Consider the following 1,153,433-nt stretch of genomic DNA (forward strand, 5'->3'; position numbering starts at 1 on the left):
ACTCACGAGAATAAATGCACGAGAATAAACGACTGCTACGAAAGTGGAATCATGTCAGAAGGCTTAATACAATGCAGAACCATCTCCATACCTAATACAGGAAAGGTAATTGACTCCATCAGTTATAAACAATATCATTTTTATCAAGTTCATCCAGAATACTCATTAATATAGTCTAGTTAAGAGCCTTATACTGGGGAAGACCAATCTGGTCGGCATAGGAACATGGGAAGCAACTTTGGCCTTGTGCATGCTACTGGAAAGAAGGGTGGATATAAATAGAAGAATTTATCTTACCTTCATTAAGTTATATAAAGTTTTCGACAATGTAAATTTGGAGCTAATCTTCAGAGACATGAAAAATAGGACTTAATTAGAAGGATACAAGAGTGAGTAATCAACTGTAACAGAAATAAAGCGCAAAAAGGAACATCTTTAAGGTAGAGGAAGAAGCCAGTATTAGAAAACAGACAAAGATGTCCCATATCTCCATGTTTCTTTAATGAGTTCAATAAGGAAGCTGTTCAGATCGAAAGGAGAAATCAAAGGGAATAAAAGCCATTGGTGAAAGGACACAGTGTATCAAATTTTTCTGATGACATCCTGATAGTTGGGGATTCCGAAAAAGAAATAAATAGAATGCTGCAAGCCCCATCAAACATTCTCATATTGTGGTAATTAAAAGTGAACAAACGGAAAGCATAAGCAATAGTAGTACGGAAAAACGTGGGAGAAATTAAAACCAACATGGAAATTCATGACGATAAAATTGATCAACTGTGGTATAATCACCGAGGACAACAGATGCTTAACGGAAGTGAAGAGTAAGATTGCATTGACAAAATAGGCATGAGATTAAAATACCAGCAAACATATGAAAATTGATGGCAGAAAATCTTTTGCAATATAAATTGCATGGAGTACATCAAACTACATAAGTGAAAGTTGGACTCTGGATAAAGCGAAAAGGAATCAACTCGAAGCTGCTGAAATGTGAATATGGTGGAAAGTGACAAGAACGAGCTGGACAGAAAGAAAAGCCAACTTGGAATTCTTAAGCGAAGTAAACGAAGGGAGAAGATTCTTAAAGGAAATGGAAAAGAGCAAATAAAAATTTATTGAACATGTCATCAGACAATATATTTTCATCAGTAACGTTTATGAAAGGAAACTGTTGGCAAAGAGAGGAAGAGGGCGATCTAGGGTGGAGTATTTAGAAGATTTCGAGAAGACGATAGTATGTGACAATTACATGGAAATGAAACGGACAGACAATGACAGAAGCGAATGGCTGCATAGACAAGGCATTAGCCTTTAAAATATGTATGAATGAACCGTAGCCACTGCCCTGAAATTCTTCGACGTTGTTGAGATTGCAATCTGCCACTGAGATGTTTCAAGGCGTCCGAATTTTCTTCTCTTTCAGAACAGGGTCTAAATGGCGCCTTGGTGGCATTACATTGTGCACTTCATCAAGAGATACATGCTGCTCGTGTAGAAAGTGGAATCACGATTGAGACATCATAAGTTTAATGTATTGCTTTTTGCTATATTCGAATCAGATAACGTGTTCTAAAGAGTATTTTTACACACAAAGGATGCAGTTATGGTTTGCAGGGAAACTGCCACTGCCATTCATAAAGAGTTCTCATCCTTACGAGTTTAATTTTCTTCATTTTTACACACCACTTTAGTTGCCAACACCTGCTGTAATCCACTGTTTCACAAATTGTCCACTGGTTACTCTGCAGTGATGCCGGGTTTTTGGTACTGTAACTACTTTAATTCTCAGAAACTCTTTGCACGTTTTCGACACTAACACAGTAAATAGAACAACATTTATTGTATAGACAGTCGTAGTATGTAAAGTTATTTATGTTTCACGCTATTTCTCTTAAATTCCCTTCCTATTGATCAGATTGTACGCCCAATCAAGTTTTCAAAACAGCTAATACCAGAAGATGCGCAGTACGAAAAACTAACCAAAGCTTTCGCTGGGGTACGACGATAGAGGGATACAAATAGCACCCTAGCTTATTTGCTTCAGTAATTTAAAAAAAGATTGAGACAAGTGTTAAGATTGTATTTTATGGCAACTATCACCGCGTAGGGAAGCTCTTATAGCGATAGTTCATCCTGCCGTAGATCAAAATTTTACATGGAATTTTACATGGTATTACTCTGAAAACAATATTTCAGTGCATTAAACATTTTTATTTTACCTCGGTGTCATTGTAAAAGTCACAGTTGTCCTATAGAACAACAGTAACAAAAAATATTAAATACTGGGATTGTTCTTCAGATTTTGACAGCGCTGCCGGTCTCTGAACGTAGGACCAGTTCTCTTGCCCTTCGTTACTTCAGTTTTGGCTGCCATTGGTAAGGAAACCAGTCGTAAAAATCGAATTTAAGAGGTGCGGTGTAAACTACCCAATTATCAGACCAGGTTTAGAATCTCTGCAGTTTCCTTAATCACTTCAAGCGAATCTAAGATGAATTCTTTCAGTGAGCTAATGCTCCGAGGACATGGACGTCGAATGATGTGAAACTTGAACCTGCTTCCTTTCATGATATTCCATATCTTATTGCCAGTCTATACAATGAACCTCAATTTATAGACGCAAATAAAGAGTACAAGCAAACCGCAACTGCTTGACATCTTCCTGAACGTAAGAATATCATTTTTCATAATCCAGCTTGTAAGGTGTCTGTATGAGGAGAAATGTGCTACTGTACGAATTATCAAATGAAGTAAACATGCTACGTAGATTGTTTTTGATTAGCTCTAGAGAACCTTCGTGCGACAGCACGAATTATAAACTGAAATACCCAAAAACAGTTTTCCTGGATTTTATGATACATGATTAGTTTTTTTTCGATTTGGCTATGTTATTGTCGAGGGGCCAACCAAACGCTTTTATCGCAATTACTTATGAAAACTAGTCACAGGAGTTAAAAAAAGATATGTATGTGCAGGATTATACGGCGATAAATAATTAATGTTCACAACTCGCAATAATGTTGATTAACTATTACACAGTTTGTTACTGTCTTTGTAGCACTGAATTACAGTAGTAATTGTTTAACACTGAATCAAAGTAGCGACCGTGCTAGAGCTTAACGAAAATCAAAGCAATATCTCACGTGGAATTAACGCGTAAATTCCGGTAAAACCTCGGAAATATTTCAATGTTCATTCAGCTTATGTATTCAAATTAAAGTTCCACCAGCCACATTAGTTAACCAAATAAAACCATAAGCCCAAATCACTCTCGCAGTTAATTACGGAAATGTTAGAGTTTTGTTCTGTTCATCTAACATGAATTATTCTGAGTCCACAAGCTAGCTCACTCGCTGAAATATTTAGAAGCATTCGTCGCCGACGCACGTGTAAAAACACAAGTCCACGAGCTAACGCTGATTAATTTTCCGGACACTACTGAGACACGACTAACTAGTCGCTCATGCATAAGCTTTCACAGTGCTAGTTCTGACAAACGTCTGACACGTATGACTGGCAAATGACGAATGACCAAGTTCAAAATGGCTGCCAGTTTTGAGCACTCGTACTGTAGCTAGTTAATTCAAGACCCTTCCGTCTTCTGGTCCATACTTATAAACTATTGATTTTACAATACAGATGAGTATGATCCATCAGTTAGCATGTAAATTTTCTGAGCTTATCACTGTTGTCTTTGGTTTTCTGATAACTTAATTAGTTTGTTCAATATTTGGTATTTTGCTAGCGCAAGCGCTACTTTAAGCTGTCTTGTTAACAAATAAAACTAATGCATTTAAACACTATGCTACCACAACTTTCATTGTTTTTTATTAGTTTGGTGAAAATTCCCCTTTTTTACGCACAAAGTACATATTCTATACTGTAACTCAAAATATATAACTTTTTTTATCTACTGTTATACAGGGTGATTCAAAAAGAATACCACAACTTTAAAAATGTGTATTTAATGAAAGAAACATAATATAACCTTCTGTTATACATCATTACAAAGAGTATTTAAAAAGGTTTTTTTCACTCAAAAACAAGTTCAGAGATGTTCAATATGGCCCCCTCCAGACACTCGAGCAATATCAACCCGATACTCCAACTCGTTCCACACTCTCTGTAGCATATCAGGCGTAACAGTTTGGATAGCTGCTGTTATTTCTCGTTTCAAATCATCAATGATGGCTGGGAGAGGTGGCCAAAACACCATATCCTTAACAAACCCCCATAAGAAAAAATCGCAGGGGGTAAGATCAGGGCTTCTTGGAGGCCAAGATCAGGGCTTCTTGGAGGCCAGTGATGAAGTGCTCTGTCACGGGCTGTCTGGCAGCCGATCCATCGCCTCGGGTAGTTGACGTTCAGGTAGTTACGGACAGATAAGTGCCAATGTGGTGGCGCTCCATCCTGCTGAAATATGAATTGTTGTGCTTCTTGTTCGATTTTCCTGGGCTGCGAACAAATGCTTGCTGGATGCGTGCTACATTTTCATCACTCGTTCTCGGCCGTCCAGAACTTTTCCCTTTGCACAAACACCCATTCTCTGTAAACTGTTTATACCAACGTTTAATATACCACCTATCAGGAGGTTTAACATCATACTTTGTTCGAAATACACGCTGAACAACTGTCGTCGATTCACTTCTGCCGTACTCAATAACACAAAAAGCTTTCTGTTGAGCGGTCGCCATCTTAGCATCAACTGACGCTGACGCCTAGTCAACAGCGCCTCAAGCGAACAAATGTTCAACTAAATGAAACTTTATAGCTCCCTTAATTCGCCGACAGATAGTGCTTAGCTTTGCCTTTTGTCGTTGCAGAGTTTTAAATTCCTAAAGTTGTGGTATTCTTTTTGAATCACCCTGTATTCTGCTGTAACTGCATGAACCCCCAACTGTGGACACTTAATTTATAAAAATCGCACAAAATGTTGTAGAGGTACTAATTTTCGAAATTCATTTTAATTATAAGACCTTTGATATTTGATAACTTAAAACCTACTTTCTTGATTGAGGGCTTGTTTTGACACAGGCACTCATCTTATTTTTCTCTTTTAACGATGTTACCGGATTTTCTGTAACTGTTATGGGCCAGATCTGATTGAATTTATGTTTGTATAATGTCTATGACAGCCACTCAGTTCAACCATGGCGGTTACTCCTTCCATACATTCCGCCAGTAACTACCATGTCCCAGGTTTTCCCAATCCACTTGTCGAGCTCCGAGTTTTCCTCCTCCCTTCCTACAGACATGGTGTTTCTCATAGTCTCAGTGTCCACTAATCACTGAGACTGAAAGCTGGCGCCATCCATTGGTGATGTTGTGACACTTGCGCCACGCCTCCTTGGCTGTCAAAACATTCGCTTGCTTGGCTGCAACTGGTTTTCTCCCGTCACAACAGAAAGCACGTGCGTGGCCGCGTCTGCTTTACGAAGCTAGCGTTCGCTTGTATAGGGATGAATCCCAGTAAGAGGCAATATTTTGTGTAATCCTTTTCACACTGAGTCTTCTCCTGAGCTCATGGATGGAGGCGTTCTCTTTTGGTTACCAGAGTTAGTGTTACCGGTAGATGACGTCACTTACTTGCTTTCTTGCTTCTGGTCGGACACGCGTTTTTGTCTTCGGCTTGTGCTGTTTGCAGTGATAGTGTGGAGCCTTGTTTTCCGATGCCATTTTCTCCATCTAGGGGTATACTGAGTGACGCAGTGTATTTGCATTAGTTTCCATTACAAATATATAAGTGGCTTGCTTAGGGAAGATTTTTCATTTTGCTAGTCATAATGCAGAAATTAAGTTCATGGTTACGAGAACATTGTTTGGTCACTTATTTAGTGGTTATCATACATGGACTCAAGAATTCTTTATATCACTGTTAACCCTTTTCTATGTGCCTAATTCCATGATAAGATTTGTTTTAAAAAGATTTAAACTATCTGTGTACCTTTCTGTTTCATTCTTATGTCAGCGGTGATATAGCGACTATTTATCGTCTCTTACTGTAAATATCGATATCGCCATCCTGACCAGCAGAAACAGTTAACTTCTTTGAGTCTGATTTCGGTTCGGTCCTTCGACCATAGATACTAGTAGACTGGCCTTGCTGTGCAGAAGCTATAGGACTGGTGTGGCTCCAACATAAACCACGTGACTGTTGGCAAAACGTGGCGGGATTTCAAATCAGCGGTCTGCCATCCGATGTTTGTATCGTATTTTACCCACATTTCTCAATTGACTGCCAAACGGTTCCAACAAAAATTACTTTTTTATTTGCGAAAAATCATGTCAGAACTACATATGACCTGGATTTGTTCACAGTACCATTTATACTGTCTAACAAATACATCGAACGCCCCTCTGGTGGGCAGCGGGACGAAATAGCTATAAACTGTCAATCAAAGTAAAATGTTGCTAAAATTCTTTTAAACAATAAGAGTGGGCTCGTGACAAAATTTTAAACATTGGATTCGCCGCGTTTTGAGTTCTAGTCACTTATAAAAGAAAATGGAATATGGGAATTATGTCAACTATAGGTGCTAAAATTGTCGACTTTAGGAGCAGGTTCATTTTAGAGTATCAATTTTAAGTTCACTTCAAAGGTTCAGTTCCTACTATTTTCACAAAAGTTTAAACTACCAGTTTAAAAAAAAATATTTTAGATGAAAGGTGAGACTTTGAAGTTTCAGAAAATAATTTTGGAGCCTACATTTATTTAATAGTATTAGAAGTTAGAAAAAAATTCTCTTCATGTGTCGACTATAGGTGCTCTTACCTTATTATAACCTCACTTGTATACACAAAAAGGCGCGTATGTGCAGATGGCTTAAAGTTTTTCCGTTTCAGGGTCTGTATCCAAACCTGCCTTCGGTTTTCATCCTTAGGGAACCTATGAGTAGGAACGAGAAACAGTTATACTTCTGTAAACGAATTATCACAGATACTTTCCAAAATATAATATGAGTCTGACTTTACAGGCATCACTTTCAACACTTTAATTTACGCGATACTCTATTTCAAGCGTAATAAACATATAAAAGTCATGTCAGCAGATTTCAATAAACGCATCTGCACTATCATAGAAACACTTACACGTGAAATGTAATGACATTTCCCCCTAGGGATATGGCAGCAAGAGAGGGGAAGAAAACCAATGTGCACTCCGTGTGCATACCGGGGAGAGTCGTTCCAGATGTGGAAAGGGTCCTTCCAGATGCCATGAAGGGTACAGGGTGCACCCATCTGCAGGTGGTCGCTCATGTCGGCACCAATGATGTGTGTCCAAGGAATAGAAAAGCAACTGGAATCACTCAACAGAGGAAAGTCCACTGGATCTGACGGGATACCAATTCGATTCTACACAGAGTACGTGAAAGAACTTGCCCCCTTCTAACAGCCGTGTACCGCAAGTCTCTAGAGGAACGGAAGGTTCCAAATGATTGGAAAGGAGCACAGGTAGTCCCAGTCTTCAAGAAGGGTCGTCGAGCAGATGCGCAAAACTATAGACCTATATCTCTGACGTCTATCTGTTGTAGAATTTTAGAACATGTTTTTTGCTCGCGTATCATGTCGTTTCTCAAACCCAGAATCTACTCTGTAGGAATCAACATGGATTCCGGAAACAGCGATCGTGTGAGACCCAACTCGCTTTATTTGTTCATGAGACCCAGAAAATATTAGATACAGGCTCCCAGGTAGATGCTATTTTCCTTGACTTCCGGAAGGCGTTCGATACAGTTCCGCACTGTCGCCTGATAAACAAAGTAAGAGCCTACGGAATATCAGACCAGCTGTGTGGCTGGATTGAAGAGTTTTTAGCAAACAGAACACAGCATGTTGTTATCAATGGAGAGACGTCTTGAGACGTTAAAGTAACCTCTGGCCTGCCACAGGGAAGTGTTATGGGACCATTGATTTTCACAATATATATAAATGACCTAGTAGATAGTGTCGGAAGTTCCATGCGGCTTTCCGCGGATGATGCTGTAGTATACAGAGAAGTTGCAGCATTAGAAAATTGTAGCGAAATGCAGGAAGATCTGCAGCGGATAGGCACTTGGTGCAGGGAGTGGCAACTGACCCTTAACATAGAGAAATGTAATGTATTGCGAATACATAGAAAGAACGATCCTTTATTGTATGATTATATGATAGCGGAACAAACACTGGTAGCAGTTACTTCTGTAAAATATCTGGGAGTATGCGTGCGGAACGATCTGAAGTGGAATGATCATATAAAATTAATTGTTGGTAAGTCGGGTACCAGGTTGAGATTCATTGGGAGAGTCCTTAGAAAATGTAGTCCATCAACAAAGGAGGTGGCTTACAAAACACTCGTTCGACCTATACTTGAGTATTGCTCATCAGTGTGGGATCCGTATCAGATCGGGTTGACGGAGGAGATAGAGAAGATCCAAAGAAGAGCGGCGCGTTTCGTCACAGGGTTATTTGGTAACCGTGATAGCGTTACGGAGATGTTTAACAAACTCAAGTGGCATACTCTGCAAGAGAGGCGCTCTGCATCGCGGTGTAGCTTGCTCGCCAGGTTTCGAGAGGGTGCGTTTCTGGATGAGGTATTTAATATATTGCTTCCCCTACTTATACCTCCCGGGGAGATCACGAATCTAAAATTAGAGAGATGCGAGCGCGCACGGAGGCTTTCAGACAGTCGTTCTTCCCGCGAACCATACGCGACTGAAACAGAAAAGGGAGGTAATGACAGTGGCACGTAAAGTGCCCTACGCCACACACCGTTGGGTGGCTTGCAGAGTATAAATGTAGTTGTAGATGTAGAAAACGCTGAGTACAGCCATAAGCGTAACACGAAACAACCATGTTTTGCCAACATTCACGTGACTTTAGCCCAGAGGTGTTGGAGCCACGAAAATGACGTCAGGGCCAGTCTATTACATTTATGGTCGAAGGTTCGCTCTGTACCTCCGATTTGAGTGTCACTTGCCTGAGCAGCACGTACAGTAACATCTTTGACTCTGATTCCAGTTCGCTCTGTACCTCCAATTTGAGTGTCAAGGTGTATTGTCTACTCAGCGGATAAAGTATGGAATTGTCTACTCAGTGCCGGCGTAGATTATTGTTTATACGCACCTACCAGTACTACACTTCCTATATGTCCATGGGAATGTTGCCGACAACGGCAAAAAGACGCCCGCAGCTCTCGTTGAAAATGCATCTGACATACGTTAACTATGAGTTTTCTGAGCTGAGTTTAACTTTAGATTGAAATAAATTTTGATGCACTTTAGTCTGAAATTCCACATTTCTGTTTGATGCCTGGTAACGTACTTACCTCAACCGTTCTTAAACATATTACACGGTTGTGTGATTTGAAGCATGCTCACATACATTGCACCTTGCGTAATTTATTTAATACGGCTTTACATAACTGCGCTTTGCAAAAGCAACGTAATTAAATTTCGGATCAGTGTGCAGGAAAGAGATATAATACAGGTCTCGTGGCGAAGCAGAACAGATTTTCGTTGCCGTTGTTGCACAGGTGAAAATTTATATCAGAGCCATGACAAAACATTTTGTGGGTTTAGGGAACTGTCGACATTCATTTGTTTCTGTATTAATTACGATTAGTGCCAGTAACTGTTCTGTTTGTTGTACACATCATTTAGTATCAAAGTCTCGACTGTCGAAGGTTATCTGTCACTCATGCAAGGTGACACCCCTTAGTACACGTTATAATGTTGTCGTTAGAAATTTCTGTACCGTTCTACATTCATAGTGTTGCACAGAAACAGTCCTTCAGAAATTAGCGCAGTCATTACGCAAGAGCATTGCGAAGTTACACACGGAAGTTATATACTAAGAAGCGCAAACGTACATGTTACATAATTAGAAGTTTAAATCGAGAAGGTTACACAAACGTAGGTTACTCATAACAGGTTATATACCAAAGTTATTCATTAGAAGTTCAAGCACAAACGTTTCGTAAGCAGAAGTACAAATACAATAGATTACGCAGCAATCACCTTTAGTAGCTCAAACCTCTTTGGGACTTCTGAATAAGATGATTACAGTAGCGGGAAATGTTGGCTGACCCTCTATCAGATTTGTCTCGTTCATTTATTCGTGCACCTGTCTGACTTCCGCATCTGTCTTAGAGGCACAATACATAAGCGTTTCAAACGTGAAATGATACAAATACTGACTCCAGAGTTGGAGAAAAGATAGCGAGTAAGACTTCATTCTCACTTCGCTAAATACAAATTGTAGCGGTAAGAATCTGGCAGTTACAACGGTAAGAACATTACATGGGACGGAGAAAAAGCGTGAGAGGCAGAAAATATGGGGGAAGGGGAGGGTTGACTCTTTCGCATCTTCAGCCCAGCGGGTTCAAACAACTGACTTCACGTTTCACTTGTGATGCTTTCAATTTTTGCAGTGCCTTCCAATGTCGGGGAGGATACTCATCAGACGGTCAGGGAGAATGAGAAAAGCTCCAGTACTGCCCACTGCCTTGGGTCAGTGTGGGGTTCCTTCAATGCTCCCGACTTCAGCTCGTGGTCTAGTGGCTAGCGTTCCTGTCTCTGGATCACCGGGTCCCGGTTCGATTCCCGGCCGGCTTAGGAATTTTCTTTGCCCGGGGACTGGGTGTTTGTTGTGTCATCATTTCATCATCATTCGTGAAAGTGGAACGATTGGACTGTGTAAAGATTGGGAATCTGTACAGGCGCTGATAACCGCACAATTGAGGGCCCCCACCATTGAGCGCCCCTCAAACCGAACAAATATCATCATCAACGCTCTCCTCCTCCAGTCTGAGAAGGAATATTTCAGTTATGGATTTCTCGACGTCTATGTTGTGGAGGATGGAGTTCAACTGAGAATGGAGACAGTTGGGGGACGGGCGTGGCCTTAAACAAGGAACCATCCCAACATTCGCCTCAAATGAACTCGGGAAAGCGTGGAAATTCTAAAGTGGAAAGGAGGGACAAAGATTTCAACCCCCATCCTACAAAATGCTGTAGCCCATTGTACAGGTCACGACACCATCATGATGAGCTAGGGGATCTACCAGCATTTCATTTATCGATTCTACATCAACATCTACACTCTGCAAACCACTATGAAGAGCATGGCAGAGGGTAAGTCCCATTGTACCAGTTATTAGGGCTTTTTTCTGTTCCATTCACGTATAGAACTGGGTAAAAATGACTAAACACTCTGTGCCCGCTGTAATTAATGTGTTCTTGTCCTCGCGATGACTGTGGAAGCCATATGTAGAGGCTGCAGTATATTCGTAGAGTCGTCATTTAAAGCCTGTTCTTGAATCTCAGTACGTAGGCTTTCTGGAAATAGTTTACATCTGTCTTCAGGAGTCCAGTTATTGATATGGATATTCTTGGGAATGCAACAAGCTCTGAACATCGCAACAGACGCTGATGAGGAAATTGAATAGGATACGATTGTTTGGTCCTTTTTTGGATGCACACAAATTGCAAAGACAACCCGTCAAAGTATATTAACGCTGATTAAAGCTGCAAAAATTCGCCAAAACGCAAACATGGATACATATCCAGGTACTCGTTCCCCTCAGCAAGAGAAGCAGTTATTAATTATTAGGATGACAATTCGATGAGCGAGATTGTACTCATGGTTCGCCAAAAGGAGAGAACGAATCTAAGTAAATATTCACTTCAAACAAGAGCAAAAATCATTAATTCTCTTTGTTGATAGTTTAAGTAAACGTGAAGATTACCCATATCAAAAAGCGAAATGTTTAACGGATCCTGACCACAGCTGAAAGTTATACCAAGCGTGTTCCGGAGAGTGCGATCCACTCACCAAGTCGTCACCAGGAACGGTGTCTTGTGTAAACCTAGATTCCCTTGCTATTCGCCGTCGAATGGTGCATCTTTACAGAGTGGGGGGTGCCGTACCAATCGCAAAAACCGCCAGTGAATCGCCATGCGTTTTCCTAATCGGGAGGACAAAATTTTGAACAGACAGAGGTCGTTGGTAAAGTTCCACGTGTTTTGCATGATGGCTTGCTTGACCAATCGTACAGTCGCATCCGCCGAAAAAAAAAAAAAAAAAAGGCGGGACGTTCGTTGGCCACAAGCCACGTTTGAACAAAATTCAACGGAGAGCTCCCAAGACCCTACTAAGAGGAGTAATAAAAAGTAATCTGACCACTAATGGTACATGTGCACATACAGTTACTCGCACATCACACGCCTCAGAGCTTATTCATGGTGGAGATTACGGAAAAGGGGCAAATGCGCTTGCTGATGTGAAACACAAAAAAGTGATACATAAAAATGGATAAGATTGCAGTTCTGTCAATACAGAAATATTATAACAAAACAAGTAAATAGAAGACCAGTCCGCCAGTCTAATTCAGAGAAGCTAGGTATTACAAATGATAATCTCATGAAAGAGGGCTAAAACAGGCCTTTTCAGACTGACTGCTTGTCTCTGTCCCACGCCCGAAGTCTGTCCTGTTCTCGCAGTTCTGCTGCATGAAATATGTTGGGAGCAGAAAAGTTGTTAAACATCCTTCCTCGAATACCGGTTCTCTCGATTTACTCAGTAGATGTTCACGAGTAAAACACCTTCCTTCCAAAAACTAAAATTTAATGCGTACCAGGGGTCACTGTCATAAATACGATTACCAGACGTGCCTGTCATGTGGCTTATATCGGTCTGTTACGATCCAAGCAACGCGTCTCTCCATTCCTTAGATTTCTTCGGTCACACCTACTCCATTAGGATTCCAGCCACTGCGTACTTATTCTAGGAATGGTTGCAGTAACGTCTTGTACAAGCGATCTTAAGAGATGGATTGCAATGAGAATTGTATTTACGTTCCCATTCTAAAGCGTGAGCTTGATTTCGCATTACTTTGCAGTGTCCTCCCAGGAATTTAAAATGAGATGACGATAACTAGAAGCTAGCCACTAATCTTGTCTTGATAACAAGTTCCCCTCTCTGGCTGATTCTTTGCGCGAAACTTCTTTCCCTCCTGGAATGTCAGATGTTTGAGCTTACTAAGTGCTCTAAGATTTAGCAGCAAGGAAAGAAGATAAAATTATTTTCTTGTAAAATAACTACACCAAGCTGTTAAAAGCTTTTTTTTCCTTTTTTACTACATTTCAACCGGTTTCGACCCTAGGGGTCATCGTCTGGCTGAACCTGAATACGATACACAAACAAGAGCATACAATTTTTTACTAAGGGACAAGAGAAAATACATAATGCAATATAACGATCGATAAAAAAAATAAGCACTTTTAAAATGTTTATGGTGAATAGCGTATGTTAATAGTTTTGAAAAGTTTCATGCGGTTATTTTGTAAGAAAATGTCTTTTATACAATTTTGCCGAACAATTTCAAGAATAGTTATAGTTAGTTAGTTACTTGTTCCATAGATAATTTGAACGATTCTTTATCGAACCGATGTGAAACGAGTCAGTTTACAGGAAACGTATACAGGATTGGTGTTAACTTTAATGAACACGTAACTTCTTAGCCTTACTCATCCAGTTTTACTTAAAAACAGCTCTTTTTTTCAGGCTACCAGTTTTTAAATAGAAATTCACCCATGAAATAGAAAAAGTTCTCCAGGAAAAATGATTTTTATTTAGATTTATAACTTGCTTTTCACTACCTGTCATAAGTTTTAAGCTACTGGGAAAATGATAAAAGAAATTGTTACTGCGTTTTGAGCTCCTTTCTGAGCCACAGACAGCTTCAATAATGAGTAATAAATTTTACTTTTTCCTCTAGTGTTAGAGGTACGGATATCACCGGTCTTCTCAAATTCTGATGGATTATTTATAATCAATTTCTTTAGCGAACACATGTATTCCGCCGGAGCAGTTAAAATCCCTGACTCCTTGAAGAGGTAACAAAATGATGACGCTGCTGAGCACCAAATACCATACTGGAAATTAAATGTATACGCAACTACGAATATGACTAGACTTCAGCTGCACGCTGGATTAGTGACAATCAGAATTTGTTCTGGGACAGGACGCGAGCGGTTCTATTAACCACTTCAGCTGTCCAGGCACGCCTCCAGGACCAACTCAAACTTGTGTATCTGACTGTGTGTCTACGTCCTGCTCTCGCAAGGTTTCTGAGATCCCCACACAAGAAGAGACTTACGTTATTATTGTTGTGGCCTTGTCTAGGCAAGAAATAATATATGCAGTGTCTGTGTAGTACGTTGTACTACGTAATATCCTTCAGACATACACGCATGTTTGAATGACATAGAAAAGTACATCTTACAACATGGACACTGCAATTACTACATATTACATTTACTGCTCGCTTTTGTGGAATCAATACTTTCTTATTGAGTGGCAAAATACCCCAAAAATCATTCCATAAGACTGGATTGATTGGAAACATGCAAAATAGCTGTGCCAGGAAATTCATTGTTTGTTTGCAAGACTAGCAGTTACACGAAGAGTATAAGTATCTAATATTAATTGTTTATGAGAAGCTCAGTAATATGCTAAGTCCAGTCCAAGTATTCATCAAAATACACGCCCAGAAATTTGGAGCACACCACATTATTTACTGACTCCTGTTCATGTACTGCCTCAGTTCCTTAGTATGCCTGTTTCTTGTACAGAACCGAATATAATGTGTTTTCTCAAAATTTAGGGAGAGTACGTTTAACCAATTAACAGTTATTTGAATAATGTCATCAACAGTCTCTTGTGAGCCTTTCTCTCTAATGGGATGTATTGTAAAACTAGTGTCATCTATAAAATGGATCAATTATGATCGTTGAATGTCAAGGGGGAGATAAAGTTTTCAAATGGCTCTGAGCACTATGGGACTTAACACCTGAGGTCATCAGACCCCTAGAAATTAGAACTGCTTAAACCTAACTAACCTAAGGACATCACACACATCCATACCCGAGGCAGGATTCGAACCTGCGACCGTAGCGGTCGCGCGGTTCCAGACTGAAGCGCCTAGAACCGCTCGGCCACACCGACCGGCCGATAGAAGTTTAACTTACCCTCGACGACTACAGTAAAAATGAATGCCAAGTCATTACAAACGATCCACTTGCTCGGACTAGGGTGGGAAATCGGCTGTGTCCTTTTCAGAGGAACCATTCCGAGTTTTGCCTCAAGTGATAGATGAGAACAATAGATAACTTATGTCCTAAGGGCTGAAAGATGACTGTTGAACTTCCGTTGTCCCGGAAGCGAGTCCATTGCGTTAACCACCATCGCACCCAGCAATCTGATCAGTACACTGACGTGACGAGAGTCACGTGATAGCGATATGCATGTATACATGTCACGCTAGTATTGGTTATACAAGGTATTAAAGGAAAGCGCAATGACAGAGCTGTCATCTGTATTCAGTTGATTCATGTGGAAAAGTTTTCGACGTGATTATGACAGCACGACGGGAATTAACAGACGTTGAACGCGGAATGGTAGTTGAAGCTAGGCGCATGGCACATTACATTTTGTTAGCCGTTAGGGAATTCAGTATTCCGAGATCAACATTGTCAAGAGTGTGCCGAGAATACAATACTTCAGGCATTATCCTCTCACCAGGGAAAATGCAGTTGCTGATTTCCACTCTTAACGGCGTACAGCAGCGGTATTTGCGTAGAGTTGTCAGTGCTAACAGACAAGCAATACTGCATAAATAACCACAGAAATCAATGTGGGTAGTACAATGAACGTTTGCATTATGACACTGCTGCGAAATCTGGCGTTAATAGGCTAAGGCAGCAGGTGACTAACGCGAGGGCCTTTGCTAACAGTACGATATCGCTTGCAGCGACCCTCCTGTGCTCGTAACAACATCGGTTCGACCCTATACGACTGGAAAACCATCGCCCGGTCGGATGAATCCCGATTTCAGTTGGTAAGAACTCATGGCAGGGTTCGAGCATGGCGCAGACCCCACGAAACCATGAATCCAAGATTCAACGAGACATTGTACAAGCTGGTGGTGGCTCCGTTGTAACCTCCCAACAGTTAAAATATGTATAACATTCACATTTAGTGTAACCTCCCAACAGTTTACTTTACCATAACCTCGCAATAGTTTATTATTCCGTAACCTCGCAATAATAACGTGACTAATCTCTCAATAAAAAATGTGACTCATATATAACCTTTCAATAATTAACTGACTGTGAATCTAAACTGGTAAATTTGGACGTCAGCAGTGCTGCGTCATGGCCCTGAAAGATCATACTGAATAAATTGAAAATTCTTACCTCAATGAAGTCGCCGGATAACGTGTATATATCTGCTCCTGTATGAAAACTTTCTGGCACAGTCCAGTGCAATGCTGGCCGCTAGATTTGTCATGTATAGGAAGAAACAACAGATTTTTCTTTACGATAATCGGGATGACCATTGCAGAAATTAGTAAATTCTTTAAATTCAGATGAATGATTCTCAAACGGTTAATTTTATAAGAAAGAGTATTATTAAAAGATTTTTTGAAATATTTACATGGGACTTGATATAACAATAGTACAAATTTACTTGTAGCAAACTACATATGCGCGAGGCCGCTTTTACCTTATACTAGATCGCTCAGGCACCGCCATCGCTCCCCACGACCGGCCCAGCCAGCTCCATACACACGACTGCTAGCTACTACTTACTCCTACTGCTGACACCGCTCTAACTGCAGCCAACACTGCTCTCTGGTCTGAGATTCTCTTATAGCTTACATATCGCAGGCAGCGCGTGAGCAATCCATCGAAATTACATCTGCTCGAGTGCGCTAGCAATAAATTCCTTAGTCATGGACCTCTTACATAGTCATGGACCTCTTACATTACCCTCCACTGGCGGGGGGGGGGGGGGGGGGGGGATTCGGCAGCGATGGTGAGTCAAATGGACTTGCCATGAGCAAAAATTTTTTCTATAATCTATTTGGTTTACTAAGTCTACAGTCACAGAGTACACACACACACACACACACATATATATATATATATATATATATATATATATATATATATATACTCCTGGAAATTCAAATAAGAACACCGTGAATTCATTGTCCCAGGAAGGGGAAACTTTATTGACACATTCCTGGGGTCAGATACATCACATGATCACACTGACAGAACCACATGCACATAGACACAGGCAACAGAGCATGCACAATGTCGGCACTAGTACAGTGTATATCCACCTTTCGCAGCAATGCAGGCTGCTATTCTCCCATGGAGACGATCGTAGAGATGCTGGATGTAGTCCTGTGGAACGGCTTGCCATGCCATTTCCACCTGGCGCCTCAGTTGGACCAGCGTTCGTGCTGGACGTGCAGACCGCGTGAGACGACGCTTCATCCAGTCCCAAACATGCTCAATGGGGGACAGATCCGGAGATCTTGCTGGCCAGGGTAGTTGACTTACACCTTCTAGAGCACGTTGGGTGGCACGGGATACATGCGGACGTGCATTGTCCTATTGGAACAGCAAGTTCCCTTGCCGGTCTAGGAATGGTAGAACGATGGGTTCGATGACGGTTTGGATGTACCGTGCACTATTCAGTGTCCCCTCGACGATCACCAGTGGTGTACGGCCAGTGTAGGAGATTGCTCCCCACACCATGATGCCGGGTGTAGGCCCTGTGTGCCTCCGTCGTATGCAGTCCTGATTGTGGCGCTCACCTGCACGGCGCCAAACACGCATACGGCCATCATTGGCACCAAGGCAGAAGCGACTCTCATCGCTGAAGACACGTCTCCATTCGTCCCTCCATTCACGCCTGTCGCGACACCACTGGAGGCGGGCTGCACGATGTTGGGGCGTGAGCGGAAGACGGCCTAACGGTGTGCGGGACCGTAGCCCAGCTTCATGGAGACGGTTGCGAATGGTCCTGGCCGATACCCTAGGAGCAACAGTGTCCCTAATTTGCTGGGAAGTGGCGGTGCGGTCCCCTACGGCACTGCGTAGGATCCTACGGTCTTGGCGTGCATCCGTGCGTCGCTGCGGTCCGGTCCCAGGTCGACGGGCACGTGCACCTTCCGCCGACCACTGGTGACAACATCGAAGTACTGTGGAGACCTCACGCCCCACGTGTTGAGCAATTCGGCGGTACGTCCACCCGGCCTCCCGCATGCCCACTATACGCCCTCGCTCAAAGTCCGTCAACTGCACATACGGTTCACGTCCACACTGTCGCGGCATGCTACCAGTGTTAAAGACTGCGATGGAGCTCCGTATGCCACGGCAAACTGGCTGACACTGACGGCGGCGGTGCACAAATGCTGCGCAGCTAGCGCCATTCGACGGCCAACACCGCGGTTCCTGGTGTGTCCGCTGTGCCGTGCGTGTGATCATTGCTTGTACAGCCCTCTCGCAGTGTCCGGAGCAAGTATGGTGGGTCTGACACACCGGTGTCAATGTGTTCTTTTTTCCATTTCCAGTAGTGTATTTGGTTTATGTGATAATTTCACTTAAGGCTGCTCCGGAAAGTACTGTCAGGTCTTTCACGGTAGTTACTGTTTCCAGCGATATTTCGTCAATAGTGTAATCAAACAGCTAAAAAATGTGCTACGAGATACTTATGGGTGAGTGGTATCTATCTCGGGGTAGTACGAATTCAGCAGTGGTCGATTGCTTGTACAGCCCTCTCCGGAGCAAGTATGGTGGGTCTGACACACCGGTGTGAATGTGTTCTTTTTTCCATTTCCAGGAGTATATATATATATATATATATATATATATATATATATATATATATATATATATATATATATATATATAAAACATTATTGATAAATAATGTAAGTACAGAACGCATTAAGAAATGAAATAGAGTGCACATGCACTGCATAAGTCGTTATCATTTTACAAGGATTTAAATGTACTGAGAAATGAAATAAGGTGCACACGCACTGTATAAGTTTTTAGCATTTTACAAGAATTTAAATGCACTGAATAAGTCTTTAGCATTTTACAAGAATTTAAATGCACTGAATAAGTCTTTATCATCTTTACATGAACTGATCACATTAAGAGATGAGATAAAGGGCATACATACTGTAAAATCTTTAGCATTTTATAAGAACTAGGAAAGGAATGGGAAGGATAGCATCATGGTTGTAGCACAGAGGGCTGCACATAGCTGCACTAAAAGTCCATATCTTTCTACAGAAGCATAACACCAAGTGAGACAATCTGAAGTTCTCTTCCCTGAAGTATTTATCAGTGTAGCCAAGATACTGAAATGTTGTATTAATATTGTATGTTATCATTTTGGTAGTACAGTAGGTACACCAAACAGTAGGACCATAATGACATCTCCTTCGGTCAGAGTGGTGGACAGCTTGATGTCAGCACCATACTCTTACATCAACGTAGAATTAGTGCAAAAACCACAGAGTGCTCCATGATCACGAGGATGGATAGGGCATACGGATATTGCAGTAATTGGTGGTAATTAGAAGGTGAAGGATACATTAACTCTTATGCTAGTCATCATTCAGAATTACAATAGTGTATCAACCGATTTGAATAATTATTGGCACTCATTGGCTAGACACAAAGCATTTGTGTAATATGTATGGAGTATTACGAAACATCATTCATAAGTCATCTCATTACAGTAATTATTGGCATTCATTGGCCAGTTACAAAACATTTATGTAGTATGTATGGAGTATTACAAAACATCATTCATAAGTCATCTCATTACAGTAATTATTGGCATAACATTTATAGAGTATAACAAAACATTATTAAGAAGTCATGTTATTGCAGTAATTATTGGCACTCATTGGCCAGTTACAAAGCATTTATTATACATTATTCAGCAGTCATCATTCAAAACAGAAGTTATTGCGTGTAGGCGCTCAAGCTGCTAGTGTTTACATATAATATCATGCAAGTGACCTAAGACATATTTAAAATGTAAGACATTGGAACTAGTACCCAAGGTGTTTAGTCCAATATACATAGACATAATGAAATTAATACATCAGAAAAATCTGCATTATATTTAGGACTAGAAATATATCTTAAACTGGTAGCATTATTTAGTTGTATTATGGTAGTAGTTAGGACTAGTAATAACATTTTTTTTGTGATAGCAGTGCATTGCATTGGGATCGATAGTCAATTGTTGGGGCATGAAAATATTTGCTTTTGACTTATTGCTGGAAATAAGGATTAATAATGTCATTCAGAATGAGTCAGCTCTAGCAAGGAAATGAAACGAGTATATGTGATCGATACCCACAACTGGGTAAAAAATGCAAGTATTAGAACAGGTTTAATAACTAAGTGCTTGTAGCATATTAATATCACAAAAAGCTTCTCCTGGAAAAAATACAAAGTGGATTATTGAGCTGAAAGAACAAATGTATATTATGCTGACAAGTAGTAAACTTCGAATTGACAGGTAATGAAACGTGTACTTAATATGTATGTACTCTAGCTGTCTTTCCCAAAACATTCAGTCATTATACTATGCGACATATGACATACTGTCAAAAAGAACTGCAACAAATACTTAAATACCTACATAGCATTTCTAACTTCATCATTATCATCATCTGCAAAGAAAAACTTCATTATTCATATTACCATATTCTGCATATAACTATTCATCACCATTTATTATCATCAGCAAAAAATAGACACCTCATTATTCATATTACCATTTTCTTCAGATGACTAGTCATCATCATTCATTAGTTCATATATTAGAGAGTTTCTTACTTCTAGCATATTTCATCACTAAAATTAACATGTGTAGTTTTGTCCGACAGCTTGTCACAATCGCCTCATATTCTGAAAGAAAAATAATTAGTCAAGACTGCTATCATACAGCGTGTATAGTATATTCTTGTTAATGATTGTTGATTCTGATCCATTTACTCTTCATGACAAGGTATTGCATTTTCTTTCGTTCATTCCGATGGTGAAATTCCCATTTCATAGTAAACCACTGTGGTTTGTTTAATTTATTTCTTTTACACGTTACTGCTTTCTGAAAATGATGGATATGGATTAAGATCTTGCATTTAAATTATATACCCATTAAACGAAAACTTGTTTCTAGTGATATGACTAAGCATACAGCATAGCATGACAAAAAATGTATTAGGTCAAAACCGTAGACAATTTTCAAGTGCAAAAATGTACACACAGTATCATAATGTGGTAGCAAAAAATGCAGAATAGTCAAGATATTGAGATATCATAAGGCAAAAATGTCAAAGTCAATTGGTGTTCGTTACATCTTAAAGATTTCATAGTGCATACAGAGAAAAATTTTACTTTCGATAGGAAAACCATCATATATACATAAAAAATGGAAAAATGTGCACGGTCTGATATATAAAATGACAAGAAAAGCGACCTACTAACCTTCCCTTTCCGGGCACTTGCCAAGAAAAAATATGATCAGCATCAGTAAGTAGTCACATAGATATAAAGTGCATAAGTGGTCACATAAACATCAGGAAACGGCATTACAGTATGATAAATCATAAAGCGTGTTTATTCAATAAAGGGTTTCATATTGGAAACATGGTGATTGCCCTTGCTTTTTCTGGTTCTCAACGTTTCGACATGTACTACATTGGGGTGAGGAATGCTGCGAATTCTATATGGACCTGCGTATAGAAGCTCAAATTTACTGCATCTACTGTTTCCTCTGTTGGATAAATAGTGTGTGTGTACTAATATCTTCTGTCCAATGTGAAAGTCACGAAGTGTACAGACCTGTTTTTGCTGTCTTCTCCGGCGCTCTGCGGCACGTTTGATGTTGTTGAGCGCAAATCAATTATTTCATGGTGGCGTAGTCGACGAGATGTAGGAAAAGATACTAATTGTTTAATTTTGTTAGGTGGCTCAACATTCTTCAATATAACAGTCGGAGACAGCATAGTAGATTCATTTGGTATCGAGTTAATTACATCCTGGAATGAGAGTATGTGTGTATCCCAATCAATATATCTTTTATGGCAGTATATTCTACATAGTTTACCAATTTCTTTCATTGGTCGTTCAGAAGGGTTCGAAGAAGCATGATACCTGGATATATAGATTGGAGAAATGTTTCTAGCTCTTAACATATATGTCCATATCGCAGATCGAAATTGTGGTCTATTGTCGGACATTACTTTCAATACATGCCCTTACATTGAATAAATGTTTTACAAATCCATTCGAAATAGATTTAGCAGTAGCTTTGCGTAACGGAGTAAAGGTAACAAATTTCGAAGTGACTTCAACACCGACAAAGATGTAACAAAAACCTCTGTTAGATCTGGGAATCGGACCAAAAATGTCTACAGCGGCCATGTGTATCAATTTAATGGCTACGATACGATGTAACGGAGGAATATGTGAAGTCGTGTCTGATTTAGCTTTCTGGCAGATTTTACATGACGCTAAAACTCGTCGAATACATTTCTCCGTGTTGGCAAAATAACAGTTCTGTCTCTGTATCAGGAAACATTTTCTCGCTCCATAATGTGCGTAACTTAAGTGAGTATACCAAATTAATTTGTTAACAAGTTCATCAGGAATACATAATAACCAGTGGTTGCTGTCAGGGTGAGAGCGGCGAAACAGAATGTTCTTGCGTACAGTGTAATGGTTTTTAATGGTAACGTTATTCCTATCTTGCCAAAGCTGTTTAATTTCTTTCCATACGTTGTCTTTGTTGTGCTCTTGTGCTATGTCTCGTAATGACGACGAAATGAAATTTTCAAATGCAACTTGTTGAATATACATGACGCTAAAATTTTCTTGGCAGAAGTTGGTTGCGATGTCTTGCTGATTGTTGCTGAGCAGAGAACGGGATAGTTCGTCTGCTACAATGTTTTGTGTACCGGGAATGTGAACAATTGTAAAATTAAATTCCTGTAAATAGAGCTTCCATCTGCTAAACCTGTCGTGTGTAAATTTAGCTGAAAGTAAAAACTGTATAGCTCTATGATCTGTATAAACGGTAGTACGTCTTCCATAAAGAAAATGCCTAAATCTCGTAAATGCCCATACAACACATAATGTTTCAAGTTCTATAAGAGAATAATTGCGTTCAGCAGGTGACAGAATTCGACTTGCAAAGGCGATGTTTTTAATTACTGTAGTACCGTCTTCTTCAATTTCCTGAAAAATGTGGACGCCTAAAGCGGTGTTAGAACTGTCGGTGGCAATAGAAAAATTTCTCTTAAGATCAGGGTTTGATAAAAGTGGTGCGTTCAACAAAGCTTGATTTAAATTAACAAATTCAGACTGTGCTTGGCTATCCCAGGACCAAATAGCGTTTTTACCCGTCAATTGGCATAATCTAGGAGTGTCTAAAGCAGAGTAATGAATAAATTTACGGAAAAAGTTAATTAATCACAGAAAGCTGCGTAGTTGTTTCTTCGTCGTTCGAACAGTGATGTCACGTAAAGCTTGAAGTTTTTCCGGGTCAGGCGCAACGCCTTCTGCTGAAATTACATGTCCAAGAAATTTTATAGAAGTTTTGCCAAGGTGCGATTTGCTAAGGTTAATTGTGAGTCCTCGTGCACGAAAAGTTTGCCACAGTTGTTCCAGAATCAAATTATGTTCAGACCAGTTAGCTTCTGCAATAAGTATGTCGTCTACATACGTTGTGATTCTGTCTTTAAGTTCTGTCGGAAGTATAGTATAATATTCAAATCGCGAATGAATGCTGCTGAAGAGATTGTTAGACCGAATGGTAATTTGCAAAATTGATAACAATCACCAAAACAGAGAAATGATGTGTGCTTTCTGCAGTTCGGATGGAGCTGAATTTGCCAAAAACTCTATTTCAAATCAAATGTGTAATAAGTAGCAGTACCATGCAATTTCTGTAGAAGTTCTAGTGTCTGTGGGTGATCTGTTTCATTATTAATAATGTCGTTGACATGACGCGAATCAAGTACGAGGCGAAGTGATCCATCCTTTTTCTTAACAATGTGGATCGGGTTTATGTACGACTAACTGCCGGTTCAATAATACCTTGGTCCCGCATAGCTTGCAATTGTTTCTTATCTTGTTCTCTGTGAATATATGGAATGGGATTATGTTTGGCTTTAGATGTGACATGCTGTTTAACTTGAAATTCATACATGAAACCGGATATAGTACCAGGAATGTTGTCAAAAACTGGAGCTTGCTGTAAAAGAATTTTGCGTAGCTGACTACGTTCGTCAGCTGTATTTGCACTGCTCTGTTTTACCTTATCTGAAATCATTTGTATAACGTCATAGTCGGCTTCGTCTGGTGTATTGTAGTTGTGTACATACGTATCAGTGAACAATGTGGAATGACAGTCTATGTTACCCGATGTAGAAATGACCTCTGTAGGATTAATTGCTTGTTCTGCTGCAGATAAGGCGTGCTGAAATTCTAATGCCAGTTATACCTTTTCATCCTTTAACATTAAATAAGAATTTTGAAAGTCAATAATTGAGTCATGTTGTACCAAAAAATTCGTACCTAAAATAACGTCTGTTTTCAATAAGGGAACAATCCAAAAATTTGAGTAGAACATACGACCCGCAATACAAAATGATAAGTGTGTCTGTAATTTTACATCTACCCCTTTACCAGATACTGCTCCTTTTACTTCAGTTTTGACTAATGGTAACGTAGGATAGGTGTTGTCTTTGTTACATTCGTTGAACGTTTCTTGATTTATAACTGACATAAGTGATCCAGAATCGATTACTGCTGAAAATGTGGATGATCCAATATTTACTTCAAATATAGGGCGGGAAATGGTTTTCTTAATAACTGGTTTTTCATGCAAAAGTGTGTCTCGGAAGTCATCAAAAGTTATAACATTTTCGTGAACAAGATTCTGTGTGTCAAAAGTATTCCTTACGTTGCTGGAAGATGCAACCTGTACTGTAGCTAGTCATATTCTTTCTTACGTGCTGTTATTTGCTGGAGGATGCTGTGGCATTTCGACTACTTGTACTGTTCTGTTATTTCGTCCTGACGTATTAGGTTCGTGATAATACTGACTGTCTGGTTCCTTCATTATTGACGCGACATGTTCCGACACAATGAACGCTGCCCAGTTTGACACACCGTGTTTGCAAAATTTACACAGTGAACAGATAAATGTTTCAAACGAAGACGAACCATGTACGCAAAATATGTCAGATTTATTTGATTCCGATGTAGTGACCAAGAGTGCACATCCTATTATCAAATCTTTTCCTGAATCAGACAATGTCAAAATGGTTACACGAAACGTGACACATGGAGATACACCATCACACAGCACAGAGAAAAGAGTCGCTAATTTTGGCTTGGATCAAGTTATGGTAGTATTGCTACAACTTAATGAAAAACAAAACAACAATTATAGGCAACTTAATGAAAATCTCAAACAGTCGAATGAAAAACAAGACACCAATTATAAGCAACTTAATGAAAATCTTAAACAGTTGAATGAAAAACACGACAACCTTAATGAATCGAGTGAACATCTTAGTGAACAGAACAAACAACTTAGTGAACAGATTACAGCCGTTGCCGTGCAATGTCATGAACTAAAGAACAATTACGTGAGGAAATTAAGGCTTGTGCTAGGAACAGTAGTGAAGAAATTAGATCAGTTTGCACAAGAAAAGTAATACACATGCTGCTACAACAAAATTACTTAGAGATGAAATTAGTGCAGTTGCTAAACAATGTTCAGAAAACGCAACACAGTTACGCGACGAGTTTAAATTAATGTCAGCAGAACTTTCACGCACTCTGGATGCGAAAGTCGACAAGAAATTTGAACAACAGAACAGCCAAATGAATGAACGCTTTAATCACCACCTACAAAACAGTGAAATGCGTTACCGCAAAGTCAGAGGAATAGAACAAAGTAAAGAAACAAGTCATGGAAACGATTACTGCACAGAGACAGGAAGTTAAGCGTAAGTTGTTTACGAAAGCAAAAACAGACGTAGACAGCAACATTGCTACAGGATCAGCGAAATCAATACTATCAAACAGTTGAACACGGAATTGTATCATGACATCTCCGACCTTAAAACAAAAACAGACACACACACACACACACACACACACACACACACACAGTAGACTTTCAGACAGTGACCAGCAGACGAACAATTGGAAATAATACAGGATCCCGATGTCATTAAAGCAGACGTTAAGAAATTAAACGAAACCACACGTACAATGCAAAAACAAATTAATGCTTGTGACACTAAAAATAACGATCAGCTAAAAGCACTGACTGAAAAAAATTGATGAATTGGCCAGTCGTATTGACGTTATCGAAAATAACGATGACACCAAATCAGACGATACGTCACCAATTTCGTTCAATCAAACACCCGAATTCCAAAACATACAGCAGACAGTCAGTGAGATAGGTTCGTCCTGTAATACATTACGTACAAAATTGTCGTCTTTACAGCAAGAAGTGACGGAGATGAAAAATGTTTCAGCCTCTAACACGACACAGCATACGCCACATTCCGAACATTTCTCAAACTCACACAGCCATTTTAATTTAGGTAATTTACAGAGAGTACGTGACTTAGATTCCGAACAGTCACAGACAAACAGATTATCATACAATCTTGAACCTGTTCAGACATTCAGAGACGATAATTTTGATTATAAGCACTTTCTGTCCGTGAGAAAATTTAAAGTATTTAAGAATGACAGAACACAGATTCACGCTTTGGACTGGATACAACAATTTAGCTTTGCTTTTCCACCAACTTGGCCCGTAACACACAAACCTGAATTTATTTGCAGTTTTTTGGAAGGCGAACCAGCAACTCGTATGAGACCGATCGCGAGACAATGTTATTCGGTAGAAGAATTTCAGAATGCTTTTTTGTCAGCGTATTGGTCGAAGACGACACAGCGCGGAATCAAGGATCAGTTAATTAGCTTACCGAATTATGAGAACTCAAATTTTCCCACTGTCACACTAATTTTTGAACACATGGTACAACAGAACCAATATTTATGTGAGCCGTACAGTGAATCAGCACTTATCCAATTATGTATTTCAAAATTACCACGATCGTTAAAAGTATCGCTTTTAGCAGGACAGAAGAAAGAAAATATTTCGGCATTTAGAGATCTGTTACAGTTACAGCTTTTGTAAGTTCAGCAATCAGATTATTCCTTCATAAACAAAAATTTTTCACATCATAACCAAGGCCAACAAGCACACAGTAATTACGATCAGCCACGCTATTTTAATAGCAAAGGTGATAGACGCTCTAGGAATGACAACCACCAGAACTTTAATAACAGACAAAAATTTAATTATCAGTATCATCAAAATTATCAGCAACAGCAAACACATTTTGGTAACAATAGAGGTTTTTACCCAAAACAACAACAAAACCAGCCGGTTATCATACCTAACCAACAATGTGGTCTGCAAGGTCAACCAAGCTTTACTGTTTCGCCGCCTCCGCGTATAGCGTCGGCTCCGCACAATAGTAACGTACAGCATCAAGCAAATCACCATGTACGGAAGACATCATTTCAATTCCTATCGCAACGCGACGTATAGTAATGACTATCGTGACAGACGTAAAAGTAACTGTGTCGCGTTTTCTGAACATTGTTTAGCAACTGCACTAATTTCATCTAAGTAATTTTGTTGTGGCTGCATGTGTATTACTTAATTCTTGTGCAAACTGATCTAATTTCTTCACTACTGCTCCTAGCACAAGCCTTAATTTCCTCACGTAATTGTTCTTTAGTTCATGACATTGCACGGCAACGGCTGTAATCTGTTCACTAAGTTGTTTGTTCTGTTCACTAAGATGTTCACTCGATTCATTAAGGTTGTCGTGTTTTTCATTCAACTGTTTAAGATTTTCATTAAGTTGCTTATAATTGGTGTCTTGTTTTTCATTCGACTGTTTGAGATTTTCATTAAGTTGCCTATAATTGTTGTTTTGTTTTTCATTAAGTTGTAGCAATACTACCATAACTTGACCCAAGCCAAAATTAGCGACTCTTTTCTCTGTGCTGTGTGCTGGTGTATCTGCATGTGTCACGTTTTGTGTAACCATTTTGACACTGTCTGATTCAGGAAAAGATTTGATAATAGGATGTGCACTCTTGGTCACTACATCTGAATCAGATAAATCTGATATATTTTGCGTACATGGTTCATCTTCGTTTGAAACATTTATCTGTTCACTGTGTAAATTTTGCAAACACGGTGTGTCAAACTGGGCAGTGTTCATTGTGTCGGAACTTGTCGTGTCAACAATTGTCGTTAAATTTAGTGTGGACCTAATTGAATTTGTTTGTTCATTATTTGAAATAAAATCATTACTGGTGGTCGGCACCCACTGATTGTCTGAAATTGGAAGATTATCATTAATACACTGAGTGTCGCTAGTATTATCAGTCAAATTATTCAAGTCGGCTTTTCCCTCATTACGGATCGCGATGTACTGTTGGCAGTTCTTCGCGGCATTTTCACAATCCAAAAGTAGGCACAAAATCAAAGACAAAGCAAAATGGTACAAATACAATAACAACAAAGAGCAATAAATTGCCGATGATCTGTGAATGAAAGAGTGACAAATTAGTAAATGCGTTGGGCCAGATGCAAACTACATTTAACATTAGGTAGATAAGAACAGATATATATATAACTGACGACTTCTCAGGAATTCACAAACAAAATACGATCTTGGCCGGTTGTTGACAAGTGTAACCTCCCAACAGTAAAAATAACATGTATAACATTCACATTTAGTGTAACCTCCCAACAATTTACTTTTCCATAACCTCGCAATAGTTTATTATTCCGTAACATCGTAATAATAACGTGACTAATCTCCCAATAAAAAATGTGGCTCATATGTAACCTTTCAATAATTAACTGACTGTGAATCTAAACTGGTAAATCTGGACGTCAGCAGTGCTGCGTCATGGCCCTGAAAGATCATACTGAATAAATTGAAAATTCTTACCTCAATGAAGTCGCCGGATAACGTGTATATATCTGCTCCTGTATGAAAACTTTCTGTCACAGCCCAGTGCAATGCTGGCCGCTAGATTTGTCATGTATAGGAAGAAACAACTGATTTTTCTTTACGATAATCGGGATGACCATTGCAGAAATTAGTAAATTCTTTAAATTCAGATGAATGATTCTCAAACGGTTAATTTTATTAAAAAAGATTATTATTAAAAGATTTTTTGAAACATTTACATGGTACTTGATATAACAATAGTACAAATTTACTTGTAGCAAACTACATATGCGCGAGGCCGCTTTTACCTTATACTACATCGCTCAGGCACCGCCATCGCCCCCCACGACCGGCCCAGCCAACTCCATACACACGACTGCTAGCTACTACTTACTCCTACTGCTGACACCGCTCTTACTGCAGCCAACACTGCTCTCTGGTCTGAGATTCTCTTATAGCTTACATATCGCAGGCAGCGCGTGAGCAATCCATCGAAATTACATCTGCTCGAGTGCGCTAGCAATAAATTCCTTAGTCATGGACCATGGCTCTGTTTATATGGAATGGTCATACTGAACCGATTATTGACTGGAAACGGTTATGTTTGGCTCCTTGGAGATGGTTTGCAACCACTCATGAACTTCATGTTCCCAAACAACGATATACATCTACATCTACGTGATTACTCTGCTATTCACAATAAAGTGCCTGGCAGAGGGTTCAATGAACCACCTACAAGCTGTCTCTCAACTGTTCCACTGTCGAACGGCACGCGGGAAAAACTAGCACTTAAATTTTTCTGTGCGAGCCCTTATTTCTCTTATTTTATCGTGATGATCATTTCCCCCTATGTAGGTGGGTTCCAACAGAATGTTTTCGCAATGGGAGTAGAAAACTGGTGATTGAAATTTCATAAGAAGATCCCGTCGCAAAGGAAATCTCCTTTGTTTTAATGACTGCCACTCCAGTTCACATATCATGTCTGTGACACTATCTCCCCTATTTCGCGATAATACAAAACGAGCTACCCTTCTTCGTACATTTTCGATGTCATCCATCAGTCCCACCTAAGGCGGATCGCACACCGCACAGCAATACTCCAGGATAGGGCGGAGAAGCATAGTGTAAGCAGTCTCTTTAGTAGACCTGTTGCACCTTCTACTTGTTCTGCCAATGAATCGCAGTCTTTGGTTTGCTCTTCCCACAATATTATCTATGTGATCGTTCCATTTTAGGTTATTTGTAATTGTAATCCCTAAGTATTTAGTTGAATTTGCAGCCCTCAGATTGTGTGACTTATCGCGTAATCAAATTTTAGCTGATTTCTTTTATTACTCATGTGAATAACTTAATACTTTTCTTTATTCGGGGTCAATTGCCACTTTTCGCACCATACATTTTATTTAGATATCTTATCTAAATCATTTTGCAAGTCGTTTTGATCATCTGATGACTTTACAAGTCGGTAAATGACAGCATCATCTGCAAACAATCTAATACTGCTACTCAGATTGTCTCCTATGTCGTTAATATAGATCAGGAACATTAGAGGGCCTACAACACTTCCTTGGGGAACGCCGGATATTACTTCTGTTTTACTCTATGACTTTCCCTCTATTACTACGAACTGTGACCTTTCTGACAGGAAATCGCGAATCCAGTCGCACAACTGAGGCGATACTCCGTAGGCACGCAGTTTGGTTAGAAGACGCTTGTGAGGAACAGTGTCGAAAGCCTTCTGGAAATCTGAAAATGTGGAATCAATTTGACATCCCCTGTAGACAGCACTTATTACTTCATGGGTATAAAGAGCTAGTTGTGTTTCACAAAAACGCCGTTTTCTGAATCCGTGCTGACTATATGTCAATAAATCGTTTTCTTCGAGGTATTTCACAATGTTCGAATGCAGTATATATTCTAAAACCCTACTGCAAATCGACGTTTTTATATAGGCCTGTAATCCAGCGGGTTACTCCTACTTCCCTTTTTCGGGTCTTGGTGTGACTTGGGCAATTTTCCAGTCTTTAGGTACGGATCTTTCTGTGAGCGAGTGGTTGTATATAACTGCTAAATATGGAGCCAATTTATCAGCATACTCTGAGAGGAACCTGACTGGTATACAATCTGGACCGGAGGATATCTAGTTCTATGTTTCTGATATTGGCAGTTGTTCTTGATTGGAATTCAGGTATATTTACTTCGTCTTCTTTGGTGAAGGAGTTTAATAACTCTGTTTTAGTGGCCCTGTCATGAGTGAGTTCACGTATGAAATATTTATGGAAGACAATGGGCCATGTCACCGGGACATAGTTGTCTGCGATTGGTTTGAAGATTGTGGACAATTCGATCGAATGGTTTGGCCAACCAGATCGCCCGACAAGAATCCCGTAGAGCATTTATGGTGCAACGTCCCTTAGAAAAATTAATGAATTACTGTGCTGATAAACCTCTTACATTATTTGATTTTAAAACAGCTGAGCAGAACTGAACGTACTCAGACATTTCGCTCTTTACCTATTCTGATCAACACTAAACTGACACACAATATTTTTAGCGCAACGCAATCTGACTTTCAATAATCTCTATAAAAGAATGGCCCTGACTAACATTAACCTGTACCTTTCATGAATCACTTACCTCACAAAAATCTTCGTTACTCAAAGTAATGCAATACAGCGATCGGCACTACTGCCAGCTAAATATAAGATTCGAACTACTGAAGGCACTAACTACTGATAGGCATAGTTAGCAAATGAAAGATTTTGATAGAGAACAAACAACATATTTACCTCAATAGTGTTCAAAAGTCATAATATATATAGCAGTTCATGGCATCCAATCTTACAAATTTACTGCCTCCGATGGACACACGTCATCATCCGCTCTCAAAAGTCCACCATTACTCTCCCCACATCCATCACTGCTGGCGGCTCGCCTCCAACTTCGCAACGCTACGCGCTGTTAACAGCCAACTGCCCAACACTACAATAGAGAATATTACAACAATCCTAACACCCATAGACGGCACACAGCACAGCCAGTGATTTTCATACAGAGCGCTACATGGCGTTACCAACATAAAAACCTAAACAGCCTACTTACATAGCCCCGATGCTCCCCACAAAAAATTTTACAAATTTTTCATAATTACAATAGCAAAGATATCAAATGCACACACTTATTGATACAATGTTGGTCAAAAGCTAAAATTTTCTCACAGTCCATAAAGACAGTCCCGATCATTCATCACAGTAAAATTGCAGTGTTTTTTTTTCTCAAATTCTGAGCAGTAAAAGAAAATGCACACGGGAGTAGCTGGCTGTTAACAGCGCGTAGCGTTGCGCAGTTGGAGGTGAGCCGCCAGCAGTGATGGATGAGGGGAGAGAAATGGCGGAGTTTTGAGAGCGGATGATGACGTGTGTCCATCGGAGGCACTAAATTTGTAAGAGTGGATGCCATGAACTGCTATATATATTATGACTTTTGAACACTATCGAGGTAAATATATTGTTTGTTCGCTATCAAAATCTTTCATTTGCTAACTATGCCTATCAGTAGTTAGTGCCTTCAGTAGTTTGAATCTTTTATTTAGCTGGCAGTAGTGGCGCTCGCTGTATTGCAGTAGTTCGAGTAACGAAGATGTTTGTGAGGTAAGTGATTCATGAAAGGTACAGGTTAATGTTAGTCAGGGCCATTCTTTTGTAGGGATGATTGAAAGTCAGATTGCGTTGCGCTAAAAACATTGTGTGTCAGTTTAGTGTTGATCAGAATAGGTAAAAAGCGAAAAGTCTGAGTACGTTCAGTTCTGCTCAGCTGTTTGAAAATCAAATAATGTAAGAGGTTTATCAGCACAGTAATTCATTAATTTTTCTAAGGGGACGTTTCAATGGGATGTAATGGAGCGGTCAGTTCGTGCACAAAATCCAGAACCGGCAACACTTTCGCCGTTAGGGGCGACCATAGAGGCAGCATGGCTCAATCTTTCTGCGAGGGACTTCCAACAGTTTGTTGAGTCCGTGCCGTGTCGAGCTGCTGCAATACGCCGGGAAAATGCAGGTCCGACACATCACTAGGAGGCATCCCCCGACTTTTGCCACCCCAGTGTGAGACGGACACTGGTGGCGTTGGTGAGTGATTGTGATTCCACTCGGCCGTGTGTCCAGCCTGCCGAGAGCGTGGCAAACAATTGGCGCCAAGCGTCGCTCTCGGAGAGAACTCGTTCTTCCACTCGGGCGCGCGGCCTTCCAGCGGGTGCTCGCCGCCGCCGCCCGCCCTCGCGCTCGCACGTGTCCCCTTCCAGCGGCTCCAGCGGCGGCCGGCGGCGCACGCAGACGGCAGACCGCGCCGCCCTGACTCGGCGGCCGCAGCATCCCGCGTCCAGAAGCAGCTACCCGCACACTCGCTATGGACGCCGGCAGGAAGCGCACGCGCGCCAACCCGCGCAAGACGGCCAACCCGCTGTCCGTGCTCTGCTTCTGGTAAGTCGCCGGCCACCGGCTACCCGTCAGCCGCTCCTCGCAGCTCTCGCCGGTACTGCGCAAATTTCACGCACTACCCGAGACGTGCACTGCGGCGCCGTTGCCACCTGAACTATAGACGTTCAACTGTACCATCCGCATTCATGTGAAGCACTTATTTCATAGCCATACTACGACAAAGGCGTCTGAGGTAAAATGGTTTCGGAATTCTTCAGATGTCTCTATTACCCGTGCGTGTGAAGTTACCAGCGCTGAACGAAATGAACACAGTGGAAGAAAAAATAGAGACCGTCCTTATCTTGTCTCAAAGCTACTGAACTAACTTCGATACTAATAAGTAGAGGATTCGGGAATATCTTGTTAGTATTTAATAGCCTCTTTTTTACATCGTTACTCTCCTACAAATCAATAATCAGTAACTGAAATAAAATTAAGAATAAGTAGTATCAAAAACCATTTGCAAAACAAAAACATTTGCAAATGCAAATTATTGACAGCTTACACAAATTATCAATTTCAAGACAAGAAAAACTGATAAGACGTTAAACAAACTAGGTGCCTTTGCAAATATCACGTATTCCGTGGTAGAACTTCTTCCGTACGAGCTACTCCTTAACTGTCCACGCGTTACGTAACTACTTCTAAAAGTGTTCTGTAACTTGCTTACCAAAAAACTCTGTAACTGAAAATGAACTATATCCTCCAAATAGCTTTAACATATAATACAGCACTTAAATATGCAGAACTCGTAATATTTACAAGCGCTGCACACAACACAACCACATCAGCCGCAACAACAAAAACAGTAGATAATGCCGGGAACTATTTACGGCGGTCCCCATGTGATTCTAAAGTCACCCATTAGATTGAAACACGGTCCAGGAAACATCATGTGTCCCTACGTACAGTGTCCTCCAGGTACAACACTCTCCCCTACAATATAATCGAGTGGGCAGCAAAATACAGTGTGACTTCCACCTCGGTTTTGACACGTGTGCCGCTTCTCGCATCTGTTCCGTGACATCTCAAATTACTTTGGCTTTGTTAGTGGACGTTACGTTCACAAAATTGCACCAGAGCAACAATGCATAATTACCAGTGATTTTGGCAGCTAAAAGCTGCGAACATTCGAGCATTGCAGAAACTTTTTCCATCGTACATTGTTGTGCAGTTGGTAAAGACCAGTCTTACATTCGGGAAGAGCAGGGTCCTGATCGCGTTCGGCAATTTTGATGAAGTTTTTCGTGCTTCCACAAAGCCGTTTCAGACTGATGCTGGAGTCCTTCGTTGATTTACTCATGTATCCTAGTTCATAATCGACTGCTTTTTCTCTTCTCTTTCCTTTATTTCCCCTTTCCCTATTAAGTTATCTTTCCCACGTGCTAGCCCTGTTTTCTATGTCTTGATGATTGAAGAACTTCGCACTAGTGTTCGTAGCAGATACAGAATCAATTCTCCATTTATATTGCGTACTGAGGGAAAAGAATTAAATGAAATGTCATCATACTACCAGAAACCATTTGAAACAAAATTGGCAGTGAAGAAATTTAGTGATTAGCGAATGCTGTAGCAATTCATAAATTGATCGCTAGTATCATCTGAAATATCTCCCATTTTCCTACAAAAATCTGCCAGATTACATCGATATGCTTTTTAAAGACTGTACTTGCTCTAAGCGCTTCTCTGTGGTGGAAATCCCTCGGATGGTTCGAAGTATATGCTCGTATTAAGAGCGCCGCCTTACACATACGGGTGTTTCTCTTTATGCCACGCAATGACCTCAGATACCTGCGATAGAGGCGCCTCATCTACTGGAAAGATTGCGAAGGTCTGGTTACAAAAACTCCGACAGACATTTCCTATACTGCTTGTTAAAATAGATTCCTTTGAGTTTTGGCAAGACTCTTCCGAATTTAAAAACACTTCCAGAGACTATGTCGACTGGCAATCAAGCTCACTAGCGAGTGGCTGATTTATTCGAGTGGCTGATTTATTTATGACTGTCCTACATTGTTACCTACATCCTAAAGCGTAAAAGTTGTTACACTTGTAGCTTGGAAGTAACAAAGGCGCGTTTCGTTCGAAAACTCGAACACTATTACATAATTGTTAAGCAGGTCTTTATTTATCTCTTTTCAATATTTATTTTTCCTATTTTCTTATGTTACTGGGAGTTCAATACCGTTTTGCTCTCCTTTGGCGAGACAGATAGAGATAGAACACTGTAGATGAATAACATACATAAATGGCAACAGTGGAAAAGCAAGGCTTGCATTCTGCCGTGCTATGGTACCTTAAATGACTTGAAGCTAGCCGATTTTGCGCGTGTAGCATCGTACTAGTATTAACAACAACTCTTGTTAATTCACGTCCATAATCTTTAGCAGCATATGGAATGTTAATCTTTTTAACAATTGCTGTATCAACGAATTGGAAATGTCCTCTATATATTAATTACAAAGACAGGCATACACTATTAATGTATTAACTATCACCACTCACGCCCACTTGCTTAAGTGACTTCACAGATGCAACGAACCAAAGGCGCGGAAATATTATAGAACCCGTGATAAAATCGAAATGAAGTTTCATAGTAGACACAGCCGACAGTTAAATGAGATCCGACATTATCGACTCAAAACATGCCTCCCTCAAATTGGATTACAAGATGAAAAACTTTAAAACCCTTTAATATGCGTCAAAAATGAATTTTATTTTCCCAGTCATCGTAAAAGAAATAAAATGTCTCAAATAATTATTATAATAATTATTTTGCGTATGCTTTACATTACGTAATTTTATCCTTTGTCTTATATTACGTAATCCATTTTCTGTAATGTCTCACATTTACAGTTCAGAACATCAAAAACTTGTAAATCAACTTGAATTGAGTGTAAAATTGCAATAAGCCTGAAACAAATAATAATTATTTTCTTACTTGTAAAGGAACCCAGAATTTCAGTTATTCTACGCTGTTTAAAACATACTGTACTTTTGTCTATGTACACAAAAACTGATTACTACTTGAATTTCGGAGAGTTCATTGAAGCAAGGAACATATCCTATTCGTCATAGTCTCATTGCTTTGCAGTTTCAGTACCGCATTTCTCTTCGCCTAAAAGCTCGGCGCCCGTAAAAGGTTGAACGCAAAGTGCTTCACATTAGTTTTTATTGAAGCATGCCTTCCAATACTAATCTAATCGTTCTCAATCTTTATGCCTTTGTGTAGGTAGTATCACGCGAAGTTGCTTCGTTACACAACACACCAGCGCGAACCAATAGTCTTAAACGGTTGCGTAAGCACCTGCCAGATCCTTTACGTAAAAATGAAGAAAGCAACTGAGAATTCTGTACCATTCTGCACACTCAGATCCTTATTGGTCTGTTTCGTAAGACTACTTGCTATTCTGCTATAAACTAGTAGTGCCTAGGTATATGAAGCAAAATTCTTTCATGTTATTTTTTTCACGCTGATTCAGCGTCTGTCCTGTTTGTATCAGGAGCAGTTAACAAAAATTTTAGGAGAAGAACACTTTCTATAAGTTAAGTGTGTGTTCACATTGATTGTAGGCTTTCATTGTGCCTCTCGTATAATAAAAAAAAAAGCATGGACTACACAATTTGCACAATGCTTGGAAGAAATATTAATAATAATAAACAACGATATATTCAAGAACAATATGATTAATAAAATCAATAACTGCTGACTTACTGCTGGAAGAGTTGTCAAAACTTCATGTATTTCTTTTATATTTACTGTAACAGTCTCAGCTGCAATGAGTCACACTTGATAACTAGGTTTGCTCAAATGACAGAAGCCACGGAACGTTGTCACAGATGCACTTTAGCGCTGTTCATTTCATTTTGGAACTTATGACTACGTTCTTTTTAAAGAATTTTGACCTTTCATAACTCGTGTTTTACACATCAGAAAATTATCATCAAAGGTGACAAACTAGTAATTAAACGTGACTAATAATTACAGCTGAGACTACTACAATAAATATATTAATAATTATTAGTATCAGTCGAAAAAATAATAGTAATAACATAAAAGCGGCAGTGAATGGAAATAAAGGAGAACGAAAGTAGGATTATCAGATACGGGGATAGTGGTCAGACTGAAAGCCATGTGGAAGAATGAAAGATAGTAAACAGCAGAGGGAAGAAGAAAATTTCGGAGTCTTGAGTGTTTTATTCAGTACGGTGTTTAACGCAACATAAATTTGCTTCTGAACGAACGTACATGCGTAAACTGTTCATTGCCAGATGTCGCAAGTATATACAGGACGAGGTTCGTGTGGTAGGGGATAGTGTAGCCAGGAATACATGACGCTTCCTGATCGGTGTTTCAATCTGGTGACTGATTTTAGCATCACATGAAGGACATGTTTTGTGAGACATGAGATTTTGTTTTTTGCAGCGTTTGTAAATATCACGAGTTCTACACAGTTCAGTGCTGTAATTATTAAATCTATTTGGAGGATATGTTTAAGTCTTCAGTTACAGAGTTTTGTGGTAACTGAAATTATGTATTTTTAAAACCAGTTACATAATACGTAAATGCTTAAGCCATACGTCGTGCACCATCTTGTACCTTAAAACGGAAGATGATCTTCTACCATGGAACACGTGAGGAACACGTGATATCTGCGAATGAACCTAATTTCTTGAATGTCTTAACAATTTTCCCTGTTTTCAAAATGGAAATTTGTGTCAGTTGACAAATGCTTCTATTTCAGTTTATTTAATTGGTTTTTGATGGTACTTCTTCAGTTGATTTCACTTAATGATTATTGGTGTGTAGTGGATCAGTAACGTAACACACAGATTATTAAGTACCGTATTAACAAGATTTTTCTCGATTGCAGTGCTTTTTAATCTCAATAAAAAAAATTTAAAATTCTTCTGGGTCTGCAGCATTATATATATGTCTTGTAAGGACATTATGTGTACATTAAGCCAAAACGCTGCTTTGTGTAACAGTTGTTATTATTGTGGTTTTATTTTCATTGGCTATAGGCCTATTTCGGCTCAAAGGCCACTTTCAAGCACTCTGCAACATTTAGATCGTATATCTGTGAGTTTACGTAATAAATAATTATTTTTTACATTTGGCGTAAGACTTATTTCGATATTAAGTTGTTGATTTTCAGTTTTTACATGCTTAAATAACGTAGATGGGTTTGTGTCACTGTTTCTGGTATGTTCTCGGTATCTAATTTGGAAATTGCTGCTTGTTTGGCCTATATATTTGTTCCTAGACACAAGATCATGTTGTACCTTGGAATAGTTTGCCACATTTGGAAAATGTATTTTTCCCGGACTAATTTTTGTATTTCAGAAATAGACTGCAGCACACTTAAAGCAAATGCTATCATTTAGAAATGGAATAAGAAGATATATAAAACTTCTGTTCAGGACTGGCTAGAGACAAAAGTCATAAAACAAAAACGGATGACAAAAGACCAAGTGTACCAAGAACCGAGGTCAAAGTTTAAAACGTACGCAGAAACTGAAATACATATTTATATAATACTGTAATAATTATATCGTGATGCCGATACTAGAGAAGTGATTGACAGGCACAATAAGGATGAAATAGCTTCCACCTTCAGCTCTTCTGCAAAAGGACCTCTGTATTTTGACACGGCGTGGGCAGCGGACGTTGCCTGCACTTGCCGCTTTAGGCAGACCCGCTGCCATGCTTACGTAACTGCTGGCGTGAAAGGTGAGCTGCAGTTTAACGATTCCGTACGCTGCATCACTGACTCACAACGTGTTCCTGCCAGCTGAAGCTCGAAATCTCTTCATTCTAGTTTGTTGTAATTTCAAACGAGGCTCCTACAAACTTATATTTCATTTTCGTCTGTGCTTCGCTAGTTCTCTGAGGGGGAAGCGCGCATTACCACTGACGACGGTCTTGGACGGCTTTGGAAGCTGTGTTACGTAACGTATATTCCAAGTTCTTATGGAGTGAGCAAGGGGAAAAACTGAAACGTAAACTGAGACAACTGTTCGTTGAATCGAAACACCAGCTTTTCGGCCGTAATCAAAAATTCTGTCGTTCTCAATTACAGACATTAAGTGTGACCAAGTTAGTACTTTGTTTGTTTGCTTAAAAAGCAGGTCGGGTGGTCAGAAGCGGCGAAGGTCAATCAATTTGTCAACAGCGTTACACTTCTTGCCAATTTATTCATTTAGTTACGTAATTACAGTTACATAGGACAAAACTCGTGGGAGAAGAACATTGAATATTTCCAACGAAACAGGCTTTCTTATAGATATTCGTGCAAGAACCTGCAATAACTTGCAGTTTTTCGTTCAATTTATCATCATCATGCTGCATCTCAAAACATCGACCAGTTGAAGTGACGCATTAGTTAATCAGTGGATCATATTCACGAGGTATGGGATACACGTTCCCCCAATCACAGCTTAATTTAAACTTTTCAGAACCACTGGCTACAATTATGTGCATTAAATTTTGCTTGATTTAGCTACAAGAAAAATATTTTTCATCGATGGAAACCTGATGCACACGTTTGTAAATTTTTCGTTTTTTCGTAGTGAACAAGTGCTACCACCTGTTGTGCATCAATGTAAAAATATCAGTAAGTGAATATAGTACTGCTCAGCACCTTGTGTTCATCAGAAAACATTTTATCGTTTTTTTTACATGGTAATTATTGAATCATCAGTTTATTTATAACACCACTGATTACTTCAAAATTAATTATTTTAATCCATAAAAATTATATTTTGAAACATAGATACATTTATATGCACAAATATTACTTGTAAAAGCATTAAAACATCATCTATGAGCATGAGAGCTTAAAAAAGAGTTTCCACCCTACAGCAATATTTTGGTCTGAAAAGCTTAAGTTTTCCTGGATTTTCATAAATCACTGAAGGCGGTATTAAGATGTATTCCTCAACCAGGCACTGCCTTTTGTTTTCGTCACTTGTTCAGTCCAATATCGGCCGCCTTAAACTCTGCACTTCTGCGCTTCTTTTTCGTAACTTCGTGATGATCCGTAACATCTGCAGAAATGAAGCGATCTCCAAATGAGAGGGAGAGTGGTAATTTCTGCCACGTATATTTCTTAACATCTTGAGAAAAACGTGTAATTTGCAAACTGTTATACTTTCGAAGTTTAAATTCGGCGAATTAATTGTCATTCGTGATCTCCTTAAGTAGCCAGCTTATTCGACGATCTGAAGCCGTTGTCAGTTTTGAAACTCAAACGGAAGGGAACAGTGAAAAAATACTTTGTAGCGTTTTTATAGCACGTACATCTTTCGTAATTAATAATATAATGCTCTGTTTTATCCTTTGAATTATCGATGTGAGAACGTAAGTGGTTACACAAGTTGAGGCATTATGGTGATAGTCCTTTTCTTTTTTTTTACACAAAATCAGTGTTGTGGTTCTTTTCTGCAGGTTTTTGTTCACACATTTCGTCATCCACATCTGTATTCACATGTTGAATCACTTTGCTGTTTTCAATCACATGTCTATAGTAGTGCATACTAGTATCCTTTACCCATTGCGCTCGAAAACGGTTCACCAACGTTTTCTGAACGTCAATCACCTTTGCCTCTGCAACAGGAATGCTAATTGGCAATGGGTTTAGGTGCACAGAAGACCCTGTTTTGGATTTCATTAGGAAATGGATGCCGAGGTTCTTTCCTCGCGTTGCCTGGGCTATGCTTTGTATCAGTTTCCGTGCTCTTCATCTTGGCTGTCAACACACGCAGTACTCAGAACTACAACTCACAAAACATTGTTTGGTGCTTGCTCTAACACCCTAGAAGCAAGGCAGTGACAGTGGCGTGATCTGGCACGAAACATTATGACTAGTGCGTACACGATGCAGATTTTGAAACGGGAAAAAAATGGAATAGTTCTGTTCACGTTGTAGGGTTTGAAACTCGTTAATACTGGTTTGTTTCCTTTAATAATAATAATAGTCTTATCGCAGCCTCCCCGGTGATCTTTGGGGTCAATGCGTGACCAGGGAAAAATCATCTTAATAGTGGTAGCTGTTCGTTCCCACAGCCTAGTAGATTTATTGTATAGATCATTATAGTTAGTACCCTCCGCCACACACCGTTGGGTGGCCTGCGGAGTATAAATGTAGATGTAGAATGTAGTTTTCTCTGTTATCATTGACGAGAAGGTCACTATTGAGAAGGAAAAGTGTGGAAGCAGTTGTAGACACTTACAGTCTCTCCATATGAAGTGTGAGGCTTGCGATGAGGGTAGCGTGGTCCCCTTCAGAGAGGAACAGATGGGATAATACGTATGACCAAAGGAGAATAAAATCTAACAGACTAAATATAAATATATACGGCATAGCTGTGACAAAATTCAGGAAACACACACACACACACACACACACACACACACACACACACACACACCTGCATTTTACTTGGTCGTGCTGTCGGTATCCCCACACGAAATCAGTTTAATATTCTCACTCGACGGACGTATCGCCATTAACAACAAAGGAAACGCTAACCAAACGATTTGGTACGTACCTTCCCCCAGCCCTAGAAATTATGCGATGTATGTTCCTTGTGCCACAAATATTGTGGTCACTTCACCTTCAAGAGCCAAAGAGTCATGACAATTTAGTGGCTCTGGCCACAAAAGTGAATTACTCGTTTCTGCTACTTTCGTGTAGAAGACCAATTAGCAGAGTTAATAATTAAGGTTTTGAGGCGAATTACCTTTCGCCCCAAAGTACTTGCTTTTCTCTCAATTTACACGACGACGACGAACTCGTAATGGCTGTATACCCGAAAACAGCCACTGCTGCTGCCCGAAGGCCAGACGAGGCGTGATTCAGACAGCAAAGACGGATTACAATTCCGCACACGTCTACGGCTGCTAGTACGCTCGTGAACCGTCCGTTGCTGTCCGCTCGCTTCAGGAGCGATGCTAACTGGGACAGCAGATTGCTGTGTTTCTCAACAGAAATGCCGCTTCGCTGACTCGCCGCAGATGCACCACCGGTGCGCTTCTGACGTACAAGGTACGGAAAGGCCTTCAGCGTAAGCGACCTGTGTTAATTAGTACGTGCAACAGCAAAAGCAAGTTCAGTGCTGTTTTTACAGACAGTGGCGTTCACAGTCCACCCCTCTCCGGCCTCTTACGTAGAACATGCCCGAACAATTATTTACCATTTGAAGTACCTGTGCGGCTGGTCCCGGCGGAGGTTAGAGTCCTTCAAATGGTTCAAATGGCTCTGAGCACTATGGGACTCAACATCTTAGGTCATAAGTCCCCTAGAACTTAGAACTACTTAAACCTAACTAACCTAAGGACATCACACACACCCCTGCCCGAGGCAGGATTCGAACCTGCGACCGTAGCAGTCCCGCGGTTCCGGACTGCAGCGCCAGAACCGCTAGACCACCGCGGCCGGCTGTTAGAGTCCTCCCTCGGGCATGGGTGTGTGTGTTTGTCCTTAGGATAGTTTAGGTTAAATAGTGTGTAACCTTAACAGTCAAGTCCCATAAGATTTCACACACTTTTTTTTTAAGTACGCACGATTAATACGCTTAAAGATGTCAGCACAAGGTTTTCGACTAGTTTAGCTATGTGACGTGAGGCGTGATTAATACTAGTAGTTTTTCTATCTACCTAATGATTCCATTTACTGGGATAATATCGGTTTGAAGCGTTCTCGGTAAATTCTCCAAAAGAAGATTACTGTGATACAGTGATTTCTAATGCTTGTTGTGAAATGTTTTGTAAAAATATCCTGAACAGAGTAAAAATTGTACGAACAAATGAAACGCAGTTTCAGTCCCGTTAGTCGATATTTATCTGGCCATGAGCTGCTGTATGTCGCAGCCTTGGCTTTCGCCGTCAACGCCTCGCTTGAATATTACTTCGAAGTACAATCCAAACATGACATGCAGGACGTCACTGAACTCATATTTTCAATAGCAAATGAATATTAAAAATAAAAAGAATTCATAGCCTCATAACAAAACGAAATATCACTGGTGATAAGAATTACGACTTCTGAGTTTTCAAAAATGTAATATTAAGACTAAATATAGCTTTTCTCACTGGTTCATCCAGACTTGTCTAAAACCATGTCTCCATCACCGAATCATGTCTCTAGAGCAGAGTTTCCCGAACTGTGAAATCTCACGGTTGACAAAAATTTCAACTTTTGACTTTTATGGTATTCCGCGGGAAGTTAATAAGTGTTCGGCGGAAAACTGTTAATAACATGCCTGTTTTTTCTGACATTTTGACGATACTAATTACCTTTTTAAATTTTATTATGATTTCTGTCTTATTAATTTTAATTTAAAACTGAAGCAATCACTGCATAAAATACATTTTTCTCATTTCTAAAATTTTTATTAACGTTCAAAAAAAAAAAAAAAAGACAAGGTGAGCTATCAGTGTAACAGGATTCTCAAAGTGTTCCGTCAGAGGTTGGGAATCTCTTCTCTAGAGTCTAGAACGACCAAAACTACTGCAAGTCCGAAAATGGTGGGTCTCACTCTGAAATGTTGTTGGTGTGACTGGTTGCTCCTTTTGTAGACTAGAATCGTGGTGTGGGCTCTGTATGTTACGCCATACCTCTGGAACGCTAGGAACAATTTCCATCACATTTGTAACTTACTACCTACGCAAAAGAGAGTGACGGAGAACTATGGAAGTAAGACATCCGTAGTATCCACCGGAGTGTGATATTTAGTTCACCTCTGACAGAAACAACGGCTCTAAAACACCTGTGTATCGAATAGAAATGACTGGATGACAGATGCAGGTACATAAGTGCATACAGGTACATGAGAGCCATGTGCTTCAACAATCGCAATGGGTGGGAAGCGATGGCGCAACAATCATTCGGTAACTTCGTCTCAGGGTAGCACTTGCACCCTACTTCCCCAACTATTTGTTGGATGTATTCTAATCTTTGTCTTGCCCCTCAGTTTTTACCCTCTGCAGTTCCCTACAATACCATGGAAGTTATTACATGATGTCTTAACGCATGTTCTATCATCGTGTCTCTTATTCTTATCAGTGTTTTCCATATGTTCCTTCCTTCGTCGATTCGGCGGAGACCCTACCTTATCTTACCAATCCATTTGATTTTCAAAATTCTTCTGTAGCGCCACATTCGAACGCTTTGATTCTCTTCTATGTCGTTTTTGTACATTCTCAGAAATTTCTTCCTCAAATTAATGCAAATGTTTGATATCAGTAGATTGCTCTTGGCCAGAAATGTCTTCTTTGCCTGTGTTAGTCTGCTTTTTATTCCTCCTTGCTTCGTCCGTCTTGGGTAATTTTGCTTCGAGGATAGTATAATTCCTTAACTTCTCTACTTCGCGATCCTCAATTTTGATGTTAAGTTGCTCGCTATTTTTATTTCTCCCACATATCAGTACCTTTGCCTTCTTTCGGTTTACTATCAGTTCATATTCTGTGCTCAATGAACTGTTCATTCCATTCAGCGGATTCTGTAATTCTTCTTCATTCTGGACTCGCATTCGGGAGGACGACGTTTCAGACCCTTGTCCGGCCATGTTGATTTAGGTTTTCCGTGATTTCCCTAAATCGCTTCAGGAAAATACTGGGATGGTTCCTTTGAATGCGACCGATGACCTCTCTGTTAGGTCCCCTCTTCCATATCAACCAACCAACCAATCTTATTCACACTCAGAGAGGGTAACAACGTCATCAGTGTATCCCATCACTGAAATCCTTCCACACTGAATTTTAATCCTACTCTCGAACCTTTCTTTTGCGGGAAGTGGCAACCAAACGACTATTCGAGTTGGTGTGTAGAATCTATGAGACTGGCGACGTAACAGCAAACTTTCGGAAAGATATCATCCACAAAATGCCGAAGATAGCAAGGCCAGCTAAGTGCGAGAACTAAAGCACAATCAGCTTAACAGCTCATGCATCCAAGCTGCTGTCAAGAATAATATGCAGAAGAATGGAAAAGAATATTGATTATCAGTCAGATGACATCAATTTGGATTTTGGAAAGATATAGGCAGCAGAGAGGCAGTTCTTGCGTTGCGCTTGATAACGGAAGCAAGACTGAAGAAATATCAAGACCCGTTCATAGGATTTTTCGACCCACAGAAAGGGTTTGACACTGTGACTTAGTGCAAGATGTACGAAATTTTAAGAAAAATGGGAGTAATCTTTGGGGAAACACAGGCAAAATACAATATGAATCAGAACCAAGAGGGAACAATAAGGTTGAAAGACAACGAACGAAGTGCTGGCATTAAAAAGTATATAAGACAGAAGTGTAGTCTTTCGCCTCTACTGTCCAATCTATGCGTCGAGGAAGCAACGACGGAAATAAAAGAAAGGAATTAAAAGAAAGGTAACGCTTTACCGGATTTTTGCAATGGGGGAGAGATCTACAGAACTTACTGGCCAGGGCAACAGTCAAACACGTTCTGTGTCGAGACACGTCAGAACAGTAGGTAGTCTTACGTTATCTTGTTGGGACATAATGTTACAGAGACTTCGAAGCTAGCGAACAGTCACGGCCTGAACAGGTCGGAAATGTAGCGCCTGCTTTCCAGATTAGCAGCTGGTCGAACCACAGGTGATCGTATTGTGTAACCAATGAATCTGTGCAGGCCAGTCCATTACAGGGATGTTATTGTCGCGTAACCACTCCGCCACAGGCCGTGCATTATGAAAAGGTGCTCGATCGTGTTGAAAGATGACGTTAACCGGGCATTCGTCATACCCGCACTCTGCCATTGATTCGTCACCACACACGTTTTTCCACTGTTCAATCGTCCAATGTTTACGCTCCTTACACCAATCGAGGCGTCGTTTAGCATTTACCGGCGTAATGTGTCGCTTATGAGCAACCGCTCGACCACGAAATCCAAGTTTTCTCACCTCCCGCCTAACTGTCATAGTTCTTGCAGTGGATCCTGATGCAGGTAGGAATTCCTGTGTGATGGTCTGGATATATGTCTACCTATTACACATTACAATCCTCTTCAATCGTCGGCGGTCTGTGTCAGTCAACAGACGAGGTCGGCCTGTACGCTTTTGTGCTGTAAGTGTCCCTTCACGTATCCACTTCGCTATCAGTGGACGTAGGGATGTTTAGGAGTGTGGAAATCTCGCGCACAGACGTATGATACATAGACACCCAATCACCTGACCACGTTCGAAGTCTGTGAGTTCCGCTGAGCGCCCCATTCTGCTCTCTCACGATGTGGCTGGTTCAAATGGCTCTGAGCACTATGGGACTTAACATCTGAGGTCATGAGTCCCCTAGAACTTAGAACTACTTAAAACTAACTAACCTAAGGACAGCACACACACACCCATGCTCGAGGCAGGATTCGAACCTGCGACCGTAGCGGTCGCGCGGCTCCAGACTGTAGCGCCTAGAACCGTTCGGCCACTACGGCCGGTCTCTCTCACGATGTCTAATGACTACTGAGGTCGCTGATTTCGAGTACCTGGCAGTAGGTGGCAGCACAGTGCACCTAATATGAAAAAAGTGTGTTTTTGGGGTGTCCGGATACTTTTGATCACATAGTGTACATGTAAACACTGAGCTATCTGCGTACACTTGAACTTCGTCATTTTGTAAGCGACGTAATTGTGTTTGAAATGAAAGTTCTGGCAGCTGTATGAGTTGTGGCAGGGTTAACGCTTGTTTACATGAAATCGCTGCATAAGGCCAAAACTAAAATAATAAGAAACGTGTTTGGCTTCGTGAATGGATAAAGAAAGGGCCTCAGCTCGGTTACTCAGCGACCTTGCTGAACGAAATTGGCTAGAAGACGTGGAAGTTATTTCAATAATCTGTTCTACAATTTGTGAATGGGAAGCACTATTGTGACGTTTTGAATAAATTAACCTTGAATGAACAATTCATCTTTCCAGATTTCTGTACCCTTTTCTTCTCTCAACTATTTTCCTCGAAAAAGAATCGGCCAACTTGAACTTTCAGTCTCGTAGACGTGGCTGTTCCTGGCCTGTATTTTTCTTAATTCATTTGTATATGTACTCCTAACTGAACGAATATTGCTCTAAAGATTAGATATTTTGTACCAATCCATGTTCAGATCGCGTGCGACACCCTCGAGCTGGGCAGCACGTCGCTGGTCGCTTTCGTAGCCAACATCATTAAAATCCCACAAACACCTATGAATAGCGTCGATACCCAAAAAGCGAACAATTTGCTCCCTTCCCCGCATCGTGTTCCTGTTTTTTCTAACTCTGTCCACACACGTGATCTCAATGTTCATGCAACTAAGTAGAAACAAGCCGAAAATGTTTAGTTTCGCCAACGAGTTGCCCAAATGCGCAGTGGCCGGTAGCACAGTTGCAAGCAACTTTATGTCGTCGTCGAAGCTAGGGTTAATGTTTCAGCTGTCCTACAGAGTTGCCGCTCACTTGAGTACAGATCACGGTGCATTCGCGTAATTGTGTGAAACAGTCGAAACCGACGTTCTTTGGGATGCTGTTCAACATTAGCTTGAACTGATCGTTCGCGTGAATTTCTGCACGTTGTCGTTTTGTAGTAGCTTCATAATCACAAGTACCGTCATCCGTTAAGAGTTCTTGCTCTTCATTCAAGTCGCGACAGGTGACCGCGTGTCGCTGTTTTCGCTCAGGAGTCAAGTAGTGCTAGACAAACTTTGCGACCACTTTTCTCTTCTTTAAAACATTCTGGAGAATGTCTTGAATATTTGATGTAGAGATGTTGCTCAATTACCACGTGTGACACACCAGTGTTGACACTCTACGATCGTACGTTCACTACTTGACACTGTTGCTCACAACTGAATGGTCAAATGCCTGCCTGTTGTTTACAACAGTTAGTTCAAGCTGCTCTCGTAGTTCCCAGGCTGACGTAGCTTATACTCCAGAAATAGAATCTGTCTCGGAAGCTTTTGGACGGACGGTGTAGAATGTAGATGATGTTACACGAACTTACCTCGTGCGGTTGCGCTGAGTGCTATCATTTGCGTGTCCAAGAATGTAGTACACTTTAGACGAAAATTTCACGCTCTTTGCATGCCACTTCCATGTTGTCGCTATTTCAATGCCAAACAACATACACTACTGGCCATTAAAATTGCTACACCACGAAGATGACGTGCTTCAGACGCAAAATTTAACCGACAGGAAGAAGATGCTGTGATATGCAAATGATTAGCTTTTCAGAGCATTCACACAAGGTTGGCGCTAGTGGCGACACCTACAAAGTGCTGACATGAGGAAAGTTTCCAACCGATTTGTCATACACAAACAGTAGTTGACCGACGATGCCTGGTGAAACGTTACTGTGATGCCTCGTGTAAGGAGGAGAAATGCGTACCATCACGTTTCCGACTTTGATAAAGGCCGGATTGTAGCCTATCGCGATTGCGGTTTATCTCTCACCAACTGGAAACGTCTGGTCAATGGTGGTCGAGCAACTGGCTCGCCACAATACGCCAGTCACTACTCTTAATGAACTGTGGTATTGTGTTGAAGCTGCATGGGCCGCTGTACCTGTACATGCCATCCAAACTCTGTTTGACTCAATGCCCAGGCGTATCGAGGCCGTTACTACGGCCAGAGGTGGTTGTTCTGGGTACTGATTTCTCAGGATCTATGCACCCAAATTGCGCGAAAATTTAATCACATGTCAGTTGTAGTATAATATTATTGTCCAATGAATACCCGTGTATCATCTGCGTTTCTTCTTGGTGTAGCAATTTTAATGGCCAGTAGCGTATTTGTCCAAACGTTTTAGCGGAGAGGAAACAAGAATTCCTGGAAATCACACATTATGAAAAAGAAATCAATTGTTTGAAAGAAATTGGGTAATTAAGAAAATATATACATTTAAGGAAAATCACACAATGCATTTTTCTTCATATTTTTATAGCCAAACAGAGGATGGGGAATAGACAAATGGTGTATGAAACTGATCACCGTGAAGTCTTGGCAAAAGAAGATTTACTTGCTTGAAAATAATCAGTGTAATTAAGAAAACTTTATTAATGATACGAGGGAAAACTGAAATATTTCACAAATAGCTGCTATTAGTTATGTAAATGAAGTGTCAAAATACATCAAACAAAGCATAGGTTGAAACATCTCTGCTTTCTCTTGATCTATAAGATCTTAATATAAATACAATAACGGTCTATTTTTAAATACGCTGTATTATATTTCGAACTGTCTGAACAAAACTTGAAAATAAAAAGAATTTTAAAAAATGGTTATGATTTTTGTGGAATGATTTATTCAAAAATAAAAAAGAAAGTGTCAAGGACATTGCCGCAGTGGTGACACCGGTTCCCGTCAGATCACCGAAGTTCAGGGCTGTCGGGCTGAGCTAGCACTTGGATGGGTGACCGTTTGTGTCGGCCAATCGCAGTTGGAAAGCTGCGTGCGCTCATCCCTTGTGAGGTCAGTTGAGGAGCTACTTACTAAGAAGTAGCGGCTCCGGTCACGACAACTGGCAGCGGCCACGAGAGCAGCGTGTGTGTGTCCGCATGACCCTCCACATCTGCGTCCAGTGCGCCTATCGGCTGAGGATGACACGGCGATCGGTCGGCGCCATTGGCCGTTGCGCAGGCTGTTCGGACGGAGTTCAAAAAATAAAGCACATTATTGAATGATACTCGAAATCATGTACAATAAATGAGGTGCCTACTGAGTGTTTAAAGCTCAGTGTTTAACTTACAATCTCAGAATTTTAAACAGTGCACGAGGATGTTTCTCTGGTGGAATTTCACTCAGTTACGTCGCTAAGGTATGATCACATCAGCTGCTGTACATTGCTATGATCGTTCAGTAACACGTCAAATGTTTCTCTAATATATTTTGTTCCTTACTTTTAGAGAAATCCTTTCACAAAACGTTTCACAAACTTTTCAATATTTTTTTCTTTTTTCTTGGGGTAGCAAGCCTCACACATGATGTACACTCGTCATGTATTTAAATTTATTACATGTTATTTGCCATATTCCATTTCAGTCACCACATCGTTAAGATGAGCCGATACGTTATCTCTTTACGAATAAAGTAAATTTTGTTGCAGTATTTTGACTGAAGCAAGACATTAAAGTTGGAATACAACGTTCTGTAGATCGGTCGGCGCCATTGAACCAGGACAGGAAAGGAAATCGAAAACGTAATTTTCAAAGCAACCATCTCGAAATTCTTTTAACTCCTGAAGAGCAACCTCACAAAAAGTAAACCTGGATGGCCGGACTGTCATTGGAACCCTGTTTCTCCCAATGAGAGTCAGTTTTGAGAGGTCAGAGAACGAGGGCCCATGGGTAATTTCTGTGTGCCACTTAACCGTGTCGAGGACGCCCGCGTTCACATCGTCGGATTGTTGTCTGTCGGTGACAATATGGCGCCTACGGTGCGGTACTCTACACAGGAGCATAGCTAATGTTTCTCACATTCGATCTAGCTAAGCCGGCCAAACTGTTTCGAAAACTTTAGGAACGCCCAGAGTTAAACTGATATCGCTTCTTTACTCATTTCATAAGTTCCGGTAGACATGCAGGTGCCAGGAGAAGCGTTTCTTGCGACTCTCAACCAAGGGGCCACTGTATCCTTTTTATACACCAATCTGGTCGCTAGCTTTCGAAACACAAGGGATTGAAACTGTGGGTCACAGCCACCTGCTTCACTGCGTTCCGAGCGTATTGCCAGTGCTTGTTAAAAGCCTTAGGATGTACTGGCGCAAGCGAGACGGGGGGCCTACGACACTTCACAAAGAGCTACTGTACTTTATTGTTACCCCTGCTCGAGGCATGCCACACACGCTTTCCAGAAGAAGGTGTTATGAGGGGGAAAGGACCCTGAAGAACCACGAGGAACTACGCTGCGCCGGCCGGTGTGGCCGAGCGGTTCTAGGCGCTACAGTATGGGACCGCGTGACTGCTACGGTCGTAGGTTCGAATCCTGCCTCGGAAATGGCTGTGTATGATGTCCTTAGGTTAGTTACCTTTAAGTAGTTCTAAGTTCTAGGGGACTGATGACCTCAGAAGGTAAGTCTCTTAGTGCTCAGAGCCATTTGAAACATTTGAACTACGCCACCCATGGCTTCACTCGGGACGTTCCGGGCAGTTTGCTGTAAATTTAGAATATAACACCTTACCGGTTAGCAGCAAAAATTTAGCTGATGCATAGACCCAAGCGCTGGTTTCCAGTATGTCTAAAATATTGGGTCAGCAGATTGGCTAGAGAGACAGCTCGATAGCAAAATGGGGACGTCAGGAAGACTTGTTCAGAACTAAGTCCTTTCATAGGATGACATCGCAAACTCGGAAACTGCTGATTGTAAGTTCGTTTGAGCGTTTGCGGGCTCATGTGCACGCGCAGAGCTGAAGTCGCGTATGAGCAGCACCATCTCTCACATGTGGCTACCTGAAGCATGGCTGTTAGCTGTATGATAAGTAGTAGCAAGTATCCAGATGCTAAACGGAGAAATTTTTCTGACACACCCAAGCTGCCAGATTCGCGTGTGCGCAGATCAGTCTGAGTTTTAGTGGGTGGAAGATTACAGCTCTCACGTCAAAAGGAAACAAAACTTGCTTCTGTGGCTCGGAGCTATGAAGTGAAATAAAATACATTCACATAACCATGGAGGACTAAAATGTGTTATTAGTTTAGTTTTCTGATCTTATTTTATTTTCGCGGCCGGCCGGTGTGGCCGAGCTGTTCTAGGCGCTTCAGTCTGGAATCGCGCGACCGCTACGGTCGCAGGTTCGAATCCTGCTTCGGGCATGGATGTGAGTGATGTCCTTAGGTTAGTTAGGTTTAAGTAGTTCTAAGTTCTAGGGGACTGATGACCTCCGCTGTTACGTCCCATAGTGCTCAGAGCACTATTTTTTTTTTTTTTTTTCGCGTTGTTAGCAATCAAGCATTAATCGTCTTGTAGAACAATGAAATTATTTTTGTCGGTTTGCCAAAGAAATTTGGTTTTTATTAATCTGTTCCCCAGAGGTAGTCAATGTATTTGAAACAAAGTGTTTCATTCCACACTCTAGGCTAATTTTAACTGTTCACTCAATTACAAGCGCACACTTTGATTTTCTGGAATGTATGGCACTATACGATAATAAAGAACCAAACATGAGGTAACTGATATAAAAATAAAATTGACACCCCGAGAACCGCACTGAAAAGGTTAATACCAACTACTTCATCGTACGAAGTTGCGATGCTCCTGGAGTATTCCCTGATGTCTCTTTCTTTTATGGCGTAATGTAACATCTCTTAATGCTGTATGCGTACGAACATATGAAAACGTTCGCTTAAAGATGACTATTCAGGCAAATTTGGTCAGTAGTACTGAACAAAATATTTTGCTTCAAATATATTGACAACTTTAAAAGAATTATACAGATCTGCTCTCCGTGAAGCACAATGTTCTTCGATCACAAAACACTTGTCTTGTTACTTATCTAGGCTTGACGTTATTTCCTAATTTATGTTGCTTACGTCTTAAATTTACAGAATGCTACTCTTTGATACATTACAGGCTGGCAGCACACCCTGTTTTATCATTTAAACTCCCCATATGTCTTTATATTTATTCCTAGAGTAAATATAATTTGTCAATTATATTTTTTCTTAGTCTCACAGATTATCTTCCTAATATTTGATATAGTTTGAAATAGTCATGAAATAACTTATTGCCCTTAGTTGTGGTGTATACAAGGAACAGTTTTCTTCAGTAAATTAGTAATCCTTCTTGCTAACTTTTTGCAGTGTTGTGTAGTTGTAAACCCAACTGGAAATGCTACATAGCAGTGCTGCAGAGTACGAATAGAAAAATCTATGTCACAGTCACAACATAGCAAAGTATTAGGATACTTTAAGCTGTAGAATCTAGTTTTGAAGTGAATATAATGCCAAGAACTGCTTGCATTCGCTATCTTTCTAGGATATGATAAAATAATTGCTCTAAGTACAATAAGTCCATATGCCCCCTCAGAATAACAACAATAACATGCCGCAGAGATGCATATGGGCAGTTGATGAGCCAGCACGCATGAAATTGCGAACAGAAATGCGACAAAAAGCGTGTGAGCAGAGAAAACATCAAGCAACGTCATCGTAGTTGCTCATGCGCAGTAACGCTTGTTTCCTGGCGCTCTCTGGCAACTGCTCAAATAAACCTCTGCTTACGGCCATGCCATTGGGCTTTGTAAAAACATCTGATGGGTGCACTGAAAGGCGTACAGACCAAACCGACGTCTCAAGCACCGCAAGGCCATTCCTAAGTTTGAGCCTTGTTAGTTTCTGTATTGAGAAGCCTACTGCCCTACTACCTGTCACTTGAGCTACATACATCCTTCTAGTTCTTATTTCTTTCACACATCATTACTCTCTCACACATATAGTAGGAGGGTCATGGAAAGGAGCAGGTAGTATGACCCAGCATGACGTTTATTGAAATAAAACACTGGTTTGTTTCATCCTATGTCCAAAAGTTAGGGTATGCAAATAAGGATATAAAAATAAAGTCTGATGTTACGTCAACAGCAACTTGCTATTACCTAATAATTCATTATCTATCCGCAATCGTTATTAATGTTGCTCACAAATGAGTCTCGTCAGTGAAGCGTACTATTAGTACCGCTTCAAAGGATATAACTGATACCCCTCGCCACCCCTCTCCAGTGCAAACTACACTCATGCTCATAATGGCTCTGAGCACTATGGGACTTAACAGCTATGGTCATCAGTCCCCTAGAACTTAGAACTACTTAAACCCAACTAACCTAAGGACAGCACACAACACCCAGCCATCACGAGGCAGAGAAAATCCCTGACCCCGCCGGGAATCGAACCCGGGAACCCGGGCGTGGGAGGCGAGAACGCTACCGCACGACCACGAGATGCGGGCGCATGCTGATAAACTGAGGATAATTGCACAATGTGGTGCCACACAACGTGATACTATACAAAACTGGCGCTAATAGCATAGGCACATAGGAAACACACACGACACAGATCTGTAAGTCCACGGCATTTGTGATAAGTTGAGAAAATCATCCCGCAACACATGTGCTACAAAACGCCCACTATTTCCTGCGCGTGTACCCGTCATCAGTATGGGATATGATCACCATGCACACGTACACAGGCCGCACAACGGGTTGGCATGCTCTGGATCAGGTGGTCGAGCAGCTGCTGGGGTATAGCATCCCATTCTTGCACCAGTGCCTATCGGAGCTTCTGAAGTGTCGTAGGGATTTGAAGACGTGCAGCGATACGTCGACCGGGAGCTTCCCAGACGTGCTCGATGGGTTTTAGGTCTGGAGAACAGGCAGGCCACTCCATTCGCCTGATATCTTCTGTTTCAAGGTACTCCTCCACGATGGCAGCTCGGTAGGGCCCGTGCGTTATCATCCATCAGGAGGAAGGTGGGACCCACTGTACCCCTGAAAAGGCAGACTCACTGGTGCAAAATGACATTCCGATACACCTGACCTGCTACAGTTCCTCTGTGAAAGATATGTATGGGTGTATGTGCACCAATCATAATCCCACCCCACACCATCAACCCACGACCTCTATACAGGTCCCTGTGAAGGACATTAAGGGATTGGCGTCTAGATCCTGGTTCACGCCAGATGAAAACCCGGCGAGAATCACTGTTCAGACTATACCTGGACTCTTCCGTGAGCATAACCTAGGATCACTGTTCCAATGACCATGTACTGTGTTCTTGACACTAGGCTTTACGGGCTCTCCTGTGACGAGGGGTCAGTGGAATGCGCCTTGCAGGTCTCCAGGCGAATAAACCATGTCTGTTCAGTCGTCTGTAGACTGTGTGTTTGGAGACAACTGTTCCAGTGGCTGCGGTAAGATCCCGAGAAAGGCTACATGCAGCACTCCGTGGCCGTCAGCGGGCATTGATGGTGAGATATCGGTCTTCTTGTGGTGTTGTACACTGTGGACGTCCCGTACTGTAGCGCCTGGACACGTTTCCTGCTTGCTGGAATCGTTGCCATAATGTTGAGATCACACTTTGTGGCACACGGAGGGCCCGTGCTACGACCTGCTGTGTTTGACCAGCCTCCAGTCGCCCTAGTATACTACCCCTCTTAACGTCATCAGTATGTGTTCTTTGAGCCATTTGCAACATACAGTCACCATTAGCACGTCTGAAAACGTCTGCACACTTACTTGCTGCCCCGTACTCTGACACGCACCAACACACCTCTGCGTATGTGGACTGCTGCCAGTGCCGCAGTGCCACGACCGCAGGTGATTTCAACACATCCCTATTACGAGTCCAGTGCCCCAATGGCTGCGACAAGTGGTTCCGTTCTCACTTTCATACAGTATTCATAGGAGATCGCTGAATAAGCACCTTTGGGTCTGGTACTGTCTGCGGTTGCAAGCGAAGCGAACGCCAGATGACTATGAGAAACGGCGATCTCAAAACTGAATTGTTTACTTTTGAGTGCTTCCTCGCAACAACAGTAATTGATCACAGAGCAGTGTGTGATTTTTTTCGAATGTTTCACAAACATACATTTGTCCGATCTACAGGATATCTTATGATAATAAAGTCCTTACAGGTGATCAGCCGAGTGGTGGCAACAATACCTCAACTCCGCAAAGGAGATGTTATCATTGGAATACCTCGAGAAAGTCTGTACCACATATCTTACGTTTACTAAATTTTGACGGCTGTGCAGCAATATGTGTAAAATGATTATTAAAAAAATGGAATCTAGTACGGTAAAGACTAAGTAGCTAGATGGTACAGTTGTTTAGAAATGCTACCGTCTGAGAACAGTATTTAGACATTCAAATTATTCAGCAATTGTAAACGTTCCTGCTTACCGATCTGCTACGAGATACTGAGAACCGTGGCGTTAGATGTTACGTCATCACATTCCATACAGTTGGAGAAAAAATGCAATGGCTCCGAAGGATAACATTGCCAGACAACAGGGATTGCCTTTTATCTGAACGTTGCACGACTACTGTCGCACTAGATACTTGCAGCGCTGACGTAAGTACGATAAAATAAATTTAAGTTTGTAACACAAGTGCAGAAATTGAAAAAGAAGTGATTGTCAGAAGGCTCACTCAGCATATAGGAAAGTCAAAACAACCTTCGGTGAAATTAAAATCAAGGGCGGTAACGTTAAGAGTGCAATGGGAAATCCACGATTAAATGCAGAGGAGAGAGCGGGCAGGTCCAAAGGCTTTATTGAAGACCCCTGTGAGGGGGGGACTTGTCCCATGACGTGACAGATGAAGAAACAGGAGCCTATAGGGAAGACATAAGGATCCAATATTAGAGTCAAAATTTAAAAGAGGTTTGGAGGACTTAAGATCGAATAAGGCATCGGAATTTCTAAAATCATTAGGGAAAGTGGCAACCAAACGACTTTTTATATTGGTGTGTAGAATGTATGAGTCTGGCGATACACTATCAGACTTTTGGAGAAACATCACCCACACAATTCCGAAGACTGCAAGAGCCGAAAACAGTGAGAATTATCGCACAATCAGCGTAACAGCTCATGCGTCCAAATTGCTCACAAGATTAATATACAGAAGAATGGAAAAGAAGACTAAGGCTCTGTTAGATAACAGTCAGTTTGGCTTTAGGAAAGATAAAGACACCAGAGATGCAGTTATGACGTTGCGGTTGATATGGTATCAAGATTGAAAAAGCTCAAGACACGCATTTGTCGACCTGGAAATACCGTTCGATAATGTAAAATGGTGCAAGATGTTTTAAATTGTAATGGGGTAAGCTATAGGGAAAGACGGCTAATATACAGGATGGTCCATTGATCGTGACCGGGCAAAATATCTCACGAAATAAGCGTCAAACGAAAGACCTACAAAGAACGAAACTTGTCTAGCTTGAAGGGGGAAACCAGATGGCGCTATGGTTGGCCCCGTAGTTGGTGCTGTCATAGGTCAAACGGGTATCAACTGCGTTTTTTTAAAATAGGAATCCCCATTTTTATTACATATTCGTGTAGTACGTAAAGAAATATGAATGTTTTAGTTGGACCACTTTTTTCGTTTTGTGATAGATGGCGCTGTAATAGTATGGCTCACAATTTTAGACAAACAGTTGGTAACAGGTAGGTTTTTTAAATTAAAATTCAGAACGTAGGTGCGTTTGAACATTTTATTTTGGTTGTTCCAACGTGATACGTGTACCTTTGTGAACTTATCACTACTGAGGACGCATGCTGTTATAGCGTGATTACCTGTAAATACCACATTAATGCAATAAATGCTCAAATTGATGTCCGTCAACCTCAATGCATTTGGCAATACGTGTAACGACATTCCTCTGAACAGCAAGTAGTTCGCCTTCCGTAATGTTCGCACATACATTGACAATGCGCTGACGCATGTTGTGAGGCGTTGTCGGTGGACCACGATAGCAAATATCCTTCAACTTTCCCCACAGAAAGAAATCCGGGGACGTAAGATACGGTTAACGTGCGGGCCATGGTATGGTGCTTCGACGACCAATCCGCCTGTCATGAAATATGCTATTCAGTACCGCTTCAACCGCATGCGAGCTATGTGCCGGACATCCGTCATGTTGGAAGTACATCGCCATTCTGTCATGCAGTGAAACATCTTGTAGTAACATCGGTAGAGCATTACGTAGCAAATCTGCATACATTGCACCATTTAGATTGCCATCGATAAAATGGGGGCCAATTATCCTTCCTCCTATAATGCTGCACCATACACTAACCCGCCAACGTCGATGATGTTCCACTTGTCGCAGCCATCATGGATTTTCTGTTGCCCAATAGTGCATATTATGCCGTTTTACGTTGCCGCTGTTGGTGAATGACGCCTCGTCGCTAAACAGAACGCATGCAAAAAGTTTGTCATCGTCCCGTAATTTCTCTTGTGCCCAGTGGCAGAACTGTACACCACGTTCAAAGTCGTCGCCATGCAATTCCTGGTGCATAGAAATATGGTACGGTTGCAATCGATGTTGATTCTCAACACCGACGTTTTTGAGATTCCCGATTCTCACGCAATTTGGTCTGCTACTGATGTGCGGATTAGCCGCGACAGCAGCGAAAACACCTACTTGGGCATCATCATTTGTTGCAGGTCGTGTTTGACGTTTCACATGTGGCTGAAAACTTTCCGTTTCCTTAAATAACGTAACTATCCGGCGAACGGTCCGGACACTTGGATGATGTCGTCCAGGATACCGAGCAGCATACATAGCACCCGCCCGTTGGGCATTCTGATGACAATAGCCATACATCAACACGATATCGACCTTTTCCGCAATTGGTAAACGGTCCATTTTAACACGGGTAATGTATGACGAAGCAAATACCGTCTGCACTGGCGGAATGTTGCGTGATACCAAGTACTTATGCGTTTGCGACTATTATAGCGCCATCTATCAAAAAGCGAAAAAAGTGGTCCGACTAAAACATTCATATTTCTTTACGTACTACACGAATATGTAATAAAAATTGGGGTTCCTATTTTAAAAAACGCAGTTGATATCCGTTTGACCTATGGCAGCGCCATCTAGCGGGCCAACCATAGCGCCATCTGCTTTCCCCCTTCAAGCTAGACGAGTTTCGTTCTTTGTAGTTTTTTCGTTTGATGCTTATTTCGTGAGATATTTGGCCCGGTCACTATCAATTGACCACCCTGTATAGTATGTACAAGAACCAAGAGGGAACAATAAGAGTGGAAGACCAAGAAGAAGTGCTCGGACTGAAAAGGGTGTAAGACAGCGATGCAGTCTTTCGCCCCCCCCCCCCCCCCTATATTTAACTATACATCGAAGGAGCAGTGACGGACGTAAAAGAAAGATTCAAGAGCGGGAGTAAAATTCGGGGTTTGGGTTGTTTGGGGAAGGAGACCAGACAGCGAGGTCATCGGTCTCATCGGATTGGGGAAGGATGGGGAAGGAAGTCGGCCGTGCCCTTTGAGAGGAACCATCCCGGCATTCGCCTGGAGTGATTAAGGGGAATCACGGAAAACCTAAATCAGGATGGCCGGACGCGGGATTGAACCGTCGTCCTCCCGAATGCGAGTCCAGTGTATAACAAATTTCGGGGTGAATGGATATCAATGTGAAGATTCACTGCTGACATTTCAATCCCCCGTGAAAGTGAAGAAGAATTACAGAGGCTGTTGAATAGATGAGCAGTTTAACAAGTACAGATTTTGAACTGAGAATGAATCGAAGAAAGCGAAAGTAACAAGATGCAGCAGAAATGAGAACTACAAGAGGCTTAACATCAGAATTTTGGATCACAAAGTAGACGAGGTCTAGGCCGCAAAATAGCCCACGATAGTCGAGCATGGAGGACATAAAAATCAGACTAGCGCCGCCAAATAGATCATTCCTGCTCAGAGAGATCTACTGGTAGGCCTTAATCTGAGGAAAAGTTTCTGAGAATTTACGTTTATAGCGCAGCGTTGTGTGGCAGTGAGTATGAACTATGGGAAAAACCGGAACACAAGAGAATCTAAGCATTTGAGAAGTGGTAGTACAGACGAATGTTGAAAATCGGGTGAACTAATAAGGTAAGGAATCAGGTTCTCCGCAGAGTCGACGAGGAAAGGAATTTATGGGAGACACAGACAAGATTAAGGGACAGGACGATAGGGCCTCATAAGACATCATGGAGTAACTTCCCTAGTACAAGAGGGACCTGAAGAGATTAAAGACTGTAGGGGGAAACAGAGATTGGAATACATCCAGCAGATAATTAGTGACGTCGGTTTCAAGTACCACTCTTCAGACGAAAAGGTCGGCACAGGAGAGGAATTTGTGGCAGGTCGCGTCAAACCAGTCAGAAGACTAATGACTGAGAAAAAAAACTTAAATTAAAAAAAATAAAAATGTGCGAGGACAGAAAAAGGAAGAGCAGTTTACACAATGGACGGAGGGGAAACGGCGAAGGTGTACTCTTATAACATAATCCATCATAACACAGTCTTTACAGTGTCACTGCGTCAAATTGGAACTGACTGACAGGATAATATAGAAGAAATCTAATGGCAAGATACGCGGTTAAACAGCGATGCTAACGATTATTATAGCAGCTATAATGACGCCATTAACCACGATAATAAAGTAGAAGTGAAAAGGAAAATGCAGGTAATAATCTGTTACACTAGATAGTTAAAAAGATGCAAATTATGAGAAACATAATTACTTTTCTTAATTAGCACTGAGATCCGGCTTACTACTCGCTCTGTCGTGATAAGCCGTGTGTCTCACACACGGACTGCACTGACAGTCTTAGGGATTATTCCACAAAATTCTGGAAAAGATGTCCATAATAAGCTCGCATGATACTTCGATCTAGAGTTTTCTACACACATATATAACACGTTACGTCAAGATCACCCAATAATTACAATGTTCACATTACCGGTTTCGGCGATTGATTTCCAATTTCAGACGTGATTAATCCACTAACAGCATCGTTGTGATATAAAGAGTGATTCAGCGATTATGTTACAATCTTTCAAACTTAAACTCAGGCGAAACATCATCGCGCTTTGGCCTTACGTCGCACAAATAGTTTCCAAGTGGACATTCATCCGCCAGATCCATATTCACTGAAGCGTCAAAGAAACTGGTATAGGCATACCTATTCAAATACAGAGGTCTGTAAACAGGCAGAATACGGCGCCGCGGTCGGCAACGCCTATGTAAGACAACAAGTGTCTGGCGCAATTGTTAGATCGGTGACTGTTGCTACAATAGCAGGTATGAAGATTTATATGACTTTGAACGTGGTGTTATAGTCGGCGCTCGAGCGATGGGACACAGAATCTCGGAGGTAGCGATGAAGTGAATTTCCCTTACCACCTTTTCATGAGTATACCGTGAATATCAGGAATCCGGTAAAACATCAAATCTCCGACATCTCTCCAGCCGAAAAAGGATCCTGCAAGAGCGGGAGCAACGACGACTGAAGAGAATCGTTCAACGTGACACAAGTGCAACCCTTCCACAGACTGCTGCAGATTTCAATGCTGGGCCTTCAACAAGTGTCAGTGTGCGAAACATTCAACGAAACATATCGATATGGCTTTCGAAGCCGAAGGCCCACTCGTGTACCCTTGATGACAGCACGACACAAAGCTTTACGCCTCTCATGGGCCGATCAACACCGACATTGGACTGTTAATGACCGGAAACATGTTGCCTCGTCGGACGAGTCCCGTTACAAATTGTATCGAGCGGATGGAGACAACCTCATGAATCCGTGGATGCAGCATGTCATCAGGGAACTGTTCAAACTGGTGGAGGATCTGCAATGGTGTGGGGCAAGTGCAGTTGGAGTGATATGGGACTCATGATACGTCTAGATACGACTCTGACAGGGAACACGTTCGTATGCATCCTGTCTGATCACCTGCGTGCATTCGTGTCCATTGTGCCTTCCGACGGATTTTGGCACTTCCAACAGAACAATGCGTCACTCCACGCGTCCAGAAATGCCACAGAGTGGCTCCAGGGACACTCTTCAGAGTTTAAACCCTTCTGCTGACCACCAAACTCCCCAGACATGAACATTGTTGAGCATGTCTGGGGGTGCTTTGCTGCGTGCTGCTCAAAAGAGATCTTCACTTCCTCGAATTCTTACGAATTTATGGCAGGGGAGTCCATTACACATCGTGTTGCGGCACTTGTGCGTGCTCGCGGGTGCCCTATACGATATTATGCAGGTGTTCCAGTTTCTTTAGCTCTGCAGTGTATAAGCTGACGCACAGCTCCAGTCGTCAGTTAGACAGTACCTCAGGACAATAACTTAACACAGGAATCAGTCGCCGCCAAACTGGACTTTATACAAGTGATATTAGTCACTGTTCACTGGATTTAGGACCACACCAATGTCTAAAGGCAGACCAGTCCAAGTGAACATTGATTTATATAGACACGCGCCATGTTCATATTCCAGTTAAGCATGGAAGAACTTTATGTCAATACATCATTGTAATCTGTGTTGCCTTCTACTTTTAGCAGTCCTGTTGCCTAAACTTATATGATCATGTGACAAATCTGCGCAGTTGCTGCGTGCAAGCGAGTCACCTTAATATAACAGCCTTTATTCTGTGGTATGGGGCTCTCTTGCAGCCACATTTATGAGTGCGATACCAAGTACATTTACTGAATACAACAGGTGCATTATAACGGCTTCCTTCGAAACACAGCGTGTTCATGAACATGTAAAATGTATTTCTCTGCTTGTAATTATTTCCTGTTTAAGCATAATTTTTTCAGCGATGTTTTCTTTTTTGTAATTTAATTTTTGGTACAAATAGATTATTGTGACTATATCTGACGACCGTCGCGTACGGAAGAATGACTATCAATAATGAAGCATTTCAGTCGTGAAAACCCTCGTGTTAGAGAGACTCCTTTATACAAAGAGTAATCGTAAAGCTTTAGTAAGTAAAGTTACGTAACTATTTTTTATTTGTCTGCAGGTGCATTTCAAATCTATAGTTCCGGTACACATTAAACTTCGCGCAGCACAGAAGCATAACAGGAGGCTGGACGCGCCAAACCAGAATGACGCAGCCCTCCTTCAGTTTATCAGTGAGCTGTGCAATTTTGTTTGTGACGCCTCTGGCGCCGTGCTACTGTACTGCGGTTCGGGGATTTGAGTGTGTGCCAGGACTGCAGACATACGGTGTACCAGCAAATATACAAATAATTAATATCATAGCTTCATTCTTTGAAGGTGATACTTAAAGTTTTATGATTAGTCTCGCAGTGACTGAAGAGAATTACTTTTGTTTCTAAAGATACCGAGCTTTCATTCGTATGATGGAAGACAGTATGGATACAGCTCCCTGTGGTATACTTACAAATGTCAGTTCTTGATAGCAATATTACTTTGAACAATAATTTGTAATGTTGCTAATGAATACTTGTTCTTTGGAGAAAAAGAAAAAAAACAAGAAATGTTATCGTCTTTGGCACGGTCTTTGCTCAAGTTAATCCGGAGTATCTGTTTACGAGTGGTTACTATCCGTTACGACGGTCCGCAGTGGTAATCTAACGTTTTCTTTCGACCTTTTTGTTTCTCCTCACTGTTTATTAATACACTGCAAGTGCTCGCTGCGGTTTACCTTTCGGCAATTTTACACATTGTGGTTTTGCGTTGCCTGAATGTCGCCGAAGTTGTTTACGCCACAAGCGTAGTTCCATGAACATCACTGGTCCCGCAAGCTTCTCACAGAAGTCTTGGTGATACACTCAGCTGCTTTTGCTGTCGTTGTGTTGTTTTGGCATTATTGTTATAATCCATCTCGTAATGTTACCACAGAGTGGTTTCATCGGCATACTGTACCGTCCCTCGGCATCTCCAAAACTATTTTTCTTCCATACAAAGTATCCTGATGGCTCTTTGTGACACCAACACTTTCACAACATTTCTCTACATCAGTTTAGTGTTTGGTACTCGTATGACAACTATAATAAACCACTAGCAATTTCGAACTGCAGGTTAATTTAATTTTTATTATTTATGTTAATATTATAGATACTTATTTACTTAAGCTGCAAGAACTTTCAACGTCTGTTCATTCTTACTCCTTTGTGACATTCACTGTTTTTACTCGTAATATAGTGGTTGCTAAGCAGATTTAGTGCTGATTCCCTCTACTGGTTCACGATCTTTTTCAGTTGTAACGTTTAATTCGTAATATATTCTTTTGTTTCATCTTTCTGCGTTGGCGTGGAATCTATTTTTCATTTCATTTTATTACTTCCAGAAACGGTGTTATGTCTTTCTCATGTCAAATACATAAAGTTATGTCGGCACCAGACCTCCGCTTGTGACCCCACCATACAATCGAATTCTTATCTCGTTCTCTCTTCCAATCCTGCTCCTCTCTCCGTACAAACTAGAGACAAGTGGAGATAATACACAACAACATTGCATCGTTTCCAATTCCTCTGCTACCTCTCACTGTCATTCTTAGTTTTGCCTTTTGGTTTTCCTGTATGTTGTTTAATGCTTGCGACATAAAAATCCGCAATAAAAAAAGGGTTCAAACGGCTCTAAGCACAATAGGGCTTAACATCTGAGGTCATCAGTCTCCTAGAATTAGAACTACTTAAATCTAACTAACCTAAGGACACCACACACATCCATGCCCGAGGCAGGATTCGAACCAGCGACCGTAGCAGCAGCGCGGTTCCGGACTGAAGCGCCTAGAACCGCTCGGCCACAGTGACCGGCTCGCAGTTCCAACTATCTGAAATAAAGAACGTATGTGTTTACAATCTATAAAACATCATATTAGCATAAATGACCTGTGACTCCGTCTCAGTTCTCATAATTCATGTCATATTGCGAAGTGACTCTCCACTGACGAGATTCTGCCAGTTCCCTTTTCCAGTCCCTCATTAACAATCACTTTCAATATCTTCCGCATATTAGCAAAACTTTGTCTTATATGTTGAAAACTCCATTGCGCGTCGTTTTTGCGTCTTCTTGGATCTCCTTTAATTCAGGTTTCGCATGCTCACTACAAAAAAGAAATTAGTTCATTACAAATTATGTAGAAACTAAGTCAAATGCTGCTTTAGATAAATAATTAAAAATTTGTACTGCCATAAAATGGGCGTTTCGTATCCTGACCACAGTTTTGCTTTACTTGTTAGTACTAGAATATCGTCTTCCTCATGGAACATCATGGGTTCCGGAAATATTTATTTCACAAACTCAGTTTACCTTACACATACAAGCACTACGTGCTCAGTGCCATTGATAAAAGGAAGGAAGGAAGATTAGGGCCATCAAGCCCTTTGTTACATCGGACCAGAGTTTCGCCCATGCAGTATCATTTTTACGTGACAGTTACCTAGCAACTAACGATTTTAATATGACAGTCAGTATTAAAATGATTGAGTGTCTGTAGTGACAATATGAGAATATAACACAGAGTACGAACGAATGGCCGGCCGGAGTGGCCGAGCGGTTCTAGGCGCTACAGTCTGGAACCGCGCGACCGCTACGGTCGCAGGTTCGAATCCTACCTCGGGCATGGATGTGTGTGATGTCCTCAGGTTAGTTAGGTTTAACTAGTTCTAAGTTCTAGGGGACTGATGAGCCAATAATTCGGTCAAATGTAATTCAACAGTGAAGAGAAATTAGTTATTTCGGCAGTAGTCTCACAAAACTACCACGTGTAAACCAGCGGCACTGCATTCTGCAAAGGTTTAGCAGTATGTCTGAATGCCGGAGTTGCTACGGTACGAGAAGGTGAGAGGAATAATTAACTTGAGCGAATGGCGTCGAAGCGATGGGGAGCATGTCAGATTAGAGGCAATTCAAAGTGACGCCGTTCGTTCTTCTGCTGTCCATAGATTGTATTAACAGTAGCTAACCACATTGTACTGTTGGGATGCAAAATACTCAGCCAGAAAGTGCAAGAACGAATGCATTTGGCAGCATACTCAGCGGAAGGACGGTTGGCTCGAGCTCCCGGATACTCATCAGATGTGCGCTGGTATTCGCAGTTCTATGCTGCGCTGGCAGCTGAGTTGCAAGGAGGAAGGGAGCCTCACAGTCAACGAAGCACTTCGTTTGTTGTGCTGTCTTGGTGTTCTGGATAATAATAGACTCCTTATCGTCGTTATATGTGCTATACCAACTGGCACATCAATTTAGAACCTACAAAATATGTTTTACCTCGTAACAGGAATTCTTGTTCCAGAATCGATCATTGTTTTTATTTATCTACACTGTTTCATGAATTTCAAACTACGGCTAAGTTCCATTAAATTCGTTCTGTAACTTCAAAATATCTTGTCTAGCTGCTATATAATATTTATTTACGATCCGGATGCGTTTCACATTTCATTTTAAAGACGCTTTCAGTCGATTTCTTCTAGAAAATAGAGATTTGTTTTTACCTATAGTTTTGAGGCAGTTTACACCATAATTTTTTCGTGAATGAAATGTTACGTACCGTTACTCATCCGTATTGCCAAAATCTGGTCGAGTGCTAAAAAGAACTGGTTAAACTTCGGTTACACGATAAATCAGTCTAATCTAAAAGCCGTAAATTCAAATAAATACCTAGGTATCACAATTACGAACAATTTAAACTGGAAGGAACACACAGAAAATGTTGTGGGGAAGGCTAACCAAAGACTGCGTTTCATTGGCAGGACACTTAGAAAATGTAACAGACCTACTAAGGAGACTACCTACACTACGCTTGTCTGTCCTCTTTTAGAATACTGTTGCGCTGTGTGGGCTCCTTACCAGATAGGACTTACGCAGTACATCGAAAAAGTTTAAAGGAAGGCAGCACGTTTTGTATTATCGCGCAATATGGGAGAGAGTGTCACAGAAATGATACAGGATTTGGGATGGACATCATTAAAAGAAAGGCGTTTTTCGTTGCGACGGAATCTTCTCACGACATTCCAATCACCAACTTTCTACTCCGAATGCGAAAATATTTTGTTGGCACCGACTTACATAGGGAGGAACGATCACAAACATAAAATAAGGGAAATCAGAGCTCGTGCGGAAAGATATAGGTGTTCACTCTTCCCGCGCGATATTCGAGATTGGAATAATAGAGAATTGTGAAGGTGGTTTGATGATCCCTCTGCCAGGCACTTAAATACGATTTGCAGAGTATCCATGTAGATGTAGATATATGTAGATGTAGATTACACTTTTGAAAAATCGGCACATAATCCTTTCAAGATCCTTTGGTTTTGTAGTTTTCATAGCTCGTTTTTCGCTCCCCCTAACTATGGAAAAGTTATGGACCATGTTAGACGTTCCCTTAGAAAAATTGTACATGACTGTGCTTAAACTGACACACAATATTTTTTAGCGCAACGGAATCTGACTTAATAATCCCTACAAAAGAATGGCCCTGACTAACATGAACCTATACGTTTCACAAATCACTTACCTAACAAAAATCTTCATTACTCGAACTACTGCGATACAGCGAGCGCCACTACTGCCAGCTGAATAAAAGATTCTAACTACTGAAGGCACTAACTACTGATAGGCATAGTTAGCAAATGAAAGATTTTGATAGAGAACAAACAATGTACCGTATTTACTCGAATCTAAGCCGCACTCGAATCTAAGCCGCACCTGAAAAATGAGACTCGAAATAAAGGGAAAAAAAAATTCCCGAATCTAAGCCGCACCTGAAATTTGAGACTTGAAATTCAAGGGGAGAGAAAAGTTTTAGGCCACACCTCCAAATTGAAACAAAGTTGTTCCATTGTAATATGAGACACAATTTAGGTCGAATGAATGACGATACAGCTACAGTAGTTTGGATCGAGTCGTAAGCTTAGCAGTTAAGCTTTACCACGTAGCCATTGCTATGCGTCAGGCGCTCCGTCCGTATTTATACGGGTGCCCTTCCTTTTTCACGTGCTTCGTCTGGTTTGAATCGATTGCTTATTTTGCTTTGATCTGATAAGTGCCGTTTTCTTTGTTATAGGTGTTTGCGTCACTCTTAAGCTGAAAATGCATTACTGCACTGTGTCATGCATTGTTTGTCGCATTCTGATAGTGCGTGTTTACGGCCTGTCGCGGCTCGCGGCATGGCTTGCTTTTGTGCGCGCTACCACCGCTTACAATTAAAAAAAAAAAGAGAGGAATCGTCTCATTAGCGAAACAATGGCAAGAGACTGCTATTTGTTGTTACTTACACTGCTGCTTTCTTTGATAATGATCAAGAAGAATCAAATAATAGACTGCGTATGATAGAACATGTTCTGAACAAGAGTTAGGCGAAAATTTTTCTCCGTTTGAAAATCTTTGCGGCCGCTTCTTTATTACATCAAATTCTGCACAGAAATTAGAGTCATCTTAGATTTAAAATTCTAGTCATTTGCCGTGCTTCATTTCTGACTGTATCACTATTAGGCATAAGACTAATACGAATATAAACATGACACGATACGTATATTCTTCCGTGTTTGCTGTTGTCTCACTCTAGTTTCGTAGTTTATTAGGCAGAAAGGATTTAAATGAGATAGCAGCAAACACGAAAGAATACATGGCAAAATGTTTATATTCGTATTATTCTTATGGTGAAGAGAATACTGTATGTGATTCAAATTTCATCAGGTTCCTATTAGCAACCATCTCTTCTCACAGATAGGAAAAAATTGAGAACGTAGAGTTGGCCATATTGACAAACATCCCAAACAGTCTTGCCAGTCAGATTTTCGTAGTACACTGAAATTCTGCTACATTCGAAGATGAACAATACGGAATTTGTATTTACTTCGTTGGATAATGTATGAAAGTGCAGTGGTCGAAACTCGCGGCGGAGAAAAAAAAGCTCGTCTTCCACTTTTTTTAAAAAAATTTATTTACTGACGCAGAGGTTTTGGCGCCAGTGTTTATCTTTGTGCCTACAAAGCATGCCCGCGTAGCGCTACATATATTCGACGGCAGAAGTTAGTTGTCGCGGCACGTACCAACATTTTTCATAACTTCCGCTTGCTTTGCACTCGATTCTAAGCCGCAGGCGGTTTTTTGGATTACGAAAACCGGAAAAAAAGTGCGGCTTAGATTCGAGTAAATACGGTATTTACCTTAATAGTGTTCAAAAGTCATAATATATACAGCAGTTCATGACATCCAGTCTTACAAATGTATTGTCTCTGATGGACACACGTCCAGATCATCGGCTCTCAAATTTCCGCCATCTGTCTCCCCACATCCACCACTGCTGGCGGCTCACCTCCAACTGCACAACGCTACGCGCTGTTAACATCCAGCTGCCCAACACTACAATGGCAGACAACAATGCAAACTAGCCACAGACTGCACACAGCACAGCCAGTGATTTTCATACAGAGCGCTACGTGGCGTTACCAATAAGAAAACCTAAACAGCCTACTTACACATGTAAAGTATCTTGGAATCTAAGTCAAAGCTGTGTAAGATTAATAGAAATTTATTTACTCTACTGACTGACAAAAATCATTATAAAAATTAACAGAGGACAAAGTTCTCTAAACGTCAAACCAAACTGCACAATAACGCTAACACAGTGAGGTGGTACCAAAAAGTGTGGAAGACAGTATGAATAAAGTGCAACAAGATCTGCTATTCTGGGACAGCTCGCAAAATCAAAGTTAAAATTACAACAAATGCCACAAATTACAACCAACGTAATCAACAAGTTTCATGGCAAAATGAGAACATACCAATTTTTGAGTTCTACAGCAGTTGCAACACATACATTTCTCCAAAATCAGCGAACCGTGCACCCATCAGCATCAAACGTCGGCTGGGGGACGGGTGATCCTCAGAGAAGGCGGTGATCGAATGACCGAGAACCATCTCTCTCCAGAACTCTCTACTTTCAAAACAAACTATTTGGAGGGAATGACTCAATGCTGTTGCCAATGTAATAGAGGAGAACATCGCTTATTTCATTACAAAATGAGGAACGCTGCAGAAACTTCCCACACTTTCCGTGCAAAAATGCACCTTAACTAACAGGCGGTTGGAACCGGTATGGAGCAGTGTCCCAACGATTGGTCGGCTTCTTCATGCCAAGTATGCTCAGTTCGATTGGGTACACGAAATTTTGAAGGGAAAGAAACAGACTTTTCCACACTGGTTGGGTGTCAACTCAGTGTCTCATCCTTTGATTTCCGAACACCATAAGCAAGAATGTCATGCTTCAGTTATTCCCTGGGAATAGTAGTTGCTCCTTCACCTCACGGCTAGAAGGGCCGCTGACCCTGCTGACAAAAGCACGGAGCAGACCGAAGCCTTAATTTTGCGGATACTCCCCGACTCCCAAGGTACTCTAGCCCTTCGTAATGAGACTCAGCAGTTGCAGAGAGGACCCGAGACCACACCGGAAGAACGCCTTCCCAATGAGAAACAAATAAAGCTGTCCTCCTAGAAAATGTGCCCAGTAAACTCTATATAAAATTAGCCCCAAAGTGGTGGCAGAAATGGATCATTATCATTTAGCACTATGTCACCATAGTGGCACAATATCTTTATGAGTTTTCTTTGGTTTACGGAAAATAATGCCATACACTAACCAATAACAATACTGCACTATTCGTGAAAATTTCTATAGTGTGCTCACATAAAAGCAAAATTCTGTCAACAATGAGAAATAGCCTAACACTTCGTTCTCGTTTTCCTTTTTTGGCAATATTAGAGTTCTTATGCTAGAAAATAGTGGGTTACTGACTAAGATTTTTTGAATATGTATTTCAATTATCATTAACCTGGATACATAACACATACCTAACAAATTAGCACCATATTATATGCAATAACATGCCAGTGATCATCGACGTTCTTTTCCAGTACACTGAGTCATTGTCCATAGATTAATCTCAAAGTTTGTCATTATAGACTTCTTGCACAATGTTACTGACAATAGGGATTTACGCTGAAGAAAAAAAATGTTTCGTTTAAAATTTGAAAGAGTTGTACTCTCTGATTTAACACATAGAGTACATTCCGATATATCTACACAAAAGCTAGTTTAATTATTGCGTCCGCTTATATAAAACAGAAAAATTGAAAGTAACATTCCTTGAGGCACTGCACTGGTCTGGTTTGTAAATCAAATAAAATTATTTGTACGATATTGCGAATTGTATCTTATTGCAAGTATATTTCAAACTATCTTCCCCGTCTATTACTGCGCCAAGATATAGCATCTAGAATTTCGGTTTTCAGTGTTGGAAATAGTTTAAAACCAATGCGGCATGAAATATAACGTTTGTATTGTCCGTCCAGTTGCCTGGGCAGTCATTACTCCACGGCCTTTGAGCTCGGCGCCATGCCGTGCCAATGTCGCGCCCTACTGCAGAGACATTGCCTTCTTAGACAAGCTGCAAGTAATATCAAGTACCAGTTCCGTGCAAGGCCGCACGGAATGCGGATAACCTTACACAGTACGATAGCGCCGTGTTTCACGTGCAAGACGTTTCTAGACCACACTTTATGGCGAAAACAATCCTTACCGTGGACGAAATGTAGTATTGCAATGCCTTTCGGATGCAGCTAATTGTTTCTTTTTAGTAGTTTTCGTGGAAGCAGTTACATATTGCAAACATCTGCAATAGCCTGGCTCCCCAGCTAAATTTCTTACACAGTCGTCTCTTCGTTAATGATTGTTGTACATCGTCACATTTGCTTTCCTTCCTTTAGTGTCTATCAACTCGCCATTTCTTTCATGTGAGCTACTACTCAGAAACAAAGAATAGTCTCGTTTCACTTCTTTATCTCCAATAAGACTGTTCCATTCTTATACGCTCTCATAATTACTTTCCCACTCCTACATATAAGGTCAGTCTCATTACCGTCTGTGAAACTGCAGGGTGTCCATAATTAAAGTTCCATTTTCAAAACTCTGTAGAAAGAGAACCATTGCTCAGAATGATATCAAATTTGTGCAGCATATGATTGACGTGGGGGGGAAACATCACGAAAAAAGCCTAAAATTTTACCAATAGACGGCCGCTGTAAGCATCTTAACGTAAACAGGGACTGCTACAAAAGACAGGTCAATTGCAGTACGACGGCTATGGTCTGAGCTGCACATTACACCATCTGTACTGCTCAATGTGCATGACAATTTCGGCAGTCCACAGTTGTGGCACTGTTTCTTACGTATACCCAATCACTAAGGCAAGGTCGTACCACATCGGATGGGAAAAATCGGTTTTAAATTGTCCTGAGGCGAAAAACCACATAAAGCAAAATGACATCGGTTTTCAATTGCCCTGGGTCAAAAACCGCATAAAAAACGAAATAACATTGGTTTTTAACTGTCCTGACGCTAACAATCGCATAATAAACCGAACCGCACAATAACCCTGGGTTCGGTGTGGGGCGGCGGAGGGGTGAAGTGGACTGCGGTAGTCGTCGTGGGGCTGTGGACCACTGCGTCTGCGGCGGGGACGGAGCCTCTCCGTCGTTTCGAGAACCCCGGTTAACATACAGTACCTCCAGATGGGGTCGCGTCAAGGAAATTTTTTAGACCTGCGTTCGTTTTATGGCAGCACTCGGATCTTGTAAAGGAGCTTGTACAGAAAGTTCGCGGAGCATAGCGTAATAAAAATCCATCGTGCGGCACCTCCACGTCATCTGCGTCCTTCCGTATGCAATCAAGCCTCACCGCAATACAGGTTTAACACATTCCAGCCACCATCATCACGTCGACTGGTATGTCTGATGGCGTCGTCCACACACGTGCCTAGTGTCTTTGACTAAGCAATGCCGATCACGTTCCCTGAGGTATGCTATACTCAGTTCCCAAGAACTGTGACTCCTCTACATCCATTGACGACGTAGGGAGACTGTGCACGTGTATGCTTTATGATCTGAGAAGGCGAGAGGCCGTAATTCCGCATCGAGGATGGTGGAGTCGAGACTACGTGTGGCGTAAATTCGATCGAGGTGACTTGCAGAATGACTTGTAACATATAGTACAGCCGCGTCTCCCATGTATTGGTTAGATTCATGTCCTGTGCCAGTTGCCGCAGCTTCTGGCTTGAATTATAACGTGTGTACTGGTCCTGTGGTGCGAGAAAGCAGTTGAAGTTGCCCTCGAGTAAGAAATGTTCATAGCGGCCTAAGAATAGTGGCGCTATCTCCTCTGCGTGAAATCGGAGGTGATCGCTCCTTCTGTCGGACTTTGACGGGATATAGATATTTATGATCTGTACTCCCAGCACTATTAGAGCAAGTCCTCGCTCTGACGGCAGGTACTCCACGACCTCAGCTACTATGCCTTCGCGTATAAGTATCGCTGTTCCGATGCCGCCCTGTACATTGGGTGTAATGTATGTATCGCACCCACACAGGTCGGGAAACTCTACTTCCTGCAGAAGGATGACATGACGTCCGTCGCACGCAGTATGTGCCGTAGTAATCGCAACTTGACTGGCGTTCTAAGGGTATTAATCTTAACAGAGGCTGTTCGATATGCCTGTTGCTGCTGCTCGGTGCGTGAAGAGCACATGAATGCTTATGTTGCTGCTGTAATAGTTCGGCGACATTCACCATAAACGATGTGAATGTCAATACCTTTACGTGCAAGTTATCTTATAGCTACAACATCAGAACACAGACTGATGGGATTCAAGCACACTGGTAAACAGAAGAAACATAACTGAGTTACGTTTTTGCCTACACTTGATATAAAAGTACTGACGTTTGTGGAACCTTTTCTCCAGATGGAGATTTGGAGCTTGTACTGGGGTTCATCTCGGTATCCTGTAGAACCTGACCCCTAAGATCTGGAGTACACACAGTCCACTGCCTCCCTACACGTTCGTCTATCTGTAAGGTCCCATGAGCACACACAACGGCCCAAAGAGGATTTGAAATATTGTGTGACGTGGTCGCTGTTTCTGAGGGTACTCCTTTTGGTATAGCCGTGATCGTCTCTACCGTTTCCATCTGCTTAGCTGTACACAAGCACATCTCGGTCTGTTCCAGACATGAATACCGGATCATTCTGTTGGTTACAATACGGTGCGTCAATCGCACAGCCTGCAACACACAAGGAACACAGTGTTCATGGTCAGAGGAACTGCCATTCGTCAGCGTTATCTACTGTGGCAACGATACATTTCCAGACACATTTTCTTAGTACCTTTTCTCCTATATTTCCAGTCAGGAATTCGTCCCTGCAGTTTGTTGGTTTTATTAATGTTCACACTGAATACACAGTTTGTTTCAGATAAAGTTTATGCTTTTGTAACTTGCAAAATAATAGGTGACGGGAATACTTATTGAGATAGGTCCACATTAGAAACGTCACACCTTTTGCGGGTTTATGAATATACTTATTTATTTTTCAGAGAGGCACAGCAACGAGAAACAATTTTTAAATAGAAAACTTGTTTTTTTTGTCTATCATGTAGCTGATTTGTTGAAACCATCCGTATACGAGTCCATTTAGATTACTTTATCACGTTTAGTTTTGGAGCTAGAAACTTTCTAAGTGTTAGTGGTGCATGCAACATGCAATTCGTAATACTTAGCTGTGTGCTGATGAATCTTCAAGTAGAGGTTATTATTGTTGTTGTTGTGGTCTTCAGTTTGAAGACTGGTTTGATGCAGCTCTCTGTGCTACTGTATTCTGTGTGAACCTCTTTACCTCCAAATAACCACTGCAACATACATCCTCCTGAATCTGCTTACTGTGTTCATCTCTTGGCCTCCCCCTACGATTTTTACCCCCACACTTTCCTCCAATACTAAGTTGCTGATCACTTTATGCCTCAGAATGTGTCCTATCAACCGACCCCTTCGTTAGGTCAAGTTGTGCCACAAATTTCTTGTCTCCCCAATTCTATTCAGGACCTCCTCATTAGCTAAGTGATCTAGCCATCTAATCTTCAACATTCTTCAGTAGCACCACATTTCGAAAGCTTCTATTTTCTTTTTGTCTAAACTACTTACCGTTCATGTTTCAGTTCCATACATGGCTACACTCCATACAAGCACATTCAGAAAAGTTTTTAACTCTTAAATCTATATTCGATGTTAACAAATTTATCTTCTTCAGAAAACCTTTTCTTGCCATTGCCAGTTTATATTTTATATCGTCTACTTCGGCCATCATCAGTTAATTTGCTGCCCAAATAGCGAAACTCATCTACTACTACAAGTGTTTCGTTCCCTATTCTAATGCACTTGGCATCAAATTTAATTCGACTACATTCAAAAAAAAAAAAAAATGGTTCAAATGGCTCTGAGCACTATGGGACTTGACATCTGAGGTCATCAGTCCCCTAGAACGTAGAACTACTTAAACCTAACTAACCTAAGGACATCACACACATCCATGCCCGAGGCAGGATTCGAACCTGCCCAGACACCGACGTCGAATAAATGTGGCATATTCATCTAGCGAGTACGTCGACGTGTTGTTCATGCTCGGCGAATACTGATTCGATGCCAATGAAGCATACCTAGCGTATGCCACGAGATATCCTGGTAGAAGAGCTCCGACAGCCGATTCCTTCTTCCGTGCTGAACAACGACTTCGTTGAACAAGTAGTTTGAGAAAGCACGGCTTAAAAGACGAAGACCAGCAAAAAGTGAGGAGATGGAGGTATTTGTTTTAGCTGTAATACTCCACGGTCCTCATGTTAGATTACGAGATGTTGCTGCACTTACCGGTATCTGTGTGACGTATAGTATGAGGTCACAGGGGTTCCCCAGTACCACCTGTCAACGACACAGGAGCTGCATGTCTCAACGACTTCAATTGGAGAGTTACTTTCTGCGAATAGGCCATGCTTAATTTCACTCTGGACACCCTTCAAAGTCTGCAGGTTTCGTGGCCGTTGTCACTGAATTAATTATGAAGAGTGAAGAGTAATCAAACTTTTAGGAGAAGTTCTTGTCTCGCTATACATAGGTAACGTCTCGACTGGCTGACTCACTAACTGACTTTTCATCGCCCAGCCCAAAGCACTAAGAATAGAAACTAGAAATTTGCAAACGGTGTTGATCGTATACTGCTGGCATCGTTTAAGAAGGGATTGTTTGAATTTCCACTTCTAAGGGAGTGGAATAGGAGATGAAATGCTTTTTACAAAAATGTTGCTATTCCTATTAAGCCAATTTTGAAGTTAGAAGTACCAAAATTAGCATTTGATTTCTCAGCCAGAAATAAAAATAAAAGAAACATGTTTCAGGGTTTTTGGAAATTCATCCACTTGTGAGGTAAAATAATTGATGATTTTTTAAAAATAAATCATTTTTTATTTTAAAGCTACATCTATGAAAATTGGTGTTTGACTTCTCGATTGGAAATTAAAAAAAGACGTGTTGCAGTGTTTTTGGGTGGTGTGTGCTGTCCTTAGGTTAGTTAGGTTTAAGTAGTTCTAAGTTCTAGGGGACTGATGACCATAGCTGTTAAGTCCCATAGTGCTCAGAGCCATTTTGAACCATTTGAAGTGTTTTTGGAAATTCGACCACCTAAGGGATTGAAATAGGACACAAAATTTTTATGAGATTATTTCATTATGAAGCAGTTTCATAGGTAAATCTATGAAAATTTGTATTTGGCTTCTCTGATAGAAATACATGTTTCATTGTTTTTGGAAATTCGACCCCTGAGGGGGGGATGAAAATTTTTAAGAAAAAATTTCGTTAAATTAAAAAAATTTAAAGATATATCTATGAAAATTAATATTTCACTTCTCCGTTACATGTAAAGAAATATGTGTTAGAGGTTGAGAGTTTCTGTGGAAATATCACCGCAAGAACGTAAAAGGCATGATTAACAAAACCTTGGACCCTAGCAGCCAGAATCGCTTTTTGGACAGAAGTACTTCGGAAAAGACCTTACTTGTGTGGCCTTAATTAGCGTGATCAACATTTCGCTTAAGAAAAAAAAGAAAGGTCTATGAATACCTTGCAGTCTACGCAACTGAATTCTTGGAGAACATCAATACTGAATAGAAAGAGATGGTGGTGCCGGCTGGTGTGGCCGAGCGGTTCTAGGCGCTTCAGTCCGGAACCTCGCTGCTGCTACGGTCGCAGGTTCGAATCCTGCCTCGAGCATGGATATATGTGAGGTCCTTAGGTTAGTTAGGTTTAAGTAATTCTAAGTTCTAGGGTACTGATGACCTCTGATGTTAAGTTCCATAGTGCTCAGAGCCATTTGAACCATTTTTGAAGAGGGGGTGGTATAAAAATATATATTACAACAGTAAGAAACGTCATACAATTCTCGAACCCGTTTCACAGTTTCACGGTGAACGTTGGTGGGTTTTGCTGGTATAGTTTCTCACCAAAATATCTATAAGGAAGCTATAAGAGAACTGGCCTCCGTAGCCGCCGTCGCTACTACACACTTGTGAGGCGACGTTTGGCTCGGAGGCGGTGGAAGAAATTTTCACCCCTTGCATGGGGAGGCGAAAAGTTGCCGATCTGATCACCAGACTTTGCGCCAATATACTGGAATAAATTCCAAACCTCTACGCAGGCGTCTTATGAAGTGAGGATGGTCACACCGTTGATGGTGATACGTCCGTCGCATGGTGACGACCTCTGTGGAGCAGGCCATGAGCCGGCACTGGATTTTACTCTCTCTCTTCCCTGGTCATCTTACGAAACAAACAAACTTGACACCACACTATATACATGCCCTTCACAGTCATCTTCACGCATCAGATATACTTAAGACAACTCTTTCTCATACACTGCGCGGAAAGGGACCATTTAGCCCAGAGTAAAAAAACTGAACCGCCTGCTAAACCCGCTGGGCAGAACAGGTAATAGCATTGCGGAAAGGGCCAAAGGCTGAGGTCAGTTTCTCCTTATAATTGGCATTTATTGTAATTTAATAACCTTTACAACAAAGCGGCACATAGCCGGATCTTTACCGAATGCAACTCTTTCACGGCTGAAGGCCTCCAACAAGAAATCTTAACAAGATAAAAATCCAATTAAGATAGCAATAAATAGTTTAAAGAAGCAACATATGCAAGGTGCAATACCAAAGGCTGAGGGCCACAATTATACTTCAAAATTTTAAAATATACTACCATAATCTTTAAAGACAGAAGGCCGCAATGTTTAAGCTTGAAAGATAATTTTAAAAATTAATTTTGCAAAATTTTAAGAAAACAGAAACAGATACCCATATGCCTAAAATTTAAAGTAGCTGAGAACAGATAATTAAACACCGGTGGCACTTTTTTTTTGCGGTTGGTCTGGGCGGACGTCACAAGATATCCGTTCAAGTAGATCGTTGATTCTTTGAGTCAGTTTTTTTTTATTACAGAGAGCACACAGCCCTCCTTTTTTTAATCTCATTTTGTTCGCTTTCGTTCGTTGCATCTGCTCGGGGCGGACGTCGTAAGACATCCGTTTAAGTTCGTTGTTCATCCATTAACTCAGTTTTTTTATTAGAGAGGGCTGCTAACCCTCTGACCGTACACGCTGAGCTACCGTGCCGGCGTGGCACTCAGAAAGCCTCCAGGGAGGTCGATCTGCCCTAGTTCACTTAGGCGAGACAGGTGGTGAGCCCAACTATACTTGATCCGTCGAAACCCAGCCAAGGGACAGCGACGGACCGACCGACACAACGACTTGCTTCCCATCAATCGGTACATGTGAACTCAAACAGAAAAGGTTACCAACGTGATGATCCACAATGGAGTGTATATTAGCTGTCAAAACCTTGGGTAATTGAAAGCACTACTCAACCTTGACGTACTGGGTCAGTGAGCCACGATCGGGGATCTACACACGCGCTCCGACACTGTGCAGGGACCGGCAGCGAAACCAGCCGAGCGCGCCACCAACCGACCGACTCGTCTCAGAACGCCGATAACATCTCAAATGGTCATCAGTGGAAATAACACCAACTACTCACACAACCTGACAAACACTTGCACAAAGGCGTGAACGATACGCAACAATAGCTAAACACACACGAAGACAAATCGGGAGTCGGTGCACACACACACACACACACACACACACACACACACACACACACACACACACACACACACACAGCCGACTCACGAACGATCGGCGAGCCCAAACGCGTCGTCCTGTAGGACGACCGACCGACGACCCAGCAAGACTGTGGCCCGTCTCAGGTGATGCGTGGCGGCAGTGGTCAGGCGAACCATGTCGACGCAGGCCTCGCAGCTGCTCCAACCCGACTGCCCTAGTGCCACATTGCCACTCCGCGACTAGCAGGTCCGGACTGCGTTCCAGAAGCGTTCCAACTGACTGGCAGACCCGAAGTCGCGACCCGAACTCCCGACACGAACTGCTCTACGACAGACAACGACCGGGAAGTAATAGTAGTCAAGCAAAGATACTACGAGAGAGGATATATCGATACGCCTTGCTATCGCCGCTCACGGTCAGGCAAAGCAGCAACTCAGTGACAGTAGTAATTTAAATTAACGTAGTGAGGTGTAAGTACGTTAAAAAGAGAGTGTAAAATACATGATGGCAGGAACACGAGCCACGCACGGATCAAAAATGTTTTCCGATAAGCGGCCCTCTGTATTCCAACTAGCAACGCTTTACGAATTATTTTTTTTTTCTTTTGCTATATGAACGTCGCTTGACAAGAAGAAGGGACCGGTTGGTAGGACATGTTCTGAAGCATCAAGGGATCACAAATTTAGCATTGGAGGGCAGCGTGGAGGGTAAAAATTGTAGAGGGAGACCAATAGATGAGTACACAAAGCAGATTCAGAAGGATGTAGGTTGCAGTAAGTACTAGGAGATGAAGAACCTTGCACAGGATAGAGTAGCATGGAGAGCTGCATCAAACCAGTCTCAGGACTGAAGACCACAACAACAACAATATGAACGTCGTGATGTCTCAAAATGTTCAAATGTGTGTGAAATTTTATGGGACTTAACTATTAAGGTCATCAGTCCCTAAGCTTACACAATACTTAACCTAAACTACCCTAAGGACAAACACACACACCTATGCCCGAGGGAGGACTTGCACCTCCGCCGGGACCGTGATGTCTGCAACAAATCACAAGTATTATGGTAATCGCAACCAGTTTATCTCAATAACTAATGTACGTATTGTTATTCGACTCCTTTTTCGAGAATACAAATTGCTTCTTATTCTACCTAAAGTATTAATTAAATGAGCACGAAAATAATAAATGCAATGTAATTTCAGGTCCTCCAGGGTCGCTGAGCATTACTCTGGATTATTAATTAAAGACATTAAAGGTGTTACACAGCACTATAATCGTTTCGTTGAGCGATTCAGTAGCACTGCATTTTCATGCTACATTTTCTGAGCTTCACTGACAGCCGCGGCGTCTGTTCCAGTTGGACGCTGCCTGTGTTCCGCGAAGGCTACACCCGTGATCTGGAGGTAGAGGATTTGTGCGACCCGCTGGACCAAGACTATTCTGCACCCCTTGGTGACAGCTTAGAAAAGTGAGTACGCTGCCTTGGCCTTTGGAAAGGCTATCCAGCAACTATATTCTGTGTTCCTCGCTCTTACCTTTATCTGTCTCAGGTGTTATTAATCATTTACTGTTGAATGAACTTCATTAATTTATCTACTGCAGGTACTTTCATTAACAAGAAATTCTGTGCATTTTTCCAACACACTGTTGATTTTTGAAGCTCTTGTTATCGTTTTCACGCATAGAGAGAAATAAAGAGTTTTTATAAATTCGGTTTCTTTAAAACTCCAAGTAGTCTTCTTTCCTTCTGCTACCCAGCTGTTTAACCACCTACATGCTACATCCAGAATGTCTTGCTTTATTTCTTCAAATGCATCCTGCATGACTAGTAACAGTAGAGTCAGTAGATGGTGAATATGTTTCACGCGAGAGCTACTGTGCGTTCTTACGTCCTTAAATCCCGCGTTTGCGACACACATAGCCGTCTTCTGACTGTGGAACACGTTTGTGATTTCACAAAATTGACTGTATTTTACACTATTTCTTACTTCAGAGTACTGTGTGTGGATTATTTTAGTTCGCAGAGGTAACTTCCCCTAATATCCAGTATGTAGAAATTCTTCAAGGATGGCGTGTGCTTTACTTATGCGAAGACGGTGATGCGCATTCTGTTAATTTCATGCGTCAAAGATCGTGTTTTTCGACTGTAATGGCAGCTGATTTGGAACAACAGAGAAAGAATAGTTAACGCAGTCGTTCGAACATAGAACATCGGATAAGAGTTAATTGCCTTATTTACGTTTGTCACAACACTAATGACTGTCTCATTGTCCCGTAAGGCGTATTTTATCCTTGGAGAGATTATCAGGTGTCTATCGTCTAACTTCTGTTATATGTCTTGTAACTTCACATAATTGCATAAAACGGCTTGAGGTACCTATTATAAATCCATATTTATATTGAGAGTCTGCTTCTTTTCTCTTCTTGTCGCTATAAAGTCTTAAAGACGTTAAATCTAATAAGATTACATGCAACAAGCATCACAGACCTTTCAGCCTGTTCTCGGAGATATTTATTAAAAGTCCCATCAACTACTCCCAATGGAAAGAATTTTTTATATTTAAAAATGGATGTTCCTCTGTACAAATGCATACTGTACTACATGTATAATATTAGATCCTTATATCTGTCAGCAACGGAACAGTAATATAATGCAGAACAAATTTCTGCGGAAGCGTTGAGAAACTGAGAGCATGGGACAACAGGCTATACACGATTAGATGATGTTTTTAGACCCCGGACTTCGAGTCTTTATTCCCTATAGCATGTTACATTTTTAGGCAGGCCGTTCAAGTTTTAACTTTACGTATCTACTGTTCCAGAGAATGGGACAAGAAACCCAACCTGTGGATAGCGATTGCAAAATGCTTCTACAAGGATTACATCCGGCTTGGAGTCATGGTCTTCATCTTCGACTGCGTCTTAAGGTACGTCAACTGCGTCCCTCACGGGCACTGCATACATTTTAACTACTCAAAATTCAGATCTAATTTAAGCATACTTTCTGTGCATAGCAAAGTTGACACAGTATAGATTAAACGGACACTGATGACTTTATTTGACTCAGAACCTTAGAATTCAGAAAATATAGGTACGAAAAAGACAGTTTTTTGTCAATAAACAGTTAATTCCTCTTATTTCCCTACTTGAGGCATCTCTCTCGGTATCTCGTCCCCGTTGCCGAGATGACCAAATGGCAGTGATTCAACAGGCTCTGACATTAAACGAACATTTTAAAATTTGTGCTTTTTAGATTACGTATAGACCTCGCTCCTTAATATCTTATGTAGAGAGGCTTAGTAATGACGATTTGTTCCTTGTAGAGGTGTCTAACCTACATGGAACCTGTAGTGCTTCTACACGATTATCTGTTTTCCAATCTCTTTTTTAATTCCTAATTTCACCTAAACCAACAGGAACAAAACATCGCCGTTACCAAACACTCATGGCAATGATCTTCCCTTTGTGGCCTCTGACGTTTTCTCGGCGTGAATGAGAGATAGTATTTATTGGGTGTCTTGCCGGTGCGACTATTCCATTCCGTGCATACTCTGGAGTATGTCTGACTCCAGTACTCTATAAAAGCGTTACGGAGCCTTGCTGGTCGAATGCAACGGCGTCTCTCCGATGTTTGTACTTCAGTCAATGTTATTAGGAGAGTAGTTCCAATAACATGATTGGGCTTATTAAATTTTACAACCGTAAGAAATACTATCCGACTACTGGAAACACATTTAGTGGAATATTTATCTTTTGCATATTGCGACGGCATATTGCCACATCCACAAAAGGCGGTCCGCCCAGCGAGCTTGTTGCACATGCACAGAGAAATGAAAAATAATTGCAACAGGGAGCCCCTTTTTGATTTCTATCGCAATGAAATACCTGTGTAGTAAGCTGGATGTATTTTCATTGAACCACCTAAAGTAGATTAGAGGTACGCCAGTAACACTACCCTCTCCCCCTGACCCCTGATTCTTTTTAAAGAGCCAGTCTCCCGTGTATAAAACTACTTCAAGCGTCTAATTGCTTCAGAAATGAGTTAATGTGTTAAATATTTGACAATTACAAGTTTAGAAATGGTTTGAAATTTTGTAAAAAGTTTGTTGGAACTCACTAAGTGCTCTCATTATGAAACGCTGCATGGTTTATTCTGTGCACTCCGTTTTAAGCAAAAGCTAATTTTTCAGTATCTCAGTGTTAATGACGTCATATCTCCTGAACTATGTGTCGTACAGTTATTTATTTTTGTAGGTACATTCAGTGATATATGTAAATATGCCGGCCGGTGTGGCCGTGCGGTTAAAGGCGCTTCAGTCTGGAACCGCGTGACCGCTACGGTCGCAGGTTCGAATCCTGCCTCGGGCATGGATGTGTGTGATGTCCTTAGGTTAGTTAGGTTTAATTAGTTCTAAGTTCTAGGCGACTGATGACCTCAGAAGTTAAGTCGCATAGTGCTCAGAGCCATATATGTAAATACCGTCTGGAAAAATGTCTTAAGAATAGAGTTAGTAGTAAAAAAGCAATAAATTAAAACATCATGCATAATGCTGAAGTTTCACTGCATGAACAGTGAAAATATAGTAAACGATAAACTTTCGTTCTTTCGCAGTTTTGGGCGGGGGGTGGAGGGGGGGATGGTGGGGCGGGGGATAACGAGAAAATATTTCGTTAAAGTTTATAATTATGTGTAACCTTCATTAGAATTCTCAAATACTGGATTAATATAATCTGCGTAGTTTCCGCGCTGTGAGCTACACCGCATCAAAACATACACTGAAGTGATGCAAAGTCATAGAAGAGCGATATGCAATTATACAGATGGGGGCAGTACGGCGTGCACAACGTACAAAGGGGCAGTGCATTGGCGGAGCTGTCATTTGCACTCAGGTGATTCTTGTGAAAAGGTTTCCGACGTGGTTATGGCCGCACGAGGGAATTTGAAAGACGCTGAACGCGGAATGGTGGTTGCAGCTAGACGCATGGGATATTTAATTTCAAAAATCGTTAGGGAATTCAATGTTCCGCAGATCGGCGGTGTTAAGAGTGTGTCGGGAATACGAAATTTCAGGCGTTACCTCTCACCACGGTTAACGTGGTGGATGACGGCCTTCGCTTAACGACCGAGGGAAGTGGGGTTTGCGTAGAGTTGATATTGCTATGCTAACAGGCAAGCAACACTGCGTGAAATAACTGCAGAAATCAATGTGGGACGTATTACGAACGTATCCGTTAGGACAGTGGGGCGAAATCTGGCGTTAAGCGGCTGTGGCAGCAGACTAAGAACGCGAGTGCCTTTGCTAACAGCACGACATCGCCGCAGCGCCTCTCCTGGGCTCGTGACCGTATCCTTTGGACCCTATATCCCCCGGAAAAACTGTGATCTGGTTAAATGAATCCCGATTTCAGTTGGTAAGAGCTGGTGGTAAGGTTCAAGTGTGGCGCAGCCCCACAAAGTCATGGACCCAAGTTGTCAGTAAGGCACTCTGCAAACTAGTGGTGGCTCCATAACGGTGTGTGAGCTGTGTTTACTTGGAATGAACTGGATCTTCTGGTCCAACTGAAACAATCATTGACTGGAGATAGATAATAGTGGGCTACTTGGAGACAATTTGCAGCCATTCAGGGACTTCATGTTCCAAAACAACGATATCATGTCACTGGGGCACGATTGTTCGCTGTTGGTTTGAAGAACATTTTGGACAACTCGAGCGAATGATTTGGCCACCCAGATCGCCCGGCATGAAACTCATCGAACATTTAGGGGGCAGAATCGAGAGGTCATTTCGTGAACAATATCCTGCACCGGAAACATTTTCGCAATTATGGACGGCTATAGAGGCAGCATTTCTGAATATTTCTGCAAGGCATTTCGTACGACTTCTTAGTCCCTGCCACGTCGAGTAGTTGAACTACGCCGGGCGAAAGGAGATCCGACACTATATTAGGAGATATACGACGACTTTTATCAACTGAGGTTCACAAATGCAGGCACTCCGTAAGAGGAATATGAGAGTAGTTACGTGTGTCGAGGTCCGCTGTTAACTGTGATCTGGACATGTTATAGAACTATCAAACTGAAATTATCATAGCTAAGAAACTGATACGGCATTCACAACAGTGTACTGTACGACTGATCGTCTGGTCAACCATTGCAAAGATCTTCTGGTTCACGTCATCTGTACTTAAATCCGCGCTCCCCAAGTCACTGTACGATACTGGAGGGAGCACGCTCTAGCAGAATCATTTGCTCGCCTCCCTATTCCATTTGTAGATGGCGCGCAGGAAGAAAGGATACTGGTACCACACTCAATAACACGAATTTCTAAAATATTGCCCTCAAGTTTGAGGAAGTAATATGTTGCTTCGCATTGAGAAATGTATCATCGGAAATTTGAGACTAAGATTCTATATGATGAATGCGCTTTGCCTGTAGCCTCCCCAGGTGGTAAAGACCTGGCTACCGTACGTCCCAACCAACGTATCATCGTGATCTGTCGTCTCTCTCCCTGACGTTTACTGAGCTTTCTGACTAAACAAGCCCACGACGAGGCGTGATGCTCCTGTTTTAATCTTCTCTACCTCTTCCGTTAAACCTGCTTGGTAAAGAACCCATGCCGACGAAGTATGCTCAGGATTTAGAAAAACGAGCGCCTTAAAAGCGACCGTCCGCGCGTCAAAATTTCGCTTCATTATTATTATTGCGATGGATCTCAGTCTGGTGTCTGGTTTCCCCATACTTAATTTCAAGCGGTCGTTCCGCCTTGAATCGTGTCAGTCAGTTATTCATAGACACGTGCCAAGTGTGATTCATTTCAAGGACTGATCGCTGTTGGTCTGATCATACGATGTCGGCACTTTTTGTTTACTGATGCACTTTACGTTACTTATGCTGAATAAGTACATGAGAGGTATAGGGCTCATAAATCACGTAACGGCGAATAACTGTTGTTAGAGGCAAAATTTTCCCTGACGCTTCCCGGTGACGATTGGCGTCTTTTATATCCGATACTCACCCTTAAGGATTTCTCGTTGAAAATCACTTTGCAATTTCCTGGAGTAGGTAGTAGGCAGATACAGCACAACTGGTCACTAGATCCTATCAGTTCGGTTAAGTCTCATCCTTCCTTTGGCGAATTCAATTAAACAACGGCTAGGTCGCGTAGCGTCGCCTGGGAGCATCAGCGACCATCAATTCTATATTCTGAGAGGTGGTAGTAAGGACTAAAACAAGAAAAAAAAGTGCCTCGTATTCACTCTAGGACAAAAAAAACGACGCACCACGAAAGAATTATCCGAATGGGACAGAAATCGGTATATGTCATGTACATGTACAGAAAAAACAAACGATTACTATTTTAGAGAAAATTCATAATTTATTCAAGAGAAGGAGTTCACAAATTGAGCAAGTCCACCTCTGGCACTTAAACAAGCAGTTATTCGGCTTGACAATGATTGACAGAGTTGTTCGATGTTCTCCTGAGGGCGATCGTGCCAAATTCTGCCCAACTGGCGCGTTAGATCGCCAAATTCCCGAGTTGTTTGGCGGGCCTTGCCCAAAATGCTCCAAAAGTTGTCCATTAGGGAGAAATCCGGCGATATTAGTAGTCAAGGCAGGGTTTGGCTTTGGCAAGCTCGAAAACAAGTAGCAGAAACTCTCGCCGTGTGCGGGCGAGCGTTATCTTGTTAAAATGTAAGCACAGGATGCCTCGCCATGAAGAGGAATAAAACGGGGCGTTGAATATTGTCCACGTGTCGCTGTGATGTAAGAATAAGTCATGGTGCACAGTTCCTCGTAACTCTTTTTTTTTGTCTTGTCTTGCGGTTTATACCGGCTCTAAGATGCATACCTTGAGTGCTATGACCACTTGTTCGCCTTTGCTATAATGAGACACGTCGCCTCTGCTGCAAGCTCTATCTTGTTACGAACGACTAACAGAATGCAGTTAACAAGTGACATAACAAATTAGAACATGTTATTCTTTTACTGTGCAAAAGCACTACTTATGACGTAATCTGCTTCATATTAAATACTACCTGTACGTGTGATCCATCGCTAAAGGAGATTTGCTGTTTCCTATGAGGAATAAGCAAAGAAGGGAAAGAAGAGGGGTGGAAGGAGTATATAGAGGGTCTATGCAAGGGGGATGTACTTGAGGACAATATTATGGAAATGGAAGAGGATGTAGATGTAGAGTCGAAACAAGGCCCCGGGAGTAGACAACATTCCATTAGAACTACTGACGGCCGTGGGAGAGCCAGTCCTGACAAAACTCTACCATCTGGTGAGCAAGATGTATGAGACAGGCGAAATACCCTCAGACTTCAAGAAGAATATAATAATTCCAATCCCAAAGACAGCAGGTGTTGGCAGATGTGAAAATTACCGAACTATCAGTTTAATAAGTCACAGCTGCAAACTACTAACGCGAATTCTTTACAGACTAATGGAAAAACTGGTAGAAGCCGACCTCGGGGAAGATCAGTTTGGATTCCATAGAAATGTTGGAACACGTGAGGCAACACTGACCTTACGACTTATCTTAGAAGAAAGATTAAGGAAAGGCAAACCTACGTTTCTAGCATTTGTAGACTTAGAGAAAGCTTTTGACAAGGTTGACTGGAATACTCTCTTTCAAATTCTTAAGGTGGCAGGGGTAAAATACAGGGAGCGAAAGGCTATTTACAATTTGTACAGAAACCAGATGGCAGTTATAAGAGTTGAGGGGCATGAAAGGGAAGCAGTGGTTGGGAAGGGAGTGAGACAGGGTTGTAGCCTCTCCCCGATGTTATTCAATCTGTATATTGAGCAAGCAGTGAAGGAAACAAAAAAAATTCGGATTAGGTATTAAAATCCATGGAGAAGAAATAAAAACTTTGAGGTTTGCCGATGACATTGAAATTCTATCAGAGACAGCAAAGGACTTGGAAGAGCAGTTGAACGGAATGGACAGTGTCTTGAAAGGAGGATATAAGATGAACATCAACAAAAGCAAAACGAGGATAATGGAATGTAGTCGAATTAAGTCAGGTGATGCTGAGGGAATTAGATTAGGAAATGAGACACTTAAACTAGTAAAGGAGTTTTGCTATTTGGGGAGCAAAATGACTGATGATGGTCGAAGTAGACGAAGATGTAAAATGTAGACTGGCAATGGCAAGGAAAGCGTTTCTGAAGGAGAGAAATTTGTTAACATCGAGTATAGATTTAAGTGTCAGGAAGTCGTTTCTGAAAGTATTTGTATGGAGTGTAGCCATGTATGGAAGTGAAACATGGACGATAAATAGTTTGGACAAGAAGAGAATAGAAGCTTTCGAAATGTGGTGCTACAGAATAATGCTGAAGATTAGACGGGTAGATTACATAACTAATGATGAAGTATTGAATAGAATTGGGGAGAAGAGGAGTTTGTGGCACAACTTGACAAGAAGAGGGTTCAAATGGTTCAAATGGCTCCGAGCACTATGGGACTCAACATCTTAGGTCATAAGTCCCCTAGAACTTAGGACTACTTAAACCTAACTAACCTAAGGACATCACACACACCCATGCCCGAGGCAGGATTCGAACCTGCGACCGTAGCAGTCCCGCGGTTCCGCAAGAAGAAGGGATCGGTTGGTAGGACATTCTCTGAGGCATCAAGGGATCACAAACTTAGCATTGGAGGGCAGCGAGAAGGGTAAAAATCGTAGAGGGAGACCAAGAGATGAATACACTAAGCAGATTCAGAAGGAGTGGGTCGCAGTAAGTACTGGTAGATGAAGAAGCTTGCACAGGATAGGGTAGCATGGAGAGCTGCATCAAACCAGTCTCAGGACTGAAGACCACAACAACAACAACATGAGGAATAACAGGCTTCAACTATGCTGGTAAGTACAAAGACCAACTGTAGTGTAAAAGCATTTCGAAAACATATTAAAACACAAACTGGTTTCATTAATACTAACGTATGCACTGCACTTACCCAGAACTGTGAATACGGTTTACGGCAACAGCACTAAGAGATGTTTACTGTATGCTGTATCCACGGACACGTGGAGGAAAGTGTCATTTGATTACTGCGTTCTGTAGGTCGTTCGTAACGGAAAAGACATTGCAGTAGAAGACATGTGTTTCACAGTAGTAACGACGAGCAAGTCCTCACAGCTCTTAAGGCATGCATTTTAAAGGCTATGGTTACTTGACTTTTTGTCTTGATTTCAAATTATGTAACATGTTTTTCGACACGCTATATACAAGGGCGTGCTGAAAAGTAATGCCTCTTAACTTTTTATGTGAAACCTCGTAAAGCTTTTGAAATAAAACCAACATTATTAACATTCCGTATATTTATTCTTCACGTCTACATATTTATTTCCTCCGATAGTCACCCTGACGACAAATACGTTTCTCCCAACGAAAGACCTGTTTGTAGATATCGTCGCAGTAGATATCTGCTTGCACCGCCTAATCACTATTCAAGTGAAGTCCCCGAAGGTGTTCTTTAAATGTTGGACACAGACGAAAATTATATCGGATCAACTCTGGACTGTATGGAGGTTGATCGATGACAGTGAAGCCAAGATGTCGAATTGTTGCAGAGGTCGCAGCGCTCGTGTGTGGTCTGGCATTGTCATGCTGAAGGAGATGGAGCCCCATACGTGGACGAACTCTCCGAATTCGAAGCTCGATTACAGCACTCTGTCCCTCACGCGTATACATAGTTACACTACTGGCCATTAAAATTGCTACACCAAGAAGAAATGCAGATGATAAACGGGTATTCATTGGACAAATATATTATACTAGAACTGACATGTGATTACATTTTCACGCAATTTGGGTGCATAGATCCTGAGAAATCAGTACCCAGAACAACCACCTCTGGCTGTAATAACGGCCTTGATACGCCTGGACATTGAGTGAAACAGAGCTTGGATGGCGTGTACAGGTAAAGCTGCCCATGCAGCTCCAACACGACACCACAGTTCATCAAGAGTAGTGTCTGGCGTATTGTGACGAGCCAGATACTCGGCCACCATTGACCAGACGTTTTCAGTTGGTGAGAGATCTGGATAATGTGCTGGCCAGGGGAGTAGTCGAACATTTTCTGTATCCAGAAAGGCCCGTGCAGGACCTGCAACATGCGGTCGTGTATTATCGTGCTGAAATTTAGGGTTTCGCAAGGATCGAATGAGGGGTAGAGTCACAGGCCGTAACACTTCTGAAATGTTACGTCCACTGTTCCAAGTGCCGCCAATGGGAACAAGAGGTGACCGAGACGTGTAACAAATGGCACCCCATGTCAACACGCCGGGTGATACCCCAGTATGGCGATGACGAATACACGCTTCCAATGTGCGTTCACCGTGATGTCGCCAAACACGGATGCGACCATCATGATGCTGTAAATACAACCTGTATTTATCCGAAAAAATAACGTTTTGCCATTGGTGCATCCAGTTCGTCGTTGAGTACACCATCGCAGGCGCTCCTGTCTGTGATGCAGCGTCAAGGGTAACCGCAGCCGCGGTCTCCGGGCTGATAGTCCATGCTGCTGCAAACGTCGTCGAACTGTTCGTGTCCCTATCTGATGACTCAGGGATCGAGACTTGGCTGCACGATCCGTTACAGCTAAGCGGATAAGATGCCTGTCATCTCGACTGCTAGTGATACGAGGCCGTTGGGATCCAGCACGGCGTTCCGTATTACCCTCCTGAACCCACAGATTCCATATTCTGCTAACAGTCATTGGATCTCGACCAACGCGAGCAGTAATGTCGCGATACGATAAACAGCAATCGCGATAGGCTACAATCCGACCTTTATCAAAGTCGGAAACGTGATGATACGCATTTCTCCTCCTTACACGAGGCATCACAACAACGTTTCACCAGGCAACGCCGGTCAACTGTTGTTTGTATATGAGAAATCAGTTGGAACCTATCCTCATGTCAACACGTTGTAGGTGTCGCCACCGACGCCAACCTCGTGTAAATGCTCTGAAAAGCTAATCATTTGCATATCACAGCATCTTCTTCCTGTCGGTTAAATTTCGCGTCTGTAGCACGTCATCTTCGTGGTGTAGCAATTTTAATGGCCAGTAGTGTATATTACACGCTGGCCTGTTACACGCTACAATACGGACGCAGAGGGCCGCAACTTCCGTCAGCGAAACGGGGAAGTCGTGCGAGTAATATGCATGCGAAACGTGTGTAATTCGGAAATGTGGCCAAGCCGTACAAGTATTTCAGTCCGGCAGCGCTCAGTACAATTTCATATGCTAACTAGCTGAGAAAGTCGACGTTCTTCGGGTCAGGATATGTTACATGAGAGAGGGCACGAGTATCATTCTAGATGCGAGATTCATGCAGACTTACATCTCATTAAGGATATTATAAATACAGTTACCATGTTTGTAAAGTGGTTTGGTCTCCGTGCTTGGCTGTGAGCGAGTGTGGTGGACAAAAATCCGCCTAATATGGGGCAATAAATACTCCTAGACAAAGCTAAATAATACATGACTTACGTACTTTACCGTATTTGTGAAAATGTTTTAATTGTTTCATTCACGATGCAACGTAATGGTAGTGTACCGTGGTGGGTGGATGTGAGTGATCATGGTTGCCAGATACCTCAGTATAGTGCATAATGTGGAACACTTAGTTAGAAAAAGCTGTATTCTCCGTGACTTTTGAACTTTACCGCATTTGTGAATATACTCGCTTATACGATCCTCACCCTGTTCCATCCATACTGGCGGTAACATTACGTTGCGCTGACAAAGTTAACCATGTGTAACACTATGGGGCCCATTCTGGTTTAGTAATACTGGCTTAACGTGATAATAGTTAAATGAAGCTGGAGTGGAATGGAGTACATGATTATATAGCCTCGATGACAGCTTTCACTCTCGCAGGCATACTTTCAGTCAGGTGCTGGAAAGTTTCTTGGGGAATGATAGTCCATTCTTCACGGAAAGTTGCACTGAGGAGAGGTATCGATGTCGGTCGGTGAGGCCTGGTACGAAACTGGCGTTCCTAAACATCCCAAAGGTGATCTGTAGGAGTCAGGTGAGGACTCTGTGCAGGCCAGTCCATTACAGAGATGTTATTATCGCGTAACTACTCCGCCACAGGCCGTGCATTATGAACAGGTGCTCGATCGTTTTGAAAGATTCAATCGCCATCCCCGAATTGCTCTTCAACAGTGGGAAACAAGAAGGTGCTCAAAACATCAATGCAGGCCTGTGCTGTGGTAGTGCCACGCAAAAAACAAGGGATGCAAGCCCCGTACATGCAAAACACGACCACATAATAACAGCGCCGTCTCCGAATTTTACTGTTGGCACTACACACACGCTGGCAGATAACATACACCGGGCATTCGCCATACCAAAATACCCTGCCATCGGATCGCCACATTGTGTACCGTGATTCGCCACTCCACACAACGTTTTTTACCTGTTCAATCGTCCAATGTTTACGCTCCTTACACCAAGTAAAGCGTCGTTTGGCATTTACCGGCGTTATGTGTGGCTTATGAGCGGCCGCTTGACCATGAAATCGAAGTTTTCTCACCTCCTGCCTAACTGTCACAGTACTTGCAGTGGACCTGATGCAGTTTGGAATTCCTGCGTGATGGTCTGGATAGATGTCTGCTTATTACATATCACGACCCTCTTCAACCGTTGGCGGTCTGTGTCAGTCAACAGACGACGTCGGCCTATACGCTTTTGTGCTGCACGTGTCCCTTCACGTTTCCACGTCACTATCACATCGGAAATAGTGGATCTAGGGATGTTCAGTAGCGTGGAAATCTTGCGTACAGACGTATGACACAAGAGACACACCATCACCTGACCACGTTCGAAGTCCGTGAGTTCCGCGGAGCACCCCATACTGCTCTCTCACGATGTCTAATGACTATTGAGGTCGCTGATATGGAGTACCTGTTAGTAGGTGGCAGCATAATGCACTTAATATGAAAAACGTATTTTTTTGGGGATGTGCAGATACTTTTGATCACATAGTATGTACCTTGTTTTCACAATACCTCCTGGTAGACTATACTTGCAATGGTTGACGAAAATGTGCTAAATTATGAAAAGGATTACACTAACGAAGAATAAGTGAAATGTTTATCCCAAATCTCTGTAGTATACCATTCGATTATTCATTTGTTATTTACGAGTATTTTTAGCTTTGAGTCTATCTGAATTTTTTCTTTGTATCTCTGTTGACCGTCGGTAAAGTGTGATTGATGAAAACACGTTGAAAGATTAAAACTGATGGATTTGACATTACACGTTGTTATTAAAGTCCGAATAACGAAACCGCTCTAAGATTGTATTATGTAGGACGAATGGAACAATAAATGCATTTTCACATGTATGGTAAAGTTTTTAAGTCACGGAGTAATGCTGTTCCGAAGAGCATTTATTGCTCCCCAATTTCGCAAATTTTTGTTTGTCACACTCACCCACTGCCACGGACCGCGTCCAAACTCACATACTAACAGCATGAGACCAGGAGCTATCTACCACCACAAGCAGGACTGGATGGCAGTGAGTGGTCACGGAGAAAAGTCTCTCAGTACGTACACACCACAGACTGGCAGTACCGTATACAGTATCATTGGTGTCACTGAAGCCAGCACGTTAGTACAGCAATATGGCGGCGAGCGTAAAGGACGAGCAAACAGCTGTTTCTTTACTGATGAAACAGTCGTAGGAAGCCGGGATAAACTGATATACACTCCTGGAAACGGAAAAAAGAACACATTGACACCGGTGTGTCAGACCCACCATACTTGCTCCGGACACTGCGAGAGGGCTGTACAAGCAATGATCACACGCACGGCACAGCGGACACACCAGGAACCGCGGTGTTGGCCGTCGAATGGCGCTAGCTGCGCAGCATTTGTGCACCGCCGCCGTCAGTGTCAGCCAGTTTGCCGTGGCATATGGAGCTCCATCGCAGTCTTTAACACTGGTAGCATGCCGCGACAGCGTGGACGTGAACCGTATGTGCAGTTGACGGACTTTGAGCGAGGGCGTATAGTGGGCATGCGGGAGGCCGGGTGGACGTACCGCCGAATTGCTCAACACGTGGGGCGTGACGTCTCCACAGTACATCGATGTTGTCGCCAGTGGTCGGCGGAAGGTGCACGTGCCCGTCGACCTGGGACCGGACCGCAGCGACGCACGGATGCACGCCAAGACCGTAGGATCCTACGCAGTGCCGTAGGGGACCGCACCGCCACTTCCCAGAAAATTAGGGACACTGTTGCTCCTGGGGTATCGGCGAGGACCATTCGCAACCGTCTTCATGAAGCTGGGCTACGGTCCCGCACACCGTTAGGCCGTCTTCCGCTCACGCCCCAACATCGTGCAGCCCGCCTCCAGTGGTGTCGCGACAGGCGTGAATGGAGGGACGAATGGAGACGTGTCGTCTTCAGCGATGAGAGTCGCTTCTGCCTTGGTGCCAATGATGGTCGTATGTATGTTTGGCGCCGTGCAGGTGAGCGCCACAATCAGGACTGCATACGACCGAGGCACACAGGGCCAACACCCGGCATCATGGTGTGGGGAGCGATCTCCTACACTGGCCGTACACCACTGGTGATCGTCGAGGGGACACTGAATAGTGCACGGTACATCCAAACCGTCATCGAACCCATCGTTCTACCATTCCTAGACCGGCAAGGGAACTTGCTGTTCCAACAGGACAATGCACGTCCGCATGTATCCCGTGCCACCCAACGTGCTCTAGAAGGTGTAAGTCAACTACCCTGGCCAGCAAGATCTCCGGATCTGCCCCCATTGAGCATGTTTGGGACTGGATGAAGCGTCGTCTCACGCGGTCTGCACGTCCAGCACGAACGCTGGTCCAACTGAGGCGCCAGGTGGAAATGGCATGGCAAGCCGTTCCACAGGACTACATCCAGCATCTCTACGATCGTCTCCATGGGAGAATAGCAGCCTGCATTGCTGCGAAAGGTGGATATACACTGTACTAGTGCCGACATTGTGCATGCTCTGTTGCCTGTGTCTATGTGCCTGTGGTTCTGTCAGTGTGATCATGTGATGTATCTGACCCCAGGAATGTGTCAATAAAGTTTCCCCTTCCTGGGACAATGAATTCACGGTGTTCTTATTTCAATTTCCAGGAGTGTAACTATGCTACCTTTAGCGTTTTGACAAAATGGTTAATACTTGCGTCGTGTTTGGCTGTAATTTCTCTTACAGCGGACGGCAGATACAAGAAAAGGAACATGTCATAATGCAAGAATAACTAGAAACATCTTACGTATTTTTGTTTTTGTGCTACATGCAATCCTAAATAATTAGATTAAAGATTGTCTTATCTGAAATACCGTTAGTGATTCAATATGTACATTTTAGGGGTTTTTGTAAATCTAGTATTAACATACGTAGGCCGGCCGCGGTGGCCGTGCGGTTCTGGCGCTGCAGTCCGGAACCGCGGGACTGCTACGGTCTTAGGTTCGAATCCTGTCTCGGGCATGGGTGTGTGTGATGTCCTTAGGTTAGTTAGGTTTAAGTAGTTCTAAGTTCTAGGGGACATATGACCGAAGATGTTGAGTCCCATAGTGCTCAGAGCCATTTGAACCATTGAACATACGTAGTTTAATGATGTGTTTTTAACCATTTTGATCAACTTTCGCTTTTCTTCGATTAGTGTGCTCGTTATAAAAGTCCTCTTATAAGTAGAGCGTGGTACTTTTTGGTAATAACAAGTGATTTTATTCGTTTGAGTGTTCTTACAAAGACTACGGTTGCTTTAATCGCGTGTACATGTAACTTGATTTTCTTCTGATAACTCAACACTGCAATGTATGTGTTAACCTCAACTAGTGCACAAATATTTGCTCCACTGCATTACTTGATTAGACCACTTCATAAAGGTTATATCGTCATGTGGTATCAAAAAGTCGTAGTAGTACTGTGTACAAACTTGCTGACACCGCCATCTTACCTCACCAAACGTCAGTCTTCAGTAAAATATGAATCTCTGCCAGTCTGGTAATGTATGTATGTGGTACACACCAAGACTTTTATACAGAGATATAGTTTTTTTGAGCCGGGTGGTTAGAATTAAAGTGCAGCTACCTTCGACCATAGATACTAGTAGACTGGCCTTGCTGTGCAGAAGCTATGGGGCTAGTGTGGCTCCAACATAAACCACGTGACTGTTGGCAAAACGTGGCGGGATTTCAAATCAGCGGTCTGCCATCCTATGTTTGTATCGGATTTTCCCCACATTTCTCAATTGACTGCCAAACGCTTCCAACAAAAACTACTTTTTTATTTGTGAAAAATTATGCCAGAACTACATTTGACCTGGATTTGTTCAAAGTACCATTTATAAAATCTAACAAATACATCGAACGCCACTCTGGTGGGCAGCGGGACGAAATTACTATAAACTATCCATTATAGTAAAAAGTCGTTAAAATTCTTTTAAACAGTAAGAGTGGGCTCGTGTCAAAATTTTAAACATTGTATTCGCCACGTTTCGAGCTTTAGTCACTTATAAAAGCAAATGGGCTATGGGAATTATGTCAACTTTAGGTGTCAAAATTGTTTACTTTAGGAGCAGGTCCATTTTATAGTATCAATTTTAAGTGCACTTCAAAGGTTCAGTTCCCACTATTTTTACAAAAGTTTAAACTATCAGTTAAAAAAATGATATTTTAGATGAAAGGTGGGACTTTGCAGTTTCAGAAAATAATTTTGGAGCCTAGGTTTAAAAATGACAGACACTGTAAATACAAATTATAGATATACATTGTAAATAATAACTAACCTATCAAAACACTTGTCCGCGAAGTGCTTCGAGCAAAGGCGCGTATGTGCAAACGACTTAAAGTTTTTCCGTTTCAGGGCCTGTATCCAAAGCTGCCTTCAGTTTTCATCCTTACGGAACCTATGTGTAGCAACGAGAAACGATTATACTTACTTCTGTAACCGAATTATCACAGATACTTTCCAAAATGTAATATCAGTCTGACTTTACAGGCATCACTTTCATCACTTTAATTTACGTGATACTCTATTTCAAGTGTAAAAAACATATAAAAGTCACTTCAGCAGATTTCAATAAACGCATCTGCACTATCTTAGACACACTTACACGTGAATTGTAATGCCATTTCCCCGACAAAACGTTGAGTACAGCCATAAGCGCAACACGAAACAACCATGTTTTGCCAACATTCACTTGACTTCAGCCCAGAGATGTTGGAGCCACGAAAATGACGTCAGGGCCAGTCTATTATATTTATGGTCGAAGGCAGCTACTCACAAGTATCCAGTCTGGGTTGTTATTATCGCGTGGAAGCGAAACTTGATAGATGTTCTAATGCGTTAATGCTGAACCGATTTACGCTGGAAACAAATTGGTTGCAATTTTGGCCACCAGGTGCAAATCTAGCGCTGTGAATTCAAGAAAGACGTACAGAAATGTTTCCTTATGTAATGAATTAGAAACGGGACGTGAGAGGAATAGATCAAACAAGTGAGAGAGGCATAATGTTGATTTTATTATTAACCGCCGCTTACATAATCTGTTCAATATGAACACAAGAGAGGTCGAAGAGCTGCTGGATTCGTGAAACGACTTGGTCAACCGTTGCTCGCAGCAGTTCCGTTGGAAACTGAGCAACGTGTTCCTGTATATTGGCCTTCAGAAGAGGCACAGACCGAACGCGTCCCTGGTGAACGGGTTCTTTTAGATACCCCCAGAGCCAGAAGTCAGATCCATTTAGGTCAGGTGGTCTTGCAGGCCATTCATCTGGAAAATGTCAGAAGATAATACTTTCTGGTAGGTTGCATTAAGCAGTTCTTTCAGTGGGAGAGTGACGTGAGGTGTTACGTCATACTGTTTTCAAACAGTAGTTTCCAAAGCAGTAATCACATGTTGCACAAGGAGGTCTCGAAAACGCGCAGCCGTCATGGCACACTTGACAGGCAATGTGAGTGTAATTTCTTCAAAGAACAACGGATCGAGAGTAAAAATGCTTGGGAATCCACACCACAGTCACATATGAGGAGTGCAATGGCTCTTCGTGCATAACACGCGATTTAAGAGTACCCCGAATTCTGCAATTCTGTGTATTCACTCCATCCTCTAATGTAAAATGTGCCTCGCCACAACCATAGAATAATACCTGGCCACATTTCAATTTTCGATTCGTGCCAGAAACCAAAAGTAAATTCAAGGTATTCGCTGTGAACGACGCAGTTCCAGTTCCGCATAGTCTGGATCCTGTACAGTTATCGGTGTAAAACAGACTGCAAAAACTTTCAGTACTGTTGATTATGGGATGGACAATTCTCGTTGCACTGCACGGGCCCTAGCACTACGTGGGGCATGTGCTGTATGGACAGTTACACCAACAGCGACCTCTTCAATATAACTTCCACCGGGATAGGACGTTTCCTCTTGCAGGTTCCACACCAAGCTCACCAGTGTTTCCGAATTTCATTATCACCTTCTTTAAATCATCTGATGACACTGGGCCTCTCCCCAGACCTATCAGTCAGCGACGCTCTCTCAATTGCAGCACTGAAATTGCTTCCGTTCGCATAAAACAGTTATCTTTTCGATAGACATACTGTTCATTCGTGCTATGGCTTGTCAAAGGACAGTGTGAATTGCATATCGTTATACAAACAGTGTACAGTGCCAGAATTGCACCTGGGACTGAGCGAGGTGGCGCAGTGGTTAGCACACTGGACTCGCATTCGGGAGGACGACGGTTCAATCCCGTCTCCGGCCATCCTGATTTAGGTTTTCCGTGATTTCCCTAAATCGCTTCAGGCAAATGCCGGGATGGTTCCTTTGAAAGGGCACGGCCGATTTCCTTCCCCATCCTTCCCTCACCCGAGCTTGCGCTCCGTCTCTAATGACCTCGTTGTCGACGGGACGTTAAACACTAATATCCTGCTCCTGCTCCTGCACCTGGTGGCCACAATTGGAACTAATTTGCTTTTGAGCTTAAGTCGGTCCCGTGTTAACGCTTTAGGATATCTACCAAGTTCCACTGCCATACGATAATTGCGGCCCACACAGGACGTCCCTGTGTAGCTGCACTTTCATTATACTCACCCAGTATAAAGTGGAGCGTGTCTAATACGGAAACTAACTAACCTATGGACATCACACATATCCATGCCCGAGGCAGGATTCGAACCTGCGACCGTAGCAGCCGCGCGGTTCCAGACTGAAGCGCCTAGAACCGCTCGGCCATACCGGCCGGCAAAGAAATGTACTGCCTGCGTTATTTTCTGCCAGTTTCAGTTTATTTGCAGTACTCTAAGTGACAGTATGATGTCGAATATAAAGTATACGAGGTACGTCCACAAAGTAAGTTCCGTTTGGTTATATAAAACAAACGTGTACAGATACAGAAAAAATATTTATTGTAAAAAAATCTACAACTAACTACTTTTCTATATAGCTTCCGAAATTTTGTAGGCACTTGTCATAGCGTGGCACCAGTTTTTGTATGTCTTCTTCATAGGAGGTTGCCGCCTATGTATTCAACAATGTGATAACATGTTCTTTCAGCTCGTCATCATCATTGAAGTGTTGACCACCATGGACAGATTTTAGGTGTAAGAAGAGATTAAAGTCGCTAGGAGCGCTGTCCGGGCTGTACGGAGGATGATTAAACGCGTCCCAGTGAAATTCCCGTAAGAGTTGTTTGGTCACATTTGCCGTGTGAGGTCGGGCATTATCGTGGAAAAAAACAACACTTTTTGACAATAATCCTCGGCGCTCGTTCTTTATTGCGCGGCGCAATTTCTTAATGGCCTCGCAGTAACCATGTGCATTGATAGTTTGGCCTCCTGGTAAGAAATCAATCAGCAAAATGCCTTTTCTGTCCCAAAAAACGGTGCACATGACTTTTCGAGGTGTCAAGATTTGTTTAGGCTTAACCCTCGTTGGGGATGAAGTGTGGCTCAATTCCATTGATTGCCGTTTTGTTTCAGGGGTGTCGTACGATACCAAAGTTTCATCCCCCGTGACTATCTAAGAAAGATACCATCGCCTTCTTCATTGTTGCGTGTCAAAAACAGAAGTGCACTGCCCATCCGTTGTTTTTTGTATTGTTCAGTAAGAATTTTGGGTACCCAACGTGAGCAAAGTTTTCGAAATTTGTTTTTCAGTAAAAATTTCATGAATTAGTGACCGGGAGATTCGCGGAATTTTCATAGCCAGGGCACTAAGTGTAAACTTACGATTGTGCTTAATCTTCTCTTCAATTGTGTGAACCAGTTCATCAGTAACCACAGGTGGGCGTCCACTTCGTTCTTCATCGTGCACTTGATCACGTCCTTCATTGAAGAGTCTGATCCATGTTGTAACCATTGAATCACTCATAGCATTTTGTCCGTAAACCTCGTAGCTTTGCCGATGACTTTCCTTTGGTTTAACTTTCTTTGCATTTGGAAAACGAATCACAGATCTGATTTCACACGCAGCGGCATTTTCAATTACAGCTGACATTATAAAGAAGCACTACAAAGCACACGTCGGCAGCAGCGATCTCCTTGAGTCAGAGTTAACTGCCGCGCATGCTCGGAACTGCGATCATAGCGCTGCCGGGGATAGAAATAGAAACGGAACTTACTTTGTGGACGACCCTCGTATATTGTTAACACTTAATGAAAAGATTAAAGTGATCGAGGCGAATGGGAAATAATGTTGTGTTTGAAATGCGGTAAATCATAAATTTATGAAACTATAGGAAACAAGGATAAGATACGGGATGAATGGGTTAAAGGGAATGAGCAAATGAAAGGAAAGGCGAGGAAGACGGGAAATGATGAAATAAACGAGATAGTGTGGGAATGGTTCGTAAGTGCGCGGCCAAAAAGCTTTCCTTTGTCTGGACGCATGTTGCAGATTGAGGCCCTGAAAGTCGCTAATGAGCTTGGGAATGCGGAGTTTATTGCATCTACAAGATGGCTGGACAGTTTCAAAGCTAGACACAACATTTTGTGGAATGAAGTAGATGAGGAAGTTAAGGATGTGCAGGAAAATTTAGCAACGGAATGTAAGACAATACTGCGGAGCCTAAATACGAATTATGATCCGGAAGACATGTTCAAAGCCTGTGAAATGTGACTGTTTTATCGCTCACTTCCTTCAAAATCTCTAGCAATTCGAAGTGAAAAGTGCATCGGCAAAGAAATATCCCAGGAAAAACTCACAATACTGCCGTGTGGAAAAGTGTAAAGTGAAATAGAGAAGCTATTGACTATTAGAAAGACAGAAAAAAACAGTTGTTTCAAAAACAAAAGTCGGTAGGCTTCCAGTCACAAGCTGAAATAATAAAAAGGCGTGGTTGGTGAGTGGTATTACGGAACAGTGACTGGGCTATTTCAATGCCAAAATGAAAAAAAGGAATTCCAGAAGTTCTCTTTTCCTAGACAATGCAATCGCCCACCCGAAAGTATCAAATATGTAATTGGATTAGTTCCCGCCGGTTGCAACCAGCCTCACATGGAGCGCGGGATTATTTACACATTCAAGTCCCATTACAGGAGATTTTTCATACAGTCTCTTATTCTTAGTGTTGAAGAAGTCTAAAGTGCAATTGCTCATGCAAACCCAGTTTTTACGGTATCTTGAATGCAGTAAAGAAGACTGGACTAGCAGTAAGGGGAATAAAGCCCGAAACGGTCACTAAGTGCTCCAAAAAAGCGAGGTTTGCAAGTGATGAACAAGGCGCTTCTGTACTCATCAAAACTGAAGAAAATGCAGCAGCAATTGCTGAATTATTTCAAAACAAAACATTTTAAGTGGTCGAAATGACTGTAGTCAAAGTGATGTCTTTCTATCAACTCACTCTACTTTTACTTTAGCAACAGATCTAACAGAAATCCGCAACGCAGAAGATGATGAGAACTCCGGACACTGCAAGAGGGCTGTACGAGCAATGATCACACGCACGGCACAGCGGACACACCAGGAACCGCGGTGTTGGCCGTCGAATGGCGCTAGCTGCGCAGCATTTGTGCACCGCCGCCGTCAGTGTCAGCCAGTTTGCCGTGGCATACGGAGCTCCATCGCAGTCTTTAACACTGGTAGCATGCCGCGACAGCGTGGACGTGAACCGTATGTGCAGTTGACGGACTTTGAGCGAGGGCGTATAGTGGGCATGCGGGAGGCCGGGTGGACGTATCGCCGAATTGCTCAACACGTGGGGCGTGACGTCTCCACAGTACATCGATGTTGTCGCCAGTGGTCGGCGGAAGGTGCACGTGCCCGTCGACCTGGGACCGGACCGCAGCGACGCACGGATGCACGCCAAGACCGTAGGATCCTACGCAGTGCCGTAGGGGACCGCACCGCCACTTCCCAGAAAATTAGGGACACTGTTGCTCCTGGGGTATCGGCGAGGACCATTCGCAACCGTCTCCATGAAGCTGGGCTACGGGCCCGCACACCGTTAGGCCGTCTTCCGCTCACGCCCCAACATCGTGCAGCCCGCCTCCAGTGGTGTCGCGACAGGCGTGAATGGAGGGACGAATGGAGACGTGTCGTCTTCAGCGATGAGAGTCGCTTCTGCCTTGGTGCCAATGATGGTCGTATGCGTGTTTGGCGCCGTGCAGGTGAGCGCCACAATCAGGACTGCATACGACCGAGGCACACAGGGCCAACACCCGGCATCATGGTGTGGGGAGCGATCTCCTACACTGGCCGTACACCACTGGTGATCGTCGAGGGGACACTGAATAGTGCACGGTACATCCAAACCGTCATCGAACCCATCGTTCTACCATTCCTAGACCGGCAAGGGAACTTGCTGTTCCAACAGGACAATGCACGTCCGCATGTATCCCGTGCCACCCAACGTGCTCTAGAAGGTGCAAGTCAACTGCCCTGGCCAGCAAGATCTCCGGATCTGCCCCCATTGAGCATGTTTGGGACTGGATGAAGCGTCGTCTCACGCGGTCTGCACGTCCAGCACGAACGCTGGTCCAGCTGAGGCGCCAGGTGGAAATGGCATGGCAAGCCGTTCCACAGGACTACATCCAGCATCTCTACGATCGTCTCCATGGGAGAATAGCAGCCTGCATTGCTGCGAAAGGTGGATATACACTGTACTAGTGCCGACATTGTGCATGCTCTGTTGCCTGTGTCTATGTGCCTGTGGTTCTGTCAGTGTGATCATGTAATGTATCTGACCCCAGGAATGTGTCAATAAAGTTTCCCCTTCCTGGGACAATGAATTCACGGTGTTCTTATTTCAATTTCCAGGAGTGTATTACATGCGTAAACGATGTTATGCAATTTGTAGGGCCCACACACTCTCCAAAGCTGTTGGAACTACGGTACAGTGCAAAACTGCGTAGAAACAATACATCTGAACAGGAAATTCAGATTTCCCTCTTTGATATGTGGCGAAAAAATAAAATGAAAAGCAAATAAACACTGGCACCATATGTATACACCACAACAGACGAATTTACCGTTACAGTAAAAATATAGACATACCGTATTATGTATCAATTATTGTAATTAGTATAATACTCTAGTATTGTATTGTGCAATATACAGGAAGTGAACATCTAGCGTACAGAAGTAAAGATACGTAAATACATGCATAATTAAAAAGTTATACTTTTTTGCATGATGCTAGACAATTTTTATATAGCCTAATGTGTTTTGTTTAGAATAGAAATTTGTTCAATTTGGAAAATTGTTTTAGTATCAAGTGATTCCGTTTTCAACGAGTTTTACTTACGCATACGTTGCCCTGTGATCGTGTCTTGATTGCATGTCGACGATGTGTTACTGTGTCTGACACCTCTCCGAAGTCTTAAGAGTCTGGCTCTTCACCTTTGGATCCAAGTTGTTTTTTTTTTTCCTCCGTGTCTGTGCGGATTATGTGAGATAATCTTGTTCTCCTCCTAGAAGATCAAAATGTTTGAGGTTAGAATGCGTTCTAGGACCCCACAACAGAAGAACGCCAGCGATATTAATCTGTAATCTGTGTGCACCTGACCTTTTACCCACTTTGTGAGCAGGGGTGACATGCAAATTTTTTTTCCAATTTATTCGCTGTGCAAGAGATTGTCGATAAATATGAGCTAGGAAAGGCACTGATTCCGCAACGTAGTCAATGTAAAGCCAAACTGCAATTCCGTCAGGGTCTGGTGCCTTCTTCACTCTGAATATTTTTGAATGTTCAGGGGCCTGATATCCACAGTTCTCGTTTTTTAGTCTCTGCAGCGGCAGACTTGGTATACTGTTATCTTCATTCCTAAATATACCCGTCACAGTTTTCGTACGGCTCTCTATGGCCAGGAGCGAGATAATGCATGAAACTCTTGATCAGAGTTACGTCGTGCCTGGCTTTCAGAAAGAGCTTACAAAGTGCGAGTTAAAGCCTGATGTTCTAGAGCCGCTTCCAGTTTCGCCTCCCGATCTTCACTGAATTCTTGAGACCGCGTAGTCCTCTGTCTTTTAGCCTTTCTAGTGTATTGAGCAGCACACAGCCATTTCCTAGCGATTTTTACTCGTAACTAAATCAAAATATAATAAGTAGGCACACAAATCACATAGCAGACTCAATAAATTCGTCTTTCCTAGCCAAGAAGTCAAATATAAGAAAACCTATGGCAAGAAGCAAAGCGATTTAGTTAAGTGTTTAAAACAAAAAACGATATCAGTAAATCTGTATAGGCTATCGTAACCAAGTAAAGTCAGTATTAGTTTCTATTCGTAAAGGTAAGACTGCAGCTCTTAATTCTGTCGCTGACGTGAACTTCAGAAAATACTTACGTCGCTTAAGTAAAAAGAAAAACAAATGTGCCATCTATTGGTTCTTTCTTGTACTAAGAAACCAACAGTGACATATATTGTTTCTTCCGTTTACTACACCGAACTGCTAAGCTGAACTGACTACTAAAACTTGAAATTAAGAGATATTTTTTTCTGTGAGCCGATTTCGATGAAGGAAAGCCTATACGTCGCCCGAAACTACGCTAAAGTTATCCATGAAAACCCCATGAAAATTTGCCAAGTAGTTCTAGAGATTAGCATGTTCAGACAGACAAAGATTTTAAAAATCGTCGTATTGTATTTTGTTGCGCTCCCTGCATAATCCACAATTTGTTTTTAGCAAACATTTTCAGTGCACAGACACGAAAGTTGTACAGTTTTGTTATTGGTATATAGATGCTAATGGAACTCAGTACGTCCTATTGGGCGGCGAATGCTGAACTGAAACGAAACTTACACCGTGTGTGCTCCATAGAAGCACAGTACATCCACTAATCTTCTTAATGTAAGTAAACAGTTCGTCAAATGAGGTCATTAGCATTATTACATTCTTAGCTTACGAAGTTACTGTCTACAGGAAAATACACGATTATTCATGAAACGACTGTTGGAATAACTATGGATTTCCCATAGTCTCCGGCAGTGGCCAAATTCTTTATGGAGCAGGCTGAGCAACATGCATTAAATTTGGCTCCATTTCGTCCGTCTTCATTTTATCGTTATTTTGACGATACGTTTGTGGTGTAGCCACATGGCTGCTCTTGAGCAGTTTCTTGAAAACATGAATAGCACGCATCCAAGCATCTAGTTCACTGTCGAAGCCGACAGAGAAGGAATGTGGCCATTTTAATCTTTTGTGCAACGAAATCTGATGGGTCTCTCGGCCACTCTGTGTACAGCAGACTGATGCAAATGGTTCATATCCCAGCGCACAGAGTTTCCACCATCCAGTCCAGAAGAGATCGGCTTTAAATACATTGATGTACAGAGCTACAACTGGTTCTGACGAGGACCATTTTGATTCCTAAATTAACCATCCAAAGTATGTTTTCCGAAAGAACGGTTACGGTTATAAGAATCAACGGTAACAAATGTAACCCGACCAGCGGATATAATCTTAGCAGTGCATGCAAGCAAGCAGTAGACGCTGAACAAAAATAGAGAAATTGTGTACGCTCCTACAGGAGATGTGGCGCCACGAGTGCTTACGTAATTGCTAACCAATCTCAAGCCCTCTACGAGATATATACAGCACAGTAGCAGTACCCATGACAGTCAGTTGCTCTTGATGAAGAAAATGATGGTAATGGTCGAAAGCTTGTGGTTTTATCCAAAGCTGAAGGGAAGGACTTCGTTCTGAAACGCAGGAAGACATCGACAAAATTTACACTTTCTGTAATGAATGGCAGCTTTCTTTAAACGTGCATAATTGGAAAACAACACTGACAAGAAAGAGAAATACCTCTATAGCATCCAACTGCGTGATGATTGGTAAATATGTAAGCCTATGACATTCTTTATTTACAAATACAGATACTTTCCATTTCTGAAGAGAAATTTGTTAACATCGTGGATAGATTTAAGTGTCAGGAAGTCATTTTTGAAAATATTTGTATGGAGTGTAGCCATGTATGGAAGTGAAACATGGACGATAAATAGTTTGGACAAGAACAGAATAGAAGCTTTCGAAATGTGGTGCTACAGAAGAATGCTGAAGATTAGATGGGTAGATCCCATAACTAATGAGGAGGTATTGAATAGAATTGGGGAGAAGAGGAGTTTGTGGCACAACTTGACATGAAGAAGGGACCGGTTGGTAGGACGTGCTCTGAGGCATCAAAGGATCACCAGTTTAGTATTGGAGGGCAGCGTGGAGCGTAAAAATCGTAGAGGGAGACCAAGAGATGAATACACTAAGCAGATTCAGAAGGATGTAGGTTGCAGTAAGTACTGGGAGATGAAGTAGCTTGCACAGTATAGAGTAGCATGGAGAGCTGCATCAGACCAGTCTCAAGACGGAAGACCACAACAACAACAATATGAGACCATAAGAAAGGCTGAACGGTATAGAAAGCTCCTTTCAGTTGTTGTGTTGGAGGAAAGTCCTTAGAATTCCACGGACTGCAAAAAGAACGAATAGGTCAGTATTACAGCAAAAAAAAACCATATCGCTCCTTGGAAAGTGTGGTACTGAAATGGAAACTGATCAACTGTAGATAGGGCACATCATGAGAAGAAAAGATTCGCTGGAAAAGACTTTAATGTTGGAGAAGATCGAAGACACAAGGAGAAGCGGGCGACAAATGATGAGACGGATCGATGGCATCACAGACGCAATGCATTCCAATCTGCAAACTATTTGGGAGATTGTACAGGGCGAAAGAAATTGGCGTGGAATCACGGAGAGTCGTAATCGACTAATCAATTAGAGAGAGAGATTGGGGAGGGGAGGGGGGAGAGAGAGAGACTAAAAAACGAAATTGAATGGGACAAACACTAAAATCTGTAGTACGTCACTCTAAAATTTTGAAGGCTTCGATTTGTTGGAAGGGTTCTGTCAAAACGCAATGCATCTGCAAATGAAATCACATATAAAACGGTAGTGCGATTGATTCTATGGCACTGCTCCAGCTCGTGGATTGATTCTCTAGTAGGCACAACAATAGACATCGAATGAACGCAGAGATTCATTGCTAAGATCGTAACAGGTCAGCATTGCCCCTAGGAAAGTATCTGCAGGCAACTTAAATGACAATCTTCGTAAGACCGGCGATGTTGTTCATGGGAAAGCCGGTTCAGTATATTTACAGGATCGGTATTTGAGGACAACTGTGTCACAGTTCTGCTGCTACTATCACGTATCTCTCGTATGGATGATGACAATAAAGTAAGAGAGATTAGGATGCGTTCCTGTTGACACTGTTGTGTTCTTCAGTCCAAAGACTGATTTGGTGTAAATGTCCAAAGTAGTCTACCCTGTGCAAGCCTCTCCATCTCTGCTAAGTACTGAAATCTGTTTCCATTGGAAGTTGCCACCTGCAGTCAAGCCTTCGTCTCCCTCTTCAAGTTTTACCGCACACAGTTGCCTCCAACACTAAAGTGACAATTTATTGGTGCGTGAGGATGTGTCCTGTCAACCGATCCTTTCGTTTAGTCAAGTCGCCTCACAAATTTCTAACCTCCCTAATTTGAGTCAATACCTCGTTATTAGTCATCGGATCTACCCATCTAACTTTCAGCCTTCTTCTGTAGCAAAAGATTTCAAAATCTTCTCTTCTCTTCTTGCCTGTACTGCAGATCGTCCACGTTTCACTTTCGTATATGTCTCCATTACAGACAAATGATTTCCTTTTTTTCTTTTTCTTGCGCCTTTGTTCCGCATCTGCGCAAGGTCGGCATGCTTATTATCGTATGTCGCACGTTTAGTTTAAAAGCTGGCCACACGCCCTTTCAGTCCCCAAACCGTTACCTCCACACTGTCCCCCCCCCCCCCCCCCTCCCCCAGGCACAGAATATAATTATGTACCTCAACTGTCTGCCTGCAGTGCAATTGATGAGGAAGTGACGAAATTTTTCTGAGTGTTTGCTTATCTTGTACATGAGGTCGTACTAGGGTACAGCCCGGTATTCAACTAGTGGGATGTGGGAACTGCCTAACATCATATCCAGGGCTGGCCGGCACACCGACCCTCGTCGTTAACCCATCGGTTGCATTCGATCAGGGGCTGGCGCACCTCCCCGCCCGGAAGCGGCGTTTTGACACACTCGGCTACCCCGACAAGCATGACACTTCAATTTATATTTGGTGTTAATAAATTTCTGCTTCCTTCGGAAATGCTTTTCTTTAACGCCTGTTTACAGTTCATATCCTCTCTACTTCGTTGATCGTTATTTTTCTGCTCAGTCGCGCGGGGTAACCAAGTGGTCTTGGGAGGCTTGTCACGGTCCGTGCGGCTCTCCCCGTCGGAGATTCGAGTCCTCCCTCGGGCATGGGTGTGTGTGTTGTCTCTAGCGTAAGTTAGTTTAAGTTAGATTAAGTACTGCGAAAGCTTAAGGACCGATGACCTCAGCAGTTTGGTGCCATACGACCTTACCACAATTTTTTTCCAAAATTTTGCTGCTCAAGCACCAAAACTCACCAACTAGTATCCCAGTCTCATTTCGTTGATTTATTTTCGATTGCACAGTCTTATTTAATTCGACTATACTTCATTACTCTTGATTTACTGTTTCGCGCTCATCCTATAACCTTCTTTCAAGATGCCATCCATTCCAATCAAGCGATGATCAAAGTTATTTTGTCTCCTTTCACAATATTACAATTTCATCTGCAAATATTATAGGGTGCATACAGAGGTGAATTGATAATCATTTTTCCCTCACTCAATACGTGAATGAAATAGTACATAAAATTGTAACAAAATAGGCTTTTCCTAGTCTTGTACAACGGGTTGAGAAATCTATGTGTAAATGTGGATATATTTTCGGTTGTATATGGGGCGATAAGAAAGCTTCCATTCGAGGGCTGTACAGTCCGGAATCGGTAGGCCAATCAGGCGAAATTGCCGCGAGCACTGAGGCAAGCATCCAACCGGCGGACCAGGATGAAGATACTCATTTGGTAAAACACCTTACCCTGCTGTCTGAAAAAGTCGTAGCTGCCTGCTGTGCATTAACGTCCGACAGAAATCGTCGATCATTGAAGACCGTTTACAAGGTACCGAAGGCGTGATAATAACGTGGGAAGATATCTAGATTATAGGCTGGTGCTTCAGCGCCTTCCCCTTGAATTGGCTTAACTTCTGCATTACAAAATTTGCGATGTGGTGAGGTGCGTTATTGAACTGGATTGTACTATTGAATGCGTGAATTTCTAAGGGACCTAATTGCTGAGGTCATCGGTCCCTAGACTTACACACTACTTAAACTAATTTATGCTAAGAACAACACACCCACCCATGCCCGAGGGAGGACTCTAACCTCCGACGGGAGGGGCCGTACAATTCGTGACATGGCAAGTCTAACCGTGCACCCACTCCGCGCGGCTGACGTGCGTTATCATGAAGCATCAGCACCAATTGGAGCACAGTACCATAACGATGGTTTTCCGACGGGCACGTTTCCCCATACACATTCTTCATTCTCTGATAGATGCCTACGGGTGTCTGTCCTCCGGTTGCTAAGAAAAGAACAAAAGCACTTTGGTCCTATTTGGCCATATTTAGTAATAACCTCGTCGTAGTTCCCGTTTCCGCATTTCATGCACGCACGTCGGAAAGCCATGAATGCCTCACTGATCCCTGATCTACATGGCGACGCTTATATAGGCGGATTGGGGTCGCGCTGACACTGCAGCAACGCCCACAAAAAGAAACGGTTTGATCACTGCTTATCCATTTTGAGTGCCTATAGGCATACAAACACATTTTTTGGTTGGTCGATTTGGGGGGAGGGGAACAAACAGCGAAGTCGTCGGTCCCATCGGATGACGAAAGGATGGGGAAGGAAATCGGCCGTGCCCTTTCGAAGGAACCATCTCGGCATTTACCTGAAACGATTTAGGGAAATCACGGAAAACCTATATCAGGATGGCCGGGAGAGAGTTTGAACCGTCGTCCTTCCGAATGCGTGTCCAGTGTGCTAACCACTTCACTATCTCGCGCATCTCGCTCGGTACTTGGTGATGGCCTTCTACAGCGTACGTATCAGCTGTATGTCGCCAGAGGACAAGGAAGAAAAAATTAAAGAGATACATACTCCTACAAAGTCTTACCCCCGGTCGTTCTTCCCGCGAAGAATTCGCAGCTGGAACAGGAAAATGATGAATTACTGTAGTAGAAAAATAGCACGCGCCACATACCCAAGGTGATTCACGGAGTATAGCTGCAGTGAAGGTGAGTAGATATTTGGCCAAAATACAGTGGAACCATGATTTTCTACAGTATTAATTTCTTTTACAAGACATTTGCATCTCCCTTAGTAAAAAAAAAATTCTAAAAATCGATGTGTTACACAATTTTGGTATCAGTTTCCACATGGAGCTCAATCTTACAAAACAGTTATTCAGATTTCTCAGCAGTATATACAAGATTGAAGAATTGTTTCAGAGTCTGCCTTGTGACAACAAGTAGACACTAAAAGCGGTGTGAAACTTTCTGGCTAACCAAAACTGTGCGGCTAACCGGTACTCAGACCTGCGACATTTCGCGCGCAAGTGATTTACCGACTGGGCTATCCACTCACGACTTACGATCCGCCCTCGCAGCTTTATTTCCTCCAATACCTCTTCCGCTGCCTTCAGAGAGGTTCTACATACACTACTGGCTATTAAAATTGCTACACTAAGAAGAAATGCGGATGATAAACGGGTATTCCTTGGACACATATATTATACTGGAACTGACATGTGATTACATTTTCACGCAATTTGGGTGCATAGATCCTGAGAAATCACTACGCAGAACAACCACCTCTGGCCGTAATAACGGCCTTTATACGCCTGGACATTGAGTCAAACAGCGCTTGGATGGTGTGTACAGGTACAACTGCCCATGCAGCTTCAACACGATACCACAGTTCTTGAAGAGTAGTGACTGACGTATTGTGACGAGCCAGTTGCTCGGCCACCATTGACCAGACGTTTTGAATTGGTGAGAGATCGGGAGGATGTGCTGGTCAGAGCAGCAGTCGAACACTTTCTGTATCCAGAAAGACCCCTACAGGACCTGCAACATGCGGTCGTGCATTATCCAGCTGAAATGTAGGGTTTCGCAGGGATCTAATGAAGGGTAGAGCCACGGGTCGTAACACATCTGAAATGTAACATCCATTGTTCCAAGTGCTATCAATGCGAACAAGAGGTGACCGAGACGTGGAACCAGTGGCACCCCATACCATCACGCCGGGTGATACGCCAGTATGGCGATGACGAATACACACTTCCAATGTGCGTTCACCGCGATGTAGCAAAACACGGATGCGACCATCATGATGCTGTAAACAGAACCTGGATTCATCCGAAAAAATGCCGTTTTGCCATTCGTGCACCGAGGTTCGTCGTTGAGTACACCATCGCAGGCGCTCCTGTCTGTGATACAGGGTCAAGGGTAATCGCAGCCATGGTCTCCGAGCTGACAGTCCATGCTGCTGCAAGCGCCGTCGAACTGTTCGTGCAGATGGTTGTTGTGTTGCAAACGTCCCCATGTGTTGACTCAGGGATCGAGACGTGGCTGCACGATCCGTTACAGCCATGCGGATAAGATGCCTGTCATCTCGACTGCTAGTGATACGAGGCCGTTGGGATCCAGCACGGCGTTCCGTATTACCCTCCTGAACCCACCGATTCCATTTTCTGCTAATAGTCATCGGATTTCGACCAACACGAGCAGCAATGTCGCGATACGATAAACCGCAATCGCGATAGGCTACAATCCGAACTTTATCAAAGTCGGAAACGTGATGATACGCATTTTCCTCCTTACACGAGGCATCACAACAACGTTTCACCAGGCAACGCCGGTCAACTGTTATTTGTGTACGAGAAATCGGTTGGAAACTTTCCTCGTGTCAGCACGTTGTAGGTGTCGCCACCGGCGCCAACCTTGTGTGAATGCTCTGAAAAGCTGATCATTTGCATATCACAGCATCTTCTTCCTGTCGGTTAAATTTCGCGTCTGTAACACGTCATCTTCGTGGTGTAGCAATTTTAATGGCCAGTAGTGTACTTTGCGCGAATGCGTACTCGAATAGCTCAGTTGACAGAGCACTTTCCGCTGAAACGCAAGTGTCCCAGGTTCGAGTCCCGGTGCGGCAGACAGTTTTAATCGCCCAGGAAGTTATAAATCTCCGCTGCAGAGTGAAAATTCTATGTGGTGAGTGAGAGCGGTGTCGGTGTGGCAGGATAATGCAGCCGGTGCTGCTGGGGTACCTGCTGGACTACTTCACGCCGCCGCGCACCATGAGCAAGCACGTGGCGGCGCTGTACGCGGGCGGCGTCGTCGCGGCCACCGGCCTCAGCGCGCTGCTCTTCAACCACTACATGCTGGACGCGCTGCGCACCGGCATGCGCGTGCGCACCGCCTGCTGCTCGCTCATCTACAGGAAGGTGAGCCCGCTGCGCCGCGCTCTTCTCTGATTCTGTGCCTCTCTTCCATCACCTAGCGGTTGGCCGCGCACGCGAGTTGCTAGCGATCACAGCAACACGGCGCTGAATCCGACCTTGCCCTTATGTCTTACACCGAGGGAGGGGCGGGGGGTGGGGGGGTAGACGAAATTATATGGCATGCTGATTCTATTTATAGACGCGGCCATCGGAGCACAAAAAGGCTCCTGTTTAATGAAAGAGTCTGACTGAAAAGTGAAGTACCAGTTGGCTCAATCTACCTTCTTCACCATCTTTAATTTGTTTTTTTGCAGAAATATTGCATGCGGACACATTTAACATGCGCCTCACCTGTCACCCCCACAAGCTGCCCTAATTGTAACTCGCTCACACCCACTAGTCCATCGCTGTAAGTCTCACATGTCCATCCACTCCCAACTGCCCATTGTCTCAAGCTCACTCCGCCCTACTGGTTTTCATTACCTCTGTGTTACTCTCCAGCTTATCACGGTCTCCTGTCTCATAGCCACAGTGACCGTAGTTCTGTCCTGCTACTAGTGTCTGTTCTCACTGTCACTGTCTCCTCCTGCTCTCTCGTACTCTTATTATAGTGAAGAGCCAAGGGAACTGCTACACTTGCCTAATATCGTGTAGGCCCACGGCGAGCACGCATAAGTGCCGCAACACGACTAATGTCTGAAGTAGTGCTGAAGGGAATCGATACCATGAATCCTACCGAGCGAGGTGGCGCAGTGGTTAGCACACTGGACTCGCATTCGGGAGGACGGCGGTTCAATCCCGTCTCCGGCCATCCTGATTTAGGTTTTCCGTGATTTCCCTAAATCGCTTCAGGCAAATGCCGGGATGGTTCCTTTGAAAGGGCACGGCCGATTTCCTACCCCATCCTTCCCTCACCCGAGCTTGCGCTCCGTCTCTAATGACCTCGTTGTCGATGGGACGTTAAACACTAATCTCCTCCTCCTCCTCCTCCTCCATGAATCCTGCAGCGCTGTCCATAAATCTGTAAGAGTACGCGGGGGTGGAGATCTCTTCTGAACAGTACGTTGCAAGGCACCCAGATATCCTCATTGTTCATGCCTGGAGAGTTTGGTGGCCAGCGGAAACGCTTAAGCGCCGAAGAGCCTGGAGTCACTCTGTAGCAATTCTGGACGTGTGTGGCGTCGTATTGCCCTGCTGGAATTACCCAAGTCCGTTGGAATCCACAATGGACATGAATGGATGCAGGTGACAGACAAGATGCTTACGTACTTGTCACCTGTCACAGTCGTATCTAGACGTATCAGGAGTCCCGTATCACTCCAACTGCACACGCCCTACATCATTACTGAGCCTCCACCAGCTTGATCAGTCACCTGCTGACATGCAGGATCTATGGCTTCATGAGGTTGTCTTTATACCCATACACGTCCATCCGCTCGATACAATTTGAAACTGGACTCATCCGACCAGGCAACAACATATTTCCATTCATCAACAGTCCAGTGACGGTATTGACGGGCCCAGGCGAGGCGTAAAGCTTTATGTCGTGCCGTCATCAGGGGTATACGAGTGGGCTTTAGACTCCGAAAGCCCATATCGATGAGGTTTCGTTGAATGGTTCGCACGCTGACACTTGTTGATGGCCCAGCACTGAAATCTGCAGCAATTTGCGGAAGCGTTGCACTTCTGTCACGTTGATCGATTCTCTTCAGTCGTCGTTGGTCCCGTTCTTGCAGGATCTTTCTCCGGCCTCAGCGATGACGAAAATTTGATGTTTTATCGGATTCCTGATATTCACGGTAGTCTCGTGAAATGGTCGTACGAGAATATCCCCGCCTCATCGGTGCCTCGGAAATGCTGTGTCCCATCGCTCGTGTGCCGACTGTTAAACCACGTTCAAACTCGCTTAAATCTTGTAACTACGAAGGCTTTCCCTGCGTAATAATTGATAATATTCTTCTCGGGTATGCAGCCGGATCATAACGTCTTCATGACACAATATCTCCACGGTCCAACTGGCCGCCATCTTCAGGTGAGAGTGCTGGTGCACGATCTCGCCGGAACTGACTTCCCAGCGCAAGCGGCGGCGCCTATATAGGCCGCAGAAGACCCATAACGCGGGCGCGAGAAGGTGCCGTAACTGCCCTCTAGCGCAGTAAACATACCGCACCGCCAGTGATGGAAACAGGCGAAATCGAGATATCGCTGTCAAAAATTTAAAAAAAAATATTTTATTTTATTCCGACGATCGAAACACAGACAGTTGTTTTTTAACGTCAGATAACACAGGGTCGCAAGTCTTACTTAAAAGATAACGCTTGTCTCTATTAATAAGATTGTCAGATAAACGAATCTCTGTGGATTCTTTTAAAACACAGTCCCAATAGCGAGATGCAGGAGCAACCATTTGTGTCTCGTCATATAGCATTCTGTGTCCCTCGGTAAGACAGTGCTCCGCCACTGCAGATTTCCCAGGTTGAAGCAGCCGTGTGTGCCGCTGATGCTCAACACATCGATTCTGAACGGACCGGATTGTCTGACCAATATAAGCCAAGCCTTCCCACAGTGGAAAGGGATCTTGTACACACCGGGCTTCCTCAAACCCAAGTCATCCGTTATAGAGCCAAGAAGTGCTCTAATCTTGGATGGCGGACGAAAAATACTTTTGATATGATATCTTTTCAGAATTCTTCCTATCTTCGAGGAAATGCTCCCAGCAAAAGGCAGAAAAGCCACCGATTTCCAGGTATCTTCTGGTGGTTCAGGCGAAGGTCCAAACCGGAAAGCACGACGGATCTGTTTATCTGTATAGCCATTCTGCTTGAACACAACCTTAAGATGGTCCAATTCTTGTGTCAAGCTTTCTTCATTTGAAATGGCATAAGCTCTTCTCGCCAACGTCCGCAGGACCCCCGTACGCTGGAACGATGGATGACAGCTAGAAGCATGCAGGTAACGGTCAGTGTGCATTTTTTTTTTTTTTTTTTTTGTCATCAGCCTACTGACTGGTTTCATGCGGCCCGCCACGAATTCCTTTCCTGTGCTAACCTCTTCATCTCAGAGTAGCACTTGCAGCCTACGTCCTCAATTATTTGCTTGACGTATTCCAATCTCTGTCTTCCTCTACAGTTTTTGCCCTCTACAGCTCCCTCTAGTACCATGGAAGTCATTCCCTCATGTCTTAGCATCCATCGTTAATCTCGCAGCGAGTGATGCCATGGAGATGACCTGTTTTGTTTTTCTTCCTGTTTGGCAGCCGACAAGGAAGGGGTTTAAATTTACCTTTCCTCGCGTTTATCAGGCATGCAATAGCACGAGCTTATGCAACTCACTGGTGATGGCACAAAAAAATCTTTTCTCATTTTTCTTGATGCATTTCTGCCCCCTTGGATCCTATGGCGTCCATCCTTCTCAGTTCTGATGGGGAGCACGGGAAATTCGTGGTCACTTTGCCCCCCACCTCCACTCCCTTTTTCGTAAAAAAATAGAGAAGTGCTAGAGTGTTTGGCTGGAAACTGAAATGTAGTGTCGAATCCCGACTGGGTCCCCTTTTTTACATTCTGCTTAGCATGCAGATCTCATTGATGTGGAGATTCGCCAGAAACGAAACGTGGTTCCGATTCCACGTTACACTGTAGCTCCCATTTTCCCAGTTGGATAACTGGTTAGGAACGTACAAGTGGCCTAAGTGACATCCAGTTGATTCCGATTGTTTCACGTGGTTCCGATTCCACGTTACACTGTAGCTCCCATTTTCCCAGTTGGATAACTGGTTAGGAACGTACAAGTGGCCTAAGTGACATCCAGTTGATTCCGATTGTTTCACGACAACTAGAAAGAGATGCAAGTCCAGTCGCGAAAGTTATATGAAAGTGATGATATCCATCTACTTCCAAATTGTGCACCGACGAGTGGTAGTTGTCTACTCACATGCTCTGCAGTAGCGTCGCAAGTGTTTGGGAGTTTATAACTTGAGTAGTGTTTCTGGCTTGATGTGTAGGACATGGTGGTTGTCTCGTCTCGTCCTTCGTTTTATGTGTGTCTGACTGCGATGTAGTCCGCTCCTGTTGTTTGTCATGGCGTCCAAGCGTTCATTTTATAAGCCATTGCCTAAAGTGCAGACCGGATCTTTCGAAATCCACGACTGATTAGATGATACTTTTCATGTTACATCGGACCAAGTGGATATCTCCTCTTTTGGCAATGAGATTTATGTGCTCTTGATTAAATTCGTGGATCCGCTTCAAGTAGACTAATACGAATTAAAGCATCGTATCCAGGCTTCCTTCCGGCGTAGAGGTGGTTTGAACACTATGATGCTCCTTGCAGATGTGGTCATTAAATATGTCAATGTTCAAATATTCAGTCTTCTTCCGGAGGTGCAGAATTTACCATAAGGAAGTTTGGCGCAATGCAGTGACGCGAGAGGAATTTGCTGTGAACGCTGGTGAAGTCAACACAGGCTCGAATGTTATAGCGTTATAAGTTCGATAGAAATGCAAATCAAAAAGAACATTCCGTCTCATTTGCAGGTTTGTGGATATTCTATTCATAATACGTACAGTGGTCATGTGGTGACGTGTTTTCTGTACACCGAAAGTGGAAATCTTCGAATCAAATGCCTGCGGTGAGTTTTTGCTTTACAGTCTTCCTCGGAACAGCGCGGTAAATTAGGGATTATTATTATTGGTAATGAACTTGGAGCTACATTTTCCCTCGTTTCTGGTGATCATCCAAAAGTTTCCACTATCTCTGCGATTGCTTTTACACCGTTGTAATCAAAGCCTGACCCCGTACCTGCTACCGCTCGCACGTTGGCGCAAACGATTCGTAATAAATAATCGGCGCCGCAATGAGGATGGTGATGATTTAGTTGCTCCTTCTCCTGTCCCATCTTCCCCTGAGCCGTGTTTGTCTGTTACTCCTATAATTGGCGTAGTACCATACAGCTCTGGCGCTCTGGAGATCGGGGAGGGAGTCTCTGGTACTCCTGCTTCTCCTATGGAGCCGCCCCGGAGCTAGTGTGTATCGAAATCGGCTTCTTCGCAGCCACTACCACAAATACAATCAGTAATACAGCAGCGCCCTCGTGTTCCTCTGTCTGCTCTCAACGACGGGGATCGTGATTTGTTGCCTACTGTCACTCCCGTTGCAGAAATTGTTATCCAAGAGTTGTCTCCCGCTGTCTCTGAGATCCACACTGATTGCCTCCTTTAGAGAGTAGGCATGCCGTGCATAGTGACTCTTCTGTGAGGCAGGCCTCTAACCCTGGGAAGTCACAGATTGTTATGAAAGAGGTACAAAATCCGCCTGCGCTGCCGACTGCAGTGGCTATTACGCCTCGCAACCGGCGTAAATAACGTGTACAGCAGGGGCGTGCAGCAGCTCGGAAAACAACGAATTGTAAAGATTCAGTTGCCGCCTGTACTAGCCACTCGCTCTCGGATTCGTCACTGGGCTCCACGCTGGACTGTGGCGAGCGACTGGTGGAGTAGTCATGCTGCTCTGTCGCTGATTATGTGGTTTATCTTTTGAATTATGGAATGATTTCTAAGACATATGCACCAGCCACATCAAATGGTAACCGAGTGGAATCAGAGATGCGCCTAGCTTCGCTGTGTCAGTTTGTGCCGAAATCGTGTTCCTGCAATAGGTTCTAAGTTGGGCAACAAAATTAAAAGTATTACTTTTGCGAAACCACATAATTGTCTCCACTGCGGTGCGTTTGAAATTTGGGTCAAAGGCGCCTGGAACCTTTACAATCTTCCTCTGAAATGGTGCAAGATCATGGCACCTTGCGACACCATCTTCGTGCTCGACGATACTTGAAACAGCAGTGTCGGCACGTGTGAAAATAGGCCACAGCTCGGAAGTTCATGTAAGCTGTAAGGTGGATTAATGATGTCACATTGGTACCAAATTTCACGACAATTTTGACCAGCGTCACAGTGGACGTGTTACACGTTGAGAAGGTCGTCACAGCTCCTCATACCCACATTTCACCCCTTTTTTGACCTCTCTGCGATGGAGGTTAGAACCGCGACACTCAGCACTGAAGTCATGCGGTTTTCTTCGGTGACCGACGAAAACACTCCGGACACACTGCTTATCAGAATCGACAAAAGAAGGTCTCAGGGAGTGGCAGAAAGGGCGTCAATGAAACCACGCCTTCTCACACATTTCGAGATCGAAAATGACAGTTCGCAGTGCGATGATCAACACGAAAACGTTCTTCGCAACTTTTAACACTGCTGACGCCCTTGGACGTTTCAAACCTTCTCTTAGGACATCGTGGGGCTGCTTCCCCATTGAACGTGATGGTGCCCCCTTGGGGCGCAGCGCGACCGCAGTTTTTGCTCTCGCGTACAGGTTGGAACGACTAGGGACCGTTCAAAACCATTCGTCGAAATTTGACAGTGATCCGAAGCAGCAAAGATTACTTACGCTTTATCAACCCTCCTGTTTTCCGCCCTCGTGTGGCGTGATCATGCAGCATGCGGGAGTGAAACATTAACGCGTGCATGGATAAAGTGGCAAAGGCTCCCTCTAAGATACCTCAGTTCGGCAACAACCTCGGTGCCACGCAACTTCGTTAACGGTTGGTTGATTGAGTGGGGGGAGGGATCAAAGAGCGAGGCCAATGGCCCCATCGGATTTGGGAAGGATGGTAAAGGAAGTCAGCCGTACCCTTTCAAAGGAGTCACCTCGGGATTTTCCTGAAGCGATTTAGGGAAATCATGAAAACCTAAATCAGAATGGCCACACATAGGTTTGAACCGTTACCCTCCCGAAAGCGAATCGAGTGTCAACTTTATTGAGCTCGTTACAAATATTCCTATGAGAAAATTTGACACTAAATCAAACTGGCGGCTGCTCTTGCGCCCGAGGATATGCAAACCACACCCAAGGGGTACCGTAGGGGTTGTCTAACCTGCAGGCGCTAGAACAGCCGCCAGGCTGATTTTGTATAGAAATTTCTGAAGGAACATTTCTAAAGTGATCAACAAAGATGCGTGGGTGGCACCAAACGTGTTGCCGAACTAGAAGGTCTGAGAGGGACAATTTACCGTTTGATTCAATCACTTGTTAATGTTGCAATCAAATATGTTCGTGCCACAGGAGAGCAGGAAGAAGGAGGTGTGAAAAAGCACAAGTAACAGTTGCTGCTTCGGATCATGTTCAGACTTCGTCGAACGATTTTTAATGGTGCCTAGTGGTTCCAACCGGTACAGGAGAGCAAAAATTGTGGTCGCACTGCACTCTAAATGGGTGTGTTAACGTTCAAAGGGGGTGCAGCTCCACAATGTCATTAGAGAAGGGTTGGAACGACCGAGGGCGTCAGCAGTGTCAAAGGTTGTCAGGAACGTCTTCCCGTTGCTCATCACACTGCAAACTGTCATTTTAGACCGCGAAATGCGTGGAATCAACGCCCAGGGTAGGGATGGTCTCATTGATGCCCTTCATGCTACCCCCTGAGACCTTTTCGTGTCGATTTTGAGCGACGGTGTGTTTGAAATGTTTTCGACGGCCACCCATAAGAAAACGGTGTTTTCAACGTTGGGTATCGCGGTTCGCACCTCAATAGCAACGACGTCGAAAGAAGGACTGAAATATGTGCGTGAGGGACTGTGATAACCTTCTAATCGTATGACATGTCCACGGTGGCGTTGGTTAGAATTCTAGTGAAGTTCGGCGTCAAAATTACATCATTACTCCACCTTATGACTCGCATGATCTCAAAATCTATGGTCTATTTTTCAAATGTGTCGACACATTGCTGTCTGAAATAGCGCCGAGCCCGAGGGTGATGTCGCAGGGCGCCAAGCTTCATTACAGAGGAAGGTTGTAAAGGTTGTAGGCATCTTTGAACCAAATTTCAAACTTAGGCCTCGCAGTTAGAGGCAATTACGGAGTTCACTGTGGGACCAGACTGCTGAGATCATCGGCCCCTAAGCTTACACACTACTTAGTCTAACTTAAAACTGACTAAGGCTAAGGACAGCACACACACCCACGCCCGAGGGAGGACTCCAACCTCCGACGGGGGAACCGCGCGAACAGTGACAAGGCGCCTCAAATCGTGCGACGGAGTTTCGAAAAAGTGATCGTTAATTCTGTTGAACAATGTATTTACCAGTTTCCCTTTCTCTGAATCTCTAGCTGTTCGTAATGTGGTGCCTGAATTGTCGACAGGAACTTCCTTAGTCTTTCGGGAAGGCATTCTCATTGCTGAGGTAGAGGTGCTTGAGTCTGATAGAGGCATAGGCTATAGACCTTCTGACCTCACCTTGGATGTGTTATGTGCCCCGTCTGGTTCTGGTCCCACAGTGGAACGTTCGCTTTTTTATAAGGAGATTATTTATCTGTAAGATATGAGTCCTCGGCGTCTATTGCTGGGTGGTGATTTTAACCGTGTTCTGTGTCCCGTTGATCGGTCTCCCCATTTTAATTATTGTCGATATTTAAACGAGTTGATGTCTGCAATGCACTTGAAACATATCTTGGAGTGTAAACATCTAATGTTGGTCAAATTTACGCATTTCTTTGTGACTTCTAGTAGCAGGATTGACCGTATTCATGCAGTCGACGGGATACCTGCTAGCTTTTCTGATTACTGTGCCTTGGCCGCTAACTCTACAGCTTGATCGGCAACCTGTGAAACTATTCCGTTCTTATTGGATGTTATGTGTTTCTCACTTGGCAGATCCTTCTCTCGATGATGTGATACACCATGAGTGGGAGCGTTGTCTTCGACCCGCTGGGAGGCACTCTGTCACTCTGGAATGGTAAACAGCCCTAGCTAAACCGAAGCTCCGTCAATCTTTGATCACTTATTGTGCTGCGGGGGATTTCGGAGAACTCAAGAATGTTATTATTCTCTCTTGCGCTACTTGTATGACTTTGCGGATCGCGCCCCTCTGCAGACTGCAGATGTAAAAGGCATTAAAGCGAAGTTGTTACATTGGACCGGCGACAGATGGAAGGGCTGCGGATGCGATATCCAAACCATGATCACTAGTGGCGAAGGAACTTACTGCATTATACCATCTCGTTCGGCGTCAAGCTTGGTGTTGCAGCTCTTGCGTTACCCCCCTTAAAGCAGTTCACAGTCATCAGCTGACGGCGGAAGCGGACGTAGTTCACGCCTTACATCAGTACTATGAATGTCTACGATGTGAAAGCACGTAGCGACTTTCCCTTCGACCCAGAAATTCGGACCCTTTCTACGCTGCTCGTGGCCGGACAGAGCACCGAATTTATGGCCACCCTTCGACCGGATGACGTATATGATCTCACAAATCGTTAGGTAAGGATGGGCACCCAAGGAATTTTACGTGCTTTTTTTGCCCTTTATGGGCGTGATATTTGTGTCCATGTTGAACGAGGTGATGAAGTGAGGGTGGGGGGAGGGGTGGGTGGGTGGAGTTGGGCTTGATCCATTCAAGGTGAGGAAAACTGTATTGATACCTAGACATCCTGTTGAAAATTTTCGTTTCGTCCTCTCCCGTTACTGCGTTTTCATTATAAGACAGTGGCAAGGGCGGCTAATCACATGATGTGTGCCTTGCTGGGGACTGTCATCGGCCATTGTCAGAGTCGCCTGCCCGGTCGCTATAATCTTACCCCTGTGAACAAATGCCGTGATGTTTCGGTTGCTGCCGTTGCTTCTGTCCATTGTGCTTTTGCCTTTATGGATATCGATAAGGCTTTCAATCGTGCATTCCTGCTTCGGATTTTGGAGATGATCGGGCTGACTGTCGAGGCTCGTATGGTGTTATTGAACTTGTTCGCGGGCATTGCAGCCTCGGTAATTGTCAATGAGCACTTAACGCTCCCGCAGGGGAGCTCGCTCTCGATGTCTTTGTTTGTCTTATCTCTAGAGCCACTGCTTCGAAAGGTTGCACCCAGCTTCAGGGATTGACACTTTCTGAAAGGACTCTCTCTGTTCGCGCGTGCGCTGATGATGCTTTGCTTTTACTCCGTCAACGTGCTGAGATACCTCTGCTGAAGGCGGTCAACGATCATCATTGCTGCGCCTCGTGAGCACGAATGAACGAGGGAAAAAGTAAACTTATTAATTTACGCGGTGTTTCGATGGAACAGTAATTATATGGGTCACAGCTGTAGATCGACACACATCATTGAAGGTTGATACTGATCGTTGTCCGCTCCATATGGCGACTGTAATTGGAAAACAGTTACTGACAGGATCCAGGAGGCAATACTGGAACCTGAACGACGCTGTCGTACCTTTCTTCAGAAGGAAAAAATTTTGGATACGTATGTGCTATGCAAGGCATAGTACATCGCGGAACTTTTCCCGCTTCCCTCCATGGTATCCAAAGAACTAAAACAGTTGTCCGGACATCTTTTAAGGAAACGTCATAGCTTCAGATTATGATATGAGATAGTGACGAAGCCTCGTTCTCCCGGCGGACTGAGCCTTTCTGGCATTTAAAGAAAGGCGTCCGTCTTATATGTTCAGTGCACTTCATTGACGATCACTGAGGAGTGATATACTTTTACGTCTTGGCTGTTCCCCTTAGCACGTCCAGCGAGTGTTGATCCCCTCTTGACGGTGGGTATTGTATTGTGTATTATACCGGGGACCTAGAAACGGCGGAGAGGCTTCGTCCCGCCATAGCCCTCAGTGGTACACGACCCCAAAACAGGCCACAGCAGTCCACCCACCCCAGCGCCGCCCCACACCGAACCCAGCGTTATTGTGCCGTTCGGCCCCCAGTGGACCCCCATGGGAACGTCTTACACCAGACGAGTGCAACCCCAAATGTTTGCGTGGTAGAGTAATTATGGTGTACGCGAAAGTGGAGACAGAGCTTGCGCAGCAATCGCCGCCATAGTGTAACTGAGGTGGAATAAGGGGAACCAGCCAGCATTCGTCGAGGCAGATGGAAAACCACCTTACAAATCATCCGAAGGCTGGCCAGCACACCGGATCTCGACACTAATCCGCCGGGCGGATTCGTGCCAGGAACCGACACGCCTTCCCGCTCGGGAAGCAGCGCGTTAGACCGAGCGGCTAGCCGCGCGGGCTCTCTTGACGGTGGTCGCCTGAGTTTTAAACTGCGACACGTTCGAGAGTTCCACCTAGCTGTAAACTAGTTGGGGGCTGGCATATTGCAAAGGCCGGTGCTACGAACAAAATTTTTTTTGGTCCGCTGGGAAGGGATTCCTTGGTCCAATCCCGGTGAACTATTTTCACCGCAATTCTCCCGTAGAAGTGTGTGGACCAACATCAGCCTTCCGGTTCTATTAATGGCATCGACCTCCTAGTGGTACAGAGTAGTCTAGGATTCGATTTCCACCAACGAGCGTCTATACCGTATCGGGATTAGTGACGCAGATGAGTAGGTGTGCGTCCTTAGATAAAAAATTGTTAAGGCTTTCGTGGCCACTTGTTGACAAACTGCCTATTGGCTTCTGTCTCGGGTTCTTCGGCCGACGTTCATCTAATGATTTTTCTGACGTTTCGCCAGCACGAGTGGCTGGCATTGTCAAAGCTTCACCCTCCATTGCCGGTGGTGAACTGGAGGCGAGCTCGCGGCCGCAGACTATATGTACCTGGCGCGCCAACGTCCGAGGGCTTCTCCGCGGTCATTTCCGGTGCGGTTCTCCTCTTGCTACCTGTGACGGTCGTTCGCTGCAGTACGGGAAGCCAGGATCCGTTTACCTTAAGGCTTTCCTCTTTCTTGTTGAAACTGTTCGCGTGTTTTTGGATTTCTACAGCTTCTCTGAACAAGCGCGTGTAATAGTGCTTCTCTACACCCAGAACTTCCGTGTCGGCGAATTTTATTATGTGGTCGGTCTCTTTCAGTGCGTGCTCTGCCACGGCCGATTTCTCCACCTGCCCCAACCTGCAATGTCGCTTATGCTCTTTGATCCTGGTGTTAATGGATCGTCCAGTCATTCCGACATAAACTTTTCCGCATGTGCAAGGTATACGGTATATTCCCGACATTGCAAGTGGGTCTCTTTTCTCCTTCGCCGATCTAAGACACTCTTTGATCTTCCTTGTCGGTTTGAAAATCGTCTTTACGCCGTGTTTGCGCAATATACGGCCGATTCTGTCCGCCACTCTGGGAACGTATGGCAGAAGGGCCGTATTCGACATTTCTTTTTCTGATTCCTTACTTCGCCGAGTGTTTGGCTCTGTTACACTTCTAATGTAATTTGTGGAGTGCCCATTGCTCCTCAGAACAGTTTCCTGGTGTTGCATTTCTCGTTTGAGGTGTTGAGGCTCACATATTCGTCCTGCTCTCGTTACGAGCGTACTAATCATGCCTCTTTTCTGGCTCGGGTGGTGGTTTGACAGTTTGTGCAGGTATCGGTCCGTGTGTGTCGGTTCCCTTGTGACCAGCACATCTAGAAATGTCAGTTTCTTGTCCTTTTCTACTTCCATGGTAAATGTTATGTTGGCATGGAGGCTGTTCAAGTGTCTCAGGAATTCACCGAGCTGTTCTTCACCATGGCTCCACACCACGAAAGTATCATCGACGTACCTGTACCACACCTTAGGTTTGCAAGTCGCCGAGTCCAGTGCCTGTGCTTCGAATTGTTCCATGAAGAAGTTGGCCACCACTGGACTGAGAGGACTACCCATGGCGACGCCTTCCAGCTGTTCGTAGAAATCGCCATTCCACGTGAAATAGCTCGTGGTGAGACATGCATGGAAGAGCTTTTTGATGTCTTGCGGGAACATGGAACCGATGTGCTCCAGAGCGTCGCTGAGTGGCACTTTCGTAAATAACGAAACAACATCAAAACTGACCAGGATGTCGTTTGGCGCAAGTGTCAGTTTCTTCAGCTTCTCAATGAAATGTCCTGAGTCCTTAATGTATGTGTCGGTCTTTCCCACGTGTGGCTGGAGCAGAGGGGCCAAGTGTTTCGCTAGTTTATACGTTGGTGAGCCAGGAGCGCTAACGATCGGTCTCAGTGGAACGTTGTTCTTATGGATCTTGGGTAATCCATACAGCCGAGGTGGTAGGGCTTCTGTGTTGAACAGGTTTCTCTGTATGTCCGCCGGCAGAGACGACGCCTTGATTAATCGATTCGTATTCCGAGTGATACGCTGCGTCGGATCTGCGCTTAGTTTTCGGTACGTCGTCGGATCTAACAGGTCTCGGATCTTTTGCTCATAATCTTCGGTCTTCATTACGACGGTCGCATTCCCCTTATCTGCAGCCAGTACCTATATACTCTTGTCGGCGTTGAGATTCTTAATGGCTTGTACCTCTTCTTTCTTCAGGTTGCAAGCTGGTGGTTTTGCTCGGCGCAGTATCCTGGCTGTTTCAGTGCGTATTTCCTCTGCCCTTTCACAAGGAAGGGTCCGAATGGCTGCTTCGGTGTTGGCAATGATGTCCTCCATAGGTATAGTTCTCGGGATGATAGCGAAATTCCCTCCTTTTTGAAGAACAGACACTTCCTCTTCGGTCAATTGTCGTTCAGTGAGGTTGACCACTGTGTGTGACATGTCGGGAATCGCCTTGTCGGTCTGCTTCCGGCATCTTTCAAACTTTTTCTTTTGACGCTCGGTGCAGCGCTCGAGTTCGTTCTGCATGCTCCTGTGAGTGATGCTGTCGATCTTGTCCCAGTCGTCTCGATGCATTCTGCTACTTAGTTGATAGAAAATGTCCAGAAGTTCATGGTCCGTTCTTGCCAAGTCCGTGTTGTATGTATTCGCTCACGAAGAAAAGCTCGTTCCATTCTGCCGTAGATACGATGTGCTTGGGCGGTGGTGAATAGGCGCTCGCATCTCAAGAACTTCAGTGTAGCACATTCATCTCGGCACCGTGACAGAAAGGCGAGAGAGGACATCAGTCGCGCTTTCTTCTTCCGTCGTTGGTCAAGGCGTCGGTACAATCTGCAAATCTCCTCCCCGTAGAGGCGTAATACAAAATTGTTAAGGCTTTCGTGGCCACTTGTTGACAAACTGCCTATTGGCTTCTGTCTCGGGTTCTTCGGCCGACGTTCATCTAATGATTTTTCTGACGTTTCGCCAGCACGAGTGGCTGGCATTGTCAAAGCTTCACCCTCCATTGCCAGTGGTGAACTGGAGGAGAGCTCGCGGCCGCAGACTATATGTACCTGGCGCGCCAACGTCCGAGGGCTTCTCCGCGGTCATTTCCGGTGCGGTTCTCCTCTTGCTACCTGCGACGGTCGTTCGCTACAGCACGGCAAGCCAGGATCCGTTTACCTTAAGGCTTTCCTCTTTCCGCGGAGAAGCCCTCGGACGTTGGCGCGCCAGGTACATATAGTCTGCGGCCGCGAGCTCGCCTCCAGTTCACCACCGGCAATGGAGGGTGAAGCTTTCACAATGCCAGGCACTCGTGCTGGCGAAACGTCAGAAAAATCATTAGATGAACGTCCCTAGATACTCTGCAGTTCCAGTTTACTTGTCACGGCCAGCTAGCTAACTGGTCTTGGCTCGGGAAGTAACTGGCTTTCCTAGTCGTCTGTTGAATCTGAATTTTCCACTGACATACCTTTGCGGTCGGCTACTTCTTTTTTTCCGAGGGCAAAGACTAAAATGTTCAAATGTGTGTGAATTCCTAATGGCCCACACTGCTTAGGTCATCGGTCCCTAGACTTACACACTACTTAAACTAACTTGTGCTAAGAACAACACACACACCCATGCCCGAGGGATGACTGGTACCTCCGGCGGAAGGGGCCGCAAAGACTAATACGGTCATGTGGTTGGTTACTCACTTTGTAACTTTTGTCGTTGTTATGAAGGTGATCACCATATGGCTTTTCGCCAGTTTATCTTTACGGCTTACTGGACCTGCGCGCAACTGCCACGATTTCGGGAACCGTTTGCCAACAGACACTGAATAATTCTGGCAGTAGCTGCTGGCCTCATTGCGCTTTTGTTTTCTTGTATCTGTGTTTGCTATTTATTCTTTCCTTTCGCGCTGTTGGTATTGTTTTTAGGGAAAAAAGAGGCATCTGAGGGAGCAACTCAGTAACAGGGGAGAGAGGGGAGGGGGGAGGGGGAACGTCATGGCCAGGCCTCGGATTCCACCCCTGCCCACTTTGTCTCCGCCAGCCTGAAGCTCTGAAGCTGACTGTGCCTACTACTGACTGCTGTTAGCACAATGTATTTCCTGTTTTGCAAGAGTACTCAAGTACTTCTGTTGTACTTCTTCTAATTAATTCCTTCATGTCCAAGTTTATTTTCTTTATTTCAGTGTAAGTCATCTGTACATGTAGAGCCGGCCGCGGTGGCCGTGCGGTTCTGGGCGCTGCAGTCCGGAACCGCGGGACTGCTGCGGTCGCAGGTTCAAATCCTGCCTCGGGCATGTATGTGTGTGATGTCCCTAGGTTAGTTAGGTTTAAGTAGTTCTAAGTTCTAGGGGACTGATGACCTAAGATGTTAAGTCCCATAGTGCTCAGAGCCATTTTTTTTTTTTTGTACATGTAGAACACTCAGTAGAGTACTTTTACGGATTTAAAAAAAAAAAACAGAAAGAAACCGAAAAGTTGTAGGATCGAATTCCGGCTGGGTCACTTTTTTGTATTCTACCTTTCAACCTAGCATTCACCTCTCGATGATGTGGAGATTCGCCAGAATCGGAACGTGGCTCGGATTCACGTTACACTGTGGTTCCCCTTTTTCCGGTTAGATAACTGGTTAGGGACATGCAAGTAGTTTAAGTGATATCCCTTTGATTCCAATAGTTTCAGAACAACTACATAGCTGCGAGTCGAATCGCGAAGGTTATATGAAAATGAAGATATTCACTTACTTAACGTTGTTCTCCGAATTTTATTCGAGGCCCCCAAATAAAATACGCTACGGAACGAACCACAAGAGGGCTGAAAATATCATTCTCGTGTTTCGACGGTTACTTGGAAGTTGTCGGTCAGTTTTTCTACTCACACGTTCCACGAAGTACATTATCCACCTCTGTCAGTAGCCCAGTCGTAAGGGGTTACATTTTAAGGATAGAGCTACGTTTTAAGGAAGCTCTTTCATACGAACCACTTCATCCTTGTTTATTACTTTTATCGTGGTCACTTGAGCACCTAAGTAAGAGCACGAAGTGGCAGTTAGAGAGAAAATTGATAATGTTTGGATAATTTAATTCAAGAGAAACACGTAAAATAAAAGGTCAGGGTAGATGTTACCTACCACAGATTGCTCAATACGCATATATTAAAAAGCTGTCGCTGTTAGCTGCCCCTTCGTTGGACTACAAATAGCAGAGCTTGCTAATGACACGGCCTACTTGACCATCTAGGCAATATCAGACAACTGCAAGAACAACTCAACGCCACTGCGACCTGGTGCAAGATCAACAAACTACAGTTTAACCTGGCTAAGACGACTGCCACTTACTTCAGTAAGAAACGCCCGCACTGAGACTGAGTGGACAAGACATTCCATGAAGTACGAGTACTAAGGCACGGACTTAGGAGTTACCCTGGACAAACAATTCTTCCTCCGTAAACATAGATCTTAGAAACAAAGCCACTGGAATGGCTAAAAAATTTTTCCACTTTTTTAAACCTCGGACTTAAGCACTACGAACAAATTACGACTGTATAAATACACACTCCTTTCAAAAATGCTGTACGGCAGCTCTGTTTGGGGTATGAATAGCCAAACTCAGATCAGTCACCTAGTGGTACAAAATATGAATCTTCGATGGATACTTGGTGCTGGCGTTACACCAGGGTAGCTGATCTACATAACGAACTCCACACGAACAGGGTAAATGAAGTGATCAGGCAGCGGTCGACGAAATTACATAAGAAAGCAGACAACTTGAGAGGCTCGGTGTATCGTGTACGAACATTAGGGTGGACAATGCCGTTTCCTTGGTACCGTTATGAAGTACCACCATCATTAGCACAATGAAAATATGAACTGATACACTAGGTAGAGGTCTCTTACGAACGAACGCAAAGGCTCTGATAAGTTAACCTCAAAAGTTTAACAAATAAATAAAGTGAACACACATCCCTACTTGACACCAAGGAGTATAGATCGTCGTTGACTGTGGGACTTCATTCTACAAGGCGACATTTTTTTTTTTTTTTTTTTTTTTAATGAGAGATGTTGTCCCTACGTCTTATAGAAAGATATGCCTCCAAACGTCGTACACACTACATGGAATGCACGTCTTGTGTTTTAAAAGCTTATTCAATGACAAATCTAAATAAGTAATTACCTCAGACGTGTTACAGACAGTTGGCGTCACAGTAACACTGTCAATTTTTTTAGTTCAAGCAGCGTTTAAATAGTATAATATAAATGTTGAAAACTGAATGTAAATGTTGAAACTGAAGAAATATTACGGACAGTTACTGTCACAGTAAAACTGTCAATTTTTTTTAGTGTAAACAGCGTCTAAACAGTATAATCAGGACATAAATAAAATAAATTATGCTATTATAATTAAACTTCATGTTTTATAAGACTTTTTTAGTCAGAGACAGAACATGACAGAAAGTCCTTTTGTCGCCCTGCCGTGCTCATTGTAAACGTTTTCGCCTTTCCTTTACGTGTGTTTAGCGGCCAAGGAGTTACAAGGCGGTCGCCTTGTCTTGAACTTTCCAGTGACAAGACTTGTTTCTCGTTCTTTCAGAACCTGTTCACCACTTCTGAGATGCTCACGTGTGCACCGGATGAACCGGTCAGAATTCGCAAGGCCCTTTTTTTGCTTTTTTTGTTTTTTCTTCCTTTTTTGTCAAGAGTCGAAAAGTCGACCTTAGAGGCCCCACTATGTGTAGCGAACAGATGATCGTCTGAGGAGATTCATAAATTAAATTAATTTCATTTACTGTCTTCCAAATAATTCAGTTTGTCCGATTAAATCCGGACATTTCACACTGCACTTTTGAATAGGTTTATCGGCTTTATGACCATTGCAGTGAAGTTCGTTAAATACATTTCAGGTCAGAGAACTCATACTACGATAAAGAATGGGCTTCGTTGCCAGCAGGAAAAAGGTATGGTGCCTCACTTAAAAAATCATATTCGACTGCAAGATGTCTTGTGCCAATGGAATAAAATATCATACACAGTCCAGTCACAAAAATGTTACCAGCTGTCAAAAGTCTGAATAACCACCTTTTGCGGCGCAGGGACTTAACTGCTAAGGTCATCAGTCCCTAAGCTTACACACTACTTAACCTAAATTATCCTAAGGACAAACACACACACCCACGCCCGAGGGAGGACTCGAACCTCCGCCGGGACCAGCCGCACTGTCCATGACTGTAGCGCCTTAGACCGCTCGGCTAATCCCGCGTGGCATTTAGAGTCAACTGCCTCTTTTCGCACCATGTAGAAATCTTGTCTAAATCGTTTTGCAGTTTGTTTTCATCAGTGGTGACTTTACAAGACGGTAAATGTCAGTGTCATCTGCAAAGAATCTAAGAGTGGTATTCATATTGTCTCCAAAAATCGTGTATGTAGATCAGCAACTTCCTTGAGAAATGTCAGATATTCCTTCTGTTTTACTAAATTACTTTCCATCACTTATTATGAACTGTGATCTTTCTGACAGGAAATCACGAATCCAGTCATAGGCACGCAATTTAATTCTACATCTACATCTACATGGATACTCTTCGAATCTCATTTAAGTGCCTGACAGAGTGTTCATCGAACCACCTTCACAATTCTCTATTATTCCAATCTCGTATAGCGCGTGGGAAGAACGAACGCACACCTATATCTTTCCGTACTGGATCTGATTTCCCTTATTTTATCATGGAGATCATTTCTCCGTATGTAGGTCGCTGTCAACAAAATATTTTCGCATCTCCTATTTCGCGATAAAAGTCGCCTGTGAGGAACGGTGTCAAAAGCCTTCTGGAAATTTGAAAATATGGAATCAATTTGACATGTTCTGTCAACAGCACTCATTACTTCGTGAGTATAAAGAGGTAGTTGTGTTTCACAAGAGCTGTATTTTCTGAATTCGTGTGGGCTGTTTGTCAGTAAATCGTTTCCTTCGAGATAACTGACAATGTTGTATGTATTGTTCCAAGATCCTAAAGCAAATCAACGTTAGCGATACGGGTCAGTAATTCAGCGGGTTACTCTTATTTCCTTTCTTGGGTATTCATGTGACTTGGGCAGTTTTCCAGTCTTTAGGTACAGGTCTTTCGTCGAGCGAACGGTTGTATATGATTACTACACATGGAGCTATTGTATCAGCATACTCTGAGAGGAACCTAACTGGTGTACAATCAGCTGTTTTGCCACTCTGAGGATATCTACTAGTAAGTCCCTCATGCTTCTTGGTAGCGGCGTACAAGGCTGCGGTGCGTCGCCGTGGACCGGATTGGGGCGTCTGGCGAGGTGTCCGGACCGGCGGGCTGAGCCCGCACCTGTTGGAGAGGTCAGTCGCTCAACAGAGACGAACGAGCGTGCCGGGCAGAGCCGGGGGCGAGGGCCTCCAGAACTGGTCAGCCGGACCTCAGTACGGGCTGCGCTGGGGCCAACGAAATAACCAGATACAGGGGCCCGGACGCTTACGTCACAGCACGTGACACTGCATGTCTTACAAGTTGCAGCAACTGTCTCCAGCGGGGAGCGAGTTGTTATTTCAGCCCAGTTTAATGCTTGGCGGCTGCACGTTTAAATTCGCTCGCTCTCGCTATAATTTATGTCAAAGTTAAGGATTTTATTTTCATTGACGTCACAAGTTAGTTATGCAGCCCGTATTTCCTGTGTACCCTGGGTCTGCACGGGGTGTCGAACCTGTGGAACCGGATAGACAGCGATCTCAGTGTTGGCTGAGAAAGGGCCTTCTGCATGTCGAGAGGAGCACTACCCCGACTGCTTTTAGGAGCTGATAAGCTCACGCTGGTGGTTTAATGGTTGATACAATGCACTGTACGGCGTGCGAGTAGTACACTGGGTTTGACTGGTAGCCACCAAATCTGCTCGGAAGTCGGCAGTTGTACAACAAGCTGTTGTTCTTTAGTGGTGTCACACAGTAGTGCGGGTGTGTGCGGTGTAATCGAGGGCAGTTCTACTAGTTAACTGCATGCTGTGAGTGTGTTTCAGTACCAAAGTGTTTTGTTCCAACTACGTCGTGATCGTGACTGCATAGAATTCATCTTGTTACTTATTCTATGTGAATAATCAGTTGTTCGTATTACTGCATAAGATTTTGTTAAGATATATGCGTAGGCAGTTTGTTAGACACTTGTATGTAGAGTGCTGTGGTAGCTATCTGACGACGGTAGTAGTAGTAGTAGTAGTAGTAGCCAATATGTAGACTGAAAATTGTTTTACCATTTTATGTTTTACTGCTGAAACCTCAACGAACTGTTTTAAATCTATAGCCTATAAGTGCAAATGCTAACGTGTAAGTGAAAACGAAAAAAATGTGTCCTATTTCAGGTCACCCAATGAAGCTGCCTTGTAACCAGGGCGAAACGTGTCTGGATGCACAAAATAAATATAAAAAAACTTGATGTGCAGCATGCAAAAGCGTTTATCTTTTTAGCTTCGGTAATTTACATTTTTTTATTAATTTCGTGGAGCCGAAGTTAAGGATCTTTACGGGCTATAGAAGTATTTTGTTTTTGTGAAAGAGCATTTCTATTCTGTTGTAAAATAAAATAAATGTTAATTTGAGCCTCACGTCTGCACAACCCCCAACCCGAACCTCACTCCACCTAAAGCCTTAGCTAGAGCTGAGATACAGTCCATGCTGAATACTTTCGTAATATTTGAACTGAATTTTTGCTCAGATTGTCCAAAAACTGATAATTACTCTACATTTGAACGCATCAATTCGTGTGATATCCGCAATATTTTCGACCAGCACACTCTCTGCTCCCTGAAGGCTGCCGAACGTAGTACAAGCACTGAATGGATGAAAATAAAAGACGATTGTCCTCCTACCGTACTCTTGTGTCTTAATCCTCCGAAATAATGACTCGCACCTTCGATTAAGAACAGTATGAATCCCATCTACCGATTATCTGCAAAAATAAGACACTCTCTAAGTTGCGTTCAACATTAATTATGGCTTTGTAGGCCTATAGTACATACTGTACTATTGAAAAATGGCAGAAATTACATCATTCAGAGACGTATTTATATGAAGGAGTAAACAGAATACGGATGTCATCGAAAATGGTTCAAGTGGTTCAAATGGCTCTGAGCACTATGGAACTTAACATCTGAGGTCATCAGTCCCCTAGAACTTAGAACTACTTAAACATAACCAACCTAAGGACATCACACACATCCATGCCCGAGGCAGGATTCGAACCTGTTACCGTAGCGGTCGCGTGGTTACAGACTGAAGCGCCTAGAACCGCTCGGCCAGTCCGACCGGCACGGATGTCATCGAATGCCGCTCACTGTGATGAAAGAAATGCTCTTGCCGCCGTGTCGCAGCGTGTCCGATCACTACCGGCACTTACACACATGTCTACAGTTAAGGAAATAAATGTTTATGCGTTAATACCGCCAACGCCGAGCGCCTTGAACCCAGTCAATCAGTTTTCGCGCATCGTGACTTCGCCAGATGTGGGACACAAGAGTGTTGCTATCAAAAAAGTCTCGGTGACCCTGCGAGTTGAGAGGTTAGAATTCAGGAAAGCTTTTACTGCAGTAATACACTCTAAGACAAAAAAAGAGACACACCATGAAGGAATTACCCGAATAGGGTGTAAATCCGTAATTATGATGTACATGTACAGACGAACAAATCATTACAATTTCATAATTGGATGATTTATTCAAGAGAAAGAGCTTCACAAATTGAGTAAGTGAATTACGTGTTGGTCCACCTCTGGTCCTTATGCAAGTAGTTATTCGGCTTGGCATTAATTGATAATGTTGCTGGATGTTCTCCTTATGACCATTATGTTAAATTCTGTCCACTTGGCACTGATACGCTCCCAGACCCTCCCACTACTTTACACACAACACACCACGGACAACAGCGCATTCAGTGGGCTGTTTAAATGGCAGAAAGGCATACTGAGCAGAGTCGCTGATTGCAACGGGGTAGGTTGGGCTAGAATAAAACGTCGAAGAGATTGGGTGGGTAAGACACATACGTGCGCGCCAAAAAGACACACATGTCCGTCCAAAAATAAATGTACATTAAATGTGTCCTATCTCGAAAACCATTCGGAACACGGTATATGCCGATATGAGGTATTTTGTTTCAAATTATTGTTCTAGTGATATCCCTGAATACTGGCAATTGCTCCTGGGACACCATTGCCACTCAGCATACAATTCCAGTTCACTAAAATTAATAATGTATTAACAACAAATATGCAGATTAGAATTACGGACAAACAAGCATATTTTTGCTAAACGAGTATCCTCACTTAATTAATTATGGTCTCACGGAGCGTTGATTGCCACTGTTTCCTGTCTACTCCGAGCTAAGCACGCTTCTCAAACACCGAAAGGAATCATATTATCAACATTAACCGAATTCATTGGTGCTTGACAGAACCTGACACTGGTATTAAAAAATAAACCATTTCCTAAGGTTCTCCAACAATAACATCAGGGAAATGTTTCCATTTTAGTATTTTTTATTTTAGTACTAAAGTTGTTTGCAATTTCAGTACCTACATGCACCTGACAGTTGTTCTAATATCTCACGGAACATCATGTAAGATGTAACATGATAACAGGAAACGCAGTCAGTCTTAAGTAGATTGAAAAGTATGTACCCGCAGCCATACATTACCCTTCTCCATTGACAAAATCGGCAGCACGCCAATCATCCTCTTGACATCCAGCATATCTGCTTATTTCTCAGATTTCGACATGTCTGTAAGTTTTTTCGAATAAATTAGGAGTTTCCACATATGTGAAATATTTGGAAAATCGTAGCCGAACTGTCAACTTTCGCCCCAACTTAGAGCTAGATATCAGTCTGTCACCACAACGTATATTCCAAAAATTAATATAGACGCAAAACATGTATAGTTAGTGTTCTGTTCGCTTTCTGTCTGCATGTGTATGATGTCACATACCACAACGCTATTACCTTACGGTTCAAAGCCAACGCCGAGTATCGGTAGGTTCAGTTGGGACATGTGTGTTTCAGTCGCTGCGCCTGAGCCGCACCGCTATGGGAGAGACAGCGGCTGGCCAAGTGGTCAACCTGCTGTCCAACGACGTCAGTAGGTTCGACCTGCTGTCCGTCTTCATGCACACCATGTGGGTTGCCCCCATCACCGGCCTCATTTGCGCCTACTTCATCTACGTCGAGATCGGTGCTGCTGCTTTTGTCGGGATAGCAATCGTGTTCATCGTGGTACCTACGCAAGGTAAGCAGGAGAATTTCAAGATCTAATAAGAATTTTTGAACTTGGTGTGTCCATTTATTTATTTCTTTGGTACTGCTATAAATTAAATCTTCAGCCTCAACATTTAACGCAGGTTGTTTAACATACTACTACAGTGTAATAGTGGCAAATATTACAGCATGGATTCATACAATCGTTATACCTTCGATACAGCTAGAATAATCTATGGTAAGAACCCACAACCTAAGCCCTTAAAAGTAAATATCAGGATTTTGTAACTCTATCTGATCTAATCCGGACTCCTAATATTGGACACTAAGACGGAGTTTGTTCATCCTTCGCGTTCATGATTGCTTGAACTCTGCTGCGGACACTTTCAGTGAGGTGTCTGCCGAAACTATAGATGTGGTGAGAGCGAAAACCACAGAAAATAGTGAAATTCTACGCTGGGATATGAAGCGAAGTCGACTTTGTAACTCATCCCAAAGATGTCCCACTGGGTTCATGCCGGAAATGTGGACACGTCAGTCCATTTCAGGCATGTTATTATCCACAAACCATTGCCTCACTGATTCTGCTGTATAACATGAAGTATTATCAAGCTCACACAATCGTCGTCTCCGAACGGTTTCTCCACCGTATGCAGTACACAATGCCGTAAAATTTTTTCATATCCTTCCGCAGTCAGGGGCTCACATCTATGCACATGATGGCACATAACTTTCTCCAGGCATTCGTCAAACTCAAATCCTTCTATTGGAATGCCACGGGGTAAAGCGTGATTAATCACACCAAATCACTCGTTTTCAATCATCTGGTTCTCCAGTGGTGTCGCTCTTTGCAACACCTTAAGCACCTCTTGGCAGTGATTGCAGATACGTGTGACTTATGGGGAGCTGCTTCACCACTGCACCCAATTCTTTCTAACTTCCTACGCGCGATCATTATGCTAGCTGGATTGCTGACCGGACGTTTAACGCACTGTCCGTCAGCACTTGCGGTCTGCCTGGTCTCCGTTTAGCTGTAGTTGTTTCTTCGCGCTTCCACTTCATAATTACATCACCAACAGTCGACTTGGGCAGCTCTGCCGGCCGGAGTGGCCGTGCGGTTCTAGGCGCTTCAGTCTGGAACCGAGCGACCGCTACGGTCGCAGGTTCGAATCCTGCCTCGGGCATGGATGTGTGTGATATCCTTAGGTTAGTTAGGTTTAGTTAGTTCTAAGTTCTAAGCGACTGATGACCTCAGAAGTTAAGTCCCATAGTGCTCAGAGCCATTTGAACCATTTGGGCAGTTCTTGGAAGGGGTGAAATGTCCCTGATGGACTTGTTACTCAGGTGACACCACATGACGGGTCCATGTTCGAAGTCAAGGAGCTCTCCTGAATGATCCATCCTGCTGTTATTGCTACTCTAATAACAATATCTGTAGCTTCTGCTGGTGCTCAATTCCACATTGCATAGGAGTGTCCGAATAATTTTTATGACATAGTTTATGTACAAATTATGACCTAGTATTCATGGAGGAGCTGGTCTTCCGACACTTCGCAGCAATATTTAACTATTCAAGGAATACGAGGTATAACTATTCATCGTAATTGCAGAATATATTGCTACAAGCGGACTACACTCTGCCCCCTCTTCCCCAGTTACACTCACAAAAAATTGCCTTGTATTAGTCGTTTGTCTCCGATCTTTCTTAGAGTTTTGACTATCCGCATTGTTCGACAGGTCACATATTGATCTTCTCATTACTGTTAGTGGTATTTCTCCAACTGCAGCAGTCGTTAAAACTTGATAGTCTGTAATCCCTAGTGACCTGAAAGCCGCTCAGGCTACTTTGCAGATTTCCTCCGTAAAGGTACAATTTTAAAATTATTAGTAAATGCGTGTGAGTGCCACTGAAGGTTTTCCTGAACTGTGTGGTTGTTAGTGGGACCCTCTGCATTCTATTCACGGATATGTTAGTTTCGCACCTCTCCATAATCATGTCACAGGAGAGCGTGAAGCAGTGTCACTCAAAAAGAGTAAGTATCCTTTTTCTGCTTCTGTACATGAGAGCGAAAATTGCGGTCACGCTGCACTCCTAAGAGGTGCGATCACTTTCTTGGGATGCAGCCCCACAGTGTCTGCAGAGGGAGTTGAATCATCTGACGGTGCCAGCGGTATCACAGATTGAGAAGAAAGTCTTCCCGTTGCGCATCGCACCACGAAATTTGTTGCAATCAACGTCCCTAGGGAAGGGGTGGGTTCATTGACGCCCTTTGTGGCACCCCCTGAGGCCTTTTCATTTCCATTCTGAGCGGCGTTATGTTTGGAATGCTTTCCTTGGCCAGCCATAAGAAAACTGTTTGATTTCAAATCTTAGCTCGCGGTTCTGATCTACATCGCAGAGGCGTCGAAAGAAGGTGTGAAGTGTGGGCAAGAGGGGCTGTGACGACCTGCCTATCGTGTGACACGTCAACGGTAGCGCTGAGCAGAACTGCTGTGAATTTGGTGTCAGTTCCCATTAATCCACTTTTACACGTCACATGAACTTCTGAGCTGTAGCCTTCTTTCCGTATGTGTCGACACCTTGCTGTGTGAAGCGTTTTCGAGCCCGAGGCCGACGTCGCAGGGCGCCATGCTTTTGCACCTTCGCAGAGGAAGTTTGAAAGCACCTTTGAGCCAAAGTTTCAAACTTATGCGCCGAAGTGGGAGACAATTACGGAATTTCGAACAAGTGAGTTTTTAATTCTGTAGTGCAGTGTAGTTGCAACGCCAACATTTTATCACTTGAAACTCAGTAATTAAGATGAAAGAAACAAACACGACCATTAACAACGTCGCGTCAGCACAAACTTAAATAACGCTTCGCAGCTGCACAAGCCGAAATACACGGTACAGTAATTAGAACAACGAGTGCCAACTACGTACGTGTGAAATTTCAAACATAAATAGCCAGGTGCAATGTGTCGTGATTTTCATTAATGCGCATCTGAATTCAGAGCCGATAAATATGGGAAATAGTCCATAGTAACAGTTTCCATGACTGAACAGTTCAAGTATAGTTGAAACAAACTACTGTTGTTTGATGCGCAAATTAAAAAGAAAACTTGTTACGTAAGACTTTCCAATTAAATGGGTATATTAGGCACTGTTTCTCAGGACATTTATTCCATAATAACATTTTTCATCAGTAATATATGTGTCTTTCAAATGAACGGTTAAGTTCGAATTATGTTATTCGTTAGAGCATCAAGCGGCTGCCGCATATGCTATGGACTATGCTGTATACACCATCAGTTCTTACGTACACTTCCTGCCTAAATTGAATACATTGTTCACATTCAATAAATTATGTTGTGATGTGACTATCAATCCACAGTTGTCCGTTTATGTCCTAACCTTATTAATTTTACGTAAATACGCAAGATACGGATCATTTTCTTAAAAGAAAATAAGATCAGCTCTTTGAAGTGGTTCATATAATGTGCTTAGTCTTTCGCGGACGCTTCGGAAAAACCCATGAACCCGCCGTGCTGTACTTGTCACGTCCTAGTCACGTTGCTGTTCGGCAAGCATCCGCTGATTTGTTTTTTGGTGCTCGGTCAGCTAAGCCTCGTGCCTTTGCTAGGTTCCTCTGCGTAACCAGTGACAGGCTCCTAGATACCAAACTTTCATGTCTATGGGGGGAAATATCCAGAAAAGGATGGGGCGCTGTAATGACGACTTTTTATGTGCCTCTGCCCTGACTTAATTTATCTTCACCCTGCTTTCAGGAGCAGCAGGTGGAGAGCAGAATGCGGGCTCATTAGGCACTTATATGACATCATCATATGTATTCATCCTTTGTAATTCATGGGGAACGCGAGAAACACCCGGCTGCTCTTACTGTAGTGTTAGATGGAGTTTATTTTGCTCGATATCATTTCCTTGGCATAGATTGGAAGTAGTGCCGCAGTGGTCAAGACATACCATCGGGAATGTGTTCTAATCCGCGTAGGGGCCATCCACATTTAGGCTATCCATGCTTCCTCTCAATCGCCTCAGACAAATGTCGGGAAGATTCCTTTGGAAATCACACGGCTGATTTCGTGATTCATCTTCCCCTAATCCGAGTTTATGCCCAGTCTCTAATCAACTCGTCGCCGACGGCTGTAAATCTTCTTTCCTTTTTCATCCAAACACATTAATTATCAATAGTACTTGCTCTACTACACTTCAGCACATCTGCTCCATTAGTAGCACACCACCTGATAAAAAGTGAAGCATCCAGAAGACATGGTCGGATGTCAATGTAACTTCGTACACGTACACATCCTAGGCGGGTATGTAAACGAGTAGAGTTGCAATTCTCTGTGACAGGTAGATCGGCCACCGGAGCGCATTAGCGTTTTCCGTATTTAGTGTTGTTACAGGGCTTGGTACAGTATATAAGGGGCGGCATCAGACGGTGAGTGATCACTGTGAAGGACACGGAGATGCTGCGTACTCATGCGAGACACCGTTATCGCCAACTGGCAGAATTTGAAAGAGGTCTCATTGTTGAGGTCCATTTGGCTGGCTGGTCGAATCGTGCAGCGAATTGACGCATGGTGCAGGGAATGGCAATTCAATCTCAATGTAGACAAGTGTAATGTGCTGCGAATACATAGAAAGATAGATCCCTTATCATTTAGCTACAAAATAGCAGGTCAGCAACTGGAAGCAGTTAATTCCATAAATTATCTGGGAGTACGCATTAGGAGTGATTTAAAATGGAATGATCATATAAAGTTGATCGTCGGTAAAGCAGATGCCAGACTGAGATTCATTGGAAGAATCCTAAGGAAATGCAATCCGAAAACAAAGGAAGTAGGTTACAGTACACTAGTTCGCCCACTGCTTGAATACTGCTCAGCGGTGTGGGATCCGTACCAGATAGGGTTGATAGAAGAGATAGAGAAGATCCAACGGAGAGCCGCGTGCTTCGTTACAGGATCATTTAGTAATCGCGAAAGCGTTACGGAGATGATAGATAAACTCCAGTGGAAGACTCTACAGGAGAGACGCTCAGTAGCTCGGTACGGGCTTTTGTTAAAGTTTCGAGAACATACCTTCACCGAAGAGTGCAGCAGTATATTGCTCCCTCCTACGTATATCTCGCGAAGAGACCATGAGGATAAAATCAGAGAGATTAGAGCCCACACAGAAGCATACCGACAATCCTTCTTTCCACGAGCAATACGAGACTGGAATAGAAGGGAGAACCGATAGAGGTACTCAGGGTACCCTCCGCCACACACCGTCAGGTGGCTTGCGGAGTATGGATGTAGATGTAGATGTAGATGCATTATCCTCATTTGTGGACCATTTGGATGTGACAGTGGCATGACATTAAGACTGCATGCGAACGTGAAGGAAGGCATACTCTCATCAAGATTCCGGGCGACCACGTCTGACTACTACAGATTAGGACTACCATATTGTGCACCAATCAAATTAAAACGTCTTCACACCAGCGTCTGCGCTCTGAAAACAACTAGTGTTCTCCATGTACATTCTGTGTCATCCCGCACCATTGGCTGGGGACTATCAGCAGACGGGCTGGGGAATTACCATCCCAGCGTAGGCTATGGCTACCACCACAATACAGACCGCGAAGTTCGAAGTGCTGCCGTGACCAGGAAGCAAGGACAGAAGACGAACGGCTTCGCGTTGTGTTCAGCGATAAATCGTGGCCCATCACTACCCCGGATGACCATCGTCGGCGAATATCGAGGCGATCTGGGGAGAGGTCCCATTCTTCTAGTGTTTCGAAGAGACACAGCCGTGCTGCTCCAAGTGTCACGGTGTGGGAAGCCATCGGGATAGAGTATGACTTCAGGTCACAGCTGGTAGTGATTGAGGGAACTGTGACAACTCAACGGTACGTCGCGGACATCCTGTGTCTTCCTGTCTTATCTCTCATGCAACAGGATCGTGGTGCCATTTTTCGGCAGAACAGCGCCCGTCCACACATGCCACGTGCTTCTGTGAACTGTCTGCTTGACACTGAGGTACTCTTGTGGCCAGCAAGATCGTTGGAACTGTCCCCAACAGAACAAGTGTGCGATCAGCTTGGGGGTCAATCCAATACCGGTTCCACTATCCAGGATATCAGGAACCAGTTACAACAGTTGTGGTCCAGCGTGCCCTCGGAGATGCAACGGGTTTATGACACCATTCCCAAACGAATTAAAGCACGCATCCGGGCTGGAAGGGGTACAACGTCCGACAGATACGTGGTCTCATAATGCCAAATTCTTGACAAATTTGATTCGATTTTCTAATCACTGAAATAACCTCAGATAACCTCTCAACCTGCGAAGTCTCGTTTCGTGCTCTCCTCCGCTTCTGCCTGCTTCACTTTTTTTTGTCAGGCAGTGTGCATTAATAACACATTAATTTGGAGAACAATACTACCTAAGTAGACGCTACTAGCCAGGCCTCCACGCGACTGGTAAAACCATTAAAAATATTGAAGGCCAAAAGGTAGTTATAAGAGCATTACCGTTAGAATTATTGGTATCGTATATAATTTGCACAAGGAGAGATACAGTTAAGGCTGAAAAGGAAAAGAAATTGGTCCTATTTATGCGCACTGGTCTGTAGACACACTATATGTCGTTGTGCAAATGGAAATCAATTTCACGGTAACTGACTACCGATGTTTAACTATCCTGGAGCATTGTTTTTCGAAGGTACAAAGTCAAGTTTGTCTTCATGTGAAAAACACGTTTATATCACTCGTCATTCCCATACTCTACAGGAGAGAGGGAAATTTTGCTTCCAACAGAACGGCGTATCAACTAGATGTAAGAATTTCGTTCGTTCACAATCTTCCACGATACCCTACTGTATAAGACGAGTAAGCGCGACTGAGATCCTCCACCTTTTTCAGATTTGGCATTGCTGGTCTCATACGTGCATGGGAATCCTATAAGATGTTACGCGACACATATCACCGACTACGCCGGCACACGTTCTGCAAACTGTTGAAATGTTCTGTGCAGGAACTGCAGCTGGTGTTTTGACAAAATAATGTTGCTCAAGCAACATTCTTCCGTAATCAGAAGTACCTGTACCCTGCTGGTAGTATTTTTATGCAACTGTAGTAACTGTGAAATTCGAACGCCCTCGTCATGTTTTAGTATTCACACAGTTTTTACTCTTCCTGAACTCTGTACCCATTTTGAGAGTGCCTACGTGTTTTCTCTTGTATGGCCGAGTGTTAAAATGCTTCAAATACTAAAATAGATGAAATAAAAGCAGTATCCCTGGTACTTTCTCAAACAAATTTGCCACGGATTTTTATGCATTATTGTTATGGTAATCCTTCAAAACCAACCTTTCTTCATGCCCATTTCCTTTACTACATGAATCACGGCATCATCTCCTGTGCACCATCTTAAGGATCCATAATGGTCTGCTTTTCTTGCAAATAGGTTAAAGGACCATTGAAATCATGTACAGACATTTGTGTTGTTGCTTGTGGTCCAAAATTTAACAACGTCGCCATCCTGATGTTTCTGTGCATTGAAACCCAGTTACTCGTATACATGTTCCTTCTGCGTGGTTTCTAAAGTCATTTATCCAAACACCACTTCTCTCTTGGAATCCAGCGAACAAATTCCCTGGCTCATTTACAAGCCATTCGATTGGCTACATATCCCTCCCATTCTCTTTATTTTCATTGCAGTCGTCAGATCCGTGATGTTATTTTCACACGTTTCGATTTTTTAGCCACTAGTGTTCTCGCGTTTCACGACCCTGCCGTAACTCCATAACTTCAGTACGAGATATGATACATCTAGCTTCTTCGCTGTACCTATTCATAACACTAAATCTTTCTCCGTCTCCTTCTCTCTTTCAGTTATACGACTCAGGAACAAACTACCCACTCCATTAACCTGCATCTGATCCATAACCGCGCTGTGTAGGGATGAAGAGTAAAGCTTTACTTAACTTCTCATGTGATTAATATCTCATGGTTGGGATTCACAGTCATATAATATTTCTTAAAAGACATCATAGTTGCCGTTAACTGTATAAAATATTTATTGTTACTATTGCAATTTCGGCCTTATAGCCTTTTTCAAGTAACATTGCAAAGTTACATTCTGTCAGAATATAATACTATCTGACATGAGTACATGTGGTCGTCAAAATGCAGCCTTTTGACTGAGAGAGTCCCACAAGATCCGATGAGTACGACACTTATTACATCGTAATATGTTGTTAAATATATACTTAACTGTCGATGTTATCATCGCTCTAATAATCTATCACACATACAAGTTCAGGTGCACTGACAAATTAAGAAATTAAAGCTTTACTTATTATCATCGGCGTATGTTTCCTCCCGGCAGATGTCAACTGTTCTTTCTGTCCAGCTGCGAACGAATATTTAATAATAATAATAGTAATAATAATACAGTTTTCCTGATCCCTATTTATTTCACTTTTTCCTTTTCATCTCATTTGCAAACTTTAATCCATTATTTCTCTTTTCCCCGGACTAGTCATCGACCTTCTCTCTGTAACAGGTCCCTTCCGTACTGTCCCTTCCGTACTACGGCCGTGAATTTCTACTAGTGTGTCATTACTTGCACTCGACAGGAATGTTATGTCATGAGAAAATTATTAATCTCATTGTTAATAAGACACACATTACTGTACTACCTATTTTGTTACTATAAATTAAATGTACTAAGCATGTCTGATTAAATGTAAGGCAGAGTCTGAAGAACCCAGTTCTGCCATGTAACGCAAATTAATAATAAGTTTGCTCTTTCTTAGTTCCCCTGTCTCTTCTTAGTAATATCCGATTTGCGTCTCTCAACTGTTTGCTAAACAAGACTCAGATTTTGAATCGTCCATGGAGTACACACAACACGTATTTCCTGATTGACACATCAGAAGCTTAGTTCAAAAATGGCTCTGAGCACTATGCGACTTAACTTCTGAGGCATCAGTCCCCTAGAACTTACAACTACTTAAACCTAACTAACCTAAGGTCATCACATATATCCATGCCCGAGGCAGGATTCGAACCTGCGGCCGTAGCAGTCGCGCGGCTCCAAAATGTAGCGCCTAGAACCGCTCGACCAGGAAGCTTAGTTTTGAAACTCCTATTTCAATTACCGAATGCACACCAGGCTGTTCCGCTGTCTCTTCTTAGTAATGTCAGATTTGCATCTGTCAGTTGTTCGCTCAACAACACTCAGATTTTGAATCGTCCGTGACCCAATACACGCAGCAAATACTTCATGATTGGACGTATTGAGATCTTGGTTTTGAAACCCTATTTAATTACCAAGAACACTCCAGGCCGTTTTTACTGTTATGTTTCTTTCTTCAGTTGTCCATTTAGTCATTGTCTTCAGCTGCCCGAATGCAAAAAGATCATCAACTGGGTCCATAGCTACATTCTGTAAACTGCTACTCTTTTCTTTTCGACGTGTTCATTGAACATTATTTTAGTCTTATTACAACAAAATTTCACATCTACTGTCCAACTTGCTCTATTAAGTTCTTCCATTCGCTGGCTGAAACCTATCTGCTCACGGTAACCGGTAAAAAATCAACGAATGTGATCCACTTAGGCTTCATTAATCGGTATTCCTTCTTCATTCTCCCAGTTTAACAATCTGAAAAACTCTCTTTGTAAGTGCCGGGTACAGTTAAAGCTTATGGAGACTCGACTCATATTAGTTGATAGTTTCACGATAAACAGACATATGGCAGCTCCATCTCTAATTTCAGGTTCTCACTAATGACAACTTTGTCAAGTTGTATGCATGTAAACAGTGGTACGTGCCAAAACATGGCTGCTAGTAACAGTAACGTGTGCAGTGTTCCGTCCCTTTCCAACGTTAACGTGAATTTGCGTGACAGAGTAATAGCACAAACTATAAGAGTCGACCTTAACATTGTGCTGAATCATGTATTCATTTTTTAAGTTGTTATACTTCATTATTTCAAAAATTCGTATTGCCAATCTAACTATCATAAACTGAAACGACGCAGACCTTTAAAATTTTTATTTTTGAGAGGTTTCACATCAATCTTTCATTACCTCGCTATAAACAGTATTGCTGTGACCTTCTGTTATTGTATTAGCTCATATTGCAATGAAGCTCTTACTGCATATGCCCCAACTAACATTTACTGAATAACGTATATTCATCTGTTGCATTTCAGGTTGCTTTTTAAAAAAACATTGTTAAATATTACGCTTTAGTAGTATATCTTCTTTTATTTTAATTTTAGTTGTGTGACTTTCAGCGTACATGGGGAAACTGTCGTCTCACTACCGTGAACAGACGGCAGAGAAAACAGATAAGAGAGTGCGTCTTACAGAGGAGGTTATTTCTGGCATGCAAGTTATAAAAATGTATGCCTGGGAGAAACCTTTCGCCAATCTTATAGAGATGGCAAGAAAGTGAGTATTTCTTTACATTTGTAAGTAGTGTTCCATAATGTAACTGTCCTTAGCAACTAAGATGTTCATTGTTATATGAATGCAGCATCTTTCTTTTAAATTAATAACAAAATTTTGCTGTCGTATCAGCTGGCTTATATGTGGATTTAATGAAGTTAATGCTATACTGCAAGTATGCGTTGTAATCTGTAGCTACAATTGCGTCACAGGCTTCAGAAATAAGCCCTGCGGAGCAGAACAAATTTTTGAAAATGAAAGTTATTTTATTTATATGTAACATCCTCAATGTAAAGTTTTATGCTCCCAGATATTCACTATTTCATATGTCAACTTTATATACTCCTTCTACTCTTTCTTGTCAACCTAGATAATCGTCACTTCCTTAAGCGATGTTAGTGGACGAAAAAGGTTTTCTGGATTTTTATAGGATTATCTTGCTGTCCGCTATTTCGGTCTCCTGCCGTTTTTAAGCTACTGCCTGTGTTTCCAGAAGATAATCGTCGACAGAGCCACGTTACTTCCCGCATGGATTTTTCACAACTATTCAGCTTTCCTGCCAAAGTTTCTTGTATTAAATTTATGCTACTGTCTCGATAACATCATATTCCCTTAAACCACATAGATTTTATTTTTGTTTTGGGAGAGAACTCTGTAACCTTCACACATCATGAGTTTGTAACTTTCGGAACGCTGCGAACTTCTGTCTGGCGAGGCAGTTAAAGTATTTACGTGACATGTCGTAATATAGTGTTCACTAATACTGACGTGAAGAACCAAATTTGTTATGAAATTTCGCACTCATAGTTCGCATTTATTTCCATCTTACCTCCTTATACAAAATAAATAACAAAAGGATTAATTTGTTTACCGAAAAATCGAAAATATATTTCGTTCTAGCGCATACGTCAAGTTGTCCACAACTTTACATACGTATCACAATAAGAGCTTAAAACATTGGTCCGAATGTGGACCCGGACACACACCTTTCATCGAGTTCGTGTTCCTGTCTCTCACATGATTTTAAGCTGTCAGGAAGGTTCACAGCCGTTGTCGTTCAGATGCAGATAGAAAGTTTCACGTTGGAAGTTTAACATCGCGTCGATAGTGATGTCTTCAGAGAAGGTGACGAACTCAGTTTCACAATAAACTGGACAGAAATCAGCCATTGATTTGGAGACATAGGGAAAATATGGATCTCTAATTAAGTATGGACATACTAGGATTTTGATGAGGCTAGCGTCACAATCAAGTGAGGTTATTGCTCTGGGCGATTCAGAGATAGTATAAGTATGTGACATGGAAGATGTCAAAAGTGTAACGTCGCCTTCTGTCCTATGGTCTTACAGATAATGGTATACACGCCGGTAAAAAAATAGCATTCATTTCAGAATAGCTACTGAAAAAGGACCATGACATTTGAGACAGTCAACGTACACTATGTGATCAAAAGTATCCGGACATCCCCAAAAACATACGTTTTTCATATTAGGTACATCGTGTTGCCACCTGCTGCCATGTAATCCATATCAGCGACCTCAGTAGTCATTAGACATCGTGAGAGAGCAGAATGGGATGCTCCGCGGAACTCACTGACTTCGAACGTAGTCGGGTGATTGAGTGTCACTTGTGTCATATGCCTGTACGCAAGATTTCCACACTCTTAAATATTCCTAGGTTCACTGTTTCCGATGTGTGAATGAAGTGGAAACGTCAAGGGACACGTACAGCACAAAAGCGTACAGGCCGACCTCGTCTGCTCACTGACAGAGACGGCCGACAGTTGAAGAGGGTCGTAGTAGGCAGACATGTATCCAGACCATCACACAGGAATTCCAAACTGCATCAGGATCCACTGCAAGTACTATGAAATTTAGGCTGCAGGTGAGAAAACTTGAATTTCATGGTCGAGCGGCTGCTCATGAGCCACACATCACGCCGGTAAATGCCAAACGACGCTTTACTTGGTGTAAGGAGCGTAAACATTGGACGATTGAACAGGTAAAAAACTTTGTGTGGAGTGACGAATCACGGTACGCAATGTGGCGATCCGATGGCAGGGTATTGGTATGGCGAATGCCCGGTGAACGTCATCTGCCAGAGTGTGTAGTGCCGACAGTAAAATTCGGTGGCAGTGGTGTTATAGTGTGGTCGTGTTTTATATGGAGGGGGCTTGCATCCCTTGTTGTTTTGCGTGACACTACCACAGCACAGGCCTACAATGATTTGAGCGCCTTCTTGCTTCCCAATGTTGAAGAGCAATTCGGGGATGGCGATTGCATCTTTCAAAACGATCGAGCACCTGTTCGTAATGCACGGCCTGTGGCGGAGTGGTTACACAATAATAACAACTCTGTAATGGATTGGTCTGCGCAGAGTCCTGACCTGTGTCCTATAGAACACCTTTGTGATGTTTGGGAACGCCGACTTCGTGCCAGGCCTCACCGACCGAGGTCGATACCTCTCCTCAGTGCAGCACTGCGTGAAGAATGGGCTACCATTCCTAAGAAACCTTCCAGCACCCGATTGAACGTATGCCTGTGAGTGTGGAAGCTATCATCAAGAATAAGGGTGGGCCAACACCATATTGAATTCTATCATTACAGAATGGAGGGCGCCACGAACCTGTAAATCATTTTCAGCCAGGTGTACAGATACTTTTGAGCACACAGTGTACGTCCCAATTAGTGGCTAAAAATCAATTCAGAAATTAAACCATAGAAAATCATACACCATGCACACCCTTGTATCTGCCGTGCTTTAATACCAGCATCAAAGCCTTTTGACGGGTGTAATAAGATCAAGCACTATGCATTCTGAAACTGAAAATTATACATATTCTGATTTCTAGCTGAAATCAAGCATTGATTTTAGGCATGGGCGACCTGTTATTTTCATATTACGTATGTAGCAACATATTTTCTGCGAAATAATGAATACTTGGATTATATTTTTAACATTCAGCCAGGTAAAAACATAATCAACAAAGTTGTAACCATTTTATCTGCGTTTATTTCTGTATATAATTTTTACAACCGCCAGAACTACCATTTATTAAACGAATTCCGCTTCTTCAGTAAGCAGGACTGGAAGACAACGTATCAGTTTGCTAGTAATCTGAAAAATACGTGTAAAATACAGAAACAGTTTGGAGAGCAGAAGAAGACCACATGGGAAAAGTTGATCACTAACAAAAATGTTGTAGTGAGTCGTATAATATTACCATTTTATCGCCTCAAAATCTTCGTCATACATATAAGTTTTAGATCTGAGGATCAACATAAATGCTCCTTGTAGTGAGTATTCATGCAGATTAACAAAAATTTGCTACAATGGTCTACAAATGTATACGCCAGCACAGCTACTGATGTTGTACTCTGTGTTGCGTACTATTATTGTCCTTATAATAGTGGCTCTTATTCAGCTACACTAGCGCTCATGCTTTATATGCAAGCCAAACCGAAATCTAGCAATAAAGTTTCAGATGGAATAATACCGTAGGTTTAAGCGATTTAAATTTGTACATTACAATTTTCTTTACAGTCATATCGTAATAAATACAGGTACAATGCATTTACATTTCATTGTCCGATGCGGATAAACCTTCATGTCTATTTGTCTGAAATGGAGGTTTTTATTCTTTCTCTTACGTGCCAAACATGAGAAAAATTAAAAATTGGCGGCACATGATCTTTCTTTAGTTTTCTTCCGACAACAGAGACCTCGATTTGAAACATTCAAGCAACAAATGTTTGCTGCACAGCGTGGAAGGTTTTTTTTTTTTTTTCGTTGAAAATGTTTCCCTTTTAAGGCAGAGTTTGAAACATTCCTTCGCCCTCACCAGTGGGAAAACTGTTACTGGTGTTAATGGTTACGTAAGAAGAGGTTCGTTTCGTGAACAAAAATTAAACGCATAGTAATTAATGTTTAACGAACTTTCGCACGAACGTTTACGAGACTAGTGTATAAACTGTGACCTTTATCAGTAAATTCGCAACCTTTTTGCACAAATGCACATTTTTAAATAGAGGACGACATGCATCTCTTCGGTAATAATACCACTCCTAAGTTTCAGCCTATAATTTAAAGCGTTATCGCGAAAATTTTCGCATTTTTTAAAAAAATCTTGCATACAGAAAGAAATACAGTAATCGGCTCCTTTGTTTCACCGAAAAGATATAGGTTTTATGAAGACCCGAGTTTCATCCGTTACACCACAAACATATTGCCATACACATATGCACGTTACAGTCATTCAAAAAATGGTTCAGTTGGCTCTAAGCACTACGGGACTTAACATCTGAGGTCATCAGTCCCCTAGACTTAAAACTACTTAAACCTAAATAACCTAAGGACGTCACACACATCCATGCCCGAGGCATGATTCGAACCTGAGACCGAAGCAGCAGCGCGGTTCCGGACTGAAGGGCCTAGAACCGCTCTTCCACAGCGGCCGGTTACAGTGGTTCATTCGCGAAGCGGTCCACTACCAAAGCTGGGGTCGCACGCCTGCATGGTGTGCAGCCGGTTCGAATCCTGACAGTGGATGAAATCTTCACTGCAGGTATTTGGGTGGCGAGGGGAGGAGAGGTGATGGATGAAAGGTCCTGGTCACCAGACTTTGCTGCATTGTTCTGAACTAAATTCCATCACACTTCCATTGTGTCCCCTGTAGTGAGGGCATATGACACTGTTAACAGTGATCCGTGTGTCGGATGGGGACGAAAAGTGCGGCGGCCCTTTTGGGGCTATTCGGGAGGAATAGGCTTATATGCCGGTTCCGTATGACATCCTCTCCCTTCTCTCATCATCACACAACAAAATCATTACACCACTGCAGTCACCTACACGCAACAGAGTGATGAGACGGCTCTCATACACAGAGTGGAAAAACCACTTTGTGCACGGAAGAAGAAAATCCTTTCCTCAGGGTCTCCCATCAAACAATGCTATGCTTTTTTTTCTTTCTTTCTTTCTCTACTCCGCACTACTCCATCTTCCCTACAGCGAAACATAACACGTCGTATGCAGGTCAGAGGAAGGTAACGGAAAGCCACTACTACTAAAACCTCGGTGAAGGCAGCGGTGTGTGATTCCCGTGTTGTTTCCGCCGCTCATTAATGAGTGCGTGACCCGCAGAAAAAGTTCTTATCTGGCAGCAAAAGGACGATTTTTCTCCCATGACGTACATCGGTCTCTTAACGCTCACCATTCCGCTTGCTCGTGTTATAGAATTCTGTTTCACTTGAGGGTACTTCTTCTCCAACACAACGTTATTCAGCTGCTATATAAAGCACATAATGTGTCGATGTACTGAAGGACGGCATCTCTGCCATTTCAAACTGTCAAACTGATAGCAAGTACGGCTTCGCCTAGCTTAATGCCACATATTTAACATAATTTCAGTGTTAACAGGAATCAGTATTTGACTGTCAACTGCCTCATTTCTTTAGCTAGGCAAGATTTTGGTTCGCTTAACAATTCGCTTACCGCAAAGGCATCACTCAGTCACTCCTTGAGTACTGCAACATCTTGATTTTATTTAGAAATGGAAATGGAAATGAAGTCCCATGCTTCCTGACAGAGCGTAGGGGAACGATGCGGGAGACCCGCATCGCCGTACTAGGCAAGGTCCTACTGGAGGTGGTTTGCCGTTGCCTTCCTCAGACCGTAATGGGAATGAATGATGATGATGAAGCGACACAACAACACCCAGTCATGTCGGGGCAGGTGGAAAACCCTGACCCCACCGGGAATCGAACCCGGGACCCTGTGCTCGGGAAACGAGAACGCTACCGCGAGACCAGGAGCTGCGGACCATTTAGAAATATTTCGTAAAAATTTAGGTGTGCCACGCCGCGCAGTTAGAAAAACGTTTCAAGTGTAAATTATGTTTTCAAACTATCTGACACTGAAACTGTGTACCAAACCAACAGCCGAAACCATTGCCTTAACTTTCATCTGCAATACTAATCGGCAAACACGAACCCGCCTCATAGCTTCAATTTTCTCCTTTCCGAACACCACAGATGCTCTTCTGCGTACCTTTTTGGACTACCGTTTACGAAAAACAAGCATATCCTATGCTGGTTTAGCCACAGTGGTTGTTTTCTGAATATTCATTTCACTGTATGGTGGATTATATTTCGTCTTCATACTTCCTGACAGTGTTCAACAGTTACAGTTTCAGAACAACATATAAGAGGCAGTAGAATGAAATACCGTTCGCGGATATTCTGTTCGTCTCATCACTCGATCGTACCAAATTTCAGTTATGGAAAAACTGTTCTAAATGTTCAAAAACAAACCGAAGCCAGTGCTGAAGGATACACTCAAGAATTCTAGTATACCGTACCCTCTGGATCCGTTAAATGTTCGCCACTGAAATAATAATACACTCACGTATGAAACACAGCCACATACACACTTCTTCCTTTTCTTGTGCCTTTGTCCCGCATCGGTGCAGGGTCAGCATGGGTATTAATGGATTTGGCACGGTTAGTTTAAGGAGGGGCCAAATGCCCTCCGTGTCGCCACCCCGTTACCCGTGGAACGGAAACGTGTACCACAAGCGTCGGCGCCAAGTGTTCATGTGAATGTGAGCGAAAGTTTTTTAAATGTTCGCTAGTGGTATAATCAAGGCAGGACTTGGGTGCCAGCCTAGTATTCACCTATTGTGATGCGGGAAACCGCAGCCACACAAACACACACACTCACACACACACACACACACACACACACACACACATAAAAAAAGGTTTCCGTCTTCGCACCTATTCATCCAGCTCAGCAAGTTGTTAGAGGATGCGTAGTTTCAGAGGTGTGGTCGATTGTTAAATTTTATGTGATTACTCTCTTTAGCAGATTTGTACCACACTACCAAACACGGAGTGATTCATTTAATCCGACGACGATGTTTGAGGCGGGACTCGAATCCGCTGTCTCTGCTTTCGAGACAGCAACACTGCCCCGAGGCCACAGACGCCAGCGACTAGTCGCTTAACCGCTTCTATTAACCAACCCACTGACATTACCGCAAGCAGTTTTCTCTCTTTTTCATTTCGGTACCGTCACTTACACTCCTGGAAATGGAAAAAAGAACACATTGACACCGGTGTGTCAGACCCACCATACTTGCTCCGGACACTGCGAGAGGGCTGTACAAGCAATGATCACACGCACGGCACAGCGGACACACCAGGAACCGCGGTGTTGGCCGTCGAATGGCGCCAGCTGCGCAGCATTTGTGCACCGCCGCCGTCAGTGTCAGCCAGTTTGCCGTGGCATACGGAGCTCCATCGCAGTCTTTAACACTGGTAGCATGCCGCGACAGCGTGGACGTGAACCGTATGTGCAGTTGACGGACTTTGAGCGAGGGCGTATAGTGGGCATGCGGGAGGCCGGGTGGACGTACCGCCGAATTGCTCAACACGTGGGGCGTGAGGTCTCCACAGTACATCGATGTTGTCGCCAGTGGTCGGCGGAAGGTGCACGTGCCCGTCGACCTGGGACCGGACCGCAGCGACCAACGGATGCACGTCAAGACCGTAGGATCCTACGCAGTGCCGTAGGGGACCGCACCGCCACTTCCCAGCAAATTAGGGACACTGTTGCTCCTGGGGTATCGGCGAGGACCATTCGCAACCGTCTCCATGAAGCTGGGCTACGGTCCCGCACACCGTTAGGCCGTCTTCCGCTCACGCCCCAACATCGTGCAGCCCGCCTCCAGTGGTGTCGCGACAGGCGTGAATGGAGGGACGAATGGAGACGTGTCGTCTTCAGCGATGAGAGTCGCTTCTGCCTTGGTGCCAATGATGGTCGTTTGCGTGTTTGGCGCCGTGCAGGTGAGCGCCACAATCAGGACTGCATACGACCGAGGCACACAGGGCCAACACCCGGCATCATGGTGTGGGGAGCGATCTCCTACACTGGCCGTACACCACTGGTGATCGTCGAGGGGACACTGAATAGTGCACGGTACATCCAAATCGTCATCGAACCCATCGTTCTACCATTCCTAGACCGGCAAGGGAACTTGCTGTTCCAACAGGACAATGCACGTCCGCATGTATCCCGTGCCACCCAACGTGCTCTAGAAGGTGTAAGTCAACTACCCTGGCCAGCAAGATCTCCGGATCTGTCCCCCATTGAGCATGTTTGGGACTGGATGAAGCGTCGTCTCACGCGGTCTGCACGTCCAGCACGAACGCTGGTCCAACTGAGGCGCCAGGTGGAAATGGCATGGCAAGCCGTTCCACAGGACTACATCCAGCATCTCTACGATCGTCTCCATGGGAGAATAGCAGCCTGCATTGCTGCGAAAGGTGGATATACACTGTACTAGTGCCGACATTGTGCATGCTCTGTTGCCTGTGTCTATGTGCCTGTGGTTCTGTCAGTGTGATCATGTGATGTATCTGACCCCAGGAATGTGTCAATAAAGTTTCCCCTTCCTGGGACAATGAATTCACGGTGTTCTTATTTCAATTTCCAGGAGTGTATCTCTGCTAACCGTAAATTGTCGCTGTCAGTGACCAAGTCGTATTCATCTTTGTGGACACCGTCACTAATACACCCTTATGCCGTAGCGCTCCAACGGAAGACGTCCAGTTCCATTACCGGTGATGGAAAAAGTATGATCAGTATTTTCCTGGCAGGAGGAGGATAAGTGAGAGTGTACAGTGGGTCAACTCAATGGTTAAGGTACTGTCCATCCCCAGGCGCGTAAAATGAGATTCAAACTTCATTATAGCTATCCTGCTTACCTTAATCGTTTGAGGCGACATTGTGCATGCACTGTTGCCTGTGTCTATGTGCCTGTGGTTCTGTCAGTGTGATCATGTGATGTATCTGACCCCAGGAATGTGTCAATAAAGTTTCCCCTTCCTGGGACAATGAATTCACGGTGTTCTTATTTCAATTTCCAGGAGTGTATCTCTGCTAACCGTAAATTGTCGCTGTCAGTGACCAATTTCATCTCTCATCTTTATCCAATCTCAAAATTGACGACTCCTTGAACCATATAATCTTGCTTCCAAACGGTGAGACCAATTTCATCTCTCATCTTTATCCGATCTCAAAATTGACGACTCCTTGAACCATATAATCTTGCTTCCAAATTTTTCCGTAGTACTTCATAGGCAGGTCACGTCACGTAGTTGACACTGATCCCGTTCGTAGTGTCGGAAACTCGGATTTAGCAGCAAGCCCTACATATACTATTTCGGGGAGAACGCGATAGTGTGGTGAAACATCTTAGTTCAGAAGAAGTCTAGAAACACTATCTGTAAATATTTACATGTTACCTCTGTTTAAAACAATGTGTAATCGTGGCTTTTTGTCAAATATTTCCGTATTGTCCAACCACAACTAACACGAATGACTCAAGAAAATCAAGAAGTTCAGGCCTTAGCATGAAAACTCGCTCCTCCTGCCGGATGATCCTTGAATAAAATGAACTGAGCATCCAGCAATGTTAATGTGGTAACAGGTGTCGTTCGCTCTCTTCTCATAGCATCTTGTAATCTCTACACGTATAGCCTATCGTGTTACTGGACGAGTTATCTTACACTGACCGCGAAGCACGTGGACCTTCCATGTCGCTAGCACGAAGTTTCAGCCCATTCCCTTTGTTTACTCATTGCTGCTTCCACCTATTACAAAACTACAACAGTTCTCTGCACGAGACTCATCAGTCATCCAGGAATCAGATTTTAATCGGCAGTCTAGACCCAGGCTAAAAATGGATCCCATTTCAATATTTTACCATGATTCTTTATAGCCCAGGATGATATAGCACAATACTCTTGATTCTAACAGACAAATAGGCTGAGAGAGTACCTTCCCGTGCCAGGACTTCCAAATCCTCTATGACTTTGCAACATAACTCACATGTTTTAGCGGAGAACAGGAGTATCACAATTCAGTTTATTCATGTGAAAGGACCGATGAAAGACCCAAATGAAACGCACAATTCGCTGCTTAGTGACGCATAGATCCCGATTTCCTTCGTTGAGATGCAAACAGATATCGTCGTAAATAGAAGTTTAAAAAAAGGAAAGAAAAAGCTGACTGATAGTCATAAAACAGCGCTGAACTCAAGACAAGGTGGACTGACGTCATTGTTGACAAGCAGGTGCCACACGTACGAAATGATTACGCATTTTAAGATTTGAAGGACCAACATTTATGGCGCTACACACACACACACACACACATATATATATATATATATATATATATATATATATATATATATATATATATATATATATATATATACGGCGTCGGATCCCATGGTAGTGGATAGATGTTACGGCAGGTCCCGGATGATGTAGTTCTGTTAGACTCTATCCCATGCTGCTTGGACCTGAGCTCACAGTTCCCGCAGATTCGTCGGTAGAGGTGCGGTCTTGATTGCATGTTCCTTGGCATCCCGCACATTCTCCAGTGGGAAGAGATCTGGCGATGGCAATCCACAGTTGAAATGTAAGGTATGAAGGTGGCAGCAGTATAAGGACTCACGTTATCCTGGTGAAATATGGCAGTGGCGTGAGCGTTCACGAATGACGGAACCACCGGTCATCAGTCCCCTAGAACTTAGAACTACTTAAACCGAACTAACCTAAGGACATCACACACATCCATGCCCGAGGCAGGATTCGAACCTGCGACTGGAGCGGTCGCGCGGTTCCAGACTGAAGTGCCTAGAACCGCTCAGCCACAACGACCGGCAGCGCTGTTGGCAGCCGGGGTGCTCTCAACCCTTGTGAGGTAAACTGAGGAGATACTTGACTGAGAAGTGGCGCCTCCGGTCACGAAAACTGACAACGGTCAGTAGAGCGGTATGCTGACCACATGCCCATTCATATCCGCATCCAGTGACATCCCTATGCTGAAGGATGACACGGTGGCCGGTCGGTACCGATGGTCCTTCCAAGGGCTATTCGGACGGAGTCTAGTTTAGTTCACATCAACCGATGGACACATATCATGGCCCCACTCACGCTCCCCGAATGCGCTGCCGACCGTCCAATAGTACTCACTGACACTGGTGACGGAGTGCAACACACCCACCCGGTCTGCCGTTGATTGGTCGCATCCTTCTGTGTTCATTTCTTTTTAAGACGATCAATATACATATTACACAACACGGCTTCTCTGTTAACGTTCGAGCTCTGCTCTCAAGAAACGTAAGAATAGACTACTTCTTCCACTCTACTGGATACTAAGCAGCAACACGGAAGATCTACTGTGCTTTGCTGTTAGTACCACATAACTTGCCCTAGGCCACGAACGGCTATACTTGTAGACATCACAATACGCACGAAGAAAACACTCGTCATTTAATTTCATTAAAGGATCATTCGCTAGGAGGAATGTGCTTGCATGCTACTGTCTGAAGAATTTCATTTCCTTCCGTCACGGAAGAGCCACGATTTCAGTCTAACAGATAGCGTTTCAATAGCTCTTCCGAGCCAAAATGAACGTGTCACGGTTTCACCACATTATCCCTCCCCCTCCACGTCAATAGTCTCTGAACGCACAGGACATGTTCCTCCCAATCCATTTCGTTCTGTGCCTCTTTCATATTTCTAATTCTGCCCTTTTGTAGTTGCCCTCTCTGCTAGAAACCTTTCGCAGATCTGAGGAACTTCACTTCTGAGATTTTCCGTTGTCTAAGACATTTCTGTCAGGTCCCAAAATTCTGCTCCGTGTGGCAAAGCGGGAATTAGAATTTTCACTGTCATCATTTACCGTTTATCGTTCGTTCGGTTCGTTTTCCAGTGACTAAGATTTCTACAGTATACTGTATGGACACTTTTAGAAAGTTGCCAGTATTTTGCAAAATTACCTGAATAAATTTGTTCTAAGAATTTCCCCTAGCATTATAAACACAATGTTCAACATGATGCACAGTGTGGTGTTTTCTTGCGGTGCCGAAGGCATCCATCATGCTAACGAGTTCTTTGTCGCACGTCTGTTTCGTTACCCCATCATTCAAAGAAATGTATAAGCAATAATTTTCGAGATCTTTGTGGCCTTTCTAGAGCGCTGCGACTAGTTCTCCAGTTCCGATACAGTTGTGTTTCTTTCATCTTTTTTTGTGAGATGAGGGAGGGGGGATGTTCAAAATGTGTTTTCTCATTGGTGTCTCAATTTGGGGGACCGTGTCGACAGGTACCCTCCCTCCCTATCCCACAAATACAACTCACCGACTATATCTACATCTTCATCTGTCATTTACATAGACACTCCGTAAGCCACTGTACGGTGCTTGGCGGAGGGTATCTGCCACCACTACTAGTCATTTCCTTCCCTGCTCAACTCGCAAACGGAGCGAGGGAAAAGCAGCTGTCTATATGCCTCCATACGAAACTAATTTCTCGCATCTTATCTTCGTGATCCTTAAGCGAAATGTGAGTTGGAAGCAGTCAGCTTCAAATTCCGGTTCCCTAAATTTTCTCAGTAGTCTTCTGCGAGAAGACTCCATGGATTCCTACAGCAAAATGTCGACACGCGCGAGAAAAGGCCACATCCCTTATGAGCTTTAAGGTGGGATAATGTTGTCACATTGGCACTAAATTTCACCACCATTCTGCCCAACACCACTGTGGACATGTCACGCGATGCGAAGGTCATCACACCCCCTCTTACCAACATTTCACTCCTTCTTTTGACGTCTCTGCGACGGAGGTCAGAACCGCGACACCCGGTTTTGAAATCACGCGATTTTCTTATGAGTGGTCTAGGGAACCATTCCACACACACTGCCGCACAGAAGCGGCACGGTACGCCCTCAGGAAGCGGCATAAAGGGCGCCAGTGAAACAACACCTTCCCTTGAGGCGTTGATACCCATACACTTCACCGTCGAAAACGATAGTTTGCGGTGCGATGAACAACAGTACGGTGTTCTCGACTACGTTCGACATCGATGCCGCACCATTGGCGTTTCAGCCCTTGTCTAAGGACATCGTGGGGCCGCAACCCACTGAACGTGACATGGCCTCTTCGGAGTGTAGTGCGACCGCAGTTTTTGCTGTGGAATACAGGGTGGAACTACCAGGATCCGTTCGAAAGCATTCGGTGAAATTTGAAAGTGATCCGAAGCAGCACAGAGGTTTATGCTTTTTCAGCGCTTCTGTTTCACTCACTCCTTTGGCGTGATCAAGGGTGGGGGGTGGAGGTTACTACATTATCAAGAACCCCCAGCTCGGCGACACCGTCAAGGCCACCCACGTACCTTTACCGAGCACTTTAAATGTGTATTAGTCGTAGACAAGCTCCTGAATGTAGGCAACCCCACCTAAAGGTCGTTAGGACAGCTGTGAGACTAAGTTGGTGTAGAAGTTTCTCACACATAGCCGCGCGGGATTAGCCGAGCGGTCTTTGGCGCTGCAGTCATGGGCTGTGCGGCTGGTCCCGGCGGATGTTCGAGTCCTCCCTCGGGCATGGGTGTGTGTGTGTTTGTCCTTAGGATAATTTCGGTTAAGTAGTGTGTAAGCTTAGGGACTGATGACCTTAACAGTTAAGTCCCATAAGATTTCACACACACATTTCTCCTCACACGTACATTCTTAAGTGCTCAACAAATGTGCAGATACTGCCAAACTGGGACCCTTTGCCATATCATTCACGCACATGATAATGTAGCACTCCCCCATGGTCACGCCACAGGAGGGCCGAAATGGAAAGCTAAAAAGCATAAATCCCTTGGCTGCTTCGGTCACGATAAAATTTCGTCAGATGGTGTTGAAAGGTCGCTAATGGTACCAGCCTATACACGAGAGCAAAAAGTGCGATTGCGACTAGCATAAACGAGAGGAAAAAGTGCTATTGTGTTGCGCCCCAAAGGGGTCAGATTACGTTGAATGGGACTGCTGCCCCACGATGTCCTTAGAATAGGGTTCATATGCCCACGGGGCGGCAGCAGAGTCAGACGTAGTCACGAATGTCGTCCTGTTTCTTATCTCACTGTAAACCGTCGCTTTCGATGGTGAAATGTGTGGAAATCAACACACCAAGGGAAAGTGTTGTTTCATTGATGTCGTTTATGCCACAATCTGAGGTCTTTTTGTGTCGATTCTGAGCGAGATTATGTTTGAAATGTTTTCCTCGGCCATCCATAAGAAAATCGCGTGATTTCAAAGGTGGGTGCCTCGGTTCTGACCTCGATAGCAGAGGCGTCTAATGGAGGGGTAAAATTTGGTAAAGAGGAGGTAAGACGACCTTCCCATCGTGTGACAGGACCACTGTGGCACTGAGCAGAATTGCGATGAAATTTGGCGTCACTGTGTCGTCATTAACCCGCCTCATATCTCACATGAACTTCTGAGCTGTGGCCTTTCTCTCTCAGGTGTCGACACCTTACTGTTTGAAGCGTCGCTGAGACAGAGGGTGACGTCGCAGGGCGCCACGGTTTTACACTGCTAAAGATTTTAGGCATCTTTGTGACAAATTACAAACTTATGCATCGCAATGGGAGACAAATACGGTGTTTGCTAAAAGTGAACCTTTAATTTTGTTGCGGTGTGTAGATAATTCATCCATCACAGGAATCGATAATCTCAGCGATTTTTGCCTTTTAGCGATGCCGATACTGGCAAGAAACCGGCGCTAGGAATTTCAAGACCATATCAAAATCTCTAGAGTAGTTACTGAGACTAGCGCGGATATTCATAAAGAATCGAGCAGTTTATATGTGTAGAGAGGAAAAATTTTATAAAATATTTTTATTTACTTACTAAAACATGACTGCAACTTACGTTTTATGTTTGCATGCAGTGATATTTTTCTGTTACGGTTCTGAGGATGATGAATGCAATCTAAGTTCTACTAGCAAAAATATAGGTTTTATGTGATATAATTACAACTTAACAACTTTCGGAGGTTTTTTCCATTACTTATACTGTGAAACCTGTCTTCTTGCCAAATGTCATGATTGTAGGTCAATGTGAAGTACCCTGTAGATCCGTGCGGCCTAACGCACTGCTTTCCGGGCGGGAAGGCGTGCCGGTCCCCGGCACGTATCCTCCTGGCGGATTAGTGTCGAGGTCCGGTGTGCCGGACAGTCTGTGGATGGTTTTTAAGGCGGGATTCCATTGGCGAATGGTGGCTGGTTCCCCTTATTCCGCCTCAGATACGCTAAGTCTCCACGTACGCGTACACAATAATTACTCTACCACCCAAACATTGGGGCTGTACTCGTCTGGTGTGAGACGTTCCCAGGGGATCCACTGGGGGCCGAACCGCACAATAACCCTGGGTTCGGCGTGGGGCGGCTGTGGGGTGAGTGGACTGCTGTAGCCTGTAGTGGGGTTGTGTACCACTGACGGCCACGGAAGGGACGAAGCCCCTCCGTCGTTTCTAGGTCCCCAGTTCAATATAATACAATACCATACGATACCCTGTAGAATCTGATGAGTGAATTTGTGAGTACCAAAATACGTGACATATTTGGCCACATCTTTTAATTTCATTGAATTATATCCTTAAACGTTTTAGGCGCCAAGTGACCGTAGATCGTAGAATGTGACGTAAATTTCAACTTGATGCGTCTACCCTTTCCTGAGAAAATGAGGTTTAAATAGACTGACAAACAGTCGGATAACAATTGACAAAGAAGTTTTTTGGTGTCGTATAGTTACAAATCAACAATTTTCGGATTTTTACGTTTACCTGTACCGTAAAAACTTGCTTCTGGTTCTAGGTCATCGGGAAGTACCGTATAGGTACAATGAGTCAGTTTGCGAGTATCAAAATGACATACACGTCGGTATCTTTTGATTTCATTGACTTAGAAGCTTCAGTGTTTTAACACCACCAAGGGAATGCACAGCTTCGTACATGACATAAATGTGAATTTGGTAAACCTACCCGTTACTCGAAGAAAGATACCTTAAAAGACGGACAGGCACCGAACGACGGACGGACAACAAAGCGATCCGGGTTCCAATTTTACCGACTGAGGCACAGCATCCTAAAAGAAGTGGCTGTCTTGTCTTGCCTTACTGTTCTCCCTGTGCTTTATCTTACCGGTTCTACCTGCGTAATCGTGGACTGTCAACTGCGTCAGAGTTGTTCTTGGTAGCAGAAGGTATTGACAGCCAGCGAATGGCAGAGTATACCTGACCGGAATATTTTCTGCAGACGCCCAGGCCGTATCTCACCCACGTGTAGTTGCCCTCGGGAAGTAACTCAAGTGTTTCTTATACAATGAAGCGCCAAAGAAACAGGTATAGGCATGTGTAATCAAATACAGAGATACATGAACAGGCAGAATACGGCGCTGAGGTCGACGACGCCTGTATAAGACAACAAGTGACTGGCGAAATTGTTAGATCAGTTATAGCTGCTGCAATGGCAGGTTATCAAGATTTAAGTGAGTTTGAGCATGATGTTATAGTCGGCGCCCGACCAATGGGACACAGCATCTCCGCGGTAGCGATGAATTAGGGATTTTCCCGTACGACCATTTCACGAGTGTACCATGAATATCAAGAATCCGGTAAAACATCACATCTCCGGCATCACTGCGACCGGAAAAAGATCCTGCAAAAACGGGACCAACGACAACTGAAGAAAATCGTTCAACGTGACAGAAGTGCGACCCCTCCGCAAATTGCTGCAGATTTCAGGGCTGGGCTATCAACAAGTGTCAGCGCGCGAGTCGTTCAACGAAACTTCATCGATATGGGCTTTCGGAGCCGAAGGCCCACTCCCATACCCTTGATGACTGCACAACACAAAGCTTTACGCCTCACAAGGGCCCGTCGTCACCGACATTGCACTGTTGATGACTGGAAACATGTTGCCTGGTCGGACGAGTCTCGTTTCAAATTTTATCGAGCGGATGGAAGTGCACGGGTATGGAGACAACCTCATGAATCCATGGACCCTGCTCGTCAGCAGGGGCTGTTCAAGGAGCTGGAGACTCTGTAATGACGTGTAATGCAATTGAAGTGATAGGAACCCCTCATACGTCTAGATACGACTCTGACAGGTGGCACGTATGTAAGCATCCTGCCTGATCACCTGCATCTATTCATGTCCATTGTGCGTTCCGACAGGCTTGGGCAGTTTCAACAGGACAATGTGACAGCCCACATGTCCCGAATAGTTACAGAGTGAGTCCAGGAACACTCTTCTGAGTTTAATCACTTCCGCTGCCCACCAAACTCTCCAGACATAAACATTATTGAGCACATCTAGGATGCCTTCCAATGTGCTGTACAGAAGAGATCTCCGCTCCCTCGTACTCTTACGGATTTATAGACAGCTCTGAAGGATTCGTGGTGTCAGTTCGATCCAGTACTACTTCAGACATTAGTCAGATCCATGCCACGTCTGTTGCGGCACTTCTGGATGGGGGGGGGGGGGGGGGGGCTACACGGTATTAAACAGGCGTACCAGTTTCTTTGGCTATTCAGTGTATTAAATATATCTGGTGCTTCTTTTTATATAAATTCTTGCCCGTTTCCAGATCCATAGTTTTCATGCAACTTTATTCTATATAGGTTGGCTGAAAAACTTGGAAATTGATGCAAGTAAAACTGTAAATCGTTTCAGTAAATTGTTCTTTGGGAGGGGGGAATTCACAGGCATGCATCATTTTAATTTCATTAATTTTGCTTTTTTTTCACAGCACTGGATACAATCATCAATTCCAGACGCATCAGTGGGAACAAGACTTTACTCGTGATTTGGCTGTGTACACTGAATTGCTATCTTCACAAGAATGAACAACAAACCGTAGTAAATCTCATGTGAAAACACCTCACCACGAACAAAGGCTTTCATTTGTCATGGAAGGCATTCCTACCAACGCTAACGACACTGATCGTATCAGGAAGTACGGACAAAGCGCCACACACGGTGTGGTCGTTTCTTTGTAGGGGATAACGGAATCTGTTGTACCTCGCTTGTAGTCCGCAGCGCAACCGCACGTTTTGCCTGCAAGACGACACAGTACAGTATTTCGAAAGCAAGGAAAACAAGGTCTCGCTAGTGCTTGCGTAAGGTGGATAAAAAGTAAAAGAAAGAAAGAAGCGAATACCTTATTATGTACTCGTTTGCCGTCGAGGAAGAAGCTGTCTGCAACGAAGAATATTATAGTGGAACTTCTGCGGTCCGTAACAGGAGGCAGTAATAACATCCGCTAGCAACTTCGCAAAGCTTTTCCACCACGATCTGAGCTCTGCACTTCGTTGCGAAAATGATGATAGAGATAACATGTTATTGTGCATGTTATCGTGTAAGTACCATTATATGCTCTCTCCGAATTATAAAATAAGATTGTTAACTGCTGAATATTGGCCTAACGTTTCAGTTTTCTTAAAGATCGTACCCTGAAACATAGTGCTCCTCAAGAGACTACCTACATTTTGTTTACTGAGATTATCGGTATGCATGCGACAGCATTTTTACCAATATGTCCCAAAACGCCGCCCATAGAAACGGAATTTTTCTGGGGCTCAAACCTCGGCTGCTGTTGGTGATGAAAAGGTAGTGTCAAGTGTTTTTGATAGCCCTTGGGCTAGAGACCATTTGTATACCCAAAAGAAGGATCGTCTTAGTGTCACTATCCCACAGTACAGGGTCACACTTCCTCCTGCTCAGGCAAATGAAGCGAATCGGTTGGTTCTTTCTGCATTTGATGCGGTGTACTGTGGCCTTGGTGCGACTTATGGAGGCACTATTAGTTCATGGTTGGTTCCTCGGAAACCTCTAGAAAAAGTTTTTTTTTACTATATTTTCGCCATCACTAACGGACCAAATCCGAGCCGAGGATTCCAAGATGGCTATGCACAGCAAATGGCCGAAATATTGAGGGTGTATTCCTAAGATCCCGATCTCGGACATCCTTGAAAATTTTCTTGTTTTTCTTGAGGTACAGAGGTTCAAAATTACCCTACGCGTACACTTAAAGAATGCACGGAAAAATTAAATAAATCGACTGATGACGAGTACACCCGTACTTAACTCATGATTTCATTAACAAGCGGGTATACCCTTGACTAAATGAATGAATAAAGCATTTGCGTAAAGTCATGGCAGGTTTCTGAGTAAATCCCCAAAAAAGCATTTTCCACCATTTTTTCGCCGTCAGCAGCGGATCAAACCCGCAACCGTGGATACCAAGAGGGCTACGCACAGACAATGGCTGTAATTTTTACAAGATTCCAGTCTCAGACAGCCTTGAAAATATTCTAAATATATTTATCCGTTTCCGAGATAACTGGAAATTTGTGGTAAGATCTTATGGGACCAAACTGCTGAGGTCATCGGTCCCTAAGCTTACGCACTATTTAATCTAACTTAAATTAACTTACTCCAAGGACAACACATACCCATGCCCGAGGGAGGACTCGAACCACCGACGGGGGAAGCTACGCGGACCGTGACAAGGTGCCCAAGACCGCGCGGTTTCCGAGATACACAGCTTCAAAGTGACCCTACCTCTCCATTAAAATACGCAAGTAGAATGCGGTGTGAGGCGATAACGTGGTTTATAAAGTGACGCAGTACGGAGAAATATGCTGTAAAGTGTCTCCGTTATTACTAGACGTGTTCTGCGAACTCCACATTGTAGTAGTGAAGCACGTGCAAAATTTTTGTACACATAAAATCCTGTCTGAGACGTGAAATAAGTTTTGCGTAATTTCAGTTTCAGCTAAATTAACTATCAAAATTTTACTGACCCATCAAGTTCTTTTCATGTGAGTGGCAGATCCTGCTGTGCCAGGAAAAAGAAGAGAACCAGCGGAGAAATGCTCCTACCGCACCACAAAAACGGCAAATATACTGCTCTCCATTAAAACACTCTGATTGCAAAGTGAGGTACCAGCTGCTTAGCTCTACCTTTCTCAGCAAAAATATTGGCATGCGAATGTATGTTTTTATGCTGGGAGAGAAGGAGCAGTAGCAGCTGTTGACATGTTGTTTAAATTCATTTTCTGTGAACAGAATAATATGGAGCTGTAATTTTGTATGAAACTATAAATCAGCGAACTCAAAAATTTTGAAAATGTAATGTGAGGCGTCATGTGCGGTATGTCGATAAGTGGATAGAAAGAAGCATCAAGAAGGAGTCGGGAGGTAGAACAACAAGGTGATTGTTGTGCTGTGTGAGTGCTAGTGCGCATTGTGTCCGTGGCGGATGTAAAAATTACAGTTAGATGTTGATATGTTTAGTGATTTCGATATGTACTCCGGACAAGGAATTGCTTATTAGTCACAACTATTACTCGGCGCATTAATCTTAAAAACTATGACGTGCAGATCGGTAAGCTTCGTGAACGCTGTAAGTGCACTGTTTTGATTGTAGACAGCACAGTGCATACTGCGTGCAGTGAAATTAAACAAAAATGTAATAACACATTTTCATGTCGTGAACTAATATTACGAACAATCTGAACCGAGAGCGTACGGTGTTCCAACCGCTGCAAGACAGCTGTGATTGTACGGTGACTTTTCAGCACAACACGGATTATTTAGTGCATACCGCAGACTATCAGTTCAAATTACAAACATATTTACGTTATTTTTTATTGTGGACAGTTGTATTATGAAATGTGCAGAGCTGCGATCGAACTGAAACCCATAAATCTGAAACTGTGACTAGTAACGGCTATCAAACATTATGACGTCGAGACACGTCACGCGTTAATTGAATGAAGCGTGTCTTGCATTCTTCGCTGCGTGTAGGTGCGCTAAATGAGATAATGCTACAACCATCACGCGTTCCAGCTGCGTAGCCAATATGTGGCTACGAACAAGACGACGATAATTAATGGACGTCGCCGACTGGCCGACAGCACGAGCTAAGTGGAGACTGACTTTGAAAAACATTGATAATAAGCTCCATTCTCGTGAATTATATTTCTAAATAATGCTGTAAGGACTTCTTGCAAGTGTTATTTTCTCACTGTCATTGATTTTACGTAACTGCAAATTACCACACTGAACTGCAGATGTTTTTCGTATCAGTAACATTCAGAATTATACTACAGGCCCCAAACGTTAATTCTGCAAACCAATTAACTTATTGCAAACAACTGCTGTTACTAAAAATGATACCAGAGTTATTCAGCTATGTGTGTGTGTGGTGTGTGTGTGTGTGTGTGTGTGTGTGTGTGTGTGTGTGTGTGTTATTTTCTGGTATTATTTTTTATTTGCAAATTTTTTGCGCTAATTCTCGTATTGATTGTTGTGAATCGAGCAGTGGTGCTGTTTCCGCATTACGTTAGCAAACAGCAGCCGACCACGATTTGTCCAGTGTGTGTGGTAAAATATTTTGCTTCGCTGAAACTCTTTGATTTGGACTGAAGGTGAATGCTCATTATGCTACAGGTTTATGACCCTTGCTTGCGTGGATGAGCGTAATATTCAGTTAATCCTGGAAAGAATAAAATATTCTTGGCTTCAGTCACCAGTCATAGACCTACAAGTGGGAAATCTGGGGAGGTATCAGGGTTCCTCCATTCTAATTAGGTGAACACGGTCATATCTAGTTAGATTAATATCCGAAGGGGTCCTGTTTCGTCACACATGGCCAAATTTTGTGCGAAAACTGACTCACTTTCATCACATACGTCGACAATATACAGAACATTAACACGGCATTATACGGCTGTTATTGAACCATGTAGCGAGAGGACACTGTTGTAACAGTGACCGTCCCAAACCACGTCCCTACTGCCACAACCGCTGACGCGACACAAATCACGCTAAGGACGCTGGCACAGGCCGTCAGCCCACGTGGGGGACTACTTCGTTGAATAGGGCAATGAAATATTATTCATAGTGTAAAAACTGTGCCACACTATCAATGCATATGTTGTCAAAAATATTTTCTTTAGATCAATTATTGTGAAAATCATGAAGAATTATTTTTAAAGAATATTATGACATACATCACTTTTGCTCCTTTATTTTCGCTTACAGTCCTAAGGGAATAATCAGTTAGATGAAGCCACTGGCTTTGCTACAGCCATTGTGTTGGTTCTGTTGCCGGTACTGTCAAACTTTAAATTGCCAGTGAAGTCTGTTTTAGGTGTGTTAACAGTTGTAAAAGATACAGTTTTTTGTTTCTTGACTTATTAATTACACTGCAGAACTGTTGAAGTTGTATACATAATTTTATTGTGTGTCTTTGTGCGTTTCGTGTTTATTGTTCTACTAACGTGTCTTACAGTGTATGATAGAAACTTTCTGAAATGACTTTTGCAGGCACTAACAAAGATCTCAGTGTACCCCAAAACACAGTGTAACTTGACGTTTTTCTTATTTTCAGATGAGAAAGAAAGATAAGAAAAAGGAAAAAAATCGTAGAATCAACGGGATTTCAAATCCTAAACCTTTAGCTTAATATCCTTGATCGTAGCCGATTGGGCTACTGAGACACCTTTATAAATAAACGATTAATGAGTTATTTATCAAACAGATACTGCACTGCTCCTTGGGAACAAACACTAGATATCGAAGTCTCTACAAGTACTATAAACGGCGTCATTCTTTGAGTTACGAATAATTTATTCGTGAATAAATTTGTCTGACTAATCTCCTTATTCGAATATTTTTTTGTAAATGTAGACCTCACTCTATTAATTTTATATCTCGTTCGTCTATTTTACATTCTTTGTTTGGCTATGAAAATTTGGATTTTTTTAAATCTCAAAACACTAACTAAGATCTTCTTAATTGGCCCAATTATTCTTAAGCTTTCGAATATTGTTGGCCAAATGTTTTGAGTGCATCGAGAACAGGACTTACTGGAAATAACACAATGTATTTTTGTCCGAATTTTTCATAGACAAGCTGTGACGAATGTGACTTACACCTGTCACGAAATTTTGCCATATGTGACGAAAAATAACTACCCTCCTCTCCTCAAATATTAATCTTTCAAGCTGAATTAACAGTCTGTAGTATGCACCAAACAATCCGTACTGTACACAAACGTCATCGTACAAGCACAGCAATCTCGAGGCGGACAGCACGCCGTACATTTCAGGCAAAAGTACGTTCTCAGTTAAAAGTTCTTAATATCAGTCCCTGAGAGGGAAAAGCGTTATCATATTTCTGTTTAATTTCACAGTCCGCGGTATGCACTAAACAGTCTGTGCGGTCTCCAGTCAAAACAGTGTATTCAGGTAGATTTGCGGTTACCACATAACAGTTTTTAAGATTAATGGGCCGAGTAGTAGTTCCGACTAATTAGATTAGATTAGTACTTGTTCCATAGAACATGAATACGACACTTCGTAATGATGTGGAACGTGTCAGGTTAATAACAGGTGTCTATACAAGATATTACATTACACAAAAATTACATGACACTTAATATTTTTAACTTTTTGTGGGAGTTGGGGAAATTACCCACTTATAATATCCAAAAATTCATCTAATGAGTAGAAGGAGTTCCCATTAAGAAATTATTTTAATTTCCTTTTAAATGCTATATGGCTATCTGTCAGACTTTTGATGCTATTGGGTAAGTGACCAAAGACTTTTGTGGCAGCATAATTTACCCCCTTCTGAGTCAAAGTTATATTTAACCCTGAGCAGTGAAGATCATCCTTTCTCCTAGTGTTGTAGCAATGAACACTGCTATTACTTTTGAATTCGTTTGATTGTTAATAACAAATTTCATAATTGAATATATATATATATATTGTGAGGCTACATTGAAGATCTCTAGCTCTTTAAATAAGTGTCTGCAGGATGATCTTGGTTGAGGTCCAGCAATTATTCTGATTACACGCTTTTGTGCAATGAACACTCTTTTACTCAATGATGAGTTACCCCAGAATATGATGCCATAGGAAAGCAGAGAATGAAAATAGTCATGGTAAGCTAATTTACTCAGATGAATATCGCCAAAATTTGCAATGACCCTAATAGCATAAGTAGCTGAACTCAAACGTTTCAACAGATCCTCAGTGTGTTTTTTCCAGTTCAACCCCTCATCAATGCATACACCTAGAAATTTTGAATATACTACCTTAGCTACCAATTTCTGATCGAAGTCTATATTTATCAATAGTGTCATTCCATTTACTGTGTGGAACTGTATGTACATACTGTGTTTTGTCAAAGTTTAATGAGAGCCCATTTGCAGAGAACCACTTAATGATTTTCTGAAAAACATCGTTTACAATTTCACCAGTTAATTCTTGTCTGTTGGGTGTGATAGCTCATCAGCAAAAAGTACCAGCTTTGCATCTTTGTGAATATAGAATGGCAAGTCGTTAATATATATTAAGAACAGCAGAGGGCCTAAGACCGAACCTTGTGGCACCCCATTCTTGATTGTTCCCCAGTTTGAGAAATCACCAGTGTTTTGCATATTATGTGAATTGCTTATTTCAACTTTCTGCACTCTTCCAGTTAGGTATGATTTAAACCATTTGAGCGCTGTCCCATTCATACCACAGTACTTGAGCTTATCTAGAAGTATTCCATGATTTACACAATCAAAAGCCTTTGGGAGATCACAATAAATCCCAACAGGTGACTTCCGATTACTCAGAGCATTTAATATTTCATTAGTGAAAGTATATATAGCATTTTCCGTCGAAAAACCCTTCTGGAAACCAAACTTGACACTTTGATAAAACTTTATTTTTACAAAGGTGTGAAGCTACTTTACAATACATTACTTTTTCAAGAATTTTGGATAAGGCTGTCTGAAGAGAGATTGGGCGATAGTTGTTGACATCAGACGTATCCCCTTTTTATGCAGTAGTTTAACAATGGCATACTTCAGTCTATCTGGGAAAATACCCTGCTTCAGAGAGCTATTACATATGCGGCTAAGAATTCCACTTATCTCTTGGGAACAAGCTAATAAGCAACGAGACACGCAAGTTTATTAATTCCGTGTCCGTGGTATACACCGAAATCACAAAGCGTATCACCGTCCAAACTTATTTTTACGTTGGCCATGGACACAATACACACTAGCACTCTTGCGGGACAACCATCACCTCGTTGTTCTTGCTCCAGACGCGTTGCTCACGCTTTTCTCTCTCGACCTATCAATATGTTTCTATGTTGCTCAATACATCTCGCTTCACACTACACTTTCAAAATTTCTAAGTACATGGAAAATGAATTTAAACAAAATGTTAATAAATGAGAAAACATGTAGCAAACATGTAGCAGCAGAACAAATGAAAACACAAATTATATTCATGACGACTGCGCGACGTAAACAGAAATATGGTTGGACAAAGAAATAAATTTATAGCGCTCTTCCGGAAATAACTCTTTCAATCTATTATGAAAATAACACAGAAAAAAAGGAAAAAGAAACCACAGGAAACAGAAAAAAAATCTCTATCATACTGTAGTGTGACGTTCTCTCGAACCTCATATGATAAAAGTCTAAAACACAACTTAAGTCTGTTGTCTGTGTACTGCTTGTATTCCTGTAAGCTTAAAATACTACTGTCATCTTTTTAGCATATATAAAATTACACGTAAATTGTGTTTACAATAGATAGACAATAAGAATTACCTTTTCATGTCTTCTAATTATTCTACCAAAAGTACAAATAAGTGACACAGTCTAAGAACGAATGTCATCTACCCTGCACTGGCGTACAACAAAACATAATACAATTGATACTTTGTACGGAACCTTGCTAATCACGTTTTGGCTCTTATTGTGATTAGTCCTTTAGCTACAAGTGTTGTGGAATTAATGCTTGTTATTTTGTGTTATGATACACGCGGTCTCTCAAATTATTCCTTATTACTGACCTTCCCCAATAAATTGAAAATTACAGATTTTTACAGATTCCAATTCTATTTACAACATTAAATAAGTCTTTTGCTATCCTTCCTATTTTATTCTTCAATTTGCATCTTGTAGACGAATTCGGAGAAAAAAATTGAACTATTAGTACATTAACACTCATCATGCTACGAAAAATCATGAAAAATCATCTGCTTTAGTTGGCTTTGCAAACTAAAAAATAATAAAACCTCCATATTTGAGTTTAAAAATAAAATTACGTACTTTTTGCACCTCGATTCATTTTCTCTGGACACAGTTAGTTGGAAGATACATCCATGTACGGACAAATTTACAATGCCCTGTCTTATTTGCATTTACCAGTTGCCATCCTGTTGAAATTACTACTCCTGTACGTCTTTTCTAGGGTTCATTTAACTAACCCTTCTTCAATCTCTCTTGATGCACACCATTACAATAATCATCCCATCCAACATTTTTTGCTGATCCAACAAAACATATTATCCAATTACTTCCACTCCTTTACTGAATCCATTCACTCCCTCTGCCTACACTACAGCAAAGTCCCTTGCAACTTCGAACTATGATATTTCCTTTTGTTCCTCTTATCTTATCTTTCTCTTCTTGGCATGACACAGCCAATAGATCGCGAATGATTTTAATTGTTGCATACATTAAAAGCGAAGATCTCAAGCCATGCAATAAGACCACAGGTACGGCATGTATCAAAATATTGAGGTGACTTAAGTCATGGGATAAAGATATGTCTATCTACAGATGGCGGCAGTATCGCTTACTGTCATTTCTACGTAGGTGATTCATGTGAAAAGATTTCCAACGTGATTATGGCCGCGCGACGGGAATTAACAGACTTTGAACGCAATATGTCAGTTGGAGCTACACGCATGGGACATTCAATTTCGGGAATAGTTAAGGAATTCAGTATTCGAGATTCACAGTTTCAAGGGTGTGTCGAAAACACCAAATTTCAGGTATTACCTCTCACCACAGACAACACAGTGGCCGACGGCCTTCACTTGACGACCGAGAGCAGCAGCGTTTGCACAGAGTTATCAGTGCTGCCAGACTAACAACACTGCGTGATATAACAGCAGAAATCAATATGGGATGTACGACGAATGTATCCGTTAGTAGTGCGGCGAAATTTGTCGTTAATGGGCTATGACAACAGACGACCGACTCGAGTGCCTTTCTAACAGCATAACATCGCCTGCAGCGCCTGTCCTTGGTTCGTGACCATATTGGCTGGACCTAGACGACTGATAATCCTTGGCCTTGTCATATGAGTCCCCATTTCAGTTGGTAAGAGCTGGTGGTAGGTTTCGAGTGTAGCGCGGAACAAATGGCTCTAAGCACTATGGGACTTAATATCTGAGGTCATCAGTCCCCTAGACTTAGGGTTCCGGATGTTACGTTCCATAGTGCTCAGAGCCATATGAACCATTTTTATAGAGGCAGCGTGGCTCAGTATTTCTGCTTCCAAAACTTGTTGACTCCGTGCTACTTCGAGTTGATGCACCACGCTGGGCAAAAGGAAGTCCAACACGATATTAAGAGGCATTCCATGACTTTTTGTCACATCTCTCTCTCTCTCTCTCTCTCTCTGTCTTTCTCTCTCTCGCTCTCTCTCCCTTTCTCTCTCTCGACACACGTTGCTTCATTCATCTACGAACGAAATACTGGAAGTCGGGTTATGTAAGTAAATACACTCCTGGAAATGGAAAAAAGAACACATTGACACCGGTGTGTCAGACCCACCATACTTGCTCCGGACACTGCGAGAGGGCTGTACAAGCAATGATCACACGCACGGCACAGCGGACACACCAGGAACCGCGGTGTTGGCCGTCGAATGGCGCTAGCTGCGCAGCATTTGTGCACCGCCGCCGTCAGTGTCAGCCAGTTTGCCGTGGCATACGGAGCTCCATCGCAGTCTTTAACACTGGTAGCATGCCGCGACAGCGTGGACGTGAACCGTATGTGCAGTTGACGGACTTTGAGCGAGGGCGTATAGTGGGCATGCGGGAGGCCGGGTGGACGTACCGCCGAATTGCTCAACACGTGGGGCGTGAGGTCTCCACAGTACATCGATGTTGTCGCCAGTGGTCGGCGGAAGGTGCACGTGCCCGTCGACCTGGGACCGGACCGCAGCGACGCACGGATGCACGCCAAGACCGTAGGATCCTACGCAGTGCCGTAGGGGACCGCACCGCCACTTCCCAGCAAATTAGGGACACTGTTGCTCCTGGGGTATCGGCGAGGACCATTCGCAACCGTCTCCATGAAGCTGGGCTACGGTCCCGCACACCGTTAGGCCGTCTTCCGCTCACGCCCCAACATCGTGCAGCCCGCCTCCAGTGGTGTCGCGACAGGCGTGAATGGAGGGACGAATGGAGACGTGTCGTCTTCAGCGATGAGAGTCGCTTCTGCCTTGGTGCCAATGATGGTCGTATGCGTGTTTGGCGCCGTGCAGGTGAGCGCCACAATCAGGACTGCATACGACCGAGGCACACAGGGCCAACACCCGGCATCATGGTGTGGGGAGCGATCTCCTACACTGGCCGTACACCACTGGTGATCGTCGAGGGGACACTGAATAGTGCACGGTACATCGAAACCGTCATCGAACCCATCGTTCTACCATTCCTAGACCGGCAAGGGAACTTGCTGTTCCAACAGGACAATGCACGTCCGCATGTATCCCGTGCCACCCAACGTGCTCTAGAAGGTGTAAGTCAACTACCCTGGCCAGCTAGATCTCCGGATCTGTCCTCCATTGAGCATGTTTGGGACTGGATGAAGCGTCGTCTCACGCGGTCTGCACGTCCAGCACGAACGCTGGTCCAACTGAGGCGCCAGGTGGAAATGGCATGGCAAGCCGTTCCACAGGACTACATCCAGCATCTCTACGATCGTCTCCATGGGAGAATAGCAGCCTGCATTGCTGCGAAAGGTGGATATACACTGTACTAGCGCCGACATTGTGCATGCTCTGTTGCCTGTGTCTATGTGCCTGTGGTTCTGTCAGTGTGATCATGTGATGTATCTGACCCCAGGAATGTGTCAATAAAGTTTCCCCTTCCTGGGACAATGAATTCACGGTGTTCTTATTTCAATTTCCAGGAGTGTATATGTGCCAAATACATGGATTTAGCCTGATCTGATTTCTTAACACCTTCTACACTAGCGTGACAAAGATGTACGCGGTAACAGTAGTTTATCCCAGTAAAAACATCGAAAATCACGGAGCACAATGAAGGTCATAATCACAGCGGTAGCCGCCGTATCCTGAATTTGATCATGAAATATTTCAGCCGTGGCTTTTCCGACCGTCAAAGGAAGCCGCAGCACTGCTGGAGTCTGGTCGGAAATACCACGGTGCAAATACTCGTTGGTGTGAACCGTGGACATCTCAACCGGTTTGTAACAGGACCTTCCCTTCTCATTTTCTCCATAGTACATAGGCATGTTTAAATTTTTTTGTTTATAATCTGATTAAAAACGGAAAGATTAAATTACTGTTAGTGAAAAGAGCAGCAATGACATTTGTGTTCTTGCTTGTCACAAATATTGCATGTTTTTTCCCGAAGGTGTGTTTAGGCAGGAATCTAAGAGTACAGCTTAAATTGCTGCTCGTGAAACAAGCGTCAATGACATTTAGTCATGTCGCAAATATTTGGTTGTTGATTTCTGAATATTTCGCGGTTTTGCGAGGATGTCGGTGGTTTCTTGCTGGCTGACAAAACAGTTTTGAGTTGTCAGATACAGATGAACTCTTTCTATGTGAACACACCAATAATGAGACACTCGTGCATATTGTAAGATGCTAAGAAGGGCGACTGTGGCGTACGTAAATTTTGATATGTACTTTTCGTGCATCTGTAGGTGTGTAAGAGAACACTGCTCAGTTCTTTTGGTTGTTACGCGAGTATAGACAAAAGGAACTCTGAGTCTTGTATTGAAAAATACGGAATCCGGTGTTCTTGTGCTACGAGGAGAAAGAAAGACATGCACAAATAACCAAGTGAAACATGACGTTTGGTACCAAGAAAAGAATTTCGTACTTATCAGAGTAGCTGTAAAGCTTATCATTTGTCGAAACAATTGTGAAATATCGATGATAGATTTCTTAGATGTGACAAATGTTTGCAATTTTATGAATGGAGTACATTTAACAATATCAGACAATAGTGGCTGCATTTGCGAGGTGATAGACTCCTGAAACTTATCGGAGTTACTGGTAGACATTTCATAAAGCGCTATGGCGAGCGGTGTTACTCCATGTGAAAGAAAAACTTTGCTGTTGGCAAAAGGCATGAGCTCCAACCTTACTCATTGCATGGCTTCTTCTACCGTGCATGGACTGGAGTGCATGAATGGGTAAATTAGTAGAGTGACACTGTATGTTGTCAACTGTTCATAGTTACTTATTGCTTAAGCTTCCATATTCTTACACAAAAGCGGAGGCGAGATTCCAACACGTCATAGTCTCGTGAATTTGATAAGGCATCGACGGGAAATACTATTTTTGCTCTTACTAAATTATGCTTACAATTTTCTTAAAAAAAAAGTCACTTCAGTTTTACCCAATAGATTATTCATTCATGTAAATTGTACAATTAAACTCTTCCGTTTAATTTCTTTGCGCACTTTCCTATCATCTGTTCACTTCCAAGTCACAGTCTAGGTAGAAGACCTCCCAGACATCTCCGAAGCTTGTTTCCACCATAGCATGTTTGGGTGTCATCAAATCATCTTATACCGTAACAAAATTGTATGGCATCCAATTGCGTATGACAGATGGTGCTCTAGAGCACACCGTGATGAACGTTGTCCACTGCTCGATATGATATTGGTCAATATTGGGCTGACCTTGCCTCTAACATTATTACATTATTTTAATTTGATTAACTTAACCCTGAGTTGGTCCCGTGGGATGTCATATATCCTCTGACTTACATTTTGTCGTATGCGTTGTTTTTCCACATTTCATTTTCTCCTCCCCTCTCGTTCTGTAACCCAGATTGCGACAATGAACAGCCAGTCAATCAGCGGCAACCAAGGAAAATATGAAATTATTCAATTATCGTGTATCTCACACCCCGCCACACAAGTTACCCAGACAGACGACAGTGGTAAACTCTTCATTGTAAGATAAGTGTTTTTTGTACTTCTAAATTTGTATCTGTTAGTTCTACAAATCTGTTGAACAGCGAGTAATAGTAACGCATGAATCACAGGAAATCTGCATACTGAAACTTCTAGAAGACTTTGAAGGCTAAGCTGATGTTGGGTACGAATGTAATGCATGGCCAGACCATTAGAGTGATAGTGATATATAATACGAATCCTGAAAGCAACGCTGAAGCTGAAACTACCTCAAACTCCGAAGAAGAAAATGAAATTTCAGATTTTTTAATAGAAAAAGAAGGAGTTATTAAACGGAGCACGGAAATAGCCTACCACGCAGAAATAACAGAACAAGTGTTTTTAATATCATAAGAATGCATCTACATTGTGTTAGAAATTAAGCAAAACTCCAGTGAATTGTTTCCAACTATTTTGTACTGACGATTTGTTGGGGGTTATGGTCGAAAACACTGCCAGTCTACATCGAAAGTACACTGAAAATGATAAAAATAAAGTAAAAAGAAAAGACCTATCTGAATTAAAATCTTGTATCTGTCCGATGTAGGGTCTACAACTCTACATAGTCAGTGTAAACAAATGAAACAGACTAATATAGGGAAAATGCTAGGTGTCCAGTGACTTAGTGCTTTAGATTTCTTTTTCAGAGTCATTTGTTTGGTCACAAATTAAACAGAAAAAAACCTAAAACTGTAGTAAGCAAACCAGGAAAGTACAGTACTAAAATTTTTGCCTCTAGCCTTCCATTCACGAAACTTAGATATACAGTGCCAAAAAAAAAAAAATCACACACCATTTACATGTTTCCATTTCACTCAAAATTTATTGTTGTGACTTTATGTATGGAGAACGTGAAATGATTACATTTGCAGATCAATAGCACGAGTGGTCTGGGGTATCAGTTGTTGACTCATTCTGAAACACCCACATTAACACATGTTGTACGAGGGTTGGAACTCTAATAGTGGCAGCTACTTATTTACAGCTCCTAAAAAATAGATACGTGTTTCAAAGTTTTACTGACCTTCAGAGTAGTCACCAGCATTGTGTATAACGCATTGCCATCGATGTGGAAGTCGTAGGACACTCTTATCAGTGCCAGTTGTGTTGACAGTTCGAGTGACATGGTCTATTGCCCCGACGGATTTGTGGCAGTCCTGAAGCGAATGCCGTAAAATGTTTCCTTCAGTTCAGAAATCGAGTTGAACTCTCGAGGGCATAAGTCAGGGGACTACAGTAGGTTGGATTGCACTTAGCAGTCCCCATCAGTCAAACAAATCAGTAACAGCTTGCACCGTACGTGCTTGAGCATTGTTCTGCAAAATGATGGTCAGATCCTGCAGAAAGTGTCATCATTTCTGTCTCTAAGCTGGTCGTAGGTTGTGTTCCAAAAATGGACGGCATAGAGACAGAAGTGATGACACCAATGGCACCAATCGAATTGTGCATGTCGATGCTGTGGCGCGAGTGGATGATGGGCTAGTGGTGTGCGTGCCCGTAATCCCACAGCTAATAACCGGTTCGCAACAGTCCATGTTGACACGACTGCGCTCACAAGCTGTCTTACCTGTGCTGTGGTTGTTGTACGATTCGCTAGTGCTGCCCGTTCAATACGACGAACCTGGTGGGCGTGTGTGCTGTGTGGACATCCGGAACCTTGACTACGGATGTGAGAATGATCATGTGACCACTGATCATGGGTGCACCGCTGATGCAGCACGTACAACTTGTGTGGCAGTTCTCCGAAAGGACCATCCTGCCACTCTGAAGATCACAAATTGACCTCTATCAAACTCACTGGGTTGGCTGTGGGAAGCGAGTGTGCGTATCCGTGGCATGGCTGCCTACTTGCGTCACAAGTTTAAACCACACTGAGCCTTCTGGCAGTGACCATTCCCTATTAAAAGGTAGACACAGATGGCATCCTTTAGCTACATCATTACGCTATCAGCACATGTACTGTCGCCCAGGCGGCATATGCCATCATCGGATCAAAATCAACATCGTCTTTCCAAATGTACTTTTTTCCAGTGTATGTGCAGGGAAGCAACCAGGGTCAACTCGATCATTTTGTGAATGCTGCTGGAAACATGTCATGTCAGCTGCCATAGCTGAAACGATGGCATAACGCATAACTAGTTCAGGAAAGAACATAACCGTAGGTAAGTGGATTGCGAGCATATGCGTAGGCAACTGCATCAGATTCGGCGCGCAAGAACGATTTTTCGCTCGGCTAGTCACATTACTTTATCGGTTTGTTACAACATTGCTATATCGGAGTACTTGCTTGGACGATGAAAAAATCGGCCGATAATTAAATCTTCCGCAAGGCACAAAATTATCAGCCGAAGGGGAGATGCCTATATTGTTGGATATAGGGTCGCAGGTGCATTGTTTTTAGTCGGTCAATTGTTGTGCTAAGTATGAGTGTTTCAAAGGGAAGTGCAATTCATTACTGATACGTAAGTGTTGATTTTCGTGGTAGAATGGAGACCCGCGCTTAATGGTAAAAAGTTGAAGAATTACAGCGGCTGCCAATTAAAAAAGAAACTATGACTAGAAATCTCTGAAGCATTGACACAATGTTGATAGAACTAATTTTTGGAGAGAAAATGCAAATAGGCCAACACCACCATTTTGTTAAGCATAACAACTACATATCAACGATATTTATGTATTTATTGATGAATCTCTTTAAAAAATGGTTCAAAGGGCTCTGAGCACTGTGGGACTTAACATCTATGGTCATCAGTCCCCTAGAACTTAGAACTACTTAAACCTAACTAACCTAAGGACATCACACAACACCAAGTCATCATGAGACAGAGAAAAGATGAATCTCTTATTACATGACAGTAGTTTATTCATCCACAGACAATGTACGATCATCTTCGTCAGAAAATATGTAGCGTAATGAAATACTAGTGAGTATAGTAGACAAAACAAGGGTGCATAGTACCCTACACATTGCGACTCAAAATTGCGTGTAGAACTTTGAATAATTACAAAAATGCATGAAAAATTATTTTGAGTGGTATTCAGAGTTGACGTTTGCATAAAAATAAACCAGAGATCGAACACTTTTGTTCAAATTATTCATTAACGTTGAAGCAGGCACCTGATTAAACTACTAGTGACACATGGTACCAGGCCATGAATATGGTTATTTTCCACATATGTATTGCAAACATTCGATTACACTCTGTCTAGAAAGATATCATTGGACAGTATCGAATGACTTCAGTAAGTTAATTCTTATAATACTGCTGTTTCTGTGAAGTCCCATTACGATATTTTCAATGAATTGAGTAATAGCTGATTCCGTTGGACCTACTCTTGACTTCGCAAAAATTGCATTGATTTTCGTGCAAGAGACAGAATTTTTCAAGTTAATTTGTAACTATGTTTCATGACTGTCTCTGTTACTTACGACAATACTGTTTATGCAAGCCAAGTTGACACTGGACGCAGTGCTTGATGGAAGTAACCGTAAACGCATTTCCCATTAGTGGTCTTAGTTTGAGCATTTAGTACAGATAACAATGTTAATGGTCTACAGTTTCCCACTTCATGTATATCGCCCTTTTCATACAATGGTTTTATTTCTGAAAGTTTTAATCGATTTGAATATTCTTTCTGATAATGTATTTCTAATATGTGAGAATGGTTCTGACATGACAGTAGCACACTTAATTATGACAGTATCAGGCATGCAATATACATTTATTTTAGGTTACTAAACATTACAGAAGCTAGTGGTTATTATGGCCATACTGCCATGGAGCAGAACCTTTTAGTGAAGTTAAGTATTCAGAAAAATATTTGTGAATATCATGTGCCTCTGACACTAGACCATATCCTATTGCTACAGAAACTTGATAGTATTGGTATCAGAGGTACATCTACATCTGCATGTATACTCTGCATACCACTGTGAAGTATGTGGCAGAGTGTATGTCCCATTGCACCAGTTATTAGGATTTCTTCCTGTTCCATTCACGTATGAAGTGTGGGAGGAAGTATTGTTTGAATGACTCTGTGTGTGCAGTAATTATTCTAATCTTATCCTCATGATCCCTCTGTGAGTGATGTAGGGGGTTGTAGTATATCCCTCATATATATTTCATCAGTAGAGTTTCCCAGCATAGTTTACTTCTATCTTCAGGCGACTTCCAGTCCAGTTCCTTCAGTATCTCTGTGACACTCTCTCACCGATTAAACAAACCTGTTGCTACTTGTACTGCCCTTCTCTATATTCGTTTCAACATTCCCTGTCAGTCCTGTCTGGTACGTGTCCCATAGACATGAGCAATATTCTAGAACCAGTTGCATTAGTGATTTGTAAGCATTAGCAAACTCCTTTGTAGACTGGGTGCATTTCTATAGTATTCTATCAATAAACTGAAGTCTACCACTTACTTTGAACCTATATGATCATTCCGTTTCGTATCCCTATAAAGTATTACACCCAGGTATTTTTATGAGTTGGCCAATTCCAACAGTGACTCATTGCTATTAGTCATAGGATATTACAATTTTCGATTTGTGAAGTGCCATTCTGAAAATTTAAAACAAGTTGAGAATCTCTGCACCACGTTGAAATCTTATCAAGATCTGACTGAATATTTATGCAGCTTCTTTCAGATAGTATTTCGTTACAGATAACTGCATCATCTGCAGCAAGCTGATTTTACTATTGATATCGTGTGCAAGGTCATTGATATACAATATGAACAGCAAGGATCCCAACACACTTCTTTGGGGCACAACTAGAGTTACTTCTACATCTGATGATGGCTCTCCATCCATGGTAACATGCTGTGTGCCCACTACCAAAAAGTCCTCAATCCAGTCACAAATTTCACTTGATACACCATATGATCATACTTCTGACAATAAGCGTAGGTGCTTTTTGGAAATCAATAAATACTGCATTTACCTGTTTACCTTCATCCAAAGCTTTCAGCGTGTCATGTGAGAAAAGTGTGAGTTGGGTTTCATATGATCAATGTTTCCAAAATTGAGAAGGTCATTCTGGTCATTATATTTGAGCTCATAATATGTTCTAAGATTCTGCAACAAATCAGTGTCAAGGATATTGGATGGTAGTTTTGTGCATTGCTTCTACTGCCCTTCTTGTAGAGGGGTGTGACCTATGCCTTTTTCCAAGAACTGAGCATGGTTTTTTGTTCGAGTGATCTACAATAGATTAAAGTTAGATGAGGGGCTCGCTCAACTGCAAATTCAGTACACAATTTGACAGGGATTCCATTGAGACCTAGCGCTTTGTTCTGTTTTAACTACTTCAGCTGTTTCTCAACACCACCAATACTAATACTTATTTCATTCATCAGGACTAAAATGGGGCAATTCTGGATTTTCCTTTCCAATGCGACATTTGAAAATGGAGTTGGACACTTTAGCTTTTCAGATTTTGCTTTACTACCCTGAATTTCAGTTCTTGTCTCATTCACTAGGAACTGGACACTGCCTTTGATACCACTAACAGTCATTCCCAAGCAACTGGCTTAGATCATATCTTACTGGTCGCAAGCAAGTAGTAGAAAGACAATGAGATATGTTAATAAGTCAATCAGACATTATTATGATTACAAAGATGTAAATTATCCTTTTTTATACATGAAAATTACCTAGCATTAATCAAACAGTGTCGTAGCACTATCCAGTTTGCAGATTACACAAGCCATTTAGTCAGTTGGAAGACACCAGAAATGTTACAGGCAACACTATCCGAGACATTAACTAATGTTGTGAACTGCCAAAACAAACTAATAATAAATAAAGGTATAACAGTAGCGTTAAATTTTCATGATGTTGATAGGAACAGTGAAGAGGATATAAAAATGCAGATATCAAACACAGATATTGCAAGTGTAGTGAATACAAAACTTTTGGGATCTGGCTGCAAGATAACCTTAGATGGCATACTCACATTGATAATATACCATATACTATTTAATAAGAGTGCTTGAAGGACTGTCTAATGATTGTTTATTGTGCTAAATAAATGTAAATATCGTGTGATTAGGGCCTCCCGTCGGGTAGACCGTTCGCCGGGTACAAGTCTTTCTATTTGACACTACTTCGGTGACTTACGTGTCGATGGGGATGAAATGATGCTGATTAGGACAATGCAAAACCCAGTCCCTGAGCGGAGAAAATCTCTGACCCAGCAGGGAGTCGAACCCGGGCTCTTAGGATTGACATTCTGTCGCACTGACCACTCAGCTACCAGGGTGGACTGTTGTGCTAATATACTCTTTATTTTGAAGTTTGGGGCCACTTTCTTGGATACTCATCATCCTGCCTAAAACTCTTCTGGATGCATAAAAGGATAGCGAAAATCATGGCTGGAATAAAAAAAAAAGAACAAACCTTGCAGACCACTATTTAAAATGATGAGGATTCTTCCTCTTCCATGTATTTACATCTTTGAAAGTACACTGTTCATTAAGAAATATGCAATAACAAATCCTAATGTGCTCCTCAAAACTAAAAATGTGCATCAACATGATGCAAGACAGAAAACTAACATGCTCCAAATAAAAACCAATTTGCATCAAAAAAGAACATTACACCTTGGTAAAATTATTTACGATAAGCTTCCAAAAGAAATGAAAGTAATAACTGATCTAAGAAATTTAAAGCTGTATGAAAAGAATGTCTGTTAATGCATTGCTTCTATAGTCTGGAAAAGTTCCTCCAAAACCTTTGAGAGCCTAAAAGAGTTAATGTTACACTTATAAGCCACATTGTTTATCATCTACTAAAACATTGTGCAAATGTGACTATCTGCTTATAGCGTGTAGGCTAAAGACTATAACCATTAATATTATTTTATTCACATTTTCAGTTGTAATTTTCTAGCTAAAATAGTTTAATTATAAGTTAGAGATGAAAAAATGTATTAATTATTGTAAAAATGAAGATATTTGCACTGAATTGTCCAATATCTGATGTTCTGTGCTCTACATGTTAGATGTACTGGACCTAATAAATAAAATAAAATACAATACAGTACGCTTATGGAATACACCATTTTGTTACAGAAGTAACAAAGGACAGTTTTCTGTGGGAATTTTTTCATGATCTTCTCTTTGTTTACCATCAAGGGGTCTTACGAAATTATTATGCATGCAACATATTTTTGTAACGTTTTCACAAAAATCAAGATTTGTATCAAGAGACTGGTTTAATATGCTCCACAATTACTGTGAAGAATGCCTAAAGAACACCACAATTTGTGAGCTCTACATAGTCTGTTAATTAAAACTTATTTCGCATATGGCAAATTCCTTTTTTGAATAAGGCCTTAACTCAAGTTCTCATAAACTAAATTATTCAGTACCAACACACATATATAGCATTGCTGTTCACTGTGTGTCATCTTGTAAACAACTTATATCAGGAATGTTTAAATTGTTTTGTGAAAATAACATCCAAAAATTTGTGTTTTTAAATGTATACAAAAAGGTTGAAGGTATTTCCACAATTCATCACATATATCTCTTATTTATCAGTGAGTGAGTAAGAAAGCATATTGGTCAAACTCAGCAAAGGAAATATTGATCCTTCAGATTTAAGTCAGCAGAAATAGGAAATAAAAAAAACTACAGTGTGGTGGTAGACTGTAAAAATCATACCACCTTCGTGATGCACACTGGATAAATATCACTGAAATTCGCATGTCCCACCTGCTTGAAATTAAAAAAAAGGGGAGGTGTTTTCAATCTCTTCATGTACTTCACTTGTTCTTCATATTGCAGGCATAATTCGAGAAGTTAATAAATTCTTTTCTGTGGATAGTAGTTACTATACTCAAATAGTATCTCGTGGATGATCTATGATGAATAAATTTCTAACTGAAGTGTTTGCTACTGCTTCACCATCTTGCACCATAACCTAACATCATCATTGTATTATGGTATGAAGCTTGTACATGGAATCAGTAGGTTCAATTGATTCCCAATACAGGCCTATTGGTTGTCTGCAGTATGAAATACGAAATACAATGGAAACTGTGAAAATGGGACTGTCATTCCAGAAACAGATGGTTAGGAATCTAATAAAGTTACTGTACTCACAGGAAACTCTTGGTGACACTATTTCATTGAGGTACCATTAAATAAACTGTATAACATTCTGAGTAAAATGTATTTATCAAATCAAGGGCTGCAAAAGTGAGTGAGAATTTAAAAATGTGTATTTAGAACATTTATGTTGCCGTGTCACTATGGCTGGTGTATAATCATTCTGAAGTATTCAGAAAAGACATTCTTTTCCAGGCTGGAGATGATAGTTATCCTGAAAACTTCCTATATTCGAGGTATTTTTATGAGTTTCAATCTATGTACAACTCGGTTGGCCTTGTGTTGTGCATTGGTCACATTTGTACAGCTGGGAAATGAATTGACTGCAAACAAGGTAATTTCTTTTAATGACCAAACTCAGAATCAATGAAGTTACTTAACATAGTTTTTTTATAGACTAGGGAAGAATTTTTTTGTTTTTCTGAAAGTACCTGTACATCATTTGTATTAAATTTATTATATGCATCAAATACATATACATTAAACAAATGTGACTTGTGTTGTCTTTTCAGATATTTGTTGTTCTCACATACTTCAACATTCTTGCACAGTTAATGTCGATGGTTTTTGTAAGAGGAGTGGCAGAATTAGCTGAAGCTGTAGTTTCTGTCAGACGTATTCAGGTAACAAATTAATTTGTTGTGTTCCTCACAGATTTTATTCAGATGTAGAAATATTTGTATAAGCTTGTGTCTGCTTCAATGTTTACTTTAATTGTAAATACAACAAAATAACACAAAACAATGAAATGTCTCTTACTGCTCCACGCATGTGCAACAGGTTGCAGAAAGTTCAACAAATACTATGAACACCACTGTTCCAAGAAATATTTCAAAGGAAAATAAAAATGTTTAGCAGTAGTTGCAGTTGATGTCCATATCCTACAAATACTTGCAAAAATAAATTAAAAAGAAAGGGAATAGGAATTTATTGTGAAACACTTTTCTTGGGAACTGTGGGTTACTTTGCAGAATATATTACATTTTTCACAGACTCCAACTGGGTTGTGTACATCTTACCAGTGAGCCAATACAATTAGTTTTTCCTTTATTAGTCCTCAGTTGCTTTTTCATTGTTTAGTCTTATACTCCGAGTTTAATGGCAAGTATTTACACAGTTAGTTTTACAATCTCAGTTTATATGGTAATATTATCAATAGAAGCACTGCTGATTACCGTAACTCTTGTTATTAATTGTATGAGAGAAATTAGATGTGTGTGAAATGACAAGGTACTTGGGTATAACTACAATATATTTGCCCCGTATATATACAATGAAGAGCCAAAGAAACAGGTACACCTGCCGAATATCGTGTAGGTCCCTTGCGAGCATGCAGATGTGCCGCAATACGACATGGTATGGACTCGACTAATGTTTGAACTAGTGCTGGAGGGAACTGACACCATGAATCCTGCAGGGCTGCCCATAAACCTGTAACAGTACAAGGGGGTGGAGATCTCTCCTGAACAGCACGTTGCAAGGCATCCCAGATATGCTGAATAATGTTCATGTCTGGGGAGTTTGGTGCCCAGCGGAAGTGTTTAAACTCACAAAGGTGCTCCTGGAGCCACTTCCTAGCAGTTCTGGATGTGTGGGATGTTGCATTGTCCTCATGGAATTGCCCAAGTCCTTCAGAATGAGAAATGGACATACGTGGATGCAGGTGATGAGACAGGTTGCTTACATATATGTCGCCTGCAAGAGTCATATCTAGATTTGTCAGAGGTCCCATATCACTCCAACTGTACATTCCCCACACCTTTACAGGGCCTCCACCAGCTTTAACAGTCTCCTCTTGGTATGCAGGGTCCATATTCATAAGGTTGTCTCCATACCTGTACACATCCATCCACTCTATACAATTAGAAACAAGGCTTGTCCAACCATGCCACATGTTTCCAGTCACTGTTGACTGGTCCAGGCAAGGTGTAAAACTTTGTGTCGTGCAGTCATCAAGGCTACACAAGTGGGCCTTCTGCTCCGAAAGCTGATATCAATGATGTTTCGTAGAATGGTTCGCACGCTGACACTTGTTGTAACCCAGCATTGAAATCTGCAGCAATCTTTGGAAGGGTTGCACTTCTGTCACACTGAATGAATCTCTTCAGTCACTCCCGTGCTTGCAGGATTGTTTTCCAGCTGCAGCAATGTTAGAGACTTGATGTTGTATTGGATTCCTGATCCTCACGGTACACTCATGAAATGGTCGTATGGGATAATCCCTACTTCATAGCTACCTCATAGATGATGTGTCCCATCGCTCGCATGCTGACTATAACACCATGTTCAAACTGTCTTAAATCTCGATATTTTGCCATTGTGGCAGCAGCAACCCAAGATAACAACTACACCAGACAGTTGTTGTCCTATGTAGGCATCACTGACCGCAGCGCCTTATTATGCCTGTTTAAATATCTCTGTATTTGAATATGCTTGCCTATACCAGTTCCCTCCAGTTTAGAACTTAAAAGCTTTAAGAATGCTTTAAATGTTCCAAAAATAACTCAAAATCAGCAGATGGATCCCAGTGCATCATGATTATTACTGCGTACTAACCATCACTTCTACATCTACTGCACATGCTTCAGAATGCTAAATGCTGTATAATTGGAAGAAGTATTTTGTATCACTTCTAAGTATGAATGGAATCCCTGGCCTGAGCTTCACTTCCCAGAATTTTTGTGGTCTATGAAGAACTATAAATTTTAACATAGGGTTCTTACTCAAAGAGGGCAAAATGAAGTGAAACAAAGCTACAGAACCATGCTTAATAACTAGACAAGCAAGTTACAATGATGCTGCCATACATCACTGCTAAACAGCTGGGCAGCCTTACAGCACACAAGAATCACATTTGAAATTGATCATATTGCCTGGGATTTATATGTGACCAGTGACTGATCACTGCTATTTGCCCACACGCACCTGTGATATACAAAGTGATCAATTGCTTTTGCGATTGATTGCTGCAGTCTCCTACTCATCTATGGGACCCTTTAAATAGAAGAAACTGGATCAGTCTAAGAGGAACATAATAGAACAAATCTTTGAGTAGAGCTATCAAGAAATGACAATTTCTTTCAAGGGGAATAATCACATGAGGCTTGCCAGGAATGGCACAAGGAAAAATAAGTCACTAAGAAATCTTAAACATGGGTTTGGTGAAGAAATGTGTGGTACGAGAAGTGCAGATGACAAATATAGGATTTTGTAACTACATATAGAGAAGATGAAATATAAATTTAAAAAATCAGAAAATTAAATACAAAGATCAAATAGATAGAGCTAATAAGGAAAGCATGACTGCATGAAGATAAATAGTGTTGAAAGAAAAAATGGAATGTAACATAACAGTACAAGTTGAGATAGATTCTTTATTGTGATTTATAAATTACTATAAAATGTATAGCTGTTCACTAAAATTTTGGGATTGATCCATGTTGGAAAGATCATAAATGATGATGCAGGTACTCCAAATAACTCCAGTAATAAAATTTGTAGTATGATGCTTATTGTTATGGATGCTTCGTGGATCAGAAATCAGTGCTCGTTTTCTTTTATGGGGAGCTTCTTCTGATCAGCCTGAAAAATACTGGTACTTTGGGGAACGGATGGTACAATACTCCTAATTTTTTATTCCATTGGCATGCTTTCAAGATGCACTGTTTTTTAACAGGTGTGCCAATTAATATAAAAATTGGTTAAAGGAAAGGTTGCAGGAAAGCATACAGTCCAAAAGGCATGTTTTAAATTTGGCTTTCTGAAAGTGGTAATCATAAAGAGACCTGAGGACATTTAAAGGCCAGGGTTTTAGTGCGTGAGACAGGGAATTTGAAATTGCCTTGATGAAGCTGATTCACAAAATACAATTTCAGCAAACAGTAGGTTGTGAAATACATATTTTCATTATTTTAATGAAACATGTTTCATTGCTGCTGCAAAGGGAAGAGGGGTCTGTTCATACTAGCAAGTAATATGGATAGAATAATTCATTGTTTAGTAATGTATTAATAAGATTGGTGCTGTACAAACTACGTTTTACTTATATTCCTGTAAAAATTACTGTAAGAAGGTAATATATTACTTAAAGTCCACAGCTGAAATGAGTTATTTGTATGAGAACATTTTTCCTACAAAATATGGGTGGCTAGGCACAATAAAATAATGTGAAAAAATTACACGTGGAGAAAACAGGAAATACAATGGCAGCTAGACTGTTAATGGATATTATATTAGCAAATGTTTAGGCCAAGTGACTTATAGGACTGTATAATGGAAGAGAAAGGTATCCCTTACAGACACATTTCTGAAGGGATAATCTAAGTGAAGATTTCACAAGAAGTGAAGTGAATTAGTTGAAGTGATACATATAAACTGCTGTTCATTCCAGAAATGGAATAATTGGTATCCCCACCAATATATAAGACTACATAGTGGTTTGTATGTATCCACATGACTTTGGTTTCAGAAGAGTCATACTTTGTGATGAAGAAAGGCAGAAGTGTAGTACTCATTGCAACCACAATTATTCAGGCAAGAATTGTATCGTCAGGACACTAGGTTTAAGAAGAATATAGTGAAACTCTATAATAATAGTCAACAGAATGCCACTCTGAAGTGACTGTCACTGGAAAAACTGTTCTTAGCTGTAATATTCTCAAAGGTTCAGTAAAAGATGTGATGTAATTTGGCTCTTAAGCAGCTGGAATTATGGCTTTACTAAAGTATTTCAACGTGGATTTTCTGAAAGAGTCATATAGAAAGCTTGAACTTGAAGTATTACTTGGTTCTTTCAATTTGACAACAGTTATTGAGTTTCCTACTCGGGTGGTACAGGAAAGCAGCACACTGATAGATAACGTTTTCGTAGACCAAGGTAAATTTAGTCAAATAAACACTTTTCCTGTTAAGAATGGTCTGTCTGATCATGATGCAGCCAGTTACAGTACCGTATATGAGATAGCTCCATACAGTAAAGCAGAACAGTCCTCCAAAATAGTGTGTTCTATTAACAATTTAACACCTCAAAATTTTAGGGAAAGCTTGCAGCAGACTGGGATGAGGTGTACAGGGAACATGATGCTGATTTAAAATTTAACCTATTTCATATCTTTGTGAGTATATTTGAAAACAGTTTCCCTAAGAAAACAGTGAAATATAATTGTAAGAAACCACGTAAAAAGCTATGGCTTACTAAAGGGATAAAAATATCTTGTAAACAGAAAAGGGACATGTATCTTATAGCTAGGAGGAGTAATGATCCCAAAACAGTGAAGCATTATAAAAACTACTGCATATTAAGAAAAGTTATTAAAAAGTCCATAAGTATGTGCATTATGTCTGAGATTAGCACATCTGATAATAAAATTAAAACAATTTGGAATATTGTGAAAAGGGAAACAGGGCAACTGGGAGCACAGGAAGACTGTATTTCTATCAAACACAATGAAAATAATAGAGGGAAACATTCCACATGGGAAAAATATATCTAAAAACAAAGATGATGTGACTTACCAAACGAAAGTGCTGGCAGGTCGATAGACACACAAACAAACACAAACATACACACAAAATTCAAGCTTTCGCAACAAACGGCTGCTTCATCAGGAAAGAGGGAAGGAGAGGGAAAGACGAAAGGATGTGGGTTTTAAGGGAGAGGGTAAGGAGTCATTCCAATCCCGGGAGCGGAAAGACTTACCTTAGGGGGAAAAAAGGACAGGTATACACTCGCGCACACACACATATCCATCCGCACATACACAGACACAAGCAGACATTTCAGTCCTCTGAGTGGGGAGGTATCAAGAATGGTCTCCCACAGGGTTCAGTCTTGGGTCCCTTATTGTTCTTAGTATATATTAACGACTTGCCACTCTGTATTCATGAAGATGCAAAGTTAGTTCTTTTTACTGACGATACAAGTATATTAATCACACCCAAGAAGCAAGAATCAGCTGAGGAAATTTTTGAATAATGTATTTCAGAAATTATTAAGTAGTTCTCTGCAATTGGACTCTCACTAAATTTTGAGAAAACACAGTTTATACAATTGTGTACAGTAAATGCCATAACACCATTGATAAATATAGACTATGAACGGAAGTCTGTTGCTAAGGCAGAAATACTCAAAATTTCTGGGTGTGTGCATTGATGATAAATTGAATTGGATGGAACACATCAATGATCTGCTGAAACGGTTAGGTTCAGCTTCTTATGCTATTAGGGTTATTGCAAATTTTGGTGATAAACATATCAGTAAATTAGCCTACTATGTCTATTTTCATTCACTGCTTTCATATGGTGTCATATTTTGGGGCAATTCATCATTAAGAGAGAAAGTATTCATTGCACAAAAGCATGTAATCAGAATAATAGCTGGAGCCCACCCAAGATTACCTTGCAGACATTTATTTAAGGAACTCAGGATATTCACAGTACCTTTGCAATACATATATTCACTTACGAAATTTGTCATTAATAACCCATCCCAATTCAAAAATAACAGCGAAGTGCATAGTTACACCACTAGAAGAAAGGATGATATTCACTATTCTAGATTAAATCTCACTTTGGCACAGAAAGGGGTGAATTATGCTGCTACAAAAATCTGTGGTCATATGGCAAATAGTATTAAAAGTCTGACAGATAGCCAACTAACATTTAAAAGCAAATTAAAAGAATTTCTGAATGACAACTCCTTCTACTCAATAGATCAATTCTTATATATGAAGTGATAACAGAAAATAATTAATTAATTAGTGTAAAGAAAACTTATGTTAAAGTGACACATTCCACATCATTATGAAATGTCATATTTATGATCTATGGAACAAGTATTAATGTATGTATGTATGTATCACCCTTTTTGGACAGCTGATAATGATGAGGCCAAAGGGTATTAGGGATTTCAGTTTATGTGGGATGAGGGAACAGTCTTTGCTCAAACCATAAAGACTTTAAGCGATTTGTTGGTCACTAGTACCTGTGAGGTAGACTCTGTGAGTGCTGTTTAGTCCACATAATTGACAACAGTGGATAATATGAGGTCTACTTATTTCTTTTCTCATTCAACCAGGGATCATCTCATGATAATAAATGACTTGTCATCATAATACAATGAAAATAGATAGAACGGAATATGCATTCACACAGAAAATTATATTTTTATGGGGATAGGGTTGGTGGTTAGCCATGGCCTAACTGAAAGAACTGTCCCAACATTTATCTCAAATGATTTAGGAAACTGGCCGGGCAGAGCAGACTCCCTCCTCCTGAATATAAGATCAGTGCCATAACAACATGACTTGGCTGGTCCCTGCTGTAATCATTCAACAGCATCATTATCTGTAAGAGACTAGTGATGTACTAAATTTCTGAGAATTATGAGTTTTTAATTTATAACATGTACTGTAATAATTGTTTTATAATGACAGAAAGGTAGCAAGTGGAAAAGAATTCACAGTAAATAATGGAGGGTCAAATGATATGAGGATATGGTAAATACACTATGTGATCAAAAGTATCCAGACACCCCCAGAAATGTACGTTTTTCATATTAGGTGCATTTTGCTGCCATCTACTGCCAGGTACTCCATATCAGTGATCTCAGTAGTCATTAGACATCATGAGGGAGCGGAATGGAGCACTCATGGACTTCGAATGTGGTCAGGTGATTGGGTGTCACTTGTGTCATACATCTGTACATGAGATTTCCACACTCCTAAACATCCCTAGGTCCACTGTTTCCGATGTGATAGTGACGTGGAAATGTGAAGGGACATGTACAGCACAAAAGCATTCAGGTCGACCACGTCTGTTGATTGACGGAGACTGTGATGTGATGTGTAATAGGCAGACATCTATCCAGACCATCACACAAGAATTCCAAACTGCATGAGGATCCACTGCAAGTACTATGACATTTAGGCGGGAGGTGAGAAAACTTGGATTTCATGGTCGGGTAGCTGCTCATAAGCCACACATCATGCCGGTAAATGCCAAACAACACTTTACTTGATGTAAGGAGCGTAAACATTGGATGATTGAACAGGTAAAAAATGATGAGTGGACTGATGAATCACGGTACACAATGTGGCGATCCGATGGCAGCATGTTAGTGCCAACAGTAAAATTCGGAGGTGGTGGTGTTATGGTGTGCTCATGTTTTTCATGGAGGGGACTTGCACACCTTATTGTTTGTGTGGCACTATCACTGCACAGGCCTACATTGATGTTTCAAGCAACTTTTAAGCACTTTTGAAGAGCAATTCGGGGATGGTGACTGCATCTTTCAACACGATCAAGCACCTGTTCATGATGGATGACTTGTGGCAGAATGGTTACATGACAATAACATTCCTGTATTAGACTAGTCTGCACAGATTCCTGACCTGAATCCTGTAGAACACCTTTGGGATGTTTTGGAATGCTGACTTCTTGTCAGGCCTCATCGACTGACATCAGTACCTTTCCTCAGTGCAGCAATCCATGAAGAATGAACTACCATTCCCCAAGAAACCTTCCAGCACCTGATTGAATGTATGCCTGTGAGTGGAACTTGTCATCAAGGCTAAAGGTGTGCCAACACCATACTGAATTCCGTGATTACCGATGGAGGGCGCCTCAAAGTTGTAAGTCATTTTCAGCCAGGTGTCCGGATACTTTTGATCACATAGTGTATGGGACATGCTCCCTATTATGGAATTGCAGAGTGGGAGAGAGATCTTTCTAGTTTAATTGCTTAAGAGATGTTATTTTTTCTATTAGGCATTCCTTTTGAATGAAGAATTAATTGAGACAAGAACCTCAACCATTTTGGCTGTAAATAACGTGAATCATGAAAATAACAAAGAGTTAAAGGGAGAGATAGCAGTTAGTTTGGAACACGTCTCTGCTAAATGGACGGAAACTCTCACCAACAATACTCTGGATGATGTAAACTTGAGAGTTTATAAGGGTGAACTGCTTGGAGTTGTGGGCCCTGTTGGATCTGGCAAGGTATGTTGGAATTCTGTGCTTTCAATAACAGTAACAGCTAATGATGTTCTGTCTTTACAATTAAGATAGTGAATCCAGTGAATGATCTAATATCTGGTTTAAGGTCTACTGGTTTATTTTTGCTTCACTGAGTTATAGTACTTTTAATGGCCATATTCCCAACTGTTTGTACTTCATTCACATGCAGTACATACATAGCTGAAGAGTTGTGTACGTATAGTTTTTAGATACCTATTCTGAGATTATGTCCATTGATGACAATGCCATGTATAATTTGTGTAGGAGATGATGATTTCTATTTTGTACTACTCACAAAGATGATGTGTCCACATCTATGGTGTACTTTCGAATGAACACATGCTAGTCTTAACAAAGTTCTTTTGTAAACTAACAACCTTGTGGAAAATTGTGGGAACAACGATTCACAAAAAAGTACAAATTATCTTGGTTGCACAAACTTTGTTGATTCACTAGGAAAACAGTTGCAACACATACTGAGGATACACATTACTTCAAAAACAGAGGTACTTCACATTTTCATTTTCAATCTTAGTCTTCAGCTAATCATGTCATTTCTTCTGGAGAGTGGAGCTCCTGGGACAAATGAATATTCATGCTACATGCCCTGTCTTGGTGCAGACTGGCTATTAAAGGGAAGAAACTGCAAAGATACCTGTGGAGGCTTGTCCAGCAATGGCCTTGTCAGCGGTTGCGTAAGTTGGCATAGATGTTGGGTGTGCATGTTTATCTGGTGACATTGCAGAGTTAACAGCCTGTGTGTGAAGCAAGATAGGCATCAGTTGATGATGGCTGCCCAACTTTCAATGTCATCCATATAAAGCAAATGGTTGAAGGAAACCTGGGTCGTTTTGAAGTTCACATATTTTAGTAACAACAAAGAGAATCTCAAGTTGTATTGTTGTTGTGAAATAGGGTAACAGACTGGATCTACCTGTTTATTTGCTGTGTGATCATCATCACAAGTGTCCTGCACTAAAAGAAGGGGTGATGCCTGCAGGATGTCAAAATGGGAAATAATCGTTCTTTCTTTCCTTCACACCAATGTACTGTCTAAACACCCTCATTGTTGATTCAGAGTTGAGTCTCCGCATGGATGTCAATGTTAAAATTATATCGAAAATCTGCTCCAAGAATTGGTTCAGCGACATCCACAATCAGAAAAGTCTGCTGGAAATTCTTCTAGAAACCCAAACTCACCACCTCAATGCATTGTCAAAAATAGGTATCTTCAAGTTGTTAGTGGCAGTGAGCCAGAAAGCAACAGAAGATTGGTCTTCAGACTTCGCCGGTGGATATAGGCTGATGTCGGATCCCAAGTAGATTAAATATCTTTTGGACACACACACTTTCTGGATGTATAAGTGATGTGGTGTACCAACTTTGTGATCCATGATTTGTCAAGTTGATGTGACAAGAAGAGTCACATGTCCAATAGTAGTAAGGGATTTGTCTTCTTGAGAACAATTGTTATGAGTCAGGAACAATTTTTATGAGCCAATGTCAAATCATGTGATATGGTAGATATTTCAGTTGTTGCAGTGGTACAGTATCATTGCACATTATGATGAGCTGTCATGCCTACACTACCATGTTGGCAATTACACAAAGGTGTACATTCTGAAGCCAACCGTTCAAAGTGGGAATGATACCAACACTGTCATAAGTGTGTGCTGATATCATGGCAAGCACTGGATTGTGCAATAGGCTCAAGAATACTGGGACTTGCTGGAAGTTGCCTGGAGTGTTATTTGCTGCCACAGCATACTTGACCAAAAGAGGCATCTGCTTGATCAACAATGATGCCAATGTTGTGTCCGACACTTCAGCTTCAGAATGAGGTTTTCACTCTGCAGCGGAGTGTGCACTGATATGAAATTTCCTGGCAGATTAAAACTGTGTGCCGGACCGAGACTCGAACTCGGGACCTTTGCCTTTCGTGGGCAAGTATTCTACCATCTGAGCTATCCAAGCACAACTCATGCCCTGTCCTCACAGCTTTACTTGCACCAGTATCTCGTCTCCTACTTTCCATATTTCACAGAAGCTCTACTTCAAACCTTTCGCATGGTGAAGTGAAAAATTTTCCATGTGGCGTAGAAGATACAATGCAGTTTTCGCAAAATTGTCCACAAGCTGCAAATCACATATAGTGTCTGGTACTTGTCCCAAATTTATTGCTACTGTTGGAATGGTAGTCACTTTCTCAGAATTACAAACGACTGTCGTGGTGAAGTGGTGTGTATGATGCTGTCCTCACATTTCATGCGTTTTTTTCATCCGCCATGCCCTCTGTCAAGTCACTACTTGCGAGAACAATAATCCACATAAATGTGTGACCTGTTTTAGTTACACACACATTTTAATGATTCACTAGGAAAATTCATGCAGCACACGGTTAGGGTGCATATTACATGTAGGTGTAAGCTGCATTTTGATATACCACAGACACTGAGATCATTTGAATCCAGAACTGGAGATATTCCACATTTGTGTTTTCTCTTAGTCGTCAACTAATCAAGTTACCACACTTTGTCATTATTAAAATGTTGGTTCAGACTGGAGATAATTTTTCTATTGATTCTGTGCTACTAAATTTTTTCTTTCAGTTTCATTTGTTATTTTTTATGAACTTTCTGAATTTTGTGTTCTAAACACTTTTTTTTATTTATTCTCATGTCCTCCTTATATTTCAAAAACATGTTCTTAATTTTAAATGAAAAAATTAATTAAACCGTCATTTTACCAGAGAAAGTCATTTCCTCACCCATCATCTCAGATGTTGATGGAATTTTGTTTAATTGTTCTACTGATGGAGAAAAATAAATATGACAAGTTTTTAGTATTTTTTATGACTCACTGTTTCATTTTAAAGTTCTTCAACATTTAAAAGTTTTGTTCTTAACATGGCAATGGCACAAAACCCTTGCTAATATTTTGAAAATAAATTACTATTTTTTTATCATCCAAACTATGTGAAATTCCATTGTTATTTACAATATAGTGCAAGGATTGGGAGGTATGAGAAAGATGTATCTTACATTTTTTTTTATTTTATTTAGTAAAAAACACAGTTCACCATTACATTAAATATCACATAAAGGAAAAAGGATAATCCTTAATATCTTTTTTGCAAAATAATTCTCAGGGCATAGAATGTCACTTGCAGTGTGAGGAGTCAAATCTCACTTATAGTCACCTTTTTTACGTGTTGTCATCTTTTGTTGCCTTTTTTAATTTTTGTCACATTTTTTGACCTTTTTGATCTTTTATGAAAAAAATAAGTTACTTATTTTTTTGTCCAGTTACTGTATTCATGATCATTCATTTAGCTTTTTAAAATGTTCACATGATGAAAGTAGATAAAATCTAACCTGTAGAGCATCTACAATTTGGGATAGACTGTACCTTTTTGATCTTTTTTAATTATTTTGCACAGTTGTTATTACTAGAGTCAAATATTCCTCTATTACAACTGCTTCTATTTTTGTGCCATATTCTAACTTTACTGTAGTAATAAAAGTGGTGCTGTGATAGACTGTTCAGTTTTGAAAATAAAGTTTTCGAGTTGTAGAAAATGCAAATTCTGTAGTGACTGGCTTGAAAAGGCAGTCGGTTAGAAAAGAAAAGTATTTGCATGGGGGAAACTGTTAGTGAAAGTGAACTATTTTGCATTGTGTGTTTTTGCTGTATTAATTTTGATAGAAAAGGTTTTCAGGCAATTTTTAACCACTCACTTTTGACAGAACATAGGTGTAACATTGAGATTAAATGTGGATGACATCAATAATACACTCCTGGAAATGGAAAAAAGAACACATTGACACCGGTGTGTCAGACCCACCATACTTGCTCCGGACACTGCGAGAGGGCTGTACAAGCAATGATCACACGCACGGCACAGCGGACACACCAGGAACCACGGTGTTGGCCGTCGAATGGCGCTAGCTGCGCAGCATTTGTGCACCGCCGCCGTCAGTGTCAGCCAGTTTGCCGTGGCATACGGAGCTCCATCGCAGTCTTTAACACTGGTAGCATGCCGCGACAGTGTGGACGTGAACCGTATGTGCAGTTGACGGACTTTGAGCGAGGGCGTATAGTGGGCATGCGGGAGGCCGGGTGGACATACCGCCAAATTGCTCAACACGTGGGGCGTGAGGTCTCCACAGTACATCGATGTTGTCGCCAGTGGTCGGCGGAAGGTGCACGTGCCCGTCGACCTGGGACCGGACCGCAGCAACGCACGGATGCACGCCAAGACCGTAGGATCCTACGCAGTGCCGTAGGGGACCGCACCGCCACTTCCCAGCAAATTAAGGACACTGTTGCTCCTGGGGTATCGGCGAGGACCATTCGCAACCATCTCCATGAAGCTGGGCTACGGTCCCGCACACCGTTAGGCCGTCTTCCGCTCACGCCCCAACATTGTGCAGCTCGCCTCCAGTGGTGTCGCGACAGGCGTGAATGGAGGGATGAATGGAGATGTGTCGTCTTCAGCGATGAGAGTCGCTTCTGCCTTGGTGCCAATGATGGTCGTATGCGTGTTTGGCGCCATGCAGGTGAGCGCCACAATCAGGACTGCATACGACCGAGGCACACAGGGCCAACACACGGCATCATGGTGTGGGGAGCGATCTCCTACACTGGCCGTACATCACTGGTGATCATCGAGGGGACACTGAATAGTGCACGGTACATCCAAACCGTCATCGAACCCATCGTTCTACCATTCCTAGACCGGCAAGGGAACTTGCTGTTCCAACAGGACAATGCACGTCCGCATGTATCCCGTGCCACCCAACGTGCTCTAGAAGGTGTAAGTCAACTACCCTGGCCAGCAAGATCTCCGGATCTGTCCCCCATTGAGCATGTTTGGGACTGGATGAAGCGTCGTCTCACGCGGTCTGCACGTCCAGCACGAACGCTGGTCCAACTGAGGCGCCAGGTGGAAATGGCATGGCAAGCCGTTCCACAGGACTACATCCAGCATCTCTACGATCGTCTCCATGGGAGAATAGCAGCCTGCATTGCTGCGAAAGGTGGATATACACTGTACTAGTGCCGACATTGTGCATGCTCTGTTGCCTGTGTCTATGTGTCTGTGGTTCTGTCAGTGTGATCATGTGATGTATCTGACCCCAGGAATGTGTCAATAAAGTTTCCCCTTCCTGGGACAATGAATTCACGGTGTTCTTATTTCAATTTCCAGGAGTGTATTTAGAACTTTTAGATCAGACACATGCTTTGTTTGTGTGTCAACAATATGTATGTTTAGTACCAAGGATAGTTCTACCATGGCTGAATTTATTTACATTTGCTCTGGATATTTGTAATTATTTTAAGGTCTTTCCTGATAATGTTACAGAACATTTTTCACTTTTGACAAATGAGATAGCTATTCATAAAACTGATGGACTGGTGTCATATTCCTGGAACATATGACAGAAGAAGCATGTTCATAGAATTGATAGAAGAAGCTTGTTCATCATATTGCAGATTGAGTTACAATAAAACGACCATTGTTAAGAAAAAAGAATTACAAACAACCATTACACTTTGGTCAGAGAGTAATTGTTGCATAACAATGTGTCACCTAAGAACATGCTTGTTGGCGAGGCAGATGATGAAATGTTAAATGAGAAATTATGTGAAGTACTTTGTGAAGCCCACTTCTTCCAAAATAACTTCCATCTGGTCTTCACATTCATCCACTGTACTAAGCTTCTCAGTTACTTGCCTGATATCAACTAGACATTCAAGAGGAAGCAGGTAATCCTCAAGCCAAAAATGTTTAAAGTATGTGATCAGATGGGGATCAGATGGACCTAACATCAATAAAAATTATTTAGGCTTTTAGATACTGATGTCCAGGAGATCTGAGGCAGACAACTTATAGCCACCAGAACTTGTAACATTCATACAATGTGTAATGCCTGTGTAAAGGCTTTGGAGTGGTTATGTGAAGAAGCATCCTAATTTGTGGTCAATATATACTATTATTTTGACAGTTGGCCACTTTGCTGAGAAGAATTTAAAGGAATTCAATCTAATTTTAAGATTCCACGTCTTAAGTTTTTGAGGCATACAACCACAAGGTGCTTTACTTTAGGACCTTCAGCCAAGAGTAGTTTGGAACAGTGGGATGGTATTCAGTATTACTTTCTTAAGCATATACCTCTATAAGCGAATTCTGCTACTGTTTAGTCCAAACCCTACAATCCCTCCCATAAAAGCAGAACTTCATTTCATCTGCAGAACTATTCAATAAGTTCACATTCAAAGCCAAACACTTTCAGTTCACAAGTTGCATACAGAAACAGAAAACATACTTTAAACATTTTTGGATTGAGGATTACCTGCTTCCTCTTGAACGACTAGTTGATATCAGACAAGTAACTGAAAAGCTTAGTAAACTGGATGAATGTGAAGAGCTGTGGTTTGTAAAGATTACCCAAAAACATTACATTGCCACTCGCAAACATGTGATGGAAAAGACGTGCTTGTCGAGTGCACCACTGAAAAATCTTATGTTATTAGACCACAAAGAAAGAATAAAGACCATAAGCTGTAGTGGCATGTTACAATTTGCAAAAATAATTACTTACTACACAAGTAGACAGCCCTACAGTTTGAAAAAGATGGCCCATCTTTGGATGACAAAGGTATTGACAATTATTGATAGCACCATATCTCAAAAAGACTTATCATCCATAGATTTAAAAGTATCCAAATGTTTCAAACCTTGTTTAGGCTTCTCTTACTTTGCCCCATGGAAATGTGGACACAGAAAGAAGATATTCCATTCTGAAGCATAAATTAGGAGAAGACAAGACAGCAATGACTGGAAGATTTTTTTAAACAAACAATGGAAACTCTAGGTAGGAATACCAACAATGTAGGAATAGATGGATTGGTAATTACCATTAAAATGACATGTTAAGTTGCAGACAGATTTTTGAAACTCTGTTTTAACTCTGAGGAATGCTTTGGGATCTTATACCATTTTCTCTCCGTGTCCATTGACTTGCAGCACGTTCGGTATGCACATGAAGCACATGCAGATTATGCTGCTTATAAGGAAAAATGTGAAAGGGAAAGAAAAACTGAATTAGAAGAAGAGCAAAAAGAGGAACAAAACCAAAGGCATCATGGAAAGAAGTTTAAAGATCAATCATGTGAAAAAAATCAATTGAGTGTGAGACAGCTGCTCTGAAAGAAAAGAACATTAACTACGTAAGGAGGCACAAGAACTTATCTCTCAAGCTCTCTATCAAAAATTATTTCAAGGGAGCAAAACTGGCCCTGGGTATGCTTGAGGGTGCACAAATCATGAAAGTAGAATAAACTTTGAAAGAAAGGAAGGTGGAAACCATTCAAAAAATCTTGAGAAAAGAAAATCTTGTATGATTACTTTATTTTTTGCTAAGATTTCTGAGAAACAGTGGCTCAATAACATTTTGTTGATCTTCTTCCAGTGTAGAATGTCATTAGACTTAAAAAAATGTGATGTGGATTTTGTCTGTGAATTATGATTACCAATATCAAATTATCAGTACTGAATTACCAATGTACCTTCATACATTAATGAATTTGTATGAAAGAAAAATAATGGCCATACCTCATCCTGGAACAAATAGAGAAACTTAACCCTGTGCTTGGGAAAATGAATTTAACAGGATTTCTGCTCTTTTTTTTCCCCAAACAGATTATATTTTCAATTTTTTTTCTCGGGAACCTGAAGTAAACCACTAAGATTTTAAAGGCACTGAACAAATAAAAGTGATTTGCCATAAAAATGAATCAGAGAGAGATAAAAGCTAAATTTTTGTATGTTTACTTATCTGCATAGGGAAAAGGAATGAACAAAGTTTCATCTAAATCTGGGATGGTGGATGAGGTGGCCTGGATGACTTGACATGGAATGACCTCATTGTCAATCCAGAAAACTGTCTTGACATTCAACAGATTTTTTAAATATTTTTATTTCTTAATTTTTGTTTGTAATGTATATATTACTGCAGTAAATAGACACAATTAAAGTCTGATATTTATTGTAACTAGAATTAATGTATTTCTGTTATAGTTTACTGGCCATGTGCCTAGAAAGTAAATTACTGGAAATGTTTTTCACATCTCCTTTTAGTTTGTTGAAGCAGAAAATTATAAATCAGACAATGAATTACATATAATTGCTGTTGGAACTTTTAGTGCCTTCCTCACAGATGAAGATGGATAGCTTGAGAAAGTTTGGAAAGGAGACCCCAGGTTGAGAGGGATTCATCTGTTGTGAATCAAAGTGAGAGTCAAAATTCATGTTTGTGGTAGATGCTTAATATGTTCTAGTATTTTAATTCAGTTAAGTACATCCAAAACAAATATATTTGTATGTGAGGTGTGTAACATACTGAAAGGATAGGGTTTTTTCAGTAGAGTTCTGTTTAGATGTTACTGCAAAAGAATTCATTACTATTTATATATTTCAGAGTTCTCTTCTGCAAGCGATATTAGGGGAGTTACCTCTAAAGGAGGGATCACTAAATACAACAGGAAAGTTTTCATACGCGTCCCAAGAGCCTTGGGTCTTCGCATCAACAGTGCGCCAGAATATACTGTTTGGTCTTCCTTATGACAAAGTGCGATACAAACAAGTCATACATGCATGTGCCCTGCAACGTGACTTAGAACTTTTACCTCAAGGAGACCTCACAGTGGTTGGAGAAAGAGGAACCTCGCTCTCAGGAGGACAGAAAGCTCGAGTTAATCTGGCCAGGTAAAATGCTTTGCTCTTATAATCGTCTGCTGATGATGAGTATTAAGTTTAAAATGTAACACTGACCTGTATGAAATGAGATACACATACATATGTGGGTGCTTGTGTATACAGGGTGTTACAAAAAGATACAGCCAAACTTTCAGGGAACATTCCTCAGACACAAATAAAGAAAAGATGTTATGTGGACATGTGTCCGGAATCGCTTAATTTCCATGTTAGAGCTCATTTTAGTTTCGTCAGTATGTACTGTACTTCCTCGATTCACTGCCATGATTTCATACGGGATACTCTACCTGTGCTGCTAGAACATGTGCCTTTACAAGTACGACACAACATGTGGTTCATGCACGATGGAGCTCCTGCACATTTCAGTCGAAGTGTTCGTTCGCTTCTCAACAACAGATTCAGTGACCGATGGGTTGGTAGAGGCGGACCAATTCGATGGCCTCCATGCTCTCCTGACCTCAACTCTCTTGACTTTCATTTATGGAGGCATTTAAAAGATCTTGTCTATGCAGCCCCGGTACCAAATGTAGAGACTCTTCGTGCTCGTATTGTGGATGGCTGTGATACAATACATCATTCTCCAGGGCTGCATCAGCGCATCAGGGATGCATGTATCCTCGCTAACGGAGGACATTTTGAGCATTTCCTGTGACAAAGTGTTTGAAGTCATGCTGGTATGTTCTGTTGCTCTGTGTTTCCATTCCATGATTAATGTGATTTGAAGAGAAGTAATAAAATGAGCTCTAACATGGAAAGTAAGCGTTTCCATGCACGTGACCACATAACATATTTTCTTTCTTTGTGTGTGAGGAATGTTTTCGGAAAGTTTGGCCGTACCTTTTTGTAACACCCTGTATATGGAAATTATGGTGAAATTTCAATGCCAAACTTGGTGTACATATGACTTACTGTCTTTACAAAATTTTGATGGGCGTAAGAAACTGTTAAGCGCTACTATGAGTAGGGATGGGAATGGTTTCCTGTGTAAATAAGCATAGCTAATTAATCCCAGGAGCAGTTGTAATGAAATATAAGGCTTTAACTATCAGTTTTGTGTGCACACTGCTTCATAGTTCAAGATGAAGTTTGTGCTTGATTTGGCCACTAGAGGCCATCCAGCTTGTTAATATGACAGCAGTTGTGTGTGCAGCCTCCCAGCTGCACCCATGTCAGAAACAATGTTTATGAAGGTGGGAGTGCAAGGCTCGTCTAGCTACTTGTGTGTTGCTAATTGTAATGTACCTTGCCTTCCATGTGTGTGTACTGTTTGAGCAATAAATTATAGTGTTCTTGGGTTAGAACACATAACATACATAAGACTTACTGTATGGAGGAAAAAATGCTTTGATGTTGTGTGAGTGATTGGGCATGATAATTACTGCATACAAAATATTGGATTTTAATCAAACAAGCTCTCTCTGAAAGGTTTATAATGCTGCTGAACACTCATTTCATTGCATAATTAATTTACGAATTAAAATTACAGCATGTTGTTGAAGTTTGGTAAAATATGCAAGAATTTAACTAGAAAATGGCTTGGTAGAATTTAAGTTGTAGATTTATTAGTGCCAGTCTGAGGAGCCTGTGTTATTAGAGTAACCCATTGTCTAGTATTTGCTGCTTTATGTGGAATGTGCTTCTCTAATGAATTTTCTGTTGACAAATTACTAAGCCATAACTTAGCTTAATGTTGCTAGTATGGACTATTTATTTGTCATACCTATTATTGTAAAATTAGAAATAAGATGTTGCTTTCCTTCTGTAGGTAACATTCCAGGAATGCTGACAGACAAATTTTCTTGATCATTGTTCTATGATGTTGAGTGCAGGAAAACATTTTACTATTATACTTGTTCAATGTGAGGCTCATTTACCTTTTCATTACATTTTTGTTCTTTTTCTCTGCTTTTCTTGCATACAAATAACTAAATTCTGAGATGATTGTGTTGATAAATATTGGTTAGGTTTCCAAATTGTACAATTATGATCTAGAATATTACACAGTAGAAAATGCCTAACTTTCATATGAGCTTCTTTTTGTGTGATTTCCTCAATAGAAGCTAAATTACAAAAATAAGGAAATTGTGACTGATTGTGATTTCTCCTGCTCTTGTAGCAATAAAGCTGTTGTTACCCATATGATGTATTCAGTAACGTGTTTCAGGGCAGTATATCGTGAGGTTGACATATATCTTTTGGATGATCCTCTCTCAGCAGTGGATACCCATGTTGGCAAGCATCTATTTGAAGAATGCATCAGCAAATTCTTACGTAATAAAACCCGAATACTGGTCACACATCAAATTCAAAACCTGCCAGACACCGACCGTGTTATCATCATCAATAATGTAAGTTATAATTAAAAATAACATCAGTATGCCATGGCCATTCATGCCAGCTGCAGACAATACTAATACGTATTTAGTATTTCAGTCATTCCTTTCTAAAGGACATTTATTTGTTAATGTATAAAATGTTATGATTTAGAAATGAATAATATCTCATGTGATGTTTTTAGTGACCCTATCAACCTTTTTCTTCTCCCCCTCCCCTTGCTCCTGCTCCTCTCTCTCTCTCTCTCTCTCTCTCTCTCTCTCTCTCTCTCTCTCTCTCTCTCTTCCTGTCTTTTCATTTTATTTTGCTATTATATGGTGAATTGTACTGAAGTGCATCAAAGTTGCTAGCTCGACATTGCTAAAGTAAGCCTCACCCAGTTATTGTTGGGATTTATCACAAAAGAAGTCAGTGCCATAAAACTGGCTATAATGAAGAAATGGCAGGCATGTAGAAGATGCATGGTAGTCATTGTTTATTGTCAGCAGCATCCTCTTTTAATACATTACTCACCATGAGGTTGGACTGTTTTATAATTATTATTATGCACTGGTTCATACACTCCTGGAAATGGAAAAAAGAACACATTGACACCGGTGTGTCAGACCCACCATACTTGCTCCGGACACTGCGAGAGGGCTGTACAAGCAATGATCACACGCACGGCACAGCGGACATACCAGGAACCGCGGTGTTGGCCGTCGAATGGCGCTAGCTGCGCAGCATTTGTGCACCACCGCCGTCAGTGTCAGCCAGTTTGCCGTGGCATACGGAGCTCCATCGCAGTCTTTAACACTGGTAGCATGCCGCGACAGCGTGGACGTGAACCGTATGTGCAGTTGACGGACTTTGAGCGAGGGCATATAGTGGGCATGGGGGAGGCCGGGTGGACGTACCGCCGAATTGCTCAACACGTGGGGCGTGAGGTCTCCACAGTACATCGATGTTGTCGCCAGTGGTCGGCGGAAGGTGCACGTGCCCGGCGACCTGGGACCGGACCGCAGCAACGCACGGATGCACGCCAAGACCGTAGGATCCTATGCAGTGCCGTAGGGGACCGCACCGCCACTTCCCAGCAAATTAGGGACACTGTTGCTCTTGGGGTATCAGCGAGGACCATTCGCAACCATCTCCATGAAGCTGGGCTACGGTCCCGCACACCGTTAGGCCGTCTTCCGCTCACGCCCCAACATCGTGCAGCCCACCTCCAGTGGTGTCGCGACAGGCGTGAATGGAGGGACGAATGGAGACGTGTCGTCTTCAGCGATGAGAGTCGCTTCTGCCTTGGTGCCAATGATGGTCGTATGCGTGTTTGGCGCCGTGCAGGTGAGCGCCACAATCAGGACTGCATACGACCGAGGCACACAGGGCCAACACCCGGCATCATGGTGTGGGGAGCGATCTCCTACACTGGCCGTACACCACTGGTGATCGTCGAGGGGACACTGAATAGTGCACGGTATATCCAAACCGTCATCGAACCCATCGTTCTACCATTCCTAGACCAGCAAGGGAACTTGCTGTTCCAACAGGACAATGCACGTCCGCATGTATCCCGTGCCACCCAACGTGCTCTAGAAGGTGTAAGTCAACTACCCTGGCCAGCAAGATCTCCGGATCTGTCCCCCATTGAGCATGTTTGGGACTGGATGAAGCGTCATCTCACGCGGTCTGCACGTCCAGCACGAACGCTGGTCCAACTGAGGCGCCAGGTGGAAATGGCATGGCAAGCCGTTCCACAGGACTACATCCAGCATCTCTACGATCGTCTCCATGGGAGAATAGCAGCCTGCATTGCTGCGAAAGGTGGATATACACTGTACTAGTGCCGACATTGTGCATGCTCTGTTGCCTGTGTCTATGTGCCTGTGGTTCTGTCAGTGTGATCATGTGATGTATCTGACCCCAGGAATGTGTCAATAAAGTTTCCCCTTCCTGGGATGATGAATTCACGGTGTTCTTATTTCAATTTCCAGCAGTGTATATTTTTACATGGAACTGAGAATGGTAAAAATTCAGGTAATAAGGTGTCAGTGTGTTAACTATGTTCTGTGAGAAACCAATGAACTGCTCTACATGTGACAAATGCAGCTGTCTTCTGCAGCTACCAACAAAACAAAGGACATAGTTTTGCACCATCTAAGCTCTTTGGAAATGGTCAGTTGCCCAATGTTACCACAGGAACAAACTACACCTATTTCCGTTTGCATGTGACTTTTACTTCATCTGCTGTACTCTTGTATTTGGTCATATCCTCATTGCAGATGTTTTGTAAATTATAAATGTTTGAGTACATTAATGCTTATGAGGGAAGTGGCTTGCTCAGCTTCATTGATCGATGTTTTATGAGGTTGATTGCATAAAGGTGATTTACTCCTTACATTTCTTGCAAACATTTTCTAAGAAAGTACACCTCAATACCAACCCTATTTTCTAAGTGTAACTTGTTAATTGCTTCATATGTTGACCTCCATAGAGGAATCATTATAGGGGTACTAATACGTGACCTTGCAAATTACATTTTGGGACAGCTAAACAAGAAGATTATTCTGATGACTTATTTTTTTATCTTACCTTCTTTAAAGAAAACATAAGGTAACATTCACAGAATTTCTCCACATGAATGAAACAACTCAAAATTGGGTAATAGTTGTTAAAAAATTCAAGCAAGTAATGAAAAATTCATGCAAAAAATAAACTTACATTGTAATATGCTCTTTACATTTAAAGAAAGGGGAGGGGGCCACAAGTACATGCAATCTTCCACTCAAAAACAGAAGTAAAAGCGTATGTAAAAATAATCAAAACTCAAAAGTTTACATTTTTAGAAGAGTGATGTACAAATTTCAAAACTATGCTGAACATTTACAGTCATTCATAAACAAAAACAGAGGAAAAACATAAAAATGATCACAGGATAAGTGGCAAAATAGGTAGGGACCCGAAGATGCAGCTGCAACAAATATTTTATAGCTGTGTCAGATAAATTTACTGTGAGAAAGAAAGCAGGTGAAGTGGGCAAAATTCATAAAATTCAGTAAGAAACCTATCATATTCACTGAAGTAACATAGGAAGAAATTTTAATGATTCAAATTTAGATGATGATACTTTACATTTCATAAGGCTCTGCAGTAGCAGTCTACCAAATCCACTAACACATATATTAAATATTGAAACAGGATAAAATTTTTGCCATATTATTTAAAAGAGAGTACATAATATCCAGTTTTTAACTGTTTCATTCATTCATGTGTTCTGGCCTGTAGATTGCATGAACCTTTTGGGATGTGAAATGAGTCGAATTACACGTCAATTGGCAGAAGCAGTCATTGCAAGCTATTATGGAAAGTATATTAACAATAAACTGCAGCTATTGCTAGTCTACCAACATAGATAATTATGGGACTTACTTCTAAATTACTTTATTGATCACACAGGATTTCACTCTGCATGGTGGTTGATGGGAGTTGCAGAACTAATAAAAGTTGAAGATGGGTTATGACTTTGGACTGATATTCAGTTGTTTTAGGTCTCTGGAAATCTTAGTCTTCAGTACAATGCAGTGTACACTGACAGTGTTATCACCATTCTATGTTCAGTAGCAATGTTCGTTTTGTGTGTGTGTAACTCCTCAAGTCATGTCTTCTTTCACAATCAAAAGTAGATGATATGTTATACTCACTGTTGTCTGCTAACAAAGTCAGTAACAAGGGAAAGATATTTGTGCTGGTCAAGTGCCTTCAATTTCTATTGATCCTACTAGCCCCTAGTAGTCACTGTGCTAGATGCATTCAAGTAGTGTGTGAGTAATATATATTATTAGCAGAAAAGCAACTACCCAGAAAATGCCACTGTTCTTCCTCTTGCTTCTCTTTTTATCTGATGCTTCAAACTATGTACGTATCTAACTTACACAAAAAGCTATCTACTGTCTGTACAATGGTATGTTTGAAGCCTGCTACTTATAGAAGTATTTGTATTAAGTGGGTATTTATGTCCCAAATGCTAAATGTTATATAATAACAGCAGATACAAATTAGGAAACTTTGAGCCAACAGGGTGATTTCCAAGCTTGGTAAAGTCTTTGAAGTAATGGTAACAGAATTGTTGGTTGTTTTTAAAGTATTAAAATAGTACATTCATCACAACATGGGTTCATGGAAGAAAGGGGTGCCTATTGGCAACAACAGATTTTGCTGACCATAATCTGAACTCATTTGATGACAGTCAGAAGAACACAAGAGAAGAATTACGACATTGCAAATTTCTGCATAACAAAAATGAAAAAGATATACAGAAATAAGTAATTACTGTACTCAATAAACAAACACCACAAACCTTAGGAGCTTATATAAATGAGTATACAAATTGTAGCCACTTTCTTTCTAATTTATTCGTTTATATTTAGACAGCAAAGTGTGAATAGCACTAAACAGCATAGTAGCTAATTATTGTTAATACAATACACAGATTAACTTTGTATAATTTTTTGTCTTTGACCCATGCCACATCCCTAAAGGTTCTACTTCTTGATGGAATGTACGGAATATAATGGATGGATGAATGAATAGTGGAGATGACATAGATAACATGCACAAGAAAGTGAGATTTTCCTGCTGCACTCAATGAAAAAGTTTATTAATGAAAAACGTTGAAGACAGTATATAATATGGACTAAAATTCCCATGACTATTATTTATTTTTTCTATGTAGAAGTACACAAACATGTTATATAAAAAGAATTTTCACCATCAAAGTAGATCAGATTGGTGTGCTGCTAAGATAAATGTAAACATCCTTGGAAACATGTTTTTATAAAATTTAAGAATGTGGCAGTGACACCCTCTAAAGAAATCAGATCACATGTCATTGAGAGACAGCGAAACCCACTTTCTGAGTAAGAACATTCATGAACATGCACTGCTAGGAAAGTTAATTACTGATGATAAAATAAAACATCAAAATGGAAATGGGGATGCCAGGTGAAATTGGTAGAATGATTTTTCAGCATAGTATCCAACATGTTAAAGAAAATAAAAGAAATAAAGATCTTTGAAGACTATCTTAAAAGGTATCCAATGGAAAAGTGAGTACTGGCAATCTAACCAAAACTAAGATAAGAATGGCATTCTTTGTGTGTAAGCCCTCTAACACATCTTGCTGTAAATGTGGGTTCTTATAATTATTATTGTAAATATACTTTAAATTCACTGAAATTATGACTCTATGTAGTGTAAAGTGATAAATATGGCATTAATTTTGTGAGGTCGTAAGTACTCTACTGACAACATTTTCCATGTTTCAAAAAGTGTGCCATACCCAACAGTTGGTGCTGAAATGGGCAGAATGTGTTCACAGGCAGGATCTAAATAAACAGACAAATAAGTTTTGTATACCCTGTATTATTCTTGAGTGATATAAATAATTTAATGAAGACATGAAAAGACTCTTTGCAGGTGACACAAATTTATTGGTCATAGCTCAAAACTCATCCATATCCAACATGATCAAAACAGTAGCCAACCAGACTCAGTGGAGGATACATATGGAACATGCAATGTCCCCCCCCCCTTCCCCCCACACCTTTGCGGGGCCACCCACATTGCCACCCACACTGCCTCTGCCAGTCATCTTGCATGCTACTCGTTTGTTTCTTTCATCAGTCGACTTGACTGAATTGAGTTATTGAGTAGTTGTACTTTCCTATGTACCATGCACGTCCATATCATCGGAATTTATATGTTTCTGTCTGGCACAAAAACTGCTAGCACATACCTACAAGAAAAGACTCAACCATTCTGGTGATCTTGATACATTATTCTGTCTGGTGTTCTACTGTTTTCTTGTACAGAGAACCTTCGATACATAGCATTATAAATACAGAAAACTGCAATCATAATGCTGATGCTATGACATACTGGAAAAGAATTGTTTTTATTCCAACACTGGACCATGTTATGACTGACATGAAAGAATGTTTTGTTGAAGAAAATATTTATTATTTAAAATTCAACATATTTTTGCCCTCACAACTACTGAAACATGATGGTAATGATCTGTTACCTAAATTGAATCAGTGCTTAACTGAACTGCCATTCTTTGAAAAGCAAACAAGCATAAACACCCTTAATGATTGTGATTCTGTTATGCAAGCCTTGTCTGTTTGTCCTGGATCTGACTATCCTACTTTTCACATGCTGTACAAAATATTTGCTTGTCTGCCTGCATCTATTGCTACAGTAAAAAGAAGTTTTTCAACACTGCGGTGTATAAAGACATAGCCGAGGTTGACAACAAAGGAGGATCGACATAGCAGCTTACCTCTGTTGAACACTCGTCCTTACATTGATTGTTCTATTGATGACATAATTAACCAATTTTCTAGGAAGAATAGGTGCACAGATTTCATCATTCAAGGAAGAGAACCACAATTGTAACTTTCTTATATCATAAGTTGGCAAATGTCTTGTATATGTGTATAATCAGTTTAAATAAAACTTTCTTAAACTTTGCATGTGACTTGGTTATTTTTTTATTACAGTAAAAGTAAAGGTAGCTCAAGATATCTTTAGCACCCCCTTCTTGAGTTTTTTCTGACCAGACTTATTACGAGATCACAGCAATGGTAGCATGTACCAACTGAAATTGGGGGCATTCGCATGCAAATTCAAAACTGTCCATACATTTGAGAATTCTTTACAAAATTGATGTGAAACACACCATATTTTACTACAAAATACAACTGCAAATGAAATAAACTAGCACCTGTATATGACAGAAAAGCATGCATATGTGTAGTTATTGAGCACTAAGTCTATTCTTTTGTCTTTTTTTTTAAACTGAACAACATTGTAATGTTTCCAAATTAAGTACACTCTGAATCATATTCTTTACTTTGGAGACTATTGCTAATGCACTCAACCTTAGTCTCAGTCATTCTGTTTTTGAAAAGTCTTGATCCTGTTCAGTGTTTAGAAGAATCTGTCAGCCTCAGCAATTGTCATAGATGTCAAGGACACAACTGTCTAAAGTTAGCAGCACATTTCTGTAAACATTGTTGCCATTTATGAATTATGAAATAAACCTCCAGACATTATACACACTAACACAATTTTTAAATATAACAGTTCATGAAATATTTACACATATCCACATAAGGTAAAACTGCCACTGCATCACATGTTACATTTGCTATTTCAGTATTATCAAAATCATATTACAAAATTTCAGACAAACAAAAATGACCTGCTGGTACTAGAGATGGACATTATGAAATCCAGTTTGTAAACTTTATCTCCAGATGGCTAACAGGCTTGATGGAGCCATTTTATATCTGGAGTATTTTTACTAACATAGGGATTCATCCTGATTAGATTTGATTAGATGTATTTTTTGTCCCAGTTGATTTGTAGTGAGGACATCCTCTGGGATGCAGAACACATCAGAAACCAAGAGTACACAATAAATATTTACAAAATAAGAGCAGATATTATGTGTATCCTGAACAGATCCCAAACAAAATTGCCCTTGTGGATGTGGAACTGGTAGAAAAAAAATTAAACGTATTTATATTTAAAAGTATATAAAACTTGTCATCAAATATTAAATGTTCAATACACTTAGATGTATATGATAATATATGATAATTCTTAGGATATTGTAGCCACATGTCATCAAATGAAAATAAAAAAAAAACATTTTACACTACTTTCTTACGATGATCACATTATTGCACAATATTTGTGCAGGAAGCCAGATTATATGCAATATTCACATTATGTGATACTGTAACATACACACATCAGTCAGTTCTGCTAAGAAATTGATCATTGGAATGGAAGGAGTTGGTCACCAATAGACTCCTCTCAAACTGAACTTTATTATTAGTTAAACTTTTTATGGCTGCTGGCATGTTATTGAAAATGTGTAGTGCTGAATAGGGGACACCTTTCTGCTGAATCAAAGTAAGTGCCTTTAAATCCTTGTGAAAGTTATTCCTATTTCTAGTATTGATTCAGTGAACTGAGCTGTTGGTTTGGACGGGGTGGGGGGGGGGGGGGATTTAATGAGAAATTTCATTAAGGAGCAAATATATTGGGAAGCAGTAGCTAGTATCCCCAGTGCCTTTAACAGCTCTCTGCAGGATGTTCTTTAGTTCACACCACAAATAATTCATATTACATGTATCTGGTCTTGGAAAACTGTAGCTTGGCTTGTTGAGTTACCCCAGAAAATACAATTCCTAATGACATTATAAAATGAAAGTAAGCATAATATTTTTTTATCGCCTTTGTGAGGTAACATTCACATAGGAAATAGAGATTTGTTTAGGTGCTTCAGCAGTTCTGTTGCATGCTTTTTCCAGTTAAATTTATTATCAAGCTGTAATCTCAAGAATTTACCAGTGTCAACTTCTTCTATGTGCTTGTATTTATATTTTAGGCATATACTGACAGGAAACCTTTTACACGTTCTGAGCTGCATACAGTATGTTTTTTCAAGGGTTAGTGACAGAGAATTGGCTAGGAACCATTTATTGATAACCATGAAAATTTCATTAGCCAACTTCTCTAAAGCTGTACTTGATTTACTATTTATTGCAATATTTGCATGACCTGCAAACAAAACAAACTTGGCATCTGGTAATGTGAATATGAAAGGTCATTGATACACACTAAAAAAAGTAAGCATCTTAAGATGGAATCTTGATGGACACCATGTTATTGGTTGTTCCCAGTTGGATGGTGCCTGATGATTTAATATATGTTTCATTCCTATTGATACCTTTTCTTTTCTGTCAGAGATATAGAATTTAAACCATTTTGCAACATTTCCTGTCACACCACAATAACCCAATTAACTTCGTAATATACTGTGATTTACACAGTCAAATGTCTTTGACAGATCACAAAATAAGCCAGTAGCCTGTAATTTATTGTGTAACAAATTAACTACATTTTCACTGTTTAACTACATTTTGCAAGTTGTGATTTGGATAATATTTTATTTGTGTTCAGATGGTCAAGAAGATGACTGTATATTATATTCTCTGAAATATTTGAGATTGTGGGCAAAAGTGAAATTGGGTGGAAGTTTGATGGTATTTTTTTAACTATTTTCTTATACAAAGGCTTAACTTCAGCATATTTCAACCGTTCAGGAAATGTTCCACTGATACAAGACTGATTACACAAATAACTTACAATGTCACTAAACTCAGAGACATAGCCACCAGTTTTTGATTTTAAGGATTTTAAGGTGGACATTACTTTCACTGGTGTTGTGATGCTCCACTCATACTATTGTAATCATTTTTAGTGACTTGTCTGAGTTACTCTATGGCAGCACCTACTGAACTCAACACCCCTGTCTTTTCAGTAACATTTATGAAATGTCTATTGAAAAGTTCAGCAACACTGCACACTTTTTTTACCCATGTACCATTTACTCTTAATGCTATGTAAGCCTTTTCATCTCTGGTTCCTCCAGTCTCTTCCTTCACTTTATCCCATATTGTCTTTATTTTATCTGATGTGACTATCCCTTTCTGATAATGCGGTTGCTTTGATATCTGTATTACTATCTTCGATATTTTGCAGCATGTTTGGTAATGATCTATAGAATTTACATCAATGCTGTTTCTGACTGACAGATATAGTTTCCTTTTTGGCTTACAGGATACCTTTATTGCTATAGTAATCTTGTAGATTGTAGGATATACAATATGTGATCTTTTAAAGAATACAAGACTCTTTCTTACTTTTAGTTTGTGTCCATATCTATACTTTCTACCCTATATCCATATTACTGCCCATATTTATGCTGATCTTCTATGTTGCTGCCCATCTTTATTCATAAATATCAATTCAAACACAACTTTTTTTTCAAAATTTCATTTTCTGATGGCAACACAGAGTTGATTTCCTTTGTATCCATCACATTCATACAGATACACCAGCAAGTTGTAAAATAAACCAGCATTTTATACTTCAAGGCAATGCTACTTCAATTTCTTGTTTTTGATTTTGTTCTTATTTGTTTATCCTACAGTGTCTCTCTCTCAACTGAGAGTCATGCCTGACCTTCAAATAGAATCACTGAATAGTGCACTCCTTCTTTTTCATGCGTGAAATTTTCTTCAGTGAAAGATATCCAGAGTCCGAAAGTCTCTCGCCTTCTCCTTGTATGTGTGTATGACACTCCAAGACAGTTGACTTTGTTCCACTTTCTTTCATTACAGAAGTATAATTTCATTTCCGCCATTGCCATCAGATTATATCAGTGAAAAGAATGTGTTATCTAAGGTATTCAAAAATGTTGATTATTTCTCAACAAAACTGCAAATTGTACATCAGAGGTAATAATTTATTTCATGTTTCTGGAAAATGAATGTCATTATTTCCCAAATTGCCTCTTTTTCCTCAAGCAAAATGCATTCCATTCATCTTGGACCTCATATTTTAATCAGTAGATTACGGACCCTCTTTTATCTTATCCAGCGTGTTTCTGGTAGTGCCCCAACAGAAATTTTGTTCTATGCCTGCTTGCCGCATCACCATTACCATCCTCTCAACAAAAAGAAGTTGCAATCGCACTGATACTATCATTCCTCTCTACCCATGGGAGAAGAACACATTTTGAAAACAATAATCAATTCATTGATAGTGTACATACAACAGATTGCTCCATAATTAGTTTCATTCTGTGTCTGCATTTTCTGTAAGCATAGAACCAAATATTTATTGTCATTTTAGGGACGCATTGTGATCCAGAGTACATACGCTTCACTTATTCAAAATCCATCATCTGCTGCTGCACTAGTGTTTATAGAAGATAACAACAATGAGGATCAGCCAGAAGAAGATCAAAATCAAGAGAAGAATTGCAAACAGTTTGTAAGAGGACATAAACAAGCAACCAGAGCATCTATAAGGGTAAGTAAATATTCAGTATACTAATAGAAACTTTTTATGAAGAATCACTGTTATGTACAATATGATTTTATCTAACTGAATCATAAATTCACATGCATGTAATGCAGAAACCTACATTATCTGAGTGCTTAATGCCATTGTTTTTGAAATGCAATAATAAAAATCCTAAATGATCCATGAATTTCATTAGGACAAAGGTGTATGAAAACCAAGCTGAATCATCTCTATGTAAAAAGCAGAGAATTTGGAACTGTTTGAACACTGACAACAAACCAGTTTAAGCCTCTTGATTTCTCGGAATTGAAGGAAGCATCTTGTCAGACACTTCTAAGAATTTTACTCTCTTAGCAAACGAACACAGTGCTTCATTTAACGGTGTAGAGGAAGTGTTTTGCTACAGTGTTATGACTGTGAATGTTAATTACATCACAGTCAGTTTTATTCTAATTGAACATTTTTAGATGACTGAAAATACACTGACAGTCTTTGTAACTAATCTTCACAAAGTGGTAGAAATGTGATGGCAGCATAACTCAAAAATATCTAATTGTAATACATTTTTGAGTAATGACACAGCCACATTTCTCCCACTTTGCTTACCAGAAGACATTTATTTAGAATGAAACCCATTGTGGTGTAAGAAACATTTCTGAAATATTTTTGTGGTGGTTTTTATTAACATTTACACTATTTGGCTGTGGGGCTCAAAATGATTAATAATGTGATGACTGTTTCACAACAATGTCACAAATAATATTTTTATAGATGAAAAGTTACACATCCTAAGAGAGCAAAAGTGAATATCCAGTAGGTTTTGTAATAATGAAATTCAACTACTTATCTAATTGAAATCTGTATTTATACTCTGCATATCATTATAAAATGTGTGGTAGAGTCACATTTGTACTCTTCATGAGGCGAAATTAGAGTGAAGATCCTATAAGGGAAATATGAAATAATTTGAAATATGTCATCCATTTGTTCCAAAACTTCACATAGTTGCAAAAATAGCTCTTTTGATAGTCTAATAAAGACAATATTTTCAATCATTGTTGTTAGAGTAGTAACAAATACATGTATCTTGAACCAGGGTGATATTCTGAACAAATGTGCGCTGATGGTTTTGTCACTGTAAATCACTCTGATTACTGGCAACACCACTCTCCCAACCCAGAAGATCATGGTACACAGCAGTTGTTGTTTGACAAGGAAGATAAATTAATAGCTTTTTAAACCTAATTAAGTTATTTATTTGTCCATATAAATCTCTTTTTCAATACATATATTGTACACAGGATATTGGACAGAAAACCTTTTTAGCTATTGGTTTTTCAAATGTCAAACATACATTATTTAAATTTTTATAACAAATTGGATCTATACAGTTAATAATTACAATTTTTTTAAATACTGTATATTTATAACTTACTTCTACAATTAAAGATACAAATTACATTTTTTCTTTCATAAGATACTGTGAGATTGAATAGTAGCAGTTTTTCAGAAGGTAGGCTGTCACAGATGTTTTAAAGCTCTGTAGTTCAGGAGGAGATTTTGTATGTCTTGGTAATCTGTTGTATAGTTTTGTTCCTGCATGATATACAACTTTTTGACATAAAGTGATGTTACAATGATTAACATGTATGTCACTGTCTGACCTGGTACTGTAATCATAGACACTTTTGTTTTGAGGAAAAAAGTTTTCTTTTCTCAGTAGGCTTTTTTTGACATGCATGACTACTTCCAGTATATAAATGCAGGAAAGGAGTAGGTTCTGTAGATATTTAAAGAAAAACTTTGCATGGTTTTCTGCTGCTCACTTGTTTCATTATTCTCATTTTGTTTCCTGAAAACTATTATGGCCTTGTGTATATTTCCCCAGAAAATGGTACCCTACTTCAGTATTGAATGTACACGATTAAAGTATACAGTCATAATTGTTTCTGCACTAGTATAGTTGCAAAGAATTCTTACTACATAGCTCATTTTTGCTAGTTTTGAATTTAAGGATGTGATATGAGTGCTCCATTTAAGATTTTCCTGGATATGAATCCCAAGAAATTTAGTTTCATTGACAGCACTAATGTTTTCGTTATCTATACATATTACGGGTTAAGCTGCATTTTTATTTTGATCAGTGTGGAAATTCATGAGTACCATTTTTGGGGATTAACTATTAGCCTGTTACTGGCAAATCATTCAGACAATCATTTTGTAATATCTTTTGCAGATGCAGTAAGATTTTCTTCTTTATTCCCTTCAGTCAATAAACTAGTGCCATCTGCAAACGTTACTGGTTCGGGATCCCTAATGTGCAATGGGAAATCATTAATGTACACAAAAATAGAAAGAGAACTAAAATGGAGCCGTGTGGAACACCATGACTTAGTCCACATGGTTCTGAAAGGTGTAACTGGAGTTCATTTCCTTTCCTTTCATGTACTTAATTTCAGTTACCTGAGAGCAATATTCCAAATATGATTTAATCCACTGATTTGGCACACCTCTTACAACATACTCACTTCATGTACACTGAAACCAATCTCCAGAAGAACTGAGACAGCTTCAATGTGAACTTATGTCTTCCATGACACTTATAATTTGTGTGTGACATGATTTTAAAGTATAAGTTCCATACATTTAGACATTATTTTTGTAGTGCCTTTTTGTTGTGAAATGGGAGTAATCTCATTTATTCTGCAAAAACATCAAAAAGGATACAATTTTACACCAATCATATCATAGTCTTATTAAGCCTCAGTAGACATTGCCTTACTTGTGCTTTACATTCCAATTAATTCTGTCAGAAGGTTGTTACCTAAAATATGAGTAAAGATGTATGTACCACTACTTTTGCAGGATATTAATATTGATGAAGTGATATGCAGTTTAACTGGAAACTGAAGGAGATCAAGAGACAATTGCAAGAAGTAGTTCCATATTTATAAGAAACTAGTATTAACAGAATACAAAACTGTATCTTAATACTACAATAACGAAAATTTTATGTTGTAAACAATCAACAGAAGTGAAGAAAAACAACCACTCACTTGCACAGAAGTTTAACAACAGAAGGGACAATGAATGAAATATTTAGAAAAACTGAGAATCACTTCTTGGTAAATGGCCTATTACTTAACTTAGAAAAAGCTAAGTTCATTCAGTTCTGAAAGTGGCACTATATATTGCCATCAATAACAGTAAAGCAAGGGGGTTGGTGGTGTGGAGGGGGTGGGGGGGGGGGGAAGAAGATGTCTAAACACAGAATGTTCAAAATTCCTGCAAGTGTATGTTGATGAGAACTGGAAGTCATTTATTATACCTCTTATGAAATTCTTGAGTTCAGAGATACCTTCTCTGCATGTAATTGCTCACACTTTGTACTTCCATTTATTAATAGCATAAGGGATATTTCTACATGCAGATGCAAATTATTCATTGCACAGGAACATACTGTACGGATAATATCTGCCGTCCATCCTCATACTTCATGTTTGCATCTGCTTAAGGAATTATGCATACTGACAACAGCCTCCTGGTACATTCAGTCTCTGGTTATGTTTGTTGTAAGAACAGGAGCAAAGTATTCAACCAAAAAAATATTTGACAACCACCATTGTGAGGTAAAGGTTGTGGCAAATTATGCATCTTAGAAACAAATCAGAGTTGTTTCTATTTGACAGCTACTGCTCTTTACATGTATTTATGAACAGAATAAATGTCTTATGTGGTTGGCTTACATTATTAAATTTTATAGTTAAATTAAATTAAAGTAAAAATTTAATTAAAATGTAGTCATACTGTCACAAAGGAAATGTATTTTGATCTATGAATTTCAGATAGTGTGTTCATAACCATTTTCTGAAACATTATATATCAAGAAATATGCCATGAAAACATGAAGATAAAAAATGTATATTATTTGTAAACCTACTGGCACATTGCGCAACATACCAAATTGTCATAAATATGATTGATGAAACATGCAAATAAATAACTGTGCATGCAGAATCGAACAACGGAAAATTCAGGATGGAATGCAACAACACAGTGGAACTTCAGTTTTACATTCTGCAGTTTTACATTTTTTGCAATGCTACACCACAAATTCTTTGCCCCTGTGAAAAACCCATAGGAACAATGCTGAAAATTCCCCAATTTTACATTTCTTCCTGGTAATGTTTACCTTGATTCTAAGTTCTTACTCATCACCTTGCTTGATATCGCCCTGTTTTCTTCCTATTGACATTTGATGTGTCTGAACAAGTTACAAGTGGCTCAAAAGACAAATGGTTTGCGCCACAGGTGGTAGTGTAATTAAGGGAATAGTTTAGGCCATTTTGGAGAGAGGAAATGTGAGAAAGTAAATGCTGGCATAAGCCACAATCGGTGTTGCCAACACAACTTTCAACATTTAGCTTCACCATGCAATTATGGTGCAACTACTGCTAGTTTGCCGCAATAATGGAGAAACAGTTGGCACAAAGTGTCCCAGACCAAGCCAATGCCTGACGAAGAGGCACAGCCACCACCATTTCTTGTACCACTTATAACTTAGTCTCATCTTTTTGTACGTATTTCCGATGTGCTATATTCAGCAACAATATCGATTGTTAACATTTTAAATTCAAACACTGAGTCTCAAAGAATATGCTTGGTCATAATCGGGGAAACATAGCCCATTTCTGGCTTGTGAATTCTTATTGGCTGGCAACTTGTTAAGTCACCCAATAGTCAGTGCAGCCACCAGAGCACGCTAACACACATAAAATGAGCTCACCTCCTCGATGTGTGGAGAGTGGGAGTTGCCCTTCAGTGATGAGAGTGCAGGTATGAGTGAAAGCACTTTTTGAAGTGGTGAAGATATACTTTTTGTGCAGATGATGTGATATGACAGAGACGTCACATGGAAACAGAACAACGGTTTTGTGATAGTACTCTTTTAAGACTTCCATGTTCAAATCTATCAATGCAACAACTACTTACCCATGTATATACGTTGCACCTCACACCCCCCACACTGTAGATTGTAAAAATTGGCAGCAATGATAGAGGACGTGAAGCAAACTATAGCACCTAAGCTTTCTTTCCAATTTGCATTTTACACAGTGTACAGAAATTCACTGAGCTGACTTCTAATAAGCTTGTGACGTCATATGGAGAAGTAAACTCATTTGTCATGTCTCTGTTTCTCTCATCAAGCCTAAAATAGCACTTAAACGGTGGTGAGCATATAACAGTAATGGTGGCAAAGTACGTTATTAAGCAGATGTTCGCATTTATGCTTATGGTTTAACCACTTAGCACTGTGATGTTTGAGATTTAATGCAACATGTGCATCAATTTTTACTTTTTTCTGGGTGAGCATAGAGGATGATTTCTCAAAAATGCATGTTTTGAATGTATAATTTGAAGTCATAGCATGTCAGAAAACAGCTCAGTTACCTTGTATATAATTTCAATTTTTTGATGAGTTTTTATGTGACGTTACACATCTGCGCAGATGTTAATTATGTGAAAGGCAACAAGACAAGTTAACTTTAAGTCTAATGCTTATCAAAATGATGACCTTTGATTCATAGTGTATTGTTTTTGCTCAGTCTTCCTGAGATCCTTTTACAAAGTTTATTTCAGGATCCATATTTCTTTTATGGCAGCTATACCTGCTTGTGGCTCATAGCTTTAACAACTTTCTTCTCAAACAGCGTCCTAAATATGGAAAATTTTTCTTTGTAGTTATTCTTCTGGCATTCCCAAAGCTGGGTTTATAGGCCGTAGCACCCTGGCTCAGATACTTCCCAGTGCTCCCCTCTCCTCCCTTACCTACAGTTTATTTTTTTACTTTTGCTGTTTTTATTTTTCTCACTTTTTACACTGCCCTGGAAAATTAAATTTTCATGTTGCAAAAAACTGTAGTCAGTAATGGAATCACTTAAAGGAAACAAGTCATTAATTGCACACTTTTACCTCAATTGGTACCTTCCTTGTTTCATTCAGTAGTTCATTTCATGTTTTGTATACTAATTAGTATCTTCATGCCTCTCACAGTGTTTGATAGATTACTTTTTAAAAATAATATTAGCTAACATGCACAACAGTGACAAATGACAACAAAAGCAGTTTGTACATAAACCAATGCAAAGCACAAGGATACAGCTGTTGTGACCTGTGACATTAACAATAGCCCTCCAACTGTTCTCAGTGATGAACCAGATGCCACTCTAGTGACAGTGCTGCTGGTTGGCCTTTCATGTTTTCAAATAAAATCGAAATTTTTTTACGTGTGATGAAGCCTACTGAAACTAAAAGTGCCAATCAAGGTCCCATAGCACTCCCATTTTTCTCTACATCCTTGCCTGACAGGTCTACCTGGCCTGTGCATAAACTTGGCTCTCAGTACTGCCAAGATCAGCTGTTGATATTTCCTTGTGGCTTCAGGTTTTTCTCTCTTACTTGGTCTATTAGCATACCTAGGTACTTCTTATACTCATTGTCTTCTGTAGGCTTCATGATAATCACTTTGCTCACTGCAGTCTTATCTCTTACAACTGTTTCCTTTTCTCTATTTTTCACCTTTCCCTCTACTTGTACCTCATTTTTGTTTACCATTCTTTTGTCTATTAATAAATGCAGTCAAATAATTATCCATGATTGGTTGGTATCTCTGCATCCATTATATTGAAAGTGATATGTTATAAATAATATATTTCTCTTTATTAAAGAGTGTCTCTTCATACCATGGACCAGCTATTGGTGAGGAAGAGGATGAAGAGGCACCTGATATGATAGAAGCCACAACCAAAGGAGTTGTGAAAACATCACCATACATTGGCTACTTCAGATCAGGAACCAACTACTTTGTCATACTTTTGATGCTCATCTTGTTTGCATTGGCTCAGATACTGGCTAGTGGATCTGACTACTATGTGTCATATTGGTAAGTTTATGTATCCACCAAGTTTATGCTACCTTAAAGAAGGAGATTTAATTATGTGTAATGAACATTAGAAATTAAGTTTCCTTTTTTCATTATTTGTAATTACTGAATTAGTTGTTGGTATTCTTAGTGGATAATGATTTATTGTTGCAAGTTATATACTGATATCATTGACACACACCAAGTAGCATGCAACATCTCCTTTTCTCATGATGATGTGGCTGTGCATTACAGCATGGACTACAACAAGTCAGTGAAAGCATTGGGGAGCAGTTCTGTTCCATGCCTCATGGATATTGGTTAGAGTTGACTCCAAGGCATGCAAATCTTGCTCAGGGCCAAGCCTAATGTACTTGATGGCACTGATGTCAGATGACATGTGCTGCCACAAATTGCTTTCACTGGGTGGTGTAGTGTCATCACAAGTCACCTGCAGGATGTTGTAAGAGAATAAATGGAAGCAAATTACTAGACAGTGAATTCCTGGCTAAGAGACTATGGCAGATATGTCATCTGCCTCATTGTATCCTTTTGATTAAATACTACAGGAGAATACCTCTGCCACATACCTTAATGGTGTCCTGTTGATAAGCAGCCTCATGTGCTTGTGATGTTGTCACACCCTGCAGTAACATATAACTGTGTGTTCTGTGACCTGTCAGTTCAAGCAAATTATGTAAAACCTCCAAGATCGGCAATGTTTTACAGTAGCTCAAAGTTTACTGCAAGTGTCAATGCAAAATGTTTTTAATAGTTTCCTCAATTAAACTCTGTCTTGAAATCTGGCAGAAAATCCAAAGAGATTCTGGTGGTATTTAATGTATACCAGTGACAAGATACAATCAGAACCTTCACTGCATGATGTGAATAATAATTTTATCAATGACAGTGTCACTAAAACACAGTTTCTAAACACGGCTTTTCAAAATTCCTTCACCAATGAAGATGCAATAAATATTCCTGAATTCAATTCAATAACAGCTGGCAATATCAGTAACTTAGAAGTAAACACCCTCAGTGTAACACATATGCATGGACATACTGTTATCTTTTAAATATGTTATTGTGATGCTGCAACTTCAGACTGATGTATATTGATGAAGTAGCTCCATTTTTGGCAAATCATATAAAACAGCTTGCTTGATGAAAGATCTGCACCAGAGAAAGTTGTGTGGTCAGCCATAGCACAATAAATCATTTTGCAATTTATTCTGATTTTCTGGTGACTTTAGTAAACAATAGATGAGTGCATCATCTGCAACCAATCTAAGAGGGCTCCTCGGATTGTCTCCTATGCCATTTGTTAGGAGCAGGAGCAACAGAGGCTCTGTAACAGTTCCTTGGGGAATGTCAGATATTGCTTCAGCCTCACTCAGTGACTTCCCATCATTTACTATGAACTGTGACCTTTCTGACAGGAAATCATGAATGAAGTCATGCAACTGACATGGTGCTCCATAGGAACACAATCTGATTAGAAGCCACAAATGTGAAATGATCTCAAACACATTCTGTAAATCTAGAAATATGGAACTTCAAGTATTCTGCTTATAGCACTAGCACTTCATGTGAATAAAAAGCCAGTTGTGTTTCACAAGAATGGTATTTTCTGAATCTGTGCTATATTGTAGCAAATCATTTTCTTTGAGGCATGTCATAATGTTTGAACACAGTATATGTTCCAAAATACTACTGCAAATCAGTGTCAGTGATTGGGTGTATAATTCAGCAGATTACTTTCAATTGCATACTTTTGTATCAGTACTGTATGTGCAAATTTCCGGTCATTAGGCTTATATGTTTTGTAGAGGATCAGTGAAGTTAGATTCTGGGAGCAGAAAGGAGATGGGTGTGGAGCAGAAAGCAGGTGGAGGTTGAGGCCAGGAGGATGTTTTGGAAGGATATCTCTCATCTACAAGGTCTATGAGAAAAGTAATGAGACAGACAACACTGCAAATGATCTAGCAACATTGTGGTCTTCTACATGTGTAGACCAGTGTGTTCATCCCTTTAAGATGCTCAGTCCAAGTTACAGCTCCGTACAGCCATCACATGATTTTGGAGAGTGACATCAGTGCAGTTCTGTCTTTGTTACGTGTTATTAAAATGGAACAGCAGAATTTAGAGCAACATTATGCCATCACATTTTGTGCAAAACTTGGGAAATCCATGAGTGTGACATTTGAAGAGTTGAAACAGGCCTGTGGGAAACATTCCTTGTCAAGAGCACAAGTTTCCGCTGGCACAAATTATTTTTGGGAGCCTGAGAATATGTTGAAGATGAACCTTGCTCAGGGAGACATACAACTACAAAAACCAGTGAAAATGTCAAACATGTGCATGCTCTTGTGAGGCTGTTCCTTCAGGACAAACTGTCAACCAAGTGTTTTACAAAGATGTCCTTGAAAGGCCCAGGAAAAGGGTGAATCAAGTGAGACAGGACATTGCAGGCAAATGAATGCTGCATCATAACAGTATCTTATGTCACACAGCCACTTCCATCTGGAATTTTTTACCTCAAAAGGCATTTCTGTTCTACAGATAAAAAATCTGTCTGAAGCATATACAAGGTGCGTGAGGAAAGTAATGACTTTTCTCACACAACTTGCATATACTTCAGGAAAGCTTGGAGGGGGGGGGGGGGGGGGGGAGGCGGGTTCAAATGGCATGGGTTGTGAAGAAGCCCCTAAAATTAAGGATGATGTGCTCAGTAGTGTGCCCCACCCCTGGGTGGACATTTCTGTTCTTGGCCACAGTTTGGCCAACGGCCATTTAGTTGGATGCACAGCTTGTTGGTAATAATGTCCACATAAAATGATATAGAGAAATTACAGTAGTGCTGGTGTATGCTATGGCTGCTTTCGGAGGTGATCCTGCCTCCAGTGGGATAGGGTAAGCCTGTCACAAAACTGTGTAAGTTGTGCTTGGTGACTTCATCAGACAGTTCTTGCACCTGGATATTCCTCTTGGATTTGACTCCTGTTGGGGTTGGTGGGAGGGTTATGCATGTGTGATGATATAGCATGGGAAATCTGCCTGTGGACTACGTTTAGGGTATAGTGCCTGTTTGTGAAGGCCATAGTAAGACCTCTGGCATACTGGGCAAGGGAATCCTTGTCAGTGCAGAAGTACTGTCCTTCAGTGACCAGATATATGGAACTGATTTTTTGTATGTAGAAGATGACAGCTGTCAAAATAAGTCCACATGTGTCACATGGATGGGAAGACACTGCATAATAAATAAATAATTTTCCTATATTTAATCTCGCCTAAGACAAAGAGTCCTTGCAGGTAATTCAAGATCTACCAAAGACCATGTTATTCTTCATTTGAATAAAATAATGTCAGAAAAGTACAAATAAGCCACTATAAACAGTCTTTATTGTCATTCTGACATATACACATTTTCATGTAGCAGCTGGAAATCTCAGTTTTTCAGGGAAATGAAAATGCCTATTTTACTTATCTTCAGCTTTTTCTTGGTGTTCTGTTTGGGAAAAGTCTTCAGTTCTTTCTGGTTTCATAGACCATTTTTTCTCCAAATTAGGGTTTCACAATATGTCCTTTTTTGGTCTGCTCTTTCTTATTTTTCATGTATTACCTCTTTTTCTTTTCGAATCTTTTGTTTCTTTAGTTTACCTTCACTTTATTTACATTGCTGTAAACATAAAAGAGATAGTGTTTTAATCTTCAATATTCTAGACAGAGCAGTCAACTGAAAAGTTACTCTTCTCAGGTTACTATGTTGATATATAAGTTCTGCTGTCGTTTTCATCTTATTAACGGTCTGGAATTTTTTTCAATTAAAACAAACATCTTCTACCTTTTGAATTATTTAAAAGATAACTTTTGCACAGCAATAAAAAAAAAACTGCAGTTCACATTACAACAGTAAGAAACAAATACAATCTGTTGAACACTGACTGACAGAAACATGATGCCAAGAAAATATGAGAACAACTTGGATATTTTAGTGCACCTGCATAACCAGAGATATACACTGAACTACTTGCAGAGAAGTCCAAATCTGATCTGTGTCAGTGACTGACGTCTGGTGCATCTTCTATAATATTTATAACCTATGTATGTGCACCAGAAAAATTGTGGAAATCTCCATTGTCATATTAATTATTATACTGACATCCAGTTTTCCTATTAGTGAAAATTTAGACTAAATCATATCTTTTCACTTGTAGAAAAATCCAAGAACAAAAATGGTTTCAAGAGATATGTTAAATAATCACAAATTAATGATCAAAGCTTCCAAAATATTACATATGTTAAACATAGTTTATATTTGGCATGTAAGTGATTTTACATCGAATAAAAATGTTTTTTTGGAGTGAGTTACAAAAGTCGTTTAGACAATGAATAATAAATGTTAGCTGGGAGCAACCAAAGTAAAATTTCATGGTTTATGTGACATGTGCTATATTTTGAACAAATTGAATTATGGAAAGCTACACTGTTGTCTAAAAACATTTGTCTTGGAAATTACATTCCCACACATATTTATCTGTTTGAAAGTGAAACTGAGAGAATGACCAGTTTTCTGGAATATCATGCTTATGAGCTGTAACTTTGAAAAATGTTCTCGTTAATGACAAATAAATAAGCAAAATATTATTGCTGAAAATACTCCAGTGTATTTATTGTGTATTTCAGAGTGAAAATGGCATCAAAAAATTCAAACATAACAGCAGTAGCAAGATGTTCATTTTTATCCAATTGGCCTAATATTGGTATATTATAAGCTGCAAAAATGACTTTTTTAACATATCATTTTATCATTAAGCTTCAAAACTGCTTCTCTCATATTGTGTCTGGCATATAATGTAATGTAAATTATAAAATGTAATTTGTTCCTTTAATTTGAAGGAATTTTCTAATTATAGGAATTCAATCTTGTTGGCAGGACTACTCAGGAAGAAAAAAGGAAACTACATATGTTGCCAGATAATAAAGAATTTTATAATGTGAGTGAAGCTTCTCAGGATGAAATAATTATTCACAGTAATGGAACAGCCCACACAGGAAATCATGATGAACTGCTGACCACAGAAAATTACATCTCCCTGTATGTTGGGATTATTGTTGCTTTGCTTGTGACAGCATTCACACGTTCACTTGCCTTCTACAAAATCTGTGTCACTTGTTCAAAAAACCTTCACAACAAGATGTTCACTAATCTTATGAAGGCCCCAATGAGATTCTTCCATACAAATCCATCAGGTACGTAAAAATAAAAAACACGTAGTAACAACAACAACAACAACAACAACAACAATAATAATAATAATAATAATGAATATATTGTATTGACTACTAAGTAGTACTGTTCCTGACTGCTATTTTCATTATACATTGACTGGCTCTTTTGAGGGACAAACACAAAGTCGTAGTTAGTGACAGGTAAAATGGCTGCCAGGGTGCTTTAATATTGTTAGTGTTTAGTGTTGTTCCCAGGCCTCATAGGGTACATAAGGGTCATGAAGAGTGTCAGATATTGAGTGTTCTCTGTGAAGAATGTGGAGATGCTGTTGTATTTGTGTGAGACAACTCTGTCAACACCGGGTAATATTTGAGTGTGGCCTCATTGTGGATCTCCATGTGACCAGCTGGTTGAATTGTGCAATATCCAGATTTGTGGGTGCATTTTCAGACATGACAGTACCCCGATGTTAGACTGCGTGGGAGTGTAAGGGCATGTACACTTGTCCTGAACGTTGTGGTTGACCATCTCTGATCATCATAAGGGAGTATCACCATATTGTCCACCAAGCATGCTGTAACCCCGTCACATCTGTACCTGCCAAGCAAAGGAGTTGCTGCAACATTCTGTATCATCCTGCACCTCTGATTGGAGATAGGGAGCAGCCAGATAGGGAAATACTATACCACCACAGCTGCATTTGGTGTGGTGTCATGACTGGAAAGTATGGACTGCTGATGAATGGTAACACATTGTGCTCAGTGATGAATCGTAGTTCTGCTCTACTCTATATGACAGTTTCAGTGAGTATAGTGATGACTTGGAGAGAGGTGCCCTTCTTCCATTGTTTTGGGGAGGCTCAGCAGTGTTACTTCTGATGACAGGCTGTTAGGAACCATTGGGTATGGCTTCAGGCCACAGCTTGCAGTGAGTGAGGGAACCCTGATGCCACAACGGTATGTCATGGACCCATTGCCTCCTCATGTGTTACCTCTCTTATGATAGTATTGTGGTGCCATTGCTCAACAGGACAAACCTTGTCCACACAAGGCACATATCTCCTTGAAGCCTCTGTGTGATGTTGAGGTTTCTCCCATAGCCAGCAAGGCCCCCAGATCTGTCCCGTTAGACATCTGTGGGACTAGTTCGGACATTCCTAGGTATCCAGTATCCAGGATATTAAGGACCAGTTAAAAGTGTTGTGTGCCAGCTTGGCTCAGTAGATAATACAAAAGCTTTATGATACCATCCCAACTGTGCATGCATCTAGGCCAGTGGGGATACCTCATATTGGTAAGTGGGTCATCCAGACAAGTTCTTCATAAATTTTACTGAAATAACATCGCTTACCCTTGATCAATGAACATCTACATGGATACTCTGCAAATCACACTTAAGTACCTGGCAGGGGGTTTACTGAACCACCTTCACAATAATTATCTCTTTTTCCAATCTCACCTCAAAGAGTGCGTAGAAAAAATGAACACCTATACCTTTCTGTTTGAGCTCTAATTTCCTTTATTTTATTATGATGATAATTCCTCCCTGTGTAGGTTAGCATCAACAATATATTTTCACATTTGGAGGAGAAAGTTGGTGATTGAAATTCTGTAGGAAGATTCCACTGCAACAAAAAAATGCCTTTGTTTTAATGATGACCACCTCAAATCCTGTATCATGTCAGTGACACTCTTTGCCTATTTCATGATAATACAAAATGTGCTGCTCTTCTCTGAACTTTTGCAATGTACTCTGATAATCTTACCTGGTACAGATCTCAGACTGTGCAGCAGAACTCCAGAAGAGGACAGAAACATAGTGTAGGCAATCTCTTTAGTAGATCTTCTACATTTTCTAAGTGATCTGCCAATAAAAGACAGTCTTTGGTTTGCCTTTCCCACAGCATCTTTATGTGTTCTTTCCAATTTAAGTTGTTTGTAATTGCAATCCCTAGGTATTTACTTGAATTTACAACCTTTAGATTTGACTGATTTATCCTGTAACCAAAATTTAACAGATTCCTTTTAGCACTCCTGTGGATGAGCTCACACTTCTCACTATTTAGGGTCAACTGCCAATTTTTGCACCATACAGATACCTTTTTTAAATGATTTTGCAATTTGTTTTGATCTTCTGATGAGTTTACTAGATTACTAGATGATAAATGACAGCGTCATCTGTGAACAACCTAAGGCAGCTGCTCATATTGTCTCCTAAATCACTTATATAGATAAGGAACAGCAGAGGGCCTATAATGCTACTGTGGGGAATGCCAGAAATCATGCCTGTTTTACTTGAAGACGTTCCATCAGTTACTATGAACTGTGACCTACTTGACAGGAAATCATGAATCCAGCCACATAGCTCAGATAATATTCCATATGCATGCAATTTCAGTACAAGCTGCTTGTGTGGTACAGTGTTAAAAGCCTTCTGTGAATCTGGAATCAATTTGAAATCCCATGTGAAAAGCACTCAGCACTTTGTGTGAGTGAAGAGTTAGGTGTGTTTCACAAGAACAATGTTTTCTAAATCTGTGTTGACTGTGTGTCAATAGACCATTCTGTTTAAGGTAATTCATAATGCTCAAACACAATATATTTTCCAAAGTTCACTCCATATCGACATTAAGTTTCATTTCATTTCCTCTTCCATTTCTGGGTGCTTTGCTTTTTCTTTGTCTGGCAGTGCATATTGTGTTGTAGTTTTGGTAACACATCAATACTGCCAATGACTGTATGAATATCCAGGGAACCCATCAGCTTTCCTTCCATAATACTGCAGTAATTCCCCAGCTTCATTGGACACATGAAAAGAAGGAACAGGAACATACATTCTGTTCATTATAGTAAATATGTTGAGCCATTTCTCCTGTAAAGTAATTTTCTGGTCCATTTATTGCATAAAGGGGTTACACATAGTGTAGTAGTGTAGCAATGAATATTGTCATAAACATGACTAGTATAATTCTTAAAGATATCCTAAGAAATCACAATAATGTTGATTCAAATGTGCAGGTCAGTAGAACACTGTCAGGTGTTGATTCTTTTGATTCTTTGTGGGGTGAGATCAACATAAAGTCAACAGTAAAGTGATTGAGCAGCTTCATGTGGAAACCCAGATAATAAAATTTATACAATGCCGGTTCTATTAAGGTGACACTTCCAAAATGAAGAATGTCTCCAGGAGTTCTCTAACTGGGACTCCAAAGCCCTCTCTTATGTTCCAGTGTAGGCGTTGCATACAATTGGAATTTTCTGGTTCCATGGAGAGAACTGGAGACCATTGGTGTGCCTTCCAGTGACGCAATAGTCCCTTGATCATTGACCTGTAAGAGAGACGTGGGGATATCAGATCCTGTGGATGGATGAGACAGTGCTGCTGATAGCCACAGCTGTGATGGTGTACATCGATGACAACTAATGCAACTGGAGGAGTACTGGCAATGGGAATGTCAGTGGCTGTGGTACGGGTGATGGCTGTCATCAAAGCAGGATGATATTTGGATGTGACAGTGGCAGAGATGTTGTGGCAGTCAAGGACAAACATCAAGCCATTGTGGAACTGTACTAACCTGGTGATGTTGCCATAAATACTCAGTGGCACAAGATGGAATGAATTTTCCTACTCTGAAAAGCTTTGATTGTTCATCACAAAGTTGAACAACATTCAAATACCATTGATTTCAGTTGAATATATTTTCACTTATATTTGTATTAAAGCACACTTCAGCAATTATCATTTCACAAACAACCCTCTTTATATTTTTAACTGTTTGACAGCCAGAATATGATTATTAATGATATTCTGATCAGTCCAGTTTCCTTCAAATGAGTACTAAGACAGCAAGTTTGTTATAAGCCATAATAAGGTCCTTACAATGACAATGTGTCTTATACATATTCTCATATTGGTAAAGTAAAGTTTTATGGTATAAAAAGCTGGGAGACCCTGATGGGTATGTTCAGCTGCCTGAATGGAAATTTGTTTTCCATACTTTGTGGCCAAAGGCAACTTTCTTTCAAAAAGTGTAATGTGTTGTGTGTTGTTTAAGTGTAAATGTTAAATGTAGGTAACTGTAATTCATGTGTGTGTAGTGTGGTGTCATGTATGTGGTGGATGATAATTAGGGCACATACACTACTACTCTCGATACATAGACTACTCAATCTGATGGATGGATCACCATCAGTGTCACAAGCCCTCACTTCATGAGAAACTGGGAAGCAGTTTGAAATTTAATCCAGGACATTGGTATTGAGATTGGTGATTAGGGGCTAGACGCAATCATCCATCCTGTCCCCTCTGCTGTGTAGGCAAAGCAGGAAATTGCCTACACTGCTTGGTGTACATGGAAGGGCACCCATCCAAATACTGGCCATGCTTGACAGTGTCCATCTTCAGTGATCTGATGAGAACTAGTTTATCCACCACAGCATGGCCATTGACATTCTCATGTTGAAGTCAGATGAAAGCTGAATGTAACTGCTTTTTACATTTTGTTCTTTTCTTATTATCAGTCCTTCAGACTGAAATATGATTCAAATTATCTCTAGGCACTATTCTTTTTGCAAATAATGGTGTTGGAAGTATTCCCAGTCATGTAATTTTATTACATAGATGTCACTGTCTTGATTGCCATACACAAAACAGTTTCTTCTTGGTAATTACTTGAAGTGACATAGAGATGCTAGCTGGATGATAGCTAGCCACCAACTTTTATACAGAGATGTTAATGCAGATTCCATCACAGAGATATTATCTGGCTGATAGCTAAGCATGAACTCTCAGAAGTTTACAAAAGACACTGTTCACTGATATTGGCAGACTGTGACACAAAGTAGTGCGAGCAGAGCAAATGTTACTCACTAAATGATGGATTCATTGAACGAGAGATGTATAAACACAGGCATATGGATAATTGATGAAAACCGTAACAATATTTTACATAACAACAACATAAGGGTATCATGCTATTGAGTCACACAATAATTTTCATTAACTGTATGTTAAATAATTGCAAAGTTGCTTCTAAGGTTCTTTGGTGTACCACCGGAAACTGTCATCGAAGGTCTATGATATTTTGGTGAAGCACTGTTCTGCCATCGTCAGGTTGTACTGATGGAATGGGGGGCCTTTAGTGCACTCCTGATATGTATACCTGTGGTTTCAGAGTTCTGGCCTTGCAGGCTCCGTGCCGTGCTCGGTGGTGAGGGGACATGCAGCTGCAGAGCCTATAACACAGCAGGAAGAATACTTTAAACACCCAAGTACCTTCATTGTAAGATTGTCATGTTTTCACTTAATTACTGTTGTTTTAGACTTCACTAACAGATTCATATGCAAGAAACTCACATGCTGTCCCTCTGATTGTCCATGTTGAACCTGAAACTATTTTTAAGTGACTTATTGCTTGCAGACAGCAGCCTCCTCACAAATACTAGTTGTTGATGAGTGTGTCATTCTAGATTTCTCATATAGTCTTTTAACATTCTTTACTGCATCCTTTAGATTTATTTTTCAGTTTGACGTCAAACTCAATAATTGTTTCAGGACGTATACTAAACCGATTCTCAAAAGATATGGGTGCTGTAGATGAGATTCTTCCCAAGTCATTGTTGGAAGCTATTCAGGTCAGTATTTTATGAATAATATTCTTGTGTACTGGCATGATTAAATAAACATAATAAATACGGCATCAGTAAATAACACTAACATTGAGAATGTAAGACTGTTAAAAAACAAACACCAAGTAAAAAAAAGTTTTGCTATAAGAATCTCGAAGTTGTGATTACTTTTCAGTCTATCTTCAGTACAATTTATTTATTTTTTTGCAGTCTATCAAGACCAACTTTTGTAAACTATTCAGAAAGTTAATTAATTTAATATCATTACAGAACATTGACTTACAAATTACAGTTTGGGACAAGAACAAAAAACAATAGTGAGCTTCCTCTGGTTATCTCTGGTACTACCATAGAAAGCAATGAGCTATTGGATTCCCACTCGAGAAAACAGAAGGGGCATTCATTTCGCCAGCTTAGAATTAATTAATCCATGAAGTAAATTGAAGGAGTAGTGCTTATCCTGCAATTATCTACAGTGCTATCAAAGGATACAACAAAGAAATGGATGAGATAGTCATTTGACAAAAGGCAGTGAATAGACAGTGACACTCTGTGTTGTAATATGCTTTACATGTCATTCAGAGAGCATAGGATGTCAAAGTTTATATAGATTCATGGATTCCTCCTTCCCCTCTCTCTGCCCATCTCCTTGTCTTCCCTTTCTCTGTCCATCTCCTACTTTTCCCTCTCTTTCTGTCCATCTCCCCTCCCCCCCCCCCTTTCTCTCTGCATCACCATGTTATCACCCCCACCTCAATAGGAAATTGGTGCTTAATAACTCCACAGTATTTGTTTCCAGATAGCAAATAGTATGTGTACCAAGTTTGAGTGAAATCAATCCAAGGGTTTACAAGGAGCTTTTTACTCCTATGGCTTCACTCGCATATGCACATGTCACATAAATTTAACATATTCCACAAATATTTAACCTATATCGAACTTTGCCCTGTAGTTCTGTTTTCATGTATCTCAGTGTTTATTTACATCATATTTCATGAGCTATGTGTCATACAACATAATTTTGGAGTTACATTTTTCTGTGAAATGTCGGCAAATAGAGTTAATAGTAAAGAAGTAATAAATTAAAATGTCATGCATGATGCATAAATTTTATTGCATGAACAGTGAAAATGTAGTAGGCACTAAACTAATTTACTTTCACCATTTTGTGGGGTTGCCGGCCGGAGTGGCCGAGCGGTTAAAGGCGCTACAGTCTGGAACCGCACGACCGCTACGGTCGCAGGTTCGAATCCTGCCTCGGGCATGGATGTGTGTGATGTCCTTAGGTTAGTTAGGTTTAAGTAGTTCTAAGTTCTAGGGGACTTATGACCACAGCAGTGAGTCCCATAGTGCGCAGAGCCATTTTTTTTTTTTTGTTTTTTGTGGGGTTGTCAGTGAGAAAAAGTTTGAAATTATTTGTAAAATTCGTTGCAAGTCACTAAGTGTTCTCATTCTCAAATACTGGTGAATACAGAGAGAGAGAGAGAGAGAGAGACAGAGAGAGAGAGAGAGAGAGATGATGATGAGACTTACCAAACAAAAGCACTGGCAGGTTGATAGACACACAAACAAACACAAACATACACACAAAATTCTAGCTTTCGCAACCAACGGCTGCTTCGTCAGGAAAGAGGGAAGGAGAGGGAAAGACGAAAAGATGTGGGTTTTAAGGGAGAGGGTAAGGAGTCATTCCAATCCCAGGAGCGGAAAGACTTACCTTAAGGGGAAAAAAGGACGGGTATACACTCGCACACACACACATATCCATCCGCACATACACAGACACAAGCAGACATTCGTAAAGACAAGACTTAACTGATGAAATTGTAAACGATGTTTTTCAGAAAATCATTAAGTGGTTCTCTGCAAATGGGCTCTCATTAAACTTTGACAAAACACAGTATATACAGTTCCACACAGTAAATGGAATGACACCATTAATAAATATTGCCTTCGATCAGAAATTGGTAGCTAAGGTAGAATATTCAAAATTTATAGGTGTATGCATTGATGAGGGGTTGAACTGGAAAAAACACACTGAAGATCTGCTGAGACATTTGTATTCAGCTACTTATGCTATTAGGGTCATTGCAAATTTTGCCAATATACATCTCAGTAAATTAACTTACCATGCCTATTTTCATTCTCTGCTTTCGTATGGCATCATATTCTGGGGTAACTCATCATTGAGTAAAAGAGTATTCATTGCACAAAAGCATGTAATCAGAATAATTGCTGGAGGTCATCCAAGATCATCTTGCAGACACTTATTTAAAGAGCCAGGGATCTTCACTGTAACTTCACAATATATATATATATATATATATATATATATATATATATATATTCACTTATGAAATTTGTTATTAAGAATCTGAACAAATTCAAAAAGTAATAGCAGTGTACATGGCTACAACACTAGGAGAAAGGATGATCTTCACTACTCAAGATTAAATCTAACTTTGGCTCAGAAGGGGTTAAATTATGCTGCCACAAAAGTCTTTGGTCACTCACCTAATAGCATCAAAAGTTTGACAGATAGTCATATAGCATTTAAAAGGAAATTAAAAGAATTTCTGAATGGCAACCCCTTCTACCCATTAGATGAATTTTTGGATATAGTAAGTGAGTAATTTCTCCACCCCCCATCCAAAAAAGAAAGAAAAAATATTAAGTGTCATGTAATATTTTGTATAATGTAAGATCTTGTATAGACTTCTTTTATTAACGTGACACGTTCCACATCATTACAAAGTGTCGTATTCATGATCTATGGAACAAGTACTACTAATCTAATCTGCAACATTTCAAATCATATGCGCTAATACAATCTTTAGTATATATGTAAATACACTTAACAAAAGTAATTTCAGTAAAAATAAATCTTTAAATTACTATAAAATCCAACATTATTCTAAATCCATTACATTAAAAACTGTTAATGCAAGTCTCAAGTAAACAGTAATACCCATTTCTGTTAAATGTGTGGCACTGGTTACTTAGAGCAGTGGTCAACAGACAAATCTGCATTTTATCTGTTAGAAACTGAACAAAACTGTTTCAAGAATGTCACTCAACAATTTTTTCTGCTATTTTATTGAAATTTATTATGCTTATGGGTCTACCCCTATGTGTCACTTCTGACTCCAACTTACTTATTTTTGTTTACTGTTTCAGGCATTGATGCTTGTGGTTGGAACATTGTTTGTATCTGTCTCTGTTAACTGGGTATATCTTATACCCATAATAATTATGGGATGTATATTTTGGTGTGTAAGGAAAGTTTATCTCAAATCTTCCAAGAATCTGAAACGACTGGAAGGAATGAGTAAGTTTAAAACAAAATTGTAAAATATATATCAAAATAGTTTAGATCTGTAGAAAAAGTTTTCATCAAGTTTGTGGAAAATGCTGCCTGTGTCACAGAGCAGCATTTTTCAGTATTTACATGAGAATTGCAACATAGGGAAAATATCATCTGTACAATGCTGCTTGCAAAATATGAATCAGTTTTTAAAATATATTATTATGAATTCCATGACACATTTATCAAATTCCAAGTGTAATCATAAAGTGAAAAAGGAAAGTAAAGTAAAATTTTTAACTATACAATTCAGGTGGAAGTAATTTAAACAAATCTGAGTTACTTGCACACAAAGTGCTGCACAGTAAGGACCAACAGTAAGCTGCTAAACATGTTGAAAGGCTTTAATTTTTCATTATTATCTACAGTATATAGATAGGATACTATTCTCAAGTGACTGGGATTTTCCCCCTGAAGATTCAAAAAGGTTATTATTTTGGTATTCCCTTTATCAATCCAGCAACCAAACAACTGTTACACAGCAAGGAAGTTACAACCATTGCCTTTCTGACTCCTTCACTCTCTTTAGACCCATGAAAAGTTAATTGATCAAATTTTATGGAATCGCTGTGTGTGTGTGTGTGTGTGTGTGTGTGTGTGTGTGTGTGTGTGTTTGAGATTATAAGTCTTAAGCTGTTAAAAGTATGAAGTAGAGAGTGTGAGAACTGTAAAAAGTATTTTGCACTTAACTTATATATTGTCATTTGTTATAAGTTCTTCATCCTCTTGGTACAGTCATCATAGCTTAATGTTCCCTCCATGCTAAATCTGCATATATTAAATCAGTAACACTAGGAATGTATTTTCTTTTCAAAATTGATTTATTTCACAATCTGCAGTTTCCACAATTTAACAGACTTCGTAACAAAAACTGATAACTTCCAACAGTCTTGTGCCAAAATGTGTACTGACCACTTCAGCCAGTTCAGTTACCGTACAACTTTGAGAGCTATTTTTTAATACTTAAAGAAGATGACTGTAATACTGTGGTTCAATACAAGCAACAGCTGAACAAGTCTATTGCAAACATGTGAACATATATTGAAAGGGAACAGCATCTCTGTCTGTACACAAGAGATGCAATAACTAATAATGGAGAGGTCGATGCTAATGAGTTCAGTCAGTTTGTCATACTAACTTCAACTTTGACTCCCTGTCATATGTAATGAGATGGAACAAACACCGTGATATTTTTGATCTTTTTGTGACCATAATGTGGATCCCTAAATGGCCTGAAATAACGTGGATCCCTATATGGCCTGCCATAACATCGAAGTTCCTCCTAGGACAGAAAGTAACTGACTGCAATGATATCATCACATATTTCTTTCACGGAAAGGTTAGATATTTGTTGTTATTGTCATTAACGGTGAGGTATTCGGTGCGCTTAGATTTGCACTGAAGGATGGCAAAAGTGTGTTTTACCATAATGAACTGATTTCTCTGTTTTAAAATATGTGTTTTCTGTTATTAATGATGCATATCTCAACATTGATCATCTTATACATGAATTCATAATGAATCATGTGATATATGGCCATTATGGTATCCTGTATCAATGAAATCCTTAAATGATGGGCAGAAAAGTGCACTAGAATGGTAAGGACATTTTGTCCAATGAGGATGGCTGTACTTCATACTGAAAGCAAAGCAGAGATGATGTTGGGTCCATCGTGCAAATCAATATGATAATCGCTGGCAATAGTGCTGTTTACATGGGCAATCAACAGATCATACCACTTCAGTCCTGCGTTTATTAAGGCTGTTAATGTGGTCGTTAATATTGTGCACCATAACTCATTCAAACCCATGAAATATGTTCACAAATATGTAGACAAAGTTAATAATCCAGCAGTATTTAATGTGATGAAAGGACATATAGTCATAAAGTTTGTTCGATACACTGTATTATAGTGATTTCATTTATGGTGTTCAAGGGATGTAGATTGCAGTAGTTATGCAGAAATGAACAGACTTGCATAAAATATACAAGTGTGAAGCACTGTATCAAACAAGTATTTTTCCTGACACTACTAAAACTGCATGCAGTGTTTGATATGCATAATGATTTAATAGTAGTAGTAGTAATAGTCATAGTCACAGTAGTGCAGTTGAATAACTGTTTCAAGTATTGACATGCCAGAGAAAATACAATCAAAATTATATTTTGTTTTACTAAAATATTAAAAATTAACTAGACTTCTTTCTAATAATTTTTTATTATTTATTCCACTTTTTCATCCAAGTGGGAGGAGAGCGGTTTGGATGATAACGCAACTATCTAAAGAGGGGTGGGAGGGGGTGACAGTACTGGCTGTGAGAGCCGAGATGTGTATGATGTTTAAGGTGAGTTGGCAAGGGGAAGGGGTCAGGCATGGAGGTACTTGCCACAGAGCCCCAGTGACTGTACCTACACCCCATTAGCTATCCTTATGCAAAATTTCAAGTCAAACCATTCTCTTCAAATAACTCTCCCTCCTTTCCCCTCTCCCACAATCTTTCTCTCTCTCTTCATTTTTATGTATTAGGATAGATTAGACAAATGACAAAAAAGATGGAAAAAAGAATAATGCTCTTACTGTTTCTATGTCAAGCTAATAAACAGTTTGTTACAGTACTTGAATGAAACTTTTTACCTAGTTTATTTTTCTTTCTACAGCTAAGAGTCCAGTATTTACACATGTAATAGCAACTCTGCAGGGTCTGACAACAATAAGAGCCTATAATGCTGAGGATATTCTCAAAGAAGAATTTGATAAACATCAGGTAACTCATATTTCCCATCTGACTTTTACTTGGAGAGGTTCTTTACAACTGCAATATATTAAATTAGCTGCAAGTCCACTTGACACAATTCCACATCACAGAAGCATGTTAAGACTAAAATGGAAAATGCTTTAGTTCCCATATTCAGTCCTAAATAGGGGCTGGGAATTTTTCATCATTTTAAAAGCCCCCTCCACCTTGACATAGCCAGCTGTCAAAGTAAGTGCTTCTCTGAGATCATTGGGTGTTACAGACTGCATCTCCTCTTTGACATTTAAAAAATTTGAAACTGTAATGCACATCTGTCAAAATGGTGCTGTTGTAAGATGTCATTGCTGCCTGTGTAGCAGAATGCAGCAGTTGGTTGGTGCCATCACTACTCAGTTGAAGAGATAATAAAAGATGAACTGGTAATTTGAGCAAGTGCAGTTCATCAATAGTGTTTTTGAGTAAACATAGCTCTTTGTTCACAGTAAAAAATCACATTAGATGAAATGTGCAACAGTAATCTGGAATAAGGAACCCTTTAATATATTGTAAGATCACTACACTGGGCAAATTTCTCTCAAGTAAAGCAAATAAAGAAGAATACAATTGCAAAAAATGTGAAAGTCCATTGTGATATGAGATAATAATTCATATCTGTATTAAACTAAATGAACATATTTTTATGAGTGAGGTGGCACAGTAGTTAGCACAGTGAACTCACATTCACGTGGACAATTCTTCCAACTTGCATCCAGACATCCAGATTTACGTTTTCCATGATTCCCTAAGTCGTCCCAGGCAAATGCTGGGATGGTTCCTTTGAATGGGCATGGCCAATTTCCCTCCTCATCCTTGACACAATCTGAGCTTGTGCTCTGTCTTTAATGATCTCAATATCAATGGGATGTTAAACCCAATCTTCTTTCCTCCTTCTATATTTTTACAGTGTATTCAAAACATCAAATTTCATTGTGGAGGTATCATGCATTTGTAATGCTATTTTTTGGTTTATTCAGGAACATATTACTGAAACACAGAAAGTGAAAATCACAAAAATTTATAAAACAACAGGGTACTGAAGAATCTTGAAAACACTACTATTTCACTTCTAGTAACAAGTAGTGCTTCAGGGAGGCCTTGACTCACCTTTCACACAAAGTGCTGAATGATAATAATAATAATGAAAAAGGTAGATTGTTATTCACCACTAGGGATGGAAAAAACTTTTCTTTTCAGAGATTGGATCAGAAATGGTCACTCACTGAAATTAACTAGCATGTTTTCATGACTCACCACTCACCATATACTCACAAAAATAAGTACAAAATTGCCACACTTTCTGGGTCATGACTCACTTAGAGCTGACTAATAGTTTCATCGAACTCCTCCACAATTATAGTGGTAACTGGTTGAGAAATGTTCTTCTTGAACAACCAAAGCTTTCATTTCTGCAATAACCTTCCTGTAGGAGCCCTGAAATGTTTTTTCATCTGTAAATCCTTGCCTTTTGTATTGGGGGTTCAGCAACATTGCCTGAGTATTCAATTTGTTGCTGGAGATAACCCCAAACTGCTCTGATAACCATTTAAGCAAATTATCAACCAATGACTCTGTTTCTTGAGAACATTCTTTACATTTGTCCTTAGAATATTTTAGTTGCTGTTCCATTAATCTTAGCAAGATTTTCAGTTTTGAAAGTGAGACTGTTTTTTACCTCATTGAAAACTTTCAAAATCTGTAAAATCTGTTGCATTATCTACCAATCTGTATCTTTTAAGTTTAAGATGATCATTTAAATTATGGGGCCTTTATTTAAAATAAATCTTTGCAACATTTCGTAAGTATAGTTCCATCTGTTTGGGATATCTTGTTCTACTTTCAGTCTGTTTATTTATTTATCTTTTATTTTTTTTAACTTTATTGCATTTCAGCAAATTCACTTAAAGCAAAGGGGCTCTTCATGAAAAACAAAACAGCTCTTTTGACTTCATCAATGGTTTTCTGTGTGGACTTTGGAATTGTGTGTTGCACAGTGAGATTTAAAGAATGTTCAAAGCATGGAATGTGTAGAAGTTTCAGAAGCATTGCAGCTAATTTCATATTTCACACTTTGTCTATTATTATGGCAGTGATTTTAAAATTGACATTGTATTTGGCGATAACAGACTTTACTTAGTTTGAGATGTTTTCTGCCATGTGTCTGTCTTTCAATTGTGAGTGCTCTGAAATATATGACTTTAGTTCACTCTTTTCATCTATGAAATGTGCAGTGGATGCATAGAAACTAATGCTATTTACACTCAACCATTGATCAGATGTAAGGCAAACTGCCCTCATGGTTGCCAAATCATTTGTAATTGCTTTATCAAATAATTCATGATACAAACTAGGCATTAGAGAGATTAACAATGTTTTTCTATTTGGTAAATTATAATTTGGACAAAACATTGTATAAATTTGATATATTCAACAGTAGGGAAAGATTGGCACTCTCTCCAAATGTATATCTAATTCAATGTAATGTGAGAATCTTTATAATATTAACAAAGTTACTTATTGGCTGTTGTAAATGAAAACCAGTTGGGGGTGAGGGCATCACAAAAGAAAATAATTCAGGACTTGGTTCAGAATCTGATGACACTGATGGGCTGGATACAACTTGAGACTCAGTTTGTCTTTGTGGGAGGATACCTTCACTCAAGGTAGAAGCAGACATCAGTGATGATGGTTCATGAGAAATGATTGCTCAAATTTATGCATCAATTGATGGCAATTCTGATCTTGGCATCCTGACCCACATTGTTCCGGAGGTACTGTAGGATGCTTCGATCTTAGATGTCTCTTCTGGTTTGATAATGAGCCAGAAGGCATGGAAATTATCTGCTGACAGCAGCAGCATTGTCCTTTCTTTTCCATTTTGGTAAAATGGTACCATAACTCACTCGTAATTCTTCTAAGTGAATGCAATATGCTTGACATTTTGTTGTGCAGCACTGAAAAGTATGTTGGAAAAATGTTAATGGAAGAGGCCATACCTATGCAATTTGATACAATTGAAATCTCATCCACTTCTCCCTCTGAAATTAGGAAAATAATAAATTTGCTTAAAAGCAAAAACTCACATGGAATTGATGGCATTTCCAGCAAAATACTAAAAACTTGTTCTCAACAGATAAATAAGATTCTCAGCCACCTGTGTAATAGCTCTCTGGAACGGGGCATTTTCCCTGATAGACTGAAATATGCTATTGTTATACCTTTGCATAAAAAAGGGGATAGATCTGATGTCATCAATTACCATCCAGTCTCCCTTCTAACAGCTTTATCCAAAATTTTTGAGAAAGTAATGTATTCAAGAGTAGCTTTACATATCTGTAAAAATGAAGTACTAATGAAATGTCAGTTTGGTTTCCAGAAAGGTTTTTCAACAGAAAATGCCATATATACTTTCACCAATCAAATTTTGAATGATCTGATAACCAAACACCACACATTGGGATTTTTTGTGATCTCTCAAAGGCTTTTGATTGTGTAAATCATGAAATTCTGCTAGACAAGCTCAAGTATTGCGGCATGAGTGGGACAGTGCACAAATGGTTTAATTCGTACCTAACTGGAAGAGTGCAGAAAGTTGTTAATAACAAATTTCATAAGACAGTATATATACTGAGAAGCTACTGTGAATATCCCTAGATCCTTAAATAAATGTCTGCAGGATGATCTTGGGTGGACTCCAGCTATTATTCTGATTACACGCTTTTGTGCAATAAATACTTTATTCCTCAGTGATGAATTACCCCAAAATATGATGCCATATGCAAGCAATGAGTGAAAATAGGCATAGTTAGCTAATTTACTACGCATAATATGCTGTTACTCATAATATGCAAAGATCAGCACATTCCTCAAACTGGGGAACTATCAAGAATGGGGTTCCACAAGGGTCGGTCTTGGGTCCTTTGTTGTTCTTAATATATATCAATGACTTGACATTTTATATTCATGAAGAGGCAAAGTTAGTTCTCTTTGCTGATGATACAAGTATAGCAATCACACCTGACAAACAAGAATTAACTGATGAAATTGTCAATAATGTCTTTCAGAAAATTACTAAGTGGTTCCTTGTAAATGGACTCTCACTGAATTATGATAAGACACAGTACATACAGTTCTGTACAGTAAATGGTATGATGCCATTAATAAATATAGACCTTAATCAGAAGCATATAGCTAAGACAGAATATTCAAAATTTTTAGATGTGTCCATTGATGAGAGATTAAATTGGAAGAAACACATTGATGATCTGGTGAAACGTTTGAGTTCAGCTACTTATGCAATAAGGGTCTTTGCAAATTTTGGTGATAAACATCTTAGTAAATTAGCTTACTACGCCTACTTTCACTCATTGATTTCATATGGGATCATATTTTGGGGTAATTCATCACTGAGGAATAAAGTATTTATTGCACAAAAGCGTGTAATCAGAATAATAGCTGGAGTCCACCCAAGATCATCCTGCAGACATTTATTTAAGGATCTAGGGATATTCACAGTAGCTTCTCAGTATATATATACTCTCTTATGAAATTTGTTATTAACAACTTAACCCAATTCAAAAGTAATAGCAGTGTGCATAACTACAATACTAGGGGAAAGGATGATCTTCACTATTCAAGATTAAATCTAACTTTGGCACAGAAAGGGATGAATTATACTGCCACTAAAGTCTTTGGTCACTTACCAAATACTATCAAAAGTCTGACAGATAACCAACAAGTATTTAAGAAGAAATTAAAAGAATTTCTGAATGACAACTCCTTCTACTCCATAGAGGAATTTTTAGATATAAATTAAGAAAAAAAAGAAAAAAACCTAACAAAAAAATTATAAAAAAATTTAAAAAAATAATAAATAAAAAAGTTGTTATATTAACTTAATTATGTTGTTAAATTAACTTAATTATGTCATGTATTGGAAAATTTGACTCATTCCACATCATTACGAAATATCGTACTCATGATCCATGGAACTAGTATTAATCTAATCTAATCTAATCATTTCTCATTTATCAACCCTTCATCATATTACTGATTCTACTTGTCATTAACACTACTAACATTAATAGTACTCACTGTCACCACTCTTTTTAATTTATTTATGCTACTATTATGTACAGATTATTTCTGTTCTTAGCAACCCTTGTTTCCCCACCTCCAAAAATGGTTCAATTGGCTCTGAGCACTATGGGACTTAACATCCGAGGTCATGAGTCTCCTAGAACTTAGAACTACTTAAACCTAACTAACCTAAGGACATCACACACATCCATGCCCGAGGCAGGATTCAAACTTGCGACTGTAGTGGTCGCGCGGTTCCCCACCTCCACTTCCCTTGTCACATGACTTCTGCAAAACTAGCTAACCTTGGTCGCACTACCTCCCTTCCATTCCTCCTTCCCCAGTCTGTTCTGCTTACATCCCCCACGTCCTCCCAGCACATTCCCTGTGCTTTTTTATTGTGTGGGAAGACCACCTGAATCCACAGCCACATGTCGTATTTGGTGCCTTCTACAGCTAAACACACAAATTAGATGAACTCCACCGTAAATTTCAAAATTTTGAAAAACTGTCCAAAGACACCATAGAGATAAGAGATGAGGAGACGGATTAGGATCCTCTATGTGCAGTGTAATTAACAGGCTTCTATGTACACTTTTTTTTAGAAAGATGTTGCTAATGAGCTTATATTTAGTTTCCTAAACTGAAAACTGGAGAAACTGATTCATAATTTTTTCAAGATGCCTGGGAGTTGCAGTTGAGTGATGACCCAAAAGACCGGAAAGTGTCGCTTTGACCAGTGGAAAATAATAACTTTAAAGTAAGGTGTTTTTTTGTGAAAATGGGTCTTTGACATTACTGCCAGTTTCATTTCATGAGTAAAAATACATGAAATGGGAAAGAGACATGCAACATCGTTTCATTCACTAGTTTCAAGGCAACAAAACAAGTTTCCTTTTGCTGTAGAAAAAGCAGTGTCCGTACAGTAACAAGTTTCTTCTGAACAGAATTTGAATGAACTGTAAGAAATTGCTATCACTTGCTCCTGCTGCAACCTCTAGAACTTCACTTGAAGAGAGTTCCAAAACAAACTCTTTGAAACATTTCAAGTTACTGATGAGATAGTAAAATCTGAAATTATCTGGGCTGTGAATAGTCATGTCTCATTCGTTAGTAACAAGTTCTGGAAACACCCCAGACATATTCCAGATTATATTTCCTGAGAGCATGATTGCCAGAACAATCCAGTTACGCTAGGATAAGTTGTCACATATAATTACTTATGGACTTGGCACTAGTATCCAAAATATCCTAGATAATGAAGTCAGGGAAATTTCATCTTCAGGGCAGTTCACTGCTGTATACTGGTGAATATCATCATTTTTGGTTTTCGGTGGGTGGCGGCATCACGTGTGAGATGTTATTGGACAGTTTGACGAGGTTGTTACGGAGGGGTGGCTGTATGGTATGTTGCCTGTGCTACCCTGGTGGCTGGCTGGAAAGCAACTCCAATAGGTGATTGGTTGAAGGTATCATATCAGCTGTCTGTTGCATGTACCACTCAGGTTAATGGTCAGTAAGAAAACTCTCATTGGTGATTGGAAAGCAATAGCAGATCAGCAGCTTGTATCCAGGGTGTAGTGTTTTCCTGCAGCCAGGTATTAAGGTTGCATGGCAGTTCTCCCAAGGCCACTGTTTATACTGTTAAACCCAGGTCAAGTGGTGCTGCTGGCTGGTGAACACATACAATCCACTGTGCTGGAATCACTGGCAGCCAGGTTGTAGGTAACTTGTATCCATCCTCCCTCCTCATGTTGTTAGGGCATTTAATTATTTCAATAGCCTATCTTACTTTTTGTTGCTGCATCCACAGCTATTGAGCAAGAGTGCAAAGTTCTTGATAATGAAAGAATGACCACATTCCTGGTGGAGTTCTGCAACAGCTGAATTGTTGTTCCAGTGCAGTCATATGAAACATTCATGCTCTGAAACACATGTGCTAATGGGTCTCCCAGTTTCACCAACATAGACTTTGCTGCATTAACACCTAAGTTCATTGACACCTGCAGTGTAAAGAGCATTCACAAGATTCTTAGTGGGCCTCAACAAATCTTGCTTCTTGCCACCACTCTGAAATATAGGTCTTATTCCTGCATGATGCAGAACCTTGTCTACACTGTTGCTGACTTCTCTCACATAGGATATGTGAGCAACAGGAAGAGTATCTTCTATAACTTTGTTTCATATATGTTGTACCTCATAACTCACTGTATGTCTGTTTTGGTATCTATTTGCACAGAATGTTGTCTTGATATCATTCATTTCCTGTTGTATGTGGTTGGTGTCACTAATCCATTGAGCTCGGGCGTATATAGAACAGTGTCGTTTTGTGCTGGATGAAGGTGTAAATCTGCATTTAGGTATTTGTTGGTGTGCATCAGCTTCCTGTGCAATTTATGGTATAGTTTCCCACTAGCTGTTCTGTAGAGCTCTGTTGGTTGCAAATGTTTGGTGGTATTTGCTACTGTAGGATGTTGATAGTTTCGACTATAGGCACGTTGGTAAACAAAGATTTTATGTCAAAGCTGAACATCCGATCCATAGGGACTACTTGCTGTTTCTGTATAAGCTGGATGAAATATGTTAGCATCCTTAACATAAGACTCTGTATGGCCAACCAGGCTGCGTAATTAGTGGACCATATATTTTGCCAGATAACATGTGGGTGACTCAATTGCATTGACAACCAGTCTCAAAGGACAGCCTTCTTCTGGATCTTAGGTGTTCCATGTATTCTTGGTGGCATTGGAACTTGCAACGTGGGCCCCCTTGCTGTATCAACATCAATTCTAGAACTCTTAAGCATGGCTCACTAATTTTACTGTTAAACAAAGTTGTCCAAAAGGGGAAGAAGCATTTGCTGGTTCATTTGCAGGATTGACAAAATCAGTCTTTATCTACAACATATTTAATATATGTGTTTTTGAATTTTGACACATGTTCTGATTTGCCGTTAAGTTTCCTGGAGAGTCTAAATCGTTTGAATATGTCCCTAATATAATTAAAATTTCAGTGGATGTGCCAAATGTGAACTTCAAGATTTTATAAGATTTGGAAGCATTTCTAATCAATGAAGAAAATAATCAACCACAAATATTTCATTGTAGCTCTGGCTCACTTCATGTAGTGAATGGAGCTTTGAAAACTGCTCATAATAAAAGTGGTTGGACTGTTCATATATTCCATATGGAGATCTGGTACTTTATGAGGGATTTTCCTTCAAGGAGGGCACCTTCTCAAATATCACTGGGTTTTCCAAGTTGTCTCTCAAATATTGTTTTATAAGATGGGGTGGAAATTTTGAATTCATGAAGAGAGCTCTTGAACTTATTCCACATTTGAAGAAGTATGTTTGCTGAAGTACATAAAAGGCTAATGGAAAGTGGAAACTCTGGAAAAATTAAATGCCATTGAGAAAACAATTTCCTTTGTGGAAAACTTGAGTTTCTTGTCTCATTATTAATTGAAATTGAGTAGTTGTTAAAGAAGTATCAGTCAAGTTACTCTTTCTTCCCGTTTTTGTACAAAGATAAGTTCAATTTAATGTATAGTATTGCTACTCTGTGCATAAAAAAACGGTTATGGAAATCACAAAACAAGTTATTATGTAGATACTGGATGTGGTGCCAATACTGCTAGCAAGGGCTACATGGGAAAGGATATTCATATTTTCAGAAACAAGTGTACAGCTATACTGAAAAGTCTGTATATAAGAATTGCTGAGAAGAGTCCTTTGAAATTAAAGATAGTCATAGGTGTCTCATTTTTATCACCTGAAGTTATGCAGAGCTCCAGTTTCAGAAATTCTTGAAAGAGAATTGCACTACAAGAATTTGTGTCAAGAAACATATGACTCCATCAACAGCTGAAGTTGTGAAGAGAGAATATTTTAAATTTGGTGAATGTTCTGAAAAACAACTTTAAAAATTCAGTCCTAAGAATGGTGAACTTGAGTTCATCAAGTTCATGCAGAAGCTGTTATGCATATATAATGGAAATGATTCAGTTGAAAGAGACTTTAATGTTAACTAAGAAGTTTTACTTTAAAACTTAGCAGAAAATACAACTTTTGCAGAAAGAAGTGTTTACAATGCAATAAAATCATTAGGTGCTTAACTTAATAATGAGAAACAACTGAATGTGGACATTACAAAATCAATTACACAAGCTGTGAAGAATGCTTTATCAGAAAGAGCACAAGCCTTAAATATGATGAAAATGATATGGCTAATCTTAAAAAGAACAGGTCAAAATATAAGAGCTCAGAAATAAAAGAAGAATGATTATAGTAAAGTAGAAGAAGAAGCTGAACTTTTAGATGGTAAAATTTCAAATTTAGCTGAGAAACTTAAACACTGAATCTTTTACGATGAAGTTTAACATTTCACATAAATTTTGCACCTTTAAAATTGTTATATTGTCTTAAGGAAAACTATAAGTTTTCACTAAATTACCATGTTAAAACATTTTGTATTTTAATTGAGAATAGTAATGCTCCATCCTGTGTGAGAGTTTAACGTTTTTATAGCATTTGATGAATGGTATACTACAAATCATGCATATTTACATTATTCATGCTGTCATACAGTTTAAATGACGTAAGAATTATTACATTAAGCTTTCAATTAAACCAACTTTCAGGTTCATAAGAAAAAGAGTTTTTGTCATTGTACTACACATATTTTCAAGAGATCTTGAATATAACTAAAAAGGCAATGAAAAATCATGAAAAATCATGAATTTGATTCTCTGAAAATATGTAGACCCCCTGTTCTGGCCTATCCACATCTACAACTCCATCAACAAAGGATGAAATGAGAAAAATTATTATAATCATCATGTGTTGCTTTGAACAGAAGAAAACGAGAACAAGAGAGTACATCAGTGGGATGAATAATAACTTAATACTGATAATTGTATTAACACTGCAAAATGAGACATGATTATAAATGTTTAAAACATCATTCATCTCCTTCTGTTTGAGTAATTATGTTACAACAGCATTGATTTAATTTCATTACTAAAAATAATCATCACATTTAATGTGAACATCTCTATATATGGTCATTCACAAAAGTTTGTTGTTCCTATGCATCTCTTCTACCACAGAAAATGATTGGTATGAAGCACAAAGTTGCTGGTTCTGTTTTCTCACACCTTTCCTCACCTTGTGGCCACCTAAGTTTTCATTCCACCACTCCCAAGTCTCATGTTTATCACCTGAAGGATGCAGAGCTCCATTTTTAGAAATTCTTGAGAGGCAATTGCTTTGGAAGAATTTGTGTCAAAAAGCATATGACTCCATCAACAGCTGGAATTGTGATTCACTCAACAAAATGACCAAGCAAGCATTCACAGGCCACAGATTTATTGACAGTACATGGTGGATTACCCCATGGTAAAACTGAAGGGTAGCTTCTTTGCTTCTTTGTTAGTAATATTATGTCAGTCTGTTGCTGTTGGGTAGTCATCTGCTCCATAGACCTGTTTGACAGATATCAATACAAGTCTATAGTCTTCATGGCTACGACATCTTGTTTTCGACTGCTGCCAAGAACAACAGTCTAAGAGTTGTTGTAATAAGTGTTACTAGAAGCTTAACTTAATTTCTGATATTGTGATAAAATGAACATGAACATCTCATTCAAGCACTTTTACAAAACTTATTACTTCCATATGTTATTTCTGTTATAGTACATTATCAGTGCTTTGTGCCTGACTTGGAAGCAGTGAATATCCCCTCTCTCCCCATCTCTCACACAGCAACACCAATCAGTTTCCTCAGACCCCTGACTCACGCAAAAGCTCAACGGGTGTATAACAGCTATGAGTCTTTATGTACACATTGGATCACCAATGAGTAGTATGTGTATAACATGTAGATTTCCCTTTGAATATTCGAATGCTATCTGAAATATTGCATAAGGTTTAAACTGATAATATATCAGTATAGATTGAAATCTTAAAAATTGAAGTTTTTTTAATAAAGTTAAAGGTTTTTTCCTTGATTTTGAAAATTCCCAGTTTTTTCTAAGTTTTGAAGATTTACTGAAAACACTGTATTAGTGCATATGTGCCATCTTGGAGTTGTCTTAGATGGTCTGTGTACACAGGATGCCTGATTTTAGCATTTTATGAACACACTGATACTTAATACCCCACTTCCACCATGTTTGTTTTGGCACATGTACTGTATGTAGTGTTGCGAACTGTTATCCTGTATCTTTCTATTTGTCCTCTGTTTGTGTTATGGTATCTGTATGTAGTTTAATACTATTTTGTTTGTTATGTGTGTGTATGTGTGTGTCGTTTATTTTATTTATTTTCATTTGTTTATTTATTGGTGTTTTGAAATATTGAGTTATTATATAGTCTGGTTATGTTCTACACTGCTGTTTTCTATTGTTTTAGTATGGTAACTGATGTGATCAATGAGTTGTCACTTTTATTGATTTGGTCAGTTAATATTTTATTCTTCACTGCAGTGGCTGTTTGTATGTTAAAGTTTTTCCATAATTTTAGGAGTTTTCTGTTGTGATTATCATCCCAACAATTTTAATATCCTGTTCTAGCTCAGATGGTTCATGTAGTCCGATGGTTCATGTCCATAGTATGTAGGAATATATGACAATTTAGTCTCATGAAACTTGTGGTACAGAAAGTTTTTTCCCCATCTAATAACAAAAGAAAAAGAAAAACCTGTAATGTAGTAACAAATATGTCATTTTATATAATACGAATGTACCATTGAAGACACTTCACTAAAATAAAGAGAAGTGAAACATGTATGGCACAATACAAACAACCATTCATTTCATTGCATTAGACGAACCACATCAAAAAAGGATGACCATATAGTTGTCAGATTCGAAAGGGAAAACAGAAGAGGTGCCTGCAGTTTGTACTGAAAAAGTCTTCACAGTATGAAAACTGAAGTGGAATTCAATATGCAATGACCAGTTTTCATGAGTATGTTATTGATGACGGAAAAGACTATAATTTTTGAACTCTTTAAATAAATCATCTAAAATCTTTCATTACAATCCTTGTATTGTTAAGTACTGTTAAAAAAATAAACATTCTATTTTTATATAGTTAAAGACACATACAAATTTCATCTTTTTTGTGTTGTTACAGGATCTACACACTTCTTCTTTTTACATGTTCCTCACAACTGCACAAACATTTGGATTTTTACTAGATGTTATGAGCCTTGTTTATATAGCATTTATTGCTTTCAGCTTTCTGTTCCTTGAAGGTGAGTTGTGAATTTGTATATACATGGGTTACTATGAAAACATAGAATGGTAACAGTATTTATTTATTTACTTCCTATGTTATATAGTTTTTGGATGTTAATTTCTTTAACTCTCAATTAGTTAACATTTCTATGAGTCATAATTATGACCTCTTGTTATGATACAGAACAAGTTAGATTTACAATTATAATGCAATTTCTCAGTGAATGCTTATTACATGATTGTCTTAAGTGATTTTTTTGTAATATATCGATTTATACTGTGTTCAGTCTCTCTCTCTCTCTCTCTCTCTCTCTCTCACACACACACACACACACACACACACACACACACACACAAAAAAAAAACACACAATTTTGTTACACAGTCAGAAATTCTTATATGGTGTATAAGATGGTATCAAGCAGATATGATTGTGTTGTTTGTGTGTGAAGTTGATTTTATTATTTGGTATATTTTTACATCACTGCATAGTTGACCAAAGATTTTTAGTGCTGAATATCTTAACTCCTTTCTGTAATTCACTGTGAAGATGACATGTTGAGCTGCAGATAGGCACAATGAAAAGACTATTACACACTTAGATTTTGGGGCAGAGAAGAGTGCTGTCTGACAGAGCTGCAGGGACTAGATGGAGGCATGACAAAGACTGCCATCAGGCAGAGTGGTGGGAGGCTGGGGCAGGAGGAGTGAGTGGGGAAGGGGGGGGGGGAGAGGACGGAAAAGGAAGAGGAGCAGGGAATGGGAAAGACAGGTCGGTGCATTGGCAGATGGTGGCACACAATGAGGGTGAGTAGATGTGTTTAGGGAGAAGGTGACAGCAGGGCAGAGAGGGTGGAAACTGGTGGGTGGATGGTGTGGGGATAGAAGATTACAGCAGGTTGAGGCAGGGATACTTTCAGAAGCAGAAATGTGTTGCAAAGATAACTTCCATCTGTGCGGTTCAGTAAAGCTTGTAGTGGACGGGAGATTCCAGATGGCCTGGGTTATGAAGCAGCCATTACTCAACCTACTGTCACCACACCCTCCACCCAACAGTTTGCACCCTTTCTGTTCTGTCACCTCCTCCCTATTCACATTCCCTCACCCTCATTGTGTGTCACTCTCTGTCAATGGACTCACCCATCTTTCCCCTTCCCTGCTCCTCTGCTTTTCCATTTCTCATTCACCTACCTACTCCCCGCCCCCCTCCCACTGTCCCCATCCCACAGGCCCCCAATGCTGTGCCCATTGGCAGTGATGGCAGTTTCGTCACACTTCCTCCTGTCTGCATGCTCTGCCAGACAGCACTCTTCCTTCCCCCACCCATACCCTGCTATCCTTTCCCCTCCCCTGTCTCCTTCAGATTGCTGCTTTTGTTCAATGTGACAATTGCATTTCAGTCTGCACTGCTGGAGATGACGGTCATGTATGTGTGAGGTGTGTTTGCTTCTGTGAATGAATGTGCATGTGTTTCCTATTCTGAAGAAGGCTTTGGCCAAAAGCTAAATATGTAAAAGTCTCTTTGTTGTGCCTGTCTGCAGCTCATTGTATCATCTTTAAGAAGAGTAGCAATCTATTCTTTTCTTTATATTGTTCCCATTGTTTGATTACTCCTTTCTGTAACACACTAAGGCTGAGTGATGGGTGGAGTAAGTCATTGCTGCTTCTAATATCATGTTAATGAATGTTGTTGTTGTTTTTAATCTGTAATTGAGTGTTACAACACACTTCATAAGGGAAAAATGGCAGAGGACATTTGTGTAAAGATTTTGACAAAGAGGTTCAGGTTTTTCACGGTAGGTGGAGCAGGGAACAGCCTTGCTAAAGACAGATATTACAGTTTGAGGGGTGACCTGGATGAAATTGGAGTAGCAACTACACACATAAGTGTGAGCTTTGTGGAGGTCCTACAGCAACATGGCTAGCCCTAGATTAATACTGGTGTGAGTCATGTTATTGAGTTAAGCAGGCTGCTGCTGACAGAATTAAATCTCATATGAGGGTCATTGTGTAAGTCATGGCAATTTGGTATATCATGCAAACATGTGGCATCACCAACATTTCAGAAAATATATTCAAAAGCCCGTGGCAAACAGTACCAAAATCAGCCAACAGATGGCAACTGCATGGGAGGATGGCTTGGTACCAGCACCTGAAACATTCAGTGTGAGATGTGCCATGCTAGAAGATGAATGTAAGCTGAGTGGAACACTGAGCTTACCTTTCTCCCTGGCAGAAATGCTGCTCAGTGTCATGCGGAACAACAAACAGTTGTAGTTGATAGGTCATCAGCCATGAAGGTCATGCTCATTCTGGCATATGAGAGCCACAATATTTTGCAATGTGACATATATTTATGGCATATCCAGTGGCAAGCAACATCTTCCCCATCATTGGCAACACATTGTGGATGCAATGGGCAACTATTTTGAAGGAAAGTAGTTGATTTTGATTCATTTTTGTTTTATTTTTACTCGTACACAATAACCTTACACAGAGTTTCAGTGCATGTGTTTCATGTCAGCCGCTGCTGTGACCTCCTGTACTGGAACCCTGTATTGTTGGCATGCAGATACACGCTGCTTTACTGGTTCAATGTACATTGTGGAATTCCCATGTTGTCGCATTATTGCAAGATATACCATAGTTACCATGAGTTACAGAATGCCACTCGTATAAGTTCTGGGACTTTTGCTACAATCTGGAGATAGGGACAGGGATGTACTAGACATGACCTGCACCTGAATAAGAAAGAGTGAACAAATGGCTACCATCACACAAAGCAAGATCTTGTGGGTACTGGTGTCAGAAGGGTACCTTTTTTAGATTAGAATCAGAATCCAGGTGTCCTGTTATGAAATAGGTTAAAATAACAGAAGAACCCCACAAAATGCACAGAAAAGTGCATTAAAACATTAGAGGACTGAGTAACAAGATGGAAGAGCTTTTCATCTGTTTGCAAAATTTAGAGAGCTCTGAAATGACTGACATCCTGTGTCTTTCAGAGTACCACATAACCACTGGGTTGGAGAAGTTAAATATACAAGAATACAGTCTAGAATCATACTTATCTAGAATTAATATGGGAAGATGAGGAGTTGATACATATTTGACAGAAGTAGATTTTGTACTGATCAGCACATGGAAGTGAGTGCTTGCGAATTAATATTGAAAGATTGTTCACTTTTAATTGTAGCTGTATATAGCTTCTGAATTGTTCATGATCAATATGAAGTTCTTATTATGCTCTCTGTCAGATAGCAGGAAGCAGTTAAAAGTTGGTGGTGTATTAGGTTGTTGCATTCTTTCATAGCAGTTTTGTTTTGCATGTTGATATTCCATTTGCTATGGATTTATTCATTGATTGAAATTTCTTATTTGTAGTTCACTTTTGCTATCTGAGTTCACATATTGTCATTTTGTCATTTAGAGGTAGTGGGTGAAGCTATGGACACTATAAAATGGAGTGCCAGGTGAATAAATCGGTATGTTTCTGACATATTCTTCTGTTTGAGGTCAATAGAGGGGTGACAACAGCAGAGGCAGCCAACAACATTTGCACCATGTAGGGGAATAATGCCATTGGAAAGAGCATGGCAAGAAAATGGTTTTCTTGTTGTAAGCTGTATCACTTTGACATTAGTGACTGTCCACATTCAGGAGTACCTACAGGATTTGGTGAAGATTGTTTAAACAAATTAATCCACTATGATCCACGTCATTGTACTCAAGAACCAGCAGATGCCATGAACTGTGATCATTTTACCATCATATGACATTTGCATGCCACGGGGAAGGTGCAAAATTCAGGTGTATGGGTACCACATGCCACAGGCCAAAATCACAAGATCAGTGGCTAGCCATATGGGCACCTCTGCTTGCTCATCATCAATTGGCTTATGAACAACACTGACCATTTCTATCCTTAATTGTTACCAGTGATCAGAAATTATGTCTTTATCATAATGTAAGGAAAAGAAAGAAATGGTTGAGCCCAAACAAAGCAGCAGTTTCCCATAGAGAGACCTGTGCACATCCACAAAAGATAATGTTACACGTCTGGTGGAAAAGTGACAGAATGGTGTACTATGAATTGCTTCCCCAAGCTGTAACTACCAGTGCTGACATTTATTGTCAACAACTGGGATGTCCTGCAGATTCAATCCAAGAACAACAACCAGGAATACTGTGTGAAGTAATGTTACTCCATGATAATCCCTGCCCACACTATACTAGACCGACAAAAAGTGTATACAGGAGTTGAGCTGGGAAGTCATTCTGTGCCACCTTATTCATTTGATCCTGCACCCTCAGATTTTCAGCTTTTCTGCTTTCTGTCGAACAGCCTTCAAGGAACTTCCTTTCTGGAAAAAAATACGCTCTGAACATGGCTTAAAGAGTTATTTGCTTCAAAATCACGTGGTTTCAACAACTGCAGAGTCAAGAGTTACCACAGCACTGGCAGACTGTTATAAATAGTGAAGGAGAATATATTATTGATGACTAAAGTCTCTGTTATGTGTATCTATTGTGTTTATAAAATGTATGGGAAAACTCTATGGATCTATGCACCAACTTAATATGTTTTCTAGAGTATTCTGATAGGAAATATGATCTGGAAACATTATTTGGATTCTACAATTCATTGCTGGTAATTAACTTTCTGGCATTGGTGGATAAAGATAATAGGACCCTAATTGATAACATGTTCTTTTATGAAGTTCAGAGCAAGAAAATAGCTTTATGTGTATAACAAATGCTCTTTCTGATCATGACGCACAGTTCGGATAAACAAGATAGTGCCTTGCAGTACTGATACTCCTCAGTGGAAACCAGTTAGAATAATAATGAATGACTCCAGAAAAAGTGTTTTTAAGAATGGTTTACAAGAAGTGACTTGAGATGAATTTTATAGTGAACAAAATGCTGATGTAATATTCAGTCTATTACATGATATGTTCATATCGTATTAGAAAATAGCTTTCTGCATAAGCTAATCAGAAAAGACATTAAAGAGCCAAGTAAAAAACCACACATCACAAGAGGGATTACAGTATCTTCCAAAAAGAAAAGGAAAAGGTATCTGTTGGCTAGAACAAGGTGAGAGCCTGCAGTTGTTGCGAGCTACAAAAACTACTCAAAATTACTAGGAAAACTTATTTAAAAAATCAAGAAACATGCACATTGTGTCAGAAATGGATTTACAGCCCAACAGCTTACATCATAGGATTAAATTCACTATGGTGATCAGACCTTATGGGTTTCTCTGTTGAAAAGTATTTTTGGAAATTTGTCAGAATGAATGAGTTAAACTTTTTGTTTCCACTGTTAAGATGAATTCCAATGCTAAATGACAACATGCATTATTGCTTCAATATAGTGCAGTATTTCTAAAGTGCAAAATATATTGTGATTGGAACTGTGTGTTACATATATGTAGTGCAACACCACTAAAATATAATTCACTCAATTTTTTCTTCTCTAGAATTTCCGCTTTAAAATCCATTTCTTGGTACAGAAAACAAATAATCTGTTATGATGAGACTAGAAAACTGTGCTGTAAACATGTATCACAGTCATCATAATTGAGTTTTTTGGTTTGTCACATATTCCTGCAGGCTCATTGTAATTGTGCAGTTCTCTGATGATGGTATGATTTATTTATGATTTCAGATTTGTTTGGTGGTGGAATGGGTCTGGCATTGACACAAGCCATGAACCTCACAGGCATGATACAGTTTGCAATGCGATTTACAGCAGAAGCAACAAATCAGATGATGTCAGTAGAGCGTGTACTTGAATACCTGCATTTGGAAGAAGAACCAATGCTAGAATCTCCTCCAGGTAATATTACTGAACACATCCTGACCAAAGTAGATGAGTTGCACTGTTTTTTTTTCTTCAGGATTTTATTATGGGAAAAAAACTGTTCTTTATATTTTCTCAGTGATTTATGACACACAACCTAAGCAGAACACTCTTTATCTGTTACTTATATATATAAAGTGAAAACTGCATGCCAAAAGTTCCAACTTCGTATCAGTCTGTGAAGTGTGCATGTCTGGTGCACTTGAAAGAAGCTGAAAGAGCTGGTATAGTGGTTAAGATAATGGGGTCTCATTTGGGAGGAAGGCAGTCAAAATCCCCAACCAGCCACCTAGATTTTGATTTTCCATGATACACGCTGGGATAGTTACAGCAAAAGGATGTGGCCAGTTTCCTTCACCAGTACAATCTTGTGCTTCCCTCCACAGACTTTGTCATCAATAGGACATTAAACCTTACTGTGTCTTCCTTCCTTCAAGTGAAAGAGAAGTGTTCACAGATGGCTGATGTTCTTATTTGAGGTACAGTGCCCAGTAAAAAGTGCTTACTTGTCACTAAACTTCAATGCTTACTATGTAATCCAAGATTAAATGAATTATAACTCAGATATAGCCTTTTGTTTCTGTCTCTTGCTTTCTCCCTCAGAATTTTGTATTATATCACAATTTAATTCATTTGTTCACAAAGAAGTCTAAATGAAGTTTATGCATTCTACTAGAGCAGCTAGACTGGAGAAAGTGAAAATGACATTTTGGACAATCAGTGAAGCTCAAAGCTTTAAGAAGTTAGTAACGCTTGGTCATTGAAAAGGTGCCATGGAGAACAACAGACCAGTGTAGCATAGAATTCAGAAGTGATGAAATATCAAACAATGGAAAATCCAGGATGGAATAAGAACAATATTATGAAAAGAATAGATTGTCATTCACCATATAATGGAGATGTTGAGTCACAGAGAGGCACAACAAAAAGACTGCCAAATGAGTAAGATTTCAATCAAAAGGCCTTCTTTTGAATTAGACAATATACGCACACACATTCGTGCATACACAATTAAGGAATAAATACACCCAGGAAGAACAGTAGATATAATTGAGTACAAATGGTAATCAAAAGGGCAGTAAATAACAAGATGACAGAAAGAGTGAGAAGAATGGCCAACTCAACATGAGAGTTTTCATAACAAGTAATGCGAGGGCAACTAATAATAGAAAGAGTTAATAAGATCTGTTGAAAATAATCTGAGACACATTCATTTTATATCATAAAAGCTATCTGCTTTAATGGGTTTCTTGAGCTACCTTCATGGCTTTAATTTTGACATTTCTGTTCTATTTTCTCTTTTATTTCTTGACTGCTGAAGGATTGTGGCTGTTTTACATTGCTCCTGTAAAGCAAGATAGCACAATGGTCAAGACACTGGACTGGTGTTAAGGAAAAACAGGTTTAAAATAACCATCTGGTGACCCCGCCCCCCCTCTTCGGCCTCCCTTCCTCACCCTTTAAATAAAATGAAGCAAATGTGATGATAATTCCCTCGATGAGAGTACAGTGTGTTTCTTACCCTACCATTGTCCTACCTGAAACTGTAATCTATCTGTAATGAATATGACTGCTATTAGATGTTACACTGTAAGTTTCCTCAACTGCTCCTGTAAACCTACAACACTGTACAGGGTGTTTACAGAAGAGTGTGCAAAAATGTAACATGACATAGAGAATGCTCCACTGAACAGGGAACCTGGGGTCAGTGAAGCCAGCTTAAAGAGATATGGAAGTAAACATGTCTACCGCTTTGTCTAGCACCCAGGATGGTGGATCACTTGGCTCATGGGTCAATGAAGAATGCAGCAAATTGCGTGTCGACATGTGAACTGCAGGACACATGAACACTGACGTTTTGAATGCACATTGCGAATGCTGCATGCATTCTCAATGGAGAGAAGTCTTCCGAAGTAAGAGTGATTTCAGGTGTGCCGCAGGGGAGTGTCGTAGAAAGATTGGAGGGGAAGGTCCTATTCCATGGCCTGTGAAGCCTCCTGACCTGGATCTCCTTGATTATTTCCTACAGGAATATCTAAAGTCACTTGTGTATGGGACCCCAGTGGATATGGAGATGGAATTACTTGCCAGAATTGTAGCTGCCTGTGATGTGATTCAAAAGTAGCTGCCTATGATGTGATTTTAAACACACCAGGGATATTTGTTAAGGTGTGTCAGAATCTTGTGCACTGATGTCATGCTTGCACTGAGGTTGAAGGCTGTCAGTTTCAGCATATTTTGTAAGATGAGTACAAATGATACATTCTGCTGATGGTAATTGCAGTTAATTGTAACTAATGTGAATAAAAAAGTACTCAGCAATGTGATTTCATTCCTATTAACTCCTTAAGCTGCCTTCTCTGACCCCAGGTTCCCTACCTCAAATTATTCAGGGGGGCATCATCTACACTCTGTTAAATTTTTGCACCCTCTTATGGAAATACTCTATCTAAATTGTCAGTAAATTGTGTTGAATATCAGTCCTTTTGTATTTTAAAATATTTTCTTAATTTGCTGAAAAAGTCATTGCTAGTTGAAACTCATTATATTGCTTTAGCTCTTTTGTTTGTGACACTTTGTACCAGTATCCATGGCAAGTTTTCATGCATTCTCACAAATTATTACTTCTTCCTCTTTGCTATGAAATGATTACTGTTTCTTGCCATTAAGATTAGCCAATCTTTGAACTTGATTTTTCTAAGTTCATAGATGCAAAAACTGTAGTATCATGTAGGGACCATCTGAAAAATTTCAAATTTATATGTTTGAAATAAATAAGAAAAGTTTCAAACCTGTACAGAAATGTTATTAGCAGAGTAGTAGAATTTTGTGAAATCTTCACAAACATATTGTTTTATACATTATTGTAAAAACCTAAAGTTTAATTCTTTCAGTGCAAGTCTGCAATTCATTTTTATTTACCATGGAAGGACAGTATTTAACAAGTTACCATCATCCAATTCTTCATTCTTTGTCCAACCAAAATTGTAGAAATTGGTACATAACCTTGACAAGTTTTGTGCTCTTGTGTATGCACACAGTTAATAGCAGCAGAGAATATCAGCAGTATCTAGCATTGTCCATATCAGTATACCACTGCTGTTCATTTAGTATGATGTACAATCACCCATGCTGTAAAATGATACTGAGTTGTCTAAATACACAAAAATCAAGAAAGGCAGCCACTCACTTCCAGATAAGGTGGCAGAAGACTATTTAATCTCATTCATTTGTAATTTTCATCTCTTATTGCTATATGAATTATCACTACCAAACTGTCACTCTCCATAGACTTTGCCACGCTGTCATTGAACAATTAATTTACAACACCATCGCCTGCTGCAACACAAATACAATTTAGATTGTCCCACCCCATTCCCTAGTCTAGACTTCTACTAATCAACATCCTCAACCATCCACTTCCCACCTCCACGCTCTCAGTCTCTGACCTCACTAGTCACTGTCCACCTCAGTGACCCTCTGTTCCAGCATTGTACTCTTTTTCTCTCTCTTTCTTATGACTGTTTACAGCAGAACTTATGAATCCCCATTTCATCACAACTACTGGAAGCCCTCTCTCTCCCCCTCGTCCACTTTCCAAATCTTTCCAACCTCTTCCTTGCACATGATGTTTTCCTCCTTTCCTGCTGACTTTCTCCTTCCATACTATCCTCTACCCCTCCCTGCCAGCCTCCCTCCCAGACACATTTTTGCTGTAGCAGTCAAACACCAGTATTCAGTGTTGCTATAGCAGAGTTTTGTGTGTGTGGTGTGGGGTGGGGGGGGGGAGGGGGGGATGGGTGGTGGTGGGGGGGGGGGGGGGTCATGCACTCACACACTTGGTGGGTGGGGTTGTGTATTAAAACTGGAACACAGCTGGAAGAATATTTGAGTGGTCTAGAAACATTAACTGTTACAAATCTTGATCATGTTATTCATGTGCATGCAGCCTCCACAGCCTGAGACATTAATGATTGTGTTTCAGCAGAATAATTCATACCACAATTAATAGCATGCACATGACCATTATATCAACAGCTGCTGTCTCATAATGGAACATTTGTGCAGCTAAAAACTTGTAGAGGCTCTAGAATTCATCATCGGTTCTACAGAGAAAGTGTATGAGCTGTAGATATGACTGGGAAAGCACTGAAAGACAGTGGCACAGGTTACCCAAAAGATGTATGTAAAAATATGCATACCTGATTAATTTACATAAATCCAACTAATGAAGGAGGTATAATCCTCCAAAATGCATAGTGGGAACATTAATCAATGTGATTGGTTACAATAAAATTTATTTTCTATTGACATTCATAACAATCTTAGTCAAGTCTCATCTATCTGGTGTTTAAACATTGTTTCAGATAACAATAATTTTGGTGACTACAAACGAATGCTAACATTTTGCGTTAGTTTTGCTATTTACCATCTCCAAAACTGAGTCTCTGGGGACTCACCATCTGTGTTTACCCATTATTAAAGTAATATTTTTTTGTAACTATGCTCTTGTTAATTTTGTAATTAGATTCCTATGAATTCTAAATATATATAGAACTGCCTTTTTTTGCAGACAAAAAACCCCCAAATACTTGGCCAGCTAAAGGTGAAATAGAGTTTCGACATGTGTATTTGCGTTATGGACCGCAATCTAATCCAGTTCTTATTGATCTTAATCTTCGTATTAGAGCAGGCGAGAAGGTAACAAAGTAAATACATTCACAAAGAAAAGACAAGCTTACATCTGTATTATATCATCATTTTACTAACCCTTTTATTCCTTTTTACCGATCAGGTAGGAATAGTAGGTCGAACAGGTGCAGGAAAATCATCTCTGATTTCTGCATTGTTCAGGCTAGCCACTGTAGAAGGTGAACTAATCATTGATGGATTAGACACTGCACATGTTGGGCTGAAAGATCTAAGATCACACATGTCTATTATACCACAGGATCCAGTATTGTTTGCTGGAACATTACGTTTTAATCTTGATCCTTTTGATGAATTCTCTGATGATGTGTTGTGGAGAGCTCTTGATGAGGTACTGTATCAGTCATCATGTTTTGATTACTTTCACATAGTAATATTTGTCATAATATAATATATTGAACTAACTTAGATTAGTGCACTAAATTGTGTTTTTTCTCTTATTTTGCTTCTAAAATAGCAATAAAACACCAAATTTCTTCATATACAGTCCAGTGACATTAATGTGACCACCACCTATTTTGACATATACATGCAATATCAAATCCCGTGGATGGTATATAAAGCATGTCCAAAGGGGGGTTGGGGGGGGGGGGGGGGGTGGAGATGTGGGCAAATAAACGATATGTAAAACAGATGCCAAGGGTGGAAGCATTTACAGTATATCTTGCATTTCAAAGTGGCACTATCCAAAAACAGAGCTATGGCAGGTGTTACGCACCACAGGCTGTAGACGACAGGAGTGAATGACAGTTACGGAGATGCACATAGGTAAATAAATGTGCAAATGTTATGATCACCTAAATGAAACAAGGCTATTTAGCAAATGTTGCTTGGTATGTATCTCTGCAGTAGACACCTGGTTCCTGCACCAATGCTGACTGCTTTTCATCAGTGACGAAAGCTGGAATTTGCACACTAGCACCACAATTGGATGTCCAGTGTGTGGGAATAGATGGTCTTTCCAGATGAATCATGCTTTAAGCTCCATCAGACAGATGGCCACTGTTGTGTATGGTGTGAAACATCTGAAAGCAAGGGGTCAGGAATGGACAAGGGTGCATTATGATCTGGGGAATGTGTTTAGTATGCATCTATCCTTGGGAATCATGTCCACATCTATATGCAGTTCATTTTTCATCAGCAAAGTGGAACCTATCAGCAGGACAATGCACTGTGTCACACAGTTCACAGTGTATGTGCAAGGTTTTAAGAGCATCAGAATGAGTTTATCACTTCCTTGGCCAGCAAACTTCCAGGCTATTAAATCAATTGAAAATCTGGTGGACCACCTCGATCGGTCTGTTTGTGGCATGGATCCTTAACTGAGAAACCTAATGCAGCTGGCCACAGCACTGGAGTTGGCAAGGCTCTACATCCATGTCAATATCTTCCAAAACCTCATTGGCTCTCTTCCTCCACGTCTTGCAGCAGTCTGTACTGCAAAAGGTGGTTATTCAGACTTCTGACAGATGGTCACAGTAATGTGACTGGACAATATATTAGTTATTTTACATGATAACAAGTTAAATGAAATTTGTAAGAATATTGACAGAATGGATATTTTATTCATTAATCATACAATAATATAGGTAGAGCTTCGAGAGATGCTAAATGACAGTCTTGGTTTGGACTCACTTGTGATGGACCAGGGAAGCAACTTCAGTGTGGGTCAACGTCAGTTGGTGTGCCTGGCACGTGCAATATTACGAGATAGTCGTGTGTTGATGCTGGATGAAGCCACAGCAAATGTAGATAATTTGTGAGTACATATTACATGCCATTCTAACATAAAATAACAACTCAGTTACAATACACACAAACATAAAACAAAACATTCTGAGTGTTGTAAGGAGATGGCAATTAAATCAATTAATTTTTTTCCCTTTTTTTTTCATGTTGTTCAACAATGTAAAATGAGGGTCATGCATCTTTTTAAAGTAGATGTAATTTGTGTGTTTCACTCAAATGGATAAAACTAAATGCTGCACTGTTATACAGTTCTTTTTCTTTGAAGTGAAACTCATTATGAATACTTACATTCCACACTGATGGTCTACATTATATCAGTTGAAAGAATGTTACACTGTATATGAAAAATTATCTGCAAGAAAACTTGGTGCAGGATGGATGGTAAATTTGTTGAATGTGGATCAAAAGCAAATGTGAACATGAATTTCTCAGTAATACTAAAATGTAGACTTTCACGGCTGGAAATATCATGTCCATTATATTTATCCGGGATGTTATGCCGTGGTCAGTTGATGAATTTTCTGTCAATTCCCAACGTTTTGTCCCCGTCTGCAGAGGACATCTTCAAGGAGGTCTGTAGCTCAATGGAAGGTCCAACACACCCAGTAGCAAGCTAGTGTGTGTGTTGGACCTTCCATCGAGCTACAGACCCCCTTGAAGATGTCCTCCGCAGAAGGGGACGAAACATTGGGAATTGACACAGTATTCATCAACCGACCATGGCATAACTACCCGTATAATTATAATGGACATTTCTCGGTAATGTTAGGTCCATTTTCAAAATTGTGCAAATTTATTACTGTGGATGAGATATGGATCTGCCACTTCATACTAGAACAACAGTCAAAGCAGTGAATGGAAACCACTAGCCCTATACTAAAAAATATGCAGTCAATGACATCTGTCAGAAACAGTTACCTTATAAAGCATTCAGTTGTAACTAACAAATAACATTCATCTACATCTACATCTACATCTACATTTATACTCCGCAAGCCACCCAACGGTGTGTGGCGGAGGGCACTTTACATGCCACTGTCATTACCTCCCTTTCCTGTTCTAGTCGCGTATGGTTCGCGGGAAGAACGACTGTCTGAAAGCCTCCGTGTGCGCTCTAATCTCTCTAATTTTACATTCGTGATCTCCTCGGGAGGTATAAGTAGGGGGAAGCAATATATTCTATACCTCATCCAGAAACGCACCCTCTCGAAACCTGGCGAGCAAACTACACCGCGATGCAGAGCGCCTCTCTTGCAGAGTCTGCACTTGAGTTTGTTAAACATCTCCGTAACGCTATCACGGTTACCAAATAACCCTGTGACGAAACGCGCCACTCTTCTTTGGATCTTCTCTATCTCCTCCGTCAACCCGATCTGGTACGGATCCCACACTGATGAGCAATACTCAAGTATAGGTCAAACGAGTGTTTTGTAAGCCACCTCCTTTGTTGATGGACTACATTTTCTAAGGACTCTCCCAATGAATCTCAACCTGGTACCCGCCTTACCAACAATTAATATTATATGATCATTCCACTTCAAATCGTTCCGCACGCATACTCCCAGATATTTTACAGAAGTAACTGCTACCAGTGTTTGTTCCGCTATCATATAATCATACAATAAAGGATCCTTCTTTCTATGTATTTGCAATACATTACATTTGTCTATGTTAAGGGTCAGTTGCCACTCCCTGCACCAAGTGCCTATCCGCTGCAGATCTTCCTGCATTTTGCTACAATTTTCTAATGCTGCAACTTCTCTATATACTACAGCATCATCCGCGAAAAGCCGCATGGAACTTCTGACACTATCTACTAGGTCATTTATATATATTGTGAAAAGCAATGGTCCCATAACACTCTCCTGTGGCACGCCAGAGGTTACTTTAATGTCTGTAGACGTCTCTCCATTGATAACAACATGCTGTGTTCTGTTTGCTAAAAACTCTTCAATCGAGCCACACAGCTGGTCTGATATTCCGTAGGCTCTTACTTTGTTTATCAGGCAACAGTGCAGAGCTGTATCGAACGCCTTCCTGAAGTCAAGAAAAATAGCATCTACCTGGGAGCCTGTATCTAATATTTTCTGGGTCTCATGAACAAATAAAGCAAGTTGGGTCTCACACGATCGCTGTTTCTGGAATCCATGTTGATTCCTACATAGTAGATTCTGGGTTTCCAAAAACAACGTGATACTCGAGCAACAGTCGGTCTTTTGTGGACCGAATGAACAAAAAAGGGCATAGTAGAGGGCTGGACTACATAAGAAAAAACGGTTTTACCTCATGGCGGTGCACTTGATCACAAATCTGCAATGACAATATGTGATATCTTAAGAACTTCTTGACTGGAAAGGGTTTTGAGTCTGAGAAGAGATCATGGCAACAAAATATACATTATACTCCTTCCACAATTCTACTTGTGAAGTAGAATCTACTCACTGTATATTGTGAACTATCTAGTCACAATCTTTCTGTAGCAGTGTGTCTGCTGATATGAAACCGTAACTATCACAAATATTCCTTTAAGTGAACACTCCTCCGTGGTGTGAGAATTTATCTTCTAGATCCACTCTTGACGCAGTGCTCAATCTATTTTCAACCAGAATGAGTGTTCCACTACTGAGAAGCTTTTATAACTTTTTATAAAAATTGGTAATATGAATAAAGAAAAAGGAAAGGGGGGTTGAAGGTTTCAGTAAGGCTGTATACTGTGTGCAAATAATGCAGCTCCCAGAGTGATGCTTGTGATATATAGAAATAATTATTTGAGACTGGCTTCAGGATGCACTTTTAACACATGTAGGATCACAATACAGATTTTCTGTTAAAAAATTAAAATGCTAGAGGGGCTGCCAACTTTAGAACATTATGCTCTCCATTTGCATTGATTTTCAAAAGATGTAGTATTCCAGATGGGTGCTTCCGTGGTACCTGTAAGTCACCAGAACATTTTAATACAGAAGTTATTGAAAGTAAGCTCTTGCTGTCTGGAATAGAACTGGAGGTTGAGAAATGAATGCACACTAAATTGAGAAGGATTAGCAGCTTCCTGGCTCCTACTATAAAACAGGCTAGCAATGATGTAGCTTGGATCTTTCTGCCCCTACTTGATTTACTCTTGACACCATACTTTATCAGTGAGTATACATGTGTTAAATGGAATCTCCCTTTACCTAGTTCTTACTATTTATATACTTTTTTTGTCTCATTGGACAACTTTAGTTACTCATTTGATGGGCATCTTGTTTGGCCAGTCCATGTTTCATTCCTTCCAAATTGGCAAATATCTTTTCATTCATTCCGATCTTTTCCAGCTTTCCTCATCTGTAAATATACTTTTCACTGTGTTTTTTTTTGTCTTATTTTCTTGTTTTTCTATTTCTTGAGATTTTATGTTTTATTTTCCTGATCACCAAGACTTATCTCTAGTTGCTCCATATACTCTCTGGTTTCCTCAATCTACACTACTTGATCTTTCAAATTCCAGAGTTTCTCTATAATTCCTCTTGTTAATCTTGTTTCTGGTGTGTTCATGATGCATCCAAAAAAGAAATCCTCTTCTTATGCACAGTGTCTGTAATAGGTCCAAGATTACAGTACATCACTTCAGTTGGCACTATTGTACATTGCCCTCCTTTTTTATATTTTCTTCTTTTGATATTTTTTATTTGTACAGATTCTAGATTTTTTTCTCTTCTTTTATGATATTTTGATTCTGTTTTTCTGAGTGACTCTACAAAGAGTTTCACTTGCATATATGACCTCTGAGTGTACCACCATCTTGTAGTGTTTTGATATTGTTTTTATTGAAAGACATTTTCCATTGCATGTATATCATGTTAGCTTTTTGAGCCTTTATCATTCTGTTAGTTCTTTCTTGTCAAGCAGGTTTTTCATTAGTGGGAGTGACAAGTTGATAGTCGACAGGACAATGAAACACTCTCTTCGTGAATGAGGTTCTGAGGCTGAAAACGACAGTGTTTCGTTTCCTGCATTAATGTACGTTTGTATTGTGTTTGTGCGGTATAATAAAACTGATTATTTCTGGTATAAAATCCACACAAGCGTTTTCTTTTATGTAGTTTAATTTCCCCTACACATTCAAGTTCTATGTTATAATTTCTGCTAGATATTTAAACTGTTTCATCTTTTTTTGTGATGCTTACTGTTACGTGGTTTATTACTATTTGGTCTGTTACCATCATCTCAGTCATTTTTAATTATATCTGGCATTCTATATTTGTTTTAAATTTTGTTGGCTTATTATTGGATTCCTGGCTTCTTGCATACTGTTAGCTATTAGTGCTAATTCATCTGTAAATCCTAAGCAATTTGAAGTTATTTCATCTTGCTTAATCCCAATTTGCATTTTATTGAGATTTCCATTGTACCATTCTGTCATCAGGTATGCCAGAGTACAGTTGAAGAGTAGTGGTGTTGGATAATCAACCTGGTGTTTGTGAGGGTTAAGTTTATCATTTTTATTAATTTGAGATAAAGTCTGAAGTTCCTTTGTATGTCCAACACTGAAGATCTGTGGATACAATCGTAAGATTTTTGAAACCTACAAAGGTTATGATTTCTTGTTTTTGTCGTCTTTTGTAGACATCCATTATAAATTTTAAAGTGATAATATGTTCTGAAAATCATCTCCATGGTCTAGATCCTCCTTGGTAGTCTCCCAGTGACTGTACAAAATTCTTGACAAGACTTTTTACATCTACATCTACATGGTTACTCTGCAATTCACACTTTAGTGCCTGGCAGAGGGTTCATTGAATGGTGTGTGGGAAAAAGGAACACCTAAATCTTTCCGTTTGAGCTCTGATTTCTCTTATTTTATTATGATGATCATTTCTTCCTATGTAGGTGGATGTCAACAAAATATTTTCGCATTTGGATGAGAAAGTTGGTGATTGAAATTTCGTAAATAGATCTCGCCGCAAAGAAAACTGCCTTTGTTTCAGTGACTGCCACCCCAACTCGTGTATCATATCAGTTGCCCTCTCACTCCTATTGCGCAATAACAAGAAATGAGCTGTCCTTCTTTGCACTTTGTCGATGTCCCCCATCAATCCTACCAGGTGAGGATCCCATACCGCGCAGCAATACTCCAGGAGAGGATGGACAAGTGTAATGTAGGCTGTCCCTTCAGTGGGTTTGTTGCATCTTCTAAGTGTTCTGCCGACAAAGCGGAGTCTTTGTTTCGCCTTCCCCACAATATTATCTACGCGGTCTTTCCAATTTAAGTTGCTCGTAATTGTAATTCCTAGGCATTTAGTCAAATTGACAGCACTTAGATTTGTGCGATTTATTGTATACCCTAAATTTATAGGATTTCTTTTAGTACCTATGTGGGTGACCTTGCAGTTTTCTTTGGTTAGTGCCAATTGCCACTTTTCGCACCATACAGAAATTGTCTCTAGATCATTTTGTAATTCGAACTGATCATCTGATGATTTTACTAGATGGTAAATTACAGCATCATCTGAAAACGATCTAAGGGGGCTGCTCAGATTATCACCTAGATCATTTATGTAAATCAGGAACAGCAGAGGGCCTATTACACTACCTTGCAGAATGCCAGATATCACATCTGTTCTACTTGATGATTTACCGTCTATCACTATGAACTGTGACCTCTCTGAGAGTAAATCATGAATCCAGTCACACAACTGAGATGATACTCCATATACACACAATTTGATTAATAGTTACTTGTGAGGAATGGTATCAAAAGCCTTCTGGAAATCTAGGAATACGGAATCGATCTTGAGATCCCTTGTCAACAGTGCTCATTACTTCATGGGAATAAAGAGCTAGCTGTGTTGCACAAGAATGATATTTTCTGAATGTTTGTTGGTTATGTATCAATAAGTCATTTTCTTCAAGGTGATTCATAATGTTAGAGTACAGTATATGCTCCAAAATCCTACTGAAAATTGAGGTCAGTGATATGGGTCTGTCATTCAGTAGGTTACTCCTATTTCCTTTCTTGAATATTGGTGTGACCTGTGCTACTTTCCATTCTTTAGGAACAGACCTTTTGTCAAGCGAGCGGTTGTATATGATTGCTAAGAAAGGCTCTGTTGTGTCTGCATACTCTGAAAGGAACCTGATTGGTATACCACTGGACCGGAAGACTTGCCTTTCTTAAGTGATTTCAGTTGTTTCGCAACACCTAAGATATCCATGTGCAGTCCAAGAGGAATCCCTCTGTAGTTATATGGATTTGTGTAATGGTTGTATTGTAGTTGTAGTCCAGTATGGTATTTCTTGATCCAGATTTTCACCATGAGTGGTGTAATGATATCTTCACTGGTTCTACTGCATGCTTCCTGAGTTGCACAAACCTTTAATCTTCTCAACATACTTTGTAGTTCCTGAGCTCTCTCAAAACTTTGTAAACTTCAAAGATTTTTGGTGGGTTTATATTTTCCAGCGGTGTTTTAGTCAGCATTATTCTGTTTGTTAAAGTGATTAAAATTCTTGGCAAAACCTTCAGCTGTCATTTATTTTGCACAGTTTGCTACTAGTTTCAGTCTGTGATCATTATCGAGCTTAGCTGGCATAAACAACAAGAAAGTTATACCACAATTTGAACAAAAGTAATTTAAGTCCACAAAGGTACATAAAAAATTTCTCATAGTAATAACTGTACAAGATAATTTTCGTCAAGAAGCAAGTCCACATTGACAGCTAGTAGAACGCTGTGTTTGTCTGAACTAGTTCAGGGGCATTTGGATAGTGTAGTAGTTTGTTAAATGTTTCTGCTAAAAGTTCTATATTTGCTCTGTTGTAAACTCTTACAGTTTTTATCTTTTAGCGTTAGTATTGGAGGATCATACCTTTGAGGTTGTCTGCTGAATGTTTTGTAGTAATCATGTGGGTTTTTCTCACTGTTTGTTCCTGTCATTAAAATATGTCTTTTTGGTACTGGAATTTAAACCTCATTACTTGTTGGGTTATCTTTCTTTGATTAGTGAACTTCAAGTGTGATTCTTCTGTTTATCAACTCTGATATCTTGGCCAGGTTGCTTTTATCACATTCATCATTCCACCATCAGTTTTTTTTTTCCTTGGGTTTTTTGGGGCTGCTAGTTCAGCTGTTTGTTTCAGTTCATGAATTATTTCCTCTAGATCAGTGGTCACCAAACTTTTTTTCCTTGAGAGCCAATACTGCCTTTGTGGGCAGGCACCTCAGGTTTCATATGTACAGGTGTTATAATTAATTGCAATATACATAAATTAGTATGTTAGGAGCCCCTAATAGACTAGTTATGGTAAGTCTGAGATAAGTTGGCTGTTGACCACCAAATACTGATCATTAAAAGTCAGCACCATTTGAAACACATTGTGTTGACTGTTCTTTGTTTCAGACTGCTGCTAAGCTTGATGACCCCAAAGTTACGACACTGTAATTGTTTGATGAAGTGTTGTTCTGTTGTCTGTAAGACTGAGTAGTTAATTGATTAATAACAGTAGTTATAATGACATTTAAATTCATTAAGCAATATGAGCCACAATGACAAATGTTTTCTAAATGTTTTGAATGTCATTTTCCTCTACTCATTGCATCATATTACAATAGCCCTAATTTAGTTTCATATTCCTTGTTACAAAGATATACTCCATTTGAAGATGACCATGTCTATCATGCACGTTTATGAATCCATGTTATTCCATTTGAAATTTACAACCATAGCAGCAGATCAGTTGCACACACCTGTGAGTAGTCAGTACTTGAAGACCATCAGTAAAACTTTTTGTCTCTGACATCCTCTAATCCTGCAGTGCCCATGCTACCTGGTATTTGTTGCTCTGCCCCTGAGTTAACCAGCCAACATTAGGCCTAGCTAGCTTTTGGGTGAATTCACCTATGTCAGTTAAAATTAAGTGCATCTTACAGTATTATTGTCTCTGTAAGTATCTTTGTTTGTTACTGAGCAGGAAAACTACACTCTTCAGAAGTCAACTCATTAGTTACATCTTTGGATTTTGCTGTTAGTTGCTAGATGCATATTATTATAAAGTATGGCTGAGAACCATGAGCCGCACAGATACTTGGTCTGGGCAGCATGTGGCCTGTGAACCATTACTTGATTTGGGTAGCATGTGGCCTGTGAACCACAGTTTTTCAACCATTGTTCTTGATTTTATATTCCTAGTTCGTTCTTCATATTCCTACCAGTTTGTAAGACTCATAGGTACTCCTCTTTTTGGGGTGAGTTTTTTCTACATCAGTGGGGTGAATTTAATTATTATTGTTAAAAATGAGCTGGATGAAGACTACACAAAGTTCTTAAAGACATTAGCTGTCTGTTCTTTGTGTTCATATTTCTCTTTATTTGTGCTGATTTTCCCCACACTTCAAAACTATTTACCGCAGACTTCTGTAGTTTCTGCATATTAATTTGTCATCATCATCATCATATTATTATTATTATTATATTATTGTTATTAAGAGAATAATTATTCAAAATATTAATTCATAATAATTAATAATTCATAATAATTAATAATAGTAATAATAATAATAATAATAAATCACTCATATAAATACATCGGCTACACCACTGCAATTTCATAACCACTTCTACAACCCTCTAGATCACATAACATCAACAGATATGAAGAAAGTAAATTGGAAAAAGAAAACACTACATGGCAAGCACCCGTTTCATCTAACACAGCCACACATCGATCAAGACGCATCCAACACATGGCTAAGAAAAGGCAATATATACAGTGAGACGGAAGGATTCATGATTGCAATACAGGATCAAACAATAAACACCGGATATTACAGCAAGCATATTATTAAAGACCCTAATACCATAACAGATAAATGCAGACTTTGCAAACAACAAATAGAAACAGTAGATCACATCACAAGTGGATGTACAATACTAGCAAATACAGAATACCCCAGAAGACATGACAATGTAGCAAAAATAATACATCAACAACTCGCCATAAAACATAAACTAATAAAACAACACATTCACACAGACAAGTATGCACCACAAAATGTACTGGAGAATGATGAATACAAATTATACTGGAACAGAACCATTATAACAGATAAAACAACACCACATAACAAACCTGACATCATACTCACCAATAAAAAGAAGAAATTAACACAACTAATCAAAATATCCATACCCAATACAACAAATATACAGAAGAAAACAGGAGAAAAAATTGAAAAATACATCCAACTGGATGAGGAAGCCAAGGACATGTGGCATCAGGATAAAGTTGACATTATACCGATTATACTATCAACTACAGGAGTCATACCACACAATATCCACCAGTACATGAACGCAATACAGCTACATCCAAACGTATATATACAACTACAGAAATCCATAATTATTGATACGTGTTCAATAACCCGAAAGTTCCTAAATACAATGTAACATATACCGTACGGTTAAAAGGAAGTCACGCTTGATGAAGGTCCACGTCACTTTCCATTTTTAACCAGACCTAAGGTCTGAGAAAAATAGAAATAATAATTATAATAATTAATAATAATTATTCAAAATATTAATAAAAATTAATACCAACCAATTATTATCACAATTAAGAATTAAAGTAAAAAAATTAATACTGATGCTATGAATGACATGAGAGTGGTGTTTACTGGTCAACTGGCACAATGGTTGTAGCTAGGATGGTGGTCAACAATGATTGAATCAGTCACATTGTGAATCAGTCAGTCACATTATGTAAAAGTTGAGAACCCGGAAGTAAAAAATACAAAGATTCCGATAGGAGAAAAAAATACTTTTGAAGTTATAGATTGGGAAAGATGTAAGGCATAGAAAATGGAAAAGTAACAGTTGCAAAACCTGGAGATACAACTGTATCTTTAAGTTTATGTCGCTGTCAATCTTCCGTTAGCTGTTTATGCTTCAGTGGCTGGTAATTATATGCTCCCTTGTCATATATATTGGCAGTGTTATTGTTGTTGTTGTTGTGGTCTTCAGTCCTGAGACTGGTTTGATGCAGCTCTCCATGCTACTCTATCCTGTGCAAGCTTCTTCATCTCCCAGTATCTACTGCAACCTACATCCTTCTGAATCTGCTTAGTGTATTCATCTCTTGGTCTCCCTCTACGATTTTTACCCTCCACACTGCCCTCCAATGCATCAGGATAAAGTTGACATTATACCGATTATACTATCAACTACAGGAGTCATACCACACAATATCCACCAGTACATGAACGCAATACAGCTACATCCAAACGTATATATACAACTACAGAAATCCGTAATTATTGATACGTGTTCAATAACCCGAAAGTTCCTAAATACAATGTAACATATACCGTACGGTTAAAAGGAAGTGTTATTATTATTATTATTGTTATTACTACTACTACTACAACCACTACCACTATTGCTATTATGTTGATGTTAAAAGTCTTTTCATTGGTGGTTATGGTACCAGTTTGTTATAATTAAAATGCAGCTACTTATAGTGGTCAACAGTGGGTCATAATTGTCATATGGAAGTGAAACTTGGTAGATGTTCTAATGCATTAATGCAGAACCAGTTTGTACTAGAAAAAATTAATTCCAATTTTGGCCACCAGATGCAAATCTGGTGCTGTGAATGCAAGAACAACATATAGAAAAGTTTCCATATATAATGGACTACAATGGGACATGAATGATTAGTACTGGGGCTGTCAATCATATGATGTGCAGTGCCAGATTTGGATCTGATAGCCAAAATTGGGACTAAAGTTTTTGCAGTGCCAATCAGTTCTGCATTAATACATTAGCATATCTGCCAAGTTTTACTGTTGTATGATAATTACAGCCCACAGAGTAGCTGCAGTTCAATTATCACCCAATACAACAGCTGTATAGTGTACACAGAATAATGTGGCTGGTAGATGCACAGTCAGCAGGGCTAGTGTGGAGAGAGTGATAGTGGTGGGGGTTACATGCTGTAGGGGAAATGCCAAACACTGGAGGGGAAATGCCATTCTAAAATAAAGTCTACACTTACATTTTTTGTAAATATTAAGTGAAGCCTTTCCATGCCCACACTAGCATGGTGACCATCCAAAAAGGTCTACTGTCATCTCTGCTTTGGTTAATATCTAAAAAGAAATGCACTGAAAATGCAACAAAAGCAGTTATTTATTTTCAACTGACTTGTTAATCATTTGAAACTTACAGAGCAGCATCATGAGTGGCAAATTTCAGTGAAACCTACACTTCACTTGTTGGCATCTTAAAATTTGCTTCTTTTGCCAAAACACAACAAAGCTTACACACTGTTACCTTACTAACATGTTGTACAGATGCAATCACAAGAGAATTCTGAAACGGTGGCTTATTAAGTTTATTAAGTAAGGAACTGAGCATCAGCAAGGTCAATAGCTACTGAGAATGCACATCCTCTGTTCAAAAATAAATGTGTAAAGTCTTCTCTTATGTTGTTCCAAAAAGCACAGTGTTTTTTCTTTCACCAGTTTTTGATAGCCCTTAAAAGTTACATTCTTTTGTCAAGAAAGTCTGTAGTTAGTGGAATAATATGGTAGATAATGAAGTTTTGCATAATAATCATATGGCAAAATACTCTCCTTATTTTGTGCTATCATTTGTCAAGATCTTGTTTTAATACCACAATTCATTTATGAAACATTCCGAGGAATGTTGTAGAAATTGCTTTATATTGCTGACATACATGTTCACAAATGTGTGTGCTACAGAAGGTCATTTTTTTTAAGCTGGTGACAGACAGCGACCTCTACCCAAGTCTAAAGAAAAATTCAATATGTTAAATAACTTTCATATGCAATAGCATATAATGTAATATGCCCGAATTGCAAAATCACAGTGATCCCTATTTCTCATTGCAAACTTTTTCAAATTTCACACTCTGTCTTATTTGAATGCAAAGATCACACCTATGATCATTAATAAAATGATGAGAACTTCACCTTGAACCTCATACATAAAGCTGTAAGTTATGCAAACATGAAACTTTTTTCCAAGTAGTTTCTGTAAAATCATTGAGAAAGATTGCAGGGTATGCACCTCGATTCTGTCATCATAGCACATTGTCAGTCAGCTGAAAGGAGGCAAGCAATGTCAGCCTCCCCTTCTGAACAAACAAATGAACTTGCCCAATGCTTTGGATGAAAACTGGTCACTGCACATGTGCTGCTGTATCTTGCATGATGGGTCTTTTTTCTGATGCCTTTAATCCAGTGTCAAATCAATGAAATTTCTCCAGTATTAATTAACATTTAATAAATAAATCACTAGAATGTAATTTTATGTTATTTGTTCTGCAGCACTGACAGCTTGATACAAAGAACTATACGGCTGAGGTTTTCAAAGTGCACTGTTTTGACAGTAGCCCATCGTCTGAATACGATCATGGATTCTGACAAAGTGTTGGTGATGGATGCTGGTCGTGTGGTGGTAAGTGCTTTTCTTTCATTCCTTTTTTTAATGAGTCTGTTGTTTGTAAATTTTGAATCCTCTCTCTGAATGTTATTTCTAACCTGTTAATTTATTTTCAAAAGACATCTGCTTCAAATAAAGTATTTAAATTCTATTTTGAAACAGTAAAAATAAAATCTTTTCATATGCATATTATAAGATTATTCTTCTGTCAAGACATCATGAACTTCATTTATGATTTCTCTTGAAGAAACTAGAGATGGACATTTGGAAAGCACCAAATACACAGTTCTTGATTAGCATTAATCCATCTACATGATGTATCTGTAGTATTAATTGTAGTTGGTTTCGTTACTGTTGCCACTTTATACATCTGTAGATTGATCTTTCAAGAATATTGGACATATCATGGTATTACAGACTAAGAATAAATATCACAGTTAATGTACACAGACATCTTCGTGCTTACAGACCAAATTTGACTAGGATAGACAGCTAGGCAGCCATGGCCTATTACTAAGAACCATCCAGGCATTTGCTTGAAGTCATTTAGAGAAACCACAGAAAACTTAAATCAGGATGGTTGTATAGGGTTTAGTGCCTTCATCCATCTCCCTCCCCAAGTACAAAGTCTTTCCGTTATTGGTACAACAGCCTCATTTGCTTTATCCTTAATGTAATGTTGTTTTGTTTGTATGTGCATGCAAAGGAGTTATTTCATAATGTAAAAGACTAGTGCTACATTGTTTCTCAAAATGAACTGCTGCACATTTTACACTCATTATCAACTGACAGGACCTTGCCTGAAAAACAGTCATCATTCCTCCATAAAGAGAAAGACTTTGAGCTTGGAAAGAGGATCATATGGTGGTATTTCCATTATAGAGCTTTAGTATCAGGTTTTTCAGAAAAACAAGAAAGTTTTTACACTGAAGCACCAAAGAAACTGGTACAAGTATGTGTATTCAAATACAGAGATATGTAAACGGGCAGAATACAGCACTGTGATCAGCAACACCTATATAAGACAACAAGTGTCTGGCACAGTTGTTAGATCGCTTATTGCTGCTACAATGGCAGGTTATCAAGATTTAAGTGAGTTTGAATGTGGTGTTATAATTGGCACATGAACAATGGGACACAGCATCTCCAGGCTAGCAATGAAGTGGTTGATTTTCCCATACGACCATTTCATGACTGTACAATGAATATCAGGGATCCAGTAAAACATTAAATCTCTGGCATCACTGTGGCTGGAAAAAGATCCTGCAAGAACAGGACCACCAATAACTGAAGAGAATCGTTTAATGCGACAGAAGTGCAACCCTTCTGCAAATTATTGCAGATTTCAATGCTGGACCATCAACAAGTGTCAACCTGTGAACCATTCAATGGAACATCATCAACATGGGCTTTCAGAGCCAAAGGCTCACTCGTGTACCCTACGTGACTGCATGACACAAAGCTTTATAAAGCTTTATGTCTTGCCTGGGCCCATCAACGCCAACATTGGGCTATTGATGACTGAAAACATTTTGCCTGGTTGGGTATGGAGGGAACCTCAAAAATCCATGGACCCTGCATGTCACCATGGGACTGTTCAAGCTGGTGGAGGCTCTGTAGTGGTGTGGGGCATGTGCAGTTGGAGTAACACGCATGAGACCCCTGAGTAGATACAACTCTGACAGGTGACATGTATTTAAGCATCCTGTCTGATCACCTGCATCCATTCATGTCCACTGAGCATTCCGACAGTCTTGGGCAATTCCAGCAGGACAATGTGATACCCCACACACCCAGAATTGCTACAGAGTGGCTCCAGGAACACTCTTCTGAGTTTAAACTCCCCAGACATGGACATTATTCAGCATATCTGGGCTGCCTTGCAACATACTGTTCAGAAGAGATCTCCACTCCCTCGTACTCGTACGTATTTATGGACAGCCCAGAAGGACTCATGGTGTCAATAACCTCCAGCACTAGTTCAGACATTATTCGAGCCCATGCCACATCATGTTGTGGCATTTCTGCGTGCTCACGGCAGCCCTACACAGTATTGGGCAGGTGTACCAGTTTCTCTGGCCCTTCAGTGTAATTCAAAAGTGTGTTGTGAAATGTGCAGAGATCTTTAAGTGCTATTTACTTATGTCACCTTTTCTGCCAAACCTGTACAGTGTTTTATCTAAGTAATCTTTCATTGTATAGAATGTAATACTTAACAGATACTTTGTACCTACCTTTTTAAATAATCTTATTTTGGCAATCTCTTTAGGCAATTTATTTTACAATTTTATTCTTTGGTAGAAAATACTGTTATAGCTTTTATGTTTATTCTTTCTTGCTAAGTGTAAGTTCAGTCTAGACCTCCATCCACGGTCATGGACAGAGCAGTTTGTGCAGAAGTATCAAGTTTTGATGTGCATAACTGAATGGTAAATGTACTCGTGTTGTGTTGTTAAAAATTTTCGAAATCTGAACAGATCTTTACAATGATCCCATATCCATTTGTGGTTATTATTCTTATAGATCTTTTCTGTAGTTTGAAAGCTACACTACTGGTGATCTGAATTTAAAATAAAAGTATCTGATGTTTCGACTATGACACACAACTTCTAAATGGTGAATGAAGTCAATCTAAAATTTATAACCATAATGTACGAATAATCCCTGCATAATAAGATTGACCACAATTAATGTACTATTGACACATAACAGGGAGTATGTCATATATTCCACCAAGCTACCAGCCTTAAATCAAATGAATGTCTAAAGGGACTATGAAACTGAAGCTAAAAATTATAAGTTCATCTTGGTTATTACTAGAAGTTTGCTACAGTTTACCAATCACTATATGGAAACTTTGAATGTTTTGTTAATAAATTGGTGTCATTGTTAAACAAATTAATAAAGTGAAATGTAATTTGATAATTTGTGGATACTTTAACATTAATTTTCTTACAAAAATTAACAACAGGTAGGCCATTTTGAACCTCACTACAGTTTAAATGCTGAAGTAAACGCTGCTACCCAAATAACAGACACTCATAAATGAGCTTTAGATCAGTTTCTAGTCAAGGAAAATTTATACAGCATTTCATTAAAGATTTTCAGTGCGGCCTTTAGAGATCATCTAGCTCAAATACTAAGCTTGAAAATAAGAGGCAGTATTGGAAAAAACCATGTGTAAATTCTGTAGTCTGGATACCATAAAATATTTCAACAGCTTACTAAATGAAGAATAGTGGTCTCAGGTTTATAAAATTAATGATCTAAATGAAAAATTTAATACTTTTATTGATCTGTTAACCCATCACTTCCAAAGTGGATTTCCACAGAAAAATGTGACTATTAGATGTAATTCTAGAACAAACAGTTGGATCAATAGGGGAATAAGGGTTTCATCTCAGAAGAAGAGACAACAACATAAAATTTGTAATGAATAATTCCTCATGTGAATAACATGTATATTTTAAAAATATTCCAAAATACTAAGAAAAGTAATAAGATTAGTAAAAATAGTGCATAATGATAAACTCATATATATGATGTAAGATACACTTGGACCTCAGCCACAATCGGACACTGAACTAAACCCAATGGTGACAAGTCATAATTCATGCTGGACCAGGACTCGAACCTGAATTTCTCTCTTTGCATGAGCAGTCCCCTTAACCACTTGGACCATCTGAGCAAGCTTCCCATCCAACGCAAATTCTCAACTTATCTCCCATACATATAATAGTATAAGTGCCTTCTAAGAACAATGACACCATCATTGTGGATGTATACTATGGACGAACTTTTGAGGGAATCAGGTGAAGCTGCAAGCAATGAGGATAATCGACACTGGGCGCTACATGTGCAGAGTGTGACAATTTGAGAATTTTGGGTGGGTGGGAAGCTTGTGGTGATAGCTGTATCATTTAAGGTGATTGCTCATGTAAAGTGGAGAATCTAGGGTTGAGTCCTGGTCTGCCACAAATTTTCACTTGCCACCAATGGATTCATTTAAATGGCCAATTGTGGCTGAGGTCTGAGTTCCTCTTATGTCATGTACAATTTATATATGGCCATGGTCAATTTTGGCTGAGGTCTGAGGTCTATCAAGTATATGTATGGACACTGCATCAAAAATGGTGTTTGACACTACACACATATACATTCTCAAAATGAAGTGAAGCCCATGTGGAGTGTTCTTAAAAAAAAAAAGAAAATGGGGAAAAACAGAGCATCATGTAAAAATATAACACTGCCACAAGAAAGCAAAAAGTAACAAACCCCATAGGAGTGGCAAACACATTTGACAACTTTTTAATTCCCTGGTTTTGTGTAAATTTTTATGTCAAACCATGTGTGACAAATGAGGTTGTTGCCACAGTATCCTGTGAAGACTGTAGGTTATGTTTTCATTGGGGCGAATGTAACAGCGAGGAAATGGGGGTAGATAATGAGGCTCTTCCATGGCAATGTAGGTTATGTAGAAAAGGCAGAAAAATTGCTGAACAGGAGGCAAAAATTTGTGCCCCTAAGGCTGAATTAGAAAGTGTGAATTTGGAATTATGTAGGTTAAGGGAGGAAAAGGAGACAGTGTGCCAGGAAAAGGTAGCAAGCAAAGGGCAGAAAAAGGGAAATTGTTGAAACAACTTTAGAAATTCAGTTAGTAAATCAGTTTGGCTTGCTATCTGAAGAAGTGGAGGAAGGGCATCATCCAGATGTAGTTGAATGTAGGTTGAAGCAGAATATTAATCAATTCAGAATAGGGAAAGAAGAATTCTGCTTCTAGGTAGCAGACATGGAAGGGGCTTTAGGCCAGCAGCATCAGGTGGAATTAGATGCTGGGATCCAGCTTTGTGAAACCAAGTGCCAACCTTAGTCAGGTGACAGAAAACTTAGGTCAGCTATGCAGGGAATTTGAGAAGGAAGACCAGGTAATTATAGTTGGGGTAGCAGGAAATAGCCTGGCTATGAATCCAAGATACAGTATTTGCGAGTAGCCAAACTGGGTACACAAATGTGGGGTTTGTAGAGGTCTTTCAGCACCATGATTGGCCGTGGGTAAACACTGCTGTAAGGCATGTTAACCCTGAGCTGAACAGGATGGTCCAGACACTCGCAAAATCTCACATAAATGTTGTTCCAGTTGATGCTGTTGGAAGGTGGGGATACACTGCACACGGCCTGCACCTATATAGGAAGGGGGAAGATAAGTTAGCTCCTTTATTAGCATATAATGTAAAGGGGGCTACAGTCACACAAGGGATGAGCCCTGTGATTAATGGGACCAGGCAGACAGTTTTTTAGGTTAAAGCCAAAGTCTAGACAGAGAACAATCAAGAAAAATAGAATAAAAGAGCTTCATGCACAGTAAATAGGGATAAAGCTAAGGCTAATATCAATTTCCTTCATCAAAATATCAGGGGAATAAAAAATAAAATAGATGAGCTGTTAGTATGTTCAGATGATCTCAAAAATAAGAATGAGACTGATATACTTCATCTTTCTGAATGTCATTTAACTGTGGGGATGGAAACTGTCAGTATAAATGGGTACAACAGATACAATAGAGCATCTTGCACTTGCGGATCTAGCATGGATAAAGGAGGAGTTGCCATTTATACAAAACAAGAGTATAAATGTAAAACTGTAGAAGTAAGTAAAATTTGTGTCAATCAGCACTTTGAAGTTTGTGAATGTGAACTACAGCTAGGTAATGTAATGTCAGTATTGGCAACAGTATACAGGGCCCCATTAGGAGATTGGGAGCTATTCATAAAAGAGTTTGATTCCCTATTATGCTGCCTATCAGACAAAAAGAAGAAGTTATTAATCTGTGATGATTTCCATACTTTATAAGCAATTCTTTAGATTAGATTAGTTTTTCGTTCCATAGATTCGTGCTGAGGAGATCATCATGGATGTGGAACATGTCAATTTTTTTATTTTTTTTAAACTGAAATAACAATACTAATAGTATGAGTGTATACAATACATCATTTGTTTCGTCTATGGAGTAGAAGCAGTTGGCCACTAGTAAGTCTTTCAGGCTCCTTTTAAACTGATCTTTATTTGTAACTAAATTTTTTATGTTTGCTGTCAAATTATTGAAGATGAGTGTTCCTGAGTAGTGGACCTCTTTTTGAACTAAAGTAAGTGCTTTTAAGTCCTTGTGCATATCATTTTTGTTCCCGGTATTGTATGTATGAACTGAGCTGTTTGTTGGAAAAAGAGATATATTATTTAGGACAAATTTCATTAAGTAGTAAATATACTGAGAGGCAGTAGTTAGTATACCCAGTTCTTTGAAGAGGTTTCTACAGGTCGTCCGTGAATTTGCTCTACAAATTATATGTATTACATGCTTCTGGACTTTGGAAACTTTTGTTTGACTTGAAGAGTTACCCCAAAATATTATACCACATGACATTATGGAATGAAAGTAGGAAAAGTATGCAAGCTTTTTCATTTTTATGTCGCCTATGTCTTCTAACACTCGAATTGCAAATAAAGATTTGTTAAGGCGTTTCTGCAGTTCTGTGGTGTGCTCCTCCCAACTGAATTTATTATCGGATTCTAATAGGAAAAGTGAACTAGAAGTGTTATTAATGGCATATAACTTCAGATCAGTGGTCAAGACAGTAGCACTCTAATAGATAATGTATTTGTACAGCAAGAGAATGTAAAAGTAACACATGCTTTCCCTGCGATAAATGGATTATCAGACCATGATGCACAATTGATTAACATACAAAACCTAGCAAGGTGTACAGTTCAAAAACCATTAAGTAAAAGTGAGGTTGCTCAACCCAGCAGTCAAAGAAAGTGTGCCATTTAAGGGAATGAGGTAGATAATAAAAAATTTAAGCTGAAAAAAAACCTTGATTCCTATGTGCATTTCTAATGCACCTAACACATTTGACAGCATAATGGTTACCATGAAGCTGAGCAGTCTAACACGTAACTAACTAACTAACATGTGTTGCAAATAATCTGGTAAAGTCAGACATAAATAAGAACATACGAATATAAGGTCAATGTACATCTTCACTGTCACACAAGATGAAGTAGGAAAGTAATACGAGGACTAAAAAAATCCAACTCTGCGGGCATTGATAATTCCTCTGCAATAGTCTTAAATAAGAGTACTCTAAACGTAATAAAACTACTTACATACTTATTTAAATGCTTACTTCAACCAGGCACTTCCACTGACTTGTTATCTAAATTAAATCCAATAAATAAAAAGGTGGGAGAGATAATGCAGATATCTACAGGCTCATCAAAACTGTCTTTTGCATTTCAAAACTAACAGATAAAATTAACCCTTAATTGGTATCATACAATTTTGTAAATTAACTGGTATCATGTTGTCTGTTAGAATCCAGAAGTTTCCTATTGTTTTATACAATATTGCCTTAACTTACTAATTGTTCAGGTATTACGTGTGCAAGGTTTCAGAACCAGGTTTTCAAATCTTGTCTGTTACAGTCCCCTACAATCAGTCACTCCTTCTCATGTCTTCTGGTAACTCCCCTTGACCTGTGGTTCTGGGTGACTTTTCTGAACTCTACCCTTTTTCCTAAACCCCACTAGTCCTTTCCCTCCACCTTTCTTTCTTCTCCTTCAACCCTTCTGTCAGAAGATGGTGCCACTGACTCAAAAGCTTACATACATAATTAATGAACAACACAGACATTTGTGTGTGAACTGTACACTAAGCCTGACAGACAAGAAACAGGATTCACCTGGAGTACTTACCTAATGAAAGCTTTTAGCATGATAGATCATAGGATCCTGCTGTCAGAACTTAAAAAGTATGGTATCCAAGGTCTGTCCAGCAGTTGAGTCAGTTCCTTCTTGAACAATCATAAGCAAACAATTAATATCAAACACACTGCCATCCTAAAACTATTTCTGAATACTTGCCAGAGTATAATCTAATTAAATACGGTGTACACAAGTACCAGTAACAGGACCACTTCTGTTCCTTTTATAAATAATTGATCAAAGCTTCAATGTGGATGCCTATAAAATGAACATATTTGCAGATGACAGCACAATTCTGTTAAAATGGTAAAGAAGGAACAGTTGAGGCAATGAACAGTCACAAAACAACTTAGCAACTGGGAACAGAATAATCAGTTTTTAATAAATGGTTGAAAATCCTACCACACTAAAATTTCACAATCCTCCGAGCAAGGACATCCCGTTTCTCTCTGTCAGCAATGAACCAATTGATAACAGTACAGAAACCAACTTCTTCGGGTTATGGCTGCGAACAGTATAAAATGTAATAAGCAAATGGAATATCTTAACACAAAATTGAGCAAGGCCTGCTACTGTATTTGCTCACTAAAATTCTGCTGTGCTGAGAAAACAGTAAAGAGTGCATATCATGCATACTTCCTTTCTCACCTTCCATATGGAGTCACATTTTAATGGAGTCACATTTTAGGAAAACTCAAATGACTATCAGTGAATTCAAACAGAAAAAAAATACCATTAGAATCATATTTGGATGCAAATCTAGAGGCTCCTGTAAAGGTTTGTTTAAGATTTCTGGTATCCCTCCTACACCGTGAATCTATATTACGGAAACCATTACATTCAATAAAATGACAGTTGATTACTTGCTGTAAAAATAAAAGCAAATACTGAGGACAAAAGCTTGGGAAATTTTTAAAATTATTTTTACAGCATCACTGCATTTACTCCATTGAGGAGTATTTAAATGTATAAATCATGTTGTTTAAATATTTATACATAAAAACAAAGATGATGTGACTTTCCAAATGAAAGTGCTGGCAGGTCGACAGACACACAAACAAACACAAACATACACACAAAATTCAAGCTTTCGCAACAAACTGTTGCCTCATCAGGAAAGAGGGAAGGAGAGGGAAAGACGAAAGGATGTGGGTTTTAAGGGAGAGGGTAAGGAGTCATTCCAGTCCCGGGAGCGGAAAGACTTACCTTATGGGGAAAAAAGGACGGGTATACACTCGCACACACACACATATCCATCCAAATATTTAAATGTACAAAATATGTTACATAAATATTTAAATGTATGAAGTGTGTTATTCATAATTTTGAATATGTATCCATAGAAATCATTTTCACTTGTACACATATAAACTAATTTGTCCAACATCTTATGCAGCAGCTGCTTTTGTAGACTTCTTCATCAGTAGCACTACATCCCTTGGTGAGCCTTGGCTTCTTCAACAATCTTCCTCCACATTGCTTGGTTGTTTGCTGCCCTTTTTCCACCCCCAGGCTCCCATAATGGTGAGATTCACTATTACATCATCAATCAGATCTTCTTCTACAGCTCCCTTTTTGTCTAGCTGAATGGATCACACCTTTCATCATTTTCTTTGGAATTCTCCTCTGTCATTTTCTGCACATGCCCTAGCCATCGTATTTGCTGTGATGTCACAAATTTTACTACATCCCTACCTTGTATTAACACTTGTAATTCAGTGTTATGGTGTATTCTCCAGACTTCTTCCTCCCTTATTGGACCATAGATTTTGTGTAGTATTTTCCACTCAAAGGTTCTTAGTGCATTTTTGTCATGCTCTGTCAACATCCATATCTCTGACTCTTATGTGACAACTTGACAGACTAGGGAGTTATATATTAGCAGTTTTGTTTTTCTTGTGACAAGGCTATTTCTGAAAAGTTGCATATTTGCAAAGTAATCTCTGGTTCCTGCTTTCATTCTTTTCTTTATCATCTTTACAATACTGTTGTAGACTACAGGACCAATAAAAATACAATAAAATACATTTTGTGTTTTGTAGAGATTGGTCTCCAATAGTGTACTGCATAAATTAATGGCAGTATAGTGCTGTTACTTCTAATTTACCAAAATCTGTATCTTCACATTGTGACTCACTCCTTATGTACTACTTTTATACAAGATAGCTTCAGACTGGAGTTATGATGTCGAAACTAGACACAAAGAATGAAACATCTATATCAATAATAAAACTGTAAAACCGTTGTGTTTGTCTGTTTGAACAAGTTGATCTCCAAAACCACTAGATAAATTTTCATAGGGTTTTCAAATTTAACTTGAGTGTAGCTTGGTGCAATATAAAGGCTTTATTTAATCAAAATCATGACAATAAAAGAAAAGATACTGTAATTTAAAATTTTATCTAACATCATCTGCTCAGCTTAGTAGTTGAGGTGTTTCATTATTACAGTAGAGTACATCAAAGAACCAGTAGATGGCATTGTTAGTGTTTGTTACCTGATGGCAAATGTATTTTTAGAAGTTTACATCAGTGACAGAATTAAGGTTGCAATCTTGTCTTTATGAATTCAGGCTAATGGTGGATTTACTTGACTAGGATTTATTGATTTTGCTTTGTGTGTTAAAAACTTAATGACATTGCTTGGCTTCTTTTGATAGGTTTTATTTATATTCTTTGCTAGGAAAAATATATTTATTAAGTTGGTTTTTTTATTTGAGTGCCTACTTTGTACATTTTTATTTCATTTCATTTATGAATAAAAATACCTAGAAAACAAGGAAATGGTCAAGTATTTCTAAATACAACAAAAAGACTAAAGGACTGAGAACTATGCAGTCTCAAGAATCCAGTGAACTATTAGCCAGGAGGAACAACATGGCTTATGCTTATTGCATGAGAACAAAGACTTGGTTATCTTGTCAGCTGACAAAGGAAATGCCACCGTTGCTCTGAAAACTGAAGACTATCACCTGAAGGTGCTACATTTATTAGAAGATGACACATACTGGAAGCTTAGTCATGATTTGACACAGGCCATAGTATGAAAGACAGGGAAGTTATTAAAGGAATCTGGTTTACCAGATGAAGTGGTCAAGAAATTAATACCTCTCGCCACCAGACCTTCCAGGCATAAGGGACTGCTGAAGATACATGAGGAACATGCTCCTCATAGGCCCAGTGTTAGTGCAATCAGCTCACTCACCTACAGACTGGCAAAACATCTTGCAGGATTATTAGTGCCAAAACTGTGCTATTGCGAATACCATGTTGTATACTCACAGACATTTGTTGAAATGCTCAAGAAAATGAAAATAGGTTGACACGATGTAATGCTTAGTCTGTAAGTGGTGTCACTTTTTATGAGAGTGCCAGTACAAGACACGCTGGATATTTTAATCCAACAGTTTCCGCCGGAAATCACCAAATTGTTCTGTTATGTTCTAATGACAACATGTTTCTCATACTGCAACAAGTTTTATGAAATGATGGATGGTACAGCAATGAGCTCACCACCATCTCCTGCAGTCATGAATTTCTTCATGGAGCACTTTGAGGAGCAGGCTCTGAACTCCGCAGTATTGTGTCCATCTTGCTTCCTTAGGTATGTCAATGACACCTTCCTGATATAGCCTCATGGTGAAAATACACTGCAGCAATTTGTGGATCACATGAATGGTATCCATCCCAACATTACTTTTACCATCAAGATGGATAAAGAGGGCAAGCTACTGTTCTTAGACATTTTAGCTAAGTGGAAGCCAGGAGGCTGGCTTGGTTGTTAAGTGTACAGAAAACTAATGCACACTGATTGATATTTGAGTGCCAGTAGTTTTCACCACCCTGTACACAAGAGAGTGGTCCTGAAAACGTTAACACACAGAGCCAAAGTTATTTCTGATGATGACCACCTACAGTCAGAATTTCAGCACTTGAGGCACATGTTCAAGGAGAATGGCTGCAACAAAAGAGACGCTGCAAATGCTTTCAGGTGTCACGGAAGAAGGATGCCTTGTAAATCAACAGAAAAAGCCAAGCTGGCAGATTTCCCACCATACTGTGGGACATCAAGCAGCAAGTTAGGATGTGTACTGCATGAACATGGATTGAGACCAGTGTTCTGTCACGCCCCCAAGATAAAAGACATCATGTTGCGCCTTGTTAAAGATGTCATAACTCTTCATGTGCCCAGTGTGTATAGTGTCCCTTTCGAGTGTGGGAGGAGGAGGAGGAGGCGGAGAGAGAGAGAGAGAGAGAGAGAGAGAGAGAGAGAGAGAGAGAGAGAGAGAGAGAGAGAGAGAGAAAGCAAATGCAGAGATTACTCAGTGTTTTGTTGTTTCCTTTTCTCCACACGTCTCTTTCTCCTCTTGAATGAACTACCTAGTAAGCTTAGAAAAAGTATTAGCATCAGTGATTTGGGTTTTCTTTTATCAGCAGTTACTATTGAGACAATCATCTTAGCTTCACAGAGTATGAGTCTTATGGGTCTTCATTTCTGTCTTTCATTATTTGGAATTTTGTTGTTACAGGGTACTGAATTTAATGCACAAGAAAAAAATTAACTTGATTGATTTCCTTTTATATTAAAGCTGTTAAGTTTATAGATATAAATAAGGTATATTTTAAATATCCTTTGCAGGAATTTGGCCACCCATACTCATTGCTCCAGAATAAAGAAGGATATTTTTACAAAATGGTGGAACAGACTGGAAGCTCTATGTCAGAGAAACTTAGGAGTATTGCTGAAGAGGTAAGCACAATGAATTATTCTTTGTTATTTAGAAATTTCCAATTAATTGAGTTTGCAATTTTATGTTTGTAAATGTACATAGTTCTATGAATTAACACAGTTGTTGCATTATTATTGGGTTGGTACATAAGTTTGTAGTGTTTTTCATAAGTTTAATAAATGAACAGATACACATAACAAAGACTTTAGTCATCAATAACATATTTTCCTTCATTATTTACAACTGCTGCCAATGTTGGGGTAACTTTTGAATACTGCAACTGTACAAATCAAGTGGTTTTGAGGTGAAGAAATCATCAAGCCCCTTTGGGAGTGAACTTTCATCCAGAAAGGAAGTTGCTCTTGAAGGTTGCTAAGCAGAGAGCAGAAAAGATCCAAATCTAAGGGTGCAAGATCAGGTGAATAAGATGTGTGTGGAATGACTTCTCAACCCAAGTCCTGAGTAGTCTTTTTTGTCATTCTAGCAGAATGGAGATAGGCATTCTCATGGATTAACATCATTTCATGCAGTCTTCCTGGTCATTGTTCTTGGCTTGCAATTGCAAGACATATCAGCTGTTGACAGTAAATGTCAGCAGTGATGGTTATACTTCAGGGGAGCAACTCATAGTACACCACACCATTGCTGTTCCACCAGATGCATAACATTATCTTTTGTGGACGTGCGCAGATCTTTGTATGGTGGGAGGGGGATTGCTGCTTTGTTTGGGCTCAACAATTCCTTTCTCTTCCTTGTTGTTGTTGTTGTGGTCTTCAGTCCAGAGACTGGTTTGATGCAGATCTCCATGCTACTCTATCCTGTGCAAGCTTCTTCATCTCCCAGTACCTACTGCAACCTACATCCTTCTGAATCTGTTTAATGTATTCATCTCTTGGTCTCTCTCTACAATTTTCACCCTCCACACTGACCTACAATACTAATTGGTGATCCCTTGATGCCTCAAAATATGTCCTATCAAGTGATCCCTTCTTCTAGTCAAGTTGTGCCACAAATTTCTCTTCTCCTCAATTCTATTCAATACCTCCTCATTAGTTATGTGATCTACCCATCTAATCTTCAGCATTCTTGTGTAGCACCGCATTTCTAAAGCTTCTATTCTCTTCATGTCTAAATTATTTATCATCCACATTTCACTTCCATACATGGCTACACTCCATACAAATACTTTCAGAAATGACTTCTTGACACTTAAATCTATACTCGATGTTAACAAATTTCTGTTCTTCAGAAACACTTTCCTTGCCATTGCAAGTCTACATTTTATATCCTCTCTACTTTGACCATCATCAGTTGTTTTGCTCCCAAAATAGCAAAACTCATTTACCACTTTAAGCATCTCTCTTCCTTATTTAATTCCCTTAGCATCAACCGATTAATTCGACTACATTCCATTATCCTTGTTTTGCTTTTGTTGATATCCTTATGATATCATAAAGACATCATTACTCATCACCAGTAACAATACAGGATGGGAATGGTTGGTGTTGTTCATGAGCCAGTTGATGACTAGCAAGCACGCTGACCACCTGCAGATTTTTTTGTCTGCAAATTTTTGAACCATAACCACAGCATGCAAATGCTGCACAATGGGGGAATAATTACAGTTCATGACATTTGATAGTTCTCAAGTGCACTGCTGTGCATCATTGTGGATTAATGCATTTAAATGATTTCATCAAACCCCAAAGGTATTCCTGAACATGGAGAGTCTTTAATTTCAAAACGATCCTCCTTAAAATTAGAAAATCAGTATCTTGCCATGGTCTGTCCATTGGCATTATCCCCATATATGGTGCAAATGTTCCTGGCTGCCTCCACTTCTGTCTCCCCTCTACTGAACTCAAACAGAAGAATATGTTGGAAATGTTCCGATTTTTCCACTTGGCACTCCATTTCCTAGCATCCACAGCTCCACTCCCTGTCTTCAAATAACAAAATGACAGTATGTAAACTAAAATAGCAACAGTCAAATACAAATAAAAATGTCAATCAATAAATAAACCCATAACAACCAGAATACCAACATGCAAAACAAAAATGCTACGAACTTATGTACCAACCTAATACATAAAATAATCTTCATTCTATACTTTATAAGTTTAAATATTCTTCATGACTATATTTCCTGTTTATTTTATCTTAAAATATACTATTGCAATATTTTGTACCTCTAACAACCTGGTGTGGGCATTACTTTCTCTAAAGTACATTGGAAGTCGATACTTATTTTTAAAGTGGTTTATTCTCGGTCGATTCTTGTGAAAACTGTTTCTGAGTAAGCCACTAGTTTGTTACAGTATGCCATAAAATTTTGTAGGAAAACTGCTGTGGTAAAGAGGTATAGGGTTGTGTCACTTGTACACAGTAGCTTTCATTGTATAATGACCAGGAGATACCACCTTGTGGATTTTCTGGATAAATATATATAAATGCTTTGCTGCTGTTAGTGAAGGAAGCAAGACTTTCTCTTTGTGTTTTTGTTAAGACTTATCAACAGCAGTGCAGTGCCTGTTTGGGTTGAAGCTGTTGTCAAACTACACTCCTGGAAATGGAAAAAAGAACACGTTGACACCGGTGTGTCAGACCCACCATACTTGCTCCGGACACTGCGAGAGGTCTGTACAAGCAATGATCACACGCACGGCACAGTGGACACACCAGGAACCGCGGTGTTGGACGTCGAATGGCGCTAGCTGCACAGCATTTGTGCACTGCCGCCGTCAGTGTCAGCCAGTTTGCCGTGGCATACGGAGCTCCATCGCAGTCTTTAACACTGGTAGCATGCCGCGACAGCGTGGACGTGAACCGTATGTGCAGTTGACGGACTTTGAGCGAGGGCGTATAGTGGGCATGCGGGAGGCCGGGTGGACGTACCGCCGAATTGCTCAACATGTGGGGCGTGAGGTCTCCTCAGTACATCGATGTTGTCGCCAGTGGTCGGCGGAAGGTGCACGTGCCCGTCGACCTGGGACCGGACCGCAGCAATGCATGGATGCACGCCAAGACCGTAGGATCCTACGCAGTGCCGTAGGGGACCGCAGCGCCACTTCCCAGCAAATTAGGGACACTGTTGCTCCTGGGGTATCGGCAAGGACCATTCGCAACCGTCTCCATGAAGCTGGGCTACGGTCCCGCACACCGTTAGGCCATCTTCCGCTCACGCCCCAACATCGTGCAGCCCGCCTCCAGTGGTGTCACGACAGGCGTGAATGGAGGGACGAATGGAGACGTGTCGTCTTCAGCGATGAGAGTCGCTTCTGCCTTGGTGCCAATGATGGTCGTATGCGTGTTTGGCGCCGTGCAGGTGAGCGCCACAATCAGGACTGCATACGACCGAGGCACACAGGGCCAACACCCGGCATCATGGTGTGGGGAGCGATCTCCTACACTGGCCGTACACCACTGGTGATCGTCGAGGGGACACTGAATAGTGCACGGTACATCCAAACCGTCATCGAACCCATCGTTCTACCATTCCTAGACCGGCAAGGGAACTTGCTGTTCCAACAGGACAATGCACGTCCGCATGTATCCCATGCCTCCCAACGTGCTCTAGAAGGTGTAAGTCAACTACCCTGGCCAGCAAGATCTCCGGATCTGTCCCCCATTGAGCATGTTTGGGACTGGATGAAGCGTCGTCTCACGCGGTCTGCACGTCCAGCACGAACGCTGGTCCAACTGAGGCGCCAGGTGGAAATGGCATGGCAAGCCGTTCCACAGGACTACATCCAGCATCTCTACGATCGTCTCCATGGGAGAATAGCAGCCTGCATTGCTGCGAAAGGTGGATATACACTGTACTAGTGCCGACATTGTGCATGCTCTGTTGCCTGTGTCTATGTGCCTGTGGTTCTGTCAGTGTGATCATGTGATGTATCTGACCCCAGGAATGTGTCAATAAAGTTTCCCCTTCCTGGGACAATGAATTCACGGTGTTCTTATTTCAATTTCCAAGAGTGTATTTATAAGAGAAACAAGATGCTCAAATCTGTGTAACACTCTGAATGGTAACGAGAGCTCACAGTAATGTAAGTGGGCAGAAAACAAAGCCAATTGCTTGTGGTTGTGGCTTCTGATGATGCCTACTGAAACCTATCACAACATTAATTTGGTCGGAAGATGTAGACATGTACTACATTTTTGCATTTCATGTGTGATTTTTGATACAAACAGTTAATGATAGCTGATCTGCAAACTACATGAGCCATTCACTCCTGCATCAGTATTACTTAATTTTACATTTGATAAAGAGAATGTAGGTTATTATCAAAACTCTGTATTAGAAGCTTGAACTAATACATCAAAGGCAATGGAAAGACGAAGGTTATTGTGGAAGACTTGTGACGTCAACTTGTTACTTTAAAATATGGTCTTACCCACAAAATATATACACATGATGTGGCATTAGCTGCAAGCAGGGAAAATGTGAGTGATTTCTGTTTTAATTCAAGTGGGCTCCACTGTAAACTGAATTATTAAATTCTGTAGATACTCAGATGCAATACCACTACATGCTTAGCCTAATCCCTCAGCACCTGGTGCCTGTTATGCTTTTAAGATTTGCTGCTATTTAGTTTTTCTTTATATTATGCCCTGAAAACTATGACAAGTGAACTTCCTACGTGGTTACTTCCACAGTGCAAAATATCTGTTTCCACATACACAATAAAGGTATAGCTGTCCTGACAGATACAGATGAAGTAATGCTGGCTTTATGAGCTTTTACAAAGAAGGCCATTACAGATTGATCACAAGCTTGGGTTTTACCTGAATGGGGAATCAAACAATCCTTCTAAAAGAAGTATCATATAATTCTCCTCAACAGATTGGAAACTAACAAATATTTCTTTCTCATGAGAAAGTGGGAGAGTTGCCACTCCTTTGAGTACTGGTGTTCTTTTATAGCTGTTAACTGTATTTTGTATTGAAATCAAACATTACAGTTGCCCATCATATTTTAGGTTTAGTCACAAAAACCATTTTTGACTCAATTACGAGTCATTCTCCAGTTATTTACTGCTTATTCCAAGGAAACATTTTTGCTGGAGGTGACAATCAGGCTTGTTGTATAAACTTGCACATCATATATGTGACAATCCTGCATTTCATTTCAGTTTCTATGAAAAACCTATACCTGGGTGGCCTGACAAGGATTCAACCCCTACTTCTTCCTAATTCAAGTCCATTGTATAATTTCCACACCTCTCACTGCAGTCATATCTTTTATATTCAGTTCTTTGCCTCCTTCGTATAACATGTTTTCTTAAGTTAAAGTGACCTAACTCTTCTGCTAAAACAGCTCTTTATTCAGCAAGCTTAAAAAAATTTAGTTCCTCTCCCTCTATGTTTACTTTGCTATACTTCTATAATTTTTGGTGAGTATTCTCACTTTGTTTTACTATGTTTATTTTTCAGTTTTATCTTTAACTTAATGTTCTTCTTTGTAATTAGCCTTTCATTTATTCTTTCAGTGTTACAGTGAGCAGTGTCACCTTTGAGACTACACTGCTGTGAAGTACAACAATAGAACAAAATACCTCAACTTAGGGTCTTCTACTTGGCTCTTATATCTGAATATTGCCAAAGTTTACAGTGAGCTGTTTTAAAGTTCACTGTTATACTTATGTGTTATACACATCCAGTTACTTTAATTCAAACTGCATGGTAGTTTGCTTTAATACTGGAATTTGTACATATGAATAAATGTAAATTAATGTATATATTTACTTTTTGTACAATTTTGTGTTAACTGTAAGTAATTTGTACATAGTGGTAATGTAAAAAGCTAAAATGTCAAATAAAGAGATTGATTTTATAAATGTCTTGCTTTACTTGGAGGTCATGACAAAATTAGAAAAAAGGGAAAGTAAAATATCTGAAACATAGTTACATGTGCCAGAAATTTTGCATTTATCTTATTCAGAAAAGCTGATTGTTCTGCATTCAACAACAGCTTAAGAAATTACTGTGGCCATTTTTACCTGTAATTGGCCTCTTTCTACTCGTTTCTGTAAGTTTTCAATAATTTTTGTTGTTTCAAAACAAAATCTATTTTGTATGAGATGTTTGCTTTGATGTGTGTGATGTATTAAATCAAGTTATTGAAGCATGAGGGCTATATTTTTATACCTGTTGTTGGATTTATTCTAATGTGTCAGACAATTCCTTCAAAGTGAAACTGACAATTAAAATTACCCATATTAAACAACTGAAAATCCAGAATGGAATAATGTCAGTATTTGAAAAATTAGGTAGTTATCCACAGTATAAAGGATATGTTAGTTGAAGACAGGCACAACAAAAAGACTGCTGAATATGTCAGCTTTCAGCCAAAAGGCCCTCTTCTAAAGTAGACAACATACACACATTCATACAAGCACAACTTACATGATCACTTCCTCTGGCCTCTGAGACCATACTCTACCAAATGCGCATTATGGGAGATGTAGTCTGGATTGTGGGGGTAAGGAGGAGGCTAGAGGGGGAGGGATAACGTGGTAGAGATGGAGGATGGAAAAGTGCTGCTTGTGGGAACATGCAGATAAAGTTGGGTAGTTAGATGGGAGGCAGGGGGGTTGGAAAGGAAAGAAGTGGAGGAGGAAGAAAGGACACTGTGGGTGCTTTGGTAGAACAGAAGACTGTATGGTGCTGGCGTACGAGCAGGGAAGGGGATGGGTGGGTGAAAGACAGAGACTAACAAAGATTGAGGCCAGGAGGGTTATGGGAACATAGGATACATATTGCAGCGAGAGTTCACTCCCGTTCAGTTCAGAAAAGCCTGTGTTGGTAGGTAGGATCCAGATGGTGCAGGCTGTGAAGGAGTCATTGGAGTGAAGAACATCGTGTTGGGCAGCATTCTCAACAACTGGGGATCCAGCTGTCTCTTGGTCAGAGTTTGTCAGTGCACATTCCTGCTGACAGACAGGTTGTTGGTTGTCATGCCTATGTAGAACACACCACAGTGGTTCAAGCTAAGCTTGCAGATCACATTACTGCTTCCACAGGTAGCCATGCCTTTGATGGAATAGGTGATACTTGTGACAGGACTGGAATTGGTCATTGTGGGAGGATGTATGGGACATGTCTTGCACTTAGGTCTATTACAGGGATATGAGCAGTAAGGGAAGGCAATGGGAACAGGGGTGGAGTAGATATGGACAAGGATATTGCCTAGGTTTGGTGGATGACAGAATATCACTGTGGAAGGAAGGATAGTGGGTAGTATATTCCTCATTTCAGAGTACTATGGGAGGTAGTCGAAACCCTGGCAAAAATGTGACTCAATTGCTCCAGTCATGGGTGGTACTGAGTCACAAGGGGACTGCTCCTTTGTGGCCATATGGTGGGACTCAGGGAAGTGTTTGTTGGTTGAAGAGATAATTCACAGGAGATCTATTCTTGTACAAGGTTGTGTAACGTAACATATTAAAGGCTTTACTGTACCGAAGTATGCGATACCCTCCAAATTAGTATGAAGTATGAAAAATAGTGGCCAACTTAGGTATTTTGGATCTCCTTAAATAAAAATCACCCAGTGAAACCTATTTGTTCACTAGGAGCGTTTTCACTCAGTATTCACGTAAGCAATCCTATTTTAGACGAAAACCAATGTAATTCTTAATAATTCATGATATTTACTTATTTATGCAAATTAGAGAAGTCAATTGACAAACTTCTAAAAAACGGCCTTTTTGTAACAAAGAATTATTCTGTCAAGTCAACAAATCTGTCTGTCATTTTAATAACATGTTGAATTATGTCACTCGATGCAAATTAATAACTTTTCTGCACAAATTATGATAACAGATGTACATGTGACTTATAAACTATATCTCTTTTTAGTAGTTCTTTGACAATGTTATAAATACAAGCAGCAAGAATGGTCGGGAGGCAGTCGGAATGTCACTTTGGTAAAGTGTGTTTGTGTGTTATTGTTTGAGGTGGATAAACAATGCAAAGAACATGTAACGGAAATACTACTTTGTGTTGTGTCATGGCCTTTGGTGGACAGTGGAATTAAGATGGCCACCAGAGTAATAAATATTTGAAGTTTACATATTTTTTGGTTTCGCTCGTTCTTTATCATCAAAAGCATATAAAAAACACGGGACCTCATGTTTCTAACCCTAGACAACCAGATTTAGAGCCAGCATCAGCATCGAGACACAGCAGCGATCCAGCAAGTAGCAGCGATTACCACAACACAATGCATTTTAATGGCGCCAACCTAACATCAAGTGCTAACAAGCTCCGTAAATGGGAGTGAAATAGTGCGATTATAGCAATTAGCTATATCTATGACCAGGCGACCATTACAAAAGTGGGGGCTCGTCCGGGATCTGTAAGTGCATCGATGATAATAGTGCAGCGATAAATTTCGTAAGTGCTTATCATTCCAAAAAAGTTTATTTGTGCAGTGTGGCAACAGTGAAAATATGTCTAAAATAAATAAATAAATAAAGTGTGTTTGTGCGAATACGCCGCTCGGAAGATTAACGTCTGGATTATGTCAATGGAATTCATCAGTCAAGACTTCAGCTTCGATAAAACCGAATAGAAGTGAAGAAAGCCAACAGGAACACCGATCACGACATCATAGCATAGCTACATATAGCAAGGTATTTTGTTGTTGTTGTCATTTAAAATAATTACTAGTTAACATGTCTCTACCTGAGAGTGATGAGATCGTAGGAAATGTAAAAGTTGAACCAGGGGATGGTGAACAATTAAACTTAACAGAATGGCTAGCAGGGTTTGCAACTCAAATAAGCTCGCAACTTAAACAATCAATTGAACAAGTAAGTTTGGATTTTAAACAATCAAGTGAACAAGTACGTTTGGATGTTAAACAATCAAGTGAACAAGTAAGTTTGAAACTCACGGATAGACTGGATAAGTTAAGTTTGGATTTTGATCTATTAAGTACTCATCTCAATGAGAAGTGCGAGGAAATTAAAACTACCCTCAGTAAGGACACTAGAGAACAGTCGATACACTTCAGAAAAGAATTTCAAGTTAAATTTGAAAGTTTAAATGAAAACATACAAGCTAACACAGACAGCATTGCTGTCATCTACAACAGAGTAGATACTGAAGTTGAAAGATTAGATCAGAAAATAGATAAAACATCAGAAAACCTTAAACATGAATACAACCTGTATACCACTAATGTAGATACAAAAGTAGAAAATATACAAACTAAATATACACAATTGGAGGACGCATTGATGTCCAAACAAACAATTTACAATCAAAATACAATGTATGGGCACATCCAAGTGAAATGCTTTCCTGGTGAAAATCTGCACCCTATTGACTTTATTCACCAATGTAAGGATATGTTTGTTGTAGGAATGTCAGATAACATAAAAATTAAGTTAGTAAAACGGTTTCTAGAAGGGGAGGCCCTATCCTGGGCAAATGAGAATAATGATTCTTGGAATACTTTTGAAGAGTTTGAAGCTAAGTTTATTTGCAAATTTTGGTCACAATCCATACAAGCCAGATTAAAGTCAGAATTTCTAAATGGACCAGTGTATAGAGAGAAAGTAGGGGGAATGCAAAAATTTTGCAGAGAACAATTGAAAAAACTTGCTCACTTGAATAACTCTTTTGATATTATGACACAAATTGATGTTTTAAAAAGAAGGTTACCAGAGAGACTGCAGTGGGAATTGGTCCATTGACCAGACTATTCAATGGAATAGTTCCTGAAATCTGTAGATAGATTAGATAGGGCCTTGGAAAGAGAAAATAACCAAAGTTTTGGCTCTGGCAACAACCAGTATGGGGGGTGGAACAGGAATGTAAATAGAGATTATTATGGGAGGAGAGACTTTGAAAATTCTGGAAATAATGCTCCAAATAGGGGAGATAGGAGATATGAAAATGATTTCAGAAACAATACACAGGAGGGAGGATGGAGGAGAGATAACAGGAATGATAGAAATAGGTATTGGGGAAGAGAACAAGATAGAAGGGGGTTTGTTGAAACTAGTGAACAAAACGACAACTACAAACGGACAGACCGAGAGAACCAGCCGGGAAACGGTGGACAGTCCCACTAGATGTCCGTAGTTTTGGGGCTAGACAATATTATGACAGGACAACACATAACCGAAACTGGAGAAGGAGAAGATACAATGTAAAGAGTAAGTACCATGAAAATACTGATGTTGTTAGAATGAATAAATTAGAATTTAATAAAAGGTTTTGGGATACTATGAGTAAAAGTGATACAGTTAATAAAAACAGTGTTCAAGCACAGGTAGTTAGTGAAAGTGCAGAAGTTGAAGGTATTGCAGAGTTCCATAGTTGGGCTGAAAAAGATACTGGTGTTAATAACAAGTCAGTCACACCACAAATAGAATCTATTTTGGGGGGTTTATTTGATAAGAAGGGGGATGACGAAGTGTTTAATGGAGCCAAAGACTCAATTGCTGAGATTCAGATACATAGGGGGGAAACTGAAGATGGGGTTGTTGTGGAGGAGGAGGAAGAAGTAATAGAGGGACATTTAAATAATGATCCTAAATCAAGTGATGTTATTGATGAGAGTGTGAAGGAAGAAATAAAAGTATTTGTAGAATTGAAAAGTGATTATGTGGGAAAGGTAAGTGATGTGACAAACATGGGTAATAATGAGGTTAATGTAAGTGAAATACAGACTAGGGAATGTGTATCTGACGACAAGCTATTGCCTATTGGGAACTTTGAAACACTAATCTATGAGAATGGTAATAATAATAATATTAAAGAAAATATAAAGGGATGGAAAGTAAATGTGTGTTTTCAAGAAAAAGGGGAAAAGTTTTTAGAAGTTTTGTGGAACAACTATGGAAACTGTATAAACAAAGATGCCTTTTGGAAAGAATTAGCAAAGGTAAGTGCAACCTTGTATCCTACATGGTGGACAAGAATCCGTAGTGGACTTTATAAAAAAAGGGGGTGAAAACAGTAGGTTGTTAAGTGACAACACAGTGTTAAAAGGAACAGATGAAAACAAAGGTTTATGTTTAAATGTCAATGCTTTGCAAACAGAGAGGGATGTGTCTAAGTGTAGGAAAGAGACATTAGACTTAGGAACTAAAGAAATTGAAAATGATCTATTGTTTGAAAATACTGAAATAGACAAAGATGTTGAGCTAGGTTGTCCATATGTAAAAGTAAACATTGACATTTGTCCATTTGAAATAAAAGAAAGCCCACATCCTAATGCGTATAGACTTATCTTTCCCAGATCAAGAAGGTTATTTGGATTAAGAAACATTACTGAATTGAAACCATATAAACATGATTAAGCACATTTCCCTGTTTGAATACAGTTACTTACCCATTTTCCGTAAAGCATGTTATCAGCAAAGATTTTACTGGGTGTGTCAAATAGCAACTACCACTCATCCTACAGACCCTGGAAAAGTTCCAGATCTCTGAGAGAATGTTTTTATATTTTTATTGTCACTATTGAATATTAAATTTTGAGACATCATCTTTACTTGCAATGGGCAAGAAGGTGACAAACATTTATTACTTTCCTTTTGTATTGTTGAATATGGGACATACTTGCACCAAATAAAAGACAATGAAAAAATTGTTGTGCAAGACCCATCATTTGGTTACTATTGTGTTCTTAGGCATAAGATTGTGTACAATTTTCTACAGCTAATCAGATGTTCACCAAGTTTGATGTTTGTATTATGTTGTGACCAATTTAAGTGTCCAATTTTAGTATTAATATGTTCTTGTACTGTCTAGACTATGTGTCTCAATGGGAGACAAGTTTTTTAAATATTTCCTTTTTTTTTAATGCATATTATATTCATACATGTGACTTCTCTAGTGTTTGTGTTTATATATCATGTCCATACTTATAATTATGTTCTTTGTTTTCATTTTTTTTATGTGGCTCAAAAAGAGCAGACAGTTGCAATATTTTCCTATGGACATATGACCTGTCCATCTATGTAATATATTTATGTTCCTTCTATTATCTTGATTAATCTGTGACTCAATGAGAACTGACTTTGAAATAATTTACATATATTTTTTATATATCTTAAAATCACATGTATATAATAGAGGGAAACATTCCACGTGGGAAAAATATATTTAAAAAGAAAGATGATGAGACTTACCAAACAAAAGCGCTGGCAGGTCGATAGACACATAAACAAACACAAACATACACACAAAATCTAGCTTTCGCAACCAACGGTTGCCTCGTCAGGAAAGAGGGAAGGAGAAGGAAAGACAAAAGGATATGGGTTTTAAGGGAGAGGGTAAGGAGTCATTCCAATCCCGGGAGCGGAAAGACTTACCTTAGGGGGAAAAAAGGACAGGTATACACTCGCACACACACACATATCCATCCATACATACAAGACACAAGCAGACATTTGTAAAGGCAAAGAGTTTGAGCAGAGATGTCAGTCGGGACGGAAGTATAGAGGCAAAGATGATGTCGGCGGCAGATTGAAATTAGGAATTAGCGGAGATTGAGGCCTGGCGGATAGCGAGAAGAGAGGATATGCTGAAGGGCAAGTTCCCATCTCCGGAGTTCTGACAGGTTGGTGTTAGTGGGAAGTATCCAGATAACCCGGACGGTGTAACACTGTGCCAAGATGTGCTGGCCGTGCACCAAGGCATGTTTAGCCACAGGGTGATCCTCATTACCAACAAACACTGTCTGCCTGTGTCCATTCATGCGAATGGACAGTTTGTTGCTGGTCATTCCCACATAGAACGCTTCACAGTGTAGGCAGGTCAGTTGGTAAATCACGTGGGTGCTTTCACACGTGGCTCTGCCTTTGATCGTGTACATCTTCCGGGTTACAGGACTGGAATAGGTGGTGGTGGGAGGGTGCATGGGACAGGTTTTACACCGGGGACGGTTACAGGGGTAGGAGCCAGAGGGTAGGGAAGGTGGTTTGGGGATTTCATAGGGATGAACTAAGAGGTTACGAAGGTTGGGTGGACGGCGGAAAGACACTCTTGGTGGAGTGGGGAGGATTTCATGAAGGATGGATCTCATTTCAGGGCAGGATTTGAGGAAGTCGTATCCCTGCTGGAGAGCCACATTCAGAATCTGATCCAGTCCCGGAAAGTATCCTGTCACAAGTGGGGCACTTTTGGGGTTCTTCTGTGGAGGGTTCCGGGTTTGAGGAGATGAGGAAGTGGCTCTGGTTATTTGCTTCTGTACAAGGTCGGGAGGGTAGTTACGGGATGCAAAAGCTGTTTTCAGGTTGTTGGTGTAATGGTTCAAGGATTCCGGACTGGAGCAGATTCGTTTGCCACGAAGACCTAGGCTGTAGGGAAGGGACCGTTTGATGTGGAATGGGTGGCAGCTGTCATAATGGAGGTACTGTTGCTTGTTGGTGGGTTTGATGTGGACGGACGTGTGAAGCTGGCCATTGGACAGGTGGAGGTCAACGTCAAGGAAAGTGGCATGGGATTTAGAGTAGGACCAGGTGAATCCGATGGAACCAAAGGAGTTGAGGTTGGAGAGGAAATTCTGGAGTTCTTCTTCACTGTGAGACCAGATCATGAAAATGTCATCAATAAATCTGTACCAAACTTTGGGTTGGCAGGCCTGGGTAACCAAGAAGGCTTCCTCTAAGCGACCCATGAATAGGTTGGCGTACGAGGGGGCCATCCTGGTACCCATGGCTGTTCCCTTTAATTGTTGGTATGTCTGGCCTTCAAAAGTGAAGAAGTTGTGGGTCAGGATGAAGCTGGCTAAGGTAATGAGGAAAGAGGTTTTAGGTAGGGCGGCAGGTGATCGGCGTGAAAGGAAGTGCTCCATCGCAGCGAGGCCCTGGACATGCGGAATATTTGTGTATAAGGAAGTGGCATCAATGGTTACAAGGATGGTTTCCGGGGGTAACAGACTGGGTAGGGATTCCAGGCGTTCGAGAAAGTGGTTGGTGTCTTTGATGAAGGATGGGAGACTGCATGTAATGGGTTGAAGGTGTTGATCTACGTAGGCAGAGATGCGTTCTGTGGGGGCTTGGTAACCAGCTACAATGGGACGGCCGGGATGATTGGGTTTGTGAATTTTGGGAAGAAGGTAGAAGGTAGGGGTGCGGGGTGTTGGTGGGGTCAGGAGGTTGATGGAGTCAGGTGAAAGGTTTTGTAGGGGGCCTAAGGTTCTGAGGATTCCTTGAAGCTCCACCTGGACATCAGGAATGGGATTACCATGGCAAACTTTGTAAGTGGTGTTGTCTGAAAGCTGACGCAGTCCCTCAGCCACATACTCCCGACGATCAAGTACCACAGTCGTGGAACCCTTGTCCGCCGGAAGAATGACGATGGATTGGTCAGCCTTCAGATCACGCATAGCTTGGGCTTCAGCAGTGGTGATGTTGGGAGTAGGATTGAGGTTTTTTAAGAAGGATTGAGAGGCAAGGCTGGAAGTCAGAAATTCCTGGAAGGTTTGGAGAGGGTGATTTTGAGGAAGAGGAGGTGGGTCCCGCTGTGACGGAGGACGGAACTGTTCCAGGCATGGTTCAATTTGGATAGTATCTTGGGGAGTTGGATCATTAGGAGTAGGATTAGGATCATTTTTCTTCGTGGCAAAGTGATATTTCCAGCAGAGAGTACGGGTGTAGGACAGTAAATCTTTGACAAGGGCTGTTTGGTTAAATCTGGGAGTGGGGCTGAAGGTGAGGCCTTTGGATAGGACAGAGGTTTCGGATTGGGAGAGAGGTTTGGAGGAGAGGTTAACTACTGAATTGGGGTGTTGTGGTTCCAGAGTGTGTTGATTGGAATTTTGAGGTTTTGGAGGGAGTGGAGCTGGAAGTGGGAGATTGAGTAGATGGGAGAGACTGGGTTTGTGTGCAATGAGAGGAGGTTGAGGTTTGCTGGAAAGGTTGTGAAGGGTGAGTGAGTTGCCTTTCCGGAGGTGGGAAACCAGGAGATTGGATAGTTTTTTAAGGTGGAGGGTGGCATGCTTTTCTAATTTGCGGTTGGCCTGTAGGAGGATGCTCTGAACAACCGGTGTGGATGTGGGAGAGGAAAGATTGAGGACTTTTATTAGGGACAGGAGTTGATGGGTGTGTTGATTGGCTGAGTGGATGTGTAGGTGAAGGATTAGGTGGGTGAGGGCAATGGATTGTTCGGTTTGGAACTGGTATAGGGACTGATGGAAAGAAGGGTTGCAGCCAGAGATGGGAACTTTAAGTGTGAGGCCTTTGGGGGTGATGCCAAATGTCAGACAAGCCTGAGAAAATAAAATATGGGAGTGTAATCTGGCTAGGGCGAAGGCATGTTTGCGGAGGGAATGTAAATAAAACTTAATGGGGTCGTTGTGGAGGTGTTGTGAGGGTGACATGGTACTAGAAGGTGGAAAGTGGAACACGAGGCTGAAATGAAAATGAAAATAAATATAAAAATATATAGGGAGAGATAAAGGTGAAACTAGAAAGCAAATGGAGATCTGGTGTGAAAAAAGGCGAAAAAGGGTTGGTTAGAGCTGGGCTATGTTGATCCTGTGGTGAACTTGTGTAGGTAGATAATGATGTGCATAAAGGTTAGTGCCGCCAAAACACGTTAAAGGGTGGAGAAATACGGGAAAATTTCGAAAAAACTACGTGAGGATGTATTAAAAGGGTGGTTTGGTGGTGGCAGATTATGGAAATGAAGCTAACAATTGTCTGATGAAGAAATAATGACGTTAAAACCTGTGGGAAGCGGCTAAAAATGATCGATGATGTGAGAAAAACGGAACTGGAAATAAAGCAAAATATGTTAAAACTAGCCGAAAAGGTTGTTTAATAGCTGAAAGGAACTGTTTGTGAACTGGAAACGGTGGATTTTATAGCAGCGGTAGTGTTGAAAGCGGAAAAAAAAAAATTTTGGTTATGGTTTGGAAGTGGGTTACGTATTATTACGTATTATTGAGTATATATTGGCGGGATAAAAATTGTATACTGGATTACGGTAAAAAAAGGGAGAAGGTGAATAGAAAGTAAAACTGCTGGCAAAAACAGAAGGAGGAAATAAGATGACAGAAAAGACTACGAAATGTAACAGTGACAATAACAATAACAATAACAAAAGTGATTGTTGGGTTCAAATTAATGATATGAATATAATAGAGGGAAACATTCCACGTGGGAAAAATATATTTAAAAAGAAAGATGATGAGACTTACCAAACAAACTTTTGTGTGTATGTTTGTGTTTGTTTATGTGTCTATCGACCTGCCAGCGCTTTTGTTTGGTAAGTCTCATCATCTTTCTTTTTAAATATATTAAAATCACATGTGATATATTTGTGTCTGTTTTTGATCATTTTCCATGTGGCTCACTGGGAGCAAAGATTAACATTTTTTTTTACTTTCATATATTACTAAATATTTTTATTATGCTGTCATACTGAGAGGCATAACACAAAGTGCATTTGAAACAACACAACTAAAATATTTGCAGGAAAAAGTCATTTTGAAACGGTGTAATGGTCATTGCATACATACACATTATGCATAGTAAAACAAAAAAAATTATTAAAGTAGTACTTTTCCAAGTTTTAACAATTTGACACATTTGTCCTAGTTGGCAAATATCATTAACATTCTGTAAATGATATTACCCGAGGGGGGTATTGTAACGGAACATATTAAAGGCTTTACTGTACCGAAGTATGCGATACCCTCCAAATTCAACCAGTTTAATGAGTATTTATGATTATAGCAAAGGTATTGTGTATGTTAACAATGATTGCATAACATGTCTCCATAAAAAGTCAACCCATTAAATTATACTGAATAACTGACCCACACAAAAGTTAATATCACTTGATCACTGATACAGCAAATGTCATCATGTAAAAACACTAAGTTTATCTTAAATAATTAGTATGAAGTATGAAAAATAGTGGCCAACTTAGGTATTTTGGATCTCCTTAAATAAAAATCACCCAGTGAAACCTATTTGTTCACTAGGAGCGTTTTCACTCAGTATTCACGTAAGCAATCCTATTTTAGACGAAAACCAATGTAATTCTTAATAATTCATGTTATTTACTTATTTATGCAAATTAGAGAAGTCAATTGACAAACTTCTAAAAAACGGCCTTTTTGTAACAAAGAATTATTCTGTCAAGTCAACAAATCTGTCTGTCATTTTAATAACATGTTAAATTATGTCACTCGATGCAAATTAATAACTTTTCTGCACAAATTATGATAACAGATGTACATGTGACTTATAAACTATATCTCTTTTTAGTAGTTCTTTGACAATGTTATAAATACAAGCAGCAAGAATGGTCGGGAAGCAGTCGGAATGTCACTTTGGTAAAGTGTGTTTGTGTGTTATTGTTTGAGGTGGATAAACAATGCAAAGAACATGTAACGGAAGTACTACTTTGTGTTGAGTCATGGTCTTTGGTGGACAGTGGAATTAAGATGGCCACCAGAGTAATAAATATTTGAAGTTTACATATTTGTTGGTTTCGCTCATTCTTTATCATCAAAAGCATATAAAAAACACGGGACCTCATGTTTTTAACCCTAGACAACCAGATTTAGAGCCAGCATCAGCATCGAGACACAGCAGCGATCCAGCAAGTAGCAGCGATTACCACAACACAATGCTTTTTAATGGCGCCAACCTAACATCAAGTGCTAACAAGCTCCGTAAATGGGAGTGAAATAGTGCGATTATAGCAATTAGCTATATCTACGACCAGGCGACCATTACAGTTGAAAGTGTGATTTTGGTCTGTGAAGGCCTCAGGAAGACACTTAGTATTTTTGTAGAGTGACTGCTTGTCACTAGAAATGTGACATCTGTGGGTGGCTAAGCTGTATAGTAGGGGTTTCTAGGTGTAGGATGGGTGGCAGTTGTCGAAGTGGAGATATTTGTTTTTAGGTAGTGGCTTCAAACGTGAAGTAATTGTGGGTGAGGGTATAGTTGGTCTTGGTGACCAGAAAGGACTTGTAGGTTTGGAATCAGTTGGGCATTGGAAGAGGTAGTGTTCAATAGCAGCAAGACTGAGGGCATTAGGGATATTAGTGTAAATGGAGTTGACATCAATAGTGATGAGCAGGTTGCTGTGTGGTATATGAAGAGGACCTGTGGAGAATCAGTTGAGGAAACGGTTGCTGTCTTTTATGTGGAAGGGTAATTTACAGCTAATAGGCTGAAGGTATAGTTCTACAAGAGCAGAGATTCTCTCAGTGAGGGGCACAGTAACTGGCTATAATGGGGCATGCTGGGTAGCTGAGTTTATGGAAGTAAGTAAGCATGTAGAAGGTAAGCATGTGGGAAGTGTTAGGAGTGAGGAGAGAGACAGACTCCAGAAAGATGTTCTGGGATGGGGCTAAGGATTTGAGGAGAGATTGGAGATCCTGTTGGTTTTCTGGAATGGGGTCTCTGTGACAGGGGCTGTAAGTGGAAGAATCTGACAGCTGGCGGAGTCCTTCTGCAAGGTAATCCTTGCAGTTTTAGATCACAATGGTGGAGCTTTGTCAGTAGGTAGAATTTTAAGGTCAGGATCAGTTTTTTTGTTGGTGTAATGCAGTTTTTCCCACAGATGTAAGGTTAGCTTACATCTTGAGGGTGAGGGGAATGATGATGAGGCAAGGTTAGAGGTTAGGAAATTCTGGAAAGTTAACAGGGGTGATTTATTTGGGGGCCATGGGTGTTGATCATGATTGGCAGGGCTACCTTTGAATGCATTCATGTGACATACAAGCTTAGCTGAAACCACTATGCTGCATTCCACATGGGCATGACAACCAACAACCTGTTAGTCTACAAGTGGCCACTGACAAACTGTAACTAAGAGGCAGCTGGACCCCTCCAGATGCTGAGCATGCTGCCCAACACAATGTTTTTCATTTCAATAACTGCTTCACAGCCTGTGCCCTCTGTATCCTTCCTGCCAAAACTAGCTTATCTGAACTGTGCAGGTGGGAACTCTCCCTGCAATATATGCTACATTCCCGCAATGCCCCTGGCCTCAACCTTTGGTAGTTCCTATCCTTCACCCACCTATCCCCTTCCTTTCTTCCACTCCAGAACTATACAGCCTTCTGTTCCACCAATGCACCCACAGTCTCCTTTTTCCCCTCCTCTATTTCTCTCCTTATCCCCTCCCCCCCCCCCCCTTCTAACTTTTTGACAGTACGTACGTGCTCCCACAAGCAGCACTTTACCATTCCCCACCTCTACCCTGCTATCTCTACCCATCCCCGCTCTAGCTTCCTCCTTACTCCTATCATCCAGTCCGCTTCTCCCATCATGTGTACTTGCTTGCAGTATGGACTCTGTGGCCAGAGACAATGGTCATGTGTGTGTGAGTTGTCTACTTTAGAAGACTGTCTTTTGGCTAAAAGCTCACATGTTTAGCAGTCTTGTTTTTTGTGCCTGTCTGCAACTCTACATCTCCTCTATATAGTGAGAGTAGTAATCTATTCTTTTCATAACTATCCACATTAGGTTCTTAAAAATTCCTTTTTAGCACATGCCATTTCTTTGTACATGCTTTCATATGCATATTTTATATACTGCATATAATGAATTAGAGCTATTTTTACAGAGTTGAAATCAATAAAGGCTTAATTTGAAGACTGAAATAAGAAGATATGCCTGACAGAAGATATAATACTTTATGAATGGTTTTTATTCTCAGAAAAGTGTGACTGTTATAAATTTATTGCATGGTGAAATGTTGGCTGAGTTGCTTAGACTGTTCTCCACATTCGTTAGTGGGGAGTGTCCGGGGCACATGTCGCATCCTAGATGCATTAATCTTGCACAGGCATGTGATTATCTGTCTGAGTGGGCTTACATAAGCCTTGTTTCTGATAGGGCACCAGTGCAGCTTACTGTTTCAACAGGGCTACAGTTCCAGGTATGGTAATCTCTTTAAAAGTAATCACACAAAGACAAGCAAAAAATCTTCTTTAAATTACCCACTTCATCTACATCTACATCTACGTGATTAATCTGCTATTCATAATAAAGTGCCTGGCAGAGGGCTCAATGAACCACCTTCAAGCTGTCTCTCTACGTTCCACTCTCGAACGGTGCGCGGAAACGAGTACTTAAATTTTTTTGTGGGAGCCTGATTTCTCTTATTTTATCATGATGATCATTTCACCCTATGTAGGTGGGTGCCAACAGAATGTTTTTGCAGTTGGACTAGAAAACTGGTGATTGAAATTTCATGAGAAGATCCCGTCACAACAAAAAAATGGCCTTGTTTTAATGATTGCCACTCCAATTCACATATCATGTCTGTGGCACTGTCTCCCCTATTTTGCGATAATACAAAACAAGCTGCCCTTCTTTGTACGTTTTCAGTGTCATCCATTAGTCCCACCTGATGTGGATCCCACATCACACAGCAATACTCCAGAATAGGGCAAACATGTGTGGTGTAAGCGGTCTCTTTAGAAGACTTGTTGCTCCTTCTAAGTATTCTTCCAGTGAATTGCAGTTTTTGGTTTGCTCCACCCACAATATTATCTATGTGATTGTTCCAATTTAGGTTATTTGTAATTGTAATCTGTAAGTATTTAGTTGAATTTACAGCCTTCAGATTTGTGTGACTTATAGCGTAATCAAAATTTGGTGGATTTCTTTTAGTACTCATGTGAATAACTTCACACTTTTCTTTATTCAGGGTCAATTGCCACTTTTCACACCATACAGATATCTTATCTAAATCATTTTGCAATTTGTTTTGGTCATCTGATAACTTTACAAGACTGTAAATGACAGCATCATCTGCAAACAATCTAAGACGGCTACTCAGATTGTCTCCTATGTCGTTAATATAGATAAGGAACAATAGAGGGCCTGTAACACTGCCTTAGGGAATGCCGGATATTACTTGTGTTTTACTCGATGACTTTCCATCTGTTACTACTAACTGTGACCTTTCTGACAGGAAACCATGAATCCAATCACATAACTGAGGCCGATATTCCATAGGCATGCAGTTTGGTTAGAAGACGCTTGTGAGGAATGGTGTTGAAAGTGTTATATCCTAGCCAGTAATGCCAACCGAGCCCCCTGCCAAAAGGTTGGCAGCATCAAAGTCCGGACGCCGTCTGCATAAGCAGCGCCAGCGATACAGGAAATCGCCGCAAGTCTGCGCGCGCCACCGCTGGCTTCTGGCTTCTTAAGCGCTGGAGTTGCGAGCGCTAGGACAGTTCTGTATTCGCTGCTCAGTTGTATACTCACCACCGATTTGTGTACTTGCTAGTCAGTTGTGTGTTCATCGCAGCAGAGTTGTTGTTTGTTGTCAGCCGATGCTGACCTAGCCGCTCCGACTCGAACTAGACAGATTTCTGTAGACACGGAGTTCACTACTGTGTTTCTGTATCTTCGTTAATAAAGATAAGTACCGACTTTTATTTAATCAGAGTGTTTGGGTTTTCATCTTTCTGTTCACTGTTCCAGCGGACTGGTCAGCCCGCTATTAAAAGTGTGGCGGTGATTTCGTAAGCCGTTTCTACAGCGAAGTGTTTGTCGCTATGAACCCCGCCACAAAAGAAAGCCTTCTGGAAATCTAAAAATATGGAATGAATTTGACATCCCCTGTTGATAGTATTCATTACTTCATGAGTGTAAAGACCTAGCTGTGTTTCACAAGAAGGGTATTTTCTGAATCCTTGCTGACCATTTGTCAATAAATCATTTTCTTCGAGGTACTTCATAATGTTCAAACATAGTATATGTTCCAAAACCATACTGCAAATCGACATTAACAATATGGGCCTGTAATTCAGCAAATTAATCCTACTTCCCTTTTTGAGTTGTGGTGTGACCTGTGCAATTTTCCAGTCTTTAGGTACAGATCTTTCTGTGAATAAGCAGTTGTACATAATTGCTAAATATGGAGCTATTGTATCAGCATACTCTGAGAGGAACCTGACTAGTATACAATCTGGACTGGAGGCCTTGGCTTTATTAAGTGATTTAAGCTGCTTTGTTACACTGAGGGTATCTACTTCTGTGTTTCTCATGTTGGCAGTTGTTCTTGATTGGAATTCAGGAATATCTACTTTGTCTTCTTTGGTGAAGGAGTTTCAGAAAACAGTTTTTAATAACTCTGCTTTAGTGGCACTGTCATCAGTGACTTCACCATTGTTATAGCACAGTGTAGGTATTGATTGCATTTTGCCACTGTTGTGCTTTATGTATGACCAGAATCTCTTTGGGTTTTCTGCTAGATTTTGAGACAGAATTTCGTTGTGGAAATTATTAAAAGCATCTCGCATTGAAGTATGTGCTATATTTCAAACTTCTGCAAAAATTTGCCAGTCTTGGGAATTTTGTGTTCTTTTAAATTTGGCATGATATTTCTGCTGCTTCTGCAACAGCAGTCTGACCCATTTTGTGTACCAAGGGGGATCAGTATCATCACTTATTAATTTGTGTGGTATATATCTCTCAATTGCTGTCAATACTATCTCTTTGAAATCATTCCACAACTTTTCTACACTTACATGATCAGATCAGAATGAGATTTGAGATGTCTATGGTATCTAAACTAGGTAACAGATCAGATTCTGCAGTGAATAATATATTTATTCTTATTAATATAGGTCAAGGTTTATTTGAAAAACTGACACTTTTCTATATTTGTAAGGAATTATGTGGGGCTGCAGTATCACCAAATTCAATAAAGGGGCTGTCCAAATAAGTTTTACATGCTAAATTAGGAAAGCATGCTGTAAGTTCTGAGCCAAAAATTTTTCTACATTATAGGAATGTGGTAATCACCTGCAAAAATATAATACTTCCAGATAATAAAGAACTGTAACAAAAATGTGAAGATGGTACGAGGTGCATTCAAGTTCTAAGGCCTCCGATTTTTTTTTTCTCCGGACTGGAAAGAGATAGAAACATGTGCATTGTTTTAAAATGAGGCCGCGTTCATTGTCAATATGTCCCAGAGATGGCAGCACCGTATGGCAGATGGAATTTTACCGCCAGCGGCGAGAATGAGAACTGTTTTAAATACTTAAAATGGCGACATTTTCCTTACTTGAACAGCGTGCAATCATTCGTTTTCTGAATTTGCGTGGTTGTGAAACCAATTGAAATTCATCGACAGTTGAAGCAGACATGTGGTGATGGAGTTATGGATGTGTCGACAGTGCGTTCGTGGGTGCGACAGTTTAATGAAGGCAGAACATCGTGTGACAACAAACCAAAACAACCTCGGGCTCGCACAAGCCGGTCTGACGACATGATCGAAAAAGTGGAGAGAATTGTTTTGGGGGATCGCCGAATGACTGTTGAACAGATCGCCTCCAGAGTTGGCATTTCTGTGGTTTCTGTGCACACAATCCTGCATGACGACCTGAAAATGCGAAAAGTGTCATCCAGGTGGGTGCCACGAATGCTGACGGACGACCACATGGCTGCCCGTGTGGCATGTTGCCAAGCAATGTTGACGCGCAACGACAGCATGAATGGGACTTTCTTTACATCGGTTGTGATAATGGATGAGACATGGATGCCATTTTTCGATCCAGAAACAAAGCACCAGTCAGCTCAATGGAAGCACACAGATTCACCGCTACCAAAAAAATGTCGGGTAACCGCCAGTGCTGAAAAAATGATGGTGTCCATGTTCTGGGACAGCGAGGGCGTAATCCTTACCCATTGCATTCCAAAGGGCACTACGGTAACAGGTGCATCCTACAAAAATGTTTTGAAGAACAAATTCCTTCCTGCACTGCAACAAAAACGTCCGGGAAGGGCTGCGCGTGTGCTGTTTCACCAAGACAATGCACCCGCACATCGAGCTAACGTTATGCAACAGTTTCTTCGTGATAACAACTTTGAAGTGATTCCTCATGCTCCCTACTCACCTGACCTGGCTCCTAGTGACTTTTGGCTTTTTCCAACAATGAAAGACACTCTCCGTGGCCGCACATTCACCATCTGTGCTGCTATTGCCTCAGCGATTTTCCAGTGGTCAAAACAGACTCCTAAAGAAGTCTTCGCCGCTGCCATGGAATCATGGCGTCAGCGTTGTGAAAAATGTGTACGTTTGCAGGGCGATTACATCAAGAAGTAACACCAGTTTCATCGATTTCGGGTGAGTAGTTAATTAGAAAAAAAATCGGAGGCCTTAGAACTTGAATGCACCTCATAGTACCCCTGAAGTCAGAAATATTATCAAGAGAGTTAACAGTCAGGCAGAAAAGACTGCCTTCTAATTTACTTTTAATGTACACTACTGGCCATTGAAGTAGCAAAACCACGAAGACTGCTTGTGACAGATGCCAAATTAACACAAAGTGTCATACATGCTTGGATATGCAAATGATAAGCATTTCAGTGCAATCCCTCAATTTAAGTAAGAGTAACACCATCTACATTCTGTATACAAGGGAAGATTATGTAGCAAGTTTCTTATTCAGAAATAACATTTTAATGTAGATCATTTGTGAGAAGATCATGTTATGCCATGGATAGAAAGCAGAAATGTGTAGCAGCATGTGTTATAATTCCATAGAGGCAGTATTGTGGTCTATTAAGATTGCTATTTATCAATCCATGATATTACTTTTCAGGTTGGTGGGGGTCTCATGACCGTCATGCAAATACAGAGCACCTAGGTTCAGGGACGCGGGGGGAGGGGGGAGGGGGGTAGGGGGGGGGGCACACTCAATACCATGCAACATCTTAGTGTCACATGACTAGTGCCCAAGAGGACAGCCGTATTTTTCACTCATCTGTTCAGCGATGTACAACCATGTCCCATGCCTTGAGTTAGGAAATAGGCTTGTTTGCAGCAAGGCAACTATCCACATGAACAATGTGATGATGAACTGAGCACCATGGACAGTAAGCATGGTGGCATTGTTGCAACTTCCTCGATGTGACAATAAAGAGAATTGGATTGATAGTGATGCAACTAATGGTAACACTAGACACAGGAGTGAGACCACATTGTCTTTTCAGATGAGTCTTCGTTCTGTGTACACCACCGCAATGTATGTATCTAAGTATTGGAGGCTCCGAGGAGCACATATGTTACTAGGTTGCATTATCATTGTACAAACCCAGTACCTGGCTAGATGGTATGAGTTGCCATTGGCTACACAACATGATCACCTCTGATTTGCATAACTGGTAATTTAGGCAGCAGCCATTATATCTGTAATGTGTTAAGGTCAATTCTGTGCCCTATATTTGAGGTCTTGTGACATTATCTTTCAACCAGATAATGTAGGATCACATGTTGCCTGTGCTATTCTGAGCTATTGCAATAAAGAGGGGTGTTCAAAGATTGATCTGATCAGCACAGTCCCCTGATCTCTCACCTGCTGAAAAAATCTGGTGATATGTTGCCAAGAGAGTGGTAAGTCACCATTTGCCAGCCACTGTGATTGCTGAACTCTGGCACACAACTAAAGCAGCATGGAATTACATACCAATACCTGCCAACCAAGCTCAGTTTGTTTCAATGTCTAGTTGTTTTACTGGGTTATAGTTGCTGTAGCTACCAGAAGTGGCAACATTGTGTACTAAATTTCCCACGCTATCAACCCTCCAAATCAGCTAAAAATTAAATAATGTTTCTTCCAGTTGTACCATATACATACAATTCCATTATTTTCTATTCCTGATGGTGTTTCAGTTTTAATGACCAGCAGCGTATTAACATTAACAGAGAACATTGCAGCAGACATAATTTACTTGTATGCTGCTTAAAGTATCAGTGTTTTAGGTGTAACACAGTGGCATAATGAAAAATAGCAGATGAGATTCAGTTGCCTGTAAAGAAATTAGTCAGTGTACTACTATACACACAAGTGTCAATTGCTCAAAAAAGCATCCTGTTTTGGGAAGAGAATGACCTAATGTCTTTATAAATGAAAAATGATCCCAGGTAACAATGTTTACTGAACATATTTCATATTCTGAAGCATAGGAAGCTTTTTAAGCTTTAACAAAAGCTTTTTAAGCATCTACTTTCGCAGTTAATAACGTTGATTGAAAACACTTCATAAGGCATAACAACTTTTTGGTTGAAAGCAGCAGACACATACCTTACTAGATTTCATTTGTGCATGTAAATAGGAAGATACATCTTGTTACTTCAAAAAGCAAATGCTGATTTTTAACAGTTTTTTGTTTGATAAACGTCAGCCACAGTCCATGTCTGTAAAAGTGCTTTCCCTCAGTGTTCTGCAGTTAGTTTTTCAACCACAATCTTTAGGCTCATGTATAAAGAAATTGTGATCTGTTGAGGAAGTTGTATGAATTCTATTGCTGAGGGAAACAGCAAATGAAATATTTAGAACAAACTTACTGGAAAATTTAAATAAACAATGGAAAATCCTTACTGAAAAATTTGGTCCAAATAATTCCCCAAAATTGTTCCACTTTTCTTCCACATTTATTGAAATGATGGTTCCCTGTGATGTTGCTGTACCATCAGACCTTGACTCACTGTCTAAAGTGCCAGAATATACAAAGAACGTTCATTTACCTCACCAGTAATCCAATTGGTGTCAAATTCCTGCTTTTTAACTATAATCACTTGCTTGGTAGCCACTTTTCCTTTTTCCATTTTAAAATGGCTGGTTACACACTGGCAACACTGCCATCCTCCCCTGCCCCCCCTCCCCCTTGCCCTCCTGCCTCTGAGATCTGTCAGTTACTAAGCAATTTTAATCAGATTATAACATTTTTGAACCTCAACATCAAGAACAAGCATATAAGGCAGCATGTGTGGCTATGTAATGTAGCACAGAAGATGCACATATTTCTTGAACACCATGTCCCAGCACAAACATATTACTGGCTACATGTATGCATTGTGATATTCTTTGAAAATTTCACTTATTAAATTTCCTATGGATGAATGGCAACATATTTCTCCATTGTAGATCACAAAATCTCAGAGTCCTGGATTTCAGCAGAACCAGACATTATGTGGCACTGTGGAACAATGCATAGGAACATTTTTCTTTCGTGCCCATCAGTTTCAGATTTCAAAATACTCTTCCAGAGTCCAACAAGTTAGATTTAGAGAACAGTGACAATGGGTGAAATTTATGTACACCATGATAACAACATCCCCCTGCCATCTACTGAGAAGTTGGAGCACTACACTGTAGCTACTGTTTCAACCATGAAACATTCCCATGAGGTGCTAGAACCATAAAGACTAAATCTGACCAGAAATCAACATGGTAACACCTCTTAGGAGACTTAGTCTAAAAGTTGATCACAAAAGAAGCTTCCTCCAAAGATCAGTCCAGGTATAAAACTTGAAATATTGCTCTCATACATAGAGTTGGAATTCTGTGCTACTGGAAGATTAATAGGTGAATGAAGAATTGCACAGACAACTTCAGTAAAAAGTAAAGTTCACAAGGCAACAGGCAGACAAGGTGATATTCGTTCACCACTTTTGTTAAAAGCGAGTGATGCTATTAAGATCAGGAACAAACTTAGAGGATAACCAACTCAAAATGTTAAACAAAAAAACTGTGATACTATGTGGCACATGGATGACTGTATCTAGATGAGTGTATCTACTGCAGATTGATCTTTGTGATGAAGATAAATGATTATGTGATGCCAAATCACTCCTTGTGAAAAAGGATACAGTGAAGTTTGGCTAATGCAGTGTAAGAAATATGCATATTTTGTTACCAGCATTGTGTTTGTGTGTTGTTTTTGGTGTGTTAATCATGTTTGATGAAATGTGAAATAAAAGGGGCAGACCCAGGATTCAGGATCCAAACACATCAAGAAAGGAAGCCATACGAGGAGCGAGGAGTTGGAAGTGAACTGATCATTTTTTGTGGTAGTTTGGCAATGGCAAACAGTTTTGGCGTCACATTGAATGCTCTGATTGGAGGAAATCAGTTCCAACATATAAAGTGTCAACTAACAAGCAATTATAATTGCATTGTACTCAAGACATGGATGTCATTGGAGAGATCCTAGTGGGGTGAGGGATAAAGACAGAATGAATATCCTTATATCAGTCATTGTGGGACAGAGGTTAAGGCACTGTTGAATGTTAGTATGAGTCTTAAAAAAATTGAGAGGCTCTTGTGGATCTTATAGACAGATCCTCTTACCCATTCCTCCTCTATGAGCAATTTAATTTGGACAATATACTGAAGAGCTCTCTACCAACTGTCTTGAGGTTGATCTGTTGTGAGTCCCTTGTTGTCAGAAGATTTTTTTTTTCCTGACCGTGCTTTGCAGCACTGCACTGTGCCACAATCATTCTCCAACTTCAGTGTCTTTCAGTGGAACAGGCTCACAATTCCAGATGATTTCAACTATTAAGAAACTTACAGCTTTTCTGGTGGTGAGAGAAAAATACCATTGTAATACAAAGGAGAGCAGAAAGAGATTATAGTGAGAGTTAACAAAGTCAATCAATTGCACCACTAAATCAGTGAAAATATGGAAGGCCATAAGAAGGCTTTCAGAAACTGGTGGACGGTTTTGTATCATTCTGAAATGGACAATGGGAATCTCCTGACCAGCCAAGGAGACATTTTCCAGATAATGGCATTATTTATATACTCACTTTATGTTTTTACCTAATACTTCAAAGTATTTATGTAATTTTACACACAGCACTACCAGTTGTCTGTATACTGGCAAAGTCAAAAACAATACACACACATGAGTTAAAAGGTTTACTTATCTTTGTGTCTTGATGAATAAGAAGTCTGCAACACTACTTGTAATATAACACACACAAAAACAAAAAAAGAAACAAAAAACAAAAAAAAGCCCTTAATGGCTAAGTGCAAATAATCGTATATAAACTTCACAATACATAGCAAATGCAATTTACAATAAGCGTCTGTTCACTTATAAGAGTTCACTACACAACTTTCCCTGTCTAAGTCAGCCCCAGACAATGGTCTATAGCTAAGTGGGTAAGACCTGCTCTTCTATCTTCCGAGTAGGCTTCTATCCATTATTTTCAGGTCATTGGTGGATTGTACTCAGCCAACAGTTGACCGAGCCAAAGTTGATATCTTCATCCTCAGCACCACCCATGGCACTGGTGGAACTCACACAAGTGGTGAGTGTCTATGGCACTGGCACCAGCTTGTATCTTTGTGCCAGTGGTGCTTTTGCCCTGGCTGTGTCTTGTTCGACCAACACAGCAAGTAACACAATCAGATTGATCATATAGATCAGAGGTACAAGAAGTATATGACAGATATCAGATCTTACAGAGGGGCTGATGTGGACACAGACCATTACCTACTAATTGGCAAACTACAACTACAGATGTGTTATAAAAGAAAGAACACCATGGTCAAGAGACAGTTTGATGTTCAGAAGCTTAAGGATCCATAGTTGTGTCACAAGATGGTATCAGAATGCTCAACAAATCTGAATTCCTTTCATCAAATCACAGTAATGAAGAAGCATTACTGATCAGTGGGAAGATATAAAGACCAATGTAACTGAAGCAGTGAAGGAAATTCTAGGAGAAAAAAAGCCAACAGGCAAGAAGAAATAGTTCAGCAATAAAAATGTGAACAAGCCATGAAGGTCACAAAGAGAGCTAGGGAAACATGCTGAAAGAATGAATCAGGAACATAAAAATAGAAACAAACAAGATTCTGAGGACAGAGAAAAGCAAATTCATGACCAACATAAGGGATGAAATAGAGAGAGCAAATACAGTATCTGAAACCAGAAAAACGTTTCAGGTGTTGAAGTGTGTGATGAATGGTCAAAGAAATTATAAAGATGGAACTATGCTAACAGACAAGCAAAGAATTCTGGACAGGTGGAGGGAATATTTTGAGCAGTTGGTGAATGCTGCAGATTCTGAAAATTGTTCCTTCCCAGAAGGAACAACTGCAGAGGTGTAGAGGGAGAATAAACTGAAGTAATTCAGCAGGATGTAGATAGAGCAATTAGGAAGGTGAAGAATAATAAGGAACCAGAAGAAGGTAGGAAAATGGGAGAGATTTTGAAGGTAGGAGGTGAAAGACTTAAGAAAGAGTTATACAATCTCGTAACTGAAGTATGGAGAAAGGAGTAGATGTCAGTAGAGTGGAAGACGGCTATCATTATCTCACTGTACTGTAATAAAATGAACTGTACTGATTATAGGGGCTTTTCTCTACTAAGTGTACCATACAAAGTGTTATTATTAATAATTCTTGAAAAGCTGTAGACTTTTGCTGAAAATATTGTTGGAGAGTAACAGGCAGTTTTTTGGACAGGAAGATCAACCATAAATCAAATTTTCACACTGGGACACATCTGGGAGATGTGCTGGGAACCAAACGATTGGTTTCTGGTAATATTTGTTGATTTCTCAATGGTATATGATAGTATAAGATAATGTAAGATTAAGTATGTGTAACATCCTGAGTGAGCTTGGTACACCAAGGAAGTTAATTAATGTTGTGAATGTGTGTACAGCAGAGACAAAAGCAAAGGTGAAATACCAGGTGGAGCTATCAATGGAATTCAACATCAGAACAGGTGTGAAACAAGGTGATGCAATTTCAACATTGCTTTTCAATCTGGATCTGGAGAAAGTAATTCATGAAATGAAAAGAGGAGATAAATGGTTGAAGCTAAATTGAAGGACACAGTTATTGGGATATGCAGACGACACTGCAGCCATAATGGAGTCAGAAGAAGAGATGGCAGAAACCATAGAGAACTTAGCATAGAATGACAGTAAGACTGAGAATTAATACTGAGAAGACTGAAATGATAGCAGTATCCAGAGAAGCCCTTAATAATGCCCCATTTCAGGTTGGAACATGGAATATAACCAGAGAGGAAAATTTTAAATACTTTGGCACCTGGTTCAAATGGCATAATAACCTTAAACAAGAAATTAATCAACATACTGTCAATGGTCTAAGCCTTATTCAGTCTGAAGCAGATAATACAAGGTGGAATACAAAATTTTTGGGCCTGGTGCTACCATCTGGAAAGTAGGAGTAGTAGATCTTTGCACCGCTAGGCAGCAAGAGCTGCATATCTGACGAGTCAGTGTGCAGAGTGGCATTCAGGTGGGAGGACGTGTTGCGTGTCCACAGTGATTTCTGTAATACTCTGTGTTTGGTGTGTAGCAATTTTACAATGGATCCACAAACAGAACAGCATGTGTGTATCATATTCTGTGAAAATCTTGGGAAAAGTGCTATGGAGGCCCTTGCAATGATTCAACAAGTATTTGGGGGACAGAACATGAGCCATATGCGTGTGTTTGAATGGAAGAGCCCGGGCTCTCCAAGATCCAAAAAGCGAGACAGGTGAAGAGCAAAGTGAAGAGCATGATCATCATTTCCTTTGCTACCAAGGGAATTGTGCACAAAGAATTCCTCCCACCCAACCAAACAATGAATTCTGAGTACTACTGTGACATTTTGTGATGGCTCTGTGAAAATGTGTGACGATGACGGCCTGCACTTTGGCATCAAGGGAACTGCCTGCTGCATCATGACAACATGCCCTGTCACACATCCTTGCTCACCAGGACCTTATTGGCAAAAAACAACATGGCGGTTGTACCCCACCCACTGTCCTTGCCAGATTTGGCATCCTGCGACTTTGTGCTATTCCCAGAACTAAAAGTCAAGTTGAAAGGCTGTCAGTTTGACACTCTACAGAGGATTCAAGAAGCATCGCTGGCGGTGATAAACACCCTCAAAGAACAGGACTTCCAGAAAACCTTTGGCCAGTGGCAGAAGTACTGGAACTGATGTGTATGTGCAGATAGGAACTACTTTGAGGGTGATGGTGAAAAGGTAAGGTTTTCAACAGATGACAGCACCAGTCCCGAAAATTTTGGATTGCACTTTGTATCATGAAAAAAATCTCTCAGTTAGGACCAAATTTCAAGCCTTTAATGCAGTGATAGTACCAGTGTATTCATATGGGACATAAATGTCACGCACCACAAAAAAGACAAAGAGAATCAGCTGATCTTTGAATGGAAAACATGAGAAAATTTTTTGGATTAATCTGCAAAGAAAATGCATGGAGACATAGAAAGAACCAGGAACTGTATGACCTAATGAAACAATTGAACATCATGTAGAAAATAAAAGTGCAGAGAATAAGCCTGGCAGGGCACATTGTTAGGCTAAAGCTGTGTTTATTGGTAATCCTGGTTGAACTTGTCCAGTTGGAAGACCAAGGAAGTGATAGGAGGATGAACTGCAGAAGGACTTTCAGCAACTGGATGTCCATGAAAACTGGATCCAAAGTGCATAAGATCACCATCTATGGAGGAACATTGTAAGGTCGGCACATGATCTTCAGGGTCCATGATTGCTGATGTGTATGTATGTATGTATATGTGAAAATTATTCTAATCTAACTAATCAGTACCCACTGGCATCATTTTTTTAATATTATTGGCTCGACTGCATTACAATACTTTGAGCTATTTATAGTCATTACATTATCATGACAGATCCTGTATCATTATGAGATAATCCCTGGATGAATAAATAAACCAAATTAAAAGTCATTTTTATTTGTTTCGAATTGCATAATATGAGTCTTTGTGAGATTAAGAGAAGCTGTTTATTGTGAACCACTTTTATACCTGTTCTGTTATTCTCTTGACTGTGTCTGTCAATAATGCCGGCCACTGTGGTCGAGCGGCTCTAGGCACTTCAGCCCGGAACCACACGGCTGGTACGGTCGCAGGTTCAAATCCTGCCTCGGGCATGAATGTGTGTGATGTCCTTAGGTTAGTTAGGTTTAAGTAGTTCTAAGTCTAGGGGACTGATGACCTCAGATGTTAAGTCTCATAGTGCTTAGAGCCATTTCGTTTTCTGTCATTAATACATTAGGTCCCTTTATCAATACTTTTGTGTCATCAGCATACATTGTTTAAAGAGTCCTCCACTGTCCTTGATAAATAATTTATATAAGCCAAGAACAAGAGTGGGGCCAAGAATCTGTGGGTTTTGATCAACGCTGATGAGTCTCTATTTAGAAATAACCAACATTTACATCAAACATTCTTTATTCATGCACAATCACATGAAAATATAAAACAGCATGCGAAAATAAAACAAAGTCCAAAGTTTTCACTGAGGCTCATTGTATCTGAAAATAGAGCAATCCTTCTTCCAGAATCATTGGCAATTGGTCACCACAGAGCCTTCCCCCACCCCCTCCCTGCTAAAAGGAAGGACACACAAAAGAGAAGGTATAGTCCGCCATCTAGTAAGGAGGATGGACTGGTTGACCTGCATGTACAAACTGGACCAGCACATGAGGTGGCAGTGTCAGGGGAGCAACAAGGAGGGGATGCGTATCTTGGACATCCTATTGGTCCCAAGTTCACTGTTATTCTGGCCATATCTGCCTCATCTGGAACAGGGACTGAGCTGAGGATGGTTACATGTGAATGGGGTGTGGCATCATACAAAGTGCCCCAGCATGAAGGATGAAGAGTTATCGATCTTGGAGCTGTAAGGAAAGCTTGTCATAAGCGCACCTGGAAGTGTTCATAGAAAAGCAAATCTTATCAATGGTAATCATAGGGGCACTATAGGAGAAGGGTGGGGTGAATATTGTAGTTTGGAAGAAACACTAGAATACACAGAGGTAACAGCAGCTGATAGCACTTGCAATGACATAATGTCACATGCAATGTGTGCTTGAACTTGAGGAAGTTGACATCACATATAGAGTCTGAGTGAGGCAAGGGAGGGGGATTGTCACATCCACCCATTGAGGGACTGATGGGTATAGACTCAATGTACACAGGATATGGTTGGTGCACAGGCAGAGGGGTGGTATGTGTGGGTTCGGGGCAACCATGTGACAGTGGAGGACTTGACTTGAGAGGTTGTGGGATGGATTCCTCGATCATCCAAGCTGGTTTAACCCACTGAAGTGAATAATTCTGATGGCAGCTGTTGATAAGAACATCCAACATATTAGCCTCGCATGTCAGTACCTGATGTGGACCAGAGTAAGGTTGCTGTAGTGCCGATTTGACTGTGATCCCACAACATAATAAACTTGCATGAACCCAGGGCCAAGGATGCCAGCTATGTGTGACCAGACATGCTAGTCAAGAGTGGGGAGGTCAGATAGGTCAATGGTTGCAGCACTGTCAACAAACTCAGCTGGGAGGAGTTATGTCTCACCATACGGGACCTCGGCAAGTGATGCTTGAGATCTGCCTTGTAAGCCATGCACATTTGTAGCATAACACAGGGAAGGGCACTGAGCCACTCACCACCATGGCACATGAGGGCCACTTTCAGAATCCTGTGCCAATGCCTGATGAGCCCATTGCTCTGAAGGTGGTACACTGTAGTGCAAAATTCATCCACACCACAGAGGATGCAGAGTTTGTTAAATAACAGTGATTTGAACTGCCTACTCTGATCAGTGGTCATGGATGTAGGGCACTCAAATCTTGCTATCCAGGAAGATAGAAATGCTGGCACTTTGAAATATGCCATAATGCCCCAATATGAACTGCCTCAATACACAGTGTAACACAGTCACTGATGTACAAGATATATCTGAAACCATCAGACACAGGTAACAGCCCAAGAAGGTCAAGGTGCACATGTCAGAAATGGCCTCTTGGAACATAAAATTTGCTTAGGCGGGGGCTGCGTATGTCTGCCGACTTTGCTGTGCTTACATGGCACAAAGGTGCAAGTCCACAGACAGCAGTCCTTCACACCTGCCCATACAGAGCACTCTGTGACAAGCCACGTATTAGCTTTAGTGCCAAGGTGTGAGAGATTATGCAGAGTGGCAAACACTTGGATATGTAAAGCAGCCAGCACAATAGGCTGAGTAATGTCCATGAACGTATCACACCATCATGGCCACACCGAGCCTGTTAGGTTGCAAGAAACTATCTGTAGGAAAGTGGAAGAGGCCTGACATAGGTTTTGGAGAATGATGTCACTGTCCTGTAAGTGGGACAGTTCATCGAAATTAATAGGAGACAAAATAGCATTGACGTGTGACAGATAATCAGCCACCACATTTTCTGAGCCACAGATATACTAGATGTCCATCATGCACTAATAGATGAGATCCATCTGCTGAAACCTGTGTGGGAGAAGATCAGTGGCAGGGCTGTGAACAGAACCTGCAAGGGGACCTTTCTTCAATGCCTGCGTGGAAATATTTGATGGCCTTATACACTGAAAAAAGTTTGTTGTTGAAAGCTGGCCATTTATGGTGAGCTGTAGACAGCTTTTGGAAAAAAGTGGAATGGCTAAGTTGTGTCACCAATGTGCTGTTAAAGAACTGCACCTATTGCAAAATCACTTGCGACCACCATAACAGAGATGCGAGCATCTGGCAAGGGGTGAGCAAGAGTGTTTGCAAGTTATAAAGCTGTTTTGAGATCCTCAAAAGCTTTCATCATACCGTCAAACCACTGTAACCAATGATTACTGAAAGTTTTTTGCCAGTTAATGCATCAGTAAGATGGTCTTGAATAGCTGCCACCATTGGCAGGTTGCACTTGTAAAAATTGATGGCCCTGAAAACCGGTGCAATTTGCGAAAAGTCACTGGGAGTGACAGACCATGAATGCAGTTGACCCAATCTGGAGGAAGATGTACAGGGTGTTTCATAATGAATATATGGGTTTTAAGGTTTTGTATCATTTATTATATTCAGCTTTCAATTATAAATAATACATCAAATGAAGGAGCAACTCAAATTGTTTTTCTTACAAGAGTTCAGCCCGAGCACCATTCGTCACCCATCTAGTCGATAGGCGAGTTCTTTGAAACCTTGACAAGTGTGCAATTGTTGCAACAATGCTGTTTCTAAAGTCAAGAAGATCAGCTGGTAGCGGAGGTACAAACCCACAAAAGTAAAAACCATGTGGCGTCAGATCATGTGTGAACATGGAGGTCACACAAAACAAGCTCTGTCATGTGACGTCTTGTAGTCAGTCCTGTCGTCAGGCACAATCACACACTGGGTTACACCTGTAAGGCAGTGCACCATCTTACTGCCAAATCAAGTTCTGTGATTCAACTTCTTCCAATTGAGGAAAGAGCCATAGTTATAGCACTTCAAGATAAGAAACATCAGTTACAGTTGCTTCACTAAAAAATAAAGGCCCATAAACTTTCTGTCAGAGTATGGCACAAAAAACATTGAATATTGGGGAGTCTCTTTGCAGCTGTATCATCCCATGGGGATCTGCTGATCCCCAGATGCACACACTATTTTTGCTCACATTTCCAATAAGGTGAAATGTCGATAAATCACTGAAGACAATATAACCCAGAAAATCTTTATCCTCACACAGCAACATTTCGTTTCCACAGTTGACAGGTTTGGGGCAACACGTGAAACACTCTCTCTTGTTCAACACATTCTTCAGTCACACATGCACACAAGTATACAAACAAAACTGTTTGAGTTGCTCTTTCATCTGATATATTATTTACAGTTGTAAGTTGAATGTAACAAATGCTACAAAGTTTTAAAACCCATACATTCATTGTGAAACACCCTGTATAACCTCACAGTAGACAGTGTACCCAAGAAAGGTAACAGAGGTGCATTGAAGTTGTGATTTATCTTGATTAACCTTGACTCTGTTACATGCCAGAAATTCCTGTACTAGGCCAAGTGTAGCTCATATTCTTTTTCAGAGGAGGAGAAAAATGAGAATGTCACCTAGATATGCATAGCAGACATGCAATTAAATAGAAACGAGTCTATGAAATGTTTTTGGGGTCATAAGCATGTAACAAAATTCATAAAGGACAAGGGGGTGATCAAGGCTCTTTTTTGGTATGTCACTCTGTTCCATAGGTATTTGTAAATATACCTTGAGACAGTCCAAAATACTGAAAATGTGTGCTCAGATAAGTAGTTGGGTGGAGTCTTGAATGTCTGGGACAGGATACTTGTCTATAGTGGTATGTGCATTGAGACAATGGCAGTCATGGCAGAGGTGTCCTGTGCTATCCTTCAAGGGGATCGACTGTATGGGAGAAAACCGATTACTGTCAGATGGTCAAGCAATGCTTGCCCACAGAAGTTCATCAACTGCAGTCTTAACAAGGTATGGTTTTTGTGGAGGTAGGCGGTGTGCTTTATGTCTTGCTGGGGAGACAGCTGTTGTGACAATTTTATGTGTCATCCGATTTGTAATAGCATTCACTTGTAATGGTGAAGATGACAAGGGGATGTCTTGAGCGGGTTTCAGTAGCACCCAAGAGTCACTAACCTGTTGAGATGGAGTGGTTCAGTTATGCATTGCGAGTGAAAAGGTCGTCAACAGCAGAGCACTCGGATTGGAGCTTAGTAATGGAAGCAGCAAGGCAATTCACCAGACAAGAGCATTCAATGAGAGCTGCATCAGTGTTGTCCGAGGAGGAGGGGGAGCTGAGGGAGTGACTGAACATGGAATACGTGTACCTAAAGCATGGTGCACTACAGGAAGTCAGGCGACAGGCTGAAGTGAATCAGGAAATCAAATTTAAGTACTAGGTCTTTGATTTTGGCCATGTGGAAGGCCCATGTGAGCAGTTCATCAGGAATGAGTTTAATAGGTGACACAAGCATGCCATTGATGTAAAGTATTGATTTATTTTCCATTCGAAGGAAAAGTTTGATTGGTATCACATCTGCTACAGTGAATGAGAGTGGGACAACACTAATGTCACATACAGTGTTGACAAGGAAATGTCAACGTGAACATAAATGCAAGGCTTAAAGACGACCTCGTGGAGTGGAGGATCAGACAGACTGCAACGTCTGTAGGCACGCTTTGTCATCCTCATGAGCTGTGGCACCCACTGTGGCCTGCATGAAGCATTTGGGAATGTACAGGGTGGTTGACAGTTGTGAGCAGTCACTCCAAAAGTTGTATAGAACCAGCATAACAGATATACTGGGTGGAGGGCTGTGCATAGATCAGGTGGGACTACTATGCCTCCCACAGCAGCGGAAGAAGAGAGTGGAAGGGCGTTTCGCACTGACTCAGCTGCAGTTCGTGAAGTTCGGTGAGAAGTGGCTGGTGCTTCCTGTTGCTGGCTGTTAGGTGGTTGCAAGTCATTGTGTTTCTCAAGGTGAGCCCATGCTCGACCTCTACCAGCTGACAGAAAGTATAGGTGCTGGCATACCAACCTTAGTAGCAGATGCTAGTGTACATGAAAGACGCTCAATGAGGAGTGCATGAGCAGAAGCATATTTGTAACACTCAGGTGGGTTTAGCAACAAGATCATGATGGTCATGCAAATGGTTCACCACATAAACAAAACGAGTACCATTGTCTACGATACTGTGTATGTCCAACAAGTTGTCCACCAAGGTAAACTACATCATGGGGTTGTCCATTTGTGTCAGCGACAGCTTTGGAAAGCATCTGAAGGCAGATTGTGCGGCAGAGTCAGTAGGGTGTGGACCATGCGAGTGTTCAAAGTAGCATGCACTGGTGTTGACTATGCAACGGTGACAGACATGATGTTTTGATGAAAGTCTGGGAATTATGTTGGTGCATATGGGAAATACAAAACATTCATTAATAAAGTTAGCACCTTATTTGAAAATTGGTTTCCCCTGAAGGTAACTCAAATTAAGCAGAGGTCTAATAAGAAACCATGGATCACACAAGGGATAAAGATATCATGTGAGACAAAAAGGAAACTCTATCTGATACATAGGGACACCTTTGATAGTAGCATTATAGCTCATTACAAAAATTACTGCAAAATATTGAAGAAGGTTATCCAGATATCTAAACACCTGCATTATGAGAAGAAGATAAATACATCCAGAAATAAAATAAAAACAATATGGGATATAGTTAAGTCAGAGACAGGTAGGACCAGAAATGAGGAGGAACAAATAGCTCTAAAAATAAATGAAACCCTGGTAACAAATGCATGTTGTGTTGCAAACCATTTAAACAAGTATTTTGTCTCTGTTGCTGATAGCAAGGGGTTGTCAGGTTCAGTAAATAATGCAATGGAATATCTGGGACCAGTGCACATGAGCAATCTCAGTAAAATGGGATTGACACTTACTTCACCCAAAGAAATAGAATCCATCATGAAGTCCTTGAAATCAAAGCATTCTAGTGGTTATGATAACATATCAACAAAGTTAATAAAAGAGTGTTCATGTGAGCTAAGTCATATCTTAAGTTATATGTGTAATCAATCACTTGTCAGAGGAACATTCCCGGACTAGCTTAAATATGCTGAAGTTGTACCTCTCCACAAGAAAGGGGACAAAGAAATGTCATCAAATTACTGACCAATCACACTTTGCCAGCTTTTTCAAAAATCTTTGAAAAGGTTATGTTCAAGCGTCTACTTAAGCACCTTAAGTGAAAATAACATACTGTCAAAGTCACAGTTTGAGTTTCTTAAGTGTTCTGATATTCAGAAAGCTATTTACACCTACAGCAAAAATGTCCTTAATTCATTGGACAACAAATCAGAGGCAACTGGCATATTCTGTGACCTGTCAAAGGCATTTGACTGTGTGAATCACAGCATTCTTTTAAGTAAATTAAAATATTATGGCATCACTGGTAGTGCTGCAAAGTGGTTTCAGTCATATCTTACTAACAGAAAACAAAGGGTGTCATTAAGTAACATTTCAGCAGTAGGCAATCAGACATTATCTGACTGGGAAGAAATTACATGTGGTGTTCCCTAAGGTTCCATACTAGGTCTACTACTGTTTCTTGTGTATATTAATGACCTGTCATCTGTTACATTACCAGATGCCAGATGATACAAACATTGCAATAAATAGTAAATCAAATATAAATTTAGAAAGGGCAGATAATCAAATTTTTACTGACATTAATAAGTGGTTCACAGGCAATTCACTTCAAAAAGACCCACTATATGCAGTTCATAACTTCCAAGAGATTTCCTTCTGGTGTGTGTACAAAATATGATGACATGGAAATAGGAGAAGTTGAGAGTGTGAAATTCTTGGCGTTACAACTTCATAAAAAATTCTGTTGGGAGCAACATACTAGCGAACTGCTATAGAGCCTAAACAAGTCTGTGTTGTAATGCAAATGATGTCAGACATAGGAGATATAAATATAAAAAAAACTGGCGTATTTTGCTTATTTTCACTCCATTATGTCATATGGCATCATATTTTGGGGTAACTCCACAAACAGAGAAAAAAGTTTTAGAGTACAGAAGCATATAATAAGAGTAATGAGTAGTGTAAATCCAAGAACATCATGTTGAAACCTATTCAAAGAATTGGGCATATTAACCACAGCTTCTCAGTATATTTATTCCTTAATGAAGTTTGTTGTAAATAATACATCTTTTTTCCAACTAACTGCTTAGCACACAGTATCATACTAGGAATAACAACAATATACATAAAGATTTAAAATCACTTACTCTTGCCCAAAAAGGAGTCCAGTATTCAGCAACGCATATTTTCAATAAGTTACCAGCAAGCATTAAGAGTTTAGTTTCAGACAAGCCACAATTTAAACATAATTTAAAAGAATTTTTAGTGGCCAACTCCTTCTATTCCATCCATGAGTTTCTCAACAAGTGCAGTAGACCATTTTAATGATGCAGCCAAGTAACTTCCTACTGTGTGAATGATGGATGTATGTAAAGCAGATGTAAGTCGTAAGTCTGTAAATAGTGGAAGTTTAATTTTAAATCTTGTACATAATCTGACTTTTCTTAACTGAAGATCACTGAAATGAATAATTTACTTTAATTTTTGACAATACTTGGTTGTAATAGCCAAGAAACTAGCAAATGTCTGAATGATGGATTTAATGAAAGCAGATGTAAGTATTAAACCTGCAAATATTAGAAGTTTAAATTTAATTCATATACATAATTTTACTGTTTGTTGACTGAGGATCATTAAAATTAATGAAACTCAAGTTTTTCTAATTACATTTTTGTAATGTGTTTATCTGACATGTTCGACTCCCAGGAGGATTCCCTCTTTTATGGGTCTATGGCAGGGGCGGCAGGAATCCTACACGTGTGCGGTGCACTTGCACGCGTGCAGTTAACAGGTGTTCTGCGTGCACACAGGGGCAACCTGGCCACCCGCTTACCTCCCCTCCCCACCATACCTTCTGTCCACTCCTTCCTCTGTAATGCGTTTTGTTTTTCTAGCTTGCTTTATTGAATGATGGCATAAGGTTAGCAGGAGTGCTTGAAATAAATCATGGTTTGAAAGAGTTCCTACTAACTACGATACGTTTTATTTAATTATCACAGGTGGAGTTTACAATGCGTTTAATATCTGGAACAAAATTTCTGCATACAGACAAACGCAAACAGTTACGTAAATTTTCATCACTTATGTTTGCTCTTAACCGAGGCTTATTAATTCAGCAAATGGTTTTCCAGCTCTCACTATATTAAGCGCAATTTTATAGCTTGCACGTACCGCTGGGCTATTATTGTTGTCGTCCTGAAAAATTGAAAACAGTGCACCATAAAATGTTAAATCAGTTAGATGAGAGACATGACGAGAGAAAGTCGCAGATCTCTCGTGACAACGGCAACTAGGACAGATGCATCTAATATCGTCAGGTCGCTCTTCTTAAGCTCAGTCAATTTCCCCATCAGCTCAGAATCCGACAATAAATCCTACTGGTCCTTGTGAAATTTGCCGGCCGTGGTGGCCAAGCGGTTAAAGGCGCTACAGTCTGGAACAGCGCGGCCGCTACGGTCGCAGGTTCGAATCCTGCCTCGGGCGTGGATGTGTGTGATGTCCTTAGGTTAGTTAGGTTTAAGTAGTTCTAAGTTCTAGGGGACTGATGACCTTAGCAGTTAAATCCCATAGTGCTCAGAGCCATTTTGAATACTGCCACATATTAAACATTTCGAATTTTCACGTCTTTGCACAAAGAAAAAATGATTCTCCCATTACTTTTTAAAAGATAGCAGATCTCCACGTCTCCGTTTCCTTGATTCACTCTGCATTTTCCGGTTCTTGAAATACAACGTTCACTACGTAGTGGTCGCTTCGCGTAAACGTCCGCGGCTTAGCCTTGTACTACACTGCCGCAACCTGCCGGCTGTCGCCACTGCCCCATTCGACGATTGCACGCGAGCAGCACACGTGCAGCGCTGTGCGCTCACGAGCCGCGTGCAACGTTTGCCCGCCCCTGGTCTATGGAATGAATAATTAATCTAATCTAATCTAATGCCCAGCACTCAAAGGTCATGTGGAGAAGTGGCCTGTATGGCCACACAATGAGCACAGGATGGCCAACATGGAAGAATCATAAAACAAGGTGGATGAAATGAAAGCAGGGATGCCGATGTGTGTTGCCAGAGATCCATCATCTGTGTTATGTGTAGGAGGGGGCAGCACATGACCAAAAGCAAACCCCAATGCAGCAGCATCAAAGGCTGACACATAAGGTGCGAGTGATGCAGCAGAGCCACGGCTGGTACGTCGCCCAAGGTCTGCATGGTGCAATAGATTGGGTAGATTCAGCGATACACTGGTGCAGTTGACTCAAGTTTTCCATTGGCCGGTGCAAAGATGGGCCCATTAAAGGACAGAGTGTGATCGGTGAGAAAGTCGAAGGTGTATGAAGCACGTAATGGCAGACCACACTGGGGAGGGGGAAGCCTTGTATGTGTCCCCTGAAACTGTACAGCCAAGTAGTCTGTAGTGGATTGCGGTAGAAACTCTGCAGAGAGGCAGCCAGAATCACGCGCATCCAGACTGAAGCGCCTAGAACCGCTCGGCCACAGGGGCCGGGCGTTATTAAACCATGGTGTGTCTTTTCCGTCCTTAATCCACTTACTAGGCACAGAATCCTCCAGACCACGATTTACAATGTGCTTAAACTTTGCCCATAATTAATCTACATCCATGTTATTGGAACTAAGTTACGCCAATTCTCTGTCTAAATGAGATGTTAATAACTGCTTATCTTCTCTGTCTAGCAGAAACACTCTCCTAGCCTTCTTGTCTGAGATATTAACTTTCGTAACCATAGTTGCAATAATGACGTCATGATTGCTAATCCCTGTTTCTATACAGACATTGGCGATAAGGTCCAGCCTATTTGTAGATACGAGGTCTAAGGTATTTCCATCGCATTTGGGCTGCCGAACTAGCTGCCGAAGTCAGTTTCCAGATAAGGTGTTCAAAAGCACTTGGCATGTCTGTCTGTCTGCACCCCCTGGAATGAATCCTCGGTAGGTTAAAGTCGCCTCCAACTACTAATGCATGATTTGGGTATTTATACGCTACTGACCATAGTCAGTTTTTGGATGACTCTAGAACTGTCGAAGCACAATCGGGTGGCCGTTAAAAGCATCCAACAATTAGCTTGGTTTCCCCTGGACCTGTTATACGAGACCACATAACTTCACTCTCACTCTCAACTTAGACCTCAATAGTAACAATGTTTTTGTCAACTGCGATGTTTTTCTTATATACATCCCATGACTTGCTAAATATCTTAGAGCTTTCCACTTCGGGTTTCAGCCAGCTCTCGGTTCTGAGAATAATTTGAGCATGAGAACTTTCCCAGATGGTAGTAAATTCGGGAACTTGTTACTAATACTTCGACAATTTACCGATAAAATTTTGACTGTCGAAGTGTTTTTACTCTGAATGTGGTCTCACATCCCTTCATGTGTATTGACTGGCAATTCTTCATGAAAGTACCTCAAACTATCGTGTAGCCTAAAAATCCATCATGTGCACTCCACAAGTACTCTGCTACCCGAGTAGTTGCTTCCTTTGTGTAGCGCACCCCTGATCTATCAAGGGGAGTCCTACAAATCCCAACTGATAAGGTCAGGAAATCTGCAGCCAAGACCGTCACAGAGACGACGAATCCTTTAGTTGAGACCCTCCACTCGGCTCCAAACCAAAGGATTCCGATTCAGAAAATTTATATTATATGAAAGACAAGTTTCCGACGAGTATTTTGACACATATTATGCATGTATAATTATGTAAACTACGAAAAATGCAAGAGGGTCTACTACGGTACTGTTCCCAAACTTAAACCGTCAGAGGTGAGACAACTCAATCATATGCTGAAGACCATGGAGCCCAACTTAGACGACAGACAACTTCTGCGCCTTGGCTGCTATTGGTCATGCAAATTTTTTGCAAAGTGCGACGAGATCACCACGCATTGGTGGAGTGAATTGATTGCCTCAGTTAACATAAACACCTCTTGAATTTAATATAGTTGAGTCAGCATTAGTTCATCCATAACAGTTACAGCGGACTGGCACGGCAGCTGTTTGTGCCTACCGCAACCAATAAGCCAATAATGTAACGCGATTTTGTAAACGTTTCTTTGGCAGTTCCTCAGTGTTGTCAAAGTTCTATAAACAGCTACTGTTCTCACTGCAGCCGTTAGCACTTTGCAGTAGAAAGCCGGCAATAGTGTCGTGAGCTGCCATGGATCTTTTTACGCCGTATCGGCTGTAGTACACTACTAGAATAAGATAGCAGCTGTCAAAAGGAGCATTCGAACCAAGTCTTCGAAACCTGAGCATCTGAGCTTCTCAACACAAGCAGTGGTCTGACTCCAACGAAAGCCTGGAGGAAAAAGTAGTATTCTTTACTACCAACAGTAAGCTGTGCACCGCACCAGAACAACAGACCAGCAGTGAATCTGCAGAAACATCGAAAAAGCTTAAGGGTGGATTCTCCAAACTGCCGAGAGCTACTTTCATTTTCGATGGATCATTGCACAACAAACATAATGATGTGAAACAAGTCATTTGACATTCACATCGCAAATTAGTTTGTAAATATGGCTATTCCTAAAAGAACTGCCGCTCTCCTTGATAACAGTAAATCAACGTAGCTATGAAATGTAGCCTAGTGCTACAAATTCACCCCAAGAACATTACAAAAATAAAAATCTTAAATGCAATTCTAGGCCTACTCTATAATTTATTGGCAAGTGAGCTAACGTATTACATTATTTTACCTTCTCATTGATACTTTTAACTATGGGCATAAAGAAACAGTTTACCCCTATCTGAAAAAAGATTGTCGCTTTTATCTTAGTTGCCTCGAAAGTAAGTTATTTACCATTATGTGAGGCGTCTGTGACTGTTAGTCTAGCTGAATACAGATCAGCAATATATTTTTCGCGCCAAAACATTTTGGGAGTTAAAAAGACAGGTATCTTGCCTGCCTCAGAGCCATAATAAACGTATCTGGCGTACAGGCATTCCATTCGTAAGCCGTGGTACGCTAAGCTGAATCGCTGTTATGAGACGTTTTGGATATATTTCCGTGCAGGACTTATTTTAAATTATCGTTCCATCGGTTTATTCAGTGTTCCAAATTCACAAAAGGCTAGAGACTTCAGTCAAGTGGTCTACAGCTGGTATGGTAATCTTAGAGAAATAATCCGCCGTAAATCGGAATGGATGAGACTGTCGTAATAAGTCCCATTAATTTGCGTGCAGAGCCGAGTTAATCGCAGGGGGCGCGCATTTCCGCCAAACAGCTTCGGCCCCCTGTCATGTGGTCAGGTCCTCTCGCGGAGCGTAACCAGTTACGCCCGCCCACACCGCTTCGCTACAGATATAAATTTCCCAGCGACCGACGCACATGTAACAGGTCCGATGAAATACATCTTAATCACTCGGCAGATCCCACGGGGCGCTTGGCCCGTTCCAGTGGCCTTTCTGCGCAGTCTGCACTTTCACGCCACCGCTAGAGCTGTTTTTCTTTTTCGTCCTCGACAAGAACCGTTGGGATGAGATGGAAAGCTGAAGTAAACGTAGTAGGGATTACCTCGTCACCCCAAGTACTGACTAAATCAACAATCATTTCGAAAGCTTTCTTTTCTCACTCGTGTATGGCCCTTCACACATGTTTTCGAAAGCTCGATAATCACGAAATCAAGTCCAACTTGTTTCGGGGAAGTTAGAATGAAGTTTCTTATGCCTGTCATTGAAGTTTTATTGTTGTATGAACGACTTTTCAGCTGTTAGATAGGCAGCCTACAACTGTGACAATGAACTATGATCCATGAATCATGAGCTAGGCAGCCACTTCGTAATGTAGATCAAAATCAATGAAGAACTCGATATGAAAATCTTACAAGCAATTATTCTCTCAGGAAAGCTTCAACAGCACAGGAATTTGACATTTGAAACAACGAATAGATTCTGACTTTCGCCAAAGCTAAGGATTAATAAAATTTTATAGGTATTGCATATCACAGGTGTCGTTTGATACTGCTGTTCCTCGTTTTCAGTTGTTACTGCCGACAAATCTCAAACTAAATCAGGAGCGTCTGAAGTTTCAATGTTCCTGAGTCAATAACTTTGTAAACATGTAGTGCCCCAAGAACTAATTTTTACATGACATTCACAAAACTGTTCGTATCTTAAATGATTGATTTCATCTGCTTAGTATTTAAAGATAGATTACTTTGACACCTAAATAGTAAACATGTTTCAACATACCTGCAAGTAAAGTTGATATGTATCCTACATACAAATAAATTCCACCTATTAATCAATCTAATTCTAACAACAGTACGTTTCCACTGAAGTTCCAGCCATATTGCAATCTATTTCATTACAAAATATTAAATATGGTACCAGCATGTATAAAAATCCATTTTATAAATATAATAGAGGGCAAGTAATTTAGTATGTTCATGATGTACAATTGACAGCTGCTCTCTGCTTCAATTAATATTTCGTCATTTATTATAAATTTTAAAAAATAACGAAATAATACAAGTTATAAGAAATAACAAACGCGAGAAACTAATATCAACCACAATGAAACAAAGTATGGAGATCTGTGCATGGCCATGTACCAAGAGGAAATGAGCTTGGGGGTCACATGACCAGCAATGGACAGATGTCATCAGCTGTCAAAACGTTCTTCCCGAGTAACCTTGATTGTGCCGGGATGTGATGTGATGGGAAGGGATGTCCAGTCTGGATGCCACCATTTGAAATGCATTACAGAACTTTATGACAGGACAGGACGTGATGTGAAGTGATGGCAAGTGTGAATTGGCCTACAAAGTGCAGGAACATCGTACAAACTTTAAAATCAACTCTGATGTCAACTACAACACTCGTTTGCTTACGAAACTTCACAACTAATCGTGTTAATGTATTTATTGCATTACTTTGATACGTCCTATTTTTCATTATTGATAGGAATAACTGAACCTGAAGATATTTTTTTTTTCCTGAGAGCTACCTGGTTTTCGGTTGTCGGATAATGAGTCTCGCAGGGCAAGTGTTTGCCTAGATGAGCCTGGGAAACCACCTTCCAATTGCTGAGTACTATTTGTTCACAACTTCATGAAACTGAGGTCAGTTCACACTAGACGTCAACGGAATGAGACATCACATCAAGTCACGTCACTTCTATGTCAAGATCTATTCACATCAGACATCATGTCACATAATGTCAATTCACGTAGCCCAATACCGAACAGTGAATGAGAGGTTAAGAGATACCATCTGTGATACAAAAAATCTGAATATAGTATCGTAATCGAGGAGCTAACAATGATAAAATTTAGTAATAGCGAAATCAAACTTCATAAGGTATGTTCTCGATCAGTTTTGAATGCTAAAGTGCTGAAAAGTAAAACAACATTTCAGAACACTGGCATTTATTTTCTAGCGAAAATACATATGTAGAAATACATCAGACAATATTTACACAGAATAAACTCAGCCTATTTACCTCCATCCCCCCCGATGACTGAGTGGTCAGTGCAGTGGTCTGTCATGCCAAGGGGCCGGGGTTCGATTCCGGGCTGGGTCGGAGATTTTCTCCACTCAGGGACTGTGTGCTGTGTTGTCCTCATTATCATTTCATCATAATCAGTGGAAGTCAACGGGAAACTATCACTGGAATCACTTCCTTAGCCACTCATGCCGTGGACCACTCTAAGGAGGCTTCCCCCATGACAAGACCTGCCATAAGGCAGAACACAAAGTTTTATTTACCTCCAGGGCTGGTTTGAGAACATTTTTCCACACAAGCGGCATATTATTTCGCTCCCATTCTTCAACACAAGCGTCATATCATCCCTGCCCCTTCCTTTCCGTTCCACCCTCTTACATTACTTCTTCTTTCCTGGGGAATCCATTAAAAATAAATCCGAATCTGTTGAGCATGGAAATGGGCTGATTTCGCTACTAATTATGGTACAATATGTATCCTATGAGTCCTCGGGCACCCCTCTCAGGCTGATGCCCCAACTTACCACTTGCGTCGATTGGACCTTAAATCGCCCTATTTGTCTTATCCATCATCTTTTTATTCTTACTAGTAAATAAAGCCGTAAATAAAAGTATTTTAATCCTTCAATAGAGCTGACTTTTTCACTCGAAAATGTTATTTAACGAACTGCTTCATCAACTTACGTTCTTATTTACACACAGTGTAAGCGTCAGCTCTGTTCTGTTATTTTGAAATGTACATCATTTTCTGCTTTCAGATATCTGGCCTCGCTTGCAGAAAAAAAATCCAAGTCATGATAGGACATATGCAATTTGTCGCAAAACAATACAAAACTATAAAAATAAATTAAGATTAAGAAGACACAAAATCTGGAAACGCATAGTTCTGGATCAAGGGCAGTCAGTTGACTTCGGCCTTCTGATGTTTGTATCCAGGCACAGCTAACACTGACGATCTAACAATACAGTACCTGTATGTAACCTAGATGTTATGAAGTGACTGTCGTGCTGTGCCATGCCACACCAGTAATAAAATGTGTATTGCTAGAACTGCACGACAAAAGTGCATCTTGTTCCCTTTCACACCACATCTCTCCCCACAGATGCCAAAGTGCTGGGAGTCAGTAGGCAGGTTTTGTTTCCTGTGCTCCCCGCAAACCCCATGTCGATTCTTAACAGGTCAGGACTGAACCACAGTACTCGTTGTGGCTCTAGTTTGTCAGTAGTCGAGAAATCCTTAATGCAGTGAAGGCAGTTAAGGACAAGAATAGCATGATCATACCACTTCCACCAACAAACACAGCAACTGAAAATTTCCAACAAGAAAATGAAACTGAATCACTGACAACAGGTCCAGCACTAGAATCTCCATTTTCCTCAAAAGCAACTGAAATAAATGATTCAACTAGGACAGAAGTTTCCAAAGCAGCTTCAGCAGAAGCAGCTACATACTACGCAACTGCATCATTAACAAGAAAAAAAAAAGACACCTGATGTGCCAGCAGCCAACGACCTTTCATTGGTATTGGCCCTTCTCAGTCTTCAACAGTGAAAGAGGTTTTACCAGCTTCACCATCATCAGTAGAAACAGAAGCAAACAGAAGAAGCACAAGAACCAGGAAACTTACAACTCTGCAGGATTTTTGGTACCCGGCCTCAGTTACAAGACTAACATAAGGCAGATACCTTCAGATACGCCAACTTCCAAGTCTAACTGGCAACAGACTCACTTCCACTGTCATCAACAGAAGAATAACCACGCCACCAGCTCATCTAAAGGATTTTTTAGCATCAGGTCTAAAGGGAAGGATGCCATCAAGATAAGTGAAAACAAATGCCTAACAGTGTTTCACCAAAACATTCAAGCCATAAAGAACAAAGCACAACAACTAGAAGTAGAATTGGTAACTTTTGATAGCCATATTTTGTGTATCACCGAACACTGGTGCAAAGGGGAAGGAAATTGAGCACATTGCATTAGCCTCATATGACCTTGCATGTTACTATAGCAGAATCTCAATGAATGGTGGAGTTTCATGTATCTATGTAAAAAAGATATGTCATTTAAAGTTAGACATGATCTTTTAGATCTAGGTGAGGACAAACATTTTGAACTTTCCACTGTTGAAATAATAGGAGCTGGCATAGCAAAAAAATTAGTCATATTTTGTGTGTACCGCTCTCCCAGTGGAGACATTATATATTCTTCTCAAAACTGAATCAAAGCTTAGACAAAGTTTCTGGACCAAAAGCAAATGTAATTATCTGGGTTGACTTAAACATTAATATGATGAAGCCTGATAAGGCTAGCAACATATATGTGAATATTCTAAGCTGTTATGGAATATCCTCCCTTGTTAATTGTCCAACTAGAATAACGAAAGAATCTTCCTCATCTATAGATCATGTAGCTACAGATATTGATAGTAAAAAATGTCATATTGTTGTCCAAAACCTGGGCCTATCAGACCACCTCTGCCAGATCTTAAAAACTAACATTCATGTAGAAACTCCTCCTAAACTGTGTACATAAAAAAGAATGTTTTCCAAATCAGCCCTGTATGAGTTTAAATCCCAGCTAGAATATGAAGATTGGGGGGAGTCTATGCAGAAACTGATGCGAATCAGAAATTTATCAATTTCATGTCAATCTTTAAACTCAGATTTGAAGAGATGTTTCCCAAAACTCTTTATCAAATTAAAACTACAAAGAGAAATCAATGGGTGACTACAGGTATCAAAAAATCCTCAGAAACTCTTAGATATCTCAGTTCCATAAAAAATAATCAATCTAACCCAGAAGCTCTGCAATTCTACAAAAAGTACAGGAAAATATACAGAAAGGTGCTGCTAGCGGCAAAAAAACTTTCAAACAACAAAATATTACTTCAAGCTGAAAACAAGAGCAAAGCAGCCTGGAACATCGTCAAACCGAAAACATCTAACTCTGCTAAAAAGGACCTCAGTTCGCATATTAAAAACAAAGATGTACCAGTAGGTAACCCTAAAAAATTATATGATTTTGTAAACTCATATTTCAGTAGTATTGCAAAAAAATTACAGCAGAAATTTCCAGATACGTATGATTTACCTACTCAGAACCAGCCAACAAACTCAATGGTGCTCTTGCCAACTACAGAAACGGAAGTGGCACTAGTAGTACACCAACTAAAAAATAAAACTTCAGTAGGACTTGATGAAATCCCAGTCTGCACATTTAAAGAATGTATAGACTCCATAAAGGGCCAATTAACAGACATAATTAATCTTTTGAATCTGTATACTTTCCGGAGTACCTGAAACAAGCAAAAGTTATACCTGACCTTAAAAACGGAGGTGTGGAAAATGCAGAGAACTACAGGCTGATCTCTATAGTGTCTATAATTTCTAAAATAATAGAAATACTAGTCAAAAAGAGACTGCTAAATTATTTGAATAAATATAACCTTCTTTCCAATGACTAATTTGGTTTTAGGCCCAGAAAAGTCACACAATCTGCTATAGCACAGTTCACTAAAGTAATTTTAGAAACACTGGACAAAGGTGGAAATGTTAGTGGTATCTTTTTAGACTTGTTTAAGGCTTTTGATACAGTTGACCACAAAATGTTACTTCATAAATTAGGGCAAATAGGAATAAGAGGTGTGCCAAAGAAGTGGTTCAAATCATAGTTGGAAAACAGAGTTCAACGAGTTGAGGTATCACAAGTTTCAAACAGTTCCCTTGTAAAACACCTGTCTGACCCAGAACATGTGAATATAGGCGTCCCACAGGGAAGTGTATTAGGCCCAATATTGTTTCTTATATACATTAACGATTTCCCACAAAGTATCAGACATGGAGAAAAAATACTTTTTGCTGATGACAGCAACATAGTAATAACAGGTGAAAATCCAACACAACTGTCAGAAAGAGCAAACGAGGCTCCCAATGATGTCCACAACTGGTCATTAAAAATAAAGTAACCCTAAATGTAAACAAAACTAACTATATTAACTTCCAATTGAACAAAAAACACAATGCCACTGGAATAAAAGTTAATAATAATGAATTAGAATGTGTAACAAGTACCAAATTCTTAGGGATGAATGTAGACAGCCAACTGAAATGGACAAACCATGTCAACATTTTGACAAAGAAATTATCCACAGCATGCTACGCTCTTAGAACACTTGCACCGGTATGCAATAATACCTTTCTTAAAATAACATATTACGGATATCTACACTCAGTACTCAGCTATGGGATCATGTTTTGGGGAACAAGTGCTAGTAACATACAAACTGTGTTCAAAGTACAAAAAAGAGCTATAAGGATAATAACAAACAGCAACAACAGGGCCCACTGTCTAGAATTATTTAGAAAGCTAGTCATTCTAACTGTTTCTTGTGAGTATATCTTTCAGAACATAATGTTCATTAAGAAAAATCTCAACATGTATAAAACAAACAGCCTAATACATGACCATCAAACAAGATCTTGTCACCACCTCCACCTAGATAGAAAGAACAAGGCAAAGAAGAAAAAAAGTATATTTTATAATGGGATAAAACTGTATAACAAATTACCACAGGAAATTAAAGAAATAAATGAGCCCCTCACTTTCAGACAAAAGCTTAAAATCTTCTTAGTAAGTAAAAGTTGTTATACTGTAAAAGAATATTTAATATAGATGTAGATTATTAGCAACATATAACATTATCACCAAAATATGATGTAATTATAGATGTGTGTATGACTAGTTATAAAAACTACACAAAATATGAGAAATCTGCTTCATTGTAAATGTAAATGTGTGTTCATGTATTATAAACTGAAGACATCCATACAATATATATTGTTCCACGAATGAATAAATAAATAAATAAATGCAATACCAACTAAATTGTAGAATTCGTAGTTCTAAGAGTGCATGTGATGATGCAGTACACCTCACAGGATTAAGAAGTTGCCAGTTCGTGGAAAGGACATATTTCTGACCTAGAAATCACATAATTTTCGCCTTCTTTTCTGGCACAGAAAATTGTATTTTCTGTATCTCAGTGATGCCTTTTGGCCTTTACAGCCATGTTGTCTTCTTCTTCAGTCTACTGCAATAGCTTTGCCATGTAGCACTAAATGGAGGACTAGTAAGTCATCAGGGGACTTTCTTGTCCACAAATACAAATTGCTGTTGTGCAGCAATGGGAAGGGAGTCCTTGAGCAAACCAGAGATGAATGACAGCATTTATACTGCTGCCACATTTATGTTGTGTTTAAATCGATGTTTCATTGTATTGGATCCATCCTTCTCAGTAGTTCCAGTGTGAACTGTACAATGAAGCAAGCAAGAAAGGTTGAGACTGTGTTCTTAGGACAGTTCTGTAAAATTCTGCATTCATCTTGATTGCAGAACAACTCTGAAACTACTGCCTTACTGAGGATTCAGGATAATTTCCTGTGAACAGCATGACAACTGAAAAACTCCACAGGTGGTGACTAGTAAGTCACAGTATTTCCTGTCGCACTCACCGATGTTAAATCTGTGGCTAACTAGAGTTATGAACAGTCATTACTAGAAATCCGAGTGTGTCCTTAATGAATAAAATGCCTTCACACAGTTAGTTACCTGTGGGGTCAGAGGTAACGAAAGGGCATGGCAAATGCCCCTTCCATCTGCCCCATCCTTGTCCTTGCTGATACCTATGCATAGAATCCTCGTACTTCATGGCAGTGCCTTAATATATCTCACACAAAAACCCATTGCAGACATACAGTAAACTTTAGCATTCAGTTGCTACGATTATCCATTTAAATCTTCTTCAGCTAATTACCACGTCTTCCACTTTCTTGACTTTTTTGTCACAAAATATTCGTTAATGATAGCAGTAGTAAAGTTGAGAACTTCTTCTTATTGTACTTTTCGGCTTCCTTGGAAATCAGTCCTTGATGTATCACAAAAACAACAGAACACCATTAGATCCATATTCAAGACAGTTTGCACTCAGTTCCAGGTGATTTATGCCTTGTGTTAGATCTACAAATCAATAAAAATGTGTATTGCAAGAGATTTGTCTTTAAAAATTGTGATAAATTGCTTCCCTTCAAAAGGAAAGAAGTAGAAATAAACACTATGATTAAGCACAGGTGATGACTTGATACCAATTGAATCTGCTCCATCTTCTGTGATGATGTGTCAATGGAAAAAAGTATTGAGGGATATTCAAAACAAAACTTTCTGACTGTTAATGCTTGTTCCCAAAATCAGATCGCTACAGCTCCCTTACATAGCTGCTCAGTTGCCTTTATTTATGAGGCTGAGTGGTCACCATTCCCATCCTCTCTTAAATGGAAAATTCACATAGCACTCCTAGACACTAATTACTCAGCTAGGGAGAAGCAATTAACAATTTTCCTTCTGCTGTCAAAATAGTGTACAGTTGTGCTCTGTTCATCATACTAGCCAGTAGGCCATGAACAATCTTTAAAAAGGTAAATGTTTTGAAGAAGTCTGTGAAAAGTGTTGTGAACATTAATGATTGCTAGACTATTACTAGCTTTATATCTGCATAACTGAACAAAGCTACATATGTATATGTGCTTGTCTCTTGCTCAGATCTACTATGCGTAAAATGCATGAAAATGTAAGATTATTTGGATAACTGCCAAGAAAACAAGAGCAGCAGTCACAGAGAAAACCTGCAACACTGATGTGGTCTTCCTTCAGTAATGATAATAACAGTACTGATAGTTTACCTCAAACTATGTGTACTGATTAACGATCACAGATGTGATCTGACCATAGTGAAAAGACATTTTCAACTATTGTAGTTAATTATGCAAAACCAGCTATTGATACCATATTCATGGAAACGTCCAATGAAGAAAATTGCACAACAGAACTAGTATTCAATGGCCTCTCAAGCCATAACATGCACTTACTTTTGTTAAATGTTAATATAATCAGGATACAATGTCTACTAAATCTAATTTTAAGAGGTAGCCAGTAAGTCAAAGTTGATTATTTTAAGAAACTCCTCAAAGGCATGAAGTGTAGTGATGTACACAGATCTCATGGTACAAATGAAAAGTGCACCACTTTCATTAATAAATCCCTTACTTATTTGAATGCTGTTTTTCCCCAAAAGTCAGCTGGATTGGGTCAAACTCTACAAAGATGTCCTGGATAACTCAAGAAATGTAAGCGAAAAGAAAATTGTATCTGTCAGTCAGAAACAGCTCTGATGTTTATGCTACAACAAAAGAAATGCATTACAAAGAACAGATAATCACATCAAGTAGCAAAATAAAGAAAATATTGGATAAAGTGAAGGATGTGACTGATAGAACCAGAGATGAAGAGGAGGATACAGCATTCAGAGTAAATGATACACTGGTAACAGATGTGTGCAGTGTTGCAAAACTTTTTAATAATTATTTCATAACTGTTACTAAAAAGATGAGATCATCAGGTTCAGTACATGCTGCCCTGGAATACCTCAGACTAGCCATTACAAATAACTTTAATAATATGAATATGATCCTCACTACAGCAGCAGAGATAACTTTCACCATAAAATCTTCAAAAGTAAAAAAGTCTGGTTGTTATGATAAAATATCAACGAAGTTAATTAACGTGTTTTCTGTGGTGTATGGTAAATTATTAAGTTATTTGTGTAAACAGTCTTTTGTCGGAACGTATTCCAAATGTTTCATCCAGTTTCACATTTAACTGCATTCTCGAAAATTTTAGAAAAGAAGTCATACAATTGGCTTTGTAGCTATCTGACAGCCAATAGTAAATTTTTGAAGTCACAGCCAGGATTTCTAAAGGCTTTGAATACTGAAAAGGCTATTTACATATACAGTGAGACAGTATTTAATTCATCGGACAATCAAATACAAGCTATTAGTATTGTCTGTAATCTCTCGGTCATCTGATTGAGTAAATCACTGTATATTTTTAAGTAAATTACAATATTTGAATGCAACTGCAAATGAAGAAAAATTGTTCAACTCATGTCTCACTGACAGGAAACAAAGTGTGTCAACAAAAAAGTCTTGCACTAAGCATGCTGATAACCTCACTGTTGGATGACCACAGATCACAAATACCATATTAAGTTATCAGACATTGTCCAATTGGAAAGTAAGTGAATGTACCACAAGACTCCATCTTAGGGATCTTACTTTTTCTTGGGTATACCAGTGATCTCTCCTCAGTAATAACAATTAATTTAGAGAGATTCCTTTCAGTTGTACCAATTATTTATTCAAACCATGACCAGTTTCAGGATTTTAAATCCCACCTTCAGGAGTATGAAATTATTGGATTTTGAAACACATAACATGTAGTCGAACCAGTCAGTGCAAGAGCTCTAGATCACTGCATCTTGACTGCCCATCTTCAAGCAGCCGCACAGTGTGACCATCAACTACAACTGAATTGAGTCAGTCGTGGTTAGTGTTCATACTGTGTGGCTGCCCGAAGGTGGACAGTTTCTTCCAGGATGCTGTGATTTAGAGCTCTAGCACTGACTGGTCTGACTGCATTTTATGTGTTACCAAATACAATAATTTCATACATCTGAAGATGGCACCTTAAAAGCCCAAAAATGATCATGTTTTGAATAAATAATTAGTACAACTGAAGGGATCTCTCTAAATTAGTTATCATGCCTCTCAGTTGTGGATGTCCTACATACCAAATCTTTTGTCAGTAACATTACCAGATGCCAAGTTTGTATCACACCAAACTTAAGTCAAAATAATGTAAAATGCATTAGAGTTGCTACTAAAATGGCAAAGCTTGGTAAATCTGAACAGTTCAAGATTGCTCTACAAACTCAGAAATTTAGTGAAATCGAGAAAAATAAGCAAAAACCCAATAAATCAAACAATGGAAAATCCAGGATGGAATGTAACAGTGTTAGGAAGAGGAAAGTTGCTACGCACCATATAGTGGAGATGCTGAGTCTGAGTCGCAGGTAGGCACAACGGAAAGACTGTCACAAATAAGCTTTTGGCCAACAAGGCATTTGTCAAAAACAGATGACAGGCACGCACGCACACACACACACACACACACACACACACACACACACACACACACACACACACACATGACTGCAGTCTCTGATAGCTGGACCTACACCAGGTTTGGTTTCAGCTGCCAGAGACTGCACTCATGTGTGTGTGAGTTGCATTTGTGTGTGTGTGTGTGTGTGTTGTCTATTTTTCACAAAGGCCTTGTTGGCTGAATGCTTATTTGTGACAGCCTTTTTGTTGTGCCTATCTGTGACTCAGCATCTCCGCTATATGGTGAGTAGCAACTTTCCTTTTCATAATATTGTTAGAAACCTAATAAAGATATTCAAACATTAAACAGAACAAAGAAAAAAAATAGACTAATGGCTGGTTGGGCTATGGTAACTAAAGCTGACAAAGGCAATAAGCAAATTGTTATTGGAGAGTGTGATTACACTAACAACACCTTACAATTTTTAATTAAAATGCTACTCGCAAACTGGCTAAGGACCCCACTAGGTGCTACAGACAAAAATTAGAAAGTTAATAGATAACAATAATTTCTAGTTCTTTCCAAAAGAGTAAGTATATCTGGAAGCAATAAACCCACAGCTGGTCATATTGAGAACTCAACCTAAATTACATAAAAAGGGTACTCCAATTCAACCAGCTGCCAATAACATCAACTCCCCAACTTACAAACTAAATAAAGAAAATGAATAAAGATTCACTGTCTAAAAATTAACAAGCTCATGCAATTTTTAATGATGACCGTCCAGAGTTGCAAAGTTTGCACCATTAGACTTAATCAAACTTAAAACTAACATTCCATTTAAAGATAAAATAAATATTATTAAAGCTAATTGTTGAAACACAAAAGGATGAATACTGGAGAATTAGAAACATTTATGGTTTCACTAGAAACTGCATTAGACATTAACTGTTTTTCTTTCAATAATAAGGTATATTGCCAGTAAGATTGGCTGGCTATGGATTATTCTCTTGTTGGGACAGTTGCAGATATATTCCTGAACCATGTTGAATTTAAATTTTTCAAGGAAAATCCTGAAATTAAAGTTGAAGCTATTTACTGCAAAAGATACAATGATGAAACATTAACATTTTACCAAGATTAATAAGATGAAACTGATAAGATTGCACAAATCCTATGTAACATGCATCCTAAGTTACTATTCACAGTAAAATATGAGTATGACATGTTAATTAAGTCCCTGGATTTGAGTATCACAAATTGTGGAGGGTAGGCATCAGTTTAACATTTTCAGAAAGCCTGTAACTACTGATGCTGTTATTAGCACCCAATCATGTGATCACTTTAAATATAAGAAGGCTTTTTTACTACAGTGGTTCATAGAATATTAAAGCTATCTCTGGACCATATTCAGACTGAAAAGAAATTACAATTTTGATACAGATTGCAAGAGAAACAATTACAGTACTGGCAAAGTGGATGCCATTTTTGAATAAGGTGAAATGGAGAACTAAAATAAATCAATTACTGGAAGATCCAAATTTGTCAGTATGGCATACAGGGTGGTCAGAAACAATGCGAAAAGCCTCTAAGGGTGTTGCAGGGTAGGTTGTGCTGTGAAATAATTGTTAAGAAAAAAATGGATACATTGTGCCATTTCTAAGTTAATGAGCCTTGAAGTTAGCAAATCAGGCTGTTTTGCATACAAATTCAATGTCACAAAATGTGTTCATCATTTGGCTTCCTAAAAACAAACAAAAGAGTGATATGAAAAGTGGGCATGGTATGATAGTCAGGATCAAACCTGAACTGTAGGCTGAGCAGTATTGTGCACTGTCATCTATGCTATGAAAACAACTGGCACTAATTGTATCTGGTGAGCCACTTGAATTGATGCACGAAATGGCCTGATTGGATAATTTCAATACTGATTAACTTGGAAATGGAGAAATGTATCACATTTTTTTCTTAGCAATTATTCTTCAACACAATCTACCCTGCAACACCCTTACAAGCTTTGCAGACTGTTTCTGACGGCCCTGTAAATAAGCCACATTTTGCACAAAATATGGCTTGTAGTTAGAAAGAAAAATAATAATATAAGTTATATGACTGCAGATTCTCTACAAAGGAATTAGAAACTTTCTGTAGATAGCCTCTGTAACAAATTTAACTAGTTTGATGTTTACAAAATTATATGTAAATACTCTGATTTGCAATACAAAAGTCATACGGGCCAAAGTTTCAATATCTGGTTCAAAGTACATACCATTCAATGTGTATACAGAAATCCATATTTGGGCAGCACCTGTTAAAGCGTGAGCATTTAGTGGACACCATTAATGACCATATAAAAATTCTGCACTATGCTCCAAAACCAAAACTTCTATTACTCAGTGATCTAGAAGAAATATAAATCTATAGTCATTATAACCATTACAGAAGTTGTCCCCAAGATCTACTGAAGAACAGACTGATTAAAAACAAATCTTGTGCACAGATTATAATGTGTTTCTCCAGTGAGATGCTTTTTGCATATTTTTGTTATTATTATTTTGAGAAGGTACAACTACACAGGAATCCTTGGAAAGCAAGTAGTAATACTATGTTTTAGGCCTAGCAGTGTCTCCTTATTGGCCTAATGCTTAGATTTGGGCACAGAAAATCATTGTTTAGGTACTTCAGAGTTTGTTATGGTTACACGGCAACTTAGTTTCTCTGAAAGTGACTTTTTTAAAAATATTTCTTTCATGTCTTGTAATTAATTGACCACCTTTATTTGAATGTAAAAGTTTTGTACTTAAACCTTATACAACACGGAGCATAAGGTGGAACATGCATTGTTCTACTAGCTGGCCTGCAGGACACACTACCACTAGGATGGCAGTATTAGCGACTGTGTATTCCCATGACAACCAGTGGTGTCCTGTACCATGTATCTTTGCTTCACTGTTTCTATGACCCATGCTATATTCTTTGGCAACATGTACCTGTTGTAATAGTTCTATCTGCTGCACATTTGTTTTAAATGTTTCACATACAGCCTACCTGTGGACTATACTTAACTTTGGATGATGTTGGTATATACAATATGAAATTTTCCTAATTTTATACATGCTGTTTGTGAATTTTACCTCTCATCAGTTTACACTGCCACTCATGCATGAAATGGTGAGCAGAGCTCTCTTTTTACAACCTCTAGCATCCACATTATAGTCAGCAGCTGCTGACTGGTACTTTTGGTACTTACTGCTCATCCATGTATTGCATTTGTGCTTCATTGGGGGTATACAAATAATGTTATTTTTGTAACCATGTTGCCTGTATGTTAGTCTGTAGGGTGAATAGCTATATCATACCATAGCTATATTAATTTCAGAGTAACTGATCTGAAGATAGTCACTTCTGACTGAAATCAGTTACCATAATTAATAAATAAATAGTAGCTGCAATCTACAGTAATGTTTCCTTAAACTGTTAAACACAGTTGGTGTTGTTGAAATATAACTACTAAAGTTTTATGTTTCTTTTGTCTGCAGATACATCATTGTAATAAATATCAAACCACGTATAATTTTAGACATTTCAGTTAATGAAACATTCATTGATATTTATAAATTTTTCAAGGCCAATTCTTTGCCATTAAACTTTTAAAGACACACAACATACAGTTCAGAAATTGTAAGAAAGTTTCCCTCCAGAATACGCCTGAAATATGATGACAAGCAGTTTGAGAGGTTCACAGTTTTAAATTCTTGTGATTACAGCTTGATAATACATTTAATTGGGCAGAGTGTATCCACAGAGTTGCTGAGGTGCCTAAAAAATTCTACATTGACAATGTAGATATGTCAGACATGGATGATATAAAAATAAAAAAGTTAGCACACTTCATTTTCTTTCATTTCATAATGTGATGCAGGATAACTTTTTGGGGTAACTCGTCAAACAAAGCTAAGATTTACTTATTCCAAAATTGTATAGTACAATTTTTTATTTGTTGTGTGAATTCAAAAGCTTCCTGTACAGATCTGTTCAATGAACTGGAGATACTAGCTACTACAGCTTCCTAGTATACTTATTATTTAATGACGTTTGTTGTAAATAATCTCTTTTTCAAAACAATATCTGAGTCCACTGAAACAGAATTAGAATTAAGAAAAATCTGTGGTGTCGACAGTTCGTATTGATGACAAAATTTAATATCTGTGAACTCTAAGTGCTCTGTCGAGCTTCCATCTTAACTTTACTTTAGTCAGTTCTTTGTTATACTTCATTCTGTATGGACGCAGTGTGAAGTGTAAATATATGCTAAATCAGTTACTGTTGGGCCATGTCCAATGCCGCCATTGCTACAAACCGTGCCAAATCCGTTCCGCTCACGTGGTGTTCCAGTTGTGTCTAATTTACATGCACAATTTAGTGTTTCACTTAACATGGACCCCTTACCTCACCTCAGTGGCCCGCCACATGCACCACAGGCATGTTATGCATCAGATAGTTTCCATGCAGGTGGCATTCTCAACCCCCCTGCCCCCTCCCCCCTGCCCACTTGCGGGGGTCCTCGTTTCCGGTCGCTCAACTGCCTGCTGCTCCCACAGCACTGCCTGTGTCTGCCGTATCGGTCTCTCGCCTTGTTCTGGAAGTGGATCATTTCCATCCAGCACTCATCACTCACGGTCCAGTTTCCGGGCCTCCCTCGTGTGCTGTCCATCCTCCCATTTCCACGGTACCGTCTGTGCCTTCAGTGCCATGTTTTCGTGACACACAGTCAACTATGCCAGCTGCCGCTAATAAGGATTCGCTCGCCTGGTTTAAATCCAGGCTTACTGCGCGGGCCACTGACTTAACCTCAGTTCAGACGCTACCCCAGGAGACATCGCAGCTGCCGTCATGACCCCCTCCTGGTTGCCTGCCAAAGCTACTGCCCTTATATAAGGAAAACTTGGCATCATGGTTAGTGCTCGTCAATCATCTGTTCGAGTTACATCATGTGTCTGGTGACAACTCACAGTTTCTCTGCCTCATCACACACCTCCATGACCACTAGGATTTGATTTGTAACCTGCTCCTTTCGCTGCTGCCTGCACCAAAATCCGAGTTTGCGAAGAAGACTATAATGGAACGACTTTCCTGCTTGCCACAAGAGTTAATAATCAAGATTCTATACAAGGAGCATCTGGGGGAACGCACCCCCTCACAACTCTAGCGCTGCAATTGATTGCTCGTGAATGAGCATACCATGCCTGATGCCACGCTATGGGCTGTGTGGTCTGCCAATCTACAAATCCATCTGTTACCACACTTGTTCGAGTTCATCGGCTCTGCATCGCTGACCAGTTGTGTTCGCGGCTGCGGCAACATCAGCCAGCTCATTCCACACCATTTGCCGGCACAGCCCCCCCCCCCTGCATACTGACCTATGGCCAGCAGAGGCACGGCTCACTTCACCGTCACCTCATCTAATTCACCTGCCATCATCGGCTCAGTCTCTCTGCTTTCCAAGCACTCCAGGATCGCCCATGCACCTTACGTACTGGACTATTTACTGGAACAAATCAACGAGGACAAGCCGCCCCCGCTGTTGCAGTCTCGACCCCCTCCTCACCCTGCTCACCCTTTCTGCTAGTACCACAAAGTGTTCGGCGACGACGCCAAGAAGTGCAGGTTACCATGCCAACACCCAAATGCTGACTGCAGGAACTAAGAGACGCCGAGTTCTGTGGGGAACCTAACTGGCGTCCTCTTACATTACACTCTGTTCACTCGTCTGCCCGGCCGAGTGGTCGTCTCTATGTGACTGACATTGCATCAGGTCTAGCTTTTCTGCTCGACACTGTTGCTGACGTATTGATCATAACTACTTTGACGGCTCCACCCGCTTCTTCACAGATGAAGTCACTTCTACGAGCTGCCAACGCTTTGACGTTACCTACCTCAGGCTCAGTAAAGGTTACGGTGACCCCATCTCCTTTTCTACGTTTTCTGTGGATGTTCTACATTGTCGACATCGATGAACTGATCCTCAGTATGGATTTTTTGTCTCATTACGAACTATCTCCGAACGTTGTACTGGGTTCAGTGCTCCACCATCCTACGAATGCTCACATACAATGCACCCTCAACTATGTCCAACACTCTGTTTCCACCACAACGTATGATATCATACGCGAGTGCTCTGCCCTTGTGGGCAACATTGTGACCTGCGTTACCGACCTACTGTTAGAATTCGACTCGGTGACGCAACTCCACCAGGACAATGAGAAGCTGAAACAACGCAGCACATCCACTTACAGCGAGCTTTTCGTGTCTTGTACCTTGCTTCTGCAACTGCAGTCCACGGTGCCGCCACCTAAACAAGATTGCTCAGCTGAGCCTAGCACGAACTCTCACCAGGTTAGCCCACAAACTTTAATTGTGTGTGACGTTCCAACCCCCTCGTCGCGGTCGCCTCATCCAGTGCCGTGTGTTTCAAATAGTGCTGCCAATGAAAGTCGCACATGCGACGCCACCACGCCCACCTCTTGGACAGCTACCGCGCATGTTGATAAACATTCCGCCTCTCTCACTGGCCACATGACCCAGCAGCCATTGTGGCCCCACGTGCGATGCCAGCGCTGCTCTCGCCCACGCAGGTTGTCCACTACAATGTTAACAGCAGACAGTCGCCGCCTGTTCCCCTTCACTCGGTGCTGTGCATGCACCCACCTGCTCCACACAAGTGCACGCCGCACTCCCGTAAGAGACGTGTGACTTTGGTGCTATCTTTCTCCACTCGCGCTAATGGCTATGCCTCGTCATGCCTATTCGCCCGAAGACTCGGCGCCAGGATGTTAACCAATCTCATGCGCAATTCTTACTTTCTTCTGTCTATGATGGAATGACACACAAGATAGTTACCAATTCTGGCCCTCCTATTAGGCATAAGGTCCGACGCCTCATCCGTATCAAGATGCACGCGGCCCGGCAGTAGATTAATGAACTTAGGCGCCAGGTGTTCTGCAACCTTCAGACAGCAACTGGTCTTCACCAATCCAGCTCGTCACCAAACACGACGGATCTTTTTGAATGTGTGGCGATTACAGACGCTTAAACGCTTGTACCATCATGCTGAACATGACTTCACTCATATGTTATCGGGTGCCACAATTTTCAGCGTTATTGACTGTAAACGCACCTATCACCAGATTCCTGTGGAGCTGGAAGCCATTCCTAAGACGGTCATTATCACTCCGTTCGGTTTATTCCAATACCACTTCATGCCGTTCGGCCTAAAGAACGCGGAGCAAATGTGACAAAGTTTCATTGACTCTATCTTGTGGCAGTTCGAAGTTTGCTTTGCTTATCTGGACGATATTCTCGTTTTCAGTAGCTCAGCGGAGGAACATGAAAATCATCTGTCTGCGGTCCTCCAGACCTCAAACTCCAATGGTGTCGAGGACAACAAAGACAAGTTTGAGTTGCGCCAGGCGTCAGTCTCCTTCCTAGGTTATACCATCTCCGCTGACGGAATACAGCCTCCCAAATCTAGTGTGCAAGCTATCACGTCTCTGCCGCCCCCAGCTAGTTACAAAAAGCTATGCTGTTTCCTCGGCACCATCAATTACTATCATCGTCATCTGCCTTCCGTCGCCGCTGTTCAGGCACCCATGATGGACGCGCTATCAGGCAAACAGACTTCCAGTATCAAATCCGTTTCTTGGACTGTTCCGACGGTAGAGGCCTTCAAGGCTCTGAAGACTTCTTTAGCTCACGCTGTGACATTCGCCCTCGCCCACGCTGACCCCTCGGCGGAGTTATTAATCACTATGGCCGCCAGCGACATCGCGGTGAGGGCAATGTTGCAACAACGCAAGGGCGACACAGTTTATCCCTTTCATTTCTTCTCCAAGAAACTATCTACGGCTCAGAGAAAATATTTTGCATTAGATAGAGAGCTCCTTGCTGTTTACGAGGCAATAAAACATTTTCGCTCTGACGTCGAGGGACGTTCGTTTTTCGTCTTCACCGATCACAAACCACTGGCAGAAGCGTTCTGCAACCCACCTGAGGACCCACCCCATCGACGTTACCGCCACTTTGACCTGGTTTCTCAATTCACAACGGACGTCCGTTACATCAAGGGTGCAGATAACGTCGCTGTGGATTTCTTCTCACGGATCAGTGCTGTTTCCCGCATCGTTGATCTTTCCGATCTGGCCTCCCTCCAAGCTTCTGACGAAGATTCTCAGGCTTTGCTACGAGACCCACAAACAATAGTAATTTCACAAAGGTTAATTTCCTGTCGTTTCTGACGAGATGTGGTGTGATTATTTCACCGGCACCCTAAACCCTTTGTTCCCTCCCGGGCTGCGCCGACAGTTTTTCGACGCCCTGCATAACCTAGCCCACCTGGAGGGTTGGAGCCACCACACATCTTGTGTCAGTACGTTTTGTTTGGAAGAATATCAAACAGGGTTGTCAAACCTGGGCACGCAGCTGCGTTGCTTGCCAGTGCAACAAAATCATCCACCACACCTCTCCGCCTCTGGGCAAGTTCGACATTTCTGCAGGACGATTCTGTCACGTTCATATTGATCTGATGAGGCCTCTTCTTCCTTTGGAGGGCCATAGATGTGTCTTATCAACTATCGACCATTTGTCTCACTGGGTCGAGCCTGTCCCTCTCCCTAACATTACTGCCGAGATGGTAGCCAAGGCTTTCATTGGCTTGTGGATCATTCGTTTCGGGTGCCTGACCATTATCACCAACGATCAGGGTCGACAGTTCGAATCCTCCCTTTTCACCATCCTCTGCAATATCTGCAGTATTAAAAAAATACACACTACTGCCAAACACCGACAAAACAATGGGTTGGTGGAGAGATGGCACCGCACCCTGAAGACAGCCCTTCAATGCCATCATTGTCTCTGATCAGAAGATATCCTTGGTCTAAGCTCGACGTATAAACCTGAGCTACAGGAGACCAAATCCGAATTTGTTTACGGTGAGAATCCGGTCCTACCAGGGGAACTTATTCTTCCTCAGGTTAGTGAGGATCTTCCCCCCTCACTAGATTTCATTAGCCGGATGCTACGGCTTATCATCAAACGCGTTTGCACCTGCCCATCAGTCACTCACTGCCCAATACTTATGTTCCCACCCCACTCTTCGACTCCTCCCACGTCATGCTGCATGATGATGCGGTTAGGCAGCCTCTTCAACCTCCTTATCTTGGCCCGTACAAGGTCCTGTGGTGGGGGGACACGAGTTTTCATATCATGATTAAAGACCGCACACAGACAATTCCTCTGCATCGCCTGAAACTGGCTTTCACCGACCCTGAAGGTCTCACACCGCCACAGTCGGACTCTGCAGATGATCCATCCTTGATCAAGAACGAAGACGTACTCCCATAGACCTCACCGCACACCTCTTCCACCAAAGACTGTTCGCCACCATCTACTGGATTCCTGACCTCGTCCCCTGTTTCACCCTGCACAGATTTCATGCCCTCACTTCCAACATCGGAGACACGTACACCTACTATCAGTTTGTCCTGCAGCGTACCACCTTACCGAGTGAACGACGTTTCTATAGTGACGTTCGACTACTGAGGGCTCATTCTTTTGACAGATACCGAGGTCTCGCCATCAGACGGTCCCTTACACGTCAACATTGTACACAACCTCACACTCTCGCATGAGTGTGACCTAGCATCTGTACGTGATTTCATTTCTACGAATGGTTTGATCCACTTAAGGGCCACACACGCCTCCACCACACCATCAGCTGCCCTGCCCGCTTACTCCCAGGCCGACTGCCATCTCATCTGGCCACGGTGGCTGACTGACTATGAAGTGGACCTGTATCTCGCTGCTCTGTCCACTAATGTCAACACCCGCATGCCCTCACCCTTGGACTTCTGTAGTACGTACTGCGGGGGAGGGGGGGGGGTTGGCTGTGTGGCGGCGATAGTTTGGCTCTGAGCGCTATGGGACTTAACATCTGAGGTCATCCGTCCCCTAGAACTTAGAACTACTTAAACCTAAATAACCTAAGGACATCACAAACATCCATGCCCAAGGCAGGATTCGAACCTGCGACCGTAGCACTCACGTGGTTCCGGACTGAAGCGCCTAGGACCGCTCGGCCACCGCGGCCGGCTGGCGATAGTTTGTATCGACCACAAAACTTAGTATCTGTCAACTCCAACTGATCTGTCGAGCCTCCATCTTAACTTTACTTTAGGCAGTTCTTTTTTATACTTCATTCTGTACAGATGCAGTGTCAAGTGTAAATATATTCGAGCTATGACATATATGGGAATTAAGTTTTCTATATCCCAATTACTGATCCCATTCCCATATATCTTCATAAAGTTTAAGTCTCTTATTTTGGTCTAGAAAGTTTCCATTTTTCAAGAATACATATTTTATAAAACATGCTGACAGGCATAAAAGTTTAACTACTTTTGAAATTCAGTTTAAGAAGCGCCTAAAGGATTTTTAGAGGCCATCTCCGTCTACTCCACTGGAAATTTCTTAGTGATTTACTCATATGTATGTATTACCATCAAGAAATGTATTACTTAAAATCGAACTTTCCTACATCTTCAACACAATAATGTGATTGAGGCAAGTAAATGTTATAAAGTGATTTTTCTCTTTGACAGTGAGTGACTACAATAGTTAAGGATTACCATATGCACATCATTGTATTGTACATTTACATCTCTTGTAACAGATTTTTTACTGTCATTTAAAATTAAAATATGTTTAAAAGCTTTTTACCTATTCCACATCAATTATGATCATTTCTGTTGGGATTTGATGTAGTTACAATAGCATATCTTTCTTTCTTTCTTTCTACATATATATAGTGTATAGCCATTAGTTTGCACCTGCAACTCAAATATGCAATCAGACATTGTCATAATTCAATGTAATAGTTATACTGCTTTTTTAACTTTTCCATAAATCATGAATGGGGCATACTGTGCGACAAGGTCTGAGGACTGATTAACAGTCACTTGTCACACTTGTCATAAGGTTCTCATCCACAGCTCTGCTCATACCTTGCCGCCTTTTTACATATCATGTAGTTTATGTTAAACACACTTTAACACCACACACTAATGTGGCTTTTTGCCAGAGAAGAAACAAATCAAGTGGCCTATGTGGACACATTTTATCCTGCCTTCAAAGAAGAAGAACACATCTTGAATGTTTTTGACTAGTTAGTTTATGTTAAACACACCTTAACACCACACACTAATGTGGCTTTTTGCCAGATAAGAAACAAATCAAGTGGCCTATGTGGACACATTTTATCGTGCCTTCAAAGAAGAAGAACACGCCTTGAATGTTTTTGACTAGTTACTCTGTTAGTTTAGTGTTTTTGACAATTTGGATGTTGACAGAGTACAGGTGATGAATGTCATGGCACAGTCATGTGTTATCCGGCCCCATGCACTGAATATAACATTAACATACTAAAAATTAATGAATTTTGCAGACGCATTCAACAAATATGAAAGGAAAGGTCTGAATGTGATCTTGTTTGGGACCAGCAGTGTACATGATTTGATAATTGTTGTGCTCACTTGTTTAAAAATATTTTCTGGTAGATTTTTTTCTGCATTTCAGTATTTCTAAAATAATTGTAAACTTCCTCATCTATGAAAATCAGAATAGGCTCCTTCTATGGTTAGGAACTGTCATTTTGTCCTCTCTAAGCACAAACTAGTCATATTTTGTAGTTTTTCTAAATGATATAATTCCTGAAGAATGGGCCACGAAAATTGATTCAGTTGATAGGGAGTGAGAAGGACAATACAACAACAAGTTGTCACAGTTAGCTCCATTTGTGGAGCTCTTATATTACATTTTGCCTCCAAGTAGAGTCACCAACCATCTCAAAGTAAAAACTATTGTCAATAAAGTATTGTCAGCAACCTTAAACTGATAGACTGAGTGACACCTCATGAACCTATACTGGAAACAGCAGAGGAGCTGCCTAGAATCTGAAGCCCTGGATAGGGAACTGTGATAGGACCACTGTTGTTCTCTATGTATATAAACTGTCTGACAAATAACATGAACAGCAATCAGCAAATCTTGGCTGATGATGCTGTAGTCTGCAAGAAAAAGTCATTGTTGAGTGACTTGCAGGATACAGGAATTAGGCAGATTTCCTTTTGATGTGATGAATGGCAGCTTACACTTAACTTAGAAAAATGTAAGTTAATGCAGATGAGTAGAAAAACAATCCTGTAATGGTCAAATATAGTGTTAGTAAAGTGCTGACTGACACATTCATGTCTGATAAAGTGATATGAAATGTAACAAGCACATAAGGTCAATAGTATGGGAAATGTATGGTCAACTTTGGGTTATTGGGAGATGATAGTTCAACTATAAAAGAGACTACATAAAGAACGCTTGTGCAATTTGTTCTTGAGTACTTCTCAAGTGTTTGGAATCCCCCTCAGGTTGAATTAAAAGACTACATCAAAACAATTCAGAGGCATCTTGCTAAATTTGTTACTGGCAGTTTCGACCAACAAGTGTGTCTTATGGAGTTGCATTGTGCTCTCAAATCCCTGGGGGCAAGATGACACTCTTCTCACAAAACACTACTGAGGAAATTTGGAAAACAGGCATTTACAGCTGACTGCAGAGCAATTCTAGGGTGCAACGTACATTTTGCATAGTAACCGCAAAGACAAGACGTGAGATATTAGAACTTGTACAGAGGCACACAGACCGTTGTTTTTTCCTTGTTCCAGTTGTGAGTGGAACAGGAAAGGGAATGACAAATAGTGGCACAAGGTACCCACCGCCATGTACCATATGGTGACTTGTGCGCTATGTATGGAGCTGTAGATGTAGTCAATCACACACTTTTCTGTTTTTTCAGCATGATAAGGTTAACACTGTTATAAGTATTGGGTGATGTACCGTGTCCTGATTTCAAGATTTTGAAGTAGTATAAACAGGACTGGTAAGGAAGATTGGTACAGCTGATTCATGAAAGTATAGGGGGTGGATGTTGGGCCACACATGGTCAAATACCTGTTGTCATAGGTAGGAAAACTAGGTCTTTTCTAGGACAACAGGTTTCCCTGTCTAAAGAGTATCTCCAGCAGTTCAAAATATACTGAAAAAATCACTCTCAAGACAGATTTTAACACTTCAAATATCACAAATACCAGATGTCACCAAAAAAACAAAAAAAAAACCAATCCATTGGCAAAAATAACATGGGGCATTTTACAGACTTAACATCCATCAAAAAATGCAATTATTGAAAAATAAAATACAACTATTAGAAGTTGAGCTCCAATCTTTGAACTTCACAGTTGTTTGTATTGCTGAACACTGGTGAAGAGACACAGAAATCCAACATGTAGTATTATCATCGTATGAAAGGGCATACTCCTACTGCAGAACTACTTCAAGGGGTGGAGGATCATGCATTTATATCAGAAAAGAAACACAGTTCAAATCAAGACATGACCTCAGTACAGCCTAAGTGAAGACAAACACTTTGAAATATCAGCTACTGAATTAACAGAGCTTGATATCACCAAGAAATTGATCATTTTGTGTGTGTATAGATCTTCCAGTGGTAGTGTGGACACTTTTTTCAATAAGTTAACAGAAGTACTGGATAAAGTCTCAAGTACAAAGGTCAACATAATTCTGTGTGGGGACATTAACATCAGCAGTAATATCATAAATGAATCCAGCAGCACCTTTATAAACATCCTTCAAAGTTTTGGCATGTCCCTATTGGTCAATAGTTCAACAAGGGTTACATCAATGACTGCACCAGTAATTGACCACAAGGCCACAAATATGTGATGTAGCTGTAAAAGATATTGAACTATCAGACCATCTCTGTGAAATAATAACAGTAAAATCAGGCACTGAATCATTCCCTAAACTACAAACCTACAAATGACATCTATCAGAAATGAAAACAAAAGATTTTTTAACTACGAAAACAAAGCTGGGATGAAGTGTATAAGGGAACCAGTGTGAATATGAAATTCTCTAAATTCTCCACATTTAAAATGAACTTTGAAAACACATTTTCAAAAGTATGTTTGTCTATATCATCATCTCACAAAAACAGATGGATAACGGTAGGTATTAAGAAGTCCTCCCAAACACTTAAACACCTCAGTTCCATGAAAAAAATTTGCAATGATCCAGAATTCTTAAATTTCTATCACAGATACAAAAAGATCTATAGGAAGGTGCTGATTGCTGCAAAAAAAGTAATTTAATGAGAAAATAATATATAATGCAGAGAATAAAAGTGAACCAGTCTGGGATGTTATAAAAACATAAACGGGGAGAGGCAAACAATCGCAGAATAACATACTGCTAAGGGAGGGGGATAAGGTAATAAATTATCCACAACACTTACCAAACTATGTAAACCAGAATTTTTCAATTATTGCAGAGAAATTACAGCAAATATCCCCAAAACAAATATAACACCTGTAAATAATGTTGCACTAATACAATGATGTTACTTCCAACCACAGAGAATGAAGTCAATGAAACTGTCCAAAAACTAAAAAATAAAAAGTCAGTAGGCTTAGATGAATTACCAGTGTGTGTACTGAAACAATGCACAGGAATTATACAAGGCCCCTTAACAAATATAATAAATGAATCCTTCACATCAGGGACATTTTTAGAGCTGTTATACCAGGCAAGAGTTGTACCTTTGCTTAAGAAAGGTAATGCAGAAGACCTACAAATTTACCAGCCATTTCCCTGCTGTCAGCATCCTCAAAAATAATAGAAGCAATTATGAAAGACAGATTAATGAATTACCTGAATAAATACCATCTTTTAAGCAAATCACAGTTTGGTTATAAAGTGGCAAAAAGAATACTAGAATTCACAGAAGTTGTACTTGATGCTCTTGACAAAGATGAGTGTGTCACAGGCATATTTTGGATATTTCTAAGGCATTTGATACAGTCGACCACAAACTTTTATTAAATAAATTAGAAGCACCAGGAGTAATAGGGATAGCTAATGACTGCTTTCGATCATACCTAGCAGATAGTGTAGAAAGAGTAGAGGTAACACTTCTTCAAATAGATCTAAAAATTTACTAAAGCACTTATCAGAACCAAAAAATGTTAGTATAGGGGTTCTGCAAGGTAGCATATTAGGACCAATACTATTCCTGATATATATCAATGACTTTCTCACTAATGTTATTCATGGTGAAAAACAAATTCTCTTCGCTGATGACAGCAATATTATAGTCACTGAGAAAACAAGAGAACTTGTTGCCAAGAAAGCAAGTGAAACTCTAAAGGAAGTTTATGATTGGTCAATAAGCAATAAAGTGACATTGAACATAAAGAAAACTAAAGCCATGAATTTCAGTTTAAAGGGGAAAAATGACAATGTTATTTGAAATGTACATGGCACATCTATAGAGTGTGTAACAAATGCAAAATTTCTAGGAATGAATATTGATTCTCAGTTGAAGTGGTGTGAATACACAAATGTACTTGCAAACAGATTGTCATCAGCACGTTATGCCCTTAGTAACCTATCATCAGTGTGTAACATACAGTGTGTTTTCGTTACATATTATTCATATGTACACTCAATTCTTAGCTATGGTATTCTTTTTTGGGGAATGAATGCACAAATATGAACACAATTTTCAAACTCCAGAAAAGAAAAGAGCCATAACAATAATAACCAAAAATACTAGTCGAGCTCATTGTTTATTTATTTATTTAATAATACAATACAATATATACAAGGATATTGGAAATGGTTAGGTCTTTACAAGATAAAATACAGTTTGTATTGCATTCCTAAGGACTAGATATTGAAGTAATTTAGCAAAGAATCATGCCTACAACAAATATTAGAGGCAACATACAAAGTAGAATATTCATAATGTATCTTTATTTTTGTTGTTTGGTTTCTAGATACTCTGTCAGGCTGTAAAATCAATTAAATATGCCTTTAGTTCAGCCTTAAAACTACTTAGTTTGCTTAATGATTTAATATGTTTGGGCAGATTATTGTAAATTTTTATCCCAGTATGTAGAGTGCCTTTTTGGCACAATGATGTTCTCGCCTTTTTCATATGCTTTCTCAGATTTTTGCCTTGTATTGTATGCATTTATATCTTCATTTTTTAATAAGATATCTGGGCGTCTGTCAATATATTGTTTGGTGAAAACTGATGTTTTGTAGATAAAAGTGCAAGAAAGAGGAAGAACTGACAGTTTTTTGATTATGGGTCTGCATGATTTCGTATTGTTTAGCCCTTCAATAATTCTTAATATTCTCCTTTGCATCCTGAAAAGTTTAATATTTGTTGTTGCATTGCTTCAGATTATGTCATATTTAATTACAGAATGTGCATATGAGTAGTATACATTTAACAGGCTGGCTTTGCTGCAGGAAGTTTTTAAGATCCTTATCATATAGCAGGTTTTGCTTGGATTTCTTTGCAAATATTCAATGTGTACATCCTATTTTGTGTTGTTATTGACTTTCAAGAACTCTGTCCCTTAGTTCTATTTGTGTGTTTGGGTGGTGTTTTCCTTTTAGATTATAGAAGTTCAGTGATACTGTCTTTCATTTGTTTATAATTGCCTTGTTATAGCTGAACCACTGTTCTACACTGTTCATTGTTTGGATAGTGGAGCCTTTCAGTTGTTCTTCTCTTTTCCCATTAATAAGGAAGCTTGTATCATCTGCAAACTGGAGGGTAGTTTGGCAATACTTGTTGCACATAAGATCATTGACTTAGAGGAGAAACAGAATGGGTCCTAATACTGATCCTTAAGGGACGCCATATTTCACATCCTGAATAGTAGTAGCTGATTTTGGTGTGGTCAGTATATAGCACTTCAACCACCTGTTTGCGACCACATAGGTATGTCCTGAGCCACTCATTGGATATACCTCTAATTCCTAATTGGTCACACTTCTGCAGTAGGGCATTATGGTCAATGACATCACAAGCTTTGGATAAATCAAGACATATGCCCATCACAAACTCAGTCACATCCAGTTTAGTATAGATTTCATTAAGAAATTCAAATATTGCACTTTCAGTTGATAGCCTTTCCTGAAACCATGCTTTGAGGGAGAGAAAATTTTATTTTTATTTAGGAAATTAGACAATCTCTTATAAAAAAAAATTTCTAAAATTTTTGAAAATATGGGCAGTAGGGGTATTGGTGTATAATATGAAACACCTTCCGGATTTCCTTTTTTGAGCAGTGGTTCCAGTTTTGCTGTTTTTAAGCATGAAAGGAGGTTCCCGATGCCAGTGAGCTGTTGCACAAGGGTGTCAAGGGTCTAGTTAAGGAAAGACAGCCTTTTTTAATAATTGCATCTGGTATTCCATCAATTCCACATGAGTACCCAGTTTTCAAGGTTTTTATAAGGGATAAATTTTCTTCAGTATTTGTGGGTGAAAGGAACAATGATGTAGACACATTTCTCAAGCTATTGGATGATGGAGGTGATATTTTATTGTGTTCTTCCATTCCACTCACCAACTGTTCACTTATATTTGCAAAATATTTGTTGAAGGTACCTGCAATTTGTAAAGATCTGTTCAAAACACTTGGGATTTTAACTGCTCCATGTGAATACATTTACCAGTCAGTGATACACATCAAAAATAAATTGGTAATTACTGCACAAACAGCTCTCTCCATGACCATGCAACAAGAGGTAGACCTAACTTACATCTACCAAGAAAAAATGAACATAAAACTCAAAACAGTATTTTCTACCAAGGAATAAAACTGCACAATAAATTACCAAAAGAGATTAAAAAAACTGCAAAAATACACTTGTTTAAAAAGGCAGCTAGTAAGCACTTGTTATGCAATACATTTTATACATTGAAGGATTACTTAAATAAAACAGAGTATGGGTTTGACAAATATGTTGTACTAATAAATAATAATAATAATAATAATAATTATTATTATTATAAAACATTCCACATAAAAACATCACTTTATGTTTTCTTCCTTCTTTTTTCCTTTCTAGAAATACTCACCCCCAAGCTGTGCACAGCACAGTACTAACACCTCTTCCTCTTTCTGAGCTCAACATTTAAAGAGAAAGAGAGAGAGGGGAGAGAGAGAGAGAGAGAGAGAGAGAGAGAGAGAGAGAGAGAGAGAGTGAAGTGTTATAAAACAATGTGTGTATAGTTCAAAATGGTTCAAATGGCTCTGAGCACTATGGGACTAGACTTCTGAGGTCATCAGTCCCCTAGAACTTAGAACTACTTAAACTGAAGTAAGCTAATGACATCACACACATCCATGCCCGAGGCAGGATTCGAACCGGTGACCATAGCGGTCGCATGGTTTCAGACTGTAGCACCTAGAATGGCTCGGCCACCCCAGCCGGCTGTGTGTATAGTGTGTACAGTGACTGATAGTGAGATATGAGTGAATGGTGTGGCATTACATTATGTAATAAGTTATTTGTAAAAATAGTATTGTATACCAGAAGTAAATCTAATGATTATGTCTAACTAGAAGTCTGTAAATATATGTGTATAACAACTAGCTTATTTTACGTTTGTCTAAACTTTTAAAAGTCCTATATCCTATATCCTTGTACAAAGAGATCTACCGATTAATAAAGCTACTAGTACTACTACTACTACTGCTACTACTACTATTACCACTACTACTACTATATAATGAGAAACATAAAAATTCTTTCCAGAATGAGATTTTCACTCTGCGGTGGAGTGTACGCTGTTATGAAACTTCCTGGCAGAATAAAACTGTGTGCAGGACCGAGACTCGAACTCGGAGCCTTTGCCTTGTGTGGGCAAGTGCTAGAGCACTTGCCCGCGAAAGGCAAAGGTCCTGAGTTCGAGTCCCGATCAGCCACACATTTTTAATTTGCCAGGAAGTTTCATAAAAATTCTTTGATTATCTGATACTTATTAGTATTATGCCCTCTCAACGCTAGACAGTAAAAAAAAGAAAGAACAAAATTTAAATTAATAAATGTTCTCAAAAAATGAGGTCTTATTGTTGGTTTCCAGTTATAATCTCACTCTCCTGAGTCTTAATAAGCTTGTTTTAATCATGTTCATGTTTTCACTAAGCTTAATATATCAAAATTTGAGCATCAAACTGTTGTGCACAGCCTATTACTTGTGACATTTTATATGAAGCTGCTTGAAATGCAACATACGCTTTGCAATTGTGTTGCAACATTTTTAATTCCAAACAGAAAACACACCACAGATCAACAAGTTCTTTTTGTGATTCTTCAATTTCTCCAGGCGTATTTTATGACGAAATAAATCTCAGGTGAACAGCCTGGTATGAGTGTCCATAGGTCACAATATTTTGGTAATCGACACGTTGCCATCATCAGGTGCGCTGATGTACTAACCAGTGGTGGGCCGGCGCCATGTATATATCGTGACAGTGGTTACGTCCATAGCAAGGCGTGGGAACCCGCGATCACCTGGATTAAGAACAAAAAGGATATTTCCCAGAGTGTACCGTCTTAGGGGGAGGAGGGAAGAATAACGAGAGTGGTGCCGGCAGACCCTCCTGAACGAGAAGTCCTAGGACGCAGCGCCCAGACGGCGGGAGAAAGGACGCTGTACCTGGACCGAACGCGGGGTGCGGACCGCACCGACTGATAGGTAGCGCCTGAGGGAGGGGGATTGTCATATATACATGGCGCCGGCCCACCGCCGGTTAGTACATCAGCGCACCTGATGATGGCAATGTGGTCGATTGCCGAAATATTGTGTCCTATGCACACTCATACCAGGCTGTTCACCCGAGATTTATTTCGTCAAGTTCTTTTTGTTGTGTAAATATTAAAGTATATTGTGTTATTTTCTGTAGGTTCAAAGTGTTCTGCATGTTCAGTACTGGGGTCAGTCTTCTCTGTACCTCAGCATTAACTCTCTCACTTCAGTATCGTGAAATAAAATGGAATAGATTTTAAGATATTGCACTGTATTATTACTTTTCACTTTCCAATTACTACTTCAAAAGATACATGCTTAGTGATAGCATAAGCACAATACATAATTGGGGAACTTGCCTCAATGAATAACACAGGCAAGTGAAACTGTAGACTCTGCAGTCCACTTTCTGCCATATAGCAAGAAAAATTGTGGGGAAAAGGCATTGCAACAGTAATAACAAATTGCATTACATTTTGCTGACAATCCAAGGGAGAGAACTAGATATGTCAGGTGATACAGTAGATAAATGTATTGTTTGTACTCTTGAATAAATACTCAAGTTCAGAAGCATCCATCAAAGGAAACTATTGGAAATTACAAAATTGAAAACATGATTGTATTGACAAATTCATAGTTTAGGGTGAATATAATTATCTGCTAGGTGTGGTGTGGGTGTTGATTAGGTGATTGGGGGTGAGCTGTAGTTCTGTAGCCACTCTAGGATCTGCCGCTGGAATCATATAATTAGACACACACACACACACACACACACACACACACACAGACAGAGAGAGAGAGAGAGAGAGAGAGAGAGAGAGAAGGCATTCGCAATGAAACATGCTACATTGAGAGGCTTGATGGTAGTAAATTACTAAGCAAAAAATATTAATTACACTCTGATTTAGGAGGAAGTGTAATGAAAAACTGATGATTGGAAAGACATTTGTTAGTTTATTAAAACGTTTTAATTGATATTTTAATTTGAAAATGGGTTTCTAATGCTGTTTCTCAAACCAGTAGGCTAATACTGACAACAATGTTCACAGTGAATCAGTTCCATATTGCTTTGTGGTTTAAAAGTCGGCAGGACTCTGTGTTACGTAAGACAGGAAACCAAAAGCGCTAGATATAGCGTTCACTGATAAGTTTTCAGTGGCGTGTGCTTGTGAGCTGCAGTTTTTCATTCAAATTATTAATATGCTTTCGGTGAGCAACGGTATTAGTTTCCAACTGATTAAAAGAAACTGAATTCATCCCTTGCTACGTTTAGCTACACTACTTGACCGTCAAAATATAGACACATAATTCGACATATGTTAGTTTCCCGCTTCTCCCAAGCCTGCCAAAGATGTTATTCCAAAGTTCACAGCTATATTTATCTCTGCACACATGTTTCTGGAGTGCGGTCTCTTTCCGCGGTGAGTTCTTTGGCTAACGTGTTGGTGTTTACGTCTGCGTGGTCTGCTATCCCAGACAGTGAGTTGTCTTTAAATGCAACGTTGTATCGTACTGCAATGTGTTGTGTGTGTTATTGTAGTTTTGTCGATGTAATCGTGTGTAACCTTCTTTTACGTGCATAATACACAACTGCGCCCTTTTTATGTCCAGAATTTTTTATAACTTTGTGGAAAGTATCTGAGAAGCTTTAAAAGTCACGTGCGTCTAATAGACTGGAAGATGCAATACTGATGTTGGAATGTTTTAAATAAAAACTCGAACCAAAATCGTCTGCTGGACGTTTCGTTTTAGGAATTGTAAGAAATATGAAGTCCCATAAACAGACCCGTCACTGAACCACTTTCAGACCATTTACTTAAAAGTTTAAAAGTTATTTAAAATATTCTTCACCAAAGTACGAAACTTAGGTTACGTAAGTTTTTGTTTGAAAGAATAGCTACAAACTAAAATGTTTAACTTAACATGTGTGTGTGCACAATAGCACTATGGAAAGTGCAGTCATGCCTCGTTTAGTATCTGCGTGAAGTCCCGCAAATTTGTTGGCAAAACTAATGCTGACGGTATCGTTGTCTTTTGTTAGTAAGTGCAATGAATTTAGTGACTCGCGTAATATGCCTAATGTATGTACCCAGAAGCGTAATTTCTGTTTTATTTCTGCGATCTCTTAGGTTTTGTTGGCGTAATTAATAATGTGCTTTTGGATGTTGTGGCTGCCACTTGTCTGCGATTTCTTATTAAAGTTATATTGCGTCTATGGATAAGTTGGCATGTCTGTTATTGTGCGCTTTTGTCATTTATGCATTTCGCGAACTGTGCGTTTCGCATAGTCGTTGTTGATGCTAGATTTCACCGTAATTAGGTTCATCTAGACACTTGATCTACGTGTAGACTTTCCAATTAATCGATTAAAGAGACAGTGGAGGAAATACGTATATGTCATCTCTTTACTTTCGTTACTGGCATTTCAAGCGTATAATTTATCAACAAAATCATTACAAGTAGCTCATGGTAATGTATTTAGTTACCGGCGTGCCATTTCACTATAAATTTTGATGATAAACATATCAGGAAATTAGCCTATTATGCCTACTTTCATTCAGTGCTTTCATATGGCATATTTTCGGGCAATTCGTCATTAAGAGGGAAAGTAATCGTTGCACAAAAGCGTGTAATCAGAATAATAGCTGGACCCACCCAAGATAACCTTGCAGACATTTATTTAAGGAGCTTGGGATATTCACAGCACCTTTGTAATACATGTATTCAGTTATGAAATTTGTTATTAATAACCCATCCGAATCCAAAAATAACAGTGAAGTGCATAACTACAACACTAGAAGAATGGCTGATCTCAACTATTCTTGGTTAAATCTGACTTTGGCACAGAAAGAGGTGAATTATGCTGCCACAAAAATATCTCGTCATATGCCAAATAGCATTAAAAGTCTGACAGATAGCCAACCAACATTTAAAAGCAAATCAAAAGGATTTTTGAATAATAACTCCTTCAACTCAGTAGATGAATTTTTAGATATGCAGTAGTAAACTAAATATTTTGTGTAAAGAAACCTTAGGTTAAAATGACACATTCCACATCATGATGAGATGTCATATTCATGATCTATAGAACATATTCTACACCCATACGCCGCAAGCCACCTGACGGTGTGTGGTGGAGGGTACCTTGAGTACCTCTATCGGTTCTCCCTTCCATTCCAGTCTCGTATTGCTAGTGGAAGGAAGGATTGTCGGTATGCCTCTGTGTGGGATCTAATCTCTGATTTTATCCTCATGGTCTCTTCGCGAAATATACGTAGGAGGGAGCAATATACTGCTTGGGACTCCTCGGTGAAAGTATGTTCTCGAAACTTCAACAAAAGCCCATACCGAGCTACTGAGCGTCTCTCCTGTAGAGTCTTCCACTGGAGTTTATCTATAATCTCCGTAACGCTTTCGCGATTACCAAATGATCCTATAACGAAGCGCGCTGCTCTCCGTTGGGTCTTCGATCCCTTCTATCAACCCTATCTGGTACGGATCCCACACTGCTGAGCATTATTCAATCAGTGGGCGAACAAGCGTACTGTATTCTACTTCCTTTGTTTTCGATTTGTATTTCCTTAGGATTCTTCCAATGAATCTCAGTGTGGCATTTGCTTTACCGACGATCAACTTTATATGATCATTTCATTTTAAATCACTCCTAATGCGTACTCCCAGATAATTTATGGAACTAAATGCTACCAGTTGCTGACCTGCTATATTGTAGCTAAATGATAAGGGATATTTCTTTCTATGTATTCGTAGCACATTACACTTGAGATTCAATTGCCATTCTCTGCACCAGGCGTCAATTCGCTGCAGATCCTACTGCATTTCAATACAATTTTCCATTGTTACAACCTCTCGATATACCACAGCAATGTAATGTACATTATATAGGACAAGTCAAACAGATGATAAGAAACCACATATACATTCAATATTGCTACATATAGTATACACCACACAGAAGATATATTAAACATGTATTCTTACTCAATCATTCAGTGTACAAAAGTGAAGTTCGTATTGAAAGATGCTTTCCCAGGCGAGTAATCTTGGGGAGACAGTACCTATAGGTATTAGAATCTAGCATTTTGGGTTGTTGATGTGTGTTGTTATTGTTGTCTACAGTCCAAAGACTGATTTATCCAGCTCACTTCACTTATTTATCTGGTGAAAGGCTCTAGACTGTAAATATTACATCAGTCCTTGTTCAAGAAATGCCCAGATTCTTACAAAAGTTTCATGGTGATGCTGGCTTTTACATAACTGGTGAAGTTATGTGTTTAATAATAGAAACAGATGTATGGCATGGTCGACCTTGATAGATGGAGTCATTTCATTTTGTGGCTCAATTATTAGTTTAATGCAGTGTTCACTGGTTTGACAACTTCTTATTCTTCAGCACTTGATGGGCCTTGGCCTTCTCAACAATCCTCCTCCATATCTCTCTGTTCTCAGCTCTTTTCTTCCATCCACAGATTCCCATTTTGGCAAGGTCAGCCAGCACATTGTCCATCCATCTAGCTCTTGGTCTGCCCTTCCTTCTGGTGGAATATACTCTGGCATTCATTATCCATGTTTTGACAACAGCGTTAAAGATATTAGGTTTTCTTCTGTTGCATTCCCAGACATCGACTAGTATAGATCAGTATGTCTGTTATCGTTCGAGAAACCATTCTGATGCTATGTCAGTGTCATTTCTGAATGTCTTTTCAAATTACCGATACTACTAGTATATTACTACTACAGGTTCAACATCTTGAAGTTTAAAGTTCTCATCAGGCCTGTGACTGATGTAACCCGCTACCAATTCCTCTCTCGCACTAACCTCTTCATCTTGGAGTAGCATTTGCACCCTATGTGCTCAGTTTTTTGTTGGGTGTATTTCCATCTCCGTCTTTGCCTACAGTTTTTACTCTCTGTCACTGCCTCTAGAAACCATTCTCTGATGTCTAAACATATATTCCTTTCTTCGCTGATTCTGTTCAGTCTACCTAATGTTAAACATCTTTCTGTAGCACCACAGCTCAAATCCTTTGACCCTCTCCTTTTCCGGTTTTTCACAGTCCATGATTGATTACCATAGAATGCTATGCTCTAAACGTACATTCTCAAGAATTTCTTCCTCTAATTAAGACCTATGTTTTATACTTATAAACTTCTCTTCACCAGAAATGTCCTCTTTGCCTTTGCTAGTCTGCTTATTATGTCGTCATTGCTCCATCCCCACGAAGAAGAATTCTTTAACTTTGTCTACTTCTTATTCACATATATTGGTAAGTGTTTTTGCTAATCTTATGTCTGCTACTCCTCATTACTTTCGTCTTTCTTCAGCTTACTCTCAGTCCAAAGTGTGTGCTCATCGCTTCTTTGATGTATCTTTTGAATGGCAGGGCTGAAAGACAGCATCCCAGTTTCACACTCTTTTTAATCTGAACACTGTATTCTTGGTGTTCCATTCTTGTTGTTTCCTCATACATATCGTACTTATATTAGCCATCTTTCCCTACAGTTTGTTTCCATTTTTCTCGGAATTTGGAACAGCTTGCACTGTTTGACAGTGTTGTGAAATTTTTTCAAGTCAACAAAGCCTGCGAAGTGTCTTGATTTTTCTTAAGTCTTCCTACTGTTATCAAGCACAATGTTGGAACTGCCTCTCTGTTGCCTGTACCTTTTCTAAAGCCAAACTTATTTCATTTTCGATTCTTCTGTATATTGTTCCTTTGAGAAATTTGGTTGTATAGCTGTTACTCTGCGTGATAGTCCTTACATTTATCTGCTCTTGCTATTTTTGGGATTGTATGGATATTTTTACGAAAGTTTGTGGTATATCTCCAGTTTCATAGATTCTAATACCAAATTGAATAGTTGGTTGGTTGCCACTTCCGTAAGTTATTTTAGATTCCAATGGAATGTTACTCATGGGGCCTGCCTTATTTGATCTCAAGTCTTCTAAACGTCAATAAAACCCTGACACCAATACTTGATGTTCTGTGTCTCTCATATCGAATCCCATTTCTGCTGTCATGTCCTCCCCCTTATAGAGGTCTTCAGTCTACGCCTTACAAGACGCAAATGAATTTGACATTGGCTGTGAGTGGACAGTTGATTGAAATCCATGGGGAAAGTTGAAAATTTGTTCTGGACTGGGATTCGAACCTGGGTCTCCTGCTTAGTGGGTAGATGCTCTGAGCACTTAGCCATTGGCGCACATTAGTCCTTGCATCTACACATACCCTAGCACGCCTACCGTCAGACTCAAATTCTCAAAAAATGGTTCAAATGGCTCTGAGCACTAAAGTCCCATCTGAGGTCATCAGTCCCCTAGAACTTAGAACTAATTAAACCTAACTAACCTAAGGACATCACACACATCCATGCCCGAGGCAGGATTCGAACCTGCGACCGTAGCGGTCGCGCGATTATAGACTGAAGCGCCTAGAACCGCTCGGTCACATCGGCCGGCTCAAATTCTCAACTTATCTACACACTACTAATGCAGTGTCCCTTGCCCATTATCCTTATTATTTGCGGCATTTCGCAGATTCCCATAAGAGTTTGAGCCAGGTGTGCATATGCACTGAAGAGGTTGTTGGCCGTCTTGCCGATTTGAGCATTTGCCTCTTAAGCAGGAGATCCAGGTCTGAATACTGGTCCGGCAGAATTTTTCAACTTTCCCCATTGATTTCAGTCACTGTCCTGTGTCAGCTAATCTCTGTAATTTCCTTGTGTCTTCATTCATAATGGCTGCTGGATCGAAATGGTGTATGTTCTTTAGAACATGCCCAAAAGAACAGTCACTTCGTATATACAGGGCGATCATTTTATCTGAAGGCATTAAAGTATCTCGAAGACTACATATCGGATCAAAAAATGTTGTAATTCCAATTTGCCTCGGAGGGGAACATCCATGATACAGTCAAACCTCGATATATCGAACGTCGACATATTCAAGACCTGTCTATATCGAAATTTTTCTTCTTTCCCTTCCCTCGGGAGCCCAAAACATTGATATTTCAAAGAAAACCCGCCATTATATCGAAGTTGTTGGAAGATTCAAGAATGGCATACATTACTTCTATAAATCTAAGTTCAGTTGACAAAAACTCTTTATATCAAAATCTTTCATATGGCATCTCTCTCTGCCGAAGTGCATGCAAATAGGAATCCCAGTCCCTCTCCTCCCTGCATGGATGCATCAGCGAGATCTGCGTCATGCAGTTCCCACGCCCTCTGTGCAGGTGCGATTTCAGGCAGGTTTTTTATTTTATTTTTTTATTGACTGTAAGCTGTAACTGTCAGCTATGGTCTCAAAGCGGAAACGTCTGACAGCCGCTGAAAAGCAAAAGTTCACTAATGAAGTAAAAGCAGGAGTGAATGAAAAGACGTAACTGCAGAGTTTGGGATTCTAGCAAGCACACTGTCTACAATGATCGAGAATGACGACAGCTTCATTAACACAGATAAAGGGACAGATTGGAAACGATAACGAAAGGTTGAGTTTCCAGATTTAGAAGAGTGTTTAGTACAGTTGTTCCGACAACAGAGGTACAATAGTGTGACTATTGGTTGACTTATTTTGAAATAAAAGCCAGATTACTTTGTGGCAGCATGAGATACGATACATTTTGTGCGAGTGATGGGTGGTTAGAAAATTTGAGGAAAAGACACAGTATTGTTTTTCGAAAAGTGAGTGGGGAAAGAGGCAGTATAGATGAAATTTGTGATGAGTAGAAGGTAGATGTGCATAGGACCCTTCAAGATTACAAAGCAGATGATGTATGCAGATGAACTTTGACAGTTTTCACAAATGTCTTCCATACAAAACTCTTGACTTGTCCCGGAGGCAAGCTAAGCAAAGATCGTGTTTCCATTCTGTTAGCAGCAAATATGACTGGCACAGAAAAACACAAACCACTTATGACTGGAAAACATAAGAAACCGCGATGTTTTTCCGGGTGTAAGTCTTCTCTGTGGAACATAGTGCGAACAAGAAAGCACAGATGACTTCAGAAGTGTTTTCCAACTGGTTAAAGGCTGTAGATAGGAAAATGACTACTGAAAAACGAAAAGTTGTGTTGTTTGTGGACAAATGCAGTGTGCACAATGCTATCCCTCCGTTGAATCTGTGACAGTACAATCTTTACCACCTAACACTACGACGAACCTGCAGCCCTTAGAATAAGGAATAAACGCCAAAGAAAAATACAGCTACGAAATGGTCCGAATGACAGTCCGCAATATTGACGATGACAACCCCACAACTGTGATGCTATAGCAGTTTTGCGCCCTAAAACAAAAAAAAAAAAAAAAAAAAAAAAAAAAACTGTGATGCTATGAGAATGCTGGAAAAGCGTAAAGAAACACGAAGGAACAAACGATCGTCAATTGCTACCGAACATGTGGGCTTTCGACGACAGATGAAAATGAGCAGCTGGTGGGTTTAATACTTAAGCACGTAAAATCATAGTTTGATTCTGACACTGGATTATGGTAATTCTGATTAAAGTTTTTATTTTATACAATACTTAAAGGAGACGTCCCGTATCATTATCCTCGAATCCGATTGGACAAAAGTGGCGACTCGTTTTAACGGCGCTCACGTTTGTTTTGAAGATTTCGTGGATATAAACAAAGATGTCGCAGTATCAGGATCGCTGAGAGAAGCCGAAATTGGTGACTCCGTGAAGACAGTAAAGAAAGAATATGGGGACGAAAGCGACAGGGAAAGGAGGAGAGAGACGTCGAAAAAGCCAAATAGGCTTTCGATACAGTCAGGGTGTTCTCAGCCGTCGTAATCATAGTCAATGAAATTTACTCACAGGTGGTCGAAAGTTTAAAGCAAGTCAAAATTACGGACTACTTTTAAAGCCAATGATTTCTGGAAATTTTTATGTATGTACTGCGTATTCTTTTACTGAATATAATTTTCTTACGATGAAAGCACTTTATTTTAAATTAATAAATTGTCTAATTATAAGAAATAAAACAATATGCATAACAATGTGATTACTTTCTTGTACTACCTGCACTAAATACAGGCCCACACCTCAGACAAACGCGAAAAAATCGTGGGTTGTAATTTTTTTCCGGGATCCTCGTTATGTCGAACCCTCGATATATCGGATCTCTAGGAAAGGCAAAATTCATTAGATATATGAGATTTGACTGTACAACGCTGGACCCGCCACCCCCCCTACCCAACTCCGTGCGTGGGTGGTGGTGGGCAGCTTTGAAATCTTCAGTTTTTTAAGTGCGCATTACGATTCTATAGAAAAATCTACATACGTTCTGTCTGAAGCATTTTCTTCGTTTCACCACAGATGGCGCTGTAATCTGTGGAACAGAAATGGGTCCACAATCGTAATTTACGACATGCTACGCAACGGCCCTTCAGTATCTAATGGCATGTGGGGCCCCACGTTCATGCTGCGAGGGTTGAACACGCCAGTATTTCATAACTACTAATTGGACACTCCATTTGCAACGTTGTATTCTTCCGACATGCCGAACAGGGGACTACTCGACGCCCCACTGTGGCCGTGGCTCGAGGCGACTACTCTTCCAGTTAGAGTAAGTGTTCGAACGTAGTACTGCCAACTTCAATACACTTAGTGATTCTCATTTGAAATGACCGTGCGTAGGACAGAAGCTTATCTGCGGGAATGTCAGTACAGGGGTTTCTGATGTCTTCAGGGCTGTTGGCACTTGCTGGTACGCCTTATCTTTTAAAAATGCCCACAGAAAGAAATCCGGCGACCTAGCGGGCCAATTAATAGAGTCAACTCTGCCGATCCACCGACCAGTGTAAACATGGTCTAATACCTCCCGTTCTTCAGTTGCGAAAGGCTCTGGGCAGCCATCTTGCTGAAGCCACATACATAGACGAACGTCCAGGCTAACATCTTGCAGTAGTACAGTTATTTCTTATTCCAAAAGCGTTCGATATTTGCTTCCATTGAGCGTGCCGTCGGTAAAATATGGACCAGTGAGTTTGTTCCGCTGTATGCCACACCATACGTTAACCGACAAAGGACGTTAATGGTCAAATTGCCGTAACCAGAAGGGTTTTATTATCCGAGGGTTGTGGTGCTCTGCCGCTAATACAGCTATTTCATTAGCTTCCCCTATAACACGTTTGCTTCGCTTCCTTTTGCCGATCTGCACGCTGCCATCGTTCACAACCTTGTAAGAGAACGAACGAGAGCGTGCTTTCTCTAGAATATACACTCCTGGAAATGGAAAAAAGAACACATTGACACTGGTGTGTCAGACCCACCATACTTGCTCCGGACACTGCGAGAGGGCTGTACAAGCAATGATCACACGCACGGCACAGCGGACACACCAGGAACCGCGGTGTTGGCCGTCGAATGGCGCTAGCTGCGCAGCATTTGTGCACCGCCGCCGTCAGTGTCAGCCAGTTTGCCGTGGCATACGGAGCGCCATCGCAGTCTTTAACACTGGTAGCATGCCGCGACAGCGTGGACGTGAACCGTATGTGCAGTTGACGGACTTTGAGCGAGGGCGTATAGTGGGCATGCGGGAGGCCGGGTGGACGTACCGCCGAATTGCTCAACACGTGGGGCGTGAGGTCTCCACAGTACATCGATGTTGTCGCCAGTGGTCGGCGGAAGGTGCACGTGCCCGTCGACCTGGGACCGAACCGCAGCGACGCACGGATGCACGCCAAGACCGTAGGATCCTACGCAGTGCCGTAGGGGACCGCACCGCCACTTCCCAGCAAATTAGGGACACTGTTGCTCCTGGGGTATCGGCGAGGACCATTCGCAACCGTCTCCATGAAGCTGGGCTACGGTCCCGCACACCGTTAGGCCGTCTTCCGCTCACGCCCCAACATCGTGCAGCCCGCCTCCAGTGGCGTCGCGACAGGCGTGAATGGAGGGACGAATGGAGACGTGTCGTCTTCAGCGATGAGAGTCGCTTCTGCCTTGGTGCCAATGATGGTCGTATGCGTGTTTGGCGCCGTGCAGGTGAGCGCCACAATCAGGACTGCATACGACCGAGGCACACAGGGCCAACACCCGGCATCATGGTGTGGGGAGCGATCTCCTACACTGGCCGTACACCACTGGTGATCGTCGAGGGGACACTGAATAGTGCACGGTACATCCAAACCGTCATCGAACCCATCGTTCTACCATTCCTAGACCGGCAAGGGAACTTGCTGTTCCAACAGGACAATGCACGTCCGTATGTACCCCGTGCCACCCAACGTGCTCTAGAAGGTGTAAGTCAACTACCCTGGCCAGCAAGATCTCCGGATCTGTCCCCCATTGAGCATGTTTGGGACTGGATGAAGCGTCGTCTCACGCGGTCTGCACGTCCAGCACGAACGCTGGTCCAACTGAGGCGCCAGGTGGAAATGGCATGGCAAGCCGTTCCACAGGACTACATCCAGCATCTCTACGATCGTCTCCATGGGAGAATAGCAGCCTGCATTGCTGCGAAAGGTGAATATATACTGTACTAGTGCCGACATTGTGCATGCTCTGTTGCCTGTGTCTATGTGCCTGTGGTTCTGTCAGTGTGATCATGTGATGTATCTGACCCCAAGAATGTGTCAATAAAGTTTCCCCTTCCTGGGACAATGAATTCACGGTGTTCTTATTTCAATTTCCAGGAGTGTATTATGCACATTAGACAACGGCAGCCTCAACGTTTCTCTTACGCTCTCTGTAAAACAGGATCATTTCAATTTTTTCCTCAGTGGTAGCAATATTCGTCGTCCACTTGAACGTTTGTTCTCTAAATTAAAGGTAGATATGCAGGCAATGAACACTGCGCAAGTATTGAAATGTTTCAAGCCACTACCTGTCCTACCTCTGCACAGTACGTGAGCTTCAGTCGCGGTGTACTGCCAGTTACAATATGTCGTATTTCGCTACGGAGCCATGATGGCTAGTCAAGTAGTCCCCCTGTTCGATATGTTGGAGGAATACATAGTTAGGAATGGGGTTTTCAATTAGAAGTTATGAAATACTAGCCTTTCCTATCCTCGCAGCATGCCACGTGCCATTGGATATTCAAGGGCCATTGAGAAGTTTGTCGTAAATTACCATGTCTATTCCTCCGATTACAGCGACATCTGCGGCGAAACGAAGAAAATGCTTCAGGCAAAACATGTAAATTTTGCCGTAGAATCGTAATCTGCAATAAAAAATGGAGGTTCCCGTTGAAGATTTCAAAGTTGCCACCCACTTACAGGGTGATATTATGCTATATGTCCTCCTCCGCGACAAACAAAGCTGAATTATAACTTTTTTCGATCCAGTGTGTAGTTTTTGAGACAGTTCAATGTCTTCAGTTAAAATGAACACTCTGTATACTCCTTACAGTTATGCTCTCTCTCTCTGTGTTTAACAGCAGAATTCCTGTCGCACTTTTAATGTTGCCCTCCTTGCTTTTAATACAACGCAAGGTTGTTTTGGCTTTTCTATATGCCGAATCAGTCCTTATGACGGCTAGTTCTTTTACGATTTCTTCCCATTTTTCCTGCAACCGCTTTTCTCTTCACTTCCTATTTATTTCATTCCTAAGTGATGAATTGTGTTGCTGTATGCCCGTCATTACTTGAAAGTTTTTGTATTTCCTTCGTTCGTCGATCAACTGAAGTATTTCTTCAGTTACCCAAGATTTCAATGGAGCTGTTTCTCTTGTACCTATATTTGTCCGTCCAACTTTTGTGACTGCCATTTTTAGAGAAGTCCACCCCTCTTCATTTAACAACCTATTAAGGGTCTCGTTATCGAACTATATGTAGTCTCAGAGAACTTTAGACTCATCTCATCATTCCTCAGTACTTCAGTATACCACTACTTTCCTCATTAATACTTACAGATGGCCGGCCGGGGTGGCCGAGCGGTTCTAGGCGCTACAGTCTGGAATCGCGCGACCGCTACGGTCGCAGGTTCGAATCCTGCCTCAGGCATGGGTGTGTGTGATGTCCTTAGGTTAGTTAGGCTTAAGTAGTTCTAAGTTCTAGGGGACTGATGACCTCAGAAGTTAAGTCCCATAGTGCTCAGAGCCATTTTAACTTTCAGATGATTTTCTTAAACTTCAGTCTGTTCTTCTCTTCACCATTACGAAATTGTGATTTGAGTTTACATTTACGTCTGGGTAAGCCTTAGAACCCAGTATCGGATTTCTTAATCTTTGTCTGACGATGATGTAATCATATGGAATCTCTGTACCTCTTCGAAGTATTCCTCCCCTTGTGATTTTTGAACAGTGTTATTACTAGCTGAAATTTACTGCAGAACTCAATTAGTCTCTCTTTCCTCTCTGATCTCTATTACCAAACCCACGCTCTTCTGCTATTCCTCCTCCTACTACTCAGTTCAAATCTGCCATGGTTATTAGATTATCATCTCCGTTTACATACCTAGTTACCCGTTCAATGTCCTCATCCACTTTTTCTGTCTCCTCATATTCTGTTTGTGGCGATATCGTCGAGTGTACCTGAATTATTGTCGTTGCGGTGGTTTGATGTCGATTCTGATAACAACAATCTTATGCTGAATGCAGCAACTCACTCCCTGCCCTACCTTCCTATTCATAACAAATCCTACGTCCCTTCTAATATTTTCTGCTGCTGTTGATATTACCCTATATCCACCTGCCCAGAAATCCTTGTCTTCTTTCCATTTCGCCTTTCCACTGCACCTAGATTGAGCTAGCCTGTACCCAGCCTCTCCTGAACGGGTTCCTGAGGGAAGAAAGGGGACAGTCTGAGGTTAGTACTGCAGGACCAAAAGGGGAGTAGTGCCGCAGACACTCAAGTCTCCGTGTTAGCCAAACACGTATTCACAAGAAAGTAGTGGTACTCTTTGAGAATCGGTGGTGTCATTATATACATATAATGGATAAAAAGTAAGAAAACGGGAACTACAATTACGTGAAACAAACACTCAGACACATATGTAAAGGCAATAATATTCCCAAGGATTACCTGCCAGGTGGAACATAAAACTTATGAAGCCTAGAACTTTGCAGATATCGAAACTTGACGTAATTTGGCCCTGGAGAATATCTATATTGGTAAAATATCTGTAGATCTTTTTTGATTGTGTAATAAGAACTCAATTGTTAATTATTTTGATAAAATACTATGTTAAAATATTTTGTTTTATTTTGTCTTGAAGTCAGTGTACTTTGTAAAACTGAGTCATAAGTTGTAGCCCTTGTTACGAATTGCAAGTTACAGTTAGAGAAAACGTGTGGAGCAATTTATGTGTTCTATAAGTTGATACAGAAAGACGAAGTTCCTGTGACAAGAAATATGTACGAAAATGTGTGTTAACTATATTATATTAAATATTCCTGAATTGTCGCAACTACACCAGTCATTCACTTGGAAAATAATCTCAGTTCCAGCGTTATTAACAAAAGATAATGAACCGGGTGCATCAACAAAACCTATAATTTATTGTAGAAGAGAAGTCCTCTCTTGCAGAAACTGATTACGAAGACGCATGTTAAAGATGATGAGCGTCTTCCTGATTACTGTCTACACATTAAGCATGAAAGATGAGAGTGACTAACTGCCCATAATATTTCACGCTGGATGTCATATAGTAAAATGGTTTTCAGTAGTCTAGGATGAACCTTTGAAAATGCCAGCCACTCGTACTGGCAAAACGTCAGGAAGATCGTTAAACAGCGGCCGAAGATCCCGAAACAGAAGCCAGCAAGCATTACAGTCTTTTGTCCCGCCAGACTTTTGCTTAAAGTACAATGTATTGTGGAGTAATATGTTTGTAGAAAAGTTCAAAACTAAATAGAAAACAGCTGATTTTTTTAAAGAGTCGAACTCCCCTGTAGAAAACAGTTTCAAATTTCTAATTGCTTTGCAAATACGTTAGTGTGTTAAATATTTGACGTTAACCTTGCAAGTGAAAAAAACGTTTAAAAAAGATTTGAAATTACAGTTGCAAGTTTATAAGTGCTCTCAAATTCTGGTTGAACATAATCTGGATATTGTGCACACTGTGAATTATGCTGCCTCAAGACACATACACAGATTCTAACAATAATACTTGTCCTATTCTTCATGAGTAGATTGTGGCGGCATTTAAAATTTTTAAATTTGGTCAGCAATTACGCAATATATTTAAGATCAAAGTTTTGTTGCTCCTGAAAGCTGCTACAGAGTCAACCTGAAACAGGGACTGTGTGATAGCCACTTTCTATAAATGGCTCTAAGCACTATTGGACTTAATATCTGAGGTCATCAGTCCCCTAGACTTAGAACTACTTAAACCTAACTAACCTAAGGACATGACATACATCCATGCCCGAGGCAGGATTCGAACCTGCGACCGTGGCAGCAGCGCGGTTCCGGACTGAAGCGCCTAGAACCGCTCGTCCACAGTGGCCGGTATATATATGCGCTAAGAAGGCCCATGAGCTTTGAACCCAGTACAAACAATTCAGCCAAGATGAGTTACGCAGGGGGGGGGGGGGGGGGATAAAAGTGACCCAAAAATATTTACGATAAGACTTTAAAGAACTTTAAATCCTGTCACAATGTGCTTATGAATGGGTACAATCTTATGTTAAAAGTTTAACACAGCGAGACAAATATAATAGTTAGGAACAGTGTATGTCATGAAAAGCGTAACTCACAGCACGTGGTTATCCGGATTATATCCATCCAGTATTTGAGAGCACTTACTAACTTGCAACTAACTTTATACACAATTTCAAACCTTTTCTAAACTTTTTCTCGTTAATGAAAATCACTGAAGATGCTGGAAATGGCCACCGTTTACGTCGATACAGCGCTGTGCTCGATTCATCAAACTGTGAGACACGCGAAGTAGTTCTGTCTGAACAATAACAGCAGCGTATTCAGTGTTTTGCTGTAGCTCTTCCAATACGTATGGACTGTTTTGAGTACACCTGACTTCTCAGTTTGCCCCACATGTAAAATCACAGAGAGAGACCAGGTGATCCGCGTGGCTAGGAGATCGCATTGATGTTTATTGTTCTCTTCTCACTGAACACCTCGTGCACTCGTGACAAGGTTATCAACTCAGTGTGTGCTGTTGCTGTGCCTTGCTGAAAATTTCCATACAGTCATTCATCTTCTGGGAGTTAATTCACATATGAATTAAACAGATTCAGGACATACCGATTAGCATTAACAACTAAGTGAAAGAATCGTTGAACATTCCGGCCACCAGACATTGTGCACCAAACACCAGTCTTGAGATTACGCAAATGCTCTTCAAGGTTTTGTTAGGGATTTTCCGGCGCAAAATGGTGCATGATTTGTGAGTTCACATATCCTGACAGGCTGTCTCAGGTCTCATCCGAAGAAATAAAAACCTACAGATGTGAAAATCCTGATTCCACCTCACGCAGAAACCACCGGCAGAATGCAACACACAAGACTTCGTTTGGATAATAGCTCAAGCATAACAGTAAATCTGTGAGCGCGCAGATGCAGGTCAGTTTTGATAATGATATTTTCACTCTGCAGCGGAGTGTGCGCTGATATGAAACTTCCTGGCAGATTAAAACCGTGTGCCTGACCGAGACTCGAACTCGGGACCATTGCCTTTCGCGGGCAAGTGCTCCACCAGTTTAGAAGGTAGGAGACGAGGTATTGGCAGAATTGAAGATGTGAGGACGGGTCGCGAGTTGTGCTTGGGTAGCTCAGTTGGTAGTGCACTTGCTCGCGAAAGGCAAAGGTCTCGAATTCGAGTAGCTGTCCGGCACACAGTTTTAATCTGCCAGGAAGTTTTAGTTTTAATAATGTTTGTACATGACACTCTATTAATTCCCAGATAAACGGCGTTGAGATTTTATCAGACTTTGTTCCAAGCTTTCCCCCCATTCGAGCCTGTTTTCTGTGTTGGAATTCTTTTAGAATAGTTACGGTTTATATTCGCTACGGAGCCAGTTTCGCTCCACTTTTCTAGTAAATTTTGCAGACTTTGCTGGATGTTTTACCAAGACACTTCCAGTCTTAAACTCTGGTGCAGACAGGTATGTACACTTTTTCCATGAATTGTGCTTTGCATACCACTCGCCAGTGAACAAACGCTGTTTTATCATGAGCACCATTTTGCATTGCACTCCAGTGGTCACTAACCACGCCTTCTCCTTTGACTCACCCAAATGTAATGACATAGGCGAGTATTCGGGACAGAGTTTGTAGGAGATGCGCATGTGCAGACATGTGATAGCAACCGACTGGTGCATCGAAATCACGGTTTTCAGTATTTTGTGTGATGAACAGTTCTCGTGTTCGTTAACAAAGGCCGGTCCAGTGTCAATCATAAATATTTTCTGGACCAGTTTCATTTTGCTCACCCTGCCGTATAGCGGGCAGTCGGAATGTTTACCTCATACCCTCAGTTTGTAATGGCTTTTACATCGTCCTCTACACGTCTTGAGGAACATTCGATTGGAGAAAATCGCTCTTGTATGGGTCCGTTATTTAGGTCCTTACAGTGAGTTCGGCCAACAGCTCATCTCTTGCCTTCCTTCCCGGGGGTCAGTTGGGAGGACACGGCCCAGGTTACCCAAAACTACCAATTATCGATCCCAGGTTTCTATGCCTAGAGTGGACTGCTCTATTCTACTCATCAGACCTGACCGTTGTGGCAGGGTCATTGGGTAGTCTTGGCCTTTCTCTTGTGGCTCACCTGTGTTCCTATTCAGGGACCTCAGTTGTACGAACGGAGCGCGCTTCATCTTCGGCGCTTGTCCGAACACGTTTAAATTCATTAATCCAAAAGTAAAATGGTCGTCAATGATGGTGCAGAGTACTTGTCAACATTATCCAATTTTGTTTTGATTTGTGCGGCATTCCAGCCATTCAAATGAAAATGTGTAATGACAGCATGAAACTCGGGTTTCTCCGTTTTAAATCGCATTCAACACAGTGACCAATTCAGACGGCTATCAACAATGAACTGTACACTTTACATAGCTGAAATTCTTTATACGGTCCTTGGAATAATCAGGCTTACAAACCATGAGGGCACAACAAAAGTGTTCCATCCTTTCACGGAAATTTACCAGACTTATTATCAAAGCACCCTCGTATTTTGAACATTGGCCTAATCATCTTCGTCAACTGCTGTAAGCAATGGTCCTATGTGCAATTACTACCTATTATCCAAAAATCCTAAACATATCATGTACTGTCATTATAAATATGCAATTATTACTTTTCTTGTAAGAAGGAAAGCTCCAATTTTATCAATTTCTCGAAACGCATTTCATTCGAAAGACAACGAAACGAAGGAATGCTAAAAAAGCAAAAACTATAAATAAAAACAGAAAACTACAATCAGTCGCTACGTTGAAATATTAGTTCATTTCCATAAACAAATTTTCGGACCTTTGAAGGCTCTATTTCAGGTATGCCACATTGAAGTTACGCGCCTATTCCCGTAACGTGATGCAGGGTACGACAATATGACAAGAATATGGAGAAACAAGACTTAAATATATCGCCAAGAGTAATAGTCATAACGCAAGTTGTTCCGAAAAATGAATTCTGTTAAAACCTCCATTGTGATTGGCAACAGGCTTCATATTACTCATTTTTCATTATGAAATCTACCAGCACCCAGCATACGCTGTACAACTTGTGCAAGCTCTTCACTCAAAAATGCTGTGTGACATACTTCGTTCAGAGACAGTTATGTGTTTCTCTATGAATTAAATACAGCATAAGTAAAGCACGTTGGGGGGGGGGGGGGATGAAATGAAAGTTTGCCTGTTGACAGAGTATATGGTGTGATTACAAAATCGAGTCAAAATTACAAAGAACTTGCCACTGCGAGCCCATTTAACAGTATGACGTTGTACCCCGTCTGGTCCGGATGGATGCATTGACACGGTTGAGGCGGACATAATAAAACCGTTGTTTTCTATCTTGAAGCAAGCTGGCCAACAACTCTCGTAAATGGTCTTTGATATCTTGGATAACAGCACTGGCGCAGAGTTGATGACGGAGCTGGTTCCACACATGTCGAGGGCAGGTCTCGGGATTATGCTGGCCACGTGAGTACCACAGCATCATGCAGACAGCTCACAGACTCATGCACCATGTGTGGACAAGCATTGTCCTGTTGAAAAATGACATCACGATACTGTCGCATGAGACGAATCCTAATTTCATAAATGGCTGCTATCAAGTACCCTTCCCTATCCTTACTGCAGTCTGGACTAAATGAGGACGCAGGACGTCCGCGAAACAGCGTTTTACCGTCTCAGTCCCTCGATCACTACCACCGGTGACCTGAAGTCATAGCCGGTAGCTTCTCACACCATGCTGTCTGCAGTAACACTACCGTGCTTCTCCAAAAATTCCTGGCGCGGCTGCTGCAAGTCTGCGACTAGTAGTGCATGATGATACAGAATGTTGCAGCGAGTCAAGGTCTTATCAGAATAGTAATAAGACTCACCAAAAGCTTTATTAGCTACCTCACCAACACGATAGGTACGAAAAGCACTCACATTACGAGAATCGAATCTCTCCAGCCCAGTGGCAGCAGGAGCGCGACTGCCAGTTCTTACAACGGCAACAGAAAGCCAGCCGTCAGCATGACTAAATATATCATTATTAACAAAATTAAAATTACAGCCCACAAATTCCCATGTTCTCAGATGGCAGGCGCAAATGTGAGGGAAATACAATGTGTTTGGTGCACAATATGGCTTTCCTCCCTTGTAATAGTCAGATGTGGTCTAGGCTAATTTTGATGACGAGTACATCTGCCCTCACGTTCTCATGCCATCTTACTGAAGCACCAAAGAAACTGGTATAGGCGTGCGTATTCAAATACAGAGATACGTAAAAAGGCGCAATACGGCGCGACGGTCAGCAACGCCTATATAAGGCAACAAGTGTCTGGCGCATTTGTTAGATTGGCTACTGCTGCTACAATGGGAAGTTATCAAGATTTAAGTGAGTTCGAACGTGTTGTTATAATCGGCGCACGAGCTATGGGACGCAGCATCTCCGAGATAGCGATGAAGTGGGGATTTTCCCGTGCGACCATTTCACGATTGTACCGTGAATATCAGGAATCCCGTAAAACATCAAATCTCCATCTCCGACATCGCTGTGCCCGGAAAAAGATCCTGCAAGAACGGGACCAACTACAACTGAAGAGAATCGTTCAACGTGATAGAAGTGCAACCCTTCCGCAAATTGCTACAGATTTCAGTGCTGGGCCATCAACAAGTGTCGGCGTGCTAACCATTCAACGAAACATCACGGATATGGGATTTCGGAACCTAAGGCCCACTCGTGTACCATTAATGACTGCACGACACAAGCCTTTACGCCTCGCCTAGGCCCGTCATCATCGACATTGGACTCTTGATGACTGGAAACATGTTGCCTGGGTCGGACGAGTCTCGTTTCAAATTGTTTCGAGCGGATTGACGTGTACGGGTACCGAGACAACTTCATGGATCCATGGATGCTGCATGTCAGGAGGAGACTGTTCAATTTGGTGGAGGCTCTGTAATGGTGTGGAGAGTGTGCATTTGGACTGTTATGGGACCCCTGATAGTCTAGATATGATTCTGACAGGTGACGTAAGCATCATGTCTGATTACCTGCATCCATTCATGTCCACTGCGCAATCCGACGGACTTGGGCAATTACAGCAGGACAACGCGACACCACACCAGTCAAGAATTGCTACAGAGTGGCTGCAGGAACACTGTACAGAGTTTAAACACTTCCGCTGGCTACAAAATTCCCCAGACATTATTATTACTGAGCATATCTGGGATGCCTTGCAGCGTGCTGTTAAGAAGAGGTCTCCACCTCCTCGCACTCTTACGGATTTATGGACAGCCCTGCGGGATTCATGGTGTCAGTTCCCTCCAGCATTACTTCAGACCTTAGTCGAGTCCATGCCACGTCGTGTACCGTCACTTCTGCGTGCTTGCGGGAACCCTACACGATGATAGGCAAGTGTACCAGTTTCTTTGGTTCTTCAGCGTAAAAGGAGACTGTCACAGTCGAACACTCCATAAGTCTTGATATTGCACGATTCGACCAGCTGGGCAAATGCAGACCTTCAATGAAGCCCCTGTTCAAACTCTATGCGGTGCTGACAATGCTTTCTCAAATTAGCACGCGACGTCTCCGTGTACTTCACAGTGATCACGCCCCTTATATATCCTACCAGGCCTAGTAACAACAATAAACACGAACGACACTCACGCACTTCGGTGGCCGTCTACCTGTTTCGGACAATTCCTATTATGGGTGGTGTGTTCATGTACAATCCCATTGATATTCGACCGTGTATTGTGGGTACATCACTTCTTTGGTCAGTCTGATGCAACCAGTATTAGTGCAGATACTTCAGTTGGTCGCTGAGAACGGTATACTGAACAACATTGCGTCGGTACTTACGTCATTTGTAGAGTAATAATTTTAGCTATTACAAGTCATATGTTTTTAGGTTGGGTAGTACCTCCTAGTACATGTGGCAAGAGCAAACCGTTAATGCTTATTTTCTCCTGGACAGCAGATCAGGTATTGAAGTGTGGACATGTGGACGCAAAATGGCCAGTCTATACTTATGGAACAGTTAAAACCGTGCAGAAAACATCAGGTAGTAAATTGTGACGTGTCTGTTGGAAGACTGTTTAGTGCAGACAAAAAACAAACAACACACTTATGTACGTTCGTATTAAGGTACCACATATAAAAATATCTGTACTCATAAGTGTTACACCATGTATATATAATTCTGTTCTTACATTAACATGGCATGCAATTATTAATTATTGTCTTATGATAAACATATATCCTCTTTATTCTAACACGGTAATATGTACAAGAGCATTAAAATCATTTTTTGAACAATTGAAGGCTTAGCTACTTAGCTACAGAGCACAAGAACAATTGTCTCGTAGGTAATTTGCTGTTATTTATAGTGACAGTCGTTATATAGGTTCACAGTGAAAAGAGAGTAATCTGCCGTCACCTGGCAAACACATTGGAAACTGCCAGGTGAATATCAACTACAAAGGTGTCCATATTGTCGCAGGGTTGGTTTTTCGATACAGCCCCCAATGTAGCTAATTATCATGGCGATAACTTAAAGTCGTATTATCTGTCTTCTTGTCACGGAGTCACTACCCAGCATCACGTTACGGGAATAAACATGTAACTTCCATATGCTCCATCTGGAGAAGAACCTCAAAAGGTTCGGAAAGTAATTCATGGGAATAGACGAATGTTAAAAAAACCGAGCGATTTCATTTTCAGGGTTATATTTAGAAGATAGTCATTACCAAGCTGCCTGTTTCCCGAAGTCGTTGTTCGGCACGTAAGAACTTAATGGCTGCCGGAGTTCTTCGCCTAGGATATCTCACGGCGACGCCGTGGCTACTTCAGTGGCATCGTGTCGGCACTCGCCGAGCATCAGCAACATGTCAACGTACTCGTTGTTCGTGTATGCCATTTCCATCTCCATCCGATGTCAGTAACTGTGGTATATTGGGCCTCGTTTGTTTGTGTGCTTCGAACTGTCTGGTATACGGCCGTGTGTGGCGACAGTCGGCAGTCTTAACAGCGCATCGAGGAAGCTTCTCGCTCCGTGACACCGGCCACGTTACAACTCGGCCGCACCACATTGAGAAGGCGCATTGCGCTATGCGCAGCGTGTGTGGTATCTGCCCCTGAAACTTTGAAGGGTTGTCGCTCCCAAACTAAAAGTGATAGCAATGTAATTTAAATTGATGTGTACACAGCTGGTGTTACTGGTTCCCAGTGTATGATAGAAACAACTAGTGTTACATTTAAAAAATTGTATCTTTTTGCTGTAACTCTTTGGATAATAACACAATAAACTATGTTCATAGCTCTGCAGACAGCGTAACGTTTCTTATGGTGACCTACCGCAATAAATATTTCCGTCGCCTATTACTTCGTAACTTACAGAGGCAAACACATTTAGTGAAACACTCTGTTTATACCCAAATGCCACTATATGATGCATGGTGGAGGGTACCTTGTACCACTATTAGACATTTCTTTTCCTGAACCAAAAACGACTGTCTATGGGCCTCGCTCCGAATTTTATAATTTCTTTTGTCTTGTCTCGTGGTAGTGGTCATTACGCGAAGTGTATGTTGGCGGCAGTAGAATCTTTTTGCAGTCAGCTGTAAATGCCGGTTCCGTAAATTTTCTCAACAGAGTTTCGGGGAAAGAACGTCGCCTTTTTCCAAGGTTCCCATTTAAGTTCACGAAACATCTCCGTAATACTCGCGTGTTGGTCGAACCAATCGGTAAGACATCTAGCAGGAGGGCTGAATTGCTTCGACGTCTTCCTTTAGTCCGACCTGTTAGTGATGAACTAACACTCGAACGGTATTCAAGAACGAGTCGCACTATTGTTATATACCCAACCTCCTTTATAGCTGAGTTGCCTTTTCCTAAAATTCTCTCAGTAAACTGAAGTTGACCACCTACCTTCCCTACAACTGACCTTAGGTGCTCATTCTATTTCATATCGCTTTTCAAAGTTACGCCTAGATATTTAATCGACCTGATTGTGTAAAGCAGCGTACCACTAACACAGTAATAGAGCATTACATGATTGTTTCTCCTTCTCACCTAAATGTAAATAGAATTTTCCGAATTTAGAGCAAGTTGCCATTAATCACACGAAATTGAAATCTAAGTCATCTCGCGTCTTTCTACAGTTACTCAACGACGACACTATCCCTACACTACAGCGCCATCAGCAAACAGTCGCAGATTACTGCCCATCCTATCTGTCAGGTCATTTATGTACACAGAGAACAATAGGGGGCCTGTCACACTTCCCTGGGGCACTCCTTACGTTACTATGACGAACACTCACTACCGAGGACAACGTACTGGATTCTACACTCCTGGAAATTGAAATAAGAACACCGTGAATTCATTGTCCCAGGAAGGGGAAACTTTATTGACACATTCCTGGGGTCAGATACATCACATGATCACACTGACAGAACCACAGGCACATAGACACAGGCAACAGAGCATGCACAATGTCGGCACTAGTACAGTATATATTCACCTTTCGCAGCAATGCAGGCTGCTATTCTCCCATGGAGACGATCGTAGAGATGCTGGATGTAGTCCTGTGGAACGGCTTGCCATGCCATTTCCACCTGGCGCCTCAGTTGGACCAGCGTTCGTGCTGGACGTGCAGACCGCGTGAGACGACGCTTCATCCAGTCCCAAACATGCTCAATGGGGGACAGATCCGGAGATCTTGCTGGCCAGGGTAGTTGACTTACACCTTCTAGAGCACGTTGGGTGGCACGGGGTACATACGGACGTGCATTGTCCTGTTGGAACAGCAAGTTCCCTTGCCGGTCTAGGAATGGTAGAACGATGGGTTCGATGACGGTTTGGATGTACCGTGCACTATTCAGTGTCCCCTCGACGATCACCAGTGGTGTACGGCCAGTGTAGGAGATCGCTCCCCACACCATGATGCCGGGTGTTGGCCCTGTGTGCCTCGGTCGTATGCAGTCCTGATTGTGGCGCTCACCTGCACGGCGCCAAACACGCATACGACCATCATTGGCACCAAGGCAGAAGCGACTCTCATCGCTGAAGACGACACGTCTCCATTCGTCCCTCCATTCACGCCTGTCGCGACGCCACTGGAGGCGGGCTGCACGATGTTGGGGCGTGAGCGGAAGACGGCCTAACGGTGTGCAGGACCGTAGCCCAGCTTCATGGAGATGGTTGCGAATGGTCCTCGCCGATACCCCAGGAGCAACAGTGTCCCTAATTTGCTGGGAAGTGGCGGTGCGGTCCCCTACGGCACTGCGTAGGATCCTACGGTCTTGGCGTGCATCCGTGCGTCGCTGCGGTCCGGTCCCAGGTCGACGGGCACGTGCACCTTCCGCCGACCACTGGCGACAACATCGATGTACTGTGGAGACCTCACGCCCCACGTGTTGAGCAATTCGGCGGTACGTCCACCCGGCCTCCCGTATGCCCACTATACGCCCTCGCTCAAAGTCCGTCAACTGCACATACGGTTCACGTCCACGCTGTCGCGGCATGCTACCAGACTGCGATGGAGCTCCGTATGCCACGGCAAACTGGCTGACACTGACGGCGGCGGTGCACAAATGCTGCGCAGCTAGCGCCATTCGACGGCCAACACCGCGGTTCCTGGTGTGTCCGCTGTGCCGTGCGTGTGATCATTGCTTGTACAGCCCTCTCGCAGTGTCCGGAGCAAGTATGGTGGGTCTGACACACCGGTGTCAATGTGTTCTTTTTTCCATTTCCAGGAGTGTATTACTTAAACCGCTGTTAAGCCACTTACGTAATTATGTGGGGACCTATTCTGTATGTTCGGACCTTCATTAAAGGCTTGTGTCCATTAGCAAGTAAACTTCCGCAAGTGGCTTACAGAAGCTACTTCTGCAAGTTTTTTGACGTGAAACACTCCCAGCAAATCCATTTCTGTAAGTTTCGTTAACTTGCAAAAGTAGCTTTCGCAACTTAGTGGAAACAGTTTCTTCCTTCTTGCTGCAAGTACGTGCCGAACTTTGTGTGTTCAATAACGTCACGAAAATGTCAGTGTCTAAAAGAGAATGGAGCAAAGGCAGACGGGCGAAAACAAATTTAACGTTGTCTCTTCTGTGGGTCATCAGGCGCATTTTCTCTGGTGTTTCGGCAAATATTTGCAATTTAGTTTTTGCATCGTGTAACTGGATTCAGACCAAACAAATGCTGCTCATGACGTCTTTCATACGACGCCCAAGCGTCGACGAAAAATGATTTTTAATCGGACTGTTACGTTCCCGTTCGATAAAGCAGATCTTTATTGGTCTAGTGCGTCACTCGTTCTACCGATGTGTATTAAAGTGACAGTATAACACAAAGAATAACCACTACTCTAGCAGCGCCTGTGTATGGCTATCGGCCGGCCGAAGTGGCCGTGCGGTTAAAGGCGCTGCAGCCTGGAACCGCAAGACCGCTACGGTCGCAGGTTCGAATCCTGCCTCGGGCATGGATGTTTGTGATGTTACTAGGTTAGTTAGGTTTAACTAGTTCTAAGTTCTAGGGGACTAATGACCTCAGCAGTTGAGTCCCATAGTGCTCAGAACCATTTTTATGGCTATCGCAGTCAGCGCGGGCCACGGTGCTCTCGCTGTTGGATTACTTAGTCTTCGTGTTTTACTGTCTGTGTTTACACGCATCGTTAAAACGAATGTCGTAATAGACTAATTCGGGAACACTCTGTCGAATAGGCAAACAAAATTACACTTTTAAAATCATCTTGTTTGTAACAAGGAACAAACCGACGCTCATCATCGACGCTGGCCATCGCATGAAAGACGTGGTGAGCAGAATTTGTTTGGCTAGACTCCAGCTATACGATGCAAAAACGAAGTCGCATATATCTGCCGCAACACCAGAGAAAATGCACCTGACGACGTTTAGAAGAGACAGCCTGTAAAACAGCAAAGGATATGCGAAATTGATTTACAGATTATCTGGGTTCACAGGAAGGGGAAGTAGAAGGGCACTACAGACATCTTTAAATTTTAGCAGATTATTTAATGTTAGCGTAAACATAAATGCATTACATTTGCAATAAAAGTGATATATATCGTTTGCAAAAATCGAAGAGTAATTAAAAGGGTATCTCTTGGTGGTATACCTTGCCGTATTTTTCTCTCCTGGTTTCGAATATTGGATGTACAGCAGAGGAGATATGTTCGAAATTAGCGTACAACATTCTCAGAAGGTCTTTAATCTGAGCAAAGTCCTCTAATTTTAATCCATTAAATTTCGGGCATGCAGCCGCGCAAATAAAATTTCTTCTACTGATATTTCGGCCGCGTATCGTCCGGCCATCTTCAGATCGAGTCACAAGACTGACTCTGAAGATGGCCGGACGATACGCGGCCGAAATATCAGTAGAAGAAATTTTATTTGCGCGGCTGCATGCCCGAAATTTAATGGATTATTCATTACGCCGCGAGAAGTTGAAAATCCTCTAATTTTATTTCATTCAGTAGTGTTTCTTGATAACTTGAATATGTACGCCTCTGTATCCATTTTTTTCACCCCATCATTCCTTTTTTTCTTAATTTTGTTTTTTTGTCACGGTTTCCTTCAATAATAATAATAATAATAATAATAATGCAGCAGCGGTGGCGGCTGCTCTGTTTTTAACCACAACACTTTAAAATACCACTTGCCTATCACACAACCCAACTCTAGAAAAAACACTTCTGCAGGAACTTGCACAAAGCTCCAGAGACTAACCTGATGTGAACCTGCGCAAGTTTTAGTTGTAACATAAACACCTGAGCAACTGTTTGCAGAATTTATGTGCTAGTGGCCTCACTCCTTAACTATTTCAGTGGGACACCGTGTCGAAGGCTTTCGGGGTGGCCGAGCGGTTCTAGGCGCTACAGTCTGGAACTGCGCGACCGCTACGGTCGCAGGTTCGAATCCTGCCACAGGCATGGATGTGTGTGATGTCCTTAGGTTAGTTATGTTTAAGTAGTTCTAAGTTCTAGGGGACTGATGACCTCAGAAGTTCCATAGTGCTCAGAGCCATTTCAACCATTTTTGAGAGAGGCACCGACGTCACTCTCAACTGGGAACTGAAATAATTCAGTCCCGAAAGTGCAAAATTTGTTACGGACTCGGACTCGAACGCGGATTTCCCGCTTAAAGCCTAGTTTACACGACGACACTAGGTTGCAGGCAACTGCGCTATCAGCCACTGCGCGTGCGCGCAACGCGTCGGTGAGACTAAACACTTCCGGCGTGTTCCAACTTTGGCGACACTAGTTGCATGAGTTTTGAGGTTATGTGTGTTCGTAGACTGTAGACAAACTGAAATATGAAGTGGGGAGCGGAGAATGATGTTCGCTTTTTAGGTATCTGTGCTTTGCATAGGTGTTTGTGGGATTTCACTGATGCTGGTTACAAAAATAAGCAACATATTGCTGCCGCTGAGACCTTCGTGTGCGATCATAATATAGATAGTTTGACAGTATCTGAGCTGCAGGGCAAAATTTATTGAGTTAGGAGCACATATACAACTGAATTAAGAAAAATACAAGCAAGTGAAATTCGATCTGTGGCAATGCTCTCGTCTACAAGACTAAAATCCCATCATTAGACTTCCCCGACTCTCTTTTTTAAGGAATATTGGTGACAGGGGGGAAGGCTACACAAATCAAGAAGCTGCATTCGTTATTCAATATTCATCTATTTAAAACGTCGCACCAATGCTTCCCATTCACATATGTTTGAATTTTGAAATACTGCCACTGTACAGATCTGTCTTCAAGAGCTTAGTTTGGAAACCATTAACTACCTAATGCGGCCAACTTCGAATAATTACTGCTGTTAATGTTAATAATTATTACGGTTAATGTTAATAATTATTGGTGTTAATGAAAAAGCGTCGCCGGCCGGAGTGGCCATGCGGTTCTAGGCGCTACAGTCTGGAGCCGAGCGACCGCTACGGTCGCAGGTTCGAATCCTGCCTCGGGCATGGATGTGTGTGATGTCCTTAGGTTACTTAGGTTTAATTAGTTCTAAGTTCTAGGCGACTGATGACCTCAGAAGTTAAGTCGCATAGTGCTCAGAGCCATTTGAACCATTTTTGAAAAAGCGTCATCACCAACGAAAACTGCATGTTGTAGCATGGCGAGTATTCTCGATTGTAATGCAAGCAATGTGATATGTAATTTCAGTTCTGGCGACAGTGCTTCATGCATTACAATATCTTTATTGCTTATTGCATAATTAACTCTATTTAGAAGAAACATGAACAATTTTGGTGACATTCTAAGATAATTAAAAGAACGTCTTGGGTCTTCCATTATAAATTATTTCAGTAAGGATGCTGAGCAACCGAGCTGACGTCTTTTCTTTATCCAATCACGAATCTAAACATGTTTCTTATTTTTTTCTTATCCAGCGATTCCATGCAACAAGCTTTAACTCCATTCACAACTCGTGCGACGTGCAGCTGACGAAACTTTCATTTCAGACACGACTCAGGAACTCACAAAACGACGAAACTGAAGTGTATACTGGCTTCACCGTGTCTACAGTCAAATATTAAACCACTTGCGTTCAACTCACTCCACGCAACGAGTGGTGCAACCCAGTGTCGTGCAAACTAGGCTTTACGTGAGCAGGGCCGACCATCGCGTGCTGAGCTTCACAAGTGCAGCGTGTGCGGGCGATGAGCGAACCAGGCGCCGCCTGACACTCGGCTTTGTTCGGTCCTCCTCGGAAGTAACCGGAACAGCGCGACGTTTAATTTGGCACTGCGGCGCGGCATGTTTCGGTCGGCAAAACTCAAAGAGTTCGGCAGAATCGTGATGTCATCACTGTTTACCCTTTGCTATTTGTTCGCGGTATGAAGGACGTTCACAGGTCCAGCTGCTGTTTGAACCAAAAGAGGCAGTCGACACAATCCTTTAAAAATGAAAGGGAATGATAGGAGAGAGGGACGGGTACTGCATATTTGCTTTGAAACGACATTACAATACCACGCAGAAAGAGTTTAAGGATTTAGTTGGCAATGAAAGAGCAAAAAATTACAACGATCGACAGATTGTTCTGCATATCAAGAAGCACTTTGGGCAAAATTTGCAGGCATGGACCACGTGAAGAAGTTGGTTGTGCGAATAGTAAAAATCATGAAGTCGCAGACATTGTTCCACTGTCATTTGTAACAGTTTTCAATGGAACTGAACGAATAATATGGAGACTTCATACACGAGGGCTGTTCGGAAAGGCAGGTCCGATCCGTCGTCAAATGAAAATCACAGTGAAAATCAAAAATTCTTTATTCGCAACAGTTATACACCCCTTCCAGCTACCCCTCTAAATAGTCGCCGCTCCGACTTTGACATTTGTGGTGGCGTTGTACAAACTTTCCAGTACCCTCGTCAGAGAAAGCAGCCGGTTGTGCTTTTTGCCTATTCTCTACGCTGGTCTGCTTTTTGATGTTTATGCCAAAACGTTGTCTTCGTAGCCAGCGGTTCATGTGAGCAGAGATGATCAATGGAGGAAGTCAGTTGAGGGCTGTATTGTTGGTGATCAAATACTTCGCATCGAAAACGCTGCAGGAGCGTGTTCATTGCCCCTGCAGAATGCGGTTGAAAATTGTCTTGAAGAAAGAAACGCATGATGTTTATATTATGTGGGCTGCATAGCTTCAGGCGAAATCTCTCACCAGATCCGCATACTTGGCGCAGACACTCTTGTTTTAGGCATTTCTACGTGATCACTTTGCGCTCTTAACTGAAAAGCGACGTGAAGCCATCGACAGGCACACTAAAGACACTGCCCAACTCATCTGTGGAAAGTTCCAGTGGTTTCCATTTCGCGCATAATCCGACCTTACTTTTCGAATACGCCTCGTATTACTGCAGAGTACATTGGTTAAATCAAGAGGCATGCCTGGAACAGCTTTGCGATTTAAAACTCGCTGTTTTTTTTAATTTATAGTGGAAAAAGGAGTGCAGGAACGAAAATTAGAACATCCAGAATGGATTGCAGACTTCTCGTTTTAAATGGCCTTGTTTGCACACTGCTCCCAGTAAGACATTGCAAGGTAACTTCTTTCAGATTTGATGGGGTGTAGTAAATAGTGTTGTACAAGGTACACATTGTGACAAAGAAATCCAGTTCACCAAGCTCTTTGGCATTAAAGAAAATGCGAAGTTTGAAGAATTCGTATTGGCCTTGAAAGAATTACAGGGATAGTTTTATAAAGGTTTTCAGGAGAGTGTCAGTCTTGCATCTGTTTTCAAGCTGTCTCCGAGATCGTTTGCCGTTTCAGTTTAAAGCGCCCCTGTGCACGGGCAAATGTAATTGATTGACCTGCAAGGTAATTCCAGTTTTAATGATAAATCTTTTTAATTTAAAATTGTCTAGGACATCTACATTACTTTCCGCAGGTGGAGTTTCAAAGTCTCCCTAATGAGTTCAAAATGGTTCAAACGGCTCTGAGCACTATGCGACTGAACTTCTGAGGTCATCAGTCGTCTAGAACATAGAGCTAATTAAACCTAACTAACCTAAGGACATAACACACATCCATGCCCGAGGCAGGATTCGAACCTGCGACCGTAGCGGTCGCTCGGCTCCAGACCGCACGGCCACTCCGGCCGGCCCGTAATGAGTGCTACAATATTTCGACACATTTGTTTGAAAGACCTTTTCTCGATTATGGAACTAAATATGTCACTATTACGTGCCAACCTGAATGCGAAACTGTGAAATTTTCTGCGTCTGTTCGTATGCCGACAATTTGTACTAGATAAAAATTATATTGTCTTCATTGCGCCGGAAATGATTAAATAACATGGAAATTTGTTTTGTTTGTGGTCTGTGTTGTTGAAAAACGTGAAATATAAAATAAACTCGTACGCAGTGCGACTGCAGTGCCATTTCAATGCGGCGCGTTTGCTGATTTCCCCTCTCTGCCCCCTATCCTCCCCCCCCTCCCCCCCCCCCACATCCTGTCTTAACGGCTTCAACTGCAAGAGCACGCTTTCTGTCCGCTCCAAATTCTCAGCTAATCGTACACTACTACGTAGCTTACGGGCGCTGCATCAAAAGCTGTATTGAATCTGTCTGCTGCCCTTCATCCATGGTTCACGAGATGTAATGTGAGAAAAGGGCAAGGTGACTTTCGCTCGAGAGAAGCCTTTGAAATCCGTACTGATTTACGGATGGATGCATTTCTGTCTCAAGGGGAAAAAAAATGTTGCATTATAATCGTAGAATAAGCTCAAGAATTCTGTAGCCAACCGATGTTGATTAAGTTTCTAGCTACAGGAAATTGTTTGATGTCGACGCTGCAGACAGACAGAACTCAATGTTGCTCTGGAACAGAGGCTTCCCTAACCGGCGGTAGATGGATACAGGGAGAGAGCTGGAGAGCTGGAGCGCCGTGGCCGGCTGGCTGTCGCTCCAGAGACGGATAGGCGGCGGCGGCCGACACGCACGCCGGAAAATCCGATAGCCGCGTCCCGCTTCATCCGCCCCGACACACATCCATTTCCATTCCCAATGTTTGATTCAACAACTTTCACTCACTCCCGGCAACAACAGTTCTCTCTGATTTACGGCTGCCGCCGGACAGCTTCATTAATCCTTCAGTGCGCACCATGAATAGGCAAACGGTCAACCGTTTCCCGATAAACGAGTAACAGCCCTTTACAGCTTCGATCGACAAGTAGTTCTTATTTCGTCCGCCTGCTGCCACCCAAATGTCCTATTAGAGGTAATTTTAAGCTAAGCCCTATCGAAACTCAAATTTGGTGAATTCCATTTAATAATAAATGGGCAGAAAAATATCGCAACACTAATGTAGAGTTAATGAAATTTCGGGAATACATTTGTCTAGGTAACATATTTAAGTAATTAACATTGCAAGATCACAGGTTAATGTAAGTGCGAGATAAGTCATTGCAAATGTGAAATCCTGTACATCAATAACCGGTGTAACCGCCTGAATGTTGAATGCAAGCATGTGGACGTGCATGCATTGTGTTGTATAGGAGCCGGATGTCAGTTTGTGGGACGCAGTTCCATGTCTGTTGTATTTGGTCAATCGTGGGATGGTTGATTCTGTTTGTTGTTGATGCTGAAGTTATCGTTCGGTGATGCCCATATGTGCTCGATTGGTGATCGAGCAGGCCAAGGCAACATATCCACACTTTGTAGAGTATATTGGATTACAACAGCGGTATGTGAGCGAGCGTTATCCTGTTGGAAATCACCCCTTGGAAAGCTGTTCATGAGTGGCAGCACAACAGGTCGAATCACCAGATTGACATACAATTTTGAAGTCAGGTTGCATGGGATAACCACGGGAGTGCTCCTGCTGTCGTACGAAATCACACCCAAGACCATAACTCCAGGTGTTGGTCCAGTGACTATCACGCAGACAGGTTCTAACCAACACACGGCCATCACTGGCACTGAGGGAGAATCAGTTTTCATCAGAAAACACAACAGCCCTTCATCCTGCCCTCCAGTGAATTCAAAAATAGTGGTGGTTTGGGCTCCGTGGAATGCAAGTTACAGGGCGTCTGTCTCGGAGCTGCTATTACCGAGCGAGGTGGCGCAGTGGTTAGCACACTGGACTCGCATTCGGGAGGACGACGGTTCAATCCCGTCTCCGGCCATCCTGATTTAGGTTTTCCGTGATTTCCCCAAATCGCTTCAGGCAAATGCCGGGATGGTTCCTGTGACAGGGCACGGCCGATTTCCTTCCCCATCCTTTCCTCACCCGAGCTTGCGCTCCGTCTCTAATGACCTCGTTGTCGACGGGACGTTAAACACTAATCTCCTCCTCCTCCTCCGGAGCTGCTATTGAAGTAACCGACTTTTAAGAGTTAGTTGTGTCGCTGTGGTGCCAAATGCCGCTCAAATTAATGCTGCAGATACAATACAATGGGACAGAGCCATACGCCAAACACAATGGTCTTCCCTGTCACCGAGCGACTGGTCCCGGCGGAGGTTCGAGTCCTCCCTCGGGCATGGGTGTGTGTGTTTGTCCTTAGGATAATTTAGGTTAGGTGGTGTGTAAGCTTAGGGACTGATGACCTTAGCAGTTAAGTCCCGTAAGATTTCACACACATTTTTTCACCGAGCGAGGTGGTGCAGTGGTAGCACACTGGGGCCCTATTCTGTATCGTTAATACCGATCGGTGTAGTAGGTTAGTCTCAGTAGTGACGTCATTTTCGGTTCTTTATCGAAATATCCTATTCAGTAAGCTTCTAAGTCCTGTTACTGAACGGTCCTCCCACCGATTTTACGACAATTGTAGCGAGAGGTTTTGGATTTCGGTGTGGCCCTGTCGATTGGTGAGCTGTGCTTTATGTACACCTATAATTTGTTATTTTAGACATATTTAGCGTTTTTAGCTTTGGATTTAGTGATTGTGTTACTAAAGAATCACCAGAGGACGCATCCGGTTAGAAAGTAAGTTCATAATAGACTATTTTCCTTTGTTAGAAATATGGTTAGGTTAAGTTGTTACTGTGAACGATTACATAAAAAAACGTTTTCGGTCAATATTCTCTCAAAATACGTCTTATTTTTATGCAAATAAGGGTTTAAAGATCATTTAATATCAAGACATCGGCTCTGCTTACGTATATTACATGAGTGTGAACTGACGTTACTAGTGACTTCGTGTACTTTTTCCCACAAATGATTTAGGTAGTAATTATCGAAACGTGTTTACATCTTTCAAGTAACAATGGTAAGCAGTTGTGTGATGCCTGATATTGGAAACCTTCCAAACTACACTCCTGGAAATGGAAAAAAGAACACATTGACACCGGTGTGTCAGACCCACCATACTTGCTCCGGACACTGCGAGAGGGCTGTACAAGCAATGATCACACGCAAGGCACAGCGGACACACGAGGAACCGCGGTGTTGGCCGTCGAATGGCGCTAGCTGCGCAGCATTTGTGCACCGCCGCCGTCAGTGTCAGCCAGTTTGCCGTGGCATGCGGAGCTCCATCGCAGTCTTTAACACTGGTAGCATGCCGCGACAGCGTGGACGTGAACCGTATGTGCAGTTGATGGACTTTGAGCGAGGGCGTGTAGTGGGCATGCGGGAGGCCGGGTGGACGTACCGCCGAATTGCTCAACACGTGGGGCGTGAGGTCTCCACAGTACATCGATGTTGTCGCCAGTGGTCGGCGGAAGGTGCACGTGCCCGTCGACCTGGGACCGGACCGCAGCGACGCACGGATGCACGCCAAGACCGTAGGATCCTACGCAGTGCCGTAGGGGACCGCACCGCCACTTCCCAGCAAATTAGGGACACTGTTGCTCCTGGGGTATCGGCGAGGACCATTCGCAACCGTCTCCATGAAGCTGGGCTACGGTCCCGCACACCGTTAGGCCGTCTTCCGCTCACGCCCCAACATCGTGCAGCCCGCCTCCAGTGGTGTCGCGACAGGCGTGAATGGAGGGACGAATGGAGACGTGTCGTCTTCAGCGATTAGAGTCGCTTCTGCCTTGGTGCCAATGATGGTCGTATGCGTGTTTGGCGCCGTGCAGGTGAGCGCCACAATCAGGACTGCATACGACCGAGGCACACAGGGCCAACACCCGGCATCATGGTGTGGGGAGCGATCTCCTACACTGGCCGTACACCACTGGTGATCGTCGAGGGGACACTGAATAGTGCACGGTACATCCAAACCGTCATCGAACCCATCGTTCTACCATTCCTAGACCGGCAAGGGAACTTGCTGTTCCAACAGGACAATGCACGTCCGCATGTATCCCGTGCCACCCAACGTGCTCTAGAAGGTGTAAGTCAACTACCCTTGCCAGCAAGATCTCCGGATCTGTCCCCCATTGAGCATGTTTGGGACTGGATGAAGCGTCGTCTCACGCGGTCTGCACGTCCAGCACGAACGCCGGTCCAACTGAGGCGCCAGGTGGAAATGGCATGGCAAGCCGTTCCACAGGACTACATCCAGCATCTCTACGATCGTCTCCATGGGAGAATAGCAGCCTGCATTGCTGCGAAAGGTGGATATACACTGTACTAGTGCCGACATTGTGCATGCTCTGTTGCCTGTGTCTATGTCAGTGTGATCATGTGATGTATCTGACCCCAGGAATGTGTCAATAAAGTTTCCCCTTCCTGGGACAATGAATTCACGGTGTTCTTCTTTCAATTTCCAGGAGTCTATCACGCATTTATGACTTACGCAGCACCATTTGGCAACGAAGTCAGCCTACGTTCCTACACACGATAGTACGAGAACTGAACCCTGCCTTTCTGTTGTTTGGCGTGGCAAAGTAGATACTGAAGTTATGCGATACTGAAGATCACGGGTTCACGCACGGATGGGAGCAATTTTTTTTTCCTCTTCATGTATGTAACACGTTCTGAGACATTGTTATTCGTGTAAATTAAGATTTTTATGCAATATTCGTTATTACTTACATGTAAGAGCGCACTTCCTTAGTAATGATTTCGTGATTTCTGTTTAAAAAACGAAATTTGACATTGCTGTGCGTGCAACAACCGAGAGTGACCTTTATATTTTTTTTTTGTCTGAAATAATTCACCATTTTTTCCGAACATGTAGCGATTTCCGAGTATGCGGTTAGACAGGAATGTAAGAGCACAACCTTTATATTTTTTCTTGTCAGAAATAATTCACCATTTTTTCCGAATATGTAGCGATTTCCGAGTACGCGGTTAGACATGAATCTAAGAGCACAAATTACTGAGAATGTAACTAGCAGCAGTCATCTTCATAAACTTGCTTGTCACAAGTATTTATCTGCGATCGAATCCTCAACAACAGTAGACAGAGATGGAAGATCTCCGCCGTAATATTTTTAGACTCTAGCACCATATACGAAACATTTTCATTCATGAGATGCAGGAGCTCTTGAAAATGCGTTTTTTCAATTTTGTTTTTAAGGCCCAAATCGTTGACGTATCATATAGGGAAGTGGGCTACTTAATCATTAGGATCTCTAGGAGCGAGTTATATCCACATTCTGTTTATATTCTTATTCTTTGAAACTCTCAAAATCAATTTTTCGGGTGTTTTTATAGATGTATTAGTACAATGTGGTACTACACACTATTCATTACTCATTTTCCGAAACGTAAAATCCAAAACACAACGTCAGTGTGAATGAGAATAAGATGACATAATGCGACAATCTGCAGAATACAGTCAAATACGCTATCGTTATTATACGTGCATGGAAACCTGCGGTCAGGGAAACTGTAAAAATTTCTATGCATTTCAGCTGAGAATCGTGGAAATGTAAACATTGCGCCTGATACTGTTAAGGAGGAGGCAAAAGCGATGAAGGCGGGCACGTCAGCTCGATGGAATGCGGCGTCATGCGTTATAGCAACGTAAACGCTGTGTTCGGTACTTCGAAGAACAGCGCGCCTGTGTCGTCTGCTAGCCGCTTTGTGTTCGTGGCGCTGTGCGCGCTGCACTGCGCATCCGCGGATCTGCGGCCGCTTGCTTTTGATTGGCTTGCGACGCGAACCGACAACAGCGCTTCGGTTCTCTAGACCCGAACGGTATCACTTCCGAAATGCATACTGAATAGTACAAGGGCTCTAATTCGAGTACTAGACCGTTCGGTGCTCTTGAGTACCGAAACGATCGGCGGAAAGATACAGAATAGGCATCCTGGACTCGCATTCGGGAGGACGACGGTTCGAACCCGTCTCCGGCCATCCTGATTTAAGTATTCCGTGATATCCCTAAATCGTTTGAGGCAAATGCGGGGATGGTTCCTTTGAAAGGGCACGGCCGATCTCTTTCCCATTCCCTCGCTAATCCGAGCTTGTGCTCCGTCTCTAATGACCTCGTTGTCGACGGGACGTTAAACACAAATCTCCTCCTCCTCTTCCCTCTCAGTAGTGACAAGTGGCCGTCCGGAATCCAGTTTTCTTGCGACCGATATTCTTACGTTCTCGTAACCACTCCTGCCAGCAGTCATGTTCAGTGACTACATTTCAGCCAAGTCTTCCTGCAGTATCACAGAACGAACATCCAGCTTCTCTTAGCCCTATTAAACGACCTCTTTCAAACTCAGTGAGGTGTCGATAATGGCGTGTTTGTCGCCATAAGGGCATTCCTGACTAACATGAACTCACTACGTCCAATCTCAAAGATAAATATCGTTCACAATCGTTACAGCGCGTATCTAAAGCATACCTGACGTGCATTCTCATAGTGGCGCTACTAGCACCACTCTAATCTTTCAGATTAGAAACAGGTGTACCAACTTTGGTTTGTGCCGCACAACTTGTTCTTGGTCTTGAGATTGTTTTTTCTTCGGTGTATTTTACTATCGTCTCTAAACATCATTCTGGGAAGATAAGTAGCCTGCTAAGCGTGTACATATGCTTGATTAATAATTTTTGACGTCATCTAATATACAACGGGTTACCCACAGGAACACTTGCAGTAGCTTTACAAGAATAAGACCATAGAGCTTCCTTCAACATTAAAGTCTTGTAAGCAATAACATCACGAGGTGGACTACTGTCCAGAGATGTACGCAATGATTTGTCCACAGCAATAGCTGGACTAGCAGAGACGAATATTACCAAACAGTCTTGGATTGCTGGCTGCTATGTAACAGATTTCTTCTTTCCTTTTTAGCTGCATCACTTGATATTTCGCAAAAAAGCAGCCCAGGCCGCAATATTGGTAAATTATTTATTTCTAACTTCAGTAATCGGTTTAGCTCTATACAACAAACTTCAGGCCGGAGGCGCCAGATGACTCTAGGAGCCGGTTCACGGAGATGCTGTGAGCATCAACTGGTACATGTCACTAGCTGGACTGTCAGTTGGTCATCTCACGTCATCTGGAACCTCTGGTCCGAAACCGGTTGAAATAAACAGTTTGTTGCGATTTGGACTTTTTTTTCTGTTAACATATGCGTGATTGTAGTTGTCGAATCTACATCAGACTTAGATCTTCACTTGGGAGATCCAAATCAAAGATCAAAAATGGGGTTTCCCTCTGCGATTTTGGAGAGGAGAAGATGGATGACTCACCTGCTGGACAACACCTTTTGCACTACATAATGCATCGTAGAAGACAACACTGAACGTGACGCCACTAAATAATGATCTAATTTGCTTTGACAGTTGCCCTTACATGTAGTGACATGTTCGAGTATAATGACTTTTCTGGAGACTAGAAATCTACTCTGTAGGAATCAGCTTGGGTCTCGAAAAAAACGATCGTGTGAAAGCCAGCGCGCGCTATTCGTCCACGAGACTCAGAGGGCCATAGACACGGGTTCCCAGGTAGATGCCGTGTTTCTTGACTTCCGCAAGGCGTGTGATACAGTTCCCCACAGTCGTTTAATGAACAAAGTAAGAGCATATGGCTATCAGACCAATTCTGTGATTGGATTGAAAAGTTCCTAGATAACAGAACGCAGTATGTCATTCTCAATGGAGAGAAGTCTTCCGAAGTAAGAGTGATTTCAGGTGTGCCGCAAGGGAGTGTCGTAGGACCGTTGCTATTCACAATATACATAAATGACCTTGTGGATGACATCGGAAGTTCACTGAGGCTTTTTGCAGATGATGCTGTGGTATATCGAGAGGTTGTAACAATGGAAAATTGTACTAAAATGCAGGAGGATCTGCAGCGAATTGACGCGTGGTGCAGGGAATGGCAATTGAATCTCAATGTAGACAAGTGTAATGTGCTGCGAGTACGTAGAAAGAAAGTTTCTTTATCATTTAGCTACAATATAGCAGGTCAGCAACTGGAAGCAGTTAATTCCATAAATTATCTAGGAGTAGGCATTAGGAGTGATTTAAAATGGAATGACCATATAAAATTAATGCTCGGTAAAGCAGATGCCAGACTGAGATTCATTGGAAGAATCCTAAGGAAATGCAATCCGAAAACAAAGGAAGTAGGTTACAGTACGCTTGTTCGCCCACTTGTGAATACTGCTCACCGGTGTGGGATCCGTACTAGATAGATTTGATAGAAGAGATAGAGAAGATCCAACGGAGAGCAGCGCGCTTCGTTACAGGATCATTTAGAAATCGCGAAAGCGTTAAGGAGATGAAAGATAAACTTCAGTGGAAAACACTGCAAGAGAGACGCTCAGTAGCTCGGTACGGGCTTTCGTTGAAGTTTCTAGAACATACCTTCACGTATATCTCGCGAAGAGACCATGATGATAAAATGAGAGAGATTAGAGCCCTCTCAGAGGCATACCGTCAATCTTTCTTTCCGCGTACAATACGAGACTGGAATAGAAGGGAGAACCGATAGAGGTACTCAAGGTACCCTCCGCCATACCCTGTCAGATGGCTTGCGGAGTATGGATGTAGATGTAGATGTAGTTGTAGTGGTAACGTTCGTTCCCAATGTATCCTTACCTGTTTAGTATAATTTGCGCCTCTGTACCACCCTTGAATGATGAAATAGTGAACGCAGCGAAGGATCAAGTAGGCAAAAAGACAAAGCCTTGAAGAAATCGTTGAATAACTCGCGAGATATTGAATTTAACTGACTAAGGAGAACATATAAAAGAGAAACGAAGTATGCAAAAGCGAATACACACGTCTAAGGAGTGCAAAATGGCTACCCGGGAGTGACTCGACACGAAATGCAATGACGTAGAAGCATGTAACGAGGGGAAAGGTGGGTGCCGCCTAAAGGAAATTAGAGAGACCTTTGGACAAAAAGAGAAGCACCTGTCTGAATATCAAGAGCTCACATGAAAAACCAGTACCAAGCAAAAATGGGAAAGACAAGAAATGTATTTGTAGTTGCGAATATGAATCCCCTTCGGCTGTATATGGGGACAACTACAGTGAAAATTCGTGCAGTACAGGGTCTCGAACGCGGATTTCCCGTTTTACGCGAGCGGTCGCCTGAATTGCTTCGTCCGTCCGAGCGCGAATCTTGCTCAGACGCTAACTTCAACGTGTCGTCGTCCATGTGCCAATCTGTACTCGTGCGTTACTTATTTTCCCGTCCAGGAAGGACATTTTTATTGGGAGTCGACGTTCTGGTAATGGCCAATAAATACGAAATGGCAGTGCCTGTGTTATTAAGAAGTACTATGCAATGCGTCATCGGACCTGCTTGCATGTACGTATGTTCGTAAACAACTTGATCGATTTGAACCACTTAGTATCTGGACAGAAGCACTGTGGATGTATGAACCACCTACCTCTACAAAGTGTTGGGAGCGGGGATGAAACAGAAGTGTAACTAATCGCGCGCAAATACTCAAGACTATATTCATCCAGTATTTGAGAATGAGAGGACCTAATGACTTGTATCAAACTTAACACATATTTTCAAATGATTACGAAACTACTTTTCTCTGACACGTCGCACAAAATGATGAAAGGAAAATTTTTATCGCTTACTACATTTTCACTGTTCCTGCAGCAAAACAGCCACACGGGGAACAGTGTTATAATTAATTGTTTGTTTACTTATTAACTCTATTTGTAACACATTTTTGAGACATTATCCACATATACCTCTGAATGTATGTGGAAAATTGTATGATTGTACGACATATAGTGTAGGAGGTAGGACGTCATAAAGACTGAGATGCGTGAAAAACTAGGTTTTCTTAAAACGGAACAGAAATTACTCAGCTTATACTTGTCCAGTGCGTGATAATGAGAGCACTTAGCGACTTACAAGAAACTTTAAAGCTAATTTCTCACATTTTGTAAACATTTTCTCGCGTAGATGTCTTCGTAAAATTTTTAACACATTACCCCATTTACAGTGTAATCAGAAGTTTGAAGCTCTTCCCTAGAAAGAGCTTCAACTCTATAATAGTATGGGGGTTTACTGTTTACTTGCTACGTGCAAAGATCACAGTGGGATTAGGAACCAGCTGCATCCTGTATGGGCGAGAATGGAAAGTAATTCAAAAACATCTGCTTTAATTTCGACCAAATTTGTTAGCTACATGAGAATGAGCTCTGCAACGAGCCAATAATTTTGTCAATGTGTTTTGGGATCTAGGATCAAGCCACGTGGCTAAATAACAAAGATAAGTTTAACATCCCTTCTGGTATTGTGGAAAACAACAGAGAAAATAATTGGCAACCAATGTTGCATAATCGCAATAAAGTCATGAGATGTTCAATTGACTCTTTTATTAGAACATGTTACGCGTTTCGGGATTACACCCATCTTCAGACGTCACAAACTTCAACTCCTTCCTAACCAACTAGGCATACAGCCTTGACAACTCAAAAGTGTCAAATAACATATGACTGCGACACAAGCAGTATACGCTCTAAATGGTTCAAATGGCTCTGAGCGCTATGCGACTTAACTTCTGAGGTCATCAGTCGCCTAGAACTTAGAACTAATTAAACCTAACTAACCTAAGGACATCACACACATCCATGCCCGAGGCAGGATTCGAACCTGCGACCGTAGCGGTCGCTCGGTTCCAGACTGTAACACCTAGAACCGCACAGCCACTCCGGCCGGCAGTATACGCTCTGCTTCAAGACTGCTTGTGTCGCAGTCATATGTTATGACAGTCATATTTGAGTTGTCAAGGCTGTATGCCTAGTTGGTGAGGAAGGAGTTGAAGTTTGTGATATCTGAAGATGGGTGTAATCCCGAAACGCGTAACATGTTCTAATAAAAGAGTCAATAGAACATCTCATGACTTTATTGCGATTCTACAGTATTGGTTGCCAATTATTAACATAAAAATGATCGCAGGCCTCGGACGGGGTTTTATGTCCTGTATATCAAACAACAGAGTTAGCTGCTGGAAAAAGATTAGTACACTTGGTAAGACGACGTCGATTTTGATCTGACGACAACATATGCCAACTCAGGGATAGTAGATGTACAGATAATGGTTTCAGAAAGCCGCAATCTGTATCTACCCTTCAATAGGGAAAGCTCAAACGCGGAAGCTCATAGTGTTGCAAATGTGGGAAGCAAGCAGGCGACCATGTCTTGGAGATGTACTCTTACTTCCTACGGCCAACTGTGCGAGTTTGAAAATGATCAAATTGTGGCCTTCCGAGTGGCGGGATGGTCCTTTCAGAGAACTGCCACACAAGTTGGACGTGATACGTCAGTTGTGCAGTGATGCTGGTATCAGTGGTCACGCAAATGTTCTCCCTCCCGTAAGCAAGATCTTCAGGAGCATCGTATTGCGATGCCAGCAGTAGCAGATCGTACAGCTACCACAGCACAGATAAGAGGGCTTGTGAGCCCAGACGTGTCTCATTAACTATTGTGAACAAATTATTACCAGTGGAACTATGGGCTCACTCACCTGTAGCCCATCTTCCACTCACGCCACAGAATCGATGGGCACGGGTCGACTGGTGCCTTAGAGAATCACCTGATAGATGGATTAGCGCGCCATGGTCTTCAGCAATGAAAGCAGATACTGCCCCTAAGCAAGTAATGTTCGTTTGCATGTACAACGTAGATCTGGTGAGCGCTGTCTCTTACAGTGCATTCGTCAAAGACGCAGGGGCCCCACCCAAGCGTTATGTTCTGGGTTGTGATAAGCTACACTCTGGTTCTCCTTTGGTGTTTCTGGAAGGGAACCTAATCAGTGCTCGGTATGTCCAGAATGTTGTTAGACCTGTCCTTTTGCCGATCTTGCAACAGGAAGGTGATGTGTTTTTCCAATAGGTTAATGCTCGCCCACACACTCCCCGTGAAACTCATTGTGCACTGCAAGAAGTGCGGCGTCTTTCCTGGCCAGCACGATCGCTGACGTATCTCAAGCCGAGCACATGTGGGATATGGTGGGATGAGAAGTGATTCGTGCATCTCGTCAACCAACAACTCTTACAGAACTACGCTAACAGTTGGACCACGTGTGGCATAACATATCTCAGGACTCTATTCACCATCTGTACGATCGACTGGATGCCAGAGTCAGCACATGCATTGCTGCCTGTGGACGCTGCAGCACGTACTAATACGGGTGTTTCAGCATGATCGATACCTAGTTCGTCAAAACCGCTTGTGCTAGTGATGTGTAAATGTAATCATTTTATGTACTACATATGCATTGTTGGAACAATAAATCTTGAGTGAATTGGAAACCTCTAAAAGGATATACTTGTTTTCAGTCAATGTGTGTCACATACGCATATGTTCAACATCTTTTAAGCCCTCAGACCGATTTCAGCCAAACAGGGTACACATATTACTTGCTACCTGGAAAAGAATACTGTGGGGGTAAAAACCATGAACCTCCCATTGGTGTGAGGTGGGTTTGATATCAGAATGATGCACGGAGAAAAGGGAAAGAGTTGTAGGAGGTGTACAGAGATGAGAATGAGGTGACGGAGAGAGCGAGAGGGGGGGGGGCGGACAGAGGGGGAAGGAGGAAATGGACAAATAGATGGGGAAGAGGAGATGGACAGGCAGGGGGGATGAACAGAGAGAGGGGGAACAGGAGGTGTATAGAGAGATGGGAGGAAGAAGTGGACAGAGAGTGAGGGGGAGAAGGAGATGACAGAGAGAGGGAGTGGAGGAGATGAACAGAGAGAGGAGTGATGAGGAGATGGACTAATAGAAGACTGGAATAAATAAATACACGGGCAGCACTGGCTTTCTAAGCTTATGTGTAGAAGACCCACCGTAAAATCAATAGACAGCTGTGTCAATAGTAACAGCTAATATATATATATATATATATATATATATATATATATATATATATATATATATATATATATATATATATAAGGGTTGGAACTTTAATAGTGGAAACTATTTATTTACAGCTTGTACAAAATAGATACGTGTTTCAAAGTTTTATTGACCTTCAAAATAGTCAACAGCGTTGTGTATAACCCGTTGCCAGCGATGTGGAAGTCGTAGGATACTCTTAGCAGTGCCAGTTGTGGTTGACAGTTCGAGCGGCGCGGTCTATTGCCCGACGAATTTGTAGCAGTTCTGAAGCGAATGCCATGAAGTGTTTCCTTCAGTTTAGAAATCGAGTTGAACTTACGAGGGCTTAAATCAGGGGAGTGCAGTTGATGGTATAGCACTCAGCAGCCCAATAAGTCAAAGAAATCAGTGACAGCTTGCACTGTACGTGCTTGAGAATTGTCCTGCAAACTGATGGCCAGGTCCTGCAGAAAGTGTCATCACTTCTGTCTCTATGCTGTCCATTTTTGGGAAACAACTTACGACCAGCTTAGAGACAGAAGTGATGGCACTTTCTGCAGGACCTGACCATCACTTTGCAGGACAATGATCAAGAACGTATAGTGCAAGCTGTTACCGATTTGTTTGACTGATGGGGCTGTTAAATGCTATACCACCTACTGCACTCCCCTGACTTAAGCCCTCGTAAGTTCAGCTCGATTTCTAAACTGAAGCCGGCCGGGGTGGCCGAGCGGTTCTAGGCGCTACAGTCTGGAACCGCGCAACCGCTACGGTCGCAGGTTCGAATCCTGCCTCGGGCATGGATGTGTGTGATGTCCTTAGGTTAGTAAGGTTTAAGTAGTTCTAAGTTCTAGGGGACTGATGACGACCTTAGAAGTTATGTCCCATAGTGCTCAGAGCCATTTGAACCATCTAAACTGAAGGGAACACCTACAGCATTCGCTTCAGAATTGCTACAAATTCGTCGGGCAATAGACCGCGCCGCTCGAACTGTCAACACAACTGGCACTGCTAAGAGTATCCTACGACTTCCACATCGCTAGCGACGAGTTATACACAATACTGGTGACTACTTTGAAACTCAGTAAAACTTTGAAGCACGTATCTGTTTTGTACGAGCTGTAAATAAATAGTTGCCACTATTTATGTACATATAGACAGCCACTGGCAAACAACGCATTAAGTGTCATTCTGCAGCGACAGAGCATCATTGTGCCACACCTAGACGGAGTAGCCGCCACACACGATTTCCTGAGGTGTGCGGTATAGATGAGAATAGGCTGCAATCCCCTCGGTCGACTGTCATTGACGAGGACAGGAAACAAAAAAGCCCCGCGGCGCAGCCCTGAATAATGGATCGTGGCCAGCGCAGGCAGCGCCACTTGGACGCGCGGCCACCACCAGACAACGCAACATCCAGCCGGCCGCGGTCAGTGGCGTGTACATCTCCCGGCGGGCAGCGCGGCCATCTATTTCTAATGCTGTTCTTGTCGCCGGGCGCTCCGAACCGTGTTCCCCACTGACCCACCGCGTCCCCAACCACCGCGGGCACTTTTCCCACTTTCAGGAGCGCGCCGATTCGCGAGTGTCGACACTATTCAGCAACCAATGAAATATTCTCCAGTCAGCGCCAAACATCAAGTAAAAGTCAAGTAAAGGCGTAAATTATTTACTTGTGTGGTGCCATCAGTATTTTATTTACAAGCTTCATCAGCTGTAAACCAGAGTCAAACTACTTTTCAATAATATCCCAAACAATTCCTGTTATAAACCCGATCACGTGGCCAAAGTAGCTAAGGCATGCCTGTACACTGGCGCTCGACTCGGAGATAGCTGGTTTGAATTCTGGTGGGGAAAGAAAGTTTCGTCACCAGTATTTGGCTAGCAAGGAGAGGAGACCCGGAGGCATAAAGTTAGTGACCATCAGACACTGCGTCATTGTCCTGGATTATATTCCAGATCTCTCCACAGTATGTTATGAAGTGTGGGCATGTGACACCGTCGATGGTGATGGATCGTCATCCCTCTGTCTGATGTATACATCAGGCCCGGCGACCAATTGTGATATCATCATCCTACAACACAAACACACCTCTACACTGTACACACTCATTACAGTTTCCTATATTCAGTGAATGCACTTCAGACATAACTCTAACGATTTGCCAAGGAAAGAAAAACCAATCCACTTAAGTGGATGTACGTGCGTCTTTAGGTGGTCCACAACTCAACCACGCCATAGAGTACTCTATTCATTTTATATGGCCGGCCGGGGTGGCCGAGCGGTTCTAGGCGCTACAGTCTGGAACCGCGTGACCGCTAAGGTCGCATGTTCGAATCCTGCTTCGGGCATGGATGTGTGTGATGTCTTTAGGTTAGTTAGGTTTAAGTAGTTCTGAGTTCTAGGGGACTGATAGAAGCTAAGTCCCATAGTGCTCAGAGCCATTTGAACCTTTTATATGTAGTAGACGTGAGCTTAAACTTCTTACTTAATATCATTTGTTAAGTAATCGCCTGATCCCTGCATCAACCAAAACTTGTAGCCATTGTTACACAACCATTTTCAGAAACAATAGCGTAATGTATGGAGATTAATAACGAGAGACACATTTCATCAGATTGTTTAACTGACGCCAAGAAATATGATAAACAGCAACACTAGTGACTGTCGTTAACTGACTAATGTATCCTTACAATTATTTTACTCTTGATTGGGATTTGCGTGCCTTGTAGAAGTGAGATAATGTTGAAACCATTCTGGACGGTGCAGGGACAGGAAGAGCTGGCAACTAACCTTAGAGCCATTTTGCAGAAGGCCTCCCGAGGGGGAGGCGAGGGTCAGTAGCCCACAGTCAGCCTTTTGTAGTGCCACCCGCAACGTCTAGCTGTATGGTCAAATACGTGTAGGACATCCCATGGCGCTAACCTCAGGCGAAAACATTTTACAACCTGGGAGTGAAGTGAGAAGGAATCCTTTTTAGCAGAAGGCACTATTGTGCTCAAATGTAAAAAGTTGACTTTTTCTCTCGAAAGCACTGTCACCAGAGAGAAACATCTCGAAAATGGAATGGGAACTCACAGTTTTAGGCCTTCGGAGACATGAGATACTATTAGTTCTATTGTCTCTATAAAAGAAACAAATGTTTACGCAATGTAAGAATCACAGGGATTGGCCCACTTAAATAACGTACAGGTTAAGCAGAGCAGTTAGGCTGTGGCCATGAAGACCGCCTCATTGGTCACAGAGAGAGTTTGAGAGAGAAAGTGAAGCAACAGTTTTCTGTAAGATAGTAGGAGGAAGTCTATTGGTTAACCAGATAGAGAAGAGCCCAGGGAAGGGGACTAGCGTGTTCTAAGGAGTATTCTTATTGATCAGCGCTCAGCAGATCCAGGGCCCAGCCAATCTGAATTGAAATAAGAAATGCAAATTTGGCAATGCGTGGTGTTCTTGTAGTAAACATTCGAGCAGGCTTCAATTCATCTTGGTCTTCATCTTGAACTACTTCATCTTGTTCAACGACACCGCTGGGCCACTGAGAGCCGCTGGTCTGTCGCAGCCAGAGCTGATGTATCAAGAAACTTAGAGAAATTTTTGGCTGATCTATGCTTTATCGTTGGTTCCGTCAGCTGATTTTACAGGCACTTCAGCCTTCACCTACAACTATTATGAGATCGAGCTGCAGCTGCGAGATGATGTGTAGAGAAAAGAAACTCGTTTCATAACATTTTGATCACTTCAGTCTTCACTTCGAACACTTGTATTTCGTATCAGTGAACAGTCTTCTTTCATCTCCAACAGCAGGTGTTATGTATCCCCTTCTGTAATATTATCTGTTTCCAATTTCTATCATGGCAGTCACTGGGCACTTTGTGACTGCAGTTAATTCACTTGCTCGATTATCAGTATCTTTACTCCCCCCTCACCCCTCTTGTCAGATATGCCTAGGCCTTATTATATGAATATTACGACTGTTTGTGATTTGTTTTGTCAATAATTTATCGGAATAGATCAGAGTAATTGTGATTCGTGTCTCGTTTAGTAGTCACAGGTTTCCTCATTCATTATTTTGGAGGGCATCCCAATTTTTGCGACGCCTGCCAGGCTTACAGTTCATTTAAACCCAGGTCGCCCCACACCATTTCGTCTAAAATAACTCAGCAGACGAAAGGTGATTACATCCAGTGGGATACCTGTATATCCTATACAGATTATGCGACATAACTCGTTCCTCTTCTATCACCAACCTATTTTAGGTCCTTGGTCCGAAGAAATGGTGTTGCAGCGAAGTATCAGAGGCACAGCATACCGACACACTCTGAAACTTTGCCCGCACAGTTGCATATCGTTACACTAGCCACCTACTTTCGTGAACTTCAAGAGATAAAAAACCAAGACGACCGACTAACTGAAACTGCAAGTGGATGCATGTCGCAGAAGATGGTAATGCATTAAAAAATCTAAAGGCGGTGTTTACCCTGCAGTGGATATCACGTGGCTGATGATAATGACGATGACAATGCAGATGACAAAGAAGAACAAATAACTGACTCACTACGGTGTCTATACTATAAGATGTTGCATTTGGAAGACAGAAGCAGCAGCATGTTACAGGAAGGGTATGAAATGTCATGACACATGGTTACGGAGTTACTAATGGTTCAAATGGCTCTGAGCACTATGTGACATAACTTCTGAGGTCATCAGTGGCCTAGAACTTAGAACTAATCAAACTTAGCTAACCTAAGGACATCACACACATCCATGCCCGAGGCAGGATTCGAACCTGCGACCGTAGCGGTCACGCGGTTCCAGACTGAAGCGCGGCCGGCTACGAAGTTACAGCTTGTGGATAATCATATACGTGTAAGGGTCTATGGGTTGCACGCAGCCGTATGGTACGAAATACGCGCTCGCCAGCCGGCCTGTCTGGAATGCTGACAATTTGCTTGGTCAGTACACGTGTGTTCGGCCGGAGTGTGAGGCAGCTCATAAGCCACTGGCTGATGTCCGCAGTGCGCAGTATTAACTAGCGCGGCCTCGGGCGCGAATATGTCTCTTTTATTAGCTCACCATGGAGCCTTTCGATACGACCGCAATTAGCCGGTGTTAGCATGTCGGACACACTGATAAAGGGTGCGCGTAGCGTGCGTGTTTTACAATCACTCTTTGTTAATAAAACTGTTTAAACTTACTTCTCGTGTTCGCGTATTGCCATTCCTCAAGGAGCCACCGCTTACAAATCCTGATAGACTTTTTGCCCAATTATCATTCGGGGCAACAACTAAAACAAACAACTCCCTTATATATGGTCATTGTACATTTCAACAGTCTTACAGGTATTTCCAAAACTGAAGCCCTGCAAGTGTAAGCGAAATCTCATCAAATTTGTTCACACGAGAGACAATAATCAGATTTTTCAACAAAGTGGATATAAAAAAGCTATGTACGTTGATGAACCAAAACATTATGACCAGTCGTGGAAGCAATACGGCAGCGATTCAGCGTGATATGGATTACACAACTTCTTGGTATATTTCCGGAGTTATGTGGCACCTGACGCCTACCCACACGTGTCCATTGACCTCGACGATCCCGTGCCCAATTCATTCGTAACTGATGTTGTGATTAGGTGAACAGGTCGTATATATATATATACCATTCCTAGACCGGCAAGGGAACTTGCTGTTCCAATAGGACAATGCACGTCCGCATGTATCCCGTGCCACCCAACGTGCTCTAGAAGGTGTAAGTCAACTACCCTGGCCAGCAAGATCTCCGGATCTGTCCCCCATTGCGCATGTTTGGGACTGGATGAGGCGTCATCTCACGCGGTCTGCACGTCCAGCACGAACGCTGGTCCAACTGAGGCGCCAGGTGGAAATGGCATGGCAAGCCGTTCCACAGGACTACATCCAGCATCTCTACGATCGTCTCCATGGGAGAATAGCAGCCTGCATTGCTGCGAAAGGTGGATATACACTGTACTAGTGCCGACATTGTGCATGCTCTGTTGCCTGTGTCTATGTGCCTGTGGTTCTGTCAGTGTGATCATGTGATGTATCTGACCCCAGGAATGTGTCAATAAAGTTTCCCCTTCCTGGGACAATGAATTCACGGTGTTCTTATTTCAATTTCCAGGAGTGTATATATATATATATATATATATATATATATATATGGACATCGAGGCAGTGTCCGACTGTGTCCCAGATGTGTTCCCCCAGGTTGAAATCAGATGAATTTGGTGGCCAAGATATCAACGTGAATTTACTACAGTGCAAACCACTGCAGCTCAATTCCAGCTATGTGACAAGAGTTATCCTGCTGGAAGATGACATTGCCGTTGGGCAAGACATCAAGTATGAAATGATGCAGGTTGTTCACAATAATGTTCACAGAATCCGCAGCTGTCGTTGTGCCTTCCCTACTACCGCAGGCCACATGGAAGCCCAAGTTAACGGACATTTTCTGCATAGTACTGCTCCCTCTGGCCTGTATCCGTGGTGTGGTGCATCTTTCAGGCAGACGTTTGCCTCGACGATGGTGTATTTGTAGACTACTATCGACCTGGTGTAACACGAAAGATGACTCATGTGACCAGTCGACACGTGTCCATTGACCTCGACGATCCCGTGCCCAATTCATTCGTAACTGATGTTGTGATTAGGTGAACTTGGGAAAACGTAGGGGTCAACTGCTGGACGCCTATATTCAACAATGCGCGCTGGATGGTCTGCACTGAAACATTTGTGCCTTCACCAGCATTGTACTCTGTCGTTAGATCTGCCACAGAATGCATCTATCCTGCCGTAGATAGCACATAACCCTTTGACCTGTACGCCCTGCAATGAGGGATGAACGTCCAACATCTTGTCGGAAAAACTAAACCTGGGTAGGCGCACAGCAGCTCGAACCACCTTACTCCCGAATGGGGGTCCACTGTGCCGCCTCGCTCGGTAATGTAGTTCATAGCTGACTATTTGTGCTAATCGAAATATTAATATAACGTATTTTTACATATGCTGAATCTGCTGACATGGTGTTCGTTTACAGGGTGTGAATTTTGAAATGGAAGTGATCTTGCTGTATGTCAAGAACATCGAACATCGAATAGTTTTCCAACCACAGAGTACAACAAACGTGAGACAAGCAGAGCTCCCAGTTAACATAGATCATTCTATGGTCGGTAGAATATAGTCCTACGCGAAGCATACAGGGGATTTAAATTCACTTTGGTGTTGGGCTTATGTAAGTGCGGCATACATTGATAAGCCAATACATTATGACCACTGTCCACCGTGACGTTGGAGGCTGCCTGGTGGCGTTGCGGGCACGGTGGTGCGGCGGCAAAAGTATGATGGCGGAGCAGACACGAACGGGGGGATCGCACGAGCGAAGATATGGTCTACAAACGGGAAATCCATTGCGATAAGAAACATTGACAAAGGGTATATTATTCTCACGCGCATCCTGTGAATGGGTGTCTCGGAAAGGGCGAAACTGGTTGAATGTTCACATACTTCTGTCGTGACGCTAATGGTAATTTCTGCGACTGTCCACAGAACGTGGGGTTCGGTGGCTTGCCTGCTCTGTAAAGCAGGAGAAATGATGATCTATGGCATCTCTGCCTAAAGAGTACAATGCTGGTGCACACAGAAGTATTTCGGTGCACATCGTTCATCGTACATTGTTGAATATGGATCTCCGCAGCAGAGTACCCCTACGTGTTTACATGCCGACCCAGCGATATCGTCAGTTATGACTGTAATGGGCGGAGGACCATCGGGATTTGACCGTCGAACAATGGAAATGTGTCGGCTCTTCGCGCGAATCACGTTTCCGGTACCGGTACACTAGGACGACGGTCGTCTCCACAAACGCCGTCATCGAGGTGAACGGCGGCTCGAACTGTGCAGGGCGCCACGGAAGCAGGCTGGTGGGAGCAGCATTGTGCTACGGGAGACGTTGTCCTGCGCTTGCACGGGACCTGTGGTAGTAATCGTCTTAGCTGCGAACCAGCTGCATAGCTTCATGCTTGATGTCTTCCCCGACGGCGATGTCATCTTTCAGCAGTAAAATGGCCATGTCTCGGAGCCAGACTGAGCTACAGTGGTTTGAGGAGCATTATAATGAACCTACGTTGATATCTCAGCGATCAAATTCGTCTGATGTGAATCCTATGGAAAACATCTGGGCCGTTATCGGGCGCCATCACCGCGTAGCAAAGCATCGGCCTGTTTCTTACGCGTACATGATCTGTGCGGAGACGTCTAATGCCACATACGTCCACAAACCTACCAACAAACTGTTGGAGCCTAATTACGCAGAATCAGTTATGTATTTCGTTTCAAAGACGGACAAACAAGCTATTAAGGAGGAGGTCATAATGTTTTGGCTCATGAGTGTATCTTAACCACGTTATGTCTTGTACTATTTCGTCAGCAACGCGACCGACATGTTCATGTACATAATCTCACCCGACGACTTAAATTTCTTCTCTATAATTACTACTTTTCCATTAATTTTAATTTTACCATTAACGAACGAAGCTATATTCGCATGTGGTGACTTAAACAACGGCCGCAAACGGTAACGGTAGTGCGATAAAAATCTACAAACTATTAGAGAGACATCATTTGAGCATCGTACCTACGCAAGTGTCTGAAGCAGTGGGATAAAAGATCGGTTAATTGGGCTTGTTGTCTTATCGAATGGTTTTGTAGGACTCAGATATGAAACCAGAAATTGAGCACCTGCTGCTACTGGAAGAGTGCTAAATGGCTGATCACGTTCTTCCGCCCTTAGAATATATCGTCTAAATCTGTAATTCTTTCACCGGTGGATAGCCAGTACTGTCGGAGTCAATTAACAACTGTAGTCATCAGACCTCACGCAACAGATTCTTTTCTGTGGATATTGATGAACAGCATAATTGATAGAGATAAAGTAAACACAAGAAACGAATTAGTCGCTCGTACTATCAACAGCAATACTACTAACCAAGACACACTTAAAAGAAGGAGGCTATACATAATTCGAAGAGAGCTGACGAGTATCTAGGGATCAGTGTTGTACTTAGAGAAGAGTGTAGGCTGGCTGGCCCCGGATCGAATCCGCCTGGCGGATTAACGACGACGGCCAGTGGGTCGCCCAGCCTGGATGTAGTTTTTAGGCGGTTTTCCAAATCCTACTAGGTGAATACCTTGCTGGTCCCCATGTCCCGCCTCAGTTACACGACTCGCAGACATTTGAAACACATTCACACTATTTCCCGATTTACACTAGACACAGACAGCTGGGGTACACTAATTCCGTCCCGGGGGGTATGGGGTGGCGGCAGGAAGGGCATCCGGCCACCCCTTCCAATAAACCATGCCAACTCCGTAATTAACCCTGCCGACCCTGCGCACAATTCGGGATACAGGCAGTAGCGAAATACGAATTTTCTATAGGTTTTGTTGTAGTTAGATATGAGATTGGTTTAATGCAGCGTTTGTAAACATTTCGAGTTCTATATATTTAAGTGCTGTGTAATATGTCGGAGATATTTAGAATATACTGTTAATTCTTCAGTTACTAGATTTTGTGGTGAGTTAAATGCTATATATCCTTAGAACTATTTACACTGAAGTGACAGAAGTCATGGGATACCTCTTAATATCGTGTTGGACCTCATTTGCCCGGCGTATTGCAGCAACTCGACGTGGCTTGGGCTCAACAAGCCGTTGGAAGTCTTCTGCAGAAACACTGAGCCGTGTTGCCTCTGTAGCCGTCCATAACCGCGAAAGTGTTGCCGCTGACGGACTTTGAGCCCAGTTTGATCCCTCGATTACGACCCACAAATGTTCGCTGGGATTCATTTCGAACGATCCGGGTGGCCTAATCATTCGCTCGAATTGTCCAGAATGTTCCTCAAACCAGTCACAAACAGTTGTGGCCCGGTGACATGGCACATTGTCATCCATAAATTCCATCACTGTTTGCCGGCCGGAGTGGCCGAGCGGTTCTAGGCGCTACAGTCTGGAACCGCGTGGCCGCTACGGTCGCAGGTTCGAATCCTGCTTCGGGCATGGATGTGTGTGATGTCCTTAGGTTAGTTAGGTTTAAGTAGTTCTAAGTTCTAGGGGACTGATGACCTCCGATGTTAAGTCCCATAGTGCTCAGAGCTATTTGAACCATTTTGAACCATCATTGTTTGAAGACAAAATGTCCACGAATGGCTGCTAATGGTCTCCAGGTAGCCGGACATTACCATTTCCAGTCAATGATCCATGTAGACACAGCCCACACCATTATGGAACCACCAATATCGCTGTGTTGCAACTTGGGTCTGTGGTTTCACTGGGTCTGAGCCACACTCGAACCCCACCAACAGCCCTTGCGAATGAAATCGGGCCTCGTCTGACCACGCAATCGGTTTCCAGTCGTCTAGGGCCCAACCGATATGGTCACGAGCCCAGGAGATGCACTGCAGGCAATGTAGTGCTCTTAGCAAAGGCACTCGCATCGATCATCTGCTGCCATAGCCCATTAACGCCGTATTTCGCCGCACTGTCCTAACGGATATGTTCTTCGTAAGTCCCAATTTGGTTTCTGCGTTTACTTCACGCATTGTTGCTTGCCTGTTAGCAACGCCAACTCTAGGCAAACGCCGCTGTTCCTCGTCGTTGCATGAGTGCCATCGGCCACTGCGTTGTGCTTGGTGAGAAGTGATGCCTGAAATTTCGTATTCTCGGCACATTTTTGACACTGTGGATCTCTGAATACTGATTACCCTAACGATTTCCGAAATGGATGGTCACATGCGTCTAGCTCCAGCTACCATGCCGCATCGAAAGTCTGTTAAATCCCTCCGTGCTGCCATAATCACGTCGGAAATCCTTTCAGATCAATCACCTGAATACAAATGACAGCTCCCCAATGCACTGCCCTTTTGGGCATTTTGTACGCGATACTACAACCATCTGTATAGGAGCATATCCGCTGTCTCATGACTTTTATCACTTCCTTGCATATCACACGTTGTCAGTTAAGCTGTATTTCGCCGACCGTACACCATCTTGTCACCTTGGAACGGAAGGACGTCTTTCACCGTGGAACACATGATACTTGCAAATGAACTGAGTTTTTTAAAGTCTTAACAATTTACCTGCCTTGAAAATGGAAATTTGTATGAGCTTCCAATAGCTTTTATTTCAAAATGTTTTTAACTTTTAATTGGTTATTATAAAACTTGTTGTTAATTTGATTTCACGTTCTGATTTTTAGCGTGCAGAAGAGTAGTAATGTAACAGATTGGCGATTAATACAATATTGCCAAGATTTTCTCAGTTGCTGTCTTTCTAAATTTCAATAGAACATTTGTTGATAGTTACGAGACCATGTTGTACTTTGGAAGATGTTTCAACATTTGAAAAATCCTTAATTTTCCGAAGACATTTTTCTAATTTCAGAAAAGGACTACTGCACATAACAGTGAATGCCATCATTTAAAAATGGGATAAGAAAACGTTAGGATTACGGGGCTGGCCAGAGGTGAAAGTCGATATAGTGTACCATGGTTCAACACTACATGTCAGTGGTGGATTTCAGAATTATAAATTTCGGTAAATTATTCATGTATTTTTGTACCAGTAAACTGTTTTAAATGAAACATGCGTTATACTATATATGCCTCTACTAATCAAGTTTTGAACCTTACAGAAGCATTGAATACAGGTAATACTCTGCCACATATGCTGCAACATTTCTGGCGTGATTGTGCCAGTGGCATCTATGATGTTTTGTTGCAGTGTCATAGTATCAAGAACTGCCGTTTTGTCCAAAGTATCTTTCAAATACGCGCAAAGAAAGAGATCTAAGGAGGTAACGTAAGGTGATCTCGGGGGTCATGGGACTGTGTCGTCTCTCCAGTCCCACCTGTTGGGAAAGATTTCGTTAAGAAAATCGCGGACTTCTGGAGCCCAATGAGGGGGAGCGCCATCTTGCTGAGAGATGATAGTGTCTTGCATATCCTACTGGGGTGACGGCATAATTCAGCAGCACGTATAGGTAAACAGATCCACTTTTATTGATTTCAGTGACGAAAATGGGCCAGTCACTCGATCACATATTAACTCACACACCGCCTCTGGACTTTCCCAGACCTGTTCTCGTACAACATGAGGATTTTCTGATCCCCCCGATCTGCACATATTGGCGGTTAAATGAGCCACAAACACGAAACGCAGCTTCATCGGGAAACTACACACGCCCTCATCCAAACAGTTCAGCATGTCCACCGCAAATTGTTCACGTTTTGGACAGTCATCTGGTTGTAATGTCTGAGCAATTTGGACCTTGTATAAATACAATGTATGCGCTTGAAGCTCCCACGAAACTTGTCTAATCGATTTCTGTGGCGACCTCGAGAACGCGATTTGAACTGCCTGCACCGTCTCATCCGAAAGAGACGGTCTGCCGCTGCTTGCCCGTTTCTTAATCGAACCCGTTGCTAAAAAATGTTCCATCCGTGTTATCATTAACTTGGCATGAGCTGCTTTCTTTCCGTAATGGGACACAAACTTTCGCAGCACGGTAATCAGTGATGTGATTTCTGCTAGCCACACGGCACAGTGATTGAGCTTTTTACAGTATAGCTCACACAGTGCTCCTTGTGGCGAAAGTGTTGAATGAGACACAGCTGTACAGAAACTTCACGGGTTCCTCCAGTAGACATGTACCAAAAAGCAAAAGTTACTACCGTAAACATAATTAATATTTAATCTTGAAATCAGGGTAAATATTTATGGACGCCCTGTATTTCTTCGACAGTTTTATTAAATAAAAATTGTTATACTTCGTAATGGATCGACTTTGACCAGTCCTGAAATTTTTGGTTCATAAAATACATCTTTGCAAGAAATACAATTACGATGGAGTGTGGCGTGGTCACAAAGGCAGAACAGCGATTCAGTGTTTCAACATGTAGAATTTGTAACTGTATCATTTGCAAGGTTTTAATATTTTGATTACCAGTTACGATCAATTATGATAATCTTCTGTGTTGGTAAAATGGTGTAGAAATCACAAACTTTTTGGCCACTAGTGACAGCATCAGAAAAGTAAATAAAAAATTGTGCATGACCCGAACGATGGAGGCAGCGTCAGCTCACTGAGCTCACAGTTACGGCTGTGGACCAATGCACAAAGAAGTATACTCCACTGAGTAATTTGTGTGCTCTTGCACAGCTAAAGCAGGTACAGGGTGTTTCAAAAATGACCGGTATATTTGAAACGGCAATAAAAACTAAACGAGCAGCGATAGAAGTACACCGTTTGTTGCAATATGCTTGGGACAACAGTACATTTTCAGGCGGACAAACTTTCGAAATTACAGTAGTTACAATTTTCAACAACAGATGGCGCTGCAGGTGATGTGAAAGATATAGAAGACAACGCAGTCTGTGGGTGCGCCATTCTGTACGTCGTCTTTCTGCTGTAAGCGTGTGCTGTTCACAACGTGCAAGTGTGCTGTAGACAACATGGTTTATTCCTTAGAACAGAGGATTTTTCTGGTGTTGGAATTCCACCGCCTAGAACACAGTGTTGTTGCAAAAAGACGAAGTATTCAACGGAGGTTTAATGTAACCAAAGGACTAAAAAGCGATACAATAAAGGATCTGTTTGAAAAATTTCAACGGACTGGGAACGTGACGGATGAACGTGCTGGAAAGGTAGGGCGACCGCTTACGGCAACCACAGAGGGCAACGCGCAGCTAGTGCAGCAGGTGATCCAACAGCGGCCTCGGGTTTCCGTTCGCCGTGTTGCAGCTGCGGTCCAAATGACGCCAACGTCCACGTATCGTCTCATGCGCCAGAGTTTACACCTCTATCCGTACAAAATTCAAACGCGGCAACCCCTCAGCGCCACTACCATTGCTGCACGAGAGACATTTGCTAACGATATAGTGCACAGGATTGATGACGGCGATATGCATGTGGGCAGCATTTGGTTTACTGACGAAGCTTATTTTTATCTGGACGGCTTCGTCAATAAACAGAACTGGCGCATATGGGGAACCGAAAAGCCCCATGTTGCAGTCCCATCGTCCCTGCATCCTCAAAAAGTACTGGTCTGGGCCGCCATTTCTTCCAAAGGAATCATTGGCCCATTTTCAGATCCGAAACGATCACTGCATCACGCTATCTGGACATTCTTCGTGAATTTGTGGCGGTACAAACTGCCTTAGACGACACTGCGAACACCTCGTGGTTTATGCAAGATGGTGCCCAGCCACATCGCACGGCTGACGTCTTTAATTTCCTGAATGAATATTTCGATGATCGTGTGATTGCTTTGGGCTATCCGAAACATACAGGAGGCGGCGTGGATTGGCCTCCCTATTCGCCAGACATGAACCCATGTGACTTCTTTCTGTGGGGACACTTGGAAGACCAGGTGTACCGCCAGAATCCAGAAACAATTGAACAGCTGAAGCAGTACATCTCATCTGCATGTGAAGCCATAACGCCAGACACGTTGTCAAAGGTTTCGGGTAATTTCATTCAGAGACTACGCCATATTATTGCTACGCATGGTGGATATGTGGAAAATATCGTACTATAGAGTTTCCCAGACCGCAGCGCCATCTGTTGTTGAAAATTGTAACTACTGTAATTTCGAAAGTTTGTCTGCCTGAAAATGTACTGTTGTCCCAAGCATATTGCAACAAACGGTGTATTTCTATCGCTGCTCGTTTAGTTTTTATTGCCGTTTCAAATATACCGGTCATTTTTGAAACACCCTGTATAAATTGGAGTCTATTTTTTTCTATTGTCGCCTCATACAAGAGAAATTCCGTACTATGCTGTTTGCATCCTATGAATGAAACGCTGCTTTCGTCCGTGTCTCGGAGCTTAAATGGCATCGTGTGAAATCACTCTCGGGGGCAGAAGCCACGCACTCTTAGCGACGTGCATCACGCGACGCAAATTACGTGACGTACTGCACCGCGGATTTAGCCGGTAAATTGCACTAGATTAATTCTCTGCTGTACTACAGTATCAGTTCACTCCGAATAAGGGTGGACAGTCCGCGCTTTGACTCGCCAGACAGGCTTCAACTTGTCACTGTTCCAATTAAAAGCCTAACTGCTATGACGAAGATTCCGAGAAGTTACCAGCGGACTGGAATATGGTACGTCGTGATAGTTCATTCACCGCCACCAACCGGCCACTAACGACTCTCGCCGATAATCACCACAAAAGAGGAATACAGTTAGAAGTCAATAGGGAAAGAGTCAGACAAAAACATCACTATTAAATTTTCATGAAATAAATTAGATTTGTTTCAGTTAATTATAGCCAAATCCGTCATTGTTATCCAACACAATCTCTAGCTAGATAATAGTTCCCTGGCCTGCTCTGAAGTGTCTCTCTTTACAAGTCCACACTGATCCATAACACTCGCCGAGAAATAACAGGAAAGTTCCAAAGCCGAATTCCATGCGCCGGCCGGTGTGGCCAAGCGGTTAAAGGCGCTACAGTCTGGAACCGCGTGACCGCTACGGTCACAGGTTCGAATCCTGCCTCGGGCATGGATGTGTGTGATGTCCTTAGGTTAGTTAGGTTTAAGTAGTTCTAAGTTGTAGGGGACTGATGACCTTAGAAGTTAAGTCCCATAGTGCTCGGGGCCTTTTGAACCATTTTTTTGAAATCCATGCCTACGCCTGGGTACGAACTTCGGATTCTGTCTTCCGTCGTGATTGATTAGGAGGGATCACATAAACCCGACGGACATTTATCTACATATATATCTACATCTATACTCCGCAAGCCACCTGACGGTGTGTGGCGGAGGGTACCTTGAGTACCTCTACCGCTTCTCCCTTCTATTCCACTCTCGTATTGTTCGTGAAAAGAAAGATTGTCGATATGACTCTGTGTGGGCTCTAATCTCTCTGATTTTATCCTCATGGTCTCTTCGCGTGGTATACGTAGGAGGGAGCAATATACGGCTTGACTCCTCGGTGAAGGTATGTTCTCGGAACTTCAACAAAAGCCCGTACCGAGCTACTGAGCGTCTCTCTTGCGTAGTCTTCCACTGGTGTCTCTATCATCTCCGTAACGCTTTCGCGATTACTGAATGATCCTGTAACGAAGCGCGCTGCTCTCCGTTGGATCTTCTCTATCTCTTCTATCAACCCTATCTGGTACGGATCCCTCTGGAAAACGTGACGATCAGTCCCTTTATCGATTGCTGATGGACCCACAACCGCACCAACTCTTGCACTTGTCCGACTGGAAACGACGTCCACGCAGGTCTTTATTCAGGTCGCCAAATGTGTGAAAATCACACTGTGAACGGTTCGGGCTGTACGGAGAATGTCGCAGTGTTTCCCATCCAAATCGCAGAACCGTGGCCTTCGTCCAATTCGCAATGTTGGGGCCAGCGTAGTCATGTAACGGGATCATTCCGTCCGGCAGCATTCGTGGACATTCTGACTTCAAGGTGCGTCGCAGTTTCTGTAGAATCATCGTAGCGCTACACGTTGATTGTTGTTTCATGCTCGGGGAACTCGACGAGCAGGTGACCCCTGCAGTCGAAAAAGAAGGGCATCATGACCTTACGTACTTGCCATCATTTCGAGCACGAGAGAGAATGGCAAGACCAACATTAGACGCATCTCCCATCTCCCCCACCAAAGAAATATGAAGCTTGAAACTCCTCTGTGTAAATTAATTTTAAAAGACGTTCGGATTTGTGTGACGTTGCATCTCTGACAATAATAGAATTGTGATTGAGAATAAAAAGAAACAAATTTGAACAGAAACATAATTACTACTCCTACGAATTATAAAGAAATCAATTCTCTACCATCTGACTGCGAGTTTTAAAATATCTTCTAACGTTTCCTAACAACTGTACTGCAGTGCTCCTGAACGCAACAGACAACTTACCTCGTCTGCCGTTGCGACTGCGTGATCAGCAACATGCTAAATTATTTCAGAAAGCAGTACTGTGATCCATGCAGAGTGCAACGCATGGACTAAATGCAACAATTACTGCCATACTTTTATACATAGAAACTGAACGGTCAGGAGGGGTTTGGTCAACTAACCTTAAACGATGTAAAGAAAAATGAAAGATACCAATAAAAAACTTTTATTTTTTATATTCAGAAAATTGATGATTTAAAGGCTGACAAACTTTACACAGTCTTTTAATTATTCCACAATGTCTGTACTCAATAAATACGTTTCTGGCCACAACAAAGATACGAATATGACTCTGAGTCAATCCATACAAAAATCTGACAGAATCCCTCCAGTGCGCAAGCAACCCACAACTACATGCAGCAAAAAGGCAAATTACCAAAAAAATATCAATTAATACCAAAGTCTCCTCCGGCGCTACTAGAACGAGCACGGCAGGCTGCGGGTTCTCCCCACTGCACAATGCGTCCGAACACTTCCGACTCCCCTCCACAAGTGCTCGCTCACTACTACTCGTGATACTAATATCTCAGACTTAGAGTTAGTGTATGCACACAGCAGAATCATAGACGTCCAACTTTTAAGCTGTTCATATGGGCTTCGGTAGGATAATGGTTCAAATGGCTCTGAGCACTATGGGACTCAACATCTGTGGTCATCAGTGCCCTAGAACTACTTAAACCTAACTAACCTAAGGACATCAGACACATCCATGCCCGAGGCAGGATTCGAACATGCGACCGTAGCGGTCACGCGATTCCAGACTGAAGCGCCTAGAATTCGGTAAGATAACTATGACATTCTTTGTCGAGTACAGGCCCTCTGCTCGTCGAGTTTCTCGAACACTGAATCACAATCAACTTTACAGCGCTATGGAGAAAATGCGACGTGCTGTGAAGCAGAACCGCGCAGGAATGCTGTCGGATGGAATGATCATGTTGGCCCCATACTGCCGATCAGGCGAAGGCCACGCTTCAGCGACATGGTTGGGAAGCACTGCAACATCCTCCGTACAGCTCGGTTCGTTCACCGTATGGTTTTCCCGTGTTTGTCGACCTAAAGATAGACGTGTGTGGACGTCGGTTTCAGTCGGACGAGGAAGTGCCAAAAGTGGCTCCGGTTGGGGATCTGTTGACGGCCGACCGCGTTCTGTGAAACAGGAATTGATCATCTCGTCTCCCGGTGATATAAGTGTCTTAACGCGTGTGGTGATTATTTTTGAATGGAACCGCTCCATGGTGTCGTCGTGGCGGGTGTTGGATCTTTATTTGACTGCCCCTCATACACAACGAAAACGCCACTTCCTCCTTATGGGGCACGCGACCTTTCCACCACACGAGGGCTGCTGGTCGACTCCTCGATTTCGCGAGTTCCAAAACCTTCCCAGTAAATTATTTAACATATACGCCTTTCGGCCAGTCAGATTCAGGAGCAGAATTTTGGCACTTTCCTTGACTATCTCCTGCTCCCACTTTACAACACTTCTGAACTTGCTGCTTCCTGTGAAGGACTTTTATAAGTTTCTGTGTAACCGGTGATGGATACAATAACCCTCCTGGGGAAATACTCGACGTTGAACCTACGGCATATGTCCAGACCACTAGGGATAGACCTGTTCACCAACTCTAGGCTGAAGAAAGCCTCCTACCCACAGAAACCGATCTTATCGTAGACGGTGGCCATAGGCACGGCCAGAAAATAAGATGTTACAAGAACGACAGTACGCTATCTTCGTCGCAATAAAGAAATTCCAAAACGAAACAAGCGCTCTGTGAATGAAACCAGAGAATCGGAGAATCTGCGGGCCAGGCCAGTACACGGGGTCAGGAGAGGAAGCTAAGCGTCGTCACTCAGGTCAGATGAGGGCCGCTATCTCTCTCACAAACCAGGGGGGCTGCGACACCGCCGCGCTGCAATTTACAGCCCGCTGCTGGAGCGCTTTTTGCCGTGCGCCCTGGAGACCTTTCTGCTAGTCACACATCTGCTGCCGGATAACGCAGCTGTTACCGTTCACACTCCAGAATGAATATTGTGATACTGTGGTAAACTGGAAGTGCTGTTACATCTAACAGACAGCAAACACAAATTATAGAAAAAAGAAAAATATAAATCCTCTTGCATTATGAATGTTGGTTTTTTAATCCTTGATACTCAAACTCAAGTAAAATATACGATTGCTGTTAATACTATTTCCCGATTCCCGCAACCGCACGGGGTAGCCGTGCGGTCTAAGGCGCCTTGCCACGATTCGCGCGGCTCTCCCCGTTGTAAGGGGTCCGTAGGCCCTTATTATAAGTTTGCACTCGGCACAGGTCGATAGGGCGAACAATCGATTGTGTCGTGTTGCGAGAGCGAGTGTGGAGTTGAGCCAGTGCCATGTTGCGGGTAGAGAAGTGTGGAGGCCAGTTGTAATGCAAGGCCTTGACGACAGAGGGAGTTGCCATCGCCGTGGTTTAACCCCTTTGTACTAGAATAATATCGGGAAGTATTATTACGAAAGTGATTAGTGACATTCTAGTGCCGATATTTCGGTTTCGCGTCTACCGCGCCGGCATCTCTTTGGATTGCAGTGTTGGATTGCAGTGTTGGATTGCATTGATGGATTAGCGTGTGACGATAATGAAAAACGAAGAAGCCTGTGCTGAGATTAGCCGTAATTAGATATGTATGACGAAGGCAGCGGCTGTCTCCTCCTTTTGTGTTTTTGATACGAATATAGGTTCGTGATTAGTGAAACTGTGTTGGTGTTTTTCTTGTTACCAGACATTTCATTATTACATCATTTGAGAAGGAGGAACTGGAAAGTAACAACTTCCGTAGCAGTCAATTCCGATTGCCAGCCCCATTAGGTACACGGTCACATTAATAATAATAACTATTTGGGCTGCTATTCGATCAGATCAGGTCGGCTAAATAAACGGAGGTGTTACACCTTTCGAGTCCTCCCTTGGGCATAGGTGTGTGTGTTGTCCTTAGTGTAAGTTAGTTTAAGTTAGATTAAGTACTGTGTAAGCCTAGGGACCGATGACCTCAGCAGTTTGGTCTCATAGAACTTACTACAAATTTACAAATTTCCGGTTCCCGCTAATTGTCAATATAGGGTATAGAAAATGACTTTTTGTACTTACTCTGTTTTCGATATACGTTTCGAGGCTTTATAACTGTAATTTACTAGTGCATAAACTATAAATTATGATCATATTAACTGATTCTTCCTTCGATTCTTGGTAGAACAACATTATAATAAATGAAAAGCACTATTTTACTTACGTTCTGCGCGATTAATTTATTGTGTTAACCAGTTCCAAAGAAAGCCGGTTTTGACAGATGTGACTATTACACGAAATCTTTACAGAAGAGTGGAAAGTCTGATAGAGGCCGAACTCGGGGAAGATCATTTCGGATTCCAGAAAAATATAGGGATATGCGAGGCAATACTAATCCTACGCCTTATCTTAGAAGATAGGTTAAGGAAAGGAAAACCTAGGTCTATAACATTTGTAGACTCAGAAAAAGGTTTTGACAATGCTCTCAAGGTAGCAGGTGCAAAATACAGGGAGCGAAAGGCTATGTACAACTTGTACAGAAACCTGACGTCAGTTACACTGAAGCGCCAAAGAAACTGGTATAGCCGGCCGTGGTGGCCAAGCGGTTAAAGGCGCTACAGTCTGGAATCGCGCGGCCGCTACGGTCGCAGGTTCGAATCCTGCCTCGGGCATGGATGTGTGTGATGTCCTTAGGTTAGTTAGGTTTAAGTAGTTCTAAGTTCTAGGGGACTGATGACCTTAGAAGTTAAGTCCCATAGTGCTCAGAGCCATTTTTTTGAAACTGGTATAGGCATGCGTATTCAAATACAGAGATATGAAAACAGGCAGAATACAGCGCTGCGGTCGGCAACGCCTGTATAAGACAAATGTCTCGCGCAGTTATTAGATCGGTTACTGCTGCTACAATGGCAAGTAATCGAGATTTAAGTGTTTCAACGCGGTGTTATAGTCGGCGCATGAGCGATGGGCCACAGCATCTCCGTGGTAGCGATGAAGTAGGAATTTTCCCGTACGACCATTTCACGAGTGTACCGTGGATATCAGGTATCCGTAAAACATAAAATCTCCGGCATTGCTGCGGCTGGAAAAAGATCCTGCAAGAACGGGACCAACGAAAACTGAAGAGAATCGTTCAGCGTGACAGAAGTGCAACTCTTCCGCAAATTGCTGCAGTTTTCAATGCTGGGCCTTCAACAAGTGTCAGCGTGCGATCCATTCAACGAAACATCGTCGATTTGGGCTTTCGCAGCTGAAGGCCCACTCGTGTATCCTTAATGACTGCACGACACAAAGCTTTACGCCTGACACCGACATTGGACTCTTGATGATGGAAAACGAGTTTCCTGGTCGGACAAGTCTCGCTTCAAATTGTATCGAGCGGATGGATGTGTACGGGTATGGAGACCGCCTCATGAATCCATGGACGCTGTATGTCAGCAGGGGAGTCTGTGTAAAGATGTGAGGCATATGCAGTTGGAGTGATATGGCACCCTGAGATGTCTACATACGACTCTGACGGGTGACACGTACGTAAGCATCCTGTCTAATCACTTGCATACATTCGTGTCCATTGTGCACTTGTCCGACAACTCTTAACTGGTTGGCACTGTAGATAAACTGCGGGAACTGAAGAGAACAGCTGAACTGGTGAGAAATCGTGGAGTATCGGCATGCAGTCGCTTAAATCATGGACTTGGTGTATGAATATCATCATCTTGTGAACCATTTGGCGAGACATAAAATCAGAGTAGCATATATTCTAATATACAACGACAAAGCACAAGCTCGTAGATGAATGCAGACAAATGCTTCAGCTTCCCTATGATCTGGGACTCTGTCGCTTCGTCTTGTCATCCAAGTCCAAAGGAAAGATCAGAGGGGCGATATGGCTCTAGCATTTTACATAAATGTGTTCACTTCGGTGTCTCAGTTAGGTGAATGAATTTTAGCCCTGTACTGCTTTACAATATATATGTAACTAGAATGAACAGTCATGCAGCTGTCGTAATGTGCGTTATTGCATAACTCGTAACTAGTGTGCACCCTGTGCACCGTGGTACACAAAACAGGTCCGAACTCTGTTGCAGAGGCAACGGAAAAAGCATGCGAAGTTCAGAAGAACGCGAAATCCCGAAGATTGGCTAAAATTTACAGACGCGCGAAATTTGGCACGGACTTCAATGCGAGATGCCTTTAATAGGTTCCACAACGAAACATTGTCTCGAAATTTGGTAGAAAATCCGAAGAAATTCTGGTCGTATGTAAAGTACACAAGCGGCAAGACGCAGTCAATACCTTCGCTACGCAGTGCCGCTGGTACTGTTACCGACGACTGTGCCGCTAAAGCGGAGTTATTGAACGCAGTTTTCCGAAATTCCTTCACCAGGGAAGACGAATGGAATATTCCAGAATTTGAAACACGAACAGCTGTTAGCATGAGTTTCTTAGAAGTAGATACCTTAGGGGTTGCGAAGCAACTCAAATCGCTTGATACGGGCAAGTCTTCAGGTCCAGATTGTATATCTATTAGGTTCCTTTCAGATTACGCTGATACAGTAGCTCCCTACTTAGCACTCATATACAACCGCTCGCTCACCGATAGATCTGTACCTACAGATTGGAAAATTTCGCTGGTCGCACCACTGTTTAAGACGGGTAGTAGGAGTAATCCATCTAACTACAGACCTATATCATTGACGTCGGTTTGCAGTAGGGTTTTGGAGCATATACTGTATTCCAACATTATGAATCACCTCAAAGGGAACGATCTATTGATACGTAATCAGCATGGTTTCAGAAAACATCGTTCTTGTGCAACGCAGCTAGCTCTTTATTCGCACGAAGTAATGGCCGCTATCGACAGGGGATCTCAAGTTGATTCCGTATTTCTAGATTTCCGGAAAGCTTTTGACACCGTTCCTCACAAGCGACTTCTAATCAAGCTGCGGGCCTATGGGGTATCGTCTCAGTTGTGCTACTGGATTCGTGATTTCCTGTCAGGAAGGTCGCAGTTCGTAGTAATAGACGGCAAATCATCGAGTAAAACTGAAGCGATATCAGGTGCTCCCCAAGGAAGCGTCCTGGGACCTCTGCTGTTCCTGATCTATATAAATGACCTGGGTGACAATCTGAGCAGTTCTGTTAGGTTGTTCGCAGATGATGCTGTAATTTACCGTCTAGTAAGGTCATCCGAAGACCAGTATCAGTTGCAAAGCGATTTAGAAAACATTGCTGTATGGTGTGGCAGGTTGCAGTTGACGCTAAATAACGAAAAGTGTGAGGTGATCCACATGAGTTCCAAAAGAAATCCGTTGGAATTCGATTACTCGATAAATAGTACAATTCTCAAGGCTGTCAATTCAACTAAGTACCTGGGAGTTAAAATTACGAACAACTTCAGTTGGAAAAACCACATAGATAATATTGTGGGGAAGGCGAGCCAAATGTTGCGTTTCATTGGCAGGACACTTAGAAGATGCAACAAGTCCACTAAAGAGACAGCTTACACTACACTCGTTCGTCCTCTGTTAGAATATTGCTGCGCGGTGTGGGATCCTTACCAGGTGGGATTGACGGAGGACATGGAAAGGGTGCAAAAAAGGCAGCTCGTTTTGTGTTATCACGTAGTAGGGGAGAGAGTGTGGCAGATATGATACGTGAATTGGGATGGAAGTCATTACAGCAAAGACGTTTTTCGTCGCGGCGAGATCTATTTACGAAATTTCAGTCACCAACTTTCTCTTCCGAATGCGAAAATATTTTGTTGAGCCCAACCTACATAGGTAGGAATGATCATCAAAATAAAATAAGAGAAATCAGAGCTCGAACACAAAGGTTTAGGTGTTCGTTTTTCCCGCGCGCTGTTCGGGAGTGGAATGGTAGAGAGATAGTATGATTGTGGTTCGACGAACCCTCTGCCAAGCACTTAAATGTGAATTGCGGAGTAGTCATGTAGATGTAGATGTAGTCATCAAGTAATAAAGAAAGTTAATATTGCAACTTAGACAGTTTTCTGCAATTTATTACGTAATTTGAAGAATGTGTTCAGTGACATTACCCAAGACGTGTGGATTAACACGCTTTCAAATGATTCGAAGTAATGGAAAAGTACGATACTCTTGACGAGGAATATTTAAAAAAATGTAATACAGAATCATTCATTAAGTACATTATATTAAAGTTAGAAACTATCGTCAAGTTAGTATAAGGTGATAACATTAGAAACTGGGAACTACGCAAAACTTTCTGGGCTAAAAAATCGATGTGAAGATGTTCAAATACAGTCTGAATTTTACTTCGTCTTTTTTCTATAGAAATGAGGAGAGAAGAAATCTTTTAATGGCCCCGTCGGTCAGAAATTCATCTTATTTGCAGCTGAGAAGTATTCTCGTCACTCGGAAGCGACATCGAAATCTTGCGGCGGAAACACTGCAGTTGCGGACAATTTTAAGTTTAGTGCAGACATAAAAGTCAAGTTCGGCGTTTGCAGGAAGTTTCTTGCACTGCGACGCCGTGCTGCGGTATACAGCTAAAAGCTTCCGGCCTCGCAGCCATTGTTATTAGGGTCTTTAGTTCCGAGGCTGTCGTAATAACACCGCTGCGACGTATCGGTAACACGGCTCGGAGCGGTAGCCCGAGAGAACATACAAGCCGCCAACACGTACTGCTGCAGTTTCTCGGCAGTTGCTTATATTACAAAATTAATGCACGAAGACGTGCTGCACTACCAGCTGCATACTGAATACAAGTATTTTCTAAGAAATGTAAACTGTTTACTGTAAATGGGAGTATTTCATAAACCAGCGGGAAAATGCTGCTGTCGTCGCACATCAAAGACGGATACCGGTGTCAGGCAATGAAAGCCTCGTAATTCCATTTTGCTAAATCTTACAGGAGAATCAAAAACGGTTTCTTAAAAAAAATACATAAAGTGAACCAGGTAAAGTTGCTGCATGTGCAACTGTATGGTAGAAGCCCAGTTACTGATACATTAGGGAAATTCATGCACTTTCAAATCTCTATTTGTTAAAGGAGATACTGATCACTGGAACTCAGGGTTTTCACAGACAGACGGAGTTACGAGGTTTTCATTGTCTACCATCGACATGCTCGTCCAAAGATTCTGACAGAGAAGTGGGCAACCAGCTGCCTTAGTCGTCATTCCGCCTTCCTCCGCAAAAATTTTGACATGCGAACATCGTCGCGCTCTTTTAATGCAGAACATTCTACATAATTTTACCCAGTCTCTCTTTGTAGTTAAACCTTTCTACTCAGCAACTCCATCTCACTGCTACTGTCCATATATGTCTCTCTCCCACTGTCTCCTATCTCTCACAGTGGCTTAGAATTCATCCCGCAGTTGAGCGCCCCACAAACCAAACATCATCATCATAGAATTCATCCCACTGCCACTGTCATCTCTCACTCACACTGTCTCCTTTTCTCATTCTTCCCATTAACACTCTCACCGCACCTGGGCAACATAAAAATTCTGGGGTGTCCAATTTATTCTACCCCCCTGTACCCACGTGTTTAAAATTCCAGTCCAAAACTCATTCTCCCTTTTACCTACATGGTAAAGATCGCTGGTGTGGGAGATCCAGACCCCTCCCCCCCCCCCCCCCCCCAAGTCTATGTATGGTCTCCACTCATCTCTCGTTTGCTCCCACTGCTTCTGTCTCCATCCAATTTTCTTTCTCTTTCACTGCTACTCACTTCTACTGACTATCAATATCTCCTTTCTCTTTAGCTCCCACTGCTATTGTCTTCATCGATCTGTCACTGACACTTTCTCTCTCGCACCATTGTCTCCTCTCTCTTTCTTATTGGCACTGCCTCCTCTCTTTTCCACCGTCACAGTCTCTCTGCTACTTTCTTTGAGCAAACAAAAGCATGAATATGTTCCCATGCCAAAAATTTTTGTGAGGGAGGCGGAATGAGGACTAAGGCTGCTGGTCCCCACATTTCTCTTTTTAAATAGCAACAGATTCGCCTTTCTGGTGCTCCAACAGGTGCATTTTTCAGCTGGTTCTCCTCTTTTACCTGGTACAGCAGTGTGTGCGGCTTATACAAAATAAATATGTAGGTTAGTAAACCTTTGCCCCCCCCCACCTCCCCCCATGGATCATGGACCTTGGCGTTGGTGGGGAGGCTTGCGTGTCTCAGTGATACAGATAGCCGTATCGTAGGTGCAACCACAACGGAGAGGTATCTGTTGAGAGGCCAGCCAAACGTGTGGTTCCTGAAAAGAGGCAGCAGCCTTTTCAGTTGTTGCAGGGGCAATAGTCTGGATTATTCACTGATCTGGCCTCTTAACATTAACTAAAACGGCCTTGCTTGCTGGTACTGCGAACGGCTGAAAGCAAGGCGCAACTACAGCCGTAATTTTTCCCGAGGGCATGCAGCTTTACTGCATGGTTAAATGATGATGGCGTCCTCTTGGGTAAAATATTGAGGAGTTAAAATAGTCCCCCATTCGGATCTCCGGGCGGGGACTACTCAAGAGGACGTCGTTATCAGGAGAAAGAAAACTGGCATTCTACAGATCGGAGCGTGGAATGTCAGATCCCTTAATCGGGCAGGTAGGTTAGAAAATTTAAAAAGGAAAATGGATAGGTTAAAGTTAGATATAGTGGGAATTAGTGAAGTTCCGTGGCAAGAGAAACAAGACTTCTGGTCAAGTGAATACAGGGTAATAAATACAAAATCAAATAGGGGTAATTCAGGAGTAGCTTTAATAATGACTAAAACAATAGGAGCGCGTATAAGCTAGTAAGAACAGCATAGTGAACCTTTTACTATTGCCAAGATAGGCACGAAGTCCACGCCTACCAAAGTAGTACAAGACAGTAGCCGACTAGCTCCGCAGATGACGATGAGATTGAAGAAATGTGTGAAGCGATAAAAGAAATTATTCAGATTGTTAAGGCAGACGAAAATTTAATAGTTATGGGGGCTGGAATTCAGTAGTAGGGAAAGGAAGAGAAGGAAAAGTAGTAGATGAATATGGGGTGGGGATAAGGAATGAAAGAGGAAGCCGCCTGGTAGAATCTTGCGCAGAGCGTGACTTCATCATAGCTAACACTTGGTTCAAGAATCATGAAAGAAGGGTGTATCTGGGGAAGAGGACTAGAGACACTGGAAGATTTCAGATACATTATATAATGGTTAGACAGAGATTTACGAACCAGGTTTTAAATTGTAAGACATTTACAGGGGCAGATGTGGGCTCTCACCACAATTTCTTGACTATGAACTGTAGACTAAAACTGAAGAAACTGCAAAAAGGTAGGAATTTAAGGAGATGGGACTTGAATAAACTGAAAGAAACAGAGGCTGTAGAGAATTTCAGAGGGAGCATTAGGGAACGATTGACAAGAACAGGGGAAAGAAATACGGTGGAAGAAGAATGGGTAGCTTTGAGAGGTGAAATAGTGAAAGCAGCAGAGGGTCAAGTAGGCAAAAAATACAAGGGCTAGTAGAAATCCATGGGTAACAGAAGAGATATTCAATTTAATTGATGAAAAGAGAAAATATAACAATGCAGTAAATGAAGCAATCGAAAAGGAATACAAACTTCTCAAAAATGAGATCGATTGGAAGTGCAAAACAGCTAAGCAAGGATGGTTATAGGACAAATGCATGCAGAGGCATATGTCACTAGGGGTAAGATAGATACTGCCTACAGGAAAATAAGGAAAGCTTTGGAGAAAAGAGAACCGCCTGTATGAATATCAAGAGCGCACATGGAAAACCAGTCCTAAGCAAAGAAGGGAAAGCAGAATGGAGTATGTAGAGGGTCTATACAAGGGCGATGTACTTAAGGGCGATATTATGGAAATGGAAGAGGATGTAGATGAAGATGATATGGGAGATATGATATTGCGTGAAGAATTGACAGAGCACTGAAATACCTAAGTCAAAAAAAGGCCCCGAGAGTAGACAACATTCCATTAGAACCACTAATAACCTTGGAGAGCCAGCCATGACGGAACCCTACCATCTGGTGAGCAAGATGTATGAGACAGGTGAAATACCCTCAGATTTTAATCCCAAGGAAAGCAGGTGTCGACAGGTGTGAAAATTACCGAACTATCAGATTAATAAGTCATGGCTGCAAAATACACTCCTGGAAATGGAAAAAAGAACACATTGACACCGGTGTGTCAGACCCACCATACTTGCTCCGGACACTGCGAGAGGGCTGTACAAGCAATGATCACACGCACGGCACAGCGGACACACCAGGAACCGCGGTGTTGGCCGTCGAATGGCGCTAGCTGCGCAGCATTTGTGCACCGCCGCCGTCAGTGTCAGCCAGTTTGCCGTGGCATACGGAGCTCCATCGCAGTCTTTAACACTGGTAGCATGCCGCGACAGCGTGGACGTGAACCGTATGTGCAGTTGACGGACTTTGAGCGAGGGCGTATAGTGGGCATGCGGGAGGCCGGGTGGACGTACCGCCGAATTGCTCAACACGTGGGGCGTGAGGTCTCCACAGTCGCCAGTGGTCGGCGGAAGGTGCACGTGCCCGTCGACCTGGGACCGGACCGCAGCGACGCACGGATGCACGCCAAGACCGTAGGATCCTACGCAGTGCCGTAGGAGACCGCACCGCCACTTCCCAGCAAATTAGGGACACTGTTGCTCCTGGGGTATCGGCGAGGACCATTCGCAACCGTCTCCATGAAGTTGGGCTACGGTCCCGTTAGGCCGTCTTCCGCTCACGCCCCAACATCGTGCAGCCCGCCTCCAGTGGTGTCGCGACAGGCGTGAATGGAGAGACGAATGGAGACGTGTCGTCTTCAGCGATGAGAGTCGCTTCTGCCTTGGTGCCAATGATGGTCGTATGCGTGTTTGGCGCCGTGCAGGTGAGCGCCACAATCAGGACTGCATACGACCGAGGCACACAGGGCCAACACCCGGCATCATGGTGTGGGGAGCGATCTCCTACACTGGCCGTACACCACTGGTGATCGTCGAGGGGACAGTGAATAGTGCACGGTACATCCAAACCGTCATCGAACCCATCGTTCTACCATTCCTAGACCGGCAAGGGAACTTGCTGTTCCAACAGGACAATGCACTTCCGCATGTATCCCGTGCCACCCAACGTGCTCTAGAAGGTGTAAGTCAACTACCCTGGCCAGCAAGATCTCCGGATCTGTCCCCCATTGAGCATGTTTGGGACTGGATGAAGCGTCGTCTCACGCGGTCTGCACGTCCAGTACGAACGCTGGTCCAACTGAGGCGCCAGGTGGAAATGGCATGGCAAGCCGTTCCACAGGACTACATCCAGCATCTCTACGATCGTCTCCATGGGAGAATAGCAGCCTGCATTGCTGCGAAAGGTGGATATACACTGTACTAGTGCCGACATTGTGCATGCTCTGTTGCCTGTGTCTATGTGCCTGTGGTTCTGTCAGTGTGATCATGTGATGTATCTGACCCCAAGAATGTGTCAATAAAGTTTCCCCTTCCTGGGACAATGAATTCACGGTGTTCTTATTTCAATTTCCAGGAGTGTACTTACACGAATTCCTTACAGACGAATGGAAAAATTTGTAGAAGCGGATCTCGGGGAAAATGAGTTTGGATTCCGTAGAGATGTTGGAACATGAGAGGCAATACTGACCCTACGACTTATCTTAGATTAAGGAAAGGCAAACTTATGTGTCTAGTATTTGTAGACTGAGAGAAAGATTTTGATAATGTTGAATGGAAAACTTTCTTTCAAATTCTGAAGGTTACAGGGATAAAAGACAAAGAGCGAAATGCTATTTACAATTTATACAGAAACTAGATAGTTATGAGAGTCGAGGGGCACGAAAGGGAAGCTGTGTTTGAAAAGGGAGTGAGACATGGCTATAGCCTATCCCCGATGTTATTCAATCTGTATACTGAGCAAGCAGTAAAGGAAACAAAAGAAAAATTTGCAGTAGGAATTAAAATCCATGTAGAAGAAATTCTGTCAGAGGTAGCAATGGACCTGGAAGAGCAGTTGAACGGAATGGACAATATGTTGAAAGGAGGATATAAGATGAACATCAACAAAAATAAAACGAGGATAATGGAATGTATTCGAATTAAATCAGGTGATGCTGAGGTAATTAGATTAGGAATTGAGATACATAAGGTAGTAGATTACTTTTGCTATCTGGGGAGTAAAATAACTAATGATGGTCAAAGTAGAGAGAATAGAAAATGTAGACTAGTTCTCGCAAGTGAAGCGTTCCGGAAGAAGAGAAATTTGTTAACATCAAGTATAGATTTAAGTGTCAGGAAGTCTTTTCTGAAAGTATTTGTATGGAGTGTGGCCATGTATAGAACCGAAACGGACGATAAATAGTTTAGACAAGAAGAGAGTAAAAGCTCTCGAAATGTAGTACTACAGAAGAATTCTGAAGATTAGATGGGTAGATCAAGTAACTAATGAGGAGGTGCTGTATATAATTGGGAAGAAGAGGAATTTGTGGCACAACTTGACTAGAAGAAGCGATTGGTTGGTAGGGCACGTTCTGAGGCATCAAGGGATCACCAATTTAGGATTGGAGGAAAGCGTGGGGGGGTAAAATTCTTAGTGTGAGACCAAGAGATGAATATACTAAGCAGATTCAGAAGGATGTAGGTTGCAGTAGTTACTCGGAGATGAAGAAGCTTACACAGGATAGAGTAACATGGAGAGTTGCATCAAACAAGTCTCTGGACTAAAGAGCACAACAACAATGCTTTGGCAGTTTATTTATGTACTTCGACACATATAACAACCAAATAAGTACGCATATATACGGTTAACACAAAATCGTTCAATTTACATTTTTCCTGGATACTTTTCTCATCGATGGCAACTCACCTAAAACGATCAGTGCATGATTTGTATCCTAAAAAAGTGAAAATGTTATTAGAAATATAGTGCTGAATTTGCAGTTTTACATAATTTTTGGCAGTCATTTTAAGTATTCTCGGGCGTATTAAAACGCTTTTTAGCTAATTTTTTTTATCACTGCAGTACTTTTTGGGCGTATTTTTACAGGCGTGAAATGCCCATTATAGAGACACAGCGCGTTATAAAGTTTTTTGGTGTAATAATGCTGTCTTAAAACATTTTTGGTTACATCAGAACCCCTGCGATGCCCCTAGAACCCCTACCATATGTTCACTAATTCAATTGGAAGTACGTTTACGTCTCAGAACGGATATTACGTGCATATGTATATGCATAAGTGCAGTAACTTTGAACTCTCTATTTCGGTAACGGATAAGTATATCGAAAAAAGTTCCAAGCTTCCTAGAGGACATCATCTTAAGAGTATATAATAAAACTTTCTACGATTTTCCATGAATAAAAGTTATAGAAGTGGCCATTCGCACAATTGGTTTATTTGGTAGCCAAAACTCATGGTGTTTCGGTTTATCTTGGTAACGGATACAGTGTTTCGAAAACAGGAAAATGAGGTAAAAATTTGAGCCATTTGCTATGGTAATTTATTTAGATCATTGCGGCCAACTATGTAAAAACTCCAAAAAACCCACTTTGCATTTTTTTTGCATAAGTACGGTAACTTTGAACCTCTCGAGTGGGGTAATGACACCGGAAAAAGTTTCGAAGTTCCCCGAGAATATCATCTTAGAAACATATAGTAAAAATTTCGACAATCTGCCATGAACTGAAATTATAGAAGTGACCATTCTCACAATTGGTGCTTTTTGTACCCAAAAATCATGACTTTTCGGGGTTTTCCCAGGACCCGCCGGTGAACAAGTGGTGCTTTTATGTGTCGTCTAAGGTCCACCTTAGACCACAGTGTAAATCAACCATTTGATTTACTCAATTTTCCTGGGCTGGAGGAAGTGTGTAATGTTTAAATTTTGACCCTGTACTGTGGGATAGCTACAGTACGCCCGTTCTTCCGAAAAATATACAAATGGTCCCTAGGCCAAAGGCTTTCCAAGACCCTTGTCACCTTATGCCAGTGATCAATATAATAATAGTCCTGAGCCCCTGAAAATTCGCATTTTCGAGTGCGTCTTTTTGGAACGTACTAGTTTCTTTGATACTGATAGCACAACAGAAATGACATTCGTACATAGCCAATATACAATTTCAGCCATTTCTTCTAATCTGTGAAGGGTATAAAGTTTCTATGTGAGAGTTCACAGATGGGCCTTGTAAATTTCAATGAAATGGCGGAATGTTTTCAAGCGCCATTGGTGTCATTAACCGCGAATCCCTTTGTTCTTCTGTCAAACTGTAAAACAGATGCAACACGCAGTTGATGGTTTGTAGATGTTTTAAGTGATATGCGTCACATACTTTGTACACATGGATAAAGACGCGCATCGTGCAGTGACAAAACATTTTTGTTTTAAAAAGATGAAATATAGTTCAGACATAGGCGAAATTAGGGAAATTTAATAACTATTCTGACGAGTATTGGAAAACGCATATCACTGCCTCTGGGATGACAGTAGGTAGTGGACCGAAATAGAGTAAAATATACAACGAATCAGTTACTGGGCGTTTCAGCAGCGCACCTTGCTCCTTCCCAGTTAGAAGAATGCTTGAGTTCTAATTGGACACTGTTCGCTGAACAAACCCCGGCGAATCGGACTGCTTCAATCGTATTGGCTATAGGCATGCGGCAGTCGCCGGCCGGAGTGGCCGTGCGGTTCTAGGCGCTTCAGTCTGGAACCGCTTGACCGCTACGGTCGCAGGTTCGAATCCTGCCTCGGGCATGGATGTGTGTGATGTCCTTAGGTTAGTTGGGTTTAAGTAGTTCTAAGTTCTAGGGGACTGATGACCATAGATGTTAAGTCCCGTAGTGCTCAGAGCCATTTGAACCATGCGGCAGTCAGGAAAAAACTGGAGCCGTCTCAACTGCGTGAAAACCAGGCATGATAGATTCGTAACGTTCCTTTGTAAATGGCGGATCACATACAGCCTTGAATGTGACTGTAGTGCAAAGGAGCAAACAGTAGACCACATTATTCACGAATATGCACTACAAAAATTTAAAGGAGACCGGAACCACATCATAAAGGTCTGTCTCAAGGCAATAGCATGTTTAAGGCCCCTGGTCACCGAATTATGCAACCGTGAAATTATTGATGTCTCCAAATGTTCATTTGCTGTATTTTTACTCTAATCTGCTAACGTTATCGTGTGTTTGTTTTGTATCCTATTTTTATGTTTTACACGTGTCGCATGTTTCTGTAGTTTTGTCATGCGATAAATTACACTAAAAGGTAAGAAAGTAAAATACTGGATAAGTATGATCATTAGAACACTGCGGATTTCGCGCGTTGGATACAACCGAATGTAGTTTTTTCGGAATTAACGGTCGATAAATTTCGTGATGTCGTGCTAGGGGACCGTCCACTGTCGCTTTAGGTTTCCTGAGACTTCTGACTTGGTAAGTAGTTCATGTGATCGGGTATATAATATCTTGAATAAAATTCTTAGTCGAAAAATCAACAGTGCGCAATAGCTTCAGCGTTTGTTGGTTCCGGATCAAAAGCACTCGGCGAAGGATATTTGAATACAATGTTTGTAAAATATGAATCATAATCTGAAAGATTTCTCGCGTTGTGCAGTGGTGACTAAAAGCTCGACGTGCATCCACCGTTACACAAAAAAGGCAGAAGTACGGTCGAACAGAGCGCTGGGAGCGAAGTTCCTCGCGACGAAATCCTTGTATGAAGTATTCTCGGTCAACTTGCGATGCCAAATTGGAGTCAAAATTCGAGCGTCGACTATTACTTCCGTCGCCTTTGTAAGGACCAGCTGGTTGTCGTTACTTCCGCTGTGATGGCGAAACTGAAAGTGCTCCGCAAAAGGTGCTGGCGGCATTATCTCGTGACCCACGTGGCGTCATCGTGTCTAAGAATTTGTAAAAAGTGGGCGTGTCCACCAGATGGCGCTTCCGCCATCGCAGGCTGTCTTCGATCACGCGATTGCCATGTGAAATTACATTAGCACGACACCAGCCTGACATTTACGTCTAGTGATGGGATCAGTTTCATTATGATGGATATCCATATCTAGCTCAAGCTATGTTATTTTACTCCCATTTTTTATTTCCCTCGACTGAACTCTTGAATGCCGTGCTAGTAGGGGCCTTTTTTCATTTCGACCCACTGTATTTTCCCGACATGGCACACCAGTGACTTCTTCGTCTTTCCTTGGAAGAAGAAAAAATTGCATGGCTACTACTTCTGGAATGATGACGAGCTGATTCTTGGGGTGAAATGAGATTTCTACGGTCAGAGCCTCCGTCACGTACTCCATCGCTGGGTTTAATGTGTCACATTGAAGGGCGAATACTTAGAGAAGGGGTAACACAATAAGCAAGTTTCATTGTCACAGCCTGTTTTTTTTTTACGTGATGATTAAAATTGTATGATTGCGGCTCGTAGTTGATTATCTTGATACACAGTCATCGGCTTCTGTAGCTCACATGCCAACATAGGCCTCGGACTGTGCTACAGACCAGTCTGTCATCCGAGACTGGATTCCAGAAAGTAACATAGAGGCAAAATTAGCACTCTCAATGTTTTGTTCAGAAAAAAACATTTTAATAGAGCTTGAGACCAAAGTGATTCGTTATCTGAAAATAATTCATTGTCCAACACACTCGCACTAATTTCCAAATGAAATGACCGATTTCGTCCGGCATCGGCCATTCTGAGATCTACATGAGTAATTTGTCAGTAGCCTTTCAGGGGTTTGTATTTTCAGTACGAGAACACCCTCGTGTGCGCTGCCTGACAAAGAAGTGAAGCCCCTAGAAAATTTCGTCGGGTGTCAATGTAGCTTAGTGCGAACACTCTCCATCGGGGAGTATATAAATGATTGTAGTTGCATTTCTCTCTGACTGATAGAATGGCCAGCAGAGTGTATTAGCGACGTTCGTGTTTAGTATTGTTAACAGGCCTGGTACGGTATTTAAGGGAGGTCGACAGCGTCAGATGTTGAGTGAAGGACACGAAGATGCTGTGTACTCATGTGAGACAGCGATATCCACTACTGACAGAGTTTCAAAGGGGCTAATTGTGTACCTCCATTAGGCCCGCTGGTCGAATCGTACCATATCCAGATTTTGGACATTCAGATGTGGCAGTGGCCCTGTGCTGGACTGCATGGGAACTGAAGTCAGGCATACTCGTCATCAAGGTTCCAATCGACCACGTCTGACCACCACAAGGGAAGATCACCGTATTGTGAACCAATAACCCTTTAACACCGGGGACAAGTAGTGGACTTCCCGCAGCATTCATCCATCACCATTGGTCGGGGGTTAGCAGTAGCCGAACTAAGGAATTACTGTCCCATGTGTAGGCTGCCGTTAACACCACTACACAAACGGCTGCGTTTGGAGAGGTGCCCTGACCAGGAGCACAGAATGCTGATGAATGACTTTGTATTGTGTTCAGCAATGAATCGTGGTTTTGGGCTGCTCCATATGACCATCGTCGGCGAGTGTGTCAGCACATAGAGAGAGGTTTCATTCTTCCAGTGTTCTGGAGAGGAACATCGGTGTTACTTCCGTTGTCATCGTGTGGGAAGTCATCGGCTATGACTTCAGGGCAGCTGTGGTACTAATTGACGGACATCCGGCCTCCTCATGTGTTACCTCTCAGCCGACAGTATCGTGATGGCGTTTTTGAACAGGACAACGCTCGTCCACACGTGGTACATGTCTCTGCGAACTGTGTGCGTGGTGTTGGGGTACTCTCGTGTCCAACAAGACCCCCGGATCTGTCCCCAATGAAAAACGTGTGTGGGACCATCTCAGACGTGGACTCTGTCCGTGTGCCGGTATCCAGGATATCAACGGCAAGATAAGACGGGTCATACTGACAAGTTTCATGTAAATTTCACTCTGTTTTCTAATCACTGAAATAAAAGGAAAAAACGTAAGCCCCACGAAGGTTCATTTTCTTTTCTCATCTCTTCTGCGTACTTCACTTTTTTTGTCAGGCGGTATACTCGTATGGTAATTGGCAACGTGGTTTCCACAGTGGGGAGATTGCGTCATGGGATGTATTTCATTATATGAGTCACATTATTTTAGTGTATTTAAATTTTGACGTAGTATGCATCAGTCCTCGTTTAATTTTTTTTATTTGTTTGCCTTATACACCGCGTACTCACATTAGTGTGACCTCTGCCTAAGTTGGACGCCAAAGTGCAAGAACCACTCACAGGCGGCAGGTGGCAGCACTAACAGTGGAGAGTACTTAAAGCGTGTTGGGGTGAGGGAGGGGGGGGGGGGGCGACGGGTGTGGAAAGAGACGGAAAACGGCGCAGTTGTTGTCGTAATGCGGAAACTGAGCGAGTTATCTGATGTATGAAAGTAAGGGCACGACCATTAGATTCAGGACAAGGGTGGAAGCATTTCCGAAACATTTAAGTTTGTATACTGTTCGCGTGCTGCTGTAGTTAAGGTACGCGGTGCATGGCAAAATGGCGCTGTTCAAAACCGGTACCGAGACAACTATGGTGCCAAAGAGGATAGGGTGAACGATGGCTGTGGAGGGTATGTACGGGCAAATAGGCGAGCAACTGACCGCCTCTGAGCAGGCGCCTGATTCATGTACCCATGCTGACTGTTGTTCATTGGCGACGAAGGCTGGAATTTTCACGTCAGTACCGCAACTGGACGTCCATTGAGTGATGACGGGTGGCCTTTTCAGATGAATAACGCCGGGGGCGTGCGCGGTGTGGAACGTCTGAAGACAAACACCTTACAACAGTTGTCAGAAGGGTCCAGGCCGGAGGACATTACCTGGGTGATCTGGTCGTTCTGGAAGGCACAGTATGAATTCATCCTTCGGGACTATCACCACCACTACAAGCAGTATATTTTTTTCCTCGGCACCATGGCGTCTACCAGCAGGACAATGCAACATACCACGCAGCTCGCAGTGTACGTTGCCTGGTTCTAAGAACACTGGTATGACCATACTCCCAGGCCAGCAGACTCCCCGGATTTAAACCAAATCGAGAACCTATGGGACCACCTCGACCGGGCTGTTCCCGTTATTGATCCTCTACCGAGAAACAGTGCAGCTGTCACGGTACTGGAGTTGGCATGGCTGCACATCCCTGTAGGTACCATCCAGAAGCTCACTGCTCCTCTTCCTGTACGTCCACCGATCGAGGTGGCGCAGTGGTTAGCACACTGGACTCGCAATCGGGAGGACGACGGTTCAATCCCGCGTCCGGCCATCCTAATTTAGGTTTTCCGTGATTTCCCTAAATCGCTCCAGGCAAATGCCGGGATGGTTCCTTTGAAAGGGCACGGCCGGCTTCCTTCCCCGTCCTTCCCTAAACCGCTGAGACCGATGACCTAGCAGCTTGGTCTCTTCCCCCAAACAACCCAACCCAAACCTGTACGTCCCGTAGCAATCCGCGCTGCAAAACGTGGTCATTCAGACTTTTGACAGGTGCTCACCATTAACCCTCTGCTGAGCACCTGGGGCCTTTTGAAGAGTAGTTGTAAATCGAGGGGACTGATGACCTCAGATGTTAAGTCCCATAGTGCTTAGAGCCATTTTTGAACCTGCATCCTTTCATGTCCATTGTGCATTCCGACGGACTTGTGTAATTCCAGAGGACACTGCGACACCCCACAGATCCAGAATTGCTTCAGAGTGGCTCGTTGAACACTCTTCTGAGTTTACAGTTACACTGGCCACCAAACTCCGCAGACATGAACATTATTGAGCAGATCTGGGATTTCTTGCAACATGCTGTCCAGAAGAGACCTCCACCCTCTCGTACTCTCACAAATTTATGGACAGCCTTGCCAGGAATCATGGTGTCGATTTCCTCCAGCAGTACCCCAGACATTAGTCGAGTCTATGCCGCATCGTGTTGCGGCACTTCTGCGTGCTCGCGGGGGCCGTACACGATATTAGAGAGGTGTGCCAGTTTCTTTGGCTCTTCAGTGTAAAATGAAATGCCACCTGAATTACCCGGCTTTTGGCGAATTTCACTGATAGTTTTCGGATAAGCTCGGCGTACGGACGTCCGTGTCGTGACGTATTGAGTGGAGAAGCACCTACAATAGGTGGTGACGTGCCGGCAACTGTAGTCGCCAGCCAGCGGCGGTACAAATTATCTGCGCCCTTGCAGGGCCGGGCGCCTCTGCAGCGGGCATAATACATCACAGAGCGACGCCGGCAGCAGGCCTGAGAGGCTCCGTGACCGCCACTCGACCGTGAACCTGATAATGAAAGTCGTTACTGATTTAAAACTGCGCCGCGCCGCGCACCACTCGCTCTATCCGCCCAAAGCACATTTCTCACCCGCGGCCAGAAATTCAGTCACGGCGCCCGGCACAATATTCTGCTCTTCTCTACCCCTGCCGCGCCGCTCACTGCAGTCGCTCATCGGCCTTTTCCGCGGAACTCTCGCCGACACAATCCTCAGATTTATGTGCTGCTGATAGATAGGAGCGGACAGCAACGGACGGGGGACAAAATTAACTGGACTGTTAAAATTTTTTTTAAAAAAGTGAGATACATGTACTGCTGCAACACTCTTTCCCCTGCATCGGTCCCTCGCCGTGAGCAATGTGATATACGTGCTGATGGACGGTTGCTTCCGTTTTCTTTTATGAGCAGAAAACTTTCCACGAGTGCTTACTAGAAACGATAGTTTATCCATAAAGACGGAGCATGAAAACAAAAATTATTTAAATAATTGGTAAGACAAGGTGCTCCTTCTACATCTACATCCATACTCCGCAAGCCACCTGACGGTGTGTGGCGGAGGGTACCTTGAGTACCTCTATCGGTTCTCCCTTCTATTCCAGTCTCGTATTGTTCGTGGAAAGAAGGATCGTCGGTATGCCTCTGTGTGGGTTCTAATCTCTCTGATTTTATCCTCATGGTCTCTTCGCGAGATATACGTAGGAGGGAGCAATATACTGCTTGATTCTTCGGTGAAGGTATGTTCTCGAAACTTTGACAAAAGCCCGTACCGAGCTACTGAGCGTCTCTCCTGCAGAGTCTTCCACTGGAGTTTATCTATCATCTCCGTAACGCTTTCACGATTACTAAATGATCCTGTAACTAAGTGCGCTGCTCTCCGTTGGATCTTCTCTATATCTTCTATCAACCCTATCTGGTACGGATCCCACACTGCTGAGCAGTATTCAAGCAGTGGGCGAACAAGCGTACTGTAACCTACTTCCTTAGAAGGTCGGCCACTGATCCTATGCACTGAGGTGACAAAAATCAATGGTTAAAATGGTTCAAATGGCTCTGAGCACTAAGGGACTCAACTGCTGCGGTCATTAGTCCCCTAGAACTTAGAACTAGTTAAACCTAACTAACCTAAGGACATCACAAACATCCATGCCCGAGGCAGGATTCGAACCTGCGACCGTAGCGGTCTTGCGGTTCCAGACTGCAGCGCCTTTAACCGCACGGCCACTTCGGCCGGCAATCAATGGTTAGCGTTTTGCGAATGTACAGATGGTGGTAGCATAGCTTACAAAAGAGCTCTGCATCTTTTGGGATGGCTATCATTTGTGCTCAGGTGGTTCATATGAAAATGTTTCCGACTTGATTATGACCGCAGGACGAGAATTAACAGCCCTGAACGCGGAGTACCAATTGGACCTAGACACATGGGATATTCTGTTTCGGAAATCCTTAAAGGAATTCAATGTCTGAGATCCACAGTGTCAAGAGCGTGCTGGAAATATTTCAGGCATTGTCTTTCACCACGGACAACGCAGCGGCCAACGGCCTTAACGACCGAAAGCAAAGGTGTTTGTTAGTGCGAACAGACAAGCAACACCGCATGAAATAGCCGCATAAATCAATGTGGGACGTACGACAAATGTGTGCGTTAGGACAGTGCGGCGAACTGTGTCGTTAACAGGCTATGGCAGCAGACGATCGACGTGAGTACATTTGCTAGCAGCAGGACATCACCTGCAGCACATTTCCTGGGCTCGTGACCATATCGGTTGGATCGTAGGCGATTTGAAACCCGTTGCCTGGTCAGATGAACCCCAATTTCAGTTGTAAGAGCTGATGGTAGGGTTCGAGTGTGGCGCAGACCCCACGAAGCCATGGACCCAAGCTGTCAACAAGACACTGTGCAAGATGGTGGTGGCTCCATAATGGTATGGGCTGTGATTACATGGAATAGACTGTGTTGTCTGGTCCAACTGAATCGATCGTGGACTGGAAATGGTTATGTTCGGCCACTTAGAGACCATTTTTAGTCATTCATGGACTTCATGTTCCCCAACAAAGGTGGAAGTTTTATGGGTGACAATGCGCCATCTCAGCGGGCCACAGTACTTCGCGATTGGTTTGAAGAACATTCTGGACATTTCAACCGAATAGTTAGGCCAGTCAGATGGCCTGGCATGAATCCCATTGAACATTTATGGGACGTAATCGAGAGGTCAGTTCGTGCAGAAAATCCTGGGCTGGCAACACTTCAGCAATTATGGACGGCTATAGGGGCGGCATGGCTCAATATTTCTGCAGGTGACTTTCAGCGATTTGTTGACTCCATTCCGCGTAGAGTCGCTGCACTACGTCGGGCAAAAGAAGGTCCGACACGATTTTAGAAACTAACCCATTACTTTTGTTATCTCAGTGTACATTAAAAACCGCGCTAGTTAGAATGAGGATCCTGCGGATACGCACTGAGAAACACGTTAAACGCCTCCTGCCGTGCAAATCACCGAAGTGAAGCAAGCTAACCAAGTCAGTGTCAGAACTCACGTCACTGGAGCGCAAAATAGAGCAACGCGTTAAAATCAAGTTTTGCTTCAAATTAGAGGAAACGGTGACGGAGATGCATGGTATGTTTTTACGGGTGTTCAATGTTGAAGCAGTGAGTGTAATTCGGGGGTATGAGTGGTTTAAACCTTTTGGAGACAAAAGGGAGGTGTCGAGGATAGGCGGTGTTCGGGTCGACCGTCAATAAGCACAATACGGAGCAACATCGAACAAGGGGGCGGATGCTTGCAGATTGTCGGCGGCGCCCCTTTGAGAACGATAGCAGAAGATTTGAATATGAGCAAAGACAGTGTAAGCACTGTTGTTCACGAACATTTGAAAAGGTGAAAGAGCTGTGTTCGGTTTGTGCCGCACTCTCTGACACACGAAGAGAAGCAGACTAGTTTGGAAACGTCTGGACATTTCATCGACGTGTCTGACCGGAATCCACAGTTTTTGGAAACCATCATTACAGAGGTGAGGCCTGATGCTACCAATACGATAAGGATACCGAGGGCCAGGCAGTGGCATTGTGTTCATAGTGTTCCCCACATCCCAAAAGAAGTCGGATGACAGATTAACCCTTGTGGTATCAAGGGGAGGGGGAGGGACGTACTCTGCGCCCACCTTTTGAAAATACTGTAATATACTCAGCTACTGTATGTTATAAAATCTTGAAAAAAGTATTTATAATTTTTATGAAGTCTTCTACCAGATTCCATAAATATTTTAATTTTTTTGGTTACATTTAACCCATAAATTTCATCTCAATAGTAGACGTGAATTTTGACAGTGGATGTGTTGTTTAAATTTTCATGTACAGAACTCTAAACATCGGTATCTCTCTAGAAAGTATGTTGCCAAAGAAAGTTAATAATTAACGAAGTTTATATTTAAAAATTTTTTTCGTGGTGGTCATCAACTAATCAACTACCTCTCCCCTCCCCTCTCCTCCAAGCCAACAACAATTAACAAATTTTCTTTTTTTTAAGGTGGCCTGAAGTACCTCTCACCCCCATGATAAAACATGCTACTGAAAATACGCCGGTATTCCGGGGTTAAGACGATGTTGATCGCCTTTTTCAGCAGTAAGGGTTTGATGCATCATGAGTTTCCATCCGAAGGTCAAACTGTGAAGTTTACGAGGAATTTATAAAAGGGCTGCTGCAATGCATGCCGCTGCGTTCAATCAAAGCTGTACCGTAGTGGACAGTGGAATTTTCTCCACGACAACGGCCATCTGATATGCGTACTTGACTTCGTCGCTCAACGCAAGGTGACTGGTCTTCAGCGCCCTCCTTATTCTCCATATTTGGCTCCGACAGACTTCTTTTTGTTTCCCCGCCTTAAATTAGGACCTGGAAGGTTTACGCTTCGCAGACGTACCTCCGATTCCACAAGATGCGTTTGCAGACTGAATCCAACAGCTCTACAGCCGATGTAAGGACTGTGTTGTAACAAATGGTGATTAATTCGAAGACAAGTAGACGTATTTTGTTTGCAGCTCTTTCATCTTTTAGATTCTGAGGCCATTCACAGGATTTTTCAGACCCGAGCAGCTGTGTACAGAGCTGTGTACCGAGTTCGGTGCACAACTGCTCGCCGCGTTTAGTTCCGGTGCAGCTCTCGCGGCCTACCGAAAAATGATTCAAATGGCTCTGAGCACTATGGAACTTAACATCTGAAGTCATCAGTCCCCTAGAATGTAGAACTACTTAAACCTAACTAACCTAATGACATCACACACAACCATGCCCGTGGCAGGATTCGAACCTGCGACCGTAGCAGTCGCGGCCTACCGACCTCGTCCGCTCAGTGGGGCCTGCTATTTCTCTTCCGCCCAAGTAATGTAGCTTATGACTAGTTACTACGGCGCTACAGTTTTATACTTGACATGGCCAAATTTTGGCATGCAGTAGTTTAGTATCACTCGGTTCTGAAGAAGGCCAAATTATTTTGGCTAAAACCTGGGTAAAGTTTGGTTTCTATTTGCAACTGAGGCTGACGGTTTACATGTTCAGTACATAGAGATCTTGCGCGTCCAGATCTTCTGAAAAAACGCCTCAGAGGAAAAACTCAAGATGTAAATGAGTCTTTAAACAGTTTTGCATGTACCAAGGTGCCCAAATGGTGTCAAGAATGCCTTTAAGACGGTAAAGACGCCATTACCAACGCCTCACTGAGTTTGAACGAGGACGTGTAATAGGGCTATGAGAGAAACTGGATGCACCTTTTGTGATTTTGCAGAAAGACTTGGCACGACTGTAGCCACTGTACCTGTTTGCTGGCAGCGGTAGTCACGAGAATCTACTGTCGAAAGAAGACCGGGCTCCGGACGGCCACGTGGAACTACCGAGAGAGAAGACCATCGCGTTCAGCGTATGGCTCTGGCGCTTCGTACTGCATTTGCAGCAGCAATCTGAGCAGCAGTTGGCTCCACAGTGACACAACGAACTGTTACAAACCGGTAATCCCCAAGGGCAACTCCGAGCGAGACGCCCTGTAGCGTGAGTTCCACTGATCCAAACCACTACCGTTTGCGACTTCATTGGTGTCAAGCGAAAACTAGTTGGAGGGCAGGGTGGAGATCTGCTGAGTTTTCTGATGAAAGGTGTTTTTGCCTCGGTGCCAGTGATGGCCATGTGTTGGTTAGAAGGAGATCAGTTGAGGGTCTGGAACCAACCTGTCTGAGTGCTATACAGACTGGCCCTTCACTTGGAGTTACGATCTGGGATGTGATTTCATATGACAGCAGGAGCACTGTCGTGGTTATCCCACACAACGTGACTCGAAGTTTGTACGTTAGTCTGGTGATTTGACCTGTTGCGCTGTCATTCACGAAGAGCGTTAGAGGGGGTGTTTGCCAGGAGGACAAGGCTCGCCCACATACCGCTGTTGTAACCCCACATGCTCCACGGAGTGTCGACATGTTGCCTTGGCCTGCTCGATCATCAGATGTGTCTCCAGTCGAGCATATATGGGACATCATCGGACGACAACTACAGCTTCATCTACAAACAGCTTTAATCGTCCCTGTATTGACCAACCAAGCGCAACAGGTATGGAACGCCATACAACAGACTGACATCCGGTGCATGTACAAAGCAATGTGTGCACATTGGCGTGGCTTGCATTCAAATTTCTGGCTGTTACACCGGTTATTGATGTACCAGCGTTCACATTTGCGTTGGATTATCTCGCGCTTACATTAACCTGTGATCTTGCAGTGTTAATCACTTAAATGTGTTATCAGACTAATGCATTTCCGAAATTTCATTACTCTACAACAATTATTTTTTGGCGCTGTGATTTTTTTCCATCAGTGTTGACTGCGTTCATCTTGTTTACTTCAAGAATATGGAAGGAACACGGCTACCGTATGACCCTTTGAAAGGAATTACCCTGGCCTCAATCGAATTAAGGAAACCACAGAACACCGAATGCAGTATATTCAGACGGGAATTCGAACCCCAGTCGTGTATAATACTAGTGCAGTCCGTTATCTCCTATGCACCTCATAATTACGACACAACACATTATGTCGAATTCCGCCCATCAATGAACCCTTTGTCTAAACTCATATCTGGGTAAATATTCAATATTTACATGAATGCTCCCTGGAAATCACGAAATGCAGAGTTAATGACAGGATTGCATTATACATTTTACTGCGTCTTACAATAGTCTCGCCTAGAATACACACAACACTTATTTTCTGAAACACATTTTGCGTTAGACAGGGAAATTGTCCATTTCTGGGAAAATTATTAAATCCAAAGACAAGATGTATTTCATAATTCCGTAGCACATGGAAACATTGTCTTGTAAGTTGTACACTCTGCTGCGGTTAATAGGTGATCGGAAAATTTGGTATAATCTAACGACTTCCACTGCATATTTTTCATTTTCGAAAAATGGTTCAAATGGCTCTGAGCACTATGGGACTTAACATCTGTGGTCATCAGTCCTCTAGAACTTAGAACTACTTAAACCTAACTAACCTAAGGACATCACACACATCCATGCCCGAGGCAGGATTCGAACCTGCGACCGGAGCGGTCACGCGGTTCCAGACTGAAGCGCCTAGACCGCACGGCCACACCGGCCGGCCTTCATTTTCGCATCAATCTAAGAATCGTAAAAAATATCACTTATTAAAATGCACTGAGCTACCGTGACGTTGTCTAGTGGATTTTCTTGATAAACCAGAAATTTCGCCCGTATCTGTTGTCAACATCTTCATGGGAGTTGTAGCTTTTATTCACTGCCTTCAGTTGGTCGCTGCCTCTGTCGCGCTTCACAAAGGGTTATGAGGTTATGAAATTGCGGAGCATCCACTTGACCATGGTTTAATGGCCCAGATAATTTTAGAACGTGAAATCAGACTTTTGTATGGTTAGAAGGAAGGTAATTTCAAAGAAAAGATTTAATAATTTTTGTCTTGTACTCCCCTCTCCTTTTCTTCCCTCCTCGAATTTTCGTTATTGCGTAGTCACAAACGGATTCAGTTATTTACAACACCTAACGGGCCCTATGACCAGTTATATAGTATTAGTAGAGAATTACCAAAATATGCTGTGAGCAAAATTTTTCTAGTATATTTTTTTCATTCTTTACAAATTGTATATATTTTATGCAGGCATATCTTATCCCATTTCTCCTAACTACTTCTTGTGAATCAGCAGTGCATCTTTCCATCCTCTTTAATTGTCTAGTGTTGTAATTACATCACAGCAGATCTTTGCCACGCTTCAGTTTTTTTTACAGTATAGGCAAAATAAAACTAGCCCGAAAAAACAAGACAGACACTTAATTGGTACTTGTTAATGAACAGGAGAACTGCCCATCACAGATTATGCTGGAAACCATGATTTTCATGCACCAATCGGTTGCTGTCGCATGTCTGCGCATGTGCATCATCCACATGCCCTGTCTCGACTCCTTCGCTGTACCATTGTGTATATAAGAGAGTGAGAGGAGCAGACGTGTTTAGTCGCCAGCTGAATACAACAGAAAACAGTGATCATGATAAAACAGCACTTATCTATTGCCGAATGTTAGGCAAAGCACAATTCGTGGAAACATGTGCGAACTGTTTGCACGACAGTTTAAAACAATGTTTTGGCTAAGCCTCGAGCAGAGTCTGCAATGGCAAAATTGCGTTTTACTGGCTCTGTGGCGAATAAATCTGTAACTGTCTGAAAAGAGTTCGAACAGCAGAAAACTTCACTTGAGTGAAGGAGAGTCTGGACCAAAGTCTGACGAATCTCAACGCCTGTCCGCGTCGTAACACCATATTCCCACCAAAGTTTTAATAAAGCAAAAATACAGAATATGATCGAGTGTGTGGGTATATTCAACAAGATGGAGCAACACCACGCAACCTTGACAACGTTGTCACGAGAGCATGAGGTGTTCGGCGAGAGGACAATCAGTTGAACCAGTACAGTTTCCTGGCGACCTCGATCGCTTGGTCTCTCTCCCTGTGGGGTAAGTTGAAGACTCAAACGTGCTCAGAATACTCCTCCCATATTGGAAGAGATACAGCAGAATACTGAAAATGCTGTTGCTGCTACTGCACAGGTAGTGCTGCTACCCGTGTCTCACGGTTTGATAAACTGAGCACAGCGCTGTTTCGATGTCAACGCTGGACATGTCCTGCATCTTTTGTAATGTCCATTAACAAGAACAAATACCGCATCAAGTAGCCAGAGCATGAAAGAAAGGAACGTTTCACTACTGTCGACAGCAAAACGTACTATCGTAATAATTTACTGTTTCTATGTTCACTCTAACAAATCAAAGATATAATGGTATGCCTTGTCCTGTCTCATGCCTAATGTTAATATTGTGAACAATTAAACTCTGATAATAATAATAATAATAATAATAATAATAATAATAATAATAATGGTGGTTCAATGTAAACTGACAGGCGTAAATACACTGAGGTGACGAAAGTCATGGAATACCTGTTGATGTTGTGTTGGACCTCTTTTCACGCAGTGTAGTGGAGTAACATGATGTGGCATCGACTCAAAAAGTAGTTACGAGTCCCCTACAGAAATACTGAGCCATGCCTATATAACCGTCCATAATTACGAAAGTGTTGGTTGTGCAGTATTTCCTGCAGGAACTGACCTCTCGATTATGTCCCATAAATGTTCGATGGGATTCATGCCGGGCCATTTGGCTGTCCAACTAATTCTGTTGTCCAGGATGTTCTTCAAATCAGTCACGATCAGTTGTGGCCCGGTGATATGGTGCATTGTCATCCGTAAGAATTCCGTTGTTGTTTGGGAGCATGAAGTCCATGGATGGCTGCAAATCGTCTCTAAGTAGCCAAACATAATCATTTCGAGTCAATGATTGGTTCAGTTGGACCAGAAGACACAGTCCATTCCATGTAATCACAGCCCACACCATTATGGGGCCACCACTAGCTTGGACAGTGCCTTGAGTAGTAGGACAAAGTTCATACCACCCATGTTCCATTGTTGCCAAATTTATTCAAGATGGTGGCGATAGATATGGCGATGTCACAATGATGTCATGTTGGGAAGTTCAAATTTTGGTGGGAAAATAGGTCAATTGGGCTACCTCCACTAACATAACCCCCTACCCTCCCCCTCCTCTTCCCACCAGGATAAGGTGAGAAGTACAGATTTTGGGATAAAAAAGGTCACTTGGGCTACCCTCACTAGCCTAAGTAAATGGTGGAAAGAAGGTCACTTGGGCTACCTTCACTAACCTGAGTCATCTGACCGTCACCTCTTCCTAGGAATTGGTGGGGAAAGAACTCAGCCTGTGCTGGACTACTGGATAGGATGGCCATATGTCTATATTTTGCAGGCAGTCTTTATTTAAACAATTTGAGGCAGTAGCTCCATTCAGTGTGTCCACCATGAGGTCCATAGTCCAACTGACCTAGTAGTACACAGTACTGCCACCAGAGGGCAGTATCATCCCATGGTGGTCTGGGGAAAAATTGCAGCAAAAGGACTCAGCCTGTTCTGGGCAGTTGAAGAGAGGAAGGAGCGTACTTTATTTATATTGAAACGATTTATTTAGGGACAGATTTCACGACATTCATTTATTCCACTAATACAAAACACTCGCTCTAATGTGCTTGGGCTCACAATACACACCCTATAGACCAGCAAACTACTCGTAAATTACCTAAATAATGTAGTACACTGATGTACAGACACGCAAACAACTCGTAAAGTACCGAAATAATGCAGTACACAGCATACAGACCTGCAAACTACTCGTAAATCACCGAAATAATGCGGTACACTGATGGGCACACACGAAAATAACTCGTAAATTATCAAAATAACGCAAGTACAAGGCTCTGCAAACACATTTGCTACGCATAAACAGTCGAAAATAATGCAGTGCACAAACACTCACTGCATGTAAAAAACGACTATCGTCAACTGCAGCGTATCGGAGGCTCCTAGGGCACACATGGAGCTACTGCCTCAAATTGTTTAAATAAAGACTGCCTGCAAAATAAAAACCTATGTCCATCCTATCCAGCAGCCCAGCACAGGCTGAGTCCTGTCCCCACCAATTCCTAGAAAGAGGTTGTGGTCAGATGACGCAGGTTAGTGAAGGTAACTCAAGTGACTTTTTTTCCCACCATTTTCTTAGGTTAGAGGAGGTAGCCCAAGTGACCTTTTTTCTGCCAAAGTTTGAACTTCCTGCCATATTCTGGGGGAAGGAAGGGGGTTATGTTAGTGAATGTAGCCTGAGTGACTTTTTTTCCCAACCTCTTCTTGGGTTAGTGGAGGTAGCCTAAGTGACCTTTTTTCTGCCAAAATTTGAACTTCCCGCCATATTCTGTGGGAGGGAAGGGGCTTATGTTAGTGGAGGTAGCCCAATTGACCTATTGTCCATCCAAAATTTGAACTTCCACCATGACATCATTGAGACATTGCCATATCTATATCTGCCATCTTGAATAAATTTGGCAACAATGGAAAGTGGGGTGGTACAAACTTTGTCCTACCACTAGCCGGCTGGAGTGGCCGTGTGGTTCTAGGTGCTACAGTCTGGAGCTGAGTGACCGCTAAGGTCGCAGGTTCGAATCCTGCCTCGGGCATGGATGTGTGTGATGTCCTTAGGTTAGTTAGGTTTAATTAGTTCTAAGTTCTAGGCGACTGATGACCTCAGAAGTTAAGTCGCATAGTGCTCAGAGCCATTTGAACCATTTTTGTCCTACCACTGCCTTGTTGACGGCTTAGGTCCATGGCTTCGTGGGGTCTGTGCCACACTCGAACCTTACTGTCAGCTCTTAGCAACTGAAAGTGGCCTTATATGACCAGGCAACGGGTTTAGATTCACGTAGGGTCCAACCAATATTGTCATGAGTCCAGGAGAAGCGCTGCAGGCGGTGTCTTGCTGCTAGCAAAGGAACTCACGTCGATCGTCTTCTGCCATAGCCCATTAACGCCAAATTTCACCGCACTGTCCTAACAGATACGTTAGTCATATGTCCCACATTGACTTCTGGGGATATTTGCATGTCTGTTAGCACTGACAAGTCGCTGCTCTCGGTCGTTATGTGTAGTCCGTCGGTCATTGCGTTGGCCGTCATGAGAGGTAATGTCTGAAATTTGGTTTCTCGGCACAATCTTGGCATAGTGGATATCGACATATTGAATTCCCTAACAATTTACGAAATGGACTGTTGTATGCATGTATCTCTAATTACTATTCATCATTTAAAGTCTGTTAACTATCGTTGTGCGACCGTAGTCACGTGAGCCCAAATGACAGCTCCGCAAACGCGCTGCCCTTTTATACCTCGTGTACGCGGTCTGCCGCCATATGTGCGTATCGCTATCCCATGATTCTCATCAAGCCAGTGTATGCTTTCTATTTGAGCTGTAACCAGAATATTATGTAATTAATATTAAAAGACAGTCCTACATCGCAGAAAGCTCTTTATTGTCTCAAAAACGACGGTCTTCACCCGGGTGGGGCATCATCGTGTTATCTGGAAGTACAATCAAAAATGTACATAATTAATAACCAGCGTGGTCCTATCGTGAGTTACTATACTCAACAGCAAAAACTAGAAACATAAATGTGTAAGTGCAACGTGGGTCATCAGTCACAACGGCGAAGAGTAAGGCCACGCCCAAGAACTGTAAACATGGCCCTGGAGCAAATTGCTGGTGGCTGATCTGCACTCACACAGTGTATACATTGAAGCGACTGATAGCGCTAGTTAAGATGACCGTCAATACGTGGCGCCAAATGTAGATAAAAAGCTGTCAATGAAAAATCTTTATAGTAGAGAGAAATAAATTCTAATAAGCGGGCTACAAACACGCTGAATAGGAAATAAGTTGTATAAATATTATTGCAGAATCCTGTCCAATACCTGAAGCATGGGGCTCAAGTATGCGAACCTATTGCAGTGAAATGAAATAGAAAGGAATCAGAACCAAGAAGAAGAATTACGGCGGAGGTGCATAATACTATAAACAGAATGGGGCAGGGGCAGGATGAAGAAAAAGTAAAAAAAAAAGTTCTACAATATCCAAACCTAAGGTACGTAAGAGGGAGCACTTGTCAGAAAAAAAAAATCGTTAAGCATTCCTATAGCCTACTAGGAAGGATGTGTTACTTGATGCCCAGCCTGTCCCCCTGTGCATAACTTTTTTTATTGTGTGGATACTGCTTTTAATTTATAAGGCTTGTTATAGGTTTCTGTTATATTTTATCTTAAGAAAATTTTAGTTTTGTTTTTGCTTTATTTTTATGAAATATTTGAAGTTGGCAGATGTGCCTTATGTGATACTGGGGGTTCCTGTTCATGACAGCAGAAGAATATACTAACTTTAGGATTATAAACTTGTTGTATTTTGGGCTATTCGCAATTACTTTAGTCATTCTGCAAAAAGCAATATGTAAGGTTTTTTACTGTTTTTGAGCGTGACCTTCCTCTTTGCCGCTATGACTGTGGACTCATACTGCACGAGGTAAACCGACGGTTACACTTTTTAAGCAATCCTCTGTACGTTTATTCTTGTAGCGTCTATACCATCTCTTACGGTGTCTTTCGCTTTCGTTTACCGGCTATTTTGGCCATAATTGACAAATCGTTCTTTGCAGCAATCATAACATTTTTTAAATGCTTCCCTGCCCTTTATGCCTCACATATTTACATTTCTTTGTTTCGTTGTTTAGTATAGTAGCTTAGGACAGGACCACACCAGGTTATTTACTATGTCCATTTTTCATTGTACTTCGAGAAAACCTGAATATTTTCTACGTGGGTGAAATGCATCGTTTGTCAGCCAGTGAAGAGATTTCTGCAACCCACAACTGCCTTTTAATACCAATCACAATAGAAGTTTGCTGTATCACCGCGCCACAACGGATTGGAATAAATTTGAATGTGATTTATTTTTGTAATTCACCACTATTTATACTCGAATCAATTCTGAGACCTCATAGTTCCCTTTCATTAACATACTAGCTCTTAACCACGACTTTTCTCGCATATCAGTAGTTTTGTTATGACGAATGATGGTGAGTAAGTAAGCTACTGCTCGTGCAGTAGAATCAGCTGCCCTCACGTGTCTGCTCGTTTGGGTTAAGCATAGTTCTTGATGTGCGCCTCGCTGTCCCCACTCATGCTGTCCCAGTGCACGACGCGTCGGCATCACTACCGAGCACTGCATTCGTAGGAACATACAGATTGTATAAGCACTGTATTCATTACTTCGAATCCTATCAAGCAATAAAACTATTTCCTCAAATATAATAAAGTTCAAAAGCCAAAGAGTAAATAGCTTTTTCAGAGAGCAAATATTTTTCCGTAATCGGCTTAATATTCTTCTAATGAATAAGTATCTTCTGCTACACACTTTCTGAAGTAGCTTGTGTTCTTTGTCATGGCTCAAGCGATCACCATACCAAATTTCATCGAGATCGGTTCAGCTCGTTAGTCGTGAAAACGTATTAGAGTTACTTTCGCATTTATGATATTGGTATAGATGAAAGTTTCAATGACGATATCATTTTCCCCATTATCCAATTTTTATTAAATAAGCATATACGGTGTTCCAACGAGTGCTCAAGGTACCTGCGAAAACCCCCTGCAAGCTCGTCTAGTACTTTTGCAGATTAATGTGCTCAAACAGCCAAAAAGACCGACAAGTCGGATTGAGTGAAACTTTCTTTCGGTGATCCGATTTTGCCTATATATATATATATATATATATATATATATATATATATATATATATAGATGTGATGCGTCAAAAAATGTATACACACTTTGAAGCGTCATAGAAAATTTATTTCCCATTCTACAATGTTAAATTTCTGGAAATGGAAAGTTTACAGTCCAATTGGAAAAATAAATGTACTTTGCAAATGTGATTAATGTTCAAACTGGTGGCCTTCAGCATCAATACATTTCTGAGTACGAGTCACCACTGATTCCGTACATCGTACCAATGTGTCCAGTGAGATTTCTGCGCACACTGCCTGAACCTCAATCCAAAGTACGTCCGGGTTATGTGGTTTACGTTTGTACACCTTATCTTTTACTGTGCCCCATAAGAAGAAATCCAACGGCGTGAGGTCTGGAGAGCGTGCAGGAAACTCGATTGTTCCCCTGCGTCCTATCGACTGGCCTGGCACATTGTGATCCAGGTATGCTCGTACGTCCCTATGGTAGTGCGGCGGGGCGCCATCTTGTTGGAAATAAAACTCATCATTACCGTATAATGCACGAATGGCAGGGAATATGGAGTCAGCAAGCATTGTTAGGTACGTTTCTCCAGTAACAGTACCTTCAAAGCGGAAAGGCCCAATGAGTCCCCTTGCAGACAAACCACACGACACATTTACATCAGGCAAATTCACAGCCTTTTCAACTGTAATGTGAGGATTATCTTCAGCCCATTACACACAATTGTGCCTACTGACAGTTCCATTGGTTTGAATTAGGCTTCATCCGACCAAATTATGCTGCCCATAAATCCCGGTTCACGTCTCACCATCTCCTGAACGCATTCACAAAATTCTAACCTTCGATCTGGATCGTCGTCACTTAGCTGTTGCACCAGCCTTGGAATGTACACACGAAACTTGCCTTTCTTCAGAACGCATAGCACACTACTAGCACATTACTCTCACGTGGCGCTTGCCTTGAAGATTTTTGAGGCGAACGCTGAAACAGTTCCAAGACCACAGTTGTGGAATCATCACTTGTAGCTGTACGAGGTCGCCCTTATCGACCTTTATGCACATCACACACTGTTCCATGAATTTAGAATTTGTCTCGTGAACGTGTAATTGTTAACGTTGAAGGTGGTTCTGTACCATATTCACTTCTCCACTGTCTTCGAACCGTAGCTACATTCTCAAACTTCCAGTACCACTTAATTATCTGCTTCCACGCTTCAAAGCTCAAACGCACGTCCGCCATGTTGCAGTTACTTCCTTGCCACTGCTGCCACCTGTTGAAGAAACATAACATTACTTTCTCACAGATATTTAACCTTGTATGACAGGAAATGAATTGTCTATGACAGTTCAAAATGTGTATACGTTTTAGAGAGAGAGAGAGAGAGAGAGAGAGAGAGAGAGAGAGAGAGAGAGAGAGAAGCGTGCTACAACAGACAAAGACTAAGACACGACAGTTTTACAGATTTGTTATTACTATAGATAGATATTCTCCGGCTCCTGTACCGGTAGTATGTGAAACGTGTATTCCATCGTGTTTTCGAGTCTGGCGAGATTGTCCAAAATTGTACCGGATTTAAATTGACAATCTCCGTCCCTTTTCATTAGATTTTCCGACACTCTTATTACGAAAGACTCCTTCATTACGCTACCCCAGACACCAATTACGCCGGCCCAGAAACTTGGAGCCTCCACGTCGGTACTGCTCTGGTCGTACCCCATTGCATGATTATATCCCAGCCCGTGCTCAGTGAAATTTAATTCGCTTGTATGCTGCAGTTGGGCGTGTCACGGATGTTTCTTGCACGTCTCCTCGACTATTTTAGTACATTTTGAAGCACACTAATAAGGAAGAGTGTGCGCAACTGTTTTTCATAAGTCAAGATCGTCTGAAAGCGTATGAAGCGGGAACATTATTAAAAGAGTCGAAGCCGCAAAATACATAGCAGAGAAGCCGGACATGTGAAACACAAGACGTGATTTACCCTCTATAAATGAAATGAAATCTGCTAGCATAAACATCGTCGTTGTCTGTAATAGGAAAGCGTAGCGAGAAGTCAAGATACTGCTCTATTAGACTGGAGATTCTGTGTGCATCCAAAGCACCAAACCAGACACACAACTTCCGAAAAGGGAACTTGAAAAGTTCGAACGAAGGATTGGTCGGAAGACCTATGGATCAGTTAAAAACGGGATTGGACCTTTACGAATAATGATGAGGTGTGTACAAGATCGAGAAAGCTAACAGGCTTTATCGGGAAACGTTGGATACTGACCCTCCTTCAGTTACGTCCTCTGTATAACAGTAGGCTGACAAAAATATCACAGATAAGTAAGTGAATTGAAATTGAAGGTATTAACAGTTAGGTATTCAAATTATAACGCCGATTTTTTTTTTCTCACAAACTAATCATACGAAAAATGTGAAGTTTGTGTCACTTCTCAACGTAATCTACTGCGCCGATATACATTTTTCACAATGTCGACGCCATGATTCCATAGCCGCTGCGAACGCTTATTGAGGGCTCTAGTTTGACCACTGGAAAAACGATTAAGCAATAGCGACACGGTTTATAAACATTTCAAAGAAAATAACAATTAACAACTAGTGGCCTCAAAGATGACATCAGCGTCAACAGATAACGATGAATGATTGAAAAGAAAGTTTATGTAGGGAATGAAGGATTTGTGGGCAAGTATATTCACACATGGAGGAGCAAAAAGTTTTGCCGGACGAGGAGTCGAAAGCGGATTCCCCGCTTTACGCAGGCGCCGTGTTCGCTTCGGCTTTCTGAGCACGCTTCACGGAAAGACCTAAACTTCCATATGTCCTAGAGGCTGCTTCCCATAGTAGTCGCACACTGACGTGATTCTTGCACAGGAAGAGACTTGTTATTTAGTATTCTCGTCAGATTGCGTTGGTTTGGCATGAAATACATTAGTGCAGTGCCTGTATTTGAAGGTTTCGGTAAAGTTCGCTGCAGTATTCCTTCGTTCAAATCCAGTGGCTCGAAGCACAATGGGACTTAACATCTGAGGTCATCAGTCCCCTAGACGTAGAACTACTTCAACCTAACTAACCTAAGGACATCACACACATCCACGCCCGAGGCAGGATTCGAACCTGCAACTGTAGCGGTCGCGCAGTTCCAGACTGAAGCGCCTAGAACCGCTCGGCCACCAAGGCCAGCTGTTCCTTCGTGCATGCATGCTTTTGTTTCCAGTGAATTGTATAACTGTGATGGCCCCGTATACATTTCCCGAATAAATTTCGTGATTTAATACAGCTTTAAATCGTCAGCGGTGTCTGAAGGAATATTGCATCGAAATTTACAGATACCGTTAAATGTAAAATTATTGAACATGAAACTTGTGAAGATGAAAAGTATGTTACAATTAATTTGTTACGTCAAAATATTAGAAGAGCGTAAATTAAAGTTAATTAATCTCAGAATGATTCAGATGAAGTGCAACTTACAAATAAAATTGATGTATTGTACTACTACGATTATCGTTTTACCACCGAAGGAGGAATACTGATTATTGATGGATATTTCTTAGCATTCAGATGTAGGAAAAGGAGAAATTTCCAGTTCCATAAGGCTGGGAAGTGGGAACACAAGTATAACAATGACGTTATTCTGAGGTGATTACCATTTAGAAGCTTTCGTTATACATAGAGAAATTCATAGGAAGTTAATGGTAATGATTACCATTTCAAACCTGAGGGATTGTTTTCCTTACTTTTTCTTTGAAATCTATACAAAACAGCAGTAATACTTGCTGAGAATTTAAATTAAAAAATAATATTTGCAGTGTTTGTAATGAAAGCAGTGGTAAAATAATCAGATGTTGCTCAGCAGAGTTTTGTCGCATAGTAAACTACTTAAATAATGAACCTCTTCACAATGTTTTTTATTTATTTATTTATTTATTTATTTTTCCACGCATGCTTAAATGTTGTCAAGCATTTTCACGAAAAGAAGATAAAACGATAGTAACGAACTACGAACCGACCTCAATATTGTTTGAATTTTCAAAAGATTTTGGGAATATGTACAATAAAATTTGTAAACAATTAGTAATGGCTCCGAGCACTATGGGACTTAACTTCTGAGCTCATCAGTCCCCTAGAACTTGGAACTACTTAAATCTAACTAACCTAAGGACATCTCACACATCCATGCCCGAGGCAGGATTCGAACATGCGACCGTAGCGATCGCGCGGTTCCAGATGTAGCGCCTAGAACCGCTCGGCCACTCCGGCCAGCCAAACAATTAGTAGTGCTGAAGAACTTTGTCGGTATGAATCTTGAAATTTTTCCGACATACTGACTACTCGGTGTTCGTGAATGCAGCATATCGCTGTTTAGTAAAACACACACACACACTCACACACACACACACACACACACACACACACACACACACACACACACACACACACGCACACACAGTACTTCACCTGGGAACGTGCTTCACATCTTCACAAGACTAACATCGGCTCTCTCGTGTCGTGGCAGTAAGCGACGAGCGTTTCCAGTTGTCAAACGTCATCGAGAACTTCCTCAGTGTTAAATAATTTGGATTTTACAGAAAACTGTCAACTAAACAGCTTATGTTAACCGTGGTACGTATTGAAATGAGGAATTTTTACAAGTTTGTTTATATTGTGACTTAGCTAAGGCTTTTGATTGTATGCACAGTTGCACAGTTAACTGCTAATTATTACAGCAAGATTTTAACCTTACCTACACTAGAGAAAGTAGTGTGTCGCTGTCGTCCATCCCGCTCTGTAATCTCTTTGTGTTCGGAACAGTCATTTATGACGCACCACAAAGTTCTGACTTCTATCCGTTGTTGTTTCAAACCTACATCAGTAACATCTGGTTTGAGTATAACAGGATGCATATTTTGTCCTCTTTTACAGATGAAGCAAATACGGGTATAAATAACAGCACTGTTACGGAAAAGACATCTAGTGAAATGCGAGGTACATTCCTGTCATAACACCTCTAATTTTTTTCTCAGTGCTGGAAACAGGTGGAAACACGCGGTTTGCTTTAAAATACACGTGAACGTGTGAATGGGTGACAAAGACAGCAGCACCGTACACATAACTGTGTCAGCAGCGGGGAAAATTTCATTACAAGGACAGCGTGTAATATTCGTTTTCTCCGTTTGTGTGGTATGACACCTGTTATAAATCGTCACCAGTGAAGTGAGACGTGTGGTGATGGTGTCATGGGTGTGTCTGAAGTGCGTTCTCGGGTGCTACAGTTCAAAGAAGTGCGATAACAAAGCAAGACAATCTCGGCCACGCATCAGCCGGTCTAACGACACGATCGAGCGAGCAGAGAAAGTTGTATTGTTCGATCTCCGAATGAGTGTGGAACACATCGCCTCCAAAACTGTCATTTCCGCGGAATATGTGCTCACAATCCTGCATGAGAAACTGAGGATGCGAGAAGCATGCTCTAGATGGGCGCCACGAATGCTGGTGGACGACCACAAGGATTCTGGCGTGGCATGTTGCCAGGCAGTGTTTACGCGTGATGACGGCGTGAAAGGCGTCTTCGTTTCATCGATTGTTAAGCCTAGTTTACACAACGACGTTGGGTTGCGCCACTGGTTGTGTGGAATGAGTTGCACGCAAGTGGTTTCATATATGACTGTAGACACAGCGACACTAGTATACACTTCAGTTTCGTCGTTTTGTGGGTCCTTGAATCGTGTCTGAAATGAAAGTTTTGGCAGCTGCACGTCGCAGATGTTGTGATGGAGATAAAGCTTGTTGCGTGGAATCGTTTCATAAGAAAAAAAAAAGAAACGTGTTTCGATTCGTGACTGGATGAAGAAAAGACCTCAGCTCGGTTGCTCAGCATCCTTGCTGACATAATTTCTAACGGAAGATTCAAGAAGTTCATTTAATTATCTTAGAATGTCACCAGAACTGTTCACGTTTCTTCTAAATAGAGTTAATAATGCAATAAGGAATAAAGGTACTGAAATGCATGAAGCACTGGCGCCAGAACTGAAATTACATATCATATTGCGTGCAATACAATCGAGAACACTCGGTATGCTATAAGATACGGTTTTAGTTGTTGATGATGCTATTTCATTAGCACCAATAATTATTAACATTGTTGTTGTGGTCTTCAGTCCTGAGACTGGTTTGATGCAGCTCTTCATGCTACTCTACCCTGTGCAAGCTTCTTTATCTCCCAGTACCTACTGCAACCTACATCCTTCTGAATCTGCTTGGTGTATTCATCTCTTGGTCTCCCTCTACGATTTTTACCCTCCTCCACGCTGTCCTACAATACTAAATTGGTGATCCCTTGATGCCTCAGAACATGTCATAGCAACCGATCCCTTCGTCTAGTCAAGTTGTGCAACAAATATCTCTTCTCCCCAATTCTATTCAATACTCCCTCATTAGTTATGTGGTCTGCCCATCTAATCTTCAGCATTCTTCTGTAGCACCACATTTCGAAAGCTTCTATTCTCTTCTTGTCTAAACTATTTATCGTCCATGTTTCACTTCCATACATGGGTACACTCCATACAAATACTTTCAGAAACGACTTCCTGACACTTAAATCTATACTCGATGCTAACAAATTTCTCTTCTTGAGAAACGCTTTCCTTGCCATTGCCAATCTACATTTTATATCCTCTCTACTTCAACCATCATCAGTTATTTTTCTCCCCAAATATCAAAACTCCTTTACTACTTTAGGTGTCTCATTTCCTAATCTAATACCCTCAGCATCACCCGACTTGATTCGACTACATTCCATTATCCTCGTTTTGCTTTTGTTGATGTTCATCTTATATCCTCCTTTCAAGACACTATCCATTCCATTCAACTGCTCTTCCAAGTCCTTTGCTGTCTCAGACAGAATTACAATGTCATCGGCGAACCTCAAAGTTTTTATTTCTTCTCTATGGATTTTAATACCTACTCCGAATTTTTCTTTTGTTTCCTTCACTGCTTGCTCAATATACTGATTGAATAACATTGGGGAGAGGCTACAACCCTGTCTCACTCCCATCCCAACCACTGCTTCCCTTTCGTGTCCCTCAACTCTTATTACTGCCATTTGGTTTCTATACGAATTGTAAATAGCCTTTCGCTCCCTGTATTTTACCCCTGCCACCTTCAGAATTTGAAAGAGAGTATTCCAGTCAACATTGTCAAAAGCTTTCTCTAAGTCGACAAATGCTAGAAACGTAGGTTTGCCTTTCCTTAATCTTTCTTCTAAGATAAGTCGTAAGGTCAGTATTGCCTCACGTGTTCCAGTATTTCTACGGAATCCAAACTGATCTTCCCCGAGATCGGCTTCTACTAGTTTTTCCATTCGTCTGTAAAGAATTCGCGTTAGTATTTTGCAGCCGTGACTTATTAAACTGATAGTTCGGTAATTTTCACATCTGGCCACACCTCCTTTCTTAGGGATTGCAATTATTATATTCCTCTTGAAGTCTGAGGGTATTTCGCCTGTCAAGACTAATAATTATAAACATTAGCAACAATAATTATTCGAAGCAGGTCGCATTAAGAGGAGAATGGTTTACAAACTACTCTGTTGAAGATAGATCTGTAAGCCCTACCGTGGTAATATTTCAAAATTCTAACATATCTGAATGGGGAGCACTGCAGCGACTTTTGAAATAGATGAATATTGAATAAAGAATGCAGCTTCATGAATTTGTATAGCCTTCCCTCCTGTCAAAAAAATTCCTTAACAAAGAGTTGGCCAACTCGAACGATGGTATTTTAGTCTTGCAGACGAGAGCTTTGCCATAGCTATAATTACAGTTGCTTGTATTTTACTTAATTAATTTTATATGTGCTCCTAACTCAATAAATTTTTCCCTGCAGCTCAGATATTGTCAAACCATCTATGTTATAATCGCACATGACGCTCTCAGCGGCAGCAATGTGTTGCTTGTTTTTGTAATCAGCAGTAACGAAATCCCACAAACACCTATGCAAAGCATAGATATCCAAAAAGCGAACATTACTCTCCGTTCCCCACTTCATACTTCAGGTTTGTCTGCACTCCACGAACACGCTTAACTTTAAAACTAGTGTCGCCAAAGTTGGAACACGGCGAAAGTGTTTAGTTTCACCAACGAGTTGCGCAAACGCGCGGCGCGCATGCGCAGTGGCCGTTACCGCAGTTGCCTGCAATCTAGTGTCGTCGTGTAAACTGAGCTTTACAGTGGATGAGACATGGAAGGCGTTTCTCAGTATTGAAACGAAGTGCTAGTAAACTAAATGAAAGCATACACACTCAAGCTTTCGGTAAATGCCAGTGCTGAAAAATGATGGTCATAATGTCCTGGGACAGCTACGGTGTAGTCCTTATTCATTGCGTTCATCGTGACAGGTGCATCCTACCGAACAAGGATTGCGTGGAAAACGACCTGGAAAGGCTGCTCGTGTGCTCTTTCATCAAGACAACGCACTAACGCATGAAGCAAACGCGACGCTTCAGTCGCTAAGAGACAACAATTTGAAGTTATTTCTCATGTTCCGTACTCACTAGACCCGGCTCCTAGCGACTTTTGGCTGTTTTCAACGGTGAAAGACACTGTCCGTGTTCACACGTTCACTAAGGTTGTCGCTATTGCGTCATCAGGTTTTCGGTGATGAAACTAAAGAAGCGTTCGCTGTGGCCGTACAATCATGGCACCGGCACTGTGAAAAATATGTGTCGGTGCAGTAGATTACGTTGAGAAATGACACAAGCATCACAGTTGTCGTATGTTTAGCTTGTAAGAAAGAAATCGGCATTGTAACCTGAATACACTTCGTATTTGAAAATGTCGGCAGAGTCCGAAGCAAATTGATTGTGCTAAATTTTGACAAGGCTTAATACATATGGTTCAGTAATTCTTTTGGAATTCCTGAAGATATAAATGTGATTTATTCATACACTGACATACAAGCAGTAGACTGATGTTGGTTTTTCGGATTACAGGAGGACTACGGCCTGAATGAGAAAAGCCACACCCCGAAGTGCAGCAGTGCAGATACATTTACTGTTGACAGAATTACGGATTTAGGCGATTTAAAACTGAAGAAACTGGTTTATTCTGTTTCCATTGCCTAATGAGCTATAGGTCACCTTTATGAGAAATTTTTCTTATTGCTGCACTGTTCACTGAAAGAACGTAGCACTTTCTTCTGAAAGAGTCCATGTTGCCAAAAACAGATCCCATGATTTAGTTTGTAGTGATAATCCAAAGCATTTATAACCGCCTGCTTAATAGTGCGTTGGTCCACCTTTGGAAAACCAATACAGCAGCGATTCGGCGTGGCATGGCGTCGACAAATTGGGATGTGAGAGGTATGTAATATCAGAGTGTACACACAGGTCATGCATTCGCGTAAATTACGGGTCGGTAGTTTATGGACTCGAAGTTGGCGGTCGATAGTGACCCAGCTATGAACGGTCGGATTCAGATCAAGCGAACTTGGTGGCCAAGACATCAAGTTCACCATCACGCTCCTCAAAGCACTGCAGTACGATTCTGGCGTTGTGACAGGGACTGTTATCATACTGCAAGACACCATCGCTATCATGGAAGATATTAATGATGAAGAGATGCAGCTGGTTCGCAGTAATGTTCTCGTAATCCACAGCTATCGTGGTGCCTTCAGTTACTGCCACATGTATCATGGCAACCCCGGTAAATGTCACTCATACCCTTATACGGCTCCCACCGACCTGCGTCCGTGACACGGTGCATTTGTTCAGCATTCGTTCTCCTGAATGACAACGTATTCGGACGTGACCATCGACGTGGTGTAACAAGAAACGTAATTCATCCGACCAAGCAACACGTGTCCAATCATTCACACTCTCCCCACTGCAGTCGTAATTGACGATGACGTTGCGTCAACACGGGAAGACGTAGAGGTCGCCTGCCGCGAAGCCTCGTGTGTGCTGAAGGGTGTGCTCCGAAACATTTGACCATGCGCCAGCATTGTGCTTTGTGTCATATCTACCAAAGATGTTCGTTTATTCTACTTTACTTAGGCCTGCGACCTCCACATTCTGTGACGAGGCCTGGATATCCAGTATCGAGTGGCGCAGTTGCAATTTCGCCGAACTTCAACCGATTTCCATAGACCTTCACGACAGTGGTACGCGATCAACCGATTAACTTCGCCGTTTCAGGGATACTCGTTCCCAGGCGCCGGGCAGTAACAATCTGCCGTCTGTCAAACTCGCTTATGCCAGTGGATTTCCCATGTGCGGCCCGTATCGTCGCCAGAATGATTCCCCCTTCATCTCTGCTCCACTTATAAACTTTCCTTGTCGCCTCAGGTGTACGCAGTGCCTCCAAACGGTGTTCGGTCTTGCGATGTGCAGTATTCATAATGTTTTGGCTCGTCATTGTATGAATTTAACTACCATTCAGCACGTAAATTTCATGTAGGTAATATAGTGGAGTTTAAGGGTGGGTTAAGGGATTTTTTCTTTCCGTTTCGTTTTATCCGTAAGGATAATTCCGTACGGATTCGCTGCACTCGCATCCGGGAGGACGACGACTCAGACACGCGTCCCGCCATCCTGATTTGGCCTGATGGTTCCTCTGAAAGGGCACGGCCGATTTCCTCCCCCATCCTTCCTTAATCCGAGCTTGTGCTCCCTGTTTAACGACCTCGTTGTCGACAAGACATTAAACATTAATCTCCTCCTCCTCCATAAGGATTCTTAAAAGAAATCTATTAGTTATCATATAGTTGTATATTAGCAGTGTAATATTATAATACTGGTGTCACAAACCTTTTGGGTGAAATTAAAACAGGTGGTACAGGGACAACAATTGATTGTATTGAGACAGAGAACCAGTGGCTGGCCGGCCGCTGTGACCGAGCGGTTCTAGAAGCTTCAGTCAGGAATCACGCGGCTGCTACGGTCTCAGGTTCGAATCCTGCCTCGGGCATGGATGTGTGTGATGTCCTTAGGTTAGTTAGGTTTAAGTAGTTCTAAGTCTAGGGGACTGATGACCACAGATGTTAAGTCCCATAGTGTTTAGAGCCATTTGAACCATTTTGAACCACTGGCTGGAAATGAATATTTATTGTATCTGGACATAAATACCATACATCGCATAACAAAAAAGTTGCTCATGGTAATTGTTCAAAGTGACGACTGCCAGTCTCAGTGCATATACTGCAACGTGTCCAAGCAGTGGAACCAACGAATTTTGAGTCCCGCATTCACTTCTGTCAATGGATTACCGACTGCAATGCTGTAGTGCCGAACTTTGTACAGTTGGTATTGCTCGCGGTTGATGCCTCATTCATCTGTCATTGAGTTTTCAACAGCCGCAACAACCATGTCTGGCTTGAGGACAATCCTCACATCGATGGCCACCGGCAACGATTTTCTGTCAACATGTGGCTTGCCATTCTCCTAGATCACCCAACAGGACCTTGTATGTATGTATTGAGCTGGGGACCTAGAAACGACGGGGAGGCTACGTCCCCGCCGTAGCCCTCAATGGTACACAACCCCACTACAGGCTACAGCAGTTCTCTCACCCCGCCGCCGCCCCACACCAAACCCTGGGTTATTCAACAGGACCTTACTTGCTGCCTCCCCATTTGACTGATCCACGTTACCTTGTGTTCCTCCAGATACGCTGCCACAGTTCGTGGAGACTGTCCCCTTGTCGTCCGCGAAAGGAAGTGGTTTAACACTATGGTGTACCAGCTCATTTCGATGTTAATGTCCGGGAGCACCTTAACAGCACGCAACCTCATCGTTGTATTGAAAGGGGAGGTCCTGTCCCATGACTAGCGCGATCGCCGGACCTCCTACATCTGGACGTTTTCCTCTGGCTACATCAAGGTGTTGGTGTATCGAAGTCCTGCAGAAACGGAAGAAGACCTGCTTGCTGGGGTCCAAGTTGCCTATCTCCTAGGTCAACAGAATCCAGGGACGTCTGAGAGAGTGTGACAGTACTTCATCCGCCGTTGTGACGCATACGTTGAGATTGGCGGTAGTCAATTTGAACAGTTTCTGTGAGCTACGTTGTTGTTATGCGGTGTACGCTGTGTATGTTCATATCACAATAAATATGCCTCTCCGATTATTGATTCCATATGTCAGTATGACATAGAAAGATTAAGGAAAGGCAAACCTACGTTTCTAGCATTTGTAGACTTGGAGAAGGCTTTTGACAATGTTGACTGGAATACTCTTTTTCAAATTCTAAAGGTGGCAGGGGTAAAATACAGAGAGCGAAAGGCTATTTACAATTTGTACAGAAACCAGATGGCAGTTATAAGAGTCGAGGGACATGAAAGAGAAGCAGTGGTTGGGAAGGGAGTAAGACAGGGTTGTAGCCTTTATTCAATCTGTATATTGAGCAAGCAGTAAAGGAAACAAAAGAAAAATTCGGAGTAGGTATTAAAATCCACGGAGAAGAAGTAAAAACTTTGAGGTTCGCCGATGACATTGTAATTCTGTCAGAGACAGCAAAGGACTTGGAAGAGCAGCTGAACGGAATGGATGGTGTCTTGAAAGGAGGATATAAGATGAACATCAACAAAAGCAAAACGAGGATAATGGAATGTATTCGAATTAAGTCGGGTGATGCTGAGGGTATTAGATTAGGAAATGAGACACTTAAAGTAGTAAAGGAGTTTTGCTATTTGGGGAGCAAAATAACTGATGATGGTCGAAGTAGAGAGTATATAAAATGTAGACTGGCAATGGCAAGGAAAGCGTTTCTGAAGAAGAGAAATTTGTTAACATCGAGCATAGATTTAAGTGTCAGGAAGTCATTTCTGAAAGTATTTGTGTGGAGTGTAGCCATGTATGGAAGTGAAACATGGACGGTAAATAGTTTGGACAAGAAGAGAATAGAAGCTTTCGAAATGTGGTGCTACAGGAGAATGCTGAAGATTAGATGGGTAGATTACATAACTAATGAGGAGGTATTGAATAGGATTGGGGAGAAGAGAAGTTTGTGGCACAACTTGACCAGAAGAAGGGATCGGTTGGTAGGACATGTTCTGAGGCATCAAGGGATCACCAATTTAGTATTGGAGGGCAGCGTGGAGGGTAAAAATCGTAGGGGGAGACCAAGAGATGAATACACTAAGCAGATTCAGAAGGATGTAGGTTGCAGTAGGTACTGGGAGATGAAGAAACTTGCACAGGATAGAGTAGCATGGAGAGCTGCATCAAACCAGTCTCAGGACTGAAGACCACAACAACAACAACATGTCACTATAATCGGTTGTGGACCCGCCATCATCAGTTTCAGTTTGACCCAAAAGGTCTGAAACACTCTGTTTTTCTTAAATGTACTAGTAAGTCATACTGTCAGTGTTTGACTTCCATACACATTGGAGAGAGTTCTGGATTTATTAACGTAGAAGTAATGTGAAAGCTGTTGTTCGGCGAAGGCCCGTCGATGTCATTGTGTCGACGTTTCCTAGTGTGAAGTACAGTGGATACCATGTTGCTTTGTAATATTATTGACGATCATCAGCAAGATGTATACAATTTTATCTGCTGATTTGGTACCACAAATTTAGGGGCCGACTGTAGGAACATTTGAAGAGTTGTACATCGAACATCACCTTCGCACCTGATTCAGTCAACAGCATGAGTTATTGAATAGCCGTGCCTGGCGTTAATTGCGATGAGATAGGAGAATATCAGTGTTGCGCTGCAGACTCCAAGCTTCTGAGGTACTTAAATGAGGAGTACATCGTAATAAGATAGTCAGGAAACCCAATAAACAGCGGCGTAGATTTATTGTCCATTAGAGCTTGGTATCCTCCACTTTCTGAGATCTTGCAGACTACCTCTTGCGTCAAAATAGAAAACGCGAAGGGGTTGTTAAGTTTCGCTTGACACAAGCACGGGCGCCGGGAAACGAATAAGCATCAACAGACGCAGCGAACGCCTGGATAACTTCCGGGTCTAAATAGAGGAGGAGGAGGAGGTCGACATCGAGGTCATTAGAGACAGAGCACAAACTCGTATTAGGGAAGGAAATCGACCGTGCCGTTTCAAAGGAACAGTACCGGCGTTTCCCTGATGCGATCTGGGGTAATCACGGAAAACCTAAATCAGGATGGCCGAACGCGGGGTTTAACCGTCGTACTCCCGAATGCGAGTCCAGTGTGCTAACCACTGCGCCACCTCGCTCGGTCCTAAAGCGACGTACGAGGATGGAAAGTCAAGACAATTGAGATGAAATTCTCGTAGTATATCAGTAGCAGACAGATAAAATTGTCGCTAGCAACTCTGGAATAAGACGAAAACTAAGTCGGCAAAATACCAAACGTAAGAATGAAATTAGCAAGACAGCAGGCACAGAAAAATACATTGCGCAGCAACTGCACCGGCAGAAGCTCACATATCAGTTCTGCTCCGCATTATCGCGCTTAGTACAGGGTTATTACAAATGATTGAAGCGATTTCACAGCTCTACAATAACTTTATTATTTGAGATATTTTCACAATGCTTTGCACACACATACAAAAACTCAAAAAGTTTTTTTAGGCATTCACAAATATTCGATATGTGCCCCTTTAGTGATTCGGCAGACATCAAGCCAATAATCAAGTTCCTCTCACACTCGGCGCAGCATGTCCCCATCAATGAGTTCGAAAGCATTGTTGATGCGAGTTCGCAGTTCTGGCACGTTTCTTGGTAGAGGAGGTTTAAACACTGAATCTTTCGCGTCACTATGCGTGAAACTTGCCCGCACGCGTTCAACCGTTTCTTCGCTCACTGCAGGCCGACCCGTTGATTTCCCCTTACAGAGGCATCCAGAGGCTTTATACTGCGCATACCATAGCCGAATGGAGTTAGCAGTTGGTGGATCTTTGTTGAACTTCGTCCTGAAGTGTCGTTGCACTATTATGACTGACTGATGTGAGTGCATTTCAAGCACGACATACGCTTTCTCGGCTCCTGTCGCCATTTTGTCTCACTGCGCTCTCGAGCGCTCTGGCGGCAGAAACCTGAAGTGCGGCTTCAGTCGGACAAAACTTTATGAGTTTTTCTACGTATCTGTTGTGTGTCGTGACCATATGTCAACGAATGAAGCTACAGTGAATTTATGAAATCGCTTCAATCATTTCTAATAGCCCTGTACATAACAATAGTCTACTTTGTTTTTAAATTTATGAAAATAGTTTTAGTGGCGGCGAAGTAAGGGTAATACTTATAAGTGAAAAGGGGAAATATACTCGTAAATTATCTATGGATACCTACAGCTCAAAGCCGACCACTAATATTTAATCGCGAGAAGATGCATCTGCAAGGGAAAAAAATTGGCCATTTGCGAGCAGCACTCGCGCATTGAGGGCTCCGAGCGAACTGAATATACACATTTTTTTCATTTACATAGTAAACTAGTACTCCAAATCAGATTTTATGTTTACTTGCAGTAGTGTTCGTCTGTTATGCTTTTGACGGACGATGAACGCAGTGTATGTTCTAACGGTGAAAATATATTTTTATGTGATATGATTACAATTTATCAATTTAAAATTTTTATTATTTTCGTGTTATATACTCACAACTTAACAATTTTAAGATTTTTTCCTCTAATGATACTATGAAACTTTGTTTCTTGCCAAGTTTCATGATTCTACGTCAACGGCAAGTGCCCTATAAGTTTCGATGAGTGAGTTTTCAGGTATCAAAACATATGACATAAAAGGCCGAATCTTTTGCTTGTATTGACATAGAAGAATGAAATTTTTACACCGTCAAGAAACTATAGACCACCTTACATGGCACGGATTTTAACTTGATACGCCATTGCGTTCAAGAGAGAAAGATACCTTAACAGACAGACAGAGAGATAAAAAGATAACGAAAAAATATTTTCTGGTGATATATAGTTACACATCAACACTTTTCAGATTTTTTGCTTATTGCCAAATTTCATGAGTCTAGGTTAACGCGAAACCCTATGGGTTTTGATGAATGAGTTTTCGAATATCAAAAAATGTGACATAAATGGCCGTACCTCTTAATTGTATTCACTTAAGGCTTAAAATTTTCATACTGCCTACGGACCATAGACGTTACTATGCGACATGAATTTTAACTGGATACGTCTATCCTTTCCTGAGAAAAAAAGGTTGTTAACTGTCGGACAGACAGACAGACAGACTTACAGACGCAAGGGACGGATAACAAAGCGAGCCTATGTGTTCGGTTTTTAGAATTTGAGGCACGGTACTCTAAAACTCACCTTCGTTACCGATTTTGTGTCTACAATTTTTATAATTTACCATACTGATAAATAATGTCGTGTGACTAGGGCCTCCCGTCGGGTAGACCGTTCGCCGGGTGCAAGTCTTTCGATTTGGCACCACTTCGGCGACTTGCGCGTCGATGCGGATGAAATGATGATGATTAGGACAACACAACACCCAGTCCCTGAGCGGAGAAAATCTCCGAACCAGCCGGGAATCGAACCCGGGCCCTTAGGATTGACATTCTGTCACGCTGACCACTCAACTACCGGGGGCGGACACTATACTGATTATTTAGTGTCAAGTTAGCATTATGTTAATTGTTAATGTAAGGCGCAGTCCCTTTAAATATACTTTTGGTGAAGTAATGCGCCAGGCAGCTTATTAATGTTGTGAGAAATGTTCTGTTGTTTCATTTCCTATACTTTAACTATTCTCTACAACTCCAGATAGCAAACTAGGAGAAGGCTGGACTAGTACTGGATGGAATTAACAAAAATTCTGGATAATCCAGCGAAATTACTCTCATTTAATGACTCAAGAATTTGGACACAAGAATTTGTTGAATGGATCTTCCAGTTGTTCCCTTTTCCTGTACCTTGTAGACTAGAAAAGCGTAATTGCCACTCATAAGTTCTTTGATATATGCCGAACTGTAGATCTTCTTGAAAAAACAGAAGTTTTAACAAAGAACATTAAATTTTTCCACATACATTTTATTGTGTGCTGATAAGCTGACTTTTTTTTTAAGATATGTAATTTATAGTTGTAATTTTGAAATGTTTTTGTAATGACCCGTTCTTCGGACAAGTTTTTAATATAAACATGGTCAATGGTGCCTTTATAATAAAGCTAGATAGCTAAAAAAAAAAGGTCACTGCATGCATGTTTGTGAATGCAGCCGACTGATGAATGTCTTTGCTCTGGGATAACTGGTTTCAGAGAAAAGGAACATCAGGCTAGAAAAAAACAAACGTTTTGGGAAATTGAGTTTTAAGTGTTGTTACTGCATATACAGATTCTTTAATACATTGCTGCTATGCACTCGTCATTTACATTCACAGAACTGCATCTCTCATAAATTGTTGTGACAGGGATTTGCAAGCGGCATGCACTAAAGAATGGCATTTCTGAAATTGTGTAGGATAGCTTGGTAAGTTCGTAATAGCACATAATGTTTTCCTCGCTGTTAACCCTTTTCCAACAGTACGCATGCAGTGGATAAATCTTATATTATTTTCATTATATTCACTATTTTCTTTCCCCAGACCTTTTGTTGAAAGATCTGGAGATCGATCTCGGCATTTCCTTGCTCAGAAACAAAAAGACACACTGTAACGTTATTGTTCTAAGAAACAACTGCATGCAAGACAACAAACGATGTAGCTAATATCTGAAAGCAACGGCAATAAATGTTCTTAGGCTTATGAATTCAAAGAAGAGAAGTCACAGAACAACCAGTGGACGTGTATGACTCTGCAAGCTGCCATCTGAACTGACATTTGAGATCTTTGTATATTATGTATTTGGTCTAAAAACATACTTCAAACCATCATAATCACCAATAAAAACAAATTTCATAATTTCATCATTTTCAAGGTATCACCTGCTCATAAGCGATATCGCCGCACATCATGTCATGTCGATGTAATGGGTTTTGAAAAGATCTAAGGCCTTCCACCCACTGGAATGGCAAGCAAATCAATGGCTCTTGGTTGAACAAAGTTGCACAAAGCGGTAGGCCGGTAAAATTTTGTTTGCGCGCAAATGTGTTGTATTCTTTGATGTTGAAATGAATAATCCTGGTCACGTCAAGCCCGCAACCGAGTATATATACATATGTGCTCGTGTAGAGCTTAAATTGATCGTCATCTGACCACTATCGAAACCCTTTATCTACGCTGCGCTACCTGTCACTATTCCACACGCGTGTTTTGTCGCCGGGGCTATGGAAGAGATTCTCTGTTCCATTACATTACTGAAATCAAATTACAGTTCTAGCATAATTAAAAAAAGGTCTCTATTCTTATGAGGTTTACCGTAAACTAGTGTCTTTTCGTAATTAGATTTACTTTTAATTAAATGTTTGCAAGTCTATGGAAAAATGCCAAACTTTACTGGTTCATTAATTTGAGAATAAATGCCATATAAGGCAGACTTAGTGTGGAATATTAAAAGTTCGACGAGTTTTTAAAATTTTGTCTGTTAAATTACCGTTATATCATATTTATTAGAAAAAATGGGAAGCCAACGAAGTCTTCATATCCTGGGATATTACGACGTGGACGACCCATCAGTTGAACACTCTGAAACCATGATAGTAATCAACCTCATCATATCTGGCAATAAGGTAATGTAACTCCTAAGACATCAATGATTCCAAAGTATAGTTCATGTTTCCGTGCGTTTACCATATTGTCTAATGTTTTACATCAGTATTGTAAAGGGAAAAAAAAACTATTGAACGACCTGCGGGCGTCGAGGTCAGTAGAGGCAGAGCACAAATTTGAGTTCGACAAGATGTGCCAGAAAAACAAACGTGTCTATTTCAAAAGAACACTCCCTGAATTCATGTTAAGTGATTTAGAAAATTCGCGCGGAAAAACTGAGCGTAGGTGGGTGGACAAGTTTCTGGATCTCACGCTAATTTCAACATCCGTGCTCTGCAAATCACTGTGGAGTGCATGTCAGAGGCTAGCTCCCATAGTAATACATCTTAGTGTTTGTTCCCATTCCACTGCCGATAGTCTTCGACAGTCTGCCAAGTTAGGTGTTTCCACATCTCATTGACGCTTGGGTCAAGCAAACCTGTGACCATTTGTGCTGCCCTGCTTTGTCCACGCTCAATATCTTTCCTTTGTTTTATTTGATATGATTCCACAAATTTGAGCAATAATCTAGGATGTGTGTCACGAGTGTTTTGTAAACAATCTCGTTTGTAGAATACCAAATTTCCCAGTATCCTACCAGTGGACCGAATTCTGCCACTTGCTTTACCTACGAATGACCGTTCCATTTCACAGCCCTACAGATTTTTGGGTACTTGTATTTATATAAGCTGATTGATTCCAGTTGAGACTCGTTGATACTGTAGTAATAGGATATTAGTTCTCAGCGTTGTATAAAGTGCACAATTATAGATTTCTAAGAATTCCAAACAACTTGTTACTCTTTGCACCACTATGAAACCTAACAAAGCTTTGACTGGATATTTAGGCCGTCTTTTTCAGCTGGTACTTCATTATAAATAACTGCACCATCTGCACAAAGCCTGCCATGTCTTTAATATACAAAATGAACAGCAAGAGTCCCATCACACTTCCAAAGGACGCGCCTGCAGTTACTTCTACATTAGTCGTCGTCTCCTCATCGACGATGTCATGCTGCATCTTCCTTGCTACGAGATCTTCCACCAGGAGGAAGTCAAAGTCATTGGAAGATAGTTTAATAGATGACTTCTGCTACCCTTAGTGCAAATGAGTGTGACCTTTGATTTCTTCGAGCCACCGCGTTAAACCTCCTGGCAGATTAAAACTGGGGACCTGTGCCTATGAAGAACGAAAATTTCATTCTGGAAACATTCCCCAGGCTGTGGCTAAGCCATGTCCCCTTTACATCTTTTTTTCAGGAGAGCTGGTCCTGAAAATTTCCCAGGAGAACTTCTGTGAAGTTTGGAAGGTAGGAGACGAGGTACTACCGTAAGTAAATCTATGAGGACAGATTGTGTGTCGTGCTTGGTTAACTCACTCGGTAGAGAACTCGTCCGTGAAAGGCAAAGGTACCAAGTTCGAATCTCGGTCTAGCACACAGTTTTAATCTGTCAGGAAGTGTCAGCACAGTGACAAAGTGACAATTTCATTGTGGACCCATTACTCATGTTTTAGTTTCGTTTATGTTCATCTCGTAGCTTCGAGGCACTAAGTATTATATTCAGCTGCGTATCCAGTCCTTTGCCGTCTCTTGACATAATCACAGTGTCCTTGGCAAACCTTAAAGTTTTTATTTCGTCTTTATCCAGATTTCTTCTTAATCTCCTCTGCCGCTTGCTTAACATAAGTTTGAATAACATGTCTCACTTCCTTGTGTATTACGACGTCCATTTCACATCCGTAGAATCTTCTAACTGCAGTCTGGTTCCTCTACAAGTTGCTGATAATCTTTCGCTGACTGTATTTCATCAATAACAACTCCACATTTCGAAAGAGAGTATTAAAGTCCATTGAAGTCAACACTGTCAAAAGCTTTTTGTGAAGCTACACATGCTATAGCTGTCCGTTAGCCCTTCTTCCGTCTCTTCTAAAATAAGTCACAGGGCCAGTATTGCCTCGCGTGTTCCTACTTTTCTCCAAGTTGCTGATATAGCGTAACGCACTGGCTCACAGGGCAGGGAGGTGAGCCAGACCAGTATGGAATCTGCGCACATAGGCCAGCCTGAGTGTGGTTTTTAGGCGGTTTCCAACACTCGTTTCGGCAAATTCTGAGCTGGTCCCCAACTGCTGCTTCACAGAATACGATATACAAATAGGTAAAGTGCAATAACGAACAGAACGAAGTTTCCACAATTCGCAGACAAGTTGCGCACACGGCTTCCCTTCCTTAGCTTACCCCGACGACTGTGGCGTAAGGAAGAGCATCCAGCCACAAAATAAAATTTTCCAAATTCTGAAACATCGGACCCCGTACCAGACGGGATAAACGCTACAGAAAAGAAGAAGAAAAATAAGGTCCTACATCTCTTTGGAACCGAAACTGATCTTCTTGGTGATTGGCTTCTAACAGCTTCTCCGTTCGTCAGTAGGTAATTTGTGTCATTATTTTGCAACGATGACTTCTTAAGTAAATGTGCTTGGGTATTTGATATGTTTTCTGTCAGTTAAAGTGTGACTACTGTACTGTAAGTTTACTCTCGAAGATTACTTTTATTCGCAAACTCCGTGTTTTTATTGTAAAGCGACTGTATCAAAACTGGCTTTGTTGCATTTATTTATGCTATCATCTTTCGTCTTAGTATTGGTCGAGAGCCGGCGGGAGGCCATTCACAGCTTTGAGTGTTCGTCCTTGGATGTAAGAGAATTGTTAAATGATATGGAAATCGTTTCATAAAATTTGGCAGTATCATCGGATGTTACACAACGTTACCCTTACTGTTACTTGTACAACAAAAGGTGTTGGGATTCAATTTGTCTGCTTCATGTTTAGTACCAATGACTGCCCGAGAGAATAAACAGCATAATGTAGCTGAGTCTAAATAGGGACCTTGGCTATTTAGAAAAGCTCCCTTCTCCAAAACTGGACCAGATTACTAAGACCAAGAAGCTGTCAGATACTTTGTGTGGGTATTTTAAACCGGTTGTTGTAGTTTTAAGTAATTAAAGCGGTATTGTTTGGAGACTGGACCTGTTATGCGCGGAGCAGAAAGGTTGGGTGGGCGGGGGGGGGGGGGGGGGGGGACTTGGCCTTACTTCTCGCACAATGGAGGTCTCCTTCGCGATTACGAGAGAGCCGCACTGCGGCACAGCTCTGCTAGAATTACTGAATAACACGCAGCAGCAGCCTCTGCAGCAGTTTACCCCCACCTTTGTGATTGTTTTCTGTACATTTTATTGTTATTTACTTCACATAAATAAATTATGTAGCATTTTATGTGATGTTTGTAAAGCACGATGAAGTTTTTGGACGAACATTGTTTCTTAGTCGGTCAGTGCAACGCAATGCAAATTGCATTTTATTTATTTTCGAGATATTACGTCCATTGGGCATTACTCTGGTGTTATCTCTGTTATGAAAAGAAATGCGAGTATTACGTACAATGGAAAAAGTGACAATAACCATGTGGCCGTGTCTCCGGATTGAGGCCGTTAGATCCACGGATCTACGAGAACAGAATAAACACACTAAAGCAGTTTCGACATGTGTTTAATTGCTCGCCGATACGATGTTTCAAGTATTAATTCACTGAAATTAGAGCCACATTGAGTTGAAAATGAGTACACTGTTGCACTTTATGTCGTAAGAGCCGGCCGCGGTGGTCTAGCGGTTCAGGCGCTCAGTCCGGAACCGCGAGACTGCTACGGTCGCAGGTTCGAATCCTGCCTCGGGCATGGATGTGTGTGATGTCCTTAGGTTAGTTAGGTTTAAGTAGTTCTAAGTTCTAGGGGACTGATGACCACAGAAGTTAAGTCCCATGGTGCTCAGAGCCATTTGAACCATTTTTTATGTCGTAAGATACTTCTGAGGTAACAGTGAAAAGTCAAAGTATTATTTTGATTTACCTTAGTGTAGGGCTTGATCTTATGATTTGACAGATAGTTTCCCATTGTCAGTTTTGTTATAGTTTATAAAATAAGAGGGTATCATCGACTTACAGATAGCAATGGTAATGTTAGTGATGACAGTGCCACTAAAGCAGAGTTACTGAACACGGTTTTCCGAAATTGTTCTGCCGAAGAAGACCCAGTAAATATTCCAGAATCCGAATCAAGAACAGCTCCCAGCGCGAGTAACTTAGATATCCTCGGCACAGCGATGCAGATACAACCGCTCGCTCGTAGAAAGATCCGTATCTAAAGAACGGAAAGTTGCACAGGTGACAGCGGTACTGAAGAAAGTAAATGGAAGTAATCCGTTGGCTTACAGAGCCTTATGTAGCAACCCGTATCACTCGCTCTGCCAAGTTAAGTGTCTACGTCTCTGCCACTATTGCTTCGACGAAGTTAAGTTTTAACACTTTTCATCGAGGAAGTGCGAATATTCACATAAAATTTTGTCAAAATCCGTGATCGTCTAGCAGGGTTAGTTGACACAGAGCGAATGGCAGTGAATCGATGCCTAGCAAAAATGAGAGTTTAGCATTTTATTTACCTACAGCTTAGCCTCTTTGATACTTCCACTTCATACTTCGACTCATACGAATTTTTTTGTAAATGTAATTACTCTTGCTTCAAAAGCTAATGTGTTGAAGATTCTTGCCGTTTATGCCTCAGATGTAGCAACAATATTGGGGAAATGGTTTCGTCTGGGTCCGGAAACAGTTTTATTGCTTTTTATGTTTTATTATCACGCCTGCGTGATCTTCCTTTCAGCTACAGGTGTGGAGGGTTATTTGGTATGTTAAGTAATATATATACAGGGTGGTCCATTGATCGTGACCGGGCCAAATATCTCACGAAATAGGCGTCAAACGAAAAAACTACAAAAGCTATGGTTGGCCCGCTAGATGGTGCTGCCATAGGTCAAAACGGATATCACCTGCGTTTAAAAAAAAATAGGAACCCCATTTTTATTATATATTCGTGTAGTACGTAAAGAAATATGAGAGTTTTAGTTGGACCACTTTTTTCGCTTTGTCATACATGGCGCTGTAATAGTCACAAACATATGGCTCACTATTTTAGACGAACAGTTGGTAACAGGTAGGTTTTTAAAATTAAAATACAGAACCTAGGTACGTTTGAACATTTTATTTCGGCTGTTCCCATGTGATAGAAGTACCTTTGTGAGCTTATCATTTCTGAGAACGCATGCTGTTACAGCGTGATTATCTGTAAATACCACATTAATGCAATAAATGCTCAAAATGATGTCCGTCAACCTCAGTGCATTTGACAATACGTGTAACGTCATTCCTCTCAACAGCGAGTAGTTCGCCTTCCGTTATGTTCGCACATGCATTGACAATGCGCTGACACATGTTGTCACGCGTTGTCGGCGGATCACGATAGCAAATATCCTTCAACTTTCCGCACAGAAAGAAAGCAGGGGACGTCAGATCCGGTGAACGTGCGGGCCATGGTATGGTGCTTCGACGACCAAACCACGTGTTATGAAACATGCTATTCAATACCGCTTCAACCGCACGCGAGCTATGTGCCGGACATCCATGATGTTGGAAGTACATCGCCATTCTGTCATGCAGTGAAACATCTTTTAGTAACATCGGTAGAACATCACGTAGGAAATCAGCATACATTGCACCATTTAGATTGCTATTGATAAAGTGGGGGCCAATTATCCTTCCTCCCATAATGCCGCACCATACATTAACCCGCCATTAACTTGTCGCAGACATCGTGGATTTTCCGTTGCCCAATAGTGCATATTATGCTGGTTTACATTACCGCTGTTGGTGAATGACGCTTCGGCGCTAAATAGAGCACGTGCAAAAAAATCTGTCATAGTTCCGTAATTTCTCTTGTGCCCAGTGACAGAAGTGTACACGACTTTCAAATTTGTCGCCATGCAATTCCTGGTGCATAGAAATATGGTAAGGGTGGAATCGATGTCGATGTAGCATTCTCAACACCGACGTTTTTGAGATTCCCGATCCTCGCGCAGTTTGTCTGCTACTGATGTGCGGATTAGCCTCGACAGCAGCTAAAACACCCACTTGGGCCTCATCATTTGTTTCAGGTCGTGGTTGACGTTTCACATGTGGCTGAACACTTCATGTTTTCGTAAATAACATAACTATCCGGCGAACGGTCCGGTCACTTGGATGATGTCGTCCAGGATACCGAGCAGCATACATAGCACACGCCCGTTGGGCATTTTGATCACAACAGCCATACATCAACACGATATCGACCTTTTCCGCAATTGGTAAACGATCCATTTTCACGCGGGTAATGTATCACGAAGCAAATACCGTCCGCACTGGCGGAATGTTACGTGATACCACGTACTTATACGTTTGTGACTATTACAGCGCCATCTACCACAAAGCGAAAAAAAGTGGTCCAACTAAAACATTCATATTTCTTTACGTGCTACACGAATATGTAATAAAAATGGGGGTTCCTATTTAAAAAAAAACACAGGTGATATTCGTTTGGCCTATGGCAGCGCCATCTAGCGGGTCACCATAGCGCCATCTGGTTTCCCCCTTCAAGCTAGACGAGTTTCGTTCTTTGTAGTTTTTTCGTTTGACGTTTATTTCGTGAGATATTTGGCCCGGTCACTATCAATGGACCACCCTGCATATATATATATATATGTATATATATATTACGTACAAGTTTCCTACGTTCCAAGTTCACTAATTTGGCTGTAGGTGTAGCGAACTGAGCTTCACGTTGTTACGTATATATAAGACGTCTTTCTGCGGAAGGTCGGGTCTTCTGGTTTCTACTAGTAAGTTTTTGTTCTTCAAGGGAAACGACATGCTTTAGTAAATATCTATACGTTGCAAGATAATAATAAATAAACTGTCCTGTAATGTACGGTAAATTTTCTACCTCGAATGACCATTAGGAAACTAAAGACAGACAAATTGGCTGTCATATTTTAGTTACTGTCAATTTTTATGGCGCTACATACGCTCCCTACTATAAAAACTATGTTAAAAATCAATACAAAGTATACTATTCGCTTTAATTCGGTATCATATACGGAAATGTAGCTTGCTGGCCGTTTGGCACACTGCATTGCTATGGTTAACGAAAACCAGACGGAGTGTCGTGACTGTTATGTAAGACTGTGGTAAAACCAAATGCTCGTGAATGATGTGTGATTATGTCCGAGGCTGTGTATTTGCATCTGTTCCATGTAGTTTTGATATTACTCTGTTACGTCGCCAATGAGTCTGTGGAGTGCCAATGATAGCAATTCATCCAGAGGCACAGACATGATTTCGGTTGTGGTCTCAGAGAAATGATATATGGGCTACTACTGGTTATGTTACGTGTTACTGATCTTACAGTTAGTGTCAGTTGCAATTGCGTGGATGATGTGGATACTTATGAGGAGATGTTGTACAGTAAAATTGAAGTATTATTACGTTACATTTTGGCGAAACGTCGGCCTAATGTAAAGGCTGGCACCATGCTCTTTACGTAGCGATACGTGGAAGTCAGTCTGCAAATGATGTCATAAATATGCGTGGAAGAGTGAAATGAAATTGACAAAGAGATTCACCTGTAGGTAAATAAAATGCTAAGATCTCATTATTGTCAAGTCTATTACGCTAGGCATCGATTCACTGCCAAGTCTATTATTCATTCGTTCTATGGGATAGCAGAAATCGACTTCCACTGAGATGGAGCACGTCACGTGTTCCTACTACTTGCTCATCAGTGGGAATGAAACGCTACGAAATCCGACGCCATTATTCACTTAAGTACAGCCAGTTAGCATCAACCCTTGTCAGTGGTATGATGACTTTATGCACAGTGCTAGGATTCGGAACCATCATCGCTCTGTTGGTAGTTCTCATTTATTATACTGCCCCTGCCGTAGCTGTCCTTATAGTCTTAGTAACTTCTTTAAACTCTTCTTTGCCATTTGCCTGCGTTTGTAACTTATTAGCCGTCTTCATATCCCTCACTTTTTTTCCTTACCTTGTTCCAGCAGCCGGATTTATTTATTTTTACTTGTCGTATACTCGTTCGTTTCACTCAGCCTGTTTATACTTTTGTTAAGCCCAGTAAAATGAAACTGTCCGTTTCGGAACTGTCTGTTAGTTCAGTGAGTCAACAAATAAGGAGAGTGGGACCTTTTGTCTTTGGAAGAGAGTAATTTCAAAATACCTTAACACTACCTAAGGCCTGTAATAGGTTGTACATCTCGTTAACGACTATGCCATTACATGCGGAGCAGTATCTCGAATTGAGGAAGGGCGGAGAAGGACATCCGGCATGTCCTTTTCAAATTAACCGCCCCAGCTTTCACCTTTACCGGTTTAGGGCGACTCCTGAAATCTAAGACTGGATGGCCAGATGGGGATATGAACTACTGTCTTCCCAAATGCCTTATGATCGTCCCACCTTGTTTGATCAAGAGGCGAGTGTTAGAGGACCATAATTTTTCACAATATATATGTATGACTTAGTAGATAACGTCGAAAGTTAGATAACGTCGAAAGTTGCATAAAGCTTTTCGCTGGTGGAGCTGTTGTATAGAGAGAAGTCGCGGAGCTAGAAGAATTGTAGCGAAATGCACCAAGGTCTGGAGAGGCTCGACGCTTGCAGCAGGGAATGGCAATTGACCGTCGACATAAACAAATGTAATGTAATGCGAATACGTAGACAGAAAGACCTTTAATTGCATGATTACAAAATCGCAGAACAATCACTGGAGGCAGTTACTTCCATAAAATATATAGGTGTATGCATACGGAGCGATTTGAAGTGGAACGACCACAAAAAATACATCGGCGGTAAGGTAGATGCCAGACTGAGATTCACTGGAAGAATCCTCAAGGAATGTAGTCCATCAACAAAGGAAGTACCTCACAAAACACTTGCTCAACCAGTACCTGAATAGTGTTTGTCAAAAAATGGTTCAAATGGCTCTGAGCACTATGGGACTTAACTGCTGAGGTCATCAGTCCCCTAGAACTTAGAACTACTTAAACCTAACTAACCTAAGGACATCACACACATCCATGCTCGAGGCAGGATTCGAACCTGCGACCGTAGCGGTCGCGCGGTTCCAGACTGAAGCGCCTAGTGTTTGTCAATGTGGGTCCGTACGAAATAGATCTGACACAGGGTATAGAGAAGATGCAAAGAAGATCAGCACCTTTCGTTACAGGTTCGTTTAGCAAGAGCGAAAGGGTCGCGGTGATGCCCAGCCATACTCAATGGCAGACGCTGCTAGACAGGCGTTCTGCATCACGTTATGGTCTACCGTTAAACTTCCGCGGGAGTACTGTCCTAGAAGAGGCAACCAGTGTATTGCTTCCTCCTATGTGTATCTTGCGAAAACACCATGAATATAAAATTAGACAGATTCGAGCCCACTCGGAGTCTTATTAGCAATCGTTTCTCCCGCGGACCATACGCGACTGGAACAGGAAAAGGAGGAGGTGGCACTGGTGCACGAAGTACCCTCAACCACGCATCATAAGGCGGCTTGCGGAGCATAGATGTAGATATAGATGCAGATATAAAAAATCTGGGCACAACAAGGAACAGCGAACGTGTACAAAGAAGAGCATCGCCTATGGTCACAGGTTTATTTGGTTGTCGAAAAACTAAAAGAAATGTTATATGGTCTGATCAGGTAACCACACGGGGAGAGAGTGCTGGTGTCTCGCGTAAACTTCGAGATCTGGTTTTCATGAGAAAAGCTGAAAATAGTCTTCAGCCCTCGCTGAGTTAGTTTTTTTTTTTTAAAAAAAGAATAGTCATGTGACGTCTTTTTCTTTGTTGTCGCCTCAGCCTCCTCGCCCAGTGAGGGCAGAGCGGTACAACATCGTAGTTTTCACTCAATAGGTTTTAAATATGTAGAACCAAATTAACATAATTTAAAAGACGAAGTAATCAAATGTTCAAATGTGTGTGAAATCTTATGGGACTTAACTGCTAAGGTCATCAGTTCCTAAGCTTGCACACTACTTAACCTAAATTATCCTAAGGACAAACACACACGCCCATGCCCGAGGGAGGACTCGAACCTCCGACGGGGCCAGCCGCACAATCCATGACTGCAACGCCCTAGACCGCTCGGCTAATCCCGCGCGGCACGAAGTAATCAATTTTTGTAAATGATCAAAAACATTTTGGCATTGTTGGTATTAAAAAACCGTTGAATTTTTCGTTTTAAATTTGAAAAAGATGAAAATAAAAGAAAATGTGGCACAGAAAGGTGAAGACATTAAAATGAAGCAAAGCGTATTTGCTGATAGTTGAAATACTTGTACTAGGAAAGGTAGTTATGACAGAGAAGAGTTGACGTTCTGTTGGGCCACAGCTTAAGGTTATAAACAAAACAGTAGAACGGGCTATAGCTGGAAGATGATAGTAGGCCGAGGGTGGGGATAGGGTACGGCGCAGAGATAGAACGGGGTCATGGGGTGTGGGCGCGGAATGGTGTGAAGAAGAAAGAGAATAGGAAAATATGGAGGGTGACGAGGGGAGTTCTAAAGGGGCGTCAGATAGGGAATGAGAGATTAGAGTTAATAGTGTTGTTGTTGTTGTTGTTGTTGTGATCTTCAGTCCTGAGACTGGTTTGCTGCAGCTCTCCATTCTGCTCTATCCTGTTCAAGCTTCTTCATCTCCCAGTACCTACTGCAACCTACATCCTTCTGAATCTGCTTGGTGTATTCATCTCTTGGTCTCCCTCTACGATTTTTACCCTCCACGCTGCCCTCCAATACTAAATTGGTGATCCCTTGATGCCTCAGAATATGACCTACCAACCGATCCCTTCTTCGAGTCAAGTTGTGCCACAAATTTCTCTTCTCTCCAATTCTATTCAATACCTCCTCATTAGTTATGTAATCTACCCATCTAATCTTCAGCACTCTTCTGTAGCACTACATTTCGAAAGCTTCTATTCTCTTCTTGTCTAAGCTATTTATCGTCAATGTTTCACTTCCATACATGGCTACACTCCACTTTCAGAAACGACTTCCTGACACTTAAATCTATACTCGATGTTAACGAATTTCTCTTCTTCAAAAACGCCGGCCGGAGTGGCCGAGCGATTCTAGGCGCTACAGTCTGGAAACGCGCGACCGCTACGGTCGCAGGTTCGAATCCTCCCTAGGGCATGGATGTGTGTGATGTCCTTAGGTTAGTTAGGTTTAAGTAGTTCTAAGTTCTAGGGGACTGATGACCTTAGAATTTATGTCCCGTAGTGCTCAGAGCCATTTTTTTTCCCTTCAAAAACGCTTTCCTTGCAATAACCAGTCTACATTTTATATCCTCTCTACTTCGACCATCATCAGTTATTTTGCTCCCCAAATATCTAAACTCCTTTACTACTTTAACTGTCTCGTTTCCTAATCTAATTCTCTCAGCATCACGCGACTTAGTTCGACTACATTCCATTATTCTTGTTTCGATTTTGGTGATGTTCATCTTATATCCTCCTTACAACACACTGTCCATTCCGTTCAGCTGCTCTTCCAGGTCCTTTGCTGTCTCTGACAGAATTACAGTGTCATCGGCAAATCTCAAAGTTTTTATTTCTTCTTCATGGATTTTAATTCCTACTTCAAATTTTTCTTTTGTTTCCTGTACTGCTTGCTCAATATACAGATTGAATAACATCGGAGATAGGCTACAACCGTATCTCACTCGCTTTCCAACCACTGCCTCACTTTCATGGCCCACGACTCTTATAACTGCAGTCTGGTTTCTGTACAAATTGTAAATAGCATTTCGTTCCCTTTATTTTACCCCTGCCACCTTCAGAATTTTAAAGAGAGTATTCCAGTCAATATTTCTCCAAGTCTACAAACGCTAGAACCGTAGGTTTGCCTTTCCTTAATCTATTTCCTAAGATAAGTCGTAGGGTCAGTATTGCCTCACGTGTTCCAATATTTCTACGGAATCCAAACTGATCTTCCCCGAGGTCGGCTTCTACTAGTTTTTCCATTCGTCTGTAAAGAATTCGCGTTAGTATTTTGCAGCCGTGAGAGTTAATAGAATGGGTTAATATCGGGACGTCTTTCATTGTTTGGTAGAGAGTATCGGTTCAAGTTTTGTCGGGAAAGTATATGGAGTGCGCGATGGTGTAAGGTGAGTGAGTTGTGTAGGGGCAGGCGCGACACTACGCTTGGATTAGAAATTAGAGGAGAGACAATGGGGTTGTCGGACTCTTGAAACAGCTGGGTCAGAGGCATAAACGCAGCTAGTCTTTCCAATACCGCCCGAGAACGGAGCCCTAAGAAACCTTAGTAGTGTATAGCACACAATAAAAGGCGTCCTCTCCAGCACATTTCACGGTGCTGTGCAGAGTACGGGTGCAGCTGCAGACCCTGCTGGTGGGCACGTCGTAAGCGCCCAGGCCGTGTTGGACGCCTCGCCTTCCGTTGGAGACCGCCGTGTTCTCGGCCCGGCCTGACCCGCTATCATCTGTATCCCTTACGGCGTCCGCGGGCGCGATCTTTTACCGACCTCGGCCGCTCGTTGCGGCCGGGAAATTGCGAGTGAGGGGCCTCCCTGCCCGCGAATAGGGACGAATGAAACCGCGCGCCGGACTGAGTGCCCATTAAAGGCCGCTTCCTGGTTAGTGACGACGCCCTATACGTCTTTATCCTGTCGGCGCCAACGAGGCTGTACAGCGAACTGGCCACATTATTTCATCCAGACCTGTCCCTCGGAACGTATGTTCTAATTTTCTCGGTTATTGCGTCAGATGCGGTTGTTGCGTTTAAACGGAACCACGGAATTTGAAGCCGGCCGCGGTGGTCTAGCGGTTCTGGCACTGCAGTCCGGAACCGCGGGACTGCTACGGTCGCAGGTTCGAATCCTGCCTCGGGCATGGGTGTGTGTGGTGTCCTTAGGTTAGTTAGGTTTAAGTAGTTCTAAGTTCTGGGGGACTTATGACCTAAGATGTTGAGTCCCATAGTGCTCAGAGCCATTTGAACCATTTTGAACGGAATTTGAGATAAAACTAATGCTTTACCGTAATGAAAGAACCGAAACAACATTTTCTCACAGAGGCCACTGGTTTTGGGCGTCGCGAACAGTCAGATTTCTGATGTTTTTGGAGATATGTTCCCAAAAGAAGACATAAGGAGCGATGAAAAAGTTTCCGTTTGGAGGCCATACAGTCCAGAATCGATATGCCAATGAGGCAAAATGACGGTGGGCATTCACTTCATCATCCCACGGATGCGCAGAGTTGAAGATACCCGTTTGGTAAAACATCATATCCTGCTGCGGGAAGAAGTCTGCAACTGCCTGTCGCACATCCTCGTCCGACAGGAATCCTCAACCCTTCACGGCCGTTTTTAAGGGACCGAATTCGTGATAATCGCGTGGGGAGAGATGAAGACGACAGGAGGGGAGCTCGAATGTCTCCCACTTGAGTAAGAGTAACTTCTGCGTAACGACAGTTGCGATATTCGGTCGAATCGCAACCATCACGAAACTTGGCGCACCATACCATAACAGACATTCGACAGACATGCTACCCTATACACATTTTTCATTCTCCGATGGATGTCTACGGTGTTTGTCCTTCGGCAATCAAGAAAAGTTTGTCCTGTTTGGGCGGATTTCGTAATAACGCTGTCATAGTTCACATTTCCGTTTACCATAAACACTTCGGAAAGACACGAATGCTACACTAATCCCTGGCCTACAGTATCCGCAGTCGCAGTACGTTGCACGTACACTGCAGCAGCGGCCATAAACAAAAAGTTTCTGAGCGCCCTTTATTTTATCCACCGCCTTCAAACAGCACAGTGTTTACCTCGCCGCACTTTAGATACTGATTAACTATCTTATGACCCTCCAACGCTGACGTAAGTTATGGCAGTGAAGTGGCGCGTATGTGTCACTCGCTACAGTTGGGTAGCACGACGTGGAGACGTGGTGGAATGGCAGAAATGAGCTACTGTACAGTGACGGAAAAAAATCGCAACATCAGGGAGGAGTTGTGCTGACATAAACGAAAATTGGTAGACATGTTTCTGCTCCTGAAAGATGACATTTATTCAGATTTCGCGCCAGTCGCATAAGAATGGTGCTAGAAGGGCCACTATGAGGATGCAAATCAGGTTTGGTTTGAATACACGCTGTAATGGTCGTCAGCGTTAGTTACCTCTGAGACTGGACGTGGTGAGTTGATGTTAGTGAAGGAAGCGTTTAAGGCGACAAAGACGCCATTATCAACACCTCACTGAGTTACAACGAGGTCGTCAAATGGATCTACAAGAAGCTGCATGCTCCTTCTGCGATACTACAGAAAGACTTGGCGGGAATGTAGCCAATGTACATGATTGCTGGCAGGGGTGTTTACGGGAGTGTACGGTCGCAAGCAGACCGGGCACCCAACTGCCACGTTGCACTGTCGAGAGGGAGGATCATCTTTTTCGGCGTATGATTCTGCTGCATCATACTGGTTTCCGCAACAACAGTTTGAGCAGCAGTTAAGACCACAGTCACAACGGACTGTTACAAATCGGTTACTTTAAGGACAGCTTCGAGCGAGACGCCATGCAGCATGCTTTCCACTGACCCCAAACCACTGTCATTTGCGGGTTAGGTGGTGTTAAGCAAGAGCTCATTGGACGGCAGGGTGAATGTATGTTGCATTTTCTGATGAAAGATGGTTTTGCTTCGCTGCCAATGATGGTCGTGTGTTGGTTAGAAGGAGGCCTGCAAACAACCGGTCTCTGTGCTAGGCACACTCGACCTACACCTGGAGTCATGGTCTGGGATGTGATTTCGTAGCCGGCCGGAGTGGCCAAGCGGGTCCAGGCGCTAGAGTCTGGAACCGCGCGACCGCTACGGTCGCAGGTTCGAATCCTGCCTCGGGCATGGGTGTGTGTGATGTCCTTAGGTTAGTTCGGTTTAAGTAGTTCTAAGTTCTAGGGGACTGATGAGCTCAGACGTTAAGTCTCTTAGTGCTCAGAGCCATTTCCTGATTTCGAATAACATCAGGAGCCCTCTCGTGGTCATCCCACACGCTCTGGCTGCCAATTTGTATGTCTGGTAAATGAAATGATCGTATGGCATTGTTGGCTGGGAGGTTCAAAATGGTTCAAATGGCTCTGAGCACTATGGGACTTAACATCTATGGTCATCAGTCCCCTAGAACTTAGAACTACTTAAACCTAACTAACCTAAGGACATCACACACATCCATGCCCGAGGCAGGATTCGAACCTGCGACCGTAGCAGTCGCGCGGCTCCGGACTGAGCGCCTAGAACCTTTAGACCACCGCGGCCGGCGGCTGGGAGGTCCCATGCGGGTGCGGCCACCAAGTGCAAGTTTTATTTCAGTCGGCGCCACATTGGGAGAGTTGCGGCCGATGATGAGGATGAAATGATGATGAGGACAACAACACCCAGTCCTCGAGCCGAGAAAATCTCCAACCCGGCCGGGAATCGAGCCCGGGCCCAGTGCATGGGAGGCAAGCACGTTACCACCCAGCTAAGAAGGCGGACTTGTCGGTCTGGTGATTCGATCTGTTGTGCTGCCTTTCATGAACAGCGTTCCAGGGCGTATTTTCCAACAGGATAACGGTCGCCCTCATACCGCTGTTGTAACCCAACATGCTGTACAAGGTGTCGACATGTTGCCTTGGCCTTTTCGATCACCGGATCTGCGTACAACATCATCGTCATTCACAAACAGCATTAACCGACCCTTTATTGACCAACCAAGTGCAACAGACATGGAACTACATCCCACAAACTAACATATGGCGCCTGTACAGCACAATGTATGCACGTTTGCATTCTTGCATTCAACATTCTGGCGGTCACGCCGGTTATAAATCTACCAGCATTTCACATTGGCAATGGCGTATCTCGCACTTACATGAACCTTTGATCTTGCGATGTTAATCTTTTATATATGCTATCTGGACAAAAGTATTACCGAAATTTTATTACTGTAAATTAATTATTTCTTCGTATTGCTATATTTTTTCCGTTAATGTATTTTTACACGCCAGTGACAACACCGTGAATGAAGTTGCTGAACTTGTTGGTGCATGAATGTAGATGGTCCAGTGTGTCTACAAGTTATGGTGGACCACTCGTAGCCATGTAAGACTGCTAAGAACAGTGGTCGTGAAAAGATCTCCACTAACTAGGACTGGAGTCTTGTCAATCACAGTCGGATTGAAACTCGACAGAACGCAGGGCCAGCTCAACAAGTTTCCAGCAAACATTCAAAGGCAATTGCGTGCTATGGACATTTCCCGTCGATTATCTCGCAAAGGGCCATTGCCCACAATGGCACTTAAAGCTGTACGTGTAAATCGACCAAACAACACAGAAACTGGACAGTGCCCGGCTGAAGGCGTATAGTGTGGGCTGACAAATCATACTTTTCCTGTTTTCACATGATGTCGAGTGTTCCGTGCTAAAATCTGAAGGTTAGTGAAGAGAGTGAATTTCCTTTTAAAACTGATATTTATTATTTCAGAACAGTTCTGCTATACACTTCTTTTCCAGTATTATGCACCTTAATATTTACGTTGGAGTCAAAATCATTTGTCATGAGAATTAAGAATAATTGTAGAATTAATCAACAATTGCTGTCTCTATAATATATTTACAATAATCATATCTACAACATTTAAAAGACGAAAATATCATAATATCTGTTGAAAAAATAAGCTGTTGTATATAATTATTTACAGAAAACCACCCTCCACATCTTCTGTCAAATCACTGGGAGTCACGTTAGCGCAACTTTATCCTCGACAGCTTTTATACACTGTTGTGCAATTTTCACACACTTGCATTTTCTTCCGTAATCTTGAGCGGAGCCGCATGTAATCAGTAGCAGTACCTTGCCTGGAGCTGTTGTCGTTTCATGTGAATTGGAGAGGAATGAATTTGATTCCCTCCACCCCAGTTTCTAGGATCCAAGCACTTCCCCAACTGTAGCTGGACTGTTTTCGGTGGGTATGGTGGCATACTGCGTCAGTAGCGGTGGCAGACGAGAGAGTGCGACAGCATTGCTTGCCTGACCGACAAGTGCATTGAATTCTGGTATCATTTAAAGTATCATCAAATTTACTCTTTCCTGTTTTTGTGAAAAGAGAGAGAGACAGAGAGACAGACACAGAGAGAGAGAGAAACAGAGAGAGAGAGAAACAGAGAGAGAGAGAGAGAGAGAGAGAGAGAGAGAGAGAGGGAGGGAGGGAGGGGATGAATTTTCCTACTGCTTCTGCAGTGGCCCCAGGAGACAAAGCTGAATCATTGAATATTCGTGAAATGTTATAAAGATGAGGGAACTGGTGGAATAGTTAGAAAGCCTGCATCGTCCCTTCAGCAGACAAGGCTGAAATTGTGTCGCAACCACACACTGAAACAAGAAATAGGATTGACTCCTTGCGATCGTGGACGTGCGAGGAGTTACGTATATTTTTAGAACTGTAACACCTCGTCCTGATGCTGCTTTTAGCTTCCTTCTTAATGGTACTGTTTTTGGCGTCTGGAGCAAGAGCTGTAAGTAGCTTGAGAAGATCAACAGCTTGGCCGACAATAGACAGGAGGTGGTTATGTGTTGTGAGTGTTGGTCATACCATTACTTGGGTTACTCAGGTTACCAACATCACCCACGATATATATGTCAACATTCTCGGTGTTCAAATATTGACTTTTCTTCTATATCTTCATGATGAGATGATTGAGTATGCTGTGGACAATTCCAAGAAGACAACATCCGTGTTCAAAGGGCTATACGCATACATTTTTTGTTTGATGAATACTCAGACACCGTTTCGCACCGCGACTTATCCGTTAAATCAACCCATAGAAAATTTCTGTGGCTGTTTGGGGCAATGGGTGAAACATAGCAGTCGGCATCCTCACAGTTTGGTAGGTCTTTGGGACCAGCCATTGATTGACGGCTTGAGCTGTATACCTAAACAAGCCTTAGTGACTGCCTTAACCAGCAGACTGAGGCTGGAGATGATATTGCACTAAATTATGGGATGAGGTGCTTTTGGCTTATGTTGCAAACGGTGTTATCAGACGAGAAGACGCAGTGGTTGAGACAATGGACTCGCATAGGAAGATCGACATTTCAGATTCCCATTCGGCCATCCAGATTTTGGTATTCCGTACTTTCCACAGTGGCTGTGACAGTCTACTGGGTAGAGCACGAGACCAGCCTTGTAAGTCCCAGGTTCAGTCTCGGATAGGGGCGGGGGTTTTTCCTCGTTCCAGTCCCTCCAGGATGGCCCCAGGATTACTCAAGCTGCTATGAGATGAGTACTTGGGATTTTCCCAAGGGTTGAAACACAGCCATGGAGATGGATCCTCCCCTTCCCCCTCCCCCTCTTAGTGCTTGCAGTCGACCAATAACCACATGCTTTACCTTACCTACGATTTCCATAAGTCAATTAAGGCGTATATCAGGATTATGTCTTTGAAAGGGCACGGCCAGTTTCCTCCCCAATCCTAACTTGTGCTCCGACTCTAATGTCTGCCCCATCGACGTGGCATCAAACCCTAACCATCCTTACTTTCTTCCTTTTACAGTTAAAATTATTTATAGCTTTTGATTTTATACGCACAGACGACGAAGCAGCCTCAAATTAGTACGGAGGTATATCCAGAACAGTGATACTTATTGACAGTGAAAAACAAAACACACACATTACTTGGAAGTTTCAGGAGCAACTGAAGCCTGCTGCATGCTATACTGTCATATACACTCGTGAGCGACTGAGTTAGATACAGTTGCTAGTGTTGGATGTGGGATGTTCAGCGTGTCACGCCAGTTTGGCCTACACGGTAAGGTATGATACAGTGAATTCAGTAGTACACTGGACAGACTACTTAAATGCTACTTTGCCTAGAAAACTTTGACGGATTTTGATGTAGGCCCCGTGTTAGCGATGAGCATTCGTAGTTGTTAGTTGTGCGTGTGCTTGGGACTTTCGAAGGAGAGTGATTCAGTGAAGTGCTAATCTAAACTAATCTAAGACTCCTCACGTTGTTCCAGCAATTCATTTTTCCTGTTTAGCAGAACAGTGTGGTAGCTGGACCTTATCTAACATGGCGACAGTTGCTTCGTAGAGTAGTTTCTGCAGTTCAGTATTGAGCCTCACTGGTTTCGCGCTGGATGCGGTCGTGACAGTCGGTCGGTGCATGGGCTGGACACACTATGTCAGGCTTCTTTTACACTGCAGTGAATGTATATGAGCACAAGCGAACGAGCATTCGCAGACAGTTTGGCAGTGTTCATTACTGTTCAGTTATTCTTGTGAAGACTGGCGGCAACGGCCGAGAACACGCTGCCTTATTGTTTTCTTGATAGGATTATTTTACGTGGCGAGCGCGTTGTTTTCGAGAAAGCAAGCAAAGTGGCGTAGCGAAAGAAGTATGTGGGTGTTTAATTTGTACGTAAGGAGGTAGTGCATTTAACATTGGAATGAAGATCCAGCCTCCCTTCGCATTATCCCAGATCTTTACACAACCGTCAACTGAGTCTTTTCGCTGCCTTCTCATTACAGTTGTGAAGGAAATGTAGAAGTGGAACACTGATTACCAACGATCAATATAACCTGAAGAAAGGCTATAATATCAGCTCTAATTATTACACTGGTGTGCAAAAACTTAAGGTACCCTGAGTCTCACACTCCACCTCTCTGTTAAATAATCCACTTCTTACAAGGAAATAAAGTCCCTCTATGTAACATAGCATGCCTGATATACCAAAAGGCCACTACTAGAAAACCTTCTTTCTTCGATAACTGTAAATGACATAATAAAATACAAAAATGTATTCATAACTTAATTCTCCACTCATATACTCGTTCATTTTCATATGGTTATTATTAGGGCTATATTTTTTCAAGTCTGATCGGCCTCGAAATTTCAGGCACAGCGAAAACCCAGTGCGGCCATGCGCAAATATGTTTCGCAGTGTATCTAGTATGCTCTCAATCATGTCATGTCGCAGTATTCAGTTCTGAGCGCGCAGTGGGCTAGTAAGGATACCTAGAATAGTAAGTGTCTCCCGCCAAGCGTGGATGCCTGCTGAGGCATTTCACCTGAATTCCATGCAGTTCACATATCGTAACTGTCATGTGTTTCCTTCTTCCTGACAATTCTCGGGCGCACACTGCTGGTGCAATGAGGACTCTCCTGCAGCGTTTCCAGTGGGAAGTGTTTGATCGCCCGCCATACAGCCCGGGCATGGTTCCCTCTGATTTTTCACCTCTTTGTTCATACGAACAGCCAGCTATGAGGGCAGCATTTTGGCACAGATAGGGAGTTGCCGACCAGCATAGGGACCTGGCTCTTCTATTATGAGGGTATTGGCAAGTTGCTACAATATGTGGTGGAGCACGCATTCGGATTTAGGTGGTCAAATGATCAACAAGAAATTAACTGCCGAAAACCTGACTCCCGAAAGAGGGTGTACACTGGTGCGTAGAGAAGTGGAGAGGCGATCATAGGAACTCAAAGTACAGCTCGTAGAATTCATGGCATGGGGGAGCGAAAAAGGAGTGTGAACAGAACAAGCGCCGGCGGACAAGAGAGCGTTTCGACTTAACGCAGTCACTTGTGCGTCCGCTCCCGAGGCGCTACATGACTTCTCTTACGCCACCTCATTGGCCCCGCTGAACAACGTTCATTGAAGGCGTCCTTCGTCCAGTAGACTCACTATGAGAGCTCTTAACACGTCAGCATCACACGCAGAAGGCGTGAGGCCGTGGACAGCTGCCCAGGGTCCAAACTAAGTACTCAATAAAGAGATTTTTTTAAAAATTTTCCTATGAATGTATCATGTCTGTCTTCTCAAATTCGGAGGTATCTCCACAAATATCACTATTAATCTTTACTATTTTACGATCATCCCGTTGACTGTACATTGTTTTGGTCTTACTGTAGTTGATATTCAAGCCTACGGTCATACTTGCACTGTTTACTTTGTCCACGCTTTGCTGGATTTCCTCTGAATCATCAACAAACGGATGTCATCATCTAACTGAAGATGGCGCAGGTGATATCCGTTTGTGCTTATTCATTCTTCATCCCAGTTTAATTGTTTGAAGACCCCTTTTTCTGCGTCATTAGTCTTTTGACTGGTTTCATGCTGCCCGTCACGAATTCCTCTGCTGTGCCAACTTCTTCACCTCAGAGCAGCATTTATAACGTACGTCCACAATTACTTCCTGGATGTATTCCAATCTCTGTCTTCCTCTGGAGTTTTTACCTTCTTTTTACCCCTTAGATGGAGACAAAAAATAATTTTGGTGAAATGGAGTCGCATTGCCTGAGTCTTTCTCAATTATAAACTTCACACTCTCCTGGTACAGTCATCATTTCAGCTACAAGAAGCTCTTCTTAGAGCAGCCTATAAGATATCCTAAGAATTTTATGTTGTTTAGTAGTGGAATGGGGTCAGGTCAGCAGATCATCAAAGAAATTAAAAGCCTGTGACACAATTTACTGAAGATGCTTTTAGAAAGTCACCCAGATTGATGCAAAATACTGGTGCAAGAGACGGAGAAACAAAAAATTAAGATCAAAGAATATCACGTAAAAAGGAAATCCAGACACTACTGAATTCTTTCAATAGAGGACTTCACTCGACTTTCACTTTTTGCGATGTGTATCCTTACGCTGAAATCCAGAAGTAATTATATGGGTTTATGGTGAGGCAGCGAACGCACTATATGATTTTTCGCTCTTAAGTATGCATTTACTTGCATTTTTTATGGTTATAGTGGTCCAGTACGATATACAGTATACGGAAAGAGATGTACATCCCAAGAAAATTGTGTATAGATTTTTATTTCTTTCCTGTATACCATGCATTATTAGCAACAATAACGCTTTTCGATCTAAATTATTTTATTCTATGTCTTCTCTATGTCTTGTAGCTTCATGATAGGAATCAGGAAACGAAATTCATAGCACGTAATGTAACACATAAACATACATGTAAATTACCGTTGCATATTTAAAGAATTAATCCCATAATTACTTCTAAAATCTGTGAAGAGAAACATCACTTCCTGTTCGACAAAACTCTTCTGTGGACCGTAGTTAATCGTGTCATTGGTGCATAAACTGCGCGGCGGTAGTTAGAATTAATTATTTACTGGTTTAAGAGTGCTGTATGAATAACTCTGGCCTTTGAGATTTCGGAGCGCCGTTGCAGGGCAAAATGAATGTCAGAGGTACAGGGTCGGCCTCGGGCATAAGTTTTAAGTTCTCAGAATGCCACTACTGTGTATCTATTGTCAGTAATTGCTAAATTAGTGTCAAAGATAATATGCGTGTGCACGTGATGTTAGCTGCTGGCTCAGGACGACAGGTTGTAAGAGACGCAAATATTTGAGAAAAATATCAGAGCTGAAGACAAACGATTCCAAGGCGGTTAACAAGGCCAGAAATATACTTCTGCAAACACGGGTGCGGTATCACTCTGCCATACACCATAATGTGGCTTGCAGAGTATAGACGTAGATTGACCAGTGCGACATAGTGAGAGTCCTGTTTTCAGTAATGCTGGACGAGGCGAATAGTTCACAGAGGTTACTTGTCGCCTTTAAAACATTTAACGGCATTTTAAATTTTTGTCAAAGTTTTTACTGAGTGATTCCACAAATGCCGTTGGTAGGCGCAAGCAGTATGACCGGAGAAATTCCTTTAAGTTTCGGCAGTAAATTTCTGGTTTCAGTAGTGTAGTGTGTTGCAACATGCTAAAAGACCACATACCTTTCGGCAGTAGTGTGTTTTTGGATTTAACGTCATGTCGTAGGCCATTTTACGAGAGACGGAAGAGGTAATCAGTCTGTCCTCTGACGAAAGGGGCGATCTCGACGAGGACTAGTCCATTGTTGTGAGACGAATATTGCCAGCAACAGTACTTAGCCTCTTGGCAGGCCGTCAGCCGATTACGCTTAGAACTGCGCGTAGCCTACCTAATCCCTTGTCTGTAAAGCGTGCAAAGGCAGTAATCAGGTGCTCTAGAGGTGATGCTAAAGCGTCGTCGGCAAAGAGATTTTAACACCAGTACTCTGCAACCCTAAGGCAACAATAAAGAAAAATGGCTATAGCGACCGCCAAATTCTATGTAAATTCGCAACACTACCAACACCCGAGGAGGGTATTCCCACAGTGAAGCGTGGCCCCGTATGTCGGTAGCATCTCCGAGCGCCTTATTCTGCCTGTTTACATATCTCTGTATTTGAATACGTATGCCACCACCTGTTTCTCTGGCGCTTCAGTGTACAAAAACGTCATTTGTTTCCTATTTACCTTAAATATAACACTGAGATGGTCTAAAGGTTTACTTTTCATATATTTAGGTGTCTGTAATAATCGTTTATATGTTTGTGTATATTTTTTTGGTCGCTGTTTGAATTGAATTATACCTGTACTTATTCCTTACGGATAGTTTTCTGAAACTGCACTGTTATCTACCACGATAGACAAGTCGACTAAATCATTACCACCGCGAAATTGCTATCAAAAAACATGATAATGTTTTAGCACGAAAAAAAAATATTTGAAATAATAGACCGTGTTTTTTAGTGTCCAGATAAACAAAAGCGTTTTTTGTCCTCAGAATATGAGCGAATTAGCAGTATATTTATTCATGAATATCTTCACACAACGCATTTAAAACAAATGAAAATCCTTGTTAGATTAAATTTCTTGAATCGTATTTAATACAAAATTCTTCGCTGGTTAAAGTCCATGCAGAAAAAATTACATTTAACACTTATGAATGTGGTTAATAAATTATTCTCTTTAACATACAGTTTTAGCTTTTCAAGTTAAATCGCAGCAGTACTGTAGAGTGTAGCCGCCGAAAACTGTTTCCACTTCGAACAGTATATTGTATTTTTACGCAATTAATAGTGTGCTAAATTCACGCCAGTCTCACGAAAGTATCAAATGGTTCAAATGGCTCTGAGCACTATGCGACTTAACTTCTGAGGTCATGAGTCACCTAGAACTTAGAACTAATTAAACCTAACTAACCTAAGGACATCACACACATCCATGCCCGAGGCAGGATTCGAACCTGCGATCACGAAAGTATCAAAAATGATTAAGGAATGTCGACATGCAAATATAGCAATACTTAATTAGTGGCTGATCGAAATCTATAGATGTACACCGTCAAATATTTTATCCCTCTTTGTTTATACAGGGTGCGGCAGAAACGGTGACCTGCTCTAAATTGCGCGCCATTATTGAACACCGTCATTACCTGCCAAAAGTGGTGTCCTCAAATCTCTGTCAAACCCAGCTGTCCGCATATCTCCGGCATTCCTCCTTATCCCCCCCCCCCCCACCTGCTTCTTCAGATGGACAGCTACTTTATGAGTTCAGCTCTCTCCAGCACATTAATATTTAAGGGGTCATTCAAATACTTTCCGTAATTATAAGTACATGTTGATTCCTGCATTCATTTATTGCTCTCTCTGTATGTAAGTTGCTTTAACTAGCCATTGAAGGTTGATCTCGGCCATATACGAGTATTTACAAATTCTAGTAGAATATTTCCTATTTCTAAGGTACAATCTTTTTTAATTAGTGTTGAATACCAGTCCAGATCGTTGAGTCTCCTAGTTAATTGGTATCCCATGCAGTTGGGAAAGGTGTTGATTGCCTTCCGCAGTCCAGACTGGTGTGCGCTAGCTCTCTATTAAATTCCTGGCAGCTTGCAAATTTTTCCGCCCCAAAAGGTATAGGCAGGTGTTACGGCTTGAAAATCCTGTGCCGAGCTGTTTACGACCGGTTTCCTGGCGATTGCGAAACAGCAGAGAGAGGGCTAAGGGTGAGGAACAAAGCTCATATTGTAACCGATGGGCGCTAACTTAATTTTTCATATGCCCGCCTCTCGCGCTCGAAAAAGTCTCGTGCTGGACGAGCTTCAAGCAGTACACGTCAGATAATGTAGGTTGTTATGATAACAACATGACTGGCCTCTGTAACTGAGAAAGGTATTTCTGTAGACTGCGGGCCGATGGAGCGGGTATTGTTCCAAGTGCGTGGCTCTCCGCTCGTCTCCCGTTCCGCGGAGTCGATCCGCGGGGGCGGAGCGGGGGCGGAGCGGCGCCTCGGCGCGGCCCGCCGCCTCTGGTTACCGCTCTTGTCCGTCGCTAATTAGGCAGCTCTGTCAGCCCATCTCCCGCGGTTACAAAAGGCGGCGCGTGCTGAGGGGAGCCGCTCTGAGGAGCCGCCGCCCCTATTGTGGCGCCGCAGACGCGGCCCCCGGGATTCGTTTCTACCTCTGGCGGCTTAGTCGCCCGCTGTTCGCAGAATTACCAGACACCCACCGCCGCCTCCGGAGCGCTCGCGGATCGTCTCGCGGCTCAGCGGGAGCAGCCGCGCCTCGTATTTCCACAGAAATTAGCTAATTCAGTCGTGATTCGCGCGGCAGACGTTCACCGACACAGTTTCTCTTTCCAAAAAGTGTCTTAGTCATTCATTTGCTCGTCCTGTGTATTGTCGTGGCCGGTTTCAAGGCGAAACTAATGCCGCTAATTGGGCGATCCACAAATAGACCCAGAAATTTGCTTTACGTCTAGGTCCCTGCTTGCACACTGTACTGTTCATATCGGAGGATCCTTAGTGTGTCAGATGGACACAGGTCAAAACGGATTTAGACGGGTTTAGGAAGTATCCAACGTGCTATGCTCAGCTTGCCCTTTCCTCGCACGATATACTGCGAAACATACGAGGGCCACTCCAAGAAAATGCACACAATTTTTTTTTTAAATCCATCTTTTATTCTACATGTCTGAAAGTTCCACAGTGTGTAGATACATCCTTTAGGAACAATATTTTCATTTCTCCACATAATTTCCATCCCTCTCAACTGCCTTACGCCATCTTGGAACCAGCGTTTGTATACCCGCACGGTAAAATTCTAGAACAACCTGTTGGAGCGACTGTTTGGCAGCGTGAACGAGGGAGTCGTCATCTTCAAACGTTGTTCCACGAAGAGAGTCTTTCAGTTTCCCAAAGACATGATAGTCACATGGAGCCAGGTCAGGACTGGAAGGCAGGTGTTTCAGTGTTGTCCATCCGAGTTTTGTGATCGCTTCCATGGTTTTTTGACTGACATGTAGCCGTGCATTGTCGTGCAACAGCAAAATATCCTGCTTTTGCCGATGTGGTCGAACACGACTCACTGTCAGTCGAGCTTGAAGTTTCTTCAGTGTCGTCACATATGCATCAGAATTTATGGTGGTTCCACTTGGCATGATGTCCACATGCAAGAGTCCTTCGGAATCGAAAAACACCGTAGCCATAACTTTTCCAGCAGAAGGTGTGGTTTTGGGTTTTGAATTTTTTTTTCTTGGATGAATTTGCATGATGCCACTCCATTGATTGCCTCTTGTCTCTGGTGGAAAATGATGGAGCCCTGTTTCATCACCTGTCACAGTTCTTCCAAGAAATTCATCTCCACCATTCTCGTACTGCTCCAAAAGTTCGTTGCATACCGTTTTTCTTCTTTCTTTGTGAGCCACTGTCAACATCCTGGGAACCCACCTGGCACAAACCTTTAACACCAACACTTTCAGTATTCTGCAAACACTTCCTTCCCCTATCCCAACGTAGCGTGACAATTCGTTCACTGTGATGCGTCTGTCAGCAGTCAACAATTCTTTAACTCTCTGCACATTGTCTGGAGTGTGTGCAGTACGAGGCCTGCCGCAGCGAGCACACTCTTCAATATTGCCATGCCCGCTTTCATCACGTAACCTGCTTGCCCACCGACTAACTGTACTGCATCTCCATACACCTTTTTTAACCTCTCTATCTAATGGTAAGACAGAGATTTAGGAACCAGGTTTTAAATTGTAAGACATTTCCCGGGGCAGATGTAGACTCTGACCACAATCTATTGGTTATGACCTGTAGATTAAAACTGAAGAAACTGCTAAAAGGTGGGAATTTAAGGAGATCGGACCTGGATAAACTGAAAGAACCAGAGGTTGTACAGAGTTTCAGGGAGAGCATAAGGGAACAATTGACAGGAGTGGGGGAAAGAAATACAGTAGAAGAAGAACGGGTAGCTTTGAGGGATGAAGTACTGAAGGCAGCAGAGCATCAAGTAAGTAAAAAGACGAGGGCTAGTAGAAATCCTTGGGTAACAGAAGATATATTGAATTTAATTGATGAAAGGAGAAAATATAAAAATGCAGTAAATGAAGCAGGCAAAAAGGAATACAAACGTCTTAAAAATGATATCGACAGGAAGTGCAAAATGGCTAAGCAGGGATGGCTAGAGGACAAATGTAAGGATGTAGAGGCTTATCTCACTAGGGGTAAGATAGATACCGCCTACAAGAAGATTAAAGAGACCTTTGGAGATAAGAGAACCACTTGTATGAACATCAAGAGCGCAGATGGAAACCCAGTTCTAAGCAAAGAAGGGAAAGCAGAAAGGTGGAAAGAGTATATAGAAGATCTATACAAGGGCGATGTACTTGAGGACAATACTATGGAAATGGAAGAGGATGTAGATGAATATGAAATGGGAGATACGATACTGCGTGAAGAGTTTGACAGAGCACTGAAAAACCTGAGTCGAAACAAGGCCCCCTGAGTAGACAACATTCCATTGGAACTACTGACGGCCTTGGGAGAGCCAGTCCTGACAAAACTACCATCTGGTGAGCAAGATGTATGAAACAGGCGAAATACCCTCAGACTTCAAGAAGAATATAATAATTCCAATCCCAAAGAAAGCAGGTGTTGACAGATGTGAAAATTACCGAACTATCAGTTTCATAAGTCACGGCTGCAAAATACTAACGCGAATTCTTTAAAGAAGAATGGAAAAACTCGTAGAAGCCGACCTCGGGGAAGATCAATTTGGATTCCGTAGAAATGTTGGAACACGTGAGGCAATACTGACCCTACGACTCATCTTAGAAGCTAGATTAAGGAAGGGCAAACCTACGTTTCTAGCATTTTTAGATTTAGAGAAAGCTTTTGACAATGTTGACTGGAATACTCTCTTTCAAATTCTGAAGGTGGCAGGGGTAAAATACAGGGAGCGAAAGGCTATTTACAATTTGTACAGAAACCAGATGGTAGTTATAAGAATCGAGGGGCATGAAAGGGAAGCACTGTTTGGGAAGGGAGTGGGACAGGGCTGTAGCCTATCCCCAATGTTATTCAATCTGTATATTGAGCAAGCATTAAAATCCATGGAGAAGAAATAAAAACTTGGAGATTCGCCGATGACATTGTAATTCTGTCAGAGACGGCAAAGGACCTGGAAGAGCAGTTGAACGGAATGGATAGTGTCTTGAAAGGAGGATATAAGATGAACACTAACAAAAGCAAAACGAGGATAATGGAATGTAGTCGAATTAAGTTGGGTGATGTTGAGGGAATTAGATTAGGAAATGAGACACTTGAAGTAGTAAAGGAGTTTTGCTATTTGGGGAGCAAAATAACTGATGATGGTCGAAGTAGAGAGGATATAAAATGTAGACTAGCAATGGCAAGGAAAGCGTTTCTGAAGAAGAGAAATTTGTTAACATCGAGTATAGATTTAAGTGTGAGGAAGCCGTTTCTGAAAGTATTTGTATGGAGTGTATGGAAGTGAAACATGGACGATAAATAGTTTCGACAAGAAGAGAAAAGAAGCTTTTGAAATGTGGTGCTACAGAAGAATGCTGAGGATTAGATGGGTAGATCACATAACTAATGAGGAAGTATTGAATAGGATTGGGGAGAAGAGAAGTTTGTGGCACAACTTGACTAGAAGAAGGGATCGATTGGTAGGACATGTTCTGAGACATCAAGGGATCACCAATTTAGTATTGGAGGGCAGCGTGGAGGGTAAAAATCGTAGAGGGAGACCAAGAGATGAATACACTAAGCAGATTCAGAAGGATGTAGGTTGCGGTAGGTACTGGGATATGAAGAGGATTGCACAGGATAGAGTAGTATGGAGAGCTGCATCAAACCAGTCTCAGGACTGAAGACAACAACAACAACAACAACAACAACAATAATAATAATAAACCGAAACCGACATTTCGGCCGAATTGCTACGGCCTTCCTCAGGGCACGACTGGTTTTGCATGGGGTAGGCGCTTTTATTTATTACAGACTATCGATGTCTGACGCCACTGTTGTAAAATTTTTAATTGGCCCTTTAATATGATTGGCTAGTCATGACGTAAGGGAAAAGGAAGGAAAGAGGGTATTCGTGGATGTCCGTGTTGTCAACGATTGGTAGGTGTCCGCCAATCAGCGTTCGGCTTCTGGTCGGCAAGTTTTCCTCCTGGTGTGCGCGGAAGTGGACTGACTGTTGCTCTACAGCTGTTTGTGCAGATAAGTCCGTGTCTCGCGTAGCTTCTGCATGGCGAGCGCTCGCGGCTCGTTGGACTGGGATGGCCGGCAGCCAGGACGCTGGGAGTTTGTAGCCATCGTGAACTAAGTTTGAAAACAAGCGGGAAGCATGTATCTACACACACATGCGGAATGAAAACTGTATTTTTACAAAGTGTGCATTTCTTTTGGAGTAACCCTCGTAGATGAATGACAACAGGCGGATTCCATGTCCCTAGATATTCGGAAAGCGTCACAGTGCAGACTGTTTAAGAAGACCCGAGCATGCGCAGTAACACAGCGTAACAAGACCACCGCTGTTTTCAATACACATCAACGACCTGGCGGATGCGGTGAGCAGCAGTCTACAATTGTTTGATGGTGACGTTCTAGTGTACGGGAAAGCATTGTCTTTCAGTGACAGTATGAGGCTACAGAGTGACTTGTATAGAATTTCTATTTGGTGTGATGAATGGAAATTGCTGTAAATGAGAGAAAATGTCAAGGTAATGCAGGTGAGTAGCAAGAACGACGCTGTAATGTTCGAATGCATCAATAGTGAAGTGCTGCTTCAGAGGGTCACGGCGATTAAATATACAGGGTGATTCGCGAAGGAACGCAAACATTTTAATATGTTATTCTACAAGTAAAACTAAAGAAGAAAGTTCATATAACCATAGGTCTGCCAATGTTTAGTTAGGGAGTTACGGCTAGTAAAAGATTTTGCCTGAAATTTAGCAACTTCTCTAATATGAAGCCATCGCAAAAGTGTACGAGGTTAAAGTAAAGCACGATTTCCATTTATTTTGTTGTTATTGGTCTGGTGAACCCCCCCCCCCCCCCCAAAGAAAAAAGGTCCCAGACGTGTATCTGCAGTGGTTTTCCAGAACATCCAGAGAAGCAAAGATTATTATACAAGTAAATTTGTTTATTATCCATTAAGAATGTAGAAATGTTTGTCATTGTTGGCAACCGTTAGTGATTTGCTTCAGTCGTTTCCTAAACTTGAAACGAGTTAGTTTTCTGTATTGTTCAGTGAAAGAACATAATAACAACAATGCTTTTAAGTTAAACCACTTAGTAAGTGTTGTAGTTTGTAGATTATTTATGATATATGGATGCCTTTTAATTTACGACAGAGGAATACACGGATGTTATGTTTATTTATGGCAAATGTGGTGGTAATACTACGGCTGCAGCTAACGAATATCGTGTACGTTATCCAACTCGGGGTATTTCGAATGCACGGATCATTAGCGTAGTATTTCTAATGTTACAGAAGGCAGGTTCTCTACCTAGCGTTCATAACCAGTTAGAGCGCTCGAGACGTGGAGACGATGATTATGGATTATGTTCAACGTAGCCCAGGTACCAGTATATGACGTATCTCTCAACCATTAGGTATTTCAGAATCTAAGGTATGGCGTACACTGAAGTACAATAATCTGTATCCTTACCATAAACAAAAACTGCATCGTTTACATCTGGGACATCCTGCCCTTCGTTTGGAGTTGTGCAACTGGTTAAATACTAATCGGCAGTTACACAAATATATTTTATTTACTGATGAGGAACTGTTTACTCGAGATAGTGTAAACAATTTACATAACGAGCACTTATGGTCTGAAGCAAACCTACATGCAACAGTGCAGAAATGCCTCGCTTGCTCGAAAATGTTACACTTGCTACGCGATAGAAAATGTATTTTCAACATGACGGTGCGCTTTCACATTTCACCAACGCCTTTACTACACATTTGAATCAACATTTTCCTTAGAAATGGATTGGGGGTGTTGCTACGCGTCCGTGGCCACCCAAATCGCCCGATTTAACACCAATGGATTTTTATGTACGGGGATGGATGAAAGACATACTTTATGAGGACAAAGTCAATGCACGTGAGGCATTACTTGCTCGCATTATGAATGCAATAGACGAAATTAAGAACAACCCTTTTAAACTGAAACGAGCAACAAAATCTTTTCATACACTTGCAGCTAAACGCATTGAACTCAGTAGAGACATTTTTGAACATTTATTGTGAATGTATTGTGAAATTGCATGTACACTGTACAAATTCCTTGACTCTGAACTTTGGTTTTTTTCCGGTTTAAGATGAATGAAAGCAGATTATCTGACACATTCATACAGTTTCAGTTAACGTTATTACCATCATTTTTCTAAAATTAAATTCTCTACAACTTCTGTTGACATCTTTGTGTAATTGTCTGGAATTTAAAAAACAAATTGGGCCAAGTAGTTAATAAATCAAAAATTTTACGAAATTACGTCTTTGCATCTCTGGATGTTCTGGAAAACTATTGCAGATACACGTCTGGAACGTGTTTTATTAAATTCACCAGACCAATAACAACAAAATAAATAGAAATCGTGCTTTACTTGAACCTCATACAGGTTTGCGATGGCTTCATATTAGCGAAGTTGCTAAATTTCGGGCAAAATCTTTTATTAGCCGTAACTTCGTGACTAAACATTTGCGGACGTGTTTCTATGAAATTTTTTCTTTAGTTTTAGTTGTAGAATGACATATTGAAATATTTGCATATCTTCGTGAATCACCCTGTATAGGCGTAACGTAGGAAAGCTGCATGGAATAGAACGAATATGTAAGGTCCAATGTAAGAAAGGGAACTGGTCGACTTCGATTTATTGTGAGAATCATACCACACCTAGAAAGGAGACCGCGTACAGAACACCTGTGCGACCCGTTCTATAGTGCTGCTCTTGTGTTACTGAAATGCTCCGTGAAATGAAACAGGAATCCATGGGGGGGAAAACGAAATTCATGCCTCTAAACACCAGTGAGAAAGTTTAGAGAGTTGTCATAGATGACAGCCTGGAAAATGATCTTACTGCTGCCAACATACATCTCGCATAACGAGCGCGGGGACAAGATGAGAGAAATCGAGACTCGTATGGAAGCATATTGACATTTGTTTTCTACTAGCTACATCTGCGAGTGGAACGGGAAAGGGAATAACTAAAAGCGGCAATGGGTAACGTCAACCTTGCAATGTATGGTGGCTTCCGGAGTATGTGTATGTAGATGCAGATATATCATTTTCACTTCTTCCTTTTCCATTCGTGGCCGTGGTGGTCTATCTGGTAGAGCGCTATACTCCGGCCCTGGAGGTCCTGCGTTCTATCCCAAGCAGGGGGGTGAGGTAATGGGTTCAGTCCCCAGGCGGTCCATTCAGACCGTCATCAAATGAGTACCGGGGATTTTTCCCGGTGTAGAAGTCGACCAGGGCGATGGGCCCGCCACCCTTGCCCTCCTAGTGCCGCGGCACTAGACCTGCAGCCAGGCTAATGACCTGCTCACGGATTTAGGCCTCAGACTTTATCTTTACCTTATCTTACCTTTTCCATTCGCAAATGGTCCAGAATGAAAAATAATGGTACCCTGGTGTATGAGCAGGAATCTTTTAATTTTGGCGTCGTGGTCATTACTCGAGGTTTATGTTGGAGGAATTAATGTATCTTGATGCACTTTGAAACTAGGGTTCTTGAAATTTTGCGGGTAATGAATAACTTCTTTCTAACGATCTTTGAGGATTTATGTGATACTCTCACGCTGACTGAAACCAAAATGCTTCTTTCAATCTCTTTTATCTTTTAGGTTAAACAAACTTGATAACGGTCCTAGACTGACGAACAGTACTCAATAATTGCTGGAACGAGGATTCTGTAAGTGGCATCTTTCGTGTGTGAATCGCGCTTTCTTACGATTCTTCGAATGAATCTGAGTCGTGCATGTAGCTTCAACACTGTTAAATACTCCGAAATGAAGCTCCTGTTGGCCTGCAGGGTGAACCGGAACTCCATCGACAAATTTTCTGAGGTCTTTCAGGGATGCGTTCTGAGTACTTTGATGGAAGGGAACAGTGGTCTCCCGCAGCTCCTTAGAGAGTAGTTACGTTTTGTTTGATTTTTTACCCCCATTTATCTTTGTATCTATATTGCACTAAAAAGTATCTGTACAGCATAGCAGATGTTGACGACTTGAACTGTGAGTCTTATTTGTAAATAAACATGTTCCGTGCGCTCTTAGTACTTGCCGTGGACAACAGTAAAGCTCAATTTACTTTTTGCCCTTAAGCTTGCATTCAGTAATGCCGGTATTATCTCAGCTTTGTTTTACCACCATTGTTAGTTAATTGTACAGTGACAGTGATACACAGCAGTGTGGATAGGTCGTCTGGTTAAGAAATGGCCGATTAGCACCTGGCGTATACGTTCATTGAATGCATTAGAAGATCGGCACAACGATGCTATGCTGAAAAGTCCCCACAGCTGTATAACAGACACCAGTTGGTATTTACTTAGAAGGACGTGGGAAACCGCCTAAAAGCCACATGCAGGCCGGCCGGCATGCCGACCCTCGCCGTTAATCCGCCGGGTGGATTCGATCCGGTGTCGCCGCGTCTTCCCGTGCCCCGGGATCGGAATTTTAACGCATTCTACTGACCTGGTGATTTGTAATCTTCTTAAAGTGAAACTAACGTGGAAGTGTGTCTCTGTCACTTCATTAGGTATGTGACGTGGGATCTCGTACCTCAAAACGAACAATATCACAATATCTATGACCCCTCGAGCACTAGTCGCGTGTCGCCATTGAGACCCTGTACAGCGTTGTGCATGGCCCTGTACCCATCGATCCCTTTTTCGCAGACGCTCGGTGATTGCCGACAAATGCGAGCAGAAATGTCGCGGAACGAGAAACCACAGTCTCGATTGGCAATGATTCTGTCACTGTCGACAGAACGTTTTCCTTCCTACACAGGAACAACCAACATTCAATGGATGTTTCAGAATGAGAAACCCATTACCTAATCTTTGGTTATCCTCCTCAGTCCTGACTTTCTGTTTTATGCATAGAAGGTTTGTATTGGAGCCCAGTGCATTTTTTGTGGAACAAATCAGATTAAAATCTAAATTTAAAAAAAGAACTAGTGTAGTTCCCCAAAATTTTAGAATATGTTCAAAATGAATACTATTTATTTATTTTATTTATTTCTCTGGCGCCATCATGGACCGTGCTAAGTCTTGTTACACTTTCCAGTGACCTTTCATTTCTTTGGAGCCTAGATTTCCTTCATTGTTTGTGAATGGGCTTGCTTGGGCTCCTTCGTCCAAGAGGCACCGGCGTCTTCTGTTAGACTGTTCGTCTCAGTGTAGCTCGTTCCTTGTTGCGGAAGAGATCCTTGTTACAAGCGTCTTCAGGTTGGCTTTGTAGGAGTTGCAGGTCTGCTGTGGTATTTCTAAACCAGGGAATTCTGGTTTTTGGATTTGAATAAAATGTCGAAAACCATGTCAACATAGTTCCGTCAATTTGCTTGAGGTGATCGTAAAGTCGTAGAGTCTTTTGCGGACTGTGTCTGAAACTTTCTGTAGTTTGTCGTAAACTTCCTTGTGGGAACACTCAGAACAGTCAGTGTTAAACACCTCGAAGTTTTGAAAACAGTGTCATTGGAAAAGCGGAAGTGTACTCGTAGGTCGTTGGTGATTGTAGTCCCAGCGCTACATCGAAGAAAGACCTCACTGTATTGTGATGAAATAAACAGTCGCTTATTGGATAGTGTAGGGTATATTAACACACTATACCAAGTTCTAGGCCCATTCTAGTCCAAATTTACTAAAAATTAGCAGAGATTAGATTCATTTCTCGAAGATATGTTGACACTGTCATAAAGTTTTTTTAATAGCATGCTGCCATCTACTGGGAGCATGGAGAAACTAAAAAATGTAACGCCCTCAAAGCACATGGTGTTAAGTACCGGATGGTTGTAAGTAAACTTTCGCTACTTGTGTTAGTCTAGTAGCCGGCCTGAATGGCCGAGCGGTTCTAGGCGCTTCAGTCTAGGCCCGCGCGACCGCTGCGGTCGCAGGTTCGAATCCTGCCTCGCGCATGGATGTGTGTGATGTCCTTAGGTTAGTTACGTTTAAGTATTTCTACGTTCTAGGGGACTGATGACCTCAGATGTTAAGTCCCATAGTGCTCACAGCCATTTGAACCATTTAGTGTAGTAGAAAAACATTATAGGAATGATGTTTAGATTGCGCACTATAGGATTTTTATTGTTTGTAAATTTAGAGTCATGACTTGCCGTTACGTGCCGATACTGGTACGGCGATGTAAGTTGAAACACAAGCTTCAGTCTGCTTTATAGTCAACATTGATCTGGACAAAGTTGGAATTGCTGTTGGGAGAGGCCGACTGTCAATTGCACCACAGATTGTTGAAGAAGTTACTGTTGCCAAAATTGAGAATGGTGGACGCAGTGTGCCATATACAAGCAGTGTCACTACAGCTGGAAACTCTAATTTCTACATATACATTTATACTCCGCAAGCCACCCAACAGTGTGTGGCGGAGGGTACTTCACATGCCGCTGTCATTACCTCCCTTTCCTGTTCCAGTCGCGTATGGTTCGCCGGAAGAACGACTGCCGGAAAGCCTCCGTGCGCGCTCGAATCTCTCTAATTTTACATTCGTGATCTCCTCTGGAGGTATAAGTAGGTGGAAGCAATATATTCGATACCTCATCCAGAAACGCACCCTCTCGAAACCTGGACAGCAAGCTACACCGCGATGCAGAGCGCCTCTCTTGCAGAGTCTGCCACTTGAGTTTGCTAAACATTTCCGTAACGCTATCACGCTTACCAAATAACCCTGTGACGAAACGCGCCGCTCTTCTTTGGATCTTCTCTATCTCCTCTGTGTCAACCCGACCTTGTACGGCTACTATTCGAAAAGTGCTCCGAACAGTTGTGAAATAGTACTTCTAGTGTGATTTCCAGCTGCTATGGATGCAGATGGTCGTTACATTGAGCAACTTTTGTAACCTGGAACGTAAACGTAGTACGGAATTAAAAAATGATACCCTCTCATGGAAATTAAAATGTGCTTTTTTCAGTGATTTATTTATATTTGTCTTCTGCGTGTCCTTACAAATGTTTCCACAAAGTTACATTCTCCTACGAGCACTCGTTTATCATAGTGTCCCTCTCGAGTAGCGAATGTTTAATTATAACCACCCTGTATGTGCCACAAGCAAGCACAGCGAGTTCTGTTCGTTACTTGTGCTAGGGAAAAAAAAACATCTTGGAACCTAGGATGTGGCATAATGTGCTACGTAAGGGCTGAAGAGGCTGTATATAGAATGTAGGTGGCGTGACTCCTATGTACTGTGAACGCTTGCATTGAAATGCTTTAATGCCCTGCGGGGTGTTCATGTTTAGTATTGGTGCAAACACAACTTTGCGAGAACTAGTCCTAAGTGTCTTGAAGTCATCCGGTAGTAGTGTGATTGTGGCTACCGGTACGTAGATGTCTGCTTTTGACCGTGTTGTGTGGAGTGGCCCGCACACACGTGCCCCAACGCGGCCCGCCCCCACTGCTGCCCCGGGCCGGCGCGTCGCATTGCGGCCGCTCCGCCGAAATGTGCGCCAAGGGGGCCGTGCGCTGTGTGTGCTGGAGCCAGTTTGGCCGCGCGTGTCCGCCAACTCAACCACAGCAGAGCGCAGCGCAGCACGCGGTTGCAGACTGCCGTGCTGCACTCGGCCCCGGCTTCTCCACAGTCTACTAGGGATGGGCAAACTCATTCACCTTTATCAACTACACTACTGGCCATTAAACTTGCTTCATCAAGAAGAAATGCAGATGATAAACGGGTATTCATTGGAAAAATACATTATACTAGAACTGACATGTGATTACATTTTCACGCAATTTGAGTGCATAGATCCTGAGAAATCAGTACCCAGAACAACCACCTCTGTCCGTAATAACGGCCTTGATACGCATGCGCATTGACTCAAACAGAGCTTGGATGGCGTGTACAGGTACAGCTGCCCATGCAGCCTCAAAACGATACCACAATTCATCAAGAGTAGTTACTGGCGTATTGTGACGAGCCAGTTGCTCGGCGGCCGTACAGGACCTGCAACATGCGATCGTGCATTATCCTGCTGAAATGTAGGTTTCGCAGGGATCGAATGAAGTGTAGAGCCACGGGTCGTAACATATATGAAATGTAACGTTCACTGTTCAAAGTGCCGACAATGCGAACAAGAGGTGACCGAGATGTGTAACCAATGGCACCCCATACCATCACACTGGGTGATACGCCAGTATGGCGATGACGAATACATGCTTCCAATGTGCGTTCCTCGTGATGTCGCCAAACGCGGATGCGACCATCAAGATGCTGTAAACAGAACGTGGATTCATCCGAAAAAATTACGTTTTGCCATTCGTGCACCCAGGTTCATCATTGAGTACACCATCACAGGCACTCCTATCTGTGATGCAGCTTCAAGGGTAACCACAGCTATGGTCTCCAAGCTGATAGTCCATGCTGCTGCAAATGTCGTCGAACTGTTCGTGCAGATGGTTGTTGTCTTGCAAACGTCCCCATCTGTTGACTCAGGGATCAAGACGTGGCTGCACGATCCATTAGAACCATGCGGATAATATGCTTGTCATCTCGACTGCTAGTGATACGAGGACATTGGGATCCAGCACGGTGTTCCGTGTTACCCTCCTGAACCCACCGATCCCATATTCTGCTAACAGTCATTGGATCTCGACCAACACCAGCAGGAATGTCGCGATACGATGAACCGCAATCGCAATAGGCTACAATACGACCTTTATCAAAGTCGGAGTCATGATGGTACGCATTTCTCCTCCTTACACAAGGCATTACAACAATGTTTCACCAGGCAACGCCGGTCAACTGCTGTTTGTGTATGAGAAATCGGTTCAAAACTTTCCTCATGTCAGCACATTGTAGGTGTTTGCACCGGCGCCAATCTTGTGTGAATGATCTTGCGCAAACACATGGCGGCGCACACAGCCATGCTATAATACCCACCCACCTCCCCAAGAGTCGGAACTCCCGCACCCATCAGAAGAAAGAGATGCTTCAGTAGCTGATAAGAGTTTTTTTTAGGATAAGGAACTTTATTAAGAATGGTAATACAAAATAATATCTCCTTGTACAACTATACTTTGTGAGAACACCACTAATCTTACACCATACATTTAGTCTCTCACTAGCATTGATCTTCGTCCTATTCCTTGTGTACAATGAAAATGGTTTGTCTGTGGTTAGTAAACAAGTACCATAATTAGTGTTTGGCACCCCATACCATCATCCCGGGTGATACGCCAATATGGCGATGACGAATACACGCTTCCAATGTGCGTTCACCGCGATGTCGCCAAACACTGATGCGACCATCATGATGCTATAAACAGAACCTGGATTCATCCGAAAAAATTACGTTTTGCCATTCGTGCACCCAGGTTCGTCGTTGAGTACAACATCGCAGGCGTTCCTGTCTGTGATGCAGCGTCAAGAGTAACCGGAGCCATGGTCTCCGAGCTGATAGTCCATGCTGCTGCAAACGTCGTCGAACTGTACCTGCAGATGGTTGTTATCTTCCAAACGTCCCCATCTGTTGACTCAGGGATCGAGACGTAGCTGCATGATCCGTTACAGCCATGCGGATAAGATCCCTGTCATCTCGACTGCTAGTGATACGAGGCCGTTGGGATCCAGCACGGCGTTCCGTATTACCCTCCTGAACCCACCGATTCCATATTCTACCAACAGTCATTGGTTCTCTACCAACGCGAGCAGCAATGTCGCGATACGATAAACCGCAATCGCGATAGGCTACAATCCGACCTTTATCAAAGTTGGAAACGTGATGGTACGCATTTCTCCTCCTTACACGAAGCACCACAACAACGTTTCACCCGGCAACGCCGGTCAACTGCAGTTTGTGTATGAGAAATCGGTTGGAAACTTTCTTCATGCCAGCACGTTGTAGGTGTCGCCACCGGCGCCAACCTTGTGTGAATGCTCTGAAAAGCTAATCATTTGCATATCACAGCATCTTCTTCCTGTCGGTTAAATTCCGCGTCTGTAGCACGTCATCTTCGTAGTGTAATAATTTTAATGGCCAGTAGTGTAGTTCACTGTTACGCTGTCGTTTTTGGGACTTGTTCGTATCCACTCATTCAGCGCTCCTTTTTTTTTATCTACACCGTCCGTCAAAATGAAACGTCCAGAAGGGGAAAAGGAAACGAAATGAAACTTCACGGGTTGAGAGGGTGTTTAGGGTTACTTCAGTGATTACAAAATGGAAGCAAATTTACAAAAAACTTACCTGTATAACCGCATTTATCAGTATGACGTTGTGCCCTCTCTGGCCTGGAGTCATGCAATGATTTGGTTAAAAAGGATGTGATGAGACCGTAGTATCCTCTCCTGAAGCAAGTTGACCCACAAATGTTGTAAGTACATTACATGTATTCGCAGTTGCGAATAAGGGCAACCATAAGCTGTAGAATGGAATGACGACAGTGAAAATTTGTGCCGGACCAGAATGCATGGTTAACGAAATATGCAAGTTTGTATGAATATGAAGATGGTATCTGTTCTTTCGGACATGTCCGAAGGAACAGATACCAACTTCATATAGTTAAGGCTAACCAGCCATTGACCTTCTTCTCTGCTGGATGCACACGCATTGCCCAAACTCTTACGGGACTCGGTAAGATTGTCTGTCGCGAGTAATGAGTGTAATGGGCAGGGGCACTACGAATGTAGTGTGTGGACATTAAGTTGGGAATGTGGGTCTTACGGGGAGTGTGCAAGGGATAAAGCTCTGCAGTCGCACTATCCTCTGTGCCCTCGGTGGATCAGATGGATAGAGCGTCTGCCATGTAAGCAAGAGATCCCGGGTTCGAGTCCCGGCGGTCGGGGCACACATTTTCAACTGTCCCCGTTGATGTATATCAACGCCTGTCGACAGCTTAGGGTCTTGATTTACTTATCATTACGTATGGAAGTTTGGGTCTTGCCGTAACTCGTGCACGGATAGCCAAATGGTAAGGCGACCGCTCGCGATAAGCAGGAAATCCGGGTTCGTGTCCCGGTCCGACACAAATTTTCGTTATGATCCCATTCTACAGCTTATGATTGTCCTTATTCGCAATTGCGAATACAGTTAATGCATTTCATAACTTCTGCAGTCGCCGCAGTACCTGTTCTTTTGGGCATGCATGCGTGTTCAAAGAAACTTTGCATAGTATCAGAAAAAAATAGGCACTGCAATATAGTGTTGTAAGTGGTCCTTGATATCCTGGCTACTGAGTGTGGAAGGAAGTTGACTCTCGAGCTGGTCCGAAACATGTTCAAAAAATGTTCAAATGTGTGTAAAATCTTATGCTAAGGTTATCAATCCCTAAGCTTACACACTAGTTATCCTAAGGACAAACACACACACCCATGCCCGAGGGAGGACTCGAACCTCCGCCGGCACCAGCCGCACAGTGCATGACTGCAGTGCATGTTCAAAAAATGTTCAAATGTGTGTGAAATCTTATGGGGCTTAACTGCTAAGGTTATCAATCCCTAAGCTTACACACTAGTTATCCTAAGGACAAACACACACACACCCATGCCCGAGGGAGGACTCGAACCTCCGCCGGGACCAGCCGCACAGTGCATGACTGCAGTGCCATAGACCGCTCGGCTAATCCCGTGCGGCAGACATGTTCAATCGGGGATACATATGGTTATCTTGCTGGCCATGGGCTATCGCATAACAGGTAACGCAAGAGATCCGCGATGTACAGTTGTGTCACCACTGTTCCCTCAATCGCTACAGCCGAGATGTGAGGTCACATCCGATAGCTTCCCACACCATGACGACCAGGAGTAATACCGCTCTGCGTCTCCAAAACACAATGAGACCTTCCGGCAGGCGCCACCATAGTCACCGACGATGGTTATCCGGGGTTGTGTAGAACTGTTACTCATCAATGAACACAATGTGACGCCTTTCATCAGCAGTACCATGCTTCCCGCTAACAGCACCACTTCAAATGGAGCCGTTTACGTTGTTTTAACGGGAGGCACCGCATGGGATGGTAATCCGGCTGCTGCAAGTCTCCGATCAGTGGTGGGGGACGACACAGAATGTTGGAGGGAGTCCATGGCAGGCTCATTTGTGAAGAGATTAGGGTATTCTTGACGCACAGTTCGGCGATCCTGCCTCGTTGTAGCCGACCGGAACGTTGAGGATGAATATTCCTGCACTCACATTTCCATGCTGTCCAACATCGGAACACTGTCACATCCAAATGCCCCAAAAAAATTGGGTATTGCACGAGTGGACCAGCAGACCCACAATAGCCCCTTTTCAAACCATGTCAGTTGTCGGTATGCTGTCTCACACGAGTACATGGCATCTCCATGTCTTTCACAGTGATCCTCAGACCCCATATATACCCTACCAGGTTGGCCGTTCGACCTGTCACAGAGAGTTGCAACTCGTAATGACTTGCACACCCGCCAATGGTGTGTACTTGTATTTAGTTACGTTGACAGCCGACCTTGTATTCTAGGTACTTCGCGCTTATTGTCTGGCTGTGTGATTGTGTAATGCTGTATGGGTTTTAAAAATGCCAGCATGGAAAACCATAAGTACTGTACCAGATGAGAAGATACACAGGAGCTCGATGAGAAGGGGAGAAAGCGAGAAAGGGGGGGAGAGGGGCTTTACTACTCATATTGGTTTCGCAGTGAATGGCGAAATAGTTTGCGCGGCGAATGGTTTTCGGTACACTTGCTTCCAGTCAATGTCCATTAGATGGTCTGCTTTCCGCCTTACTTCAGACTGATACTTAATTGATACGCCTGTGAGCGTGGCGGGTCAGAATGCAAGATCGGTTTTGCGAACATAAATTTGCTTCTAGTGCAGCTGCAACGTCCGCCCCCCTCTCTCTACCTTCCACACACCACTGTTTCGCTGACGAACCCATGGCGTATAACAGCTACGTTATTATAGCAGGAATTAAAAAAACAATAAAATGTTTCTATTGAAAACATTTTCTGTCATGACATATACTCCATTCCAATAAAAAGCAAGTACACATAGGCAATAAAATAGTTGTCATTTGAAAAATTTAAATATGTGGATAAATTTAGTATATACGACGCATTACGCTAGGGTAAGAAATTTTCGAGTTTGTAACTGAAAAATCTGGTGACCTGAGTTAACAGAACTGAAATTAATATGGACTCCAGGTAGGCCGACCTGCCTTTTAATTCTTTCAGAGAATTAACAACTGTGACTGAGAAAGTGAGAGAACTGTTTTGGGAAATTTATTTATCTTAATTTTAAAAATTTTTTTACAACTCATATGTCGTTGATATGTATATTTTTTTGTGAAAGTTAAAATGGAAATTGAGTACTTTGTTCTCAAGAACACGGAGTAGCATATCGAAAAGGGAGTCCCTGCGAATCGGAACATTTTACACAGAGGTTAGAGATAAGTTCTAAATTTCAGTTTATCGGGGATAAATGGTAACAAACCGCCTCCAAGCAAAACATTGGGGGCAGGGGGGGTTACGAAAACACTACTAAATTTATGTGCTAAGATTGAACACTGTTGCAGGAAACACTTCACATCTGATATATGGCATATTTTCGGAATAGTGCACATAATTTCAGCACTTTCGTGGTGCTATCCGCTAGAAGCTTCAGGAATCAGCCAAACACATACCGAGTTTGTGAGTAAAGGATACAGGATGAACTCTGGCGTTAGTACAGCATTATGCTACAATATAGTGTACCACATACGAACACAAGTGCTGCGTACTGATTGAGGTGTTCAATGAACTGCCAGCATGGAATGCATGTGAAACAGTGTGATCGTTTTTCCTTTATAGAGACAATTTTCTTAATGATCGGATGCACTCGTAATAAAAATTGGATATCGTGATGATTAATTGTCCGTTAGTAGTAACAACGCATATCAAGCAGAGAAACCTTCAGGGCGAAGCATAATGCAAGAATTTCTGTTGCTTTTGTTTAGTGGCATGTGTTTCATAGTTACTGTGTTATGGGAAAGTATTGTTTGAACACGTTTCCGTGTTGTAAAATTGATTACTTGAGTACTGGAACAAGTTACGGGGTCACTGACGAATATTATAATTTTATAAATAAGCGAAAACTTCTCAATGTTTTTTTAAAAGTAACGTTTAAGAAATTCAGTGATGTCAGAAAGGTAATACATGAAACCAAGGTAGCGGTGAGAAGGCTCGCCAAACTATTTATGACCAGCCTTATAAATTAGGATGTTGTTTCACTATAAGATAATTTGAGCCTGTATTCTTTTAATTGAATACTATATCCAGTAAGCGTTGTAATGAACCCTTATAGATCCCAGCTGTACAGAGTAATGTGAAATCTCCCCTTCGGTTGCAGCTCATGCAGGTACATTACGTAATTGTTTATAAAATGGGTTCTTGATAAGGTTTAAGCATGTTCTAAATTGGTTACTCATAACGTTGATAAGAGATTGCACATGGTTATAACGAAGGAAATTAGTCCTTTCCACTATCAGATTGACAGGACGGTTTGGTGAACTAGTTCTCTCATTAAAAGTGGCTTGTATTACAGGAAAGTTTCATTTACAAGTGCTGTATGCCACACGGAATAATCGCAAAAGGAGCCATGCTAATTTGACAGATCGGAAAGATGCCTCGCAAGATAAGATACCAAGTAGGGGTACTGAAGGCAGAGACAGTAGGCTTCCAGTTTGTCAGGAAGTATATTGATTTTCATAAAAATGGAAGTGAGATGGGGGAACAACATTACAGAAAAGTGTTTACCTCTTTTGTGTGTACAAAAGCTTGGAGGAAAACGTTTTATATGCATTGGTAATGCAATAGCGCGCATTGTAGAAGAATACATCGGCTTAATATTAGTCCATATATTCCAAAGTCACAAACCCAACAGTAAAATTTGAGAAGTGAAAAATAGAGACATTTAATAACAACATGTACGAGATCGTTTGAAGCGCAAATACACTCCTGGAAATGGAAAAAAGAACACATTGACACAGGTGTGTCAGACCCACCATACTTGCTCCGGACACTGCGAGAGGGCTGTACAAGCAATGATCACACGCACGGCACAGCGGACACACCAGGAACCGCGGTGTTGGCCGTCGAATGGCGCTAGCTGCGCAGCATTTGTGCACCGCCGCCGTCAGTGTCAGCCAGTTTGCCGTGGCATACGGAGCTCCGTCGCAGTCTTTAACACTGGTAGCATGCCGCGACAGCGTGGACGTGAACCGTATGTGCAGTTGACGGACTTTGAGCGAGGGCGTATAGTGGGCATGCGGGAGGCCGGGTGGACGTACCGCCGAATTGCTCAACACGTGGGGCGTGAGGTCTCCACAGTACATCGATGTTGTCGCCAGTGGTCGGCGGAAGGTGCACGTGCCCGTCGACCTGGGACCAGACCGCAGCGACGCACGGATGCACGCCAAGACCGTAGGATCCTACGCAGTGCCGTAGGGGACCGCACCGCCACTTCCCAGCAAATTAGGGACACTGTTGCTCCTGGGGTATCGGCGAGGACCATTCGCAACCGTCTCCATGAAGCTGGGCTACGGTCCCGCACACCGTTAGGCCGTCTTCCGCTCACGCCCCAACATCGTGCAGCCCGCCTCCAGTGGTGTCGCGACAGGCGTGAATGGAGGGACGAATGGAGACGTGTCGTCTTCAGCGATGAGAGTCGCTTCTGCCTTGGTGCCAATGATGGTCGTATGCGTGTTTGGCGCCGTGCAGGTGAGCGCCACAATCAGGACTGCATACGACCGAGGCACACAGGGCCAACACCCGGCATCATGGTGTGGGGAGCGATCTCCTACACTGGCCGTACACCACTGGTGATCGTCGAGGGGACACTGAATAGTGCACGGTACATCCAAACCGTCATCGAACCCATCGTTCTACCATTCCTAGACCGGCAAGGGAACTTGCTGTTCCAACAGGACAATGCACGTCCGCATGTATCCCGTGCCACCCAACGTGCTCTAGAAGGTGTAAGTCAACTACCCTGGCCAGCAAGATCTCCGGATCTGTCCCCCATTGAGCATGTTTGGGACTGGATGAAGCGTCGTCTCACGCGCTCTGCACGTCCAGCACGAACGCTGGTCCAACTGAGGCGCCAGGTGGAAATGGCATGGCAAGCCGTTCCACAGGACTACATCCAACATCTCTACGATCGTCTCCATGGGAGAATAGCAGCCTGCATTGCTGCGAAAAGTGGATATACACTGTACTAGTGCCGACATTGTGCATGCTCTGTTGCCTGTGTCTATGTACCTATGGTTCTGTCAGTGTGATCATGTGATGTATCTGACCCCAGGAATGTGTCAATAAAGTTTCCCCTTCCTGGGACAATGAATTCACGGTGTTCTTATTTCAATTTCCAGGAGTGTACTTGTAGGTTCTTTAAGTGAAGTAGCTCTGGAATTAAACAGTGTGAATCGGAGACTATCCTATGCACGTGTTAGAGAATCAAAACTATGAACTGAAGATAACTAGCAAAATTTCAGATGTACGTGGTAAAAACACTCTTTCGAGGCAACGCAGCCTTCTTAATATATCACCATTTTTGTTGCAGCTTTGAGAAGCCGTATTCCTCATGATAATGCGTGTTTTTCTAATGTAGGTGACTGACGCTGCCACGACTAATAATTGCTGTCTGCTGTTGCACGTGCGAGAGAAGAGCCGCTACTGCATTCTCATCCGTTCCCCAGCTATAGGTGAGTGCAATATTACATTATGCCTATACTCTACAAATCACTGCAACAGATCTCACGTTGCGTTATACTGTATATTAAGGGTTCCTCCATTCCATACACTGATATACCTTGTAAAGTATGGTTACTAGTATTCACGGTCTCTTCTAGGTTACCACCGTGGAAAACTGTTCTTGTAATTAACTAAGCTTTCTCAAGATTAACTCAATCGAATAATACATTGTTTCTTGTGCGAAACTACTGCCTTTCTACACAGCTATACAGAGAGAGGAAAAAAATAATAATAAGGGTAAGTGCGAATAGCACTCACGCACCGAGGGTTCCATACAAACTTAACTGTGTGGATGGATAGTTCTTCCATCTCTGGAATCTAGAATTTCAACGGTCTTTGCCTGTTATCGATGCGATACTGGCAAGGTATTAAAATATGTCACATAAATGGCAATATCTTTTGATTGCGTCGATGTAGAAACTTAAATGTTTTCCACCGCCAAGGGACCATGGCCAAAGAGTGCTATATAAATTTCAGCTTCATGTGTCTGCCTGTTCGTGGGAGAAAGGTCTTAACAGACGGACAGACAGGCAGATAGACAGTCGTATAACATGACAAAAAATATTTGTTCCGCGTGATATAATTACAGATAAACAGTCTTATAATTTTTTTCCCTTACTTCTACCGTGGAAAATGTTTCTCGCAAAATTTCATGATTCTAGGTTAATGCGGTGTACCCTATAGGTTTTGATGAGTGAGTTTGCGAATATCAAAATGCATAATTAGTCGAAAGTAAACCTTAACATGTGACGTAAATTTCAATTTCATACTTCTTCCTGTTCCTGAGAAAAAGTGTCTTAACAAACGGACAGGGTCAAATGTCTTTTTTTTCCTTGTGATGTTATTAAAGATAAACGATTTTAGAATCTTTTCCTGTACTTCTACTTTGGAACCTTGCTTCTTGCGAAATTTCGTGAAAATATGTCAACGGGAAGTACCCTATAGATTTTGATGAGTGGGTTTGTATCAAAATATGTGACACGTAAGTGGCCGTATCTTTTAACTTCATTGACATACAAGCGTAAATTTTTTACACCGCCAAGAGAGACCTTAGTATTTGACATAAATTTCTGTTTTATACGTCTACCCGTTCCTGAGAAAAAGGTTTCTGAACCGTCGGACTAACTGACTGACAGACCGACAACAAAGCGAATGTATAAGGGTTCCGTTTTTACCAATCGACGTACGGAACCGTATGAAAAGCCACAAACTAAAATAACCATCATTTGTTTACAGGATCACATAAATAAACACAAGCGAACAAAACTTTGGTGCCGTGGACTTTCCGACCATAACTTTGCAATCAGTAACGTCATGGTGTTTTTGAGTACAGGGTGCTCGACTATTATAGTTTCGAAACAGCACAAGTGAGGAGTGAATTACGAAATGACAAGCTGCTATAGTATGATTTCATCATCATTCCGGTTACGTATAAGTACTGATAAATAGCGTTTCCACAACAAGTGTATCGGGTCATGGTTTGCCAGTACCATGGCCTCCCAGGTTCTGATACTTCAATATGTGCGATATTTTTGTGGGGTTATTTAAAAGGCATGATGTATTACAGCCCTTTAGATAGAGTCGATAAACTCGAGGAACATATTATACGAGGATGAGTCAAATGAAAACCTTAAATTTGTAATAACAAATCGAAATTTCGCTCCGTTATCCTGTAGGTTGGTAAGCGTGCTACAAACAGCGTGCAGAATGGCCTATAGGTGGCAACATAGTGCAGATGCACACATACCGTCGCAGTATTAGTATAAAGATGGCCGCCCCACTTGCGCCTTGCACCAGGGAAGAACAGCGTTCTGTTATTCGCTTTTTGCGTAGTGAAGGTGTGAAACCTATTGAAATTCATCGGCGAATGAAGGTTCAGTAGGATGATGCATGTTTGTCACAGCAGCAACTCTACGAATGGAGTAGGAAGTTCGCAAATGTCATGACTTCAGTGGAAGATGCTTCTCGTCCAGGTAAGGCACGACGAGTTGTGACTCCACAGAACATCGCAGCAGTTGAAGCCATAGTGAAGGAAAACCGCCGAGTAACACTGAATGACATTGTAGCATGTTTACAGATTAGCCATGGGTCAGCACACCACATTGTGCATCATGTGCTCCAGTTTCACAAAGTGTCTGCAAGATGGGTGCCACGGCAGCTGACTCCTGAAATGAGAGAACGGCGTGTTGATGCTTGTGAAGAACTTCTTTGGCGCTTTGAACGAGAAGGTGATAGTTTCCTTGCAATAATCGTTACTGGGGACGAAGCGTGGGTTCATTTCCACCAACTGGAAACGAAGAGAGCGAGCAAGTAATGGCGCCATTCCTCATCACCAAAATCAGAGAAGTTTCGAACAGAACCATCAGCAGGGAAGGTTATGCTGACTCTCTTTTGGGAAGAAAAAGGCATCATTTTGGAGCATTACATGCCTACAGGGACCACTGTCACCAGTGTATCATACACAGATCTCCTAAAAAATCATCTGCAGCCAGCAATCAAATCAAAGCGACGTGGATTGCTGTCAGCAGGTGTCCTTTTCCAACATGACAATGCAAGGCCCCACACTGCCCATAAAACAGTTACAACAATCACAGACCTGCACTTTGGCCGGCCGGGGTTGGCCGAGCGGTTCTAGGCGCTACAGTCTGGAACCGCGTGACCACTACGGCCGCAGGTTCGAATCCTGCTCGGGAATGGATGTGTGTAATGTCTTTAAGTTAGGTTTAAGTAGTTCTAAGTTCTAGGGGACTGATGACCTCAGAAGTTAAGTCCCATAGTGCTCAGAGCCATTTGAACCATTTTGAACCTGCAGTTTGAGTGTCTTCCTCATCCACCATACTCATCAGACCTTGCCCCAAGTGATTTCCATATGTTTGGACCACTCAGAGACGCAATGGGAGGAAAGAAGTTCCGTTCTGATGAAGAGGTACGCCATGAGATGCATGATTGGTTGCGCGGACTACCAAAAGAATTTCTTTCTAAAGGAATTTATGCACTTTGTAAGTGCTGGAGGACTTGCATTGAGCGTGGGGGAGATTATGTCGAAAAGTGATACAGCTTTGTACCACTTCTGCACAATTATTTGACTCACTCTCGTAGATGGTTATCAGTGCATTCTGAAAATGCCTGGATATTTAAATGGTGGAGGCATGCTGAAGCCTTCCTTCACATGAAAGGCGCCAATGTGGAAAACTTACTGTAACTTGTTGTCCCAAGTGCATATCTGATGGTTTGATTCTCGGGGCTGTATTATAAGGCGTTCAAGCACTCAGTCTTAATATATACGATATTGCAGTGCCTGTGTTGCTCAGAATTGTAAAGCAATGTTCTTTCAGACATGCATTCGTGCCCAAAGGAACAGGAACTGCAGCAGGGTTCGAGTCTCAGTCTGGGACAAATTTTTTCATCATTCCATTTTACAGATCATGGTTGTCCATATTCGCAAATTCGAATACATTTCGTGTTCCCTGTTCCTCTGGACATGCATGCCTCTCCGAAGGAACATTACATCGTAATTCTGAACAACAGAGTCATTGCAATATCGTATTTATTCGCCGACACCATGCAAGCGACTTTCAATTAAGATGTCTCCCCTATGCGGGAATAGACGTAATGAATGTACGACTACGGGTTGTAGTCACATGGTTGACGGCATATGGAAGTTTGGGTGTGGCTGTGGAGCGTGCTCGGATAGCCTAGTCGTAAGGCGACCGTTCGCGATAATCGAAAAATACGGGTTCGAGACCATTTTCATTGTCGTCATTCCATTGTACAGTTGATGGTTGTCCATATTTGAACTGGGAAAACATTTTATGTATATCAGTCGTAATACATCGCACTGGGGAAACCATTGGTTTCCATACCTTTGTGTATTAGAGTTTTTAGCTTATTGCTTTGTTCTCTACTCACCACTTTCGTTTGTCCTTACAATAGTCGAACACCTTGTATATGCTAATACAATCGGTGTTCTCACAGAGTATCAATAGAGTTGCATTACAACATAGATGCAGTTTGTTTGAATGATGGCCCCGTGTTGATTATAGTGTTTTGCGTTTATAGTTTTACGTAACTGATTCATACAATGTTGTACAAAATAAATAAAACGATGGCTACGAGTTGAGCTGATACAAATCTAGACAGAGCTAAACTTGTTTCGGGATAGACTACTTAGCTCTCGCTACACTGCCTGGTTATTGCCAAAATACGGAAATTTTATTTGGCATTTGGTGAAGTTAACTGTGCGGTGCCACAACATAAGTGGAAATTGGAAATTTGTGGTAAGGTCTTATGGGACCAAACTGCTGAGGTCATCGGTCCCTAAGCTTTTTTTTTTTTTTTTTTTTTTTTTTTTTTTTTCCCTACGGTCTACTGACTGGTTTGATGCGGCCCGCCACGAATTCCTTTCCTGTGCTAACCTCTTCATCTCAGAGTAGCACTTGCAACCTACGTCCTCAATTATTTGCTTGACATATTCCAATCTCTGTCTTCCTCTACAGTTTTTTCCCTCTACTGCTCCCTCTAGTACCATGGAAGTCATTCCCTCATGTCTTAGCAGATGTCCTATCATCTTGTCCCTTCTCCTTATCAGTGTTTTCCACATATTCCTTTCCTCTCCGATTCTGCATAGAACCTCCTCATTCCTTACCTTATCAGTCCACCTAATTTTCAACATTCGTCTATAGCACCACATGTCAAATGCTTCGATTCTCTTCTGTTCCGGTTTTCCCACAGTCCATGTTTCACTACCATACAATGCTGTACTCCAGACGTACATCCTCAGAAATTTCTTCCTCAAATTAAGGCCGGTATTTGATATTAGTAGACTTTTCTTGGCCAGAAATGCCTTTTTTGCCATTGCGAGTCTGCTTTTGATGTCCTCCTTGCTCCGTCCGTCATTGGTTATTTTACTGCCTAGGTAGCAGAATTCCTTAGCTTCATTGACTTCGTGACCATCAATCCTGATGTTAAGTTTCTCGCTGTTCTCATTTCTACTACTTCTCATTACCTTCGTCTTTTTCCGATTTACTCTCAAACCATACTGTGTACTCATTAGACTGTTCATTCCGTTCAGCAGATCATTTAATTCTTCTTCACTTTCACTCAGGATAGCAATGTCATCAGCGAATCGTATCATTGATATCCTTTCACCTTGTATTTTAATTCCACTCCTGAACCTTCCTTTTATTTCCATCATTGCTTCCTCGATGTACAGATTGAAGAGTAGGGGCGAAAGGTTACAGCCTTGTCTTACACCCTTCGCAATACGAGCACTTCGTTCTTGATCGTCCACTCTTATTATTCCCTCTTGGTTGGTGTACATATTGTATATGACCCGTCTCTCCCTATAGCTTACCCCTACTTTTTTCAGAATCTCGAACAGCTTGCACCATTTCATATTGTCGAACGCTTCTTCCAGGTCGACAAATCCTATGAAAGTGTCTTGGTTTTTCTTTAGCCTTGCTTCCATTATTAGCCGTAACGTCAGAATTGCCTGTCTCGTCCCTTTACTTTTCCTAAAGCCAAACTGATCGTCACCTAGCGCATTCTCAATTTTCTTTTCCATTCTTCTGTATATTATTCTTGTAAGCAGCTTCGATGCATGAGCTGTTAAGCTGATTGTGCGATAATTCTCGCACTTGTCAGCTCTTGCCGTCTTCGGAATTGTGTGGATGATACTTTTCCGAAAGTCAGATGGTATATCGCCAGACTCATATATTCTACACACCAACGTGAATAGTCGTTTTGTTGCCACTTCCCCCAATGATTTTAGAAATTCTGATGGAATGTTATCTATCCCTTCTGCCCTATTTGACCGTAAGTCCTCCAAAGCTCTTTTAAATTCCGATTCTAATACTGGATCCCCTATCTCTTTTAAATCGACCTCTGTTTCTTCTTCTATCACATCAGACAAATCTTCACCCTCATAGAGGCTTTCAATGTATTCTTTCCACCTATCTGCTCTCTCCTCTGCATTTAACAGTGGAATTCCCGTTGCACTCTTAATGTTACCACCGTTGCTTTTAATGTCACCAAAGGTTGTTTTGACTTTCCTGTATGCTGAGTCTGTCCTTCCGACAATCATATCTTTTTCGATGTCTTCACATTTTTCCTGCAGCCATTTCGTCTTAGCTTCCCTGCACTTCCTATTTATTTCATTCCTCAGTGACTTGTATTTCTGTATTCCTGATTTTCCCGGAACATGTTTGTACTTCCTTCTTTCATCAATCAACTGAAGTATTTCTTCTGTTACCCATGGTGTCTTCGCAGCTACCTTCTTTGTACGTATGTTTTCCTTCCCAACTTTTGTGATGGCCCTTATTAGAGATGTCCATTCCTCTTCAACTGTACTGCCTACTGCTCTATTCCTTATTGCTATATCTATAGCGTTAGAGAACTTAAAACGTATCTCGTCATTCCTTAGTACTTCCGTATCCCACTTCTTTGCGTATTGATTCTTCCTGACTAATGTCTTGAACTTTAGCCTACTCTTCATCACTACTATATTGTGATCTGAGTCTATATCTGCTCCCGGGTACGCCTTACAATCCAGTATCTGATTTCGGAATCTCTGTCTGACGATGATGTAATCTAACTGAAATCTTCCCGTATCTCCCGGCCTTTTCCAAGTCTTCTTGTGATTCTTGAACAGGGTATTCGCTATTACTAGCTGAAACTTGTTACAGAACTCAATTAGTCTTTCTACTCTTTCATTCCTTGTCCCAAGCCCATATTCTCCTGTAACCTTTTCTTCTACTCCTTCCCCTACAACTGCATTCCAGTCGCCCATGACTATTAGATTTTTGTCCCCCTTTACATACTGCATTACCCTTTCAATATCCTCATACACTTTCTCTATCTGTTCATCTTCAGCTTGCGACGTCGGCATGTATACCTGAACTATCGTTGTCGGTGTTGGTCTGCTGTCGATTCTGATTAGAACAACCCGGTCACTGAACTGTTCACAGTAACACACCCTGTGCCCTACCTTCCTATTCATAACGAATCCTACACCTGTTATACCATTTTCTGCTGCTGTTGATATTACCCGATACTCGTCTGACCAGAAATCCTTGTCTTCCTTCCACTTCACTTCAGACCCCTACTATATCTAGATTGAGCCTTTGCATTTCCCTTTTCAGATTTTCTAGTTTCCCTACCACGTTCAAGCTTCTGACATTCCACGCCCCGATTCGTAGAACGTTATCCTTTCGTTGATTATTCAATCTTTTTCTCATGGTAACCTCCCCCTTGGCAGTCCCCTCCCGGAGATCCGAATGGGGGACTATTCCGGAATCTTTTGCCAATGGAGAGATCATCATGACACTTCTTCAAATACAGGCCACATGTCCTGTGGATACACGTTACGTGTCTTTAATGCAGTGGTTTCCATTGCCTTCTGCATCCTCATGTCGTTGATCATTGCTGATTCTTCCGCCTTTAGGGGCAATTTCCCACCCCTAGGACAAGAGAGTGCCCTGAACCTCTATCCGCTCCTCCGCCCTCTTTGACAAGGCCGTTGGCAGAATGAGGCTGACTTCTTATGCCGGAAGTCTTCGGCCGCCAATGCTAAGCCTACTCACTACCTAATCTAAACTAACTTACGCTAAGGACAAACACACACACACACACACACACACACACACACACACACACACACGCCCGAAGGAGGACTGGAACCTCCGACGGGGGGAACCTCACGGACCGTGCAAGATGCCCTAGACCGCGCGGCTACCCCGCGCGGCAGCATCAATGGTTCTTCCTTTTTATCATCAATATTGAAGTAATTGAAATGAATGTCAACATAGCTTCGTGAATTGCGTCACAACATTGGTTTTAGATTTTAATGGTCACATTCTCCAACTATCCGTTTAATGGGCTTAGTGTTGCAAAGTAGGAATGATTGTAGCTTTCCGTTCCAGTGCTGCATTTAATGACTAAATACGTTTTATCTTTCTTCACAGCCTCTTTGAACACGGTTTAAGTAAATGTGCAAACTGTAACTTCTTGATGATATGATATACAGTTTTGTTTACCGCTTTGTTAATGTTTTTGACTCCTGCTGAGGAAGGGCAAAATGATAACTAGCTCTTCTTGTGTTGTGCAGGAGCTGTTAGTGGGTACCAAGAGAGACGTAGAATTGTAACGCTCCTGTTCAGAGTGTCAGAAAACGGCCTACATGTACTCATTTCCATAGTACTTCCATCGCTACGACAATAGCCGCTAAGGAAGTTTAAAAAATATTCGCATTTCAGCACATTAACTGAAATCTTCCTCGAGTGCCTTATGTTGTTCATACTGGTTAACAGCAAATGAGAAATTAATGGAAACCTACGTTTACACATTTTCTTAAAGAATCTGCAGGATATTTTGTTATCAAATGGTGACGTAGGTAAAACACTTGTGCGTGATATTGTAGCAGCGGGACTTGTCACTTGAGTTCACTTGGCTGGATTCATCTGGAAATGCCAGAAATCCCCAACGATTTCTCCTTTCAACAACGAAAAAAAAATATATTCCAAAGGAAAACGCGACTGCGGCAGCAAAATATAAACGTATTTGTTTTCGTCGGTCACCTGCACAGCTCGTCACGTCTGAAAACAAATGCAGGCACCAGGTTTGACCTGACCCCGCTTAATACCACGTTGAGGGAGACGGCAATCTGTCCCTAAAACGCTAATGAAAGCTGACGGACTCACACGTTGTGAATGAAATACCTAGTGATTGAGGTAAAGCGGCAGTTTAAAATAACGCCGTCTGCGGTTTAGTAAACACGTTTCGCGCGCCCTTTTCGCACTTGCAGTGGCACTCCGGTGCGCTCAGTGAGGCGTCTGTTGTGGAATTTAATCCATTTGAACATGGCGTTAAAAAAGAAAAGAAAAAAAAAATACCGAGAGGCTCGCAGGCGGAACACAAGCTGTAGCGAAAGTCCTGCAGCTCCCACGCGAGGGCACAATTGATCGTAACTACTGTTTGTTGCAATGGGTCCCGAGAGATGTTTTATTATTGAGTGAATGGTACCGGTCGCCGCTTCACATTTACGACGCGATGCGTTTCAGCGAAATCTGGCCGCAAATTCTCCGTAACTGTTCAAACCGAAACAGTTTAAGCTTCTCTAACACTCGTACAGTCAACAGCTCGAACATTACAAGTAAAATTTCAAAGTTTAGAACGGCGTGTATTGTGTCATCCCCACTCACGTTACTATGACCATCTCCTAGAAGTAAGATCAAGTGTCAAGTAGGTAATAATGTACGTCACAATATACACTTCGACGAAGTACATGTATAACGGAACTGATACGCACAGTGCTCTTGTATCATACAAAAAGCAGTTCTGGTTGAAGTCGCCATGTGTTGCATTAAAAATTCCTACACGTTGTAGCACTGAATCAATCCTGTTCACGAATCCGTATAGAGGCGGCATTTCATGAAGGGATCCGCACATTGAGTCTCTATCTTGCTCGGTGTCCCATTTATTGAAGTTACCCTTGAAGCTTGCAACACCTGTGCGCAGTCTGTTTGACTTCCACGTACACCATCTCACTTCATGACCACGTAACAGTTCTTCAATTTTGATAGTTCGGATGAAATGTGAGCTTCATAGTTCAACCCTGACGTTTCCGGGGTCTGATTGAAGTGGAGCAGAAGACTGAAAGAAACTTTTCTTGACTTCGGACGAGAGTATGGCGGCTGATTTTCATGAAGCAGATGGACTGAGAATTAACAGCTCTTTGCCACTTCACGTTTGATATCAGGCGGGGCTATACCTGCAAACAAATACAACTTCTGCGCCGGCGATGGTTTCAAACAATCTTTGGGTTTCATTCAGGGCAATAGCGACTTTCTTTGCATGAGATGGTTTGTACCACACAGGACAAGCAGAGTGGCAGAGTATTACGGCAGTTGTCCTTACTCTCTGAGCCGCGCGGTCTTGGGCGCCTTGCCACGGTTCGCGCGGCTCCCCCCGTCGGAGGCTCGAGTCCTTCCTCGGGAATGGGTGTGTGTGTTGTCCTTAGCGTAAGCCGGTCGGAGTGGCCTTGCGGTTCTAGGCGCTACAGTCTGGAACCGAGCGACCGCTACGGTCGGAGGTTCGAATCCTGCCTCGGGCATGGATGTGTGTGATGTCCTCAGGTTAGTTAGGTTTAAGTAGTTCTAAGTTCTAGGGGACTGATGACCTCAGCAGTCAAATTCCATAGTACTCAGATCCATTTGAACCATTTTTGACTCATTGTTCAAAATGTCTCTGAGCACTATGGGACTTAACATCTTAGGTCAAAAAATGGCTCTGAGCACTATGGGACTTAACATCTATGGTCATCAGTCCCCTAGAACTTAGAACTATTTAAACCTAACTAACCTAAGGACGTCACACACACCCATGCCCGAGGCAGGATTCGAACCTGCGACCGTAGCAGTCCCGCGGTTCCGGACTGCATCGCCTAGAACTGCACGGCCGCCGCGGCCGGCTGACTCATTGTAAAAGATGATTAGTTACCGTACAAGTCGGGTGTCTGTCACCATGTTCTCCTGTATCCGCAGTCCGTTGTCGGGTTTATCATTCGTTCGATTCCCTTCGTCTTACGTCTTTTGCGCAATATCATTGCAGTTCCGAAACGCCATGTTTGGGTTACAGTTTAACTATCCGACATATGTCATCCGCGAAAGTCTACCAAAGAGCTAGTTCAAAATCCATGTCTGGGTCATGTGGCGAGCTTAAGTGTCAAGGGAATGTAATGATACGTCATGTATCACCTACTGCTGAAAGAACGTTAAACGATGCTCTAGAGTCCATTATGCTGTATATAATACTCACATGGCACTTTATCCCTGTATAAATCTAATGTCAAGCGTGGTTAAAATATTGTTTATGTTTTATGTCACTCTCATATTTCCTTCAAAGCGATAGCAATTTTCAGACACTGTGGTGTACAAAGAAATCAGACTTAGTGTTATTACCAGATGAAATTACTTTACAATCGTCCAGCCATAACTGTGCGTTATTTTATTGCTCTGGGAGATGACTCATCTAAATTACAACATATGAAATATTAGTTCACTTTATTGCATGGATGTGCAAAAAGATTTGGTTAACTCGAAACAATCCTTTGCGCAGGAGTGCTTGACAATTTACACCTTTCACTCAGTATTAACGCGTCACTTTGTGCACTTATTAACAAACTGTTCTCTTGAATACAGTGTCCAACATTTACGAAAGTACATTTCCGTTTGAAACTTGAATAACTATTTAATGTTGCTTGAGGATGTTGACTGCTTCGGGTGAAGTTACGCTTCCAGGCTCGGCTCCATAGTGACCTCTGTGTGAGGACACTACTGTGCTGAGAGACAGGTGTGGTCTTCAGGAGCGCCTCTCTTTCGTTGTTGCGGATTGCAGTGCGACCTGACTAACGTCTGTGGTATCGATGTGCTTTGCCGACTTTGGTATGGCACTGCAATCTCTGCACGATTCCACAGTTAGTGATAATGATACAGAAAAACTTTTGATGTTTATGTTCACAGGTCTTATTATTTGTTAAATGTAAGTGAGTGCGAATTGGTTCAACTATTCGCTGGAATTCGACGAGGATAAGCCCAGAAGTAAGGTCTCCTACTTTTTATAAGACATAGACCTGTTTATTTCTACAGTGGTGTACATCAGTTTACAGCTTGAACATTTAGCTATTTTTCGACAGAATCCCCATTTCTGTCGATGCATTTTTGTAGACGCTGTGGCAGTTTTTGTATGCCCATGTCATACCAGCTCGCCGCCATGCTGTTCAGAAAGTTATGAACCTCTTCTTTGTCCTCATCGTCGGAGCTGAATCGCTGGGACCACAATTAACGCTGACAGGTACTGTGAGACTCTGAAAAAACTCAAACGGGCAATTCAGAGCCGCAGAAGAGGAGTGTTGAGCAAGGGCGTACACATTCTCCATGACAACGCTCGCCCACACATCGCTCGGCAAACCGTTGCTCTCCTGCAATAGTTTCAGTGGAACATAATCACCCACCTGACTTGTCGCCCAGTGACTATCACCTGTTCCCTAGGTTAAAAGAACATTTGGCCGGAAAGCGATTCAGCTCCGACGACGAGGTGAAAGAAGAGGTTCATAACTTTCTGAACAGCATGGCGGCGAGCTGGTATGACATGAACATACAAAAATGGCCACAGCGTCTACAAAAATGCATCGACGGAAGTGGTGATTATGTCGAAAAATAGCTAAAAGTTCAAGCTGTAAACTGATCTAAACCATTGTAGAAATAAACAGGTCTATGAACTTATAAAAAAATAGGAGACCTTACTTTTGGGATTACCCTCGTAAGACTGTGTTCTATACGAAGGTATGGCATCAGACACTACGAAAGCCAAGAAATAACACACTGTATCTGTATAGTGAAATATCACGTTGCAGTGTGATAATGAATTACGTTGCTTTTCCAGAAAGTAACAGACGTTTCGAAGTAAAAAATTAACAATATGGAAAAACAAATTTATTATATATATATTTTAAAAGTACACTCTTAAGCTATTACCTACTTAATTGCCATTCAAAGCGAAGCACTTGTCATTCCGTGGCACAGTTTTTTCAATACCGTCTCTGTAGAAATCTGCAACGTGCCATTGCAACTACTGGTTTATAACTACATGCAGTTCGATATCATTTTCAAAGCGTTGTGTAGCGGACCATGTCTTCATTGCTGGGAAGAGAGGGTGGTCGTTCGATGCCAAATTTGGGCTGTATGGTGGATGATCAAACTCCTCCCATCGGAACCCCGTAGGAGCTCTCGGGTACGTTTGGCCGTGTGCTGTTGTGCTGTCGAGAAAAACAAAAACATTTGCACTACGTTTTCCCAGACGCTTGTTTTGTATCGCTCGCCGCGTCAGTGTATGACATTACCCCTCTGAATTAGCTGTTGTGCCAAGTTCAAGGAAATCGCCGAAAATCACTCCTTAGCGTTCCAAAACTTAATAGCCATGACCTTTCTTACTTACAGCGTTTGCAAACACTTTATTGGTTGTCTTGAGAGAATCTGTGTGTTCCCATTCCATCGACTGCCTGTTTGTTTCACGGTTGCTATGCTTCACCCAAGTCTCGTCCCCAGTTACTATACGATCAATAACCTTGTTACCATTTTTCTCGTAATGTACGAGGAAGGTCAGTGCTTCAACCAGTCTGTGTTTTTTGGGGTCTTACGTTAGGATTTTGGAAACACACGTATCACAGAATTTTTGGTAACCATCTACATCTACATCCATACTCCGCAAGCCACCTGACGGTGTGTGGCGGAGGGTACCCTGAGTACCTCTATCGGTTCTCTCTTCTATTCCAGTCTCGTATTGTTCGTGGAAAGAAGGATTGTCGGTATGCTTCTGTATGGGCTCTAATCTCTCTGATTTTATCCTCATGGTCTCTTCGCGAGATATACGTGGGAGGGAGCAATATACTGCTTGACTCTTCGGTGAAGGTATCTTCCCGAAACTTTAACAAAAGCCCGTACCGAGCTACTGAGCGTCTCTCCTGCAGAGTCTTCCACTGGAGTTTATCTAACATCTGCGTAACGCTTTCGCGATTACTAAATGATCCTGTAACGAAGCGCGCTGCTCTCCGTTGGATCTTCTCTATGTCTTGTATCAACCCTATCTGGTACGGATCCCACACTGCTGAGCAGTATTCAAGCAGTGGGCGAACAAGCGTACTGTAACCTACTTCCTTTGTTTTCGGATTGCATTTCCTTGGGATTCTTCCAATGAATCTCAATCTGGCATCTGCTTTACCGACGATCAACTTTATGTGATCATTCCATTTTAAATCGCTCCTAATGCGTACTCCCAGACAATTTATGGCATTAACTGCGTCCAGTTGCTGACTTGCTATTTTGTAGCTAAATGATAAGGTATCTATCTTTCTATGTATTCGCAGCACATTACACTTGTCTACATTGAGATTCAATTGCCATTCCCTGCACCATGCGTCAATTCGCTGCAGATCCTCCTGCATTTCAGTACAATTTTCCATTGTTACAACCTCTCGATACACCACAGCATCATCTGCAAAAAGCATCAGTGAACTTCCGATGTCATCCACGAGGTCATTTATGTATATTGTGAACAGCAACGGTCCCATGACACTCCCCTGTGGCACACCTGAAATCACACTTACTTCGGAAGACTTCTCTCCATTGAGAATGACATACTGCGTTCTGTTATCTAGGAACTCCTCAATCCAATCACACAATTGGTCTGATAGTCCATATGCTCTTCCTTTGTTCATTAAACGACTGTGGGGAACTGTATCGAAAGCCTTGCGGAAGTCAAGAAACACGGCATCTACCTGTGAACCCGTGTCTATGGCCATCTGAGTCTCGTGGACGAATAGCGAGAGCTGGGTTTCACACGACCGTCTTTTTCGAAACCCATGCTGATTCTTACAGAGTAGATTTCTAGTCCACAGAAAAGTCATTATACTCGAACATAATACGTGTTCCAAACTTCTCCGCCAGAATTTCATTCGCAAAATTCCGTGAAATTTGGGGAAAATATTGCGAAAGTTCTGTAATAGTGGAACAACGATTTTCGCTCGAACATAATACGTGTTCCAAGCTTCTTTGCTAGAATTTCATTCGCAAAATTCCGTGAAATTTGGGGAAAATGTTGCGAAAGTTCTGTAATAGTGGAACAACGATTTTCACTATTTTTGTGGTTGATTTTCATCACCATTTCGTCAGTCAAAGGGCTAGGACTACCACTGCAGTCTTCAACGTGAGCCCTGGTATGGCCATTTTTAAAATCAATGCATCATTGTCTTACTTGGCTTTCACCCATTATTCCTTTACCGTACACATCACAAAGGTCGCGATAAATTTCAAGCGGTTTGCAGTTTTTTGCCAACAAAATCATAATCACAGAACGTACCTCACAAGTGGCGGGATTTTCTATTGCAGCGCTCGTTTTAACACGTCACAGAAAGTAAAGCAGTTGAAAGACAGACCACACGCTACCACCGCTGGATGCGTACTGAGTGCAGGAACGTTATGACACAAAGACGGGGGCTGTAGCACCGCCCACAACGGCGACAGAACGAAACATCTGGTACTTTCTGGATACCCCTTGTAAGTGCGTAGAAAAAGTGTGAAATGAAAATTTATTAAATGGAACAGTGGTGAAATGAAGACGAGGAATCCTATTGTTACCAGAAGGCACAAGTGTACGGGAAGTACGCCAAGTCATTTGTTCGTTAGAATCTTTCCACGTACTGATACACGCGTGCACTACCAAATATGAGTCAGGTGTTGCTTACATTGTCGCACCTAGGAAGACACCTGCGGGCGGAAACTGTATTTTGAAAGAGTGGTAAAGAAGTATTCTTAACAGCGAAGAAAGTTTTATTTAACGAGATTTCCTGCATCAATTACAATATCTGGGACAGGAAAACGTAGCTGAATAACGGCTATGTTGTGGCAGAAGAGTGTTTCTGACATTTGTTTTTTTATGTTTTTCTTTTCTGAGGTTACTAAACTTTAGCTGTGATTCTCGTCGTACGTGATAGTACCCTCTACACATACAAATACTATGCATACGGCTCGTATGTATTGACATCTACGACCAGTGCATGTAAAAAGCAGAATCTGCCTCCCGTTTCTGCTCTCCAATTTTATTAAAATCACGGACTCAGCAGTGTAAATACGTCATTATGCGTAACTTTTAAAATAAATGTATCAAACATTACGGCGTCATTTGGTATTTAAACAGCGCCTAATTGGAAGTATCATCTCATTTGTTTGCAGGTCACAGACACCCGTTGCCGAGAATATTTGCTTTACGTGTTAAAATTTGTTTTGTTCATTCAGGCACCATTTGCATAAATCAACGTATTTTGAATAACAATGGAAAGTGTCCGCGTCCTGTCGATGACTTTCGGTTTGCCGACAGCTTTTTGGAGCGTGAGAAAAGGATTTAAAAAAGAGGAAAAAGGGTAACAAAAACTTCGCTCGATTATGTGCTTGTAATACTATGGCAGGAATTGGGCAGTTCTTGCTGATAGTACGAATGAAGGCTAGCGATCAAATAAGGCGGAAGTGATGGATTATACTCCATGGAAAATATCTACAATAACTGAGGGCAGTGAAAACCAAACGACTATTCAAGTTAGTTTTTACAAACTGAGAGACTCGAGACGTACTGTCAGACTTCCGGTAAAAAATGATTTATACAATCCCGAAGACAGCAAGATCAGATAAGTGCGAGAACTACCGCAGAATCAACTTAACAGCTCAAGCAGCCAGGCTGCTGACGAGGGTAATGTATAGAAGAATGGAAAAGAAAGCTGAGAATCTGTTAGACAACCTGCAGCTTGGTTTAGGAAATGTAAACGTACAAGAAAGATAATGGAAGCAAGACTGATGGGAAATCAAGACTCGTTTATTGGATATGTCGACCTTGACAATGCGAAATGGTGCAAGATGTTTGAAATTTCACTCACTCCTATTTTTCTCGAAATTTCAAACATCTTGCACCATTTCGCATTGTCAAGGTCGACATAAGACTCTTTTATTGGATATGTCGACCTTGACAATGCGAAATGGTGCAAGATGTTTGAAATTTCGAGAAAAATAGGAGTGAGCTATAGGGAAAGACGTACAATATGCAGTATGTACAAAAAACCAAGAGGGAAGAATAATACTGGAACACCAAGAATGAAGTGCTCCGATTAAAAAGGGTGGATGACAAAGGATGTAGTCTGTCGCTGCTATTGTTCGATCTATACACCGAAACGCCATGAGGAAATTAAAGAAAGGGTCAGGAGTGGGACTATAATACTGGAAGAAAGGATATCTATGATGAGATACGCTGATGGCAAGTGCTATCCTCAGTAAAAATGAAGAAGAATTACGGGACTGATTTGTTACGAATATCGGTTGAAAGTGAACCGAAGAAAGAGAGGGTAATGGGGATTAGGAGAAATGAGATAAGCACTAGACGTGGCATTAAAGTTGGTTTTTAGCACTAGGCGTGGCATTAAAGTTGGTGACCATGAAGCAGATGAAGTTAAGGAATTCTGCTACCTAGGAAGCAGAATGACACATGATGAACAAAGCGAGGAAGACGTAAAAAGCTGACTAGCGCAGCCGAAGAGGTCGTTCCTGAGCAAACGAAGTCTAGTAGTGTCGAACATCGGCCTTTACTTCCTTGTATTCGTTAGTTATACTTTTTATCTGCATTTATTTACGTTCCTTGCTGCTGATACAACAGCTTGCCATGTACATAGATATGATTCATTTACTGTAAATTATCAATTGTCAATGCGTTTTTATGATAATCAGATACAATATGTACAGTTTTAGACATGTCACAGCTTTATGCTTGTGTGAAGAAGATACTGACATCTACAAAACCAACAGTAAGTAAATTTCTGTAATACGCCTTTTATACTTAACGTAAATGTATGGCCTTGCTCTAATGATTTATAATAATCATAATTTTGTGGGCTTCTGAAGATGACAGATTAATTTGTTGGTTCAAAAGAATGGTTCAAATGGCTCTGAGCACTATGGGACTTAACATGTATGGTGATCAGTCCCCTATAACTTAGAACTACTTAAACCTAACTAACCTAAGGACATCACACACATCCATGCCCGAGGCAGGATTCGAACCTGCGACCGTAGCGGTCACGCGGTTCCAGACTGAATCGCCTAGAACCGCACGGCCACACCGGCCGGCAATTAATTTGTTGATACCGGTAAAGCGAAATAAACATACCTGTTCAACTAACGACTGAATTTTATTCTGGAAAGTATACTACAGCTGCTGGAAAAGCAACAGGTATGAAAAATTTCTTTTCCAGTGGGTCCGCAGCATATTTTTTTTTATAAGTACCTGTGTACTGGTGCACTATTTGTTTATTTACTTTAGTGATATAAATTACACGACGAGCTCGTTTCGGCGATTTGTCATTATCAAGTGTACGTCTTGGTATGATGTAGTCTATATGGCATGCTGGGGCGTACAGTCAGTTGTCTTTTTGCTGTCGATCACGTTATTTATATGTGTACTTTGTATTAGCGTGATATTTGACAGTTATTTTTTGACATCTGCAGAAAAGTTGCCAAAAAATAACGTTACAAAATCACGCAAAAAATAAAAGTTATAAATAGCGTGATCGTATCATAACAAAAAGGTAACCGACAGGATGTCATATGGACCACGTCATACCAGCAAAGACGTACACTTGATAATGGCAAATCGTTGAAATGAGCTCGTCGTGTAACTTGTATCACAGAAAACTTGTACTTATAGTAAAAGATATGAACAAAATAATAAAATGATAGGTTGTGCGTTAAGGTATCAGGGAATAACTTCCATTGTACTAGAGGGACCTGTAGAGCGTAGAAACTGTACGGGAAAACAGAGATTGGACTATATACAACAAGTAATTGAGGACATTGTGCGCATGTGTTACTTTGAGAGGAATAGGTCGGCACAATAGAGGAATTCATGGCTTGCCGCATCAAACCAGTCAGAAGACTGATGACTTAAAAAAAAAAAAAAAAAAAATACAAGCCTTTGAGGGAACTGAGATAACCAGGTATGTGTTGAAGTTTTTCTTTTAGGTTCCTCTACTCTCCATATCAACAATACTACACTACCTAAGCCCGGATACAGTCATTACTGTATCCGGACTTATGTAGTGTACTATTGTTGATGTGGAGAGAAGAGGAACCTAAAAGAAAAACTTCAACACATTCCTTGTTATCTCAGTTCCCTCAAAGGCGTGTATGCTAGTTAGGTCTATTTAGGTCGCAGCACTGACGCAACCGAAGAATGGGCACGATACGACTCTACTTTTTCTTAGCACACTACAGTACCGAAAAGGAAGTTAGAACGATACGAATTATTTCAAAGGCGAGAGAGCTGGACCTTGCCGCTTGCCTGGTTCTTTGACTAGCTTGCGCGGCAGCCGACGAGCTTATCTCAGTGAAACTGGAAGTTACCTGAAAGAAAGTTCCTCGTGAAATTCATTTTATTTGCTAGCTACGAGTTTATTTCTTCTCGTCGGGTACTTCATAACTTCTCCGTCCCATCATCGCTCTGAGACCCGGTAATGAAGACTTCATTGGCGGACTAAGCAGCTCTTTGCCGTACTCGGTGCATTATTAAACTCGGTATGACAATTGGGCATATTAAAAGACCAGTCGTACGCCTGTTTGATGGCTCGCATCCTAATGTACCTTCCTGGTAGAACACGGAGCAGCGCAATTTATATCATAACTATTTTTCCGATAGTTGCGTCGTTAGAGTAATGGCTACTTCTATAACCTTTTTTCTTGTTTTATTTGCATTCAAGAGCAGTTTCCCCTCCTTGCGAGCCCCTATTACGTTTCCTTCATAGCAGAATTATATATCTCTTCTGTCGATTTCTAGTGAACGCAAATATTTTTTTACATCAAGCTGATGGGTTGTCGTAGGTGACGAATTAACGAACTTAAATCTCATTTGTACCGAGTGTTTTTACCTGAATGTACATTCTAAGTCCAAAAATAAATAAATAAACAAAGTAAAAAGAAAGACGCACCATGGAAGAATTATCCGACCAGGACGGAAATCGGTAGATGTGACATACATGCACAGACAAACAAATGATTACAGACTCAGAAATATCGTGTGGTTTATCTAACAGAAAGAGTTTCACAAGTCGTTGGCATTGGTTGACAGAGTTGTCGGATGTCCTCCTCTGGGATATCGTGCAAAATTGTGTCCAGTTGGCGCGTTTATCATCAAACTCCCGAGCTTGTTGGAGGATCCTGTCCATAATGCTCCAAACTTTCTCAATTGGGAAGAGATCCGGCCAGTTTTCTGACGAATGTAGGGTTTGGTAAGCACGAAGACAAGCAGTAGAAACACTCGCCGTGTGTGGGTGGGCATTATCTTGTTGAAATGTAAGCCCAGGATGGCTTGCCGTGAAGGGCATCAAAACGGAGCGTAGAATATCGTTGACATACCACTGTACTGCAAGTGTACCTCGGATGACAACCAAATGGGTCCTGCTATGTAAAGAAATGGTACCATTGTGTCAGTGTGAATTAAATTGTAGACAGTTTTGCTATTGAGGCCAATCACGTTGGAGAAAGTAGTCGTTATGGAAGCACAGTTACGCGTTAGGGCGTTCAACCAGAGAAGTGTGGAACGGAGAACGACTAGAATTCCTCAGAAGCAGGGGAAGAGCGTAACAACAAGCTCACCTTTAGCTACCAGAGCGATGATCAAGTAGCTTTAGAACTGCCACCGCACTCTGAGTATTCAATCGCGTCTGCGTCAAGAAACGTGCTTCGGTCGTACATCGCCCCCGCTAGGTTTCTGAAGTAAACAAGAAGTACCAACTACCGTATTCGGATGTATAAATCGGAGCGATCCCACAAATGATCCTTCCGGAGCTGCTAAAGTACCGATGCCCGTTGCCGCTTTTACTAATGTCACCATTGTCAGGAAAGCAGCTTATTTTTGTCTCCCTTGACAAGCGCCTTTAGTAATAAGCTAGCTACCAGTGAAGCACTTTAAATTGTATTAAACTGATAAGTTGTAAACCCTTTACCACTCTGCGCTGTATTATTATTTATCAGTCTAATAGTTAAGCCACAAAAATGTGTACATCGACAGCTGCTGCCTTATGTTACTGCCACAAGTGCACGAAATCCACACTCCCGAACGATGTATTCCGATCGTAATTTCTCAAACTATCATAGTTGACTCGTCCCACTTGCAGTGAGAGTTCCGAATGTATTGTTGATGTTCATTGCGGCGTAGTAGTGGAGTCAACCATGCTGAAGTATGTGGACGTAACGATCTTACGTCGTAAAACGTCTACCTCTACATCTGCATATATACTCCGCTATCCACCAAGTGGTGTGTGGAGGAGGGCACTATTTACGCCAAAGTCATATATTCCCCCCCCCCCCCCCCCCCTCTGTTCCACTCGCGGATAGCGCGAGGGATAAACGACTGTCAGTACGAACTCTGATTTCCCTTATCTTTTAATGATGATCATTGCGTGATATGAAAGTTGGTGGTAATAATATATGCTCTACATCCTCGGCGGAGATCGGATTTCGGAATTTAGTGAGCAGCCCCTTCCGTTTAGCGCGTCGTCTATCTGCAACTGTGTCCCACTTCAAACCATCTACGAGATCTGTAATTCTCTCGCGATGGCTAAATGTACCAGTCACGAATCTTCTTTGGACCTTCTCAATCTCTTGAATCAGATCCAACTGATAAGGGTACCATAGAGACGAACAATACTGTAAGACTAGACGAACTAAGGTTTTGTAAGCAATTTCCTTTGTTGAAGCACTGCATCGCTTCAGGATTCTACCAATAAACCGCAATCTAGAGTTCGCCTTGCCTGTTACTTGTGTAATCTGACCGTTCCATTTGAGGCCATTTCGAATAGTCACACCCAGATACTTGACGGATGTTACCACTTCCAAAGACTGGGCATTTATTTTGTACTCGTACATTAATGGCGATTTTCCCATTGTTATGCGCAGTAGGTTACACTTACTAATATTGAGAGATAACTGCCAGTTATTACACCACGCATTTATTTTCTGCAAATCCTCATTGATTCGTTCACAACTTTCGTGTGATACTGCTTTCCTGTAGACTACAGCATCATCGGCAAACAGTCGAATGTCGCTGTCAATACCATCAACCAGATCATTTATGTAAATCGTAAAAAAGCAGCGGACTTAGTACGCTGCCCTGGGGCACACCTGATGTTACGCTTGTTTCTGATGAAGCCTTCCCTTTCAGGACGACATACTTGCCTCTGTCTGTTAGAAAACTTTCTATCCAACCGCATATGTCATCGGATTGACCGTAAGCGCGCACTTTTTGGAGTAAGCGACATTGCGGAACTGAGTCGAACGCCTTTCGAGAGTCGAGCCGGTATCTAGAGCCTGTTGTAGGCTATATCATGCACAAAGAGGGCCAGCCGTGTTTCACATGACTGCTGTTTCCTAAAACCGTGCTGGTTTCTGCAGATCTTCTCAGAGTCTAGAAAGGTCATAATGTCTGAACACAAAATATGTTTCACGATTCTACAGCAGATCGATGTCAGTGTAATTGGCCGGTAATTATGTGCATACGATTTTCTACCCTTTTTATAGATTGCTATGAGCTGGGCCTTCTTCCAGTCCCGTGGAACTTTCCGCTGTTCCAGTGATCTCTGACAGATGATGGATAAGGATGGTGCTATATTTGTAGCATAGTCAACATAAAATCTTACGGGGATACCGTCTGGGCCAGATGCCTTCCTGGCGTCTAAGGATCTTAACTGTTTTACAATCCCAGATGCACTAAACACTATGTGAGGCGTCCTTGGCGTTTGTTCGATAATTGAAACGGGGAATGGTGCTGCAGTCTTCTACCATACACGATCTTTTGAAAGCTAGGTTTAGAATTTCGACCTTCTGTTTATCATCATCCGTTACATTACTGAATTATTTGTAGCGTTCATAGATTTTACGTACGACCAAAATTTTTTGGGGTTATTTTTAGAATCTGCAGATATGCTTTCAAATTCGTTAAAGGAATCTCTCATTGTCCTTCTGACAACTGCTTTCATTTCGCATAATTTCTGTTTGTCAGCGGGGCAGTGACTACGTTTAAAACAATTGTGTAAAATTCTCTGCTTTCTCAGCAACTTCCTAATATGTTGGTTGAACCAAGGAGGATCTTTCCCTCCCCTATATTTTTGCTAGGTACATATTCCTCTAGCACGTGGTGGACAATACCTTTAAATTCCGAACAAAGATACATTTTTTTTTTTATCTTTCACTGACATAAAAGCCACAACGACGTTATGGTCGCTAATACCTTCATCTATGTTAACTTCCTCAAAAAGATATCTAATATGTTCCCATCTCGAGTTGGTTTCCTAACTAATTGCTCAAGGTTGTAAGGTTGTATGTTGAGAGCGCTCCTAGAGTAACTTCAGACGAGTCTTTTTGCTTCTGTCGGTATCATTGTGCAGCCCGCTTACGAAGCTGTTTCCTAGCCCTCGTACTGTGTATGTATTTTGCTATTCACTGGCTATTTGCTGTTCACGGCCCGCACATGCCAACCATGGGAAATATCTGAAATGCATCATACCTTTTACAGCAATTATGTGGGAACAACTATCAACGCGGACAGCCGAGCGCGCTTCAGTCACACGATTCACACTTTCACGTGGTATAACACCAGATGCAGACAAATGGGGTGCACCAAAAACATGTCTCTAATTTTGATCCAAATAGATAATTGGCAGCGGACATGTTAGAAGCTTTTTTTTTTTTTTTTTTTGAAGAAAATTAAATTCTCCACCCCCTATGGCCGAGGTGACTAAAGCATGCTTGTGTCGTGGCGCTCCACCTAACGTAAGTGGTGGGAAAAAGTTTTACCACCAGTCTTGGCCAGTGGGGGGAGGAGAGGTGGGGTCAAAGTTCCTAATCAACAGGCTTTGAGCCAACGTCCGGGTTTAAACACCAAACCGCTGTGCAGTGTCTCATGAAGTGAGGGCACGTGACACTGTTGATGGTTATCCGTCTGTCGGACGGCAACGTTGAGTTTGGCGGCCCCCTTGGTGCATTTCGTGAGGAGTGGGCTATGGACTATGTGCCAGCACTGGAGTTCACCCTCTCCCTGCTCTCATCATTATCATCATCAGCGTCATTATTATGATCATCACATATACATCTACGAGATTACTCTGCTATTCACAATTAAGTGCCTGGCAGAGGGTTCAATCAACCACCTTCAAGCTGTCTCTCTACCGTTCCACTCTCGAACGGCACGCGGGAAAAACGACCACTTAAATTTTTCTGTGCGAGCCCTGATTTCTCATATTTTATCGTTATGATCATTTCTCCCTATGTCGGTGGGCGCCAACAGTAGCAAACGGAGGAGAAAACAGGTGATGGAAATTTCATGAGAAGATCCCGTCGCAACGAAAAACGCCTTTGTTTCAATGATTGCCGCTCCAATTCATGTATCATGTCTGTGGCACTATCTCCCCTATTTCGCTATAATACAAAACGAGCCGCCCTTCTTTGAACTTTTTCGATGTCATCCGTCAGTCCCACCTGATGCGGATCCCACACCGCACAGCAATACTCCAGAATAGGGCGCACAAGTGTAGCGTAAGCAGTCTCTGTAGTAGATCTGTTGCAACTTCTAAGTGTTCTGCCAGTGAATCGCAGTCTTTGGTTTTCTCTACTCACAACATTATCTATGTGGTCGTTTCAATTTAGGTTATTTGTAATTGTAGTCCCTAAGTATTAAGTTGAATTTACAGCCTTCAGATTTGTGTGCCTTATTGCGTATTCGAAATTTAACGGATTCCTTTTAGTACTAATGTGAATAGCTTTACACTTTTCTTTATTCAGGGTCAATTGCCACTTTTCGCACCGTGCAGATACCTTATCTAAATCATTTTGCAATTCATTTTGCTCATCTGATGACTTTACAGGACGGTAAATGACAGCATCATCTGCAAATAATCTAAGACGGCTACTCAGATTGTCTCCTATGTCGTTAATATAGATCAGGAACAATACAAGACCTATAACACTTCCTTGGGGAACGCCTGATATTACTTCTGTTTTACTCGATGACTTTCCGTCTATTACTACGAACTGTGACATTTCTGACAGAAAATAGGCACACAGTTTGGTTAGAAGACGCTTGTGAGGAACGGTGTCGATAGCCTTCTGAAAATCTAAAAATATAAAGTCAATTCGAGATCCCCTGTCGATAGCTCTCTTTACTTCGTGAGTATAAAGAGCTAGTTGTGTTCCGCAAGAAGGATATTTTCTGAATCCGTGCTGAATATGTGTCAGTAAATCGTTTTCTCCGAGGTACTTAATAAAGTTCGAATACAGTATATGTTCCAAAACCCTACTGCAAATCGACGTTAGTGATATGGGCCTGTAATTCAGCAGATTACTCCTATTATTTCTCTTTTTGCGTATTGGTGTGACTGGAGCAACTTTCCAGTCTTTAGGTACGAAACTTTCTGTGAGCGAGGGGTTCTATATAATTGCTAAATATGGAGATAATGCATCTGCAGACTCTGAAAGGAACCTGGCTGGTATACCATCTGGATCGGAAGCCTTGCCTTTATTAAGTGATTTAAGGTGCTTTGCTACACCGAGGATTCACTGGTGTGCTTTATGTATGACCAGAATCTCTTTGGGTTTTCTGCCAGATTTCGAGACAGAATTTCGCAGTGGAAATTATTAAAAGCATCTCGCATTCAAGCACGCGCTATATTTCGAACTTCTTCAAAACTTTACCAATCTTCGGGATTTTGCGTTCTTTTAAATTTGGCATGGTTTTTTCGTCGCTTCTGCAACAGCGATCTGACCCGTTTTGTGTTCCATGGGGGATCAGTACCACCACTTATTAATTTATGTTGTATATATATCAACTGCCGTCGATACTATCTCTCTGAAATCATTCCACATTTTTATACGCTTACGTTATCAGATCCGAAGTGGAGATTGTCTCTTAAAAAGGCGTTAACAGCATTTTATCAGCTTTTTTAAATAGATATAATTTGCGTTTCTTTTTTATGGTTGCGGGTGTTACGGTATTCAGCCTAGCAGCAATTGCCTTGTGGTCGCTAATCTCTGTATTCGTCATGATACTCCCTATTTGTTCCTAAGAGGTAATGTATGCTTTCGCAACTATCTGCGCTTCGAGTAGGCTCATGAACTAATTGTTCAAAATAATTTTCTGAGAAAGCATTCAGTGCAATTTCGGATGACGTTTTATGCCTGCCGCCGGCTTTAAATGTATAATTTTTCCAGCATATCGAGGGTAGACTGAAGTCCCCATTGACTATAGTTGTATGAGTGGGGTACCAATTTGAAATGAGACTCAAGTTTTCTTTGAACTGTTCAGCAACTATGTCTTCTGAGTCGGGGGGGGGGGGGGGGTCGGTAAAACGATCCAATTAATAGTTTAGTCCGATTGTCAAGTATAACCTCTACCCAAACTATTTCGCAGGAATTATCTACTTCAATTTCACTACAAGGCAAACTACTACTGACAGCAATAAATACTCCACCACCAACTGTATTTAATCTATCCTTTCTGAACACTGTTAGATCGTTTGAAAAAATTTCGGCTGAGCTTCTTTGCAGCTTTAGCTACCTTTCTGTACCTATAACCATTTGAGGTTCTGTGCTTTCTGTTAGGGCTTGAAGCTCTGGTTCTTTCCCAACACAGCTACGACAATTTACAACTACATTACCGATCGTTTCTACAACTACCTTACTATGTTTTACCTGCCCCCTTTTAGACGGACTCCCTTCTGTGGTTTCCTGAGACCCTCTAACCTAAAAAACCTCGCAGTCCCTTCCACACAGACCCCGCTACCCGTGTAGCCACTTCCTGTGTTTAGTCGACTCCTGACCTATTAAGAGGATCCCGGAAAGCCACCACCTGATGGCGCAAGTCGAGGAATCTGCAGACTACACGGTCACAGAACTGCCGAGCCTCTGATTCAGACCCTCCACTCGGCTCTGCACCAAAGGACCACAGTCGGTTTTGTCGACGATGCTGCAGATGGTGAGCTCCGCCTTAACCTCGGAAGCAAGACTGGCAGTCTTTACCATTTCCGCTAGCCGCCCGAAACCAGAGAGAATCTCCTCTGATCCAAAGTGACCCACGTCATTGGTACCAACATGGGCCACCACCAACTGCAGTTGGCTGCACCCTGTACTCTTCATGCCATTCGGAAACACCCTTCCCACATCCGGAATGACTCCCCCCAGTATGCACATGGAGTGCACACTAGCTTCCTTCCCCTCCTTGGCAGCCATGTTCCTAAGGGGCCCCATTTCACGTCTAGCATTGGAGCTCCTAACTACCAGCATACCCACCCTCTGTGAATGCCCGGACCTTGCGGGCTGAGAAGCTTCCTCTGGAACAGGGTAGACGACAGCATCCAGCTCAGAGACTTCGTCAGCCACAGACAACGCCCGAAACCTGTTCGTAAAATGAACCGGGGAGGCCCTACAATCGGCCCCACAGAATGTCTTTCGCTGCCTGCCAGACTTTGGAATGTTCTCCCACTCGACCATGGGTGTGGGGTCAACATCAGAGTCGGCAGTACCAGGGGTGGCCACAGCAGTGGACCGACCGGGGGACACGTGGGACGTGCTCGGCGTCCCTTACATCCCCACATATGACTGCCCAAAGTGATGCCCCTTGGTAGCAGCCTCAAGCTGTGTGATGGAAGCTAACACTGCCTGTAGCTGTGAACGAAGGGTCACCAACTCAGCTGGCATCTGTACACAGCATACAACACAAACATTAGACTACACACACACACACACACACAAGAACACACACATACACTTGTAGTATTACAAATACTGTAATGGAGTATGTTGTAAATAAATAAACGAAAATGATTCTAAATGTTACAATGCTCTGCAGCTGGAAAATGCAGTAATATACCAATAGCCACCTCTTGATGTTGCCGTCAATAATTTTCACAAACAGGAATAGTAGAAGGATTTGATATCAATGACAGCATGTAATTAAGCCTAGTACCAGTCATTCAGATTATTAAGAAAGTGATATAATTAACTTTGAGCACTACTAGATATCACTATCTTTGAGCATAGTAGTGAAATTAAAATAGAACAAGAGAGAGACAAAAAGACATGCAACGTGACAATAGCACGAGAGACGAGCACACTCAAATGACGGATAACAGTAAAAAACTAATAAGTGCATATATGAAATTAGCTGGTAGCTGTTTTACGAAGACATACATATAAGATACCTCTCTCCAATGATGTATAAAGGGTTAAACAGAATCCTAAGGTGCCTCTTGTTCTGCCTCTTTCTTCCCTTGTCTCCTTTCTTTTCTGAATGTGCTGTGAACTTAATTCCGTGCTGCATGGCCTCCAAGACTGGCGAGCACAAAAAATACAAAAGCCAAGGAAGTTTTACTGCAATTATTCATAGTCACAGCTCCCTATACGGTATAAAAACGTAAAGCTTGTACAGACACTGACAATCCACGTCTTTCAGCAGTACGACAATATAATGCCAAAATTGCCAATACAAGCGCTTACACGCTCCGCAATTTATTATGCCTGCTACTGGAAAATCAATCACAAACTAGAAAGATAACCATGTTGCCTGGGATCACAGCAGTTGTTTATCAAATTCAAAATTGCAGTGCATAGCTGGTAATCATCATAAAATCCGCAGACCTAAGTTGAGACAGATTCCCAAGCCAAGGCTGCTTCTTCCAAAAGCTTGAGTGGTTGACTGATTTCCAACCGACATCTCGGTGGCAACAACATACACCCCAAGTCAGGCCGCCAACTTCACGCGAAGTTCAACCCACAGGGGTGTCAAGACTTCTAATGCATCACCGGAGCCCGAACTGTATACAGTTCTGCCAACAGGACCTGAGTATGCCGTGCGTGTCCATATATTGCCGCTTGACGCAGCCACCGTGCCCGCTGGCGGGAGGGCGTCCTGGTCAGACACATTTGCTGTGAATGGCTACTATCGATACGGTCCCGATATGGAATGCGCATGGCAAGATACCATAATAGATAGCGGAAATGCACTATGGTACAGGATAGTCCGATAATGACCTTTTTTTTTACGCAGTTCAGACTCTTTCACGCAGATGGTGCTACATTGCAATAGTAACACTTTTTTCTGGATAAATAATTCATAGCAAATTGTCTTAGAGCAGAGGGTCCTCTAATTAATACAAATACTTACGGTATTGCTGTTTGTTGGTGCCTGTGGTCTTCTCACTACACAGAGCTCGATTCTGATTGGTGTACAGGCCGACCTACCCCTCCCCTTCCCTTCATCACCCATTTTCCTTCCCTCCCCTCCCCTTCCCTACCCTCCCCTCCCATCCCTTTCTCCCTCCCCCTCCCTGTGGGGGTTTGACACGTGTCGCCCGCATCTCGTGGTCGTGCGGTAGCGTTCTCGCTTCCCACGCCCGGGTTCCCGGGTTCGATTCCCGGCGGGGTCAGGGATTTTCTCTGCCTCGTGATGGATGGGTGTTGTGTGCTGTCCTTAGGTTAGTTAGGTTTAAGTAGTTCTAAGTTCTAGGGGACTTATGACCACAGCAGTTGAGTCCCATAGTGCTCAGAGCCATTTGAACCATTTTTGTTTGACACGTGTCGCCAGTGATCTTGACTAGGGCATTCACAATTGCGTCGGCTGTAATATGACATAATACGTCATATGAAGGTTTTCTGTTATGCCCACTGTCATATGCTAGTGAGTACATCATTAAGCATCCAGGAGCAAGTCCTCAGGCTATACACTGAGAAATGGGTTGTAAATTGCAATTGAGGATTGAAGATTGATTTAACATGAACTGATGACATGCCTGTGACTCTATTTATTCATTTTTTCTTAATTCGCCCAACTTGATTGCATCATTTTGCCAGTACTATTTTAACGATGTGTGACAGAGTTCTTGTTGAGGACACTGACAAAGCCGAAGGACTTGTCATGTTATTTGAGGCAAAGAGGAGAGGTAATGACTTTTAAAATCGCGAGGTGCTACAAGCCAGATGGCGCCAGTTGGTCCGCGTCGCTTACCCCGGCACACACAGAAGGAGAGGGACAGGCCGGCGCTCGTGGCAGAACTTGGCCAGGCGAGCCGCAAGTTCCGCTGTCAGCGAGATAGCAGCGCTCAAAGTGGGCGGCCGCTCCTCAAATATTTGTCCGCACTCTGGCCGCCTCGCCTCACAAGGGCGCGGCTGCGGTCGCATTGCTAATTAACTGAGCCAACTCCCGCCCAGTAATTACTCTGAGTATGCGACGCTCCACTCACAAGGCTGCCGGCTGGTCACACACCCTGCGGTCCGCTGCTCGCTTGGTCATTACGTTTCGTTCCCCACAAGTCTCGGCGTGTGACAGCCGCTAAGGGTTACCCGCTTCAGCCCCTTACCCGGAAGGTTCGTGTGTGCCTTCTCTTACTTGCTACCGGGATGATATTGGCTAATTTGTGGGCGTGTTCGTGTTTATCCACTTTCTTCACATTTGCTCCATCACGTTGTCTCAGTTTACTACCGTCTGTCCTTGCCGAACGAGGTGGCGTAGCTGTTACAGGCACTGGACTCATGTTCTAGAGAACATAGCTTCATATCGGTTCCCAGCCGTTCTGATTTAGATTTCCAGTAATCTACATCTACATACATACTCCGCAATCCACCATAGGGTGCGTGGCGGAGGATACCTCGTACCACAACTAGCATCTTCTCTCCCTGTTCCACTCCCAAACAGAACGAGGGAAAAATGACTGCCTATATGCCTCTGTACGAGCCCTAATCTCTCTTATCTTATCTTTGTGGTCTTTCCGCGATATGTAAGTTGACGGTAGTAAAATTGCACTCCAGTCAGCCTCAAATGCTGGTTCTCTAAATTTCCTCAGTAGCGATTCACGAAAAGAACTCCTCCTTTCCTCTAGAGACTCCCACCCGAGTTCCTGAAGCATTTCCGTAACACTCGCGTAATGATCAAACCTACCAGTAACAAATCTAGCAGCCCGCCTCTGAACTGCTTCTATGTCCTCCCTCGATCCGACCTGATAGGGATCCCAAACGCTCGAGCAGTACTCAAGAATAGGTCGTATTAGTGTTTTATAAGCGGTCTCCTTTACAGATCAACCACATATTCCCAAAATTCTACCAATGAACCGAAGACGACTATCCGCCTTCCCCACAACTGCCATTACATGCATGTCCCACTTCATATCGCTCTACAATGTTACGCCCAAATATTTAATCGACGTGACTGTGTCAAGCGCTACACTACTAATGGAGTATTCAAACATTACAGGATTCTTTTTCCTATTCATCTGCATTAATTTACAGAGTTAGCTGCCATTCTGTACACCAATCACAAATCCTGTCCAAGTCATCTTGTATCTCCTACAGTCAATCTGCATTCCATTCCGGGCTAGTAACGTTAGAAGAGTGCAGTCACTGCCTTCTTATGGCCGACAACCGTGACGTTCTGTTGGACGTATGGCGTGTATATTTGTCACGACTTCTTGTGAAATATGGTTCAGTCTTTATGTTGCTCTTGTTTAGTTCATCAATGGCTCTTGTTGAGTTTGCAAATGAAAGTGAAATTACTGTCTATTTATGTCAAAGAACAGCAATGGATCCCTGTTTGTATGGTACTCCCAGTCCATACTATACTTGTGATAAATTCGGAGGCTACTCGATGATATCGGTCAACGACCCGTTGAATGGAAAGGAAGGATGACTGGGATTTAAAGTCTCGTGGGTTCGTGTTCGTTCGACACCAAATACAAGCTCACACTGGATAAGTGTAGAAGAGGAAATAAACTTTGGCCTTTTTGCAGGAACCAGTTCATAATTCTTCGTAAGTGATCCAGGGAAACTATTGGAAACCTACGTCTCGCATGCATCGTAGACGACAATAGCCTCGCGTATTACATGGTGCCGTACTCTATTAGTTTGTGGCGTTTAAAGACTCATTTCGGCAAAATGGTTTTTAGATGGATGGAATGGTTGTAAGGTCGACAAGTATCAACTTTTGTGCAGCTTTCCATAACGTGGTTGGCACAATTAAACATGTCGATTTCTCAGAGACTCCATTTGCACTTTTTGTAGTTCGAGATTTGCTTCCCGATGTGATAGTGTTTTAAATGACTGCGCATTGATCTTAACGCATTCGGTAGGTAGATCTTCTGTTGGACTGGGCAATAGTTCACAGTTGTGGTATCTTACGTTTTTTTCATAAGCATGTTGAAACGCCCTGCTTCAATCCGCAGGACAGAACAGGTAGTTGGAATTGTGGAAAGGGACCAAAAGGGGACTCTCAGATACACTCAAACACATATAACTTTATTTAGTTGTCCAAGCGATACAGCAAAAATTTTTGGACTTAGTTATCGGCTGAATAGGCCACACTATCTTATGCCTTAAGGGTACAGCTACTTAAATTAAAAAAAAAGAGAGGCTGAAAGCTATTAACGTAAAATTCAGACTCAAAACAGAATATCTAGAATACAGAAGGCCTCACGTAAGTAAGATCTTAACTTGGCTGAAGTTCACTTCAATTTTAAAGCGGCTAAAGGCCCATTATTTAAAACCCAACTAAAAGCATACAAATTCAAACCATTGGCTATAAGCCATTAAAATACACAATCAAACACCAATAAGAAAAGGCAGTACAGCCAGCGGCGCTCAGAAGTTTCCAGGGGTCGGTCTGCGCTTGAAATATATCCGATCCTCTGGCAACCCAACCAAGAGACAGTCAACGGACCCACCGACAAGACGACTTGCTTTCCACCTGACCAGTACACAAGTAACTCCAAAGCCAAAACGTAAAAGGCGTAGCCGTCCACAACCAAGCATGCATAAGCTGTCAAAACTACACACACGCGTTGGACAGTGATAACACAGTGAGGAAAGAATACTGCCTGAATTTTACGTTAGCGGCCAGGGCAGGTGACCAGAACGCTAACTGCCACAAGGCAGAAAATTCCGCTGGTGCACTTGGGCTTTAAATAATCAAAATAAAGTTCACCGCATGGTGGCCAAACTTTCGCGAACTCGAACACTCGCTGTTGCTCATGGGAATGCCCCCAGCAGCCAACCATGAAAACCAACGGCACAGTGTGAGCAGTCTGGCTTCGGTAATTAAATCACCACTCAACTTTGATGTCCTGGGTCGGTGAGCCACGAACCCCGCAGCAATCGGAACAGCTCCCACACACTCCGACACTGCGTAGAGACCGCCAGCGGGCCCGGCCCACTGCGCCGCGCGGAGATTTCCTGGCAGATCCACACCAACCGACCGATTGCCGTACACCAACTAGCCGGAAACTGTAAGCACCAGACCAAATATAGTACAAGGTGCGAATATCGATACACACCGCTGCTGCCACACGTAGAAAGAGGAAGAATCACGGCATAACCGCAATAACCGCGGGAAACCAAACGCAGAGTAACAGTCAAGGTTTAAACCAACGCAGAAGCCGGGGCCAGCACGGCTCTCATGTGACTTTTCTTATTTTAGAATAGAGCGAGACGGTGCAGTGGTTAAGACAGGACTCTTGTTCGGATGGAGGGAGATCAAATCCCAGTCCGGACATCCAGATTTACATTTTTCGTGCTTTCTCTAAATGTATTGCGGGGGATGTGTGAATGGTCTCTTTTTACGTGGTACAACGAATTTCCTTTCCAGTGAACGGAAAAAAGTTAAATTCACAAATAATCAAAGATTTTAATATTACGTGTGTAAAACTATGCATATTTCCTTGTCACCCGTTATCAGAAACTATGATAGCAAATTTTGTGGAGGGTGATAGTCACACTCAGTTTTCGTAGCCCTGCATTTCAGCCATAGCTGTGTCTTGTGGCTCCATGGGACATCCCTTGAATTATTTTGATACGGAAATCTTGGCGATGAGGAGGTTCATTGAGATTCGATTATCAAGGAATCTTTGGAAATATATATAGCGGAACTACTTGTTGACCAGCTGGGCGGCTTTCAATTGATAAAAAGCATGTGACATGGTCTTTTCTGTGAGTTTTTCGGAATGACAAAATTTTACGCTTCTTGCCACGTTCAGCGACAGGTGAATTTATAAATTTGATCACCGTGCCCTAACTCCTCGGGCGCACAGTTCAGCAGAGAGTGTGAATGCATTGTGACCGTTATGCATGCGCCGGCGCGTCTCAAATGGGGGGAAAAGTAGACGCGGGTGGTTCCCCTGCATGTTACCGGGTGGTTTCCGATGAATGTAAGTCAAATGCCGAAACTGTGAAGTCTATTAGCATCTCACCTGATATTTGGCTGAAAGAAACTTGATACTGATCCTTATCTCGAAAAGTCCGTCTGTCCATTGGAACACAAAATGATTATTGGAAAAAAAGAAGACAGATTACGGTCATACAGCTGAGACATATGCGGATGCGTCACGAAACCAACTACTAGTATAAATGTACCCATCTATATCATTAATCTGTAGTCGTAAAATTCATCTAGAGGTGGCTGCCTGGTTGTCATATGGAAAATTAACGCAAAATGTCTACGTCTACATATATACTCCGCAAACCTGCGATGAGCACCTTGTGCCGTTGTTAATTATTGTCTTTCGCGTACTACTCGCAAACGGTGCGATAGGAAAGCGAGCGTCTAAACGATTCTTTACGCTTCCTGACTTCTTTTGTCTTCGCGGTTGTACGCGATGTGCTGTCTCTGGTAAATGACAATTTTCTAATCTTCCTCAATGGTATTTCCCGAAAAGAAAGGTTCGTCCCTCGAGGAATACACATTTGACTCTATGGAGCATCTCTGTAAGTATCTTGTGTTGATTGGAACTATCAGTAATAAATGTAGTAGAACGCCTCTGAATTGCTCCAGTTTTTTCTGTTAATCCGACCTGGTGGGAATCCGAAACAATCGAGCAGTTCTCAAGAATGGGCCGCACAGATGCTCTGTATACGGTCTCCTTTAACGATAGATTAGACTTTCCTAGAATTATCCCAATAAACCGAGATGTAGCATTTGGCTTTCCTACGACCGAACTTACGTCCTCGATCCACTGCTGGAGCTTTGCAACATATAATAGTGGGGTTTAGTGAAATGCGGTGGCAGAAATAACAGGACTTATGGTCAGGTCGTTACGGGGTTATAAACATAAGATTAAATAGCAGTAATGCAGGGGTGGGCCGAATAATGAATAAGAAAATACGAATGTGGGTAAGCTACTACGAACAGAATAGTGAACGCATTGTCGTAGCCAAGACAGACACAAAGTCGACACTTATTAAAGTAGTATGAGTTCATACGCCAACTACCTCCACAGATTCTGAAGAAACTGAATGAATGTATGATGAGACAAAGAAGACGAAAATTGGTGGTGGGTGACTGGATTAGGTTGTATGAAAATGAAAGGAAGGAAAAATAGTGGGAGAACATGGACTGAGGGAAAGGAATGAAAGTGGAAGCTGCCTGGTAGAATTCTGCACAGAGCATAAATTAATCGTCGCTAACGCCTGATTTAATAATTATGAAAGAAGGTTGTATACGAGGAAGAAACCTGAGGACACCGGATGGTTTCAGACTGATTTTACCCATATTTTAGACTCCAAAACATTTACACTGGCAGATGTAGAGTCTGACATAAGTTAATGGTTATTAAATGTAGATTAAAACTGAATAAATTGCGAAAAGGTAGGAATTTAAGCAGATAGGATCCGGATAAACTGAAACAACTAGAGATTTTTGAATGTTCCAGAGCGAGCGTTTAGCAACTTTGTACTGAAACAGGGGAAAGGAATGCGATAGAAGTGGAATGGGGAACCTTGAGAGATGAAGTAGGGAAGGCAGCAGAGGCCCACATTAGAAGTCATTGGATAACACAGGAGATATTGAATTCAGCTGGAGAAAGGAAGAAACATATAAATGTAACAATTAAACCACGCAATAGCGAAAACAGACATCTAAAAATTAGATTAACGAAAAGCGCAAAGTACTTAAGCAAGAATAGCTAGGGAGCAAATGCTAGATTGTAGAGGCATGCTTAACTAGGGGCAGGCTGGAAGCTGCCTACAAGAAAATTAGAGAGACGTTGGAAGAAAAGAGCAGCAGTTGTGTGAATATCAAAAACCCAGATCGCATGCCAGTACTAAGCAAAGACGGGGAAGCTGAAAGGAGTATATAGACGGTCTGCACAAGGGAGATGAAGCTGGACGCAGTGTTATAGAAATGGAAGTAGATGAAGATAAGATAGGAGGTATGATACTGCAAGTAGAATATGCAAAGCACTGAAAGACTTAAGTAGAGCCTGCCGGCGTGGCCGTGCGGTTCTAAGCGCTTCAGTTTGGAACCGTGTGACCGCTACGGTCGCAGGTTCGAATCCTGCCTCGGGCATGGATGTGTGTGATGTCCTTAGGTTAGTTAGGTTTAAGTAGTTCTAAGTTCTAGGGGACTGATGACCACAGAAGTTAAGTCCCATAGTGCTCAGAGCCATTTGAACCAACTTAAGTAGAAAGAAAGGCTCTAAAGCAGACGAGGTACCCTCAAAGTTATTGACATCCTTAGGAGACCCAACCATGGCAAAATTATTTCACCTGGTGTGCGAAATATCGTCACACTTCAAGAAGAATGTGATAATTCCTATTACAAAGAAGACAGGAGCTGGCAGGTATAAATACTACCAAAACTGTCAGTTGGGTAAATCATGGTTGCAAAATATTGACATGAATTGTTTCCAGAAGAATGGAGGAAACTGATAGAAGCCAACATTGAGGGAGACCAGTTTGGTCCCCGGGAAATACAATGCGATGCAACACTGAGCGTACGACTTATCCTAGAAGAAATTGAGAGATGCAACTTACGTTCATAGCATCTATAGTTTTAGAGAAAGTTTTGACACATGTTGACACTCTTTGAAATTTTGAAGGTAGCAAGGATTAAATGCAGAGAGTGAAAAGTTATTTACAGCTTGTATAGAAACCTGAGTGCATTTATAAGAGTCGAAGGAAGTGAAAGGGAAGCCTTAGTTGGGAAGGTAATGATAAGGTTGTAGCCTATATCCAATGTTATTCAATTTGTACATTGAAGAAGCAGTGAAGCAAACCAAGGAGAGATCTGGAAAAGCATTAAAATTCAGGGAGAAGAAATAAAAACTTCAACGTTTGCTAATGACAGTGTAATTCTGACAGAGACAGAAAAGGAGTTGGAAGAGCAGTTGAATGGAATAGACAGTGCTAACACAGTACGGAATAGTATGGGTAGAAGTTATAAAATTTTATTAAAACTCACTGACATTGCCCCAGGCAAACTCAAGCCATGCCAGAGACAGAGGTGGCAGTAGGAAGCGGGCAGTATGTTACAACCTCAGTCAGATCGACAACACATTACAACACTATCTGCTGAGGAGTACATGCTTTCAGCAGAAGAGAGACTTCGACAGAAGACCAAAGGAAGTGAGATAGGCATATTTGTTAGCTTGTAAGGCATGTTGCAAGGAACCCCGCCTCACTGACAAGACCACACAGCGAGGAACTGACACAGCAGCCTGTTAAGTGGATATAGCAGAATAAGGAGGACACATGCGGTCATTATGAATTAGCCTTATGTCCTAGCCTCACTCTTACTCCCTTTAAACACTCCAGCTCTCCAGCTCTCGTCATGAGTTGATCATTGGGATCGATCCACTTGATTCCATAATTATTATACTATAGTGAATCTATGTCCTAGATACTCCAGCACAGTCTGTAAACTAGCGAAAGATGTACTCGAGATGATGATCTACACCTGGTCTACTTCATGCTGCTCGCTGCCTACCATCTACTGATGGACAAACTGACTGTCTTCCGACAACGCCACATCGCAGGATGCTGCCAGCACACAGAAGCCAGCAACAGAGCCACTTGAGGTTCACGTACCTGTTCAATACATAGGCACCTCCGGGTACTGAAGCCTACCAGGGGTAGGGAGGAGATCAACCAACCACATGACCTCTGACACGAGGTACATCGCAGATGTTTCATCAGGGGTCGTAGTAGAATGTGGAATGGGACTGAGGACGCTCCAACATTTAGCTTTAGACCACGCTGGACAATGGCCGCACCAACTCGCTGGCAAGCCGCCGTGGCACGAGGGTCACTAAAACTCACATGGGCGTGTAGCCGTGGAGTTGACTGGACAAACTACAGTTGGAATCCAAGATGCAGCTGAATAAGCAATAGCCAAGACTGGTACGCATAAACGACGACGTGGAGCCGTTGAGAATAAATGACTGAATTCTAATAATGTTTTATTAGCGTCGTTGATGCTTCACAGGTTCTCAATAGCTATCATGATTTCACGCAGAGGTCTTTCTGCTTGGCCCTCTGGAGAGTTGAAAAATTTTTGTGAGATGAACTTTAACAAAAGCAAAGCAAGGGTAATTGAATATAGTCGAAATTCATTCATGCTCATAAATTAAGCATAATGCTAATATATGGTGAAACAACACTCTGGTGGGCAGTTTACGGGTTTAATTCACCTCGAGGTATGACTATGCGGTGCATTTGACCTGCGGTCGTCGCACGGTGGCGCTGGCAGCAGTCCACATACACAGAGGTGTGTTGGTCCATGTCAGAGTACGGTGCAGCGAGTAAGTGCGCAGACGTTTTCAGACATTCTAATGGTGACTGTGAGTTGAAAACGGTTCAAAGAACACATATCGATGACGTTATGAGGGTACAGTACGGGACGTCCACAGTGTACAGCACCATAAGAAGACGGGTATCTCACCATCAATGCCCGTAGACGGCCACGGAGTACTGCAGGTAGCCTTGCTTGGGACCTTACTGCAGCCACTGGAACGGTTTTCTCCAGACACACAGTCTACAGACGACTGAACAGACATGGTTCATTCGCCTAGAGACCTGCAAGGTGCATTCCACTGACCCCTGGTCAGAGGAGAGCCCGTAAAGCCTGGTGTCAAGAACACAGTACATGGTCATTGGAACAGTGGTCCCAGGTTATGTTCACGGACGAGTCAGAGTATAGTCTCAACAGTGCTTCTCGCCGGGTTCTCACCTGGCGTGAACCAGGAACCAAATACCGGCCCGTTAATGTCCTTGAAAGGGACCTGTATGGAGTCCGTGGTTTGATGGTGTGGGGTGGGATTATGATTGGTGCACGCACACCCCTGCATGTCTTTGACAGAGGTACTGTAACAGGTCAGGTGTATCGGGACGTCATTTTGCACCAGTGTGTCTGCCTTTTCAAGGGTGCAGTGAGTCCCACCTTCCTCCAGATGGATGGTAACGCACGGTCCCACCGAGCTGCCATCGTGGAGGAGTACCATGAAACAGAAGATATTAGACGAATGGAGTGGCCTGCCTGTTCTCCAGACCTAAACCCTATCGAGCACGTCTGGGATGCTCTCGGTCGACGTATCGCTGCAGGTCTTTACACCCCTAGGACACTTCAGGAGCTTCGACAGGCACTGGTGCAAGAATGGGAGGCTATACCACAGCAGCTGCTCGACCACCTGATCCAGAGTATGCCAACCCGTTGTGCGGCCTGTGTACGTGTGCATGGTGATCATATCCCACATTGATGTCGGGGAACATGCGCAGGAAACTGGCGTTTTGTAGCACATGTGTTTAGGGACGGTTTTCTCAACTTATCACCAATACGGTGGACTTACATATCTGTGTCGTGTGTGGTCCCTATACGCCTATGCTATTAGCGCCAGTTTTGTGTAGTGCCACGTTGTGTGACACCACATTCTGCAATTATCCTTAGTTTATGAGCATGAGCGTAACTCTGGCCATGCTGAAGGATTTGGATTAGGAAATGAGACAGTGAAAGTACCAGATGAGTTTTGTTATTTGTTTAGCAAAACTTCTGATGATGGCTGAAATGGAAAGAATATAAATTGGAGACAGTTAGTATCAAGAAAAACATTTCTGAAAAAGGGGAAGTCGTTAACATCTAATAAATATCAGTTTAAGTGTTAGGGAGTCTTTTCTCAAGGTATTTATATGGAGTGTAAACTTGTACGGAAGTGAACCATGGATGATAAGTAATTCAGACAAGAAAAGAATGGAAGTGTTTGAAACGTGGTTCTGCAGAAGAATACTGAAGATCAGATAAGCAGATGGTAAAACAAATGAAGAGGTACTGAATCGAATCAGGGGAAAAAAAAAGAAATTTATGACACAGATTGACTAAGAGAAGAAATCAGCTAGGAAGTGTGCTGAGGCTTCAGAGAATTGTCAGCTTGGTAATGGAAGGAAGTGTGGGGTTAATAGTTGATGGTAGAGACCAAGACTGAAGTACAGTACGCAGGATTATCTGGATGTAGGCTACAGTAATTACACAGAACTGAAGAGGCTTGCAAAGGATAGACTAGCAGGAGAGCTGCATCAAGACCGTAGCCAAAAGGGGGGAGGGGATCTCCAGGGGGTCCAGACCTGCCCTATCACCAGAATGAAATTATTCATGAGCTAGTTGCTGTTTAGTGAAATTGAAACATATTTTGATTTTCAATCATACGATGAGAAAGATTAATCAATATCGACAGCCATCTAGGCCAACGATAGATTTAAACTATTTATACATCCATAGTACTATCGGCTATCGCCCATCTTGTTTGAGCACAGCTATTGTTTTGTTAGTTAGCTTAATTCTTACTTGAATTCTTAGTTGAATTTAATGTAAGCCCTACCGTTTATTGTTTTTGTACTGTATGATGTTGTGATACTTCCTATTTGTGGTTAAGTTTGTAACGAGAAAGAAGAGTAAAATGATTTTCATTCATTCGCTTGCATATGGTAAGTACCCCCCCCCCCCCCCCCCCCCCCCCATGAACCATGGACCTTGCCATTGGTGGGGAGGCTTGCGTGCCTTAACGATACAGATAACCGTACCGTAGGTGCAACCACAACGGAGGGATATCTGTTGAGAGGCCAGACAAACGTGTGGTTCCTGAAGAGGGGCAGCAGCCTTTTCAGTAGTTGCAGGGGCAACAGTCTGGATGATTGACTGATCTGGCCTTGTAACACTAACCAAAATGGCCTTGCTGTTCTGGTACTGCGAACGGCTGAAAGCAAGGGGAAACTACAGCCGTAATTTTTCCCGAGGGCATGCAGCTCTACTGTATGCTTAAATGATGATGGCGTCCTCTTGGGTAAAATATTCCGAAGGTAAAATAGTCCCCCATTCGGATCTCCGGGCGGGGACTACTCAGGAGGACGTCGTTATCAGGAGAAAGAAAACTGGCGTTCTACGGATCGGAGCGTGGAATGTCAGATCCCTTAATCAGGCAGGTAGGTTAGAAAAATTAAAAAGAGAAATGGATAGGTTAAAGTTAGATATAGTGGGAATTAGTGAAGTTCGGTGGCAGGAGGAACAAGACTTCTGGTCAGGTGAATACAGGGTTGTAAATACAAAATCAAATAGGGGTAATGCAGGAGTAGGTTTAATAATGAATAAAAAAATAGGTGTACGGGTAAGCTTCTACAAACAGCATAGTGAACGCATTATTGTGGCCAAGATAGACACGAAGCCCACGCCTACTACAGTAGTACAAGTTTATATGCCAACTAGCTCTGCAGATGACGAAGAAATTGATGAAATGTATGATGAGATAAAAGAAATCATTCAGATAGTGAAGGGAGACGAAAATTTAATAGTCATGGGTGACTGGAATTCATCAGTAGGAAAAGGGAGAGAAGGAAACATAGTAGATGAAAATGGATTGGGGCTAAGAAATGAAAGAGGAAGCCGCCTGGTAGAATTTTGCGCAGAGCATAACTTAATCATAGCTAATACTTGGTTTAAGAATCATGAAAGAAGGTTGTATACATGGAAGAACCCTAGAGATACTAAAAGGTATCAGATAGATTATATAATGGTAAGACAGAGATTTAGGAACCAGGTTTTAAATTGTAAGACATTTCCAGGGGCGGATGTGGACTCTGACCACAATCTATTGGTTATGAACTGTAGATTAAAACTGAAGAAACTGCAAAAAGGTGGGAATTAAAGGAGATGGGACCTGGATAGCTGAAAGAATCAGAGATTGTACAGAGTTTCAGGAAGAGCGTAAGGGAACAATTGACAGGAATGGGGGAAAGAAATACAGTAGAAGAAGAATGGGTAGCTTTGAGGGATGAAATAGTGAAGGCAGCAGAGGATCAAATATGTAAAAAGGCGAGGGCTAGTAGAAACCCTTGGGTAACAGAAGAAATATTGAATTTAATTGATGAAAGGAGAAAATATAAAAATGCAGTAAATGAAGCAGGCAAAAAGGAATACAAACGTCTCAAAAATAATATCGACAGGAAGTGCAAAATGGCTAAGCAGGGATGGCTAGAGGACAAATGTAAGGATGTAGAGGCTTATCTCACTAATATTATGGAAATGGAGGAGAATGTAGATGAAGATGAAATGGGAGATATGATATTGCGTGAAGAGTTTGACAGAGCACTGAAAGGCCCCCGGAGTAGACAACGTTCCATTAGAACTACTGACAACCTTGGGAGAGCCAGTCCTGACAAAACTCTACCATCTGGTGAGCAAGATGTATGAGACCGGTGAAATACCCTCAGGCTTCAAGAAGAATATAATAATCCCAGTCCCAAAGAAAGCAGGTGTTGACAGATGTGAAAATTACCGAACTATTAGTTTAATAAGTCACAGCTGCAAAATACTAACGCGAATTCTTTACAGACGAATGGAAAAACTGGTACAAGCCGACCTCGGGGAAGATCAGTTAGGATTCCGTAGAAATGTTGGAACACGTGAGGCAATACTGACCCTACGACTTATCTTAGAAGAAAGATTAAGGAAAGGCAAACCTACATTTCTAGTATTTGTAGACTTAGAGGAAGCTTTTGACAATGTTGATTGGAATACTCTTTCAAATTATGAAGGTGGCAGGGGTAAAATACAGGGAGCGAAAGGCTATTTACAATTTGTACAGAAAGCAGATGGCAGTTATAAGAGTCGAGGGCTATGAAAGGGAAGCAGTGGTTGGGAAGGGAGTGAGACAGGGTTGTAGCCTATCCCCGATGTTATTCAATCTGTATATTGAGCAAGCGATAAAGGAAAGAAAGGAAAAGTTCGGAGTAGGTATTAAAATCCACGGAGAAGAAATAAAAACTTTGAGGTTCGCCGATGACATTGTAATTCTGTCAGAGACAGCAAAGGACTTGGAAGAGCAGTTGAACGGAATGGACAGTGTCTTGAAAGGAGTGTATAAGATGAACATCAACAAAAGCAAAACGAGGATAATGGAATGTAGTCGAATTAAATCGGGTGATGCTGAGGGAATTAGATTAGGAAATGAGACACTTAAAGTAGTAAAGGAGTTTTGCTATTTGGGGAGCAAAATAACTGATGATGGTCGAAGTAGAGAGGATATAAAATGTAGACTGGCAATGGCAAGGAAAGCGTTTCTGAAGAAGAAAAAATTTTTAACATCAAGTATAGATTTAAATGTCAGGAAGTCGTTTCTGAAAGTATTTGTATGGAGTATGGAAGTGAAACGTGGACGATAAATAGCTTAGACAAGAAGAGAATAGAAGCTTTTGAAATGTGGTGCTACAGAAGAATGCTGAAGATTAGATGGGTAGATCATATAACTAATGAGGAGGTATTGAATAGAATTGGGGAGAAGAGGAGCTTGTGGCACAACTTGACTAGAAGAAGGGATCGGTTGGTAGGACATGTTGTGAGACATCGAGGGATCACCAATTTAGTATTGGAGGGCAGCGTGGAGGGTAAAAATCGTAGAGGGAGACCAAGAGATGAATACACTAAGCAGATTCTGAAGGATGTAGGCTGCAGTAGGTACTGGGAGATGAAGAAGCTTGCACAGGATAGAGTAGCATGGAGAGCTGCATCAAAGTTAAAAGTATTTATGCACTACAATAATAGTCCAGTTACCTATCTACAGCAGATTATTGTCACAATGCTGCGGCGCGGTAAATATCTTTATAAATAACATTTAATTAAAATCAGTGCATAAAAATACACTTGGATTTGCCTGTGTCGTTGATCAACAAAAATATCGCCCAAACGGCGGTGGTTGCTTTGCTTTACATAAAGTTTACTCAATATTGTATCCTTAGTAGGCCAGAGGACAAAATATCGCCCAATGTGGTCGCCTGCGTGGTACTCAATTATGAAAACCAGTTCCGATATTAAATGATGGGGAGTGGTTTGTGGAAAGCGGAAGGGGTATGGTATTACAGCACATTATATATTTCGTTCGTTTCTGAAAGATTTTTTTCACCGGGCTAGTTCAATTCGTGCCGAACCTACTTTCCTCTACATCGGTCCCTCCCTCTTTCGTACAAAATTTATTTTCGCCCTCGCGATACTAATATAACTAAAGTCAGCATTTCCACGCTCAATTAAATCGTAAAGTATGCAGGCATTCATGCACTATCAGATTACTAGACATGCAAAATTAAAGGAAAAACATGCAATGTCAAAATTCAGTCTCTTGTAGTGATTCATTTTATTTTATTTTAAAACTACGTACAACAACCAATTTTCCCAAATTCTTCCCCTGCTTTGGGAAAATCTGCCTGCTGGGCCGCTGAACTAGCAATCCCTGGATTCGGGAGACAATGTGGTTTGAGTGCATCCTCTAATAATCGTGGAAATGGTTTTCTGTGGTTTCCCATTTTCAATTTAGGCAAATGCCGGGGTTGATACCTTACCATAGGCCACAGCTAATTCCGTTTGAATACCTTCTTTTCCTGAAAGATTCCAGTTCCCTAAAGATGCAGCCCCTTTGCTCAAATGAAAAGAGCTACATCGAAGGCGAGCCGAACATCTATTTGGAGACTCCCGGTACTAAAAGCCGTATGATAAATAAATAATAATCGAAGTTCTCTTCACTATGCTCAAGCACTTGTCTACCGGGACGTTCTTTAATGCAGAAAATGATATTTCAGATATTGGAGGAAATGTGAGATGCATACTTAAATGAGGAAATCTGGGAAAGTATAAAGCTGAATAACTCCACATCCTTTGCATTTTCGCCACCAAAAATTATTCTAGATTGTCTGTCGACCAAACATCTCTTCATTTCAAAAGCCCTACCGGTAATAATCACGGTGTCCCAAAAAATTTGCACTCGTCAGTTCGTCAGCTCAAATCTAGACTGAAGGAAGAAGAGTGTAAAATACCCTTGGAGAGTGAAGGGAAATTGGCCATGACTGCTTCTTAGTGGTTTGCTAAAATACAGCTCTCCTAGGTAAGGAGATTACATCTCCACTTTATGAAAACCTGACATCGTTGTCGAATAAAATGACTTATCTTTCTTTATGCAAATTTTAAGAATAAATGAAAAACACAAGGATCTTTAAGGTCCTCTTTAACTAATCAGACCCTCCACCCCACTTTGACGAAGTCCTGGCTACGTCCTTGGCTGCATCAAAGTAGACTTTGGACTGAAGACCGCAACAGTACGTTATAACCCTTCACTTAGATGTTGAATCGCGTGACTGTGTCAGGCAGTGCCCTACTAATACTTTATTCGAACATTAAAGGTTTTTTGCGTATGCATTTGCATTAAATTACATATTTCCACATTTAGGGTGCTGAGGGTATTAGATTAGGAAATGAGACACCTGAAGTAAAGGAGTTTTGCTATTTGGGGAGCAAAATAACTGATTATGGTCGAAGTAGAGAGGGTATAAAATGTAGACTGGCAATGGCAAGGAAAGCGTTTCTGCAGAAGAGAAATTTGTTAACATCGAGTATAGATTTAACTGTCAGGAAGTCGTTTCTGAAAGTATTTGTATGGCGTGTAGCCAAGTATGGAAGTGAAACATGGACGATAAATAGTTTGTACAAGAAGAGAATAGAAGTTTTCGAAATGTGGTTTTACAGAAGAATGCTGAAGATTAGATGGGTAGATCATATAACTAATGAGGAGGTATTGAACAGAATTGGGGAGAAGAGGAGTTTGTGGCACAATTTGACTAGAAGAAGGGCTCGGTTGGTAGGACATGTTCTGAGGCATCAAGTGATGTCCAGTTTAGTATTGGAAGGCAGCGTGGTTGGTAAAAATCATATTGGGAGAAATGGTTCAAATGTCTCTGAGCACTATGGCACTTAACTTCTAAGGTCATCAGTGCCGTAGAACTTAGAACTACTTTAACCTAAGTAACAGACCGTAGCGCTCGCGCGGTTCCAGACTGTAGCGCCTAGAACTGCTCGGCCACCCCGGCCGGCATATAGGGAGACCAAGAGAGGAATACGCTAAACAGATTCAGAAGGATGTAGGTTGCAGTAGGTACTGGGAGATGAAGAAGCTTGCACAGGATAGAGTAGCATGGAGAGCTGCAAGATACCAGTCTCAGGACTGAAGACCACAACAACAACAACATATAAGGACGTCACCTGTCCTTTTTTTCAGTCGCTAAAACTACGCTCCGACGCCCAGGCAATACCCAGTGACGGCAGAATTACTATTTTGGCTGCGACATCACTGAGCTTTCCTCCCTGAACGCCTTTGCACATCATCGGTACTGTGATGCCATTGACTTCATCCACTGTGGTGGCAGCCACGGCCGGCCGGAGTGGGAGAGCGGTTCTAAGCGCTACAGTCTGGAACCGCGCGACCGCTACGGTCGCAGGTTCGAATCCTGCCTCGGGCATGGATGTGTGTGATGTTCTTAGGTTAGTTAGGTCTAAGTAGTTCTAAGTTCTAGGGGACTGATGATCTCACAAGGGAACCTCCCCATCGCACCCCCCTCAGATTTAGCTGTAAGTTGGCACAGTGGATAGGCCTTGAAAAACTGAACACAGATCAGTCGAGAAAACAGGAAAAAGTTGTGCGGAACTAAGAAAAAAATAAGCAAAATATACAAACTTAGTAGTCCCTGCGCAAGATAGGCAACATCAAGGTTAGTATGAGCTCAGGAGCGCCGTGGTCCCGTGGTTAGCGTGAGCACCTGCGAAGCGTGAGGTTCTTCCTGTTATCTTGATTGATCTGTGTTCAGTTTTTCAAGGCCTATCCACTGTGCCAACTTATAACTAAATCTGAGGGGGGTGCGATGGGGAGGTTCCCTTGTCAAAAGTTAAGTGTCATAGTGCTCAGAGCCATTTGAACCATTTTGACAGTCACGGAAGGGGAATGTATTCAGCATGGGGAGCATGTTGCCAGCTCGAACGGCAGCAGCAGCAGCGGCGGAGTTTTCCGCCGCGCCGGCCCGGCTCGTGGCCAATATTTCAGAGCGGCAGGGTGCAGGACGGTGCGTGTGTGCGCTGGCGGGCTGCCTGCCACGGGCAAGGCCTCCGCGCTGCTGACCGGCCGGGCCCTCTGATTTAGGGCGCGCACAGTAGTTTAGCCGCTCGAGCGCCGCCGCCAGGCCACTTGCTGGCGGTCTCGTTGGCCCGACTCCAGTCGCTCAGGCGTTAGCCCTAAACTCTGAAAAATGACCACCGCACATCGCCCACTGGGTGTTACACAAACGCTTCCCAGTCTTTCCTTTTTTTTAAAAATTTTCTTCCGTGCTCAGGTTTCTCGCAGTTGCAGTGGTGTTTATACGAATGTGGCTAACTGGGCACTTCCTTCACCTATACGTTTCAGTCACGCGACGTCCAAAAGTCTGTGAATTTCTTACGGGACGATAAAGTAGCCTACAAAGACAACATCCACTAGAATTTCCTTATGTTACATTTACCTGACCCGCTTAGGGGGGCTAGGACGTCAGACGGGCCGACTTGGAGCAGGAGAGGCACCACAGGACATTTTAATTTCCACTGTCCATACTTTTACAAATAAATTCATAAAATTTTGCCAGCATGACCAGAAAGGATTCAGGTTTCATACTCATAGCAGTGGAAGTTCAAAAAAGTAACAAAATAAATTTTTTTAACATATGAAATTTCATCATTTTTTCACTTACTATTGGCTGCATTTGCACAGCATGCAAACCATACTTAAGGGTGTATGAAACTCTAGAATTTATTTAATTTATGAGAAACTGAATGAGCTGTTACATTTTAAACTTCACGTTTAGAAAAAAAACCTCAAATTTTATAATTAATTATCTCACTTTTTACCACTGTTTTTAATACACTCCTGGAAATGGAAAAAAGAACACATTGACACCGGTGTGTCAGACCCACCATACTTGCTCCGGACACTGCGGGAGGGCTGTACAAGCAATGATCACACGCACGGCACAGCGGACACACCAGGAACCGCGGTGTTGGCCGTCGAATGGCGCTAGCTGCGCAGCATTTGTGCACCGCCGCCGTCAGTGTCAGCCAGTTTGCCGTGGCATACGGAGCTCCATCGCAGTCTTTAACACTGGTAGCATGCCGCGACAGCGTGGACGTGAACCGTATGTGCCGTTGACGGACTTTGAGCGAGGGCGTATAGTGGGCATGCGGGAGGCCAGGTGGACGTACCGCCGAATTGCTCAACACGTGGGGCGTGAGGTCTCCACAGTACATCGATGTTGTCGCCAGTGGTCGGCGGAAGGTGCACGTGCCCGTCGACCTGGGACCGGACCGCAGCGACGCACGGATGCACGCCAAGACCGTAGGATCCTACGCAGTGCCGTAGGGGACCGCACCGCCACTTCCCAGCAAATTAGGGACACTGTTGCTCCTGGGGTATCGGCGAGGACCATTCGCAACCGTCTCCATGAAGCTGGGCTACGGTCCCGCACACCGTTAGGCCGTCTTCCGCTCACGCCCCAACATCGTGCAGCCCGCCTCCAGTGGTGTCGCGACAGGCGTGAATGGAGGGACGAATGGAGACGTGTCGTCTTCAGCGATGAGAGTCGCTTCTGCCTTGGTGCCAATGATGGTCGTATGCGTGTTTGGCGCCGTGCAGGTGAGCGCCACAATCAGGACTGCATACGACCGAGGCACACAGGGCCAACACCCGGCATCATGGTGTGGGGAGCGATCTCCTACACTGGCCGTACACCACTGGTGATCGTCGAGGGGACACTGAATAGTGCACGGTACATCCAAACCGTCATCGAACCCATCGTTCTACCATTCCTAGACCGGCAAGGGAACTTGCTGTTTCAACAGGACAATGCACGTCCGCATGTATCCCGTGCCACCCAACGTGCTCTAGAAGGTGTAAGTCAACTACCCTGGCCAGCAAGATCTCCGGATCTGTCCCCCATTGAGCATGTTTGGGACTGGATGGAGCGTCGTCTCACGCGGTCTGCACGTCCAGCACGAACGTTGGTCCAACTGAGGCGCCAGGTGGAAATGGCATGGCAAGCCGTTCCACAGGACTACATCCAGCATCTCTACGATCGTCTCCATGGGAGAATAGCAGGCTGCATTGCTGCGAAAGGTGGATATACACTGTACTAGTGCCGACATTGTGCATGCTCTGTTGCCTGTGTCTATGTGCCTGTGGTTCTGTCAGTGTGATCATGTGATGTATCTGACCCCAGGGATGTGTCAATAAAGTTTCCCCTTCCTGGGACAATGAATTCACGGTGTTCTTATTTCAATTTCCAGGAGTGTAGATTTGGAAAATTCTAGAGTTTCGTACACCTGTAAGTATGGTTTGTATGCTGTGCAAAATTTATCGAAGAATCTCTCTTACTTATGAAGAAAAGTGTACCTATAGCAACAAATGGAGCCAATAGTAAGTGAAAAAATGATGAAATTTCACATATTAAAAAAATTTATTTTGTTGCTTTTTTGAACTTCCACTGCTATGAGTATGAATCCTAAGTCCTTCCTGGTCATGCTGGAAAAGTTTTATGAATTTATTTGTAAAAGTATAGACAGTGGAAATTAAAATGTCCTGTGGTGCCTCTCCTGCTCCAAGTCAGCCCATCTGACGTCCTACCCCCCTCAAAATACGAGAGGCTTTCGATGAGTAATGCAACATATTTTCCTTCTGTAAGCAGGTTGGCTTTAGGTTGGTTGGTTGGTTGTTTTGGGGAAGGAGACCAGACAGCGTGGTCATCGGTCTCATCGGATTAGGGAAGGATGAGGAAGGAAGTTCGCCGTGCCCTTTAAGAGGAACCATCCCAGCATTTGCCTGGAGTGATTTAGGGAAATCACGGAAAATCTAAATCAGGATGGCCGGACGCGGGATTGAACCGTCGTCCTCCCAAATGCGAGTCCAGTGTCTAACCACTGCGCCACCTCGCTCGGTGGTTGGCTTTATTCAGGATCCCAATACACCATATTTTCCCCCACTCTTTTGGTTACGTACTCTCCGTTCAAAGCGATGACTTATGCCACCTTACTGGCAGGACCACTATGCCCACATTGTATCAACCTACTATTCGACGTAGGAGCCAACGCTTTGCTGCCATGACCATCATCATCCAGTTACTGCTCCCCGCAGGGTGCATCCTTCAGGAGCTTTTGTCACTTATCACCTGGTTTACCTCTGGCAATGAACAACTAAGGTGAAAAGTGCGTAGTTTCACCCCGTGGTTCGGAGTCAACGTTTTAAACGGTGGGTCCTCTTATAACTGTCTTACAACATATCACTAGTGATTTCAGCATACATCAAGGGGTCGGCGTTGAATTCGTGGGCACTGAGTCCGAAATAAGGAAGAATGAACAAAGAAAATCTACAACAAAGGAAATACCAAAATAAAATGAAATTAGTTTTAAGTGACACTGTCGGTGTTTTTATCCGGTGGCCGGTTGCCACTAGAACTCAGAATATCTATTCATATTTGTGCAAATTCCATGTATGTCTTCGGTGGCTATATTTCTCAGCACTGGAACAGTCACTTTTATCTGAACCTGTCAATATCCTTCTCAACGTCAGTGGTACCATTGAAGGGATTCTTCCTCTTCGTTTACTGTGATTCATTTTAGTCATAACGGTAGTCCCTCTATCCTTTATGAAGCTGAAATGATCTTCAGAAAGTATTTTTCCACTGCAGTTTTAATTGTTCTTCAGACTGTTAATATCATCGAGGCTTACAATACCAAGTGTTCGGTACTGCGTACAGTTATCTGCCGACGATTATCTTGTACGACGAGTGCGATTAAACACTTTCAAAAATTCTGTTAATCCTGGACGTTGTCATACTGTAATACCAGGATCATGTCAAAGAAAGCTTAAATGTTGTCGATATGGTTTCCAATCATTCAGCACAGAAACGTTCGTTGTTTAGTGCTTGGATTTCACCTTTCCCAGAAAAATTCTGTCGCCTACATTTACGTAATTTCCTTCGGATAACCCTGAATAAGTGAAATACAAGTTAGTTTAATTTGTTCTAATAGCTGCTGTCTTGACTGGATGATATACGTGCCGAAAAATAATAATATCAGTAGTGATAATTAGAACAATATAATGAAACAGAAGCCTAGATGTTCTTAGAACTTTCCGAAACCAGATAGCAGCGCAGTCCTTTCTGAAATGTCACTAGCGTTGGTGCTAGTTTTTATTTTTGCATCACCACTTTATCTCTGAGTATTAATGCTATAGTTCACCCTGTCAGTAATGCGAGACAAATATTTTGTCCATTCATTTGAGTGTGACTTCTGCTTTGTCAATAATCCGAATTCATTACTTATTCTGCAGCTTCGCTAATGAGAGTTGTCAGTGAACATTAACATTATCTCTCCTTCGCACTTTCACTATTGTTAAGATGAACTTTTAATTCACTCGCTTCATTACTTCTTAAAAATATGCAATAACCAGTAGCTGCACTCCTGAATTACTCTCTTTTCAGTAAGCCCTTAATTTTTTACATCTTCATTGCTATCACTCGTGTTAATGTGGGAATCACTTTCTTTGCAGGTACAATAGCTGTCATATCTTGATACTTTCAAAAATTTTAATTTACAATACACTATTACAGAAATTGTTTATTTACGTCTGCTGTAAGTTATATGCGCTCGTCCTACTTTTTTATGATCGTGTATGTTATCAATGCACAACAGTTATAGTCAGCCAATAATTTGAGCTCTATGAAGAAGTAGTGTCACAAAAACCTGATAAATATCGTATTCTGAGAGGTGTTCTTTTTTTAATTGCTTTCTCCCAGAAATCGTATGTTTGTCAGTGAAAAGGCCTTTTTAATGGACGTCGCTTATATGAATTGGAAATTAATATAGTATTAGGAAATGAAAACTGAACATACTATACCATGTTTTTTCACATATTATACATATTGTACACTATCATAATCACTAGGCTATGTAAATGTGAAAGGATTGTCAGACAGTAACAGTATCTTGAGCTGTCACCGCTAGCTACAACATTGTTCTACATTCGTGTACAGAGACGTGTGGGGAAACTATTTTGGGAGCTAGTATACCACACTACTTCTACCAGTTATAGTGACTGTATAAGGGACGTTGTCGGCCATACCAGACACTGTCGCAGCATATCCCACACATGCTTAACAGATGGTACGATGGTGTGATGGAAAGTAAAGCGTCCGAATTTTTTATCTGAAAAGTCTTAGACGTTTTTTAATTGAAACAAACAATATTAACATTTTACGTATTTATTCTTAATTTCTACATATTTATTTCTCAACAGTCGTCTTGGCGATGAACACATTTCTCCCATTTTCACGTTTTATTGATACTATCACTGTAGAATATATGACTTTGTTGACGGAACCACAACCCCAACTCTGCTTGCACAGTTTCATCACCATAAAAATTAAGTTCTCGAAGGTGTTTTTTTAAGTTTTTGAAACAGATGCAAATCAGATTGGATCACGTTGAGGTTAGCAGCACTGTTGCCTTCATTAGGAACTGAACAACCCAATGTCGCACGTTACTTATGTCGATACAATCATCAGCGTACAAAACTTTCATTATTCTATGGATTTCAATTGGATTACGTTTTCGGCGGTTAGAAACTCGATACAGCACACTATTTCTCACACGCAACGTAGGTAAGTTACATACCACCCTGTTACACGCAACATTTCGGAGCCCTCTAGCGGCGGAAGTTGTAACTTCCGTAAGCAATGCGAGGAAGTTTACTGAGTAACATGCATGACATGTGACTTCTCAATCGATGTCGAGAACAGCATAAAAAGTTCGGAAGCATTACTTTTCACACGCCCTCGTACTTCTGATGACTGTGCTGTACAGGGGAATTTGACGAACGTGGTGGAGAGTTTTTGTATGTCCATCCTTTTAGCAAGAGGTCTCAAGGACGATGGCCGTTACTATCGTGACAAAAAATAAAAAAACACCTACAGCCGTCCTTATGATTTTATTTTATTTTGTCGCTAGCAGTTTTAACGCTTCATTGCGTCATATTCAGGTTGTTTTCATGCGGTACAGGTTGATACGATCCCCATGCATAATCCATCAGTTGCCAACGTTACTGGATTCGCCGATAATGTGTCAGCACTCCAACTGTCAACTGTCAACCCCAGTTAGCAGTTGATGGTAGGAGTGCTGACACATTATCTGCGAATCCAGTAATGCTGGCCAACTGACCCCAGTTGGTAGTTGATGGTTGGAGTACTGATACATTATCTGTGAATCCAGTAATGTTGGCAACTGATGGATTAGTCATGGGGATCGTATCAACCTGCACCGCATCAAAACAGCCTGAATATGACGCAATGAAGCGTTAAAACTGGCAGCAACAAAATAAAATCAAATCACAAGGATGGCTGTAGGTGTTTTTTTATTTTTTGTCATGTTGGAGGGTTGGTTGGTTAACTCGAGCTTACCTCGCAGGTGTTTAAGGAACGGCGACTGAAATAGCTGGATAATGTTCTGAACGTATCTTGCGTAGTTCTGGGTCATTTACAACAAAAATCAAAAGCTTACTGGCTTAATAATCCGTACGACTTAGGTCAGTCTTGTACTCGCATGTCGCTGCAGTTTTTTAATAGTCGAAATAGCTTATTTGATGCCGCAATTTTTTACGTTACGTTCTCAGACTTGATCAGTTTTCATTTTTCACCAGTACAGTACCATAACGAATACAACCGAGCACATCGTATCTGTGCAAGGGAGAATAAGACAGACGTGCATTTGACACACGGGTCACATTGTGCACGTTTTATCCTTAAGTGCAATATGATCAACAAAAGATGTTTTCTGCTTCATGTTTTGCATGTAGGTGATTATTAACGACACTTGTTCGTGGATGTAGTGTCGTTTTGAGCTAACTGATAAAAAATTGTTAAATGAAACAAAATACATCTAGCTGATTTGTTGCTGAGGGGATTTAAATTGAATTTTCTACGCGACTAATATAGCATAAATCCTAATAGATCTTATATTGATTTTTTTTCTACGGGATTTAGTTTAATAAGAACTTATCTCTACTTGTTTAACAGTTTTTCTCCTTCTTCTAAGCAGAAGTACTGAAGTCTCTGACGCACGCTGGCACGCCAAAACATCAGCAAACGTGCTTGATTCTCTCCGAAGGTAAGTCCAAATCGAGTACAGCTAGTTGTTTTAACATTATCCGTCTTTTTAGATTTCCAGAAGGCCTTTGATGTGATTCCTCACAATAGGATTCTAAACAAATTACGTGACCCTGGACTATCGTTGCAATTGTGCGACTGGATGTGTGATTACTTTCTGTCATATAAGTCACTGTTTGTAATAATTGACGAAGTCATCCAGTAATCAGAAGTGATACCTGACGTTCCACAAAGAAGTGTTACAGGCCCCCTGCTGTTCCTAACGTACATAAAGGCTTCAGGAGACAATATGAGCAGCTCTCTTAAATTGTTTCCAGTTGATGTCGTTTTCCACATATAAAAGTCATCAGAAAATCAAAACAATCCGCAAAATGGTTTAGACAAGATATGTGCATGGCGCAAAGAGTAGCAATTGTCACTAAACGAGGAAGTATGTAAGGTCATACACATGAATTGTGAAAGTAATCAATTAAGTTTTGATCACACACTATGTCGTACAAATTTAAGGGCTGTAGATTCCACTAAATACATAGGAATTACAATTATGAACAATTTGATCGGGAATAATCATATAGAAAACTTTGTTCGGAAGCCAGACCGAAGACTGCGTTTTATTATCAGAGCACTTAGAAGACGCAACCGATCTACTAAATAGACTGTCTACACTGCACTTGTCCATCCTCTCCTGGAGTACTCCCGTGCGGTGTGGTATCATTGCCAGATATGACTGACAGAGGATACTGAAAAATATTTAAGAATGGCAGCTCGTTTTGTATTATAGCGAAATGGGTGGGAGATTGCGAAACAGCTAGGAGAGAGAGCTTCGGGAGAGCCAACCGAGACAAAATTATTCCATCTGGTAAACAAAATATATGAGACAGGCGAACTACCCTCGTACTTAACGGAGACTGTAATAATTCCAGTCTGAAAGAATGCGGGTGCTGACAGATGTGAATATTACCGAACTATCAGTTTAATAAGCCATGGTTGCAACATACTAACACGAATTCTTTACAGAAGAATGGGAAAACTGTGAGAAACCGACATAGGGGAACATCAATTTGGATTCCGGAGCAATGTAGCAACACGCGAGGGAATACTGATTCTTAGGTGAAGGAAAGCCAAACCTACATTTATAGAATTTGTAGACTTAGAGAAAGTTTTTGACAGTGTTGAGTGGAATACTGTCTTTGAACTTCTGAAGGTAGCAGGGGTAAACTACAGGGAGCGAAAGGCTGCCGACAACCTGTACAGTAATAGGAAGGCAGTTGTAAAAGTTGATGGACGTGAATGGGAGGTAGTGGATGAAATGGGTGTGAGACAGGGTTGGAGCCTATCCCCGATTTTATTCAATGTGTGCGTTGAAGAAGCAATAAAGAAGCGATAAAGGAAGCGAAAGAAAAATTTGGAGTAGGAATTAAAGTTCAGGGAGAAGAAATAAAAACTTTGAGGTTTGCCTGTGATATTGTACTTCGCAGAGACAGCAAAGGATCTGGAAGAGCAGTTGAAGAGAATGGACAATGTCTTAAAGGAGGGTAAGATGAACATCAGCAAAAGCAAAACAAGGGTAATGGAATGAAAAATTAAATCGGTAATGGTAAGGGAATGGGAGTAGAAAAAAACGAGAGGGGTGCCGCTACTTGTCAGTCAAGCAGCTCCTCAATTGGCCTCGCAAGGGCTGAGTGCACCCTCCCTGCCTACCAACAGCACTCGGCAGGGGCGGACGCTAGCCCATCAAAGTGCTAGTCAGGCCTGGCAGTGCTTGCTTAACTCTGGTGATCTGACGGGAACCGGTGCTATCAGTACGGCAAGACGACATTTGTAAAGTACCTCTTCAACTTTCTACGTAGCAATGGGAGTTTCCTCCCCGGCCCACCTCATAAAATGGAGGCTATAACAACATATTAGTATTTTTTGTTGTTTTTTCTGTGCTGGGAAAATAACTGTTTCTTTTTATAAATATAATGAGCTAATTATTCTCTTTGGCACTGATTATAAAGAAAAGAGTCTTATATGTAAAACAGAATCTATAGTGTTTCAAAATTTAGAAGAATAAGTCGTAATTACGATATTTTTGTGAAGTAATACCTGACATTCTTCTTTTGTTACTTTATTTGTTTCTTTTCTCCTATTGGCCTTGGTGTATCAGTATGTTCCCAAGTGGAAATGTGGGTGAAAAGTGGTTCACATTGCTCTGAGCACTATGGGACTTAACATCTGAGGTCATCAGTCCCCTAGAACTTAGAACCACTTAAACCTAAGCAACCTAAAGACATCACACACATCCATACTCGAGATTCGAACCTGCGATTTAGCGGTCGCGCGGTTCCATACTGAAGCGCCTAGAACCGCTTGGCCACACCGGCCGGCGAAATGTGGGTGAATAGTGTTGTGAACGCAAATAACCGGCTTGGGCGATATCTGTTTAGCCGCCATTGGGCCATCTCACCGAAATAGATAAGATTTGTAGTAATTGCTTAGAATCTGCATATCATGTAATTTAAAAAAGCCTGATTGCCTAGTGGGAATCAAAATTAGCGCATTTGAAATTTTTCAACCTTTCGACGTCGCGAAAATACGAAGCCAAACCAGTTATTCCTCTAACAATATTTCTTGCACATTTAGTATTTCGCATTATTCGTCCATTTAACTGTCAGGGTTTGGAGAGTTGATAGGCGACATTTGTAACTTACTTCTGTGAAGTCCCTAGTAGCAACGGAAGTTTATTCTTGGGCCCACCTGATGAAATGTAGACGAAAAGGGCTCCAGCACGCTGTTAATTTCTGTTATTGGGTCTTGACGTAATTTTGCACGAAAGTGAAGAGTTTTTCTTCACCAGTGTCAAATTTTCACCACTCAGCCTATGCATTGTAGCTTACCGCAATGAAACTGTATGCTGCGCCGAAAGCGGATCTTTGCTTTTTGCTATTACAGTTCTAAGGTCTAACATAGCATCCGCATTTGTTGCGTACATTAGTACAACAATACATAGCTGGGAAAGATCTCTGAGTAAAATGAGCCTCGTGGTATCGAGTGAAAAACTTGTGAGGAATTAATGTTACCCAGAGTGACGACCTTTTGCTAATGCTTCTCTGTAGTAAAAGTAATGCTATTAACTGTGAGCACACTGGACAAAAAATTAGTCACTCTAAGGAGACGTCTAACACTGCCTCTGACCTTGCTGATGGCCGCGATTCGGTGAGGAAGAGAATCTACGAGTATATTCAGATATGCCATTTCCAGCTGAAGCCAATCACTGATGATTAGATTCCTTATAGCGTACCAAATTTAAAGGGATGTTCATTGCTATGTTTTACCTGCTGTTTGAAACTGTCCTACGAATTTTCCATAGGTTTCCATAGCTTTCTTGCAAGATGGGAGTGTCCGCAACATACTCATCAAGATAAGGCCGAGAATGTTGAAATAAGCATCTTGATTCATGTTCACAGTAACCTGAATGCGTAAGCCCCAGCTATGGTGTGGAAAACGCTCCACAAACATCACAGAATCACCTCCGGGCTGAACTACACCATGCACACTGTGGCTCATTTGCAATCAGGCACCGGCACCTTTCATCAGTTGAAACGAAGCAAAATGGCGACTCGTTGGACTACATTACACGCCACCAATCAGCTATTGTCTAGCGTCTGTGTTGTCTTTCCCTCTGAAGTCGTGCAGTTTTATGTGTGCTCACAGCAACGTTCTTTTGTGACTCCAAAAGTCAATTGGACGCAACTCCCTCCCGAATGTTCACTCGAAAATTGGTTCAGATGGGCGATTCCCATTGACAAAGCATGACACTCGTTTCCTTGCCCTGTCGGTTAGGATATTTTTACAAGCACTGTTCTTACTTCATTTTACATAGCTGCGAGTAACACACCATTAGTTGCAGACACCTTAGAAAGTCCACGTTTATACACCAACAAATCGGGTAACTTCTCTCACGGCTTGGTCTCGAACTCGTCCGTACACTGTAGCTGCTTTCTGCCATATTGCCACGTCTCAGGGTCAACCGCTCTTACTGCAGTGATTCCATATAAGTGATTGACATATACACACACAAAGCTTCACTGCCGTGCCTCACGTCAGAGGCGGAGGGTGATATGACTGCCTTGCACTAATTTTGTACCATTTACAGCACACCAAAGAGACCAGTGTGCTCTTTTGAGGGGATTAATTTTTTAATGTATTGTTTTCAGAGTTCTTCCTGGAAATAAATAACATTTACCCAGAAATTTATATTCAAAGATGATAGTCGTGGCAATTCAAATAACCTGAAACAGTGCTGTTGGAGGAATGTCCTCGGAACGTCTGTAGTACAGGGTGCGGCAGAACCAATTAAGCAGTTTCTATAGATCACCGCTGGGACAGTGTTGGGGGTAGGCAGTTGCACGTGGCCTACCTTTGTTCAGTCGTTGACCCCATTTCAGTAGCCAACATGGTCTGGACCGGTGCACATCGTGCCTTTTCCGTTCTCGCTAATTATGAAAACAACAGACCTGTGATCGCTACACAACGAGCTTTTCGGCGACAGTTCAGCATTACACGCAACAATGCCGTTTCCAATGCAAACACAATTCGGTCCTGGGTTCGGCAGTTGGAGGAAACTGGTAGCACACTAAGAATAGATATACAAGGTCGACGCAAATCCGTCAGAACGACAGAAAATGTGTAGCGGGTGAGAACGGCAGTTCAACAATCGTCGCAACGTTCTGCACGACGACATGCTATTGTATTGGGGATTTCAGACCGACGATTGAGAAGGATTCTGCAATGCGATTTGAAGTTCCATTCTTTCAAAATAACGATTGCTCAAGAATTACGCCCAGCAGACTACGCATACCGTCAAAATCTGTGTGAGCAAATGCTTGCTCAGATCCCTCCGAATGCAGCTTTCTTCAGTAGTGACGAGGCATATTTTCATCTTAGTGGGTTCGTGAATAAGCAAAACTTTCGGTACTGGGCTGAAAATAAACCCCGAATTATTCATGAAAGATCGCAACATTCTCCTAAAGTGACAGTGTGATGTGCCATATCACAATCTGGTGTGGTAGGCCCTTAGGAGGTAGGAGCGTCCGTGACAGTGATTCCCACACGTTATATTTCAATGTTGCAAAATTTTCTACCACCCAGAATAGACGAGATTGGTGAAGAATATGGACTGAGTGACTTGTGCTTCCAACAGGATGGAGCTACTGCTCACACAGCTCAAATTGCACTTCATGTTTTGAGTGAAACGTTTCCGGGACGCCTCGTCTCTTTGAGGGGTGATGTCGGGCGGCCTGCGCGGTCACCAGATTTCAGCATTTGTGACTACTTTCTTTGGGGATATCTGAAGGAAAAGGTTTTCAAAAGCCACCCTCACAACCTACCAGAGTTAAAAAAGCGGATTATTGACGAAGTGAATGTCATATCCCACGATATGTGTGCAAGAGCTGCTCGAAACTTGAGGGATCGTCTACAACAATGTATTGGTGCTAACGGCCTCCATCTCGACGACATTATTTTCAAAACTAAATGAATGTAAAATGGTATATTGTTAGGATTCGGGAGAAGAGAAGTTCGTGGCACAACTTGACTAGAAGAAGGGATCGGTCGGTAGGACATGTTCTGAGGCATCAAGGGATCACCAATTTAGTACTGGAGGGCAGCGTGGAGGGTAAAAATCGTAGAGGGAGACCAAGAGATGAATACACTAAGCAGATTCAGAAGGATGTAGGTTGCGGTAGGTACTGGGAGATCAAGAGGCTTGTACAGGATAGAGTAGCATGGAGAGCTGCATCAAACCAGTCTCAGGACTGAAGACCACAACAACAACAACAACAACAACAACAACAACAACAACAACATCCAGATTTACAGTTTATTGCTCAGTCGGTTCTGCCGCACCCTGTATAGTCGGCAATCGAAAAGTTTCCGTTGGAAGGCCGTACTGGGCCCAGAATCGGTGTACCAATCATGCACTGAAGCAGTCATCTCATTAACGCACCAGGTCGAAGATACTCGTTTGGTAAAACACCGTGTCCTGCAGAAGATGTCCGTTTTAGCCCGCTGCATATCCTCATCCGAGAGGGAAAGTCCACCTTTCAGCGCCTCCTGTAATCGACCGAACGCGTGATAACAGCTCTGGGAGAGATCACGACTATAAAGCAGGTGCTCGAGTGTCTCCCAATTGCGATGGCGTAAATTCGGCGTTATATTTGCAATATGGGGACGTGCGTTAACTGGAGCAGCAGCACGCCTTGTCGCACGGAACTTGATGCACTATTCCACAACGCTGGTTTTCGGCAGACTTGCTGCTCCATACACATTCTTCATTCTCCGATGGATATCTGCCGCTGTTTGTCCATTGGCAGCCAAGAAAAGGATAGCAGCATGTTGGTCCTATCTGAACTCTTTGTTTATGCTTCCTCGTCAGAAAAACACGAATGCCACATTAATTCCTTGCCTGTATGTCGGTGCTTACATATCCGCACCGGAATCATGCTACGTTGCATATACGCTGCAGCAAGTCCTCAAACGGAAATTATTTTGACCGCCCAACATATACGAACGACTAACAGAAAAGGCACTCCTGTTTATTATTTGCCAACAGCGTGGATTATTAATGTCAGGATTAACTGCTGTAAGGAAGTTGATCAACCAATCGTTCTCAACCAGTCTTGGAAATCTGACCGAGAGAATCCGCGCGGGGATTTGCACACTGGACGCGCATTCTGGAGGACGATCGTTGTGATTTAGGTTTTACCATTCTGATTTAGGTTTTACACGATTTCCCTAAATGGCTCCTGGCAACTGCTGCGATAGTTCCTTTGAAAGAGTATAGTCGATTTCCTTTCCCATTCTTGAAACATTTCAAGCTTGTGCACTGACTCTAATGATCTCGATGTCGACGTGACGTGACATGACTCTAATAGTTCTTCCTTCCTTTATTCTTGGAAATCTGACTAAACTTCAGTCACGATTCTGGTGTGTAAAGCGTGTGGTTGTCGCTGGTGATGGAATGATGATCTTCGAAACACATAGTGGACCCACAGCTCAGTACAGAAATTTCATTTGAATCTGATGCCATTACATATTATTTTTGTTATTATTATTATTATTATTATTATTATTATTATTGTATGGGAATTTAGTGTACAAAGCATATTAGTAATAGTTAACGAATTAAAAACGATGAATGAGACAGGCGAAATTCCCTCAGACTTCAAGAAGAATATAATAATTCCAATCCCAAAGAAAGCAGGTGTTGACAGATGTGAAAATTACCGAACTATCAGTTTAATAAGTCACAGCTGAAAAATACTAACGCGAATTCTTTACAGACGAATGGAAAAACTGGTACAAGCCGACCTCGGGGAAGATCAGTTTGGATTCCGTAGAAATGTTGGAACACGTGAGGCAATACTGACCCTACGACTCATCTTAGAAAATAGATTAAAGAAAGGCAAACCTACGTTTCTAGCGTTTGTAGACTTAGAGAAAGCTTTTGACAATGTTGACTGGAATACTCTCTTTCAAATTCTGAAGGTGACAGAGGTAAAATACAGGGAGCGAAAGGCTATTTACAATTTGTACAGAAACCAGATGGCAGTTATAAGAGTCGAGAGGCATGAAAGGGAAGCAGTGGTTGGGAAGGGAGTGAGACAGGGTTGTAGCCTCTCCCCGATGCTATTCAGTCTGTATATTGAGCAAGCAGTAAAGGAAACAAAAGAAAAGTTCAGAGTAGGTATTAAAATCCACGGAGAAGAAATAAAAACTTTGAGGTTCGCCGATGACATTGTAATTCTGTCAGAGACAGCAAAGGACTTGGAAGAGCAGTTGAACTGAATGGACATTGTCTTGAAAAGAGGGTATAAGATGAACATCAACAAAAGCAAAACGAGGATAATGGAATGTAGTCGAATTAAGTCGGGTGATGCTGAGGGAATTAGATTAGGAAATGAGACACTTAAAGTAGTAAAGGAGTTTTGCTATTTGGGAGCAAAATAACTGATGATGGTCGAAGTAGAGAGGATATAAAATGTAGACTGGCAATGGCAAGGAAAGCGTTTCTGAAGAAGAATAATTTGTTAACATCGAGTATAGATTTAAATGTCAGGAAGTCGTTTCTGAAAGTATTTGTATGGAGTGTAGCCATGTATGGAAGTGAAACATGGACGATAAATAGCTTAGACAAGAAGAGAATAGAAGCTTTCGAAATGTGGTGCTACAGAAGAATGCTGAAGATTAGATGGGTAGATCACATAACTAATGGTTAAAATGCCTCTGAGCACTATGGGACTCAACTTCTGAGGTCATTAGTCCCCTAGATCTTAGAACTAGTTAAACTTAACTAACCTAAGGACATCACACACATCCATGCCCGAAGCAGGATTCGAACCTGCGACCGTAGCGGTCTCGCGGTTCCAGACTGCAGCGCCTAGAACCGCACGGCCACTTCGGCCGGCACACAACTAACTAATGATGAGGTATTGAATAGAATTGGGGAGAAGAGGAGTTTCTGGCACAACTTGACTAGAAGAAGGGATCGGATGGTAGGACATGTTTTGAGGCATCAAGGGATCACCAATTTAGTACTGGAGGGCAGCGTGGAGGGTAAAAATCATAGAGGGAGACCAAGAGATGAATAACTAAGCAGATTCCGAAGGATGTAGGTTGCAGTAGGTACTGGGAGATGAAGAAGCTTGCACAGGGTAGAGCAGCATAGAGAGCTGCATTAAACCAGTCTCAGGACTGAAGACCACAACAACAACAACGAATTAAATAAATAATATTTATAAATTATAGTTTAATGATAGTCTACAACTTTGCTTGCCCCGTTTTTCTCGAAGTTCGGGTATTTATTGTGAAATACTTACAAGAAATTATGATTCATAGTATTGCCCATCGCTGGCCACTACATTCTCCCATCTTTCGGATAGCATACGAATCCCGTGGCGGAAGAGCTGGGCCTCTTTTTGTGGGGATCCATGAATCAATTCAGCTTTGCACTATGATCGGTAGTGCTGGTCAGCCAGACTGTATGCCACTGATCGAAAAAGGCGGTAGTCAGAGAGAGCAACGTATGGAGAATACGGCGGGCGGGATAGGACTTCTCATTTAAACGTTTCCATGTATAATTCGACTGTTTTTGCGACATGGGGTCGAGCACTGACCTGCTGCAAAATTACCTTTACGTGTCTATCGCTGTATTGTGGCCGTTTGTGTTTCAGTGCTGGGCTCGATCGTATCAGTTGCTTTCGATAATGACGTCCTGTGACTGTCTCCGTCTGTTTCATTAGCTACGAAAACTGTCTCTATTCCACCGCTATGCCGGTCTTCGACATCAAAATCACCCTTTTTAAGGCGTTGAAAACTTTATCTGCACCTTCTTCCACTAATAGTTCCGTCACCATTGGTCTTACCCAGCATTTTAAGAGCCACAGCCGCAGATTTCCATGTTAAAGGAGAAAATTGAAACTTCCCGCAAATGGCGAGAAATGGTTACGTAAGTTGACGTACTTAATCGAGAATAACCTTTTGATGCAATCACAAATCGACTAATACTTTTGTGGCATTATGTTTACAGATGCCTAAGCTTATTGTATTACACCTATGACGAACCACCCGAAACCCACTTGCCGCTATTGCCGTGTACAGGAAAACGGCGGAAGCAAAGTTGACCTAACAATAACGCACAGTTAGTTATTAGCCGCTCTCTGCTCCAGAATGTGCACTCTCTTGCTCTGGGGCATGAAAGGCAGCACAATACTGAAATCACGCCCATTGTCACAATTACGTGTGTGACAGAGCTCTTAGGTCTCGAATCAGATCGATGTTATGGAGTCCTTGGGCATGTCGGTGCAGGCTGTTTTCCAAACTTTCCACTGGGAATGGTTCTGTCGGCATAATTGCTACATTTGGCTTGACTCAATCGGTAAGATTTATTGTCATGACTAGATTTGTGTTTGTTGTGTTGGAATAAGAACTTTGACATGTATAGCCCGTCATATTCTCTTTCTCGCATTCTGCATCCTTGTGTTGGATGTGACGAAGTCTTCTGACCTTTGTCACTTCTTCTAGTTGTGCGCTTTAAAACTTACGTAAACTTTCTGTGAATTACATTTTGTTATGTTCTACGTAAGTGTTTCTTGGCAACCGCTTTCAGTAACTGTAACGCTTTTGTAATTAATTTAAAGTATCTCGCGGTGAGGAACATACTTGATTTTAAATTTTGCTGTAGAACTTTACGTTTATCTCGCTAACTCATATCGCGGCTCTGAAGTACGTCGTAGCTCTGTCATGTTGTTTACAGGACTCGTTTTGCTTACACCACATAAAGTTTCATAAGAAAAGGGTAGTTCAGTAAAGTGACAAAGATTATATCTCGCTGTTAGCAGCCACATTTAATGAAACTGCTGAGCGTCATATTCTCTGCGAACGGCTAAAAGAAAAATCTTAATTTCTTTGAACTTTACACTCATTCCGAACATAGGGCGCGTGCTGCTGGAACGAGTGTTGCGAATACACTTTTTTTTATTGCCGCCATTCTTTTGCGAGGAGACATCTCGCGAGAGGAAATTGCATTCTGTGTTCTGATTTAGGGAGCGTGAATTGAAAAAAATGAGGCAACCTGCAGTGGAGGACGCAATAAGTCATTTCGAAGAATGACATTTTCGAATCGTGCTGCTGTGCAAAACAACTAGTCGTGCAAGCTGCTATTGCGGTCACAAACTTTCTAGTACTAGCTGTTCAGATTTTGTTTCCGGTTCTGAGACTTCCATAATTCACGGTGCCACTTTATTCTGTGAAGGGAGTTCTGGTATGATATATCGTGTGCTGTGCTCCCTGTCTCTTAATGCTTCGAAACTAATTGGTTCTGTCTCGTAAAGTTATCATCAGCATCATCATCATCATTACCGCCGTCAACAACAACAACAACTTCTTCTTCTACTACTACTACTACCGCTAGTAATACTGACAACGTTCGTCCATTGCTGATTGACTGCCTCTTTTAGACTTCACCTTATGAAATCAACTCCAGTTTTACGCATACACCTATGTTGCACATAGTTTCTGGTGTCGTATTCTTCTACTAAGCCCCTGTATTTCTACTAAGCCCAAGGGTAGGTCGTTTCTGATGATGAATCTCTCAGAAACGTTTTCTTAGGCTCTCTTCTGTCAGTTTGCATGGCTGTGCCTCTTAGTCATCTCTATAACGTCCTCATCTCCTTTATTGTATCTTAAACATTTATTTATCTCTGTTTTCTTATTACTCTCAAAATATCTCTCACAGCTTTTGAATGGATGTCGCAATTGCGTAACGTGTATCACTGTTGTAGGTTAAAACCAGTAGCAGCCGTTAAAGAATTACAGTTGCAAGCAAAATGATAATGATGTTTGTGTATGGCAGCGTACACTGAGGTGTTAAGAACCATGGAATAGCATTATCTACGAGGTGCATTCAAGTTCTAAGGCCTCCTCCGATTTTTTTTCTAATTAACTACTCACCCGAAATCGATAAAACTGGCGTTACTTCTGGACGTAATCGCCCTGCAGACGTACACATTTTTCACAACGCTGACGCCATGATTCCATGGCAGCGGCGAAGGCTTCTTTAGGAGTCTATTTTGACCACTGGAAAATAGCTGAGGCAATAGCAGCACGGCTGGTGAATGTGCGGCCACGGAGAGTGTCTTTCATTGTTGGAAAAAGCCAGAAGTCACTAGAAGCCAAGTCAGGTGAGTAGGGAGCATGAGGAATCACTTCAAAGTTGTTATCACGAAGAAACTGTTGCGTAACGTTAGCTCGATGTGCGGGTGCGTTGTCTTGGTGAAACAGCACACGCGCAGCCCTTCCCGGACGTTTTTGTTGCAGTGCAGGAAGGAATTTGTTCTTCAAAACATTTTCGTAGGATACACCTGTTACCGTAGTGCCCTTGGGAACACAATGGGTAAGGATTACGCCCTCGCTGTCTCAGAACATGGACACCATCATTTTTTCAGCACTGGCGGTTACCAGAAATTTTTTTGGTGGCGGTGAATCTGTGTGCTTCCATTGAGCTGACTGGCGCTTTGTTTCTGGATTGAAAAATGGCATCCACGTCTCATCCATTGTCACAACCGACGAAAAGAAAGTCCCATTCATGCTGTCGTTGCGCGTCAACATTGCTTGGCAACATGCCACATGGGCAGCCATGTAGTCTTCCGTCAGCATTCGTGGCACCCACCTGGATGGCACTTTTCGCATTTTCAGGTCGTCATGCAGGATTGTGTGCACAGAACCCACAGAAATGCCAACTCTGGAGGCGATCTGTTCAACAGTCATTCGCCGATCCCCCAAAACAATTCTCTCCACTTTCTCGATCATGTCGTCAGACCGGCTTGTACGAGCCCGAGGTTGTTTCGGTTTGTTGTCACACGATGTTCTGCCTTCATTAAACTGTCGCACCCACGAACGCACTTTCGACACATCCATAACTCCCTCACCACATGTCTCCTTCAACAGTGGATGAATTTAAATTGGTTTCACACCACGCAAATTCAGAAAACGAATGATTGCACGCTGTTCTAGTAAGGAAAACGTCGCCATTTTAAGTATTTAAAACAGTTCTTATTCTCGCCGCTGGCGGTAAAATTCCATTTGCCGTACGGTGCTGCCATCTCTGGGACGTATTGACAATGAACGCGTCCTCATTTTAAAACAATGCGCATGTTTCTATCTCTTTCCAGTCCGGAGAAAAAAAATCGGAGGCCTTAAAACTTGAATGCACCTCGTACATACAAACGTGGCGGTAGCATCGCGTACACGAAGTATAAAAGCGCAGTGCTTTAGGGGGGCTGCCATTTGTACTCATGTGATTCATGTGAAACGGATTCCGACGCGATTATGGTTGCACGACGGGAATTAACATAGTTTCAACGCGAAATGGTAGTTGGAGCTAGACACAGGCAATATTCCGTTTCGGAAATCGTTGTGGAATTCAGTATTCCGGGATCCACAATGTGAAGAGTGTGCTGAGAATACCACCTTTCACCGCAGATAACGCAGTGGTCGACGGTCTTCACTTAACGAGTGAGAGCAGCGGCGTTTGCGAAGAGTTGTCAGTGCTAACGGACAAGCAACGCTGCGTGAAATAACCGCAGATATCAATGTGGAACGTACGAAGAACGTATCCGTTAGGAAAGTGCGGTGATGTTTGGCAGCAGACATCCGACGCGAGTGGCTCTGCTAACAGCATGACATCGCCTGCAGCACCTCTGCTGGGCTCGTGACTATGTCAATTGGACAGCAGACGAGTGGAAAAACGTGGCCTGGTCAGATGAGTCACCATTTCAGTTGGTAGAGCTGATGGCAAGGTTCGAGTGCTGCACAGACCCCACGAAGCCATCGCCCCGAGCTCTAGCAAGGTACCGTGCAACCGGGTGGTGGCTCCGTAATGTTGTGGGCTGTGTTTTCATGGAATGGACTAGGTCCTCTGGCCTAATCGCAGCGGCCATTGATTCGAAATTGTTATGTTCGGTTACTTGGAGACTGAAAATGGTTCAAATGGCTCTGAGCACTATGGGACTTAACTTCTGAGGTCATCAGTCCCCTAGAACTTAGAACTATTTAAACCTAACTAACCTAAGGGCAGCACACACATCCATGCCCGAGGCAGGATTCGAACCTGCGACCGTAGTGGTCGCACGGTTCCAGACTGTAGCGCCTAGAACCGCTCGGCCACCTCGGCCGGCTTACTTGGAGACTATTTGCAACCATTCATTGACTTCATGTTCCAAAACAACCATGGTATTTTTATGGACGACAGTGTACCATGTCACCGGGCCACACCTGTTCGTGATTGGTTTGAAGAACATTCTGGACAAGTCGAGCGAATGATTTGCCCACCGAGATCGACCGACATGAATCCTGTCGAACATTTACGGGACATAAGCGAGAGGTCATTTCGTGCACAAAATTGTGCGCCTGCAACTTTTTCGCAATTATGGACGTCTGTAGAGGCAGAATGGCTCAAGATTTCTGCAGGGTACTTCTGAGTACGTATTGAGTCCATTCCACGTCGAGTTTCTGCACTACGCCACGCAAAAGGATGTCCGACACGATATCAAGAAGTATCACATGACTATTCTCGCCTCAGTGTAAGGACCTAATGATCTCAAAGTCATATTGGTCTGCTGTTTACTTCTTATTGTCCATCCGTTGGTCATTTTTATTTGCCCTAAGTAAATGCTTTTGTTGACTGTTTCAATAACGCCGGATCGATGAAACTACATGAATATTTCATTAACTGTTTGATACAATTAGGAAATAAATGCTGAAATTTTCTGTTGTGTGTACTTCAACACTGTCTTTGTTTGTGGTTGTGACACTAGTAGATAATTCTCAGATCTGCCATTTTAGGTGACCGCCCTAAGATAATACCTGCATTTATAAACAGGTAAAGTAAAGTCTGTGGTGCAAACGATGACTAGGCTATCGGCTTCTCTGCTGGTCGAGTTTTGTCGTTCTTCGCCGCGGCAGTGGGAGGGAAATGGTAGCGGAACCATCGCCCTGGCCGATTTTAGCCCGCGGGAAAGATCCCCAGTAGTCATTGGATAGCATGCTGAATGGTCTTGGGTCCGTCCTGGAAGGATCGGAACGAGGAAAATATCTCTCCTCCTATCCGGGATTGAACCTGGGACTTTCAGGACTGGTACTTTAACGACTAGGCGACCATGGCCACCATCTACATATATGTGCCGGGTGATTCATAAGTACCTATGTGATTTCAGAAGACGAAACCACAAGAAATCCAGGAAATAGACGCATGTCAGTGGATAGAACATGTCTCCAAGTTTTCAACTCGCAGTGCAGGTGATCAGTGTAGGCACGATTGTGACGCGGTAACATCAGTACCATAGTCAAACTAGTGCCTTATATGCGAACTTTCAGCATGCTGGAGTAACTTGGGTCAGCAACTTCTGTTAATCAATAGAACGAAAACCCAATCCAAGTTGCAAATATTTCACTTTTATTTCGATGACTAGTTTCAGATCGAGACTCATTTTAGAGTCAACCTAAAAGTCGAAAATGGCATTTCCGAAGATGTCAACAAAGTGTATAATGTACATTCAGAGTTCCGTAGACTTCCCAACACATCGTGGTCGATATTAGCAACTGCACTGAATACCATTCCTTGGAACTATTCCAAATGAAGTACCAGTAGAGTCCGGAACACGGGATGTATAACATAACCCCATAAAGAAGAAAACGCATGGAATTAAGTCAGGTGACCATGGAATTCACTGAAGAAGAGAAGAGAAGAGTCATGATGGCAAGCGTATTCAATCAAACGGTGAGGCAGTTTAGCCTTGAGATAACCTTGAACGTCTGGAAGAAAGTGTTGTGGACCGTTGTCTTGCTGCAAAATGAAGTGTCCACTGTCTTTCTGTAACTGTGCCATAAGTCATTACTGCAGCATGCCCAGCTTGACGAAACCCGTCACGGTTCTCTCCGTAACGAAAAATGGTGCATAAACTTTTGAAGAGGACATGGCACAAAAAAGTTAACTTCAGGTGAACCACGAATGTGTTCAAAATCTCATGTTGACGTTCTGTGCCCCAAACATGCATGTTCAGACGATTCATCTTTCTAGACATGTGAAACGTGTTTTCGTCACTGGAAAACAGCTTCTGTCGAAAACCCTCTGGCGGCCGAAGTGGCCGAGCGGTTCTAGGCGCTACAGTCTGGAACCGCGCGACCGCTACGGTCGCAGGTTCGAATCCTGCCTCGGGCATGGATGTGTGTGATGTCCTTAGGTTAGTTAGGTTTAAGTAGTTCTAAGTTCTAGGGGACTTACGTCCTCAGAAGTTAAGTCCCATAGTGCTCAGAGCCATTTGAACCACTTGAACATACTCTATGCCAGGGCTGGTCACAGTGTGCTAAATCTCACGTGCATGCCGAGGCTCGACCTGTCTCGGCTTTGCTCGGTTCTTTTCGGAAGTACCCGGTACAGCGCGACATTTCAGTTAGTATTGCGGTGTGGCATTTTCCAGTCAACACACCTCTCTTCAGTTCGGCAGAATCGTGGTGTCAGCCCTGCTTACCTTTCGTGGTATGAAGGACGTTCATAGGTCCAGTGACTGTTTACACAAAAGGAGGTAACACAAGTCTTTAAAAATGAATGGGAATGACAGAAGAGAGGCATGAGAAGTCTCAGTATTTATTAGGCAATTACATAATAGTCGGATGCTGCGAATTTCCTATGAAGCGACGTTATAAAGCCATTCAGGAAGAATTTAGACGTTTAATACAAAATTACAACTGTTATCACTTACAGCAGACGGTACGCCGAATGCGGTTGAAATCGCTCAGTTTTTAAATCGCATGGAGCTATCAGATTGGGAGGCTACTGATTGTTGCCTCTCATCCACTGTTGCAAACAGCCCCCGACAAAAATGAGAATGAGCGTATGCCATTGTTGGCCGGGAGCCCCATCCGGGGAAGTTCGGCCGCCAAGTGCAAGTCTGGTTCAGTCGACGCCACATTGGGCGACTTGCGTGCCTGTAATGAGTATGAAATGATGAGGACGGCACAACACATAGTGCATGAGCGGAGAAAATCTCCAGCCCGGCCGGGATTCGAACTCGGGGCCCCTTGCATGGGAGGCAAGCACGGTTCCATCCAACTAAGCAGGTGGACAGTCCCACACGTTTTCTTTAGGGTTAAGATCGGTTAACACAGTCGATCAGTGATAGGGTGCCTATGGTTCGTCAAAGCATGAACGTATAGTTGCAGCCTTGTTGACATGCCGGTTTTCACGTTTATTGGCGAATGTGTCCATAGCATACTCATCATGACAATGTTGAAGAAAGGACGACACTTGCACACCGAGATTGTTAAATAAACCTCTTGGTTCCTGTTTACGGTATCCTCAATGAGTGGGCCTTGTCATAGTACTAGAAACGCCCCTAAAATATCACAGAAGCTCGTGCAGCCTCAACTGCACCCTCCATGTATTGCGGTTTAAATACCTCAGTGGGCCGTCGGTGTCCTCGATGCTTGATATTATCTGAAAAGACGCAAAATCGAGACTCCGCACAACACGTAGGTTAGCTATTTCATGTTCCATGGATCATTTGCGATGTGGGACGAGTCATTTTACATTCACATCACAAATTAATTGGTAAATATGTCTACATTCTGAACATTGGTAAGTTTTTGCGAAAAAATGCCTTTATTAAATATGCGGATGTGGGTTAGTAATCTTTACCCACCAGCTTTTACACACTGCGTAACATTCTTCTTCGTGGTAAAAGAAGTTGTCAAGGCGAAATTTTTTCACTTTATTTTCAAATTTTACTTTGCTGCCTCTCAGACATTTTGTATCACTGTGTAAGTGATCAAAACTTTTAGTTGCGACATTGTACAAACCTTTCTTTGCTAAAGACAGCCTTAATGAAGAGTAATGAACGTCGTGACATAACGAATGAAAATAAGCAAAATAGCCGGCCGAAGTGGCCGTGCGGTTAAAGGCGCTGCAGTCTGGAACCGCAAGACCGCTACGGTCGCAGGTTCGAATCCTGCCTCGGGCATGGATGTTTGTGATGTCCTTAGGTTAGTTAGGTTTAACTAGTTCTAAGTTCTAGGGGACTAATGACCTCAGAAGTTGAGTCCCATAGTGCTCAGAGCCATTTGAACCATAAGCAAAATATGCCAACACACTGATTGGTCTCACGTCAAAATTTGGAATGTTTCTAGGTGAAATTTTCCCGTACTACGTTGTTTTTAGAGTTCCAAAATATGCTGTCTCTAGTTTAAATTATCATCAGTATTGACACCTAAGAATTTTGAAGTTTCCACACTATTTCTTATTTCCTCGCCATGTGTTACACTTATCATTGGTGTAGTGCCTGTAGATGTACAGAACTGAATATATTGTGTCTTTTTAAGATTGAGGGTGAGGCTATTGGCAGAAAACCAGCCATTGATACTTAAAAGAACCTTGTTTACTATTTCATCTGCTGCTGTATGGAAGCTTGGATTGATTGCTACAGTAGTGTCATCTCAAAAAACAACTAGTTCTGCTTATCGTACGTTAGACGAAAGATCGTTTACATATATGATGAACAATATCGGACCTAATATTACGCGTTGGGAAACTCCATATGTTATTTGTCCTCAGTCAGAATAATGGCCCCTGGACCACATTGGTTGAGTTACTAAGTACAAGTTTCCGCATTCCTTTGGTTAGGTATGACATTATCCGTTGGTTGGCTATACCATCAGTCTCATAGAACTTCAGTTTATCTAGGAGAATATTGTGTCATACAGTCAAATACCTCAGATAGGTCACGGAAAACACCATCCACCGCTATTTTGTTATTTAATGCCTGTAAAATTTGGACAGTGAAAATATAAATATTCTTAATACAGCAACTTTTCTCAAATATAAACTGCGATTTTCTGGGGATATTATTGTTGCTCAGGTTAGATACTATTCTAGAATATATCACCTGCTCGAAAATTTTGAAAAATGATGTCTGCAATGAAACGGGTCAGTTGTTATTGACATCTCTGTTAACACCTTTCTTAAAGACGTGCTTAACAACGGCATATTTCAGTCTCTGTGGAACATTGCCCTGAGTTAGTGATGCCTTAAACTGCATTACATATCATTCAGCTACTGCCCAGTGTCTTTGTTATTGCCAGCTGAAGACGTGTCAGTGCAAACAGTAGTATAGCATGGAGAGCTGCATCAAACCAGTCTTTGGACTGAAGACCACAACAACAACAACAGCAGCAGCAGCAACAACAACAACAACAACAACCTCATAGCAACCTTAGCATGAAGTGAAATGCAGCAATAAACGAAACCAGAAGACCCGTGTGAAACTTTTGCAGTTTTATAGTTAAAATACTGACAAAACGAATGACGCGAAATAATAATCATGTTTTATGATACGTCCTTGTTTATACATTTGCGTATAGATAATTTTGAACAAAAATTTTTACAGAGCATTACAGTATCTCGGTGTAAAAGATATTTGACGTAAGAATGTTACGTTCATGTAAGTTTTGTTTTTATTTTTTTTAGTGGATAAAAAATGTCATTGATTTGGTTACCATTGCATACTGTCCATGAGTAAAGACGGGATTTGGTAAATACTGTCCTGCTCTACGAAGAGTTTGTCCTTGCGACTTGTTTATAGTGATCGCAAATGCCATTTTAATAGGCAACTGTCTCCTTGTCAGTTGAAAAGGCATGCTTGGATCAGATGCTGTTAAGTTTTTTCCGTTGTATTATAACAGTTGTTCCAGTATCAATCAGGTGAGCATAAATTGTAAATAGGTGACACGAGCTGAAATTTTGCACTTTTATATTTCTAAATAATGACAGTATTTGGAATAAGTGTAGTCGTCGGGGTAAGGGTAGTTGTGGGAATGAAGAGGAAACATCTTTAAAAATTAACTGAATGACGTCAAATAATAATATTGGATTTATAATGCATCCTTTTATACACATTTTCCAGCACGTAATTTTGAACTAAATTTTTGTTTACTGTAAGCACGTTAGGTCGTAGTAGCAATAGGTAAATCACATTTCGCCGGCCGCTGCGGCCGAGCGGTTCTAGGCGCTTCACTCCGGACCCGCTCTGCTGTTACTGTCGCAGGTTCGAATCCTGCCTCTGGCATGGATGTGTGTGATGTCCTTAGATTAGTTAGGTTCAAGTAGTTCTAAGTCTCATATGTTAAGTCTCATAGTGCTTAGAACCATTTGAACCATTTTAAATCACATTTCATGGCGACAATGACAAATACGTGATTTCGGAACGTATATTCGTTTAGAAAAGTCAGCTTTTACGACAGGCAGAGATAATGGTGTACCGTAGTGGTCACGGCCATTATCTGTGACAATGCTAGAAAAAATTACCCTCGCACTTAGTGCTTCAAAACAAATAAAATCGTATTTATTATAAGATAATACGAAAATGGAGTCTCTTATTCGTGATTAGTAGGTTAGCTTCGTAAAGTACAGGTATGAGAAGCTGGAGTATTCATGATGCCATTTTTCTTACGATAGTTAAAAAGTCTCTTTTATGTTAAAATTTTCCACAAATAGTAAGTGTTAGTCCAAAATCGGTGTGCAACGTCAGAAACCGGCTAAGAAGCTTTTCTGTCGATTCCTCATTCATCCCTGTACGAGTAGAATGTGTTGACTAAAAAGGAATGTTGACTTGAGAAATAATATGCATGATAAGATAAAATAAAATATGTACATGATGATTAACTGAAACCCTCAGCTGCCGACAGGTGTTGTTGATATACCTCGATGTGGACAGCTGAAAATGTGTGCCCCGACCGGGACTCGAACCCGTGATCTCCTGTTTAAGTGGTAGACGCTCTATCCATCTGAGCAACCGAGGACAGAGATGAATAGCGCGACTGCAGGGACTTATCACTTGCACGCTTCCCGTGAGACTCACATTCCCAACTGTCCACAATTTTGCATATGTAATGTACCTTATAGACATTTGCCCATCCACTCATTACTCGCGCACATCCGTGAGACTCAGATGGATAGAGCGTCTTCCATGTAAGCTGGAAATCCGGGGTTCGAGTCCCGGTCGGGGCACACATTTTCAGCTGTCCACATCGAGGTATCAACAACACCTGTCGGCAACTGAGGGTTTCAGTTAATCATCATTTATTCCAGGGAAAAGCTGCACAGTCATCAACAGTATCTCTTCTTTCGAGAACAGTTACTGTCTTCAAAATATATACAGTGCATGCAAGCGGATGCAGTAATGCTGTAATAATTCACCCGACTTCCATATTAGCTGCCTCATAATAGAATGTAAACTGAATGCTGCTTCTATAGCTTTCTGTTGAATTTTTTGGTAATACTTTATTCTCTATAATCCATCTGATTTCGTCCATGAGGAAAGCACCTGTAGTTATGTCCCAGTACAGATGTAAGAAAACGACCTAAACGTCTTCGAGATGATTGTTGAAGCCTTCGAAGTAACTGTGCGGTCGTAGAGCCACGGCCTGAGTAATTAGATATTCTTGTGTCTGAAACACAGAGGCAGCGAAGCGCCGAGTTAGCGCAGTGAGTTTGGGAGAGCACGGCGGAGCACTTGGCGGTTGCCTGGTAACTGGCAGTGGGGGGGATGCGGCCCGCCCGCGACAGAAGACGCCGACCACAGCTGCTTAAAGCCCCCCTCCGGCCCGTCGTCGCCCGCAGACCTGCTAACCAACTGTTCCCGCCCTTAGTCGGACGCCGAGACGCCAAGACGCCGAGACACAAATAATTGATCCGAGCTGAGAACAAGGCGCGGCCGCCTCTTGTTATCCAAAGTGACGTCATTAATCTCGGCAAGTTTTAATGGCTGCCGCTCAACAGCGCATTGTGCAATCCCGCCGCGGAGCAGTGTCGCGCCAGAAATGCTGGTCGCCTGTTACACGTACTCTAGTGGCGTCCCGCGGCGCGGCACGCTTATTTCCATGTCCTCTGCAACAACAGCGGCCTCCATCGCCTGCGCAAAAAGTATTAGAGACTGGTATTTTTCGCGCACTTCGGAAACAAGAACAGAGGAGTTTCTGGCGGTTAAAATACGAGGTGTGTGAGAAAAATATTTTTAGTGATTTTTTATCTATCGGAGGTTTTACGAGGGTCACTCCAAAAGAAATGCACGCTATTTTTGTAAAAATACAGTTTTCATTCTGCATGTGTGAAAGTTTTACAGTGTGTGGATACATCCTTCCTGCTTGTTTTCAAACTTAGTTCAACCTGTTAGCCGTGAATGGCGCCGTCACAGCATGTCTTCAAGATGGCTGCTACACTTGACGTTCGTCAGAAGCAACGTGCTGTCATAGAATTCCTGTGCTGTGAAAACGAGACAGTGGGAAACATCCACAAGAGGTTGAAAAAGGTGTATGGAGATGCTGCTGTCGATCGCAGTGCAGTTAGTCGGTGGGCAAGCAAGTTATGTGATGAAAGAGGGCACGGCAATTTTGAAGGTTGTCCTCGCAGCAGCAGGCCTCGTACTTCACACACTCCAGACAATGTGCAGAGAATTAACGCATTGATGACTGCTGACAGACGCATCACAGTGAACGCATTGTCACGCTACGTTGGGATAGGGGAAGGAAATGTTTGCAGAATACTGAAAGTGTTGGCGTTAGAAAAGGTTTGTGCCAGGTGGGTTCCCAGGATGTTGACAGTGGCTCACAAAGAAACAAGAAAAACGGTATGTAGCGAACTTTTGAAACCGCACGAGAATGGTGGAGATGAAGTTCTTGGAAGATTTGAGACAGGTGATGAAACATGGCGTCATTATTTTTCACCAGAGACGAAGGGGCAATCAATGGAGTGGCATCATGCAAATCACCCAAGAAAGAAAAAATTCAAAACCACACCTTCATCTGGAGAAGTTATGGCTACGGTGTTTTTCGATTCCGAAGGACTCTTGCTTGTGGACAACATGCCAAGTGGAACCACCATAAATTCTGATGCATATGTGACGACACTGAAGAAATTTCAAGCTCGACTGAGTCGTGTTCGACCACATCGGCAAAAGCAGGATGTTTTGCTCTTGGACGACGATGCACGGCCACATGTCAGTCAAAAAACCATGGAAGCGATCACAAAACTCTGATGGACAACACTGAAACACCCGCCTTACAGTCCTTACCTGGCTCCATGTGACTATCATCTCTTTGGGAAACTGAAAGACTCTCTTCGTGGAATAAGATTTGAAGATGATGGCTCCGTTGTGAACGCTGCCAAACAGTGGCTCCAGCAGGTTGGTCCTGAATTTTACCGTGCGGGTATACAGGCGCTGGTTCCAAGATGGCGTAAGGCAGTTGTGAGGGATGGAAATTGGGTGGAGAAATGAAAGTATTGTTCCTAAAGAATGTCACTGTAAAACTTTCAAACATGTAGAATAAAAGATGGATTAAAAAAATAGTGTGCATTTCTTTTGGAGTGACCCTCGTACTTTTTTCAGTTGCAATTGTCCCCTTCAAAGTAGTTCCCTTCGGAGTCGTTCTGTCTTGGCAGCAGCGGTGAAAGGCTTCCACTGGTATGGCCTTTAGCATGTCGGTCACATTCTTTTGAATGTTCTCAAGAGGCACAAAATGACGTCCTTTTAAGACAATTTTTCAATTTCAGGAAAAGAAAAAGTGACAAGGACTCAGATCAGGTGACTAGGGGGACTGTAGAACAACAGGAAATCCGTTTGAGGTCAAAATTTCCGTGATGGAAGTGGCCTGTGACATAGGGCGTTGTCATGATGCAGCATCCACTTGTCTCTAAGGTCCGGTCACACTCCGTTCTCCCTTTTCCTGAGCCTTGCAATGACATCTTTGTAAAACACTTGGTTGACAGTCTGTCCTGGAGGAATAAATTCTTTATGCACGATATATTATATATATTATCTACTGTCCAAAAAGGAAATCAGCATTGTTTTGATGTTTGATTTGCTCATTAGAGCTTTTTTTCGTCGAGGAGATGTCTCTGTGTGCCACTTCTCACTTTGCCGCTTTGTCTCAGGATTGCACTTAAAAATCCGGGGTTCATCACTTTTGATCACCCGACTGAACCATTAGTGATCATTGTCAGTCCTCTGGAGAAGATCAACATGCACATTTCTCCGATTGTACCTCTGCTGAGTTGTGAGGTTTCTCGGCACAAACCTTTCGCCTGTGCAAACTGTCGGTCAAAATTTATTGTACAGCCAAAATGTTTAACAGGTCATCCAGCATCCTTACTCAAAAACGTCGGTCTGATCTCACAAAAGCACGCACACGTTCGACATTTTCGGCGGTTTCGGAAGTCGAAGGTCTCCCTGTGCGCATTTCATGTTCAGCGTGTTCTCTGCTTTCCAAAAATGATTTTTGCCAGCGAAAAACTTGTGCTCTTGCCAAGAAATGTTCCCGACAGGCCTGTTTAAACTTTTCAAATGTCACGTTCGCGGATTCCCCAAATTTAAGAGAACATTTTATGGCATAACGTTGCTCTACATTCCACCTTTCCATTTTCGTAACACACAACTTCACTGATGGCGCTCTCAGAAATAACTTGATGGCTGTACTGAGCATCTGGAAGGGATGAATACACTGGTCCACACAAGTGGACCAACACGGCGTTGCCACATAGCCCGCAGTGTTCTCAGTCTCATTATTTTTGTCACACACCTCGTATGCCCGTACGTCTCGTCTTCTGTCTGTGTGTCACGAATTCTCGTGCGTAAAGGCAAGTGTTTAGACTGACTCCTAATTTTAAGGTGTGAGATCGAAACGCAACTCCAGTAATGACACACTTCCATGCCGTAACTGATAATTCTAATTGAATCTACATATGCCTGGTCGTGCACGTACTGGGGCTATTTCCACTTCGACAAACTTCAATCTTATCGAAATCGAATAAGTTTTCCATTGTAAGTAACATCACTTGTGACTGGTGTTTGAATGGTACTGGTAAAATTAATAATGCTTGCTGTAGCGCGATTAGTAAAATTTTGTTCAGCAATTCTGTTTTTCTTTTTTTCATCAATACTTTGACTAGTCTGATGAGGTTCCCCACAAATTCCTCTCCTGTGCTAACTTCTTCACGTCAGTTAGCAGTTCCACCGTATGTGGGATGTATTACAATCTCTATCTTCTCGTACAGTTTTTACCCTCTATAGCTTCCTTTAGAACTATTGACGTTATTCCTTGACTCCTAAACACATTTATTATCGTCCTGTCCCTTCTTCTTGTCAGTGTTTTCAGATACTAGTTTCTTCTCACATTCTGCGGAGAACCTCCACATATCTTGTTCACTTAATAAACTTCCGTCTGTAGCACCACATCTCAAAAGTTTTAATTCTCTTCTTTTCCGATTTCTGCATAATCCAAGTTCCACATCCATGTATTGCTGTGCTATAAACGTAAATTCTCCAAAACTTTTTCCTCGACGTTTAATATTAGCATACGTCTTTCGGCCAAAGGTGCTCCATTCGCTTGTGGTAGTCTGTTTCTCCTTGTTTTGTAGTCTGTTTCATTGTTTTGCCGGTTTCACCCTCTACGTGCTCCACAGTTTTGGTGTTTGAAGGGTTACTAATGTCATTTCTCCTATACCTCTGTAGTTTCGTATTTCTGCTGTTTATTGTCAGCTCATATTCTGTGAGCTGAGCTGTTCACTCCGTTCAGTAAAGGTTGTAATTGTTCGTTACTTCCACACAGGATAACAATGTCATCAAAAAATCTAATCACTGATATCCTTTGACACTGAACTGTAATCTCAGTCGTGGAACATCCTTTTATAAGTTTCTTTGCTCTTTCGGTGTAAAGATCGCGGTTACCTCTTTTTGGATCCAGGTACTTCTCGCTAGGTCTTACATTGTCATTTTTGTTCTGTTCGTTCTTGTGTATATTGTATATTCCTCCTTACCTATGGCGTATACCTAATTTCCTAAGGATTTATTAGACTCTGCGCCATTTTACACTGCCTACCGCTTTTTGTAGGTTGAAAAGTCTGAAAGTATCTTGCTTCCACTGTCAAGTGCAACGTCATAACTGCCTCTCTAGTGCCTTGAACTTAACTAAAACCAAATTGATCGTTGTCTACCAGATCCTCGAGTTTTCTTACCCATTCTCTACATCTACATCTACGTGATTACTCTGCTATTCACAATAAAGTGCCTGGCAGAGTGTTCAATGAACCACCTTACAACTGTCTCTACCGTTCCACTCTCGAACGGCACGCGGGAAAAACGAGCACTTATATTTTTCTGTGCGAACCCTGATTTCTCTTATTTTATCGTGATGATCATTTCTCCCTATGTAGATGGATGCCAACAGAATGTTTTCGCAATCGCAGGTGAAAACTGGTGACTGAAATTTCTTGAGAAGATCTCGTCGCAACGAAAAACGCCTTTGTTTTAATGATTGCCACTCCAATTCACATATCTTGCTTGAGAGACACTACCTCCCCTATTTCCCGATAATACAAAACGAGCTGCCCTTCTTTGAACTTTTTCGATGTCATCCGTCTGTCCTTCCTCATGCGGATCCCACACGGCACAGCAGTACTCCAGAATAGGACGGACAAGTGTGGTGTAAGCAGTCTCTTTAGTAGAGCTGTTGCAGCTTCTAAGTGTTCTGCCAATGAATCGCAGTCTTTAGTTTGCTGTATCCACAATATTATCTATGTGGTCGTTCCAATTTAGGTTATTTGTAATTGTAATCCCTAAGTATTAAGTTGAATTTACAGCTTTCAGCTTTGTGTGACTTATCGCGTCATCGAAATTTAGCTGATTTCTTTTAGTACTCATGTGAGTAACTTCACACTTTTCCTTATTCAGGGTCAATTGCCACTTTTCGCACTATACAAATATCTTATCTAAATCATTTTTCAAGTCGTTTTGATCATCTGATGACTTTGCAAGACGGTAAATGACAGCATCACCTGCAAACAATCTAAGACGGTTACTCAGATTGTCCCCTTTGTCGTTAATATAGATCAGGAACAATAGAGGGCCTTTCACACTTCCCTGGGGAACGCCAGATATTACTTCTGTTTTACTCGATGACTTTTCGTCTATTACTACGAACTGTAACCTTTCTGAAAGGGAATCATGAATCCAGTCGTACAACTGAGGCGATATTCCATAGGCACACAGTTTGGTTAGAAGACGCTTCTGAGGAACGGTGTCGAGGGCCTTCTGAAAATCTAAAAATATGGAATGAATTTGACATCACCTGTCGATAGCACTTATTACTTCATGAGTATAAAGAGCTGTTTGTGTTTCACAAGAACGATATTTTCTGTAACCGTGCTATGTGTCAATAAATCGTTTTCTCCGAGGTACTTAATAAAGTTCGAATACAGTATATGTTCCAAAACCCTACTTCAAATCGAAGTTAGTGATATAGGCCTGTAATTCAGCGGATTACTCCTACTTCCCTTTTTGGGTATTGGTGTGACTTGAGCAATTTTCCCGTCTTTAGGTACGGATCTTTCTGTGGTTGTATATAATTGCTAAATATGGGGCTATTTTATCAGCATACTCTGATAGGAACCTGACTGGTATACAATCTGGACCGGAGGCCTTCCCTTTATTAAGTGATTTAAGCTGCTTTGTTACACTGAGGATAGCTACTTCTATGTTTCTCATCTTGGCAGTTGTTCTTGATTGGAATTCAGGAATATCTACTTTGTCTTATTTGGTGGTTTCAGAAAATCGTGTTCAATAACTCTGCTTTAGTGGCACTGTCATCAGTGACTTCACCATTGTTATCGCACAGTGTATGTATTGATTACGTCTTGCCACTGTTGTGCTTTATGGATGACCAGAATCGCTCTGGGTTTTCTGCCAGATTTCGAAACAGAATTTCGTTGTGGAAATTATTAAAAGCATCTCGCATTTACGAACGCGCCATATTTCGAACTTCTATAAAACTTTGCCAGTCTTGGGGATTCTGCGTCCTTTTAAATTTGGCATTCTTTTTTCGTTACTTCTGCAACAACGATCTGACCCGTTTTGTGTACCATGGGGGTTTAGTACTATCACTTATTAATTTATGTGGTATTTATCTCAATTGCTGCCGATACTACCTCTTTGAAAACATTCCACAACTTTTCTGCACTTACATGATCAGATCGGAAGGAGTGAAGACTGTCTCTTAAAAAGGCGTTAAGAGCATTTTTATCAGCTTTTTAAAATAGATATACTTTGCGTTTCTTTTTGATTGTTGTAGGTATTGCGGTATTCAGCCTAGCAGCAACTTCCTTGTGGTCGCTAATCCCTGTATTCGTCACAATACTCACTATTTGTCCAGGATTATTTGTTGCTAAAAGGTCAAGTATGTGCTTAGGTTAGTTAGGTTTAAGTAGTTCTAAGTTCTAGGTGACTGATGACCTCAGATGTTAAGTCCCATAGTGCTTAGAGCCATTTGAACCATTTTTAACTGCGTCATCTGCAACTGGTTCGGCATTCCTCGGTGGTGTGTTGATAGATCCGGGAAACTCAACCTTACTGTACTGGCGTCGTCTGCTGACATGGCTTTGTCGATTAGCTGTTACCGTTTGCTTTTTGCTTCGTGTTTACTTCCCCTGGCAGACATAGTTCCTTGTTTACCGTGACTTGAGAGAGAGTACTCTCTCGTCAAAAATGGCATGTCTCCTCAAAAGGATATCGTGTAGTAATTCTTTGTAGTTAATGCGGTAGTCATCATTTGAGTTCAGCGTTCCTCCCAGTGTACTCAAAAACCAAAGGGATTTCTAGCTTATGTTTGTCTTTCTTGTATGTGCTGTTTTTGGCTGTTGGATCATTAGCACCAAAACATCACGGCGTAAAGACTGTAATGTGACGGTAGTGTCATTCTGTACAGTGTATGAGTGTGTTCCTCTGGAATAGATTTATTAACAGTGACGATGTGTGTGATATACTCTGAAGCGACATGGAATACCTCTTAATATCGTGTGGGACGTCAACTCGATGTGGCATGAACACGAAACGTTGTTGGAAGTCCCGTGCAGAAATATTAAGCAATGCTGCATCTGTAGGCGTCCATAATAGCGAAAGTGTTTCCGGTGTAGGATTTTGTGCAAGGACTGACCTCTCGATTAGGTCCCATCATTGTTCGATGGGATACATATCGGGCGATCTGGGTGGCCAAATCATTCGCTCGAACTGTCCAGAATGTCGTTCAAACCAACCGCAAATAACTGTCGCCCAGTGACTTGGCACATCGTCATCCATAAAAATTCCATCGTTGTTTGGGAACATGAAGTCCATAAACGACTGAAAATGATCTCCAAGTAGCCGAGCACCCAGAGGACCCAGTCCATTCCATGTAAACACCGAACACATTATTATAGAGCAACCACCAGCTTGCACAGTGCCTTGTTGACAACTTGGGTCCGTGGCTTCGGGGGTCTGCGCTACAGTCGAACTCTGGCATCAGCTCTCACTAACTGAAATTGGGACTTATCTGACCAGGCCACGCTTTTCCAGTCGTCTACGGTCTAACCGATAAGGCCACAAGCCCAGAAGAAGCGCTGCAGGCGATGTGCTGTTAGCAAAGGCACTCGCGTCGGCCGTCCGCTGCGATTGCCCATTAACGTCAGATTTCGCCGCACTGTTCTAACGGATACGTTAGTTGCACGCTCCACATTGATTCCTGCGGTTATTTGGCGCAGTGCTGCTTGTCTGTTAGTGCTGGCAACGCTACGCAGACGCCGCTGCTCTCGGTCGTTCAGTTAAGGCCGTCGGCCATTGCGTTGTCCGTGTTGAGAGATAATACCTGAAAATTGGTATTCTCGGCACACTCTTGACACTGTGGATCTCTGACTATTGAATTACCTAACGATTTCCTTAATGGATTGTCCCAAACGTGTAGCTACTACCATTCCGCGTTCAGAGTCCGTTAATTCCCGCCATGCGTCCACAATCACGTCGTACACCCTTTCAAATGAATCACCTCAGTACAGCTGGCAGCTCCGGCAGTGCACTGCCCATTTATACCTTGTGTACGCTATACTATCTCCATCTGTATATAGGGTGGTCCATTGATGGTGACCGGGCCAAATATTTCACGAAATAAGCATCAAACGAAAAAACTACAAAGAACGAAACTCGTCTAGCTTGAAGGGGGAAACCAGATGGCGCTATGGTTGGCCCGCTAAATGACGCTGCCGTAGGTCAAACGAATATCACCTGTGTTTTTTTTTAAATAGGAACCCCCGTTTTTTATTACATATTCGTGTAGTACGTAAAGAAATATGAATGTTTTATTTGGACCACAGTTTTCGCCATGTGATAGATGGCGCTGTAATTGTCACAAACGTATAAGTACTTGGTATCACGTAACATTCCGCCAGTGTGGACGGTATTTCGTTCGTGACACATTACCCGTGTTAAAATGGAACGTTTACCATTTGCGGAAAAGGTCGATATCGTGTTGATGTGTGGCTGTTGTGATCAAAATGCCCAACGGGCGTGTGCTATGTATGCTGCTCGGTATCCTGGACGACATCATCCAAGTGACCGGTCCGTTCGCCGGATAGTTACGTTATTTACGAAAACATGAAGTGTTCAGCCACACGTGAAACGTCAACCACGACCTGCAACAAATGATGATGCCCAAGTAGGTGTTTTAGCTGCTGTCGCGGCTAATCCGCACATCAGTAGCAGACAAATTGCGCGAGAATCGGGAATCTCAAAAACGTGGGTGTTGAGAATGCTACACCAACATCGATTGCACCCGCACCATATTTCTACGCACCAGGAATTGCATGGCGACTACTTTGAACGTCGTGTACAGTTCTGCCACTGGGCACAAGAGAAATTACGGGACGATGACAGATTTTTTTGCACGCGTTGTATTTAGCGACGAAGCGTCATTCACCAACAGCGGTAACATAAACCGGCATAATATGCACTATTGGGCAACGGAAAATCCACGATGGCTGCTACAAGTGGTACATCAGCGACCTGGGCGGGTTAATGTATGGTGCGGCATTATGGGAGGAAGGATAATTGGCCCCCATTTTATCGATGGCAATCTAAATGGTGCAATGTATGCTGATTTGCTACGTAATGTTCTACCGATGTTACTACAAGATTTTTCACTGCATGACAGAATGGCGATGTACTTCCAACATTATGGATGTCCGGCACATAGCTCTCGTGCGGTTGAAGCGGTACTGAATAGCATATTTCATGACAGGTGGATTGGTCGTCGAAGCACCATACCATGGCCCGGACGTTCACCGGATCTGACGTCCGCGGATTTCTTTCTGTGGGGAAAGTTGAAGGATATTTGCTTTTGAGATCCACCGACAACGCTTTATCACATGCGTCAGCGCATTGTCAATGCATGTCCGAACATTACGGAAGGCGAACTACTCGCTGTTGAGAGGAATGTCGTTACGCGTATTGCCAAATGCATTGAGGTTGACGGACATAATTTTGAGCATTTATTGCATTAATGTGGTATTTACAGGTAATCACGCTGTAACAGCATGCGTTCTAAGAAATGATAAGTTCACAAAGGTACATGTATCACATTGGAATAACGAAATAAAATGTTCAAACGTACCTACGTTCTGTATTTTAATTTAAAAAACCTACCTGTTACCAACTGTTCGTCTAAAATTGTGAGCCATATGTTTGTGGCTATTACAGCGCCATCTATCACAAAGAGATTAAAGTGGTCCAACTAATACATTGATATTGCTTTACGTACTACACGAGTATGTAATAAAAATGTGGGTTCCTATTTAAAAAAACGCAGTTGATGTCCGTTTGACCTATAGCAGCGCCATCTTGCGGACCAACAATATCGCCATCTGGTTTCCCGCTTCAAGCTAGACAAGTTTCGTTCTTTGTAGTTTTTTTGTTTGACGCTTATTTCGTGAGATATTTGGCCTGGTCACGATCAATGGACCTCCCTGTATATTCATATCGCTATCCCAAGCCTCTTGGCACATCGGTGTAATTAAAGCACCTACCTACCTTCATTCAGATCTCAATATGCGTCCCACAGTTTAAAATTGCAACAAGTCATGACAATTTGACGTTTCTTGCATGCCCTCTTGATGGTGTTGCTGTAGTAATGGCCAACAGTGTAAAAAAAAAAAAAAAAAAAAAAACGTTGCAAGTAACAGTGTCGTAAGAATCTGGTATTTATAGCAGTACACCAGGAAGCCTGCCTCTTTATTCGAGACCTATATGTGTATTTATCGTGTAACATGTGCACTAGGAACTGGGAGAGCACTTGGCCCAGGGAAGTGGCTGGCTAGCCGCAAGCTGTTTTGCGTCGTGTGCCGGGCCGCTCCTCGGCAAGCTGAGCAGGCGCCGTAGAGCGCCCCTGGGAGTGTCTGCTACCAGTGCTGCATCTGTGAGCCGCTGGATGCTGCGGGCACCACCCTTATTCTAGTAGGCCAGCGCTCTCTGATGGTCCAAGAGCCGTGATTTACACTGGTGGGCCGAGAAGCACAGGCCGCTGAGGGGCCACCGAGGGAAAGTGAAGAACGGTGTAGTAAGGTTGCTTTTGTTATGCTTGTTGTAAAATGTAAACAGCCTGGCTCGCTACTGACTGCATCGAAACTCCGTTTGCAGGTGCTCCTGCGCCGTGACTTGACGTCACATGTTTTGAATACCAGTTGGCCGTTCTCAGTCGCCCTCGTACGCTGCCGCTATCGTCACGTGATGAAACACTGGGACACATCTTCTTCAGAACTGGGATACAATTGTCATTCAGTTCCACGCCTTCCTCTTTCCTGTTCAAATTCCTGGGGTGATTGACAATCTCTATTGCTTATCCTTGTAGCTTTCCATGGTATCTGTTTGTGGCTGCCAGTAATTGCGTCTTGTCAAAATGAATGTGGTGGTCTCCTAGCTGCAAAGCATGTTCCATAACAGCTGATCTGTCAATTTTCCCCCCTTCTGCAATTGCCCTCGAGCTCTTCTAGTTACTTTTTGACCGTTCTGTTTGTAGTAGCCACCTATATCTCCCCACAACTACACGGAATACAATAAATTAGTATATTTTCCAGCGGTTTGCGAACAGCTTAGGCCAATTTTAGATGATCCTTTATCTCCCAGGTGGGTTTGTAGATTACCCGATGATCGATTTTTCAAGATTTTTCCTATGCCGTCAGTAACGTCCTTAATGAAGAGCAGGAAAACTTCCGATTTCACAGGCGCTTGTGCATCGCCATGATTTCTGTGCGGTGGTCTTAACACTCCATTTATCTCGGCGGGGAGGTGTACGTGGTTACTACAATAAGAACGGTCAAAAAATTATTAGAAGAGCACAACGGCAATTCCAGTAGAGGGGAGACTGACAGATCACCTATTGCGACACATGCTTTGCAATCGGGAGACCACCACATTCATTTTGATAGGAGTCAAGTACTGTCAGCACTAGTGGCTACCATGAAAGGCTGTACAAAGAATTCTTAGAGGTTTTTGAACACCTCAGGAATTTAAATAGGAAGGAGTAGGGCGTGGAATTGAATGCCGTATGCTGAAGATGATGTGTACCAGTCTTCCAGCATGGGGCAATAGTAATATCGGACGACTGTAATCGAGAACGGCCAGTTGCGCTCTGGTATTTAAAACATGTGACGTCACGCCACTGCGCGGGTGAATGCGTAAACGTAATTTTCCTGCAGTCAGCAACGAGCGAGGGTGTGCATCGGACACTCAAAGAAGCTACGATTCCCCTTGAAAATATCCTCCGCAGATGGGGACGAAACTTTGGCTTTAAATGTGAAATCCATTCGACCTCGGCATAATAGCCCGGAACATTTGATTAATAGTGAGGATGCTTGTTATCACACTCCGACGCGTTTCTTTTCGAGCTATACCTGCAAATCGCGAAGTGTTCGGCAAATTCACGACGAAATAGCTGCAGGAACAAAGCTGTGCAAACTGATGAAAATACTTGAACGAACATTTATTTTTTTAAATGATGCGTGCGGAAAGTTCTTGACGCATCCGTACTGTTGTGACCAGATCAAGCGTTTTAAATACATCATAATATTACGTGACGAAGACTAGAGAGAGGCCTGGGAGACTTTCGATACCGACTATCACTATGTGCAGTGTGTTCGTTCGCCGGAGAACAATCCGAGGGGCTGAGAACTCAGTGCTCATCTGCTCACACAGTTTAACGGGTAAACTCCACACGAACCGTTGCACTGCATAATTATTTCCAGATTGCTGACGAAGCACTAGAAAGGCGGTCACATCAATGCTAGTCAGGAGGTGGCGTGAAAATAAAAACGCGGCGAGAACATTCTGAAAATTATTTTGGCAGGAGGCGAGACGTTGATCTACGAATAAGACGTGGAAATGAAATTGCAGACCTCACAGTGAGCTCCGAATCAGCTCCATCCAGAATGTTGGTGCTTCACTTAGAAAAGCCTCGAATGCTATCATTCAGTACGGCAATAACACCCGTCTTATATGGTGGCAACAGGCATAAAAAAATTAATTCTTTTAGAAAAATTAATTCTCTTAGTCTTCAATTTGAATAATCTGAGCGATTATATTTGATTTATGCAGCAGGTTCATATACCATCAAAATAAAAGGTAGCCTGAGTAGCGCGTATGAAATTCCCTTCTTCCGGATGGAAATTAGCGTTTGACGTCGTTGGCCGGGAGGCTCCTTGCGGGGCAGGTCCGGCCGCCTTGCTGCAGGTCTTGTTACATTCGACGCCACATTGGGCGACCTGCGCGGGATGGGGATAAAATGATGATGAACACAACACCCAGTCCCTGAGCGTAGAAAATCTCCGACCCAGCCGGGAATCGAACCCGGACACGTAGGACGGCAATCCGTGACGCTGACCACTCAGCTATCGGGGCGGACGGTTTTTCCGGATAAGATCACGAAACTGCACTTTATATTTAATTTAGACGAGATTCAATAATTTAGTGATGAGGATAAATAAATATTTCACAGGTATAGTTTATAGCAATTATCTTTCGCTTTATTGACCTTAAACTTATGTCACTTGGAATGCAGTCCGCATAGGTACACTGCGAAAATAAACTAAACTTTTGACTTGAAACAGTTTTCGAGGCATATACTATTTGATCGATGGAATAAACTTTAATGTTGAAATAAGGCCTAAACGAAATCTGTTGCAGAAGTGATACTTATAAAATGGCGGCTAGGTCTTTTAAATTTTGCCGGCCGGCGTGGCCGAGCGGTTCTAGGCGCTGCAGTCTGGAACCGCGCGACCGCTACGGTCGCAGGTTTGAATCCTGCCTCGGGCATGGATGTGTGTGATGTCCTTAGGTTAGTTAGGTTTAAGTAGTTCTAAGTTCTAGGGGACTGATGACCTCAGTAGTTAAGTCCCATAGTCCTCAGAGCCATTTGAACCATTTTTAAATTTTCTAGTAGTCAGCAAGTAGAAAGAAAATAACTACGGTGATGTTTGAAATACGCACGCAAGCGTGTCTGGAACCTAACCGACTGACAGTTAAACATAAGGAAAACGCTTACAAATGACTCAAATTATATGTTATAAATTGATGTTCAGTAGTATCACAGACGGTAGAAAGCGATCAAATCGCTGTAAGTTCATATAGTTATTGGACAAAAAGAGAAAAAAATTATCAAATATTCTTCCATTTTTAACTAATAAAATATGTAGAAAAAGTACAGAAAACGTATAGTCTGAAATACAGGCAGTGACAGCTGTCTCGGAGTGTGATGATTCGAAGAAAGAGAGTATTTCACTCACTCATGTTAGCGGAACACGATAATGAAGAGCAAACAAAGAAGGCTTAAAACGTAGAAACTAATTTTGAACATAGCAACGACTGTACGAAGGTAAACAATGATTCATCTGAAGCACTTTGTCTAAGAGGTATCACCTCACCAAGAACATTCTACAGCGTCAATATCTGGTTAATTCTCAGGCTCAGCGTTGATTTTTTCTAGTGTTGTACGTTACGCGGAATAACACATCTTTCATCAAGGAGAAATACTCATTTAATATACGAAACTAAGCGTGGATGCTGCAGTACACTTGGTGTTAGAAACAAACACAAAAAAGTATAGAAGTGGAAAACAGCTTTTTGTCTACAGGGAAATGATAATGTATTGTCACGAGCTTTTATACTGCGGTGGTGTGCTACATATGTCAGCACGCGCATTAATTAAAACCGGAGATTCTAAAATCTCCTGAGGCCCAGGGCCGCAACATTATTAATGGCGGACTTGGTATAGTCACATAAATAAGGTGAGCGAATAAAATATTATTCACCCCTTTAAAGAGTACCGAGTCGATATGGAGTGCTGTAGATAATGTGAGCCTCCATCACTGGCGCAAGTCATGGAAGAGAAATGGTGTGTGTATCTACATCTACATCCATACTCCGCAAGCCACCTGACGGTGCGTGGCGGAGGGTACCCTGAGTACCTCTATCGGTTCTCCCTTCTATTCCAGTCCCGTATTGTTCGTGGAAGGAAGGATTGCTGTATGCTTCTGTGTGGGCAATAATCTCTCTGATTTTATCCTCATGGTCTCTTCGCGAGATATACGTAGGAGGGAGCAATATACTGCTGGACTCTTCGGTGAAGGTATGTTCTCGAAACTTTAACAAAAGCCCGTACCGAGCTCCTGAGCGTCTCTCCGGTAGAGTCTTCCACTGGAGTTTGTCTATCATCTCCGTAACGCTTTCGCGATTACTAAATGATCCTGTAACGAAGCGCGCTGCTCTCCGTTGGATCTTCTCTATCTATTCTATCAACCCTATCTGGTACGGATCCCACACCGCTGAGGAGTATTCAAGCAGTGGGCGAACGAGTGTACTGTAACCTACTTCCTTTGTTTTCGGATTGCATTTCCTTAGGATTCTTCCAATGAATCTCAGTCTGGCATCTGCTTTACCGACGATCAACTTTATATGATCATTCCATTTTAAATCACTCCTAATGCGTACTCCTAGATAATTTATGGAATTAACTGCTTCCAGTTGCTGACCTGCTATTTTGTAGCAAAATGATAAGGGATATTTCTTTCTGTGTATTCGCAGCACATTACACTTGTCTACATTGAGATTCAATTGCCATTCCCTGCACCATGCGTCAATTCGCTGCAGATCTTCCTGCATTTCAGTACAATTTTCCATTGTTACAACCTGTCGATACACCACAGCATCATCTGCAAAAAGCCTCAGTGAACTTCCGATGTCATCCACCAGGTCATTTACGTATATTGTGAACAGCAACGGTCCCATGACACTCCCCTGTGGCACACCTGAAATCACACTTACTTCGGAAGACTTCTCTCCATTGAGAATGACATGCTGCGTTCTGTTATCTAGGAACTCCTCAATCCAATCACACATTTGGTCTGATAGTCCATATGCTCTTACTTTGTTCATTAAACGACTATGGGGAACTGTATCGAACGCCTTGCGGAAGTCAAGAAACACGGCATCTACCTGTGAACCCGTGTCTATGGCCCTCTGAGTCTCGTGGACGAATAGCGCGAGCTGGGTTTCACACGACCGTCTTTTTCGAAACCCATGCTGCTTCCTACAGAGTAGATTTCTAGTCTCCAGAAAAGTCATTATACTCGAACATAATACGTGTTCCAAAATTCTACAACTGATCGACGTTAGAGATATAGGTGTATAGTTCTGCACATCTGTTCGACGTCCCTTTTTGAAAACGGGGATGACCTCCGCCCTTTTCCAATCCTTTGGAACGCTACGCTCTTCTAGAGACCTACGGAACACCGCTGCAAAGCCGGCCGAAGTGGCCGAGCGTTTCTAGGCGCTACAGTCTGGAACCGCGCGACCGCTACGGTCGCAGATACGAATCCTGCCTCGGGCATGGATGTGTGTGATGTCCTTCGGTTAGTTAGGTTTAAGTAGTTCTAAGTTCTAGGGGGCTGATGACCTCAGATGTTAAGTCCCATAGTGCTCAGAGCCATTTGAACCATACACCACTGCAAGGAGGGGGGCAAGTTCCTTCGCGTACTCTGTGTAAAATCGAACTGGTATCCCATCAGGTCCAGCGGCCTTCCCTCTTTTGAGCGATTTTAACTGTTTCTCTATCCCTCTGTCGTCTATTTCGATATCTACCATTTTGTCATCTGTGCGACAGTCTAGAGAAGGAACTACAGCGCAGTCTTCCTCTGTGAAACAGCTTTGGAAAAAGACATTTAGTATTTCGGCCTTTAGTCTGTCATCCTCTGTTTCTGTACCATTTTGGTCACAGAGTGTCTGGACATTTTGTTTTGATCCACCTACCACTTTGACATAAGACCAGAATTTCTTAGGAATTTCTGCCAAGTCAGTACATAGAACTTTACTTTCGAATTCATTGAACGCCTCTCGCATAGCCCTCCTCACACTACATTTCGCTTCGCGTAATTTTTGTTTGTCTGCAAGGCTTTGGCTATGTTTGTGTTTGCTGTGAAGTTCCCTTTGCTTCCGCAGCAGTTTTCTAACTCGGTTGTTGTACCACGGTGGCTCTTTTCCATCTCTTACGATCTTGCTTGGCACATACTCATCTAACGCATATTGTACGATGGTTTTGAACTTTGCCCACTGATCCTCAACACTATCTGTACTTGAGACAAAACTTTTGTGTTGAGCCGTCAGGTACTCTGTAATCTGTTTTTTGTCACTTTTGCTAAACAGAAAAATCTTCCTACCTTTTTTAATATTTCTATTTACGGCTGAAATCATCGATGCCGTAACCGCTTTATGATCGCTGATTCCCTGTTCTGCGTTAACTGTTTCAAATAGTTCGGGTCTGTTTGTCACCAGAAGGTTTAATATGTTATCGCCACGAGTCGGTTCTCTGTTTAACTGCTCAAGGTAGTTTTCAGATAAAGCACTTAAAAAAAATTCACTGGATTCTTTGTCCCTGCCACCCATTATGAACGTTTGAGTCTCCCAGTCTATATCCGGCAAATTAAAATCTCCACCCAGAACTATAACATGGTGGGGAAATCTACTCGAAACATTTTCCAAATTATCCTTCAGGTGCTCAGCCACAACAGCTGCTGAGCCAGGGGGCCTATAGAGACATCCAATTACCATGTCTGAGCCGTGACCTTCACCCAAATCATTTCACATTTCGGATCTCCGTCAATTTCCTTCGATACTATTGCACTTCTTATCGCTATAAACACGCCTCCCCCTTCACTGTCCAGCCTGTCTCTGGGGTATACATTCCAATCAGAGGTTAGGATTTCATTACTGTTTACGTCTGGTTTCAGCCAACTTTCTGTCCCTAGTACTATATGGGCGTTATGACCGTTTATTAATGAGAGCAGTTCTGGGACCTTTCTATAGACGCTCCTGCAGTTTACTATTAGCACATTAATATTGTTATTCCCTGTTGCATTTTGCCTACTCCTACCTTGCCGCGTCTCAGGAGGCGTCTTGTCGGGCCTAGGGAGGGAATTCTCTAACCTAAAAAACCCCCATGTGCACTCCACACGTACTCCGCTACCCTTGTAGCCGCTTCCGGCGTGTAGTGCACGCCTGACCTATTCAAGGGGACAAACTGCCTATTGGATTCTGTCTCGGGTTCTTCGGCCGACGTTCATCTAATGATTTTTCTGACGTTTCGCCAGCACGAGTGGCTGGCATTGTCAAAGCTTCACCCTCCATTGCCGGTGGTGAACTGGAGGCGAGCTTGCGGCCGCAGGCGAGCTCGCCTCCAGTTCACCACCGGCAATGGAGGGTGAAGCTTTGACAATGCCAGCCACTCGTGCTGGCGAAACGTCAGAAAAATCATTAGATGAACGTCGGCCGAAGAACCCGAGACAGAAGCCAATAGGCAGTTTGTCAACAAGTGGCCACGAAAGCCTTAACAATTTTGTATTCAGGGGGACCCTACATTTCTCCACCCGATAGCGGAGGTCGAGAAATTTGCACCCCAGATCTCCGCAGAATCGTCTGAGCCTCTGGTTTAAGCCTTCCACTCGGCTCCAAACCAGAGGACCGCGATCGGTTCTGGGAACAATACTACAAATAGTTAGCTCTGATTCCACCCCGCGAGCGAGGCTTTCCGCCTTCACCAGTTCCGCCAACCGCCTGTACGAACTGAGGATGACCTCTGAACCCAGACGGCAGGAGTCATTGGTGCCGACATGAGCAACAATTTGCAGTCGGGTGCACCCAGTGCTCTCTATCGCCGCCGGTATGGCCTCCATCACATCTCGGATGAGACCCCCCGGCAAGCAGACAGAGTGAACACTGGCCTTCTTCCCCGACCATTACGCTATTTCCCTAAGGGGCTCCATCACCCGCCTTACGTTGGAGCTCCCAATAACTAATAAACCCCTCCCCCCGTGTGCCTGCTCGGACCTTGCTGAAGGAGCAGCCACATGTTCACTCACAGGCAGAGCGGGCGATGCCACACGGCCAGCCTCCACATTTACCCTCCGCCTAGTGCGCCGCGAACGCCACTGAACCCGCCACTCCCCTTGGGGAGAGGGTGGCCCAGCCGCGCCCGGTACCCGCGAAGATGTCTCGACAGCAGGGACAGTGGGTGAAGCATGTAACACCTGGAGTGTATCATGCGACGCACCAGACTCCCCACTGCCGCTACACTCCGAGGCAGCAGCCTGAAGACGGCTTACCGCGGCCATCAACACGCTCAGCTGTTCGCGAACAGTGGCCAGCTCCTCCTGCGTCCGTACACAGCCGTCACACATCCTATCCATCCTAAGGAATCAATTTACTGAAGAGAGTTAATAAACTTTTAACTAGACTGCTAATTCACTAAAGGCCGCTGACTATTGACTAAACTGTGATTGCTAGCCAGTTCTTGTAGAAAACAATGAAAATAGCACTACCTGTCTCTGGACTGTATTGAAAACAAACACTAGCACTACTGGCACTATGGTTGACTAAAGGGACTCTGACTGTATTCAAAACAAACACGAAATCTATGGAACACTATTAATAGCACTCGACACATAAAGCTTCCTAAAAGCAAAAACACACGGAAGAAGAAGTGACAAGTAAGAAAAATACAGTTACTACTTAAATTAAGGTAGCTCGCTGCACAGCAGACGTGAAGCAGATGGCGGTTAGGACGGTATGCTAGCGGATTGTTCGGAATCAACTTCAGTACGAGGTGTCAACGTGTTAGAAAGGAGCTATAGGGTTTGGACGTATGCATGACTACACCGTGAATGAAGTGGCCCAATTTGCTACTGTATAAACGAGGATTGTCCAGCATGATACAGAGAATAGTGTGCCACTCACGGCCATGTGACATGGCGTAAGAAAATCCTAAGGGACAGAGGCCGGAATCGAGGGTAACGCGTTGTCAACTGCAGTTGGTTTCAAACCCGACATCAGTTCTGCTATCAGTGAATGCAGGTCCATATCGATCGGTTCCCGAGCGGCCATTGCGAAGGAAAGAGAACCTCATCAGTGGACATTTGGAGTCGGATACCTTACAGAAGTGCGTCGCTCGCAGTGGCACACAAAGCTTCACGTCTTCAGTGGGCCAAACAACACAGAAATTGGAGAGTGTCCGAAGGAGTAGTCCGAGAGGCGAGTCGCGATAGTACTTCTTTTGCAAATGATGCAAGGCATCTTAGAGATGATTCAATGAGGCGTTTAACTTGTAGTAAGTGGAGCATGTAGTTCAGGCCGGAGGTGAGTGTTTATTGTACCTTGGCGTAGCCTCACTCATTCTAATTACCATGAACATTCTCGGGGACCAAGTGTTGCCCTCTCTTCTATAGCTTCATGATCAGTGTGCTCTGGTCACTCCTGTCACCCAGGTTGGCGACAGTCGTGTTACCAAGGCTTTACACTTACGTTCCTGGTTTAACTAATAGTCAGGCAATCTCCACTGGCCCGTTCAGTCATGTGAGGTTAATCACATAGAAAATGTCTACGACTGTTTTGTACACCGGGTGAAAAGTAGTAATCAGTATTCCCCCAGACTGGTAGCTCTACCTGACCTATTCATCAGTGAGTTACTTCAGTTTTATACAGCGAACCTGCGTGGTATCTCCTGGCCATAATTAAATTTTTGTCCTGTGTATTTACTACCTTAGCGCAAATGAGTTGAGACTGCGCACATAATTAAGAAACTATCTCGGTATATCCATCGTTAAATAGAAGGAGAGGACCATAGGCGATAGGAATATTACAATTTTCGACACTGTCGTCAGCTATAATTTCATTATCAATTTATTGGCAACCGGTTTAGGGAATACACATCGTCATCAGGCCATCTAAATATATAGTGGCTGAATTTTCCAGAAAGACATCAGTCAAACAGTCCCACCTGAAAATAACCTATAAGTCTCACATGGTGAGACTGCAAAACACCGGTGTGTGGTTTCTTACTACAACAGCTGATGAGGATACCGGTCATTTTCAGGTGGGACATTCTGCCTAATGTCTCTCCGGAAAATTCAGCCGCTATATACCTACAGGGCCTGTTGATGAAGAAGTGTATCGTCGAATTCGGTTGTTAGTAAATTGATAATGAAATCACAACTGACAGTAGTGCTGGAAACTGTAATAAGAAACTATCTGACGTGACGTATTAGTATGCGACTGTTTCACGACCTTGAGCTGTGTTTTCCGCTTTAACAAGTTCCAAAAAAATGAATTTCCGTAGTGCGAATGGACAATCAGTGTACTGTAGACCTGTAACATTGTTTCGGCGGTATAAAACCGAGTAGGAGGTCTGCACAAAAGAAGCAAGACTAATCCTGCTAATTGGTGTGCGTACCCAGCATTTTCAATTACTGGTAGTTTTGTTCCAAGTAAGACCTATTTTGATGAACATACTTTTCCATTCATCGTTCAGCTGCTGTATGTAATTTTCCATGAAAACCGACGTTTGCTATCCACTCGAGCGCTTAAAAAAAAAAAAATCACTGGTGCGCTTTAGTAACCCGAAAAAAGTAGTTCTTTAGTCATCAGAGAAGTCTCATTTTTGTGCCAGAGTAGCACTCTTTTCATTTATGTAATAGTTATTGTTCATCGGCAAATTTATAGAAAAGGAAATAATGTGTGAACACACTAATAGAACTCTCTCTACTGAGTGAAAACAGATAAGCTATTTGATTTTTACGGCTTTTGTTTTGGAAAGCAAGGAGCGGATGCCTTCTTAGAAGTCGATGTTTCAGCTCGTAATCCTATTATAATTTTTTTTTTTTTGGTGGGAAATGTCTCGTTGTCTGTGAATTATTGATTTCCTAATCATGTTAAGAAGTCTCAGGGCGTCGGCGTCGGCGAGTCGTTATGAAAACAGCAGAAGAGATCTACAGTTATCAATACTTATATAGCCAGAAATATGTTACGAAGTTATGCACGAAGAGAGATTTTTAAATCTAATTCGTGAGATTTCAAAATTACAACAATTAAATTTACGTGAAATTTGGGCAGTGGAATAACGTCGTATACGCTTCGCTGCTTTTCGTTTCTGCAGTGTGCTGTTCATCGTCCTCACACATCTTCAAGTAGGGAGCTTTTTTTTCATTTCACAGTTCGTCGGTTGAATTACGCGTGAAAGATACGAAGTGAAAATAAAATGTGGAACGCAAACCGACATGTATGACTATTCGGCGAGGCAAGATACGTTTCTCAGAATATTACTCATAAGAGTTTTCGGATTGCGACTGTCGCACTATAACAAAACATTTCTGTTGTAGTTTTCGGTCAGTGCACTGAACGATTAAAATGGGTACTGTGCGGAAGCACCACAAACTGACATTAGAGAAGGCGCTTATACATTTAAGGAAAAATAGTAATTTTACCGTTAATAATTCCTTTGTAAAAAAAAGTGTTATAGTTTCATCACACCTGCAAGACAATTTAAGCTCAGGAACAAGAAATGAAGACTTTAAGGTTTGCGGAAGTATCGACGACAATGCAATTCTGTCAGAGACGGCAGGGGACTTTGAAGATCAGTTGAACGGAGTGGATTATGCCTTGTAAAGAGGCTTTAAGATAACCATAAATTAAAGAAAAACAAGAGTAATGAGGAAACTTCGGAAATTAACGTTCTGTCGCTGACAAGGTCATTAGAGACTGATCACAAGCTCTGATATGGGACGGATAATGTAGGAAGTCGGCCGTGCCCTTTCAAAAGTACCATCCCAATATTCGCCTTAAGTAATTTAGAGAAATCATGACAAGCTTCAATCAGGATGGTTAGACGGGGAATGCGAGACTAGTATTTCAACCACTTAGTCATAACGGTCCAGTGACGTTAATGTGACCACTGCCTGTCTTCGACATCAACGTATAATAACCGCTCAAGACGGCTGTTGGCAGCACTAGAAGTGGAGGGTATACACAGCGTGTCGGAGAGACGGAGAAAACGATGCCGTCGTTGTCGTAATGCGGAAGCAGAGAGATTTATCTGACGTCCAAAAGGGCTTGATCACTGGCTTTCGTAACAAGGTTGGAAGCGCTTACGAAACGGCTGAGTTCGGAAACTGCTCGTGTGCTGCCGTGGTTAAAGTGTACTCTGTATGTCAAAATGGCTCTGTCAAAAACCGGGAGCTAGGCAGCTGTGGTGCGCCACGGGCCACAGATGACAGGTGTGAACGACGGCTGTGGAGATGTGTATGGGCGAATACACTTGCAACTGTTGTGCAGCTGACTGCCCAGATGAAGTAAGGGGCTACCAACCGTGTCTCTTCAACAACTGCTCAGCGAATTTTGCGACGTATGGGCCTCCGCAGCATGTGCCTGATTCATGCGCCCATGCTGATTGCTGTTTATTATCGGCTAGAAGGCTGGAATTCGCACGCCAGTACCCCAACTGGACAGCCACTGAGTGACGACATTAGGCCTTTTCAGATGAATCACGTTTTATGCTCCATCAGACAGATGACCGTTGGTGTGTACGGCGTGACCGTCTGAAACCAAACAAGGAGTAGGTCTGGGGAATGTATTCGTGGAATACCCTGGGTGATCTGGTCATTCTGAAAAGCACAGTGGATCAACATAAGTATGCTTCTATCCTGTGGAACCATGTCCACTCCTACATGTAGTTTGACCGAGCGAGGTGGCGCAGTGGTAGGACACTGGACTCGCATTCGGGAGGACGACGGTTCAATGCCGCGTCCGGCCATCCTGATTTAGGTTTTCCGTGATTTCCCTAGACCACTCGAGGCAAATGCCGGGATGGTTCCTTTGAAAGGGCACGGCCGACTTCCTTCCCCATCCTTCCCTAATCCGAGCTTGTGCGTCTCTAATGACCTCGTTGTCGACGGGACGTTAAACACCAATATCCTCCTCCTCCTCCTCCTCCTCCTCCTACATGTAGTTTGTTTTTCCTTCGCTCGATGGCACCTACCAGCAGAACAATGCAACGTCTCACACTACTCACAATGTGCACGCGTGGTTCGAACAGCACCGGCCACCAAACTCCCTAGATCTAAACACAGTCGAGAGTATGTGGGACAGCCACCATCGGGCTGTTCGCATCATGGATCTTGTGCCCGGAAACCTAGCGTAGCTGGCCACGGCATTGGGGTCGGCAAGGCTACACATTCCAGTCGGTACCTTCCAGAAACTCACTGACACTCTTCCTGCGTGTCCCACAGCTGTCTGCGCTGCGAAAGGTGCTTATTCAGATTTTTGACAGGTGGTTACAGTAATGTGACTGGCTAGTGTAAAGTAAGGGTAATGGGAATTAGATTATGAAATAACATGCTGGAGGTACAAAGCAAGTTTGGCTGTATGGTCAGAAAAATAACTGGCGACAACAGTAGTAAAGACGATATAAAATACAGACTGGCAAAAGCAAGAAAAGTTTTCATGAAAACTGGAAATACGTTGACATCTAATACAAATTTAAGTATTATGAAGTCTTATCTGAACAGCCGTTTCTAGATTGTGGGCTTGTGTGGATGTGGCACGTGGTCTGTGACCAGATAAGGATAGAATAACTTCTGAAGTGTACTATGGCATGAGGCTGCTGAAGATTAGATCGGTGGATCGAGTAAATAATGAAGAGTTACTGAATCGAAATAGAGTTTTATGGTACAATGTGACTAAAAGATGGCATAGGTTTATTAGACACGTGTGGAATTATCAAGGAATAGGTAGTTTCGTAATGGATAGAAGATTGGTTGGATAAAAATTGTCGAGGGCTTGTATACAATAAACATGTTAAAATGCTCTTATGTGTAGGGGTCAGTAATTATGCAGTAGTTGTGCAGTGATGAAGATACTTGCACTGGACAAAGAAGCATGGAAAACTGAAAATCAACCATCGTACTAATGATTACAATAACAACAAAATTCAAAGAAACGAGTGTTTAATGTAATTACTGACCTAGGCACTTACACAATGTATTAGTTTGCCGTTGTCTTGACTTCACGTTTGCACACAACTTGGTGTAAATTCATGTGGTCCAGTGTCGTTTACATAGCGCAGATATCTTCGCCGATTTGGATGATTATTGCCCGATTACTCTTTGCTTCTCTTTTTCGTGGAACAGAGATGCTTCTTGGGTATTAAGGTTTTCTTATGTTTTGTTAGGGAACTTTCAACTCTATGTTAAGCTGATTAAGTCTCTCACGTTAGCGACTGTTACATTTAAAACGGGAGCGTTTCAGACTGAAGCTACCAGTCTCTAGTTTGAAACGACTTCGTACGGTGTGTTGTGGACATTTCCGATGTGATTCAGATATAATTAAACGCCCAGTTACATTCATTGGTTCCTGGTAATATAGTAAATACAGGAGGATGAGTATCTTTTGTAGCAACTGTACTACCGAAATAAACTAATGTAAATAATGTCTAGCCTAACTGACGGGACATATTCCGAGGTGTGGAGTCTGCTTGGCAGTTCCATTCTTCTGTACGATATTGTGATGATTGATGTAACCAGCGTAAAAAGCAAGGGTTGCAGATTTGTTGTATGCTCGTCCAATAGCGTCATACAGAATACAAGTTATTACACTTTAATACGATTTAGACCTTCTAAGACTACCTATGTACCGCAAACAGTATGACTGTAGTATGCTGTATGTGTGGAAAACTACTAGGACAGTTGCGTAGCTTTCCAAGACACGTCGACTGGGCGTTGCATCGTATTAAACCGTGAAAATAAGTTATTAACTAACCACCATCTTGGTTGATCAAGATGTCGGAATCGGACACACCATGAACAAGGACTGAAAGTTCAGTTCAAACAATATTTGCGATCCGATACTCAATTTACTAAACTCTCGTCTGCCATCTGATACTTTATAACGAGGAACCGACGTGTTTCGGAGCTCCATCGTCGAGGGAAAAAAAAACACCGTCCGAACAGGCCTTGAAGGCCCGAAGGTAGCGACGACCGGCCGCCGTGTCATCCTCAGCCCTTGCGTCACCGGATGCGGATACGGAGGGGCATGTGGTCAGTGCACTGCTCTCCCGGCCATTTTTAGTTTTCGTGACCGGTGTCGCTGTTTCTCAGTCAAGTAGCTCTTTAGTTGGCCTCAGAAGCCGCTGAGTGCATCCCGCTTGCCAACAGAATTTGGCAGACCCGATCGGTGACCCTTCAAAGTGCTAGCCAAACCCGACAGCTCTTGAAACTTCCTGGCAGATTAAAACTGTGTGCCCGACCGAGACTCGAACTCGGGACCTTTGCCTTTCGCTGGCAAGTGCTCTACCATCTGAGCTACCCAAGCACGACTCACGCCCCGTCCTCACAGCTTTACTTCTGCCAGTACCTCGTCTCCTACCTTCCAAACTTTACTGAAGCTCTCCTGCGACCCTTGCAGAACTAGCAGTCCTGAAAGAAAGGATATTGCTGAGACATGGCTCAGCCACAGCCTCGGGGATGTTTCCAGAATGAGATTTTCACTCGTTGAGCCGTGCTTGGGTAGCTCAGATGGTAGACCGCTTGCCCGCGAAAGACAAAGGTCCCGAGTTCGAGTCTCGGTCCGGCACACAGTTTTAATCTGCCAGGAAGTTTCATATCAGCGCACACTCCGCTGTAGAGTGAAAATCTCATTCTGCCGACAGCTCTTAACTTCGGTGATCCGAGGGAGCCGGTGTTACCACTGCGGCAAGTCCGTTGTCGCCGATGACGATGTTTGGTTTGTGGGGCGCTCAACTGCGCGGTCATCAGCGCCCGTACAGAGTCCCATTTTTGACACAGTCCAATTTTTACAGAATCCAATCTAGCTACTGCCACGAATGATAATGATGATGAAATGATGAGGACAACACAAACACCCAGTTCCCAGCAGAGAAAATCCCCAACTTGGCCGGGAATCGAACCTGGGAACCCGTGATCCAGAGGCAGCAATGGTAGCCGCTAGACCACGAGCGTCGGACTCCGTTGTTGCCCAGGAACAAGCGCGCATTTAAAATAAACGTCATAAGGCTGGTCCCTGATATGGAACTTTGGTATCAATAGCGACGAACTGCCAGCAACAACTCGCACTCTGAATTCCAAATACCAAGTCTAGGAGAATCACTTTCATCAGACGACAAAGAAGATTACGTGAGTCGTTATATTTTACAGAGCAGTGGGATCTTCAATCCCACTGAAAATGGAAGTACGAGGGCTGTTCGTTTTTCCGCAGTGGTCCGATCGGTCGCTAAATGAAAACCACAGTGAAAACCGAAAATATTTTTTTTGCAACATTTAGCTACACTTTCCGAGTTAGACATTTGTCGTAGTTGTAGCAACTTGGCAAACCCCCGCGTCATAGAAGGTACCCGCCTGTGCTTTCCGCCAATTCTCTACGCTGGTCTGCAGCTCCTTGTGTTTGGCAAAATGATATCCTCATAGCCAGTCGTTCATGTGAGCAAAGAGATGAAAATCTCGATGAGCCAAGCCCGGGCTATATGGTGGGTGATCAAACACTTCTCATCAAAAACCCATCTTTGTTGCACCTGCAGTGTGCGGCGGAGCATTGCCAAGAAGGACAATGCTTGTGGCAACACTGCTCTCCGCTTGTCCTGAAATGCCCTTCATAGACGATTTTCTCGAATTACCTATTCCTCTGGCAGAACCAGATCATCGTTTGACAATCGCTTCCTGCCCTGACCGTCTACATCGCCTGTACGTTTTGCTTCAATGTTCCTGCAACATTGCCGCACTTTGCTGCCACGAGTGTCGGTTACGTTATATAGGCGTAATAAAATCAGAGAACCCCTTAGCATGAAGAAATCGAATGACAGCCTGCACATGACACATGGCAGGAAACTATATCGTACTAGACAGCTTTTCGTGCCCACTACACACTCAGAACTGAAAAGTGCGACGTAACGCGATCGAGAGGCATACTCGAGACACTGCACAACACATTTTCGGATTTAATCACGCTACATGTCATACTTGAACAACAAAAAATTTGCCATCGTAGTAGTTACAGTCGTGATAGTGACAGTTTTGAAATCGATATATCAGAGGAACAGCGAGTTCGGCATACGTTTCATATTAGGGAGGATGAAGGTTCAAATTTGTGTCTCGCCATTCTGATTTATGTTTCTCGTGATTGCCATTAATTTCTTGAGCATATTTGAAAGTGCTCATTCGATTTCCTTCGCCGTCCTTTCACAATCCTTGTTTATGGGCTCTAAGACCTCATCATCGTTGGGGCGTTAAGTTCTAATCTTCCTTTTTATTTGTATTCTGCTCATACTTATGACAAATTTCCATTTAACTCCTCATTTTCCATATATTGTACACTCCTGGAAATGGAAAAAAGAACACATTGACACCGGTGTGTCAGACCCACCATACTTGCTCCGGACACTGCGAGAGGGCTGTACAAGCAATGATCACACGCACGGCACAGCGGACACACCAGAAACCGCGGTGTTGGCCGTCGAATGGCGCTAGCTGCGTAGCATTTGTGCACCGCCGCCGTCAGTGTCAGCCAGTTTGCCGTGGCATACGGAGCTCCATCGCAGTCTTTAACACTGGTAGCATGCCGCGACAGCGTGGACGTGAACCGTATGTGCAGTTGACGGACTTTGAGCGAGGGCGTATAGTGAGCGTATAGTGAGGCCGGGTGGACGTACCGCCGAATTGCTCAACACGTGGGGCGTGAGGTCTCCACAGTACATCGATGTTGTCGCCAGTGGTCGGCGGAAGGTGCACGTGCCCGTCGACCTGGGACCGGACCGCAGCGACGCACGGATGCGCGCCAAGACCGTAGGATCCTACGCAGTGCCGTAGGGGACCGCACCGCCACTTCCCAGCAAATTAGGGACACTGTTGCTCCTGGGGTATCGGCGAGGACCATTCGCAACCGTCTCCATGAAGCTGGGCTACGGTCCCGCACACCGTTAGGCCGTCTTCCGCTCACGCCCCAACATCGTGCAGCCCGCCTCCAGTGGTGTCGCGACAGGCGTGAATGGAGGGACGAATGGAGACGTGTCGTCTTCAGCGATGAGAGTCGCTTCTGCCTTGGTGCCAATGATGGTCGTATGCGTGTTTGGCGCCGTGCAGGTGAGCGCCACAATCAGGACTGCATACGACCGAGGCACACAGGGCCAACACCCGGCATCATGGTGTGGGGAGCGATCTCCTACACTGGCCGTACACCACTGGTGATCGTCGAGGGGACACTGAATAGTGCACGGTACATCCAAACCGTCATCGAACCCATCGTTCTACCATTCCTAGACCGGCAAGGGAACTTGCTGTTCCAACAGGACAATGCACGTCCGCATGTATCCCGTGCCACCCAACGTGCTCTAGAAGGTGTAAGTCAACTACCCTGGCCAGAAAGATCTCCGGATCTGTCCCCCATTGAGCATGTTTGGGACTGGATGAAGCGTCGTCTCACGCGGTCTGCACGTCCAGCACGAACGCTGGTCCAACTGAGGCGCCAGGTGGAAATGGCATAGCAAGCCGTTCCACAGGACTACATCCAGCATCTCTACGATCGTCTCCATGGGAGAATAGCAGCCTGCATTGCTGCGAAAGGTGGATATACACTGTACTAGTGCCGACATTGTGCATGCTCTGTTGCCTGTGTCTATGTGCCTGTGGTTCTGTCAGTGTGATCATGTGATGTATCTGACACCAGGAATGTGTCAATAAAGTTTCCCCTTCCTGGGACAATGAATTCACGGTGTTCTTATTTCAATTTCCAGGAGTGTATATAATGCCTTGTTTTGCAATCCGCTTTCCTTTCGTTTTAAGATTAATTGGAACTTTGCTCAAGTTTCAATGCAGAGCAGTAACATGTACTCTTTGGTCCAGGGTGGTACTCCAAATATGCAAAGTATTTGTTTACGCTTCTACAAATAAAAAAAATGCAAATTGATGAATAAATCGCCAAGAGAGTATAATACTGATGCATTTCGTTACTGACCTTGATATAAAAAGAAGAACACGGTTCCAGAACACTGCGACCACAGAATAGTACTTGTGAAAGTAAGTTGACCTGAAGTAAGTGCTAGTTCAGGTAACGTAAGAAAGCAAAGAGAGCTTTCGATGCTTTTCTGAGACTTTTTCCGACACATTACTTCCGTACAAGTCCTCACTTCAGGCACACTCACCTACGAGAATCACCTCAGAGACCATCTCCAAGTGACTTTAGGCGTAACATTTTCTGTCGATGACGTCCCAGAGTAGTGAATCAATAGGCAAGTAGTCTGGAAACGTAAGACAACGTTTAACGTCTTGTCGACAGCGTGGCCATTGGATACGGAGCATTAGCTCTGTTCTCCAACGTTGAAGGAATGAAGTGCTGGTGTCCTGTTTCAACGAACCATTTCAGCAGGCATCGTGAGTGATGTGGGTAAATAATGAGAAACTAAACGAGAATGGGCCGTTTGCACCTGCCCCTCGAAAATTCGAGTCCAATGTTTTAACAACTCCGACATCTCTCTCAGACACTGTGCAGCGAAACTGAGGAGAATATACGGCAAATATTGTGTTTGATGTTTACCTTATTGGATGTAGTATTGGTCAAACATTTTCTTCCGGAAGTCAGCACTATGGATTTGTAGACTCAGATCGAAAGAGCGTAGCAGGTGATACAAACCTGTCAAGCGCCATTCCGACAGTCAAGATTTGGCGTCATATTATACCTAATTTTTGAAACTTATATAATTGTCTTAACTGTAGCCTCATTCGTTTAATGGCACCATCTTGTGGCATTTTTTTTTTTTTTTTTTTTTCTTCACAGAATCTCCAGCTTATTCCTTTCCTAGACTCATCTGTCTTACAGAAAGGAGTGGTCAGACAATTGTCTTCTGTTTTGTTCCTTTCGTTAAGGATGTTGGCCAGTTTTTCTGTGACGCATTGTTCTCCGCTGTCACCCACTTGACTCGTTCCAGGCAGAGTGCACTCCTTTGGCGCTATAGGTTGTTCACCTTCGTAGAGTAGTGGTTTATGCACTGGACTTTTGTTTTGGATGAGGCGAAGGAGAGGCAGGGATGGAGGATGGGTCAGAAATCAAATCCTTCTCCAGCGATTCAAACAGAGATGTCTGGAGCCTCATCAAAGATAAAAAGTCAGTCGTTAGCTGCACAAGAAAACCTTTGTTTGGTTCACTTAACAGATTTCGACAATGTAGACTGTCATCTCTATAAGTGAAATAGGCTGAAATCATTGGTAAAGCCAATGTCAAAATAAGAATCTGACGGTTGTGCCCTACAAGGGATTGGAAAAAGTAAATATATGAAGCAAGTATTTTAGAAGCAGATGTACAAAGATTGCACAGCAGAAGTAAAAAAGGTTTGTTAAAACAGACGTAAAATAGTTAAGCTTAAGAGCTACAACGTAACTTTGCTACAGAGTCAATAAAACAGAGTGACATCTCTAAAAATACATGATACGTGCGATGAGTGCAAACGATTAACTGTCAAATTTCACATCGTACATAGTATGTGCGAGAGAAGTCAACCACCAAACTGATGACATGAAGGGCTTTGAACACGTTTATGTACGAAGTTGGAGCGCTAGTGTTCATACAAACTGTAATATATTCTGCGATAGTTGAAACAAAAGTAAGCTTTAAATCTTATAAAACTATATAAAATCTTTAGCAAAAGACAGTAATCCATGGACCAAGTGCTAAGCAAACAGACATATAAAAATAACGCCATTACTACGTAAAGGGATTAACGAAGGAACGTAAGCTGTTCAGATTTTATCATCATTTAATCGTGGCGCCATGGGCCATTGGAACAACGGCGATACGTTGAACTGATTCAGTATCTTGGAGACGAGGCCGGCTGCTGGACGGGCGTTAGCAGGAAACACAAGTAAGTGAGCTGCAGTCTGGCTTCTGCAGAAGGGGGTGGTCGCCGCTTAGTCGAAGGCATGGCGGGGGCCCCAGCGCGTATTTACAAGTTGACTCGTTGTGCGGAAAAGTGCCTATAGCGTATGTAGATGCTAAGTAAAAGTTGGTGTGTGGGGAAATAAACCTTGGTAGGAGATTATGAACAAAATCTTGTTTCGAATTCTTCATTATGCACAATTTTTTGTCGAAATGAAGCTGTGTCTCTAATGACTACATTGTCGAATGGAAGTTAAGTCTGTTAATCGCAGGACGTACAATGAGGATAGAGAGTTTTATTTTATTAAATTACTTATAATAATGAAGGTGAATAGGTAGTTTGCTCTGTGAATAGAAATTAATGTGCAGGACGTGGAGTGGGGTGGGTGAACATGGGAAGGGAGGTGGCGAAATAAAAGAGCAAAGTAAAGAAAACGAAGTGCTTGGAATAAAGAAAGGGCTTGCCCTGGAGGCGAAGGTGAAGTTTGACTGCCAGTGTAGGAGTTTGGACAAAGAAATGAACGGAATATGAAACGGGAAAGGTGGTATGTGACATTCGTGTGCCTGGTGGCCCATCCCAGTGAGCAGGACCAGCGGCAAAAGACGAGAGCCCTCCGCTCTTGCTGACCGTCCGCAGGACGAGAGAGAGGCGGAACTGTCGCCAAGACCCTGCAGCAACCACACACGCTGGGACTGCTTCCCATGTACCCTTTTGGTTAACAAGTTGGCGTGGGTATGCTAGTTTATTCAGCAAGACGCTGGTAGGGGCGGCGTGACATTGACTACAGCAACTAACAGGAAATGTGGCACGGTGGTAGCTCTGCGATTTCCAGGCAGGTTGGTACTGTTCAAACTGGCGATGGTGGATAATTTGAAAAACTTGGTGGAAAGACAGAGTTGGAAATTAAATTTTTGCATAAAAATCGTAAATATTTCCAGACTGGCTGGTCATCCTGTAATATAACAATATCCGGGAGATACTCCATACAGCTTGTCCGCAGCTCGTGGCCTGCGGTAGCGTTCTCGCTTCCCACGCCCGGCTTCCCGGGTTCGATTCCCGGCGGGGTCAGGGATTTTCTCTGCCTCGTGATGACTGGGTGTTGTGTGATGTCCTTAGGTTAGTTAGGTTTAAGTAGTTCTAAGTTCTAGGGGACTGATGACCATAGATGTTAAGTCCCATAGTGCTCAGAGCCATTTGAACTGTACAGCGTACGTCGTAACTGATTGCGACACGCTGCCGATTCATTCTTCTATCAAGAATAAACAATATCACACCGACGATTAATGTGAAAGGGATGAGTAACGCCTCGTGAAACGTCAGTGTGTGAGAAATGTCAGTGTGTATGATGTATTCTGAGTAGTAGGTTGCGCGTAGGAAATGATGAATTCCCAAATCGATTATAAGTAACGCACTACAGGAAAAAAATAAGTTCAACATAAAGTAGCTTCTGAATGGTAGAACTGAAAGGATCCACCTGATCTGACATGCATCTTTCGAAGTCACATGTCTGTCGTGACGCAGATCAGGACGGTAACTACTAAGGACGGGTTCACACGGAAGAATACCAGGTCCGGTGACAACAACTCCGGGAAGGCCGGCGTCAGAGGAGACGAGTCCGAGGTAGTGATTGGCGGATCGGTGTGTATTATGTTGCGTATCTTGGGTGGACGGCCGCCGAGGTATCGTGTCTGCAGAAGGCCAGCGTCGGACGCGAAGGCTTCGATAGCGACGGCTGGCGGAACGCCATAGCGCAGCTGATGTGTGAGCTCTGATTGATGGGCCGGGAGGGCCAGCGTTAAGCCCGGAGCGTTGGCTTGCGTGCTGCTGCCTGCCTGCTTTGTTTTTGTTTATCGTTATTTCATCCACCCGTGTCTCATATAGCAGGACGGGTGGGCTGTCAGCGGTAAAGGCAACTCGTTTTTCAGCCAACTGACAATAAAAAATTAAATGAGACGAAAAACAAGAAACAGATAGGAGAGATATTTACACTGAATTTAAAACTTTTTAAAGGTGAAAAATGAAATGGAAGTTTTTGGTATACGATAGATGACTTCTTGAAGTGGTAGTTAAAAACAATAATAATAAAAGGTAAAATGAAACACAATAAGCACCCTTACAAACATCTAAAACATGTTTCGAAAGTACTTCCGTGGTAAGAAACTGGAAGGACCTGCAATGGCATAACGAGTCCGTTATTGAAGGGGAAAAAGGTTGGCCGGTGGTGAGGGTAGGGATGTGGTGGTCTAGGGATGGGGGATTGGTGCTTGGCGCCGGTGGTGTAGTAGTGGCTGTTGGGACAGATGAGGAGGTGAAGTGGAGGGTCGAATTGGTGACACTAATACTTGTTGGGAAAAGAAAGGCAGATAAGGAAAAAAGGGGGTAAGGAATGTCGGGAGAGAGGGATATGACGATGATGACGATGATGTTTGGTTGGTAGAGCGCTCAAAATGGTACAAATGGCTCTGAGAACTATTGGACTTAACAGCTATGGTCATCAGTCCCCTAGAACTTAGAACTACTTAAACCTAACTAACCTAAGGACATCACACACATCCATGCCCGAGGCAGGATTCGAACCTGCGACCGTAGCAGTCGCGTGGTTCCGGACTGCGCGCCTAGAACCGCACGGTCACCGGGGCCGGTAGAGCGCTCAACTGCGCGGTCATCAGCGCCCGCACAAAGTCCGAATTTTTACACAGTCCAACTTTTTTCACAGTCCCGTCTACCCACTGTCACAAATGATGATGATGATGGTGGTGATGATGATGATGAAATGATGAGGACAACACAAACATCCAGTCCTCGGGCAGAGAAAATCTCCAACCTGGCTGGGAATCGAACCCCGGACTCCGTGATCTAGAAAAAAAAGTGTGTGAAATCTTATGGGATTTAACTGCTAGGGTCATCAGTCCCTAAGCTTACACACAGCTTAACCTAAATTATCCTAAGGACAAACACACACCCATGCCCGAGGGAGGACTCGAGCCTCCGCCGGGAGCAGCCGCACAGTCCATGACTAGAGCCTCTAAGACCGCTCGGCTAATCCCGCGCGGCCCGTGATCTAGAGGCAGCAAAGATGGCAGAGAGGGAGGTGACTCATGGGGTGGACTTATAGCTGGTAGGATGGATAAGTGTCGGGGCGGAGTTCATGATCTGAGTGGCGGTGATGATTCATATTTCTTTGGGAGAGCTTGTGGACGATGTATAGGTGGAAGATTGGTGGGAGTAGTTGATAAAGGCGCGGCAGCATATGAGGAATGGGAAGTAGAGCGTAAAGGATAGGATTAGGGGTGTCGAGTTTGCGGATGGTGTCGATTGTTCGGAGTGAGGAGAGGCGGGAACTTGATGTGTTGGTAAAGGATCCTTGTTGGGGAAGGTTAACGGATGAACCTGTCTGCGACTGAGCGGCGTTTAAAGGCAGCGGACGGAAGATTGTCGCGCGACGCTCGGCGAGTACTTGACGCGGGCGCAACGTAGTCCAGCGAAGGCAGCGCCGCTGTCGCCCATGAGTTCTCTGCTGGAGAGCGAGGCTGGCAGCTCTAGCGGCGCCTGCTAGAGGTCGTCGTGTCAACAGGCGTATTACGGTTTGTTTACAGTAACGTTTCCGCGGTGTACCAACGATGCTCGACGCATGACAGTCTGCAGTGCAGGAGCGCCTGCGGTAGTGGAGCAGACTACCCGCTCGTCGCGGTCGGTGTGCGGGAAGTGGAAGTGATGGGCGTGTGGCCCGGTATATGGTTATTGCTGAAACAACCGGTTTCCAGTTTTATCTATATTTCACTACGTCAGTTTAACTCGACTGTCAAAATCAGTGTAACTGGTTTCCGAAATAACCGATTTCGGTTTATTATTCCTGTTATTTCCTGTAATAAACGTACAAATAAAAAAAATGAAAAATTTGGCTCTCTCTGTTTCAACATATATAGAGTCAAAATATCAAATTAATTGATAAATAAAAGAAAACCTCATTCGCCCACAATTCACAGCTTTTCTCGAAAAGTGATGAATGGTTGAATACGACAAAAAAATCACCAGTATTCTTCTGCTGATTCTGATGTTTTGAAAATCTGCCAAAAATGATGCTGTAACAGAGTCCATACTATTACTTGCGCATTAGAGTAATCAGTGCTAAAGAGCGAAAACTGAGGTTGAAGAACTCTGTTTTTCGTGTTAATAAGTATGTTCTCAGTGGCTAGAACCAGATTATGGCGTATTACGTACACAAAGGCAGCGTATCAGGTATATTTCTGTTGTATACTGTGAATGAGTTGATGTTAAGTTTTTAATTTGTAACTGTTACCGCAACTTCTTCCCTCTCTTATTGTTTCATAGAAATGACAGATCACAGCTTAATCTTTTAAAGCAAATGGCGTATTGGACTTCATTGCAACATCACTCTCTAAAAGTATTTCCAGGCTATGGCTGGTGCCATTCTGCAGTGCAACAGCAAGAAACTATCGTGTAGACCTCATTGGGTAAAGTCTCGCACACTGCACATGCACGCGTACCTAAATCCAAGGCACATGCTAAAAGTGATGTTATTGTCTCAGCAGTGCTGTACCGATTCTGATACGATGTGTCTTCTGCTGGTTTCTGTCGGCATTGTTGTTAAAATGGTACTCATCGCTTTTCCTATTTGCTAGAAGAACGCAATATTTCAAACTAGTGCGAATGTTACGAATAAAAGTCACTACTTCTTTTAAAACAAGCTTTATTTAAAATCGAAAAAATTTAACACTGCTGTTACGATAATTGGTATTTCGGTTTTTTTACTTGGTTGTTAGCAAAAAATAAAGGGTACCTGTTATAACCGAGACCAAACAAATACAGTGAAATACCGGTTATACAGAACTTAAGTCTGCCGGTGTGGCCGAGCGGTTCCAGGCGCTTCAGTCTGGAACCGCGCGACCTCTACGGTTTTAGATTTAAGTAGTTCTAGGTTTTCTACGGGACTGATGACCTCAGATGTCAAGTCCCACAGTGCTCAGAGCCATTTGACCAGAACAGAACTAAAGTATCGATACCGTTTTAACCGGTCGGTTTTTCCGATCTCTAGTATATGACAGTGTTGTGTACGATTGTTTCAAACTACTTCGGTCACGGAAAAGAAACATTATGGTGCGACGTGAGTCCATTGTCGTCAAGCATAACGGCAGACAGTTTGAAGAAAGATATTACTTGCTGTTGGAAGCACGGTGATTTCCATGCGATTCCTCCCGGAAATATTGGGAATTTACAAGAACAGCGTAAAGGCTAACAATTGTATAATATAGAATGAATGGACATCTGTTGCCATTTTATTCCAAACAAACCGACCTTCAAGGAGAGCCCAAATTAGATGGAAATGGTTATGGATTTCATTGACAGACTGTAACACAAGAACACAAACCCTTGTATGTATCTAAGTATTCCTGCATGAGACAGTCTCTTATACAGTGCCAATGTAATGTATTTAATTAGAACAGATTCGACAGTAAGAATCAGTGCTATAAAAAACGTAAAAAATATATTATTGTCTGTCACTTCTTTTATTACTTCAAACTTCGAGAACTGATCTGTTTTTTTTTTTTTTTATGTGTAGTGTATAGCTCACTTTTCTGATAAGGTAGAAAATAGAAATGTAAATAAAGAAATATTGAAAATGATACTGGACAAGTGGGTGGTGCAAATCGCTTACCGTGTTTACTGGTTTAAATGGCTCTGAGCACTAGGGGACTTAACTTATGAGGTCATCAGTTCCCTAGAACTTAGAACTACTTAAACCTAACTAACCTAAGGACATCACACACATCCATGCCCGAGGCAGGATTCGAACCTGCGACCGTAGCGGAAGCGCGGTTCCAGACTGTAGCGCCTAGAACCGCTCGGCCACCCCGGCCGTGTTTACAGTAACAGTTTCATAGTTCCAATTTAGTTATTTTTTCATGACCCTTCGGCGCCCTCTGTGGTGTTATTGTAATTAAGTAGAACAGTGATTCGACATATGAATAAGTGCAATAGAAAACGTAAAAAAAGTAATTTTACAAAATGCATTACATTGTGCTGTCTGTGAAAGTCATAATTGTTCTGCTACCGGTTTCGGCCCTGAACCATCTTCAACGGTAGAAAACTTATCGCAGATTTAACACACGTCATACACGCTGTCATACAGCACAATTTAATGGATTTTGTAAAATTGTTACGTGCTGTTGAGTAGCGCCAAAACAAGATAAAAAAAGTGTTGGCTATCACGTTACCGAAGAAGGGTGAATAACGTGGAATCTGAGTTCTGAAAAGTACAATACCTTTGCTCTTCACATCCCTAAGGCAGCTCAGTCCCTGGTATCGAATTATAAAGATGACATTAAAAACATGTACACACTTTCACTGTACTTGTCAAGGTGATCTGTCGGTGGCAGCGAAGAAATAACACTCGAAATACGCTAAAATGCGCCGTCCGAAAATCATGTGCCTTGCAGGAGATGCTACTGACAGAATTCTCGTTCTACGCATCCGAATGCTCACTCCATAGATATTTGTAGCCTATAGCGTCCCCGCACATCGCTGTCGGCATCTGTCGGAAACATGCGACGTTGCCAAATGTGAGGCACCGGCGAGGGTGGTGTCTATCAGTGATACCACACTTGTGAATTTGGTGTCGTACTGCTAAATGGACTTTGCTCGAAGAGAGAGCCGTTGTTGATGGTTGGCGTGTCTCGTTGGCACGAGTATACGTCGCCCGGCGTGTTCTCGTTTTCTCGCACACCCGGCGGCGGGCTCAGCTGCTGAGCTCGCCGATTAATCACTCGTCGCTCCGCGGCCGGCGTGCGGCCGCCCTTATCCCCGCATCGTCTCCGAGGCTCAGGCCGGGCGCCCTAAGAAAAAGCGCGCCTCGTCCCGAGACTTATGACGTGCTTGCGGCCGAGGGGACAGGCGGCGGTAATTCCGGCCGGCTAACTGCGCGGCTCTTTCGACTGCGGGCTGCGGGGTCATTACAGATAGCCATCACGCGCGCCGCTGCGCCGCTACACCTAATTCATCGCGTTACTTGCCCGAGCGGGCTGCGCCGGTCCGGACGTGAGCTCATTATACACAGAATTGTACCCGCTACGTGATCGGACCACGGCCTGTTTGTGTGCCGGCTACTGAGCTCTGCTGTTTAAAGGCCGCGGGCGGGGGGACGGGGCGCAGCGGGGGCGTAATCCCTACTGTGTGTGTGTATGTCTCTGTGTGCGCTCCTGCCTCCCGGTATCTTTTTCAATTTGCAGTGGGCCGTTCACTACCCCTCTCGTGGAGGAGGGGCGGTCGCCGAGCCGGGGCACACAACACAAGACGACGCCAGATCTCTACCCTGCTCGTGGGAGCCGAGCCGCCTTTATAATTGCGTCTCGAGAGGATAAAAATCGGACGGCATTAGGCAGTCGTCTGTCTGCCGCTCTTCTCGAACAGATTCCGCCCATTTCTTGTCCGAATCGGCGAACCAGAAGAACAGCAATCCGTAGCTTTAGGACTGAGGGAAAATTTCACTGCATTAAGGAACGCGAAAGATAGGTGGGTAGATAAACCGATACAGAGTTAGCAAGGAAGAAAAAGGGGAACACGACATAAAGTCTGAATTGGATCGAGAGAACAAATACGTAAATTACGTCGATCTGTAGTGCAATTTGCTCGTATAGCGTAACGTGTTCTGTGCTGGCTAGCGAGACTGGGGAATGAGTCACACTCGAACTGACGCCAGCTATATCAGCCAGGGAGAGTGCGGTTTTTAGGCTGTTTTCCATACTCGTTAATGCAAATACCGAGTATGTTCCTGACAGAAACACTGACAAACAAAGCGTTAAAATGTAAATACACACAGACCAAAGCTTGCATCATTCTTAAGCAGATGATCCACATGAGGTTTATACGAAGGATAACTGTCTAGTGTGGATATAAAGAAAACTACTCATATGGATACATATTTTTAAAATGCCACATCATAATAATCCACTGATACATGGCAAGACTAAAGTAGAAGGAAAATTAAATGTTGTCCCATAATTGGAGAGGCTTCCTTTTAACCGTAAAATGCACAATGTAGGCGATTAATTAGTCAAGTATAACCGTCACTTCATCTGCTATTCCCTGTAGGCCACGGTCTATTTAATACCCATTTCCACCCTAAACTTAATATAAATGTCGTGTTGCAGTCTTCTTTTCGAAAACTTTTATTTACCACAATCGCAAGGAAGCATACAATTACTAGTTTCGACCAGTTAAATGGCCATCTTCAGACATGAAAGTATGCACAAGACTACAGGCCGGTATTCATTTGATAAAGAATAGACGAAATTAATTGTTTCGTAATAGTTGCAAGGGTACTTACCACATAATAGAAAGCTGTGTCTCTATCGGTTGTTAAAGCGAGACGCTTTGTAAGTCATGTTTACAGTTCCAAACTGAAAGATGAAATCGAGTAAAATATGTGGAAATAATCCACATTATTGGTAAAATGTTAAGCACAAAAAGATTGTTGGAATACACCTATCTCAAAAATTGTATGTACAATATATGTACGCTACGCACCATTGCATTGTGCGATATAATAGATACATCAGAATGGTGTGAGGCAACATAACGAGCCATCTTGTCTGTTGACATCATCAAAAGAACCTATCCAGCTGACAGCAATCGGCAGATTGACCGTTACTGTGTACACCGTCCTTCGATTCATCGAAGCTGCCACCAGGCTGCAGTTCAGTAAACATGCAGTAGTTTTATAGGGGCTAAAAATCTCTTTGTACATAACTTTTTCTCCACGGATGTGGATAATTTCCGTGTATTTTTGTCTGTTTTATATTCCAGGGTGGAATGGCAAACATGACTGACAAAGCGTCTCGCTTTAATGACTGATTACTTTCTATTATGTGATATGTACTCTGTGGTGTCACCGCCAGACACCACACTTGCTAGGTGGTAGCTTAAATCGGCCGCGGTCCATTAGTACATGTCGGACCCGCGTGTCGCCGCCATCAGTACTTGCAGACCTAGCGCCACCACATGGCAGGTCTAGAAAGACGGACTAGCACTCGCCCCAGTTGTACGGACGACATTGCTAGCGACTAGACGTACGAAGCCTTCCTCTCATTTGCCGAGAGACAGTTAGAATAGCCTTCAGCTAAGTCCATAGCTACGACCTAGCAAGGCGCAGTTAACCATATCTGGAGAGAGTCTTACTTGTATTCACCATAAACGATGTATACCAAAAGGATGGATTAAAGTTAAGTATTCAAGGAGCTGCATTCTTTTCTTATAGCATTAATTAAGTATCCTGTTCCAGAACTCACGCCAGCCGGCGTGTGTGTACGCGTGCCTATCGGTAACCTCACCCTGTGTCTAGACTGTCTTGTTTAGACACAACATACTCTTGCAACTATTGTGGAACCGTTAAGTTCGTCTATTCCTTATGATATGGATATTGGGTAGTGCTCTTCATTATCTGTGACACATTTGCCTATTCAAAGTAGAGAGTAAAGCAAGGAGGACTAGGGCCTAACCTCCCATCGAAGACGAAGTCAGTATAAATAGAGCTCAAGCTACAAGTGGATAAGGATCAAGAAAGAAAGCAGCCCTCTCGTTCTCAAAGACAGCATTCTGACATTTGTCTGTTACGATTTAGGAAAACCGCTATAAAACCTAATCTTGATGACCAGATTTTGAATTGAACCTTGTTTTTCCCATATAGAATCCAGTGTATTAATCATTCGCTGGGTCCCAAGGGACCACACCTTTTCTATATCGATAATTTAATGTTTATTTTAGTGCATAAAATTACAAAAACAGATGTGCATATTGCCTGGAAGCGTGTAAACAAGTTTTACGTCTATTGACTAATTTTCTGAGAATTAATAAGGTAAAACAAGTATTTTCCCATGTATCCTTATAGTTACGATCATTATTCATTTATTTACTTTTTTGATTGAGGAATAGTGTTGGGAAATATGCGTGACTAATTTCTTACTACGATCGAAATGTGGCTGGATTCAACTAGTATTTAATGCACTATGCATGTGTAAACAATTTTCCTGAAGATCGTTAGCTACTCGTACGTACATTTCGAGATCACTCATAACAATGCTCTTTTCATTAAATATAAGCATTTCCCATTCACCTCATCCACTTACCCTAAGTTTTAATCAACAGTCTTTTGGTGTGTTTCCTGTACAGTGTATTAGGATGCAAACTGACTCCATCTGTTTGGTAATATCAGAGAGGGAATAAGTAGCGGAGACACGTTGGACTCTGGGGAGCAATAGTCTACATCTACATTTACATCTACATACATAGTCCACAAGCCACCGTATGGTGCGTGGCGAAGGGTACCCTGTACCACCACTAGGCATTTCGTTTCGCATAAAGAGCGAGGGAAAACGACTGCCTATATGCCTCCGTATGAAACCTGATTTCTCGTATCTTATCTTTGTCGTCCTTACGCGAGATGTATTTGACGGCAGTAGAATCGTTCTGCAGCCAGCTTCAAATGCCGATTCTCTTTATTATCTCAATAGGGTTCCGGGTAAAGAACCGTCGGGCAGCCTCTCCGTAACACTCGCATGTTGACTGAACCTACCGGCAAAAGATCTAGCACCCCCCTCCCCCCCCCCCCCACTCTGAATTGCTTCGATGTCTTCCTTCAATCCGACCCGGCGATACTCATGAACGGATCACTCTAGTCTTCTTTATGCTGTCTCCTTTACAGATGAATCACACTTCCCTAAAATTCTCTCAATAAAAAGAAGTGGACCAATCGTTTACCCCACTACAAGCGTTACATGCTCATTCCATTTCATATATCTCTGCAACGTTAAACCTAGATATTTAATTGACCTGACTGAGCCAACCAGCACACTACGAACATTCTGCGATTATTTTCACTGCTTACATGCACTAAGTTACACTTAGAGCTAGCTGTCATTCATCGCACCAACTAGAAATTTTGTCTAAGTCATGTTGTATCCTCATATAGCTACTCAATGATAGTACCTTCCCATTGACCACAGAGTCATCAGCAAACAGCCGGAGACAGCTGCTCGCCCTTTGGGGATCAGGCCATGTATGTACACAGAGAATAATAGCGCCACTATCACACTTCCCTGGGACACTCTTGAGATACCCTTATCCCTAATGAACACTCGCCGTCGAGGACAATGTACTGGGATATAGTACTGAAAAAGTGTTCGAGCCACTCTCGTACCTTGGAACCTATTCCGTACGCTCGTACGTTCCCAGTGCTTCTTCCTATCGAGAATATGTGTTTATGCCTAATGGTGTAAGATGTGTTCATACACTACTGGCCCTTAAAATTGCTACACCACGAAGATGACGTGCTACAGATGCGAAATTTAACCGACGGGAAGAAGATGCTGTGATATGCAAATGATTAGCTTTTCAGAACATTCACACAAGGTTGGCGCCGATGGCGACACCTACAACGTGCTGACGTGAGGAACGTTTTCAACCGATTTCTCATACATAAACAGCAGCTGACCGGCGTTGCCTGGTGAAACGTTGTTGTGATGCCTCGTGTAAGGAGGAGAAATGCGTACCATCACGTTTCCGACTTTGATAAAGGTCGGATTGTAGCCTATCGCGATTTCGGTTTATCGTATCGCGACATTGCTGCTCGTGTTGGTCGAGATCCAATGACTGTTAGCATAATATGGAATCGGTGGGTTCAGGAGGGTAGTACGGAACGCCATGCTGGATCCCAACGGCGTCGTATCACTAGCAGTCGAGGTGACAGGCATCTTATCCGCATGGCTGTAACGGATCGTGCAGCCACGTCTCGATCCCCGAGTCAACAGATGTGGAGGTTTGCAAGACAACAACAATGTGCACGAACAGTTCGATGACGTTTGCAGCAGCCTGGACTATCAGCTCGGAGACCATGGCTGCGGTTACCCTTGACGCTGCATCACAGACAGGAGCGCCTGCGATGGTGTACTCAACGACGAACCTGGGTGCACGAATGGCAAAACGTCGTTTTTTCGGATGAATCCAGGTTCTGTTTACAGTATCATGATGGTCGCATCCGTGTTTGGCCACATCGCGGTGAACTCACATTAGAAGCATGTATTTGTCATCACCATACTGGCATATCACCCGGCGTGATGGTATGGGGTGCCATTGGTTACACCTCTCGGTCACCTCTTGTTCGCAGTGACTGCACTTTGGACACTGGACGTTACATTTCAGATGTGTTACGACCCGTGGCTCTACCCCTTATACGATCCCTGCGAAACCCTACGTTACAGCAGGATAATGCACGACCCCATGTTGCAGGTCCTGTACGGGTGTTTCTGGATACAGAAAATGTTCGACTGCTGCCCTGGCCAGCATATTCTCCAGATCTCTTACCAATTGAAAATGTCTGGTCAATGGTGGCCGAGCAACTGGCTCGCCACAATACGCCATTCACTACTCTTGATGAACTGTGGTATGTTGAAATTGCATGGGGAGATATACCTGTACACGTCATCCAAGCTCTGTTTGACTCAGTGCCCAGGCGTATCAAGGCCGTTATTACGGCCAGAGGTTGTTGTTCTGGGTACCGATTTATCAGGATCTATGCACCAAAATTGGGTGAAAATGCAATCACATGTCAGGTCTAGTATAATATATTTGTCCAATGAATACCCGTTTATCATCCGCATTTCTTCTTGCTGTAGCAATTTTAATGGCCAGTAGTGTAGTTATTATGAGTTTAGGCAGGGTCGGTACTGACCTTTGTGGTATACATATTAGAGCCTCTGTAAGCCTGAATTTGTGCTGATTTGTGGACAGATGATTTTCCGACTCCAGGAAATTTATTATTTTCTAACTGAGGATATGTTCAAGAATGCTGCAACAGACCGATGTTGCCTTATTGGTCTTTTCTAGCTTTAGTCCACCAGGCTCTGTGCACTGTCAGCACTTTACACTGCGCAGTGAGTGTTGTCATTGTTACATACCGATCATCTATCCGTCGACTGAGAACAAGTAAAATCGTTAGTGCTAATTTCATTTTGTTTCAGTGACAACGATCTATACATGTCTATTTATGGTGATGCCGTTGTGAATCATTAGACCAGGTTAGACTGAGCAGTATGCCCCGTAGTGGAGCTAAGTAACCAAGCAAGGCGGATGTGGTCGATGAGAACTATGTTCTGCCATTGGAGTGGCATGGGAAACATTCATTGAAATGTCATGGGGAACCCCATACTTTAGTGTAGTGGCTGTTAAGCAAACGACGATGACCAGTATCCTACATGTAACATGGTGATTTTTCAACTCTAATACTTCTTTTTTCGTCGTTGAGCATTCATACGCTTGAATAAACAACATAAAGATCTAATTTTTGCAGTCATGTCTAGAGACGCAAACAGCTACAAGAATACCATTGTACCATTTGGGTTTAATACGATTCGAGGGTTTTCAGCCGCTTTGTTTTATTTGGAACATTTTTAGTATGAGAACAAGACAGAAGGGACTTAGGATATTGTTGTCGAGATAGAGCAGAGCGAAGTCCTGTTCCGAATGGGTCTCTGCAAGATAGGCCATTTGCGGTGGTAGCGACGCAACCGCTTGAGTTAACTGCCTCTTCGGAAAGCCATTCCGGCTCCTTTATTTCTGGGAAGCGAACATAAAACGATTTACGTGCCAGTTTCCTGAAGTGGGCAATACGTCAACTTGCAGTTGAAACTCTCAGCGATAACTGTACTTAAGGGAGTATGCACATAACTACTGAATAAATGTTTTTCTTTGTGTTGACTCAAAGCTGCATAAAGAATTTTCAGTTAATCCTGTTTGTTTTTATGGAACTTATAATTTTTGGGAAATATTGCACCTCTCATGTTGAGTGGAAAGAGCAGTTTTAAGCTCATTTGCATCTAATTAATTCTGTCTTGGTGTAATGTGTGCGGAAGGAAACATCGGTCGGCTTCTGATCGAGCATGCAGAATGTCTGGGAAACTAGAGAGGCGGCAGACAGAAGCGGTTCAGATGTGTAGAATGCGATTCGCGTTCTCTGTGTTGACTATAGGCCGCTATGGAAATACAGAGTGCTCTGAAATGTAGATCAGTTCCCGGAACAACCGTCGTCCTCATCTCGAGAAATATCGATAACATAACTCGACGTCCACAATCTCCGCGAGGACTGCAGGATTCCCTGTTTCCTTGCATGTGTGGCGGTGGCCTAGTGTTCCTGCGGCTTATGGTGTATGTCTTGAGAGATGTCTTCCTATTTGAGTCAACTATTACTCTGAAGCTAAAAGAGTGATGCTATTACTTATAGTGAATACATCTCGTAAATACTTGTTTACGGCGCAGAGCCGCCAGTGTGTGATCCTGAGAACACGTATGCGATGATTCGCTTCTTCTTTAGCAACATAGCAACAGTGATAGACAGGACAGTTTCATTTACATTCATTAGACTGATAACAAAATTCAGGCAATAAAATCGGAGCTCACAGTCCGTGAGACACACTACAAAAGGAAATAGTAAATGATTCCTACCTAGTGTGATGGACAGGAGTTGATACAGTTTATCTACTTTTCAAGGAAATATGTGTACCTCGACCTCTTCAAACACTGAGAAAATCGCTGTGGCGTTGCAGCATCATGCTGAAAAATTATGCACTACTCTTGCTTTCTCCAACTGGTGGATCATATGCACTTGAGGTACGTTGTAGGAAACGCCATCTCTAACTGTATAAATAAAGTAATTCCGCGATCAGGCCCAGAGGACCATACGATGCCAACTGGCCGTCATATGATCCCTTGTCAAATGTTGTTATTCGGATGGAAAATGGTGTCGTTCATATATCAATTGCTATCATTTTGATATCATATGGTGTCATTCGCATGTCATATGGTGTCATTAGAATGTCAAATGGTGTCATTTGGATGCCAGATTGAGTCATGTGGACGTCAAATGGAGTCATTCGGATGCGATATGGAGGAGTACGGGCTCAGTACTCCCCTATCCCAGCTGTTTTCTGTTTTCCAGACCTTGGATCAGATGTTTTCGTTAATTCAGTTGGCCTCACGAGTGAGAACTTTTCCAGTCCACCCACGAAGCAAATATCCCTGGCACTAGATTAAGCTGATCCATTATGAATATTTTAGAACCGTGGTTCCGAAATTTTTCTATCTGGTGCCCCGTTTTACTACACCAGAACAATTCATCCCCCCCCCCCTCTACTCTATGTTTTTTTTTTGCTTCTTTCGAAAAACTTTGTTTGACAATGCTCTGTAATCCACACTTTAGTAAAAGAGGATTATCACATGCAGAACAGCACGAAACTATAATGTTTCAAAGGGCTCGTGACAGCATGTTTCTAGTTTCTTCTGAGCTGCCTGTGACTCCCCCCACGACGATGCGCCGCACCCCTCCCCTTAGGATGCGCCATCATTCCCCATCGGTATGGAACCACTGTTTTAGAACTGACTGTGTACTGAATAAAAGTATAGAAAACAGGAGCCAGTCACTTTCTAACTATTTCTTTATTCCCAAATACTAATTTTCGGGCCTTTTCAGGCGTATCTTCAGATAGGGCATACAGAAGTTACAGTTTTATTGTCTTTGCGGGATGCAGGATACTGGATTTCAACACTGTTGCTACTATCCACCAGGTATCATCCGTCTTAATTGGCTATTGGACACACATTAATCTCATCAGCAAACAGTGTAATGTCGCTGTCAATACCATCAACTAGATCGTTTATGCAAGTCGTGTAAAAAGCAGCGGACCTATTACGCTGCCCTGGGGGCTCACCTGAAGTTACGCTTGTTTCTGTTGAAGTCACCACGTTCAGGACGACATACTGCTCCCTGTCTGTTAGAACACTTCCTATCCAACCGCACATGTCAGCGAGTCGACCGTATGCGCGCACTTTTTGGTGGAAGCTACAGTGCGGAACTGAGTCGAACGCCTTTCGAAAGCCGAGAAATATGGCATCAGCCTGGGAGGCGGTATCTAGAGCCTGTTGTATATCATGCACAAAGAGGGCCAGCTGTGTCACGCATGACCGCTGTTTCCTAAAACCGTGCTGGTTTGCGCAGATGAGCTTCTCAGAGTCTAGAAAGGTCATTATGTCTGAACACAAAATATGTTCCATGACTATAGCAACAAATCGATGTCAGTGAAATTGTCCAATAATTATGTGCATCCGATTTTCTACCCTTTTTATAGATTGCTATGACCTGGGCCTTCTTCAAGTCCCGTGGAACTTTCCGCTGTTCCAATGATCTCTGATAGATGATGGGTAGGAATGGCGCTATATTTGTAGCACAGTCAACGTATAATCTTACGGGGATACCGTCTGGGCCAGATGCCTTACTGGCGTCTAAGGATCTTAACGTTTTACAATCCCAGATATGCTAAACACTATGTCAGCCATTCTTGCGTTTGTTCGATAATTTAAAGGGGAAATGGTGCTGCAGTCCTCTATCGTAGACGAGTTTTTGAAAGCTAGAATTTTGGCCTTCTTTTTATCATCATCAGTTGTATTACCCGTACTTTCAGCGAGAGAATGTATTGAATTATTTGTAGCGTTCATAGATTTTACGTATGATCAAAATTTTTTGTTTATTTTTAGAATCTGGAGGTAAAGTATTGCTTTCAAATTCATCAAAAGAATCCCTCATTGTCCTTCTGACAGCTGCTTTCATTTCGCATAATTTCAGTTTGTCAGCGGGGCAGTGACTGCGTCTAAAACGACTGTGCGAAAATTCTCTGTTGTCTCAGCAACTTCCTAATAAGTTTGTTGTACCATGGTGGATCCTTTCCCTCCCCTACATTTTTGCTAGCCACATACATCTCTAGCACATGGTGGACAATACCTTTAAATTCCGACCAAAGATGCTGATTATCTCTGTATCCTGGGGTGAATGCTTGGAGCTGACTTTGAAGATATTCATTAATGACACTTGTTTTTGCTTTCCCAAACAAGAAAACTCTACGCTGTTTCTTTGTTTTTTTTTTTTTTCAACTTCCACTGACATAGAAGCTACAACGACATTATGGTCGCTAATACGTTCTTCTAGATTAACTTCCTCCAAAAGATCAGGTCTGTTTTGTCGCCAAGATATCTAATATGTTTCCATCTCGGGTTGGTTTTCTAACCAGTTGCTCAAACGTGTAATTTTCCCTGTCAATGGATGCCAGATTAAAGTCTCCACCTGAAAATAATGGATAATTTGGATATTTATTTCCTATGTACTCAAGACTTTCTCTGAAACGTTGTGCGACGTTTGTTGCGGATACTGGTGGTCTATAAAAACATCCTAATACAATTGTCAATCCTTGTCTTATTGAAAGCTAAATCCAAACTATTTCACAGTCCGACCCAGTATCGATCTCAACTGCGTTTAAACAGCTTTTAACCGCAATGAACACACCACCTCCCATAGCATCAGTCCTATCCTTCCTAAACAATGTTCAATCAGAGTTCAAAATTTCACTGCTTTTTATGTCTGCTTTCAACCAGCTTTCGGTACCTAATACAATATTGGCATTGCTACTTTTTATTTCGGAGAGTAACTCGGGGATCTTGCTACAGATTCTTCGACAATTTACTGACATTGAGCAAGGGACTTGGAAGAGCAGTTGAACGGAATGGATGGTGTCTTGAAGGGAGGATATAAGATGAACATCAACAAAAGCAAAACGAGGATAATGGAATGTAGTCGAATTAAGTCGGGTGATGCTGAGGGAATTAAGATTAGGAAATGAGACACTTAAAGTAGTAAAGGAGTTTTGCTATCTGGGGAGCAAAATAACCGATGATGGTCGAAGTAGAGAGGATATAAAATGTAGACTGGCAATGGCAAGGAAAGCGTTTCTGAAGAAGAGAAATTTGTTAACATCGAGCATCGATTTAAGTGTCAGGAAGTCATTTCTGAAAGTATTTGTATGGAGTGTAGCCATGTATGGAAGTGAAACGTGGACGATAAATAGTTTGGACAAGAAGACAATAGAAGCTTTCGAAATGTGGTGCTACAGAAGAATGCTGAAGATTAGATGGGTAGATCACATAACTAATGAGGAAGTATTGAATAGGATTGGGGAGAAGAGAAGTTTGTGGCACAACTTGACCAGAAGAAGGGATCGGTTGGTAGGATATGTTCTGAGGCATCAAGGGATCACCAATTTAGTATTGGAAGGCAGCGTGGAGGGTAAAAATCGTAGAGGGAGACCAGGAGATGAATACACTAAGCAGATTCAGAAAGATGTAGGTTGCAGTAGGTACTGGGAGATGAAGAAGCTTGCACAGGATAGAGTAGCATGGAGAGCTGCATCAAACCAGTCTCAGGACTGAAGACCACAACAACAACGAGGTTAAGCATATTTAAATCCTTTGGAATGAACTGTTTAGGCGAACTAACAATTTTTAGAGTTGGCACACCCACATCAGTGACATGGACTGGTAATTTTTCGGGCCAACGGTTTGTTTCGCGTAGGGAGATACCTAATCTAAAAAACTCCCATGTACTGTGCTACCAATGTAGGTGCTTCCTGTGTGTAGAGCACCCCTGATCTATCGGGGGGCGTCCTAAAACTTTCCACTCCATAGCGTAGGTCGAGGAATTTACAACCATTTTCATCACAGAGTCAACGTAGCCTCTGGTTTAGATTCTCCACTCGACTTAAACCAGAGGTCCCCAGTAAACCCTAGGTACGATGTTGCAGATCGTCAGCTTGGCTTCCACTCATCGAGAGATGGAGGCCGCCTGCACCAATTTAGCCAACCGTCGAAAGGACCCAAGGATTTCCTCGGAACTCCGACGACAGGCATCGTTGGTGCCGACATGTGCAACAATCTGCAGCTGGCTGCACCCCGCACGCTCGATAGCCGCCGGAAGAGCCTCTTCCACATCCTGGACAAGGCCCCCGGCAAGCACACCGAGTGAACGTTGGACTTCTTCCCCGCCTTAGCCGCTATGTTCCTGAGGGGCTTCATGACCCGCCTATCATTGGAGCTCCCAATAACTAACAAACCCCTACCCCCACGTGCCTGTCCGGTCCGTGCTGAAGGAGCAACCACTATCCTGCCAGAAGGTACAGTCTGATCCGGCTCAGCCCCCCCCCCAGCATCAGATAGCACACGAATCTATTAGCAAAGTGCATGGAATTTGGCAGGAGCCTGCGTCCCCCATGCAGCCTTCGCCTTGAGGCTCGAGACCTTGACACATTCTGCCACCCACACTGAGGTGAGAGTGGGCTGGCCGGCTCAGTCACACCTGAGGTTGGCTTAACGACAAGCAGCTGTGACATCCCCCCCCCCCCCCCCCCTGCACATCTAGTACAGCAGCGGCTGCCCCAGGCACCCCATCCCCACCGCACCTCAAGGTGGCACTCTAGAGTCTGTTGACTGTGTCCAACAAAGCTTCCAGCTACGTTTGGACTGTGGCGAACTCCTGCATCCTCAGACAACAGACACAGTCCCTATCCATCTAGCTAATAACTGATTTACTGTAAAAATCTTAAGAAAACCTATTGCCACACAAGGTTAACAGCTACACTCTAGTTGGCAGAAAGGACACTCAATAATGAAAATAAAAATTTATGGTAGAAGCTAGATCTGGTGCTTAGTTTCCAGCTAAGGGCTGTTTAGTGAATACTAAAGAATAAGACAGTGACCTACAGTTAACTGCTAGGGGCTGTCTAGTGAATATTATTAACGAATAAAATCAGTGACCTACGGTAAGCTACACCTACTGATTATCCCTTGTATTTGCCATTTAAACAAGCGTTTACGTACACGCAAAAGAGACCTAATAAAACTATAAAAACCGCTACCTTAAATATACCGAGTCTAAATGACACTGATAAACGTACTACTGAGTATTGTACACTGACACTTTAGCTAACAATAAGAGTCCAGAATGTAAAGCATAAATATGAACTCTACTTTATATTAACCGATGGGCTTACAGTACACGATCACTGAAGCCCACAACAAGCTAAGCAATTTAAGCCGAGTTAAGGCGAGTTTTAGCTTTCTGCTAACTAAACCGTATGTAAGAAGGGCTCAGAAGTAGTATTGTAACACTGATTTACTCAGATATTGTAGTGTAATACTAATTTACCACGTATTTTACGTTTGCTTTAAGTGTTAACGATCGCAGGTTGCGCTAATCAAACGTATAGAAGTGAGGTTAGAATTCACTATCAGAGTATCACTATTCCTAATAATACGTATAAAACTGCTACCTTCAATGTATCGAGTCTAAATGACGTGAATACTGAGTATTGCACAAAATGGCTCTGAGCACTATGTGACTTAACAGCTGAGGTCATTAGTCCCCTAGAACTTAGAACTACTTAAACCTAACTAACCTAAGGACGTCACACACATCCATGTCTGAGGCAGGATTCGAACTTGCGGCCGTAGCGGTCACGCGGTTCCAGACTGGAGCGCCTAGAACCGCTCGGCCACTCTGGCCGGCTGTGTATTGTACACCAACTTAAACTGATTAACCCTCGTATTTATAATGTAAACAAACGTTTAGGTACACGTGAAAAATAACCTAATAAAACGTATAAAAACTGCTACCGTCAATGTATCGGGTCTAAATGACACTAATAATCGCAAATACTGAGTGTTGTGCACTGAATTAATTGATAATCCCGCGTATTTAAAGTCAGTAGTGTTAACAAACGTTTGCGGAAAAAGGAAACGTACACCAGGAACATGTTTTCCACACGGTAACAAATTTGAAAATCTGATGAATAAAGTCCGTGAAATTAAAAAATTCCCGTTACTTTTTGATCAAAACTGTATAGTAGTCCTCCCTCGTGAATATATGTCTAGAGGTACTCGTCTCACAAGGAGAAGTCAGTTTAACTCTTATTTAATTTTTTAAATTTTTATATAATTGAAATGATATTTAAATGGACACCCTAGCTGCAAACAGGCGTTGATGAACTTCATTGGGGACATGTTGAAAATGTGTGCCCCGACCGGGACTCGAACCCGGGATCTCCTACTTACGTGGCAGACGCTCTATCCATCTGAGCCACCGCGGGCACAGAGGATAGTGCGTCTGCATGGAGTTATCCCTTGCACGCTCCCCGTGAGATCCACATTCCCAACATGTCCACACCACTACATTCGTAGTGCGCCTAATAGATGTTTGCCCATCATACTCATTACTCGTGGCAGATTAATCTACCAAGTCCCGTACGAGTTCGGGCATAGCGTGTGCGTTCGCACAAGAAGGTCAATTGCCGGGAAGCCATATTTTTTAACTATATCTGTTCCAGAAAGAACAGTTACCGTGGATGACCTTGCAGCTTTTGCTAGAAATGAAATGATAATGAAATGGACACCCTAGCTGCAAACAGGCGTTGATGAACTTCATTGGGGACATGTTGAAAATGTGTGCCCCGACCGGGACTCGAACCCGGGATCTCCTACTTACATGGCAGACGCTCTATCCATCTGTACGTGTCTGCGAAATTTCAGTAGGGGCTCACTGCCACACAAGGTTAACAGCTACACTCTAGTTGGCAGAAAGGACACTCCCTACCGCCTACTTGTAGCCGATTTCACTTAAGACCACACGCACTATCAGGTATTAATTTGCACTTGTCTGCTACTACTTACCCATATGTGTAGTATATGCAGAGTATTTAAATTTGAAGTTCCAAAGTACTAATTTTTACAGATTATATAATTTGTATCCCTGTTTATTTAGTTTAGTTTTATAAAACTTCTGCTGTCCAGATTTTTTCTCCCAATATAATGAAATGATACCTACACGAAACTCAGGCGATCCACATAAAAAATAAAAATGAAAATCGCTAACTTTACTCATTTTCATGCACAGCTCACGCATGACCAAAAATTTGATTATGGCAAAATTGTTTTCACAGAAAAGCACCTTAAGCTTCCTAAGGCAGTTTCTCTGTGTCTCGTACGGATTCATATTTTCCCAGTTAAAGAAAACACTCTGTGTTTGTAGATAACTCGGCTTCTAGGCTGCGTATAAAGTTGAAACATGTACGAGATTTTAAGCCACACCTCCGATAACTGTGAAAACCGTATCCAGTTTCGTGCAGCAGTTTGTGCGTGATGCGTGTACAAACATATGGACAGACAGACAGACAAAGAAACAAACAAAAATTCTAAAAGTTATTGTTTTGGCTTCTATTGCTGTTATAAAGAGCCCTCCTTCTAAGTTTTCTTAAATATCTCGTATGTACAGACATCGGTTAGTTACAATTTTATTATATGTATAGATATAAATAGTATGCATAAATATTCCATTTAGCCTTTGAAAGTTTTGTATAATCGAAATGCGTAAAACAGCTCTAATCAACAAATAGCGTGGCTAAGACAGTTTGAAATTAGAGTCCAGCATGGCTGCTAAAATCGGTTTGTTAATACTGTTGTCGTAGCAATAAAGGAATTAGCAGGAAAAAAAAATCTCTCCGGGCAGCGTTAGAAGAGCACACTGGTCGCTCTCGGGTTCTATAGATGTCCTAGAACTGCTACGAAACGGTTACGTGACTCTCCACTGTCAAGTCATGGCAGTGGAATAGTGGGTATGAGCTAATCGCTTGTATGGAATCAACGATAGACATGAGTCGACGAGGAAACATGACAGAATGTCATATAGGAGCCATCGTGCCTGGTTCTGCTCAAGATCATACTGTGAATGAAGTCTGTCCAAACTGTTGGTGAACCAGCACTGACTGTTCAACAAGTCTACAAGGAGTGGTGCACCATTCGTAACCAAGTAGCACGGCGTTTGAACAATGGTGGTAAAAAGATCGTAGTGGACGGGGAAAGCAGACAAGGGTACGCTGTCAACGGCAACCAGTTTAAAACTCGACAAGAATTACTGCTGTCAGTAAACTCAAGTCCATCTCAACTGGTTTTTGAGCGAAAACTGCGAAGGGAACTACATGCAATAGTCACTTCATCTACATCTGCATTGATCACCCTTAAGAGCCTGGTAGAGGGTTCATCGAGCGACCTTCACATTAATTCTGTTATTTAAATCACGAACAGCGAGCGAAAAAAACGGACACATGTATCTTTCCGTGCGAGCTCTGATTTCCCTTATTTTATTATGATGATCGTTTCTCCCTAAGTACGTCTACGTCAGCAAAATATTTTCGCATTCAGAGAAGAAAGCTGGTGATCGAAATTTCGTGAGAAGATTCCGCCGCAACGAAAACCACCTTTGTTTCAATTATGTCCACCACAAATCCTGTATCATGTTAGTGATACTCTCTCCCGTATTTATCGATAATACAAAACGTGCTACTCTTCTTTGAACTTTCTCGGTGTACACCGTTAATTCTATCTCGTAAGGACTCCACACTGCGCAGCAGTACTCCAAAAGAGGACGGACAAGCCTAGTGTAGGCTGTCTCTTTAATAGATCTGTTGCATCATCTGTGTTCTGCCAATAAAGCGCAGTCTTTGGTTCGCGTTCCCCACAACATTTTCTGTGTATTCTTTCCAAGTTAAGTTGTTCATAATCGTAATTCCTAGGTACTTAGTTGAATTTTTGGCCTTGATATTTGACTGATTTATCCTGTAACCGAAGTTTAACGGATTCCTTTTGGCACTCATGTTGATGACGTCACACATTTCATTATTTTTGATCAATAGGCAATTTTATCACCAAATGTCGTTTCTAAATCGCTTTGCAATTTGTTTCGATCTTTTGATGACTTTACTAGATGATAAACGACAGTGTCATCTGCAACAAAGCCGCGCGGGATAGCCGCGCGGTCGTAGGCGTCTTGTCGCGGTCCGCGCGGTTCCCCCCGTCGGAGGTTCGAGTCCCCCCTCGGGCATGGGTGTGTGTGTCGTCCTTAGCGTAAGTTAGATTAAGTAGTGTGTAAGCTTAGGGACCGATGACCTCAGCAGTTTGGTCCCATAGGAACTTACCACAAATTTCCAAATTCCAAATCTGCAACAACCTAACACGGCTGCTCGGATTGCTTCCTAAATAGTTTATATAGATGAGGAACAATAGAGGGCCTATAACGCTACCCTGGCAGAAGGTACTTGGTACGTGGAGTGATGAATGGCGCACGGCGCACCCTGTCGTCACCCAACCAACTTCGGATCGTCAAGGAAAGGAGACTACCGGTGTGTTGCGCTCCGCCTTGCGGGCCTCTCGCAAGGACTCCGTTGTACTCCGCCGGCTACGCATTGACCACACCTGGCTGACGCACGGTCATTTATTGCACCGCGCGACCCCGCTTCTATGTCGCTGCGGATCAGCATTGACAGTGGTCCACAACTTGTTGGACTGTCCGCTTTTCACTGCGCTCAGACAGCTGTTTGCGCTGCCTGATATGCTCCTTGCTCTTTCAACGGGTGACGCTGCCGCGGTAGGCTAGGTTTTGAGTTTTATTCGAGGTAGGGGCAACAAAACGACTATTCACGTTGGTGTGTAGAATATATGAGTCTGGCGATATACCATCTGACTTTCAGAAAAGCATCATCCACACAATTCCGAAGACGGCAAGAGCTAACAAGTGCGAGAATTATCGCACAATCAGCTTAACAGCTCATGCATCGAAGCTGCTTACAAGAATAATATACAGAAGAATGGAAAAGAAAATTGAGAATGCGCTAGGTGACGATCAGTTTGGCGTTAGGAAAAGTAAAGGGACGAGAGAGGCAATTCTGACGTTACGGCTAATAATGGATGCAAGGCTAAAGAAAAATCAAGACACTTTCATAGGATTTGTTCACCTGGAAAAAGCGTTCGACAATATAAAATGGTGCAAGCTGTTCGAGATTCTGAAAAAAGTAGGGGTAAGCTATAGGGAGAGACGGGTCATATACAATATGTACAACAACCAAGAGGGAATAATAAGAGTGGACGATCAAGAACGAAGTGCTCGTATTAAGAAGGGTGTAAGACAAGGCTGTAGCCTTTCGCCCCTACTCTTCAATCTGTACATCGAGGAAATAAAAGAAAGGTTCAGGAGTGGAATTAAAATACAAGGTGAAAGGATATCAATGATACGATTCTCTGATGACATTGCTATCCTGAGTGAAAGTGAAGAAGAATTAAATGATCTGCTGAACGGAATGAACAGTATAATGAGTACACAGTATGGTTTGAGAGTAAATCGGAGAAAGACGAAGGTAATGAGAAGTACTAGAAATGAGAACAGCGAGAAACTTAACATCAGGATTGATGGTCACGAAGTCAATGAAGTTAAGGAATTCTGCTACCTAGGCAGTAAAATAACCAATGACGGACGGAGCAAGGAGGACATCAAAAGCAGACTCGCTATGGCAAAAAAGGAATTTCTGGCCAAGAGAAGTCTACTAATATCAAATACTGGCCTTAATTTGAGGAAGAAATTTCTGATGTACGTCTGGAGTACAGCATTGCATGGTAGTGAAACATGGTCTGTGGGAAAACCGGAACAGAAGAGAATCGAAGCATTTGAGATGTGGTGCTATAGACGAATGTTGAAAATTAGGTGGACTGATAAGGTAAGGAATGAGGAGGTTCTACGCAGAATCGGAGAGGAAAGAAATATGTGGAAAACACTGATAAGGAGAAGGGACAGGATGATAGGACATCTGCTAAGACATGAGGGAATGACTTCCATGGTACTAGAGGGAGCTGTAGAGGGCAAAAACTGTAGAGGAAGACAGAGATTGGAATACGTCAAGCAAATAATTGAGGACGTAGGTTGCAAGTGCTACTCTGAGATGAAGAGGTTAGCACAGGAAAGGAATTCGTGGCGGGCCGCATCAAACCAGTCAGTAGACTGAGAGCTTGTCTCGTTTTTGTGTTGAGTCTGGTCTTTGGCCTACGGTTTTAGATTGGGGTTTTTAGTGTGTCTCTTGGTGGTTAGCTTTCCCTTTTTTTGTTTCCATGGTCGGTCAACCACTGTAACACTCTGTGTGTTTTCAATTCATCTTTCCTGATCTTTGTGTATGCCTTTCTTGTTCTGTGTCGTCCCTTGTCATCACCGTTGCTTGTTTTTGTTCCTTGTGGGTGTTACATGGTCGTGGAAAAAGGGACCGATGGCCTTTGTAGTCTGGTCCCTTCAACCCCACAAACCAACCAACCAACCAACCAGCTACCCTGGCGAACGCCAGAAATCGCTCTTGTTTTACTCGATGACTTTCCGTCAGTTACTATGAATTGTGACTCCTCTGACAGGAAGTCACGAATCCAGTCATATAACTGATACGATCTTCTGTAAGCATGCAATTTGACTACAATCCACTTGTGAGGCACAGTTTCAAAATCCTTCTGGAAATGTAGACGCCGGCCGTAGTGGCCGAGAGGTTCTAGGTGCTTCAGTCCGGAACCGCACTGCTGCTACGGTCGCTGGTTCGAATCCTGCCTCGGACATGGATGTGTGTGATGTCCTTAGGTTAGTCAGGTTTAAGTAGTTCTAAGGCTAGGGGACTGATGACCTCAGATGTTAAGTCCGATAGTGCTCAGAGCCATTTGAACCATTTTTTTGAAATGTAGAAATACGGAATCAATCTGAATTCCCTTGTAAGTAACCTCTACACATCGTGTGAGTAAAGAGCTAGTTATGTTTCACAAGAACGTTGCTGTTTAAATCCGCGTTGACTGTGTGTCAATAGACCGTTCTCTTCGAGGTAATTCATAATGTATGGAATGGTGTACCTCTTAAAAGCACATCGCACGCAACGACATATAAAGCTGCACGTCATCAATGCGCCGAACAACATAAAAACTGGACTGTAGTGAATCGCCGCGTGCAGTGTGGTCCGAAAGTCGCGATATAGCTTTTCAGGGATCGCTGTACGTAAGCGTCAAGTGCTCCGATGGGTCACCGATGCCTTCAATTCACAGTTATGGAACCTGTAGTTCAGGCGGGAGGTTGATCTTTTATGTACTGTGTGTTTTTCGTAGCATGATTTAGACCGCACCATTAAGGTTAGAGTGTTTATGAACCATGTAGTTTATTTCAGTGTGGTCGATTTTCGGTGAGCAGCTGTTTGCCTGTCTTTTACACATCCAAGACGGGTATGCTGTGACAGCAGCCGTGTCCACAAGACGTGTCGACGTTCCTTTTTTGACGAACTCTCAGGCGTTCTGTCGCTCCTCGACTTGCTCGCTAAATCACCTAATTTGTACCTGCGGTGTCTGTTCTTTTCGACATGTCCGAAATAACAGACACCACACACATAAAAACGGGGGAGGATCGGAAAGTGGCGCACAATAATTGTTTTCTCCAGTGGTATTGCGGCTGGAGTGTTGAAACTTCACGACGATATAGTTTGAGGTTCGTGCTACAGAGAGTATTTTGTTTCAATGTGCAGCTCTAGCAAGAGGGGCCTGAACTAAACAAAAATAGAGCGCATGTTACTGTCGTCAATTTGTGAAGAGCAGCAAAGTGCAGTTCGATATTTGTGGTCCGAAGGACATAAACCGAGTGCAATTCAGAGGAGCATGGGTGGCGTGAGTGGGAATCACTGTGTGGACGGTAGAAATGTCTCCAGGTGGTATGCGTTTTTCCAAGACGGCCGTGTGAACATTAGTGATTAGCCATGCTCCAGGCGGCTGATAAAAGTTGCAACGACGCAGTACGTCGGAGCCAATGCGGCAGCAATTTTGAACGATCGGCGCGTGTAGCTGCAAAACTTATCGCGGCAGTTCATTATTTCCTGTAGTACGATATTTTTCGTCACACTGAAATTTCGTTGAGTTAGTGCTCGCTGGGTGCCTAAGAGCCTGACATACAACAACAAGGGCCAAATTTGGGTGGGAGGTGCTCCACCTTCCACTATACCTCGCACCGTCGGACTTTCATCTGTTTGCTCCCATGAAGAAATTACTGGCCGGCCAGCGATTTGAGACAGATACGGAAGTGAAATCAGTCGACTGCAGATAGCTATACTCCAATCTAACGGAATTCTACCAACAGACCATATTTACACTCCTACCACGATGTGAGATATATGTTGAGGACATTGGTGAGTGCCGGCCGCGGTGGTCTAGCGGTTCTAGGCGCTCAGTCCGGAACCGCGGGACTGATACGGTCGCACGTTCGAATCCTGCCTCGGGCATGGATGTGTGTGATGTCCTTAGGTTAGTTAGGTTTAAGTAGTTCTAAGTTCTAGGGGACTGATGACCACAGATGTTAAGTCCCATAGTGCTCAGAGCCATTTGATTTGACATTGGTGACTATATAGAAAAGCAAGTAAAAATGTAAGTCCATTTGTGATTTTTTTGTTTACTATTAAACTCTTTAGTAGTAAAATTATTGTGCGTTACTTTCCGATCTTCCCTCGTATATGCGCCTTGACCGCAAATGATGACGCCTTCAGTGCGGATGCACTTTTCGTTCGACCTCTTACAGGAATCTGGTGAGGCTGCGAGCCATGAGAATAACGGACAGGGGACGCTTCGTATTTAGTGTGCCGTTTATGGGATTTTGGGCTGAACGGGAAGCGTGTTCGGATAACCACAGTTATTAAGACAACCGCTCACGACAAGCAGGAAGTTCAGGTTTGGGTCCCGGTCTGCCATAAATTTGATTTACGTCAGTGTCCAGTTGCACCTGATTTCTGTTTCGTCATGTCAAATCACTTAATCTTAAAACACAGAAAATATCTAATACAATTTGGAACTGCAGGTGAAACGTAGCGCTCCGTATCCCCTTAATTATGTAGCTCTGTAGGAATTAATCACCAGTGAATGGCTTCAACTGGACAAGTCATTCTTGAAGAAACGGTTAGACTCTCTTCGTTCGCGAACTGAGACCACTATCAAGGTTGGACGCTGCGTTACGTGGTATTAGACTGATGTGCCCTGAGCAGAGTGGTTCTTTTGCCTGGCATGCTTGTTTCGCTGAATACAGTAAGTAAAATAAACAATAATATTTGTTAGATATAAACATAAAGTTTAGGTGAACTAAGGATTCCTCAGCTGGACACTGGTCAGCGGCGCGAACCCGATGTTTCCGTAAACTTCTATGTGCTCCAGAGACCACAGTGTCGCAACTCTGTGTCATATCGATCGGAGGCCTCCGCGCAACTGCCTAAATTGATTGGAAAATTGAGTATGAGTATGACCTGCGTGAGGGGCACAAGAGTATTGAGGCAGTCTTTAGTGTCTAAATACTAGTATGGATTCTGTTGCACGTTAGTTGTGTTAGTCTTGCGCAGATTATCAGGAGGGATTAACCTTCGCGATTCTCTCTCTCTCTCGAAGAGTCAAAATTTTGCGTTCTCAAATCCATAGCATTCCGCCGGATGGGTATACCAGATTCCAAATAGAGAAAAGATTTCTGATGGGAGTAACGACAAAAAAATTGCTCGTTATAATCATGTGCAAGACAACAACAGGGCTGAAAATGCAGTGTAGCACTCGTTGTTTTCAGGACAGAAGAGAAGTCAATTGGAAATTTGCTCTTTTTATGTATCTACATTGAATTGGAACCAGTCACTAAGACGTGATAGGAGTAAAATGACTTCGAAAAGAATTTTCCTCTTTTAGGCAAGTATACTACTGCTGTAATGTTTAACATCCACTTTTTTAAAAATGATGTCGTTACCTGCTCTGAAATAACTGATATAGAGAATGAAGTAACTGATATGTTGAATGAAAACTACCATTTGTTTTCATCTTGAACGCATCTGTTTTCCTTCAGCACATAACGAAAAGTTCCATCTACTCGAAATTAGACCTTACGTACCACATCCTTTGAGTTAGTTTAAATGTCAGATATTAGGAGATAAAGCTGCTTTTGGTATATGATGTTATGCGTGGCAAGTGCGGATTATCAACCGAAAAAGTACAATCGTGCCTCCTCATACACGTGTGTTAACTATTCAGCTTTCATACACTGTGAGGCAGAGAAGAAGGCGACATGGAAACCTCTTAGGCTGGATAAGGCTAAAAAGATGATCTCTAAGACAAAGTAAAAAATGTCTACCGCTATTTCGTCTAACAAGGAGAATTACTTACAAAGAAAAAATTTTAGAACCATTAAAATATTTTAACTTAGTAACTTAAGTGAACCTTAAAATTTAGAAATTAATATTTAGCCTAGCATTTCCCTTAGTTTTGTCGTTCGTGACACCATAGCACTGACAAATAACACACACAGGCAGCTTTGATACTGGCACCTGCTTCTTAAGAATCTCTTTGTCGTGCCAATTTCGTCACCCGTCGTGCATACTTCCCAGTACCTGTGTCGTTCTTCACCTTGTTCAGGCGGTTGCGTGTTGTTGAAAGCACCATATTGGCAGTGAAACTGACCTCAAATACTAACTGCCGTCACAGCACTCAGAATATTATAACACGCATACTGCATTTTGCTGTGGGCTTCCGTCTTCATATGAATTTTTGGTCAGTCCACGGGTAACAATGCTTAGTGACACCCTGTGTATAAGGTCTGCGGTTGCTGCAATTTTGGTAACACGACCACTCTTTACCAGACGATTGGCTTCTCTGATGCATTTTATTCCTACAACCCATGACTGCAATGTTCACTAATAATCTCTACTGAAAGAAACTTCATGCTCTGCCATCTATTTGTGAACAGTGTGGCCTTTATTCTCTGACTGCTATATTTTGATTATTTCAGGATATGTATTTCAGGTGGCAGTTGTTAACGTGGCTACAAGAAACTGCTATAGCAAATAAATGAATAATAGAAACAAAAGAAAGGAGGAGAAATAATGTTCTGTGCTCGTTGTTCTGATGTTTTGAGTAACTGTGTGGAGTGCAACGCGTTCACCAACACAAAAATCATGCAGTTAAACCATTCATATGCTGACAGTTTATGGCGCTTACAAAATTAACCAGGCGTGAAACACACAAAAAAAGCGTCGTTACTCTTCGTTTTATGAGGTACACGCTATTAATTTTCAGAGTACGACGGAAGAACCGCAAAATTTTGTTACATGGTATATACGCATTTATTGCGATACGGCTTTTTCAGAATATTCCATACAAATATAATGTGATGTTTATTGTCTCTCAAGGCGCTGTGGATTCACAGACTGAAATGATAGTCATTCTGTTACATTACGAGATGAATTTCATTTTTCACGAAAAAAATTACCCTGGGTTTCTTGTCTTAGTCAGGACTATTTATCTGAAAACGATATATAAATGACACTAACACAATTTTCTTTTCCGTTGCACGATATAACTTTCATACGTTTTGTACTTGGGAAAAGAAGCGTTTTCCGTAGCTTAGTCCTCTCTTTATGGAATGGAACACTGTGGAATATTGATATTTCATGTCTTTGTCATAATGCAGAGCTGTGTGAATCTCGTAACATATCGCTTTGAGCCACCATTAATCTCGCATACTTGTCTCCACTACGCTGAAATTTCTTTGCGTATTTACCAGAAAAATATCGCAGTATGAATCATTTCCACGAGAGAATACTGGAAGCTGTTTGCTGAGATAACGTCTGGCATGATCCAAGGTGTGCAGAAACAATATACCGTTTAGATTCATATCGTGATACACTCGTAGAGTATAAATATCAGTGGAGTGAGCATTCGGATGTGCAGAATGAGACTTACGTTCGCAAATCTTCTACAGCTCAAGTCATGTGCTTTTGGGACGGTGCACTATATCCCGTATAGCGCTTAGCTTATTTTGAGTGTAATCACATCGCTGCTACAGATAGATCACCTTCAGGAACTTTGTGTACGCCTTTTACAGACATCTTAACAATTTGATACCAGGAACTGAAGTTGGCTTAAAGATGTGAAGAGCAGTGGCATAGTGCTTTTCCGTCGCAGTATCATAGCTCAGATTCCACTTTATTTACGTTTTCTCGGTAATGAGATAGTGACAGCCAACAATGTTTTTTTACGTTTTCTATTGCACTATTCTATTGTTGTAATTATGTTGTTATAATTAATTACGTTACAATGACACTGTAGGTGGTGCCGAAGTGTCACGAATTTAACGACGCATTTCGAACTATGAAATTGTTACAGAAAACACGGTAAACGATTTGTACCGCCTGCTTGTCCATTCCTACGTTAAATTTTTCTTTATGTACGCTTCTGTTTTTTTGTAGACAAGTAAAATACCTGTAACATTTTTTTGCCATCTCATCAGATAAGTAAAGCCATACACTATGCATAAAAAAACAAAAAAAATCAAGATCAATGTTTGAATTTTGAGCTAATAAAAGAAGTGACAGCCAACAATATTTTTTTACGTTTACTGTAGCACTGATTCATATTGTCAAATCTATTCTAATTAATTACGTCACAGTGACATGTATAGAAAACTATTTCCTGCAGAAATACTTAGATACTCAAAAGAGCCTGAGAACCTAATAGACTGAAGGAACTTAATCAGACTGTCATGTAAAAATTTTATCTGCTTGTTAACCCAGCACCGATATGTATACACTGACTGGCGGCTTACTCAAAAGCACTTGCAGATGTATCTAGCACTTGTCTCGTAAACGCATGACCATAAAATCGCAGAAATTATCTCTACACTAGAAGTCTTTATCATACCATGTCTCGATATTTTTCAGCACGTAAAGACATTTGTATATACCTATGCAACGTAACTGATCCTTCTCTCACATACTTCTCTTCACATCCGTGGCAACGACAATATCGTACCATAGCTGTTAGTGAAAGTCAAAAACAGGCGAATACGTGTAATGTACAAAATTAGCTATTACGACAAATTGTAGACAAGCAGCAGCGTCCAAAAATCACTTGACTAGCCCAGTTTGATGTTGAGATCGTGAGCAGTAGGCTATGCTCATCCCGTATGTATATACACTCTATGGATACAGCCAGTGAGCATATCAAAATTCACTTGGTAGCAATCTGAATTTTTACACATTAATCAAGGTGATATTTTGTTGCTCATTATCAGCGAAGACAACATTCTTATTATGAAAGCTCAATAAAATATTTTTATTTTAATTATTGACATACTTCTGAATTGCTGATTTTCTGTCACAGGGGTTAAAGCATCTGACACTCGCTGAGAAGAAAGTGAAGACCAAATCAGATTGACAGCAGGAAGAAGTTACACTGTTCTCCCGACAGCTTTCAGAGGTATGTCGATTTGTGTCTTACACTGCCTGTTCATTAGTTGTGTTTTTTGTCTTGCTTACAACTACTTCTCTGCTCTCCTTCCTGCCCATCCCACTCCCCCGTTCTAGAATCTTATACTAATTAAGTTCGCGATCACGATTTAATTCGGGACCAAGTGCGCCGTTGTACAGAGTGCTTTTTGCAGAGGAGCGATATGACCAGGTGGTTGAGCGGCATAGATACAATATGCTGGTGCGGCAGGTTTAGTCTCACCCCTGAGTGCCTTTATAACGACAGTCTTTGTGCTGACGCGAACGGGAACGACGACTTGCATTCAGTTGCTGATGTTATTACCTGTTTGACGACAGGAAACACTATGACAATGTGCGTTTTCACAACTGACTCTCACTGGGCGGTTTTATCGTTTCTGAGAGTGTTTCTGAACTGTTTGTATATCAATTTTACGGACGACAACTTCTCACAAGTTATAGATTTACGCGCCCTATACTGGTAGCTGGCCATCTTGGTGGCCTGTAATTACGCACGTAAACTATTGCTTGTAGATGGCGTATCATCCGAAACTGACCAGTTGTGTGAAATAAACAAGAATTACGGCGTGTGGCTGAAATGCTGTTGTTTCAGAAATTTTGTGTGGCTGTGGTGCCTGACTGTGAAGAAAAGCAGCTTGCTATGGAGCCCATTAGTACCTTCATCAATGGCGGCAGCCACCATTGTCTGTTGTCAAGTGCGATTCGAGATAACTGCAGTGTGTCTTAACGGTATTTTTAGTATACCATAGCGACAAGTCAGTCTGCACATTTCAGTCATAATCTTTATCTCACAGTGAGTTTCCGCATCGCATCTACTTGTGCCGTTTCACACCTCTACACTTTCACCGAGTTTAATCGAATTCGACACTTAACCCTGTAATCTTTACGTTTGTGGTTTTCCTTGGATTTGCTGAGACCATCAGAATTCAGTAATCCAGCGGCGATCTCAGATGTAATATAATGACCCATCCCCGTGGCTAGCAGCAAGAGTTCCGTAATCATCGTTCATACGATACACAACACGCTCTCTTATCGCATGATGCCTCCAGAGGAGTATCATGGATACACGTAACTCAGTAGGTTCAGTTTTCCAGACGGTGCCAGTCGACACTATTAAAAGAATACGTTTGTATGGAATATGTAAACACATCTGCGACTGACTTGATAAAATCTTTGAGAAGCAAAACGCAGAAAGTTGTTATCGATGGAGAACTGTTGTCAGACATAAGAAATAACAAAACAGAATGAGAATTACACACACGAAAGATTGGTGTTTTATCTACACACCATATTTTTCCACGTAATCTCCATCCCGTTCTATGGCCTTCCTCCAGTGCGAAACAAGGGCTCGTCTTGGTGGCGGAGCCAGAGCTACATTGCATGAATCGCTTCCTCATCGTCCTCAAAATGTCTTCCACAAATGGTGTCCTTTAAAGACCCAAACAAGTGGAAGTTAGAGGGGGCTGGGCCAGGTGTGTCAGGTGTGACAGCCGTGGATGGCCTCCCCGACCGCTGCAAATCGTGGAGTTCCCCCGAACCTCTTTCTGATGACCTCACTCTCCCTGCCCAGCGATTAACTGTACTTCTGTAGACAGCAGATGCTCCATAGACTTTTCACAAGCGTTTGTGAATATTCCCCACAGTTTCTTCCTCTGCAGTGAGAAATTCAATGACGGCACGTTGCTTGTAACGTACACCACCAACAGACGCAAATTTGAGACTGTCCTGCAGCTACGCTATCTGTCGAAGGGACGGAAACTCGGCGCGCTCACTCAGTAGACTTCAAATAACACATACGTAAGGTTTCGCGTTCGTAGCTTTTTTTTCGGCTCAGAAAAAAAATGCGGTGCGTTAGTTTCTGGGTAACCCTCGCACTTCACGAAGTTTCATGGGGTTTACACAGGTAACGTGACCGTAACTTGGGGCAAGGTATAGGCGTTACTTCATCAAAATCGATTCACGAAAAAAACCGTAATTTAAAGTTTTATCTAAAATCGTCGTGTCTGTCTGTTTGAACACGCTAATCTCCAACCCGTGGTCTACGGGTAGCGTCTTTGATTCATAATCAAAACGTCTTCGGCCCCGGGTTCGAATCCCGCCGCTGCTTAAATTTTGTTTAATAATCGGCATTTTCGGCCGAAGACTTCCAGCATAAGAAGTCACCCCTCATTCTGCCAACGGCCTTGTCAAAGAGGGCGGAGGAGCGGACGGAGGTTCTGGGAACTCTCTTGTCCTAGGGTGGGAAACTGCTCCTACAGGCGGAAGAATCAGCAATGATCAACGGCATGAGGATGCAGAAGGCAATGGAAACCACTGCATTAAAGACACGTAACGTGTATCCACAGGACATGTGGCCTGTAATTGAAGAAGTGTCATGATGATCTCTGCATTGGCAAAAGATTCCGGAATAGTCCCCCATTCGGATCTCCGGGAGGGGACTGCCAAAGGGGAGGTTACCGTGAGAAAAAGATTGAATAATCGACGGAAGGATAACATTCTACGAGTCGGGGCGTGGAATGTCAGAAGCTTAAACATAGTAGGGAAACTAGAAAATCTGAAAAGGGAGATGCAAAGGCTCAATCTAAATATAGTAGGGTCAGTGAAGTGAAGTGGAAAGAAGACAAGGATTTCTGGTCAGATGAGTATAGGGTAATATCAACAGCAGCAGAAAATGGTACAGCGCGAGTAGGTTTCGTTATGAATAGGAGGGTAGGGCAGAGAGTGTGTTACTGTGAACAATTCAGTGATGGGTTTGTACTTATCAGAATCGACAGCAAACCAACACCGACAACGATAGTTTAGGTACACATGCCGACGTCGCAAGCTGAAGATGAAGAGATAGAGAAAGTGTATGAGGATACTGAAAGGATAATACAGTAGGTAAAGGGATATGAATATCTAATAGTCGTGGGAGACTGGAATGCAGTTGTAGGGGAAGGAATAGAAGAAAGGGGTACAGGAGAATGTGGGCTTGGGGAAGGAATGAAAGAGGAGAAAGACTAATTGAGTTCTGTAACAAGTTTCAGCTAGTGATAGCGAATACTCTGTTGAAGAATCACAAGAGGAGGAGGTATACTTGGAAAAGGCCGGTTGATACGGGAAGATTTCAGTTAGATTACATCCTCGTCAGACAGAGATTCCGAAATCAGATACTGGATTGTAAGGCGCACCCAGGAGCAGACATAGACTCAGATCACAATATAGTAGTGATGAAGAGTAGGCTGAAGTTTAAGACATTAGCCAGGAAGAGTCAATACACAAACAAGTGAGATACAGAAGTACTAAGAAATGACGAGATTCGCTTGAAGTTCTCTAAGGCTATAGATACAGCAATAAGGAATAGTTCAATAGGCAGTACAGTTGAAGAGGAATGGACATATCTAAAAAGTGCCATCACATAAGTTGGGAAGGAAAACGTAGGTACAAATAAGGTAACTGCGAAGAAACTATGGGTAACAGAAGAACAACTTCAACTAATCGAAGAAAGGACGAAGTACAAAAATGTTCCGGGAAACTCAGGAACAGAGAAATAAAAGTCGCTGAGAGCCGAAATAAATCGGAAGTGCAGGGAAGCTAAGACGAAATGGCTGCAGGAAAAATGAGGACACATCTAAAAAGAAATTATCGTCGTAAGAACAGACTCAGCATTCCACAGTTAAATACAGAAGAGAGAGTGGATAGGTGGAAAGAATACATTGGAAGCCTCAGCGGGGGAGGGAAGATTTGTCTGATGTGATAGAAGAAGAAACAGGAGTCGATTTAGACGAGATAGGGGATCCAGTATTAGAATCAGAATTTAAAAGAGCTTTGGAGAACCTAAGATCAAATAAGGCAGAAGGGATTAATAACATTCCATCAGAATTTCAGAAATCATTGAAGGAAGTGGCAACAAAACGACTATTCACGTTGGTGTGTAGAATATATGAGTCTGTCGACATACCATCTGACTTTCGGAAAAGCATTATCCGCAGAATTCCGAAGACGGCAAGAGCTGACAAATGCAAGAACTACCGCACAATGAACTTAACAGCTCATGCATCCAAGTTGCTTACAAGAATAATATACAGAATAATAGGAAAGAAAATGGAAGAAGCGTAAGATGACGATCTGTCTGGCTTTAGGAAAGGTAAATGCACGAGAGAGGCAATTTTGACGTTGTGGTTAATAATGGAAGCAACACTAAAGATAAATCAGGAGACGTTCATAGGATTTGTCGACCTGGAAAAAGCGTTCGACAATGTAAAATGGTGCAAGGTGTACGACGTTCTGAGAAAAGTAGGGGTAAGCTGTAGCGAGAGACGAGTAATATACAATATGTACAACAGCCAAGAGGGAATAATAAGATTGGACGACCAAGACGAAGTCTTCGTATTAAAAAGGGTGTAAGACAAGTATGCAGCCTTTTTCCATTGTTCAATATTTACATCGAGGAAGCAATGATGGATATAAAAGAAAGGTTCAGGACTGGAATTAAAATTCAAGGTGAAAGGATATCAATGATACGATTCGCTGATGACATTGCTACCCTGAGTGAAAGTGAAGAAGAATTACATGATCTGCTGAACGGAATGAACAGTCCAATGAGTATAGAGTATGGATTGAGAGTAAATCGAACAAATAGGAAAGTAATGAGAGGTAGCAGAAATGAGAACAGCGAGAAACTTAACATCCGGATTGATGGTCACGAAGTAGATGAAGTTAAGGAATTCTGCTACCTCGGCAGTAAAATAACCAAAGACGGACGGAGAAAGGAGGACATCAAAAGAAGACTAGCAATGGAAAATGGGCATTCCTGGCCAAGAGAAGTATACTAATATCAAATATCGCCCTTAATTTGAGGAAGAAATTTCTGTGAATGTACGTCTGGAGTACAGCATTGTATGGTAGTGAAAGATGGACTGTGTAAAAGCCGGAACAGGAGAGAATCGAACCATTTGAGATGTGGTGCTACAGACGAATGTTCAATGTTCCTGAATGGAACAGCAGAAAAAACTAAATGTGCGGTACTTGAGTTCTGTCTTACACACTTTATAGTTATTCGCAGAACATGCAGGGTGTCCCAAAATAAGGAACTAGCGCCGAAGGTAAACATTTAGTTTCCATTGATATAAATAACACATACTTTATAGCAATGATAAAAAATGTTTAAAATGGCGTCCGTCAGTCTGAATGCGTACATTTCAGCGGCGCATAAAATTATCCCGCAATGTCTCAAATTGTTCTGTTGACCGTTACACAGTGTGATAGGCAGAAAAGACCTTGTTAATCAGGTTCTTATCAGCTTCTATTTCGCGGTCATACAGTAACAGTTTTATGTGATCCCAAAGAGAAACCTCTGTAGGAGTGAGATCCGGCGAATGCTCTCACCATGCGACACGATCTTTTTGTCTAATCCGACGATGAGCGTATCAGTTGTGAAGGTGGTCACGAACATTAATTCTGAAATGGTCTGGTGCTCTCTGTCCAAATATTTTGGCCAATATCTCGGACTAACACTAGGTAATGCGTACGAAAGAAACCAGATCTACAAGTTTTCTTGGAACTCTTGTACTCTGTCCACAACCAGATGCAGTTCGCCATGGAAATGGATGAAAAGGGGCCTGCAAGTTCGACAAGCCTTGAGACAGAACCACAATCAACACCTGAAGGGGATAAACCCACAACGACAAAAAAAGTGGCAGGAGTTTAGGGTGACGAAAGATCAAATGAGCGTTTCACCCGCCGGTCGGTACTAAAGCTCTTGTTGGGTCAGTAAAGTATGAAACCTGGCGTCTACCATATACCACGTGGGTGTGGAAAGGCGTACTTCGAACAAACCATTCGCAAGGTTGAAAGAAAGAGCACTGGACTAAGACGGCACACCGATCTCCAATAGCTAACGAAATCAGCAACTGCTGCAAACTGCATAATCTGTAAAGTGAGGCATGAAGCCACAAAAATTTTGAAAACTACGTCCCTCTTTTGTGAGTGTCTCAGTAAAGACAAAGAACATAATCCACAAGAATAATGGATTTAAATTGATTGAAGTGCCGAACGCACGGTCAACATCTGCATTTATAGGGATACTCTGCAAATCACACTCAAGTGTCTGGCAGAGGCTTCCTCGAACCAACTTTACAATAATTCTATATTATTATAACCTCGAACAGCGCGCGGCTAAAACGGGCACCTATACCTTTTCGTGCGAGCTCTGATTTCCCTTATTTTATTAGGATGGTCGTTTGTCTCTATGTAGGTCAGCGTCAACAATGTTTTCGCAATCGGAGAAGAAAGCCGGTGACTGAAATGTTATGAGAAGATTCCGCCACAACGAAAAACGTCTTTGTTTTACTGGTGTCCACCCAAAATCCTTTATCATGTCAGTGACACTCTCTCCCCTATTTCGCGATGATACAAAACGGAATTGATGGCGGGGGAGGGAGCGAGAGAGAGACAAAAACATTTATATGACTCAGGACCTCAGTCAGCAGCAGTTATCTGATGATGACGATGGCACGCTACACTGTCGAAATTTCGTTCTATAATGGGCAAATCAACCGACTGTATGTCTGAGAGACTTTCAAGAAAGGTCACGTTAGGTGACCTTTTACAATTTCCACGAGCTGACGGAGAATCGTTGCTGGTGAACTGAGATGAGCGTGACTTAGTCATTTTCATGACTTTTTTTGCAAAATAAGCGTCTATTAAAGTGGCTGCGCTTTTTTACATTAATGAGTCAACATCCAATAACTGAGAAATTCCACAACGAATGCGTATAAAGCTGTCGCCCAGCCGATACGTACACCGTGTTTCCAAGAGTTTTATCCGATGTCGCAAGACCATAGCACCTACATTAGAGCCAACCAGACATGTGCGGAGCTACTGCACTTGTTCAACTTCCTTATCACAATATGCACACTTACCAGACATGTAAACAGGGAAACAGAACCGTCACCGCTCATGTAGTGTGTGTTTATAAGCACAGATGTCGCCGCTTGGCTTTATCCACTAACTAGGATACACTGTACTCGGAGCACTCTTGTGTTATTTTCACTGTGTGCAATGGAGTCATGGGAAATTATCATCTTATTCCATCGCCCTATCAACAAACGCCGCGGTTCTACAACAAAACATAAAAACAGATGGTGCATACATACGCCGGATTGCTTTTACGCCCACGTTGGGCACCTACATATCCTTCATGGCAAGGGTATCGACCATCTCTCAATAATTAAAGGATACTTTTGAAGCATGTAAGTATATCGTGAACAACCGATTGATATCAAATTTTTGAGGTAACAGTGTGCAGGGTGAGGCACACATAGTAAGTAAGAATTTTAAATTAGAAAAAGAAAGAAATCTGAAACATGATTGTCATTGATATGAGAAACGATAAAGTCAATATCGGGCACAAGAGCACGGAACTTTGTTAAACACAAGCAGCCTCAAAGATTTTCGTCATTTATACTCGATCGAAACCTTCATTTATTCATTTTGCATTATGGAGAAAATTTTTTCACACAAATAAGTATATCCAAATATGGCCATAACTCTCGCAGCTTCGTGATGCAGGCATGGAAATTCTTGCTGTGGAAAGTTTTCGTAGAATTCGTTTGTACTTCGTACTGCAAAGAACTTGTCTCTCAGTCGTATATTGCACTGCAGATCGATCAATCCTATCTGTGGAAGATTCGGACCATGTTCAATTGATACTGGAAAAGGCCCTGCAGAGCAGCGAATGATGGGACACACACTTATAACATTTGCAAATCATGCTCTAAATTTCACAATTATTGACACATATTCTTGAAATCTATTACCTTAGTGGACCAAATAACGGGTAGGGAAATGTGCAGTGTTTTCAGACAATAGTTCCAAAGAGCAAAATCATTTAGTTTTCCCAACACGTCCAAAATAAATTAATTTCACCTTGAAAACTATCGTTTAGGCTTGTCATGTGAGACGTAGCGTGCACGAGAAATGCATACCCAACAAAAGTGTACTAATTTCGGTTATCTCTTTCCCTTCTCATGTAGAAAATGTACTACGACTAAATGTAAATCAAAAAATCTTTTCAGCATTTTACCTCGACTGAGCCAGCGTATTTCCGTATAGTAAGGTACACTATGTGATCAATAGTAACCGGACACCTCCAAAAACATACGTTTCTCAAGGTGCTGCCACCTACTCCATATCAGCGACCTCAGTAGTCATTAAGCACCGTGATAGAGCAGAATGGGGCGCTCCACGGAACTCACGGACTTCGAACATGGTCAGGTGATTGGGTGTCATTTGTGTCATACGTCTGCACGCGAGATTTCCACACTCCTAAACATCCCTAGGTCCACTGTTTCCGATGTGAAAGTGAAGTGGAAACGTGAAGGGATACGTACAGCACAAAAGCTTACAGGCCGATCTCGTCTGTTGACTGACAGAGATTGCCGACAGTTAAAGAGGGTTGTAATGTGTAATAAACAGACATCTATCCAGACCATCACACAGGAATTCCAAACTGCACTGCAAGTACTATGACAGTTAGGCGGCAGTTCAGAAAACTTGGATTTCATGGTCGAGCGGCTGGGTTGTGACGCACGTTCACATGTATGTGAAGACCTAAGGGACCAAACTGCTGAGGTCATCGTTCCCTAGACTTACACACTACTTAAACTAACTTAACCTAACTTATGCTAAGGACAACACATACACCCATGCCCTATGGAGGACTTGAACCTCCGGTGGGAGGGGCCCCGCAATCCGTGACAGGGCGCCTCAAACAGCGCGGCCACTCACAATGTGGCGATCCGATGGCAGGGTGTGGGTATGGCGAATGCCCCGTGAAAGTCATCTGCCAGCGTGTGCAGTGCCAACAGTAAAATTCGGAGGTGGTGATGTTATCTTGTGGTCGAGTTTTTCGTGGAGGGGGCTTGCACGTCTTGTTTTGCGGGGCACTATCACAGCACAGGCCTACATTGATGTTTTGAGCACTTCTTGCTTCCCTCTGTTGAAGAGTAATTTGGGGATCTCGATTTCATCTTTCAACACGATCGAGCACCTGTTCATAATGCACGGCCTGTGGCGGTGTGGTTATACGTCAATAACATCTCTGTAATGGACTGGCCTGTACAGAGTCCTGACCTGTATCCTATAGAACACCTTTGGGATGTTTTGGAACGCGGACTTCGTGCCAGGTCTCACCGACCGACATCGATACCTCTCCTCAGCGCAGTACTCCTTGAAGAATGGGCTGCCATTCCCCAAGCAACCTTCCAGCACCTAACTGAACGTATGCCTGCGAGAGTGGAAGCTGTTATCAAGGCTTATGGTGGGCCAACACTATGCTGAATTGCAGTATTACCGATGGAGGGCGGTACGAACTTGTAAGTCATTTTCAGCCAGGCGTCCGGATGCTTTTGATCACATAGTGTATGTTGCCGTACTCCTCTTCTAATTCCTCCAAGTACTGCCGAAACTGGCAATGCATAAGCTGTTTTCAGATACTTTACAGTATGCAGAACAATCTGCATAACGTTTTGTAACGTTCGTGATTTTGCTCAAAGCGCCTCTCGATGTGGATTGCAGTGAATTCAACACGTCTCTTCTGTGCCGTCCTAGATTATTGCGCATCAGCGCTATGAGCTCTCTGACGGCCCCGCGTTGTCGGTGTTCCATCTGTGGCTACTGAGATTGACTAATTCCAGTGTATACCGACACCATCAATGGTTTGCTCTACAGCTTGGAGTAAATCTACACCTACCCTTTTCGGAGGTACTAAATCCAATACGTCCTCTGGTACATGCAGAGCGTTATCGACACCTCGTAAGTATATCACTACCTGAGCTGTAGCTGGAAGATCTGTTGCTTCATCCAACGCAACAGTCTTTAGCCTCATTTATGCATTGTCTGTGCACATCGCCGACCATAACACGTATACGTCGTATCAGTATTTGGAAATGCCGATTTCTTGAAACATGCTAACGTTCGTTTGACACAGAAGTTGTACATCGTCAGTGAAATAGTCTTTTACAAAATTCCCTTCGGAAAACGATTTCCCGGATCTTGCTGTTCTTAATGTAGTTTTGAAATTTGCTCGCAGTGCAGGTGTACTGTGATAGTCATTCCGGAAAATTGAAAACAGTATGTTGTACATTAAAATACATGGAAATGTAACGCAAGAAACGTGCTAACGTTGGCAAGTTGAAGTGGTAGCGATTATTGTGACTTGAATTATAAACCTGTTGATGTGTCTCATCCATTTTCTTAAGCGCACTTAGTTTGGATTGCCGTTCTTCACTGTTCAGTACACGAAACTTATCTGTATGAAAAGAGTTATAGTGTCGTTCAGTCATGAACTTCACTGGTCGCTATTGTTCTGTGGCACAACAAACACTGAGAGTTTTCACCTACTGCTGTGTTGAAGTTCCCAATCGTGTTTAAAAGACTGAGACACAGATGATGATGATGATGATGATGATGATGTTGTTGTTTGGTTTGTAGGGCGCTCAATTGCGCGTTCATCAGCGCCTGGGCAAAGTCCCAATTTTTTCATAGTCCAAGTTTTTTTACACATTCCAACCTAGCCGCTGTCACGGATGATGATGATGATGATGATGATGATGATGATGAGGAAAACACAAACACCCAATCCACGGGCAGAGAAAATCCCCCACCCGGCCGGGAATCGAACCCCGGAACCCGTGATCCAGAGGCAGCAACGCTAGCCACTAGACCACGAGCACTGAAACGCAGATCTCCTGGGGGTTGTCTTTTTTTTTGGCACATTCGCCAATTTTCTGCACATCTCTCGGAAGGCTACAGTCGTCAGAGGGAAGCTATGCTGGGTGTGCTTCGGTCCTCCTGGTACCGCGTAAACAAGAAAGCGGAACCGACGCCGCTCATTTGGTGTACGTGTCTAGTCACAGGTGTCGCTATTCTGCTTTTCCAGCTGACTTTCACACCTATGCCGCACTTCTTCACGGTCTACAACATTTGGCCGGCTGTGGTTTTCATGAATGAAGTTATAAACTTGGACTGCGAAGTTTTTATTTTCAAATGAACCATTCGATTTTACGTAGATACATCTTTAACAACATGCACATGCCACGTAAGAGTACTTTTACATTTACGTTTAGGATCGAAGTTTGTATTTACCTTTCACAACTGTAAAATGTTACCGCCCCAAGACGCACGAGATACATCCGGTTGATAGTGAAGTTCATCCCATATTTTTATGAACATATCTGGAACTACTGGGTCGTCGCATTCACCCAAGGTTTTTGGAAGGAGACCCTCAACGTTCTCGCCCCCACCTCCATCCCAAAAAAATAAAGAAATCCCACCCCCATCCCCCAAAAAATAAACAAATCGCATACCGTCAGATCAGGTGACCAGTGGTTCATTGCGACATCTGTACGCTCCATACGGTGGATCCATCTTTGAGACTGGCGTATGGAGTCGTAGTTTGGAAGAAAATCACGGTGCATAGTTATTACTGAATTTGATTCAAAATGGCTCTGAGCACTATGGTACTTAACAGCTATGGTCATCAGTCCCCTAGAACTTAGAACTACTTAAACCTAACTAACCTAAGGACATCACACAACACCCAGTCATCACGTTACTGAATTTCTGAGATTCGAAAGGAGAACTCAAGTACCTATTGTTCCTGTGTTATCGCTGCCTCTCTATCTCGACTCGACTCACATTGGCTAATGAACGAGCGAGCAACTCAGCTGCACAACGAATCCCCTACAGGGAACCAGATGAGCCTGCTACTTTCAACAGGCGACAAGGTAAATTCTAGTTTCGATACATAAATTAAAATCGATTCAACGTTACATGCGGAAGATGTAGACTTGTGACATCAGATGAGTCGTTTCGAAACACACTGTGTTTTAAGTAACATGCAGATGGACATTATTGTTCTTTGGGCGTTTGTCAGCTGTGTACAGCTAGTGTGCCAGATCATTATGACCACTGCCCACTGCGAGGCTGAATGCCTCTTTTGGCTGTGACGATTGGGAAATCATTATACCAACGATACGGCCCGAAAATTGGGAAGTCCACTGTCATAAGCGACAGGGGCGGTTGTAATGGTCCGTTACCGGGAAACACGAATCTTCGAAACACTGCAGCTGACGGGCTGTTCCCGTGCTTCTGCCATGAGCATCTATAGTACGATGGGGGAAATGCCATACTTTTTGCTTCTAGATGAATCTGCGACGGGAATTTTGAGATTATAAAAACGAAATAAAGCACACATGTTTTGTAAGATTTCTTCAAACTGATAACCAATGTACATGATAACATCATAACTTTTATGTCGGGTAATAGTTTTTCTGTTTTGCCTATTGGAGTACTAGGGATGTCACCCCGAGACGAAATTAATTTGATACCATCACCAATTGTATTACATATTTTACTGTCAGGTAACGCAAAATAAAAATTTTTATTGCAATTGCCGACCTTTCTACTGTTGATATTTACTGTTCTACAATATATATCTGTTTCGTATATGCATGTCCCTTACAATGAATGCACTGAATGTAGTTTAGTTAGGATCGGCTTTTTCGTAATAGTTTCTTTCACACACAACACAGTTATTATATTCAGCAGTCGATTTTACTTTTCCCTGTTGTTTGTGGGTTGATGGACTTTTTCTTCTCGTGTCAGTCCTTTTCTGTTCCTCTACTTTCAAACTTTGTAGCGTTTTGTGGTCTGTCAACACCACTGAGTTTTCTTCCTCCTTTTCTCTGGCGTTCCCAAAGTTGGTATCGGTGCAATATTTCCAAACGAGGTAGAGATCCCTGCTTTAGCTGCAACACTTGTGTTAGATGTAATTTCTTCGCTTACGGATTCATTAGGACTCTTGGGTTCTGAGTTTCCAGATCCACCAACAACGCTGGTTCCATGAGAATGTTTCTCCGCAATTGCTAGGCATCGTCTGCCTGTACTAAGAAAGGTACTATGAGCGACCATCTTACCCCAAAGAAAATGTGGCGTTTTCCCAGGTATCGGGGTAAATGCAAGTTGAAATACGTATTTCATTATAGCAGCAAACATGAAATATTTCATTATAGCAACAAACATGAAGTAACTGGACACACACATAGTTCAACACAAAGGATACGATTGGTAAAAATCTATAGAAATCACCATTATTGACTTTAAATGTATCTGCGATTATTTTACAGCGTGAATTTTAATACATGCCACAGTCTTTTGGCTCTCAGCGACGAAAAATATCCATTACAACAACACAGTGCAGACGGGTAGGACAGTATTACTCTGTGTGGACGTTTACCAGGGCTTCCATAGGAGCTGTGGAGGTAATGGAAGGCACTATGATAGCTGTGGACAACGTGCACATCATTGCAAACGAACTGCATCCCCTTATTCTTGATATTTTCCTCTACGGTGATACCGTCATCCAATCCACAATCCATAATCGAGCTGCAGTTCTTTGTGGAGCATAATAGTGAACTCACGTTGTTGACTTGATCACCAGATCCGTCTTATCCTAGCTCATTGGGACGCACCTGTGACACGGTCGAGCTCCAGCTTCGCGCCCACGAACGACTCTGAAGTAGACGATATCCAGGCTATAACAAGTTTATTGAATACCCCCGTCCCACACGCACACACACAAAATGTCCAATGTTATGGAAATAAAGGCCAAGAATAAAATAACAAGAATAACACAATAGGTACAAAATAACTGTGGATCACAATAAGGTCGGAGTGCTACTAAGCGCCGAAGACACTGATCGGAAACTAAGTTCACAGGGGAAACGCTGGCGAAATGCTCCGTTCGGTACCGGAGGAGGAGCAGATGAAAGTTTAACGTCCCGTCGACAACGAGGTCATTAGTGACGGAGCGTTCGCTCGGATTAGGGAGGATGGAGAAGGAAAGCGGCAATGCCCTTTCTAAGGAACCATCCCGGCATTCGCCTTAAGCGATATAGAGAAATCACGGAAAATCTAAATGAGGATGCCCGGATGCGGGTTTGAGCCGTCTCTTCCCGAACGCGAGTCCAGTGTGCTAACCACTGTGCTATCCCGTTCGGTCGTTCGTAACTAGACACTGCCTGGAGCCAAATCTGGAATGAGTATTTTTGGACGCAACGTTCGGCGAAGGTCACTGACTGGATGCAAAGTCCGTGTCCTGTAAATCTGAGTCCGAGGATGACGACTCTTCTGGTTTATGTTCAGTAAGAGAGGACTTAGGGGCTGAAGGTCGGAACGTCTAATTCAGAATAACTTCAGTAGTAATTAACAAATTTTGCTGCTTCAGAAACTAACGTCCCTGAATATCAGCCAGTGTGAGAGTCCGGATGAAGAATCGATGATGACTTCTGACAGTGGCGTTTGTCTCTAACGATGGACTTTGAGATCAGTGCTCTTTGATGGGGTGTGTAGCTTGATCATGAGTGACGTCATGATGTAATGGTGTTACTAGTTGACACACGAAAAAATTGTGATGATGAAGGTGCGGTGGTGGTTATGACTATGGACCCCTGTAGAACCGCAGGTAGCGATTAGAAGACAGCAAGGTAGATCAATGGGCCAGGAGAAAATTAGAGGACGGTGTGGGGGGAGCGTTGCAATTAGGGTTTGAAAGAGGGGTGTATCTCGAGACGGATTTTATCGTTGGGGAATGGAAGTTTTTTTAAAATTACGGTGGGAGAGGATGGTTAAGGCATGGGGGGTGCATGGAAGGCGGAATATGGATGTAGTGGCGCAGCGGGGTATCTGGATTGGTGAAGAGTGGTTGGGAAATTGGGCACTGGGATTGGGTTTTGTGACTGATGAACTGTATCCGAAGGTGATCCAGGCAAGCTGGTGCTGTCCTGTTCCCGGCTTATACGGGGTGTGTCATAATTAATGGCGTAAACGTAGACAATTGAAAGTACGCGATACTAGAAGCAAAAAAAGACTCAGTAAACATAGGGCCTAAAACGTATACCTTAAAAGCTACGAGCAGTTTTACATCTTCTATACTGTGAAACATATCTCTTGCACTGCAAGTTCTTTGCTTTCCATATTTTGGGAGGTAGTAGTATGGACCAGAATAAAAAAAAAATGTCCGGAAAACATGTGCTCTAAAACGCATACCTTAAAAGTTATGAACACTTACAAATCAAAGTAGCAAAGATGAACAAGTGTTCATAGCTCTTAAGGAATGCATTTTAGAGCACATGTTTACTGAACTTTTTCTTCTTGTTTTGGCCCATACTACTAGTTCCCAAAATATGGAAACCAAAGAACCTGCAGTAGAAGAGGTTTGTTTCACAGTATCGAAGATGAAAAATTGCTCGTAGCTCTCAAGGTACGCATTTCGACCCTATGTTTGCTGAGACTTTTTTGCTTCTAGTATCGTGCACTTTCAACTGTATGCGTTTACGCCATTAATGATACACCCTGGATAGCTGCCTGCGTCAGAATATTGTTGGAGCTATTTCCCTGTCTCGTAGCGCAGGGACGCGAGTAGGTTCCTTGTTGGCGGCGCCCTGCAGGCACCAGCTTCGCCTCCTGATGACGGGTGTTGACGGCGTCGTGTCGTACTTGCGATATCGAGGCGTGCAGAGGCAGTGCCGGCTACCAGCGTGATACAGCTGCCCGAACGGTTGCCGATGTATTAGGCGAGAACCTCCGGCATGGCAGACTGGTAAGTACAAAAAATTGATGCACCACGAAGATGACGTGCTACAGACGCGAAATTTAACCGAAAGGAAGAAGATGCTGTGATATGCAAATGATTAGCTTTTCAGAGCATTCACACAAGGTTGCCGCCGGTGGCGACACCTACAACGTGCTGACTTGAGGAAAGTTTCCAACCGATTTCTCATACACAAACAGTAGGTGACCGGCGTTGCCACTTGTAAGGAGGAGAAATACGTACCATCACGTTTCCGACTTTGATAAAGTCGGATTGTAGCCTATCACGATTGCGGTTTATCGTATCGTGACATTGCTGCTCGCGTTGGTTGAGGTACAATGACTTTTAGCAGAATATGGAATCGGTGGTTTCAGGAGGGTAATACGGAACGCCGTGCTGGATCCCACCGGCCTCGCATAACTAGCAGTCGAGATGACAGGTTTCTTATCCGCATGCTTGTAACGGATCGTGCAGCCACGTCTCGATACCTGAGTCAGCAGATGGGGACGTTTGCAAGACAATAACCATCTGCACGAACAGGTCGACAACGTTTGCAGCAGCATGCACTATCAGCTCGGAGACCATGTCTGCGGTTACCCTTGACGCTGCATCACAGACAGGACCGCCTGCGATGGTGTACTCAACGACGAACCTGGGTGCACGAATGGCAAAACGTCATTTTTTCATATGAATCCAGGTTCTGTTTACAGCATCATGATGGTCGCATCCGTCTTTTGCGACATCGCGGTTAACGCATATTGGAAGCGTGTATTCGATACTGGCGTATCACCCGACGTGATGGTATGGGGTGCCATTGGTTACACGTCTCGGTCACTCTGGTTCGCATTGACGGCACTTTGAACAGTGGACGTTACATTTCAGATGTGTTACGACCCGTGGCTCTACCCTTCATTCGATCCCTGCGAAACCCTTCATTTCAGCAGGATAATGCACGACCGCATGTTGCAGGTCCTCTACGGGCCTTTCTGGATACAGAAAATGTTCGACTGCTGCCCTGGCCAGCACATTCTCCAGTTCTATCACCAATTGAAAACGTCTGGTCAATGGTGGCCGAGCAACTGGCTCGTCACAATACAGCAGTCACTACTCTTGATGAACTGTGGTACCGTGTTGAAGGTACATGGGCAGCTGTACGTGTACACGCCATCCAAGCTCTGTTTGACTTAATGCCTGGGCGTATCAAGGCCGTTATTACCGCCAGAGTTGGTTGTTCTGGGTACTGATTTATTAGGATGTATGCACCGAAATTGCGTGTAAATGTAATCACATGTCAGTTCTGGTATAATATATTTTTCCAATGAATACCCATTTATCATCTGCATTTCTTCTTGGTATAGCAATTTTAATGGCCAGTAGTGTAATTTACGGGAAATGTGTGACCTGTTGCGTAGAAATCTGGTGCCACATACCTCTGGAAATCTACAAAGTCTTTGTAGGAACCATGTATTGCGTTCCTAAGGTGGCTTATCAAGACTTTACGCATACGGTAATATTGTCTTGGAACATCAATGTATTTCGAGGTGAAAATATGTCGGAACTGATCTGGAACGTGACACACTGGTCTCTCATACGGGACAATCCGAGGTTTATCGCTTAAGGCAAATGACGAAATGATTCTTGTGGAAAAGAACTTGAGCTCTGTTCTAGTGCAGACAAAACGAAAAACCGTAACCTTCCTTTTCTGTTTCTAGCGCTACACGCACGGTGTCGCGCTTCTAGCCTAGCGTAACGGTTGTTCCCGTGACAACGGCACGCAGAGCTGTGCTCGCCAGCAGCGGCGAACAAGCTGCAGGGTGGGGGGCCTCGCCATTCAGCGGAGCGCGCTCGCTCTCGCGGCAGTGGCCCCCGTATTCTGCGCCCGCACACCGGTGGGACGGCGCGCCGCGGCGCGCGGGTCGCTTTCCTATTGTTAGCGCCGCCGCACTTCTGTTTGTCTACGAGTCATATCCTAGCGCACGAAAAATTACACCCACTGCTACAATGGCGCCGTGCAAAAAGCGACAATAGCGGCGGCAAACATTTCTTTCCGGCGCGGCCACCGTTGTGGCGTGCTGCTTGCGGTGCCCGATTACGGCGAATTGTGTGTCACGTACAAGAGAGCGAATGTGGCAGTGTAAGCATTCGCGCGGAGAGTGCAGAGACGGCAGTAAAATGTCCGGATAGTGTGAAAATGCAGTAATTCTAGTGACACGGGTACGGTAACTCATTTTTAAAGGATTAAACTGCGGATTTTATCTCTCTTACGTTACCTGTGGAAAATATCATTTGATTTACTTTCGTACTATTCTGGATGGAATAACAGACTCAGTTTTCCGTGCCATAGACCAACATTTCGTTACATTACATTGTATTCCGTGAACATGAATCCATTGCCCAAGAGGAGATTTTGCTGGGGGGGGGGGGTCTGTTTCTTTTTTTTTATTTTATTTTATTTTTTATTTGGTTCTGATTTTCGGTTTGGACAATGGAAAATTTCTTAACAGTTCAGCAAAACACAACCTAACAACGGCCAGTTTGCTTTACACGGTGGTTCTCCAGTGTCTAATGGTTTTATTTGCCACCCACACAACAAGGGCCTACAACACACTCGAATAGGTAACCTGAAAATAGTCTGAAAGCTTTACCTGCATTCCTCAGTCTACTTGTAGACATGTCTCCACCATCTGCTGAAAAATGCTGCCTCCAGTATGGTAACTGATAGAAAGATATGCTTTTCGAGAAGCAGGTAAAACAGAATCTGGAGCAGGTCCTATCACGTTCCCCAGTTGAATGTCTGACAGTGTTCCAAAGTTCAACTCTACAAATTGAAATAACTGCGGGCCGGTCAGAAGTAAATTTGCTGGTCCTGGAAATCGAAAGTTCCCCCGCTACACTTGCAGCATGGAATCTGAGATATGTTAATCTGCAAATCATTCTTTGTCTACTTATAAAAATATTACTTGCAACACTCAATGTCGTAAACACCTATTAGATACTCACATTTTCGTTTCCACGAAAACACAGTTAAAAGAAAAGTTGAGGCATGCGGTTATGATTTTTATAACGACAGCTACGTACTGACTAGCACGAACTGAGTACACAGACTAATGTTGTAATGTGAGTTCTTAAGGGACCAAACTGCAGAGGTCGTAGGTCCCTAGACTTACACACTACTTAAACTAACCTATGCTAAGAACAACACACACACCCATGCCCGATAGAGGACTCGAACCTCCGGTGGAAGGAGGCGCGCAGTCAGTGACAAGACGCCTCTAACCGCGCGGCCACTCCGCACACCAGTACACAGACTGCTCAGCATAGACTAGCCACACAGACTGCTTGACATAGACTACAAACACCGCCGGAACGATGTGAATATCGCTCGTGGGCGCGTAAGTCAGTCGAAACCCTTATTTTCTCGGAGCAAGCCCTCCACTAGAGGCCAAGAAAGGCTTCTTGCATCGTACAAAAGTCCAAATACCTCTCCCAATTGTGATTCCAACTGAATGCCAATTTATTCCATTGTAGAGGAAGGTTTTCTTGATAAGATGAAATTAATTATAATCCCCTACTTACGTAATGATGAAAGTTGTCGTTCTTCAAACATAACTCTTGCAGATTTTCACATCTGAAACTGGTGCCTGAAAACTTTCTATAATTTGAACTATAAGGGGCGACCAAAAAACTTCCGTTTGAGATCATTGCTGCAGCGTATATGCAACGTAGCGCTGCTCCGATGCGCGTGTGTAAGTACCGACGTGTAGGAAATGGATTAGTGTGGCATTCGTGTCTTTCCGACGTGCGTGCTATAAATGCGGAAACGTGAACTATGACGACGTTGTTACCAAATGTGTCCAAACAGAACTTCGTTTTTTTTTTTTTCTGCCGAAGGACAAACACCCGTAGACATTGATCGGGAACGAAGAATGTGTATGGGGCAGCATATCTGTCGAAATCCACCGTTGTGTACAAAATGCGACAACGGCTGCTGCTGCTTGATCACACAGCACGTCTCCATATCGCAAATGTAATGGAGAAATTACGCCAACTCAAGTGGCAGACGCTCGGGCACCCATCCTATAGTACTGATCTCATTCTATGCAGTTATCACACCTTCGGTTCCTTAAAAGTGTCTTGAAGAGTCGACGATTGCTGTCAGTTGAGGAGTTGCAACCGGCCGTTGCGAACTTGTTCAGGCAGGAGGACACGGTGTTTAAACAAACGGGTATCTTCTACCTAGTGCATCGGTAAGCTGGTTGACGTAATGTTCCGGCGATTTTGCGTGATTGTCATACCAATTCTAGAACGGATACTTTTTGATCACTCCTGATATTATAATAACAAACATGAAAATTGGCGTTGAAATCTGGAATCTCTATGTTATGCAAAATGGTTGTTCATTTGTTTTTTTTACTGGTTTTATATTTTTTCTGTTACCAGCTACCAGACGAATCGATTCCTTCCTCCTTCGTCCGTCTACGTCCGTCCCATTGCAAGATGATATAGTAAGATATGCGGCACTCATACAACATTATCTTAAAATTATTAAGTTAAGATAGGTAACATTTTCTGTGAAACTTCATGACAAATTTTCAAGCAAATCCTTGTACTTGCACAAACAGTGCAAGCAGAATGTCAGCTCGTATGTATTTTTAGATCTGGGAAATTATTTCATGATAAACTTACACAGCAAATATGGTTTATCAGCCCTATTGATGCGTTCGGTCTATTTTGACATTAATGCTTAACAGAAAGCAGTGAATCTAGCTGTGACAATTTAGTTACAAGTGTATTTATGACATGATGAAGTACTCTACGACAACAAGTACAGACATTTATATACATAAGGAATAAAATGATTTGACTTGCACGCAGGAGAAGTTACTTTCTCATAAAGTACTATATTATTATCAGGGGCGCTTAATAAACCAGCAACGGAATTGCAGCGGACTGACTCATCTTCCTAGCGATGGGTCTCTTCTTTCTACGCTACTGAGAGACTTGAGTAGGTAACTGGCATTCTCTTCTCCTATTATCTGAGAAAAAATTATGGAAAACTTAAGACAAAATTTTTACCTGCTAATGATGCTGTTCACTGCGACACCAGTCCTCTGATTATCATATTGCGACCCAACACGACTTCTTCTCTTCATCTTAGAATAGCACTTGCACCGAACATCAATTATTTTCTGGCAGTATTTCAATCTCTGTCTTCCTTTCAATTTTTTTCGCCATTGTAACTCTCTTTAGTATCACACAAATTGTTGCTTGAGGTCTCAACACATGTCGTATCATCCTGTTTTCTCTTTTTGTCGGTGTTCTCCATATCCTCCTTCACCAACGATTCTCATTCCTTACCATATCATCCCACCTAATTTTCAACATTCTTCTACGACACCTTATCCAAAACGCTTCAATTTTCTTCTGTTCCGGTTTTCCCATAGTCCATGATTCTTTACCGTACAGTGCTGTGCCCCGAACGTAAATTCTCAGCTATCTATCCCTCAAATTAAGGAGAATGTTCGATATCAGTCTACATATACTTCATCTCGATTATTACGGTACAATGCACAGTTAAGTTCCTTGCGGATGGTTCATAGAACCGCGTTCAGATTATTTCTCTACCGTTCCACTTTCAAACAGAGCGCATGAAAAACTAAAAAAAAATTGGCTCTAAGCACTATGGGACTTAACATCTGAGGTCATCAGTCCCCTAGACTTAGAACTACTTAAACCTAACCAACCTAAGGACACCACACACATCCATGCCCGAGGCAGGATTCGAACCTGCGACCGTAGCAGCAACACGGTTCCGGACTGAAGCCCCTAGAACCGCTCGGCCACAGCGGCCGGCAAAACTAACACACAAATCTTTCCGTGCGAACTCTAATTTCTCTTACTTTATTACGATAATCATTTCTCCATTTTTAAGTGCGCTTCAGGAAAATATTTTCACATTCGGAAGAGAAAGCTGGTGATTTAAATTTCGTGTGTATCATATCCGTGGCACTTTCTCCTCTACTTCGTGATAATACAAAACGAGCTGCCCTTCTTTGAACTTTTTTTGATGTCTTCCGTCAGTCCTACATGGTAAGGATTTCATTCCGCGTAGCAACGAAGGACAAACGCAATGGAATCAGTCTCTTTAGTAGATCTGTTGTGTCCTCCAAGTGTTCTGCCAATAATACGTAGTTTCTTCTTCGCCTTCCCCTGAACATTATCTATGCCATAGTTCCAATTTAAATTAATCATGATTAGCAATTGTAATCCTACTTATTTATTTGAATTGACAGCCTTTAGATTTCTGTGGTTTATCTCATAACCAAAGCTTAACAGATTGAAAAAGAAATGAAATGATCGTATGCCATTGTTGACCAGGAGGACCCAGTCGGATTCGGCCGCCTAGTGCAGGTCTTATTTCAGTCGGCGCCACATTGGTCGACTTGCGATCGATGGTGAGGATGAAATGATGATGAGGTCAACACAAAACCCAGTCCCCGAATGGAGAAAATCTCCGACCCGGCCGGGAGTCGAACCAAGGCCCAATGTATGGGAGGGAAGCACGTTACCACCCAGCTAATCAGACGGACTTTAACGGATTTATTTTATTATTCGTGTGGATGACCTCACACTTTTCATTATTTAGAGTCAATTTCCACTTTCCGCGTCATACAGGTATCTCCTCTGAATCATTTTGCAAATGGTTTTTCTCTTCTGATTACTTTACTAGACTGTAAATAACAGCATCATCGACAAACCTCCTAAGAGGGCTGCTCAGGATGTCTCCTGAATCGTTTATATAGATTAGGAACAGCAGAGGGCCTGAAACACTCTTTTAGTCGTTGACTTGCCGTCAGTTACTACGTAGTGTGATCTTTGTGACAGGAAATCACGAATCCAGTCGCACAAATGGGAAAAGTCAGTTGCGAGTACCGGTGTCAAAAGCGTCCTGGAAACCTAGAAATATGGATTCTAGTTTAGATCCTCTGTCGATAGCACTCAGTAATTAATGTGGATAAAGAACTTTTGTGTTTCATAAGAACAATATTTTCTGAGTCGTTTTCTTCAAGATAATTCATGATGATCGAAAACAGCATATGTTCCAAAATCCTACTGCAAATCGATATCAGTGATTCGAGTATGTAGTTCAGCGGATTACTTCTATCTCCTTTCTTCAGTATTGGTGCGCCCTGTGCAGCTTTCCAGTCTTTAGGTCGGATCATTCTTCAAGCGAGCGGTTTTTTAATTACTGCCAAGTATGGAGCTATTATATGGACACAATCTGAAAGGAAGCTAATTGATATACAATTATTATTGTAATCTGTTTCGCTACATCGAGGGTATCTACTTCCAAGTTGCTCATGTTGTCAGCTGTTCTTGATTCGAATTATGGAATATTTACTTCGTCTTCTTCGGTGAAGGAATTTCAGAAGTTCGTGTTTAGTAACTTCGCTGTAATGGCGTTGTCATTTGCTAATATGCCGTGGCTATCATGCAGTGAAAGTGTAGCTTGTGTCTTGTCGCTGTTGTACTTTACATCCGACCAGAATATCTTTTGATTTTCTGCCAGATTTAGAGACAGAGTTTCGTTGTGTAAGCTATTAAAAACATCTTGAATTGAAATCCTCGATCAGTACTAACGATGATGCTAGAGATTATGAGCTCTGTATTTGTCTGACAAGCAAGACTGGCAGTCTTCATCACTTCACATAGTTGCGCGAAACCAGAGAGAATCTCTTCCGATCCAGAGTGGCACACGTCATTTGTACCAATATAAGCTACCATCTGCAGTTGGTAGAATCCTGTTCTCTTCACTGCATCCGGAAGTACCCGTTTCATATCTTCTCATCTGGGACGAACCCACTTCCCAGTCTGTACACAGGAGACTTCTTTACCTCCTTAGCTGCCGTATCCCTAAGAGGTTCCACAAGGTGTCTAACGTTGGAGATACCTCACAGCTGCCATTAATTCCACGCTCTCTGAATGCCTGTATCTTGGATGCTTCCTTTGAAGCAGGACAAACAACTGCCTCGGTTTCAGCACCTTTATCACGCCCATACTGGCCCTGAACCCTGTTTGTCAGACGAACAGGGAGACCTTTCGATTGGCCCCTCGAAAAGTCTTTCGCTACTAGCCACACTTTGAAACGACCTCCCACTCGACCACCGTTCTCGTCAATGCGGGCAGTAACTAGCGTGGTCACAGTAGCGAAAGTATCAGAGGACACATGGGAAGTGCTGGAGATCGCTTCGGTCCTACGTCCGGTCCCCGACAGTGATCCCCACTGGTGGCCGCCTAAAGATGAGGGAACAAAGCCAGCCTGCATGTAGCTGTGTGCGAAGGATCACCAATTCACCTCACATCCAGACTCAGCAATCGGTGACCCTACCCATACGAAAGACGGCATAATTCTAACCGTTATTAAAACACGGGGCTGTTTGTAGTAAACACAAAAACAAGCAATAAATTTAAAAATTTAATGTACAAAGCACACAGGTAAATCAAAATAAGTCGCTTCTCGTTAATAGTTCATAAAACAATATACGATCAAACGCTGTGTTGTCCGTTGCTGCTGTAGGAACGTAAGTGTCTGCCTAAATAAACTGTCTTAAACCGCTACAGTAGACTTCTTTTGACCAGCAATGCCCTCTTTGCCTCAGTTCGCCTGCTTTTTATGTCCTCTTTGCTTCGACCCTCATATGTCATTTTGCTTCCAGCGTAGAATAATTCCTTCACTTCATCTACTTCGTGGTCACCAATGCTGATGCTAAGTTTATCGCTAATCTTATCATTGCTACTCTTCATTACTTTTGTCTTCCTTCTATTTATCGTCAGTCCTGTTAGACTGTTAATTCCATGCAAGAAATCCTGTAGGTCTTCTTCACTTTCACAGAGGATTTTTATCACCGAATCTTATCATTGATATTCTTTCCCACTGAACTTTTAATCCCAATCCTGAACCTCTCTTTTTATTTCCCTTGTTAACTCTGCTATGTGTAGATTGAACAGAAGGGGTGAAATACTGCTTCCGTACGTTACCCAGTTTTTAATCCTAGCACTTCGTTAATAGCTCTTGGTTTCTGTGCATGTTGTATATTGCGCATCCATCCCTATAATTTTGTCTTACGCCATTTTACATTCTCGAGCGCTTTTTTTAGGTCGACAGATCCTATGAATGTGCCTTAAGTTTTCTTAACTCTTGGGTCCTTACCGAGTGCGTCAGATCTGTGTCTCCGATGTCTTTACCTTTCCAGAGGCCAAACTGATCGTCATATAACAGATCCTCAATTTTCTTTTCCATTCTTCTGTATATTATTCTTGTTAGTACTGTGTTGCATGAGCTATTAGTCTTTGCACTTATCTGCTGTTACTACCTTGGGAATCGTGTGGATAATATTTATACGAAGTTTGGTGATAAGTCTCCAGTATCATTGATTCTACACACCAACTTCAGTAATCGTTTGGTTGCCACTTCCACAGTGATTTCAGAAATTTCGAATGAGTGTTATATATGCCTTCCGCCTTGTTTGATCACATACTTTCCAAAGATCTGTAAAACTCCTATTCTAATACTGAATCACTCATATCTTCGATATCGGTTCCTATTTTTTCTTCTATCACGTCATCGCAGTTCCTTGTCCTAATAGCGGCCTTCATTGTGTTCTTTACTTCTGTCAGATCTATCCTCTGGATTTAACAATGGAATTACTGTTTCCCTCTTAATGTTAACGCCTTTGATTTTAATGTTGAAGTTTATTTTGACTTTTCTGTATGGTGAATCTGTCCTTTCGACGACCATTTATTTTTCCATTTCTTAACGTTTTTCCTGCATCCATTGCGCTTTACTTCCCTCCACTTCCTATTTATTTCATTCCTAAGTGATATATACTGCTGTGTTTCTACCTGCCACTACGCATTTCTGTACTTCCCTCTTTCGTCGCTCAGTTATAGTATTATTTCTGTTACCGAAAGTTTCTTCGTAGTTACCTCCCTTGTACCTATACTTGCCCGTCTAGTTTCTGTGATTACCCTTTCTACATATTTCCATTTCTCTTCAACTGCACTGCCTACTGTCGTATTCGTTATTAGAACATCTATAGCCTTAGGGAACTCAAACGCACCTCATCGTTCCTAATTAATTTAGCGTCCCACGTCTTTCCATATAGATTCTTCCTGATGGTTCCCCTAGACCTCAGTCTGCTCTTCATCATTAGAAATTGTGATCCGAATCTATATCTGCTCCTGGGTACGGTTTATAATCCACTATCTGAATTCGGAATGTTTGTCTCATCATGATGTAATCGAGCTGGAATCTTCTCGTCTCGTGACTATAGGCCGTTTCCAAGTATACCTCATTCTCTTCTGACTTTTGAACTTCGATCCTCCTCATGTGATTTTTGAAGAGTGATCATAAGTCCAAAAACAGTAAGTCCTCGATTACATATTTTTTAATAAGTCAGGAAAAATGAACAATATGTATCCATCGAGGCAAAAGTTGGCGATTGCCACGGAAAAAAACTTGTTCGGGTATGATATTATGGGATTCGTTAGTAACAGGCTTCAGGCCTTGAAAATTCCTCCTGAAAATTTTTGCAGCACGGAAATATACATTTTCCTACATGATAGACATGATCATACTTCTCGCGTGTAGGTAGATCCTCTTAAGTGCGGTCATGTAATACACATTGCCCTTACACCTGTGCGTGTTATTAGCAGACACTACGAGAAAGGCGGTGCATTGTTGCATTAATTTAGGTATTCCGAGATCATTACATTTGGAAATCATGATTAAAAGTCGGAGCACAGATTAGTCCCTGGTGAAGAACCTCAGTAATCAGTCAGCTCGGCGTTGATGATTCAAAAGGTCCCAGTGGCATATTACCTGCGTGTACAATTGGCAAACCTGGCAATAGACATTTAATTGAACCGTAAATTATATTTTCTGTTTGCTTTCTGCTGTTGGAGTTTTGCTCCGAGGCCAATAAATAGCCGCGTGGGTGGGCGAGGTACACTCAAGTGTGGGGAAGGGCGACCTGCTAACAGAGCAATAAGGCAGCGCCGCCACCTTAGGCTGACGTCGAGAGAGACTGGATCCAATTAAAGCGTCGTGAAGAGGCACGGGCAGGCGAGCAGAGGAAACTAACGTCCTCACGTAAAGGAGGCAGCCTCCGGAAAAAGAACAGGTCGCGAGCCAAATGTAGCCTCTAAATAAGGGTACCTACTGTGAAGCTCAGAATACCGAGCACAAAAAACATTTTTTCAACATGACATCTTTATCTTGATTTTCGTCTTTTATGCCACATTGATCCAAAGTGGATTTTTTTTTCTTTTTTTTTTTTTGCGGAAACCGAAATAGAAGGTCTTTATAGATTTCGTTGAGCTGGACTCGAAAATCACGGTTGAAATTGTCGCCTAGCCCAGGGTTATAAGTAAAGAGGGACGTTTCACATATATTGCTACTGTAACCAATATGGTATATACACTACTGGCCATTAAAATTGCTACACCAAGAATAAATGCAGATGATAAACAGGCATTCATTGGACAAAATATATTATACTAGAACTGACATGTGATTACATTTTCACGCAATTTGGGTTCATACATCCTGAGAAATCAGTACCCGGAACAACCACCTCTGGCCGTAATAACGGCCTTGATACGTATGGGCATTGAGTCAAACAGAGCTTGGATGGCGTTTACAGGTACAGGTGCCCATGCACCTTCAACACGATACCACAGTTCATCAAGGTCCCGAGTTCGAGTCTCGGTCGGGCACGCAGTTTTAATCTGCCAGGAAGTTTCAAGTTTCATCAAGAGTAGTTACTGGCGTATTGTGACGAGCCAGTGGCATGGCCACCATTGACCAGACGTTTTCAGTTGGTGAGAGATCTGGAGCACGTGCTGGCCAGGGCAGCAGTCGAACATTTTCTGTATCCAGAAAGGCCCATACAGGACCTGCAACATGCGGTCGTGCATTATCCGGCTGAAATGTAGGGTTTCTCAGGGATCGAATGAAGGGTAGAGCCACGGGTCGTAACACATCTGAAATGTAACGTCCACTGTTCAAAGTGCCGTCAGTGCGAACAAGAGGTGACCGAGACGTGTAACCAATGGCACCCCATACCATCACGCCGGGTGATACGCCAGTATGGCGATGACGAATACACGCTTCCAATGTGCGTTCTCCGCGATGTCGCCAAACGATGCTGTAAACAGAACCTGGATTCATCCGAAAAAATGACGTTTTGCCATTCGTGCACCGAGGTTCGTCGTTGAGTACACCATCGCAGGCGCTCCTGTCTGTGATGCAGCGTCAAGGGTAACCGCAGCCATGGTCTCCGAGCTGATAGTCCATGCTACTGCAAACGTCGTCGAACTGTTCGTGCAGATGGTTGTTGTCTTGCAAATGTCCCCATCTGTTGACGCAGAGATCGAGACGTGGCTGGACGATCCGTTACAGCCATGCGGATAAGATGCCTGTCATCTCGACTGCTAGTGATACGAGGCCGTTGGGATCTAGCACGGCGTTCGGTATTACCCTCCTGAACCCACCGATTCCATATTCCGATAACAGTCATTGGATCTCAACCAACGCGAGCAGCAATGTCGCGATACGATAAACTGCAGCCGCGATAGGCTACAATCCGACCTTTATCAAAGTCGGAAAAGCGATGGTACGCATTTCTCCTTCTTACACGAGGCATCACAACGTTTCACGAGGCAACGCCAGTCAATTGCTGTTTGTGTATGATAAATCGGCTGGAAACTTTCCTCATGTCAGCACGTTGTATGTGTCGCCACCGGCGCCAACCTTGTGTGAATGCTCTGAAAAGCTAATCGTTTGAATATCACAGCATCTTCTTTCTGTCGGTTAAATTTCGCGTCTGTAGCACGTCATCTTCATGGTGTAGCAGTTTTAATGGCCAGTAGTGTAGATTAACTGAACTTACCTAGTTTATTTGCGCCGTTTCACTGCATTCCTCTTTTGGGTGGTGTATGGAGAACTTCTCTGTTGCATCCATCAGGAATCGGCCTGTGTAGCAGTAATCTACCGTCCTGTGTACCTCTGGCCCATGTAGGAAATGTACTCGTGGGAACTCTCGCCAAGCTCATCACTGAACGCACCACCGTTCTCCGGGAACGCATGGAGGTGGGAGCGAAGGATGTGCATCTTTAGGGTCATGCTGCAGTCAATGACCTTATAACCACGATAAAAACTTTGTAAACCCAAGATAGCATAAAAATTTTCTTTATTTGTATATAACCTGTTTCGGAAGACTTTCTTAGCAGCTTCAGGTCTGCATAAGTTTTTATTATAAAATGTGTTCCTTTTGAGCTGAACCTCACGACAAGTTGTCATGCAGATAAAATGTAGCACATTATATAAAATTTTGTCATAAATAAACCATTTAAAATCAAAAGGCGTCTTGTGCACATGGCCATGTCCATCTATGGATCGCCCAACAGATAATTGTTACGTCATAAAAAACACAGTACACAATAATGTGCGCAGTAGCACATGCGTTTATCATTGTAGGTATACCTTAGAGGGCGTATAAGCATGAATGAATTAGTCCACAAGGTCCCTGTAATATACGGCTCTCCCGTTTCCCAAGAATCGTGTTGTCACGTTACGAAAACAATGCAACACATGCAGCTGTTGAGGGGTTAGAATGCACACAAAGTGTGTGTCCACCTACAGTTGGCGTGTCTGTGGACCAATGAATATCCCCTTTCTGATTTTCACTTGCTGAATCGTGAGAACTTCTTACACAAGTTCAAATGGTTCAAATGGCCCTGAGCACTATGGGACTTAACATCTGAGGTCATCAGTCCCCTAGAACTTAGAACTACTTAAGCCTAACTAACCTAAGGACATCACACACATCAATGCCCGAGGCAGGATTCGAACCTGCGACCGTAGCAGTTGCGCGGTTCCGGACTGAAGCGCCTAGAACCGCTCGTCCACAGCGGCCGGCTCTTACACAAGTACTGAAATGCTGCTTCATTCGTTACACTGCCTTAACAAATGCTGTCAAGAGTCCCAACTTAATGTACAATGACTGCAGAACAATTTTGTTCGGATTCACTAGAGGTTGTTCACCAATACTTTTTGACCCCGGCGCAAGAACTGTTCGTGAAGGTCATTCCTTGTGTGTATAGGTTTTTCTCTTGTACGACTGTCTGTCTCACGAGGTAGATGCAGTACTTAGTATAACTCTTTTGCAAACCCAACAGTACCGCAGTGAGTTTGAAATCACACACCATTCATTCATGCTTACTGTAATTAACACAATTTGCATTGGCTTTCAACATGGTATACCTTCTTTTAGCTAAGGCGGCATATGCGATAGGTGTGGATGGTCTTTTATTACTGCCTTCAGGGTTATTTTTGAGAAGGCTGTAAAGAGTCTCCACTCGTCTTGTTTGTAGGTAATGTTCAGGTCTCCCAACAAGTCGTCAATGTCACTGCAGAATTTAATGCCGCCGTCAGTACTGAAAAGACAATCAAGTCGTTTTTGTGAGAGATTCTACTACTGCAGTCGTGAGAGCAAGAGTTCGGCTTTACGCTTTGGAAGATCGAACTCCCTAATCAGATCACTGAGTCCACACTGTGTAATTTTGTGTGCTTCTCCAGAAGACGACGATGGTGTAAATGTAAGGTCAGTGTCAATGGTTGTACGCGTCTGTTAGCACCATCGCTATCATTGCTTGATGGTGGCACATGTGCGGGAACAGAAACTGGCAGTCCTTCGACCACAGGGCTGATAATAGATGGGAAGTCAGAGTGTTGCCGGCCGAAGTGGCCGTGCGGTTAAAGGCGCTGCAGTCCGGAACCGCAAGACCGCTACGGTCGCAGGTTCGAATCCTGCCTCGGGCATGGGTGTTTGTGATGTCCTTAGGTTAGTTAGGTTTAACTAGTTCTAAGTTCTAGGGGACTAATGACCTCAGAAGTTGAGTCCCATAGTGCTCAGAGCCATTTGAACCAAATCAGAGTGTTGACCAGCCTCTTCCTTTTGGTATTGACTCCTTTTCTCAAGGGAGGCACCACACAAAACTAGCAATTTGATGGATGATTTGCGTGTTCACGCCAAATAGCAGGCACACCAAACTTCGTGGAGATGTTTTTTTTTTTTTTTTTTTTTTTTCATGCATCCAAGCATTCATTGTGGATGAACATGCGTTGCAACACACATGTGGAGCCTACGATTTATCTTGGTCTCCAACTCGAAACCTGAAATAGAAGGCCATGCTTGTTTCACTGCTTTATTAAAAAAAAATGGTTCAAATGGCTCTGCGCACTATGGGACTTAACATCTGTGGTCATCAGTCCCCTAGAACTTAGAACTACTTAAACCTAACTAACCTAAGGACATCACACACACATCCATGCCCGAGGCAGGATTCGAACCTGCGACCGTAGCGGTCACGCGATTCCAGACTGAAGCGTCTAGAACCGCACGGCCACACCGGCCGGCTCACTGATTTATTCAGTGGTTGCCTTCTTGAAAGTCTCAAAGCTTAGCAGGTATTTTATTATAGGTGTGTTGCATTTCTGTGAAAGCGTACACATACGCAACAACACAATTTTTCAGTTTCAACTCTTCACCTCAGATACAGTCACCACGACACTGGTTCCAGTAACAATAGAACTAATGCAGCGCAAGAAACCACAGCCGTAACAAATAACGATTAAAATCTAGTCTGCATTCGAAAATGCTCACTTGTAGGATAGTGCTGGTGTGAAACAGAGGTGCCAAAGTGTACTGGAAGTGTCCACCTCAGTCACTTACGGCAGAGGAATCCCTGTCACAGGGTCTTTGCATGTAGCTCTTATAAGGCCCATATGTTTGACTGTAGAACGTAAACAACTTACTTACTTGTAACACTGAGCTAGGAGACAACTTTAACCTTGATATTCGTGTTCAGTGCGTGTAAATGTATGAAGAACGTCTACTTTATTTTCTTTAAATAATAAAAATTGAAAATTTGTTTAGCAGTGTTATTGTAAAATTGACCTGCAAAGCATAGTGGATCAACAAAAGCGGCAGCTAGATGTGAGGAGAAGATGCCAGTGGTGGGTGATCAGCATTGTGCTTTGTGGACTGTTTTGTTTCTTTTGGGTGGATTGAACTACCGATATCGAAAGTCGTCGTTGACTCATGTGGTAGTGATGTTATGGGACTTGAAGAGATAGAAAAGAAAACTGACATTTTTTATTTTGATCGTAAAATTTTCTGGGTTGTTGGTATTACCCCGGAAACTTCTTCACTGCTTGATGTTTTGATCCTTCTGCTGAGACTTTATTCAAGACTTCACTGATATCCACGAATTGCTGAAGAGGAATATGATGTATACCAACAACTGTTCAGTCTTCACAAGCATGACAATATCCACAAAAGCCTTCTGACGTACATTTATATTTACTTTCTTTCTATTTCACATAAATATAGTGTTGCACTACGAACACCTTGACCGAATGCTACCAAAGCTGTAATCCAGTATTTCTGCTATGTCCCTGCTAAAGCCTACCAATACAGTTAACAGACAGACACCTGTTGTAGTTAGTTGCCATGCTCCACTTGTCCTCTGGAACCAGCTGGTAATCCTTACTGGCCAGCACATGGACCATTACGACCAAAAAATGTGAACTTGTTGTCTTCTGCAGCCGCCACGAGAGGCACCAACCTCTCTGCCAGCAGCATGTGTATCAACAACTGTGGCACTGCAATCATGGCAACAGGTTTCATCCAGTTCACGTGCTCCACTTGCTTATCCTTCTGCCTGCCTGTTTAAGAAGTCACTTAATGACTAGCAGACAGCATTTTCCCTGTGCATGTTCTTGGCTTTTCACCAGCCACAGCCAGTGGCACATCGATCAGACCTCATGCTCAACATCCAAGCATTTGCTCAGTCCATGCTCCTTGCTTTATGCTGGCCACACGCAACATCCCATCTGTTGGTACTTGTGCTCAACTTCTGAGCATTCGCTCGATGCACACTTTGGGCTTTATAGCAGCCATACTCAGCGGCTCATCTGCCAGGGATCGCCTTCGATCCATGAGCTATGCACATGTAATCAGAGCTACTTGGAGCCGCAGCGATCTTTGTCCTTCCTACCCTGAGACTTGGCCTCCCAATGCTCGGACAATCCAGAATTTGGCAAATCAGCTTGTTACTGTCGCTGTGTTCAGAGATTGTCGTCTCACCTTGTGGTCCACACTATTTGTGTTCTTATTAATGAATGATATAGTACAGAGAAGAGGGAATTTACATTACTAATAAACAGTATTGCTTGTTGTCTGTGCGGGGTTAAGTTGTTCTTCATCAAGCCCCATGTTCGACTCATCAGTGTCCATATGTGTCAGATATGTTGATTAAACTTTCATCCTTAATTGAGCTTATTCTCAGTGCTTTCAGTACCGAAGAAAGCCATTCCTGCAGAGAGAATGGTATGAGTATTTGATAATTATTGGTTGTGCCTAACTTTACTGGGAGATAGCAAAGAAAGGGCTCAACACAGAAAGCCTAGAGGACATGAGAGTGCAGCTTCTCACTATCTTTTAGAGATAAAGAATGGTGAAATCACTGACATGAGGGTCACTGGAGCTCAGATAGCATAGACAGCAGACAGTAGTACAACAACTCCAAATGAGTGGTGACAAGATGGATTCAGGGTGACAATGTGGCAAGGGCAATAGGCACAGCTTCTTGCAGAAGGACTACATCATGAGAAGAAAGTAATATTGTTCCACTGGCTCTACGCAATAGACCAATGACAAGAGCTGGGTGCCAGTCACAGAATTACAGTCAGAGTGTTCAGAACACATTTATGGAATACAATTGTATTTGTTTTGTGATTACAGCCTTGCTGAATTTGTTGAATGACATCCTGCTCGCCACTGTACTATCTGTCATATATATATATATATATATATATATATATATATATATATATATATAGCAGAGTGTATATGTGTCTGTTTGTGATCTCCTCCCCAACAAATGGATCGATTTCTGCCAAATGTCGCAAAAAAACAGTGGGCCTCAGCAGTATCAGCAGTGTAATGATTATGACCTCTTACATCCAATAGGAGTAAAACGTCAGCCCCTGAGAATATGCTGCCCTGAACAACAGGCATGTTGTATGGGAACAATACTGGTCTGCCAAATCAACCTGCTTGTGAGGGCAGCCTACATGTGAGAGAAAGAATTGGTTTTCTGGGCCCTAACATATAGAGTGCCCTTCATGATAAGCATGGTATATTTGAGCAGTATAAGCCTGTCTTATCGACCTGCTTTGCATGGCAGACTTTACGTCAGAGGCAAATAAATGATTTTCAAGCTCCTGGTGTGTAGACTGCCGTGCATGGCAGTCATGTTGTGGCAGTAGTACTGGCCTGCTTAGGGAACTGTATTGTAAGGGCTACACATGCTGATGAGTGTGGTTGAAGGCAGATTAGATGAGTGGAGAGGGAGTTAGAGAGAGAGAGAGAGAGAGAGAGAGAGAGAGAGAGAGAGAGAGAGAGAGAGAGGAGGAGGAGGAGGAGGAAGGGAAAATGCATGAGGCAGGTTGGTATATAGGGGTAAGGGGCAATTGGAAATGAAGAGGGGGAGGCGGAGGTGGAAAGAGAAAGGGGCAGGGGGGAGGAAGATACAGTCTGAGAGAGAGGCCGAAGGAAATTTACAAAGAGGGGGACGAGGAGATGAAGAGAGGAGTGAGGACGAGAAGACGACTGATAGATGTGGAACGATGAGATGGAAACATAGAGGGAGGAAGAGGCTGACACAGAGAGGGAAGGAAGAGTTGTATTCCATATCTGTGTCACATTCATACACAATTGAAGCCATGTAAAAAGGGCCAGTTTATTATAATTTTCACAACGGCAATTTGCAACCTTTAGTCATTGTCAGTTGCCAAAGGTATTGAAAACAAAGGAATTGTCGACATTATTAAAACATGTGAAACCCATATAGGCCCATATCCTTTTTAAATATTTTATTTAATATTGACAACTGCTACGTTTTTAGCACCTTAATCACTTGAAAAGGAATCAAGGTGAAAACTGCAACTTTGGAAATTATAATAGCACAGTCGATGATGAACATTTTGCTCTATTTAAAATAGATCTGGAAGCTGGGTTCAGATGTCGAATTGTCATGCGTGGTTTACTACTAACACTATGCCACAGACTGGGACATTAAGTGGGATTATGTGGTGTTCAGCAATGAGTCTTGCATCCTTTTATGGTGGTCAGATATACACCAGCAGGTCCGTAGGCAACCTCGTGAAATGTCGCAGGAAGCATGCCTCTTCAACTCCTGGAACTAGACGCTTTTGGACTAATTTCTTAACTGTTGAAGGGACGTTGATTGTTCGCCAGTATGTGACATGAATGGTAGACCCTGCTGTCACTAGGACACAGAATGGCCTGTTCCAGCGAGATAACGCAATCTGCAGATCACAGCGCAGTCGCCTGATTTGTCACCTACAGAACATGTCTTATATGCGATGAGCAAACGTATGCTTTCATACCAGCCTCCAAACAGTGATCTTCATTAGCTGACGCAGCCAGTGATTTAGGCATGTAAATCCCACAATGTGACGTTCAGAGGCTGTTTGCTTTTATGAAACAATGGATGCATTAGTGTATTTTGTACTCATAGTGATTGCATCTCACGGTGATGACGATGAAAGACATCAGTTCCGAATGGAATGAAAATTTAATCATTTAATATCTGTTGCATAATGAACATTTTCACAAAGATTGGTAAATATTGGACTGCTGCTTCATGGGGTAACACTTTCCATATCCGTCTCTGCATATTATTATTTGGAACGTAGCCCCATGTCTAGGTTACGTTGGAAGGTAACAGTCTGCTTGTGTGTTGGCGAAGCCAACGAATGTGACCACAAAATCTAGAGTGTTGAGACATATTCATCTACAAACTAGTCCGAGGTCAAAGTTATTTTCAAAGGTGATGATTCAATTGAGAGTTGGCGAAGTCAGTGAATAAGATAACTATAATTCTTGTTGTGGTGCATATTGTACGAGGGCTATTTTTTTTCCAAGGTATGATTGGTCGCGAGATAAAAACCGCAGTGAAAATCCTTTGTAGCATTGCGCAGATGTGTTGCGCAGTGTCTTTAGTATGCCCATCGATCACCGTAACATCGCACTTTCCGGTTCTGAGCGCACAGTGAGCACATTAAGATGCCGAGAGCAATAGTGTCTCCCGCCAAGTATGAAGTGCGTGCTGTCATTCGATTTCTTGATGGTGAAGTGTTTAGTCTGATTTCATGGATCCCACATAACGTAACTGTCAGGTACGACAGCGCAGTGCGGCAGTTGTGCAGGAACTTCTGAGCAATATATACAGACGTTCATGATGCAAGAGATCGGAGAAGGAAGCGAGTGTCAACCGATGGTGTGGTAAGACAGTAGATCAGGCGATTCGAAAAAATCGTATACACAGAACAATTCAGAACAAGCGAAGTGGAATGTAATCATCAGGCATTGTTCTTCTTCATGAGAGTGCTCGGCCACACACTGTATCTACAGCAAAAATGCCCCTGCAGCGTTTTCGATCGGAGTGTTTGATCACCCACCGTACAGTCCGGACTTGGCTCCTTCTGATTTTCATCTGTTTGCTCACGTGAGCCGCTGTCTATGAGGACAGCATTGACGCAGACAAGAAGTTGCATACCAGCACAAAGAATTGACGCAAATCACAGACGGCTGCTTTCTATGACGAGGGTATTGTAAAGCTGGCACACCATGTAGAGAAGCAGGTGGAAGCTGTAGTTAATGTTGTAAATATAGTAATTTCAATTTTCGTTGCTCAACACATTTCCCCAACCAATCGGACGCTGAAAAAAGAAAAATCTCTAATTTTGATGAATGGTTTATGTGCGCCATTTTGATGGTACCATCAGTCAAAGCAGGTGGATAGAATCGCTAAGTTCAATATTTACGTATTTTATAGAAACTATTCTTAATGTGGAAGGCGCTCTTGAGCGTTGTAGTGACGAATCAGTCATACATGATCAGTGTCTTCTTTCAGGAGGCAGAGACTTTACAAAAAGGTGATGTAACATGTCAAACCGGTTGATGTATCCCTAAAATAGCTGGAAAAATATTTATAAAGCACTTACAACGCCTGCAGTTTGCACAGGATGTAAGCCAGTTCTCGGGATACTGGATCCCTGTGTTTACTGTGTCTACCCTCCATCACCCCTACTTCCAGTAGGGCAGACATTATGACCACAGAAATTTGTGTATATGTAGCACCATTTAAATGACTGATTCTCAGTTGTTTAGCTGCTATGTATATATCAAGCGGCGATTATTCAGCAACAGCAAATGGTCATAATAATGATCGTGTATATACACAAGCAAACGTTTTAATCTGTCACAAATAAATAAATAAAAAAAACATACCTTGTAATAGACGGCGAATAAAAAATCACTTTTCTGTTTGGTTTTAAATTCAGTATCACTGTGTATCTTCACTGATGACCGGATATTTAGCGAGTATCAATGCGAACTTCACCACCCCCCAACTACTCCTCACACCAGTTGTGTATAACTTGTTTCAACCACAGGTTACTTGCCGTTTGATATTCGATCTTTTAGCAGTTTTCGACTGATATGAGTATATAACATTTTCTTTGTCTTTGACATACAAACAATTCATTAAACGTCTCCATCCTGCATTGTTCGCGTGCTATATTCCAGCTACCGTTGCGTTATCGAGAAGAACACGTAGAAAAACTAGCAATATTATCTACTTCGGAGTCAAGCAAGTACTTAATGAAAACCACGAATTCAGCGCGACGGATGCTGTGGGCAAAAACTAAAGTGCGTGCGAAACAGCAACCTAACAAATGAAGCAGGTAATATAGGACTGTGTAACCCCATTATTCGGGTTGCCGCAGTCGTTTATTGCTGTTTTTGCGACTCAGCCATATTAATACCTGCTGCTATCGATACGGGATGCGCAGCGCTACATTGGCGTATCTCTTTCGGAACTAGCGCCAGAGCGCACAGTGATTCGGCCTCTGATTGCAGCTCTTCACAGTTTTGAGACTCACTCTAAGTAAATAGCGATGCGACTTGTGAGGCCGAGGAGGACAGATCAGATTCCTTTTGCTGCCCGTCCAGACCTGAGCGAGATGTTTCTTAGTTATGTCGTTGCTGGTAACACGTTAAGTCTAAAAGTATCTGACAATCGATCTAGGGTGATAACACTGTGCGCAAGATATCCGCGTCAGCCTACGTGGAGGAAACTCGCAACCTTTCTAAAAGCTGTTTTTTTTCTTTCAGCTCCTCACGGCATATTTTCAAAAATAGCTCTACTCTTCTGCCTGACAGCTGTTAACAGCTCGTATGTGCGTGAAGGCGTAATTTTATTTTCACGGCATTTCAGTATCGTATGGAGGTATATTAGTTCGCTGTCATGCTAACACGTGTAGTCAACTTGTATAGACACAGTAAACATTAAATAAAAAAATTGGAAAAATCCTACAAATAAACATTTTACTGATAGAAATTGAGTTATTGTAACCCGCCTTTTTAGCAGATAGTAAGCTGTATTACTTCTTGTGAATGGCATCACTCCATATGTAGTCTTTTGTCCAATTTGCCGTTGATAGTCCACATTGTTCTTGCAGCATCTCACATCTGAAGCCATATGGAACTCACTGTTAATTTATGCTGTCGATGTTCTTGTAAGATGATGCTCCACAATTGTAATACACTATCCGATAAAACGATCTTCACAATACTATATAATGCGGAACTGACAACTCTGTCTCACGAGAGACAGTATAAAAGAGGTGGGCAGTGTTGTGTCATTGGTGAAGAAGCAGTAACAACAGAGTGGTTGGTCAGGAGAGCTCACTGACTTCGAAGGTGTACTAGTCGTCGGGTGTTACCTGCGTAACAAAGTTGTCAGAGAGGTTTAAACACTTCTAAAGCTGCTCACGTCGACTGTGATTGTGAAGTGGAAACGTAAAAGAATAACCAGAGGTATCGAACATTGCGGACAGTGATTGTAAAAAATCGCACGAAATCAGCATGAGGAACCACTCGTGACTTGAAAAGTCCTCCTAGCGGCCTAATCATCACGATGATTGTTTGCAATGGTCGAACAGCTCCACATAAGCAACTTGTCTCTGTAATCAGTGCTGAACGAGGCTTGAGGTGGTGTAAAGAGCGATACCACTGGACACGGATGACTGGAAACGAGTGATTTGGAGTGAATAATCGCACTGTACCCTGTGACATTCCAGTGGAAGGGTTTGAATTTGGCGAATGGCTGGAGAACGTTGTGTGCCTTCATGTGTATTGCCAACAGTGAACTGCAAAGGAGGTAGTGTTACATTGTGGATGTGTTTGCGTGGTTAGGGTGTGGTCCTCTTTTTTGCGGCTAAGAAAACGCTCAGTAGAGAATTTGAACACGTTCTACAGTACTGTGTACTACGTACAGTAGAGGAACGTTTCGGAGACGATATTATTTGTATCATGACAATGCACCCTGTCGGCTTCATCATTCCTCACAATCCCAGCGTGCGGGCCCCTTGGTCTGTACAAATAGTATATCCGCAAGTTTCTTCGTAGATCTGATACAGCAGTATCTATTAAGTATGGTAAGCAGTAACTCGATTTTCCTGTGACATGCACTACATTGAATGGTTCACCGTCCTGTGTTTTATTCGACTGGCTGTCACGACTTCTGACCGCTTGTCTTTTTTATCGTGGAATATGCCGGGACCAACGTGCACAAGGCATGTCTACAAGTTGTTTGGAAATCGAAAAATCAGTATATTTATGAAAAACTTATAAAAACACAGATGCAAGTCGCCTTCGTTGTCAAAGCACTTAGTGAACCGTGTGAAGAACGTTCTGATCCCTCCGTCAAAAATGTTTCCCGCCGCCGGTGTGGTGCCATGTTTAAGGACTATCTCCGTCACGTCGTCGACAGGAGACTTTTTTCCACCTGCAAACAATTTGAGAGAGATGAAAAGCTGAAAATCTGAGCGGTCCAGGTAAGGTCTGTGACCGGGATGGTTAACGATGTCCCAAACGAAGGAATCCGAAAGCTGTCTTTTTGGCGTTGGCTGTGCGGGGACATGGATTGTGGTGGAAGAAGCACACTGGATTCTTTAACATTCGTCTTCTTTTGTCCTGCATCGCACTCTGTAGTTTTTTTAGAGTTCCACAGAACCGCACACTATTGATTCTTTATCCCGGGGGCAAAAATTGTGTGAGGCGAATCCCTTTACGTTTCCAAAAGAAAGAGACTATGATTTCTGGGCCGAAACAACGAGTCTGAATTTATCGTTGATGGTGTGGAGGGATGTCAACAGTGCATACACTGATTGTAGTTGCGTCATATGACAGCACAAGGAAAAAAAATCCACCTCACAAAACTCCGTGGCCAGGAAACTGGTCCGCCCTGTCTTATTCAGTGCTGGCCACAGACAGCGTCTAGATGATTGCTAGCGGTGTGTGTGTGTGTGTGTATGTGTGTGTGTGTGTGTGTGTTTGTGTGTGGAGGGTGCACTCAAAACAAAATTATTAATCGCTTAGCAAAAAGCACAAAGATTTCAAGAAAATAAAAGAAGAACAGTCAAATGGAAATTAAAAAAAAAAACGCAGTCGTATTATGATCACAGCTGATAGGCCTTACGTAGCGGTTAATCATCTCTAGTCGAGTTGCTCCTGAAGTAGCAACACTGTCTCAAAATTTGGTTGCACTGCATTTTATGGGAAAGCTCATTGCAAGTGTGAGTTCGTGCGTCAGTTGTGAGAAGCTCGTATTGTTGAGTTGTTACAGGATGGGGCCGTTTGCATTAGAACAGCGAAATGATATTGTGGAATGTTATATAAAGGCAGGCTACATCAAGGAATGTAAAGATATATTTCAAGCGAAGTATGCTGGTAGGAAACCACTCACGACCAGCACTATTCAAGATCTATACAAGAAATGGAGGTCTGTAGGATCCGCTTAGAACATCCAGAGGAAAAGGCGATCGTCAGTGAGGACCCCTGAAACTATAGGCAGGATTCTAATGGATATTACGAAAAATTCCCGCAGCAGGTTGGTGTATCTCGCACATACTGTCATCGTGTACTAAAAGATATGAAATTAAAAGCCTATTGTATGAGTGTGGTGCAAGAGTTGAAATTTCAGGATCAGGAAAAAAAGAGTTCATTAGCGTAACTGGCCGTTAACATGAACTACTTTTTTTCATGTCAGACGAGGCGTGGTTTCTTTTGTCAGGTTACGTAAACTCCCAGAAACTTCCTGGCAGATTAAAACTGTGTGCCGGACCGAGACTCGAACTCTGGACCTCTGCCTTTCGCTGGCAAGTGTTCTACCAACTGAGCTACCCAAGCACGACTCACGACCCGTCCTCACAGCTTCTGTGAAGTTTGGAAGGTAGGAGACGAGGTACTGGCAGAATTGAAGCTGTGAGGACGGATCGTGGGTCATGCTTGGTTGGCTCAGTTGGCAGAGCACTTGCCCGCGAAAGGCAGAGGTCCCGAGTTCGAGTCTCGGACCGGCACACAGTTTTAATCTGCCAGGAAGTTTCATATCAGCGCACACTCCGCTGCTGAGTGAAAATCTCATTCTGGAAACTCCCAGAATTGCAAATACTTGTCTCAGGACAACCAACATGTGCTACATAAAGAACCTCCCCACTCAGAGAAGATAGATGTTTGGTGTGCGTTGTCCAGCATGCGCTTTATTGGCCCCATATTTTTCAGTTACATGTTAAACGGTGCTAGATATCTGAAAATCTGTGACTCTTTCTATGCAGAGGTAACAGAGGCAGAGAAGCTGTATGCAATATTCCAACAAGGTGGGACAACCGCTCACACATCAAACCAAAGTATGGCCACATCACCAATGTGTTCCCTGAAGCCAGAATTGTCAATAGAGGCCTCTGGGCCCCACGGTTCCCATAATTAACGTCGAGTGATTTTTATTTATGGAGTACTCTAGAAAGCAAATTGCACGCAGAGAATCCTCGCACGGAGCTAACTAGAAAAATTAACATCATCACACCTGCAGAATTACACCATGTTGTTGGCAATATCACTACACGAAGTCAATGATTCCTGGATGCCCGTGGATACCACTTCCAGAATCTCTCAGAAACAGGTAACTATATGTTCCTTAACGTTGCTATTATTTAGTATTTTTGAATTAGTTCATTGTTACTTGAATTTCGGATATAAGGCGTCTCAGTTTTATGTGGGACTGCCTTTATAACTAAAGCTAGTCGACCAATGATATCTCCAGTGCAGATGCACACGAGGCTCCAACTCTTACGTGAATCGGCGAATTGCTACGAATAATGAGGATAATAGGCAAGGGTTAGTATATTTATTGTTGTTGTTGTTGTTGTTGTTGTTGTTGTTGTCGTTGTCGTCTTCAGTCCTGAGACTGGTTCCATGTAGCTCTCCAAGCTACTCTACCCTGTGCAAACTTCATCTCCCAGTACTTACTGCAACCTACATCCTTCTGAATATGCTTAGTGTATTCATCTCTTGGTCTCCCTCTACGATTTTTACCCTCCACGCTGCCCTCCAATACTAAATAGGTGATCCCTTGATGCCTCAGAACATGTCCTACCAACCGGTCCCTTCTTCTTGTCGAGTTGTGCCACAAACTCCTCTTCTCCCCAATTCTATTCAGTACCTCCTGATTAGTTACGTGATCTGCCCATCTAATCTGCAGCATTTTCTGTAGCACCACATTTCGAAAACTTCTATTCTCTTCTTGTCCAAACTATTTATTGTCCATTTGTAGTGTGTAGATAAATGCGAATTTGAATGTGACTGAAGGCCTGCTAGGGTAGTCCGTACAATTGCGACGACCACTGTGTCTGGATGGTGCAGTGTTCAGCACATCTGCGTTGTAAGCAGGAGATCTGGGTTCGATTCCCAGTCTGGCACACGTTTTCAACTTTCACCATTGATTTAAATCAATGGCTGCTCTCAGTCAGTGTCTGTAATTTCCTTGTGTCTCATCAAATATATGCTATTTAACACATCTAATTGTCATTTTTATGAAAAATAGACGTCTTCTTGTTTCTAATTGCGTCTGACACAAAAGTCTAGTTTTAATTGCAAACGGAAATTCTCAATTACAGATCTTTCATAAAACATTATTTATCAAGACTGTTAAAATTAGAAAAGAGTACAAATTAAATTTTTTCCGTCTTTACGTATTTTACGCATCACGAAAATCCTCGTAGATCGCATACGTCCGACAGCTCAGGCGAGCACCCTGCCGTGCTGCCACGCTGTTTGTCGAAATAACGACCCAGCTTTGGCCTATGGTCGAAAAACTTCAAAGACGGGTGTATATAGAATTTTTAGAGTTGCATCGAAACGCCGTGGTTGACTGATATTTGTATTTTGAACTTCAGGTACCATAAATACAAAAAAGTAAAATGAAAAACCAATTGCAGAGTGGTCATCTTGTCAATACTGTGTATGTTTTTGGTCATGCCTTGTACACGTTGGTTCAAATGGCTCTGAGCACTATGGGACTTATCTGTGGTCATCAGTCCCCTAGAACTTAGAATTACTTAAACCTAACTAACCTATGGACATCACACACATCCATGGCCGAGGCAGGATTCGAACCTGCGACCGTAGCGGTCGCGCAGTTCCAGACTGTAGCGCCTAGAACCGCGAGACCACCGCGGCCGGCCCTTGTAGACGTGTCGTTCTTCTGAGTCACCTTATAATTTGTATGTTTTTAAAAAGAGAAGCAGAAGTGGGTGACTGATGTAGTATCATTGCCACAGATACTACTGCCGGCCGGTGTGGCCGTGCGGTTCTAAGCGCGTCAGTTTGGAACCGCGTGACCGCTACGGTCGCAGGTTCGAATCCTGCCTCGGGCATGGATGTGTGTGATGTCCTTCGGTTAGTTAGGTTTAAGTATTTCTAAGTTCTAGGGGACTGATGACCTCAGTAGTTAAGTCTCATAGTGCTCAGAGCCATTTGAACCATTTTTGAATAGATACTACTACAACGCCGCGCCAACACAAGGTTGGCAGCCCGTCGTTTGCCGAGCACAGCGCACCCCTAGCGGGCTGTGATGCTCGAAGGAACTGGGGTGTGCCTCGTTCACTCCGTAGCTAGATTTCAACCTAGGCAGACACACTTTCATAATCGGCCCTCAGCCCTTTCTGTTTGCATTGATTCTCTGAGGAGGGCTCATCAGGCTTAGTCCCTGACAATAAGTTGTGTTAGTTATAGCCGTAGCTGCAGTCCTACAAACTACTGAAGATGAGTAATTTTCATTGTACTATGTGTTTCTCGAATAATAATCCTTTCTCTAACAGTGTGCCGTACCGCATATTATTGCAACCTGGACTCCTTCAACTCCTATCAACTCGACCTCCTACTACTTTGCATTTAGTAACGACCTGAAAACACCCACGCGTTTTGTGCCTCTAAACAGTTGTTGTTGTTGTTGTGGTCTTCAGTCCTGAGACTGGTTTGATACAGCTCTCCATACTACTCTATCCTGTGCAAGCTTCTTCATCTCCCAGTACCTACTGCAGCCTACATCCTTCTGAATCTGCTTAGTGTATTCATCTCTTGGTCTCCCTCTACGATTTTTACCCTCCACGCTGCCCTCCAGTACTAAATAGGTGACCCCTCGATGTATCAGAACATGTCCTACCAACCGATCCCTTCTTCTAGTCAAGTTGTGCCACAAGCTCCTCTTCTCCCCTATTCTATTCAATACCTCCTCATTAGTTATGTGATATACCTATCTAATCTTCAGCATTGTTCTGTGGCACCACATTTCGAAAGCTTCTATTCTCTTCTTGTCTAAACTACACTCCTGGAAATGGAAAAAAGAACACATTGACACCGGTGTGTCAGACCCACCATACTTGCTCCGGACACTGCGAGAGGGCTGTACAAGCAATGATCACACGCACGGCACAGCGGACACACCAGGCACCGCGGTGTTGGCCGTCGAATGGCGCTAGCTGCGCAGCATTTGTGCACCGCCGCCGTCAGTGTCAGCCAGTTTGCCGTGGCATACGGAGCTCCATCGCAGTCTTTAACACTGGTAGCATGCCGCGACAGCGTGGACGTGAACCGTATGTGCAGTTGACGGACTTTGAGCGAGGGCGTATAGTGGGCATGCGGGAGGCCGGGTGAACGTACCGCCGAATTGCTCAACACGTGGGGCGTGAGGTCTCCACAGTACATCGATGTTGTCGCCAGTGGTCGGCGGAAGGTGCACGTGCCCGTCGACCTGGGACCGGACCGCAGCGACGCACGGATGCACGCCAAGACCGTAGGATCCTACGCAGTGCCGTAGGGGACCGCACCGCCACTTCCCAGCAAATTAGGGACACTGTTGCTCCTGGGGTATCGGCGAGGACCATTCGCAACCATCTCCATGAAGCTGGGCTACGGTCCCGCACACCGTTAGGCCGTCTTCCGCTCACGCCCCAACATCGTGCAGCCCGCCTCCAGTGGTGTCGCGACAGGCGTGAATGGAGGGACGAATGGAGACGTGTCGTCTTCGGCGATGAGAGTCGCTTCTGCCTTGGTGCCAATGATGGTCGTATGCGTGTTTGGCGCCGTGCAGGTGAGCGCCACAATCAGGACTGCATACGACCGAGGCACACAGGGCCAACACCCGGCATCATGGTGTGGGGAGCGATCTCCTACACTGGCCGTACACCACTGGTGATCGTCGAGGGGACACTGAATAGTGCACGGTACATCAAAACCGTCATCGAACCCATCGTTCTACCATTCCTAGACCGGCAAGGGAACTTGCTGTTCCAACAGGACAATGCACGTCCGCATGTATCCCGTGCCACCCAGCGTGCTCTAGAAGGTGTAAGTCAACTACCCTGGCCAGCAAGATCTCCGGATCTGTCCCCCATTGAGCATGTTTGGGACTGGATGAAGCGTCGTCTCACGCGGTCTGCACGTCCAGTACGAACGCTGGTCCAACTGAGGAGCCAGGTGGAAATGGCATGGCAAGCCGTTCCACAGGACTACATCCAGCATCTCTACGATCGTCTCCATGGGAGAATAGCAGCCTGCATTGCTGCGAAAGGTGGATATACACTGTACTAGTGCCGACATTGTGCATGCTCTGTTGCCTGTGTCTATGTGCCTGTGGTTCTGTCAGTGTGATCATGTGATGTATCTGACCCCAGGAATGTGTCAATAAAGTTTCCCCTTCCTGAGACAATGAATTCACGGTGTTCTTATTTCAATTTCCAGGAGTGTATTTATCGGCTACGTTTAACTTCCATACATGGCTACACTCGATACAAATACGTTCAGAAACGACTTCCTGACATTTAAATCTATACTCGATGTTAACAAATTTCTCTTCTTCAGAAACGCTTCACTTGCTATTGCCAGTCTACATTTTATATCCCCTCTACTTCGACCATGATCAGTTATTTTGCTCCCCAAATAGCAAAACTCCTTTACTACTTTAAGTGTCTCATTTCCTAATCTAATTCCCTCAACATCACCCGACTTAATTCGAATAAATGATATTCGCTACGACGACTTTTCGCACATCGATATCCTCATATTTTTCGTTCTCACCATTTAGAACGAACAATTAACTGTCGTGAATTTCTGAACCTTCAACCGTGATACTGAGGGCGGCAGTGGGACTTACCTCAGCAGGACACTTCGCGGAGGCGGAAAAAAGAGAAAGGAAAGCTTTTAGTTACTAGGATTCGGCGCCCGCCTGCCGCGGGATTCCTGGCAGGCACAAAAAGACGAAATAAAGCCGGGAGGCAGCCAGATGAAAGCAAAGTTATGCCTGCCGCCGCAATATCGGCCCGCGGCGGTCGAGCGCCGGCGGTAAGCGCGCCCCCGCGGCAGACAAGCCGGCGTGTCGCAGCCAGCAGCCGGGGCCACGGAGAGGCTGCGGGATCCGGGCCGGGCGGAGACTGGCGGCGCGGCGGCCAATATCGCCGCGTTATGCCGCCTGCCGACAAAATACTCGCAGCCAGCCAGCCGCCCCGGCTGCTGCTGCTGCCGCTAGCGTCTGACAACCACGATCCACGGCAGGATGGGCGCGCTCGACACGCCAGCCACGCGGTCGGAATTTAGGCCCATCGTTGCACCAAAGCCAACTGTTCCCGCAGTCTCTCCGCAGACATTTAAGACAGCCGTATTTTCTGCAGGAGATAAGTAAACACCATTCAAAACTAGTACTTTCTCTCTCCTAGTATTTTCGGCTCTACTGTCGTCTGTCCGATTACTGGAGTGCCAACACTGCTTCTTGGCATCTACAAGTAAATGCAGTCGCAGCTAATGCAAGGGGCCAGGTAAGCGGCTCAGATCGCAGCTGGTACAGCCTCTCATAACTGGATTTTTTTTAAGTCATCAGCCTTGTCACTGTTTTGATGTAGCCCACCACGAATTCCTCTAATGTGCAATGCTCTTCATCTCAGAATAGCAGTTGTAACCTACGTTGTCAGTTATTTACTGGATGTAATCCAATCTCTGTCTTCCTACACAGTTTTTCACCTCTATAGCTCCTTCTAGTACCATGGAAGTTATTCTGTGATGTCTTAACAAAGTTCCTGCCGTCCTGTCGCTTCATCATGTCTGTGTTTTCCATATATTCCTTTCCTCGCCAATTCTGTGGAGAAGCTCCTCATTCCTACCTTATCAGTCCACCTTGCAACATTCGTCTGTAGCACTGCGGCGGCGAGGTTCTTTCCGTCCCTTTACGCCGAACCTGCACCTACCTGTGAACATTGTCTCAGCATATCATCAGTACGGAAGCCGAGCGAAACCTACTGTACTTCGACGTGAACCAGGCTACAATTAAAGTCACTAATCTACGTTTCCGGAGAAAGTTTTCACACGAAATGAATGGTTGAAAATTTTGTCCTCAATACATTCTGAAACTTAGGTGAACAAGTATCACTGCCAAGCCCGTGCTAGTCTTAACACAGTCACTCACAATCCCTTTCACTCACGTTAGCAAGTTTATGGTGTTGCATTTCGCGAAAACGTATAGCTACAAAAATACTGATTATTTTTAGTTGAGAATGCTCGCCAAATAGTAAGTCTGTCGGTACCTAATGCAGTCACAGTTTTTAGCCACCGACCTGCTCAATACGCCAAGCGGAATTTATGTCTTTTCTCATCACAAAATTCACTTAAAATTCCGAAATTTCTACACACCCATCGGAATAATTATACCGTCACATTACCACACTTTTGATGTATGAAACACTGCTATATCGGGCAACTTACCGTTTCCATCGGAACTACTACTACACACGTCCGAACTGTCTCATGGGTAGGCTCCGCCTCTTCTCTAGAATACTCTAAGTCTTCTCTACCAGCAGAGAAAGGCGCGCGAAGAATATTGCTTTACCATTGGTCAGTTTACTCAACAGCCAATAGCAAAACAACATTCTCCCGCGTCAGTCCGCGCTTTTCATCAATAACCAATCGCAAAATAGTAAACCTAACGACTGCACTTTTTACCGACGTAATTATCTAATATGCTGAAGTTTTGTTTATACATAAAGTTATTTACTACTGTTATTTAAACCTGAATTAGCTTTCCCTTTACCATAAACTTACTTTACAAATCTATTCTACAAAAATCCCCTTTGTCCACATCCATACTTCTTCGAAATGTTCCCACACTAAATCCTACTACACAACTCGTTAAACAATTATCTTCATATTAACCTTAAACCACACTCACGCATCATTCATACTGCTGAAACACATTTATAACATTTTGCCTACATAAAAAGACATAACAACACTTCATGAAAATACTAGAACAGTTTATGATAAACATTCTATTACTTCAGTACACTCTAGTGGGCACAATCGAAACTAAATCAGTCCCCCTATCCAATATTGTCCTCTATCGGCTGATACATAAACTACGTGCGCGTCCAGTCTCGCGTCACAATCTGTCACTATCCAGCTCTGAGACACATCTCCCACTTAACCGCTTCCAAGGCAGAATCGGTGTACGGCGCTACGCCTCAGCACCACATCTGAAATGCTTCTATTCCATTCTGTTGCGGGTTTACTACAGTCCATGATTCACTACCATTCATTGCTGTGCTCCAAACGTACATTCTCAGAAATTTCTTCCTCAAATTAAGGCCCTTGTTTGATACTGATCTATTTCTCTTCGCCATAAATATTTTATATGTCAACGCTGGTCTGCTTTTTTTGTTCTCTTTACTCCGTCTATCATGGTTCATTTTACAAAATTGTTAACGCTTTCGTGCCGTCTTGTTGGCAGACAGCCTGTTGGCTTCTGTCTCTCATTCTTCGACCGATGTTTCTTTGATGATTTTTCTGAGGTTACGCGAGCACGAGTGGCTGCCATTCTCAAAGCTTCACTTCCACTGCTGCTGGTGGTGAAGCTTTGTCAACGCCACCCACTAATCCAGAATGAGATTTTTCATTCTGCAGCGGAGTGTGTGCTGATATGAAACGTCCTGGCAGATTAAAACTGTGTGCCGGACCGAGACTCGAACTCGGGACCTCCCCCAGGCTGTGGCTAAGCAGTGTCTCCGCAATATCCTTCCTCCCAGGAATGTTAGTTCTGCAAAGTCCGCAGGAGAGCTTCTTTGAAGTTTGGAAGGTAGGAGGCGAGGTACTGGCGGAATTGGAGCTGTGAGGACGGGTCGTGAGTGGTCCTTGGGTAGCTCAGTGGTAGAGCACTTGCCCGCGAAAGGCAAAGGTCCCGAGTTCGAGTCTCGGTCCGGCACACGGTTTTAATCTGCTAGGAAGTTCCACCCACTAATGCTGGCGAAACGTCAAAATAATCATGATACAAACGTGGGCCGAAGAACCTGAGACAGAAGTCAACAGCCAAATTGCCATGTGTTATTTTGCTGCATAGGCAGCAGGATTCCCTAACTTAGTGCACTTTGTGATCTCCAATTCTGATGTTAAGTTTCTGCCTCTTCTCAGTTCTGCTACTTCTCATTACTTTCGTCTTTCTTCTATCTACTCTCAGTCCATATCCTCTACTCGTTACCCTGTTCATTCTTTTCAGCAGATTCAGTGATACTTCTTCACTCTCATCCAGGATAACTTTGGTATCAGCGAATAATCATTGATATCGTTCCACCTTAAATTTGTAATTCCACTCGTGAACGTTTCTTCTATTTACGTCATTGCATCTTCGATGCTTGGACTGAACAGTAGGGGGGAAAGACTACATCCCTGTCTTGCACCCTTTTTAATCCGAGCTCTTCGTTCTCGGTTCTTCCAGTCGTATTACTCCCTCTTGGTTCTTCTGCTTACTGTATATCGTCCGACTTTCCCTGTATCTTACTCCTATTTTTCTCAGAATGTCGAACATCTTGCACCATTTTATATAGTCGCGCGCTTTTTCCAGGTCGACGAATGCTATGATCGTGTCTTGATTCAGCCTTGCATCCAGTATCAAATGCAACATCAGAACTACCTCTCCAGTGCCGAAATTGATCGTCGCTTAACAGATCCTCAATTTCATTTTCTGCTCTTCTGCATATCATTCCCATCAGCAACTTACATGCATGAGCTGTTAAGCTGATTGTGCTAGAATTCCGGGGCTACATACTTATAAAGCAAGTCGTGTCTCCAAGGAGTCGTGTCGATTACTACGCGCTGCAACAAATCAGAAGCACCAACGGCGCAAGACATTGATGCAGCAGAGAGACAGAAACGCTGTGGACCGGGAGACCTAGTTGTTTCACTACGTCCGAGCCATCGTTTGTTGTGGCTTGTATGATAGAAATCGATGCTGTAGCAAAAACAAGGACGGGGCAAGTCCATATAAATACTCGTCATTTTCAGTCAAAGTTGTTGCATGAGTTAGCGCCTCTGGTCTCTGCTGCTGCTAGCTACTGCCCTGCCGCTGGCGCCGATGCTGCGGACTTAGCGCCCTCCAACCGACAGGCAGCCTGGGGGCCTGCTGGAGCTGCTGCTGGCCTCCTACTCTGGTGGTCTAATGTTCGAGCCTGGGGCCGGGAAGCAATTCAGCCGCCGTCGCTAGCGTGGGTAACCTCCTTGCTGCCTCCCTGAGCTCGTGTGGGCGGATACTGATGCTGCCCGGAGCTGTCTCGTCCATGCTGGGACCACAGCGTGGTTCGGTGAACCTCAGCGCAGTCGTCCTGTGCACCTGGACAGCCTTTACTCTGACGTGCAGGAAAACTGCTTACCGTCCACTGCTGTGGTCAGCTTCCTCGCGGTGTGGCTCACATCATCACAATGGCAATCGTAAAATGCGTTTTAGACAGGTACGTGCCGAGTAAAACTGTGAGGGACGGGAAAAACCCACCGTGGTTCAACAACAAAGTTAGGAAACTACTGCGAAAGCAAAGAGAGCTTCACTGCAAGTTTAAACGCAGCCAAAACCTCTCACACAAACAGAAGCTAAACGATGTCAAAGTTAGCGTAAGGAGGGCTAAGCGTGAAGCGTTCAGTGAATTCGAAAGTAAAATTCTATGTACCGACTTGACAGAAAATCCTAGAAAGTTCTGGTCTTACGTTAAATCAGTAAGTGGCTCGAAACATCATATCCAGACACTCTGGGATGATGATGGCATGGAAACAGAGGATGACACGCGTAAAGCTGAAATACTAAACACCTTTTTCCAAAGCTGTTTTACAGAGGAAGACCGCACTGCAGTTCCGTCTCTAAATCCTCGCACGAACGAAAAAATGGCTGACATCGAAATAAGTGTCCAAGGAATAGAAAAGCAACTGAAATCACTCAACAGAGAAAAGTCCACTGGACCTGATGGGATACCAATTCGATTCTACACAGAGTACGTGAAAGAACTTGCCCTCCTTCTAACTGCCGTGTACCGCAAGTCTTTAGAGGAACGGAAGGTTCCAAATGATTGGAAAACAGCACAGGTAGTCCCAGTCTTCAAGAAGGGTCGTCGAGCAGATGCGCAAAACTATAGGCCTATATCTCTGACGTCGATCTGTTGTAGAATTTTAGAACATGTTTTTTGCTCGCGTATCATGTCATTTCTGGAAATCCAGAATCTACTCTGTAGGAATCAACATGGATTCCGGAAACAGCGATCGTGTGAGACCTAACTCGCTTTATTTGTTCATGAGACCCAGAAAATATTAGATACAGGCTCCCAGGTAGATGCCATTTTCCTTGACTTCTGGAAGGCGTTCGATACAGTTCCGCACTGTCGCCTGATAAACAAAGTAAGAGCCTACGGAATATCAGACCAGCTGTGTGGCTGGATTGAAGAGTTTTTAGCAAACAGAACACAGCATGTTGTTCTCAATGGAGAGACGTCTACAGACGTTAAAGTAACCACTGGCGTGCCGTAGGCGAGTGTTATGGGACCATTGCTATTCACAATATATATAAATGACCTAGTAGATAGTGTCGGAAGTTCCATGCGGATTTTCGCGGATGGTGCTGTAGTATACAGAGAAGTTGCAACATTAGAAAATTGTAGCGAAATGCAGGAAGATCTGCAGCGGACAGGCACTTGGTGCAGGGAGTGGCAGCTGACCCTTAACATAGACAAATGTGATGTATTGCGAATACATAGAAAGAAGGATGCTTTATTGTATGATTATATGATAGCGTAACAAACACTGGTAGCAGTTTAGTCTGTAAAATATCTGGGAGTATACGTACGGAACGATTTGAAGTGGAATGATCATATAAAATTAATTGTTGGTAATGCGGGTGCCAGGTTGAGATTCATTGGGAAAGTCCTTATAAAATGTAGTCCATCAACAAAGGATGTGGCTTACAAAACACTCGTTCGGCCTATACTTGAGTATTGCTCATCAGTGTGGGATCTGTACCAGGTCGGGTTGACAGAGGAGATAGAGAAGATCCAAAGAAGAGCGGCGCGTTTCGTCACAGGGATATTTGGCAACCGTGATAGCGTTACGGAGATGTTTAGCAAACTCGAGTGGCAGACTCTGCAAGAGAGGCGCTCTGCGTCGCGGTGTAGCTTGCTGTGCAGGTTTCGAGAGGGTGCGTTTCTGGATGAGGTATCGAATGTATTGCTTCCCCCTACTTATACCTACAGAGGAGACCACGAATGTAAAATTGAGAGATTCGAGCGCGCACGAAGGCTTTCCGGCAGTCGTACTTTCCGCGAACCAACGCTGTTGACAGTCGCACCTCTTCACAGGCCGCTTACCACTTATGACCTGTGGGGACGTTGAGATCTCCTAGCATCGTCACAATCGTTGTAGTTGATTGAGTAATAAATGAATGTACTAATACTGACGTTTTAGTGTTGATATGTCGGTCGACTGCCAGTTACCCACGAACATTTTCAGTGCTACATCGCCCACAGTGATGTACTACCGCCTTCCTGACACTAAAAACTCAGTTCCACGACACACCGCAGTGGCCACCCAGTCCCGGCCGTTGCAAGACCCTGTCAAGTCCCCCAGTAACAGATATCAGCAGTATAACGAAACAGAATTTTTAAAGCTTCCGATGTCTCTTATAGGAAAGCTGGCAGTTAGTATTTGCTACCACTTCTAACTTACGGCAATAAGACAAGGCCAAGATAACGACCTTATGAAAGATGGGTTGACGACCTGAAGAACCATTTATTATTTATTTATTGCCAAATAATAGACCTGTTACCTGATGTTTTAAAACAGGTCGCACATGTTACAATTTTCGTTTTTCATCTTTTTACAGTTTTCTCTTCTTTTGTTTTATCTACAACATTTACAAAGAATTATACTTTTCAAAATGGCAATAATTTAAGGTTGAAATATAACAAATAGGACAGCGGAGAGATTTGTTAGTAACTTCACTGAATGTGACAGACAGTGAATACCTCAGAATGGTTTATTCGAGCCGTTGACCGCCAGTCATACACACACACACACACACACACACACACACACACACACACACACAAATGGTTGTTAGTAGAGAAATAGTATTGCTTATCCTATTTATTACTAATCCTATGTATTAACTTTAGTTGCCCATCCGTGCACAACATTTGGTGATTTCTTGGCTAAATCACCAGCACCTTATGCTTATTTACTGCCACATCACGGCTTCCTCCTCCTGTCCCTCCTCATTGTCACTGTTCTCACTGTCATTGTGGGTATCGCTGTCCATCCTCTGGAGGTTGTTGCTACGTTGCACATAGGCATGTCTGTTATGTCGTGTCCGCGTGTACTCTTCATGCGTTGTTTTTGAAATACTGTTTGTCAGTACGTTTAATTGTGCCCATTGTTCTGGGGAACCTTCTTCCCCGCGAGTGCACGTAGGTGTCTGCGTCAGACTCACGCGGCTTAGGTGCGTGGGATCAGGTCCGTGTCCGGTTAAGAAATGTGCCATACCGCGGCTGGGATCGATATGTTTCATTCTCAACCGCTGCCTTATGTCAGGGAGGAAGTCGTGCAGTCTTCATCCCTTATCACTTACATCCCACTCACCTTGCCATGTATCCAAACGCCAACTTTTAAGGTGACGTATCGTCTCTATCGGTACACCAGTTATTGTGTGTACCTTATCTAGTCTCCCCATTTTAACCAGTCCCTTGCAGCTCTGTATTTGATCGTGATATCTATGGGGAATATTGCGAGCACCACACACAGTTCATCCGTTGAGGTGGTGCATAAGGCTTCTCATAGCCTAAGTAGGACACTTCTCTGCCCTCGTCTAACCGATGCTTTGTTGGTGACCACGTTCAGTGTATGTGCCCACGTGCTAGCTGCGAAGCTGAGTACTGATTCGACGAGCGCACAGTGGTATGTCCGTATGACATAGAGGTAATTTGTACTGTTTTGAATTTACCCTCACCAGTTAATGTAGTATTTTTTCTGCTTTGTCTGTTGTTAGCCTTAGGTGTTCGTGGAAATTCAATTTTTCATCAATACAGGGTGTTACAAAAAGGTACGGCCAAACTTTCAGGAAACATTCCTCACACACAAAGAAAGAAAATATGTTATGTGGACAAGTGTCCGGAAACGCTTACTTTCCATGTTAGAGCTCATTTTATTACTTCTCTTCAAATCACATTAATCATGGAATGGAAATACACAGCAACAGAACGTTCCAGCGTGACTTCAAACACTTTGTTACAGGAAATGTTCAAAATGTCCTCCGTTAGCGAGAATATATGCATCCATCCTCCGTCGCATGGAATCCCTGATGCGCTGATGCAGCTCTGGAGAATGGCGTATTGTATCACAGCCGTCCACAATACGAGCACGAAGAGTCTCTACATTTGGTACCGGGGTTGCGTGGACAAGAGGTTTCAAATGCCCCCATAAATGAGAGTCAAGAGGGTTGAGGTCAGGAGAGCGTGGAGGCCATGGAATTGGTCCGCCTCTACCAATCCATCGGTCACCGAATCTGTTGTTGAGAAGCGTACGAACACTTCGACTGAAATGTGCAGGAGCTCCATCGTGCATGAACCACATGTTGTGTCGTACTTGTAAAGGCACATGTTCTAGCAGCACAGGTAGAGTATCCCGTATGAAATCATGACAACGTGCTCCATTGAGCGTAGGTGGAAGAACATGGGACTCAATCAAGACATCACCAACAATGCCTGCCCAAACGTTCACAGAAAATCTGTGTTGATGACGTGTTTGCACAATTGCGTGCGGATTCTCGTCAGCCCACACATGTTGATTGTGAAAATTTACAATTTGATCACGTTGGAATGAAGCCTCATCCCTAAAGAGATCATTTGCACTGAAATGAGGATTGACACATTGTTGGATGAACCATTCGCAGAAGTGTACCCGTGGAGGCCAATCAGCTGCTGATAGTGCCTGCACACGCTGTACATGGTACGGAAACAACTGGTTGTCCCGTAGCACTCTCCATACAGCGACGTGGTCAACGTTACCTTGGACAGCAGCAACTTCTCTGACGCTGACATTAGGGTTATCGTCAACTGCACGAAGAATTGCCTCGTCCATTGCAGATGTCCTCGTCGTTCTAGGTCTTCCCCAGTCACGAGTCATAGGCTGGAATGTACAGGCATGCTCAAAAGTAGCCGAACGACCTGAATTACATTTCGCCTGATTCGAATGCAACCCAAATAGCGCAGCTGTCTAGCAGGACCACTAATCGCCCCTCGGTACAGTCGTTTGACTATTTAAAATTGTTCCAACAAGTCACCACTAGAAAACACTGCTCTATATCGCAATAACTCAAGATGTAAACTAATACCAAGGTACTACAAATATCAGGGAACATCTTATCACAGATAAGACGGTTCTTCAGGCTTGTAAGTTCACATTTATTACAATAAATGACATACACGAAATGTTACCACTCTCATTATTACGTCAGATAGGTAATTCACGTAGTAAGTTCGTCGTATTCATGATTTCCTCTTCAAAATAACATACCGTACTTATTATTTAACACAAAATGACAATAAAAATTTAAGTTATTCACGAGCAGCTAGTTGAGAATATGTTGTTGTTGTTGTGGTCTTCAGTCCTGAGACTGGTTTGATGCAGCTCTCCATGCTACTCTATCCTGTACAAACCTCTTCATCTCCCAGTACCTACCGCAACCTACATCCTTCTGAATCTGCTTAGTGTATTCATCTCTTGGTCTCCATCTACGATTTTTACCCTCCACGCTGCCCTCCAATACTAAATTGGTGATCCCTTGATGCCTCAGAACATGTCCTACCAACCGATCCCTTCTTCTACTCAAAATGTGCCACAAACTTCTCTTCTCCCCAATCCTATTCAATACTTCCTCATTAGTTATGTGATCTACCCATCTAATCTTCAGCATTCTTCTGTAGCACCACATTTCAAAAGCTTCTATTCTCTTCTTGTCTAAACTATTTATCGTCCATGTTTCACTTCCATACATGGCTACACTCCATACAAATACTTTCAGAAATGACTTCCTGACACTTAAATCTATACTCGATGTTAACAAATTTCTCTTCTTCAGAAACGCTTTCCTTCCCATTGCGTCTACATTTTATATCCTCTCTACTTCGACCATCATCAGTTAATTTGCTCCCCAAATACCAGAACTCCTTCACTACTTTAAGTGTCTCATTTCCTAATCTAATACCCTCAGCATCACCGGACTTAATTCGACTACATTCTATTATCCTCGTTTTGCTTTTGTTGGTGTTCATCTTATACCCTCCTTTCAAGACACTGCCCATTCCGTTCAACTGCTCTTCCAAGTCCTTTGCTGTCTCTGATACAATTACAATGTCATCGGCGAACTTCAAAGTTTTTATTTGTTCTCCATGGATTTTAATACCTACTCCGAATTTTTCTTTTGTTTCCTTCACTGCTTGCTCAATATACAGATTGAATAACATCGGGGATAGGCTACAACCCTGTCTCACTCCCTTCCCAACCGCTGCTTCCCTTTCATGCCCCTCGACTCTTATAACTGCCATCTGGTTTCTGTGCAAATTGTAAATAGTCTTTCGCTCCCTGTATTTTACCCCTGCCATCTTTAGAATTTGAAAGAGTATTCAAGTCAACATTGTCGAAAGATTTCTCTAAGTCCACAAATGCTAGGAATGTAGGTTTGCCCTTCCTTAATCTAGCTTCTGAGATGAGTCGTAGGGTCAGTATTGCCTCACGTGTTCCAGTATTTCTACGGAATCCAAACTGATCTTCCCCGAGGTCTGCTTCTACTAGTTTTTCCCTTCTTCTGTAAAGAATTCGCGTTAGTATTTGGCAGCTGTGACTTATTAAACTGATAGTTCGGTAATTTTCACATCTGTCAATACCTACGTTCTTTGGGATTGGAATTATTATATTCTTCTTGAAGTCTGAGAGTATTTCCCCTGTTTAATACATCTTGCTCACCAGATGGTAGAGTTTTGCCAGGACTGGCTCTCCCAAGGCCGTCAGTAGTTCTAATGGAATGTTGTTTACTCCGGGGGCTTTATTTCGACTCAGATCTTCCAGTGCTCCGTCAAACTCTTCACGCAGTATCGTAACTCCCATTTCATCTTCATCTACATCCTCTTCCGTTTCCATAATATTGTCCTCAAGTACATCGCCCTTGTATAGACCTTCTATATACTCCTTCCACCTTTCTGCTTTCCCTTCTTTGCTTAGAACTGGGTTTCCATCTGAGCTCTTGATATTCATACAAGTGGTTCTCTTTTCTCCAAAGGTATCTTTAATTTTCCTGTAGGCAGTATCTATCTTACCCCTAGTGAGATAAGCATCTACGTCCTTACATTTGTCCTCTAGCCATCCCTGCTTAGCCATTTTGCACTTCCTGTCGATCTCATTTTTGAGACGTTTGTATTCCTTTTTGCCTGCTTCATTTACTGCATTTTTATATTTCCTCCTTTCATCAATTAAATTCAATATATCTTCTGTTATCCAAGGATTTCTACTAGCCCTCGTCTTTTTACCTACTTGATCCTCTGCTACCTTCACTACTTCATCCCTCAAAGGTACCCATTCTTCTTCTACTGTATTTGTTTCCCCCATTCCTGTCAATTGTTCCCTTATGCTCTCCCTGAAACTCTCTACAGCATCTGGTTCTGTCAGTTTATCCAGGTCCCATCTCCTTAAATTCCCACCTTTTTGCAGTTTCTTCAGTTTTAATCTACAGTTCATAACCAATAGATTGTGGTCAGAGTCCACATCTGCCCCTGGAAATGTCTTACAATTTAAAACCTGGTTCCTAAATCTCTGTCTTACCATTAGGTAATCTATCTGAAACCTGTCAGTATCTCCAGGCTTCTTCCATGTATACAGCCTTCTTTTATGATTCTTGAACCAAGTGTTAACTATGATTAAGTTGTGCTCTGTGCAAAATTCTACCAGGCGGCTTCCTCTTTGATTTCTTAGCCCCAATCCATATTCACCTACTACGTTTCCTTCTCTTCCTTTTCCTACTACTGAATTCCAGTCACCCATGAGTATTAAATTTTCGTCACCCTTCAATATCTGAATAATTTCTTTTATTTCATCATACATTTCTTCAATTTCTTCGTCATCTGCAGAGCTAGTTGGCATATAAACTTGTACTACTGTAGTAGGTGTGGGCTTCGTATCTATCTTGGCCACAATAATGCGTCCACTATACTGTTTGTAGTAGCTTACCCGCATTCCTATTTTCCTATTCATTATTAAACCTACTCCTGCATTACCCCTATTTGATTTTGTGTTTATAACCCTGTAGTCATCTGACCAGAATTCTTGTTCCTCCTACCACCGAACTTCACTAATTCCCACTATATCTAACTTTAACCTATCCATTTCCCTTTGTATGAACTTCATATGACACGACGAACCGTCTCGTTCTGCATATGGAGTAAAACCCAGGTCATGCAGACTAAGCAAAGACTTCTTGACTGACGGAAACTAACAGTCATTCCTGATTAGGCATACAGAGAGTGATATACCTCGATTTTAGACAGTATCAGTTAGCAAATATCAACTTTAAATTACATAACGTAAACATCGTTAACGGACGCGAATTCCTACCCAGCATCTATTGTCCTTGTTAACGAACTACGAGAGATGTTAAATATTGCTTCTTCACAAGTAACTTACTTGAAATGCCGTGAGGTAAAGCTTTGTGTTGGACAGGGATTCGAACCCAGAACCTAATTGGATTGTCATCGAAGCACAATCAACTGTGAATTATCGTATTTTCTCGGCAGTAGCTAGATGTTTTAACTGAAATGACGAGACGAAACATTAATTTTTTCTTTCCCAGGACTCCAACCTGGCACCTATCGCTGTTATATTCTAGAGAAAACGAACGTTAAGAATGGGTTTGTTACACCAGCAGCGACATGTGAGCATGTTTGAACTAGAAATAATATGACGAAGAGTTCAGTGGTGACTGGGAATGGAGCCCCACACATATCGTTGTTGACTGCACACAAAGAGTCGTCAGCTACCGAATTTTTCTCCACCAGCAGCTCGGAATAACATCCTTGAATTTACAATGATTTCGCAAACAGTTCTGTGTCTCACTGGGACTCAAAAACGTCAGATACCGTTAGTGTTGACAACGAATGAAAATACATTAAAAATCCACAATTATTACCCACCAGCAGGTAGGTGTTCTCATGCTAGAGCTTGATAATACATAATGAAAGCTTTAGTGCCGGGCAAGGATTCGAACCCTTTGACGCCCAATATGTGGAGATGTTGAGGAATCTGCAGTTTTGAACAAACAACAAATTGCAGTCGACCTGTATTGTCACGAAGGGATCAAATTCCGCGTTAAGGGCGGTCTGAGTTGCATACCCAGATTAGAACCAATTTTATCGACATACAGAAGCTCAAATAAAAGATGGAATAAGTGTCCTGTGCGTTTGTTTCGTCACTAGAAATAAATAACTAGTACAAGAAAGGTTACTGCTGATAGAGTTTCTACGTGACGCGACTCCTGACTTGATTGTGGTTCAACGTAACGTCTACTTGGTAGAGAAGGAATATCATGTTTAACGTGAATTTCAGACCACAATGCCATTATACCTTCTTCACTTGACGTAGCCAGAAGAGAACAGAATCTGTCTCTCCTTATCAAAAATCATCAGCAGAAGTTGGAATGGAACCCAGACCATAAATATATGAACCTAGCATCAATACAAGACACCACCAAATTCTCTTCTCTGTCACTCATTATTCTATCATAACAATGTTGCGTCACACGGGATGAGAATTCTGACACACAGACTCCCTTTAGTGGTTTGCAGCATGTTCAGTAAATTCATTTAGTTGGTTGACCGAATCACCATGAACTAGTTGCCTCGGCTACCCAGTGCATACATTCGACTCTTTTGTAATCACCGAAATAAAATCACGTAACTGACACCTACACAGAACTGCCAACAGTGTAGGATGCAGAAATTTAAACAGGAAGTGTTTCTTTCGACTTGAGCTACTCTATTGCGCTATCTGTTTGTTAAAAACGTCGTGCAGTGCAGAAGAAAAGCTGTAACTGTCTGTCTCTCAGAAGTCTAGATCCGGCCATATGCATTATCTCACAGCACTGTGAAATGCGCAAGTTCTGGAGGAATTGTTGTTGAGTTCTGGAGGTGTTGTAGCTATGTGTCAGCTAGTAGCGTAACGGTAAGCATCGCGCACTGTTGATAAGACGTCGCGAGTGTGGGTACATTCACTGCTTCATTTTTTAAAACGCCATACTGCTGTTGCTGAAGTTACCGATGTAATGGAACTTTGAACATAATTCCCTTCACTTCTCAACCCAAAATAGTAGCATGTGGAAAAAGGGCTAACTTCTGCGGCATTTTGATCTTTTCAGGTTTATTAGATGGCCAGGCTGCAGATGCATCTCAAAACTTTTGTATTATATATGGGAAGAGCGCATCGTGCCAAAATACGTCAGAAAAGTATTTTCTACATTAGCTGTCGTGTGGCAGTGGCATTTTATTCTTCTTCAAACCTTGTTTGACAGCTTTAACTCAGAACAAGTTATCTACATGCATGTAATCAATAAACTGCATGTGCATTGTTAGACTGTTATAGATAATATCAGAGAATTCGCATATATCGTTGATGATTAATTTCTCTCTCATGTTAACTAACGTTTTAACAACACTAAAAGAAACCGTACGAAAATTGTGCACTATATTATAAGAAATAAAATAAAACTACCCACGATAACCCTACGACGAAAGGCTGTTTCAATAAAACTGAGTATCTGTACACAAGCGTGCCTCTACCGGCACGAATTAGTAAAATACTAATCACTTAGATTTCGATTGGGTCTGTGTTTGATCGGTATGCTGTGACATTCTCAAGTGGTATGCAAATGTGGCATTTCATAAATAAAGTTATGTATTCCTAGAAACCCAAAATTTGTTTGTCAGCAGCTGAAAGAGGCGTTTCCTGTTGTGCAGCATTGTAAGTTTTTCACCATTGCACTGTGAGCCGAAAGTATTGTCTTGCGGTTTCCTTATCGATGTGTGATCTGACTGCTTGTAGCTCTTTCACAGAAGGGATAAAAACGTTACAGTCAGCAAGACTGGAACCGCAAACAATAACAGACGCTTTCTCTCAGGTTAACACGTTTCCATAGAGCTAGGGAAGAGGCATGCGTCTAGGTCTCCTCTTACGAGACCAGTAGTGGCTAGAACTCGTAAACCGCTATTTAAAGGACGAGATTAGATGCGATTTTCACGTGCAACGACTTTGCTGGGCTGAAAACTGTAAATTTATAATCTTTTGTTACAGCTCAAGCGTTAATAATAACTCAGATTATTCAATGGAAATGACAGGAAAAATCAAGTGAACTCTGAGGCTTAATTCCGTGCACACCAGGAAGTAACTCGTCGATCACAGAGCTGCCAAATATACCTTGCCTTGTTGCCAAATCTCAGTTACATTACCAGCAGGAAGAAGACGAACCGATGTGATCCTACAGCGGGCTGGGAAGTGACCATAGCTGGCGTCTCAAAGACGCGGCTGCTACGGCCTGGAATAAGTAATCCGTCTGATTCACATGTCTGTAACTGGGTTTAGGGAGTGGAGCGTAGTTACTAATAATACTCAGAACTGACTGCAAACTAAGCTTCATAAATCAGTAACTCTCATAGTTGTTTTTACATATCTTTCGTAAGTGTACTCAAAACTAAGAAAATCATTGAGGAACGTTTTCGTGCCTCGCCGATAGTCGAGCACAACAAACAAATAAAAAAAAAGACTGTGTGTGTGTGTGTGTGTGTGTGTGTGTGTGTGTGTGTGTGTGAGAGAGAGAGAGAGAGAGAGAGAGAGAGAGAGAGAGTGAGGGAGACAGATAAAAATAAAAAAGAATGAGAGAGAGTAAAAAATTGTTGCAAAGCAACTGAATCACGGTACATAAAGAAATCTTTCATTAAAATGACACGTTCTAAATCATTACGAAATGTCGTATTCATGATCTGTGGAACAAGTATTAATCTAATCTAATCATATCATATTGCTGACTAGTCATGAAGAGGCACGAATTATAGAAATTTTCGCCAATATTAGTAACCAAATCTAAACTTGAAAAAAAAAAGATGACAGTTTTTGTAATAAACCTGGACTCCTTTAAAGACTCTTTGGTCCCTGTTAACTAACCACGAAAGATGTGTGATATACCTCCATTCAGAAGGAACAAAGTGTTCATGCATTTAAAGATGAAGCGCATGATGTGAAGTTCTGTGACGGAGATACGAACCCAGCACGCAATCGAATTGTTAACTAAGTAAAATCAAATGTTACGTATCGGTTTTTATTACCAGCTGCTAGGTGTTTGAATCTAAAATAAGGATACAAATTTTTGTGCCTGAGCGACAATCGAACCGCACACCTACCGTCCTTCTTTATCATCCACGAACATAGCTTAAGTAACACTTGCTTACTCACCAACAGTAAGATGTGTGTGTGTTTGACCAGAAATAACGACACCTATTGTGATTGTTGGCAACACATAAACAGACATTAAAAATGCACGTTAATTTTCACTAGCAGATTGGTATGTACGTGATAGGGCTTGAAATAAAATAATGAATATTTTTGTACTGGATCAGGATTCGGACCCACATACTTACCTTTGGTAGAGACCTAGAGAAGATTGCGTCTTGGGAAAAGGAACGAAATCATTGAACCATTCTGTTCCGAGAGATTCAGATCCTCGAAAGGTGAGATACGAATTCGAATCACAGTCCAGCACCAAATTTTTCAACGTCTCTAGTTCAATTAAGTACAAGAAAAACAAGAGCCCTTTAAATCAAATAAAATAAAATTTTCTAATGTAAGTAAGTTTACTGGAGACAGTATTTCTGTTTACCATGACTTCCGCCTATGTCATTTCCCAACGTTAACCGGCTCTGCCCAATTGGTAATGAAGGAACGTGATGTTTAATGCGGATTCTGGGTTATAACGTGTTTATCTTGAGGTTATCAGAGGTAAAGAAAATCTGTTTGTGCCTCTTAAAAGTAAATGCCTGAACCCACACATTGCACCTGTGATAGTTCGTTCCACCAGACCATTGTGGCCACATTTCCCAGCCCCAGGAGTGTGCTATAACGGATGAAGTGCTTAGCTTACAAAATTAGTAACGGTGGAAAAAATGCGAGTCTATTAAATTGTTGAGTAGAAGCAATCTGACGTGGAGATTATGCTTCTAACTTAAATTTTTATTGTCATTTTGTGTTAAATAATAAGTACGGTATGTTATTTTGATGAGGAAATCATGAATACGACGAACTTACTACGTGAATTACCTATCTGACGTAATAATGAGAGTGGTAACATTTCGTGTGTGTCATTTATTGTAATAAATGTGAACTTACAAGCCTGAAGAACCGTCTTATCTGTGATAAGATGTTCCCTGATATTTGTAGTACCTTGGTACCTTGGAAACAAAGCCAAACAGATAATTACAGCATCCAAGAAGAAATCTTGGGAAGACTTTGGAAACAGGTTGGAGACCTTGGGTCAAGCTGCTGGAAAACCATTCTGGAGTGTAATTAGCAGTCTTCGAAAGGGAGGTAAAGAGGAAATGACAAGTATTTTGGACAGGTCAGGAAAACTGCTGGTGAATCCTGTTGATGCCTTGGGCAGATGGAGGGAATATTTTGAAGAGTTGCTCAATGTATGTGAAAATGCGATCAGTAATGTTTCAGATTTCGATGTACAATGGGACAGGAATGATGATGGAAATAGGATCACAATTGAGGAAGTGGAGAAAATGGTCAGTAGATTGCAGTGTAATAAAGCGGCTGGGTTGGATGAAATTAAGTCGGAACTCATCAAATACAGTGGAATGTCAGGTCTTAAATGGCTACACAGGATAATTGAAATGGCGTGGGAGTCGGGACAGATTCCATCAGACTGGACGAAAGCAGTAATCACACCAATCTTTAAACATGGAAACAGAAAAGATTGTAACAACTACAGAGGTATATCTTTGATCAGCGTTGTGGGTAAAATCTTCTCAGACATTGTTGAAAGGAAAGTGCGAGTATTAGTTGAGGACAAATTGGATGAAAATCAGTGTGGGTTTAGGCCTCTTAGAGGGTGTCAGGACCATATCTTTAGCTTACGGCAAATAATGGAGAAGTGTTACGAGTGGAACAGGGAATTGTATCTATGTTTTATAAACCTAGAAAAGGCATATGACCGGGTTCCTAGGAGGAAGTTATTGTCTGTTCTACGTGATTATGGAATAGGAGGCAAACTTTTGCAAGCAATTAAAAGTCTTCACATAGATAGTCAGGCAGCAGTTAGAGTTGATGGTAAATTGAGTTCATGGTTCAGAGTAGTTTCAGGGGTAAGACAAGGCTGCAACCTGTCTCCACTGTTGTTCATATTATTTATGGATCATATGTTGAAAACAATAGACTGGCTGGGTGAGATTAAGATAGGTGAACACAAAATAAGCAGTCTCGCATATGCGGATGGCAGATTCTATTGAAAGTTTGCAAAGAAATATTTCAGAGCTAGATCAGCAATGTAAGGACTATGGTATGAAGATTAGCATCTCCAAAACAAAAGTAATGTCAGTGGGAAAGAGATATAAACGGATTGAGTGCCAAATTCGAGGAACAAAGTTAGAACAGGTGGACGGTTTCAAGTACTTAGGATGCATATTCTCACAGGATGGCAACATAGTGAAAGAACTGGAAGCGAGGTGTAGCAAAGCTAATGCAGTGAGCGCTCAGCTGCGATCTACTCTCTTCTGCAAGAAGGAAGTCAGTACCAAGACTAAGTTATGTGTGCACCGTTCAATCTTTCGACCAACTTTGTTGTATGGGAGCGAGAGCTGGGTGGATTCAGGTTGCCTTATCAATAAGGTTGAGGTTACGGATATGAAAGTAGCTAGTATGATTGCAGGTAATAGTAGATGGGAACAATGGCAGGAGGGTGTGCACAATGAGGAAATCAAAGAAAAACTGGGAATGAACTCTATAGATGTAGCAGTCAGGGCGAACAGGCTTAGGTGGTGGGGTCATGTTACACGCATGGGAGAAGCAAGGTTACCCAAGAGACTCATGGGTTCAGCAGTAGAGGGTAGGAGGAGTCGGGGTAGACCAAGGAGATGGTACCTGGATTCGGTTAAGAACGATTTTGAAGTAATAGGCTTAACATCAGAAGAGGCACCAATGTTAGCACTGAATAGGGGATCATGGAGGAACTGTATAAGGGGGACTATGCTCCAGACTGAACGCTGAAAGGCATAATCAGTCTTAAATGATGATGATGATGATGATGATGATGATGATGATGGTATTACTTTACATCTTGAGTTATTGCGATACAGAGCAGTGTTTTCTAGTGGTGACTTGTTGGAACAATTTTCAATAGTCAAACGACTGTACCGAGGGGCGATTAGAGGACCTGCCTGACAGCTGCGCCATGTGGGTTGCATTCGTATCAGGTGAAATGCAATTCAGGTCGTTCGGATACTTTTGAGCACGACTGTACATACGGACGAAACTAACATGAGCTCTAACATGGAAATTAAGCGTTTCCTGACACATGTCCACATAACATCTTTTCTTTATTTGTGTGTGAGGAATGTTTCCTGAAAGTTTGGCCGTACCTTTTTGTAACACCCTGTATGTACCCCAAGTTAGAGCGCGTGTTCGTTTGATGTTTGTGTCCAAAACTGGAGACACAAACATCAGGAAACACGCATGAGCTACATGGATTCGGATAGCTGAAAGAGAGCTCTGTAAGAGGCCTTTATCCAGTGGACTGTTGACAACAGTGATGTGGGCGCCATTGTACCTGAGGGATGTTGTAAGGTATCATATGACTGACATGTTCGGCGATAGACCGTTAGATTGTGATAGCGCTGTCCTCTCCACCGACGTCATCTGATCCCAAGTGTCTGTATTTATTCCTTGTCATCTGAAATGCTTCTCTTCAACCAGGTAATGGACAGTGCACAGTCGTTCACAAAAACCACAATATATAGTGTCAATATTAACTGTCAGTATAACGACAATAATTTGCTGCATCGCTCAGTGGCTTGCACTTGTTCACTTAAAGACTCCAACTACGTAATAGCGTAACACCCGTTGTAATCGAAGAGGCCTATGTTAACCGTTTACCAGTTTCTGTTCATTTATTTTACTTTCTCAATGCTATTTTTACCATCTCTCGAAAGTAACTTGATCAACTGTGTGAGGTCACCGAACACTGATTATAAAGTAAGTATCTCGAGAAACAATAGATTTACACAGCGATAGGTACGCGCTATAACAACTAAATGGTCTACAGAGTGAAATCAATGTACTGTGAAGCCTTTCTACGTAGATCTACAAATGTGAGGATTACTGCTGACGTGTTGTGTTTCTTGTGAATGACTAACGAAAATGGACCATACAGAGCCAGTGTACTGTAGGTATTGTATCTTTATCTAGCATTCGGTGAATGGATAGCGAAACTTCTTTTCAATGAGTTTACGTCGTAACCTAAATCTCACATGAGTGAATATATCTAAACGAATGGCAATGTTGGAGATATCTAAACTGCAACGTGCACGTGTTTCATGAACAAACACCGCTGAACGTTTTGGTAACCCTTTTCTGGGCTACGAATGTCCTTTGTTAATGTAAAATCTCAGAATGTGGTACCTCTAGTACTATTATAGTAAAGATAGTTCCAGCTTATGGGTAAGATACTGAATTTGAAACTCTCAAGAAAGCTTTCCAGTTACCCGCTTCTAGAAATTTCCTGCACATAGTGGCCGCGCGGTTGCAGGCGCCATGTCACGGATTGCGCTGCCCCTCCCGCCTTATGTTCGAGTCCTGCCTTGGGCATGGGTGTGCTTATAGTTGTTAGCATATTACTCTTGACATAAGTTAGTTAAAGTTAGTGTGAGAGTCTAAGGAAACATGACCTCAGTAGTTTGGTCCGTTAGGAATTCACACACATTGAACATTTTTTCTAGAAGTTTATTCGTTTGTATTTATGTTTACTTTTCTTTCAAAAGATTATACTGCCGGTACAACAGTGGTGGAATTTTGTTATCCTTGAATACACTCATTACAAATTTTATTTAAAAGCCATGCCAGAGTCGAGGCTAGGACCTTGAGCGACGAAGCGACTCTTAACCAAATGCATTTGACGATAGTTCGATAATCTTGTCCGATAATCTGTCGGTTTTACAGCAGTTCTATCTCAAAAGCTGTACACAATATTTTGTTGCAGGTACGTGGAATCTGTCGCTTGTAAGCTGTTTGCTGATGTTACCCACTACTCTACTAGTTTAACATTTACAGTACGTTTCAGATTTTCCACTATGACAGTTACTTCATCTGGAAATACAGTTTTTAATCATCTGTAATGGTATTGGAAGATCACAGACATGCAGTATATTTACATCATGATCTTGATAGAAACTTTCAAGAATTGCAGAGGAGGACAAAGGTATCGATCTGAGGCAGCGAACAGCTGCCCGGAAGAGACTAAATCGCAAATTACCAAGTCCAGCGTATTGTGGGATGAAGGCAGCATGGAAATACGAAAACGTACGTGTCATTGTCTGTGTTGTGTAATAAATTGATTTGTTGTGTACGTAGTTGCTAATGTTATTGGGTAGGAATGAACCTGACTATCGTGATGGATGGGAACAAGAAATTCCACTAAAGAGTTGTAGATGGTGTAAGATGTACACTGCCATAGCCAATTATGATGTTAACATCTGTAAGTCTGTTGTCTGTTTTTAGAAGTTGAAATACACAGTCGATCAACCACAGTGAAATGGCGTTGTATCTGAGTTTTGCGTGCGGACAATTCGAAAAGGAAATTGCAGGGAACATTTTAAACTTGTGAAAAGGACAGAATTCCAATCATTGTAATCATGTAGACGCCCTCAGGAAAGAAAGACATTGGAAGACCGAAGAAGAGGTAGTATTAAATTTGAAATGAGAACAGTCATATTTCCTAAACCTTGAAGTGAGGAAGAAGAAGAAGAAAATTACAGGGACGCTGACAGGTTGTGTCGCGCTAAGTACAGACGTACGCGACGCCCGACTCACACCATGGTTCCAAGATTGTTCCAATCGGTTGAGGGAAATACGACTCGTGGTACCGTAGTACAGGACTAAGAAGGGCGCCGAACTGTATAGACTACCGACTTGGAAGAAGCGGAGTGTGCTCGCGTGGATGAAGAGCCTTCAGTCAACTCTCAAGGATTTACTCATGAAGTTACAGACAGTGCGTTGTGTAAAGGAATACGGGAACAGCAGCTCAGTTCCTACCTTCACGTTCAGTGCCAGCTGTAAATGCTCCTGACTTCAGACCCCGCGTACAATGAGGCATTGGGTGCTGAAGCGCAGCATGGGCGATCCTCACTTTCTTGAGAATGCGCTTTTCCTAGATGAAATCTGCTTCACCCGACACGGAATACTGATTACTCGCAACTGTCATGTACAGTTCACTGATAATCCTTACGCTAGACTAACATACCTGAAGGGCACTTGGGGGAAGAGGGGGGAGAGTCAAATATAGGTTAAGAGACTGTCTCTGCTTCTTCTACATTTACCTGCATTAAGTGTTTGCAGTATTTATGCGAGACATAACGTCGTCGTCCCCCACCCCCACCCTCTAACGTTGTTGGAAGGTACCCACCTTTGATTTTTCTGTTCATGTGTAGTTCGAAAATGCTGTAGCCCGGTGTCATTGCCCATGGAAATGACAGCCGAGTCTTAATAGTTAATAACAGGGGAAAGTTTCACGAGCATAACGAGGGAGAAGTTATGAGACAGGCAGGCAGCAACAGAGCGCAACAGGCTTACAGTCCATAAAATGTTAGATGCCTGAAGTCATGTAGAAGGTATCTTTTCGACCGGAGGTGCCATAGAGACACCAGACGCTCTTAAGAAATAACACTGTAAGCCGTAAATATCATTCAGAGCGAGATTAAGAGAGCGAAAAGGAAGAGTGTCTGTGGAAGGGGCACATATGTCATGAAGAGCCTATAGCATGTCCAGGTCATCAATTTACAACAGACGCCTCCCTACCTCTACTCAGTTCCCGAAAAACAATGCATAATTAGATCCAGTGAGATACTTCAACATTACGCCAAATTAGGGACTGAGCAGACACGAGTAGAGGATAGATAGGGCAGCAGGTCCTAGAGGAAATGGAGAGATAGCAATGTTGGCCGAAACAGCCGAAGTTAGTAGCCGAGCAGGGCTGAGTAGAGTTATCTGCAGTTGTTCGGACCAGTAGATGGATCTGTAGCGGGGTAGCGAAGGACTCTGGCGTGTCGTGTCGTGGGTGCAGACGTAGTAGGTACAGACAGGTTCCTTTAATAGACAGGACGGCACTAGTTGATCACCATCTCTATGTATACGCTTGGTCTTTCGTGGATACAACTCATTTAGAGTCAGTGTTTGCTGAATAAAGTCAGAAATTGTAAAACGGTTTTCGTCGTTCACTACAAATTCCATTTCTGACCTTTCGTGATAACAGAGTTTTAACAGCCTAGTCAGATTCCCTCTCATTAGGCCAACCAACCGACTATTTCCGTTTCTCCCCAAACACTGTCGCCCAGTCCCAAGCAAAACTCACGTTTGAGATGCGACGCAACGTCCCAGGGCTCATTTTAGTCATGAAGACCTGTGTCAGACGTTCCACGAATTTGGTAAGGAAGATGACATCGTGTTTCTGTTTCATAGGCAGCTCTTTCACTTGCTATGACACCAAGTAGTTTCTTCTTGTCAAACCATGTGAAAAGTTTTGTTTGCCAGACACCTTTCAACACTGACGAGACTCACCTGCCAAGAATTCTCCTTGCCTCTGACACTGGTCGACCAATACAAGGTTGTTAGAATGTGTATGACCAAACTTTGTGCAATAAAATCGTGCTTCCGTTAGCAGCTGAGTATGCCACTTTAAATACCTTTCATTAACGAAGCACGCTGTGCCATCTATGCAGATAAATAAAGTTGGTTTTACAAATATATTTATCTGTGTTCATATCGTCGTCTTCGAACTAATGGTGAATTTCTTATCTTATAACTTCCGCTTATAATTTCAGATTCTATGTGTTGAATCCTGCGTAGTCGCCGAATATGAGGTGTCTAGAAAAATCTGCTTTGTCGGATCGCTAGACACCACTCAAACAAATCGTATTAATGAATTTTATTTGTAAAACGAAATGATTACAATACTTAACTTGGTATTTACATAGATGTGTCGCAATCAAAGCGCGACAGACAAAACAAGCAATGTTCTTCAGAATATACACTAGTGGCAATTAAAATTGCTACACCACGAAGATGACGTGCTACAGACGCGAAATTTAACCGACGGGACGAAGATGCAGTGATATGCAAATGATTAGCTTTTCAGAGCATTCATACAAGGTTGGCGACGGCGGCGACACCTATAACGTGCTGATATGAAGGAAATTTCCAACCAATTTCTCATATACAAACGGCAGTTGACCGGCGTTGCCTGGTGAAACGTTGTTGTGATGCCTCGTGTAAGGAGGAGAAATGCGTACCATCGCGTTTCCGACTTTGATAAAGGTCGGATTGTAGCCTATCGCGATTGCGGTTTATCGTATCGTGACATTGCTGCTCGCGTTAGTCGAGATCCAATGACTGTTAACAGAATATGGAATCGGTGGGTTCAGGAGGGTAATACGGAACGCCGTACTGGATCCCAACGGCCTCCTATCACTAGCAGTCGAGATGACAGGCATCTTATCGGTATGGCTGTAACGCATCGTGCGGCCACGTCTCGATCCCTGAGTCAACAGATGGGGACGTTTCCAAGACAACAACCATCTGCATGAACAGGTCTACGACTTTTGCAGCAGCATGAAATATCAGCTCGGAGACCATGGCTGCGGCTACCCTTGACGCTGCATCGCAGACAGGAGTGCCTGCGATGGTGTACTCAATGACGAACCTGGGTGCACGAATGGCAAAACGTCATTTTTTCGGATGAATCCAGGTTCTGTTTACTGCATAATATTGGTCGCATCCTTGTTTGGCGACATCGCGGTGTACGCACATTGGAAGCGTGTATTCGTCATCGCCATACTGGCGTATCACCCGGCGTGATGGTATGGGGTCACACTTTGGTTACACGTCTCGGTCACCTCTTGTTCGCATTGACGGCACTTTGAACAGTGGACGTTACATTTCAGATGTGTTACGACCCGTGGCTCTACCTTCCATTCGATCCCTGCGAAACCCTACATTTCAGCATAACAATGCACGACCGTATGTTGCAGGTCCTATACAGGCCTTTCTGGATACAGAAAATGTTCGACTGCTGCCCTAGCCAGCAAATTCTCCAGATCTCTCACCAATTGAAAACATCTGATCAATGGTGGCCGAACAACTGGCTCGTCACAATACGCCAGTCACTACTCTTGATGAACTGTGGTATCGTGTTGAAGCTGCGTGGGCAGCTGTACCTGTACACGCCATCCAAGCTCTGTTTGACTCAGTGGCCAGGCGTATCAAGGCCGTTATTACGGCCAGGGTGGTTGTCCTGGGGTACTGATTTCTCAGGATCTATGCACCCAAATTGCGTGAAAATGTAATCACATGTCAGTTCCAGTACAATATATTTGTGCAGTGAATACGCCTTTATCATCTGCATTTCTTCTTGGTGTAGGAATTTTAATGGCCAGTAGTGTACAATTCGAAATAGCTGGTTTTGAAATGCCTAATCTCAATGCTGCTGTAGAAGTGGTCCGCGGTCTGTCGGGCGCGGCGCTTATGTTCTCCTCGCATAGAGGCCGCTTGTAACGCCGGAAATGCATATCCTCCTATTTCCATCTATTGCATTATATTTTCTTTTCCTTTATTTTGTTACCTGAAGATGTGACGTTTCTGTGTCTTTATATATTGTAATTGTTTTATTATTTGTATATATATGCATTTATGTCGATGTATATTTGGTTTGTTTTGTGAATATTATTTGTATTTATACGCTGGGTCTGGCCTAGGGTTCAAATGGTTCAAATGGCTCTGAGCACTATGGGACTCAACTGCTGCGGTCATAAGTCCCCTAGAACTTAGAACTACTTAAACCTAACTAACCTAAGGACATCACGCACATCCATGCCCGAGGCAGAATTCGAACCTGCGACCGTAGCGGTCGTGCGGTTCCAGACTGTAGCGCCTTTAACCACTCGGCCACTCCGGCCGGCCTGGCCTAGGGAAAACTATGCTATCGTACGAATACATCGATAGGTCGTGTGGAGAACCAAAGTGTTTAGGATCTTTGGTAGCGTTAACTCTTGTCGCGTGGAGCGCGGGCAAAGGGGGAGTCTGGTTGGAGTAGTGCAGTGGAGCAGGTGTGTTGTGTGACGCTCCCGCGAGTTGCCGTGCTTTCGGGGTTGGGCAGCATGTAATTGCGCTCGACTTGCTATGATACTTTCTGACATGGTGTCGCGGTCGGGAAGCATTAGCTGGCGCGCATCAAGAGCCCGTTTCGCCTGGTGACCGTGTCGAGAAGAAGGCGCGCCAACATTCAGCTTCTACAACAGCGACGGCCGACAATGAGTGACTGTTTCCACCTCCTCGATCAACGGCTTCAAACCTTCAATCAACCAACAAGGAAGACTGGAAGCACGTAAAGTTTTAGAACTGTATGGCAGACCTCAGCATTTCAAACTGTTCCATTTTCGTAACTATAATTACAACAACTTTGCATGAACATGTGTTGCTCATTGTCCCAATTGCATTACCAAGCAGAGTCCCTTCCTTTTCCGGAATGAACCCGAGTGTCGTTGAAATTCAAACGCCAGCATTAAAGTAATATCATCCCATTTCACTGCTTTAATTTCAAAGTTCAGTTAAAGTATTCATAGCTGGCTACAATATTTGGATTACACAAACAGAAATTATGAGTGCGAGTTTTGTTACTATATTTTAGCTTACCTGTGACTACAGCTCAGCTTGGTACGTACTAAATTTTACTATTGTTAATTGTTCAGAATCATTAAATTCAAGTTCAAGGTTAAATCTCTTATTTCTAAATTGCCTAGATTCAAGTAGCTTTTGAAATTATTGTTGAGGTAGCCAAAGACTAACCTTATTTTATTGAATTTCGTCACTAAATTAACTTTCAATTTTCCGGTTTTAGTAATTCTTTTGCTAAATTAAGTCAGAGTGTAGCGAAATTTATTACTTCTGGCAAACTTTCAGTTTTCACACTACACGTGTCTGCCTTCAGTTGCCACGCTTCTAGTGCTAATTATATGTGCAATAACCTTCCTTTTTCAGTTACTATAGTAATTGTCCATAGGACTCGCGACCGTAATTTTCCCCAAATCTCAAATATCTAATTACCGCTAGTTAATTGTTTGCGTAACGGCCGCACATTTACTTTCTTTATTAACTTTACCCCTTTTCAAAATTAATTTCCACCAGTTTCATTTGTATTTTTCCTTTCATTTAGATGTAACCCTTTCCTCCCTCTTTACCGACAGATTAACTTCGGTGACGATTGCTTTTCCCAAATTTCCATTAGGTACACGCGGTTTAATTTTTCACTGTCATTAAGGTCGATAAGTGAGGGGGAGGTTACACGCTGTTGCCGCGTTGTCGTCCAGGAGAGGGGTCCGTTAGCGTGCAACTGGCTATTCATAAAAATGGTTCAAATGGCTCTGAGCACTATGGGACTTAACTTCTAAGGTCATCAGTCCCCTAGAACTTAGAACTACTTAAACCTAACTAACCTAAGGACATCACACACATCCATGCCCGAGGCAGGATTCGAACCTGCGACCGTAGCGGTCACGCGGTTCCAGACTGAAGCGCCTTTAACCGCTTGGCCACCCCGGCCGGCATGCAACTGGCTGACGTCGTCTCACAGCTCTCTCTGCACTTACGTTATCGATTGGCGTGCTGGCGCTTGACTTTACGCTGTAGCACTATGGTTCCCTATTATTTATTTTTCCGCATCATCCATGACAGTCAGTGCTATAATCAAGGAAACAACGTCTATATGAAATAAAAAGAAGGAACAAAAAGAAAATGGAACGGGAACACAATCCTGCAGCACGCCCTTACTAAGTCTGAAGAATTAGATCTGAAACTTCTCTAATTATTTTTAAATCAAATCATTTCGTGTTGACACTAGGACGTAACCTTCTGGTTCACGGTTTATTGTTTCGAAAGTGACTACTGATGAGCATCTGCAATATTCCAAGTGATGTCTTCTCCACAGACAAATGTTTTTGTTGAAGATACCCTCTAACCTCTCACGCAGTCGTGCAAGTGGGACTTTGAATACGAGCACAACACTGACAAATATGACGCAGCTCGTACACGTCCTCTGCAACTCTATATTCCTGTTTGCAGCTGGTCGTCTTTGTATTTCATACGCAGAGTGATTTCAGAGTCTTACATAACATGAAATCATTACGCACGTGATGGATTCACGATAAATAGGTGACTGGTGACCAACAGATGATCTAGCAGGCATGTAAGCCGTCTTCTAGAGCCGTCTTCTCCTGCCACGAGAGCCTTAAAACGGGCAGGGAGCGGGAACGTGTAGAGTATGCGGCTTTGCGGGTCATAAATAAAACATCGGGCTGTGCTTGGCAGGCATATTTGTTTCAGATTTCCATGCGCGGCGGGAGCGGCACGCGCAGAGATTACGAGCGGACAGCAGGTGCGGCTGCCGCCGCAGAGCCCGCGGTCGGCATTATTGAATCCGGCACAGCGGGGGTGGGTTTGCGGTGGGGGTGGGGTCGGGGGTGAGGTCTGCGTGCCTGACTTATGAGCACCTCCGGCGGGCTGACCAGACACCTTCTGTCGCGGCCTCCTCACGCTCTTCATGCTTCCGGTATCACCTCTCCATTCAGACTATCTCATGGCGCTGCTAAACTCCTGACGTACATTTACGACTGCAGAACACCGTGAAGAGCATGGCAGAGAGTATTTCCCATTGTAGAAATTTTAGGCTTCCTCTTTGTTCCATTCACGTATAGAGCATGGGCAGAGTAATTCTTTAAAGCCTATGAGCTCGCTGTAATTATTGTAGTCCTGTTTTCGTAGTCCTTGCGTGAGCGATTAGTTCTTGAAACTTTGTAAGCAGGCTGTCACGGGATAGTTGTTTATCTTCAGACATCTGCCAGCTCAGGTTTTCCAGCATTCCTGTCGCGTACTCTCATGGATGAAACATACCTGTGACGACCTGTGTTGCCTTTCTCTGTAAATGTTCTTTATTCCCTCACCTTCCTCATCCCCTCCCCCGCAAAATCTCTGTAGCTCCGTTTCGTATGGGTCCTATACACTAGAGCTACAGTCTGGGATGCCAACGGCCTTGCCACAGTGGTAACACCAGTTCCCTTTAGATCACCGAAGTTAAGCACTGTCGGGCTGGGCTAGAACTTGTATGGGTGACCATCCGGTCTGCCAAGCGCTGTTGGCAAGCGGGGTGCACTCAGCGCTTGTGAGGCAAACTGAGGAGCTACTTTATTCAGATGTAGCAGCTTCGGTCACGTAAACTGACATACGGCTGGGAGAGCGTTGAGCTGACCACATGCCCCTCCATATCCGCATCCAGTGGCGCCTGTGGGCTGAGGATGACACGGCGGCCGATCGGTTCCGTTGGGCCTTCCAAGGCCTGTTCAGACGGAGTTTAGTTTAGTACAATTTGGGATGTATCTCACGAGTGTTTTGTAAGAAATCTCCCAGTACCCTATCAATGAATCGAAGTCTGCTTTACCTACGATCAAGCCATTGAATATCTCTACAAGTTTTTATATCCAGGTATTTGGATGAGATGACTTTTCCATTTGTGTGTATCTTTTTCGATTTTACGAGCGCTCAATGGTGCCCTTATCAACGCCCTGTTCCATTTGTGTTTGAGTGATATTGTAGGACAGGATCCCACATTTCTGTTTTCTGTGAAATGTACAGTTTTAAATATTCAACATTTACAGAAAGTTGCCAGTCGTCTCCCTGCTTTGAAATCTTATCAAGACCTGAATGAATATTTATGCAGCTATTTTCGGATATTACTTAATTATGGATAACTGCATCATCTGCATAAAGCCTGAGTTAACCATTGATATTGTCTACAAGGTCACTAGCTTACAAGTCGAACAATAAGGGTCGCAGTACATTTCCCAGGAGCACGCCTCGAGTTACTCCTACTTCTGTTGATTCTCCATCCAAGATAACATGCTGCCTTCTCCCTATTGATAAATCCTCAGACCAATCACAAATGCTGTTTTATATACTGTGTAATCGTCCATTTGTTAATAAACGTTTGTGTGGTGCAATTTTCGGAAGTCAGGAAATACTGCATCTGTCTAATTGCTTCGATCTATAGGTTTCAGGATGTCATGTGAGGAAAAGCGCGAGTTGCGTTTTTCATGACACACGTTTTCGGAATCGATGCTTATTGAGATAAAGGCGGTTGTTCTGATCAATATAACGCATTGTGTTTAAACTAAGACTTCTGCAACAGATGGACATCAGTGAGAGTAGATGGTACTTACATGAATAGTTTAAAATCAAACCGTTTGCTGGAGTTCTTCTGTGAAAGACCCTGCACATGTTGAAGACCGTACGGATACGTGAGTTGTCCTTGGAATGTCCTCCCAGTATCACGTGCTAACTGACGCGTCGTGTGCTGAATGTACTTTAATGCGTGCTTTATAATCAGGTGGACGCGCAATAGTTGACCATCTTGATCCACTATTTTTGATGCTACGGATCGCACATCAGCAACGCCGCATTGAACGCTGCAGAGATCAGATGAATGGGCTGTCCCCTGTCTGGAAGCACGTTTCGAAACACCCTTTAAACATAATGCCCATAACCACTTGAATGACCATACATTAAAAATCATATCTACCTGCTCATGAAATGAATATTCTGCTATGGTTAACTGGAACTCTTGGTAGGTAGACTAATTCAGTGCTACTACACAACTCACACACTCAAGCCTCAAATTTACTTAAGCATCAAATATAAACGTGTCACCGTAATAACATAACGCCATTGCGGATACATTTAATGCTTCAACAAAGTGACTAGTTCGATTTATCACCAGCGTATGCAACAGAATGAACTATGATTTTTGATGACAAACTAAGTTTGTTGAATTTCACCTTCAGTGCATTGATCTTAAATTTACATTGTATCTCAAAAACTAAGGATTTTGGGACATTATTTACACTGACTTTATTTCTTGTTTTGGAGTGAGGGGTATGCCCTCCAAGTATGTAATGGTATTTGCGAGAAATCTTGTGGATTGCGTGACAGTTCAATAAGTTTATTATCCACATATGGGTACTCATCAGTGACAATTTGACATCTTATTTTATGTCCACCAGTATCATCTCAGTCGTTCTGATGTTCTCCTATTTCAAATTGTTTTCTGTCTCAGCAATGTATGTATATGAATAAAAACATCCATTGTGAACATTTTCGTAGTTTATTTTTCAACTCGTGAATAATTTTGTTGGATACTTGCTACATTTATTTATGGAAATATGTACAAGGACATGCTGAAAAATACTGTCTCCGAAGTTTCTACGTGAAAGCTTTCTAAGCTTTTTAAATAAAAGTAACGTTAATACCATTTTTCACCTGTATTGTGCATGTCTACACACTTGCAGCCCTTTGCCACTAGATGGCTCCGGACTGTAGCGTGTAACATAGCGGTGTGTAACATAATTGCCGGCCGAAGTGGCCATGCGGTTCTAGGCGCTGCAGTCTGGAACCGCGAGACCGCTACGGTCGCAGGTTCGAATCCTGCCTCGAGCATGGATGTGTGTGATGTCCTTAGGTTAGTTAGGTTTAACTAGTTCTAGGGGACTAATGACCTCAGACGTTGAGTCCCATAGTGCTCAGAGCCATTTGAACCATTTTGTAACATAATTATGTCGGTCTGCGAGAAACTGTTCGTCTCCACATATCGAGCATCCTATCATTTAGCATGACAATGCCGTCTCCAAAACTTAAAGAACACCTTCGAGGACTTCACTTTGACAATATTTAGTCTGTGCAAGCAGAGGTGAGGCTGTGGCTCCGTCTACAGGGTCAAACATTCTACAGTGACCACATCAACAAAGTGGTCTCTCGTTCTGAGATATGTGTTCCTCGCTAGGATGTGTCGGGAAATAAATGTGTAGACGTGAAGAATAAGGATGTGGGATGTTAATAACTATAATGGTCGCCTAGTCGTAGATATTGCTATAATCTCACTATTTCACTCCCATTTACGGAGCTTGTTAGCACTTGATGTTAGGTTGGCGCCATTAAAATTCATTGTGGTATTCGCTGTTGCTTGCTGGATTGCTGCTGTGTCTCGATGCTAATGCTGGCTCTAAATCTGGTTGTCTAGGGGTAAAAAGATGAGGTCCCGTGTTTTTGATGTGCTTGTGATGATAAATAATGAGCAAAGCCAACAAATATTTAAACTTCAAATATTTATTACTCTGGTGGCCATCTTAATTCCACTGTCCACCAAAGACAATGACACAACACAAAGTAGCACTTCTTTTACATGTTCTTTTCAACGTTTATCCACCTCGTACAATAACAGACATACACTTTACGAAAGTGACATTCAGACTCTGCTCCCGACCCTTCTTGCTGCTTGTATTTATAACCTTGTCAAAGAACTACTAAAAAGAGATATAGTTTATAAGCCACATGTACAACTGTTATCGTAATTTGTGCAGAAAAGTTATTAATTTATATCGAGTGACATAATTTAACAGGCTATTAAAATGACAGACAGATTTGTTGACTTGACAAAATAATTTTTTGTTACAAAGAGGCCGTTTTTTAGAAGTTTGTCAATAGACTTCTCTAATTTGCATAAATAAGTAAATAACATGAATTATTAAGAATTTACATAGGTTTTCGTCTAAAATAGGAGTGTTTACGTGAATACTGAGTGAAAACGGTCCTACTGAAGAAATAGGTTTCACTGGGTGATTTTTATTTAAGGAGATCGAAAATACGTAAGTTGGCCACTATTTTTCGTACTTCATATTAATTATTTAAAATGAACGTAGTGTTTTTACATGATGACATTTGCTGTATCAGTGATCAAGTGATATTAACTTTTGTGTGGGTCACTTATTCAGTATAATTTAATGGGTTGACTGTTTATAGACATGTTATGCAATCATTGTTAACATACACAATAACTTTTCTATAATCATAAATACTCGTTAAACTGGTTGAATTTGGAGGGTATCGCATACTTCGGTTAAGTAAAGCCTTTAATAGGTTCAGTTACAAACCTTCAATCGTTTTTCAAATGAAAATGTAGGATGCTCTTCTTTTGAGCACGCCCTCGTAATTTGCGATGATTACGTTAAAAAGTGACTCCAATAATCCTATTACTATTATAACTAATCACGTATCTTAAAAGTGTCTGACTCATTTATATACAAAATGAAAGTTTTATGATGTCTCGCGCTTTTAAACATGAGGTGAATGCCATGATAGACCAAGCCCTATTTTCTACCAATTCTTAGTCTACACTGAGTTTGGAAGATATCGACGGGATCTTTGAATCCGGGGTTTTGCGATATTGCACTTGGCTTGAAGAGCGTGGACGCAGTGTAGAAGACGGGTAAGGCTGAATGCAATGCATGCAATCCGCAATTTTATACTGCACCATGTAGCTCGCGTTTCATAACCTTTGCAGCGACCGCTGTTCAGTAGAGCTCAATGTTATGCCACCCACAACCCTCAAAGCGAACGAAAGTTGGTCTTCAAAAACGAAATAACAAACAAAACGTTGTATTTCATTTCGAGTGTCCACACCAACGACAAAGCGAAAGGGAATAACATGAGCGTGAAGCGTGAAAATTCGCAGTAGATTCCGATTTGATATTCTGTTGATGTCGCCGGCACGGAGAGCGCGGCGGAAGCAAATAAAACAGCGACGGCCAATTTGTAAGGGAATGAGAGTGAACAATGAAAGCGCCATCAATCAATCAGGCCGGCTCAGATCCATATTTCAGGCGCGCCGCGGCGAAAGAGCGGAGCCGTCAGTCTTGTCCCGCTCTTACGAAAGGGGGCGAGGCGGTGCGTATCTGTTGCTAGCCAACCAAGGAAAGCGTCGGACAGCTAAGAGAACGGACAAATTGTTCAAAAATGGTTCAGATGGCTCTGAGCACTATGGGACTTAACTCCTGAGGTCACCAGTCCCCTAGAACTTAGAACTATTTAAACCTAAGTAACCTAAGGACATCACATACTTCCAAGCCCGACAAATTTTTATTATTTCGACAGGCTGTATTGGAATGAGTCTTATAATGTTACAATTTTTCGACCTAATGACATTTTAAATGTCTGCAGATTTCTTCGACAGTTTCGTTGTTGCTAATATAAAAATTCTCATCCTTTATTTCTGTATTTGTTAACGTATCTCCGATCCCACGAAAATCGACAGCATATGGCGAACTTTAACAAGTGAAATCTATACATGCGCGATGAGAAGCGCAAGGCAGACTGACTGAAACTTTCATAGTGAAACACGTATGTTTGGGAACTTCGCAGCCGCTTGTAATTCCCAAAATGAAGTATCTCTCACTACAAGTTTTTATATGAATCTCTCATTCTTCAGTTCATTATTTATTTGCTTGTTTGGTCATCATTACACTGTTTTATTGTATTAGATTTACATTAAATATTTTTTCTTTGGCGCTGTGTAATTTATTGCCGGCCGTGGTGGCGAAGCGGTTAAAGGCGCTACAGTCTGGAACCGCGCGGCCGCTACGGTCGCAGGTTCGAATCCTGCCTCGGGCATGGATGTGTGTGATGTCCTTAGGTTAGTTATGTTTAAGTAGTTCTAAGTTCTAGGGGACTGATGACCTTAGAAGTTAAGTCCCATAGTGCTCAGAGCCATTTTTGTAATTTATTTTTTGCTTTCATCAAGCCGACAGATTTATCTATGTTGTAACAAAACAGTGATCTGAGTCCATGTCACGTCTTCTTTGTCCTCTTACGTCTAGGTTAAGTGAGCTCTGTTCTCTAATAAAGATCGACATACTGTATCCACCTGCTACGTCATACCTACTATATTTAGGATTTACTTTGACGAAAACGAAACAGGAGGTTAATTAAGGTGTCAGATTAATACCAGAATATATACACATAAATACTCTACTCTGTGCTGATGACCAAATAATTATTCAGAAAATAAAATGAACTCCAGTTTGTGATACACTGCCTATGTATGGAAGGATCCAATCCCTCATTTTGTTTAGTAAACTGTACTATTGTTTGAAGTGAATATAGAAGTCAGAATAGAGAAAGGGCGATTATAATGATGAGACCAGTGATGAAAATCGGTGAAGCCTGTGTTGTAGGCCTGTCTGCAACATGATGATGCGTGACCGTGGTAAGATGATTAATCAGTTTTGTGTCAGAATTAACCTTGCAGTGAAAAACGCTTACGAATCGGATCAGATTTTGTTAATATATAATTAAGTGAAGATAAATTCGTTTACTGGAATGTGCTATGACTATTTCAGGCGTTACAATGGCCGCCAATCCATTGCACCACCGTATTAAGACGACAAACAACGAGTATTTGCTGAAAAATATTAAGAGTTACAAAATGCAGACAAGGAGTAAATTATATAATACAAATCAGTAGGATAAAAATTCATATTACTCCAGCTCAGATTTCAAAATTAGCATCGTGAGACACAACCTCTTACTTCATCCGTTCACTAAGACGCCTATGACAGAAGAGAGAACAGTGCAAGACAATATTGAGACATTAACATTTTTCATATAAGAAAATAATATCGTAAATAAGTCACAGTACTTCTCTGAGATCGGCGAGGTGTGATAATACTATGGAATTACAAGGGCTACCATCTAAAAATTTCGTTAAGAAACTAAGATAATAGCCTTCAATGGGGAATTTGTGTCCCTTTCAAAATAGTTCGGACGAGAAGAAGAGACCAGTTGACAAACATCTTGAGGCACTAAGGAATCGTCAATTTGATAATCGAGGGAAGTGTGTCACTTGACGGAGACGGGAGGGGGGGGGGTGTATGTGGAGACTATAGCCCGACTAGTGAGAAAGATCAAATACAGGATGACCCAAAAGCCCGTTAACATTTGAAAATTCAGTACTTCAGGGAGTAATGTAGCTATAGAGGCGAAAATAGACACACAAGCTTGAAATTAAGGATTTATGAAAACTGAAAAAAGTGCACAAGATGACCAATAGATGGCGCTTTATATATAGAGAGACAACGATTGGCATAACAACTTAGTTTTAGCTAAGACAATGTCCTTTATAGCAAATGCTGAATATGTAGGCCGTCATTCATCAACAATACCTGTAGTCGGAAGACAATGTTGTGAACAGCATTGTACAGCGTATCAGTAGGTATGATGAGAAACTGCTGTCGGATGTAATGTGGTCGGATGATCGCGGTAGACTTGCGACTTCAGGTAACCCGACAACTAGTAATCTCAGGGATTGAGGTCTAGGGACCTGGGAGACTAAAAATGATGGCAGAGGCGGCTCAGCACGCAATCCTCGCAAAATGATTTCCGCGAGAGATTCTTCACATGTGTAGCAGTATGGGGTGGAGCACCATCCTGCGTAAAAAATGGTTCAAATGGCTCTGAGCACTATGGGACTTAACTTCTGAGGTCATCAGTCCCCTAGAACTTAGAACTACTTAAACCTAACTAACCTAAGGACATCACACACATCCATGCCCAAAGACAGGATTCGAACCCGCGACCGTAGCGGTCGTGCGGTTCCAGACTGTAGCGCCTAGAACCGCTCGGCCACCACGGCCGGCCTGCGTAAAAGTCGTACCTTCCAGCGCGTATTTATCAGCCAGGCTGGGGATGATGCAATCCTGTAACGTATCGGCCTATCTCGCACCAGTCTCGCTGACGGTTTGAAATGCAGCGCTGCTCCTTTCCTCGAAGATTGCGCCAACTGTTGGCCGGTTTTTGCAGTCGGTTTTGGTTTTAATAAAATCCCGTGTCATTTCAGACACCTGTGTCAAGTTTTACCTCTCTACCTACATTATTCCGTAAATTAGTGAATTTTCAGATATTTACTGACTTCCGCGACACCCTGTCCATATAGGTTGCTGTAGACACGTTCAGATTAAAATCTTTGCACAGAATCGACTACTACAGACAGCTGCATCAAACCAGTCTTCGGAATGAATTTATTATGCGCAAGAACGTATTTATTGTTAAAGAATACAAATACTTTATGCCAACGAAGTGGTAATATGCCTGTCGTTAGTGACAGCGTAGGAGTCAGACGTCAGCTTCTCGATGACATAAAAGTTTTCTGAATGTTGTACTGCGTCAAAGCGTAACAGTTTTACTGGAGAAACTAGCGTTTCGGCCACGATTACTGTGGTATTCTTCTGGGTCTACTGATGTGCTTTAGCTGTGGACAGTGGCTCATATCTTGTCATTGTCACTCACCGAGCATAACGTTAAGTGGTAATTTCGAAAGGTCTTAGTTGTGAGGTGGAAGGAGCGGGAACTTTATAATAATAGGCTGCTACGGTGAACGGAGTGGGGACGTTCCGTTGTCTATTGCTTCTTGCATTGTTTACTATAATTGGTGCTTGTGGGCGAATGGGGCGTAGGCTCCTGTTTCATCCTGCTGAGCGCAGGCGGCAATTACTCGCAGATAGGGCCCACGTCATGCGTTGTTGGTGCGGCTTATTGACTCTGAGGGCTGACAGCCACAATGGGGCAAGCTTGTATCCATCGTCTCTGTTCATTTTGTAAAGATGTTTTTATTATTCGTCACACACGGTTTCCTTGTCGCAATCTTGTCGGTGTTCGGTCACTGCAGACTTGCTGTGCTGCCCCAGACGAATGTAACACTCGCGTTTTTGTCTGTGCATTGCTATGAGTTTACCGGTCTCACTTCCAACAGGAGGAAGACAGGACCCCCCGCCTCATTCGCCAAACATACAAACCATGCAAGGAGAAAGAGACAACACGTAATTTGTACCAGTAATTCCGCCTACCGTCGCAACCTATTATAATAAAGTTCCCACTCCTTCCACTTCTAATGACCAGTCACAACTACGACCTTTCGAAATTATGACGTACGTTATGCTCAGTGAATGGGAATGACAAAATATAAGCGTCTCCGCACATCTAAAGCACGTCAGTTGACCCAGAAGAAGGCCACAGTAACCGTGGCCGAAACGTTGGTTCTCCAGCAAAGTTTTTTCATTATGACGCGGTACGATACTCAGAAAACTTTTGTGTCAGCTGACTCTGGCCGCGGAAGCCTACGAAGCTTGTCTTGTCTGGATCGAACTAATAGGCATTCAACCTGTCTGACGTCAGTTCCCAATAATTAAAGCTAGATACCATGCAGAAATGAAATACTAATGCCTTCGTTAAAGGTACAAATTACGTGTGAGTCTGTTCCGTGCGGAAACAAGTATGTCGGTTTAATTGAATAAATGAGAACACTAACGCATATTTTACTTCGCTTTTTCGACGGCCAGGAAGTTCCTCCAGATTGTAAAGAATGAGAGTGAAAGAGGGTGGGGAGGGGGGGGGGAGGGAAGAAGAGAGAGAAAAACCGTAGCATGCCTGGCAGGACCGAAATTACAAAGCGACGCGCCAAATCAGCGAACGCACAAAGCACACATTAGTGCCGGGGAGCTTTGTGTGGCGTGATGAGCAGGCCGCATAATGATAAGCTTCAATTCAATGCCGCACACCGCTGCCGACGGACTCTTGCCATTGTCTCAATGCGGGTTTTGTACAACAAATTTTTGTTACGTGCTGTACACTGCTGAAAAGAGCTCTAACACACACACACACACACACACACACACACACACACAAACAAAACGAAATCGATATTCACGCTTCCGTTTTAACGGACTGTGATAGTCCGCACAAAATTAAAATCTAATCAGCCAGCACAAACTTGAGGTTAAGGTCACGCTAGAACTCTTTCCTTGTACGTTGAACATATCAAAATGAACATATCGAAAACACACCAAAGAAGAAGAAGAACACCTTCCTATTGTTGAACAGCCGAACTGATGTTGCTCCGGTTCTGGAACCACAATACAACCCACTGCGAAACTTTCCACCCTACGCTTTCTCAAAATTTGGCGAAACAAACTTGTTTGATTTTAAATGGTGTTGCAGTGTGCAGGTCAAGCAAGTGCCGCAATGGAGTGGAGTAATGCAGGGAAGCGTGTTTTGAGACAAGTGTATACTCTCACCGTGGATAATTAGCTTTCCTTTCTAAGAAGTAGTTGTGGCGGGTTGCACTTGCGGTGCACGACGAATTCCTTCGTCATTCATTCTCGCGAACACACACACACACACACACACACACACACACACAAACAAACAAAATATCATTGATCTTCTTTTATCATTTTAAAAATAAAAGTGTTCCAAGAAAAGGCTTTCATTCTACAGGTTATTTAGGTGCTGAAGTTGGTGATAACGGGGTGGACGGGGGAGGGGAACTGAGTGACAAGAGATGGCAGGGGGTGGGGCGAGGAGGAGTGGAGTACTAGCTAATGTCTGATTGCACTCAGTGGTAATGGTCTAAGAAAGATTGGAAAACACAGGTCTGTACACTGTTGTAAGATGTCCCTGTAGAGGCGTGTCTTAATATATGCAGCAAGCTTAACACATGCACCTGAGAAAAGCAACATCAATGGATTCATAAAGGTTAGAGTTAGATGGGACATGAGTAAAACTGTTGGAACAGCGGTCCTCACTTCAGAGAGAGAGAGAGAAAGAGAGAGAGAGAGAGAGAGAGAGAGACAGAGAGAGAGAGAGAGAGAGAGAGAGAGAGAGAGAGAGAGAGAGGTGCATAGTTACACGTCAGATTGGCCGAAGCCTATAAAATGCCGGTGACTAGGCGGGCACACATTGAGACTCCCAGTCCTTGCCGCTCGACGCCAGCCTCAAGTAAGCTCCGTTTGAAGTCTTGCTTTTTCGCTTGCAGTGCTGTTCAAATGTTTGTACTTCACGATGCAGCTAGCGATTGCTTCTTCTCTTAGATCTCACCCCATGGGCTCAGATACTGACTCCTGTTGTGCCAACAGTCAAATTCTTTGCTTTTTGTAATACTTAGAAATAGCCCTCGGTGTAGCAGTCAGTGTGAATGCAACAAAACAGTGTGTTTCAGACCCTTGAGGTCCTCGACTCTCCTGCAGGTACCCTTATCGGGTCCCAAAATCCGCCCATCTCGTGGCTGCCCTGTGACAATGTTTTGTGATGATCCGAGCTCCTGACCGCTCGGAAATTACATGCTGACCTGGATCTCCCTTTACGCGCTAATACGCTTCCTCTATCCTAAGCCACGACACGACAAGTGGCTATTAATTTATAAAATTTTCTCTTTGTAATCTTCCTTGTCTGGTCACCAAGAGTTCCGTGTACTGTATCACATATTATCTGAAACTTGTACGGTTCATTACTGACGTAATTTTAATGTTGATAGCAAATATTGTAGGCTAACAAGTGAAATGTGTGACATCTTTTCTATTAGTAGGTCATTCGGCTATTACAGTCTACCTATCGTCAGAATCACTTATGTCATGGGATTTACCCGTGTGCGGGCTGCAACGTCCGCAGAGTGAGCCCCCATTCCTTTCTGCTCCATTTATACAATTTCCCTACGGTGTCACATGCGTGCAACGCCAGGACGCAGCATTGAGTCTCACGGAGGCCGGTGGTCATAATATTTCGACTCATCAGTTTACTTCTGTTAATCCATGAAACTTATTTTCGATAATGGATTACATACTGTCGTGACAGATGCTGAAAATCTATGCTATCCAAAAATATTTCTTGTTACAGTTCCGATTACAAATTGTAAGAAATGATTAGTCGAGGTATTTTTAAGAATGTACCGGTTTGAAATAAAAATAAAACAAGAAGACTTTTCTTAGCAATTTTAGTTTTACATGAAAGCCGGTAATCTAATCTTAACGTTCAAGGCATTTACCGTATCGTTCAACCAGCTTTTGAATACCATCCTCGTATAAATCTGGTTGGTCGTTTTGACATCTTCATCCCCGTCGTGGCGCTGCCCACTCAGATGCTTCTTCAACTGTAGGCACGTGGTAGTCGCTAGGCACTAGACTGGTGCTGTTCGGAGGGTGATCGCCGGCTTTTGTGACCGAGCGGTTCTAGGCGCTTCAGTCCGGAACCGCGCTGGTGCTACAGCGCAGGTTCGAATCCGGCCTCGGGCATGGATGTGTGTGATGTCCTTAGGTTAGATAGGTTTAAGTAGTTCAAAGTCTAGGGGACTGATGACCTCAGATGTTAAGCCCATTGTGCGTAGAGCCATTTGAACCATTTGTAGGGTGATAAAATTGTTCCTAGCCAAATTATTTGATCAGATCTTGATTTTGACAGGCCACGTCTTGACCGGCATTTCCATGATGTAAAACGATCCCCGTACTCAGAATGCCACGCCTTTTATTTTGGATTGCATGGCGCAGTTTCTTAAGATTTATTGTGGTAGAAATTATGGAGTCACCACGAGCCAAAAAATTTAACAGCAGCTCCGCCTCCATGTCCCAAAAAACAGCAGTCACGATTTTCTGGACTGAAATTGTTTGCTTGAACTAGACATTCTTGGGTGATGTTGAATGCCGCCATTCCATGGATTATAACGTAACAACCATGTTTCGTCGCCTGCGACATATGGCTCGTCACCTTCGTCACGGCACCGCTCTACGAAAGTAAAAAAGGAAGTGGCTAAACGTTTGCTTTTATCCATCTCAGTCAGCACTTCCAGAATCCGGCATGACTGTAACTTACGTTAATTTAAACGTTCTGGAACAACTGCATAAAGAACACTTCTTCAAACACGAGTAAACTCATCAAATAACGTCGAAATCGTAAAGCGTCTGTTCTCTCTCCTTTTTCATCAACTTTAGCACCAAATTGTCAGTAGTGACTGAAGGTCGCCCTATTCGTTCTTCTTCATGTGTATTCGTACGGCTATCTTAAAAATTTGTCACCCTTTTCCATATCATTCCGCCGTTCACAATGTTTTCTCAATATTTCACTGATCTGACCATCGATTTGAGCCTCTTTCACGTCTTTAGCACTAAGAAAACTAGTCACAGAGCATATTCCACAGTCAGTGGGCTTCTTAGTCGGAGCAGGCTTTTCAACTATCTCGCAAACAAGCTCTTGAATGGCGTGTGTGCCTGATAACACGGTGTGGTACACAGCGCACATGCGCCAAATGCCGACTGCGGCGCTGCAGCGGTGAAATTCCAAAACGATGCTTACTTTGAAAACACCCCTTACAGTTTCGATAGCTTAATTGTAATATTCAGATCTAATTAATCATGTTGTTGTTGTTGTTGTCTTCAGTCCAGAGACTGGTTTGGTGCAACTCTCCATCCTACTCTATCCTGTGTACAAGCTGCTTCATCTCTCAGTACCTACTGCAACCTACATCCTTCTGAATCTGCTTAGTGTATTCATCTCTTGGTTTCCCTCTACGATTTTTATCCTCCACGTTTCCCTCCAGTACTAAATTGGTGATCCCTTGATGCCTCAAAACATCTCCTACCAACCGATCCCTTCTTCTAGTCAAGTTGTGCCACAAATTTTTCTTCTCCCCAATTCTATTCAATACCTCCTCATTAGTTATGTGATCTACTCATCTAATCTTCAGCGTTCTTCTGTAGAACCACATTTCGAAAGCTTCTATTCTCTTCTTGTCTAAACTATTTATCGTCCACGTTTCACTTCCATACATGGCTACACTCCATACAAATACTTTCAGAAACAACTTCCTGACACTTAAATCTATACTCGATGTTAACAAATTTCTCTTCTTCAGAAACGCTTTCCTTTCCATTGCCATTCTACATTTTATATTCTCTCTACTTCGACCATCATCAGTTATTTTGCGCCCCAAATAGCAAAACTCATTCACTTCTTTAAGTGTCTCATTTCCTAATCTAATTCCCTCAGCATCACGCGATTTAATTCGACTACATTCCATTATCCTCGTTTAGCTTTTGTTGATGTTCATCTTATATCCTCGTTTCAAGACACTGTCCATTCCGTTCAACTGCTCTTCCAGGTCCTCTGTTGTCTCTGACAGATTTACAATGTCATCGGCGAACGTCATAGTTTTTATTTCTTCTCCATTGCTTTTAATTGCTACTCCGATTTTTTTGTTTTGTTTCCTTTACTGCTTGCTCAATATACAGATTGAATAACATCGGGGCCGTGCGTGATTACCCGAGCGGTGTAAGGCGCAGCAGTCATGGACCGTGCGGCTGGTCCCGGCGAAGTTTCGAGTCCTCCCTCGGGCATGGGTGTGTCTGTTTGTCCTTAGGATAATTTAGGTTAAGTAGTGTGTAAGCTTAGGGACTGATGATCTTAGCAGTTAAGTCCCATAAGATTTCCCACGCATTTGAGTAACATCGGGGATAGGCTGCAACCCTGTCTCACTTCCGTCCCAACCACTGCTTTCCTTTCATTCCCGTCGACTCTTATAACTGTCATCTAGTTTCTGTACAATTTGTGAATAGCCGTTCGCTCCCTGTGTTTTACCCCTGCCACCTACAGAATTTGAAAGAGAGTATTTGTTTAATCATGAGTTTTGTAAATACAAAAAGTTTTGCGAAAGAACTTTGTCATAAGCCGTGAAGTTAAATGAATATGTTATACGAGGCTTATACCAGCGTTCAGTGGTATGTAACAGATTACTAATGACATTCATCGTTGTACATATCGATGTGTCACCGATGATCCGTGATACATGGATTTTATGACTGATTTCATTTACAGAAATTTTGTCCCTTCACAACTCATGATCTGAAGATGGGCTTTAAGTGATCGAAACTAATAATGGTTTGTGTTACTCTGGAAATGATAGTGTTAAAATAAATATATTCAAAATAATATCAGTACTACAGAAACCTATGTGAAGGATGTGTCAAAATATTTCAACATATAGGATCCGTAATGCATTAGATAGGTGTTGGGTTCTAATCTCCATGACAGGATCATTTTTACTATTATTTAGTGAGTATATATTTTTAGGAACGCAGTCCCACCTTCCGGCGAACCATTGTCTGTGAATGACTGCTAGACTGCCGCCATAGAATTACCTGGCGTTTGCATTGACTGAAGAGCTTCCTTAACGACGCCAGCGCAGCGAGAATAAAAGTCGCGCCCTCTAAAGTCGAAGATATAGTGGTAACATTCATTTCGCCACGACCTTCCTTGTTAAAGCGGACGACGACGCCTTTTTAATTTCTAATGGAATTTAAATAGGACTCCATTGTCCTTAATGAAAACTATCTAATTACTTCCACACACTCTGGCTTAAGCTCCTTGAAATTTAATTTCTGCCTTCTCGCCAGGACTGAGAGAAGTATAAAAAAACGGCGGGAAGCCAAAAAAAGAAAAGAAAAGAGAGAGAGAGAGGAGGAAAGCGCTGCACGAAATTGCACGGACGGAGTGGGAGGGGTGGAGGCAAACAGGCAAGCAAGGCGTGCTGTCGCCGGCCGTGCTCACCGTCAGAGTTTTATTTTCAAGGGGCCAGTGGGCAGAGGAGCAGCGGCCTCCCACCTACCACCGCGTGGCTGAACGCTGCCGCGCTTTGCCGGCCGCCAGCCGCCGCTGCTACTATTGCTACGCCTGGCGCTCACGAAGCCCGTCCAACGACACTGCATTGTTTTGCCTATCGACGAGGCGTTTCGGTAGCGTAGTACAGCGGCCGTCAAACTTTTCTGCTTAAGACCGACACGTCCGGCCGCGTGGGAGGGGCTCACCGTGCGGTTAAAGTGACCACTCAAAGAGAAATTGAATTTCCGTGAAACTATGGTTATTCATAGACGCTTACCACTTACACATTTTGATTCTGCTTATTGTACGGTATAACGGCCGAATTCACCAACATCAATTGAAATTAAGCATATTTTAAAATATTACACTACTGGCCATTAAAATTGCTACACCAAGAAGAAATGCAGATGATAAACGGGTATTCATTGGACAAATATATTATACTAGAACTAACATGTGATTACATTTTCACGAAATTTGGGTGCATAGATCCTGAGAAATCACTACTCAGAACAACCACCTCTGGCCGTAATAACGGCCCTGATACGCCTGGGCATTGAGTCAAACAGAGCTTGGATGGCGTGTACAGGTACAGCTGCCCATGCACCTTCAACACGATACATCAGTTCATCAAGAGTAGTTACTGGCGTATTGTGGCGAGCCAGTTGCTCGGCCATCATTGACCAGACGTTTTCAATTGATGAGAGATCTGGAGAATGTACTGGCCATGGCAGGAGTCGAACATTTTCTGTGTCCAGAAAGGCCCGTACAGGACCTGCAACACGCGGTCGTGCATTATCCAACTAAAATGTAAGGTTTCGCAGGGATCGAATGAAGGGTAGAGCCACGGGTCGTAACACATCTGAAATGTAACGTCCACTGTTCAAAGTGCCATCAATGCGAACAAGAGTGACCGAGACGTGTAACCAATGGCACCCCATACCATCACGTCGGGTGATACGCCAGTATCGAATACACGCTTCCAATATGCGTTAACCGCGATGTCGCCAAAGACGGATGCGACCATCATGATGCTGTAAACAGAACCTGGATTCATGCGAAAAAACGACGTTTTGCCATTCGTGCACCCAGATTCGTCGTTGAGTCCACCATCGCAGGCGCTCCTGTCTGTGATGCAGCGTGAAGGGTAACTGCAGCCATGGTCTCCGAGCTGATAGTCCATGCTGCTGCAAACGTCGTCAAACCGTTCGTGCAGATGGTTGTTGTCTTGCAGACGTCCCCATCTGTTGACTCAGGGATCGAGACGCGGCTGCACGATCCGTTACAGCCATGCGGATAAGATGCCTGTTATCTCGACTGCTAGTGATACGACGCCGTTGGGATCCAGCACGGCGTTCCGTATTACCCTCCTGAACCCACCGAATCCATATTCTGCTCACAGTCATGGGATCTCGAACAACTCGAGCCGCAATGTCGCGATACGTTAAACCGCAATCGCAATGGGCTACAATCCGACCTTTATCAAAGTCGGAAAAGCGATGGTACGCATTTCTCCTCCTTACACGTGGCATAGCAACAACGTTTCACCAGGCAACGCCGGTCAACTGCTGTTTGTGTATGAGAAATCGGATCGAAGCTTTCCTCATGTCAGCACGTTGTAGGTGTCGCCACCGTCGCCAACCTTGTGTGAATGCTCTGAAAAGCTAATCACTTGCATATCACTGCATCTTCTTCCTGTCGGTCGAATTTCGCGTCTGTAGCACGTCATCTTCGTGGTGCAGCAATTTTAATGGCCAGTATGGTACTTTCGCGGTAAGTATTTGTAAGTGAAAATGATATATTGGAAAAACACGTTTTTTTCTGAAAGCTTAAACAGTGACCGGTTTTTCCGTACCTGAGCGACCACAGTGGCCAGTGCCATCGCAACAGGATTTTATTGCAGCCGCAGTTTGACGACCACTGGTTTGGTAGCTAGTTTTCTGTGAGACAGTAGAGAATGTGGACAGAAATATGGAAACACCAAAAACACAACATATTGCCGTGCCTAATTCGGTGTAGCAAAACCGTTGGTATTTAGAACAGCTTCCTAGCTTCTCGGAATGGATAAATGCAGGTCCTGTATGGTTTTCAAAGGAATCTTATGTCATCATTCCTGCAAAATAGTGGCACGTTCAGGTAAAGAGGATAGAGGTGGTTAGTGATCACTCACCCATCTCTCCAAAGTAAACCACGAATTGGCTCTGAGCACTATGGGACTTAACTTCTGAGGTCATCAGTCCCTTAGACCTTAGAATTACTTAAGCCTACCTAACCTAAGGACATCACACACATCCATGTCCGAGGCAGGATTAGAACCTGCGACCGAAGCGGACGCGCGGTTCCAGACTGTAGCGCCTAGAACCTCTCGGCCACTCCGGCCGGAAAACCTAGAATTCTCAGTGATATTGATATCTGGTGACTATGGTGGAGAGGAGAGATACGACTATTCATCCTCGTGCTCATGAAACCAGTTCTGGACTATGCAAGCTGTGTGAAAGGGGGCGCTGTCGTTTTGGAGCACGCAATCACCTTAGGAGAACAAATATTGTAAGATGGTATGGACCGGATCAGCCAAAATGTTAACATATTCCTTTGTCGTAATGCAACCTTGCCACGAATGATGGTGCTCCTGGACTGCTACAAGATGGCTGCCCAAATCATTACGGAAATAGCCGCGCGCGATTAGCCGAGCGGTCTGAGGCGCTGCGGTCATGGACTACGCGGCTGTTCCCGGCGGAGGCTGGAGTCCTCCCTCGGCATGGGTGTGTGTGTTTGTCCTTAGGATAATTTAGGTTAAGTAGTGTGTATGCTTAAAGGCTGATGACCATAGCAGTTAAGTCCCATAAGATTTCACACACATTTTACATTTTTTTTTTTTTTTAACGGAACCCCAACCATGATTCACTATAGGGAATAAACTTGCCCAGAAGTTGGAAACAGTGTGGGTCAAGACTTCTCCGACCAAACGACTTTCTTCCTTTGGTCCATAGTCCACGTTTTGTTACTTCGGCACCATACTTTCCTAAGGTGGATATTCGGAGTGGCCGAGCGGTTCTAGGCGATTCAGTCTGGAACTGCGCGTCCGCTACGGTCGCAGGTTCGAATCCTGTCTCGGGCATGGATGTGTGTGATGTCCTTCGGTTAGTTAGGTTCAAATGGTTCTAAGTTATAGGGGACTGATGACCTCAGCTGTCAAGTCCCATAGTGCTCACAACCATTTGAACCTGTGTGCGGTATATCTGCAACATCCGTCAGTTCGACCATTTCAGTGTTCCATACGCCCAAAAAAGTGGTTCAAATGGCTCTGAGCACTATGGGACTTAACATCTATGGTCATCAGTCCCCTAGAACTTACAACTACTTAAACCTAACGACAACACACAACACCCAGTCATCACGAGGCAGAGAAAATCCCTGACCCCCCCGGGAATCGAACCCGGGAACCCGGGCGTGGGAAGCGAGAACGCTACCGCACGACCACGAGATGCGGACCCATACGCCCAGTTATATTGGTTGCGGCGCGAGAAACTACGTGATTACCATGTGCTATGTTCACTTCATCGGATCCTCACTGAGGATGCAGCCAAAAACGTGGCATCAGAGATCAAATACCGAAACACGAGCTCTCACTTATTCAGTGTCCTAGCTGTGCCCTTCGATAATACGGAATTATTCACGACCTCGTCTGTCGGTGCTGTGTACGTCTGGGACAAGCTGCCCTGCGCTCTTTGCACATTTCAATGCGCTGTTGCTTTTAACAGAAAGCTGTAGCACTTCCTTCTGTCGGCTCATAACGTTTCTCTAAAAATTAAAATAGGTGCACAGTTTTCTCTCTGTCTAAAACTAAAACGAAGACTCCCATCTCACCCCAGTTACGTTCCTCTCACGTTTCCTTTCTCTGAGAGTCTAGCCGCTTTATTTTCCCTTACCTCCATTAATAGTGTTTATCTGCCTCCGCCCCCTTCCACCTCTGCTCTTATATCCATTGCTGCTGGCGTTTACAGTTTATGTCTACCTGCCTCTAATTTGTATTTTTTGTTGCATTTATCTTGAAGGAATACATGTTTTTTTTCTGGACTGTAGTGATCTCTAGACATTGCATTCTACGTTAGATGTAACTTATAATACGCTTATTATAATAAACATAATGTAAAATATCTGGAGTGCCCGGTGAAATGTGAATGAGGGCCTGATGGCAGTAACCATGCCAGGGTAAATAAATAGATATTGTTTTCGACATCAGTGCAACTGTCGAGAGAGCTTGTTAAAATTATTTGTTTCGTCGTAGGCAGCATTGCCGATTTTCGATCACGTTTTCATTTTGGCTCACTTTATGCTCTTTAATTTTTCGGTTGAGTGGGACTGACAAAAAACGCTGAAGATGAAGCAGCACCATTTCGAAATCGAACATATGAGCAAAATACCATCAATAAAACAGTAGCGTGCACCATCTAATTACACTTTATTAATGAAAATAGCTGAAAGTGCCTAAAAGTTAATCCATGAAGATGAATAAAACCAAAACAAGAATGTTGTACTGACTTCCGTAGTAGTAGTCTGTCGCCTATCGATAGATCGAACCGAAGCCTATCTAACACGGTTATCATTAGGTGTCCTGGGAAATTCATACGGGCATCGTTACCTCTGTAGCGTGTTCCTCAAATTGTTCTAACAATATGAGAACGATAGGCCTGTGCATTATCATTAGATATTTGTCATCAATAGCGTAGTTGTGCCGTGTGTCTGTAATATGTTAAATCTGTTTACGTTCATGGTCAACTGCCAATTCCTGCACTATCCATCAGTCCTCTGGAGATACTTCTGTAAATTACTACAGTCTTCTGGCGTTCATACTTTCTCATAGGCAACCGCATCATATGCGAATAGTTTTAAAGCGCTTACGACGCTTTCTACTTGATCATTTATGAGCACTGTAAATAGTAACGGTCCTATCACAGTTCCTCGGGGTACTCTGAAAATTACCTTTACATCTGTCTGTTTCGTTAAGAGTGACATCATCTTGTAAATTAGTTCAATTACGAAAATGTACCGAGGTTAGGGCGCGTTGTAGCGTCCTTCTTCGGGGGGGGGGGGGGGGGGGCAAATAGTTGTTGGGAGAGCGCTCCTGACGCAGCGAAAGCTATACTTTGGCGTGAGAATCAAGCGAAGTGGGCAGGAGGTGTGATATCAAGCCTTTGATTGCGTTGATATCTTGGTATCCATCTCCGAGGTACTGGGCAGTGACTGGGCTTTTCACTTTATCAAGGGTGTACCGTGAGTGCATCTATTCGGAGAAAACTGCTGCTGACGACGTCAGCTACTGTGGACAACACAGTATTTTTTACGACGGTCGCCGTCGACTGTAGTGTACTGTAACAGCGTGTAATGTAGACAAACCATAATGCGATAAATCGCGGTGAATTTAACATTTCGGCGTGTTAGACCACTGAGTCAGCTTCCATTATTTTTTTCTTTCTGGATCACTTCTTAAGATCGCGCGCTCACTGAGGTGCATCGTTTACGATGAGGTTAAGGTATTTTTTTTCTGTTGAGTCTGTATTTATTTGCTTATTTAAGTACACCGACAGTGTAGTTACTCATAATCTGGAAATGGGGAATAGGTGCGAGGGTTCCAGAATGAAATTTTCACTCTGCAGCGGAGTGTGCGCTGATATGAAACTTCCTGGCAGATTAAAACTGTGTGCCGGACCGAGACTCGAACTCGGGACCTTTGCGTTTCGCCCCCATGTGCTCTACCAACTGAGCTACCCAAGCACGACTCACGACCCGTCCTCCCCACAGCTCTAATTCCGCCAGTATCTCGTCTCCTACCTTCCAAGCTTCGCAGAAGCTCTCCTGCATACCTTGCAGAACTAGCGCTCCTGGAAGGAAGGATATTGCGTGAAAGGCAAAGGTCCCGAGTTCGAGTCTCGCTCCGGCACACAGTTTTAATCTGCCAGGAAGTTTCATAGGTGCGAGGGTGTTGGGGGGAGAACTTAGCGCCGTTAAGCTTCGTGAGCTGCAGCTTCAGTTGCCTTACTCATACTGGAAGGTTAAGTCCGCCAGCACCAGAGAGTCGGAAATCGAACCGACGCGGGCATGTCTGCATCGCAGGGCTTTTCTTCTGTATGCGGCCGCGTGTCCTTGCGCATCCGCGGCCAGTTGGTGGGATACCTCGCAGTGGCAGCCGGCTTGACAGTCGAGCGCACGATGGGCGAGACACCAGATGTCAGGACATTCGATCACGGCAGGACCGTGGCTGCCCGACACCACATGCGTTACAAAGCGCATTAAAATCATGTGTTGACAGTAGCTATCATTACAGTTTACAAGGTGTTGACGTTTCAATAGAATCAAACACATCTGGTCACACATTCTAGACTGCATTTTCTGTTTTATTCGTCCTTAATTTTGAGTGCAAAGAAAACAGAGCAATCGTTTGCACCCGTTTTTTTTAAACTGCGTTTCATGCCTAAGATAAACCAGTTGACAGGTTGCGTACTCCTGCTGGTAGTTGAGAAGTCTCCAGTGTTTCTACAGTAAACCCTCCGTCATCTTCCAGCGTTCAGGAAACTAACAGTATTAATTTGTAATTAAGAAATAATTTATTGAGGTGACTGCATTGATTCCTCACAACGCGTGGAAAGACCTGCTGTATACTATCTTCTGGTAGTACTTTAGCTACAATTACCGAGCAATCTGTTTTGTGATGAAACTGAATTTAAATTGTATTGCTTCTGTGTGTACTGCCAATATATATGAGGGTTGGAACTTTAATAGTGGCAACTATTTATTTACAGCTCGTACAAAATAGATGCGTGTTTCAAAGTTTAACTGACATTCAAAGTAGTCACCAGCATTGTGTATAACCCGTTGCCAGCGATGTGGAAGTCGTAGGATACTCTTAGCAGTGCCAGTTGTGTTGACAGTTCGAGCGGCACAGTCTATTGCCCGACGTATTTGTAGCAGTTCTGAAGCGAATGCCATCAAATGTTTCCTTCAGTTTAGAAATCGAGTTGAACTCACGAGGGCTTAAGTCAGGGGAGTGCAGTAGGTGGTATAGTACTTAGCAGTCCCATCAGTCAAACAAATCAGTAACAGCTTGCACTGTACGTGCTTGAGTATTGTCCTGCAAAATGATGGTCAGGTCCTGCAGAAAGTTCTGTCTCTAAGCTGGTCGTAGGCTGTATTCCAAAAGTGAACAGCTTAGAGACAGAAGTGATGACACTTTCTGCAGGACCTGACCATCGTTTTGCAGGACAATGGTTCAAATGGCTCTGAGCACTATGGGACTTAACATCTGAGGTCATCAGTCCCCTAGAACCTAGAACTACTTAAACCTAACTAACCTATGGACATCACACACATCCATGTCCGAGGTAGGATTCGAACCTGCGACCGTAGCGGCCGCGCGGTTACAGACTCAAGCGACTAGAACCGCTTGGCCACACCGGCCGGCTGCAGGACAATGCTCAAGCACGTACAGTGCAGGCTGTTACTGATTTGTTTGACTGATGGGGCCGCTAAGTGCTATGCCACGTACTGCACTCCTCTGACTTAAGCCCTCGTGAGTTCAACTCGATTTCTAAACTGAAGGAAACACTTCACACTGTTCGCTTCAGAACTCCTACAAATTCGTCGGGCTATAGACCGCTCCGCTCGAACTGTCAATACAACTGGCACTGCTAAGAGTGTCCTACGACTTCTACATCGCTGGCAACGGGTTATACACAATGCTGGTGACTACTTTGAAGGTTAATGAAACTTTGAAACTCGTATATATTTTGTACGAGATGTAAATAAATAGTTGCCACTATTAAATTTCCAACCCTCGTATCTGTGCGACGTAACGACTATTAAAATGGCATGTAAATGATTACTTCGTAAATTAAAATTAAAATAATCTTTTGAAAAGTCTCATAAAGTTTCAGATTCCTAAATAGATTTAAATGAATAATCGAAGAATGAACGTCAACGTCTCGATTGGTTTTATCGTCCGATACACACTTACGTATTACACCACACTAGTACTTTTAAAGTTGACCATGATACAGAGGAAAAACATACATTAAAAATACTTTACTCTGGTCATTGAAATTATAGGAATGTTCATTAATTTTTCTACCTCACAGACCAAAATGAGTTATTTATTATTGGCAATCTGCATTTCATTCCCGGCAGAGTCAGGGATTTTCTCTGCCTCGTAATGAATGGGTGTTGTGTGATGTCCTTAGGTTAGTTAGGTTTAAGTAGTTCTAAGTTCTAGGGGACTGATGACCATAGATGTTAAGTCCCATAGTGCTCAGAGCCATTTGAATCTGCATTTCTAGCGTACACACGTGTCAGTCGTAAATGCTTCTAGCCTCTAATTCTTCAAGACATAATGAACGTTTCTCTCAGACAAAATTTGCTTTTATTGTTCTCATATTGGAGCGAGGGAAAAAAGAAAACTGACAAAGGTTTAAACTCGCGCACAGACCGTCTATGGATTACTGCGATCGCTACCGCATAGGTTATCATTATCGCAAGATTCCGACGTTACGCTCAAGTAGTATTGCTCATGTTAATAGTGTTTCCATTGGCAGATCAGATTAACTTGTAACAACGAGTGTCTAACTATAGATATTCTGCTTCCATTTCGCTATAGCCAAACAGTGAAGTTGACTTTGGATTTGATAGGTATCAGAAGTGTTACCTCTTAGTTAAACACATAGCGGAATGGAGCCATTGTCAGCAACAACTTTATTCTCCAGAAGTCTTGAAGAACGCCGTGACAGCGGTACAACAGCATTTGTATCCAGTAAGACCCAGCATATACTTAAAATTGGCATCCTATTAACGTCATCTCCATCGGCTAGCGAAAATGTGCGATTGCAGTTCATAGTAATTTTTACCAGACAGAGTCTGTTACTGACCACAGATCCAAATATTCGACACATTTTCTCCCTAGACAGAAAAACAAGAAAGTGAACTGCGTTTCACCAAATGTAGACACCCATAATAGATAGCTGTTGTCCTTTTGAACAGACGTCATTTTTCTTGGTGGATAACTAAAAGGGAGAGATTTTAAGGATTAAACGTTTTATTGTACTACAGCTATGAATGGTTTGAATCGCGAGCTGGTACATATATTAGTTACATTTCCACGAACGCATCGTATACACTAAAAACAATAAAACGATCATGACTTTCCTTAATCATGATTTTAAATTTTTTGGTTGCATCCTCCCTTGAGTTATATTTCTCTTACGGGACCTTAACCGAGCTATATGAAGTGTTGCTGTAGCTGATAGAAATAATTGTTCCATAATAATTGTTAAGTTATTCATGTTTTAATAGCCTTCCAAAGAAATGTGGGTTAATGTATAATTTTATGTATTTAGACTGACATTTGTTGTTAAGACAGCTTTAAGTTTCTTGTGGGCGTGACGGTAACATTATCAGATATTAATGTCGTTTTGTAATACTAGGTTGCTGATAGCAGATGACGCAGCTGACAACTAGAGAAGCTTAAGTGCATCATTGCTGTTCATTCGCTCAGTAGAAAAGTCAAGTAATTTAAGCAATAAACGTCGGCATTAAAGATCAAAACATAAATCTGCGAATAAATTTTAGTGTAGTTGTGACTTTTACGTATTCTGACCAAAGCTTTCGGAATACATTGGTGCCAGACTGCAGCTACTTGATAGCTGCATTAGTTTAACTTCATTTGTTGCTTGTTCTGTGGATAACATGCGCGGCCGTTCATTATGATGTGAAACAGGGTAGCAAGATATAAACTCATTGTATGTGAGATACTGCCAGCAAGTGATTTGTAGTTGTACAGTGGTCATTTAGACACTTGCACTTAGGATTCTTTTGCTGTGGTCGTAATGAATTGGATTTACCTAAAAAAAAAAAAAAAAAGCAAACTCAGTTTATGGCATTCCCCTCGTGTACTGCTGGTAATCTGAAAGTTGGCTCTTGGGCAACACAGAATTCAATGTTCTGTGTTTCAGCCATAATTAGTTACACTCAGTTAATAACTGTCCTGAAAATTTCGAAACCTTTCGTCGTCATCAAATATAATATCTGTTGTCAGCAAAAATGAGTATTACTGATTTCTGAATTTCTCCAGATTTATATATAACTGAAATGAAAATACTGTCAGTGATTTCTGCGCACTCTGAAGATGTAATTTCAATATTCACACTACTAGAAACCTCTGCATTCTGTTAGCACAGTGAAATGCAAACCAATATACCCACTTACCTACCAAAAGTACCAAGTTTGAACTTCGGTATCTAGGTTTCCATAGGATTATGCACTGCGTTAGGAAGAAGACCAGCAGTAGCTCATCTTGTCCTTACCTCTCATTCTTCTTACATAGCTTTTTCTTGCCGCATACCTCTTTCTTGCCCCAATGACTTTTAGTGCCTTCGCTATTACGAAGGTAAAATGTTGGCCTGCACAAATTGGAAGTCGAGGGAGCATTAGTTTCTTGCCAAAGAAAGTAATGTTGATTAAGTGAAGTTCTGTGTTTCGAACCAATTAGAAAAGAGCTCCGAAGCTGTTTTTTTCTCCTCTAAGCTTAATTTACCGGTTGTCGGAACGACCAAGCGAGAGAGGGTGCTCCCGCTGTAACTTCGGCACGGTCAATTCCTTCCGCTAAGCGCTAAGCTGTGAAATTTAAGGACCTAATGCAGCACAAATGCTTTCTTTTGTGAAATTCGAGCAATAATCCAATACGTAAAGCGTTTACTGTGATTGAAAATAAAAATTTCATATCTATTGGGAGTTGTTTCTGTGAAGTAACAACAACTAATTTCAACATTGTCGAATGGAACTCTGAAAATACCGTTGTTGACGGTGAACTTGAGTAACAAATATATGAGACATACGTGTCTTTCTAAGCCGACCTAAACCTTCTTGGGAAAGAGTTAATCAAAACTCTGTTCTCTCACGTGCAGATGTTCTAAATTTTTCCAGCCAGATCACTGAAAGAGTTATTAACACCACACACCCAGTATTGACTCGAATGAGAACGTCGTTCTGGAGAAGCAACATGATTTTTCCAACTAACGTATCTAAGGTAGGCTTGTGAGATGATTGATTCACCTCATCAAGTCGAGATACAGAGTATGCTCAGGTCTTAAATCACGATCAGCATTATTTCTCGTTCGCTTAGTCTCTGCGTTTATTTTGTGGAGATGTAGTGCATTTTCATTCCACAGTCCATCCCCTTTAGCTGAGTGGTTAGCGCGTCTTACTCCCATGCAGCGGGCCCGAGCTCGATTCTCTGCCGGGTCAGAGATTTTTTCCGCTCGGGGACGTTTGTATTGTTGCCCTTATCATAATTTCATCATCATCAATACGCAAGTTGCTCGACGTGGAGTCAACTGAAAAGACTTGGAACTCGGCGGCCCCAGGCAGGGACTCGGGGCCGTCATTGCTTTACGGTCATTTCATATCCACAGACTAGTATTTGCTTTTTGTGTTTTTTTTGCGAGAGACAGCCCATAATGTGGTGTATAACGCCATTATTTCTTCATTATTTCACTACAAAAAGAAGCGTCTCCGCATTATGGAGAGACAGATGGCACTGTTCCTAAAAAGAGTACAATCCGGATTTATTCTCGATTTTCTCTCATACAACTGCAACCCGTTTCCTTCTTAGTGTGTTCCAATACTGTCTCTCCTTGTTCTTCTACTACTACTACTAATACTACTACTACTACTACCACCACCACCACCACCACCACCACCACCACTACTACTACTAATACTACTTCTTCTACTTCTTCTTCAGCGCCCCACTTCATACTCTCTTACCCTGTTCTTTCCTGTTTTTAATTTATTGACTTTCACAGTAGTGCGCCCCATGGAAACGGCACCCAGCCAAAGCGCCCCGGCTGGTGTGCCCTCGCTGTCATTGCGTGTTACCTATCTGCAGAGGCTCACTCGTGTATTCCGTGCTTCTAGTTTTAATTTTCCACACTTTCAAAATCTGTATATGACTATGAAGACAAGTTTGTGATGTTGGCAATGAAAATAATCAGGTGTTCATAGCTACTGTGTTCTCAGAAGTCAATTAGCTTACATCAACGAAACTCCACATCCAGTGGGAAGATAACCAGTAAGGTGACTTGTAGCATAGAGAAATAAACTGGTGAGTCAAAACATCCTCATCACTTCGTTAATAGCGTGTGGGTCCACCTTTCGAATGCAGTAAGAAGCGATTGTGTGTGGCACGAATTCGACAAGTCCTTGGAAGTTTTCCGGTAGTCTGTAGCACCGGGTGTCTGGGGACAAGTCATGCAGTTCCCATAACTCACGGGCCGATGAGCGAGGAACTGCCGCCCGAAAGCGTGCCAGATGTGTTCCATTGGGTTCAGACAAGCATAATTTAGTAGCCAAGATATCAACGTGTCTTCATTAACATGCGTCTCGAAAACAGAACGATTCTGGCCTTTTATACGGTCAGTTATCGTGCTGGAATATTCCATTGCCGTCGCGGAAGATAGGAAGCATGAAGGGATGGAGGTGGTTCGCAATCATGTTCATGCAGTCCACAGATCTGGTGCCTTCGAAAAGGAAACGGAGGCCAGAGTTTAACGACCCGTCGACAGTGCGGTCATTAGAGATGGAACACAAGCTCGGATTACGAAAGAAAAATGGTTCAGATGGCTCTGAGCACTATGGGACTTAACATCTGTGGTCATCAGTCCCCTAGAACTTAGAACTACTTAAACCTAACTAACCTAAGGACATCACACACATCCATGCCCGAGGCAGGATTCGAAGCTGCGACCGTAGAAGTCACGCGGTTCCAGACTGAAGCGCCTAGAACCGCACGGCCACACCGGCCGGCTTCGAAAGAATGGGTATAGAAATCGGCCATGCCTTCTCGAAGAACCCGTCCTGGTATTTGCCTGGAGTGATTTAGGGAAATCACAGAAAACCTACATCTGTACGGGGATTTGAATTTTCGTGCTCCAAAATGTAAGTCCAATGTGCTAACCACAGCGCGACGTCACTCGGTGCCCTCGATTACTATGACAGGTTCCGTGGAGATCCAGGTGAGTATCCTCCATAAAATTACCATCGGAAAAGTGGTATCTATCTTCCTTAAAAATATTCCCAAACATTTTGGCATTCGCGCTCTTTTTAACTGCATGTTGACTCATCTCAAACTCCCACGAGCACCCCTAACTGTAAATATCTCACTCCCACCCATCCACTCCCACTTGTCCATTCTCACTCATTGAGCCATTGACATTACCTCTTTATGTCTCTCTGACTGCCACTGCCTCCTGTCTTACAGCCACAGTGTCCTTCTTTCTGCCCTGTTACTGCTCTCTCCTCTCACTGTCTCATCTTGCTCTCTCCTATTGCTACTATCTCATTCCTTCCCACTGCTGCTGTCTCTTCTAACTGTCACTCAGTCTCTCTCTCTCTCTCCTCCTCCTCCTCCTCCTCCTCCTCCTCCTCCTCATTGTCACTGTCATGGACTCTGTCTTTCAGTGCCACAGGCTCTCACCCACATCCTCTTCCTCCTCCTGTTTATTCTTCTCCCACTGGCACAGTCTCCGTCGCTCTCTTCCTAGCACTGTTTTATCACTGTCTACTATTTCCCACTACCATTGTGTCCCTCTCTTTCTCTCACACTACCATTGTCTCCTTCGCTCTTTGTCCATATCACAACTATTATCTATTGTTTTTCAATGCTTATTACTTTCCGCCTCTTTCCGACTGCCACTGTCAGCACAGAAAACAGCAAACATGTTCGTCTGCCAAAATTTTTGAGAAAATTTGTAAAGGTGTTGAGGAATGTAGAATGAGGCAGCTTATACCCCACTTTTCAGTCAAAGTCTTTTAATGAACGGCAGCATATTCGACTTTTTTGTGTTCCGACAGGAGCGTTTTTCCGGTGGCCCCTTCTTTTCCATGCTACACCAGGGTATGTCACTCTTATGAAAAGCACTGAAACTGAAATGAGGCAAAACTACATAATTTCACACCTGAGACCGAATTTTGTATGCACAAAAATTTTGCATGTGCTTCGTTACTGCAGCATGGGCTTTCCAGGACCCTTCTTATGAAAACAGAGACACTTTACAGCACATTTATCCTTGCTACGTTTACGTCTCGAAGCGGATTTTGCGTGCGTGTTTTACGTGTACAGGTAGGTTAACTTTGAACCTCTGGACATCGGAAACGGATGAAGGTGTCCAGAAAATTTGGAGGACTTTTCGAGATCTGCGTTTTAGGAGTGTATCGTAAAAATTTCAGTTATTTTCTGTGCATAACTATTTTGGAATTCACGGCTCGGATTTGGTACCCAAAAACCATGTCATCTGGGTTTCCTCAGCAAACGCCTGTCAACTAAATGGTGCCTCCGTAAGCCCCTTTAGATGCACCTTAGGCTACATCTAATGTGAAAAGAACCAATCATTTGTGCAAGCTGGGAGAAGTGTATAATACGCGAGCTTTGGCCCTGTACTGTAGGATAGTTACAGTAAGGTGATCCTTCTCATGGGTATACAAATGGTCCCTAGCCGAAGGCTATTTAAAACAGTTGAGCCTGCCTTTCTATCATCAGTACAACCGGAGGTACGAGCCCCGAAAAAATCCAGTTTTTATGCGAGCCGTTTTGAAACATATTAGGTAGCGCACGCTGTCGGATACGTACCGGTATCGCCCAGTTTGGCCTGTGTCCATGGCGCGGTGCATTTCGAGCAGTTGTTTATCTGGACGACACTTAATACCGACACGACCATGGACACGGTGTAACAAGAAATGTGATGCTACCGACTAGGCGACACGTAAGCACTGACCCATGATCTCGTACGCAATGCAATACTAATTGACGATGTCGCTGGCTCAAAATGGGAACACGAAGGGGTCGTCTACTGCCGAGCCCCATGTTCAACAATATGCACTGAACGGTGTGTTCCTCAACTCCTGTGCCTGCACTAGCGTTGTAGTCTCTCGTCAGATATGCCCCTCAGTTCGCCGACTATCCTGCTTTACACAGCGCCAAAGACCCTGGCTTTGTAGTATCACGTCGAGAGAATTTGATATTTCATTGTATTCTCTGACTTACGACGCGTGTGCGGACGTGGTGAAAGTGTCAAGGCAGTAGAAATGTTTTTATTTTTGGTAAAAGCTGGTAGAGGTCAAGTGTTATCAAATGTAATGCATAATTTTTTATGTCCGATCTGGACGGACTGATAATGCTATACATTGCAAGATATGTAAAAAACGAACTACGACGGTAGTATTGACACTCAAAGATATAGTGGCTGCGAGTGGCAGCAGCGATACTAAAGAGACTGTTGTACATTCATTGTATCTCTGGCTTTGGTAGCCGACTTGAATGTAATTTCTATTTTTTGTTTTATTTTTTTGTGTTGTTTTCCTAGCGAGAGTAGAGAGACGTATATACTGTTGAATGAAAGGGATAGTCCGCCATTGCAATCAGAATCGTGACTTGAATGTATGGTGTCGATATAGAAAAGGTGGAAGGATTAAAAAACAGTTGTATTCGAAAGATCTCATCTTGATGAATAGACGGTGGATATAATCATAGTCAAAGACAACAAAACAGGAAAAGGTACACTACTGGCCATTAAAATTGCTACACCAAGAAGAAATGCAGATGATAAACGCGTAGTTGTTCGACAAATATATTATACTAGAACTGACAAGTGATTACATTTTCACGCAATTTCGGTGCATAGAGCCTGAGAAATCATTACCCAGAACAACCACCTCTGGCCGTAATAACGGCCTTGATACGCCTGGGTATTGAGTTAAACGGAGCTCAGATGGCGTGTACAGGTACAGCTGCCCATGCAGCTCCAACACAACACCACAGTTCATCAAGAGTAGTTATTGGCGTGTTGTGACGAGCCAGTTGCTCGGCCACCATTGACCAGACGTTTTCGATTGGTGAGAGATCTGGAGAATGTGCTGGCCAAGGCAGCAGTCGAACATTCTCTGTATCCAGAAAGGCCCGTACAGGATCTGCAACATGCGGTCGTGCATTATCCTGCTGAAATGTAGGGTTTCGCAGGGATCGAATGAAGGGTAGAGCCACGGGTCGTAACACATCTGAAATGTAACGTCCACTGTTCAAAGTGCCGTCAGTGCGAACAAGAGGTGACCGAGACGTGTAACCATTGGCACCCCATACCATCACGCCGGGTGATACGCCAGTATGGCGATGACGAATACACGCTTCCAATGTGCGTTCACCGCGATGTCGCCAGACACGGATGCGACCATCATGATGCTGTAAAAAGAACCTGGACTCATCCGAAAAAATGACGTTCTGCCGTTCGTGCACCCAGATTCGTCGTTGACTTCACCATCGCAGGCACTCCTGTCTGTGATGCAGCGTCAAGGGTAACCGCAGCATGGTCTCCATGCTGCTGCAAACGTCGTCGAACTGTTCGTGCAGATGGTTGTTGTCTTGCAAACGTCTCCATATGTTGACTCAGGGATCGAGACGTGGCTGCACGATCCGTTACAGCCATGCGCATAAGATGCCTGTCATCTCGACTCCTAGTGATACGAGGCCGTTGGAATCCTGCACGGCGTTCCGTATTACCCTCCTTCATCCACCGAATCCATATTCTGCTAACAGTCATTGACTCTCGACTAACGCGAGCAGCAATGTCGCGATACGATAAACCGAAATCGGGATAAGCTACAATCCGACTTTTATCAAAGTCGGAAATGTGGTGGTACGCATTTCTCCTCCTTACCCGAGGCATCACAACAACGTTTCACCAGGCAACGCCGGTCAACTGCTGTTTGTGTATGAGAAATCGGTTGGAAACTTTCCTCATGTCAGCACGTTGTAGGTGTCGCCACCGGCACCAACCTTGTGTGAATGTTCTGAAAAGCTAATCATTTGCATATTACAGCATCTTCTTCCTGTCGGTTAAATTTCGCGTCTGTAGCACGTCATCTTCGTGGTGTAGCAGTTTTAATGGCCAGTAGTGTAATTCATTCTTTTAAACACCCAACATTGGACATGATATATGTTTAAGTTTTACCAGGAAGATTTACATTCTGAGGCGAAAATAATTTCAATAGTCTGCATCGAATTTATAATGACACGGCTCAAAACCAGCGACGAGCGACATTGCCATCTTTTCTCAAAAGTAATATTCAATAGCCCGGATGTCGATTTATTCTCGCTACAACGATTAAGGATCTGCTGCCATTTTAATTCCTCTCCCGGTTTTGTTTGAGCCTGTGCGGAACCATCAGTACTAAATCGTAGTCCGCCCCAGTAGCTGAGTGGTCAGCGTGGCGGATTGCCGTCCTACGGGCGCGGGTTCTATTCCCGACTAGGTCGGGGATTGTCTCCGCTCATGTTTTCGGTGTTGTCCCCATCATCATTTCATCCCCATCCGGCGCGCAGGTCGCCCAATGTGGCGTCGAATGTAATAAGACCGGCACCAAGGCGACCGGACCTGCTCCGTAAGGGGCCTCCCGGCATCATACTCACCAATAAAAAGAAGAAATTAACACAACTAATCGAAATATCCATACCCAATACAACAAATATACAGAAGAAAACAGGAGAAAAAATTGAAAAATACATCCAACTGGCTGAGGAAGTCAAGGACATGTGGCATCAGGATAAAGTTGACATTATACCAATTATACTTTCAACTACAGGAGTCATACCACGCAATATCCACCAGTACATCAACGCAATACAGCTACATCCAAACTTATATATACAACTACAGAAATCTGTAATTATTGATACATGTTCAATTACCCGAAAGTTACTAAATGCAATGTAACATATACCGTACAGTTAAATGAAAGTCACGCTTGTTCAATGTCCGCGTCACTTTCCATTTTTAACCAGACGTAACGTCTGAGAAAAAAATATAATAATAATAATAATAATAATAATAATAATAATAATAATAATAATAATAATAATAGCAACGAATCAACAACTCAACCAATTACTAAAGATAACAGAAGTATTCAGCAATGATATAAATATGGCTTTTGGAACAGACAAATGTAAGAAAAATAGCATAGTCAAGGGAAAACACACTAAACAAGAAGATTACATATTGGATAACCACAGCGACTGCATAGAAGCGATGGAAAAAACAGATGCCTATAAATATCTAGGATACAGACAAAAAATAGTAATAGATAATACAAATGTTAAAGAAGAACTAAAAGAAAAATATAGACAAAGACTAACAAAAATACTGAAAACAGAATTGACAGCAAGAAACAAGACAAAAGCTATAAATTCTTATGCTATACCAGTATTGACCTACTCATTTGGAGTAGTGAAGTGGAGTGACACAGACCTAGAAGCACTCAATACACTTACACGATCACAATGCCACAAATATAGAATACATCACATACATTCAGCAACAGAAAGATTCACATTAAGCAGAAAGGAAGGTGGAAGGGGATTTATAGATATAAAAAACCTACATTATGGACAGGTAGACAATTTAAGAAAATTCTTTCTAGAACGAGCAGAAACTAGCAAAATACACAAAGCAATCACTCATATAAATACATCAGCTACACCATTGCAATTTCATAACCACTTCTACAACCCTTTAGATCACATAACATCAACAGATACAAAGAAAGTAAATTGGAAAAAGAAAACACTACATGGCAAGCACCTGTATCATCTAACACAGCCACACATAGATCAAGACGCATCCAACACATGGCTAAGAAAAGGCAATATATACAGTGAGACGGAAGGATTCATGATTGCAATACAGGATCAAACAATAAACACCAGATATTACAGCAAGCATATTATTAAAGATCCCAATACCACAACAGATAAATGCAGACTTTGCAAACAACAAATAGGAACAGTAGATCACATCACAAGTGGATGTACAATACTAGCAAATACAGAATACCCCAGAAGACATGACAATGTAGCAAAAATAATACATCAACAACTTGCCATAAAACATAAACTAATAAAACAACACGTTCCCATATACAAGTACACACCACAAAATGTACTGGAGAATGATGAATACAAATTATACTGGAACAGAACCACTATAACAGATAAAACAACACCACATAACAAACCTGACATCATACTCACCAATAAAAAGAAGAAATTAACACAACTAATTGAAATATCCATACCCAACACAACAAATATGCAGAAAAAAACAGGAGAAAAAATTGAAAAATACATCCAACTAGCTGAGGAAGTCAAGGACATGTGGCATCAGGATAAAGTTGACATTATACCAATTATACTATCAACTACAGGAGTCATACCTCACAATATCCACCAGTACATCAATGCAATACAGCTACATCCAAACATATATATACAACTACAAAAATCTGTAATTATTGATACATGTTCAATTACCCGAAAGTTCCTAAATGCCATATAACATATACCATACAGTTACAAGGAAGTCACGCTTGATCAAGGTCCGCGTCACGTTCCATTTTTAACCAGACTTAACAGTCTGAGAAAAAAATGTCAATAATAATAATAATAATAATAATAATAATAATAATTATTATTATTATTATTATTATTATTATTATTATTATTTTCAGAGAATCTTCAAGATTTTTGCTAAGAAAAGCCCTGTAGTGAACTTCACAAACATTGATAATATTCTTGTTTTTCTTTTCATTTTTTTTATCTGCATAGTCGCCCAGTGCAGTACATTCAAGAGAGAATTAGTACATTAAATAGTTCAAATGGCTCTGAGCACTATGGGACTCAGCATGTGAGGTCATCAGTCCCCTAGAACTTAGAACTACTTAAACCTAACTAACCTAAGGACACCACACACATCCATGCCAGAGGCAGGATTCGAACCTGCGACCGTAGCGGTCCCGCGGTTCCAGACTGTAGCGCCTAGAACCGCTCGGCCACACCGGCCGGCTTAGTACATTATTGCAATTAACTTGGGGAAGGGATATTATAACTTCCAGGTTGCGTGATGAGACGTTGACGCCCGTCACCTTGCCACCTCGTCTTTTAATCACTTCCTGTAGATGTTCACGGCAACAGTATGCGAGCAGCCGTCAAGCCTTGCCGTTTCGCAGATGCTCGTTCCCAGACAGCGCCGCATACCAGTCTGCCCTTCGTCAATGTCGTATCCGCCTGGTGCTCGTTTCCTCTGAAAACGAGGCGGGCCGTGCGGGCAGCAGCCTCGCTAGCAGAACGTGGGTAAGTGGCTTCCATCATTACCGGGATTACTTTGTATAGGCAGGTCTGTTTATCACGGAGTAACACATCGCCTACAGGGCGTCTGTGGCGCCAACCTCGCAGACAGGCAGCGTGCCTGTCGCAGCAGAGAGCGCTGTCGGCAGGTCATTATTTTGCTACGCCAGGTCACGTGCCCTTGCAACGCTACGTTGATATCCATCCGCTCCCGACGATTTAGGTTACCGCCGGATCGTGCGAAGTCTGTTACGCCGTACGCCTCAAGCCAGCAGTTTCGTCCAGTCACATCAGCAATTTAGTTTTAGCCCTACAAGATGGAAATATTATAGTTGAAGTCAAAAACGATGGCAATCGTGTTCAGGCTCGTTCTGCGCACCTACGTCACACATTCTCCGACAGCCATTGAGCGTTCAGCAGTGTTCTCAGGGCTCCGCTCTGAATGTTGCACCCAATGCGAGCATTAAACGCGATGGTAGCGAGTTATTCAGGATATTTTTATTCCATTTGTTGCGACTTGTCATGATTAATGATAGTGGTAAGCGACAAATTCTACACAAGCAAGTGTGGGACGTAACTTGCAGGTACCCGCTTGCATCAAGCGCAAAGCACGTGTTTGCGCGTAACGCAACCGTCGCTTGGAACCTGCAACAATGCAGTCCCCGTCCGTTTCTCGACCTGCGAGAACCGCCATCGTTCGTGGATCGGCCTATAGCAGTTTAGTCTCAGTGCTCCACCTGGCCCAATTCGTAGCGGTTTCTACCAGCAGAACGTCAGCCTTCACACACCGACAGTACCGGCCCAATAACGTCCCACGTCTTCAGGGCGCCGCGTGCCACGACCCTGGGGTTCGCCGTTTAGGCACATCACAGACGTCACCGGATAGACATTGCTGTTTTATGTAGGTGTACGGACAGTCATCCAAGGACATTAAAATTGAGTTTTGTTTTTGATTATAAACACTCTTTTAAATTGTCTTCGATCTCTCGTCAGTCCGAGGATGTTTTAGTCAAATTCTCTTTTGTCAGCGAATTTCCCCATATGCGTTCCGTATCGACGGTAGAATGATTTCTCGTTCGCCTCTGTTAAACGTACGTACTTTCCTTTCCGCGCCGTGCGGAGTGGCCGCATGGTTTCAGGTGCCATGTCACGAATTGTGCGGCCCCTCCCGCCGGAGGTTCGAGTCCTCCCTCTGGCATGGGTGTGTGTGTTGATCTTAGCATAAGTTGGTTTAAGTATTATGTAAGTCTAGGGACTGATGACGTCAGAAGCTTGGTCCCTTAGGAATTCACACTAATTTGAACATTTTACCTTTCCGTGTCACCTGCCCGCAACCAATCGGACAGCATTCATTGTCGCTGTGTGGTGTGATCAAAATATTGTGACTCATCAGTGAATCTCCGCACAGAGTCGTTCGATGTTAAATCCAAGTCTTTTAGCGACCGCTCTGCACCACTGCTGAGTAAACTCAGCTGACTGAATTCGTTAATTTTTTCCACCAATGGGACCTGAAAAACCTATTATTAGTCGGATGAATCGTTATTAGCTGTAGTTATTTGCACAGACAACACAAGATTCCAGGTTAGGACAGAGATGGGGGTCACGTGTTGTTTGCTATAGGTATGGCCCATATAGGACGTTAGAATTAATTGAAGTGGTGGTTTACTTCTTAGATCCAGAGGATTCAGAACTGCTCTTTCAATGTGAAGAAGCAAGGAAATACTGGAAGAGCTTAGAAAATGCCACCATTCTTACCGCATTAAAAAAAGGGAGAAAAGGTTCTCGTGGAGTTTGCAGCTGTCCAGGAAAACCAGTGATTTCTATTACAGGTAAAAATCGCGCCGTAACTTTGCTTAAACATATTCATGTTGCCACTGAGAGCATATTTCCTCCCCTGGAGCATTGTTTTGAATAGCCAGGGGCACGACTCATGCGATTTTGTATGCAATAAAACTAAAATGGCAGAGCATAGGAAATTTTTCTTTACTTAGCTTTTCGTGACGAGCTCTTCTTGTGAGACAGAAGCAATTGTACAAGTCCATTTTGTGAACTGAAGAAACGGTACAGTAGTTGCCGAATCAACAATCTGTTATTGCATACGCGACTGGTTTCGGAACGGTTATAGTTTCGTAATCTAGTATAAAAAATAAAATAACTTGTTACATGAGTTTATTCTCACCCCATTATTCTCATGGAACAAAAGATCTGTGCCAGAAGAGTAAAAGGAGGAACATAAATTCCATAAAAACTGTTACCCCCGTTACGCCAGACCGAGAACACTAACAGAAAATTAGTTTCCCATGACATAGATAATATACTGGATTGAACCTCGAGGCCTGCGGGCTGTGCAGAGCGCCTTCGGTATTCGCAGCATTTTATTGAACTAGTTCAGGCTTACTCAGTGGCGTTCAGTAGTCGCAGACGGTCTTCGTCCACTATGGCGCACGATATATGACTAGCTGTATGCTGACATACATGCAATTACGGTCCTCAAAGACGTAGTTAACCATTGCATGGATGTGTATAGTCGATATGTTTTCACCATTGATGTTCGTAATGCTGAGCTAAACAAACAACTTGTACTATTAACAATTCTCCCAGATAAATGTATGTCTGAGTTACCAGATACAGTACTAAATCAGGTGACTTCCTTCCGCATATTATCTAAGCACAGTACTGGCGGAGAAGAGGATTTATAAAATTCGTGAAGTCTTTTGAAAAGTAACGCATCGAGTCTTCAGTAATAAAACTCTGACTGTGACCACAAATTTTTAATCAAAAATCTGAAAATATAAGAAATATTTTGTTTTTCTCACAGAAAAATGGCTCTGAGAACTATAGGACTTAACTTCTGAGGTCATCAGTCCCCTAGAACTTAGAACTAGTTAAACCTAACTAACCTAAGGACATCACACACATCCATACCCTTGGCAGGATTCGAACCTGCGACCGTAGCAGTCGCGTGGTTCCGGACTGAAGCGCCTAGAACCACTCGGCCACCATGGCCGGCTTTCTAATGTCGACAGCTGACTGTTAGAGTATGCAGTATGCTTTGTTGATAAATAAATGAAGGTGGCAAGAGCCAGAAATGTTGCACCAGATTATGTTAACAGCTGACTAATTGTCAGACGGTGAAACCAATGAATGTATGATCATGAGAATACTAATACCTCTTGTTGTGGCGTTTACTTGACACAAATTGGGTTTCTATGAGTGGTTTATATCCTACATTTTGATGACGTCGTGGGTCAATGACAACGTATAGTACCGGCCATTTAAATATTTCTCGACAATCTGTAAGAGCCGACCAAGATACAATATGTAGTACAGGTCACATCACCGTTGCTTTATCACGGCGTAACCAAACTGCAGTCTCTGAACCCACGTCACCGTCAAAGATTCTGTAGATCTGCTCTCCCAGTTATTTGACGACACTGTTGTGGATTTATTGAAGCACACTCTGACGTCATCGTATTATTATATGATGGAAACTCTTCTAAGCAGACGAACGGCGTTGCGAAGGGGAACCCATCAGCTCCAGTTATAGCCAACCTACTTATGGAGTATTTCGAGGACGTCGCTCTGGACATGGCTCGTGCAAAGCCTAGTTGCTTTTATCGTCACGGCTACGACACATTCGTTGTCAGGTCTCAGGGACGTAAAATTTGGGAGAATTTGTGGACCACATCAACGGTATCCATGAAAACATCAGGTCCATGATAGAGGTACAGTCAGCTGTGCCTTGCCGCTCGTTAAAGTCCTCGTCTGTTGCAAAGCAAAAGGGTATCTCAGCCACAGTGTTGACCGGAAACCCACCTACATGGACAGATATCAGCATGCTAAAAGCGTTCACCATCAGTCGCAGAAACGTTCTGCTCTGGGGATCTTGGTGCGACGATCGGAAGCTGTTTCAGACGCTAAAAACCTGCAGAAGGAACTAAGCCGCTTGCGGAAAGAAAAACGGCTATAACAACCGTCAGATTATGCAAGCCCATCTTGACGAAAGCAGAAGGATCACGAAGTAGACACGAAGAAGATTGCGTTTTCTATGTCTTCGTAACGGAAAGATTGGCCGGCTCCTAAAGAAGCATAAAATCGATTCGATCTTCAGGGCTCCAGCGAAAGTTCGACAACTCAAGGACCTACGAAAGACAATGTAGACGTCACATCGCCAGGAGTATGTAAAATACGTGTGGGTGTGACAGATTTAAATCGGGCGGACCATCCATATTATTGAACAGCACTGTGAAGAACACGATAGATGTTTTCGCCTTCGGTACCCTGAGAAACCAGCGGTAGTAGAGCATGCGCAAGAAAACGGACATCGTGTTACATACGACAAGACATCTGTGATCACACGGAGTAATACACCGAAGAAACTGTTACACTTGCCTAATATCGTGTAGGGCCCCTGTGAGGCAACACGACGTGGCATGGACTCGCCTAATATCTGAAGTAGTGCTGGAGGGAACTGGAACTTTGGATCCTGACGGGCTGTCCATAAATCCGTAAGAGTACGAGGGGTGGAGATCTCTTTTGAACAGCACGTTGAAACGCTTCACAGATATGCTCAATAATGTTAATGTTGGTGGAGTTTGATGGCCAGCAAAAGTGTTTAGACTTGTAAGAGTGTTCCTGGAGCCACTCTATAGCAATCCTGAACGTTTGGGGTGTCGCATTGTCCTGCTGGAAGTGCCCAAGTCCGTCGGAATGCACAATGGATAAGATTGGATGCAGGTGATCAGACAGGATGCTTACGTACGTGTCACCTGTCAGGGTCGTTTCTAAACATATCTTAAGTGCCGTATCACTCCTAGTGCACACGCCCCACACCATTACAGACCCTCCACGAGCTTGAATAGTCCCCTGCTGACATGCAGGGCCCGTGGATTTATGAGGTTGTGTCCATACGCGTACACGTCCATACGCTCGATACAATTTGAAACGAAATTCAGCCGACCAAGCAACATGTTTCCAGCCATCAACAGTCCAATGTCGGCTTTGACGGGCCCAGGAGAGGCGTACGGCTATGTATCGTGCAGTCATCAAGGACACACAAGTGGGCTTCGACGCCGAAAGCCCATATCGATTATGTTTCGTTGAATGGTCCGCACGCTCACAATTGTTGATGGCCCAACATTGAAATCTGCAGCAATTTGAGGAAGGGTTACACTTTTATCACGTTGAACGATTCTCTTCAGTCGTCGTTAGTCCCGTTCTTGCAGGGTCTTTTTCCGGCCGCAGTGACCTCGGAGATTTGAAGTTTTATGGGATTCCTGATATTCACTGTACACTTGTGAAATGGTCGTATGGGAAAATCCCCACTTCATCGCTACCTCGGAGATGCTGTACCCCATCGCTCGTGCGCCGACTGTACCCGTTCAAACTCACTTAAATTTTGATAACCTGCCGTTGTAGCAGGAGTAACCGATCTAGCAATCTAACACTTGTTGTCTTATATAGGCGTCGCCGATGGCATCACCGTTTGCTGCCTGTTTGCATATCTCTGTGTTTGAATACGTATGCCTATACCAGTTTCTTTGGGCATCAGTGTAGTTTCTGGGATAACACAATAAAAGAAGCGATCGAGATATGAATTTGTGGCAACGCCTTCAATAAATTCGGCGGCCTGCAGCTAAGCACAGCTTGGCATCGGAAGGCTGATGCGGGCGCTGCGGGCGCGCGACGAAAACGTTAACTCATATGGCGCTGGAGCGAGCACCAGTGACGTCACAGGAGGAGTACACTGCCGAAAGGTAGTGGGTATATCACCTAATGCTGCTGGTAGCTAGAGAGAATTTTATCAGCATCTAAACCTGTTTTCTAGCGTCTCACAATCAAATATCTGCTGTATCCTAGCAAATGTTGACAATGCCTTGAAATAGCTCACCATTCTGTCGTAGTCGAACTATTTTTAGTTCAGCAGACAGCAGTGAGCTCACTGCTGAACAGCAAAGACTTTCGACGCAAGTTTATACCCATTTGCCGTGTAGCACGGCCCTTGCTCGTGTGTTGTCAAGTGAAACCAAGTCTCCGGTAATGGGTTCGGTGCTTCTCATACCCCAGCAAGTGCTGTGAGGAGGTTACCCCAATAACTGAGGCCCAAGCCATGTTCTGTTTTTCTCGTTCGCAGTGCAACCATTTCTGGCAAACAACGTTCCAGTCGCAGCAGTCGGTGCGTGGGTCGAATCTCATTTTAAGTGGAGCGCGGCCCGTATATAAAAAATAAAAAGAAGGGGGGGGGGGGGGGGGGAAAAGAGCTCGCGGAAAGGCGCGTCGGACGTGCGACGTGAGCGCTGCGGCCGCAGAAACGGGTGGTCGCTCGCTCCGCTCCGGTCCGCAATATGTGTTAAGGGGGGCAACGCGGCGAATAGCGAGCAGCAGTGGCGACAGCGGTGCAACGCGGTAACTTATCATAATTGAGCAGTCACGTAGGGGCCGGCGGCCGCCTGAAATACGCGGCGGGCCAGGATTCTCATTACCCGCGCGCCGCGTTCCTTGATTAGTGGCGACAGCACCACCGGGCCCACAGCGAGCGGCCGCTGACACTCCGCACTGCCCCGCGCTCCACACTCTCAGGAGGCCGTCGTGCCTCATGTCAAAATTTGGGTCCTCCCGCATATCAGAACATCTCTTATTACACACTGCCCACCACCATTCGGTCCGATTTTCAGCTCTCCAAAACAACTGTCAACGATAAAATCATTAGGAGTACAGTTCCGTTCTACCAAAACTACGGTTCGGTAGTTTTGGTACACTCCATATACTGAAGAGTCAAAGAAACTAACATCGCGTAGGACCTCCGACAGCACGCATAAGTGCCGCAACACACCGTGGCATGGACTCGACAAATGTCTGAAGTAGTGCTGGGGGGAATTGACACCATGAATCCTGCAGGGCTGTCCATAAACCCGTAAGAGTACGAGGTGCCTGGAGAGATCTTCTGAACAGTACGTTGCAAGGCATCCCAGATATCCTCAATAATGTTCATGTCTGGGGAGCTCCGTGGCCAGCGGAAGGGTTTAAACTCAGAACAGTATTCGTGGAGCCACTCTGGAGCAATTCTGGACGTGTGAGGTGTCGCATTGCCTTGCTGGAATTGCCCAAGTCTCCCGGAACCCACAATGGTCATGAATGGATGCAGGTTATCAGACAGTAAGCTTACGTACGTGTTACCTGTCAGGATCGTAGCCGCGCGGGATTAGCCGAGCGGCCTATGCGCTGCAGTCATGGACTGTGCGGCTGATCCTGGCGGAGGTTCGAGTCCTCCCTCGAGCCTGGGTGTGTGGGTTTGTCCTTAGGATAATTTAGGTTAAGTAGTGTGTAAGCTTAGGGACTGATGACCTTAGCAGTTAAGTCCCATAAGATTTCAGACACATTTGAACATTTTTTTCAGAATCGTATCTAGACGTATCAGAGGTCCTATATCACTCCAACTACACACGCCCCACACCAATACAGAGCCTTCACCAGCTTGAACAGTCCCCTGCTGACATGCAGGGTCTGTGGATTCATGAGGTTGTCTCCATTCCCGTATACGTCCATCCACTCGAAACAATTTGAAACGAGACTCGTCCGATCAGGCAGTATGTTTCCAGTCATCAACAGTCCAATATCGGTGTTCACTGGCCCAGGCGAGGCGTAAAGCTTTGTGTAGTGCAATCGTCAAGGGTACACGAGTGGGTCTTCGGCTCCGAAATCCCATATCGATGATGTTTCGTTGAATGGTTCGCACACTGACACTTGCAGATGGCCCAGCATTGAAATCTGCAGCAGTTTGCGGAAGGGTTGCACTTCTGTCACCTTGATCAGTTCTCTTCAGTCGTCGGTGGTACCGTTCCTTCAGAATCTTTTTCCGGCCGCAGCGATGTTTTACCAGATTCCTGATATTCACGGTATACTCGTGAAATGATCGTACGGGAAAATCCTCGCTTCAATCCCTATCTCGGAGATGGTGCGTCCCATCGCTCGTGCGCTGACTATAAAACTCACTTAAATCTTGGTAACCTGCCATTGTAACAGCAGTACCCGATGTAACAACTGCGCCAGACACTTGTTCTGTCATATAGGCGTTGCCAACCGCAGCGCCGTATTCTGTTTACATGTATCTGTATTTTAATATGCATGCCTATACTAGTTTCTTTGGCGCCTCAGTGTAAATGACATAGTAAATAGTAGGATTACCGGTGGTACTGGTGGCATTGGTAAAGAAAGAAAAATAAATAGCTGTTTGAGAGAAAAACGCGGGGCGATGTCTTCGCTTTGTTTTCTGCACATAATTTTAACCGCACATTCACTGTTAGTTCATTGAGTATTTTATGTCTTTACAGCATGTAAAAAGCATTTTATAAGTAATAAAAATTAGTTAATTGACTATCTTATGAGGTTTTATATAAGCAGAGCAATTACTTTTGATACAAAAAAAAAATGATTCAAATGGCTCTGAGCACTAAGGAACATAACATCTTTGGTCATCAGTCCCCTAGAACTTAGAACTACTTAAACCTAACTAACCTAAGGACAGCACACAACACCCAGCCATCACGAGGCAGAGAAAATCCCTGACACCGCCGGGAATCGAACCCGGGAACCCGAGCGTGGGAAGCGAGAACGCTACCGCACGACCACGAGATGCGGGCACTTTTGATGCAAGCAGGGTTTACATGCACAAACGTAAAATATTCTTGTATTATTGTTCTTATTTTGTACACAATAGTACGTTCTTCATGTTCAATGCAAGAGTTTCTTGCTATTATTGATACATGCGAAAGTTGCTTATGGATAAGAGATACACGTTTTATGTAAGTTCGGCGGTGTACTGAAGCGATGTTCGATATATTTTTGTTTTGCGTTTTGTTTTTAATTTTACCTTTTTGTTGGGGAATTAAGTTTTCTAACACTATATGATAAACCTGTATTCTTGTCTTTATTTTTACTTCTACATTCCTCCGTGTCATGTTACAGATCAACAATTTTAGAATTAAACGTTGTAAGAATCAGTTTCGCTATTAACACTGTTTAATTTTAAATAACGGACAGAAGGATAACTACGTAGAACAAAAATATTCCGTAGATTATCCAGCATTTTATACATATCCTCAATCAATTTCTAGACAATTCACCCCTTCCGGTTTCTAGGGGAATCTAGTAAGACACATCGCATATGTAAAAAAAGCAATCGTTATCAGGTGACACCCGATACGTATGCGAACTTCTACCATACAGGTAATGCCAGAAAATGTTTACTTACCAAAGCTACTGGTAAAACTACCATAATCTACGCTTGCTTGTAATTGTCTACAGTAGCCTATGGTAGTTTCACAACTCTATATATAATTCCCTGACAAAAATAGAATCCTATAGAAACCATCCATGGCTTTCCCTTAAGTGGTTTATTTGTTCTCCCACTGAGGCGGAGATTCCCTATTACAAGTACAGTACTTAACAATACGCTGAAACCTTTCTTATACATTTTGACTGCTCGATAAACCTGAGAGGTTCAAGTAGAGCACCCCATACGCATCCGTAGGTAGGTCCAAGCGCATTAGAGTCGAAAGTACACTTCTGGCCATAGTTTTACGTGTTGTGCGTATACAGTTCAGTAGAGAGAGTACCTGATTAAATGTTTCATTTAAAGGTGTCGGTCACTCTACAGAAACTGATAGACAGGGCAACACGCCGGCTTGCGTTATCTTGTTCAAAGGGCCTCGAAGGTAAGGCAAAGCTACCGACCGCAATTCGAGGGCCGCTCAGTAATTAACGCGAAACTTTTATTTTTGAACTTCATGAAACTACAGAAGTATTCCACGATGTCCCACAACATATTCTGCCTTATTTAAACTGAAATTTGGCGAGTTGAACGGCCCTCGTACATTATGCAAACCATTTACACCCTGTGCTATCGCCGGCCGGAGTGGCCGATCGGTTCTAGGCGCTACAGTCTGGAATCGCGTGACTGCTCCGGTCGCAGGTTCGAATCCTGCCTCGGACATGGATGTGTGTGATGTCCTTAGGTTAGTTAGGTTTAAGAAGTTCTAGGGGACTGATGACCTAAGTAGTTAAGCTCCATAGTGCTCAGAGCCATTTTTGAACCTGTGCCATCAAGCAAGGTGTTGGACTTGCAGGATGATGACGAAGATAGTCTCGCAACATTCGGTTTCCTTAGAGACTCTGTATATGGATAGGTCCATCATGATGCTCTGCACAGAACAGGGACATGTGTTAAAGTACGATGTACTGCCATTCCTGTGTCCAATGTTGTCGTTGGGAGCCAGCAGTCAGTGCACTTCTCTCTGCTGCTGTGTCAGAGAAAGCCGCGACAATCGTCACTGTGCTGACAATCCGTGATGCCTCGGAAGTCGTTGCACTATTCGTGTGGATACTTGTCATGCTGCAAACTAGCCCGTTTCCTGATTCAAAAGGCATAATGTAGTTGTATGATCCTGTACTGCTGAGCGAACACTGTGTGTGTCCTCTCGGGTGCTAGTCGCGTGGGACCGTATAGACATCCTAAATGGCGTTGAGTATGGCTCTCTTGACCCTACTGATTCCGCATCTGCGCAACTGTCAGAGGATACTGACTAACTGTACCAACAATTTCGCGGAATGGTGTGCATCAGTCTCGGTGGGTCATGATCCTGCCGCTGCCGCCTTCTGTGGCCACGAGGGTGAAAAATGAATTGTTAAATATCCCTCAAAACAACCTAAAGGTACGAAATAATGGGAGTTCCATTAACAGAGAGAGTGAGAGATGGGAATGGGGGTGGATGGAAGGAGATATGCAAAGATCTTGTTCTCCACAGGTTAAAAACATTACCTTATAGTGCTTACATGTAAGGATCTTGCCATTCACTGTGTTTAGTTTGTGGAGCGAAGGAAAAGATGTTTTCTCCTCCCCCCCCCCCTCCCAACCCCTCCCGATTCTTAAACGCTAATACAGAATCTCCCTACTTGTATGACAGCAAGCGTAGTTCAAGCGAAGGGAAAGCTCGAGTGGTGAGCCGATTTTTACTCGGAGAGGCTTAGAAGACAGGGCGTCATCCTCAGGTATTGCGCAAGACGAGATCCTGATGCGCGAGGCAGTTGCCGTGTCGGTAGGCGCGGCTTAGACGGCGAACAAGGGTTTCCACTCGTCTCGTGCCTGACACTGAGAAAGCATCCGGTAAGCCGCTGCAGCTGACGAGCCCACGGCGCACGGCGATCCGTGCAGAGGCAGCCATTAGCGTCGTGCTAGCGGCTCGTCTGCAGCGGTCCTAATCGAAATGAAGGACTTCGCTGACACACGGAGCCACAAGAATAAGCTGTGACAGTGGCGATGCAAGTGTGGGAAGTCGCCTGTGCTCAGTCTACTCGCCGTCGGATCCATTCGTTTGCTTCAAGTGCTAAATGGTATGCTATCGCCAGCAAGAGGTAATAGTTTCTTTAGAACTTAAACATTTTGTCGGCAGTTGACATGTCATTATACACTGTGAACCAGAACTTCACCGAAAAACTTTCAGAGGCGACAGCATGGACAAAAACCAGAAAAAGTCCAGTTAACATGGGCTCCAAAACGCATATCTTAAGAGCGAGGAGCACTTGTTCATCTTCGCTACTGTAAAACGTATTTCTTCCACTGAAGAAACTCTCATAGCTCATGAATTTTAAAGCCCACCATTAATAGTCGTTTTTCCTTGGTTTGATCCACACTACAGCCCCTGCAAGTTTGTTGGTGGAGTTACAGTTCAGATGCAGGTTGTAATTTGCAAATAAACTTAGCTTCAAACTCTTCAAAAGTATTCCAAGAATCATTATTCTCATTTGCCCAGGATAGGGCCTCCCCTTCTAGAAGCCGTTTTACTAAATTAATTTTTATGTTATCTGACATTCCTACAACAAACATATCCTTACATTGGTGAATAAAGTCAATAGGGTGCAGATTTTCACCAGGAAAGCATTTCACTTGGATGTGCCCATACATTGTATTTTGATTGTAAATCGTTTGTTTGGACATCAATGCGTCCTCCAATTGTGTATATTTAGTGTGTATATTTTCTACTTTTGTATCTACATTAGTGGTATACAGGTTGTATTCATGTTTAAGGTTTTCTGATGTTTTGTCTATTCTCTGATATAATCTTTCAACTTCAGTATCTACTCTGTTGTAGATGACAGCAATGCTGTCTGTGTTAGCTTGTATGTTTTCAACTTTAATTTGAAATTCTTTTCTGAAATGTATCAACAGTTCTCTAGTGTCCTTACTGAGGGTAGTTTTAATTTCCTCACACTTCTCATTGAGATGAGTACTTAATAGATCAAAATTCAAACTTACTTGTTCACTTGACTGTTTAAGTTGCGAGCTTATTTGAGTTGCAAAGTCTGCTAGCCACTCTGTTAAGTTTAATTGTTCACCATCCCCTGGTTCAATTTTTACATTTCCTACGATCTCATCCCTCTCAGGTAGAGACATGTTAACAATTAATTATTTTAAATGACAACAACAACAAAATACCTTGCTTTATGTAGCTATGCTGTGATGTCGTGATCGGTGTTCCTGTTGGCTTTCTTCACTTCTATTCGGTTTTATCGAATCTGAAGTCTTGATTGATGAATTCCATTGACATAATCCAGACGTTAATTTTCCGAGCGCTGTGATGATTGTTTTTCGTAGTCGCACATACACACGTTTTTTCCGTTTGACATATTTTCACTGCTGCCACACTGCACAAATAAACTTTTTTGGAATGCTAAGCACTTACGAAATTTATCGCTGCACTATTATCATCGATGCACTTAAAGATCCCGGCTGAGCCCCCACTTTTGTAATGGTCGCCTGGTCGTAGATATTGCTAATTGCTATAATCGCACTATTTCACTCCCATTTACGGAGCTTGTTAGCACTTGATGTTAGGTTGGCGCCATTAAAATGCATTGTAGTAATCACTGCTGCTTGCTATATCGCTGCTGTGTCTCGATGTTGATGCTGGCTCTAAATCTGGTTGTCTAGGGTTAAAAACGTGAGGTCCCGTGTTTTTTATGTGCTTTTGATGATAAAGAACGAGCGAAACCAACAAATATGTAAACTTCAAATATTTATTACTCTGGTGGCCATCTTAATTCCACTGTCCACCAAAGACCATGACTCAACACAAAGTAGTACTTCCGTTACATGTTCTTTGCATTGTTTATCCACCTCAAACAATAACACACAAACACACTTTACCAAAGTGACATTCCGACTGCCTCTCGACCCTTCTTTCTGCTCGTATTTATAACATTGTCAAAGAACTACTAAAAAGAGATATAGTTTATAAGTCACATGTACATATGTTATCATAATTTGTGCAGAAAAGTTATTAATTTGCATCGAGTGACATAATTTAACATGTTATTAAAATGACAGACAGATTTGTTGACTTGACAGAATAATTCTTTGTTACAAAAAGGCCGTTTTTTAGAAGTTTGTCAATTGACTTCACTAATTTGCATAAATAAGTAAATAACATGAATTATTAAGAATTACATTGGCTTTCGTCTAAAATAGGATTGCTTACGTGAATACTGAGTGAAAACGCTCCTAGTGAACAAATAGGTTTCACTGGGTGATTTTTATTTAAGGAGATCCAAAATACCTAAGTTGGCCACTATTTTTCGTACTTCATATTAATTATTTAAGATGAACTTAGTGTTTTTACATGATGACATTTGCTGTATCAGTGATCAAGTGATATAACTTTTGTGTGGGTCAGTTATTCAGTATAATTTAATGGGTTGACTGTTTATGCAGACATGTTATGCAATCATTGTTAACATACACAATAACTTTTCTATAATCATAAATACTCATTAAACTGGTTGAATTTGGAGGGTATCGCATACTTCGGTAAAGTAAAGTCTTTAATATGTTCCGTTACAAGGTGTAGGTTGTAGACTATTGGCCCTTTTGGCGTCCGTAAAAGATGATCTTGGTTTGCGTAAGGCTGGTGTCTATCGTAGTCCTTGCAGTTGTGGCATGTCATATATTGGTCAGACAATCAGAACTGTGGGAGACAGGTGTATTGAACATAAGCGTCACACACGCTTACAACAGCCGAGCAAATCCGCTATTGCAGAACATTGCCTTGACATCGGTCATCCTATGGAATACAACAACACGGAGATTCTGGCTTGCACGTCCAGCTATTGGGATAGTGTTATTAAGGAATCTGTTTAAATCAAACTATCAAGCAACCTTATAAACAGAGATGGTGGATTTTGTTTAAATGCTGCTTGGAATCCGGCTCTGTCTCTCATCAAAAAACAGAGGGACAGAATTAGTGCTAACTCACCTGTTGATTAAAAGTCACTATCGATTTCTGATGTTGGTTATCTCTGTTTGTGTTGACACTTGTTCTGTGTGTGGTATCTTACTTGTGTCTCCTCTGTGAATCGAGCTATTAAATTCCCTTGCACATTTCTTGCTCCTTGCATTTGTGCCATGAGAATGGCAGGGTGTGCTCCTGTCGAAATATCGGCGGTGGTCGACGTCGTCACCCGGCAGCAAACCCGTAAGTTATATGATTGCTTATTTCCTCCATTTTGTTGATACACGTCGTCAAAATTTACTGTGCTGATTTCATGCAAATCTCTCACACCTCTCCACTGCCATGATTTACATCTGCTCTCCAAATTGACCAATGTACAGTTTTAAATGGGTGACTAATATTTTGTCTGCTGAGCTTATGTATTCGTGCGCCTGTTTGTCAATCAAACACAGACTGCTAAAACAATGTTACAGAAATTTCTTGTTAACGTAGCTAGTGTGTGGGGTTCACTCAGAAGGCTATCGCAGTATTGAAGTTTTTTCACCGTTTTAAGATATAGGTTGTTTATACTACGTTATGCAAACTTTAACGAAAGCATGTAATCTGCTGTGGCTAACAGTCAAGAACGAAGTCCATAGTGCAGGATGGCAGCAGAGTGCAAGATGACGCTCCTTCTGTGTTGAATGGTCTGAGAAAAGTCACTGCTGTGCTGGACAAACACCTAGACAGCAACTTTTTTTTCCCTCAATGTTTCACACCTAGACTGCAATTGTTTTTATGGTTCCTCATTGTTTCCAGTTTAACGTTGTTACACCATATGGGCTACACACAGTGACAGGTATGGCTGTGTGTTTGTCTGACAATTGTTTTGCGTCAACATCTTGCTAACACCTTGCTGGGGAGACATTATGCAAACCACCAACCTAGCTCAGTGAAGTGCTGGTCACCTCGTGCTGCACTGTCATGGCCCCTCTGTGTGTCTAGAAATGCGCCTTATTGTAACAGAACCTGACTGATCAAATAAAAATACTGCCTGCTCTGGCGTACCTGTCTTCAACTGCTGTATCGAGAGCTAATCCATGCCGGCCGTCGAGCCAATATTGATCATCCAGCCTCACTGACAACTAACTGCTGCCTCCGCTGGCTGTGGTCTATGGTCTCCACCTAAACTTTACACTACTGGGGCTTGAACTGGCGCCATCCGTCTGGGGCCTCCTGCAGCCTTCTATCAACGAACTCCTGGTTGTCGCCAAAGGGTCCTAGGTTTGCGGTCTGTGCCTAGGCGCACCTACACACGACCTCCTACGAGCAGCAGCCTGACTCTCACACATGCGCTCTGCTATGGGTGGAACACCTGATGTAGGCACACGCTGCTTCCTCGTATCCTGAGGTAACGCTGTTCAGGGTCAACACTTACCATCTAGGCGTTGCCTTCAGTGGTTTTAGGAATAAAATATGTTGTTGAATCTACCACATTGATGATCACGTGAATGCCGAGGAACTTATTCACTGCACCCTTCATCTGCTCGCCATTCTTAGATGTCTTCCTCACGTTTCACAGTATCAATAATCGTGGCACTATACTACCTGGTGTCAGGAGTGCCCATTGAATTTGAGTAATGTCGTAGGTTAGTGTGCAGAATCATCAGCGCAGCATGGTGAGTGGAAATAAATTGTCTTTGGTGGTTGTTCTCCTTTCGAGTGTTGTACAGTGGCTAAGCACATGAATTAGCAATTTGTTTTTTGAGTGCAGTTTGTTGCAGTAGATTCACACGTTGATTTGAGTGTATTTAGACTGAACTCAGAAAGCACATGCTAGTTTGCACCCAATTAATGTGCCTGGCTGTCATGACCATAAATGGTTCAAATGGCTCTGAGCACTATGGGAGTTAACATCTGAGGTCATCAGTCCCCTTAGCGGTCGCGCGGTTCGCGACTGAAGTGCTAGAACCGATCGGCCGCACCGGCCGGCGTCATGACAACAGTTTGTGTTAAATGCAGAAGGTATGGGCATTAAGCCAGGAAGTTCAAATCGTGTGCACCACTCAAGCATAAATATTAAATAGTAGTGAATATGTTATAGTATTTCTAATAACAGATAGTTTCCTTGTGCTTGTTCTACTATGTTTTGTCCTAGTGTGGTAGATACAGACCTTACAGTGAGTGAATCAGAGAAACAGATGGTCACTACTTAAGAACCAGTTCAGTCTTTTTTAGGTCAAGTAGCTAAAATGAGGCTGGTTTATATAGACTTGCATGGCCAGTTGGATTTTTTGAAGGAGGACAGTTCCTCGTTAGTTTTTGGCACCCATACTGGATGCTAGTTCCACTGGACTAATTTCTTTTCCAGGTAAGGCAGGGGAGTATGTGTTAGTATTAGTAGACAGTTTGTTGACAGCCGTAAATCTGGATTTTTAGACAGATATACAATTTTATGTATACCGAATTACACTTAATAGATGAAGTTTCATGGATAAGAAAACTCAACGTTAATAGCTACGAATTAATGGGAAGTGACGACACAAATAGGCTACTGCTGCAAGAAGCAGAGCAGTAGGCATTAGACAAGTTTTTATGGGTGTTATGACCTGACGTATCAAGAAAAGTATGTACAGATTTCCGAAGCACTTAGGTGGAACCATAGGGTTAGCAATGGCTTTTGAAGAAACTGATGCTCTAACCTGAGTCCATGACAGAAGAAGTATTTTTCCTCTGTCCACAAACCTTTCTGGGCATCATACAGTGAATATGCTGTCAGAGAGAGCGTAGAAAATGTGGGAAAGTTGGACACTGAGAGTGGGACTGTAGGAAAAATAGGGGGCATACTGAGAATAAACGAAATGGAAATGACGAACCATTAAACGGCAGAGGGAGCTCCATAACTGCCGAGTAGTGTTCCCAATGAATTGTAGCATGATTGAAACGTGTACGGGGGCAGAATTTTACTGGACTGGCGACGTAGTGGATGGAAGGGAATGCAACTTTTTTTTTATTAGGCACAGGTGTCAAACCATGATGCACGTGCCTTTCCCCAACAGCAGCAATACCAACAACTACTTCTCAGCGATGTGACTGTGTTCCAGCGAGCCATTTAACAGGAATTCATGGAAGGGCTCCACGTTATGACGTCATTCATTATTTGCCAAGTGATTCACATTTATTAAACAATTTTCTTCTTTAAAAGATGGCAATAATAGTAAAACACAATGAAATAATCTTTTAGAAATAGCAAAATGATACCAGCCTAACAAAATGGTTTTAAATTAGGGAACGAAGATTAAAAACGGCCCTGACAAATTTAAAGCAAAGTTTTTGAAGGTCAACTGTACTGTAACAATGATTTTCACGAATTAGTAACAGGTAAATGTTTAAACAAATTTAAATGTCTGAAGTTAACAGAATGGCTTTAATTTTGAGGGTCAAATGTAACAACGACTAGCAGAAATTTAATAACAGGTAAAAAGGTCTCAACAGATTTAAATGTCCCAAGGTGACTGAATGGTTTTAATCTACGATCAAGATTTAACACGTTGTTTTGAGAGAGCTGACAAATTTAAGTGACTCAAGGGCCAGCAAATGGCTCGGTTGACTAGGGAAAACTTAATACAGAAAGGGCAAGACGCCAAAGGAATTTAAGCCAAAAGCCAAAAATACACAAACTCCGATAGGATTTAGGCCCACACGAACCAAAGAAGAAACAACTTGATCAGCAGTCACCGTGCGTAGAGGTGCTTCACACAGGACAACGGCAGCGGCGAATCCCAAATTCCGGCCAGCAATATCGTGCCGCCGATACGCTCATCCTCGACAGGCCGGGACAGTTGCACGCATAGCCTACAAAACCAATAGGGCAACAGAAGGACGCTCGTAAAATAAGCATCGTGCAAGACGAAGATGCATAGGAACACCAGAAAGTCAATTAGTACGATAACACACATTCAGCAAATAGGTAGCTAAACAAACAATCCAGAATGACGTACAATCACCCCGGCAAACGCCTATTAACGGATTAAACATAAACTTTCAAGAATAATGCAGTTTAAGCATTGGCAAGGACCAAGAATAAGCTTATGAAGATAACCAAACTAAAATCTTGGCTGAAGTAGTTTTTTGACAACCATCTGAACTCCCCTTCCGGGTTGAACTGCTGGTTCCATTAATAGCATAACAATCAGATACCAGTACAAGGCGGCCCACGGACCCAATCAGGCTCCAAGAAACAGGTAAGAAAACCCGAGTGTCCCGGCACAGAAAATTTCACAGTTCTATGGCAGCTCACACAGTATACTAATAGCTATGGCCAGTTGTTGTTCTTGTTGTTGTTGTCTTCAGTCCTGATACTGGTTTGATGCAGCTCTCCATGCTACACATCCTGTGCAAGCTTCTTCATCTCCCAGTACCTACTGCAGCCTACATCCTTCTGAATCTGTTTAGTGTATTCATCTCTTGCTCTCCCTCTACGATTTTTACCCTCCACGGTGCCCTCCAATACTACATTGGTGATCCCTCCATGTCTCAGAATATGTCCTACCAACCGATCCCTTCTTCTAGTCAAGTTGTGCCACAAGCTCCTCTTCTCCCCAATTCTATTCAATACCTCCTCATTAGTTATGTGATCTACCCATCTAATCTTCAGCATTCTTCTGTAGCACCGCATTTCGAAAGTTTCTATTCTCTTCTTGGCTAAATTATTTATCGTCCACGTTTCACTTCCATACATGGCTACACTCCATACAAATATTTTCAGAAACGACTTCCTAACATTTAAATCTATACTAGATGTTAACAAATTTTTCTTCTTCAGAAACGCTTTCCTTGCCATTGCCAGTCTACATTTTATATCCTCTCTACTTCGACAACCATCAGTTATTTTGCTCCCCAAATAGCAAAACTCCTTTACTACTTTAAGTGTCTCATTTCCTAATCTAATTCCCTCAGCATCACCCAACTTAATTCGACTACATTCCAGTATCCTCGTTTTGCTTTTGTTGATGTTCATCTTACACCCTTCTTTCAAGACACTGTCCATTCCGGTCAACTGCTCTTCCAAGTCCTTTGCTGTCTCTGACAGAATTACAATGTCATCGGCGAACCTCAAAGTTTTTATTTCTTCTCCATGGATTTTAATACTTACTCCAAATTTTTCTTTTGTTTGCTTTACCCTTTGTTCAATACACAGATTGAATAACATCTGGGATAGGCTACAACCCTGTCTCACTCCCTTCCCAATCACTGCTTCCCTTTCATGTCCCACGACTCTTATAACTGCCATCTGCTTTCTGTACAAATTATAAATAGCCTTTCGCTCCCTGTGTTTTACTCCTGCCACCTTTAGAATTTGAAAGAGAGTATTCCAGTCAACATTGTCAAAAGCTTTTCGTAAGTCTACAAATGCTAGAAACGTAGGTTTGCCTTTCCTTAATCTTTCTTCTAAGATAAGTCGTAAGGTCAATATTGCCTCACGTGTTCCAACATTTCTACGGAATTGAAACTGATCTTTCCCGAGGTTGGCTTCTACCAGTTTTTCCATTCATCTGTAAAGAATTCGCGTTAGTATTTTGCAGCCGTGACTTATTAAACTGATAGTTCGGTAATTTTCACATCTGTCAACGCCTGCTTTCTTTGTGATTGGGATTATTATATTCTTCTTGAAGTCTGAGGGTATTTTACCTGTCTAATACATCTTGCTCATCAGATGGTAGAGTTTTGTCAGGACTGGCTCACCCAAGGCGTCAGTAGTTCTAATGGAATGTTGTTGTCTTCAAGTACATCGCCTTTGTATAGACCCTCTATATACTGCTTCCACCTTTCTGCTTTCCCTACTTTGCTTAGAACTGGGTTTCCATCGGTGCTCTCGATATTCATACCAGTGGTTCTCTTTTCTCCAAAGGCCTCTTTAATTTTCCTGTAGGCAGTATCTACCTTACCCCTAGTGAGATAAGCCTCTACATCCTTACATTTGTCCTCTAGCCATCCCTGCTTAGCCATTTTGCAATTCCAGTCGATCTCATTTTTGAGACGTTTGTATTCCTTTTTGCCTGCTTCATTTTCTTGCATTTTTATATTTTCTCCTTTCATCAATTAAATTCAATATTTATTCTGTTACCCAAGGATTTTTACTAGCCCTCGTCTTTTTACCTACTTGATCCTCTGCTGCCTTCACTATTTCATCCCTCAAAGCTACCCATTCTTCCTCTACTGTATTTCTTTCCCCCATTCCTGTCAATTGTTCCCTTAAGCTCTCCCTGAAGCTCTGTGCAACCTCTGGTTCTTTCAGTTTATCCAGGTCCCATCTCCTTAAATTCCCACCTTTTTGCAGTTTCTTCAGTTTTAATCTACAGTTCATAACCAATAGATTGTGGTCAGAGTCCACATCTGCCCCTGGAAATGTTTTACAATTTAAAACCTGGTTCCTAAATCGCTGTCTTACCATTATATAATCTATCTGATACCTTTTAGTATCTCCATGGTTCTTCCATGTATACAACCTTCTTGTATGATTCTCGAACCAAGTGCTAGCTATGATTAAGTTATGCTATGCACAAAATTCTACCAGGCGGCTTCCTCTTTCATTTCTTAGCCCGAATCCATGTTCACCTACTATGTTTCCTTCTCTCCCTTTTCCTACTCTCGAATTCCGGTCACCCATGACTATTAAATTTTCGTCTCCCTTCGCTACCTGAATAATTTCTTTTATTTCATCATACATCTCTTCAATTTCTTCGTCATCTGCAGAGCTAGTTGGCATATAAACTTGTACTACTGTAGTAGCCGTGGGCTTCACATCTATCTTTGCCACAATAATGCGTTCACTATGCTGTTTTTGGAAGCTTAGCCGTAGTCCTATTTTTTATTCATTATTAAACCTACTCCTGCATTACCCGTATTTGATTTTGTATTTATAACCCTGTATTCACCTGACCAAAAGTCTTGTTCCTCCTGCCACCGAACTTCTCTAATTCCCACTATATCTAACTTTAACCTATCCATTTCCGTTTTTAAATTTTCTAACCTACCTGCCCGATTAAGGGATCTGACATTCCACGCTCCGATCCGTAGAACGCCAGTTTTCTTTCTCATGATAACGACATCCTCTTGAGTAGTCCCCGCCTGGAGATCCGATTGGGGGACTATTTTACCTCCGGAATATTTTACCCAAAAGGACGCCATCATCATTTAATCATACAGTAAAGCGGCATGCCCTCGGGAAAAATTACGGCTGTAGTTTCCCCTTGCTTTCAGCCGTTCGCAGTACCAGAATAGCAAGGCCATTTTGGTTAGTGTTACAAAGCCAGATCAGTCAATCATCCAGACTGTTGCCCCTGGAACTACTGAAAAGGCTGCTGCCCCTCTTCAGGAACCACACGTTTGTCTGGCCACTCAACAGATACCCCTCTATTGTGGTTGCACCTACGGTACGGCTATCTGTATTGTAGAGGCACGCAAGCCCCCCCACCAACGGCAAGGTCCATGATTCATGGGGGGAGGGATATGGCCAGATCAGAATCTAAAACTATTAATAGATCACATCAATCAAAAATGTTCATAACAGAACCAGTAGCATCTGCGACCACCGTCACAGTCCCCCCGCTTCCACAGATAGTGACAATAATAATATTAGTCAACATTTGGCAAGGAGAAACACTATTAAAACCAAACAATAAAAACTATTACCACAATCTTCACATCCAGGGATCGCAGATAAGTTACTTTTCAGGAAAGCAACACAGGGCGCTCAGTGAACACAGAGGTTGGTAGGCTCAAACATGTTGTGTAAGCGATAAAGATCACACTAGGTCAGATCCAAACTTCCCGGAAGACACAGAATCACCACTCAGGGAAGAATCATAAAGGGCAGGGCGGTAACAACAAAGCTTGCTAACGCCACCAAAGTAGATCTCACAATGCGGTCCGACAAGAGGAAAGAGGCGTCCCTTTGGAGCACCAGAATCAGCTAATGATAATCAAAGTCGTTCCCGTTGCAAAAATTTCCTCAGGGCGAATCGGTCAAGGCAGCGACCACGGTGCGTGACAACACACCTTTCCTCGTCGTCCCCCGCTGACTGTCCATTCCACCACTCGCCCGTTTCGCAAACACGCAAACATTTCAAACAGGAATTAGAGTTATGTATTAATACCTTCAGCTGCTGACAGGCGTTGATATATCAACAGGGAGAGGTGAAAATGTGCGACCGCTACGGTCACAGGTTCGAATCCTGCCTCGCGCATGGATGTGTGTGATGTCCTTAGGTTAGTTAGGTTTAAATAGTTCTAAGTTCTAGGGGACTGATGACCTCAGAAGTGAAGTCCCATAGTGCTCAGACCCATTTGAACCATTTTCAAAATGTGTGCCCCGACCGGGACTCGAACCCGAGATCTCCTACTTACATGGCAGACGCTCTATCCATCTGAGAGCACAGAGGATAGTGCGACTGCAGGGACTATCTCGCGCACGCCTCCCGCGAGACCCACATTCTCACCTTATATGTCCACACCCTACATTCGTAGTGTCCCTATCCAACACACTCATTACTCGTGGAAAACATTCTTACGAAGCCCCATAAGAGTTCGGGTAATATGTGTGCGTCCGCACAGAAGAAGGTCATGGCCGGTATTGCCAGAACGATGTACTTATATGGAAATGGCGTCTGTTCTTTCGGACATGTCCGAAAGAACAGGCACTATATCCATATAAGTATATTTCAGACAGGAAGACGGAGGGAAAGAACGCCGCCCAGCGACGAGAGTGGGAACGAATGCCAGTTTATCACCAAAACTCGTATAGTCAGAGAAAGATGCACGTAACTTATTGCAGGGTGTTCGAGGAGGAGGCTCCATAGTTGGCATTTAATCTTAACGATTTGTGGTTGTGCAATGGATGCTCTTTTTAGCTGAACCTAATTTTCCATAGATTCTGTTACACGACACCAGTATGCGAAAGTATTTTAAGTGATCGATTGGAACAGGGAAAAAATGTCACAGAGCTCGTGCTGTGCTCAGTAATAGAGAAAGCAGCTGTAATTGTTCTTGGAAAGTACGCCGTAAGAGTCGTGCTGTACGGCTGTAGCACAGCACCGCTACTCGTGATCACCATCAGACAGGCGTCACTGCTGTCTTTCAGTTCCCGGAGTTAGTCTTTTGGACGGCTAGATAGGCCTCGATACTGTTAATCTCTCCTAGTCGAGAACAGAAAATGAGTGGCATCAACTTGTGGTTATTTTCTTATGCAGGTGCCTTTGCAGAAGATAAACAGGGTGTATTGCATGATCTTGTACTGCAGTCTTTTCATAGTGGTTGTTGGGGATGTCTGAACAAGAACAGGATTTTCAGAAAGCCGAGGCGAAACTACTTTCTCTGTGCAACGAGAAGAAACGGTTACGACACTGGCGCAAGTTAGGTCGGCGTCAACAAATTCTTATCTGCTTCTCTCGTAGTTACCTGTCGCGTTGGATGCTGTCTTACGCGGGAAGTTATCTGAAGGCGCGGATTTTCTCGAAGTATTTTCTTGTTCTGCCGAGAACAGATTTACGACTGCAGCTGGAAAATAAACTGTCGTGAAACTTAAGTTTGGTTGGTTTTTATAGCATGTATGGCCAGCGTCACCGGATACACTACTTGGTGTATTTTTTCGAAACATACCTCCGGTGTCGCGGTTCTCTTGTTCCTTCTTGGTGAATGTTTACAAATTTTTAAGTAGTTTTAACTCAAACATTGCTCCTGTAATTGCAGGTTTAGTTACACAGAAGAGCGTGTAAATTCTATAAAATAGCGAATTATTTGCGCATGAAACTTCAGTGCCGTAAGAAACTAAGTACAGGTATTTATGGACCCTTAAAAGAAAAAGCTCGTGATTTTCTTATGTTGCTTTAAATTTTTCTCTTGTACCCCTCCTCTTATGTACTGTAAACTAACAGTCGTTTTCTTATTTTCTTACTTCAGTCTGTATTAAGTCTGTTTTCCTTTTTATATAATGGGCCTGTCTGTGTGTTACGTCATAGGGCTATAAGCTTTTTTATTTGCTTCAGTCCTAGATAGGTGCGGGGATTTTTCCTCGTCCGGGACAGTCCCACGTTCACTCTGCCTGCGAGGTGGCGCAGTGGACTCGGGACGCGTCCGGCCATCCTGATCTGAGTTTTCCCTGATTTCCCTAAATCGCTTCAGGCAAATGCCGGGAAGGTTCCTTTCAAAGGGCACGGCCGACTTCCTTCTCCATCCTTCCCTAATCCGATGGGACTGAAGACCTCGCTCTTTGGTCCACTCCCCCAAACCAACCAACCAACCTGCTCTCAAATGAGTGAGGGGTATCTTTTTCCAGGGCCAGAAGGGGGCCAGGGCGAGGGGCTGGCCACCCGCCTCCTCCTAGTGCCGCAGCGAGTACAAAGGCGGCACTCTGGCTGCAGTCACAGGCTTGCGCCACAAACTTATCCTTTATCTTTTACATTTAGTGAATGCTCAGTCGAAGACGAAGACCACCAAAGTGTTGTGACTGAAAACTCGCATTTTTTCTTCTAACACAACTTTTATTGATGCAAGTTCGCAAGGTTGATGACTGAACAACAAACGAAATGTAACAATAACGATGCCAGTAAAAGTCTCCTAATTGAGGAAAACAAAAGTTCACTTCTAATTTTCCACAAAGGTTCGTGGTAACACACGCACACACACACTAGTAACAGTCCAATTCAGAGACGGAGACGTAATCTTCAAAGGTCGCAATACACGAGGTCGGCGACCGGCGTGAACTGAACTTCGTGGCGGTTGTAGCCCCTAAATACACTCCTGGAAATTGAAATAAGAACACCGTGAATTCATTGTCCCAGGAAGGGGAAACTTTATTGACACATTCCTGGGGTCAGATACATCACATGATCACACTGACAGAACCACAGGCACATAGACACAGGCAACAGAGCATGCACAATGACGGCACTAGTACAGTGTATATCCACCTTTCGCAGCAATGCAGGCTGCTATTCTCCCATGGAGACGATCGTAGAGATGCTGGATGTAGTTCTGTGGAACGGCTTGCCATGCCATTTCCACCTGGCGCCTCAGTTGGACCAGCGTTCGTGCTGGACGTGCAGACCGCGTGAGACGACGCTTCATCCAGTCCCAAACATGCTCAATGGGGGACAGATCCGGAGATCTTGCTGGCCAGGGTAGTTGACTTACACCTTCTAGAGCACGTTGGGTGGCACGGGATACATGCGGACGTGCATTGTCCTGTTGGAACAGCAAGTTCCCTTGCCGGTCTAGGAATGGTAGAACGATGGGTTCGATGACGGTTTGGATGTACCGTGCACTATTCAGTGTCCCCTCGACGATCACCAGTGGTGTACGGCCAGTGTAGGAGATCGCTCCCCACACCATGATGCCGGGTGTTGGCCCTGTGTGCCTCGGTCGTTTGCAGTCCTGATTGTGGCGCTCACCTGCACGGCGCCAAACACGCATACGACCATCATTGGCACCAAGGCAGAAGCGACTCTCATCGCTGAAGACGACACGTCTCCATTCGTCCCTCCATTCACGCCTGTCGCGACACCACTGGAGGCGGGCTGCACGATGTTGGGGCGTGAGCGGAAGACGGCCTAACGGTGTGCGGGACCGTAGCCCAGATTCATGGAGACGGTTGCGAATGGTCCTCGCCGATACCCCAGGAGCAACAGTGTCCCTAATTTGCTGGGAAGTGGCGGTGCGGTCCCCTACGGCACTGCGTAGGATCCTACGGTCTTGGCGTGCATCCGTGCGTCGCTGCGGTCCGGTCCCAGGTCGACGGGCACGTGCACCTTCCGCCGACCACTGGCGACAATATCGATGTACTGTGGAGACCTCACGCCCCACGTGTTGAGCAATTCGGCGGTACGTCCACCCGGCCTCCCGCATGCCCACTATACGCCCTCGCTCAAAGTCCGTCATCTGCACATACGGTTCACGTCCACGCTGTCGCGGCATGCTACCAGTGTTAAAGACTGCGATGGAGCTCCGTATGCCACGGCAAACTGGCTGACACTGACGGCGGCGGTGCACAAATGCTGCGCAGCTAGCGCCATTCGACGGCCAACACCGCGGTTCCTGGTGTGTCCGCTGTGCCGTGCGTGTGATCATTGCTTGTACAGCCCTCTCGCAGTGTCCGGAGCAAGTATGGTGGGTCTGACACACCGGTGTCAATGTGTTCTTTTTTCCATTTCCAGGAGTGTAGCTGTCTCCAGCCAATCAGTTTTTGCCGTAGTGATACTTCCTGCAGGCTGTGGCTCGAGCTCCCACTGCAGGAAGTAGTGCTCGGAATGTCTGTTTCCATTTTCTTGTATGTAAATAGCCGGTGTTTACCACGGTGCTTTTGGTACAACTTGGGCATAGACAACCTCGTCCTCTGTGGTGTAATATGGGTTGCCGTCCCTCAGGGGCTACCTTGGCTCCAGTATAACACAAAGTTTTATAAACATTGAACACAACCCCTTTTAAACTTGTAGCGCATGTGACCAACCTAATATCTAAATTCTGAAAATTCGCGTTTTCCACTTCACCTAATTTAGTTTTCTCGAATACTACAACGTCCAGTCACATTTGTGTGACCACTTGTCAGAAGACTCAATAACCAACTTTTGCAGTGTGGACCGCTGCGATAAGTGCAGGAAGCGAGTGTATGAGGTTCTTGAAGATAACGACTGGGATGTGAAGCCATGCCGGCTCCAGTGCCGTGACCAGCTGTGCTGCGTTTATAGGTTGAGGATCCATGACACTTACAGCCCGACCGAGGTTGTGCCACAAATTCTTGATCTTGTTGAAAAACGGGAACTTCTGTGGTCAGGCGAGTACGGTAAACTCGTCCTACTGATCTTAGAGCCACGCACGTACACTGCGAGCTGTGTGGCACGTTGCATTGACCTGATGGTAGATGTCATCGTGCCATGAAAAACAAATTACATGTAGGGATGGACATGGTCCCAAGGGTAGATGCGTAATTGTGTTGATCCATTGTGCCTTCCAAAATGACGAGATCACTTAAGGAATGTCACGAAAACATTGCTCAAACCATAACGCGTGCCGGGTGTTTGCTTTGACATGATTTACGCTGTACACGCCGACGGACAACAACATGATTCATCTGCAATGGCCACCTGTCAGTGGACGTCCAATTGTGGTACTGGCGTGCAAATTCCAGTCCTCATCGCCCATGAACAGCAGTTAGCATGGGTGCATGAACTCAGCGCCTGCTGCAGAGGTCCACATCCGCATCTACATATATATTCCGTTAGCCACCAAGCGGTGTGTCGCGAAGGGCACAATTCGCGCCAAAGTCATATTTCCCCCCCTCTGTTCCACTCGCGGATCGCGCGGGTGAAAAACGACTGTCTGAACGCCTCAGTACGAGCTCTAATTTCCCTTATCTTTGAATGGTGATCATTGCGCGATTTGATAGTTGGTGGTAATAATATATGCTCTAGATCCTCGGTGAAGATCGGATTTCGGAAATTAGTGAGCAGCCCCCTCCGTTTAGCTGGCCGTCTATCTGCAGGTGTGTCCCACTCCAAGCTTTCTGTGAGATTTGTAACGCTCTCGCGATGGCTAAATGTACGTCACGAATCTTGCTGCTCTTCTTTGGACCTTCGCAATCTCTTGAATCAAACATAACTGGTAAGGGTCCCATACAGACAAACAATACTCTAAGACTGGATGAACTAAAGTATTGTAAGCTATTTCCTTTCTTGAAGAACTGCATCGCTTCAGTATTCTACCAATAAACAGAAATCTAGAGTTCGCCTTACCCGTTACTTGTGTAATCTGATCATTCCATTTGAGATCATTTCGAATAGTCACACCCATATTCTTGACGGATGTTACCGCTTCCAAAGACTGGGCATTTATTTTGTAATCGTACATTAATGGGGAGTGGCGCCTTGTTATACGCAGTAGGATACACTTACTAATATTGAGAGATAACTGCCAGTCGTTACACCACACCTTTATTTTCTGCAAATCCTCATTGATTTGTTCACAACTTCCGTGTGATAGCCGGCCGGTGTGACCGTGCGGTTCTAGGCGATTCGCTCTGGAACCGCGAGACCGCTCCGTTCGCAGGTTCGAATCCTGCCTCGGGCATGGATGTGTGTGATGTCCTTAGGTTAGTTAGGTTAAAGTAGTTCTAAGTTCTAGAGGATTGATGACCACAGATGTTAAGTCCCATAGTGCTCAGAGCCATTTGAACCTTTTTTTTTTTTTTTTTTTTCGCGTGATACTACTTTCCTGTAGACTACAGCATCATCGGCAAACAGTCTAATGCCGCTGTCAATACAGTCAACTAGATCTTTTATGTAGATCTTAAAAGGCAGCGCCGCGGGGTTAGCCGAGCGGTCTGAGGCGCTGCAGTCATGGACTGTGCGTCTGGTCCCGGCGGAGATTCGAGTCCTCTCTCGGGCATGGGTGTGTGTGTTTGTCCTTAGGATGATTTAGGTTAAGTAGTGTGTAAGCTTAGGGACTGATGACCTTAGCAGTTAAGTCCCATAAGATTTCACACACTTTTGAACATTTTAAAAAGCAGCGGACCTATTACGCCGCCCTGGGGAACACCTGAAGTTACGCTTGTTCCTGTTGCAGTCACCCCGTTCAGCACGACATACTGCTCCCTGTCTGCTAGAAAACTTTCTATCCAACCGCATATGTCTTCGGATAGACCGTAAGCGCGCACTTTTTGGAGCAAACGACAGTGCGGAACTGAGTCGAACGCCTTTCGAAAGTCGAGAAATATGGCATCAACCTGGGAGCGGGTATCTAGAGCCTGTTGTATATCGTGCACAAAGAGGGCTAGCTGTGTCTCTCATGGCCGCTGTTTCCTAAAACCGTGCTGGTTTCTGCAGATGAGCTTCTCAGGCTCTAGAAAGCTCATTATGTCTGAACACAAGATATGTTCCATGATTCTACAACAAGTTGATGCAACATTGGCTGATCAGTCGTTGAGGAGAGACTGTTGGCAGCCAGTTGGTTCATCTGGGTAGTCAGCTGCTCGACACTTGCACGTCTATCTGCTCGTACACATCTCCACAGCCGTCGGTCACCCTGTCTTCTATGGCCCATGGTCTTCCGCAGGGCCTTTGCGCCGGTTTCCGATAGCGCAGTTTTGCCATGCACGGTGTGCGCTAACCACGGCGGCAGGCGAACAGTTTACAAGCTTAGGCGTTTCGGAAGTGCTTCCACCCTTGGTCCGAGAGCCAGCGATCATGCCGTTTTCCGCATTACGACAATGATTGCACTGTTTTCCGCGTCCCCCCTCCAAATTGGTTCAAATGGCTCTGAGCACTGTGGGACTTAACATCTGAGGTCATCAGTCCCCTAGAACTTAGAACCACTAACTAACCTAAGGACATCACACACATCCATGCCCGAGGCAGGATTCGAACCTGCGACTGTAGCAGTCACGCGGTTCCGGACTGAAGCGCCTAGAACCGCTCGGCCACAACGGCCGGCCGTTCCCTTCCATCCCACCCACCCCGCCCCCGACATGCTTCTTTATATGCACTCCTCTGCTAGTGCTGCCATTTGCCGTCCGTGAGTGGTTATTGCACGTTGACGTCGAACATAGGCAGAGCTCGCATTAATGTGTATTATCAAAAATACATCTCTGATCATGGCTGAATTGCTTTTCTAAGCTCATAGAAAATAAAAAGTTCGACTCGATTCAATAAATGTGTTCATCTATAGATCAAGAAATGTTACGAATTGAAACCCTTATGATGATGATATGATACATATGTTCTGCAAAACCACTACTTACAAATTATTTGTTCCAAAAATCACAAAAATACATGTAGTTCAAATACAACACCAGTGAATCAGTCCAGACTGGGAACTAAGGTCCGTAAACTAACTGTCACATCCATAAGTAAAGAGCCATTCAGAGACAAAGTCAGTTACTACGTCGCTGCTCAATTTCTGATGGTCCCTATTCTCGCTGTTACTTGTTGGCGGCGATTCTGAGCGGGTGTAAATTTCTTCCGATTGTTGCTAACGTAAGTTCCTGCGTGCGTATCTGATGCCCTCTGACCGAGAACTGGTGAAGACCGACTCCTGACAGCCGATGATAAATTGATGGTCGTCGACTAATGCTAAACACTTGGCTCTGCCGACGATAAACTGTGCTAAACTCCTGATGAACCGTACCGATGAAGTCCGCCGATGTACTAACACAGACTCGTTCGACAGCTAGCTATAAAGCCTCGCGGATTACAGCACTGAATCCACGCGACTGAATGGTGCTGTAGGCGATAACGTGCACATCGCTCGTGGCTCTGCAAGCGAAGTGAAGTTATCGTTGTGCGCGATTGGTGCACGTAACGAGGCACGGAGAAATAGTGCGGTCGGCGCCTGTGGTATCTGGGGACAGCCGCCATAGTTTCTCTAGTCTTGGCCCCGCCTCAGTGTAGGCACAACGATATGCCGCTGCGTGAGGGAGGTGGACTACGCCGAGGGGTAGCGATGTGGGATACAACAGATGACGTAAAGTCATACCGAGTTGTTGAACAGCATTCCTGGATAGCACTGCCAGTAAGAGCATTACGCATGAAATGCAAAGGTCTGGTATCGTGTCCCAGTTTCGCTCACTGTGTTCTGCTGTGCTTTGTGAAATCTGAGTCAACTTGGGAGAGAGAGTGAAACATATCATCATGCGAACAACTTTCCTGGCTACTGAAAGGCAACGTCACAAATACTTTAAACGACGTTTGCTTATTACTGTGAGAAAATATGAAGAACTAGATTTGCTTTTATTTTGCAAATGACGAGAGGCTATGTAGGTGCCTAAGTTATCTACAACTGAATTTCCTTCGATTAAAATCCAGAATATTTCCGTCTGTACACTGTTAATTGATTGTGTTCATTACTGTAGCTTTAGTACTTTTATCGTGACGCATCTATAAATTTGGAAGACAATGCGCTACAACTATCTAGTGCCGTTTATTTATGGAAACAGTTGTACGCACTATGAGGGGAAAGGAAGTCCACTTACTGCCAGCACCGCGACATCAGACTATGCCTCAGAGGGTAGATACGATATATCAGTGTCACATACATATTTTCTGTCACAACGATTTAACGCCGAGAATTCAGCGTGTTCAAGCAGGTAATCATTCTTTGAAAGTATGAGTGTAGGCAATTATCATAGTTCCATATGTCCATGTACGTTGTTACCTAAGTTATTGGACAGTTGAAATAGAGATAAAGCGCTATACTCGGCCATCACTTTGGTTGTTGTTGTTATTGTGGTCTTCAGTCCTGAGACTGGTTTGATGCAGCTCTCCATGCTACTCTATCCTGTGCAAGCTGCTTCATCTCCCAGTACCTACTGCAACCTACATCCTTCTGAATCTGCTTAGTGTATTCATCTCTTGGTCTCCCTCTACGATTTTTACCCTCCACGCTGCCCTCCAATACTAAATTGGTGATCCCTTGATGCCTCAGAACATGTCCTACCAACCGATCCCTTCTTCTGGTCACGTTGTGCCACAAACTTCTCTTCTCCCCAATTCTATTCAATACTTCCTCATTAGTTATGTGATCTACCCATCTAATCTTCAGCATGTTTCTGTAGCACCACATTTCGAAAGCTTCTATTCTCTTCTTGTCCAAACTATTTATCGTCCATGTTTCACTTCCATACATGGCTACACTCCATACAAATACTCTCAGAAATGACTTCCTGACACTTAAATATATATTAGATGTTAACAAATTTTTCTTCTTCAGAAACGCTTTCCTTGCCATTGCCAGTCTACATTTTATATCCTCTCTACTTCGCCCATGATCAGTTATTTTGCTCCCCAAATAGCAAAACTCCTTTACTACTTTAAGTGTCTCATTTCCTAATCTAATACCCTCAACATCACCCGACTTAATTCGACTACATTCCATTATCCTCGTTTTGCTTTTGTTGATGTTCATCTTATATCCTCCCTTCAAGACACTGTCCATTCCATTCAACTGCTCTTCCAAGTCCTTTGCTGTCTCTGACAGAATTACATTATCATCAGCGAACATCAAAGTTTTTATTTCAAGTGTTAGCTATGATTAAGTTGTGCTCTGTGCAAAAGTCTACGAGGCGGCTTCCTCTTTCATTTCTTAGCCCCAATCCATATTCACCTACTACGTTTCCTTCTCTCCCTTTTCCTACACTCGAATTCCAGTCACCCATGACGATTAAATTTTCATCTCCCTTCACTATTTGAATAATTTCGTTTATTTCATCATACATTTCTTCAATTTCTTCGTCATCTGCAGAGCTAGTTGGCATATAAACTTGTACTACTGTAGTAGGTGTGGGCTTCGTATCTATCTTGGCCACAATAATGCGTTCACTATGCTGTTTGTAGTAGCTTACCCGCATTCCTATTTTCCTAGTCAGTATTAAACCTACTCCTCCATTACCCCTATTTGATTTTGTGTATATAACCCTGTAGTCACCTGACCAGAAGTCTTGTTCCTCCTGCCACCGAACTTCACTAATTTCCACTATATCTAAATTTAACCTATCCATTTCCGTTTTTAAATTTTCTAACCTACCTGCCCGATTAAGGGATCTGACATTCCATGCTGCGATCCGTAGAACGCCAGTTTTCTTTCTCCTGATAACGACATCCTCTTGAGTAGTCCCCGCCCGGAGATCCGAATGGGGGACTATTTTACCTCCGGAATATTTTACCCAAGAGGACGCCATCATCATTTAATCATGCAGTAAAGCTGCATGCCCTCGGGAAAAATTACGGCCGTAGTTTCCCCTTGCTTTCAGCCGTTCGCAGTACCAGCACAGCAAGGCTGTTTTGGTTATTGTTACAAGGCCAGATCAGTCAATCATCCAGACTGTTGCCCTTGCAACTACTGAAAAGGCTGCTGCCCCTCTTCAGGAACCACACGTTTGTCTGGCCTCTCAACAGATACCCCTCCGTTGTGGTTGTACCTACGGTACGGCTGTCTGTATCGCTGAGGCATGCAAGCCTCCCCACCAACGGCAAGGTCCATGGTTCATGGTTCACTTTGGTAGGTTTTAGAAATTCAACAGAGGTCGTCGAAGCGTAAAATGCGCTGTACAAGCAAGCCATCGGTCATCTTCGTCAACTATTGTAAAGGACTTCCATCGTCACTCAGTTAAAAACGTCATTGACGGAACAATCAATCGAGAACCAATAGTACTCAGCTTTCTTGTCCATGTAGTGCCCAGAAGTAAAAAATATCAGTAATTTATGCGCTCCTTCGATTAGAAGACACCGTCTTTATTCTCTGAAGCTGTGGTATTGACCGTAATGGAGTGAGAAGTAATGGTTTATGAGGTGGCCCTCGGATGGACCTGTCTGCAATTGAGAGATGCCTGGTATGGATATTTACTTGAGTTTGTTGTGGCAACAGTGACATTTGAGGGACGGGATACGATCGACTGGGATATTTTTTCTGGTTGACGTTCAGATCATATGTTTTGGTTGATGGCAGAAGTAAGCGCTTCTGTTTATGAAAGCATTTTATTCAGAGATATGTTTCGAACAGTGTGACCAAAGGTCCATCCTGTATGGGCGTGATAATGCTTTTTTCCACAAGCAAAGAGCTTTATGCTACAGACAAGAGAGACAGTCAATTGGCCATTTTGCAACTGACTGCGAATGGACGTGAACTGTATAATAACTTGGTCATAGCTGAAATGAACTGTATTTTGTGAATAGCGATGTGTGTGATGTATAGGAAAGGTACGTTTGGAGGAACTCAAAATTTGGCTTTTGTGCCAGTTTTCCTCTTTTTATACAGATAGGATTTCCGTAGCAAATAGTCTGAGGGCTTTAACATAGGCTGAGCTACGGCCAGAAGCAGTGGGAAGACAAGCCGCGAATATCTGTTAAGTACTGCTCTACATTCTGCAAACGCGAGATGTCGAAACGTAGTTTCCAAGTTTCTCAGAAAAAGTGAATTTGTTATTTGTTCTTAAACTCAAGTTGTCTTTCAAGAAATATTGTGGTTGGCTAGTTTCCGTTCCAAAGCGAAAGTCAAGGCGATGTGTGTGAAGAAGTGGATCACTGCAGAATAAATATCGCCTGAAGTTCCGCCATTGCTGCCACCACGAGATGCTTTGTTCCCTTGATGGATGACGTTTTTGGACACGGATTTCCATCCAAAGTTTATTTTTCTCATAGAACCCTCTAAAATCCGCATTGTTTATCGATTTACAGAAGATAAATAAATTGCAGGTGGAAATCCGCGTCCGAAACCGTTATCTACCTAGGCAACAGAGCAGCGCATTCTTAAAAGACGAGGCCTTCTATGCAGCAGCTAGCTCCTCCATCTTCTCCACTGGCGATCGTGATAATCAGTCGCGATTGCTGAATAACAAACGACATTGCGAGACGTTACGCCTATGGCCTGTCAGCGTACAAAGTCACGTTTGCTGCCGAAGGGGTGGCGTGCTGGTACGCGCTGGCTCCTGTAACTTCTATGCTCTGCAGCGTCGTTGGTTGACGTTTCGCTACACAAGTTCCTGTCGTCGATTTGTTCCTCAAGACACACTTCACCACCCCTCGAAGTTTGCCACGGCATTTCTGGGACACTCTGTACCCTAAGCGGTGTAAACATTCCGCAGAAGATTAAATACTGTATCAGTAGGAACAAAAACCCCTACACACTGTTATATGGTTGCACCTTTTGAGTGTCTGGAGACTTTTAGCCTGATAGTATATCTAGAATTGCTTCCCTCAGGAAACTTTTTTAACGGCACGGCTGTGCACGAGGAGGTGTATGTATGAGTTGTATTTTGTGTAACTTATTTATAGCAAAATTAAATCATAGTTGTAATTTATTTACTGCTGTCGTTTTTTGTGGAGACACGTTTAGCTCAGCGATTTCCACAGCCCACGACAAGCTTTTGATTCCTTCTGTAGAAACATCGCCGATTCGTAGTAGATACATAGGTCTTACTGGCAGAAATTTGAGTGAATTGTTTAATTAATACAGTCACTACTAAAAGCCTTCTGCTTTATGTAGTTGATACTTTCTTTGATCTAGTACGAATGCAAAAGTGATTTGAGCCGTTGCTGTTAGAAACAGCGCTGTGTAACAGGCATTCCACGAGACGGTAGGCGCTGATTCGGTATCCACTTAGACATTTCGTCACACACATGTTTTATTTCCCAAACAGAACTCGTGCATGTGTATCGTTTCACTACTATAGGATGCGTTTCGCTAGTATCGCAAATTAGTTCCTGCCATCCGCATGTGTGGCCACTGAGCATAGAGCATATGTCGAAGTTTAATGTTTGCATTTATTATGGCAGAGAATAGTTTCGGGACTTGAATATCATATTAGACCCTGTAAATAAAGAATTGTCGCTAAAGTAATTGTAATACAGTTTTATGTAACTGAGCTCTTAAATTATTTGTGCCTTTTATCATAAAATAATATACGAAATATATGTAAACACTCTTAAAACTCATTTTACGATAGTTTAGCGATCGCTGCAATCATAGCTACTACTAGAGAGCAGCTGGTACGGCCGGTTTGTGTTTCAACAGGCGATGTGACATCCCAGAATTACAGTTTGTAAGGACACCTGAGTGACGCAGAATGAAGGTAGCGTCTGTTTTTTTAATTGGATGTTATACTTCTGCGTTATATACTGCTGACCGTTAAAGGCCTTGAAGACGGCTTGAAACAAACGTTCAATTGGTATGAAATGTCATACGTGCTTGGATTAGCAAATGGTTAGCGTTTAGACGCAGGCGCACGGGGTAACGCCATATGCATTCTGTATACGAGTACAAGGAGGGATTAGGCAGCTGATTTCTCAGCGTCTGAGTATTAGTTGTTTGTGAGAAGTCGGTAATTTTTGTAGTGCTTGATGCAGAAACTTCCACCAGTCTGTACGAACATCATGGACTGTGGAGGCTGCAATTTATCATTCCATGATGTTGCTGTTCACTTTGGTCGAGTTCCCACGACTGTGGAATCCGTGGGTTCAGGAGAGCCGTACTCGGCGTCATGTAGGATGTCGTCGGCACCATGCGATCGCTGCCAGAGAGGACAGCTTCTTGTTCGCCCGTCACTTACATTGGGTCATTAACGTGTTAAGGCCGATGGCTTTCCCTTATTTCCGAGGTATCCGTGACGTTTTCAACAAGATAGCGCAAGAATGCATGTTGTGCGATCTGTCGTGATCCATGACTGTATAGGAAGTGTTCGACCGTTGTCAAGGGCGGTATATTCTCGAGATCTTCCAGCCACTGAAAACGTCTGATCCTGGTTTGTCTGTCGTCTAAGCTCATATGGTCGATTCCCGTTCGGGTTAGAGCCATTGTTGCTGACATAGGTGCCAGTTCTGCATCCTGAACTTCACATCCTGTAAACCCCTAAATCACCTCCGAATTTAATAATGTATTCTTCCTACTTTCTTTATATGCATGATAAGTAAAATGTCGGTATTTATGTTCCTTTTTGGTGGTTTAGTTTTAAAGCGTCCATTGGTTTTAGTGTGTTACTAGCCTGTGATACATTCGCAGGTAATTTATACCAAGTCGACAACGTTTTAAAACAAGTGGAACTTCAATCCCCCCCGCCCCCTCGGTCATGCTGTTCCTTTGTAAGTAAACACATTCGCGTTCATGGCTCAGTAGCAAGGGATGACTAATGCAGGATATGTAATGGGTTGTCGTAGAGATGAGCTGGTGATTTAAAACTGTTCAGTAAGACTGGTTCAAAAGATAAAGTTGGTTTAAATCCGTTTAATAGCGAGTTTAAATGGTACAGTTGGATGGGATGGGCAAAGCGTAATATAAAAAAAATTTATTATTTCTGGGGTTTAAATTATAAATTTCAGCCTCTGACTTTAGTGTTATTTTCTCAAGCAATTCTTTTAAACACGGAGATGTTTCTAAATGGTTTATTTCTTTTGTTCCAGGCATCAGTTTTGCACTTGGACTAGAAGACAGCTGCAGCAAACAAAAGGTAATAGCACTTCATCAGAGCTTTTACAGAGAGGTCACTCGATATATCAAAAAATTATTCATAAAGTTACTGACACTGTTTGCAGTATACAGACGGCCATTACGTTAAGTCCTTATACGATGAAAGAAAGGTATTTCATGGAGGATCTTGTATATCTACTCGTTCAAAATCTTATCTGAGGCTCTACCGCACTGACAGTTGTTTTTTTTTTTTGTCCGTACTGGAGCCAATCTGTTTCGGAATTTTATGTGCATCTGAACATGAGCGGACCAGTTCCGTTCTGCGGAACTGATGTTTGTGTGACATTTAAAATCCTGGATGATAAAGGTTGCATAGTGGACAATTATCACCATCAGCTCGGTGGAGGTTTAACAACATTCCAGAAATTGTCTTTCGAAAAGAGAGCAACACTAGCTTGAAATACTTACGAAATGTTACTGGACTGTTTTCATAGTGCGCTGAAGTTAATTCTGTTTCATTGACAGCATTTAGTTTATTTTAATATAACTGCTCGGGAACAATAATGCGATGGTAAGGATGCGGGGATCCGGGAGTGGTAAGCTACCATGCCCGCATTCAGCAAAATAAATTTTCACAATTTATTTCGCAGCAACAGTTTAACAGTACTGAAAATCTTGCGGAATATTCATGTCGTGACATAGCTCGTGCACTGCATGAATATCGCAGCATTCTCAGCCGTGGCAACAGTGACTTCTTCAACAATTTGTGGCAAAATTTGCCATGGGTCTCTCCGTGGAACAATTGACAAATCGCCAATTAATTCCAACTTCCGAATGACGTTCTTTAAACCCGGTGAGGAAAACGAACCTCTCCGCATTCCTTTAATGCGTCGACACTCGCGAAGAGGAGCAGCACTAATGCTGTTGTTTTGATAAAACGACTTTACGAGTAAATCTCTACTCACCTAGTCAGCCCTATGTTGACTGTCTGCAACTGTGATGCACACTGATGCTTGTGTTTCAACCGTAAGTCGCTGCACCAGTACGGACATCTAACAGCAAGTCATGATACTAACACTATTAAGAATGCAAATTTTACAGCGCTCAGTGTGAACGCCATTTCTGTAAAGTTGGGTACTCATACGGTAAATAGTTTTCCGTCTACACTGTCTCAGGTAGCGAATGTTGCATCATAACCAGTCTGTAATTATATAAGCTGACGTGCTCAAGACGTCCAACGACGATACTTTCCTGTAGACAGCAGCGTCGTCAACAAACCACTTTGTAGAGCTGATCTTGTCTGATAAATTGCGTATCTGTATGGGGTGTGTAGAAACATGTGTCAGAAGGCGGCCGGAGTGGCCGAGCGGTTCTAGGCGCTACAGTCTGGAACTGCGCGACCGCTACGTTCGCAGGTCCGAATCCTGCCTCGGGCATGGATGTCTGTGCTGTCCTTAGGTTAGTTAGGTTTAAGTAGTTCTACGTTCTAGGGGACATAACCTCAGATGTTATGTCCCATAGTGCTCAGAGCCATTTGAACCATTTTTGTGTCAGAAACTGAAGGGATTTATCCTTGACATCAAAATATTACAGAAAGATCTTATGAACAAGGGCCCGAGAAACTTTCGTTAAGGAGGTACTGTATGAAAGAATTTATTATTCGTTGCATAAAAGTGATATATTTCCCAAACATATTTATATGTATCAAAGAATTTATTATTCATGAGACTAAAATGATACAATCAACGAACACATTTACAAAAATTTCTCGAAATGACCACCAGCTGCTTCCATACATCCTCCGATTCCAAGTTCCATTCTTTTCCATACGTTGTGAAAAACTCCTGGTGTGTTCCGTGTTTGGTCGAATTAATTTCGAATACCGTCCCTCAAAACATCGATATTGCGTGCAGGAGTTGAATACACCAAGAATTTTAAATGTCCCCAAAGGAAAAAAATCCAGTGGTTCAAATCTGGCGATCGAGCAGGTCATGCAGTCGATGCCCCTCGACCAATCCGACTGTTCGGAAACTGGTTATCGATATACTGGCGAACTAGTCGTGTAAAGTGTGGTGGAGCACCATTGTGGGTAAATCACATTCTTAGGATGACGTCTAGAGGTCATGAGGCAACTCATGCATAGAAACTGTAGATATATTTGTCCAGGAATACGTCGCGGAAAGAAGTGGGAGCCAGTGAGATGATCATGAATGATTCCACTCCACAGCTTGAGGCTTATCTTCTCTTGATGATGTCTGTCTTGTCGCACTTCATGAGGTGTAGGGTAACGGTAATTGAAGATCTCATTACATGGAAAGCCATTGTCATCACTGCATAAGGTAGTTACTAAGAACTGTAGGCACGCAGCAGATAGACATGCGTTGACAGAAGGCGTTCTTGGCTGAAAGTCTGCATTATTTAGTCCTTGCACCCGTTGACGGTGATGCTGGTATAGAAGAATTTTATGCTGAATACTCCAAATATTAATATAATTAATGCTTTCCCTTTGGCAATAGTCCTTATAATAGTTGACCGTCTTTCATCCACAGCACGAAGAATACGTTCTTCAAGTTCAAGCGTTCGTACACCGGATGGTCTCCGATCACCTGCTACTCGTTTCTCAAATACGCCTGTCTCTCGCTAGCGCTGGTGGAGTCGTACCAACGGTCCTGCACAAGGTAAATACCTCCGGGGTAACATGCAGCACAAAACTGACGTGCTGACAGAATACATCGTCGTGGTGTGTTGTGATGGAAGTTACTCTAAAGCAGAACAAACGACGACCAGACAAAACAAAGTAAATGCCATGACACCTGTAAACAAGATAGTGAGCAAACATTACACATTACACAACCTGGAGTCGCTGCAGGGGGATTCCTTTCATACCTCCTCCCTATCGAAAGATTTTCGGAATATGTTCATACACTACTGGCCATTAAAATTGCTGCACCACGAAGATGTGCTACAGACGCGAAATTTAACCGACAGGAGAAGATGCTGTGATATGAAAAATACTAGTTTTCAGAGCATTCACACAAGGTTGGCGCCGGTGGCGACACCAACAACGTTCTGACGTGAGGAAAGTTTCAAACCAATTTCTCATACACCAACAGCAGTTGACCACAGCTGCCCGATGAAACGTTGTTGTGATGCCTCGTGTAAGGAGGAGAAATGCGTACCATAACGTTTCCTACTTTGATAAAGGTCGGATTGTAGCCTATCGCGATTGCGGTTTATCGTATAGTGACATTGCTCCTCGCGTTGGTCGAGATCCAATGACTGTTAGCAGAATATGGAATCGGTGGGTTCAGAAGGGTAATACGGAACGCCGTGCTGGATCTCAACGGCCTCGTATCACTAGCAGTCGAGATGACAGGCATCTTATTCGCATGGCTGTAACGGATCGTGGAGCCACGCCTCGATGCCTGAGTCAACAGATGGGGACGTTTGCAACAACCATCTGCACGAACATTTCGACGACGTTTGCAGCAGCATGGACTATCAGCTCGGAGACCATGGCTGCGGTTACACTTGACGCTGCATCACAGACAGGAGCGCCTGCGATGGGGTACTCAACGTCGAACCTGGGTGCACGAATGTCAAAACGTCATTTTTTCGGATGAATCCAGGTTCTGTTTACAGCATCATGATGGTCGCATCCGTGTTTAGCGACATTGCGATGAATGCACGTTGGAAGCGTGTATTCGTCATCGCCATACTGGCGTGTCACCCGGCGTGATGGTATTTGATGCCATTGGTTACACGTCTCGGTCACCTTTTTTTCGCATTGGCCGCACTTTGAACAGTGGACGTTACATTTCAGATGTGTTACGACGCTTGGCTCTGCCCTTCATTCGATCTCTGCGAAACACTACATTTCAGTAGGATAATGCACGACCGCATGTTGCAGGTCCTGTACGGGCATTTATGGATACAGAAAATGTTCGACTGCTGCCCTGGCCAGCACATTCTCCAGATCTCTCACCAATTGAAAACGTCTGTTCAATGGTGGCCGAGCAACTGGCTCGTCACAATATGCCAGTAACTACTCTTGAGGAACTGTGGTATCGTGTTGAAGCTGCATGGGCAGTTGTATCTGTGCACGCCATCCAAGCTCTGACTCAATGCCCAGGCGTATCAAGGCCGTTATTACGGCCAGAGGTGGTAGTTTTGGGTACTGATTTCTCAGGATCTATGCACCCAAATTGCGTGAAAATGTAATCACATATCAGTTGTAGTATAATATACAGGGCTATTGCAAATGATTGAAGCGATTTCATAAATTCACTGTAGCTCCATTCATTGACATATGGTCACGACACACTACAAATACGTAGAAAAACTCATAAAGTTGTGTTCGGCTGAAGCCGCATATCAGGTTTCTGCCGCCAGAGCGCTGGAGAGCGCAGTGAGACAAAACGGCGACAGGAGCCGAGAAAGCGTATGTCGTGCTTGAAATGCACTCACATCAGTCAGTCATAACAGTGCAACGACACTTCAGGACGAAGTTCAACAAAGATCCACCAACTGCTAACTCCATTCGGCGATGGCATGCGCAGTTTCAAGCTTCTGGATGCCTCTGTAAGGGGAAATCAACGGGTCGGCCTGCAGTGAGCGAAGAAATGGTTGAACGCGTGGGGGCAAGTTTCACGCGTAGCCCGCGGAAGTCGACGAATAAAGCAAGCAGGGAGCTAAACGTACCACAGCCGACGGTTTGGAAAATCTTACGGAAAAGGCTAAAGCAGAAGCCTTACTGTTTACAATTGCTACAAGCCCTGACACCCGATGACAAAGTCAAACGCTTTGAATTTTGGGCGCGGTTGCAACAGCTCATGGAAGAGGATGCGTTCAGTGCGAAACTTGTTTTCAGTGATGAAGCAACATTTTTTCTTAATGGTGAAGTGAACAGACACAGTGTGCGAATCTGGGCGGTAGAGAATCCTCACGCATTCGTGCAGCAAATTCGCAATTCACCTAAAGTTAACGTGTTTTGTGCAATCTCACAGTTTAAAGTTTACGGCCCCGTTTTCGTCTGCGAAAAAAACGTTACAGGACACGTGTATCTGGACATGCTGGAAAATTGGCTCATGTTACAACTGGAGACCGACAGCGCCGACTTCATCTTTCAACAGGATGGTGCTCCACCGCACTTCCATCATGATGTTTGCCATTTCTTAAACAGGAGATTGGAAAACCGATGGATCGGTCGTGGTGGAGATCATGATCAGCAATTCATGTCATGGCCTCCACGCTCTCCCGACTTAACCCCATGCGATTACTTTCTGTGGGGTTATGTGAAAGATTCAGTGTTTAAACCTCCTGTACCAAGAAACGTGCCAGAACTGCGAGCTCGCATCAACGATGCTTTCGAACTCATTGATGGGGACATGCTGCGCCGAGTGTGGGAGGAACTTGATTATCGGCTTGATGTCTGCCGAATCACTGAAAAGGTAAATATCGAACATTTGTGAATGCCTAAAAAAACATTTTGAGTTTTTGTATGTGTGTGCAAAGCATTGTGAAAATATCTCAAATAATAAAGTTATTGTAGAGCTGTGAAATCGCTTCAATCATTTGTAATAACCCTGTGTTTGTCCAATGAATACCCGTGTATCATCTGCATTTATTCTTGGTGTAGCAGTTTTAATGGCCAGTAGTGTATAAGCTTTCTTTGATTTTTTGATGTGAAGAATAAGTTCCTTAAGTTTCTGTACATGCTTTTATACAACCCTGTATATAGAATATTACAGGTCGTATTACGCTTCCCTCGCCCGCAGAGCCGTGCGCGTGAAAAGCGCACGCCTTGGAATAGGGAAACGCGTCGACCCCGTTTCGAATCCGTCCGGCGGGTTAACAGCAAGGGTAGTTGTGCTGGTCAGCCTAGATGTGGTTTTTAGGCACACATCCCACCACGTGGACACCGGGCTGGTACCCATTCCCTGTCTCAAATGGACTCTAAACAAACATTTAGAACATTTTCTGACACTTATACATAGAATTTACTCTAGACGCAAACACTTACTCCGTCCTGCAGGACGAATAATACACCGATGACTTTAAAATGTTTAGTACCCTTAAACCATAATCAGCATCAGCAGCCGATTATGATTCCTTGGGGGACAGCCGATATTAAGAGGGACGTTCCGAAAGTAAATTTCGTCATTGTTTTTCACACGCAAATCTTATTGCCAAAATCAAATACACCATGCATCACACGTTGCAATATTTTTCTTGATAGTTGCAAACGACGCTGAGATATTTGTCGAAGCGTGCAGTCAGTATGAAGAAACTACTCGCCTAAAATTCAGTGCCCTGCGAAACAAGGAATTGTTCGCAGCGAAAGAAGGAATTGTCGTACGGACTGCTCCACCTCAGCACTGGTTTGGGAGTGACGTCCCGAGAGTGCGGATTTCAATGCAGGGAACATGTGAAAGTCCGATAGGGCAGGATTGGGGCTGTAGACCGGGTGATCCAATCTCTGTCATCCGAAGCGACTAATGTAATGCTATATGAGCCTCGCTTGGTGTGGTTTCGCGTCGTCGCCAAAGAGCACAACACTTTCACTGAAGTCCGCTGGTCTTTTTCGTCGAATGGCGGACCTGAGTTTGGTGAGGGTGTCACAGTAGCGTGCCACATTAATGGTCCCTTACTGGAAGAAATCAAGTAGTTTCTCGTCTTTTGCATTATAGATCACCGTGGCCGTAACCTTTCCTGTGGAGGGTGACAATTTCAAGTTTTACTCACCGGTGAACTGGGATGCTTCCACGTCACTGAGGCGGCCTTCGATTATGGGGTACAGTGGTGAATTCTGAACAAGAGCTCACTTCTCTGGCGCGCATATCGCATCATGTGATCGAAGCTGATTGCCGTTCTTGCACTCTTGTGATCAGAGGTCAGGTTTGTCGGCACCCGTCTTGCAGACACTTTTCGGTAACCCAACACACGAGCATATGGTGGGCCTGCGTACGGCAGATTCGCAGTGTGAACGCCACGTCTGACACCATTAGGCGCCAGTCCACTAACACCATGTCCTGTACTCTAGCAATGTTGCTCTCATTCATGGGTGCAGAGGGGCGCCCACTTCGGCCTTCATCCTCCACACTCTGCCTTCCTTCGAACATGCAACACGAGTGACCAACCATTTGTTGACACATGACCTCTTCACCATACATGGCATGTAGGCATTCATTGATGAATGACACACTAATCACACGTTCCCATTCCTGCCTGATAATAGCATGCAATTCCACTGCTGACCGCGTGGTCAATACACGTCCGTCTGCTATCTTGATGTGTCCTCGAGTAACCGTGGGCACGCTGGTCTGCTACCACTCCTTTTTCGGCGCTCTGAGCAAGCGTCATTCCCACTCCGCTGACGCCTCTTCCATCGCTGAACCAGCAATAGGTGTCGATTCATAAGGCGTTGGTTTGTGTCGTCTGGTGTACCATCTTCTCTTTTTTTAAATAAATGACGAAAGTTACTTTCGGAACGTCCCTCGTAGATTTGTTTCTATGGAATATTTTACCTCCAGTACAACGTTCTCACCGAGCGAGGTGGCGCAGTGGTTAGCACACTGTACTCGCATTCTGGAGGACGACGGTTGAATCCCGCGTCCGGCCATCCTGATTTAGGTTTTCCGTGATTTCCCTAAATCACTGCAGGCAATTGCCGGGGATGGTTGCTTTGAAAGGGAGCGGCCGACCTCCTTCCCCATCCTTCCCTAATCCGATGAGACCGATTACCTCGCAGTTTGGTCTCTTCCCCCAAACAACCCAACCCAACCCAACAACGTACTCGGGTCTACACGAGGTGACAAAAGTCATGGGATGCCTCTTAATATCCTATCGGACCTCCTTTTGCCGGACGTAGTGCAGCAACTCGACGTGGGGTGGATTCAACAAGTCACTGGAAGTCCCTGCAGAAATGCTGAACCATGCTACCTCTGTAGCCGACCGTAGCTGCGAAAGAGTTACCGGTAGAGGATCTCGTGCTCGAACAACTGTCTCAATTGTATGTCATAAATGTGTGATGAGATACATGTCGGTAAATATGGTGGCCAAATCATTCGCTCGAACTGTCCACAATGTTCTTCAAATCAAACACGAACAATTGTGGTGCTGTGACGTGGCGCATTCTCATCCACAAAAATTTCACGGTTGTTTGGGAAGATGAAGTCCATGTATGGTTTACAAATGGTCTCCAAGTAGCGAAACACAACCATTTCCAGATGATGACCTAGTCCAATGCACGTAAACACTGTCCAGACGATCTTGGAGCCATCAGCATCTTGGACAGTGCCTTGTTGACACCCTGGGTCCATGGCTTCCTGGGATGTACGCCATACTCTATCCATAACAGCCAGGTCTTACCAGCTGGAATTAGGACTCACCTGACCAGGTCACGGTTTTCCAGTCGTCTGGGTTTCAATCGATATGGTCACGAGCTCAGGAGAAGCATTAAAGGCGGTGTCGTGCTGATAGTAAAGGCACTCGCGTCAGCATCTGCTGCCTTAGCCTGTTAACCTAAGGGCTGTCAATTAGACTAAATACCTAGGAATTGCAATTACGACCACATAGATAATATTGTACGCAAGGCGAAACAAAGACTGTGCTTTATTGGTAGAACACTTAGAAGATGCAACAAAGCCACTAAAGAGACAGCCTACATTACACTTGTCCGTCCTCTGCTGGAATACTGTTGCGCGGTATGGGATCCTTACCAGGTAGGATTGACGGAGGACATCGAAAAAGTGCAAAGAAGGGCAGCTCGTTTCGTGTTGTCGCACAATAGGGGTGAGAGTGCCACAGATATTATACATGAGTTGGGGCGGCAGTCACTGAAACAAAGGCGGTTTTCTTTGCGGTGAGATCCATTTAGGAAATTTAAATCACCAACTTTCTCTTCCGAATGCGTAAATATTTTGTTGACACCCACCTACGTAGGGAGAAATGAACATCATAATAAAAGAAGAGAAATCAGAGCTCGAACGGAAAGATTTAGCTGTTCATTTTTCCCACGCGCCATTCGAGAGTGGAATGGTAGAAAAGTAGTATGAAAGTGGTTCGACGAACCCTCTGCCAGGCACTTAAGTATGAATTGCAGAGTAACCATGTAGATGTAGATGTACATCTCGTGTATGCAATACCACCGCCATCGGTATATGTGCGTATCGCTATCGTATGACTTTTGTCACCTAAGTGTGTTAGTCAGATATTAATCACGTATTTGCCACACTCTCGGCGTGACTGTATCTAGGTTAGTAGTCCAGGACGTGGTTCTCAGTGTGGAATGCCTTTTGGAAATCTAGGGAGACGCAATCTACCTGTGCACCGGCATGTTTTATTTGCAAGATGCCGTGTACGAGTGAAGCGAACTGTGTTCCACTGGAGCGTTTTTTCCTAAATCCGCGATAATGCTAGACTTTCTTTCCTCTGCTAAGGTCATGATGTTTGAGCTTAGAATATGCTGTGGGATCGTGTATTAGACGGTCGTGAGCGACATTGACTTGCATTTCAGTGTGGAGCGTGCCGAAGTGGCTCCTGCAGGACAGTTCGCGGCAACCTCCTGCTCGAGGCGTTACTACCACAAACAGTCGCGGCTGGCACGCGCTGGTCGGCCAGTATTGCGCTAAACAGGTCGTGGGGGCGCGAAGGGTCCGCAGGGGCTCGGCCTCAGCGCCGACCGACAGCCAGACGTTTACGGCGTAATTTATCGCGAGGCGCGGCCCGCCGCCCGTAAATCCCCCGTGTTTTGACGAGCCGCGCCTAATAAATTCCGCGGCCGCTATCCTCCGCAGGTGGCTAGCCGGCGCCGGCAGATGGATGGCTCGTCGGGCAGAAGCCGCAGCCGCAGCCGCAGCCGCAGCCGTAGGCGCGCGAGCGCTCGCTCAGGGATCGACTCTGCAATCGATTCCGACTGCCGAGGGGCGCGCTTGTTCGGTTGTTTCTGAATGGTGAGGGGGGAGGGGGGGGAGAGTGGCTTACGCGGCTGGCGGTGGCCGTGGCAGCAGAAAGGCACGCTGCGTGTGCTGAGCCAGAGGCGCGCGCTATCGGGGCAAACGGAAGCGGAGGACTCGGAAAGAGATTAGGCGCGGTGCCGCCCCTGCCGGGACTCCCGCCGCCAGATACAAATATATCTCCGGGGCGCGCCTCTCGCAGATCGTCGTGTCCTCCTGTCGATACGCGGGCGCGCGCGTTGCCAACAGACCGAATGGACTAAGAGTCACGTCGTCTTTTTTTTCTCTCTCTCCCCATCTCGTAGGCGGCCCGTTGCCAATTCGATACGCGCAGCTGGCTACGTTGTGTCGCTTCATCGAAAGCTGGCCTTTTATGTGACGCGGGATATTCCTGTAGTAGGGCTCTGTCCCATTGTGCTAACGATCCTCGAAGACGGAATGTGTGTTGAAAGATATTCACTATAAGTCGTTGGCGGATCGCATCGGTGTGTTAACAAAAGATTTAGCTTAATTAAGGGAGGGAAACAACCTCATCCGTGGTTGTAAACGCACGCTAGTGCAGCAGTGCTTCTTCTGGAGGTCGTCCTTTCGATGCATGGTGATTGCAGAAATTGTTATATATTCGCACATGGACATCTATGATTAGTTCTTTCCTCGACTATTTAAAATGCATACTAATTTTATAAATGCGAAAGTACAGGTGACAATTATTGAACTATATTAAATAAAATCGTCATAACTTTCGAATGGTTTGCGATAGGATGTTCAAACTGCACGATTGGCCGCGGGACAGGATGGGATGTAGTATGCGCATGCCTACGCGCTCGGCCATTTGAATGTGAAAATAGGCAAAACTGGCGCATTTGGGGGTCTGAGAACCCGCATTTCGTGATCGAGAAGTCTCTTAACCCACAACGGGTGACTGTCTGATGTGCACTGTCCAATCACGGAATAATCAGTGCGATATTCCTTGATGGCACGGTGACTACCGAACGGTACGTGAAGGTTTTGGAAGATGATTTCATCACCATTACCCAAAGTTACCATAATTTCGACAAGATGTGGTTCATGCAAGACGAAGCTCAACACCATCGAAGCAGGAGAGTGTTTGATGTCCTGGAGGAACAGAGGCCACAGGCATGGGCCTCGATTGGCCGCCATATTATCCGAATCTGAACACATGCGGCTCCTTTTTGTTGGTCTGTATTGAAGACGAGGTGTACAGCTTTAACCCCAAAACTATTGCTGAGCTGAAAACAGCCATTCGGGAGGTCATCGACAGCATCGATGTTCCTGCGCTTCAGCGGGTCATACAGAATGTCGTCATTCGTCTACGCCACATCATCAGCAATGATATCAGGCGTATTGAACATGTCATAACCTAAATACGAGTACCTGTAATGACGTTTAAATGCTTAATATAGTGTGTGCACGCCGTAATTTGTAACTAATTTGCGTTTTTTACGTATAGTTCAATAACTGTCACCCTGTAAATCTGTTACGCTTTTATGACTAAAACGCTGAACCGATTTTGGTGAAATCCGTGGTGGAGATAGCTTGAACGCTGAGGAAGAAAAAGAGGTTGCTGTAGAAAGTGTGAAGTACAACATATTTATTAGTATGGAACAATAATTACTCTTTGAAAAAGCTATTTACTCTTTCACTTTCTACGTGTGAAAATGTTTTAATTGTTTCACATGTTTTACATAATACGACTCAACGTAACGAATACAATACTTATACAATCCCCTGGGTGTTTAATCCTTACTTTCATACTATCAGTCACAAGCCCGTCGCATTTTAGCCGCTGAGCGTCACTTGTCTTTTAGAACTTCTAAAATGCGTTTCGATTTACGCGAACAGCTCGTGTTCATGTGGTTTTTTGCAATTGGATCATGTATCGGTATGTTTCCGTTCGCGACTGGGCGTGCGTGTTGTCCTCACCATCATTTTACCCTCATCGACGCAGAAGTCACCCATTCTTATACGACCCTCAATGTTTTTAATCCATACTAATCCATACTTCCATATTAATATTATAAATGCCAAAGTAACTCTGTCTGAACCGATTTCGACAAAATTTGCTGCGAGATAACTTGAACCTGGAGGAATGAGACAGGCTACTTCACAAACTGTGTAGTACAAGATATTTGTTGATCTGAAGAACACTACGCGAATTGGGTAAAATATTTCTTCTCTTTCACTTTCGAACTTTATCATATTTGAGGAAAATGTTTTTATTGACTGATATGTTATACGTAATGTGATTCAACGTAATCAATACTGTGCTTATAAAATTCTAAACGTGTTTCATCCATACCTATTTACTAATGACAATAGTATTAAATGCGAAAGTAACTATCACGTTTTAACGACTCTATCGCTGAACCAGTCCCGATGAAATTTGGTTATGGAAATAACTTGAATCCTGAGAAAGAGCATAGGCTACTTTACAAAGATGTATTATATTTCTGAGTTGTATTAACGTTTTTAAATAAGGCATTCATGAGTGAGTTGTACACGACGCTGATGTGATAGTCTGCGACACTTTGTGCTTGTAGATTATTCCGTAACAGTGCGAATCCGATGTTAGTGTGCGCGTGGTTTATTATAGTGAGTTGCTGGCATAGCTGGAGAGTTTTTGTGGAGATAAAACAGTAAAACACGATGGTAAGCCCGAGAACCACATTTAAAACTATTACTATGTGCCTTGAAAACGTAACTTTGATGTAGTGCATAGATCAAAGAAAGCTCGCGTTGCGATAGTTACGCCAACGCAACATATCTCGGAGCAATCTCTGGTCCACCGGAACTTGGATGCAGAACGTCAGGTGGCCTTAATAATTACAGAGATGGCGGAACAGTCACAAGCCCGTCGCATCTTATACGTTGATCGTCATGTGTGTCTTAAAGGTTCCAAGACGCCGGAAGACACAGTGGCGGCGTCATTTAAAGGCCGCACAACAAACAGAGATTCGTCGTACTTTTACACGTGTGAGGCTTTTGGTGAGACTAAATTTGATTATTATCTATTAATTGACTGTGTCAATCATAAATTAGTCATATTAGGAGGATGGATAAATATGTGGGCAGTATAATGCATTGAAATGGAAGAAGAAACGATTGGTATTTGTCACTGTGTTGGCAAAATCTTATATCCAGTTCTGTGTGAGCCAGTGGAATCCCTAAAAGCTCTACTTCTGTACGAATATAATGAATCGAGCATCTCTTAAGTACAATTAGGAAATACAGTGCACGCTTTCAGATTCGACATACAGCCAGGTAACAGAAAAACATTCATTCAAATGGTTCAAATGGCCCTGAGCACTATGCGACTTCTGACTTAGAACTAATTAAACCTAACTAACCTGAGGACATCACACACATCCATGCCCGAGGCAGGATTCGAACCTGCGACCGTAGCGGTCGCTCGGTTCCAGACTGTAGCGCCTAGAACCGCACGACCATTCAGGCCGGCAAAAACATTCATTATGCACCTACATACCAGCATTGCATATTTTTTGACACATACGCCTTTATACAACTATATACACAGTCATTTATAAATTATTTGTGTACTTACTCATCATCACTGAGCATAACAAAATACTGAAATGCGAGCACAGCCGCAGGTAGCAGCTAGTATATATAATATATAAACAAACCGTACCCAGACACTAAACATAAAGCTTTTTCTCTTACAATACTGTTCGGAGATTTTTCTCTGTCGTCAGGTGGCAGTTCCAATGCTTCGATGTGTGCTTTCATCGAGAACAGTGCATTTGGCCTTAACACGTGACTGCTTACGAGTTGTTACTAGTGAATATGCATATTTCTACACACATTCTCTCTTCGAGGATCGGTACCACAATGGCGTTTAAACAGTAGGACTTCCTTGGCTGCACTGTTGTTTTCCCTGATCGTGTCGTAAAGATCGGGTTCCCTCAAGAATTCCCTGCGTTCTGTGCAGAAGCGCACATGATCTTGAGGGCTCTGGGCAGCTGAGATGTACACTCCTGGAAATGGAAAAAAGAACACATTGACACCGGTGTGTCAGACCCACCATACTTGCTCCGGACACTGCGAGAGGGCTGTACAAGCAATGATCACACGCACGGCACAGCGGACACACCAGGAACCGCGGTGTTGGCCGTCGAATGGCGCTAGCTGCGCAGCATTTGTGCACCGCCGCCGTCAGTGTCAGCCAGTTTGCCGTGGCATACGGAGCTCCATCGCAGTCTTTAACACTGGTAGCATGCCGCGACAGCGTGGACGTGAACCGTATGTGCAGTTGACGGACTTTGAGCGAGGACGTATAGTGGGCATGCGGGAGGCCGGGTGGACGTACCGCCGAATTGCTCAACACGTGGGGCGTGAGGTCTCCACAGGACATCGATGTTGTCGCCAGTGGTCGGCGGAATGTGCACGTGCCCGTCGACCTGGGACCGGACCGCAGCGACGCACGGATGCACGCCAAGACCGTAGGATCCTACGCAGTGCCGTAGGGGACCGCACCGCCACTTCCCAGCAAATTAGGGACACTGTTGCTCCTGGGGTATCGGCGAGGACCATTCGCAACCGTCTCTGTGAAGCTGGGCTACGGTCCCGCACACCGTTAGGCCGTCTTCCGCTCACGCCCCAACATCGTGCAGCTTGCCTCCAGTGGTGTCGCGACAGGCGTGAATGGAGGGACGAATGGAGACGTGTCGTCTTCAGCGATGAGAGTCGCTTCTGCCTTGGTGCCAATGATGGTCGTATGCGTGTTTGGCGCCGTGCAGGTGAGCGCCACAATCAGGACTGCATACGACCGAGGCACACAGGGCCAACACCCAGCATCATGGTGTGGGGAGCGATCTCCTACACTGGCCGTACACCACTGGTGATCGTCGAGGGGACACTGAATAGTGCACGGTACATCCAAACCGTCATCGAACCCATCGTTCTACCATTCCTAGACCGGCAAGGGAACTTGCTGTTCCAACAGGACAATGCACGTCCGCATGTATCCTGTGCCACCCAACGTGCTCTAGAAGGTGTAAGTCAACTATCCTGGCCAGCAAGATCTGCGGATCTGTCCCTCATTGAGCATGTTTGGGACTGGATGAAGCGTCGTCTCACGCGGTCTGCACGTCCAGCACGAACGCTGGTCCAACTGAGGCGCCAGGTGGAAATGGCATGGCAAGCCGTTCCACAGGACTACATCCAGCATCTCTACGATCGTCTCCATGGGAGAATAGCAGCCTGCATTGCTGCGAAAGGTGGATATACACTGTACTAGTGCCGACATTGTGCATGCTCTGTTGCCTGTGTCTATGTGCCTGTGGTTCTGTCAGTGTGATCATGTGATGTATCTGACACCAGGAATGTGTCAATAAAGTTTCCCCTTCCTGGGACAATGAATTCACGGTGTTCTTATTTCAATTTCCAGGAGTGTATTTCCACTCCCAAATCCCTTATCTGTTTCGAATCCCTGAGCGTCCTTCCTCTGTACAACGCTTGTACCCAGTAGATAAAGTAGTCCAGAATATTCAGGTCACCCCCTCCACCTGCAAAGGCTGGGAACGGTGGTGTGTTTCTGCTGGGTCCCAGGCCACATGGGTATTAGGGGAAACGAATTAATAAATGTAGCAGCCAAGGAGGCGTGTAGAGATAATTAGTTTAGTTCACCATCTCCGTAAGTGCTTTCACCTCGCTGTTGAGGTACCGAGTCATGCGCGGATGGGTGGAAGAGAGTAAAGTCAACAGTTGGGCCTTGACGCACATCCTTCCAGCCTCACAGACGAAATGAGATCCTCCTCAATTGTCATCCAATGACGCACAGCTTCGTGCTCCAGCGAGAGGATCCTCGAATGTGTGAATCTTGTAACGAATAGATCTCCGTGCGCCACATTTTTGAAGACTGTGGGGAGACTGTTTTTTCCTTTGTTTAATTGACAATGACGCGAATGTGCTACTACCTTTAACGTTCCGTGAAATGTCCGACATAGTTTTAGGGAGACGTTTTTAATGCGTCATTAGGGCGTCTGGCTCCTTCATGTATTTTGTAAGTGATGAGCCATTCAAATATCTCTGTGTAATTATTGTAGCTTCCCTCTTATATTACGTATGTTTTAATTGAAATTGTAAGACCATTGGGCAAAATTTATGGTATCGTAAAGGATGCGAGCTGGTATGATTATGCGGTTCATCGTTAGTGGGACTGAGTTCTGTTTTATCTGAGTCGTGTCGTACCTCTTTCATAACGTATTGGACGTTTTAACCACATTCGTTTCTGCTAATTATAGCAAGGATGCTATAACTTCGCCGTCAAGCGCCATGAACTCCGCCAAAGAAGAAGAAAAAAGATGAAGAAAAATGAAGGACAGTTAATTCTAAGTTGCAGTATCACTCGTGATCCATTTGTAGAGGTATCGTAGTTTTGGTAGTGCGAAAGACGAGATAATGTGGAATGTAACGTCGCGCTGGATCAACGTTGTTAGAGGCAGAGTACTAGTTCTGCTGCGAAATGAATCATCCGGGTCTCGTCCAGAGAACTATCCTCAGATGTATCCGAAATAATGTTTCTTCTAATCTCTCATCTTACCTGTGGCTGCTTCCCCTCCATTCCCCCTCCCCCTCAAAGTTCCAATACGGAACAAGGGCCTTATCGATAAGCTGTTTGATGTTACTGGCCCTTTTCTTGTTGTCAAACCCCGCTTTGGTCTTCCTATCATCTTCTTTCCCATTGTTCCCGTCCTTCACAAGATTTGTCCAAAACACAAATACAGAAAATAGACGAGAATATTTTTGTGTACTTTATAAGATTGCCATTGAACTGAACTTGTGAATAACAGAGGCTCCCGAACACTACCTGTGCTATTCTGCGTTGGAATACGCAGTAGTCTCGAATGTATTTTTTATGTCATACAAGTGTGATGTGAGAGCTCCCGCCTAATGGATCGGCAACCCTTCGGGCAGCTCCATCACGCAGGCATCCAGGACTGCCCCGTGTACGCCTCAGCATCGCAAGTGCAACACGACGTTGTAAGACTGCCCTCCAGGAGGCGAAGCCGGCGCCTACGGAGTGCGCTGCAAAGTCGTCATCTATTCGCGTCCGCGCATCACGTGACAGGGAAACATTTCCAACAATACTCCGCCGCAGGAAGCTACATAAGCCGGCGACAGGGCTTCACCAGTCAGTCAGACTTCGAGAGCCTTCTGTGATCCATGCGACAGATGCTACTCACCCCATAAAACTGGACTGCTTTTGAAGTCCATCGTTAGGGACAACGACCGCTACCAGAAGTCATAGTCGAGTTTTGTCTCGGACTTTCATGCCGGCTGATATCCAGGAACATTAGCTTCTGCAGCAGCGCAGTGTGTTCATCATTAGTGACGTTATTCTGAATAGGACTTAAGCCCTAAGTGTTATGTTATTGAACCTAAAACACGGGCAGTCGTCAACCTCGGACTCAGACTTACCGGCTACGGTCTTAACATCCAGCCAAAGATCACTGTCCAACTTATTTTCCAGTAAGTGCTCACACTCACTTTGACTCTGGGCAGTGCTTTTCTCGATGAACTTAGTCTGCGTCCAGTGTCCTCGCAGCCTCAGTGCCAGTGTGGCCTCATTGTGATTCACAGTTATTTTTACCTATTGTGTTACGCTTGTTATTGTGTTCTTGGATTCACATTCCGTACCGTCGAAGCAGAAGTTTTTTGTTCAGTAAACTTGTTATGTCGTATCGCGAAGAGCGACACTTCAAAGAATATCATTTATATATCAGAGTTTCTGATGATCAGAATGACTACGTATTCGCAAATGGTTTGGTGAACGTGAGAAGATGTTTCTCATCTGATACAGTGTAGTGTGATGATACCCCTTTGATTAGATCGGACACGAAGTGAAGTCTTCTCATTGCGATTTCTTACATTTCCAGTTTCAGTTCTTGGCATGTTTCAGTCGGAGCCGTTTCTGTAGCTGAATACAGTACTTAGAGTTGATGTCCCCGGGGTGGAAGGACCCAGGTTTGATTGCCGGTACCTCCTCAGATTTTTTCTGACGTATGTAGGTCTGGAACTGGGTGCAGTCGGCCTCGTGAGGCCAAATGAAGAGCTGCTTCAATAAAGAAGCCGCGGCATCATCAGGATTCAACCACAGGCAGTAAGGGTTGTGTGGGGGAGAAGACTAGACAGGGAAGTCATCGGTCTCATCGGATTAGGGAAGAGTGGGGAAGAACCATCCCGGAATTTGCCTGATGCGACTTAGGGAAATCACAGAAAACCAAAATCAGGACCGCCGGACGCGGGATTTAGCCGTCATCCTCCCGAATGTGAGTCCAGTGTGCTAGCCACTGCGCCACCTCGCTGTGTCACATGCAGTAAGGGCTGGAGGGCTTGGCGACATGCTGATGACGTAATCCACGATCGTAGATGGCTCCTCGTACTGTCTTGTAGGCAGCAGTTGGGCAGTCGAAGAACGCGAAAGGCCTAATCTTCGAATGTAGCTTAGGTTTTTCGTTTACAATAAGAGCTGACGATAGTGTACGGGATCCTGTTTTGCAGTGGCTGGAACTTCTTCGAGATACTTGTATGTTCTCCAATGCCAACAAACCTATTCATTTTCAAAAGCCTAGTAATTTCTACTAATAGCCAATTACGTTTAAGGAGCATGAACATGAGGTAGAAGGCCGAGCAACCGTCGCTGCGAGTTCTGATAATTTACTGTAGAAACTTAATCTCGTATCTGCGTAGTTACTCCTTTGAGTGTTCTGGCCTCCAATAGAGATTTTACTATCCTAACTCTCAACATGGTAGCGAACATAAGGGCAACATTTTATGCGATGTTGCGAGGGCTTGCTGGAAAGTAATGCCTTCGATGTTTTTATGTGAAAACTCTTAAAGCGTTTTAAGTAAAGAACTTTATTAACATCTTATACGTTTATTCTTCGTACCTGCATATCTGCATGCCTTTCCGAATTGTTGCGTCTAACATGGCGGTGTGAAACTTTATCGGTGCCTGAGAAACGGTGTGCTGTAATTGAATTTAGAATTCCAAGAGTTCGTCCACACATGGAACACCCTATCCAGCATGACAGTGCCGGACCACACACTAATGCTGCATCTGCAACAGTTCGATGCCTACGGTTCACTGTCATCGATCATCCCCCATACGATTTTAATCTGTTTGCAAAATTCAAAGAGCACCTTCGGAACTTCACTTTGATAATGATGAAGCGCTGTAAGCAGAGATGAAGTCTGTAGCTCCCTCAAAAAAAAAAAAAATAAATAAATAAATAAAATATATATATATATATATCGGACATTCTACAGTGACTTTATAATCAAACTGTTCTCTCGTTGGGAGAAATGTGTTCATTGCGAGGGTGGCTATGTTGAGAAATAAATATGTAGACATGAAGAATAAAGATGTAAAATGTTTTATTTTAAAAGATTTAAGAGTTTTCACACAGAAAATACAGTCTTTACTTTTCAGCACTCCCTAGTAGTTTTGATTTTCGGACTTTGCGGCATTTGTTGACGCCACTTAACTTCCTTGGAATTTCGTAAAAACAGAAAATAAAGAATTTTAAGATATGCCCGTATCGTCAGCGTATAGGACGCTCTCTCTGTCCACTGACTTTGACATATCATTTTGCGTCATCATCCTCATCGTCATCGCAAGATTCTTCGACAGTAGTTTTAGACGCTTCCCATTTATTTGATATCCTATTCACAGCGGACACTGTTGCCTATCGTAAACTTACCGACACAGTTTAATCTTGGTTTGTTTCTTAGTCACTTTGCATTCATATTACATTCTACTATTATATTATTCACTTCCAATGGGAATCCAAAATGTTGTGCCGGTCGCGGTGGTCTCGCGGTTCTAGACGCTCAGTCCGGAACCGTGTGACTGCTACGGTCGTAGGTTCGAATCCTGCCTCGGGCATGGATGTGTGTGATGTCCTTAGGTTAGTTAGGTTTAAGTAGTTCTAAGTTCTAGGGGACTGATGACCCCAGCTGTTAAGTCCCATAGTGCTCAGAGCCATTTGAACCATTTGAACCAAAATGTTGTATTCGCCTAGTTACAGTGGATTTCGAAAATCTTCACCTTGAGCTACTCTTCGAAGTACATCTGTATTTGCAACTTTTTACAGTGCATTTGTTTCCCTCCTCTTCGGCCCTAGAAGTTCAGCTTTCTTAGCCTTATTTAAAAATATATTCTTCATACCTTTTTTGAATACTTTTCCTAGTACCAAGCCCATTACTTCGAGACATTGAACTCCCTTCTTTCTTGGCAATAACATTTTTGGCGAGTAATTCTACGCCGTAATTTGCTGTGGCCATCCCTAGGGATGTTATACTGAAAGTAAGGAAGAGATTCGCTTGTATAGTGTTTATATGTGTGTCTTAAATATGGGACGAAGACTGGAATCTTAGTGCCTGAAAACTGCTCATGGATTTCCCGGCTGTGGTGTCGCCCAAAGATTGCAGCGCCACACCAAAGTCAGCAACGCATTTCGATACCACAGACATTAGCGATGTCTCGCTGCAATCCTCTACGGCGAATGGGAGAGGCTGAAGAAGACACGCCCTGTCTCTCAGCACAGCAGTGTCCTTGCACGGAAGTCAATATAGAGATTGTACTTCGAAATGGTTGGTTGGCTGATCGGATTAGGGAAGGATGGGGAAGGAAGTCGGCCGTGCTCTTTCAAAGGAATCATCCCGGCATTTGCCTGAAGCGATTTGGGTAAATCACGGAAAACGTAAATCAGGATGGCTGGACACGGAATTGAACCGTCGTCCTCCCGAATGCGATTCCAGTGTGCTATACTTCAAGAGAACAGTTTGTTAACTAATGCATCAACTGATACTTTAACTGTGACAGTTGTTGAAACATCCCCTTAGAAAAATTTATGAATTACTGTGCTGATAAACCTCTTATGTTATTTGATTATCAAACAGCGGAGCAGAACTGAACGTACTCAGACATTTCTCTGTTTACTTATCCTGATCAACACCAAAGTGACACACAATATTTTTAGCGCAACGCAATGTGACTTTCAATAATCCCTACAAAAGAATGGCCCTCACTAACCATAACGAATGACCTACCTCACAAAAATCTTCGTTACTCGAACTACTGCAATACAGCGAGCGCCAATACTGCCAGCTAAATAAAGGATTGTAACTACTGAAGGCACTAACTACTGATAGGCATATTTGGCAAATGAAGGATTTTGATAGAGAACAAACAATGTATTTGCCTTAATAATGTTCAAAAGTCATTATATATATATATATATATATATATATATATATATATATATATATCAGTTCATGATATCCAATATTACAAATTTACTCTTTCTGATGGACACACGTCCAGATCGTCCGCTCTCAATATTCTGCCATCTCTCTCCCCACATCCACCACTGCTGGCGGCTCACCTCCAACTGCGCAACGCTACGCGCTGTTCACACCCAACTGCCCAACACTACAGTAGCAAATATTCCAACAATGCAAACCAGTCACAGACTGCACACAGCACAGCCAGTGATTTTCATACAGAGCGCTACGTGGCGGTGGCGCTACCAACATAAAAACCTAAACAGCCTACTTACATTGTAAATTATCAAGAACTCCTGTGACAAGGAGTTAATACATCGTTTTGTCATTCTTGTAATAAAGTGAAGTAATATTTCATATGTTGTAGCTCCAGTGAACCATCTCCGAGAGCAATCAAAGACCCCACAGTTATGGCCGAACGACTGTAATCGTGACACCAGCCATATAGTCCACGCAATTTTAGTGTTGCTGTGTGTGTGTGTGTGTGTGTGTGTGCGTGCGTGTGTGTGTGTGTGTGTGTGTGTGTGTGTGTGTGTGTTGAGGTTCGCAGCGCTATGTTTGTTAGCATGTGTGTCGCTGAACTCACAGATGTGACTCTGTATTGGGTGGAGTTTCGTCGCAGCTGCACGGAGCCTACCCCTGGGACCAGACTGGAATCTACGGTGGCGGCGGTCCCTGCATCGCTGCACCGCCAGACTGGCCAGACGTTGGGGCCGTCCTTCCGGTATTTGTGCGCCTTCGTGACCGTCCGGCTGGCGCAGATACTGTATCTGGCCGCTATTCCGAGCGGCGGTAACTCACACACGGCGCCGCATTAGGTACGGAGCACTCGCGATTAATGACGCGAGCCCGGCGCGCCTCGGCCGTGCTCTGGCCGCGGTTAACAAACGGCCGGCTCACGTGTAGCTCCCGTGGGCCGCGTCCGTGGCCGTGCCCCGTCCAAATGAGAATCGCCGCCGTCTATATGCGCGCCCGTTTGCCTTCCGCGCGGCACGTGCGCCACATCGATTCCTTCGGTCGCTATCAACGCTTCCTTCCTCTCTTTTTTTTTTTTTTTTTTTTTTTTTACTGGTCGTCCCAGTCAGCAATCGCCCGTGCCTGACGCGAAGTGTCTCTGTTTTCGGGAAGATCACTGTGGGTGGAGACGGCTGCTGTTTCATGCGTACCGGTATTTTCCACCAGCGTCTTCCAGTCTTTTTTTTTTTATTTATAAAGGCAAGTTGTTGTTAGAAAAGGTGTGCCAGGCGACAGAATCACAGTATAATACGCGTACGGCATATCGAAGCTGATATCTGATTGGAATGAAGCAATTAGAGCTCTTCTTTTGTAGAAAATGGTTTGCGAATTCCAACTGTGCAATAGACTGTTTCAGCCGGTTGCGGTGGCCGAGCGGTTCTACGCGCTTCACTCCGGAACCGCTACGGTCACAGGTTCGAATCCTGCCTCGGGCATAGATGTGTGTGATGTCCTTAGGTTAGTTAGGTTCAAGTAGTTCTAAGTTCTAGGGGTCTGATGACCTCAGGTGTTGAGCCCCATAGTGCTCAGAGCCATTTGAACCATTTGAATAGACTGTTTCTTTCATTCATACACGTTTCAGCATATTTTGTGCCATCTTCGTTGGGTTTCTAATTATTTTTTCTGTCCTACGTGAAACTAACTACTATCTTGGGTTGGCAGTGTTACAAGATGTACATCTCCACACACTACTATGCTCTTCGTATGTACGAACACGCAATCCTGAATAAACATCATTACGCATATGAGCTCTGAAAAAAGAAACCACCACAGTGCGTGGAACTTGTGTCAAAAAAAAAACACCAAATACATACACAACCAATCACAAAGCACTCAAAACGTTAACAACCTGCAGAAATATTTAATCTGTTACACTATCAACCCAAAACAGTAGTCAGTTTTATATATGACATAATAAACCACAAAGTTTCAGTATCGAAAAACGTCGTTATATTTATACTACATTACTACAAAAGACACTAGGATTTGCAGGTGATCAGCGCGTAGTGCAGTGACTGTACGAGGGCGTTCGGAAATGTATTGCCACGATGGATTGGAAGAGGAAATTCTCCAAGCACGTCCGACATGCTGATGATAAAATTCTTTGTTTACACGTCTAGTTTCGGTCGACTGATCATCAACAGGTAAACAAAAATATTCAGAGTATCATGTTAGGTGAATTATAAAACCATTAACATCAGATGATAAAAACCATGAATTAGTCGCTGTTATCATAATATAAATTACATAGTCAATCTATAAAAAATTGTGCCACGTATGCTAAGTTGTGCACTGATCCATGTTAATACTGCAGTCGCATCTAACGCTGTGAAAAGATTCTTCAGTGTATGGAGCAGTAGGTCTTTCATTCCGTACACTGTGGTCTCTTGGAGTTCATTCTCGAGCGTAGAAAAAAAAAACGGATTTCTTATAAACCTCTGTGATACTGCTAATCTCTGTGATATTACTAGTCCTACTTTTTTGAACGATCTCTGCGGAATCAATACGTTAAGGGATCAAGAAAATTCGTAATATTGGCCCGAGAAATATATGGATGCGGTAGTTTCCCGTGTTTTTCTTTTTTTTACATTTGGCTTGTTCATTTGAGTCTCTTCCATACAAGTTCTTCAGAATTACTGTTACACTTTTACTACAGCTCAACACGCTATCAGCTGATGAAGGCCTGCGTGTATCAAGGAGTACTGTCCGCCTGCTCAGCGGGCCCAAGTTCGATTTCCGGCCGGATTGGGAATTTTCTCCGCTCATGGACTGGGTGCTGTTTTGTTGTCCTCATCATCCATTCATCTTTATCACGACGCCCAAGTCGCCCAGTGCGGCGTCGACTGAAATAAGACTTGCACCCGGCGGCCGAACTTCCCCGGTTGGAGCCTACCGCCAACAATTGCCACACGATCATTCCCTTTCATTTCGTCAAGGAATACTGCGTAAGTCGATAATGTAAAACAAAATCAATTGTAACTTGTTAGGGCACGGAGACCTTAAGTGTAACAGACATGCAAGCTGCGTTTACAGTGCATTGTGTCAATATTTCGGCAGCCACGCTTATAAACAGCAAGGAGAAAATTCGAATGATGAGAGTCGATACTACGTATGGTATATACTTCATTTGATAACAAATGATGTGCATCTTTCATAAATGGCTTTGAAAGTACACTATATGATCAAAAGTATCCGGATAACTGTTACTGAACAGTAATATGACTGTGTCTCCCCATCACGTTTAAGACGGTTTTAATTTTGCTGGGGACACTTTCAGTGCGGCATCCGAATGTCTGTGGAGGATTAGCACCCTAGTCTTCCTCAAGAGCCGAAAATAGTGAAGGTAGTCTGGGGAAAAATTGATGTCGTAGGCGTTCTAACTCATCCCAAAGGTTTCGGACAGTCCATTTCAGGAATGTTTTTGTCCACAAACCATTGACTCACAGATATTGCTTTATGGCAGGGTGCTGATACAGTCAGTCATCGCCTCAGAGTTGTTTATGCGCTGTACACATTACACAATACTTTAAAATGTGATCGTATCCTTCCGCATTTAGTGTTTTCATAAGAAGAATAACGGGATCCCATCCTAACCACGAAAACCATCCCCATATCAGAACACCACGTCCCATGCTCTTCATTATCGGCAGGACACGTGATGGCAGGTAAGACCCTCCAGGAATTCGCCAGTCCCAAACCCTTCCATCCGATTGCCAGAACACGCAGAGCGGTTCATCACACTAATCATTCGTTTCCAGTTAGTCACTGTGCAGTGAGGCCTGGCACGAAGTCGGCGTTCCAAAGCATCCCAAAAGTGTACTACAGGTTTCAGGTCAGGATTCTGAGCAGGCCAGTCCGTTACAGGCATGTTACAGTCGTGTAACCACTCCGCCACAGGTCGTGCATTATGAACAGGTGCTCGATCGTGTTGGAAGATGCTGTCGCCATCTCCAAATTGCTCTTTGTCAGTGGGAAGCAAGAAGGTGCTTAAAACGTCAGTGTACACCTGTACTGTGATACTTCCACGCAAAACAACAAGGGGTTGTTTTTCTTTTATCTCATCATACATTTCATCATCTACAGAGCTAGTTGGCATATAAACTTGTACTACTGTAGTAGGCGTGGGCTTCCTATCTATCTTGGCCACAATAATGCGTTCACTATGCTGTTTGTAGTAGCTTACCCGCACTCCTATTTTTATTCATTATTAAACCTACTCTTGCATTACCCCTATTTGACTTTGTATTTATAACCCTGTATTGACCTGACCAAAAGTCTTGTTCCTCCTGCCACCGAACTTCACTAATTCCCACTATATCTAATTTTAACCTATCCATTTCCCTTTTTAAATTTTCTAACCTACCTGCCCGGTAAAGGGATCTGAAATTCGACGCTCCGATCCGTAGAGCGCCAGTTTTCTTTCTCCTGATAACAACGTCCTCTTGAGTAGTCCCCGCCCGGAGATCCGAATGGGGGACCATTTTACCTCCGGGTTATTTTACCCAAGAGGACGCCATCATCATTTAACCATACAGTAAAGCTGCATGCCCTCGGGAAAAATTACGGCTGTAGTTTCCCCTTGCTTTCCGCTGTTCGCAGTACCAGCACAGCAAGGCCGTTTTGGTTAGTGTTGCAAGGCCAGATCAGTCAATCATCCAGACTGTTGCCCCTGCAACTACTGAAAAGGCTGCTGCCCCTCTTCAGGAACCATACGTTTGTCTGGCCTCTCAACAGATACCCCTCCGTTGTGGTTGCACCTACGGTACGGCCATCTGTATCGCTGAGGCACCCAAGCCTCCCACCAACGGCAAGATCCATGGTTCATGGGGGTTGGCTCCTAGACTTAGAACTACTTAAATCTAACTAACCTAAGGACATCACAAACATCCATAGCCGAGGCAGCATTCGAACGTGCGACCGTAGCAGCAGGGCGGTTCATGTCTGAAGTGCCTAGAACTGCACGGCCACAGCGGCCGGACCTAAACCGGCTTGTTGTATGGCTTACGAGCAGTCGCTCGACCATGAGATCCAAGTTTTCTCTTCTCCCGCCTAACTGTCATAGTACTTGCAGTGGATCCTGATGCAGTTTAGAATTCCTGTGTGATGGCCAGGATAGTTGTCTGCCTATTACACATTACGACCCTCTTCAACTGATGGCGGTCTCTGTCAGTCAACAGACGAGGTCGGCCTGTACGATTTTACCGTTCAGGCTTCCACTTCACTATCACATCGGAAACAGTAGACCTAGGGATGTTTAGGAGTGTGTAAATCCCGCGCACAGACATATGACACAAGTGACACCCTATTACCTGACCACGTTCGAAGTCCCTGAGTTCCGTGGAGCGCCCCATTCTGCTCTCTCACGATGTCTAATGACTACTCTGGTTGATGATACGGATTGCCTGGCAACAGGTGGCAGCACAATGCAACTAATATTGAAATGTTTTTGGGGGTGTCCGGATACTTTAGATCACATAATGTATGTTCGATATCTGTTCAATTAGGTGTGCTCCCCTCATATCTAAACAGTATTTCAGAGAAAAAATACTCTTTCTTAATTTACTAATTAGCTGCTAATAAACATAAGGCTGCCACGGTCCTTACCGTCCGCAGAGTCTCTTTATCATTCAGTTGCAACACGGTGGTATTGCAATTCCCAAGTATTTGCTTGTCATTACTGATTCCAGTTGTGACTCTCTAAGCGTATAGCCTACCAGAACTCCACATTAACAACGGCGATAACTGTGGGAGTGCTAAAAAGTAATGCTATCGAATTTTTTGCGTGAAAGCTCTTAAAGTCTTTAAAATAAAACAAACTTTATTCACATTCTTCATCATTATTCTTCATGTCTACATATTTACAGTCTTCTGCCCCGCATTGCATTTTATAACACGGCGGTGTGTGACATAACTATGCTGATGCCTGATAAAAACGTTGCTGGAACCGAATGTACAATTCGAAGTGTTTGTCCACACATTGAGCCCCTCTCCTTCAGCGTTACAGTGCCAGACACCACACGAGCGCTACGACATCTGCAGTATGCGACACCTCTTACGTTCACTGTCATCAATCATCCTCCGTACAGTCCCGCCACGGCCTTATGGGATTTTCATCTGTTTCCAAAATTTAAAAAAACCCGTACGAAGACTTCATTTTGATCGTGATGAAGCGGTGCGATCAGAGATGAGGTTACAGCTCCGTCGACAAACATTGTACAGTTACTGAGAGATTTGTTCATCGCCTCGGTGACTAAGTTGAGAAATACGCTGATCAGCCGGAACATTACGACCACCTTCTAATAGCCTGCATGTCCACCTTTGGCGCGGATAACAACGGCAACACGTTGTGATATAGAAGCACCCTGAGGCCCTGGTAGGTCACTGTAGGGAGTCGTCACCTCATCCGCACACACTAGTCACGTAATTCCCGTTAAGTTCCGGGGAGGCGGCCGATGACCTGTGACTGCACGTGCAATCAAATCCCAGATGTGTTCGATCAGGTTCAGATATGGCGAGTTGGGGTTCCAGCGCATCAATAGGAACTTGCCGCTGTGTTCCTCGAACAATTCCATCACACTTCCGGCCGTGGGAGGGGGAAAATTATCTTGCTGTAAAATGCCACTGCCGTCGGGAAACATGATCGTCATAAAGGTGTGTACGTGGCATGCAACCAATGTACGATACCGCTTGGCCGCCATGGTGCCCAGTACGAGCTTCAGTGGACCCCTGGATGCCCATGTGAATGTACCCCAAAGCATAACGGAGCCGCCGCTAGCTTGTCTCCGTCCCGCAGTGCAAGTGTCAAGGAGCTGTTCCCCCTGAAGGCGACAAAGTCGCATCCTCCCATCGGCATGATGAAGAAGGTATCGGGATTCATCAGGTCATGCAGCGCTCTGCCACTGCGCCAATGTCCAGTGCCGATGGTCGCATGCCCATTTAAGTCGTAGTTGCCGATGTCGTGGTGTTAACATTGTCATCTGTGGAGGCCCATCGTTAGGAGTGTTCGGTGTACTGTGTATTCAGACGCACTTGTACTCTGCCCAACATTAAAGGCTGATGTTAGTTCCGTCACAGTTCGCCGCCTGTCCTGTGTTATCTGTCCGCCGAGCCTACGACGTCCGACATCTGTAATGAGTGGTTTCACCTTGTATGGAAGACTCTCACCACAGCACTCCTCGATCACCCGACAAGTCGTGCAGTTTCCGAAATGCTCGTGGCGCGCCTCTGGGTCATCACAATCTGCCCTCGGTCAAACTCAAGTTGATCGCGTGGCTTCCCCATTCTACACACGGAAATCACGCTCACTGATACGACATACACAGTGCTTGTGTCTGACTAGCAGTCATTTTTCGCCAGGTGACGCCGCTATAGCTTGAACGGTCTGTATCGATAGTAGGTCGTTGGTCGTAATGTTCTTGCTGATCAGTGTGAATATATACACAGGGAGAATAAAAGCTTAGGATGTTTATAACTTTCGTTTTATTAAAAAAGCTTTAAGACTTTTGACGTTAAGAGTTAGGAGGCAACACTTTTCAGCACGCCGTCGTAACAGCCGTACCTTGTAACCAGGATTACAATTTTTCGAGAGCTGTCTGGATATTGCTAGAAAATGTGTTATCGGAGAATACTTCTTCATCTGCAGAAAGCAGTCTCGCATTACGGTGCAAACCCCAGTTGCGCTCCCACGCTCCTCTCTCTTTCCTTACATCCGTGCAGCTCACATCATGGCAGACTCTGCCCTATAAAGTCCGCAGCGTGGCGCCTCACCTATACACTGGTCTTCCACAGCGGGACCCGGTGTGCAACGAGGGCGATGACCGCCGGCCTCAGGGGTGTCAAACTTCCCCGGGCTGGGTTGTGACTAACCGCGGCCCCAGAGACTAGTTTCTCCCGCCACTAACTTCGCAGGCACCTGTGTCCGACGTCGCATGCGCGTGGTACGCTTCCCGCCGTGTTGCCTCATGCAGTGCGTGCTCAAAAACATCCGGACAACCACTGTTGTTCGCTCAAAGCGTTAAACATTTCAATATAATTATTTCGCTCCAACCTAATGCCGGCCGGAGTGGCCGAGCGGTTCTAGGCGCTACAGTCTGGATCCGCGCGACCGCTACGGTCGCAGGTTCGAATCCTGCGTCGGGACTGGATGTGTGTGATGTCCTTAGGTTAGTTAGGTTTAAGTAGTTCTAAGTTCTAGGGGACTGATGACCTCAGATGTTAAGTCCCATAGTGCTCAGAGCCATTTGAACCAACCTAATGGTACGTAATTAAATTGAAGTGTGATCTTTTATGTAGCAAATAAGGTATTAATATGAAACTTCCTGGCAGATTAAAACTGTGTGTCCGACCGAGACTCGAACTCGGGACCATTGCCTTTCGCGGGCAATTGCCCGTGAGTCGTGCTTTGGTAGCTGAGTTGGTAGAGTACTTGCCCGCGAAAGGCAAAAGGTCTCGAGTTCCAGTCTCGGTCTGGCACACAGTATTAATCTGTCAGGAAGTTTCCTATCAGCGCGCACTCCGCTGCACAGTGAAAATTTCATTCAGGTATTAATATATTGAAAAATATTACGGAACTAAATAGAGAAAGAGAGACAGAAAATAAATAATATTTTCGCTAGTATGTAAGTACTTTTAGGTGATCCTAATTTTTAGACGTAACGCCTCTCCAGTTACGATTACTGACTGCCACAGTGATGGCAGAGACCATTAGATATGTTCTTTATATAAAGAAGAGGTCACGGTTGTGAGGGTGTCTTGCGCTGCGAAGTAGTAAGCGGTTAGTACCAACTACACAATGGCACACTGAGAGAGCCGTTGGTATCCTCTGAACTAACTACATTCAGTGATGGAATGCATTCTTGGAGTAACAATATGAAATATTGTCGACCAAGACAGTGTAGTGTTTTGCTTAAACAGGGCCCTGTTGGGTCGTTCAGCTCCAAAATAGCCAGAATTTAACTTCTGCGTTGTGTAGTGTCTCCATCCTGTGTCCAATCCGTCACATCTGGCCAGTGGCCCATCTTACTGCGGGGATTTCATACATCAGATTGTGTTATCATTTAACCGCCTGGCACCAGTTCTCAATCATCAACAGCGCCACATAGCCAGAAAGGTACTCTCTTAAGGGGATGTGTAATATTTTGACCAGTTAACTTATACAGGGTGTATCATAGTGTTATGTTTGCTGTGTCTCAAACGGTGCCCATATTGTGCACCTGTATTGTGACTTCAAAATCTTGGAGAGATGCTCTGCCCACTGACATGTGTATATTTTCTATATCTCCGTATTTTAGAGATGTGAAACAAATCTCTTCTACTGCATGCTCTCTGCTTTTCATATTTGAGATGAGGTGTCTGGACAAAAGCAAGAAAAAATTATCGTGTCAACACTGGCTCTAAAGTGCATATCTTAAAAGCTATGAGCGTTTGCTCAGTAAAAGAGATGGTTTCACATTTGCGAAAATCAAGCTCATAGATCTTAAGGTACGACTTTTAGAACCCATTTTTACTGAGACATTTTTGCTTCTAATATCGTGTACTTCCAGCTGTATGCGTTAATTAATTGTGATACATCCTGTGTTAGGGGCACTTAAATGAAAACGAGACAGATGGAAAAAAGTAAGCAGACTATTTATTATTTGAAAAATAATCGCTATAACTGTTAATATATTTTATTAACAGAATCTTCCGTCGGTTCTTGGTAGAACAAAAAAAAATGGCTCTGAGCACTATGGGACTTAACATCTATGGTCATCAGTCCCATAGAACTTAGAAGTACTTAAACCTAACTAACCTAAGGACATCACACAACACCCAGTCATCACGAGGCAGAGAAAATCCCTGACCCCGCCGGGAATCGAACCCGGGCGCGGGAAGCGAGAACGCTACCGCACGACCACGAGCTGCGGCCTCTTGGTAGAACAACATTATAATAATAAATGATTTCATTTATTATTATTGTTAATATATTTATCCAGTTGTGAGACAAGATTGTCAATGCATTGATGAAAAAAGTTTCGTGGTTTGCTACGGAACCATGATTGCACACAGCCGTGCACCTCTTCATCCGAAGCAAATCGACGACGACGATTGTCTCTCTTCAGAGGTCCAGTAACATGGACAGAGATCGGGGATGTATGAAGGACATCTAGGGGCTTCCCAGCGAAACTTATGCAGCGTGGTCGAAACAACAACAACCACGCTAGCTCCGAAAAAGTCATGATGACACCTTGACTGCATGGGCCCGCTGCTCACTGATTTCCTGGTATACGGTGCGACAGCACTTGGGCACTTCGCACAAATCGAAGCGTGTTATTAAGTCCAGACGCCTAGGAATATTGACGGTTGGCATCATTCTATTGCAGGGTAATGACTGCGCACATGTTGCCAAGGCTATTTCGACCACGCTGCCGGAGTTTCCCTTGGAAGCCCTTACGCATCCTTCGTACTGTCACGATCTCTTTCCACGCAGTTTCAAAATTTTTGGAGCCCAGAAGAAAGACATTTGTGGTCATGATTTGCTTTGAACGAAGAGGTGCACGCCTGCTCATACTCATGGTTCCGTAGCTAATTGCAAACATTTTTTTCGTGAAGGCATTGAGTCTCGTCTCGCACTGGGATAGTATATTAACAGTTGTGGCGATTGATTTTGAAATAATAAACAGTTTGCTTGCTGACTTTCTTTCTACTTGTGTCGTTTTCATTTGACTGCTCCTTATATCCGAGTACCGAGCGAAGTGGCGTAGTGGTTAGCACTGAGGACTCGCATTCGGTAGGACAACTCTTCCAATGCCCGTTTGGTCATCCAGATTTAGGTTTTCCGTGATTTCTCTAAATAATTCTACGCAAATGCCGGGATGGTTCCTTTGAAAAGGGCACGGCCGATTTCCTTTCGCACCCTTTCGTAATCGGAGATTATGCTCCATCTCTAATGACCACACTGTCGGCTGGACGCTAAACTCAAATATTTCTTTCTTTGGTCTTATATATGTGTATTGAACTAAATCTTGTAGGTGACGAAAGGTCAAATTCCTTCCATAATTAGAGCGGCACGTGGATTGTCGTCAAGGAAATGTTGTGTAATCGTACCACTAACATTGATACGTATGTATCCCACGATAGGTTATCGCAAGACGAGCGGGAATTTGCTGTATGTTATTACTACGTATCGATGTCCCACTGTTAAAGTGGAGCCAGTGAATGGTTTCCAGAGTTTCTATAATTACAGATTGTATGCTGTTCGAGAGTGGAACGGTAGAAAAAAAAATGGTTCAAATGGCTCTGAGCACTATGGGACTTAACTCCTGAGGTCATCAGTCCCCTAGAACTTAGAACTACTTAAACCTAACTAACCTAAGGACATCACATACATCCATGCCTGAGGCAGGATTCGAACCTGCGACCGTAGCGCCTGGAACCGCTCGGCCACCCCGGCCGGCGGAACGGTAGACAAATAGCTTTAAGGTGGTTCAACAAGCCCTCTGCTACACACTTAATTGTCAATTGTAGAGTAATCACGTAGACGTAGTTGAAGATGCAGGTTGTGTTGTCTTCAAATTTCATTGTTAACGCTCTGCTCGCTAGATCCCCGTGCTGATGTATCAAAATAGTTCGCGTCTGGTTGTAGGCAACTAATGGAAAAATTTTCAAAGCGTGGTGCTGCCACGCCTTCCAGGACAATACATCCCACGCACGTATTTGAGTTTGCTGTGCTAGAAACGGTGTGCATATTGAGCACCGGTATTGTGAGTTTTGTGGTGTCACACTTGCTAGGTGGTAGCCTTTAAATCGGCCACGGTCCGTTAGTATACGTCGGACCCGCGTGTCGCCACTATCAGTGATTGCAGACCGAGCGCCGCCACACGGCAGGTCTAGAGACACTTCCTAGCACTCGCCTCAGTTAGACAGCCGACTTTGCTAGCGATGGTTCACTGACAAATCACGCTATCATTTGCCGAGACGATAGTTAGCATAGCCTTCAGCTACGTCATTTGCTACGACCTAGCAAGGCGCCATTACCAGTTACTATTGATGCTGTAAAACATGTACCGTCAAGAGCGATGTTCACCAATTATGGATTAAAGTTATGTATTCCAGAAGATACGTACGTTTTTTGCTAGTCTCAATTCCTTGTCCTGTTCCAGACCTCACGCCAGCCTGCGTGAGCTTAAACGCGTGCCTTTCGGCTTCCTTATAGTGGGTTGGCTGTCTTGCCAATCCACAACAAGTTTAATATGTTAGAGAGACACTCTGTCCACTGACATGTGTCTATTTCCTGCATGTCTCGTAGTTTTTCCGCTGTCGACGTCTGAAAACCTAGAATGCACGTATGAACAACCCTGTATGTCCCACCCACTCCCAACGATGAAAAATGAAGAAGGGAGAAATTTTTTTTTCTTATAGCTACTTCTGACAGTGACACGAAGAGGTGGCGCAGTGGTTAGCACACTGGACTTGCATTCGGGAAGACGACGGTTCAATCCCGCGTCCGGCCATCCTGATTTAAATGGTTCAAATGGCTCTGAGCACTATGGGACTAAACATCTGTGGTCATCAGTCCCCTAGAACTTAGAACTACTTAAACCTAACTAACCTAAGGACATCACACACATCCATGCCCGAGACAGGATTCGAACCTGCGACCGTAGCAGTCGCGCGGTTCCATCCTGATTTAGATTTTGCGTGATTTTCCTGAATCGCTACAGGTAACTGCCGGAATGGTTCCTTTGACAGGGCACGGCCGACTTCCTTCCTCATCCTTCCGTAATCCGATGAGACCGATGACCTCGCTGTTTGGTATCTTCCCCCAAATCAACCCAACCAACTAATTAAATTAACGATACATTAACATATTTCACTACATAAAAAAACACTGTCACTACAGAAAAAACTGATAGTGTGTTAAGATAGGACCTTAATTTCAAAAGTGAGGCTTAATACCGAGGGATCCCTCTCGAAATGGGAGTGGAATGAAGGAATGCGTAGAAGACACATTTCAGCAGGTGCCACGAGAGAGTCAGAATTGAAGTGTAATCTCGAGTGGAAGATTGGTTGGTTGGTTGTTTGGGGAAGGAGACCAGACAGCGTGGTCATCGGTCTCATCGAATTAGGGAAGGATGGGGAAGGAAGTCGGCCGTGCCCTTTCAGAGGAACCATCCCGGCATTTGCCTGGAGTGATTTAGGGAAATCACGGAAAACCTAAATCAGGATGGCCGGACGCGGGATTGAACCGTCGTCCTCCCGAATGCGAGTCCAGTGTCTAACCACTGCGCCACCTCGCTCGGTTCGAGTGGAAGAGGGAAGGCTTGGATGAGGCTGGCTTGCCAAGCCGGAGGGCGTCGATCGGCACGTGTCTGCGTCGGTGCGCGGCATCCAACCTGCTCGGGCAGGCGCCGCACGTAGGCACGCCGCGGAACTAATAACGACGCCTTACAAATAGCGCCGGCAGCGCGCCACTGGCTGCTGCTGCTGCGGACCACCGACAACAGATGCTGCCCGCTCGCCCGCCGTCTCCTTCCACCGTCTTTCTACTTTCCTACGTGGCCATATTTTTCAAGAACCTTTGGAGCAGAGTTTTCGCTGAGCGTAGCTATAGGTTACCCGGAAACTGAGTCGTCTCTGTGCTTCAACATTGATCAGTCAGAACATTATGACCACCTACCTAAAAGCCGGTATGTCCACCTTCGGCACGGTTAACAGCGGCGACGCATCTCGTCATGGAAGCAGTGAGGCCTTGGTAGGTCGCTGGAGGAAGCTGGCATACACAAATCACCTAAATCTCGTGAGTTGCGGGAAAGGGGGGCGGTGAGCTCTGGCGCCACGTTCAGTCACATCCCAGATGTGTTCGATAGGGTTCAGATCTGGCGAGTTGAGGGCTCAGTGCATCAACTGGAACTTGCCACTGTGTTCCTCGAATCACTCCATGACACTCCTGGCCTTGTGACACGGTGCATTATCGTGTTGAAAAATGTCACTGCCGTTGGGAAACACGATCGTCATGAACGGGTTTATGTGGTCTGCAACCAGTGTACCATACTCCTTGGCCGTTATTGTGCCTGCACGTGCTCCAGTGGATCCCTGGATGCCCATGTGGATGTTCCGCAGAGCATAATGGAGCAGCCGCCAGTTTGTCTCCGTACCGTCGTACAGGTGTCAAGGAGCTATTCCCCAGCAAGACGCCCTCCCATCGGCATGATATAGAAGGTATCGGGATTCATCAGACCATTGCGCCAGCGTCCAGTGACGATAGTTACGTGCGCATTTCTGTCGTCGTTATCAATGTCGTGGTGTTAACATTGGTACATGAATGGCTCGTCAGCTGCGGAGGCGCATCATTAGGGCAATTCGGTGCACTGTGTGTTCAGATACACTTGTACTCTGCCCACCACTAAAGATTGATGTTAGTTCCCCCACAGTTCGCTGCTTATCCTGTTTTACCAGTCTGCCCAGCCTACGATTTCCGACGTATGTAATGAGAATTGGCTGCCCAACCCCAAAACGTCTGGACGTCGTTTCATCAAGTCAGCAATTTCGGAAATGCTCCTGCCGAGGCTCCGGGCCATCACAATCTGCCCTCTGTCAAACTAAGATAGATCGCGCGCCTTTCTCATTCTACACATGGACAACGCGATTTTTGATAGTACATGCACGACAAGTGTGGCTGACTAGCTGTCATTCCTCGCCAGCTGACGTTGCTATCGCCTGGACTGGTTTATGTCGATAGTAGGTTGGTGGTTATGATGTTCGGGCTGACCGTTTATGCCCATGTGTTGTTGTTGTGGTCTTCAGTCCAAAGATTGGTTTGATGTAACTCTCCACTCTAGTCTATTGTTTGCAAGACTCTTCATTTCCGGATCGCTACTTACGGCAGTTTGCTGCAAAATGCCCCAGAGCGCGCTGGTCTCCTTTCTTATTTCTAGGCGCTGCCCTACCCCTTCCTGTGATTTATCGTGGTACATATTTATAAGTGTGTTCTTTTAGCACTACAGGTTGTGTCATCAGCCGGGTAATCGAAGTAGGTGCTTCAGCACATTGACCATTTTGGTAGCGTACACTTTCATGTTTTTTGTGTGAGAAACAAAATAATTTCAATGAAAGGTTAATCTAAATAGGGAGACTGTAAAGGCGACACAACTGTCTTCCGACCACCAGCAAAGATTCGTGACCTATTAGGAAGGGCAAAAGATGACGTAGGCCTTAAGAAAGCGGGCGGATACAAAATCCCGTGCGCCTGTGGCAAATCCTACATCGGCCAAACAGTTCGCACGTTCGAGGACCGATGCAAGGAACACGAACGTCACACCCGCTTACGCCAACCCAGCCATTCGGCCCTAGCAGAAAACTGCATTGAAACCGGACACACAGCGAAATTCGAAGAGACAAAAATCCTAAAGGCCACAAGTGCCTACTGGGACAATATCTACAAGGAGGCCATAGAAATTCGGGTAGCAGATAACCTCATAAACAGGAACACCGGGTTTGAACTTAGCAAGGCCTGGAAACCATTATTAAACACCATCAAAGAGCAACGGCGCGAGCGGACGCGAGATCCTTCCGCCACGGCGGACGGAGATGAACTGCGCCTGCCACCGGGTGCGGCTACAGCTACCTCCACCCCTCCCACCACGCGGCGGCCCGCCGGCCGCCAGCGCCGGGTTACGACTCGGGACCCCGCGGACATAAATACCACGGGCACAGCGCAGACAGATCATTCCATCAGCACCACCTGATGATGGCGGAACGGTTATTCGCCGAAATATCGTGGAACTTCGGCGATCGGATCCGGCTGCACACCCGAGAACCTATGGTTCAGCACATTCGCCGGGAAAGCCCCATATCACATATTAATCTAAATACTGTACAGTTGACTTAAAATCCAAATTTTGCTACTTCCATTTATCCTATAATTACTACATATATATCCTATGAATTGTTAGAGGTTGTGATTGATGTAGTGAGGTCGTCATTTGTAACTGGCTTCACTAGTTTGGCAGTACAAGCTAACTTAATTGTGAAACAGCTACTTATGATAATTAAGGGTGAATATAATTACTAATCATTTCAGTAACACTCCTTGTTAAGTCTACTTATAATAATGTTTAACTGCATCTCTCTTTAATACGTTTTTATTAGATCGCTTTCTTGTCTGCCTGTCCGTTTGGTACCAATTTTGCAATTGATTTTAAACTAACTTTGCGATTAGCTAGAGACTTGAAATTTTAAACAAAGCTCAGAACTGGATGACACTGAAGTATATAATCGTTTTTTGTCTGTCTGATCCGCCTAGCTTCCGTAGTGTTGGGAACGTGGGTTAAAAGTGTGGGTTGCGGCTGACAGCTTGGGTGCCCTGAAGAATGAGCGTGTTGTGCAGATACTATCGCAGTGCGTTACAGGTAGTGTGTGTGGAACTGGGTAACCGCCAGTAGATGGTACTGCTACATCTGCAAGCCGTAGGTATCGCCTCTTTAGCACTGGTCTCAAGGCGCCGCAGGGCCAAGCCCACCTTGCCATCCAATTAGAGCACCCCAGCTGTTGTTTCCTACAGTTCTCGTTACAGACCACTGATGTAACCTCAAATTTCGCTACGCCCCAGGTTTCGGTCTTTGATTACTCCCCTCGTTATTGTACCATGACATCTCTGTAGTCGTTTTTCCTCTTGTTGTCGACCTCCCGTTCACATTTGCCTAATCGCTGTTGATGGCCCCTGACCAGTCGAAAAGTCGGTGGTGTCTAAGCGGTTCCACAGTCATTTTTATTTGCCTTCCCTCTCCTGTGGAACAGCCTCCTCATTCATAGTAGCACCTACATCCTCAGTTATTTGCTGTATGTATTCCAGTCTCTGCCTTCCTCTGCTTAACATCTACAACTCCCTCTAGTACCATGGAAGTCATTACCTGACGCCTTAACAGATATTCTGTCATCCTGTCCCTTCTTCGTGTCAGTGTTTTCCGTATATTACTTTCCTCTCCGATTCTGCGCAGAACCTCCACATTCCGTTCCTTATCAACCTAATTTTCAACCTTCGTCTGTAGCACCACATATCAAATGCTACGATTCTCTTCTATTCCGGTTTTCCGCAGTCTATGTTTCACTACTACACAATACCGTGCACCAAATGTACATGTGCTTCTGTAGCCGCCCATAATTGCGAAAATGTTGCCAGCGGAGGATTTTTTGCACAAACTGACCTCTGGATTATGTCCCATAAATGTTCGACGGGAATAGTGTCGGCCATCTGGGTGGCCAGATCATTCCCTCGTACTGTGTAGAATGTTCTTCAAACTAATCGTGAACAATTGTAGCCTGTTGACAGCGCACTGTCATCTATAACAATTCCATCGTTGTTTGGGAACTTGAAATCCATGAATGGCTGCAGATGGTCTCCAAGTAGCCGAACATAACCATTTTCAGTTAATGATCTGTTCAGTTGGACCAGAGGTCTCAGTTCATTCCGTGTAAACACAGCACACAGTAATACGGAGCCACCACCAACTTTCACAGTGCATCTACATCTACATATAAACTCCGCTAGCCACCAAGCGGTGTGTGGCGGAGGGCACAATTCGCGCCAAAGTCATATTTTCCCCCCTCTGTTCCACTCACCGATTGCGCAAGAGAAAAACGACTGTCTGAACGCCTCAGTACGAGCTCTAATTTCCCTTATTTTGAATGGTGATCATTGCGCGATTTGAAAGTTGGTGGTAATAATATATGCTCTACATCCTCGGTGAAGGTCGGATTTCGGAATTTAGTGAGCAGCCCCTTCCGTTAAGCGCGCCGTCTGTCTGCAAGTGTGTCCCACTTCAAACTTTCTATGAGACTTGTAACGCTCTCGCGATGGTCAAATGTACCAGTCACGAATCTTGCCGCTCTTCTTTGGTCCTCCTCAATCTCTTGAATCAGACCCAACTGGTAAGGGTCCCATACAGACGAACAGTACTCTAAGACTGGACGAACTAACGTATTGTAAGCTATTTCCTTTGTTGAAGGACTGCGTCGCTTCAGGATTCTACCAATAAACCGCAATCTGGAGTTCGCCTTACCCGTTAGTTGTGTAATCTGATCATTCCATTTACGATCATTTCGAATAGTCAGACCCAGATACTTGACGGATGTTGCCGCTTCCAAAGACTGGGCATTTATTTTTTACTCTTACATTAATGGGGATTTTCACCCTGTTATACGCAGTAGGTTACACTTACTAATATTGAGAGATAACTGCCAGTTATTACACCACGCATTTATTTTATGCAAATTCTCATTGATTTGTTCACAACTTTCGTGTTATACTACTTTCCTGTAGAGTACAGCATCATCAGCAAACAGTCTAATCTGGCTGTCAATACCATCAACCAGATCGTTTATGTAAACTGTAAAAAGCAGCGGACCTATTACGCTGCCCTGGGGCACACCTGAAGTTACGCTTGTTTCTGTTGAAGTTGCCTCGTTCAGGACGACATACTGCTCCCTGTCTGTTAGAAAACTTTCTATCCAACCGCATATGTCATCGGATAGACCGTAAGCGCGCATTTTCTGGAGCAAGCGACAGTGCGGAACTGAGTCGAGCGCCATTCGAAAGTCGAGAAATGTATCAACCTGGGAGCCGGTATCTAGAGCCTGTTGTATATCATGCACAAAGAGGGCCAGCTGTGTCTCTCATGACCGCTGTTTCCTAAAACCGTGTTGGTATCTGTAGGTGAGCTTCTCAGAGTCTAGGAAGGTCATTATGTCTGAACACAAAATGTGTTCCATGATTCTACAACAAATCGATGTCAGTGAAATTGGCCGGTAATTATGTGCATCCGATTGTCTACCCTTTTTGTAGATTGCTATAACCTGGGCCTTTTTCCATCGGTGACAACTTGGGTCCGTGGCGTCGTGGGGTCTGCACCACACTCGAACCCTACCATCAGCTCTTACCAAATGAGATCGGGGCTCATCCCAACACCCGTCGGATTTCCAGTCTTCTAGGGTCCAACCGACATCGTTACGAGCCCAGAAGACGCGCTGAAAGCGATGTAATGCTCAGCAATCGCACTGGCGTCGGCCGTGTGCTGCCATAGCCCTTTAATGCCGCATTTCACCGCACAGTGCTAACTGATACGTTCATCCTACTTTCCACATTGATTTCTGCGGTCATTTCACGCAGTGTTGCTTGTCTGTCAGCACTGAGAACTCTACCCAAATGCTGCTGCTCTCGGTCGTTAAGTGAAGGCTGTCGGGCACTGCGTCGTCAGTGGTGAGAAGTAATGCATGAAATTTGGTATTCTTGGCGCACTCTGGACACTGTGAATCTCGGATTATTGAATTCCCTACTGATTTCCGAAATGGAATGTCCCTTGCGTCTTCCTCCAACTACCATTCCGTGTTCAGAGTCTGTTACTTTCTGTCGTGCGGCCGTTATCACATCGGACATCTTTTCACGTGAATCACGTGAGTACAAATGCCAGCTTCGCCAATACACTGACATTTATACCTTGTGTACGCGATACTGCCGCCATCTGAACATGTGCATATCGCTATCCGATGACTTTTGTCACCTCGTTGTATATATGCTGTTTTATTGTGACTGTCCTCGTCTTTCACTTCTCGGCTTCCATAGTTTAATATATCTGTCCAATCTTTTTCCTAAATCCCGTTGAATTCATCGCATCTCTAACATCTTGCATCCATTTTCTAGGTTCTTCGTTCAGATGGTGTCCATGCATAGATTCTGTTTGCTCATCGGTTACCATCTATTTGTGGAGGTGGCCGTACCAAGTTAATATTTTTCTGTCTATGGCATCGAGAATAGTGTCTGTTTCACCTTTAATTTCTCTTATTCTGTAATTTCTGATGTTTTACAATATGGAAATGGGACAACTTCTTAGCAAAAAAATCATCTCAAAGGACAAGAGTGAAACATACAATTGTGGATAAAGGGGTGTAAGGCTAAAGGTTAGGGCCCATGGACCATCTTGTGTTATTTGCTGTTACTACCTTCTTGACGTAAATACTTGTTAAACAGGCAGGTATTTGGCAATCACAATTTCACTTAATTACAACACAGATTGAGTAAGATATCACATCTTAACAGCAGAGCAATAAAACAGGTAGGCCTTGATTAAAAGACTTTCAGCTAACCTAAATTATGAAATAGCTCTTAATTTAATTATAAGTAAACAGGCAGGACTTCCATAATAACAGCTTCAGTTAAGTATAATTGCCAAACAGAAAACAGACAGGTCTTCAATAATAACCGCTTCAGTTAGATTAAATTACCAAACAGAAAACAGGCAATCCTTCTTTAGTAACAGCTTCAGTTAAGTAAAATAATTTCCTCTTCACAAGGGGTGCACCAGAAGGCTTGTACCCAAGGAGCACAGGACTACACCAAACAGGGAGGCCAAGAAAGGTTATAACGAGAGGACCGCCCTTCCAAGGCCCTTTTCGTTGCTAGCAAGAAATATTAACACGGCATGGTTAATTACGTGAAAGAAACAATAAGCAGCCAAACGGTATACCCGCGTCACTGCGAGATACCGTCTCTACAGTGACCGCGAAACGCCCGAAAGAAAACTAGGCTGCCAAACCCGATTACATAGCCTCAGAAACTGCAAATTTTGAGACGCAAGCACCTCCTAAGCCAATGTAATAAGAGCGATGACGTCTGCAATGCCTGAAGGTATGTAAAAGCCGGCACCCGAACGTATTACAAGAGAAAGATAGTTGTCTGGTGTTCGAAGACGTTTGGCAGGGAGGTCGGCTAAAACCCAACCATCCAGGTACTCAAGAAACACCATCGTTTCACACAGTTTAAGATATCCTGTTAACAAACAACCAAGGCCAGTGTCGACTCAGGAAAAGCAAACAACAGCCACAACTCAAGGAACCAACTAGTGGTGAAATAGATCAGCTATGAACTAATAATTATCGCGACCTAGCGGTATCAAGAGAGTTAAGACCTCAAAAATCCAAAACTTAACTGAAGTTCGCGAATCGAAGCTGAAGCTTGCTGGTTCCAAAGGAGGCCCAGAATTCAGCTCAGCGAAACTGGCTTCAACTCTCTCATTGGTTTGGCGCTTCCCAGAGCTGGCTGGCCAGGCTACACACGAAAACGACACTCGAAGTCAGCCACGGATTCAAATCGGCCCACAAATATGCCCAGCAACCACTCGCCAGACTCTGTGCCCAATACACTTGCACAAGACCTCGCCTCAGTTTCTGGGCGGACGTGTCACATGGTCACCCTCACTCTGTTACCACTCCTCAACTCGGCTCGCCACAACACGCCCATCCCATCAACAATCTCGAGGAAAGATCTTAGTGACCTCAAACCAGAGAGACATCACACGACAGATCGAGCTAGTGGCGCCAGGAATTCGAAAGGCGACGCCAGCAACCCTGCCACGGCTCAGCTCTCCCCCTTAAACCAGTGGACCTCGGTCCAGCCTACTGAAGAAGACGGGGAAGGTTAATTAACGGTCTTAAGTTGATTAAGGTGCACCCTGAGGTCCTTACCAGTGGCCAGATGCCTGACAACCAAGTTAACCGGATACAGAATTTTTATGATAGAACACGGGCCTAGCCGGCCTCGGTGGTCTAGCGGTTCTGGCGCTGCAGTCCGGAACCGCGGGACTGCTACGGTCGCAGGTTCGAATCCTGCCTCTGGCATGGGTGTGTGTGATGTCCTTAGGTTAGTTAGGTTTAAGTAGTTCTAAGTTCTAGGGGACTTATGACCTAAGATGTTGAGTCCCATAGTGCTCAGAGCCATTTGAACCATTTTTGAACACGGGCCTATGAAATGGGGAGCGAACTTCCCAAGTTTGGCACCACCCCTCACCCGACAGGCACAGTCCTTCCCGAAATCCTCGTCTCCTACCTTGCCCTGAAAGGACCGTCTATTCCTATCATATCGCCGTGCCTGGCGGCGGTGGGCTAACCTATTGTTATTCCTAGCCCAGTCCCAATTTTCCCTGAGATCTTTGCGAGTAACGGACAAATACAGGAAGTCGTTGTTGGGTAGAGGGGAACAGATGGGATACGCAAACAAGAGCGCGGCAGGTACAGTCTCGGATGCTTCGTGCTGCACAGTGTTAAATGCAAAATTGTGCCAAGGCAAGGTGGTGTCACACTTATATAGAGACTTATGATGGTAAATTATCAAATATGACTGGAGGTTGCGATTCACTATCTCGGAGAAAGATGCCTGGGGATAATATGGTGTGCTGGTTAGGTGCTTAACAGTATTACGAAAGCAAAAATGCTTAAACTGTTCGGAAATAAACGCCTGAGCGTTATCGCTAACAAGAGCCTTAGGGGGTCCATACCAGCTGAAGATGTGCACTGATAATGGCCGCCCTGACCCCACCACTAGGGACTAACCATACAAATCTGGAAAATTCGTCAGCAACTACCAGAATATATCAGTTCCCCACTAATCGATAAAGAGTTTGTCCATAGGGTTCTCCTCACACTCGGATTTTAACAACCCCTTCGGAGGACTATTAGTGGATTTATCCTTCTTACAGACTTCACTCTCGCCCACAAAAGCATTATATCCCATGTCCTCCCACCAGAGAACTATGAAAAAAAAAATAGAAAACGGGAGGCACCAGCTCCCGAGGCAAACAAATTTTAAAGTCCCCAGCTTCGTTAAGCGTTTATATACTATGCCATTCCTGACGGAGTAGTCACTAACCTCATCACCGGATAAAATTTGCTTTCTTAATGGTCCCCACAACGGATCGTGATACTGTTTGGTTTTAAGGTCCACAAACAATTGAGGAACTTAAGGTAAAACGGCACACACAACTGGGTGAGACTTACTAACGCCCTTATTCTCGACAGGAGGAGTGGTGCTCCCGAAACATGCGACTGAGGGCGTCGGCGATTTGGTTGTCAGATCCTTTTATGTGTTGCATCTTGAAATGAAACGTGGAGATGCAGATTGCCCGCCTGGCAATCCGGCCAGTTCTCGTGGGTCTAGCCAACACCCAACTTAGGGCCTGATTGCCCGTCTCGAGATCAAATTCCACATACTCAAGGTAGAACTGGAACTTCTCTAAGCCGTAAAGTACAGCCAGCGCCTCGCACTAAGAGAGTAATTCATTTCTGGACCAGGCAACCTTGACGCGGAAGCTAATGAGCGTCTTATACCTTGATCCTCCTGCAACAACACTGCAGCAATACCGGGATTGAACGATAAATCTTTTGCCGAAATCCGGGACGGTTAAGACCGGCGTGCTAGTGATAGCGGTCTTGGTAGCTTCAAAAGCCCCCTGTTGGCTCTCACCCCAGACAAATTTCTCCCCCTTCCTTGGTATTTTATTCAGGGGAGCGGTCATCTGGGCAAAACCAAGAACAAAACGGCGAAAATAATTCGCCATCCCAATAAATATTTCTATCTTCTTCCTATTTCAAGGCTGAGGAAGTTCCTTCAACTCCTTAGTTCGTTCCTGGTCAGTCCTAATGCTGTCCTCGGAAATTAAATGGCCCAGAAAGGGCATCTGTTTGCTAGAGAGTGTAATTTCGGTGGCTTAATGGTCAACCCCGCATCCTGAAACTTGAAGAGGACCTCCCGAAGATGGGAAATATAATCCTTAAACAACTAACTATAAATGACAAAGTCATCAAGGTAATTAAAGACACAAGAAAACTTCATGTCGCCCGGGAGATGATCTAACAAATGAGACAAAACCGCCACCCCAGTGGACAAGCCGAACGGCACCCAGTTGAACTTACGAAGGTTCCAATCAGTGCAGGACGCAGTGAAATGTTTAGACTCCTCGGTAAGAGGAATCTGATAATAATTTTGGTTCAGGTCAAGCACCGTGAACAACTTAGCTCCCCCGAAAACCAGGTAAAGCAATTGCGAAGATCTGGCAAGGGAACAGATTCTATGATATTTTTTTTAGAAAAATCGGTGTCGCTTAGAAAGATATAGACGAGCTGATACTCCTTCCTTCAACATAATCGCGAATTTCTGTCTCAAGATTTTCATTTTGGGTGGCGAAAGGCGATATGGCTACTGTCGCACCAGAATATCGTCAGCCAAGTGTATGTGCTACTGAATTTCGTTATCGACCCCAGTTTATTGAAGAAAACTCGGGAAACTCTCCTAATAAATTCAACAACTACCTTGCCCGACGCGGCTCAAGATGGGCCATATCAAATTCACCGGAGTTACAGTTTACCGAATCCCCCACACTCGCGCAACGGCAAGCGCAAAAAAGGCTATCTTGTCACTTGGCGTAAACCTAAAAGGGAGGATGCGGCTCGCAGAGTCGAGATCCTGTTTTCTGAATAAAATCATACTCGAGCAACAAATTGAACGATCGATCTTTAACAAGCAGGAGTGTAACGGGCCATGAGAAATTACAAATGGACAAACTACCGCGCACCTCGCCGACCACAGGCAACTCTTGCCCATTGGCCACACGACATCTCTGAGGGCAAGGGCGCATGGAAGATAATGCCCAAACAGCAAATACCAATTATATTTTAACAAGATCACGGAGCTGCCTACGCGCGCACCATGGCGCGCGCCTTCAACCGAAACAAGTCCCCCCCCCCCCCCTCCGCATCACCCACCCTTCCTCACCTGGCGTCATTTGCCGGGCTAGGAGCTCGTGCTACGGGACATATGCGCACCAAGTGATCGCGGGCGCCGCACCGAAGACAACCTTCCCCAGAATATGTGTTGGATGCGTGAGGAGCCCTATTAATTCTATTGGTGGGCAGAGGAGTTTCCAAGTGCTCCTCACGCCTCCGCTCCTCATCGGCAGATGACAAGGATTCAGTGGAATCAACCAATATTTGGAATTCCCGGAAGGTAATGGGGCGGGAAGAAATGGCTAAGAGTGACCTATCGTCGGGAATCATGCCCTCCAAAATATTTAATACAGTATTAAGTTCCGAAACCGACATATCAAGAGGCAGGGTGGCTAGGCGCACTCGCTCGACATTCTGCTGCAGCAGTTCAAAAGATGCCTGCATCCGCCTAAATATTTGCGTTCAAGCTCGTTCCGCATCCGCAGCGAGCGCTTCCTGTCGACAATCCATCCCCTTAGTTGTTCTATTGAGCCCTCAGAGCTTCAGATATAAAACCACTCAGAGTACCTTCCGTCAAGGGGTAAAGTAGTGCTAATGGTACATGGTGAGGAGTCACATGAAATTCAAATCGCACCAACAGCCACAAAAACTGCTGGACACGGTCCAAGGTATCGAGTGAAAGCTCTGAAATAACGTTAGTAGGCACATAATTGGTTGGGCAGTCTGGCGAAATGATTAGCTGGAGGGCCACCTAAACCTTGGGCCTGATCAAAGAGCTGATTCGTGGGGGTAGCTGCATGACTTACTCCCGCTTCCTGATTCCAAGCTTAAGGACTCTGCTTCGTCCTGCAGATCCCTCGCTCGATCATTCAGTTGTCTCACCGTTGTAACTTCAGGCTGGCTAAGTTGCAAGGAGGTAACGTCCGTGAAAGATTTAGCAAATGCCCTAAGTGGGCCTGAATTCTACCAGTTTGCCTAACAGTAGTTTGACTGTCTTGCAGAAAGGACAGGTTCCGCTGCTCCTCATCCAACGCCGCGAAAATATTATCGAGAGAAACAGCTACCTCCCCAAAATCACCGAAACGCAAAGTGGGGTGCTCAAACAGTTTCTTTTTCGGTTAGCTCCCATATTTCAACTCCATATGTGGTGATACCCCATACGACTGACTTGCACAGCAAGAGCTTTGTTGTCTTTGTAATTTTGTCGCTGCATAGGAAGGAGTTAAACTGACCAACGGTTCTTTAATTTCGCACTATCCTGGATCCAAATATACTCCATGACCTACAGTCACTACAAAGTATTCTGCCTAATTTGTGTTTGTTGTCGGGCCCCATTTTGACTATTCTTCGTGCAGTTTGCTGAACATGCAATTGGAGCCATCTGCGTCTCCCGCTATCAGGACCTGGTCATATGCGAACAGTGTTTCTTGTTATACAGGCATTTCCATTTCATAACACTTCCTCTTCCAATTTTGCAAAACTTCTAACTGTACTTTAAATGAAATCGGTCCTAATGGACATACTTCTCTTAGACCCTTACTTTCTAAGCATTCTTGGGAAATTTTGCTACCTACTTTAACCATACTGTTGCAACACTCATATATGATACACACTGATATACCAAATCATTGTGATCACTGCGCACCGCGACGCTGTACGCCGCCTGATGACGTTGCGGGCACGTGACGCGGTGACAAAAGTATGTAAGCGGAGCAGACACGGGCGGGGGATGATCCTATTGAAGATATGGGCTGCAAGTGGGGAAATTCATTGAGATAAGCGACGTTGTCAAAGGACAGATTGTTATTACGCAGAACCTGTGAGCGAGTACCTCGAAAACGGCGAAGCTGGTTGAATGTTCACGTGCTAATGTCTTCAGCATATACGGAAAGACGTGCAAAGACAGTGAAACTACCACTAGACGCTAAATGGTTGGACGATCACGGTTCTTCACAGAACGTGGGGTTTGGAGGCTTGTATGCTTTGTAAAGTAGGACAGATGATGATCTGTAGCTACTATGAGGAAAGAGAACATTGCTGGTACAAGCATAAGTTTTTCAGAGGACACCGTTCATCGTACATTCTTGAACATGGATCTCCGCAGCAGACAACCCCTACGCGTCTACATGTTGACCCAACGACATCGTCAGTGAAGCCTGTAGTGGGAACGGGACCATCAGCATTTGACCGTCGATCAGTCGAAATATGTCGGCTTTTCGGATGAATCACATTTTTGCTACAGTAGGCCGATGGTCGTCTCTTCAAACGCCTTCACCGAGGTAAACGGCGCCTCAAAACGTGCAGCGCGCCACCGACGCAGGCTGGTGGGAGCAGTCTTATGCTATGGAAGACATTCTCCTGCGCTTTCTTGGGACCTGTGGTAGTAATTGAAGACACATTGACAGCTGCTTGAAGTCTTCCCCGACGGCGATGTTATCTTTCAGAAGTATAATTGTCCGTGTCGTCGTACAATGGTTTGAGGAGCGCTACAGTGAACTCACTTTTATGTCTCGACGACTAAATTCGCCTGTTGTAAATCGTTTCATGTCTGTCGCCATCATCACGCACGCAAATTAGCGACCCGTTATTTACGCGAATTACACGACCTGTGCATACACATCTAATGCCGTATACCTCCACAAGGCTACAACAAACTGTCAGATCCCTCATACGCAGAATCAGTGGTGTATTTCGTTCCAAAGGCGGACAAACAAGCTATCAAGTATAATGTTTTGGCTCATCAGTGTAATTTATTACTGAACACATTTATTACCGCTCTGCGTTGCTACCCATAACTTACTTAGTCAGACTGTACCATATGCTTTCTGTAGATCAACAAATGCTAAGTGATCTGTCGCTCCCCTCTCTAGCCTCTTTTCAGTGAGGTGTTTGAGAATGAATATTCTCTCTATATAAGAGCTTTCCGCTCTAAATCCACTTTGCTCCTCCGATTCTATTACTTGTGCTTCTAATTCACGCTTTATTACTTTACCGTACAGTGGGGCTGTTATACAAATAACACTGATTCTTCTATAATTTGCAGAACCGCGTCAGCTTCCATTTTTGAATATGGATTAAAAAATTGTTTTCTTTTTCATTCATTTGGCGGTTACCCATGAAACATCTATTGAATATTTCTGCCATATTTTCTAAAACAGCGCCGGTAACATGTATTTGTTTTCACGGAACCAAAAGTTGGTCATCCTCAAGTTTTCATTGTATCTGATACTCCTCTACACCAATAATATCGAACAATGATCAACGTCCAGTTAAATTGAACCGGGGTTATATTAAAAACAGCCAGTAGGACGTCTGATGTTCCTTGCAGACAGCGTAAAGTCATTCTTTTCTGTAGTGAATGATATATTGGACAAATCCCGAGAGTGTAAACAAAAGTTGGTTCCAAGTGACGATTATGATGCCAATTTTGCAGAAACTTAGGTAAATTTACATCTTATATATTACTATCATTATTCTTCTGTTTACTCGCCTGTTTTCTTCTTATTCTCTTCTCTCATGAACCAGTTTTTTTACATCGCATTGAAGCTTATCCGAAGCTCATGGCATGGAGGACAGTGACAAGTTATTCCTCATGCCTCATCCTGTGTACTGCTTCCATTGTTTACAACCAGGAGTTATGGGAACAACGAAATAAATTATTAATATCATATCTCTAATTTTGCTGCAATATTTGTTTGCATAAAAGTTCTGAGTTGTTGTATGGTTGGGAGAAACGATAGTTGTGTAAGATTCAAACACAGGAAAGATGGTTACAAGCGTCTTGTTGACTGTGAAAAAAAATATATTTCAGTTGAGGAAGGGTAGGAGAAGGAATCGACCGTGCTATACATAATGGTAAGACAGAGATTTAGGAACCAGGTTTTAAATTGTAAGACATTTCCAGGGGCAGATGTGGATTCTGACCACAATCTATTGGTTATGACCTGTAGATTAAAACTGAAGAAACTGCAAAAAGTTGGGAATTTAAGGAGATGGGACCTGGATAAGCTGACTGAACCAGATGTTGTACAGAGTTTCAGGGAGAGCATAAGGGAGCAATTGACAGGAATGGGGGAAAGAAATACAATAGAAGAAGAATGGGTAGCTTTGAGAGATGAAGTAGTGAAGGCAGGGGATCAAGTAGGTAAAAAGACGAGGGCTAGTAGAAATCCTTGGGTGACGGAAGAAATACTGAATTTAATTGATGAAAGGAGAAAATATAAAAATGCATTAAATGAAGCAGGCAAAAAGGAATACAAACGTCTCAAAAATGAGATCGACACGAAGTGCAAAATGGCTCAGCAGGGATGGCTAGAGAACAAATGTAAGGACGTAGAGGCTTATCTCACTAGGGGTAAGATAGATACATCCTACAGGAAAATTAAAGAGACCTTCAGAGAAAAGAGAAGCACTTGTATGAATATCAAAAGCTCAGATGGAAACCCGGTTCCAAGCAAAGAAGGGAAAGCAGAAAGGTGGAAGGAGTATATAGAGGGTCTATACAGGGGCGATGTACTTGAGGACAATATTATGGAAATGGAAGAGGATGTAGATGAAGATGAAATGGGAGATATGATACTGCGTGAAGAGTTTGACAAAGCACTGAAAGACCTGAGACGAAACAAAGCCCCGAGAGTAGACAACATTCCATTAGAGCTACTGACAGCCTTGGGAGAGCCGGTGCTGACGAAACTCTACCATCTGGTGAGCAAGATGTATGAAATAGGCGAAATACCCTCAGACTTCAAGAAGAATATAATAATTCCAATCCCAAAGAAAGCAGGTGTTGACAAATTTGAAAATTACCGAACTATCAGTTTCATAAGTCACGGCTGCAAAATACTAACGCGGATTTTTTACAGACGAATGGAAAAACTAATAGAAGCCGACCTCGGGGAAGATCAGTTTGGATTCCGTAGAAATGTTGGAACACGTGAGGCAATACTGACCCTACGACTCATCTTAGAAGCTAGATTAAGGAAAGGAAAACCTACGTTTCTAGCATTTGTAGACTTAGAAAAAGCTTTTGACAATGTTGACTGGAATACGCTCTTTCAAATTCTGAAGGTGGCAGGGGTAAAGTACAGGGAGCGAAAGGCTATTTACAATTTGTACAGAAACCAGATGGCAGTTATAAGAATCGAGGGGCATGAAAGGGAAGCAGTGTTTGGGAAGGGAGTGAGACAGGGCTTTAGTCTCTCCCCGATGTTATTCAATCTGTATATTGAGCAAGCAGTAAAGGAAACAAAAGAAAAATTCGGAGTTGGTATTAAAATCCATGGAGAAGAAATAAAAACTTTGAGGTTCGCTGATGACAATGTAATCCTGTCAGAGACAGCAAAGGTCTTGGAAGAGCATTTGAATGGAATGGTCAGTGTCTTGAAAGGAGGGTGTAAGATGAACATCAACAAAAGCAAAACGAGGATAATGGAATGTAGTCGAATTAAGTCGGGTGATGCTGAGGGAATTAGATTAGGAAATGAGACACTTAAAGTAGTAAAGGAATTTTGCTATTTGGGGAGCAAAATAACTGATGATGGTCGAAGTAGAGAGGACATAAAATATAGACTGGCAATGGCAAGGAAAGCGTTTCTGAAGAAGAGAAATTTGTTAACATCGAGTATAGATTTAAGTGTTAGGAAGTCATTTCTGAAAGTATTTGTATGGAGTGTAGCCATGTATGGAAGTGAAACATGGACGATAAATAGTTTGGACAAGAAGAGAATAGAAGCTTTTGAAATGTGGTGCTACAGAAGAATGCTGAAGATTAGATGGGTAGATCACATAACTAATGAGGAAGTATTGAATAGGATTGGGGAGAAGAGAAGTTTGTGGCACAACTTGACTAGAAGAAGGGATCGGTTGGTAGGACATGTGTTGAGGCATCAAGGGATCATCAATTTAGTATTGGAGGGCAGCGTGGAGGGTAAAAAACGTAGAGGGAGGCCAAGAGATGAATACACTAAGCAAAAAATGGTTCAAATGGCTCTGAGCACTATGAGACTTAACTACTGAGGTCATGAGTCCCCTAGAACTTAGAACTACTTAAACCTAACTAACCTAAGGACATCACACACATCCATGCCTGAGGCAGGATTCGAACCTGCGACCGTAGCGGTCACGCGGTTCCAAACTGACGCGCTTAGAACCGCACGGCCACACCGGCCGGCTACGCTAAGCAGATTCAGAAGGATGTAGGTTGCAGTAGGTACTGGGAGACGAAGCAGCTTGCACAGGATAGAGTAGCATGAAGAGCTGCATCAAACCAGTCTCAGGACTGAAGACAACAACAACAACAACAACAACAACAACAACAACAATGATCATCTTCTGTGCTATAGTGTACAAATTAAAACTCATAGGCACTGGTGTTAAGGTATTATCAGTAATCAAAGCTTTTTATAGAACCGCTTTTCTTGCCATTGCCAGAGCACATTTTACAACATGTCTACTTCGACCATCGTCAGTTATTTTCTTGTTCAAGTAACAAAACTCATCTGCTAATGCTACAGTCCTGTTTCCTAACTCCCAAGAAATCACCCGATTTTACTACGCTTTACTCTCCTTTTACCTTTTTTATGTATTCATACATGGGTCTTTCAAAAGTGACAGTTGTTTAAAACCATCAAAAGACAGCACAACTGAGTGGTAAAGTCATTCGTACAAGCGACGGGTGCAAACTGGTACACAGCGTCGAAGACAGCTGATGGAATAGGACACGAAGATAAAAGTACAATTAAGCAAAACAAATCTAGGTGTAGACGAAAACATGAAAGAATGTGTGTACTACTGTTTTCGTTAGAAGAACAAATAAACTTAGCGTCAGTGGTGACGGGGAACGTCAGGAATGAGGCAGTTTAGCCTACGATGTTAACTCGATTGACGTTCCACTACAGACGTCGGAGCAATAATTCGATTGTTCACTAGGGTGGTACGTATCCCTTGACCTATGTTTCACTCGAATGCTGCCCTGTATAACAGTAGGGGGCAATTACAATAAAACTTAGCGTAACGTTGGAGGGTAATTTCTCGTCGAAGGTCCCGTTACTCTCGGAAAAATTGACATCAGAAGCACGACCACTGGTATTTGATAACGCTGCTGATGACAAACTGAAGTCATACGATGATAATTACAACCATAATTTAATTATAAAAATGTGATACGCTGCCTTGCCACAAACTGGAAGAAGACTGCATCTCTAACTGTCGAACAAAATTTTTGGCAGTTCGCATCCAGTAGCACTTGCTTTGATTTTTTTACAGAATCCTAAATTTACCATAGGCGTGCGCTTTACAGTTCCAGCACATGAGTTAACCGATCGTTAGTCATCGTGGCCTACGTATGAATCAGTCGGTTCAACTGTTCCGTTGTGACGGTGGCTTCATATGCAGCTGTATTCTCGGCAGTTGTCGATTACAGCAGACTGCGCGTAACAACAACACGCTTGCGAAAATATGATTAATGAACACTGATTTCATACGCTTGTGCGAGAAAAAGAGCCATCCTTTACTCCACTAACGACTAGTTTGCTTTTCAGATAAGTAGCAAAGCAGGACGATGAGTACTCCGTAATTAGGTGGTCAGACGGTTAAGATACTGGATTTCAAGCTTAAGAGAAGCGAACTATGAAATCATTTCCAACAAACTAAATGAAAGTTATCTGTGATTTCTCATCGTCACAGAAAGTGATGAAACCTGTCAGTATCTCCAGGATTCTTCCATGTATACAGCCTTTTTTCATGATTCTTGAACCAAGTGTTAACTATGATTAAGCTGTGCTCTGTGCAAAATTCTACCAGGCGGATTCCTCTTTCATTTCTTACCCCCAATCCATATTCACCCTTATGTTTCCTTCTCCCCCTTTTCCTGCTGCAGAATTCCAGTCACCCATAACTATTAAATTTTCGTCTCCCTTCCCAATCTGAAAAATTTCTTTTATTTCATCATACATTTCTTCAATTTCTTCGTCATCTGCAGAGCTAGTTGGCATATAAACTTGTACTACTGTAGTAGGCGTGGGCTTCGTATCTATCTTTGCCACAATAATGCGTTCGCTATGCTGTTTGTAGTAGTTTACCCGCATTCCTATTTTCCTATTCATTATTAAACCTACTCCTGCATTACCCCTATTTGATTTTGTGTTTATAACCCTGTAGTCACCTGACCAGAAGTCTTGTTCCTCCTTCCACGGAACTTCACTAATTCCCACTATATCTAACTTTAACCTATCCATTTCCCTTCCTAAATTGTCTAACCTACCTGCCCGATTAAGGGATCTTACATTCCACGGTCCGATCCGTAGAACGCCAGTTTTCGTTCTCCTGATAACGACATCTTCTTGAGTAGTCCCCGCCCGGAGATCCGAATGGGGGACTATTTTACCTCCGGAATATTTTACCCAAGAGGACGCCATCATCATTTAACCATACAGTAGAGCTGCATGCTCTGGGGAAAAATTACGGCCGTAGTTTCCCCTTGCTTTCAGCCGTTCGCAGTACCAGCACAGCAAGGCCGTTTTGATTAATGTTACAAGGCCAGATCAGTCAATCATCCAGACTGTTGCCCTTGCAACTACTGAAAAGGCTGCTGCCCCTCTTCAGGAACCACACGTTTGTCTGGCCTCTCAACAGATACTCCTCCGTTGTGGTTGCACCTACAGTACGGCTATCTGTATCGCTGAGGCACGCAAGCCTCCCCACAACGGCAAGGTCCGTGGTTCATGGGAGGAAGGGGGAGATGATCATTATGTGACTGAAAATCGATTTTGCTGTCAATAAACCATCTGACCTTCCTTCTAATCATCATGTGTTCTGTGGGGACATGATGAAAAGTAATGCTTCCGAAGTTTTACGTAAAAACTCTTAAAGCTTTTTAAACAAAAACAAAGTTACTTAGATCACACATCTTTATTCTTCTTGTGTACAATTTATTTCTCAACTTAATCACTCTGGTGACAAACACATTTCTATCCACGGGAGACCAGTTTGTTGATACCGTCACAGTAGAATGTTTGACTATCTTCACGGAGCCACTTTCTCGCTTCTGCTTTCACCGCTTAATCACTATCAAAGTGAAGTTCTCAGAGGTGTTCTTTTTGAATTTTGGAAACAGATTAAACTCGTATGATGCCAAGTAAGGACTGTATGAATGATGATCGATGATTGTAAACTGAAGCCGTCGCATTGTTGCCGATGTCTCGGCGCATGTGTATGGCCAGTCCACCCACGAGCGCTGCGACAGGAGAGGGTGCTCCATATGTGCCCGAACTCTTCCAGTTCGAAGCCAAATTACAGCACGCTGTTTCTCACGCACCGACATAGTTACGTTAACACACTGTCATGTTATGCATTACAATTCGGAGGCATCTAGCGACAGAGGGCTGCAGATTTGTAGACACGGAGACTACGGATGGCCGGCCGTTGTGGCCGAGCGGTTCTAGGCGCTTCAGTCTGGAACCACGCGACCGCTACGGTCGCAGGTTCGAAACCTGCCTCGGGCATGGATGTGTGTGATGTCCTTAGATTAGTTAGGTTTAAGTAGTTGTAAGTTCTAGGGGACGGATGACCTCAGATGTTAAGTCCCATAGTGCTCAGAGCCATTTAGACTACGGATGTAAAATGTCAACAATGTTTCTTTGATTTAAAAAGCTTTAAGAGTTTTTACATAAAAATTTGAAGGCATTACTGTTCTGTTCACCTCGTGTCTAGACGTGGACTGTAATTCGCACGAGGTTTTTATACAACTGTGAAAGCTCTTGTTATTGTACGTATTCAACCAGCGTCCTATGTGGACGAATCTGGGTGCTGACAGTGCCAGTACTCTGTTGGAGTTACGTCAGCAACCGCTGTTGGAGGCGAACGGAAAAATTACATCTAGAAAAGATATTCACTAATTACCAGCAACTACTTTCAGTCAGCGTGAATAACGTCCGGCCCCGGTAGCTCAGTGGTCAGCGCGACAGAATGTCAATCCTAGGGGCCTGGGTTCGATTCCCGGCTGGGTCGGAGATTTTGTCCACTCAGGGGCTGGGTATTGTTTTGTTTTGTCCTAATCATCATCATTTCATCCCCATCGACGCGGAAGTCGCCAAAGTGGTGTCAAATCGAAATACTTGCACCCGGCGAACGGTCTACGAGATGGGAGGCCCTAGTCACACGACCACGACGAGCGTGAGTAAGAGGCTCCACACGTTTTAATAATAATAATAATAATAATAATAATAATAAAGTAGTAACAATAATAAGAAAGCACAATACGTCGTTCTCATCCTAACTTCTTAACTCTAGAAGAAAAGTATGTATGAAGTTATGTAACTGACGTCCAGGGTTTTCTGTTGATTCTGAGTAGAGCGTACTAATAATTGAGAAAACGCCCTTATTCTGTTTCTTTAATATAAGAGCAGTATTTTTATACAAGTCTGGTGGCTCTGTTTACAGAATAACTCATGGTTTTTATTTAGCGTGTATTGGTAAACGTTCTCACTCAGAGTTATCAACAGAAGAAATGGTTCAAATGGCTCTGAGCAGTATGGGACTTAATGTCTGAGGTCACCAGTCTCCTAGAACTTAGAACTACTTAAACCCAACTAACCTAAGGACATCACACACATCCATGCTCGAAGGCCGGATTCAAACCTGCGACCGTAGCGGTTCCAGACTGTAGCGCCTAGAACCGCTCGGCCACTCCGGCCGGTAAGAACATTTCATTTTGTGTAAATGGCGCGATGAAGTTTTTGGCGCATTAGTTGATTAGTGTCTTTGGAGTAAAGCGGTTTTCCTTTTTTTTCAGGTAGTGATGGGATCTGAAGATTGTGCTGCTTCGACGACACCCAGCGATGAGCCAACCGGTGACGGAACAACCTCGGTCTCGGATAAGCCACCAGTGATCCCCCACCCGATACCCGTTTTAGGACAAAATGTGTTGGAAAGCGCTCCTCCGCTTGTGGACGTTTATGTCGATCTCATCGAGAACCGCAAGCTGACGGGCAAAGTGATCAAGAATCTCTGCGCGGTGAACCCCATCCCGTCGCTACACCACCTAAAGCGCGTCAGGAACTTCTACATCATCCTGGACTACGTGAAGGACGACACGGCCGAGTCGTGCCTGCGCGGCCTGCGGGCCAGGGGCCTGGACACGGTGGGCCTGCGCTGCCGGCCGGAGGTGCGCCAGGTGCCCCGCCAGCCGCCCAAGACGCGCAGCCAGTTCCGTGCCGCCAACGCGCTCTGGCCCTGCAACTTCCGCGAGGACAAGCAGCTGGAGGCGCTGCTGACGCAGAATGCCTTCAGCGACGGCGAGCTGCGCCACCAGGTGCGCCTCATGGAGCGGTGCCTCGAGGCAGCGGAGGTCGGTATCTACTGCATTTATTTAAACTACTGACCATTAAAATTGCTACACCGAGAAGAAATGCAGATGATAAACGGATATTCATTGGACAAATATATTATACTAGAAACGATATGTGATTATATTTTCACGCAATTTGGGTGCATAGATCCTGAGAAATCAGTACCCTGAACAACCACCTCTGGCCGTAATAACGGCCTTGATGCACCTGGGCATTTAGCCAAACAGAGCTTGGATGGCGTGTAGAGGTACAACTGCCCATGCAGCTTAAACACGATACCACAGTTCATCAAGAGTAGTGATGGAGTATTGTGACGAGCCAGTTGCTCGGCCACCATTGACCAGACGTTTTAAATTGGTGAGAGATCTGGAGAATGTGCTCGCCAGGACAGCAGTCGAACATTTTCTGTATCCGGAAAGGCCCGTTCAGGACCTGCAACATGCGATTGTGCATTATCCTGCTGAAAAGTAGGGTTTCGCAGGAATCGAATGAAGGGTAGAGCCATGGGTCGTAACATGTCTGAAATGTAACATCCACTGTTCAAAGCGCCGTCAATGCGAACAAGAGGTGACCGAGACGTGTCACCAGTGGCACCCCATACCATCACGCCGGGTGATACGCTAGTAAGGCGATGACGAATAAACGTTTCCAAAGTGCCTTCACCTCGATGTCGCCAAACACGGATGCGACCATCATGATGCTGTAAACAGAACCTGGATTCATCCAAAAAAATGACGTTTTGCCAATCGTGCACCCGGGCTCGTCGTTGAGTACACCATCGCAGGCGCTCCTGTCTGTGATGCAGCGTCAAGTGTAACCGCAGCCATGGTCTCCGAGCTGATAGTCCATGCTGCTGCAAACGTCGTCGAAGTGTTCGTGCAGATGGTTGTTGTCTTGCAAACGTCCCCATCTGTTGACTTAGGGATCGAGACGTGGCTGCACAATCCGGTACAGCCATGCGGATACGATGCTTGTCATCTCGACTGCTAGTGATACGAGGCCGTTGGGATCCAGCACCTAACAGTCATTGGCTTTCGACCAACGCCAGCAGCAATGTCGCGATACGATAAACCGCAATCTCGATAGGCTACAGTCCGACCTTTATCAAAGTCGGAAACGTGATGGTACGCATTTCTTCTCCTTACACGAGGCATCACAACAACGTTTCACCAGGCAACGCCGGTCAACTGCTGTTTGCGTATGAGAAATCGGTTGGAAACTTTCCTCATGTCAGCACGTTGTGTAGGTTTCGCCACCGGCGCCAACCTTGTGTGAATGCTCTGAAAAGCTAATCATTTGCATATCACAGCATCTTCTTCCTGTCGGCTAAATTTTGCGTCTGTAGTACGTCATCTCCGTCGTGTAGCAATTTTAATGGGCAGTAGTGTATTAACTGTTGTTTTTAGATTTTAAAACGCCCCTCCTCGTACGTTATCTCGGAGTTTGTGTAGCGTTTGGTGAAGTTTCACTAACTGCCGCAGCTTGAATCCACGTACTCCTACAAGGGAACCCTACGAACGTCCCCTCGCAGATTTAATTCGTACTGACTGGGTGCATAGTGCAGACTAGGACTCCAGTATGTGTAATTAGGAAGACGCGACTATCAATCATTTTCGAGAAAATCGAGCTTGGAAATTTTAGGTGTACATTTATACTTCGTATGGTCACTAATATGCAAAGATTCCGCAGCTGAACGAGTAAGCGCTTGGTTTCATAAACACGAGGTCTCTAGATCGAATCTCGCTGTCGGTACTTCTTCCTCTTGAGAGCTATGTGCACCAATATTAGGTACTACGCTTCGATACGTGTGGTGCGCCGCGAAACTGTATGACGATCGAGAACGATTCATGAATGTGAACAAGTTTGTTTTGCAATAAACACATTAAAAACAACTATGGACATGCAGAACTTTGGCGTTCATTACATATGTTGTACGCCGCGATTATTATGTTTTTCCGTGTCCGTATGATCAATATCATCCTGAGCCTTGCAGCGCTGGATGTGTTACACATTACACTTCTCATAAATGCGGATACAATAATATAAATGAAACAACTACGCAGATTTGATTGAAAGTTATCGTGTATCATTTTCTTCATTTCCAACCACCTTACGAAAAGAATTTCTTTTTCCATGTTAAAGATTAGGAAAATAGTAAATTAATAAAATACTATACTTCGCACGATCATAACAAATCCATTGTTTCATTTGCATGGGAATGAAAAAAGAAAATGGCAGCTAGATTCGATCCAGACACATCGCGCTTATAGAACTAAGCACTTAACTCACTCGGCTGCGGACTCCGTAGATAGTAGTGGCCCTACGAAGATTACAGCACGAGCACGCCAATAATTTACTGACTAGATTTTCTCATCTGATTTTCTCCATTATAAATGGGTTTCTGAAATCCTACGACTGTGAAAATAGTGGATTTTTTTTTGTAAATAACTTTTTGCCATTAGTCAGGATTTTCCTTTATTTGTATTTTACGTGGCGGGTTTCCGGAAATGGTTCTTGTTTTCAAGTGTGCATTTCTTTGTATTATGCCATTATTTCGCAACATTTTCGATGTGTATGGTTCTGATTTGTTTTGTTGACTTCGAGTTTTCTTATAGTCCATTTGTGCAGAATGTGTGACACTCTGGCGTGACGCAAAGAAATCGGCAGTTAAAATTGATAATCATTTCCCGAAATACGTCGTGAAAAAAATAAATAAAAGAAAATCGTGACTGGTAGCAGAAAGTCAATTTTCTCAGAAACGTTTGAGAGAGTGCTCTACACACCAATATGAATGAAATCGGTGAGGGGGAGTTCGAATGGTCCGCTTGTTAGCGCTGTGCGGTGAGCGAGACTAACCAGTCATTGTATTGCTCCGTAACTTCCTCCAAATCTTGTGTCGGCGGACCTGGATAATTCCTGTGCACTGCTTCACTAATGCTATCAAGCTAAACCAGAGTAGCAAGCCTCACTTAGACGCGCGAGACAGAGTTACGATAGTCATTTCCTCTGTACGACTAATGAGTGCCCTGTAGCCGTCTGACTACTTTCAACAGCTGCCACGTTCGACCACTGGACTGGACAACAACCACCCCGTTACCAACTGGTTTCCCCCATCTGTTCTAAAACAACATAGTCTAAAGTTAAACAGGATAAGGGCTTACACTAGAATTCAACAGTCCAAATTTCCATTGAAGCAAAACGCAGTTCATTCTCTTCTAATATCCTCCGTCAACTCCAGTTATTTCGTTACACAGCTATCCACACCCTTGTTAGGCGACCTATTCCTGAAGAGTTCATGTGCACTCCCTAACAGCAGCATCCACTTCAGCAACAAGCAGTAGACACGTTTCCAATGTCCGTGCTGGGTGGTTCACTTACAAACACTTTCTGAGCTATCCACACGTAGAAAACAACTTTACTGATCCTGGCTACAGAATTTCGACATACTCCGCGACACAACATCCGCCCCAAAGGACTCAAAAACTCGCCTCCTCCACCCTGCTGGGAGCGCCGACCGACTCTTATTCTTCCCGAGCTGCTCACAGCTTCACGACATTCATCTAAATCTACATCTACATCCATACTCCGCAAGCCACCTGATGATGTGTGGCGGAGGGTACTTTGCGTACCTCTATCGGTTCTCCCTTTTATTCCGGTCTCGTTCGTTGAAAGAAAGATTGTCGGTATGCCTCTGTGTGGGCTCTAATCTCTCTGATTTTATCCTCATGGTCTCTTCGCGAGATATACGTAGGAGGGAGCAATATACTGCTGGACTCCTCGGTGAAGGTATGTTCTCGAACAACAGCCCGTACCGAGCTACTGAGCGTCTCTCTTGCAGAGTCTTCCACTGGAGTGTATCATCTCCGTAATGCTTTCGCGATTACCAAATGATCCTGTAACGAAGCGCGCTGCTCTCCGTTGGATCTTCTCTATCTCTTCTACGAACCCTATCTGGTACGGATCCCACACTTCTGAGCAGTATTCAAGCAGTGGGCGAACAAGCGTACTGTAACCTACTTCCTTTGTTTTCGGACTACATTTCCTTAGGATTCTTCCAATGAATCTCAGTCTGGCATCTGATTTACCGACGATTAATTTTATATGGTCATTCCATTTTAGATCACTCCTAATGCCTACTCCCAGATAATTTATGGTATTAACTGCTTCCAGTTGCTGACCTGCTATATTGTAGCTAAATGATAAAGGATCTTTCTTTCTATGCATTCGCAGCACATTACACTTGTCTATATTGAGATTCAATTGCCATTCCCTGCACCATGTGTCAATTCGTTGCAGATCCTCCTGCATTTCAGTACAATTTTCCATTGTTACAATCTCTCGATATGCTACAGCATCATCCGCAAAAAGCCTCAGTGAACTTCCGATGTTATCCACAAGGTCATTTATATATACTGCAAATAGCAACCGTCCTACGACACTCCCCTGCACGACACTTTTCACGTGCAGACGTTCCGGCCAAGCAGCCTCCAGATCAAAAAATAGGCACTGCGATTCGCCATATCCTGCTGACGCTACCGTAAAGTGCTGCTGCCTGCCGACTTTATCAGGAGTTTGTCTCCCAAAGTTTACTAGGAAACGACTGCCATTCCGTAGGTAACACATTCGCCTTTGAAGATCACCAGCCCTTAGCCGGATTATGGCATTCCTCTCTGTCGGAATAGGCTTCAGAACGCCCAACGGTATCGACCGACCGCTCTTTCACCCTGGGTCGATAGGTATCACTGGCTGTTGATATGGGAGGGGCATGTGGTCAGCACACAGCTCTCCCGACTGTTGTCAGTTTCAGTGACCGGAGTCCCTACTACTCAGTTAGGAAGCTCTTCAATTGGCCTCACAAGGGCTGAGTATATCCGCCGTAGGGGAACCCAGTCCTTTATCTTCAGACCGGAGAATAGAGGCAGTCCCACGGACACCGGAAAGCCAACGCTGTCGCTCACAACAGCGCCAAGCACTGGCCGAGCGTCGCTGTCGGAGTATGATACGTTACAGTGTGACTTTCAGGCTAGAAGAAACTGCAGGCCGTGTCTCAGTGTTATTATTATTATTATTATTATTATTATTATTATTATCAGTAGTAGTAGTAGTAGTAGTAGCAGTAGTAGTAGTGGTATTCTTATTATAGTTACAGTGAAGTAGTCAAAGTAGTCCCACGCTCAGGGCGCAGATGCAGCAAACCTGCACTGCCTTCTTAGGCAATATCCTGGTGCAGGTGGTTTGTCATTGCCTTCCTCCGACCTTCCATGAAGTATCAAATGTGTGCGAAAACCCCACATAAAATTAATCGTGGGTAAGATAGATGCCAGACTGAGTTTCATTAGAACAATTTTCAGGAAATGTAGTCCACCAACAAAGGAATTCTTTGTTGATCCATTATGGACTGTGGGACAACGGCTGGCATGTATTTCTTGATGCAATGATTTACCAACAGCCGTATGTTTTGCAGAAATTTATTCTATGAACTTATGTCTACCAGTTTCGACATTACATTGATTCCATCTTCAGGTCCCACAATATGGTTCCTTCCATGTATAGCGATTTTACGACTATGACGTGTGGGGCCTGAAGATGCCTCAATATAATGCCGAAACTGGTAGCACAGAAGAAGTTCATAAAATAAATTTCTACAATACATACGGCTGTTGGTAAATTATTGCATCAAGAAAAACAACGCAATTAGCTTGCGAAACGTTCGTTTCCGCGTACTTGAATGTTGCTGGGATCAATACCAGTTAGGATTAATAGAGGAATGAGAGACCATCCAAAGAGTAGCAGCTAGTTTCGTTTGAGGTTCATTTCGTAACCGTGAGAGCGTCACTGAGGTGCCCAGCCAACTACAGTGGCAGACGCTGCAAGAGAGCCGCTCTGCATCACGATATGGTTCACTGTAAAAGTTCCGAGAGCATACGTTACTGGAAGAGTCTGGCAATATATTGCTTCCTCTTACGTATACCTCGCGAAAAAAACCATTAAGATAAAATTAGAGAGATTCGAGCCCACACCTTGCCAGCAGTCGTTCTTCCCACCCACGAACCATTCGCGACTGGAACAGGAAAAGTACACAAGTACAGAAAGTACCCTCCGCCTCGCATTGTAAAGTGAAAAGATGTAGATGCAGATGGTCCTGTGTCGTGTGACTGACTGTCATGAGCCCTTGTACGAGGGGCATTTGAGAAGTCCGTGCAAAGTCCGAGAGGTGGCACCACCGGTGCATATCGAGGTCATGTTTAGTTAGTAGCATCTTTGGAAAGAACGCACACCAAATTTAAGCCACATTGGACTATTTCTTTGTGTTTGGCATTCGTGTGAATCAAGGAAGTCGAGTGATTGTCGAAAAAAATGGACGAAAAAGAATTTCGTGTGGTGCTTAAACATTACTTTATGAAAGGCAAAACGCCTCCGGAGGCGAAAGAGAAGCTTGATAAACATTACGGGGACTGTGCACCTTCGATTAGAACAGTTTATAAGTGGTTCCAAAATTTTCCGAGTGGGCGTATGGGCACAAGTGATGCTGAACGTCCCGGACGCCCTGTGGAGGTTACGACTCCAGAAATCATTCATAAAATCCATGATATTGTGATGGATGACAGAAACGTTAAGGTGCGTGAGATTGCTAGTGCTGTGGGCATTTCGAATGAACGGGTACATAATATTTTGCATAAACATTTGGACATGAGAAAGCTATCCGCAAGATGGGTTCCTCGATTGCTCACGCTTGACCAAGAACGGAATCGTGTGAATTGTTGCAAGGATGGTTTGCAACTGTTCAGGAAGAATCCGCAGAATTTTAAGTATCGTTTCTTCACTGTGGATGGAACATGGATACATTACTATACTCCTGAGACCAAACAACAATCTAAACAATGGATTGCCAAAGAAGAATCTGCACCAAAAAAGGCGAAGACCATTCCTTCGGCCGGAAAGGTTATGGCGACTGTCTTTTGTGATTCCCAAGGGATAATCCTCATAGATTATCTGGAAAAAGGTAAAACTATTACAGGTGCGTATTATTCATCGTTATTGGACCGTTTGAAAACCGAGCTGCAAGAAAAACGCCGGCGATTGGACCGCAAAAGACTCATTTTCCATCACGACAATGCACCAGCACACACCTGAGCAGTTGTGGTTGCAAAATTAATGGAAATAGGATTCCAACTCGTTTCACATCCCCGCTATTCTCCAGACTTGCTCCCTCGGACTACTATTTGTTCCCCAATTTGAAGAAATAGCTGGCGGGACAAAGATTTTATTCAAACGAGGTGATTGCAGCAAGTAATAGCTATTTTGCAGACTTGGGCAATTCCTATTATTCGGAAGGGATCAACAAATTAAAGCAGCGTTGGACGAAGCGTATAAGTCTAAAAAGAGACTATGTCGAAAAATGAAAAAGGTTTACCCCAAATACGTAAGAACGGTAGTTTTTTTTCTGCACGGACTTTTCAAACGCCCCTCGTACAGTGCAGTGTCGGGTTTGTGTTGTGTTGGGGTGCCGGCTCATATCCTACACCTCTGGAATAGCACCAACGGGCCCGCCGAGTACCTCCGACGGACAGATGGTTCATATGGCTCTGAGCACTATGGGACTTAACATCTGTGGTCATCAGTCCTCTAGAACTTAGAACTACTTAAACCTAACTAACCTAAGGACATCGCACACATCCATGCCCGAGGCAGGATTCGAACCTGCGACCGTAGCGGTCACGCGGTTCCAGACTGAAGCGCCTAGAACCGCACGGACGGACAGATCAGTATCAACAGTGTCACCATGTGCTCACTTCATGAAACGATGCGGAGAGCTTTGGAATTTAATCCAGCCCATTAGTGCAAAGACTTCACGTAACCTTCTCTCCTTCCTTGCTGGCCAAATACTAGTAGCGTAAAAAAATGTACACCCCCAGAATTCGAAGCGGTATACCTCTGACTCGAGCGCTACCACACAGGCGTGCGTTATCGTCCTGGCTACGGAGGCAGTTGCAATCTGTAGTAGGCTAAATTAATAAAATTATTCCTTCGTTTGTAAACAGTTATCAGTACAGCTCCAATATAAACACCTCAATAGACTTACTAACTATCTAAAAAGAAGGAAAGCAATAAGTAACAAGAAAGTGAGGCACAGAGATGGAAAGACAGAGGTAAGGAGAGAAGAGATTGAGGCAGCTAGAAGTTACTATGTAGCTACGAACAGACGTTAAAAATGATGAAAAAGAATAGCGGTAATGGTTAAAAATGCTGATATTGTTTCATCTGTACTTGATGAAGGGCAATCCACCATTCGGTGTCCATGAGCCCATATCCAGAGCGCTGCCGCACCTCCGGTAGTCGGAAAACATGACCTCCTTTATCCTTGCGTATGTTCACATTGGTCTTCAAGATTTTGGCCCGTGCTGTGTCACCCATCATATCTGTCCGGAACTGTAGCTCCTGTTGCCGGGACGTACTGTATTCCACTGGAGTTCGAATCAAGTCATAACCGCTAGTATTCGTGCTGGCACGTCCTGAGAACATTATGCCTTTCGTACCGAGTGCTGGTGTCAGTTATCTTCACTTTGCGCTGTTTCCACAGTGTAGCAGTGCTGTTGCAAATTACCGAGCATCACGTTCGCTTCCTCTCTGAAGATATCTTTTGTAGATCTGCCGTGCAGTAAGTGTCTGACAATCAGTTCAGAACAGTTCAGCTTCTCTAACACGTATGATGCCGTACAAACTACGACCTCTTAGTCTGTCTCTGCTTCAACTGGGAACCATTGATCGAGGCGCTCTATACCATACGTTTAGGTGTTTCCGTTTCTCCACAGTCGCATCTATCGTTGCTTCTCATACCAAGTCTATGGGGAAGAACTGTGTTCCGTCAACAAGTGGGTATACATCTTCGAAGGAATTAGGTGACTCATTTTCTCACGTTCCTAAAGGTTTCGAAGAATGTTGTATACCCTTCTTCTTGTATTGGTAACGCTCCCTATTCGTTGCCATTCATAAGTCATTCACGTTTCTTGTCAGTAACCACTTAATTCCTTACTTTTTCCAAATTACCTTTTTAGAGAAATTATTTGGTACCCGTTCTCCGGATTTGTTGGTCGATTGGATATATTCCAAGTAACTTCTACCGATGTAGTCCATTGTGCACCATTGGTCGTTGTTATATGAACGTTGCGCTTTGCCGCGCAGGATTAGCCGAGCTGTCTAGGGCGCTGCAGTCATGGACTGTGCGGCTGATCCCGGCGGAGGTTCGAGTCCTCCCTTGGGCATGGGCGTGTGTCTGTTTGTTCTTAAGGTAATTTAGGTTAAGTAGTGTGTAAGCTTAGAGACTGATGACCTTAGCAGTTAAGTCCCATAAGACTTCACACACATACACACACACACACACATACACACACACACACACACACACACACACACACACACACAACGTTGCGCTGTATCCTTCAGAAAGTCTGAACATGTGTCATTTGCCCCACGCACTAGACCGAAATTGACTATGAATATGTCATCGTGGCCGGCCGCTGTGGCCGAGCGGTTCTAAGTGCCTCAGTCCGGAACCGCGCTGCTGCTACGGTAGCAGGTTCGAATCCTGCCTCTAGCATGGCTGTGTATGATGTCATTAGTTTAGTTAGGTTTAATTAGTTCGAAGTCTAGGGACTGATGACCTCAGATATGTAGTCCCATAGTGCTTAGAGCCATTTGAACCATTTATGTCATCATGATAAAGTTGTGAATGAAATTCTGTGGTGACCTACCATTTTTGTTGCAATAGTGGCTATTTTATGCATGAATTTACACGTTTTTTTCACAGACTTAAGAAATGTAAGCATTGTATGTCCTATCTTCATTCAGATATATCGCCAAAGATCGGTTTACCACATTGCTGCTAATCGAAACGCCTGCTAGTTTTTGATAACTTTCTCATCAGCGACATAGAAATTCTTGTTCGCGACAGTCCTTAATTTGTTTTGTTCGTACCTTTACTACTACATGAATAGAGATGTGTTTTGCTTTTGCTCTATCTGACAAGCGGTCTGCGCCTACTCATCATTACTGATTTCGTCCAAATTTGTGATGTATGCAGAGCTTTGCCAAAAACGAAACTGACAAAACTGGGGAGAGGCATCAGACATTTATATGAATGCATGGCGTCTTTTCCTTGGGACATGTCCGAAAGAGCAGACACGACGCAGAATCTGCAGCTGTAAAACATATGTAACAGTTGTCTTGTGACAGCCAGAGCGAGAGCACCAGCAGCAGCGAGTACTGTTTGTATAAAGCGTTTATTTTGTATTTTGTTTACGACCTTCCACTAAGGAAGGGATTCTATTTGTGTTTATCTGCTCTGCATAGTAACTAACAGTTCTTGATAAAACTTTACGTAGTTTTCGTGTTAGATTTCTTAGTGTTTTCTTGATCGTTTAGAACAGAAAGCGCCCTAAAACCGTCTTTTGTTTGTTTCGCGGCCGTTAGCCACTAGTCACTTGAATCAGCAGTTGTCTTGTGACAGCCAGAGCGAGAGCACCAGCAGCAGCGAGTACTGTTTGTATAAAGCGTTTATTTTGCATTTTGTTTACGACCTTCCACTAAGGAAGGGATTCTATTTGTGTTTATCTGCTCTGCATAGTAACTAACAGTTCTTGATAAAACTTTACGTAGTTTTCGTGTTAGATTTCTTAGTGTTTTCTTGATCGTTTAGAACAGAAAGCGCCCTAAAACCGTCTTTGTTTGTTTCGCGGCCGTTAGCCACTAGTCACTTGAATCAGCAGTTGTCTTGTGACAGCCAGAGCGAGAGCACCAGCAGCAGCGAGTACTGTTTGTATAAAGCGTTTTTGTACTTATTTGCTGCGCTTAGCAAAAAAATAGTTTTTCTGGGAAAACCTAGCGTAGTTTTCGCGTCTCGTATTTCAGTGAGTGTTTCTTGATTATCAGAGTAGCTCATCAGAAGATTATCTTGGGAATTTGTCACCGTGTAGGGTAGGGTAAACATAGTCATGTGTAGGGACTGTGGTTGTTGTGAGCGGACGCAAGGAGAATTGGCCACTCTTCGGGGGCAGGTGGAGGCTTTGTCTGTTAGGCTCATCGAGCTCGAGGCGCAGGCGTCGGCTCGTAGTGGCGTTGGGGCAACTGTGGTGAGACCTATGCCTACTTCGGTGGCCTTGGAATCACATGGAACCCCTGATGTCGCTGCGTCTTCCGGCAGTGAGCATCTTACCGGTCAGCCATCACTCCAGGGTGAATGGCGGACAGTGGTGGGCTCGCGCGTGCCTGGCCGAAAGGCGAAGGTGGGATCTGGCCGCGTGGCAGCTGCCTTACCCCTTTCCAACAGGTACGGGGTGCTTCCTAGTGGTGATGACATCGTTTCCGAGCCACCACAGGATGCCTCGCCTGTTGGGCCAGTGGCCGATTCTCCGGCAAGGTCCCGACAGTCACAGAGGGCGGGCCTATTAGTTATAGGGAGCTCCAACGTTAGGCGGGTTATGGAGCCCCTCAGGAAAATAGCGGGTAGGTCGGGGAAGAATGCCAGTGTGCACTCGGTGTGCTTGCCGGGGGGTCTCGTCCGTAATGTGGAGGAGGCCCTTCCGGCAGCTATTGAACGCACTGGGTGTGACCGGCTGCAGGTAGTAGCACATGTCGGAACGAATGACGCCTGCCGCTTGGGTTCTGAGGCCATCCTTGGTTCCTTCCGGCGGCTGGCTGATTTGGTGAAGACAACCAGCATCGCACGCGGAGTGCAAGCTGAGCTTAATATCTGCAGCATAGTGCCCAGAGTCGATCGCGGTCCTCTGGTTTGGAGCCGTGTGGAGGGTCTAAACCAGAGGCTCAGACGACTCTGCGACTATAATGGTTGCAAATTCATCGACCTCCGTTATTGGGTGGAGAACTGTATGGCCCCCCTAGACAGGTCAGGCGTGCACTACACACCGGAAGCAGCTACTAGGGTAGCAGAGTACGTGTGGCGTGCACACGGGGGTTTTTTAGGTTAGAGGGAGCCCCCCCCCCGGGCGAAACGATAAAATACCTGACGGCTTACCAGAGAGGACATTATCATCGTTGATAAAGAACGTCCGTCCTCAGAGACCAAAAACAGGAAAAGTTAACGTAATATTGGTAAACTGCAGGAGTATCCAGGGCAAGGTTCCTGAATTAGTATCTCTTATTGAAGGAAATAGTGCGCATATAGTATTAGGAACGGAAAGTTGGTTAAAACCGGAAGTGAACAGTAACGAAATCCTAGACACAGAATGGAATATATACCGCAAGGATAGGATAAACGCCAATGGTGGAGGAGTATTTATAGCAGTAAAGAATTCAATAATATCCAGTGAAGTTATTAGCGAATGCGAATGTGAAATAATCTGGGTTAAGCTAAGTATCAAAGGTGGGTCAGATATGATAGTCGGATGCTTCTATAGACCACCTGCATCAGCAACCGTAGTAGTTGAGCGCCTCAGAGAGAACCTGCAGAACGTCGTGAAGAAGTTTCGTGATCATACTATTGTAATAGGGGGAGACTTCAATCTACCAGGTATAGAATGGGATAGTCACACAATCAGAACTGGAGCCAGGGACAGAAACTCTTGTGACATGATCCTGACTGCCTTGTCCGAGAATTACTTCGAGCAGATAGTTAGAGAACCAACTCGTGAAGCTAACGTTTTAGACCTCATAGCAACAAATAGACCGGAACTTTTCGACTCCGTGAATGTAGAAGAGGGTATCAGTGATCATAAGTCAGTGGTTGCATCAATGACTACAAGTGTAATAAGAAATGCCAAGAAAGGAAGGAAAATATATTTGCTTAACAAGAGTGATAGGGCACAAATCGCAGAATATCTGAGTGACCACCATCAAACGTTCATTTCTGAGGAAGAGGATGTGGAACAAAAATGGAAAAAATTCAGAAACATCGTCCAGTTCGATAAGTTCGTACCGACTAAGGTCCAAAGCGAGGGGAAAGATCCACCGTGGTATAACAATCATGTACGAAAGGTACTACGGAAACAAAAAAAGCTTCATCATAGGTTTAAGAGTAGTCGAATCATAGCTGATAAGGAAAAGCTGAACGAAGCGAAAAAGAGCGTAAAGAGAGCAATGAGAGAAGCATTCAACGAATTCGAACATAAAACATTGGCAAACAATCTAAACAAGAACCCTAAAAAGTTTTGGTCATATGTAAAATCGGTAAGCGGATCTAAATCCCCTATTCAGTCACTCGTTGACCACGATGGCACCGAAACAGAGGACGACCGAAGAAAGGCAGAAATACTGAATTCAGTGTTCCGAAACTGTTTCACTGCGGAAAATCGTAACACGGTCCCTGACTTGAGCCGTCGCACGGACGCCAAAATGGAAAATATTGAAATAAACGATATCGGAATTGAAAAACAACTGCTATCACTTAGTAGCGGAAAAGCATCCGGACCAGACGAGATACCCCTAAGATTCTACAGTGATTATGCTAAAGAACTTGCCCCCTTTCTATCAGCACTTTATCGTAGATCGCTGGAAGAACGTAAAGTACCTAGCGACTGGAAGAAAGCGCAGGTCGTTCCCATTTTCAAGAAGGGTCATAAATCAGATTCGAATAATTATAGGCCTATTTCGCTTACGTCAATCTGTTGTAGAATAATGGAACATGTTTTGTGTTCTCGTATTATGACGTTCTTAGATAATACAAATCTCCTTCATCATAACCAACATGGATTCCGCAAACAGAGATCATGTGAAACTCAGCTCGCCCTATTTGCCCAAGAAAGTCACAGTGCCGTAGACACTGGCGAGCAGATTGATGCCGTATTCCTGGACTTCAGGAAGGCATTTGATACGGTTCCGCACTTACGTTTAGTGAAAAAAATACGAGCTTACGGAATATCGGACCAGGTTTGTGATTGGATTCAGGATTTCCTAGAAGAAAGAACACAACATGTCATTCTTAACGGTTCAAAATCTGCAGATGTAGAGGTAATTTCGGGAGTACCGCAAGGAAGCGTGATAGGACCTTTATTGTTTACAATATACATAAATGACTTAGTTGACAACATCGGTAGCTCCGTGAGGCTATTTGCAGATGACACGGTTGTCTACAAGAAAGTAGCAACATCAGAAGACTCGTACGTACTCCAGGAAGACCTGCAGAGGATTAATGCATGGTGCGACAGCTGGCAGCTTTCCCTAAACGTAGATAAATGTAATATAATGCGCATACATAGGGGCAGAAATCCATTCCAGTACGATTATGCCATAGGTGGTAAATCATTGGAAGCGGTAACGACCGTAAAATACTTACGAGTTACTATCCGGAGCGATCTGAAGTGGAATGATCACATAAAACAAATAGTGGGAAAAGCAGGCGCCAGGTTGAGATTCATAGGAAGAATTCTAAGAAAATGTGATTCATCGACGAAAGAAGTAGCTTACAAAACGCTTGTTCGTCCGATTCTTGAGTATTGCTCATCAGTATGGGACCCTTACCAGGTTGGATTAATAGAAGAGATAGACATGATCCAGCGAAAAGCAGCGCGATTCGTCATGGGGACATTTAGTCAGCGCGAGAGCGTTACGGAGATGCTGAACAAGCTCCAGTGGCGGACACTTCAAGAAAGGCGTTACGCAATACGGAGAGGTTTATTATCGAAATTACGAGAGAGCACATTCCGGGAAGAGATGGGCAACATATTACTACCGCCCACATATATCTCGCGTAATGATCACAACGAAAAGATCCGAGAAATTAGAGCAAATACGGAGACTTACAAGCAGTCGTTCTTCCCACGCACAATTCGTGAATGGAACAGGGAAGGGGGGATCAGATAGTGGTACAATAAGTACCCTCCGCCACACACCGTAAGGTGGCTCGCGGAGTATAGATGTAGATGTAGATGTAGATCTTGAAGGGGATCACTGCTATCAGCTGCAGCGGGACATTATGCAGTATCAGCGGCTACAAACGAAAATGTGTACCGGACTAGGATTCGAACCCGGGATCTCCTGCCTACTACGAAGGTAATCCCAAAAGTAAGGTCTCCTATTTTTTATAAGTACATAGACCTGTTTATTTCTACAATGGTTTACATCAGTTTACAGCTTGAACATTTAGCTATTTTTCGACATAATCACCATTTCTGTCGATGCATTTTTGTAGAGGCTGTGGCAGATTTCGTATGCCCATGTTATACGAACTCGCCGCCATGCTGTTCAGAAAGTTATGAACCTCTTCTTTCACCTCGTCGTCGGAACTGAATCGCTTTCCGGCGAAATGTCCTTTAACCTAGGGAACAGGTGATAGTCACTGAGCGCCAAGCCAGAACTATAGGGTGGATGAGTGACTATGTTCCACTGAAAATGTTGCAGGAGAGCAACGGTTTGCCGAGCGATGTGTGGGCAACCGTTGTCGTGGAGAATGTGTACGCCCTTGCTCAACATTCCTTTTCTCCGGTTCTGAATTGCCCGTTTGAGTTTTTTCAGAGTCTCCCTGTACCTGTCAGCGTTAATTGTGGTCCCAGCGATTCAGCTGCGACGATGAGGAGAAAGAAGAGTTCCATAACTTTCTGAACAGCACGGCGGCGAGCTGGTATGACACGGGCATACAAAAACTGCCACAGCGTCTACAAAAATGCATCGACAGAAATGGTGATATGTCGAAAAGTAGCTAAATGTTCAAACTGTAAACTGATGTAAACCGTTGTAGAAATAAACAGGTCTATGTACTTATAAAAAAATAGGAGTCCTTACTTTTGGGATTACCCTCGTAAGTAGGTGCGGTAACCACTGTACCACCCGGGACACAGCGGTATAGCCACTGAGCGGACTATCTCGCCACGCCTCACGGCCGACCCACATCCCCACCGAGCGCCACTTATACGTAGGCCCTGTCCATCTTACTCACTGTTCGCTACACTGAGATTCCCATAGAAGGTCTGAAAGAACAAACATCACTCATTCATATAATTGATATACTTAGCTGGCCAATGCATCCACTTTCTTCAGTGTGGATGCACAAATATGTCCGACCTCCTGTGGGAATCTCGGAGTAGCGAACAGCGAGTAAAATTGACAGGGCATACGGATAGCTGGCGCTCGGTAGGGATGTGGGTCGGCCATGAGGAATGGCGAGATAGTCCGCGCAGTGGCTATAACGTTATGGTCCGGACGGTACAGTGGTTACCGCACCAATCTACACTCATGCTCATAAATTAAAGATAATTGCAGAATGTGGTCCCACACAACGTGGTACTACACAAAACTGGCGCTAATAGCATAGGCACATAGGGAACACACACGACACAGATCTGTAAGTCTACGGTATTGGTAATAAGTTGAGAAAACCGTTCCGAAACGCATGTGCTACAAAACGCCACTGTTACCTGCGCATGTACCCCAACATCAGTATGGGATCTGATCACCGTGCACACGCATACAAGCCGCACAGTGAGTTGGCATACTCTGGACCAGGTGGTCGAGCAGCTGCTGGGGTATAGCCTCCCATTCTTGAACCAGTGCCTGTCGGAGCCCCTGAAGTGTCGTAGGGGTTTGAAGACGTACAGCGGCGATATGTCGACCGAGAGCATCCCACACGTGCTCGATGGGACGTCTGGAGAACAGGCAGGCCACTCCATTCGACTGATATCTTCTCTGTCAAGGTACTCCTCCACGATGTCAGCTCGCTGGGTCCGTGCGTTATCATCCACCAGGAGGAAGGTGGGACCCACTGCACCCCCGAAAAGACGGACATACTGGTGCAAAATGACGTCCCGTTACATCTGACCTGTTACAGTTCCTCTCTCAAAGACATGCAGGGGTGTACGTGCACCAATCATAATCCCACCCCACACCATCAAACCACGACCTCCATACATGTCCCTTAAAGGGCATTAAAAGGTTGGTATGTGGTTCCTGGTTCACGCCAGATGTAAACCTGGCGAGAATCACTGTTCAGACTATACCTGGACTCGTCCGTGAAAATAACCTGGGACCACTGTCCCAATGACCATGTTCTTTGTTCTTGACACAAGGCTTTACGGGCTCTCCTGTGATCAGGGGTCAGTGGAATGCACCTTGCGGGTCTCCGGGCGAATGAACCATGTCTGTTCAGTCGTCTGCAGACTGTGTGTCTGGAGACATCTGTTCCAATGGCTGCGTTTAGGTCCCGAGCAAGGCTACCTGCAGTATTCCGTGGCCGTCTGCGGGCACTGATGGTGAGATATCGGTCTTCTTGTGGTGTTGTACACTGTGGAAGTCCCGTACTGTAACGCCTGGGCACGTTTCCTGTCTGCTGTAATCGTTGCCGTAATCCTGAGATCACACTTGTGGCACACGGAGGGCCCGTGCTACCACCTGCTGTGTTTGACCAGCCTCCAGTCGCCCTAGTATTCTACCCCCTCATAATGTCATCAATATGTGTTCTTTGAGCCATTTTCAACACACAGTCGCCATTAGCGCGTCTAAAAACGTCTGCACACTTACTCGCTGCACCGTACTCTGACATGCACCAACACAGTTCTGCGTATGTGGACTGCTGCCAGCGCTACCGGCGACAACCGCAGGTCAAATGCACCGCATGGTCATACGCTGAGGTGGTTTAAACCGGCAAACCGCCCACCAGAGCGTTGTTTCTCCATGTATCAGCATTATCCTTACTTTACGAGCACGAGTGTAGTAAGCAGGAGATCCCGGGTTCGAATCCAGGTGTGGTACACATTTTCGCTCGTCGCCGCTGCTTCCGCGTATAATGTCGCGCTGCAGCTGACAGCAGCGATCCCCATCAATTTACGTATAATGAGGCATTTATGTTAGCACAGTTTCCGGCGGCGGCTGCCAGAACGGAAGCAGTACAGAACGGTAATCCGAGGGTCGTGCGGTTGAGTCTATTTTATTTTCAGTTTTTGCAGTACTTACACAGCAAATAGACCGAAATAATACTCAGTGCATAGTATTTATTAATATTTTCATAAAAGACAAGAAAAGGAAAGACAAAGGAAAATTACAGATTACAAGTAAATGTACAGGGAGCGACTGTAAGGCGTACACGAGAATTTGGTATACGAAATTAGATCATTTTATTATTTTACAGTTGACGAATTACGCGTGCTGGTGTGAAATTCATCATAAAAAGAGGGAAAGCAGTAAGTTTCTCGCCATCTTGTGCACCTTATAAACTCCGCAATTTTACTATTACGTCGTTGTTCTGAAGTTCCTAAAAAAAACCAGTCTCAGTTAACATTTAAAAAACCAAGTGTCATCTCATAGTTTGGCAGTGAACTTCGTCAAATATTGGTGAGGTGAAAAGGATTTTGATGCAGTTTTCTCGGTATCTGATTTATTTTTCTCTCTCGATGAAATAAGAGCAGTTTTGAAGCTTTTTGGAGAAACTCGTTGTCCGACGATACAAATAAACACCACAGGGATGCATTAGCTACCGAGTGCTGCTCCAAGGTCAAAATGAAACTATCGGAGTCCGAAGCCGTGTGCGCTTTAATTACAAAACCTAGTTAGAAAGTTTTTTGCAGATTCCTCGTGGACGTAATAGTATATATCCTTTGTCTTTCTTTTCATGTCTTTTATGAAAATATTAATAAATACAGTATACTGAGCATTATTTCGGTTGGTTTGTTTGCAGTGAAAATGACGTTGTTGTTGTTGTTGTTGTTGTTGATGTTGTGATGGTCTGCAGTGCTGAGACTGGTTTTATGCGGCTCTCCATGCTACTGTATCCTGTGCAAGCTTCTTCATATCCCAGCACCTACTGCAACCTGCATCCTTCTGAATCTGCTTAGTGTATTCGTCTCGTGGTCTTCCTCTACGATTTTTACCTCCCACGCTGCCCTCCAATACTAAATTGGTGATCCCTTGATGCCTCAGAACATGTCCTACCAACCGATCCGTTCTTCTAGTCAAGTTGTGCCACAAACTCCTCTTTTCCCCATTTCTATTCAATACCTCCTCATTAGTTATATGATCCACCCATCTAATCTTCAGCATTCTTCTCTAGCACCACATTTCGAAAGCTTCTATTCTCTTCTTGTCCAAACTATTTATCGTCCACGTTTCGCTTCCATACATGACTGCACTCCATACAAAATACTTTCAGAAAAGACTTTCTGACACTTAAATCTATACTCCATGTTATCAAACTTCTCTTCTTCAGAAACGCTTTCCTTGCCATTGCTAGTCTACATTTTATATCCTCTCTGCTTCGACCATCATCAGTTATTTTCCCGCTCCAAATAGCAAAACTCCTTTACTACTTTAAACGTCTCATTTCCTCATCTAATTCTCTCAGCACCACCCAACTTAATTCGATTACATTCCATTATCCTCGTTTTGCTTTTGTTGATGTTGATCTTATATCCTCATTTCAAGACACTGTCCATTCCGTTCAAGTAAATCACGTAAAGATTGAAAATTAAAAAAAAGTATCAGGTTATTGCCTCGCCCGATCCGTGCCAAAAATGCTATCTTTCTTAACGCTCAGCCTCTCATTTCTGTCAATTTTATTTCTGGTCAAGTCCAGCATGTACCGTAAATTTGGACGAAATTGGTGATGAGAAGCAGGCACGGTGCCCTTGTGAGCTCTAAAATTTCCATTAACCGATATAAGGATATCGCACAAATAATTTATTATCTATTTTTTTATTTGCTGGTATTGAATTTTGATCTGCTGCATAGGTTCTATAACAGCTCGTGTCAACATCTGTTATTACAAATTATTAAGTGACCTCACGTGCACCGAACGAGGGGCGCAGTGGCTAGCACACTGGACTCGCATTCGGGAGGACGACGGTTCAATCCCACGTCCGGCCATCCTGATTTAGGTTTTTCGTGATTTCCCTAAATCGCTCCAGGCAAATGCCGGGATGGTTCCTTTGAAAGGGCACGGCCGACCTCCTTTCCCGTCCTTCCCTAATCCGATGAGACCGATGACCTCGCTGTCTGGTCTCCTCCTCCAAACAACCCAACCACCTCACATGTATCGTGCTGCACAAAGTGAGAATACTGTCCAGCTATATTATGTTAATGTGTTAGTAAATTACAACTAGAACTTTAACTAAATTGCAACTACGATCGCGCAGGTCAGCCAGAGAGTCGGCGGCGACGGCGTGGGCGCTCTGGTGGCTGACCCTGCATCTGGCGAGGTGGTCGCCGTGGCGTACGACGACCGCGGCAGGCACCCGCTCAAGCACGCCATCATGATGCTGGTCGAGATGGTCTCCCGCGACCAGGGCGGTGGCTTCTTCGACTGGGAGGTCGACAGGTTCCCCTACGAATCAGCTCATTCAGAAGGCCCAGATACCAGAGTATGTGACCCAGCTGCTGTTAGTAGTGGAGCAGTCACTACATGCCCATCAGAGGCGCTTTCCAGCTCTGAAGAACTCTCCGTACTCCTGGACAGCGATGTTGCTCGCTTGGCAGAGTGTTATCGAGATGTTGCCTCAAATAAAAGTTCCTCTGACCAGAAGTGTGAACGTAACATTTCAAATAGTGCTACAACTGTTGTGAGACCAGATACTGGTAATGGTGTTGGGACGGCAGAATTAGACGAAAAGACGAAGGGAGATCAGTACTGTTCTGAAATAAGAGGCAATGACATTTCATCAGGATGTGCTGATGGAGCGACTGGCTGTGGAGACGTGCCTCGTGCGTTAGCTAGCCTCGTCGGAAACAAGAAAGAAGGCTGTCCTACCATTCAGTGTGATAGTTTGTCTGGGGACGCCGTCAGGAGTTCTAGACAGACGCCCTCGGAGGCGGACTGTGAGTCCGGTACAAAGCGACGGCGCACGTCCTCATCGGCGGCAGGTGACGCTGAGGGCCCGTACCTGTGCACGGGGCTGGACGTGTACGTAACGCGCGAGCCGTGCTGCGCATGCGCCATGGCGCTGTTGCACAGCCGCGTGCGGCGCGTGTTCTACGGCTGCGGCCATCCGCCGGCAGGGGCGCTGGGGTCGCGCGCCGCCCTGCACACGCTGCCCGGCACCAACCACCGCTTCCAAGTGTTCCGCGGCGTGCTCGAGGACCGCTGCCTGCGCGCGCTGCGGGCCACCTAGCGGCACCCACCGGAGGCTTAACGGGGACCATGCTGTGCCTTACCAGATGAGCCTACGCCTTGTGCTCACACAGTGGGCCTACACATTCCAAGTTTATAATTATGTACTATGCGTCAGTGTAGTGAACTGTCTCAACTGTTTAATAAAGAATATTTTTCTTAAAGAAGCGGGTGTTAATGTGCTGTTGAACCAGAGTAATGCTTACCATCGTACAGGGTGAACCACTGCATGAATACGAACTCTATCGACAATATTTCAGATATTATTGGGGACTTTTTCTACGCATTTTGGTGTAAGGGACCCGGTGTCTCCGGTCATTCGTTATGTATAGCTCTATTTAGACTTATTCGCACCGCAGCTACAGTAGTTTTAAGCCATTAACGAGTGTTTATGCATAATTAGGGGCCATACACGCATAAAAAATTCTCATAAAAATAGTTCTGAAGAGAATTGAAGAGAAGGTGGATGATATGCTGATTGAAGATCAGTTTGGTTTCAGAAGGGGAACAAGAGAGGCATATTCTGGCACTGAGAAACGTTATCGAAAAGCAATTACAGAAAAATAAACCAACTTACATTGCCCTTGTAGACATGAAAAAGGCATTCGATAACGTTATATGGCAAGAAATGTTCAGAGTGCTGAGGAAAAGTGGAATAAAGTATAAAGACGTCTGTGTGATACTCAGTTTCTATAAGAATGAGGTGGCAGTGATTAGGAACTGTCACCATGAACAAGAAGCAAATATTAGAGAAGCGGTAAGGCAAGGATGCACTGTCTCTCCTCTTTTATTCAATGCTTACATCCACGAAGCCATAGACCAAGTTCGAGAAACTACTGAGGTGGGGATCAAAATTAATGGGCAGAAAATAGACATGTTACGTTGTGAAGATGATATTGCTATAGCCACGGGAATAAACAAGAAAAAGCCTAAACTAATGGTATGCAGCACAGAAGCAGAATATGAACCTCTGAGAATGAGAATTGGAAGAGAGGAGCTGGAAGTGATAGAGGAATTTATCTACCTGGGAAGCAAAATCACAAGGGATGGTAGAAGCCGGAAAGAAACATACTCACCAGCAACAATATTAGTCTGAAAATAAGGAAACGTATCATGAAAGGTTTCGTTTGGAGTGTGGCCCTATATGGATGTGAAACTTGGACAAATGGAAGAGAAGAGAGAAGACGGCTAGAGGCCCTGGAGATGTGGTGCTATAGAAGGATGATGAAGATCAGCTGGAGAGACAAAGTAACAAATGAAGAGGTGCTTAGAAGTGTACAGGAAACCAGATCTCTGTGGAGGCACATCCAAACAAGAAGAGACAAACTTGCAGGGCACATATTACGACACAACAACAGCATTGGAACAATAGCAGAAGGAGCTATTGAGGGAAGGAATCGGCGGGAGTGACCAAGGATATCATACATGCAACAGATCATGAGTGACGTTGGATGTAACACATACGTGGAAATGAAGAGGAAGGCAGACAGAAGAGAGGAACGGCGCTCTGCTGTAAACCAACCTCAGGGTTGAACACTAAAGGAAAAAACCATATGAAAATAGCAGCTTATGCAGATGGTGTTTTCCTTTCGTTGCGGTGCACACATCGTTTCGAAATCTCTCTTAAAGTACAGGGTATTCCGTTTATCTTATGATCGTACGCAAGGCGCAGTACACGGCGGGCAGCGAGCGCTACATTGCCCGGCGAATCAGCTGCCGTGTCACTCGTTTACTACCACAGTACTAAATTTAAAATGTGTGCAAATAAATTTTGTACTCACCCATGTCATGCAAAGACATGCTGAAACTGCCTGCCATTGTTTTTGACACTTTTTGATACGTTATTCATCACACGATGTTATTCTCTTTGAGAAATTGAAGCAATTTGACTCGCGGATATTATCCGTGAGTTCCTGTAATGTGTACGGATCTGTTGCGTACAATTTATCCTTTAGTGTGATTCTTGAAGTTTTCCCGGCGTACTGAATGTTCGATGAGGTTTCGGGATTGCAGCCGGATCATGTTGACTTCTTGCCTCAGTATTTCGGCTGGCAATCGTCCAGCCATCTGCAGGTGCGGACACTCACCTGAAGATGGCTGGACGATTGAATAACCTGGACTGAATAACCTTTAGTGGTCCCCCACAAAAAGAAATCGCAAGGTGTTAAATCGGAACTTCAAGCGGGCCAGATATTGTTTCTACTTAACCTCACATGCAACACACCAAGAATTGTGTGCAAAAATAGCATTGGTCGTATGAGCACTTGCCGAATCTTCTTGAAGCAAAAAAAAGAAGGAGATGCTTCTTTCACTTGGGTCATTAAAACATGGCTTTAAAATGTTTTGCAGGTATCTTGCATTTTTAACTGTGGAGTTAAAAGAAATTGGGCCTACTATTCTGTCACCACTAGCTGCGCTCCACACTGCTATTTTATGATCGTGAAAAGGTCTACCAGCGCTCCAGTGTTGACGGTTTTGGGAATTAACACACTCCTGTAAATGGAACCAACAGAATGAGTTGAGGTTCCATTTCGCCGCCATGCCTACACCTGTGCACAAGATCACCAGGTTTATGTTCTTGCATTGCTGCTGCTTTATAGGGCCTTAGTCCAAGTAACTGAGCAGCTCTTTGTGCAGAAGAGCAAAACATTTGCGTCTACTGTTGTGAAAGAGGTCTAAGAGACTTTTTAGGGGAATTTTCCGTGTGACAGGCAATGTTACCGAGATGAGCTTCTGTGAGCACTGTACGCCGTCGTTTACGCTTCTTGTCATGAACACTTCCCGTTTCACGAAATTTATTCACTGATTTGTGAATTAGATCACGACCCGGAATTCGAACGCCTCGAAACAAGTCGATGCAGATATCTCCAGGCAATACGAGCGGTCTCTGTACGTGCTTACGAATCCTAAATAAACACCCTCGTTGTGGAATGGAATAATTCGGTCTCGCGTTCGCAGATTTCGCTGTTCCATTCGTTTGTTTCGCTGTTCGAAAGTCACTGGCCGAAAACACGCGTAGTGTTCGGCCAACCTGCGCGGCTCCAGTGGTCAGCAAACGTAGTCCGCGCGTGCGCTCATGAGATAAATGAAACACCTTGTGTTTGCACCAGTTTTCTTTCGCGCTAATCTTAAAAAGTAATTATTAAAATAATTCTCCCATTCTTATAAATAGAAATAACGTTATGTTCCATGGCTTCTTTCCCAGTCTCTGTTTAACAATTTTCCATATTGCTCTGATTTTACTCTCTGATTTATCAACTTCAGTCAAGATGTGCATACCCCTGAACTTGTACGTATTCTTAATGTGCTGCAGTCGGTTTGCATTGACCGATGGGTTACTGGGTAAATGGCAATAACAACAAATATTTAAACTGTCTGAGAACATCAACAAACGAAAAGAGTACCCTATGGCCGATTTATGCCACAGTGACTGACAACAAATTGTCATTTTACTTTGATACACTTGATACGTGTAAATATTATAACACATTAATGAATAAATAAACCTGGAATGAGAGAATCTGCGAAAAACATGCCTCTAAAAATGAAGCCATTATTTAACACTGTTATGATGTATTGACCAATTTTAAATACACTTTAGCTCGAAGTTAACATTATTTTAATAATTGAGCCACATCCGTACATGGCAATTAAAGGCAACAATGTTCCTTATCTGTCCACAGAACTTTTATAGACGACTGAATCAGTTTGACTAGGATATCGAAGTCCTTCGACACCGTCACCACACCAATACGTGATGAAAAAGTAACGATCCATTACAAATAATTGCCATGTCTTTTTCCGTACATTTCTGCGGCAAGAGAATAATTTCTTTTGAATTTCAGATTTTATTTTCTTCTGTTACTTTTGTATTCTTCTTCTGAAGAAGAACCATTCTTAAAACATTTTTCTGATAGTCATTTCGACAAATAAGACGCTGTTCTGCAACTTTACAGATAGATATCACCTAGTTATCCTAAGCTCAGTGAAGGAACATGTATGCCCGATTCGCAGCAGCCAGAGGAACAGAAGAAAAGTGAATCCTAAAGAATTTAGCAACCTTGCGTCTGAAGAAAAGTGTTATGCGGCTATACATTTCACCAACGTGTAATTATTATAGAAGTAACAGTTTATTTATACATTATGCAAATAACGGAAAAAATAATACGGAAATTAACATCGGAACAACATAGATTGGAGACATTCACAAAAAGATAAACAACTGCATTTTAAGTAAGGAACACAACAGAACGAGCACGCGACAAAAATATAACAAACCAATTTTAGCACTGATAATTGACTTCCTTCTCAACAAAATAAACAATTAAGGAAAAACTGTAAATAAAACTCTGAATACTACCGGTAAACGCAAGCAAATTATACTTTCATTTCTCCAACATCTTGTGGTGGTACGTCAGATAACGTGATAAAAATGATATTGAATAACTTCGCAACAAAACTAACATCGTAACGAAATAAATATTGTCGTAGAAAAATAACAAAGACTGTAATCAGTTCATATTATCTGCGAATGTAATAGCAATCTCAGTTCCTTTTGCAAAATGATCACTCTCTCGTCCCTTCTGTTTTTTCGTTGTGTAAGAAGCCATTTTGATGACGAGGCATGAAAACGCGTAAATTTCATATAATACGTAGCCTAAATATAACCACATATTACTTAAAAAGTGTTGCTAATGTTTTACTGTAACAGATCATATACTCATGAAGTGAATGACTTAAATGCTTTAGGCAAATTTTATAGGGGAACACTGATGCAAAGATCGGCGCCATTGTTGTAAATGATAACGATACAGAGTAGTTACAAATGTCTAAGTATTCGCTAATTTTGACAAATAAAAATAAATGTAAATAATGTAAATGTAAAAGAATTTTTCTTGATTAGCGGTTATACCAGTTTTTCCAATATTGAATCATATTTGATTTGGGTGAATTCAGTAAACTTTTATCAATATCCGCTTAAAGAAATTGCGACAATCTCCTTACCGATGCACTATTCATAAAAGTAAAAAAAAATAACATAAGTCAACTGTATTTATATATGCAATTATAAACCTGCAAATTTTTGCGAGCGTGGTGTCTTTTAATATAAAAACATCGTATCGGGCAAACCAGTTGTGAGAAGTACCACAGCTGAGTCACTGACGTGAAGCAGCCAGAATAACACTAACTCCTACTTTTCATAACATATAAGTACCAGTACATAAAGATCCACCACAGTCTTTATCGTTGTAGGAAAAATCGCAACATCGCACTTAATCCAGGGATTGCTAAGGAAGTAATAGCAAAAGAAGAACTGTCACAAAAATGAGTCCCTGATAGAAAAAAGGGAAGTTTGTAACAACTGTAATTAGAAGTGACTCTGAAACACCAACATACCGATCGATTAGCACAAAAACTTATTTCCTGCGAGAAAACAGAATAATCATCCATAAAGAGACCAGATGGTTCTAAAACAGCTACATAACGAAGTTAATATTCGCCAAGTCAAGAGCAGTCAATAAAAACTTAAAAAATTAACGAATATACTGCAGAAACAAATAGGCTTTCATGTCATCTTCAGATATAAAGACCTACTTCATCTTCTGGAGCAGCATCTTTTGTAGACTGTTGCGTTTTCGTGGTCCCACGAACAATGATATTAAGTTCTGTAGTAACGAAGACATCAAATAAATGCTAGACAAGTAGGCTACACACTTAGCGACAAAAACAGGAACAAATTAGGCACAAATTTCCTAGACGTGTAGCGATAATACACAAATCTTTCAAATGCTAGGAAATATTTCAGACTATCATTTAGTAATACGTTGTATCTGAAACCATCCAATGACACGGTGTTAACCAGTCCTTAACACCAAGAATCGCGAACGAGTGCTCAATACAGTACCTATAAGATACACGAACATAAATTTTAAAGACCACCAATGACACACCGTTAGTAATTCGTACAAATACGACACGTAATAGAGTCGATAACTTTAAATTAAAAGTCAAATGACCACTTAATAACAAATCAGACAGAAATAAAAATAAAAGCAAATTTATGAACCGCAATGGAAAAAGAAGATAATTCAGTGTGACAGGCGTGCAAAAAAGGCAGTTGATGGATGTATAAAGCGAAATGCGACTGCTGTCTAGACTGTGTTATAGTAAAATACATATATTCCGTGATATGGGATGTGGTTTTGATATTCCCTAAGCTAATTTGGGGGCATTTCCTCTTTTACAGGATGTGGATGGTCTCAGCCCAAACAAATACTGCCGCTGACTCTTTCATGCGACGTCTTTATGGTACATAATTCTGGACTCATTTCGTGACTGGGATTAACCTTCCGACACTAGTAAGGATACGAAAACAGGCAAACACATACGTTAAAAATTTAATCTGAGACAATAATGACTGCAGAGGCATTTATTGAACAGAAATGTTGTCAATAGCCGGCCGGGGTGGCAGAGCGGTTCTAGGCACTACAGTCTGGAACCACGCGACCGCTACGGTCGAAGGTTCGAATCCTGCCTCGGGCATGGATGTGTGTGATGTCCTTAGGTTAGTTAGGTTTAAGTAGTTCTAAGTTCTAGGGGACTGATGACCTCAGAAGTTAAGTCCCATAGTGCTCAGAGCCATTTGAACCATTTGAAATGTTGTGAATAAACAACAAAACTTGCACAACGCGAGACCTAGTACGGACCAGGACCATTAAAAGCGAAATGAAGTATCCGTGCAAGTCAGAAAAACTTAATAACGAACGACACTTTTAATACTCTGACGCTGCCTGCAAATTAAATACACTTAGAGTGCAGTAACCACACCAGCCACGAAGTTTTGAAGCAATAGTTTTACATTTTTGCGTGGATTTTGCGTCTGAATGCAAACTGAATGTACGCTTGTGCGAATGCATGTGTCTGTGAGATCGAGCGTGCATATTGCGCCAGTCTCATCACTGCTGAGTGCTTGCTTCCAGTATTCCTACTGTAGTCAAGCAAAGTTGTGGCTGCAAATATTATGGTGATATGCATAGCTTGTGAAAATTCGTGAACAGTTCTGCAAGCGAGAGTGTGTCATCTCTCTGAGAACTGGCCTACTACGTAATACTCATTACATAATACAAAGTAATTCCTGGGACAGGGCGGTCGAGGCAGAGTCAGGATGCGAAGAGACGACAAAAGCGCAGTGGTGAACAAAGCGAAATCCAGCGCCAGGTGGGAGCTTACAAGCAGACGTCGCCGTCAACAGGAACTTCCGTGAGACTGGATCTATGAGCGAAGGAAAGAAAGATGAGTAGAAGGAAACTTTAGTTTAAGGTCCAGCCAAAAACGAGATAATGAGAAACTAATATGTAAGGAACTATCAGCCTCGATTGCGGTAATGAAACCAACCTTTACCTAGGTTTCAGCCCAAATAATTGAGTGTTCTTCAGAAGATGTACCTGAATCTATAATTTGTCTAAGAGGGCATGGTCTAGAAATAAAATTAAAACAGCCTGAATAAGCGTAGTTACATTTTAAAAATGCGGTACATAAGTACTAAGTCAACTAACATTTTTGAAATGTGACGACGCCTATTCAGGCTGTTTTAGTTTTATTTCTAGACCATGCCCACTTAGACAAATTATAGATAAAGGTATATCTTCTGAAGAAGGCTCAATTAGTTGGGCTGAAACCTAGGTAAAGGTTGGTTTCATTACCACAGTCGAGGCTGATAGTTTCTTATATATTAGATTATCACGATTTCTGACTTGGCTGCAATGTTGAAAGTACAAAAATAATAAGAAACTGATCAGATACTCTGTTATGACCAAAGTGGGAAGGTGTTATTTAGAAAGGGTCCACATTAAATTTACATAAATCCACTAAATGTAAATCTGTGTGACAGGATGGGGATATTAACTTGCCAGAAACACTGGATTACTGAAGCCAAAGGAATATGGTCAAGTTAAGAGACAGAAAATACGAACCGTGTCCGTAAAACAAGGTCTCCAAGGCACTGGGGCCGTGAGGAACGCTTGTACGCGACATCTGGCGACAGTGGCGTGTATCTTGACTCTAGAATGGTAACGACATGTTAACAAGCGTATTAGTCAAGAGGTATACGTACGATTTCTTGAATAGTTTTCATTTGTTCAGAGAGATTAGAAGTGGGACCATAATATCTAACAAAGGCCGTCGCTAACGTCTTGTCTGATGAACACATTTGATCCATTCTCAGTCCTCTTCATCTGTATAGATCCGAAGAAAAATACTATTAACTCATCTGATCAACACCTGATACGTTTTAAAAAACAGTGCCAATAGGACTGCATTACCCAAGGAACTAAGTTTCTTATACAAGCAGCTGAAGCAAAATTTTGCAAACGGTTAAAAACTCAGCAAACGACAGTAAAAACTTCACTGTTTTTATGTACACTTATAACAAGACTGTGCATGTGAATCAGGGGGAGTAATAAGATGCAATCCAGGCTGCAAGCGAACGTTAGTAAGTTATCAAATGCAAGAAAGACATGTTTAATGCGCACCAGCAAAACGTAAGGAAAAGCTGCAAGTTTTAATATTACCAAAATCAGTCTCATTCACCATGCATAATATTACCGCATCCTGGGCCCCAAATAAGATCATCCTCTTGCGGTGATCACAAAAATGTTTGATAGTTAGGCGAAGAATATTAATTGGCTTTTACCTGTTTAACTGATTGACTAAGCGGGCAGCCTGAATTAAGCGACAGGATACCGTAGGGTAGGCCATAATAACAGATTATTAATGTGTGTGATAACATGTGAAACAATTGCGGACTCAATGGCAAATTGATTTTGCATGAATTAACACCATGTAACTGTTGAATTGTTTGGGCACAGGTGGATCTAGTAACTACTTTGATACATCAATCAAGAAATAAGCGAGAGACATGAGAATCTTTTTGTGTATCACTTCTCCTGGGGACCTGACGTTTCGCCTGAACTATCATTGTTTACTTCAGTGACGTTGCGATAGTGGAAGGGGGGATGGCTTAACACAAATGTGTGTGGCATAATGAGTAGATTTTCTCAGATGGCTGGTGCTGCTACCTGGAGTCATGACAGCGTTGCAACTATGGGAGAGGCCTTACGCTAAGTGAGGGTTGGAACGTATATCGTAAAGACAGATTAGACACCGTAGGAGGTGGTGTCTCCATTGCAGTTGACAAAAATATTGTGTCTACTGAGGTCGAAGTAGAGTGTGACTGTGAAGTTATCTGGACACGTTTAACAGGGCTAGGAGAAAAAAAGTAAATTGTTGGGTGTTATTACCGGACACCAGGTTCCACCGTGACAGTTCTAGAATCATTCAAAGGGAGCCTACACTCTGTATCGTAGACGTACCCGGATCATGCTATATTAGTAGGAGGCGACTTCAACCTACCTAGTATAGACTGGGATGTCTATGGATTCATTACAGGTGGTACAGACAAGCCGTCGAGTGAATTACTTTTGAACACATTATCCGAAAACTGTCTTGAGCAGCTAAATCGACAGCCAACGCGTAATGGAAATATTTTAGACCTGGTAGCCACGAACAGACCAGAGCTCATCGACGGTGTCAGTGTTGAGACAGGGTTTAGTGGTCATGATGTTGGCATTACGACTATGGTTACGAAAGTTAAAAAGTCGGTCAAGAAAGCTAGGAGAGTATTCTTAATAAAAGGAGCAGATAAGCAGTTGTTAGCATCCCACTTAGTAAATGAATCGACTTCATTTACTTCCGGTACGATGGACGTGGAAGAATTATGGGCAAATTTTAAACACATTGTAAATCACGCATTGGACAAGTATGTGCCGAAAAAGTGGGTTACGGACGGAAAAGATCCACCGTGGTTTAACAGCGCAATTCGGAGAATGCTCAGGAAACAAAGACAGTTGCACTCGCGGTACAAGAAAGATCGGGAGAATGAGGACAGGCAAAAGTTAGTAGAGATTCGTGCTTCTGTAAAAAGAGCGATGCGCGAAGCATTCAACCACTACCAACGTCATACCTTAGCAAAAGATCTTGCTGAAAACCCTAGGAAATTCTGGTAAAATCGGTAAGCGGGTCGAAGGCTTCCATCCAGTCACTCACTGATCAGTCTGGCCTGGCAACGGAAGACAGCAAAACGAAAGCTGAAATTTTAAATCTAGCATTTGAGAAATCTTTCACGTAGGAGGATCGTATAAACATACCGCCGTTCGAGTCCCGTACAGATTCCCGTATGGAGGACATAGTGCTAGACATCCCTGGGGTTGTGGAGCAGCTGAATGGGTTGAAAATAAATAAATCGCCAGGTCCTGATGGGATTCCAGTTCGGTTTTACAGAGAGTACTCTACTGAATTGGCTCCTTACTTAGCTTACATTTATCGCGAATCTCTTGCCCAACGTAAAGTCCCGAGCGACTGGAAAAAAGCGCAGGTGACGCCTGTATAGGGTAGAAGGGTAGAAGGACGGATCCTCAAAATTACAGACCAATATCCTTAACATCGGTTTGTTGCAGGATTCTCGAACATATTCTCAGTTCGAATATAATGAATTTCCTTCAGACAGAGAAGTTGCTTCCATGCATCAGCACGGTTTTAGAAAGCATCGCTCCTGCGAAACGCAACTCGCCCTTTTTTCACATGATATCTTGCGAACCGTGGATGAAGGGCATCAGACGGATGCCATATTCCTAGACCTCCGGAAAGCGTTTGATTCGGTGCCCCACTGCAGACTCCTAACTAAGGTACGAGCATATGGGATTGGTTCCCAAATATGTGAGTGGCTCGAAGACTTCTTAAGTAACAGAACCCACTACGTTGCCCTCGATGATGAGTGTTCATCGGAGGTTAGTGCCCCAGGGAAGTGTGGTAGGTCCGCTGTTGTTTTCTATCTACATAAATGATCTTTTGGATTGGGTGGGTAGCAATGTGCGGCTGTTTGCTGATGATACTGTGGTGTACGGGAAGGTGTCGTCGTTGAGTGACTGTAGGAGGATACAAGATGACTTGGACAGGATTTGTGATTGGTGTAAAGAATGGCAGCTAAATCTTAATATAGATAGATGTAAATTAATGCAGATGAATAGGAAAAAGAATCCCGTAATGTTTGAATACTCCATTAGTAGTGTAGCGCTTGACCCAGTCACGTCGATTAAATATTTGGGCGTAACATTGCAGAGCGATGTGAAGTGGGACAAGCATATAATGGCAGTTGTGGGGAAGGCGGATGGTCGTCTTCGGTTGATTGGTAGAATTTTGGGAAGATGTGGTTCATCTGTAAAGGAGACCGGTTATAAAACACAAATACGACCTATTCTTGAGTACTGCTCGAGCGTTTGGGATCCCTATCAGGTCGGATTGAGGGAGGACATAGAAGCAATTCAGAGGCTGCCTGCTAGGTTTGTTACTGGTAGATTTGATCGTCACGCGAGTGTTACGGAAATGCTTCAGGAACTCGGGTGGGAGTCTCTACAGGAAAGGAGGCATTCTTTTCGTGAATCGCTACTGAGGAAATTTAGAGAACCAGCATTTGAGGCTGACTGCAGTACAATTTTACTGCCGCCAACTTATATTTCGCGAAAATACCACAAAGATAAGATAAGAGAGATTAGGGCTCGTACAGAGGCATATAGGCAGTCATTTTTCCCTCGTTCTGTTTGGGAGTGGAACAGGGAGAGAAGATGCTAGTTGTGGTACGAGGTACCCTCCGCCACGCACCGTATGGTGGATTGCGGAGTATGTATGTAGATGTAGATGTGCTGATAAGCCAACTCATGATCGCCCATGGTATCTCATCATGGTCATGGGACAGTAATTTTTGTGAAGACGGTGACCAGAGCTGATTACTCCATGGTAGCTCTCTCCTAGCACATAATTTGTGCTACATGAGTGAATGCATCTGCTATTCTAGAAGTCTGTTGTGACGTGGAGCTTCTGACAACTTGAGATATGGTAGTGATATGTCATCTCATTGCACATGCTCATCTCAGAGTTAATAATTGGGTACATTAAAATACGAAAAATGGAGTCAAATGTAGATGTATGTAAAATATCATTAGAATGAGGTTGGTGAAAACCTTATCGTGATCGGAGAAAAGCATCACAAGATTTTTGAATTTCGTCTGAGCTTAATAATCAGAATTCACAAGAGTTGGTGACAGCTTTAGACAGCCACTGTCACGGAAAAGGTCGAAGGCTGCCACCTTGTCACCCCATGTCTATATCTAGTCTACTGAGGGCTAAATTATTTATGTATATATGTGGTCCGACGTGACATCTCACAATCTCAGTATTCACTCTTGAACAAAAGGTTTGACGACCACCAATCCAAGAAGACGCAGAAGGTGAACGGAAAAATAATTCGAAATAAAGTTAAGAATTGTCCTAGGTAGAGGAGAGGGGAAATTAAGTCATGTAACATTCGGGGACAGTCTCCACTGGAGTCATCGATTTAAACTATTATAAGAATTAATATTCCTCAAGTGGATGGTCTTACGTCACTGCAGTCCGGGCTGGGTAGCAGTGGGCGACACACGATTGTTGACGAGAACGCGGTTGGTGTTGAAAGAACTCAGACACGTGGCAAACGTCAGCTCTACCTCTATGGTATAAGAAGTTTTGCTTTTGCTAGTGTTGAGTTTACAACATCTAATCAAGTGCGGTCTTGTAAGAAGCGAATTTGGACGGTGTTGACAAATTACTTTTGAATTAGTGACAATCTACACAGACTTCAACAATGGTTGATAATGAGCAAAGCTTGTGCCAAAGAGACGCCATCACTCCAGCACATGTTGGTAAAGAGGATGCCGTGACTATTCCAGTGTTCATTGTCTTAGTGTAGTGAGTTTATAGTCGCAGATGACCACTTGATCGAAACAATGGGTTAGGCTATTTTTGTGGCTTGGAAAATATTAGTTCATAATTCTGTGGCTTGGTTCTAAAAGGGCCAATGTAAAAAGTCTTAGATTTAACTTATAAGCTTCTGAATATTTTCTGTCATTTTCTGACAACTATTAGCAATATATTCGGGGCTGTTTGTTAATATCATTATAGTAAACCAACTTAACAAAAGCTTATTTTTAAATAATAAATTTCTAGAATTTTCAACTTCAAAATTAAAGGAGTTAAGAGAACATTGTCCCTTTTTAAAATCATGGACTCTCTTAAATTATATGACATTGGCCCATTCGACATCAGGGTCAGGTACACTGAATAACCAGAAACAGGTAATTTAAAGATACATATTTCCTTACACTCGTTAATTAAATCACTTTACTCCTTCCTCAGGAATTTAATAACTGATAGCAACTGTTACATGTTCCAAAAATCACGTTCTGTCGCCGTAAATCATGAAAACACTGTTTCGTCTCGTAATCGAGGGGGAAACTGTTTATTTACATTTCTTAATATCAGACAAATAATTTGCATACACTATGGCTGATACTGTAGAAGGGGAGAGAAAAAATTTATCGCTCGTTTCCGTCATCACCACTATCCTCGTCCTCCCCTTCGTAAAATATCTGTTTATCTCTTTCATTTGACTGTGTATTGGCTCTCAGGTGATTGATGATGATGATGATGTTTGGTTTGTGGGGCGCTCAACTGCGCGGTTATCAGCGCCCGTACAATTTTCCAACCTTTGCCCAATAGCGCCACTTTCCTGATGATGATGAAATGATGAGGACAACACAGACACCCAGTCATCTCGAAGCAGGTGAGAATCCCTGGCCCCGCCGGGAATCGAACCCGGGACCCCGTGCTCGGGAAGCGAGAACGCAACCGCGATACCACGAGCTGCGGACCAGGTGATTGATGAACTGCATGTAGAATAGACGACTGCTTACATTGATGTATGGAGGGGGACCCCTTAAGTCCTCTAATTTCTTTTCTGGAATGAGTGTGATGGCATCAAAAATAGGAGCAAATGTTGGCATAGACAAGCGTCGAGTTTTCTTAGTGTTCAGATCTAGCATCTTGAGTGCTTCTTCTGAGGAGTAACTGTGTTTGTAAGAGACAATTTCTGGCATTTTCTTCCAGCTCTACTGCAGTTATGGGTGGCTTCCGGGGAACCATATGTATTTATTTGGCCCAGTCTCTTGGCAGTTCTACTTCAACAATTAGTTTTTTTTTTTTTGTCTTCTCAGTGGCTGCGTGGGCTGAGTCAGCTTCCAAGTGAGTATGTTCAACGTCAAGAAACTTGTGGTTTATTTCCAAACGTCTTCCATGAATCATGAATTCTTCTGCTGTTCTCAGAAACATGATGACAATAAAAATATTTCTGTTTTGTACGGTACATGAATCACTGTACAGGTGTACCTCAACAATTTCGTCGGCCAGTTTAATCAAATAATCATATAGACGAGAAGCTATTTCTTGGCCACCTCCTCCTGCCACTGTTTCATTCCAAATATAACGTGCTGGAGAACATTCTTTATGTCTCTTTACATATATGGTGAAGTTGAAGGTCCAAATCCCACACCACATCGTAGAAAAGGAATGGGTAGACATTTCTGCAAATCAGAGGCCAGGGTTACTACATTGAAATTCTGCTCATCTTTCTTTTTATCGCAGTCTTTCTGATCGCAAGCAGCTTGGGCTAAATCCAAATGTTTCTGTGGTTCCACTTAAACCTTACAACGTGCAGCATCATCAGTACAATTCTTGAGTGAAATGACTTATGTGGCCCATTTTGCACAAGTGTCAGAATTGGTTTAGGAAGCTAAGATTGAAACAGATCACAAAAAGTCTTCGATAGCACGCTCGCTTCACTTCTTGGATTCATTGCTGAAATACTCAAGTCTGGAGATAAATATTGTTTAGAAGAATGAGATCGAGAATACTGGCTTTCGTAGGAAGGAAACATGTTAATGTGTTCCTTTATTAAACCAATGTCGTCAGAAGGAACTTTTGGATGATTAGAATGTTTACAACGTCCATCTTCATGACACACTCCTCCTTCAGAGCCCCGTATTTTCTCCACAATTATTCTTAACTTCTTTTGTGTTAAAGAAAATGTACTGAGGGACATATTCTGACATACTTCTATCTTAGTCTGCAATGGACTGTAAAGAAAGTTCTTCCTAGAATATTTTCGCCCGCTTGCAGTCCCTTCAGGTTTGTTTCTTAAACGCTCCACATGTTTATTTTCCTCAGACACATGATTAGCTATGAATTGATTTTGAGCTTCTGGGGACAATTTGTAATATTCTATGAACATTTTCTCTCTCTCATCGTCATTACTTCGCAGTTTTTCCTGTACTTGCACGATGATTTCAGAACTTTAGCAGGTATAAATTTTTCTTTCGATGTCACATATTCCATTCCTGCAGTTTTCAATTTTTTCCTCCGATTTTTCACCCATAATTTTTCGTTTCGCTTTCTTTTTCTGGATGAATCCTGTGGATCACATTTCTTCCTCCCCATCCAAATGAACTTTGTTGTTTCATTGCCAGGCTGCTGTTGAATTAGATCAATTTCTTCAATCCTTGAAGATCTTTTAAGTGTTCTTTCTCACCGCTATATTCCCTCCGTCACTGCTTTCATCACTACTTTCGCCACCACTTGGAACATATTCACCAGGATCTTCAAATACATCTTCATCAGAACTTGAAATGACGTCTGCCAATAATGACGAACATGCATTTTCCACTGTACTGGTACTGAGGTGGCCTTGAAGAAAATAAAAATGAAATACATTTAATGCACGGCTGATAATATTTTAGATTGGCATTAAGTAGAAATACCAGTCAATTTGTGGTCTTGTGTTGGAACAATTAGGGATAAATGCTTCTGATACCAGTTTATTTTAGTAAACTTATCTTCAAGGCGAAGTGATGACTTTAGCGGTGATATTTCAGGTGCAGTTTGTTCCTCAAGCTCTTCGTTATCGCGTATGTGAAGCATGATGTTTACGCTCACCAAGACTGTCTAGAGTCCTCATTAAGAATGCACCGAATGGGTAGAGGAATTGTTAAAGGAACAGTCCTTATTATTGTGTATTCCTGACATTTAACTTCAATGTCACAGCACTGTTTCAATTCTTGAAACCCTCTGTCAGCAAAAAAGGCCAATGTCGGCATTGGCCCTTCTTACAACAAAGGTAAAATAAGAGGGAGGACTAATGTCAAGCTTGGCCCTTTTATGCCGATTGGAAACTTGATAAAACACTTTGGGACTTACATCTTGAAACCCCAGAATCTCTCACCCTATGTAGCGTAGACATTGGCCGTTTTCACATTATGAAGATTATGTGAAACTATATAGCGCACACCAATAAAACCAGTTTTGACAAATATTGACATTGGCCCTTTTACAACCAAGCCACAGAATTATCAGCAGATTCTAAAGTATCCTGGAATTGTGGTTTGAAGTCCGGCATGGCAGATAGCATAAATCATATGTTGCACGGCATTGCAAAATTGTGGCAGCTTAAAATTGACACTTCATTTGCAAATAATTTTGTTCTTTAGTATCGGTATTGTCGTATTGGGAGGAAGAAGCTACTGTCACGTGAGCCCTGTGAATTCTGTTGTAAACACTTGATACTTTGTGCAACAGACGTAACTAATGTACACCTATAAAACTGGATGACACTGGGCCTCAACGATATATTAAGGAGACCAGGATGTCATGAGAACGCAAAAAATGTTATTTCTTATTTAATAAAATTCTGTGATTCTGCCTGATTATAAATATATATACTTTATGAGTAGTACATCATCAGTTTCGTCTTTAAATGCCTTTATAAAGCACCTGAAGCGCATGAATGCCTAGCTGCCACACTACTGTCATACACAACACTTTGCCTACAATGTCTCATTATTTAATTTTGGCGTCGCTGTTTTCCTAGCAACTTCCCTTGAAGAACATATCGCCTATACCACGAGCAGGGATTTATTGGAAACGATCTTTCCGTCGATACAAGTAGATAACTTAAGGTTATTTATGTTTTTGGCCTGCGTTCGTTCAAATGGTTCAAATGGCTCTGAGCACTATGGGACTCAACTGCTGTGGTCATAAGTCCCCTAGAACTTAGAACTACTTAAACCTAACTAACCTAAGGACATCACACACATCCATGCCCGAGGCAGGATTCGAACCTGCGACCGTAGCGGTCGTGCGGTTCCAGACTGTAGCGCCTTTAACCGCTCGGCCACTCTGGCCGGCGCCTGCGTTCGTGTTGCAAATTTGTTGCGATTGCATATTTTAATCATTTTACATCGTAAATTCACAAAAAACGAAGACGTTTATTTGCTGTCGTAAATATTATGGCAAACAACACAAGGATGTTGTTGGAAATCGTGAAAATGAAGAAACTGTTACGCCACAGTGAAGTGAGCCTAGACCTAAAACTTCGCCTAGCAGATGCTGCAAAACGCAAAGTGAAACTTCTTACCGAGAATGAACAATGCTTTGGTGTCGCAAATAGTGAAAATAACTGTTCCATTTCTATTAGTAAGTGCAAGCTTTCAGAATTGCTTTTGTCTGTAACTAAATGTAAATAATGCGTTTAGTGAGGGCATAATTATGAGAAGAGGCCTATTCACCAAAATTGTAGTCAAATTTCAAATGTGTAAAGTAATGAAATATACACATCTCCTGTAGAATGCACGAAATATAGTCGAGTGAATATTCGTCTTGCTTGTGCCATGAGATGTATTGGAAAGGGAAGAATAGCTGCACAGATAATCTCTGCCGCTACCTGTCAAATTTGAGAGGTTTTATAAACATTTCCATAATACCCTAACAGAAGTCAGTGGAGCATCTATGCAGAAAGCAGTGAAAGAAACAGTAGATATTTATGAATCTACTGATACTGTTGCTGCACTGGACAGTTTCTGGCAGAAAAGAGGACATACCGCAAATGGATGGAGTAATTACAGTTACCTCTGTAGACAGTGGCAGGGTGCTGGACTATGAATGTCTCGCAAAACACTGCCAGGGTTTTTCCAGTAAGGTAACTGAACCCAAACGTGACAAAAACTTTGAAGGTTTCAGTGGTGGTGTGTAAAGCAAGGGGGCAGCCTCTAATTTTAGTAGGTTAATAGCTGGACATAGTGTGTGGTACACTTATTACCTTGGTAATGGTGACTGTAAAGGATTCAATAGTGTTGTTATTGATAAACCATAGAGTTAAAATCAAATTTAAAAAAATACATTTTGTACTGGTAAAACATGTGCAAAGGGGAATGGGGCAAGACTTCGGAAACTGCAAGGCTCTACAGAAAGAAAACTCTGACGGCAAAGAAAGTTTTGGAAAAGGCAGACTCACCAAATCAGAAACAGAAAACTTTACAGAATATTTCATTTAGCCATCAAGAGAAATAGTAAAAATGTCAGTGAGATGAAAAAAAGCAATTTGAGCAATTCTGTTTCACAGAATATCCATTGATGAGCATGCACAACATGCCTCTGCCCAAAAGGAAACACTTCACGATGCAAGTATAATAGGTGTGAAGCAAATGGACAGAAACATAACACATGCACTCCCCATGACAGAAACTCTTATGATGATGAAAGCTGAAGAAATGAATTAAAATTTGTGCTATTGGTAGACTTGAACCTGGGTCTCCTTGCTTACTAGGCAGATATGCTAGCCATTACGCCTCCACAACAGTATAGCTAATAGAGCTGGATGCACTACTCTAGTCCATTGCCCTCCCTAACACGAACTTCAAGTCTTCAGCTTGTTTCCCCTATTGGACATCGGGTACTGGACTAGAGTAATCCTCCAGCTGTGTTAGCTTCTCTGCTGCAGTGGTGTAATGGCTAACACACCTGCCTACTAAATAAGGTTATCTGGCTTCAAATCCCAGACATGGCACATATTGTAATTAATTTCTTCAACTTCTACCATTATCGTAGATAAAGATGAGATTCAAATGTCTCAAGGAAAATTTAATTATGTTAGATCTACAGAAACTGTTACTGTAGAAGTAAAACCAATACGTAGAGCTCTTTCAGATTCTCAACTCCTGGAAAAACGTTTACAAGGCAAATACAGAATCCAAATGAAAGTTTCACTAGGGGAACACACTTATCAAAAACTGTTTTTGTTGGTATGTCAGCTTTTCAGATCGGTGTGATGGACGACATAATGCATTTTAATGATGAAGTAACAAGCAGATTAAAACCATGAGCAGACTGGTCATCAAAACTGGGGGCAACATGAAAAGTGGTCTGCTACCAGTGGACAGGCAACATGTTGCTGAAGCTGAAAAAGCTGCTGAAAGCATGACAGAGGAGAGAAGAATAAAAAAAGGAAAAACAAGAAAAAGCTAAAGCAGCTGAAAAGGACACACAGAATCAACAAGATTTTGGAACTGCAATGTTTTGATATGTTATCATTAAGAAGAAAATGACACTCAAATCTTTAATTTCAATTTCTCGTAATCAACGGTTTTTCATACTTAGGTATCATTATCTAATCCAATATTAAAGCCACAAAAAAAAATTTTTGCTTGAATAAAAATCTAATGCGTGTCTGAACAGTGAACTACATTATTAAACAATGTATTAAATATTTTAAACTGGAGCACATCATATGTTCTTAAACTAGTAGGAAAAAATTGGCTTTAAGAAGATACTTTTTACAAAATACACAAAACAACAAATTTTTAAATATTTATCGATTACTGTTTCAACAAGGTAAGAAGTAAAAGAAAAGAAACTGTTTTGAGCTTTTATTTGGAATAGTACGAAAGTACAGTTTACCTACAATAAAAATTACTTGTAATTCAGTACGTAAGATAAAAATACATGTTCACCTCACGTGTTTCACAGTTTTGAAATTTCCTTCACATACTGGAGTAAATATAATAATTATTTGGTTAATGTTTCCTCGCAATATCTGTTACAAGTATTTGAGTTATTAAATTTCAAAATACTAGTTAAAAAAACTACAGGCAATAACATCTAGGTTCCCTTAAGATTTGTTCAGATTTATCTGCTGTTGTACCAGCATCTCCCAGAGTGTTGTTGTTTAGAATAATTCATAGTCAGAGTTCATACGGTGGAGCACAATGGAGCGCGCTGCAGGTAAGGTCAAGTAAGTTTTACAGGTGGAGAATGTGTAAATGGACCTATAAGTTGCAGGTCCAACAGGTAGGTCTGTGATTTAGTTGAATTACGCATCACTGAGGACATCAATTATTTTCCGTAGATGTAAATCGATGTGTTTTCTTTCGATTAGTACCAAAAATGTAATACAATGTTGACTTTAGATATGAGAGGGAGTAGTGGGGAATATTTCAAGATGGTGTCGGGAAACAGCATGGTATAACGCAGTATAATTAATAATTAAGTATTTAGTTGTAAAATATTCTCCTTAAGTAAGTTCTGAGTTTTAAACACAACATTGAACAATATCACGTGCAAGTTGAAAAGTGTCCTGCTCGTAGCAGAAAGAGAGTGTGTGATAATGGGTTATCACTTCGAGCTGATGTTGGAAACATCACCTAGTCGGTTGTAAGCACATAGCCACAGAAAGTTCAAGCCAGTGGATGAAGGACATTGCAGTGGATGGGGCGTGTAAGGCAGTAAAGTGGTGCAGCCTTTCACCTCAGCAGCGGAGTCAGATGAAGCGGTAGCAGACGACGTGATGCTTAGTTTCTCACAAGCTAGGCTCTCATCTTCTGTGTCAACTGTCGCGTGCACTTCCAACACTGCCGAAGAGAAGGGCTGATATTGTTGCCGATCCAGTAGGTTCCACTTCACCATGGGAGTAAGGGGTGTAACTGACATGGACAGAATTAAGAGGGAGCAAAGTAGAGCAGAAGTTTTTAGATCTTATACACACACACACATACACCAAAAAAACTTTTGCATCAACTTGGTTCCGAGAGTTCCGGAAGCTGTACAGAAAATTGTAATAGAGATAAACATAAACATCATTTCCACCCTTTTTATTTTTCATGAACACCACACATTGCATGTTGTACGACCATACAGCGAGACCTTCAAAGGTGGTGGTCCAGATTGCTGTACACGCCGGTACCTCTATTACCCACTAGCACGTTCTCTTGCATTGATGCATGCCTGTTTTCGTCATGGAATACTATCCACAAGTTCATCAAGGCCCTGTTGGTCCAGATTGTCCCACTCCTCAACGGCGATTCGGCGTTGATCCTTCAGGGTGGCTGGTGGTTCACGTCGTCCATAAACAGCCCTTTTCGATCTATCACAGGCATGTTCGATAGGGTTCAGTCCTAAGCGGTCCATTCTGCATGTTTTTGGGACCTTCTGTACTGCGCTGTATGTTGTCGTGGTTGCAAAGATGGACCTCGCCATGGACGTCGGGAGTGAAGTTGCGCATCATGCACTCAGTTTGCGTCGTAACACGACAACATGTGGCTGCCCGAAAATCATTATTCAACTTGGTGGCGTTGCTGTCAGGGTTCCTCCGAGCCGTAATCCGTAGGTAGCGGTCATACACTGCAGTAGTAGCCCTTGGGCGGTCTGAGCGAGACATGTCATCGACAGTTCCTGCCTCTCTGTATCTTCTCCACGTCCGAACAATATCGCTTTGGTTCACTCCTAGACGCCTGCACACTTCCCTCGTTGAGAGCCCATCCTGGCACAAAGTAACAATGCGGACGCAATCGAACCGCGGTATTGACCGTCTAGGGGTGAAAACTTTTTTTGATGTGTGCATATACTCACCAGGAGTCTTGTTTGAAGAGGAAACTGGGTTAAAATATCCAAGTTATGTATTGGTAAAATCAGTGAAAGCTGGACCACTGGTAATCAGTCTGAGCAATTCAGTGCCTGCAGGTATTGACGACACTCAGGAAATAACAGATGAAGTAGTGCAGCAACTGGCTCCATAGGTAACGTCAGATGTGAGAAGTGTTTCACTATTACTAACTGCAATGTCAGGTAATCTCACGACAGAATTGACTGTTGAAATAAGTACGGATAACGAAGAGTCAAGTTAATTGTAAAAAAAAAACAGAGGTTGGTAAGATCAATTCGTCTGCGCAAAAAACAGAACATGACAAGATCAATGCTGACATGTCAGCCAAACTTAAGAAATTAAAATCATACCTAAAATGTTACGTTAAATAACAGTTTGACCAATACAGAGTACAATTAAAGCACCAGGTGTACTTAAAGCTGCAAAATATTGTTTTAAAAATGGAATCTGATCTTAGTGAGGGACACAAAAATTTCGAGGAACAAGACGGACATGAAAAGGTTGGAGCTTAACGAAGTTGTCTATTAGATTTTCATCGAGAAAATGAAGGTAAGTCTTGAGCACATGAGTAGACAGTGGTTCAAGACTTAAGTAATACTTGTGAGAATATAATGCTTGATCCGCATACTAACTTTAAGGACCGTGTGACCGAGACGAGTCACATGCTGGGCGCCGAGCGAACAACATGCGAGTTGTTTCAGCTAGTGCATAACTGAGTAATGGATGAGTAACGGGTCAAAACCGACCAGGAGATTTCAGTGCTGTTAAGAAGTGTGTGACAGCATTCGCCTATTACTTCTGTGGAAACTGTGTTTGTTCATTGCCGAAAATCTTATTATTTCGAACCACAGAGATATGTCCATCCGGGGTTATTCATACAGGAATTTATGGGTGTTACTTGGACCTCGCTGTGCAAAAGATCAAATTTCAGTTGTAGAAGGACACTTTGAGGTGACACCCGTAGGTGGGCAAATGATGTAGCTACATATTATAATGATTTACATGAATTAACAAATTATTTTAAAAAGACTATTGGACTTCAGCGATAATTGCTAGTGCATTCCTGGAGCAGCAACAAGTATCAGCTAGATTGCAGCACGGTCAAAGGGTTTAGTACGAACTGGTGAGAACGGATTAAATATCTTGATAGGGGCTTGGCTATATAACTGATAGCTGCAGATATAGAATGCATGTTTCATTTCTGCATTCGTAGATATTTGGTTTCTGTACACCATGATAATTATGTACGGTTCCTCAAGAGAACAGAATGCTTGCACGGTGATTATGGCGGCCAGCAGAATGTACAGAAGCAGCAGGATGCTGTAAGTCTGGTGTGTCTTACGTGCTGTTAGGGCTGCGAACAAAGTGGATGCAACAGACAACAGAGGAGCAGCCGTGGTGAAGATAACGCAGAATATGATGTTGATGATATTCCACATGACATTTTAATCTAGATAGTGTCTTGATGGGGGCTGGCCAGAGACAATAGGGCAAAGCTCCGAATTTTGAACATAAAGCTGGTAGAGAATGTTCGCAAACTGAGTATGAATGCAGTGCAGAAAGCAGCCTCCACAGTTGACCTAAGTCGCATGCAGGAGCAGTCAGTGGGAGAAGTACGAGGGCAGTTCAATAAGTAATGCAACACATTTTTTTTCTCGGCCAATTTTGGTTGAAAAAACCGGAAATTTCTTGTGGAATATTTTCAAACATGCCCGCTTCGTCTCGTATAGTTTCATTGACTTCGGACAGGTGGCAGCGCTGTACGGAGCTGTTAAAATGGCGTCTGTAACGGATGTGCGTTGCAGACAACGGGCAGTGATCGAGTTTCTTTTGGCGGAAAACCAGGGCATCTCAGATATTCATAGGCGCTTGCAGAATGTCTATGGTGATCTGGCAGTGGACAAAAGCACGGTGAGTCGTTGGGCAAAGCGTGTGTCATCATCGCCGCAATGTCAAGCAAGACTGTCTGATCCCCCGCGTGCGGGCCGGCCGTGCACAGCTGTGACTCCTGCAATGGCGGAGCGTGCGAACACACTCGTTCGAGATGATCGACGGATCACCATCAAACAACTCAGTGCTCAACTTGACATCTCTGTTGGTAGTGCTGTCACAATTGTTCACCAGTTGGGATATTCAAAGGTTTGTTCCCTCTGGGTCCCTCATTGTCTAACCGAACACCATAAAGAGCAAAGGAGAACCATATGTGCGGAATTGCTTGCTCGTCATGTGGCTGAGGGTGACAATTTCTTGTCAAAGATTGTTACAGGCGATGAAACATGGGTTCATCACTTCGAACCTGAAACAAAACGGCAATCAATGGAGTGGCGCCACACCCACTCCCCTACCAAGAAAAAGTTTAAAGCCATACCCTCAGCCGGTAAAGTCATGGTTACAGTCTTCTGGGACGCTGAAGGGGTTATTCTGTTCGATGTCCTTCCCCATGGTCAAACGATCAACTCTGAAGTGTATTGTGCTACGCTTCAGAAATTGAAGAAACGACTTCAGCGTGTTCGTAGGCACAAAAATCTGAACGAACTTCTCCTTCTTCATGACAACGCAAGACCTCACACAAGTCTTTGCACCCGAGAGGAGCTCACAAAACTTCAGTGGACTGTTCTTCCTCATGCACCCTACAGCCCATATGTTTGGCCCAATGAAGGACGCAATCCGTGGGAGGCACTACGCGGATGATGAAGAAGTTATTGATGCAGTACGACGTTGGCTCCGACATCGACCAGTGGAATGGTACCGTGCAGGCATACAGGCCCTCATTTCAAGGTGGCGTAAGGCCGTAGCATTGAATGGAGATTACGTTGAAAAATAATGTTGTGTAGCTAAACGATTGGGGAATAACCTGGTGTATTTCAATGCTGAATAAAACAACCCCTGTTTCAGAAAAAAAAATGTGTTGCATTACTTATTGAACTGCGCTCGTAGGTTTGCCAAGTACCTGGGCCAAGCAGTGGCTGGGGTTTTCTAATGACCCTGGTTGGTGTGCAGAGATTGGAAGCCTTGGTGAGTGGGGGTGAGGCTTGCTTGCAGAGCCACGTTTGAGTGCCGTTTGGCATTGCAATGCTGTTGACGAACAGGAACCGACTGGAACAGAAACAATAAACAATAACAGTTCACTGAGCTGGCAAGTGTGGGAACTTTTGGCTCCAAAACACAGTGTTAAAGAATGAAACGGTAAATGCGTTTCCATGTTGCAAGCGAGAGCATTCTATCAAGCTATCTCAATAGCAGGCAGAAGAGTGACTCTTGAGGGAAGTGATGTTGTCTATAAATTCGTATTCTATGGAGATTCCGAGTATGAACTACCCATAAGGCTAGAAAAAGATGATGCAAATTTTTTTAACTACCACACTGAGTGATGTGAAGCACAATGCCTTTATGAATTGCCATTTCATGTAAGGATACTTAGAGAGTTTAAATGTTTGCCTGTAGAAAGAGCAAATACAGAAAATTTGACAGCTATGCCCGAATTTGATAGAAAAGCCAAAAGTAAAGACTTGTTGAATGAAGAAAAACCAGTATACATTCCACTGATGCTGATTGTATTATAACAATATTGGTAGATGGTTTGGAAAGTGTGGTACTTTGTAGCCTTGCCAAGCAATATGGACATGGGAGTAATGCTAATCTTCAGTCTTAAAATCCTTGATACTACAGAGAAGTTGTGCAAAGCAGTCCTGCATTAAGTGACACTAACAGTGCAGTTTAAGGATATCGTCATAGATCACATGATTTCGTCGTTCCAAAAGTCAGTATTAACACGATTATAGGTGTATATTTTTTGAACTTGTATTTTTGTAATGAAAATTGTAGTTTGGCCTTTATGAAAATGCATGACATAGAGAAGGCATTGACTGAAGTAAATATGAGACACAATCCAAGATAAACTAAGGATATTGGAAGCAACATTCTGAGATATTTACGTTTAAACAGTATTTTGAGGATTAAGTTAAAAAGGCTAAAATAAGCCTAAGTATAAAGAAAACGTGGTTGGAAACTAAGATAACAGTAGGAAATGTAGAATATATACCAGGGAAAGGTTCTTGGATCAAGGAGGTAAGTGCTTTGTGTCACAAACAATTGATTAGTCTGTAAATATTATACATGAAGATAAGGAATTTGGAAATTTGTGGTAAGTTTCTATGGGACCAAATTGCTGAGGTCATCGGTCCCTAGGCTTACACACTACTTAATCTAACTTAAAACTAACGTACACTAAGGACAACGCACACACACACACACACACACACACACACACACCCATGCCCGAGGGAGAACTCGAGCCTCCGACCGGGGAGGAACCGCGCAAACCGTAGAGAGACGCCTTGAACCGCTCGGCTACCCCGCGCGAAGGAGATATTAACTGGGAAACGTAAAGCATCAGACAGAAGGAATGATCATATGTCATGTGTATATTACATTCTGGACCGAAATGCATCAGGTACCCGAATAACATTAAGGTTGTCAGTGTGAAGTAGAGACTGAGCAGCTTTGAGCGCTACAAAACGTGGACAATTAGTTGTCTACATATATAAAGGTCTAATTATTAACTAAATGAAGCGAAGGCAGCCAAGCAAGTGTGATATTCAGTTGATGCAAAAAAAATAGATGGTGTCATAAGTTGTAGTCGTGATTGCTAAAAATGTACGGACTGTAATATTGCGATCTGCAGGTGGAATGGAATACATGTTGTTTTAAAACTGTGAAGGGGACGTTAGAAACAGAAACATGTGTGCAAGGAACGTTGTAATCGTACGCATACGAACGTGGGTTTATACATAAATAACTACATTCCACCGTCTTATGACATAAGAATGAAACGAAGAATGGAATAACCCCTTGAGAAATACATTCCGAGCAAGAGGACATATCTGCTGCCACTTCACAATCGAAGGAGCTGCTTTAATTACTGCGCCAGCACCGACGAGCCGCCGTTGACGTCACAACGCATCGTCTTAAAAAGATAAGCTGCAATGCCTGTATGAAGGCTAAAACCATCTTAAACTGTTCCGCATGGAATTTATTTTTGCTTTGTAACGAACTTTTCTCAGTTTCTGATTTTCTTAAAGAAATGTAGTCTATGTAACGTGTACTTGCAATGAGTGTTAATTTCGCCATAAAGAGCAGTCATTACTATTTGCTACTTCTATGTTTCTTCATATTTTATTGTAATTGTTATTGCATGTGTTTTACGTTTTCTTTTGGAGGGGTGTGTTTCCATGTACGTGGCCATTTTATTACCAGCTGTGTTTACGTGTTCGTCTGCCGCTGTACGTTGCGGCATCCGCCATTGAATTCTGAGCGCTGACCACTTGCAGTTACGCATTCGCACTTGCGAATGTGAGCAACCATCTTCCCGCTTACCGCGAGTGGTCGCCTTACCAGTAGGCTATCCGAACACGACTAACGGCCAGAACCAAACTTTCTCGTGTCGTCAACCACGTGTCTACAACGTACACTCGTAAATCCATTTTGTATATTCCCGTACAGGGGAGAAATTTTATTTGAAATTCACTTGCCCAGTGTCGGCGAATAAATACGATATTCCAGCGCCTGTGTTATTCCGAATTACGATGTAATGATCACTGAACAACACTGGCACTGCAATGTCGTAACCGTTGTTAACATTCTACATCGTTATTCTTCGTGTCTACGTATTATTACGTTTAGGAGTTGAAGCGAAAGATAAACTCATCTGCGTACTTTAATTCACGATATGGGCCCAAAACTCCACCCGCACAGGCCATGAAGGCCCAAAGGTACCGACTGGCCGCCGTGCCATCCTCAGCCTACAGGTGTCACTGGATGCGGATATGGAGGGGCATGTGGTCAGCAAAAGTTCAAATGTGTGTGAAATCTTATGGGACTTAACTGCTAAGGTCATTAGTCCCTACGCTTACACATTACTTAACCTAAATTATCCGAAGGACAAACACACACACCCATGCCCGAGGGAGGACTCGAACCTCCGCCGGGACTAGCCGCACAGTCCGTGACTGCAGCGCCTAAGACCGCTCGGCTAATCCCGCGCGGCTGTGGTCAGTACAACGCTCTCTCGGCCGTACGTCAGTTTCCGAGACTGGAGCCGCTACTTCTCAATCAAGTAGCTCCTCAGTTTGCCTCACAAGGGCTGAGTGCACTCCGCTTGCCAACAGCGCTCGGAAGACCGGATGATCACCCATCCAAGTGCTAGCCCAGCTCGACAGCGCTTAACTTCGGTGATCTGACGGGAACCGGTGTAACCACTGCGGCAAGGCGAGGCCGTTGGCTATGGGCCCAAAAAGTTTGCGAAATTACGGTAGGCCATCCTGAAAGTAACATACGTTAACGAATAACGGAGGCAGCCCTGAACAGTCACCATTCTGCTTATTTGCCACGGTAAAACGTTATTTTCCGTAGGACAATACTTATTTGTAACATGCATTAGGGTAGGAACTCCTTGTGGGTACGGGAGGTCTCGATAAAACTGAACAGAATAGAAACAGCTTCAGCATGTATTCGGACAGGGGCTTTTTTTATACGTGAAGCTTGACAACAGCAAACTCTCATTTTGAAACACGCGAAGGACATGCTGACGATGTACTGATAATCAGTGTTTCCTAGGTAGATGTGGAGGTCCATTCAAGATTTCAGAATATTCTTAGTGAAGAGCGAAGTGGGTGACCGTCAAAGCGACTCACATACCAAAATAAAAGATTAATGGAAATAATGTTTAAAAAAAAGAAATAGAAGTGCCACAAGTGGTACGGATATTTGAATAGTGCATGCAAAGTATATATGTTTACGTTAGTAATATGGATATGGACGCCACATTTTTAATTCAGCGATCTGAAATTTCATTCTCATGTGATTAAATACATGGAATGCAACGAGTTATGAAGTAAATCAAGAGAATATTCATCAAAATAATTTATTCATACTACCAGCATGTTACACAGGTTGAAACAGAAAATTAAAAACTTGAAATAGAGAAAAGTCGAAATTATTGAAACGATCCTGCTGGATGTCAACACACATATCGCATTAATACCCCTTGTAGGACAAAAACCGTGACAGAACGTTGAAGAAGGCTTATTCAATGCTAATGCCTTCTGCCATATTTTGTTTCCGCTACGGTCGCAGGTCCGAATCATGCCTCGGGCATGGATGTGTATGCTGTCCTTAGGTTAGTTTAAGTAGTTCTAAGTTATAGGGGACTGATGACCTCAGATGTTAAAGCCCATAGTGCTCAGAGCCATTTGAACCATTTGAACCATATTTTGTTTCCCTATAAAACGTCACGTTCGTTACGTTGTGGATATGTTACATTACTTCTGTGATTTATAAAGAGTGTAACGGAATAAGACCAGATATTTCTACTGGTGAATGAGGCCGGTGTAATGAACAACATTAAATCTGTATTTACGTCACTCGCAGGATAATAATTATAGCTATTACAAATCGTATATTTTTAGGTTGGGTAGTATCTCTATCTAAGCCTGGCACAAGCTAGCCATTAATGTCTATTTTTCTCTGTGTAGCACGTCAGTTATTGAAGGGTGGACGCAAAATGGATAGTCTATATTACCAGCTGTCGTTGACTTCGACAACCACGTATGGCCATGCAGAAAACATCAGGTGGTATAGTTTGTGAGATGTTTGTGGGATGACTGTTCGATGCAGGGAAAAGACGAGCGACACACTGATATCTGTACGTACTAAGTTACCACATACAAAAACATATCCGTTACTCCCTGCTTTTTTTTCTTTGAATGTTGACTGCCGTAACCGAATTAGAACAAAATGTGTTTTGGAAGCTACATTTCTTTGGGTCTACAGCTACATCTACATCTACATTTATACTCCACAAGCCAACCAACGGTGTGTGGCGGAGGGCACTTTACGTGCCACTGTCATTACCTCCCTTTTCTGTTCCAGTCGCGTATGGTTCGCGGGAAGAACAACTGTCTGAAAGCCTCCGTGCGCGCTCGAATCTCTCTAATTTTACATTCGTGATCTCCTCGGGAGGTATAAGTAGGGGGAAGCAATATATTCGATACCTCATCCAGAAACGCACCCTCTCGAAACCTGGCGAGGAAGCTACACCGCGATGCACAGCGCCTCTCTTGCAGAGTTTGCCACTTGAGTTTGCTAAACATCTCGTAACGCTATCACGGTTACCAAATAACTCTGTGACGAAACGCGCCCCTCTTCTTTGGATCTTCTCTATCTCCTCCGTCAACCCGATCTGGTACGGATCCCACACTGATGAGCAATACTCAAGTATAGGTCGAACGAGTGTTTTGTAAGCCACCTCCTTTGTTGATGGACTACATTTTCTGAGGACTCTCCCAATGAATCTCAACCTGGTACCCGCCTTACCAACAATTAATTTTGTATGATCATTCCACTTCAAATCGTTCCGCACGCATACTCCCAGATATTTTACAGAAGAAACTGCTACCAGTGTTTGTTCCGCTATCATATAATCATACAATAAAGGATCCTTCTTTCTATGTATTCGCAATACATTACATTTGTCTATGTTAAGGGTCAGTTGCCACTCCCTGCACCAAGTGCCTATCCGCTGCAGATCTTCCTGCATTTCGCTACAATTTTCTAATGCTGCAACTTCTCTGTATACCACAGCATCATCCGCGAAAAGCCGCATGGAACTTCCGACACTATCTACTAGGTCATTTATATATATTGTGAAAAGCAATGTCTGCAGCTCGCGGTCGTGCGGTAACATTCTCGCTTCCCACGCCAGGGTTCCCGGGTTCGATTCCCGGCGGGGTCAGGGATTTTCTCTACCTCGTGATGACTGGGTGTTGTGTGATGTCCTTAGGTTAGTTAGGTTTAAGTAGTTCTAAGTTCTAGGGGACTGATGACCATTGCTGTTAAGTCCCATAGTGCTCAGAGCCATTTGAACCATTTTTTTTTTTGAAAAGCAATGGTCCCATAACACTCCCCTGTGGCACGCCAGAGGTTACTTTAACGTCTGTAGACGTCTTTCCATTGATAACAACATGCTGTGTTCTGTCTGCTAAAAACTCTTCAATCCTTCCACACAGCTGGTCTGATATTCCGTAGGCTCTTACTTTGTTTATCAGGCGACAGTGCGGAACTGTATCGAACGCCTTCCGGAAGTCAAGGAAAATAGCATCTACCTGGGAGCCTGTATCTAATATTTTCTGGGTCTCATGAACAAATAAAGGGAGTTGGGTCTCACACGATCGCTGTTTCCGGAATCCATGTTGATTCCTACAGAGTAGATTCTGGGTTTCCAAAAACGAATGATACACGAGCAAAAAACATGTTCTAAAATTCTACAACAGATCGACGTCAGAGATATAGGTCTATAGTTTTTCGCATCTGCTCGACGACCCTTCTTGAAGACTGGGACTACCTGTGCTCTTTTCCAATCATTTGGAACCTTCCGTTCCTCTAGAGACTTGCGGTACACGGCTGTTAGAAGGGGGGCAAGTTCTTTCGCGTACTCTGTGTAGAATCGAATTGGTATCCCGTCAGGTCCAGTGGACTTTCCTCTGTTGAGTGATTCCAGTTGCTTTTCTGTTCCTTGGACACTTATTTCTATGTCAACCATTTTTTCGTTTGTGCGAGGATTTAGAGAAGGAACTGCAGTGCGGTCTTCCTCTGTGAAACAGCTTTGGAAAAATGTGTTTAGTATTTCAGCTTTACGCGTGTCATCCTCTGTTTCAATGCCTTCATCATCCCGGAGTGTCTGGATATGCTGTTTCGATCCACTTACTGATTTAACGTAAGACCAGAACTTCCTAGGATTTTCTGTCAAGTCGGTACATAGAATTTTACTTTCTAATTCACTGAACGCTTCACGCATAGCCCTCCTTACACTAACTTTGACATCGTTTAGCTTCTGTTTGTCTGAGAGGTTTTGGCTGCGTTTACACTTGGAGTGAAGCTCTCTTTGCTTTCGCAGTATTTTCCTAACTTTGTTGTTGAACCACGGTGGGTTTTTCCCGTCCCTCACAGTTTTACTCGGCACGTACCTGTCTAAAACGGATTTTACGATTGCCTTGAACTTTTTGCATAAACACTCAACATTGTCAGTATCGGAACAGAAATTTTCGTTTTGATCTGTTAGGTAGTCTGAAATCTGCCTTCTATTACTCTTGCTAAACAGATAAACCTTCCTCCCTTTTTTTATATTCCTATTAACTTCCATATTCAGGGATGCTGCAACGGCCTTATGATCACTGATTCCCTGTTCTGCACTTACAGAGTCGAAAAGTCGAAAAGTGCGGATCTGTTTGTTATCAGTAGATCCAAGATGTTATCTCCACGAGTCGGTTCTCTGTTTAATTGCTCGAGGTACTTTCGGATAGTGCACTCAGTATAATGTCACTCGATGCTCTGTCCCTACCACCCGTCCTAAACATCTGAGTGTCCCAGTCTATATCTGGCAAATTGAAATCTCCACCTAAGACTATAACATGCTGAGAAAAGTTATGTGAAATGTATTCCAAATTTTTTCTCAGTTGTTCTGCCACTAATGCTGCTGAGTCGGGAGGTCGGTAAAAGGAGCCATCTATTAACCTAGCTCGGTTGTTGAGTGTAACCTCCACCCCGTGTGTGGCTTTGTAAAAATTTCGACAGAATTTATCTCTGGCTTCAGCCAGCTTTCTGTACCTATAACGATTAGATAAAGTGAGGCCCAAGGCAAGACACGACCAGATGAGTATGAAAGCCTTTGAAAACCATACTCAAATTTATTGGCAGAATCAACATTTAGAGGGTAATCTTCGTCTCTGCAGTTTGTCACATTACCGTGCAACCATGCCAACGGGAATGCAGAATTCGCATTTCTGTGACTGCACGTGGCTATGTATTGCACCCATAAACTTTGAGAGAGCTCCTATGCTGGACACGACATTTCTTCAGACTTGAAATTTCACCCTTTTTTCTCCTCTCTTCCAGCGCTGAAAATGGTATTTTCTTCTTCCGACTGATGTGTTTGGGATTAAGTATAGACGAATACACGTGCAATACAACATCGCTGTGTTTTTCTCCGAGTGAACTACAAAAGCTCTGTCGACTAAAACTGAATGCAGAATCAGGAAGGTATCATTGGTTTTCTTTTTCCACGGCGAGGTGGTAAACTGCTGTTGTGATTCCGTTGTGCATCTAGGGGACTGGATACGGATGACTGACATGTATACTGTTGCCGTGTTGTAGGGAATCTGCAACGTAATACATGTGCCATGGTGTTAGACTCTTTGATACAGCATGTTTCTAACTTAGACCGACGAACTTCGAGGGAATATAGATGGTGTCCTGAGGAACAAAATGAGAATAGGAACCTGTGTCCGGAAACGAACGTCGCTAGAAAGCATCGAAGTTATAGGCGCCGCGACTGTGCATGTGAGTATATGCCGGGTGATGATGTTACAAACTTTCAGGGCTGTTGGAGAAGGGTGACTGTATCAATCTGTGATAAAAGATCCTGGTCCGGAAACGAAAGAGTTGAAAGTTGTTCTGATGCCTGTGACAGTGGCATACATGGACCGGTACTGTTGTTGCTAAGATTTTAGGCAACTTTCATAGTTGGAAGTATGGACCAAAAGAAGAAAAAATGTCCAGTAAACATGGCTTGTAATATGCATAGCTTAAGAATTGTGAATACTCGTTCGATAGATGATACGTGTTCCACAATAGCGAAGATGAGCAAGTGCTCGTAGTTCCTAAGGCGTGCATTTTAGAGCCCATATTTAATGGACATTTTTTTTCTTTCTTTGATCCACACTAATACCTCCGAAATTTGCCTAAACTGTCAATCTCAGCGACAAGAGTACCGAGCCATTTATTCCGCTGTTAGAGGTGCCACAACAATTTTCGTTTATAAATTTCGACTCGTTCGTTCGCAAAGATTATTATAGAATTAAATTTGTTTGCTTTCCATTAAGAATGTAGAAACGTATATGTCATTGTTGGCTACCGTTAATGAGTTGTTTCAGTCGTTTCCTAAATTCCCTACAACATCTATTCAAAACTTTCTGAAATTGTCTGGAATTTAATTGCAAATTGGGCCAAGTAGTTAATAAATATTAAATTTTTTACAAAATTACGTCTTTGCTTCTCTGGATGTTCTGGAAAACTACTGCAGATACACATCTGGGACATCTTTTAATAGATTCACCAGATCAAGAACAACAAAATAAATGGAAATCGTGCTTTGCTTTAACCTCGTACGGTTTTGCGATGGCTTCATATTAGCGAAGCTGCTAAATTTCAGGCGAAATCTTTTATTAGCTGTTACTCCGTAACTAAAAATTTGCGGACCGATGTTTATATGAACTTTTTTCTATGTATTTACTTTTATATTAAAATATTTTCATATCTTCATGAATCACACTGTATACGTACATATACAGACGTCGGCGCTCTAAAGCACCGTTGAGTGACGTTTCCGGATATTGCTTCCTATACTCATTTTGATCCTCAAGACTTCTTATACATCGCATCGAAGTTTCTCAGTGTAATTTTGAAACACACCGTGTATGCAGCTCGGTAAGGGCTGAACAAAGAAGAGCCGGAGGAAGATTGAAGGCATTACTTTGTCACTCTTCTGTAAAGAAACCTATCCATCTTGACTGTAGATTAGCGACGAAATCGCAGCCACACCAGGCAGTCGGTATGATTTTCCGTGAACAGAGTGTTAACTAAGAAAACATGAGGTACATATTGGTTGCTAAAGCTACAGTATTTTTCATCGTTGCAGTGGTAAATCTGCAGTTTAGCGGGATAACATACAATGAGAGCTTGAAATTCGAGAGAATTCTGTGATGACTGAAAATATTGTACCCAGGTTTCACTTTTTTTTTTTTTTGCTGTAGGTGTCTGTCTGGAGTATAACGTGTAAGACAAACGGCTCACAAAAGATGAGAATGGAAGCCTTAGCGATGCAGAGCTACAAAAAGCAGAGCACATTCTGACACATGAAAGAATCATCATATGTTACTGAAGGAAAACTTGAGGAGGTAAAAATTATAGAGAGAAACGAAGGCTTGACTACAGTAAGCAGTTTTAAAGGGGTGATGGTTACAGTATCTGTGCGAAGATGAATAGGTTTCATACACTCCTGGAAATGGAAAAAAGAACACATTGACACCGGTGTGTCAGACCCACCATACTTGCTCCGGACACTGCGAGAGGGCTGTACAAGCAATGATCACACGCACGGCACAGCGGACACATCAGGAACCGCGGTGTTGGCCGTCGAATGGCGCTAGCTGTGCAGCATTTGTGCACCGCCGCCGTCAGTGTCAGCCAGTTTGCCGTGGCGTACGGAGCTCCATCGCAGTCTTTAACACTGGTAGCATGCCGCGACAGCGTGGAAGTGAACCGTATGTGCAGTTGACGGACTTTGAGCGAGGGCGTATAGTGGGCATGCGGGAGGCCGGGTGGACGTACCGCCGAATTGCTCAACACGTGGGGCGTGAGGTCTCCACAGTACATTGATGTTGTCGCCAGTGGTCGGCGGAAGGTGCACGTGCCCGTCGACCTGGGACCGGACCGCAGCGACGCACGGATGCACGCCAAGACCGTAGGATCCTACGCAGTGCCGTAGGGGACCGCACCGCCACTTCCCAGCAAATTAGGGACACTGTTGCTCCTGGGGTATCGGCGAGGACCATTCGCAACCGTCTCCATGAAGCTAGGCTACGGTCCCGCACACCGTTAGGCCGTCTTCCGCTCACGCCCCAACATCGTGCAGCCCGCCTCCAGTGGTGTCGCGACAGGCGTGAATGGAGGGACGAATGGAGACGTGTCGTCTTCAGCGATGAGAGTCGCTTCTGCCTTGGTGCCAATGATGGTCGTATGCGTGTTTTGCGCCGTGCAGGTGAGCGCCACAATCAGGACTGCATACGACCGAGGCACACAGGGCCAACACCCGGCATCATGGTGTGGGGAGCGATCTCCTACACTGGCCGTACACCACTGGTGATCGTCGAGGGGACACTGAATAGTGCACGGTACATCCAAACCGTCGTCGAACCCATCATTCTACCATTCCTAGACCGGCAAGGGAACTTGCTGTTCCAACAGGACAATGCACGTCCGCATGTATCCCGTGCCACCCAACGTGCTCTAGAAGGTGTAAGTCAACTACCCTGGCCAGCAAGATCTCCGGATCTGTCCCCCATTGAGCATGTTTGGGACTGGATGAAGCGTCGTCTCACGCGGTCTGCACGTCCAGCACGAACGCTGGTCCAACTGAGGCGCCAGGTGGAAATGGCATGGCAAGCCGTTCCACAGGACTACATCCAGCATCTCTACGATCGTCTCCATGGGAGAATAGCAGCCTGCATGCTGCGAAAGGTGGATATACACTGTACTAGTGCCGACATTGTGCATGCTCTGTGGCCTGTGTCTATGTGCCTGTGGTTCTGTCAGTGTGATCATGTGATGTATCTGACCCCAGGAATGTGTCAATAAAGTTTCCCCTTCCTGGGACAATGAATTCACGGTGTTCTTATTTCAATTTCCAGGAGTGTATATTGACTACATAGTGACTTGTACGTTGTTATACTGAAACCTATTTGGAGCCATCAAGGGCACTCCAAGGTAGAAAATCAGAGACCCAGTGCATAGAGCAGGCGTAAAAGATAGCGTTTAGGCTACTGGAGTTAAATACGAGTAGGAAGCCGTGCAAATTGCAGACGCTTGTGCTGCTGTCCCAGGGGAGAAGTTTCCGTTCAGAGAATGAACTGGTAACACCACCTAATGCCAAGACGCTGTCGTAAGTGATCACTATAGAAGATGGCCACGAAAATCGGCGTCTTAGCACAGGCAGCAAGCTTTATACTTGCTCCTGAGGACCGCAACGTTAGCGGGCCTACCCACGTTAGAGTGATATCACTGCAGTCCCCACCGACAGAAGGGCCGAGGGTGGAGCCAAGTGACATAAAACACTGTTGTTGCTGGCCATAATAGGACTGGTAGAGACGCTTAGGTTTCAGCTGAACTCTGTTGATATCAGACTTGGAGTCTGCATTTGTAAAATCCATAAGCATCACTACTTACCGAGTAGGAGTAGGGGTGGAATCGAAATTAGTCGGTTAGAGGCGCCCTGGATGTGCACAGCGACTCTCCAGATTGGCCGAAACTTGGTAAGTGCGGCTGGATTGGTGGGTCGACTACAGGAATGGAGAATTGGGGCGTCGCCACGATTCTTTAAAAACCCATGTCTTTGTATTCAGTGGGAGTTCTCAGGCAGGTTGCTGGGGCGCCGTACTCGGCCCTTATGTGGGTGGGGACTGCTCTGATATCACTCTAACGTTGGCAGATCCACTAACGTTGCGGTCCTCAGGAGCAAGAATAAAGCTTGCTGCCTCTGCTAAGACGTGGATTTTCGTGGCCATCTTCTACAGTGATTCCTTACGACAGAGTCTTGGCTGTGGATGGAGTTACCAGTTCATTCTCTGAACTGAAACTTCTCCCCTGGGACAGCTTCTCAGAGCGTCTGCAATTTGCACGATTCTTGTGTTACTATTTAACTCTGGTAGCCTAAACGCTATTTTTTTCGTCTGCTCACTGCAATGTGTATCAGATTTTCTACCTTGGAGTGCTCTTGATGGTTCCAAACATCCTTCAGCGTAACAACGTAGAAGTCATTATGTCGTCGATATATGACACCTCTTCATGTTTTCACAGATACAGTAACCATCATCCCTTTAAAACTACTTACTGTAGTCAAGCCTTGGTTTCTCTCTAAAATTTTCTACCTTCTGAAGTTTACATTCAGTACCATCTGATGATTCTTTTATGTCTCAGAATGTGTTTTTCTTTCTTTTGTAGCTCTGCATCGTCGCTAAAGCTTCCATCCTCATCTTGTCCGAGCCGTTTGTCTTACACGTTATACACCAGACGGACACCCATAGCAAAAAAAAAACAAAAAAACTAGAAATCCTAACGTACTCACGCGCTGACGTCCGCAAGGGGGAGAGGTGACGGGAGGAGGGGGTGCACTTCGCCTGCTGGAATTATGGAGTCTGGGTGTTGCTCGTGACCAGCCTAGGTAAGCTCCGACATATGTGTTTTTCTAACCTGGAGTGCTGCTCTCAAGTTTGTACTTAAAGTGCTGCTAGTGTTCGCTACTTCTGTTAGCAGCTTTCCTCGTGGCTCCAGGTTCTGACTTCTGTTGTGCAACAATTGTCTCCTTTGGTTTTTCTAATGTTTAGAATTAGCCTTCACTGAAGTAGTTAGTCTGGTCACAAATAAATAGCGTTAATCAGACCCCTGAATTCCATGAGTCTCTTGCTGCAATCATCCTGTCGAGTCCCAGAATCTGCATCTCTTTTAAATGGCCTATGACAGTGTTTGTGGCTGATCCTAGTCATCATCCAGCCTTCACGGAGAGTTTGTCTTTCTACATTTGCTCCTCACCGCTCGAAAATTGCAGACTGACCTTAAACTCTCTGTCTTCCCTCTATCCTGTGTCAGGACACGACGTAGATAAACATTTCTGGTGCCATGTGTGGGATGATTTCCTTAACGATTTTTGAAATAGGTAAGAGTTTCGCACGTACTCAGGCCGACGTCACGATGACTGGCGGCTTTGAGACTCATATAAGAAGCGGCACTTGCACTCCAGTGAGAACAGACGGAGCGCGAAGAGCAGAAGAATTCCGCTGAGGTCCGGAGATCGACGCCTGACGATGGTAGACGCGGCCAGGGCAGCCTTGTCTACTCGACTTGATGAGAGCGCGGGGGTCGCGGGAACGGCCGAGCGACAACGAGACGGAGCTGCGGGTGCGGTAACTGGGCAACGGGTAACGACACGCGGCGACAGCGCGACCCGGCAGAGGAGGACGCACGGCGAGTCTCAGCAGCAGCGACGGTCAACGAGGAGGTGGCAGGAGGCAGCCGGCAACGGTCCTGAGCAGCACAGCTGAGGGCAACGCGATACCCCGGGTGTCGCGCGGTTACACCTGCTTGGCTCAGCTCAGATCAGCTCAGCCCACCTACCTCAGCAGAGCGCTCCGCCTTCAGCAACGAAGCTGTCTCGTATCGCTGCAAAACGCATCAGCGGATACGTCCTGGCCTCGTCTGACATTGCAGATGCCAATGGTGGAGCAGTAGTGTCTAACATTAGTAAAGTGATGGCCTTAAACTCATTACCCGCTAGGGTAGCCGAGAGCGCTAATGCGCTGCTTTCTGGACTCAGGTAGGCGCGCCGGCCCCGGATCGAATCCGCCCGACGGATTAACGACGAGGGCCGGTATGCCGGCCAGCCTGGATGTGATTTTTAGGCGGTTTTCCACATCCCACTAGGTGAATACCGGGTTGATCCCCCGTTGCGCCTCAGTTACACGACTCACAGACATTTCAAAAACGTTCGCACTATTTCATGACTTACACTAGACACTGACAGCTGGGGTACATTAATTCCATCCTGGAGGGTACGGGGTGGCGGCAGGAAAGGCATCCGGCCACCCCTTCAATTAACATTGCCAAATCCGTCATAACACGGCCGACCCTGCGTTCCTACGGGATAAAGGCCTACAGGAAAAGAAAGAAAGAAAGAAGAATGGCCTTAAACTCATTCCCCAAGCTTTTCATGGTACAAAATCCGCTTTAAATGAATTTATTAATACTGTGGACATAGCTTTTCAATTTGTGTGTGAAGTTGACCACCCAGTATTGTGAAAATAGTGTCCTGCATGAAGTAAACTGCTGGAGTGTAAACGATCTTTTCCACCTGGGAAGAAGTAAGAAATATTTTGTTGAAAATTGCGCCTGTAAGCGTACTTCAGATTTCTATGCCTGCAGTATGTTTGCTAGTAAGCCATCAAAGGGGGGATCGATTGCAGATTGGGCCAGTAAAGTACATCAGTTTCGTGAAGCTGTCTCTGGTGCAATGCCAGAGCATCAGAACTAGCGAGATCTTTGTCACTAGTGGGAAAATTAAGCAGAGCAGTATTCATTCAAGGCATCTACAATGAGTGCATACAGGCAATTGTGTGAACAAGGAGGGGGGGGGGGGGGAGGACATCACTCTCACTGAGGCTGTAGAGGTAGCTTTGACTGAAGTGTCGGCAATTATGTCCACCAAGGAAAAAGGATTTGGTGACAAAAGTCATCATGGCAAGACGGGGAAGGTAATCCTTGTTTCTCATGTGGATGTGTAGGGCACACGTCTAAGGATTGCAGATGTTAAATGTGGAACCTGAGGCAAACCAGGGCATTTAATGCGAGACTGTCTACTTGCGAACAAATTTCGCAAAGTACAATCGTCTCAAGCGTGTCGAGAGTCAGAGGCTCCAAAGACAGTCAGGTGCGAAAGCGGCAATTTATTGGGACATCGAGATCCGTGTAAGAAAGCGAAACCTGTCATGTGTTTTTCATGTCATAGGACAGGACACATGGCTAGAGAGGGTACTGAGAGCGCAGGGAATTACGTGAAAAATAAGAAGCTTGGAAACGAAACGAAAGGATAAGATTACAATGTTAAATTGGGAAAGATATTCAAAGTCGACTGTGAAAGTAAAAATGAACTTGTGGAACTGAATTGCCCACAGGGTACAGAGAGTCCATTAGAATTGCTTCTAGATAATGGAGGACGAATTAGCTTGTTCAATATGAAATATCTGCAAAGCTAGGCCGGGTATAGAACTGAAGAAAGTATAAAAATTAAAGGTATTACAAGTCCAGTCATGCCTACATATGGGACGGCAGTTTCAGATTTCGGAATAGATCGGAAATTAAGAGTGAAACATAAGTTTCATCTGGTAGGAGGGGAATTGGATATTCCCCTCGGTCGTTTAATAGGTAGAGACTTCTTTACGAAGAATTGTGTAGTAACGGATTACGCGAAGGGAACCCTGTGGATCTGGGGTTGGTCTGTTGAACTGCATGCGGAGACAGAAGCGAAATGCGCAAGGACATAGGGGTAGGGTGTTAGAAAGCCACAAACAGATTTTGAAACTGCAAGTTGTCAATGTAGTGGAGTTCACGGTTCTCTGAGCCATTCAGACGGTCCATAAACAACAGTATGCCGAAGAAATGGCGAAGTGAACACGGTACTGGTAGACAGACGTGTTACCGAGGGGAAACGAACGCTACAGAGCCTAAGGCAGGCCAGGTGGCTAAAATAAAGTTGGGTCCTCGTGAGAAAAAGATTTCGAGGATAAAGGTCGCACATACTAGGCTTAGAGAAGATATTATCAAGAAACAAGAGTTGCTGGAAGGCGTGTATCTACCAGAGGTGCTGGTGAGCATACGAAATGGCTTTTGTTTAATTAGCGAGATAAATACACGAAAAGAGGAGGTGTCTATGGAGATGCCTCACATTGAGGTGGAAGAAGTTCAGCAATTTAGCCCAAGTCTGAATCAGACTGTGCGCAAGGTAGACAAGGTCTCAGGCGAGAAAAAAGTCGAGTATCAGTTTATTAACAGTAAACTTGCAGTTAGATCATTTAAATGACGTAAAAAAAAACAGACCATTATAAAGGTGTGTTCTGCCTATAGTAATATCTTTGATTTGCCAGGGGATAAGTTGGCATATACAGATACAATCCGGTATCATATAAAACTGATTCCCCAAGCAGAGGAGCGAGTAATTCGCTCTCGCCCTTGCAGAATACTAGAGACACGGAAAGAGGCGTACAACAGAAGATAAATCGGATGCTGGAGGACGATGTAATACTACCTTCAACAAGCGCCTATAATTCCCAGTTACTCAAGATTCCGAAAAATATTCATGCATTTGGTGAAAGGAAATGGAGGGTGGTAACTGATTACAGAAAACTAAAAGACAATACTTTCAACACAGTGTTTCCACTTCCACGTATAGATGAAATTTTAGACAGACTACGTAAGTCAAAATATTTTTCAACACTTGATTTGCCTAAGGGATACTATCAGCTGTGACTGGTTGAAAGAGACCGAGAGCTTACAGCTTTCAGCACACCATACGCTCGTTATTTGTACTAAAGAATGCCAATAGGACTCCATTCTGCGCCCTCCACATTCCAAAAATTGATGAATTCGCTTCCCCTGGGTTTACAGGGGGAAAAGATGTTATTTATTTAGACGATGTAGTAATTTTCGGCCTGTCATTGGAAGGAAGTCACATGTCTGGGAATTGTCTTAGCCGAAGATGTGTTAAAACCAGACCCAAATAAACTGAAAGCAGTGGTGGAATCTCTCCAGCTCAGCACAACCAAAGCATTAAAAAGCTTCCTAGGGTTAGTTAGGTACTATATACGCTTCCTAAAAGATTTAATAAAGTGGCAAAACCACTACAACATTTGTTAAGAAAAAGTGTTAAGTATGAATAGGGCGACAAGGAAGAAGAGGCTTTCCAAGTGCTAAAACAAAAGCTACTCAACCCCCTTCTATCACAATACACAGATTTTTCAAAAAAAGTTTATAATCACCATGTACGTGAGCCAAGATGCTATTGGTTCAGTTGTTAACCAATGCGAATTAGGTAAGGACCTTCCAGAACATTGAACAATGCAGAGCGAAATTGTAGCACAATTGAGAGAGAGTTATTGGCCATAGTCTGGACGGTCCAGCATTTCAGACTATATGTTTATGGTCATAAGCTTACGATCTGTACAGAACATAAACCATTGCAGTGGGTCGGAAATTTAGCGATCCGTCCTCACGCTTGATGTTCAGATTGAATCTGGAGGAGTATGATTGCATAATTGTGTACAAAAAAGGCAAGAACAACTGTGTAGCGGCACAGGAACAACTGTGCATTGTCAAGGATAAGGAAAGTACAGTCAGCTGATACTGAAACAAGGGCAAATGAGAACGAGGATGTGCCAGTAGTCGAGGAAGACGATCAGCAGGAGATAACTGCTGAAGAAAAGGCGGATTTTTGCGAGAATTCCATGGCGCACCCATAGGTGGTCATCAAGAGATCATAAGAACTTACGATCGAATTAGGAAATACCGAGCTTGGTGCAGAATGAAAAAGGTATTGAGTACTGCATCAGAAAATGCGCTAGCTGTCAAAAAGCGAAATAACGCAAAACAAGACAACAATGTCATTGGTTATAACATAAACGCCAGAAGGAGTGTTTGATAGGTGTGATATTGGATATTGTCGGTCGACTGACGATAACAGACAGAAATCATAGATATATACTAACATTCCAGGATGCTCTAGCAAAGTTCATAGCTGCAGAACCGTTAGAAAGACAGGACGCAGTTTCAGTAACTCGTGTCCTGGCGGAAAGAATAATTATGCGATTTAGAATACCTTCAGTAATACTCAGTGACAATGGTAGCAATTTTTTGAGAGATACACTAAAGAGAGTGTGCAGATTATTAAGGATTGGCAGGGTACAGACCTCCTGTTACCATCCCCAATCCAATGGAGCACTGGAAAAATCACACCGAACAATAACAGAATTCTTGAGACACTATATCAATAGAGCTTCCATTCGCGGCATTCGTGGACAATACCACGCCCCATAGAGCCATGAATTATACACCACATGAGTTATTTTTCGTTACACCATGTAACGTACTGGGTGTATTGTAGAGAGATTCCGCAGGTGTTACTTATAATTACCAAGGCTATGTACTTGTATTAAAAGAGGAAATAACACAGACGCACCAGTGTGCCCAAGAATATAATAAACAGTGTAAGAAGAAGAACAAAGAATACTATGGTAGGGACCAGAATTCGAAAGATTTTAAAACAGCTGACTAATGATGAAAATGTTACGAGGGGCAGAAGCAGTAAGCTAGACACGAAATGGCGGGTCCCATACTCTGTAGTAAGGACAAATGGCCCAAATGTGGTCAACTGCTTAAGTTGACCAAAGAGCAAGTAACAGTAGTAAAAGCAACTTTGACGAGTTTCACTCATACAGTAGCTAGCCTTGCGCGCAACGAGGAAAAAACAGGGGAAAGCTCCATAGGTACGTGAATGAATATGCTAATAGTACTGATCAAAAGATACAGCTCTACGTAGTGATCGATACTATTAATGAACAGTTAATGCAGTTGGTCTCAATTTACACTGAGTTAGAAACGGTATATGAGATGCTAATTTAAGCCATATAAAAGTTCAGAAAGGAATACTGGAACCTCGTATAACTAAAAAAGTGCAAATAGAGAGAACCATCGGGACGATATTAAAGACAAAAAGTCCCAAACTGCTCTCATAGAGCAGAGCGGGTACCAATTATTACGTGTGATTGATGTTGACGCTTTTATATGTGGCCATATACACTCCTGGAAATTGAAATAAGAACACCGTGAATTCATTGTCCCAGGAAGGGGAAACTTTATTGACACATTCCTGGGGTCAGATACATCACATGATCACACTGACAGAACCACAGGCACATAGACACAGGCCACAGAGCATGCACAATGTCGGCACTAGTACAGTGTATATCCACCTTTCGCAGCAATGCAGGCTGCTATTCTCCCATGGAGACGATCGTAGAGATGCTGGATGTAGTCCTGTGGAACGGCTTGCCATGCCATTTCCACCTGGCGCCTCAGTTGGACCAGCGTTCGTGCTGGACGTGCAGACCGCGTGAGACGACGCTTCATCCAGTCCCAAACATGCTCAATGGGGGACAGATCCGGAGATCTTGCTCTCCAGGGTAGTTGACTTACACCTTCTAGAGCACGTTGGGTGGCACGGGATACATGCGGACGTGCATTGTCCCGTTGGAACAGCAAGTTCCCTTGCCGGTCTAGGAATGGTATAACGATGTGAAGCGACTCTCATCGCTGAAGACGACACGTCTCCATTCGTCCCTCCATTCACGCCTGTCGCGACACCACTGGAGGCGGGCTGCACGATGTTGGGGCGTGAGCGGAAGACGGCCTAACGGTGTGCGGGACCGTAGCCCAGCTTCATGGAGACAGTTGCGAATGGTCCTCGCCGATACCCCAGGAGCAACAGTGTCCCTAATTTGCTGGGAAGTGGCGGTGCGGTCCCCTACGGCACTGCGTAGGATCCTACGGTCTTGGCGTGCATCCGTGCGTCGCTGCGGTCCGGTCCCAGGTCGACGGGCACGTGCACCTTCCGCCGACCACTGGCGACAACATCGATGTACTGTGGAGACCTCACGCCCCACGTGTTGAGCAATTCGGCGATACGTCCACCCGGCCTCCCGCATGCCCACTATACGCCCTCGCTCAAAGTCCGTCAACTGCACATACGGTTCACGTCCACGCTGTCGCGGCATGCTACCAGTGTTAAAGACTGCGATGGAGCTCCGTATGCCACGGCAAAGTGGCTGACACTGACGGCGGCGGTGCACAAATGGTGCGCAGCTAGCGCCATTCGACGGCCAACACCGCGGTTCCTGGTGTGTCCGCTGTGCCGTGCGTGTGATCATTGCTTGTACAGCCCTCTCGCAGTGTCCGGAGAAAGTATGGTGGGTCTGACACACCGGTGTCAATGTGTTCTTTTTTCCATTTCCAGGAGTGTACTAAGTTATGTACTGAATGTGCCATTAGTAGAAAACGAATTGTTTCATCTGTACAAAGTATTACCGCTACCTTCTGAAGTTGATGGAAGTCGAAGTTTGTTTAGAGATAGATCGCATTTGCAAAACTTATCAACCGAAGTTAGTTTTAATGTGTGCATATGTTCACGAAACATATGAAGCAAAGATGTGGCAACCCGTAAGGGAAATTCCCAAAGATTGTGTCAAGAAGTTTGCGAAACTAAATGACTATATTTGGACTCCACTGAGTCGGGATCAATGGTTATTTGTTGCTCCAAAAGAGGAAGGCTTGACAGTTTTGTGTAATGAGTACAAGACAACAGATCTGATGGTCAAAGGAACAGGTGTTCGTACAGTCCGAACAAATAATAAGAATCAATGTGACCAGTGAAGACATAGTGACAGCTTTAAGCATGGAGATTGAGTGCTGTATTATAAATAAAGAAAAGAGGAACATTTCTGAGTTACAGTGAGACAAGCCGTTGGAGCACGTAATACAACATTTAGATGACCTTAAAGTAGCAGGTCATAAAAAAACCGTATACTTATTCGTTTTGGTCTTACGTAGGGGTTGTAATATTTACTATTTTGTTTATATGTCGTTTGTGCAGATACTACAGATGTTTTAGAGACTGCTTAAAGTACTTGTATGGGCGATGATTGTTGTGGCAAAGTGTGTGTGTGGACGGCCGGCCGTAGTGGCCGAACGGTTCTAGGCGCTACAGTCTGGAACCGCGCGACCGCTACGGTCACTGGCTCGAATCCTGCCTCGGGCATGGATGTGTGTGATGTCCTTAGGTTAATTAGGTTTCAGTAGTTCTAAGTTCTAGGGGACTGATGACCTTAGAAGTTAAGTCCCATGGTGCTCAGAGCCATATAAATAACCCAGCCTGCGTGGTTTCCGAGGTGACGCTTCCTCGTTCCTCTCAGCTGCGTCCAAGATATTTGTAGATTCCGAAGTACAATCCTTCCCGTCGCGACTATATTGTGCCCCAGCGTTAGGGTGTCCCAACTTCCGTCTTGCTACTTCCTTTGTGTAAGCAGGACCAGCAGACCTGTGTGGGCCTTCCACCCAGGGCTTGAGTTCCGCCTGCCGTATCATTTCCACTGTCGCTCCAACCTCTACTAGTATGATAATAAAGTCACTCCGTCACCTTTCATGCAATAAGCGTTAACAATTATTTACAAAGCGTACGTGACAATGTCAGTCTTCTTTATATATTCATATATACGATGTACAACCTATCACATGATACCTAATTATGTTTGAGATCACGGCAAAGTATGTGAATGGGTGCTTGTAACGTGCGAAATTATGGCCACCTTACAAGCTGTCCCAGGGGAGAAGTTTCAATTCAGAGAATTAACTGATAACTCCACCCACGGCCGAGACCTTGTCGTAAGGAGTCACTATAGAAGATAGCCACGAAAACTCACGTCACAGCAGATGCAGCAAGTTTGATACTTCCTCCTGAAAACTGCAGCGTCAGTGGGTTTATCCACGTTAGAATGCTACTACGGCAGTCCCCACCTAGAGAAGGGCGGAGTGCGGGGCCAAGTGACGTAAAATACTGTTGTTGCTGGCCATAATAGGAGTGGTAGTGACTTTTAGCTTTCAGACCCGAGTATGAGTAGGGGAGGAATCTAAATGTGGTTGGCCTGAGGCGCCCTGGATGTGCACAGCGACTCTCCAGATTGGCCAAAGCTTATTATGTGCCGGTGGATTGGTGGGTCGACGAAAGGAAGGGAGAAATGGTGCGCCGCCACGCTTCTTTAAAGAACCATGTCTTTGTATTCAGAGGGGGCTCCCAGTCAGATCACTGGGTCGCCGACTCCGTGTCGCTCGTGAGCAGCCTCGCTAAGGTCCGACATGTCTGTTTTTCTCACTTGGGGTGCTGCTATCAAGTCTGTACTCAACGCGCTACTAGTATTCGCTACTTCTGTTAGCAACTGCCCTCGTGGCTTCAGATACTGACTTCTGTTGTGCAACCAATTGCCTCCTTTACTTTTTCTAATGTTTGTAATTAGCCTTCAGTGTAGTAGTGAGTCTGGTCACAAATAAATACTGTTAACCAGATCCTTGAACTCCAAGAGCCGCCTGGTGCAATCATCCTGTCTAATCCCAAAATCTGCATCTCTTGTAGGTGCCTTGTGATAGTGTTTGCCGCTGTTCCAAGTCATCATCCTGCCTTCACTGGGAATTTTTGTTTCTGTATTTGCTTCTCACCGCTAGCAAATTGTAGACTGCCCTCGAAACCCCTATTTTCCCTCTTTTCTATGTCAGGACACGACAGAGTTTTACGTATGGTAGACCGGTACAGAGAGCTACATCAAACCAATCTTCCGTCTGAAGACCGCATCAATAACAACGTAATGTAATGTACTTGTGCTATGCCCCTCTCAGTGTTTTGTAGAATATAAATGCAGATGCAAATACAGATGTAGATGTAGATCCAGGTCTTGATTCCTTGTATATTCATAAGTAACGACGGAGTTCGCTGCACATTCTTGAGCCATAATCGAGTCCACAGCAAGGATTGTTTGCTTTTAATTGAGATGAAGAGAATTCTGCAAAATAAGGGAATTATATCTAGCGAACTCGAAACTAAAGTGAACTATGTACCATTTTTGGCTAAACCAGTTACAGGGAATACAAACAAAACCATCAGTAATCAAGACACAAGGCAATTACAGACATTGGCTGCTAGTGGGCATTGGTTTAATCCAATGGGTAAGTTGAAAATTTGTGCTGGAGTGGGATACGAACCAGGGTCTCGTGTTTCCCAGCAGTTGCGGTGACCACTGCGCCATCCGAACAGAGTGGTTATCGCAACTGGACGAAATACCCTAGCACGCCTCATGTCATACCCAAATGTCAACTTATCCACACGCTACGAATGTAGTGTCCCTTGCCCATTGTCATCATTACTCGCTGTATTTCGCCAATTCCTGTGAGAGTTAAGGCCTCCTGTGCGCCAGTGCTGAAGAGATCATTGGCCGTCCTCGCCTTAGACACTGACTGCGAAAGGGCATTGATTTCAATCAATGAGAAAAGATGAATGTTTGTGTCGGCGCGTGATTCGAACCCAGATCTCCTGTTTACTAAGCACATGCGCTGACCACTGGGACATGTTCGAAAGAACAGACACCATATAGTTATATACCATTAGTAAACTTTATCGGTTAAGTGGTTTACAGGGTATCTATCTCTGGGTGTGTATCGTATGTGAAAGTCCCATTTTAGTATTGATACATGCATTTGTACTTTATTGCTATTTGTAACGTAGTTTCGATCCATATAAACGAACTGTAGTTTCCTCGGCCGAATGTAAGGATGCTGTAGATTCTATCGTCATCGCGTCTTTATGCGGACTCCTTTGTCAGTATGTTTCATTAAATATTCCAGGTTTATTTTTATAGGGTGTAATTCTGTTTCAATACGAAACAACTCAGCCTACCTACATATCTAGTATAAGGTATTTAAAGTTAGTTGGAATTGTGACTATGGAAATACGGCTTAGATCTTTAGTATCGCTACATTCGCATGATGACCTATGCAAAAAAGAACAGGGCCGAATAAAGTGTTGGTTTCTGACTTGTTTTTTATTCGGAAAAGAAAACAGGGAAACAAACTGTTGTTTGAATGCTTTGTTTAGCATCCACGGCAACGTTTGTGGCCACTGAGGTCAGCGTTCTCCCTGAGCAACGAGCAGCTGCGTGGAGGCAGAAACAAACGGAAAACTGGTTCACTTTGTACGGTTCGTGTAAACATCGAACTGAGTGAAACTTACAGCTCAGATTGTTTTCACGTGTAGGTGGACTGCTGGTTGCTTTTATTCACTTGTTTTAATGGACGACAGGAATCTGTTTATGTATTGATCAGCAGAAGGGAACGTGTCTCTTGCCTGCATTGTGATCATCTTCCTCGTGTGCTTTTAACGTTAATGTAGGAACTGTAAGAACTAAGATGGGGAAGATTGTAACGAAGCTGATATTCGGTTGTTGAAAATTATTCAGAAGAATATTCGTTTGGAATTCAGTTACGGATAACGTCCGAATAATAACAGATGATGCGACATAATGACAATTATAAAAGCTATACACTGAAGAGCCAAAGAAACTGGTACACCTGCCTAATATGGTGTAGGGCCTCCGAGGGCACGCTGAAGTGCCGCAACTACTAATGTCTGAAGCAGTGCTGGAGGGAATTGAAACCATGAATCCTGCACGGCTGTCCATAAATCCGTAAGAGTACGAGGTGGTGGAGATCTCTTCTGAACAGTACGTTGCAAGGCATCCCAGATATGCTCAATAATATTCATATCTGGGGAGTTTGGTGGGCAGCGGAAGTGTTTAGACTCGGAAGAGCGTTCCTGGAGTCACTCTGTAGCAATTCTGGACTTGTGGAGTGTCGTATTGTGCTGATGGAATTGCCCAAGTACGTCGGAATTAACAATGGACACGAATACATGCAGGTGGCACCTGTCAGAGTCGTATCTAGACTTATCAGGGGTCCTGTATCACTCCAATTGCACACGCCATTACAGAGCCTTCACCAGATTGAATAGTCCCCTGCTGACATGCTGGGTCCAAGGATTCATGAGGTTGTCTCCATACCCCTGCACGTCCATCCGCTCGGTGCAATATGAAACGAGACTCATCCGACCTGGCAACATGTTTTCAGTAACCAGCAGTCCAATGTCGGTGTTGACGGACCCAGGCGAGGCGTAAAGCTTTGTGTCGTGCAGTCATGAAGGGTACATGAGTGGGCCTTCCACTCCGAAAGTCCATATCGATGATGTTTCGTTGAGTGATTCGCACGCTGACATTTGCTGATTGCCCAGCACTGAAATCGGCAGCAATTTTCGGAAGGGTTGCACTTCTGTCACGTTGAACGATCCTCTTCAGTCGTTGTTGGTCCCGTTATTGCAGAATCTCTTCACGGCCACAGCGATGTCGGAGATTTGATGTTTTACATGATTCCTGATATTCACGGTACATTCGTGAAATGGTTGTACGGGCAAAGCCCCACTTCATCACTACCTCAGAGATTCTTTCTCCCATACCTCGTGCGGTGACTATAACACTACTTACAAACTCACTTAAATTTTGATAACGCGCCACTGTAGCAGCAGTAGCCGATCTAACAACTGCGCCAGACACTTGCTGTCTTACGTAGGTGTTGCCGACCTCAGCGCCGTATTCTCTGCCTGTTTACATATCTCTGTATTTGAATACGCATGCCTATACCAGTTTCTTTTGCGCTTCAGTGTATTATGGCATTCTAAGGTATTTTCAAACGCTAATACTACTATGCATGTATTTATATTTCTGTGAAAGCTCGATGGTTCCTACGGGAATCAATAATTTGTGACTAAGGAGTTAATGCAGCATGCGATGCGTTGGAAATCTGAGTCTGTCAGAAACCGTGTCCGGATGGCTGGACATGAGAAGCGGTAAATCCTTGTTCGAGTCCCAGTCGGGCACAAATTTTCAACTTTCGTCATCGCGTTACTATAATGCCCTGTGCTGCTGGAAGTCACCGCTACGGTCGCAGGTTCGAATCGTGCCTTGGCATGGATGTGTGTGATGTCCTTAGGTTAGTTAGGTTTAAATAGTTCTAAGTTCTAGGGGACTGATGACCTCAGATGGTAAGTCCCATAGTGCTCAGAGCCATTCAATGATGTTCAAATCAAATGGCTCTGAGCACTATGGGACTTAACATCTGAGGTCATCAGTCCCCTAGAACTTAGAACTATTTAAACCTAACGAATCTAAGGACATCACACACATCCATGCCCGAGGCAGGATTCGAACCTGCGACCGTAGCAGTCACACGGTTGCGGACTGCAGCGCCTAGAACCGCGTGGCCATCGCGGTCGGCCATTCAGTGATGTCCATACCATCAACACTAGAGAGAAAAATGACCTCTATTACTCATAGCTGAAGCTGTCAGAGGCTCAGAAAGAAGTGAAATGTGCAGCAACAAAAAATTTTTCGAGCATTTGCCCAATGACATAAAATGCCTGACAAATAGCGAGGAAAGTTTTGAGTCTATTTATTAAGAACCATTACTCCAGGACAGGTCCTTCTAATCCATTGGTGAATTTCTGCTTAAAAACTGGTAGCCAGAAAAAAGAAAAGAAAGAGAAAGGAGAGGTGTAATTGCAATAGTAGGACTAAAAGTAATAATGAGTTCATTTATGTAAACATATTCTATAAACTGACTCATTCCACGTAATTTATATAAAGGAATCGTTCAGATGATCTGCGTAACATGTAGCTAACTAATTAACTGTGCTGAATATACTGAACTTGCTAACTTTTAACCAAACCTGTCATTGAAAAAACTCCTTTCAGAAGCCTAAATTCTCGTCGACCTGACTAGGCCCCTTTAGTACCTGTGTAGACACAACATTATCACCTGTGTCCCACGCCGTAACTTCATAAGAAACTGCGGAGAGGTTTCCACTTTAATCCAGCATACTGCCCTAAGATCTGGTGATCAGGAACTTTACGCCACCTCTTCTCCTCTCCTCTCCCAGACATTGAAAAACTAGTGGTGAAACATCTTCCACCACTAGGATTCCAGTTCCAGATCAAGCTTAACATATGGGCACTAAAGCAGTTCGAACATGGTTGTTTGTTGCAATTACAATCACTTTGCAAGACAGTTTACAGGTTACTAGCACCTACCGTAGCAGCGCTGAGACCGCCTCCGCTCCTCGCCAGTGCACTTGTCGTCTGAGTAAACAATGCGTGTGACAGTGGCAAGTGAACTCGAGAGCGCCCAAGTACGAGCGGAGACGGCGTGTTCAAAGCTCCCCCGGGGCTCAGCGCGGCAGACGGCTCTGGGGTCTACACAGGCGGCCCGCTTCCTGCAGAGTTGCCCTCGGGGCGCGCCACGGGCTGCGGTTTCCACAGAGTGCCTCCGAGGGCGGATCCTCACAGCGGGCATCATTAAGGTAAAGACCGCGAGCCGCGCCCAAAACTCCGCCGCCTCAGTATCGCGCCTCTGGCAACCGGCGCCAGCCTCACAAGAGCTCAGTCTGCGTCAATACAGGCACAACAGGACGCAGCTGACGTAGTCTTCGTCTGCGTCTACTGCCTGGGAGTAATGCAGAACTGAAACTTGAGTGGAGTTCGGCAAATTGTGACTTTATTTACCACAAACGTTGCTGTTCAGGTTTATGCCTCCGAACTTAATAACTGCAGTAATTTCATCTAAATTCTCCGGTAAGAAAGGGATGATATTATCATCACAATCATCATGGTCACCATCGTCTTTTACAGTTTCCAGCTCCTGGCTGCAACATACACATCTCCATCTTTTCCTGTTCTCCCACCAAGTTTCGTTCTGCATTGTATCCCAGTCTTCTCGCATTCCTTCACTCCTACTATCCTTCTGCTCTCGGTATTCTTGTAGCAAGGAACCTCTAGATTGTGAGGTCGCAAAAGGCCAATGACGTTTATGACATTCTACGACCCACATTTTCTCTACCAAGCAACCACAGTTCTAATGGCAAGAGGTTGCGGGGCTCGAGCGATCCAATAGTGAGCGCAGCATGAGGCTACGGAGCGTAGTTGAACTGCTTAGTCGACGACTAACTCATTACAGTGCTACTGGTGTTCAAACAAAGGAGAGCAATGGCAACGATAAACAAAGCAAACCTGGCATTATACGGGGTGTTCAAAAAGTCTCCGCAGTGCCGTATGACTGTTAGCCGCGCGTGCCGTATGCCGCAGTGAATATACCCAAATGAAACTCTGTGAAATACAATTTATTAATTTATTGAATATTCATTTTTACTTACAAATTTTCACATTAAATGTTGAAAGTGCCCCCCCCCCCCTGTTGTTGAATACCCAATTCAATTCATCTAATCATGTTTCCAAACACAAGCTGTAACATTTCTTCTGTAACAGAAGCAGTCAAAGTGGATATTGCAGTTTTCAATTCATCGATGGATTTTGGACGGTTTTTACAGACAGTTGTTTCCGCTGTACCCCAGAAGAAAAAGTTAGTTGGTGTTAGGTCAGGCGATCGTGGAGGCCAACGTCCCTGTGAAATAATGTGATCACCAAAAACATCAGCAAGCAGTTGCACCATATTGTTGAAAATAACCGTTCAGTATTTCACTTAACACAAGTTCTCCGATGAATGAGTACAGACTATCACTGCAGTGTCGTTGTGCGTTTATTGTTTGGTTGAAAAATATGGGATCCACAATCCGACGTCTAGAAATTGCAATCCAAACTCCTATTTTCACAGAATGAAGTGGTTCCTCACGAATACACAATGGATTTGTAGTACTAAACATACGAGAATTTTGCGAGTTCATGTACCCGGATAAATGAAAACACGCCTCATGAGTGAAAATCGTTTCATTTTGTTGAACGAAATTTTTGAACCATTGACAATAGTGCAGTCTCTTGCCATGATCAGTATTTTTCAGTTCTTGGACGACTGTCACTTTGTATGGGAAAAGTTCTAATTTTTTCCTTATAGCGGTGTGGGCCGTTCCGACACTAATGTCGATTTCCTGGGCGAGTTTTCTTACTGATTTGTTCGAACTATGGTCATTTTATGGGAAATATTGAGTAGTTAATCCTCAGACAAAACGCTAGGACGACCACTTCTGAACCCGAACTTCGAAATTTATTAATCAAATCTCGCACAGTATAGCGATGTGGGAGTGTCGTCTCCGGGAAAACTGAATTAAATGTTTGACGAAGTGAAACTGTGTATTTACCGCCGGCTTTGAACACTCGTTGGACTAAAAACATACCTTCTTCAATGGTTAGCATTTTAACAGTGACAAAAACGAAACAAATGAACAAAGGAACTAAACTCAAACGTTCACGTCAACACGTAACGCACACACCAACGATACTACTGACCCTGGCATAGATAAACGAAACAGTGGAATGTTGGGAGAGTCCACTCGAAGGGAAGTAACCCATGCAGGAGAACAATCATACGGCACTGCGGAGAGACTTTTTGAACACCGCGTATCCACAACAACAGTTGCCGAACTTGAAATTTCGTCAGAAAGGAACCTAAGGAATTTTTACAGAGCTAGAAAGAAGTGGCAGACGAAATACAGGGTTATTACAAATGATTGAAGCGATTTCACAGCTCTACAATAACTTTATTATTTGAGATATTTTCACACTGCTTTGCACACACATACAACAACTCAAAAATATTTTTTAGGCATTTACAAATGTTCGATATGTGCCCCTTTAGTGATTCGGCAGACATCAAGCTGATAATCAAGTTCCTCCCACACTCGGCGCAGCATGTCCCCATCAATGAGTTCGAAAGCATCGTTGATGCGAGCTCGCAGTTCTGGCACGTTTCTTGGTAGAGGAGGTTTAAACACTGAATCTTTCACATAACCCCATAGAAAGAAATCGCATGGGGTTAAGTCGGGAGAGCGTGGAGGCCATGACATGAATTGCTGATCGTGATCTCCACCACGACCGATCCATCGGTTTTCCAATCTCCTGTTTAAGAAATGCCGAACATCATGATGGAAGTGCGGTGGAGCACCATCCTGTTGAAAGATGAAGTCGGCGCTGTCGGTCTCCAGTTCTGGCATGAGCCAATTTTCCGCGGGCTACGCGTGAAACTTGCCCGCACGCGTTCAACCGTTTCTTCGCTCACTGCAGGCCGACCCGTTGATTTCCCCTTACAGAGGCATCCAGAAGCTTTAAACTGCGCATACCATCGCCGAATGGAGTTAGCAGTTGGTGGATCTTTGTTTAACTTCGTCCTGAGGTGTCGTTGCACTGTTATGACTGACTGATGTGAGTGCATTTCAAGCACGACATACGCTTTCTCGGCTCCTGTCGCCATTTTGTCTCACTGCGCTCTCGAGCCCTCTGACGGCAGAAACCTGAAGTGCGGCTTCAGCCAAACAAAACTTTATGAGTTTTCCTACGTATCTGTAGTGTGTCGTGACCATATGCCAATGAATGGAGCTACAGTGAATTTATGAAATCGCTTCAATCATTTGTAATAGCCCTGTATTAGTGCAGTATACGCTCCTTTCAGCGGACACTGTACATGTGGAGTACAATGATGACGTCACCTGCTTAACAAGTAAAGTGATAGTGAAACAAATATCGAGTCATGAAGTTCACCATCCATGTCGGACAGGGAGCCACAAATCCGACCTTCATTGAAACGTAGTAAAAGACAATCTTTGTCCAAGAAGCGGGTACTGAACATAATTACGTACATGGAAGATCATCCGCAACGTAGTAAAAACCAATTATGAAAAGATTTCGAATAAGTCCGCAGCAGCGTAGTTTATAAGAAAAACTACGGGTATTCAAAGGTGGACATGGCGCACTTGCGCCAACTGTTGTTGGTTGTTTCCGCCTTTCAGGGATTCTCGATACAATTTGCAGGATGTGGATGATAATGGCTGCTGCGTTATCTGCATCAAATTGCGCGCGACATAGAGTACAATGATTTCAAGGAAGCAGTGGATGGTCGCATAACTTCAGACTGAGCTACAGAACTGGAATACGTAAGACAACGAAGCTCCAAACTAAGTGTCAACTTGACGATACACGACAAGCTGTGAAATCGGCCTGAAAATTTGTAAATGAGAGAAACGAAGTTATCCAATCATTCAATAAGGAATTTGTCTGCAATTCCGACCAGTCTGGATTGGAAGAGGAAATGCATATGAAACGAATCCTGGTAATTAGAAGTGCCAAGAGAGTTATATCAACATGTTAACGTCAGTGCATTAGCGCATTTGTACACAGTTACGCCGACTGTTAATTTGGATAGTAAATTGGCCGAAAAATTGTTTATTGTGCTGGGAGACGTTGGAGGTGCTCTGCCCCCAACAATTCTCTCTCGTTGCTTGATCTTGCATGGACAGTAGGGATTGTTTCTGTCCCAGCAAGCAATAGTGGGAAAATGGGTGTAAGAGAACTACAACTATGGTATGAGCACTGCTTTTGGCCAATAGCAGCTCAAAATAACTTTCTTTCGGTACTCTGCGTATAAAAATCATACTCCTTTGGACCAAACTATCCCTTCTGAAAAATGTGTGACACTGCAGTTCATAACATATGGAACCACCGAACAAGCTCAGCCTCTGGATGTTTGTTTTTTCCGTGGCTATGAAACATAGTATCGCATTATCTGCAGCTACGCTTTAAAAGGTAGCCAGTTTCATGATAATCTCCACGACAGATTGTTTCGAATTCTGTTGCATTCCATCACATTCCATGAGTTCCCTCCATCCCGTTAGACCAATGTGATTCTATGTCCATCCTTTGAGAGTAGATACCTAGCTGAACGCCCTCACAGTTTGTAACTCCCAAGGACTCCGCCTTCGATCTTGACGGTGCGAATATTTGTGATCACTGCGTCGCCCATTTTTCGTTCAGCGTTTATGGTGCAAGTTAAAGGTTTGATTGGACATTTTTTAAATGTATACGATGTACAATTTATGAAGTGTAATATGTACATCCCATAGAAGGTTGATCTCTGCGTTTTCCAGACAATTTCTGTCGCCCTCCTAATGCACATGGTGAATCATTAACAGGTAATATTGTTCCTGTCTAAATTGTTAACACAACACTTTCAAACGAACCTTACTAGAATTATCTTGCGACCTGACATTAAAGGCGTTCCTTCTAAGTCTCTTGCCTCCTACCGTCATTTCATGAGTCTCTCTCGGTATTCTACTAACTCCCATTCTTTTATCATGCCTATACCAGCTTAATCTTGTCTTATCACGGGTATGTTGCATGGTCTTCTCTTTCACTGCTCCTCTCACCGTTCCATTCCTTATTATATCCATTCTAGTAAGTCCTAGCCTTCGTCTTCACTAATGAAGAAGAGACAGGTGGTCAGAGGAGAGTCTTGAGAGATGAAATTTCTAAGAAGCGCGAATACCTGAATATTGGAACATAATACGCACGGTAGAACATTTGCTTTCATACATTCTAACTCCATTCCAGGTTTTTTGCACTCTACAGGAATCCAAGTGCTTGCCTTCTCCTTTCACTTATCTTCTTATGAGTCCTCTCACTGTCTTCTATTGTACTTCCCAAGTACTTGAAACTTTCCACTTTCTTTAGTACCTGCTCTCTAATGTTTACATCCATTGCTACTCCTGTCTTATTCCCCCTTGTCGCCAACACTTCATACTTCTTTGCTTACAACTGCAGTTAATTACATATTCCACAGACAATTTAACTATTATTCTATGTAAATAAAGTGAAAGGAGTCAATTTATAAGATATAATGGACTCTACTGATCCAGCTACACTTAAAAACAACTTTTATTTTCCAGGCAGTCAGTTTTAAAAAAGAAAGTCATCCACGGAACTGAAAGAGTTGTCTACGAGAAATGATTTTAGGCTAGCTTTAAAACTTGCTTTGCAGTCTGTCAGAAATTTTATGTTATTGGGCAAATGATCTAAAATTTTTGTTGCTGCATATTGAATTCCTTTCTGAGCCACTGACAGCTTTAACAATGTGTAACAAATGTGTTATAGGTACTGGAATCACTGTTCTTCTGAAATTTTGATGGAATGTTTATGATGACTTTCACTAGCGAATATATGTACAGGGTTATTATAAATGATTGAAGCGATTTCACAACTCTACAATAACTTTATTATTTGAGAATTTTCACAATGCTTTGCACACACATACAAAAACTCAAAAAGTTTTTTTAGGCATTCACAAATGTTCGATATGTGCCCCTTTAGTGATTCGGCAGACATCAAGCCGATAATCAAGTTCCTCCCACACTCGGCGCAGCATGTCCCCATCAATGAGTTCGAAAGCATCGTTGATGCGAGCTCGCAGTTCTGGCACGTTTCTTGGTAGAGGAGGTTTAAACACTGAATCTTTCACATAACCCCACAGAAAGAAATCGTATGGGGTTAAGTCGGGAGAGCATGGAGGCCATGACATGAATTGCTGATCATGATCTCCACCACGACCGATCCATCGGTATTCCAATCTCCTGTTTAAGAAATGCCGAACATCATGATGGAAGTACAGGTGGAGCACCATCCTGTTGAAAGATGAAGTCGGCGCTGTCGGTCTCCAGTTGTGGCATGAGCCCATTTTCCAGCATGTCCAGATACACGTGTCCTGTAACGTTTTTTTCGCAGAAGAAAAAGGGGCCGTAAACTTTAAACCGTGAGATTGCACAAAACACGTTAACTTTTGGTGAACTGCGAATTTGCTGTACGAATGCGTGAGGATTCTCTACCGCCCAGATTCGCACATTGTGTCTGTTCACTTCACCATTAAGAAAAAATGTTGCTTCATCACTGAAAACAAGTTTCGCACTGAACGCATCCTCTTCCATGAGCCGTTGCAACCGCGCCGAAAATTCAAAGCGTTTGACTTTGTCATCGGGTGTCAGGGCTTGTAGCAATTGTAAACGGTAAGGCTTCTGCTTTAGCCTTTTCCGTAAGATTTTTCCAAACCGTCGGCTGTGGTACGTTTAGCTCCCTGCTTGCTTGATTCGTCGACTTCCGCGGGCTACGCGTGAAACTTGCCCGCACGCGTTCAACCGTTTCTTCGCTCACTGCAGGCCTACCCGTTGATTTCCCCTTACAGAGGCATCCAGAAGCTTTAAACTGCGCATGCCATCGCCGAATGGAGTTAGCAGTTGGTGGATCTTTGTTGAACTTCGTCCTGAAGTGTCGTTGCACTGTTATGACTGACTGATGTGAGTGCATTTCAAGCACGACATACGCTTTCTCGGCTCCTGTCGCCATTTTGTCTCACTGCGCTCTCGAGCGCTCTGGCGGCAGAAACCTGAAGTGCGGCTTCAGCCGAACAAAACTTTATGAGTTTTTCTACGTATCTGTAGTGTGTCGTGACCATATGTCAATGAATGGAGCTACAGTGAATTTATGAAATCGCTTCAATCATTTGTAATAGCCCTGTATATGACTATGCTGTTAAAATGACTTACTCGTTGAAGGGGTACCTACAAGACTACCGTGGGTGAATACTACATATTATTCTTATTGTTCGGTTTTGTGGAATCAATACTTTCTTTCTGAGTGGTGAGTTACCTCACAAAATTATTCCATTCAATCCATACTGCTCTACCACTCCCCACCAAACATGTAATCTTTCTTTTACCTCTCCTTCTCCATTCCCCACACCATAAAATGATCTGCAAACACCATTGCTTCAATATTTTCACCTCATATCTGCGCTGCCACTCCTGACATCATGTGGTCCACAAGGGTGATGTAAAGTACTGGGAATACTGGACTCCCTTGCTTCAGCCTTCTGTTCTAATCAGTCTGTCTTACCTCCTCTTACGTTTACACTACTCTCACTTCCTTGTTACATTTCCTTTATTGTTCTCATAGTCAACCTTCTAATTCCGCTTTTCTGAAAAGTTTCCCAGATCTTGCTTTTCACACTGTTACACGCCTCCTCAGTGTCCAGTAACACCATTACTAAAACCTTACCATAATGCGCTGTCGTGCATTAAAAAGTAAATCTATTGTCGAACTGTGATTCCTTCTTCTGTTTTCCTCAATCACATTTTTCAGGATCCTCTGACAGCATTACACGCCGAAGTAATTCCCCCTTTAATTTTAACATGGGTTTTAGCAGTCGTTTTTTCCAGTTTTCTGGTGTTTGGATGCAGCCTCAAAGTCCAACTTGCCCATCATTACATTAGCGATGGAACAGCCTATGGTATCGATCACCTCCTCAGCAGAAATCCATATAGGGGATTTACCAATGATAGCCCCGATTTTTTTCTAATGTATCAACGTAGCAAGAATCCAAGTAATTCCTCCTGAAAGTGGACTTGTTGGGAAAGTTTCGGTTGCAGTATTACTGTAAGAAACATTTAAGCTCGGTTACCTAAAGTTTGTTTCGTGGTATATTCGAACAAACAATCCAAAATACAGTTCCTTGTAAAATTCACTATCAGATGATGTAGACTGTCTCCGCAGCCGTGTAAGTAGAGCTTGTAACTTTGAACCTTGTTTATTCTTAATGTGTAGAGTACTTCGTAAATATTGTTGAGTCTGAGATTTCATTGTACGTCTTATATTTTTATCACAAGTTTGGCAGAGGTCTATTTTACCATCAGTGGCTGAAGAATTGTCAATAGAAACCAATGTTTTCGGATTTCATGACAACAAAGACGCAACCGGTGCTATGGTTACCTTAAGGGGCTCTGGAACGCCCTATACTTGCAATGTTAAAATAACGCTTATAAATTACATCTTTCCTCACAAAGTATTTGAGGTAGGAAGTTGAACTTTTTACAGATTATTTATTGGAATATGGGCTACAACTTAACACAGGGATTTTACAAAATTTTAGTTCAGTTATTAAAGATGATTTTTTTTCAATTGTAATGAAAATTCACAACATTTTTTTGCAATTTTTTATTTATATATTCAAAAATATACAGTTTTTTGGAAAAAGGCTGTGTTAAATTATGCAGAAAGTACTGTGTAACATTTACTGAATGTTTGAAACAAATATGTTTGGAAGATCCTTGGAAAACATGTAATTAGTATGAGAAAATAAAAGTTTTGGGAATCGAGCGACAACGATTGGATTAACTTTTTAGTGCATTCCAGGTCCATAGGATGGATTATCTTCATCCTCTGCAAACTCCTCCTCCAGCTTCCTCTTGTTCCTCCTCCTGTTTACTCTTGCTTGTATTTCTAGACTCTTTACAGCCCTGTCTGCAGCCCGAAGGCGTTCCTTGTCTAAAGCAAGCATCGCTCGTACCATGTTAGAATGTTATTATTTACAGTAATAACACATACCTTTGGCTTTCCAACATTTCTCCTTTTCTTAAAAGCCTTCAGAGGATTTCTAATAACTTTACTTTTACTCATTATTATACTTCAACAAAACAGAGACTCAAGAAACAGAATTAATTACGAATATTTTCGAGATAACGACAGAGTAAATAAACATGAAACATTCGACAATCACACCAGCGATATATATTGAACCATCACAGGTTAGTCACGACACATACTTTATCTCACATCACTAAAATGTACCTGATGATCACGGACGTTAATAATAACACCATTTGACAGCAGTTTAACAGCGCCACAGTGGGTCACGCCCATGTAGAACACATTTCAAAAAAAAAATTTAAAAATAGTTGTAGTCTTCGGAATTGAATAAATTATATATGTATTAAAAGGTAATAGTCTGCAGATTCAGAAAACGCAAAAAAGTAAAAATTGAACTTTTCATGATTTTGAGCCTTTCCGGAGCACCTTAAACGCAGTTTACTGTTACACATTGTAAAGCATTTGAGAACAAGAAAGGAAAGCGTTTAAAACGGGCGAATTTATTAAGTTTAGCTTTTAGAATAACGAGACCGACGACGGTATGAGAAAAACAATAATAAAACAGTTTTTTCCTTTCTTGTTACGTAACGAAACGTATGCAACCTACGAAAATGTATAGTAATTGCCCAATAATATTAAAATATTTAAAATTATCTAGTACATTGTGAAATATGTATTATACCTCAAAATATGTAAAAATATGTAATTCAGAACTTCGGGATAAGGGTCCTTTCTGTGTAATTCGTCGACATTTTAGTTTTTCTTGTAAGTGAATATAGAGGAACAGAATATGTAATTGCATAAAACCCGGGCTCTACTCATTATTAGTACCTGAAAATTTTCTATGTATTTCTCTTCTTTCGACTTACACACTCTTATCCTTTTCTTCTTCCTTCCTTCCTGTTCCTCTGTTTCCTTTTGCTCTTTCATTCCTATAACTGTTGTTGCTAAAAGGCGGTGATCGCTAGCTATGGCTTGACAACTGTGTGTTTTCATTGTGTTTTGATCAAATATTATGTAATCTAACACAGATTTATTCGACAAATCATTGACCTTATGACTTTCCTTCCTCTTAAACCAGTTGTTGCTGATTGACAGTCCATTCCTTCTTCAACAGTAACGATTTTCGTCCTTCCTCCTTTCTCCTCCTCTATCCTTCCACTCCCAATAGTCTCTCATATCCTTCTCATTCCTTGATCCATCTGCATTTAGGTCTTTTATGTCTGCTTAATTGTCTCTACATTTTCTCTTCAGTGTCCTCTTCCTCTTTTACAGAACATCCACCTTGTGATTCATATACAATTTCATGCAGAATTTCTTATATCCTTCCCTTTCATTTTCATTCCGACTCTTCACCATTTACTCTCTTCGCCTCCTCTTTCAACCCCCTTTTGTAACCACTGCCACTACGTTCATCCTTCTTTCTCATTCCCATATCAGTAGCCCTACATACACTACTCAGTTCCTTACTTTCTTTACCCTCCCCCCAGGCTTGCAGCAATCCTAGACTATTAAGTCTCCTCCTTTTCGTCAAGTCAGCCACTACCACCATCTTCTCTCTGAGCGTCTGTATGTTCATTATACCAAATCTTAGTCCCGAGAATTGTTCCATGTTTCAAAGCGTGTATTTTATCCACTACTGGCTTCCTCGACCCATCATACCCGGATATGATATGGGAGTTGACGCTCCGGCGTTTTTGGGCTGCAGGAGGTATATCATTTCCCTCCTACATTTCAATATCTAGGAGCTGCTGACAAGCATCTCCCGATCCATAAATTTGGGGAAGAGCACTATAAGGCTCTCCGAGAAAGTGGGGTGCAAGGAGGTTGAAATATTGGAGAAAAACATTACGACCACCTCCATAATAGCATGCTGACTCACTTTTGAAATTCTGCGTGGCATGACTCGACAAGTTCTTCATAGGTTGCGGAGGAATGTGGCGTGAAATGTCTACATACAGGTCACCTAATTCCCATAATTTACGGGCCGGTGGTTTGCGGACGAGGAGCTGGTGGAAGATACGTACGAGGGTTATTCGGAAAGTAAGATGCGATCGATCGCGAAAGGGAAACCACAGTGATGTATTCGGCAGTGTCTCTAGCATGCCCGTCGACGGCGTGACGTCGCTCCTTTCTGTTCTAAACTTACAGTAGCACATAAAGATGCCTAGAAAATAGTTTCTTCTGTCTGATATGAGTGCCTGTGAGAGATTTCGCCTGATTTCATGCAGCCCACATATCGTATGTGTCATGCGTTTCCTTCTTCATGATTGTATTGTATTGTATGTTAACTGGGGACCTAGAAACGATGGAGAGGCTCCGTCCCCGCCGCAGCCACAGTGGTCCACAACCCCACGACGACTACCACAGTCCACTTCACCCCCCCGCCGCCCCACACCGAACGCAGGGTTATTGTGCGGTTTGGCCCCCAGTGGACCCCCCAGGGAACGTCTCATACCAGACGAGTGTAACCCCTATGTTTGCGTGGTAGAGTAATGGTGGTGTACGCGTACGTGGAGAACTTGTTTGCGCAGCAATCGCCGACATAGTGTAACTAAGGCGGAATAAGGGGAACCAGCCTGAATTCGTCGAAGCAGATGGAAAACCGCCTAAAAACCATCCACAGACTGGCCGGTTCACCGGACCTCGACAAAAATCCGCCGGGCGGATTCGTGCCGGGGACCAGGCGCTCCTTTCCGCCCGGAAATTCTTCATGATAGTTCTCAGCCGCACATTCCAGGGGCAATGAAGATGCTACTGCAGCGTTTTCGAAGAGAAGTGTTTGATTACCCACCATACAGCCCACAGACGTGACTCCCTGTGAGTTTCGTTTCTGCTCAAATGAACCGCTAGCTACATAGACAACATTTTGGCACAGACAGTAAGCTGCAGGTCAGCACTGAGAACTGGCAGAAAGCATAGGCGGCTGCTTTCTTTGATGAGGATACTGCAAATTTGCTACAATGCTACGACAAATGTCTCAGTCGGAACTACGAATATATTGAGAAGTAGCTGTAAAGCGTAACTAACTGTTTTAAATAAAGCGTTTTTGATTTTCACTGTGGTTTCCATTTCGCGACCGATCAGACCTTACTTTCCGTATAGTCCTCGTATCAAAACATACAAATCAGGCGAATTTGGTGGCCAAGACATCGACGTCCGCTCATTATCATAGTCTTCAAACTACTGTAGCTCGATTATGATCCTCTGACATGGCGGTTAGCCTGTTGGGATATCCATTTCCGACGAGAAAGACACGAAAGATGAAGAGATGCAGGTTGTATGCTTAAATGGTTACGTAATCCACACTGTAATGGTGCCTGTGATCACTATCACAGGACCCGCTGAACAACAGGTCCATCCGTGATGTGGTGGATGTTAAGAGCTGACGTTCGCTTGGATGATGGTATATTCGAACACGACCACCGATCTGATGTAACAAGTAGTGTGATTCATCCGACCAAGCTGTTTGTTCCCAGGCAACGGGGAACCTCGGATCCATATGAGAATCGCTCATATGAGCGATTTCTCCAACTGCAGTGTCACTTGCAGCTCGTATTTGTACTACAATGATCCCCCATTTGTCTCTGTTCCCATTATATACTTTCCTTACAGCGTCGCATGCTCACAACGCCACCAGGTGCATTCAGTCTCCAGTGGTCACAATGTTGTGGATCATCACTGTAAATTTCAGGCTTTGACTTAATGATAGTAGTAGGGCAAAACCAGAATCAGCACACTTTTGATATAAAATTGATATGAAAATTAATTAAATTGTGACAGCTGATTGATTTATGACCTTAACCTATCATTCTGCTAAGTGGTTCATGACCTCCTGAGGACTGATTTACGACCCCCTGGGTAGAATCCATTCTTCTGAGAAAGCCCCACACTCCTACCCCTCTACCTCCACTTCCCACACCCCTCTGACAAACTCCAACTCACCCCCTTCCCCTCTGCCGATACAAGCACACTTTCAGACATGAGTTATTCAAATAGCCTAATCCTACGCTATCAATTTGATTGACTAATTAAATGGGTCCATTAACTAACCCCTCCTCTTCCTGGTAAATCACACAACCCTGCCCCCTCCACCCAATCTGAAAACTGGTGGAAAATAAGTCTGTGCTGTAGAGAAAGGATTTCATGACAAGAATTTCAGTTACATATAAACGACATACTGTTTACTTACATAATTCAGTTGCAGCTAATGGATATCTTATTTCTTTGGTGGGAAAATCTCACCATTCTCTGCTGTATTGGAAGATGCAGATCTTGTAAAATACCTCAGAAAGAAGTAATTAACTGGACTAGCTTTTTCCGATCACAGAAGGTATACAGTCATGAAATCGACATCAAAATAACTCACTGCACATATTTACACTGTTAAAAATCCGTCGATCCTATCTTTGCACTGAGTGCAGGGCAGACATGCTCGCTGGGTTATTGCGCGCTCATATGTCCGCCGAGCTGAACCATGCGCCAGTATCCGAGAGACCGCACTACACCCACTTGGCACTCGCGACAGCTGCCAGCCACCATATCCCAGCTGTTTTGCAGTATTTGCACACTCCACTTGGCTACTTCCTGTTGTGTGCCCCTGCTCAAGAGAATTCTGACTAATAACTGAATGCTAGTGGTACTAAACAATATTGAGCGATGATTCCAGGATGGATGGAGTGCTACATTTGTTTTTCTTGCGACTGTGTCTTAGGAAGAGACACGTAATAGTCTTATAAGCGACCAGCTATTAACACACGATTGCAAAGACTGTGTTATTCCCATCCTGCGTAAAATCAGTCTTGGTTCTAAAGACATACGCAAGAGTCGCTAACGATATCAATGTTAAAAACTTTACATGCTTTATAAATCGAGGTATGGTATTGCTTCCGAATGAAGTGGTCTTCCACATCGACGCAGCGACATTGAATATAGACAGTGATCGCTGGGATGTGTACTAACAAGAGCAGGTGCACGTCGCCAGTGGTGTAAGCTCATGACAAAATTACTCTTCTCACCGATTTTGGAAGTTATTTGGCTAAGTAACGTGGTGCTGAGCCGGTATTTACAACTCTCTCATGCCGCTGCTAGATATTTCTCACGATAACAAACAGTATTTGTAAAATATGCTATCTCAATGCCATGTAGAGAGTGTAATAGGGGTTCTGTGATATATCCGTGGGGTTATCGGCAGGAGGGGATGATGGTCTGTTGAGATTGGTCACATACAGTAGATGGCGTGCTATGTGAGCGATCACTTAAAAATAACTGCAGTGATGGACTGAAGAGAAATGTACAGATTTCTGGTAGTAATACTGTCTGCGATTTAGAATCAAGTCTCTCCATTCAATAAGACACTTGCGCTGGAACCTACGAAGATGTGTTTTAATGATTACAGTCACTGGTAAATCATATTTGTGGCACTCTCGTACCTCGAAACGAGTCACCCGATACAGCAAAACGCCAAGGTGGTTTTAGACAGTCCCTCTGCATCTTGTAATTATTCCTCAGTCTCTGCCCCACTCTCCCTACAGCTTTGGCCATTTATAATTTCAGTTTAAGTCAGACGTGAACAGTAGTTCGAAAGTGCTATATCTGTTTGTATTGCCACCCAGGGAACTGCAATATAATGCTAAAGAATGAATTGGGTGTTTGATCCTGTGCAGGATTGTGTAGGTCTTTTAAGCACTAACAAACAGTATTTACAATGTGCTTTCCTGCACTCTACCAATCACAACTAGGTGGTGTTAGCTAACAAATCCTTACAGAACAGTTGCTGTAGGGTTTTCAACAACATTCTGCTGTATGTCTATGGAGATAACAGGGATATATACAAGTTGACTGCTGTGTTTGATTTTTTTCTGGAAAACAGAATCATCTCCTTCTAAATTGACAGGGATCTGTGTTAAAGGATGATAGAAAGTAGATGGGGTAAACGGTTGAGGAGGGTTGTAACAAAATACACTCCTGGAAATTGAAATAAGAACACCGTGAATTCATTGTCCCAGGAAGGGGAAACTTTATTGACACATTCCTGGGGTCAGATACATCACATGATCACACTGACAGAACCACAGGCACATAGATACAGGCAACAGAGCATGCACAATGTCGGCACTAGTACAGTGTATATCCACCTTTCGCAGCAATGCAGGCTGCTATTCTCCCATGGAGACGATCGTAGAGATGCTGGATGTAGTCCTGTGGAACGGCTTGCCATGCCATTTCCACCTGGCGCCTCAGTTGGACCAGCGTTCGTGCTGGACGTGCAGACCGCGTGAGACGACGCTTCATCCAGTCCCAAACATGCTCAATGGGGGACAGATCCGGAGATCTTGCTGGCCAGGGTAGTTGACTTACACCTTCTAGAGCACGTTGGGTGGCACGGGATACATGCGGACGTGCATTGTCCTGTTGGAACAGCAAGTTCCCTTGCCGGTCTAGGAATGGTAGAACGATGGGTTCGATGACGGTTTGGATGTACCGTGCACTATTCAGTGTCCCCTCGACGATCACCAGTGGTGTACGGCCAGTGTAGGAGATCGCTCCCCACACCATGATGCCGGGTGTTGGCCCTGTGTGCCTCGGTCGTATGCAGTCCTGATTGTGGCGCTCATCTGCACGGCGCCAAACACGCATACGACCATCATTGGCACCAAGGCAGAAGCGACTCTCATCGCTGAAGACGACACGTCTCCATTCGTCCCTCCATTCACGCCTGTCGCGACACCACTGGAGGCGGGCTGCACGATGTTGGGGCGTGAGCGGAAGACGGCCTAACGGTGTGCGGGACCGTAGCCCAGCTTCATGGAGACGGTTGCGAATGGTCCTCGCCGATACCCCAGGAGCAACAGTGTCCCTAATTTGCTGGGAAGTGGCGGTGCGGTCCCCTACGGCACTGCGTAGGATCCTACGGTCTTGGCGTGCATCCGTGCGTCGCTGCGGTCCGGTCCCAGGTCGACGGGCACGTGCACCTTCCGCCGACCACTGGCGACAACATCGATGTACTGTGGAGACCTCACGCCCCACGTGTTCAGCAATTCGGCGGTACGTCCACCCGGCCTCCCGCATGCCCACTATACGCCCTCGCTCAAAGTCCGTCAACTGCACATACGGTTCACGTCCACGCTGTCGTGGCATGCTACCAGTGTTAAAGACTGCGATGGAGCTCCGTATGCCACGGCAAACTGGCTGACACTAACGGCGGCGGTGCACAAATGCTGCGCAGCTAGCGCCATTCGACGGCCAACACCGCGGTTCCTGGTGTGTCCGCTGTGCCGTGCGTGTGATCATTGCTTGTACAGCCCTCTCGCAGTGTCCGGAGCAAGTATGGTGGGTCTGACACACCGGTGTCAATGTGTTCTTTTTTCCATTTCCAGGAGTGTATGATTTAATAGCAGGCTGATGGTGCATTATAAAGAGAGAGAGATGTTGCAACAGTTCATTTACCATTTTCCTCGTTGTTCTCTCTGGGTGCATTAGTTATGTGGTGTAACTTGCATTCGATTTGCATACAATTGCATATTCTGTGTCTGACTTAGAGCGCTACCTACGTGCAATTGTTAACAGCAAACCTCTCCATACCGCAATCAACAGAGAACTTCCAATGCATGTCTGATGAATCATGTCCATCGATGTAAAACCTATTTCAAAATCCTTCCCTAGATGAACGTCGATGTGTGTGAAGTGCTCCAATTCTCTGCACATCTTGGATGTAAATTAAATTTTCAATTTTATAACTGCAATGATTCTAAGTTAGTGACAGGGGTCTATTATGTACTGAAATACCTGGATATACATATGTTTGACGAATGTTATGTGTGTGTATGTGTGTGTGTGTGTGGAAGAGAGTGTGTTCTGTTCATGGAGTTCGTACAGTGTGGTGTGTAATTTCACATATCAAACGTCACTGCTTTGTGTTTTTGTTTATGTCCTCTATTCTCAGAACCTTCTTGGTATGGAATCCTTACAATACAAGTATTCTACAGAATTGATAGCACAAGTGATTTATGTAAAGTGTTTCAAACTCCTTGTCTGGAGCTCCATCATTCGTAACCCAAATTATTCTTCTTCTTCATTTTAATCATCTGTTGTATCACCACAAAACTCTCACATGTATCAGGCTCATATCTACTGTACATCAATAAGAAATACTAAACTCATCAGCATGCAAGCATCTAGAGAGATCATGTGTAACTAGGCGAATTATTTGAGTAAGACTGGTGTGGAACAGTCTTTGCAGAACAATAGTTACAGTAATGGAATGAGAAAACTGGTCTCTATCACTATTGTCAGTCAGTACAAGTTTGGAACAAATGCTAAGCTCTCTCCAAAAGCAAAATATTAAAATGTATTGATTACATGGAACTCATCTCGCTTTGTTCCTTCATGAAAAGTCGAATGTAGCGGGTATAGTACCCTCCTTCTTCGCGTCAGTTTCAAATTAAATCAGAGACAGTGTTAACGGGGGAGGGTTAGTTTAAGGCAGAGGAAGAGCTACGAGTTGCAGAGAGAGAGACCATATAGAGTTTTGCTCAGGGTTCTTAGACTATAGGTTCAACGAAGGGGTCTCTCATTTCGAAATAGAGAGCTGAGTGCTAGAGTTTTAATTCTGTGACTTTATCCCTCGAATGAGAGAATACTTTCTGACTCCATCCACACAGGAGGTAAAGGCAAAAATCTTACCAAATTTATAAAGTGTTTTGGCTGAGGAACAAAGTTGCTGTGCCTCCTCTCTGCTGATGGCTGTTTCCTACACTAAGAAACTATCTGTCCCATATGTTGTAGGCAGGGCAAGCAAATGAGAGATCCTTTCCCTGCGATTGAATTCTATAAATAAACAGTGTGTCCTTTGCTATGTAACTGAATTTCGACATGCATATGTTCCTCGCAAAGAAATGGAGGGGTGGTTTAGCAATGATACAGAAATTTGCGAACCATGCTGCAATGTCATTGGCTGATAGCATCACCTGATCGACACGATGAGACATTTCGTTGATGTAATAACTCACTGAGGGTGGTGATTAGGTCCTCGAATAATTGATTAAAATGCGTTGAAATTACAGAAAACCTGATAAAATTATGAAAATTGATAGAAAATACATAAAATTGGTGAAAATGTGACAAAAGAAATGTGGATGGATGAGGCTACTTGTATGCTCGCCTGAGTGTATGAAAGTCATTCCATTCCTCCATAAGTGGGATTGACAACTGATGGTTCGTACCAACTGCGCTCTATAGGTGTAAGTCCTGCATAATATCCCCTTGTTCCACATGTGATTAAGAACTGTAAGTTATGATAATGAAAGATGCAGTGTCCAAAGATTTGGAAGTCAGGATGACTACCACCTAGGCCACCGACACAGCGATCATATATGTGGGTGCAATATGCAGCACCGATATGAGGAATTATTTCTCAGAGTCTCTTCGAAAAACAGAGCATTGAGACAACTGGTGTCCTATCATTGTGGAACCTGAGATTAAATGTAGAGATCCTTCGGACAGCTGCTTGGAAATGCCACACAATGCCACAAACTCTTCTAGTTTCCAAATGCTGCAATGTTCTTCACAATTTTGCCTTTAAGAAACACCACCTCGGTCTTTTACTTAAACTGTCCGCCACCGTAGCTGAGTGGACAGCGCGCCAGCTTGTAATGCTGGGGCACCCAGGTTCGATTTCCGGCTGAGTTGGAGATTTTCTCCACTCGGGGACTGGGTGTTTGTGTCATCTTCATCATCATCATTTCATCCTCATCAACGCGCAAGTCGCTGAAGTGGCGTCATCTCAAAAGACTTGCATCAGATGATCAGGTCTACTCACCGGAAGGCCCTCGCCACACAACATTTCATTTCACTTTATTTATTTCAAATATCCTGTGTGTCGTGGGAGCAGCATAGTTTACACTATGTGATGTTCTGCTTTCTGTGAGAGCCAATGGATCGAGACGTGTTAACGTCGGTTTGGCACCTGTCACAGACCTCAAAGTCGTGGTGGATAAACAAAATGTATGGCGGTGTACAAAACTGTAGTCGTACACTGCCTGGATGTCTTGCAGCAGAGAAACATGTATAAAACTTCCCATGAAAGAACAACACAGGAACCCTTTCTTGTGATTGATAGTCTGTGGGGTATGGGCATCCTACAGTATGGTCGACAAAACTTTACACTGGTCTCTCCAAGCAACTTCGATCACTGGCTGCCTACACCAATGGACCAATACCTGTATATTTAATAGGATTCCCACACATGCTCGATGCCAGCACTCAAACGGTATTTTTTTATATATATTGGAAGAGAGGGATGTGGTAATATCTTATCAAGTTCTGTGCTGGGTGACGTTAGCGAAGTTTTTATAGTTCGTATTTTTCTATGTTGTATGGTACAAAGTAACAAAGAGAGGGTTTGTGTGATAGACATGAATGAGCCTTAAAAGACGCAGATATCATTCAGACTGCAGAACCTGTATGTAGTTTGGAAACACAGCACAGTGCAGTAGCAAAATCCCCATCCTTCAGTTCCAGTATGATGTAAAGTATGCCTAATTTCCCCAGTAAGAAACACCACCATAACTTCACATACTCTCTTTTCTACTACCTTGCGTTGCAGGAGAAAGCTCCAATTGGCGCTGGCCTTACACATTGTAAGATGATATGGATACTGATATCTGCAGAGCCACAGCCATCGGGAGAAGGTATTTACAATAGGCCAATTTCAGTTATTGTGGAATGTCACCAGATTGTGGCTGTAATCGCGATATTTAATTGTAATTACAATGAACTTGGTGGAGCTACAACAACATGTTACCATTTGCACCGATTAGTCAAAACACGCTCTTGCCACATTAACTCAGCTCACTCTGTTTTTCCACGGGATGCAGAAGGTGGTAGGTATAGCACGCTCTGACTTTCGCTCACTTCCGACTTAAACTGAAATGATCACATGGACAAAGCTGAAGGGAGAATGGGGCAGAGACTGAGTAATAGTTACAAGATGCAGAGAGACTGTCTAAAACCACGCTGGTGTTTTGCTGTATGGGATCTTTAGCAGATAGGTTCGAAAAAGGTGACTCTTTTTGAGGTATGAGAGTGCCACAAATATGATTCACCAGCGACTGTAATCATTAAAAGACATATGCATAGCTTCCAATGCAAGTGCGTGGTTGAATGGAGAGACTCGATTCCAAGTTGCAGACAGCATTGCTACCACAAAGCGTAACATTATAGATCCGAGAAGCCAGTGTATTATCCATAGGATTTTGTACATTTCTTATGACTTCAATCGAGCATTGCATTTATTTTTAAGTTATTCCTAACATAGCACGCCATCTGCTATATGTGATTACTCTCAACCAACCATCATCCTCGACTGCCTATAACCCCATGGATAGATCGCAAAACTTCTATTACGCATTCTACGTGGTTATGAGATAGAATATGTTGCAAATACTGTTTGTTAGCGTGAGAAATATCTCACAGCGGCATGAGAGAGTTGTAAATATGTGCTCAATACCACGTCTCTTAGCCAAATCAATTTCTAAATTTGTGAGAAAGATAATTTTGTCATGCGCTTACACCGCTGGCAAAGTGCGCCTGCACTTTCCGTCTGTTAATACATAACCCAGCGATAACCGTCTGATTTTTATGCAGGATGGGAGTAACATAGTCGTTCGAATCGTGTTTTAATAGCCTCTCTTTCTGAGGTACACTCTCAAGAAAAACAAATGTAGCATCTCTATCGATCCTGGAATTATCGCTCAATATTGTTTGGTTCAGCATTCAGTTATTGGCGAAGTATTATACTTAGTACGGGATATACGATAGATTCACCGTGACCAGAAAGCTTATAAAGCATGTGTTGAGACGTAACGCTGCTGTGGCCTGTGTTCCGATATGTGCAAATAAAATAACTGTTTCAGGTCGTAAGGGAGGTATGGATTTGACGTGGAAAATTGCGATGTCAGCGCATCGATTACTGTAAGGATGATGAAATATTTTACATGGAAAAGTCATAGAAATGATATAGATATTGATATCTGCAGAGCCACAGCCATCGGGAGAAGGTATTTCCAATAAGCCAATTTCAGATATTGTGGAATGTCACCAGATTTTGACTGTAATCGCGATATTTAATTGTAATTTCAATGATAAATATGTGGCTGGTTTCCTAGGACGACACCGTTTGGCATGTCGAACACTTGGTGGAGGAGGCTGGTGGTTGGAACAAATTGACGTTCCTGGCTTAGGGCTGTCACAAGTGGCGGGTACAAAGAAAAGTTTCAGCCAGCCGGCTTGTTAGTTCTTGCCTGCAGCTGCAGGGACAAGCCCCAGCGGCATCCCTCACAGCTTTCCCTGGATAGCTGAATAGCGAACTAATACTCAACATGCATTTGCGCTGTCTCCACAATTACGTGTGTTGCATGTATTCTCGATGGAAAATTGAACAATTGAATATCGATCACTGCCAAGTGTTGGCGCTGGACATATTGGTAACATCCGAATTTCTAAGGCTCCAGTTATCCCAGGAATCCCTCCACAGGCAGGGTGCTGCACTTTGGCACACACACGTGACCACAACTGTGGCTTTGGTCACAGCAGGAGTTTTCTATAACCCCTGAGCATTGGCGCTAGTGTCGTACAAAGGGATGGGTGCGCTGTGTGTCGACATCTGAGGATGAGAGGGTTGTATGTAAGAGAGTTTTCAGCAATCTCAAGTATCAAGCCACTACTAGAACTATGCTTCAGTGCTTCTCAATACATTGAAGAGCACTCTATCTTGTAGTGGTTGTTGTTACTATCCTGTCACACATAGACCCTTTTCTTTTCCTTCTTTGTCCTATTGTAGATGAGAGAACAAATTTAGGAATTATTTAGTGCTTAATAAAACACACTTAGCAGATCCGTAGGGGTCAGAATCCCACAACCATTACGGTATAAATCACTCCAAAATTTTAAATCCCAACCATCATTTGGAACAGCTCCGCTTCCAATTGAGACGTCAAATCCTCGATTGCAATTTATTGTTTCCAGTAGAGGTACAGACAGCACACACGTCAATCCAACCCCTCTACAGATCGTTTAAGGACTTGGCACACAGTTGAGCTGAAATGTGAAGTTACCAGCTACCTCTAATGTAATGGACCTCCTGCCAAATGACTTAACTGTGTCATTATCCGGCAACAGGAGGCAAGGGGGAAAATCCAGAAGGGGGAGGAGCAGAATTTGGAAACCAGGCAGTTGCGGGATCAAATCCCACCACATGTTCCAGATCCAGTATCCACTAACAGAATGAGGAAAAACTATCTGCACACAAAGGGTATTCATTTAATTAATCAATTAGTCAATCAATCTGAAAAAAATAGAGGGAATTTTTCCAATGCATCCTCAGCTGGGGACTTGCCAGGTATGCACTACATTGTTCACAACAAAATGTCGGTGTTGATGGGCTCAGGTGAGGCTAAAGCTTTGTGTTGTGCGGTCATCAAGAGTACAAGAGTGGGCTTTCGGCTCCGAAAGCCGATATCGATGATGTTTCGTTGAAAGGTTCGCACACTAACACTTGTTGATGGCCCAGCATGGAAATCTGCAGCAGTTTGCGGAAGGGTTGCACTTCTGCCACGTTGAACGATTCTCTTCGGTCGTTGCTGGTCCCGTTCTTGCAGGATCTTTTTCCGACCGCAACGATGTTGGAGATTTGATGTTTTACTAGATTCCTGATATTCATCGGACACTCTTGAAATTGTCGTACGTGAAAATCCCCAATTCATCGCTACCTCAGACGTGCTGTGTCCCACTGCTCGTGCACCGACTATAACACCACGCTCAAACTCACTTAAATCTTGATAACCTGCCGTTTTAGCAGCAGTAACCGATCATGGGTGTGTGTGTTGTTCTTAGCATAAGTTAGTTTAAGTAGTATATAAGTCTAGGGACTGATGACCTCTGCAGTTTGATCCCTTAGGAATTGACACGCATTTTTCTTTGTATGACCAGCAAATGGCTATTCAGATTCCTTGCCAGTCTCTTTACCCCTAGCTGACATAAAGTAAAACTGTCATTACAAGATCTTCCTTTCGGGAATCCGCCTTGCTCATTTTGCTCTTCAACGTCCGTCAATATCTCCTCAGTCCCGTCTTTTAGGATCCAGCCATACAACATGCGAATATAGTTTGTAACACTGACTCCACGTTTATTTTCACATACCTTTGAGCAGTGGTGCGCCTTTTTCTGGCACACCATATCTTTGGCACGACTATCGATTACCCGGCTGTACTACGATATTTCCCCTGTTGCGATCTGGCGGCATGTATTTGCGGTCGGGAGTTGGTCAGCGGACTCGCTACGAGGAGCTAGGACGTGCTTGAGGGGACGAAGGAGCAAAACACGAGGGGCTCAGACAGCAGCGCCGCGGCCGGTATACCTAACACGACGGTCACGAGTTTGTGGTGCACCTGCCTGATGTCAACTCCGGGCGTTGCTCGTCGTATTGCTTTGGTGCCTGTTTTCTCGGACGGACCCATCATTCCTCGAGACCATCTCGAACAACGCTCTCCATCGAAGGTGTAAGTGGTTTTGGTGCCTTGGTTTTGCGGAAATATTTGCGTTGTACCGACTGTCACTTGGTGGTTGGTTGGTTGCTCTAATGCGTGTGTTGTTGAAGTAAGAGCAGCTGGGAAGGTGTGTGATCGCATGGAGACCAGCAGTCACTACTTCCTTTAAGGAAATTAGCGTCCCCAACAGATGTAGTAACTGTAAGGTACTGAAGATATTAGCTCATAGACTAGTTCTGATTTTCTGCATACCAAGCTTACACAATTGACAGGTACATTGCAGACCTATGCAACGAAATTAAAGTACACAAACCTAGATTTGTTGTGAAGTTGTGCATTTGAATAACGTGATAGTATTTTGAAATTATTTTCATTTCATCTTTGTACACAATGTCAGCCTTAATCATAAGTGTAAATATTATTTCGTAAAGGTCTGATATTATTTTACAGAATTGCATTTGTGTACAAGTCTTAGTTTAAATCTTTTACAGCACTGATATTGCTGTAAAATTTAAGTAGTTTTTATTGAAAGCGCTTATTGGTTTTTTAACTTATATTGTTTTTTGATCTCTTAACTTATATTAGGTGATGTTTGCTTGGTGTTTGCCGTGTTTTCTGCGGTCTGTTTGTGTTTCAGTTTTCTGCGAGTTGGGGTGTGTGGGAGCGGCGCCACGTTCCGCATAGGTGCACAGAAGCTGTGACCCCGGTTGGGCCCCGGCGTTTAGGCGTTGTTTTGGACGGCTGGTCTGCTGCTTCTGGCATTTTAAGTTAAGTCACCTTTAGCCCAGGGCAGCCTGGCGTCACTGCCCATTTGATAAATATTTAACATCTCTCATGGATTTCTTAAAAAAAAAAAAATTTGATGGCCAATGAATTATATTAAGTGCAACGTATTGTGCTGGTTGTGTTATTGCTCAAAATTTTTTTTGTCAGAGCCACCTTTTTAAATTACTTCAGATTTATTGTTCATTAAGTAATTCTAATTTGCTGTTTCCTTGAGAAGGAAGCTATTGGTCGTTTTGGATACTGTTTTAAGACGACCACGTGTTGATTGTATGTTAGCTGTTTTATAAATGTGGTCTTGAGTATATTGTTAAGTTATTCATTTACTTGTTGTTGTGTTTAAGGAATGACATTATAGCCAGCCGGAATGGCCGTGCGGTTCTAGGCGCTACGGTCTGGAGCCGAGCGACCGCTATGGTCGCAGGTTCGAATCCTGTGTCGGGCATGGATGTGTGTGATGTCCTTAGGTTAGTTAGGTTTAATTAGTTCTAAGTTCTAGGCGACTGATGACCTCAGAAGTTAAGTCGCATAGTGCTCAGAGCCATTTGAACCATTTTTTTGACATTATAGGGGCCTTGACCCTCCATGCTAATTCCGACTTCTAAGTCACAACCTTAATACTACCTTTCTTATAAATTGGCCTTAGATTTTCCAAATTCCATTCCCTGGGCACTTCTTCTCCCTCTAACATGCATACATTAATCAACTAGCCAAGCATTCCCCATTTTAATATAACACGTTTTTAAACGGGACTCAACAGTCCATAGAGACTTGTAACCCCATACACATAGTCCTTAAAACTTTCGCTTGCATATTTTTAATAGGTATGACAATCCTTGTAGTGTTGTAACAGATAACATGAGGAGCATGCGTTAGATAATAGCTAGGAGGTGAACTAATTAAACATCAGTTATGTACTGAATGTGCCAAATATTTTTGTTATTAATATTACAAGCATTAATGTGGCTATTAAAACTTCACAAGAAAAAATTTTCAGGACTCTTTGTATGGATTTAGGAATGTGTATGGGACTAGGATAAATTATTTTATACTTTTTAATCCGATTTAGAAATGAGTCATTAAAAATTTACAGTTATTTGAATAATTATCTTAAACTAAATGAAGCGGTTATAGCTAAAGGTTTGCATAGTTGGAGATATTTGCAGCAGTTACTAGGCTAATGAAGGTCTGTGTTGAATGAATATCCACTGTGGGGGGACGCACATGGTTATTTCGTCGTTGTTCGTTGTTATGTTATTGTGAACGCTCCATCGCTCTTCAGGGGCAGCTCAGATGGATGGCTCTGTCAACTGAAAAATATTGGGAGAAGCCCTGAGTCTGACAGTCCCTTCTTCTCTCCAGCAACTTTTCTCTTTGAAAAAAATTTGGTAGGGTGGTAACTGGCTACATAGAATACAAATGTACTCCACTAATCATTAGATATAAACTGTCAGCCAAAGAAAGTGAAGCACTAATAGTACCCAGAAAACACAGCTGATTGTCAAAGTACCTTTGTACATGTACTCACCAACAACAGGTATATAAGTGATAGAATGGCCACCAGATTTCGTTAGTGTTGTTCGTATTCATGTTTTGCATTGTTACCAGGTACGGTATGGTATACTAAAAGTCGCCCACTCTTTTCTGAGTATCCAAATACCTACATATTGGTAGATTATAATTTGGTGGGATGAACTTTTTCCCTATAACAGACAGCTCTCGTAGCGACGAGCTTGCTATTGAATAAATGCAGTGATTAACACTGCCTAACTTCCCCTGAGTACTAAGTAGTCTGAAGTCTCGGAAATATTAATTGGATTTTAGACCTAGGTTCTGTCACACAAAACACGCAATGGCAGACTAACTATTGGACTTTAGGTCAACCGCTCAGGGACTGAAATGTTAAGTCACAGAGCAAAAAAGGAGAAAAAATTATTCTTAAGTTTACATTAGTATGAGCACAGGAATTACCAGGCAGTGGTGGTGACATAGCTATGCAGCAGAAAGAAACAATCAGCAGCACAAGTTGTTCGTGTACATCAGATAAAATGTCAACAGATGGAGAGACAGAGCTATATTCCTTAGCTCTTGCTATGTGAATCAAAAAGCATTTCTTCAGATGCAGCAACACACTTCAGAGATTTGGCAGTCCAGTTAAGACTCTAGGTCATAATAAACAGAGCCTTGTGTCATTACCTCCGATGCATCTCCATAAATACTATGGTTCTCCAGCTGTGAGTTTAGTTGGTCATTAGGATCGATGGCATTTTAACCAAAACACTCGGTTCAGTGATTACTATGGTGTAGTGACATTTATGTTTTAGATGTTCCTGCACGTATTGTGAAAATTCTTCTTGCTGTTCCTTATATGACAACATCCAAGTATCCATGACTTGCCCCTCATGGAACTTCACATTGGTCACCACCTATCAAGTCACTGATCGGGAGACTGAGGGTATTACAACACATGTACATCGCATGGTGCTTATCAGACAGACATCACCTTTACTGCTGGGTGAGAGGGACATCTGGTGCCTCTGTTCCTGATCATCACTAAATGGTTCAAATGGCTCTGAGCACTATGGGACTTAACATCTGAGGTCATCAGTCCCCTAGAACGTAGAACTACTTAAACCTAACTAACCTAAGGACATCACACACAACCATGCCCGAGGCAGGATTCGAACCTGCGGCAGTAGCGGTCGCGCGGTTCCAGACTGAAGCGCCTAGAACCGCTCGGCCACACTGGCCGGCTGATCGTCACTGCAGGCACTTTTGGGTGCCAGGGACTCCCCTCTGGTGGGGCCAGGCTCAGCTGACTACACGACTTGCGACAGTGTAGTACATCCTGATGGCTCATGACAGGTCGCCATTATCTTCTGGAACAAGACTGGGGGCGCTCTAACGGTGTGAAGGAACACTCCAAAGGCTTTGTCTACAGACTATCAAATGCCAGCCCACAAGATTTCAGCCAAATTGCTGAAGTAGCGGCCTTGGCAACTGGCTGGTCTGAACTGACAGCAGGAATCAGCAGAACTGCACCATGTCACTGGTATGTGTCATCACCTGTGGCTTACGAAAAGAAACTTCACTGTAAATCGGAACTTAATAATAAATAATAACTTGCTTATCACATTTTATTAGCGCTAAAACGTACTTTACAGGTCTGCAATGCCAATCTGCAAATGTAGAGGTGTCTTTGCTCAGTACCTCTACATACCTTTATTAAATATTTTCTAGTATCTTTTTCTTACAGGGCGCTTGAGGTTAGTGGTCACAGGAGGAAAATGGAATGGTGTATGCATATTGGGAAAAGTTAAAAGACATTTATCACAAAGTGGAATGTACTCCTGAACATTAAACATGTAACACACATAAAATTTTAACAGTATGGTTCTATACAAGCGAACTGTATGAATCATCATTACTCAACAGGAGTCCAGTTGGATCTTGGATGTAACGTGGGTGCACATATACGAACACACAAAGACTCGAACATTTACAGAATAACAGAAGGCAAGGCTCACCATTTTCTACAGGAAGCTGAGTCGATGAAACTGGATTGGGCCTCGTAGCTAAAATAAATACGAAACTCAATCGGAAACATGACGCATAAAGAAATTGTGACCGATTAAGGAGCAATTACTGCCCCATCTGGATTATTATTTGACTCGTTAGAGTCGTAACAATACGTGATCAAAAGAGTTTTGTCGGGAAATTATTCTTTATATCTGGAAATGACGTTTCAATGGAAGCGTGTATATGCTCACCCTACCCGCTCTCGATGCTTCGGCTGTTTGCTACTCCGATCGAAATCTGTTTCTCTGTAAAGCTGTATTGTGACGTCCTAGGTTGAAGAAAATATCGATCTAGGAGTTGTACTTGTTCACCAGATATCTCAAATGTATGCTTTCGACAAAAACGAGATGTTAATTAAATGATGATCTGCAGCATGATTAGTGTTCTGAAAGCTGGTTTAAATGGAACCAAGGAAAGATGAATGGGACACTGGATACATTTGATCATAAGCCACTACTGAGGAGTGAAGTTATTGAAACTATTGCTGCTGCGTACAAACATCTGACTGACGTCAATATGATGGAGAGGTACCTTGGAACCTATAAGCAGAACAACAATCGAGTACTGAATTAATTAATTTGGACTTATGTTCCAAAACTTATGCTTCAAAACATATGTTTTCGTGTGTAGAGTCCTTCAGATTGCTAACAATCTGACGTGCGTCATTTTTAACGATGTAATATGAATCCTGCGTAATATGAAATTCATGGGAGTCGTTATCAGCACCATGGCCTGCTCATTCGCGGCGAAAAGGGACGAGAAAAGCCTCAAGCGTTCTGACCGGCGCTCGTTCCAGAGCACGAGACTAGAGAAAATGAAACCTTTGAAAAAAAGGAAGGCTTAGTGTATGGCCCAGGAATCGCAGATTAGTGGTATGCTGAAAAACACACAAAAATCGCACCAACAACTTTAAATACGTATTTCTCGAGACACGTTTTTCAAATTGGTTTGCATGATTAAAAAAAAGCTACTCGGTAAAATCGGTTGCCGTTTAGGATTTATTAAAATACAAACTTCTTATTTTGGCTTGAGCCTCAAAAAAAAATCATTACATTTTCATAAGGTTCATTACTTATTTACATTTAAAGGCAACAAAATAGGTCGATTTTCAGTACCTACACTTTCAGGTGGCCCCCAATTTGAAGTGCACTTCAGAAAATTTGATATTCGAGGGTCACGCTGTAGGGAATTTAATTCCGATCATGTACATATGTTTAATTTCGGTCGCAGACCTGCTCTTTACCCTCAGTCATGCGAACCATTTAACTGGACAATCCGTGCAGACGTATTTTGGCCGCTATTTTGTGCTGCATAGGCTCATCAATTTCCGGGCCAAACATTATTTACGTAATATTTAAGACATTTACTTTTGTTTTCTAAGAAAGATTTTTATGACAATATAATTTTTCCAGAAAAAAATGTTGAACATTAGCATAAAATATGGTACCAAGACCGGAAACCGACTTAAATGAGAGCAACATTGTCACTTACTGGAACCTCATAGTGCTTCTAATGGATGACTTTAGGATTACAGGAAGTTCCTAACCGAAACATCTGAGCTAACTCCTATCCCAAAACCGCCCTCGTAGTGCGCGCAGTAGCGGCACTATCGTACTCTCCACGGATTAGCTCAGCGACCCTTCGGCAACTTGACTCTTGTGCGTCTGGCTACCTTCTGTAAGAAATCCAACTTGTCTCACCTCCGTCCATACAGATCGATAAACTCGGGGGTAGCAATGTGACCAGTCAACATTACGAAAATTTTAGTGGTGCCAGACGCCTCCTCCAATTAGAAGACAGGAGTGACAACACCTGTTATTCGTCCTCAAAATTTTCCAACGGTTCAAAGTCTAAAATTTGAACAAATGCATCCCTTACACGTGAGTCTGAAGTAACCAATCGTGAGGTCGCCCGACACGAAAACCCACACAACCCGCTCAAACCCAATGACAAATCAAACTAGCTTTGAAAATTAAACCCAACTGCCATTCTCAAGCCTCTTCTGCAAAGGTGAAGAAGCGAGGAAGTCCACCTGAGTTCCCCATATTGCATGCATTTCACTTATATTCACATTCATTCCATCCAGCGATCATCCATCCTTAGAACAGATGGGTACATGTACATGGTGTGCTGAATATAAAATGTAATGAAAATGAAAATAAAAATGAAGATCACGCAATTTCGGTCCCCAGCTTGGTCTTCCTTCCTTTGCCCTATGCAAATGTTGTACGATAAGCATACGAGTCTTCAGTATTATTTACAAAACATGAAAATTTCTCAAAAACCAAGACTTGCCCTTACGTGGGCTGCACACACGACATTCACTTATTTTTATGTAGCACAAACGCATGTAAGACATTAAAATACCGCAGACAAACGGAAATTCGGTTTGCACACACTTAGAATACCCAAAAAAAGAAATCACATGTACAAGTTAGCTACTTTTACCAGAAATTTACGTGTCACAAAATAGTATCCCTCAACAAGGACAAATACAAGGTCACTAATAACTAGGTACGTGGAAACATGGTCCTCAGTCGGATGAAATGTGATGAAAATAAACATTTTTTTCTATAAATACGAAACATATTACAGGATATGGTCCTCATTCGAATGAATTAACAGGAACAACTTACAAATAAAATTCTCACGTTCTGCGAAAAAATGAAAAAAGTGCACAAAAATCGACACATTCGCACCTGAGGTACTACACAGTGCATGGTCTGAACACTTCACTTCATTTTTTCCGCACATGCATACACAGCTTGTGGTTTGGAAGGCGATAACAAGGTTTGTATGAGTGTTTCCTCCCGCAGCACCGTTCTTTGAATAAGGACGCGAGGATGGGAGTGATGATACGAGGGCATCTAAAGATTCCTTTTCTCATGCAGTTCTTCCCTTAATTTCCACGCCTCTGGCCTCACCAGTACCCGCTGTAGAATGGTACACTCACCTTCAGCTGTCTGCAGGTACACTCACCTCTGGAGTTCTAGGCAGCTCTGCTCTTCTTGGGGTGAAAGAAGGTAAGGTGTTCCACCCTCCCCCCTCTCCCTCACTACACCCTGCCCACACAGGAAGGAATGCGAATGTCCCTACTCGCTCAGCCCAGCAGCTTGCTGATGGCACCTACATTAAAACATTTCTGCCAGCACTGATCGATCCATGTTCTATTTCTCTTCACCACTGTTGTAGAGTACTACATAACATTGGTCATACAACGCTTAGAGAGACAATCAATAGACATCTAAACAGAACACCAGCATTACAATAAAAAATTTACAATAAAAAACACACAACCTCTAGGATGAAGTATAGATTTTTTTGAACATGAAATTATTTATACAGTTAATGACTATCTGGAATTTATAATCAAATGTTGTTCTGTAGCCGGCCAGTGTGGCCGAGCTGCTCTAGGCGTTTCAATCTGGAACCGCGCGATCGCTATGGTCGCAGGTTCGAATCCTGCCTCGGGCATGGGTGTGTGTGATGTCCATAGGTTAGTTAGGTTTAAGTAGTTCTGAGTTCTAGGGGACTGATGACCTCAGATGTTAAGTCCCATAGTGCTCAGAGACATTTGAACCATTTTTTGTTGTTCTGTGTATATATGAAATCAAGAGATGCTTCACATTCATAATAGAATGTTATCTAGGAAATAAACTAGTTTTGTGCAAATAAGATCATGACATAGTGGAAATGGCGACCTCTTTCAGGACAGTTTCTGATGAAGCTCCCTATACACCTTCCCGTTAGCAAATATGCTTTCCATAAAGAACAGCACAGGCTGAGTTGGTTGATCACTCAGTGTCCCTTTACCAATACCGCACGTCAATGCAGAAGCTTCTTGTCACTCTCTATTATTTCTGATGTCTCCTTCTCACTGTATCGACTTTAGGAACATTTTAATGCAAATTCCGTTCACTCATACATAAATGCTAAAACGTAATAAGCAAAAATCCACTGTACGCTCCCAACGTGGCCCCTTTTCTTTTCTTTTCGAAATCCCTATCTAGACACGCAGAGTATATATGGTGGATATTCCAGTGGTTATGCATGGCATGAAAAACACTGTGAAACTAGATACTAAGACACACCTGATTGGAGCTGTGTGCACTCCGACTGCTTATCCCCGTGTAATAGTTCTCTCCATTTTCTATTCATTTTCCTTGTCACAGGTCCGGTTTGTTTACATATGACAGATTAGTATTACATTCCTCTTCTATTATAATGTGGTTTCGATATCCTTCTTACGGCTCCTTTACACGCGATCACTTGCGGTGGAACGGGGTTGGTCTCCTGCTATCCTTTAAACAATCAGTCCATTTACCTGAATAGGTTTCAGGTGGTCTGCCCCTTCACTCTGCGATGGGAGATATTGGTTTAGCCGAGAAAAGCAGCGTTGACGAGAATTAGACTAAATACCTACCAGGCAAAGGCCACTTGGTTCAAATGGTTCAAATGGCTCTGAGCACTATGGGACTTAACTTCTCAGGTCATCAGTCCCCTAGAACTTAGAACTACTTAAACCTAACTAACCTAAGGACATCACACACATCCGTGCCTGAGGCAGGATTCGAACCTGCGACCGTAGCGATCTCGCTGTTCCGGACTGTAGCGCCTAGAACCGCTCGGCCACCCGGGCCGGCGAAGGCCACATGACTCCAGTCCATGCGCAGTTGCTGAAATTCGGTTAAACTATCGAACGTTTGGGATTCTTGGATGACTCATTTGGTTTATTGTCTTTAAAACAAGGAGAATGGCTATTATGTCCGTATTTAATATCCCGACATCAATTATACAGTGTTTCTGACTGTCTCTGTTATTAAGTTCGACCCCAAAGCAGCCAGAAGATATTTAGTCGGACCTGATATTTTGAATGTCCTACACAGTTATGAATCCACGACTACTTGCGAGTTGATACATTCAGTCGTTCAGCAGGATTCTTGTAAAGAAGGTCTCTCCATAATGTCTCGTAATCTGCACGGAACGCCCCACGCGGAAGTTATGTATGACATGAAATGTTCACATGCGAATATCTTTTAAAATAAACCACTCACAAAGCTTAATACTGTAGTCGCTTTTCGCCAACGACACATGAACCAATCAAATGCGCTAATTTCTTCATTTTGGTACAAATTTGATCAGCACGATTTAACATTGATGGCTCCCGAGCGACTCTCTCGACTCCTAGATCTGAGGCACATAGCACTACTCAGTCGTGCGGGAAAAGCTGAATCCCTATTGGCTTGTACGTTAAGATGCCAATCATATCATCTCGAGCATTTCAGTTCTCGCGGTATTTCTAAAGTCGGCCAGTTAGATTAACACAAGTAATTTAGACTAGAAATCTCGTAATTTAGAAACTACATAAAATTTAATGAAAAAAATATACGATTCCTTTCCACAAAATAAATTACTAATAAATTTAATACTCAGTGCCTTTGTGTCTGTCCTTCACAAAATCAAGCTCACTCGTACATACGTCAAAAATTCTCCAATTGCACAACAACTTTACCACGGATACATTTTCATAGTTTTAATAAAATATCAAATTCTTACTTTACATATGTCCTTCGTTCACTCTCTCATCCTCTCCAAAACCCTCACACAACCAAAGACCATGAAATAATAATTTTCCAAAGTAGTTTTAATTACGTCATAAATACATGGTAATAAAACTAAAGAAAATTAGATTATATGAATCTATCCTCTTGGTTGTAGTTTCAATTGATACTATAAATGAACAAACTACAGTCCCTAACTCTATTTCGCAATGCCAGCACGGTTATATGTGTTTTAGGTAAAAATTTGCATCGCCAAAAGTATGGAAATCATTGGTTTGAAATTTTAACAGTATGGTTTTGTTATCCGTAGAATTTCGTGTAATAGGTATAAAAAAGATCGGTTGATATTTAATAGTACTTCTTCAGATTCATAGTGAATATGTGTAACGTACTGAACGCAGCATTAAGCAAGTACACGGCTCACTCAGCCGATTAGTCAGCGTCACACACTGCTCACGAGAACGCACTGCAAGCAAAATACAAGAACATTTGCCAGAAAGTGGGTGCGCTATGAGCATAAACTTTAGCACTACAGGTGCTTCTTGGCTATGCAAATTAGATTTCATGCAAATTATATCGCCACAGAACATATAAAACGACATATTACGTCTTCCCCGAAGCAAACAGGCTGAAAAATCAACTGCTGCGCTCACTGCAAACGCCATAAAATAAGCTCCTCAACTTATTAGGCACCTCGTCTACTGCTTTTGGTTAGAGGACCTGAGGACTTAATTGAATAATTTACTTTATTAGTAAGGAAATCATAGAATTGATCTGGTAAATAGGAGATTTATTCAGAAGACACTGAAGCGACGCAAACCGGATTAAAGCCTTTAATTTAAAGATGAGGTAAAAAAGAGCTTTATAATAATTTTACTTGTGATATGCAAATGATTAGCTTTACAGAGAATTCACACAAGGTTGGCGCCGGTGGCGACACCTACAACGAGCTGACATGAGGAAAGGTTCCAACCGATTTCTCATACACAAATAGCAGTTGACCGGCGTTGCCTGGTGAAACGTTGTTGTGATGCCTCGTGTAAGGAGGAGAAATGTGTACCATCACGTTTCCGACTTTGATAAACGTCGGATTGTAGCCTATGGCGATTGCGGTTTATCGTATCGCGACATTGCTGCTCGCGTTGGTCGAGATCCAATGACTGTTAGCAGAATATGGAATCGGTGGATTCAGGAGGATAATACGGAACGCCGTGCTGGATCCCAACGGCCTCGTATCACTAGCAGTCGAGATGACAGGCATCTTATCCGCATGGCTGTAACGGATCATGCAGCCACGTCTCGATCCCTGAGTCAACAGATGGGGACGTTTGCAAGACAACAACCATCTGCACGAACAATTGGACGACGTTTGCAGCAGCATGGACTATCAGCTCGGAGACCGTGGCTTCGGTTACCCTTGACGCTGCATCACACGCAGGAGCGCCTGCAGTGGTGTATTCAACGACGAACCTGGGTGCATGAATGGCAAAACGTCATTTTTTCGGATGAATCCAGGTTCTGTTTACAGCATCATGATTGTCGCATCCTTGTTTGGCGACAGCGCGGTGAACGCACATCGGAAGGGTGTATTCGTCATCGCCATACTGGCTTATCACCCGGCGTGATGGTATGGGGTGCCATTGGTTACACCTCTCGGTCACCTCTTGTTCGCATTGACGGCACTTTGAACAGTGGACGTTACATTTCAGATGTATTACGACCCGTGGCTCTACCCTTCATTCGATCCCTGCGAAACCCTACATTTCAGCAGGATAATGCACGACCACATGTTGCAGGTCCTGTACGGGCCTTTCTGGATACAGAAAATGTTCGACTGCTGCTCTGGCCAGCACATTCTCCAGATCTCTCACCAATTGAAAACGTCTGGTGAATGGTGGCCGAGCAACTGACTCGTCACAATACACCACTCACTACTCTTGATGAGCTGTTGTATCGTATTGAAGCTGCACGGGCAGCTGTACCTGTACACGCCATCCAAGCTCTGTTTGAGTCAATGCCCAGGCGCATCAAGGCCATTATTACGGCGAGAGGTGGTTGTTCTGGGTACTGATTTCTCAGGTTCTAAGCACCCAAATTGCGTGAAAATGTAATCACATGTCAGTTTTAGTATAATATATTTGTCCAATGAATACCCGTTTATCATCTGCATTTATTCTTGGTGTAGCAATTTTAATGGCCAGTAGTGTAAAAGAAATGAATACTTACTTGGGTCAGCACAACCATGATGCTGGATAATTACGGTTGAAGTCATGCCCAGACATATGAAGACACAACTATGAAATCACACCGTGATATAAAATATTATAGTAATAAAAAAAATTAAGGAAGGATGTATGAATCAGAACAAAGTGCACAACAGATTATGAAATTATGAAAAGATACGAACGATCATCACAAGTTGTGTGAACGTCCTATAAATTAACTCGACAATGAATTGAAAAGTATTATCTGAGTGTGATTCGGAATCTCCGTCTAGCCGAAATATCAACAGAGAGAACACGTCAGACTTACTTGGGCTCCAGGCAACAGCGGCAGCTCGTGTCCGCGCGGGGTGCAGCTGCCACGGCAACCACATGACGTGGTGCCACCCTCTGATGATTGTTTACCGATATACCACAGCTCATCAGTTGTTGCGTCTCACGCTAGTCGCTAAAATCTTACTTAAGCACAACTGCATAGCAAAGTATTTTAACTTCGCCTGATTATCTTTTTGTGATTTGGACTTTTCCCTGCTGATAGTATATGCTTAGACGCTTCAGCAGTGCTCTGAAATTGTGTTGGTGTTAATTCACCAACTGATGTCTACTATCAATCACTACCAAAACCATCTGTTTCGTTCCACTGTTCTCCTTCTTGACACTAGTGTGAGGAATCATAAACTGTGTTTCTACCTACGCAGAGTTGAATAGAAAATGGAACGTGATTAGTTACCTGAATACGGAAGAAGATCCTTTTGAAAAAGAAAAATATACTGTAGAACACATTCATATGAGTGCGTGAAGCATGTGGAGCAGATGATGCACAACATGGGACCGTAAACTGGAAATGAATTTCTATCCCTTCACTCTGTAATGTCTTCTGAAGTTTGACGAACACATTGCTGTTGTGGTCTTCAGTGGTTGTGAATGAGATGGCTGATGACGGTTCACCACATGCTGCACTGCAGTAGCTACTTATTGTAGTTGGTGTGTGCCGGAATGTTGCGATTGCGAGTCGCAGATCTCATCATCTTCATGATAACCGACTATGGATGAGGAAAAATCTGTAGGTTCCAAGTAATTTCTACGTTAAACTTTGAATACTCAGCAGAAGACTCAGGTCATGAAAACATAGACGAGTGCGGAACAATAGTCGCTTCCAGACCAAGAATGCTGTCCGAATCTTTCATAGCTTTCTGTTAGACCTCGGAAAGGCGTCTCTACACAATCTTTCTAACCGATTACCACTACCAGTCTCTCATTCTACTACTGCCTAAGTGCTGCTTCAGTGAGGGAAGTGGAAGTTAGTTCACTAGCTTCCACCAACAAGCTAACAATGTATCCACCTATGAGCTTCGAGTTTTCAGAAACAGGAACAGATTGTTGCCACATTCCAAATGCCGTACTCATTTGCAGACAATTCTGGAAATTTTGGTGTGAGCTTTGCTCTGCATTTCCACAGAAAGCCGGGAAATTTTACAGTCACATGTGTGGCTATATATCTAGCTTGGGGAACGGAGTCCGAAGACCAAACACAACGGGATTAGAGAAATGATCTTCTAAAGACACCGCTGAAAGTTTGCTAACAGGTGGACTTCTATACTCTACCACTACGTCTCTCATTCTACTACTGAAACAACTTGACGCTCCTCCGATCGTATTTCCGTCTCATTGTCCAGAATACCAGTAATATTAGCGCTGAAAGGTTCACTCAGCTGTTTGTGGTGTCTGCTACCACGAAAACCACGCTTTGAATGGTGGCTGGTTCCTCAACACCATGTGCAGTAATCAGATTTAGCCCTGCCTAATCGAAAGGAGTTCCTGTTGGTCCAAACCCAGATACGTTAAAGATAATGCAATGTTAAGTAAAGAGGGACGAGTAATATACATTGCTACAAGCAAGACCCTAACCACTCATATAACCAGCACACAATGCAAGTGAAATGTCTGCATTTAATAACAGAATCAGAAGACAAATGAGGTAACAAGAAAATCATATGCAAAGTAAGTACGGAAATAAGGTTAAAACAGATAGCCGCCTCACACTCATTACCAGTCAATCGATCTTCCGTGGTTCTATGATTCAACACTACTTGGGTAGACAAACATAAACATCAACTACCTCAGCGCTGCAGTTTATATGCAGAAACGTACCTCAGGATTCCACATGCAAGTACTGAAAAATTTTGCTCAGGATTACCTTTTACAGTTGGCATCTACTTCATGTTATTCCGTCCACCACGATAGCTGAGCAGCCGACATGATAGCTCAGCGTGTTCGGCCAGAGGGTTATCTGCCCTTTGTAATAAAAAAAAAATAACGGAGTCAATCGATCAACAAAGAACTTAAACGAGCGTCAGGGGTCGTCCGCCACGAACAGATGCAACGAACTATGACAAAAAAAAAAAAAAGAGTGGTCAGCGTGACGGTTTGAAGTCCTACTGGCCCGGGTTCGATTCCCGGCTGGGTCGGGGATTTTCTCAGCTCAGGGATTGGGTGTTGTGCTGTCTTCATCATCATTTCATCCCCATCCGGCGCGCAGATCGCCCAATGAGGCGTCGAATGTAATAAGACCTCCACCAAGGCGGCCGGACCTGCCCCGCAAGGCACCTCCCGGCCAATGACGCCAAACGCTCATTTCTATTTCCTATTGTTCCGTCTGTAATACTCCTGCCCTTCACATTACTGCTAATTCAAAGACTTCTCCTTAATCGCTCAATTAAAAGTTCGCACCACGAAGTAGCCCATAAGATTTTGTTGGCCACATCTTACCACTAGCAAAACTGTTACACTTAACACAGATAACTTATCACAGATGTCACTTCAACAGTGATCTCTAAGATGCTAGCCTGTCAGACCCTCATGTATTGAAATACTCACTAAATTTCTTAACATTTGACACATAGCGAACTGCTCTAGATCTCCTAGTTCGCAACGTCTCATGTTGAACTACATTTTGATGCAGATCTCTGCACACCCAAACTGGACCACAATACACAGTGTAGGACTTATTGCAGTGAAACTATCTTTTGTTCAACAGACGATGAGCTGTAAAAAGAAACCTGTTCCCACAACCAGGCATACGTCCCAAAGTTTTCCTCTCTGGCTTGGTTTCCTTCGCTATGCAGCCCTCCTAACACGAGAACTCTCAATAGCCATGGCATGACCTGTGCATGCCTATCTCCTCCAGTGGATAGAAAGTCGCCTAGCTCCCTAATTTTATCTGCTGGGCACTTGTTCTTCAGTACCAGTAAAGGTGCCATCCATGTGGTAACCTTTCGATGACTTCCTGGAAATCATGCAAGAAGACACACCAGTTTGAGGACAATATAGTCGACACATCTCCAATTCGAGCATTGTTCTAACAATGGGATTAGACACAGGACTTATACATAGAGGTAATCTTCATCCAACAAAACAGGTTCTGCCACTGTTGAGGTCTAAACTGAGAGCCATTGTCTCATATTACTTTACTTTGAGAGGCACCCACATGCCTTGCTCATACTGTGGCATCAAGCAGTCAGGCCCGCAAGATGAGTGGTCTGCCAAGCGAGTGGACTCATTCTTATTTATCGAGTAACATGAACTCTAGTACTCACAATTAAGTTACAAGTTATTCTTCCGTTTGAATATTACGCAACGGGTACGGAAACGCACATCTGACTATTAGTAATTTACACAACTCTGACTGTTCACTACGCACTGGCAACACCACATTTTCTTTCTTATTTAACGGCTTTGATCAACACGTGGCCATCGCACTGAATATGAATGGCGCACACATTATAAATTCTGGGTATCGTGACAACATACTATTAGAAGAAAAAGGCCACAGATCTTTTTATTTTCACTATCTTATTTATTCTGATAAATTCTATAACCTAAACACACAAATTCTATAACCTACAACAATAATACACGAGAAATTCCGCCCAGTGGGCATGGCTTTACATTGGTGATTGTCTATCTTATGGTCTCGTAATTATTTAACGCTACAGTGCACTTTCTGGATAGGATGGTGGATCTTTTTCTATATCTCACACTTCGACTCTCAAACCCATCATTGCGAAAATTTCCTCCAGACCGAGCGGTACAAAAAGGAACATGCATAACCCACTGCCTCTGAAACTATCTTGTTACTCTCCCATGCCAACCACACATACTTAAATTTCATGAAATACACTCCTGGAAATGGAAAAAAGAACACATTGACACCGGTGTGTCAGACCCACCATACTTGCTCCGGACACTGCGAGAAGGCTGTACAAGCAATGATCACACGCACGGCACAGCAGACACACCAGGAACCGCGGTGTTGGCCGTCGAATGGCGCTAGCTGCGCAGCATTTGTGCACCGCCGCCGTCAGTGTCAGCCAGTTTGCCGTGGCATACGGAGCTCCATCGCAGTCTTTAACACTGGTAGCATGCCGCGACGGCGTGGACGTGAACCGTATGTGCAGTTGACGGACTTTGAGCGAGGGCGTATAGTGGGCATGCGGGAGGCCGGGTGGACGTACCGCCGAATTGCTCAACACGTGGGGCGTGAGGTCTCCACAGTACATCGATGTTGTCGCCAGTGATCGGCGGAAGGTGCACGTGCCCGTCGACCTGGGACCGGACCGCAGCGACGCACGGATGCACGCCAAGACCGTAGGATCCTACGCAGTGCCGTAGGGGACCGCACCGCCACTTCCCAGCAAATTAGGGACACTGTTGCTCCTGGGGTATCGGCGAGGACCATTCGCAACCGTCTCCATGAAGCTGGGCTACGGTCCCGCACACCGTTAGGCCGTCTTCCGCTCACGCCCCAACATCGTGCAGCCCGCCTCCAGTGGTGTCGCGACAGGCGTGAATGGAGGGACGAATGGAGACGTGTCGTCTTCAGCGATGAGAGTCGCTTCTGCCTTGGTGCCAATGATGGTCGTATGCGTGTTTGGCGCCGTGCAGGTGAGCGCCACAATCAGGACTGCATACGACCGAGGCACACAGGGCCAACACCCGGCATCATGGTGTGGGGAGAGATCTCCTACACTGGACGTACACCACTGGTGATCGTCGAGGGGACACTGAATAGTGCACGGTACATCCAAACCGTCATCGAACCCATCGTTCTACCATTCCTAGACCGGCAAGGGAACTTGCTGTTCCAACAGGACAATGCACGTCCGCATGTATCCCGTGCCACCCAACGTGCTCTAGAAGGTGTAAGTCAACTACCCTGGCCAGCAAGATCTCCGGATCTGTCCCCCATTGAGCATGTTTGGGACTGGATGAAGCGTCGTCTCACGCGGTCTGCACGTCCAGCACGAACGCTGGTCCAACTGAGGCGCCAGGTGGAAATGGCATGGCAAGCCGTTCCACAGGACTACATCCAGCATCTTTACGATCGTCTCCATGGGAGAATAGCAGCCTGCATTGCTGCGAAAGGTGGATATACACTGTACTAGTGCCGACATTGTGCATGTTCTGTTGCCTGTGTCTATGTGCCTGTGGTTCTGTCAGTGTGATCATGTGATGTATCTGACTCCAGGAATGTGTCAATAAAGTTTCCCCTTCCTGGGACAATGAATTCACGATGTTCTTATTTCAATTTCCAGGAGTGTATATCACACTGGCAACATACAATACAAAGAATAGTCACAACGTTATAATCGCATCACTTTCAGCTTTCCCACTTCAATTAGTATTTATCCCAATTTCAAGCGACACTGCCCCACTTCGTAATTTTTCTTTCCTACTATGAACTCTGAAGGATATATGCACGTCTTCCTGTGCAATGCAAGTCAAGTGGCGTTGCTGGATAGACGGCTGACTCGCCTTGTTTCTATCTCAGAGTATTATAGTTTGAATCAAGCGTCACACAGAAACATAACACGTAAAGTAATACTAAGAATATATTCATCACACACGCGACTCCTCAACTGATACCATGGACGAGTACTTCTCTTTATCCTTTGTGTCGCACACAGATTGAGATTCTCACAGTACTCACCACGTGGAAGTACTTGTCTCTAATTTCAAGTCCTGCACACGCCATTTCTTAAATATTTCCAACTTATAGTACACACGCTAGTAATTCAGCTTAACTTAAGCATTCGGAAGTATTTCAACTTATTGCTACACGTGGTTTCATTGTGACCGTTGGTCACTTCCGAAGATTACCACGATCCTCTTAATATTACCTGCCTGACATTTAATTCTCCCCACAAAAGTTCCTGAAATAGAGAAATTATTATTCGAAACTACTCTTAAGTATTTCACAAGCATACCATGTCTCCACTCTTTTGTCTTTACGGAGCACATCTAAGACAGGTCCTACCAACACTAGATCCAGCGGCAGAGTGCTGAAACATGGCCATTCTTCAGGTCCTCTCGCACCTCTGCCGACGTGGGGTAGCACCTTGCTACCGTATTGGTCAGCCACATTTCAGGCGCTCAAAGCTCCGGTAAATTTCATCTCTTTGGTTCCACCAAAGGTGGCCAGAGGATCGTCTCAAAGATGATCATATATTCACATTCACTATCTGCGGTTAGCAGACGACCATACATTCATTCATTTCACAGATCTCACCAAACTGGATGTAGGGATTTATTTTGTGGGAGTGCACATGTGATCAATTAAATAAATAAATTGTCATTCTTTCCCACACTGGTATCTGGCTTCGCTGTATTAATTGAAATTGAGTTATTTTTACAAAAAATATGTTGTTATGATAAGAATAATGAAGTTTGTTGTACCTATTTTCAATGTCGGGCGGTACTGTACCCTTTCAACTTACTCTTACCACATATTTCTGGAAACTTGTAGAAAATGCTTTGTGTATAGCTTTTGTGGTAGCAATCCAGAGCAGCGTAAATACAACGAATTGTGGCATCAATTTAACAGTGAATAATAGATATTGATGTTCACGCCTTGATCTCGTCACTGGACTAAATAAATCTGTTGCAGCGAACTCGTACAACTCCACTGGTACAGTTGAAAACAGTAGCGTCTTGTGCCGTACCATTACTGCCTTCGCATGCTGGCATTCCTTGCAAGTCTCTAAAACCTCCCATATCCTTCTCTCCATACTGAAAAATTATTCCGACTCCCTTAATTTAGCGAAGCACTGCTGTGTGCCAAAATGTGCGTAATTAAGGTGCACATACCGTATTAATTTGTTAAACTCTTCTGGTACTCATAGCAGGCAGTTGTCATCTGGTGAATTTGTTTTCCTGAGAAGTATTCCATACCTGGCGAGGCAGTATTTTCTAATCATGACTTCATTCCTGTCTCCCGTCTTATCTTTACGCTCCATAATATCTGACCCTTGTTCTATTCCTGGGGATGACAGAAATTTTCGTAAGGCACACGTTTATGTTTCTGATTTGAAACGAAGTTCCGCATTGTCCTCGATCTTTAATCGTTCACGAGTACATGATAGGATGTCCACTACTATGTTAGCGTTCCTGGGAATATAAACGACACTGAACTTGAATTCCTGTAGGTATAGTGACCTTTGCACTAAAAGACCACATGCGAGTTTACACAAACAACTTACTAGAGAAGGCATCCACAGTTTAGAGGCATTATGAATGACAATAACAACGCTCAACACTTAGTAACCATCAAAATTATCGTATATTTTGACAATTAATTAGTGAAGAACGATTAGGCGTTTCCAAAAGCCGCATGGAATTGTTTTATTCGCAACTACTGGTTTCATGTCAGACGCATCTTCAGATTTGTAATGACTGTATTTTAATAATGTAGCTGGACAGCTATGGAATCCCAGCTTTGGGGAAGTTATCCATGTTAAGAGTCAGAACACAACGGTTGTCATAATAAAATTGAGTACACCCAAAATATGCTTATCAAAATGTACAAAGCGTGACTAGTGGATGAGCCACGCTGGAAAACACTCCTCACGATATACAAGGGTCGTTCCGAAAGTAATGCCTGATATTTTTATTCATAGAAACTACAGGAAACAGGAAATACATAAATTACAACAGCACAGATAAATAGAGCAATATTTCAACTACCACCATTCGTTATGCACTTTTGCCAACGATGAACTAGACCCTGCATGCCGCGCTTGTAAAAATCGGAACCAGCTGAGAACAGCTGAGGCTAACCACTTCCTCACAGCTTTGACAACAGCATTCGAGTCTTGAAAATGTTCGCCACGTAGTACATCTTTCAGAGGCCCAAAGAGATGGCAGTCTAAGGGCGCTAAATCGGGACTGTACGGTGAATGTAGCAAGACAGCCCAGTCGAACTTTGCAGTGAGTTACTAGTTGGTAGCAAAACTGGTGTGGTGTCTGGCGTTATCATGTTACGGGTGAAATCTGGTCTTCCTCTCTAGCCTTAGTCCGGAAATGTGGGCTTTCAGCTTAGTCAGTGACGTCTTACAGTGTGCTGAATTGACAGTTTCTCCAGGCTCCAAGACATCCTTGCTATCCCAGAGGACTGTGCACATCACTTTGCCTGCAGACGGCTGGGTCTTGACGGAGAATTCACATGTCGTCACTCCATGGACTGTCTTTTGGATTCCTGTTAATAGTGGTAACGTCACGTCCCATATCCGGGGACGATGCTATTCAGAAAATTGCCACCTTCAGCTTCATACTAGCCCTGCAGATCCCGACAAATTTCTGTTCGACGAGATTTTGTTCTTCTGTAAGCATCCGCAGGATCCGTCTCGGCCGGCCGATGTGGCCAAGCGGTTAAAGGCGCTACAGTCTGGAACCGCGTGGCCGCTACGGTCCCAGGTTCGAATCCTGCCTCGGGCATGGATGTGTGTGATGTTCTTAGGTTAGTTAGGTTTAAGTAGTTCTAAGTTCTAGGGGACTGATGACCTTAGAAGTTAAGTCCCATAGTGCTCAGAGCCATTTGAACCATTTTGATCCGTCTCGCGAAGGCTTTGCGATGAACCAAATGTTTCAATAGTGTTTCCAAGGCATTACAGTCGACATTCAGCTCTGCTCACAAATCTATGGTCGCTATCCGCCGACAAACATGAATGAGTTGATCAACACGCTCTTCACTGCGAGGGATGACGGCTGTGCAGGGCCGACCGGACCGTGGCTTGTTATGCACACCCTTTTCACCAACTTGAAAATGCCCTATCGATAGCCTCATATTGATCACGTCTATTATATCGTCTCCATACACCTTTAGCAAGAGTCGATGGGTCTGAATCGGTGCAATTTCTTCAGCAGTCAGGAAATCAACCACACATCGCTGCTTTATACTCGCATCCATATCACACTCCATTTTTGAACACTGTTCTTCTGGCACTAGCTACCGCAGAACAACGGAACCAGCTGCAAGTGAAAGAGCAAGGTTCAGGCATTAGCACCAGACGAACGACATCTGGTGCGGACCTCTAAAGCCCGCACAAAAAAAATAGGAGGAATGACTTACGGAACGACCCTCGTGTTATAAGATTTGATAGACACCAGCTGTATAAAACCAACTGCAGATGCTATAATTCAATAGAGTTCAGCCATCATTGTTGACATTCAAAGCCTCACTCGCCGTTGGTTTATAACTGACGGAGAACTTCCAAGTTACTTCGGCACAATTCGTTTCATAGCTCACACTAAGGAGGATTCTTCAGAACATGAAGTTCCATTAAAGTTCTTCAATATGGAGCGGGTCCTCTCACTATGCAGTAGTACACACTAACGTTACAGGTCAAATCCTTTACAATGATGACTGTATTTCAGCTACTCAACAAAATGTCCGAAAGTGAGTGGATTCCTCTTAAGTCTGTTATCTATACTCATGTTCATAAATTAAGGATCATGCTGATACATGGTGAAACAACGCTCAGGTGGGGGGTTTGCGGGTTTAAATCACGTCGGGGTATGATCATGCGGTGCATTTGACCTGCGGTCGTCGCACGGTGGCGCTGGCAGCAGTCCGCATACGCAGAGGTGTGTCGGTGCATGTCAGAGTACGGTACAGCGAGTAAGTGTGCAGACGTTTTCAGACGTGCTAATGGTGACTGAGTGTTGAAAATGTCTCAAAGAACACATATTGATGAATACTAGGGCGACTGGAGGCTGGTCAAACACAGCATGTCGTAGCACGGGCCCTTCATGTGTCACAAAGTGTGATCTCAAGATTACGACAACGATTTCAGCAGACAGGAAGCGTGTCCAGGCGCTACAGTACGGGACGTCGACAGCGTACAACACCACAAGAAGACCGATATCTCACCAACAGATGGCCACGGAGTACTGCAGGTAGCCTTGCTCGGGACCTTACTGCAGCCACTGGAACAATTGTCTCCAGACACACAGTCTACAGACGAGTGAACAGTAATGGTTTATTCGCCCGAAGACCTGGAAGATGCATTCCACTGACCCCTGGTCACAGGAGAGCCTGTAAAGCCTGGTGTCCAGAACACAGTACATGGTCATTGGAACAGTGGTCCCAGGTTATGTTCACGGACGAGTCGAGGTGTAGTCTGAACAGTTATTCTCACCGGGTTTTCATCTGGCGTGAAACAGGAATCAGATAACAACCCCTTAATGTCCTTGAAAGGGGCCTTGTTAGCGGTTGTGGTTTGATGGTGTGGGGTAGGATAACGACTGGGGCACGTACACCCCTGCGTGTTTTTGTCAGAGGAACTGCAACAGGTCAGGTGTATCGGGACGTCATTTTGTACCAGTATGTCCGCCTTTTCAGGGGTGCAGTGGGTCCCGCCTTCCTCCTCATGGATGATAACGCACGGCCCAACCGAGGTGCCATCGTGGAGCAGTACCTTGAAACAGAAGGTATCATGCGAATGGAGTGGCCTGCCTGTTGTCCAGACCTAAACCCCATTGAGCACGCCTGGGATACTCTCGGTTGAAGTATCGCTGCACGTCTTCAAACCCCTAGGACACATCAGGAGCTCAGACAGGCACTGGTGCAAGAATGGGAGGCTATACCCCAGCAGCTGCTCGACCACCTGATCCAGAGTATACCAACTCGTTGTGCGGCCTGTGGACATGTGCATGGTGATCATATCCCATATTGATGTAGGGGTACATGCGCAGGAAACAGTGGCGTTTTGTAGCACACGTGTTTCGGGATGGTTTTCTCAACTTATTACCAATACCGTGGACTTACAGATCTGTGTCGTGTGTGTTCCATTTGTGCCTATGCTATTAGTGCCAGTGTAGAGCCACGTTGTGTGGCACCTCATTCTGCAATTATCCTCAATTTATGAGCATGAGTGTAGTATTATTAATAATCTATGTTCACATACAATACGGTTTCCGCGGTAGGGTCGCAGCCTAGCGCAGTGCCGGCGTCCTTGTACCACGACGACTGTCCTCTGGACTTCGAAAGGTGAAGCTTTCATCCGCTGGAGCGAATGACGCAGGGAGCATCCGCTCTCAACTAGCTAGTGGCGGCATTCCGCATGAGCAAATTACGGTCTATCCGACCAACTACTTTAGTCGTAGCGTTCTCACAGCGAAAATGTTACGAAGAAAATATCACAAAATTAGTTTTAGTAAGTGCGATAAAATTTTTAACTGATGGAATGTATCAAGAATATGACGCCATGTTGTTTGAAATGTAATTATGATCGATATCTACAGTTTTAGTCAGTGGAATGTAAACAGAAGTTCTACAGCGGTAGATAAAAATTCAGGTCTAGGGAACTGAACTGGATACATGTTTTAGATGGATTCTTAGTTTCTGATATACCGTAGTGATTCTGCAACTGTGAGTATAATATTCTCTTACACCAGATGTGAATTTAGTAGGATTTCAAGAAAAAGGTGAAAGTGTTTTCATATTGTGAAAAATAGTTCGGTTGATTGACGAATTGAAAGTCGACTACCGAGAGAGTTCAAAAAATGCGCTGATGGGAAACAACCAATACGAACACTAGATTACTTAAAATGTACAATTGCAGCTGGTAGCAATTTGCGGTATTGTCAGTTGTTGTTGTTGTTGTTGTTGTGGTCTTCAGTCCTGAGACTGGTTTGATGCAGCTCTCCATGCTATTCTATCCTGTGCAAGATTCTTCATCTCCCAGTACCTACTGCAACCTACATCCATCTGAATCTGCTTAGTGTATTCATCTCTTGGTCTCCCTCTACGATTTTTACCCTCCACGCTGCCCTCCAATGCTAAATTTGTGATCCCTTGATGCCTCAGAACGTGTCCTACTAACCTGTCCCTTCTTATTGTCGAGTTGTGCCACATACTCCTCTTCTCCCCAATTCTATTCAATACTTCATCATTAGTTATGTGATCTACCCATCTAATCTTCAGCATGTTTCTGTAGCATCACATTTCGAAAGCTTCTATTCTCTTCTTGTCCAAACTATTTATCGTCCATGTTTCACTTCCATACATGGCTACACTCCATACAAATACTTTCAGAAATGACTTCCTGACACTTAAATCAATACTCGATGTTAACAAATTTCTCTTCTTCAGAAACAATCTACATTTTATATCTTCTCTACTTCGACCATCATCAGTTATTTTGCTCCCCAAATAGCAAAACTCCTTTACTACTTTCAGTGTCTCATTTCCTAATCTAATTCCCTCAGCATCACCCGACTTAATTCGACTACATTGCATTATCCTCTTTTTGCTTTTGTTGATGTTCATCTTATATCCTCCTCTCAAGACACTGTCCATTCCGTTCAACTGCTCTTCAAAGTCCTTTGCTCTCTGATAGAATTACAATGTCACTGGCGAACCTCAAAGTTTTTATTTCTTCTCCATGGATTTTAAAACCTACTCCGAATTTTTCTTTTGTTTCCTTTACTGTTTGCTCAATATACAGATTGAATAACATCAGGGAGAGGCTACAACCCTGTCTTACTCCCTTCCCAACTACTGCTTCCCTTTCATGCCCCTCGACTCTTATAACTGCCATCTGGTTTCCGTACAAATTATAAATAGCCTTTCGCTCCCTGTATTTTACTCCTGCCACCTTTAGAATTTGAAAGAGAGTATTCCAGTCAACATTGTCAAAAGCTTTCTCTAAGTCTACAAATGCTAGAAACGTAGGTTTGCCTTTCCTTAATCTTTCTTCTAAGATAAGTCGTAAGGTCAGTATTTCCGCACGTGTTCCAATATATCTACGGAATACAAACTGATCTTCCCCGAGGTTGGCTTCTACCAGTTTTTCCATTCGTCTGTAAAGAATTCGCGTTAGTATTTTGCAGCTGTGACTTATTAAACTGATTGTTCGGTAATTTTCACATCTGTCAACACCTGCTCTCTTTGGGATTGGAATTATTATATTCTTCTTGAAGTCTGAGGGTATTTCGCTTGTCTCATACATCTTGCTCTCCAGATGGTAGAGTTTTGTCAGGACTGGCTCTCCCAAGGCCATCAGTAGTTCTAATGGAATGTTGTCTACTCCCGGGGCCTTGTTTCGACCCAGGTCTTTCAGTGCTCTGTCAATCTCTTCACGCAGTATCGTGTCTGCCATTTCATCTTTATCTACATCCTCTTCCATTTCCATAATATTGTCCTCAAGTACATCACCTTTGTATAGACCCTCTATATACTCCTTCCACCTTTCTGCTTTCCCTTCTTTGCTTAGATCTGGGTTTCCATCTGAGCTCTTGATATTCATACAAGTGGTTCTCTTTTCTCCAAAGGTCTCTTTAATTTCCTGTAGGCAGTATCAATCTTACCCCTAGTGAGATAAGTCTCTACATCCTTACATTTGTCCTGTAGCCATCCCTGCATAGCCATTTTGCACTTCCTGTCGATCTCATTTTTGAGACGTTTGTATTCCTTTTTGCCTGCTTCATTTACTGCATTTTTGTATTTTCTCCTTTCGTCAATTAAGTTCAATATTTCTTCTGTTACCCAAGGAGTTCTACTAGCCCTCGTCTTTTTACCTACTTGATCCTCTGCTGCCTTCACTACTTCATCCCTCAGAGCTACCCATTCTTCTTCTGCTGTACTTCTTTCTCCCATTCCTGTCACTTGTTCCCTTATACTCTCACTGAAACTCTGCACAATCTCTGTTTCTTTCAGTTTATCCAGGTCCCATCTCCTTTAGTTCCCACCTTTTTGCAGTTTCTTCAGTTTTAATCTACAGTTCACAACCAATAGATTGTGGTCAGAGTCCACATCTGCCCCTGGAAATGTCTTACAATTTAAAACCTGGTTCCTAAATCTCTGTCTTACCATTATATAATCTGATACCTTCTAGTATCTCCAGGATTCTTCCATGTATACAACCTTCTTTCATGATTCTTGAATCAAGTGTTAGCTATGACAAGTTATGCTCTGTGCAAAAGTCTACCAGGCGGCTTCCTCTTTCATTTCTCTCCCCCAATCCATATTCACCCCCTATGTTTCCTTCTCTCCGTTTTCCTACTCTCGAATTCCAGTCACCCATGACTATTAAATTTTTGTCTCTCTTCACTACCTGAATAATTTATTTTATCTCATCATACATTTCTTCAAATTCTTCATCATCTGCAGAGCTAGTTGGCATATAAACTTGTACTACTGTAGTAGGCGTGGGCTTCGTGTATATCTTGGCCACAATAATGCGTTCACTATGCTGTTTGTAGTAGCTTACCCGCACTCCTATTTTTTTATTCATTGTTAAACCTACTCCTGCATTACCCCTATTTGATTTTGTGTTTATAACCCTGTATTCACCTGACCAAAAGTCTTGTTCCTCCTGCCACCGAACTTCACTAATTCCCACTAAATCTAACTTTAACCTATCCATTTCCCTTTTTAATTTTGCTAATCTACCTGCCCGGTTAAGGGATCTGACAGTCCACGCTCCGATCCGTAAAACGCCAGTTTTCTTTTTCCTGATAACGACGTCCTCTTGAGTAGTCCCCGCCCGGAGATCCGAATGGGGGACTATTTTACCTCCGGAATATTTTACCCAAGAGGACGCCATCATCATTTATCCATACAGTAAAGGTGCATGCCCTCGGGAAAAATTACGGCTGTAATTTCCCCTTGCTTTCAGCCGTTCGCTGTACCAGCACAGCAAGGCCGTTTTGGTTAATGTTACAAGGCCAGGTCAGTCAATCATCCAGACTGTTGCCCCTGCAACTACTGGAAAGGCTGCTGCCCCTCTTTAGAAACCACACGTTTGTCTGGCCTCTCAACAGATACCCCTCCGTTGTGGTTGCACCTACGGTACTGCCATGTGTATCGCTGAGGCACGCAAGCCTCCCCACCAACGGCAAGGTCCATGGTTCATTGTCAGTATAGAGTGTAAAACCGGTCATTTTGTGCGATGGGCATTCAGTAAGTAATACAACACTTTTTTTCTCGGCCTATTTCAGTTAAAGAAATGTGGAATTTGTTGTGGAACATCGTGGAAAATTCCCACTTCAGCTGCTATAGTTTCATGAAGTTCTCTGAGATGACTCCACTATACGTAGCATTCAAAGTGGCGTCTGTAACGGAGGTCGGTTCCAAGCTTACAGCTGTCGCTGAGTTTCTTTTAGCAGAAAACCGGAGTATCACAGATACCTATAGGCGCTTGTAGAATGACTACGGAGAGCTGGCAGTTAACAAAAGCAAGTTGAGTCTTTGGCCAGGGCTCCTGTCATTTTCATAACAAGGTCGGGAAGACCTGTCCAGTTTTCTGAGCGGCGCTCAGCCGCACACAGCTGTGGTTCCTACAACGTTCCAATGTGCGGATATTCTCATTTTATGTGCGCACCAGAGAGGATCTCACTAAATTTCATTGGAATGTTATTCTTCATCCGTCCTGCAGCTCGGATCTCGCACCTTCCGCCTTCCATCAGATTGCCCCGATGAAGGATGCACTCTGCGGAGAGCAGTACGTGGTTGATGAGGAGGTTACTGATGCGGCAAGACGTTGGCTCCGTCATCGACCAGTAAAGTGGTAACGTGCGAGCATTCAGGGCCTCCCAGTAAGGTGGCGTAAGGCCGTCGCATTGATCGGATGAAGGGAAGTTATGTTGCAAAATAGTGTTTTGTAGCTAAAAGAGTGGGGAATAATATGGTGTACTGGAATACTGAATAAAACCAACCTGATTCCCACAAAGAAAAGATATTTTGGATTCAGAATGAGATTTTCACTCTGCAGCGGAGTGTGCGCTGATATGAAACTTCCTGGCAGATTAAAACTGTGTGCCCGACCGAGACTCGAACTCGGGACCTTTGCCTTTCGCGGGCAAGTGCTCTACCAACTGAGCTACCGAAGCACGACTCACGCCCGGTACTCACAGCTTTACTTCTGCCAGTACCTCGTCTCCTACCTTCCAAACTTTACAGAAGCTCTCATTCTGGAAACATCCCCCAGGCTGTGGCTTAGCCATGTCTCCGCAATATCCTTTCTTTCAGGAGTGCTAGTTCTGCAAGTTTCGCAGGAGAGCTTCTGTAAAGTTTGGAAGGTAGGAGACGAGGTACTGGCAGAAGTAAAGCTGTGAGTACCGGCCGTGAGTCGTGCTTCGGTAGCTCAGTTGGTAGAGCACTTGCCCGCGAAAGGCAAAGGTCCCGAGTTCGAGTCTCGGTCGGGCACACAGTTTTAATCTGCCAGGAAGTTTCATATTTTGGATTACTTACTGAACGCTCTTCGTACTTATTTTGTATGTGACATACTATTGGAGGCTTTATAATTGTAATTAAGTAGTGCGAACATTAGAATTTATGAATTGCTTTGAATAAAAAATGGAGCAGTAAAAGTTACAATGGTTTACTAACAATGCAACACTTTCCCCCCTTTAGTGTTGTAGGGTTAAGGACCGATTTAGTGTAAACATTATCAGCTCTGATCTTTCAGGCTAATGCTTTACTTCGTTCGTGGATAAATAATTAATTGAAATTGATAATTATCATCTACTAAACTAAAGGAAAAACTACTAAAGAATAACCGTCGCTTACGATTTATTTTCTTGTTTTTTATAGATACTCTTCGAAAAAAAAATCCGCAAGAAATGTTTTGTGGAAATACATTTACTAACAGTTTATTTCGAACTTATATGTCCACGTCGAAGATGGAGGAACTGGTTAACTAACAGTTTTTAATTGAAGCAGGTCCGATATGTTGTGTATTAACGCTGTTAAAGCAGCTGTGTAGTGTTATTCAGTACTATAATCGCTGACTGATGATCAGGTCCAGACATCACATATCATATTCCTCACAACGCCAAGTATTAGGTTGGTTGGTTGGTTTGAGGAAGGAGACCAGACAGCGTTGTCATCGGTCTCATCGGATTAGGGAAGGATTGGGAAGGAAGTCGGCCGTGCCCTTTCAGAGGAACCATCCCGGCATTTGCCTGGAGTGATTTAGGGAAATCACGGAAAACCTAAATCAGGATGGCCGGACGCGGGATTGAACCGTCGTCCTCCCGAATGCGAGTCCAGTGTCTAACCACTGCGCCACCCCGCTCGGTGCCAAGTATTAGGAAGCTGTGCCAGAAGCAATACTTCAATGAGCTGCCGAATTTAAGGGGAGGTTTAGGCCCTACTACCTTTTGGTTAAACAAATCGATTTTTTAAAAAAAATTGTATTTTTGGATCCATAAAAGTGTTTAGAATACACCCCTGAAGCGGTTTTTCCGAATACGGAACGGAAACATTACTTATTCGCGGTTGAACAAAAAAATGCACCTACCTGAAATCGGCCTTTTTCACGCATTAGTTTTTTTTCTTTCGGAGGACTAGTTATTGTATCGGTGCTTTGGAGGAAACACACAAAATTCAAATGAAAGTTTGAACGCGTGTGTTTGGAAGTTAGCCCACAAGCATTTGCATTCTGGTGCGAAGACTGTGGAGATTGCGACTTTCCTGGCAGTGAGCAGCTTCAACGAAGGGTATCCAGCAATTCTGAAGACCATGACAACGATGGATGTCACCCTGGGACTCTATTTGACGCAGTTCACCAACATTCGCACGACAACCGGATTCAAGCGGCCGAAAACCGCTTGTCACCGGCCGTACGAGCGGCTCTGGAGCAGCGCAGGATGACCCAGATAGCGCCCTGTATACAGGGCTATAGGCCCAGAACGCCCTCTACGAGGAAGAGGAGGACTAGTTCATGGACCCGGAATAGCAGATTGAACGTACGTTGCATAATATTGCATTTATATGTAGTCAAAACTTCATGCGCGTTTTTCTCGAAATGAAGTTTTTTTATCGCGCGGTATGGTAACTTCAAATCTACTGAACAAATTGGCATGATTCTTTGTTTCCGACGAAGCTAACTAAATTGTCTAGGAGTTGTACCACTTTTATTCCGATGTATCAACTGTAAATATTTTTACTTTGCCGACGAATTCGAAAAATCGATGAAAAAACCCTATTTTTTCAAATGGCCGCCATTTTGTTTCCTATGGTTCAAGTATCTTAAGTGAGGTACAACTCATAAAGAATCTTACATACTTCGCTAACGTCAACTCAGTTTTGATTTCAGACGAGCCGGCTGCCATGTGACATACCGCGCGTAGAGGTCTACATAGAAATTTTGTTTAGTTCCGACGGCTCTTCCGCCTTTGCTCTGCGACAGATCTGGTCGAAAAAATTGCAGTTTGTAGAGATATATATCAATAAACATGTTGACAAAATTTGACATTGATATCTGTAACACACCACGAGAAATAAATTCTCAAGAAACGTGCTTTTTCGGGCCAAAGATATTAAACCTTCCCTTAAGTACACTACTGGCCATTAAAATTGCAACACCAAGAAGGTTATGCAGATGATGAACGGGTATTCATTGGACAAATATATTATACTAGAACTGACTTGTGATTACATTTTCACGCAATTTGGGTGCATAGATCCTGAGAGATCAGTACCCAGATACGCCTGGGCATTGACTCAAACAAAGGTTGGATGGCGTGTACAGGTACAGCTGCCCATGCAACTTCAACACGATACCTCAGTTCATCAAGAGTAACGACTGGCGTATTGTGACGAGCCAGTTGCTCGGCCACCATTGACCAGACGTTTTCAATTGGTGAGAAATCTGGAGAATGTGCTGGCCAGCGCAGCAGTAAAACATTTTCCGTATCCAGAAAGGCCCGTACAGGACCTACACATGCGGTCAAGCAATATCCTGCTGAACTGTAGGGTTTCGCATGGATCGATGAAGGGTAGAGCCACGGGTAGTAACACATCTCAAATATACCCTCCACTGTTCAAAATGCCGTCAATGTGAACAAGAGGTGACCGAGAGTTGTAACCAATGGCACCCCATACCATCACGCCGGGTGATAAGCCAGTATGGCGATGAGGAATACATGCTTCCAATGTGCGTTCACCGCAATGTCTCCAAACACGGCTGCGACCATCATGATGCTGTAAACAGAACCTGGATTCATCCGAAAAAATGACGTTTTGCCATTCGTACACCCAGGTTCGTCGTTGAGTACACCATCGCAGGCAGTCCTGTCTGTGATGCAGCGTCAAGGGTAACCACAGCCATGGTCTCCGAGCTGATAGTCCACGCTGCTGCAAACGTCGTCGGACTGTTCGTGCACATGGTTGTTGTCTCGCAAACGTCGCCATCTGTTGACTCAGGGATCGAGACGTGGCTGCACGACCCGTTACAGCCATGCAGATAAGATGCCTGTCATCTCGACTGCTAGTGAAACTAGGCCGTTGGCATCCAGCACGGCGTTCCGTATTACCCTCCTGAAGCCACCGATTCCATATCCTGCTAACAGTCATTGGATCTCGACCAATGCGAGCAGCAATGTCGCGATACTATAAACCGCAATCGCGATAGGCTAAAATCCGACCCTTATCAAAGTCGGAAACTTGATGGTACGCATTTCTCCTCCTCACACGAGGCATCGCAACAACGTTTCACCAGGCAACGCCGGTCAACTGCTTTTTGTGTATGAGAAATCGGTTGGAAACTTTTCTTATGTTAGCACGTTGTAGGTGTTGCCACCGGTGCCAACCTTGTGTGAATGCTCTGAAAAGCTAATCATTTGCATATCACAGCATCGTCTTATTGTCGGTTAAATTTCGCGTCTGTAGCACGTCATCTTCGTGGTGTGCAATTTTGTATATCACACAAAAGCAGGTTCCTAAGACGGAGCGCATAGCACTCGCATGCTGCCGGAATTCCGGTATACCGAACGGTTTTTAGCGGTTTACAAAATGCGAGTAAGGGACTAACGAATGCGACGTGGATGAAAATCTTATTTCCCGTATCTGCACAGACGTCAAGCTATAACATATGAGGGGTTAATTTGAAGTCTGAGCGTAAACAGGCAACACGCTTTCACCAGTCGAGATGAAATTTAAGATTACTGGCCGCTTTATGGCGCACAAACATCTTACGGCCGCTGTTTGCGGAAGGTCGGCGGAAATACTTTTACCCGAATAAGCACGTTTACCGCAATTCCGTTCCGTTTCGTTCTCGATGTTTGCTCGTCTGCGGCCTTCAAAGACTGCGCGGCCGCTCCCGGCGCCACCACTCGCCGTCCGCAAGGTGTCCCGCGGCGGAAACGAGTGTGGCGGCGGAGCAGCGGGGCGGCGCCGGCGCCGGCGTCTGCGTCTGCGTCGTGTTTGCCCGCGCGGCTGCCGGCTCGCGGACGGCTCGCGTATCAAAGCCGCGCGCCGCAAACAAGGCGGGCTTGTTAGCGGCGCAGGAGGCCGCGCCGGGCCTGGAGAGGCGCTGGAGCAGACGCTGGAGGCTGGAGCGCCCTCGTCGGCCGCGCCCTCGGGAGAGCCTGGCGGGCGGCCGGGGCGCCGCCGTCGCGGCTGCGGCGGACACTCGCCGCGCGGTGCTAAAAACGGCAGCAGCACTCACTGTGCGCCACCTCGGCGTCGCTCTCGACGACGCCGGCAGCAGAACTGCCACGGGAAACGCGAAGGTCCGGGTTCGAGTCCCGGCCCATTCCAAATTTACGATACAGTCTGTCGATGGTACACAGCAGTAATCAGCTGCCTACTTAAAAAAAAATAAAAGACAGCCGTTGTTGTAGTGGCTCAAATGGCTCTGAGCGCTATGCGACTTAACTTCTGAGGTCAGCCGGCCGGTGTGGCCGTGCGGTTCTAGGCGCTTCAGTCTGGAACCGCGTGACCGCTACGTTCGCAGGTTCGAATCCTGCCTCGGGCATGGATGTGTGTGATGTTTTTAGGTTAGTTAGGTTTAAGTAGTTCTAAGTTCTAAGGGACTGATGGCCACAGATGTTAAGTCCCATAGTGCTCAGAGCCCATTCTGAGGTCATCAGTCGCCTAGAACTTAGAACTAATTAAACCTAACTAACTTAAGGACATCACACACATCCATGCCCGAGACAGGATTCGAAGCTGCGACCCCCGCCCCGTCAACACACATACACACTTCCTTCCATTCCCAAATTAATGATTCCTTCAGGCTTTTTTAGTTGTCACGTCATCTCTCCCCCTGCCCCACGCGAGCCGGGGTGGAGCGGGGGTGGGGGGTGGATGTACTGCCAGTGATACAGACAACTCCAACTTGCTCTCCAGCCAGTAGAACGGTCCCTAAATTAGACGCTAAAAAAGGAAACATATGTACCATTAAATTAAAATTGTCTTGGGAGATGATCTTAATGGAAGAACGTAACTGATATAATGCTGTATTCACGAGTGGTTTAAAACCAGCGGTAAACATGTGGACACATTGTATGTAGGCTTTTTAGGTTTTTATGTTGGTGATGCCACGTATGAAAATCACTGAGTGCGCTGTGTGCAGTCTGTGGCTGGTTGGACTCATTGTTGGAGTATTCGCTTGTGTAGTGTTGGGTGTGAACAGTGCGTAGCGTTGGGCAGTTGGAGCTAAGCCGCCAGCAGTGATGGATGTGGAGAGAGAGATGCCAGAGTTTTGAGAGGTTGCTATAAGTGGACGATCTGGACGTGTGTCCACCAGAAAAAGGAAAGATGGATGTCATGAATTGATAGATATATATATGATAACTTTTGAACATTATTAAGGTAAATACGTTGTTTGTTCTCTATCAAAATCTTTCATTTGCTAAGTACGCCTGTTAGTAGTTAGTGCCTTCAGTAGTTAGAATCTTTTATTTAGTTGGTTGGTTCAAATGGCTCTGAGCACTATGGGACTCAACTGCTGAGGTCATCAGTCCCCTAGAACTTTGAACTACTTAAACCTAAGTAACCGAAGGACATCACACACATCCATGCCCGAGGCAGGATTCGAAACTGCTACCGTAGCGGTCGCGCGGTTCCAGACTGTAGCGCCTAGAACCGCTCGGCCACTCCGGCCGGCTTTATTTAGTTGGCAGTATTGGCGCTCCCTGTATTGCAGTAGTTTGAGTAACGAAAATTTTTGTGAGGTAAGTGATTCATGAAAGGTATAGGTTATTGTTAGTCAGGGCCATTCTTTTGTAGCGATGATTGAAAGTCGAACTGCGTTGCGCTAAAAATATTGTGTGTCAGTTTAATGATGATCAGAATAAGTGAAGAGAGAAATGTCTGAGTACAGTTTTGTTCAGCTGTTTGAAAATCAAATAACGTAAGAGGTTTTCCGCACCGTCATTCATAATTATTTCTAAGGGGATGTTTCAACACAGCATAGTTAAATACACTTTGAAAACACTTACGAACAGTAAACACTCGAAAAAACGCTTGCAAAACACTCATCATGGCGGAAAATAACCTGACCATTAAAAATGAGCACCTACACGTTCAGAACTTGGCCTGTAACAGTAGACTGTTGATGAAAAGAAAGATGGGTATGAAGGGAGATACGAGAATGATGGTGATGAGGACTGAGGAGAGGTAAGAAGTTGTGATGAGACACGGGTGGCGGCGGGGTATAAGGAGAGAGCGGTAGCTGGTACTGGGATCTATAGATAAGAGAGGAAAAGTAGGTGGAGGGGTTCCTTGAGGTTGAAATGGCCCTAAGCACTATGGGACTTAACATCTCAGGTCATCAGTTCCCTAGACTACTTAAACCTAACCAAACTAAGGACATCACACAAATCCATGCCCGAGGCAGGATTCGAACCTGCGACCGTAGCGGCAGTCTGGTTTCGGACTGAACCACCTAGAACTACTCGGCCACAGCGGCCGGCGGTTCCTTGAGGCCTCCTATGACGTGATCCCTCTTAGTCAAGTTGAGCCACAAACTTCTTTTTCCCCAGTAATTCCTCGATACCTACTTCGTCTAACCTTCTATAATGACGTTCAACAAGTAATGCAACAGTTTTTTTTTCTCGGGCATTACAGTTGAGGAAATGTGGAATTTGCTTCAGCCCATACAGTTTCATGAAGTTCCGAAAGGTGGAGGCACTATATGTAGTCTTAAGAATGGCTTCTGCAATGCAGGAGTGTTTCAAGTGGAGAGCTGTCAACGAGTTTCTTTTGGCGGAAAAACAGAGTTTCGTAGAAATTCACAAGTGCTTGCAGAATGTCTACGGAGACCTGGCATTGACTAAAAGCACGGTGAGTTGTTGGGCGAGGCGTCTGTCATCATAGCAACAAGATAGCAGAGTGCCGGCCGGCTGCACACAGCTGTGGCTTCTGCTATGTTGGAACGTGCGGACACTCTCATTCGCGGTGATCGACGAATCACAATCAAACACCTCACTGCACAACTGGATTTTTCTGTTGCTAGTGCTGACAGCCTCGTGATGACTGGGTGTTGTGTGATGTCCTTCGGTTAGTTAGATTTACGTAGTTCTAAGTTCTAGGGGACTGATGACCATCGATGTTAAGTCCCATAGTGCTCAGAGCCATTTGAGCCATTTGAGTGCTGACAGATTCATCCAGCAGTTCTAAGGTGTGTGCGTGCTGAGTTCCTCGCCGCCAACAGAAGACCGTAAAGAGCAAAGACGATTTGTTTGTGTAAAACTGCTTGTGAGTTACGAGGCTGATCGTGAGAATTCCTTGCCGAATATCGTGGTAGGTGGTAAACCACGGGTCGTCCATCACTTCTACCCGTAAACAAAACAGCAAAACACCGCGTGGCGCCACACCACTTGTTCAGCGAAGAAAAAGTTCAAGGCAGCCTTTAAAGTGAAGGCGACGGTCTTCTGGGGCTATGAAGGGGTTATTTTGTTTGATGTCCTCCCCCAATGTGCAACGATCAAGTCGGAAGTGTATTGTGCCACCATCGGGAAACTGAAGAAACGATTTCCACAAAAATGCAAACGAACTTTTGCTTCTCCATTACTATGCAAGGCCTCATACAATTCTGCGCGCCCAAGTAGAACTCACAGAACTTCATTGGACTGTTCTTCCTCATACACACTACAGCCGGGATCTCCCACCTTAAGAATTCTATCTGTTTGTGCCAGTGAAGGATGCACTCCACGGGAAGCAGTGAATGGGTGATACGGAGGTTACTGCAGCAAAAAGACGTTGGCTCCGACGTCGACCAGTACAGTGGAAGAGTCCGCACAGGATAAGGCGGTCGTTGCACAGTGACCAGCTTTCGTCCTAAATGCTCGGAGAGATTCATTTGTTCGGAAGAAGAGGAAGACACTGTCTGCTACCTTTCGAACGGTCGGCGGTGACGAAATCGAGGGGCACAATCTTTCTCAAACGATTTTACAGAAACTGTCCGGTAACAAAATTCATTTTTGCCTTACTTTTAGCTTTGTACGTCGAGTTCATTGCGATGTGACCGTGCTTTCATTAATGGTCATAGTTATTGTGATATTTACGTGGAAGTAAGACAAAACGTTTGTAGCGAAAAAAGTGTTTGCTGTAATTTTGCGTTTGGTGCACGTTACATATTATTTTTTGCTGCATTTGAAATACAGGGTGATTCAAAAGTCATGTCTCTCATTGGACAATTGTACATTGGTGAGTTAACAGTCCTAATCCATAGAATGAAGTCTTATTTAGGGATATAACAGGAAAAATCACTCGAAGCAAAAAAGTCAAGTAAACATGGGACCCAAAATTTATATCTTCAGAACAATGAACACATATTCGAAACTGTGGAACAAATCCCTTGTATTGCATTCTCTTTACTTTCCATATTTTGGTAGGAGGTAGTATGGACGAAAACAAGAAAAAATTACCTAGTAAACATGGGCTAACTAAAATATGTGCCTTAGGATTTATGAGCACTTGTTCATTTTCACTACTGTGAAACACTTCTTCTGCCTTACAGCTCTTAAGGTATGCAATTTAAAGTCAACATTTACTGTACAGTTTTTTTCCTTATTTTCGTCCTTTCTATCTCCTTGCTGTAGAAGAGATTCGTTTCACAGTACCGAAGACGAATAAGTGTTCATAGCTCTTAAGGTATGCATATTAGAGTCCATGTTTACTAGATACTTTTTGCTTCGGATGACAGTTTCTGTCATACATCTGAATACTATATTGTCCTATGGGGCATGATTTTTAAATCAACATTTATAACTAATATATTCAATTTTTCTTCATACTTCGTTGGAGGTCTCTATCTCTTACCAATCCGGAGAAAACTGATCTGACGTAGCAGACATATTTGAGACCGCTTCGCGTCATCGATAAAACCAGAGTGAAATATCCACAACATTCCGCATATTTCATAAACGGATTCAGATATCGAAATGAGATTTTGGCAAATGATAGCACTCAAAGAAGATAATATTTCGCCGTACGGTTGTTATGCAAAACGTCGTTATGTACCACGTTATTACAATATCTACAGACTTCGATGAAAGAATCTAATTTTTAAAGGCCATCAATAGCTGGTGAAACGAAAGTTGCTGCAGATCGAGGAACAACATAAATGAAGATATTACACATTTACTTGCTACGGAGGATGTGCTTTTTTGTAAGATACTGGAAACAGGTTCGCCGATGACATTGTAATTCTGTCAAAGGCGGCAAAGAAAGAGCAGCTGAACGGAATGGACAGTGTCTTGAAGGGAGAATATAAGAGGAACATCAACAAAAGTAAAACGAGGATAATTGAATGTAGTCGAAGTAAATCGGGTGATGCTCAGGGAATTAGATTAGGAAATGAGACGCTTAAAGTAGTAAATGAGTTTTGCTATTTGAGGAGCAAAATAAACGATGATGGTCGAAGTAGAGAGGATATAAAATGTAGACTGGCAATGGCAAGGAAAGCGTTTCTGAACAAGAGAAATTTGTTGACATCATGTATAGATTTAAGTGTCAGTAAGTCGTTTCAGAAAGTATTTGTATGGAGTGTCGCCATGTATGGATGTGAAACGTGGACGATAAATAGTTTCGAAAAGAAGAGAATAGAAGCTTTCGAAATGTGGTGTTAGAGAAGAATGCTGAAGATTAGATGGGTAGATCACGTAATTAATGAGAAGGTTTGGAATAGAACTGGGGAGAAGGGAAATTTGTGGCACAACTTAACTAGCAGAAGGGACCTCTTGGTAGGACATATTCTGAGGCATCAAGAGATCACCAATTTAGTATTGGAGGGCAGCGTGGAGGGTAAAATTCGTATAGGGAGACGAAGAGATGAATACACTGAACAGATTCAGAAGGATGTAGGTTGTAGTAGGTACTGGGAGATAAAGAAGCTTGCACAGGGTAGAGTAGCATGGAGAGCTGCATCAAACCAGTCTCTAGACTGAAGACCACAACAACAACACTGGCCTTACTTTTCCTTAGTTCTTCACTTAACAATCTTAAATCATTGTTTCATAATTCTCTAGCAATTGTGTCTGCAAAACTTATTAGTGTGGTGAGACTGTGTAAACTCAGCTGTGTTTTGGCAAAAGAAGCAAATCTTAGCTTGTGAACAGGGTGAAAGGTCTCTGTTGGATTCCTTTCATGTTAATTTCTTAAATCTGTTGTCATTTACGGCATAAATTCCTCTTCTAAATTTACTGTGGCGTTTCTGACTATCTGGGAGGAGACTGAGTAGTGGAACGTGTTACTTTTACACATAAACAAGAACGATCTATCACACTACTACACTTTAAAATACAGTTTATATGTAATTCATGTCACACAGTCTCATACGGAACCTACATCCGCTTTCTTTTATATACTGTATATGATAAGATACTGTCATCCCCCTTCCCTTCTGTGTGAGAGGATGAATGAGCAAATGTATTTCTAGTTGCATGCTTGAGGGTAGAAGACAAGCCTGTCTGCTAGAGAACAGTAGGATCAACGTCGGAACAGGTAGCTACGCTTTCTAAAAGCAAAGTGGTTTCTATCCTTAGTATGGTCCTGTCTGTCCCTTGTCATGTTGGTATAGGAAGCTGCCCCTCTGGCCACTTCCGTTTGTAGTGGGGAGCCACCCTCAGGAAGGGACCAAGTCAGACTGTCCGTGGAGAGCGTCTGAAGTGGTAAGATCTCCGGCTAAGCGCGTGTCTGCTAAGTCCGTAGGACAATGGATTTCTTAAGTTCAGCCTAACTGAAAAATTTAATCACCTTTATTTCAGGTTTAGCTCTAAAATATCTTAAATGTCAGCGCAGTGTAATTCTCGTGTGAAGTTCAGAATATATTCCGGTAGTTGCTTTGTCACTACTTTGTGAGTAAAGTGGAACCACGTGTTGATCAGTAACTCTAAGTTCATCAATCTTAAATGCGAATGTGCGTGAGATTATAACGTCTCGTCTTGACAATAATTTTCAATATAGCAACTTTTCTTTATCTTCAACCCACGTGGGGTGTACTTTGTGAAACCAGTACCACGTGCTTATACATTGTTTGACCCATCAGGTTAATAGTAAGACGACAGTAACCAGTTCGAGGTTTTTCTTTTGTAAATTGCTTTTCGATCTAATTTATTTTAATTATCAAAATTATTACACTCTTTGTGTAAACCAAGTTGACCACGTGAAGCATGTGGTGTAATCATCAAAGTAGCCCTCAGCTATTCTTTTCGGGAAGATTTCACAAAGAGTTAATATGAATTTAGTATACCAGTGTGTGGTAATTACATGACGGACAGGATTGTGCTACGAACGTAACTTCTTTGGGTGAAAAGTGAATCGGTTGGTAGTGGTTAATTTTCTCTTGCATATGTTTCAACGTTCTTCGTGTGTTGTTTTATGAATGCAGTGTTGTATGCAGTCTCCCAATCTTGGCTCCATATTTGATGTGTTCCGTAAGATTACAAACTCACATTTTGACAGGCCTAAATAAGGCACCAGCTTAGTTATGACTCACGTTTAATATGCTGAAATTTCAATGATCAATGTTAAAATAAATTTCCAAATATAAACTGATTTATTTCTTTTTATTTAAATTCTCTTTTATATATATATATATATATATATATATATATATATATATATATATATATATATATATATATATATATATATATATATATCACCGGTTGTCGTATGACTATTAAAAGATTATAATTAATGTTCGTCTTGTTGGGAATTTGGTAAGCTAGACAGGATACCTAGTGAAACAGTTGCTCAGTAATGCAAGATTAACTTCCCCAGACAGCTCACAGCGTTTAACCCGCTTTTATTGTCTATCACCACCGCTTACACCACAAATAAAGCAACAACGTTACAAGGGAAACGCAGGTTTTGCTCAAAGCTCCGCACTCGAGGAACTACTCTGAATGTTACAAAATAAATGGCTGCAGTTTCGGCAGAATTCTTTTTAGATACAGACGAAATCAGAAGTGACAGATCTTTTTAAATGGCCATCATCCTGGAGTGGACGTGAACGGGCCCCTCTTAATATCTACAAAAAATGTGAGCGTAGGCTTCAGTTTAGAACGGCCCTTCCCCCTCCAGTGCTCGGCATTTCCGCTACAGTGCCTGCTAGCAGCCCACATCACTACTGCTCTCTCCACGGTATTGAGAGTGGTCTCTATCATGCGGGCAACCAGGCCCTGCGAGAAAAATGGCATTAGACCATCACACTGAACAGAGATTAAGTTGAAAAATAGGGTTTTGTAGTCAAAAGATTGGAGAGTAATATGGTTTATTGGAATCATGAATAAAACCAAACTGCTTTCACAAAAAAATGTGTTGCACTGCTTACTGAATGCTCCTCGTAATTTTCAATATTCTGCTGTAGCAGCACTTTTCAAAAGCCCCTACGCGCTTTTCGTCTAAACTATATACGTACTGTCCACGTTTCAGTTCCTTACAAGGTTACACCCCATACAGATACCTTCGGCAAAGACTTCCTTAACACTTCCTATCAAAAATTTCCTGTTTTATACAAATGATTTTTTTGTTGCAAGCAGTCTGCATTTTATGCCCGATTTACTTCAGCCACTTGTGCTGCCTCTACTTTCATCATCTCCTTTCCTAATCTGATTCCCTCAGCATCGCCTAATTTAATTCGAGAACATTCCATTACCATTGTTTTACTGTTATTGATATTCATCCTGTAACTTCTTCTCAAGACACTATCATTCGTTCAACTGCTCATGCAAGTTCTTTGCAGTCATTGACAGAATTATAATCTTCTCATCACACAGTTAAGTTTTATCTCTGCTCTCTGAACTTTAATTTCCTGTCCAAATGTCTCCTTGGTTGACTTTACTGCTAAATCAATGTACAGACTGAATAACACTTCGGAGAGGTTACAACCCCTTCTCGCTCCTCAGTCACTTTTTATGTCCAATGAGTCATATACCTACAGTCTAGTTCCTGTACAAGCGGTAGGTAACTTGTTGCTCTCCGTTCTTTTGCCTTGCTGGCCAGAAGTCTATTCCACTCAACAAAGCTTTTCCTAAATCTTCAAAAACTACAGAATTAAGTTTGCATTTCTCCAGTCGATCTTCTAAAATAAGTCGTAAGGTCAGTATGGTTTCGCGTGTACCCGCAAGGAATCCAGTATTGCAAAGTGCAGAAAGTACCCTAGTGAAAGATTTTTAGAAAAAGAGTGTTAGCATTCAGTTCATTGAGGATGTGGTCAAGGAATTTATTTTTCTGTGGAATCCAGTTTATCTATTTCTTTGTAAATAATACGTGTCAGTATTTTTTCACCATGATTTATTAAACCAAACTGTTCAGAACTGATACATTTACCTTCAGATTGCTGACATACTTTTATCAAGTCATGTGGACGTCGGTTTAAAGACGAGTTCCCTAGGATAAATAAACATTCGTAGTTTCAAAAGTGTGAATATGATGTTTGCACTACAAGCTGGTGTTAGTATGGAACTTAGGTGATATTCCCACCGGGAACATTCGTTTTTATTGTCTTTATTAAACAAATAACATTTATATTGTTCTTCGTGTTCACGCATACACTCGCTGTGGTCTTAATTACTCTTAAAGTTTGTTGGGCAACAACACACATTATCTAGATTCATCACTTGGTTTGTACCACACAAATCAAACAGAGACGTCACAAGGTACCAGAGCGTCAAAGTTGCTGCGATATAGTAATAAGGCACGAAGATATGTCACTTTTGGAAAAGGGACCTTATATTATTGCTAAGTCAAACTGAAACGTACTTTAGGTTAAACTTAGGGTACTAAACAGAAAAATAGAATTTACGAATTTTCTACAGTATTAACTTATTTTATAAAATAACATGTAAAGAAAAGTGGTTAAGAAAGAGTGTAATATCACACATGCTATTTGAATAGTGCTATCGACAGTACTTTAAAATTTTATTGCATATTTAGTGCCATAAAGTTTATTGACCTCAGTTAAGCCACGTAATCTTATAAAATCAATAGCTTCCTCTGCAGGTAGGTAGAGAAACTTCATTTATAGTGAAGAGCGGAAAATATCTTAGTGAAATAATTTTAGAAAAAGAGTGTTAGCTAACTCATTCAGTTCGTTGAGAATGTGGTCAACGGCTGGCCGGTGTGGCCGAGCCGTTCTAGGCGCTTCAGTCTGGAACCGCGTGACCGCTACGGTCGCAGGTTCGAATCCTGCTTCGGGCGCGGATGTGTGTGATGTCCTTAGTTAAGTTAGGTTGAAGTAGTTCTAAGTTCTAGGGGACTGATGACCTCAGATGTTAAGTCCCATAGTGCTCAGAGCCATTTGAATCATTTTTTGTGGTCAAGGAATTTGTTTTCCTGTGTTTTTATGCCCATTTATTCTGATATATAGTGACTATATTATCTGATAAGTGCAACATTTTTTTAAGTTGTTCTCTGTGTTTCTCACTGAACGTTTTTCTTCGATAACGTGAGCTCAAATATAGATTTGTTTAAGTTGCTTCGTCTTGAAACAACGAGGTGGTGTCTGTATGTTATCTCAAAGCTTCTAGCTGTTTGACCAATTTAGATCTTTGGGCATTAATCGTATCTGAACCTGTATATTTCTGATTTACTCCATGGAGTAATTAAAGGATTTACAATCGACTCTTGATAATTCTAGCCCCGATAAATGGAATTTGGTGATAATTCGAAACATTGTCAAGCAACTTGAAGAAATCTCGACAAATCGATGAAATCCTGTGTGTTTTGGTGCACTCGGTAAATCGGACCGCCTATCACGACAAACTGTCCCACAAACATTCTGTAATTCGAAATCAGTAATACTCTGTAATTCGAATTGTTTCGTCAGTCTTTCAGGTAATTGTTTCATCGGTCAATTATTTGTGACACTTCTTCGTTCTGTCAACAGTGCACAACTTACTTCGGTACACAAATAAGTTGTAAAATCACTTGAAAGAAGTACATGTCTCTCATTTTAAGAGAAATGACAGGTTATTGGGGCCATGGAATGTAATAGAGAGACTACCGTCTATAATCCCGAAATAGAAAGATAAAACTGCTGAAAAATCGTCGTATGGAGGGAGGAAGTGGACCCGGCAAAGTAAGTTCCCGTATCTTGAAGATTCATTACTGAATAGCTTTACTCGATGTAGGGAACAAATCATACCAGTCGGAGGTTATATGCTTAAGAAAGGTGAACCATTCACTGTTATTCTGGGCACTTAAACGTTCGCCGCTGCTGCGAGTTGGCTCACTAACTTTAAAAAAAGTGTCTTCGTTTTTAAGACGATTTCTAGAAAAAATACGAGCGTTGATGACAGTTTTACGTGTTCTTGGAAATTTCTTTGTGTCTTTTATTTGAAAAGTTAAAATGAATAAAAAATAATTAAGTAGACAGAAATTAACTTTCTTTCGAGTTTGGCTGTTACTTTCTGCTACCCTTATTTAAAACAAATACGGATGTTATTGAAAGTGCCCTGTTATTTTTTAATTTATAGTCTTATTAAGATTTTTTCCTGATTCCACCATCACCAGTCGACCTTTCGTTACATCGAACTCTCAGTTATGTGGTCTTTTTGTTAAGTCTCTTGACCTTCGAAATATCGAGATTCAACCATATAATGCGAGTTAATTTTCGTTGCAGTTTGTTGTTTGCAGAGAAAATGATTTTAATATTCATTTTAAATACGCTTGCTGTTTGGTGTGATGCAGAATCTATACATGGGATAACTGTAAATGTAGGTTTGGCTTTTGTGGAAGTTGTGCTGGAATGAATGTTGTGGACATTATTCATTATCTAATTTGTGGTTATTATTTTTATTTTGTTATGGAGTCAGTCAGTTACTGAAGGATCATAGCCATTAGTATAGGCAATGACATCGATTTTATTCAGTTGATCATTGGGGATGCATGGAGTTTTTGCATACAGTGTGCCACGGCTCTGAACTACGCCATTTTGTCTTAGCTAGGATGACATGATGAGTTGCTGTTTTGTCTCGGCTGGGATGACATGATGAGTTGTCAATGCCGAACCAGCCTTGACAAAATGTAGACCCGCTCGCATATTTCCAAGGTTATTTAAACTACATTGCAGAAATTTCTGTGGGGAGCTCTGATCTCTCCCCATGCGATTTCCTTATTTTTGAAGCCCTGAAGAAAGACATTCTTGGGCGTGCATTTGCTTCGGGCGAAGAGGTGCACCGTGGGTACAATCAAGGTTCCGTAATCAGTAGCAAACATTTTTCCATGAAGGCATTGACTGTCTTGTCTCACAGTGGGATAAATGTATTAACAGATATATAGCGACTACTTTGGAAATAATAATCAGTATCCTTATTTTTTCCCATCTGTCTCTTTTTCATTTGACTGACTCTCATAGATGCTCTAAGATGTTGAAAATTTATTCTTTTATGGATTATGTGTTCATCTGTGAATTTAATACTTTTATGACGTATCAAAATGTTTTATTGAATCGTAAGATTCGCTTCAACATGCATCGATGTACTTAGAGATGATCTACACTCTTTTATCTACAAATTTGACAGATATGGTGTATATTACAGACAACAGATTTCGTCTACACTAAGTCATCATCAGAACTAAAAGTCTAAGAAAGACAAAACTGTTAATTACCTTGACATATAGAAAGTTAAAATGTGTTAAACACTTCAAGCTAAAGAGAAAAATAAAAATATATCCAGTATATTGCATTTTTTAATATCTTTGTAACTGTTACATATTTTAGATTGCTAAATTTTTACTTTTGTTGCTGTCTCAGTATATTCCAGACCGTTTATGTCTACCAAATGCGATCAGAATATTTGAGAATAAGAGAGTACATTTCAAACGGGTCGAGAGCTCCAGTTTGACGATGTCAAACTTCATAACGTATTATCTCTCTGTTTCTTTTTCTCCTCTTCTTTTTCCCAGCACGTTTATTAATAGGGTTCTTTTGGGCATTCAGAGGAGTTACTAATCCAGTTTATTTCTAGACCACCACAGTCTTCTGCTTAAGATCTAGCAAGCTAAGTCGCTGGCGTACTCACCGCCTAGACTCAAAGCAAACTGCCAAGCATTATTGATGCTGCGTCTCTATCCATGCCCGAGTTCGACTCTTGGTGTTGCCAGATGGAACGACAACCACAGGAATAGCAGTCGGAAAATTTAAACTCTATACACCCTTTTACAAAATGCATGACGGACTTAGAAAAGAGGAACGGCTAGCTTTCTTTGACGTGTAAGTTAACAGGAGAATGAATGCATCCCTGCGTCATAGTGTATATGGAAAACCAACGAACGTTGGTATCTGTCTCCACGCTTCCAGCCATCGCCATCTGTCACAACTATATTCGGTGTTATCGACTCTGGTACATAGAGCTGTCAGACAAGGAGAGACTTGCCAAGGAATTACAGCTCCTACGAATAGGTTCCTAACAAATGGGTGCCCAGATCGACAAACTGAACGACCATTTGCATTCAACATGAACAAGGCCTGAGGACGAATTTGAGACTAAGAAAGAAAACGAAAAGCCAACATCGCTTATCTGTTTTTACGCAACCTCCAGAAAGATCGGTTGGTTCCTATGTAAACGTAGAGTGTATTTTGTCTCTATCAAGAACGATAAATATTTTCTTTGTAAAGATAAAGACAAAAGCCACCGAATGTGTACCGCGTGCCATGGGAATGTGGGATGCCTTCGAGGACAAGTGCAAAGAAACCAAATAAATAAAGTAAACAAACCGTTGGCGAACAATGCCTCGAATATAATGTAACGGCCCTGGTTGCTAATTCCTATGTAGACACCGAAGGGTAGCAGGATGACTGGCTGGCCATCAGGATGTTGACTACGGTTGACCTCAGTGTATTTGCAATGCCGGGGCTGTGGCAACGCCAGAGAATGTTGTCAGACGATAAACAGCGTTACTGGTAACTCATTTTATACAACAAAGTTGGCCAGTGCACGTACTCGGGAAATGCAGAGATGCTGGAGTGCGACGCAGGCAGTGCTGCCGGCAGCTGGCTGAGGCAAGTAGGCCGTGTCAGATCAGCGAATATGAGGTGAAACGACAATCGGAGAGTACTGTCGGCAGTTCTGGAGGTGCCAAACCGGGCTCAGCATGGGCCGGGACGAGCCCAGGATCTCCAGAGAAGACCGAGTGCAAGGTGGTGGTATGCGCTGAGCGGCTCCACCGGAGTGAATCCAGTTCGACGTCCGAGCACATAAGGCTAGCAGGCGCTAGCAGGCCTGTAACTGTATTCGTAGACGGTGCGGTTGTAGGAGGCAGCCAGCTGACACTGAGGCTGCATCGCTGCTGAGCATACAGAGTCGAAGACAGGACTGAAGTTGGACACTACTGTGGTCACGTCAGAAGCCCTGGCTGACCTGATGACTGGAAAGGTCCAAAGTTGGCTGACGTGAGACACGTCCCCAGTGATAGTGACCTTTGTATGGGATCTAGGACTCGAAATACTCATTCGAACCGTTATTTTGAAAAAAAAAAGGCATCACCTGTGGTTACGTTCTCCTGTAAAGCGCTGCCACAGGCATTGTACGTGGACTAAATACGTCTGTCAGAGAGCAGGACACTGAGGAAGCAGTATTACAGTGCCCACCACTGGACTGTCGTAACTAGCGGTCTAGTTGTGGCCCGGTGCAGATGGGATCTCGTATTCAGTCTGAAAGCTATCTATTAGAGAATATCTTTCAGTTTTACTCGTAATCTTCACGTCAGTGGTACGTTAATTGGGATGTCAAAAGACTCTCTATGCAGCAAATATGAGGTAGGGTTGAGCTGCTGAGCAGCTCAGGACACATGCTGATACTGAATATCCTGCGAGTTACTTTTGTGATTAATACTTGTTCATAAACAGTTGTTAGGCTGTACTGCATGGAATCCACATCTCCACTGCTTGCATTCTCTCTGTAAGAGAGGATGCACTGTAAATTTACTTTTGGCTTGTATTAACAAGTTAGAGCATGTTGTTCAAAATTTTTTTTCTGCTTACATGCATGTGCAAGATGCTCTATATTTATTTTGTACTGTGGATGAAATACATGCCGACGTCGCAACCAGAAGATGAAGGGACAGAGAAAGTATATGAGGATACTGAATGAGTAATTCTGTGCATAATCGGAGGTAAAAACCTAATAGTAATTGGGTATTCAAATGCTGTTGTAGGGAAGGAATAGAAGGAAGTGTTACGCTAGAATACGAGCTTGGTAGTGGGAATGAGAGAGAAGAAAGATTAATTGAGCCCTGCATTAAATTTCAGGTAGTAATACTGAATACTCTGTTCAAGAATCACAACAGGAGGAAGCATTGTATGGGAAGGCCCGGAGATACGGTAAGATTTCATTTCAGATAGATTACATCACGGTCAGGCAGAGATACAGAAATGAGATACTGGATTGTAAGGCGTACCCAGGAGTTAGTTACGGATTCAGATTACAAGTTAATAATGATGAACAGTAGGTTGAAATTTAAGAGATTAGTCAGAAATAAAATGCGCAGAGAAGAGGGATACGGAAATACTAAGGAGGAATGAAGAGATACGCTTGAAATTCTCTGAGGCCATAGTTACTGCGATAATGACTAGCCCAGTAGGCAGTTCAGTTGAAGAAGAATGGGCATCTCTAAAAAGGGGAATTACAAAAGTTGGGAAGGAAAACATTGGTACAAGAAATGTAATTCGAAGAAACTATGGGCAACAGAAGAAATATTTCGGCTGATCGACAAAATAAGGAATTACAAAACTGTTCAGGGAAATTCAGGAATACAGAGATACAAGTCACTTAGGAATGAAATCAATAGGAAGTGTAGGGAAGTTAAGGGAAGATGACTACATGAAAAATATGAAGAAACGAAAAAGAATTGATGGTCAGAAGGACTGACTCAGCGTGTAGGAAAGTCAAACCAACTTTCGATGAAATTAAGAGGAGGGGAGGTAGCATTGAGAGCCCAATAGGAATTCCACTGTTAAACGCAGAGGAGACAGTAGGCAGAGGGAAGGAGTACATTGAACGCCCCATTGGGGGTAAAGCTTGTCTGAAGACGTGATAAGGAAATAAACTGGAGTCAATATAGATAGGGATCCCAATATTAGAATCAGAGTTTACAAGAGCTTTGGAGAACTTAAGATCAAATAAAGCAGAAGGGATGGACAAAATTCCTTCAGAGCTTCTAAAATCATTGGGGGAAGTGGCAACAAAACGACCACGTTGATGTGTAGAATGTATGAGACTGGTGATATACCATCTGTGTTGCCCTTGCCTTTTCGAAACCCAAACTGATTGTCATCTTCGATTCTACTGCATAATATTCAGTCAGTGACGTGAGCGTCAAAGTTGCTGCGATATAGTAATAAGGCACGAAGATATGTCACTTCTGGAAAAGGGACCTTATATTATTGCTAAGTCAAACTGAAACGTACTTTAGGTTAAACTTAGGGTACTAAACAGAAAAATAGAATTTACGAATTTTCTACAGTACTAACTTATTTTATAAAATAACATATAAAGAAAAGTGGTTAAGAAAGAGTGTAATATCACACATGCTCCCTGTTGCCCTTGCCTTTTCGAAACCCAAACTGATTGTCATCTTCGATTCTACTGCATATTATTCACGTAACAACTTGGATGCATTAGCCGTTGATCTAATCGTGGGACAACTCTCTTTACCTTTAGGATTGTATGGATTATATTTTTCCGACAGTCTAATGGTATGCCTCCAACTTGGTAGATCCTACTCACCAACTACAGTAATTTTTGAGAAATTTCTCGTGGAAAATAGCGGTTTCTCTTCGTACTATAAAATGAACACAAACAGTCTCGACCGCAAGGAATTTTTATTTCTGTGGTTCCAACATGGCACTTGGTCTGAAGATGGTAAGAAACTGAAGACTACGTATACTCATTTTAAATTTGGTTGCTGTTTCCCTGAATGATTTCAGAAATTTCGAAGGAATGTTATCTACCACTTCAGTCTTAAGAGGCCATCAATGTACTCTTTCCACCTACCTGATCTTTCCTCTGCGCTTAGCAGTGGAATTCCCATTGCACTCTTAATGTTGATGGCCGAAGGTTGTTTTGACTTATCTATATTCTGAATCGGTCCATTCGACTACCATTTCGTTTTCAATTTCTTCACAGTTTTCCTGCAGTCAATTGATCTCGATTTCCCTGCACTTCCCAGTTATTTCATTCTTAAGCCAAATCCAGATTCATTATTCTGATTTACATATCCAGCTTGTATAGCTCTTACAACAAAACTATGATCAACAAAGTTATCAAATCCTGCTCTTACTGAAATGAAATGATCTTATGACATTATTGGCCGTGAGTCCATTAGACTGAGATAATATTCTTGTCTAGTAACTGCACTGTTCATCTGTGTGAAAAAAAGAGCCTATAATGAAACAGCAAGACAAGCATAATGGTTCATCATTAGGTCCATGCACCATGAAATTTATAATTAGACTTCTGTATCAAAAGGTTAACGGAAACATTTAATGATAGGATAAGACTACGTCTATATCTATATCTACACCTAAGAGGGCTATTCGGAAAGTAAGGTCCGATCGATCGCGAAATGGAAACTACAGTGAAAACCAGATGAAGATTTGCAAAGATGCGTTGGACAGTGTGTCCAGTATGCCCATCGATCGCGTAATGTCGCTCTTTTCCGTTTTGAGCGTACAGTGAGAACGTAAATATGCCTAGAACAATAGTGTGTCCCACCAAAGACGAGTGCCTGTGAAAGATTTCGCCTGATGTCATGCAGCCCACGCAATATGACTGTCATGCTTTCCCTTCTTCTTGACATTCTCCACTGCACACTACAAGGGCAATGAGGATGCTCTGCAGCGATTACAAGGGAAGTGTTAATCTCTCACCATACTGCCCTCACTTGGTTTCCTCTCATTCATCTCTGATCACATGAACTGGGGCATGAAAAATTTTTGGCACAGACAGGAAGCTGCAGATCAGCGTAGAAAATTGGCAGGAGGGACAGGTGGCTGCCTTCCATGAGGATGGTATTGGAAAGGTGGTACAATACCACGACAAAAGTCTCAGCTGGGGCGGCGACTACGTAGAGAAGTAGTTGGAAGGTGCAACAAACTGTTGCAAATAAAAAATTCTTGATATTCACTGTGATTCCATTTCGCGACCGATCGGATCTTACTTTTCAGATAGCCGCAATCCACCTTACGGTGTGTGACGCAGGGTACTTTGTTTATCGCTGCCACTTCATTATTTCCTGTTGCAATCGTGAATGGTTCGCGGGAAGAACGATCGCTGTGAAGCCTCCGTGTTGGCTCGAATCTCCTTCATGGACTTTCACTAGACGTACATTGGAGGAAGCAATATATCGGCTGATTCTTCTAGGAACATAGTTCTCGGCACATTAATAGTAAACCATACCATGATGCAGAACGGTTCTCTTGCAGTGACTGCTAATAGAGTTGGATGAGCATATCTGTGACGCTTTCGCGCAACGAAACTTGTTGCTGTTCTATGGATCTTCTTTATTTCACAAAATGCATAACTCTGTGCTGTCTTTAATAAAGATATTTTGTTTTGCTACCGGTTTCGGTTCTGAAGCATCATCAATGGCTGGAAAACTATCACGGAGGTATCGCATGTCATACATGCTTTAACATGATAATACAAAATCAATAATTGTAGCAAGACAAAAATATGCAACGTATGTTAAAGCATGTCTGACATGTGATACATCTGTGATAATTTTCCTGCCGTTGATGACGGTTCAGAACCGACACAGATAGCAAAATAAAATAACATTATCACAGACAGTACAGCGCTATGCATTTTTTAAAATTTGTACATGCTATTGACTATCGCCTAAACAAGATGTTCCTCATCAAGACGTATATAAATCCTATTTAGTAGAGACCTCACACTGACGAGGAATATACAGGTATTGGTTGGAAAAGGATTTTGTAAGCCGTCTTCTTTGTTTGGGGACTACACTTCCTCGTTGTTCCTCCAATGAAGCTCAGCCTGGCATCTGCTTTACCTGCTATTAGCTTCATGTGCCCGCTCCACTTTAAATCGCTCCGTAGTCGTGCTACTACATATTTTATGGATGTGACTGCTTTCGGTGATGACTCTGCAACCCTTTAACCATACAGTTATGCACCTCTCTATTTATTCGCAGTATGTTATATTTATTTGTGGTCAACTGCCACTCAGTGCACCATGGGTCCATCCTCTGCAAATCCTCTTGTATTTTGCTGCAATTATCTACAATTATCTATCGTTGCGACCTCTCTGTATATAACAGCATTGTCGAATGAGATTTTCACTCTGCAGCGGAGTGCGCACTGATATGAAACTTCCTGGCAGATTAAAACTGTGTACCGGACCGAGACTCGAACTCGGGACCTTTGCCTTTCGCGGGCAAGTGCTCTACCATCTGAGCTACCCAAGCACGACTCACGCTCCGTCCTCACAGCTTTGCTTCTACCAGTATCCCATCTCCTACCTTCCAAACTTTACAGAAGCTCTCCTGCGAACCCTGCAGAACTAGCATTCCTGAAAGAAAGGATATTGCGGAGACATGGCTTAGCCACAGCCTGTGGGATGTTTCCAGAATGAGATTTTCACTCTGCAGCGGAGTGTGCGCTGATATGAAACTGTGAGGACGGGGCGTGAGTCGTGCTTGGGTAGCTCAGTTGCTAGAGCACTTGCCCGTGAAAGGCAAATGGCCCGAGTTCGAGTCTCGGTCCGGTACACAGTTTTAATCTGCCAGAAAGTTTCAACAGCATTGTCTGTTGTAAGCAGTAATGGTCGTGCAACGCTCTGTTGGGTTACACCTGAATTTGTTTTTACGTCTGAAGGTTTCTCGGCGTCTAGAAGCTCTCCAATCCAGTCACACAGGTGGTTTGATATTCCGTATGCTCGTATCTTGCTCATTAGGCGACAGTGCTGAAATGTATCGAACGCCTGCCGGAAGTCAAGGAACATGGCATCTACCTGAGTTATGGTGTCTGCTGCTTTCTGTGTGTCGGAGACGAAGAGAGCGAGCTGGGTTTCACACGACTGTTGTATTCGGAGTAGATGTATGAGATTTCCGGTTTCCAGAAATGTCATAACACCGGAGTATGAAACATGTCTCAAACTTGTACAACAGGCCGACATCAGAGATATAGGCTTGCAACTCTGTGCGCCTGCTCGATGACACTTCTTGAAAACCGGAATGAGCAGCGCTTTTTTCCAATCATAAGGAACTCTCCTCCAGAGATCTACAGTGAGCTGCTACTAGAAGAGGGGCAAGTTCTTTCACACAGTCTGTGCAGAATCGCGTTTGTATTCCGTCAGGCCCAGTAGCTTTTCCTCTGTTGATAGACTTCAGTTGCTTTTTTATTCCATGGTCACTTCTTTCGGTGTCTGTCACATTGTCTTCATGAGACTATTTAATGGAGGAACTACCGTTTCGTTGCCGTTGTGGTCAAAGACTGTCTGTAAAGATGTCTTTGATCCATTTACTAATTTAACATAACAGTAAAACTTCTTAGGATTATCTGTCGACTGGATAGATATAATTGTACATTTCAATTCTTTGGATACTTCTCGGTGGCTCTCCTTACACTAATTTTGCGTTCGCTCAGCTTTTGTTTCCCTATGAGGCTTCGGCTACGTTAAAATTTGCGGCGAATCTCTCATTGTTTTTGTAGAAACTTTCTAATATGACTATAGAACCACGGAGGGTATTTTCCACCCTTCACAAATTTACGTAGCACGTACCTGTCTAAAGCGTTTCTTAAACTTTGTAGCAGTAGCAGTTACACGTTTTCTGTCTGCCAAAAGACTGCTTACTTTTTTAGAATAGGAGATATTGTGGAGAGTACATTTTCATTCATTCAGTATTTTAATAATCAGTGATTTATACCTTAGTACATAACAACGTAAAGTAGCTTAATGATGACATTGTCTAAATGCAGGTGACCTATTTTAATTGTAATGTATGTTAATTAGTGAATACTTTTATAGACCATGAGTGGAAGCTGGAAACGCATTATATAAAACCAGATAAGCATTATAAATGTGAATGGCTACAGAGCCTTAAAAAGAATTTATACTGCTTTGTTTACGTACATTACGACAGATTTGCAAACAGCAGAGCCATATTTACGTTTGGTGACTGGTACGATATATCGCGTAACTCGATATGCATCCACTTCAGTGCTAATTCTGCCGCTATAGTAGTCCGTTGTCGAAGATAATCGAGTGTTGCGTTGGAGTATGTGGCTGTCACCATCTCCTTATATCCCTGGCCTCCACCGTACCGACATTGATAAGACCAGAAATAGGCGTAGTGACGTTTTGTACATAGCTTGGACCGAGTATAGATTGTGAGCTCACCGATTTGTCTGTTGTTCCCGTACCCCCTCCTTCAGTAATGGTCACTTACTAATGAAGTAATAACTGCTATCGATAAGGGATGTCAAATTGATTCCATATTTTTAGATTCCCAGAAGGCTTTCGACACCGTTCCTCAAATGCGTCTTCTAGCCAAACTGCGTGCCTACGGAGTATCGCCTCAGTTGTACGACTGGATTCGTGATTTCTTGTCAGAAAGGTAACAGTTTGTAGTAACAGACGGAAAGTTATCGAGTAAAACAGAAGTAATATCCGGCGTTCCCAAAGGAAGTGTTATAGGTCCTATATTGTTCCTGATCTATATTAACGACATAGGAGACAATCTGAGCAGCCGTCTTAGATTGGTTGCAGACCATACTGTCCTTTACCGTCTTGTAAAGTCATCAGATGATCAAAAGGACTTGCAAAATGATTTAGATAAGACATCTGTATGGTGCGAAAAGTGGCAATTGACCCTCAATAAGGAAAAGTGTGAAGTTATTCATATGAGTACTAAAAGAAATCAGCTTAGTTTCGATTACGCGATAAGTCACACAAAGCTGGAGGTTGTACATTCAACTAAGTACTTAGGTATTACAATTACAAATAACCTAAATTGGAAAGATCACATAGATAATATTGTAACTAGAGCAAACCAAAGATTGTGATTCATTGACAGAACACTTAGAAGGTGCAACAGGTCTACTATAGGTACTGCTTACACCACGCTTGTCCGCCCTATTCTGGAGTATTGCTGTGCGGTGTGGGATACGCAGAACACTTAGAAGGTGCAACAGGTCTACTATAGGTACTGCTTACACCACGCTTGTCCGCCCTATTCTGGAAAATTGCTGTGCGGTGTGGGATACGCATCAGGTGGGACTGACGGATGACATCGAGAAAGTACGAAGAAGGGCAGCTCATTTTGTATTATCGCGAAGTAGGGGAGATAGTATTACAGACATGATAGTGAACTGGAGTGGCAATCATTAAAACAAAGGCGTTTTTCGTTGCGACGGGACCTTCTCACGAAATTCCAATCACAAATTTTTTCATCCGATTGCGAAAACGTTCTGTTGGCACCCACCTACATAGGGAATAATGATCATCACGATAAAATAAGAGAAATAAGGGCACGCAAAGAAAAATTTAAGTGCTCGTTTCTCCCGTGTGCCGTTCGAGAGTGGAACGGTAGAGAGACAGCTTGAAGGTGGTTCATTGAACCCTCTGCCAGACACTTTATTGTGAATAGCAGAGTAAGCACGTACATGTATATGTTCTCAGTCATATTTTATGTACTGTTTATTAGTTAACTATGTGTATAGTGTATGGTAGTGAAACACTGTGAGCGGGAACTGTTCATATGGCTGCTCAGTATAATTTCGAAACTCATAGAAAGCTGCAGTGGGACAAGAATTCTGGAACAATTGCTAAGTGACAGTCTTCGTAGATGTTAGTCCGTGTCTTGGCAGCAGAGGCATGGACCAACGAGACGTAATTACGGGTATCTCCGCCATTGATGACTTTTTGTCATTGCATGTCGCCCAGTTTATTCGAGATTGTTAGAGGTTACATGAAGATTTAGGACAGCTTCTAGGAGTAAAAGTGGATACTATTGCCGTATTAACACACTGTATATATACTAGTGTCCAAAATGTAAGAACAAGTAATATAGCTAGATTAAACTTGGACCATGCATAGAAAGAGTAGCTACGGTGTAGTACAGTGGGTAACTGAAAGAAACGCGCAATGAGACGAAGTGAAATAACTCATTTGAAGACAATAATTAAACTGAGGTCACTGCGATTCATGATGGTTCCCTGGACATTACAAGAAGCGAGAGCCAGCCGGTGTGGCCGAGCGGTTCTAGGCGCGCACGTTCGAATCCTGCCTCGGGCATGGATGTGTGTGATGTCCTTAGGTTAGTTAGGTTTAAGTAGTTCTAAGTTCTAGGGGACTGATGACCTCAGACGTTAAGTCCCATAGTGCTCAGAGCCATTTGAGCCAAGAAGCGAAACATAGTTCTCAGTAGGGTGTGTGATCATAGGGACAGAAATGCATTCTCTGCAGTGTGCTCTCACATTGGTCACCAAGTTTGTAAGGAATTCTTGTGACAGGGCGTTACTTTCTTCCACTTTCCCGGTTGACATCTACTGGATGGTTATTGGTGTATGTTGTGAGGTGAAGTGGAGATCGTTGCGTTTGTCGTTAACGGATACAGTGCATATTATGATTTTGTACGAAGTGGATTTCTACTCTGATGAGAGGAAAGATGCTGTGTTATCTTCCCAGATTATTTTCCACTGCAATTTTAAGCTTTGTTTCCAAACTGTAAAAGTCGTAATTTCTCCGGAACTACTCACCTGGTTGAGGAGAGTGAAACAAGGGCTAACTGGTGCCTTTGAAATCCAGGTCCTTGCAACAACAAAATACTATACTTTCTTTTACAAAGCTAAGGAGTTACTACACCTATAACAATACGTTCTACGTCGTTAGACGAGGACACTCTTACAATTCCTTTGGGTGGAAACAGACTCATACCGGAAATATATGAGGTTATCAGCTTAGCTAAATCACCCTTTACAAAAGTTTCACTGTCATGCTTAACTGGAGAAAATTTCTTCAAGAATATAGTTTTTTGTACGTGAAACTGTCTGATAAACCATAATTTATACGGTATAAGTATGGGAATCATTGACGTTACCTCCAACTGTGATGTATATTTCTGACTTAGTGCAGCTGCCGGACAAAATCTGTTGTGCTCTATTTTGGAAACTGTTCGGTAGATAAGCCGTGATGCACATGTTGACTATCCCACGACCTCCTTCCTGTTGTTATAGTGTGCATGTTGCGAAAGAGTTTTCCGAGTGATTTCCTTGCCATAGCTGTCAGCATACAATTTGTGGCAGTCTCTCTAATCGTTTAGTTTGTGATAATTGCTATTTGTCCCGGGTATAAGGCTTGTGATTGCAAAAAGACGTTCGTAAATTCGACGTGCTGTATAGCTACTGATCTAATCGAAATAAGTGATAGTTTTCAATGATACCTTGCCATTTTAAAATACACTCCTGGAAATTGAAATAAGAACACCGTGAATTCATTGTCCCAGGAAGGGGAAACTTTATTGACACATTCCTGGGGTCAGATACATCACATGATCACACTGACAGAACCACAGGCACATAGACACAGGCAACAGAGCATGCACAATGTCGGCACTAGTACAGTGTATATCCACCTTTCGCAGCAATGCAGGCTGCTATTCTCCCATGGAGACGATCGTAGAGATGCTGGATGTAGTCCTGTGGAACGGCTTGCCATGCCATTTCCACCTGGCGTCTCAGTTGGACCAGCGTTCGTGCTGGACGTGCAGACCGCGTGAGACGACGCTTCATCCAGTCCCAAACATGCTCAATGGGGGACAGATCCGGAGATCTTGCTGGCCAGGGTAGTTGACTTACACCTTCTAGAGCACTTTGGGTGGCACGGGATACATGCGGACGTGCATTGTCCTGTTGGAACAGCAAGTTCCCTTGCCGGTCTAGGAATGGTAGAACGATGGGTTCGATGACGGTTTGGATGTACCGTGCACTATTCAGTGTCCCCTCGACGATCACCAGTGGTGTACGGCCAGTGTAGGAGATCGCTCCCCACACCATGATGCCGGGTGTTGGCCCTGTGTGCCTCGGTCGTATGCAGTCCTGATTGTGGCGCTCACCTGCACGGCGCCAAACACGCATACGACCATCATTGGCACCAAGGCAGAAGCGACTCTCATCGCTGAAGACGACACGTCTCCATTCGTCCCTCCATTCACGCCTGTCGCGACACCACTGGAGGCGGGCTGCACGATGTTGAGGGGCGTGAGCGGAAGACGGCCTAACGGTGTGCGGGACCGTAGCACAGCTTCATGGAGACGGTTGCGAATGGTCCTCGCCGATACCCCAGGAGCAACAGTGTCCCTAATTTGCTGGGAAGTGGCGGTGCGGTCCCCTACGGCACTGCGTACGATCCTACGGTCTTGGCGTGCATCCGTGCGTCGCTGCGGTCCGGTCCCAGGTCGACGGGCACGTGCACCTTCCGCCGACCACTGGCGACAACATCGATGTACTGTGGAGACCTCACGCCCCACGTGTTGAGCAATTCGGCGGTACGCCCACCCGGCCTCCCGCATGCCCACTATACGCCCTCGCTCAAAGTCCGTCAACTGCACATACGGTTCACGTCCACGCTGTCGCGGCATGCTACCAGTGTTAAAGGCTGCGATGGAGCTCCGTATGCCACGGCAAACTGGCTGACACTGACGGCGGCGGTGCACAAATGCTGCGCAGCTAGCGCCATTCGACGGCCAACACCGCGGTTCCTGGTGTGTCCGCTGTGCCGTGCGTGTGATCATTGCTTGTACAGCCCTCTCGCAGTGTCCGGAGCAAGTATGGTGGGTCTGACACACCGGTGTCAATGTGTTCTTTTTTCCATTTCCAGGAGTGTAGATTGCCTGCTTATAAACCTTAAGGACGATGCTGATATTTTATTCTACGTCATGATCGTTAATATTGCCTTGGTTTAACTCCTTATAGTTTCGAAAATATTTTCGGTGCAACTGCGATGCACAGTCATACAGTGTAAGTTCTGGGTAAATAGCCTCACTGCCACTTGCACCGGTTACAAAAATTCCCAAATCATCAGCGAAGGCTTTGCATACTATGTATACTTCTCCAGTTACATCGTCTCTACATCAATACGTAATAACATTTTTTGCAATTAAAGAGAGACGTAGAAAAACTATGAGGAAAACTCATGTGACTTTGAAATGCATAAAGACAGTGCCTTACGCGAACAATTACAAAAATAACGGTTTAAAAAACAAAGGCAATAACGATATATTTGAAAAATAAACGATATCATTGTTTTGATAAATGTTCATCTACGGTCTTCAACCTATTTATATCTGTAAAGGTTCTCCATCTCTGTCTCTCTCTCTCTCTCTCTCTCTTTCTCTCTCTATCTCTCCCACACTCTCTCTCTCCCTCTCCGACTCCCTCCTTCCCTTTCTCTCTCTCTCTCTCTCTCTCTCTCTCTCTGTGTGTGTGTGTGTGTGTGTGTGTGTGTGTGTGTGTGTGGGTGTGTGTGGGTGTGTGTGGGTGTGTGTGTGTGGGTGTGGGTGTGTGTGGGTGTGTGTGGGTGTATGTGGGTGTGTGTGGGTGTGTGGGTGGGTGTGTGGGTGGGTGTGTGGGTGGGTGTGTGGGTGGGTGTGTGGGTGGGTGTGTGGGTGTGTGGGTGTGTGGGTGGGTGTGTGCGTGGGTAGGTGTGTGGGTGGGTGTGTGTGTGGGTGGGTGTGTGGGTGGGTGTGTGGGTGTGTGGGTGGGTGTGTGGGTGTGTGGGTGTGTGTGTGTGTGTGTGTGGGTGGGTGGGTGTGTGTGTGGGTGTGTGTGTGGGTGTGTGTGTGGGTGTGTGTGTGGGTGTGTGTGTGGGTGTGTGTGTGGGTGTGTGTGTGTGGGTGTGTGTGTGGGTGTGTGTGTGGGTGTGTGTGTGGGTGTGTGGGTGTGTGTGTGGGTGTGTGTGTGGGTGTGTGTGTGGGTGTGTGTGTGGGTGTGTGTGTGTGTGTGTGTGGGTGTGTGTGTGGGTGTGTGTGTGGGTGTGTGTGTGTGTGGGGGGGGGGTGTGTGGGGGTGTGTGTGTGTGGGGGTGTGTGGGGGTGTGTGTGGGGGTGTGTGTGGGTGTGTGTGTGGGTGTGTGTGGGTGTGTGTGGGTGTGTGGGTGTGGGTATGTGGCTGTCTTCCGAGGTCTTAGTACGTATGTTACTTATCCAGGTCTATAAAGTAATTTACTGAGCTGATGTCAGATAGATAATGAGTTACAGAGTGAGTTGAGATTTATTTGTACAAGTGTTAAACCTAGTTCAGAAAACCTCAGTTTTCAGAATTACAGCACTGTCTACAGCGGAGAGAAAACAGTATCGCCTTAGCGCTGCAGTCCACCGTCATTACGTGGCACATTTAAAATTTACATTTTTTTTTCAGGCTCGTTACTATCAACGCAGATTATTTAATAATTTTTCTTCTAGTAAAGCTGAAGCCCTGGATCAGGCAGTTTAATGACGAATTTACCAGTCATTTTAAGGCATTCTGTGGAATTAGGCCATGTCCTGTGTTACCTCTAAAGGAGGTCGACTTTAATTAGAAAAAGTGAACATTAAATTTGACCTAGCACCTTAAAAAGCAAATTGACAGCTAGAAGCATATTTATTTTCACAAATAATTGACAAGTAGCGTATGGTTGTGTTACAATGTGTTCATAAGTTATGGATCGAATGTGGCTTAGAATTCGCATAGTGTTGCTAGAGCGTTTCAGTTTTAGTAATATTATGTTACAAATAGAAAATTTCACTGAAATAATAATATCAATAATCTTTAATTAACATAACAAACTGAACTATTAACACATTTCCAAAGAATATATAAAACACAATTTACTCAGAGTAAAAGCAAATTTAGCAATCTTGCTTTCTCAGCGTGGTGTATCGATTTTTCTTGGTATGGTATCTAGGACAATTGCAAATAGCTCCATTGATATCCCTGTTTGACTGCACTATGGATTCTAATGGATTGCATAGACTACCCGTTTGCAAGAAGTCTTATACTAAAACTTGAAGACACGATATCTCGCCATTCCACAAGTAAGGAATACTTCCGCACAGATACGTAGTATAAAATGACGATTGCTAGCCGTCTTCCAACGTAAACATGGCTTTTAGGGCCGAGAGATTCCGAAGAGATACTCGGCACCTTTCTTCATTTAAAAAGGCGGCTGGATCTTTAAGGGAACCAAAATCTGTCAGGAAAGAAAGGAATTCGGATGGAATTGACTGAGGCCTATAGTAAGGGATGCATTCTTGCTATGTATATTCTGAATACAAACTGACCTTTGGTTTGCCTACATTCAAGGGCAGGGACAATGATCTTTGACCTTTGGCCTTAACCTTGATCTTGACCTCAAGACGTAATCATGCCCCTCGCTCCCTTCTCCCCTTACTTCCCAGTTCTTCTCCCCTGCCCTACCCCTTCGTCCAACCAATCACACCATAGTATTACAAACAAAACAGCTAGCCAGAAAATTCAGATTGGTTGAAGGAACCGACTTGTGCTATTGGGTAGTTAAAAACTCATGCACCGTCCTCCTCTCTCTCCTCTCCAGCCAATCACAGTGAAGTACTGAAATGATGCGTATAAAACTGTCGTAAAGTTACATTATATACATTCATATGTATGTCTCTGATTTAATATTATAATGATGTGTAAAAATGGCCTCAAGATGGATTATTAACGTACACGTATACAGAGTACTTCTTTTAATTTGAAAAATTAAATATCTCGGAAAATACCGATCATATGAAAAAAATTGTAGATGGCGGCGTAATCGGCGAGAGAATTATGGCGTTTGGACGGGAGAACAAACAGAATTCAGTCACCCTGATGATGAGACTCGAGGGGACTCACCGAAATCAAGATTCTGATGGTGTAGGGACTCACCAACATGAGCGCCGGAGGAACAGAAAACTGCGTTACGTTAAATGTACCTTATTTATCTGACTTTTAAATATCTAAATATAAAGGTTTATCTGTACAATGAAACTTGCAAAACTAAATTATATTTTTACATCGTTATCGAAAATATAAAACAGAATTCTTAATTGCAAAAAATATAAAAACTGACTTTTTTTCGATTACGACCCAACTACCACGAATGGAAAAAACCTCGCTGTTGACTTCAGGAATTTTTTGGCGTACAGTCAAAACCTGACAAAAAGGGGGTTTCCATTTGGAAATAAGAAGTTGAACCAGCATGGCGAGGGGAGGGAAGGGTTGACAAATGTACACCTCGAAAATATTAACTTTCACCTGAAACATTTTTTTTCGTACGATGCCTATTTTTCAAGATATTTAGCTGTTCCAAGTTTAAAAAAAAGACACTGCATAACTCAGCCATAATATTAAAATGATGTCCAAGTCAAAGATGTGCGTTGTGCACCTAAAATCGTGTACTAAATTCGGTACAAACACTGCATTTCATACGTCAAATACTATGCTCCTTACATACGCATGATTGCTCTCCTCCTCCCCCCCCCCCCACTCTCTCTCTTCCTCACACACACACACACACACACACATTATGTACCACCTCTGTAAATACTGTACTGTCACCTCATTTAAATTAAAGTGTATCTTTATCACGTTCTTTCTACCTCTGTCTCATAATCAAGTTTCGTCTTGCATTGTCTCGTCATTATGATATAATACAGTGGGAATGAAAAGGAAAGGAAATTATGTAAAGTATTATTATAAAAAATTAACGGCAGACTTTGACAATTTACAATAACACACGCAGTGGAAATATATGAATTTAATGCACGTACTACATCGTCTTCCAAATTTCCTAGAAGATCATCTATTCTTCTTCTTCCATTGACACTACATCCGAGGATGGGACTTGGCCTCCTCGATAATTTTCGGCATTCCTTTCTGGACTTCGCTGTAGACCTCCTGTTACGGCAACTAACTCGTGCAGCGTCCTCCACAACCTCGTCATTCCATCTCAACATCGTTCGTCCTCTTCCTCTTCTTCCTCCAGGTTCATTGCAGCAGGCTTTCCTTGCAGGATCTGTCTCATCGAGTAGTCGTGTTACTTGTCCAGCCCACCTCAGTCCACACAACTTTATGAACTTGGCCACATTACCTTCCTTACAGCAGTCATAAAGGTCGTCATTCGTTAGCCTTCTCCAACTCCCATTTTCGTTCACAGATTCACCTGAATATTCTTCTATCGAGTGATCTCAGTCTTCTTTCACCTTCATTTGTAATTGTCCGTGTTTCTGAGCCTTACGTAAGTACTTAGCGTTTTGTAGAGTCGGCACTTAGTCTGTCGTGATAGAAGCTTGGATTTGAAATGTCGCAGCATCCCAAAATAACACCGGTTAGAAGCACTTATGTGGCCATAATTTCAGTCGTATTGCAGCCATTTGCTTCTATCTTAGCGCCAAGATAAGTGAAACATTTCACTCGCTCAAAACTCATTACAACAAGGGTTACTACGTACTGTAAGGATTGATTTGAACCATGAAACATATAATTGGTCTTTCCTTCATTAAGTTTCAATCTTCTCTGCACTCAGTTTGAGAGCTGAGAATGCACTTTGTAGATCTGAAGATATTCTACTCATTAGGTCCAAATCATGAATGTGAATTTAATGCACGTTCAGCATCGTCTTCCAAATTTGTTAGAATATAATCTATTATAGACTGTATTTTGTTGCAATTTCAATAGGTATTTGAGACAACTCTATTAGAATGCCAAATTTTGACTGGTCTATCTCTCTTCATAAAATCGAAATGGCGCTGAATTGTATTTGCGGACAAACTGTATACAATATAAATAATATGTCTTAAGTGTAACAATATACCAAATTGTTATAATGGAACAGAGAGGGTTCTGTGGAATAAATACAATTATACCTGTAGCACACTTTAAAAATAAGAGTACAGAACCTGTAAAGCACTCTCTCTGAATCGTGTGTGTTGCCCCTCATTCATTTCTATGAAGTCATTTAGATCACCTACAGCTTTATGCTTATCGAAATTAATTCGCTGACAGCAAAGTCTCTAACATCATCTGTATTAGTTATAGGTCTACTATCCAATAGTGACATACGGAAAATTTGTGCCCCACCGAGACTCTAACCCGCATTTCCCGCTTATCAAGAGCAAACTCCTTAGCCATCATCTGTGCAAGTTCCCTGGACTGCCACACACCTCCATATTTCACACTATCTGCATGCTCATGTCGTTGTCCATATTTCACTACTTTCCATAGGTGACTATTGGGTAGTAGATCTGTACCTAATACAGATGATGTCAAGCAAGGATGTACCAAACAGTGGGGTGGGGAGGGGGTCTAATTTTTAAAAGAGGGCTTTAAAAAGGCACATGTTTTTCATTTTTAATTTATTTATTTATTAATTTTATGTACGTAATTTGCCTTCGGGAGGCCTTCATCCAAACAGTAGTTGGTCAATAAAATTAAGGAGGAAAAGCTTTTCTTAAAAAAGTATAACAAATATACTCAACACTCCATAAGAAATACTCAGACGCACAAGTAAATATTTCTTTATTTGACAGTACAATAACAACACTGTACTGAATTTCATAGAGCATCAGTCTTATAGGAAAACTTGACGACTTGATATATCGCCATTCCGCAAGTAAGGCATATTTATGCACAGACACGTAGTATAAAATGACGATCGCTAGCCGACTTCCAACGAAAATATGCCTTCTAGTGTCGAGAGACTCCGAAGAGATATTCGTCTAGTCTTTGATACACATTTCTTCATTTTAAAGGGGTGGCTGTATCTTTAAGGGAACTGAAATCTGTCAGGGAAGAAAGAAATTCGTATGGAAGTATAGTAAGGGATGCGTTCGAATCCACTTCACCTCCTGAATTCAGTGATTGCCAGCCCGACGCCACAAGGCACAAAGCTACCCCAGTCGGTGGAGAAGTTGGAAAATCTGACTGCAGTGCATCATTTTCAAATAAAATAAAATATATCACAACAAAATATGGAATTCTTATACTGCATGTTTTCATTTAATTTTGTATGCTTCATCAATTGATAGTGCGTGACTGCATGCATATTTTACGACTATGCAGGGAATTCGTGACTACAACTATTATAGTATTACAAGAGCGTAAATATATTTTCCCGCTGAAGAAATATTTTAGGAACAACGAACTTAAGAATTTGCTATCATCACACACCCCTTCCGCTCTCCACAAACCTTTCGCAATCGCTCCGCATCGGAACCGCTTTTCTTAATATGGGTACCGCCCGAGTGGCCAGACTGGGCTATTGATGACAAAATTTTGAGCAAATTTGCAAAGAAATGTAACGATCGCCATTTGCTCGATGTTTTTGTTGATAAATGAGGCTTCTGGACGACACAGACATTCAAGTAAATTATAATGTACTGATTTTAATGTTACTTGTAATGCTGTTTACCGCTCCAATGCCTTGTAAAGTACTGAAATATTGCAACCCCAAAGTTCTACCAGTGTCAAATAACGGTTCCAGTGTTAACATTAACCTGCTATAGATAGGTAATTATGCTGTTAGAGTAGTGCATACATTTTTTTAACCTTCCACGACGCGAGTGTACGAGTCAAAATCGGTTTTCCTCTTCTCTCTTGTTACAAACTTATCCAAACTTAGACTATAAGAACAGCACAAAAACAATAAACTGCAGCATTTACACAAAATTGAGCTACAAGTAAGAACGAAATCCATTAACAAAATAACAACTGTACTCAAGTCAGCAATTTACAGTAGTTGGTCTCGGCTAAAGTAGGCATAGACAATATACATCTATAGGTTATCGATGATCTCGTTGACTATCGATAGTGCATATCCCTTTTGGGTCGTACGATTGAAAACAAATTACAAGAGGTGATCAAGAAGTTTCCCTTCGAAGGCGATTAGTGCTGAATTGATATGCCCCTCAGGCAAATTTGCCTGAGCACTGAGGCGATGATCCCATCGACGCTCCCATTGAAGACATAACTGTCTGCTGCACATCCTCGTCCGACAGGAACCGTTGACCCTTCAAGGCCTTTTTTAAGGGACCAAAGGCGAGATAATTGCATGAGGAGGGGTCTTGACTATAAGGCGGTGTTCGATTGTCTCCCTTTGAATTGGCGTAACCTCTGCGATACGATATTAGCGTGCGTATTCATGAATCAGTAGCACCCCTTGTAACACCTTTCCACAACGGTGGCGTTCTACAGACATGCTGTCTCATACACATTCTTCTTCTCCGACGGATTCCAGGAAAAAATATCATCACGTTTTGTTCTGTTTGGACACATTTGGTAATAACGTCGCCATAGGTCATGTTTCCACATTTACCACACACCCGTCGGAAAGGTACGAATGCCACACTAATTTCTTAGCCACATGTCGGTGCTTACACAACCGCTCCGGAGTTGCGCTACGTTGCACATACGCTGTAGAGCAAGCGGTTCTGAAGTACCAGGTGTCGAACCATGCTGAAACACCCAAGTTAGTACGTGGTGTAGCGTCCACGGGTGGCATTGCAGGCACTGTCTCTGGCATTCAGTTGATCGTACAGATGGCGAATACTGTCCTGGGATAAGTAGTGCCACGCCTACTCGACCTGTTTACGTAATTCTGTTCAAAATGTTCAAATGTGTGTGAAATCCTATGGGACGTAACTGCTAAGGTCATCAGTCCCTAAGCTTACACACTACTTAACCTAAATTATCCTAAGGATAAACACACACACTCATGCCCGAGGGAGGACTCGAACCTCCGCCGGGACCAGTCACACAGTTCATGACTGCAGCGCCATAGACCGCTGGGCTAATCCCGCGCGGCCGTAATTCTGTAAGAGTTATTGGTTGACGAGTAGCTCAAGTCACTTCTGCACCCATCATACACTCGTTCGACTGGAGACAAGTCCGGAGATCTTAATGGGAAGGGAAGTTTCTGCACCTCTCTCAGAGCACATTGAGTTTCACTGGCAGTGTGTGGGTGAGCATTATTCTGCTGGAACCATACATCACCTTCCTGTTGCAAGAATGGCAACAGGATAGTTCCTAACAACATTCTGCATGTGCTGAACGTCCCGTCCAGAAACATCAAAGGTGGACAAAAATTGTTGCTTATCGTATACCCTGTGAGGTACCAGGCGAATTGTGACGCCCTGAAAATATTCTAAGTTCGTAGTTGGCGTGGCAGCACGGCCGTTCGGCCAGCCGGGGTCCAGCAGCAAACGCGTGGTGCCGAACGTTAGCCAGACGAGAGGGGTAGCCCAGCGCATGGTCCAGGTGCGTGGCTGGGAATTCCATGTTGACGATGTGGCGAGGACTGTGCTTTGTGTCGATGAAGGAGATGTGTATGCTGGGAGTGCCAAATATGGCGGACTTTTTGTAACCATTATGGCAGACATTTCACAGAGGATGTAGAAATTAATAATAGCCAGAAGAATCATAATATCTTGAAAAGAAACATGTACATTACCATTATTTCCATGACGATTCTGATGGTGTAATCAGATTTGCAATATCTTTATTAGTTTAAAGTTTAGTATCTGACTGTAAACTGTACAAGTAACAAACACCCAGCAACGAATTTCCAAAATCTAAACGCTTCATCCGATTTTTTCGATCGACGTGTCTTTAGAAAGCCATTAGTGTAAACCTAAATTGGTATAAATTACACGCGTGTAACTTGAATAGTACATGAGTTATTGGAGGTAGAAGTGGGAGATTAATATCGATCGCATCAGGCCATAAGTACTCCACAGTGACACAAAAAACGGAATCAGCATGCTTATAAAGATATTATAAAGATATTTATTCGTCTATATCTTTGTTTGTATCCGGTATATACTATTCATGAAAAAATGGTTAAATAGTTACTGTGTTCTATTCCTTTGATATATGTTTATTTGATTTGTTTATGTACTTAATAATCTGCGTTAGAGCGTGTTTATGGTCCAGCCGTAGGAATATTTATTTAATTTCAAGTTATTTAAATGTAAATCCAGTATTTGGGACGTGTTTTATTATGTTTGTGAGGGTGCGTTGGCTTGGAGACATGGCGCGATCGCTCTAGCCAATCACAGCGGTCGTGAATGGGGAGACTGGATGGAAGAAGAGCATAGTTTCGAGAGAGGACAAGGGAATTCTGGGCAGTGCTGGACGCGACGGCGCGACGTCACAGAGTCGGCGGAAAGACTTGGACAGTGGAGCAGTTTGCGCTTGGTCGCGAAAGATGAAAATATTTCGGAGTGCTGACCTGTGCTCTGACGTGATTTCCGTGGCTTCTGCGTGAAGAGGTAGTATGCGTTCAGAGGTGAATGTCTAGCGAGCTATGTTGTTGTTCATATCTAATTACGTGAAGTAGGAATCTATTGTTTCCCTGTTATTGAACTTATATTTTATTTAATTGCTGGACCATCGACACCAGTAAGTGTTTTACAGAAATACACCGCATTCTCTACTACTTCTACTCTACTACTCTACTACTCTACTCTCTAGTACTTCTACTATTGTACTAATCATTTAAAATCGTTTAGATAGTACCTGCAGATTTTATTTAATTGTAATCTTTCATTTTGGAGGGCAGCGTGGAGGGTAAAAATCGTAGGGGGAGACCAAGAGATGAATACACTAAGCAGATTCAGAAGGATGTAGGTTGCAGTAGGTACTGGGAGATGAAGAAGCTTGCACAGGATAGAGTAGCATGGAGAGCTGCATCAAACCAGTCTCAGGACTGAAGACCACAACAACAATCTTTCATTTATAAACTTATATGTTACATTCATAATTCGCAATTGCCAAGAGATAAAAGCTTCGACCATTCGATTCATGTGTGGATTCTTATCGTATACTGTAGACTCAGCAGTATTTGGCCTGCAATGCGGCAACTACGTATCCCAGCCCCTAGACAACAAAACCAGCCAAAAATTTTAATATTGCAACGCTGAGTCGGACGGTGCATAGTTGAGGGCCACACAAATATCATTTCATTCATCATATCTTTTGACAGCTCGCAACCCCATGCCGTAGGGCCTGGCGTGGAGCCTATTTGTCTTGGACGAATGTACTCTATGAGGTAGCGCTCACCAGGTCTAAGTCGTATGCGTCAACGATTATCACTTGCGTGCAGGTAGAATCTGCTTCCTTCGATGAATACCATGGCGCGCCATTCCATCTTCCAGGCGATACTCTGAAGGCACCAGTCGAGCCGTGCACGTTGGTTCTGTCGCATGAGTGGAAGTCGGGCTAGAAGTCTGCGTGCTCGTAGTCCCAGTGATAATAGCAGTCGGTTCTTAGCAGCTCGTGTTGACACATCTGGGCTCACAAGCTCTCCAATCCGTGCTGTGGTAGCTGTACCATCTGAAACTGCTGCCTATACAATACGACGATCCTGGCGTGCGTTTGTGCTGCGTGGAGTCCAGAACCTCGTCAACAAGTGTGAGGATGTTCACGTGACCACTGATACGAGCATCGTTACGCAGAACGTCGAATTTGTGAGGCAGTTGTCTGAAAGGACCTTCCCGCCACTTGGAAGGCTACAATTTGACCCCTTTAAAACTCACCCAGTCTTTCAATAGGAAGTATGAGTCTGTCTCCGTGGCATGGTTGCCTGCTTGCTTCACACATTTGCATAACACTGTGCCTTCTTGCTGTAAGCATTCCCTATGAAAGGACAGAAACAAGTGGCGCTCTGGTACCTATGCCACTACGCTATCTGTTGGCGGACGACACATAAAACCGAAATCAGTAAATCAACTATCGCCCATGTGGCATAAACCGTCTGTTGTTGTTGTGGTCTTCAGTCCTGAGACTGGTTTGATGCAGCTCTCCATGCTACTCTATCCCGTGCAAGCTTCTTCATCTCCCAGTACCTACTGCAACCTACATCCTTCTGAATCTGCTTAGTGTATTCATCTCTTGGTCTCCCTCTACGATTTTTACCCTCCACGCTGCCCTCCAATACTAAATTGGTTATCCCTTGATGCCTCAGAACATGTCCTACCAACCGATCCCTTCTTCTGGTCAAGTTGTGCCACAAACTTCTCTTCTCCCCAATCCTATTCAATACTTCCTCATTAGTTATGTGATCTACCCATCTAATCTTCAGCATTCTTCTGTAGCACCACATTTCGAAAGCTTCTGTTCTCTTCTTGTCCAAACTATTTATCGTCCATGTTTCACTTCCATACATGGCTACACTCCATACATATACTTTCAGAAATGACTTCCTGACACTTAAATCTATACTCGATGTTAACAAATCTCTTCTTCAGAAACGCTTTCCTTGCCATTGCCAGTCTACATTTTATATCCTCTCTACTTCGACCATCATGAGTTATTTTGCTCCCCAAATAGTAAAACTCCTTTACTACTTTAAGTGTCTCATTTCCTAATCTAATTCCCTTAGCATCACCCGACTTAATTCTACTGCATTCCATTATCCTCGTTTTGCTTTTGTTGATGTTCATCTTACATCCTCCTTTCAAGACACTGTCCATTCCATTCAACTGCTCTTCCAAGTCCTTTGCTGACTCTGACAGAATTACAATGTCATCGGTGAACCTCAAAGTTTTTATTTCTTCTCCATGGATTTTAATACCTACTCCGAATATTTCTTTTGTTTCCTTTACTGTTTGCTCCATATACAAATTGAATAACATCGGGGAGAGGCTACAACCCTGTCTTACTCCTTCCCAACTACTGCTTCCCTTTCATGTCCCTCGACTCTTATAACTGCCATCTGGTTTCTGTACAAATTGTAAATAGCCTTTCACTCCCTGTATTTTACCCCTGCCACCTTTAGAATTTGAAAGAGAGTATTTCAGTCAACATAAACCGTCATCCGATCAAAATCGATGCCGTCTTTCCAGGTGTACTAATAAATGAAGAGTGAGTAAAAAAAAAAATGGTTCAAATGGCGCTGAGCACTATGCGACTTAACTTCTGAGGTCATCAGTTGCCTAGAACTAATTAAACCTAACTAACCTAAGGACATCACACACATCCATGCTCGAGGCAGGATTCGAACCTGCGACCGTAGCGGTCACGCGGTTCCAGACTGAAGCGCCTTCGACCGCACGGCTAGCCAGTCATGATGGGTTCAGAGATCCCAAACAGTTTCTTGTTCCATGTCACCCAGTTTTCACCAACAGAGGGCAGGAGCTGAAACAGTCAGTTAAAATAAACATTTAACTTCTCTGTATGTTCCTTTTTCCAAAGTTGTGTCAGATTAGGGAAATGTATATGAACACCAAAAAAGTGCCTCTATTGCCATTTCATGACATAAGTGAAATGTATTCAACTAATAAACAAAAAATAAATAAACAAATAAAAAATAAGAAAAAAACACGGACTGGAAATTTTCCAAGATTGCATTTCTGGGTGGGCATTAAATCAAAGGGTGAAACTTAGCGTTAACACAGGTAAATATAAAGTATTTTACTCAGAATTGCGTAGCAAATTGTCAATAGCGGTTGCAAAAAAGATGTCATAAATGTTCTCAGAATGAGATTTTCACTCTGCAGCGGAGTGTGCACTGATATGAAACTTCTTGGCAGATTAAAACTGTGTGCCAGACCGAGACTCGAACTTGGGACCTATGCCTTTCGCGGTCAAGAGCTCTACCAACTGAGCTACCCAAGCACGACTCACGCCCCCGTCCCGAGCTCGAGTCTTGGTCTGGCACATAGTTTTAATCTGCCAGGAAGTTTCGTCATAAATGTTGATTCAAAGAACGACGATTATTGCTCCGCATGGTCAATTACAACTAGTTTGTACCCAGAAAATAAAAAATGTGAGGCACATCTCTAAATGCCTTCCTTGTTCAGATGTATTAAACCTTATGAATCTTCATTTCCTACTGAACTGAAGGAAATGATAATATCTGAGAAACACGGTATAAATGTGTCTATTGCTATGTACGGCATGTAGTACTCCGAGTACAAGAGGATGGTTATGAGAGGGCCATAAGAGGAAGAAGGAAAAATCTTTCAAGTGGTTCTACTACAAGTGTTACAAAATTGTAAACTTTAGAAACCTGTGTATCTCTTAGTGCTGGCTGTCGCAAGCGGAAATTTACTATTTCTGCTACATTAAAAGCTTGTCGAAGCTCGCACGAAGTTGCATCATTGCCTGTACTAGATACATTGTGATACGTGAGCCTTGTTTATGCTATTTTCATTGTAAAGGGGAGTTAGCAGCAAATTTAGTTGATTGCTTACAATTTAAACCAGTAGGAGTATCATGTCGCAAGTGAGTGAAACAGTAGATAAAATTAGAATTGTGTAACAAACAATTAAAGTTACCATTTGTCGTTTGCTGACATCACATACTTGCTACAATCGGGTGTTAGTCACGAAATTCACACACACAAACCGTATAGCGTCGCTTTCTATATGCTCTGCAATTATAATGAGGAATATTCAGAGTTTCCGCTGTGCAGAGGCGCAGATCGCGTGGGATGGTTGACTAAACATTGTATCAGATTGCTGAGGGAATAAAAAATTACTTATTGCAGAAGAAGCAGATTATTATTAACGTCAAAGAGAAATCATCACAAAAACAGACGTGAAAACAGCAGTCTTTGTCAGATTTCATGAAGCCATGCACGAAAGCTGTAATTTAAACTATAGACCGAATTTTAGGGTTAATGTTGTGATTCACAGTCTAACGAATTATGATGCACATTTTATACTCATGAGTATCTGCGAGCAAATGGAAATACAGCTAAAATAAATTCGGGTAATTTTTTCTGTGATTGCAGAGAATACGGAGAAATAATATTCACTAAATCTATCACGGTGGTCTAACGTAGCGATAAAAAATTTTTCTTTATAGATTCATTCAACGTTTTGGTGTGCTGTCTAAAAAAAATGCGACTCCTATTTAAGGTCCAATGAGTTAAAAAGTAGGCATACCCTCGAATGCAAGCACTTTAATTTAATCAACAGCAAAGGCGTCCTTCCATACAAGCTTGTAACTGACTGTCCATTTTGTTGAAGGGAGAGTTGCTGCCGGCTGAAGCATTCAAAGGTTGCTGACGAACGAAATAGCTATCAAAATACAGGATCACCAAGACGTGTGCAAAGTGTGGACCTTACTTGAGTTCAAGGCATTAGGAGATTACTGTAAGCTATATTTAAAAAGCGACATCTTACTTCTGGCATTTATTGTGAATCTCTCGCCCAGTACAAAGTTTCATGTGACTGGAAAAACAATCGTAGGTGACTCCAGTATATAAGAAGGGTGAAAGGACGGACCCTCAAAATTACAGACCAATCCCTAACTTTGGTTTGCTGCAGAATCTTTGAACATATTCTCAATTCGAACATACTAATCTTTCTTGAGACTGAGAAGCTTATGTACACGAATCATCACGGGTTTAGAAAGCATCGCTCGTGAGAAACTCAGCTTGACCTTTTCTCACATGATGTACTGTGAACTATGGATGAAGGGCAACAGGCAGATTCCACATTTCTATATTTCCGGAAGCGTTTGACACGATGCCCCATTGAGGGATGTTAACGAAGGTGCGAGCATTTGGAATAAGTTCACGTGTGTGGCTCGAAGACTTCTTAAGTAATAGAACCAAGTATGTTGTCCTTGACGGTGAATGTTCATCAGAGAAAGGGCATCGTTAGGAATGCTCTAGGGAAGTGTGAGAGAACAGCTGTTGTTCTCTATGTAAGTAAATGATTTGGCGTGGAGGGTGGATTGCAATCTGCGGTTGTTTCCTGATGATGCTGTGGTGTATGCTAAGGTGTCGAAGTTGAGTGACTATAGGAAGATGCAAGACGACTTAGACGAAATTTCTAGTTGGTGTATTGAATGGTTAGTATCTCCAAATGTGGAAAAATGTAAGCTAATGCGGATGAGTAGAAGGAACAAACCTAAAGTATTAGGATACAGTACTACTAGCGTACTACTTGACACAGTCTAGTGGTTTAAATATCTGGGCGTAACGATGCAAAGCGATATGAGATGGAATGAGCGTAGGAGAACTGTGGTAGCGAAAGTGAATGGTCGGCGTCGATTTATTGGGAGAATTTTAGGAAAGAATAGTTCACCTGTAAAGCAGACTGCATATAGGACGCTGGTGCGACCTATTCTAGAGTACTGCTCGAGTGTTTGGGATCCCTACCAGGTCGGATTGAAGGAAGACATGGAAGAAATTCAGAGGCGGGCTGCTAGATTTGTTACCAGGTTTAAACAACACGTGTTATGGAGATGCATCGGGAAGTCAAATGGGTATACCTGGAGGGAAAGTGGCGTTCTTTACGTGAAACACCACCGACAAAATTTAGAGAATCGGCATTTGAAGCAGACTGCCACACGATTATACTGCTGCCGACATGCACTGAGATGAGTCTTGTACTATGAAATTTCTTAATTAAATTTTTTTGCTTATATTGCTGAGAGATTACTCAATATTCTTAAACTGCTGAGCGAAACTGAATGCAAGTAAACCTGATTAAACTGCTGAGTGAAACTGAATGTACTGTCACTTAACTTGTCTTTATCGTTTCTACACTGACCTACAGAATTTTCCCTGACAAACACGACTCAAACTTCTCCTATTCGTTAATTATTCACAATATTCAAGGATAACGCGATCTGACTGCTTTAAAATTGATAACCTGACTTCAAATAATTAATACAAAAGAATACAAATGAATGGCCGTGAATCAGAAGAAATCTTGACAATAACCTGTACATTTCATAAGTCACTTACCTCACAAAAATCTTCATTACCCGAACTACAGCAATGCCGCAAGCGCCAATACTGCCAGCTAAATAAAAGATTCTAGCTACTGAGGGCTCTAACTACTGATAGGAATGTGGTTAGCAAAGGAAAGATTTTGTTGCAGAGCAAACAATGTATTTACCTTAAGAATGTGACAACCAGTTCAAAAATTATATAAACATCAGCAATAAATCTCAATGACTGGTATACATTCAGATCGTCCGCTCGCGCTAATACTACAAACCTCCAACACTGATAATTATTAACTTCTAACCTCCGTCACTGCTGCTTGTTCACCTCCAAGTGCTTGTCCGACCAGCCAGAGAGTCTCTTACAGAATGCGCACAGTGCTGTCAGAGTTATTAATGCAGTCTATCGCGCTGCCAACATACAGACACATAAACAGGTTACTTACAACTACAATGAAGAGCCAAAGAAACTGATGCACGTGCCAAATATCACATAGTGTCCCCGCGAGCACTGTTCAAGACTACCCTTGCACAAAGAACATAGCCAGTTATGTTCGAATGCCCATCAGGGACATTACCTACTATTGTGTGACTTGCCGCCGCGACATGTGTATGTTTGTAGCACAGCCCCATGTCAGATTAACCGAATCTGCTGTTTAAGAATTTTGATGTAAAACTTGGAAGTAAATTAACGTAATGCCTCGAGATAATTGCAGGGCTGTGCTAAGGAGATATCCTACTATCTATATTGTGAGAGGAACTGTGCATGGAACGCTTAATAAAAATTTCACTGGAATAGAAACTTGAGTCGAAAACATCACATATTATGCATATACTTATAATGTGACCCTACTACCAGCTTGATGGAGTTGACACAAGCGAGTGAATCCATAGAGAGTACATCAGCATTAGTGTAGAGCCCCAACGTTTTGGCGATACTAAGTAAAACAGCAGTACTGCCGCAGCTGTGTCGAACGGGCCGTGGATGCCAGCAGGTGCAGACCGCGCCAAAACACAATGGCGTCAGATGCAGCTATACTACCAGCCAGTTTCCATATTGCGGACCAGGGACCAGCGCAAGCACTACCTCAGGCAGGTGGGCTGACCACGGCACTGGCAGGCAGTTCCCACACTTTCTGGCCATCGGTTTCTTTCCGTTTAAGTAGTTGGAAGCAGTGGGTCTGGACAACAAGTGGGTACCGTATATGTATAAATACAATTTTTAAGCCAAAGGCATCTCAAACAACAACTAAGAGGGGGGGGGGGTCCACACCAGACGACAGGGCGACATCGTTTTGCTGGTTGCTACCTCGAGACGGTCTCCGATGCCAACGAGCGAGCTGACTCCTGGTTCTAAGTCCACTCCAATAAACTTGGTGCCTTCCAGTTTGTGGGCAACCATCGGGCTTACTTTAGCCACAGCTGGACGATAGGGCGCGTCGTTGTTACTACGGAACTAAGCTACGAGTACTGTACCTTGCTTTCTAGTAAAATGTTTGACTGTTAATGATATTTTCCTGATCCACCACCAGGCAACATCCTGAGGACGACCCACTACCCCAACTCAACCCTGTCACTGTAGAAGACTCCCAACCTTGGCTTCTGTATCTGCATCTTCATCTGTTCTTCAAAGTTTGTGACGGAGGGTACTTCCTTTATCCCTAGCTGTTTCCCCCACTCCTGTTCCGTTTGCGAATGGAGGAAGGTAGAAAGATTATCGGTAATTGTCCGTATTCTCTAATATCTCGAATTTTCTCATTGTGGGTCAGTTCCCGAGCGTCTTCCATTGGAGTTTATTGAGCGTTTCCGTAACGCTATCCGAGCGAGTAAACGATCCCGTGACGAAGTATGCCGTTCTTCATTGGATCTTGTCTTTTTCTCCTATTAATCCAACTTTCTGAGGTCGCACGCTGATGAGCAATGGTCAAGAGTTTCGTAGGCTACTTCTTTCGTGGATCAATTATATTTCTTTAACTTTCTGCCTATGAACCTCAGCATAGCATTTCCCTTTCCTAAAAATTGTTTCATGTGGTCATTCCACTTTAGTGTACTGGGAGGTATTTTATAGGACATACTGTTTTCAGTAATTTGTCACCAATTGCATAACCATACAGTAATGGATTTATTCGCCTATTTATACGCAGTACCATACATTTATTTACAAGGTGTACAACTTTGCTTCCGCCGTTTTTTCCCCAACATTTGAGGCTTTAATGAAACAAATTGGTTACACATGTATCATTCAAAGTATTTTTCATCGCTGGCCACTACTTTCTCCCATCTTTCGGGCAGTGTACGAATATCGCGTCGAAAAAATTGTTCATCTTTTGAAGCGATCCACGAATCGATCCAATTTGTGACTTCTTCATGAGATCGGAAGTGTTGGCCAGCGAGACCATGCGCCATTGATCTAAATAGGTGATAATCAGAGGGAGAAATTTCTGGAGAATACGGCTGGTGGGGTAGGACTTCCAATTTCAGCGTTTAAAGGTACGTTTTGACCTCCTTTGCAACGTGGGGGTCGAGCTTTGTCGTGCTGCAAAATAACTTTATCGTGCCTCTCGCTGTATTGCGGCCGTTTGTCTTTTAATGCTCTACTCAAACGCATTAATTGCGTTAGATAACGAGCACCTGTGATGGTTTCACTTGATTTTAACACCTCATAGTAAGCGACGCCGATCTGGTCCCAACAAATGCAGAGCAAGATCTTGGAGCCGTGAATATTCGGTTTGGCCGTCGACGTGGAAGCATGATCGGGACATCCCTATGTTTTTTAGCGTTTAGGGTTATCGTAATGAACCCATTGTTCGTCTCCGGTCACAATACGATGCAGAAATCCCTTCCGGTTTTGCCTCTGAAGCAATTGTTCACAAACATACAAACGCCGTTAAATGTCTCTTAGTTTCAGCTCACACGGGAACCAAGTTACTTCTTTCTGAATCATGCCCATAGCCTTGAGACGTTTTGAAATGTCTTGCAGTGTCACTCCCACTAATCGTGCCAATTCTTCTTGAGTTTGACGTGAGTCTTCACTCAGCAATGTCTCCAATTCTTGATCTTCGAAAACATTCTCTCTTCCACCACTATGCCGATCTACGTCGTTAAAATCACCGTTCTTGAAGCGTTGAAACCACTCACGACACGTTCTTTCACCAATAGCGTCCTTACCATACGTACTTGAGAGCATTCGATGAGACTCAGCCGCTGTTTTCTTCATGTTGAGACAAAACACTAACAACTCCCGCAAATGACGAGAATTAGGCTCGTAAACTGACATTTTCAATCAAGAACAATTTTATGATGCAGACACAAATCAACTAATGTTTGAATGAGGTTATGTTGACCGAGGTCCAAGCTAACTGCATGCGTCTGCGATCTGTTTCTTTCGACCACTACTTTCCGTTGTCGCCAGCTATCGGCAAACGGCGGAAGCGAAGTTGTACACCTTGTACATTAAGGGTGAACTGTCAATCCTTTTACCAGTCATCAGTTCTCTGCATGTCGTTCTGCAAGTCGCTACAGTTTCGTACAGATAACCACATCACCTGCAAACAGCTGCGTGGAGCTTCCGACGTTATCCATTACATCGTTTGCATACACTGTAAGCACTGAAGTCCGTACCACACTTCCGTGGGGTATTCCTGATACTGCATCCGTCACTTCCGATCCGCTGACATTGACATGTAGAGTTTTACCTGCAAAGAAGTCCTGAACCCAGTCACAAATATGATCGATCCTCGGTAAGCTCGTATTCTTTTGCGCTAAATGACTGTGCGAAACCTGGGCCCCGATGTCTCAGGTGTTTGAATTTCAGGGACGAACAGAGGAAACTGGGTTTCGTAAGATCTCTGTTTGCAGAATTCACGTTGATTTTTGTACAGAAGATTTTTCGTTCTCCGAAAATGTCATAATATGGGAGCATATTTAATTTTCCTTAATTCTGTAACAGACTGACGCCAGCGATACAGGCATACAAGAAATAATAATGACATACGTAAGTGGTTGACAGACATGATTGTGCACTACACCATGAGACCAGGTGTTGCAGGAGTAATGGTGTAGATATTTAGCAGATTCTGCATATTACGTTTGTTATCGTCCAAAATACTTCCGAGGAGACTGTAGCTGACGTTCTCTGTTGGTAAACCGTGTGTCCCATGTTTTGGCAGATCACAAATTGACTGCTGATGCATGATTCCAGAAAAATCTTGGGGATAATTGGACTGTCGACCTAAATTTAAATTGAGTAAATGACCAAGTAATCAAGTGGTGACCCAATCTCGTTATGTTACACTGAAGGAACTTATGTGCGTTTGTTAACAGTAATTAACTCCACGTGTGGCATTCTGAGGTGAAAAGAATGAAATTAAATTCACTGTGTTACTCAAAAGCGATAAAGCCCTGTACCGTTATCCTAATACGCAAAAACCGTGATCAAGAACATTATATATAATTTTCTGGTATTAAATAGTGTTGCCCCCGGTACAGAGTGCCAATGTTACTGAATACAAATATGTACGCTCCCAGAAATTCTGTCAGATACTCGAATGACGATGCCCTCATCAACATATGAAAACCGCGTAATGTTATAAACAAACCAGCTCCAAACACTTGTGCACCAGCTGTCAAATTCGAAGGCTCTGCAGGATGCCACTCTTGGTCAATCAGAATGTTATATCCCGCGCTAATTGAGGCACAATGAGAACACAGCCCAGATAAACAACGTAGAAAAGATTTATTATAAAGTACACGAACTAAAGCTCCCCCTTGGAATAGTTCGTGGCAAACACTGAATTTACACATGTCGTGACCGGTCAGGTGGCCCCAATGACGGACAGAGCCAAAAGTCTCACACTCACTTCGAAAGTAGAGCAGTAAATGAAAGGCGAGGGCGACGGTCGATACCGAAGTGTTCTGCATTCTCCAGTGTAGAAGACAAGTCCCAGCGATGCCTGAGGTAGTCACTGGCAGCTCCGACGATCGGCGGTTACTGGTGAACGGCACAGCATCAAAGATTCCGAAGGTTTCCTGTGAGTACGCTGAATGATGGACTGCGGGTGCGGTAAGCACATGGTCCAGAGGACTTGAAGGAAAGTCTGCCTGCAGTAGCTGCGCAGCTGCATTAATGCTCTGACAGAGGCAGGATGCAGTAGGAAATATTGGCACCTGCGTGACCAGTGGAGCCAAGCAGGTCTGCGGGGCCAGTGACTTCTGGTGGTGCTCAAGCTGCGTTTTCTTGGTGAGCACTAATGATTGTTGACAAGCCTTCTGCTGGTATGGACCCTGCCGGAAAAGGCCACTGTCATACCAGAGGTGTGAGAGAGATTGCTGGTTGACAAGGTGAACGGCGTGTACGCAGCAGCCCTCCCTCCCACTGAAGGACCAGGACGTAGCATGTTTCAAAGTCCCAAGAGATGCTCGCTTCCCCATTGAGTGTTCACAGATATGGGCGCCTGGGCTGGGGAGGCTTTGACTTCAGTGGAAACTGGAGGCCTTGAAACCTCTTGAGGTGGCGGCTGGTCGGTTATGTCCAAATTCCAAGGAGAGAGTGGTAGTCCGACGCTGAAACAAAAGACTGTGAAAGAAAACTGGTTGGAAGCGTCGGCATTTTACAGGGATATACCTGATTGATGTATTTGTGGTATATGGAGCCATCTTAGAGTTGCACTTCCAACATGGAATGACCCAGCAGATGTGTATTGGTGGTTTGTGGAGAAAACCAATGCCCAGACCTCATCCTTGATTGAGTGCTGGTGGCAGCATGCGTAGCGAGGCTGGGGGGGGGGGGCGGAGGCACATCTGGTTGTACGAATAATGGAGAGTAGCAAATGATGTGGTTGCTTTCTCAGCTGGGCTGACTCCATCTTGACGGCTGGAGGGAAATGAAGCAAGAAAAAGGACCACGGTTTCGTCCAAATAGTGGTGTTACATTTTTGCTGACTCTCACTTGAATGTGCGGTAAAATCTTTCTGCCAGTGCATTGAAGGCTAGATGGAATGGTGCCATGTTCACTAAGGCGATGCCATTGTTTGCAAGAGTAAATGGAAAATTCAGAAGACGTGAACTGGAACTGACTGATGTTGACTATGGTTTCTGTGAGCCTTTCTATAGAGAAAATATGTGCCAATGCTTGAACTGTGTGATCTCATGATTTCGATTCATACGTGGTACATAGGAGAATATGGAGCCTGCGTCGACAGCAATAACAAGAACAGCCTAAGAAGAGCCCACAAAGTTCAGATGGAGTCGTACCATGGTGAAGATGTATCTGACCGAAGGAAATGTCGCTGAGTGGGCATTGCCTGTTTACCTGCCAGATGCCGCACACTGCCACCATGTTGGCAATGTCGGTGTCAGTGCCAAGCATGGGACATTACAACTGTGTGCCAGACCTAGACTCTAATTCAGGGCCTTTGCCTTTCATGGGCAAGTGCTCTACCTGCTGAGCTACCCTATAGCTTTACTTTCGCCAATTCCTCGCCTCCTACCTGTAGCTGAACCAACGTCTTTGTCAGGACAACACCTCTCCCACACTCCCATTGTCGCTCATGGAGGAGTGACAATATGTGTTGCGGAGGGCTTGTGGGGTCACAACATGGGCGCTACCAATGTCCCCCTGTAGTGCAAGAATGCCTTTAATGAAAGGTAAGTCGTTGCGCCTGGACCAAAATGCTTGGGCTTCAGAGTGTTTCAGGAGTTTGTGTTCCACTGGCCAGCAGTGGATCCACTAAACGGAGCACTTCTATGATGACAGAGTCCTCCAGTGAGTGCCGGGTGATGTCTTTCACGTCTATGGGGAAAGTGGACACTGCTTGTTCTGCCTATGTATTCCTGTGGAAACAGACCTCAGGTGCTGCTTCAAACTCTGGGTCCTGTCTCACCATCAGTCTGGAGAGGATGTGGCTATTGGCATGCCAGAAACTTTTTCTGTGCAAACACAATAGTTAAAGACTTCTTTTCTATCTGGCTATAGCTGCGATGAGCTGGTGTTACAGTTCCTGAAATAAATGCAAATGGGTTTTGCGTCTCAACTTCGTGAGATACCACCGTGCCAAAGATGCAGTCAAATGCACTGGAGGTGACAGATAATGACTTGAAGGGTTGCAGCCAATAAAACATGTTGGCCAAAGAGGAACTTGCTTTAAATCCCTGAAGGCTTTGTAATAATTAATGGGGCGAATCTGTTGTGGCTGCTTCATGGGGGTATATGCTATAGTACTTTAATTGGTCCAACACAGACTGAGGCTGTTTAGAGTCAATAGGCACTGGAAGTTTCTGGATGGACTGGATATTGTGTAATGTGGGCCGTATTTCTGAGGCACGTAACACATGATCTAAGTTCTATACCTAGGCCAAAAAAAAAAAAAAAAAAAAGAAAAAGGCAGCGCTTGCCCTTGTTGCATTTAGGATTGGTTCGATAGAGCACAGCAAAAAAGATGTATAGGTTAGAAGTTAAATCCTGAAAATCTCTCTCTGTAAAAGTAATGTCGTCCAGAAAGTTTGATTTCCCAGGCACATCCTGAGTCAGATTTTCTAAGTAGCTCTGAAAAATAGTTGGAGCCTGGTGATGCCGAACGGGAGTCTGTTACCGAGGAAGACCCTAAATGAGGCTCTGATCACCAAAATGCGTTGCGATGCCTTGTCCAGTGGGGACTGAAGATAACCGTCCCACATGCCAATCTTCGCGAAAAATCTCGCCTCCTGTAAGGCGTACCATGATGTCTTCGACTTTGGTATGGAGTTTGCATTGGTGACGGACAGAGTGTTACTTGTGGCCACGAAATCTCTGCCAATCCTGACGGACCAGTTTAATTCTTCCACAAAGATAATTGGGGTGGCCCACTGAGTGTTAGGTACTGCTGTCAAGATGCGTTCCTCTTGCAGGCTGAACTATTATTTGAAGAAAAACATCTGTTTTTAATTATAAAAAGAGTTAGTATGACTTTCATCCACGAACGTGCGCTCTTCCCTTAAAGAAATGTTTCATGTTGACTGTAAAAAAGAAGAAAATCGTAAAAAAAACAGATCGAAGATATAAGATAAAAATGCATATGGCTGCAGTGAGTTGGAAAAATGAGACTCCTTATGTTTTTATAGACGTGAAACCAGATGAAAGAAGGTGTGAGACTCCTCTCACTGAACTAACCTTCTCTATTTCTTGCGTTTGTAGAGAGCAGGCGTAATGTGTGTAAGTTTCTCTTTGTGTTACTACAAGCTTCTGAATTACAATTAAATATGTTTCAATTGGGATATATTCATGTTTCATGTTAAAATCAAAGTAATCCCCGCAATTATTAAGTGATACATTATTTCTGATTTTGTAATGTTTGTTACAGAAAAGCTAGGTGGAACCACGAGCTCAGCACATTATGATAAAGAGACGCAATGTGCCAAATGAAATTCACTTTCAGCCATTGAATTCATTCTGCTAACACGTCCCTTCGATTATTTTCCGATCATTTAACAGTGACTTACGATCACTTTGAGCAAGCACAAAATACGCTGAAAGGGTACAGTACCGCCCGACATTGAAAATAGGTACAACATTCTTCGTTATTCTTGTCAGTACAACATATCTTTTCTAATAATAACTCAATTTCAATTAATACAGCGAAGCCGGATATCAGTGTGGGAAAGAATGACAATTTATTTATTTAATTGATCACATGTGCACTCCCACAAAATAAATCCCTACATCCAGTTTGGTGGGATCTGTGAAATGAATGAATGTATGGTCGTCTGCTAACCGCATATAGTGAATATGAATATATGATCATCTTTGAGACGACCTTTTGGTCACCTTTGGTGGAACCAAAGAGATGAAATTTACCGGAGCTTTGAGCGCCTGAAATGTGGCTGACTAATGGGTAGCATGGTCTTCCCCCACCTCGACGGAGGTGCGAGATGACCTGAAGAACGGCCATGTTTCAGCACTCTGCCGCTGGATCTAGTGTTGGTAAGACCTGTCTTAGGTGTGCTCCGTAAAGACAAAAGAGTGGAGACATGGTATGCATGTGAAATACGTAAGAGTAGTTTGGAATAATAATTTCTCTATTTCAGGAACTTTTGTGGGGAGAATTAAATGTCAGACAGGTAATATTAAGGGGATCGTAGTAATCTTCGGAAGTGACAAACGGTCACAATGAAACCACGTGTAGCAATAAGTTGAAATACTTCCGAGTGCTTAAGTTAAGCTGAATTACTAGCGTGTGTACTATAAGTTGGAAATATTTAAGAAATGGCGTGTGCAGGACTTGAAATAAGAGACGAGTACTTCCACGTGGTGAGTACTGTGTGAGTCTCAATCTGTGTATGAGACAAAGGATAAAGAGAAGTACTCGTCCATGGTATCAGTTGAGGACTCGCGTGTGTGATGAATATGTTCTTAATATTACTTTGCATGTTATGTTTCCGTGTGACGCTTGATTCAAACTATAATACTCTGAGAGAGAAGCAAGGTGAGTCAGCCGTCTATCCAGCAATGCCACTTGGCTTGGACTGCACACGAAGACATGCATATATCCTCCAGAGTTCATAGTAGGAAAGAAAAATTACGAAGTGGGGCAGTGTCGTATGAAACTGGGATAAATACTAATTGAAGTGGGAAAGCTGAAAGTGATGTGATTATAACGTTGTGACTATTCTTTGTTTTGTAGGTTGCCAGTGTGATGTATTTCATGAAATTTAAGTATGTGTGGTTGGCATGGGAGAGTAACAAGATAGTTTCAGAGGCAGTGGGTTATGCATGTTCCTTGTTGTACCGCTCGGTCTGGAGGAAACTTTCGCAATGATGAGTGTGAGAGTCGAAGTGTGAGATATAGAAAAAGATCCATCATCCTATCCAGAAAGTGCACTGTAGCGTTAAATAATTACGAGACCATAAGATAGAGAATCACCAATGTAAAGGCATGCCCACTGGGCGGAATTTCTCATGTGTTATTGTTGTAGGTTATAGAATTTGTGTGTTTAGGTTATATAATTTATCGGAATAAATAAGATAGTGAAAAGAAAAAGATTGGTGGCCTTTTCCTTCGAATAGTATGTTGTCACGATACCCAGAATTTATAATGTGTGCGCCATTCATATTTAGTGCGATGGCCACGTGTTGATCAAAGCCGTTAAATAAGAAAGAAAATGTGGTATTGCCAGTGCGTAGTGAACAGTGAGAGTTGTGTAAATTACTAATAGTCAGATGTGCGTTCCCGTACCCGTTGCGTAATATTCAAACAGGAGAATAACTTGTAACTTAATTGTGAGTACTAGAGTTCATGTTACTCGATAAATAAGAATGAGTTCACTCGCTTGGCAGACCACTCATCTTGCAGGCCTGACTGCTTGTTGCCACAGTATGAGCAAGGCATGTGGGTGCCTCTCAACGCATGATCTGGCCATTGCCTCTGAACTGTGAATCTGCTGCTCTCGCTTCTGTTAGATACACCCCCCCCCCCACAAAAATAATGGTGGTCTTAAATTACTAGTAAATGATAAAACTTCGAGAACCAGATTCTTATTTTCTAATCAATGCATTCTTTTTAGATGCGTATCTGTTGCAGTAGAAAGAATGCGCGCCACAATCAAGAATGATCATTGCTCTATTGTTCTTATTTGTTAATCAGTTTTTCTCTCATCATTTCCGTTTCAATTACAGGAGCACTAGTTAAAATTAACGCGTCAAGGCGTTGTAGCTCGAAACACAGCTACTCCCGCAGTACACAAGGGACGATTTGTACCTTGATGAAACTGGGCCTGGCTATTGGGAGTAGGGTGACATGAGCCTCAAACACTGTGATGCCAGTAGAATGTTAAGAAAAAATTGTCTCGTATTTACTGCATAAGTAGCGTAAATATGAGTTGGCCGTCGATGGCTAATTGCTATTGGCCGAGTTGTGGACTTCCGCGGCCATGGCGTTAAAAACATCCAAACCAAGGATGTTCACGGCCACTTCTGTGTTAACCACCAGGTGCCGCCAAGCCTGAATCCGGGCTGTGAATTCTCCTTTCACGTCAGTAGTATCGTTGCTGTGGAGTGCACGCTGAATAATGTGGTCGATAGATGCACAGTAGGCAGAGCGAGCATGGAAAGAGCGGCAGTGATGGGGCGCGAGCAAGCGCTGGAGGGGAAAAAAGTGCCATTCTAAACTGAAGCCTATATTTTTTGTAAATATTAAAAGGAATCTCCATGCCCGCACTTGCATGATGACCATCACAAGGATCTTCTTTGAATAGTACCTAAAAAGAATTCCGCTGAAAATGCAACAACAGCAGCGTTTTATTTCTTTCGGAGAGGCGAATTTTGATTATCATCTACATTTCTGTTGTTACCATGTTAAAATTTGCTGCTTTAGCCCAAATACAGTGGAGTTTATACTATGTCACCTCATTAAGATGTCCCGCATCTGGCCATCCTGATTTAGGTTTTCCGTGATTTCCCTAAATCGCTCCAGGCAAATGCCGGGATGGTTCCTTTGAAAGGGCACGGCCGACATCCTTCCCCATCCTTCCCTAATCCGATGAGACCGATGACCTCGCTGTTTGGTCTCTTCCCCCAAACAATCCAAAAAATCCTCACTAAGATGATATGCATATGCAGCTGCGAGAGAATTCTGGAACAGTGGTTTTATAAGTGAAGAACTAAAGGAAAGGAAAGTTAGTAGTTTATGAAAATGCACATCTTCGGCACAAAATAAACATGTAATACCTTCATTTATGCTGTTTCAGTACCCACAGCATTTCTTGTTTTACCAGCTATCTGCCGGCCGGGGTGGCCGGTTCTAGGCGCTACAGTCTGGAACCGCGCGGCCGCTACGGTCGCAGGTTCGAATCCTGCCTCAGGCATGGGTGTGTGTGATGTCCTTAGTTTAGTTAGGTTTAAGTAGTTCTAAGTTCTAGGGGACTGATGACTTCAGAAGTTAAGTCCCATAGTGCTCAGAGCCATTTGAACGAACCAGCTATCTGTGGACGTTAAAAATTACATTATTTTATCGAAATAGACTGTAGTTCGTGGAATAACACGGTAGATACTGTTCAGCGTAATAACCGCGTGGTAAAATACTCTTCACTTTGCGTACTATCATTTGCCGCAATCTCGTTTCAACATCTCAAACCGTCTATGAAATATGAAGATATTTCAGTCTGGCTTTATTGCCGGAGCACGATCGCAAATGACTGAGCTACATACAATCAGTTTTCTCGAGATTGGTGACAGATAGAGATGTCCACCATAGTCTATATAAAAATTCAATGTGTTAGCTAAATGTCACATGCAACAGCGTATTACGTAACATGCACCAAACACAAAATCATAGTGACCCCAATTTTTCATTGCAAAGTTTTTCGAATTTCGCTCAGTGTCTTACTTAATTTTAATATACGACCACTAATGAAATGATGAGCACGTCTTCAGGAAGCTGACATTTAAACCTATAAGGGACGCAAAAATTATTATTTTTTAATTTTTTAGCGAACAGTTTCTGTAAAATAGTTTGAGAAAGATTGCAGGGCGTGGGCCTTGATTGCATCAGCGCCGCGCGTCGCGAACTGACCGAAAGGAGCCAAACAATGGCGGCCACCCCTTCTCAACGAACGAATGAACTCACCTGGCGTTTGGAACAAGAATTAGTGACAGTCCATCGACCACCATATCCTGCGCGGACTATGTGCGGAGTTATCAGGACAATGCCTGAAGCAGAGGGGTACGTAGATGGCTATGTCTTCCAAACGAAGATAGTAGTGGAAAAACCTGTATCAATTTGAAAACCCACGAAGATGGCATTGACATCCACTATGAGAGTTAAGAGTCTGCCAGAGGAGGCCTGGATGTGTAAGACACCTGGCGCGTAGGCCTCGAGCACCTTATCTAACTTGGATTTGGGGCTTCCATACGGGCACGATCCACATTTATCTGGAGAGACGGTTGACCGACTTCAGCTTTGTGTCCCGTTTTACGGCAGGAGGAGCACTTGGCACGGCTGTAAATAGCATTGATGCCATTGGTGCATTATGAAACAACTGCTGCACGAGAGCGATCGTTGTGAGCGTCGTGCATCTGCTGCAGGTTTGCCTCTAGCTAGAGACTCAGTTTGGTGTGAGGGTCGTGATTGGGATTGGGAGCTGCGAGTTTGCGGCCAGAAAACACTTGAGATGGGTCCTGCAATGCTGCAGCCGACTCAAGAGATCCGACGCAGCGTGTCACATGGAATACGAATCGGTTAATCACGGCGTCTTCTCTGCCGGCGGACATATAGAGGAACCTGCGCAACACAGAAGCCCTACCACCTCGGCTGTGTGGCTTACGTAAGATACATAAGAACACCGTTCCACTAACACCGATTGCTAGCGCTCCTGGCTCACCGGCGTATAAACTGGCAAAACACTTGGCCTCTCTGATCCAGCCGCACGTGGGGAAGACCGACACATACATAAAGGACTCAGGACATTTCATTGAGAAGCTGAAGAAACTGAAACTTGCACCAAATGACATCCTGGTCAGCTTTGATCTTGTTTCTTTGTTTACGAAAGTGCCACTCAGTGACGCTCTGGAGCACATCGGTTCCATTTTCCCGCAAGACACCACAAAGCTCTTCCACGCATTTCACACCACGAGCTATTTCACGTGGAATGGCATTTTCTACGAACTGCTGGAAGGTGTCGCCATGGGTAGTCCTCTTAGTCCAGTGGTGGCCAACTTCTTCATGGAACATTTCGAAGTACAGGCACTGGACTTGGCGACTTGCAAACCTAATGTGTGGTACAGATACGTCGATGATACTTTCGTTGGTGGAGCCATGGTGAAGAACTGCTCGATCACTTCTGAAGACACCTGAATAGCCTTCACGCCAATATAAAATTTACCATGGAAGTAGAAAAGTACAAAAAAACTGCCAATTCTAGATGTGCTGGTCACAAGAGATGGCGAAAACCTAGGACACAGCATGTATCGAAAACCGACACACACGGACCGATACCTGCACAAACCATCGAACCACCACCCGAGCCAGAAAAGAGGCATGATTAATACGCTCGTAACGCGAGCAGGACGAATATGTGAGCCGCAGCACCTCAGACGCGTAATGCAACACCTGGAAAGGGTTCTGAGGAGCAATGGGTATTCCACAAATTATATTAGAAGTGTAACAGAGCCAAACACTCGGTGTAGTAAGGAATCAGAAAAAGAAAGGAAGGGTACAGCCTTTCCGCCATATATTCCCAGAGTTACGGACAGAATCGGCCGTACATTGCGCAAACACGGCGTAAAGACGATTTTCAAACCGTCAAGGAAGATCAAAGAGTGTCTTAGATCGGCAAAGGAGAAAAGGGACCCACTTGCAACGTCGGGAATATACCGTATACCATGCACATGCTGAAAAGTCTATGTCGGAATGACTGGACGATCAATCAACACCAGGATCAAAGAACATAAACGACATTGCAGGATGAGGTAGGTGGAGAAATCGGCCGTGGCAGAGCACGCACTGAGTGAGACCGACCACGTAATAAAATTCGCCGACACGGAAATTCTGGCTGTAAAGAAGCACTATCACACCCGCTTGTTCAGGGAAACTGTAGAAATGCAAAAACACGTGAACCGCTTTAACCAGAAAGAGGAAAGCCTTACGGCAAACGGATCCTGGCTTCCCGTACTGCAGCGAACGACCGTCGCAGGTAGCAAGAGGAGAACCGCACCGGAAATGACCGCGGAGAAGCCCTCGGACGTTGGCGCGCCAGGTACATATATTCTGCGGCCGCGAGATCAGCTCCAGTTCACCACCGGCAATGGAGGGTGAAGCTTCGACACTGCCAGCCACTCGTGCTGGCGAAATGTCAGTAAAATCATCAGATGAACGTCGGACGAAGAACCCGAGGCAGAAGACAACAGGCAGTTTGTCACTCAAGAGATTGTTCAAAAGTCCTAATGGTAGAAAAGCAAATTTCCAACGTGGGATCCTTGAGTATAGGAGGTTATTACACAATCGTTCATCTGGCAATGGATGAGAATTTATTTATTTTATCGTGTCCGGGAGTAGAGAAGTTGCGTAAGATTGTTTACATTGGAGTTTGGTACACTGGAAATGGGTGTCCCATAACAAAGCTTGTAATCTGGATATCCGTTCACTATAATATTGTTCACTGAGCTTAGTGAGCTACGAAACTTGTGACAAGCCTCTGCAACAAGCACTTGGGAAACGAAATATTCGTGGAGACAAGATTTTCAAACGTTCATTTGGAGGGCAGGGGGCTCTAGTTCCGGGTTGAGCTGCTGTAACAAATGATAAACTTCCGAGCCTACGTCTGCCAGAAGGAATGCGCCCTGCTCAGCGTCATTTATGATATCATGCGCCAGTAAATGTTGCTTCATCCTGGCCACGTAGTTCACCTATGGGTCGGTCTTTCTGTCAAATACCTGGAATGGCGGACATGCCATCCAGAATCCTTTCACCTGTGAGTCGGTGCTGACAGCCAGTTGGAAAGTTCCTTGTTGCACGTGGTGATGGCAGCCTTCTTCATAACCACAGAGTGCATAGCCTCTTGCATGTTCTGGAGCAGCAGCAGTGCCTGGGTACATCCGATGTGTTAGATTTGTTGCAATGGAAAAACGACTAACAAAGTCTTTGTGATGTAGGAGTCACACACACAGACACACACACACACACACACACACACACACACACACACACACACACACACTAGCCAGCTGCGGCGCAAGACACGCGTGGAATACTCGGTTCATAGAAAAATACCTTGTCGGCAATTGTTACATCCTCTGCCGGTTCAGGTCCAATGAGAACACAGCCCACGTAAAAAGTGTAGAACAGATTTATCATAAGGTATGTGACCCATTAAAAAGTCAATTACAATAAACAGTGAATCCACACAAGTTCGTGAATTGGCAGACGGCCACAATGACAGCCGAAGTCCCAAAGTCTTAGACTGACTTCGAAAGTGGAACAGTGCAACGAAAGGTAAGGGCGACGTCAACACCAAAGTCCCTTGCCGTCTCCAGTGTAGAGGCCACGTCCTGGCTATGCCTGAGGTAGTCATCGACTGCTCCCGCGGTCGGTGGCGACTGGCGAGCGGCATGGCGTGGAATATTCCGAAAGTTTCCTGTAAGAGCTCTGAATGATGGACTACGGCTGCAGTTGGTACCTGGTCCAGATAACTAGAGGAAAGATCTGCCCGGAGCAGCTCTGAAGCCTCTTAAATACCCTGGGGTGCCGGTATACAGCAGGAAATTGCGGCCACGTGATCGGCGGAAGCAAGCATGACCGTGGATCTAGCGACCTCTGGCGTCGCTCAAGCACGTGTCAATTTTGCACCCTTCCGCGATCACGCCAAATGGGGGGGGGGGGGGGGGCGAAGCAGGAGGCTGAAAAAGCATAAACACCCTTTGCTGTTTCGGATGACGTTCGTACTTCGTCAAATGGTTTTGAATAGTCCCTAATATTTTCACGTTGCATATCAGAGCAAAAATTGCCGTCGCACTACACTCGAAAGCGGTGAAATCACGTACAGTGGGGTTTCAGCCCACGATGTCTTTAGACTAGAGTTAAATCGTTCGGAGGTTGTCTACAATGTCGAATGTTGCCAAGAACGTTGTCCTGTTGCTGGTCGCGCTGGGAACTGTCTTTTTTGACCTCGAAATGTGTGGGAGTGAACGCCCCAAGGGAAGGGGTGGTTTACTACTGTTCTTTCTGAGAAAGATTGTCTCGCTATCTTATGGGGTTTCAGAAAATTTAAAGGTTATAAGTGGGACCGAAATTCACACGGATCATAAGGTGGTCAACATATCTGAAGGATTGTCGTTTACTGCATGAAAGATTGACAGGGTGGTCTCTTTTCCTGCAGCAGTTTTATTATGACATTTGTTACGTGAGAGGATCAGAAAACTGTATAGCGGACGCGCTGTCACGTTGACCTGAAACCGATCATCGGCTTGTAGAGGACGAGTCTGCGGGAGTTTCGTATCGCTTCTGAGCGGCAGTATGACTGAAATGTTTTCCTCAGCCACCCATAAGAAAACCGCGTTATTTCAAAGCTGCGTGTCGCAACACAGACCTCCATTGCAGAGGCGTCAAAAGAAGGGGTGAAATGTGGGTGAGAGAGAGTGTGTCGGCCTTTCCAGCGACTGGCTTGTCCGCAATGGATTTAGTGCCAATGTGACGTCATTAACTTATGTTAAACCTACAAGAACTGAGCTGTCCGCTCCCGGTAGCCGAGGGGTCAGCGTGACAGAATGTCAATCCTAAGGCTCGGAGTTCGATTCCCCGTTGGGTCGGAGATTTTCTCCGCTCAGGGACTGGGTGTTGCGTTATCCTAATCATCATCATTTCGTCCCCATCGACGCGCAAGCCGCCGAAGTTATGTCAAATCGAAAGACTTGCACCCGGCGAACGGTCTACCTGACGGGTGGCCCGAATCACAAAACATTTACATTTTTAACTGAGCTGTGGCCTTTTTGTCCGATATGTCGACACCTTAGTGTTTGAAGTGACGGAGAGCCCGAGGGTGACGTCGCAGCGCGCCACACTTTTTCACCGTTACAGAGGAGGTTTGTAGGCACCTTCGAGCCAAATTTCAAACCTATACGTCGCAATGCATGCCGTAATGGGAGATAATTACGGTATTTCATAAAATTAATACTGTCTTATTTTTGGTCTGTGTAGATCCGCACACAAGCCTTATAATGGCTGTTTATAAATCTGTTCACTTCAGTAACTTATTTATTTATGAAGTGGGAAATCAGAATCTATATAAATGGAAATCGAAGTGACTGAATGTGGGCATTTGTGATTACTATTTCAAACTTTATTAGAAAAACTGCGAGAGAGATGTGGAGCAAACAGAATATTTATATGTACTGATGCAGTGAAAATGTTGTCATAGATCAACAGATTATTACACAACTAGTACAACATTCTGTTAAAAGAGGAAAAATTCACAATTTTACGAGGGTGTGGTAAAAATCAATCTCCCAACAACAGACCAAACTTTTGATACTGTTACAGTGAAAGTGACTTTGTTATCAGAACCACATCCTCACTCTGCTTGCACGGCTTCATCACTTTCAAAAGTAAATTTGTCGAAGGTATTCTTTAGGTTTCGCAAGCAGATGAAAATCAACTGTTACTGTACAGAGGATGATAGATGACAGTGAACCCAAGGCGTCCAATTATTGCATCTCGTCCGCCGCTCGTGGTCTCACGGTAGCGTTCTCGCTTCCCGAGCACGGGGTCCCGGGTTCGATTCCCGGCGGGGTCAGGGATTTTCACCTGCCTCGAGATGACTGGGTGTTTGTGTTGTCCTCATCATTTCATCATCATCCAGGAACGTGGCGAAATTGGACTGAGCAAAAGATTGGGTAATCGTACGGGCGCTGATAACTACGCAGTTGAGCGCCCCACAAACCAAACATCATCATCATCATATTGCAGCTCTCGCAGCGCTCGTGTGTGGTACACCATTGTCATGCTGAAGGCAGGGTGCCTCAAGTGGGGACGAACGCTTCGAATTCGAAACTGGAATAGAACACGCTGTTCCTCACGCACTGAAATATTTACTTTACATACCACCATTTTGCACCCGACAATTGGAGCCCTCTAGCCGCAGAGGGCTGGAAATATGTATACATGAATAAAGATATAGAATATTAATAATATTTATTTATTTAAAAAGCTTTAAGGGTTTTCACATAGAAAGTTCGCAGGTATTACTTTTCAGAACGACCTCGTAATTGTGTGCCCTGTCTTACTTAGCAGTCAATTCTCTTCATTTGCTCCACCTCATACCGTTCCAGGACACCGAGATAGCGTGGGGACGATGACGTGCGATACTGGTATTTGACGATTGTGCGTCTGAAATAATATCTGTAGATCCAATATATAACTACTGCAGGTGATGGTAAGATTCCTATACTGTGGCACCTGTCGCCACGAGCTTGACGTCGTCGGATTGCAGTTCCACAGTGTGCACAATTTGAAATACGTGCACTGACATATTTGCGGGGCATATTCGTCTATACAATATCCTGCTACATGGCACCTGCAAAACAGTTTCAGTGCAAAGATTGATGCGACACATTTGAAACCTTGTTCATATGTGGGCATACTGCTCGAAATGTTCAAAACTGATTTGTGGACGCAATCATGAACCAGCGAGCCACTGATCTGTGTCCTCTGCGCTCATGAAAAGTGTCTTAGTTTATCAACGAATAAAAGCACAGCGCACAGTTCACAGTTTACTCAGCGTTAATCATTGTCTTTCTGCGGGCCACAGCGATGGGGTGCTCATACTAATTGAATTGCTATATCTAAGGTGTAGCACATGAAAAACTAACCCACTGGCAATGCCCTCACGTCAACAATCAGCGTCTCAGATTCGTCACCACCCTACCTCCAGTTTCGATAGTCGAAAACAGGCTCTCTTAAGGCAAAGATAACCGCAGATGCAGCTATACATTTATCTTCTTTTTATATTTGAACGTATAGATATTTATTGCTGAACGCATGAGTAAGAGAAAAAAGAAGTTTGTAGGCTGCCTAGAGTTTCATCTTTACAGGTTACTGCCTTGTAAAGCTCTGCTTCACTGACCAGTCGCTACGGCATCCTCTGCCTAGAGTATCACTAGATGAAATTATGACAGTAGCATGTTCTCAGCCCACGAATCCTCCGCCTGTTAATATGAGGTTCTAAATACCAGAGCAAATTGTTCCTCAAGCAGCAACAACGGCGTAGTGTTAGTGCATTAGAATACTGCGTGTGGCACAACGTGATGCATATTTCATTCGAACGAAGAGTACTCTTGTTTAACAGTTCCATTGTGAAATACGTGATGCGTATTTTATTTACTAAAAGAGTGCTGCTATGTTGACTTACCCTTCTTTGAAGTTCCATTATCAGGTCGTAGTCTTCGTATCCAGTATCAGGCCTTTTTGTTTATAGCGTATCAAAAAGAGGGCAGGTTTTTACGTTTTCTCGAACTTTTCTTATTACGATATCTGGATCTCCTTTAGGGCAAAACACTGTCTTATACATGTTTCAACGAATTTTTACGATCTAATGCTTTTTTCTTATCTGAAAGTACAGAAAATATAGGACACTTACAAAGAAATTTAATGCCGGTATTTTTACTAGTTGTGAATACTAGAGTCAGGTGCGGTATCGGAGGAAACAGAATCGTAGCTCAGTGAAATATCAACGGGTCTTACTGGTTCTCATTTAGGTGAAATAGCAGCTACTGAGCTAGGACACTAAACAGTCGCGCTTTTCAGCGCCTGTGATAGAGAACGGCTGTAGTTTCACGCCTGAGTTATGGCGGGAAGCCGCAGGGCTAAGAATGGTCCTTAGCTGTGCTGGCACTTACAGGTTGCCCCAGCAAGCCGCTGAAATGGCGGGCCTGCCGGGTGTAAAAAGCAAGAGACGAGCTGGTAGAGTGGGTTACCTCTAAAGGGCGCTCTTCGGGACAGGCCGTGGCGATACGAGCTGCAGAAAGGAGCTTAGAAATGAAGCTGCCTGCCGCGATCGTGGGTGGGGAGACGCGGGGCGACGATTATGAGAGAAAGGGAAAAGGGCTGAGCGGCTTCCAGATAAGACGCTCCGCCGCTGAGGGCGCCGCAGTAAGGCGGGGGCGTGCCAGATATGCAGCACAAAGGTGTAAACTGAGCAGCAGAACGTCTGCATTTAACAGGGCGCTGCCCAGGTGCTGCTTTTATTTCGGGAGAGACAAATGAATGACCCATATAGACTCACCTTACTCGAAGTTGGAAAACGTCTCCAGTATCCCAGTATTAACGTCGTATTCAGAAACGACTTTCGAAAAAAGAAAGGAAGATTAGAGATTAACGTTCCGTCGACATAGAGGACGTTAGAGACGGAGGATAAGCTCGGATTGTTACAAGTATGGGGAAAGAAATCGGCTGTACCCATTCAAAGGAATCATAGTGACATTTGGCTGGAGCGAGTTTAGAGAAATCACAGAAAACCTAAATTAGGACGGTCGAACACGAATTTGAGCCGTCGTCCTCGCAAATGCGCGTCCGTAGTGCTAGCTGATGCGCTGTCTCACTCGGTACGACTATCGAGGTTGTGTAAAAATTGTGACACTGGTGTGTATCGTACAACATTAGTACGTTGTATAACACTCCCACCTACATTCCTTCGTATGAATTACGCAGAGTTCCAAAAGAAGTGAACGTAATTCAATTAATATTCATGGTGGACTGGTTATTGAAAAAAAAAGTTTTCCATTTCGTGTTTCAGGAGGAATAGCAAATACTTTAGCAGGTGGTAGTATTGACTAATTAAAAAGATTGCAGAGATATAAATTCTTATTTCGTGTGTTGATACTCCATTTTTGTTTTGAATTTCAAGTTCGAAGTTGGTCTTGAGTTAACATAATTGAACTTTTGTACTTTTGTTGTGATTTTTTTGCCAATTCCGTTGTAGCTACGCGTATTTACCAATTCTGAGTCTGCCGGCATGATATTTCTACATCTCTTTTACAATAGAAACGCTGCTGCAGCTTGTAGAGACTACCGTAGACAAGTTCCTAACGGAAGAGTACAGAATCGAGATTGTTTGTTGCCATTCCCAGTTGTGATAATTCATCTAAACATGCAAATGAACACAGTGTGGATTAAGTAGAATACATTATTGATGAGGTAGAGCGTAGCCCTTGAACTAACACATGCAGAATTTCAAGAATCCGCGTTCCACAAGCAAGTATATCCCATACAGTAAGTTTGCACAGCCACTATCCTTATCATTTACAGCGGATCGACACCTTCGAGAACGAGATGAAGGCGTACGATTGCATTTCGTCGTGGAGTAATTGAAAACCACCGAGAAATCGCTACAACACTATTTGCTGATGCAGGCACCTCCACTCTTGACGGTATCCATAACGCTCGCAAATCACTTGATGGTCCTACGAAAACCCACATGCCTTGTGTAGGCATTTTCAAGAACTCTTCTCTGCAAATGACAGATCAAAGACTGAGCCTGTTGTGTTATCAGATTCTCTGGACTTCCTTGAAAATGAGCGTTCAGCATTACTGAGATAAGTTCATGTGCATTAACGAGCATTTCGCTCTCATTTAAGTATACGGCTGAAAGAGTGAGCCTTCAGGAATTGTGAAACAAACCCTGACGTCCAGAACAGCGTTCCAAAAAGAGCGCAGATTCACCACGAGATGTGAAACTCACAGGCGTCTATCCTCTATTGAGGCCTAAGCGCTGTAGTGTGCGAGTGAGAAAGACGAGAACTTACATCATGGGGAAACCCAGTAGAAGCCGTTTGTGGCCAAGGAGATGTAGCAGTGTTAAATACGGCGGACGTAAGATCGGCCATAAAGGGAAACATAATTTTTCATGGTGATCCCAATAAAACTTGAATATTGATCATATCTACGATAGTTTAGGATTTAGTGTTAAAGTGAAATTCACAAGTTTTGTAACAAAGACCTGAATTCTAATATCTGAACACTTTAGTCGATCTTAACGATCGACATTTCATGTAGAAGCGCATCATTAAAATGGCAAATGTTGTAAATATCAGCTCTGGAATTTCATTTGTTTAAAAGATACAGCAAATTTAAATTATCAGTATTTTCAGTTAAGCATCAGATCATCATTTTCTCCACACAATACACACTGAACGATGACAGCAAGTCACCTTATTGAATCATTAGGTAATAGAATATTTGTTGTAGGGTTTAGTGCATAATACTTAATTTGTTCTTTCTTTATGCATCAAAAAGCACATTGGTGCGAGGCTACTGGCCGTGACATTCAAAGTTAACAAGGAAATAATATTGGTTTTATGTAAAAGAATTTAACGTTTATTATGTAATGTATATTATTGTTACTTTATTTAGAACTTGAAAGTGGTCAAGCTTTGATTATTTCATTATGTTAAAATGTAAAATAATGAAGAATAAGCTGTAGCCAATCAGATGGACAGCTTCAGGTAAGGGAACTGACCTAGTTAGTTGAGCGAGGATGTTCGGCGCGCGGGAAACGCGGCCGGGGAAGGACGAAGACAGTGCTGTTGAAGATGCGAAGGCGGACAGTTGGGCTGGAGACACCGAAGCGCACAGTTCGGATGCAGACGCGAAAGCGGACAGTTGGTCTTTACGCAGCTAGGAAGAGAAACGACGTAGAAAATTTTGCGTTGTGTGGTATCGCGAGACTTGGTCTCTGAGCGGTGAGCAGCCTCGCGCCTGGTGTGAACTCTGACTTTTCGCGTAGATAACTTGTATTTCGCGATGAGATTGCGAATGATCGAGCTGTGGATATGCGCTCGAATATAACATTAAATCTAAATACGACCACTTCCGCTGTTAGTTTGCTTTCTGAATAAACATTATTCTAACCAAATCGCAACTGTGTGGCGTACATCATTTATGGATCATTAATTTGGTTTCTGATATTATTATTACTGTCATTATATGTTATGATAACTTTGTATTTCGCAAACTTGCCGTCAGTGAGACTATTTAACCAAAGGGTCACAAGTGTCTAATTTAGGGCGTATAATGCGACACGTGCAGTTCAAACCCTAGACGAGTTTGAGCCAATACATTTAGACTAAGAGGAACCGCTTGTGAGCCCGAACATCTTTGGGATTTTAGCTCGCATTACAAGGGAGGATCATGACGGCTCTCCACATATTATATTTGTCAGGTGACACATCGTCTAAACTAAACATCGCCTAGAAGATGAATCGGCAGCTATGATCATATTTCTTGGGCACTAAGATTCCTGGGCCTTATTCCCAAAGATTTTTGTTTGTGAGGGTGGTAGAAAGTCAAAGTTTACAAAGAAAAAGTAAACACGAGATACGAGCTGATCGTTAGTATTAGAACTACTACTGCTCCTATAATATACCGCCGAGAAAATTGGACACACGAAATAAGGAATATTTTAGTCGAATTAGTCAATACTGCTGTAACCTAGGCTGGCGCCTACACCCAGCTACCAACCACACAGCACTGTAATGCGGGTTGCCGCGGCTCCAAGGCGCAAGCAACACAACATCGGGACATGACGCCTCCAGCAGCGGCTACGTACCTAGCGACGCGATTTCCTGGTATTCTTCCGCCGGACGACCCATAGGACGCATCCTAACCGCTTGCCAGGCAGTCGTCATTTTAGTGCACATTTACGGTTCTGGGTCTTAACGACGGTGCTTAAATTGCATGATGCTTCAAATCACAAAATACGCAACAACCTATCTGAATGACTTTTACCTGTTGAAGCTTTAGCGTCTCTACAAGGCGTACTAGTCCGCTCCTGTTGCGAAGGTGTACTGGTAGTGCAGACAGAGTCAGCTAGTAACCGACTGTCTGTGAGTTGACAAATGACTTTCACGTGCCACGTGCCTGCGCGAGTTGCCAAGCGGGCGTCTTCCAAGTGTTTCAAGAAAATAACATCTTCGTCCCCCCCCCCCCCCCCCCACAGATTCCCATTAGAGCATTAGTGTTCGTGGAGCCTTTGATTAACATTTGCATGTTGATCGGACCTTCCGACTAGAACAGGCCTCTGAACAGCTTTCCTGAATTTCACTCAAGAACAACTGCCAAGATGAGAAAAACAGAAGTAGACATCCTCGGTGTAGCAAAGCAACTTAAATCACTGAATAAAGGCAAGGCCTCCGGTTCAGATTGTATACCAGTCAAGTTCCTTTCAGAGTATTCTCATACAATAGCTCCATATTTAGCAATTATATACAACCGCTCGCTCACAGAAAGAAATCCGTACCTAAAGACTGGAAAACTGCTCACGTCACATGAATACCCAAAAGGGGAAGTAGGAGTAATCCGTTGAATTACAGGCCCATATCACTAACGTCGATAAGAAGTAGGATTTGGATCACATACCGTATTCGAACACTATGAATTACCTCGAAGAAAACGATTTACTGACACATATTCAGCACGGATTCAGAAAATATCCTTCTTGCAAAACACAACTAGCTCTTAATACTCATGAAATAATGAGTACTGTCGACAGGGGATGTCAAATAGATCCCATATTTTTAGATTTCCAGAAGGCTTCCGACACCGTTCCTCACAAGCGTCTTTTAACCAAACAGCGAGCCTATGGAATATTGCCTCAGTTCTGCGACTGGATTCGTAATTTCCTGTTAGAAAGGTCACAGTTCGTAGTAGTAAATGGAAAGTCATCGAGTAAAACAGAAGTAGTATCCGGCGTTCCCCAAGGAAGTGTTATAGCCCCTCTATTTTTCCTGATCGATATCAACGACATAGGAGACAACCTGAGTAGCCGTCTTAGATTGTTTGGAGATGATGCTGTCATTTACTGTCTTGTAAAGTCACCAGATGACCAAAACGAATTGCAAAATGATGTAGATAAGATACCTGCATGACGGTAAGTTAAATAAATCTGAAGTCTGTAAGTTCAACAAAATGCATAGGGACTACAATTACAAATAACCTAATTTGGAACGATCTCATAGATAATGTTGTGGGAAGAGCAAACCGAAGACTGTGATTCATTGGCAGGATACTTAGAAGGTGGAACCGGTATACTAAAGAGACTGCTTACACCAAGCTTGTCCTCCCTATTCTGGAGTATTGCTGTGTGGTGTGGGGTCCGCATCAGATGGAACTGACGGATGACATCAAAAAAATTCAAAGAAGGGCAGCTCATTTTGTATTATCTCAAAGTAGGGGAGATAGTGTACAGAGATGATACGTGAATTGGAGCGGCAATCATTAAAACAAAGGCGTTTTTCGTTGCGACGGGATCTTCTCATGAAATTTCAATCACCAGTTCTCTCCTCAGTTGCGAAAAGATTCTATTGGCACCCACCTACATAAGGAGAAATGATCATCGCGAAGAAATAAGAGAAATCAGGGCTCGCACAGAACAATTTAAGTGCTCATTTTGACCGCGCGCCATTACAGAGCGGAACGGTGGAGAGGCAGCTTGAAGGTGGTTTATTGAATCCTCTGCAAGGCACTTTATTGTGAATAGCAGAGTAATCACGTAGATGTAGATAGGTGTCTTCAATGTCCGACCAGATGGGGATCCCAAACAATCGAGAAGTACTGAAGAAGAGTTCTCTTCGTGGTCTCGTTTATGACTGAGCTAGACTTCGAAATGTCCCATAAACCGAAGTCGGCCATTCACCTTCCCTAAAATCGACCACACGTGCTCATTCCATCGGATTCCTTTCAAACATTACGCCTAGATATTTAATCGACGTGGCTTTTTTAGGCAGCAAGCCAATAATACTGTATTCGAATGTTACAGAATCGTTTTTCATACTCATCTGCATTACCTCAGTTTTTTGTTTTGCACTTAGACCGAGCTGCCATTAATTACCCCAAATAAATATTCTGTCCAAGACACCCTGTATTCTTCATCAGTCAGCCAATTGCGACGATTTCCCATACAGGACAGCGTTATCAGCACACAGTTGCTGAATGCTATTTAATCCGTCCTTAGGCAGCAAAAGTTAGAATAAAAAACAAATGTATTTATGCTGACGCTTCCGAAGTCACTGCGCAAGACAGTCTCTACAACGTTGAGACAGGCGTGGACACATTCCACGTAATGCTATCAGGCTCAGTGCTAGAAATTTTGTATTTATAAAAATAGTTGAGAATGCAATGAAATTGTTGTGTTCTGCTCCACGTGCTATTTTACCAATTTAGCTTTCAGCGATGGTGTTTCAGAAGCTATCTACTCGGACTAATGCGCCCTGATCTAGTGGCACACGGCACAGTTGAAGTGTCGCCCCGCTCGGCAGCTGGCACAAGGCTGGTGGCGTGCACAGTGGAAGTGTCGCCCCGCTCGGCAGCTGGCACAAGGCTGGTGCCGTGTTGCTACCGCAGCAGAAAGCGTGCAAAGCAGGAAATCGACCAACCACAACGCCACCGCGAGTCGACGGGCGCGGCGGAGCTATAACAAGGAGAACTCTGGTATGTGTCAGCAGAGTAGCGGCAGTAGTAGCCAGCACTGTGGCAGTGAGCAGCAGCTGACGGACTACATTTCGTGGCGTCGTCGGACGCTCAGTGGGCGCACCATCCAGATTTATCTTCGTCCTGGAGCAGCTGGCTCCCGGCTTGATCATCGACCAGCAGTACCAAGTGGTCTTATAGTGTGCGTCTATGGAGATGAACCACTATCAGCAAGCTGACAACGCAAGTGGGCAGCCTTGCATGCAAGTAGCATGGCCGTACGGTGTTGTCTCGTGGCACAGCAGTTATTCGGGCAGCAGCAGAGCCACGGTGTCTGGGAGTGTGCATCTGTGGACACGAGAGACAGCTGACATCTACGTCTACATCTACAGTTATACTCCGCAAGCTCCCAGCGGCGTGTGGCGGAGGGCACTTTGCGTGCCACTGTCATTACCTCCCTTTACTGTTCCAGTCACGTATGGTTCGCGGGAAAAACGACTGCCGGAAAGCTTCCATGTGCACTCTAATCTCTCTAATTTCACATTCGTGATCTCATCGGGAGGATTAAGTAGGGGGAAGCAATATATTCGATACTTCATCCAGAAACGCACCCTCTCGAAACCTGGACAGCAAGCTACACCGCGATGCAGAGCGCCTCTCTTGCAGAGTCTGCCACTTGAGTTTGCTAAACATCTCCGTAACGCTATCAAGCTTACCAAATAACCCTGTGACGAAACGCGCCGCTCTTCTTTGGATCTTCTCTATCTCCTCTGTCAACCCGACCTGGTACGGATCCCACACTGATGAGCAATACTCAAGTATAGGTCGAGCGAGTGTTTTGTAAGCCACCTCCTTTGTTGATAGACTACAGTTTCTAAGGACTCTCCCAATTAATCTCAACCTGGCACCCGCCTTACCAACGATTAATTTTATATGATCATTCCACTTCAAATCGTTTCGTACGCATACTCCCAGATATTTTGCAGAAGTAACTGCTACCAGTGTTTGTTCCGCTATCATATAATCATACGATAAAGGATCCTTCTTTCTATGTATTCGCAATACATTACATTTGTGTATATCAAGGGTCAGTTGCCACTCCCTGCACCAAGTGTCTATCCGCTGCAGATCTTCCTGCATTTCGCTACAATTTTCTAATGCTGCAACTTCTCTGTATACTACAGCATCATCGGCGAAAAGCCGAATGGAACTACCGACTCTATCTGCTAGGTCATTTATATATATTGTGAAAAACAATGGTCCCATAATATCCACCTGTGGCACGCCAGAGTTTACTTCAACGTCTGTAGACGTCTGTCAGTTGAGAAAAATATGCTGTGTTCTGTTTGCTAAAAACTCTTCAATCCAGCCACACAGCTGGTCTGATATTCCGTAGGCTCTTACTGTGTTTATCAGGCGACAGTGCGGAACTATATCGAAAGCCTTCCGGAAGCCAAGGAAAATGACATCTACCTGGGAGCCTGTATCTAATATTTTCTGGGTCTCATGAACAAATAAAGCGAGTTGGGTCTCACACGATCGCTGTTTCCGGAATCCATGTTGATTACTACATAGTAGATTCTGGGTTTCCAAAAACGACATGATACTCGAGCAAAAACATGTTCCAAAATTCTACAACAGATCGACGTCAGAGATATAGGTCTATAGTTTTGCGCATCTGCTCGACGACCCTTCTTGAAGACTGGGACTACCTGTGCTCTTTTCGAATCATTTGGACCTTCCGTTCCTCTAGAGACTTGCGGTACACGGCTGTTAGAAGGGGGGCGTACTCTGTGTGGAATCGAATTGGTATCCCGTCAGGTCCAGTGGACTTTCCTCTGTTGAGTGATTTCAGTTGCTTTTCTATTCCTTGGACACTTATTTCGATGTCAGCCATTTTTTCGTTCGTGCGAGGGTTTAGAGAAGGAACTACAGTGCGGTCTGACTTGTGTCAACCTGTGATAGTGGCCCTGGTATACGGAGAACACGGTGGTCACATATTCTTGATTAAAAGTGAGTTGTGGAGCAACGAAACAGCATGAGCTTGGGAAGGTGCCTAAGAAGCCAAGTGATCGTCTAAGCTGACAATACGAACATGCAATCCCGAGGGCTAAAAGTAAATGACAACTGGTGTTGTGTTCCGTGGGTGTTGCTACTGGAGAGCAATGGGGTGGTATCTTGGGCTGTGTGTGTATCATGATGCAGTGCTCCACAAGAGCCAGTGGAAGTTACAACTACGTTCTTATTATGTCCCTTTCTTATCTGTCTGACGTATTGAATAAAAATCATTAACAACGGCGACTGAAGACTTCCAGCATATCGCCGTCATTCAGCCAACGGCCTTGTCAAAGAGGCCGGAGGAACGGACAGTGGCTCGGGGCACTCTGTTGTCCTTCGTGTACGAAAGTGCGTCTATAGCTGGAAGAATCAACAATGATCAACGCCATGAGAATGTCGAAGGGAATCGAAAGCACTGTATTAAAGGCACAGAATTTGTATTCTTAGGAAATATGGCCTGCAATTGGAAAAAGTGTTATGATGATCTCATGATTTGCAAAAGATACCGGGCTAGTCCCCCAATCGGATCTTCGAGAGGGGACTGTCAAGCAGGAGGTGACCATGAGAAAAAGATTGAATAACCAACAGAAGGATATGTGCGAACCAGTGCGTGGAACGTCAGAACTTTGAGCGTGGCAGGAAAGCTAGAAAATCTGGAAAGAGAAATGCTAAAGCTCGAACTAGATGTAGAGGGGGTCAGTGAAGTGAAATGGAAAGAAGACAAGGATTTCTGGTCAGATGCGTATAGGGTAATAGCAACAGCAGTACAAAATGGTATAAAGTGAGTGGGTTCCGTTATGAATAGGGACGTAGGGCAGAGAGTGAGATATTGTGAACATTTCAGTGATAGGATTGTTCTCATCAGAATCGACAGGAAACCTACGTTGAAAACGATAGTTCAGGCATACGTACCGACGTCGCAAACAGAAGATGAAGAGACAGAGAAAGTACAGGAGGATATTGAAAGGGCACTTTGATGCGTAAAGGGTGATGAAAATATAATAGTCATGGGTGTTAGGAATGTGGTTGTAGGGGAAGGAGTAGAAGTAGGGTTACAGGCGAATATGGGCTTGGTACTTGAAATGAGAGAGGAGAAAGACTAACTGAATTCAGCAGTAAATTTCTTCTAGCAATAGAGAATACTCTGCTCCCAAGAGAAAGACGTGTGACCGGAAAAGGCCGGGAGATACTGGGAGATTTTAGGTAGATTACATCATGATCAGACAAAAATCCTGGAATCAGATATTGGCTTGTGAGGCGTATGCAGGAGCAGATATAGACTCACATCACAATTTAGTAATGATGAGGAGCATGGTGAAATTTAAGAGATTAGTCAGAGAGAATCAGTAGGGAAAGTAGTGGGATACGAAAGTACTAAGGAATACGGAGATACGCTTGAAGTTCTCTGGAGCTATAGGTATTGCCTTAAGCAATAGCTCTGTAGGCAGTTGCGTTGAGGAGGAATGGACATCTCTAAAGAGGCAATCACAGAAGTTTGAAAGAAAAACGTAGATACGAAGAAGGTAGCTGCGAAGAAACCATTGTTAACAGAAGAAACACTTCAGTTAATCGATGAAAGAAGAAAGTACGAAAATGTTGAGGAAAATTCAGGAATACGGCAGTACAAGTCACTTAGAAGTGAAGTAAATAGGAAATGCAGGCAAGCTAAGGCGAAATAGCTGCATGAAAAATGTGAATAAATCGAAAAGAAGATGATTGTCAGACGGACTGTCTCAACATACAGAAAAATGAAAGCCGCCTTCGGTGAAGTTAAAAGCAAGGGTGGTAACATTAACAGTGCAATGAGAATTCCACTGTTAGATGCAGAGGGAGAGCGAATAGATGGAAAGAGTACAATGAATGCCTCTATGAGGGGGAGGACTTGTCTGATGACGTTATAGAAGAATAAATAGGAGTCGATATAGAAGACAAAGAGGATCGAGTATTAGAATCAGAATTTAAAAGAACTTTGGAAAACGTAACATGTAATAAGGCAGAAGTGATGGATACCATTCAATCGGTATTTCTAAAATCATTTTGGGAAGAAGCAGGAAAACGACTGTTGATGTGTAGAATGTATGAGACTGATGATGTAGTATCATAAATTCGGAAAAACATCATCCACACAATTCCGAAGATTGCAAGGGCCGACAAGTGCGAGAATTATCGCATAATCACCCGATGTAGTTGAACTACGGTGCTACAGAAGAAAGTTGAAATTTAGGTAGTGAAAAGATTCTATGGGGAATCAACGAGGAACCGAATATATGGTAATCACTGGTAATTAGAATTGACATGATGTTAGGAAATCTGTTAAGACATCTCTGAATAACTTCCACGATACTAGAGGAGCTTTAGAGGGTAAAAACCGTAGAGGAAAACTGAGAGTGAAATGTATCTAGCAAATAACTGTGGATGTAGGTTGTAAGTGCTACTCTGACATGAAGATGTTGGCACAGGAGAGGAATCCGTGGGAGACCTCATCATACCAGTCAACAGACTGATGACTCAAAAAAAGGTGCAAATTTTGCAGGTTTTTTCAGATTAATTTCCTGATGAGCTTTAAATTTTAAATATTGCTCAAAACTGGGTGACAATGCAATATTAACTCGTGTTCTTGCTGGTCTTTTTTGTTAGGGTGTTAGTGGGGATGAACAAGGGCAGCAGCGCCTGACATCTAGGCTGCCCTCCATGCATGACATGTTGTGCTTGTAATACTGGGGCTGAGCAGAGAGAGGACAAAGGCAATAGATGCTGAGAGACGTGAATTTGAGATGGGCACAGACTAGGGGGGGGGGGGAGAGGAGAAGATAGACAGAGAGAGTGGGCAGTGCAGGAGGCGGACAGAGCAGCAGGATAGAAGGAACTGGACAGAAAGAGAGTGAAGGAGGAATTGAACAGAGAGAGGATAGAGCAGCAGATAGCCAGAGATGTGGAGGAAGAGGTGGAAAAACGGAAAAGATGGATAGAGAGGGAGTAAAGGAGCAGTTAGCCTGAGAGAGGCGAAGAAGGAGAGCGACAGAGAGGTGAAGAGGAGATGGACAGAGATAGGGGGAAAAGATGGTCAATGAGTGGTGGAAGAGATGTATGCAGTATATGACATATACACAGTTGTACTAATGTGAAGCTCTGGGTATTACTAAAATTAATTTTGCTCTTTTTTTATGGAAAACAGCAGTTACACGGATTGATATAAAATTAGGAGGTATGTACAACACTATTCCATTTCACATATTTTCAAGCAAAACAACACTGAAATAAGCCTGAAATTTAACTCGTCTCTCTTATAAGCTCATCATTTTGCTTAAAATCGACTGAAAAAGTTTCAAACAAAAGAGTAAAACACAGAAAATAACGATTTTGATAAAATAAGTTTTTGATATATCACGTTTTTAAATCGGACTAAAATGTAAAATAATTTCTCCCAGCTACATATAGATTCCTACCATCATACGGATAGCCTGGAAACTTGCGATGTAGAATTTTTAAGGGCTATGAAGATACTTCTAAGATCTAAAACGAAAAACATTGAGTGCATGCCACACATAATTGATGCAAGGATAGATCACCTCCTTATAGTTATATACTGCACATCGCCCACGTTTCTCACTTTAAATCTTACAAGTATTTTCAAATCCATAAAAATTCATAATCACAAATTTGCAGGACTGAATGTGTGGAGTTAGGTACCTGTAAGGGCCAAGAAGGAAGTATTTCATACATTGTAGTCTGATTTACAAACGCGGTATTTTAAAAGTTTATTTTTATTTTAGCATTTAGTTTTAGGTCTTCCAACTATATTGTCAGCATTTTCTTACTGGAAATAGAACAGGCACGTGCAAAGTTGACAATGTTGTTTCACTACTTGTAACAGATTTTGTGGGCGATTGGTTACGTCTGGTTATGACTCTCTCGGCGAACACTATTTTATGCACTCCTTATAGCAGTATTGGGCGAAGCAAAATTTGGGTATGTGATTTTATGTTGTAAATGTCCTTTTGTTCTTTAGATAGTGTTCTTACATTTTGGATTTTAACTATTCAAGGAATGGTCCTGAATATTTGACTTGAAATTCTTTATTCTTGTTAGCTGTTTAAAGATTTCTTTCAATAATCTGTATTTATAGTGACTGTATCACTTGTTTCAAAGTTTTTTTGTGAGTGTGTTATCAGTAGATTATGTATTCCGATAAGAAAAATACAAGTTCCCACAACGTCAAGTCACTACGTTGCTGCTTATCCTAGTGTGCCACTAATAATGACTGAGCAATAAGGAAATCCTGTAGAAAAGACAGTCGCCAGAAACTCGAGTCGTGCCTCTGCTGTATTTCACGATAAGAGTCGGCTGCCTGGGCCATTAGGATAATCTCGTGACTTTCACCTGAGTTCGGAAGCTGCAGAGCCGGCGGGCAGGCAGTGGCGCGTGGCCTCCTCTGCCGCCGTGTCGTACGTCGAAAAGAAAAGAGATCCGGCGAGGAGCCGGCGCTGGCAGTGAACGTGACGGAGTGGCCGTCTGTCTGCGGGTCCCCCTGCTCCTCCCTCTCCCCCTCTTCCCCCCCCCCCCCACCACTCTCGAGAGTTGACGCACAGTGGCAGTGAGTGCGCGCGCACCGCGGACGCCTTCGCGGACCCGCTGGCCCAGCCGCGTGGCCCGCTGTTCCGCGGCGCGCCGTCAGTCGTCGCGGGAGCGCCGGCCCCTTCGCGTCGCGCAGCCCACCATACGTCCCGCTGCTGCTGGTTGCCTCACGGTACGTCACGCGCCAAGTGCCGCAAGCGCTTGCTCTCCGCTCAAAGTTTCTGGATTGTTAATTCTTCCTGTCCTCACTCACATTGTGCATTTACCACTCACTAAATAAAGTCTGATTTCCTGTGGCGCGAAAAATGAAAATTTTAAAAGTTATGTTATGGACACGAAACTGACAACTGGTGTCAGATCCTTGGTCATAGTTTGTTACTGTTTACCCTCCCAACTCGCTCCCCCCCCCCTCTCCGTCCCCCTCACCTCCTATCAATGTCACTTACTGTCATCAGTACTTTTAACGTGCCACAAATGTCAAATACTTTAATAAGAGCACAGAATACACAAGATCTTTCTATATATGCACTATTTAATAATTAGAGTAATCGGTAATAACGGAAACCTCAAAGGCCCATTTTTCTGTCTGTCTGTCCATTGTTAAGACCCCTCTTTCTCAGGAACCGGTGGAGGTAGCATATTGAATTTTATGTCAAATACTAAGGTCTACGCTGCTTTGGCGGTGAAAAAAAAGGTTCTAAGTCAGTGCAGTCAAATGTTATCGCTAAATCGCTAATTATGTCAAAAATCTTGATACTATCAAACTCACACATCAAAACAAATAAGGTACTTTCCATTCACCTAGATTAATAAAATGTTGCAAGAAGTTAGGTTTCGCTGTACAAGGAAAGGAAGAAAGTCTGAAAATTGTTAATTTGTAGTAATTTCACATAAAGAATATTTTATTTACTACTTATTGTCCGTCTATCTGTGAAGACGCATTTTTCTCAGGAACGAGCAGAGATATATAGTCTTAATTTATGTCACATAGTAAACTCTACAATTACTTGTCGGTGTAAATAACGTAAGCGTCTAAGTCAATGCAGTCAAAAATACGGGCTGTATGTCACAAATTTTGATACTCGTGTAACCTATAGATGAACTATCTCTGTACGCGATAAAATTTGATGGGCCTGTTTTGTTAAGAAGCGCAATGTAATGTTTCCTGTTTACACGCTTTAATTGGCAGTGACATTCAATTAAACTGTACTCCCCTATATGGAAAGTACATTAGGTTTGTACGAGTACAAGTTGTGACGTAGGAACGACGACATAAGGAAATTTGGCGTGGGTCGTGTACGAATACCCAAAGCGGTTAAGGCGACCGTTCGCGCAAACTGGGAAATCCGGTTTCGAGTCCAGGTCCGACACAAATTTTCATTTTGGTCATTCCTTGTACAGCTGGTGGCTGTTCGTATTCGTAACCGCGAATACATTCGTGTATCATTAAATTTGTACGCAAACATCACAGCGCGAGTCATTCTCGCACTAGTCCGGTTTTATTTACACCAGACAACTTCTGATGCGTTGGGTCGACAGTCAAAACGCACTTTTTGAAGGACACAATCTTCCCGCTTTTGAGTGCTATGCTTTATTTTTCTGTACACGATTGTAATTTCGGCAAGTTGCACTATCGAGTGCTTAAAATAGTGACTTAGCGTATGTCACATATATCCAGCCTCTAGACGAACATCGAGATGTGACCATGGTCTCGAATATCTTGATGTTTGTATAACGGCCGGATACTATTGTCATAAGCTAAGGACTATTTTAAGCTGTCGACAAAGGCTTAAGTGCCGAAATTGCAATCGTGTACTGAAGAATAAAACGTAGCACTAAATGACGGAAAGACGATGCCCTTCAAAAATTATTTTACAAAGTCGGTTAGCATATTGCTTAACATCATGAAAAACATTCATTTGAACAATCTGAGAAGTGCATTGTGCCATGAAAATTATTTGATGGTTAAAATACCAACAGACTCTGTTAGCTTTGACAGCGTCACAATTTGCGAGATAAAATCGAAGTATACACTCGGCATTATCAGAATTTCATTTAGAACCACGACTATGAACATAGGACTGCACATATGACTATGTGATCGTGCAAATTAGGCGAATACTGTCCTTCTGTCCTTTTCGTCTATACTTGAGAAGGCAGTCTGCTGTTTGTTTTCTAAGTGGGGGTTTTTTCCACTCTGTGCGTTACTTCGCTCATCCCCCTGTGGCCTGACGCTTCTGCCCGCGGACTAGCGAACCGCATCGAATGTGTCGTCGACAGGAGATTCGTTGAGCCTGAGACCTGGCGCGTCAACGTGGCCAGGCTCTTCAGGTCGGAAAGCCATCAACGCGGCCAAGTCCACACACAAACGATAGAAAAGAACCGTGTGTCAAATACAGTTCGTAATTTCTTGTCATCTTCTAGGCTCTGTCTTAGAGTCATTTAGTTCTCTGAAAGTCACCTGAGAAATTTAAAAGCTCATATGTGCATGACAAACGAAAACATATGAATGCTGTCACTAAAACATTCTCTGCCCCCCACGCCCTGCTGGATATGCTCCATATTATCTATAACTGAAATTCATACATTATTCCGTTTTTAGGTACAGTTTGTCGCCAAATTGTACAGTCATATGCCTTTATGACAGTTAAGGGTTTCAGCTGCTTATACTGGTTTTGGGAACTCGCATTATGCAGTTTCTTGTCACTTTTGTCCTCGAATTTGTGTAGGTACTCCGCTTAAGCTGTATGTTCACAGTGTCGTATAACTCGAACTAATTTAAATGGAATGTTGTAATGTCGTATAGTATATCACGGGCTTGCGAACTTAATAAATTGACTGTTTACCTACCTGAATTTGTAATTACATTGTATATAAGCTATTAAATTTCGATATTATACTATGCAACAAAATATCTACCTGATAATTTTACTATTCCATTGCCGATGATACTATAGTTTACGTTAATTCTGTGTTTGCAACTTTTCTATAACTGTAAATTAAATAAAACCTCACGAGATGTTATTGTTGCACAGAATAAATATGGTTTGAATTTTATTCGTTTAGTGGAATTAAGAACTTTGGAATATGAAGATAGAGTGCCCCACAACCATAACCGTTAGCAACGAAATTTTACATTGGCAAACTGAGCAGCAGTACATTTGAAAATCTCTCTTTTATTCATATACATCTTGATAGCATTTGGTGGATTTATATGAGTTAACCAGTTCTGACTGTTGAAGTCGTCATCAGAACCAGTGCACTGTTACGTAAATGACCATGATGAGCACTAATGGCAACTTGAGGTGCAAATGCGATAAAGAAATTTTTGAATAAAAGATTATAACCGAGATATTAGCTGAATTTGATAATATTCTGTTAATGATATTATCAGTGGCTCTGAAAAAATAAGAAAGTGCAGTTAAGAAATGTGTGCATAACGATTTGTATATCTTTAGCTTGGTAATGGATCAAGTGAAAAGCTCCATAGTGACAGTCTTGGACAACGCTTATTAACGTGCAGCAATACTGCTGACAATACCGCCTGAGTTTCATGTGTGACTGCATTGGATGTACATATGATTTCTACCCCTCTGTGAAAAGTGGACGGCTTAGACCAAGATATCTCAATACGTACATATCCCTCCTCCCTCTTTTGACTGTCATACTTTCTTATTTTCTCAAACATTTGCGACTTCGCATCATGAAAATCTTTGCATATGTTATTTCTGTGGCATGCTGTTTCCAGCCTGATTTATGCACTGACGTAACTTTTCACGGATCGTGATTCTAATGAGAAACTTCTGATGTGCTCGCCACAGACTACGGGAATTACGGAGACGTTAGCAGTCATAAAGTAAAGGGAGCCTTAAAAGGTCGTAACCGGTAACTTCGGAGTCCACTGATCAATGGCTTTCCGTTGGAAACCAGCACATCATAATTGAGAAATTGTAAATTTTCTGACATCGTGAACTGATCCGTTGAAAAGTATTTGTTTCGTGATGAAAGTGAGATATACATAAACGTGAGACCATATTTTTCTAAGTCTGTACGAACTATTACGAGAAATAGAAAATAGAAGTCACGAGCATGCGGCAGAAGGCAATGACTGAGTGACTGGCTGACCGATCATCGCCCAGTCCGCTTGGGATAGAAACTTGAAATATGGATAGGGTGCTCATCTTTCACCGTAGGCATCGTTCAGTATGGGACGGCTTGAAATGTCACTCCTGAGGGGTTGAAGTAGACGATGGTAGGAATTTGAAAATGTGTGGTTATTAAGGCAATTTTGAAGCTCGAAGTAGAAAACTGTTATTTGGTTTCTCGATCTGAAATAAAAAAATACCTGCTTCAGCATTTTTGGAAGCTCAACTTCTAAGGGGGTAAAATAGGGGATGAAAGTTTGTATGAGAACATTTCATTACGAAAGAAGTTTTGAAACTAAATCTCTATCATTTTTATGTGGCGTCCCGGTTAGAAACTGAAACAAAAATGTGTTTCGGTATTTCATTACATTAAAACGTTTCTAAAGCTAAAGCTATGAAAATATGTATTTGACTTCTAAATAAATATGGGTCAGGGGACGAAAATGTCTATGGAAATATCACCACAAGTACTCAAAGGGATCATTAACAAAGAACTCAGACTAGCTGCCAGTATCGCTTTTTGGTCAGAAGTACAGTCGGAAAAGACCATGCTTCTACGGCCTTAATTAGAGTGCAAGGTTTAGAAGGTGTTTCAGTTTGTGAACGACATAAAAATTCGGTTAAAGGAAAACAAAACATAAATCTGTGAAGACCATACAATCAACGCGAGTAAAGCAGCGCGCGCTAAACTAGCATACAGTATTTGTAGAAGTAGCTGAGGTAGAAGGAGCTAGTAGTTCATATATAAGCCTTCTCCGCTGAAATCCCTCACTTCCTTTCCCCTTGTGCTGTTTCAGTCCCTACAGTTCCCGCTTTCTGTCGCTCCATCCTTGTCACCCTTCTTCTGTCTAACCAAAACGCAACTTCACGTCTCGGAACAAACACTGCCCCTTCCTCTACAAAACTCAGTGGCTCCCGTTTCCCCCTGCACACATATATCTCTATAAAGTTAAAGGAAAGAAATGTGAGGCTCTCTCTTATCACACTCCTGGGTGTCACAAGCGTCTCTCCGGCCCGACGAGATCCTGCAGCGGTAAATATCGAATTTACAGCCGGGAGATTTGCAACTTGAATCCCGATGCAGCCGTTCTGGAGCCAGTACCTTGAAAGTGAAAGGGCCTGTCCAGTGCTGGGCTTGTGTGGAGTGAGTAACTCACTGGTACTTCTGACACCTTCAACTTCGTGATAATAGAGTGCACAGGGCAGATTATCGAATGTCACTTTTACTGATATGTCTGCGTAGCTACTGATAAATTAAATATCAAAATAAAAAGAGGGTACTAATGTAGGCGCGTGGTGTGCTACTATCGTAAAAATGCGGGAGTAGTCTTGGAGTCTTAATTATCACCTCGAAAAAAAGTTACGGGCATATTTTTGTTAGCAGGTATATATCTATAGTCCTAGCGCAAACTGAAATCCCCACGTCACAGTACTGTAGCACGGCGCAAGAGGGCTGTAAACAAAACGACACACCCCATTGGTAAAGTCAAGTATCGTTCGATAATTTCGTTTTCAGTAACAACGGAAATGTTGCAACTGTGGCAGTACAACCCAGTGTGGTAAAGAAGTTGTTTCGACTGGCCTGACACAACTAGAACGTTTCCCCTGTTACTGAAACGAAATTACTGCACAATATTACAGTTTAATAATGGACTGTGTCGTTTTGTTTTGGATCGTCTAGTGGGATGCTACTGTACTGTGACGTAGGGATCTCACCGTGTGGCGGGGTTGCAGACATGAACCTGCTAACAAAAGAATAATAAGTGCGTAACTTTTATGTCGAGCCGGCCGGAGTGGCCGAGCGGTTCTAGGCGCTACAGTCTGGAACCGCGCGACCGCGATGGTCGCAGGTTCGAATCCTGCCTTGGGCATGGATGTGTGTGATGTCCTTAGGTTAGTTAGGTTTAAGTCGTTCTAAGTTCTAGGGGACTGATGACCTCAGAAGTTAAGTCCCATAGTGCTCAGAGCCTTTTTTTTATGTCGAATCAAATCTGCAGGCCTGGCTGTCATCTGCATTTATGTTCAAGCATGCATTTCTCGCTATGTTGCCGTATTTTTGCGCAACTCCCGTATATGGATCTCGGGAGCTATCGTGTGCCCATGATCGTACAGCGGATAAAGTTGCTCGATTTGTTCGCAAATCAACGTGGACTACCTGACGTGTCTACAAAGAGCTGTAACACAGCGTTAGAAGAGTGGATGTATAAAGATACTAACAGACAGGGGATGGAGGCGAGTATCATGGCCTGTCAGTAACAGCCGGTATCAAGTTCGCCAGAAATTGCTGCTGTCATTGATCGCAGTCCCATCTTCACCAGTTTCGGAGAAAATATTGCGAAGTTAACTTGATGCAACGGGCGTTTGGAGTCGGATACGTCGCTCATGATCGTTTCTCAGAGCGGCACACAGCTGCTCATCTGCAGTCAGCCAGAGAATATGCAAATAGGACAGTGGCTGAGTGGAGGCGTCTAGTGTGGACTATCGAGTAGTGATTTTCAAATGGTGCAATACATTGTGATCACCTATGACCCAATGGGACGTCTGACTCTTAGTGTGTGAAGGGTGTAATTCAGGCCGAGGTGATTGAGTAATGCACTGTAAAACACACACACACACACACACACACACACACACACACACGCACACGCAAAAGCACGAGACGTCACTAAGGTTAGATTCGGCTTGGCACTGACTGAGTTCTCGGATGACCTCCTGACGGACATCGAACCATATTCTGTCCAGTTGGCTTGTTAGATCGTCAAAATCCGATCTGGTTGGAGAGCCCTGCCCATAATGCTCCAAATGTTCTCAACTGGGGAGAGATCCGGCGACTTTGCTGACCAAGGTAGGGTTTTTCAAGTACGAAGACAAGCAGGGGAAACACTTGCCGTGCGTGTGAAGCATTATCTTACTGAAATGAAGCCCAAGATGGCTTGCCATGAGGGGCATCGAAACGGGGCGTAGAATACCCTCTACGTACCGCTGTATTGTAATGGTGGAGCGGATGACAACCAAAAAGGTCAATGGTATGAAAAGAAATGACAGCCCAGACCATTCCTTCTGGTTGTCGGGCTCTATGGCAGGCGACAGACGGGTTGGTATCCCACCGTTGTTCGGGGTTGTCTCCAGGCTCGTCGTCTTTCTGGAGTCTCATTGACTAGAGTTGGATTGTCATCAGTGATCAATCCCGCTTCGAACTGATCCCCGATGACAAGTGAAGACGTGTCTGGAGACGCACAGGAGAGCGGTGGGGTACCTACCTGACTGTCGCCCACCATAGGTTCATTGAACCCTCTGCCAGGCACTTTATTGTGAATAGCAAAGTAATCACGTAGATGTAGATGACTGTCGTCCACCACAGGTTGCGGCCCGACAGTAAGGAGTGATGGTATGTGGTGCTGTTCCTTTTCATCCACTGCCGTACGCCGACGATATTCTACCCGCCGTTTTGTTACCCCTTTAAGGCAAGCTATCGTTGGCTTACATTTCAGTAAGATAATGCCCGTCCTCAATGGGCGAGAGTTTCTACTGCTTCTCTTCCTACTGGCCAAACCCTACTTTGGCCAGCAAGAGTGCAGGATGTCTCCCCAACTGACAACGTTCGGGTTTTTGAAGATCCATCTCCCCAGTTGGACAGAATTCGGCACGATATCCCTCAGGAGGATAACGAACAACTCTGTCAATGAATGTCAACTCGGATAACTGTTTGCATAAGGGCCGGAGATGGACCAAAGGGTTATTGACTTGCTCAATTTGTGAAGCTCTTTTCTCTTGAGTAAATCATCCAGTTTTTCTGAAATTCTAATCAAGATTTCTGCCCCATTCGTACAATTCCTCAATGACTTATTGTCTCAGGAGAGTGTATTTTTTTTAGTGTTTCTCGTACCGTATGTTGGGACATGACCCATGATTCTTGTTCCAACGTTCTCATTCATAATTACCCATCTACGTTTACATTTACTCTCCGCAATGCCACCTTACGGTGTGTGGTGGACGGTACTTACTGCCACTTCCCTCTTTCCCTGTTCCGGCCGAGTATGCTTCGCGTCAAGAGCGACTGTTGGTAAGTGGGCTCCAATCTCTATTATTTTATCTTCGTGGTCTTTTCGCGAGATGTACTTAGGAGGAAGCAATGTATTGGTTGACTCTTCTACGAAAGTACATTCTCGGAATTTTAGCAGGAGACCATACATTGGTGCAGAATGCCTTTCTTGCAGCGCCCTTCACTGTAATTGTCCGAGCATCTCCGTGACGCTATCGTGCTTATTAAGTGAAATGCTAATGAAAATTGCTGCTCTTCTTCGGATCTTCTCTATATCTTCTGTCAATCCCACCTGGTGCGGACCACAGACCAACGAGAGATATTCAGGTATCCGTCGTAGAAGTGTTTCTGCATTTTTATGAAGTATGTGCTGGGATACCCCAGTCTTCATAGATGACAAAAGGCGTGTTCGAGGACTGAACCCACACGTTCTGGGTTTAACGAAGACTCAAGCAACCTGTTGCACCTCGACTTGCCAGTTAAATCATCCAACCTTATTCCCTCAGACGGTATATAGCTCTATGTGAAACAGCGAATGAAACTTAGCAATCAGTATACTCGCAATTTGGTAGCTCCGCGGGACATCAGTGGGCAGCTTCAGCTGGAAACGGTGTAGCTTGAAGATACTTGTGGAATCTCCTCGTTGCCAAACTGAGACCATCATCATGGTGGCTTTTCACAGTATTAGGGAGCATATCATATAAGAAAATATAGGCACGCGTTGATAGAGAAGGGCAAGGAAGCTGGGCATAAGAGAAACAGCGAGGAGAATTTACCAGTTCGTTCCTATCATAAAGGAAACATCAAGAATAATCACATTTCCTTCCAAGCAAGGGAGCTGTGTACTACCTGTCGGGACGTGGTCTACATCCCAGATACGTACTGAAAATACGACATGGCACCAAAGACATTTGTGCATGCGAAGTAATCGGCACCTCAGACAACATCGTCAGGGAATACGTCATTAGACAAGGTGCTAAAGAACAGGACAGGAACGTCTTTGCCAATACAGCAGTCTGTGAGATTATAAGGACTGAGGATCTGTAGCACAAGGCGAACTCGCTGGCAGCAAAAACGTCAGCTTAAAAACTGCAAGCCTCATGGCTGACAGACAACCAAGAAGAGGCCACGTATCATGACAGGAAGGCGCACCACGTCGAAACATTCATCTGCAACAACCTTCCAGAAGCAGTTGGGTAAGAGCTTCGGTGGGGACCAGAAAGGATTTCTTGAGACGCTGACGGCCATCACCCAATGTCTATTGTTTGGGTGACACAGCAGCGCAGCCCCTATGAACCCTGGGCTGCACTTCACAGCGCCGGGAGCTAACTATCCAGGCAAATGTGAGCTCTGCTTTGGTTCTGACGTCGAGTACAGCAGTGTAACGTGGTGCTCTGAGGTGTAGTATTCTATGGTAGAGTAGTCCAGAACTACAAATTTCTAAATTTGTGATCCAGCAATGCAGCATATTGGATCATAGTAGTATCATGTGTTTTCTCGATCCCGGATGAACTTATATCTCAGCGCCATGTGGTTAAATAGAGTAATTAGAGTTTTGTTCTTGTTTTTTCTTTTTATGTAGATCTTTTTTGTTTAAACAGCGTAATGGTTAATTATACAAACACATTTGATATTATATTAAAATATTATGTGCTGTATTCACGCCAATTTATTTCAACATTTGGTCTGTTCTTGTTTTTAGATAACAGAGTAAAAATAAATAAATAAACAAATACATATATATTAACGCGATCTCTGCTGCGAGTAACCAACTTTTCGTCCTGTGTGCTGAATACTTTAGTAGTCCAAGGAGTATGTTATTTTGAGTCAGGGTACTGCTTCAAAAGTGTACCGTGAGTTAATAACTGGCTTGAAGTAAAATCATTTTTAACGGAACCGAAAGATTCATAACCTTCTTTTTGAAGTGCCAACATTTAGTAACTTAGCAAGATGGCTTTCGATAGTACCTCAGCGTTGTTATTTGTACATTGCTTTTTTCAATGTATGCTTAGGACTCATAGTTTTCCGTGTGTTTAGCACATAGCTTCTCTACGATGCATTTCATTTTCCAGCGTTAAAAATCTGAAAACCCGCCGACAGGTTTAGAGAGAGGGAGAGAGAGAGGGGGGGGGGGAATGAGATGGAATGAGAGGGAGGGAGAGAGGCAGAGGGAGAGACAAAGAGAGAGAGAGAGGGAGAGGAAGGCCGGAAGAGAGTGGGAGGAAGTGATGGAGGTAAGAAGGCAGAGAGAGAGAGAGGGGGGAGGGGCGAGAGAGAGGCAATGGGAAGGGAGAGAGGACGAGAGAGGGAGAGGGGCGATAAGAGAGGGGGTGAAGGAGGGGGAGGAGAGAGGCAAGAGGCAGAGAGGCAGATGGGAGAGAGAGAGAGAGAGAGAGGCAGAGGGAGGAAGGGAGGGAATGAGAGAGGTAGTTGCCAATTGCTCTTTCGAAGTCTATACGGTTCGCTTTCAGTGCCCGCGTCTAGAAATAGTGCGAGGTTTCTTCCCAGGAGAACGTTAGGCAAATTAGGACGGTGAATTCAGAACCTGTAAAACGAACGACTCCGAACGGCATAGCGTCTCATTATTACGCGACGGCGTGTCGGGGCAGAGCGGTGTGCGTCACGAATGGCGCACGGCCCGCAGGTGGGCGCTAACAGGCTCCTGAAACGCGACGGGCATAAATTAAACGCGCCCGATGCAGAGTGCAGCGCGCCCTATTAGTCACGCGGAAAGCGAGCACCGTTACTCGTGACGCGTTCGAACGGCTGCTTCCGTTTCTGCACTTCTTCAAATTGTTGTAATTTGTCAGGCATGTAAAAACAAAACTGAGATAACAGATCAATGTGGAACTGAGGGAGAGGCAATGGGAAGCTCAGTGTGCACTGGGTCAACGCACGTCGGGGCAGAAATGAAGATAAATGACGCCGCAGGAAGAACTTGGAAAATTTATGGCTAAGTGCCATCCATCACCGCTGATCCAATTACACTTGTGCACAGCCGATGGGACCGTCTGATATCGCCAGCATTCAGAAGCACATATCTCGGGTCGCGTTTCTTCTTCCTTCTCGCGCTCCCTTATTCGTTTTGTCTTCACTTTACTTCCAATTTCACTACTTCTGAATACTTTCGTTTCTCCTGTTTGCATCATCAACTACCTTTCAATCATGAAGGCACCACCTACTCATGAAAATGACAACTGTATTTCGTTACTATGTGAAATTTTATATTTAACTAGATGTAAAACCGTACTTTGACGGTGCTGTACGATTTGATGCACAAATTATGTTGAAAATTAAATGGCGATATTTTCTCGTGTATTTTTACTTGTCTAAAATTTGACTGCTGTAGATGATTTGACAAGTGTCAAATATATAACTACTATTGTAACAGCGATGGTTGTGTAATGAAATCGATACACTAGCCGAAATTAATGTTCTCCGTCTGTAAGGAAGACCTTGTTGACGACAAATGTTCGGAATAGCTTAAACAGTGTTCCGATAGGCGTTCTAACATGTAATAGATTGTGATCAGACGCCTACAGCACAAGAGAATTTTCAGAAATCTGTGGAAATAACGCCTTAAACAATACATATTTCTTTGTTTCTGCAGGGGATTTGACTCAGTACCTCCTCTACGCTTATTAAAGGAAATGCAGTCGTGTGGTGTGTCGAGCGAAATTTTGTGATTGAATTGAGGATGTTATGGTGGGGAGGACGCAGGTTATTATCTTGGATAGATGATCATCGAAGGATGAAGAAGTAACCTCAGGTGTGCTCCATGGAGCTGTGCTGGAACCCTATCTGTTCAGGTGGTACATTGACCATGAATTAAATGTTAATAGTAACTTGAGACTTTTCACAGATGACGCATTTCTCTATACTGAAGGACTGTTCGAAAAATCAACTTCACAAAATTTTGCCACATATTGCTAAGATTTGAAAGTGGTACAGAGACTGACACCACGCTTTAAATGTACATAAATGTAAATTGTGCACTTCACAAAACGAAAAAAAACTTGGTGTCCTATGACTAGACTAACAGTGAGTCACTAATGGAATCCGTCAACTCGTACAAATAGATGAGTGTAACAGTTTGTAGGGATGTGAAATGGAACGAACGCATAGGCTCGGTCGTAGATAAAGTGGGTGGCACTCTTGGGTTCAGTCGTAGAATAATAACGTAATGCAATAAATCCACAAAGGAAGTTGATTACCGAACACTCGCGTGCCTCATATTACAGTATTGTTAGTTTCTCCTGCATGGGGCACTGAATGACTGAATAGGAGCCGCTCCATTTACTTATACGTACTATATTATAGAATACGACCACTTTAGAACTATATACAATGAAGCTTTAGTGAATCTGAAAATTATGCTTGGGTGAAGCCACGCCAAATGATCCAAAGTGCGGTTTTCAGTTCTTCTAGCAAACAGCTTCAGTATGAAAATCGAACTCGACGGTGAACTAAAATAAAGACCATAATAGCAGCTGGGAGGGGTGGCGTCTCGTCATTAAACCATCCAATAATATTGCTCACGTGTGCGAGATCCGTACCAAATAGAGAACATTGGAAGTATTCACAGAAGAGCAGCACGAATAGTCAGTTATTTCCCATGGGAGAGCGTCCTGTAGATGCAGAAAAACAGAACTGGCACACGCTTAAAAATAGGCGCTAACTATCCCTTGAAAGCCTACTTACAGAGTTTCAAGAAGTAACTTTAAGTGATGTGTTTAGGAGCATAGTACAACCCCAGACACATCGTTCCAGCAGAGATCGCTAAGAAAATATAAAATAGAGCACGCACTGAGTCATTTCAGTAGTTATTCTTTCATTACTCCATACGTTAATCGAACGGAAACGAAATATGCAGTCACTGTCGAGCAGGATTGTACCCGCCCCCGCCCCACTCCTTTCATGAGGGTGTTAGGGTGTTACTCTCTCCTCCCACCCCCCACCCTCCACCCCACTCGGCCCACCGATCCGACTCAGCTGGATTTCAGTGCGTGGGGGTTTATCAAGAACATTGTTTACGGAACAAAGGTTTGAGATCTGGTAGAACAGATACAACGGATCTACGCCGCAGTAGAGGTCACAACACCTGTCATGCTTATGAATATTTGGCGAGAATGGGAGTACCGCTTCGATATCTGTCGAGCTACAAACAGTGCCCGCGTTGACCACCAATAGAAAAGTTTAATCTCCTGTCTGCAATGTTGGACAAATGAACTTACAAACCTTAACAGGTACTGAAATAACAAACAATACACCCTGTACGTTACTTGGTGGAAATCTGGCAGTGATGAGATGGAAGGCCATACTCATATAGACTTTCGGACACGTCTACCTGAATTTAGAACCATAGCTGTAATATATCGTATAGACTTTACTTGCTTGTTTGCGGCTCCGTAAACTTCCCCGGCGTAGTAGTTTGTAATATTCATGTCGGGTCTCCAGTCGGAAAATATCGCCATTGGGACACAATATCTCGGCGGTCCAGCTGGCCGCCATCCTCAGGTGAGAAGGCTGTCACACTAACTCGCCGTAACTGATGCGAGTTCCGGCGTGTTAGTGCGACGGCCTTCTCACCTGAAGATGGAGTCCAGGTGGACTGCCGAGATATTGTGTCCCAATGACGATATGTTCCAGCTGGAGACCCGACATTAATATTACTTGTTTGTTTGCTTGAAATAAAGTCTTTTTAATATTTATTTCAGAGATAATGGATTGTTATGCACTGTTTCAGTATCGAAGTGGAAAGTGAGGTATTTATTCTGTGGGAATTTTCTTCTTTTGACTGACCCATGACTGCCTTCGTCTGGAGTTTCTTTTAAATAAATCTACTTTCACTACATAAGAAACCTACTAACGCGAATATTAAAAAATTCTTTGAATAAATTCAATGTATTTTAGCACCGCGTCCTATTGCAGCTTTATTTCGTCCAGTTATTGGCACCCTATCAAATAAGATTCATATAGCAGGGAATACACTTGTTGAAGTTATACTTCACTTAGCACTACAGATGACCCTCACACCAGTTTCTTTGTTACGAAATGTATTAACAAATAGCTGTAACGTATCTTTTCATAGAAACTCTTTTAAGCCAGTTAACCACGTGGTATACGATTCCATTGTCGGCTGATACAGATAAATTTAAAGCACGTGTTTTTGCGAATTATCTCGCATAAACCGCAACGTCCACACTGAAAATTATATGTACTAAATGACTGCGACGTGCGGTTTTCAATTAATTGGAATATAAACCATTTAATACACAAACACAGCTACATTACTTAACCGATCGCATGGTTGCAGTCGTCGGTGTATCTGGCCCTCAGCGATCTATACTACAGGGCGGGAAGTACGTGTTAAAGACTGAGACAGGGGTGACGTGGGAGAGAGCGTGGCCCTTGTGTGCAAGAGAGATGAGAAATGACGTCTGTAAACTCGCATTAAACCCGCCAACGTGTCCTATGACGCCATCTCAGAACTCTCCGTCTCTACACGCTTGGGGATTCGATTTAACTCGAAAATTCGTCTCAAGGGCTTGCTGTTGGATACGTGTGGACTACGCAGGCATAGAGAAGAGAGCGAATACTCACAGCTCGCGAAGCGAGGACTCACGACATTGCCCCTAGATACACAGCTGTTCGGCATCACGATTATGTACCAATGTATTGATCGATCGGCTATCAGTGAATATTGCTGTGTGTGTGTGTGTGTGTGTGTGTGTGTGTGTGTGTGTGTGTGCGTATACATATATGTACGCATATATATGTATATATGAATATGTATACAAGATCTTTCCGTAAGAGGGTGCAAAAGTTAACATAACATAAAGGATGCTCCACTGAACAATATGAGGTAGGGATCCTGGGGTCAGAGAAGCCAATTTAAGGAGATTATTATGAATAAAATCACATTACTGTGTACTTTTTTGTTTACGTTAGTTACAGTTAACTGCAAATCAGTCTCCCACACTCGCCGATCGAGACAAATAAACACTCTTCGAGATGAATGATGCCTGTTAGGAAATTGTTCCCCGTACAGCCTTTCAGCAGCGAAAGCACTGCAACGGACTTCGCCATAAACAAATTGCATCTCGTGACTTCTGCAAAACTGTGACGGTACTGTTCCATCGTCTCTGAATAGCACCGACTAATGAATGGGTCCATCGATTCATAGCACTTTCTGTCATGGGACAATGTAAATACGTTACAACAGAGCCACCTTATGGACAAGTAAGGTAAACGAAACCTGCATCATGGCTTCCTAGTAATCAGGCTCGTTCTCCTTGTTTCGTTGCAGGAAATAATAAACGTATATGTAAATAAGCAGCACAGTGCATATACACTTGTATGCATGTTGTTTGTAAAGCAGCTGGAAAACAGTAATTCTAGACAAAGCAGTAGAAAAGTCTACTTCCATAGTTCCCTAAGCTGGCTTCTTTGACCCCAAGTCCCCTACATCAAATACACTCCTGGAAAGGGAAAAAGAACACATTGACACCGGTGTGTCAGACCCACCATACTTGCTCCGGACACTGCGAGAGGGCTGTACAAGCAATGATCACACGCACGGCACAGCGGACACACCAGGAACCGCGGTGTTGGCCGTCGAATGGCGCTAGCTGCGCAGCATTTGTGCACCGCCGCCGTCAGTGTCAGCCAGTTTGCCGTGGCATACGGAGCTCCATCGCAGTCTTTAACACTGGTAGCATGCCGCGACAGCGTGGACGTGAACCGTATGTGCAGTTGACGGACTTTGAGCGAGGGCGTATAGTGGGCATGCGGGAGGCCGGGTGGACGTACCGCCGAATTGCTCAACACGTGGGGCGTAAGGTCTCCACAGTACATCGATGTTGTCGCCAGTGGTCGGCGGAAGGTGCACGTGCCCGTCGACCTGGGACCGGACCGCAGCGACGCACGGATGCACGCCAAGACCGTAGGATCCTACGCAGTGCCGTAGGGGACCGCACCGCCACTTCCCAGCAAATTAGGAACACTGTTGCTCCTGGGGTATCGGCGAGAACCATTCGCAACCGTCTCCATGAAGCTGGGCTACGGTCCCGCACACCGTTAGGCCGTCTTCCGCTCACGCCCCAACATCGTGCAGCCCGCCTCCAGTGGTGTCGCGACAGGCGTGAATGGAGGGACGAATGGAGACGTGTCGTCTTCAGCGATGAGAGTCGCTTCTGCCTTGGTGCCAATGATGGTCGTATGCGTGTTTGGCGCCGTGCAGGTGAGCGCCACAATCAGGACTGCATACGACCGAGGCACACAGGGCCAACACCCGGCATCATGGTGTGGGGAGCGATCTCCTACACTGGCCGTACACCACTGGTGATCGTCGAGGGGACACTGAATAGTGCACGGTACATCCAAACCGCCATCGAACCCATCGTTCTACCATTCCTAGACCGGGAAGGGAACTTACTGTTCCAACAGGACAAGGCACGTCCGCATGTATACCGTGCCACCCAACGTGCTCTAGAAGGTGTAAGTCAACTACCCTGGCCAGCAAGATCTCCGGATCTGTCCCCCATTGAGCATGTTTGGGACTGGATGAAGCGTCGTCTCACGCGGTCTGCACGTCCAGCACGAACGCTGGTCCAACTGAGGCGCCAGGTGGAAATGGCATGGCAAGCCGTTCCACAGGACTACATCCAGCATCTCTGCGATCGTCTCCATGGGAGAATAGCAGCCTGCATTGCTGCGAAAGGTGGATATACACAGTACTAGTGCCGACATTGTGCATGCTCTGTTGCCTGTGTCTATGTGCCTGTGGTTCTGTCAGTGTGATCATGTGATGTATCTGACCCCAGGAATGTGTCAATAAAGTTTCCCCTTCCTGGGACAATGAATTCACGGTGTTCTTATTTCAATTTCCAGGAGTGTAGTATCCTTATAACATAACAGCATTGAAATTCAGTGAGATATTGATAATGGCTTCTGTGACACCTTAAAGGCATTATTGGCTAACACCTGTCGATGTCCAGTCTCGAGGGTAACTAACACTCACGACAGTTACAACACTTATTTAAAACAAACGTGGTTTTCATCGACATAATGGCGGTAGTAGCGCCACTCTTGCGCGAGTGGCGCTAAATCTGATCATACATCATGTTTCAGATGTGGAAACACACCTACCGACTTTTGTTTGTGTCATTTTGGGTATATGATAAATCGCACAAATCTAAGGGCTGTCAATTCAACTAAATACCTAGGAATTACGATTACGAGCAACTTAAATTGGAAAGACCACTTAGACAATATTGTGGGTAAGTCGAAACAAAGACTGCGATTTGTTGGCAGAACACTTAGAAGATGCGACAAACCCACTAAAGAGACGGCCTACATTACACTTGTCCGTCCTCTGCTGGAATATTGCTGCGCGGTATGGGATCAAATGGCTCTGAGTACTATGGGACTTAACATCTATGGTCATCAGTCCCCTAGAACTTAGAACTACTTAAACCTAACTAACCTAAGGACAGCACACAACACCCAGCCATCACGAGGCAGAGAAAATCCCTGACCCCGCCGGGAATCGAACCCGGGAACCCGGGCGTGGGAAGCGAGAACGCTAACGCACGACCACGAGATGCGGGCGGTATGGGATCCTTACCAGGTGTGATTGACGGGGGACATCGATGGAGTGCAAAGAAGGGCAGCTCGTTTCGTGTTATCCCGCAGTAGGGGTGAGAGTGTCATTGACATGGTACGCGAGTTGGCGTAGCAGTCACTGAAACGAAGGCGGTTTTCTTTGCGGCGAGATCTATTTACGAAATTTCAATCCCCAACTTTCTCTTCCGAATGCGAAAATATTTTTTTGACACACACCTACGCAGGAAGAAATGATCATAATAATAAAATGAGAGAAATCAGAGCTTGAACGGAAAGATTTAGGTGTTCCTTTTTCCCACGCGCCATTCGAGAGGTGGAATGGTAGAGAAGTAGTATGAAAATGGTTCGATGAACCCTCTGGCAGGCACGTAAGTGTGAATTGCAGAGTAACCATGTAGATGTAGATGTAGATACAGTTCCTTGGTGTTTCGATTTTTTCCGTCAGTGTATAAACTGATCAGTCAGAACATTATGACCTCCTACCTATTAGCCGGTATGTCAATCTTTGGCACGGATAACAGCGGTGACTTGTCGTGGCATGGAGGCAATTGGGCCTTACTAGATCGCTGGAGGGAGTTGGAACCACATTTGCACACACAAATAACCTAATTCTCGCAAATACCGGGGGGGGGGGGGGGGGGAGGAGCCGATGAGCTCTGACACCACATTCAATTACACGCCACAAGTGTTCGATCGGGTTCAGATGAAGTGGGTGGGGGGGGGGGGGGGAAGAAGGGCACCACATTAATTGGAACCACTCCATCACACTCCTGGTCTTGTGACATGCCGCATTATCTTGGAAAATGCCACTGCCGTCGGGAAACATGATCGTCATCAAGGAGTGTACGTGGACTGCAACAAATTTACGACGCTCCTTGCACGAGGTCCACTGGAGCCATGGATCCCCACGTGAATGTTCACCAGAGCGTAATGAAGCCGCCTCCAGCTTGTCTCCATCCGGCAGTACAGGTGTCCACTGGAAGGCTACAGATTCGCGTCCTCCAATCGGCCTGGTGAAGGAGGTATCAGTATTCATCAGACCATGCAACGCTCAGCCACTGCGCAAACGTCGAGTGCCGATGGTGAGGTGTCCATATCAGTCGTAGTTGACGATGTCGTGACGAACTTTGGCACATGCAGGGATGGTCGACTGCAGAGGCCCAACATTAGGAGGGCACGGTGTACTGTGTATTCAGGCACAGTTGTACTCTGCCCAGAATTAAAGTCTGGTGTTACTTCCGCAACAGTTCGCCGCCTATTGTGTTTTATCAGTCTGCCTAGCTTACGACGTCCGGCATCTGTAATGAAGGGTGACCGCCCACCCACACAACATGTGGTCGTAGTTTCACCTTGGTTCCGCCACGTGTTGAAGACACTCACCACAGCACTCCTCAAACACCCGACAAGTCGTGCAGTTTCCGAAATGCTCGAGCCGAACCTCTGGGCCATCAAAATCTGCTCCCGTCAAACTCAGATCGCACGCCTTCCTTATTCTCCACACGGACAGCACGTTCACTCATACTACACGCACCGTGTGTGTATCTTACTAGCGGTCATTCCTCGCCAGGTGAAGCTGTATAACGTGGACAGGTTTCTATCGACAGTGGGTCGGTTCTCATATATTTCTGGGTGATCGATGTACACTACTGGCCATTAAAATTGCTACACCAAAAAGAAATGCAGATGATAAACGGGTATTCATTGGACAAATATATTATACTAGAACAGACATGTGATTACATGATACGCCTGGGCATTGAGTCAAACAGAGCTTGGATGGCGTGTACAGGTACAGCTGCGCATGCAACTTCAACACGATACCACAGTTCATCAAGAGTAGTGACTGGCGTATTGTGACGAGCCCGTTGCTCGGCCACCATTGACCAGACGTTTTCAATTGGTGAGAAATCTGGAGAATGTGCTGGCCAGTGCAGCAGTCGAACATTTTCTGTATCCAGAATGGCCCGTACAGGACCTGCAACATGCGGTCGTGCATTATCCTGCTGAAATGTAAGGTTTGGCAGGGATCGAATGAGGGGTAGAGCCACGGGTCGTAACACATCTGAAGTGTAACGTCCACTGTTCAAAGTCCCGTCAATGCGAACAAGAGGTGACCGAGACGTGTAACGAACGCCACCCCATACCATCACGCCGAGTGATATGCCAGTATGGCGATGGTGAATACACGCTTCCAATGTGCATTCACCGCGATGTCGCCAGACACGGATGCGACCATCACGATGCTGTAAACAGAACCTGGATTCATCCGAAAAAATGACGTTTTGGCATTCGTGCACTCAGGTTCGTCGTAGAGCACACCATTGCAGGCGCTGCTGTCTGTGATGCAGCGTCAAGGGTAACCGCAGCCATGGTCTCCGAGGTGATAGTCCATGCTGCTGCAAGCGTCGTCGAACTGTTCGTGCAGATGGTTGTTGTCTTGCAAACGTCCCCGTCTGTTGACTCACGGATCGAGACGTGGCTGCACGAACGTTTCAGCCATGCGGATAAGATGCCTGTCATCTCGACTGCTAGTGATACGAGGCCATTGAGATCCAGCATGACGTTCCGTGTTACCCTCCTGAACCCACCGATTCCATATTCTGCTAACAGTCATTGGACATCGACCAACGAGAGCAGCAATGTCGCGATACGATAAACCGCAATCGCGATAGGCTGCAAACCGACATTTACCAAAGTCGGAAACGTGTTGGTACGCATTTCTCCTCCTTACACGAGGCATCACAACAACGTTTGACCAGGCGACGCCGGTCAGCTGCTGTTCGTGTATGAGAAATCGGTTGGAAACTTTCCTAATGTCAGCTCGTTGTAGGTGTCGCCACCGGCGCCAACCTTGTTTGAATGCTCTGAAAAGCAAATCATTTGCATATCACAGCATCTTCTTCGTGCCGGTTAAATTTCGCGTCTGTAGCACGTCATCTTCGTGTAGTAGCAATTTAAATGGCCAGCAGTGTATATGTACACTGATACGCCAAAACATTATGAGCATTGCCCACTGCGACGTCGGATACCGCCTGGTGGCGTTACGGACACATGATCCGGTAACAAAAGTATATAAAATTACCATATCATTTATTATTATTATTATTACCATCATTATCATTATTTTGGATGTAGGTCATTATTATTCATTACTGTGTTATTGTGTACGCTCTAGGTTTTTCAAACGTTTATTTCGGTTTTGACCGCTTTTTGTATTTCGTCATTGTTTTTGTACCATATCATTCTGTACTCACTCTTCGTCTTTGGCATATTTTCCTTTTTGTGTCGTTGTTTTGCTGTACTCCGCCTTTCCATTGTTTCTAGAACGTGTTGCATTTGATGCCGTTACTGTCTGTATACCGATTCCACCTGTTCGTTCTATCACACTGAACTGAATATCAAAACCCACGTAGAACAACATGGCGCGGTTGTTAAGAGTCATAGGTTGCCGCTCCAGTGAAAGACGTTGAGACGCCCGTCTTGTCATCCTGTTAATGTGTTTCGTATGATTTTTCTAAATAATATGGTTTAATTGCATGGACGATATCTTAAGAATGGCCACGGCATATTCCCATCGCTATATTAATCCACTTGTACTGTACCTGTGTCCAGAAGTGTCTGGAGGAGTTACCAGAGGCGTAGTAGTATCAAAGGGAGTTTCTTAAATGAAATAAGTCTTAAAGGCTAGTACCCGAAATGTATTTTTGTGTACAGTTTGCAGTCGGGTGCATATTGGAGGTGGAGAACAGGTTACCAGCCAGTCAGGTTGTTCATGGCACGTGTAGTTCGGTAACGAAACAGAACCAGAAGACGATACGGAGGGAGAGGTAAGGACAAGACGTCTTGTTACGCTGAAAGCCGGGACAAGAGGAAGCGTCTGTGTGTCGCCGCGCCGCACGCAGCCAACATGTGACGCCCCTCACTCGATCCTCATTGGCCGTTCTGCTGGTATGTTTGGGCATGTCAGTGTTTTACATGTCAGTATTTTACCGGAACAAACAGCCTTTATGCTGAGAAGATGACTCTACTCGTCACATAGGTCACAACAGTTACCATGGAAGCACTGGAAGTGAAAGTATTCGGTAGGAAACAAAAAATCCAATTAATAATAAAAAGTGTCCCCCATGTGAATCATGGACCTTGCCGTTGGTAGGGACAAAAGTGTCGTTACAGAGGCAACAGTCTAGATGATTGACTGATCTGGTCTTCTAATATTAACCAAAATGGCCTTGCTGTGGTGGTACTGCGAACGGCTGAAAGCAAGGGGAAACTAAAGCCGTAATTTTTACCGAGGGCATGTAGCTTTACTGCATGGTTAAATGATGATGACGTCCTCTTGGGTAAAATATTCCGGAGGTAAAATAGTCCCCCATTCGGCTCCCGGGTGGAGACTGCTCAGGAGGATGTCGTTAGCAGGAGAAAGAAAACTAGCGTTCTACGGATCGGAGCGTGGAATGTCAGATCCCTTAATCGGGTAGGTAGGTCAGAAAATTTAAAAAGCTAAATGGATGGGTTAAAATAGATATAGTGAGAATTATGAAGTTCCGTGGCAGGAGGAACAAGACTTCTGGTCAGGTGATTACAGGGTTATAAATACAAAATCAAAAAGGGGTAATGCAGGAGTAGATTTAGTAATGAATAAAAAAAATAGGAACGCCGGTCAGCTACTACGAACACCGAAATGAACGCATTATTGTAGCCAAGACAGACACGAAGCCCACGACTACGACAGTAATACAAGTTTATATGCCAGCTAGCTAGATGACGAAGAGATTGAAGAAATGTATGATGAGATAAAAGAAATTATTCAGATAGTGAAGGGAGACGAAAATTTAATAGTCATTGGGGACTGGAATTCGACAGTAGGAAAAGGAAGAAGGTAGTAGGTGAATATGGAATGGGGTAAGGAATAAAAGAGGAAGACGCCTGGTAGAATTTTACACAGAGAATAACTTGATCATAGCTAATGCTTGGTTTAAGAATCATGAAAGAAGGTTGTATACGTCGGACAGGCCTGGAGACACTGGAAGGTATCAGATAGAATATATAATGGTAAGACAGAGATTTAGGAACCAGGTATTAAATTGTAAGACATGTCCAGGGGCAGATGTGGACTCTGACCACAATATATTGGTTATGAACTATAATTAAAACTGAAGAAACTGCAAAAAGGTGGTAATTTAAGGAGATGGGACTTGGATAAGCTGAAAGAACCAGAGCTTGTAGAGTGTTTCAGAGAATTAGGAAACGATTGACAAGAATGGGGAAAAGAAATACAGTAGAAGAAGAAAGATGAAATAGTGAAGGCAGCAGAGGATCAAGTAGATAAAAAGACGAGGGATAGTAGAAATCCTTGGGTAACAGGAGAGATATTGAATTTAATTGAGGAGAGGAGAAAATATAAAAATGCAGTAAATAAAGCAAGCAAAAAGGACTACAAACGTGTCAGAATTGAGATCGACAGAAAGTGCAAAATGGCTGAGCAGGGATGGATGAGAACAAACGTAAGGATGTAGAGGCACATATCACTAGGTGTAAGATAGATACTGCCTACAGGAAAATTAAACAGACCTTTGGAGAAAACAGAACTATTTGTATGAATATCAAGAGCTCTGATGGATAACTTATTCTAAGCAAAGAAGGAAAAGCAGAGAGGTGGAAGGAGTATACAGAGAATCTATACAAGGGTGATGTAGTTGAGGGCAATATTATGGAAATGGAAGAGGATGTAGATGATGATGAAATGAGAGATATGTTACTGCGTGACGAGTTTGACAGAGCACTGAGAGACGTAAGTCGAAACAAGGCCCCGGGAGTAGATAACATTCCTTTAGAACTACTGATAGCTTTGGGAGAGCCTGCCCTGACAAAAGTCTACCATGTGGTGAGCAAGATGTATGAGACAGGCGAAATACCTTGACTTCAAGAAGAATACAATAATTCCAATTCCAAAGAAATTGTGTTGACAGGTGTAAAAATTACCGAACTATCACTTTAATAAGTCACGGATACAAAATACTAACACGAATTCTTTACAGACGAATGCAAAAACTGGTAGAAGCCGACCTCGGGAATGATCAGTTTCGATTCCATAGAAATGTTGGAACACGTGAGGCAATAATGACGCTATGAATTATCTTAGAAAATAGATTAAGAAAGGAAAACCTCTGTTTCTGGCATTTGTAGACTTAGAGAAAGCTTTTGACAATGTTGACTGGAATATTCTCTTTCAAATTGTGAAGGTGGCAGGGGTAAAATACTGGGGGATAAAGGCTATTTACGCGTACAATTTGTGTAGAAACCAGATGGCAGTTATAAGAGTAGAGGGAATGAAAGGGAAGCAGTGGTTGGGAAGGGAGTAAGACAGGGTTGTAGTCTATCCCCAATATAATTCAATCTGTATATTGAGGAAGCAGCAAAGGAAACAAAAGGAAAATTTGGTGTAGGAATTAAAATCCGTGGAGAAGAAATAAAAACTTTGATGTTTTCCGATGACATTGTAATTTTGTCGGAGACAGCAAAGGACCTGGAAGAGCATTTGAACGGAATGGACAGTGCCTTGAAAGGAGGATATAAGGTGAACATCAACAAAAACAAAACGAGGATAATGGAATGTATTCAAATTGAATCAGGTGATGCTGTGAGAATTAGATTAGGAAATGGGACACTTGAAGTAGTAAATGAGTTTTGCTATTCGGGGAGCAAAATAACTGATGATGGTCGAAGTAGAGAGGATATAATATATAGAGTGACAATGGCAAGGAAAGCGTTTCTGATCAAGAGAGATTTGTTAACGCTGAGTATAGATTTAAGTGTCTGGAATTCCTTCCTGAAAGAATTTGTATGGAGTGTAGCCACGTATGGAAGTGAAACATGGACGATAAATAGTTTAGTCAAGAAGAGAATAGAAGCTTACGAAATGTGGTGCGACAGAAGAATGCTGAAGATTAGATGGGTAGATCACATAACTAATGAGGAGGTATTGAATAGAATTGGGGAGGAGAGGAGTTTGTGGCACAACTTGACAAGAAGAAGGGACCGGCTGGTAGGACGTGTTCTCAGGCATCAAGGGATGACCAATGTAGTATTGGAAAACAGCGTGGAGGGTAAAAATCGTAGAGGGAGACCAAGAGAGGAATACACTAAGCAGATTCAGAAGGATGTAGGTTGCAGTAGTTACTTGGAGATAAAGAAGCTTGCACAGGATAGAGTCGCATGGAGGGCTGTATCAAACCAGTCTCTGGACTGAAGACCACAACAACAACAACAACAACAACAACAACAGTAAAAAGTCCCAGTACACGACAGACCTGGCGTCCACCTGCACAATACTGTAGTTTGCCATCCTTGTCTAATGGTATCGACATTAATCAGACATTGATCGCAAACTATTGTTCGTTATATCCATCTAGAGCTGTATTTGCACTTCACAAAAAACCATCCGACGTCTTTCAGAGAGGGTATATGCTGTCAGAAGCACCCCCCCCCCCCCCCACTTTCGGACACCGCCCCCCCTCTCTCCCTCCCTCTCTCTGCAACTGGTGCGGATTATGTTTCATTCATGGAAGGTGGGGCGTACCCTCTGTGTGTAGGCGAATATCTGTAATTTTACCAAACGTGATCGTTAAGCTGTATACCAATCAAAGAAATTTACGTGTCCTGCAACTGGTTTCGGGATGCAAGCTCTCGGAATTTTGACAGCAAAGCCCTCCGCAATGCACAAAGCCTCTCTAGGTATAGGCTGGGCATTTCTATGACGCTCTTGTGGTGAGTGTACAGTTCCACGAGGAAACACGCCATTTTCTTTTAATTTTGTGTGTCTGCTCCGCTATTCCAATGTAGCACAAGCCTGACTCTGACTACACTCAAGAACTGATGAAACGAGGTTTTGTACGCGAACTGCATTGCTACAAGGTCGTTCCGTCTTAAATTTATCTGAACGGACGTTTCTATATAAATAATGGTTGCGAATAACTCCAGTTGCTGTGCACTAAACATGCAGTCAATCTATATTTGACCTATCCGATTGTCTACGCGTATTAGATAACTTTTGTTTGTGGTAGATTAAGGAGCTAGGCGATGTATCAAGTGCTGGTCGTCTTCACGTCTTTGTATTTCGTAGCAATTTCCTGACGTTGTCACTACCCTGATTCGATTTGAGTCAGATAAAATGGACATTAATTGCCTTTCTGGTAATACGGGATGCGGCGTCGCGGTTCCTTCCGTCCCTATTCGACGAACCTGCACCTACCTGTGAACATTGTCCCAGCAGATCATCAGTAGGGAAGCCGAGGGAAACCTACTGTACTTCGACGTGAACCAGGCTGCAATTAAAGTCACTAATATACGTTTCGGGAGAAAGTTTTCACATGAAATGAAAGGGTGGAAATTTTGTCCTTACTTAATATATTCTGAAACTTAGGTTAACAAATATCACTGCCAAGCGCGTGCTAGTCTTAACCCAGTCACTCCCAATCCCTTTCACTCACCTTAGCAAGTTTATGGTGTTGCATTTCCCGAAAACGTAATATCTACAAAAATACGGATTGTTTTTGATTGAGAATGCTAGACAAATATTAAGTCTGTCGGTACCTAATGCAGTCACAGTTTTTAGCCACCGACCTGCTCAATACGCCACGCAGAATTTATGTCTTTTCTCATCACAAAATTCACTTAAAAATTTCTACACACCCATCGGAATAATTATGCCGTCACTTTACAACACTTTTCATGTTTGAAACACTGCTAGATCCGTCAACTTATCATTTCCACACTACTACTACACACGTCCAAACTGTTTCATGGCTAGGCACCGACTCCTATCTAGAATACTCTGTCTTCTCTACCAACAGAAAAAGGCGCGCGAAGAATATTGCTTTACCATTGGTCAGTTTACTCAACAGCCAATAGCAAAACAACATTCTCCCGCGTCAGGTCGCGCTTTTCATCAATAACCAATCGCAAAATAGTAAACCTAACGACTGCACTTTTACCGAAGTAATTATCTAATATGATGAAGGTTTTAATGCATAAAGTTATTTACCCCTGAGTTAACTTTCCCTTTCCCATAAATTTTCTTTTGCAAATCTATTCTACAACAATCCCCTTTGTCCACATCCATACTTCTTCGAAATGTTCCCACACTAAATCCCACTACATAACTTGTTAAACAATTATCTTCATATTAACCTTAAACCACACTCACGCATCATCCATACTGCTAAAACACATTTATAACATTTTACATACACAAAAAGACATAATAACACTTTATGAAAATACTAGAACAGTTTATGAAAAACATTCTATTACTTTAGTGCGTTTTACTTGGCACAATCGAAACTAAATCACAGTCCCCTATCCAATACTGTCCTCTATCGGCTGATACATGAATTACGTGCGCGTCCAGTCTCGCGTCACCGTCTGTCACTATCCAGCTCTGACACATCTCCCACTTAACCGCCTTCAAGGCAGGATCGGTATACGGCGCTACGCCTCAAGGGGTGGACAAAAATATGGGAACACCAAAGACACAACACTTACCATGCCTAATACGTCGTATGATACCCTTTGGTATTCAAAACAGCTTCCAGTCGTCTCGAATAGATAAAAGATTCTGTATGATTTTCAACGGAATCCATTACCGTTTATCCTGCAAAACAGTGGCACGTTCAGGTAAAGATGATGAGCTGGATAACGACAACGCACCCCTCTCTGAAAAATATACCACAAAGGCTCCATAATACTGAGTTCTGGTGACTGTAGTGGCCAGGGGTGATGCGTCATTGCATCCGCGTACTGACAAAACTTGTCCTGGACGTTGCGAGGTATGCGAACAGGGACTCTGTCGTTTTGGAATAGAGCAGTACTGCTGAGAAACAAATATTGTACCTTGGCAGGGGTCTGATAATTCAGAATGATCACACGGTAATTGTGAGTGATGCTACCTTGCCGAGTAACCATGGGGCCCAAAGCATACCACGATAATGCTGTCTAAATTATCATCGAACCCCACCACGATTCACTCTGGACGTAAACTCGGCAAGAAGCTGGAAACAGTCTGAAACGACGCTCATCCGACCTGATGGCTTTCTTGCTTTGCTCCATAGCCAAGGTTTTAAAGCTTCAGCACCACATCTTCCTGTTACTAAAGTTTGCATCACTGATGGGGTGATTTTGGAGTTCACGTACGCCCTGAAATCCCCTTCGTGTTGTTTTGGTGCTGGTAGGGTTCCTAGTGCAACACTGAATTCCACAGTGACTTTTGCAGCTGTATTCCCCTTATCTTTCTTGACAATATTCTTCAATCGTTTGCTACGTTTGACCGATTATGACATAGGGATGATTTTTCTACGCTTTCCCTGTATCCAGTACATATTTTTCTACGCTTTCCCTGCATGCAATGCATATGTTCGATATGGTGCCTCTTCTTGAAACACCAAGCCTTTCACCTACATTGGTTATATAAAAACCCACAATGTGAGCATAAACAACTTGGCCAAGTTTAAATTCACTTAGCTCTGACATATTGCACTCACAACTACACAGAACACCGTTATGACGACGACTGACACTTTGTGAGGTGTCAGTTGAGCATTTAGCACAGCCTTTAGGTAATGTAACATCAGAACCTAGTGGTCTATACGGTGGACTGATTGCTCCCAGTGAGATCTTGTGAAAGAAAAAAGCATAGTCGCACAACGAATAATTAATCATATATCTGAACTAAACAAATGTGTCACATCTGAATATGAAATATGAGTATCACAACTCACATACAAATAATGATAAGGGTTTTCCTTGAGGGCTAAATAAGATCACTATAACAATCCGATTTATTGCTAGATGTCTTCGTGTGATTCTAATTACTGAGTGAACAATAGAAATAATTAAAAAAGGCACAAGGATGCAGAAATACGTACCAAAGACCTCAGAACAGGTGTGTGGGTTTGAGAGAGAACGATGCAAAACCTGAGTCCGCTGAGATCCACGGTAATTGCTGCGTAAATCGATAGCCTAAAGAAAAGACCAACAAAAGTGTGACCGAGCGCCAGTTCTCTCTCTGGAGCACATATTGAGTGCACCTAGCTGGCTGTGAGTTAGTTCAGAAGAATGAAAATCTGACCTGATCAATTAAGGGACTCGTTATTACCACTCAGGTGCAGAGGAAGGATTAGTAATGGCTGAGAATTCTAAGCTCCAGGAATCTGTTATGAGCTCTAATATGAAGACGTCTCTGTTCTCACCCCGATGCCCTAAGATAAAGCCTCCTCTACTGGACATCCCAAAATGGTTTTCCTCTTCTCCTCCACAAAATCCAGCTTGTCCTGCAAGAGATGGCATCCAGGTAGGCAGTCACAGTATACATTCCAAGTTCTGACCAATGAAAAGTTTACAATTTCCCTTCTCCTAATGAAATTGTCATGGTTAAATAGATCTGTTCAGTTCTTTAATAGAATGGGGCAATGAGAGAAATTCTTTCCCACCACGTGTCTGCTTTTGCGTTGCTCCGAAGGGAAATGTTTGCATGTATGCACTTGTGAGTTTCTGCCACTGCTATAAAATTAGTTCTGATGAGCCAGCCGTAGGCCTCCTTACAAAACACCTATGACCTCCTTTGCCACACAACGGCTGTGTCCCATCATGATGAGTGCATCATGTTTTTCTCCTGCCGCAGCAGATTTCATCTTTTCTAAGGGCATTCTTGAAGCTCCATGCCTTCTGAGAATTTTAAATCTGCTTTGCACCCTCTCTCGTCCTGCTGCCAACTTGGCAACCCCTTTTGTGTTCCTGCATATGTTGAACAAACGGTGGTCTCTTCCCGGTCTATGTGACCCACACTGGCTGACTACGGGCATTCCGCGAAAACATGTTTACTGTCTGCCATACCTCACTCTCTGCTGTCATAGGCAGCTGGTGGTCCCAAGTCCAGAAAAACGTTTAAGGACCCATAACCACGCGAATTTAAAGGAAAGATTACTACTTATATCTGCAATCACTGGTACGAAATGCAATTGCGTGCCAACTTCCAAGCAGCATTTTAGTGGACTGGGTAGCATCATCTGAATAATGGTTTATTAATACGTTTATGGAGCAGATTGAGAAAAACGGTCCCATAACAATTTGCAATGTGTTGAGGACATTGCATAAGAGCGATTCGTGGTCAAATACAACAGCGCAACCTGCCCACTTTGCTATCATTGGCATTTCTGTTCAGCTTCAGAGTCTTGAGTCCCTCACAAAAATACTTCATATAATATACCGGAACTTACTACTCCCACCCAAAGCTGAAACTGGAATGTTGTGGTTGACAATTGGTTTATGTCTGTGGAATTATGTGAAAAACTGGCAGAAAATGTTCTGACAGTGGTAGGTACTCTAAAAACGAATAACCCGCAGCTAGCCCCCCGAATACAAGCCCATCCGATTAGCAAAAGACGCTGGTAAGTCACTGGGTGATAAGGAGGCAAAAGTACAGCCAAAGAAAAGTTGGAGAGTATGAAGAGAGCACACCAGTTCAGGAGCAGGTGCTATTACGATGTATCCATTAAACCAGACACATCTTCTTTTGGATGTGAGGCTGAAGTATCTCCAGTTTCAAGGAAACAGTGCCTCTGATGGATTTTGGTTCTGCATTTAAAGATTCTGAACGATAATATTACGCTACACTGTGCGTTTTTTGTGAATATATTGACAGAATTCAACTTTTTGTATGTGAATCCAGACTCTTACTAATCCAAGTCATGTTATCTCTGCTATGATACTGGCCCAAATCCTGGAGTCGACCTTTGTCTTACAACTGTAATGAAAGATATTAGTAATGTTAATTGAACTGCTTGACAGTAATTTATAGATTTAGCCAAGTTAAAAAGTTTTGATTATATTGCAGATTTTGTACATAGATGTGTATGATACACAAACAGATATATTCCACGTTTTCCAATAGAAAAAATTCACAAAACTATCCACATTCAACATCGAATATACGAACCTCATTTCCAATTTCCTCCATATTTAGAAAATTTCATAAATGTTGAATTTATAGAGAATGGAACACATCTACCCGCAAAAGGTCTGAAATACAGCACAGCACTAAGTTACAGATAAATTCGACGTAACACTTGATAGTCTCTACTAAAGTTGCAACAGACATAGCAAATCTTTCCTACAGAAAACAGAATGAAATAAAAGTTAACATAACAAACATTACAGACAAGTAACTATGCAAACAGTCTGCATACAAGTACTAGCCCAAAACAGGACACAAAATTCTGAGTTCCATAAACCATATACCACTATTACATGATTCTAGGGCATTAAAAGCTGATAAAGGGGATAGCATGGTCATTCTAAACAAAACCAACTATATACTGTACATACCATTATGTACTTCTTTGAATCTAATAATAACATAGAAATGCCTCAGAACCCTATTAATAGATTTGCAGCTAAGATAAAGCCATTAAAAACTGCAACACCATTCTCACGAATATGAAAAAAGAACATACATAATAAAGAACACAAATATACCAAAATTATGAACACAACCAGAGACATTTAAATCAATGGATCTGATTCATACTGTAATTTATTGCACAAATAGCCCATCATAACTGATAACGAAAACTAAACATACCATTAACAAAACTTAATACTATCAACAAAAAGTGCAAAATCCAAAATTCGCTTAAATTGACAAGAGATATAAAATACATAATATAAAATACATATGAATACCACCCAAGGGTAAATTTATTTCATGTCAGTAATCTATATATCACTGTACCAGTATAGGAAACTATCCAAATCATAAAATATAACCACTTACAATATAGGAAAATATCCATGACTAGACCATTTGAAATTATAAATCTTTTGGAAATAGCACTATCAAAAAATTATTTTGAATTTAACGACAAAATTTATACCCAAGCAGATGGTGTAGCCATGGGTAATAGTGTAACACACACATCAGCCGATATTTCCCTAAATACTCTGAAAGAGAAATTAACTCAGACTGGCCTAGTCTTAACCAAATTGTACACTATTTTAAGTTTTTAGATGATATCCCCATGTTGGTAGCTGGCAGCTACACAGGTATCCTGAATATCCACGAAAAACTCAACCGACTACATCCTAAAATAAATTCCATTATGGAAATCGAAAAAGACAATACCATTAGCATCAAGACCTCACAATTGGGAAAAATAATAATCACTACACACTTAATATCTGTAGAAAGAATATCCTTTCTGTCAACATTATAAATGTCAATTCCAGTCGTAAACTACCATTTTTCCATTCAGTGATGAACAGATTAAATAACCTACTGTTAGAAAAACCAGAAATTCAAAAAGAACTTAGCACACTTTGTTATATAGGCTATACAAATTACTTTGATCCCAGAAACATTAAAAAATTATACAACGAGTATGAAACATCAAAGCAGAACACAACACATAACCAGATATGCAAACTCGACAAACTTGATCTAAACAGAAAGTAAGATACGTGCTAGCAATCTATCTTCCTAGACCCTCCAATAAAATTAATACACTTTTCAAAACCATAAATATTGAACTAGCCTTTCGAACCAATAACGAACTTTCAATAAAACTACGTTTCACCACCACTAGAAAATATGGTAGGCCAGGTATAGTTAAAATCACATGTGCCTACTGTAGTAGCTTGATAGTGGCCAAACAGGAAGAAATTTTGACGTCAGATTTAAGGAACACATTAGAGACAGCGAGAATAATCAGTTGAGCTTCTTTCTACGTTTGAAAAATCAAAACCACACGGCTGATACAATCGAAAATACGCACCAAATCCTGCACAGAACATAAAAATTTTTGCAAGGAACATTTTTGAAGAATTGGAAATCCGTATTTACACAAAAAATACCCCAAAGAAATATACGAATATACAGAATGAAGACATAAATACTACTTTCAATACTTTATTGAGCATTTACAATATGAAAATGAATAAATTGTAAACAACGTATGCAACAACCAAAGATAATCGTTACAAAACTTTATTAGCAAAATAATCTTTGTAAGCATATAATGTCGTAATAATAGAACTGTCATATAATCAACGTATTATTTTCAATATATTTACATAATTTACCATTTATTCAAAACATTGACTGTTACAAGACAGTTCACTATCGATGCAATCTGGACATCACGTCATTCGAGACGTGAGTCCAGTATAGTCACTTTAATATAAATGACAGTCACATTTATACACGTTCTCACCAAAATTATATTCTGAAGTACTTGAAAATTCCGATAAATGCCGAAATAGCCCATCGTAGCTATTCTCGTGCATTTTTCTAATGACACGTAAGAAATGTTGAAGTGAACAACCACGCAGTCTCTCTGTTGTGACTGAAGCTTCTTAATACGAGAGTTGTAACTTTAATAGGGGCAACTATTTATTTACAGCTCGTAGAAAATACGAGGTGCATTCAAGTTCTAAGGCCTCCGATTTTTTTTCTAATTAACTACTCACCCGAAATCGATGAAACTGGCGTTACTTCTCGACGTAATCGCCCTGCAGACGTACACATTTTCACAACGCTGATGCCATGATTCCATGGCAGCGGCGAAAGCTTCTTTAGGAGTCTGTTTTGACCACTGGAAAATCGCTGAGGCAATAGCAGCACGGCTGGTGAATGTGCGGCCACAGAGAGTGTCTTTCATTGTTGGAAAAAGCCAAAAGTAACTAGGAGCCAGATCAGGTGAGTAGGGAGCATGAGGAATCACTTCAAAGTTGTTATCACGAAGAAACTGTTGCGTAACGTTAGCTCGATGTGCGGGTGCGTTGTCTTGGTGAAACAGCAAACACGCACCCCTTCCCGGACGTTTTTGTTGCAGTGCAGGAAGGAATTTGTTCTTCAAAACATTTTCGTAGGATGCACCTGTTACCGTAGTGCCCTTTGAAACGCTGTGGGTAAGGATTACGCCCTCGCTGTTCCAGAACATGGACACCATCATTTTTTCAGCACTGGCGGTTACCCGAAATTTTTTTGGTGGCAATGAATCTGTGTGCTTCCATTGAGCTGACTGGCGCTTTGTTTCTGGATTGAAAAATGGCATCCACGTCTCATCCATTGTCAAAACCGACGAAAAGAAAGTCCCATTCATGCTGTCGTTGCGTGTCAACATTGCTTGGCAACATGCCACACGGGCAGCCATGTGGTCGTCCGTCAGCATTCGTGGCACCCACCTGGATGACACTTTTCACATTTTCAGGTCGTCATGCAGAATTGTGTGCACAGAACCCACAGAAATGCCAACTCTGGAGGCGATCTGTTCAACAGTCATTCAGCGATCCCCCAAAACAATTCTCTCCACTTTCTCGATCATGTCGTCAGACCGGCTTGTGCGAGCCCGAGGTTGTTTTGGTTTGTTGTCACATGATGTTCTTTCTGCCTTCATTAAACTGTCGCACCCATGAACGCACTTTCGACACATCCATAACTCCATCACCACATGTCTCTTTCAACTGTCGATGAATTTCAATTGGTTTCACACCGCGCAAATTCAGAAAACGTGTGATTGCACGCTGTTAAAGTAAGGAAAACGTCGCCATTTTAAGTATTTAAAACAGTTCTCATTGTCGCCGCTGGCGGTAAAATTCCATCTGCCGAACGGTGCTGCCATCTCTGGGACGTATTGACAATGAATGCGGCCTCATTTTAAAACAATGCGCATGTTTCTATCTCTTTCCAGTCCTGAGAAAAAAAATTGGAGGCCTTAGAACTTGAATGCACCTCGTAGATACATGTTTCAAAGTTTTCCTGACCTTCAAAGTAGTCACAAGCATTGTGTATAACCAGTTGCCAGTGATGTGAAAGTCGTAGTATACTCTTAGCAGTGCCAGTTGTCTCTATGCGGTTCATTGTTGGGACACAACCTACGGGTGGCTTAGAGACGGAAGTGATGATACTTTCTGCAGGACATGACCATTATTTTGCAGGACAATGTATCAAATATGGCGCGTAACTTCACGGCAATAAATAAGCCACCCACAATGGCGCTCAGAATGTCTTCCCTGTGTATTTCAATCAAACTGTAAGATTTTGCTGTAATCAGTTCACACTTTCACCCAGTTTCTTGTGTAAGTATGAAGACAAAGCTATTACTATTAGAAAGTTACAGCAATTCTGAGACTTTGCCAATACGCTTCACCATTTGATTACTTTCATCATGTGCCAAGATCTTTATACGCCGCTCTAATAAACACGTGTGACTCGCATCTGGTTCCTTGGTGTACCACGTTGTCCCTGACCGAAAATATTTCACTTGCATGGCAAATAGCATACTACCACAGTAGCAACTTCCTGCGAGTAGTGCACGCTTAACGTAATAAAGGCACCATGCAATTCTCCAAAAAATGGTTCAAATGGCTCTGAGCACTACGGGACTTAACATCTGAGGTCATCAGTCCCCTAGAACGTAGAACTACTTAAACCTAACTAAGGACATCACACACATCGATGCCCGAGGCAGGATTCGAAACTGCGACCGTCACGGTCGCGCGGTTCCAGACTGTAGCGCCTAGAACCGCTGGGTCACCGACTGGCTGCAATTCTCCACTCGATAGCTGAGTTGCTTATGCCTGCCACTGCTAATTAAGGAGACTAAACATCAGAGGTCATCAGTTTCCTATTGTCTCCCGTGGAACGGAATCAGTATACTCCATCTGTCTCTTTTTAAAGTAAATTCTACCGTATGTCCAATTTGAAATGAACTCAAAAATTATTCTTTGTGATATCGCATAACATGAAAATTACCAACGAGATCGCCCCACATTGGAGCCAACAATTGACATCAATATCTGAATGAAATCGAACTCGAAAGGTTATGAGATAAAGGGGTTGATGTTCAAATGAGACAAACTGCTTAGATAGTTAAAACATGAAAGAAATGTATTTATTTCAAAAGCGTTTACATTAGTCAAACCAAAATTACAAATTTAGGGTCCGATTTGACTGGACGTGGCAATTATTGAAGGGGAGGGTACGATGAATCGTCTCACCATTATTCGTCATTCGTCGTGTTCTGCTGTCGATGGCGGGCTCTGCGTCGGTACGACGCGTCGCCTCGGGGCTGTGCGGCACGATTCGACTGCCTTCAGCAGCAATCACGGCTTTGCGTCGAGACACCGGTACAATATCCACGTTTCTGCCCGTTGTCGGTTGCGTGGTCATATCAGCGATATCTCAGTGTCAGAAGGCGGATGTTAGCGACGAATGGTAGAACGCCCACGTCTTCTCGCTTCCGCGCTGCCTTGCCCACTCCTCTTCTTCACTCATAGATCCCTTAGCTCAACTACTGTTCGAAATTTTCTCCTCTCGCCGTGTTGTCACTGGCGGAGTCAATTAGCAGTGTCGCGCAGTGACTGATCGCCGTTTCATGGCCACGCCTCACTGGGCAGGTTGGAAATTTCCTCTCTTGTGTGGGTTGGTGTGTGCCTCGGGAATTGGCGTCTTTCTCACAATTTCACATTCTTACGATGTTTTTCTGCAATTCGAAGCTGTTGTAGTAGCAGCTACATGACACTTTTTTGTAACCGCTGTCTCTGCATGAGGCCAGGACAGAATCATGTTCGGACTTCGTCACAGAGTCTGCTGGCGTTCGTGATATATAAGGAACGTCCTTAATGTCCAGAAAACATCTTTTTAAGAAGGCTGACTACTTTTACATGCCTGCCTGGGCAAATTCTTCGCACTTTATGTACGCGCCTCCCTGTGCCCGTGGGGCGCTGGAATTGTCAGCACATTCCTGGTTTTTACGGCAGGCAAAACGACTCCTGCCAGGCCAGAAGAATCCACATGCCTTCGAGCGTACATTCTTGACGTTCCGTTGTAACGGCTCTAGGGGTCCATCAGTTTTCGGCACGCTTCTCACCGTCCTCCAGGCCCTTCCCAACGTGTTCATTCTTAAGCGAGGTGAGGGCGTCCGCTCGGCTACCTGCTGTGTGCTTGCAAAATGGCTGCAGTGCCTGTTTCTCGGCTACATGGGGTGCGGCCGGCTCTCTCCTGCGCCGCTGGTGGTGTGAGTCGCCGAAGGCGGACCCCGCATGGAGGTATCACCAATTGTCAGGAAGTATTCTAATAGAATGAGATTTTCACTCTGCAGCGGAGTGTGCGCTGATATGAAACTTCCTGGCGGATTAAAACTGTGTGCCGGACTAAGACTCGAACTCGGGATCTTTGCCTTTCGCGGGCAAGTGCTCTACCAACTGAGCAACCCAAGCACGACTCACGACCCGTCCTCACAGCTTCAATTCTGCTAGTGCCTCGTCTTCTACCTTCCAAACTTCACGGAAGCTCTTCTGCGAACGTTACAGAACTAGCAATCCTGGAAGAAGAGCTTCTGTGAAGTTTGGAAGGTAGAAGACGAGGTACTGGCGGAACTGAAGCTGTGAGGACTGGTCGTGAGTCGTGCGTTGGGTAGCTCACTTGGTAGAGCACTTGCGAAGGTCCCGAGTTCGAGTCTCGGACCGGCACACAGTTTTAATCTGCCAGGAAGTTTCAAGTGGTCTAATAGTTTATGTAGCGTGTCTCTGAGTTGGGATGTGGTTACCAGCCCGGTATTCATCTAGTGGGATGGGGAAAACTAGGTAAAATCCACATACAGGCTGCCAGAACACGATCCCTCGTCGTTAATCCGCTTAGAGGAAAAAATGGAAATGAGCGTATGGCATCGTTGGACGGGACACCCCTATTCGTGGAAGTTCGGGCGCTAAGTGCAAGTCTTATTTCTTTCGACGCCACACTGGGCGATTTGCGCGCCAGTGACGAGGATGAAATGATGATGACAACACAACACCCAGTCCCCGAGCGGAGAAAATCTCCAACCCGGCCGGGAATCGAACCCGGGCCCGCTTGCACGGGAGGCGAGCACGTTACCACGCAGCTAAGCAGGCGGACCGCTTGGCGGCTTCTAACCGGGGCTGGTGCGCTCCATCATCCCGGAACTGGGCGCTGTACCTCGCGCAGCTCTCCAGAGGGGATTTCATGCGCTATGTTACAAGTCGCCAGAAAATTTCCGAGCGTCTCTAGAAAGTTAAACCAAGATCGATTTTTAGGGTTCCGCGACTCAGTCTGTATAAACGGAACTTTTATAGGATAGCTTTATTGTCCATCCATTTGTCTCTCTGTCTGTCCGTTTGCTACGAGCCCTTTCCCTCTTGAACAGATTGGCGATTATAGTTCACATTTGTCTATGGTCATTTCAGGTGTAAATATTTCAAGATTCTGAGTCAATACAATCAAAAGATACAGTCGTTTGAATCACATATTTTATAGTCGATAACTCACTCATCACAACCTACACGTTACCTCCAGTTGACCTGGATTCATGAAATTCGGCAACAAACCAAGTTTCACAGTACAGGTAAAGGAAATTGGTTCACGTAAAAAATATTTTTGCCATTAGAACATACGTTGCATTCAAATGGCTCTGAGCACTATGGGACTTAACATCTATGGTCATCAGTCCCCTAGAACTTAGATCTACTTAAACCTAACTAACCTAAGGACATCACACAACACCCAGTCATCAAAACACCCAGTCATTCCCGCCGGGAATCGAACACGGGAACCCGGGCGCGGGAAGCGAGAACGCTACCGCACGACCACGAGCTGCAGACATACGTTGCATTTAACATCCATCAAAAGCACAATAGTCTAACATTACTGCATGCAAACATAACATGTAAGCTGTACACATGTTTTAGTAAACAAATAAAAAATATTCAACTAAATCTTCTGTATCTATGTATAAACTGAAGTCTCCTGCCCACTTCTTTTTGTATGTCTGGGCTACACTGAGGAACTACTGTAGAGATTTTGATACGGCCTCGGAATTCCCGGAACCGATATTTGCCACTATCTATACAGAAAACAGGTGAAAATCAAGTTTGTACGGAATAGTGCTCGAGTACAGCTCCAACTTAGCCAATTTTTCGCTTTGCGGTAGAGTACTTGCCTGCCAGGTGGGGATTCCGTGTTCGATTTCTGACGGATTAGATTTTTTAATCAAAGCTGTTCGTTCTGCAGCATTTTCATGAAACGTCAAATACGTAAAGGCGCGAAAAAACTGGTAGCGCTCGGGACTTGTAATCTCGTTCTGGTCATTATTTTTTTGGTCTTCTTCCCGTTCAGTTCGAATACGTCATTTAAATATAAAATTCATCAAATACATTCTAATTAATACATATATAGTTCTAAAGTAAATGAAAAAGACACTTCTTATTATTTCTAATTACTTATCGCATTCAAAATCTAGTCCTAATTTCAAATATAAATTCTTAATTACTGATCTTCTATAAAAGTTTGTCATCAAAGATTTCACAAATAAAAAAAATTCCGTCTTTTTTGTCATTTACGCTTCACAGACATGCTACGTAGAACATGGACCTTTGATTAAAAATTTGAATCTACCATAAATCATAACCAAGGCTCCCACGCGGCAGGCCACACACAGATCCACGTCGTATGTCTAATTAATTACGATACGTCATGCGTTAAAGGTGGTCGAAAAACTTGAAAGTCCTTTTTTCTAAAGAATTTTTGAGAGCTGCATTTAACTGATTTGGCGACGCAATATTTGGGTTTTGAACTTCACGTACTACAAATACAGGGTTATTACAAATGATTGAAGCGATTTCACAGCTCTACAATAACTTTATTATTTGAGATATTTTCACAATGCTTTGCACACACATACAAAAACTCAAAAAGTTTTTTTAGGCATTCACAAATGTTCGATATGTGCCCCTTTAGTGATTCGGCAGACATCAAGCCGATAATCAAGTTTCTCCCACACTCGGCGCAGCATGTCCCCATCAATGAGTTCGAAAGCATCGTTGATGCGAGCTCGCAGTTGTGGCACGTTTCTTGGTAGAGGAGGTTTAAACACTGAATCTTTCACATAACCCCACAGAAAGAAATCACATGGGGTTAAGTCGGGAGAGCGTGGAGGCCATGACATGAATTGCTCATCATGATCTCCACCACGACCGATCCATCGGTTTTCCAATCTCCTGTTTAAGAAATGCCGAACATCATGATGGAAGTGCGGTGGAGCACCGTCCTGTCGAAAGATGAAGTCGGCGCTGTCGGTCTCCAGTTGTGGCATGAGCCAATTTTCCAGCATGTCCATATACACGCGTGAAACTTTCCCGCACGCGTTCAACTGTTTCCTCGCTCACTGCAGGCCGACCCGTTGATTTCTCCTTACAGAGGCATCTAGAAGCTTTAAACTGCGCATACCATCGCCGAATGGAGTTAGCAGTTGGTGGATCTTTGTTGAACTTCGTCCTGAAGTGTCGTTGCACTGTTATGACTGACTGATGTGAGTGCATTTCAAGCACGACATACGCTTTCTCGGCTCCTGTCGCCATTTTGTCTCATTGCGCTCTCGAGCGCTCTGGCGGCAGAAACCTGAAGTGCGGCTTCAGCCGAACAAAACTTTATGAGTTTTTCTACGTATCTGTAGTGTGTCGTGAACATACGTCAATGAATGGAGCTACAGTGAATTTATGAAATCGCTTCAATCATTTGTAATAGCCCTGTATATAAATAAATGAATAAAAAAGTCGTACTGTCATGAGATCTCCGGAAAATACATGCAGTCTACTGCACACACTAAATTCTCCAGTTGCCTGCAAAGCCCCAGTCCAAATGTGGAACGAAAATCCTTGTCTTCGTCCTTCACAACCATTGTCCATGCAGCTGATGTACCAAGTCTACCCTAGTCTTCCTCCTCGATCTGACTCGTTGCCCTGAGAGACTTCATCACCCACCGCACATTAGAGGCCTCAATGACAAACAATGCCTGCCTCTCTTCGAGTCCTCACCTCACAGGAATACTGGCACCAGCAGCGACAAATGTCATACTGGTTCAGCCTTCTAATCAGCAACAACCAAGCTCCGTTAGCTGTTGTTGAGGTACCTGTATATAGGACCAGCTGTGCGGCCCGTACCCACACTCGCCCTCCACCCAAAATTCCGCGAGCCCGCCACTCTCCGCCATCTACCTTTAGGATCACGATGTACCGCCACGTCAACCAGTACGGGAGAGCAGCGACTGCGGAAGCACCTGAAATTCTGCACTTGTCTCCACTGAGTCCTGACAGCCTCTGAAGTCCGGGCCTGCAGTCTGAATCTTGCTGAACGTGGCCACTGCAGGACCTAGTTATTTGCAGACACCAGGTAAATACCATTCTTTCAAACAAATGCTAGTCATATTTCGCTTCAGATATTGTTATCTAAGCACGATAATATATCTAAATTCTTAGCAAGTAATTGAGTAAATATACTGAAGACTTATCACGAACCTAATATGGTGAATGCTGTGTGACGTTATTGAACCTCCCTGCAGAAAAATCTGAAGCACTTCCAAGCTAGGCTTTCAACAGTCGCTGAGCTCCTCGGAGTAAAGCGATATGGGAGGTTAAAGTGGCCTGAAACTAAACTACAAAATTATTGCAATCGATTATAGCTCTCGAAAGCAGAGAGGCAAGCACTAATGCGTATTGACTGAAACGTAGAACATTTTCACGTCTACTCAGAAGCTCTTAATAAAAAAACCAAGTAAATGCCTTCCCGGAGTGGTAACACCGGTTCCCGTCAGATCACCGTCGGGTTGGGCTAGCACTTGGATGAGTCATCGTCCGGTCTGCCGAGCGCTGTTGGCAAGCGATGTGCGCTCAGCCCTTGTGAGGCAAACTGTGGACCTACTTGATTAAGAAGTAGCGGCTCCGGTCTCGTAAACTGTCATAAGGCCGGAAGAGCGGATTGCTGACCACATGCCTCTCCATATCCACATCCAGTGACACCTGTGGGCCGAAGATGGCACTACGGCCGTTCGGTACCTTGTACCTCCATGGCCTGTTCGGGTAGAGTTTAGTTTACTTTTTTAATGCACAAAATGCGAATACAATCCGGGTAAACATATACAGTCACTGAGTTAAGGTCAGTGATTAGAAGGGCAGAGGAACAAGAAGAAAGTGCATGGACATCTCAGCTCGACGAGCGATCTCCTGATCCAGGCTCTGAAGGCGCAAAAGAGTCCGACCGGCCGCCGTATCACCATTTGCCAGGTGGCGTCCTGCAGATGCGACTTGAAGGGGCAGGTGTCCAACACATCGCTCTCCCCGCTGTTTCTCCGACTTACCAGACCTTTCAGCCGCTGCTTCTCAGTCAAGGTGCAACCCGTACCAGATCTCCCACCAAGGAAAAATCCTTGGCAGTACGGGGAATCAAACCTGGGTCCTCCGCATGGCAATCATCTACGCTGAGCTCTCAGCTGCGGAGGCGGACGAATGGTAGCCATACAACACTTCTAGAATTGAACAAACCAATGACGTGAAGGTCGGTTCTGGTGTTTAGAAGTAATTATACTGGCCGGATGTCTCGTCGACGTCGCTCTTCGTACTCCAGAAAAACGAGAAACGTGTCTTTCCCCGCGTTTACCAGGCAGTTTGGAGCAGATATTGCTTTTACCTTAATATTGTTCTCACTTTCTGGCAGTTCTTCCCATGTGGTCTCCATGACTATTACCAAGTACAGTACTTGTTCAAACCAAGTAATGTACTTGTTCAAACTACCATATTGTCATGTACACTTATATTTAATACCCCTAAATCGACACAGTTCACTGCGGGATAGTAACTCCAAATCTGTGCAGCTGAGCAGATAACCCGCTCTGTATTGGCACCACAGTGCTGCCAGCACGTTAAAATGAAACTGTCCTTGGCGTCCCCTAAATGGATCTACACTGCGCAACACAGTTAAAAGATAACTTTCTCAAAACCTCGTAATTTTCTGCTATTGCACCGCAGAAGTTTGAAGTTCGGCTGAAGCGTGCCTAATGCCTTCCTTTGTATGTAAAATTAGAGAGATTAGAGCGCGCACAGAGGCTTTCAGACAGTCGTTCTTCCCGCGTACCATACGCGACTGGAACGGGAAAGGGAGGTAAAGACAGTGGCACGTAAAGTGCCCTCCGCCACACACCGTTGGGTGGCTTGCGGAGTATAAATGTAAATGTAGATGTATGCAAAAGTGTGACGCGCTGCGACATCACAATCTAGCTCAGTGACGCTTGAAACAGAGAAGTATCGAAATATGCAGATGTTATGATAGTGGTACCAAATCCCACCACAATTCTTCCCAACGCCACAGTGGACGTGTCACGCTATGGGAACGTCATCACTCTCACTCTCAGCCACATTTAATCCCTTCTTTTGACGCCTCTGCAATGAAGGTGAGATAGCGACACCCAGCGCTGAAATCAGGCGGGTTTCTTACGAGCTGACGACGAAAACATTTCAGACACACCGCCGCTCAGAACCGACATGAAACGGCCTCAGGAGGTGGCATAAAGGACGTCAGTGAAACCACTCCTTCCCTTGGGACGTTGATTCCCCCTCACAATTCACGGTCCTAAACAGAAGTTGGCCGTGTGATGAGCAACAGGTCGACGCTCTTGACAACCTTTGACGCTGCTGACACCCTACCTCCCCCCTGAGCTCTTCAAACCTTCTTTAATAATACCGTGGACATCCAACCACACTCAAAGCCATTGCACCACTTGGGATTGTAGTGCGATCTCAATTTTCGCTCTGATATACAGAGTGAGAGTACTAGGGACCGTTCTAAACTAAACTACGAAATTAGCAAATGGTGTTTCTGCTTTTGCAGCCCTACGGCACCGCACCCTGCTGTAGCACGATCACGGTGGGGTTCGACATTAACCCATGTGTGAATAAAATTACAAAGGATACCTCTGAGAAATTTCAGTCTGGCAGCACCCTTGCTACTAACCCCGCACCGTTGTTGGGAAGTTTAAAACTGTTTCTATACAGAGACGCTTGGTCACTGATCACTAGGCGCCAGCATGACTGGCATCCCTTTCGACAGCAGGTGCAGGTTCAGCGGCGTAGCACCACTCAGCTAAGGGATGTCGAATTTATTGACTGTCACACCGGCGCCTAGCAATCATTGATTACCTGTTTCTGGACAATAACATTTTTTAGTTTCCAAACAAAGGTGAGCGGGTGGCACCGAGAGTTATGCTGAACTGGGATGTCTCGGAAGTATTCTTTGCCATCTCATTCAAGCGTGTGGAAATGTGATAGCCCCCGGTGATCAGGCCACAGGAGGGCGTGAAACAGGAGATCTGAAAGGCCCAAACGGCCTCCGTTGCTACGGATCTCGATCAGATTTCAAAAATGGTTCAAATGGCTCTGAGCACTATGGGACTCAACTGCTGAGGTCATTAGTCCCCTAGAACTTAGAACTAGTTAAACCTAACTAACCTAAGGACATCACAAACATCCATGCCCGAGGCAGGATTCGAACCTGCGACCGTAGCGGTCTTGCGGTTCCAGACTGCAGCGCCTTTAACCGCACGGCCACTTCGGCCGGCGATCAGATTTCGTCGAATTGTTTAGAAGGATTCCTAGTGCTCTCAACCTGTAACACCCGAGCAAAAATTGCCGTCGCTCCATACTCCAAAGTGGTGTGATCACGTTCATTGGTGTTGCAGCCCACGATGTCCTTAGAGAAGGACATTGCCCTGTTGCACATCGCACTGCAAACTACCGTTTTTGACCGAAAAATGTTGGGGATCAGCATCCCAGGGGGAAAGGGTGGTCGCCCTTTATGACCCCTCCTGAGAATTAATCCACCCCACATGAACCTCTGAGCTCTGGCATGTTTTTCCGCATATGTCGACATCTTCCTGTGTGAAGTGTCGCCGACCCCGAAGGTGACATCGCAGGGAACCACACTTTCGCACCGTTATAGGCGAAGATTTTAGGCAGCTCTAGGCCACGTTTCAAGTTTCTGCGTCGCAAATGTAGACAATTACGGCGTTTCGAAAAAAAATGTCCCTTCAATAGTGTTGCGCAGTGTATATTAGTGTTGTAATTCATTATTATATTCGTACGATCTTTGTACATGTTTATTTCTGTGTCTCACATGTAGCACTGCAGTATTTTTCATTGTTACCTCAGTGTATGGAACTGTAGGTGATAGGAGTTTATTAGTTAGATCGAAATAATTAAACTGACTTTGTGCCTTAATGCGCCGTTTCTATGGCGGTCGTTCACTGTGTGTAAACATGTTTTTGCCTGCTGCGTCCGACAGAACGTAGCGCCTGCCACTTGCACCTCCGGCAGCACCTCTGCGGCCTGCCCTGGAAACGTCCGTATGCACAGTATCTACAGTGAGACAGGATGCCTGGCGACACACACTCTCTTGTTCTGCTCTTGAACAAAAGCTTTCGCACTAACGTAATTTTTGATTTTGGGATTCTTTAAACATATAAATATTGGCAGGATAGCCAGTCTCTTACTGACACAGATAGGAATCCGTAAACTACACTCTTCATACAATGTTAAAAAAGGGTAATTCATTCATCTGGCCGAGTTCAAATTTTCCAGAGCCTCTCGTCACCCCTTTCAGTTACACTCTTGTAAGGCTGATTAAGCAGCATGCTTTCATTAGCGCAACGCTGAAACTGTGCAACTTGCAAAGGAATGTAGAAACTGATAATACAAAGATTAATCTGCTTCGAAACCGAAATTGCACAGTAGTATCGACAAAATGTAATTATTGCGATGTGCAGTTTCGTTAAGCGTAAAATTATCATTTCGTTTACCTCGTTTACCATTTTACTTTTCATTCTTTTACGTATATCAGAAGATAGTTCATCTACATCCACATACCAACTCCGCAAACCAAAGTACGGCGCATAGTGGGGGGTACCTTGTACCACCAACAGTTATTTCCTTTGCTGTTCCACTCGCAGACAGAGCGAGGGAAAAAAGACTGTCGGAAAGGCTCTGTACGAGTCCTAATTTCTCGCATCTTAGCTTCACAGTCTCTACACGAAATGTACGTTGGTGGCAGAATCGGCCTTCTGTCTGCCTCATATACAGGACCTATAAATTTCTGCAACAGTGCCTTGCAAATGAGCGTCATCTTCCCTCCAGAGATTCCCATTTGGGCATCTCCGTAATGCTTGCGTGCTCATCGAAAAACGCAAACCTACGTTTATAGCACATGCAGATTTAGAGAAAGCTTTGGACAGTGTTGTCTGGACCTTTTGAGATTCTGAAGATAGCATTGATAAAATGCAGAGAATGAAACATTATCTACAACTGCTACATCAACCAGACTGCAATTGTAAGAGTTTCACAAGAAAGGCACGCCGTAATGGAGAAGGAGTGAGACTGGATTGTACGCTATACTCCATGTAACCTCAATTTGCACACTGAGTAAACTGTAAAGGAAAGGAAGCATAAAATTGGAAATTGAATTAAAGTTCATGACGAGGAACTAAGGTATTAAAGTTTACCGAGGACATTGTAATCCTGTTACATAGTCAAAGGTTTTGGAAGATCAGCTGAACTAATGGGACAATGTCTTGAAAAGAGATTAGAAAATGAATCTCTATATATCTGAAACGAGAGTAATGGGATGTAGCCGAATTAAATCTGGCGATGCTGAGGCAACTAGACAAGGAAATGAAATCCTGACATTAGGAGATAACTTTTTCTACTTGTGTCGTAAAATAACATGATGGTGGAAATAAAGAGGGTATAAAAGGGTATAAAATGCTGATCTGCAACAGAAAAAACGCATTTCTGAAAAAGATGCATACATTAATAAGTAGTATAAATTTAAGTATTAGGAGGTGTTTTTAAAAATATTTGTGTAGTGTGTAGTCTCCAGGTCCCCGTACATGACGAAACAATTTGTCAAACTTTATGAAGTTTACAAAACATCTAATAGTGTACGGTGCTGCTTGATGTTCCACGTTCATATGTGAGAGCTGTTTCGGAGGGTAGGTGATTGTAATGGTTGTATGCGCAGTGGAGTGTTATGTTTGTCTTGTATGATGATGATGATGATGATGATGATGATGATGACGACGACGATGATAGACAGTGAAATCCGTGGCCGGCACATAGCCTACTCCTCTTGAATAGAATAAAGGGAGCCGCAGAGGTTAATGTCCCCATCCGCTCGATGAATCACTGTCACATAATCTCAGTCCATGAAACACCTCGGAGAAGTTCGTACTTTAATCCAGACCGTTTTCGCTGAGACTGGTGACCAGCAATTTTCACCACCAGCTTGCTTTCCCTTGGCGACCAAATAATGGCAGTGGAAATCTGATAAACGACCAGGTTTGAACCGGTTTATCTCAGAGTCGAGTGGCACTGCACAGGCGTGCGTTAGCGACATCTGTTGGAGAGGCAGGTAAATCCATAGTACAGGTTGACAAAGAGAATGGATAGAGTGATACGATACGTTTAGAGTAATCAAAGAATCGTCAGTTTGGTCGTGTTGGGGTGTGGGTTGGAGGGGGGGGGGGGGTTGGTGCAGTACAACTATAGAGTAGCCCAATACTTGACTATAGTACACAGGTTTAAATGAATGTAGTGGAAAACAGTTGTTGTTGTTGTTGTGGTCTTCAGTACTGAGACTGATTTGATGCAGCTCTCCATGCTACTCTATCCTGTGCAAGCTTCTTCATCTCCCAGTACCTACTGCAACCTACATCCTTCTGAATCTGCTTAGTGTATTCATCTCTTGGTCTCCCTCTACGATTTTTACCCTCCACGCTGCCCTCCACTACTAAATTGGTGATCCCTTGATGCCTCAGAACATGTCCTACCAACCGATCCCTTCTTCTGGTCAAGCTGTGCCACAAACTTCTCTTCTCCCCAATCCTATTCAATACTCCCTCATTAGTTATGTGATCTACCCATCTAATCTTCAGCATTCTTCTGTAGCACCACATTTCGAAAGCTTCTATTCTCTTCTTGTCCAAACTATTTATCGTCCATGTTTCACTTCACAGTTAGGGAGAAATCAAAAGACTTGTGAAAGATAGGGTAAACATAACTGCATCAGTTCAGTCTTTGGACTGGAGACCACAACAACAACAAAGCTATTTTTTGCGTCCTTAGTTGAACAGTCACAACTAGTCCAACAAATTATTTCACATATTTCAAATGTAGGAACTAACTTCTGTGAAGGATATGAAACTAACTGGTATTATACGATAGTCCTGGGAATGTGTATGTGACCCATAAGAAAAATGTAGTCAGTGATCTTGTCTACTGCCGTATAGTACGATTTTATGCGTCGTTCCAATATGTATTTCCACTTGCTGCATGCTATAAGAACAACTATTACCCGTCCGCCCGTAATACAGGGTGACCCGAAAGTCCGTTAACATTTGAAAATGCGATGATGATGAAGTCCCATACTCCGTGACGGAGCGTAGGGGAACGATGCGGGAGACCCGCACCGCCGTACTAGGCAACGTCCTAGCGGAGGTGGTTTGCCATTGCCTTCCTCCGACTTCACGGAATAACGTAGGTGGAGGGGTAAAAATTGACACAAATAATTGAAATAACGAGTGCAAAAACAGGCCAACATATGATGCTGGACTGCAACACGACACTGGCGCCACATGAGCATCGTGTATAAAATTAGACGATTCGCCGATACGTTGCAGAATCGCATCATCCCTACCGTTGCTACTAAACACCTGCCGGAAGATACGGTTTTTATTCAGCATGGTGCTCCAACCCATATTGCTATATGTGTGAAAGTCCCGTTGTGCGTATCGTTTGTCGAGGATCGCGCGAGCCTCCACATCAGTCACACTTGGCCCCTCACTACCCAGGCCTCAATCCATGTGATTATTGGCTTTGGTGTTACCTTAACTCACAAGTCTACTGTGATCGTTTCACCTCATTAGGGATGCTAAAAGGCTTCAACCGACAGCAGTTTCTCACCACGTTGTACAGTGCTGTTCACAGCATTGTCCCGCGACTATAGGTATTTTTGATGAATGACAGCCGACATAATTAGCATTTGTTATAAAGAACGTCATATGTGCTAAAACTCAATTGTTATGCCTATTATTGCTTTTGAAACATATGAAAAGCCTTCTCTTGGTCATTTTGTAGACCTTTTTCGGTTTCAATAGAACCCATGTCATTTCAAGAATGTGTGTGAAATATTACCTCTCTACCTACATTATTCCGTGAAAGTATTGAACTTTCATATGTTAAAGTATTTTGAGACACTATGTATATTTAGTTCTTGATACTTTCAGGGGACAGCACTTGTAACGAGCAGCTGTAATCCATAATAACGATTTAAGCCATATAAAACCATTCTTCTGTATCCCAGTAACCATTACCAGCACTCCGTCGCCGATCACTTAGTTCTGACATCAGTAGACGTAATGTTAACTTTCGAATGTATTTTGGAAATAACTTGAGAATGTATGTGCGAAGCATTATAAATCAAGTTATACAGGGAAAACATACAGAATAGCTTTATACAGTGACTGTATATCATTGAGCGTGTCACCTTACATTACTAAACAACTGTCCCGGAACTTGGATCACCGTACCACTCCCAGGTTGCCTCTCTCCTTCCAGAGGCAACAAAAATTCGTTATTCAAAATTTCGCGTAGCTATGATTACTGACAGAAATTAATTTTAAAATCCTGCCATAAGCTACTCATTGAGAAAAAGGGCAATCAAGTGAAATCGAGACTGACGAAAAAAAAATAGTAAACTGTTAATTATATCGAAAGTAATCGTCACAACTGTTAATACATTTATCCCATTGTCATAAAAGGCGGTCAACGCCTTCATTGAAAAATGTTTGCTGTTGACTATGGAACCGTGAGTATTCGCAGGCGTGCACCTCTTCCTCCGAAGCACAATGACGGCTACGAATGGCCGCGCGGGATTAGCCGAGCGGTCTTAGGCGCTGCAGTCATGGACTGTGCGGCTGGTCCCGCCGGAGATTCGAGTCCTCCATCGGGCATGGGTGTGTGTGTTTGTCCTTAGGATAATTTAGGTTAAGTAGTGTGTAAGCTTAGGGACTGATGACCTTAGCAGTTAAGTCCCATAAGATTTCACACATTTGAACATTTTTTTTTTGGCTACGAATATCTCTTCAGTGCGGGCCCACATGTTGCCCAGTTCTTACATTTTCTCCATTCAGTTCCGATCTCTCCCCATGTAATTTCCATATTTTTGTAGCCGTGATGAAAGATATTCATGAGCGTCGATATACTTCGGACGAAAACGTGCATGCCTGGGTATAGTCATGGTTCCGTAGACAAACGCAAACATTTTTCATGAAGGCATTGACCATCTTCTCTCACAGTGAGATACATTTATTAACACTTATGGCGATTGCTTTCGAAATAATAAATAGTGTATTTACTTTTACTTTTTTTATTTGCCTGCCCCTTATACTGGTATAATCTGACGTTAAGGGTTTAGCACAATAAGATAATATTGCAGTTAGAAATTGTGTTTCGTTTGACACAGTGTAACTGAGAGTGCACAAATACCTGGACTTTATTCACACATTTTTTGAGAGTGAGACCACTGAACTACTTCTAAGAAATTTTAAATTTCAAACCTTTACGAAACGGTTTCTCGCTAACACATCCCACAAAGTGATGGAAGGAAAAAAGTCTGTCGTTTACTACATTTTCTCTGTTTATGTAGAAAGACTGAAGAATCAGACATGACGTTTCAATTCGTTACTTCTTTACTACCGACTCCATTCACAATACAGTCTGCAGATAGTATTTGCATGAAGTGGAAAGTTATGTCATTGTATGACACATAGTTCAGGAGATATGACGCCCTACACGTTGAAACGCGTGGAAAACTAACTTTTGCTTAAAATGGAGTGCAAATTATAAAGACTTTATTCATCTAGAGTTTCGTAATGAGAGCCCTTAACGACTTCGAACAAACTCTAAGCGTAATTTCAAAACCTTTCTAAATCTTTTTTCGCTTACATGATTAACGTAAAATGCCTAACACATCAACTGATTTTAAAGTAATCACACGTCTGACAGTTGTTTTACATATTGCAGTTCGATTATTTACAGAAACGGAAAGTTATAGTCACAAACTTTTCCAATAGTTACATATCTGTGAACTGCATGGTCAACTATTCTTCTAAACCTGAGCCACAGTTCTTCGACGCGTTCCTCGCCAGTGATAACTGTTTCGTGTTCCTTACTGAGATGCGACACTACTGGATCTCTATCTCCTTTACTGGAAATATAGGTTCTTCTACTTGTTTTAATTGCCTTTTGTACTTTGGTAATCATTGTTGCTACAGCTGCCTCACCGTCACTGATCGCCGTTTCTATGTGCACGTACTCAAAGAGCTCAGGTCTATTTATCGCTTGTAGATCCAATATATTTCCATCATGAATGATGGCTATGTTTCGCAGGACGCCTTGTCACGCTCGCCACTTACGAAACTAATTTTTCCAATTTGTTGTTGAATGTTTAAAGCCACCTTCAGTGATGATAATATGATGGGGAAACGTTTGTACCAGTGAACATTTGTTTCTCTAAATATTTCCGTTACACCTGGTGGTGAGGGTGATAGTTGAGGGAAGAAACCGATTATAAGTTTAAATATTTTGGCTGAAATGATCTCGTATGTGGCTTCAGTTTCTATCTCGATGGATTTCAGCTTCTTGTCTATTGCTAGAAATACACCACCTCCTTTTACGTTTAGTCTATCTTTTTGATATACGATTAAATTTTCCTCAAATATGTCACTGTTACAAATTTTGGGATTTTTACAGCTTTCTGTCTCTATTATAACATGAGCTCTACGACTTGTCTGGAGTGCTTCAAACTCTGGCACTTTGTCGCAAATGCATCGACATTTAATCACTAGGATTTTAATACTCTCGCCCGAGGGTGAGTGCTTTTCTTTGGATCTTATACTGTCACTTCCGTGTCGCTGACAGCTATACGTATTGGATGGAGGGTTGCCCTTGTGTAGCGCCCACACAGAGTGAGCCGCCTGGGTAGCAACCTGTGGTGTGTAGTGTACTTTTGAGGGGACATAACAGTTCTCATCCGAGTGGCGCAAATCCAGGAAGTCGCTGCCAAGCTTGTCATAGAACCTTTGAAGTCTCTAATTCAGTCCTTCTACGCGGTTCAGAGTCAGGTGGCCACTACCACTTCTGGGGAAAGTGCTACAGTCTGTGACCGTCATTGAAACACTGTGTGCAACGCTGCTATTCTCAACACTTTCTGATAGCCGCTGGGATAATGCAAGTACGAACTCTGTGCCCAAAGGACAGGCATCACTTGTTCCCATATGCACTACAATCTGCAATGGTTACACACTGTTCCGTCAGTGGGTGCCAGAAGAGCCTCTTGCTACCTATGTAGTACGTAAAACGAGATTACTGTTAAGACAACAGAGAAGCCTTGAATAAAAGTTAGTAATTTCTTGAAACATTTTGCTTTCTTAAGACTATAGTCAGCAACAAATTGGCGATAAATTCAGATAATACACACTTCCGTTGAAAGAAAAACTATATGCCACATCGTATATTACTTACAATACGTGCTACAGTATCTAATCCGCAAACGCTGATTTGCTGTGGAACAGGTTATTCACAACACTAGTAAGTTCCGAAAATTCTCCATAATGTACCTTTCACATTGGTGTATACTGAACGGTTATTTGTAAATAACAAATGCCGATTTGCTACGAAGTAAGTCACCCACAACACTCGCAGCTGACGAAAATCCTCAAAAATATAATATCGGAAAACATTCAAAAAATCTCTAAAATATACCAAATTCCACGTAATTATTCAATTACATTAGTCAAGGATTGCTTCTTAACGTGGATACTGTTGCCCAGAGTTTCTATAAAGCACCACATAAATTTGCAATTGACGCTGTAGTGCGAATTTTTCGTGGTACTCGCAAATGTTCGAAAATATACGGGATACTACGATATACACGAGTATTGACACAGTTAGTAGAAGATTATGCGGAGACGATGCAAACAGTAAAACATTAGAATCTAGAATTTCGAATCGGCACACGTATCTGGCACACAAAATCTCACACAAAGGAAAATTTTGAAGTCGGCCTATGTCCATACATGCTACTGAAATGGATGTACGTATGTATATATTTATGTATGTATGTTCGACATCTCCTCCTAAACCGCTGGACCGATTTCAACCAAACATGATTCACTTATCACTTACTACCTGGAGATAATCACTGTGGAGGTAAGAACCATGTATATTTCAAACGATGTGGGTGAGAAAATAGTGTAGCACACGAAGCGCAGATTCGTAGACTTTATCCGTCCAGTATTTGAGTATGAGAACTCTTAGTGACTAGAAAAATCTTTTACACGTAATTTCTAATCTTTACGAAACTTTCTATCGCTCACAACTTCAACAAAATGACGAAACGGAAACAAGTTTTTCGTTTACTACATCTTTGCTGTTCATGCAGTAAAACTGTCACATCAGGAATGACGTTTTGATTTATTGCCTCTTTATTATTATCAATATTCACAACACATTTTTCAGGCATTTTTCACGTACATCACTGAATGTACCTGCAAAATTATGTCATTCTATGACACACAGCTCAGGAGTTATGGCGTCATAAACACTAAGAAGTGTGATTAACTGCCGCACCATGCATGACATTTCAGTTTATTACGTATTTGCTACTATCTCTTTTGCCTACAAATTCCCTAGATAGTATCGAAATACACCTACAAAAGCATATCATTATACGACACAATCTTCAGGACACATGACGTCATAGAATTTGAGCTGCCTGAAAACGAAACTACATGGTGATATTAGCTAACCATGCAGGTGAAATATATGTAGAAATGTGTGTGAAATATGTTGAATATATGTGACAGGTGCGTATTCTGGCACAGCTGCTGCTAGAAAGCCCCTCACAAATCTGTGGATTATTTCAGCCAACTTTGGTGCACATACTACTTACTATCTGGAAAAAAATGTACTGTGGGAGTAAGAACCTATTAGAGTGGGACTCATAACGTGGAGAGAGAGGCGGGGAGGAAGAGATAGGCAGACATAGAGGGGGAAGAAAGACATGGACACAGATATGAGGAAGGAGTAGATGGATGGAGAGAGCGGAGGGGGAAACAGACAGAGAATGGGAAGAGCAGATTGACAAAGAGGGGAGAAAGAGGATATCGAGAGACGAAGGAAACAGAAGACATGGGCAGAGAGAAGGGGGAGGAGGAGCTGGACTGAGAGAGTTTGGAGGAAGAGATGGACAGGGAGATGGGAAGGAGGAAATAAACAGAGAAAGGGAAGAGGGAAAGAGAGAAGGGGAGGAGGAGATGGATGGAGTGGGGAGAAGCAGATAGAGGAGGAGTAACAGATGGACAGAAATATGGGGAGGGGAGATGGACAGAAAGAGGGAGAAGACGAGATAGATAGTGGGTGAGGGGGGGGGGGAGTGAGGGAGGAGCAGGTGGAAAGAGAGAGAGGAGGAAGGAGGCTAATAGAAATGGAATAAATGCGTACCTACAATGCTCTTACTGCGTTCTATTGCAAATAACCGATGGCACATACACGTCACTTTACTTCCGTGGATGGCATCAGTGGTGGAGGGTAACGTGATCGCCTGTGTCACTTCTGCACCATCTACAGCGCATCATAGCGACCAGTTTGCTTTTTGAAGTAATGACCATTTTATCCGGTACGTTTACATGGAGACGAAAACACGTGGCACACAGTGCACAGGAATTACAAATTAGTAGCGAGCACGAGTTTTTTACCTTTAGATTATGATGGAGATCAGGCGCCGAGAACGGCATCCTGTCACAGAAACAGTTAGCATGGCTATACCGAACAAGGAGTACGCCTACTCAGGCAGAAACGTTCTTATGGTGGCGGGATTACGTCAGGAATAACGAAAGTGTGCATTTTGCAGTTTGCCTCTGGACTTTCCGAAAATTGTCTGCTTGTAATGGAAGTATGAGGAGTTTGTGTTTCTGGGGCATGCATCTCAAAGACAGTGCGGACCGCGCGCGCTGCAGGGACGGAAGGGCGCAGACAGAGCAAGCAGGCAGCGCGCTGGGACAGAGGCGGTCCTCTTGGCGCGAGTTGTCCCTCGCCCTCAAAGCCTCCTGCCCCGAAACTGAACTTAGTTTGAAGGGGAGTTTATAAATCGCGCTGTGGGCCGCCTGCAACTGGTAGCACAAGTTGCTCAGCGTCAGCGTCGCGCGCCACACGCACACGCACACGCACACACCCACTACAGACGACCCCCCCCCCCCCCCCCCGGTTTCTCTCTCTCTCTCTCTCTCTCTCTCTCTCTCTCTCTCTCTCTCCCTTCCCCATACACTGCTTCCATATTCTAGTGTCCCTGCACTGCAGGTCGGACGTAGGCCGAGGTTGTGGTGAAGTTTGCGGTTGGAACCGTTTGCTAACAAAGCCTCTCATGTATGTGCCTTCTGGCATCGACGTCAATACAAGCGATCCACTGGCCAGCAATGCACTATGTGACTTGATCCCTCTGGTTTTACCGGCGCGATTTATTAATGGATAGTGAACAAACGGTTTTTCGTCCTAGTTGTGTCCCAGATATTTTGACGATCGAGCCAAACTTCCTCTTCAGGTGCTGTGAGCTGTGTTGTTACGTGTAGTCGCTGCTTAGATGTGATGTACATGTTCATACAAACATGATCACAATTTCACATACAAACATGATCACAATTTCAGAAAAATGAGATGATTTATTCAAGATTAAGAGCTTCACAATTTGAGAAAGTCATAAACGCTTCTGGTTGGTTGTTTCGGGGAAGGAGACCAGACAGCGAGGTCATCGGCCTCATCGGATTAGGGAAGGACGGGGAAGGAAGTCGGCCGTGCCCTTTGAAAGGAACCATCCCGGCATTTGCCTGGAGCGATTTAGGGAAATCACGGAAAACCTAAATCAGGATGGCCGGACGTGGGATTGAACCGCCGTCCTCCCGAATGGCGAGTCCAGTGTGCTAGCCACTGCGCCACCTCGCTCGGTCTAAAACGCATCTGTCCAGCTCTGATGCTTAAGCAGCCAGTTATTCGGTGTGGCAGTGATTAATAGAGTTGTTAGATGTCCTGAGGAATACAGTGCCAAATTCTGTGCAACTGGATAGCAAGAACATCAAAATCCCACGCTGAGTGCGCGATTATGCCCATAATGCTGCAGACGTTCCCATTTGGGAAGAGAGGTGATGACCTTGCTGGCCGAGGTAGTGTGTGGCAAGCGCGAACACAAGCAGTACAAACTTTCGCCGTTTACGAGCGGACATTATATTGCTGCAATGTAATCGCAGGTCATCATGTCTCAGTTCGAAGCGGGACTCATCATTGAAGATAACTCTACTCCAATCTATGAGGTTCCAGGCCGAAGACGTGTCCAGAGACGCCCCGAACAGCGGTAGGAAACCAGCATGACTGTCACACGCCATACGGCCCCAGAACCGCGGATGATCGTCTGGGGTGTGTTTTCTTTTCATAGGAGGAGCCACTTGGTTGTCGTCTGCTGTAGCCTTACAGCGCAGCGGTGCGTCGACGATATTCTACGCCCCGTTTTGTTGCCCTTCATGGCAAGCCATCCTGGGCTTAACATTTCAGCAAGACAGTGACTGCCCGCACACGACGAGACTTTTTACTGCTTGTCTCCGTGCTTTCCAAATCCTGCTTTGACCCAGCAAGGTAGCCAGATCTCTCCCTAAAAAAGTTTTGAACATTACGGGCAAGGCCTTGGAACCAGCTCGGGATTTTGCCGATCTAAAGCGCCAGTTGGACAGAATTAGGCGCGATACCCCTCAGGAGGACATCGAACAACTTTGTCAGTCAACGCCGCGCCGAATAACTACTTGCATGAGGGCCAGAGGTGAACCAACGCGTTACTGACTTGCTCAATTTGTGAAGCTCTTTCTCTTGAATAAACCATTCAGTTTTTCTGAAATTGTAATCATTTGTCTGTGTGTACGTGTACAACCCATATACCGATTTCCGTCTGATTCGGATAATTCCTTAGTGGTGCGTCGTTTTCTTGTCTTAGTGTGTATCAAGCGGCCTTCGACAGTCACAAATCACTTGACTCATTCGGTGCGAATGCAAACGATGCGCCGGAAGTCACAAACTAGCCACGACAACGAGCTTGAACTTAGACAGTTTAGTGATACAGGGGTGGAAAGGGCATTAAATCCTACCACCACACGAACTTCTGTTTCAGTTCTCATACTGTATGTATGGATATATAAATATTTACGCAGATTTTTAAGTAAAACTAACAGAAAGACTAAAATGTCGTTCTTTTAAAAAATTACTAAAACCTGAACCCAGTACGATATTTGTTATTAGTGAGCCTAATGATTTACCAAGTGGGTTGCAAATGAGCATTTCGAACCCTGTTCAAGTGCTGGAATAACGGGTAAAAGCTTTTAATTGGTTTTAAAACGCGATGATAACATTCAGATGAAAGAAAGAACTAATCAAGAATACAATACCTAATATACGAAAATAATCATATTAAACTGAACGTAATGGCGATCGCAACAATAGATAATGTTCTCAGTAATAACAGCAGAGGTAATACCAATAAATGTCACTAGATTGCGGGACGATCGAAAGTTCGAGAAATGGACAAAATCGTGACGGAGATCTTTAATTTATCTGTTAGTTGCTGTCCCTACATGTGATGTGCAACGTAGAAGATATTTCAGTCCGTGTTTCACAATTATTTTTATTGCTGAAATCCGTAGAACATTTTGAAGACGCTGAGACACATAGTGCAGATAGTAGCAACAAAAGCTGCTACATCGCGAAGAGATCGAAAGATAGAGCAAAATCGGACAGTTCTCGATGTGTACATGAACTGTTCTAGCGTGCCATACTGTGAAGTGTTATTGCTGTCCTGTCGCTGTTTAGAGCTGACTTCCACTGCCGGGAACCGCTAAGCCCTTTGATACTCTTTTGTTTTTCGGAGAGCGCCCATCGTTATCTCATAATCAGCGCATTCTCTCGACATTTCCCAAGCCGGATGGACAAGATGGCTGGCGAGATCTTAATGTATTTAGTGCTCGATCTCAAGCTTTGCTTAAACTGAAATCTCTGTCCTAGATTAATTGGTTTTCGACAGCTTTATTCCAATGAACTCCTTCGTAGGTCTCCTCTTATTTCATTTCATGATTATATTCGAGGCGGTGGTAGGAGACAGCTAATTTGCTTGATTGTTTCTGTCGAGTGTGTCGACGATATTCATTGCTTGTCTCCTAGATCGTTATAAGAGCCTGCCCCACGTAAGAAACCCCACACCTGTATGGAATGCGGTACACATCAAGCCCTCGGATATTCAGATCGTCTTTAACGTTACAATGAAGAATTTATCTTTGTTGACGCGAATGAAAAGCGTTCGATGTCTACTGATCTTTCCGGAGATTGAGCCAGCATAAAAGAAATCCACGATTCTTATAAACGTAGGCCTCCGCGCCCATTGTCACAGTCAATAAAATTTTTCTGGGTTTGTGACCGCATTGTCAACATGTAAAACTACCGATGCTTCGGTCACTGTTGCAAGTGACCTGCTTCAGGGTATCTTTGTTTACTGTAAACAAAAATAACCTGAAGGAGGTCACTTGCAACAGTAGGTAGAAGAGATAGCGAAGATGCAACGGAGAGCAGCGCGCTTCGTTACAGGATCATTTAGTAATCGCGAAAGCGTTACAGAGATGATAGATAAACTCCAGTGGAAGACTCTGCAGGAGAGACGCTCGGTACGGTCTTTTGTTGAAGTTTCGAGAACATACCTTCACCGAAGAGTGAAGCAGAATATTGCTCCCTCCTACGTATATCTCGCGAAGAGACCATGAGCACAAAATCAGAGAGATTAAAGGCCACACAGGAGCATACCGACAATCCTTCTTTCCACGAACAATACGAGACTGGGATAGAAGGGAGAACCGATAGAGGTACTCAAGGTACCCTCCGCCACACACCGTCAGGTGGCTTGCGGAGTATGGATATAGATGTAGATGTAGAACTGAAACGTCGGTAGTTTTACATATTGACAATGCGGTCACAAATCCAGAAAAATTTTATTGACAACGCAATTCCTGGCTTTTCGTTTTCTTTGATAGTCTCGACCTCTTCCTCGTGCGTTTTAGATTTTGATTCCTTCGCAGTATGTTGCTCTTAGTACCCATTCCTAAGGAACGTTGTTCGCACTAATTGTTATTCTTCGGCGAAGCTCTCCTTGTCTGACGCCGTTCGAGCTCTACAGACCAGAGCCTTCAGCACGGAATTTCTTTATGACGAATGTTGATGGCCAGAGGCGTGGAGACAGGGGTCGTGTGCATGGTTTTCTATACAAACTGTGACTCAGGAATCCGTCTGTTCTCCTCTTAAATAAATAACACGTCCAGGAAAAGTAGCTGGGCCTCTTTTTCAGTTTCCATCGTGACTTTTATACTTCGGTGGTTATACGAGGGCAGTTCAATAAGTAATGCAACACATTTTTTTCTGAAACAGGGGTTCTTTTATTCAGCATTGAAATACACCAGGTTATTCCCCAATCTTTTAGCTACACAACACTATTTTTCAACGTAATCTCCATTCAATGCTACGGCCTTACGCCACCTTGAAATGAGGGCCTGTACGCCTGCACGGTACCATTCCACTGGTCGATGTCGAGCCAACGTCGTACTGCATCAATAACTTCTTCATCATCCGCGTAGTGCCTCCCACGGATTGCGTCCTTCATTGGGCCAAACATATGGAAATCCGACGGTGCGAGATCGCGGCTGTAGGGTGCATGAGGAAGAACAGTCCACTGAAGATTTGTGAGCTCCTCTCGGGTGCAAAGACTTGTGTAAGGTCTTGCGTTGTCATGAAGAAGGAGAAGTTCGTTCAGATTTTTGTGAACAATTGTGACAGCACTACCAACAGAGATGTCAAGTTGAGCACTGAGTTGTTTGATGGTGATCCGTCGATCATCTCGAACGAGTGTGTTCGCACGCTCCGCCATTGCAGGAGTCTCACAGCTGTGCACGGCCGGCCCGCAAGCGGGAGATCAGACAGTCTTGCTTGACCTTGCGGCGATGATGACACATGCTTTGACCAACGACTCACCGTGCTTTTGTCCACTGCCAGATCACCGTAGACATTCCGCAAGCGCCTATGAATATCTGAGATGCCCTGGTTTTCCGCCAAAAGAAACTCGATCACTGCCCATTGTTTGCAACGCACATCTGTTACAGACGCCATTTTAACAGCTCCGTACAGCGCTGCCACCTGTCGGAAATCAATGAAACTATACGAGACGAAGCGGGAATGTTTGAAAATATTCCACAAGAAATTTCCGGTTTTTTCAACCAAAATTAGCCGAGAAAAAAAAGTGTTGCATTACTTATTGAACAGCCCTCGTAGTTTACATGTTCCAGGAGCTCTTCATATTTTTACATCGCATGCGGCAACAACTAAAACCTGTTCTTCACGTATCAATAGGAATTTGTTAGTTCTAACTAAAACTTAATAAACCAGGGCGGAGATTTCGGTTTAAGTAAGGCTTAGAGTCCAGCAAGAAATTTATTAACATGTCGCCGGCCAACTCATCCGCCAAAGTGAAACTGCTGAGAGGATAAGAGCATGGACTCCGGGAAAGAAACGAACATCAAAGAGCGTAGCGGGCTCCGAGAGTCGAACCAGATGTAAACAGCAGCGCTGCACCAACAGTACTTCACAGTTTGGTTGGAGTCCGGGCAGCGAGTACTCGTGATAATAAAGCTTGTAGCGCCTGAAGAAGACGGCTTGGTCGATATTCGAAATATCGTGCAGAAAAATGAAAACAATGAGTAAGCTGAACACTGAAAATTACACCATTAGTCACCGTGAGACTGCTATCGAAGTTATGAATCCTACAATACATTCATAATTCAGAGTAACATTCAGTTGACTGACAAGATTTAAGAAAGTTCTTCATTGCTAACAGCTTTCTAACCCTTTGATTTGTTTTTAGAACGTCTTCTGTAGGGTACTGTGACCCGTTTCAGGTTTTGCTTAATTACTTCTTATCAGACGTTACTTAGTTACTTCTTATCAGACGTTACTTAATTACTTCTTATCAGACGGCCTTTGGCAAAGACCTTTGATGTAGAGGAAATTCGGATAAGACAGCGAACTTAAGCTTTGGGTATACGCATTGTCCTTAATATACTTCTGGCCATTAAAACTGGAACACCCAAAGGCGGCATGTAACAAACGCCAGTTTGGCATGTACTACAAGCATGAACTTGCAACCGATTAGCATCTTAGCGGAGCCCCACAAAGTGGACAGGAGTCACGCCATCGACATTCTGTGTACAGGGTACCCTAGAAATGTTGCGACAAACCTGGAGGGATTGTAGAAGTGTCTTGAGGAACAAATCGAGGTTAGAGACCTGTTTCCGGAAACGTCATCCAAAGACATCACAGAGTATCGAAGTATAACCGCAGGCGCCTACCACGAAGCAACTACTCCGTCAACAATCGTGGCTTTGTAAGTTGAGGGACTATAGGCGGAACGTCTCGAATTGTTGACCGTTTTCAGTGAATGCAGCTGACTGCCACGGTCACCAATGTAGAACATAGAGCGGGCTACTGCGTAGAAAGACCTCGTTTCTCATCCATGCGATGTTCTGTTAACATGATGGATGACTGTTTTGGACACACGTTTCCATCTGAAGTTTGTTTTTCTCCTGGAACCCTCTAAAGTCTCAAATGTTTTTCGATATACAGGAGAAAAATAAACTGCAGATGGAGACCCATGTCCAAACCCGTCATCCACCAAGGAAACAGAGCATCGCACCCATAGGAGACAAGGCCTTCTACCCAGCAGCTGGCTGCATCTTCTTACATAGTGACTATCAGTCGCGATCTCTGAATAACAGACGTTCCTCATACAGTCCGTTAGCGTATAAATTAGGTTTGCTGTCGAAGTGGTGGTCTAGTGGCAGGTGACGGCGCCTGCTCTCTGTAGCGTCACTGGATGACGTTTACGGACACCGGTTCCTATCCTCGATTTCTTCGTCAAGACACCCTCTACAACACCTCGGAGTTTTTCGCAACATTTTTGGGACGTCCTGTATAAGAAAACACACCCATGTTCAGGAAAAGCAGAACACCTTGGACGCCTAGAGGTATTATAGAGATATTCACACGACATGTATATTAGTATGTTGAAAAGATTAGCATTTGAAGCACGTCGGCTCAGTGTTTCAAGGGCAGCATCGATATCGTGATGCAACACCACCTAACAGTAGAATGTGTCTGCGGCTCTCGTTCTCTCCATAAACCGAAGGTAATGGATCAGTGTGGCTTGAGCAGATGCGCAGGATGCCTCGCAGACGTATGCGCGAACCGTACCATCAGATCAGTGAGTTTGAAAGAGGGCGCATTATTGGCATCAGAGAATGCATCCAGCCGGGAAATTGCTGCTCGCGTGGGATTAAGTGTTTTGGCCGTGCAACGGGTGTGTGCAGAATGGTTCACGGAAGGTCATAGAACATAATCAGATGGGTCATGTCTCACCGACCAGATCACCCCCCGAGAAAATCGACACTTCATCCGCATGGCACTGCAGGACAGATTTGCGACTTCTTCGGCTCTGGTGCAACGTGGAACAGTGTAACACATCGAGGCGAGAGTCCGTTGCCGTTTATTACGGCATGGATTACGTGCGCCTCGTCCACTTCGCGTACCATCGAGGAATGAGCGGAAACATGATAGACGTCAATTGTATATGGAACGACGTCACTAGGGACAGGAATGGCATCAAAAAGTGTTTTCGAACTAATCCACGTTCTGTCTGCTTGAAAATGATGGCCGCGTTTCGGTACGTTTTAGTGACTGGCGTAGCGAGATCACAGTGACCGCATACGCACAAGGACAGCGTCACCTCAAGGCTTTAGGATGTGGCGTGCTGTTGGGTACAACCACAAATTATAGATGGTGCACGTCCAGGGCATTGTCACCAGTGTGACCTAAGTGAATGACATACTGCGACCCATAGCCATACCCTTTGTGTACAACACACCAGACGCCATTTTTCAGCAAGGCAATGCAAGGCCACCTGTTGCAGCACGATACGTGCCTTCTTGGTGTCTGAAGATGTCAGCCTTTTGCCCTGGCCCACCATATCACCATACTTGCCTCCAGTCGAAAATATGTGGGATATGATGAGCAGCGCTGTCACCCATTGCCAACTATCACAATTAGCTTTGCAACCAGGTGAATGCAACATGTGTGGCTATACCACAGGACGCCATTCGCACCTTATACGCGTCGATACCATTATGTGTGGAATAAGTTATCAGGACCCATCGCGGACCCTATGCCTGTTAGGCAACAGGACACATCCTAAGTCGAGGTGACTGAAATGCTAATAATTTGTGCAGAACTTAGTAATGTACATGTTCTGTGAATATAAACCTCCTATCTCTAGTCGGGCAGTGTGTTCAGTTTTTTCTGAACATGAGTTTATTACGCAGAGGATTCTCACTCAGAAATTGCACTTGCATTTTGATTGTTATCAGCACGTGAGGCAATACTGACCTTACGACTCATCTTAGAAGAAAGATTAAGGAAAGGAAAACCTACATTTCTAGCATTTATAGACTTAGAGAAAGCTTTTGACAATGTTGACTGGAATACTCTCTTTCAAATTCTAAAGGTGGCAGGGGTAAAATACAGGGAGCGAAAGGCTATTTACAATTTGTACAGAAACCAGATGGCAGTTATAAGAGTTGAAGGACATGAAAGGGAAGCAGTGGTTGGGAAGGGAGTGAGACAGGGTTGCAGTCTCTTCCCGATGTTATTCAATCTGTATATTGAGCAAGCAGTGAAGGAAACAAAAGAAAAGTTCGGAGTAGGTATTAAAATCCATGGAGAAGAAATAAAATCTTTGAGGTTCGCCGATGACATTGTAATTCTATCAGAGACAGCAAAGGACTTGGAAGAGCAGTTGAACGGAATGGACAGTGTCTTGAAAGGAGGATATAAGATGAACATCAACAAAAGCAAAACGAGGATAATGGAATGTAGTCGAATTAATTCGGGTGATGCTGAGGGAATTAGATTAGGAAATGAGACACTTAAAGTAGTAAAGGAGTTTTGCTATTTGGGGAGCAAAATAACTGATGATGGTCGAAGTAGAGAGGATATAAAATGTAGACTGGCAATGGCAAGGAAAATGTTTCTGAAGAAGAGAAATTTGTTAACATCGAGTATAGATTTAAGTGTCAGGAAGTCGTTTCTGAAAGTATTTGTATGGAGTGTAGGCATGTATGGAAGTGAAACGTGGACGATAAATAGTTTGGACAAGAAGAGAATAGAAGCTTTCGAAATGTGGTGCTACAGAAGAATACTGAAGATTAGGTGGGTAGATCACGTAACTAATGATGAAGTATTGAATAGAATTGGGGAGAAGAGGAATATGTGGCACAACTTGACAAAAAGAAGGGACCGGTTAGTAGGACATGTTCTGAGGCATCAAGGGATCACAAATGTAGCATTGGAGGGCAGCGTGGAGAGTAAAAATCGTAGAAGGAGACCAAGAGATGACTATACTAAGCAGATTCAGAAGGATGTGGGTTGCAGTAAGCACTGGGAGATGAAGAAGCTTGCACAGGATAGGGTAGCATGGAGAGCTGCATCAAACCAGTCTCAGGACTGAAGACCACAACAACAACAACAGCACGTGTCGGTATTGAACTGTGGCGGGATCGTGACATGTTGAGATTGTGGCTTGTAGCTACACGACATTGCTGTTCCCTTTGATCGGGACCTAACAATTGTCAACCGAATATGGAATTGATGGGTTCAGGAGAGTCATACACAACGCCGTGGAATATTTCAGCAGATCCATCCGCCTAGGCCCCGACAGGACAGACATATTGTTGGCTCTGTCTTGCAGGATGGTACAGCTGCGTCACGTACCATAAGTTAGCAAATAGGCTTGTTTACAGGAAGACAAATATCAGCATGAACAATGCGAACTCGTCTGGATCACTACCGAGTGTCAGCGTGGCGATCATTGTTGTGGCTTCCCTTGACGCGGCAGCAGAGAGAGAGGCGCCGACAACCGCGCACCCAATGACAAGAACAGACACATGAGCCTTACCATGTCACATTTTCAGACGACCTCGGTTCTGCGAACAACGTCACGATGGATATTTTAAAGTGTGGAGCCTGCGGGGAGAAACAACGTTGCCAAATTGTATTGCTCATCATCACTGTCAGCACCTCGTGTGGTGATATGGGATGCCATTGGTAACACAGACGATCAGCTTCGGTTTGTATAGCCACTAATTCTGGCAGCAGCCGCTACAATTCAGACGTTTCAAGGCCGGTGGTTGTCCCATATCTTAGAGGTCTCCCTTATGTTAGCTTTCAAAAAGGTAAAGTAAGATCTATGTAACCTGTGCTACCCGTGCTTTCCTGACCTGTATACACCTACAATAATTTTTTTTTAAATTTTCTATCCTTTCTAGTGTTGCAATGTTAGGAGCGAGCAGTGTATTTGTTTTTGGGGGCTATAATATTGCTAGAATTTTCTTACAGCCTTCTACCCTGGCGCGCAAAACTTAAGGACGAAAGTAACTTCGTACGACGTGTCATTTCCGAGTAACATAGCTCAATAAAACTGGGACTACACATGGAAACAACTGCTGCAGTATCGTACAGAAAGTAACTGAAAGAACCACGCTATGAGACGGACAGGAATGACACTTTTATTCAAAGAAAATAATTACTCCGTGAGAGCTGGTTTCTCAGGATGGGGCTGGATTGTGGACGGGGCCGTAATCAGTTACTCTCAGTTGCAAAACAAATATGTAAACTTTATTTAAAGAAATTAAAATTTTAACACAAGCTCTTAAGAAAACAGAATTGACTGTATGGCGGCTGAAGGCCTTATCACAGGATAAAAAATCCACTATTTTGGGGGCGAGGGCCACGAACAATAACTTCAAACAACAAACGGCTGAAGGCCTTAATTAGAAGTCAGACGAACAGTTCCAAAAAGCACACATTTCAACAGATACCTTGCTTTCAAAACAAGTTTACCTTTAAAAAAAACTTATTGTAACACGGATGAAGGCCTTATTATGAAAGAAGTGAAACTGTTGCTCGGCTGAAGGCCACACACAACTTTAAATCACGAACGGCTGAAGGCCTGAATTAGAAGTCAGAAGAACAATTCCACATAGTACACATTTTAATAAATACTTTGCCTTTACTACAAGTTTGCTTTAAAAATCTTGTAACGCGGCTGAAGGCCTTATCACGAAAGAAGTGAAATTATTTCTCGGCTGAAGGCCACACGAACAATAATTAGAAAATTACAAATATCCTTAAAACAAACATCACAGTCTAAGGAATCAGGGCAAGCGGTTCTCAGCAAGTTTTCCAAGGGTCAGCCTGGGAAGGTAATATAAGATAAGGTGAGTCAGGAAGCCAAGAGTTGTTCTCACGTAACAGGATGGCAACTCAAACTAGGAGCAGCTTAAGGGCCGACTGGCCGACTAACCAATCCGCCTAACGTCCAATCACCGGTACAACGATGGAATATTTGTAGGCAAGGGCGAAGAGACAGACAGCACTTCGTCTTCAGAAAACACCCAATGCCGAAGGAAACCCTAGAACCAGGTAGATCTCCCCAAAAAAATACGCACAGTACAACACAAGAGGCTGTCGAACTAGACGCCGTGTCGGACAGCATCAACACGACGAGGAAAGGAATAATGCATTCGCCACCCCTCCACAAATCCAGTACGCAGACAGCATTAAAGTAACTGCTCATTCAAAACCATAAAATAGACACGGATCAGGGAAAACAACTCGAACAACCCACAGTACTAAAACCAGTCACTGTGAAACAACACGGACGAATTATAAGTCGGCGCAAACACAGAGAAGCCAGAAGCAGTCGGAAGACCAAATGAACGACGTCCGCTGTGACGACCGACTGAACGAACAACCAACGGTCGTCCCCACTCAAGTCAGGCACAGAGAAGATCCCAGTACAAATCGTCGACTGATAACTTGTTGCCATGAGGTGACTTCGACGGGCGGACAAACACACACAGGTGAAAGTTGCACTACTCGAATATCACGGTCCTTTCAACTAAAACTCGCTGAATCCGGTCCTTGAGTAGAGGGCGCTCCAAAGATGGTACCACAGTAAGTGCTATCGGTAAGCGCTGCTGCTGCCACTCATGGACAGACAAGGCGAACAATCGTAGTGGTGCCAGTGAACACACTAAGAAAACGAGACTCCACTACCGCTATTACAAGATGCCAAGCTATGAACGGCATCAACGCGAGCCGCATACGGCTCACACCGAAGTCCCAGCGATTTGTTATGGTCCATTGGACATTAAAAAGGGAAGACATGGTTCTTAATAGGGTTTGTGACGACGACAGACAGCAATGCTTGATCTGTTACATGCTCCCATATTGTCCAGAAGGCTAGCAAGGACTTCTTGTGATAAGGCGTTCCATTGTTCCACCAGAACCGTTGACAACTGCTGGTCGATCGCTGGTCCATATGGATGTGCTGCAATTACGCAACCCACACGGGTTCAACTCGGTTTCCAATGGGGTGACGAATGTCACGGGATAACAATATGCACATATATAGAGACGATAGTACAATATTATCAATTGCACAAGGTACTGTTGTGTTGTACTTAGGTTATTCATTTGAAAAGGTTTCCGACGTGATTGTGGCCGCACGGCGGGAATTAACATACTTTGAGCGTGGAATGGTAGTTGGAGCTAGACGCATAGGATATTCCATTTCGGAAATCCTTAGAGAATTCAATATGCCGAGAGCCACAGTATCAACAGTGTGCCGAGAACACCAACTTCTGAAGAATTACCTCTGACCACGGACAGCGGAGTGGCCGACGGCCCGGAAACGACCGAGAGCAGCGGCGCTTGCATAGTTTTCAGTGCAAACAGACAAGCAACACTCCTCAAATAACTGCAGAAATCAATATGGAACGGACGGCGGGCGTACCCGTTAGGGAAGTGTGGCGAAATTTGGCGTTAATGGGTTATGGCAGCAGACAACGGACGCGAGTGCCTTTGCTAACAGCACTCCATCGGCTGCGGTGCGTCTCCTGGGCTCGTGACCATATCGGTTGAACATTAGACAACTGGAATACCGTGACCTGGTCAGACGACTCCAAATTTCAGCTGGCAAGACTTGATGGTAAGGCTCGAGTGTGGCGCAAACCCCATGAAGTCTTGGACCCAAGTTGTCAACAAGGCACTGTGCCAGCTGGTGGTGGCTCCATAATGGTATGGGCTGTTTCCTTGGAATGGACTGGATCATCTGGTCTAACTGAACCGATCATTGAGAGGGAATGTTTATGTTCGGCAAGTTGGAGACAATTTACAATGATTCTTTAGCTTCGTGACGGCTGTAGAGGCAACACGACTCAATATTAGTGCAGGGGACTTTCAACAACTTGGTGAGTCCATGCCACGTCGAGTTGCTGGACTACGCCGGGTGAAAGGAGGCATCCTGTGACTTTTGTCACCTGAGTGTATGTCGGGGGGATCGGACTGGCCAAACATCCTCTCGTTCCAACAGGTCCTCCACCTGCGGTCGCGCATTGTGATCCACAGAAATGAAGTCAGGTCGAATGCATCCATGGAAAAAACACTTTTGGAAGGAGTTCAGTGTCACAATAACGTTGACTGGTGGGTACACCATGTTCAAAAATTTTATCAGTACGCCTGTGCACAATCATACCTCCCACACCATTGCATCTAGATCAGAAAACGATCATGATCGACAGTGTTCCTGGGTGCATCACGTATTTCCCCTATCGCCGTGTGAGGGTACGACTTGAATCAGACTATTTGTTGTCGACCTAGAAGTGCATAAGCTCCCCCTTCCCCCTCTTCGTTGGTTCAGGTCCTTCACTCTTGGCACCATCGCAAACGATGTCCCCGACGTGTGGCTGTCAACGGAAAACAAGATACTAAACTTCGGGCAAACAGATAACCCCCATGCAGTCGTCATACCACAGTGGATCGTGCGATTGCATGCCTAGCACTCTTGATAAGTGCGACTGGATTACAACTGCACCTGATGTTTCATATGGGGTCCCTTCTTGCCTGCTGCACAATACAGTGGTCAAATATGGTTCAAATGGCTCTGTGCACTATGGGACGTAACATCTGAGGTCATCATCCCCTAGAACTTAGAACTACTTAAACCTAACTAACCTAAGGACAGCACACACATCCATGTCCGAGGGAGGATTCGAACCTGTGACCGTAGCAGTCGCGCGGTTCCAGGCTAAAGCGCCTAGAACCGCTCGGCCACACCGGCCGGCCAGCGGTCATCAGCTGCTGTAATTAACCACGGTCCACCACCTCCTCTCCTTTGGTCAGAAGTGCCTCAGACTGGGAATGTTCGTCATGGACGTGAAACAATGCTGTGACTGACACCAAATTCCTGGGCTGCTCTCGTCTCACTTCATCCTTCGAATTTGCCGATGACTGTTCTCCGCCTGAATTCATCCAGATGTTGTCTGCAAACCACGTTGCAATGAAAACACGAGCATAGTGCACGGTTAACTGTTTGCTGACTGACACACACACTATGTTCTCCCATCCATTAAGCAGTTTTCTGTTGCGAGGTGTCCTCCATTTAGCGCTACAGTCACGCTGATCTAACGCCATGTAACGCCCAGCTTTCTGTGGACGACTGGGAAAGCTCTGACAACAAGCTCCCACACTTTCATTCATTTCCACCGAGGTGTTAATACATTATTTTATCTATGTCGTCCTCAGGTTTGGCAGAGTAGCGTTTGATGTAGTAGATCCAAAAAATTATTTGTCATGTTTCGGACAAAGCCGTTTCCGTCACCTTACCCCAGTGTGCCAATACGATGACGAACAGTGGCACATAAGATGATAAATTAAGAAAACGGTTTACTTCAACAACAAATTATATTAACTTAAGCTATGGTCATTTTCATGGACAGAAAAGGAATCGAAAAACGAAATAAAAAGCACGTAATGAATTAAAAGAGTAAAATTTCGGTAACGCGTCAACAATATTGCTCTGCCAGGAACAATTTCTTTACTGCCACTCTCCTACCATAAAATTCCATGCAGTCAAATGACTCTGGCAATTCAGTTATAAAATCTCTAGAAAGAATCGCATTTCCATGTTTGGTGTTTGACTTCAGTTTCATCCCAGCCAGTACATGCGACATGACACCTTTTCCTGAACATAAATCACTAGACCAGTAATTTATTCTCATTATTTATCACACGTAATGCAATATACCTGTCGTGAAAGTTTTGTAAATCTATATAGTCATGTGTATCAACGAATAGGACATCAATTCAGTTGTATCTTATGAGTCAGAATTGATCAATAGATTGTCGCATTTAGTTGTAGTGATTTTAACGTTTTCCCATGTTAACTGAATCCTCCGTCAGTTCTTGGTAGAACACGATTATAATAAATGAAAAGGGCTAGTTAGCTTTTGTTCAACAGTATTACTTTTATTTTGTTATCCGGTTTTCGGCTTACAAGGCCATCTTCAGACACTTACTGAGTCACCAACACTCAATAAATGTCTGAAGATGGCCTCGTAGGCTGAAAACCGGTTAATACAATAAAACTAATACTGTAGAACAAAAGAAAACTAGCGCTTTTCATTTATTGTTTAACGTTTTCCAATTTTCGTTACCGCATGAATTATATTTTGCATCTTAAATGCCCCCTTTTTTTCCTACTAAGAGCTGCTTCTCACACTGAGAAGTCTCCTAGATTCTTTTTCTTTGGACCGTCGGAAGTTGTGAAATACTGGAAGTCGCACTGGCCACGGGTGAAAGATGAACTGCTGTAACTCCGCTGGCCAAAGGCCTCCACGTTCGTCTTTGCTTCACAAGTACTACTTTCAACCACGATTTCACTCAATTGTGTCATCTTGATCGTAGGTGTGTCAAAAATTGAGCAATTCTCGATGGTACTTGTGACTGCACGTGTTGTCGACCGCTCTCAGTAGCCTCACTTCGATGGTGTTTTATAGTCTCAGTATGTTTAGTTCGCATGCCTCTACATGCTCCATTCCTGAAAAAAATTCTGAGCTCATTTCATGGATTTTCAATATTTCCTTTTTCTTCTTTTCTTGTGACGTAGAATGATCTCACAGACGCCTCCCACAACTGACAACTTTGTTAAAGTTATGTCATCAAAATTTTCAGTTCCCTCTTCTGGTCCAGCTGAATTTTACCATTCCCTAATTTGCAAATATTTACTGTTAGAAGCAAGAGGAACTAATTTATAAATTTCTAGTCCAATAAAAAATGACTCTAAGCACTACGGGACTTAACATGTGAGGTCATCAGTCCTCTAGACTTAGAACTACGTAAACTTAACTAACCTAAGGCCATCACACAGATCCATGCCCGAGGCAGGATTCGAACCTGCGACCGTAGCAGCCGCACGGTTCCGGACTGAAGCGCCAAGAACCGCTCGGCCACCGCGCCCGGCAATCCAATAAAACATTAATCTTACTCTGAATGTGTTGGAAAAGATTCTCACACTTTGTGTTATAATCACGATAATCTTTTCTGTCTAGTGATGTTGGATTATTACCTTATAATTCTACCACTGGCACAGAATTTATTTCTGAAGCTCTTTATTATCTGTCATCGACAGTAACTCAGCAAAGACTGACTGTACCACAATAATTTCAGTATCTGATCTCCTCTCTTTGGATTCATCTTCCGATTCTGGTGGATGTCTCTCTTATTCAGTTTACAAACATTTAATATTAGAGGTAAGACACAGAGCATCAACTGTTTCTTTTTAGGACTAATGTAACTATCATCTAGATTATTTACTGACAGAATCGTAATCATCAATTTATTTCCAATCAACTAAGCGCCAATTATAATTTGACTCGATATCCCTCAGGAGGTCATCCAACAATTCTGTCAATCAGTGACAAAGCTAATAACTGCCTGCATAACGCTTCATTGACTTGCCCAGTTTGTGAAGCTTTTTCTCTTGAATAAATAATTCAATTTTTTTTAAAACTGTGTAATTAATTTTTGTCTTTAGATGCACATCGCATCAAGCGATTCTCGACTCATTCCGATAATTCCTTCGTAGGGCGTCTTGTAACAACAACAACTGTACATATGATAAATTTTTTTTCTTTCTGAATGTTGATAAATTAATGTAAGCAATGTTTTGAATTTCTTTTTCTTTTCGTGTCATGTTAAAGAAACTGTGAGCAACTTTCGAAATGAATATTATTATTTATGTTAGATTTCAAGTAATGTGGTAATCAAAGGGAAGTGTATTTAATGTTAAAACTAATGTAAGATGTGAAAATTGTATTTATACGCTTGGTCCATACGTAGGAAAGGTATTAATATATGTTGAGTAGAAAACCTGTGGTGAATACCCTACCTGTAGGGGAGCGGGAAAAGGTGGAGGCAGGCGAGTGCGGGAAAACGCACACTGGCGCAGTTCGGCACAACGGGCTCAGTATGACAGTCGGAGTTGGGCATCGGTCAGAGGAACACGTACCGTATCGAGGAGGCTATCCAGGACAAGTGGATTCCATTGAGCCTCGGATTTGCCGATCCCGACGACTACATGGCATGGCTATATTCTTAGGCACAAAATTGGAAAGATTACGACGCTAAGAAGAAGGAAAGTGCCGATGCAGTGAGAGCCTTAGCCGTGCTTGTATGTGTGCTGTGCTTCTCGCTATCTCGCTGCCCGCCATCCGCCGCACCGACTTGCACAGGTCAAACATTTAATTCATCTTTAGAATTGTATGGTGTGGACCAGTGTCGAAAATGTTTCTAACTGTTCAATAATAATGTGATTTTTACCAGAATTGCCCTAACAATTAATCATCCTTATCACTGACCTAGACAGGGTCCTTACCACATATTGTGCAACCCGAGTATCCCGAACTGAAAGTTTAAAGTTAGTGTTAATGAGAATTATCAGCAGACAAATCTATGCTATAAAGAAGTTTAAAGTTCTGTGTGTTAATGCAAATGTTAGTAAAGAACAACAGTTTGATTAAATTGGAAGATAATTTTTTGAATTGAGCTAGCAATGACACTTAATTAATTTGAGACAGAAAGAATGATAGTTAAATAATCCAGAAGTGAGACAAAAGAGTAGTAATCCATAGGTTAATAATTTTGAGTGTTAATTTATCTTCAGTACTTAATAGTTTCAGTATAACGACCATAACAGTTTCAGGGCCCACCCTTCTCTTGTCCATTCTTTCAAACCTTGAAGTGTACTGATCAGATTTGACCAGCAAAGTTAAGTTCCATATTAAACTTAAGTGTATTAGTGTTTATCCATCCTTAATAGTGACATTGTATGTGTACTTTCAAGATTGCTAATTCTAGGGTAATCTATGCCCGATTTCAGTCTGATCAATATACAAAATGCAGTTCGTAGTAATCATTGCAGTGTGGTGTTGTGTATTTATAGCTCGTCCAAATTAATACAAAAGGAGAAAACTTTAGTTCAGTGGATTTTTCCGGTTCCAAACATTGCCATAAAACGCAACATTACTACGTGTTATTATGCTTGTACATGCACCCACTTGTACAAGGAAAAACTCACTCAATGCCTAATTAGGCTGGCGACCGAATTATTAATCATTGGTGGTATCTACTGTGTGTACTTCTTGTCCATGCGAACGAGTAATTATACTTTACATTTGCTTGACGCATCACTGTAGTTACTGACTGGATATAAGTCCGAATTGCTTCCAATTAGGTACACGCGGTCAACTTATGTACTAAAATCCTTGTTTATAACGTGAAGCCCGTGAACTTATTACAGTACAGGCTTTAAAGAGCTAACGTACGCCCGAGCGGGCAGTAGCGTTACAGTCTCTATTCTTTTTTTAAATTTTTTTCTTGAGTTTTGGTATGCATCACTAATGTCACATGGAGAAATTAAAAATACTTGCTCAACCAACCCTGTCATTTAGGGAGTGGTGACAAAAACTTACAAGCACTTGAGTGCGACACACTTAATTATGATGATGAAAGATTTGAGACGATGATGCAGATTGAAGGCTCCATTTAGTATCACATTCCTGAGTTGTCAGATTTGTCACCCTATCATCTTGGTCACTTGACCTGATTTTCCTCTGTATCTTCAGTAACCAATCTTTATTTGCAGGCACAGATATTTACAATATGATCAGCTTCACTCTGTTGACCATCTTGATTTGTACACAGTAGATTATAGCAAAATGATAAGAGAACATCGATCCAACATAAGTATAAACAATAATGTCAACGTCGTGATTTTCCAAAATCTGTGCCAGGGTGAAACTTAGAACGATATTTTAGGTCTTTTTATTGCCACACATTAAGATTCTACGCAGCAGTAAGATATAGGATGCACTGCGTACCCAAAACATTATGACCACTGTCCACTGCGAGGTTGAATGTGTCTGGTCGTCTTATGGGCACGTGACATGGTAAGGAAAGTATATAAGCTGAACGGAGACGAATAGGAAATCATTGCAGTGAGGATACAGGCCACAAATGGGGAGGCTCATTGGTACAAGGACGACTCTGACAAAGGGCAGGTTACTATGGACTAGAGCCTCGGAGAGAGCATTTTTGAAACGGCGAAGCTGGTTGGCTCTTGCGTCTTATTATACGTGAGAATTATTAGCAAGCGACTAAAGGACAGTGAGAGGACGGATCGGTGATAAGGTTTTGTAAGTCCACGCCTCATCATAGAACGTGGACATTGGGGACTTACCCGCTCTTTAAAACAAGATAGGAGGCGATGCGTGACAGATTGACAGATCTTACTGCAAATTACAATTCACGTGCAGGCACATTCTTCGGAGTACACCATTCAGTGCATGTTGTTGTTGAACGTGGGACTCCGCAACAATATTCCTTTGTAGACCCAACAACGTCGGCAATCATGAGTGCAGGGGGCGTGGTTCATAGAGACTGGACACTCGACAACTGCAAACGTGTTGCCTGGTTGGATGAATCGAGCTTCTTGTTACACCAGGTCGATTCTCGTTTCCGGATACCCCTTCATCCAGGCAAAAATACACCGTGCCATGGACACTCGCCGTTAGCGGCAATATTATGTTACGATTATCATTCACCACAGCTTCCATGGGGACTCTGGCCGTAATCGATACCGCTATGTCAGCTGCGGATTGCATAGACTACTTGCATCTCTCTAGGGATCTCTTCATGCTTGATGTTTTTCCGACGATGATGGTGTTTCCAGCAGGACAACTGTCTGTGTCGTAAGATCTCCATGGTGCTCGTGCACTTTGAGGAGCATGATAGTCAACTTGCTTTAATGTCTTGAGCATTAAATTTGCCTGACCTGAATCCGATGAAACATCTGGATCGGTATCGGATGCCAGCAAACTACCGTCCCATTATTTGCGGGAATTGCGTGCCCTGTGCATACACATCTGGTGCCATATGTGTCCGGAGACCTACCAAGGACGTGTCGAATTCATACCACTCTGAACCGCAGCTGTAATGCGTTCCAAAGGTCGGCCAATAAGCTATTAAAGAGATGGTAATGAGATTTAGATTCATTACTGTAGCTGTATCGATATTTATATCGGAATTGACACGGCACTCGCTGAGCTAATTATCAACATAATCATAATAAAAATTAAGCCATTTTTAACACTTGGGACCAACTATTGTATTCCTGTGGCACACGGAGCTGCTGCCGAGGTTGGAATCAGTGTGTAAGGCAGTGACAGCCTGCTTCCTGTGGAAACCTTGATCGGCGAGGAATTCCTGTACATGCAAGAAAAGATGGAAAGCCAATTAACTCGAAAGAAACTATAGAGTAGAATTCACTCCCACTGGATTGGCTACGCGGAGTACGTCGTGAATTGTTGTGGATCTCTACAGTGCATAGACTGAGAACCACGGCACCTCTTGCTCTGACTGATCCGTCGCCACGTCCAAGCTCGGATATCATTAATGAGTTCCGTAAATTAAAAGCAAAGTTTCTGCATAATTCATTACAGTACATCCATAGATTATGTGGTGCTTCGAAATAGGTGTTTGAATAATGTAAACCACCGCAGCCTTCGGAGGATTGCCTACTTCATCAGTGCACTATATGTTTACACACTACTTCCTGTCCATGTACTGTACTAAAC

General features: G+C 42.7%; 2 protein-coding genes, 2 non-coding genes and 1 pseudogene across 4 annotated transcripts; 4 read left to right on the forward strand and 1 right to left on the reverse strand.

Annotated features, from left to right (window-relative positions):
• Positions 1–33,288: 33,288 nt before the first annotated feature.
• Positions 33,289–296,000, forward strand: LOC126162590 (ATP-binding cassette sub-family C member 4-like). Its single transcript, XM_049919191.1, has 25 exons — positions 33,289–33,427; positions 80,291–80,401; positions 81,756–81,860; positions 112,636–112,840; positions 135,916–136,138; positions 146,404–146,560; positions 185,797–185,935; positions 186,114–186,224; positions 194,368–194,598; positions 203,100–203,386; positions 205,560–205,743; positions 216,485–216,664; positions 223,387–223,601; positions 228,517–228,833; positions 234,367–234,446; positions 237,618–237,768; positions 240,464–240,570; positions 252,814–252,934; positions 258,591–258,761; positions 263,359–263,486; positions 263,581–263,826; positions 265,085–265,254; positions 277,579–277,708; positions 290,093–290,203; positions 295,676–296,000. Exons 1-25 carry the CDS (start codon positions 33,354–33,356, stop codon positions 295,700–295,702), a joined length of 3,981 nt encoding a protein of 1,326 aa, XP_049775148.1. The 5' UTR covers positions 33,289–33,353; the 3' UTR covers positions 295,703–296,000.
• A 72,031-nt stretch (positions 296,001–368,031) lies between these two features.
• LOC126158330 (probable inactive tRNA-specific adenosine deaminase-like protein 3) lies at positions 368,032–894,911 on the forward strand. Its single transcript, XM_049916435.1, has 7 exons — positions 368,032–368,082; positions 527,381–527,474; positions 581,352–581,442; positions 667,071–667,166; positions 815,785–815,831; positions 872,411–872,965; positions 893,036–894,911. The coding sequence occupies exons 6-7, from the start codon at positions 872,417–872,419 to the stop codon at positions 894,005–894,007; spliced, it is 1,521 nt and encodes a 506-aa protein (XP_049772392.1). The 5' UTR covers positions 368,032–368,082; positions 527,381–527,474; positions 581,352–581,442; positions 667,071–667,166; positions 815,785–815,831; positions 872,411–872,416; the 3' UTR covers positions 894,008–894,911.
• Positions 655,083–655,157, reverse strand: Trnat-cgu (transfer RNA threonine (anticodon CGU)). The gene has a single exon. It is a non-coding gene; the product is annotated as a tRNA-Thr (tRNA).
• Trnat-ugu (transfer RNA threonine (anticodon UGU)) lies at positions 709,733–709,805 on the forward strand. The gene has a single exon. It is a non-coding gene; the product is annotated as a tRNA-Thr (tRNA).
• Positions 743,096–743,213, forward strand: LOC126164171 (5S ribosomal RNA; annotated as a pseudogene).
• Positions 894,912–1,153,433: the final 258,522 nt, after the last annotated feature.

The sequence above is a fragment of the Schistocerca cancellata genome, chromosome 2 (assembly GCF_023864275.1).
Source record: "Schistocerca cancellata isolate TAMUIC-IGC-003103 chromosome 2, iqSchCanc2.1, whole genome shotgun sequence".
NCBI lineage: Eukaryota > Metazoa > Arthropoda > Insecta > Orthoptera > Acrididae > Schistocerca > Schistocerca cancellata.

What these genes read in the sequence shown, in the direction of transcription:
- LOC126162590 (XM_049919191.1), top strand. Translation starts at nt 33,354, where the DNA reads ATGGACGCCGGCAGGAAGCGCACGCGCGCCAACCCGCGCAAGACGGCC. An exon ending in CTTGGTGACAGCTTAGAAAA is followed by an intron (nt 80,402 to 81,755) that starts GTGAGTACGCTG and finishes CTACTGTTCCAG; the next exon opens with AGAATGGGACAAGAAACCCA. An exon ending in GCTCGCTCATCTACAGGAAG is followed by an intron (nt 112,841 to 135,915) that starts GTGAGCCCGCTG and finishes TGTGTGTTTCAG; the next exon opens with TCGCTGCGCCTGAGCCGCAC.
- LOC126158330 (XM_049916435.1), top strand. Translation starts at nt 872,417, where the DNA reads ATGGGATCTGAAGATTGTGCTGCTTCGACGACACCCAGCGATGAGCCA. An exon ending in GGTGCCTCGAGGCAGCGGAG is followed by an intron (nt 872,966 to 893,035) that starts GTCGGTATCTAC and finishes ACGATCGCGCAG; the next exon opens with GTCAGCCAGAGAGTCGGCGG.